Source organism: Prionailurus viverrinus, chromosome C1, assembly GCF_022837055.1.
Source record: "Prionailurus viverrinus isolate Anna chromosome C1, UM_Priviv_1.0, whole genome shotgun sequence".
NCBI lineage: Eukaryota > Metazoa > Chordata > Mammalia > Carnivora > Felidae > Prionailurus > Prionailurus viverrinus.
Genome location: NC_062568.1, coordinates 102,590,503 through 103,743,935, shown reverse-complemented (window position 1 = coordinate 103,743,935; position 1,153,433 = coordinate 102,590,503). Strand labels below are relative to the sequence as shown.

General features: G+C 39.7%; 1 protein-coding gene across 1 annotated transcript; it reads right to left on the bottom strand.

Moving 5' to 3' along the window:
• Positions 1–271,155: 271,155 nt before the first annotated feature.
• Positions 271,156–1,068,089, bottom strand: CNTNAP5 (contactin associated protein family member 5). Its single transcript, XM_047871013.1, has 24 exons — positions 1,067,976–1,068,089; positions 888,913–889,017; positions 871,078–871,271; positions 720,122–720,269; positions 697,686–697,889; positions 683,362–683,546; positions 663,924–664,067; positions 634,009–634,273; positions 615,006–615,155; positions 612,026–612,197; positions 578,832–578,938; positions 536,640–536,759; positions 510,886–511,086; positions 418,081–418,237; positions 403,903–404,030; positions 403,553–403,723; positions 393,536–393,754; positions 373,845–374,084; positions 365,638–365,862; positions 319,012–319,142; positions 311,636–311,723; positions 276,714–276,932; positions 274,553–274,624; positions 271,156–271,984 (listed from the first exon to the last, which is right to left on the bottom strand). The coding sequence occupies exons 1-24, from the start codon at positions 1,068,055–1,068,057 to the stop codon at positions 271,788–271,790; spliced, it is 3,924 nt and encodes a 1,307-aa protein (XP_047726969.1). The 5' UTR covers positions 1,068,058–1,068,089; the 3' UTR covers positions 271,156–271,787.
• Positions 1,068,090–1,153,433: the final 85,344 nt, after the last annotated feature.

Here is a 1,153,433-nt window from a genome sequence, read left to right as displayed (position 1 = left end):
TTTCTTCCCCCTTAAAATCCTAATTGTCACTATTGTTATAATGTCTGATTTCTGCTTCCTGAGTACTCCTTAATTAAGTATGTGTTGGTCTGCTGGCAAGCAGAATTTGCAACCTGTTTCTGTAGATGTCTTCCTTACAGATTAAATTCATTTTATTCCTAAGCCCATGGTGTAGTAATATCTCATTCTTTTTAAGGATCTATCAATATTAAAAAATAAGCAATGCCCTTAAAATCTTCAGATTATTTAAGGACATACGATTTCACTTTAACTAACCGAACAATAATAGAATAGAAATAAAACAGCATATACTCTATTGGCTATTTAAGTCACTTAAACTGCAAACCGCAATGACTAAAAATATGATAAAAATACGAGGGTACCACCAAGTGCATAGGTTTTTAAGCTGCATATGTCTGGGTGTGTAGCCTGGGATCTGCCTTTTACCAGCTATGTGATTTGGAGCTAGCTACATAAACTCTCAATCTCATTTAATTCACTTTAAAAACTCTCATTTTTTAGATTCAAGTATAATTAACTTCCAGTATTATATTAGTTTCAGGTATACAATATGATGATTCAACCATTCTATTCATTTCCCAGTGCTCATCAAGATGTATACTCTTAATTCCTTTTATCTATTTCATCCTTCCCACCCACCCACCTCCCCTGTGGCAACCACAGTATTTGGAATGTCCTTCAAAACCTGGGGATCACCTTCCCCCAAAAAAACTTTCCTTCACTGGCCAACCTAGATTTGGAGAGTTGTGTAAGTGCACCCTCTTGTGGCAACCTGTGGTGCTGCAATTTGCCCTTTGCCCGCTGTGTTTCTGCCACTAAATCAACCTTCATATTGTCCAACTTGTCATAAAGGTTTCATGCATGTCACAGTTCTTCCTTTCCCCACATTTTCCACTATGGTTGGAAATGATTATACATATTTTTTTGTTTTTGAGAGAGAGAGAGCAGGGGAGAGGCAGAGGGAAAGGGAGAGAGAACCTTAAGAAGACTCCACACCCAACACGGAGCCTGACATGGGGCTCAGTCTCACCAGCATGAGATCATGACTGAGCTGAAATCAGAATAGGATGCTTCACCGACTGAGCCACCCAGATACCCCAAGGATTATCCATTTTTAACTAATCAAAGAGGAACATACATATTCGACAGTCTAAGACAAAATATTCCATACCTGCCCATACATTAGGATAACTTGAGGATTCTACTATTTTCATAGAAGAAAAATAGGGCACTTTTTTAATGAAAAGCTTCATAGAAAATCTTAGTAAATATAGAAACATAACATATTCCTGGATGAGAAGACTCACTAATACAGCACTGCCAAGTCTCTCTAAACACTGGGATCTTATCCAAAACCCCAATCAAACAATGCATAAAATTGGAGAAGGTTTCTTGAAAAATGCATATAGAAGAGAAAATGCATAATAAGAGGGGATATTTTGGAAAAGAAGAAAATGGAGCCACAGTGCAACTAGTTTGCAAAAGCGTATGACAAAGCCACGGTGATTAGGCCAGTGTGAGGCTTATACAAAAATGAACAAAAATGTTTAAAAGTAGACTCCAGAATGCAATCCCTGCATATAGGATAATTTAGTTTGCATTGAGCATTACATTTCATATCAGTGGGAGCAGGATGAACTATTCAATAAAATATATTTAAATAAATAATTATTTGGGAAAAAATCTGGTACTTCATATATTCTTTCTCTCTCAAATACACACACACACACACACATTTAATCTAGACAGATTAAATATATAAAAATAAACTCTTAAGCTATTTAAGGAAAATATATGATACCATGTTATTAATATTGGGATTGGGAAGACTTTTAAAATAAAACCCAAAATATTAAAAAAAGGCATAGATTTACCAAGATTATAATGTCCAACTTAAGTGTAACAAAAAAGAAAATGCCGAACAGTGAAAAGCAAAGATAAAATAATACAATGATAATAAAATAGCAGCTTATTTTTATACTCATTTTCAACTCATGAAAAGGCACGAAGTCTCACAAGTGACCCATAACATGCATATTAAAGCTCAATGTTGTAACATTCTTTTACTGAGAGTGTTGGGAATTATTTAATTATAATATCACATATTGGGGTAGGTTCAGGCAACACATCAGTGACAGGAGTTGAAATATATGGAGCAATTTTGTAGGTCGATTTGGCACAATAAGCTTCCATTTAAAACATGCATGCTGTATGACTCAGCACCTCATCATTTATATACCTGTGAGAACTCTTCCATATTAATAGGAGAAGATATATAAAAAGGTATATTTGGTAGCATTGTTTATAATAACATAGTATTGGGAAGCAATCTAAATATTCATCAAGAAGGGAAAGGTAAGTAAGCTGTCATGATTCCAAACTGGAATATTATGCAACAGTTAAAAATAAAATTGTTCTATTTGCATTAACTTGGGAGCCCTGAAAAGTATATTTAGGTCAATAAAGTGTTGATCTCACAAATATTATTCACAGAGCTTCCCCGATTTCTCAGATCCTTGGGATTTACCTCTGGGTGAGCTCTAATAACTTTAGATCAGACTAAGGTTATCCTTCTTGGCATACTGACTGGTTCAAGAGATGCAGGCCTGAGTCATTTGGCTCATATCACTCTCCTACCAAAACACATGGATTTGTAACATTTCAAATTAATGATCTGTGGGGCAGGGGGCAGTTTGCTAGGATATTTTGAAAAAGCAGTGTTTCATTTTCCTTTTTCTTTCTTTTAAAGAGAAAGAGAGAATGTGCATTAGTGGGGGAAGGGGCAGAGGAAGAGAAAAAGAGAATCTTAAGCAAACTCCAAGCTCAGTGCGGAGCCCAACACGGAGCCCAACACAGGGCTGGATCCCAGGACCCTGGGATCATGACCTGAGCTGAAATCAAGGGTCAGTAGTTCAACCGACTGAGCCACCCAGGCACCTCAGTGTTTCATTTTTCTAAAATAAACTAGGAAAACCTTTTCTCTACTCTTCTAGACAGTGTAGAATTCAGCTGTAGAGCTTAGAATTGCTGTGGCTACATTTTTATTTTTGACAACCTAATATTCTAATGTATTTATTTGATTATTTTCTGCCTCTCTCACTGTCATGTAAATTCTGTGATAATAATGACTGTTTCATTTACCAACATATCCTCAGCACTTAAGAGCATCACCAACCCATTGTAGGTACTCGGGAAAAGCTTAAGTGTCTGAACAAAGCCTCCCTGAGGGATACTCATAACAAAAGAGTAAACCTAAAAGAACTCAAGGGAAGTGGGGACACAACCTAAGTACCAACCTCCATCAGCCATTGACCTTTTCACTTCTGTAAACCACCAAGTGCCTTTTTATATTTATAGCCAATGGGGAGGGGTTCAGCAACATGAAAAGAAAATAATTATATGATTCTAAATTAAAAAAAAATAAAACTGTAGGATAATATATGCAGCATGATACCTACTTATATATATAAAAAAAACCTGAAAAGCTACATGCCTGTATATACACATATACATACACATACACATACATGTGCATGCAGAAGCATGTCTCAAAAGATATTAATAAACTGAAAGTATTCAGAGCAAAATGAAAACTAGAATGAAACCTACAAATCAGACTTTACTGCTAATCAATTCTGCCAAATTAAAAAGTATAAAGTAATTCCTACTCCATGACAGTCTAGTGGAGATGATCTAACAGTCATGAACAAACTAGTGAAAAAAACGTTTATTTATCACTGATGCTCTATCTTCTTCATTGCAAGCATCTGTATTGACCACAATCAGTTCTCCCCAAATGCCATATCACTGAAAGTGCTAAAGGACACTGGCCATCAACTGCATATCACTGAGGGCACTTTAAGGCACACTATATGATTCTGTCTAAATGATTTCATTTGTTTTTCCATCATGCTGCCGTAAAGCCACTGATTTCCTATTAATCCTAACATTTTCTTTAATTCAGGATGGTTTGGACATTGCTATATTATGAAGCAGACACTTAACTACAATGGAAGGAGTTTATGGTCCCTTCATTTGTGCTTGTAGGATTGCATCATTGGTCTCCTTGCCCAGCTGTTGAGAGCAGGGAGCAGTAAGTTTTCGGACCTCTAGATTTCCATGAAGACATAACGCATGCTACAGAGTAAGAAAATAACATTATTTTTGCTAGTAAAAATAAGATGATTAACAGAAAGCAATTCTGTTCCAGAATCTGCACGATGATGGTTGTGTTGCATAGAAAGCAACATCATCATTAACTGGGACTCTGCTCTGTCTAGAGCCTTACATATTTTATCTCTCATCTTTAAAAGTCGGGATTACTTATTATTATCCCCATTTTATGGAGTATGAACCTATAGCTCAGAAGTTATACTACTCACCAAACAATAATTATTAAAAAACAATAGATCTAGAATGACAATAAGATCTTGCTTACACAGAGGTAAAGAAATTAATGATCAAAATTTGTGATTTGCCAAATATTCCCTTTCTTAATAATGGAAGATCAGTGTGTCCTCCGCTAAAAGAACTTCCAGCTTTAGCTCCTTAATTAAAAAGCTAGCCATGTGATGTTTAGTGAATCACAATTGGATCTCCGTTTCCTTGCTTGTACAATTCAGCCTGTCCAGACTGGCAGTTGGGATACATATATTCTAATAATCCTACTAACTTGGCCATTGTATGCCTCAATAAAATTTATCATGAGAGTATTTTCCCCAAAAGAGTTGGGGGTATGGAAATAGAATGTCTTATCTATTGCAAAAGATGACATGGCTCATTGAGTTAAGTTTTGAATTTTTATTGTTTATTCCAGAACTTCAAGAAAGATTTCTTTTTTAAAATGTGAAAATTTTGACAAAACGATGTGCTTGAATGTAGTAAAAAGGAAGAGAAGAAAAGGATATTCACTTTCAATTTCCAAAAAACAAAGGGAGTAAACAATTCTATATATAATATTAATATTAATATAATATTTTGTATTATATTACCTTGTATTATTTATATTACATTATATATTTATATTATAGTATATCTAATAGTAATACAATAAAACAATATATTGCAGCTAAAAGGAATAACCAAAAATATATGATGTGTAATATATATATAGTAAATAACATTATATAATAATATATAGTATATATAGTATATAACATTATATAATAAAGTATATATATAGTATATAACATTATATAATAAAGAAAATAAATATTTTATTTATGTTAGCAGTATTATATATAATATATATACCAATTATAAATAGTATATGCATGCAATTATATATATATATATATACACACACACACACACATACATACACACACAAACATATATGCATACACATACACCAGAAAACATAATCTTGAGAGAAGTATTGGAAGATGCAGAAGTATATTCAGTATGAAATATATATTAATACAAATTCTGGAAAGATGTTGACAGCAGGGCATAGGTTTTAAATTTTTCCAAATATCCAACAGAAAACAAATAAAGTAAGAGATACCTAAACCAATATTCATGGCCAACATTTACAATCAAACTAAGGAAAAAGTTATTTCAACAAGAATACAATATATGCAGGTGGGGGTAAGCTACCAATTTCTACAATGGCTGCATGAATTGCATAAATGTCTTTGATGAGAAAGCAGAGGAAATCAAGAAAGCATATGATAGACCTGAGAACAGGAAAGCATCAGACAAGCCAATAGGTTGTCCTTGAAAAGCAAGATAAACAATCTGAGAATATCGTTTGAAGCAGGAAGCGGTCAGAAGAGTCTCATTTCTTGCAACTAGCAGTCAAGTGCTCTCTTACAAAAGGCTCCTAATTGAGAAAAACTACTTGGAATAGAATGAAAGGGGAACAATGCATTCTAGTTCTATCCATGTTGTTGCAAATGGCCAGAACTAGAATGTATTATCTAGGCAAAATAAGTCAGTCAGAGAAAGACAAATATCATATGATTTAACTCATATGTGGAATTTAAGAAACAAAACAGATGAACATAGGGGAAGGGGAGGAAACATAAGATAAAAACAGAGAGAGAGGCAAATCATAAGAGACACTTAAATACAGAGAACTAACTGAGGATTGCTGGCCGGGTGCTGGGTGGGGGTGGGAGGTGGATGGACTAAATGGGTGATGGGAATTAAGAAGCACACTTGTGGGGCGCCTGGGTGGCGCAGTCGGTTAAGCGTCCAACTTCAGCCAGGTCACGATCTCGCGGTCCGTGAGTTCGAGCCCCGCGTCGGGCTCTGGACTGATGGCTCAGAGCCTGGAGCCTGTTTCCGATTCTGTGTCTCCCTCTCTCTCTGCCCCTCCCCCGTTCATGCTCTGTCTCTCTCTGTCCCAAAAATAAATAAACGTAGAAAAAAAATTAAAAAAAAAAAAAAAAAAGAAGCACACTTGTTGTGATGAGCACTGGGTATTATATGTAAGAGATGAATCACTAAATTCTACTCCTGAAGCCATTACTACACTATATATTAACTAGAATTTAAATTTTCTTAATGTTAAATTATAAAAAAAAAAAAGGAGCAATGCACAAGAAGTACAGAAGAAAGGAAGAGAAGATTTAGATAAAAGTAAAGGATTAAAAACCAGGAAATCTCAGAAAATAGGCCACCATATTTTTCAATGCGACATGAAAAAACAACAACAACAAAACTCTGGATTTTTAAAAGCTACCTGAATCAAGCATTATTCTAAGAGTTCACGAAAACTAATTTCTCATAAAAGATGAAGAATACAAAGAATTGAGATAAATTCTTCTATGAATCTACTTTATGAAAAAAGACAGTAAGAGAGCAGAATAACATTTCTGCTACAATAAAACATGTCAGAAGGAGATGTCAATAAAACAGATCAAAACTATAATACCAAAGTAAACTAAAAGGTAATAAGAAATTGGTATAGGACATAAAAGAACAATAAACTAAAAGTTAGAAATTCTCAGAAATATTAATATAATTCAGGGAAAAATGGAAGTAAACAAAAAGTTGTTTCTGATATGAAGATAATACTGAACAGAACACTAGGATAAACAAATGGAGCAGATAATGCCTTAAGATGAATAGATGAAAAATAATAAAAATAAAAAGTCAAAGAGTTGATGAAAGTGATAGAGGATTAATAGCATTAATTATAAAATTATGTATATAGAGCTAAGACTGAGGCTATAAGGAAAAGAACATCATATGCACTGTTGTATGAGATAATGTAAATTTAGTAAAGACATATTAAAAAAAAGAGTTGGAGTAGAAAGAGAATGTTTAAAAATACCTATATTTGGTAAATGCATGTAGTGATCATATTAATAACCTTTTTCCTAAGGCTGTCAATTTTGTATTCTTGCATAAAACAAATTAATAATTATTCTATCATACTCCACATTGTTTAGAATGAGAAATCTCAATATAAAATGAATAATACACACGTAATATAGAAGTGAAGTAAATATTCTGTTGACTTTATATTTGCATAGGAGGTTTCAATATTAAGATATTTTATTTTAAAATGTGTGTGTGTGTGTGTGTGTGTGTGAGGGTGATGGCTGTAATCATTGAAAAGTCATACATAAAATGACCAACCCAACAGCAATAAGCATCCCTAGTGCCAAGAAATATTAATTCTGATAAAAGAAAGCAGGACCTGAAGAAGTTTAGCTTCAATGAGTGTATATACAATATGAGTCTGGCATATCTTGTGTCATAGCAAATGAAAAGAAAGCTACCAAAGACTACTAGTGTCATGTAAAAAGTACCCAAGCTAATGGGACAATTTAAGTTTCAAATAAGATAATAATTTCAATGAATTGAAGCTCTTTAGATATCCTTAAACATGAACTCATAGTAATATCTAAAAAATAATTACCACTTTCAGAGGCTGATAACCAATTAACCATCTTGAAAACTAGGCAAGCATATATTTTGACTTTTTTTTTCAATGAACTGTACCAGAGAGTAACTAAACAGAGAATAGTGTCTTCTTATAAAAGTATGTCTACTAATAAATGGGAAGCAATGATAGAATAAGAAAACACCCAGTACGTAATCCTTGATGAAGTAGCAGACCTAGAGAATCACCAGAAGCTAACCTTACAGAAAAGGAGACAATCAGACATTGTGTCCTCCCTGATAAGAAGACATACTGCCTATAGTATCATCAATAGGACTGAACTTGAAACAGCACAACTGAACACAGCTGTGCAGGAAATACAAAGGACAGAGAAACAGCTGAACCACACCATGAATACACAATTAGCAACATCTAGATGGTGAGAAACTACAGTTTAAATGACCCGGGTTCTTCAATAAATAAGCAATGAGGAAAATAAAAAGATGAAAAGAGAACTCATGAGTTAAACACAAACATACTCATTAGGTAAAAATGGGCAAGACTACACTAGTGTGTTTAAGGGCATATAGTAGAGTATTAGAACTAAAGAAATATAAGGAAGTTATTACTATAAAATCAGATAGTAGTTGTTTTGTACTTTGAGCCGATGATCTTGACGGGATATATGGAAAAGCTAAGGAGGCAACTGTCAAATTTCTATTCTTGATCCAGGTGGAAGTAACAAGGTCACTTGCCTTAGATCATTCATTAACAATTTCTGCACTTTTGTATATTTGTACTTATTTTACAATAAAATATAAAAAGTGAAAGCCTACTATTCATTTGTGTTCCTCATTTAGTTGATCCACTATGTGGGTCAGAAAGATCTACAGAGTGTATCAATGACAAAAGTTTTAGTCTGTAGAAGTTTCTTACAAGCTTGTATTTTAAAGTCACTGGTATAATTATGGTTTCTATCATTATTGCAATCATATTTACAAAGAGTAAAGGTCATTGATTTAGCATTTATTTAACACTTTTCATATCCCAATAGAGTGATTGAAAGTGGTGGGGATAAAAAGATGAAAAAGACAAGGATATGTTCCAAAGGGCTCATTATCTAATGGGGAAGAATAACAAAAATAAATTTACAGTGAAAAGGTGTGTCAACTACTCGCTAGGTATTCATCAAACATATTTCCTTTATGATTTGGATATACAACTTTTTCCAAGCTTCACCTTCAAATAGTGTGGCTATGTGCTTGGGTTCTATGCTATTGATATGAGCTGAATTAATTGTGCGACTTCCATAACCGGATCAAAAAAACCTCCTCGTGTGCTACCCTTACTTATCTTTCCCCCTTGTCCTGTAACTGTGGAAGCCACGTGTTGAATAGAGTGGAGTCACAAGTCGTTACAAGGATGGTTCCCTGAATAACAACTTGCAGCAAAGCCACAAGGAACACATTTAGGGCTTTATTTTAGTAAACAATAAACTTCTGATTTGCTAAGCTGCAGATATCTAGATTTATACGTAATAGAAGCTACCATTATTATAATTAATATATAAATCGGCAGCTTAAGTGGGGTTTTATCATTTTTAAAAAGCCTCGTAAGGGGCACCTGAGTGGCTCAGTTGGTTAAGCGTCTGACCTCGGCTCAGGGCAAGATCTCAGGGTTTGTGAGTTCGAGCCCTGCATCAGGCTCTGTGCTGACAGCTCAGAGTCTGGAGCCCGCTTCGGATTCTGTGTCTCCCTCTGTCTGCCCCTCAGCCGCTTGCACTCTGTGTCTCACATTGTCTCAAAAATAAACAAACATTAAAAAAATTAAATAAAAATAAATAAATAAGAAGCCTCATGTAACCCCATGGTAGAGTGGCAGGAAATTCAATTGCAGAAGCTGGGAGGATGGTGTCCCATGTCATGGAGTTGCAGAGAACTTAGTAGCTTCTGTCATCAATAACTGAGAAAGGAAGCAAGTGCCTACTGAGTCTATGGCTCTCACAGAAGAGTTTGGAAAGCAGACTTTTAGTTGTATACTTGGGTTTAACTGGTTGCATTTCGCAAGATGTTAGAAATAAGGGAGGAGCTTTCAAAAATCAACAGGTTCAAAAGCAGAAAAGAAAAAGCCCTGCAATAAATGAGGGGCTAAAACTCTTTCGAAAAGCCAACGGGTTCTAGATATAAAATGGGGAAAAATAATTTAAAATAGCCTTTGAACAACAAAATCCCCTTGAAAGACCTAGCCATATGGCAAAGAACAGCATTTTGCAGCATTTTGATATTATCACTTAAGCCAGATGGACTCCACACAGACTTGGCTAAATTGGAATGTAGAGGTCAGATTATATATATATATATATATATATATATATATATTAGATACATGATAGATAGATGATATATAGATAGATAGAGAATTATAAAGTATTCCTGAGAAATAAATTTGAATATAACTAATGGCACATGGTCTGACTGAAGGAACTAAATTAATAGTTCATTTTTAAGTAGACATTTCATTCCCAATAAATCCATAAATTGGAGCCTAATAAAAATAAAAATCATAGCAAGAAACCCTTACACAGAGATGAAAAAGGTACACAAGAGCTGTAAGACCACTATGAAGTCCCATTCCTCAACATCCACTTCAGAAGTGGCCATGTTTGTAAATAGATGTGGCAAAGTCTCAGAATGTGGTGCTAAGAGCCACAAAGAGTAACATAGAGAGAACAAATATTCCAGAGAAAAGAGCTTGGGTTGAATCCAAGACCTTCTTTATTGCCAGGTCAGAGAGCTCTTCCAACACTTGCCTGGGAGGATTTCATCATTTTTATGGACCAGTAAGCTTCTTGTTTCCTCCTGTTTCAAATGTGGTTGTGGTTATGGATGTATAGGTCCAGTTCCACTGCTGTATATGGGATGCATTTGTGTGGGAGAGAATACATTGTCGTTTGTTCTTTGGTCACCAGATGATGAGAAAAAAAATACATGGTTTAGTGTTGCTTGTTTTCACACTTCACTTATAAAAAGGCATTATGTTATACATAGTAATTTGGTACTCACCTTCTCACTCAAAATTATTGTTATAGGTCACTGTGCATATGATATTCATTTTCAGTTTATTTTCACTGTGTTTTATTCAGTTGAATCGCTGAAATATAACCTATTCTGTGAATAAACCACAAAAAGTGTATCTGTTCTTCTGACCATGGACATTCCAGTTCTGTCCAGTTTTTGCTGTTATAAACATTCTTGCATACACTTCCTCATAAAGATTGGCAAGTCTTGGCTATATAATTATGACTAGTACAACCTTGTCTAAGAGTATTGGATATTCAACTTCATAAAATAATGTCAAATTTCCCAAATGAAAATGCTGCTAATAACAAACAATTATTAAAGGATCTAATATAATTCAGATCCTTCACAGTATTTGGGACTTCAGCACTTCTTATTTTATTCCAGTATGATAAACAAAATAAGAAATTACCATGTTCTTATTTCCCCTGAAATTATTAGTGAGGTAGAATATCTTGTTACAAATGTACTGAACAATTCTATTTTCTGTCTTATTCGTTTTGTCTTGGGTTATTTGCTCTTATCTTATAGTGTCTTATATATTCCTGATTTTAATCATTTATTGGTTTTCTGGAGTATAAATGTCTTCTGGAGATTTGTAGTTTATCTTTCTACTTGATGTACCTTAGAGCAAATGGAAATTATACTTTTGGGGATATTCAAATTTATCAACAATTTTTGATGGCTGAGATGTTTTATATTTTACTTGAAAAAAATATTCTCTACCTAGAAGTTTGGAAGACATTCACTTAGATTTTTGCCTATCACATTTGCTGATATTTGTGTGCTGTGTGTTTATAATTATTATTTTTAAACATAATGTTACATGTACTGAAAGCTATTTCAGATCCTTCTTGGAATAGCTTTTGTAAATTTCCAAAAAAAAAATGTAAAGAGAAACTACCCACATTATGGAGGGTGGGAGGGTGTACAGAATAAAAAGAGTAGACAAAGTAGAAAATGAAACAGATCCCTTCATTCTTCCAACAGCTGGCTGTGGACAGCAATAAAAAAAAAAACGTTGTTGAACAGCAAATGTAAGGGAATAGCTGTGAGATGTGGAAGGAGGTTCTGGCCACCTGGTCTTGTTTGGCACAATGCTAAAGAGCTCAATATATCTACTCTGACTTCTTATTTACTATGATAGTTTTCCATTGAGTTACAATGGCCTTCAAGTTTTACTTTTTTTTTTCCTGCATTGCTTTTTAATCTCCATTTTCCTGCAGAGATTGGTCAACAATAAACAAAATTATATATATAGAACCAGAGAAATCTTCAGTTCTCACTCCTATATATCTGAGTGATTGTCAGAAGCACACAGAAGAAATTTTAGAAGAATAAAATTCAAGACTCCATCTTCAAAACTTTCTGATTAAACAAGGTTGCCAGTGAGCCAAGAAATTATCCCCAAGTACTATACATACAATTATGGCAACTAACTAATCTTGGGAACTATCAAACAAAACTTTTCATTTTACAATCAAGGATAGTTTGGGAAAGATTGCATCACTTTAAGCATTGAAATATATAAAAGATTTTATATATTTATAAAGACCCTGGCCATGGTGACATAGTAGAAATGAGATTTCATATAGACATACATATAGGTGTGCATTTCGAGAGAGAAAATCTGACATATGTTAGACATACATGCATCCTTCTATTTTGATATCTACTTCATCGAAGGACACAGTGGAAAGGTAATTCACAAGAAAAACAAAGCTGAGAACTTTCAGTTGCCCATTCTGCATGTAAGGATCATAGAAATTGCTAATACGTCCTAGCAACTGGCAAAAAGACATACAGACTAAAAAATCGACAACTCTTCATGGATTCATAAGAAAGGAGAGGACATAGGGTAAACCACTGCCCCGAAGACTAGAGAAATAGCAGAGTGAATACAGAAATTAACAGCTTACTGAAGCAGAAACTCATGAGCAGAAATCCACCTCAGGAATGAGTTCCGGGGTAGGAAAATCTGAACTGTAATCGACATAATGCTGGAAGTTCAGTGTGAGCCACTCTAACAGTTAAAAACTCCAGGGTGGGGAGGGGCAATGTGGGACTTACCTCCATAATCTTAGTAAGGTTCCAACAATAACTTTAAAGAACCCTCCCATGTGTTAACCATAGGGGGTGGGGGAAAGAAATGGAACTATCTTGAAATATGCCAGAGCGTTCTGTTCATCACAAGACCTATCATTGGGGGCAATGAGTTAATCAGATCTGAACCTGCTGAGAAAGTATCAGAGTCTAACTGACCTGGAGGAATGGGAGCATCAGATTCTAGCAGGTTCTAGTCTTCCACGTGGGAGAAGGGAAATGCCCAACAGCAGCCCACTCTACTCAACCTGTCCCCCTGTAAGAGAAGGAACAAAAACTGATGGAGTCTTGTGAAATTCTCAGTCCAGAGGCATACACTCACTAAATGGCTGAGACCTAAATATAAGACTATAGAAGAAACTTTCCCTTCTTCTACACCGTACCACCACATTACTAAAATTCATTTATGGCAGTTCTTTTCACCCAGTACACCACGTACAGCTATTATGAAAAAAGAGAGATAAATAGGCAGATTACTGAGAATTTTTATGAAAGTAAAACTATCCCGTATAATACTGGGATTATTATAGTAAATACACTTCATTGTAAGTTTTTTTGTTGATTTATATATTTTTTTAATTTCTTAAATTTTTTAATATGAAATTTATTGTCAAATTGGTTTACATACAACACCCAGTGCTCATCCCAACAGGTGCCCTCCTCAATGCCCATGACCCACTTTCTCCTCCCTCCCACCCCCCATCAACCTTCAGTTTATTCTCAGTTTTTAAGTAAATTTGTGCAATCATCTGGGATTTAGAACACCAATAGTAAACCCTGATGTAAATTATGGACTTGAGTGATAATGATGTGTCCATGTAGTTCATCAATTGTAGCAAATAAATTACTCTAGCTTGGTAGGTTGATAATGGAGACATCTATGAATATGAAGGCAGAGGTTATAGGGGAAACCTCTGTATTTTCTGCTAAATGTTATTGTAAACCTAAAACTGCTTTAAAAACTAACGTCTATTGGAGCACCTGGATGGCTCAGTCAGTTAAGCATCCAACTTCAGCTCAGTTCATAATCTCGTGGTTCATGACTTTGAGCCCTGTATTGAGCTGTGCTGACAGCTCATATCCTGGAGCCTCCTTTGGATTCTGTGTGTCCCTCTCTCTCTGCCCATCCCCCACTTTTGCTCTGTCTCTCAAAAATAAATAAAAATTAAAAATTTTAAAAACATAAAGTCTAGGGGCGCCTGGGTGGCGCAGTAGGTTAAGCGTCCGACTTCAGCCAGGTCACGATCTCACGGTCCATGAGTTCGAGCCCCGCGTCAGGCTCTGGGCTGATGGCTCAGAGCCTGGAGCCTGTTTCCGATTCTGTGTCTCCCTCTCTCTCTGCCCCTCCCCCGTTCATGCTCTGTCTCTCTCTGTCCCAAAAAAAATAAATAAAAAACCTTGAAAAAATTTTAAAAAAAACAAAGTCTATTAAAAGATGAAAACAAAAACAAAAACTCAAAATATTGATCTCATATACAAAAAGAAAATTGAAAATCACTATGCATACTATGAACCAATGAAGCATAATGAAGTTCTTGAATGAGAAAATGAGAAAATTATACATAAACCTTACTAAGATGAATCAGATGATGAAATTACCTGGAAATAATTTTAAAGCAGTCATCATAAATGCTTCAAGAATAAATAGTGCCTTCTCCTGAAAAAGAGAAAGAAATAGAAACCATAAATTATTTATTTAAAAGATGAAAACTATAGAAATCAGAAACAGAAAACCATGTGGAAATTTGCTCAATAGTTGAATGGAAACAACATAATATTAGTAAATATGAAGACAAAGGAAAAGAATCACCAAATCTGAAAAACTGAAAGTAGTCTTTCTTTCTTTCTTTCTTTCTTTCTTTCTTTCTTTCTTTCTCCCTGTAAACCAAAATAAATAAAATGCAAGGAATTTTGAGGAAAATAACAAAAATTCAAATTTGTTTTAGTGGAGTCCCAGAAATAAGAAAGAAACAGTGTGGGACTATAAGAGTTTGCAACAAAATAATAAAACACCTTCCAAATTTGGCGAAACACAGAAATCTGCATAGTTGAGAAGTTGAGTCAACCCCAAATAGGATATGCTCAAATAAATCAGTCATGAGACATCATAATGAATCCACTGAAAACTAAAGACAAAAAATTTTCAGAGCGGCCAAAGCGAAAACACACACGATATATAGGCGAATACAAATTTGAACTTCAACGCATTTTTCACTTGAAATCTTAGAAAACAGAGGGAACAGAATAAAAAGTTTTAAGTGCTGAAGGAAAAGAACTGCCAGCCCGAAATTCTCCAGGAGCAAAATTATATTTCAGAAAGGAAGAGGGGATTAAGACAACTCAGGAAAAAATAAGAAGTTTTCACTTCTAGATGTATCCTTTAATATTAATTAAATGAAATTCATCATAAAGGGCATGATAAAGGGACGCCTGGGTGGCTTCATCGGTTAAGCATCCAACTTGGGCTCAGGTCACGATCTCATAGTTCATGAGTTTGAGCCCTGCGATGGAGCCTGCTTCAGATTCTGTGTCTCCCTCTCTCTCAACCTCTCCCTCTCTCTCTCTCTCTGAAAAATAAACATTACAAAGTTTTTTAAAGTAAATAAAAAATAAATTTAAAAAACACAAGAAGTACTGTTGTAACATCAGAAACGAAGATAGGAATGAAAAGAGCAGAAATATAGCTACATATAACCGACTACTATTCTCCTCGGTTTTATACATTGCCACTCACCTGGAGGTTAAGCAGCTCTTTTGCTTCTTAACTCTGGAAGCACCAAATATCTGATAACTCCCTCTTTCCTAGACAATTACAGATTCTACCCTCTTAAGGATAACTATCCTCAGTGCCAACATAAAAACTCTATTCATCTGTGGTAGAACAGGAAGCTAACCTGTCTTAGTTCAAATGAGAGTTAACACTATTCCATCACCTCCTGCTAATAATATTGTCATCCTGAAGTGCTTCATTTAACTTTTCTTACAGTGGGTGTAGGGGTCTGCTACTGATAAATTCCTTAGGTTTTTTATGTCTGAAAAAAATCTCTATTTTAACTTGCTTTTTTTTAAGATTACTTTTTGCAGTTTATTTTGAGAGAGTGCAAGCAAGGGAGGGACAGGGAAGAGGGAGGGAGAAAGAATCCCAAGTAGTGTCTGCACTGTCAGCATTAGAGCCCTAATGCAGGACTTGAACTCACAAACTGTGAACTCAGGATATCATGACTGGAGCTGAAATCAAGAGTCAGTTGTTTAACTGAATGAGCCACCCAGGTGCCTCTTAACCTGCTTTAAAAAACCAAAAATCTTTAATTGATGAAAAATTCTAAACTGACAGTTGATGTGTTTTTTTTTAATTTTTTGTTTGTTTGTTTGTTTTTTTACATCTAAGTTAGTTATCATATAGTGCAGTAATGATTTCAGGAGTACAACCCAGTAATGCACCTGCTGCATATAACACCCGGTGCTCATCCCATCAAGTGACCTCCTTAATGCCCCTTGAAAATTTAGCCCACCCCACAACCCCTCTGCAACACTCAGTTTGTTCTCGATATTTGAGTCTCTTATGTTTTGTCCCCCTCTCTGTTTTTATATTATTTTTGTTTCACTTCCATTATGTTTATCAGTTTTGTATCTTAAATTCTACATAGGAATGAAGTCATATGATATTTGTCTTTCTCTGACTAATTTCACTTAGCATAATAGCCTGCAATTCCATCCACATTGTTGCAAATGGTAAGATTTCATTCTTTTTGATTGCCAAGTAATACTCCAGTGTGTGTGTGTGTGTGTGTGTGTGTGTGTGTGTGTGAGTGTGTATCATATTTTCTTTATCATATCTTCATTATCCATTCATCTGTCAGTGGACATTTGGGCTTTATCCATTCTTTGACTATTGTTGATAGTACTGCTATAAACATTGGAGTGCATATTCCCCTTGAAAACAACACACCTATATCCTTTGGATAAATACCTAGTAGTGCAATTGCTGGGTTGTGGGGTAGTTCTATTTTTAATTTTTTGAGGAACCTCCATATTGTTTTCCAGAGTGGCTGCACCAGTTTGCATTCCCACCAGCAGTGCAAAAGATGCTCTGTCTCTGCATCCTCGTCAACATCTGTTGTTGCCTGAGTTGTTAATGTTAGCCATGCTGAGCGGTGTCAGGTCGTATCTCATTGTGGTTTTGATTTGTATTTCCCTGATGATGAGTGATACTAAGCATCTTTTCATGTGTCTGTTAGTCATGTGGATGTCTTTGGAAAAGTGTCTATTCATGTCTTTTGCCATTTCTGCACTGGATTTTGGTTTTTGGTGTTGAGTTTGATAAGTTTTTTATAGATTTTGGATACTAATCCTTCATCTGATATGTCCTTTGCAAATATCTTCTCCCATTCCATTGGTTGCCTTTTAATTTTGCTGATTATTTCCTTTGCTCTGCAGAAGCCTTTTATCTTAATGAACTAGTTCATTTTATTTTTGTTCTTTTTTTCCCTTGCCTCCAGAGAAAGGCAAGGGAAAAGCAAGAAGTTGCTGTGGCCATGGTCAAAGAGGTTTTTGCCTGCTTTCCCCTCTAGGATTTTGATGGTTTCCTGTCTTATGTTTAGGTCTTTCATCCATTTGGAGTTTATTTTTGTGTATGGTGTAAGAAAGTGGTCCAGGTTCATTTTTCTGCATGTTGCTTTCCAGTTTTCCCAACAACATTTGCTGAAGAGACTGGCTTCTTTCCATTGGATATTCTTTCCTGCTTTGTCAGAGATTAGTTAGCTTTATGTTTGTGTGTTCAATTCTGGGTTTCCTATTCTGTTCCATTGGTCTATGTGTCTGTTTTGCATCAATACCATACTGTCTTGATGATTACAGCTTTGTAATACATCTTGAAGTCAGGAATTGTGTTGCCTACAGCTTTGCTTTCCTTTTTCCAGATTGCTATGGCTATTTGGGGTCTTTTCTGGTTCCATACAAATTTTAGTACTGTTTAAACGAGCTCTGTGAAGAAGGCTGGTGTTATTTTTGATAGGGATTGCATTGAATATGTAGATTGCTTTGGGTAGTATAGACGTTTTAGCAATATTTGTTTTTCCAGTCCATGAACATGGAATATTTTTCCATTTTTGTTTGTTTCTTTGTTTTTTGGTGTGTGTGTGTGTGTGTGTGTGTGTGTGTGTGTGTCTTCTTCAATTTCTTTCATAAGATTTCTATAGTTTTCACTGTATAGATTTTTCACCTCTTTGGTTTATTCCTAGGTACATTATAGTTTTTAGTGCAACTGAAAATGAGATAGATTCCTTGATTTCTCTTTGTGCTGTGTCATTATTGATGTATAGAAATGCAACCAATTTTGGGGCGCCTGGGTGGCGCAGTCGGTTAAGCGTCCGACTTCAGCCAGGTCACGATCTCGCGGTCCTTGAGTTCGAGCCCTGCGTCAGGCTCTGGGCTGATGGCTCAGAGCCTGGAGCCTGTTTCCGATTCTGTGTCTCCCTCTCTCTCTGCCCCTCCCCAATTCGTGCTCTGTCTCTCTCTGTCCCCCAAAAAATAAATAAATAAACATTGAAAAAAAAATTAAAAAAAAAAAAGAAATGCAACCAATTTTGTACCTTGATTTTATATCCTGAGACTGCAGAATTCATGGATCAGTTCTAAGAGTTTTTTGGTGGAATCTTTTGGGTTTTCCATATAGAGTATCATGCCATCTGCAAAGAGTAACAGTTTTTTGGTGGAATCTTTTGGGGTTTCCATATAGAGTATCATGCCATCTTCAAAGAGTAAACGTTTGACTTCCTCCTTCTGATTTGGATGCCATTTATTTCTTTGTGTTGTCTGATTGATGAGGCTAGGACTTCCAACACTATGTTGTATAACAGTGGCGAGAGTGGACATCCCTGTCATGTTCCTGACTTTAGGGGGAAAGCTCTCAGTTTTTCCCCATTGAGGATGATAATAGCAATGGGTCTTTCATATATGGCTTTTATGATCTTGAGGTGTTATTCTTCTATTTCTACTTTCTTGAGGGTTTTTATAAAGAAAGGATGCTGTATTTTGTCAAATGCTTTTTCTGCATCTATTAAGAGGCTCATGTGGCTCTTGTCCTTTCTTTTATTGATGTGATATATGACATTGATTGATTTGCAGATATTGAACCAACCTTGTATCCCAGGTATAAATTCCACTTGATCATGATGAATAATACTTTTAATGTATTTTTGGATCCAGTTGGCTAGTATCTTGACATTTTTGCATCCATGTTCATCAAGGAAATTGGTCTATAGTTCTCCTTTTTGGTAGTGTCTTTGTCTGATTTTGGAATCAAGATAATGTTGGCCTCATGGAATGAGTTTAGAAGTTTTCTGTCCATTTCTATCTTTTGGAACAGCCTCAAAAGAATAGGTGTTAAATCTTCTTTACATGTTTGATCAAATTCCCCTGGAAAGCTATCCAGCTCTGGACTCTTGTTTTTTGGAGATTTTTGATTACTAATTCAATTTCTTTACAGATTATGGGTCTTTTCAAATTTTCTATTTCTTCCTGTTTAAGTTGTGGTAGTTTATATGTTTCTATGGATTTGTGTATTTCCTCCAGATTGCTCAATTTATTGGCATATAATTTCTCATAATGTTCTCTTCTTATTATGACCCCAACTGTATTTCTGCAGCATTGATTGTGATGTCTTCTCTTTCAATCTTGATTTTATTTATTCAGTTCCTTTTTTATGTTAGTTCTTTCAAATAACCAGCACCTGGTTTCATTGATCTGTTCTACTGTGGGATTTTTGTTTGTTTGTTTTTATTTTGTTTATTTGTTTGTCTGTTTTCAATAATATTGATTTATGCTCTAATCTTTATTATTTCCCCGGCTTCTGCTGGTTTGCAGTTTTATTTGCTGTTCTTTTTCCAGCTTTTTAAGGTGTAATGTTAGATTGTGTATCTGAGATCTTTCTTCCTTCTTTAGGAAGGCCTGGATTGCTATATACTTCCCACTTATGACTGCCTTTGCTGCATCCCAGAGGTTTTGGACTGTGGTGTTATCATTTTCATTGGTTTCCACGTAATTTTTAATTCCCTCTTTAATTTCTTGATTAACCCGTTCATTCTTTAGTAGGATGTTCTTTAATCTCCAAGTATTCATTGTCTTTCCAAATTTTTTCTTGTGATTGATTTTGAGTTTCATACTATTGTGATCTGAAAATATGAATAGTATGATCAAGATCATTGTGTACTTGTTGAGGGCTGACTTGTGTCCTAGTTTGTGATCTATTGTGGAGAATGTTCCACCTGCACTGGAGAAGAATGTGTGTTCTTTTCTTTAGGATGAAATGTTCTGAATGTATCTGTTAAGTCCATCTGGTCCAGTGTGTCATTCAAAGTCATTGTTTCCTTGTTAATTTTCTGTTTAAAAGATCGGCCCATTCCTTTTTAGTGAGTCACTAAGTTCTTTAATTCTTATATCATGCTCTTTTGCCTTAGTTTCCCTCCTTTTCTTCTGCTTCATTATTCTCCATAATTTTGTCTTCTAGATCACTGTTCACTGCTCTGCTTCATCCATACTTTCCACTGTGGCATCCCTTTCAGATTGCATCTCAGTTATAATGTTTTTAATTTCATTCTGATTAGATTTTACTTCTTTTATCTCTGCAGACAGGGATTCTATGCTTTTTTTCAAACCCAGCTAGTATTCTTATTTTCATGATTCTAAATTCTAGTTCAAACATCTTGCTTATATATATGTTGATTAAGTCTCTGACTGTCATTTCTTCCTGCTCTTTCTTTTGGGGGTGAATTTCTTCATTTTGTCATTTTGGAGGCAGAAAAAGAACAAAACAACTAAAAATTAAAAACAACACAAAAAAAATTGAATAAAGGAAGTTAGGTCCTAGGTATATTTTGGTGTGGTTGTTTGAAAAAGCTTGATAGAACAGAGAAAAAAGGGAAAGAAAAGAAAAGAAAAATGTAAGAAAATGTTTAAAAATTTTAAAAATGTATACAATAAAATAGAAAAAATGAAATGAAGCTAAAATAGAATAAAAATAAATTTACAAAGAAATAAAAAATATAGTAAAAATTGTAAAACAATTTTATGTAATAACAGAAAATAAAAATATTTTTCTCTTTCTGTACCTAAGAATAAGAAAAAGAAAAAGAAACAAATAGATGGACTAGTGAACACAATGAAAACTGAATGAAATTATATCCAGTTTCCCCAGAAGTCAAATTATGAAGCACTTTATATCCCATACACTAAGAGGCAGACAGACTCCTGGTGTTCTTCTAGGGTTTGGTTGGTGCAGTTGGCCGGGGCTTGGTGTAATGGCTCCACTCGCCACTAAGTGGAGCTGTTTAGCTTACTCTGGTGTATTGGTGTGCCATGAATGTGCGTGTATGTGCATGCACAGGAGAGGTGAAAATATTGTCACCCAACTTCCATGTCTCTAGAACTCTACCCTCTTACCAACCAGGAGTCAAGCATCCCTCCTTTGTCTCTGGCTTCCCACTCCCTGCTTCTACACTGTCTGCATGCAAGCCATCAGCCTGTCAGATGGTGCGTCCCTCCCAAATTTTATCTCAGATGGGGCTGTGTTTCCAAACTCCTCACTTCTGAGAGCCCTGCGGCTTGGACCACTCCAACCCTCTGGAAGAGGGTCTTCCTGAACAATGGCTGTGTGCCAGCTTGCCTCTGATAATGTGTGTGAAATTACACTGCCACAGAGGCTCAGAGATTGTGGCTGAGTGCTAGCTTGCCCTAAAATAAATTCATGCGATCAAGTAGTGGCAGTGGTTCAGGGATTATGGTAAATCACAACACACAACCAGCACCAGGTTTCACCACACCTTGGCGTCTTTGTTCCAATGCCAGCAAATGTGACTATTCTCTAGGGTCTGCTAGGACCTTTGCCTGCAGAGAGGCCTCACAGCCTCTATCAAATACCCTCCTAGCAGGGGAACCACTTCTCCCTCGTGTGTCCCCACAGACCCCTCGGACACCCTGGACCCTTCAAATCCCTTGGAGGGATTCACCCTTCCCACCAGAGCCCCACCAGGCATTGAGTTCTGTAATTTCTTACACTGCTCTCTCCTGTTTATAAAATCCTAATGGCAATGAAGCCCTCTTCTTTCTCCTTTCTCCTTTTTGTGTTCCGTCACGTGTGGGTGTTGCCACTCTCTTTCTTTTCAGCTACTTTTGGGGGGAGTGTTTTTCCTGTTCTCTCCCCCCTTTCTCTGTCCTCTCTCCACAAAAACAGTTCCCTACCCTCCGTGGCTTCTGTCTCCCCTAGTTCACCTCTCTGCACAGAATACCTGCTGAGTTCTGTGGCTCAAGTTATGCAAATTGTTGTGTTAATCTTCAGATCAATTTTCTAGGTGTGCAAAATGGTTTGGTTGCTGATCTAGCTGCGTTTCAGGGACAAGAGAAGCAGAGAACTTTCGTGCTTCTCTGCCCACCATCTTGGCCCCTCACTCTTTAAATTTTCTTTTGGTAATTTATTTCAGTAATTTATTTTTTATTTATTTAGTATTTATTTCAGTAATTTTCTTTTCATTTATCTTGGTTTGGGTTTAATTGAACTTCTTAGGTATGTGGGTTTATATTTTCTCATTAAATTTGTAAATCTTTTTTTTTCAGTTTATTTTTTCTTCTTGTTTACCTCCGTCCCCCCGAGAAGACATTGATCATACCTAAACTAGACTCTTTGAACTTACCCCACTGTTGACTGATGCTTTATTCGTTTTTATTTTAATTATTTCTTTCTCTGTTTTACTTGTTATGTGAAGTTCACGAAGCTTTCATCTGCTAACATCTAAACCGCTATCAAGAGCAGCTAGTTCATGCTTTGTCTCAAACCTTACAGATTTCTCTAATGAGTTTAATCTGTTTTATATCACTCTGACTCTATATAAACATTTGAAAGTATGGAAAACACTTATAATAACATTTAACATCCTTGTCTGATAATTTTAACAGCTGTGTCAAGTGTGGGTCAGATTCCATTGATTAGTTTTCTCTACATTTCTCTGTGGTTTATATTTCATGTTTCTTTGAATGCCGGTAAATTTTGGAGGGATATGACCATTTTTTTTTAATTTTGCCTTGTTAGGTGCTAGATGTTTTTGTGTCTCTATAAATATACTTCAGATATTTTTTTTTTCCAAGTAGGTACTTAAGTTACTAGGAAACAGTTTGATCCTTTCATGCTTTGCTCTTAGGATTTAGATGTTTAGATGTTTTAGATCCTTTTTTTAGTCACTATTGGAACTTTACTCAGTCTAGGGCTAATTATATCCATCCTTGAAGCAAGACCATTCTGTTTATTCTATACACTGTCCTATAAATCATAGGGCATTCCTGGTAGAAACAGTAATTATTCCTGGCTTTGTGAGTTCTGTTCACCATTACTTCTAATTATTATTATTATTATTATTATTTTGCTTTAGGTAGTTTCTTTTTCAAAGGCACATGCTGATCAGTTGTCTGCTGAATATTCAAGGAGGACTCTATACATCTCTCTAATTCCTCCATTGTGCAACTTGCTCTTGGTGGCCCTCTGTCTTGATAACTCTAGCTGCCATGGGTTCCCCAGACTCTGAGCTCTCTAGCCAGACCTTCTTAAGGCAGCACTAAATTGGGTCAAACCAAGGAGTCACCTCCTGTATTTCCCATTTATCCAATACCACTGGCCTTTGTTGTCTATGTCCAGTGTTATTATATATACAGTTATAGTTATATAGTCAGACATTCCATTTTTGGTTGTTTCATCGAAGAGTGTGGATCCAATATCTGTTGCTTTATCTTCACCAAAATTAACACTCGGTGAGCTTTTTTCCTATGTTTGGTCATCACAACATTCTTATTACATGAGATCATCAACTGCATTTTACAAATGAGGGAACCTAAATAGCAGACAGAGCAAGGTATGTGTCAATACAGTTGGAAAGTGCAAAAGTAAGAGAGCAGAGACTTAAAATTTTAAGTGCATATACTGTGAAATACTATGCTCTTTCTTTATGATATAAGAAGATTAAAAAGATTTTAATGGTTAAAACAAAACACATGGTGTCTGTCTCCTTATGTAAACACTATTTTTCTTTACCTGGCACCCTTATTTTTTTTACTCAATTTGGATGTCATCACCCTTAACCAGACTTAAAGATTCTCTGTGTGATCATATAGTGCCCTGTTCTAACTCCTGTCACTTACAAAGGAAAAGTGCACTAAATTTTTTTATTGCTATGGCTATCTTTCCCTTGTATGTGACAATTTGGGTGGGTTTTGTGTATTTTATCTTTCTGTTCTTGGCATCTTCACAATGCCTGGCACATGCAAGCACAATCTATGTTTGTAGAATGGAACTGACTGCTTGAGGCTTTCTCAAAGCAAACTCATCTGAATAATGACCTATAGGATGCACAGCAGAAGAACTTTACAAGTAAATTTGCAAATGTACTCCAAAGCTAAAGAGAATTCTGTTTAATTATGTGGGTTTATCTTTCCGACTGTTCCATCAGTTGAAACAATTAAGAGGTGTGAATAATGCAAGTTAGGTTTTCAAATTGAAAGGCTAAGCTTTCAGGGGACCTATCTTTAAAGAGAGAGAAAACATGCTAAATGAACAGGACTTATCCAGATTTGTATTACTGCAAAAAAGACAATCACATGGAGAAACCCACGTCCGTATCTTTCAAGAGAGTCAACAGTGGTACACACTTTTGCAAGGTGGTGTCATACAGTAGAAACAAACCCTGGTGTTTGAATTCATAAAGCCCCTGGTTTGACACTTTTCTCTATCCCACAGAGTGCCTCACCTTTGACAGGTGACCTAACCTCCAAACCTCGAAAGCCTAGATTTCCTCTTTTTTTTTTGGATAAAAATAATTATGGTAGTACCACATGGGACTGGAGTGAAAGGCTAAATTGGAGTGTGGCAGAGAACAGACTAAAACAGATCCTTGCTCTCCTTCCTGTGTAGATTTGTTGCCAGAAATAGATGCCTTATCAAGGGCTGCGTACAACCAGCCCCCATATATTCAGGTGGGTCTACACAACACACTCTTACTAGTAGATTGCAAGTGGACATAATATAGAGGTGGAAATGTATATGCTTCAGGCTTGGGATTCTCTATATTCTTCTATTTCTCCTCTGCCAGGTGAATGGTCATGGCAAGAGACGCCTGCATTGGGAATGTTTGAGGGAGAAATAGTTTTGTTTTAAGTTATTGAAGTTATATTAATCTCAGCTGTTACTCTTCCATGACTAGTTTAGAGAAAATACTCATAGAAAACGTAGTAAGGTAGCTCAATATATGCTACATGTTGGCACACAGGAACAATGATAATTCAGTTATATTCCTGTGTCTGTAGAAAACAGTGAGATTTAAGGCACACCACTTTGCTGTTGTGGGCATTATTCCCATCATCCTTAAAATGTTGGATTGGATGATCTCTGTGGTCTCTCTCAGCTACAACAGTATTTTTTTTTCCTTAAAACTATTTGCTTATTAAAACATATAAACTGCTCCAAACCAAACCCACAAACTATAAAAAGTGAAATCTCTGTCTGCTATAAGTACATGGAAAATAAGAATATAAGGGTATTATATGTGATCAAAGGTTTTCAATTTGCGGTCACTCACATTGGAAAGAGCTAAATTGGGACATGCAGACAGATGGCTGGGCCGTGTTGGATGCCACTTATGTTGGTCATGAGGCACTTAATTCTCAGGAGATTTTAATCAAAAATTTCCCTTGATCTAAAAGAGAACTAGAGATGTGAGATTTTTAGGAGTGACACAGGATTATATGTCATAGGCCAAATGGCAAAAGTCCAAATAACAGGAGTGTTAATAATTCTGGTAAGAGAGTCATTCCTGAATTGGATCAATCCTGAGGTTGAGGCTGGTTAGCAAAATAAATGAGTACAGAATAGCAATAAAAACCAGGCAATGATCAGTTTCTAGATATCAATGCTTTAATGAGAAATGAGTTGGTCATGAATGCCTGAGAGAGATGAATTAGTGTTTAAACTCCCAAGATGTAGTAATTTTTGACGGTGGCTAGATCCACCATGTGCTCTAAGGGTGAGTGGTTAAACTGGTGTAGAGGTGAAGGTTAGAAGGACACTGTGTTTGGGGTGCCTGGGTGGCTCAGTTGGTTAAGTGTCCTACTCTTGGCTTCTGCTCAGGTCATGATCTCACAGTTCTTGAGTTGGAGCCCTCCACTGGGCTCTGTGCTCACAGAGCAAGTCTACTCAGGATTCTTTCTCTCTCTTTCTAAATAAATAAATAAATAAACAAATAATTTTTTAAAAATGTACACTGTGTTAGAATGAGTTGACCACAGGATATATGGGCATTTCCAATGGCAGGTATTTCAGTGGAGAAGAAAACCATGGTCCTCTACTTCTTGTATTAATAAAAGTGAAATAGTGAAATGAAAGTCAGTATATGGCAAGAGGAGGATTGGAGAGTGGTAATGCCTTATGGCTTATATTTCAAAAAAGTGAGAAGCTTTGAAAGAGAAGAGAATAAGGGTTTTAAAATTGAAATGGGGGAGACTGTGGAGTTGGGCTCTAGCTCCCAGCTTTGTGGTATTTAAGTCTTAAGAAAATGAGCACTTAACACTGGAGTAGACTGCAGGGCAAGCTGTTCAGTATAGGCAAGAAGGGTGAAAAAGTATCTGCACAAAACTCTGATGCAGGCATATGTGTCTATAATGGGGCTCAACTTTGCTACATGAACTGGTTCTCTAGGTCTCGGTTTCCCCATTATTATGATAAAATGAGAAGTTGAGACTTGACCACAGTTTCTCCTAGTTCTAAACTTTTCAATTTTTTAATCTGTAAGGACGGACTTTATCCCCCTATGTTTTCTGAGGTGACATAGGCACAGACTGTCAAAGTAGAACTTGAACTCTCATGAACTTCAAATGCCCTCAGTGGTAGTTGAGTAGAAGAAAGGGCACTCATAATGTACTTATTAGATGTAAACACAGCAAAATAATGCAATCTGTTTTGTCAATAATCCACTGATAAGAACACACAATAGATTATGGACAAGGAAGTGAATTGTTTAGGTTAATTAAATGCAAAAAAAAATTCTACTCCCCTAAGAATACCTTGCTCACCTAATCTGATCATCCTTTGATTTTCATTACTTGTGATGGTATCGCTCAATATATTTTCTTGTTGTAATGAATTCTTAGGAACATGAGCCCTCACTAAAGCCTTCTTATATTAAATCTTTGATGACAAGGAAAAAAGAGCTTTCAAAATTTCTGTATGTGGGTTCGAATTTGGGGTGCAAATCAAAGAGTAGCTTGTGAGACTGAAAGCTGCAAAGTAATTTAATGTCAAAACCATCCTTGGCTTCAAGTGCCAATCAAATCAATAAATATTTTTGAACATCAGCTCAAGGATTATGACTTCATTGTAAAACAGACTGTATGAATTAACCATGTGCCATGTATGCTATGGAATAAAATATTACAAATTGAAACAATGAAGGAGTTCTATAATTATGTAATTGTCAGCTTATAATGTTCTCCAAGACATATTTTTATTTGAAAATACTGAAAGTTTCTACTAATGAATGAAACATAACATTTTGGTAAAAAAAAATGAAATGAATCTATATTTTTCTTTACTAAAAGGATACACACCCAAACTAATACTGTTCCTCTAGGACCAAAACAGGACTGTAAGCCGTCAACAGTGGCTTCACTTTTAATTCATCCTGTTTGAAACAGTTTTTACGATGGTTGTGAATTAATATTATTTGCTTTGTAATAATTATGCTAAAATTAAATAGACCTAAATGTGCTAATATTTGGAAAATAATAGTTACCCCTTTGATTAATAAGATATATATTTCACATATATATAAAAATAAATGTATATTTTATTTATAAAAGCAGTGAGGAAACAGTCATTTACACACTCACACACACGTGTACGTCCTGATACCTACGGTTCCAATTTTCTCACTTTGCCTTTCACAAGGCAAATATGCCTTTCATATTACCATGGAAAAGTAATATTTCACAATCTCCTCAGATAACGTTTCCTCGGGGTCTGCGACATTTTGTTTTTTCTCATTCTCAGGTAAACTGGAGTGCGACTCCAGCCTCTGCAGAGTCTAGACTGCCCGTGTACAACTCTAATAAGAACCTTGAGTTTATGAGGGCACCTGGGTGGCTCAGTCGCTTAAACTTCAGCCCAGGTCATGATCTCATGTTTCATGAGTTTGAGCCCCATGTTGGGCTATGGACTGCCAGTGAAGAACCCACTTCTGATCCTCTGTGCCCGCCCCCTGCCCCTTACCCAATTGCACTCTCTCTCTGACTCTCTCAAAAATAAACATTAAAAAAAAAAACAAGGCAAAAAACCTTTGCATTTGTAAATGTCAGCAAAACCCAACTACCACCACCACACAAGGTCTATAGGCTGGCTGGCAGTTTTCTCCAGGTGGGCTGTGAGAAAGGAGGAAAATTGAAGTTCCTCCTTGAACTGGTAGCATAGTAACCCAGATTCATGCTCTTTGGACATGGAAAAAAAATGTAAGTGCTTTTCTGTCAGGGGTTTCCATGAAAAGTTTCACAGCTGGGATTCTGTCCTCTGTGCTGGTACACATATTTCTCTTGCAGGGGGTTGTATTTGCTTTCTGCCTCTGTTGACAATGTAGCTTTCAACTGCCGCTGTTCCTCTGCCTTTCTAAGTAGCCATATTTGTACATTCTCTGTTTCTGCTTTGGATCTGTTTCTCATGGCACACTCCTGGGTAAATGGAAAGACTCCTCTATCTTTAGCCCAAAAGAAATCCTTGGAATGCAACTGGATTCTAATTCTGACGGTCTCTCCTGGATCCATCACTAATGCTGAGAGTACTCCATGGGCTTCTCATCTTCTAGATTTCTCTAGAAAATAGTGAGACCAAGGATACCATGTCACAAAACTGCACAGAAACACATAATAGTTTCTCCAAGGAGTCTTGTTGAAGTCCCAAGTCTCTGGGCCTAAAGTTAGAAGATATAATCAACCCCAGATGTTCTCTTCTTGGGAGATCAAGATTGCAGCTTTCCCCAAAGAAATCCTTCATTGGTCCTGTCCACACAGTAGGGTTCATAACCCTCATCTGGTTCAGGAGGCAAAAGTTGATGATTTGTTTCTAGGAGATATTTCTTTTGTAAAATTCTGCTTTGGCTATGTGTATTTCACACATATTTTATCCTATTATTTTTTCTCTTTTAGCCCCCATTCTCCAAACAGAGAGACTGAAACAAGCTAAGGTGTAAGTTTTAGATTGACAAGGGTCCCAGGGAGCTGATTTGAGAAACAGGAGGAGAAACAGAAGAAAGAAGAATGAGCACAAGGAAGCATAATGGACCTTGCCACCGCTACATGCTAATTGTTACTCTATCCCATGGCAACAGATGAAAAATCATGTGATATGCTTTTCAGGACTTTTAGTGCCCAGCTGGTCAAAATTTTCAAAACTTTCAATTAACTCAAGTGTATCAATTAAATTTCCCAAGCAATGTCCCCACCCCCCCAAACAAAAAAACAAAACAAAACAAAACAAAAAAACGTCAAAGGGCATGAAGCAAGAGAATGCAGTCATGGCCTAAGAAAGAACCTAAATGTCAGTTATGCCAACACTGAAATAGCTGAAAAAAGATAAATGAGATCAAAGGGAACTCAGGTTGTGCACCGAAGGCGCCCAATATGCTGGTCAAACTTCCATTCTGGTGTCTATTATATATATGTGTGTATATAGACATAGATTAGAAAGGATACCCAAGCAATTATTAAAATGATACCCAAGCAATTATTTAAATTATTAAAAGGATACCCAAGCAATTATTAAATGATTTGGGTTACGAGACTGGCTTCTAAGGATGGGAAACAGATTTACTCTTTTTTTTCCTCTTTAAAATTTAAATCTGGTGTTAAAAAAAAAAAACCCATAAAAAACAGTCTAGTGTTGACTGACACCACGCAAATGCCTCCTGAAGGCCACTTATATTTCAATGTCTTCAGAGAAACTATATATCAAATAGGTGACTATTATTCCTATGCACCACAAAAAATACTTTACTAAGCTTCTATTTTCTAAACAATATGCTGTTTTGAAGGTTTTATACTTCAGAATAAATTGGGGAACCTCTGAATTAGGAAAATCTATGTGGTTTCTTTAAATATGAGGAATTATTATTGGTTGTCTTAATCATGATTATGTAGCACAGCACGTCCCATGTCATTACTATCATTATGAATTCATAAAAAGCATTTCAAGGGAGAAAATCAAAATAAATCACATCATCCTCTATTAGCAATTAACTTGTTTTCATTTACTTGAAATTATATTTTGAAAGATTAGACACGTTGAGGCACAATGCCCTATTTCATTCATCATAATTACCCTGCAGTAGCCCACATTTGGAAACATACCATACTGTATTTACTAAAAGTATTTACTATTATCTCTTATTGTTTTAATAAGCACAGAAACTTTCTCAGCCTTTTTCGAGGATGCCTAAGTTTCTAGGAATAGTCTCTCTATATGTTCCTGGGCATATGCACAAGAAAGTCTCTATGGTTTACGGCTACAGAAAAAAAAAATATTGGTTCAAAGGGGATGTATTTATTTAATTTGACTTTATATTGGCCGATTGCTCTATGAAGTGGTTGCATACATCTATATTCCCACAATTATACTTGCTACTCTATATTCTCATCGCTGGCGTCAGACTTCTTACACCTCACCAATATAATGGATATCTAATGGCATCTCATTATGGTTTTGTTAGGTATCTATCCGATTACTACCGAGGTTGAGTGTCTTTTAAAATGCCTGTTGACTATTTTGGCTTCCTCCTTTCTGAACTGCATTGCCATTGTTTCTCTCACGTTGGTTGCGTCTCCTGATTTTTATGAGTTTTTTTTTTATGTATTTTGATTACTGAACTTTTAAGAATAATATGCATTGCAATTATCCTCTCTCAGGCTTTGGCTTGTCATTTAACTTTTCTTTTATCGTGACTTTTATTGATCCAAAGTTTTAAGTTTTAATGCAGTTACACATCAGGTTATTTGTGCTTTTTAAAGAAATATTCCCTATACCAGCTCATAAAAATGTGCTCCTATATTTTCTTTAAATACGATTTTTTTCTTTATTTAAGTTTTTTTTATTCAGCTGGAATTGTGTGTGTGTGTGTGTGTGTGTGTGTGTGTGTGTATGTGTGTATACACACACAGGCTCGGATATGGAGTGGAAGGTGGATAGAATTACTTAAAAAATTTTTTAATCTTTGTGCATTGCCTCTTGTTTAACAATAATTTATTGAATTATGTTTGTCCTGATTACTTTTGCCACTTAATTCACATATAAGAATTCCTTATAAAAGCACTTCTTCTAGTTTTTTTCTATTTTACTGGATTATTCATCCATGTATATTACTCTGATATCATGCTGTTTTAATTTAGAGAAGTTTATACATTGTGAAGTCTGGAAGAGCATCATTTAAGTTCTTTAAATTTTCTCTAGTTACTTACAGCTTCAGTTCTTTCACATACATTTCAGGATCAACTTGCCAATTTCAAAACTAAAATATTCTCTTAGGTTCTCATTGGGAATTCATTTCATTTATGTATTAATTTGGTTAGGATGGGTGTCTTTATGCTCTTGAGAAGAAGACGCATTTCATTGCATTTTCTTTTAAATGGTTTAACATTACACAGATCTTCCTCCGCTCACAGTGGGGTTACCTCCCCATAAAACTATCAAAAGTTGAAAATATCATAAGTCAAAAATGCATTCAATACACATAACCTCCCAAACATTATAGCACAGCCTAGCCCACTTTATAGGTTGTTAGAAGGTGGAGGAGAGACGGTCAAGTATCCTTCAAAATGCAAAAGCACTTTGAGACCAAAAAATGAAGCAAGACACTCCATGCCATCTACACAGTTTTATTCAAGATAAGTTACTGACAGGGGAGATTGAGGTGGGTGGACTGAGGACCCAGACACTAATTAGGTACTCTCTGTTTCAGTCCGGATCTTAATCCACAGCTTTTATAGAGTGAGTGGCATTGTGATGAGGTCACAGGGTAGTTCTCTAAAACGGTGCATTCCGTGCTGTGTGTCAGGGCACTCTACTGCTTAAGAAAGATCCCACATGAGTCAGAACATCCATCAACCTCCAAGGGCCCCTGGAACATTAGCCCCGAGGAAAGTCACTGCCCAGGTGTGAACAAAGTGGAGGGCCAAAAGCGGAGTCAGTGTTTTTAGCACTCCTCCGTAAGTGCTCACAACACTCACATTTGGGCAAATTCATCTAACACGAGCTTATTTATTATAATGTGTTGAACGTCTCACATGTGTTATTGACTATTGTACTGAATGTGAAAAACAGAATGGTTGTATGGGTACAGAATGGGTCTGAGTGTGTGACTCCTACAGCCCGGTGTCACAAGAGAGTATCGTATCTCCTATCACTAGCCAATTTCAAATTTCAAAGTAAAGTTTTTCCTGAAGGTGTCCACTTTTTGCAACACGGTAAAGCCAAAGAATTGTGAGTTGAAGTACCATCGTCGGCGATGATCTGTTCTATGTTATTCTGCCTGTATGTTCCTGCTGTAAGCCAACATCCAAGCAATATTTTAGGGAAAAGCATTGGCAATCTTGAGATTTCATCGTGTAAGGTGTCCTACCATTTTTGAAAGAAAACCTAAACAAGGAAGAAGACCACTTGCAGCTGAGAAACCAAGGAGCTTGGCGTTCCCTGGAACTGGGGGCATCCAAGCAATACTAGTCCATGACAGGGACCTACACCTACGCAATTCTCAGCTTTTATATATTCTATTTTCAGGCTTTATGTTTTTTTATTTCTAATTATTGGTGGGATATAAGTGCTTTTAAATGATATCCAATTTACCCATTAGCCCAAAGAACTAATAGCTTCTCTGATTTCTGCAAAAAACAGATACGTCCTCATGACATGCTGTATTGAGTACTCTTCAGTTTAGGCTTTTGGTATTCACGTGTGTTTATCAAGAGTTGGTTTAGCTTGTTCCCAAAACTATTCTAATTGTATATGTTAATTCCATAATACAATTTAATTATCCTGTAAACCAATTAACGTAAGTGTAAAAATGATATCTATTCCATAATATATAAACAATATCTTTTAGAAAACAATTAGTAAAGATGAGTATACAAAACATAAGTCAGTCACTTGAGGTATGGATGACATAAGATTAATAAGGATAATTATTTTGGGGCCCCTTGGTGTCTCAGTCAGTTAAGCATCTGACTCTTGGTTTCAGCTCAGATCATGATCTCAGTTCCTGGGTTCGAGCCCTATGTCAGGCTTCACGCTAACAGTGCAGAGCCTGCTTGGGATGCTCTGTCTTTCCCTCTCTCTCTGCCCCTCCCCTGCTTATGCTCTCTCTCTTTCTCTCTCTCTCTCTCTCTCTCTCTCTCAAAATAAATAATTTTTTTAAAAAAGGAACTATTGGGACGCCTGGGTGGCGCAGTCGGTTAAGCGTCCGACTTCAGCCAGGTCACGATCTCGCGGTCCGGGAGTTCGAGCCCCGCGTCAGGCTCTGGGCTGATGGCTCAGAGCCTGGAGCCTGTTTCCGATTCTGTGTCTCCCTCTCTCTCTGCCCCTCCCCCATTCATGCTCTGTCTCTCTCTGTCCCAAAAATAAATAAACGTTGAAAAAAAAATTAAAAATAAAAAAGGAACTATTTTAAAATAAGGGCGATTGTGTATCTTTTGCTTCTGGTTTGTGCTTTTACTTTAATGACATAAAATTGGAAATAGCAAGGGGTTCCGGGTGGCTCAGTTGGTTAAGTAGCAGAATCTAGACTTCGGGTCAGGTCAAGATCTCATGGTTCATGAGTTCAAGTCCGGCATCTGGCTCTTCACTGAAAGTGTGGAGCCTGCTTAGGATTTTGTCTCCCTCTCTCTCTGCCCCTCCTCACCTGTGCTGCCTCCCTCTCTCTTTCTCTCTCTCTCTCAAAATGTAAACAACAAAAAGCAAAATAACTGGAAATAGCAAAAGCCTCATCGTGGACTCCTTTTATGAATAAAAGAAATTTGCAGCACCCATCAAGGACTTATATTAAAGAAAAAGGCTTGGCCTTATGATCCAGGATTAACACATTAATTATCATTTACATGTTTTTGGTAAAAGTAAAATATTTAAGGCACATATAGTTTTTATATATGTGATTTTAACCACTGATCCCTCTTGTGTTCCACTAAATTTGTTTACTTACTCCCTGTACCAATGTGAAAACTAAAAGTATCAGCCGATTTCTACAAAGGCTAGCCTTCCCTTTGCCACTTTATCAAATGCTATCTGTGGCTCTAAGACTCTCTCCATCTAATGTGAAAACCTTATACCTCTCTTCTCCACAAGTCAGATTCTCCACCTGCTGCGGCAATCACGGGGATTTCTAAAGGAATGCTTTGAAAGAAAGAGTCTCTGCCTTCTTGCAGCTGAAATTGAAAATAACTTCCCCATTGAGCAAAATACAGATAACCTGAAAGTTTCTGAGAAACTCCATCAAACGGCCCTCCTGAAGCAATGCCTCTAGGCAATACTGTTTTATTTCTTTAATTCCGACACAGGTAAGCTGCAAAAACACTTGGCATGTTATTGGTCATTGAAAGGACTATCCATAGATACCTTCCAAATTAAAAAAAAAAAAGATATTTACTGTCTTAATGTACAGTTGCTACCTGTTTTTATTTCTTTTTAACTTTACAAAACTCTGAGAAGTTAGGCCTTCAATATTTCTGAAAGGGATACTAATAGTTTAAAGGTATATTTAGCTTTCTGGTTCCCAGATGAAGAAGCATCTATTTCACTTTAGAATATACAATTACTATTATCATTATTAATTATTATTTGTGCGTGTTTGTGTGTTGCTTTGTTTGCTGAAATAGATTTCAGGTTTATAGATATTGAGCAAGAAATTCCCACCAATGTTCTGGGAGAAAAATTTAGACTCAGCCTAAATGTGGATATAAAAATGCAAACCAGGGGCGCCTGGGTGGCTCAGTCGGTTGAGCGTCCGACTTCGGCTCAGGTCATGGTTTCACAGTCTGTGAGTTTGAGCCCTGCATGGGGCTCTGTGCTGATGGCCTGGAGCCTGCTTCCTGTTCTGTGTCTCCCTCTCTCTCTGCCCCTTCCCTGCTCATGCTCTGTCTCGAAAATAAATAAAAACATTAAGAAAAAAATTTTTTAAATGCAAACCAATAGGCGCCTGGGGGGCTCAGTTTAGCATCCACCTTCAGCTCAGGTCATGATCTCACAGTCTGTGAGTTCGAGCTCCGCTTCTGGGTCTGTGCTGACAGCATGGGGCTTGGAGCCTGCTTCAGATTCTATGTCTCCTCTCTCTCTCTCTGCTCCTCTGCCTCTCAAGTTTTGTCTCTCTCTGTCTCTCAAAAGTGAATAAACATTAAGAAAAAAAAGGAAACACGGCCCAAGATCCTATATTTACAGATATGTACATATTTACTTAAATTTATAAATTTGTGTTATATATTTGTGTTCTGTTTATATTCTATTTATATACTGATATCACATTTGTGTTCATATTATATATATACATTATATGTATAATTTATATATTTGTATATTAGATTATAATTGTATTGTATTTTATATTTATAATGTATATATTACATTTCTATTTATATGTAATAAAAATTCTGTGTCCTTAACTTTATCTTTAGTGTAAAGAATCAAGTGAGCAAAACCTAACAAAATATTTTATTTTTTTGTGTGTAATTTTGTTAATTTTTATTTTTGAGAGAGAGAAAGAGAGAGAGAGTGCGAGCAGGGGAGGGGCAGAGAGAGAGGGAGACATAGAATCCAAAGCAGGCTCCAGGCTGAGCTGTCAGCACACAGAGTGATGCAGGGCTTGAACTCACAGGCCACAAGATCATGACCTGAACCGAAGTCAGCCGCTCAACCGACTGAGCCACCCAGGCACCCCATTTCTCCAATTATTCTTAGGATACATATTCATTTACTCCTGTATTCTTCTCAGTATCTCTGACACAGTACAATTACTGCACTTTATAATAAAAATCAAATAAAATTAAAACAACCATCAAGTGAAAATTAAATAATAGTATTTAATATGCCTTCTTTATATTGTATATTCTTTGTTAAGTGTGGCTGGACAATGCGTAATATTTAAAGAAAGATCTATATCAAATGTTCGGTTTAAGATATCATAAAAACATATTTTTTAAAAGAAAAATTTAAATCAACTGTTGAAAGAGTTAAACTCAATTGTTCTTGAAATTTCACACATCACATATAAAAGAATTTAGTGAAGACATATTTTATATGAACACCAAAGACTTTCAGTTAATATTTGAGAGATTCCAAAGTGGAAACAAAGTAATAAGTTTTTTTTTTTTTTTATTAAGGACTGGGTTTTCAGAATAAATACATTTTAGGCAGTAATTACTCTTTTATCTCTTTATCATTATAAATTTAGTCATCACATTTCCAAAGTTTTCATTTGTGTCCAGGCACACTACTTCAACAACCCTGTGTAGCTTCTGCTGTCAATAACTACAAAGTTTCACTCGAAGTTCACAGAAAGACATTTTGTGGAAACTACATTAATTTCGATTATATTTTATTTCTTTCTGATTTGTGTATATATATATATGTATGTATACATATATTATTTAAGGTGTTTAATCATGGATATTGGTCTACCTAAATTTTTTACTCACATGAAATATTTAGATGCCTAAGTTGACAGATTTATTTTTCTTATATATAATATGTAGATAGCCATATATCTCTGTGATCTATGAGAAATTTTCATATGGAAATATTCACGTGAAAGATTCAGTGCCTGCACAGAGTTAAATAAGTACCAATTGAACATATTTTTACCATTTTTTTTCTTAATGTCATTCGTATTAGGTGACACACAGTTCAATTCTACAAGAAATACAAGTGTACTGTAATAGAAATATTGATTTTTCTGCCTTGGATGTTATTTAAATTTTAAATATTTTTCTCAAATATCATATGATGTGTAGAGCAATGTCAATTAAATAATGCACACTGTTGTAATATTTAAATTAATTTACCTACACATGCACCTTTCCTAGTGTTCTTTACTTCATGTCATGTTAAGTTCCGTGCACTGTCCCTCACTTTTTTCTTGAAGGACTCCCTTTAGTATTCCCTGTAAGGAAGATTTTCTAGTTAGACATTTTCTTCCTCTCCTCTTCCCCCTCCCCTTCTTCTTCTCCGTCTCCTTCCTCCTACCCCTCCTCCATCTTTTTCTGGAAGTGTTACATATGCTTACAGCTGGGTAAGCTGCCAGCTCCATTTACTGCTTGCACAATATGGGGAGTCTTTCATTATGTCTATTCATTGTCCCTATCAGTCCCAGCTGGCAGTGTTTTTGCTGATATTCTTGGAAATCTTGGGTCTTCTTATATGTCAAATGTTCTATGCCATTAGACAGCAGGTTCTCCACAGATTCTTCCTAGATAACCCTATCTCCAATCCTAGTTTCTGCTGAGATGGATTGATCATCACCTATCAAATTTTTGTGGCAAATTGTCATCCAGCCTCAACCTTGACCCTTTCTCTCTGGATAGGCTAAGAAATTTCCAAAAGATCAATGTCTGTTTTCTTTTTAGCTTAATAGCTTCTTCTTCTTATCTGTTTCTCCACATTTTACAATAAGCAACAAGAAGCCAGACTGTTAATTCAACACATTTCTGAAAAATCTTTACAGCTAAATATTCAAGTTCATCACTGACCAGTTCTACTTTCCACACAAAAGTAGAAGACAAGTCAACTACACTTTCCAGTTTAGAACAAAGATGATTTTTCTTACAGTAATCAATAAACACGTTCCTTATTTCCTTCTGCCAACTCAACAGAAACACTTCTAATGTTCATGTTTCAATCAATGTTCTGTTCATGATAATATATGTATTCTCTAAGATGATAGAAGTTCCCTCTATTATCATCTCCTCTTCTTTCTGAGATCTTTCCAGAACCACCTTTGACATCAAATTTTCTTTTTTTTTTAATTTTTTTTTCAACGTTTTTATTTATTTTTGGGACAGAGAGACAGAGCATGAACGGGGGAGGGGCAGAGAGAGAGGGAGACACAGAATCGGAAACAGGCTCCAGGCTCCGAGCCATCAGCCCAGAGCCTGACGCGGGGCTCAAACTCACAGACCGCAAGATCGTGACCTGGCTGAAGTCGGACGCTTAACCGACTGCGCCACCCAGGCGCCCCTGACATCAAATTTTCTATAAACGGTCTCTTCAAGACAACCTAGGCTTTTTTTTTTATCATGCTCTCAAAATTCCTCCAGTCTCCCCCTACTACCTAATTCCAAAGCCCTGTCCTCATTTATAGGTGTTTATTAAAGTAATGCCCCACTTTCCAATACCAAACTCTGCATTTGTTAGGATTCTCTAGAGAAACTAAATGAACAGAACCAATAGGTTGCCACCTGTAACCTGGAGAACCAGGAAAGCTAGTGGGGCAACTAAGTCTGTGTTTGAAGTTCTGGGAATCACAGAGCCTGGGGGCGGGAGCTAGGGCAATGTTAGAAATCCAGGTCTTAGTTTGAAATCCTGAGGACCAGAAGCACCAGTGTTTGGGAGAGAAGAGGGATGTCTCAGCTCAAGCAGAGAAAGTAAATCTCCCCTTCTGCCTTTTTTTCTATTCAGTCCCTCAAAGGATTGGCTAATATCTACCCACATTGGTAAATAGATCCTACTCAGTCTACTGGTTCCAATGCTAATCTCTTATAGAGACATCCTTAAAGACACACCCAGAAGTAACATTTTTCCAGTTATCCAGGCATCATTTAGCCCAGTCAAGTTAATACATAAAATTAATCCACGCAATTGTCACAACAAATTATTACAAATTCAGTGGCTTAAAAAATTTGTTTTCTCACTCTTCTGGAGACCAGAGGTCCAAAATCAAGCACTGGCAGAGCTGACACTCTCTGGAGAGTCTAGAGGAGAAACTTCACACAGCCTCTCTCCTACTTTCTATTTGTTGCCAGCAATCCTTGCATTCCTGGCTGGCAGACACATCACTCCAATGCCTGCCTTTATGCTTACATCATTGTATTCTGTGTATTGCTGTTGTTTGTTTGTTTGTTGTTGTTGTTGTTTATTTAATATGGACACTCACTGAATTTAAGACTGACTCTAACCTGGTAAAATTTAATTTTATTTTCATCTTAATTATACCTGCAAAAACCCACTTCCAAATAATATCACATTCTGAAATTCTGGGTGAATGTGACTTCTGGTGGGTCACTGATCAACTTTCTACACTATATTAAGTGTGTTAATAACTTTCTGTGTGTGAAATTAGCAGCTTTCGCAACAATAAATAATTACATTGGATCATACTCTCAAAATTATATGTACGTATAATTTTTTTCAAAATTTTTTTTCAAAATGATACGTGATAGTTCAATGAATGATATAATGCCAATGAGTAAAAGAGAAATGGCAATTTTTATTTGAGTCCTGTTTAGAATGCTTCCCTGTATTTGGAGGTGAATATTTAGGTATTACAAATTGCATATAAATGACAAACCTTGAGGGTATTACTGATAACACTGATTAAACATGTTGGCAACTTCCGTAATTGAAATGACATCACCAGTGAGAGTTTGGCAATTGAGTTAGCCTTCCAAATGTGTGAAGTCAAAGAAAAAACCAAGTAGTAAATATTAGTCAATAAAACCTCAGAGTGCTGATACACATAGGGATTAGACATTCTCTAATTGCATTACAATTTCTGCATTTCACTTAATGGCAGGAAAACATATTCTTTTCTTTCTTTTTAACTCACTATTCAGACCCTCATTAAGGAGTTAAATTTTCCAAAAGTTTTATGAGTTCTCTATAAGGAGGCAAATACTTTCTTTTAGTTCTTTTTTTTTTCCCTTTGATGAATCCTTCATTGAAAATGTGAGTATCAGCAATGAAACAGGACCACAGTTAGCACCTCAGATAAAGCCTCCAATTTGAGGGGCACCTGGGTGGCTCAGTTGGTTAAGTGTCCCACTTCGGCTCAGGTCATGACCTCATGGTTTGTGAGTTCGAGCCCCGCATCAGGCTCTGTGCTGACAGCTCAGAGCTTGGAGCCTGCTTCAGATTCTGTGTCTCCCTTGTCTCTCTCTGCCCCTCCGCCACTTGTGTTCTGTCTCTCTATCAAAAGTAAATACAGTGTAAAAAAAATTAAAACAAAACAAAACCCTCCAATTTGATATTATTCTCCCCAAACATAAGTGTATCCACTGGTAAAATATGCAATGTGTATTTTGGCTTTTGCCTTAAAACATGAATTATTTATAAGAATGTAAGGTACAAGATTACAAGATATTTATAAGAATATCAGAAGACATGTTCTTTCACAAAGACAGTTTAATTTGAGGTCAATTTGAATTAGTGATTTTTCTAGAAAGCACTGAACATTATGGTAGTCAATAGCCACATGTGGCTCTTTAAATTAAAATTAATTAAATTAGATGAACTTAAAACTGCAGTTTCTGGGGTGCCTGGGTGGCTCAGTCACTTAAGTCTTCAACTTTGGTTGGCTCAGGTCATGGTCTCATGGGTTGTGAGTTCCAGGCCCTCATCAGGCTCTGTGCTGATAGCTCGGAGCCCGGAGCCTGCTTCAGATTCTGTGTCTCCCTCTCTCTCTCTCTCAAAAATAAATAAACATTTTTTTTAAACTGCAGTTCCTTAGTTACATAGGCACATTTCAATGTTGTATAGTCACATATGGCTAGTAGCTACCATATTGAACAGTGCAGATATAGAACATTTCTATCACAGCAGAAAGTTCTATTGGAAAACACTGCACTGGAGTATCAAACATTAGATACTGTTTAAATATGCATATGTATGTTCATAGGTATGTATTCACATGCATTTATGAATCAAAATAGTTTGTATGCTAATAAATAGTTGCTTGATTCTAACGATGAAATGTTTAAATATCTATTCCACTGTGGTGTTATGCTCAGTTACTTTTGGCTACGATAGAATTGTGTTACCGAATTGGAAACCTTACCTCTTCTAGAATACATGAATAACAATGCAGTTCTCCGAAACTTGATTACAAAAAAACAAGAACTTTACTTAGGTTGAAGCATTGGTTATAAGGCTGAGAAGAGAGAGAGACAGGCTACTCTATCACTGGAAATTTACACACAGATAAAGTGAAACAGCCATCAGAGTGATGAATGGGGTTTCTTGTTATCTTACTGTCTATATCATTTCCAGCTCGGATCCCCAAACAACGCCCAGATGATATGGGGAAAGCAAAAGGAGAATTGCCCCACATATTTTATTTCCACTCCAGGAATCCAAGAAGATTTTCAGCTATATTTATAAATAGGATTGACCTCATTTTTCCTTCATTAATCTTAGAGTTTAATTTTTGCCACACATAATCCAAAACCTGTTTCTGTAGGTCAGGGCAGGATATCTTTTTACCCCACATTTATGTTTGCATTTTGTTTTTCAGATTAATGTGGTATCTTCTCTCTGTAAGACTGAAGAAAATTTATTTTGAAACGTCCATTTGGGTTTTAGAGCCAGGTGAAGTGAAACAAGAAGTCCCAAGATGTTTTGACACAGCAAAATAAGCAATACTGACCAATTGGTGGGTCCGCGGGATAAGTTGTGGCATTTATCATGAAAATGTGCATGCTCCTTCTGGTAGCACATTTGCTATATTAAGGAGGCATCCTACCGGAAGCAGGTGTTTCCGTCTCTCCCACTGCCTGGGTATAACAGGTACAGCCCTAGATGTAGAATCAAAGCAATGGTTTCCGGTCTTAGCGCTGTCATACAATGTTGAATAAATGATTTGGCTTTTCTGCGTTTCAATTCACTCATATCAAACATGTCTTAATAAAAAAACATGCTTGATATTTGATAATTCAAAAACATGAAACTAATGATGGTAGCAATGCCATCTATATTTATTGCTTACCATGTAGACCCTGAATCTCGGGTTATACATTGCAGGTAACTATCTAATTTGGTCCTCCCAAGTCTACAAGGGAAGAAGTTTCATTGTATTTATTGTGCAGGTGACACAACTGTTTCCTTGGGCTGAGAGGAGCAATCCGGTTCATTGAGGATCACGCACCATTTTAGTGGCCTCTAGGGAATGGTCAGGATATGGTGGAGGTTGTCTAATTTCGGAAACTGTCATGTCAATTAATCCATATACCTATGTAAAGATGCTTGAAAATGAGTGCAGAGTGTTACTTTAGGATTAGAAATAGTGTACTTGAGAACTTGGACTTTTCTGTTCTTTTTTACCTTTCTTGATCATTATGTACCAATACACTTCAAAGCGCATATAAACACCTCTATATTTTGCTCCAAGAAGGCAACAGCAAAACTTTATGTGATTCGTGTGTGTGTGTGTGTGCGCACGCAACAGTAATAACTCCTTGTATTTACTCACTGCCATTTGAAATGATTAGAATTCTTTTCATATCTTTTATCTCTTTTCCTCTTTTAGGTAAGGGTGGGGATTGGTGTTTTGTACAAGTAGGTGGAATATGATTATCATTCCTATTTGAATACAATAGTGACTTCCCCAAGCGTATTAGTAGGATATGAGACAAGATCACATATCTCCTAATTCTTATTTCCTGTCTCTTTCCATTACATGTAAATACTATATTATGGGACCTGGAGAAGGAAAAATGCTCCCATGGTCACAATAAGAAAAACATTTCATAAAATGACCCATTGTATGATTTTCAGAATTTGTTCTGTATTCTATACATTATGGTTCCCATTCTCTTCATTCTCTCCTGTCCCAAATGCTTTTCTAATCGTTAGTATAACTCCTCTGATGTTTTTTTCAAAATTAGCCAGGAGAGTCTTACTTGTTTGTTGTATACTGCAACTTTCCCCATATCTGCACACTGCTAATATGGTTCAGATTCTCTTTTTTGCCTTTATTATAAATGTAGAACTCCTTAATTTGGTATGAGAGGCTCTTCAGGACCTCACCCATTTACAATACGCCCCACCCAACAGACTAAAAGTCCACCATGAATCTAGGCAGCATAGGCTTTCAGCTCTCCTTGATTCCTCCCATAATGCTGTCTCCTCGTTTTTCTTCCTTGGGTATTCTTCTAGCTCAATTAAACTCATTAAATGATAAGTTAGCATGATTTCCTCTCACACGATCTTTCCAGTGTTCCCTTTGTTGGCAAAAAAAAATCTTGCACTTGCTCTTGTTATTGCAATATTGTAGTGTGTCGTTACCATTTCTGATGAGAGCTCAACATTTAAGGCAGGGTGCTGTCTTGCTTGCCTTTGTTGTGGTCAAGGTGAACAGCAGGATATCTGATGCTTAGTGAATTTAATTGACCCATTTTATAACTCCTTCTTAAATAATGAGAGAAAGGTTAGATTTCTATGTGTAATACACACAAAATAGGTGTAGGTACCAAAGAATATCCTGAACCCATGGCTATTTTGATTAGTTACCTTCAGTTAAGTTACCAGTCATGTTCAACTTACAGACCTAAGGTTTTATGAGTGCAAGCCCTTTACAGAGACATCCGGGTCTTCACTGTGAAGAGCTGTTCATCTTTTCTTAGGTCATATGTCTCCTTGTAATCATGTTCATTATTGTTCTGGCTTTACAAGATAACAAGCAGTCAGTTAACATGTGGAGCCCTTTGTTCCAAACACATGCTAAAAAACTACAAACTGTATGTCGTTGAAACCAGACAAGAAATTAGGATGCAGCTTTCTAATTTTTCTGTTTATAAATGAGGAAACAGAAGCTCAGGGAGGTTAAAAAACCTGTCCAAAATCATACAGTTAACAAATTCTAGATCTATAATTCAAATTAATGTCTAGTTGATCAGGGCAAATATGCTTAACCATTATGTGACTATGCTTTGTTATTAAAAGCATAGTCAAGGGGAGCCTGGGTGGCTCAGTCAGTTAAGTGTGCAACTTCAGCTCAGGTCATGATCTCGCAGTTCATGAGTTCAAGCCCCACGTCTGGCTTTGCACTGACAGCTCAGAACCTGGAATCTGCTTCGGATTCTATGTCTCCCTCTGTCTCTGCCTCTTTTCCACTCACGCTCTGTCTGTCTCTCTCAAAAATAAAGAAGCATTAAAAAAAAGTTTAAAGCATAGTCAAAGCATATCTATTTGTCAGCACTAAAGATGAAAATTCCAGGCTCAGAAAAATACCAAATTACTATGCATTGCAGATCGTTGGGATAGACTGTATGTAATCAACACACTGCAGGAATTACCAGATGACCAATTATTTTTTGTATTCTAATTTTCCTGGGAAAACTAAAGGCATTAAAATGCCTTTAAAAACATGAGATATTTCAGTAAGAGTCTTTTTTAATTTTACTTTACCTAGTATGTTTACATTATTTCGTTTCCTAAGTAGTCTTTCAATAGAATAAAAATTTCTGGTAAACTTGACACAAGATTCTGGCTCTGTTTAGTTATGTTACTCAGAGTAAATGAGTTGACTAGCATGTACATTCATAGTTTATTCTCTTGTGAGTACTCTCAGAATGTTTTTTTTTTTGTAAGTAGAAGTTACTACCTAAACTTAAAGATAATTCTGTGACATCCATCATCATCATAAAATGTTAAGCTGATCCTGAAAGCCAGTTGACTAGATGTGGCCTTGTTTAAACTACATCACAGGTGTGAGTCTTGGTGGCCAGGGTGGTAATGAGTACTACTTTTTATTTGAATTCATATTCCTATTAATTCTTAGGCTGTCATTAATGTTTGTTTATTGCATTTAACTACATTGAATTAAATTATGCTAAATTGAATGAGTTGAATCAATCCATATAATAAACCTGTATTATGTTTATGTACTAATAACCTCTATTTTAGAAGTTTTGTTTCAGAAAAGTTCTAAATGAATTATGCTTGATTACAGAGTCAGCAGTAGGAGACCCAAGTTTCTCAATTCAAAAATCACTGTTAAGTCCTCATTTACATGTTACTCAGTTCAGCAAGGCATCTAAAAAATATAGTTCACTTAAGAAGAGAAGGAATAAATACTTCGGAAAATAAAATTCAAATCACTCAGAGTCTGTTTAGGGCTTGTAAAAATGAAAAAGAAAGTCTTAACCACGTTTCTTCCTTTATCTCAATGTGCTTTTCATCCCAGCGTGTGGGGTTGCAAAAATGCATAATAAATTAAGTGAATGTGTTTCTTTCAGTTACCATTTCCTAAATAATGTATTAGTCAAAAAGGAGTAAAATTCCATGTTTTCTGTAGCCTTTTTTTCCATAGAACATGGAACCTTCTTATTATGGGAATTCAGTGAATAAATAAGCAATGGAATGTGTGTTAAAATTAGGTTAGAATTTTACTGTTCCATAGGAACTTTTTTTTTAAATTTTCAGATGAAAATCCACAAAGCCATGCTTTCATAATGACTTGATTCTTCAAAAATATTATTTCTTTCTCTCCATCTTTACATTACCTGACCTTTTTTTATCTGTCTTTGTGCTTCTAGGTGTTTGCTCCTCCACACCACCACCAGATTGTTCTTCCTACATTTTCCCATGACCATGCTCCCTAATGAAAAAACACCCAATGCTTTCTAGGATCACTAGAAAAATCTAGGACATTTTGGTTCAGAATTCAAAGGTTTTTAGGTTTTTCTCCACCCCATGGTCACTCACCTTTTCTGTAATGAGATATAATTGAAATATAGCACGATCTCAATTTCAGATATATAACATAATGATTCGACATTTGTGTGTATTGTGGAATGATTACCACAATAGGCCTAGTTAACATTCATTACCGAACATAAAGATTTTTTTCTTTTGATGAGAACTTTTAAGATCTACTCTCTTAGCAAGTTTCCAGCCTACAGTGTTACAGTGTACATGATAGCCATAGTTACCATGCTACATAGGACATCACTAGAACTTATATATAACTATAAGTTTGTACCGTTTGACTAACTTCACCCATTTTGCCCCAGCTCCCCTTCTGGAAACCACCAATTTATTCTCCTTATCTATGAGTTCAGTGTCATTTTGTTTTATATATTCCACATATCAATGAAATTCCCTGGTATTTGTCTTTGTCTGGCTCATTTAGCATAATGCTTTCAAGGCCCATCCATATTGTCATAAATGGCAAATTTCTTTTTTTGTGGCTAAGTAACATATATAATATATTGAATATATATAATCCTATATGAAAATATAATTATATATAATATGATATATTGATATTATATTATATATAATAATATATATTGATATTATATTAGTATTATATATTATAAGTGTGATATATATATAATATTTCCTTTATTTTTTCAACCATTGATGGACACTTACTTTGTTTCCATATCTTGGTTATTGTACATAATGCTGCAATGAACGTGAGGCTGTGCATATCTTTTTGTGATAAGGATTTTGTCTCCTTCAGATAAATTCCAAAAAGTGGAATTGTTGGATACTATAGTTCTATTTTTAATTTTTTGGAGGAAACTCCATATCATTCTTCACTGTGGCTGCACCAATTTACATTCCCACCAATAGTTCACCAAAGTTCCCTTTCTTCATATCTTAGTCAATATTTATTATTTCTTATCTTGATAATAGTCATTCTAACAAGTGTGAAGTGAAATCTCATTGTGGTTCTGATTTGCATTTGTCTAATGATTAGTGATATTGAGCACCTTTTCATGCACCTGTTGACCATTTGTATGGCTTCTTTGAAAAAAATGTCTATTCAGATCATCTGTGCTTTTTTAATTCCAATTGCTTATTTTTTTCTATTGCAACATATGAGTTCTTTGTATATTTTGGACATTAATATGCAAATATATGATTTGCAAATAATTTCTTCCATTCTGTGTAGATTGCTTTTCCATTTTTACTGATAGTTGGCTCTGCAGAAGTTTTTTTTTTAGTTTGATGTCAACTCACTTGTGTATATTTGCTTTTGTTTCCTTTGACTTTTGGTGTCAAATCCAAAAAAAAAAAAAATGTCATTGTCAAGACTAGTATCAAGGAGCTTATCACTTATGTTTTCTTCTAGGAATTTTATATTTTCATAGCTTCAGTTCAAGTCTTCATCTATTTTGAATTAATTTTTGTGTATGGTATAAGATAGTGGTCCAGTTTCATTCTTTTCATTGGTTTTTCATTTTTTCCACCACCATTTATTGAGTAGACTGTACTTTATCCATTGTATATTCTTGGCTCCTGTGTTATAAATTAATTTATATGTGCTTGTGCTTATTTCTGGGATCTTTATTGTTCCATTGATCTATATGTCTGTTTTCATGTCAATGTCATATTGTTTTTTTAAATTTTTTTAATGTTTATTTATTTTTGACAGAGAGAGAGAGACAGAGCATGAGCGGGGAGGGGCAGAAAGAGAGGGAGACACAGAATCCCAAGCAGGCTCCAGGCTCTGAGCTGTCAGCACAGAGACTGATGCGGGGCTCAAACTCACAGACTGTGGGAACATGACTTCAGCCGAAGTCAGACGTTCAACCGTCTGAGCCACCCAGGGGCCCCAATGTCATACTGTTTTGAATATTCCAGCTTTGAAATCAAAAACTGTCATGCCTCCTACTCTGTTTCTCTTTCTCAAGAGCACTTTGGCTACTTGGTATCTTTATGGCTCCATACAAAATTTAGGATTATTTATTTCTGTAAAAATCACCATGTGAATTTTAATTTGCAATGAATATGTAGATTGTTTTGGGGACTATGAACATTTTAACAATATTAATTCTTCCAATCCATGGACATAGAATATCTTTCCATTTATTTGTGTCTTCTTTTTTAAAAATCAATGTCTTATAGTTTTCAGTGTATAGGTCTTTCACTTTCCTGGTTAAGTTTATTTCTAGATATTTTATTCTTTTTGAAGCAGTGGTAAATGGTATTGTTTTCTTATTTTTTGATAGTTTTTATTAATATTTAGAAATGCAACAGATTTTTATATATTGATTTTGTATCCTGAAACTTTACTGAATTCATTTATCAGTTCTAACCAATTTGGGTGGAACCTGTAGGGTTTCTATATAATATCATGTTATCAGCAAATAGTGACATTTTACTGTTTCCTTTTTGATTTGAATATATTTTATTTCATTTTCTTGCTTCAATGCTTTTGCTACAAGTTGTAATACTATGTTGAATGGCAAGAGTGAGCATATTTGTCTTTTACATACCTTAGAAGAAAAAGTCTCAGCTTTTCACCATTGAATGTAATGTTAGCTATGGCCTTATATATGGTTTTTGTTATGTTGAGGTACATTCTATCTATATAGTTTGTTGAGAGTTTTTATCAAAATGCTGAATTTTGTCAAATGGTTTTCCTACATTTATTGAGATGAGTATATGATTTCTATCCTTCATTTTGTTAATGCAATACATCACCTTTTTTGACTTGCAGATGTTGAACCATCCTTGCATCCCTAGAATAAGTTTAACTTGATCATGGAGTATGGTATTTTCAATGTGTTATTGAATTGGGTTTCCCAATACTTCATTGAGATTTTTTCTATCTGTGTTTATCAGGGATATTGTCCTGTAGTTTCCTTTTCTTGTAGTGTCTTTGTCTGGTTTTAGTATCATAGTGATGATGACGGCCATATATATATATATATATATATATACATAGTTTATTTGTTTATTTTGAGAAAGGAAGAGCCAGCATGAGTGGGGGGCAGAGAAAGAGAGGGAGAGAGAGAATTCCAAGCAGGCTTCACACACTGTCAGCATGGAGTCCGATGTGGGGCTCGAACTCATGAAACCATGAGATCATGATCTGAGCCAAAATCAAGAATTGGACATTTAACCGACTGAGCCACCTAGGAGCCCAAGTTTGGAAATGTTCTAGCCTCTTCTATTTTTTTGTAAGAGTTTGGGAAGGAATTTGAGATTAATTCTTCTTTGAATATCTGGAAGAATTCAACAATGAATCCATCTGGTCCTGGACTGGTTGTTGGAAGTTTTTTGAATGTTGATTAAATCTACTTACTAGTAATCATGTTCACATTTTCTGTTTCTTCATAATTCAGTCTTGGTTAACTGTATGTTTCTATGAATTTCTTCATCCTTTTAAATTGTGCAGGATGTTGACATGTAATTGTTCATAGTATTCTCAGGATCCTTTGTGTTTCTGTGGTTGTTATATCTTCTTCTTCACTTCTAATTTTAGTTATTTGAGTACTCTCTTTTTGCTTAGCAATTCTAGCTAAGGGTTTTTCTATTTTATCTTTAGAAAAAACCTTAACTTTTAGTTTTATTGGTATGTTCTGTTGTCTTTTTAGTGTCTATTTCATTCATTTCCATTCTGATCTCTGATATTTTCTTCCTTCTACTAATTTTGGACTTTATTCTTCTTTTTCTAGTCTCTTGAAGTGTAAAGTTGGGTTGTGTATTTGAGATCTTTCTTTTTTTTAAATAGGCATTTATCATTTATGAACTTCCCTCTTAGAACTGCTTTTGCCGCATTCCGTAAGTTTTGGTATTTTGTATTTCCATTTCATTTGCCTGAAGATATTTTTTATTTTTATTTTTTTCTTTGACTCATTGGTTGTTCACTAGCAAGTTTTTTAATCTCTACATACTTGTGAATTTTCCAATTTTCTTCTCATGATTTATTTTTAGTTTTGTACCATTGTGGTCAGAAAGGATCCTTGATATATAATTTCCATCTTGTTAAATTTATTAAGACTTGTTCTGTGGCCTAACATATGACTTATCCTGAAGAGTGTTCTGTATGCACTTTAGAAGAATGTGGTAGAATCTGTTTTTTACTTTTTATTGCCTAGCTTCCAATGCACAAATTTTAGTTCATTCAAGCTGTCCGTGTTTCAAGTCAATGATTTATATATTTATATTTTGAAAAGATAATCCCTAATTCAGTGTAAAGAATGACTTAAATGGTGGCAAGAAAGAAGACAGGAAGATATATGTACAATCTTTAAATGAATAGCTCCAGAAGAAAAGATAATACAAATGCAAGAACAGATAGTCAAATATGTAATGAAAACACCTTATTTAAATAGATGAAAAATATGCATCAAGAAGTAGAAAGGGAGTACAGGGTTATAGGAGGAAAATTGCTGAAGATCAACAGAAATTTAGGTATATTTTGATGATGTTGCCAGGATCATTGAAGGAAAAATAATGAGAAAGCATATATTAGATAAATGCTAACAGAATGCAAGAGTACAATAATTCGCAATGACCTTCAACTTGCATATTTAGGAAAAATTATATAAAAGAAAAAATGCCCTTATTAAAAAAACAGTGAATATAATATAATAATATTCCAATAAATTAGAAGTCTATTAAATTACAGTGTTGATTGGATGATCAAAGGAAATATATATTGTGTTGGAGTCTTTGCTAGCAATGATAATTAAAATACATAAACAGGGAAATGTTAATAAATTAGGACAGAGGGGCACCTGGGTGGCTCAGTCTGTTAAAGTCTGATTCTTGATTTCAGCTCAGGTCACGATCTTAAGATTTGTGAGATCAGGCCCTGTGCATCAGGCTTTGCACTGGTGGCACGGATCCTGCTTGGGCTCTCTATCTCCGTCACTGTCTCTAATCCTCTCTCTCTCAAAATAAATAAATAAACATTTAAAAATAAATTAAGAAAGAGTATACAGGATGAAAGTACATCAAAATAGAATAATAGGGAATTGTAGAATATTTATATTCTTTCACTTTCAGAAATAAGAGAGTCCATCTTAAACAATTATCTTTAAAAATAAATTTTATATTTAAATTATGGCTAAATTGTGCAGGCTTTCCTCCCCATTGCAGGATTAATAGGGCTCTCACCTTATGATAGTCATTGTGTAATAAGAAAATAAACCTGAAAATTAACTACATATTGACTTGAAACACAGCAAGATGTGATCTAGCTAGTGCTGTATTGGAGGGAAGTTTGGGAGGAGTTTGAGAAGGATTTGTGACAACTGCAAAGGATTAGATCATGAAGGGAAAAACTAGAATTATATAAAAAGATTGAGTGCATAGCAAGTACCACATGTAACGTGTTATTATCATGGATTTAGATGTGACAAATGGAAATAAATCTGTATCTGCAGATTCATATCACAATACTTGTCCTACCAATTTGTAGTGTTGCTTGAAAACAATTTGACTGAAAACAGTGACACTATCTCTTACATGTGTAGTAACTTTAGCTATGGTGAAAATCTGCTGGTTAGATTTATCCCTGCCCTTTACTGCAGACTATTAGGATTGAGCTATAAGATAATTCACCATCCATCTACTTACAAAATCTATTCTGATAACATACTTAGATACAAATAAAAACAACCATGAATTATAGTAAAAAGTTCCATTTCAAAACAATAATATATGAAAACTATTGAAGAGTTCAAATAAATCTTGACTATAAAAATGGTATACTGTCTTGGCTAGAGAGACTTAATCTTATAAAGATCACAATTGCTAAAAAATTATTTGGGGAATTCTGTGGGTTTTGAATAAACATCAGATTCATAGGAAAGGGGAGAGGAATATGGAAACAGTCATTTAAAAGTCTGTATGAAAAATAAATGTGTGATAATAGCCAGGGTATTTCTGGAAAAAAAAATTAAAGAACTCAACATATCAGACAATATTGTGAAAAATGGGATTATATGCTCTCTTCTCACAATAAAATAAATTAGATGGATCAATGGTTTAAATTTTGAAACAATTACTATAAAACACTAATATAAAACAGACATTTTATATTAAAATTAATTTGAGTAGAGAAGACTTTTTAAAATGCAAAATATGGAGGCCAAAAGAAGAAAAGATAGATAAATATGACAACATAAAAATGTACAATTTCTACATAAAAAAATTACCCTAAGCTGACAGACAACTTACAAACTAGTGGAAAATTGAAGTGCATGTGACAAAAAAAGTACAGATTCATTTAAGATACAAAAAAATTTGATTAATAAGAAATCAATAGCTCATGAAAAGTTCACAAATCTAGGACAGGATGCACAACCATAAGCATAATAAAAAATGCAAAATAATTTTTAAACATAAAAAGTGTCATATTTCCTACCCTCTTGATTGGTGAAAAATATTTTTAAATACCAAATTTGGACATGCTGGGAAAATAAACACTTCATGTACTGCAGTAAAATAAATTATTGCAATATAGTTAGACAGTTTAGGAATGCTTACCAAAATTTTTACTGTATATACCCTTTGACACTAAAGTGCTATTTCTAGAAAATTATAAGGATCCTTTCAGCCATGATAAATATTTTATGAAAAGATATTCAGTGACATATTCACTTACAAAAGCAAAAGAGTGAAACAATCTGATTGCCCAGTGTAGAGATGGGCTAAGGAAATGTGCAATTCAATACAAGGATGTACTCCAGAGACGTAGGAAGAATGATGGTCCCCATACTTGTACATGTACTTGTAGGAACAAAAGTCGTTATTATAACACAAATATGTCTTGCTTTGTGTAAAAACAAAAAATGCTGATGGGTGTGTGTGTGTGTATGTATGTGTGAGACAACCCATAAACAATATTCACAGAGTTGGTTGCATGGGAATCTGGACAGTGGGACTAGAGATCTGGGATGGGAAACACATTTTTTCACTTTTGTATCATGTTTTTTTTTAACACATGTGCATATTAAATTTTTAATTTAAAAAGATGTTTAGAAACACATCTGCAATGTGACCCGAACTTAAGAGACAGGAGTCATGATGGAGACATTAAACATTTGAAAACATTGAGTGAGAATATTTATCAAGTACATTTGGCCTCGCTCTGTGGCTGGTAGCACAGGAGTGGGGTTCAGTGGGAATGAACGCTGATGATGAACTACAAATGCTCCAAGAAACCAAGAAGATGGCAGATATCAACATCGGGCTAAGGGAATGCAGGAGAAATAATTTGAGCATACATGGAATGAGTTCAACTCTGGATATCATAATAAAAGCTAAAATGTATTCACTCCTCAAAATGTGTCAGTCATGGGACATCTGGATGGCTCAGCTGATTAAGTGTCCAACTTTTGGTTTTCGGCTCAGGTCATGATCTCACTGCTTGTGAGTTCAAGCCTACATCGGGCCCTGTGCTGACAGCATGGAGCCTGTTTCGGATTATCTTTCTCTCCCTCTCTCTGCGCCTCCCCTGCTCATTTGTCCGCTCTCTCTCTCTCAAAATAAATAAACTTAAAAAAATATGCATTACATGAATTAATTCTAATCCCCGTAACAACCTAATAAAAAGCTATCAAGTTCACGATGCCTTTTCAAAATTCTTGTCACAGTTGTTCATATGGCAAACCTATCATTTATTACAGCGCCCCCATCTATGTCTGGGATGGCACCCCATTCACAGGAATATTAACATTTTTGCAGAAGCACATACGCATATTTACACTAAGTGTGGTAAAAAGACTCTTGGCCTCTAGATTATACTAATCTAAAAGGTTTAAAGTTCTTTGGGGCCATTCAAGGAAAGGCATCCAAAGAGAAATGAAATACCCAGTAGTAACATTCAGAAATGAAAGTGAGCGCCGTGACCAGAAAGATGATCACTGTGGGCATGAGATGGACGAAATTATCCAAGGTCAGTGTGCATATTGAGAGATGTAAGGGACCTGTGGCATGAACATGAAGTGTGTCAGCGTTTAAAGGTCAGGTGTAAAAACTATACTCATAATAGTTAATATGTGCGGAGCATTCTTGGTGTCAGAAAACTTACATATATTATTCCATTTCATCTTTTCATTAACTCTATTTTACAGAGTTTATAATCTCCATTTGGCTGATTAGGAAAGACACTTTTAGTTACACAGTATAGTTAAAGTCACAGTGCTGGTGAATGCCAATGACTGTGTTGTTCTGAAGACACTACCGTTTCCACCACTCTAAACTAAACAAAATGAGAGACTTACCATAATCCTCCGTTTTATTATCTTTGCCGTTAGTTACATTGCAGCAGGTAACCTAACTTTTATTTATTCCAAAAATCCTTTCTTAATGTTTATTTATTTATTTTGAGAAAGAGAGAGCACACGAGCAGGGAAGGGGCAGAGCGAGAGAGAGGGAGACAGAATCCCAAGTAGACTGCACTGTCAACACCGAAAAACACAGAGCTGAATCTCACTGACCCTGAGATCACGACCTGAGCCAAAATCAAGAGTCAGACACTTAACTCACTGAGCCACCCAGGCGCCCCCTATTCCAAAACTTTTTGTTTCATATTCATAGGCACTAGAGAATCTACGAGATGTCTGGGATAAAACGAGAAAGCTTTCATTCATTTATTCACTCATGCATGTAACAGATGCTGTAGTAGAAGTATATGTGAGAACATTGATGGGATGAAGAATATGCTACATCTGTTAGACATTTTTTTAGTTCTATTTAAGGGAAATAGTATTTTCGATTATGTGATATAGCCACGGTGTGGATCCTGAGTAATGATTGAATGTGATGGCTGGGATTCCCAAACTCAATTGTCATTAAGTAGCCCACACAGCAATGGTGTTTATTCAACTCTATCAAATCGGTGTGAGATACTGGAAGCCCCTGCTGGACTCCAGGTCAAGAAGGTGTCAAGTTACATGTCAATTACATGTCCACAAAACCCTGGTGGGTGGGTGGGTGTAAAAGTCTTGGGTTTCAGTTTTACCGTTTCCACTTCCAACCTGTGTTACTTGGGGGACTTTTTTCCACTTCTTGAGCTTCGCTTCCATTGGGCAAGTTCTGTTCAGCAGGGGAAATGATGAAGTTGGGCTCTTGTTCCTTCTCTTATTGTTTTAAAAACTAAGATAAAATTTTTTCTTGTTTTCGCGCCGAAGCTTTTGTGTCCTTACCTCCCAGGGTGGGGTGGGGAGGGGGACGTTTGCTTATTCTATTGACATTTGAGTTCGCAAAGTAGAAAAGTGAGTGCAGCATACATCATGATTAATATTAATAATGAGAATGAAAGCTCCTACAAAGGTTTCCCACTAATCTTATATTATTCAGGCTCTGGTGCAAAATGAACATCCTGAATATTTAATAACCGAAGGAAAGAAAATCCAACTGAAAGAACATCTCAAGCTGTCATATATATGCATGAAAAAGCCCCTTATCCCATGACAAGAGAGAACAGACTGGATCTGTCAATGGTAAAATATGACATTTTTACACCTCTAGTCAAATGTCACTACAGATTGCAAGTGACATCTTATAACAAAGAACAACTTCCTATAGAATATGAAAAGTATAAATCCTTCTTTCCTGGCTAAAAATTCATATTGAAAGGTCATTATGGTGCATATAAAATCCCACTGAAGCTGCTTAATGCACTTTCTAGTTTCACTCCCAATATCATCAGGTGTTGAGAGTGGGCCCCCATATAATTAAAAGCAGGTTGTAATTTGCATAGGCAGAGGCACAACAAAAGTAGATAAGTGAGAATTTGCTTAGGGAAAAATGCTTGATCAACCAAGAAATAATGGGGAAATGATGGAATTAAAATGTCTAGGCCTTTGCACTTTGTAGAAAAGCTGTTTTCTTTATTCTTTTTTTTCCTTTCTCTCTCGATGCCTCGACAGCAAGACACAGGCATCTCCTTAGGGCAAGGCATGTTCCTCCAAAGCACATAAAGACTTTACGAGACACAAAGTTTTTTTAAGAAAATGAGATTTTTTCCAATTCAGTTCACCCTCCAAATGAAATTAGTTTGGTGTATTATGTGAATTGTGGCTTTCTTCTTCTTCTTTTTTTACATCCAGTGTTTTGAGTATAACAACAGAAACCAAGAGAATATTTGGGAGAAGGGAATAGAGCCCAGAGCAATTGATTTTTATTTGGAGAATGAAAAAAGTGCTAGCAAAAGAAAACCTTAGCCTGTCTTTTCACAAGCAGCTGTTACACTGGATTTTTCCTCTTTGTTTATACAATGTCACATTTTCAAATTAGGTCTCATTGTTATGGCCTCCACACTTCCAGTACGCTCCTACTCCTGCCCCAGCAAACAGTAAAATGGTGTTCGACATTTCCTCTCAGTTTTCGTCTTCATTAATGTTAATCCGTTCATATTAGGCATACTGGAGTGTTCAATGAAAGGTTGCCAAGCCCTGAAACAAAAATTAGGAATCCTCGAAAAATTTGCCACCAGCCCGAATTTCCCAAATGTGTCTAAGATCACGTTCCCATTGGGTGATGAGGATTTCTATTTATCAACGTGTTGTGACCATCTCCAGCTGCCCTGGACATTGTAAAATCTGCAGGCTGTTGGGACCTTATGAGTTAATCAGTCCATTCCCCTGATCCAAAACAGGAATGAAACAAAGGCAGAGAAAATAGATGGGAATCCATTCTATTAGAAATGCTCAAAACTTATTAGGTGTATAAAAAGTGCACTATATCTCTCTATACCAAATTCTTTAAAGCCCAGGTACATTTTACTATGTCTGGAAGTACTCTTCTTCATTTAACAGAAAATATGCCTTCTATGAAGGCATGGACATATTGACACTAAAGAATAAAATAATGCTTATATATTATCTTGATAACTATGAGATCACAATATGCATATAAGAAGACAAGGAAAATACTTTCAACAATAACAGAGATTGTTTCTAGGTATTGGAATGCTTTTTTTTTCCTGCTTTCAGTTTCAATTCATGTGCTGTATTTTAAATAACTAGAATTTGTAAAATAGAAAAATTTACTGTAAAAGCTGTATACTGTAAAATATACTTTAGATTCTATTCTCTACCACTTTGTATTATAAAATTTCTATATTCATATGTAAAATTAACGAAACATCCTCAGTTGAACTAAGCTAAGACATTTCAATGACAGATGTTGGCCGCGTGGTATATCAAAGGTCCGTTCACTCATTTAGTTATTCAGTAAGATATTTGACTGCCTGCCAGGTGCCTGACATGTGGCCGGGAATACAGTAGGTACTTGACAGATGTGTATTACATAAAGAAAATAAAATAACAGGATGCCAGATGCTTTCCTAGGGAGTGAGATTATTGAGCTGACCAATTAGGTTCTGCCAGTTCAAGGGATTACAAAACCAGATATTATTAATTTTGGAAACAGCAAAACAACACATCTTTTTGGGGCACTGAGTGGCTCAGTCGGTTGTCGGACTTCAGCTCAGGTCATGATCTCACTGTCTGTCCCTGAATCACGTTCTGTGGTTACAGCTAGCTCAAAGCCTGGAGCCTGCTTCAGATTCTGTGTTTCCCTTTCTCTCAGCCCTCCCCTGGTATTGCCTGTCTCTCTCTCTCTCTCTCTCTCTCTCTCTCTCAAAAATAAATAAACATTAAAAAAACACATCTCTTAAAAAAAAAAAAAAGGAGGGGCACCTGGCTGGCTCAGTTGATGGAGCCTGCAAATGTTGATCTCCAGGTTATGAGTTCGAGCCCCATGTTGGGTGTAGAAAGTACACAAATAAACAAATAAGTAAATCTTTAAAAAATAAGTAAAAAGATTTTTAAAAGGAAGGAAACTCCATTTTTACTTTACTTTCTTTGCCATTTTTAGCTATCACTTCTAACCAACCCTTCATCATGTTGGCTGGTGGAAAGACAGTACAAAGTAGCTGGTAACAGGGCATTTTTAATGAAATAATGATTATCAACTTTTTCAACCTATGTGCAAAGGCGTACACACATTTTGTCCTCCCAGTCGGTAGGGATCATTATCTTCATTTTACAATTAAAGAGGCTGTAGAAAAGAGAAATTATGTTCTGTCCCAGGTCACACTGCGTGTCACAAAAGGTGGGTACTACTGAATCTCGTTCAAATGGGTTGTAAATGTAGCTTATGTATAATATATGCTGAAGGATGTATGTAGTGCGTATCTGAGATAAGAAGTATAAAGACAAAATAAACCCCTAAATCCACCACACATGTTAAGATCTAGATAGAATAGCATCGAAAGTTTTAAAGTGTGATTTACCTGTGTGCCATTTTTGCAGGAGAAAGTTAGTCTCCCTCCTCTTTTTTGAATGGATGGCAGCCTAAAGAACATACGGTTCGGTATTCTTCATTGCAATAGCGACTATGCTTCCGAGAGTAAAATTACAAGCTGTTGGGGCGCCTGGGTGGCGCAGTCGGTTAAGCGTCCGACTGCAGCCAGGTCACGATCTCGCGGTCCGGGAGTTCGAGCCCCGCGTCAGGCTCTGGGCTGATGGCTCAGAGCCTGGAGCCTGTTTCCGATTCTGTGTCTCCCTCTCTCTCTGCCCCTCCCCCGTTCATGCTCTGTCTCCCTCTGTCCCAAAAATAAATAAACGTTGAAAAAAAAGATTAAAAAAAAATTACAAGCTGTTGCTTGTACATTGTGCAGCCACACCCCACCAGACTCTAAACTGAAGGTGGGTGATAACACAGAGATACCAAAGAAATGACCTGGAAAGTGACTGAGACCCAGGGTTATTGGGGGAACCTAAGTACAGGGAGTCAAGGAGCAGCCGGTTACAAAGTATCTACTGCTGGAACTTGCCTGCAGGAAGCTTTTATAGAGTAACAAGTAGCCTAGAAGCTATCTGAAACCTCTCCCACCTTGCACGGACCAGTGTTCCAAGATCAAAGCCAGCTGTTTGGACATTCTTCATTACAAAAGAGAGGGTACAGGTAGGGAACCCCAGGAGCCTCTGACCTTGAATGCTCTGCGTGGTTTTTCTACATATCCTGCTTGATGGGCGTGTGGAGAGAGGACTGGATCTCTACATTCTCAAGGCAGTGATTAAGAGGGATATTCAGTGTGTGCTTGCTAAAGCAGTCTTCCAGCACATACCATGCATACCTGTATATACATGCATACTATATAGAAATAAAGTACTCCCTGAATGAACATACTATACTTCATCTACTCTTTTGGCAAGGATCATTTTCCATTTTTTTTGTTTGTTTTTAAACAAATAGCACATGTGCACGCTCACGTTGAAAGTTGCTGTGGACCTTCTTGTTCCTGCGTCCAGGCACACAAACACTCCAACAGATATAATTAGGAGTGAAAATGTTAAGACAACACATATGTGATTATGCAATGTTGCAAGAAAAGGCCAAACATTTTCCAAAATGGTTGTACCAACTCATGACTTCTAGCAGTTCATGTAAATTCATTTTGACAGCCATGCTTTTCAATACTTGGTGCTGCCAGACTTTATAATTGTTAGCAATCTGGTGGATATTAAATTATGTCTAATTATAATCTCAATTCCAGTTATCTTATTATTAATCAGGATAAACACATTTTCTTATGTCTATGAGCCTCCTCTTTGAAATACTTGCTTAAACGTTGCTTATTTTTTAATTGGACAATTTGCATATTTTGTATTGAGCTATTCAAATGTCAGCGACAAAAACACATTATTGTACATGTCTTTTGCCAATTCAGTATTTGCATTTCAAATTCTGTTATGGTGATTTATCTAACCGATATCCTGAATCTCAATCTTTACATTTGTGCCCATAGTTTCTATATCTTGCATAAGATACATTACTCTGCAAAGATAGATGTTTTTCTATATTGACTTTCAAAACGTCCCAGTTTGGCCTTTAAATTTTTTTAACATTTATTTATTTTTGAGAGACAGAGACAGAGCATAAGCAGGGGAGGAGCAGAGAGAGAAGGAGATACAGAATCTGAAGCAGGCTGCAGGCTCTGAGCTGTCAGCACAGAGCCCGATATCGGGCTCAAACCCACGAACTGTGAGATCACTGAGCCAAAGTCAAATGCTTGACCAACTGAGTCACCCAGCTGGCCCAATTTTGGCCTTTAAAATTTAAGTTTTAACACACCAGAATTAATCTTATGTGTAGTATAAAATTATGATCCAATTCGGGATGCCTGGGTGGCTCAGTCCGTTGGGCGTCCAACTTCGGCTCAGGTCATGATCTCACAGTCTGTGAGTTCGAGCCCCATATCAGGCTCTCTGCTGACAGCTCAAGAGCCTAGAGCCTGCTTCAGATTCTGTGTCTCCCTCTCTCTCTGCCCCTCCCCTGCTCATGCTCTCTCTCTGTCTCAAAAATAAATAAAAACATTAAAAAAATTTTTAAATTATGATCCAGTTAATGTTTTCATGTGAATAACTAGACCATTCTCCTTACTGATCTATACAGCCATGTCCATCATTTGATATTTTTTATCATTTGTGAGTCTGAGTCTGATTTCTCTTTCTGTTCCTTTTATCAATCTCTGTGCCTATATTAAATATCTTAATTGTTACAACATTATATGTCTTAATGTATGGTAGGTGAGTTCAAATACCCTATTCTTGGACACAAAATGTAGAATCAGTCTGTCAATTCACTTGCAAAAATAATACTTGTGTTGATTATAATACAAAAAATCATGGGTAAATTTGAAGGGAATTAACATATTTATGATATGGATTGTTTTATCCAAGAACCCAGTGTGCTTTCCCAGCTTTTTAGGGTTTCAGTATTAAAGAAACTGTTTGTTGTTCAATAAAGTAATATGGTTATCTGTTTCTGTGGCATACCTTTGTTGCTATTGTAAATAATATCTTACAAATCATCTTTCCCAAATCTTAATTGTTGGTAACTAGAAATATAGGTTATTACTGTTATTTTTATATATAGTCACCTCTCTGGAGTTTGAATAATTTGTCAGTAAATTATTTCTTCTTTTCCATGTTAACAAATTTATCAGCTACCAAAGATTAAAACCTTTAGGATTTTGCATGTTTGTTTTATTTTCTTTTTTTTTTTTATTAAGCTGTGTCTAAGTTTCTATTTAGCCCATTTATTGTGTTTGGGGCTGTATGTTTTTTTTTTTTAATTTTTTTAATCTGCATTACTATTTGCAGCAGCCATTACTTACTACCATGTTAATTTTATAAACGTGTTTTAAAATTTTTTTTTTCAACGTTTATTTATTTTTGGGACAGAGAGAGACAGAGCATGAACGGGGGAGGGGCAGAGAGAGAGGGAGACACAGAATCAGAAACAGGCTCCAGGCTCTGAGCCATCAGCCCAGAGCCTGACGCGGGGCTCGAACTCACGGACCGCGAGATTGTGACCTGGCTGAAGTCGGACGCTTAACCGACTGCGCCACCCAGGCGCCCCTATAAATGTGTTTTAAAAATGTGCCTAAAAATCTTAATATCTGAAGACTTGGATTCTATGACACTGACTTTGGTTTTTACTGCTGACTCCTATTTATGGTGCTTTATTCCCTTTAGATCTGATTATTTCATCTTCCAGCTATATTTGCTTAATATTAATCTGCAGGAATCCTGGGTAGCTAAAATCGATGATGCTACACCCTCTCAGGCACTTGGAAATCAGTAAATGAAACTGACCTGAGGTCACGGTTGTCTCTTTCCTTGGGCCCCAGGGTTCCAGACTTAATCGCCTTATGTCTGGCCCAGTGCTTACTTACCAGCTCCTGGTGCTGAAATAAACATTTTCTCTGCATCTTGCAGTTTGCATCAAGGTACACTATTCCAATGTCATATTTTCATAATTTGTTCTAATCTGCTTGTTCTGAGGGTCTAGAGAGATTTCCCTCACCTCAATCCCTTTAAAAATTATCTCTTACATAGGACCTGGGATTTTTTATGTTTGCTTAATTTTTTTAATGTTTTTAGGTTGGGAATCCCACATTACTGTCAATGTGTCAGAAATGGAACTTAAAGATGAACTATTTTAACGTTGCAAATATACAATTTGCAGTATCAGCATTGAGGAAAATCAATAAAAACTGGACCTATAATCACAACTGAGCTTGAAATTTTTTAATAGCAAGGCGAGCCATTGTTTTATGGGGGAAAAAAAAGCAAATGCCCACAAAATATGTCATACTTTATGAGAGAAATCCATAAAGACATGCATTGCTGTGGCTGTTTTCTCAGGTGCATTTCCCCCATCTATTCAAGATGTGAGGGATTCTCATAAATGTTGGACATCCTGAATGTCTGCCGTCTCAGGTTTTGGTGAATATTAGCTAGGTTATGGGTGAAGCTGTTGTGACTGAGACTCGAAGTAGAGATTTAAAGATTAGGCTGGCATGCTGGCCCTGCCAGCTACAAGGTGTTGATGAGCCAGGCTCCTACCCTCATGTCTCTTCAGCATCCCTACAGCCATTCCATTACCTACATGATCAAGAACAAATCACCATTGCTTCCATATTCCTCTAGGAGAGAAAGGAAGAGGAAAAGGGAAGGCATAACTCTTTCCATTCAAGAAGACAAGAAGCTACATACCAATGGCCCACCTAGCTCAGTAATCATATGACACATGTCACTGAGGTAAAGCTGGGAAATGTAGTACCTATATTCAGCAGCTATGTTTCCAGCAACATTTGAGGGATCTATTACTGTAGAAGAAGTAGGAATGGATATTTGAGGTGCATAGGATGCCTTCCTTTCTTGCTTTATTGCTAAATTCTCTGAGTTTCAGGACAATGTGGTGCCAAGAATGGTTATATAGCCTCTATGTTTAGCAAATAGAGCAAATTTTATGTCCCACAGAAATGATACAATATTGAATTACAAAATATATATATATATCGTCTTAGTTTGAGTTACCCCCCAAAAAGCCTTTGTGTAAAGATTTGGGTACAAACGCTTCATTTGACAAATGACCCCAGAATCCATTATGAGGATATGGGGAAATGAGACAGGGAGGAAATAAAAGCCAATAATTTGCCACTGCGGTCGATCTGGGCAGGATTCATGCGGAACCCTCTGAGAAACTGTGTCCTTTTCTTGCAATCTGTCCAATAAAGAGCAAGGAAGGCCGTGTAATTATTCACCATGTTCACCACCTTGCCTTCCTTATTGGTAAGGTTTGCTCCTGGAGAATTAAGTCTTCTATACTACTGCCTTCCTGTGTACATGGGCCAAGCACACTCCCCAGGCCAAAGAATGCCACCCAAAGACACTGAGGACGACCATGGACATGCACAGGAAATGCAAGCCATGTGAAGTAGACCAAGGGAATATGTGCAAGGCATTGCCAATGACTGCTATAATATGAGGTAATATTACCTCCATTTTCCAAATAAGGACATAGAAGGTCTTAGTAATTTTGAAACTTGCCTGGTAAGGGGGGCTGTAAGACTTCTAATCTTTTCCATATCCTACACTTTATTTCTCTGCACAAGAATTAAAAACAAAAAACAAAAAAAAATTTAGAGTAAAAACTTTCCCATTTATCCAGAATTTTGATACTCCATGAAGGTTGTGAGGGATCTCTGCTTTAAACACTAAAAATAAATAAATAAATAATAATAATAATAATAATAATAAATAAGTAGATAAATAAAATAAAAATAAATGAACAATGGCTTAAGAAAGGTGTCTATTTCTGTCTCTTCCCCCTCACATGCCTCCTCAGCATTGTATTTAAATCTTCAGAATTGCCAAAGACCAAATTCCCCAAAATGTTTAAAACAAGTAAAAATATTCATCAGTCATCTATTTACTAGGTACTCACTGTGCACGAAGATGTTGGAAACCAGAAATACAACAGAAAATAGTCTATCTTGAGAGGGGCTTACAGACTAATGGGACTTCACAGTTAATTTAAGAGAGGGGTGCCTGGGTGGCTCAGTTGGTTGAGCATCTGACTTTGGCTCAGGTCATGATCTCGCTGTCAGTGACTTTGAGCCCCGCATCAGGCTCTGTGCTGACAGCTCAGACCCTGGACCCTGCTTTGGATTCTGTGTCTCTGTCTCTCTGCCCTTCTCCTACTCACTGTTCTCTCTGTCTCTCAAAAATGAATAAATGTTAAAAATTTTTTAAATAAATAAATAAAATAACAGCTAACTATGTCATATTTCATAGTATGAATCCACCAAATTTATTCTTCTATTAATAGGTATTCAAGGTTGTTTCCAAGGTGTTTGTTTTGTTGTTTTGTTCTGTTTTGTTTTGGTTTGGTTTTGTCCAACACAAAAAATGCTCTATTGTACATTTTTGTACATAAAACTATTTATCAATGCTTTCACTTCTAAACTCTCTAAAAAGAAATCCATGTGAGTAAGATTACCGGGTCAAAGTTTATGGGCACTTAAATTTTAATAGATATTGACAGATTTCTTTCCAAAAAATACTATAGAAACCTACCATCCTGCTATATGCAATATATATAAAAACAACCAACTCTCTGACTCCTTGCCAGGGCTAATCGGGGGTTAGTTTTTGGATTTTCTCTTTTATGCAAAGCCTGCCCCCAAACTTTGCCAATTTTTCCATGTGTAATCTTTTTCTCATAATTTTTAGAAACTACTTTTGTAATGAATATATATATATGTGTGTGTGTGTGTGTGTGTGTGTGTGTGTATCTATACCTTCACACACACCTTTTTGTCTGTCATATAGATTGCAAATAATTAAATCCAATATACTATATATATTTTTTTCTTTTCTTTTTTTTAATTTAAAATTTTTTGAATGTTTATTTATTTTTTAGAGACAGAGCACAAGCGGCGGGGGAGGGGGGGGTGGGGGAGGGCAGAGAGAGAGGGAGACACAATCTGAAGCAGGCTCCAGGCTCTGAGCTGTCAGCACAGAGCCTGAGGTGGGGCTCAAACCCACAAACTGAGAGATCATGACCTGAGCTGAAGTGGATGCTTAAACGGCTAAGCCACACACAGGCTCCCCTCAACTTTGAATAACATATGTTCATAACCATATGGAAAACCAGTTTAAAATTTAGAAATTCTTCCCCCGGACATGGCGACACACAGATAACTGACCGGTGGACCACCACCGAGAAATGATAGTCATGTCTGTCTGCTGGACTCCTACCAGTAATCTTCTGCCTCTTTCATTATGTATTCTTGATTTTTTTGTGTATGTGTGGACAATCATACTGTCTGCCAAGAATTGCCAACGGTTGATAAATTATTATAGTGTTTATAGCTTTGATTTTCTTTTTCCTCTCTTTCTCTGCCTCTTTCTCACTGTCTCTGGCCGCTCTGTCCCTTTCTCTCTGTTTGTTCCTTTATTTTTATTTTTCCTTTACATTCCATTAGTCAGTTCCCTTTGAACAATGGTTAATAGAAGCCAAAATGTTAGTGATTCTAGTCATTTTCCTTATTATATTAAAGTCTCACTGCTAAGTATGATGGTTGTTATAAATTTCTGGGAGATATATATGATAAAGTTAAGAAGATAATATTTGTTCATTATCTCCTAAACATTTCCATGTTGGATGATTGTTTATTTTATCAAAATACTTTTCTGCACCCATTGAGATGATGGCAGTCTTGTCTTTTCAATCTGCTAATGTGGTGTATAACACTAGTTTCTGATTTTCTTCATTTCATTCACTCTTCATTCCTAAAATAATCATCTCTTTATATTTATATACATTTTCATATTTTGATAAATTTCTATGAATACATTTTAACTTACTTTTGGTGTTACTTGACTAAAAATTTCTTTTTTGAAAATTTTTTTTACTTTTTATTTATTTTGAGAGAGAGGGAGAGACAGAGCAGGAGCAGGGGAAAGGCAGAGAGAGAGAGACACAGAATCCGAAGCAGGCTCCAGGCTCTAAGCTGTCAGCACAGAGCCCGACGCCGGGCTTAAACTCACAGTGAGATCATGACCTGAGTCAAAGTCAGATGCTTAACCAACTGAGCCACCCAGGTGCCCCATATTTCACTAAATATTTGTAAGCCTGGCACCTTTTGTGGTTTTTGATTCTGGTTTTTAAAAGTTTTTTTATTGTCCCTTTCCTGGATTTGTAGGTCTGTCTTCAGTAGCCATGAACTCATTTCTTACGTTGCTTTCATTGTGTGCAATATCCCTGAATACAAGCAGGGGTCATTACCTTTTGGAGAGCACCAGGGAAATACTCTAAGTATGTGTACATTCCATTTTATTTGCCATTTGGTCATTCTGGCTTACACAGGTAAGGTGTGAGTAATAACCCTATGCATTAAATTACCCCATGCTTTTCCTTGTTAACTTCAGGAGGGACTATGACCCGGGATTGAAAGCAGAAAGTGGAGATTCATCTTAAATTTCCACTTAACCTTGGCCCATGTTTCTACATGCATACACCATCTGAACCTGCAGGGAGTTATTTATTTAGTTGACTCTTTCAGCTCTTGTTTTGTCAGTTTCTTTTTCAGTCTTTCTTGCTTCATTCAAGATGAGTTTTGCTTTGTAACTTGACATTGCTGCTCTGCCTTAATAGCCATCATTCTTCATAAATCTAATTTATTAATGCCATGAGGCAATAATATACTTCAGTTCTATGAAGCAGTTCAAGGATTTTCTTAGGAATCAAATACAGAAGTTTGGGAATCTGGGCTGTAAGAGACTTTTTCTGCATCTTCAGAAATTTTTCTTGCCTCCTTCTCTTTTCCAAATTTTGTTCTACAAGTTTACAGATAAAGGAATTGTTTCCTTGATGGATGCATCAATTATTGCCTGCCAAATAAACACTATCCCCAGACTTTAGAGTAATTATTTAAAAAAATAAATGGAAAGAAATAGTCATGAAACATTCTCTTTGAAGTGGAAATTTCTTAGTATTTAATTATATACAACAATAGGAATGAAAAGTGAATATCTAGGAAAATACAGTGAACTGGGAGGTAGGAGATCTGGACTTCGTTCGCATCCAATTTGAATACACATTCAGCATAAGTTTGAAAATCCATTATTTTTAAATTATCTTTAAATAAAATAAATCAACCTTCTTATAGAAATTCCAAACACAGAGTCATATAAAAATTTTGAACAATCTTACTCTTCTTCAAACTAACAACGAACAATTTGGAGTATATCCACAGACATCTTCTAACCTCATGCAAACATATAAACACAAAGAAGGTTTTTGTTACTGTTTGTTTTTCTTTTCTTTTTTTTAAATTTTTTTTAATGTTTATTTATTTTTGAGACAGAGAGAGACAAAGACAGAGTGTGAGTAGGGGAGGGGCAGAGAGAGTGAGGGAGACAGATTCCGAAGCAGGCTCCAGGCTCCCAGCTGTCAGCACAGAGCCCAAAGCGGGACTTGAATTCACAAACTGTGAGATCATGACCTGAGCCGAAGTCAGATGCTCAACCAACTGAGCCACCCAGGTGCCCATGTTTTTATTTTCTAATACAGGGTTGTTACTAAATATTCCCACTGCCTAATTGTTTTATTTAATGATACACCAGGGAGAATTCTACAAGGTAATAGCCATAGATATATCTCAATTCCATTATGTAAAAGATATTAGATACTTGGATATTCAGAATTTTTTTAGGTTTTGTTGTTTGGTACTCAAGCAATTCTGCAATAAAAACTATACGTATATTCTTATGTTTCCCACGTGGCCTTTATTTACCTAAACTTGATTTACACATTTAGGATTCTTATATCAAAGCTTATTATTATTATTATTATTTTACTTCAGGTATTATGAAATAATCCCCAACACTTGTGGCAATTGTTATTTCCACATGTAATGGATGAGAACAACAGCTCCATAAACTTTCTATACTTTTATCAATTTGATGGACTAAAAATGATATTATAGTTTTAATTTGATTTTTAAAAATTTTTTAATGTTTATTATTTTTGAGAGAGAGAGAGAGAGCATGAGCAGGGGAGGGGTAGAGAGAGAAGAAGGCAAACAATTTGAAGCAGGCTCCAGGCTCTGAGCACAGAGCCCAACGTGGGGCTCGAACTCACTGACTGTGAGATCATGACCTGAGCTGAAGTTGGACACCTAACCAACTGAGCCACCCAGACACCCCAGTTTTAATTTGATTTCTATTGAGGTTCAGTATCTTTATTGGTCATTTTGATATCATTTGTAATCTTACACTTGTTATATACTTGTGGACAAAACTGTGAGGGAAAGATAATGGACTTGATCCTGAGGCAAGACAGTGTGCTGTCATCTTTCACACTTAAATGCAAACTGATGTTGATACACTTCAATGATACAGATTGGAAATAAAATATATTTACCATATCAATAGTTATATTCCAAAAGCCAGAGGATGTGCAGATATATTCCTGGTAGAGACACACGTTATGCTACTGGTATTACAACTTGTAACTTAGAGTGACCAGTTGGATTTTCCCACGAATAGATTTTTGAAGGCAATAAAAGCAAATTGACTGCAGTTTTGATAGAGATCAGTACTCTTGTAATTTAAGTCACTGATGGTGGTGTTAATTTTTGAATTTCTCCTGGGATAAAACATTGCTTTTGATTTGTTATATGATTCTTTCTTGTATAATAACTCTTAAATTTTACAAATAATTACAAAATGGAAATGATAAAGCCCAAAGTTTCTGCATTTCTTTGAAAGGCTTAACAAAGTAGCAAACTTCTGACATAACTGTTAAAAAATAATAGAGCGAGAGACAAAGGAACAACGAACAAACACACACAAATAATCTTATGTATAAAAAGGAAACTTATGTTTAACTTTGCTAAATATTAAAAATAATAATGAGACATGTCTAATCCCCAAAATAGAATGATACATTTGAAAACTCCAAAATGGGACAATGTCCTAAAACCTTGTAGCCACTGAAATATGCTCAATAGGAAGTAAATAATACGAAAAGACCTATAAATGTTAAAGATAATAGAACTCTTCCCCAATAGGTCCGTAGCATTTTAAAGAGAGCTTCAAATATCAGATAATGGCAATATTATTAGATCCTTAGTGCCATACAATAACTAAAAAAAGAAAGAATTCTCCCAAAATCTTCTGGAGTCACTGTAATCTTTACAACAAACCAACCAAGTAGTATATTTGCACGCTATTTTCATTCATAAGTGCAACAATTCTAAACTGTTCAGCAAACCAAATCCAGTAATGTATAAGACAATATCACATGACAAAGTCAAGTTTCTAGGAATGCAATAATTAAGTAGCATACAGTCTGTTGCTGTTCTTTACCACATAATTAATTAAACTGGGAAATTTAACTGAATAGATGTAGAAATTGCTATATGGTCTAATTGAACTCACATTTGTTTTACAACCCTGAGGAAACTAGAAATAGTAAAAACTTATTTTGCACTATAAAGATTATCAGCATATCACACATCATGCCTAATGGTACAACATTAGAAGTTTTTTTATTATTTTATTTTATTTTTTGAAGTTTATTTATTATGAGAGACAGAGAGAGAAAGAACACAATTTGGGGAGAATCTCAAACAGGCTCTGTGCTGTCAGCCCAATAGGAGACTCAATCCTACGAACTGTGAAATCATAAGCTGAGCCAAAATCAAGAGCCAGATGCTTAACTGACTGAGCCACCCAGGCACCCCTAGAAGTTGTTATTTAAAATTCAAATAAGAAATATAGGTTAGAAAAATACATTACTTCTTATATCTTCTATCAGTATAGAAATGGAATCTCTGACCAGACCAGAGGACTAACAAATAAATGACAGGAAAAAAATTTCAAAAAAAGAAACAATTCTGTCATTAACTGAATGCAATATGATTCCCCATATGTAAACACAGGTGTTTTAAAGGCTCTACAGGGGTGCCTGGGTGGCTCAGTGGGTTAAGCATCTGACTTCGGCTCAGGTCATGATTTCATGGTTGTGGGTTTGAGACCGCATGGGCTCTGTGCTGACACCTCAGAGCCTGGAGCCTGCTTGGGATTCTGTGTCTCCCTCTCTCTGCTCCTCCCTTGTATCTGCTCTGTCTCCTCTCCCTCAAAAACAAATAAAAATTTTTAAAAAATTAAAAAAAAAAAATAAAGGCAGATATATAGTATAAAGTTCAGCAGGTCTAGATTATATGATCAATGTATACATATTAATTATCATTTTATCAACTCATAGAACATATACCTTTAAGAGTCCTACATGTATAGTAACGTTAAAATAAAAGTTCCTAAGGATAAATCTAATAAGATCTGAACATGACCCTAATTAAAGAGGAAATTATAATGTGTACATATGTATTCTATATGTATTCTATATGTATATGTATTTGTACTTATTTTTAATAAAACATCCAACATTTTAGATATATTAATTATCCTCGCATTAAAATTAGATTTAATTACAAAATACTAAATGGTATTTTATGGAATTTTACATATAATTTCAAAATTGTATGTAAAAAAAGGAAGGATCAAGATTAGCCACTTGGGTGGCTCAGTTGTTTCAGCATCTGACTCTGGATTTCGGCTCAGGTCGTGATCTCATGGTTCATGAATTCAAACCCCATGTCAATGATTCTCTCTCTCTCCTTCCTTTAACCCCTCCCCTGCTTGCTCTCCCTCTCTCAAAATAAATAAATAAACTTAAAAAAAAGGTGAAAATAATTCACATGCCCATCGACCCATGAATAGCTAAACAATATGTAATATATCCATGTAATTGAAGATTATTTGTTAGTAAAAATCATGAAATATTAATACGTGTTACAACACAGATGAACCTTGAAATAACTATGTTAAGTAAAAGAAACCAGACACAAAAAAATACACATTGTATGAGTCCACTGAAATTATCCATTACAGGAAAGTCTAGAGAGACAGAAAGATCACTGTTTGCCTATGGCTTTGTGGGTGGCGGAGAATGGAATGTGACTGAGTACAGGGTTCCTTTATGGGATGATGAAAGTGTTCTAAACTTATATTACAGTGATGGTGGCACAACTCTGTTTATATACTAAAAATATCAAATTTACATTTTAAATGGGTGAATTTTACAGTAGGTAAATTTTATCTTATAAAGACGTACCAAAAAATTAGCTACAACAATTTTGTGGAGAAACAAGTTAAAGTTATCATAATATGCCTTTGATACCAGGATTGACAAATATCCCAATGAAAAACAATTGTTAGGCCAGAAAGGGACAGATGTATTCATGAAAATTTGTTAAATGATTTAAATGGCTTTGTAAACCAATGGGAAAAAAGGTGGAATGTTCAAGTTATTTTTTATAAAATAGAAATGAATCTTTCACGTAACGTAGAAAAATAAATTAAAGATTAATTAAAACTCAAAATGGGAAGTAAAACTTAAAATGTTTTGTAGGAAATATATAAAAATATGTCTATTATCTTACTGTAAACAAGGAATTATCAAATTAACCGAAAGCACTAACCATGGAAGAAACATTGTTAGATGTACCTAATTAATATGTATAAATTTCTGTTCATCCCCAATACTAAAAGTGATATAAACCATAAACTGTAAGAAATCATTTGCAAGTGGGGCACCTGGGTGGCTCAGTAAGTTGAACTTCCGACTTCAGCTCAGGTCATGATCTCACGGTCTGTGAGTTTGAGCCCCGCATCTGGCTCTGTGCTGACAGCTCAGAGCCTAGAGCCTGTTTCAGATTCTGTGTCTCCCTCTCTCTCTGCCCCTCCCTACTCTCTCTCTCTCTCTCAAAAACAAATAAATATTAAAAAAAAAAAATCAAAGGGGCGCCTGGGTGGCTCAGTCGGTTAAGCGTCCGACTTTGGTTCAGGTCATGATCTCATGGTTCTTGAGTTCCAGCCCCGAGTCAGGCTCTGTGCTGACAGCTCAGAGCCTGAAGCCCGCTTCGGATTCTGTGTCTCCCTCTCTCTCTGCCCCTCCCCCGTTCATGCTCTGTCTCTCTCTGTCTCAAAAATAAATAAACATTAAAAAAAATTTTTAAAAAAGAAATCATTTGCAACAAATATATTACATGAAGGATAAGTACCAAAATTAATTAAAGAACTTCAAATAAACAGAAACAAACTGTCTAATAGAGAAAGATTGTGAATAGATGATTAACAGAGATGAGATTCTCATGACAAATTTATGAAAATAGAATAGAGAAAACAAGTTAAAACTACAGTAAACCACCCTTTCAGATTCCTATTCTGTTTTTGAATGGGGGGTTGGAGAACAGTCACCAGGTCTAGATGAGGAATGTAGATCAACAGGACTCTTAGTATAATCCCCTTCTTAATGTGATTACAGATGTTAATGTGTTACAAGTACTTTGAATAGCAGTTTCATTTTTCATATTGAAGTTGGTAATGCACATATCCTGCTACCTAGCAATTTTACTCCTAAAATATACCCTAGAGAATTCCTCACGTATTTATGAAGAAACATTTCTTGATTTGTATAATTCCATAACAGTGCTTTGTCTGTGTGTGTATATACAGAAACATATGTATGTATACATGTACACACATACATGCATACTAACACAACTGTATGCTCATCAGCAGAAGAATGGATGTATTAATTGTGGTTTACTTGTACAATAGAACACTATGAATTAATGAAGCTAGAAACACTGGGGTAACAAATGTTATGATGGGAAATTTTACAAATCTATTGATTGTAAAAAACAAGAGGTAAAAATACATATAGTAATTAACCACTTAGATAAACATGCAAAACAAGTCATATAACACATAACTTCCACATATATATTATTATATGCATGCACATCTATACATATTTATGATAAGATACATATATACATATAGTTGAGAATAATAAAATCAAATTCAGGATCCATCGAAGAATGGAAAGGCAAAGGATGGAATAGGAGAAAATATTTGCAAGTCGTATACCTGATTAGAGTTAATATCTAAAATATATAAAGAACTCATTCAATAACAAGAAATCTGAATAAAAATGAGCAGCGGGGTACCTGGGTGGCTCACTCGATTGAGTGTCGGACTTCAGCTCAGGTCATGGTCTCATGGTTCGTGGGTTAGAGCCTAACGTTGGTCTCTGTGCTGACAGCTCGGAGCCTGGAGCCTGTTTCTGATTCTGTGTCTCCCTCTCTCTCTGCCTCTCCGCCACTCATGCTCTGTCTTTCTCTCTGTCATAAATAAAACATTAAAAAAAATGTTTAAATGAGCATAATATCTGAATACACATTTTCCAAAGAAGACATACAAATGGCCAACAGACATACAAAAAGGTGTTCAACAACATCACTAATTACCAGGAAAATTAAAATCAAAACTACAAAGACATCTCACACTTATTAGAATTACCAAAAAAATAAGAAATAATAGGGTTGGCAAGAATGCAAAGAAAAGTGGTGGCTACCATGGAAAACAGTATGAATTTTCCTCAAAAAATTAAACCTACACCTATCATATGATCCAGCAACCCCACTTCTGTGTATTGAAAGAAAATGAAAACAGGATATCAAAAGGATATCTGCACACCATGTTTAATGCAGTATTATTCACAATAGCCAAGATATGGAAACAACCTAAGTATCCATCGTCAGATGAATAGATAAAGAAATGTAAGTTTTTGTTTGGTTTGGTTTGCTTTGTTTTTGTTGCTGTTTTTTAATCTGTGGGGAAAGGAACCAAGGTTGAGAGACACAGATGTGAGAGGGAAATTTTTTATTCAATAATACTCTTGTATAATTTTTTATTTTGAACCCCGTGAATGTATTGCCTATTCAAAAATTAAATTAAAGGACGTTAACACTGAGAAAAATATGAGAAGAAATCAAACCCCAATTATTTATAAAATTTAAGTTCCCAAGCCCTAAAATACAGGGATCTTTAATTTCATACATAATTAAATAAAATACACTATGAGAAATAAAAACAAACAAAAAACTAAGTACAAGATTAATGGTATTCCCTTAATCATTAAGTACTATTTTTTAATTTTATTCTTTCCTGTCATGATTATAAGAGCTATACATGAAGCAGTGAGTTTTGAGAAAATACTTAGGTATTTAAGACTGGAAAGTAATTCTGTAAGATATAATGCATTTAGACACATTATTTACTCATTCATTCATGGTCACCTTTTATGGGTTAGTGACAAAAACGATTAGTTGTTCTTTATGGGTCTCACAATCCAGCAGGGTATACAGACAAATGGTAACACACACACACACACATACACACACACACACTGTGGAGTTCAAAATGAACAATATCTAGTCTAGGAATGTGTGCATATATGGCAATTAGTGGCTTCACAAAGTGATATTTGGAATACATAATTCCTGAAATAAAAAAAATACACTAGTAGTTTTCAAAGGTCTATAAAGATGTGAGTAATATTGTTTCTTATAATTTATACTGGTAAGGATTTATTTGAAAAAGACTGTGGTCTCCATGGTCTACTTACCTTCATTCTATAAAGGTGAATAGAGATGGCATGGTGGCGGACTGTCCCTACAAAAAAAGGAAATGAACAAAAAGTGTCCTTTCTGTTGTGTTTTAGCCCAATTCTTCATCATTGTGCAGAAATTACTGTCACTGGAGTCTCTGAAGGAGCTCACCCACGGTGCTTGAGTTCAGAAGAAAGAAAACTTAAGAGTGCCTGGGGTAGACACGAAAGACTTTGATGAAGATTTTGGAAATGGGCAGGAATTTTACAGGGCAATAGCATAGGAAGGATGACAGAAGGCATTTTTGTGATTAACAATATTTTTCCCTTTAGGTAGAAGCTGTTGATCTTAACCAACCTCAAGTAATTTAGCTATTTAATTTTCAAGAAGTCATGCTCTCCGTGCAGGTGCTAGAAGTCAAGCAAGCAAATACATTTAATATTCAGTAAGGAGGTTGTTTTGCCTTTCCCGCAGTGTTACATAATTAAGATAGGAGTTAAGATAAGAATAAAAGATAAGCAAACATACTGCTTTTGTTATTGTCCATTTAGCTGACAAACCGTTGTCTGAGCGAGTCTTCAAAATTAATCTGCATTGAGTTGCAATATTGTTTGAATAATAATGACTGGATTTTATATAAAAAATCTCCAAAGAGCTAAAGGAGTTTTGTGAACATATCTAATTGGTCTTCATAACAGCTCTACGTAAAAGAGGGCTGCGGCCAGTGACTCCATTATCACAAATGAGAGATGCAGATATGAAATTCTAAGCAGCATCACTTAGCAAAGCAGTAGTCATGGCTACATACTCTTCCAAAGGGCCCCTCATCTCTACCAAAGGCCTTTCTTTCATGCCAGGTGTTATCACCTTGTTAGGTAACTGTATCAACACAAGCCTTGGAAAGAGAGACCTAGTTTGAAATCCCAGCTCTTCTAAATTGTGATCTTGGAGGGGCGCCTGGGTGGCACAGTCGGTTAAGCGTCCGACTTCAGCCAGGTCACGATCTCATGGTCCGTGAGTTCGAGCCCCGCGTCAGGCTCTAGGCTGATGGCTCAGAGCCTGGAGCCTGTTTCCGATTCTGTGTCTCCCTCTCTCTCTGCCCCTCCCCCGTTCATGCTCTGTCTCTCTCTGTCCCAAAAATAAATAAACGTTGAAAAAAAAAATTTAAATTGTGATCTTGGAAATGTCAGAACATCTATGCACAACCTGATTTCCTCACTTGTAAAATAAGAACATACAGCGTCATTGTGAAGATTTAAAAAAAAAATAATGTACATTGAGCACCCAGCACGGCAGCTTAGAGAATTAACGAATGCTATCCCCCTAACTGCGTGGTATTAACCCTCAAAGACCACATCCAATACCAAGATCAGAACCAATTATTATATAACATATTATTTTGATTTGAAGGTGCTATCCTGCGTCCTATTCCTTCAACAGCATCTTGACTGACTCCTCACCCCTCCCCAGTCTCCAGCACATTGGGACCCTAAGACTTCCAGCATCCCTCCATAGGTATACAACAGACTCCTACCCTTCCCCACTCTTAAGCCTGCACCTTTCTCGATTTTTTCTGCCGTGCTTACAACTCGTTCTTCATTCTGTACCCCGTTTCTACGACTGATCATTTTTTATGTTTAAATTCGAACTAGTCAACATATAGTGTAGTATCAGTTTCAGGAGTATGATTTAGTGGTTCATCATTTACATGCAACACCCAGTTTTCATCACAACAAATGCCCTCCTTAATGCCGATCACCCATTTAGCCCATTCCCCCACCTAACACCCCACCAGCTACCCTCAGGTTGTTCTCTGTATTTAAGAGCCTCTTATGGTTTGCCTCCACTCTGTTTTTATCTTATTTTTCCTTCCCTGCCCCTGTGCATTCATAGTTAGTTATTATTGGTTTCCACAGACTTTGAAACTTTTTCCCAGTGTTTTTTGCATACCCAAGCAATTGCCCAAGAAATGAATCTTGTACTTTCCCCTCCTGCAAACATGTAAGGGAAGGACTATGCTTCACTGTCTGTGCTGTTTCCTGTCACATGAGTGGATGGAACAGGGGTTTGAATACTTGTTCAAGTGCCAGGCACTTTCAATCATCTTCTCTAATTAGGATCACTAATACTGCCAAATATACCAGTGTGTTTTATAATGGTACTTGTTCTCATTCTCAAAAGTATGCAGTTTGAGTCAATTAATTATATGGTAAATTAATCTTTATGTGCATTTACACACGGGCACAACAAGCAAACAGATTTTTTAAATGATGACAAGAATTCAACGAAATTCAACAATTTTATCCTAACTCACACACATATTAAATGCTAAACCCAGCACGCAAAATCTAAAGCACAGCACTTAGCATATGGCAAGTACTACAAATTTTGATGCGTTTTTAAATAAACTCACTGACAAGATCTACAGTCCTTTCCCATACATAATGATACCACAGGGTATCAGCAGGAGGGATCAAGTTTCCCGCAATAGCAAATAATATGTCTCCTTTTTATACTCTTATCATATAGATAAATCTCCTCTTGGTTCCTGATTTTCTGAGTAATTTTTAAGTCCTGAATAAGTGTTGAATTTTATCAAAAAGCTTTCTGCATCTATTCTAATGTTCATTAAAATATCTCCTTAATATATTCATACAGAAAAATCGATCAATTGTAGTTCAAACAAATTTTTAATTCCTAATATAAAATCAACTTGGTGAGGATATCTTTGATTAACTTTTATATATTAATGTATTTACTTGACTAATATCTTTTAAGAATTTTTAAATGTTTTCAAGAATGAGATTGACCTATAATTTTCACTTTTTCATGCTGGCTGTCATATTTGAGGATTATTAGTGTCATAAAATGATCTTGAAGGATGCTTTTCTTTTTCTTTTTTAGAAGAATTAATTTAAAATTAAGCTATGACTTTACAATTTGATAGTTTCACTAGTAAAATCACCTAGTCTTGAAAAATCTTTATGGAAAGGTTTTCATGAATAAATCAATAACTTTAATCATTATATGACCATTCAGGATTTCTTTATCTTTTTGTATCAATTTCGATATGTGATATGATTCTAGCAATTTGTACCTTTCGTAAGTATCTGTATATTTTGTTATAGATTTGTTTATAATATCCTCCTATGATAATTTTAATTGTGCAGAAACTAGAGTGGTATTGCATTTTTAATTCTTAATGGTGATTAATTTACTTGTTTTTCTCTCTCTTTCCATCTCTCTCCTCTCTGTTTCTCTCTCCCCATCCCTCCTTTCATTTTGGTCAATTAGGCTTTAGATCTACCAGTTGTGTTAAACTCTTAAAAAATTAACTTTCATATTTTTGGATTTCCTCTAAATATCATGTTTGATGTTACTTTCATAATATCTTCCTTTTTATGTCATTTTGGTTTATTTAGCTAATTTTTGCAATTTATTGAGATAAATATTTTTCTTATTACTATTTTCATTGTATTCTATGTTTTTAATATATGCCCTTAAGGCTATATATTTTCCTTTAAATATATCAGTTATACTCTTGATATGCAGTTTTTCAATATTAGTCATTCAGTTTATTAATCATTGAGTATTTTCCAATTTTCAATATAATTCTGTTTGGCACATGATTTATTTATAAGTTATACACACACACACACACACACACACACACACATATACTGATTTGTAAGGTATTTGTAACATAACCTCGAGTTAATGCTTACACTTTTGCTATTGATTTACATTATTTATAGCATTATTGCATTACTGCCAGAAAAACTGAGGTAATTTTAATCTAATTTTTGAGTTGTAAATTTCATATATTCATATTTTCTATTTGTGTCAATTCTTTACTTTTATGGTTTTCCTACTTTAATTGAGAGTATTCCCTGCTTGCCCTACTAATTACCTAAAGAGTTAATGTGAGTTAATGTAGACGTATTTATTTACCATTGTTTATCTGTGAGTTTTTGCTTTCTACTTCTGAAGCCATATAATTCGATCTATACTCATTTTAAATTATCAACCTGCTACCATTATAAAGTAATCACCATTTGTAGTATTGCTTTTTGAAAGGCTACTTCATCTGATATTAATATAGGTATACTCTCATGCTTCTATTCAATATGTTTATAGTATTACTTATCTCAATAGCCTATTGTATAGTCAAAGGTTATTATGGTTTGATTTTAACCTCATCTGCCAAGATTTACTTTATCACCAGCGAAGTTTCTCCATTTGTACTTTATTTAATTACTGATATGTTCGGAGTTTTCTTTGTCCTGCTTATTCTTTGGGCCTCTCTTACTTCTCTTTTGTCATTTTTGGACTTAACTTAATTATTTTGCACTTGTTTTGTTTTTGTCTCTCTCTTAACATGAATGTAATATACTCATTTTATAACATATTTACGTATATGTTTGAATGGATACCTTAGAAATCTAAAAATACAGAGTTGACTTAAAGTTTGTTAACGGACATATCTACCCTTCTTATTGAAAATGCAGGACTGTAGAGTACTCTGAGTATTACTCCTTTAGGATGTATTGCCGTAGTGTAGCTGAATTCCATTTCAATGCTTTTTTAAAGCCAACACAAAGTTCATGTAAATATAAACACAAATTTTATTTTCATTCTCTCTTATAACTCTGACCTCCGTTCTGGATTCATTATCTTTTTGCCTGTGTTGCTCTGTGGGCAGCAAACTATCTCAGTTTCAATTGCTTGATAAAGTCTTTATTTTGTTTTCATTTTTGATTTTTTTCTTTCATTTATGATACAGTTCTAATTTTGGAATGTTTTACCTCTCCCATATTAGTGACATCATTTTACTCTCTTATGACTTCCATTATTGCTGTTGAGAAGTTAGTTTAAGTCTATATTCCCTTTGATTAATATCTTACATTTGTTAGAGTTGAAAATGCTTTAGTTATTTTTCTGTGTCTGTAATATTTGTTTATTTTTATACTTTCACAATTACATGTTTAAACATGAATTTTTAAAAATATACCCTTCTCATTTTTCTGGCCTTCTTGAATCTGTAAATTAATGTCATTAATGTCTGTAATCAGTTCCTTAAATTTATCAGCTATTTTTTCTGAAAATATTCCCTGTGCCCCTCTCTTCTCCTTTGTCTCCTCTGAAAATCCAATTAACTATTTGTTACACTCTATTTTCTACACTGCTTACATTTATTTCTACACTCTTCATCAATTTGTTTGTATGGTTCACTCCAGATAGCATCTCCTGACCTGTCTTCTGGTCCACAATAGTCTTCAGTTTGCCATTTCTGCTGTCATATAATATGAGATTAAAAACTTGAAAGATATGTTTATATGTTTAAAAAATCAGTATCAAATTTGTATATTTTCTATTCCTTCCCCAAATTATCAAGTTTAACTTTATAATCACGAATCAAGTATAAAAAACATAAACTGAGGCATATTAAAAAATTTTAAGCGTTTATTTGAGCAGAGATTGCAAATTGAGCAGCCTCCAATCTAGAAATGGAAAAGGCTCCAAGGAGTTATACAAAATGAAAGACCCTTATAGGCAGAAAGAAGTGGCACCAAAATTTTACTAAATAAAAATCAGATTGATTACTGTAAGATCACATTCCTTTAGGGGGACATCATGGATCTAGCAGACAGATTACAGACCTAATGCTGATGAAGTGATTTCTAATTGACTGGTTTAGGATTCTATTTCCGGGAGAGCCCAAACTGTAATTATGTTAGGTGTGTTATAGTTTCGTGACATAGGGCTTACCATAAATGACTCCATTTGGTGTTTGTTGTCTTGCTTTTTAACAGGAGTTAAGTGTGGTTTTATAGCAATAGTTCTAATAACTGGAGTTCCAGTGGGTCTACTTCTGTTGTCCAGTATTCCTTCTGGCTTTTGCTCATAAAGTCCAAAACACTTATTGTATGTATGTAAGTGTGTGTGTGTGAGTGTGTGTATGTGTGTGTACACCTCTGTGTTGTGTGTGTGTGTGTGTGTGTGCATCTGTATGTTGGACATTATATATGAAAAGCCAAAGCCTCATGTCGAGGATCATCTTAAAACATGCCCCAGTCTTCAGATTCTCTGAACAAAACAGAAAAGACAAAGCCTAGCCAAGCTATAGTCTATAGGCGGATTTAATTCCAATGCACTTTTAGAGTCATAGCCCAAAGCAAGTGATGGTTGTTGATTCGCTGTCTACTTTTGGTAGGCCCAAAATGACTTGTGGTCTGAATACCTACGAGCTGAATTGCATATTTAAACACCATTAATGTTTTTATAGACAATTTTTGTAAAAATGGAGTGAAAAAAATTACTTGTTGATGTATGTTTATAACATTTGACACCAGTTTATGGGTTCCGCATTGCTTTTCATAAAGTCCAAGATAAAGATTTATTTTAAAAATGCATATATATGTATATATACATACATATATGCACAGTAAAACCTTGGATTGTGACTAACTTGTTCTTCATGTGTTCTGCAAGATGAGCAAATATTTCTAATAAATTTCAACTTGATGTATGTGATGCTGAACATCACATGATCACAACGGAACCAATGGTTCTTGAAATTTGCTTCGATATACAAGTATTTTGGATTACAAGTATGTTTCCAGAATGAATTATGCTCACAAACTAAGGTTTTACTGTGTATATAATATATACATATATATTATATATACACACAAAAATCTGTAAATTTACATGAGGATAAAGGTCTATTTATCAGTTATTTTACCACTATTCATTTTATGTTACTCTTGCCCCCAACCAGCATCTCTACTGGATGGGATTTTTTACCTAGTAAAAATCAAAGTTAATCAAACTTTCATTTATTAAATTTTATTTTATGTGTCCTCCATTTATTAAATTACTTTTCTCTGAGCTTTGCTTGCTATTTGACCTTCCTTTACTTGTAGCAGCAAACCACTTTTCAACTGATAATTGATATCATCCTCCCAGCCATCAGGATAATCCTCTTGGTTCTATGTCATGAGAAGATCAAATCAAGAATGAGTGCAGTTTTCCACAGAGAGAAGCTGGTCAGAACAGAAAGACAAGAACCAACTCCTCACCAGTTGGTCCCGGAATCATGTGTAACTTTTTTTTTTTGAAATGAACATTCCTAGACTTTCTTTGGCTCTCTTTCTTTAGTATTTCTCAACCCAAGGGCCAGAAAACATTTGTAAAACAAGTATATAATTATAAAAACAGTTTTGAAGTACTAAAACAATTTAAAATCTGTTGTTATTTCTGCAACTTCATAAAAAAAACCTTGAAAGTATGGCAAAAGTAATGAATACATAGATATGACTTACTATACAAATGTATTCTGGAAATTCAATGATCTCATAATAGAAACAGTTACTTTTTGAGGGAGTATACCCATTGTCAAGTATTTTAACTTAGAATGGATGTCATCTCTTGACAGATATTGTGATGAGAATCCACCTCAGAGGGTGGGTCGGAGTTTGTACGTAATAGGTAATTTATTTCTTGCTTGTCAGATTATCTCATTTTAAGCTTAAATACCTCAGATTAGTTCAAATCTAGCCAGAAGAAGTACTTTTGTCAACAAATATCCTTTTATGTTCTTATGCTGATAGCATGAACTTTGATTACAACAAATCACATTTCCTCTGATAGATTTTAAGCCCAGGAGGAATGTCTTTAATACCAGATGTTCCTGGCCCAGGGAATTTCCAATGAGTAAAAGTAGACATCTTTTTCCTTAAGACTTCTGCAAAACCAGGAACTCTCCAGGTATATTCTCCTTTGTACAGCCCATGGCTTCTTTGATCATGTCTTTAAATTGCCTCTTTGATTAAGTGTCCTGCTTGCACTCTGTCTTCAACCATGACTTGCTTGTTTCTACTGGTCACCTGTCTTCTAACATCTATATTTGCAGTGTTACCAAGTCTAGATTTTGAACTAAAAATCATTGAAATCACCTAAAGTTGTTATCTATGTGTTTATAACATTAGGAGAATAGTTTCTACCTGGGTAGTGAGGCCACTGTCAACAGTAGCCTTGAGGTGAGACAAACCTGGATTTGTTCCCTCACTAGATCTCTATCTTCTCTTCACGGAGATAATATTTTCTTCTCACCCAAGAGACAGTATGAGTGAATTAAATGGTACAACCTGTGTAAAATAACAAGCAAACATTAGGAACTCAATAAATTCTATATATTTTGTTTTGGTACTGCACCAGGCCAAAATACCAAATTTCCCAGAAAAGGCATCTGAATCCCAAACATATTTTTCTCCAGAGTTTTAAAACAACTCAATTACTTTATTAGAAAAATAAGATCCAGGGTTGTTGTTATTGTTGTTGTTATTACTGTTGTTGTTATTGTTATTATATTTTATACTCACTGGGCAAATGAGTGTAATGAACTTTATCTACAGCAACTGCAAACACGTTAGCGCCTCAGGGAAGTATCATATTTGAAGGTATTTTTTTTCTCAGTGAGAAGTCTCTTTTTTTCCTTATAGTTCCTGGGAAGAAGACATTTAAATGAGAGAAATGTTAAGCTAAGTAAATATAATTCAACAAATCTGCAAAAGGAAGACAAATAAATAGCACCTGACTGTGTAGGCATTCTCCTGCCCCTCCTTTGTTATGGAACCTGGTCTGGATTACCCAGTGGAAGAACCAAGAGGCACTCAGAAATCTTGGAAGGCAGGAGGTTTATTTTACGCCAATGGGCTCAGAAGAGATCACTCTCCAGAGGTCTGAGTTCCAGGCTTAAGAAGAGGGAAAATTTGTAGTCTGTTACTTCCTTATTCCGCATTAGGAGTAATTTTGTGCGTGGGCAAGCTGGGTGGGAAGAAAAACCTGGAAGGGGAGTGTTCTGGCAGGGACTGGAATTGTCCTTTCAGTCCTGTTGGCCATCTTATCACAGATTTTTCCCTATCACTTAGACCTTTCTTCACTGTTTTTCCTCTCTTCTCTTGGACCATGAACCTGCTTCTAACTGTCGTTATGAGGATCAGGCTGGGAGACATTAAGATTCACTGAAAAACAGGAATAAAATACATGAATAGACCAGGAGGAGAGCAGAGCTGATCCCTCTGAAAATACATAGTTACTAGGTAATCGAAGGCTTCAAATAGAAGGAAAAAAAATAGCTTAGACCCCAGGCTGGAAATGTTATCTTCTTTAAATCCAATTTATTATGTTTTGTGCCTAAGTGCTCTGGGAAAGAAAGGCAAAGAAAACTCATGAGTGTGCATTGTAGCATAAAAGTGAAATATAGGAATTTTGTGCACGCTTAGTTTGAAACACCTGCAGTACACTGACATGGAAACGTCAAATTCAGAGCTGAGTTTACAGTTCTGGAACTTATACAGAGGCTCTGGAGTGATCGATTCTGTAGACACTAGTATATAGACGATATCTAAGACTATTCCCTTAGGCTTACAATCAAACAATCCCATGTTCATTCTCCATAATAGTTTGCTGTATATGTGGTTTCAGAAGATTATAAACTTCTTAACAAAACTTCTGAGGAACCCAGACCACCAACACTGCTTACTAACACTAAACTAATCATATAGCAATTATCCCTAAATATACATTAAGTTAATTTGCTTTGACACTTTTAAGTTGTGTGACCTTATTCAACTTCTATGGGCTTCAAGTTTTATTTTCTGTAAAATGGGGGTCTGAACTAGACACTGTTTCCAGTTACTGTCAAGTCTAAAGCTCTGATTTTATGTATTGTTGAATTGTACTGTATAACTCTTGTTGACTGTTTATTAAATGCTTGTAGATGGATCTTCAAAAGCCCATGATTAAGTGAGATATTCTAGTTGTCATTCTGGATGAGCCAAGAAGGGCTTGAATTATGCCCTAAAAATAATTCTATTGTCCAAAAGTCTGTGTGGTCAGGAAACATATTTGGTTCAAGTGGTTGGTTTTCTTATTGAAAAATAGCACTAAATGTTTCATCCTGTTTTATCTATATGACACAAATTCTTTGAGGCGACTTTTATGAATGTGTGACTTTTCACCTGTTATGTCTCAGAGAATAGAATACAATTGAAAAATACTTCTTTTGGTAGCAAACATTTGAAAGGGTTGCACTCAAAGGGTTTTTTTGAGGGGGAAAAAAGGTGATTTTTCCAAATAGAAGGTAGTGATGAAGATTGGCATTTATTTTCCATTTTGTATTGCACAGATTTCAAAAGACCCTCTTTTTTCTTTCATTTCTTCCTCAAAGGGTGTTTACTACCCGTGGGGTCTTACCAAGTAGCTTAGGTTTGATGAACCTCTGTTTTGTCATATCAAATACTGCCAAGAACTAATACAAAAGTACAAATTATACGGTATTACATGAAATTGAATATATATGTGTATGAATACACTTATATTAGTCAATATAATTTTACCAAACACAGTGCAAGATTTTAGCAAGCCTTTAATATATATATGTATGTATATATATATATATATATATATATATATACATATATATATATATATTTCTGCATGAGATAGTTATGGAAGAAAAAAGATGATAAAGGAGATATTTGAGGCTCTAATATACAGAAGAGAGGTTAAGATACAGAATCAGAATGAGACTTTTTATTTATTTTTTTAGGTTTATTTATTTTGAGAGAGAGAGAAAGAGAGAGAGAGAGAGAGCATGTGCATAAGTGGGGGAGGGACAGAGAGAAGAACAGGCAGAAATGCAAGCAGGCTCTGCACCATCAACACAGAGCCCAACTCAGGGCTCGAACTCATGACCTGGGCTGAGATCAAGCTGAGATTGAGCGGAACGCTTAACCAAGTGCTCTCTCCAGGCGCCCCTGAATGAGACTTTTTAAAGTTGAACTAACATTTCCCAAGAATCAAAGTTATGGCAGACATAAAGGTAAGAATTCCTCAAAGCAGTACCTCACGTTACTTTCTTAATTCTCCTATATGGTAAGTAATGTCCTCATATTAGATTATTGAGTTTTAGAGTCTTTCCAAAGTCTTACTGTGGTTTTTTTAATGTTTAGATTTGCTAGATAAAATGCAGGACATCCATTTAAATCTGTATCAGATAAACAACAATTTTATTCTTTTATTGTAAGTAAGTGCCAAATGTTACATGGGACCTACTCCTATTGAAAAAATATACTTTTTGGTTATCTGAAAGTCAAATTTAATTGTACGCCTGTATTTGCATTTGCCACGTCAGGCAATCCTATTTACAATTATACCCAGAACTTTTCACTAGAATTCCCCTGTATTTCGATTATTGGCTATATAATTGAGGAAAATAGAAATAGATATTTAGTATAGACATGGCAAAGTGTGGAGAGTGCACATAAATTAGAAACAGAAGGACGAGCTATAAGCCTCTTTCGCTACTAGCTGGCTGGATAGCCTTAGGAAATAGCGAGGCACTCTAACACCTAATTTGTTTACTATACATGGGAATTGTCTGGGCAATTGACCAAAAACAAACTACCTAAAACTGAGTTACTTTAAAAATAATTTATTAGTATTTTTATATCTCATGATTCTACTGATATGAGTAGGGCTCAGGTGGGAGATTCTTCTACACATGGTACCAGCAGAACAAATTTAGTGGTTGTCAGCTGGCAGCTGGACCAGTCCAGAGCATGGAAAACAACTTTTCTCTAGCACCTATTGTGTCAGCGTTTATAGCTAGAAGGCTGGACTCCTCATCAATGTGGTATCTCTCCAGTGTTGCAATCAGCCTTCTCGCTTGGTGCTTAGAACTCAGAGAGCAATGTAGAAGCAGTAGGTTTGTTTTGACTAAGCCCAGAAATATCTGAGCATCACTTCTGCTGAACCCTATGATTCAAAATATTCCCGTGCTGGCCCAGAGTAAAGAGATGAAGAACTAGACAAGGTAAGTGATGAGGGAGCATAAGGCAGGTTGAGGGCAAATTACAAGCTAGCACAGCCCCCCACCCCGGGTGGGAGATGTGTGATATTCCTCAGGCACTCCTGGCTGCCCCAGGGCAAAGGAAAGGAAAGAAAACAAATAGTAACTGATAGAGGTCACCATGTACAGGATGTGGGTCTCCTTCAGCTTGCAAGTATCTTAGTAAATTACAAGGAAAAGGCAATCTTATCAATAGCCTAATCTCCTTTAACCTATGCAGTTTCCTAGAGCCCCAACATGACCCCTTCATCCCTATATGGGGAACAAAGGCAAGAAGGAAATAGCAGGTAAAATTCAATTTCCTTATAACCTGCAGCCCATTGGCAGATACTCGAGTCAGGTAGTGTAAAAGTTTCTCCAGGAACTCCCTCCTGTCTTAATGTTAATACTTTGCCAGAGGGAAAAACAAGTTTATCTTGACAATAGCAAGGCCTCAGGTATCTTATGAGTCCTCTTTAGCACATCAGAGTCCCTCCAGAAGCCTCACTTTTGACTTACCTCCCCAACTCCTTAGTATAAAACTAGCCTTTCTTCACAACCCCAGTGAAGCCCTTTCTGCCCACCAGTTCTGTCCCCATGCTTTAATAAAATCACTTTTTTGCACCAAAGACATCTTCAAAAATTCTTTCTTCACTATCAGCTCCAGACCACCCCAACATCACCCCAAACCCTCATCATAAGGAAAGTGCAAAAATTCAAAGATTAAAGACTGGATGAGGAAAATTTAATGATAATCTGTGAAACAGTACTTACAAATTATAAATAAAAGTTCATTTCAATTGTTCTTTTATATTTTTCATGTTCAACATGTGTATTTATCATCTTCCCTGTTTATATTTCAGTGACTGATACAGTGTGTGCTCAGTGAATTTATATGCATGTATATAAACTTTAAGCAACAAGAGGAAAACAAAATTAGAAATACTGTTACATGCTCAACATAACTTTAAATCTTCTAGAAGGGAATTCATAAGAAAGGTAAGACTCCATGAAGAAAGCCGTACAAGGTATGTAAAATGCTCTGGGAGTTCACAAAAAGGACTGGATATATCCATTGGCAGAGAATCAAGAATTCTTAGGGTGTCCTGGCTTTGGGGGTCTCTAAAGTGAGGGAACCTCCCTTATCTCTGTTTATTAAATGGGTTTCCTCTGATTTGTTGCAATAAAGTATTTAGTTTTCAAAAGAATACCTTCAGTAGTTTTAAAGAAAACAAAACAATACAAAAAAAATGGAGGGAGTGGTTAAGTCTAAGTGAAAAATCAGGAAAAGTTCCTCAAAGCTTATTATGTTGGAACTGGGTCAACCTCCACCAGAGGGAATGGTGTCACCAAACCAGAGTGTGTAAAGGGACTGAGGAGTGACATCAGCAATGAGGGTTGTGTGCCATACACTGGGCACACTGTGTGCGGAAGCAGAGCAGGAAATTAACCAGAAATGAGGATGGGGAACTTAAGAATATGACTTTACATGCCACAGAGGTGCTATGCTTGTGTTAGCCTAAAGAAGGTACAGGTTGCCTCTTTGATTAAAAAAGAAAAAGAAAGAAAGAAAGAAAGAAAGAAAGAAGAAAGACAACAACAACAACAAAAACCACTGCAGGTACATAATTATTGGTGTGTTGTAGAAGAGGTGCTGCTTATAGTGTGAGGGCTACAATGAAAAAAGGTCTCTTTCTCGCAGGCAATGCATTAACAGGACTTAAACCCAAAAGAAAAAAAAATAATACATAAAGAAGCCAACATGGTATGGGCAACAAAAGGATGGGGCAGGATGGTTAACATCCTGGCTTTTCTACAAATGCAAATAAATCACTAAGATCACTGATCAAATGTGAGGTGCCAGTGAGTCATGAGGTCAGGTTGCTGACCTGCAAGAGGAGGATGGGAATTAGAGGGTGGGAAGTCCTCTGGGTAAGACTGGGAAAAACTCATGGGGCACTAGGGTCGCTCAAGTTGGTCCAACTCTTGATTTCAGCTCAGGTCATGATCTCACTTTGTGGGATCAAGCCCACAAAGTGTGTGGGGCTCTGTTCTAAGCAGCACAGATCCTGCTTGGGATTCTCACTCTCTCTCTCTCTCTCTCTCTCTCTGCCCCTCTCCAGCTTGTGCTTTCTCTTTCTCTCTCTCAAAATAAATAAACTTAAAAAAAAGACTGAAAAACTCAAGAAAGGGTAAAATGTTCAAGAGATATAGTTTCTTCGTCTATTAAAGAAAAAAGGAAATTGTTGTATTTAACCTAAGAGGTCTTCCCTCCGTGACCAAATTGATTCAAATGCCAGGCACTGTTACAGGGAGGCATTGTCAAGGGCCTTGCCCTAATGGAACTCAAAATCAAGTGGGGAGAAATGAAAAGTTAGTAAGGACATAAATCGATGTATAGACAAATAGGGTAATTTTACATATCAGTAATGGCTAAAATTAGAGGTGGTGATGGGCACCTGTGTAGTTCAGTTGGTTGAGCGTCCAACTCTCGTTTTCAGCTCAGGTCATGATCTCACAGTTCTTGAATTCAAGCCCCGTGTCAGGCTCTGCGCTGACAGTGCAGACCCTGCTTTGGATTCTCTCTCTCACTCTCTTTCTGTCCCTGTCTCTGTCTCTCTCCCTCAGAATAGATAAATAAACTTAAAAAAAAAAGTGGTGGGACAGGAAATGGTGGCCATAGGCAGTGGTAAAGTCAGGTCACCCTGATAGAGATATTAGCATTCTCTCCCTGAAGAGGGAGCATTAGAACTGAGAGCTTAAATGATGAAAAGGAATATGGAAGAAAACTTTCTGGCAAGGGCTGCCACATGCAGAGGAATCAGGAAGTACAAAGATTTCAAGAGAGAGGAGCCTTGCATATTTCAGAAACAAAGAAAGTGTCTGGGACATGCAGGTAAGCCACAGAGTAGGGGGAAAGTAACTTAGTGGTGAAGGTTGAGAGGGCTGGAGGCAGGGATTTTCAACATTCCTCGTGGTCTGAAGAGGTGAATTCTGTATAAAAACCCATATCACCAGTTTACTAGGGCATCAGGCTTTACGATATTCCCCAGAGCAAACAAATATAATGTCTACAGTTGGTAACTCAAAGGATATATCTCCCAGAGCTCGAAATGGCTATCAATGGCTTTCTTGACTCTTGAGCATTTTTTAAAAATCTTTTCCACTTCCTGCTTACATTCATATGTGTACACAGGTGCAGAAGGTAAAGACAAAATTCATTTAGTCACTAAGATGCAAACCTCCCCACTGCTGACATTGGCTATCCTAGTTCTGCCATCCAACCCCTGACTGGATAGAGGTTAAGGTTAATAGAGCCACAGTGTGCTCAAAGAAAAAACAATACACTCCACTCATGCAGAGTCTAGAATGCAGAACACAACCATTCCCCTCAAAGCCTGGTTTGGAGTGCTTTCTGTCAGAGGTTTTATTTCTCTGGCTTACACCACAGGACAGATAATCATTTGATGATGCCAGTAGAGCAGCAGAATCTTGTTGCAGCCTTGACGTCAACACTGACCAATATCACCAAGGTAGGACGAAGAGAAAAGATCAAAACAGCCTTATCCAAATGCAAAGATCACTTGGGACTATGAACTGCTGGCTACCAGCAGGGAGGAAAGAGGATGATTGATATGGGTGACAGGGATTAAGGAGGACACTTGGGATAAGCAGTGGGGGGTAGGAAGTATTGAATCACCAAATCCTGCATCTGAAACTAATATAATATGTATGTTAACTAACTGGAATTTAAATAAAATCTTATAATAATAAAAGAAAGTAAAAAAAAAAGTCACCAGTCAACACAGTGAACATTGACAATCACCAAAATTTCCTTAACTATAACTATTTCACCATGTCTAGCCTTTCTTATCAGCCATGGCCACGGTGTATTAATTTCTGGATTCCCCTGCCCTATCCTTCTGGGATCCCACCGTCTCTTCTAGTGACCGGCCCTGGGCAGACACTCAACAACTTTATGACTTTAAGGCACAGAGGGAGCACAATACACAGTAACAAAGAAAACACTGAAGCACCAAGTATAATTGCTTATATTAATAAAACCCTTGTTGGACCTAAATTTCCTTTTAACATTATACATCTGAAACATATAATTTGCCTAAGTAGCAGCTTTTCAGATATGTAATTTGTTCCCAGTTTTCCCTAATAAATACTGATTAAGGAAGGCACTTGTTGGGATGAGCACTGGGTGTTATGTGTAGATGAGGAATCACTAAATTCACACCTGAAATCATTACTGCACTATTATTACACATTATTACATTATTAACTACTTGCATTTAAATAACATTTTTTAAAAAGGGCATCTCTATCTCTGTAACACCATCCATCCATCCAAGTTTTGGTGTGAACAGAAAACTGTTCCAAATTAATTGTCTTAATTTTAAATGTAAACAATAAAAAAATAGGGTGCAAACCTTTTTGGTGAAGGGCCAGAGAGTAAATTTTTTAGGTTTTGTTGTCTATATTATCTCAGATCCAACAGTTCAATTCCGCCCTTGTACTACAAGAATTGCCACAGAAAACACCTGATTGATGGTGTGGCTGTCTTTCCATAAACATTTATTTGAAAATAAAAAGGCAGCGGATCATAATTGGCTTGTTGGGGGCCAAACATAAGTTTCCTGACCCCTGGTTTAAAGCAATTACAAGTAGCCATATCTTGGATTATTGCTTAAGTATCTCAATGGTTTAATTAATGACAGAAAGTAATATGTTTGAAATTCCTTGATATATATATTGTCAAATTGCTTTCAAGATCTGTAATATTAAAAAAATCAATGTGTACATATGGCTCTCTTCTTACTTTCATTAGTACATCAGTATGTATATAAATATATACAGACATACACATATATAAGTATTCCTAAGTTTTGTTTTAAAAACACTTTTTGTACAAGTTCTCTCAGCTGTCACATTTTTTTTCTAAAAATAATATCCCATTTTATAATGTTTATTACTATTATTGCTATTATTACTTTTTACAAATTTGCTATAAGATACTCTGGTTCATATTATTGAATTAAAAAAAAATGTGGGCACCTAGTGGCTCAGTTGGTTGAGCGTCCAACCGGCTCGGTTCACAATCTCATGGTTGGTGAGTTCAAGACCCACATTGGTCTCTTGCTGTCAGTACAGAGCTCACTTGATCCTCTGTCCCCACACTCTCTGCCCCTCCTCCACTTGCACTATCTCTTGCTCTCAAAAATAAACATTTTAAAAATGCAAACTTTTATTTTTTGTGTGTGGCCTATTGTTCTTGCTAGAACATCGCTTCTCGGCCTTTTGGCTAAGATCAAGTGTTGTTCTTGCTAGAACATTCAATGCTATTGAACAGAAATGACAAGTGGTCTTGTTTCTGATTTTAGGAAAAATATTTCATTCTCTCACCAGTAAGTATGAAGTTAGCTCTGTGTGTGTGTGTGTGTGTGTGTGTGTGTGTGTGTGCTTGTGGGTGTGTTGTGTTGTTTGGTTGCTTTATCTATGACATTTATCAAGTTGGGGATTTTTTTTAATGCTTACTTCTTTTGGGGAGACAAGGAGAGTGGGGAGGGGAGAGAGAGAGAGGGATATAGAGGATTCGAAGCTAGCTTTGCACTGACAGCCTCCAGCTCAATGTGGGACTGAAACTCAGGAACCCTGAAACAATGACCTGAGCAGAAGTTGGATACTTAACCTACTGAGCACCTACCCAGGTGCTCTGAGGACATTTTCTTTTATTCCTAGTTTATTGAGTGTTCTTTTTTATAAGTTTACTTATTTATTTTGAGAGACAGAAAGAGAGAGACAGAGAGAGCAGAGGAGAGGCAGAGAAAGAGGGAGAGCAAGAGAATCCCAAGCAGGCTCCTGCATTGTTAGTGCACAGCACGACTTGACTTGGGGCTTGAAATCACTAACCATGACCTGAACCCAAATCAAGAATCAGACACTTAACCAATTAAGTCACCTAGGCACCTCTTGAGGTTTTTTTTGTTTTGTTTTGTTTTTGTTTTTTTTTGTTGTTTTTTTTTATCCAGGAATAAATAAATAAATCCTAGTTGATTATGGTGTATAACCCTTCTAATATGCTGCTGCAATTGGTTTGCTAGCATTTTGTTGAGAATGTGGACTTCTATCTTCATATGGAATATTGGTCTATAGTTTTCATTTCCTGTATTAAATCTTTATGTCTTTGGTTGGGTGTCAGGGTAATGCTGACCTTATAGAATGAATTTGGAAGTGCTACTTCCTCTTCAATATTTTGGGACAGTTTCAGAAGAAGTGGTGTTAATTCTTCTTTAAATGTTTGGTAGAATTCACCAGCAAAATCATCGGGTTCTGAACTTCTCTTTATTTAGAGGTTTATGATTGTATATGGATTCCATGTTCTCACTAGTATAGGCTGATTTAGGCTTTCTATTTCTTCTTGAGTCAGTTTTGGTAGATGGTGTGTTTATAGGAATTTGCTCATTTTATCTAAGATATCCATTTTGCCAGCATACAGTTGTTTATGGTATTCTCTTATCTTTTTTATTTCTGTAAAATTTTAGTAATATACCTACTCTCTGGTTTTAGTAATTTGAGTCCACTTTCCTTCCCTTAACTTTTGAAGCCAGAGATTTGTCAATTTTGTCAATCTTCTGAAAAAAAAAAAAACAATTTTGTGTTCTGTTGAATTTCTCTCTTATTTTATTATTCTCTATTTATTTGCTTTTAAATCTTTAGTATTCTCTCCTTTTTTGCTAGCTTTTGATTTTGTTTGCTCTTCTTCCTTTTGTTGCTTAAATTGTAAAGTAGGTTATTGATTTCAGATATTTCTTTTTAAATGTATGCATTTACATCTCTTTCTTTGCACTACTTTGGCTATATCTCATAAGTTTTGGTATATTGTGTTTTCATCTTTCTTTCTGTCAAGGTATTCTCTAATTTCTCTTGTGATTTATTCTTTGACCCATTGATGTATGTTGTTTAATTTTCACATATTTGTGAATTTCCTAGTATTCCTATTATTGATTTCTAGTCTCATTCAATTGTGATAAGAAAGGATACTATATAGGATTTCAATTTTTTATAGTAATACTCTTGTTGGAAGGACTTTTATATATATGTCTGGGAGATCCAGTTGGTCTATAATGTTGTTCAAGGGTTCTATTTTCTTATGGACCTGCTCTCCGATTATTCTTTCCAGTATTAAAAGTGGGATATTCAATCTTTCATCTATTATTGTAGAACTGTCTATTCTGTCTTCAATTCTATCTGTTGCTTCATACATACATCATGTCTACTCTATTAAAGACTATTTTTATCTTTTATTAAAGAAATGTTTGACAGGGAAGGAATTACTTCTATATTTTTTCTATTTGTTTTCTGTATGTCTTATAATGTTTTAATCCCAAGGTGCCCCCCCTTATCCCAAATTTCTTAACCAATGTTTTCTTTTGTGTTCAGTTGATTTTTCTAGTGATACATTTTGATTCATTTCTCATTTCCTTTTCTGTATATCCCATTTAGTTTGTATGTGTTTATGTGTGTGGGTGTGTGATTACCAGGAGGGTTACACATAACATCCTAAATATACAGCAATCTAATATGAATTGATACAAAATTAGAATCAATCATATACAAACATTTGACTCCTATATTGTTCCTTCCCCTTTATGTTAGTCACAACACAAATGACAACTTTATGCATTGTGTGCCTAATAACATAAATTTATACTTATTTTTGAATTTGTCTTTTAAATTCCATAGAATATTTTTTAAAAGGGAGCTACAAAGTAAAATTACAAAAGTACTGGCTTTTTATTTGCTCATGTGTTTACTTTTATCAGAAATCTTTATAACTTCTATGGCTTTGAGTTATCAGTTAGTGCCCTTTTTCTTACCCTGAAGGACTCTGATTTTCACTGTTTCTTAAGCCAGGTGAGTGGTTATGGACTCTCTCAGATGTTGCTTATCTAGAAATGTCTTCATTTCTCCCTTATTTTATTTTCTTTTATTTTATTTCATTTTGTTATTTTATTTTCTCCCTCATTTTTTAAAGGAGCATTTTTTTTAAATTTTTTTTCAACGTTTATTTATTTTTGGGACAGAGAGAGACAGAGCATGAACGGGGGAGGGGCAGAGAGAGAGGGAGACACAGAATCGAAACAAGCTCCAGGCTCCGAGCCATCAGCCCAGAGCCTGACGCGGGGCTCGAACTCACAGACCACGAGATCGTGACCTGGCTGAAGTCGGATGCTTAACCGACTGCGCCACCCAGGCGCCCCTAAAGGAGCATTTTGCTGGCTAAAATATTTTAAGTTGCCTTTCCTCTTCTTTCAACACTTTAAATATGTCATCCTACTGCCTTCTAGCAGCACCTGGGTAGCTCAGTTGGTTAAGTGTCAGACTTCAGCTCAGGTCATGATCTCACAGTTCCTGGATCCAAGCCCTGCATCAGGCTCTGTGCTGACAGCTCAGAACCTGAAGCCTGCTTTGGATTCTGTGTCTCCCTTTCTTTCGTTGCCCATCACCCACTCATGCCCTCTCTCTCTTTCTCTCTCTCTCTCTCTCTCTCATCATCATCATCTCACTGCCTTCTGGACTCTAAGCTTTCTGATAAGAAATTAGCTGATAATAGCTGATAATCTCATTAAAAATCCCCTGTATGTGGTAAGTCACTTATCTTTTATTGTTCTTAAGCTTTCCTCTCTTTCTTTGCCCTTAACAGGGTTATACTGTGTTTCATTGTGAGTCTCTTTGGGTTTATCCTGATTATAATTCATTGAACTTCATCAAATTAGGGAATTTCTGATCATAATTTCTTATAATAGTGGCTCTGTTTCATTTTCTCTCTCTTATCATTTGGGGAGCTCCATAATGTATATTGGTCTGCTTGACAATGTTTCAAGGGTCCATCATGCTGTACTCACTTTATTTCATTCTTTTTTCTTCTGGTACTTAAACTCAATAATTTTAGTTGTCTGATCTTCAATTCATTCACTGCATCTTCCTTCTGCTTAATGCTGTTTACCTGCTCTAGTAAATTTTTTATTTAATTTATTGGGCTTTTCAGCCCCAGAATGTTTAGTTTTTTATAAAGTCTATTTCTTTATTGACATACTTTTTTTTTATTTCTATATTCTTTCCCCAATCCATTTAGTTCTTTGTCCATATTTTCCCTTACTCTTTGAGCATATTTAAAGCAGATGACTTAAAGTCAGATTAGGGGCACATGGGTGGCTCAGTCAGTTAAGTGTCCAACTTCAGCTCAGGTCATGATCTCATGGATTGTGGGTTCAAGCCCCATGTCGAGCTCTGTGCTGGCAGCTCAGAGTCTGGAGCTTGCTTCAGATTCTGGATTCCATGTCTTCCTCGCTCTATGCCCCTCCCCCACTCATGCTCTGTCTCTCTCTCTCTAAAAAATAAATGGATATTAAAAAAAATTTTAAGTCATATTAGATAATTTAGGGTATCAACATAAAATTTCTCTACCTCGACTACTTACTATAGTTATTTAAGGAAGTGGTCTTGTTCTTAGAATATATGCAGTGAAATATTTAAGAATAAAAAAAAATGAAGGTACTAATTTTCACAAATACAAAATTTATCAGTTTTCATTTATTAAAATGTATCTTTGGAATATTGACAAAGAGGAATATTGAGGTAGGGGAACAAAATCCACATGAATACAGGTTTTAGATTTAATTTTACTAAAGTTGGAGAAAGTATGTGACTAATGATAGGACATATTTCAAGAACTGAATATGTAAGCATTCAGACTTTTACATATATATATATATATATGTATATATATATATATATATATATACATATATATACACACACACACACACACACACACACATATTAGCCTGGGTAATTATCTGGCAATAGTAGTATTAAAGTTAAGTACCTTATTCAGTAATCTGGATGGCTCAGTCATTTAAGCTGACTCTTTTTTTAAATTTTTATTTATTTATTTTTTTTAATAATTTTTTTTTAATGTTTATTTATTTTTGGGACAGAGAGAGACAGATCATGAACAGGGGAGGGGCAGAGAGAGAGGGAGACACAGAATCGGAAACAGGCTCCAGGCTCTGAGCCATCAGCCCAGAGCCCGACGCGGGGCTCGAACTCTCGGACCGCGAGATCGTGACCTGGCTGAAGTCGGACGCTTAACCGACTGCGCCACCCAGGCGCCCCTTAAGCTGACTCTTGATTTCAGCTCAGCTCATGATCTCATGGTTTGTGAGTTCCAGCCCCACATCTGGCTCTGCACTGACAGTGCTGAGTTGGGTTGGGATTCTCTCTCTCTCTGTCCCTCTGTCTCTGCCTTTCCTCCACTCATGCACACGTTCTTTCTTAAAAATAAATAACATTTTAAAAAATCAATAAAGTTAAGTTACCAAATCAACATTCACACACTCAACACTTAGCAAAATATAGACAAATATTCTGGAAAATGAGTTTTAGAAATATCATCAATCTAGTTTACTTAAGGGAAAAATTCCAAATGATTGGCTGTCACCAATGAAGTTAGTGAAAATGGAGGGGAAAAAATGATGATATGATTCTAGGTATATATTTTATTTTTGTTTTTGTTTTTTATTTTAAAGAGAAAAGAGAGTACACACGAGCAGGGGGGAAAGTGGTAGAGGGAGAGAGAGAGACAGAAAGAGGATCTTAGCCAGGCTCCAGGCTCAGCACAGAGCCAGAAGTGGGGCTCCATCTAACAACCCTGGGATCATGACGAGAGCTGAAATCAAGAGTTGGACACTCAATCGACTGAGCCATCAGGTGCCCCTATGGATGCATCTTCATGAAAAATATTTTCTTGACATAGTAAAACTTTCTTAATAAACAATTAATTAAAATGGAACAACAGATGAATTTAATGATTCCCCACAAATTTTTTTTTGAATTATTATCTGTTAGTGAGTGAAAGCATAGCATTATGGTTAGGAGCATAGCTCCAATATCAGAATGTTTGTTTTTAGATTCTAACTCAACTCTTTACTCGCTACATGAGCTTGGGCAAGGTGTTTTACTCTCAAGCCCACTGATTCTTAATGTATATAACAAAAATAATAAAGATACATCCTTCCTAGAGATGTTGTGTGAGCTGTGTGAGTTAATGCAGGCAAGGATTTCATTATACAGATGCACTAAGTTCTCACTAAATATAAAGCATTTCCTCACCAAATCCATGGACTAATTTGCACAGAGTTGCAATAAGTTTATTGATCATATATTGCTAGATCCACAGCTTTGTTAATTAAAAACTACCAAGTACTGGGGCCCCTAGGTGGCCCAGTCAGTTAAGGATCTGACCTTGGCTCAGGTCATGATTTCACCGTTTGTGGGTTCCAGCCCCACGTTGAGCCCTGTGCTGACAGCTCAGAGCCTGGAACCTGCTTCAGATTCTTTGTCTCCCTCTCTCTCTGCCCTCTCCCACTTGTGCTCTGTCTCTCTTTCAAGAATAAATGAACATTAAAAAAATAAATTATATAAACTACCAAGTACATGATACACATGTCAAATACCAACACATACATAACATTCCACAGTGAAAAGACAAACCAAAAAGAAAAAATACATATATTTATATGTGTGTGTATAAGTGTATGTATGCATTTCTATAAACATATGAAGATAAAATTCATTTCTGTGAGAAATCCACACAAACAGATCAAAAATGTCATCTCTATAAGGGAAATAATGGCAAGTTTAATTTCTTCTTTCTAATTTAATACATATATGTATTATGTATGATATGATTTGATATATATGTTTACATATGATAAGTATGAAAGTTGTGAGTCATTTCTCATCAGAAAAAATAATAATAACGACCTAACATTAGTGAAAACTTATAAACAAACACGGAGATGGAACATCGCCACCCAAACACAGCACCCGGAATGCTTATCCTGGGGAGAGACAGCTGTGGAAGTGGAAAAGCTGCCAGACATTTTCCATATTTGTTTCCTCTTCTATTAGGTGAAAAAGAGTTGAAGGGATTTAGAAAGGTTAAAATGTCCTTGACCTTTGAGTAGCTAGTAGACGCTCAGGGAACTCACTCTCACTGGAAAAGATAAAGGTTAAGTTGAAGTTAATGCTGAAGGAAGTTATGTAACCCAGATCTAAGCACATTGCTCTGGTCAAGATTTGGGTATCCACTTTAAGACAAAGAGAAACACATGTTCTATTTCAATGACTAGTACATATCGGCATTATTTTGTATTAATCTGAACAGGAAGAAGACAGATAGGAAACTCCTACTATCTCTATGTTAGAGATGAGGGAAGTCAGCATCTAATTAACTTTCCCCAAAGTGGAAAGCTGGGAACAAACAAAATCAGAATTTATATTCAACTTTTTCATGTGCCAGAGTTTTTCCCTTTCTTCCTTTTTTCTTATATTTTTGGTTATTATAAAAGTTATCACTTAAAGTTTAGAATATTTCAAAAATACTTTAAAACCTATGAAGAAGAAAACTGAAATCACAAAAGTGTATTCAAATATACATGATAACATTTTATATTAACCAAATTAGAATGAAGTAATGTTATAAATGCATGCTTTTATGTATTATTTCAATTGATATCATATTATATTATACTACATTATGTTGTATATTATATTGTTATATTACATGCATGTGAATATTTTGCCTTATTGTTATAAATAAAGGCTTCTTGATATTTTTTAAGTTTATTTATTTCGAGAGAGAGAGAGAGAGAGAATGAGTATGGCAGAGAGAAAGAATCCTAAGTAGTCTCTGCACAGTCAGCACAGAGCCTACACGGGGCTTGATCTCACAAACCTTGAGATCATGACTTCAACCAAAATGAAGGGTCAAGAGTCTGATGTTTAACAGACTGAGCCAGCCAGGCACCCTGCTTTCTTGGTATTTTTTCAATGGATTGTTTTTTTTAAGAAACCTTCCATATATTCTGGATATTAATTCTTTGTCACTTATATGTGTTTGTAGTAAGTTTTCACAATCTATCTATTGTCTTTTTGAATACAATGTTTGAATTTTGATATGGTAATTTTAGCCAATTGTGGCTCTTCATTTTATGTTGTGTTAAAAATGTCATCTTATTCCCAAGCTTACAAATATATTCTCCTAAAGTTTCTTTAAATATCTTTTTTTAGTTTGTTAGGGCTAGGGGTTGGGGTGGGTTTTTTGTTTTGTTTTGTTTTGTTTTGTTTTGTTTACATTTAAATCTCCCCATAACAACTTTCTTTTTATTAATAGAGTAATTGAATGTCTTATCAACTATATATAATCAATGATCCCAAATTTATTGAAAAGGACATATTGTCCCCAACATATTTGAGATGGTTTATTATATCAATGTCAATTTATTGGCTATGCTAATGCCACATTGCTTTCAGTTGATTAACTTCTTTTTTTTATTTTTTTTTTTTTTTTTTTTAAATTTTTTTTTTTTTTTTTTTTTCAACGTTTATTTATTTTTGGGACAGAGAGAGACAGAGCATGAACGGGGGAGGGGCAGAGAGAGAGGGAGACACAGAATCGGAAACAGGCTCCAGGCTCTGAGCCATCAGCCCAGAGCCCGACGCGGGGCTCGAACTCACGGACCGTGAGATCGTGACCTGGCTGAAGTCGGACGCTTAACCGACTGCGCCACCCAGGCGCCCCTCAGTTGATTAACTTCTAATGTGCCTTCTTCTGGTCATGCAAATTCTATGACAAGCCATCTTCAAAATTGTCATAACTACACGTGCATGTTTTTCCCTTCTGTATGATATTTAGGATCAACTTTTAAAGTTGCATAGGGCACCTGGGTGGCTCAGTCAATTGAGCGTCCGACTTCCGCTTAGGTCATGATCCCACAGCTTGCGGGTTTGAGCCCCACATCAGGCTCTGTGTTGACAGCTCAGAGCTTGGAGCCCACTTTGAATTCTGTGTCTCCCTGTCTCTCTGCCTCTGCTCCGATCACACTCTGTCTCTCTCTCAAAACTAAATAAACATTAAAAAAATTAAAGTTGCATGAAAAACCATATTCGGTTACTGATTGGGGTTATTACATTTAGGAATTACAAATTTGTCATTATATAAAAGTTATAGATTAATTTGAAGGGGAATTGTTTATAAAATACAAAGTCCTTTTTTTAAAATATACTACACCATTCTGTCAATAGTTAGGTTTCTAGAAAATATCAATAGCAGGAATGACAAATACCAATGCCTTCAATGAGAAGGGTATAATGTCAAAGAAACTGACCAGGAGTAAAGGAATAGGAAGTGATAGATTGTAGGAATTGTAGTACTTGTGCTATGTGTATTTGTATTAGTCGTATAATCTGTTGCTTTTTTTTTTAAACATTCTACTGTTCAAATAACTTTTTTAACTGTTGGGCTGGCAACTTTGTGATCCCTAATTGATAGTATTTGTTTACATGTTTGTTTCCATTTCATGTAGATCTTTATTATTGCTGGTCACGAGTGGGTATTTTGTAGACTTTGATTTTGATTTAAAATAGATTTGCTTTCCACTTACATTTGCTACTGATTTCTATTAAAATACAGGAAAAATTATGTTTTCTATGATGACTGTTATCTATAGAAAAATATCTCATTATTGTATGTATGGTCAACTAATAAATTTTTTGTAGTTTTATGATAATACACTGGGATGAGTTTCACCTTCTTTCCTCACGTTTACACATCTGATTTTTAAATGTAATTACATTAGCATTTCCAATCCAATATTGATTGATGAGATTTAACAGGATTTAACAACATTTTGGAACTAATGTTTATAAGTGAGCTTCTTCTATGAGAGATGAGTAGATTGTGTGTGAATATATATTATGTCTACATTCATAGATACCTATGGTAGAGTTGTCTGATTTGGAAATAAGAATTAAAATGAGTGGGAAAGGTTCCATGACACCTGGAAGAGTTTATGTTATATGAAAATTATCTAGCAATAGAAATTTGATAGCCATCACTTGTAAAACCATCAAAAGTTGTCTCATTTATATGGATAGAGTGACAGCTTAGTATCTTTTATACTCATTGGAGTATACTCATTGCCATACCTAACCACCATTACTTACCCAAAGTAATATGTCTTTCCTAAAATTACCTCTGTACTGTACAAATGTATTTATTCTTAGAAATCATCCATTTATGTAGATTTTCAAATTTTGCTAAGAAGCTGTAAGTAGTAGTTTAATACCCTACACGTCTGTAGATGTTAAACTCTCATACTGATTTCATTAAATTGTGTCTTTCTATTTATTCTTGGTCATACTTCTCAAAAGGTATGTTTATATTGGTATGTTTAAGGTTACATTTTTCGTGAGCTTTAAAAAACATCATTACTGGAGACTTTCGGTTTTAACCCTGCTGTGTAAAGAACATGGAAGGTCCGTCTCCATCATTACAACACAAATGTGGTGAAAAACTTAAGGCGAAGGAGTTTCTTTTGACTGATCAGAAAACTGTGGTCACAGGACAAACTGCCTTCCCAACCGTTGGAGACGAGTGAACCCAGAGACTCATACATGAGGTCTATTTACCTGTAGCAGAAGTTGCTAGAGCTCTCAAGTAGTAGGAAGAGTGAAATAGTAATTTTGACGAATTGCTGGAGGTTCAGTGTGGACTCATTTGAAAATGAGAAGCTCCTGGTGTGGCAGCCTTACAGACATCTCTCACCTTCATGGGTTTTACTTCCATGAAACCTACCAGGTTCTCACAGTAAGGACCCTGGAAAGATTTCTTCATGTCTTAGGCTAAGGGAAGAAAAGAGTAACCGTTTTGTAATATACCTAAAGTGTTTTCCATAGCAAATACTTACTCTCCAGGAGAAAATACTGTACCAGAACCTTATCCCAGATGGAAGAAGGGCATGTATCCCCCTGTAGCCCTATATCATTAGAGAAGTCTTTGTGAAGGCTATAGCCCAGAGACACAGGCCCAGTAAAAGACTGAGATTTAATCACAAGATCAAAGATTTCCCCTTGCTATACCTGACCACCATTCCAACAGAGCTCCAATGAAGTAGGAGGGATTACACTTGAAATTGCTGTAAAGCACAGATGTTATTTAAGAAGTAGTTCTTAGGGGGTGCCTGGGTTTTAGGTCAGGTAAGCATCTGACTCTCGATTTTGGCTCAGGTCATAATCTCCAGGTATGTGAGTTCAAGCTCCACATCAGGCTCTATGCTGACAGTGTGGAGCCTGCTTGAAATTCTCTCTCTGCCCCTCTACTACTTGCATGCACTCTCTCTCCCTCTTTCAAAATAAATAAACATTTTTTTTTTAAAAAAAGAAGTAGTCCTTAGGAAAATGCAAATCAAGATTTGGATCATGTCAATACAAGGACATGATAAATTTGAAGTCTTTGGAACCTAAAGAAAACATTAAATATAGCCCAATTCTTACCCAAATAACATAAGATCTAACACACTATTTATCTTTGATACTATCCTCTTAAAAGATGGCCAATATTAAACAAACATGTGGGGCATGCCAGATGGAAGAATATGGGAGTGTGGAGAGAAAAAGCAAAGAGCAAAATAAGACTCAGATATGGCACAGATGTGGGAATTATCAGGCAGGAACTATAAAATAACTATGATTAATACGTTAAGAGCTCTTATGAAGAAAGTAGACAACACGCAACAGTGAATGAGTAATGTGATAAGATAGATGCGATTTACATCCAAGAAAGAATCCAAACCAAATTCTACAAATGAGAAACACTGTAACAGAAATGAAGAATGTATTCAAGAGTTTAACTAGAATGCACCCAGCCCAGAAAAGAAAATGTTACAATATAGACCACTAGAAAATCCTCAAACCTACAAAATACTTAAGCTGAACCCCTCAAAATCCAGATCAACAAAAACAAGGAAAGTCTGAGAAACTGTCACAGACCAGAGGTGCCTAAAGAAACTCAACTGCTATGTTTATCCTGGATGGGATCCTGGAATAGAAAAAAAGACATCATTACATAAAAACTGAGGATATTTGAATAGAGTGTGGACTTTAGTTAATTATAGTGTACCATTTAGTTTATGAATTTTAACAAATGTATCATGTAATATATCAGTGATATAGGCAACTGGGTATGGGGTCTATGGAAGTCCTGTGGTGACCTCTTAGCAACTACTTTATAATCTAAACAGAAGCATCTAAGTGCCTCTGTTCCCGGAGGTAGGTCAAGTGATGAACAAAATAAATTAAATGCTTCCTTCGTTAAACTCATATTCTAGGGAAAAGATAAGCAATAAGAAGGTAAAGTAATCAAAATGGTAATTTTATATGACATGAAATGATAAGAAGGGAATGAGTCAGATATTAAAATAGAGTGACTTTGTGAGGCACCATAGGTGATGCAGGAGGTAAGTATTAACCAGTTATCAGCCGTGCTAGTTTCAAACTAATTACCACAAATCCTCTGGACCATCCTCTGGACCATTCACTCATATATTATTCAAAATAAAATATTTCTAAAATATGTTTAAAAATCAGATTTTTTTTCTTCTGACAACAGTTAAATTATTTTTTAACATTCACCCAAAACCTGCTTGCCACAGCGTTAGCAATAATACATTTATTCTGAGCATCAGAAAACTACATCTGAGGTCAGATCTGGAAGGTAGGAAAGATCAGCTATTTAGAAAGCAAGAAAGAGCCAAAATAGCAAGCTATATCAATGCTAACACTATAAACTGAAATACATTGAATGCTTACTATAGGTTGTTGCATTGTTCTTAATATTTTATATGCACCATCTGATTTGGTCCTAACAGCCCTACGTGGCAGGTACTGTTATGTACCCTGATATTATAGGTAAGAAAATTGAGGTCCAGAGACATTGACTTACTTGCCACAAGGATAGCGTTAGAGCTCAGGCAATCTGGATCCAGAATCTGTACTCTTAACTGGGCTACCAAAGTGCTAGTAGTCTTAGCTGATATTTGTTGAGTGTTCAAAGTATGCCAAGAAATACTGCAGATACTCACTCTGTATTAACTATTTTCATCCTCACTCTATTACAGAAGTTTTGTACTATAAATACCTTGATTTTAGAGATGAATAATTAAAACTCACTTTCCAGTCAAAGCAATTTGGCTCCAGGGTTCATGATCTTAGTCATATAGACACTGAGTCAGGGATGTATTTGGAGAAGTTTTAGAGTAGAAGTGAGCCCACGATAACTGACACCAGAGTGATATAGGGAATTTGACTGTTAGTGTTTTTCTTGATGTTCTCTTCTATTGCTTTCTTTATCTGTATAATTATTTTTCCATCATATTTAAGTTGGGTTTTTGAGAGTATTTTTTCATCTCTTGAATAGAAAGCTTATTTGAAATCCTTTATTTTCTACAATTAATAAATATCATAAAACATTTACAACTGATTTTTCCCTTTGCTTTTGGACCATGAAGTGATCCAAGGATTTCAGAGAGCAATGAGGTTGAATGCCTGTACATCTCATGACCCAGCAATTCCACTCTTAGGTATATACCCTAGACTCAACCCTCTCGCTGTTGTAACAGGATGTTGCTTCCATTTCTCTAATACATGTATCTGTTAATGTTTTTCTCCTTCTCACTTTTATAAGTTATTTAAAGCAGATACAAACTCTTATTTATTCATTATGTTCAGTGCCCAGAATAGTATTGGATATAATACATTTTGCAATGTATGCAAAAATTTTATTTATTTTTTAATGTTTATTTTTGAGAGAGGCAGACAGAGTGTGAGTGAGGTAGGGGCAGAGAGAGAGAGGGGAACAGATAATCCACAGTGGGCTCTGTGCTGACAGCAGAGAGCCCAACGTGGGGCTCGATCTCATGAACTGTGAGATCATGAGCTGAGCAGAAGTTGGACACTTCACTGACTGAACCACCCAGACACCCTGTACTCAAAAAATTAAAAGACAGAAGTGATATGTGAAAGAGGAATATATATTCAGTGATATCTATTCCTTTAGGAAGTGTCTTATGATTTTTCAGATCATTTCCCTTATAGGCAGTTTGTGAGAGGGAGTTGAATACTTGAAAAGAAAATCACAAGAAACAACTTTCTTATTGGCAACTAGCACGTCAAGTATCCAGAAGTTTTACTTCCAGAAAGAACTAATGAAAGATAAAGAAAGTCTCAGGGTTATAGCATCCAAGAATCTCTTATTGTGCTGTGTACTCCGGTGTATTTTTCAGAATCCCAATGTTGGATTTACCATTATGTAAGCATCAAATCCCAGAAGATTTTAACAGTTCTCCACCTCACATAACCCCAAGGGTACTTCGGTGCTTACAGGACGACTATGGAATTCAAGTTTCCTGCTCTCAAAATTACTCAAACATTGAACAACATCATGGTATTAATAATATTCAAATTTTACATTCCATAGGAGAGTGGAGTTTGACTGTAATGAATTTATTGCCTAAAAAGACTATTTTTAGATGCTAACAAGAGGATCTGTATCTATGTCACATTTGAAATAGTAAAACATAATTCAAAAGAGTTATCTGCAATGGCACAACATTTAAATTTTGAATCAAAATTCACCTGACAACTCATGGATTTTTAAGAATTTCAGGATCAGCAAATATCTAAAAACTCACCCAGCACTCTAAAGTTTGATTAACTACTATTCTAAATTTATGTTGTGTGTTTAAGCAAGAACAGAAATAAAGGCATTCAAATTATAGGTAAGGAGATAATAATGAGACATTATCATGAGTACAGTGGATATTGTGGTCAAGCCACATGAAATAGCAAGCAATGCCATTGGGGAAACTGCTCAGAAGGGAGCCTGATTAGTCTCACAATAATTTTATTAACAGCGAATAGTTCAGGGCTAAGCATGTAACTGCATGCTAGCAGATAACATACAAGGAAGGTTGCTGTAAGATAGGAGGAAATATTTCTCTTACAGTAAAGAAAGGTTAGGTGAACACAAGCTTTACTTCCATCAGGATATCAACAAAGTAATATACAACAATATGCTTAATGTAAGTTATGCACAAAGGAAAAACATGCTTTACAATACAGCCAATAATGCAGATTACAGAGCAGAGAGGTCCAAAAACGTAGATTTTCAGTGAGCCTTAAAGCTATGTTACCTCTAAGCTTCCTATTACATACACTAATGAATTCATAATTGTCTAAAGCATTTTGGAACAAGTTGTCTGACATTTAAAACTAAACATTTTCACCGTTAGGTAGAGTTCTAGAAATAGCCACGTTAAAGCTGCTTTCTGAGATCCAACCTGCAAGCCTTCTATCAGGAGCTCCGCTCACAGGGCAACCTTTCGAAAGGGCAAGTGATAAAAATCGACTTGCCATCTTCACGTGTGCTCTTGCCTTTCCCCTCACCAAACACCTAAATGCTCCTGTGTACTTTTATCACTTCCCAACAGTGAAAGGGTATAGGAATTAGAAGTCAGATCATATCTTTTTTTAATTACTTAGTGAAAAGAGATAATGAACAAGGGGGCAAGATGGAAAAGGGGAAAGGTAGGTATTTAAAGAAGAACCTGTCAAGAAGCAGCGAGAAACAGCTTTTCTCATCTGGTTCTGTCATCTCTGGAATGCTGGGAATTCAGCACATACAGCCACTTTCTAGAACTCTTGCTTTCTACATAGTGTACTTACTCAACTAGGCCTTTTTAAGGGTATGTCCTACATTGAGTGTTACAGAGCGGACAAAGTAAGGCAGTGATGCCTGCCTCCCAGAATTACAGACCAATCTGTAGTAGATTATGCATGTACATATGCAAAACAGGGAGAAATCACAGTGCGAAACTGACATCTGTTGAGGGTTGAAATTAGGTCAGGTCACTAGGTATTTTCACGTGGTATTCTTAACCTAAAATTCCTCCCAAGGCTCTAAAGTGTAGGGAATTATTCCCACTTTGCAAGTGTGGAAGTAAAAGCTTCAAAAGGTATGTGATTTGTGGAATTAACACAGATAGTAAAAGAGCCAATATTTGAAGCAATTGCTAGAAGAATAAATAGATGATAGATAGATAGATAGATAGATAACAAAATGCCTTTAATAAGCACATAAGACTTAAGGAAACATTTACAATTGAACAAAAAACATAAGTTGAATGCCTAAGTCTATAATTGTTTTTCTGTAAAAAAAAAATCCTTTCAACACGTGAAAACATGATACATAATATTCTGGAAGACAATGAAGGATGTCATTAGCAAACCAAAATGTTGAGGTATTTCTGAATGACAAAAGCCTTTGAAAGTGAAACAGAAAAATATGTTAGAAGAGATGTTTTTCTTCTTGTGGAGGGCAAGATCACAGCCAGTGGATGTGAGAGGAGAAAAGACCCCAGGAGCAATAGTCAAAGTGGTGATGTGGGACACTTAGAGGGCATACTTATTCTCCCCAGAGACATATCTCCTTGGAGACCATGACTCATGAGGGATGTAGTGATCATGCAATGAGCTGAGGAGCCTCTGGCACTCCCCCAACTTTTAGTATAGCTCTTATACCCTACTCCTAACCATCACTAGAGGCAGTCATGTATAATCAAAGCTTGTCCCTACAGTCGTGATTAAATAGGAATTCTAGGACACAAAAGACAGCAAATATAGCCCAAATGGCCAACATTTGAGGGAATTAGAACCAAGGCCAAAAGAAAATTAGTAAAAGGACTAGTAAGTGAGAAAATGAATCCGAAGTTCAAATAAGGAAATTTAAAAATAAGGATAATGCCTATCCTCAGAATTTAAATAGAATATTGTGTCATACAAGACAGCAATGCAAAAAGATCAGTGTGACACCTGAAACATAATCACATACACAAATATATGTGGGTGCACACATGCACACATACTCACAAAGCAGATGAATAAAAGAGAGTCGGACAGTGATTAATTTTAGATAGTCCTAAAACATGGCAGAAAAGGGAAAATGGTATCATCTGGGAAAGAAAAGTCAAAAGATAAGGATAGAATAAAAAATATTAACCTAAAAAATATTTAAATTGGAAAGTATACTTTCTTCACAGATTATCAAGTTATCACTTCATAGTACAAAACAGTGTTAATATAGTAAAGATCAATATCTAGATACACTGTGGTGAAATTCTGAAAAATTGAGGATAAAGAAAACAAACTTCTGAAATGATAAAAAGATCTGTTATCTATTGTAAAAATACAATTGAACAGTAACGTCAAGTATATGTGGAACTTGCTGTGTGAATTAGAATCTCATACCCAGAAATACTAGCATTAAATTAAAAAATTATTTAAACAAAAAAGTATGCATACAAGAAATCAGAAAACATCACGATTGCATTCTCTATAAAAAACTCAAAAGTTTAAGGCAGCAAAATAAAAAGTAGAAATGTAGGAAATATGAAATATCAATAAGAATAAAAACAAAAAATAGATGTACCAATATTAATATGACACAAAATGCAATTCAAGTTGAAGATATTAATAGGACCAGAGGGATTTCTTATTTATAAATTATTCAATTAACCATAAATACACAGCAGTCATGTTCATTTCTACACCTATGTAAAAACATTTTCTCTACCCATCAAACTTAAAGTATAAGTTGATAAAAAATGAAAGTACACATTTAAAACATCTATAATCATAATACTCTATATGGAAAACCCAAAAGATTCCACCAAAAAACTGCTAGAACTGATCCATGAATTCAGCAAAGTTGCAGGATATAAAATCAATGCACAGAAATTGGTTGCATTCCTATACACCAATAATGAAGCAACAGAAAGAGAAATCAAGGAATCAATCCCTTTTACAAGTGCAACAAAACCCATAAAATAGGAATAAATCTAACTAAAGAGGTGAAAAATCTATACACTGAAAACTATAGAAAGCTTATGAAAGAAATTGAAGAAGACACAGAAAAATGGAAAAATATTCCATGCTCCTGGATAGGAAGAACAAATATTGTTAAAATGTCAATAATACCCAAAGCAATCTACGGAGTCAATGCAAAAATCCCTATCAAAATAACGCCAGCATTCTTCACAGAGCTAGGACAAACAATCCTAAGATTTGTATGGAACCAGAAAAGACCCCTAATAGCCAAAGCAATATTGAAAAAGAAAACCAAAGCATGAGGCATCACAATCCCAGACATCAAGCTGTATTACAAAGCTGTAATCATCAAGACAGGATGGTACTGGCACAAAAACAGACACTCAGATCAATGGAACAGAATAGAGAACCCAGAAATGGACCCACGAATGTAGGGGAAACTAATCTTTGACGAAGCAGGAAAGAATATCCAATGAAAACAGTCTCTTCAGCAAGTGGTGATGGGAAAACTGGATAGCAACATGCAGAAAAATGAACCTGGACCACTTGCTTACACCATATACAAAAATAAACTCAAAATGGATGAAAGACCTAAATGTAAGATGGGAAGCCATTAAAATCCTCTAGGAGAAAGCAGGCAAAAACCTCTTTGATCTTGGCTGCAGCAACTTACTCAACACGTCTCCAGAGGCAAGGGAAACAAAAGCAAAAATGAACTATTGAGACCTCATGAAAATAAAAAGCTTCTGCACAGCAAAGGAAACAATCAGCAAAACTAAGGGGCAACAGACAGAATGGGAGAAAATATTTGCAGATGACATATCAGATAAAGGGTTAGTATCCAAAATCTATAAAGAACTTATCAAACTTCACACCCAAAAACCAAATAATCCAGTGAAGAAATGGGCAAAAGACATGGATAGACACTTCTCCAGAGAAGACATCTAGATGGCCAACTGACACATGAAAAAATGCTTGACATCACTCATCAGGGAAATACAAATCAAAATCACAATGAGGAACCACCTCACACTTGTCAGTATGGCTAACATTAACAACTCAGGCAACAACAGATGTTGTCGAGGATGCAGAGAAAGAGGATCTCTTTTGTACTGCTGGTGGGAATGAAAACTGGTGCAGCCACTCTGGAAAACAGTATGGAGGTTCCTCAAAAAATTAAAAATAGAACTACCCCACGACCCAGCAATTGCACTACTAGGTATTTATCCAAGGGGTACAGGTGTGCTGTTTCAAAGAGGCACATGGACCCCAATGTTTATAGCAGCACTATCAACAGTAGCCAAAGTATGGAAAGAGCCCAAATGTCCATCAATGGATGAATGGATAAAGAAGATGTGGTATATATCTACAATGGAGTATTTCTTGGCAGTCAAAAAAGAATGAAATCTTGCCATGTGGATGGAACTAGAGGGTATTATGCTAAGCAAAATTAGTCAGTCAGAGAAAGACAAATATCATATGACTCCACTCATATGAGGACTTTAAGAGACAAAACAGATGAACATAAGGGAAGGGAAGCAAAAATAATATAAAAACAGGGAGGGGGACAAAACATAAAAGAGTCTTAAATATGGAGAACAGAGGGTTACTGGAGGGGTTATAGGAAGGGGGATGAGCTAAATGGGTAAGGGGCATTAAGGAATCTACTCCTGAAATCATTGTTGCACTATATGCTAACTAACTTGGATGTAAATTAAAAAAATAAATTAAATAAAAACAGTTTTAAAGTAGAAAAAAAAAACAAATACAAATTTAAAAACACTCAAAAAAACCTATAATCATTCTGTGACATTCAATCATGAACATTAAAACTACAATAAAATAAAAACAGGTGAAGTTTTTTAATTATAATGAAAAACACAAATATCTAATTTTGTACCCAGCAAACAGAATGCTCACTTTTTCCAAACAAATTTAGACCAATTAAGCCATAAATTCATTTATTGGGATGTCTAGATGGCTCAGTCAGTTAAGCATCAGACTCTTGGTTTCAGCTCAGGTCATGATTTCATGGTTTCTGAGTTCCAGCCCCACCTTGCGCTCAGCGCTGATGGTGCAGAAACTGCTTGGGACTCTCTCTCTCTCTCTCTCTCCTGCTCTCTAACTGCCCCTCCCCTGCTCACATGCTCTGTCTCTGTTTCTCTCTCAAAATAAATAAATGAACTTAAAAAAATAAAAAAATAAAAAGTAAAAGCATAAATGCATTTATTAAAAACAAACAGACTGATGGTGGTAACATCAATGAACAGGAACTGAAGATGGAGATTTCACAGAGGGGAGACTGGGTGGGCGGTGATCTGGAAAGTTTTAGCAGACATAATGGGCTGCCTGCTTCCATGATCCCAAGCTTAGCCCGGTCAACCACGGTTCTATTTTCATGAACTGTCACACTGTTATTGAAGGACACAAGGACTTTTGATTCTACTGACGAAATTACAAAATGTGGTGTTCAGTCCAGCAAGTGAGACTGGGGGGAAGGATGGTTGGAGAAGCAGCCACCTTTGAGGGTCAGCATGAGGTACATCAGTGCTTGACCAAATTTTTCACATCATGCCCTCTTTATTTTTTATTATTTTTTTATTTTTTTAACGTTTTTTTATTTATTTTTGAGACAGGGAGAGACAGAGCATGAACAGGGGAGGGTCAGGGAGAGGGAGACCCAGAATCTGAAACAGGCTCCAGGCTCTGAGCTGTCAGCACAGAGCCGGATGCGGGGCTCAAACTCACGGACCGCGAGATCATGATCTGAGCCGAAGTTGGCTGCTTAACCAACTGAGCCACCCAGGTGCCCCGATCATGCCCTCTTTAGAAAGTAATACTTGCATGGTACACTGGTTTACAAGAGAATGCATCCCAGTTTCTCTCACCCTTTTCTGGAGAGCTTCCATGATGAGGTAAACAGCTTGGCATCTACAACAAATTCACAGAACACAGCTTGTCATGTCACATTGCTATAGGATTCAGGTTTGGACTATTCAGAAGAGAAGGGCTTAAGAACAGATTTCTAACTCAGGCATACCAGAAAGAAAATAACACGCTAATTATGTAGATGTAGGGTATTTTAAAAATCTAGAATACTGTGTGTGTGTGTATGAGTGAAAGAGAGAAAAAGAGATGTCTACCTAGTATATTTGCCCTTTTGGTGTCCATTTACAAAGCATGTATTAGCAAATTACTAATTCCCCTAAGGTAATCTAAAAGCTCAAAGTGTTCTTACATTTTTATAGTAATGTGCGATGTTGAAAGCTTGTTAGAATTGCTCTGTTTGCTTAAATTATAGTAGAATGCTTGGAATATTAACACCAAAGCCCTTCAGACTTCCTTTTGCAGGAACACTATCCATAGTTGACTAAATAATTTTCTTCACTAGTTATTTATTTAAAAATTTGGGGTATATTACTTAGGCTTAATTGAATTTTGTTTTACAGGTATTTCCACTATCATTCTGTGAAGTCAATTCTGAACTGATGAATGCTTTTGCTCATTATAATTATAATATATGAACTGTTTGGCAGAAGTGTAGCGGGGCATGAAAATCATTCGTTGAATGTAGAACACTGGGTAGCAATTTTATAATGTTTATAGAGGCATATAGACTGTTTCTTACATGGTCGTGCGTGCACACACACACACACACACACCCCTTTAGCTTACCTTATCTACAAGGGAATTGGATGCAGAAGCAATCTGGAGTACTAGAAGGTCATGGATTTAGAGTCAGCTCATCCTCAGATTCTTTCCCCACATGATCTTAGCACTTGCTTTTTCTATTATGGAATATATTCATGGAATTTACCTTATAGGGGCATTGTGGGTGATATAACACGTGTATAAACATTTGTAGGACAAATTTTATACTTGATGCTCAAAATTAGATGCCTGACACCATGGTATAATATATATTCAATATTAACACATAATACGGACTCTTTCTTTACTATACTATAGGCATTATTAAGGTTTTAACCCATAACCTCTAGCAATTCTAGTTGGGGGTTATTAAAATTATTTCCATCTTATAGAAGAGATCACTGAGGCATAGAGGTTAAATGACTTGTTTAGAGTTACATGGTGTGACAAAGAATGCTAGGTGATCACTAATAGTGTCCCAAGCATCCTTAAGTTGGTCTTAGTGTGATTGATGCTTCCCAATTTAGATGCCCCATACAGAATAACTAACCAAGTATGATGGCAAGAGCCTTTTCTACTATGCCTTCAAAACCAATTTGGTAAATAAATACCTCCTCCTTCTTTTTACAAACCACTCTGCCACTCTTGTTCTGTTTCCACTTCTAGGAAACCATATTAAAATGGTTACTTGTTCTCCTTTGTCCCAGGGCCCTTGAAAAATATTGAATGTTTTTAATTCACTTCATTCTATGGGATATGGCCTGTCTTTCACGGACTATTTTGAAAAGTCACTCTCTGTTCATGAAAGCATTGTGTTCACCATTACATGCACCAATCTCTCATTTACGTAACTTTTCAATTTCAGTGACCTGAACTGCTCCACTAATTAAATATCAGATTCAAACATCCCACTTTCCCCTACTACCTCATATCATTCCAGGTACTTTATTCCATCACCTCCACTCCTTTCTAAGCCTCATTAACATGTCAAATTTCATGAACTTTACATCACAATGATTCTCAATCCTGACACATATTACAGTTATCAGTAAAAATGTTCCCTTTTAATGCATTTGCCTCAGTCCAGTCTTCAGGGATTCTGATTCAGTTGATTTGGTAAGAGTTTTGAGTATCCACATGTCGTAAAAATCTCCTCCTGTGTTTCTAATGTGCAGCCATTATTATGCCCCACTGCTCCAACATTGTCTCAATTAATCTTTTTCTTAATTTATTGGAAGAATTCCATTCAGTATAGGTTCATCTCTTCACCATCTTTTGTCAATAGTCTTAACCTCTTGCCTTTTTCTTTTGACCATAAGTTTATCCAACCATAATTAGGCTTTCGCTTCGGCATTTCATTTCTTCTATGTTACTGTCCCATTTCTGATTTCCCCAGGGGCTTCTCCATTCTCTCTTTTGTCTCCTGGTCTCTCCTTCTCAACACCAAAAAATTCCTCTTCCCTCTTTATCGGGCTACATCCTGTGAAGAGAAATTTTGATATGAATTCACTGCTATCTAGATATAGAAACCTTCGAATAGTTTAAGCTTTGTAGCATTTGCTTTTTAACCCAGGATATCACAAAGTCCATTACGCTCAAATGGGTTTTATGAATTATCAAATGTGAAATATACTATTTAGCATTTCTAAAACTGATTGGTCTGTGCAATTCTTTCGACCTATTTTTTTCCTTTGAGAATTAAATAAGGAAGAAAAAGGAAGAAGGACGAAGGAAGAAGAAGAAGAAGAAGAAGAAGAAGAAGAAGAAAGAGAAGGAGGCGGAGGAGGTGGGGAAGGAGGGGGGGAGGAAGAGTAACAGAGGGGGAGGAGGAGAGGGGAGCGGAGGGGAAGGGCGAGAGGGAGAAGGAGGGGATGGGGGAAGAGGAGAAAAATAAAGAAAGAAAGAGAGTAATTGCTAGAACACTGAATAAAAGTATGATTATAAAATGCTCTCCCAATTCATTCAGGATCATGGTTGCTAGTCTTTAGGTCTGAGTGTTTCATCAGATGCCCTATCCTAATGTCTGGCATCCAAAATTCTAAACTGTAGACACCATAAATGTTAGGTGGAAACATTAAAATTCTGTAAGTATCACATCAGAGTTGTAAAGTGAATGCCTCCAAGCAGGTATCTTTGTGGTAAAAGGGTATGGTAGCCTCCACCTTGAAGACTTTCATTAGAAAACCAAGGGAACTGAGAATGGGCCATTAGGCTTTATAGAGTGTACTTCAGAATTTAAAAGAAGGTTCTGGTAGACTTAAGATCACTTTCCTCACCCCCACCCCCACCCCCACCTAAGAATCCATCCACTCTGATTGTATCTGAGCAGCTAGATAAATCTGCCTAGTATTTTAATGTGTCCAAGATGATTTCTGTGTAGATATGTAGGGTGCTTTGGGAGAGCATGACAGAGATTTGAGACTGATGATTTCCTCCAGAGAATCAGATCCGCCAGCAAGGGCTTATATTCCCCACAGCATAGGAAAATGTGTATCACTTTGTAGCTACATTAAAGTTTCATGAAGAAGAAGATTAAAAAGATTTTAAAAAATTTTTTTAACATTTATTTATTTTTGAGACAGAGAGAGACAGAACATGAACGGGGGAGGGTCAGAGAGAGGGAGACACAGGATCCGAAACAGGCTCCAGGCTCTGAGCTGTCAGCCCAGAGCCCAGTGCGGGGCTCCAACTCACGGGACCGCGAGATCAGGACCTAAGCCGAAGTCGGCCGCTTAACCGACTGAGCCACCCAGGCACCCCTAAAAAGATTTTTTTAATGTCCAAAGGCGGAGAAAAGGAAGTGCCTGTCTAGCAGGAAACCAAAATATTTCAGGGGTGTTTCAAGGGTGATGGACAGATGGTGAGAGCTTAGTATTGGTATTAGGGAATAATGGATGATACAATTGCGAGGGTACCTTCAAACCAAATTCAGAGGGCATGTATGTTAGATTAAAGGAAGGTTTCTCAACTTTGATAGTTGTGACATTTTGCATCAGATAATTATTTGTTTTGGGGTTGTCCTGTGCATTGTGGGATGGTTAGCAGCATCCTTGACTTCCACCCACTAGAGGTCAGTAGCACCTCTGCCCTCAGCTGTAATAACTAAAAATGCTTCCAGACATTGTCAAAGGTCCTAGGGAGAGGGCTGAGGGGCCACATCTCCCTGGCGGAGAACCACTGGACTAAGGAAGGCTTTTGATTCAGGAAAATTGTGTTTTATGAGGGTTATTCTGGTGACATGCAAAATATATTGCAAATGAGAGAGACCAATTTGGGTACTGAGCTGCAATAAAGCAGAGCACCAGAATGAGTGGTGGCGGTGGAATAATCACAAAAAGATGTTAGTGAGAAGAAAGGAATTAAGTAAGCCAGGGCCAACAGAATGATGACTGAGCTTGAGGAAAAGGAAGAAAAAAATGTCAATCGTTTCAATGACTTGAGTGGTAGAGTGAATACTATTTTATTCTCATTCCTTTCACTCTTGGAGCCAGAATTTGTTGTCATCTCTTCCCCTCCATCTCCATGCAAAGACACATTGAATGTTTGTTCTTGATATGATGGAGAGAAGAAATTGGCAATAAGCTGATGGAGATTTGGAAATCACCAAGCCATAGGTGAAAGACAGAAAACCACTTTGGTACAATTACATGTATAGAGCGCTTGATGAAATGATGTGATCTTCTGCAAAGAGAATGAAGGTGGAAAAATTAAGGAAGATTATAAAATGTCATAGGTAAAGCCTTCCATGTAGAGCAGAGAAAGAAGGCAAGGGGCAGTGGGGAGAAAATGTCAGGAGTATAAACAGATTCCAGGTCAAGGGCAAAAGAAAAAAAAACTTTCAACAAGGGTTAAATCAACTCTAATGTTTTGACGAGTTAAAGATCAGATCTAGCAGGAGACCAACAGATTTGTGTGAATAAAATATATGGGTCATTCACGGCATGGTGGTTCAGGCAAGAATCAGGTGGGTGTGAGTGATGGAATGATGGGTGATTATAGAGAGCCAGGGAATGAGTACCACCAACATTTTGCTAGAATAAGAAAAATGAAGACAATGAATGCTATCCTGGGAAGACATGAAGATTTGTTGAACAAATCATGAAATTAAGAGATATCTATGCCCATAGGAGGATGAATAAAGGGAAGGAAAAAGAACAATTGAAAATGTAAAACATGAACTCTAAATGTTCTAGATGTTGGTTGGAAAATTGACTGGTCTCTGTGTTTGTGTAGATATTCATAAATGAACTGCTTTCTACATGAGAGTCTTTGAGCTCTGCTCTGTTAAAATAATTAAACAAAAATTGACATAATTGGGTATTGCACCTGTTTGTGCCCAAAAGAAAGCTAAAATCCTCTAAAGCCTGTCATTTTTCAGGAATTAAAAAATATATACTTACAAAAGGGAAAAGAAATAAACCATGTTCTCTAAATGTCAAAATCATGAACAGAAGCATATCCACAAGAATCAATAGCACTGTTGTATTTATAGCCTGTGCTCTCATATGAAGAAACAGGTGGCAGGTTTATAGTGAACTTCATGCTTAGGCCATTTGTTACTTATCAGACTTTTGCTGTATTTTTGCAAGAGGCTTCAAATTGTCTCAGCCAAGATTGTTAAACATAGAGGCTAAGACATTAAAGGTGTGTGGGCCGTGTCTTCAATTTGTTTCAGAAACGCAAAATAACAGGAATAACCTATTTACTGGCTTGAAAACAAAATGCTCTAGTCATTTCTACTTTATTTTTATTTTGGTTTAGACATCAAAATATGAACTGACATTAGGAATGCAAAGCCTCAACCCTGTCTGTCTCTACGTTGCTGAATTGCATGCTGCCTGTCCCAAATTCCCAGTTTCTATTAAGCTGGGGAAGGTATAATATTTAAATAAATACTGGGATTTGCTCTTGGGGTGAATTTCAGACACTATGCATACCATTCATTTAATGTCCTACTTCATGTCTAGGGTGCAAACCTAAAGCAGTTACCTAATAATGTGGAATAATACAGTGTTGTTTTTGCATGTAGGGTCACAATTCTTTCTATTATTATTTAAAGTTAAACTTGCATACTTGATTATTCAACAAGTGTACCATTGTCTTAAAAATGTTGTATGTCATCAACATTTCATACTATAGGTATTGATGAATTTCATCTCTGCCCCCACTTGCTACAAGTTAAAAGCAGACCATGGACGCTGTTAACTAATTGCAAACTCACGTGCCATTCCTACCTGGTTGTCTTCACTATTGACATTGGAGAAAGACTTTGGAATGCTGTCGCTGTGCAGGGCTTGTACTAGAGACTGGGGACAAACACAGGAATGAGAAATACTTCCTGCTCTCTATGGCTCACGACAGGGATAGTCACTGTAGAAGATGAACACAGTGGGGGAGTGGGGAGGAATGCAGAAAACCTTCAAGAGGGAAGGAGAGCCATGAATGGTACTTTGAAATATGCTAGCTCGTCAGGCAGGTTAAGGTGATTGCACATCCAGGAAGTTAAAACAGCATGCACGTAAGTCCAGACTCTGACAGTTCATGATGTGTCAAGGAGACTGAAAGCCTTCAGAATAGCCAAAGCTTAAAGAACACAGCTCCATGATTAGGAGTAGCAATATGGGGAAGGTGTAATGAGAAGAATGTTCTGGAAATTGAATTTGCCTACAAATAGACTACTAATAATTCTTTCTTCTTTCTTTCTTTTGTTCTTTCTTTCTTTCTTTCTTTCCTTCATTTTTTTGCATACTTTAATCTCAGAAGAAAATAAATAACACCAAAAACAAACAGAAACCCCACAATACACATCCAAACCCAATGTCAAATGAGGGAAGGGTTAGGGCTTGAAGCTCTTATATCCTGCCTTAGGCAGAAAGACAGGAGAAAAAAACAGCCACTAGACATCAGCAGAGGGAACCAGCTGAGCCAGAGCCACTCACGGTTGCTGGGAAAACCAAGGAAACACGAGGGCACCAGGTCTGCAGGTGTAACTCCTCATCGTCTTCTTCCATATGAGAGGCGTCCTCCTCAGCCTCAAGGGACATCAGAGGAACTGGACACTGCGGGGTTCCCTCATCTTTATGGGTGCACAAGCCTAGCAGAGTTGTGTGATAGATATGGTTGGAGGGAGTCTGGGGATCCTCAAGTGAGAAGCCAGAAGAGAGCAGTGCAGTTTCAAACAGCAGTACTTCCAGATCCCCCACAGTTCTGTCATCCTTGCCCCGCCTCTGCCTTCTGTCACGAGCCTCCATGATGGGACCATCAGGGTGGATCTCCTGGTGCCTTGGGCCATCATATAGCCCATTCCGCACTAGTAAAAATTACTGAGAATGGCACTGGTTCTGACAGACAATATAAGAGAGAGAACAAAGGTTCACAGGCCTCTCCAGAATCAGCCCCTGGTGGCTGCCCCTAAAAACAGAATTTTACAAAAAAAACAAAACAAACAAACAAACAAAACAACATGCAAGAACTGAACGAGCTAGATCCAAAAGATCCATGCACCCGCAATTGTTTCCTGAGGTGATGGGAGTCAGGCAAGTGTGCTTAGCCAAGAAGAGACATTGGCTTTGCAATCCAGTAGGAGCCTCTGGGGACTCAGCCCAAGTCAAGCTTGGAGTGGTCCAGGGTTAGAGCAGGGACCCTTTGTTGAGTATTTTTTTTTAGAATTAATGGATACAAAGATACTACTAAAATGAGGGCATGGAAGTCCTGGCTGTATAACAAGCTGGCATTTAATCTGTCTGCCATTGATCATGGTTTAATCATTTCTGTATTCAGGCAGCATCTTGTAATGAAGTCAGACAGGTCAGATTCAGATTACACTGCAGCCCTGTCACCAGCCACTTGACATGGGGCAAATTCTAGGACCTGCTTCCCTCCCTCCCTCCTTCCCTCTCTTCCTTTCTCCCATATTGAAAATTCTATTCTTAGGCATCTTTGATATCATTTGGTTTATTTTTCCAGCTATGCATGCAGATAGATTAAAGGGATCAATTCTATTAAAATTGCTATTAAAACCAAAAGACCCCCCCCCACTTTGCTCGTGCCAATTCCCATTTCTCCAAGCAAAAAAATTAACATTATTTTAGCTGACTCTTCTGGTTTTTATTTCTAAACACCTTGCTGAAATGTATCATTCTTAATTTTCATTTCAAACTGTTTTCTAGTGGCATCCCTCCATAAAACATGAGGATTTAGTCTTCTGTCACCTGGCGCTCTGCCTCTACGACATGCACACACACACACAAACACACACACCTACCCTTCTTCCACCTCCTCCATTTTGCCAAAACAGTTGGATCATAATTAAATAAAAAAATCAGTAATTGAGTTTTTTGATACTATGGCATATCTCAAAGCACATATTTGCACATGTTATGACATGTTTACTTGTCCTTTCCTGTATCATTTCTCACTTTCCTGGATTTGGGGTTTGATTATTGTTGCTCTCTAGTTTCCATTTGCCTAGATTTTTGTAAACTTTACAGGCAGTTCAACCTTAAAACACCTCTCTTATGTAATTCTGTCCATTTGTTTAATCATATTTGATGCTATGCTGCTTTTATCTTTTTGAATGAATGACTCCTGAGTCCTCCAGTAGACTTCGGTCTAGACTGGAAGCCTTAAGCATAACACAGAGCCATCCTCCTAGGCAGCACTGTCCAACTGAAATAGAATGGGAGCTACACACACAAGTTCAAAGTTCTAGTGGCCACATATATAAACGTAAAACAGGCAAATTTAATTTTCCTAATATATCCTACGTAACCTACAATATCCAAAATGAACACTTCAGTATATAATCAGTATAAAAATTTGAGACATGATATATTTCATTTAAATGTGTGCTACATTTTGAAACCCATAGCATAGTTTATACTAAGAGGAGGGGTCAACACACCTGTTGGCCAAATTTTGTTTCTGCCTGAGTTTGTAAATAAAGTCTTATTGGAACAAGGTCTCCACTATTTGTTATTTACCATCAGTGGCTGTTTCTTATTACTATGGCAGAATTGCTTGGCCTGCAAAGCCTAAAATACTTATGATCTGACCTTTACAGAAAAAGTTTGCTAACCCCTGTCTTAGGGCACATCTCATTTTGGCCCAACATATTTCAAGTGCTCAGTCCCCATATGTGGTATGTTAAAAATCCCTTCAACATAAAGGCGGTGATTTCACTTTTCTCTCTTGCCTTATAGTCCTCTATTCTATTCTCTTCCTGCCTCAACCCGCATTTTTATCCCATATTTTGGCAAATAGAGAATATATTCTGGTATATTTCTGAAAAAAGGTACATGGAAAGTGAACACTTATGGACTTTCACCTGCTTACTGTGCCTTCAAAATAAATTGGTACACTGGTTAGTTAACAATTCTAGATTAAATCTCTTTTTCTCTCTCCCTTTCTCTGCCCCTCCCCTGCGCTCGCTCTCTCTCTCTCTCTCTCTCTTTCTTTCACTTTCTCTCTTTCAAAATAAATAAATAAACTTTTTTAAAAAGGGGGGAGGTGCTGGGTGGCTCAGCTGGTTAAGAGTCCAACTCTGGAATTTGGATCAGGTCATAATCTCACAGTGTGTGAGTTCAAGCCTTGCGTCTGGCTCTGTGCTGACAGTGCAGAGCCTACTTAGGATTCTCTCTCTCTCTCTCTCTCTCTCTCTGCCCCTCCCCTGCTTTCTCTCTCTCAAAATAAATGAGTTAAAAAAACTTTAAAAAATAAAACAATAATAAAAAAGGAATTTTAAATTGGGCAGTATTTGTCCTAAGCTTCAAATGTAGCTTCTTTCTTTCTTTCTTCTTTCTTTCTTTCTTTCTTTCTTTCTTTCTTTCCTTCTTTCTTTCTTTCTTCATTCATTCATTTATTAATTAATTTATTTATTTTAGAAACAGCAGTGAAAGAGAGTGGCAGAGGGAGAAAGAAAGAGATCTCAAGCAGACTCCACACTCAATGCAGAGCCCAACATAGGGCTAAATACTGCAACCCTGGGATCATGACTCAAGCCAAAATCAGGAGTCATATGCTCAACCAACTGAGCCACCCAGATGCTCTGTAGCTTCTTGATTTTTTATCATTCAGAGCTGATGTTGAAAATCTGGCATCCCTTTCTATTTGCTGATATTTTTATATGAGACTCTGTGTGTGCACATGTGTGTATGTGTGTGTGTGTGTGTGTGTGTGTGTGTGTGTCTGTCGGTCTGCCTGTCTGTCTGTCTGTCTGGAAGCTTATATTGAGAGTTTTTATAATGTTTCATTTGATTTCCTATTTGCAAGTATCCGTTTAAATTTCTCCCTTTAGCATCACTACCTTTACCTATGCCTGATGTCCCCAAGGCCAGAAACTCTCTTTTGTCTTCTCTAGAGGGTGAATATTTCCTCTTTCTCTTATGAAGCAGTTGTCCAACTTGGAAGACTGAGAGAGAGGGAATAATGCCTTTAGTTATAAGAAGTTATACTGTTCTTAGCCCTACCTTCATCCTTGTTATTATGAACAACAGCTAGTACTGGGTTATGGATATTTTGGATTTTTTTACCTTCTTTCCTTCATTTCTTTCTTCCTTCCTTCCTCCCTCCCTCCCTTTGAATATAATTATCATGAGATTTGGGGATAGAATATGCTTAATCTACCTATTTTATTTTATTTTTTAATGTTTATTTATTTTTGAGAGAGAGAGAGAGAGAGTGAGCAGGGGAGAGGCAGAGACAGAGAGGGAGACACAGAATCCGAAGCAGGCTCCTGGCTGTGAGCTGTCAGCACAGAGCCTGACTTGGGGCTTGAACCCATGAACTGTGCATTCATGACCTGAGCTGAAGTCGGACGCTTAACCCACTGAGCCACCCAGGCTCCCCTAATTTACCAATTTAACTAATAAATCTTCCAATTGTTTTTAAACCCTAATATTCTCATCTTTTAAGTAGAAATAATAGTATCTACCTTACACAGTTGTTATGAAGATTAGATATGGTATTTTCCTGGAACGATATCTGACATCTACAAACTCCATAAAAAAAACATAAAAATAAATTGAACAACTGTGTTGAACATCTTAAGGATAAGACACAGTAGAAACAGAACCAGATAATGTCAAACAGAAAGAAGTATTATAGATTGTAACACTCAACCTTCTTTTTCACAACTGAACTACAGATTCAATTGTAATATGCTTGTACTTTCTAATCTCAGTACTTTATAAAACTGTTCTCTGCTATTAATAGTTTATACTATGATGTATCGACTGATAGAACTCAAGAAAGAAAAGCAAAAAGTTTTGTGAAGCTAGTAAATTTTTAAATAACTTTGGATTCTTTCAATTAGCCTGTAATCTTATGTTCGCACAAAATTCCAATGTTGATTCCTTCTCAAGATGTTTAGTATCAAGCATATTCACTCTTTTCCAGTTCTCTGTCTCAGGTACCAGAATGGGGAAAAAGACAGAGCAGACATGCAAGGCTATGCCACTACAAGCAGGCCTGTTAAGGCTGTTCTGCAGTGAACAGTCCAAAACAAGTATGGATTCAAAAACCAGAACATGTGGTATGATTGAAAAATGCACTAGAAAGATGAAGAAACTGTTGATCCATTGGAAGGGCCAACCAGCAGTGCTGAGCAGTCAAGTAGCCAAGGAGAAGTGGAGGTTCAAACAAAGATGGCAGAAACAGAATTGACATTGATAACTAGCAGCTAGATTCAAGACAAGTTCCACTCATCCTGCCGTGGATTGTCCTGCTTTACTGATACACAGCAGAACCATAATTTACCCTCACATTCCCCCACTGTCCACTGAACAAAATCTAAAAGATATTGCATTGATTCTTCTGTTCAAAGTCTTGTTGGGGCTCCTGGGTGGCTCAGTCAGTTAAATGTTCAACTCTTGATTTTGGCTCAGGTCATGATTTCCTAGTTCATGAGACTGAGCCCCACACTGGGCTCTGCACTGTCAGAGCCCTGCTTGGAACTCTCTCCCTCTCTCTCTGCCCCTCCCCTTCTCTCTCTCTCTCTCTCTCTCTCTTTCAAAATAAATAAATGAACAATTTTTTAAAATTTTGCTAAAAATTCTTAAAGTTTTATTCTCAGTTCTTTCCCTTTAGACCAGCTCCATAAAAAAAAAAAATTACAATGTTTATTTGTTTTTGAGAGACAGAGACAGAGCACGAATGGGGAGGGAGCAGAAAGAGAGGGAGACACAGAATCCAAAGCAGGCTGCAGGCTCTGAGGTGTCAGCACAGAGCTCAACGTGGGGCTTGAACTCACAAACCAGGAGATCATGACCTGATCCGAAGTCAGTGCTTAACCAACTGAGCCACCTGGGCACCCCAGACCAGCTCCATTTTAGGGGAGATGCTACTAAACCTTTCTGACTGGCCTCTCTTCGCTATAAACCATCAGGTTAATTTTGTAAACACTGCTTTACTATGACATATAGTAAATAAACTCCCAGGGATAACTTACTATCAGAAAAAGTTTAAACTCAATCTCACATAGAGTTTCTTGGTATTTTTAGGTAATCAAGAGCCTGTTTCAATATTTTAAACAAACAAGCAAAACTTCACAGATGTTAATAGATGATTTTTGGATTATACTGAAAGTCAGTTCAGTGTAATAGTTAAGAATACGTTTCCAGAAATTGATGTCTTATATTTGGATCTCTTTCTACCATTCACTAGCTATATATCCATCGACCAGTCACTTAATTCTGCTATACTGTGATCTCTTAATCTCTAAAACAGAAATCCTAATCTCTAAAAGTTCTCAAAACAGAACTTACTTCGTAGGATCGTTTTAAAAATTTAAATGAAACATAAAAAAAAAGACATCTAAATGCTGCTAACTCATTTCAAATGATCAATATATATTAACAATTACTATTAATTGAGAAAACATGCACTAACATGAAGACAGAATATACACTTGTATTTTGTTTACCATAGATGTATCTGCGTAAAATTAAAAGAAGGAAACAATAGTTAATGAGCATATGAGATATTTGAACAGCCTGCAAATCATGTTTGTTGCACATCTGGATGCGGAGATTGATTTCAATATTTTTTTGGTCCCTTGGGCTTTAGAACACACATATCTAGCATGATTATATTCACAAACTTTTAATTTGTTGATCTGATTACTTTTGGAATCACTATTTTAAAATCATTTTGGACTTATCATAAAAGCTTGTAGTGCTCTCTCACCATGAAAATGCAGAAACATGAAGATATACAAAATTAGGTGCTCTGGGGCTTTCACTTAAGTGAGTTAGTAGAGAGGTAGCATTTGAAGCAATGTCTGGAACACAGTAAAGGCATTAAATCTTATACATTAATTACCATTTCATGTTTAAGAGACCATGTAAAGGCATTTCTGCTACACCCTGCTCATTAAAAAAAAAAAAATCCAAAACAATTAGAAATATAAAACAAAGGTTGAAACTTCGATGAAACTAGAAATTACACATAAAGTCTTGATAATTTTCCAGAAGGAGCTAGCTACCAAATACACTGACAGTTACATAAAAGAGGGGAATGGGGTGGAGGGGACGGACAAAAAGGGGTGAAGAGGAGTGGACGGTACAGGAGGGAATAAGTCATGGGGATGAAAGTCACAGCTTAGGGAGTATAGTCAATGGAATCGTGACGGCATTGCATGGGAACAGATGGCAGCGACACTTGTGGTGAGCACAGAATAATGCATAGAGTTGTTGGATCCCTATTTTGTACACTTGACACTAATGGAACATTGTGTGTGTGAATAAATAATTCCATCCTAAGCTAGAAAATATTTTGAACTCAATGGAAACTGAAATTGGACATAACAACCTTCACAGATTGCAGGCCAAGTGCTACTTAGAGGAACATTTATATTTCAAATGTTTATAGAGGAAAAAAGAAAGGATTTAAAACTAAGCTGTCACCAGAAGTAGAGAAACACGAGAATACTGAAATCAGAGCAAGCAAAAGAAAGAAAATAACAAAAATTAGAGCAGGAATAAATGGAAAAAAGTAGAGAAAGTCAACAAAACTGTACATTGCATTTTTGCAAGTATCAACAGCGTTATAAACCTATAGCTAGTTGAGGGGTCAGCCAACTCTGGCCCATCTGGTTTAAGACTTTTTCTACACTAGTGTTTTATTGGAAACATCAGTTCCTATTTATGTATCTATGGCTGCTTTCATTCTAAAATAACATGGTTAACTGGTTGCAATTGAGACTATATGGTTCGTCTGTAAGTCCTAAAACATTTATTACCTATTTATTTACAGAAAGAGTATGCTAACTCCTGATTTGTACTGAACCAGAAAAAAAAAAAAGACACAAGTTATAAAAATGAAGAATGAAAAAGTTAATGTAATTACCAACAGTTCGGAATATGGAATACGGGGAAAATATGCCAACAAATAAGACAATTTAGATGAATTGATAAATCATAGGGAAAAAAATTGCCAAAACTGACTCAAGACTATAGGAAAAATAGAAAAACAAAACAAACAAACAAAAAAAACCAAGAAGAAAAACAAAGAAAACAAATAGAATGAATGATTATATTAAAAACATTTCCCCAAAGAGAAAATCTAGACCCAGATTTCTTCAATGATAAATTCTGCCAGTTATTTAAAGAATAAATACCACTCTCATAAACATGTTCAATGAACTGAGAATGAGAGAACATTTCCCAACTTACTGGTGAGCCCAGTGTTACCCAGATATCAAAGCCAGACAAAGAGATAACAGCAAATGGACACTACAGACTAACATCCCTCGTGAACACATATATAACAATCCTTAACATAACAGTAGAAAACTGAATATAGCAACACACACAAAAAAAGTTTACACCATGACCAAGAAAGTTTAAGATTTATCCTAGGAATGAGAAGTTAGCTTAACAATTGAAAATCAATTAATGTAATACATAAAGTTAATATAATGAAGGAAACACACACACACACACACACACACACACACACATCAGTGTCTCAACTGATGCAGAAAAAAACTGACAGTAGTTCATACAAATTGATGATAAAAGTCTTAAACTAGGAATGTAAAGAAACTTCTACCTGCCAAAGTGTTATGTTATTATAACATCATATGTACTGATAAAAGACTGCTCTTATTACTTTTAATTAACACTGTACTGGAAGTTCTAGGCACCAAAATAACATAGAAGGGAACAGAAGTGGAGTGGAGGGGAGGGGAGGGAAGGCAAGGGAAGGCAAGGGAAGACAAGGGAGGAGGAAAAAAGGAAATGTATCAATATGGGAAAGGAAAAAAGAATACTAAAAAATGCTAGAAAAAAATTTTTTTAAAAGTTTATTTAGTGGCAGGATATAGGATCAATATAAAAAATAAAATAAACTGTATTTCTATACACTATCAATGAACAATCTAAAAACAAATTTAAGAAAACAATTACATTCACAATATACTCCAAGAAGAATAAAATTCTTAGGAATAAATTTAACAAAAGAAACGTTAAAATTTATAAATTGAAAACTACAAAACGTTGCTGAGAGAAATTTAAAATAATTTCTGAGTAAATGAAAAATATTTCACATTTATAGGTCAGGAGGCTAAAAATTCCCAAATCAGCAATTCTGTGCAAAACGGTCTACAAATTCAATGCACTACACATCAAAATGATATTTTTTTTGTAAAAATTGACAAAATGCTCCTAAAATATATGAAACAATAATGTCACTAAAAAGAGCCGAACAGTTTTGAAAAAGTAAAGCAAATTTGGAGTTACACTAAATTATTTTAAGTAATTAAAAACACATTGTATTCAGGACAATGTGATCGTGGTTAATAGGTTTAGACAGGTCAATGGGACAGAATTGAGACTCTGGAATTGAACTCTTATGTTTAACAGTTAATTTTGGACACAGGTGCCAAGACAATTCAATAGGAAAAGAACAGTATACATAGCAGATGGTGTTGGGATAATTACATACACATGTAAAAACATCCCCTTAGATTTTGATGCCACCAATTAACCTAACATGTAAAATAGGCCAGCAAAAATATAAAATTTGTAGAGAGATAATGTTCTGACCTTGGGTTTGACAAAGATTTCATAGATAAAACACTAAGCGCATTATTTATAAATGGAAAAAAAATCAGTCGATTGGACTACATCATAATGAAAAAAAATATGTGATTCAAAAGACACCATGAAGAAAATGAAAAGACAAACCATGGTCTCCTAGGACTGGAGGAATAATTTTGTTTTCAAATTATATGTTTGCCTTGTATCCAGAATATATAAAAACATACAATTCAATAATAATAAAATAGCCCAGTTAAAAAATGAACACAAATTTTGAATAGACATTTCACCAATGTAGATACATAGATGCCCCATGAGCGCATGAAATTATGTCCCAAATCAATATTAATTAGAGAAGTGTTAATTAAAACTGCAATAAGTGACCACTGTATGTCAATGATAATGACTATAATCAGACAGATGGAAAGTACAAAGTGTTGATAAGAATGTGGGGAAATTGGTTCCCTCATTCATTGCTGGTAGGAATGTAAAATGGTATAGCCACACTGGAAAACATTTGACGAGTTTTAAAAACCCCAAATATGAATTTTCCAAATGGCCCATCAATTCTATTTTAGGAATTTATTCGAGGGGGAAGGGGAATATATATGTCCACACAAAGGCACGTTGATGTATTTCATAACAACATTATTTATAGTAATCAATAACTAGAAAACATTACAGCAGCTGTCAGAGCGTAAACGGATGTGTATTTGTACAATGGAATATTATTCAGCAATAAAAATGAACCAAGTTCTTACATATGCCATACATAGATGCATTTCAAAAATATCATAAATGCAAAAATCTAGGCACAAAATAGGTGACAGGAAGCTTTAAGTGATATGGAATCATTACTTATATGCATCGTGGGAGTTTATCATTGTCCAATGTATTCTTCAATACATTATTTTGTTATTAAGTACTTTAAAATATTTTAAATAATACAAACAATTTTTAAATTTAGGAATGAATTTAATGAGCAATATATTAGAGTTATATGAATGAACCCTTAAATCTGAGGACCAAACCCTCTAATCTGAGGACCAAAAGAAAGAAAAAAAAAGGACAATAAGCCATACTATTTCTTTACATAAGAAAATAATACCCTATTCTCCAATATTCCCTAAATTCATCCATAAATGTAATAAATTCCTAGTTAAATTTACAAGTGGAACTTGAAAGAACTAAACTATTCTTAATTAATACAAATTTTTAAAAAAAGCTCAGCACCTTAATAGCCAGAAACATTCTGAATTAAAGAGTTGTGAGCAGAAATTAGCCGTAGCTAATACCAAAACCAATTACACAGCTACAGCAATTAAAAGTAGGATGCTAATGTAGAAATAAATAAAACATCAGAGTAACAAAATGGAAAGTCCAGAAATATAACTTAATAAATATAGAAATTTAGTGTATGAAAAGGGTAATGAAATGTTAGTGACTTAAAAATGCTTTATTAAATAAACGATTTTGAAACACTGAGCAGATATCCAGAAAATAAACATATAGCAAATTAATTCCAGATGGAACAAACATTTAAATGTGAAAAATAAAATCATAAAATATTTTGGGTAAAAATATTTTTATGAGTTAGCATGAAGCCCTTTCAAACTATGACAGATTTACAAAATTAATGAAGTTTTATCAATTCGAAGCTTAAAAAGGATTCCACATATTTAAGAAACTCAGAGCCAAAAGACAAATTAAAAGTTAAAGAATACCTTTCCAATACATAGTATGGACAGCAGATAACATTTTTATTTTTTTACTGTTGTTTTAAAGATTATTTATTTATTTATTTATTTTTGAGAGAGAGGACGTGCGAGGGGGGGAAGGGGCAGAGAGAGAACGAGAGAGAAAGAATCCCAAGCAGGCTCCGTGCTGTCAGCACAGACTCAATGCCAGGATTGAACTCACAAACCATGAGATCCTGACCTAAGCCCAAATCAAGAGTTGGACTTTTAACCAACCGAGCCCCCCCCGCCACACCCCAGATAACATTTTTAATAAGTAAACAGCCCTAAGAGTTATTAGAGCAATTTAATGAATCCCCTCAGAAAATGGTAAAGGATGTGAACAAACAGCTCAGGGAATCAAATACAAATGGCTCTTGGTGGCTGAAAAGATGTAGAACTTAACTCAAAATCAGAAATGTTCAAATTCAAATTGTAATGGGATTCAGGATCACTTAGAGTGGTAACTTTCAAACAAGTTCGTGACACACTTCATGGTTTGATGAACAGAAATTATCCTACTTTTCTGGGTGAAGTATAAAACAATAATTCTTGGGACAATTTAGCAACCTTTCTCAACCTTTAAAATGCACATCAGCTTTGGCATGCACTTCAATTTCTATGTATGGTTCCTGCAAATACATGCAAATTGACAAAGGGACAGGTCTCATGTGGAGTCTGCGTGTACATTACCAAAAATGAAAACAATCTAAATGTTCATCAGTAGAGTACTGGTTAAAGATGTTATGGTGAGGGACACCTGGGTGGCTCAGTAGGTTAAGTATCTGACTCTGGCTTTTGGCTCAGGTCACGATCTCATGATTTGTTACTTCAAGCCCTGCATCGGACTCTACACCGACAGCATGGAGCCTGCCTGGGATTCTCTCTCCACTCTCTGCCCCTCTTCTGCTCTCTCTGTCTCTCAAAATACATAAACTTAAAAAAATTTTAAGGAAAAAAGATGGTATGGTAAATACATGTAACTAAAAGTCATGCTGCTGTGGAAAGGAATGAGGTTCCTCTACTAATGTGGGAGAATCTCTAAGGTATACAATACAAACTAAAAATAAAACAAGGGATAGAATAATTTGTATACTATGTTGCATTGATTAAAAAACCACAACAATAAATTCATATTCAATGCATAGAATATTCCTGGGTGGACGCAAGAAACCAATAGGGAACATTACCTTGGTAGGAGGGAAGGTTGGGGCTGGTGCAGAGAAGGATAACTTTCTACTATGTATCTTTTCGAATGTACCAATTTTATAATATATTCATGTATGACTTAAGAAATAAACTTGGGGTGCCTGGGTGGCTCAGTCAGTCAAGTTTCTGACTCTTGATTTCAGCTCAGGTAATCATCTCAGGGTTATGAGACTGAGCCCCTCATTGGGCTCTGCAGTGAGTGTGGAGCCTGGTTGGGATTCTCTCTCTCTCCCTCTCCATCTCTCTCTCTCTGTCTTTCTCTCTCTCTCACCTCCTCTCAAAATAAATAAACTTAAATAAAAGAAATTAACTTAAAAATATTAAGGATGGATAATAGAATAGGAGTCTTAGTCCCTTGTTTTAGAAGATAACAAAAGGTCTAAGAACAAGAATTTCCAAATATGCCCACATGCCAAAGCAATGTGTTAGACCACTGATGAAGTGACATTAATTTATATGGCTATTTATTAAAGATGTTGCTACTTATCTCTACTTCATTCTGATGTTTTTCCCAATTTTTCAGTTGTCTTTGATTTTTTTTTTCAGAAGACTGGCAGATATGAGGTGTTAGCTTTGTTTCCATGTCCGTTTTTCCCAAGAATTGTTGGTATTTTGTAGTATTTTGTAATTTTTCACCCCGCACAACCCCTCCTGAGGAACAGGAGAGGGTTTCTCTTCACCTTAATGCACCTGTGGAGAGTTTCACAACAAATCTCACAAAGCTTCACCTTTGCCCCTTGAAATTTGGAGTGTGTAGCAATGTCATCTTGATCCCTGAAGACTTTTATTTTTGAAAGGATGGTACAAGAGTCTGAAGGGGACTGACAGGGAGCAAGGAGCTCTTGGAACTATTTTGGGCAAAGGTAAATGTTTGAAAGAGGGCTGGCTTTGGATTCCACAGATGGAAGCTTGACTGGGTCATTTTGAGGAAAACTTCCAATTTGAAAAGAGGGTTTGCTGACAGTTAACCTGAGCAGAAATTGTCAGTCTGAAGAGGGTAGGCTTTCAGGTGTGGGAAGTTAGGGGGTACGTTGGTAGCCATCAAAGAGGCACCGAAGCTATATCCTTCATGGAGCTCCAGCAGCCATGAAGCAAAGCATCCTCACTCAGAATCCAGTCTGCACAGCAGATTATATCTGTCCTAAATGTGTTCCCAGGAGCCAACTGGGAAACAGAGACCAAGGGAGAATTAGAGATCTGAGAAGCTATGTAGGCCACCATAATAACAATAACTGGAAGCCACTGACACTGCCAGGGGTAGTGGGAGGAGGTGGGGGCTTTGAGCCCAAGCTCCTGGGTCACTAGGCAGACTCTGTAAGCTCAGTGGTCTTGTTGGAAGGAGATGGGGCTACAGAAGCAATGTCACCTGAGCGAAAAATAAGGGAAAGAAATACTATGGGTTTCCCCCATCTCTTGGCCTCAATATCATCTCAGTGCCTTCTGATGGTCAAGCCCCACCAGAAGTCAAACCCTCACTGGTTATACAGTGAACAAGCTCTAGTACCCTGAATTTCAGTGCACAGAAGGCTGAAGAATGTGACTGAGGCAAAGTGTCCAGAACAACCACAGCAGTAAGATGAAATCTGTTGTCGTATATCTTCCCTGTGGTACCCAATATGGAAGGGAGGAAGAAGAACCTCAGAGAGGGAACACAAGAAGCCAGCTATTCTCATCCTCTCCCCTCTCACCCCAACCCCTTTCCCCACACAAACATAAATACACAGAGCTCCCCCAACCTACATGGAAGGAGCTTTATCTGTGTAATATTAGGCAGACTGCCAAGAATCGTCCAAGTGCACCTGACCAAGGCAGTCGGACCAAGTGCAGATTCTACCACACAGGTTGGTTCTATCCACTAGACAGCTCATAGGTAATAATAGCATTTTTCTTAATGAATGATGATAGAATTAGAAGTTGGGTGTATTCTAATGCAAATCTGGCTGTCTCTTCAATATTCACAATCTTTTTCAAGTTATTTAACCTCTCAGAAATGAAATGACTTCTTTGTTAATTCAGGATAGCAATAACAGTCATTTAGGCTTTCACAAGGTTAATGCTCCCCCCTGGGACCAGGTAGATGCTTGATAGCTATTGTTTTCTTTCCATAATTAAATTTATTGGAATATTCTGAATCTCCCCTGCATCTAGGAGAAGCTCATCTATTGGACAAAACCCACCTTAAATCTCTTTTTCAAGATTAAATCTGTGTCAAAGAGAATTTCTGTTTATCCATACATCTCTTTTTACCATGCTCATTCCTGTGGTCACATGATAATTATTCAGAATATTAAACATGGAGGCTACAGAGGGTGAACAGTGGGGAGGAGGCATCATTTCCATGATGGGCTCCAATTTTCTCTGCACTCTTCTGTACATAATCACCATTCCTTGAGCATTCACTGTGCACATCCTTCCAGAGCCCAGGACCAGAGACCAAATTGCTTTGCGTCAAAGCCTGGCTCTAGAGCTTGACAACCAAGGGGCTGTGGGAAGATCATTTAACCTCTTACATTCACAGTTGTGAGAAGTGAATTCATATAAGATGCTTGGAACCAAGTCTTGCATGTGGCAAGCACTAGGGACTGAATTATTTTACCCTTCGGTTTCACAGAGAAACTTTTAGATTTCCCATCAAGTAAATTAATATTCATGCGGATCCCTTACTGGGATAATTTTCCGCCATTCATTCACTCATTCATTCATTGATTCTTTCACTCACTTTTAGAGATTATTTTGCATCACATTTATTGCCACGGAAGAATTCACATGCACGTATAGTTACCCAGATGCAGGCCACAAATAGTTCCAATAGGTCTTATCTATTTTATAGATGGCTTTCCTACAATAAATGGTAGACACCTGTATAAAAATAAACCCAGACTTGGGGCGCCTGGCTGGCGCAGTCTGTTAAGCGTCCGACTTCAGCCAGGTCACGATCTCGCGGTCCGTGAGTTCGAGCCCCGCGTCAGGCTCTGGGCTGATGGCTCGGAGCCTGGAGCCTGTTTCCGATTCTGTGTCTCCCTCTCTCTCTGCCCCTCCCCCGTTCATGCTCTGTCTCTCTCTGTCCCAAAAATAAATAAAAACATTGAAAAAAAAATTAAAAAAAAATAAAAAATAAAAAATAAACCCAGACTTGATTGAATCCCACGGGAAAATAGAAATCTTATCTATCACTGTGTATCTTTATGTATTTTAAAATACATACACTATCTTTGTGTGAATTCTTTCCTAATGTAATAAATGTTAGGGAATTTAAGTCTTTTTTAATTTAACATATGCCTTTTATTTTTTGCAGAAAATGGAAACTTAAATTTATATTTTAATATGTTTTTGGTATGTTTTCTTTACTGTCTCTTCTTGTAAAGAACTTTGGTCCCTCACTGTTGCCTTGAGTAAAGTCTATGCAGTCCTGCCACTGTCATTCTGAACAATTGGTAGATTGCGAAGGAGAGAAATAAATTGTAAATGAGTCTACCCTGGGAGAGTCCCCCATCACAGTGAGCAATCAGTCCCGAGCTGTTAGGTCCACAGCCTCACCTCCCTTAGATTTGGCTTCCTATTATTTCACCAATGGTATGTTTTTCAAACTAAACCTTTATACACTCACCTTACAATGAAGCCGTGAGTTTGACTGTCTTGGCCAGTGTCCCTCAGGTATTCTCATGAGCACCTGTCATTTTTAGACCAATATACTTTAAAGCCTTATTGGCTTATTTATCTTCTCCTCTTCCCCTTTTTTTAAATAAAAGGTTATATCACTACCTACCACCCAATACTCCCCCTCCCCATACACACTCCTCTACCAACAAAGGCACATCCAGCCAGGCTGTTGTATGTCCAATTTGTTTATCATGATGAGAAATGTGGAAATCTTTGGCAGAGATCATTAATTTTATAGCTTGTGTTTCGAAAAGTAGTTCCTGGGTTATTTACATCTCTTCATATTAACACCTGAGAAAATGAGTGTGCTGAAGAAAGCACACTTGAACTTGAAAGCAAATTGTGTTTACCGTCTCCCTCTAAATATAATTTATGGCTCAGAACAGATCTTTATGACTCATGATCAAATATTTTCCTGGGGTGGCATTTGATGTTTGCTGCAGTGACACTGAATGTCTTTGGGTCTTTTGATTCCAAGACATTTAGCTTCCTGTTGGATTTTGATACTCAAGGTGAAATTATTACAATCCATCTTGGCAGGGAAAATTACTCTCTGAATTAACAGATACAAGTATCATGAGTTGCAAAAGATTTCCAATTTAAGAAAACATTTTTTTTATTTCCTTTGAAAGGAGGAGCTGAAAAGAATCCCAGAAATTATATATTGCCATCTTATGTATCTTAACTTTTAAATATCAGCATTATTGAGGTATAATTGACATATAAAATAGCAAGAAATTTAAAGTGTAAATCATGGTGATTTTATATATGTGTGCATTGTGATAGGATTCCCCACATCTACTTAATTAATACATGCGTCACCTCACATAATTATCTCTTGTATATATGTGAGAACATTTAAGTTCTATTCTCCTAGAAAATTTCAGTTATACAATACAGTGTTATCAACTCAAGTCACTACATTTTACATTGGGCCCCCAGGATATATTCATCTTATAGCTAAAAACTTGCACCCCTTTACCAACCTCTCCTTATTTTCCCCGCCTCTCAGTCCTTGTCACTGTCTCATCTATTTTTCTACTTTGTTTCTATGAGTTTGACTTTTTTTTTTTAAGATTTTTGCAAACAAATGAGCTCATACAGCATTTGTCTTTCTCTGGCTCATTTCATTTAGTATAACAGCTCAAGTTCCAACTATGGTGTCGCAAAAGACAAGATTTCCTTTTTTCTCATGGTTGAATGATATTCCATTGTAAGTTTATGTCATATTTTCCCTATCCATTCAGCCGTTGATGGACAGTGAGGTAATCTGGGAGTGCAAATATCTTTTCAATATCCTGCTTTCATTTCCTTTGAATATACACCCAGAAGTGAGGTTACTGGATCATATGGCAGTTCCCTATTTAATTTCTTAAGGTATTTCATACTGTTCTCCATAGTGGCTGTACCATTTACATTCCCATCAAGAATATACAGGGTTCCATTTACTCCACATCCTAGCTGACATTTGCCATCTCTTATCTTTTTGATAGTATACATCCTAATAGGTGTGAAGTCATATTAATTTGCATTTCCCATATGATTAATGATGTGAGCACCTTTTCATGCATGAATTGGCTATTTCTAAATCTTCTTTGGAAAAATTATATTCAGTTCCTCTGCCCACTTATAGATTGTGTGGATTTTTCTGCCAATGAGCTATATGAGCTCATTATATACCTTGGGTTCTTTTTTTTTTTTTTAATTTTTTTTCAACGTTTATTTTATTTTTGGGACAGAGAGAGACAAAGCATGAACGGGGGAGGGACAGAGAGAGAGAGGGAGACACAGAATCGGAAACAGGTTCCAGGCTCTGAGCCATCAGCCCAGAGCCCGACGCGGGGCTCGAACTCACGGACCGCGAGATCGTGACCTGGCTGAAGTCGGACGCTTAACCGACTGCGCCACCCAGGCGCCCCTATACCTTGGGTTCTTAACCCCTTATCGGATATATGGTTTCTGAAAATTTTCTCCCATTCCATAGACTGTCTTTTCACTTGCTGATGATTTTCCTTTGTTGTGTGAAAGATTTCTAGTTTAATGTAGTCTCACTTGTTTATTTTTACTTTTGTAGCATTTGCTTTTGCTGTCATATCCAAAAAATCATTGTCAAGACCAATATCAGGTAGTTGACCCCATGTGTTTTCTTCTAAGGATTTTGTAGTTTCAGGTCTCCCATTCAAGTCTCTGATCCATTTTGAATTTATTTTTATGAATGGTGTAAGAAAGGAGTCTACTTTTATTACAATACATGTAAATATCCAGTTTTCCCAATAACCACTTGAGGGAAAGACTATCCTTCCCTTGTTGTATATTCTTGATTCCATTATAACAAATAAACTAAATATGTATGAATGGGTTTATTTCTGGGTTCTATTCTATCCCACGGATATATGTGTCTGTATTTATGTGACCTTATTGTTTTGATTAAGGTAACTTTGTAATAAAGCTTGATATCGGGAAGCACGATGCCTCCAGCTAGCTTCTTCTCAAGAGCAGAGGAAGTTCATGGCATCTTCTGACCACTGAGCATTGCTTTTAATCTGTAACTATGAATGAAATCCAGAGATTCCACACACACTTGAGAAAAACAAATGTAACAATAGCAACAAATAAATGAAAAAATTAAAAAAAAAATAAGATGTGTATACCCAAATTGGGGAGGGGAGGCAGATAAAAGATATTTAAAGGAAAAGGAGTACTATAAAAAAAACTAGTAGAGAAAAAAAAATACTATGTTTATTTATTAATTTATTACTAAAAAATAAATGCTTCCCAGGCAGAAATATTTACCTTAGAAATGACTGCAGCTGTGGCTTGGGGACAGTCAGTGGAATTGCTCACTCCATCAAAAAAACTAGGGAGCTCTACTTTAATCCTATCACTAGTTTCCAACTTAAAGTCTAAGGTGGGTGCATCTGATCCTGGGGCCCTGACCTTCCTAGCATCCAGGAAGGCATTGAAAGTATGTGGCATTTTCAGTTCTGGAGTATGAGGCAAACTCCAAACTGACTCTTTTTTTTTTTTGAAGTTTATTTATTTGGAGAGAGACAGAGAGAGCATGCGTGGGGGAGGGGCAGAGAGAGAATCCCAAGCAGGCTCTGCATTGTCTGCATAAGGCCCCACGCGGGGCTCGAACTCGTGAACTGTGAGATCACAACCTGAGCCGAAACCAAGAGTGGGATGCTCAACAGACTGAGCCACCCAGGCACCCCACACTCTGACTTTGAAAGGTGGGATTTCGGATACACAGACAAGTGTTTCACATGGTGGCCAGCAGAACAAACCATACACAGCCACAGTGGTGGGTCCAGCTGCAATTCTAGGGCATGTTTCCATCTTCTTCCGCCTTCAGTGTTTAACTTCTCTCATCTCGAAATGAAAGATTAGGACTCAATTATTGCTAATGTTACTTTTATCTTTTACATTTTGAGATTCACTGATTCAGAGAAATGACAAGATGAGAACAGTTCAGATATGGTGTTCAGAAAGCAGACAGATGAAACAAAATGAGAAAAGAATTTTCTGAGTCAAACAAGAAATTCAGTGCCGTCTTGTCATGGCAGAATGACAACAAGAAGGTAGATGAGAGAGAGACAGAGGGGGTGGGAGAGGGAAGAGAGAGACAGTGGCTAAGAGAGAGACTAAGAAAAAATAGTATTCAGAGAAGCTGACTCATGCATTCATGAAGCAGGTGAACTCTGCTTGGAAACTTAATCAGCGGAACTGACGGATAAAAAGAAGGTAACTATAAACATCCCTTACCTTCACATTCATAGTGGAATGCATCAGACAAAACTTAGATTGCTGAATGCTTTACCTGAGGGGAAGAAAGTCTAAGAATGTAGGAAAGGAATTTCATTCATTCACCTACTCATTCAGCAAACACTTTGCCCCGCCTTCTACAGTATTAAGAACAGAACACATGTTCCCAGCTGGCAAGGACTCCGTAGCCTAGAAATTAATGATCGCAACAGTATGGCGAGTGTAAAAAAAATCAGTGACACATTAGGACATCAGAGAACAGAGGAAGTGTACATAACAGCCTGCAAGGCACAAAAAATGTTCTCAAGGGGCAATTAAGCTACATCTTGAAGGAAGAATAGAAACCACTCACAGGAGGATAGAGAGAGGATGGTTGTTTCAAAACCACAAACAACAACAAAAAACACATGATCTCAGGGAAAAAAAACTTGAAAAATTGTTTGACTTAATTTGAGAACTCAAGGTTATTGCAGTTGAGATGGTGGCTACACACATAGAAAAGAAACAAGGCCTAGGACATGAACCACATCACACTGGGCTTCACGTTTCTTGTTAAGTAATTGGTGCTACATTCTGGAAATAATAAGTGACAACAAGATTTGGGGCCAGGAAGTAACAAGGACGGGGTTGAGGAGGAGTTTAGAGGTTGGAAGAAACATGGAAAATTAGAAGCTGGTTTTAATAGCATAGGAAAGAGGCACTGATAGTTAGATCCAAGGCAAAGGGATCAAGAGGGAAAAAAATAACCTAATGGATTTAAGCGAAAATATGGAAGATCAGTTAAGAGCATGCAGAGAAGTATAATCCTGACCATGGTTTCCTCAAATCCTAACCTCAAATGGCTTTCAATCTCAAAGAAGGAAAATAAAATGTGTGTGTGTGTGTGTGTGTGTGTGTGTCCGTGCGCACATATGCGTGAGTACATTACATATACAGTACATGCGCACAAAAGTATGGAAAAATCTGAGAGTATATTATTATATGAGAGTTGTTTTGCGATCAATACTCTGCCACATTTTATAAGTGTTACCATTTTTATAAGGGTAATATATTCAAGACACACTTGTTTTATGGAAAAGGTGGAATTTTTATTGCATCTTTAAGAACAAGTAATATTTAGCTTCCCAGAAAGGAGAAAGGTGGGCTTTCAGCTATGGGGAACAAATCGATCAGGATAATGGGGTTGGAATGAATCTGGTTTGGGCTCGGGATGTAGACAAGATGATACCCGCTAAATAAACAGAGCACACAAGCAGGAAACGGGTGAGGAATGCTAAAGAGGTAAAGATAATCAGCACCCTCTTGAAGAATTGCTTGTTTGGGTGTATGAGTGGTACTGTAGTAGAAGGCATTGAAAGAAGGTTGGTTGAAGAAATAATCTGAAGGCAGAATGGGGTTAAATGAGATAATTGGGCCAGCTGTGTCACAGAAGAAGTGGGCTGAGTGGCTGGGAGGAAATGGGAATCAGGACTTGGGAGGGTCGAAAGGGTTTCTAAGAGCAGGAGAGATATGTAAGAAAGATACGTATTTAGATATTTGAGCTGAGGTCCAACAGAGAGACAAAAAGAAGACGTCATTTCAGACAGCAGGGTTATCTTGTGTGAAGATGAGCGGGCACAAAATGGCACTTCATATTCATGGTACTCTAAGTCATTAGGGCGGGTTGGAATGATGGGACAGGTGTGTGTGCGCAAGCACATGCACGTGTCTATTTGGGCTGGACATGCTGGGAAGATGATACCACTCATGTGTTGGGGGAACCTAACAGGACACAAAGTTAGAGACAGATAGGAGCCAAATCTTAGATGATCTTATACAGAATAAAACCACAGGGTCTAGGCTGTATCGAATAATTCCATGTCGTTAGAAGATCTGTGATACAATTTGCAAGTTTGAAAGATCTCTCCCTACAGTGGCCAGGGTAGAAAGGGGAGAGAGAGACAGAACCAAGCCATTCTATTTATCCCAGTGGTTCTCACAATTTATTGTGTGTGTGAATCCCCTGAAGATCTTGTTAAGATTCTGATTCAATGGGTCCGAGTGGAGCCTGCATTTCTACATTCATAACATTTCTCACAGTCAGATGGTACCAGCCTGCTGGCCCATGGGCAGCACTTTGAACAGAGATGGTGAACAGATCATTTCTCTGGCCCTGGTGACATGATGATGGCCTGACCTGTATTCCGTAGCTGTTGCTATATGTCTATTGAGGGTTCCTCACTAGGTGATCTCCTAATCAGTTATATTCTTGAGATGCAGCACACATGAATTTCAGTTATTAACTGCTATAAACATCTAAGAATGTTCACACAGGCCAGTGGACCATATGTTTTCTCTTCTGTATGAATCAAGGATATGTTCTACTCAAAGCGTCTCTTCATATAAATACCCATTTCATGACATTGTACCTCCAACTGGTTTTCTCTAATAGAAATGTGAAAACAGATAAAGAAATAACAACACATTTTTTTTTCCTGGTACTCACAGAACTGTTTTTACTCAAACCTGAAAAGATTGTGCAAATTAAACGCGTCCCTTTCCAACTTGTTTAACTGTTGGAAACGGTTATGTTTAAACACGGATATGAGGAGGCTTCTGTTTCTTCTCTTCTCGAGACATATCAGTGAGAGGGGTATTCTTACGTGCCCATCTTCTTCCGGTGACACGTGCATATTGTGGAATTCAGTCATTAGGTTTAGGTTACAGAGTTAGTGGATATTTATTTTCTAGAATGAATTCATTCTTGCAAGAACAAAAGGAAAATTGAAACCCTTGGAAAATTTTATGTTTGTCAATTGGGTCAAGCTATTCCCTAAAGTCACTCTTTCCTTCATTATCTGACACAAAGTCTGTGTATTATTTGCAAGAATAGTGGATGTATAGAGATTTAATTTGGTTGTAAAATATGTTTTCATGGTCACTTGCGGCCTTTATTTTTTTCCTACCTCATGTTTATTCCTTTTTATCTTCCGGACCCATTTCTTGCCTTCCGTGGAATCCGCTTACTCAAAATACCCTTCACATTTTTCTTAAAAACTTAGATACCTATAAAAGAAAGAAAATTAGTGAAATATTTCTTTCCCAATGGAAAACATCCATTAGATCTGTTGTCAAAAACCTGTGAAGGGTCCATGATTTTGCTATACTTGGAAGCTAACAAACTTGCCTGCCATAGTCTCAGTGTCCTGAGAGAAGATACACGATTCCTAGATCAGAAACAAAGCACATTTACTCCTGGCATAAGGAGACAGCATGAGCTTCCTATCTGTTTTGGTTTTCTGTGTTGCTCCCACCATAGATCCTCAGGGGTGAAGTAGAACCAGATGCTGTCCATGCAGTAAATTCATGTTATGGCTGAGGAACTCTGAGGTTAAGGCATATGAATATATTTTTTAAGTGTATTTATTTATTTTGAGAGGGAGGAAGAGAGAAAGAGAGAGAGAGAGAGAGGAGACAAATCACAACTGGGTGAAAAGCAGAAAGAGAGGAAGACAGAGAATCCCAAGAAGGCTCCGTGCACAGCACAGAGCCCGTTGCAGGGCCCGAACACAGGAACCGTGAGATGACCTGAACTGACGTCCGACGCTAAATCAACTGAGCCACCCAGGTGTCCCAGGACATCCGAATCTTTTATAATAGGATGCAAGCAAAGTTGCCCAACATTTACCCTGGTGGGAGATAATGATCTTTGTTATACTGGGTAGTAAACAAGCCTGCCAAGTCTCCATCTTCCTAGAAAGTTCCCTACACAAACATTCTTGAAAACACAGTTGCACAGAAAGCTACCAGTACTACTGCCTGAAAGAGGTAATATGATAATATTAAAATAATAGTAATAATAATATTATTATTAATAACATTAATAATAAATAATAACAATAACATAATAATAAAATGTGACATCCATGGCCAGTTGTCTCCCAACGTTCATAAACTGATTTCTGTATTTTCAGATGTAAGACATCAGCCCCAAGTTGACAAATATGAAAGAGTATTTTAAAATTTCATTTGGACATCTGTCACCATGAGAAGTCATTATTTTATTTTGCACAAAGGGCAGCATGATGAGAGCTTTGGAGTTTGAAAGTCCTGAATTTGTGGCTCAGCTAGAGCTAGACGAATCTCTGTGGACAATACACCTTACCTGTTTACACCTCAGACATTGGAAAAGTAAGGAGGGCATAGAAGCATTTCTGCAGAACCAATCTCCCAGCACAATGTCTGGAAATTGAAGGAAATCACTAGGTATTTCGCCTCTCAACATTCTTCTTTCCATCTCTTACTCTAAGTGTTTACTCCTATAAATAAAAGCACACTAGCCTTCTCACCCAATTCTAAATATTCATGAGAAGAGCTCACTGGTCTGCTATTTACTTTCAATTTATTCTCTGACTAACTAATCAAAGCAGAAAAATAAAAGGAGATATAGTCTGAACCAGAGGCATAGAAAGCAGACATGCTGAACTGAAAACCTTATTGCAAAATAATTTTAGGAAAGCCATTGTCAACAGAGACCCAGTCTCACTGTCGTTCTCTTCAGGCACCTCACACATCAGTTGGAAAAGAACGCAAACTTCAAAGGCATGCCCACCTTAAATCCAACTCTATTGCTTAGTCTATAAATTAGTAAAGTTATCACAATGGGATGTCTATATATAAAATAAGTTTTAAAATAAATACCAGAGGAGAAGGGGGGAGGGGTGGATTAAATAGTTGATAGGTGTTAAGGAGGAACACCAGGTGTCGTATGCAAGTGATGAATCACTAAATTCAACACCTGAAACTAATATTGTACTGTATGTTAACTAACTGTAATTTAAAAAAAAAATAAGTTTATTCATTTTTGAGAAAGAAAGAGAGACAGAGTGTGAGCAGAGGAAGGGAAAGAGAGAGAGGGAGACACAGAATCCGAAGCAGGCTCCAGGCTCAGAGCTGTCAGCACAGAGTCCGACACAGGGCTTGAACTCATGGACCCTGAGATCATGACCTGATAACAGGTTAGACACCTGAGCCACCCAGGTGCCCCTTAAATAATGGGAATTTAAATAAAAATTTTGAAAAAGAAAAAAGAAAATAATATGTATCTATCCTGTTGTAGAGATCCAATGAGATTACACCTGAAACACCTATCAGTCTATTGTAGGTGTACAAAAAACTTTGTTTCCTCCAGAAAACTTCACCTCTTCTTTCTTTCTTTTTTTAAAATCTTTATTTATTTTGAGATAAAGAGAGCTTGTGTGCCCGTGTGTGCAGGTGGGCAGGAGAGGGGCCGAGAGAGTCCCATGCAGGCCCCGCACTATCAGCGCAAAGCCAGATGAGGGGCTTGAACTCACAAACCATGAAGCCTGACGCTTAACCCACTGAGCCACCCAGGTGCCCCTCACCTCTTCTTTCTGTCTAATATTTGTATCACAAGGTTCGTTTTAGCTATTTGAGGACTTCCTGAGCACCATCGAGAAACAGCCCTGTGTTCTTGCCCTTCTTTCCAACTGCTTTTATGTTTCTTCCTAAATCTAGTCACCAGAATTCTCAAATGAGTGACCAATGTACATTACTTAATAAACTTTCTTTTTTTTCAAGTTTATTTATTTATTTATTGAGAGAGAGAGAGAGAGAGAGAAAGAGAGAGAGAGAGAGAGAGAGAGAGAGAGAAAGAGAAAATCCCAAGCAGGCTTTGCACTATCAGCACAGATCCTGAAGTGGGGCTTGAACTCACAATCTGTGAGATCATGACCTGAGTGGAAATCTAGAGTTGGATGCTTAACCAACTGAGCCAGGCTCCCCAGTACTTAAGTTTTCTTAAGTTTTTTTTTTAATGTTTATTCATTTTTTGAGAGAGAGATAGTGGGGGTGGGCAGAGATAGAGGGGAGCAGAGGATCCAAATCAGGCTCTGAGCTGAGAGCAGAGAGCCCCATGCAGAGCTCGAACTCACAAACCATGAGATCATCACCTGAGCTGAAGTCAGATGCCCAACTGACCGAGCCACCCAGGTGCCCCACTTAACGAATTTTCTTAAGCCTGAGCCTTCATAATCTTGAAGTAAGTTAACTCAAACCAAATGCCAAATCGCCCATGTTGGCCATTCTTTTCAATGCTTCATGCCATCCTTTGTGGATGATTATACAGATTATGTATCTTCCAAAAATCTCCATAATGTTTCTAGTCCTCCATGCTCTCTGAGGACATTTCGCTCCCCATCAAGAGATAGTCTATTTCCCTCCCTTTGGGCGGGCCTATGTCTACCCTGACCAACAAAAAAATGACAAAACCATGCTATATGACCTCCAAAGCTAGAGCATAAAAGGAACATAGCTTTCTTTTCCTGGCTCTCTGTGTTGGCTGTTTTCCCTTTGAGCCCAGCCACCATACTGTAAAGAAGACAGGCCACAATTCAAGGCTGTGTATGGTGTTCCAGACTACAAGACCAAGTAATGTCCCAGCTGACAGCCCCATTCCACTGCAAGATACAAGTAAATAGACTTCAGGTGATTCTAGCTTTTAGTTTCTAAGTTCCTCCAGGCTTTGCTTCTTCCCAGTGGAGGTTGCAAACATCATGGAGCAAAGAGGATCTAACCCCACTATGCCTTGTATTAATTTCTGACCCATGAATTCTATAAACTCAATCAATGCTTTACATGACTAACTTTTGAGGCGTTTATAACACAGATCTGGTAACAGGAACATACTCCTTACCAATCTTTGCTTCTGAAAATTGTCTCACTTTCACCCCTATGCCTTTTAGGGTTTCAATTCTCTTCTGCTCTGGCTCTTTCTCCACTCTGCATTGACCCCAAGATTTTCTCCCTAGATCTTTCCTCTCACCTGTACCCTGTTCATCTTGTAGAGTCTATGTCCATGCTAAATATCTTCAAGCCTTTGTCTCAGGACCACAATTCTTTGGGAGCAAGTCTCCTAAGGATTAAATTTTAAGGAGACTCTTTCTCTCAGGATCATGCACATGTCTCCGTAAATTTGGACCATAGGAATCTCACTTGCCCTCAGCCCTGACTCTTAATCTGTCTCTGTTAGTTCCCTATTAAAATCCTAGCCTTGGAGTGCCTGGGTGGCTCAGTCAGTTAAGTGTGTGACTCTCTTGGTTTCAGCTCAGGTCATGATCTCATGGTTTCTTGAGTCCAAGTTTCGTGTTGAGCTCTGTGCTAATAACACAGAGTCTGCTTGGGATTCTCTGTCTCCCTCTCTCTCTGCCCCGCCCCCTTTCCATGCTGTCTCTGTCTCTCTCAAAATAATAAAAAAATGAATTAAAAAATAAATCCTAGCCTTGTATATGTAATTCAGGGATAAAAATGAGCAGGCTCAAAATTTGACTTTCTAGTTTGAATCTCAAGTTTGCCATTAACAGGCTGTGTCATAGAGATTATTTTAACTCTAAGTACTTTAGTTTTGTCATCTATTAATGGAGATAGTGGTATTATTTATCTTTTAGGACTAATGGAGAGATTAATGAGTTAATGAAAACAAAGACATTACAACAGTATCTGTAATAGAAACAGTGTTGGTTATAATTGTCCTTTATTGTAATTGCTTTCATATCATATGTACTTCCTCATTATAATAATTTACACAAATGTAAAACTGAACTTTTGGTCAAAACCTAAAAGTAACACTTCCTCTGAGTCTCTCTACTTGTCCTAACATTATTTAACTCATATAGGCCCAAATTTAAAATCATCTTTGAACTACAGTCTTCCTTCAGCCAAACAAATGTGGTAATTTTTTGTACTAAGATCACCTTACCCTTTTCTCTTTTTGTCTGGTGATTTCGTCTTCATATATTTGATGAAGTCTTGATTTAGTCTTGATGAAGTCTTGATGAAGTCTTGAAGACTTTGATCCCAAAGTCTCAGTGGGATCATCAACCCTACCCAAACAATCAAAATTTAAAAGATGTTACAAAAACATCTCCGTGACTACTGGTCACTCCCTCAGGCTGTCATACATCACTCTCCCAAGCTGATTTATTGTTCTGTACTCTTTTTTTTCTGGGTCTGTCATCAAAAATCATCCAGGTTTCCCTATTTCCTTCTAAACAATCTCTACATCTCAGCCTTTGTATCAATGTTATCTAGTAAGTAAACTTGATTAAGTTATCAGACCTCATTTTTCACTAACATATAAAATGCTTTCTCCAAGTAGATAGTCTTGAATGTGCCATAAGGTAAAATTTCTAATTTAAACATATGTCTTTGTATGTTGTGGTTTGTTGTAGCTTCTGATATACATAACTCCTTTTCATTTTTGACCTTTCAGATTGGCTATGTTTTGTACATAAGTATTATTATTATAGAGCACTTTTTAATATCACGTAATATTTCAGAGAAATATAAGCATAGGACTCTGCAGGAAACTAAAAGGATAATCATTATTTTTTTAAAGTTTTGTTTACAAGGAAAACTTAGCTGACCAGAATTATTGCCTTTGCACTCCAGGATTCCAGATAGCATGGAAGTTATTGATAGTCTTAGATGGAATTGGACTATTTTCTTATTTCCCCGTGCAAAGTTACGTATTTCTGATATTCTATGAGGGTAAGCAAATCAGACACAAATTGATATGACTAGACCACATAATCATAGAATCATTGAAAAATTCATAGATGTTATGATCTGATGTTCTGGCCAGTTTTACATAAAATATAAAACATGTGATTTACAATTATCTTTTAACTGTCATGAAATTTATTCTGATATTTTATAAAATTCAAACAAGGTCCCCCTTTAACACCCAGTTGAGAGCTTAAGTTATGGACAAGTGATGTTGAATTTATTACTGTTTTATTTACATGTTATGGGCATCTCGAAGCTTTACAAAAGTCTGTATCATCAGCTATATAATATTGTGATTATAATTTTGGTATTATAATCAAAGGCAATAACCAAATAAGATCATCCCTCAAATCAATTATAATTTTGTCTGAGAACAGAGAAATACCAGCTGGAAAAATAGTTTGCTAAGCAAATTGGTGGATTGTTGGAAGTTTTCTTAAAAGAGGTTGAAAAGAGAAAAGTCGGTCATGGAAGCCTATCATTTTGATTTATCAAACTGAAGAGACAATAAAGAAAAATCTTGCAGGGAGATATCTCAATAAGACTATATTTTGCAAAAAACAAAAACAAAAACAAACTTTCTCTCATAAGGCTTGGTTAGTTTATAAATAATTAATATTCTTTGACCAAATACATTGATACATTACAGATGAACCTTCCCTAAGAGTTAGACAAGGGACAAGAAACTAAGTGTCTTAAAAGGCTGTGACTGATGCATGTCGCAAGCCTCTGTTATTTGCATCAGGAATTTCTCTAATTCAAGAAGCAATAAAAAAACTTGCATGAGAAGCCTATTGGGACACCTGCTTTCAAATTGTAGAAATAATATCTGATCCTCACCCTCATCGTCTGTAATATTTGATATCTGCCACTGGACCTGTTAAGAGAAATGCATGAAATCAAATATGTTTGCTCCAAGGACATAATGTATTTGTGATGAAGAAAATGCAAATTGGTACAGAGCCAACTGCCTCATTCCTGATTTCTTATAATTAACATTAACAATGAACAAAAAAAGATCCAAAACGTCTGGGTTCTATTAGATAATTGGAAATCGTGAATTCAGTCTGGCTTATATTTGAAGCACTGTCTAATGGATTGAAGAATGGCCAACAGTCTAGATCTAAAGTTAAATGATAAATAGAAGCTTATTCAGCCAGGAGGCTTCCCTGCGTGGTGCAATGGGGATGAGAGTTGGTTGCATTTTATTTGTCATTATTATTAATGATGTGGAACAGAGGATAAGCAGCAGAAAAATTAAATAAGCAGGCAATAGAATATTGGAAATAGTTGCATGTCAGTGCAATAAAGTGATGGGGCCCAAAGCAAGTTGAAAATCTATAATGCACCCAAGAGATGACTAAACAATATTTAATCTAGAAAATAAGAAAATGCACATAAAAACAAACACTTAAATTCAGGAAACACAAAACTAAATCAATCTAAAAAGAATCCAGTTGAAATAATTAAAACTTGACGGGTGTAGAGTAAATCATATATGCAGCTTTAATATTTTCAAACATCAAGGGGTCTCTTAATACTATACGTACTTCCCCTTTGTTTTAATTAATCACAGGTGTAATGTCAGATTAATATATTAATATTTACTGTAGATGTGTACGTAACTGACAACATATGGGTTGTTATAGATTTTCCCAGAAATATGCTATGAACCAAAGTAAGAAGGACAGGGATTTAGAAAGAATTCAGCTTCTTTTTGGATGTTTTTTTTCAGGACTCTACCAGTGTGGAAAGTGTGGTAGTGTCATGCCTCTTTTGGACAGGAGAGGTGAGTAAAGTGCCTAGTGAATTATGCCGTCTGCTCTTGCTCTGTAGAGTCTCATTTAGTTCTGTATTCTTGACTAAATAAATTAAGATTTATTGTAGGCATGTGTGGTCACTTCCCACAAACTCAGAACCTTTCAACACTAGAGGCCCATTTCAGAATTGCCTTCCATGTGATTCTAATTATCTTTCAGCTGTTCCGTCTATGCAACAATTTTTATGATTTAATACATTTTGAATGGCAAATGAGAAAATAAGGGGGAAAAGTCAGGACTGTGTGCAAGAAAATAAGACTCTTGAGGATAATGATTGGCCCTCACCTCGATACACATTATGGCTGATTGCTCTTGCTCTCTCTCTCTCTGTGGGAAGACGGAGCTAAGCCAGGACTAGAGCCACTGATCAACACGAGAGAGTCAATTTATTGACTCCAACTGTAATAAACTTCAAAAAGGTATATAACAAATAACAAAATACAAAAAAAAATCAAGATGCTGCTGAGTTGGTCATAGATCCACCAAATTGTATTGGCTCAGGCTATAGTAATCACATTAAAACATTCTTGGAACAGACACAGCCAAATATCGAATCATGGGCTCCCAGAACGGAAAATGAGATTAGGTCATCTGTATTAACCCTCTAACTAGATGCATAAATTCCAAATAAGTGGTCGTGTATCTTCTTATTGCACACTTCCAATACCAGAGAATTCACTGCCTCACTAGGCAGTTCATTCCATTCCATGGCAACTTAAATTATTTGAAAGTCCTGTCTTCCATTAAGCCCAAATCTACCTCCTAATAATTTCCAATTGTAGGTCTTAGTTTTTCACTCTGTGGCTATGAAATAGAAAGGAGCCCAACAATTTCTCTTTCACCCAGGCCAGTAAATATTTGAAGACAGCAATCGTGTTGACCTAAGTCTTAGTCACAGGCTAAATACCATGTTTTTTTTCCTCAGCTCTTCTCTTGATATGTCCTCAATTGCATACCCACCATTTTCTTGGCCTCCGTCTATCTCTTCATATCCAGTTTATCTTCATCATTCCAAAAGGTATTTTCCAGGATTTAGTCTGCCACTACTCTAAACTGTCCCTCAATTCTCATGAAGCAGAGTGGTACCATTACCACCTGGTGCTGAACACTGAGTTTGTTCTACTGCCAAAGACAACAACAGCTCTTCTAGAACCTCTCTTGTCTCATGGTAGGTATGGTTACCTACACAGGATAACATTTGGTCCCTTCTCCTCTCAAATCTCTTTTTTTCTCATTGAGAGATCACTGGTGCCTCAATAATATTTAAGCAAAACCAAAAACATAAAACTTTATTGTTTTTTCATCAGAACACAATTTAATTAATCCAGGAATGTGAACATCAGTGAAAAAGCGGACTAAAAATTGAATTTGTACTTCTTTATTGCATATATTGCAAAAATCAAAAACTTTATTATTCTTAGGAAAATACTTTTCAGGCTATAAATATGGCCTCCTGACCATCACTAGCCATGCTCTGAATCTATAACCAAACAAAAACCATACTTTGGAGGATTATTGACAGACCCATCTTCTTGTCACGGAAAATCAGACAGTTGATGGTTAGTATGCACATTTTGATTCTTCAGGTGTATACAATTGCCCTACTGAATTTCTGATCACTCTAGAAATTATTATTTTTTTTAATATAATTTATTGTCAAATTGGTTAACATACAGGGTGGAAAGTGAGCTCTTGGTTTTGGGGTAGATTCCTGTGGTTCATGGCTTACATACAACACCCAGTGCTCATCCCAACAAGTGCCCTCCTCAATGCCCATCACCGATTTTTCCCTCTCCCCCACTCCCCGATCTACCCTCAGTTTGTTCTCTGTGTTTAAGAGTCTCTTATGGTTTGCCTCCCTCCCTCTCTGTTTGTAACTATTTTTTTCCCCTTCCCTTTCCCTATGGTCTTCTGTTAAGTTCCTGAAGATCCACATATGAGTGAAAACATATGATATCTGTACTTCTCTGACTGTCTTATTTCACTCAGCATAATACCTTCCAGATCCATCCACGTTGCTGCAAATGGCATGATTTCATTCTTTCTCATTGCCAAGTAGTATTCCATTCTATATATAAACATCTTCTTTATCCATTCATCAGTTGATGGACATTTAGGCTCTTTCCATAATTTGGCTATTGTTGAAAGCATTGCTATAAACATTGGGGTACACGTGCCTCTATTAATCAGTGCTCCTGTATCCCTTGGATAAATTCCTAGTAGTGCTATTGATGAGTCATAGGGTAGTTCTATTTTTGATTTTTTGAGGAACCTCCACACTGATTTCCAGAGCAGCTGCACCAGTTTGCATTCCCACCAACAGTGCAAGAGGGTTCCCGTTTCTCCACATCCTCACCGGCATCTGTAGTTTCATGATTTGTTCATTTTAGCCACTCTGGCCAGTGGGAGGTGATATGTTAGTGTGGTTTTGATTTGTATTTCCCTGATGAAGAGTGACGTTGAGCATCTTTTCATGTGTCTGTTGGTGATCTGGGTGTCTTCTTTGGAAATATGTCTATTCATGTCTTCTGCCCATTTCTTCACTGGATTATTTGTTTTTCAAGTGTTGAGTTGGTAAATTCTTTATAGATTTTGGATACTAACCCTTAATCTGATATGTCATTTGCAAAAATCTTTTCCCATTTAATTTCTTATCCCACAGTCTCTTAGTGGAGAGCATATGATGATTTAAAATCAATTGAAGATACAGATAGTTATTAGATTATTGATGGGTGAGTGGGGAACCTAATAAATGGTAATTCTGTGTAAAAAAGGAAAGAGGGCTAGGAGAATATACATGTGTAACAAAAAACGCACTTTGTTAACTTACACACTTTCTCCTAAAATCGTTTTCCTGAGAAATGTGTGATGAGGTAGATGTGTCATCTTCGAAGACAAATAAACCAGGCCATGAATCCTTGCTCACTCACCTACTTGTTATGTGAACTTAAAGCAATTACAATTTTTTTCCAATACTAATTCCCTTCTTTATAAAATCGAGATAATTCCAGCAATTATTTTCAAATAATTAAAAAGAGAATTAAATAAAATAATGTACTAAATTGATGAACACAATCTGTGGTATGGAGCTCTACATATAGGCACTGTAACTTCCTCTTCCTCCTAATACCTAAAATATGATTCATGAAAAATTTTAAGTTTACAGATAAATCTATAACTATGATTACTTTTAATTCAGACCTTACCCTAGGACTAGATGAATGCCAATGAATTGTAATTTGAGGGGAAATGAAAGTGGTTTTGCCTGAAAGCATCTCTTCCACCTCACTGCCATTTTGTCATGTTCCCTTGTGAGTAATTTTTCAAATCTCTCTGTGAGAGCTGAATCACCAGGAAGTGTAGGGGAAAGTGTAAGAAGGTAGATAAGGCAGAGATGCAGGTATGAGTCACTGATCATCCAGAGAAGGTCAGCTCAGGAAAGATGCTTCTGCATGCCTGGTAAATGGGAAAGCTACAGAATGGGTGATAATGGGGAAAATAGACTATTTGGTCCTCTTTGGAAAGTCCCCAGAAAAAAACCTGAAGTATTTATCTACTAGCATGGACCAGACCCATACCTAATTGGCATCAGATGGGCATTCCAAAGGTAACAGAAGAAAGGGGAAAAAAGACTCATGTTTGAGAAAGACTTCAAACTTAACCAGAAGAATAATACCAAGTGTCAGGGCACAAGACTCATGGCAAAGCATTGGCTAGAATAAGACAATCAGAAGAGAGTCATGGGGATTAAGAAATGTGCCAGGAAACAGGAGTTAATATGAAATGAAGGATTCAAAGCAGGGGTGCTAGACTTGCATTGCCAATGGTCAGTGGTCTCTGGGTATGGGAAGTGGGATCCTGCAAGGGTCCAGACAGAGAGAAAACAACAAAACAAATACTCTTTTAACCATACTCCATGTTGGCCATGACCAAAGCAACATGGTAATTCAATTTCTTCCATCTTTTCATTAAGACACTTTTTTTTTTCATGACCTAGAAATACTAGGAATGTAATAATATGCATGGTTGGGCTAAATGCCTCCACTGTAATTATCCCAGGCATGTTAACCATAAATAATGAAGTTATTGGTTGGAGCTGAGTCCATAAAACAGAAGGGTAGTGATTAGTGCATCAGTGCCTGAAGCAGCCACAACTGTGTGTGGTCTTTTGTTTTGCTTTGTTTTATTTCTGACTATAGATAATGGTGGTCTCTGATTACTTTCCTTGCTTTAAATAAACTCAGTTCCACTTATTTGTTTCATTGTGGGATTTTTTTTTAACCAACAAATAGACTTGATTGCTATCTTTTTGGCTGCTGAATTCTGGTTCATATTTCCCATACTTGAAATAGGTAAGAAAAACATACTTTCCTTGAATAAAAATTTTAAAAAATGTATTTGTAAGCACAAATCACATCTATCACTTTAATCACGGTATAAATAAATTGGATGTAGTTTTTAAGGATTCTTTTTGCTACAAATAATGTGTAATTTTAGTTCTTAAAAGGCTGTCTTAAAAAGGTCAGCTGTGAGTTGTGGGTCTTTTGTCAAGAGCCTTTATTTCAGATGTGTATGTTAGCATAAAATGTGCAACTTCGTTGTGTTAATAAGCACACATACATTGTGGCAGAGTAGGACAAGACCATGCTGTAGGCTCAAACTAACCCTGATTCGGTTCAAAGCCCCTGAACTTACCAGCTGACCTTGGATAATGTATTTAATGTCTCTGAACCTCAGTCTCCTTACCTGTAAAACTTTTACACACATAAAACTGGTGGCTTCTCTAGCAAACAGAAAGTGTTTATCATACAGTGGCCAATATTATTATCATCCATATGTATATATCATGTAGTGGTCAATATTATCATCATTAATATGCATAAACATTTAGCATAATGCCTGTACATAGATACTATTTAACAAAGAGTGCAGAATATTTTTGTCTTTGTATTTGGGGTAGACCATTAGATACAGCACTATATATATATTTATATAGAGTCATATATATTCTATACGACAGGTACAGAATAAGTGATAGCATGCACAGCATGATATGAATAAACTAAAGACAATTCTTCCACAAGAAGAGGAGGTGAGGGTCATCTAGGTCAGGAGCACATGCATAGGAGGCTCTTCATAACCACCTGATAACAGGGATGATTTAGAATCCATGTAAAGCTACTGGTACAAAGTTAAACTCACAATAGTGGCTTAATAAATGTTAGCTATTATTGTGTTCTCCATAAGCAGTATCAGACCTAATAACTTTATTCGTTGCTTCAATTGATCCCCATATCAATACTGAATATTTATGCTTCTTAAGTGGATTACCTTTACTTTAAGAGGCCAGCTTTCATTTTCAATAAGCCCCCTGCTATTTTGTTTTGTTTTCCTTTTTTCAAAGTGTGTAGGCCCTTATTGATACAGGGCTTATCTAAAACAAACAACACGAGTCTGTACAAAGGAGAGAGTCAAGTGAAAGGAAAGAGATGTCTGTGTCAGAAGCACAGTAAATGCGGGCAGATTGGGTGTTTGCTGCAGATGCTACTTTGCTGACACGGGGAAGCGCATACATCATTCTGTCAGTGCATGGTGTTTCCGAGCTCGACAATCACCAGGCAAGCTCACGGTGAAGTACAAACGCCTGGAGATAAATATGAAGGGGATATTTCTGTTAAGGAATTTCCTCCACTGAGCACAATTCCAAGAATTAGGACCATAACGCCTTCAACCTAAGAATTCGCCTTAGCCAGATTTCAATATCGCATTTCTCAGAAATAATAATAAAGAAGACAACAAGTTATTTTAAAAGTGTCTTGTTACTGTTTTACTTGTTTGGTTTTGTAATTGGCCAGTGTTCATGCCTGGGTAAAACTGGTATGAGATTTGGATTCTGAAACTAGAGCAAATTCACCCAAGACTCACTCCAAAAACATACATATACGCTCCAAACAGAAGAACAAATAGAAATTTTCAAGTACTATTTGACACAAGCTTAAGAATAAATCATATTCCATGTACCACAGATTTAAAGTCCTCAGGCATATGTGCCTACTGGAAATCAAGCATTATGTCTGAAATAAACCAAATCCTTCTACCTTTCTTTCCTGAATTCTTTTGTTGATTTAAGTTTGCCAGCTATATGCAGGAGAGCTCTATATTATGCTTGGCAATTGAACATATCCTTGTGAGATATTTTGTGACAAGGGTGTAGGCCACCATTATGATTAAGCAGAAAAATTATGGCCCTCTGTATGGACGTTCGGAGGCACCGGCCCTCTAACTTTCCCACCATTGTTTTGTTTTGTTGTGTTGTGTTTTTTTAATTTTTTTAACGTTTATTTATTATTGAGAGACAGAGCATGAGCAGGGGAGGGGCAGAGAAAGGAGGAGGCACAGAATCTGAAGGAGGCTCCAGGCTCTGAGCTGTCAGCACAGAGCCCGAGGCGGGGCTCAAACTCACAAACCATGAGATCATGACCTGAGCTGAAGTTGGACGCTTAACCGACTGAGCCACCCAGGTGTCAAAGTCTGAGACCCTGTTTTTTTTTTTTCAATGTTTATTTATTTTTGGGACAGAGAGAGACAGAGCATGAACGGGGGAGGGGCAGAGAGAGAGGGAGACACAGAATCGGAAACAGGCTCCAGGCTCTGAGCCATCAGCCCAGAACCTGACGCGGGCTCCAACTCACGGACCGCGAGATCGTGACCTGGCTGAAGTCGGACACCCAACCAACTGCGCCACCCAGGCGCCCCTGAGACCCTGTTTTTAAGAAGCAACTACAAACTCCAGTCCCCTTGGAGAGTGAGCACAATGACTTAAGTTAATCACTAGAAGTGACTCTTGACCAATTTTCCTGATAATGGATTTGAGCCCGAATAAAGAAGAGAGAACAAAATGATGGCAAATAAAGAAGGAAGGCCATTGAGAAAGTCAAAGTTATGAAAAAGATTAAAGGAAAACTGCGCTATTGTCTCACATCAAGAAATGGTCCCTAACTAGATATCAGGAGCCAAGATATGTATGCAAAAACACAAAGAAATGTAAGCATAGTTATTGTAAATTCATGGGTGAAGGTCTTTTTTCCAGTCTATTAGTAAAAAGGAAAAAAAAAGGAATTTCCCAGGCTGATTTGACTTCATTAAAGGAATGGTGACACTCCAAAAAAACTCATATTTTGACCAGAAGTCTTGAATTCTAAGAGACAAATCAGACTCAGTATGTGGAAAACAGGGTCACTTGAGGCATATTATTTTCCTCTAAAGTTTTCTGTTTGACTTTTACACTTGGTTGTCTCTGATGGTGCTGCTAGGCTTGAGAGTATGAAATGTATGGCTCTAGGGAAAAACCATGGTAGAAGAGAAGCCTAACAAAATAGCTAATTCAGGAATGATGTGTGGTACTAGAGACTCAACGGCCACCAAAGCGGTGCTTGTTTCTGTCCTTATCCTGAAAAGCTACCTTGAAACACACTTTAGAATTTACTATAGGTATCTATAAGGATCCTGAAATTGCTCAATGATATGGAGGAGCACAATGAGAATTTTTTAAAGCTAAATGAAGTAGACTATTCCTAGACCTGCTCATAAGAAGAGCCTGAAGATCAAGTCTTTACCATAATTTTGGTTTCAAATGAATTTGAAGCTCTTTGTATATGTCAGGGGCCATCAGCTATTCTTTGGTAGAACACACTCTTTGCTCCCGGAGTAAGACATTTTGTGGAGATATGAAAGAGTATTGATAATCAATATCCAGTAAGTCGCTGAGATTCAACCAAGCCTGAATATGGCTAAAAACCTCTTTGGTCCCTGCATCATAGGATCATGGTGACAAAGGGTGTTATCTTGCTCCTTCTGGTCAGATGCAGCTGACATTTGCAGTGGAAGAGTGACTGGCCAACAGTCTTGTAAAGCAGAAGCATAGCTGTTAAATTGTGTTCATATTTGTGGCATCAGAGGTATCATGGTCAGGCCTTGAGCACCATCCCCCTGGCAGCAGTATACCAAAAGGAGAAGGAGAATTTCTCACCCCAATTCAGAGTCAAATCTCATTTTTGTGTATATGAAGATAAGATAAGATAACATTTAGACTATATTACTCCTCTGCATGATCCTTCTATGATCTGCTAGAGCCATCACACCTCTTCACATTGCTTAGTGGTCATAAGCAGAGTTAGCCTGACTTTTGACTGAAAATCCTTTCCTGGTGCATCATCTCATGAGTAACTTTGCTCAAAATGTCTTGGTGTTGAAAATATGATTTGCACCCCCCAACATCAGCCTTTGAAGCATTCCTCCACTTGCTCTCTTCTTTTCTTGAATTTTTCTTGGGTACATGCCTAGAAATGGAATCATTAAGTCATATGGTAACTACGTTCCATAACCTTTTGAGGGGCAGCCAGACAGTTTCCCAAAGGACTGTAACATTTACATTCCCACAAGTAGTGAATAAGGGTCCCAGGTTCTCCACATGATTTTCAATGCCTGTTATTAGTTGTATTCTTGATTATAGGCACATTAAGTGGATATAGAGTCGTATCTCAGTTATGACTTACATTTCCTTAATGGTTAATGATATAGTATATCTTTTCAGGTGCTTGTTGACCATTTCTATATCTTCTTTGCAAAATATCTACTCAAATCTTTTGCACACTTTGAGTTATGTATCTTTATTTTTGCATTAAAGAATTATTTTTGTATCCTGGATACTCGTTTCTTGTCACATACATGAGTTTCAAATATTTTCTTCTATTCTGGTGGTTGTTGTTTCACTTTCTTGATGATAGCATTTGCAAAACAGAAATTTAATTTTGACTAAGTCCAAATTATCTATTTTTTCTACTTGTCGTTTGCATTTCTGAGGTCCCATCTAAGAAATTATTACCCAATCCAAGATCATGACTATTCATTCATATTGTCTCCTAAGAGTTGTATAATTTTACTCTTATATTTATGTCTATAATCCATTTTAATTAATTTCTGTGTAAGATATGATGTTGGGATCCAACTTCATTCTTTTCTTTGTGGCTATTCAGTTAACATCAGCATTATTTGTTGAAAAGACTATTCTTTCCCCATTTAACTGTCTTGGCACCCTTGTTGAAAATTGGTTGACTATATATGCCAGGATTTATTTCTGAACTTCAATTGTATTTCATTGAACTATATATAGTTTCATTAACCTCATAATGCATTGCTTTGATTACTGCCACTGTATATGTTTTCAAAACAAAAGAGTGAGGAGTGACTTTTAATAGATACAGGATTTCTTTTTAATAATTTTTTAATGTATTTATTTATTTTTGAGAGAGAGAGAGACAGCTCATGAGCAGGGGAGAGGCAGAGAGAAAGAGATACAAAATCTGAAGCAGGTTCCAGGCTCTGAGCGGTCAGCACAGAGTTCAATGCAGGGCTCTAACCCAGGAGCCATGAGATCATGACCTGAGCCGAAGTCAGTCGCTTAACTAATTTAGCCACCCAGGAGCCCCTGGGATTTCTTTTCAGAGTGATGAAAATGTTCTTGAATTATGTAGTAGTAATGAGGGTACAGCTCTGTAAATGTACTAAAACCATTGAATTCTACACTTTGTATGTGTAAATTTGATGGTATTTAAATTATATTTCAATAAAGATGTTTAAAAAGACAGGGAATACTTCACAGAGAAGCTGAGGTCTGATACAGTTCTGATATGAGAATTTGGCAGATGAGAAGAAAATGGGATTGCAGGAGAAGGATCTAAGGGCACAAATGCAGAGTGATACGAGGTCATACCAAGTGTTCCAGCAACCCCAAACAGTTTTGTACTAAGCGTAAAGTAGAATAAAATATGGGTGATGGCATTGAAGAAAGAATAAAGAGTCTGTTAGGAATCCCATTCTATTCAAATAAAAGGAGTTCAGATTTTAATCTGTTAACTGATATAAATATTTGACCATGTTCCATCTATATATGTATTTATATAGTTATTAATTATAAAATATAATATATATTATGTTATTGGATTAATAGCACATTTATGCATTTTACAATATTCTATTTATTTTATTTTGTAATGTGCATTTATTTATTTATTTATTTATTTTTGAGAGAATGGGAGTGTGAACAGGATAGGAGCAGAGAGAGAGAGAAAGTCAGACAGAGGATCTGAAGTGGGATCCACACTCTCAGCACAGAGCCTGATGTGGAGCTCGATCTCATGAACTGTGAGATCATGATCCAAGTTGAAGTCAGATGCTTAACTGACTGAACTACCCAGGCACCCCATTTCACAATATTTTAAAATTATTTTTAAATCATAAAATATAAGCAAAAAAGGTAAAAATAAACACAATTTCTAATATTCATTTATCTCATTCCAAATAATAAAGGTTACTCCTGGGTTATTTGGGTGTAGCCAAATAAATATGAAATACTTGGTTATAAGGCAGGGGAGAGTATATTTCAATTTAATTTGCAATATTAAACCCAGGAAACATATCAAAATCCAAAGCGGATCCATTTTTAATAATAGAGCTTAGTCAACCTAAGATGCTTTTTGAGAAATATTTGAGGGCTTGGAGACTTATCTGGCACACTTTCAATAAAAGTCACACATTTCTTAATCTGAATCCACATGCTTTAATCCCGCTATTTCTTTAGTTATCTTCTTCATTTTTAAGGGCCAACCAATGGAGAAACAGAACAGGATACACTCTGCCTACTTTTCTAGCTTCAGTAGAAAATGATTTGCATCATGATGCTACTTAAATTTTGCCCTTTACGATTACCTAGTTAAAAACAAACAAACCGCAAGGTAAATTCCTGTTTTTCCTTGATTATTGGAAGAAAGGACAGCTTGCTAAAAGACTGGAAGGAAATGGTCTCCAGTCTTCTTTTACCTTTCCAGTGTGTGTGTGTTCTGGGGGAAGGTCTCATATTTCACGAACCAGCATACAAAACTCTTATTATTTTATTTGGGCCTATTTTCAATTTGTATTACAGTAGAGGGAAAAAGAGTTTCCAACTTCCATGTTATAAATGAAGAGATTAAAGGTAAGAACTGGAGGCAGACGGTGTGCTTACAGGCAGAATAAATGCTCCTCTCCTTAGAAATCAATCAATCAAACTGGAGGCAGAAGCACACGGTGGCCTCTGAGCCCAAGCCTCGTCTGAGGTTTCCTGAGAGCCTTGTGGCTGGGCTGATGCTTGGTGTGCCTCTCCCGAAGCCACTAGAGGCAGGGCACCCCAGGTGGAGGGGCCACCGTCCTTAGTCACGACACACAACGGGGCGCAGACCTCTGCCGCTCCTGGCAGGGACCTCACCTGGTGCTTGAAGCCTGCTTTGGCAGAGAAAAAAATGGCAGCAAGTAGGTGGGCTGCTCTAGAGGACACCAGTGACCAGGTGGAGGCCTAGGTCACCAAAATGAACGTTATGAAAAAGGAGACAGAAGAGGCTCCGCTAATTTTGCATGGTGTTCACTTTGCCTTTCGCAGCAATAACAAGAAGGCCATCACTCACACTTAAATAAAGGTAAATAAAAACTAACATTTGTTAGTCCTTCTGCACAATACATACTTACTTAACATCAACAATCTTTTGTAATTCTTACCTAAACTTTGCCATTTAGGTTTTTCTCTCCCCTTACCACATGGGGAAACAAAGTTTAAAAGATCATAAAGTGGAAAGCAACTTGCCAAAATGTAGACCCAAGTTCTTTTTATACTAGAGAAGTATTTATATATCTATTAAATAAGCACCTATTGAGCAAATACTAATTTAGAACAGACACTAATTTAGAAGTTTAGATACATGGGCATGTGGGGAAAGCGACACCAGAAAAATGTCAGAAGAGTTTCTGATGTCTTCCCCCAAATGCCACCAACTTTGACAATAGCCCATTGATAAAAGTATCTTTGTGGAAGTCAGTGACCCCACCATTTAAGTTCCAGAACCCCACTGTAGAGAAAGAATGCCAACTAGTATGTTTTCAAAACTGTAAGAACAGTTTCACTGCACCAGGGGCATCCCTCCTCTAAACCAGCTCAGCTCAGAGCAGAATCTTTCTCACTCTGTGACTGTACCACGGTGTGTGACGTGAGCATGTGACTTCCCCAGCTGTGCTGCCACTTCATTCTTGTCCTGTTCATGATGCTGAGGTGTCTGTATGACTTGGGGAAGGGAGAGTGGGCAGTGTAGAAGTGCAGAAAGAACAACAGCCATGGTTCTCCAAGGGCATGAAAGGAATAGGAATCCCACTAACCACTATGCAGACTCCCTTGAAAAGCTCACCATGAGCTTCTTGGGATGCCTTGGCTTAGACTCCCCCCTTCATTGGCCCATAGACACCCAGGATGCTCCACATGCCTCATTCACATACACCCCCACCCTGTGACTGACTCCATTTTTGCCGTGTCCCCAGGGGCATGACTGCAAACCTTTGCAGACCGCTAATGAGCATGCACAGAAGGCTGGCTGCTGAGGGAGAAAGCACGCAGAACTGAGAACTTAGCGCTGCTCTAGGGAAAGCATACAGAAGGCTGTCAGCACCCAGGCTGACTTTGCAGAACTGAGGGGAAGCATTCAATCTTAATATATTGTTTCCCTTATTAGGGAACATATGTGGAGTAGGCACACCTTAGAAAAGGTTTTAGAAAACCTCAGATTTTCCAGTAAGGGTGACAGAGGGTATTTCTCTCCCAACACAGGCCCACAAAGAGTAGAAGGGGTCACTACTTCCTTAAATGCAAAGAAAGCAAGGCAAGACTTCAGCAAACATGAAAAATTAAGTGAACACCACCAGAGGAAAACAATAATTTTCTAGAGAACGAGAAAGGGATGGAAATCTGCAATTTGCCCCATCATAGTTGCCCAATTTGCCCAAAATAGTCATTTCAAGGAAGTTCAGTGAGGTACAAGAAAACACAGAAAATTCAGTAAAATCAGGAAGACAACACATGAACAAAACAAGAAATTTAACAAACAGATAGAAATCATAACAAAGATCTAACCAGAAATCCTGGAACTGAAGAATACAATTAATAAAATAAAAAGTACAATAGAGCATTGACCTCACTCTTGATCAAGCAGAATAAAGAAACTGTGAAGTCAAAGATAGCTCATCCAGATAGAGGAGAACAAAGGGGAAAAAAATAAAGAATGTCAAAGTGTGAAGAAAGCATGTGGATTACAAGATACCATATAAGAAAGCTACATATATAATGGGGTCCCAGAAGAAGAAGGGAGCAAGAAAGAACACATAAAACTCATTTAAAGATAATGCTTTGGGTACCTGGGTGTCTTAGTCAGTTAAGTATCTGACTCTTGATTTCAGCTCAGGTCTTGATCTCATGGTTTATGAGATTGAGTCCCTATCCCACCCCTCACGTAAGACTGTGTTGAGCCTACTTGGTATCCTTTCTCTCTCTCTCTGTCTCTCTCTCTCTCTTCCTCTCTCTCTGTCCCTTGACCACTCATGCGTGCTCTTTCTCCCTCTCAAAAAAAAAATGGCTAAGGGGTGCCTGGCTGACTCAGTCAGTAGAACATGTGATCCTTGATCTCAGGTTGTAAGTTCAAGCCCCATGTTGGGCATAGAGCTTACTTTAAATTAAAAATAATAAAATAATAAAATAAAATAAGTGGACAGGGATGTCTGGGAGGCTCAGTTGATTAAGCATCCAACTCTTGATTTCTGCTCAGGTCATGATCTCACAGTTTGTGGGACTGAGCTCTGTTTTGGGCTCCACGCTGACAGAGCACTGCCTGCCTGGGGTTCTCTCTTTCCCTCTCTCTCTGCCACTTTCCCACTTGCTTTCTCTCTCTCTCTGTCTCTTTCAAAACAAAAACATAAGTTAAAAACAATAAAATAAGTGAAAATAATGGCTACAACTCTCCAATTCTGGGTAGAGTTTTGGAGATCCAAGCTCATGAAGCTTGTAATTCTCAAAAAAGATTCAACAAAAAGATAATCTCCCTCAAAACATAATAAAACTGTCAAAAAATATTAAAAGTGGGAAGATGAAAATAATTCCTCACACGTAGGGAATTTCCATAAGGCTGTCACTGGATTCCTCTGCAGAAACCTTATTAGCCAGCACAGAATGGGATAATATGTTCAGAGGAAAAGAACCGGCAACTGAGAATACTTTACCTGGCATAGCTGTCTTTCAGAAACTGTGGAGAGATATAGAAATTTCACAGACAAATGGAAAAAGAAACTCCATCAGTTCTAGACCTGATTTATAAGAAATACTAAAAGGACTTCTTCATGCTGAAATGACAGGACACTAATCAGTAACATTAAACACTTGAAAATATAAATCACTATGGTAAAGGTAAGTATAGAATAAAATTAGATTATTTGATTCTAATTGTTAATTAGATCTAATGCTAAGAGAGAGGGAATCAAACCATGAGACTCTTAATGTTAGAGAAAAAACAGAGTTGATGGAAGGAGGTGGGGGGGTGAGCTAAATGGGTGATGAGTATTAAGGAGGGCAATTATTCGGAGGAGCACTGAGTGTTATATGTAAGTGACGAGTGACTAAATTCTACTACTGAAGTCAATATTACTCTATATGTTAACTAACTATAATTTAAATTAAAAAATTGAAAAAGAAAAAATACTCTAATACTGAAATATGGTGGTGTGTTCATTATTAAACTGTGGCATAAAGATTAAAGGACAAAAGCATTAAAAATAACTACAGCTACAAAATTTATTAATGGATACACAATATAAAATATGTAAATTGTGATATCAGAAACATAGAATGTGGGGGATGTATAAAAGAGTGTAATTTTTCTATGTGACTAAAATTAAGTTGTTTTCAGCATAAAATAACTTTTACAACTATAAAATAATTTGTGTAAGCTTCATGATAACCACAAAGCAAAAACTTACAGTAGATACACAAAAGATAAAAGGAAGGGAATGAAACCATACCACTATGGAATGTCATCAATTCATAAGGAAGAAATAAAGACAATTCATAAGGAAGACATAAGGAAGGAATTCATAAGAAAGGAATAAAAGGACCACAAAACAGCCAGAAAACAGTAAGTTGGCATCAGTAAGTCCAAAACTATCAATAATCACTTTAAAAGTAAATGGACAATGTTTTCCAATGAAAATCAATAAAGTAGCTAAATTGTTAAAAAAAAAAAAGACCTAACTATATGCTATCTGCAAGAAACACACTTGAAGTACACACATACAATGAAAGTGAAGGGATAGAAAAAGGTGTTCCTTGTAAGTGGAAATCAAAGGAAGCAGGAATAGCTATATTTATAGCAGAGAAAATAGACTTTAAGCCAAAAATTGTAACAAGAGACAAAGAAGGTCATAACATGATGAAAAGGGAGTCAATTCGTCAACATGATGTAATAATTGTAAATGTGTGTGCTCCCAACACACACACCTAAATATATTAAGCAAATATTAACAGATATGAAGGAAGAAACAGACAAAAATATACTAATGGCAGGGGATTTCAATACCCCCTTTCAATAATGGATAGATAATTCAGACAGAAAAGCTGTAAGAAAATAATAGACTTCGATGACATTTTAGATCTAATGAACATAACAGACATATACAGAACATTCCATCCAACATCAAGATAATACACATTCTTCTCAAGCACACATGAGAATATTGGATAGGATTTATCACATGTTAGATCACAAAACAAGTCTCAGCAAATTTAAGAAAATTGAAATTATACTAAATATCTTCTCCAACCACAATGGCATGAAACTACAAATAAATAACAAGGTGAAAACTGAAAAAAGAATTTTAATGGGGAAAATAAACAAGATACTACTAAACAACCAAAGTGCCAAATAATACATCAAAATAAAAATTGGAAAAAAATCCCAAAACAAATGACTACGAAAACACAACATTCCAAAACTTATGGGATGTAACAGAAGCAGTCCTAAGAGGGAGATTTATAGAGATAAATGCCTACATTAATAAAAAAATAAAAACCTCAAATAAAAAACCTACTTTTACAACTTTACCTAAACTCTATAGTTTCTCAAAGAACTATAAAAAGAACAAACTAACCCCAAAGTTATCAAAATGAAAGAAATAATAAAGAGCAGAGCAGAAATAATATAATAGAAATCAGCAAAACAATAGGAAAGGCCAACAAAACCAAGAACTAGCTTTATTAAAAGGTTAAAAAATTGACAAATTTTTAGCTAGACTAGCTAAAATATAGAAAGATTTAAATAAAATAAGAAATGACAGAGGAATGTTACAACTGATACTCAGAAATGCAAAGAATCATGAGATTATTATGAACCGTTTTATGCCAACAAATTGGAAAACCTAGAAGAAATAGATACAATCGTAGAAACTTAACAATCTTCCAAGACTGAATCAGTAAGAAATTTAAAATCTAAACAAACTAGTAATATGCAAGGAATTTGAATCAATAAACAAAAACCTCCTGACAAAATAGGAACTGATAGCTTTATTGGTGAATTGTATCAAATATTTAATGAAGAATTAATACCAATATTTCTCAAATTCTTCCAAAAAAATTTGAAAAAGATAAAACACTTCCTAACTCATTTTGGAAGATCAGCATTACCCTGAAATCTGAGTCAGGCAAGGAAGGCATAAGAAAAAAAATTACAGCCCAGTATCTCAGATACATATAGATGCAACAGTCATCAACAGAATACTAGGAAACCAGATTCAACATCATGTTAAAAGGATCATAACAGCATAAGCAATTGGCTTTCTTTTTTCGCTTGGATGCAATGATGGTTCAACATCCACAAATCAATAAGTGTGATCACCACCAACAAAATGAAGGGAAAAAATCATCTGATGATATCAATACATTAAAAAAAAGCATTCAGAAAAAAAAAAGCATTTGACAAAATTAAACTTCATTTTATCATTAAAACTCTCAACAAATTAGGCATAGAAGGAGTGTATTTTCACATAATAAAAGCCATATGCAACAAGCCCACAGTTAACTTCATGCTCATTGTGAAGAGCTGAAAACTTGTCTTCTAAGATCAGGAACAAGACAAGACAAATCTGTTCACTCCTACCAGTCTATTTACATAGTACTGAAATTCCTAGCCAGAAACATTAAGGGGAAAAAATCCAAATCAGAAAGGAAGGTTTAAAATTGTTTCTGAAAATTATACATATCCTTAGAACTTATAAACAATTCTATAAAGTATACAAAACCAATATGCAAAAAAGACTTACACTGCTATACCCCAGCAACAAATTATCAGAAGGAGAAATTGAGAAAACACTCCCATTCATAATAGTTTCAAAAACAATTAAATGCCTAAGAATGAGTCCAACCAATGGGATGAGGGGCCTGTACACTGTGAGTTGTAAGAATTTGATAAAATTTATTGAAGGAGACACAAATAAATGGAAAGATATCTCATATTCATGGACTGGAAGAATTAATATTGTTAAAATATCCATACTACCCAAAACAATATATAGAGTCAATGAAATTCCTATCAAGATTGCATTGAAATTTTTCAGAGAAATAGAAAAATCTATCCTACAATTCATATGAAAGCACAAAAGACCCTACAAAGCAACCCTGAGGAAGCACAGCAAAGCTGGAAGTTATCACACTTCATACTATATTACAAAGCTATATTAATCAACAAAATATGGTGCAGGCATAAAAACAGACACATAGATCAATGGAACAGAATAGTAAACCCAGATAGAAACCCATGCATGTACAGTCAACTAATTTTTGACAAGGGTGTCAAGAACATGAAATAAGAAAAGGATAGTCTCTCTAGTAAGTGGACAGGAAAACTGGATATACACAGTCAAAAGAATTAAATTGGGCTTTTACTTTTCACCACTCACATAAATTAATTTGAAATGGATTAAAAACTTAAAGAGAAGACTTGAAACCATAAAACTACTGGAAAAAATATAAGCTTGACATTGGTCTTGGAATACAGTTTTTAGATATGACACCAAAAGTACAAGCAACAAAAGCAAAAATCAAGTGGAATTATATCAAGCTAAAAAGCTTATGCACAACAAGAAAACAATCAACAAAGTGATCGTTGTACCTCATGAGAGATTGCTATCAAAAATATAGAAGAAGCTCATGTAACTCAATAGCAAATATATACATATCTATATATATTAATAGAAATTTATATATTATAGAGTTATTATTATTAATATTATATATTATATATATTAATTGCATATATTAATATAATGTGTATTATATATTAATATATATTATATAATATATATTATATATTAATATACGTATTGTATAATACATACTATACAATATGTATATTATTGGATATACATATACATATTATATGTATATGTATATGTATATTATATTATAATATACATATAATGTACTTATTATGTAATATGTATATTAATATATAGTATATATACATTATATTATATATTATATATTAATAATATGTATTAATATGTAATACACATTACATTAATATATGTAATTAATATAATATATTATCCCATATATAATATAATGTATATTAATGTATAATTATATTATATATTGATATATAATATAAATATATTATATTTATATTATATATTATATAATATAGTAGTAGTATTATATATATTAATATAGTGTTAATATTAATATTATATTATAATATATTAATATATTAATATTAGCATTAATAAAATTAATTAATTAATATTATTCATATTATATTATATATTAATTGCATATATTAATATAATGTGTATTATATATTAATATACATTATATAATATATATTATATATTAATATACATATTGTATAATATATACTATACAATATGTATATTATTGGATATACATATACATATTATATGTATTATACATATATACATATTATATGTATATGTATTATTATATTATATTATAAATACATATAATATACTTATTATATATGTATATTAATATATAGTATATATACATGCATTATAAATTATATATTATTAATATCAATTAATATGTAATACACATTATATTAATATATGTAATTAATATAATATATTATCCCATCTATAATATAATGTATGTTAATATATAATTATATTATATATTGATATATAATATAAATATATATGTAATTTAAAAACATGAAAAGGACTTGAATAAGGATTTTCTCAAAGAATACATGTAAACAAGTACATGGAAAGTCGCTCAACATCACTAACTATCAGGAAATTTCATATCATCTCATGCCTGTTGGAATGGCTTTTATCAAGAAGATAAGAGGCAACAAACGTTGATGAAGATGTGAAGAAAATAGAGCCCTTTCACTAGTGGTGGGAATGCAAATCGGTACAGTTGTTATGGAAAACAGTAGAAAAAATGAAAATAGAATGACCATATGGTCCAGTAACCCCCCTTCTAGGTATACATCCCAATTAAGTGAAATCAGATCTAGAAAAGATAGCTGTGCTTCCATTATCATTGCAGCATTATTCACAATAGCTAACACATGGAAACAACCTAAGTGTTTATGAATGGATGAATTGATACAGAAGATGTGGTATATATATTCAATAAACATTATTCAGCCATCAGAAAGAAAGACATTCTGCCATTTGCAGCTATGAACCTAGATGCCATTATGCTAAGTGAAATTAGTCACAAAAAGACAAATACTGAAATACTGTATTATCTTACTTACATGTGAAATGTAAGAAAAAAAAAAGAAAAGGAAAGAAAAAGAAAAAGAAAAAGAAAAAAAGTTGACCTCATAGAAACAGAGTAGAATGGTATGTTAACCAAGGTTTGATGTATGGGGGGGAGGGGGAAATGCTGGCAAAAGAAATGAGCCTTTGGGGGCGCCTGGGTAGCTCAGTCGGTTAAGCATCTGACTTGCAGTTGATGAGTTCAAGCCTCATGTTGGGCTCTGTGCTGACAGCTCAGAGACTGTAGCCTCTTCAGATTCTGTGTGTGTGTGTCTCTCTCTCCCCCTCTCTCTGTCTCTCTCTGTCCCTCCCCCACTTGCACTCTGTCTTTATCTCTCTCAGAAATAAATAAACATTTAAAAAAAATTAATTGTATGGAACCACTAAGGACCCCGAATAGCCAAAGTAATATTGAAGAAGACCAAAGTGGGAGGCATCACAAACCCAGACTTTAGCCTCTACTACAAAGCTGTTATCATCAAGACAGCATGGTATTGGCACAAAAACAGACACATAGACCAATGGAATAGAATAGAAACCCCAGAACTAGACCCACAAACGTATGGCCAACTAATCTTTGACAAAGCAGGAAAGAATATCCAATGGAAAAAAGACAGTCTCTTTAACGAATGGTGCTGGGAGAACTGGACAGCAACAAGCAGAAGAATGAAACTAGACTACTTTCTTACACTATTCACAAAAATAAACTCAAAATGGGTCAAGGACCTGAATGTGAGACAGGAAACCATCAAAGCCCTAGAGGAGAAAGCAGGAAAAAACTTCTCTGAGCTCAGCCGCAGCAATTTCTTACTTGACACATCTCCAAAGACAAGGGAATTAAAAGCAAAAATAAACTATTGGGACCTCATGAAGATAAAAAACTTCTGCACTGCAAAGGAAACAATCAACAAAACTAAAAGGCAACTGACGGAATGGGAAGAGATATTTGCAAATGACCTATCAGGCAAAGGATTAGTATCCAAAATCTATAAAGAATTCCCCAAACTCCATACCTGAAAAACAAATAATCCAGTAAAGAAATAGGCAGAAGACACAAATAGACACTTTTCTAAAGAAGACATCCAGATGGCCAAGAGGCACATGAAAAGATGTTCAACGTCACTCCTCATCAGGGCAATACCAATCAAAACCACACTGAGATATCACCTCACCCAAGAGTGGCTAAAATGAACAAATCAGGAGACTATAGATGCTAGTGAGGATGTGGAGAAATGGGAACCCTCTTGCACTGTTGGTGGGAATGCAAACTGGTGCAGCCACTCTGGAAAACAGTGTGGAGGTTCCTCAAAAAATTAAATATAGATCTACCCTATGACCCAGCAAGAGCACTGCTAGGAATTTACCTAAGGGATACAGGAGCACTGATGCATAGGGCCATTTGTACCCCAATGTTCATAGCAGCACTCTCAACAATAGCCAAATTATGGAAAGAGCCTAAATGTCCATCAACCGATGAATGGATAAAGAAATTGTGGTTTATATACATAACAGAATACTATGTGGCAATGAGAAAGAATGAAATCTGGCCTTTTGTCGCAACGTGGATGGAACTGGAGAGTGTGATGCTAAGTGAAATAAGTCATACAGAGAAACACAGATACCATGTATTTTCACTCTTATGTGGATCCTGAGAAACTTAACAGAAGACCATGGGGGAGGGGAAGGAAAAAAAATAAAGTTACAGAGGGAGGGAGGCAAACCATAAGAGACTCTTAAATACTGAGAATAAACTGAGGGTTGATGGGAGGGTGGGAGGGGGTGGAAAGTGGGTAATGGGCATTAAGGAGGGCACCAGTTGGGATGAGCACTGGGTGTTGTATGGAAACCAATTTGACAATAAATTTCATATAAAAAAATTAATTTAAAAAAAAAGAAATGAGCCTTTGGTTATAAGATGAATGAGCTCTGGAGATACAAGTTGCAGCATGATGATTACAGTCAGTAATACTATGTTGGGTACTTGACATTTGCTGAGCGAGTAGACCTTAAGCGCTCTTGTAACTGGGTGAGGTGATGGATGTGTTCATTAACCTGATTGTGGTAATCGTTTCACAGAATACATGTATGTCAAATCATCATGTTTTACATTTCATATTTATATATATACATACACACATTAATTTAATATATTTATATTAATTCAATATATTAAGTTAACTAAAATTATTATTAAGTATCAAATAAATTAATTATTGAATCAATAAATAATTACATTTAATAATTAATCACTATGCATATAATTTATTTAATTTAATTTAAATATTAAAGTTATTGAATTAAATTAAATGTATTAAATACAATTTTGAAATATATAATGATACATATAATTTCTTATCAATTCTACTTCAATAAAGCTGATTTTTTAAAATAAATTGATAAAACTAGACATATGGGTATGAACAAGACAGACTACATCCATCACTTGTGTAGCTTACATTCTTGGAGCATAATAAACAAATAAAAGCAGAAGTATGTAATAGAACCTCAAATGAAAATAGCCATTATACTGGAAAATAAAACATGGAAAGGAGTCAGAAACTGACTGAGTGATGAGGACACTATTTTATGTAATGGTGATGAGGTTTTATGGGGTAATTTTGGGGTTCGTGGGGTCTGGAGCCAACAGCAAAGAATTATTGAAGACGTCTTTGGTGCAAAAAGGTGATTGCATTAAAGCACGGGGACAGGACCTGTAGGCGGGAAGAGCTGCCCTGGGACCATGAGGAGAGACTGGTTTTATACTTTGGGGTGTGGGGAGGAAAGTCCAGGGGGAGTTTCCAGTGAGATTTTCATATGCTAAACTCCCAGGATAGTGGAGGCCTGGCTAGTGTCAAACTAGGGTTGCTTACCCTCTAGCAGAGCATTAGCATTAAGACATAGGGAGTTACTCTGCCTGCCTCAAGTATTTGTCAATGGGCTGAAGTTTATAAGGAAATTTAGTTCTATCTGCCATTTCCTTCTGCCTTTGTTTCCCACATCCCTATGGAGGGGTGATGGAGACTTAGGTCCTGCAGGATCATTATCTCTATCAGTTAACCATTTTTTCCTCCTTTTCCTTTGTTGTTCAGCAGCCAGGAGTGCCCTAGGAATATCCCACATATCCCACCTGGGAGTGGGGGGGTGAGGGGGGTGTTTGAGACCTGTCAGCTTGCCTTATGTTCCCTCATCAATATGATCAATAAAAAAAAAATGTGACCAAGAAGATATTTTTGCAAAAATTAGAATAAAACCAATAGAGACTTGCCTAGGGGGTGTTTTTGTAGAGGTAGCAGTAAGTGCAAAGACCCTAGACCCTGAAGAAGCAATTAGACTGTCACATTTGAGAAAGAGCAAGAAAGTTGGTTTAGCTGTGGTAGAACAAGAAGGGAGATGGAGAGATTGGCAGATCTAGACCACATAAGATTTGACAATCAAGGTAAGAACTCAAACTTTAATTTTAACTGTGGGGTAAACCAGTGGAGGGTTATGATCTCATTTGAAATTTAAAATTATCATTCAGAAGTAGAAACAGAGAGAACCATGGGGAGGGGCTCTCTAGATAAGAGATCATGCTGTCAAAAACAGGAAAGCAAGGAAGGTAGTGGGAAGTAGCACATTCAGATATCTAATAAAGGAAGAACTGACCACATCCATTGATTAGTTTAATTTGTGGTGAGGAAGATATGGGGGAACCAAGAATAGCTTGTTTCTACTTATTTTTTTTTTGTTTGCCCGAGCAACTGGGTAAATGGATGTAATAAATGATCTGGAGAAAATGGGGAAGGAGCAGATGTGTGGATTTAGTAGATTAAGAATTCTATTTTGGGGGCAGCCAGGTGGCTCAGTCAGTTGGCGTCCAACTCTTGATTTAGGCTCAGGTCATGATTTCTCAGTTCAGTTCCTGAATTCAAGCCCCGCATCCAGTTCTGTGGCCTGCTTGGAATTCTCTCTCTCGCTCTCTTTCTGTCCCCGCCCTCAAAATAAATAAGTAAACAAAACAAAATAAAAAAATGTATTTTATTTTGGGCATGCTAAATCTGAATTGTCTTTTAGCCATACAAGTAAGGATGTACAACAGGCAGAGGAATACGCCTTATTTCAACTGATCCCAGTGTTCATTGTTCTTTCATACTTTAATATCCTTGTAAAATAGAAATGTCTCACACAATTGTTCTTTTCAGTGACTGGAAGTCAGGTGGTGGTGGTGATGGCATTGACATTGTCTGATCATGGACAAACTTACCTCCAGCTCTTCATATTGTCATGACTTCAATTAGATGCTTGCTGTGCAATGTTAGTCCTTTACTACAGAAATGCCTTTCTTATTGTTATCAGAAATAATTGAGTCTCCTCAGCATGTAAATAGCACATTCAGCCATAGTACTGGAAGTGATGCACCAAAACATCAATATAGATAAGAAGACATTGCAATTAAAGCTTACCCCTGTGGCATGCCAACATTTAGGAGTCACAAAGACAAGGTGAGCTCAGCAAAGGAAACCAAGAGTCCTCAATGGTGTAGAATGGAAAATGGAAGAAAGAGGAATCAGAATAAGAGAAATGTGTTTATGGAAGGATGAAATAATCATCCAGGTTAAATGTTGCTGAAAGATCAAATAACATAAAAACTGGGGACTGACCACTGAACTTGGTAAACTGTGAGCCTTTAGTGATCCTGACAAAAGCAGAAACGCTTTTTGGGAGAGGCAGAGACAAAGTTTAATTGGAGTGACTTTAGAGAAGATAGGAGATGAGGAAGTAGAGGTTATCTTTTGTGACTTTGAGGAGTTTTACAAAATAAAGAATAAACACACACACACACACACACACATTCACAAATAAGGGATGAGTTAAGGAAGAAATTTTGTTTTAAAGTGGAAGATCTATTATAATGTCCTAAAGAAAAGAGAAAACCATAATATTTAAAAGAAGGGAGTAATTGTGGGAACAAAATCATTAAGTAGAAAGGGGATGAGTTTCACCCTATAGGTTTGGCCTTGAAAAGAAACAGGAACAATGCTAGGTTTACATATCAAAGAACTTTCTTCACAATGAGTAGAAGGGAGATCATCTGCCTGTGCTAGGGGTAGGCAAACTAATATAAAGGACAATGGCATGGATTAAACACTACAGTGTTCCAGGCTTCCAACTCCCTCTTCCGTCAAATGCTTGCTACACTACGTGCCTTTATATAAGCTTGTGACACTACAGGGACCCAAGGAAAGTGTAGTTTGAACAGTTCAAAATTGTCTACTACATGCAAGATGCTATGATTGCTTTCCATCAGACTGCTGTCAGCAGGATTTTCTCATTCCTGTGCCAATGTATCTCTGTACACCACCCCCACCAGCACCCCAATTTATTTTACTGGCAACAGTAAAAAAGTCTTGCTGGAGGAGAAAACCATGTGCTTCACTTCACATGGCGTGCTACTTGCCAGTAGCTCATATATCAGGACAATTTGGAACACAGTTGGCGCCCTGGATTTCCTGGTGTGACTTTCTTCAGGGTGTGATGGCTGTCCCAGCACCACCCGGCACCCCTTGAAGCCACCAACTGTTGTGCTTTGTAGAAATCCATGAAGCCCTAGGACTCAGGAGCCGATGTCAATACCAAAAGTCTGCAGAAAATTAGAAAATGTAAAAATATTACTGGGAACAGATAAGCAAAGTATTTGAGATTTCGTTCTTTAGTGACTTCGGCTTGTAGTTTGGTCAATTGTTATCATTATGTCCAATAGATACCTGTGCAATACTTACATTTAAGGCACGACCTCAACCTTGGCGGGGGGGGGGGGGGCTCACAGACAAGTGGCAACATCGACAGACAAACAACTAAATGTCTCAGACAAGCCAAATTAAGAGGGAGCTGTTTCAGAGTTCCACAGTGGAAGGTATCAACCACCATCGCAACCTCAAACAGGTATCCTGGGACCCTCAGTTCTCTACTGGTTTTTAAAGAGATGGTGAAGGTACATTTTAGAAATTCCAAAAAGATCGGTTGAGCATCCAACTCTTGATTTTGGCTCAGGTCATGATCTCACAGTTTCACCAATTTGAGCCCTGCATCAGGTTCTGTGCACTGACCTCCATAGAGCCTGCTTGGGATTCTCTCTCTCTCTCTACCTCTCTGTCCCTCCTCAGCTCATTCTTTTTCTGAATCTCTCAAAAAAAATAAACTTTAAAAAAGAGAGAATAAATTCCAGAATGAGAAAACAAGCGTTCTAAACTCTCAGAGTTGTATAATGGCAACATTTGTAGAGATTTATAAATTTTTAAATTATTACTCTTCTGAAGATGGATTGGATCACAATGGACTAAACTTTCTGTCATCTTGGGGAAGGGCCAGAGAGAGAAAGAGAGAGGAGGATCTGAAGTGGGCTCTGTGCCGTTAGCACGGAGCCTTATGCAGGGCTTGAACTCACGAACCATGAGATCATGACTTGAGCCAAAGTCTGATGCTTAACCAACTAAGCCACCCAGCGACCCTCATTTTTCTATCATCCAACCAAGGGAATTGTCAATAAAAGACGTGTATGAGGTGTGATCAACATGGGGATACATGGCCTGATTCCTGTTTAAGGACGGGCATCTGACCAACTTCGCAGGTGCCATCAGGAGACAGCTGTCCACCGTTCTGGGTGTGCTTCAGCCACGGGAGTAGCCTCACCTGAGGACATGCTTTTCCTGGAGTGGCCCACACGTGTTGATTGAGCAAGTTAGGGATACCCAGGTCCTGCCCTTTTGCCCAAAGTGAAAGATTCCATCAGCCAGTATTCTCTCCAGTGCTTGTACCAGTTGGCTAGAACTTTGTGAGCCTGCATTACAATTTGATGTCTCCTTTCATAACTATTGATCCCCATGAACACCTTATACTTCAAACTCTGTCAGTGGATGCCTCTGGAAAACCCAAACTATAGCAAGAAGGTGGGCATTTAGCTGCCTTTTGGCTATGTGATATCCTGTTGGAAAATATCTATTGTTTTATTACCTTATTTTTGTTTTTAGTTTTAGTCGATCTTACTTGGTGGATAAAAACTCCTCTTATAACAATTTAAACTGTCTTTTATAGCATTTTTTTCCATCAGGTATGTCAGGTGGCTTTTTTGGTTTTTTGTTTTTGTTTTTTAAGTGAAAGGCAGCTGAGATTAGGGCATAGAAGGACTGGGGCAAGGTGGGGAGGTTGTTTGAGGGACTCGAAAGCTATGAAGCAGGAAAGGCCTGAAATCAGTAGCAAGGGCAGGAATGTGGTCATTCCCTGAGTGGGGTGGGCTCAAGGGACTTAAAAGGTGGAGATCAAGGTGGGGATAGAGTATACTGCCTGGCAGGGTCAGAAAGATCCCCCCTCTCTCTCTTACTGCCATGAGACAGTGCCTTACACATAGTAAGAAATCAAAAACTGTTGGCTATTGCTTTTTGTTGTTTTCATTAACATTGTTATCAGAAATAAAAGAATGAGTGGAGAAGCGAAGATCAGCTTCATACACTCTATAACTCTGCCTAGGGCCAGTCTTCCTGCCCGAACAAACCACGAAGAAATTGCTTAGCATCAGTGGTTAAACAAAAATAAGGAATAAATGACTGAATTTTCTTCCACATCTTTACACCAATGCAAACATGGGGACGTAAGAAAAAGAAATTAGGAATGATAATAAAAACTGAGATAATTAGCATTTGAGAATAAGTGATGATTTGTTGTTTTAATTGCAGCACAGATCAGAATTGATTCAGGCCATCTGCAGAGCGGGGAACATAAACGCTAGAAGAGGGGTGTGAATACCAAAGTGCTTTCAAAGGCATCAAGATAAACAGATAAGAGGCTGGTGAAATATTGAACTTGAAATAAATATTCAAAGGATTAAAAAGCCATGGCAGGGGGGACTCCTCCTGCCATATGGATAACTAGGTATGCTTAAAGAGAATATGCTTGTATCAATATAGCCCAATATCTGTTCTTTTGAGACATTAACCAGTCTTTTTTCTACTAAATAATTTTATATATGTTATCAAGCAAGTGGACTCCAGAATATATTTTTTTTCTAAGCCCAAAGTCATGATAAATAAAACTGGAAGCTTCTAGGACACTATTTAGTCCAATCAGGTAATTTTAAAACTGGCGGCAGGGTGGCTCAGTCGTTAAACGTCCGACTCTTGATTTAAGCTCAGGTCATGATCTCATGGTTTGTGAGCTCGAGCCCTGCTTTCTCTCTCTGCAGCCCCTCACCCCCTGCTCATGCTCACTCTCTCAAAATAAATAAACTTTAGAAAAAATAAATAAATAAAACTGATGATAGATAGTCCAAAGGAAATAAATGGTTCATATTAGGTGACAGATACAGCAGAATCAGAATAAGAACTCAGGTCTGAAATCCTAGGTCAGCATACTTTGTAATATCCCAGGATACGATGTTTCATTTGATTGCAATTAAGAAATACCTCCATTTATTTATCATAGATACCAAAATTCTCTTTGTACCATATAGTTGTAAAAGAAACTAGGGGGGGGGGGGCAGTGAAACAACAGATCTGTAGCTTTGTTGATTTCTGTGTTGTAACTATTCCTAAATGTGTTCACCATGAACAATTTCAAGCTACCGAAATGATATCACTGGACACTAGAGAAGATATGTGCATAAACAGCTGTAATGAAAATCATCCAGTATTTAACTTAGTCTGTGACAATCATCTATAACCCCTCTTGCTTTCTCAGATTCCTTGTGTGCACAAAGAAAGCCTTCCTTTAAGTCTACAAATAAAGTTGGCTGGAAAGACACAAAGGTTAGCTGCTGCAAAGAATCTGTAGAAATTATCCTGCAATTTGAATTACTTGCTTTTGAAGTCCTTAGTAGGGGCACCTGGGTGGCTCAGTCAGCTAAGCGTCTGACTTCAGCTCAGGTCACGATCTCGCAGTTCGTGGGTTCGAGCCCTGTGTCAGGCTCTGTGCTGACAGCTCAGAGCCTGGAGTCTGTTTCAGATTCTGTGTCTCCCTCTCTCTCTGACCCACCCCATTCATACTCTATCTCTCTCTGTCTCAAAAATAAATAAACGTTAAAAAAAAAGTCCTTAGTAAATAGGTGGGAAGGACAAAACTGCCTCCCTAGCTTTAGGAATTAGGTAGGATACAAGGTAATATGCTAGTGAGTCATGTCTCAATGTATACTTGAGAGTATCAAATCTGTAAAAGTTGTATAAGTGAATATCTTAAGCTAATCACAATGTTTATCACATAATATAGCCTTCTTATTCTTCCCCTCAATGGGTGAGAACCAGAAGTCTGTGTCTAAAGCATACTGGCCAGAAAAGAACTAGAATCTTGTCTCTTGACTTCCAAAAACATTCAAATCTACTCCTTTCTACTGACCTGAATAGACCTTTGTTACCAACCAAGAATAGCACTAAGTTTCTCTGGAACCATTTGTGCCAGAAATCAGGGTTTCTGCGATGTTTCTCACTATGGGAGAATCTTAATACCAACTGTGCTCTAGATCAGTAGCTCACACCTGTCTGCAACATTTCCCTCTTGAAATCTATTCTGTCAATGTGTTATTCTTTCCTTCATGTCTTCACCCCTTGATTCACTCATAAAACATGTATTACATACTAATAGAATGTCAAAACTAGCACTCACAGTGTCCATAGCCCAAAATAGAAAGCAGACAAGTCAAAATAACGACAAAAATAATATCGAATAATACAATAGAATAAATATAACAATGAATATAAACACACATGAGGGGACCTGAAAGAAATGATCTGATTTTCTGTGGCAGGCATTATGTTTTATGGGGTTTTGGATCCTATAGGGTGATTATAAGTTTGCCAATAGACTGGGAAATGCATTCCAGGAAGAAGAAATAAAAACATGTATAACTATCCAAATGTTTTTGTTTTTTTTTAATCAATGGGCATACTCACTCCTGAAATATACACCCTTTTTATCTTTTCTTCTCACAGTCCAAGCTGCTAAAACCAAGTAGTATCAGTACTAAAACATCAGGGAATAGAGACCTCAAACACTTAGCTTTTACATTGTAAATAAATAAATAAATAAACAAACAAACAAACAAATGCCTAACACTTGAAAGATTCTGAAAATGAAAAACCTCCCGATGTAATGTTAACACCTCAGAAAGGATTTGAAATCACTGGGACAGGGGACCGAAGAAGAGTTAAAGAGAAGGTGAAATAGAGCAATTGTTAGGATCTCCAACAGAATCATGTACCTGTCCCCTCTTCTCCTTAGGGAGAGCTCCAAGGAGGAAGTTTGGAGATCTGAGACCAGTGGTCACCTCTACCTTGTTTTGGGATACAATCCTGAGATATATCAGCCTTTGGGAGGTTTCTCTCTCCATTGTGGTTTGGAAACAGAAAAAGCAAGATACCTGCTGGGGAAGAAAGGACCCAAAGTGGTAGCTCCGTGTCTCCTATTGTCCCAGAAAAGGATGAGGGAACGGTTGTGTTTCCTAGTTTCTTAGTAGAATTCTCATTATTTATGAAGGAGAATGTTGAACACTCCTATGACACCATCAGGACATTGGGTTGCTGGAGGGATGAACAGAGTGGACAGAGTAGCATCAGAAGAAGTCAGGGTGGGGAGATGGGCTATAGATCAGACAAGACTTGTCAGAGAGCAGACAAGACTGAACACCTCAGAGAATGGGGTCTTTGAGTTAAAATAACTGAGAAAATCTGAAGTAATTGAATTTGCTAGAACTCACTAGAGTAGATTTTCTGCTTTCTAAAAGAATAAAAGATTCAGAACAAATTGTAATTCAAATAGAGATCAACAGGTACTTTGAGTGATGTTTCTGTTTGCATGCGAAGAGGTTGAAGATAGGGATGGATTACACAAATATTAAAGGTGTTGAGATTCATCAGGAGATCAGCTTTAGGCATGAGAACATGGGGAACTCTGGTTACTCCAAGTAAACTTGTTTAAAATTACTTAAAAAAAAACAAAACAAAAGAAAACAAAAACAAGGGTGCCTGTGTGGCTCAGTCAGTTAAGCATCCAACTCTTGTTTTCAGCTCAGGTCGTGATCTCATGGTTTTGTGAGTTCAAGCCTCACATCGGTCTCTGCATTGAGAGCATGAAGACTGCTTGAGATTCTCTATCTCCCTCTCTCTCTATTCTCTTCCATTCATACTGCCTCTGTCTCTCTCAAAATAAATAAAATAAACTTGAAAAATGTAAAACAAAAACAAAAATCAAACAAATTAAAAAAAACATTTAAAGACTCTAGAAATGGTCTTAAGGGCAACAACAAATGGAGAAAGATATTTTCAAGCAAATATATGAAAGTTTTAAGAGAGGTAAGAGTATGTAGTATTTAAAGCAACACTGCTACATCCCTCCAAGTTCTTGGCTCAGAAAGAGGAGACTGCCCTCCAGGATACTGCAGCCAAGAACACATGGCTGCCTCCCGACTCAGGACCTGGCCAGGGGGATTTCTTACTGGAAGAAACAAGACCTCAACATTTCTTATCCTACTGCCAGCTGACTGTTGCTGAGATTGTCTTGGGTGATGTGAGAAATGAGACCGCTGACCCAATCAAAGGAGGGACACGGAGACTCAGAGCACAGTGACGTGAAGTTTTAATCAACGTTCTTGCAAGAGCAGGTGTCTGATGCACAGGCACACTCCAGGCAGTTACAGCAGGCAATTGACCTCCTAGCGTGAAGTCCCTCCCCTGAGTCTTCTTTGGCTGACACTACAGAGGTTACCCAGAAGTCGCCTATGCCCATGTAAGGCAAAAAGTAGTCTGATTGGAACAAAGGTACATTTCCTGAGGTAACACAGAGACTTCAGTTCTTTGGCGCATGCTCATTGCAAAACCTATGAAAAATAAGCCCGTGAAACGGACAGTGAAAGAACCAGCAAGTGAAGTGTGTACAGGTTTGGGACTCCATTGTCAGGGGGAGACGTTCGCACACATTCTCAATAGGTTGTAAACCTATTGTTAACTAGACAGCACAGCTTGTATTTGGTATTTCTGAAAATGAATCATCTCACTTACTTCTCACAGATGAGTGCAACTGAGAAGTGTGGAGATCACTATTTTGCCCAGTCCACACTGCTGGAACAGTAGTTCTGCCTGAGGCATGATATGCTGAGGACACTGAGCCCATGAGAGCCCTTCCTCTAGCTTGTGGGACAGTACTTACAGGTCAGGAAAATGCAAGCCAGGAAGTTGACTTTTCCCCTCCCCCAGAGGACTCAGATCAGACAGTAGGGGTGTCACTCAGAGAAGATTTCCATTGTCCCTACCTCCAGCTCCAGAGCCTTTGGTCCCAGACTTTGCCTTGAGGTAAAAGAGAAGCATAAATCATATACCTCCTAATGTCCTCCTAAAGGAACTTACTTCATTCATAACACAGTGTGGAGAGTTTTAACCCAAGGGCATTCTCAAGAATGCAGAGCTTGTGGTGAGGGCATTTGGGAAGAGACCTATGGATCTAATGAGGATGTGGCCTAGGTTGTAAGCCAGCTAGTTTGCAGGAAAGAACCAGAGAATAAGAGAGCTTGAAGCAGACAAAAAGCATGATCCAACTATATTGTGTTTATAGAAGACAGACTTGAACTCACAGACAAATAGGTTGAGAAGAAAAGGGTGGAAAAGCATACATCATGCAAGCAGCAACAACAGAAAATCTGCAGTGACTCCACTAATATGGAACGCAATAGAGTTTAAAACTAAAAACAGAATTTAAAACAGAGTTTTAAAATATGTATTATAACATGAGACCGCTTGGGGCACCTAGGTGGCTCAGTCGATTAAGTGTCCAACTCTGACTCAGGTCATGATCTTGCCGTTCATGAGTTCGAGCCCCACATTGAGTTCTGTGCTGACAGCTCAGGAGCCTGGTTCAAATTCTGTGTGTGTGTGTCTCTCTCTCTGCCCATCCCCTGCTCTCTCTCTCTCTCTCTCTCTCTCTCTCTCTCTCTCTTTCTCTCTCAAAAATAAACAAAAACATTAAAAAATAATTTTAAAAAGAGACCTCTTATAATGACAAAAACCTCCAAATACATTAGGAAGAAATACTAATTGTAAGCATATATACACCTAAAACAGAGCACCAAAGTACACATAGTAAACCTAACATAAATGAAGGCAGAAATAGACAATTCAACAATAATAATTGGAACATTCGACATCCTACTTTTAAAAATGGCTAGAAAAACTAGAAATAAGATTAACAAGTAATAGAAAACTTGAATAAGCTATAAACCCCCAGTCCTAACAGACATCTATAGAACATTCCATCCAAAACAACAGAAAATATATACTTCTCAATTGCACATGAAACATTTTCAAGAATAAGTCATGCCCTAGGTCATAAAACAAGCCTCTATAAATTTAAAAGCATGGGAATAACACAAAGTATGCTCTCACACATGGAATGTAACTTGAAAATTCATTAGTTATTTACCCTGAAAGAAGATACAATCAGAAGAAATATTTTAAGCACTAATCAGTTTTTCCATAATTGGGAAGATAGATCAGAGTGGATTACATAAGAAAAGGAAGACCATGTAGATGACTTTGGCCAGTCTCTTTGGCAAAGAAGTCTGAACTAAGGCAGTGGAGGTGGGAAATCAGAAGAAACTCACAGAACATAACTTTATCACCCTGCCTCCCTCTGTATTTTGAACCATAGTTTTTCATCCAGTTTCATTTATTTTTTTAAGTTCATTTATTTTGAGGGCAGAGTGGGGGCAGTGAGAGAGAGGGAGAGAGAGAATCCCAAGCAGGCTCTGTGCTGTCAGGGAAGAACCTGTTGTGGGGCTCGATCCCATGAACCATGAGATCATGACATGAACTGAAATCAAGAGTTGGACAGTTAACCAACTGAGCCACCCAGGTGCCCCTCAGCCAGTTCCATTTAAACTGTGATCTTCACAAATGGTATGTAATACTTGATAGTCAAGTGCTTTTTGAGAGAGGCAATACTATTAACAAGAATTTCAGCCTCCGTGAAGTGTGACCTGCCCAATTAGAAGAGTACTGCTACGAACAACAACAAAAATGCACAATAACTGTGATTAGCAGTGGTGGCAATAATGCCCATGGCAAGTACCATCAGCAAAAAAATAAGAGAGAGGAGAAAGCTTGTTGTATCAACAATGCTGGGAAATATGTGGGCCTATTGGTTCTTCATTAATAAAAGGTGAGGAAGTAAAGTGTACATTGGAATGAGAGACTTACTGGCGAAAAAAATAGTATGTCTTTTGCAAGAGAATTTTTGTGTCTGACTTTGTTCCTGTAAATTGAGGAAAAAAACATAAATTGGGTAAAGTGCTTTTGACTATGCTTTTTCTTGGTTTAGAGCAGTAGATTCTAACCCCTATGGAAACATGCATGGAGGTGAAAGACAAAATAGCACTGGATGAAAGGTGACACACACTCATAGCTGACCCTACCTGTGTGGGCAAAAGAACAGGAGAAAAAAATATGGGGCTGGGCAGGCATGACTCTGGAGCGATATTCAGGGTGCAGATCCAGAAAAAAATGAAGAGTCAAGGGTGAGTGGAAAATCACGACATAAAAGGATTATATAAAGGGAGGGTCAAGCAAACTTGGCATTGATTGGCAGATTGAGTGGCCCCATGAGTTATAGGGGATCAACAACTGTCCTGCAACAACTGTCCTGCAACAACTGTCCTATTTCCCATTGAATGGATCAGAATCTCTGAGGAAGGACTGAATTAAATTATTGTGCCAGCCGCAGTCATCAAAGGGAAAGGAGTTATATGAGCAGGCAATAGACTCTGTTCCAGTGAATGTGATGAAGGCTTATCTTAGGGGAAGTCTCCATTCATAGCAGAGCAAAGAGAATAAATATGAGACTAATTAAAGTTACATCTCCAGATGTGTGACAAAAACCCATATTGACTGAGAAATTGCTCAAAAGTGCGTAAAGAGGTGATAATTGTGACACAGCTAAGGGAATTGGCTTTTAGCACCAAATTGAGGTGAAACCTAAATAGTATAAAATTTAAAAAGAAAAATCCATAATGAGATCATGAACCCAATTGGACTATTTAAAATAGTCCTTAAACATTACCTCTTCATTTCTCTGTTCTATACCTTGGCTCATACATCTACATGGTCAAGACACCGACACCACCTAGGACCTTCACTTCTTGAGAAGTCTTCCAATGATTCCTATCTTCAAAACGTGCACATACCCACTTCTGAATTAAATGAGAAAAATTTTAAGCTCCTTAGAGCAGAGAGTCATCCTTAATAAGTGTTTTTTTGTTTTTTGGGTTTTTTTTTTTGTTTGTTTTTTGTTTTTTGTTTACATAGAAATAGCCCCCTAGTCAGCCTGTCTCTTGGGAAGGTGTTAGACATGTGGTTTCAACTACTAAAAACTGCTGGTTCCTTTCCATGCCTTAAAAGGTGAATGCACATAGGAAGGGTTTCATAAATCAACAGAACACAACTAAATCCAGTCTCCTAAATGCCTATTCCTCCAGCGTCTGCAGGATGTTGGTTATCAAGGATGTTGCAGAGGTGGAAGAGGAAAAGAGAACTGAAGCCAATAAAAAGACACAAAGCTTTCTGGTTGTTTGTTTGTTTCTTTGCTTTTAGAGAGGTCAGGGGGCAGAGGGAAAGGGAGAGAGAATCTTAGGCAGAGTCCACGCTGAGGGCTTGATCTCATGAACTGTGACATCATGACCTGAGCCAAAATCAAGCATTGGATGCTTAACTGACTGAGCCACCCAGGTGTCCCAAAGCTTCTTGTTCTTACCAAGGTTCAGCGATTTTTTTTTGAAACAAATAGTCCTCATATTGTTGCAAGACTTTAATTAATTGATTAATATCCTCAATGACTTGATTTTGACTTTTTTTTGGCTAGGTTTTTTTTCCCCCTCTATGGAAGAGGTTCCTATTGCCTGTTATGGACTGAATATCTGTGTCCCCCCAAGAAGTCATTTGCTGAATTCCTAATGTGATGGTATTTGGAGGTGGAGGCTTTGGGATGTGAGTAGGTCATGAAAGTGGAGCCCTCATGATGGAATTCTTATCCTTAGAAAAAGAGACACAAGACCTCCCTCTCTCTCTCTCTCTATGTCTCCCTCCCTCTCCCTCCCTCTCTCTCTCTCTTTCTGTGTGTGTGTGTGTGTGTGTGTGTGTGTGATGTGAAGACACAGTGAGAAGTTGACCATCTGCAAGCCAGAAAGTTTGTTCCCACCAGGAACCAAATCAGTCTTGGTCTTGGACTTCTCAGACTCCAGAGCTATGAGAGAGAAATTTCTGTTTTTTAAGTTGGCCAGTCTGTGGTATTTTGTCATGGTAGCCCAAACAGTCTGAGATAGTTCCCCATTCCAGATTTTATCTACAACATTTAATCTGATCTTTATTTTCTAGTCAGATAAGACTGGTATAATGATCCTCACACTTGATTTTGGACACAGAAGTAAAGAGTAGACAAAGGAAGAGGTTGAAGAGGAGGAAGTGAAGGAGAAAAGGAGGTGAGGAGGGGGAGAAGAGAAGAGAAAGCGGGAGCAATCAACTGGTACTGAAGTGTGTGGCTTGCCAAAAATCAGACACCTAGCAAGTGGGTAGTGCTCACATCTGGATTTGCATTTTTTAACTTACAGAACTCTTGCAGTGTATCCAAAGAGGGAAAAAAATGCATTTTTTTTATTGAAAACTAAAACAGTTTAGTTGGAAAGATATATAGAATAGAAATAATTGCCAGTAGCTGGTGATGTTTAAGATGTGACTTGGCCCAGGGAGCCTGGGTGGCTCAGTCAGTTGAGCGTCTGACTTTGGCTCAGGTCAAGATCTCGCAGTCGGTGAGTTCTAGCCCCGCATCGGGCTCTGTGCTGACAGCTCAGAGCCTGAAGCCTGCTTCAGACTCTTTGTCTCCCTCTCTCTCTGCTTCTCGCCTCCTCACGATCTGTCTCTCTCTCAAAATAATAAACATTTAAAAAAAAGAAGTGACTTGGCCCAAAACATGGTGAATCTGATCAAAATGACAGAGACAATGAGCAGATTTAAGAATTATGAGCATCTCTCTGGCTCTTCAATCGGGCTTGGGCCCCAAAGTCACACAACTTGCTTATGGCATCTGCCATAACACCATAAACACCTGGGTGTTAAGCTTTGCCTCTTCTTCGCCTGGATTGATATAGAATATGAGATCACTATGATAATGTTTTGTTTTTCCTTCCGGACACACTCCTGATTTTTGGAAAGACCTGACTTCATGCAGGAGAATCCCTTCCCCACAAACTCCTTCCTAACTTGTCCCAGAGAGAAACAGAGGATTTTCTCTCAGTATTCATAAAGACTCAGGTTTCCTATTTCCAGGTCCAATACCGTACATATTATCCTATCCTCTTAAGTAACCCCTGTTGTTTTAGGCTATCATGGGTCCAGAGTTAAACACTAAAATTTTTAAATTTTAGTAAATTTAGGGTAAAGAGAGCTCTGATCCAAATTCCTAGTGATCTAGAAGGGCCAAAGTCTATTCAATGAAGCAGTAATGAGATTGCCATTTTGGATTATTTTAGGTAATTATGGTATGGGACAACAAAGTTTTAGCTATCTTTGGCAGCTTCCAACCCTGAAATTGAAGGTGTCTTTAAAAGATAACGTCTCAAGAATTTAAACAGCATAAATTCAGAGATTTAAAATATCACTGAGAAAGTGCGTTTTAAAGTCACACATTTCTTATGAAATTTACTAGGCTTACCTTCCAGTATTCATTGTTATTAAGCTTCTCACTCAGTCGGGTCACAATAAAGTCATAATTTAGTCAAACATGAATCGTTTTAGTCTATTCAGGTTTCCTGCTAGAAGGAAATTCAGTACTTATTAGTCCCAGGTGTTTAGTGTCTAACCCTAAAAACCACCATGAAGTGACAGCCCAGGTTCCCAGGAGACAAATATCTATGTACCTGAGACTCCACAATTGAAAGTCATTTGTCATCAGGAAAGAGGTTTTGAAACAAAACTGCAAATATTATTTCTTTATACAATCATGGTGCACATTAACCTGGAGTAGTGTGCGTGGATGTGGTTATTCATTTTTTCCCCAGTTATTTACTTTGTCCCTTGACAAGGTGCTCTTCTAGGGTTGGGGACCCAGAATGGGTTATATACATTTCCTGCCCACTAAGAACATACAGATTCCTTTTCCTATGTTGCTGCCATGCTAAATAGGTACTAATTTTCACGACTGTGTACTCTGTGCAAATTCTTGAGTTTGGTCTGGAGGAAAATGGGGATAATGTTGGTTTAATGATCAGCATTTGTTTGGTTCCTGTTTTATGTCAGTCACGCAGCAAAGTTGATAGCTAGTTTGTGTGTTCATTTTTCTTTTTTCATGTGTTATATTTTGGAATCCCCAAAGCAAACTTTCCAGTGAGAAGCAGAGAGTGGTATAGAGGGAAAAGCATGAACTCAGAGGTTAGATCGTTGTGGGTTCAAATCTTACTCTACTGAATAATATTTCTGTGATCTGGACAACTTGCTAAAATGTTTTGAGACTGTTTTCTTGGTTGTAAGAGAATTGAGAAGATTGTGTCAAATACTATATTTGAAGCCTTTAACAACATTCCCAGAATATAGAAAGTTTTTTTAAGAAAATTAGTTATTTCTCTTAGTTATTATGATATCCATTTTATAGTTAGAAACGTGAAGCTCAGAGACATTCAACAATATGTCAATAGTGACATAACTAGTAAGTGAAGGGGAGGGTTAAAACCCACATGGTCCAGTTCCAAAGTCCTCCTCCAGTTTCCAAGATGCCATGTTTCTTCTGCACTTAGCTTCCAATTCCTTTCCCATTTTGTTTCTTCCACCATTCCGTTAAATCAACCTTCCCTAAACTCGTTGCATATCAGCACGATCCCTCAATATCTCTTGGTTTCTAAAGTATCTGATATTATAAGCTTGTTCAAACTATAGTAATTACTGCTTTTATACCTGTCTGTCCAGGTATATGTTCAGATAGACTTATTTCCCAGAGGGAAAAGTACTCATGTCCCTATTTCCATGGCTAGATAGAATTATTAGAAGTTGTTTATTGAATAAATTGTATTCACATTGTAAAAGAAAACTTAATTGAAAATATAATTGAAGAAATGATTAATAAATTCCATTATATACTTACACATCTTCCAGTTAATCTTTTTCTCTACAGATAAAGTATTGTGATTGAATTCACAGACTACCTTCATCTGAGTGTGCACCTTCAACAAGTTATTTAATCTCTATTTCACTCTTCCTTCTTCTTCTTTTTTCTTTTTAATTAGGAATAGTGATTTCCAATTCATAAGGTTGTTTAACTATTGACATATGACGGCATTTAGCGCAATGTCTGGTACAGATTTTCTAATAACATCCTCCTCATTATCTTTTCATCTAAAATTCCAACAGCATCTAATTACTAACCCAGAGCTTGTGATTGATAGATGGGCTTTAAAACTTTATTTTCTTAAATCCCTTTTTACCTGATTTGTAATAGCATCTGTGAATTTAAAAACAAAAGCAAAAACAAAACAAAACAAAACAAAACAAAACAAAACAGAGCTAGGCTAGGTATTGTATTTTTCTTGTAGGTGCTTCATTATAATACTGCCAGAGTATTTATTATATTCTTAATCACAATTCTATGATGATTCTCTGAGATAAAAATCTTCCTTCATTTGCTGTGGCTGCCCAGATGATGGTGGGAAGAATGATCTGGAAGCCACATCTAAACACTTCAAAAGGGTGTCATGGCTGATTATTGAAGTCTACCTTGGCAGGAGAAAAAGAGAGTAGCATCATATATACTGAGAGCTGCTCATCCCTGAATATCATAACTCATCAGGAAGTCATGAAAATGGAGAAGGTCTTGGTAGTTAAGGATAATGTTTGATTCTTTCAGACACTAACCCCTACATTTTTTCACTAGCAGAGCTCTGGCCTCTTGCCATTATTTTTAAGATGTTTATCTGTTTATTTTGAGAGAGAACATGTGCACACATAAGTGAGGGAGGAGCAGAGAGAGAGGATCCCAAGACGGTTCCCCACTATCAGCACAGAGCTCAATGTGGGGCTTGATTCGAACCGTGGAATCATGACCTGAGCCAAAATCACGAGTCGGACACTTAACTGCCTGAGCCACCCAGGCACCCAGGCGTCGTCCCATGAAGGAGGCAAATGCTGATGGAGAGTTCAATAGGCTTCCAACCTGGGTTAGCCCAAAGTCTTAAGTACCCACTGTACCTACTCTTACTTCCTGCAACCTGCTTTATTGTCAGACAACACTGTTCTTCAAACCATTCCCTATACTACTCCACATGATATTTGCTCTTGAATTCTTTTTTTTTTTTAATTTTTTTTTAACATTTATTTATTTCTGAGACAGAGAGAAAGACAGAGCATGAACGGGGGGAGGGGCAGAGAGAGAGGGAGACACAGAATCGGAAGCAGGCTCCAGGCTCTGAGCCATCAGACCAGAGCCTGACGCGGGGCTCGAACTCAGGGACCGCGAGATCATGACCTGGCTGAAGTCGGAGGCTTAACCGACTGAGCCACCCAGGCGCCCCGATCTTGAATTCTTAAACTTGGTCTCAACCAACCCTGATTAACGCTCTATCAGCAGTCCAGCAAGGTATGTCTTCAGTTTATTCCTCAACACAAGTACATAAGCAGTCAGAATACTGCGACCACCACCACTACTATAATAAATGATGATGATAACAACAACAACAACAACAACAACAACAACAACAGTAATTGCTACCCTACTCATCAGATCGTTTTCAACATTATATCATCAGCATATTGAATTAGCAAGATGTTCTAGAAATCATCAAAATGATCAAAATCCCTTAGGACTAGATTGTGAAAGAGTAGATTTAACCATGTCCAGGGAGAGTTAACATTGATGTCCTTCCCACATAAATTATAACTTCTTTTTGTCCCTTGTATTTACCTTTTTAAAGAACTAACTCTTCCTTTTTTTTTCTTGTTTTCTTTGGTTTTTCCCTGTCTTTATTTAATTTACTAATTAATTTATTTCTGCTTTGATCTTTGATCTGTTATCTCCTTCTACTCACTTTGGACTTAATTTGTTCTTCTTTTTCTAGTTCCTCGAGGTACTAGAAACTCCTACTTCTAGTGTACTGTTAAGTTGTTTATTTGAGATCTTCTTTTTTTTTAATGTAGGCATTTATCACTATAAAGTTTTCTCTTAGCATGGCTTATGCTGCATCCCATAAGTTTTAGAATCCTGTATTTCCATCTTTGTTTTGAGATTTTTTTATTACTCTTTTGATTTCATTTTTTACCCATTGGTTTTTCAGAAGTGTATTGTTTAATTTCCACATATTTGTCATTTTTTTCAGTTTTCCTCCTGTTATTACTTTATAGATTTATACCATTGTGGTCAAAAAAGATATTTTGTATTATTTCATTTTTTTTCCTAAGAGTTTTTTTGTGATCTAACCTATGATCTCTCCTAGATAATGTTCCATAGGCAGGGTGAGAATGTTTTATTCAATTGCTGTTGGATCAAGTGTTCTGTATCTATTAGGTGCATTGGCTTAAAATATAATTCAAGTGAGACATTTCTTTATTGATTTTCTGTCTGGAGGATCTATTCATTTTTGCAATTGGGGTATTGAAGTTTTCTACTATTATTGTATTATTGTCTATTACTTCCTCCAGTTCTGTTAGTATTTGCTTAATGCCCCTCCAAAGAGACTGAGACTCAAAATAGATAAAATTATAAAGAAAAGGTATTACAACTGATACCACACAAAGGATCATAAGAGGCAGCTATGAACCACTATGCACTAACACATTGAACAATCTATAAAACAAAATTGTTACATTCTTAGAAGTACAACCTACCAAGTCTGAATCATGATGACATTGGAATCCAAACAAACCAATAACAGGTAAGATTGATTCAGTAATCAAAAAACTCCCAACAAAGAAAAGCCCAGGACCAGATGACTTCATGGGTGAATCCTACAAACATTTAAAGAATTAATGCCAATTCTTCTCAAACTCTTTCAAAAAGTTGAAGAGGAGGAGACACTTCTGAATCTACTTTGTGATCAGCATTATCTTGATTCCAAAACCAGGTAAGGATTCAACAACAAAAAAAGAAAACTAAAATACAATATCCTCAATGAACATAGATGTGAAAATTCTCATAATAAATGTTAATAAAGAGAATTCAACAGCATTTTGAAAAGATCATACACCATGATCAAGTGGACTTTATCCTTGGCATTAAAGGATGCTTCAATATAAGTATATCAATAAATGTGATATGTCACATTAATAGAATGGCAGGAAAAATCAAGTGATCAACTCAATAGATGTAGAAATAGCATTTTACAAAATTCAGCATTCTCTCCTGATAATAACTCACAACAATAGAACATAGAAGGAATATACCTGAACATAAAAAAGTCATATACAACAAGCTTACAGTTAACATACTCAATAGTGAAAATATTAAGGTTTTTCCCTCTAAGTTTGGAAACAAGACAAGGGCACTCAATTTCACCATTCCTTTTGAACACAATAATGGAATTCCTAGCCAGAGCAAGTAGGCATGAAAAAGAAACAAAAGACATACAATTCTAAGAGGAAGTAGTTAAATTATCTTTGTTTGCTGATGGCATGATCTTATATAGTAAAACTCTTACTAAAGACTCCCCCCAAAACAGAGCTATAAGCAAATTCCATAAAGTTGTTGGCTACAAAATTAACATTCTAAATTAGCTGCATTTCTATATTATAGAAAAGAACTATCTGCAAAAGAAATAAAGAAAACAATCACCTTTACAATGGACATCAAAATCAATAAAATACCTAAGAATAAATTTAACCAAGGAAGTAAAAGATATGTATACTGAAAACCATAAGACACTGATGAAAGAAATTAATGCAGACAAAAGCAAACAAAAGATACTATGTTTTCATGAATTGGGACAGTTAATATTATTAAAATGTCTTTACTATCAAAAATTATCTATAGATTCAATGCAATCTCTATCAAAATTGCAATGACATTTTTTATAGAAATAGGAAAAGCAATCTGAAAATTTATAAGGAACTACAAAATACCCCAAGTATTTCCCATCTTACACAAGAATTAAATTGAAATGGATTAATGACTTAAACATAAGACATAAAATTATAAAAATCCTAGAAGAAAACATAGGTAAAATTCTCCTTGGCATTTGTTTTGGTAATGACTCTTTTTGACCTAACACCAAAACACAAGCAATGAAAGCATAAGTAAAAATATGGGACTAAATCAAACTAAAAAGCTTCTGTACCGTAGAAGAAACAATCAACAAAATGAAAATGCAACCTACTGAATGGAGAAAATACTTGAACACCATATATCTTCTGCTGAGTTAATATCCAAAATATGTAAGGATTTTATGCAACTTAATAGCAAAAACCCATAATCTTATTTAAAAATGGACAGAGGAATTAAATAGACATTTTTTTTTCACAGAAGACATACAAATGACAAACACATTTATTAAAGTGCTCAGTATCACTAGGTAAACACAAATCAGGGAAACACAAGTCAAAACCACAATAAAATATCACCTTACACTGTTAGAATGTATCATCAAAGAAAAGATACAATGAATATTGGTGAAGATATGAAGAAAAGGAGACCCTGGTACACTCATTGAGGGAAAGGCAATTAGTATAGCCACTATTTAAAATAGTAAGTAGGTTCCTCAAAAATTAAAAATAGATCTACCATACAATCTGGCAATTTACTTCCAGGTATACATCCAAAGAAAATGAAATCATAACCTCAAAGAGTTATCGGCATTCCCACGTTTGTGGTCCATTATTCACAATAACCAAGACATGGAAACTATTAAGTATCTATCAATGGATGAATGGGTAAAGAAAATGTGCTATATATACACAATAGAATATTATTCAGCCATAAAAAGGATATCCTGCCATTTGTGACAAATGAATGGACCTTGAGAGCATTATATTAAATGAAATAAGTCACAGAGAAAGACATATACTGCACATTCTCACTTACATGTGGGATACAAAATCATTGAACTCATAGAGTGTAGAATGGAGGTTGCCAAAAGCTGAGGGGTGGGAAAATGGGGAGTTGTCAAAGGATACAAACTTTCAGCTACAAGATGAATTTAAATTCCAAAGATGTAAAGTATAGCATGGTCGCTATAGTTAACAATGCTGTGCTTTATACTCAAAAATTGCTATGAGACTAGAGCCTTAATGTTCTCACCATAGCAACAACAAAGAGACGGTAATCATGTGAGGTGAAGTATGTGTTAATTAACTTTATTGTGGCAAACCTTTGGCAATATATACATGTATCAAATCATCACATTGTACTTCTGAAACTCACACAGTGCTATATGTCAATTATCCTTCAATAAAGCTGACAGAAAAGCTTCTTCAGCTCCTCCTTACTGATATGTTTTGAGGAGAGTCTGTTCACTAGATTAATAGCCACATACTATGTACCAGAGGCTGTGTTAATATTTTGAGCAGAAATATCACATCATACATGCAGCTGCAATTGTGGCTATCATTTGGCTAAGTTTATGGTAGACCACTGTCATTTTCCAAGAGTGATCTTAATTTGCAGAAGCCATACAAACTAATTGAATGTGATTATAATGGACAGAACCACTGCAGTGTCCCTTAAAGCCTTAAATCTTTAATGGTGGCTTTAATCTCTGCAATTCCTATAGTATACATTATTACTTCTGATTTACCACCATTGCTGAGGGAGGAGGCTGTCACAAAGGACCATTTCAGGAATTTGACCCTTACTATCTTCATGGCTCTTATTCCATATTATCATGGAACCAAAATGAGGTTCTGCCAGCTACTAAATATATTTTCTCAATTATACACTTGGAGGATAGGGAAATGATAGCAGGGAGGGTATGAAGAAACAATGAATCCATTGGGAGTTGACTTGGCCTAGAATACCATTTATCAGTGGCCTCAATAGGGGTCTTACTAGTTGGAGCATTCTGATGGCATTTTGGTCCCCTGGTATCAATCATATATCAAAACCTACAGCAAAATTCCAAAAAAGTCTTGACATTCTTTTTTCTCTGGTACAATTTAGCCAGATATATTACCACAGGTTTCTGTCAGAAGGAATTTGGGTAACATTTGGCATAAAGACTTGTGAGGGCATTGCAAAATCCTTCCAAAATTCTGGTCTCCATTTCAATGGATGACTCCCAGGCCTGTCTTCCATTGAGGGCTATCACGTGACTTCTGGGAAGCAGCTTCCTCTCAAAGGGGTGTTGACCTGCTGTCTCATTGCCCGCCAAAATCTATTAATCACCACGACAGATCCCAGGGGACAAGACATTCTCAGTGTCACTTTACCCTCTCTGTATATTTTGGTAATTCCATGTTGTTTTTGATGATTGAATGTCATTACCTTGCCTCTGCCATTACAGAGTGCTCTCATTGGTACTATCTGCTCATCATCTGCATTGTTACTGGGGAGCCCAGTTCCATGGTAACATCCCCTGCTGTCAGCTCCAGACTCCAGAGGAGAGCCAGCTCAGGTCTCCTCTCCAGTATATACTTCTCTTAGTTAAAGGTCTACTCTATTGGCCTATCTAGAAAACAGTCAAGTGATGGTTTCTCTAGTTTTGCATAATAAACTTATTCCACATTCCCACTTCCTTAAGCCTTCTGGCCTTTACTTCAATACCCTGCTCCGCAGTCCTTCCATGTCTATGGCATTTAGCTGCTATTATTATATAAGAACTTCAGGGGCGCCTGGGTGGGTCAGTCATTTAAGAGTCCGACTTCAGCTCAGGTCATGATCTCATGGTCCATAGGTTTGAGGCCTGCATCAGGCTCCGTGCTGACAGCTTGGAACCTGGAGCCTACTCGGATTCTATGTCTCCCTCTCTCTCTGCCCCTCCTCCACTCACCCTTTGTCTCTCTTTTTCTCTCCCTCTCTCTCTCTTAAAAAGAAGTAAACATTAAAAAAATTTTTTTTAAAGAACTTCAAGGAACCATTCCCAAGCACATTAGGTTACTTTTAGCTGACTTGCCAGGCTGCTAACCCACAGCAGAGGTCACTAATCTTATATCAATAAATTCTTGCCTATTCACACTTACGGTCCTGTTCTTCACTCTACCTCCTGCTCCAACCCCTTAGAATCCAATTCTACTCATCTTCCCAGATTCCTACTGGCATCTCATTATGTGGATCCTGATTTTTTTTTCCTTTTAGAGTTATATCCTTCTGGATCTTGGACTGTATGTCCTAATGTGCACTGTGCTGAGACCTAATGCTCCTAACCAGCCTGAAGACAATAAGGGATGGTAAAGGAGAACCTTCAGAAGGACAAGAATCATCTTGAAAGACACTAGCTTTGGGTGAGGTCCTTAAGGGCCTCAATGAAAAAGATGATCCTTGAATAAACACATGAAACAAGTTGGCTAAACATGCCATAGTGAAATGTAGAATAAGAGTGAAAGGTAGAGACTACCTGAGGGGCAAACCACCAGAACAGAGATGTAATGTAGCTGATGGAATCAGATGGGCTTGAGGGACTAGGGAGCGTGCATGGAGACATTTGTGAGAAAGAGTGGCAGGGAGTGAGATCAGGGAATCACTAATCCTCACAAAAACCTTATGAGACATGGTCTACCATGTTCTTCAACTTACAACTTAAGGAGACTTATAGCAAGTTTAAATAGCTTACCTAAGGGGAGTCCTCTAAAGATAGTATTCAAACCAAGGAAGGCTATTTCTAAAATGTGTTCACAACAACCATGTTGTAGTGGTGAATAGTGAAAGCAATATAGCAGACTGATTCCACGTGAGCCCACAGAGTGTCTGTGATGACATCATGCACCTCCTCTCCTGCTCTTGACCCCAGCTGCTCATTTTGGTGTCTGCTGTAGTGATGGGCATCAACTAGATTTACCTAAGTGCAACCTGACAGTGCTTCATCTAGGCATAAATGAATGAACTACCAAAATGAATGAGCATTCTACTCACTTTCTAGGGATCTCCTCCATCCATGTTTTTCTTATTTTTTACATTTTTTTCATGTTTTGAGAGAGAGAGAGCAAATGAGGAAGGGGCAGAGAGAAAGGGAAATAGAAACCCAAGCAGGCCACAGCACAGAGCCCCATGTGGGGCTTAAACTCACAAACCGTGAGATCATGACCCGAGCTGAAGTCAAGAGTCAGAAACTCAACCAACTGAGCCACCCGGGTGCCCCATCCTTCATCCTATTTTGATTCCCAACCCACCAGCCCTGGGTTCCACTCTCCTGAGGTACTACTCTCCATGTATTAATATATTATAATGTTATGTCATAAATGATAGTCATTTGTTTACCGTCTCCCCCACCACACATTAGAACATGAGCTCCAGGAGGGCTTTATGTTTTGCACCCTGCTATATCCCTAGGGCTTAGAAAAGTTCCTGGAACATAGTAGGCATGCCATAAATATATATTTAACAACCTGATGATGAATAATACTTAAACCCCACTTTTCAAAAACACTTTAATGTTCATTTATTTTTGAGAGAGAGAGAGACAGGGGAGGGGCAGAGAGAGAGGGAGACACAGAATCTGAAGCAGGCTCCAGGCTCCGAGCTGTCAGCACACAGCCCAACGCAGGGTTCAAACTCGAACTGTGAGAGCATGACCTGAGCTGAACTTAGATGCTTTACTGAGCCACCCAGGGACCCCAATACCTAAAACCCACTTAAAACAGAATCAGATATGCGCTTAATGCTCAAAAAAAATGGTAGTCTTTGTTACCATTACTTGTTCTATGGCTTTGTTTAATTACTTAGTGTAATTTTTTTTTAATTTGATACCTGCAAAATGAATTATCTGTCCTATATGTTTGTTGTAGAGGACCTGTGAGATACTATGTAGGAGGTGATTAATGGTAGGACACCAGCACAAGGTAGTTTCTACCTTTTTTATTATAACTTTGTCTACATGATAAGTCTTAAATTTTGTATGATGAGTACACTTAAATACAGAGAGACTTGGCTGTACGTATGAATTCACAGATTTTTTTTCCCTGTCAACTTTTCCCTCCTGGTTTATTATCCATTACTCACTAAATGCAACCATCATGGCTTAGCCTGGGGTCCTGTTTACAGATGACACCACATGAAAACCATGCACATTTTCTCACATGTACACACAAGCATTTTAGCACAAATAAAGATCATTTTTAAACATAGGAGGTGGATGGGATCTTTAAATAATGTGAATTAGCCAACAATTCTCCTGACTAAGGAATACTCCCCTTGGATATGGGGCACCAACTTGGTCTCTTTGTCAGTCTTAGGACCTGGTCAAAGTGCTGACTCATGTGAATATGGCTTCCTTCCATTGTCTATGTCATGTTTAATCCATGTAAAGGAAGTTTTCCCAACAGCAGCTAACAGTTTGATTTACTTTTTATTACTGCAAGTGGAATTGTATGGAGCGATTCCAGTCAGGGTTCAAAATAGAACACAACCTCAGATGCCAATTCCAGGTAAATTCTGTCTCAGTCACTCACTGAGTGATACTCTGTAACTGGATTCCACTAAGCTTCAGCCTCAGTTTTGGCATCTGTGAAATGAATGTTATTACTTCACAAGGCCATTGTGAAAATAAAATATTAATGGAAAATAAGCAATGTAAAGTGTATGACCCATACTAGTAGGTCAAGAAATTTAATAAGTGTACTAATACAACATTAAAAAAAAATCCCACTTATTGAATGCATGTGATATATGTTAACACATCCAATTGCCACAATCCTTTCAAATAAGTACTATCACTATTTCATTTTACAGCTATTAGTCTAAACAGACAGCTGACAGAACTTGCTTCAAGACCACAGCTCATTGCACCTTAGGCGGGAGATGAAGTATGGCTAACATCTCATGAAGGCAGTGATGACATTTCAGAAAAGCCAAGTGATATGGCCATGGCCCCTTTGTTCATGATAGTGAAGCAATCTGAGATTGGGGACAGACAGCTGCCATTCCCCTGCCCTGTTTGATAGTCATCAAAGGAAGCAAAAGAAAATGGCTGATTCCTGGAAATCACTTTCTGATGAAACACCATTGTTTTTCAGCATAAAGCAGTTCCCTGACTCCTGGGACCACTGGCAACTCTGCTGGGGGCAGGAAGTGAAACATACTGCCCCTCCTTATTGTGATGGGGGTAACCTTTCACACTATGGTTCTCAGCCTCATGTTGAGAAGTCTGTACTCAGGGGCTAAGCAGAAATAAATAGAGACTTACCTGGTTTTCTACATCTCAATTGAGATATTTATTCATGTGGAAAAAAGTCACTGAGGGGGGAAAAAAAAACCTCACTGCATTTAAAAGTAATTAGATTTAGAAATATTTTTATTTGAAAGGGTTCTGAATAATGCCCCTATAGTCTGTGTAATGAAGGCAGAAGGGGAGATCTTTCCAATTAAACACTTGAAAACATCTTACTCATAAATTATTTTGCTGAATTTCCAGTAATAAATTCAATAGAAGCTAAATGTGTAGGTTGAGAACAAAGTGCTTGTTTCCAGCAAAAGAGGGACAAAGAAGCCAGATAAACATAATCTCCTTGTGAGATAATATCTGAGGACAGGTGGTCTTTACCAATACCTATTTGCTCAAGTAATTGTTCTATTGAATACTTGTCAAGGTATTTTATCAGCTTTTTATGTATCTGTTTAACTGAAGCCTGGGTTTTCTTATACCACCGCCCCCTCTCCCCCTCCTCCAACACCCTGTGATGAAGCTTGGCTACTTGGTTTCAACTGTCTGTATATTTAACTGTTTTCTTCACTAGAGTGTGAACATCCTGAGGCCAGAGACTTTGCAGTAGCTACTGTTGTCCCGTCTAGAGCCTGGGAAGGAAGCAATGCAGAGCCTACGTTTAATAAATCACAACTACAGATTTACCCTGAACTACTGTGCAGGGACCATGAAAGGAGAATGAAGAAAAGAGATAAAAATGACTAGGAGACATGGTTTCAGCATGCAAGAAACCATCCGCCTATTTCAGTGCTTCTCCACCACACTTATCCCTTGTTTTGCCAATCAAGATTTTAAGGGACAGAATCTCTACAGTTTGTATTATGAGACCACAAATATTGATTGTCTAAATACGAAGTCATAGGACAATATTGACTATGTTATTTGACACCACCCCACTGACATATTGCCTCTGAAATGCTGATCTCCCTTGAGGAGGGGGGTTTCTTCTCCACTGGTTGAGAATAACTGGTATCAAGTGAGTCAAATCATACATCCTTATAAACATCTACGCCTAGGTGTATTAAGCCACTAGTAAAGAATGGATGTCTGATTCTGCATTGTTTAGTGTGTACTATATATGAGTATGCATGTTTTACAGATCCAATTGATAGTCATCTCTGAAGCAAACATCTTGTGTGTACTATTGTCACAGATTAAAATTAACATGTTTAATCAACAAAAACATACAATTTCACGATATTGCAGAAGCTGGGACGAAGCTGGCAAATCTCTCCTTCTTTTCGCTGCTCTGATTTTTGTCCCCATAAAGGAGTGGCTCCACTTGAAAACAAGGATGCTTCCATTGCAATCACTCTGCTTATCAAGTATCTGAAGCCAATGTCAATGCCTTTACCTTTATCCCAGTTTCATTTTGTTCTTACGGAATAAGAAGTCAAGCAGATCACTCTCCAGTTTCATATGTCTCTTCCCCATTCTTTCTTGGATGTCTATTTTCCTACTCGTCTTTCAAAGACTTATTTCTTTATGGTACAGTTCTTGGCCATTAAAAAACAAAACAAAATAAAAACAAGGCGGAGTCTTTTCTAATACGGAGCTGGGTTATCTGTGCCTTTCCAGCTAGAAAAGCTCTCCATCTGTTAGTTGATTCATAGTAATAACAATTTTCACCAATGGATTAGTTATATCAGGCCTGCATATATTTTAGTAGAAGTTGTGGAATTTGGAAATTACTCCTGAAATAGGTGGAAAGCTAAATGAAATATCCTAGAAATGTAGTAGCTTCTGGCAAATGCTTTCATTCATGCTTCACTCACTTCCTGAGCACATGTGCCAGAAACTGAACTGGACTCCATGGGTGAGGAAATCAAGGCCAAGGTTGAGCTCTGCCTTCCAGAAGGTTACAGCCAATTGAAAGGAAACTTTTGCTCAGATTCCTGCATTTCAGCGTGTGTTAAGTGACAGATTCAGAGTCCAGGCAATAAATACTGTACCAGTTTAAAAATGAGAAAGTGTAATAAACTGTTAATTGAAAAACAATGATATCACCTGCAGCCTCAGTGCCCAGAACTTAATGACTCTTTATGAATTGGGGACCAGTCAATTGGCTTTCAGTGCTCTCCCTTTGTCCCCATAGAACATATTCCCACTTTGGTTGCTCACAGAATGGGAGCTCCCTTTATTCTCTTAGACTATATCTGGGCAACATCAATTTTAATGTTTATTTTGTCCTTGGAGCATATATTCACATGGAAAGAGAGTTTGTAGAGCACTAACAAAACCTAAAATAAATGAGAAGAAATTGTTATCTCTGCCATGAGGGCTGGGAATTGACCCATGATTGCCAGACGTGGACAGATTTCCAGTTGGAGAAGTTTTCCCAGACTTCCCTCAATGGAGACAGGGTCTACATTTGACACTCAGAACACATCTGCTCATAGAAGCAATATATAAATCAGGGTTAGCTTTCAGAACTGGCTAACAGAACACAAACAGTAACTCATATGGTACCAAAAGCATAGTGTCACACTATTATAAAATTTTTATTTAATGTTTATCTATTTTTGAGAGCGCGCGAGAGAGAGAGAGTGTGAGTGGGGGAGGGACAGAGAGAGAAAGAAAGAGAGAGAGAAGGAGACAGAGACACAGAATCTGAAACAGGCTCCAGGCTCTGAGCTGTCAGTACACAGCCGGATGCGGGGCTTGAACTCACTCACAAACCATGAGATCATGACCTGAGCTGAAGTCAGAGGCTTAACTGACTGAGCCACCCATGTTCCCCAGGGTCACACTATTTTAAAAGCAAAGTTTATTACAAAACAATTCATCCAAAGAGCAATGCAGATGAAGCTCTAATTGGAAATACCAGAAAATGTGATATGGAATTCAGGGGAAAAGGTAAAATAAAGAACCAAAGATATTCATGACTAGCCAAGTATGTTCTCTTCCCCCTCATTTCCAGGGATGCTTTTTTTATTTTGGATATTCCTGGTCATCTATATATTTATTTCTCAAAGCACAGTAGATAGGTTCATTGCTTTATTTTTCCAAACTGTGTCGTCTTTCCTTTTTTTTTTTAACTTTTTTTTAATGTTTTATTTATTTTTGAGACAGAGAGAGACAAAGCATGAACGGGGGAGGGTCAGAGAGAGGGAGACACAGAATCTGAAACAGGCCCCAGGCTCTGAGCTGTCAGCACAGACCCCGACGCAGGACTCAAACCCACGGACCGCGAGATCATGACCTGAGCTGAAGTCGGGCCCTTAACTGACTGAGCCACCCAGGCGCCCCTGTGTTGTCTTTCCTTAAACTCTAGACTCCTATTACCTCAAAATTTCTCTCCTACCTTCCAGAAAGTAGCTTAGAAAGAAAGAAAGAAAGAAAGAAAGAAAGAAAGAAAGAAAGAAAAAATCAGGACCAGGGGTGCCTGGATGACTCAGTTGGTTAAGCTCCCAACTCCTGATTTCTGCTTGGGTCACGATCTCATAATTTGTGGGATCCAGCCCCACTGTCAGTGTAGAGCCTGCTTGGGATTCTCTCTCCCCCTCTATCTCTGCCTTTCCCCTGCTCACTCTCATTCTCTCCCTCAAAAATAAATAAACATTTATAAAATTTTTCAGGGCTAGGAAAAAAAAGGAAAATAAAAAAGGGTCATGAGAGCTATCCCTGGCATTCCACATTGCCCTCTCTTTATTCCTTACCTATAAACTTTTGGTGAGTGTTGGCTTTGGTTGATATTTGTATCACCATGGGTTCCCAAGGGTTTTAGCACACAGCCGATGCTGTAGGCAATTCCTACAACATCGCAGGTGTTATATAAATATTTCTCAAATGAATAATTTTCTGAGGTTAAAAAAATGTTAATGGTCTTTAGGAAATTGCGAGCATGCAATTTTATAATGCTAACTTATTTTCCTTCTAGCCCATCTTTTGGTTAGATAGATAGAGCACTTGGTCATCATGCTTGTTCAATGTCCTCTTGCCCTTCAATCACAGCTGTTTTGACATTGGGTCCACATTTGACTGGGGCTGGTTCAATCAAATGGCCAAAAGTCTTGGTCAGGAAACATTCATCTGTGCCTCTTGTCCACAAGAGAGGAATATGGTGACTTGTCGGCTCTCCTGGGTGAAGGGGCTAATCACTGCTATACTTAGAATCTCTTCAGAGTATTAATAGAACATTTTAAATAGAATTGATTTTTTTTGGGGGGATGCACTAGAGTTCTCCATCCTTTGCTTAAGAAGCTAGGTGAAATCTGATGATGTGAGTTCTGCCTAAGACCAAAGTCAAGATAATAACTTTTGCCAAATGTAAGGAACTCAATATTTATAAGATAGGATAAATTAAATTACCTTCTTTTTAAATTTTATTTATTTTTAAGACAGAGACAGAACATGAGTGGGGATGGGGCAGAGAGAGAGGGAAACACAGAATCTGAAGCAGGCTCCAGGCTCCAAGCTGTCAGCACAGAGTCCGACATGGGGTCGAACTCACAAACTGTGAGATCATGACCTGAGCTGAAGTCGGACGCTTAACCAACTGAGCTACCCAGGCACCCCAAATGAAATTATCTTCTTAATGGAAGAGGAGCTCAAATTCAAGAGAGTCAATAGCTATAGGACCTCAAGTGTGAATAGGAAAAGAGGAATGAAACCATAATTTATAGCATCAAAGAGTGTTCTTGCTTCACAGATGTTCAGATGTTCTGACAGCTAGCTCTAGTCTTTTGCTGCCTTTCATGGTTGGGCAGCTCAAGGTCAGGGTAGCAGAAAGGCATTGAATCTCTTAATTTATGCTGTTTTCAAGTGAAAACATATAACCTTCAGAACTTCCTGTTATACTTGGAAAAATGAAGATAATGATATTAGTCATTTATATCTCACTCATTGTGATGGAACGAAATGAATGGTATATTGAAAATTATATTGTAAAGTGCACCACTGAAATATTAGTTACCATGATAACCATCAGTGGCCTCTTGATCCCACTTGCCATCTCACCTGCTACGTTTTTGCATAAGGAATGAATTCCAATTGCTACCTTCAGTTGAATTCCAGATCCAAATAAGATCATCTGTAGACCATTTTCACTGGTATGGTATACATAAGCTCTTTGAGTCAAGATAACCTCAAGAGAATTGCTTATTTTTTTTCCATAAAGCCTCACCTTCTTCCAGTGTTATGATCGACACTTCCAGTTGCTAAACCAGACAACAAGGGGTAACCTTTGTCGAAAATAATAATCCAATTGATCTTTCTTATAAGTTGTTACATCTGTATTCTTTAAAAAAATTTTTTTAACATTTATTCATTTTTGAGAGAGACAGAGTGTGAGTGGGAGAGGGGCAGAGAGAGAGGGAGACACAGAATCTGAAGCAGACTCCAGGCTCTGAGCTGTCAGCACAAAGCCTATCGGGGGGTTTGAACTCACGAACTGTGTGATCATGACCTGAGCTGAAGTCAGACGATTAACAGAGTAAGTCACCCAGGCGACCCTACATCTATCTGTATTCTTGCTACTACCACTGTCATTAACTTATTTAGATCTCTAAATTGCTGCACCAACCTTTTAATTTGTCCCCTTTCTGTCTCTCTCTTTTTTTTTCTCTCTCTCTCTCTTTTTTTCCCCTGGTTTACAAATTCTCTGGCACCTCTGACGATGTGATTTTCTGTCATTAATGAAATTAAAATTTTACTTAACTCCCAGAGTCTTTCATAATCAAGACTATATGATGTGTGCAGACTCATCTTCTCAACTGTTACATCCCTGCCACTGACATTTCTGCCCACCAGACCCTGAGTTTAGTCCTCAAACTCGATGTTACACAGCAAATGAAGGGTAGAGCGAGGGCACAAACCCAGTTCTGATGACTTCAGAGCTCCTTATTGCTTCCCTTACCTGCTTGTGAATTCCTGGAAATTTTGTTCTTGCTGTTGTTTCCTTCCCTAGGAATTATATTCCAAGACCTTCTCTTTGCCTTTCTAATCTGTGTCCCAATCTCTTACTCACAGAAGTTTCCCGGGAGTGTCTTTTCTAAGTCACTCCCTCAAGGCCAGCCTATTTGATCTTGTTCACTGAAGTAGAAACTGCTACTCCCCACCATTCACCCCACGTCCTCTTCTAGTGAGAGCACTTGTCATTACAATCACCTTAATATCATTAAAAACCAGTCAGGCCATCACATTCTTTGAAGGAGTGAAATTTATGCTGTAGCTAAAATAAAAATTAACAAAGTCAATTATCTTAATGAGTGGCAGTAGGGGGGAAGAAAGGCATTTGAAAGGGCGCACCAAGGTGCTGTGGATGATGGAAACCAGACAAGTACTGCTCAACCAAGTTACCACAGAGACCACTGTGTGTGACTATCTGGAGTGGAACAAACAGCGGCCCTACCAGCTACTGCCTGAATGAATTGTCAGTGAAAGGAGGATGGGGGAGTGTGGGGTGGCATATTGGGAAATGGAACATAGCGTTAAAAGCTGCATCCTCGGAGGAAGAGGGATTGTTTGAAGGAGAAAAAAGTAGTGGAGATAAAGATGTTGATGTGAGGAAGAATGTCGTGGTGCATACATGGCTGGTGGTGTCAGTCAGCATTCAACAGCTAAGGGTGCATCCTCTACCCAAATCCAGGTTCAGAAGGAGACTCAGAAGTTGTCTTAGCCACACTCCATCCGGTACTGAGCGCCTCTCTCAGAGATGTAATCTACCTTCTGCTTAAACACCCGAGGAGCAGGAATTTATTCTTTTAATATATTTTTAATTATTTTTTTATCTTTTTATATTATAGTTTTATATTCTGTATTTGTTTCAAGTTCTTTAATTTCTAAAGAGAACTTTTTTTGGTTATTTTATCTCCTTATCCTGACCTGAAATGTTCCTATGGTTCTTACAAACCAGCTGACAAGTTCTGTTCTCTAGTGTTAGGGAAAACTATGAAAAGCCAGAAATTAAAATAAAAATATGTTCACTCTTCTATATGCCATCTTTCAAAAGTGGACTTCAAAAGTGACTTGGTTCCTCAAAAAGGGGTATGTGTCCCTACACCAGGGCACATCCCAAGATGGCAAAGGGCACCCAAAGCCACAGGATAAACATGAGTAATCTTTGTAGATTAATATTTTTGTTTGAATAAAACATTGGGTGAAGACTTTTAATTTTTAATTAAAAATAATTGTGCTATGCATGCACCATCTAATTGGATACAAATTTCACATTGGCGAAACTCATGGATTTTGTGAAAGCTGGGAGAACAGAAAACTTGCGTATACAATATGGGAAATTTGGTTGTGGTCTTTTCTGTTGTAATTATTTTCTTGATGGTAACTAATTTGATTTTTTAATTAAAAGAAGCATAAATATATTACTGAATAAGAGGAAATATTTTACACATATAAGAGAATAAAAAAATCTTAATATAGTGTTTCAAGTATTTCCAGAGACTCCTGGAGTTGTAATGCATAGAAAAGTTGGAGAGGCACAGAAATGATCCATCCCTGGTTCCCCAAGTTCACTATAACTCTACAGTGTTAAATCTCTTACAATAATAAAGCTGACTTATTTTATTACAAAAATAAACATTCTAGTTACTTATCATTTAGAAAATGCATTGAAGTAAAACTCAGAGTCATATTGCTGATAAAATTTGGCACTCTACTTTTTCTACTTAATACTCTATCATGGGCATTTTCATATGTATCTAAAATTTTTCAATAAAGAGTATTAAAAATGGCTATGTATTATTCTGTTAGAAATTTATACCATAATATATTTTATAATCCCTTTGTTGTTGGGAATTTAAATTGTTTCAAGGTATTCTCTGTTATAAACAGTTTTACAACCATCTTTTAAATAAATATTTGTTATTTCATTTTACATGCTTATATATTATTACATGTTCAGATATTACATGGTTAGATCCATGGAACAGGAAACAGAAACAGAAAGAAAATACAAATGAACAAAATTCCTCTGTTAAGGGTATATAAATCATTTCCATGGGTGTCTCTTTGATACAAATGGGCATTCATATGTAAAGACTCTTGGAGAGCAATCAGGTCAATTATTAGTTCCCTGTGGTGGGTAGTATTTAGACAATGGCTTAGCATCACGATTGCTTTGTCAGAAGTGAGAGCAGTCTTCTGGGGCACTCTGTGCCCTCTAATCTTGGTAACTGGAAGCTCTGAAGGCAAAAACAACCTTCATGCTTGATGATTGACTAGAAGAACCCATAGAACTTACTGAAAGCGATTACCCTCACAGTTACTATTTCGTACCATGAAAGGGTACAGATCAAAATTAGTCAAAGGAAGAGTCATGTGGGGCAGAGTCTAGGAGAAATGTGTGACTCTGACCAGTGGAAACAAGTTAGTGTTAATTCTGTTACCAGAAGAGTCACACGGGCTGCTTTGCATATGTTCAAAATAATTAGAATATTCCCTCTTCAACCTCCAGGACCTCCTAGAAACAGAAAAAGTGTGAAGGAAAACATCTCAGGAAAAGGAGATAAATACAGCAAAAGGATTAGCACTAAAGATGCTAATGGGAAGTGAGAGCCACGGATGAAGGCCAACTACCTAGTTAGCAGGTAAGGGGACTAGAAGGTTTTCAGTAGGAAGTGGACAGTCATAAAGAATTAGTCAGGTTTAGATAGATAAAAGTTGAAACAAAAGATTCTGAAAAAGCACATCTCATGCCTACACACACACACACACACACACTCCATAAAGAAAATGATGTATGTTAAAAATAATCATAGATAATAGCTAACATTTACTGAACATACAGTTATGTGTCAGATACCATCATAAGCTTATAGTCTTTTTTAGCTTAGTGCTTCTCAGACAATCTGTCACAAAGAACCATTTTTTATTGTCTAATTTTTAATCAACCCCAATTGGATAGTCAGCACACTGGGCAGGACTCATGCACAGCTCATAACACATGCAACTCAGTACTTAAGTCGGACAATATCCAAACCAGTATCTGCCATAGTCGACAAGACATTCCCACCGATCACACTGTGAAGTGTGGTATCAAATTACTATAAAAATGTTTAAATGCTTCCTTCTCATTTCTGCATCTTTTCTAGAGCAGTAACTTAACAATATTGCACAAAGCCCCTTCATGGACATGTGACTTGTGCTGTTGCATAGGACACGTGCTCCAGAGAGACACAGGCTTACAGTAATGCTCTGTTCTCACCATCTTGAAATTCTTAACAATTGGTGAACAAGGATCCCTCAGTTTCATTTGCACTGAGCCCTGCAAACTGTGTAACTGGTCCTCTCCACGGACCATACTTTGAGTAGCCCTGTATTAACACATTGGATTCTTAGAAACACCTATGAGATAGTTACTATCATTACCTTCATTTTTAGGAGAAAAATGCGAAGCACAAACAAGATGGTTGAGATGAATACAGCTGGTGAGTGAATAGATAGATCTGAAGCCAGGCAATCTGGCTTTAAAACCCAGATTCTTTTTTTTTTTTAAGTTTATTTACTTATTTTGAGAGAGAGAGAGAGCAAGCAGGGGAGGGCTAAAGACAGAGAGAGAAGGAAAGAGAATCCCAACCTGGCTCTGCACTGTCATCTTAGAGCCCATCGTGGGGCCTGAACTCACGAACCTCGAGATCATGACCTGAGCTGAAACCAAGAGTTGGACGCAACCGACTGAGCCACCCAAGCAGCCCTTCAAGCTCAAATTCTTAACCACATACAGTGAAAGGGAAATTTTGGAAAATTGCTAAATACCCAGTGTTGCCCAAGTAGAGGAGGAAAAAGGGAAAAAATATCTTAACAAAGAAAAAGAGGGACACCTGGGTGGCTCAGTAATTTATGCATCCAACTTTGACTCAGGTCATGATCTCAATGGCTCGTGAGTTTGAGCCCCGTGTTGGGCTCTGTGCTGAAAGCTCAGAGCATGCAGCCCACTTCAGGTTTTCTGTCTCCCTCTCTCTTTGCTCCTCCCCTGTTCACCCTCTGTCTCTATCTCCTTTAAAATAAGTAAAGATTAAAGAAAATTTAAAAAGTTAAAAAAAAACAGAGAAAAAGAATTTTTCCTTTACAAGGAATCATGGGAGTAATTTTGAAAACATGCAGTGTCGGCAGTGGGCTGCACTATTACACCACTTGGTAAAGAAGACGAGGATGGAGCCTGCACTGAGCATATTTGTCTGGTTTGGAGACCCCACAGAGGAAACTCTTGCCTATTTGGAGTGCAGTCATGCCTGAGATTAAGTGCTCTCAAAGTTCTTCCAGCCTCTCTTGAATCAGAGCATGGACAGGTGACCAAGGTTCAGTAAGATAGATGCATGTGCCATTGTATCAGACTGGGAGTTTGTGACACAGAGGAGCAGCTACTGTAGAGGAGCCTCTCTGGTGACTGAGGATGGTGTTAAGGTCATCAGTGGGGTCTGGGCCCATGTCTAGTGCAGAAGTCTTGGTGGTGCCTTTGGTGGTGGCCTGTATCCAGTGGATGAGGGCAGTGGTGTCCCTCACTCACACAGTGCTGGGATGTGGGCAGTGGTCTGACCTGTGACCTCACTTTGCTCTCGCCCATTTATGAGCCAGGTTTTCCACCTTCGCTATTCTGACATCCATTCACCAATTTCCAGTTTTGCTCATACCAGTCCTAATGTGTGTCTTTGACTTGCTTTCTGGGAGCCCTCATGAAGGTAAAACCTGAATGCAAAGAGGATAGAGATCTTGACATTTCAAAGCCAATGACAGCCTCAGAATAGTGAGGACCTCTGGGTCGGACATGAAAGGAAGTAAGAGTTTCAGAAACGCCATAAAAAGGTGGAATTAGAATGAGGTTAATTATTCATTTTAAAATTAAATATTAATAATCAAGATTAATAACAATCTTACATTTATGAAATGCATTTCCCACTTGAAGAATCTCCAAGAGCCCATTTGAATTTATAAGCCAAGGTAATATATAGAACATAAAATCATTAATTAAAACATGAAATTCATGAAATATATACATCTTTAACTAGCAAGAAAAAAGATCATGGAAGCCTAATTAGCATCTAGCATTAACACAGCTTCAGGGAGGCACAGGTCACGGGGATGGTCAGTTCTCTCTACAGATGGCTTTGTGGTGTTCAATGCTTTGCCTTTTTGTCCTGGGTCCCCAGAAACCTCTGCCACATGGCTTTCCCTCTTCTGACATTTGTTCATGACCCAGTGTGATCACTGCCAGCCACTAACTCAGTAACTGGGGCTTTGAGAGTATAGGGTTCAGGAAGGAAATATGTCTCTGGTTCTATAATGATGACCTATAAATCCTGAGGTGACAAAGTTTGAGTAAGGGAAAACATGGTGTCATACATGTGGTTTTCCTGTGCAGGTGTGGGCAGGGGTAGCTATCTGGCACACTAAACCTCTGGAAGCAGTGTGGACATTCTAACACATATGACTTCTAGCACAGGATCTCCTGGTAACATTTCCATATCCAGAAGTAAGTGAAGAGTAACCTATTTGATGCTTGTTAAGTGCACACATGTGTGCTCATAGCCTCAGCAATCCACCCCTTTTAGGGATTGAAATTATATTAGTCATGGTGGGGCAGGAAAGTAATGGCTCTGGACCTGTGGAACTTACTAGAGCTTTATGAATGGCAATGTGCCATTGTGGTGAAATTAAGGGAACCCCTGAGTGAGGGTGAAGGAAGCAGCCTCTGGGACTGGCTGCAGGGGAAGCCCTCATCCCCATCATCACGGGGCAAAGAGGAAACAGTGTTTCTGGACCCAGCCAGGGCTTATACCTCCAATGTCCCTCTTCTCCTTCTCTGAGCTGCTCTGTCATGGCCTTCCCAGCTTGCAGTCTATAGGGGCAGCCTTCCAGAACCCAGAGCAGGGCAGAGAAGCTATGACAGAGAAGGCAGACAGAGCAAACAGAACTGCCAGTACAATGGTCCTTTTCACATGTGGGAAGCTCAAGTTCAAAGTGACCTCTAGAAATCATGTGGCTCTCTGGTCGAAGAACTGGAATTTGAACTAACATGACACATTCTCTTTCTGTGCCCACCAGGCCTCCACCTCTATATACCTCTCCCAAAGCTTCTCATATTTTCCTACCTAAGCCCTCTTGAAGTCCAAGATGATTGAATATAAACTCAGGTTGAGCATGGCGTCCTAGTCATAAATAACCCATTCCAAATGGCAAATATATTTGAAGTCTCATTTTATCTTAAATATTAATGAAATTCTGTGAGTATATTTGTATATATGTCTGTGGGGGGATATAGGTGTGTGAGTTTATTTTAAATAATAATAAGTATTAATTTCCCATTAAAATTTGAGTATATGAAGACAGGCCATGTTTGCCTTGTTGCCTTATACCTTTCAAGGCACAGGGACAGATAGATACCCCAGGGACAAGGTGTCCTCGATTTATGAAGTATGGTAGCCTCTTCCACCCTTCCACAGCATACAAGACTTGGAAGTATCAAAATGACAGTTACAGAGATTTTACATTGAAGCTCTGCTCTTGACTGTGGGTGTGAATCCCCAGAGTGTTCGTTCAGGATAGATTATTCTTTAAAACCAATTCTTACAGACTTAATAACCCAGTTTTATGAACGAGGTAGGAAATGGTGAAGGTGGCCCAGGAGAAGGAAGCAGGAAGAAGCCAGGTCAGAGCAGCCACAGTGGTAAACGTGAGAAATGACATAGGGCTGGGCTGGCCTCACTGAGCGGAGCAAGTGCTGTGGGGACTAGTCCCTTGACTGAGGTGTGTACATACTTCCATTCTGTCCCCATGGAAGGCAATGCCCCAAAGCATCACAGAAGCAGATCAGAGAGTTCCGTGCCTGGAGGGTCTTGAGTGTATGGCATCTCAGAATTACAAACTATCCACTCCCTCATCCCCCACCTATTAGGAATATGTATTTTAATTTTGCATTTTAATAGACATTTTATGTGTTTTCTCCTTTAGTCTTCATTATCAGCACTTTTCCTTAAAAAAAAAAAAGATTCTCACTGCAGCGGCATCTGGGTGGCTCAGTTGGTTGAGTATCTGACTCTTGATTTCAGCTTAGGTCATTATCTCACGGTTCATGAGTTCAAGACCCGCATCGGGCTCTGTGATGACAGCAAGGAGCCTGCTTGGGCTTCTCTCTCTCTCTCTCTCTCTCTCTGCTGCTGCTGCTGCTCCCCTGCTCATGCTCTCTCTTTCTCTTTCTCAAAATAAAATAATAAATAAAAATTAAAATCAATTCTCATTGTATAGATGAGCACTAACTCTCAAAGAGATAAAGAAGTAAGTCACAAGGTCACAATTTTCAACTGGATGACTCTGAGTCCCAAGCCCGCACTGCTTTATGCCAAAGGAAACTAATGAACAGCGATGGCCAGTATCATACTCTATGACATTGCCGTGCAGCTGTGTCATCCTGTAGTAAGGTGATGGTCTTCAATCACATAGACCTGGGTTCATGCCCAGTCTTTACCACAGACGTGCCAAAGGATCTTTGCCAAGTTACTCAACTTTTTGAATCTTCTGTTTTCCCATCTGTAAAAAGGAACCAGTGGTTGTTTTTTTTGTTTGTTTGTTTGTTTTTTTATGTGATGGTTGTGAGGAGTCAGTAAAGTCATGCACAGGAAACATTTTTTTATAGCACCTGGAACTGGGTTCCCAGATCCTAAAGCCTGGTGGCATATGCACACTTGTTAACTTGCCATCAGGAATCACTGTTTGTCCTCTATGTGTGTACCATTAAGAAGAGTTGATGGGCTTGTATTTAGGAGAAGCAAAGAAGAATTCAGGTTTAGAAGAGATTAGGGATTCCCAAGTTAGAGTGGGCAGAAACACTTTCTGGAGGGGAGGAAATCTGGCCAGTTTCTCCGGACTGGGGGCTAGAACAGAAGAAAACAGGCTAGCCTGATGCTGGACAGTATCCTGTGTGGGGTTGGTCCACCATTTCCAACCCTTTCCTTTGTAGGTTCTCAGCCCTGGCTGTTCCTTGTAATCAGTGGGAATGTTCAGCATGCTGGGGCCCCAGCCCAGAGGTTCTGGTTTAATTGCTCTTGGTGCAGCTCAAGTGTCAGGAGTTGTTGAAATTGCTAATGGTGATTCAGCTGTGCAGCAACATCTGACTAGGTGTCACATGAGTATATCTGCCTCATCCCTCCCAGCCGCTCCAGTGTCTGTTCTGAAATCACGCTGAACGTGCCCCTTTTTCTTCCAGTCTTGCACTCCTACTCACATTTCCGGGTTCTCCACACTATCAGACCTTTTCGTTCACTTCCTTCTTACCAATGCTTTTTAGTTTGTAGCAGAACGTGACTGTCCCAGCTTAAGAACTTGTGTGGGTCACATTCACTTTGACTCCTGGATTCTATATGCTCTGGGCAGCTAGGTAATCATCAAGTGGGAACAGAACACATGTTCTGTATCCCATGCAGACGTGTTCTGTTCATTAGTGGATATGGTGAGTCCCTAAAGGCAGAAAGAGGGTCCTGGTTATTTTGCTGTCTAAACCCAGAACTAAGACAGTGGGAGAGGTCTGAAGACATATGGGGACAGAAGATGATTCAGAAAGTGAAACTGGAAAACATTTAATTGATCGTGTACACTCAAAATGCCAAAACCATGGAATTTTTCCCGGAAAACAACAACAAAAAAAATGAGGGCCATGTGCATTGAACAATTATTTGTGATTCCCTCCTTTCCCCTTCACCACCTTGGCTGGATTTGACTTTGCCTTGGAGGAGCTGTTCTTCAGCACAAATGAGTTGAAATAATATGTTCACTTTCTTGTATCTATATGTCACCCCAACCTTAGCAATCCATAATATTAGGGTAAGAGTGAACGTTCCTTCAAGAAGTACAGTGCTCTTGGGGCACCTGGGTAGCTCAGTCAATTAAGCGTCCAACTTCAGCTCAGGTCATGATCTCACAGTTTGTGAGTTTGAGCCTGGCATCTGGCTCTGTGCTGACAGCTTGAGGCCTGGAGCCTGCTTCGGATTCTGTGTCTCCTTCTCTCTCTGCCCCTCCCCCACTCTACTGTGAGTCTCTCTCTCAAAAATAAACAGATGTTAAAAATTTTAAAGTAAAGAAGTACAGTGCTTTTTTAAAAGTTTATTTATTTATTTTGAGGGACAGAGAGAGGGGTGTTGGGGGAAGGCAGAGAGAGAGAATTCCAAGAAGGCTCCGTGCTACCAGTGTAGAGACCAATGCAGGACTCAAACTCACAAACCATGAGATCATGAGCTGAACCGAAGCCAAGAGTCAGACCCTTAACCCACTGAGTCACCCAGATGCCCCTAGAAGCACAGTGCCTTTTATGTACTGAGTGCTCAGTAAATGTGTCACTGTTACTGGTTACTGACTCACCCAGTCCTTTGGGTGGCTGGCGGGTGGGGAATTTCTAATATTGTTGTGTAAGTCATATATTGTGTTCATGACCTTCTGAACAGGGAAATTGTGTTGAAATAGAAATAAAAACAAAACACTATTGTCCAGTGCAGCAACATAAACTCTCCCTCAGGACACCATCCACTTTTTTAGACCTGGAAAAGTATGACTCCCCTGGGGGTAAATGTTACCTGAAATACTCTGGGTTCTGTTGCCCTAAACACCAGCACATATTTTTTAGCCATCACCCTCCTGCAAAGGCAGTAATAGTAGAGATTAGGGGAGGAGGAAGGAGCAGATCATTTCATCAAAATTAAATATATATCCTCTATGCTTTCTTTTTAATGTGATTTACCAATACCTATGCTTACCAGGGGAGCAAGGTCTCAGAAGGTTTTGCATTTGTCTTCCTTCTTGTCATCAACTGCACGGACTCGACTGGAGGAGTAGCAGAAAAGGTGATGATTTTCCCATAATAAATGCTCAACCACTATAAGCCTTCCAAGTGCACAGAGAGTTTTGAATGTGACCTTATGGGAAATGAAGAAAAGTCAGCTTAACGTCAACTGAAATGCCTTGTTCTTTTCCTCCAGCCCTTATGTTTATTTCTTTTCCCCTTGGAACTTTCTGCAAGTCGCTGTGGCAATTCCTTGTGTAGTTTCATGACTTTTGTTTAGAATCTATGCAATGAAAGGCCACTTCTGTAATTTAAAAACAAAAGCAAATTGCTTTGTGGGTTACAGAGATCCCTCAGGGACAGAGGGCCTGAACTCATTTGGGCATGCAGGACTGACCTTTGCCCAGCAAAGAGAAGGCAGGGCCCCCTTTCAGGGGTGATGAATGCCACTGTGACTCTCAGATGGGATTTCCACCCTTCTGCTGGTCCAAGGCACTGGCTTCCTTCTCGCCCAAGCCATAGCAGCTTTCATCAGTGACAAATGGACAAGAGAGGAAACTCACCATGCTCTGGGAACTTGCCCTGACGATGCCAGCTTCCTCCTGTGTCCCAGGGCCATTGTGCTGCTCTTCCTTTCCACAGAACACTGTCCTCCAGGCTGTATTCTGTCTGTTGCTTTCTAGCATAAGGACCTCCTTTTAAATAGATTCTCTTCAAGATGCTCAATGTCACTCATCATCAAGGAAATACAAATCAAAGCCACACTGAGATACCACCTCATACCGGTCAGAGTGGCTAAAATGAACAACTCAGGAAACAACAAATGTTGGTGAGGATGTGGAGAAACGGGAACCCTTTTGCACTATTGGTGGGAATGCAAACTGGTGCAGCCACTCTTGTAAACAGTGTGGAGGTTCCTCAAAAAATTAAAAATAGATCTACCCTATGACTCAGGAATAGTGCTTCTAGGAATTTACCCAAGGGATACAGGAGTGCTGATACATAGAGGCATATGTACCCCAATGTTTATAGCAGTGCTTTCAACAATAGCCAAATTATGGAAAGAGCCTAAATGTCCATCAACTGGTGAATGGATAAAGAAGATGTGGTTTGTATACACAATGGAATACTACTTGGCAATGAGAAAGAATGAAATCATGCCATTTGCTGCAATGTGGATGGAATTGGAAGGTATTATTCTGAGTGAAATAAGTCAGTCAGAGAAATGTGGATATCATGTTTTCTCACTCATATGTGGATCTTGAGAAACTTAACAGGCAACCATGGGGGAAGGGAAGAGGGAAAAAATAGTTACAAACAGAGATGGAGGGTAAGAGACTCTTAAATACAGAGAACAAACTGATGGGGGGTGGGGGGTGGGGAAAAGGAAAATGGGTGATTGGACATTGAGGAGGGCACTTGATGAGATGAGTACTGGGTGTTGTATGTAAGCCAATTTGACAATAAATTGTATTCAAAAAATAAATAAATACCTTTTCTTTAACCTAATGTAAATTGATCATTCTAAGACCTGTTACTCTTTCACACACAAATGTTACACAAAGTTGCCTTTCATTATATATTAGTTTCCTTGTTGATTGTCAATTACTTCCCACTCAAATATCAGATTACACAGTAGAGAGGGGTTTTTTCTCAGCTCTATTTCTAGCACCAAGGACAGGGCCTGACACAGAGTAAATACCTTCCAAGAGTGAACTAGACTAGGGGGTTGGGAAGAGTAGAGACAGTGTGGTTAGTTTGGGGCTGGAAAAAAACTCGGTTTGAATCCAGACTCACAGAATAGCTATTTGATCTTGAATAGAATGCTTAAATTATCTGGACTTCAGTGCCCCATCTGGGAAAAGAGCACTTGTCCTGGGGGCTGGGGCTCCCTGTGGATGGGAACAGAGTCACCAAAACTATCTTTGCCGCTTCCCTTCCCTTCTGGTTTCTGCTTAAGATTGTTGCTGCATTCAGAAGACGCATTATCACAAAGCCAGCTGGTGCCTTTGGTGTTGCAAATTAGGTGAGATTATATATAAAAGCATTCTGACAGAATACCTGATGAGTTGGCCCTTAATGAGTATTATTTTCTTTACTTCTTAAGATGCTACATAAAATGTCATACTTCTCTGACTTGTTCTAGACAATACAGACACCCCACCAACAGCTAAGTGAGATCTTCTGTTTTTATACTCATGGGGTAAGGGGGAGAGGGAATTCATGTGAAAAAGGTAGAGAATAAACTTTAATGTAATAGACAGTGGCAGGAAGACAATGGACAAGGGAGAGAAGCTGGACATACATCTGTGAAGTCAGATTTCTTGAAGAAAACAGTGGTAATAAAAATAGATGGTTCCCACTGCAAACTGTTACCAAGCATGTGACAAAAATCAACCCTCTTTGCTGTACCAGCATCACGCTGGAGGATTATAGATGCTATGACTAGAAAGAACTTCCTGAGATCATTTAGCACAAGCTCTATAAAGACAGCAGTGAATGCTAAAGAATACATTTTTGAATCCACAAACTACATCTGAATCCTTGATATGCTACTCACTGTCTTGTTCACTTTGGACAAGCTACTCAACTTATTTGAATCCCAGGTTTATCATCTTCAAATTTCTGATAATGGCACATAACCCAGGGATTAATCTCAAGATTAAATGAGATATTTTGGGTAAATTGCATAGCACAGGTCCTTTTACAGTAAACCTTGATATAGGTAGCTATAATGACTCTTTAATACATAAGTTACTATATTTTATCATGTTTCATTGTGGTCTTTCCTTAAAACTTACTTATTTAAATTCAAGTTAGTTAACATACAGTGTAGTATTGGTTTCAGTAGAACCCAGTGATTCATCACTTACATATAACACCCAGTGCTCATCCCAAAAGTGACCTTCTTAATGCCCATCATCCATCTAACCTATCCCCCATCCACCTCCCCTCCAACAACCCTCAGTTTCGGTCTAAGAGTCTTTTATGGTTTGTTTCCCTCTCTGTTTTTATCTTATTTTTCCTTCTCTTCCCTTATGTTTGTGTGTGTGGTGTTTCTTAAATTGAACAAGTGGCTGAAATCATATGATGTTTGCCTTTCTCTGTCTGACTTATTTTGCTTACCATAATACACTCTAGTTCCAGCTATGTTGTTGCAAATGGCAAAATTTCATTCATTTTCATAGCTGAGTAATAATCCACTGTGTATATATACCACATCTTCTTTATCCATTCGTCAATCAACGACATTTGGGCTCTTTCCATAATTTCGCTATTGTTATAGTGTTGTTATAAACATGGGGATGCATGTGTCCCTTTGAATCAGCATTTTAGTATCATTTGGATAAGTACCTAGTAGTGCAATTGCTGGGTCATAGGGTAGTACAATTTTTAGTTTTTTGAGGAACCTCCATACTGTTTTCCAGAGTAGATGCACTAGTTTGCATTCCCACCAGCAGTGCAAACGTGGTTCCCTTTCTCCACATCGTAGCCAACATCTGTTTTTTCCCGAAGTGTTAATTTCAACTATTCTGACAGGTGTGAGGTGGTGTTCTATTGTGGAATGTTTTTGAAAAAGAAGCTCAGGTCAAGTAGTTAATTGTTTTGCTCCAGGTCACATCGTCCAGTAGAAAAGGAACTGGAACTACTTCCTGTGTTGTTTCCATGTATTCAGTGTTGCCTTTGGTACTCCTCAGAGCAAGAATTTGGAGATATTCAATGCCTTGATCAAGTTCCTCATGTTTAATGACTTATAGGGCCTTCTATTCCTTGTATGTAAGTCAAAAAGTCAATGAAAGCTTACTAAGTTCTCAGGGTTGGGCCAGATGCAGAAAGACATTGAGAAGACAAATAGTCTAGTTGGGGATTTATTTTGTAAAAAAAGATCATTATTGCAAAAGAACAAAGCATCATCAAATTGTGCTGCAAATACCAATATAGATTAAGGATACAGGTATCAGACAGAGGAATGGGCCCCAGAAGCAAAGTTGGCTCTGCTGAGGTTTTCATATAATTGTCTGATTTTTCAAATTTAGGTAGATGGAGAACTAGCCAGGGGATTCAAGCCAAAATGGCTGGGGACCACCTAGTATTAGATATGCCATCACGCTTGTGACCATAAGAATACCTTGTCTCAGTATGGAGGGTAGATGTTTTTCCCCTGCTCTCTGTCATCAGGACAGTCTATGAACAGTGGCACATCCAAGTGGAGAATATTAAATACTGAAAGAAAAATCTGCAAGGTGGAGGGCATTTCTGCCCAGTACACCACCATCTGATTAAATTCTATTCTGTCAGAGAATATTTATTGCAGCTTCCTAGATGCTTTTAGACTATAGATTCACCGTTTCATAACCTCTGAGAAGATCCTCCCAAGCTTATCTTATTTTCGTGATCTTTAATATCCAGGATCTAGTAGTTCTACTTTATATTCTTGGCCTCAAGCAGAAACTAACCACGATTTTTTCATTATCCTCTAATGCCTTCCTCTCTATCTGCACAGTGATGTGAATGAACATGTCTGAGAGTCACTTAGTTCTACAATGTATGAGGAACCCTGTGTGAGGCCCTCCAAAACAAAATGTCCAGATTCAAGGAAGAGAAATTTCATAAACTATATCATTAAACTGGACAGGATAATGTTCTCCCCAAAATCCACATCCACCGGAAACATCAGAATGTAACTTTATTGAGAGTCTTTGCAGATGTATTTAAGTTAAAATGAGGTCATACTAGATTAGGGTTGGCTCTAATACAATGATTTGGACGAAGAAAAAGCAGACACATACAAAAGCTTAGAGGAGTACACTCTGTGAAGATGGAGACAGAGATTGGATTAATGTGTTTACAAGTTAAGTAAAGGCAAGGATTGCAGCAACCACCAGAGAAGCAAACAGAGGCAAGGAAGGATTCTTTCTGAGAGCCTACAGAGGGAGCACAGCTCCATCAACATTATGATTTTGGACTTTTAGGCTCCAGAATTGTGAAAGAACAAATTACTGTGCCGGTAAGCCACGATGTTTCTGGTACTTTGTTCGAGTAGCCACAGAAAACTAACACTCATCTGTAGGATGAGAGGGAGTAACATATAGACAATAAGGCATTGAGGGATAATGCTTTTATTAATATTTTTAATTACAGAGTGCCACTGAAACATAGAAGAAGATGACTGAAAAGTAACAGTACACAACCTTATGGATATCAACAAAATAAGGAAAATATCATATACAGTAAAACCTTGGTTTGCAAGTATAATTCATTCCAGAAACTTGAGTGTATTCCAAAGCACTTGTATATCAAAGCGAATTTCCCCATAAGAAATAATGGAAACTCAGATGATTTGTTACACGACCCAAAAATATCCATATAAAATGATTACAATACTGAAATATAATACAAAATAAGGAAGAAAATACAAAATATATACAAAAATACACAAATTTGCCTGCACTTGCCTTTGAAAACTTTTGTGGCTGGTGTGAGGGAGACAAGAGAGAGGAGGGTGATTGGATGCCTGGGACTTAGCATCCAAGCAAAGGAGATAATCACCCACAATCCTGCAGCAAGAGAGAGAGAAGGGGGCGGAGGGGGAAGAACCATTGGCTCAGTTGTGATCATGTGACATTCAGGGTCACATACTACTCCTATTGCAAGACATCACTCGTTTTTCATGTTAAAAGGTATTACAAATGTTCTCTCATCTTGCGGAACACGCACAGAACAAGTTACTCGCAATCCAAGGTTTTACTGTAACAAAAAGTCAGGGACCTACACCACTCTGCCCCCATCATTCATGGGAGTGCATTGCATTGTGTATCTGCTTCCCTCTGCACAGTGACTTTACTCCAGCACTCTTCTCTGTAGACCAGCTTTCTCTGCTTACATACTCTTGTAGTGAGTTCAGTGGGGTCTGCCTCTTGCCTTCTAGGGCCACTGACTCTAGCAAAACATAAAAATAAAAACAAACACACACAAAATATCTGTTTGGTCATCAGCTGTCTTCTCAGTTATACTTAAGTCACCCTGTCAGTTCCAGATTCTTAAATTGTGGTCTGATTAGTTCTTCTCCAGTCAGCTGACCATCGAAGCCCACTATGCTATGCTGATGGTCCATGAGCATGCCTTTAGGACGACTGTGAGAAAAAAGGAAGAAATAAAAAATAAAAAGGAAGGTTGTAGGGAAGAGTCCCTAATAAGTCATGTGAGCAAGTAGGTGATAATTGATATGTCTACCATGGTTAAAACTGACAATATTTATTCTGACATCCCAAGAGCAAGAGATAAACCAGCTGTCATCAGCAATTTATACCTGATAAAGGACTTTGTTTTAGCACTAGATTATTGAGTCCCACCTTCTCTTAGAAGAAAGTTCTTAGAAAACTATCTCCCCCTCTCTTGTATAATTTCACATTCACCAATCCCTGCACAGGAGCCACATACATCCTCATCAATTAAAAGAGCCATTGACACACTGATGCTATATTGATAACTTGACATTTTTGTCCTGTTTTCTGTAGATACACAAGAAGCCCAGTTTCCAGTCAACAAGGACAAGAGCAAGATTCTAAATTGTAAAGAATTTAACAATGTGCTAGCTCCTGCCAAAGTTAGGATATTGGCTTTATTCTAAATGAAGTAAAAACTTGTTGAAATATTGAGTTCAACTCCTTCAGCAAATTTCTTATGTCCTTCACAATACATCCACATGTAACCACAAATGCCTGAAATTCCTCAACACAAAATGTCTCAAAATGTCTGCTGGATAGAATCACTTAGTTTTAAAAATATTTATGCCAAGATTTCATCCTTAGAGATTCTGATATAATTGCTGGGCACTGGGGTTTCTAAAAGCTCCAGTGTGGGGTGGGGGAGGAGGAGGGGGGCTGGCAGAGGAAAAGGAGAGCAGACAAATTGCTCTGACTATGGAATTTTTCCAGAAGTGAGCACTTCATCTTCCCAGGCAGAAATATACTTAAACTGAAATTTGGGTTCTTGCATCAATGAATCACTGAACAAGAGATGGCTCACTGTTCAGTCAAGTTTGTTGTTATCAGTGGAGACAGCCTGACCCAAAATCCAGTATGGAGTCCATTTATGATTCTAGAACTTTCTCCTTCCCATCCCATCCTAGGTCTTTCAGTCTGTGAAGGCTCCTTGGATGTAGATAGAGTGGAGCTGAGAGAAAAAATCGGAAATGGTACAAGGAAATGCACACACGGGATTCATGTGAAAGGAGTTCCTGCAGGGAGAGAAGAGAGCAGATAAGCACCTCATTTCACCCAAAAGCTGAGCAGCAGGCTTGGCTGGCAAGCTGAGAATAGACTGGCTTTATTCATGTCCAAACTCATTTAGTAGAGGCAGCCCCATACAGCTGGAATCAGAAGGTAATGGCAGCATTTGTAACCCCTGTCTCTGGAATTCTGCAGGCCATGTAAAGCTTGCCTTATGCAGTGCACAGAATGCAAGACTCATCCTGCTCCCCAGGACTACTTAAATGCTGCATTCATTGTCTGTGGATCGCCCCTTAAAACACTAAGATACAATTTGCCACAGACCAACCACTAAAAAGAAATGAAGCTTTTTATCTTCTGCCTACAGATGAGTGTGGATAGGAGGGCAGAGTGTTCTGTGGGGAAGCTAGGGTTGGGTAGTGATTTCCTGAAGCGCATTATTTCGGATCTGTCTCCATAGAATGCCAGCTTTTTGGTAATTCAAGTCTAGGGAGAACTGACATTTCTAAAGCTTTCTGTAGAATACAATGAAGATTTCTTAAGATAAAAGACAGAAAAACAAAACCACTGCAATTCCATTTTCCCTACAGGGTCTTAAATCTTTATACTCATTTGCTCTTACATGATCTAACTTTCCTTTCCACTGGGATCCCGAGAAAAGTAGCAGTCCTTTTCTCTCAGAAGGGTTAACAGCTACTACATTCTATAACAAGGAGAGGAAATAATGCTGGCGTCCTCCAATTAAAGACTGTGCTCTGTATCTTTGCATATACAAAGTGACTGGCTGAATAGTTTACTTCAGGTGTTTGGAGGGGAGAAAGGGAGAGTCTGGGAATGGATAGCAGGTCTCATTTGTTGTCCGTGTGTTATCTCCATGCATGTATTTCGGGAAGGAGGGGAGAAGAAAGGAAGTAGAGAAAGAAGGGGAAAAGGGAAGGAAAGTTAGGGGGAAAGAAAGCCAACAAGGAAGTTGAGCAACCTGACATGATACATGGAAAATCTGAGTTCAAACCCAGTCACAAGTTTAGTCCAGGGTTTGAGTAACTGAAGGACAGCACTCTGTCCTACCCCAGGGACCCCCAGGTACTCCCTCTTCAGGTAGACACTGATCTCAAGCATGACTTTTCTTGGAACAAGTCGCCAGAAGTAAGAAGTGAGGACCCCTGCTGAGTGCTGAGTCAGGAGGGAAGTTACTTCCTGCAGTCTCCAAACAGAAAGCCCAGAACCTCCGTATCTGATAAAATAAGAACATAAAATTCCCAAGGGGGGGAAAATTCAATGCACTGAGTTGACACATTCCACTTCTGCTTTCACTGCCATAACCAGTTCTGACTGGACTGATGACCAAATTTCTTCAATTTCCTCAACATGAAAATCCAAGCCAAATTGGAATATCCTATAAAATTTATATACTTACAACTCATCATGTCCTTGAGGAATTTAAAATTGCTTACATAGGTCCACATAAGATCCACATATTTGAAAATAAGACCACGGATGGAACATTGTCAGAAGAAAAGAAGACATTTCCATCTATTTTCATACATTCATACAGTTCATCATATTACACATGTATAAATGATTGCATGTATATGGCCTTAAAAATAGACTTAGAGTTTCGATCTTGAAATATGACAGAACTGAAAATCTACTCCAAGACAGTGTTTGATCAGAGGATAAAAAGTTGAATCTTAAAACTTTGCTTTTTAGTAACACGAGACACTTAACAAGTTGGGAAGTTAAGTATTTTAACTGATTTAGGAACCTGTATCACTTTTGTTATAAAAACAAATAAGAACTGTAAGCAGATAATTAACACTAAGGGGATTTGAGAGAAAAAAAAAGGAAATATTTTCAGCTCCCAAGAGAAACCATATATCTATAAATGGGTACATGAAAAATACATATTTTCCTCAAAACACATCTGTTTTATGCAAAGAAAATTGCCAGCACACTTATATTCCCATAAATAAAATGTAAACTGCAATATTTTACACTTAGAATGGCACAAAAGAGCTATCTTAGATTACTCTATGGATGGGGGATAAATTGCTACTTTTTCATGGCTTATCTCTTCCCAATTCCAGAGCAATTATAAGTCTGATTCAGTGACCTTACAAGAAAGAGAGGCAGAGTTGAAATATAGTGATTTCAACACTACATTCTATAAAAATCTTAGCATCATGATGTCACGTACGATTCTACCACCCCAGGGTCGTGATCCCACCCCTGTGTGTATCAAGCAGAGACTGTACCCTGTTTCAGACCTGAGGCTCTTTCCTCTTTTGAGTTCAGAACTAAGAGTAAAACTTTTGAGCCCCACTTAATTATTTAATGTATTTGATTTCAAGCCATAACAAAATTTTGGTGACTGATGAGCTTTACTTGGAATTGTCATTTCACCGCAATGGATTCTGATCTTGAAGTGGGAATGTTGCTTACAGAGTTTCTGTCAAAAGTGTGAGGCTGCAGGGACGTGTGATGATAAGAATCTCAAGAGAGAGAGAGAGAGAGAGAGAGAGAGAGAGGCAAGGAGCGAGGAATTGCTGTGGTCTCCACGTGCCCTCCCATACCAGGGTTTGCTTCTAGAACTGACCTGAGTAGGAAGGGCTTGTGCATGAAGAGTATAAAAATCCCTCCCACTTTTACTACAACCGGCCAGAAAAGCCATCATCACACAAAAGAGATGCTCACGTTGGGCTAAGTTATGCGTTCTGCCAGACTCTCATTGGCAGAAACAAGTTTCTGTGGAAGTTACCACAAAACCCGAGAATGATCAGTCAAGTAATCATAAGAGGCTTAATACAAGAGTGAAGATTTGTCACCATCCATTCTGAGACCAAAGTGAAACCAAATAAATATACAACAAATTAGAAAAGAGGCTTTAAAAAGACTGTAACACAGAACACTTAAATGGGATTATTTGCTGCTGTTTCTTAAGGAGGAGGCACTAAAAGTTTGTGTCAGAACTATGTGCCTATCATTATTCATGTTTACTAATAAACTATATTTATTGATGTTCCTATGTTTATTGATGCCTAATAATAAACTAGGTTTATTGTTGACATCTGTGAATAATTTATTCTAAGATGTGAAGTCAGACACTCGTGTTAAAATCTACTGTCTTTTCAAGGTACTGAGTTTTCTAACATTGCTAGAGATTGGTGTTTGGACTTAGTAGGTCGCCTTTGGCTACCAGAGTAAATTTTCTGCTCCCCAGAGTGAATAGAACAAGTAATCAGTCTCAATTACTGACTCCTGCTTTAGCAAGTTTTATTTCTATCATAGTATATGAAATATTTCCATGCTTCTCTGTATTGGATTTTCTAATTCCTGTGCTATCCCTACTTAAAAAATCAATCAATCAATCAATCAAACTCCGACAAAACCATCTCCTACCTGGTTAGTGCCCTTAGACCAAGACAGAAAATTGACCACAGTGTACTGGAAGTGTGGTGTAGATTTGCGTTCATGCTTCACTTTGTGATCCTGGGAAAGCTATTTAAACCGTAAGCCTCTGTTTCTCTGCCTAGAAAGAAGCACTGCTACCGACCTGGTGGAGTTGCTGGAAGGATTAAAGGAATCACAGTACCATCTACCTCACTGTTAATTTGTCTTGATACCATTCCCCAAGAGTCATGGTACCTCGGAAACGGAAAGGAAACTCAAATGCTGAAACACCAGTGCCTTGAGTCTGACGTTGTTTCTTCTATTTCTGATCTTGGAAGTCTTACCTATTACCTGGAAATCTGATTCATCACACAGAACTAGCTACCTGTTGGATGTTGGTTTTTCCTTTAATGACGCTATTGAACGTATAACACTTTCCTAGAGAGTCCTCCTGCAACGCTCGTGATGTGACTCCTCCATTCACCCCACCTTTTCTGCTGGTCAGCAGATTTGGGGGACCTCATGTCTTCTCTGGCTGCAGTCTCCTCACATGCCATACCAGGAGATTTTAGGGTCCGTGTCTCTTTTGAAGAATTGCGCATAAAGCATTATACAATGACTCACAGGTTTAGAGGGAAATGTTCTATGCAGATTAATGTTATTCATCAAAACTATAATGTGGTCACTTTTTATCCAGTGAAATAAAAGAAAACATCCTCTTGTTCTAATGTTGGTAGAAAAAAATCTCCGACTTTTCACCCCGGCTATGATTATTGGTGATTACCAGCTAACTATTGTATTGTAATTCTTTGCTGCAACATGTATTTATAACGTTAATTAGTATACTAAAAAGAGTTAATGCCTCATCTAATATAATCTGCACAGTATCCTGAGTATATGATTACCCGTTCCAGAGTTGTTGAAATAAAGCTCAAAGATTTGATGTCATGACCTTGACATTAACATTACCCTATTTACCTTCAAGCTTTATGAACTGCTGGTAGGTTTTAAAAAAAAATTAAGGACCTGTATCACTTTGAAAACATGGGAAGAACAAGATCTCCAAATTGACTAGTTTTCTTTTACTTTTAAAAAATACACAACTGCCGGGGATCCTGAGGGGCTCGGTCAGTTAAGCATCCAACTCTTGACTTGGACTCAGGTTAATATCTCATGTTTGTGAGTTTGACACCTGCATCGGACTCTGTGCTGCTGGCGTGGAGCCTGCTTGGGATTCTGTCTCCCTCTTTGTCTACCTCTCCTCCACTTGCTCTCTATCTTTCTCTCAAAGTAAATAAAAATAAACTTTAAAAAAATACAAAAAAATACAAAATACACAACTGCAAATGAGTCCTAATTGAGCTTTGGGTGAACATGCAAACAGAACAACAACAACAAATTGCAAGGGAATGAAAAAAAGTCTATTGTTGGAAATCTAGGTGCACATAATTTTTTAAAAATGTCAAGCAGCAAATGTGAATTTCCTTTTTTTTTAAATATGAAATTTATTGTCAAATTGGTTTCCATACAACACCCAGTGCTCATCCCAAACGGTGTCCTCCTCATTACCCATCACCCACACTCCCCTGTGAATTTCCAAGATAACTAGTCATAAAGCAGAGTCCATCAGCCAAAAATTGCCATTAAATATTTTGCAATGGCTATTCCCTGTTAACACTTGTGTTAATGATGTGGCAAAAAGCTATGCTGACAGGTGAGAACATACTATTCAGCAGTCTCTCGCATTTTGTTAATTAATAGCCTTGGATGCAAGTCAAAGCTAACCAATCTTTTATTATAGTCCTGATGTTGTTTTGAGGTGACTCCAGTTTCCAATACACTATGCTGATGAGGCATGTGCTAGAGCCAGGCATGCTATTCAGTGAAGACATGGGTTTTCATAATCAGGGGACAGGATGTCACATCATTTTGGGGACCCTAAACAAAAGAAACTTTGGAGTAACTGCCTTTTCCTGAAAGAGGAACCAAATCACATCATCTACCGGCTGGAGGAAATTGTCAAGTAAAAATTAATACTTCTTGTGAGATAGGAAGACACAAATCTATGCACCTGTGAAAAGAGAAGCAGAATTTGCATGCCACACGTGGAATGTATCTCCAAACTAGGAATTTAACACAAAAACTGATCTGTGAACGCTGCCCCTAGCTCACTAAAGACACCTACATAAACCCAGGGTAAAGTAATATTTCAGAAAAAGTAATCCTCAGGTTTATTGGGCCAGTAAAGAAAGCCTGAAACCCACTTCCTTTTTTTGTGTGTGAGGGAAAACCAAACAAAAGAGTCAGAAGGATTAACAGTCCCAAGAACCTAAGATAATAAGACAATTTGAAAGACACTATAAATATCTTTGAAATTAGTAAGGGCTAAAAATAGGAATGCAAGTCAATAGCAAAATGAAAGAAAAAGAGACTATAAAAATAAAATAGAGCAACTTTTAACGTGCACCAACCGGGATTGCTAAGAAAGGAAAATGTAATCATTTGCATTAAAAACTTAATAGGTAAGTTTCAAGAGTAGACAAAGCTGATCAATATGAGAAAACACTTTGAAATGGAGTGCTGAGGGATGGAGATGATATAGTAATATATAAATGACCGGCAAGGATATAAGGATGATAAAATAAAATAATTCATCAAATGCCCACAAAGAGAGAAGTGCCTTGAGAAAATGAAGAGAATACAGTATAAGAAATAATGGTTGAGGGGCGCCTGGGTGGCGCAGTCGGTTAAGCGTCCGACTTCAGCCAGGTCACGATCTCGCAGTCCGGGAGTTCGAGCCCCGCGTCAGGCTCTGGGCTGATGGCTCAGAGCCTGGAGCCTGTTTCCGATTCTGTGTCTCCCTCTCTCTATGCCCCTCCCCCGTTCATGCTCTGGCTCTCTCTGTCCCAAAAATAAATAAACGTTGAAAAAAAAAAAAAAAAAAAAAAGAAATAATGGTTGAGAATTCTTGAGATTCCGTGAAAGACTCGAAGCCTTGGATTGTACAAGCGTGCCAAGTACTGAGCAAGATAAATAAAATGAAATTCATACTCACAGATTCTTAGTGAAATAATACAATATTACATGTTGGGATAACAGTTAAAAAAACAACAGAAAAATGATAATGTTATTCGCGCTGTACTGATGGAAAGTAACTGTCAATCTAGAATTCCCTGCACTGCAAAGTGTCATTCCAGAATGATGAATTCAAGCTATTTGCAGTCAAAGGGAGTTTACAGTTCACAGATCTTCATGGAAACAAGTTCAGCAGAAAAGGGATATTGGAACAAAGAGAAAGGACTACAAGATGTATTCATAAGCAAATAGATAAATAGACATAAGTGGAAAACTAATTAGGTCTCTACTGAAAAACAAAAATAATGACTAATTTTGGATTTTAAAGCAGGCAGAACTGAAGTTTGAGAACACAGTGTACAAATAAAACACTGTGTTTTCTCTGTTGTTGGTAAGGAGGGTAACACTAACTCTTAACTTTCTGTGATACATGTTATGTTGTAAGGAAAACTATAAAAATAAGGCAAATACCAGAAAGTCTTCCAAAACCAAGGGAAAAGAGACAGAACAAAGGAATAAAATAAATCTGATAAGTTTAATGGACAGATTGAAAGAATAATGTTTAAAATGTTAATTTTTTGTTTAAAATTTAAAAATTTTAAATGTTTAAAATTCAAATTTTATTTTAAATGTTTAAAATAAAATAAAATCAAAAGAATAATGTTTCAAGTTCATAGTATAATAAAGAATTATGTGAGGAACAAGTGTCATTTACCAATATTTACAAAAAATTACAAATAGCTTATACGTGCCTTTTCAGTGATAACAATCCGCAATCTATGTAAAACATCCTATTTAATTCAGTTGTTCAGTTTTTTAGTTGCCTACCAAATAAACATCTGAAACATAATGACCCATAAAGTGAAGTGGAATTAATGCTATCACTCCATTTATTATAATTTCTATAGTTCTGAGGTCCTCATTTAAATACATTTTCTCTTTATGACCTGTGTTCTATTATGAAGTATTCCTAGATTTGGTACTCTTTTCCTTTTGATTATATTTTTAAGGAAACTGCAGACCTACACACAGTTGTAAGATGTAATACAGAAAGATCCTCTACATCATTTACCAGTTTCACCATACAGTAACATCAAAACGATGGTATAATTTCATGCCCAGGACATTGATATGGATACAGTGACCACACTGAACTGTTCATCACCGTAAAGATACCTTATGCTGCCCTTTTAAATCTATGCTTGCTTCCTTCTCCCATCACCACTTACGTAACCCTTGACAACTGCTAACCTGTTGTCCAGATCTACAATTTTGATATTCAGAGAATGCTACATAGATGAACTCATATAACATGCGATCTTTTGGATTATTTTTTTCCCAATCAGCATAATTCTCTGAAAATCCACCTAAGTTGCTACTTATATCAATCATCCATTTCTTATTGCTGAGTAGTATTCCACGGTATGGAGGTACCACAATATGTTTCACTGTCCAATCACTGAAGGGCATCTGGATTTTTCCAGTGTTCAGACTTCACAAATAAAGCTGTTAGAACATTTGTGTACAGGTTTTCATGTGACCATAAACCTATTTATCTGTGATCAAAGCCCAGGTTGTTTTAGGGGGGTTGTTTTGGCGTGTTGTTAAGAGACTTCCTATGTGTTTTCCACAGAGCCTGCACCATTTCACATTCCCCCACAGTGTGTAAGAGACCAGTGTCTCATCACACAGTACTTTATTCTTCTCCCTACTTTTCACTTCCACCACTTTGAGAGGTGTGTAGTGAGAGCTCATCATGGTTGTAATTTGCAGTTCTCTAAAGACTAATGCTGAACGTCTTATTTTGTGCTTATTTCGCCATTCTGAGTACATCTTCTATGGAGAAATGTCTATATAAGCCTGAGGTCCACTTTTAGTCAGGTTGTATGCATTATTGAGGAATTGTGGGAATTTCTTTCTATATCATGGGTATTAAGCCGTTAGGACATATATAATTTGCAAATATTTTCTCTCATTCTGTAGAGTCTTTAACTTCTTTGATGTCTTTTGATGCACAAAAGATTTTAAATTGGATGAAGTCCAATTTATCTTTTTTTGTTATTGCTCATGTTTACAGTGTCATATCTAAGAATCCATTACCAACACCCAAATCGTAAGTATTTACCCTTATGTTTTCTTCTAGGAACTTCATGATTTTCGCTCTTATATTTAGATTGTTAACCTATTTTTAGATAATTTTTGTATATGGTGTGAGGTAGGGGTTAACTTCATTTCTTTCCATGTGGAAATCCAATTGTCCCAGGACCATTTGTTGAAAAGACTTCTCTTTCCCCCATGGAATATATTTAGTGACCTTGTCAAATATCATTTAGCCATAAACAAAACAAAACAAAACAAAAGAAAAACATTGGTGAGGATGTAGAGAAATCGGCAAACTTGTGCACTGTTGTGGGAATATAAAATGGTGTAGCTACTATAGAAACAGTCTGGAGGGGCGCCTGGGTGGCTCAGTCGGTTAAACGTCCGACCTCGGCTCAGGTCATGATCTCACGGTCCGTGAGTTCCAGCTCCGCATCGGGCTCTGTGCTGACTGCTCAGAGCCTGGAGCCTGCTTCAGATTCTGTGTCTCCCTCTCTCTCTGCCCCTCCCCTGTTCATGCTCTGTCTCTCTCTGTCTCAAAAATAAATAAACGTTAAAAAAAATTGAAAAAAAAAAAGAAAACAGACTTGAGGTTATTCCAAGAAAAACTGAAAACAGAATTTCCATATAATCAAGAAATTCCACTTCTGGATATATTCCTCAAGAATTGAAAGCGGTCACCCAAACATTTATTTGCACACCCATGTTTATAACAGCATTATTGACAATAGTCAAAAGGTAGAGAATATTCAAGGGATGAATGAATAAACAAAACATGGCATATACATAAAATGGAAATTATTAAGCCTTATAAAGTAAAAATAATATATTTGTTTTAATGAGGTATGATTGACATAATATTATATTAGTTTCAGGTGTACAACATGAAGATATTCATATATATTACAAAATGATCACCACAATAAGTCTGGTTAAAATCCATCATCTTAAATAACTACAAATTTTGTTTCTCATGATGAGAGCTTTTAAGATCCACTCTCCCACTACTTTCCAATATGCAAAACAGTATTATTAACTGCAGTCACTATGCTATACGTTACAGCCCCATGACTTATTTATTTTGTAACTGGGAATTTGTACCTTTTTACTCCTTTCACCCATTTTATTCACCCCCATCCTCTGCCTCGGGCAACCATCAGTCTGTTCTCTATACCCATGAGCTCAGTATTTATCACAGTGTTGGTTGTTGCTATTTTAGATTCCATATATAAGTGAGATCATATAGCATTTATCGTTTGTTATCTGACTTATTTCACATAACATAATGCCTTCAAGTTTCATTTTTGTTGTCATAAATGCTAAGATTTAATTTCCTTTTGTGAGTGAGTAATCTTCCATTATATATATCTCACATTTTCATTATTTATTCATCTATGGGTGGGCATTAGGTTCTGTCCATATTTTGGCTGTCACAAATAATGCTGCAATAATCATGGGGGCACATGTACCTTTTCAAGTTGGTGTTTTCATTTTATTCAGATAAATCCTCAGAAGTGGAATTGCTGGATGATATGGAAGTTCTTATTTTAATTTCTTGAGGTACCTCCACCCTGTTTTCCAGAGTGGCTGCATCAATTGACATTCTCACCACATGCACAAGGGTTCAAAACAGAAGAAATCTGGCACACACTACAACATGGGTGAACCTTGAAGACAGTATGTGAAGTGAAATAAACTAGTTAAAAAGGACAGATACGTTATGATTCTACTTGCTGTGGTAACTGGTGTGCTCACTGTGTGAATGTACCCGTTTATTTATCCGTCACCTGGTGAAGTTCATCTTGATTGCTTCTAAGTGTAGTTAGCCAGTTATGAATAAAGCTACTGTAAATATCCAGGTGCAAGTTTTTGTGGAGACATAAGTTTTCAGCTCATTTGGGTAAATATTAAGGAATGTTATTACTATATAATATGCTAAGAGTATGTTTAGTTTTGTAAGAAACTGTCAAAATGTCTTTCAGAATGGCTATACCATTTTGTATTTCTACCGGAAATTAATGAAAGTTTCCGTTTCTCCACATCCTCACCAGCATTAAGTATTATCAATGTTCGCAATTTTTGCCATTCTAGTAGGTATGTAGTGGTACATCTTAGTTACTTTATTTTTAAATCCCTTAATAACATATGTTAAGCATATTTCCATACTTTATTTGCCATCTGTCTATCTTCATTTGTGAGGTGTTTATTCAGATCTTTAACCTATTTTTAAAATCTGGTTGTTACTTTTTTTATTGTTGAGTTTTAAAATCTTTTGTATATTTTGGATCTAGGTTCTTTTTCAGGTATGTCTTTTGAAAACATTTTCTCCTAGTCTATGGAATTTTTTGTTTTTAATTCCCTTGAAAGTGCTTTTTGCAAGGCAGAAAGTTTTAATTTTAATGAGGTCCATAAAGCATGCCTTTGATGCTGCATCCCAAAAGTCATCATCAAACCAAGGGCCATCTAGATTTTCTGCAATTACCTGCTAGGAATTTTAAGCTTTGTGTTTTACATTTAGATCTATGACCCATTTTGATTTAAGTTTTTAAATTTATTTTTATTTATTTCAAGAGAGAGAAGGAGCGGGAGAGAGAGAGAGGGAGACAGAATCCCAAGTAGTCTCTACTATGTCAACGCTGGACCCCAGGCGGGGCTCAAAGTCACAAACCTTGAGATCATGACCTGAACTGAAATCAAGAATCTGAAGCTCAGCTGACTGAGCCTCCCAGGCACCTCTTGACTTAGTTTTTGTTAAGGCGGTAAGGTATGTGTCTAAATCCCAGTTTTTGGCCTGTGAACACCCAGTTTTCCTAGCACCATTTGCTGAAAAGACTATCTTTTGTCCATTATATTGTCTTTGCTCTTTGTCTTGTGTAAGTGTATTTCTGAGCTTTCTATTTGGTGCCATTAATCTATTATTTTGTTGCTGTTTTTGCTCTTTATCTAATACCACACTGTCTCAGTTACTGTAGCTTTACAGTAAGTCTTGAAATCAGGCGATGTCACTCCTCCAACCTTGTTCTTCTTCAATATAATGTTGGCCATTCTGTTTTTTTTTTTTTTCCATCTCCATATAAATTTTAGAATCAGTTTGTCAATAGCCACAAAACAACTTGCTAGGATATTGACTGGGATTGCCTTGAATCCATACATCATTTTGGGAAGTATTGGCATTTCGACAATATTGAGACTTTCTATTCATTAATGTGGAATATCTATCCATTTATTTAATTTTCTTAAATTTATTTCATTAGAGGTTTGCAGTTTTCCTCATATAGATCTTTTACCCATTTTATTAGATGTAGGTATAAGTATTTAATTATGTGGAAACTCTGATGTAAATTTTTAAACATTTTTTAAAAATTTAAAAAATTTTTAAATTAATTCTAATTTTTCATTTTTTGCATGTAGAAAAGATTGACTTTTGTATATAAACCTGTTCTCTGCATCTTTGTTATAATCACTTACTAGTTTCAGGAGATTTTATTGCTGGTGCTGATTCTTTCTAATTTTCTACATAGACAATCATATCATGTCCATATATATACACTTTTGTTTTTTCTTTATAATCTGTAAAACTATCATTTCTATTTTTTCTTCATCTTGTTGCATTAGCTAGGACTTCCAATATAATGTTAAAAATCAATAGTGAGAAGGCATATCTTTGCTTTGTTCCTGAACATAGTGGGGAAGCTTCTAGTTTCTCATTATTACTTGCATTATATGTAGGTGTTCTGTTGATGATGTTAATCAAGTTGGAAAATGCCCCTTTTATTTCTAGTTTCCTCTGAGCTTTTATCATGAATAGGTGTTGAATTTTGTCAAATTATTTTTCCACATCTGTCGATGTGACCTTGTGATGTTTCTTCTTTAGCTTGTTGATGTGATAGATTACAACGATTTTCAAATGTTGAATCAGCCCTGTATGAAATAAATCCCACTTCATTATAATACATAATTGTTTTCATGCATGACTGAATTTGATTTGCTAATATTTTGTCGAGGATTTTGGTATCTATGTTCATAAGAGTCATTGGTCTATAGTTTTCTTTTGTGTAATGTCTTTGGTTTTGGTATTAGGATACTGCTGTCCTCCCATAATAAATTAGAAATATTTCCTCTGCTTCTGTCTTCTGAGATTGTAAAGAATAAGCACAATTTCAAGTGTTTAATAGAATTCACCAGTGAACCCATCTGGGCCTGGTGTTTTCTGTTTTGGAAGGTTATTAATTATTGACTCAATTTATTTAGTAGATATAGATCTATCCAGATCATTTATTTCTTCTTGTGTGAACTATGACAGATTGTACGTAATCCCTTTAATACGCTGTTGAATTTACTTTGTTAGTATTGTGTTGAGAATTTTTATATCTACAGTCATAAGATATATTCCTTTGTAATTGTCTTATAATGTGTTTATCTGGCTTTGGTAACAGGGTAATACTGGCCTCATAGAATATATTATGAATTGTTTCTTCCTCTATTTTTTGGAGGACTTTAACAAAGATCAGTGTTAATTTTTTTTTTTTTTTTTTTTTATGTTTGATAGAATTCTATAGTAAAGCCATCTGGTCCTGGGCTTTTCTTTGCTAAGGGAGTTTTAATTACTGATTCAATCTCTTTACTTATTATAGGTCTGTTGAGATTTTCAATTTCATTTTTAGTCTGTTTAGGCAATTTGCATTTTTCAAGGTTATGTAGGCTATCTAATTTGTTGGCGTACAATTGTTCACAGTATTCTTTCATAATCTTTTTATATTTTTCAACTGCCCTCACTTTTATTTACTATTTTAGTTATTGTCTTCTTTCTACTTTTATTTTTAAGGTTAACTAAAAGGAAATGAATTTTCTGATCTTTTTCAAAAATTAACTTTTGGTTTCATTGTTTTTATTGATTTTCTACTCTCTATTTTATCTCTGCTCTAATCTAATCTATTCTAATTTATTTATTTTCAGCTGCCTGAGGGCTTTGTTCTCTCATCTTTTTCCAGTTTTTCAATGTGCAATGTTAGGTACTTATTTTAGATTTCTTTCTTTCTTTCTTTCTTTCTTTCTTCTTTCTTTTTTTCTCTTTCTTTCTTTCCTTTATTTAAATTTTATTTAGTTATACAGTGCAATATTGATTTCAGGAGTAGAATTCAGTGATTCGTCACTTACATACAACATCTGATGTTCATCACAAGTGCCCTCCTTAATACCCATCATCCATCTAGCCCATCCCCCACCCACCTTCCTCCATCAACCTATAGTTTGTTCTCTATCATTAAGAGTCTCTTGGGGTTTGTTTCCCTCTTTTCTCTTCTCCCCCTTCCCAAATGTTCATCAGTTTTGTTTCTTTTTTGGTTTGTTTGTTTGTTTGTTTGTTTGTTTTGAGACAGAGAGAGAGAGAGAGCAGGAGAGAGGTACAGACAGAGGGAGAGAGAGAGAATCCCAAGCAGGTTCCAAGGAACCTGAAGTGGGCCTTGATCTCACAAATCATGGGATCATGACCTCAGATGAAATCAAGAGTCAGATGTTTACTGACTAAGCCACCCAAATGCCTCTCATCTCTTTTGTTTCTTAAATTCCACATATTAGTGAAATCATGTGGTATTTGTCTTTCTCTGACTGACTTATTTCGCTTAGCAGAATATGTTCTAGCTCCATCCACATCATTGCAAATGGCAAGATTTCATTCTTTTTGATGGATAAGAATATTCCAATATAGTGTGTGTGTATACACACACACACACACACACACACACACATATTGGCTATTGTTGATAATGCTCCCATAAATATTGGGGTGCATGTAATCTTCCAAATCTGTATTTTTGTATCTTTTGGGTAAATACCTAACAATGCTAGATCTTAGTGTAGTTCTATTTTCAGTTTTTTGAGGAACCTCCATACTGTTCTCCAGAGTGGCTGCACAAATTGTATTCCCACAAAGAGTGCAAGACGGTTCTCCTTTCTCCACATCCTTGCCAACTTGTTGTTTCTTGTGTTATTCATTTTAGCTAGCCTTTCTGACAGGAGTGAAATGATACCTCATTGTGGTCTTTCTTGATTTGTAGTTCTCTTCTTAATCTAGGCATTGCAGCTATAAATGTCACCTTGAGCCTAACTTAACTGTATCTCACAGTTTTATTTTCATTTATTTCTAAATATTTTCTATTTTCCTTGTGATTTTTCTTTGACCACTGGTTGTTTAAGAGCATTTATTTAATTTTACATATTTGTGAATTTTCCAGGTTTTCTTCTGTTTTTGGTTTCTAGACTTTATCTCATTGTGGTAAGAAAAGATGCTCTAATTTCAATATTTTAAAAATTAATTGAGAATGGTTTTGTGGCTTAACATATGTTCTGGGAAATGTTTCATGTGCACTTAAGACAAATGTGATTTCTCCTGTTATTGGGTAAACTGTTCTATGTATGTGTTAGATCTAGTTTTGTTTTGTTTCTTTTTTATATTATTTAAATTTTTTCTAGTGTTTATTTTGAGAGAGAGAGACAGATTGTAAGTGGGGGAGGGGTGGAGAGAGAGGGAGACACAAGATCTGATCAGGCTCCAGGCTCTGAGCTGTCAGCACAGAACCCAACACTGGGCTCAAATTCACAAACTGCGAGATCATGACCTGAGCCAAAGTTGGGTGCTTAACCGACTGAGCCATCCCGGTGCACCTTGTTTGTTTCTTAATAGTGTTGTTGAAGTCCTCAACTTCTTTATTGATCTTCTAAGTGTTGTGAATGTAATAGCAATAAATTATTTGGGGTATGAAACACAAACGAATATCTTATTCTATCTCTTGGATTTTGATTTCGTAATAATGGAGTCTTTTGGCTTTTGCATGCTATAATTTCCCTCTTTCTTTTTTTATTATAATGTCTTCTGCATTTGTCTATTCAACATGTGCTGTGATTCACTTCCTCTCTTCTTAGTCAAATTTACTATGAGAAACTTTGTTCTGACACTATTTACTTTGAGAGATTCTAGGCATTTTCTTCTAAATTCCTTTTTTATTTTTCTTGCACGTGTCTGCATCCCCCTCTCAAAAATGGTTGAGGACACATTGTGTTTGATAAACTGTGCTGTAATGGAAGAAAGAGAAGTCAAAAATTCAGCTGTAGCTGTGTTTAGAACTTTGTGAAACTTTAATACTCTGCCCTACATTTACTCTATTGGTAAGGAGGGTATTTATTTCCTTGGGGAGATACTCATGTGGTTTTCTTGTTCTCTGGTCCATTTGGAGTCAGTGCCCCTAAGTGAGAAAGTCATGTTCACTTCCTCCTGCTTGCTAATATAGCTTTTCTTTCTATTCTTTCTGCTGGTCTCATTCTCATTGCAGTCAAAAGAGGGAAGGTATCCCTTCCTTTACTTTTCTGCAAAGTTAGGACTCTTCATTAAATAATGGGGACTTTTGGAATCTCCAATATCTTTCCCCGGGGTTAGGAAGAAAGCATTTTCTTCAGCCAAGTTCCTTCTTTGAAGTTATCTTGATTTTTGCCTTATTAGTATTTCAGGACACCAAAGGACCATGTGGCCTGAAAAGAAGAATGGGACAAATTAACCTGGACATCTAATAAAAGCCATATCCCAGATCAGACATGTTTCCAAACCCCTAAACCCATGCTTTTGTCTCTTAATATATGTTTGCATTATAAAATGTAATTCCTGCCCATAATATTTCCTGTTTGGTGTGCATGAAAAAACACTCTGTTAACATTTGGCCATAGATACATTGGAATTCTGACAGGTATACTGTGTATACAATGACACAAAGGAATGAGAAACTCAGTAGGCCTGGATAATAATAGCAAGGGATTCAGTGTGGTTAGAGGAGAGAAAGTGTGGGAGGGGTAGAAGATGTGAGGCTGAGATATACAAATAAATCAGAAATCAGGATATACTTGTTAAAAGACGTTGGAGTTTGCTCTGAGTACAACGGGTAGACACTGAAGGAGGAATTTAAACACTAGGGAGGAACATCATCATATTAGTGTTTCAGAAGTCTTTCTGATGGCAATGTGGAAGCTGGATTTAATATTGGAAAAATTGGGGAACACGAGAAACTGTTTGGGAGATTATTACTGTGTTCTAATCAATATATGGATGCTATTGTGCTTCCCCACAGGACCAGGAGAAGATACCAAATGTAACTGGAAGGTGAAAGAGGGCCTTCCAAAAAGGGTTATAATGCACCCCATTCTGGGAACAAGGTGTTGAGGTCAAATCTATCCTTCAGTACCTCAGGTGAGATCATTAAACGGTGCCCAAATGCTCTCAAATGGACTGAAGTAAAATGGGTGTTTTGCCAGGTTCTTGTACGGAATTTCTTGGAGGTTGATCATTTACATTTCTGCTCATGTCCAGCATTCAGTAGCAATCTCTGTCTTCTGAAGACCCGTCACAAAGGCTATAGCTGCCAAATGGGAAAAGGAATGGTAATGCCCATCTGTACAATAAGTGGTGTTTTTATGAGATCCCCCACGTAAAAAGGAAACAGATCGGGGCGGGGGGAAAGCAATTGCAGGAAGAAGTTCATATGTAAGGAAGATCAATAATAACCCAAGTGGCAGAGCCTGGTCGAATCAGTTGGAGGAACATGTGACTCTTGATGATGGGGTCGTGAGTTCAAGCCTCATGTCGACTGCAGAGAGGACTACAAATATAGAAATCAGTAAACTTAGAAAAAAAAAAAAACAACCAAAGTGCTAAAATCCGAGTGTGCCTCTGGCAGATATATAATAAACAACTATCAGAAAACCTTGACACTATAGCCACTGAACTCTTGAGACCATTTGTAGAATAAAGAGTTAAAAATTTTGAGAGATTGCTTGGGAAAGCAGACTGGCACCAGGTTCATTTTTGTTTATTTATTTTAAATGTTTACTCAATATTTTAATGCAGTAAAGACTCAAGGTGTTCTTTATAATTTGTTGCCAAAAAAATGGCATTATACTCTCCTTTTGTCTCCTCCTCCCGCCTATGCCAACTCACTCAACTTCTTTGTCAGACTCTTCTCCTATTTGCCTCAATATCTCCAAATAACATGCTATTATTTTTACTTTAGGTTTTCACTTTTAAGTATTACCTATTGATTTTCCACAGCAATCTGTTGTTGACTCGCCTTCCTCTCCTCCATCCCACAACACCTCTTCCCTTTATATCTCTTCTTTCCTGTCACCTCGCCAACAAAACAGTATTGTAATTGGGGTCAATTGAGTACTCGGTATCTACATTTTTTTTTTAATGTTTATTTTTGAGAGAGAAAGAGACAGATCAGGAACAGGGGAGAGGCAGAGAGAGTGAGGGAGACACAGAACCTGAAGCAGGCTCCAGGCTCTGAGCTGTCAGCACACAGCCCAACATGGGGCTCGAGCCCAGGAGCTGTGAGATGGTGACCTGAGCCAAAGTCAGTCGCTTAACCGACTGAGCCACCCAGGCACCCCTACATCGTTTTTACAATTTCAAGTGCTATTCACAGCCACATAGTAAACTGATTTCTATTAGTTTCCACCACAACTTGTTTTGGAAGGAATAATTATTATGCCCTTGTGGAGATATCGTACCTTATTAACAAAAAGTATTATATGTTGTCATTTGGTTAGTAATTTAGCTTAGAAGAGAATTGTAAATCACAAATAATTTTTTCCTTAAGAATGGAAAGTCTTGTTGTTCCCTATTTTTGGTGTAGAGAAGTCTCAAGCCGTTCTGACTGACTCTTGATTAAAAAAAAAAAAGATCTCTGGGGATTTTTTTTCTCTTTGTTCTTTGTTCTCAACGCTCAGATGTTCTCTAATGATATACCTTGTCATGGATCTATTTTCATCTATTGAGCTAATAACACTCTTTATTGAGCTCTTTTATTCTGGACACTCGTGTCCCGCATATTCAAAGATTTCAATAATTTTGTTGATGATTCTTTTCTCAACTATTGTGAAATACATCTTAGGCACATATTATAACTCTTGGATGTTTTCTCTGTTATTTTTGGTCTTTATTTTCTGTAACGCATTTCATTTTTATTCTGCCTTACCTTCGGAAAGATGTCCGTATCCACTAGGCATCCAATTATATGTTTCAAACTTGCATCGAGTTTTTTCATGAATAATTTCTAAGTGTTCTTTTGTCCCATGAATATTCCTTTTCCTCCTAATTTCCTTTTCTTGCTTCATAGTTGCAAAGACTTTTCTTATTTCTCTAAGGACATTTATTGATATTTATTTGAAGCCTTGCTCTTCTTGAAAAGGTTGTTCAAAATTTGCTTTTTTTGTATCTTATCTCTCTCTTTCATGCTGGAGGCTTTCTTCAGATGCCTAATGATCTCAGACTGCCTATTTATATGAAGTGCAGAGGAGTAAGACTTTTTTGTAAACACAGAGTATAGGTGCTATGGACTTCCCTGATGGGAGTTGGACTGATCCATTCAGTTGGGCCGCTCAGAGTCCTCAAGAAATCACTTGTATTCTCCAGTGAAGGGGATAAAGGCTTGTCTGCCAGCATTCTGGAAGCAGAGTGCACTTGAAATTCAGACTGTCTTCATACAATAAGTGTGCATTTCTTTAATGGCTGTGGTTCCAAAGTAGCGCCCCTGCCCTCAAATATCTTAGCTTCCTCTTGTGTAGAGATATTTTATTTTACCTTCCTCAGGGAAAAAGTTTGAATGTTCTCCTGCAATTGGGGTTGGGGGAGAAGAGGACACCAGTCCAGGGAAACAATGTGAGAGATCAGATCTGGGGATCTAACTAATTCCCAACTATTTCTGACCAGTCATCTTTCATTTTACTCACCCTCTCACCCGTTACCTCAATTTCAAGGGATACCAGCCTATTGGAGATACTGCCATATAAATCATACTGCTTTTCTGTCCACATTCCTCACATCCACCCACAAACCCATCCACCCACGGAACTCACATCTCAGCTTTCTCAGGACTCAGTGAATAGCCCGTTGGGGCTAGCGCTTTCCAAGGCCTCAAAATACCTACCATCACTGTATTTATCTACCATTCTCATCCTCTTTGTAGGTTTATTAACATCAGCAACAAAAAGTCTTGTATTACTGTTTAATGAGTCTTAGGGAGGGATGTGTTAGACGTGGTGTGGACAATCAGCTACATTTATCCAAAAACCACAGAATAGTTTTTGGTTGAGTGTTTATTTCAAGTGCTGCTTAGTTTAAGTCATAGTTAATAACTTTGAGTAACAGGTCACTTAAGCAAATCTATCTGTCCATTTTCAGACATGCACATGTATATGCCAATGATCGGGTTTTCTCATATACAGAGAGAGCTCAGCACACAAAGACACGTACATATACATATTGTGTTAATCATGGCTAGTCAGAGTCCATATGTGTGTGTATGTCTTCATTTATATCTACGTGTGCATCTGTAGAGAGAGAGAAAAGGATTTATTTTACGGAATTGGTTCATGTAATTAGGGAACACAGCAAGTCCAAAATCTGCAGGGTAGGCCTGCAGGCTAGAGACCCAAGGAAAAGCCAATGTTACAATTCAAGTCCGAAGGCTGCCTGCTGGCAGAATTCTTTGTTGCTCAGGGAGGTCAGTTTTTGTTCTATCAAAGCCTTCAAATAATTGGATCAGGCCTATCCACATTACAGAAGATAGTCTGCTTTACTCAAAGTCTACCAATTTTAAATGTTACTCTCATTTAAAAACCACCTTCACAGGGACATCCCCAGATCCACAGAAAGAGAAAATTTGGTTCGACCAAATAAATATTTGAGCATTGAGACCCAGACAAACTGACCCATAAAATTAACCAGGACACACAGACGTAATATCTGCATGTATATAATATGTCGATGTATATATATGTATTTCTAATAATTTCTAATTATTAGAAGAAAGTAATTTCTAATTATATGTATATATATACCTATATGTGTGTGTGTAGATTTGTGTGTGTGTATATATATATATATATATATATATACATATTGGACCTTAGACTCAGGTAGACCAAGATACAGTTGATTTAAACTTCATGCTCACTTCCCCTCCTCCTCTTCCTCCTCCTCCTCCTTCTTCTACTTCTTCTTCTTCTTTCTTCATTTTCTTTTAATGAAGAGGATAACAGCATTGCTCACTTCTAAGGATGGTGAGTTGATGAGTGTTCTGTAGAGTAGTGTAAAGAATGATACAGTAAAGCGTGTGAAGCCAGACTGCCTGTCTGGCTCATAGAAAAGACACCACAATGTGCTCTAGCACTTTGGTTATTATGATAGTCTTTATTAATTCATCAGAGAAGTATTTCCTAACCATTTTTATCTAAAATAGCCTCCCTCATCACTCACTAACTGCCTTCCTCTCTATACTTGCCCCATCCCAGTACTCGATGAAGGCAGACATCTTGTTTTGTTTATCACTGTAACCCTGCAAAGTAACTGGTATCTGCATTTCACTTTTGAAAAAAAAAAGTGAATAAGTGACTTATCGCTCTCATAGCAGATATCTACTTCCACCAGTTTATCTTACATTTGACTATGCTTCAAAGGGATTAAGGCAGTTTCAAAGCTAACCACAATGTAAGCAACTATTAATAAAAAAAAAGCAGAATCATGAAAAAAGTTAGACTTTTGTCAAACTAGAGACTTTCACTAAGAAAATAAATGGATAAAACACAGTGAAAATACATATTTTTTAAAAGCCTATATTACATTTCAATAATAAAAAGACAACCAATCCTATAAAAAATGAGCAAAACATTTTAACAGGCATCTCATAAAAAAGTATAAAAAAGCCAATAAGCATGGGAAAACTGTTCAAAATTATTATACCACAGATATAAAACTATGAAATTATGACAAGATACAACTATCTGCCACTAGGACAGCAAAATTAATGATGAATAAAAACAAAGGTTAACAGGTATATGGAATAGTAATTCTATTACAGTGTTGATATGAATAAAAAATGGCACTAACAATATACCTTCCAAGCAATTCTAACACCATGTATTTATCCAAGAGAAATGAAAATACATATGCACAAAAGTGCTTAAATAATACATTCATAAAACTGTATGGCTGAGAAGGCAAAATATGGAAACAGCCTGTGTCAGGAATAGATAAGTGGTGGTATATTTAGACAATATATATATATATATATATACACACACATATATAATGCAATAAAAAGAAAAGAACTCTGTACAGCATGAATGAATCTCAAAAATATTTTGCCAAGTGAAAGAAACTCTACACGCAAGACGCCACACTATAGGATTCCATTTATATGAATTCCTAAAATACACAAATCTATCTATGGTTAAAAAAATAAAAGAAATCATGATTGTGATTGCCTGAAGTGGTGGTGATAACGAATGACTGGAGGGATCATGAGGGAATGTTCAGTGGTAAGTTTAGTGTATTGGTAGAGGTTTGATTACTCAAGTGTACGCATTTGCCAAACCCTAGAGAAATGAAATAAAATATCTCCAGTTGATCATTGTTACTGTTGCCTCCAAGGGGAGATCACCGTGAGCAAAACTGTCCTCTAACCGAGGATGTACATGGGTTGGGATTTGGCATGCAAATTTATTTACTTTACTTTGAAATATATCAAAAAGGATGAATTAATAGATGGAGAAAGAGGTGGATAGAACAATGTGATAAAGTGAGCACAGTAAAATGAGAATGGCAGAACGTAGAGGGCGTTCACTGTTAAATTCCCTCCATTTTTCTGCATGTTTGGGACTTTTCATAACAACATGTTGTAACAAATAAAATGAGAATAAGAAAGAAATAAAAGATTCAAAGAGTGTACATCTTCAGGCACCTAAGGTGTGATTGTTGTTCTAGTTGAACTTCCAAACTTTGAGTCCTTAAGAAGCCAACACAAAAGGGCAGGTGTGGGGGCTATAGAGTCCTCATTGTTTAGATTTAAATGGCTCCTGGTCATGCCACAGTCGAGTATGAATTTCCATAGACTGACCTTGCTTTGAAAATATCACTTCAACTCAGAGATAATCTCACCAAAAATAGGCACATTACTCTTTGCCTTGTCTTTGAGAGACAGAAATACGTTTTCCAAGAAAATTCCATTTAAATGTCAACGATGTGAGCCTCTTTTGGAGACTGCAGAGCACCTGCTGGTGACCTCCAGTGAAGCTGGCCCAATTCTGGGCTTGTGAAATTGTTCAGCAACAATCACACTCCCTGTGGTTAAATCAATACCTTGAACTTGATACCTGGCGTTTTGGTGTTTTATTACTACCAAGGGTTTCCAAGCATGCTGTTTCACTGAAGTTAGTTCAAACACTATTGTTCTGAAGAGGGCTTGGGAAGAAAAATACAACTATAGGTGTCAAAAAGTAATTCTCCATGATGCAAATATTGCAGAGTAGGGAGTAAGGATTACATAATGGACAAGCATTTTAAGCAACTTTTCCCATCGAAAGTTTTCCTCCTTTTGCAAATCAGATCTAGATGATACAAGTCTAAGTAACATTTGTCTTAACACTTTTGTTCATTATAACATTGATTACACTGTATTGTAACCATTTGCATAAAGAACTTCCTACTAGACTATGAATCCTTTGAGGCAAAACTGATAACATTTTAATCTCTATATTTCATCTAGGGGCTACACAAAGACATTCAATAAATTTTGAGCTAATATCCCCAGTTGCTATCATTTGCTTTGGGAGATTTGTGCAGTGGAAATTTTCAAGCATGAGATACTATATTCTGGTAGAGAAGTATCTTTTTAGTAAAATATTTGTCCCTTTTTTTCTGATAGATCTCATCTTTTCTGAAGTTGTTTTGTCCCCAGTATATTTTTCAAGGGCCCTTGTTCATAGAAGTCTATCCAGGCAGTCTGTAGCTTACTGGGCTATTTCTTTCCCTTTTTTATCCTGTTGAGATAAAACTCTGACAGTAAAATGATTCACCATATTGCTCTTCATAGTGATTATTTTAGGATGGACACATTCTCTTTGCTAAGAAGATTCTTAGAAACAGAATTTCAGCTAAATTATTTGCCTTCATTGTGCATGTAGTTGATAGTTCTAAGCTTTTTTTTTTAGGTATTTTGTAAAATGAGTAGCTTAAGTAAAAATATGTTTGTTTTGATAGGTGATCATGATTTTGTACTGCAATGGTTTAAAAAAAATGCAAATTATTTGATGCTCTTGCTATCAACAGAGTCTACATTTTGTCTCCTTTGTGGATCTATGAGACTGTCTCAGTGAATAGCAAATGGCAAAAAAATGGCATGGAGTGACTTCCATATCTAGTTTAAAAAGGGATACACAGCTTATTCTAGTTTCTCTTGGGACAGTCTCTTCAGAAGCCCTGAGCCAACATGTAAGATGTACTGCTACTTTAAGACAGACATCTGGAAAAACAAAGTGGAGAGCGCTCCTAGAAATGGAGAAGCCCAGGGAGCCCCAACTCTTCCAACCTCCAGATGATTGAGTCTCCAGCCCAGGAGCCAGGCATGCAAGAGAAGGAGCTCCAAGATGGCTCCAGCCTCAGCCACCATGTGGCTGCAATGGAATGGGGAAACCTCAAGTCAGAGTTGCTTAGCTGAGTCCAGTCAGCTCCCAAATTAGTGAGCCAAAGAGATTGCTGCTAATGTTTAAGCTACTCTTTTGAAGTGGTTTGATACGTAGCAATAGGTAGCTGGAACAATTGTGCATCCACAAATAAAAACAATATTCTTCACAGGTAACCTAAGACTAGAATCCCAAAGTATCAAGACCAACTGAAGTCATGAGACAATATTTTTCACATCTAAGTAGGTGGTTTCACGTGATGTGGAAGCAATTGACTAGGCAGAGAAACGTCTCTCAATCATTCCAGGTGGATGATAACAAGTGGTGTATCTGATTAAGTCTTTCTTTCCCTAAGTTTTGATTAGTATATTTCACATTTTGTGACTGTAAAAGTGGCACAATGTACTTCTGAGGTCTTGTGTGCTTACTAATTTACTTATGTATTGTTGATATTGCTTATCTTTTGTCTCCCCTTCCCCCACCAGATATCAGCTTCACTGGGCAAGATCCTTCTTTAATTTGTTCACTGAGGCATCCCAGGAGGTAAGAACAGTGATAGACACATAGCAGATGTTCAATGCAATAAATTAACTTTACCAAGAATTAGAGAGTCAAATCAAATTAAGATACCAAGATTTCATTTCACACTCATCAAGTCACAGGTGTTTACAAAAACACAGTTTCTTAAAGTTGGCACAAATGTAGAGAAGCAGGCACTCTCATGCTTTGAAGATGTGAGAAGAGATTGGTTTTAGAGATTTCCATCACTACACAAATAGGTAAGTTGTGGCATATATAACAATATTTTACACAACAGCTTTCAGTAATAAATCTGATCCAAATAGATAAAGCTTAAAGGCTTAATGGTGAGTGGAAATAAAGAAGTAGTAGAAAGATATCAGCACTATGATACCATTTATTTTAATTAAAAAATTCAAAATAAAAAATAAATTACCAATATAAATAATGTATGTTATGGTCACACACATGTATAGCAAGTGTATAGAAGATCATCCAGAAAAGTATACATCAACTTTAGAATATTACTTACCCTAATTAATGAATGTATGGAAATGGGCATTAGAAGAAAAATATCCTTCAATGATTTATATGTTATGTATTTAATAATATTATTATTATTAAATGATAATAACTAAAAGATCTAACCCAAATGACAAAGTGTTACCATTTATTAAATCTGGTTGGTTGGCACTTAAGAATTTGATACTTTTCTGTACTTTTATCTATATTGAAATATTTCACAAAAAGAATATCATGAATGTGATCTCAGGATATATTTGAAGTATTTCACCAAAAAAATGTGCAAATTATATAGGAGTCAGTAGAGAATTATTTGTTATGCAGTGGGGCTCAGGTAAGGGACTGAACAGTACTCTTAGAGTAATAACAAAACATGATTTCATGAAGAAGATAGAACTACCTCTAATCTTTAATGCCTTGTAAGGATTCATGAGGGATGCACATTGGGAACAGAAAGTATAGTTAGAAGAAATTGCATGAGCAATGGTATGTCTGTGTAGATTCGCTGCTGTGGAAATGTCATGGCTAGAGGAGGGCAAGGCTGGTGCTTGAAGCAAACAGAGGACAGAATGCCTTCATGAGCTCCTCTGGCGTAGACATCTCTGGGTCCCCTGCTAGGTCAGGGACAATTCTATATTTACCCCCAGTGGCATAACCAGCTTAGTTTATAACCATGACAAGTCCTTTTTTTTTTTAATTAATCCCATCCTTTATTAGGCACAATTATTTTCAGTATTACTATTTCACTAAAGTTAATAATATCAAGACAAAATGGAAATATGGACAACAAAAATGTCTTTTCAATAAACTTTGTGTAATCATATCAATAAAAACCAAAAAAAAAAAGATAAAATAAAGTGAATATTGCAGTACCAAAAAAAAAAAAAAAGGCAGATCAATTACAGGGATGAATTTCTATTTTAAAGCTAATGTTTGTATAGGTATAACATTTCATGGATGAATTAAATTGTATTCTTAGGAAACACAGTTCCCACTTTTTGATGGATATGTTAATTAGTTTGATTGTGGTAATCATTTCATAATTTATGTATATTAAATTATCATGCTGTGCACCTTAAATATGTATACAAGCTTTATTTGTCGATTTTATCTCAATAAAGTTGAAGAAAAGTTTAATCCAAAAAGGATTCCAGTTGGTCACATTGAAATAGCTGAAGTTCTATGTCTTCATGTTTTTATCACTATGTGATCATTGTTTATTTTCTACAGGAATCTGTGTGGTACCTCAAGCATTGTAGACACAACACCAGGAGGAAGCATGAACAATTCCAACCCATTCCAAACTTATTCTGTTCAAGTGAATGTGTGTAGTGAGTCCATTTAGGATTCATTTTGGCTGCTTACCTCTTCTGTCTTCCCCTAGTGGAGTGGGAAACTCCAGCTTGTGGATCTTTAAATGCTTGGATATTTGGAAACAAACAAACAAACAAAAAAATCACCATCATCCCCTCAAATTAAGCAGCTTGTAAAGGAGAGGAATTTTAAGGTAAATTTAGTAAAGTTTTGATTAATAACGGATTCTGAACATTTTAAATTACTGAAATGAGACGATTTGGGATCTAAAGTAACTCTAGAATTTCAGTTAAGACCATGAGAAAATCAGAGAGACAAGTTTTTGCACCAGGAATAGAGAATGGGTGTTCTCACTTTCGTTCCAAGCTGATAATTCCTAGAAATTAGTGGTTGGATTCACCCCCATTCCACAGACCCAGTATAGAACAGTCATAAAGTAGTTTGTGAAAGTTTGATTTGATTATCAAATGACTTTGTTAGTGTGTTAGGGTTGCCGAAAAAATACCACGGACTGGGTAGCTTAAATAACAGACATTTATTTTCTTATTGTTCTAGAGCCTAGAAATCCAAGATGGAGGTGAAGTCAGGGCTGGTGTCTGGTGAGTGCTCTCTTCCTGGTTTGCAGATGGCAGGGGCACATCACCTCTCCTGAGTGCTCACAGGAAGAGTGAGAGAGCTCTCTGGTGTCTCTTTGTTTTCTAATAAGGACCACAGTCCTATTGGATTAGGGACCTACCCTTATGACCTCATTTAAACCTTAATTATCTCTTTGAAGGTCTTAACTCCAGAAACAGTCACACTGAAGGATAGTGCTTTAATATATGAATTTGTGGAAGTAGTGACAAAATTCAGTTCAGAAAATAATTCTGGTAAAGACAACTGGTAAGTACTCTTGAGAACTGCATTTATTTCAAGAGTATGTGACAGCAACGTGTCAGCTAATGAGATCGGGTGAATTGTGGTTGGATAACAGCTCTCGGGGAGGATAGGGCAGTGAGACAGGCCCAGGGACAGCAGGGTCTGGTTAGCCCACTCTCCCCACGGTCCTACCATTTTCTCACTAATACCTTTGGGGAAGAACATTTCCTCACACATATATGTTTCAGCAAATCTAGTGTAAACGGAGCAGTCTATCTGAAAGCAAGTTCCACTCATGAGTCTTTCTCAAAACGACATTACAACATCAAACTGAACAAAACTGTTGCATTCATTCAAACTTTCAATGTAGACTGACTCAAACTCATATCTGTAATGTAGTTGTTTTGATGAATGGAGATAGAAAATGAAGAAATAAAGGAACAGGATGCTATAATATTAGGAAACATTAAGATAATATAAGAGGACTCTTGGAAAGCAAAGTTATGATGGTAGAAATTCGAAACTCAAAAAACAGGGCTGATAACTGAGGAAAATAACTCAGAAAGAAGAGTGAGATGATGGAAAAATTGAGACTCAGACCCAGATGCCCCAAATCATTTTGTTTCACAAAGACAGAAAAGTCAGAAAGGAGGAATTTATCAAAGAATACTTGAGCTTTTCAAGCTTCAGCCTAGAGGGACTTGCTGTGGGCAAAGCACAATGAATGGAAAAGCACTCACACCCAGAAATATCATGGATGGATTTCAGAACAGCAACAAAGGGAAAATCTTGAAAGGTTTTAGAAAGTGTAAATAAGCAGTCATCCTATAATGAATGAGGAATTTATATGGTATAAGACTTGAGTCCCTACATCAAAGCTAAAATTGCCTTGGAGTAACGTCTTCAAATTTTTCAGGGAAAATATTCTCAAGCTAAAAAACCTGTCTCTCACCTAGCTAGTTATCAAGCATGAAGTTAAGACTTTATATATAAGCAAGGAGTAATTTGTTTTCATCTTTGTCACATTTTTTTTCTCAGTATCCACTTTCCCCAATTGAGAGAGAGAACCAAAAAAGCAGGGAGGTCATGGTATTCAGGCAAAGGGAATATAATGCAAAATAAAGTGCAGTACATTGTATTTCCTACATGAGGGTGAAGGGAAACCCCAGGAGAATAGCTCAGCAACAGGCCTGAGAGCAAAAGTCTTGACTAGAGCAGGCAGATCAAAGGCTTCGGAAGGGAAGGATGAAATGAAACTGCATACCTGATGGGCTTTAGCATATTAAAAGGAAATTCACTCTCCAGGCAGTTGAATGATAAACTTTTGATAGGCATATAGCCAATCGAGCAAGTGAAAACATGAGGAAATAAAGATTTATAAGAGAATAAATGCAATTATTACACAGTAATTGCCTTAGGCTGGCTAATATTTATGTAGTCACAACTATACGAACACTGAATATTGATGTAACCAACAATTGTGCATTAATTTTTCTGGGTGGATGGTAAAGAGTGTATGAAGAAGAGCTAAATCCTTCTTTTCTGTAGCAGGGAAAGCACAGTGATATCTTAAACTAAAGAGTCAAAATTAGCAGCATAAGCATGTGGTTTAGAAAAATGGGGTGTGGTACCAGAAGAAAGAACTGAAATAGATTCAAGTCTTCTCTTTGAGGGTATTAAAATCAGGTAAGGAGGTGGGTAGAGCAGAGAATGATTATTTTAATTATAAGACTTATCAAACAACTTCTAAAAATAGCTGTGGCTTTTAAGTTGATTAGTTGATTTTAAAAGTTAATTATTCAGTTAAGAGTTAGCTGTGGGTATTTACTAGGACCTAAACATTGAAGTTGGCCCTGTGGGGACATGGGGGTTACTAGAGGCATTTCAGTACACAATCTTCAATGACTCGGGAATTAAGAGCCGAAGGCCCATATATAAATACACTGCTTACTAACTTATAATTAAGTGGTAAGTTTTCTGGAGTGATATGTAGCTAGAGAAGGCAATCCCATATGGACTTTAGTCATGGGTGCTTCACAAAGAGATGTCAACTTCAACAGACTTTGGAAGGAGATATTTGATGTGAACTGAAATTTACCAGCATTTACTGACCTCTGTCCCAAGTACTATCATTGATGATATCTATTCGTTCATTCATTTTTGTATTATTTTTTTTAACGTTTATTTATTATTGACAGACAGAGAGACACAGAGTGTGAGCAGGGAAAGGGTAGAGAAGGGGGGAGACACAGAATCTGAAATAGGCTCCAGGCTCTGAGCTGTCAGCACAGAGCCCGATGTAGGGCTCGAACTGACGGACCACGAGATCATGACATGAGCCGAAGTTGGACGCTCAACCGACTGAGCCACCCAGGTACCCCTCGTTCATTTAATTCTTGACTGAACCCCATGCTGTAGGCTTGATTATTATTATCCCTCTGTTATAGATGAAATGCCTGAGGATCTAGACAAATTGAGTAGTCTTCCTCAAACCCACATAAATTGTAAATAACAATTTTGGGGTGAATGAGCAAGTCGCATGAGAGTTCTGTTTTTTCCTTTGAAAATACATATATTAGGTTATATGAACCCCAAGATTATTTGATCCTATGATACCTGAATTGTGACTTTATTTGGAGCTTGACTGGAGATGGGGTAGGCAGAGCAGCAAGCACCCAGCATAGTTATGTCTCATTTTTACAACTTGGGTAATAGTAACCATTTTGCTCCATGTTTAAAAGAGGGGGAGGGCACCTGGGTGGCTCAGTCGGTTGAGTGCCCGACTTTGGCTCGGGTCACAATCTCACAGTTCTTGGGTTCAAGTCCTGCATCAGGCTCTCTGCTGTCAGCACTGGAGCCCACTTTGGATCCTCTGCCCGTCCTCCCTCCCCAACTTTCCCACTTGCATTCTCTCTCTCAAAAATGAATAAATATTTTTAAAAAAGGAAGGAAGAAAAAGAAAAGTGGGTGGTGGTTAAGCCCCCAATGTTCAAAAATTCAATAATGCACCAGCTAGTTTGCTCTTGTGACTACAGGTCTTCTCCATCACTGTTGGAAGGTGGCTATTGCCTGGCTTCTAGGTCAGTGACTTCTGCATTTGGAAAACAGCCCAGTTTACAGGTCCAAGTGTTTTTAACCTGGATTCTGAGATGGGCATATTGTCTGGATGCTTGACCCAGAGCAAAGCGTTTACTCTCTTTATGAATTACCAGTCTCACATCTCATACACTGAGGGTATTTGAGGCTGCGTGTGCTTACTCAGTATTAAGAGCTAAACCTGATATTACCAGGCTCAGCCCAGGCTTTCTCCTTGCATATATTTTTATCCTGGTTGTTGAATGGAATAAAATGCAGTGGTTGAAATCATGGGATCTGGATTCAAGACCTGTCCTGGTGTCCTTGCTCTAAGACCTCGGTTCTTAAATTCTTTAAGACTCTCTTCCTTATCTACAAAATAGGAAAGAAAAAAATAATGCCTATTCTACAGAGCTGATGATCAAAGGGACAATAAACATAAAGGTTTTAGCACAATATTTGACATTTTAAGCCTTCAACAAATATCAAATATTGTTTTTGATTTAGTTTGATTTGAATTTGTTTTAAACTTTGTTTCCATTCAAACCCCAGTTAACTCACTGGTTATGTTGGGATCACTCCTGAGTGTACTAACTTCAGAACTAACCATCAAGTTCATGTTAACTAGTCACTTTGTCCCATTTCTGGATTTTGTCTTTTTCTACTAATGGGACTCTCCTTTTAAGATAGGACCAAGAGGTGAATATAGTGGTGTTGATGACTCTGAAGAACATTTGGAATCAAATCACCTCATACTGGATTTCTTCCTCTTCCGACAATGGCTAGAAGAGCAGAAATTGGAGCAGTTATGTAATCTTTTTGAAGACTCGCTTTTCTCATCAGCAAACTGGGAATGGCAGGCCTTACCTTGCAGGGATGTCAAGTAATGTCAAGTAATCCCTGAGGATTAGTGATAATGCGTGACATTCCTCACTTAGAACCTTACGCTCCATAGACGTTGTCACTGTTATGGCTGCTAGCTAGAAGAAAATATTAACTGATCATTATTTTCACTTCAGAATTTGCTCACGAGAGGCACGAAATTTTATTTTAATGTGTTTGGGGTTTTTTTATTTTTTATTTTTCATGGGAGCTGATTCTATTTGCATCATGTGATTCTTCCCCAGCTCTTCTGAAAATATTTCTCAACTCTCAATGGAGTTCTGAGGACAGACTCATAAATTGGGGGGAGAGAACCCCAGAACACATCCTGTCTATTCCCTTCATTTCAAGGGGGAAGAAACTGAAGCCCAGAATGGTACAAGCCTGGCCGGGACCTGCACGGCTCCTGAGGAGAATTCTGCCCAGTCAGAGGGCTTCTTGCCTCAGGAGCAGTGTTCATTGTCTATTTTTTGTTTGTTTGTTTTGTTTTGTTGTTTTTTAATGCCTTTTTTTTTTTTTTTTAGAGAGAGAGAGAGCAAGTGCGAGTGGTGGGGAGGGGCAAAGGGAGAGAGGGGGAGAATTCCAAGCAGGTGCCATGTTTAGCACAGAGCCTAAAGCAGGGCTCAATCCCACAACCCTGGGATCATGACCTGAGCCGAAATCAAGAGTCAGAGGCTCAACTGACTGAGCCAACCAGGCGCTCCCATTATCTGTTCTTTGATGAGGTTTAATACCATCTTCTGCTTCCTGACATCTCTTTAGCATTTGTGATTACTGAAATCTGTGAAGTAAACTCTAACAATTATGTCGCAGCCCTGTCATCACTCCAGCCTCAAGAAAGCATCTTCTCTGTGAAGAAACGCACCTTCATCTTCCCAGTTAATGTCTCTGATCTGTTTCAAACCAAGTTACAGGGACAGTGATCTTATCCAACAGCTCATTCCGGCTTTCACAGAGCTACTCATTCAGAAGAGTGTCCCTTAAAATGAAGTCTCATCAAGTTGACAAATTTCCGAGTATTCAGATTTTTGAAACTGGAAAACAGCACCACATTGACTAAGCCTTTCTCTATTTTCATCTGAATGCTGCTACCTCTCTTAATTCCTTCTTTTGGGTCCATTTCCCTGGTCCATTATCTCCTCAGTGTCCTGTCTTTTCCCCTGCCAGAGGGAGGTTCCCAGGGTGGAAGGGCATGTTATTCACTTGAATGGGCTCAGTGGGGAAGTTCTCTAGGACAAAAGGATGTGAAGATGGGCTGCAACATTTAAGACAATTACGTGTCTTGCATAATTAGATGTCTTGTGCTTACATTTGTGAGGAATGAAAGAGACAAAGGAGTCATTCTGTGGTTCATACAGGCATTTTGTAACTAAGATCATTCCCTGCCTGGAGGTGTAACAAACAAGGAAGGCAGAGCTTGGGAAGGCTTGGTGATGCCAAGCCTCAACTTCTCCACACATTACCTTCTCTCAGATTTCTGTGCTCACCCCTGCAAGCTTGATAAAATTTTGGCGTGATGGTGGGGTTCGTGGAGTGCGAAGCCAGTGACCAAGAAAGAATTCTCGAAGACACCTTTGGTGCAAAAAGGTGATTTTATTAAAGCACGGGGACAGGGCCACAGGGGACAGGGCCGTACAGGGCCCATAAAGATGGGCACAGGGGTGCAGGAGCATGTGGCTGTAGGGGTCCCAAACAGACCAGATTCAGCCACGTGGAGCTGACAAAATCCAAAGTCAGAGAAACGAGTGGTGGTGATACAAGAAGGGGATTTATTTCAGAGAGGCCAACACTGGGAAGACAGCAGACTATAGTCTCTCAAAGACTGTCTGCAAAGTGCCCCAAATACTTCCAGCTTTATATAAGTAAAATGTCGGTGGGCACCTCCAGGTAGGCAGTGAAGGTTAAATTGATCACTGTCTTGGATCATGGGGCAGGGTCCTGGGGGCTCTGGGCTGTCGTTACTTCCCAGTTCTTAGGAGGGGATGCTGTGCCTACAGGGTCTTTGGCCTGAATTCAGAGATAACCTGGAAAGAAGAACTTAATCTGTTAGAAAGTTTGAGGTCACAATGGAGGTGGTTGAAGTCCTCTTTCAGATGTAATTGAAGAAGGGTTAACTAATCCACAGATAATAGATGGCGATTAGGAGATTACCAATAGTGGTACTGGTAGACTAGGACTGGAGGAGGTTATTTCGCTTTGTGGAGGACATCTTGTCTTGCACAAAGCATTTCTTGGTGTCTTCTGCCAAAAGGTTACAATCCTGAGCCTTGCATTCTTACCATATGCCTTTCTTGAGTTTCCCTGGTCATCCCTTCAGACTGAGCTGGGTTCAAATTCTTTATCACATTCAGGACACGAGTTTAAAACGCTCCAGATTTTTCATCTACGCTATTTTTTTATATTTATTTTAAACAATTTTCTTAACATTTATTTGTTTTTGAGAGCCAGAGAGAGACAACATGAGCGGGGGAGACGCATAGAGAGGGAGACACAGAAACTGAAGCAGGCTTCAGGCTCTGAGAGACTTGAACTCACAGACCATAAGATCATGACCTGAGCCGAAGTCTGACACTTAACCAACTGAGCCACCCAGGTGCCCCCGTGCTATTTTTTTTAAGGTGACTAATTTTGTCAGTCCTCACTCTCATTTTCCATTAATATTATCCCTCTGTGTTCTTAGGGTTGACTTAGACTAATGGTGAGAAATCAATATGGAGGAAACAGTGTCCTCTATGTCAAGACCTTTGTTAGTATCATCAGGCTTGAGAGCTGCGAAGGCTCTGAGGTACATGTGGACCAGCTCTCTTACTTTACGTTGGACTGTGTCGCTGAGAGTAGAAGTGTCGTGTTCAAGGCCAAATAATATGTCAGGAATAGATTTGACTGTAGGATCCAGCCGAGATTTTGGCTCCTGGGCCAGTGTACTGTCCACTTTCATAAATAAGAACTACTGAGGGAGTTTGAGAATAAAATATTCCATGCCCCAAAACATTGGTGTATACGGGATAAACAAAGTTCATCATATTTCTTCTCAGCAAAGATTCTACAGTCTGTGCATATGCACTGAAGTACCAGATTTGGAGAATATACTTTTCCCCTCAACTATTATTTACTCATGTAATTCTTTCAATTGTTTTTATAGTATTTTAATCATCTATAGAATATAATGTGCACAGCTATTGGAAGTCTTTTGAAAACCACAGTTCAGATGGTGTTGCATTAACTACCCATAACCATAAATCAACCTCATTTTAATGCCCTCAGACCCAGGACCACCCTCAGTCATCCTGTATCCTCAAGACTATTGAAGACCTGGCAGGCATGGTTATTATGTGAGTTTTTAATATTAGTGCTTATTTTTACCATCAGCAAAAAAAAAAAAAAATTACCAATGAGCAGTTAGCCCAATAACTAATGTTTCTGTGACAGCCTGCCACGTTACTATTAGAATGTATTTAAAAAATTGGATGCAAGTCTTGTCTCTTCATCAATTATTAATAATCAACTGAAACTTTTTTAAATGCTTTCCTTACCATGAAGTTACATTTTTTTAAACATTTATTTATTTACTTTGAGAGAGAGAGAGAGAGAGCATGTGAGAAGGAGGGACAGAGAGAGAGGGAGAGAGATACTCCCAAGCAGCCTCTTCACTGTCAGTGCAGAGCCCAATGCGGGGCTCGATGTCACAAATTGTGAGATCATGACCTAAACTGAAATCAATAGCTGGACGTCTGACTGAGCCACCCAGGTGTCCCTACCATGAGGTTACATTTAAAGTACATTTATGAAACTTAATGTAAGTGCTGGAAGCCACGCTATCCAGCCAGCTTGACGTCAGGGCCCTGGCGGTGGACGGATCAGGACTGCAGGGTGGCTCACTGACAGTGAAGCTCCTTGTACTCCCGCTTTTATGTAATTTGGCCTTAATAAAAGTACCTGGGGAATTGTCTGTTGGGGAATTGCCCTCGACAGGCCCCCTGGGAAAAGAACCATTGGGGAAAGAAAATAAAGTTCTGCAAAGAAATTGTGTGGCCCTACATTTAGCCCTTGCCACCCCCTATAAAGACTTCTCTACCAAAAGGAAGGATAGCCTCATATATTTCCCAGCCAAGGAGGGACAAATGGATTTGAAAGCCCCACTCCGGCAACAAAAGAGTGTATCTATGGGCACACTTTACTCCAACCCCTAGGCCCACTTGGCTCCCAGGAAGCATTCCAGATGATGATTGAACCTAGTCAGTTAAAGTACAGAATGGTTCATTAGTTCCTAGGTGCCTTGTTTCTCCGAGAATGCATAAGGCATGGGTTCCTAAGGCCCTCTTGGCCCCTTCCTGGCACCTCGGACCGAGGCGAATACTTTTGTATTGAACCATGAATGGTTCAGGGAAACAACTAAGAGGTCATGTCCCTGTAACTGTTCCACTTGAGATGGTGAGAAATAGATGACCTTTCATGAAAGCAACAAAGCAAATGTTCTGTAGATTATAGATAAACATAGAAACATAATGAAAATAATGTAAGAAATTAATCAACAAGCAAAGGGCAGGAGGGAACGTTATGAGAAAATAACCATGTTATTCCTTAAAGGGTGATTACACATAAGAACATTTTTAGAATTAGGTAATGCCAGAAAACATAGATGACGTGCACTATAAAGAAATTGCTAACTAATATATAAAGCCACTTTTGCCACAATAAAGCGGCCAGTCCAACACACTGCTGTTGTCTGTGTCCATTTTATTTTTGTTTTATTTTATTTTCACTTTTTCACTGACACCGTTCATCCTTTAGGAACCTCTGGACCTGCTGGAGCTGGACTCCGGCACATAAGGAAACTCAATACATGTTTGATAATAAGAAAGTAGAGATGATAGCTAAGTTTTCTAGGATAAATTACTCTCTTTTCTTCAAGGTTTTTGGAGATTTATGCTCTACTGTATTTTTGTTTTCTTCAAACCCCAAATATTTTGTGGGATACATTTTTAAATACCTTCTATTATTTTCTGAGTACTCATCATAAACTTCTCTGTCCGACATTTCTCCATAAAGTTGTCATGGTATTTTAGTCTGACATTTAACCATCGATCCATTCAATAATATGAGTGGAGTGGCTCAAAACCTTTTGTGCTTTCTACACTTTCCCTCGTGTGTGTAGGGGAGGGTAGTAGGGGTTGGTCACTGCCTTCAAAAGGCTCAGAAACTGACAATTTAGGATGGAAACAGATCATCGGTAGGCAAAATCCTAATCAGAGAGGCATACCTATGTTACAATAGGAGAAGAGCCGAGGGACCAACACTTATGTCATACATGAATAATATACAATGGAGAAAGAGTCCTTTGTTTTGACTTTTATTTACATTAAAAGTATGGTCTTCTTTGACCTCAGTTTATTTTCCCCCATACAAATCCTTCCCCTTTCTGGATATAAGTGTGTTGGCTATATTCCCTCAGGTTCGTCAAATTGTGTCACCTTTTGTTTTTTTCAGCAGTAGACTTTGGCTAGTGTGTAATATCATCTTGAAATATATTTATTTGTTTTTTATTAATAATTCTGCTTAGAGAGATTTATCTATATATTTGGTAAGCTTCCTCTCAATTCTTGAAAGGAGTTATCTCAAGTTGTAAAATGTAACATATTCTAGGACTAATTATTGTGAAATAATATTTATGGCCCTGGTTGAAATTGAGTTATAAATAATTACTCTTAAAGTCAGTTATTTTTGTACCAAAATATTATAATCAGGTCTGCACTGTCATCACTTATTGGAAGAATGTCTTTTGAGATAGAATTGATCAAAGCCTTCTTGAAAAGAAGATAGTTGTATGTTATTGTTTCCAACTTATTCCCACATTCTTGTAACTTTTTTGCTGAAATAAATTAAATTCATCTAAAAATATTTGGTTTTTTTCCAGACTCTTGTTTTCTAATACCATAATATCTCAGATGGGTTATTTGATGGTTCGCTAGGATCTTTCTTTCTTTCTTTCTTTCTTTTCTGAATGTTTCCTTCTTTAGAACAGGTAGTTAGGGTCAATGCCAGGGACCATGGCCAAGCCCATTGAAAGCATGAAGGGCATGGCATTCAATTCTTCTGATTTAAATATGACAGTGTTCCTGGTTCTTCTTTATCTTTCAACACTTCGATTTGACCTTGCAACAGAACTGACAGTTATTCAACTCAAAAATTCACGTCCAGTTTTGCTAAAAGTGAGAAGTGAAAAAGTCATAGAAACCCTCAGGATTTTTATGGCTTTCTGTTAAGAGCTCTTCTTTTCTAGAAGAACACAAAACTTTCTGAACAATTATGTAAATTTTCATCTTTTTTTTCCCCCTTCCATTCCCTTTGCTTGGTATTGTCTTGCTAGCTATAGCCTTCCTAAATTTAATCTTTAAATAGCTTTTCTTTAGCTTTCCACTTAGCTATTTAGTCTGTATTGTCTATCCCAACACAAAAATGGAGATATGGGATTATAGAATTTGATCCACCATCTCTACAACGCCATCCTAAACAGGCCATCATTTTAGGAGTTTTGCACCAGCTGGAGTGTCCAGCCACCCAAAGCCCTGCCATTCCTCACCAAGGGAGGCAGGAATTACCCACAAACAATACATAGGTTTGGAAGCTTAACATTGTCCTATTGATCTTATTATACATTAACATCATCCATGCTGAGCAAACAAGACTCCCTTTCTCCACAATAATGTTTATTTCTCTTTAAAGTGGCTCGGCCTATTCAACTTGATCACAAGTAAAATGTGTAATTTGGTCATATCCCGTGACTTCTGCAAAATTTGCTAACTTCCTTTGGGTCTCTCAAACTGAACAAACAAGATGACAACAAAGGAAAGACTTCATCATTACCATAACTGACATTTTTATATGTTTTATGGATAATAGGTGTTTTCTTATTCATAGCTTCTTCTGTTTCTTGTTTCTATGTCAACTGGTAAGCAGGAAACTGAGGTCATCCAGTCCATTCCTGTCCAAGCTGTGGCCCAAGGAACCTCTGTTTTACAACCCTTTCCCATTCAACCAACTCAAGAGCAGTATGATCCCTTAAATCCCACACCTGGAGTTGAATCTCTTGAATCTCTCTAAGCTCTCCACATCCTCAGCCTTATTTTCTAAAATGTGTGTACATTTTCATGATACTGGTCTCCAAAAGAAAATAAGCATATATTTTATATCTCCATTTTCCACACTAAGAGAGGAGAGACTTCAAATGCAGTGAATGTTTGTCTAATTAAGGGGTTTACAGGGTATGACCTCTGGGTCAAATCTGGCCAACTGCCTGTTAAGCATGATTTCCTGTATTTATAAATGGTTGAGTACAATAAAAAGAGGAATAACATTTCATGTTATGTGAAAGTTACATGAAACTTAAATTTAAACTAAAGTTATGAAGTTGCAGTTTCCATATATAAAGTCCTATGGAAACCCAGCCATACTTACTCATTTACACAGTGTCCATGGCTGTTTTAGTACCAAACAGCCGAGCTGAGTGTTGACGGCAGACACTGGCCCTTAAAGCCTAAAATATTTCCTCCCTGGCCCTGCTGTAATTGATGGATATTTTCTCCCACTCTGGGTTTGGAGGTGCAATAGTAATAACTAATATTTGTATTGTTTTGTAGTTTTAAAAGATACTTTCATAGTTCTTTTGTTAATTACTCATAACAACTCAAATGATAAATTAGATGCCCAAGGTTCAAAATAGTGGTGTCCAAAGTCAGAAAAGAGAGGGTTGGGACCCAATGGAAATCTTCTGGCATCAAATCCCATCTAATGCTTGCTTCAAACATGAGTTCACCAAAATATAATTCTATTTTACTTCTGCACATCCCCTATGTTTCATTTCTGCTTTGCTCATCCCAATGAGGAGACTTTGATCTAAAAGGCCATTCCAGGGGCGCCTGGGTGGCTCAGTCGGTTAAGCGGCCGACTTCGGCTCAGGTCATGATCTCGCGGTCCGTGAGTTCGAGCCCCGCGTCGGGCTCTGTGCTGACAGCTCAGAGCCTGGAGACTGTTTCAGATTCTGTGTCTCCCTCTCTCTGACCCTCCCCTGTTCATGCTCTGTCTCTCCCTGTCTCAAAAATAAATAAAAAACGTTAAAAAAATTTAAAAAAATTAAAAAAAATAAAAGGCCATTCCACATATTTAGTGAGTTGCCTGTCATTTTTGAATAAGAACTTTCTAACCCTTGTTCTAAGTCACATTTAGCTATGTATGGTTTCCTGAATTGGCACACACACTCTTGCCTCGGTGCCTGTTTCCTTTCTCTTACTTGCCATTTTCAACTTAACTTGTGATCATCCTCTAAACCTTTGAGACACAACTGAAACAACACCTTCTTTAGTCAAATGCCTGCTCCCTGTTCATGTGTGTTAATTGGGGCCTGGGCCCTTCTCTATGGCACCTGTTGTACAGGATTGTACTAGCCTCCCTAAGTAAACCCTGTAGAGCCCTTTGTGAGCAGTTGCTATATCTTATTATGTGATTATTCCCAACATCTCAAAATCCACATCAAAATTGCTGATCAATATTTGTTAAATGAATGAGTTAGGAAATTAATGGTTAGTCTCAGAATATACAACAGTTGATATTACACACTATAATATTAATACTATAAAGTTATCTTACAAAATGTAAAGGGTGATAAATTAAGATGTCTTTTTGTATAAGATAAAATGCTAAAGAACCTATATACATGTCACATGACATTGATCCCCTTTTATTTGATTTCTGGCCGCTTGATATTGATGTTTTTTTCTGGCAGTTTGATTTTTAACTTTACGTTTCCTTATAATTTCAATAACTACAGGCAAAACCAGGAAGGTCAGCATCTAGCACACTGCAGGCTCTCAATTAATGTCACATCATCAGGTTTCCTTAAGACGCTCACCGGCTCCCTCAGAGACACCCAAAGGGAAGAGCCACAGGAATCGGAATATTTTACAACATGAATGTCCCACCAAAATTCCAAAGTGGTGTCATGGATGGCGGAAGATCTCTGCCTGTTTATTGGAAAGGGGCACTTGATTTTACTTGGTTGCAAGTTTATGTGCTGAAAAATGTTTTCTGTGGGCTCAGCTTTAAGTGAGCATTTGAATAATGCTATTCTCTTCTAGAAGAGGGCCTGCCTCGGGGCGCCTGGGTGGCTCAGTCGGTTAAGCGGCCGACTTCGGCTCAGGTCGTGATCTCACGGTCTGTGAGTTCGAGCCCCGCGTCGGGCTCTGTGCTGACAGCTCAGAGACTGGAACCTGTTTCAGATTCTGTGTCTCCCTCTCTCTGACCCTCCCCCATTCATGCTCTGTCTCTCTCTGTCTCAAAAATAAATAAACGTTAAAAAAATAATAATAAAAAATAAAAGAAGAGGCTCTGCCTCTTTAGACCTCTGGAGAGTAAAGATCCGCTACACTCCCTATGCACAGGGGATTGGCCCTGAGACAGGTACATCACAGAGGTTTTCCTGCAGACACAAAATGATTCCTACATATTCTACTGGTAGCGCAGTTTTGGTGTTTTGAAGCGTAACCATGTATAGCCAGAGAACCCTTTGATTTTCTCTTTATGGCCTTTTGGTTTATCTTGTTTAGTTGGAGATTTTCCTCTAGTTTCATTGAGCCATAGAGGCCAGGGACAGAGCAGCTGTACAATGGCAAAATTAACATTATTTGAATCTGTTCTAGCTGTAGCTCGGTACAGCTAGATGTGGTTTAAGGCTGATATTGGTTAAATCTTCACTCTTCCACTAACTAGCTATATTAATCTGGGAAACAGGTGTTACCATTCCTATTTTCCAGATGAGAAGCTGAGTCACAGGTAGGGTAAGACCATTGCCTGAAGCGACACAGATAACAGAGTGGGAACTGACTCCAAGCATCTGTGACCTCAAACACTGTGCAGTTCTTTCAGCAAGTTAATTTACTCATGCTAGGTATAGTTTTCTGCAAAATGAGAAAGACAGTCCTCCTCTGATGGTTTCATTGGGACAAAAAGGGGTAGCACGTATAAGTACTTGATATACACCAGGTGTGCAACGATTCTTAATTATTTTATTATTACATTTCTATTTAGGAGAATATTTGACTCATGCCATTTCTCTTCATAAAGCCAGCATTTTTTAAATGAGAGCTGTGCACACAACAAAGGGCCCTGTGAGACGTGGACAAGTTGTCACACTCTCCAAACCACAGAGATGGGGGGGGGGTCGTGAGGACGACTACCTGCCCTTTCCAGGGAGCACCCTCCTGTGCTCTCCCTTGCTGGCATTTCTCCTCCATTCGGTGAAAGTTATGCTGTAAGACAGCCTTTAATTCTCTAAGGCCTATTTGAACAGTTGGAGTGCCTCAGAGGGCTAGGCTAAAGTGGATTTGCTTTTCTTCCGCTGCTCAACACTGTCATCGGCTGGCGCTGGTGTCTCCTCCCCAAGGATGGATCCCACATTCCAGACGGGGCTTTCAGCAGCCGGCTCGCTGGTGTCAGATCCTGTTGGCCGGTCTCAGATGTGCAGACGCTGTGAGCTCATCGACCCCATCAAATGTAGGCCCACGGAAATTTGTTCATTTTGAACCGTCATGAACAATGAAATCAATTCACATACAGTTTAAAAATTGTATTAGGAAAAAATACCATGAGGTTAGTCCTCCCCACAACACAGTATATGTCTGTTTGAACTCAAAGTCATTTGTTTTCTCTTTTCTTCCTTTCTTTCAATTTTATTTGCTTATTGTGAGAGAGAGAGGGAGAACGTATGAATAGGGGAGGGGCAGACAGAGAGGGAGAGAATCCCAAGCAGCCTCCTCACTGTCAATGCAGAGTGTGATATGGGGCTCGAACCCATGAACTGTGAGATCATGAACCAAAATCCAGAGTCTGACAACCGACTGAACCACCTTCTCTTTTATTTTATAGGCTTAAACCAATACAAATATGGCAAAGTGGATAAGATTAACATAGTCCTTCATTAACTCTGAATGGTACTCTCTGATTATATTATGTGACTAGAAAGCAGCTCAGGAAAAAGACGTAGGGAAATGAACATATTTTTAGTACATGAATATTGTTTTAAAATCCATTGAATGATGAGGCATTGAACCTCAGAGATGAGAAAGGATTTATGTATTTACTGTCCCTCAGCTACTAATTAGAAGAGTTGGGATTTGAAGCCATGAGTGTCTGGCCAAAAGCCCATAGGTCAATTTCTCTGCTATCCAGAATTATTGTAAACGTTTAAGATAATGGATTTGTTTCATTATTTAGAGTAAGTCCCCACTTTTGCAGGGACAGGGCATTTCAAAATCTCATTTATGGCAGAGGCACAGCTAGAACTCAAGACTTCTTCGTAGTCCAATCTGCTTACAAGCCATTACTGAGCCTCCTTGCAGAGCAAAGCATGACTAACTTTTCTATGGCTGGCTTTAGTAAATTCTGTGTGATATGTGTCACTTGTTTTCAATACATTTGGAAAGGATAAAGAGATAAATAATGGCAGGAAGCATTTATGAAGGGCCCCACTGCTCATGTACTTGTCTAAGTGGTTTGCATGTGTTATTTCATTTGATACTCAGGGTCTCTAAAGGTCTTTGTGTTTAATTTTCCAATTTACATCTTCAAAACCCAAGGATTATGGTGGCTAATCTATTTCAAGTCACAAAAGTAGAGAATGGGATTTTGTGGGATTTGAGCCCCAGTGGCTTGCCTGGCTCCAATGTCCATGTTTGTACCATAAAATTATTGCTCTGAGTCTTATCCCATGCTTCCCCCTAGCTTCTCCATCCCTTCAGCTGACTTGAAATCACATGGACTTCTTCATTAAGTGGTTCTAAGGGTCGTCAGGGCTTTGATCTTGCTAGAGCCCATGGTCATTATCTATTCTCATCTGACTTGGTTTCTCAGTAGCATTTAAGAGCTGTTCACTTCCTCTTCATTACACACTTTGTTTTCTGGGCTCCAACTTACCCTGTCTTCCTCCTTCCTCGATGTCTGCCTCTTCCTCTAACAGACCATCGTTCCAGGCTCTATTCCCTAGTTGCATTCATTGTCTGATTTCAATCAGACGCTCACACACACATACACACAGATGTGTAGATCTGTAAATGCATATACAGATTCAAATATCTCCCAAGTATCTCTCTAGAGCAGACCACACTCCTGAACTGCAGACGTATACCCAGATACCTGCTTGACACCTACACTTATTGCCCAGTGGGAATCCTAAACTTAACAAAATCCCAAATTGAGCTCAGGATCCACTCTTCCTACTTCTCAGCCACCGTTCTCCAAGACAAAGCTATTTATTTTCTCCTGTCCATTCAATGGCCTAAGCCCCAAGTTCTAATCTTTCTTGGTTCTTTGTTCTGCTCATAATCTCCATCAAGTTCATAAGCAAACCCTTTTGGTTCTCTCTGGACCCAGCTCTACTATTATATTCTCTTCTACAACAGCTCTAGTCCAAACAACCTCCCTCCGGGCAATGGGTCCTAACTGTTCTCTCCCCCTCCCCTCTTGTTTCTCCATGGCCAATTCTTCATTGAGAAGTTAGATGAGATTTTCTAAAAGGTAAATCTGATAGTGTCACTCTCCTGTTTAAAACCTTTGCCAGTTTTTTGACTGTTTGTTGACTGACTACCCCATACATAGAAGTCTTAATCAGCATATGAAGTGAGTTCTAATCATCACTATGGATTGTTTAATATCTTAAACACATAAAAGTCCAATTGGGGTTGGGGTTTTCTCTGGGAAGAAGGGGAAGGCAAGATAAGCAACGTGGCTGCTGTTAAGCTGGCAGGGATGAAGGTTTAGGAGAGGCCTAGGGTTTCATACAGGTGGATGAAACCAGGATGGTTCCAGAGCCCTGAATGTGCCTTTTGACCAAGTCACTGAGCTTGCTGTCATAGGCATTTGAGCCAGGAAAGCAGGTGAGTATAATTTAGCCTAGTGACGAGACAGCCCATGACAGCACTTTCAGGCCCGCTGAAATCAATAAACCCAGGGAGTGGGAGTTTCATGTTTCTCCAGCAACACCACAGGTCATGTTGTCTTGGAGTTAATGGTCTAAGGGATGAGAATGAGAGCTAAGGGATTAATTGTTAGACTCTTCATTAACCCAAGAAAACACAGCAAGACACATTTGGCTTCCACACAAAATCATACAAAATTCTCTCTTTATTAAATATACATTATTTACAGTTTAAGTCTTTCTTCTGTACAACAGTAACCATAGAAAACAAAGAAATCTAAGGCTAACGTTTTATTTTTCCCCATACAGTGTATTATTAAGACATGTTACGTGGTCTACAAAACTGACTTGGAACGAGGCAACATCACTTGAGATTTTGTTTTGGGAACAAAAATGAGAAGATCCAAAGGAAAAAGCAAGACTCTGGCAGAACTACAAAGAGAGGTGACCTGTTTTGTGCTTTTGCCATAATAGAAAGTCTACATATAGTTTTGGAGGGGGGGCGGAGAAGTTATTTTGCATTTTATTATTTACTTGTTAAAAATAATCCCCCCACTCTTTCTCATTCCTCAAAAAGGAGGACCACTGCGTGCCAGAGAGAGATTTCCCATCTGAAATGGACATGGCAATGGGCTATCATAGAGATCAGCAAGCTGCAGTCCATGGGCCAAATCTGACATGTGGCCTGTTCTGTGAATAAAGTTTTATTGGAACACAGCCATGCCTCTTTGTCCGTGTATGGCCCACTTCCTGCCACAGCAGGAGAAGGGAGTATTTGCAATTTTCAGACTGTCTGGCTTGCAGAGCCTAAATTAAACCATCCAGCCCTTTACAGAAAAAGTTTGCTGACTCTTTCCCTATCAAATCCTGGAGGCAGACTCCTGGTTCCCCCTCAGCCTGCCCTTCTATTCCCAGTGACAACCCTGCACCCCTTTTGCCTCTTCCAGTTGACTGAAGGAAGGGACAGCTTAAGACGACAGCACATGATATCAGGAGGCCTGTTAACTACCAGCTTCAGAAGGAGAAAGTCTTCGTGTTGGACCTCACTAAATAAGACCCTCTCACACTGTAACTATGCTGCTTTAAAGCAAGGTTTGGTATTTTTTGCATGAGTATTTAAGGCAGGGCAAGGTTACACAGGTTGACACTGCCATTCGGATAGAAGAGACTATGTTAATATTTCATGTAAAGCCTTGGGGATGGGGTTGACTATAATGGAAAAGTATGACTAGGCAGAAGCCTGTTAAGTATTATCCCTTAGAGTTTCACTGAAAGTTTCTACTTATGGGCCTTCCAAAGAATCTACAGGGTAATACAATGTTCCTCTTGAATGCCCAGCACCTTTTTCATGTCCTCTGAGGCTACCGCTGGCATCTGAGGCATGGAAGAACATGATGTGAATGAAAATAAGACCAACATTTAATTATTAAAACAATTAGATTCACCTTTGGTCATGGCTTAGGACTGCTCTCCTAATTTTGTTCTGGTATTCTGCATCAGTGGTCAGGATTGAGAAAACCAGTGTTCCTAAATAGTGTTAGATGGTGGGTCCCTGGCAGTATCTGTTGTTGGGGATGGACAGTATCACATCGTCTTATAATGTGGCATGCCACATGGATGGCAGGACCAATGAAGGGGAAAGAAGGACCACTAGACTGATTTCAGGACCTCAAGTATCCCACCCATGGGGCTTTTGATTTGGGATAGTGGATTCGAAGAGTTGTTCTGACATCTTCTTGTCCTTAATATTGTATCTGAGTGTTCAACCTTGGCAGGTTGGGTCACTGTGGTGATAGCACACAATGAAAATCTTGTTGAAATAAAAATATTGGGGGCAGGAGGGAGACGTGGTTGGAATAGGGCTGAGAAGGGTAAAAAAATGTCATGCCAAGGTTGGTAATGGATTCATCATGCGAAACCCATGATATTGCCTCTTTCCCTAATGTGTAAGACAGTGATCCAAATGCACTGAAGGGACTCCTGATTTAGGAGCCAAGAAAGAGGGAAGAGTTGCTGCCCCTGCTCCATGGTGGGAGCAATGACCCTCCACACCTGAGATGGCCACCGACTGTTGCCACAGATCCCCCATTCCTCCTCAACGTGTTCACAGCAGGTGTGGTCGAAACACCCACACCAAGCTTTGCCTTCATCCTTGCTCACGTCTACTCAGCCACTTTGTAGTCTATAAACATTACAAAAGACATACAACTAGCTGACAAAGTACAATATTTCACTAAAAAAAACTAAAATGTGCTTTTCTGTTCTTTCTCAGAGCTCCATAGTGCAAAATAAGAGAAAAATCACTCAAAAATAGCAAGAGTTCAGTATCAAAACCTTATATGAAGGTTTCAAACAACCGCCAACTCAAGAGGAGATGCGTCTATCCCTACTGAAGAGCCGTGTATGTAGGATGTCCTGGAGAAAGCCTGACTAACAGCCCTATTTACAAAATCTTTGTGTATGTGTCTGCTTACGCTGCTTTTTCCCCCTTTAAGAGGTTTAACTGTTTGGGATTTGTGGAAGCAGTGATGCACACAAGGGACCCAAATCTGCAAACTGGATGGGCTCAACAACAGTGGGGGTGGGAGTGTGGGAGGAAGGGCAGAAAAAAGAACCAAGAACAGTGTGTGGAAGTAATTCAATTACGCTGCGTGTCTTTTAAAGAAAACATTTTCCAACTACATGACAGACATGAAGTAGCAGTCAGCCTCCATGTTTTTGAAAGTTTGGGGCTTGCTTTCGCCTTTTCCCATGAACCATTTTCGCATCTGCGGGAACAAGGAAACCTCTTTATTCCTTTGGTCCGCTTGTGACCCATAGGACAACGGGAGCCTAAGTATGTCAAAGCCTTTAGGCTAAGGAAAAATGAGGAGGAGAGCTACACACTGTCTCAAATTCCTCTTGGCAGCCCGGGGTTGCAACGTGGACTTGATGGATTGCAGCTGTGGGGAAATTCAAAGGAAGCCAGGGCAAGTTGGTGGACAAACTGTCAAGGCTTTTTGTAAGAAAGATTTCAACAGCCTGATTCCTATTTCCCTGAATATCTTGGAGGAGACACTCTGTTCGTAGCCTCCAGGTGCGGCTCCTCTAAGTGAATGAGCTTCCTGCAGAGAAGAGACAGGTGTGACTTTCAGGATTGGAAAAAAACTCACCCGGGGCACAGAGGTGAGACCTCACTTAGATGGACAACAATTTTTAGTCAGTTATTTACTCGAAGCTACTTCATCTCGTTCTCAGAGACCTTTCTAAGTAGAGTCAAATGGTTCGTGGGGGCAAAGAAGGATTTTAGGAGGGGGCAAGAGGACAGCAAACACGTTAAGGGGCATTTGGAAGAGCAAATGGTTACAACCACATGGCCTTGAAGGAATTGATATGAGAGGAGGAGGGGAGCGGAAGTGGAGGTTGTTGTCCCTCCCCCACAGAGGGCCCCCAAGCCATCGCTTAGGTCTGACTGATGAGAAGGGGCTTCAGAATCCCTCAACCAGAAAAGAAGCAAGAATGGAAAGAATCAGGCCTTCCCCAAAGTACTTTAGAGACAAGGACCATCTTTTCTTGCCATTCTTAAAGAGTTAATCCATTTCCCTCTACAGAAATACATCTGCATAGACAGATATTTGGTTCGAAGAAGAGAAACATGGTGGCATATTGAAAGTGGAATATACAAGAAAAATTATGAACATTTTCCAGAAAATTGTCTGCTTCAGTCCCTAGCCAAGGCTTTGCAAAAATAATCATGCAGGACCTCTGATCTATATTCTATAACACTCTCTGCCTAGCCCTTTTACAACAATTATACCTTGTTCTTGCCCCGATGGACGTGGAGCTCCTCTAAGGGCAAGAACAAGGTATAATTTATATTTGTGCATCCAATGTCTAGTTCAACCCTTGGGGTACTGGGCATTCAGTATGAACTTCATGATGAATAAGGAAAGGGAACAATCTATTTCTTTTGTTCTGATCCTGCTCCTGTTACCCTGCAATGGTCATGGAGCTAACAAAAGGTAGAAGTCAGGTTTAGTGCCATGTCTGTGATTACAAGAGGGAACAGAAACTGTTTGAAAAAATCAGTCCTGGGATCCTTAAAATAAATCTCCCATATGCAGCTGAGACTGAACAGAAGAGGCAAAGTTATCCATAAACCCTTATCCAGAGAAGCGACAAATGTCTAATTCTCTAGGTGAATTCTCATAGAGACCACGGCAGTCTAACCTATACACCCAGCGAATGTTGCAGTGGGTGTGAAGTATTTTTTAGGGTAAGCATACGTACTGTTGCTTATGTAAATAGGTTTGCTTGGTAGAAATTATATCAATAAAGTATCCCCCTTAGAATGTGAAATTGCACAGGTGCTTTCAGTTTTGCTGTAAAGCGACCACATTCCATAAAATATTTTTGTAATCCACAGCTATCAAGGACCGAGGGTTACAGTGGGGGATTATGGTGGTCCAGCTCTCAGAGCATGCAGTTAGGAAACCTGATTACCGAAGCAGAAAACAGGGGTTAAGGAGGGGGCAGAGTGCTTTCAATGACGATTTGTTTTAGATTATAATCCCTCAAAGGTCAGAACACTCACGCGATTCAACAGTTGCACAAAACTACCTGGGTTTGGTACCACTGAGGAAAGACAGGCAGAGTTAGCACTTATTTCTAAGTGAAAATTGTGTTGCTTTGGAGGGAGCTGCTTGCTTGTTTCCATATACATCTAGTGAAAGTCAGTGTTCTCTGGGGTTACGAAACAATCCAACCCTGTAAAAATAATTCTGGTTTAGCCCTGAGACTTTACTTACAAGAGTGATGTGCTGATTGCACGGTCTTGGCATTGGTTTCTCGGCCTGTGATACGGAGCGCGTACGTATAGACAGTCTACATGCGTGGGGAGGCATGCTGGTGGATTCTGCAGTGTGGGAGGGGCAAGAAGAGAGCTTCACAGAATCTTCACCCTATAGAACTACCTACAAGCATTTATATGTGGATGAGGAAAGCAAATACTCGGAGTTGGCCTTTGCTAGTTCTCCGTTTCTTCTGTCAGCGCTATGCCAGCAAAATATAGTCCTCGCTTCTCAGAGACTTGAATAATGAGGGGTTGCAGTTTTATTCCTCACACCTTCCTTTGCCTTTCCATTTCATTATTGGAGACGCTTCAGGCTAAACCTACTGTGCTTCGTGGTGACTTTTATTTCAGGGAGAAAGGACTATGTCCCCTTAGTCCAAATCAGCAAGAGGCTGATTTATATACAGCCTTTTTCATGGAAATCAACAATTCAAAAGTGAACATTGGAAACAGGGGTGGAAGGGGCAGGAGAAAATAATATTTAAAGATCTTTCCTCTTATTGATGAATCATTCATCTTATTAAAAATGCTAGAAGAAAAAAAACAACAACAAAAAACAAAAAAACAAAAAAAACAAAGATGCCAGCGTTGGAATCCTTTAAATACATTTACTAGCAAAATGATATCATGATGATGTGATTAAGAATCTGCAGAAAGTTTTAAGAGAATGTATATTTAGAACAACATCTTCAAGTTGATAAATATGATTACAAGCTGATCCTTGCCCACGTGCTCAGACCCTGAAAGGAAAGCCTGAAACGGATTTGAGATGAGACGGAGCTAATGAGTTCTTCTTCATGAGCCTGGCCACGCCAGGGGAGATAGACACACTAAGAAGAAAATGGAATGTCTGCTCACTGTCGAGGCTGGCAAACTGCAACGTGGTAATTGTTTCCCAAACTGAATCTGTCTCGTAAAGAGAATCGGCAAGGACTTTCCACATTTGTGGATCATTACATTGGCATTTTCAGCATACTGGAGACTTTATATTGTTTTCCCCTTCTCTTTTTCTCCAAGATGGCCCAGAGGCAGAATGAGACCCATCGCCATAGTAAAATCGTTAGGATTCTTACCACCACCTCGTGGATGAGCTAGGGATGCCTTCTTGAAGGAATAACTATGTTTTTTCGATGCTTTGTTTTTGGGAGGGACAGATACCCTGAAACTTCACATCACCTCATGTGAGAGTCTATGCCTGCAAAAAGATGTGCGTGGGGGCCTTTATATACATGGAATATAGATGACTTTAAAATGTGATTCACTGTAGAACCTAAGAGGGCCTCTCAAACTAAGCAGTGAGGGTTCACCAGGGAAACCATAATGCCCCAGTCACTACGCCCTGAACCTCCCAGAGAATGTCTCTATGGACAGAGGTGGGTCATTGTGTCTGCTAGAAAACATGACACCTGCATTCATTCACTTTAGTCACTAGATCGTTGGCGAGTAGATAGAAGGGAAGAATCCTCTGATATTTCTCTTCTTTCGTGCAGTTTTGGTTTTTTTTTAATTTTTTGTTTTCATTTTTGTTTTTAAAGCTCTTCATGGAACCAGTACTATTTTAGACCTTTATTTGAATTTCTTTATGTTGCAGCAACTTATATATATATATTTATATATATATATATTTATATATATATATATACCTTAGTATAATAATCCCAGGAATAACCTAGCTAACATTTCTTACAAAATTGGAAGAGGCATTTTTGAAGTTATAGAACATCTACTTCCTAGCAGCTTTCCTTTTTACCTCCTAGTTTCAAGATACTATTTTCCATGCTTCCCCTAGGTTTATGCTATTGTGTGCTGTTCTAAAGTGTCAGCCCCAGGAGAGAGTGGCATGAAAGGAGCAAAGGAATGGCTCACTACTATAAGGAATTTTATATTTGAAATACTCAGGGGAGAAGAGTCAAAGTGAAAAAGGGTGATGGGTTAGGGCAATGGGAGTCCTGTGGTAAGGAAAAGCAACACAAAACAAACCTCTCTTAATCCTTTGAAAGTGCCACTGAAGCAAACCAGGTTTTTAGCGTCTTCTTTCTCTACCCTGAGTTCCTTGGTAGGAATGAACTTGAGATGGGGGAGGATGTCAAGGGTGACTGTCATATGCCTAAGTCACAGAGCTCAGGTTCAACATAAGCCTGAGGTTTAATGCAAGACTGGACGGCTGAGAAATTAAAGAGTGCATCTTACTTAGAAACTGGAAATATAGAACTAAATATGCACATGTACACCCATGTGTCTCTTCTTTGTCTAGAGTAAAGTCAGTCTGTTGAGTGGTCACTATCACCACCATAACTTTGTCGGGAAGGAAGGCAGTGGCCATAGCTGCCTGGTCTTCTGGGCTGCGTCAAGAGGACAGATGCTGTGGTTGATACAGGGGTGTGCCAAACATAATTGGCAAACAAATGAGAAAAGGAGGATGACCAAAATGAAAAGATAGGAGAAAGGAGAAAAAATTTAACAACAACCCAAAGAATATTAGGTGACCCTGCAGTTTCTCAGATGAAATATTCCCGCTTACACTCGCTCACTGTGTTTTGCAAGTCAATGTCATTTCTAAAGGAGCTGTCCAAATTTTCTGGGTATTCCTTCTCCTTCATCTGGTTAGTGCGGTGTGACTGCTTATGCTGGTAAAGGAAGCGGGTCATGATGCCGATGATAGAGAAGATGATGAATATCACCACTGCTATCACTCCTGTTGAGAAAGAGGAAAGAAAGAGAGAAGGAAATCATCATGGATCATCTACTCGGAAGAGATGATTCAGTCGAGGCAGGCAAGGCACTCAGTAGAACGAAACAAAACTAACCCAACAAGGAACAACAGATTCTTGCCCAGAAATGAAGACCAGCTGAAATGCCTTCAGTCTTCAGTTTCTAAGAAGCCAGAAAGAAAGCCATTCTAAATCAGAGAATGCCATCATATAAATATGGACTCATCCTGGCCAAGGATTTCTTAGTTATTTCTTCAAGACCTGATTTAGGCTTAAAGATCCAACAGAATCTTTTAATTAGCACATGTGCCATTTGTAATCGCTTGTAATTTCTTTGTCCCCTTGCAACTAAATATTTTAGAACTACTTCAGCACCCTAGAGAACCATCCCGAAGCATCAGACACCTCAGTACACCCTCTCCTGATGTAAATTCCTTTAGGGTGTATGTTTGCTTTGCTAAAAATGATTTGCTATGTAATGGGACGCTTCCCAAACATACAGGGCACTCCTCCACTGCTCCGTGCTCTGCTAGGCATGGGCCGGTGCAGAGATGGTATGTTCTGTTTTCTGGAGACGCCGAGTCAGCTGAAATGGCAGACCTCTTCCAGTTACATCAGGTTCCCGCCTGCTCTCATTGCATGTGATTTTACTGCATCTACTCGGCAAGTTGCCCTCGCTGACTCGAAGGTCTCATCCCTACCCTTTGCCAGGAAGCCTCTCGGGATGCAAAGAGCAAAGTCAGCAAAAAGAGGGTGAAAATGTAGAATCTGGTGACTTTTAAACGGGAGAATGCATCTATACATGAATGTAGGTTTTCCAACATTCAAATATTTGAGAAGTATGTATGACATTCACATATAAGCTTATTCCCAAGAAAGTGTGTATTCTGCTGTTTTGTTTCTCTTTCTGAGTAGAATGGAGAGTGACAAAATGTGTTTATTTTAGAACATTAGTTTTGGACATCCTACACCGTGATTTACATAAGCATGGATATTTGAGAGTTAAAAATATTGAGTGCACATCTTCTACCGATTTGTATCAGAGCTGGGGCCATCATTAAGATTGCTTACTTAAAAAAAATATATTCCTAAACCCTTATACAGCATTTTCCCTGACTATTTCAGAATCAGGCAGAGTAAAGCCACGTAAGTTAACAAACCTATGAATAAACTGGGTGGCAGTGAGGGACTCCCAAGAACGGGCTGCAGCTTTATGAGATGAAATACAGAACTAATTTCTACTTCTTTTACACAGACTGTTAGAGGGATTTTCCCAAGGGGCTAGGATGCCTTTCCTGCTCTTAGAGACTCACGGAAGCATATAACTGGGTGGGAAATGTCAGCAGTCACAAAAGTCTCTTCTCCACATGTCAAATGAGAAATTGTTGGAAGAGAAACAGACAATACATTCTTTCTTGATGCCAAACAAAAATCAAATTGGACTCTCTTCCCTGAAGCAGAAATTCAGGTCAGACATTTTAAGAACTTCCTTAAGGAGGAAAGGTCACAGTGTCCGTTGCTCACGGTCGTATTGTAATGGGGCACCTCTGTGCTTCCACAGCCATTTGTACATCCTCCCTCAAAACACTACTCGCTAGTCCCTTGTTTTCTGCTTACCAGTCCCCTCTCACACCAGGCTGTGAGTTCTTTGAGGGAAGCATCCACATATCCCTATACTTAGCACAGGGCTTGACCCATAGCTGAGGCTCATTAAATAGAAGTTAAATGAATGGATAGTGCCAACTTTTAACAGAACTCCATCTGGTGTGGATCAGTTCATCTGGCCTGCCAGAAGGCAGCGATGGGGGCACCGTCTAGAGCTATGGCTCCTGGATGACAACGAATTTAGTCTCTCACAAGTGTCTAACATTAAACAAGGTTTGGGGATCGTTCTGTGTTGCAAGGCCAAGGGAGAAAGAAACAAGCCACTGGAGGACGCAGCCAGGCTGAGGCAGGATAAAAAGGGGTGAGACCAACAGGCAGGGAGAAAATGGAAAGGCTGGGGAGGGGGGAGGGAGAGGGAAGCTCACAGCAGAGTAGACAAGATCTGTATCTGTAACCATATGTGCTGCTGGATTTGAAACTCCAGTCCTGTGGGCTTCACCCTGCTCATTAGATCCAACCCAAATCACTTGCTGGAGAAAGCTGACAGGTCTGGGGCTTTCACCCATCTGTCTGCCCCAACATGGCTTCTTCCCATATGTTTTATTGGTGTGCTGTGTTTGTGCTTTAGGAAAACTGACAACTGCATGAGATGAACAGGGTGCACACTGCCTGCCGCTAAGTAAATGTCCCAGCTGTTGACTCAGTAGTCGGCTGCCTGATGGATCGGGAGCAGGATGCATCCATGGGACTGTAGATGCTGGGGGAAGAGGGCACCTTTGATCAAACAGCACCCATGACTATTCTTGAAAAGGCTCCCTCCCAGTCTCACAGATCATGCGGGGCTCTGGATGCTAGATGGCCATAATTAAGAAAGGAATCAAATAAATCTCTCCCAAGCACAGAATCATTTATGTCCTCTCTGCTTTCAGCAACAAGGAATGATTTACCTCCAATGACGGCCGAGTCACTTCGAACTGCATTGGTGAGCGGTTCCCGCTCATCTGTCTTCCCAAAGGGATCTGCAAGGAGTAAAACACATGGCACTTCATTCCTCAGAGTCCTGGAAGGCGGTCAACAATACGGACTTGAGAAGACACATCTGTGGGTTAGACCAAGTGCTCTCAAACAGTTGCGAGCTTGCAGTTTTTTTTTTTTAAGAACCCAAACAAACATACGTACAAAAAAGCATCTGAGGTACACAACTTCCACCCCATAGCTCCGTGACTATTGGCTTCTACGTCAGCTGTAGGGGCTAAAACAGAAGATGGTGGAACCCACTCATATCTGTGTTTGCCTACAGTTTACCTCCCAGATTAACCTTGATGTCCCTCTCTGCTTTGCTGGACCATCGCTATTCATGACAATGGCCTCTTACTTCAAGCATGCATATTCTGTCTGCTTCAGAGATTTCTTTAGCTGCGTAAGGATTCTGGGCCCATTAACAGAGAAGACAAGGGTGCTGGAGGATTAACACCTCCACGGAACCCTCACTGTTGGGGAGGGGGATTTCACTATATGCATGTTTACATATATAGTAAAAGAAAAACGAACATCAATCAAGTTGGAAGGCACGTAGATCTGGGTTTGAATCTTACTCTGCCACTTGTTGGCCTGGTGACATTGAGCTGGAAAGCAAGCAATTTTTAAAAATGTTATTTATTTTGAGAGAGAGAATGAATAAGTGGGGGAGGGGCAGAGAGAGGGAGATAGAGAATCCCAATCAGGTTCCATGCTGTCAGCACAGCCTGATGTGGGGTTCGATTTCACAAACTGTGAGGTCATGACCTGGGCTGAAAATAAGAATTGGACACTTAACCGACTGAGCTACCCAGGCATCCCCAGAAAACATTTTTTAAATAACAAATCAGCAAATGTATTAAAAGGGGATAATGGTACCGATATGTATGCATATGGTGCATGTGACATTTTCAGACCTATAACAGCTGTCATCATTATCACTGCATCCTTAGGAAATGCCTACAACATGAGTATTATTTTTCCCGTTTCACAGATAAGGAGATTAGATCATAGTCATTTAGTAACTTGTCTGGAGTTCTATAGTTCATCCATGGCAGATTCAGAATTCAAATCAAGGCTAGTCACCTATCACATTGTGCTTCTTTCCATTATGCCTCACTGCTGCCAGGAAGACACCAAGCTTGGTGACGAGTGGGCAACAGCAAAACTCAACCCGCTTTCTTTGTTCATAATTAATAACTAATTTGGCAACTCATTACCACACTTGATTAAATTAAAACAAATCCCAGGGATGCTTTAAGTTCCCCATGATGATGGTGACTAAGGAAAGACAGAAGAGGTGTTTTAGGGAGTCGTAAAGTGAGAGAAGATATATGGATGATACTGCTGTGGGACTTTCCTATTGTTAAGGAAGGCTGATTACATCACATGAATTATATTAGTTCAACAACAAATCTGCCTCTCTGACCCTAAACTCTTCAATCCTCAGAGTGGTAGGTGGTAGTCATTTAAACTGTAGTGTATATATACACGCACACACACACACACACACACATACACACACACATAGTGTGTGTATATACATATGTGTATATATACATAGTGTGTGTGTGTGTGTGTGTGTGTATATATATATATATACACGTATATGCACAAATATGCATGTAGTTCTAACTACTCATCATATTAAAAGTGGGATTATATTCAATATATATAAAGTTCAACCATGAGAAATCAGTCATAATTCTTAACTACCTGTGATCATATAAAATAAGGACTTGAGTAATACTACCCTTTAACCTAGAAAATTCATGAAGATATCAAAAGTAGTACTATCAGGGGATGCCTGGGTGGCTCAGTCTGTTGAGTGCCCGACTTTGGCTCAGGTCATGATCTCACGGTTCATGGGTTCAAGCCCCGCATTGGGCTCTGTGCTGACAGTTCAGAGTCTGGAGCCTGCTTCATTTTCTGTCTCTCTGACCCTCCCCCACTTGTGCTCTGTCTCTCTGTTTCTCTCTCTCTCTCTCTCTCTCTCTCTCTCTCTCTGTCAAAAATAAATAAATATTAAAAATATTTTTCATTCCTTTAAAAAAAAAGTAGCACTATCAAAGGAGGGCAGTTGCACTGTACCTGATGAAGAGTCCACTGTGGTCACTGCATTCACATCCGCATCCACCACAGAGCCACAGCTGGATTCTGTCAGGGTCCCTTGGACAGTCACAGGTGCGATGGTGGCGTGACGCAGGGCTGCCTTCAGGGGTGCTACCTGGTTGTATTGGACTGAAGACAGGCATCCGACAAAACCCATGATGTTTGCTTTGGCGACTTCAGAATCCAATCCAAGATGCTCTGCAAGATGGGAGACAAGCTGGTGTGTGTGTGTGTGTGTGTGTGTGTGTGTGTGTGTGTGTTTTCTTTTTCAAACTATGCCTCATAACCTCTTTATATAATGTCTAAAATTCCAGAAATTGCCTTGTAATTCTTTGTATTAAGGGAAACCATTCCAGGTCTTTCTTTGTCTCCTCTTCCCAAACCTTATCCCCATGATTATCATCGATATATCAACCACCTCTCATAGGAAACTGTTAGGGCCATCTTTGCTTTGAGATAATATTTCAAACTTCCAAAGTCTCATTCGTGTATTTTATGCACTGTGACAAAGACTTAATAAATCTGTTCTACACTCTAAATGTTTTATAAAATTTATTTCATTATCCTCATCACCATTAATCTATGGATGCCGGGGATTAGTTCAAGCACACTACAATGCTCATTACAACATCACACTCAAAAGTGTCACAAGGGGAAAAAAAATGAAAAGAGGTAGAGGGAATAGAAGTTAAAGTGGCACTTCCAGAAGTTTCTCACGTTCAGTGTTTTAAGCGGTCTGTATAAACTGACCAGATTCGAGATTTTCACCTGCTTAGTTCTGTTCATGGTACTGATTGGGGAGCACAGATTTTCTGACAGCAGTCTTCCAAAGTATCTTTGACTCTTTGTGAAAGGTGAAGAAGCAATCATTGATTCACAGCAAGATCAAATGCCTTATTCTCTTCAAGATTTGTAGTAAGATTACTCAGCCACTTTCTCTCTTTTAGCTAAGATCATTTAAACAAATTGCTATGATACAATTACATACAACTACAATACACATGAGCTGTTTCTTCTATTTAAGGTGCAATAGTTTAACCCTACCTAGATGATTCAAATCATTATTTTATTATGATACTCAGTTTATTTTCTGGAAGAAGGCAGGTGCTTCCCTCTGTACCCATTGGAGATTAAATTTATTTCAAATCCACGTATGGTCAAAGAGTGCCTCCATGTATCTCCAGGTGAGAATTTTTTGGGCAACATGCAGAAAGAGATGTGATGAGAATATGGAAGAAAAAGAGAAATTAATATCCCTTAACAATACCTTTTCCAGTTTTGCCCTTATATTCTCCGCCTTTGACACCCATGTATACCTCACCAGTGTATCGTCCCTCCCTTCTTACCAAAAAAAGGAAAGGAACCATGCATATTAATTTTATGTAGCCACTAAAACAAATTACCACAAACCTAGACAGTTGAAATTAAAAAACCTAACATAACACAAATTTGTTGTCTTATAATTCTGTAAAAGTCTGACATGGATCTTGCCGGCTAAAATCAAGGTGCCTGCAAGGCTGCAGTTCTTACAGAGGTTCTAGGGGGGTAATCTGTCGTCTTTTCCTATCCCCTCTGAGACACCCAATCCTTAGATTATTGTCCTTCCCCCCATCTTCAAAGCCAGGTATGGTGCACGTCTTTCCTCCACAGCTACATCTGCTTCTAATTCGCTTCTGTTGCCTTCTTTTTTCACTTTAAGGACCCCTGTGATTGCAGTGGGCTCACCCAAATTCTCCTGAATAATCTCCCTATTTTAAGCTAGGTGATTAGCAACATTAATTGCATTTGCAACCTTACTTCCTCTTTGCCACTTAACCTAACACATTCACAGGTTCTGAGGATTAGGGCTTGGGTATCTCCGTGGGCCATTCTTCCTACCCCTGCATGTCGGAGATTTCATGAGAATTGTCCAGGCAATGATAATGAAAATTCAATAGCGATGTGAAGTGACACTTCTGTGAATGTAACAGAACATTGGGGCAGGGGAGGAAACTGCTGATTTCCAAAGATTCCAATAAATATCCTATAGATTCCAAAAAAAACACCCTATAGTAGCTGTATGTATTTGTTACTCATTAAAGGATCATACGTATGTTTATTTCTTAATAATACGGGCTTTAAAAGACTTTGTCTGAGAAGAGACTTTTTAAACATTGTTATTTAATAGTCTCTCAGGCCAAAAAGCTTTCTCTAATGAAGACCAGTTGTTCCTGCCCAAATGTCACTAGAATGCGATCTACGCAGCTATAATTCCAAATGCACATTCACTACTGAGTGGAAGTTATCAAGGGGTTCAATTAGAGATCAGAGCATTTAGCGAAAGAGGCAGAAGACAAGAGCAGAAAAGCATAAACTAGCATGAAGTTTCTGCCTTGTAGGAAGGATTTCAAAGCAGCTGAAAGTGACATGTCAATATCACTATGTCTTAAGGGTCTAAGTCAAAAGTGCCAGATCTCATTTCCAGAACCCAGTTAGAAAGAAGCTTATATCAGGCCCAAGGTCTTTAGAGGACATCACTATAGTGACTGCTAGGAATATATGCTCCAGGTACAAGAATCAGCATGTGGAGAGATTGGGGATAATGCCAGAAAATGACATTCTCTCCTTAGGAAGAGATGTTTCGGACAAAGTCTTATGTCGAGGAAAGTGCATTTATTCTAGATGGATAATAAAGATGGAAACCTGGGGATGCTTATGAAAAGAAATGAAAGGGACAAGAATCACTTATAGGAGAAAATACTCCCAGTGTGAGGCCTGATATAACGATTTCTCATATATTTACATATATGGAGACAGAGAAAAAAGTTAGGATTATTTTTCCTTTTTATAACCTTGTTAAATAATATGCAGTAAGGAATAATCATTTGCTAAAACAAACAAACAAACAACCCAAAGAAAAACAAAAACAAAAACAAAAACACCTCAAAAGACACAAGGACTCGATATTCACCATGTATTAAGTACCTATTATGTAACTATGCAATAATTCTTTGTAAAGTATTATTTCTTTTCCCCTCAAAGTTTCTTCCAGATATTTGTTACTCTCTTCCAAAATTTACAGGTGAAGAAACTGACACACCGAAAAGTTAAAAGATATAAAAACGATTGTGTGGCAAAGTTGAGGCCCCACCAAAGTTGAGGTTATAACTTGAAATGCCAAACTATATATTTTTTTAACTCTTCCCATTCAGTTAACCTCCCCCTGCTGGTTTGAGTTCCATCCCCACCACTTTCTGCAGATCTTTGGGTAAGTTAACCTTTCTGAGATTTAGTTTCTCCAACCAGAAAATGGAGACATCTGTACGAACTTCCTGTGTTGTCATTTCCTTTTATTTGTAGCTGAAATTTAGTTGGCGTACAATAGTATAATAATTTCAGGTATATGACATAGTGATGACAATTACACACATTACAAAATACCCGCCATAAGTGTAGGAACCATCTGTCACCATATGCTATTTCCATATAATTGACTGCATTCCCTATTCTGTACTGTTATTCCCCATGACTATTTGACAAATGGGATTTTGTACCTCTTGATTCCCTTCACCTATTTCATCCATCCCCCCACCCCCTCCTCTCTGGCAACTACCAATTTGTTTTCTGTATTTATGAGTCTGATTTTTTTTGTCTTTTCATTAGTTTTGTGTTTTTTAGATTCCATATGTAAGTAAAGTCACATGTTGTCTTTCTCTGACTTATTTCGCTTAGCATAATACCCTCTAAGTCCATCCACCGTGTTGGAAATGGCAAGATCTCATTCTTTTTACAGTTGAGTAATATTCTATTGTATACACCACATCTTCTTTATCCATTCATCTGTCCATGGACATCTGGGTTGCTTCCATATCTTGGTTATTGTAAATAATGTTGCAGTAAACACTGGGGTGCATATATCTTTTGAATTAGCATTTTTGTGTTCTTTGGGTAAATACTCAGCAGGGCAATTACTGGATCATACAGTAGTTTTATTTTTTTAATTTTTTGAGGAACCTCCTTAACTGTTTTCCACATTGGTTGCACCAAATTACATTCCCACCAACAGTTCATGAGGGTCCCCTTTCGCCACATCCTCGCCAATTCTTGCTACTTGCCTTTTTTAATTTTTGACATTCTGAATGGTATGAGGTGTATTGTGCTTTGGATTTCCATTTGAAATGCCAAATTCTTTATCTAAGCTATGCTGCCTCCCCAAAACTCCCCAAACATATCCTGGGTAGAAAAAGATATTTTTTACATTATTAAGATGAAATAAGTTGCAAAAACTAAGGAAAACACAAGTCATTTTGATTGCATTTGCTCATTAGAATTTGCTGAACTCCGTGTTATATTAAATACATAATGCATTTCATAATTCATTTTATTATTTTTAGGTTACAGTTGCATTAGAATCATAAGGAACTAGAGCATGTGTGGGCTACAGAATGAAAAACAGAAGACGAACTCAACCATGAATGTGGCTCCTCCGAAATGGCAGAACAAGAATACAAAGGCCCCACCAGTGAAGAATGCCGCTGTTCTCTTTCTCACTCTTTTCACAATTTTCTGCTCCCACTTAAGAGTGCCATCCACTCAAGGAGAATGACATGGTGTCTCCTTATACTACGTACCACCACCTGAAGGAACCGCAGGTATTTTACAAAGAAAAACCCTACAGAACGTCTTGTTTGAAATTTACTTAGTTTCTCCCTCTCAGTATGCTTTGAACATCATTGAAATACAGTTTCTGATTCTCATTACAGTCTATCCCCTCTGCCCTCAAATACTGAGGTAGAAGCAGCATGGTGTGTTGAAATAAAGCACAGATTGGAAATGAGATGTGCCTGTTGGTGGATTGTGCACTTGCACATACGACTTGTGTTTCTTATCTCTGAGCTTTAATTCTGTCCACTGTAAAACAGTGACAAGGAGTACTCGGCACGTGGATTGTGCTGGAAATAAATATAAAGAGTCTGATTCTTAGTTCAGTGCCCTTAAATGCATTTATTGTTATTGTTATTAATGTTATTATTAATGATTATCTTTATTCTTCCTACTAGTCATCCGTTCCAGACTCCTTTGCCTAGATTCAATGGCCCTCAGCATGCTCAAATAAACTGCATTTTTTATGAGAGAACAAAGATGTAAATGTTGATGTGTTTGCTGTAAAGTCTTTGCATTAAATTTCCACTTCACACAGACAAACTGAATGCATGTTGTACCAAAACTCTGAATGACTTGATTGGTTAAGTTATTATAGACTAACTTCTTCAAGCGTTTTTAAACTGGACTTTCTACAGTAATTTAGAAACACTCATCTCTTCAAATCAAAGTTACGCCCCTCTATTAAAGCAAGTGGTTTCTTCTAGCCACAGAAAGCACAACACTTCACATGGTCAAAATTATTTGACACTAAGATCATGGTTGAGCCAATCTAGGCTAATTTTATGTAGGAAGTTTATTCTGGATATTAGAAGAAGAAGAAGAAGAAGAAGAAGAAGAAGAAGAAGGGGAAGGGGGAGGGGAAGAAGGAGGAGGAGGAGGAGGAGGAGGAGGAGGAGGAGGAGAAAAGATCAGCCATTTGCTAAAAATAGACATGGCTCTAGGATGTAACATGACATTTGCTATATGTCAAAAGTCATTATGACTTTTGAATCCTAAAGTGTCAAAGTACAAGCCATGCAGACCCATCTAACCTGGGCTTAGAAGAGTAAAATGTTGTACCAATATAAAATATAAATAAAGGAAGCTGATGTTAATGGAAGGTATGAACAGTATACAAGTGAAAAGTTTTTGCCTCCAGAGTCCTTTGTGGCTTTCAGGCAAGAGAGAAGTAGCCTGAAAATTTAACTACTGTGACTATTCCAAGGCCGAGAACTGTATCCCTCAGATAAATCTTTTAATCCTTAAAGTGGAATTTTAAACTGTATTTAAAAACAAAAACAAAAACAAAAAAAAAACCGACTTGACATTTACTTAATGCTTTATGTTTTCCATGGTATGTTCCTTTGTATATTCTGTGTAAATATTCATCCTTGTGAACTGAGAAAGGGGGAGATAGTTCTATTCAATTACCAGTTATGCAAACTAAGACATAAGATCAAGGACAAGTCCTAAGAAAATTAACCAGTCCATGGCCTCAGACCTAGGTCTCTTGGACCTTATCCTCCTTTTTTTGCCCCCTACTTCATCATACATAACACCTGTAGGTATTGACTGTTGATAACATGAAGAGAAGCCCCCCCTCTGTAGCGTGCCTTACAGCCATTCATGAGCTAGCTTACACCCACCTACCCAGCCCCATCTGTGCTGCACACAACCTGAACCGCTTTGTCTTGCCTGAACAGGCATACACTCTGCCTAGAAGGCCCTTCTGTCCCTTAACTACCGGGTAACATCTGCTTCACCACTGTAAAACATTCATCTATTTATGGGACACCTCTGGCAACCATGCTCTGTGTGAGACCGTGGATTTCACAACTGCTAGTAAGCAGACATTCCCTTATCTCAGAGTTTTCAGTCATTTTGGAGGATTAAGTTATCAGACAACCTATGGTTTCAGGCCGTAAGACTTAATGGTAGGGGCAGATCATTGTGGCTATGGGGGCACAGAAAAGATCCTGGACACAATCTAGGACAGTGGTGAGCAAACCGAAGGTGCAAAAGAATGTCCAGTGAAATGCACGAAAATGCCTTTTTTCTAGATCTCTAATCATTCCATAGGTCGGTCTGGTGTGGAGGTACCCAAGAATTTTCATTTTTAAAGTACATTCTTAGACACTTGTGATACGGAGGGTTCACGTACTACTCTTTGAGAAACACTGATTTAGGAAAGATAGCTTAGAATAAATGTATTTAAATCAAGGCTTAAGTGATGAATAGACAATAACCACACATGAGTGGGTGGGCAGAGTGTTACAGACACAAAGCCTATATAAGGCCTACAATGAGAAAGTCCATCACATTTAAAACACAGAAAACTCAAGTCAACTCTGCCTTAAAATAAAGCAAAAGATAGTTAGAAAGATAGACAGGAGCCAGGGACAGGTATTTTGCTTACCTTCTATGACATTTATTTATTTCGTGATCATGTTTATAAGTCTGTCCCCCAACAATATTGGAAGCTTCTTACTTTCAGGAGACTTGTCTTTTACAGATTTCCACCTTCATTAACCAGACCCAGACACGGTGCCCAACACATAGAATGTGTGTTTAGTAAACACTAAAAGGCATTAATGAATGAAAAAAAAAATGTATGTTTCCTACTATGAGCAGTAATGCAGCCTAATCATCGATATTTACATACATTTCAAACTGCATCACTCTGGCCATTGATCAGCATATAGTTTCTTGCCTTTTACATTCACACTCAGGACACGTTATGTGGAACTCTCTTTGATGAGGCAGGCCAAGTTCATTTACATTCCGTACATCTCTGCCAGGAGTGCACATGGAACTGTCCCTATTATTTCAGCACATTGTTACCTGGAGCTTTATAAATGTACTACTATTTGTATGGAGTCAGAATGGCCGTGTAAGATTGGCTGCTGTACGTCACAGGGTCTGTCCTGTTCATAATGACCCCGCAGGCTTTAAGAGGCAGGGCCTGTGAATTTGCTTTTCACATGGCCGAGGAAGCATGTCCCAAATACTGCATGACAGCCTCCTTTTCTTGTCTCAGCCTGAAATTCCTTTCATCAGTGGACACTTCCTTAGACACCTTACCAAGGAACACTTGCCCTCTTCTCCCTCTCTAATTCCCCAGCACTGAAACCAGATGACTTCCCTTCTAACTCATTTCTCAAACTTTGCAATTGTATGGGTGTGTTTATGCATGTGTGATTATTGGTTTACCTTTTATGCACCACTCCAGACCCAGTTTTATGAAGAAACAGTACTTACTTGCTTACTATGAACTACCTATTTTCTGATATAGTATTTGACATAGAAATCGCTAAATGAATATTTTGGGTGATTGAATGAGTCTGCATTGCAAAGGGTTTGTCCCATAAAGATCTCCCATGACTCTTTAAATAAAATTACATACATACATAAAAACATATGCTAATGATACAAAAAGACTAAAATATAACAAGGCCAGTTCAATAAACAAAAGTTGTATCATTTAAAAAAAATTGACATTTATTTATTTTTGACAGAGACAGAGAATGAGCAGGGGAGGAACAGAGAGAGAGGAAGACACAGAATCTGAAGCAGGCTCCAGGCTCGAAGCTGTCAGCACAGAGCCCAACGCAGGGCTCGAACCCACGAACAGTCAGATCATGACCTGAGCCAAAGTCAGCCACCCAGGCACCCCAAAGTTCTACCATTTAAAAATTTATTATTTGGGGTACCTGGGTGGTTCAGTAGGTTGAGCATCTGACTTTGGCTCAGGTCATGATCTTGCGGTTTGTGAGTTCAAGCCCCATGTCAGCCTGTGTCAGCCCCGTGTCAGCTCTGTGCAGACAGCTCGGAGCCCAGAGCCTGCTTCAGATTCTGTGTCTCCCTCTCTCTCTGCCCTCCCCTGCTCATGCTCTGTCTCTCTCTCAAAGTAAATCAACATTAAAAAAATAATAAAATAAAAATTTATTATTTGAACTGAATTAGTAGCTGAACTATATTCTTCATTTCTAAATTGATTTGTTTAGTTATGTGCATTATGCAAAGGCACCTCTACGGATATAGAATGGTGACTTCCGTAAAACCTCAGCAACATAACCAAATTTAAAAATTCTAGACATCATACCCCCAATGACAATTCTGCTGGTTTTTCTTAGAAAACTCACTTTTCTGACTTTAATACTGGGATAAGCTGATGTATAAATCCATTCTTTGGGATTCAAAGAAACAAAAATAATTCCTCCTCGGGTACTGATTATTTGATGTGGGGTCAGAACCAAACTTATGTGTATTAATTTATATCTATATTGTTTATTCTGTTAAAGGAAATGAGCAAAACTGGGGTCCTTCCTGTCCTAACAGAAAGTGTTTTAACAGGGTCCCAAAATAACCTATAGAAATATATTCTACTCTGATATGGAAATGCTAATTGTGGAGTTACAAGCGTCCAGAAAAGTAAAAGCCATCCTGAGCAACTTCAGTGCTTTGATGGCTATTTCTTTTTTTGTTGTTTATAGATTTAAATGGCGCAGGGAGTAATTATGTCAAATAACAAGGTGTTTAGAGGCAAGGTAAGCCCCCCCCCCCAACTCTGTTGCTGTCTCAACTTCTAGCTGGAGCAAGGTGGCTGAGCTCCAAGGTCATCAGACATATCCAGATCCAACAACATCCAGAAGAAGAAAGAAAGAAAGAAAGAAAGAAAGAAAGAAAGAAGAGAAAGAAAAAGAGAAAGGAAGAGGGAGGGAGGGAAGGAAGGAAGGGAGAAAGGAAGGAAGAAAAGGCTGCCTCTTGCTGTTTTTCTTTTTAAGAATGAAGAATCCTTTCTCAGAAACACATCAGCTACTCAGCTACCCTGCAGAATTCCTCTAATTGGCCAGATTGTGTCATGTGTTTATGCCTACTCAAATTTCTGGCAATGAAAATGGACCATAGTCATTTGCTTGGACCATAAGTTCTTAAGACTTGTTTTTGGTCTCAAGACCCATTTCCACTCTTAAAAATTCTGAGGAGATTTTTGGATATCTCTATCCGTCTTATATCCATCCATATCCACTGTATTCAAAATGAAAGCTGAGGAAACTTTAAAACAAGAACTCACAGCACACATTCTCCTTGCTGTCTGAGTGGAGGTGTCATCACACATCTTGTAGCCCCTGAAGAACACCTTTCTACATGTGGAAAGGAATATAACAAAGACAGTAATATCTAGTACAAAAATGAGGATTGTTTCAATGTTGTGGATTCCCTGAAATGGTCCCAGGATCCCCCAAACCCCACTCCCAGTGACCCCTGGACCGAACTTTGAAAACCACTGCTTCAGATCAGTTAGGAGGCATCCTCTGGGGTTGCAAATGGAGGAAAACTTCCAGGAGCACACGACGTCATGAGGGAACATGAAAGCTTGAATAAAACTGGAATTTTTTTTAGGAAGTGGGAAAGAAGTCAGAGTGAGTGGTGGGTAGGCAACCAATACTGTTAGTTGCATACATACAAACCAATCTCTGGAAGCCAAGTTATATCTGTCTATATCTATACACACAACATACACACACACACACACACACACACTTATACGAAACCATAATATATAATACATATATATTTGCACATACACGCACATATATACATATACATATATTCATATGCAACCATTTATTAAGTAATCTCTATGCCCAAAGTGGGGCTTGAACTCACAACTCCAAGATCAAGAGTTGCATGCTCTATACACTGAGCCAGCCAGGTGCCCCTATAAGAAGCTATTTAAATAACATTAAAGAACAAAGTCATTTCAGTAAATAAAAGTTTTACCTTTTAAAAATCCTACCCCCCCCTCCCCACACACACATTCAATTTAAAAGGCAGTTATTTTTGATGTGCTATATATTCACCTTTTATAAAGATCTTGATGTCTAGGTTTAATGACCTAAATTTGGCTGCTCTAAATAAGGAAAAACAGAGCTATTCTTTAGGGATTGAATAGAGATCAGCCATAGGCAAAGTTGCCCCATTGGTGATGATGATATTTGTTTCTGCCTTTTTCTTTCTTTCTTTCTTTCTTTCTTTCTTTCTTTCTTTCTCTTTCTTTTTTTTGTGCCAATTATCTTCTATTCTAGTGCTAACCTGTAACAGACACCTCATAACACTAGACGCTATTATATGTCACTCAGGACGACCTTTGAAATGCTGTCGCATAATAACAGTAGGGGATACTAATTATTGAGCATCTATCAGATTAAGTGGTAAAGCATCATATAGACAAATGGCACACATTAGCTTTAAGAGTTGGAAAAGACAGAGTAGTATGGAATTATAGTTTCTCTGCAATGAGGAAAATAAATTTATAGGGATTCAAAGTATCTGTAGCATGAATATCTAGCTCTTCAATTACATTTTTCCTCTCAGGCATCATACTAGTCTTTTGAACACACATACCAGAGCTTAATAGCTAAGCCCTGCAGCATAGCTTGCTTAGTGTACTAAATGGTTTATTTTGTAATTTTAGACAATTAGTTAGTAGACTATAGATATATTGAGGTATGGTGGGGCTACAGAAAACCTCCAGAAGGAGGGGACATTTTCAGGTCTACTAGGGCAAGGCCTGGGTTTGGGGTTGGGAAGAGAGCACCTTAGAGACAGGGTCCAGAACAGGCTTGAACTCTGTGTCCTGTGGCCGTGTGTCCATAGGAGTGACTGGATCAGCACAGCCCAAGGGCCTGGCACCTGAAATTTTTGGGAAACTAACAACACCATCTATGCTGCTCTCATGACCTGGGGGAGAGAGGGAGGACATATTCATCTTTGTATCTCTAGATTATCCCCCGATATGTGATTGATTAATTTTATATTCAGTAAACAGGATTCATTAAAACAACATTTGTGACATGTTAACCATGAAGAACACACTCCGTTTCTTTAGGCCTCACTTTCCTGACAGGAAAAATTGAGCTGATCATGCTGTATGCTTTGAAGTTCACTTTTTGAGACAAATGGTGGTGCAGAAAATAATAGTCTCCCAAAGATATCCATCGTCTAATCTCTGGAACCATGAATAGGTCATTTTATGTGGAAAAGGGGCTTCCTGATATGGTTAAGATAAGGTCTTGAGATGCAAAGATTATCTTTGGTTATTCAGGTAAACCCAATATAATCACAAAGGTCCATATAAGAGTGATACAAGAAGGTCAAGGGCAGCAGCAGGGGATGTGATAAGAGAAGCAGGAAGTTCCAACAATTTGAGGCAAGTGCTATAAGTCACAGAATGCGAGTGGCCACTAGAAGGAAAAGGAAAGGAAACAGATTCTCCCCTTCAGCCCCCAAGAGAAACACAGCTCTGCTCAATTTCAGCCTCATAAGGCTTATTTAACACTCTTAACCTTTCGAACTATATGACAAACTTACTTTGCTGTAAGCCACCAAGTTCGTGATAACTTCTTACAGCAGCGACAGGAAAGCAACACACATAGGAACATTTCTTTGTGAATGTTAAAGTGCTTCTACGTTTCTACTTTTAAAACAGGCCTACCTATTAATATTTTAGTGGCTATATAACAGTGGTAATTTTCTCATTTAAATATTTCTATTCAGTAAAGCTGGTAATTGCAAAGTCTCCACTTTGTAAGGCTCCGATAGGCATGAATTTCAGTTACCACAATTTAAATAATACCAGTCCCCAACCAACACGGTTCAAGTTTCAGTGGCCCTAGTGTATTAATTGGGAATAATTGCATAAAGTACAAACTCTCCTGCCAGCTCTTCAGTCCACAAACAGACATGTAACTAACAGAGCCTCATCATAATTCATGATCAGTCCCATCATTTCTTTCAAAGGCTACAGGTGATTTGTCATGGGGCCACCTGCTACTCAGTCCCCACATAGACAGCAAAGCACAGGGCCATGTTGCTTCATCATCTCTCAATAAGCCCATGTATCATTTGACAAAAAAATAGATGACCAAAAGAGGGAATTGCTCAACAAAGATGAAAGTGCAGCAAAGACACAAGAAATCACACTGAAAGTCAAATTCAAATGCAAATAGATTTATAAAAAGAGCCAGCTGACCACGGAAACGCAGACACACACTGTTTGACAGAGTCTAGGTACACAGCCACACGAGATTAGCGAAGGTGATATAAATCGATACAAATAAGGAAGTGGTTCATGGCAAAAAGAACGACAATGTCCCAGAGGCAGCGGGACCAGCGGAAACTTTCACATGAGAGGAACTCTCCAAGACATTTCATGACATTGAAAGCATAAAGGATGAAATGTTAGAAGCTGATCCAAACTTAGGGACAGGTCACCATGACATAGAAAAGATACTCCCTCCCTATTTTGCTGCACAAGAAGGCAAGCATGGTGAAAACAACTCCTGCTGTTTTTCACAAGCAAACACACTAATTCTCAATGCTTCTAATATTTTAAGTTACAGTATACTAAATAAATATTAGTTTTACTATTCTTTTTATTTCCCTATGAGCGCTTTTAATGCTGTGAAAAAAAATTAAAGTTTATAGGACTATCAAAAATTTTCTCAGGGCGCCTGGGTGGCTCAGTCGGTTAGGCATCTGACTTGAACTCAGGTCATGATCTTGAGGCTTGTGCATTCGAGCCCTGTGTCCGGCTCTGTGCTGACAGCTTAGGGCCTGGAGCCTGCTTTTTATTCTGTGTCTCCCTCTCCCCCAGCTCGCACTCTGCCTGTCTGTCTGTCTATCTCTCTCAAAAATAGATGCACATTAAAAGTTTTTTTAAAATTTCTCATGAATCATTAAGAACTTTTGTCCCAGGTACAGCATGTGGGGTCACTTTTACTGTTTTGCTATATTGTGTGAAGTGAGGGCTGCCCATATCATATTCATCATGAAAAGATTACTTAATAAGTACCAAATGCTATTTTAAGTGCCTTATGACAACCATATATCATTTGTGTTATTACACCCATTTTAAAGCTTGGGAAACAGAGATTAAAAAATAGTTAAACAATATGCCCAAAGTGAACATGCCATGTGGAACATGATGTTGCCTTCCTCTTGTAATCACTAACACTCCTAGGGCTTCAGACATGTACCAGGCATTGTGGGGCTCCTTCCCGTGAACCGTGAGATCATGACCTGAGCCCAAAGCAAGAGTCAACCTCTTAACTGACTGAGCCACCCAGGTGCCCCAAAAGCATATGTGTATCTTCTAATGAATCTTGTGGTGCCTGGGTAGCTCAGTCAGTAAGCATCCAACTTCAGCTTAGGTCATGATCTTGCAGTTTGTGAGTTCGAGCCCCCCATCAGGCTCTGTGCTGACAGCCCAGAGCCTGGAGCCTGCTTTGGATTCTGTGTCTCCCTCTCTCTTGGCCCCTCCCCTGCTCGTGCTCTGTCTCTCTCTCAAAAACAAATAAACATAAAAATAGTAAATAAATAAATAAATAAATAAATAAATAAAATGAATCTTCATGAAAGACTTCATGAAAAGAAGAAGCATATTTCTGAGATTTCATTACATGAGGTATCCCAGAACTAGTGTGTTTTGTAGCATGCTACAAACCATACCACAAATTTAATTCAGTAAATACTAATTGCGGGCAAAGTGTATACAAAGTATGGGTTATAGGTTGAGTCTGCTTAACTCTTAGAGCAGTTAGACCACAATTTCAGTGCAGCATCCACCAGTAGGGCAACGGCCCCAGTCCAGAAGCCTCATCCTACAGGCAGTCTCCTGTCCATGCCAGTTTACAGAATGTATTCCCTACTCCACAACCTACAGAATTCACCATGTGGTGACCTCCAAAATAATGGAGATCAAACTGGTGTCATGACCCAGATGTGAACAAAGATTTCATCCACAGACTTCTCTGTAAGGCAAGGAACCCACTAGGGATCAACCCAGCCCTCATTCATCAGTTCTTGGTAATTTATATCATTGTTCTTCTACCACAGCTTTTGGGTTTGGCTAAAATAGTGGCATTTCCTTTCCTCTTTCTCCTTCTGACTCACAGAATACAAATCACAAATTATCAGTGTCAGCTATTTGTATTTAATTGCATGTATCAGGAAAGAAAGAAAGAAAGAAAGAAAGAAAGAAAGAAAAGGAAAGAAGCAAGGAAGGAAGAAATAAAAAGAAAAAGTAGCTCAAAAAATAGCTTATTTTATTCCCAGTTAGTAAGAAATCTGATGTCAACCAGTCTAGGGTTAGTATTTTGGCTCCAGATATTACCAGAATTTTAATTTTTTGTTTTTTTACACATTTGTACTTCCCGCTCCATAGATTAAAACCTTTGTCTTCTTCCTCATAACATAAGTAGAGGGTCTCCAGCTAACAGTCTCTTCCAGGCAGAACAAAGTAGGGAGACTGAAGGGCAAAAGTGTAAAAACTTGCTATGTTAGGCCTTTTGGAAAACTCAAGTAATGCCCATCATCTAGGATGATCTCCATGGACATTTTTAAGTCAAGAAGGCTGGGAAGGTACTGAATAATTGGGAACACTGTTCCCTCAAACTAAAACAAAAACAGAAAACACTATTATTTTCTATTAAAAAGAGAAGAATAAATATTGAATATTATGTAGGCTTTTTACAGTCTCTGACTCGACTCCCTTCAGACGAACTTTCTTCTTTATACTTTCATCCAGTTAAACAGGTTTTCATAACTACCTGGGTTCAACATTCAACTGTCCCACTTATTAACATTGTGCCCTTAAGGATACTTACATGATATCTTTGGGGCTCTTTATTCATTTATAAAATAGGAATGAAGAGTAGAGTGTTTTCACGTGATAGACTACAAGGGGCCACAATCGTTGACACTCTTTCACTGAGACATAGGCTCTCTCCTCTCCCTCTGAACATGAGTTGACCTGTGACTGCTTTGATCCATGGAACACATTGCAAATGACCCTCTTCCAGTCCCAGGACTAACCTTCAAGAAGACTGGCACCTTCTGCCTTGGGGGATTGGAGCCCCTATCTACCATATAAGAAGCCCTACTGCCCTGTTAGGGAGATCATGTGGACAGACCTTGAGACTAAGTGGAGGAAGAGAAGGGCTCGGTTGAGCTCAGTCTTCTAGATGTCCCTTACAAACTACCACACTTGGGAATAAATACATCTCAGATCCTGCAGACTGGCCCAGCTGTTAACCAGATATCACCACAGACTCTAGTTAACTCTGTAAGAAGCTAAGAAATCCACCAGGCAAGCTCTGCCCAAACTCCTGACCCACAGAATCATGAGATATTTTAAAGTAGTTGTTGGATTGGGGTGCCTGGGTGGTTCAGTCGGTTAAGCATCTGACTTTGACTCAGGTCATGATCTCCTGGTCTATGAGTTTAAGGCTTGCATCAGGCTCTGTGATGACAGCCCAGAGCATGGAACCTGCTTCAGATTCTGTCTCTCTCTCTGCCCCTCCCTTGCTCATGCTCTATCTCCCTATCTCAAAAATAAACATTATAAAATGTAAAAAAATAAAATAGTTATTGGATTAAACTACTGAATTATGGGATAGTTTCATACCCAGAAATAGATGCTTAAGATTCTACCTCCTCCTTGGTATCAGAATTAAATATAATCATGAAGATAAAACTCGTAGCTTATGGTCTGGCACACAGCAAATGCCCAACATGTCTACCTTCTATATTATCCTCTAAGATCCCATACACCTGTCTGCAGAAGGACATTCCCCATCCAATGCAGATCTCTATCATGTGCCCACCACCTCAGAACTAAGTTGTCTAATTAGCCTCTTTAAGCTGATATTTTACTTTGATTCCACTATTTCATTACTCCTTCACTCTTCATGTGCTAATTTTTTTTTACTAAGACCTCAAGCTCTGTAAAATGGGGTTTATATTTTATTTGCTGTGTGTTAAAAACTGTATGGCATCGTGGAATAAATATGATCCCTGGAGCCAGGCAAATCTGGCTTGCATAACACTTTAGCCAATTAATGAATGGGAGGTTGAGCTTTCTAGTTTGAATTTTCCCCAAAGGAGACTCCAAGGAAAGCATTGGAGTATCATTACTTTATTTGGGAAGTGAAGAAAAACTGTGGCAGGCTGGGGGAGAAGATAAAAGCAGGAAGGAAACTGGGAATGTGTGCATTATCATCCTGACCAGAGGCCAACTAGAACTTGATCCTCCTGGGAAAACTCTAATAGAAAAAGGGGAACACACACCCCCACATCAGATTTATCCCAACTGGTGGCAAAGAGCTGGAATATTTATACACTAGCTCATGTTATCATTGACTGAGACTTTTCCCCAGCAGGCATTAAACCCCCGGCCTGCCTGGCCTGCTTAGTATAGGGGCAAAACATGAGTTAGTAGCCAGAGAAAATGCTCAGCAAAATGATTTCAGGTGATAGAAACTGTAAATGAGCTGGCATTAAAATGGACCAGGCAACTTACTGAACCTTAATTTCCCCATCTCTCAAATTAGGATAAAAATAACTCATCCGAAAAAGGATTATACTTTAGGAATATTATTCTTACACTCTGCGAGTATTAGGAGTAATGCTCCCAAAGTCCTGTCTTTGTGAAATTCACAGATACCACAGAATAAAGTTGGGTAAATAGCTGATATCAATAGATGATAGTTGCCTGGAACTCATTCAATTAAAAATAACAACACACAACTCTCTTTAAAGTAGTTACTCCCGTCATCCTGGAAACAGTGAAGATAACAGTGGAGATACTACTGTCTTAGTTTAAACCACTCAAATACTTTGATAAAAGCAAAACGCATATGCCGAGTCAATGGAAAAAAACCTTGTGTGAAATAATGATAATAGAAAGCACCTGCTGCCATTTTTAATCCCAGCAATTATTGGCATTAGCAGTAACAGATAAGAGTATTTGCATTTTAATTTGATCAATAAACACCAGCCATATCATACAAGGGGCACTTCAGTCTATGACTGCAAAAATACCTCACACTACGATAAATATAATACCATGGCTTAGAAAAGAGCTCTCTAGATAGAGAAGACAAAATGGTGTATTTAAGAATTTCATCTCCTTCCTGATTAAAACCATCTCTGGCGTTGTATCACATTATAGAAAATCAAACAAACAAATAGTCCTGACTTTTTAGGATCTGGACCTGCCCACATCTCATCGCATTATCACCGACTTTGTTCGTAGTGCCGCAGAACTACTTCTTTGCGAGGGGACACCTCCGCCAGAGAGTAAAGATATGTAAAAAAGAGAGCTACAAGGCACGGGGTTTCCCATCTGCAGAGTTTTCTTGCCAGCATGAATTTTACAGGACTTCTTCCTAGTGTTTCCAATTCAGATTCCCCTTCTGCAACGGTGCCTCCCTCTAGCATCGGAATATCAGCTAGTCACTGTGTGCTAAGCACTGTGGATGCAGATACATTGTGCACACATACTCTTACGCATACAATTATTTAGTCATCAAAACAATTCTGATAGTAATGGTTATTCCTACTTTCCAGATAGGTAACCCGAGGTCTAGATAAAATAAGGAAATGGCGAGGGTCTCAAGCAACCAGTATTTGAGCCAAGCTGGAGCCAAGCTTCAGGCTCGGCCTGTCCGATGTCAGAATTCATGTTCTCGTGTTGCACAATTTGTTCAAACTTCACTGTACGCGGCTCCTCGGACAAGTCCCTGCCTGATGATTAATAAACAGCTCACTCCCGAATGAGAGGTACAGACCTAGAAATACTATCTGTCAGTGTCTGTGGAAGCCCTGAACAGAGTGCTCACGACCACTGAGCTGTCCAAGGACAAGAGGTGAAAATCTGAATTCAGTGCTTTTCAATGTTGCTGGCATGTTAAAATGCAAGCTGCAATTGCTAATCACCTAGATGTGACTCGTAGAATTCTAGAGGTTTCGGCGTCAGAGCCCAGGGAAAGACATATGCGCTTACTTTAATTATTTGATATTTGAGGCTTAGGAGGATAAGATATGGTACTATGTTTGCCTGCTCCAGAATACACACAGGTAGGGTCCTCAGAAAAGCAAACAGCTTTTATTTTTTTTTAATTAAAAAAATACGTTTATTAGGCTAATCCTATGTGTAATACAGAATTTGGATATCAATTTCTCTTTTCAGGGTTATTTAAGGCTTTAAAATCAGAGGCAAATCTTTTTTTTTTAATCTTCCTTTGCCCCATATAAAAATTTTCACTTTTTCCTTTGTTGGTTTCTTTTTTTTTTAATGTTTATTTATTTTTGACAGAGAGAGAGACAGAGCATGAGCAGGGGAGGGGCAGAGAGAGAGAGAGGGAGACACAGAATCTGAAGCAGGCTCCAGGCTCTGAGCTGTCAGCACAGAGCCCAATGCAGGGCTCGAACCCACAAACTGTGAGATCATGACCTGAGGCGAAGTTGGACGCTCAACCGACTGGGCCACCCAGGTGCCCCTACTTTCATGGTTTCTGTCTATGTTCACATTGCAGGAGTCCTCTTTAAAGGCCTGGTTACAATTCAGGATTGCATCAATTTCCCCTGTTTGCCTAACCCTTGGGTATGATGGCTTTCCAAAGACAGCAATTCCACTCCTAAATATCTATCAAAGAAAACTGAAAACAGGTATTCTGTAGATACATGTACATGCATGTTCCCAGCAGCACTATTTGCAGCGGCCAAAAGGTGAAAACGGCCGAATATCCATCAGCAGATAAAGATACAAACAAAAGCAGCATATCCATACAATGGAATACTATTAAATCACGAAAAGGAATTCATATTACAATGTTGCTGAGCCTCAAAAACTATGCTAGGTGAAAGCAAGCAAAGTAAGCAAGACACCAAAGGTTGTAAACTGTATGATTCTACTATGTGAAATATCCTGAATAGGTAAATCAATAGATACAGAAAGCAGATTAGGGCTTGCCTGGAGCAGGGGGGGAGGGGGCAATGAGGAGTGACTGCTAATTGGTTTAGGGTCCCCTTTACGGTGATTTTTGAGAACTGTATGTCAGTAATGGTTGCACAACATTGTGAATATACTAAATATTACTGAATTGTACCCTTTAAAATGGCTAATTATGTTATAGAATTTTATTTATTAAAAAAAAATTAACGTTTATTCATTTTTGAGAGACAGACAATGCAAGCAGGGGAGGGGAAGACAGAGAGGGAGACACAGCATCCAAAGCAGGCTCCAGGCTCCGAGCTGTCAGCCTAGAGCCCGATACAGAGCTCGAACTCATGAACCTTGAGATCATGACCTGAGCCAAAGTTGGCCACTTAACCCACTGAGCCATCCAGGCCCCCAGGAAGAATTTTATTTTGGTTAAAAAATACAAATAAAGAGAGGGTGCTACCATGGTCTATTGATATGTTTACTTGGCCAGGCTACAATCTACTGTTTCAAACACTAATCCAGGTGTTACTGTGAAGGTATTTCTTAGCTGTGAATGAAATCCATAATCAGTTGACTGGTTACCTTAGATAATCTTCGTGGGTCTGATTCAATCAGCTGCAAGGATTTAAGAGCAAAGTGGCAATTTAAGCTTTGCTGAAGAAGAAATTCCACTGTGCACAACCAATGCCTGAGCGTTTCAGCCTGCACCTCCCAGGGGCCCGCCCTGCAGACTTCCGAGCTCGTGCCCAGCGTCCATGCTCCTGTAAACCCACTCCATGCGAGAAGTCTCAATATAGTACCTCCTACAGTTAGGTTTACTGGCTGAACCCTGACTGATAGTGGGTTCTAAATTTGGAATATTTGGTATCCAAAAGCCTTCTGTTCTCTCTCAGCCAACTCTGTGGTAATCCCCTCAGAAAGACAGAAATCCTAAAGAAAGAGAAAATAGCTCGAAACAGTGTACTTTAGAACTTTAACTGCCCATAGTTCTTGGAGAAAAGGAAGGGCTACAATCCCGTGGGATTATGACAGGTAGGTGAGGGCAATGCCCACAACTGAGGTCACGGGTGCTCAATAGAAAAATGAAGGAAATACGAGGATTTTCCCCAGAGATAATGAGCCCCACCAGCATTCTTTGCCATCATGACTTTCAGAACCTCCCTCCTTCCCAGCAGGAGACTGGAAAAGTCTTGCTTGGGAAATACAGCTATCCCAGGAAGAGTGACCAGAAGACACAGTTGAGTTTCTCTAATTAAAGGCCCGGCTATATCCCTCAGTGTGGTTCCCAATCAACACATGCTCACCATGCATTCTTAAGTATGGGCAGAAAGGCCGGGATCACTAGAACTCTGAGGAAATCCTCTACTAGCAATGAAGGAGATCAAGTGACATAACAGAGAGAAAACAACTTGGGACAAAGTAACTACGCAGAGATAAGCACAACACAGGGACACACACATACACACATACACACACAGACTAATATACTCAGAGTAATAAGAAAAAACTCCATGTTGAAACCCCATATTAGTCTGCAAGAGCAAAGCTTCGCATGTATAAAAATTTCCATTCAGTGGCACGGGGAGGCTCAGTTGGTTGAGCCTCTGACTTCGGCTCAGGTCATGATCTCATGGTTCGTGGGTATGAGCCCCACATCAGGTTCTGTGCTGACAGCTCGGAGCCTGGAGCCTGCTTTGGATTCTGTGTCTCCCTCTCTCTCTCTGCAACTCCTCCGCCCATGCTTTGTCTCTCTCTCAAAAAAATAAACAAGTATTAAAAAAAAAAAAAAACATACCACTCAGACCTCAGGAGAACCGCTGTAGCAATAACCAAAGCCCCTACACCTTCTACTACATGGCAAAGTAACGTCCACAGGCCCCAAGATAAGGTGAACCCCTATTGGAATGTCAGATGTACACAAGCTTTCCCATCCGGAGACTAAGAGCAGCTCATGCTACGCGCATTTGACACCGATGTGTTTGCAAGGTGCTGCTAATGGAAAGACCCCACTGCTCGGCATAGCTAGAAATGATATGCTCATAAACAAGGTCCTGACCCTCCACCCAGGACAGAAGGGGAACAGTATCCTGGCTACAGATGGTTTACTTTGGATTCCTCCTTTCTCTGGGCTCCTAATGCCCTTAGAATCCAATTTCCATGAGTTAGAGATTAATCGTTGTGCAATTACTGCTTGTGTGCAGTTTTATGTCCCCACTCAGGCCACTGGATTTTCAAGGGCAGAAGCGACCTCACACCTTCTCCAGGCCTCTCTGCACACAGAGCTGCCGTGATCAGCACCACAGCAGGGGCTGGTAAAGTGCTAGTCAGGAGGCTGATTGGTTCATTGTCACTTCTTCTCCAGCCTTACTTGGGTCAGCCTATAATACACCTGCTGGGATGGTGACCTTTGGGCTTGGCTGGGACTGCAAAAAATGGGAGACCTGGTTGCTCATGTGGCATCCAAACCCTGGAATCTGGTTCCACCAAACTATTCAAAACCCCTCAACTAAGCATGGCTCAGAGTGACTGACTGTCCAGGGTTGTCCAGGATCGTTTCAGTTTTAGCAGTGATAATCCCTCGTCCCTAGCAATCCCCCAGTCTCCCGCAGACGAGAGTGGTTGTTCACCCTAGCACAGATTATAAAATCAGGAAGATTAACACAGGCGTTTTCCTCCTGCATTGAAAGCAGGCACTCTATCTGCCATACACTGATCAAAAGAACTGTATTGTAAAATACATATGGAGAGCCAACACGGCACAAAGGCATGTGCTGTGACATGGGTGTGATAAGAATATGGATAGCAAAAGTCCCTGCTTTCAAAGACCACAGGCTTCCCCAGGGAAACTGTACATACACAGATAAGAAATACAAGCCTGTGAATGGCGAGCTAACTCAGGATGGGGAGAGATATCTCGTGCAGAAGTGGACCGATGTGGATATCGCCACACTGAGAAGGGTCCAGGCTGGACTTTTCCACCACAATCCAGTCTGTGGCTCTTTGCCCTGTCCTTGAGGATCGGGATTTCACAAATGCAGAAGCAGCTGAGCAGGCCTGGAGTGCTGGCTTAAAAGGAGCATGTAATGTATCAGCTTTATAATCCATTGTGAGGGGTGCCTCAAGTTAGTAAGTCTGAGCTCAGGCCTCACCAGAATGGACTGATTCCCTCTGCAATGACTGGCCAATGCCACAACTGTGCTCCACCCCCCCCTCCCACTCTCGTGCTCCTTTCCAGTCCATCTTATACTTCTACCCATCTACCCAGTGAATTACCCAAATGCCCCAATTCCTACTTCATGAAGGTCACCTGCACCTGCTCCCCCGTCTTATTGCTGTCCCCTGGTCCAGACTCTTGTCCTTTCCTGCTTGGAGGGCGGACATCTACTTCCTGTTGCTAGCACTCCATCTTTGCCTTCTTCCTGCTGCCTTATTTGGTTTTACACCGCTCCTTCCCAGAATGCATCCCATCTGTAAAGACCACCTCTGTGCTTCAAGGGTAGAGTCAGGATGATGTCTTCTATGACACTGCTCTGAATCAGGCCAGCTGGAAATGGTCTCTCCCTGAAGAATCCTCGAGACACTTATCAAAATTACTCATATTGTAATCATTAAAAAAAAAAAACTATCTTACCTACATAGATTTGTGTTTGATCATTTTAGGAGCAATGATCCCTGGGCTACCCCTCTTTAAAATATTCTTAGTTTCACTTAAAATCTTGCCTTGTACAGATTAAGTGCTCAAAAGCTGTGCATTGAATTAATTACCCGGGAATAATGCTAGGGAGTAATCTTTAGAATTCTAAACATTTATATAACATTAATATTTTAAGAGTGGAATGCCCTGTGCAAAGCTTATATTCTATAGAAGTATTTTGGAAAAGGCAAGGAAATAGGAAAGCTAACACATACATCCAAGTCTTGGGTAGATTCCAACAGGTAGTGATTCGTTTTAAGGGATCAACATAAGACATTTTTAAGGTGGAAAATTGACTTATTTATCCTTCCCCCTGGGAAGCAGGCAATGCGACTCTTCCTCAAACCTAAGGTAGAGAACACTGGTGTATTAGCTACGGGTGTCAAGTCCTGACACTGATCAGTTGGGAATAATCCTTGTGGAAGTGAAATGGAAAAAAATGCAGGGATTCAGAGCAAATCTCTCCTAGAGGTGGATAGCCCATAATCACTCCTAAGTGTAAATGAACTTCATGCTATTTTAACCTGTTTTAATACTCCATTTATTATCCTTAATGGCATCTTCCAAAAATAAAACCCATGGAGACTACGTGAGTAACCAGGGCCACACAACCCTCCCTGTGGCCCAACTTTCTCTCCTCTCCATGAGGCAACATCTAGAATTCTAATGCATGTTTGTTGCCCTTTTCTCTTTCAGCTTCTAACCAGGTGTGTGCTTCTGTCCCCAGCAGCATGGGAGAGGTAGCTGAGCGGCTGCTGCAGAGTTCATTACTGCATTACCCTGTCAACACTGACACTTATAACATTGTCCCAGATCCCCCAGGCCAAGGGTAAACAAGTCGATAGCAGTGCCATTGGCAAGGGAAAGTGATACCAGCTGAAGAAAATCAATAGGCAGGATGGTTGTATGATCTTATTAACAATAGCTGCTGTTTTCAAATACCACCATATGCCAGACCCTTTACACACATTCCCTCTTATCTTCATCACAAGTCAATACAGCAAGCATTACTACTACTTTACAGATGAGGAAACCGGGCTCAGAGAGGTGCAGTTAGTAGCGACACAGCTAATAAGTGACTGTTACAGGACTTAAGCCCCATGCTGTCTGATTCCAAACCTGTTAATTTTCCACCTCACGGCAAGGGACCACTGTAAGGAAGAAACAGAGTGTACAGGGAGGCTGGAGATCCCCCTCCAAGATCAAGCTACGGAAAACTGAGCAGTAAGGCACTGAGCCCTACAACTAATACATATCATCCATTGATTGTCCTTCAAGGAACACTTAATATGTGCCTCCTGATAGAGTAGCAAGGAAGTAAAACCATCAAGTCCCGTCTTGGGAACTTCATGACTCCCCCCATACTGTGAACGGGAGAGGGATGGAGATGGCGACAACCTTTTGAACGATCAGACTGGATCCCAAAATTTTAAGCATAGTTGATCCACTAATTCAGCTCAACTGCTGAGAATGTAAATGTGAATACTATCGGGTACATTTGGCTGGGTTTAACTCTTAATTCTTTTAAGATGAATTCATCAGAACCTAAGAACTGGCTATTTACCAAGCATCAACGAGAGTCAAGGTTATAGAATACCATATTCATTGATTCCCCACCCACCCCCCCACCGCCCGCCTGCAGGAAGACTGAAATGCAAGCCTTGTTACACTTCCCTCTTCCCTGGAAGATCTCTTTTACGTCTCTTTTATGTCTCTGGATGACATTAGAGTCTGGAGCCATTTTTCAAGAGAAAAGGTGTCGGTTTGGATAACACGGCCTCTTATATCATCATCATCGTCATCATTACTACTATTATTGCAAACATTTATTGACCTTTTTTATGTCAGCATCACGCTAGTCACTTTATCTTCATTATAACCTAATCTTTCAAATAGGAACAGGCAGTATAATCATAATACATGCCTACTTCTAATTGAGAAAAGTAAAGCTGAGAAAGTTAAGTAATTTGCACAGGTCAGTGAGTCAGCACCGAATCGTGCCTGGAACCCAGGGCTGATCCCAAAGCCTGACTTATGATAAATATGCTACTCTGCTGCCATGATTAAAACCTGCCCCTACATTCTGCTTTTAAGCCCACAACACCTAAAGATGTGAGGCTTGAATTCAAGAGTCCTTAACAGAAAAGAAGAAGAAGAAGAAGAAGAAGAAGAAGAAGACGACATGTACACTTTCTGGAATATCTCATGTCATTCCTTAAAACCCAAAATATGGAAGGACCGATTGGGAGCATGAAATCTGGACTCACAGGGTCTGACTTTAAATACCAGGTCTGCCACTTGTTAAGTTTGTGATATGGGGCAAGTCGCTTAACCTCTGTGACTTAGTCTCATCTGTAAAACAGCAAACTCAACCTTCTTGAGTTGCTGTGAGGAAAAAAAAAATGAGTTAACATAAGAACTGAGATCGAGCACAGAGAAGTATATTATTAATTATAAAAATAATTATTAATTAGTATATTATTGATTAGTGAGGAAAATGTAGTATTTACCATAGTCTAAAAGAGGCGCTCTGAACCCTTGAAAACTTTAATAAAACCAAGATCACTCTGAGTACTTTCCTTTGCAAGAGGAAGAATTTCTTTTAAGTTTTTTAATGTTTATTTATTTTTGAGAGAGAGACAGAGAGCGGGTAGGGGAGGAACACAGAGAGAGGGAGACACAGAATCCGAAGCAGGCTCCAGGCTCTAAGCTGTCAGCACACAGCCTGATGCAGGACTCGAACCCATGAACCATGAGATCATGACCTAAGCCAAAGTCGGATGCTTAACCGACTGAACTACCCAGTCGCCCCGCAAGAGGAAGAGTTTTAAAGTAAGAGGGAACTTTATAACAGGTAGAGTCTGTTAATTTGATTGGAGTATCTATATGGCCTAGTAAACTGCATGGTCCATAACAACGCTCAGTTTTGTATGATAAAAATTGTTTGAACTTTTATTAATAACAATCATGTCAGGAAGCTTCTGGTAGACTCCAGGAAACATGCTTTGCTAACAAAGCTAGGCAAAGGTACTTCCTTGAAAGGGCCACCCCTCTTTCAAATAGATTAGAAACAGCTCCTCGGAGCTGAGGAAGGTCTACTTTTGGAAACAATGTATCTCAAATACCTTCCTTTCATTCATTTATTACCTACTAGTTTAGACAGAGCAAGCGATCGCATTGAACGAGTAACAAAGGGGCATGTGGTTCAAAGTGAATTTTTGCTCTTACAAGAAAGACTTGACTTTTTGCAGAGCAGCACAGAGCACGGAGTAGGTCTGGGTTCTTATCATGGATTCATTTCAAACACAAAATAAAATTGCATTTCAAATCAGAAGATAACGCACATTCCTTTTGCATGAGGTGAAATGAAATCATCTGTGGAAATTCTCTATGGGGAATAAAGGCCATCCATTGTTTTCAAAAGAAACAGTAGCCAATTCTATATAGCCAAGTTGCAGTTCAATATTGGCTATCTTGAAAATACAAAAGATACAGTGTGCATATTTAAGAAATTGGTATGATTACTGCCATCTGATGTTTCGGGATGCTTGAAAGCACATCAGTCACTTTGTGAGATCAGATAAGTTAATGAATCTGAAATATCTTATGACTCAGAGAAACACTATCACTTAAAGAAATTTCTGGATGCAGTCTGAGACAATGATACACATTCTCAGAAGTCAGAAAAGGATTGTGGCTTGCAATCTTTCTATTCACTGAGGAACTAGGAATGAACAGACACTAAGTAAACATTTAAGAAACCTATGCTTTCAGAGTGAATGAATGAATGAGTGAATGGAATGAATACTTGCTTCAAAGTGAATACTTCCTCAAAGGAGTCTCTTGGGAAGCTATAAACTTGTCCCAAGGAAGGTAACATGCATGCATTTCCTTTTTAAATGTTTTTATGTATGTATGTATGTATGTATGTATGTATGTATTTGAGAGAGGAGAGAGAACCAGTAGGGAGGCACAAAGAGAGATGGGACAGAGGATCCAAAGCAGGCTCTGTGCTGAAGCACAGAGCTCAACACGGGGCTTGAAGTCACAAACCGCGAGATCATGACATGCGCCAAAGTGGGACGCAGAACCTACTGAGCCCCCCCACCTCCTGGTAACATGCATATCTTAAAAGAGCATCTCTCTCAATTAATGCCTTTTCTGTTGTGACGCATTAGGACTGTCAATGCCCACAAGCACCATACAGTTACCCAAATCGTGTGCAACTTCTAGCCTTTCCTGTGTAACTGAATCTCCTCTCTCCTGCTTCCACAAAGCAGAAAGCACCTATGAAAAAGGCAGGGGCATTATTCAATTATTGTTGATTTTTCCTCCTCACATTCCATCGCGCGTTCTGGGAAGAGTACCTCGGCCTCCTTTTGAGAAGATACCATTTCCCTATTCTCAGCAAATGTGGTTAATACTGTGTTGACCCCTTCACCCCCTCTAGGGCCATAGTGGACTGCTTTGTATTCAGGAACGGCCACTCGGTGTATTCTAGTGACTTGGACATTGTAGTCATCTAGGATGGTCACCTGACACAAATTGATCCTTTGAGATTCAATCCAGGACTTTCTTTGGAAATTGTAGAAATCAAAGGCTTTCTTTCTACCAGAGGGGCTGAAATGGTAGTATTTGAGCCCAGGGTTGCTGAGTCTACCTTTGTTCCTCTTGAAATTATGCCTGAGAATGAAGCCCCAGAGAAATGTAACCAGAGTCAAAAGTGGAGCCAGAAACAGATAGAGTGACAAAGACTGAATCACGGTCACATCTGAGCTTCTGAATCCAGCTGTGCCTGAAGCAAAGCCTACACTCAGAACCCTCCATTTTTACCAACTATTATATTCTCCACTGTCACCGCCGCTTAGGCTGGTATGAACTCAACTTGCCCTTGAACGGCCCTAACCGATAGTGAGTGACACTCATATTTTCAGCCAACACCATGGTTCAGAACTGCTCACTCAGAACATGTCTGTGTGCCTTTTCGGAAGTTACCTTTATAGCTGCCTTTCCGGAGTGTTAAAACAGAACAAAACATCAGTTATTTATGTTGCCACAATCTTAAACTGCTTAAACCAACATTTATTGAGTGTGTGCTAAATGCCAAATGCTTTGTATACAGGGTCTCGCATAACCCGTACAGAGCTCTGTGAATTCAATGAATCAAGTATCATCAGCCTCATTTTACGGATGAGGCACAGGAGACAGATTGGAAAACTCCCCCACGGTCACATGACAGCAATTACAGGACCAAACACATGTCACTTTGTCCCTAAAAAGCTGAGCTTCTTACTTTGTTAATTTGGATTCTTACTTTAATATCAACTGTACCAGATGAGTCATAAGGAGCCCCAACTGTACGAAATCAAAACAAAATGAAGGTGTATGCAGTCTTCCAAAATGAGTTCTTTGAAGCACCCACCTTTCATTTATATGCATAAATTCTGCTTTGCTTTCTAAAAATGGCAGCCATAATGCACTTCTACAATATGCTTGAGAGAAATTTACCGTAACACCAAGCAGGGCATTCATTCAACAATGGTCTGATGTTGCAGAAGACACACAGTAGGCTTAAAGTTCAAAAGTGAGGGATTTGGATGACGTCAAGAACCCTGCTCTATAGACACAATCAAAACCCATTTCATTTTAATAGACTAAAAGCATCTGTAGGTGCTCACAGCTAGCCCTGCAATTTCCAGATTAGCTCAGTTTCATGCAGGTTAAGAAGGGATTCTTTCAATTTCTATATGGCTTCTTAGGACCAAGTGAACTTTGAAGCTAGGTGGGCAAACAGGCATTAGAGCACAAGAATAATGTTTCTGCCAGGTGTGAGCTTTGAGCTTCGAAATCGGCAAATAGGCAGGGTATTAGCAAACGCTGTCTGCATAAACAAACAATCCTATAAGCGTGTCCTGAGTGCAAGTCTGTTATTATCTATGCAGAATCTGGTGGCTACAGTTTAAAGGCAGTGCTTTGATTTCTTTCCACTTAAACTTTCACATTTTCTCATATCTTAAAAAGGAGCTACTTCCTAAATCTGGAGTACAGTGAAGAAGGCTTTTCTCAGGGGGCACCCGGGTGGTTCAGGCAGTTGAGCATCTCACTCTTGATTTCAGCTCAGGTCATTATCCCAGGGTTGTAGGATTGAGCCCTGTGCCTGGCTCTGCACTGAGCACTGCTTAGGATTCTTCCTCTCCCTCTTCCCCTAGTCCCTGCTCACTCTCTCTCTAAAATAAAATAAAGTAAGATGAGATAAAATAAAATAAAATAAAATAAAATAAAATAATAAAATAAAATAAAAAAGACTTTTTAAAGAGGTAAATAATAATTACAGTTCCTTAATTATTACTTGTACCCAAAATAGTTTTTTTAAATGTTACAATCCAATTTAATGACATATCCTGGTACAGCAAATTTGGGGAAACCTGGACCAGAAAAAAAAAATAATTAAAACAAAACCAAAACCAAAACAGACAGTTTCTCTTAGAAGTGTAAAGATATTTAAAAAAAAATAATGTTTGTTTATATTTGAGAGACAGAGAGAGACAGAGCACAAGCAGGGGAGGGGCAGAGAGAGGGAGACAGAATCTGAAGCAGGGTCCAGGCTCTGAGCTGTCAGCACAGAGCCTGATGTGGGGCTTGAACCCAGGAACCACAAGATCATAAGCTGAGCTGAAGTCGGATGCTTAATCAAGTGAATCACCCAGATGCCCTGAGAAGGGTAAAGGTTTTTGAATTCCTAAATATGTCTGAATGTCCACACTTTCATGCCCAGGCCAAATTGGAGAGAGACTTAGAAGTACAGAGATAAGTCACACTATTTGAACCTCAAGAAAGCATTTCTATATTTTCTAAAGAATGAAGCTATTTTCCAGAATGAGATGATACTGTCCAAAAGGATGAGATGTTTAAATACACACTTGTTTTTCCTTTCTTAATGTTAATTTCTCTTAAACCCATTGATGCAATAGTACCCAAGCTAAAAAAAGGTCTCCCTTAAAAGTCCAACGGTGTCAGTAAACTGAGGCATAAACCTAGCAACATTCCATGACTTCCCAGAGGTGAGCGCCTGCGATGCAGGTTTTAATGTCATGGACTAGTTCTTGCATCACAGGAATTCTCAGGAAAGTGTTTTACTCATCATGGTATAAATATAGCACATACCATGGAGCACCACGGTCGGTACAGATTATGTACTAAATCATTATCCTCTAGAATGGTCAATTGGTCCTTCCTCTTACAGAAAGAAAATGAAAACAACAACAACAACAACAACAACAACAACAACAAACAAACTTGTTCTTGTATCACAATGGAATGCTATTAGTGGCACTAAAGAAAACTGAGGCAATAGATTTATTACCTTGTTTGCTCTGGGTATCTACTCTGAAAAATGCTTGCACATCTTTGCTTTAGAGTTGAAAATGTCCAACAGAGTGCCAGGCTCTTCTAAAACTGTGGAGTAGGGTTTCATTTGTCATCACTGTCACTTACCCATTTCCACACCATCTCTACCCATACCCTCTACCCCTGCACCATGCTCTTTCTGATGCATTAGCCTTAATTCCAAAGAATAGCCACAATTAGTGTCCTTACTTAATGATGAAGCTTATGTTCACATCCTCTCCCTCACCACCAGCTAGAGACTTCTCATAGGCCAGAAGCATTGAAGTCAAATGGGAGTCCGGTCTGTCATAGCAATTTGGATGGGGAGAGAGACCAGAAGGCAGGAGTGTCCAACACTTAGCACAATGAAGAAACTTTACTGAGTATTATTTTTCAACCATAACCAAGCTCTTTCCAATCTTTCCTCACAAAGTATCCAAAACAAAATGAGAAAGTATCCCTCAGTGATTTAGTACCTTTATTTGAAGTTTCACCTTTTTAGTCTTATGTATTACGGGTTTAATTCAAAAGACAGGAAGACCACAGGAACATCCTACATGGCGACAAGATTAATGAGGGGATGCTGTTTAAACACGTGGATGTTTCCAGAGTTTCCACTGCACAAATCAGGTGCTATGAAAAACAACTTGAGTTTTGTCATCATTCAGCTCTAATTCTCTTTCCTCCCAAGGTTCTTCTTATTTGTTTGCAGTGAGGATTATATGACTCTAGATACATTTATGGAGCATAGAACATGTAGCATACTAGATATTCTAAAAAGTAATTTTGCTTCATTAATACCAACAAACATACCTTTACTATGTCACTGAGCTTGGGGAACAAAGAAGAATCCTAAGTTTTGGGGGGATGGGAGGACACAACCAAGTTGGTGAGCTATAAACCAACATTTGGGTTGTATCACGGAAAAATACCTGCACCATCCCGAAGAAGAACAGAAATCTAAGCTTTGAGCCTTTGCCACGTGAAGACATTGAACCTGAGACTCTCACATGAAGCTTTAGTGACAAGTAGACTAGAAAAGAATATCACCTCACAGCAAAGGGAATACACATAAAACCTTCCCATTTCTACTGTGGCTCTCAATTGAAAACTAAGCAACAAAAGTAACAGTAGCATGACCTACTATGATATTAACAGGAGCAGCATTTCTGCTGATACTTCAGTCACAGGCTTGCTCCCATTCAGGCCTGCAGCTCAAATTTATAGTCACTCTCTTTTTGGAAAAAAAAAAAGTGAGAACTTGAAATAATCCTAAATTGGTAGCACCTTCTGGCACCTGGCAGAAGAAAATACAAATCTTGCCTGGACAAAAGCTTCCCAATTTTTGATCAAGGTTCCAACACATTAATTTCAACAAAATATGCATGCATGTGCACACACACACACATGAGAGAATGGGAATCATATGAAAAAAATAGGAAAACAATTACAGATTTAGACCCCTACATACTTCAGATATTGGGATTGCCAGAGGCAATATATATATATATATATATATATATATATATATATATGTTGGCTATTGAACAGAGCTATGTTCAATAGTTATTAACATAATAATTAAAGACAAAAATATAGGAACAAAAAAAAGAGTGAGAACAACAGACTAAATAAACTGATATGTTTGAAAAAGAACAAACATTATTTTTTGAAATAAAGACATAATTTATGAAAAATGTTTCATTGAATGGGTTTAATGAGATATTAGGGAGAGATGAAGAAAGAATTAGTGAATTTAAAGATAAAATTGAATACACTGTCCAGAATTCAAGATAGACAAAAAATAATACTTATTACAAAAGTATAGTAAGAAACATGAAGATAGAAAATCAAAGACTTATCTAGTGCAGGTCTAAAATAATTGAAGAGAGAGAATAAGAATGAAGCCCAATTTCATATGCTGAGAACTTCCGAGAACTAACCCATAGATATATGGGTAAATAGGACATATGAACCAGAACCTAACAGATACAAACAGGAAACAAACACATCGAATGAGATACTTAACAATAATAAATCTACACCCAGATGCAAGGTAATCAAACTACAAAATACCAAAATAAAAGAGATCATCTTAAAAGTAGCTTGTGGGTGTTGGGGCTCAGGGTGGTCAGAGCACTTTCAAAGGTGGGACAGACTGACAGCCACCTTTTCAACAGTAACAGTAAAAGACAGAAGACTGCAGGGATGTGCTGGTAAGGGTTTAAAACTTGCTCCCCAGCAGCAGAGAAGCCCTGTAGCATTTCTGATTTCCATGAACAGTCTGAGTTTAGCCAATTTCAGCCTGAACTGTAACATCACTGAATGCAAAATTGGGCACAAGATGTATCTAACAGGCTCTTAGGAGCTTGTGTGAGCTGGCTCCATCACATACCTAAATAATTCTTTCAATAACAGAGGGGAACTGCCCTTTATTATTGACTTGTATGTCTAGCAAAAATATCTTCCCAGAAAAAAAGGTGAAATAAAGTCCTTTATCAGATGAGGGGACACTTCTACAACATAAATTCATAAGGATGTACTTCAGAAAGAAGGAAATCAAACCTGTTAATACGTAGAAAGTTGGAGGAGTGAGGAACAAGTCAAATAGTGACTGCCTCGGTAAATCAAAAAAGTATCTACATAAAATAATTATTATTACAGGAGGTAGGATGGAAATGAGAAAACAAACAACCAACAAAATTCAATCTAGAAGTCGGTCAGTGTTGACTGCCTCCTTTGACTGCCATCTTGCAGACTAAAATTGACATTTCTCAGACCCAACTGCATTTGGGTTTCTGGACACATATTATGCTCTGGAAATTAAATAAGTTTATGGATTTGGAAGGCTGCAGTGAGAAAGGCATCATTTTTATGCTTTTTCAGCTGTTTCTATTGGCAAGCAAACTCATGGTTACATGCCGTGTCTTCTACCATCACTTTTCAGAGATCTTTTCCTGCCTCCTGGGGAGGACTACTCCAGGACTGGGGCCTCAGTGGCCTCTGGACTCTAGCATCTCATCAGTGATGGCCTCAGAGTTAGCAGCTTCCCATAAATCCACTTGGGACGGCTGATGAGTCATTCCAAAAGACTGCAACAAGAATCTACCAACAATGGAAGGGGTGCTGCCATTATGCAAGCAACTCATTTCTGGGGTTAAATGCATTCCTATTTGAAATGCCTTAAAAGTTGTGGGGCGCCTGGGTGGCGCAGTCGGTTGAGCGTCCGACTTCAGCCAGGTCACGATCTCGCGGTCCGTGAGTTCGAGCCCCGCGTCAGGCTCTGGGCTCATGGCTCAGAGCCTGGAGCCTGTTTCCGACTCTGTGTCTCCCTCTCTCTCTGCCCCTCCCCCGTTCATGCTCTGTCTCTCTCTGTCCCAAAAATAAATAAAACGTTAAAAAAAAAAAGAAAAAAAAAGTTGAATGAACAGAAAATAAGGAAGCAGAAACAAATCTAACCATACGAAAATGTAGAGAAGCTTACATTTGCCAATTTATAACACAAAGCTGGCCAGATTGGATAAAGTACAAAATTCAGCCTTGTGCTCTGCACAAGATCACACAGAGGCTTAAAGTAAAAGGAAAATTAAGAGTATGCTTATCGTGATGAGCACGGAGAAAGGTACAGAATTGCTGAATGTACACCTGTAAGGGATATAATACTATATGTTCACCATACTTGAGTTTAATAAAAAAAGGAAAAAGGAAAAAGGAAAAAAAAAAGAAAGAAAAATTGAAAGGAAATACACGAGAAGGGACAGGCCATGCAAATACTAACTAAAGGAAAAGTGAATCAGCTATATTAATAATAGACAAAGTAGATTTAAGCACAGAGATACTTAATGTTAAAAAGACCACTTCAGTATGAAAAAAAATGTTCATCAAGTTATAAAAATTCCAATCTTACATGCACCTCATAAAGACACTCAAGGCATAGAAGATGAAATTTCACAGAATTTCCGGTAGAAAACAAAAGAAAATCCACCATTATGAGAGGAGATTTCAATCCTCTTTCAGTTGGTGGTGAATTAATAAAGGGACTGAGCATCTGAGCAATCCAGTAATTGGGTAGGTCAAATCCTTAATTTTGGTAAGTAAACATTAAGAAAATATAAGTAAAAAACAAACATTGAGAATTAATTAATTAGAACATAAGTAAACATTATCTTACTTAATTTCTATGTTACTTTGCCTTACCCAGTATTCCATAAAGTAGGTATAAATGCCAGCTCCCAACCCTGCCACATATGCCTGAGCAACTCCCCTACCAGAAATCTCGGTTCTAGATCTTACCTATGGTGAGCCAGAGGCTCCAGATTTGAATCACTAACCTGCCTGATGGAAATTATTTGTTTCTTCATTTATTTCAACGAAGCCCACTGGAAAAGAAAGGATGAGAAAACAAACCTGTGACTTTGCCCAAGGTGAGTGACCGTATGGCCCTGAATTCGACTTCTGGGGAAAAGTTGTAACTGAGTCGCAGGTGCTGATCTACCTGCAGGAAAACAGAAGACAAACGTGCATCAGCAGAGGTCTGCACAGAAAGGGCAGAACACCCTCCCATCTGCAAAAAGTTTGGAAACACACACTGAGCAGACCCCTTTGGGATTTTTGTCTCTGGAGATGAGAAACGTCTCGCTAATTCTCCCACAATGTACATAAAATACTTTTTTCTTCCCTCTTGGTTAAATGAAGGCCTTCACACAAGTCTTCTCCCTGGGAAATTCTGTACAGCTTTTGACAGGTATTTATCTTCCCACTGAAATTTTCTCACCAAGTTCTTTGTTGCAAACAAGGAAACAAATGAAGCCTTCTTGGGAACGTGCTGTGCACGCCTGCCATTACACAGAAAGCCCACACTCATTCCCCAATTCCCCCTTTCTCCTCATTGGGTCTTTAGGGCCACCACTGCTCCCTTTGCTACAATAATTCTGACTTGGTCTCACTCAAGTGTGGACTGCGGGATTTTGCCCAGCAAATCTTTCAGGGTGACAGAAAGTTAGACAATGGGGAGGAGAGACTCACTGAACGGTCACCACCAACAGGAAGACCTCATAACCCCGCTTCATAGGGGTGAACAAAAGCCACCACTGGGATTTCCAGGACTTGTTTTGCACCATAATCCTTTAGGGGACTCTCCTTGTGTAATCCAGTTCCATCTCCTTCCCTGCCCCTCATTCTGAGGCAATGTTATCCATCCATTCTTACATTCTCAGCCTTTCTGGTCTAGTTTTCCCAGGATCTATGCTGCACATTCACATGATGCTGTGCCTACAAAGGATCCTTTTTATCTTACAGTTTCATGTGGAAGGAAAAGGAGACTAAGACCTCTGCAAGCTGTGTGCCCAGCCCCGCTCTTCCCTTGGGGAGCAGCTGACCCAGGGGTGGTACTCGATTCTCCCAGATCCCATGGCCACGACTATCCCTCCGCAAATGAACCCTCCTCTAGGAACCTCTAGGTCCTGCGGTGGTTTCCACTGTGAGAGAAGTCACCGGCTGTGACTGTGGCTCATGGTTACATGCTTTATTACTATTTCATTTGTGAAATTAGACTGGAATCATATTTGCTATTTATTGAACTCTTGGTATGTATGAGACATCATATTGAAGCAGCTTTCAAAATACATGCCTCCCTAGAATACCGTGAGATAGGCATTATTACCCCTATTATACAGACTGAGGAGATGATGTCCTAGAGATCCATAACTTGGGAAGGGCCAGACAGTGTCACAAAGCAGTGTCCCACTGTCATGTGGCCCACCTGTCACTCTCTATGGGGTTTGCTTTCCTTGTCCAACCCTCTCTAGATAGGGATTGTAGACAATCACTGTCTGTTTAATTTCTGGCTTTCTACAAAACTCATTCAACAAATGTTTGAGTATCTACTATATGCCAAACACTGTTCTAAGTGCTCCCAGAGGCTACCTCCTCCAGGAAGCTTTCCTTGATGCCTTGGCTAGATCGGTTGACACTCGTTTCTGTCCTCATGGTGTCTTTTTTTTTCTGCCTCTAACTTTGCATTTAAAGTGTTGCATTATATTGGGGCGCCTGGGTGGCTCAGTCGGTTAAGCATCCAACTTCGGCTCAGGTCATGATTTCACGGCTGGTGAGTTCGAGCCCCACAATGGGCTCTGTGCTGACAGCGCAGAGCCTGGAGCCTGCTTCGGATGCTGTGTCTCTCTGGCTCTCTGCCCCACCCCTGCTTGCATTCTGTCTATCTCTGTCTCTCAAAAATGAATAAACATTAAAAAAAAATTAAGTGCTGCATTATAATGATCTGCTTCTCTCTCCCTCCTGGTCTCCCTAAACTGTTGCCTCTTTGAGAATTCATACATCTTACTGATATACGTTTTCTGTAGGACCTACTAGAGAAACTGGCAAAGTATCTCCTAACACAGGTTTGCCGAGTGAATGAATAAACATCCTGTATTGATCCCTTTTCTATCTTGAAGCTATGAGGACAGAGTCGGTCACAGCACCAGGATGTCTCTCACTGCCTGGCAGCTCCTTCACCTTTAGGTACAACATAGGGTTTTAGTCCCCACAGTCCCCATCCGTAGTCTGAATAATACCCATGGGTTCAGATTCAGTCCTTGCCTCTAGGAATGTTTTCTTCCTGCCCCACTTCAGAGCTCTCCCCTGCCTCTTCCACTGGCTAAAACTGCCCCCTCCAGCAGGTGCAGGGGGCCTCCCCTCATGTGCTCTTGTCCAGGTTGGAGAGGAGGTTAAAGTGGGTGGAATTTCCAGCTGAGTGGAGAAGGGTGGAAAGATTCGTAGCACTGAAGGTGGAGCTGAGATTGCCCTTGCTTCTGCCCCTCACCTCCTCCCCGGGCTCCCCAAGGTCAGCTTCTCATGCAAGTTGTCCCTAAACCTTGACAGGCCCATGCCCAGATGTCACACATGGGAGAGCTCACTGGTCAAGTACATGAGTCCTCCCTATCCTGCTGTTCTGCTTTGGGGAACTTACCTGGTGGTTAGCACTTAAACCAGATGACTAATGAAGGAGAGGCGGTGAATGACAATCAAAGGGGTTTTTCGGAAAAGATGAGTAATTGTAAAGGTTCAGAGAGGAAGGAAGATGGCTCACAGGATACCTGGGGCTCCTGGTGGACTATGGAGAGCTGGGGACGGGCTCCAGCCCTGACATGGGATGTGAGCACCTGAGCAGTAGTACTGGTTCAGCTGCTGGGTCACCGATTGGAAAAACAGCCAACTCATAGGACAGAAGCACACACGTAAAAAAGAGGGGTGCCCCACAGATACTTATTTTAGGGCTTCAGTAGTTATAATATGGGCTATTGGAATCATTGAGGGATTCAGTGGGAAATGCATTATTTCATCAGGCTTCCTTTTGTGCATTTTACAGTTTAGCATTGTGTTTGTGTTTCATTATAATTGGTGAGGTCCTAAGGGGTGAAGCATTGTAGTCCTTTAAAACAGTGGGATGTCTTAAGTTTGTCATCTGGACTACAGAGCCTTGTTGATCTCAGAATTGAGGATACCCAGTGGTCTTGTCAAGTTTTAAGTGAGATGGAAAAAGATGAAAATGGAGCCAACCTTTTCTGAGTACGTCCTACATGCCAGGCTTCATGCTTGGTCTTTCAGCTATGTTCTTTCATCTAATCCTTATGAAAACTGAGCTCGGTTGCATTTGAACCCCACCCCCGCCTGTTTTTATTTTTCTTTTTTAGTACAGCAGTAGACTGAAGCTCAGAAAGGTGAGTTATAGTCTAAGATCACATAATGCACGTGGTGGAACAGGAATTTAACACTCAAGTTTGTCTCCCCGTAGCGACGCCTTGACCTTGAGATTTTCATCTCTCTAAGGAAGGAACTAACTACTGGGTTTCAAAAGCGCCTGGCACCTCCTTCTTTACAGCTTGTTGAGCTGGCATTTTGGTAAGCTGGCTTAATCCGTTTAATGTCATGGATGCATTTTAAATAAGAACACTGAAGTTCACCTCCACTGCCAGGACATGCTGGTGGGCACCTATACCTTAAAAAAACACTAGCCAAATTATAATTCTCAAATCATCACCAGGGACACTTGCTCCTAATTTCAGGCCCAGTCCCCATGACCTCCTTCTTGGCATCACAAAGAAAGAGAAGAGGAGGAATAGCCACTCAGGGCCTGGGAGGACATGGAAGAATCTGTTTTTAGGTACAAGATGCCTCTGCTTGGTGGAGTATGGTGATGCTCGCCTGCCCTCTCTCTCAAACAGGTTCTGAGTAAGGCCTACACCCTGCTCCACACGGCCTAAGGGCAGGACTGGTGATGAGTAGGAGCCTACCTTTTTCTGTTTTCACTGAAGAGTTCCACGCAGGGAGGAAGAAGAGATCTAGCTAGGGCAAGAGGGGTGGGGGTGACTGAGAGGCAGGTGTGTTGTGTTCCTGCATCAATAAACTGAGTCCAAGTTCAAAAAAAGTCTAGCTCTAGTTTTTTCTGCTTCCTCAGTGTCTTGGGAACCATATGTTATCAACCAATACATGCTTATTGTTGATTGTTAAACTGATTGGTAGAGATCCTCTTGATGGAGAAGAGAAGGAAATACCTTCTATTGTCCTCCCACTGACCTGTCTGCATCTTTCATTTGTGGAAAGAAATACAGGAAATATAAAAAAGAAAGGAAAAAGGAATCATATATACACATGCCCACCAGAATGTGCCCGTATGTTCCATCAGGACCCCAGTCAAGATATTCACACAAGAAATCTTTATTCCCATCCATTTGATCCTCCAATCTTGCCCCAGCCCGAACTTTCTCCAAAGATGTATCCCCCTATTTCAAGAATAAATTCTAAAGGTAAACTCATTAAATTATAATCACTCAAGGATTGTTTTCATACCATATATTTGACAATTATTCCTGAACTTCTACTCAATCAAGCAAACTAATAGTCAACCTTGACTTCTCCCATAGCCCACACCCAAAAGGGCACACAATGCTACTGATGTTATTTTTCACATCTTTATCTCTGTGGTTCTGCCCACTGCACTAATTGAGGCCCTCATAATCTCTTTCTGGCTGGTCTCTATCTCATAATCAAATGTATATTTCCATGCAGTGACCACAGTGAACCCCCTGAAAATGAAAATCTAACCATGCTACATTCCATGACTAAAATCCTATGGGAAACCTTCTTCACAGGGTCAATTTGATCTCCCCCACATAGTACATTAAACCCTATGGAATTCATTCATTTCATTTAGAAATATTTATTGAGCACCTGCTTGACAAAGTGGGAGTTCTATGGTAATGAAAACAGAGAAAAATCCCTGTCCTCTAGGGGAGAGAGAGAGGACAAAAAATTAGATAAATAAATTATACTGAATGTTAGATAGTGTTCAAGCACTGCAGGATAGAAGTCAAGGGGCTAGGTTGTCCATATTAAATAAGGTGATCAAAAATGGCGTCATTAAGAATAGTTTAAAAAAAATTTTAATGTTTATTTTTGACAGAGAGAGAGACAGAGCATGAGCAGGGGAGGCGCAGAGAGAGAGGGAGACACAGAATCCGAAGCAGGCTCCATCCAAGCTCTGAGCTGTCAGCACAGAGTCTGACGCGGGGCTTGAACTCACGAATTGCAAGATCATGACCTGAGCCGAAGTCAGATGTTCAACTGACTGAGCCACCCAGGGGCCTAAGACTAAAGTTTTAATACAAACTCTCTGGCCACTGTGTTGAGAAAAGCTTGCAGGGGAACAAAAAGTGAAGCAAGGGCCTATCTGTCAATTAAGATGCAACTGTAAACTCTAATAATCCAAGGGAGAGATGAGAGTGGCTGGGGCAGGGTAGACGCTGTTGATCAACATGTTGTTGCATGTGAGAGAAGAGATATCTGAGATGACACCATAATGTTTAGACTGGGAAACTGCAAGCATGGAGCTGCCACGGACTGAGATGGGGAAGATTATGCCACGGACTGAGATGTGGTGAGTGTTTGGGGTTAAGATTCTCAGAAACTTAGCGTGAAATAGTAATGTTCAAGATGCACAATAGACACTCAAATAGATAGCCAAGCAGGCAGTGCTAGATCTGGAATTCATGGAAAGGTTTAGAGCTAGATACACCTTTGGAATTAATTCATCAGCATCCCAGCACATTTGAAGTTGTCAGTCTGAATGAAATTAGACATGAAATGAGCGTAGACAGAAAAGAAGAGGAGTATGAAAATGAGTCCTGTGATGTTCCAGTTTGAATGATGATGGGAGGGCAAACAAAGAGAAAAGAAGGAGCAACCAGCAGATGCAGTAGAAACAGCAGGTGAAAGTTGTGTCCTACAAGCCAAGTAAGAATGCGTGTCAAGATCAGAGGCAATTGCCGTGTCAAATGCCAACGAGAAGCCAAGTCAGGAAAAGATTGCTGGATTCTGTATGACCATTGGTGTCTTGAGAAGTATAATTTGACTCCAGCACAGGGAAAAATCCTTCTGTGATGTAGGTTTAAGAAAAAGGAAGGGAAACTCAGAAGACCAAGGAGGTAGACATTTCCAAGGACATGGGCAATAGACTGAAAGAGGAAACGGAGCAGTATATGAAGTCAGAGAAGACAGAGGTTTCCTCCCTCGATCTCGAGAGCGTTTTTTCTTATCATGTTGTATGCAAATTATTATTTTATTTATTATTGTAATTATGTTCTTAATGCAAGCAATCTTTGCATGTTTATGTTTTGGGGAGCCATCCAACAGAACGGGGAAATGTTGACAAGGGCGGGGAAGATATGAAGGCTGGAGTGATGTTCTTGAGTGGGGTCTGACACCTGGCCCACAGGTGGTGGGTCTGGCATGAGCTAGAATCATTGCTTGCTCATATTCACCCACATGAGGGAGATAGAGTGCCTGGACACCTATGCAGGAGGTGGGTAAATAGGGTGGAGAGAGTGTGTACGGGGGTATTCTCTTCTGGATGCTACATTTCTCACAAGAAAGAAGAAAAGAAAGTCATCTTTCACAAGGGAAGATGGGGTTGTAACTGTTGGGGTATAAGGAGAAAGAAGGAGGTTTTAAAATTGTCATCTAGGAGATCAAGAGAGTGATGGACTAAAACAATAAAGGGGGATTGCTGGGCAGATGGAAAGGCTGACCTGAGGACACGATTCTGACCAGGATGATCTGGACTCTGCATGTTCTCTGTTGTGATGTGCCCTCCCCTTCTTGCTGCCCTTTATAATGAGACCCCAGGAATTCCAGAGTGCCTGCCACATGCTGTGCTCTTCTGGACGTCTCTGCCGATGCTCACGTGGACCCACCACATGACCACATCCTTCTCTCTTCTCCACTTAGGCAACTCCTCCTTGCCTTCTAAACTAACTAGAGTTAGGAGTAACTTTCTCTAAGAAACAGGTACTTATATCCAGAAGAGATCAGTGTTCTCTTCCATGCTCCCAAAGCACCTGTACACACTTCTATCCCAGCCCTTGTCAGTCTCTTGTGATTCCTCTTCAGCTGTGCATCTTCCTCTTATACTCAAGTTCAGGGTTATCAAACCTGATTAGGCTTCAGAATCACCTGCTACCTCCCCTGCAAAAACATTTCTGATTAAGTAGATCTGATGTAATGCGCAAGAATTTGCATTTGTAGCAAGAACTCAGGTGATGTGGATGCTGGTAGGAGGGGGGGAGCTCACCGTAGTTCACTTTTGTCTAGTTTGTCCAAGGCTGAGCCAAGTGTGGTTGATATCTATCCCCAGGACTTGGCTTCACACTTAGCTCAGGGTAGAAGCACAGAATATTTTATTGAACAGCCAAAACATATTTGGCTGAATGAGAAGAGAAGTAAGGTACCTGAATGGTAAGCTCTCTTCCCTCCCGGTTAATCTTCAAGTGGTGCAACCTTCGGTTGGCAAAATTCTCTGCATCCATATTGAAAACATGGGTCTCTTCCTTGCTTAGCTGATAGCGAACCTGTAAGCTTCCTTGAAAAAAAATTAGAAATTATAATTAAAAATAGGACCCATAAAATGAAAAAATATGATCAGATTGTCTTTTAGTTGATCATTACTGTTTTCTAGGGATCTATGTCTCAATCTTTTCATTATTCAAATTTTTAAAAGGCATTACATATGCTATTACTATAACATCTGGGTCCACATGGAAAATCCAGAGTATAGGTGCAAAATTTGTGTGCATTTGTGTGTGTGTGTGTGTGTGTGTGTGTGCCTGTGTGTGTGTGTATAGAAACCACAATGCCAGGTTGGAAAATAAAACAGTCACAAGTCTATTCTGTAATTGGGCTGTGAAAACTTTAATAGCAGGGATTCATTTTCTATTCTCTCTTCAACTCCTACTACTTCCTATAATTCCTTTTCTTCATAATTGCCTTCATGAAATTTCAGAATACATGATATGAAATCAGACTGTAAAATAATCTAAGCCAGAATAGAAGAAAAAGTTTGGCCTATGAAAGCATTACCCAACAGAGTCCACCAGTATCACAAAGTCTACAAGCTAATGCTGGATTTCCTGGTTTGCTCTCTCCTTTTAGATCTGACCATCGGATATTTCCAAATATTACTGTTCAACTATTACTGTTTACTTTTTTATCCCTTAAACATGAATAATAGTTCTCTAACAGTAGCATATTTGGTGCTGAGAGGAGTTGAGCAGGAGTGGTAGTGCAGTGTAGACACAGGGCCACAGCCAGGCTCTGGTAGGGAAGTGCCCACCTTGTGCACCTGCAGGCTGTTGGGTGGCATGTCCTTCCAGACTCCTGGTGTTTTCATCTTGAATTCAACCCCATAAACTAAATCAGCATGTGACAGATAATTCTGTGTCAGGTATGATGGTGAATACCACATTCCTTGAGGGCATTTGGACTCTTATCATCCCACTGTCTGGGTAATACATACACATGTACAGATTCTGCATACATATTCTGGATGCATTTGTCCATTTTAAACATAGCTTCTATTTTATACATCTTTTACAACACCTGCCTCACAACCATCCACCTTAGATGTCAATAATCTCATAGTGACTCTGTCTATCAAAGTATTCTGAAGCTTCCCCAACATTCCAGTTTATATCTAAAATACCTCAACAAGTTCTTCCAGAGCCATGCAAATATTCATCTCATCCTCTTAGGAGTTTTGATGGAATCAATGCCTTCTTCTGCTCCTATAGGCCCTGTGTTCATCTCTATTCTAACAGGTACTGAGTTGTATTATCTATCTCTTACTTGTCTCTCTTACAAATCTATAACCCCCTTGATGATCTGCACATATCTTACTTTCCCAGTGCCTGGCATATGGTAAATAATCAGTAAATTTTGAAAGAAGGAAAGAAGGAAGGAAGAAAGGAAGGAAGGAACGAACGAACGAACAAATGAACGAATGAAGGAACGAAGGGAGGGAGGGAGGAAGGTCAAAAAATTCAGTGGGATCTTGAAACTTTTTACATCTAAAGGAATCACTTCCCTGAAATAGTACAAATTTAGGTTGTACTTATTCTCAGTAGGATCAGAGACCAAAGCATTTTTCTTAGAAATTGTTTTGCCCTGGTATTTCTTGACTTGGAGTTGGGAGAACATCTGGAGAATAGAAGAGTTGCATGCCTAAGGAATTAGATAATTCCTGAAGGCCTCCTCTAGAATGTAGTAATGTCTGCACTAGTTTATCCTTCTGCATCGGAGTCTCTGATGTTTTAGGGAATTCATTCAGGTTTGAATTCCCACCATCTGTCTTGAACCTTCTGTCTCTTGTTAGTATTTAGGGTTCTATTTCTTTCCCACGCATCTGGATTTGTTTTATATGCCTAGTCCAGTCGTTTTCAAATTGGTTTCAAATTAGAACACTGCATTCAAATGATAGTGAACGCTATTATAGAAAACAAAAAAATACGGAGCTTCTTGAGCTGAAGTAGGAATGGGAAGCTGTCTCTAGGCTGCTGCTGCCACTGTCCTCTCCCAATCCACCCACCTTCAACCCACAACCTCATGTTGGCCAGCAGAACTCTTTGGTTTTCCAGGAGTGTAGTGGAAAGCCTCTACAAAGTAACAACTCGGCGTACCAGGATTTGGTCACATCTATTCTGGACAGCTTTGTATCAGTTCTCTGCATCCCATAAGACACAGCCCATAGAACACTTTTTCTCTGCAGTCCTGACCTTTGGGATCCCACACTTCAAATACCCATAGACCCATAGGTTTGATAAGCTTACTGTTGGATTTGTATAGACATTAAGTTGACCAATGCCAGATGCTCTGTACATATCTATGTGGATGTAGTTGGCTGAGGAGAGAGAAGCCATGCTCTCCTTGGGAGATGTTGGACCTATTTTCTTTCTTTCCTTTTTATTTTTTATTTGAGACAGAGAGAGAGAGAGAGGCAGAGGGAGAGAGAAAATCTTAAGCAGGCTCCATGCTCAGTGTGGAGTCCAATGCAGGGTTCAATGCCACCGTCCTGGGACCACGACCTGGGCTGAAATCAAGAGTTGGATGCTCAAACAGCTGAGCTACCCAGGTGCCCCTCTTTCTTTTTTATTGAAAGACATACATTTTATTCTCTCTCGACAATAGTTCTGGAGGCTAGAAGTTAAAAATATTTCTTCAAAGGCTCGAGGCTAGGATACTCCCATGCCTCTTCTTAGTTTCTGTGAATCCTGGCAATCCTTGGCTTGTAGATGCGTCACTCTGATGTCCTTTATCTTCACATGACCTTCTCCCTGTGTCTCTCTGTTGGGCCTATTTTCAAAGCTGCTCTAATACTCAACAAAGGATACCATATACCATTTAGCAAGACATTTTATTATTCATATCCTGCTTGACAATTTCCTTCTCATAAAAATAGAAAAAATATGAAGTGGAAACTCAAACCTGTAAAATCCAAAAAAATTTCTAGTTGAATGCCTTGAGCCAAGCCTTTGGGTTATGATGCTTGCATCTCAGTTATTCAAAAACATTATTTCTTTTTCTTTTATTTTACTGGTTCCCACTTTCCCATTCTTCCTTCTCTGTCTTCCACACAGCCATGAGTGGGAATAGTGCATATTTTGCTCTGTGACTCTAGAACTAAAAAAAAAAAATTCCAAGCCAAATAAACTAAGGGTTGTCAGAGGGAGGTGGGTGGGGGGTGGGCTAAATAGATGATGAGTATTAAGGAGGGCACTTGTTATGATGAGCACTGGGTGTTATATGGAAGTGATGAATAATTAAAAAAAAATCCAAGCCTCCTTAATTCTATATGATGTATTTCAGCTTCTTGGCCTGACATACAAAGCCTTTTATTTTTACCTTCCAACTTTATCACCTATATATTACCCACATCTGAATCATACCTGAACACTCAGCATCTCCCCAAATAATGCTCCTTCTTACCTCTGTGTGTTTTTCTTTTCCTGTAGTTGGAATCATACCCCTAACTCCTTATTTGCCTGGTAAGCTCCTCCTAATTCATCAAAACCCATCTCAGGTGACCCAGGTCTCTACTCACTCCTAAGACTGATAAAATATTTTATTATATTGCCACTGTGCTCACTTTTAATAAAACAAACGAACAAACAAACAAACTCAATTTATCATGATTATTTTGCCTTTCTCCTTGAATTTATTAAGGTCCTGTAGGAGAAATAGTTGCTTGTTCATCCCTGTGTCTACAAAGTATAAAGCAGGTTTTGCTGTCTTAAGTCTCCAGAAAGCATTTGTTGAACAAAGTATCCACTCTGGAGAATTTTATTACCACTCCAACAAAATTATAAACTAATAATTTTTCAATGCCTACTGTGTGTCAGAATTTAAATAAACAACAGTTACAATGCTACAGTTCTATCATTAAGAAGTTTTTGATCCAGTTTAAAGCAAACACAAGATCATGCTGGCTTGCCCTTAAGCACCTCTATGTTTTAGACATTTAACCTGGTAGTAACGATATTGATATTTTTAAATCAAATCCTCAGATTAGGAAATAGATTTTCAGGGAGGTAAACAGCTACATAAATTAATAATAATAATAATAATGAGAATGAGAAGGAGAAGAAGATTCAAATTCAGGAGTATAGAACTTTAAAGTATATGTTCCTTCCACTATACTACCCTGACTCCAAAGGCATGTGATCGGGTAGATGGATGAGTGGATGGACAGAAAGTGGATGGTGACACAAAGGGAAAAGTGAATGATATGGCAGACAATACAGAATGCATATTTTGTGAATTCAAAACGATGAACGGTTAAAAGAGTTGCGGTAGTAAGAAAGCTTTTCAGAGAAAGAGGCTTGTTGATGGAAGGTAGAAATTAGCTAGGGAAAAAAAAAATAAGGTGATATGCTCAGGCATTCACATGCTCAGGCATTTCTACAATTTCAGTTGTAGAAATTAAGCAGAGCACTGTGGCTAAATTTTACCATGCTTGGAACAGTAAAGCTGTAGACCAGCATCGCTGATGAAAATCTTAGCAGATCTGCACCCAACCAAGCTTTCTCATTCTGAAAGATGGAAAAACTAATATCCTGTACCTTGAGTGGGAACTTGGAACAGAGCAGTAAAGAGACAGTCCAGGCAAAGAACCTGGACTTGTTCTTCTAAAAAGGGGACCCATAAAGGGCTTTAGACACGTATGTGACTGGGCTGATGTACAAAAAGTGGTATCTTCAACATCAAAAGAGAAACCCATGAAGGCACTGGACCCCTGCAGTGGAGTCCATTCTTATATTTCTGTCCACAGAGCATTGTCAGTTTCTTGCTTTATCATTTCACTTTGAAAGCAGGAGCTCTTTTACATGTTGAATCTTTTCCATTCCCTATCAATCCCTATCAATCCCGAATTATGTGGCTTCCTCTGCACCCTTTAGTCTCTACTAACCAGACCATTGTCACCAATTAGCTTCTCTTCCGTTTTCACTGCCCCACTCAGTGGCACCACCCACCCACTGGGGGCTCACTTCAAAGCTTTAGGAGTCATCTTTGTTTTGTTGGGTTCCTTCACCAGCACCCCTGCATACATGATGCACACCCTAGTTATCAGCAGCCATCTGGTCTCTACAAAGTAAACTGTGCATCTCCACACCTGTTTCCAGCTCAGCTAACACACCCTCCTTCAATCCATCACCAGCTGTCACCCGGGCATCCTACTTTCTGAATACAACCTTCTCCCTTTCTGGCTCCCTTTTTCTAATGCCTGGATTCCCATAATCCCTAGAAAGACTAATTTCACCAACTACTTATTGTTCCTCAACCTCTTCATGTCCTCTCTGCTCTCCTTACCCAGCTGAAACTACACGGCCCATCACTGTAAATCATACTTTCCTATATGGTCTTACTTACCTTGGTCACGCTTTACTGAATGGACATATTTGCTTGGCAGAACTTTACTAAAATGCAACCGACTTTTTCTCAACTCCTGCCTGGTTTAGCTGACAGAAGACAATACAAACAATGCAGACTGCTGGTAGGCCACTTCAGATTCAACCCCACCAACTTCAAGTGGGTCTTTCTTGTGTCCTCTCTGTCTCGGTGCATTTGCTAAGTTGTGCATCTGCAGCTCAGACAGCTCTTTAATGTCTTCTCTTCTGTCCTCTGGCCTCCACCTCTGCCTTCTTCCCTAATCTAAGGGGATATCCCCGCTCTGCCAAGAAAACTAAAGTAACCAGAAAATAAGTACCACAACCTCCTGCCACCATATACACTAACCCGTCAATTTCTGAACCCATATGTTTTACCTTCTTCTCTTTAACTTAGACAAACTATCTATGATCTCACCTAGTATCATTTTATGCATTCCTTCTCATCCTTCTCATGTACTTGCACACATCACTCAGGCAACCCCTCCTTCCTTTACAGTTTTTCTTTAATTCTCTGTACTACTTCATTCGTATTAGAATTTTTCCTGAAAGAAAGAAAGAAAGAAAGAAAGAAAGAAAGAAAGAGGGAGGGAGGGAGAAAGGTAGGCTGAGGAAGGGAGGAAATGGAAGGAAGGAAGGAAGGAAGGAAGGAAGGGAGGGAGGGGGAGGGAGATAGGAAGGAAGGGAGGGAGAGAGGGAGGAAGGAAGGAAGGAAGGAAGGAAGGAAGGAAGGAAATAAAAGAAATATCTTCAACTTTCTTAATTTTAGCCATTGCCATATTTCTCTGTTCTCTTCTGGTCTACAAAAAATCTCCTGAGGCTTAATCTATATTTCCTATCTCCAGCTCCTCTCACTCATTTACTCTTAAACTCCCTCTAGTCAGATTTCAACCCTGTATCTTCACCAAAACTTCTATTTCTAAGGTCATCAATGATTTTCATGTTAAATCCAATTTTCCACTCAAAATCCCCATTTTAACTCCCATTGACATTGTCTACAGTCACTTTCTTCTCTGTAAAACTCTTCACTTAGATTCCAAAACATTCCCTATCCTAGCTTCCTTCCTTCTTTACTGGCCATCTTCCCTCTTGCTGATTCCTCTATTTCTCCTCGCCCTCTTAACGTTGAAGTCCCAGGGCTCAGTCTATGAACTTTTCTCTACCAATGCTCACTGCTTTGACAATCTCATCCAGTGTTATGGTTCCAATATTATCTTTTTGGTTTCCTAGAATTGTTGTTACACATAGTTCTGGAGGCTAAAATTTAAAATCAAAGCATCAGCATTTCTGTACTTCCTCTAAAGGCTCTAGGGGTAAGTAACTCTTTGCTGTCTCTTCCTAGTTTCTCTTGGGGTCTGACAACTTTTGGCATCCCTTGGTTTGTAGCTGCATAATTTTAATCTCTGCCTCTACTGTCATGTCACATGTCCTTCTTTTCTCTATGTGTCATCATGCATCTCTGAGTATCCATATCCGTCCTTTTTATAAGTACACTGGTCATTGGATATAGAATGCACTCTAACCCAGCAAGACTTGATCTTAACTAATTATATGTGCTACAACCCTAATTCTATATAAGATCATATTCTGGGGTGAATTTGGGGGACATTATGAGCCCAGTATACTGTCTAAATGTAGAAGAATTCTAAATTTCTATCTCCAAATTGGTCTCCTACCCTTACTGGCAATCTCCTCTCTACAATTACCTTCTCAACATCTGTACTTGGATGCCTAATAACCTAAAACTTTAATATGCCCAAGCCTGAATTCATGATCCTCTTTACTAAATATGTTTCCACCTCAAGTATCGGCAAGCCTATACTCTTATGTGCTCGGCCAAAAAATCTGGGAACCACTCCTGATATCTCTTCTTGTCTCATTTCCAGTAGGGTGTGACATAGTTTTACACACCCCCCTCAAAATATATCCTGAATCAGTTTCTTTACTTGCCACCAATTCCATTATTACTACTCTCATCCAAACAGCCAACATTTCTCACCGAGATTGTTTCTTTTTTTGAAATATGAAATTTATTGTCAAATTGGTTTCCATACAACACCCAGTGCTCAGCCCAACAGGTGCCTACCTCAATGCCCATCACCCACCCTCCTCTTCCTCCCATCCCCCATCAACCCTCAGTTTATTCTCAGTTTTTAAGTGTCTATTATGGTTTGGCTCTCTCCCTTATCCATTTTATTTCAATAGAGTCATAACTACTCCTCTTCTAGCTTTAGCCCCATATAGACTACTCTTACTAGAGCATTTAGAACAATCCTGTGATAAATAAAGCATATATCAGTGTAAATCAGATCAGTTGCTATAAATCAGTATTAAAAAGAGCAATCATTCCCCTGGTTGAAGCCCTTAAATGCCCCCCCCCCCCATCTTACCCAGTGTAGAAGGCAATATCTTTGTTGTGGTTATAGGGTCCTAAGGCTTTCATTACCTCTCTTTATTCATCACCTACTCCATTATCACTCCTCACTGGGGTCCAGTCACAATGCTTCCCTTCCAAGTTCTCAAGCAAGCATATGTCTGTCTTGGACTTTGCTTTCCTTATTCTCTCTGTGTGGAATGTTCTTCTCTGGATATATACATGGCTCCCCTGCCTCCTGCCCCCCCCCCCAAATCCTCTAAGGTTTTGCTTAAATATCACCTGTTTAAAGAGTTTTTCTCTGATTGCCATGTTAAAAAATGTGAGACCCTCACCTGAATTACACATATTCCTGACTTCCTGATATTAACCTGCTCTTCTCCACACAGAGCTTATTACCTTGCAGCATTTTGCTTATTGTTACATTTATTACTTATTGCCTATTTCCCTGCACTGGAATGCAAGTTCCATAAAGGCATAGATTTAATAAAATGGAAGGGTCTAGAACAGAAAATCTGAACATGATTCACTATACATAGGAGACATATTGTTCCAGTCATACAAACCCATTCTGAGTCACTATGTAAAAATATCTCCTATATAGATTTTGGTCAGACATTGTGGAAAGGCATGGTTTTCCACATAACTAAGTTTTCAGAGCACTTGTCACTATCTCACCTATCTACCTGCTCACTATCTCACCTATCTACCTGCTCATTTCTTAAGTCATGCATTTTTTAATTTGCCTAGTGATTTTCACCGTCCATTTAATTATAAACTTCATGATAACAGAGCTTTACCTGTATCTTTTCCTGGGGTATTCCCAGTGCTGAGAAAAAAAAATGTCTATCATATAGTGGGGGCTCGATGAATATTTATTGAATTTTTTTTTATAGACTGAATGAGTGAATGGTTTGGTGGTGAGTGAAAAATATTCCTTTTATGTCATCCATCTTACACACATATAATGCAAACAATTATTTCAGAGTTGATCATGATCGTTTCAATAATTATCACCCTTATAGCTACAAATGTTAGTTATTGTTATGGGTATAATCAGTACTATTAAACTATCACCAGTTGCCTATTTTGCTCTAGGGTTGTCTAAACTGATTTTTCTCATATTTCATCTTTGTACCTCAAAAATTATGACACGTTCACTATTTGCCTATACAAATTTTACATAAAAGGAAAAGTGTAGCTTGTCTAACGCAGTTGGTACATTTAGATATTAGTCATTACAACTAGATCTTCCCTCTGACCTGTGATCTGAATTTCTCCTCAGGGTACCAGCCACGCTTTGCACTTCTGCCTTGGAGCCCAGCATATAAAAATAACGACCTTGGGATGAAGGCCTATCTGTATGTTAATCCTACTTAGCCAGACTTCTTAGAGAAAACCTAAACACCAATCTGTGGCCAATCTGAAGCCAAACTCAGTTGTCCAGAGTTTGTCCTCAAATCACTGCATGCACAACTGAATGCTAAATTTAATGTCTTTAAATTAAAAAAAAAATCCTATATTTTTAAGCTACTTGGAAAAAAGGAGACATTTATACTGAAAGAATTGCAAACCCCGTGAAAGATAAAGTGAATTTTCATGGCAAAGTTAAACCTTAAGGCTCTTCTTCCTAGTTCTATCTTGGGCAAGGTGAGGAGAGATTAGCACCGAAAAGAATCAGCTATTCTAAAAAATATATATATATTCTCTGCTATTTGAGAATTTCTCATGAGTCAGTAACTGCAATGCTCTGAGCATTCCCAGATCCACTCAGCTATGATGGTTTTCTAGGGCTCAATTCATTTCTTATTCAAAAACAACCTTGAAAACCCTCAGAGGAAGTAATAAACAGGTACCAAATCCTCCAGCTTGTTCAGTGATGGGTTCTGGTTTACTTCATTCAGTCCTATTCTCAGCACCTTAAGAAGTAACAATTATCTTCTATTTCAGTGCTTCTGTTTACGTTTGCACAAAATATTCCACAACCTGTCTCACTTTTAACTCAAAAGTCATTTGCATGGCAACAGAGTCCCATTACTGGGAATCAATGCAGACCAGTTACCCCTCTTCCGTGGCACTCTGTCCAGACACTTTGTTTCCCTATGGCCTGCATCACGGGATGTCAGCCTTTTTTTTTTTTTTTTTTTTTTTTTTTGACAAAAGAAAGACACACCGAATGATGAAATGAGGAATTTACTTACTTTTTTTTTTTATTTTTACTTTTCTATTTTTCAGTTGATACAGATGACTGGAACCAAACAGGTTCCTCTGGCTCAGGCTTGTTCTCTGAATTCACTCTACAGCATGTGTAAAAGGCACAGTCCACAAAACTCCATGGGAAACACTGGCTATGTTTTATGTGCTTAGAGATTTCATTGAGCTACTAAAGATCTATTTTCCTTTCTGCTGAGACCCAATTAGAGTTCACTTACATTTAAAAACTCTCTCCTCTTATTTGTATATGATTTATGGGGTTTGAAGGCAATAGTCATTAGAACTCAACATAGTAATTAGTCTTTAAAGAATTCAGGATGAGGCGGCTTTTGTAAATTTTATGTTCACTTTTTATGAGCCAATGCTTTTGGATATAGATGCTTTTGATCATGGCACTAAAAACTTTACAATATTTGGAACCGTTAGTTGTACATGTAGTTTTGAACATTTAAAAAAAATTGATGACAACAGGTAGTGACAATGCAGAATCACAGAAATATGAGGTCACGATTTGTGACTTATCTGGTTGGCTAAAATGCCACTGAGAGCCACTATTTGCCTCCAATGAGGAAGTTATGCTCCTGTGTTTGCATGTCCCACGGTGCCCAGGGCAGAGCTCTGTCAGAGCTGGCCTTCCATCAGCATACAGTGGACAGAACGGTCACACTGTGTTGTTCCAGGAACGGTGTTATGAACACTGGCTTAGACAAGAGAGATACAGCCTTTCTCCCAAGACATGCACAGCCTAGCGAGTGACGCAGGACTGTAGAAGATGAATATGAAAGAGTGAAGACAAATTCTGGAAATGCATACGTCCAGGTAAAAAACTGGAAAATCAGGGACGGCTTGTCAGTGGTGCTAACACCTGAATTGGAATCATAAAGAACACGCAAACCTTGGGAAAAGAAAAAGAGGAAGATGCACATGTCTGTGATCGGATGGAAGGCAGGAATGCACATGGAAAATGAGCAGAAGATTAAAGAAATTGGGGATGTGAACCCTGTGTGCCTACAGGAAACCATTCACTATTTCTTCAACTCATAATTCTGCTTTTTCTAAACGGTATTTATAAAGTCAAAAGCACTGCTCTGGATGACAGCTCTGATATATCCTCTAAGGATGTCAGTCCAGGGACTGGGGGGCCAGTGGTGATTTGACCCAGCAGCACAAATACATCCATATGACAAGGTGCTGAGCCAACCTGTTTTTAATAATCAGATCAAAAAGTATCCTCACCATGTAATACTGTGTGCACCACTTAGAAAGGGTGAAGAGGGAACATTAAAAATAAATGTTGAGCATAGAATGATGATTTTTTCCAAAGTTGAAATATGTGAAAGGTGTAGCATGGTCCACATGGCACCCACATGCCTGGGCCTTTGTGTTTTCCTGATGCACCCACCAGCCCCATGCAGCCTGCCAAATGCAGAAACTGAAGCAGTCAGTGCTGGCTTCAGGCACTTCCATAAATGAAAATATAAATGATGGTCAATTAGAGATGATTTCCTAGACCATTTTCTAAAATCATTAACAAACAGCGTAACTAGCTCATGAATAACTTCAGGCACTTTTTACAATGCAAAGTCATCAAGACATAACCACAGGATCCTGTTTAATGGCGCAGAGACACTCGGATGGCGGTCTTTCCTGACGAGGGGGCGGGGTGGTTTCCTCTAACGGGGGAGTCCCATCTGCTCAGAAGTGAGGGCCCTATCCAGGATGGGGTCCCTCCTGGATCCTGACTCTTTCTTATTCCAACATGGGCCTTAGCCATGGTGACAGTGACCTGCATCCGAGGGATGTGCGCAGAGGATAAAAGTGGAGTTTACAGAGTGCCCATCCTGTGCCTCCCCTTGTGAAAGTTCTTGTATATTTATGTGTGACGTTGCACTTGATGAGCGAACAGAGGAGCACTTGGGGATGTCCCAGGATGTGGGCTCAAAGAGACTCCTCTGGCTCCTTCCCAAGACCCGTTCCAAGATTCCTGTCCCACCCCTAAGAGGAACCAGCCACTCCCTTGGGTCAGAGGCTGTGATACGACAACAATTTTGAAGTTACTGTTTTTGTTACAAATGGGGAGTGAAGCTCAGGGAAGTTAAAAATGAAGTCTCAGTGGCAATATGGGGCTTTGAACCCGAGGCCTATACTATGCCCTTTGCACGCCGCCATGGATTTGAGGTAGATAAGAAGCTGGAGGAGGGTCTCCGCCTCCTGAGCTGAGACACAAAGAGAGAAGAAACTACAGTAGCAGCCCAGAATACTTTCTGCTTTCCTTCTCAACCCCTCCTTTCTGAAAATGAGGTCCAATAGAAATAATAATAAAGAACATCATTCCCCATACCCGCATACCCACAACATACTAACGCACTCATACCCTCTCACTCATGCACTTGCATACATGCACGCTTACACATAACATGTGTCTTTCCTAACTATTTGCTTTAACCTCTCAAAAAAGATGTACGCATTGCATATGAACTGGGGAGAAAAGACAAGAGACTGCACTCTCCTGGGATGATAAACATTATGTAGTATACTTATGGGAGAAAAGAAAAAAAAAAGAAGAGGAAACATTAATAATAGTCCTTTGAGGAAAAAAAAAACCAATCAGAGGCCATGTACTTAATAGTGAATCCTCTACATTTCTGCCTAATCAATGTCTGTGTGCCTTTTTTTATTTTTTATTTATTTATTTTTTTGCTGGGTACTGGGACTGCTCAGCCAAAGGATTCTGCTTTCATGGAGCTCACACCTCCTCGGGAGGATGGAAAGTAAACCTAAATTTATAAACAAAACAAATGTCATGACCTAGAGGAAATGTCCCAGCTTCGACAGGAGCATATTAACAGGTAGAAAGGTGGCCACCTTATTCAAGGATATCCTCCCAACATTCTACAATGCCTGAGCCATGCATGGCCTTCCCACTGACCACCTTTTCTCTAGTCCTTTCTCCTGTATCAACACCAAATTTACCTTCCTTCACCATGCCTGACAGTGTGACTTCACTGTGAAGAATACTCCCTACCTATCAACATAGTCAAGTCCAAAGACTTGTATTCTCCAACCTTATCTCAATCTGGTAGCCATGTCTACCCAACCCTTCCTGTAGTCCTACACTCTGGCCAAAAGAGGTTTACATCCTTGCAACCTTTCTTGTTTTTCCTCCACTGTTCTTACATATAGTAAGGGCTGCCTAAATACTTGCCAAGTGAAAGGATGAATATGTTTCAGAAGACCTATGCTTACAAAGAAGACTAATGTTACTTTTTTCACTACATCAAACATATTTGTTCACTTATGGAAATATTGAAAAAGAGACAAGTGTGCATTGCTTGGAGGAAAAATAAAGTAACTACATTTGTGTCTCCAAATATTTAGCAAAGATCTTTAGAGTTCCTCAAGCTCTTCTTCAAGGTTGACAATACATTCTAGTTCAGAGAAGGGAATGTTAAAGCAGGAAATTCAGTTCCCCATGTAAATCCCAGCTATGCCACATGCTAATAAGGGGCTGTGTACCCTGCCTCATGAATCTGGGTTTACACTGCAGGGGGTTGGGGAGTCAGTGAAGTTTCTAATGGAAAGAATATGGTAGGATATATTTGAGAAGAATTCCAGAGAACTCCAGGCCTCAGTGACTTAGGGCAGTGAGGGATGGGAGCCCTGCAAACCATCTAAAGGCCTTTAGGTACCATCAAGGCAAGACTGAATAAGAGAAATGATAATTATGAGAGGGCAACACCAAGATCAGCAGGATTTGGTGAAAGGTTGGGTGTATTCAGGCAAAGAGAAGAGCCATGACTGTAGGGTTCCAGGTCTGGGGTGCTCTGTGCCAGCTGACCCCTCTCACATCACTCACCCCATTCTCTGTGGCCAACTGGACGTCGGTCAGCTCTTCCACACACCGTCCTCCCTCCCAAGAATCTGTTGGAGCCATCTCTTCTACTGGAATCCACCCCACCCAACCAGCCGGCCCCACCCACCCTTGCTACTTGAGGAGAACCCTCTCTCCTTCAGGGAATCCCTCTTTGCAGCCCTCCCCCAGTTTTGGTAGGAGCTCTCATACTACCCTGTATTTTCTCACAGGAAACTTCACAGTTTGTAATTCTATTTCTCACAGTGTATTCACATCTTCCAACAAAATGCAAGATCCAGGAGGACAGAGGTTCCTGTCTATCTCATTTACTTCTGTGTCTTCAGCATGTATCAAACGCATCTGGCATATGGTAGTTAACATGAATGCATGAAGGAAGGAATTAATTAATAGCTTTAGATAATACAGGCAATATGGAAAGAAAAGAAAGACAAGTTTTAAAATGGAACAAAAGTAGGTTTAACTACTATAATTTATGTGGGATATTAAGGTTATAATATAAAGTTAAAGATGGCAGGGGCTCCTGGGTGGCTCAGTCGGTTAAGCGTCCCACTTTGGCTCAGGTCTGATCTCACCGTTTGTGGGTTCGAGCCCCATGTCAGGCTCTGTGCTGACAGCTCAGAGCCTGGAGCCCGCTTCAGATTCTGTGTCTCCCTCCCTTTCTGACCCTCCCCCATTCACATTCTGTGTGTGTGTGTGTCTCTCTCTCTCAAAAATAAATAAACATTAAAAAAAATAAAGTTAAAGATGGCAAACAAACAGCAAGAGATGTGGGGACTGAATTTTGGAGAAAAGTGGTGGCTGGAAACAGCGATCTGAGAGCCACTGACGGGGGGTTGTGTTGGCTGTAACCCAATTACAATCACAGTCAACCATGTGTAATAAGATATTGCTTTATAGTAAGTTAGGGATATTGCTTCCCAGCTCAAAGACTTGTTAGAATGTGTGAGAATAAAAGACACTCTTTCAAAGAAGTTCCATACCCTTTCCAATGACAGAATCATTGTAGAATTCCATGCTGTGGGGGCTCAGTTCAAATCTTCATCCTGTGTGCCTATTGACATGTCTTCTGAGAGGCAGGACAGAGTAATAGTCACAATTAGCTGGCGTTCCAGAGTTCAGACCCCAGTGCCTCTCTTCATATTACCAGTGAGGCCCCAGGTCAGTTAAATGGACTCCCAGTACCTCACTTCCTGTGTGTACAAACTGGGTATATTGATAGCGTGTACTTCACGAAATTCTGGGAATTGAAGCCATATTAAGTAATTTTAGAGTTATCTGCAGCATGCCGTTCATAAATGTTCGCTCGTGTCCTAATTATTATTTTGATTATTATGCAATTCCTGAAGCTATTTTGCAAGAATTCCATATGGGATCAAGATAAATAATGCCACATCATCATCACCATCATCACCATCACCATCATCATTATTATCATCATCATCATCATCATCATCTTCTTAGTTGGCTTGGGCTTAATACTCCATCATTTTTGTGGTTGCAAAATGATTCTGCAAAGAGCTGATTTAATGCAGCACCATATTTAAGAGCTCCATTTATGCAATAGGGAATTGGAAAGAAGCAAGAGTGGTGGCGAGCACTGAAACAAGCCACCTGGAGAGCTGGTCTCATTACCAATTGATATCAATTGGATGTGTACAATTTGCTGGGTAGGCAGCAGCCTTGAAGAATTCTGAAAGACCTGACCCTCATCTCAAGTTCAAATTTCTGCCTAGTGAATGGGAAATTTCAGAACAGATGATTTCCTAGGAGAAGCAGGTTTATATAGAAAGCAACCAGTGGTTCTCATTTATTTACTGTTTTGCAAACAAAACTGTGCCTAAAATATCACACTTGCTACATACTAATTCCACTGCAGTTGGATTCTGTGTTAAACCAAAACATGGCCCAAATAATTCTTCTGTTGCTTTCCCTGGGCGAGGGACTCAAAATAGAGCAAACTATGAAATAAATAGGTCCATCCTATGTGCACACATTTCATTTGGATAACTCCTTTCAGTAGGACAAGAAACGAGTTCTTTTAGCCAACAGTGAGATTTAGCCATTCAGGTGCTTCAGAGCCAATACTCAACATGGGATTGTCAAATTGTAGCCCATACTTTGTCCACGCCCTCTCTCCTTATGCTCACCGTTAATTAGTATATGGAATTCTTGCAAAATAGCTTCAGGGATTGCATAATAATCAAAATAATAATTAGGACACGAGCGAACATTTATGAACGGCATGCTGCAGATACTCTAAAAGTACTTAATATGGCTTCAATTCCCAGAATTTCATGAAGTACATGCTATCAATATACCCAGTTTGTACACACAGGAAGTGAGGTACTGGGAGTCCATTTAACTGACCCGGGGCATCACTGGTAATATGAAGAGAGGCACTGGGGTCTGAACTCTGGAACGCCGGCTAATTGTGACTATTACTCTGTCCTGCCTCTCAGAAAACATGTCAAAAGGTACACAGGATCAAGATTTGGTCTCATATTAGCATAAAGCCACATTGGCTTCCAAAAGCCGCTTAGTGTCCCCTATCTGTCTTGCAAAACATCACTGCAAAGTCATTCCCTCACATATCCTCGTGCCACTTTGGTGGCACTTTGGTAAAACTGGGTTTGTTCAGCCACCATTCTCTTACTGGAGAAGAGCGGAAGTGATCGTTCTTGCCCTAGGGAAGGGAGGGCTTCACTCCTGTAAGAATGCTCAGGAAGGCATCAACTTAAGCCCTCAGAGACAGGTTTCTTAGAAGTCAAAGGCATTATTTATTGTTTGCAATTCATATTTGCAAAGTGCTTTGAGCTCCCTGGGGAAAGCTGGAATACAAACACTAGGTACGTGTATAATTAATAACTCTTCAGTAGGGATTATGGCCTCTTTGAGTAAGAGTGTATTTATACACTGACACTCATGGAAGAGAGTTAAACAATTTCAAAACAGCCCAAGGCATACTCCCTCTGGATGCAGGGAGAATTCATCTGCACAGCACTCGAAAGTGTGGATAGAGGCTACCAAGGACACAGCGTATTTCAGTCAGCCCCTACCTCAGGAAGCTACAGCATACCCTCTCACAGGAAATGACCCCACTAGCCTGACTTGAGGACTGGAAGGCAGGAGCAGTGATTGTCATTATGACTAAATGTGCTAAGAATTCTCTCTGAAGAATCATCCTTTGGAAACCACTCTATTTTTTTTTTCTGTTTCTTCATTCTCCTTTCTACCCTTTCTACCCTCCCTATCCTTAAATCTTTCTCGTGCTTACCAGAGAACAAAGTTGAAGGTTCCTACCATGGGCTACCCACCTGTGTTCCAACTCCCCTTCCTCTCTCTCATGCTGTCAGTTAGATCAGTGGAAGGAGGGAGGTGTTCTTCTTGTGACTGAGAGAGTGGAAGCATCAATATGCCTGCCATGATGTTAGTGTCCTCCTTATCAATGCTGGCAGGTGTGATCTGGAAAGAGATGTAGCTCCCTGGTACATCTGTGCTAGGTCAGTCACACAGAAGGAATTAGGCAGCCATGCTTTACTGTGTGAGCTTTAACAAGTCACCTAACCTCTCTGTTCCCCAGAGCAAAATAAAAATAGTAACATCTATTTGCAGATGTCGTGTTAGATTTTGAAAACAAACAAACAAACAAGCAAACAGAAACTAATGTAGGCTCTGGCTTTTCACCGCGCATAACAGACATTCAGCAAATACTAATTTTTCCAGAAGCCAGACCCCTGGCTCCATGCCCGGGGACAGAGGAGTGCTAAATGCCATACAGGGTAGGACTTAGACTCATTAGTTCTAAGTGTGGATCCGGATGTTGCCACCTTGGAGGGACACTCGGTCCTAGGCAAGCCCCTCTGCATTCTGGGAGCTCAGTCAGAGTTGCCACGTGGGACCTTTACCAAGTTCTGCAGCACCCTTGACAATTTGGCCCTGTATATCTAAGACCTTAAAATATATGCATACATGTAGATTGAGCAATTTCACATGTAGGAATTACCCAGGGAAACAGTTGAGGCCCCAAGATTCAGTGGTAAGTAATTCATCCTAACATTGAAAAAACCAAAACAGTAAAGCATGAAAAATCAACCTAAATATTCAACCACAGGAAAAATGTGAACAAGTTATAATCTAACACAATTTATCTGCTAGTATATAACTGTATGGAAAGACCCTGCAACATAATATTAGAAGAGAATATTTCTAAAACCGTATGCCTCGTCTGATTATATTTGTACTAAATAGGAATAGATAGATAAAAGTCACCTTCATTACGTTCTCTGTTGTGTGCACGTTACTTAATCCTCGCAATAACCCTTCGGAGGAGGGTATTAATCGGAAGTCGTTTTAAAGATATCTTGAAAGCAAGTACAATAAAGGAAGGTATTGAGGAGATATCCAAGTGGCACCTTCAATGCCATAGCGCATGAGAATCCATGGTTATGGTTACGCCCAGAGCTTCCTTGACGTGATTTAGGGGAGCCCGCTGTCCTGTTACTTACAGATTGCACCCTGTCAGTCCCTGCTTCCAGTGCCATTCAACAAGAAATATCTCTTGGCAGCTTGCAGAGGCCTTCTGCTGCCTCACCTCCCCTTTACAGCCTGGATATTTAAACATGAACTACCTCTCTCTGTGTGAAACAGCTGGCTAGGAAGCCTGTGCCTTAATTAGCTGTTTCTCCCTGGGGATTTGTGCTCAGTAAATTCACTCTTCAGAGGAAGTACAGCTGGCAAGATGAAACAACACAGTCAATTGTCTTAAAATTCGTTTTTAAGGGAAACATCGTTTGTGAATGTGGTGTGTGTGTGTGTGTGTGTGTGTGGAGAAGGCTTTGAGTAAAAACACCAGACTTCAGGCTCTAGGTGGAGAGCCTCTCAAAGCTAAAGTCTGGGTCATCAATAGTCAAAGAATAAAGATTTCAGGGGCGCCTGGGTGGCTCAGTCGGTTAAGTGTCCGACTTCAGCCCAGGTCATGATCCTGGGCTTCATGGGTACGAGCCCCACGTTGGGCTCTGTGCTGATGGCTCACAGCCTGGAGCCTGCTTTGGATTCTGTGTCTTCCTCTCTCTCTGCCCATCCCTCACTATGTCTCCCCAAAATAAATAAACATTAATTTTTTTTTAATGTTTACCTATTTTTGAGACAGAAAGAGACAGACTGTGAGCAAGGGAGGGGCAGAGAGAGAGGGAGACACAGAATCCAAAGCAGGCTCCAGGCTCTGAGCTGTCAGCACAGAGCCCAGTGCGGGCTCGTACTTGTCAACCATGAGATCATGACCTAAGCCAAAGTCAGATGCTCAACTGACTGAGCCACCCAGGCACCTCTCCAAAAATTTTTTTTAATAAAAAAATAAGCAAGAATAGAGATTTCAGAGCAGAGTATATGGTGTAAATCTTGGATCTTGCTTACTTTATAAACAATTCATTTATACTGCTCTGTCCCAGCTCCATCATCTGGGATTTGGGATGACACTAAATACTATGTGCTACATAGGACTGCACTTGGTGCCGCGTCTGAAATGTAGTGCAAGGCACATAGTGGGTCCCTGGTAAACATCTGGTAAGCAAATACTTCTATTATACTTGTAGAGAAGCCATTTCTCAGGAAAATCAACTATGCAAACAGCCGAGGAATAGCTAAGAGAAGAAGGGAGCCTGCCTTTGTTGAAAATACGGCAGTTATGTTTTTAGGTGTTCTACAAATTCTTCCTTTTTCGCAACACAATATTAAAAAAAATAAGTAGACATCACTATCAAATCGATGGCATGGAAAAGGTCTCTGAGAAATGAAATAGTTCTCTTTGTTTTTAAGTTTATTTATTTAGGGGCACCTGGGTGGCTCAGTCATTTGAGAGTCCGACTTCAGCTCAGGTTATGATCTCATGGTTCCCGGGTTCGAGCCCTGCACTGGGCTCTGTGCTGATGGCTCAGAGCCTGGAGCCTGCTTCAGATTCTGTGTCTCCCTCTCTCTCTGCCCCTCCCCCGTTCATGCTCTGTCTCTCTCTGTCTCAAAAATAAATAAACGTTAAAAAAATTTTTTTTAACAGGATGGCATTTCTGGAGTAGTGGGGAATTGCTTTGGGAAATGCCATAGAAAGACTACAGTGATGGGTTTAGTTTGCTAGAGCCTTCATAACCAAGTACCATAAGGGGGTACAGTGAAAATGTATTTTCTCACTGTTCAGAAGGCCATGAGTCTGAGTTCAAGGTGCTGGCAGGGTTCATTCCTTCTGAGGGCTGTGAGCGAGAATCTGTTCCATGCCTCTCTCTTGGCTTCTGGTGGTTTGCTGGCAATATTTGCTGTTCCCTGGCTTTTAGATGCATGAGCCTTTATTTTCACATGGCTCATGCTCTGTCTGTCTCTGTCTCAAAAAAAATAAACATTAACATTTTTTTAAGTTTATTTATTTCTGAGAGAGGGAGAGAGAGAATCCCAAGCAGGCTCTGCGTGTGCAGAGCTGGACGCAGGATTCGAACTCACAGACCGCGAGATCATGACCTGAGCCAAATTCAAGAGTCTGACACTTAACTGACTGAGTCTCCCAGGTGCCCCTGAAATAGTTCTACGGTCACTGCTATGTGGCATCAGGACTCCCGACATGATGTGTCAAGTACACCGTTCCTTATTCCATCCAAGTTGGCGTGCCCAGCTGTGGCCCGCTGTGAATGCACCTCAGACGTAGGGCAATAGAAGGTGGAGCTGACTTGGAGACTGTCTTCCTTGGACTTCTCGTCCACCCCTGATATACGGTCTGCAGCTCACCAAGACCAGAACCAACCACAGACAGTAAGCTAAAGGGCTCCCCGGACACAGACAGCCTTGATCTGAGACAGCTGACAGCAAGGAGGACAGCTACAGACCCAGACAAGAGAATGCAGCAGCTGCCTTAGAACCCCTCTATTACAGCAGGCAGTGAGCATTAGTGTTTATTGTCCTGACATGGAGCTCCTTACAAAAGGATGCATCACATTTAGCTATGAATTGCAATAAAGCAACAAAATGCATTACACAAAACAAACGCTGAAAGCGTGATGTTTTATGTAAAAATCAAATAAGGATATAAGTGGGCTATGGTCTCCCTGACTTCCTCCCTTTGTCTTCAGATACTGCTTCATCCATGAGAAGCCCGGGGGCCGGGCCGAAGAGATGCTGTCTGGGTGGCTTGAGTCTCTCACAGGTCCTCAGTGATGGGAGAAGAAGGGCTTGGTTACTGTGGGTTATTCTGGGGGCCTGGGGTGATGTCTGGAAGGCGTCATGACCTTCTCATAACATCCATAGACATGCCACAGCGTACGAACTTGGGTGTTCAGAGATGGCCGTTCCAAAGATGTCATCTGCCTCAGGCCTGCCTGGACACTGAGAGTTGAGGAGACAGGCTGCCGGAAATCTCCGTGGCCCATGGGCAGCAGGCAATGTGCCGTGGGACATGGGAAAGAAGCCAGCTGGGTGGAGCCAAAGCTTCCTAATGATGAGAATCCGTGTACATACTCATTAACAATCATTATTTCTGGGGCTTCATCACAGACCCACTGAATCAAATCTCCAAGAAAAGACCTGAGAAGGTGTATGTTGATCCACTGCCCAGGTGAGCCCTCTCACAAGGAAGTTCTGGAGCTATTATCTGGTTAAGGTAATGTTTCTCAAATGAGAACCTACATGAGAATCACCTACCTTGTGTAAAGCACAAAGTATGGGCCCTACCGCCACATTTCCAATTCTGTAGGTCTGGGTGGGACATCAGAGTTCACATTTCCAGTCAATTCCCATGTGATGCTGATGCTGATGATCCAGAGACTCCACACTTTGAGATCCTCTGGGTTAAAATAACATCTCTGGTCCCGAGGATGGGGAGGAGAGGGAATTCTGTGTTGTGTTCCAGAGTTAAAAAGCAGTCTGGGTCTGAGGAGGGGCTGGAAATTGGGCCCCGAAATTCTGCTCACCATCTCCCTTCCTTCTCTCTTTACTTCTCTCTGTACATATCTTTTTCTTTTGGGGGGGGGGCGTGGGGGGCATCCTGCTCCCAATTCTAAGTCACTCCATCAACAGATCTGAACATCAGTGGGGCATGAACGGATTCTGCAAAGCCATGCAACTAACTTAAAATATTTAACTTCACTAGTAACTCAGGGAATGAAATTAAACAAGATTAATTACCTTAAAAAGGTTTTAAACAGGGTGAGAATATGATCATAAAGTTTCTTAAACTAAGGTACCTCTTTCAGCTTTTAATATTTAGTACAGTCATAAATCTCTGGGTGCGGTTTCAAAATACAGATAATACAGATTTTTAAAAAATACCATTTGCAAATACTATGTTAACTAAATTAATATGCAAGTATTTTGGTGATATAAACACCAAAGTATATTAAAATACAAGAATAACCAGAAGAGAGATTTAAATCCCTAAATTCACTATTTTTTATTAAATAAGCCAATGTGATTTATAAAGACTCTTTCCTGCGTGTTCTTGTTTTTCTACAGTTAAAGACACATTTTTTTAAGTTTATTTATTTATTTTGAGAGGAGGCTGCAGAAAGAGAGGGGGAGAGAGAGAATCCCAAGCAGGATCCACGCTGTCAGTGCAAAGCCCAATATAGGACTCAAACTCGCAAAATGTAAGATCATGACCTGAGCCAAAATCAAGAGTCGGACGCTTACCTGACTGAGCTACCCAGGCTTCCCAAGATGCTTCTGAGGTTCTAATGAAAGCTATGCATCCTTTCCACAGAAGAATCTTGCACACAACACATAACATTTGATTCCAGATGTTCCTGGATGTGACATGTGCTGGAGAGGGTGGTCTGATGACCCCATTCCAAGAAGTGTAGATATGACAGCAAGTCTTCTGCAGAAAGCATATTGCCTTTCTTCTTCCCCAGATTCCAGAAAAAAAGGAGACCTCTGATGGGTAGCAACCCTCAGGCCCTAACGTATAACCCTCCCCCCCCCCCCAGGTATTTCCATCTCAAAAGCTGTTCTGGTTGGGAAGGGTTCATATCTGAAGAAGAAAGAAGCTTCCTGATGCATTCATTTCTCCCCCTGACGTTCTGCTCTGAGTCCTATAATCTCCTTATTCTGTGTGTTCTACACACATACCAGGAACTGTTCTATAGTCACTATCAAATTTCTGTAGTGGCTCCTCATAGCTTTGCTCTGTTACCTGTAAGAGCCCTTTTTGAGCGAGAGTTGGCTTAAGTGGGATTTTAGAGTGACAAAAAATTTGGAAACATTCCCAATGCTGACATACCCATCTCTGAATACCAACAGGTATCTGTTGGAGATGAAACAATATGGTAAATAACTCCTATCAAAGGCAAATGAATCACTATTTTCTAATTACTTTAAGAATATAAATTTGTTATCCCAACTGTGACACAGGAGAAGAGATGACATATACCCTGTGCTCTGTATGAGAAAAAATAGATGGTAGGTAGACCATAGCTGAAAACAGTATTTTTATCAAGAACTCTAAATATATTATACATGGTTTAAATAATTACTATCTTCATTTATCTAATAATTTCCAGCTTTTGTTATTATCTTCTTTATTGGCCATTCTCCCATTTTACAATGGTTATGAATATATAAGTAGCTGTAATATTTGCATGAATAGAAGTCTATTGTTTTCAAGGAAGGAAAAAATGGAGTGGGTAGGGAAGAACAACATGAATTAAACAAGTCTTTGTTTGATCACTGAGCTATTATAAAAACATGCTAAATCCGGGAATACAAGAGTTATTAAAGATGGAGAAATTAGCGACTGAAGTACGAGACCATTTGCTCACATGACAGTCCTGCAGACAAACCATTCAGGTACTAGGGCAGGTGCAGGCACAAGAGAGCGCATGTGCTCTTTTACCTTCCATCCCAGGCAGACACCACTAATCATGCCCTCCTTCAAGCCAGGGCCAAGTAACTTCCCAATGGCTCCCAGGGCACCACTACTAATCAGTGGGAGTTGCCATGAGAATCACCATCTCTGGACAAGATGATCTTTTAAATAATTGACATGACACAGGTTTTCTCATGCCAACGTTTACCAGATGCCAATACTGACTGATGCCTCTTCTGACTGTTCCGCCTTGGGCGCCCTTCAGAGTGAGCTTCTTGCTAACGAACCCCCTTCCCCTGCACACAATGGAGAAAACATTCGAGCAAACTGTGTCATCACAGCTTTTTGTTTATTCCTTTCAGTCAAACAGCCAACACCTGCCAGCAAGCATGCTACTTCCTGCTTGGGAATGCAGCAGGGGAATGAGCAGCAAACTGTTTCTGGAATTTTAGCAAGTGAATTGAAAATATCAAACAAAGATGAAAAAAAAAAAAGGAATGATGACTCCCAGATGGTTCTGGGAAAGGGTATGGTCCCTTGTCTGAAAGAACATTAGAAGCTTCACTCTTTGCCACCCCCATGGTTCAGTCAACAACATCAGTAATAGTAATGATGACAACTCATCATTGGTTACTGAATACTTACTCTGCACTAGCCACTCTGTCTGGGACTTCACATACTGTACCCATCATTGCCATTGGCATATAGACTGCCTTCTAGGGTTGTGTTACTACAAATGGAGATGCTGTGATTCAGATGTGTTCAGAGACTTGTCCAAGGTCACCCAGCTAGGGAGTGTCAGTGCTGAGACTGATCCCTATGTCCACCTGTTTTGATATACTATACCACTTTTTAGTCTGATGGGGGCACCAAAGAACAATGTGAGCAGGAACTCTTGTTTTCCTTCTCTAGACTAGAGTTCACGGATTTGCAAAAAGTAGCATGGCTAGTTTGCTGTAAAGCCAGGGTTAAACCCAGATTCTTGGAAACCTTATTCTGCAACTCCTTCTGCATTTAATCTGTAGGGCACAGGGTTAGGGTGGTGACGGTCTTTGCCAAGGTGGGATGTGCGAAGGTGGCAAGGACAATGATAGTGCTAGGGCCTGCTGGTGAGTAGGGGGACACTAAGAATTTGATGCTGGTCAGTTTTAGAAAGTGACCCCCACACCAAACACAACAGCTCATCAATAGATGAGTGGTCTCTAAAGATCAATACGACAATGAAGCATACCAGTATCTTTTAGCACTTTATCTGGTGTCCGGGTAACTCTTCCAGAATCATCCCCCAAGAAGAGGTTGGTTCCAAGCTTACACTAGACCTGTGCTTATCAATTGTAGATAGGGTGACCATATAATTGGTGTACTGGTGTACTGGGAACAACCCCAGACTACCCCAGTTATGAGGGTAAAATTATATAATTAACTCCCCTTTTTACTGTCAGAAGTTTCCTTACATTGATGACAAATCATTGGTTGCACCAATTACAGGATTTATGATAAAATATTGCATTTTCTTTTTTGAGTTACTTTTATTCTGCAAGATCATAAGCCCTCTGAGGATAGAAAGAAGGTTTTATGCACCTCTCTGTCCCTACAGTTCAGTACAATGCTGGGCACACATAGGTGTAGTTGGGGCTGAGTTTATACTGACTTGTTATTCAACATCATCCTCCTTAAGTTTCTGCTTAAGATGCACCTACTTCAATTTCTGCCAAAGATGTAGTTGGTTTTTTTTTTCATTTTTGTTTTTGTTTTAATTTAAAATTTCTCTCAGCAGGCAAAATACGCACAGTTTAACAGAATATCTCAGGAAAGTTTCCCATATAAGCCAAGCCTTTTAGCAAATGCTCTAGAAGTAAGTGAACACAACATCTGCATTTGCTATATAAACACCACACATTCAAAGTGAAATGACTCAGAGTTTGCCTAGAAATCACTGGAGATGTTGATCTGTGCCTCTGATTTCATTGTCTGCAGCCTGTGACTTTTTGTTTGTTTTTTTAACTTGAAGCAAAGACTAAATAACTTTTGGATACAGAAATGCTTTTCAAAAATGGCAATAATGCATCCAGTTCAAAGGAACTACTGATCATATAATGTTTTTCCATGAACAAATCATGAGAAGGCCGCCATGTTGGTTCTTTAGATGATTTGTGTTCCATGAATACACAAGAATATGGCTATAATTGTTTGTTTAATAGATTGGGTAAAATTGCTCATAATGCTAGTCTCAAAAGATGAAGAAAAGAGTTAAAGAGATAATGTTGTAATGAAGGGAGGTGAAGGATTTTAATGGAAAAATAGAAATCAGGAGAATCAGAGGCTCTCCAAGATGGCTCTGCCTAAACCTCCCACACCAACCTAGCAGAGAAGAGGACTGGAGGCTGCAGGCAAATAAAGTTCTGAGAACCCATATTAGTCAGGAGGATGGGAGGCCTTATGAAATCCCAGTGCTACAGAGTATGAAACCAAGGACCATCCAGGAATAAAATCATAATCAAAAGTCAAGTAAATAATCAGTTATAACAGATGAAATGGCTGGATGATAATAAGACAGAAGCCAGGTCCTCTGCAGGCAGAGGAAACCCCAGAACATGAGGAGAAATCAGTAGGTCTAGAATGGGGCCTGAAAGCCTGCATTTCTTTCACAAGGTTCCTGGTGATAAGGAGAATGCTGGTCTGTGATCCCTACTTTTTGTGGTTGTTGTTTATTTTTGAGAGACAGGGTGCAAGCAGGGGAGGGGCAGAGAGAGAGAGACACACAGAATCTGAAGCAGGCTCCAGTCTCCGAGCTATCATCACAGAGCCCAATGGGGGGCTCGAACTGTGAACTGTGAGATCTTGACCTGAGTCAAAGTCAGACACTTAACCACCCAGGTGCCCCATGTGATCCACACTTTGAAGAGCAGGAGCCGGAAGACCTTCCTCAGGGTGCTACAGTGTAGCCCCAGAAGTAGGGCCAAACCATGGTTCTCAAGGGTGAGTGTATGTCAAAATCACCTGGATCACTTATTGAAATGCAGAAGCCTCAGCCCTGTACTCAGAAGTTAGGAGTCACTATGTCTAAGGCAGAGCCAATAATCTGCCTTTTCTGTTTTTTTTTTTAATTTAATTTTTAATGTAATTGTTTTATGTTTATTTATTTTTTGAGAGAGAGTGTGTGTGAACAGGGGAGGGGCAGAGGGAGAAGAAGACACAGAATCAGAAGCAGGCTCTAGGCTCTGAGCTGTCAGCACAGAGCCCAATGTGAGGCTCGAACCCATGAACCGCAATATCATGACCTGAGCTTAAGTTGGACGCTTAACCGACTGAGCCACCCAGGTGCCCCAATAAGCTACATTTCCAAGAAGTTCCCAGGCAATGCTGGTGCTACTGGGCCAGGGACCACACCTTGAGAAATACTACTATAAAGACCCTCAGACTCTCCTAAGTTTTAGGGAGGCACTGTTAAATATAAAACCAATCCATTTCTTACTTTTTGAAAATAAAGCACACACACACACACACACACACACACACACACACAAATCTAACGTGGGAGTTGTACATTGCACCATGTTCTGGAGATGGTACCTTAAGGCAGTGGTTTTCAAAGTGTGGTCCCTAGACCAATACCCTCAGCATCACCTGGGAATCTGCTAAAAATAGAATTCTGTAGGCCCCATTGTAGACATAACAAACCAGAGATTCTCAGAGTGGGACCCATCAGTGTGTGCTTTAAGGAGGCCCGCGGGTGGCTTTGATACCCACTGAAGTTGGACAGGCATTACCTTAGGGTGAAAGAAAATGCTGGTGGGAGAAAGAGATGTAGATAGGTGTCCAAATCACTGGGCTGGAGATCAGATAACCTGAGAGCTACACCAAGCTCTGTTGCTCAGTCTCATGCATCTACACATACCACTTCAGCTTTCTGTGCCTCTATTTGCTTACCTATAAACGGAGTGGACCCACAGCCTTTCTGACTTATTCAGGTATTAAGGTAGGTTGTATGAGTGTCTCCAAATACAGATTTGTATTTCCTGTAAAGAACTTAGACACCCTTGCCTGTGGCCATGAGACTGGTGTTGCCCTGGTTCATATTGGTCTCGACTATCTGACTTGCTTTGGCCAAAGTGCCTATGAGCAGAAGCTTTAGGAAGCAGTGCATGTTTCCACAAGGATGCTTGCTTTGCCCCTCTACCATAGAAGAGAGAGTCCTAAATAGAACTATGGATTCAACCTGGGCCTCCCAATGAGATGGCACATGGAGGAAAATCACAGAAGCTGAGCCACAGCCAGAGAGAAATCATGTGGACATTTGTCCTTGTGAGTCACTAAGATTTGGGTTGCGTCTGTTGTGACAGTAAGATTAACGTGGGTATCGTGGACAGATGAGAAGACATAATGCACATAAAAACCTACTGAATAAATTTGAGGGGCCACCATATTTCTGGGGAGGATTTCAAAGACTGAAAACAAGAAGCCAGGCAATTTAGGGGCAGCCCTGATGGGATTTTCCTAACTGTGCCTCTTTAATGAGATTGCCTACCTTTGGTTTTCTCTCTCTCTCCTTTGTGTCTTGTTCACTCTCCCTCTTCCCCCTCCTATCTCTCCTACCTTCCATGCATTTTCACTTTGGTTTTCTCCTTACTTCCCTAGCTGATGTGAAGAGTAGGGCTGGGGATGAAACAGAGAGAGAGGGCAGACATTCCCCTCCTGGTTCCTAATCAGGTCTTGATTTAGATATCATTCCAGAGAAGAAAATCATTATTCTCCCAAAGAATGATAAGATCAGCCCAAAGCACTGGAATATTGATTCTAAATGGATACAATTACCCAATTATTAGGATGGTGAGATCACTAATTCTCAATTTTTAAAAATGCCTCAAACACTTGAAATCACGTTTACCTTCTGGGTAAACAAACAAATGGACTAAGGTCTTAATAGAAGTTATAGTAGCAACAGCTTGACTCTAGGTGTGTAACAGGACAGAGGCATGTGAATGATGTGTGATGTGTACTAACGGAGGTTCTAGGACTTTGTCTAGACCCAGCCCATTTCTACACTGGGGAGAACCTTCTCCCTTCTGGATAATTCTATCAGTTTACAAATCAACAGTCATGTTGTTCTAAGGCCCTAAGTTGATATGCAATTACACCTCCCAAGCTAACATCCCTACAGGAGAGGCCTAATAAGTAAGATAGAGCCTATATAGGAAAAGCATGGGGACCAGGAAAAGAAACGTCAAGAAAAGGACACTTGATAAGTATGCAGCTTTATGGGGTGAACTACCACGGGTAGAAAAGCTTGTGGAACATGTAGACTGGTGGTGTGGATTTTTCCTTGCTATTCTTCTTTTGTCCCTCATTCTGATTCTGAATTGTTTTTTTTTTTTTTTTTTACTTTTTCTTTTTTAAATTAATTAATTTTATTATTTTATTATAATAATAATTATTATTAATTATTATTTACTCTTTTGCTCTTATGGCTTCCTGTGCTTGCTTCATTTCTGCTTTTATTTATTTCCCTTAATTCGGTAGTGTCTAGTCTGGTTTTTAAATTTAGCCTTGAAGCTAGAGGATTTAATCATTCAAACAAATCTCAATTCATCAGATCGTACTGACCAACTATTACTTTAAAGTCAACTTTAACTCTATCCTTGGTCGAATGCTGATTTAAGTGAGTGTTCCATTAACAGCATCATCAACTGTGTACTGATTTTTCTTTAAAAAGACAAGTGTGATGAAACTCTGGTGACAGACGATTAAAATCTCCCACAAATCTCAGGTCACTGGGTTCTAACAGGCCCATACTGCCATTTTATTAATTAGGAATTTTACCAATAGAAAACAGGAACCCCCAGTGGTGATGTTGGGGAGCTAATGTGGCTAATGTAAAAGCTTAAGTAAGCTTTCAATCATTCAATCAAGTAATAATTTAGTGACTGTGTACAATGGGCTGAGCTTCATTCTGGATGCCGGAGATACAAAAGACAAACTTTGTGATCTCCAGAGCTTATGTTCTGGTTTTGATGACAGGCAACAAACAAATATATAATATGTATAATAAGATGATGAAGGAACACTTAGCAGTGTAGAAGGCAGAGAGAGAGAAGTAGGGCCTGACTTGCAGACAGGGTGGGCCTTCTACTGCAGCCTGTCATCTAGGAAGGACTCTAAGGTCAGATGCCACTCACAGGGCCTAAATGAAACTGAGCCATTCATCAACAATGCCGTCAGTTCAGGAGACTGACTATTCCATCACTGCAGAGTGCCCTCGGTTCCCCTGATGATCACTATTCCCACCCCAAAGTTAACCATTATTATGATTTCTCCTAGCAGAGATTACTTCTTCACGTTTTTAAAATTCATAAACATTGAAATCATAGAGATACACTTTTTTTTATATTTGGTTTCTTTCAACACTAAATTTGTGAGATTCACCAGTTGTGTTTGATGCACATTTGTCATTCTTTCTTATTGCTTTGAGTGAATATATAAAAGTACCTAGTTTTTAATGCCCCCCCCCAAGACTAGAAATGTGGTAGGCAGACCCCAAGATGGGCCACATGTCCAACCCTTGAGTGTAGGTGAGGACCCGTGATTTGCTTTTAGCAAATAGCTGGCAAAGGTGATGAGATATCTTTTCTGGGATTCTATGTTGCGATACATCCATTTATGTAACTGCTGGTGTTCCCTTACTGGCTTGCAGAAGTAAGCTATGAGGGGCTATAGAGAGTTCCATGTGGCCAGGACCTGTCAGTGCCTTTAGGAGCTGAGAGCAAGGTGCGGTGAACAGCCAGCAAGAAACTGGGATCTTCATCCTAAAACCTCAAGGAACTGAGCTCTGCCAACAGCCTGAGGAAGCTTAAAGCAGTTCTTTCCCTGGTGGAGAACCTGGTAAGACCACAGCCCACCTACGAGACTCTGAGCAGAAGACCAGATACACTGTGCTGCACTCCTGGCCCAAGGAAATAGTGAGATAAGAAATGTGCGCTCTTCTGAGCCACTAACTTGGAAATAGAACTGAAAACTAATATAAGAACCCAGATCTCTGGCTTTCTCACACAGTGACTTTTATTCCTTTGTGTTGCTTCAGGTAAAAGAAAAATCTTATAAACAACTCAACATTCTTTCTCCGTAATCCATTTTCAACAATAACCAAATGTGGCAAATGCAAATCATGAAGCACATTAGTTGTGGTTCAATCATTTTCAATCTACAGTGGTCCGTCCCTTACCTTTAAAAAGCCATTTATTAATTGGTCAGACACAAATGAGAAATCGAGTGGAAGCAGCTAAGGTTGGCCATCTCGGGGCATTTCCTGGGAAGAATGATCTTAGAGGAGGAAAAGAAGAAAAGAAAACGGGGGTGGTATATTTTCAAGATGCTATTTTCAGCGTGTATTTCCCACAGATGCATCTTAAGTACTTTGGAGCAATGCCAACCAGGGTGCAATGCAGATATAAGTCAATATCATTACAACACAGGCACTTAACAGGAAGACATAACTGATGCAATTCACCTGCTCGCACGAGAAGAAAGCTCGCCCGTTCTGGGGGAATAAGTTTCCGATACCCCGTTTCTATTCCTTTTCACTTTCGTCCTTGATTTATTGCCTTTGCCCAGCTTCAGCATGACAAAGGCTCCAGCTTTCAGCACAGAATGATATTCCAGACTCCACTAAATATATTTGTAAGACAAGGGCAGCCAACAAAATTAAACTGCCGGCACAAAGACCGGCTGTTATTTAAAGCTAGAGAGAGATTACGGGGGATTATTACTTTATCAAAAAATATTTCAGCTACGAACCCAGTGCTTATTTCTCCAGTACTTTGACTGTGTGCTAATTCATCTCCCACCTTGCACGGATTTAGTCTTTCATTGCCAATTTATTGGAAAGCTTGACAAATGTCGGTGGCCTATGGTACAGGACACCCAGGCTTACTTAGTTATTGCTACAGAGAGCTGGAAATCGGGACCTTCAAAGGGGATTTACGTGTGCTGTGTCTTTGATTTTTATTGTCGCGCTTTCATTTCTTTGAACCATCAGGCATTTCATCTTTAATCTCGTTTGTCTTTTAGGGGCCCCACCTAAGGATGGCGACACAAACAATCAAAATCCGACAGCAGCAGTACCATTATGGAGCTGATGACTTGGTCCTGGTTTTTCATCTACGGTTTTTAAATGCAGTATTTTATCTGTTTCAAATTGTCTCTCTTTTACGATACCTTTCCTCGGCCCCTTCGTATACCTTGAGAAGAAAAATACGTATCAAAATTAGAGATAAGAGGCTAAGAGAAATCCATTTTTATTATCTGCTATTTCTTAAGGTTTTTCGCTCATTTTAGCTTCATGCTTTTAAGTAAAGTCGTTATCCAATTTAATTTATTCTCCTTGATTCTTAGCTGCACTTTAGTGCACCATAAAGATATGACAGTGAACTCTTTTGAAGATGAACCATTAGAATATGCCTCTAAAAAGGCTCTTTTGCTTGAAAAAAATGTGCCCTGTTTTCATTAAAAGCTCTCAAGATTTCACACGGAAAATCTTATCTATAGTGGCAAAGTATATAGCGGCCCCCGAATGGTGCTAGGCCTGTGCTGAGCCCTTGAATGACTGTGATAGCTGTGGATCCAACAAGTTAACAGAGACTGTGACAGTTTCTGTAACAGACTGCTGCAGAAACCCATTAGAAGGGTACTTAACATAGTCTTTGGGAGGGAACCAGAATGCTTCCCAGAAGTGACATTACACTTAGCCTCGAAGAAATGAGAATTTGCCAACAAAGAGGAGAAGATGGGGAAGGAAAGAATGATTCAAGTAAAGGTACAAGATGTATAAAGGCCCAGAGGTGAAACAGCGTGATGCATTCAACCATGGGGACATAATTCAATATGGGGAAAGGGGACAGTGGGGTGTGAGAATAAGAAGAATTAGAACTTCACAGGAAAGCAAGACCTAGGGTTGAACAGAGTTTGGAACTTAGCCCAAGGGCAGTCGGAGAGATCAGAAATGAGTGACATGAATATATTTGAATTTTAAAAAAGATCAGCCTGGTCAGAATAGAGAAGGGATTAAATGGACACAGGCCTGGAGGCTGGGAGAAGTATTTGGATACTGTTGCAGTAATTTGATTCTGAGATTAGGGTGGCCAGAGCTTAGATGACCATAGTGTGAGCATACAAAGTTGACAGATATAAGAGACCGGGGAAGTAAATGCAATGCGATGCAAGAAGGTTGAGTAAAGCTTGGTGATTGATGCAGGGGGGTAAGCGGGGTAGGAAAGAGGAAGTCATGGGTGAAGCATGTCTCTGGTTGGGTGAATAGAGAGCACTTCTTTGAGAAAGGGAAGACTCATGCAAGGGAAGATCTACCTGTGTGCATGTGTATGTACATGCAGGCATGTGCGTGTCTCTATGTGTGTGCGTGTGCATATGTGTGTACACATGTCTGGGTGTGTGCGTATGTGTCTATATGTGTGCGGTATGTGTCTGTGTGTATTGCATGTGTGTTGGGAGGTGGGGTTAATGTGGAGCTTCAGGTGTCTATGGGATAGCCAATTAAAGATGCCCTCCTCAAGCAGCTGGGACAATTTTCGTAAAGGCGTGAAGATCTACATAATCCCTAAAGTCATGAAAATGGATGACATCTCAGTGCAAGTGTATCCTTCATCCAAGAAAAAGCTGGAACTGCCACAGGAAAGCCAACATGTAAAGGGCAGGTTGAGGATGCAGTATCCACACAGAAGGTTGAGAAGAGGTAGCCAACACCATAACATGTTGTAGCAAACCCACAGAAGGTAAGGCCTGAAAGAGATCTGGTGATGAGGCCGCCTCTTAGTGGTCTTGGCATGGGCCATTTCAATAAAGTGTGCTTAACTGTTAAGAAAAGTAAAACCATTTGTTATACTGAATATTTCCAATTAAATTATGTCACTCATTTATTCTTCCATCCACTCATTATAGGACTTAATTCACTAATTGAAAACATGGAAATAGGGCATGGACTCAACTGTGTAGATAATCATCTAAGGAGCCTTCAACCAATATCCTTTACATATTTATATGTGCTTATATGTATTTACTAGAGGGGGGAGAACTAGTTTTCTATTAACAAAACATTCAAGCAATGGATTTATTCATGCATTTAATTACTGTTTATGAAAATAATACTTTTTAAAAGTCAAATAGTATAGAAAGACTTAACAAGAGACAGCAACTCCGGGCCCACACTTTCCTACTCTGGGCCCTCCTCCTCCTGTGTAGTGAGTTTTAGTTCTATTGGTTTTCTTGTTATTTTATTTCAACTTTATTTTATTAAATATATTGCTATTTTTTGATTTATTAATTTAAATATTATATGTTGCCTTCCCACAATGACAGATGAGGAATTACCTTTCTTGGACCCAGTCACATATGGCTCCAATTTTGGATAATTTACAATTTTGCTTAGGTTGGTTTTCAAAGTCCACATCTTTGTGTCTGATGTCAGTATCACCCTTTGCTGGTATCTTTCACTTGCGTATTTTCTCTAAGAGCCACTCTCCAAAAGCCCTCTGTCAGTATACCTTATTCAAGACCAGGTTTTCTCAGCCTCAAAGGTACGGATATTCTGGTCCAGATAATTCTTTGTGTGCAGTCATGGGGGGGGGGGTGGGGAACAGGGGGAAGGGAGGCTGTCCTCGGTCTTTAAAATATTTAGCAGCATCCTTCACTTCTATCCACTACATACCAGTAGCACTTCTCATCTTGACAACTAAGAATGTCTCCAGATATCACCAAATGTCCCCTGGGGGGATGCAAATATGCCCAGTTGAGAACCATGGGTCTAGACTGGCTGGTCACTAGGACTTCTGCATATTTGTTATCCTGAAATTACCTTGCTTGTTCTGTGGTGGGTGACGTTTCCTGGAGCCCATACCATTCTTTTTTAAATATGTCTTTCTTTGGGTGAAGTACATTGTAGCAGGAAGCCTCTATCGTGGTCCCATGGGTTCCTGCCTCCTAGTCGTCACACCTTCATGTGACCTCCTCTCACATCATCAGCAGGGGCCCCTGCTGAATTCAGGTTCTGAAAAGAGTCCATTCTCTGTCTTAGGTACTCTCTCTTTTATGTATTTCTCTCTCCCTTTCTCTCTGTCTTTATCTCTTTTTCTCAACTTCTTGCCATCCCTTATCACTTTCTCTTGACTGACATGCTGTCTGTGAAGCCCTATGGAAAAGTCAAGAACAAATAACTGAAAGCCCCTGTCAACAGTGACAAGACAGAGCTAGGAAGCAGATTATCCAGTCCCTTTGGACTACTGCAGGCCAAGGTGTGTGACCTCATGAGAGACCATGAGCCAGGGACATCCAACTAAGCCAATTCCAGATTCCTTGACCTCTCACAGAACTGTATAAAGGGGTACATTTTTGCTGTTATAAAGTGTTAAATTTGGGGGTGTTTTATTTATACAGCCTTAGATAACTAATACATGCATATCAAGTAGCATTTTTTTAATGTATATTTATTTTTGAAGGAGAGAGAGACAGAGTGTGAGCAGGGGAGGGGCAGAGAGAGAGAGAGGATGACACAGAATCTGAAGCAGGCTCCAGGCTCTGAGCTGTCAGCACAGAGCCCGATGAGGGGCTCGAACTCACAGACCATGAGATGATGGCCTGAGCCGAAGTCAGACACCTAACCGACTGAGCTACCCAGGTGCCCCGTATCTTAAGGTGTTTAGGGAGTCTTAAACAATGACTTGGAATACCTCTTCTCTTTTATGTATGAAATTGTTTGCATTGCTCCCTCACACAGGACTAATAATTTGACTAAGTATAGCATTCCAGTTTGAACACCATTTTCCCTTAGGCTTGTGAAGATGGTTTTCCAACATCTTCAAACTTCCAGTGGTTTTGTTAAGAGATTCTTTGCTAGCTCGAGTCTGATACTGTCTTTAGCAAAATTAGGGTTGCCTTTGCTTTGGTGTGTGTCTTCTGGGCTGGAGAGGGAAGCAAACTTTTACAGCCGATTTCTTTCATTCTATAAAGTATTTTTCACTACATCTTTGCTAATGTTCTCTCCTCCTCTATTCTCCCTTTCTGTAATTCCTTTTACGTAGTGAACATTATGTTTTGCTCTCTAATTTCCTCTTTTGTCTTCATATTGTCCACATTTCTGTATTTTTGTCCAACTCTCTGGGAGATTTCCCAAATGTTATCTTCCAATTTCTAGAATGTTCACAATTTGCTACATTTCTGAGAGTTCTTTCTTATTGTTTTACAGTTTCATTTTAAAGCATCATGTTCTTGTTTCATGGATTTATATATTCTCCTATCTCTCTGAAATACTAGATTTTGAATGCTTCTTCCCCCTCTTGCATTATCCCTGTTTTCTCCACTTATCTGTGTTTATTTACCTGATCCTTCTCTTTCATCTTGGAGGTTTTATGGAAATGTCTGATGGTTGTGGTAAGTCATGGTCATCTGTTCACAATTGTGACTCAGAACTGCATACTGGATTGAAGATTCCATGTGCACGGGCTGAGTGTGTCAACAGGTGGGATTCTCTGATAAGTGACCATATCGGTAAATCATTCCTTTCAATGAGGACATCCCTAAAATTCTAGTTATCCACATATTTTTATTTTATTAGTTTTATTTATTTATTTGAGAGAGAGAGAGAGAGAGAGAGAGAGAGAGAGAGAGAGAACATGTGTGAGTAGGGAGAGGGACAGAGAGAGACAGAGAGAAAATCCCAAGCAAGCTCCACATGCTGTCAGCACAAAGCCCAATGTGGGGTTCAAAGCCATGAATCATTATATCATGACCTGAGCTCAAATCAAGATTCAGATGTTTAATCAACAGAGCCACTCAGATGCCCCATCACATATATTTTTCATGGGTCCCGTTCAGTTCCTCGGTAGGGAAACCCTCTCATATCCTGCATGAAGAGAGAAAGGCTTCACTGTAAGAGCTCTTGGAAAAAGGGACAAATGAGGCCCCAAGTGTACAAAATGCCATGTCATTTCTCTCTTTAACCCTGTCTCTTGCTCTCACCCTCAGCTTTAGAAACTCTTGTTCAATTTCTATATGCTACCAAATGTCTGGTCTTCCCAAGGAACTTATCTTCCCAGATAAGGAAACTGGATTAAGGTCAACAGTTCCCTGCAAAAACTTCTCGTTTTCTCCTGACTTCACGCCTCATGCCAGAATCCATGGTGTGCAGAACGGCCAGGCCTCAGCCTGTCCCATGACCCCTTCCCATTACCATGCCTTCATAGTGACCTGGACCAAGCCAGCTTTCCTCCTCCATTGCTGTTCATCTTTTAAAAATGTATTCATATCTCTTACCCATCCTAAGCTCTATTCTGTTCTCTTTGTTTTTTTAAGTTCCTATCTTTATTTTTAATTTTTAAATTTGCTGATGTAATTGTAGAGGAGTCTAAGAAGAGAACAACAATAAACTTGTGCATCTATCCTCATGTTTACATAAAAGCATGCATTTATTATATGGGATTTTCCTGAACCATAAAAATTCTGTTGAGCCCTATTAATTACATTAAGATCACTTATTCCGAGAAACACACACTTACCCATGTGCTCTTTATGTCACATGACTATGACTGTCAAATTTAGCTGGCTGGTCTTACTGCAGGAGCTCTAGCTGTACTGGGCAACTCACATCACAGAATTTGGCATCAATAAAGAATGCTGGTTTATTTGTTTGTTTGTTTGTTTGTTTGTTTCCACTAGAGAGTCCTGTGGAAGTCAGGTGCATCAAAGTACAATTTGCCAAACAGAAGGAGCTATCTGGCACCCCTTCCACCAGCAATGTATTTCCAAATATCCCACGGGGCTGTCCTCCGTCTCTACTGTGCCATCCTTTCTGTCTGGCCCATCATTTAAACAGAGTTTTGGAAGCACCACAGGGAGTGAATATGGCATTCCTGACACAGCACGCTCCCTCCACAAAAGTGAAAGCAAACACCAGAGAGAAAACAGCAGGTTCCATTTTGAGTCGTGCCCAGAACAATGAGAGGTCACAGAACAGAGCGGAACAGTTCACAGGCTAAAAAGAGACCAGCGGGGTTTGATTTTCAGCCTCACTGGTTCAATGCTGTGTCTTCTCGGACAAGTTACTTAATGTTTCCGTGCCTAAGTTTCTTCATCTGTAAAATGGGAAATGTTAGTACTAACTCCACAGCCGTTGTGAAACGGATTAAATGAACTAATTGTAAGACTAAAATCACTAAAACTACCTCTTGGCACACATTAAGCACTTGGCAAGAATTAGCTGCTATCAGTTGCTTTTGGGCCGGGAGATCATGGAAGGTCTCCAGTGGGTGGTGTTAGAAATTGACTGGACTCCTCATAAGGCTGAAACCCTGCTCACCATGTCTCCAGTGCAGCTTTATAATAGGGGATTGGATTTCCAGGACCCTCATTTCTAAACTTTGAGAGGATAAGTTACTTATTAAAGTGGAAACACATCTCCAATAACTCTGAATGAAGAGAAATAATGATAATCCAAAGCCTACTTGCTTCACAAAAGGTAATTAACTGCACAGAGAACTGAATAAACCCAGAGCTTGGGCTTTCTGCTGACTGTTTCACATCTCAAGATGTAAGTATTTACAGATCAAGTGCTCTAAGAAGAATAAAAACATGTCTTTTCTCTGAGAAAAGCTTTCTTCACACAGACTTCAACTACTTTCTTAATCCTTAAGCCCCTAATTAGAGTTCTAGTCCAAAAGCTAACCATCCAGTTCCCCGGTCTCTCCAGCCCTGGCTTTAAAAAAATCAAGGTGGCTCAATCACCAGCCAGCGCTTTGCTCTGTTTTATAATAACCCTTCTTTGTATTTATCCCCAGATCTTTAATCTGAGTTCCTTCAAACCTTTTACTACAGGATTTTATTAATCCTCAACAACACTGCTGTGCAACCCTTGACCAATACAATTATCCCAAATTTACAGATGAAGAAACTAAGGCACCAAGCGCACGCCTTTTCTCTTTTTACAAACAATGAAGCACAAGACCAGATAATAATTCTCTGGATTCTCACAGTACAGTTGTAAGCAACCAGCCTTGCTGGAAAAAAATAAACAGTTGCTCAATTCTTGGAAAATTTCTAAAAAGGTTTTTAAACCGGGAAAGTACAGAGATCTCAAAGGGCCGCAGAAAATAAAATAAAAGAATGCCAGCTCCCCAGAGTCCCAGTGCCCAAACAACCCTGCCTCTCAGAAGTATGTCACAGGTGACAGAATGGAATCTCAGGAAGAACAGAATTAAGCATGCTAATAATTTATATTCATGCCCATATTTACTTGGATCATGATGGACTGAGAAGAAGTGTCCTCTGTCCCCCAATAGCCCCACTGTCATCTCATGGACTCTGGGGGACGTCCCCAACACTTGCAAGACATAATTCAATCCAAGAATACCAAAGCCAACTCTTTGCTGAGTACTCTGCTGGATGCTGACCTTACAAAGATGAATTGTACCTGGAACCCAATGTCGAGAATCTCCCCAATTCAATGACACCATATTTGTTCTATTATGAGCACCTCGGACAGCATCTAGCACATGAGAGCTGTTGTGAACTGAATGTATGTGTCCCCCTCAATTCCATAGTTGAAGCCCTAATCCCCAGTGGGACTGTATTTGGAAAGAGAGCCTGTAGGAATGTCATTGCAGTTAAATGAGCTTCTAACGGTGGGACTTTGATCCAATAGGATGAGTGTCCTTTTCAGAACACACTCCCTTTCTCTCTCAGGCACATAATACTAAGGAAAGGCCATGTGAACTCACAGTAAGAAAGGAGCCACCTACAACTCAATGAGGCAGCTCTCACCAGACACCAACCCGGCTGGTGCATTGATCTCAGACTTCCAGTCTTCAGAACTGTGAGAAAATAAATTTCTGTAGATTAAACCACTCAGTCTGTGGTATTTTGTTGTGGCAGCCCTGGCAGATAAATGGAGGAGGTATTAAATAAATGTTTGCAGAGTTAATTGCATTTTGTATTTTTGGTTACCCTTAATTCCATACTAGTCTTTGATTATTGCTCTTTATGCAGGGGCTTAGAGCATTGACTCAGTAGCTCTGTTCTTCTTGTTTTGGCTTCCTCGATGCTGGCACTTGCCATCCAGCCAGCTCCACAGCCAGGGTGTGAGGTGGGCGTTTCCAAGAGTTTGACTATGTCCCTCAGTTGTATCTTGCTGGGCCTGGTCATACAGTGAGTCCTGTGAATATGTCCTGCTTTTCAGTTATTTTATGTCTGTCTGCCTGTCTGTTTATCTTTATTTCAGAAACATCAGACAAGTTCCCCAAATGTCTAGTTCGGAGGGTACCTGAGAAAGCCATTCTTAAAGTTTTCTTTTTCTTTTTTTTTCTTTTTGGTTTTCATACTTGTGTATATCAAAAGCAAATGCCTGTACCTAATGACAGGAGCTAAAGTGCAGGCTGGAGACCCTCTGCCTCATCTTTCTCCTTCCTCAGGGTAATGTCCCCCTCCTCCACCATTAGATGCTCTGCCTCTAAGCAATGGGCGATTTTCATGTCCTTTTCGGATGAAATTTTAATCCCTGTTATCCCAAATCCCACCTTCAACATTCATGTTCTGCCCACCCAGGCATGCAAATAATTCATATTATGATTATCAATAAGAAAATACAATGTGTTTTGTACTTTACAGTGTATGAAGCACATCTTCTTACATTTTCTCATTTGAGCTTTGTCTTAGCCTGATCAAACTGCTATAACAAAATACTGTAGACCAGGTAGACCAACCAGCAGGAATGTATTTTCTCACAGTTCTGGATGGCAGCAAGATCAAGGTGACAGCCAGTTTAGTCGCTGGTGAAGACTTTCCTCCTGGTTTGCAGATGGCCACCTTCTCACTGTATCCTCACATGGCAGAGAGAGACAGAGACAGACAGAAAACTCTGCTGCCTCATCTTTTAAGGACACTAACCATAGCAGATTGGGGCTCTCCCCTTCTAACCTAAATTAACCTTAACTTCCTTCTCACTCAAAATACAAGGAATTGGGGCTTCAACATATGGATTTTAGAAGGACACAATCTTTTTTTTTCTAATTTTTTAATGTTTATTTTTGAAAGAGAGAGACAGAGCATGAGTGGGAGAGGGGCAGAGAGAGAGGGAGACACAGAATCCAAAGCAGGCTCCAGGCTCTGAGCTGTCAGCACAGAGCCCGATGTATGGCTCAAATACATGAGTCATGAGATCGTGACCTGAGCTGAAGTCAGATGCTTAACCCACTGAGCCACCCAGGCACTCTGAAGGACACAATCTTCATGGACTTATGAGCATACCACAAAATAAGAAATCTACAACATTGGGCTGCCTGGGTGGCTCAGTCAGCTAAGCCCCCGACTCTTGATTTTGGTTCAGGTCACGGGATCAAGCCCTCATCGGGCTCCATGCTGAGCATGGAACCTGATTGAGATTCTTTCCCTGTCTGTCTGTCTCCCCTGCTTGCATACTATCTCACTCTCAAAATAATTAATAAACATTTAAAAAAGAGGGAGAGAGAGAAATCCACAACAAGGGAGAGAAGAAAAATAAGAAAGATGACCTAGATCCAGTTTTATTCATCATACCTCTATTTCTTCTCTCAGACCCCCACCTTGGTCAGTGGATTAACTGTCTGATATTAGAGATGTCATTTGTGCCTGCCCATATCTTTGACTTTCCTCTAAGAGGACACGAGGAGGAGGGATTCTTGACTGCCCTCTCAAGGTCATGGTGTGGCATAACCACATTAGTCTGAAATGGAGGAGAGCTGCCCAGCAGGACCTGGCTGGTATGTCCTCCCAGCAAGAGATTATTGGAAAGCCCAGAAATGATGGAAATGCACCAACCAAAACAGTCCTGCAGATATCAAAAGACTTTTGGGAATCTGAAGTTCAAAAGCAGCAAAGTGTTGCTTAACATAAGCCAGAGACTGAAGTGGTCACGGTCATGCTTTTGGAGGTATGCTTTTCTCAGGCTGTTTATTGGGGCTCCTGCTACTCTGAGGTACTCAGGTATATGCTGGTGTCACAAAGGGAGTGGTAGGAGGCAGAACTAAACTTTGAAAGTCTTCCACAAGAAAGCAGTGAGAAGCTGAGAGTAGTCTAGGGTCAAGCCAGCCCTGGCCAGCAGCTGTTGAAGTCTGTACTTTGAAGATGCCCCCTCTCTGGATTCCTCCTTATCCCTGTCTCCCTTGAGTCAGTCTGTTCAAAATGTAAAATGTCCGGGTTCATCATTATTCCCTCCAAGGTGTGTGCAATCACAAATGCAGACAGTGAATCCTTATGAATGTATATGTTAAAAAAAAAAGTTGATAAAAAGGAAATGTTGAGGCAAAGTCAGACAAACCGTTTGGTGCTGGAGGGCAGCAGAACAGCCACCAGGGGAAGGTGACCTGGGGCCCTGTTTGGATGTTGTACTCAAATGATTTCACCATAGATTGATGGCCTTAGACTTAGCACATATTCTCAATTTGATTTTTTTTATTTTTACTATCAAGGGACCAAGAAGGACATGCAATGAAAGAGTAGAAAGGGGAAATGATTGGGGGGAAAAACATATATATATATATATATATGTTTCACATGCAATGGAAATAAAATGGAGACAATGAGAAACAATCAAAGAAACCTCTCATTTTATTAAACAATGATCTAATGTCTGCCTAGAAAACACTTCTCTTTCATGGCCCAACTCAAGGCTCACTATGTCCAAGAAGCCTTTTGTCACCCTCCTTCCCTCATTCTATCTGGAACAGACTCTACCCCACATCTGTGGCACATTGTTTTCCTTGTTTGTTGTGCCTCTGTCCCCAGACTAGATCCTGGAAGGCAGAACAGGATCCTGTCTGAATCTGTCTCTCCTGTACATAAAATAGTGCCTGCTCCCTGATAGATGCTCTGTGAATATTTATCAAATGACAAGTTTGAAGAACTCCATAGAACTGTGCAGGAGGTACAGCCATCCTTCAGTGAAATGCTGTGGAATTGAAATGTACACTCCCATTACCTTCTCTGGACCCTTTCCTCCTTCATCCGCCCCTTCTCTCCCAGCTGCCATTTCTCTGAGAAGTGGCCTTCTGCCCAAAGCTCCAGCCCATCAGACCACAAACACCCTCACTCTCCTAAGGTCTCCCTAAACCCAAATGCCTCCTTTTCTTTCTCTAATCTTCCATCCAAGAAATGAAAATTCTTTTCTTCCTTTAGAAAAAAGGATGTGTTTTCATTCGAAAAGACAGCAGCGGCTTAACCTGAATAAGTCTCTGGTTGGCGAAACTTCAAGAAAAATGATGAAGGGCATAGGAAGGATTCCAAACGTGCCAACCAAACCCCCGCCAGGGGGAGACTCAGAAGCATGACTTGGAGTCCCACTGCTCTTCTCTCCTCCGGCCCGAACACCCATATTAAATAGATTTGCAAGCCAAGGATTTTGTTCAGTATTTACACAGTTTATCCACCTGTCTCCACTCCCTGGCTTCTTAACTCACAGTACTGAAACGGGGGCCATTTTGTACGACATGGCCGTGGGCATTTTCTTCCTCCTGGGAAGAACAAAAAGGACTCCTTTTAACAATGATCTTCTCATCATGATTTCCACCAGATTCCCAGAGGGGTCTTAAATCAAAGAAAGGTGAAGAAACCTGTACTAACAGAAAACGCTTAACTTCATCGCAGAGAGGTGTGAGTCAGTCTTATAAAACCTTTCCACAGAAAGACTATCCCTAGTTAACCCTTTCCTGCCTTTGTTCACTTAATTCTTTTTTTTTTATAAGCTGTAGGTATTCTTACCATTAGTATTTTCGGAAGTTATATTTCTCACTGAAGTCTATCAAAGTCTTAGTAAAAGTATCCCTAGCTCCTCACTAAGCAGGGTCCCCATTTGACTCCCTGGAAGTTAGGTCAGCGGCCTGATACCGTGAGCATACTGGGAACAAGTTGTACCAATACCAAGTTTTGTTTCCTCATAGAAGTATTTCAAAGGCTGCAAACACGGCCCCAGCAGAAAGAAATATAAATGTAAGACTACACAGGAAGGGAACAGAGAATAACAAAATCTCAGACTTGGAAAGGAACTCAGAAGTTATTTTTCTCCCTCATCCACTGCCAGAATTCTTCTTATGGTTTCTCCAACAAATTGTCATTTAATTACTGTCTGAAGACCTCTGATGGCAAGGGATTCACTCTTGCTCAAGGCATTTGCCCTATTATATAACCCCTGAATTCCTAGGAGATTCATTCTCAAAGTTAGACAATATCTAACTTGTAGTTAGGTTCCTTGAGAAATCTGGACAACTTCATTCCCTCATGTACCTGGACTGTCCATCAAAAACTGTAAGGCAGTTTCGAGTCTTTTTCCTTATGGTGTTTAGACAGCACTGCATCCTGTTTATTTTTCTTGCTCTCCACAGTTCCTGATACTGTGCAGTGGGGAATGGGTGGAAGAATTAATGAATGGGGATATATCTCAGCTGTGTCTCTGTAGGACAAGGAGACGGCAGGAAGTGCCCAGGGTCCTAAATCATGGACTGTCCAGTGTGACAAGAGTTCCTACAGCAATGGGGGAGGTGGTTCTGAAGCAGTGAAGAGAGTGGGGGCATTCCATGACTAGTCCCTGCCTGGCCACTCATCTCTCTTGAAGCCTGAACTTTTAGTCTTTCCCTGAGACCTAAGCTTAAAGCAAACAAACAAACAAAAAAACAAGGCACAAGTATCTCCTTGCAATTACCCAGGGCTTAAAGAACATAAATGCCCATAGGGTCCAGTAGAGCTTTCACGGAAGTGAGGCTTTAGAGTTTAAGAAAATAAGTGATCAGACAGAATTCAAGCATGCCCTCCTAATGAAATAAATTCAATTTATTTAAAGCACATTGTTTCAAAAAATAAATTAACACTCTTCATTTAGAGCTTACGGTTAAGGACATAAAGTATGCTACCAGACTCCAGGAGGGAAGACTGAATTATAGCTCTTTTACTTACTTGCTGTGAGATTTTAAGCAAGTTATTTAATCTCTGTATGCCTTAGTTGCTGGAACTATGAGATTAATACCGCCAATCACATTGGATTATCGTAAGAATTAAGAGCTGTGTACATTAATTGGAATGGTGTCCAGAATGTGTGTGTGTGTGGAGAGAGAGAAGGAGAGTATGTGGCGTAGTATTTATGTAATCAGATATACTTATTCCTGTTACGCACTGTCTATATCCACAGATACAACCTGGCAGGTACAAATGGGACATGGAACCACACATAAGAGATGCTTTGCAGAAAACTTGCACCTCACTGCTCTATAACTAACTTACTGTAGTCTAGCCACATCACAGCAGGATCGTCTAGCTTAGAGGAAAGATGGCGGGGCTGATTATCAGGAGATCTGGCCTCTGGTCTCAGCCGTGTCCTGAGTTATCTGCCTGGCCTAAGTTAATCAGTTAATCTATGCCTCAGCATCCTCAGCCAGCCTTATTCACCTCACAGAGACATTATGGGGGCAAAGTTTAAGAACTGACATGTTAATATAATGGTTCTAATCATACAAAGGTCTGCTGACTAATAAGAGGTCTAAAAACCCATAATGGTTCTTTTCTGTCTTACAGGCTCTTCAAGATCAGATAGCCTTGGAGTGGTCAGTCACCACCCAGGCTCTCTCTCTCTCTCTTTTTTTCTTCCCTTGCATTTGCTCATAGAATAAAATTGTCAGTGGGACGCTGTCATTCTTAATGTACTTCAGGCCTGATTCAACTCGCTCGCCCACCAGGTTTGATCTTTGTGTGAGGCTCACACATCATTCTTTACTTTCAGTGTCATAAATCGTCAGAAAGCAAGATGAAGCAAAGAAGAAGACCTCCTACCACTCTCCGACTTCCAAAAAAAAAAAAGTAGAGCAAGAGAAATCGGTCTAAGGTCGAGAGTGGTCAGAGTATGGCTGCATATTCCAATGGCCTTCTATGGCCTCAGCACAGTCCATCCCAGGGATGATTCTAAAGCCCAGCCTCCTCTCATTACATTGGCAAATTCCAAGAGGAGAAAGAACATTTTCTTAATCATGGGAATGTGTTCTTTGAGATCAGACTACTGGGATGGCCACATCTTTGCCCTCATGACCAGTTCTAATACTTGTTCCATCCCCTAGGATTCTGATCTCACATGATCTTGACCAGGACCACAAGTCCTGCTCAGTGCTGGCTGGAATTACGTAGTGAGAAAACCTGACTTCTCCTAAGCACTGTCAGACTTGGTGTCCTTCAACATCCCTTGCATCAAGTGCGTTCCAGCCCCTATACCCTTCTAACCTTTGCAGATTCCATTTTGTGTACATTCTCTTCAAAGTCTGATCCTCAGCACCAAGCCCCGTATTCCACAATGTTTTGACTCACATCTACAACTTCTCTCCAAGACCTAAGCAATCGACTTCCAGGCATACGGCCTGCATTTATGCCAGTTGTTTTAACGGCCACCAGTAAAGGAGACTGCAGCAAAGATGACACGATATATGTGATGAGTGTCCTTCCGAAATTCAGATATGCTTATGATCTTCTCCTTTGCACTTAATGGACTCCAGCACAGAATAAATAATAAAGAATTACTGCGACACAGTTGAGGCAAATTAAAGTCAATGCATTTGAGACTTCAGCAATGAATTGACACTGGCCCTGAATACCAATTGCAAGTCATAAAGGTAAAGTACAATCAAGGCTTTGGCTGGAGCTCTGGCATTAAGCTGCCCAGGTGGGACCAAATTTAAGTTGAAATTCTGCAGTGTTTTGGAGGGCATGCACTGTCCTGGAGGGCATGCACTGTCCCTCAGCCCAACATGACACTTCGCCAGGCTTCATGCTGTCAGTACTCACCATTCCTGCAGAGCAGGACGGCCAGGGAATCCTGAGAAGATGAATTGATGTAGAGCAAGAGGCTGGGCGCCTGAGCTGTCACAAAGCTAAATGCAATATTTTCCTTGGATGGAGCCGCATCTGTGTAAATCGCCGAGGATGAGAGGCTTATATTTTTGGTCACCGGGTAGGGTTCTTGAAACATATAAGTAACTGAAGTGCCAGCCTCAAAAACAGCAGAAACCTCTGAAACATAGAAGAGGGGAACGCACACATTGCCACATTTAGTCGATTATTCAGGCTAGCAATAACTGTTTATTGTTTGCTAAGCAACAAGCACTATGTGAGGTTTTTTTTTACCTGAATTATACAATATGCTTCCCACAATAAGTTTGAAGTGGCAGAAGTCATTACTCTTATTTACAAATGAGAAACACGAGGCTGCAGAGGTTAAGCACCTTGAACAAGGTTGCATAGCTTTAAAAAAGAGAGCTGAGATTTGTAACCTGGAGTTTAGTTCCAGCTTAACATACATTTGCAGTATAACTACCATGTGCCAGGCGGATTTCTCGAGAAGCAAAGATAAACCGTCCCTGCCGCCAGCACCGTAGTGATAAATTTTATTGCGACCTTCCTCGTTTCAAAACTGAGGTTCTAACTGTTCCAGCTAGTGCTTTTCTGGTGTGTTAGGAGGATTGTGAGTGGGTTCTAAGTTCCTGAGAATAGGACACTGGAGGAGGCTCTGCAGTAACCCTCTACGGTGTTGGATAAAACGTGAGGATCCATGGAAACAGAAGAGAGAGAATCCATGGAACTAGTAGAAAAGGCATGGGTATTCAACCCCTGGACTCCATTTTTTGGGATGTCTAGGAATTGACATTTGAGTCCAAAAAGAGCCAAGACTTGAGCAAACAGGGCTTCCTATGGGAAACAATTCCTATAGCATCGCACGTTGGATGGAGTTCTGCCGCCACCATGGAGAAAGGCAGCATCTACAAATTTATGACATTCAATTAGCAGGAATGTGCAAGTCACCCACATTCCCTCTATAATATGCTTACTCCAACTGTTACCACTTTAGTTTGGTGGAACTGGCACAGGATTTGGCTTCAGCCCTGGGTCTGGGCTGGATCAATTTCATACTAGCTGTGTGGTCCCAGGCAAGCTAGTGAATCCTGTGGAGACTGTTTTGGCATCTGGTGGATGGGAAGCGTAACACTTACGTCAACTATATTTCTCAGTGGATAAATGAGATACTGTGTGTACAGCGCTTCTAACAGTTAGCCACTACAGTGTGAACTTACAGACTTTCCATATTAGAAGAGACTTCAACCTGAACCCATCCCAATTTCCTTCACAAACTATCTGTTTATTGACTGCATACCCAACCCAATGCCTAAATATTTTCTTTCTTTTTTTAAATTTTCATGTGTATTTGTTTATTTTTGAGAGAGACAAAGCACAAGAAGGGGAAGGGCAGAGAGACAGGGAGAGAGAGAATCCCAAGCAGTCTCGGCCTTGTCAGCATAGAGCCCCATGCGGGGCTCAAACTCACGAACCCCAGTGAGATAATGACCTGAGCCAAAACCAAGGGTCAGATGCCACACTGACTGAGACAACCCAGGTGCCCTGAGATATTCTTTTCTTTCAATCAAGGCTGCTCTTAAGTTCTCTTTCAATGTTACTGCTATAGAGTAATATACTATCAAGGCACAGAGGAAAGGTTCCTTTTAGAACAACATAGCTCAGATCTTGCAGCAAACCTTTACCATAAAGATAGCACAATAAACATGAACCCATATTGGCGTGATTGATTTCTTTTTTTTCCTGAATGATATGTGGAATTCACCTAATTCTCCATGAAATTTCTTGATTGAGTTGGTGGCACCTAGAACATAATCAAACCTGGCTTTCCCTTCCTAATTTCATTGCAAATTTGTTCTACCTTTGTGAAAATTCTATAACAGTCTGTAACAGTGCCAAAAAATTAAAGTTGCATATTTATGCATATTGGTGGCAGATTGGGAATACCAGTTCATTTTGACTAAAGGTTCAGAGAAAGTGTTCTGCATTTATCATTCAGGTTACAACATCCGTACTCCTGATTACAAAGATATGCAGCAGAGACTTGTGACAGAGAGGATTCCGGTTAATCATCAGCTTGATTCAAGCACTTTCCTTGAGTGAATTTCCTTGGGGACGCTTGGCCTGCATTTTGAGCTACTATCTCCTCGTTAACAGAATAATGGCTTTTATTTGATGTTGTGTGTGTGTTCAAATATAACTATAATTCAGAGCATTCTGTTATGAATAGCATATTAGATGTGGGCATATACAGATTTCATTTTTTTCCTTATACTTAGGACAGGAAATTACAATGTAAAGCATTTTTAAACTAGAAGTGTCTTACCAAATTTCTGTCTTCCCTTCTCCCCTAACCCCAGATCTAATTATTCTTAATGTTTAATTATTTTAATGTTTAATATTTAGATACTGTCACTTTCAACATAAAACTTCCTTTAGCAAAACACTGGATTCTATTATTCTCTAAGTTTCTTGTATTTTATAGTCTAAGATTTTAAGCTCCCTGAGTGATTTATCTGAACACACAAAACCACTGGTCTAATTGGAAGAAACATTTTAACTTGATGTGATCATCTAAAACTATGCTGATTACATTCTGAGAAGAAAGCTCATGCATCAAGCAAAACAAAACAAACCACAATGAGAGGTAGCCTTGAGTCTGATGTGTGTGTGACAGAGATGGTGATTCCCAGGGCTGCATGTCTCTATGGTCAGAGTAGCCTAATCAGATGGGAAAGAGGAGCTCCACACTGACCAGGAGTAAAGTGTTGAGTGAATTATAAGAAACAGCCAGGAAACATGGTGGCACTGCAGAGAATATATCTCTGAGCCAGCTGTGGAGTCTGACGGACTGGGAGCTTGGAACCTGGCGGTGCCCCTTCTCCAACAATCTCATGGGATCCCCCTCAACCTCAGTTCAAAATGTCACCTACAAAGAGGGGTGGATTTAATCTTGTGGTGGGTAGAACAACTGAAAGACATAGTGTAAAAGCAGGACACATGGTAGGAACTCAATGGACAATAGTTGCTCTCAATAATAGGGACACAACTTAGAATGAGTATACAGGTAATGAGTAAGCCAGTGATTACCTAGAAATTAATCAAGCTGTCATTAATTTGGCAAAATATCCAACTAAAAATAAATGATAAAATTGGCAATTTGAATGGTGAGTGTATATTTCGTAATATTAGACATGTTTAATTTTTCTTATTGCAATGATCCTGTGGATCTGTGTTTTTAATAAGCTCTTATCTTTTAGCAATACATATTGTAATATTTATAGACAAAATGATGTGATATTTGAAGTTTGCTTTGAAATAATAAAGGAGGAGGAGGAGAGGATGTGAGTGTATAGATGAAATAAAAATGGCCATGAGTTGGTCATTTTTGAAGCTAAATAATGGATGCATGAGGGTTCTGAAACTCTTCTTCCTATTATCATACAGAATTGGGTTTTTTTGTAATAAAAAGTAAAAAAAAGAAAGATATGTTGGCAGGAAGGTAAATAATAAATAATTTTTCAACAGGTTTTTGGCAATTGGTAAAGAGTACCTAAATATGCATACTATTTTTTCACTGAAATTCCATTACGGAGAAAAAAATCAATACATGTGTTTATCACAGCATTATTTTTGTGCAAAAATTGGAGCAATCTAAAATTCCAAGACAATAATAAGAGCAAGCGCTCTGTAGGACTTTATTTGCCAGGCATTATCCCAAATGCTTTGTGAAGTGCTCGTTAAAATGTTCACCACAATCCTTCGTAAAGGATTTTTGAATTTTCTAATTTTTTGGATGAGAAAACCAAGAAATCAGGAGGCGAGTTACACAACCAATGCCACACACTGTAGACTGTAGAGGAGCTAGAAGCTGAATTTAGGCAGATCAAGTGCCAGATTGCAGAATGGCACCACTGTTGCTAAGCTAAATTGCCCTGGGGATAGAATGGGTGACACGAGCAGAGGCAACCCCACCAGATGAAATATACTGCAGTCATTAAAACTGATGAATTATATAGAAATGTGTATAAAACAAAATAAAGAAAATTTAGGCATAAAATGTAGATATGAAATGCAGAATTACAGCAGCTAGGTTAAATGCAAAGAAAAGAGCTAGAAGAAAATAGAAAATCAGATTTCCTTTTTAATGCTTGTCTTTGAGGAATTAGATTTTTTATTTTTCTAGATTTCCAAATATATTTCCAGGTAAATTTCCAAATATATTGTCTAACTTTTTAATTGGAAAAAAATGACAATAGTATGACAGTTATACCTAGAATCTTCATACAATAGTGGGGGTTGAGGGGGGCTAAAGACAAGCACACATCAATAAATGGTGTTAGAATAGTTGGATATCCATGGGCAAAAGAATCAAATTGAACCCCTGCCTTACATCAGCTACAAAAATTAATTCAAACTGGATCAAGCTATAAAAACTCTTAAGAGGAAACCATAGACATAAATCTTCATGAGATTCAGTTAGGCAATGATTTGTTAGACATAATACCAAACACAATCAACTAAAATAAAACAATAAGAAGAACTGTATGGTATGAAAATGAAAAACTTTTGTGCTTCACAAGGTATAATGGAGAAGATGAAAATGGGGGAAAATATTTACAAAGCATATATCTAATGTGAGAATTGTAATCAGAATATGCAAACAATTCCTGCAACTAAAAAAGAAAAAGAAAAATAGCTCAATCAAAAAACAAGCAAAAATTTAAATTAATGTATCACCAAAGAAGGTATACAGTCAATAAGAACATGAAAGATGTCCAGTGTTATCTGTCATCAGTGAAATGAAAGTCAAAACCACAATGGGACACCATTTCACACATTCACAGTAACATGTCTGTTATTAAAAAGGCAGATAACAAGTGTTGGTGAGGATGTGGAGAGATTGGAATCCTTGTACTTTGCTGGTGAGAATGTAAAATGGAGCAGCCACTTTGAAAATAGTTTGCCAGTTTCCTCAAGAAATTAAACATACATTTACCATATGACATAGTAATTCTACTTCTAGGTATATGCCCAAGAGAACAGAAAATATAAGTCCACACAAAAACATATATATGAATGTTAATAGCATTATTTATAATAGCCAAATAAATGGAAACATCCCAATGGCCACCAAGTGATGAACAGATATATGTGTGTGTGTGTGTGTGTGTGTGTGTGTGTGTGTGTGTTGGATCCATATAATGGCATAAAATACTCTTTGGAAACAAAAAAGGAACAAAATACTAAAAAATGCTACAGCATGGATGAATCTTAGAAAAATGGTGAAAGAATCTAGACACAAAAAGGCTAGTGGTTCCATTTATATAAAATGTCCAGATAGATAAGTAAATCAGTTGTTTTTTAGGGACAGTGGGGAAAGGTGAATGAGAGGTAGCTACTAATGGCTATAATATTTATTTTTAGGGTGATAAAAATATTCTGAAATTAAATAATGGTGATGGCTATGCAACTTTGTGAATATGCTAAAAATCACTTCATTATACAATTTAAAACGGTGGATTTTAGGGTATTAAAATTACATCTCAATTAAAAAAAAGAGAGAGAGGGGCGCCTGGGTGGCTCAGTCGGCTAAGTGTTGACTTCGGCTCAGGTCATGATCTTGCGGTTTGTGAGTTAGAGCCCCACGTTGGGCTCTGTGCAGACAGCTCAGAGCCTGGAGCCTGCTTCAGATTCTATGTCTCCCTCTCTCTGCCCCTTCCTCAGCTAACACTCTGTCTCTCTCTCTCTCTCTCTCTCAAAAATAAATAAACATTAAAAAAAAGACACACACACACAAAGCAGAAAATAATATTTGAATCCTAATACTATATTCCTATACAGAATGAAATTAGGGTTTTTAAAGAGAAAAAAGAAACCAAAAAGTGCTGGATGGATCTTCAGCTCTGACATTTATTAGCAAGTCATTAAAACTCCATGAACTTCAATGTTCCCAATATGTTAAATGTGGATGTTAATATCCTCCCCACTAGGCTGGTCATAAGGAATGCATGTTGCAGTCAATAACTACTAACTAATCTCAAGATTATTGTTACTTTGTACTATCATCAGAAACAGGAAGTGGATCAATGGATTATGGTTCTGGCCCAGGCATTGGTAACTCCACCCCACATATTTCCAGTATCTGCACCCCCTAAGTTACACATGCCCTACTAGTTAATAGCATAGAAAAGCACCCTTGTTCAGGATCATCACATAGCTAATGGCTCCCATGGTACACTTCCTTAGGCAATTGGTGTGGCTAGAAGACTAGGTTAAAAGGTTTCTTCTACATACTATGCAGGTACTGAATATAAAGGGAATCATTTCCTTAGATTTATGAGAAAGGGGTGAAAGTCTGGGGCTGTGAAATATGAAGCAAGCTGAAAAGGCTAAGCACATATTTGTCTATTTTGCTTATAGATCAAAGTAAAAAATGGGGAGAGAACACAGGCTATTTCAATATATGCAGCAAAAAGATATGGGGGTAGGGACAGAAGATACTTAATCAGCGTTGTTTCAGGGGAAAGAAAAAGCCAATGAAAAATTAGGCTAAATTTAGAACAATATGATCTATGAGATGTCTGACCAATGTCTCTGGAGAAATATAGAACAACACTGTTCTTTTTTTTTTTTTCTTTCAAAGCATACAACTTGGATATAGATCCTGTAAAACAATGCTAGTATACCTTTGTAACTAGGCCTGGTGGTGTTTATTCTGTATTTGCTTCTTCTGGGACTAGACTAAGGGTGGCATTTAAGGTTTTTTTTTTAGGGGAAGTTAATCAGAGACCTCACTCAGGGTAAAAATCCAGTGGTGTCTTTGTGTCTCTTAGCACATTAAATACCTACTGGGATGGGACCACTTTATGTCAAGCTCATGAAGGAAGGGCCCAACACACTGTTGGCCCTAAAGTTTGTACCATTATTTTTTCCCCCAACAAATACAATGGTTCTCAACAATAATAAGCAAGTAATTCAATCTGACTGGGGAGAGGGCCAGTGTGAACGATGAAGAGCTTAAATTACAGAGTCCTTCAAAGGGAACACTGAGTGCTCCTCTCTTCTCCATTGTTTTTAAGTTCCAACAGGAAATTGGACTAAATAAAGCACTGTTTGGTAGAGGTGTTTGTGAAATGAGTTTTAATGAATTGACAAGAATTGTGTATAATTGCCATCATTGTTTATATGTAAATGGTGTTTCAAAGTAATTGAAACATTTTAATAGCTTAAATGCTGCTCTTGAAATATTGTGTACATTATTTGTTCAACAAACTTTTTTCTTTCTATCAATAAAATAAACTTTACAATCTTGCGAATATTGGTAGGAGACCTAATCTTTTGCCTTTGTGTTTGAAAAAATACTAAGTGTTTATACTGAATAATCCCATTTTATAGTTTGTAGAGTTATCTTGAATTTTTCTAGAGAATTTACACCATGATCATCACTCCTCGTTCAAGATATACATCCATCACGGTTAGTTTTGCCAATGCAATGAAATAATAAGATTAGGAGGGGATATAGAAAGACATCAGGGCAGGGATTTTGATCTCTGTGTTTCATTCCCAGACCCTTGATGAACTAAATGTGAGTTTCCAGGCAAGGCTTTTAAAGCTTCAGACCGTACTCACATCATCTGCATAATAGGGAGATTTTACTAGATGTATGCTATTGATTTTACTAGATGTATGCTAGATGTCTACTCACTTACCTATAAGCTCTCTATTTGTAAAAAAATGCTTTACAATGACTTTAAGCCTCCTTGAGACACTTCCAGGGGCAGATTCTATAATTCTGTGATTACACGTGTGGGCTAAGGAACTGGAACTGGGAAGATCAGTGCACCCCTGGCAATCTGGCTGATACAACAGAAATGAGAGTCCACTTCTCCCAGGCCTCAGCTGGCCCCTGGGCCAAGGAGACATGTTACACTGTTACTATCTATCCAGTTCAACTGTACTGCCAATGTCAACACACAGTGAGATGGGTATATGTAATTGTGTTGAGGAGTTACACAGAGTCTTTAAACAGAGTGAAACTGAAAAAGATAAATGATCGCTTGGAAACTGACTGAGGGCATGAATTGACCATGGCTTGGAGGCACTAGAATACAACATGGGAAAAACAGAGGTGCCTATTGTACCTTTTTTGCAAAAGGGCCCTTCATATGGTGAATTGGTGCAATCGCACAAGTACCCACTGTACTTCTCCACGCACTTGCCCCCGTTGTGGCAGATGCTACCGTAAGTGCTACAATGGCCCGGGCATCCCGGCCGGACTCCAGACGTGACCTTGGCCCTCTCCTCCAGGTCCAACTTCTGCCCATTCAAGTGTAATGAGCGTATGCATCCTAGGAAGCCTTTCTGTCTTGATGATGTTCCCCCTAAGCAGTGAAAAATAAAAGAAAAAAAAAGTAAGGTATCATACCATTCAATGTTTTAGGTTTAATAGCGAGATACTCATAACAGTTATGTGTCGTTCTGTTGTCCTGCTGTGTTGAACTTTTCAATTATAGCTTCAGGTGAGAATTAGGAATTCAAACAGCATGTGCAAAATGCATTGCATGTCTCTCCAGGCCGGGAAGAAGCTCACCCCAACTCAAAAAAAAAAAAAAAAGAGAGAGAAGAAAGAAAGAAAAAATAATATGCTTCACATGGAATCCTGTACCTTACATGTTTCAGACAGAAACTTTCGATCACCATGTTCCTTGCAAATGAAATAAAATGTGTTCTGATGTAGTCTCCAGCAGACTTTTGTCTGAAGTAGAATGCACAAGGGAGATTGTCCCTTCGGACAAAGTGAGAAGCAAGCTGTTAGGCACATGAAGTTAGAACATGGGAACAAGTCTTGCATGGCTCCTGTAGTGCGATGCGAGCCCTGGAAGGAGGGCGGGCTTTGGGACACAGACATGGAGTCATACTCCAGGTCACTAGCTGATTAGCCACATTGACCACTGGATGACCTCATCTTAGCTACTTGATCTGTAAAATAATAATAAGTCTGTTTAGTGTATTTTCGTAAAGCTTAGTTAAGATCGTGGAATGCAGTATGTGCTCAATCATTACTCTTTTCTATGCCTTCTCCTGAGCCCTTACAATGACTGGAACTGTCATTTATATGTATGTGTATATATAAAGAGAGACAGAGAGCACTATCCTAGCACTTACCTCCAAATTATTATTTGGAAGAGAAATTTCTCCTTCTGGAATGCAGAACCGGATTATAGCCCAACTTTTCTGCTGTGGGTACATCCTGAAGTTATCAGAGAGATTCACAATGCTCTTTGCAAATTATTTAAGAATGGAGTGACATTCCAAGTGACAGAGGATTTTGTTACCGTTGGGAACCCAGGACTCTACTATCCCAAACCTCAGATATCAGAAAAATGTGAACAGAGAGACAATAAGCCAAGAAATTAAACTAAATCTCATCAGGAGATATTTATTTTTAATTTTTTAATGTTTATTTGTTTTTGAGAGAGAGAAAGAGCATGAGCAGGGGGAGGGGAATGGGCAGAGACAGAGGTAGAGGGGGGTGGGAGACACAGAAACTGAAGCAGGCTCTGGGCTCTGAGTGGTCAGCACAGAGCCTGATGCAGGGCTTGAACTCATGAACTGGGAGATCATCACCTGAGTGGAAGTCAAACGCTCAACTGACTGAGCCACGCAGGCACCCCCACGCCCCCCAATCAGGATATATTTCTTTATTTGGTGCTTGGAATCATGGGAGATCCCAGAGAAGACACGGGCCCAGACTGCCTTTAAAAACAAAAGTTCTAGTACAAATTCAACACTGTGGCCTCAAGTCCACACACATGAATAAAGGGAGGATACACTTAGGTCTTCAAGGTCTACAAAGTGTACTAACAGAGAGAAAAAAAAATAATAGGAGCAGGACCAACTTATCATTTATTTTCTGTATCCATCAACTCTCCTTTCTGAGCCCCATTCATTTCTAGTCCTACAATCCTATTAAATCTTGGTCTAGCAAATGCCCACATAAAAATATATTCCCACCAGGGTGGATACAGATGAGAATTCCAAATGTGTCATCTCAGAAGAAGAATATAGATGCTAAAGCAAGAAACAAAGCGGTAAGTTGAAGAAATAAGTCAGGTAACCTAAAAATTCCTGGCATCCGTCAGCCTGGCAGGCTGGACAAGGAAATAATTGGAAATGGGGATGATGGGAAGGTACCGTGGGGTTAAGGGGGTTTTGTGCCTTCCCTGAATCACACCAGGCCTATAGACACATCAATATGTGTACAGCAGTCACTGGCTGCATCCACAGACAGACATAACGTTGCTAAAGGATTAATCGAGTCTTTTATTCTGAAATAATGGTGAAACTCTACTGTATTTTCAGTTCTGATAAGCGATACCCAAAGAGGGCCAGGAGGTCAAACCCAAATTGCATTCTCCTGCCTGTCTCAATTTGAGGGAGTAAATCTCCTTTCAACCGCAAGATAAATCAATTATAAATACAAGCAGATCATAAAGGAAGGCTCATTATTTCTTTCCCAGAGATTGTACAGAATAAAGAGGGGAGGATTGATGTAGTCAACCATTTTGCCTCCCTCCTCCCACCCCTTATTTTGTAGTTACTCTCTGCAGTAGATTTGAATAACTCTTCATACATCTTGTTAGGGGCATTTTGCTTCTAGCAGAGGTGGAAATGCAAGACCTATTGCATATTTTCTCGTGTGTGACTTAGTCAACAAGTTTATAAATGGAGACAAGAGTGGCTGGGGTGGTTTCTCTGGCAGAAATGTGCTCCTTGAGGGTTGAGACATATGGAACATAGAGAGAATGACCTAAAACAAGAGGAGCATTTCATTCCCAGATGCTGACAAAACAAATGACACAATGAACTATGAACTAAGTTACACAATGAACTAACTTTCAGGGTTCACCTGACTGCTTTTCATTCTTTACGAACGGTAAAAAACTAGAGGTTGGGCTTCTCTTTTGTCTTCCTGGAGAGGTAATAGGTATACTGAGAATAGAATAATTCCAGAAAGATGCCCCTCACCCACACACTCACACCCAGTCAGGTTGCTAGATCTCTCCATTTTCTGATGTTGCCTACTACCTGTAGAGTATTGGTGTAGATGTGAACCTTCTGTGAAACTTGAATAGGATACAGAAATGTAGCCACAATCTTCCCACCCCCTCCTTCCACACAGTCCTCCCCCTGCCCCCTCCCAACCTAGCCCTTCGGATTTGCTCTACCAGCTATCTCTGGCTCCATCTACTTTTTTTTTTTTTTTAATTTTAGTGTAGTTAACATAAAGTGCCATCTGCTTCTTTATACACCTAGAGCCATAGTCCTAGTACAATGCTCCTCACTCCAACTTGACTCCCTTTGACAACCTTCCAACTGATCTTTGTACCCTCAGTCCCGATTCTTCCCATCCATTCATTACTTTGGACTCGGCTATTTCTATTTAATGCTCTTCAGAGACTACTGATTGTCCTCAGGATCAAGTTCAAATTCCTTGGCACAGATGGTACAGTATGAAAGATCTAGCCTTCATTTACCTCTCTAGCTCTCCCCCTCCCCCTGGTCCATATTCCCTTCTCTGACTTCAGTGCACTGGGCCTTCTGAACTACTAGAGGCTCCCCAATGCCCTATGGTCTTGACTTTGGATCTCTTCATGTACTTGCCATAATGTGGTATGTTATCGTCTCCATGCATTCCACAATCCCATTACTCCACCCTTGTCTTTATACACACACACCTGCATTCATATACACACATCCCTTCCTCACATAGTTTCTGCAACCCAGTATTTAGTTATTTTATTTAGTTGTCACTTTTTAAAAAATGAGAAAAATTTTTTAAATTCGAATAAATCTTTGAAAAATCAGAAGAAATGTTAACAATGAACCTGCTTTCCTGCATGGCAAATATCAGCTGTAGCCACGCTGTGGTCAGTTCCTTTAAGACAGGGACTCCCATCCCCACTTGGCCACATTCTCCTCCGGGACCACTTCATTCATTCATATGGCCTTCCCTGCCCTTGCAGGTATTTGATTTTTAAGCTGCTGCTCTAAGCTCTAAGATACTTTTCTCTTTACTCACCTGAATCTTGTCTACAGTTCATTAAAAGGTTGGAACAACAAGAAAAAACAACAACAAAACTGTAGCGTCATACTTAAAGCACTTGAAAGTCATGATTTCGAGGTTTGTAGTTAATCTGCAAGCTGACCAAGAATCAGAACAATGCTTCTAATTTAAAATAAAAATTACATTTCAAACATACTTGTCTGCTAGAAACTTTAAAAATAACTCATTGAGAGGTGCCTGGGTAGCTCAGTTGGTTAAGCATCCAACTTCAGCTCAGGTCATAATCCCTAACCCTGCGTTGGGCTCTGTGCTGACATCTCAGAGCTTGGAGCCTGCTTCAGATTTTGTGTCTTCCTCTCTCTCTGCCCCTCCCCCACTCATGCTCTGTTTCTCCCTATCTCAAAAATAAATAAACATAAATTAAAAAAATTAAAACAATAAGATAAAATTAACTTATTGAATACCCCAAGGAAAAGAAGGCATTCTTCAAATTATTCACATTGTATAGCTGAGGAAACAGTGTCAGAGAGATTGTTTTGGCCAGAGTCAAGAATCAAACAGATTTTCTTTTTTTTTTATTAAAAAAATTTTTTTAACATTCATTTATTTTGAGAGAGAGAGACAGAGCACAAGCACTGGAGGGGCAGAGAGAGAGAGGAAGACACAGAATCCAAAGCAGGCTCCAGGCTCTGAGCTGTCAGCACAGAGCCCGACCCGGGGCTTGAACTCATGAGCTGTGAGATCATGACCTGAGCTGAAGTCGGACACTCAACCGACTGAGCCACCCAGGGGCCCCTCAAACAGATTTTCTGTGGCAGAGCCAGGTGTCAGACTGGGGTCTCTTGACCTTCAAAGCCTGCATACCTTGAAAGCTCTAAAATCCTAAAATGAATGAAATGATTAGACAACTTGAGTCATTCCTATAACCAAGGGATCCTTCTACCTTCTTACCTTTATCTCTACCATGTTTTTCCCCCCCATCAAGTAATATACACATAGGCATTTATTCTCTTGACCTCCACCTCACCCTTCTGGATTACTATCACTATTGGTTAGCTTGTTGGCCTAGCGAGAAGCAATTCTGCCTGAGACTCTTCAGCTGGCCCTTGGTATCAAGCATGTTCATTGTGATGATATTTCCTTGAACTACATACAAAGGTCACTATCATCATTCCAAGCCTGTCTTAGAAAACCTCCATGTGTCAGCTCCATACATCCTCATCGCTTCCAGAGGAACATCTCAATTTTGTTCTGGTCTTTGGCACCAAGTGCAAAAGCCTCTGTTTCTCTCGTGGGTGCCTGTTCTCTTTCCTCCTCATGCTCAAGCAAAACTCCTTCGTTGAGGACTCCTCTTCAGGCAAAACACTGAATGTGCCAGGTTGGGCTCTGGATTCACAAAGATAATAACTCTTTCTGTTTTTCTACCTTTCTTCCTTTCTTTCTTACTTTTTTGACGTTGAACTTGGAGTAGCTGTTTTTTATATGAATCACAATAGCTATATTAAGTACAGGTACATGTACCACCTAGATTCCAAATTCTAAAATGACAGAGGATTTAGCATATACCTAATGGATAAAAGCAAATACACTATCATTTGTCTTCTGCTTTTATCCTGCCCGTCCAACTGACAGTCTTGGTACCAGAAGGAAATCCTAGGAGAAACTTTCATTCCAAAATATGATTTTCTTAAAAACAAGGCATGTGTCTGGTTGAGTTTGGCCAGATATAGTGATTTCTTGCTCAAAAATCAATCAAGACACTCTATGTAACAATACAGGTGGCACTAACTCGATGTTTAAAAGGTCAAATAACGATGCAATAGTCAAGTTGAACTAAAAGCTTACTTCTTATACAGCACCTTCTATGCACTGTGCTTCACAGACATATTCTGATTTAATCCTCACTACAAACTGGGACCTCAAATAAAATACAAATCCTCCTCAAAAAATTGGGAAACGGATTGTTAACTTAGAATCGCATAACAACAGATTGAAAGTATTTCCTATTTGTTTGGTGGAAATGAATGTTGTGAAAAACTTATCAAGAATAATTCAGCAATGTGTATCAAGAGCCATGAAAACATTATTATCATTGGCATTATTCTACCTTTTTAAACGAATATCCTAACATGGAGCTAGTGGTGATGATTACACCCCAAAATAATTAATTTAGCTTCATACATAGTCATTACAAATAATGTATTATGTGCACAAATAGTATAATTATCTACCTACAAAATCCCCTCAAAACAATAATGACAAATTATTACAATTAAAAGTATAAGAATGTGGATGGATATAAACATCAACCTGCGAAATCAATCATGGTTATATATAGCAACGATAACCAACTGGAAGACGGAATAGCTAGGAAAAAATCCTATTTAACAACAAAAGCAGCAAAACACCTTGAAATTAACAAGATGTGTATATATAAAGGAAATGATACAATTTTACATTCACTCCTAAGGATACCTGAAGAAACAAAACATGCTTCAGTATGAGTCAGTAATGTATAGCTAGTTCCTTTAACACAATACAATCTAATCAATAGCCCCCAAAATTATTTTCATAGAACATGAAAAGCTAAATCTAAAATCCCACAAGAAGAGATACAGGATTAAAAACAGGAGTGAAGTAGGTGTGTGTGTGTGTGTGTGTGTGTGTGTGTGTGTGTGTACGCACGCACGTGTAAGGGGAAACCTCTCCTATTCAGTATCAAAATATGCCCTGTAAGTGTGTGCCCTGTAAGTGGTGCAGTACTTAGGGGAAAAAAATCTATGTAAATAAAACAGAAACCAGAAATTTATGGGTTTTGTTTTTGGTTTTGTTTTTGTGTTCGGTTTTAGTAAGCTCTATAGCCAACGTGGGGCTGGAACTCTTGACCCTGAAATCAAGAGTTGAATGCTTTCATGACTGAACCAGCCAGGCACCCCAAGAAACCAGAAACTTCTAAGAATTCCAGAAACAGACTCTTTATATAGAAAGATGGCTTTTACATTATAACATACATTAGAGTTCTAAGTAACTAGGAAAAAGAGGAACCATGAAATAAATGGAGATGGGAAATTATTTTGGAAAATAAATAAAATTACAATCCTACCTCAAAACCTTAAACAAATTCCAGATACATTAAGGATATAAAATAAACATGGCAACAAAACAAGCAAAAACTGAAAATATTAGGTAAAACACTAGACAGCAGTTTAATATGCTATTTATATTGACATGCTATGGTCTCCGAGGCATATTTGAAGTCAAAAAGCAAACGAAAACAAACAAACAAAAAACAGTGAGAAAGCTGTGGCATAATACCTATAAATATATCGTTTATGTAAATATAGCCACAAATAATAATATTGTACAGTGCTTCCTCAGGGTACTTAAATGTATGTAAGAACCTTGAACACTGTCTAGAAAGTCTCATATTGGGCTAATATCGGTTGCCTCTAATAAGAGTATTTGGAGGTATTATTGACTAATTCTCAGTGAACATGTATTTGCATATTGATCGTACACTTTAAAATAAATCTTTTCATTTATTATGTACATTATGTATAATGCTGTTGCTCTCCTTTTTCTAAAAGTCATTTTGGAAGTAATCTTCTATCAAGTTTCAAATATAACTCCTTGCTACAGAATTGTGTATATCTCTGAAAGCCATTTATTAATCCACGTGGTATTTGGGCATTAAGGAAAACCTGTCTCAGCATCAGCTTGTTTTTGTCTGGAGTGTGGGTCAGGGTGTGTCAGAGGTATTTATCTTGCTACTTGGGTTTTCTCTAAAGTAAAGAGGCTTGCTTTTTTGTTGTTTTTTCTTCAAGACTACCGGCTAAAAAACAAATATTTGCTTTCTTTTTAACAGAATGGTGGCAGGGCCCAACATTTTGCCCAGGCAGAGCGCTAAATATGCATTCTGTGGAAATCCTCTTTTGGTTATTTACATCCAGGAGGAGGGGGAAAGACAAGCAAGCACTTGAATGGTGCTTCTGTTTCTGTTGCTAATGTGGAGCCATAGGGAACAAATCCCACTGCAGTTCAAGGTGGCTGATTAGGGTTTTGCATATCATCTGGAGGAACCCCTGAAGGAATATCAAGATGATGAAGCAGCAAAATTCCTATAATCCTAACGACGGGTCTAGAGTAGCCACGGGAGCCATTTTGACGAACAGGAACATGTCCCATCTTGCCAAGATGAGTGCCAAACCATGCCTCACCATACTCCCTTCTGCCAGTTTTTGAAGATGAAAAATCACTATCAAAAATAGCTTTAAAGAAAAGATACAAAGGTTCCCGTGAAAGAGGAGCCTTCCTGCAAGGGCAATGGAATGAAAAATACCGTATGAGCTCCTGGTCTTTTCTAGAATCAGCTGGAGCATCTACATTCTTCCCAGCTGGCTGCCCGGCGACATCCTTGTCCTATTAGCACCAATGTCTGGATTTTCTGTATGCTAGGGCCCCTGGCAGTCACTGGCTAGTTTTCTCCAGCATGGCCTTACTGAGAACAAATACGGTCCCAGGAGCTAAAGCACACACCCATTTAAAGAAATCAGCAGATAAAGAAAAAGCTCTATAATTATGAGCTTTCAGAATTTTCCCCAATCTTTCACCTGACCCAGAGCAATTTTATGAGTGATACCAGGAGATCCTAAAATATTTAAAAAAAAAAAAAAGGCCTGAAATTCAGTAAATAGGAGAGTAGCAATGGCAGGTCAGGGCCAACCAGTTCTCAAGTCTAATCTATTAACGCTGTCATGACATTTTGATGCATTTGTGCAGTAATCACTCTGGGTCTTTTTCTTATCCCAAGCTTTCTTTGGGGAAGTGATGGCTGCAGTGTGACTAGGGATGTACCATCAAACGTGTGTGTTCTTTTGCCAGAAAAAAAAAAATTAGCTGTAACTTGGAAATTAAGCAAAAAACATGGATGATGTTTTATCTAGTTTTTCTTTCCAGTAGAACAGATAACTCCAAAGATGGCCTGATTTGAGCAACACTTGTATATTTAACACCAAAACCTTATCCTAACTTTTTTTGTTGTTGTTAAATTGCCTATACATATCCTAGATTTTCAGATGCTCTCTGAACCGGCCATCACATCTTACTGGCTTCCTCGCTAACAAATGCATTAAATAAAGTCTCTGACACAAGTTTATTTTCTATTTGCCCATGACTCATGATTTTATATATTTGAAGACTATTTGTATATATTTAATGATTATTTATTTTGATACAGAGCAAGAGAAACAGAGAGAGAGAACGTGAATGGGAGAGGGGCAGAAGGAGAAAGAGAGAAACCCAAGGTTCCTGAGATCATGACCTGAGCTGAAATCAAAGGTCAGATGCTTAACTGATGGAGTCACTCTGGCGCCCCTTGAAGATTATATTTTAACACATATTACAAGCATCAGTTAAAATGTTGTTCTTATTATGAGAACTTAAAAACTGTGATGGACAAGTCTTCATCCCCCAATGTATAATAAGTAGAATAATAATAATAATAATAATAATATAAATATAGGGAGCTTTTAGTCTTTGTAAACATGAGGCAAGCTGGATGTATATCATCCACATTTCCCTCTTGGAATGCAGGTATCCAGAGAGGCTAAATGGCCTTCAGGAATAAAAGGAAGTAAACAAGGTAGCTTTGCTGAAAAGAAGGTAGCAAAGAAAAAGAGGGTGAATAGACCCAGAGGCAAAAAGTGATGGAACCAGACCAAAACCATTATGCAGCTTGCTCTGGAGGAAAGGAAAAGCTATGGTTGTTAGGGACCCCAGAATATTGGCGGTATTGTAAAAAGAAATGGAAACTCAACATAAATATAATCCATCCATTGGCCTGCACTATAACTTCTAGAAAGGGGCTCCTCTAGGGCAAGAGCTTTTTCTTACTCAGGATTGTGTAGGTGAGCACCCAGTGAGTAGACAGCCAAATCTGGCTTTCAGGGCAACAACTTTACCCTTCCAGTAGTGTCAACTCCCAGCTGTTTGATAACTTAATTTCCCCAGGGAGGGATATGAAGATGAAAGGCAGGGAAGGGAGGGTCTCTGAGGACAAAGGTTTTGGGGGATGGCAAGTGGAATGGGAAGCAGAATGGCACTGGACCCCATTGCTTTAAGATACTTTAAGATGCTTCAGGGCTCAAAGAAGGGCTCGGGTGCAATGCAGATGGCAGCGGGGAATGCGCTGTCCTGAGGCTCCCCTAGGAAGAGGCCACTCACGGGCACCCAAATAAACAACAGGGCAGGAAAGCACTGCCTGCTTTGAGGTTTTGGACATTTGGGCTCCAGTCGTACTCCTGGAAACCTGAATAAGCAAGTGACTGGCCAAGCTGAGAGAGGTGCTCCCTGCACACCGAATTGTGCACACATCCCAGGCTGCCTTCTAAGCACCCGATTCCTTTAGAGACTGTACGAAGTCTCCTACTAACCTCATTCCCCAGTGTAAGGAGGAGAGAGGCAGGGAGTCAGCACACACATGTAAGAGGGATAGAGTCTGGAAGCTGCCTCCAGATCAGACTTGAGAGCCACACCCCCTTAGCTCTGCTCACCACCACCCCCCCACCCCCCGCCCTTGGATATCAACCCTACACTGCACCCTACGGGAACCTGGCTTAATGGTTCCCTAATGGGAACCTCTGCTCCCCATTCAAAGCCTGTACTTTTATTAAAATTTTTATTTATTTATTTATTTATTTATTTATTTATATGCTTATTTATTCTTGAGAGAGAGAGAGAGAGAGAGAGAGAGACAGAGACAGAGTATGAGTGGGAGAGGGGCCAGAAAGAGAGAGAGGGGGGAATACACAGAATCTGAAGCAGGATCCAGGCTCTGAGCTGTCAGCCCACAGCCCAACATGGGGCTCGAACTCACAAACAGCAAGATCATGACCTGAGCCAAAGTCGGACGCCCATCCAACTGAGGGACCCAGGTGCCCCTAAAGCCCGTACTTCTTAAATAGCAAATGAATCTTATTTATTTTCATGCTCCTGTTGTCCAGCCCAGGGCTGAGAGCAGAATGTACATTCAGATAAAAAAATAATAATAATAATGAATTGTGACCAAAAGAAAAAGAAATAGTGAGAGAAAAGAGTAAGGACACAGTGGCAGATGGAATGGGGCATCAGACATCTTGCAGTGAGCATTTTCTCCCCAACCCAGCAAAAATGGTGCATAACCTGCTATAAAGAATGTCTTGGTCCTCAGGCGCCTGGGTGGCTCAGTTGGTTAAGGGTCCGACTTTGGCTCAGGTCATGATCTCATAGCTCATGGGTTCAAGCCCCGTGTAGGGCTCTGTGCTGACAGCCCGCTTATCTGCCTCTCACTCTACCTCTCCCCAGCTCATATTCTGTCTCTCTCTCTATCAAAAATAAATAAACATTAAAAAAAAGAAAAAGAAGAAGAATGTATTGGTCCTTCAGGTGTTTTGGACAAGGAAGGAAGAGAGGATAAGTCTGATACGTGACAGAACAAAAAATAAACTTGCCTTAAAATATTACTTCAATTAAAACAAAAACTGAAAATTACTTCGATTGAAAACAAAACAAAATAAAACAAAACTAGTTTGGCTTTTTGCTGCTGCCTCACTGGCAACAGGGGCTCAGAGAAGGACAGTCTCTGAAGGTCATGCCGGCTCAGATGTCTCCACAAATGGGTGTCGGATGTGGTCGGCTTTCAGTTTATTTCATGAAACTTCCAGTATCATTGAATCACAAATGGAGGGACTTGTCTGGGCACATTCTCTGATCTGATAAATGAGCCCATCTTTGCCCACCAGAGCACAGGGAAAACAATAGCAACCGCCATGTGAATCCAGTGAAAGCCCCTCAGAGCAAGCTTGTGTATACCATGTAACAATTTGAAAGCGGGGTTTTGAAAATTCCTTTACCTTTGAAAGCTGGTTGCTAAGACAACGGCCGTTGTAACTTTCCCTTTAACAAAGGCCCTACCCCAGCTTTTGGGGCATTCACATATCAGATACACTACCATGTGGGGACACTTTTGCTGATTTGCGCAAAGGAAGGATAAAACCCAGTGTGGGGGCAAGATCCCTCCCCTGGGAGCTTTTACACTAATTGAATGTGTCCTTTAAATGTCAAACCTCATAAATTTCCAGGCCAAGCAGTGCCTCATTATCCCACTGGGGTGGGGCCACAAATAATTTCCCATTTAAAATGATTTTGCTTGCAACTCCCAATTAATAAACCTTGATAGAGAATTCCAAGTAGGAGAAAAATTAAATCTTTTCAATTGATTTGTGGAGTATTGATTATAAAGCCCGGTGGCAGATGGAATAACTGAGGCTCTGTAAAGGTAACTGAATAAAAATAAAGCTAGTAGCTGGGGTGCCTGGGTGGCTCAGTTGGTTAAGCATCTGACTTCGGCTCAGGTCATGATCTCACAGTTTGGGAGTTTGAGCCCCGCGTGGGGCTCTGTGCTGACAGCCTGGAGCCTGCTTTCAGTTCTGTGTCTCCTGCTCTCTCTGCCCCTCCCCTGCTTATGCTTTGTCTCTCTCTTTCAGAAATAAATAAACATTTAAAAAAATTTAAAAAAAAGGTATGAATGAAAACAATGCAAACTTGACTCCAAGGATTCCATCAGCTTTAAAGAGTGTTTCAGAAAAGAAAGGGGGAGAAGGCATTATATTATGGTTGATTTGGGGGAGACATGAGGAATACATTTTGCTTAAGAAGATTACTATGATTAAAAAAAAGGGGTGTGTGTGTGTGTGTGTGTGTGTGTGTGTGGTTGTGTGTCTTGTGCAAGAAATCTCTATGATTCTGGCTCAGGTTGTGCTTTCCAGCAAGCAGGCTATGGATGGATGTAAAGGGGAGAGTGGTATATTAAAGATGCCCTTGGGAACCACACCTGTGGATGGGAGGGGAGGGAAGCAGGGGTGGGCAGAGACGGCGAGAGTGGCAGTGCAGGCCTGACATTAGACTACAGCAGCCCACAGAGAACACTAGAGCTAGAAAAGCCCATCAGAGATGTGCCCCCTTGGTCAAAATGGCCAAACTTTTATACCCTGGACTCAAATGGTCGTTGCATGTGGGCCTCCTTGCCAAGGATGTGGCTTTGCCCCGGTGTTTCTCTGCAACCGAGGCAGTGCCTAAAGGGGCAGACACTAGAAAAATGTGTGCCAACAGCATTCCTGTGACAGGCAACAAGTAATCCTTGAAAGGGGACTTAGCAGCACAGTCCTGGGTCTACCACAAGTTCCTAAGCCTCTCTCTGCACCATAAACAGGTCCTGAGATGACCCTCACCGTGTAGCCTGACACATGGCTGATGGAGGAGAAAACTGAATCCAAATGTGGCCCTTCTCATCTCTTCTGCAAGACCACCTTCCCCTATACAAGTGGTTTTGAAGCCAAATCCCTTCCTCCCCGGATCAGAAGGAACTTGGTAACAACATGAGAACTGAGTGTAACACTTTGGTGAGGATTGTGGTTACATTTCTTCCCCTCTATCACTCTGTTCAGGGCTTCTCACCTCCTTCCCTGAATCCTCAGCTTTGTCACCAAAGCCTTGGAGAAACCAAAACAGGATCACTAGGTGGTAGGTGGGGTCCCAGTATCCACATGCCTTGTTGGGTCTGCTTTGTTCCAACCTGGACTTTCTCTGAATGCTAACTCAATGGCATCTTGGCTTAGGGAAAGGAACAAACAACTTCTCACCTCCCTCTGTCCCTCAGACTGGGCCCTTGAATGTCCGGGAGTACTGACTTTATTTTCCAGAAAGATCTGGATTTACTTTCTTTTTATGATTATCACCCCAGCGCTACAGAAATGACACTGCCCTAATTTTTTCTTTAGTCATAAACTTTGATGATGGCATTGCTAGAGGAATGCTTCTAGCATTGGGTTTTTGTGTAGTCTTAACCTCCGGGCTTCTCTCCCTGGGTTGCATGAGAAAACGATGCCGCTTGCCACACTGTACCCTCCTTTAAAAAAGACAATAAGAAGGCATCTGGGTGGCTCAGTCAGTTGAGCGTCCGACTTCAGCTCAGGTCATGATCTCACAGTGTGTGAGTTTGAGCACCACATCAGGCTCTGTGCTAACCGCTTGCTCAGAGCCTGGAACCTGCTTCAGATTCTGTGTCTCCTTCTCTCTCTGCCCCTCCCCTGCTCACGCTTTGTCTCACTCTGTTTCTCAAAAATAAATCAATGTAAAAAAAATTAAAAAAAAAATAAAATAAAAAAGACAATAAGACTTGTGATAACATTTTACCAAAGACAATCCATCAATCAATCAATCAACCAAACCAAATAAGAAAACACTTTACTTCAACTGGCCATTGTCAACCCAATGGTCTGTACCAGCATATGATGAAATCCGTTTCAGTTAAAACAGAAGAGGTTGTAGGTAAACATTTCAAGTAAGTGTCTGGACCCTTGGGGGAGGGTAAAAAACACTAAAATGGGCTATTGGTATAGGTTAAATGGATTCAACTGTGAACACCTTAAAGAAGAGACAAAATTCTGCAGAAGGGGTCATTTAACCATCCACTCCTCTGAATATAAAAACAGAGCCAATGTTCTTTCAAAACACTTTCAAGCTATAAGAGTGTGATTTTGTGGAGCAGGGGTATTGGGGAAGGAAAATGCATGAGGAACCTGGTAGTTCATCACCGTTTTGTGCGTACTGGCTGTTCCTCTAGGTACTTCATATGTAGCAAGGAAGCAAAGCAATTCTTGGACTCACCCTGCCAGCCTTCTGCGGTCTCTTACCCACGTCTTAAACTCACCAATAACCATTTCTGGTATTGCTTGTATTAATGGGGAATGTCAGAAATCATGTATTATTTTCCTAAGAAAAACAATTCAGGTATACCTGATGGACTCCTTGCCTTTGAAAAACTAAACTTGTTTGGTAAATTAGATATTATAGTCAGAAAGGTATAGGACGTTGAGAAGACAATGATTTCTTTTAATGACAGACGTAATGGTAAGTAACATCCTCCAGGCACAGTGGCTTATATAAGTAGGCTAAAAAGTGATTTTTCAGTGACTATTTAATGTGAAAGGGATAGCTACCTCCTCCTGTGCTTTGCAACACATTATATCCTCTCAAATAGAAAACTCTACTGGCCTGCATCAGGAAAGCCATCCCCTTGAGGCACTCACGAGGATAAACGTTAAGTGACTTCTCATATAGAGACTCTGGCAGCTCGTGTGTGTGTGTGTGTGTGTGTGTGTGTGTGTGTGTGTGGTTGCATTTTGCCACAGAGAACCCACTTACATGGTGCCAGAGCTGAGTGTTACTGTTCTTTCCTGACTGGCTTCACCACTGATCCCTCCAAGTTGGTCATGCTTCACCTGAAAATGGGACTAAACAGTTCCCCACCAGCATCGAGGTAGGAACAGAAGTTTTAGGGATCTTTTTAGACTTTATGATGTATCAAGAATCATTTTGTTTTCTTTCACAGTCTAGTATTTTCCCCAAGGAGCTAGAAATTGGGAACTGCAGTTTCCTTTGACATACATACACAACTGAGCGCAAAACCACAACAACAACAAACAACTCCAAAACAAAAGTCCATGAAAGGAAACAATCAACAAAACTAAAAGGCAACCAACGGAATGGGAAAAGATATTTGCAAATGGCATATCGGACAAAGGGTTAGTATCCAAAATCTATAAAGAACTCACCAAACTCCACACCCAAAAAACAAATAATCCAGTGAAGAAATGGGCAGAAAACATGAATAGACACTTCTCTAAAGAAGACATCCACATGGCCAACAGGCACATGAAACGATGCTCAACGTCACTCCTCATCAGGGAAATACAAATCAAAACCACACTCAGATACCACCTCACGCCAGTCAGAGTGGCTAAAATGAACAAATCAGGAGACTATAGATGCTGGCGAGGATATGGAGAAACGGGAACCCTCTTGCACTGTCGGTGGGAATGAAAACTGGTGCAGCTGCTCTGGAAAACACTGTGGAGGTTCCTCAAAACTTAAAAATAGATCTACCCTATGACCCAGCAATAGCACTGCTAGGAATTTACCCAAGGGATACAGGAGTGCTGATGCATAGGGGCACTTATACCCCAATGTTTATAGCAGCACTTTGAACAATAGCCAAATTATGGAAAGAACCTAAATGTCCATCAACTGATGAATGGATAAAGAAATTGTGGTTTACATACACAATGGGATACTACTTGGTATTGAGAAAGAATGAAATATGGCCTTTTGTAGCAACGTGGATGGAACTGGAGAGTGTTATGCTAAGTGAATTGAGTCATACAGAGAAAGACAGATACCATATATTTTCATTCTTATGTGGATCCTGAGAACTTAACAGAAGACCTGGGGGAGGGGAAGGGAAAAAAGGTTAGAGAGGGAGGGAGGCAAACCATAAGAGACTCTTAAAAACTGAGAATAAACTGAGGGTTGATGGGGGGTGGGAGGGAGGGGAAAGTGGGTGATGGGCATTGAGGAGGGCACCAGTTGGGATGATTACTGGATGTTGTATGGAAACCAATTTGACAATAAATTTCATACTAAAAACAACAACAACAACAAACAACTCCAAAACAAAAGTCCATGAAAGACAAAAAAAAAAAAAAAAAAAAAAAAAAGAAGGCAGTAAAATCACATGAAAATGAGCCACACAGGCCCATATCTTTAAGAAATGTCTATTCTATAATTGCAGCAAATCTGGAAAGACACAATATCCGATTTGGGGAGAATGAGGATAAGGATGATTACATTCTTAATATAAATAATGGAAATCACATATCCTCGAATCCTGAGGGATCAGTTACCAGATGCTTTGTTTCCATTCTGGAGATAAAGACAAACGGGCGTAACGAGGCTACTGTTTTTCTACCCAGGTCCTGTGGCCTATTGGCAATTGACCTGGGGTACACACCCATATGTCTCCATTTGACTTTCCACAGCAAGTACTAGTTCTTGGAGTCCTCTTGTGTCATCTGCACACTGACTAGCACATTCGTAGAGAACAGCAAGCAGAGGGGTGAAACCTCCGGGAGCTTCCACGATGTGACAATGACATGCTCACAGCATACATTTCAGAATCCACGTGCTATGAAGTTTCTCCTGCTCTGTCACAAAAAATGTGACCAGTCGGATGACATGGCTGCCAGTGTCCTTAACCATCATGGTGATAAAAGTCTGAAGATAAAATTACTGATTCCAGTAATCGAGCATGCATTGACTCATGTATGAGCACTTTAATTTGTCCCATTCCAATGACAGGGGCAGTGCAAGGAGGTACATCCTATTCTATAAAATTCAAGCTGTTTCTGGTACTCAGTAAGCACTCGGGAGCACAGCTCAATACCAGGGATTGCAATGCTGACCGATGCTCTGTTTTGATTGAAAGATCCTTTCATGGCCAAAGGTATGCAGACAGACATGTCCAAATGAATACTTAAGTATGGCTACTTCAACCTATCCCTATGAAGAAGTACCCACCAATGATCTCTTTTTTCTGCCTAGCAAATATAAATATCTAGTGTCTCTAGGTTTCTGAATGACAGGGAATGCAACTCTTCATTTTGATGGCTAGAGCTAAGCAGGGGGGTTTTGTTTTTGCTTTTGAACCACTGAATTACACAAAATAGAAACACTGGGACTTCAGCATTTTTGGCTATCGGACACATTTCTAAATGGGCACACTGCTGTATACTAAACAACAGAATGCAAACCAACAGACTAAAGTGACCTCCAACAGTGTGCATTTTTTTTTCTTCTTCAAGTACATTAAGACAAATTCAATAAAGCAGAGTAACATCTGAGATGGAACTTATTGGAGAGAAACATAACAGAAACAGGCGCTCTCACCACAGCTGACCTTGGCTTCAGCTCAAGCAAGGAATGTCCTCCAGAACCATTGACATGCTCCTACAACTCCCTGCCCTTGTGATCAATTCAACTGAAATGTCTTGAGATAAACACCTGCCAGGAAACACAGCTGCGTCTTTTCCCTTTTTGACTTGCACAAAGTTTATCACATATGCAGGTCATATGATAATTTCATAATGACATGAAATTTGCATGAAAGGATAAAAAATATTGTTCCATCTTTATATACACCTTTCCTCCAGAAAGATTCATAAATACTGCCTGAAGATAAATTAAACTTTGGCATGGAATATAATTTATGAAAATTACAAACTACTTGAATTGATTTCACCAAAAAAGGCATTAAATCTTGATGACTAGCAAACTTCTTCAGAGAAATGAAATGTGATGTTTAAATAGAATTAAAGCAGCAATATAAATTTTCAAAAATATTTTAAGAGTAAAGCATATCACTCATGTAGGTTATTAATTACGTAAATGCCTTATAATCATAAAAATGCTTTTAATCACTTATATCATAGCTTCTGCTAGAGCAGTAAAACATGACAGATGAAGAAAGAAATATGATTCCTCTTGAGAAGAGAAAATATGACATATTTTGTTACTTTTTTTTCTTTTAGCTGGTGTGCTTTTAGTGACTGCTTTTGTCAGTGTCAAAGTTGCAAAAACCCAATGTAAGGAAAGAGGTAAGAAATACCCATTGATTGCTGATGACATTTCATTACTAGTAGTAAAGCTATGTAGTGTGAGCGTTGGCTAAAAAATGAATAAGGAAAGAAAATTAAATCTGGGTTGACTAGCACATTTTGGGACTTATTTATATCAGTGTTCTAAGCATCTGAACTTCAAGTTTTATACAAGAGCGGCTTCTTAGCTTTGATATTTTACAATAAACCTAATATTTACAGCTACATTTTGTACTTTAAAGCTTTACAAGCCCTGTTCCACCTACTTTCAAAAAGTCATTTCTAAATTATAGCAAAGAGGCTGACGTTTCCTACCTGGATTCATGTGGCTAAATTCTCTTCCTGTCTTTGTCTCTCGGTCTCTTTTTCTTACACGTACACAGAGGCACACACACATAGCTCTTTGCAAAGTAATGTCATCCCACAATTTATTTTTCAATTCCCATCATCTAACAAGGTACCTGACCTGTTTTCAGTGCTCAGTGACTATTTATGGAATGAATGAAGGAACGAATGAATGAGTGGACTCAATAAGTGACATTTGAGGCTTTCCTGTCCTTGATGTCAGGACAGGCGATCAGTTCGGATGAATAACCTATCTAGAGGCTGATTGTGAGTCTCAGGAGGGACTGACCAGTGGTGAGATGTCAGCTCGGGAACGAGGCCTGCTTTCCTGTGCAAGTGTAAGGCAACCACCTTCATGATGTTGTTTCAGGGAGTATCGAAGAAGCCCGTGGTAAACAATAGTCCCTTCCCCTACCATAAGCCTGACAACACATCCCTCTGAGATGCTGTAACATGTTTCACTGCATAGTTATCAACAGTAATCAGGAGTCACGTATCACTAGGAAGGGGGAAGGGTGGCTCACGGACTTAGAGACAACATCTACTGAAGTGTAAATAGCTGATATATTATTTTTCTCTGAGTAGATTTTGACCGTAAGAATGAAAAACAATAGGATTCCTCAGATACCTGAAGATAATATGCACAAGGAAGAAAGATACAAAGAGTCTGAAACCACCTCAAAATTTGCTAAGGGGTGGCATAATCTCTTATTTCTGTGGCTCATGAAGCTAGAAAAGAAGGATTTATAAAATCACATTTACAGTTATGAGTGCTTTAGGATATATTCTAATCATTCCTTAGGTCTGAAGCGAAATCGTAATTTTCCTTGGGCCTGGTCATGCAGAGATCTTAGAGGGTTTTAGCACAGAGGGGCCTCAAAATGTCTCTTACCTACAAAGAGCTGGCTGTTCAGCTGCAATCGGAAGTGGCCCTCCTCTGATGTCTCCCTGGTCATCCTTGGGAGGCTGTCCACCTGGAGTGAAGTCTCCTTGAGGTTCCTTTCAGCCCGGACGTAATGCCATTGGTTGTCATTCAGAAGAGAAGGAGAGTGAACTATGAGCTCTACAGGGCCATTCCCAACGTCAATGGCAAAAGTGATCTCAGACGGAGCTGAAACCAACAAGAGAAATAGGTAGAAAGTTGAGGGGAGTCGTCAGTGAATGGACGGCATACAACCTGAATGAATGGTATAAATGACTATGCATCAGTATGAGGTGAAGAGGCCTCCAGCTGAAATCTCTACGATATCGAACTTAGTGTTAATAGTAAAAACTTCCAAATACTAAGTCCCAAGCTCTTTCTTTGGCCCAGTTGGTACTCACTGTGAGAATTCAGCCAATAGGATAGGGGCTAGGGACAGAAATGCTAATCTGATAAACATTCATTGGCACCAAGGCTTTGGGTTTTCTGGGTCTATTTTGGCTTCAACTATGCCCTTCATGGATATCTGTAGATACTGGATTCGTGAGCCAGCTACATTCCCGCTGGGAGAAGGTTGACACCCTTGGAGGTCTAGTGTTCTCTATGTTATTTCATTCATACATGTGATTATAATCATTCAGGCTAATCTTATGACTTTTTTTTTAAGGAGACTCAGAAAGTTTGAGTGCTTTTTTCAAGGACGTGTCATTGAAAGTAGTGGTGCCTGGGATCAAACACAGGCCCCCATCTACCTCCCATGACCCTTTCTGCCCTTTGATAAAGTTCTGCATCTCACACATGCCAGGGGTCAGTCAGTCAGGGGTAATAACACCTATGATAATGATGATGATGGTGGGGATGATGGTGGTGGTTTGGCCACATAGCCATTGAGCAAGAGAGAAAAAAAGAGAAGTAGCAGGAGTACAACAGGTACAATGAACTCTGCTGAGTGCCATGCTAAGCACTACCCAAAGATTCTGTCATTTGAATCTTTCAAAGAAATCCCTGTGAGAAAGGCATCATTTTTATTCCCATTTTATGAATGAGAAAACTGAAGTTCAGAGAAGTACAACACAGTACAAAGAAGCTAACTCCAAAAGTAGAATTCTTCTCCATTTTTCTCTAGTGAGTAGGTCTTTTCATATTTTCCATTACTACATAAGAATTTTCTAAATTTGAAGGATGTGGAGAGGCAAATTATAAATTGATGTCAATACGAAGACAGTCCCCTTTAAGTCACTGAAGCCTGCCTAGGCAGGACCTTTCCTTCCTTCTCAGCACCTTGGTTGGCCTCTTCTACATTATACCTAAAGCAGGACATGGGTACATATTTGACAAAGTCATCAACTTCCAGATCTGAGTAATCAGGTAATCCCAAAGGTCTAATAACCATCCCAGACTACTTCCTCCTCAGCCTTTAAACCCAGAGAATGAGCCTCATTATAAGAAACCCCCAGTAGGTAGAATTTGCAAGTAACCGAGGATTGAACTGTTTTGCATTCTGGTCAGTGTGGACCTTGACCTAAAGGGGAGGCAGTAAGGTAGAGGCCTTAAAATGGGATTTGACAGCATGGACTCTGGAACCACCATGACTTAAGGCACGTTTTCGATCTTGTCACACCTCAATTTTCCCATTTGAAAAATGGGAATAAAAACAGTACCCCATTGTCAGGTTGTTTATGAATTAACCTTGACGAAGTTCACAGGACCTCGCCTGGCACACGAGACATACTCAAAGTGATAGCTATGGCTATTATAGCAGTGGCGTGGCTCAACAACTCAGCTAAATGCCTCGGCTCATAAACCCAGACAGAATTGAAGAGAACAAATTGGGTTCAGCAATTAAAAGATTAAATAAGAGTGAAGTTGGCCCTTTGAGCCATTTCCTATTTCTTATTCAGGCCACAGATGCTACCTCACAGCCCTGTATATCTTGAGATCAAATAAACACTAACTGAGAGATAACTGGGTCCTCAATTTATTTCTCTTTACAGAAAACAGGTAAAGATTGGTGAGAATTGGAGAGGAAAAATGTTAAAGATTTTTCTAAAAGCCTTCCTGCAAAGCTGGTCTTGTGGATATTAAGTTCTACGTGGACAGCACATCTTTGCAGAGCTCTTGTTCTACTGCTGTGTCTGCCATCACCCGGTGACCCCCCCCCCCCTTCCTTGTTAGGCTTCCTGTCTGGGCTTATCCCTGCTCCAACATTTGTCCTTCTGTTGTATAATGATCTGTTTATGGTCTGTCTCCCCAACTAGTCCACAAACTGTAGATGAACACCTGGTTTATTGGACACCTACCACCTGGGCTTGTATATAGGGAGTTCTCATCCAACTAAAGGTTCATTCATTAAAATGTTACACCATATATATTCAATGCAGTTTTGTAAGTTTCTTTTTTTTTTTTTTTTGTTTATACCCAGGTATTAACTTCCTTGGAATTTTTAAAAATTAGTATTATTTAATTTTATTTAGGTCAGTATTTAGGACCTACTTTGTTCACCCATTCCCCCTAGAACTGGGGTTGGGGTGGGGGGGAATCAGTAATGCGATAATCACAGCTAATTGTTTATTGAGTGCTTACCATGAGCCAGACACTCTGCTAAGCATTTTCCATGAATGAACTCCTTAATATTTTAAGCCTCACTCTAGTCTTATGAGACAGGTAACATATTACCCCTGAGGGAATTGAGCTGACAAGTTGTCCTAACCCAGATGGGGCAGAGTCAAGAATTAAATCCAGATGATGTGTCCCTGGAGTTCATTTTTTAACCTACTCTTCCTATGGAAAAAAATATATTTGTCTTCCAAACCTAGTCAGTGGGGGGAGGAGGGGTCAAAACCTAGAATATATAACATAAGTGCCTGAATGCATCTGAACAAGAATAATCTAAGTAAATGAGTGATACTTCCAACACTGACTAGTGACTCTGAGGAGGGCACCAGAAGCAAACGTAAGCCTGCTCTTATTTGCTGGAAGGATGGATGTCACCCGATGGTCCTAGACGGGAAAACCAGAAGCCCTGTGTCAGCCTTATCTCCCGCATGAATTTACCCCCTGGACTTCCCTTCTCCTTCCTGTCTCACCAATATCTTCCCTCATCATTTGCTCACCTTTTGGTTGAAGATAAAGCCAAAGTAGCACTCAGCATTCAATGAGTTTTTACCAAGTCAGGCCTTGTGCTAGGCCTTGAGAATGTACAGATGAATGAAATCCAATGAGCTCACAAAGTACTTTCTTTTTATTTTAATTTTTATTTATTTATTTTGAGAGAGAGAGAGAGTTCATGCATGAGTGGGGGAGGGGCAGAGAGAGACAGAGAGGAAGAGAGAGAGAATCAAAGAAGGGACATGTTAAGTGGAGGAAAGTGCATAAGTGCAAGAGAGTATCCAGCTAGTATTTCTAGAATATGAGAAGAAAACTTTTAAGGAGAGTCTCCTGTATAAAGTTCTTCCTTCCTTGAACCCCATGTTGGTGTACTCAGCCCCCACCCCATGTGGGGCATGAGAGAGATCCCAGGGACCATTTATGGACAAAGAAGAAGTCACCTCTCTGACCTTCCATGCATACACTGATAAAATGAAAAACATGAACTAGATGAAATATCATTAAACATTTTTGGAGACATGATCTGATGGAAACTCTAGGAAAAAAACACATACCCTTTGCATAAAATTTCAAGGAATTCCTGAAAGTCTTCTGTCTCAAATCACAAAGAAAATTCTATTTTCTCTTGAGTCTTAACATTCTTGGGCATTGAGGAAGTGTTGCAAAGCAGAATAAGGAACAGAGAGGTACATTGACTCTGGATTCTGACTCTTAGCAGCAGTGTGACTCGGGTTACTAACCAGGGTCACCTTCCTCATCTGCATATTGGAGTAAGAGTTGAACAATGAAAATCATAGAGCAGTATCTTGATCATCAACAGGAGTGTTTGAGAGCAAAATAAGTAATAAATGTAAAATTTTTAGTACAGTGTCTATTCAGAGAAGACACTCAATAATTTAGTCTGATTATATTATATATTATATTATATCATATTATATTATATTATATTATATCATATAAATGTATAAATCTAATTACTATTAATATTAATTTTACCATTCTCTGGAGATCTGAGGATTCCATCTTCAAATTCTCATCCTATTTGGTAATCTCTTTGGTAATATTCTTGATATGATACCACTAAACATCACAACTCAAGTCTCTTTCTCTCTTCCCCCCGATATACATACATATATATATATATATATATATATATATATACACACACACACATATGTATATTACATATCTATATGGATGTATGTCATGTATACATATTTTATCCACATATATCATATATATATCTCCATACACACACACACACACACACACACACATATATATATTTCCATACAGATAACATATATGAAATATGTATATCTCACTCACTTTTTCCATGGGCTTGAAGGCCAGCAGAATACGCCACCCCAAAATATGCTACTTTAAAATCAGGTTGATTTTGAGTGAAGGCAACTGAGAAGAAGCAGAGACAAGGAAAAACTCCTTGCTCTCCTCCTGTGTATGTAAGGCAGGTCATAAATTGACAAAGATGTCCTTCCTTTCCTCTCTACCAGGACAAAAGTTAATTGCTTGGAGACAACTGTAGACTCTGTCAGCCTACCAAACATCTCTGCATAACAAACTTTACTAACTAGTCTTAATCTCTGCTGTTCGAAACCTAAAACTGCCTTCTTTTGTCCAATTATCTCTCCATAAATTTATTATTCCCTGTTGAACATGCTATATAATAAGCTGTAGTTCTTTTTTTCTATAATTTTTTGATTTTATTTATTTATATGAGAGAGACAGAGACGGTGCAAGTGGGGGCAAGGACAGAGAGAGAGGGAGAGAGAATCCCAAGCAACTCTGCACTGCTAGTGCAGAGCCGAATGCAGGGCTTGAACTCATGAAACTGCGAGATCATGACTTGAACTGAAATCAAGAGTTGCAAGCTTAAATGACTGAGCCCCTCAGGCACCCCAGTAAGCTGCAGTTCTAAGCTACCGCTTTGAGTTACTCATTTTTCTCTATACAACTCCCATGAACACACGATGTGCGCTTGTCAATAAACTTTCGTTTGTTTTCTCTTGTCACTCTTTTATTACAGGGGTCTCAACCATGAACTGAAAAGTTAAGAAGGAAATTATTTTTCCTCCTTTATAGTCTTTAGGGAAAGCTAGTCCCCCTTCCAGGTGTAAAGGTGGGCCCTAGAAAAACCACTCGGCAATCTTTCCTTTCATGGCCAGAGGCATTGGTCATAGGGGGTCAAGTGAGTTGCCTATCAGCAGGATTGTGTGGATAGCTGGCAAAGAAGTGATTACCCACCAGTTGAAATGTAGCCCTCCCGTGAGGGTGCAGTAGCTTTAGACTGAGGGAGATATTCACAAGTCAGTGCAAGAAGAGAAATAAATTAAACCGCAGGTAACACTATTAAACTGATGGATCCAACCAGAAATAAAGTGCCCCACCAATTCTGGACTTAGTCGCATGTTTCAATACCAGTGAATTCCCATCCTTGTATCTGCCAGTTCAGATCAAGTTTTCTTTTTTCTTTTTCTTTTTTTCTAAGTTTATTTATTTATTTATTTTGAGAGAGAGAACATGAATGGGGGAGGTGCAGAGAGAGGGAGAAACAGAATCCCAAGCAGGCTCTGCACCTTCAACACAGAGCCTGGCATGGGACTTGAACTCACAAACCGTTGAGATCATGACCTGAGCTGAGATCAAGAGTCCGATGCTTAACCAACTGAACCACCCAGGCGCCCCTGAGTTTTCTTTTAATTGCAGCCAAATATGTCTGATTCGCATATGGGTGTCATAAACCCCATTTTGCACAAGTAACCACTAAAGGGGTGACAGACATGCTCACAATTAAACAGAGTAATGGCAGTTTGAATCCACATGGTGTTCCAAGCAATATGGCCCCCTCGACTCTCAACAGCCATTTCTTTCTGCTCTTCCTCACCTACTCCAAAATATTGATTTCCACGGGCACAGCCATTGTGAGATAATGGCCAAAACAGCTGATTTTTTTTTCTTAGTCTCATTTGAAATAGATGCACTAATAAGACTTGAGGACATTGTAAAATGTCTTGCTTCTTTTAGACTACAGACTAATGTCAACACTACAAAATTCACAGGTGTTAGCTGGAAGTGCCCCAGAAAGAAATGGATTGAAAATTTCACAGACATTTCTTGTTCCCTGTCAAACAACATGGATTTATCAACTTTGGAAGCTTCTGTTCAGATAGTTATAGAGGAACACTCCTTGGGGATGGAAGAGAAATCTATTCTGAGCTACTTCATGTGTTTAAAGACCATTTCCTTTATAAGTAGCTGATCTGTAGAAGTATCTTGTCATGAACCCCTTAGGGTGAACATTCTATCTGCAGAAAAGGTATAGGATGATCGCAGCTATTAATAAGAAATGCAAGATTCCTTTCAATTTTTTTCCTTTAAAAATTTTTTTTAACATTTATTCATTTTTAAGAGTGAGAGAGACAGAGCATGAACGGGGGAGGGGCAGAGAGAGAGAGACACACACAGAATCTGAAGCAGGCTCCAGGCTCTGAGCTGTCAGCACAGAGCCCAACGCGGGGCTTGAACTCATGGACTGTGAAATCATGACCTGAGCTGAAGTTAGACGCTTAACCAACAGAGCCACCCAGGCGCCCCCAATTTTTTTTCCTTTTAAATAATAACAATAAAATAAAATAAAATATTCTGAAAATCATGAAGTCTTGTACTTTAAAATTTTTATATAAAATCTTGTTTCCAAAACATATATGCTCTTCAACCTGGTGAAAAAGTGTACAGCAAACAATCATGTCAATAGATTTTAAAATTTTCACCAAATTTAATACCACCTGCATTTCAACATTTCTATACAACCAAAAGGACAAAATACAGTACCAGAAAGTACAAACAAATTGGACACTGAAATGTAATTAACACTAAATCATTGCTCATTACCTTGTGATAATATGCCATGACATTTGCTGCTGCTTTAATGAATCAAAAGGCCTCGGGGTCTGATTTTTATTAAATTTACATTGAGGTTATTATATCCATATTATGCAATGGTTGGCACTCAACTCCACATTTTCAGAGCCTGGCCAAGTTAGATATGAGAGATCTTCTTTCACATTAAAGCCACAAGAGCTTCCTCCCATTAATAGTCTAAATTGTTGGAGTAAAAGGAGGTTAAAACTACCAATTAAGAAGATCTCTTTCCTTGTACGTATTGTGCTATAACTGCAAAAGAAACACTTAGCTGCTTGGTGATTTGAAAGGACTGGTGCAAACACCTCAGTCATCTCTTCCAGCTAGCGCTTGTGCTCTTTTCCTAAAGCTCTGAAATTTCCAAGCTTCTGTTGCTAAGACATTACTTTCAAGGGTATTTCATGCAGCCAGATCATTATTTGAATATGGGTCAGTTGCCTTAATCAAATACAGAAAACATCCATTTAGACACAGATAAATGAGGGGCGACTGGGTGGCTCAGCCGGTTAAGTGTCCAGCTTCAGCTCAGGTTATGATCTTGCGGTTTGTGAGTTTGAGCCCCATGTGGGGCTTTGTGCTGACAGCTCAGACCCTGGAGCCTGCATCAGATTCTGTGTCTCCCTCTCTCTCTGCCCATCCCCCGCTTGTGCTCTCTCTCTCTCTCCCTCTCTCTCAAAAATAAATAAACATTAAACAAAATTCAGACACAGAAAAATGAGGCATCTAATGACAAGTGCAAGTTACAGTCATGGGCATAACAAGAGCAAGATGATGGGAACAGTCCATTCTTTTAGAAGAAGTAAGTCGGGGGGCGGGGCAGTCACTGAGTATAGAAAATTGGAAAACCAGCGAAAGCAATGAAAAACAGCAATTCTAAACAATCTCAGAGGAAAAAAAAAAAACATTCCTCCTCCAAAAAAAACCTTTTCTTGGTCTAAGTTCTAACAAATGCTGATGTTAGTATGAATTTTTAATAATGTATATGTAAGCTTCAAATAGCACATTTTATTACTCACCACTTAATAAATATTATATTCAAGAGGGAAGTTAATGCAGAGAACTCCAGATATGCCTTTGGCTCCTGAACATGCAGACTTAAACATGTGTGCTTAGTCTTAAAAGTAAGAATTCAGCTTCTCATTTCTCATTTTTACAATTATCGTGCGATCATTGTTTAACTCAAAACTACTGTTAGAAGACACAAATACACATTATCACAGGCCTTGTGGATGCAAACTGCACCCAGGAGAGCTTGAGCAACAACAAACCTTTAGGAACTCTATGAGATTTTACCAAATAGAATAGTGATCTGTGATGGATTTTCCAGGCAAAATTTTTAGTGGATTTTTTTAAAGATTGCAGAGATATCTAAAAGCTGTTAGAATTGATTCTGAAGAAAACACGTAGAAAGAATTGCAACTCCTGGAATTTATGGTAAATAAAATATTTTTTTGAATATCTACCAAACTTAATTTTTTTTAAGTTTATTTATTTTCAGAGAGAGGGGGAGAGAGAGAGTGGGGGAAGGGCAGAGGGAGAGGGAGAGAGAGAGAGAGAGAGAGAGAGAGAGAGAGAGAGAATCCCAAGTAGGTTCCGCACCTACAGCACTGAGCCCGATGCGGGGCTGGAAACCACGAACCATGAGATCATGACCTAAGCCGAAACCAAGAGTCAGACGCCCAGCCAACTAAGCGACAGAGGTGCCCCTCTATGAAGCTTATCTTTATGTTTAAAACCTTTCCTAAAATTTACATGTCTGTTGCCTGATGAGAAAAAAAAAATTTTTTCATTTAAAATTAGTAAAAGTATTCTTTGATCAGTATAAGAGAAGATAGATGGACAAATCTGATTATACTGTTTTGAACATGCACATGTGAAGATAATCAGTTTTGATGAAGTCATCCATAAATTTGCAGAAATAAAGTCTAATGAACAGACATTTGAATATGACTATTACCGGAACAAAGCAATACACAGGGATGTTTTCCCCCTTTTTATTTTAAAATTAGAAAATTTTCATGTACTACATTGTCTTTTCTTTTTTGTATTGGAAATTTTGATTGGCATGATAATATACAGGAGTTCAATATTAGCACATTTTTCCATTTGCATTTCTATTAGTTTCCATTTAGCTTTATGATCATTAATGAATACAACTTGTATATAGGAGATGGGATGTTACAAAATGAGCCACGTCCTGGGGTAAAATTTAGGAGGTACAAGTGGTAGAGAAACAATGGGGATTCTGATTGGATAGTCACACACTCCTAATGGTGGGAAATAAATCAGGAAATCACTTTCAGAGCAAAAGTACAGTAAAAAAAGTAGACCCCAAATGTGAATAGAATGCACAATAAGAACACATTCAGCTTCCCATGGAAATTGTATTGAAAAAGTTTTGGGGTGTGGAAGGTTAAAGTCAAAGGTGAGAAGTACCCCTGGACAGATAAAGGACACTGTAATAGGTACCTATGGAAATTTGAGGACGACCCTATTTTGAAAATTTTTTAATGTTTATTTATTTTTGAGAGAGAGAGAGAGAGAGAGAGGCAGAGTGTGAGTGGGCAAGGGGTAGAGAGAGAGGGAGACACAGAATCCAAAGCAGGCTCCAGACTCTGAGCTGTCAGCACAAAGCCAGGGGTGGGGCTTGAACCTGGTGAATCCCGAGACCATGACCTGAGTGGAAGTAGGACACTAAACTGACTGAGCCACCCAGGCGCCCCAAAGAATGCCCTATTTTGAAGAGAGAACAACTAAATACCGATAGGTAATAATGAAACAAAAAGCATTAGAAGGAACCAGAAATTATCATGGCTATTTTTACAAATGTCCAGAGTTATTAATCTGATAGTATCCACATATACTAGTTGTTAGTGGTGAAGATAACACACGAACTTCTGTTGGCATTACATTAAATTCATAAATGAGGGCACTTACAGCTTATTTCAAGTCGGATGAAGTCTTTAATGCCAAGGTTTTCTAGGAAAACTCCCGATAAAGCCGTGGTTTTGAAAAAGAAGGAAATATCAGCACTGAACTCCGCATGGAAGGTGGGAAAGTGGAGGTAAGAGGCTTCTGTGTAAAATGATACCGCATTCCAGAAGTGCCCTGCAAATGAAAAAAATCCTTAAGCGTGATTCATTGTTTTGGAATGGGATAGAGAAAAGCAATGGGCATGTGAATAATTTTCAAGACTGAGGGACACTGCAGGGAAAAGGGATAAGGGAATAAAAACATCTTGTGCTTATGTAATGAAGAGAGAAAGCTTCTTTCCATTTAGTACTCACGGTCACCATAGCAACGCAAGGGACCAATTCTCCAAGCAGCTTCTGAGTTTGATCTGTTGGTATCAGTGATAACTATCTGAGTGACAGGCAAGTGGTCTTTGAAGGAAAGAAAGCCAGTATCATTTGTCCTGCAAAACATAAATTTAAGAAAAAAAGAGGAGAAAATGTGGATTATGTAGGGACTCTTTCTCCAAGACTCTTCTTTTCCGAGGTGATTTGGGTGGTTGTAGCAGCAGGGTGGGGGCAGGGATGGGGGAGACAGAAGGCTCTTCATCTCATAAGCATATGCAAAAGACTGGAATGCTAATTACAAAATCCTTGGCCAGCTTCCAAAAACCAGTGGCATTTACATTTTCCCTAAGTCTTTCCAGAAACACAGGTAATTTACAGAGCTTGCTGTGGCTTGCTGTAGCTAACAGCACCCCACCTGCAGGATGCAGTGCTGATGTAACATCAAACATCGGCTCTCTTGCCACAAAGAGATTGGGTAGCTCAGTAACTGACTTGAAATAGGGGCCACAAATCCCACTTGAAATCACTCCAAGGACTTGTTTCAGCCTCCTGCCTCCAGATTCTGATCAGCTTGGGATGTTTCTTATCACCTTTTTAACTCTAGGTAAAAACAAGTCTCTAGAGTTACTGGTTTATTGCTTTTCATTGTGCTCTATGTTTTAAAGATGTTGGTAGTTAAGGGCTTGGGCTTTGTCTTTGTTAATTATGCAGCTGGAGAACTAACTAGTCACCCTGTGGCAAAAAAAAAAAGTTAAAAATAAATGAAGCTATTGTTTTTCCCTTTTTTAAAGCTGTGTTTTTTGACTCATGGTAAGGACAAACCATTTAATAACTGAGAGAATAAAAGTGTAGGTAAGAAACTGGCATTGAATTAATATTTTGAGCCAGAAACATACCAGCAGATATTTTTTCCCAGACAGCACCCTTATGCAGTGGGTACCATTATTTTCCTTCACAGATGAGGAAACTGAGGCTCAGAGACATCAGATAACTTGCCTAAGTTCACAGGACACAAGGGGCAGAGGCTCAGTCACATGCTCAGTATTTGCCCTGCATCTAAATTTAACAAGCGTGCCATAAATAGCCTGGTGTAAATTTAACATATATGTATACACATATATTTTAAGACTTTGAAGATGCCTGTATATTGTGTATTTCATCCTGACATGATAATTTGAAACTCATGACTAACAAAAGACTGAAATTTCTGAAAGACGGGGCAAAAAAAATACAAAATGTTTTATACCACAGCAAGTCTTGAGATAGTAACCAACATTCTTCAATAGCCTTTTTAAGCGTGCAAGGCAAACTCTGCGTTATGGTCTTGTTCCATTTTACTGATCTGAGCATCAGGTTCCTTGCTAGAAAAGATGATGGGGCATTTTTCATGTCCATGCTTCATCCATCAGGCATGCTACCAACTTAAAATGGCAAGCCAAACTCAATCCTATGCGGGCAGTCTGAGAACCCCACAGAGTGGGCTGGACTCTCCACCTATACAACCTCAGTTAAGCACTGGATGGATCATCTTGCCTGTGCCTGGGAATTGGGAGACCCAGAACCGCACACCAACATTCAAGGCAAAGTAACAACACAAAGAAGCAGATTCATACTGGTTGTCTCTCTGTAGTCACAAAGAAGTCAACAAAACACTCAAAACACACTCAAAACCAATGTTATATTTCATTAGCATTGTATAGCATGTACATCTCTGAGTTTAGAGACCAAGAAAACAGTATCCCAAATTCTTAACTGGGAAGCCTGGCAGCAGTAATGTGATGTAATGCTTCAAGGACATAGTTTTAGAAGCACACAGATTGGTTCTGGAACCCCAAGTCCCCAGTTCCTAGCTGTTTTAACTTGGGCAAATCATTTTATTTCTGAGATTCCATGGAGTCCTCAATTTTAACATGGAGATAAAGTCTATACCACAGAGTTATTGAACAAATTAAATGAGATCATATAGTCACTCTGCATGGTGCCTGAGCTATGGTAACTGTTCAGAAATGGTGGTGGTAATACTCATTTTAGTTCTTATCTTTGTCCCTGAACCGTCTGCAGCCTCAGACAAGTCAATCCATTTTTTCACACCTCCAGCTATGATTCTGTATTGAATATCGCCTACTATACAAAACACTACAGAAAATTAAATGTTAAGTTTTGGCATCCAACTCACGAGATTTGGAGAAAAACCTACCAATCCATCTTGGTTATAAATAAATGAAATATTCACCTGCACACATACCCTTCAGGTCAAGTAGCCAAAAAGGTAAAGAAATGCACTAATCCATTTTCTACTATTTGAGTACCATATTTAGAGGCCATTCAAAGGGCTGGGCATAAGACTTTAGTTTATGTTTCAAAGGATTTCTATGAATGTTACAAAGACACAGAATAAAATTTGAGTCTTCATACTCCAATATCTTTTCAAGCAGAGAATTCAAAGCAAATTCCACATAGTCAAAGTAGAATACAGACAAACACATATGCAACCCTGAAGAAACCATTTTGCTTTAGGATTTTCTCTCCACTTTCATTTTCAGGGTGAAAGTGTTTGATTCTGAAGCCTGTCAATCAATGCTAACTACTGCCTCCCTCACACACTTGACACCTTGTCTGCCTCAATTTGATGTCCTCGGTTAAAGTGCTGTAATAAAGAAATAGCACTCTAAGGATAACAATCTCTTCCAAATAACAGAGAAAAAAGTTTGATGATGCAAGACACAATACCAAAAATGTTTTTTTTTAAATCTGACAACAACAACAACAACAAAAAAGTTGCTTTCCAAAGTTGTTGAATTATGATAGACACAGGGGCCAAATGAGTAATTCCCTACAAGGGCCAAATAAGTAATAAAAATGAGTGAAGCCAGTTTTGTGTTAGATAATACATGGAACCTGACACATACGTTCAAGAGACAGAGAGGAAAACTGGTTGAAAACAGTTGTTCTGGCTAAAGGAGACAGTGAATCTATTAGTAACAAGTAATAATGATATTCATGAATGTAAAACAAGTGGGTCAGACTAGAATATTAATGTAAAACTTCTCAATTTTTAAACCTTGACAAAGGTTTAAAATTCTATAAGAATTCTATAAGAAAGAATTCTATAAGAAAGAAAGAAGGAAAGAAAGAAAGAAAGAAAGAAAGAAAGAAAAGGAAAGAAAGAAAAAGAAAGTAAGAAAGAAAGAAAGAGAAAGAAAGAAAGAAAGAAAGAAAGAAAGAAAGAAAGAAAGAAAGTGATTGGGAGGGAGGAAGGAAGGAAGGATATGGTGGGAGCCAACACTGCACTGGCCAATAAAATGCAGGTGAGGGTTGTGTGCAGTCTATGAGCAATCTAGGTGTCAACAATATTTTGCGTATTTATTCATGCTCTTAATGTCACAGGGAGAAGAAAAGTGGATTTAATTCAATTTGTGAGTGATAGGTATGATTTCAAAGCATCAATGGGTAGGATACCTGGGGGCTTTGGTGGTGGATTTTAACCATACGATGATACCCAGTGATACAAATTAGGGTGGTGCCTAGTGATAAGTAGGGAGTCTAGAGCTATACATTTCTTTCCACACATTGACTTGTCTTCCTTTCTCTTTTGTTTGAACTTACCTTCTTAAGGGCACACATTTTATAGACTTTGTCTTCCTTTGGAACAATATGCGAGCCTATTCCTAAGGGTACAGGGCACTTAAGTACTTTATAAGTACAGAAGCCATTGTGTTGTAGTGGAAAAGCACTTTATCTCCTGGCCCTCTTCTCCCCCAACCAGCCTTCTCTCCTTTCATGCCATGGCAGCCCCACTCACTGAATTGCTAACTTCCATGAATATGTCAGCCCCTAACTCATTCCACTCTGTGGCAGCATTTCACAGCGTTGCCTTCCTTCCCGTCACAGACACAATGAACACATAGTCTTTCAGCTGCCTACCGAACACCTTCCTTGGATGTCAACTGTCATCTCTAACGGATATGCCCCAGCCCCCTCCACTTGTCGCTGCTCCAGGGATCTGTTCCTCTACTTGTCTGTGTTACTCAGTCCTGTGAAGGACACGGCTCCGTTCTCCCAGTGACTGAGGCCATACACACACAGGTCTTCTCTCTCTTTGTCTCACTCCTCCCTCATTCTTTATCAACCACTTCCACCAAGCTCACCTGCTTTATGTCTGTCCATCCAACTGCCTTATCTTCACCCTCCAGGCCTCAGTTTTATTTAGAGGGAGCTCCAGGGTCTTGGCCCAGGCCTTGGTGATGGTTACCTACACTAGCTTTCTGGTGTCAAGCTCACTACTATCTTCCTGCTCTCATTCTCCACCATAAGACTCCCAGAAACATACTCAGCAATGTGAACCATGATTCATACTCTTATTTAAAAGTTGGTTGGTTATGATAAGAGGTCTCTGTCTCTTAGAGGTATGGTCCAACTTCCAAAATATTTAACAGGGTTGAATGTACAATAAAATTCTTATTAAAACCACACTTACCTTTTATAGAGTGTTATTTCTAAAATTTTGTTTAATGTTTATTTATTTTTGAGAGAGAGAGAGAGAGAGAGAGAGCACGAGCAGGGGAGGGGCAGAAAGAGAGGGAGTGAGAGAATCTCAAGCAGGCTCCATACTGCCAACACAGAGCCTGATGTGGGGCTTGAACTCACAAGCCATCGGGATCATGACCTGAGCCAAAGTTGGACGCTTAACCGACTGAGCCACCCAGGCGTCCCCGTGGAGGGTGAGTTCTGAAGAAAATGGCCCAGGGGTCAGAGGCATTACTCCAGTTTAAGGCTGCTATTCTTAGAACCTACTGCTGGCTCTGGGGCTCAGCTGAGTGCCTCCTATCACTGAATGTGAACGTGGGAGCTGCCTCTTGCCTTTCCCTGGCCATGTGAGCATAAAAGTAGATTTTCACACATGCTGTCATTTAGTCCACAGAACATCCTTATGACAATGCTGTAATCATCACCTGCCTTGTGCAGGAGAGGAAGTGGAGCTTCACAGAGGTGACCAAACTTCCTAGGGTGCATCATTTTCAAGTGGAGAGGCCAGGATTTGAACAGCACACCTTTGCTGTCATCACCTTGCTCCTCTGGTCTCCTGGTCTCCCTCCTTTGCCTGGGGACACTGCTCCTTCCCACAGTTAGCCTACATCTTCTCTGAACCGTGCTGGAATAATAGCACTGACCCTGAGTCCTTGAGCTGCCCTCGTGGGTCTCTGGCTGACCATCCCCATTCCGTTCACACAGGCTTTCTCCACACCAGATACAATTCAATTGACTAGGTTTCAGTTTACTAATTTGCAATCATTTTCCAGCCCTGCATTCCCTGAGATTACACGGGGGTCACCTTGACAGGAGTTCTGGGAGCCCACAAACTCTTCGGTTACACATTTACAAGCAATCTCTTGGTTTATTTCTGTTGCGGGAAGACCCATCCATTACAGGACGATTTTAACTAGTGAACTTTCAGAGGGCAGCCCTGTCTTTGGGGAGAGGGGCCTTCATTGTTCTTTCCTCATTTCACCTATGAGTGTTCCAGTGTGCTACTTAATTCTATTTATTTTATGACATAGATGTAGGTATTTTTTTCTTAGAAATTAACTTCAATAAATCAATATTGCCTCCTCCCATTTATTTAAGACACTGAAAACTAGGGAAAATAATAAAAATGATGACTAACAAATTTTTGAGAAATAAATACATGGCACATCAGCTATATGCAGAAGTTACTGCTAACTCAGCCAGGACTCAACAGAGACACCAGAGATATGCTTCTTCTTTTTTCTCTTTTCTTTCTCTCTTCTCTTCTCTTCTCTTCTCTTCTCTTCTCTTCTCTTCTCTTCTCTCTCCCTTCCCTTCCCTTCCCTTCCCTTCCCTTCCCTTCCCTTCCCTTCCTTTCCCTTCTCCCCTTCCCTCCCCTCCCCTCCCCTTTTCTTTCTTTCTTTCTTTCTTTCTTTCTTTCTTTCTTTCTCTCCTTTAAATAAAATAGGAACCTGAAGCTCAGAGAGGCTAAATGATTTAGGCTGTATAGTTACTTAAATGACAAATCCAGGATTTGATCATCTCATTACATAATAAAATGTTACTTAGAGATAAATTACATTTTATATCCAGAAAATGAGGGTGCTGCCAGCAAAGGTAGCTACAATTGTGTGTTGTTTTTTTTAAGGTATATTTATTTATTTTGAGACAGAAAGAGAGAGTGAGAGAGAGAGAGCGTGTGAAAAGGGTAGGGACAAAGAGAGAGGAAGACAGAGAACCCCAAAGCAGGCACCACATTGTCAGCACAGAGCTCGGTGTGGGGCTCAATGTTACTAATCACAAGATCACAACCTGAGCCAAAATCACTAGCAGGCTGCTTAACCGGCTGAACCACCCAGGCACCCCAGTTGTGTGCTCCAGGTGTATTATGGGTATTAGTTCATGCTATTTTTACTGCAAATCTATAAGGCAGATTTGCAAAGGAGATAGAGCTATTTTCTCTCTTCCTCCTTCCCTCTCCTACTCTTTTTCTCCTGCTCCTCCTGTTCTTAATGATGAAGACTCTACAGTTTGAGAAAAATGCAGAAAACACTAGGATTTATCTGGAGTTAGCCTACAGAGTCCCCATGGACCTCAGAAGCAATACCAGTCATGGCAGAAATGACCAAGGCAGAGAGAAGGAAGTGGAGAGGAACTCATTATCACCTGGGGCCCATCACAGCTGTCCACACTTGGCTGAGGTGTCCAGCAAGTTCTGAGCAAAAAGAAGTTGTACCTGGTGTCTCTCTCTGTGGCCATGTTTGCCTCTACTGAGTTCTGCATATTCCTCCTCAGGTAGAGGAGCATGTCCCCCAGAGTCAGGGCATCCAGATCTGAACTGATCCCCTTTGAGGTCTGGGTAACATCCTAAGTCCCTTTGGCAATTTGGCCACACCTACCAAAATAGAAAAGTGGATAATTTGACAATTTTAAGTTAAGGGTCTATGCAGCAGAAATAATAATTTTCAAAGAGTCTTGCAAATCAAGACTCAAAAATGTTCACTGCAGCGTTTTTCCCCCTAAGAGTGAAAAGTCATTGACAAGGAAAAGGTTTATCATAAAGGAACGGTAAAATAACTTATGATACAGACATACTATGGATACTTTGCAGCTATTAAAATGGACAGGATATACTTGTTTTCATGCTTATTTAATGATGCCAAGTAAAAGCTCTCCAAGACATACTTTATGTGAGAAAAGTGAGCTACAGAATAATATGTTTAATATGATCTCACATTTTTTAAATGTTTTATGTTGATTTATTTTTGAGTGGGGGGAGGGACAGAGAGAGAGGGAGACAGAATCTGACGCAGGCTCCAGGCTCTGCGTGGTCATCAGAGAGCCCCATGCAGGACTCGAACTCGTGAACTGCGAGATCATGACCTGAGCTGAAGTCAGACGCCTAACTGACTGAGCCACCCAAGCACCCCAATATGATCTCACATTTAGTGAATATGACATACACATAGGAAAATATTTATATGTAGAAGTACCTTATGTGCCCAACTATTATCTTTAGGTGTCAGATTATATATACAGAGCACAAGTATGGATTCCAAGTGGTGGTGAGGAAGGAGATTCTACTTTTTTGCTTAAATATTTCTGAAACATTTGAGTTTTTATAGTAAGTATATAATAGAATGGATTTATTTTATGAAAATGAGCTCCTAAAATTTAAAAAAAAAATCAAGAGAAATAGTCCCCTTATGCTTTGTTAAATATAGAAACCTAAATTGGGTGAGTCAGAACTGACAATTGTGAGCAAATTTGCAGAGCAGATAAAAGAGGTAAGCAGCTCATGTAATTTGGATCTGAGTAAGAGCTACTGTTAGGTGAGTAATGCTGTACACTTAGTGATAAGTATGCAAATGAAAATAGAAGCCAAAGTCCCACTGCATTTTTCAGTATAATTATAATATATTGTTATACAATAACAATCCGAATCAAAATGTTATATAAAATATACTATATAAATGCAAACTCTTAACCTTCATATTGACTTCGAGTTCTATTTCTGATACTCACAATTTTGCAATTACCCAAGTAATGCGATTCCACAGACAATTTAGAGACTGTATTTGTACAGCCTGACAGAGAACTGATGTAATAGAAGTCTGAGTCTAAAATACTAACAAGTATTTTATAACTGAGCTTTGTTTTCTAGAACCAACAGGTCTTAAATTCCTTATATTGAATATTTTCCCAAGAAATGATAGATGGTGGCAGCACTAAACTAAAACAAACAAATAAACAAACAGAAAACAATCCCTAATGCTGTCTTTGGTACGATATCAACTATTTCACTCCATTTAGAATTCTATAAAATAATGATGTGGTATACTGTTGAATTATCACCCTCTGGATATAGATTCTTTTCCCCCATTTTTGTGCTGTTCCTTCTTTTCTTGAGTATGTGATGCTTTCTATTGAGAGAATAGATGCACCATGACACATTCTGTCTAAAAACGATCTGAAATCTAGTCATGGGATAGTTTAAACAAGCCAAAGCAAGTTGCCCCAGGATATACATTTTAAGTGGAAATGTAATGAATTAAACAGCAGACAATAGCTAGTAAGTGAAGGGCATATTTGGCCAGGGAGAGAGGATGGGGAGAAAGGAAACCCCATGGATTCATTATTTCATTCCTTGTTTCAGCAGTCAATGCATGAAGGACCTACCATGTGCCATGCATACTTCTCTCTAACATGAGGTGCAGTCCCTGATTATAGTACTAGATGCGTGTGGGAATTCATAGAGTGCAAGTAAAAATACAGATAAAGCTTTCATAATTTCTGCCTGCTAGGAACAAACGCACTTTCAAAACTCAATAGGCAGTAGAACAGCTCATAAACAGTTTCATGAATAATAAAATTTAACCAGCAAAGAACATAGAATCTTAGTGTTTTCTGAGGTGATCCTTTCCTTTCTCTCAGGATTCAGGACTCCTGCGCCATCTTAGGACACTACCAAGAATGAGGCACCATTCCTGTCCCAAGTCTGGGAATCTCAAGGGTGGAAGGTTGAGGAAAGGAGGTCTGTGAGACCACAGAACAGCCTATGTGAGGGAACAGCAGAATCCTAAACCCCTTGGGTGTATCCAGCATCCTCCTCCTGAAGGCAACTGTCTCAGTAAATCTTGCGGGAAAAGTAGGAAGGGTCTTTGTGAAGGTCAAAGTCCTGGGACTGGATTAGATGTGAAGTTACCAAAGAGAAAAGCTGAAGGCAAATGTATAAAAAGATAACTTTTGGAGCACAGTGGCCACTTCTAACTACTCTTTGAGAGCCAGAAGGGGAATGAATGTGTGGCGGAAAGTTTAGGCTAAACTTTGGGTGAATGTTTCTTGTGAGGTTATAAAAGCTGGATAACAGCTAACAATGAAATAAAGATCAGTTAATCCTACAATGACCATGGCCTGACCTACGGAAAGTAAAAATATGCCCAACGGAAGACATTCAATTGTTCAATCATGGATTTGACACCATTTATTAAATAATTTCTCTGTGGTAGAGAAGTGGAATCAATGGCAAAAGAATGGTTTGAAGCTTTAGGATTCCATATACTGAAAAAAAAATCTAAAAATATCCTGTATATATATATATTTTTAAGAAACAGAATAATAGGTTCCCTTTTTTTGGATGACCAGATGACCAGAATTTAAACCTTATACCATTTTCTCTTCCTATCTTGTACCATATCGCTTTATGTAGGGGTATATCAAGGACAAAAGGCAAAGAACAGAGTTACTGAAAATCATATAAAAATGTCTATACTTTCTTATGAATAAATTTTTAAAAATGTTCTACTGTTAAGCAAGCTTCATTTCAATTCCACCTGGTTGTTTGGTTGAGCAAAGTCCTCATTAGGGCCATGGCCCCCCACCAACAGGGACCCTTAGGAGGATCTCCCTGCCTCCTCCAATTGGATCCCTCCTCCCATTGGATCCCTCTACTTGGCTGACAGCTTCCCACCCACACAGCCCCACTGTCCCTGTGCTGTCTCCAGCCTGGAACTGCCCCCAGTGTCCTTCGTTATTCCCCACAGTCCATTAGTCTGAAGTAATGGGATCAGAAAACACCCCATTGGCAAGATTTCTATATGTCAAACCACTAAGTTGAATACAAGTTCCTTTACAATCATTGACTGTAAAACTGTTACTCATTCAAAGTCTTCTCATTTCTCTTCCTTTTTTTAATTTTTCCTTCTGTTTAGTTCTTTGGCTGAGACAGAAACCCCTGGAGATAGAACACCTGACCGTGATGCCTACCTGACGCTTCCCTTTACTCTAAGAAAGAGTTGTGCTTTTGGTGTTTGTCAAGTTCTTCTTTCCCCTCCATCCACCTCCGTATTCTGGGCTGACTCACCTCCCCTCCCACCCACCACATGCTCATTTTCCCCCTTTACTTGGTCTGGCACCAATGTATTCAGTTCCAGAGGTTAATTAAAACAGAATAAACTATTGTCAACTACCAGAGGCCTGGAAGATGGCTGAGCCTCCCAGAGCAGCCTGTTTTAGCAAAAGGAAACCCACAGGCTGCCACGATGTGATTGGAGAAGCCCTGGGAGAGGTCTCTGGCATCCTCACCTGCTGTCACAACTGAAAATCTCAAATTGGTGGCTCCTTTTATGTAGTAACCAAGAGTATCCTTGGATTCAGCAGGAATCCCACCCTGCCCCCTTAGGCACGTGATCTGAACTGAGGTTACCATATCAGAGCCTCAGTTTCCTTTTCTGGGCAAAAAAAAATGATAAAACCCACCTCAAGCATTGTGGGGATGACACTATGAAATAGAGCACATAAAATGCCAAGAACACTTCAGTGCATGATAGGTAACATTTTTAAGCGACAATATTACCCAGAAGTTGTAATACATCAAAATGCTATCAGCTAGATGTTCCACCAGCCCAAATCAGTTTTCTGATCAATTTTGCCAAAAGCAGAAACTTGAGGGAACTGTACAATATAAATATATTTGAGGTTTCTTAGGAGCATTTTGAAACACCAGCGATACTAATAGGGGCACTCTCTTCTGAAACAAAAAGTTGAGATGTGTGGAAAGCCAGCTTGACCACATGGAAGCTAAGAATGTGGTTGGAAGAATGTTAAAAAAAAGATAGAAAAACAAAAACATGACTATTTCACAATCCTGTGTGCTTTTATCCTTTTCTCTTCTGCATTAAATAATAGACTTGAATAGATAAGTGATGAATGCATTTCCACAAGGCTCTGGCAGGGTTCATATTGGAAAGGATATTCTGTGTCCACAATCTTGGTATAGACAAAGGGATCTCATTACTATTTCAAATACAAGAAGCTTCTTGATCTGGATTTAGTCTTCTTTCCTGTCTTCCTCTCTTATAAATCCCCCACATGAAAATGGGGCAACAATCACACCAAAATATTTGTGTGTAGGAGAAGTAGTGATTTTTATATTATTTCACATTTCCCTGTCTGAGCATATGAAGGTTCTACCTACCCATACTATACTAACTTTAGCTAACTTCTTTCGGTCCTTCAAAACCTAATTGCCACTTGTCCCAGCCCATATCCACCACAGGTCTGGGCGCATCTATACTTATCTCTATTACCAAATTCACCACAAAGATCCGTATATTGCTAACTAAGTATTTTTCCCCCTCACTGTTCCGTGAGTTCCTCAAGGGCAGAGACTACAATGCCTTTGGCTTTCTCTGCAAAGCAGACTGCTTGACTGACATAGACTAGGCACTCAATAAACAGGTGATACATGAGTAAATGTCAAATGGAATAGTACATGCAGTTGCTTCTATAACAGGGTATTTTCCAGACTCAATATATTAGAGTGTGTGACTGTCCGAAGACAAAGGAATGAAATCCAGAAGAGTTAAATCAGAATCTCAGCCTCTGCTCCTTCATAAGAATGACAGAAGGAACTCCCTTATCTCACCTGGATTTTGCCCTGAGACACTCAATGTGTTATTCTAGTCTTGGTGAAGTAGGCATCTTTACAAAAGAAAGGTCTGGTCAGTTCTCTTGATCTTTGCTATGTGGGTTGTTGAACAAAATTTATATCTAAAATAAAATGCTGCTGCCTCTAATAAAGGTTGTTTGCCACAGAAAGTGGCAGATAATGGGGCTTTTTCCCTGGCTTTAAAGGAACTGGAAAAGGATATGAAAAATGCAATAACTTCTATGTTGATAGAGGTATGATGACACCAGAGTTGACAGAAAGGACATTTTGAAGTGTTCCTCTGGGTACAGCCTAGATGATGAAGTTGAGTCAACACTTTATAAAGGGTTCAAAGCTTAGTGAACTAGTGAGCAGGTCAAACGAGGAAGAGGGTGTAATCTGAGTAAAAGAGAGAGTCAATGGAAAATCCTAGAGAAGAGAGTGTGGAAACATATCAACATGGTGGCCTATTTTTAAGTAATATGATGTCATTCTCTCCCACTGCCCCTCATTGCTTAATAAATTAAGCCCAGCCCTGGTCAGTTGTTCCCTAGGAAGGAAAGGCACTGAGGCAGTGTCCTGTATGCAAAGGGCCACACCACAGGAAATAAAACAGTGAGCAAAGATCAAAGAGTTCAGCCACTAGGGAGTGAATTGAAGGTAATTACGAGAAACACTTCACCTTCTCTTTATATTCTACTGCCCCATATCAACTTCTCTGATTATACATGATGAAAGAAAGGTGTTTCCATTTAGGTGTATACATCTATAATTTCTGATGTCAAGCATAGAGAAGGGGAATTAATGAATCATGCAAAAGTGAGTGATTCTAAGCTGCTGATTACAGATCATTTTGACTATGTTTTCCTGGCAACAAAACCATTTAACTTTTCCACAAAAAATCTCTCAAGCTTTGGAGGAGCCATTTTGTGGTCATCCCTCATCCTCAGAGGTCTTCTAAATTCATTTATTCAGTTAACTACCACTGAGTTTCTACTGCACAAGGGATAGATCCTGAGGGATATAATATTAAAAGACATAGTCTCCATCCAAAATATGAATTATAATTGATTGCAGGTCTTCATGACATTATGATAGAAGGCACCACAGGGTAAAGTGGGGGCCCAAAGAATGGAGAATTCCATCCTACCTCCAGTCAACTTTGTTTGATTTTACCCATGTGAAGATTTTGAGGTAACTTGCCTGAGGGCCCAGGCAGCCCTACAGCGTTCTGAAAGGGTGGCCCATCTAGAAGAACCTGGGGGAGGTGTTTGGTCCTTTCCTCATTGAATTTAGATTTTGACTCTACCTGAAGTTTTATTCAAAACAGTCTCTGCTGTTATCAATTTAAACACCAGAGAAAAAGTACTTAAACATTTTTAAGTGGGTTGAAAGCAGTTGGACTTAGGAATTCTTAATTGAGCAGAATTTCATGAAACAAGCAAAATTACAAAGCCAAAACTAAAGAATGCCTGAAATTTAGTGACAACAAAATGGTCTTGGAAATGTTCTGTATTTTCATAATACAGTGAAAAACAGGTAGTTCACTTGAAGGACAAAGGGTCTTAACCTTACAAAAGCAATAAGGTAGGGGAGAGGAAAAGAGACCCTGGCCCCAGCCATAACTGAGTTCAAATTCTGGATCTGTCACTTAATACATGTGGGTCAGTGACCCTACTCAACTTCTCTGTAAACCACATTCCTCAACCTTAAGATGCAAAAGTGAGACAATTATAAGGAATTAGTATGGGTTTTTTTGTGAAGATTAAGTAGATGTTCAATAAATATAAATTTCCTTTGTTATCATTGTATTGGCCAAGAGAGGGTGGGCCGGTGACTGAAACATCAGTGGGAAAATGGGAGAATGAAGACACAGTTTGTATGATTACACATCTCTGCCTCCCCCACTCTCTCCCAGAAGCTATATTCCACACATTATAGAAACACTGACTACATGACAAAGCTTAATGTTATGTTTCATTCTGTTGTGAAAAAAACGAACGTTCAGAATAGAAGGTGGTGATGAGGTGACGTGTTTTAAGTTACAAACCTCAGTGATAGCCCTAAAAGTACTAGAGCTGGCAATTTTCCAAGTTACAAACAATCACAATCATTAGGGGGACCTAGTTTATATTGAATTTCTCAACCATGTCTTTTTCTCTTGGGGGAAATTTTATGCATCAATTAATGTGTTTCCTCCACAACTGCAGAAAGATCATGATCCCCATTACCATTCATCCTTGTCAGCATCGCAATTGCAGAAGTGTCGAATGTCCAGGCAACTCTCATCCAGGCCACATTCACACTGCTGGACCCCAGGAGGGGCACCTCCCCAGTAAGGGTGCCTTTCATTAGACCGCCCAATCCACCAGGTAAATGGTGTTCCATCTGAAAGACAAGATAGTTTACAGAGAGTGTCAGAAGCTGAGACGAAAGTGTCTTGAAGAATATACATATGTATAGATAGATAGATATACGTATATACTTATATATACGTAATACATATCTATACATATATACATACACATACTATATATATTCTGTCTCTCACTTCCTCTCTTCTCTTCTTTCCTTTTCTCTCCCTTTGTTTCTTTTTTTTCTTTTTTCTTTTTCTTTTTTCCTTTCCTCTTTCTTTCTTTCTTTCTTTCTTTCTTTCTTTTCCTTCCTTCCTTCCTTCCTTCCTCTTTCTCTCTTTTTCTTTCTTTCTTTCTTTCTTTCTTTCTTTCTTTCTTTCTTTCTCTCCCTGTATATCTATCTATCTATCTATCTATCTACATACATACAAATCTATGTATCCATATACACACATCTGTATCTATATATCTATATCCATACCCATATCTATATACATATAAAGATATAGATAAAAAAAACACTGTCATGAAAAGTATTTATGTAGTGGGACACGAGTTAATCACAATGGTCAGAGACAGGGTCACAAACTCAAATCAGGCAGGTATCATAATTAATTAAATTGGGCTAGATTTCAGACCAAAAATTTTTAAGTTACAGATACAATAATTAATTTCCTTATAAAATTACCAAAGGTAAAATAACAGCATGAGGGCCAAGACTGGTCTCAGTTTCTCATAGACTCTGAGGGCAGGGGGACACTAAGGTGAAGAAAGAATGGTGGTACCCTGGATTACCATAGCTTCTAACTTGTTTAAACAGAGGTCATATATTTCAAGTTCAAAGACTAGAAGGAAAAAAATAAAACCTTCTGAAGATCAATTGTGTGGGTGGGCCGAATAATTCCTTCTGAATGTCATATTTAACCTATACATCTGGTATATAAACTCTGATTTCTGGTTTATATAATAAACAGAAAACCATTTTCGAGTCTTGTTTTTGGCAATTTATTTTTTTTTTAAGTTCAGTAAAATCTGTTCGAGTTTTCCTTTATAACTGGGAATATGTCAGTAGATTAAAATTATTACTCAAAAAATGATAATTATCATAAGAATCCAAGTGATGGGTTGTAGGCAGACATGGGTTATGCATTTTTGTCTTCATGGAGTTACATCCAGGTTCCTTTGGAAATTGCTGTTTTGTTTCTGTTTATCATACAACAAGCACTTAATATGTGATTATTTAAAAAATGAAATAAATGCTTACGAGGGGCCATTTTTTAATGGCGTGCCATTTTAAAGTAGAATAATACTCGTCTGATAATGTTACTAGGTGGGAATTTCGCCAAGTCAAGATTTAATTGCACATGCAACTTCTGATTTACAAACACATAATTTACAAACCATTCGTGTATGCACAGATAGCAACAACTTTCCAAGAATTGCTCTCAATGCTAATACCCTTATGAAAGTCACTGAGGCAAGCAGGGAGAGAAGTGACAATCTGGAACTTCCAAGAATCAGTAGGTCATTGGAAAAACATAAGGAAGATGCTGTGAAAAGCAGAAGAGTCTTAGCATTACCGAGTTAGAGGGAGGTCAGCCTGAAGGACCAAACTCATGCCAAAATACCACTCCTGACTCTGCCTATAATGTCCCAAGCCCCCTTATTATCTATTAAGCTAGAATTCTATCTATCTAAGCTAGAATTAGAGATGTTTGTTAGCGAGTACCTTCTTTTTAAAGACTAATTCTCAATGGTATAAATCCATTTTCCCTACTTTCAAACAGCTGTAAATCATTAAACACTAGTTCAAATGAATTGCTTTGCTTCTAAATCCTAGCTTAGATAAGCCACGTTCAAGTGGCCTAGAGAGATTTTTCCAGTGGGTGAGTTCAGGCAACACGAGGGTAAAATATTGTGTATGTGATATGTTTACCAATGGTGGCTTTGGGTCCAAGAAATAGGAAGAAATCTCTTCATCTCTAGCTCCTTCTGACACTGCTCAGTCCTCTCCCCCATAATCTAGAATCCAGATCCCATAGTAATGTTCAATGTCATCATGGATCATTTTTGTTTGTGAGCTAAACAAAAGTTGTAATCATATATATATATATATATATATATATATATTTATATTTAATGTTTATCTATTTTTGACAGAGAGAGAGAGAGAGAGAGAGAGCATGAACATGAGCGGAGGAGGGGCAGAGAGAGATGGAGACACAGAATCCGAAGCAGGCTCCAGGCTCTGAGCTGTCAGCACAGAGCCCGATGCGTGTCTCAAACTCACAGACCATGAGATCATGACCTGAGCCTACGTCGGACGCTCAACCGACTGAGCCACCCAGGCACCCCAAGTTGTAATCATATTAATAGCATCATTACTAACGGTATGAGTTCTGGACAACCAATCTGTGCATAGCTTCTGGTGTCTATGTTGCTTCCTAGGAGTTTCACCAATGCTTACTTGTTATCTTAAGCCCCTAGAAGTTCCACAGCAGCTCAAGGCTTTGCTGTGTTGTAAATCCATCAGTGTCTTGTAGAACTGAGGCTTAAGGTCCCCTCTTCATGTCTGGAAATTAGTATTAAGGTTTTAAATTGTTTTAACTGAATGACTGTAAATGAGCAAGAAGAAAGGAAGCGACAGAGAGGAGAAACACACACATACACACACACTCACACACTCATATGCAGAAATCTGAAAGCAGAACCATCATTGCTCAGTTTTCCTCCTGGATGTTCCACTTTTGTGTTTGTTTTCCTGAGGAGTACTAAATGGAGTGTAAGCAACAAGGAAACAGGATCAAAAAGGGTGGGACTTGCCTTGATTCATGACACTAATGATGTGGTCAGGAAGGGTAGTCTACACCCTAGCTGCACATTTTGACCACTGGGGAAGTCCGATTTATTTTCACCTGCCCAGGTGTTTTAAAAAGTGAAAGAACAAAGCACAATTATAAATATGTAGATATATCTCAACATTCATCCAACAAATATTTACTGAAGATCTATAATATCCCAGGAACTATTCTAGGCACTTGGGATAAATCACTTTAAGAGGAACCAAACCGACCAACCAAAGAAAACAAGCCCCCCTCCCCCAATCTTACATTGTAATTACAGTAAACAAATAATAATAATAATAATACATTTCATGTTTAGAAAGGAACAAGAGGTATGGAAACAATACAATAGGCTAGAAAAAGTGGGCTGCAAAAAAAGTGTGGGCTGAAGTTTGAGAGTGGTCAGGATAGAACTTGATAAAAAAAATACTCTCTGAGCAAAACTTCAAGGAAGGAGCAAGTGACATGTGGCTGGTCATCTAGAGAAGAACCCAGCAAACAATGCAAACATTCAACGTAAAGGATCAGGGAGTGTGGGATCAATGTAAAATAAGGGGATTTCCTAAAATCTATCGCCAGGTTTTCAAACTACGATTTTCCAAATTTTGCGGAAACTCTAATTGGAACATTTAACAAGAAAAAAATATCAGGAAAGACGCAAAATAGAACATTTATTAATCAGGTTCTTGCCTACAAACTAAGAATTCACTCTGATAGTTCCAAGTCCAACTTTTTTTAAGTTTATTTATTTATCTTAGAGAGAGAGAGAGATTGAGAGAGAGAGAGAGAGATTGAGAGAGAGGGAGGGAGAGAGAGGATCCCAAGCAGGATGATCCCAAGCAGGCTCCACACCAGCTGCGTGGACCCAGATGCGGGGCTTGAACTCATGAACTCTGAGATCATGACCTGAGCCAAAACCAAGAGTCAGACGCTCCAGTGACGGAGCCACCCAGGCACCCACCCCATCAAGGAGTATTTATTAAGAAGATACCAGACTGCCACAGAACCATGACCAAGGAAGTAATGGGCTTTTGGCTAATGGGCTCACCACCTTGCTCACTGGCCTGCTCAGGGAGCTCTGCCTGGCTCACTGTCCCCGAAAGTTAAAAGTTGGAGACCTATGCATCTGAGTATGTTACACTGCCAGTGCCAGGACCACTCCTCCCTAAGCATCTCAGGTTAACAGGCCCCATCCCTCCAAAGAGAGATGTTTCTGTGGCCCTCAACCCCAACCAGCAGAACAGAAGCTCTGTGTAGAGCCTGCTTCCCAGTCAGAGCTGCACACAGGGGCCTGATCTGGGAAGCACAAGGACACCTCTGCAACCCAGCTGGAAGGGAGACTGAGGATGCGAATTCTGACTCCTTACAGAGGCAGGACTCACGGTGTGAATTTTCCCTAACACAGAAATGTCACTCGAAAGATATTGGACAGATAAGATAAATGGCTCCTCTGGAGCTAAATACACATTTAGTATTACTTAATCGATCAGAACTCTAAACTGGGGGCACCTGGGTGGCTCAGTCGGTTAAGCATACAACTTTGGCTCAGGTCATGATCTCATAGTTCGTGAGTTCAAGCCCCACATTAGACTCTGTGCTGACGTCTCAGAGCCTGGAACCTACTTCAGATTCTGTGTCTCCCTCTCTTAGAAACTCAGCAGTAAGCACTGAGGCTGGGAGAGGTGGTGAGGTCCTCAGTATGCAGCATACAGAACAAAAATCACTAAAGAATTTAATTTATTTGCATTACTTCTGTGCATTTGGGATTATTATTGTTATGTAACTTCGCATTATTGTTATGTAACCTCATGTATACAACTATATATATATATATATATATATATATATATATATATAAAACCCTCCTGAGAAAGTTTATGGTATAGAGTGAATGACCTCAGTGTATGGCAGTAAGTGAGCACAGAAGGTGATCCCTTGCCCTTTGTTAATATCAAACAGACCAGCACCAAACCCAAGGTGAGTCATTTATCATGGGGCTTATAAAAATGACAATAAGAAACATTACTGAGCATATACTCGGTTACAGGCAGTTTTTTAACATGCTGTACATGTATTAACTCATTTAATCATGACTGTTATCCTAGGAGTTACGTGTTATTATCCTTCACTGTACAGGCAAAGGGACTGAGGCAAAGAAGGTTTGAATGACTGTCTTGAGGCCATACACCCAGAAAGTTCAGAATGAGGACTTGAACCCAAGCATTCTTGTCCAAGAGTCTACAAGTTATTATAATCCCTATGTTATGCCACTGTGCTCTGACATGTGGGGAAATAATGTGTGGTTAAAAAACTTAGGACCTTACAGCAAAACCCATATGAGTGGATTTAAGTGAGAGATAACTAAGAAAATTACAGGTGATTGGATAATCTCTTACATAACCTAAAATAAAGACAACACAATAAATAAATATATGTAACTATTACACATTTATACGCACTAATAATACCACAAGAATTTAATACTAGCATTGCTTGCTGGAGCCTTTTAAGGACTTCCCTGCCAGGAATTTCAAGAACATCATCACGAGTGCATTTGGTTTTGCTAGAGACAGCACACAAACTGAAAGCACAGTTTATGCCCTGAAGCTAGACTTCCTTTCATTTTTAAAAAAATATATAATTTATTGTCAAATTGGTTTCCATACAACACCCAGTGCTCATCCCAACAGGTGCCCTCCTCCCTGCCCATCAGCCACTTTCCCCTATCCCCCACCCCCCATCTACCCTTATTTTGTTATCAGTCCTTAAGAGTCTCTTATGGTTTGCCTCCCTCCCTCTCTGTAATTTTTCCCCCCTTTCCTTCCCTCATGGTCTTCTGTTAAGTTTCTCAAGATCCACATATGAGTGAAAACATACGGAATCAGTATTTTTCTGCCTGGTTTGTTTCACTTAACATAATACCCTCCTTTTAAATGCTTTATATCTTTCTGGGCTTTTACTCATAGTTTGTTTGTTTTGTTTTGTTTTTATGTCCATTTCCTGGGAACTCAAATGTTCTCCGTTTCAATGCAGCTAGGGTATTTGACAAACAAGTTAAAATAGGTAATTGTATAAAACCACCACGTAACCCCATTGGCACAGCAGACCACTCGGGGTATGTAGTCTTAGGTTTGCCCATAATAACCCTTAACTGTCAAGCTCCCCTTTCATTATTTCAGGCCAGGGGTGAAGTACAAGACTCGGCAGGCTTTCTCCATCCTTGGGCTCATGTAGAAATTTCTAGGTGTATTTTGACTTGCATTTACATTGTAAAACACTAAGTTATTATTATTCTAATTATCCTCAAGAAGACAATTCAAAATAAACCTGGAAAATACTTCTCACAATTGGGCCAAAGAAATATGGACACAAACCTCATATCGTAGAATAACTTATAACAAGAATTTGAGTTTGGGGAGGCAGTGAATGTGTGTGTGTGTGTGTGTGTGTGTGTGTGTGTGTGTGATAAAGACAGAGACAGAGGGCAAGTGAGAGACAGAGACATATGAGGAGGTAGACAAGGAGCAATATTATCCTCACTTTTAAACTCAGAAATTTGAGCCCGTATTACCTACTTTATGAACAGCATGAGAAAAGTATTAAGCTTTGCTAATAAGTGCATAAGCACATCATCCTGCCCCTAAGTTTTCTTCCAACGTGAACCTTATATGATATACACAGAGACAGAGTTCAAGGAGAAATAAAAATCAAAAGGAGTTTGATAGGATTCCTAAGCAGAAACCCAACCTGTACCTGCTTAGTTCCATTTATGATTTTCTTAATGTAGGAAATTTAAAAGAAATCATGATGCAGGTTCGTTGCACACTTCTATGACTTAATCACTACGAGCTGCTGAACGGAATTCAAACTGCAGAGCCCTCTTTAAGCCTGCAATTGTTTAAAACCAAAGTCTTGACATCTGGGAAAATAATGAGCTTCTCAGTGGTAACTGGAGCTAGAGCCAAGAGAATTTGGCTCTTCCCACTACTATGAACAGTCTAAACATAATTCCAAACTAACCAGAAAGGAGGTGGAAAGTTCTGTAAATATATACAGACAGTGCTACCATGTTGAGCCGTTGTCATTGTTTTTATTGTTTTTCTTTATTTTATTTCTCAGTTTACAGGTAGGATGCTCATGGCCTTAAATTCTGGTAACCTCAGGGTGCCAACAGAAAGACTTAGCTGTCTCTTCTTTTACGGTTTCAACAATGTCCACACCGATCAGTACATATATGGTATAGTGGGTTCATGGGAGTTGTCAACATCCCTATCCAGGGATGATGTTAGACTTGGGTCTTTTTAGTCACTTTGGCCCACTGAATACGAACAGAAATGGCAGTGTGTCCGTTCAGAGTCTAGACCTTAAAAGAGTCATGCAAATGTTTCCACTTTCCCTTGGGGATCTTCTCTGACAGGACCACGAGAACATGCTGCAGACTGCCACCACCTCTCCAGTGTGGGCCTCAGAATGTGGCATACGGAGTACATTTATCCCACCTGATGCACAGATGCGTGAGCTGAGAATAAGTACTGAATTCTGTACGCCACTGAGTTTTGGCAACTGGCTAGATAACACTATTGTGACAATAACTGATAATACAAATTAGATATCAACCATGTCAAAAAATTCTGTAGGGATTATAAGGAAGTAAATAGAATGATCGAAGGCTCTATTTTCAAAGGATTTGCAGTTTGGTTGGAAACACATAAAGGGAAATATAGGTAGTTAAGGAAAATAAAGAGAAACACCAATTCTGTTTTGGCCCAGCTAATTATCTATCTTCTGGTCCATATATGTAAGTAGCTGTAGGAGGCACTTGAGCAGTTGCTCAGGAAGTCACTCCTCATCCCCTTCTGCAGTTGCCCTTCTTCCCCTCCCATATTCCTTACTCAAGCCCAGTCTGTCCCAACTCAATGTCAATTACTGTCAATGGAACCCTGACTCTCATGCTTACTTTTGCCCTTTTCAAATATGGTGCTTGGATCTTCCTACAATTTAGGTAAGTTTTCCCCAATGTGATAGTCCCAGTTCACCTCTTCTAGGTTCAATGTCTCCCACCCAGGCATCTAGTTAGAAATTGTGCAAAGAACTTTGGAGAATTTATTCCAATGTCTGGTCACTAGACTGTCTGTCCCAGCTTTCACTCATAGGGCAATACAAGATTTTAAACTTACACACACACACACACACACACACACACACACATATATGCACATATATAATTACATTTAATTATTTCTTAATTCTATGTTGTATGAAGATTTGAAGGGCATAGTATGTATCCCAGTGATATAAATTTTAATAGACTGTCACTGCCTCAAAGGAGCTCATAACATTTAGGGGAAGAAGGACATGTACACAGCTGCGAGAAATGAAAGTTAGAATGAGATTAGGACCAAAATAGGGCAGTTAATAAATTCCTAGGCAGGTCCAGAATAAGAAACTATAAACCTTGTCCAGGAGTCTTGAGAAAGGTTTCATGGAAATGGTTTAATTTCATGAAAATCGTGCCATTTGAGTAGAGGCTTGGTGTTGAAAGGGGTGGTGCCACTGGAGAAGAGTCTATGTAGTTACGAGACACAAAGAAAAGGGGACTCAAAATTCGCTACAGCATCCTTAGAAAGCAACGGTTTGAAATAAGAAGATTTCTGCACATACCAAAGATATCTTATTTCATTGACTGTGGTTGAACATTGTGGGTTCAACAAATAAGAGAGGGAGAAAAGACATCACCTACCCTGAAAGGGCAAATAATTAATTACAAGTGATTGCATCAAAATGTTTCATTCTATGATCACAATACAAATCATCGAAACACCAACACCAATTTAGGAAAGATGATTCTGGCCACTAAGGAAAGCATTTTATATGCTCTTTCTAAGTAAAATATCATTTCTGAGGAAACATTTAGTTAGAAAGAAAAACAACCTCATCCATATCAGAAAATAATGGTAGACATTCATCAAAGTCAAACTTGGTCTTACTGCTTGCTGGTCAGGATCATTAAATCAGAACATATGTCTAATAGTGTGATTAAGAGCTACTCGGTGACATTAGGAATTAACATTTTTATAATGTTGTTCAATGCTCTCTTCTCCCTGCCTATTTAAATTGAAGTGAGCACAAAAGGCTGGGGGAGGGGGTGGGCAGGAAAGATTGATGATACAGTCCTCTCAAAACAAATGATAAAAGTCACTTTGATGGGGTTATTTAAAGCAGGACTAGACAAATCTCTCTAAAATTGAGCACACGGATTCTTCCCGGTTTGGCAAACAGATAGACAAAATGATTAACTTAAGTTATATTTATATTGTTTAAGATTTGTGAAAGAATATAATAATACTTTGCAATAAGTAGTGTATTTTATCTTTAGGGCTACAATGAGGCATCCTCACAAGGTTTAATGACTTTTCCAAGTCATATGGTAACTGGGGGCAAAGCTGTGCTCACAGCTCTGGATCCCTGAGGCCCGCCATTCCATGGCTCAGGTTTTGAACATTCACCTTCACAAATAGTCATGGAACTTTATACTTTTCAATGTACAAAAAAACGTGTGGAGATACGAGCCTTGCAGGAGAAAATGACCAGTTAGGATACGTGTGTGGGAACCAATAAGAAAATAACCACTGTAGCACGAATATAAGATCTTTGGTTTAACACACAATTTCTCTGATAGGACAAAATTGAAAGTAGTAGTTTCCAGTAGTAGCTTCTGGGTGAGAAGGATGGAGGAGGATTTCCCTGCCCACATCAAACTGTAATGCGAGAAGAAACAAACCATCACTGTGTGAAGCCCCAGAGACTTAGGGTGTGGTATATTTATCACCATAGCATAGCTTAAGCGATACTGATGAATATAGTAAAAACATTAATGCATGAGAAACAGAGTTAGAAAAGTAAATCACCTAATATCCACAGACAGTCATAGAAAATAGAGAATTGCAAAAACCTGGGGACGAAAGCAAATGTACCTATTTAATACTGGTAATCCTAATTTCATTTACTTTTTATTTTTTAATGTTTATTTTTGATAGAGATACAGACAGAGCATGAGTCGGGGACGGGGAGAGAGAGACAGAGAGGGAGACACAGATTCTGAAGCAGGCTCCAGGCTCTGAGCTGTCAGCACAGAGCTCGACACAGGTCTTGAACCCACAAACTGTGAGATCATGACCTGAGACGAAGTTGGACGCTTAACCAACTGAGCCACCCAGACGCTCCAAGTAATCTTAATTTAAAACATCCAGCATTTATTGAGCATTTAAAATATTTCAGGCAATTTTACACACTTTTTATATCCTATCTTATTCATTCTCCACAATAACCCTATGAGGTAAATTCTTCTATCCCATTTTACAAATGAGGAAACAAAGGCTTTAGACCAAGGATAAATTACCTCCCCCAGGTCACTCAGTTAGCAAATAACAGCTTCTGGCCAAAGCCACAGAGAGCTGTTGTAGCTGAATGCAACAGACTCAAAAGTAAAATCCTTAACTCCGCTACTGGTCTATCTCCTAAAAGTTATTCTTAAAACAAAAAACAAGGACTTTTAAAGTCCATATTAGATGACTTATCTGTCTGGTTGAAATCCTTCTGTATTACACTATTCTGAGAACAAAATCCGAACTCCTTACCATGACCCCCAAGAGCACACACATCTGGTTCCCTCAGACTTCTCAGTCTCATTGTGTTAGAGGCTCCAGCCCATTCCAACTTCACTGACCTTATCATGGGCCCTTACACATGCTGTCTTTGGTTTGTCCCCTGCCCAGATCTGTCTTCTCATGGGTTTTCACAGTGGGTGTTTGTGTTGTATCACTAGATCCTGAAATGAAATCTCACCTCTTCCTCACTGACACTAAAGTGCTCCAAAATCACTCCATTATGTTTTTAGAAGTACTTACCACTTCCTGAAACCATACTTCTGTTTGTTTTGTTTGTTTGTTTAACATGTTCTCCATATGTCAACCCTCATTTGAATTAAAGCAAGGGTTTTTTATTCTTGTTCATGACTGTATCCTCAGAATGTAGAATATGCCTGATTTGGGCCAAGAACCAAATGTGTATTTGCTGAATAAATAAATGAGTAAATGCCAAGAAAAAGAAACATTAGCACAGAAGGATTTCCCACAGATTCCATTAAAAATAGATTTTGCAAAAATATATTGTTATAGAAATACATATGGTTGTGACGCCTTTAGTCTTTATATAGGTATATTCATCTTTGGCATTTTATGCCATCATTGAAGACATTAAGTATTTTTGTAATTTTAGCAATAGAGCCTATCAAGCCTTGAAGTAAGTGCTAACTATAAATGTAGCATAGAATGAAGTCACCACACACAAAGGTGTCAACACACCAGTTTGTGCATTTCACAAAATGGCATAAAACACTTACGGTGGACAAGCCACTTGTCTGGTTGGAACACAAAAACACAAAACAGGAGCCCTGCCAATAGGGACCTCACAACATAGTAGATGGGGGGGGGGGGAGTTGAAAATTATCTTTTTTTTTTAATGTTTACTTATTTTTGAGAGACACAGAGACAGAATGCAAGTGGGTTAGGGGCAGAGAGAGAGGAAGACAGAGAAGCAGAAGCAGGCTTCAGGCTCTGAGCTGTCAGCACAGAACCCGACACGGGGCTGGAACTCACGAGCTGTGACATCATGACCCGAGCTGAAGTCGGATGCTCAACCGACTGAGCCACGCAGTCGCCCCGAAAATTATCTTTAATGCAACTCAGAATGAAATACATTTGAAGTAGAATTTTAAGTAACATGTGGAGAGTCAAGAGGAAAAAAAGCAGGGTGATGTTTAGTGGAAAGCACAGTTCTTGGGGAGAATTCTTAAGTCATTCTTCTTGTGAAGACATCTGCCATTTCTGTTTTCCAACTAATGAAATAAAATTGGATTTCCATACCATTAGCCTTCCAAACAAGGTTCACATAATATGTCATTCAACGCCCACATCCCAACAACTCTGTGAAGATTTTTTATTCTCATTTCACAAATAAATTGAAGGTAATAAAAAATTAAGGTATTTCCCAAGATCGCAAGGTAAGGAAGACTTGAATTTAAGCCTTAAGGCTCCAAATTCTAATTCTACTTTTACTTTGTTAAACAAAACCTAGTCCTATAATAGCTAGAAATGAAAGGGTATTATAGATCTTCATAGCAATTGGTCTTGAGTCAAAATTATAAGAGTACACATCAAGTAAGTATTTTACTGGTTAAACTGGAGGGCTTTATTGAGTTTGTATCCCCAACTCTCTTGGGGATATTCCAAACTGTATTGTCTTCCCAACTATACTGGCAATCAATCAAACAAACAATACCTGCAAAAATAAATGTTCTAATAATTACCATTGTTTCTGAGAAAGCCAATTTGCCTGAGTTTTTATAACTGCTCAACAGCCACCTAAGGAGTGACAGGCTAATAATATAAACAGGCACTGACTAGAATTTCTAGAAATCTTTGATCGGTTATTTCTCAAAGTGTAGTTTCTGTCTGACTTTAATCCGAATGACTTGGTGCACTCCTAAGAACCAGGGCTCACAGTCTTTTCCCAAACACTCTGAGAGCAGAGTCCAAGACTCTCCATTTCTATCACACTCACCAAGCGACAGCACTGAAATTTTACACACTAAAATTTTGGAATCACGGTCAGATGGGTTGAAATTCATTCGAAAAGGTTCAGATACCACCCTCCTGTTATTTGTCAAGAATTCTTGTTTGATGACACTGCAGACTGCTAGGTACTAATGAGTCACTTAGCTTTAGGTTTAATTCCACATGCATTACGTTTTACAGTTCCATCTAAAGAGAGAGATAATGATAGGAGGGGATGAATAAAATACTTATTAAGAATTATGTTTAACTTGCAACTGAGAATAAGGCCACTGAAATAAACATGAACTAATTTTTTTCTCTTTTGTTTTGGATTAATATAAATCCAGCTAGTATATATTTGTTCTGCTCATATTCTCATGAATTCCTAGAAGGCTCACCAGAGAATTATGTCCCGTAGTGATCCAGCTTCCTCTAGCTCCCATGCCCATTCCACTTCAGTTCCTTTTCTTTAACAAACTCTGTTCCAAGCTTGGAAACATTAGAAAGGACCAGTTCAAGTTCTCTTAATTTTTGGCTACTCTGGCTCAAAAAGCAGAACAAAACAAAACAAAGTTACTACCTTCCCGCTCCAGGTCAAATGACTCTCCCAGGCTCACTTTTCATTTGTTTTGATGGAAAATGATGAAGGTGTTCATCTATCCATTCTGTTACTCCATCTATCTACTCATTAGCCCATCCATTCATCCATCCACTTAGCTGTTTTTACCCATAATTTTCTCACCCACAACCCTTCGATGGGCCTGGCTCTTGGAGATACAGAGTATTTTTCCTTGTCCTTCTTCATAGATATTTCTTCTATTACTTACACACAACTATGTAAAAAGCCTAGATTCCCAACTGTGCATTCTTTCCTAAGTTGTTTGGTGGGCATGACTGTCCCATCAGTATTTTCCAATACTTCCTCACAAAGCCTGAAACACATTTATTACTCATGATCCTATAGGAATGTATATAAAATATACACACAGATATTCACACGTACGTATTCCCCAAATATCTACTAGTCTTTGACTAAATAAGGCATTCGATACATCAGTAATTGTGTGCTGATGTGGGAAAGGAGTAAATGTTGCATTGCTAATCAAAATGTGGTTGTGACCATTCATGTTAATAGATGACCTCTAAGTGACTGTTACCATTTATCAAGACACTAACTAACCCACTGTGGTTTACAGCACGAGTTTTTCCAGCCATACTGTAAATTCCTTTTGCTGGTGGCATCTTTTGTGGGTTGTGTGTGTGTGTGTGTATGTGTGTGTGTGTGTGTGTGTGTGTTTGCGTGTTGAAAACCTTGTAACAGAGGGTAAGGATGTTTATGTAAGGCACTCAGTATTTCCTGTCCCTTTGATCAACTACTACAGATTCAACTGTAAATTACAGAACTTTAGAAATAAACACCCATACACACACCCATGCCCTTTCTTGCCCAGGTGCTCTGTTTAATTTTTTCTTTCCTCCTGATTCTCCTTTTCTTTTTCATTCTCTTTCCCCTTCATTCTCTCCCTTTCACCCTCCATTTCTCCCCTTTCCTTTCTCTCATTTAGTCTTCTCTCCCTCCTTCTCGCCTCTCCATTATATACCTCCCTCCAGAATTGTTTTTCCTTCTTTAGTTCCTTCTCTCTTCCATCCCTTCTTTTTGACCAACTACCAACAATAATTTTCAATGTCTTCTATCTTAAATACATAAACACAATCTCAAATACAAGAAGAATTGATCACAAGTCTATTTGTAATATTCTGTCACTGATGTTTACGAGATATTACCTATTTATGGTAAAAAAAAAAAAAGAGCTACCTGGGACCCATTGTGTAAATACCTACATGAATCAAGTTTCCTTTCAAATTATAATAGGTGAGCAAATTCATGAAAGAGAGCATGAAGGAGACAAAGTGAGTTTGCTTTTTCATAGTGCTAATGAACAAACAAAAATCCCCTCTTCATTCATTTCTGTACTCGAAACATAACTGATGGCTGCAAGTCTCATATTCATTAGAGGCCCGAACAAGGCACAGGCAGAAAGTTGATGGAGCCCACAGATCACGCCCACCAGGCAAGTGCTGGAAACAGTGCAAGGCAGCAACGTAAGAGGAATGGACACAGAGCAGCTCTTCTAATGAATAAAATATGAAGAACTCTGCAATTACGCAGACCAGAGAGAAGTGGCCAGAGGATCATCAGCATAATGATAGTAATAAAAATAGGATTTCATGCCTGTATCTCCTAGTTCACATCCCCAAATCTGAATAATATTTATTAACCACTCTCCTGTTTATGGTTATTTGCAGGGTATGTAACAAAAAATAAAACAAGGCTATGAGTTTCCTGCCTTCAAGGATTTTCTCTTCCATGATAGACCACAAAGGTCATTTAATTATTCTGAAAGATATTCTACAATCAGAAAATACATGAAAGTGGTAATTTTGGTTTCTGAGCAGGAATAGGTTGTTTAAAAGAGTACTTTATCTTTGAAAAAATTAGATCAAATGACCAGTTGAACAAACTGATTAACTATATACGTTGATTCAAAGTAATTTCCTAAATAAGAAAGTGAGAACATTGGCAAGAGTTCACTCAGGAGTAACAATGTACTAGTTGCTATGTTTCTACATCACAAAAGGTACAGAGCAAGAGATGAGGCCACAGAGGTCGGCATTAATCTGCCTCAGGGCAGGGATGATTAGTCATTATCATATGCCCAGTATATATTACACACTCAATAGTTCTTTAAACGATTACAAATATACTTGTAGATATACATCTGTGTGCACACATAGGCTATCTAGTGTGCTACACAAAACACTATCCTATTTGAAAGGTATAGTAGTATAAACAACATTAATGATAACTTCAATAAAATTTCCCCCAAAATGAATAGTTGACCTAAGATTTGAGGCTGGATCATTATCAAGAAATTTGTACCAACATTGCTCACAGGCAGCTATGAATTTTTTCATATCACATGATGCAGGGCTTCATTCTCCAAGAAGTCATTCTGTTGCTATCGTAAGGAAAAGCTAAGTGATGGGGATATAACATGATACACTATAGATCTAGCACTCAGCCCCAGTGCTGGCAAACCCAGTCCTTGTCTCCATCAGGATACACCATTAACAGAGACTGCCTTCTTGGGTCTCAGTCAATAGAAACAAGTCAATTAAGGGACCTTTCAGTTGAAAGAGACAGCTAATGCATTGTCGGCTGCTCTTAGAAGTCTAGAATCAAATTAGAAAAATGAGCACATTAATAAAGGGGAAAAATACCTCTGAGGGTTAACAGGTCTCTAGGACAGTACAATTCAAGCAAGATCTAAGGTCTAGGACTTGTTCTGGTTACATAAAAAACTCTCCCCAAATGGAGGGTATTATTAGGAGCTAAACGTCTTTGGTCATTCTGGAATTGTGAATAACAGCTATCATATTTCATCAAGTGTTAGTTGCCATAGATAATAAGTTGTGGCATTATTTTATGTACCGCTAAGAAAGAAAAAATACTACCAGTTTAACTAAAATATGCCACTGATTGTAAGATTTATTCTAACTTGAGAGATACTAAAAATGTAAAAAGGAACTTGGTTTCTCCTACATTTATATACATAGTCAAACTTCTTGTGACTCATTCCATGTGCAATTAATGCTCTTTTTTTTTTACCTAATCAGGAAAGTTGCAGAGTATTTTTTGTTGAAGATATAACAAGGATAGAAACTAACGTCCACAACCGAAAACAATCACAGAACATCCAACAGGATTCAAATAGTTTTCTTATGAACAATAACCACTGTCTAGCTTAAATTAGATGTTCAATATAAGTATTTTATAAAAATATTTGAAGACAAGGGTTTTGAGATATGAAATGGGTGTACATGTTTTATTAAAATAATTGAAGACAAGGGTTTTAAGATAAGAAATGGGTGTACATGTGGTGGTTTCCAAAGATGGTCTGAAAATTCTCTGACACTCCCCTGCCTTTAAATCCGAGTGGATTTGGGAGCTTCGATCAAGAAAGCAGGGGCAGAAGTGACACTAGGCAACTGGGCAGGTGATGTCCTCACAGGCCACGTCTGGTAGTTTCTGGACTGTGATTTCATGAGAGCCTTGCTGACTATGTCCAGGAACCTGAAACATTCCCTCTTGTATACCAAAGAGGTGAGAAGGCCTATCTAGTGGTCTAATAATGCCTTTCATTTGGAATTTGACAGAAGATAATAGAAAATAGCTTAGGTTATGTTAGATTAAGTTAGATTATGAATTATCATCTAGTTTTGTTTATAATTATATTACAAAAAACAGTCAAGTCTCTTTTTGTGGACTTAGCAGATTCCAAAGAGATCATTCAGAAGATTCTAAATGGACTTAGAATCATCTTAAAGTTTTTAATACCCCATGCCTAATTTTGCTACAAACGTTACCTCTTCCATGAAGCTTTCTTTGATCAATTCCAGCTGTAGATGGCTACCACTCATTTAGAACTTTTATTTTTTAAAAAATGTGTTTGTAAGTTTCTTCTGTAGTCTAGGGATATTTTAAGTTCTTTGAGACAAAGAGCAATATTATCTGCCTCTATTCAATTCTTTGATTTCAGATGGCTTTCAAAAAGAATATGACCAATACATTCGTGATGAAATATATATTAGGGTTGTCCTCATAAGAACAAATAGTGAAATTATAGAAATAAATTATTTGGTAACATTCTATTTGTCAGTAAAAGAGACAAGAAACACACCATCAGTTACACATTTCTTACTCATAAAAAGAAACATTACCAATTCTCAGTGGAGGTAAAGGAATTTTTTATTTTTTTGGACATTGAAGTTAGAAAGTGAGTTTTCATATAAGATCTTCTTAGGAGGACACAAAGAAATATACTGGAAAAAATGCCCTCAATAGCATGCCTACCACAAAGGGCATATATTGAATTTCACTTGGAGGAATTTCTTGGAGGTCATTTGGGAAAAAGGAAAAAAACTAAGGGACTATTGTGGATAAGACAATGTACTATAGTTAAGAATTAACCTTCAAATTACTGGCTTCACCTAAAGAGTGAAATTAAGGAAGAGATCGACTACATGGCCTTCCCATGACCCACTCCTCTCCCAGTACTACTTTTCTGAGCTGGGCTCTGGGTGAGTGTTTGATAGAAGACACCCTGAGAATAGAGTCTCTGACAAGAGTCTGTCATATGTGATGCTGCTTTGAATTAGGTCCAACAGCTTTAGAGAATAGAAGAGACAATGAAGCCATCATCCACCCTGTATAGTCAAGCTGGAGAAGGGAGGGGAGTGGGGAGTTGGACCCTTCACCTACATCCCATAGATTACCATCCGGGTGGTCTGAGGTGATCTCTGAGGCTCTCAGCAAAGCTTGGTAACTGATTGATGGCATCTGTAATTATTTTTAACTCTTTATACTTGTTATGGGCTGAATTGTCCCCCACCCATACACATACCTGTTCATACTTGAAGGGTCAACTCCAAGTACCTCAAGGTTTTTAAGGATATGATTAAGTTAAAATGAGGCTGTTAGTGTGAGACTCTAATCTGACTGATGCCCTTATAAAGTCTCTTCTGAAAAGACATAAGTGGACGCATGTGCACAGTGGAAAGACCATGTGAGGACACAGCGAGAAGGTGGCCATCTGCAGGCCAAAAAGGGAGGCCTCCAAAAAAGAAGCAAACCCTGCCTATACTTTAATCTTGGGCTTTTAGTCTTAAGAACTGTAAGAGAATATATTTCTGTTTTTAAACCACCCAAATTGTGGGATTTTGTCATAACAGCTCTAGCAAATGAAACCAGTACCGTTTAGGATTCCTCTTGATTTTTGAGAGATTTGAATTCTAAAATCCCTGACACATGGACGGTAACTCAAATGGACCTTACGTATTAAAGGAGGTGGTGGGATTCATGAAAGGGCAAGACAAATTTAGTTTGCCCATTTGATTTTATAAGCTACTAACTTTGAGGTCTTCTGTGATTTTTGCTTTTGTTTGGTTTGTCTGTTTTCAGCACGCTTCATTAGATTCTTACAGATAAATAAACTGGAGATCTGCCTGGCATTTCTGAGTACTGAGATCTGTCTACCACCCAGCGTGGAGAGGGAGCTGGGCAGAGGCAAAGGTGAGTATTGGAATATATTCTCCTCGTCTATGTGTTTAACAGGATTTGCTAGCTAAACTCCTCAGGAGGTATGTGAGTGTTACGAAAAGATGGAAATGATACAGACAAATGTTCCACAGTCTGTGAAACAGTATTATTTAGTTTGATAGGAAAGAAAATGTTATCTGTCACCTTAAAATCTATCGAAGAAGAAAAAAAAATAAGGGTCCAAAAATTGTATTCTCAATGTGATCTAGTAAACTAGTATCATTAGCCTTCAAAAAAATTAGCGTTCTATTTTCATACCTAAAGGGGTAGAGACACAAAAATGATATATTTTGTCATTTGGGGGAAAAATGCAATGAATGTATTTTGCTATATGGCAAGGTGATCTAAAGTTGACATTGCAATTTTTGAATATAGTTGTGTTTTGTGCTTGCAAGTCTCCCAGCAAAGCTTATTCAGGGACAATGACCCTCCTGGCTCTACATTTTCTCTATTCATGTCCTGTGATCTGGTTTCTACTAAAACTGGTTCTAAAAGTAGTAGAGTGACCTGATAATTAATAAATAAATAAATAAATAAATAAATAAATACAAACTTTTCATTTTCTGAGTCCTTTAAAAAATTGGGATTGGGGAAAAAATGTTTCCTGAAATACCATCAGCTGCTAAGTTATTTCTGGTTTCATCAGTTGTATACTCTAAACTCATCAGAGTGGAACAGGAATTGGGAGCAACAACCAGATGTGACTGAATTCAGCTTCAAGAGGGGAAATGGGAACACATGTTTTCAGAAAATATTCAAAGGAGGAAACCACTGGGTTTTTCAACAGCTTTGGTGACAATATTTAGCAGTTAAAATGCTTCGGATACAAACTCTGAAAACAACCAATAAATTAGTCAACATGAGACATCCAGGCAGCCAACACTCTCTTCTCACAGATGAAGGAACGGAAGCCCAGCCTTGGGGACTAGTCTCCACATGTGGAGTCAACATGAGAACCCAGACACCTTGGGATCAGGGGACAGAGGCAACACTGGATTCACAAATAATCTAGAACTGTAGTTGAGCTAAGAGGCTCATTTTCATCTCATGCCCACTGGGTGGGCTACTCAAAATCCTGAATTCATCCCTGAGAGAATCTCGCCGACTTAACAATCCACCATTTTTTTTCTTTCTCCATGACTCCTCAAATAAATCGTCTGTTTCAGGGAAAGAAATCTATAAACCGTCCTTCACCGAAATTCTGACCATTGAGACCTTGGGTTCCAAACACTAACCTTATTTTTCACATGAAAATCTTAGCTATTCATTCTCCTAAATATTAGACAAACTTTCTAGAGGAACATTTTTTAAAGTTTACAATATTTCTTAATATTCTTGAAGTTTTACAAATCTACTTCTAAAGACCTTTAAAAAATTCTTAATAAGAATGTTCATCATGGTATTATTCAGAATAAAAAAAATTGGGATATAATCTAACTCCCTTCAATAGAGTAATGATTAAAGAAATTGCCACACAATCACATAAGGAACTATTATGCAGCCATTTAAAATCACTTTATGCAAGAAGTTTTCCAAACTTCGATTGTGCAATTGTGATTCAGAAAGGAAATTAAAATTAAATGTCATTTAAAAATCCCTTTTTAATAACCAGCTATCAGAACAAATGATATCCCCTCCATTTCCAATCCCATGATAAGCTTACTACTTGGTAAGGCCATTCTTTATGTCTGTCCCTCATATTTCCTTATAGATTGCACTCTCTCAAAGATGGGAACTTGGGTTTCACTCATTTGTAAAACATTTCTTTGTGTGAAGCACAGTATTAAAAATCTTTGTATCCCCCTAATTTGCACGCACTTCACAGGAGACAGTGAGAAAATAAAGGTGTTATTTGCTAGTAACTGTAGATTTAGATATGCCATTCTATTTAATCCTTTTAATATCCTATAAAGGGAGTTATATTAGGCCCATTTGATAGCTAGAGACACGAGACTCACAGAGGTTAAACAATTTACCCAAGGTATAGGAGAAGAACTGGGCCATGTCAGGATCTACCCACTCTCTTATCCACAGGAGGGCTCTATCTCTTCCCTTGAGGGGCACTCGGTCACTTGGTTCAGTAAAGTCACTGGCTTGCTGTTTAATGAGTCCATGCCTTTCGCTAAAATCACTGACCTCATGTGACTTCTGTAATATATGCTGGGTGTAGCAAAATGTACATATTTGGTCCCAAAGGAAACAGAATATGAAAACCGATCACATCCAATGGGATGACCTTCAACACATGTAATTACCAACACTGTCTGGGCAACAGCAGAAGTGACGTTTATAAAGACAATAGTTGGGTTTTTGTTTGTTTGTTTTGCAATGAATGGACAGTTTGTACTCTCTCCTTTTTTTTTCCCCCCCACCATTTATATCCTGACACATTATGGAACAGTTGGAAAAAGCAAAAAAAAAAAAAAAAAAAAAGACAAACAGGAAAAACAAAGGTCACAGAAGTTCACTGATATTAGAGTCTACTAAAAAATAGAGTTCGTTGGGCTTATTTTTACACTTTTTTTCCTACATGGAAGGGTGGGCTTATAAAGTGAAACTAGAAAAAAAATCATCTTCCCTTATTACCAAATCTGAAAAGGATAGTTTTCTTAGGCACAGAGGGGATGTTTACTAAATAATAATCATTTAGAACTACTCTGTCTTTTTATATTTTTTCTAATTTGAAGTGTTCATGTTCTGATCTCATTTAGTCATAAATGAGGCAGGAGTGGAAATGTGGGCATTTGGGTGAGATCAATCAAACTACTGCCTTCTTTGCATCTGTTCATCTTCTAATTTATTCGGTGCAGAGGTTTGAAACAACTTCCGTGGACAGACGACAATGTCACCACATTTTCAGGGCTGTCACATCTATGTGGATAAACCTATGTCCACTCTTCAAGACTGTCTTCCAGGAGCAGGCAAGCAATTTGGAATTCTGCGTATCTACAGCCATAAAGAATGTCTAACGTTTACTGTGGGACAGTCCATCCTTATTTACTTTTGTAAAACCTGTATGAACATATTTGCATTTGAATCCAGCAGTCTAACAAACATGAAGTTAAAGAGGAACAAATCCAGTACCTCTTGAAGGTGAGCATGTCCTATGAAAACTCCACCCTCCTTTCCCTACATTTTACAGTTCACTTCAACCTCTGTGGCTTATACTGTTGATGTCAGATTTCCCAATATTGTGTAAAAGTTGCAATCTATGTCTGAGCTGTAACTGAGTCATGCACAGCGTCTTTCAGTCATTTACACTGCAGATTCCAGAGCCTTATGTCGCATTGACTGATCAGAATTTCTGGAGAGGGGGCCTAGAAATTAACATTTAAATTTTTTTTAATGTTTATTTATTTTTGAGACAGAGAGAGACAGAGCATGAGCAGGGGAGGGGCAAAGAGAGAGGGAGACAGAATACGAAGCACGCTCCAGGCTCTGAGCTGTCAGCACAGAGCCTGATGCAGGTCTCGAACTCATCAACTACAAGATTATGACCTGAGCTGAAGTCAGATCCTCAAGCTCAACCGACTGAGCCACCCAGGTGCCCCTACAATTTAGCATTTTAGCAGCCCCCCAGATGATCTCATGCACACTGGGCTTTGGGAGACACTGTGTCAAGTCAATGACTTATTTTACAGCTGTCTGTGTTGTCATCTATTTAAATTTTTTTAATATTTATTATTTTGAGAGAGAGACACAGAGGGGGAGAGAGAGGGAGGGAGAGAGAGAGAGAGAGAGAGAGGCAGAGAGAGAGGTAGACACAGAATCTGAAGCAGGCTCCAGACTATGAGCTGTCAGCACAGAGCCCGACATGGGAGTCGAACTCACAGACAGTGAGATCATGACCTGAGAGGAAGTTGGATGCTCAACCGATTGGACCACCCAGGTGCCCCCTGTGTTATCATCTATTTAAACCAAATATTGAGTGTCTCTAGGCAGGAACTATTATTCTACACACCAATGTACAATATTCAACACTACTCAAGTACCCCTTACATGTTTCAATAACAGAAATTCCAGAATTCCATTCTGAAATAAAAAAAAAAAAAAAACCTTTCATAGGTAGAAATTATGCCAATCTGGCAGCATGCAGCCTCTGAACTTCATTGTGGCAAACACAGCCTACACTCCTCTCCTCCACCCCCTCTGAATCACCATCACACAGCAAATCAAATTGGATTCTAACCATTTTAATTTCCACGGTGCTCTGGAAATGGCATCACTTGCTATCATGGTTAAAGGAGAGGTGCTCTTGATTAAAATAATTATATAGTGGGAGCTTGGCCAAATGAAAACAAAGTGTGGGGGATGATCATCTAGATATTTAGAATCATGTTGAGGGGATAAGTACCCAGGGTATTTAAGCAGGGCGTGATTATGAGGAACAGGAAGAAATTAGGCAAAGGAACACTTAAACTGAAACCACAGAAGTTTTGCCAGACCAGCCCTATTTTAGAGCAGATGATTTCCCAAGAGATGAATATTTATCCACAGGTTGTTGGAAATTGCAAAGAGACCAACAGCCTAATTTTATTTCCTCTCATCCTAACTAGGTACTATGCCAGAAAAATCTATCAGCTAATCAATACCTATTTACTCTTCATCTAGTAGTTGCCTATTCTAAGTAATGTGTGTATGTTTGTATTTTCCGTCCGCCGAGGCATCCCTGATATCTAGCACGGGTCTATCCACACAGCACGTGTTCGATCGCTGTTTACATATGGACAGAATACAGACAAATAAAACATTTTTCATTTCTCTTAAGTTGTTTACAGTCTATGTAATTAAAAAAAAAACAAATGTGCATTGGTAAGACAATGGCCTATTAAAGATGTTTAGAGTTTACAGGTATCGTGTAAGTGAGGGCTTTTGTTTCTACCAATACCATTACTGCTACACCTGATATGTGCAGCAGTTTCAGACAGCGAAGAAATTTCCTAATTTATAGATGTAGATTTTTTATCATGCAATTTTAAGACAAATAATTATAGTAATATCTTATATCAATGTTTCACCTGTCCAAGTTTTTTTTAAGTAGAATATAGTTACAATCATTCAGCATCATTACCATGAGCAAGAACTGTATATACCAGGGGTTTTTTATTATTGTAATTAAAAAAAAATTAACGTTTATTTATTTTTGAGACAGAGAGAGAGAGAGAGAAAGTGCAAGTGAGGGAGGGGCAGGGAGAGGGAGACACAGAATGCGAAGCAGGCTCCAGGCTCTGAGGCACCAGCACAGAGCCTGATGTGGGGCTTGAACTCACGAACTGCAAGATCATGACTGAGCCCAAGTCGGATGATTAACCAACTGAGCAACCCAGGCGCCCCTATTACTGTAATTTTTTTAATGTTTATTTATTTTTGAGAGAAAGAGAGACAGAGTATGAATGAAGGAGGGGCAGAGATGGGGGGCGGGGCACAGAATCCGAAGCAGGCTCCAGGCTCTGAGCTGTCAGCACTGAGCCTAATGTGGGGCTGTAACTCAGGAGCCGTGAGATCATGACCTGAGCAGAAGTCGGATGCTTAACCAACTGAGCCACCCAACTGTTTTTAAATATTTAGAGCTATTTTAATTCTTTTCACCTTTCTTTTTTATCATTTCCCTTTTGCTGGTGGCTGTATACAGGGCTAGACAGGAATATGAGAAGAATTAAAAAAAAAATAAAGAAATGTCCACTGGCAAGAGAAAGACATAGAGAATAAATGGAAGACTACAGATGACTTTTCTTTTTCAATGCAACCATAAAGATAAGACACAAAAGAAGAGCTAAGTCAAAGTACAACTGAGTTTGAAAATGTAACTGCTCACAGGACTTATGTAAACATACATCTCAGAAGGACTGATTCTGGATGAGTCATAAACTTGTACTTTTGATTGGTTCTGGTATATTACAATGGGAGGGCACGTTGAGTATAATTAAGCTTGTAAGATTTACACACTGAGAAGGGAACTTGGAAGTCATGATATATGTCTGTCTATTTATTCACATGCCCATCTTCCTCTATTAGACAAAGTAATGGAGATTGGTAGTTGTTCCCCCATATTCATTCTTCCTTTTCCTATAACAATGGCATTTTCAGGAAAGTATGTCACCCAGATAAAGGATGAATATACAGTGTTTCTTTGCAGTGAGGTAAAACCATGTGACTAAGCTCTGATTATTGGTATATGAGTAGAAATGACTTATGTCCTCTCAAGAAAAGAACTATGCTCTTGCTTCTGTACTACAGCCTTCATGGGAGATGGTGGTGACATACCCAAGATGATGCAGAGAAGTTCAGACTTTTGGGAATGGCCAAGCAATGAGAAAGAAGAAGCCTGAATATAACCAAGTATCATTATGTGAGAGACATAAATGTGTCTTGTGTTCAAGACGTTGCTATTTTGATTCTTTATTTCAACAGTCAAATGTGTTTTCTAAGTAACAGGTTCCAAATATCAGAAGAGCCATGTGGAATGTCTTACTCATCTTTTTGTATCCTTCATGCTATCCCAATGCCTGACACACAGTAATTGCTTAAAAAGTTGAGGCAGAAGGCTTGGAACTCAGTTGGCATCCTGCTCAGTGAAATACCCACTAACTTCAGCTGCCATGTGTATCAGACCAAATATTGAACATAACTCTGAATTTCTGTGGCCAATAATAAGAACATGTTTTGTCTCTTATTACAATTTTCTACTCTCTTGTCTTCTTGTTCTAATATTCCTGTCTTTCTAGATCTCTTCTGTGAGCTTGTATTTTTTAATGTGTCTTAAGAGTTCCTAACAAAATGTGCTGGAGTTAAAAGTGTCAGTGAGGTAATTTCTATAAGTCAAGAACATGCCTTTGTGAATCTTTACAGAGTGAAGTGTTTCCAGATTGTCTGTTTTTCAGATTGGATTCTTAGATGTGTTTTGAGAGTCAAAAATCTATGTATATGTGGTTCTAGTAAAATATAATTTTATATTTAATATATAAATGGCCCCATAGAGATATAACCATATACTTAACCATATATCCTATAGTCTGTAATATATTAGACATGTTATATATATAGTATATATAACACATATAATGTACATATCATACATGATAGTTACATCTATATATCTTAATATAGTATACAGTATAATATACAGTATACTATATAATATACCTATTACACATTATGATATATCTATATCTATATAATTTAAATTCACAAGCAATATTGTGTCTATAATTACCTAAATGAATGACTACTTTGGACTTACTTCAAAGAAAAAAATAAGAGTAAATTTTAGATACCAACCTGAAGGTAGTATCTTTGTCTACCTTTGTCTACCTGTGTCTAAGTAACACATCTGAAACTTGATCTCACCTAAAGCTTACAATCCTGAAAACTGAAGTTGTGGTTTTCACTATAGTCATCTGAGCTTTCTTTAAATTATATTTTCCCAGAAGATTTATTTTCTACTCAAAATCTAGCCAGTCCTCACATGTGGTCAGGTTGCTATGAAGTAAAGAAAAGAACCAGAGGTGATGTCCAAGCACAGGAAAAAAAAAATCCTTTTCCTTTGTGTTGCCCTTGAGGGCAGGAGTGTGTGTGTGGGGGGGGGGGGGAGTCAATAAAATCAATCACTTTATTTGTGACAACCATTCCTATTCCTTCCCAGCATTTGACAACTGGGGGCCAGGCTGAGAAAAGGTGCCCATTAAGAATGGTTTCACATCAAAACTTGTATTGTTACCAGACTTCACTCTAGTTAACAAGGAAATTAGGTTGAATAGATTCATAATTGCATACTGAAACAGTTCTAGGTGTTTAACAAGATTTGTAAATGGAACCAATTTTCATTCAAAGTTCTTTTAGGTATGATTGTTAAGCTCTTTTAGGTTTACAAATGGAATAAGATTTTAATCTAAACTTAAAAGCATTAAAAATTGTTCTTAAAGTCTATTTAAACTGTAAGATACTGAATATCAATTGTTTAAACTAAAATAAATTTGAATAGTTGTTTTTAGGTATAAATACAATGCCCTAAAGTATCAAAAAAAATGTCATGGCATCGCCATCATTTTCATGCCAAAATTGCAGGCAATTTAGAGACCATGAAAAGTGTATGCCTGCCCTGACCCTAATGGAGAATAAATAATGCCATAAGCCCAGTGATGACTCAATCTCAGGTGCTAAAAAGAAATGGGTGAACTTCATCAACCTACTCATTGAGCCCTAGCATTTTCTTCCCAACGGTGCTCCCCCTAACCTCCACATAATTGGAGTAGCCAACTCTCTGCTTGGTGTAGTTCATGAGTATAAATTCTATATTGTCAGTGATTAGCATGTTCACTCCAGTATGTTTTGGACCTCCTGGAACTGGTCACTGCAGGTATCAAGGCTCAAGTATCTCACAACACTTTTTGAAATATCCTCAATGAAACATTAAGGGCTGCAATCAGAAAACCACTCAGTGTGAAATCTGTATGGGTTGTAAATTTAATGCAGCAGCTTCCAGTTGCCAAAGGGCACATGAACCTCTTGAGGTGACAGTAGTTAAAAACTAAGGCTGAGTTGTTTCTTAGCAGAGGGCTAAGGCCATCAATGGGGACACGGGAGACACAAATGGTGATGCACCCGGAGGCATGCTGATACACACGCTTATCCTCCACCCAGAATGCCCTTCTTGACAGTTAACTCACAGAAACATTTGATCATTGAGCTGGACTTCTCTGGTAAGTGTCACAGCCTTCCCTCATTCCCCAGGTGGTTAGAGACACTTCCTTGGGCCTCTGTACCACCCAAGGTTGATGTTACTGACAGAAGGGAACACACCCTACTTTTACTACTTATTTGCTTGTTTCGCTTTACCCCCAGTGAATTGCAAGAAGAATGTCGATACTTATGATTTTTGGTTTTGTTGTGTTTTCTTTCTTTTTCTTTCATTTTGGTTTACTTCTTTAATTTTCATATCTCAGGCACCTAGCCCATGACCTGAAGTCAATTGAGGGTCACCGTGTAAAATAATAAACAAATCTCTCTCTTCTCCCATTCTATGGGGAGCCCTTGCATTTTACCAAGGGTGTATAACAACTCATCAAGGAAATTAACATGTGTTATTAAAGATGAGTTACATTAAGTAACTTTACTCAGATGCTATGGGGTTCTGTTTTTAAGAAAATGGTCTATTGCAATATTTCTCTTACTACATAAATACCTAATTCAAATTTCTACCTTAACTCAAGACATTCTGAGCTCCTTCAGGGTAGCTCTGTGCACTTGTTCAGTGGGATTTCTCTGTGCCTCCTAGATCTGGATATCTGTTTCCTTCCTCAAAGTTGAGAAATTTTCAGCTATTATTTCCTCAAATCAATTTTCTGCCCACCCTTTTTCTCTCTTCTTCTTCTTCTTCTTCTTCTTCTTCTTCTTCTCCTCAAAAAGTTAAAACTGAACTACCCTATTATCCAGCAATTGCACTAATAGATATTTATCCAAAAGATTAAAAAATATAGGTTTGAAGGGATATGTGTACCCTGATGTTTATAGCAGCACTATCAATAATAACCAAATTATGGAAAGAGCCCAAATGTGCATTGACTGATGAATGGATAAAGATGTGGTGCATGTGTGTGTGTGTGTGTGTGTGTGTGTGTGTGTGTGTATGTGGCATATACATACATACATACATACATACAATGGAATATTAGTCATAAAAATGAATGAAATCTTGCCATTTGCAACAACATGGATGGGGCTAGAAAGTATTATGCTAAGTGAAATAAGTCAGTCAGAGAAAGATAAACAGATTACACTCATATGTGGAATTTAAGAAACGAAACAAATGAACACAGGGGAAAAGAAGAGAGGAAAACCAAGAAACAGACTCTTACCTATAGAAAACAAACCAATGGTTACCAGAGGGGAAACTGGATGGGGGGATGGGTGAAACAGATAATGGGGATTAAGAAGGGAACTTGCTGTGATGAGCATTGAGCATTGTATGGAAGTGATGAATCACTAAATTCTGCACCTGAAACTAGTATCACCGTGCATGTTAACTAAATAGAATTTAAATAAAAACTTGGAAAAATACAGAAAATATATTAAAAATATTTACTGTACACCAGGATGCACTGTGGATATAAAGATGTGTAAGGCATGGTAACTGCTCTCCAAGAACTTACCCTTCCCTGGAAGATACAAATGGGAGGACAAATAAAATATGTCATAATACATGGAGTGTTATGGGAACAAAAAATGAGGCTCATCAAACTGAGAATGGAAATGATGTCAGGGGAGAAAAAGCCTAAGGAGGTGACATATTAATCTTGGAAAAGAGTTGCCCAAGGATATTCCCAGCAGGCAGGCAGGCAGGCAGGCAGGAAGGACAGAGGAGAGAGAGAATATATGAAAAGTCAAGGGGATGTAATAGAACATGGTGTGAACATGGCATGAGCTGTAATTAGTAAACGTTAAAGCACAAATCTCAAGGAGAAAAGTTTTTTCAAAACTAAAGGGAAGAGATAGGGAGTCAGACAGTGGTGGATCGTATGTACCCTCATAAAGAAGTTGGGATTGTTCCTAAAGGCAATGGTGAGACACTGAGAAATTAGTACATCAGCAGAGCAACATGACCAAATCTGTGTTTCAGAAGACATGCTGATAACAGGACGGAAGCTGGTTTGAGATGGAGTCAAGGAGGTAAATAATACTGGAAATAAGATACATAACTAGCATGTCATTGAGGCAGAAATGCAGCAAATACTGTTGGCAGCCAATGCACCAACTTTTCCTCCTGTAGATCCTCTGCTCACTGCTGATAAAACCTATATTAGGTGGGATATATGGGGATAAAGAGTAAAACTCTGGATCATTCAGCTTGGGTATAAATCCTGATAGCTATGCAAATGTGCTCCAACCCTTAAACTTTCTAAGATTTAGTTTTTGCTTCTGAAAAATGGAGAAGATACTACCTACCAAATATGGTTGTGTGAGGATTGAATGAAGTAATACAAGCAAACACTTAGAAGAACATCTGGCATGTTCAAGTTTAGCTATTGGTATTGCTCTTGCTGTTATTTGGTTCATGTATCCATCCTACACAAGCCTCCAAGAAGGTGGGTCCCAGATGAAAAGTAAACTGCAACTGGCTTAAACTGATCAATGCAATTCAATTTATTTCCCGTAATTGTTTTAGACAGAGAAGTATTATACAATTCTGGCCAATAAAATGTAAAAGGATATCAGGCCAGGGGCTTAAAATGGGTCGTGAGGAGGGCCTTGTTCTGCTTAATGGATGCTATTCTTTCTGGTGAAAGGCTGGACCTTCTACATGCATCAGGGGATCACGAAGATGAGGCTGGAGGTAAACATTGAAAAAATTATACGAAACATGTCTGTGATGAGATGCTGGATCACACAATCCTGGAACTGTCAAAATATAAAATTTTCTTTGTCAATGAGTTAAGAAATCTTTTTGTGTAAACCATTTGGCACTGTGTTTTCTGTTATTCGTGCCCACAGGCATCTTGAAGGTTATAATTAATACAAAATGAGACGAACCTGAATGAAAGCAGATAGAGATGGGGGGAAGAAGGTGGTTTTGAGAATATTAAGGGTATGATTTATCAAAGAGCCAGTGATCATTTGGATGTTGAGGGCAAGGTGATAGGGAACAGTTCTGTTAGTGCCACTCAAATGAGTCTTATAGGAGAAAGGGGAATTGCAATGTGAAGGGATGATAACACAGAGGACTTGGGAAAGGAAGAAAGATTTATCCTCTAGGAGACCAATTGCAGTAGCATCAAGAAGAAAATCAGTATAGAACATTTTCCTGGATACCAAAAGGAAGATTTTCAAACAAATTAGAATAGGCTCAGATGCCACAGAAAACTCAGGTTAAATAGCGACTAAGAAATGTTTGCTCTCTTTAACAAGGCCCTGGTCCCAAATTTACCTGAAAAGCATAGTTCCAGAGAAGTGCTAAAAAGAGGAGGCCTTCTGAAATAGATGAAGGAGGCAGCTGAGGGTCAAAAGTGGACAAGTGGGAAATCTGGCTGCAAAGGTTCAAAGAGAAATGGAATAATATTCATCTTCATGTTTCAGCACAGCAATTGGCCTATCTATATATAGTAGATGTTTGATGGATGAATGGCTAGCTGGAAGGATGAATAGATGAATGATGAGTGGATGGATGGATGGGATGGATGGATGGATGGATGGGATGGATGGATGGGTGGATGGATGGATGGATATGATGGGATGGGATGGGATGGATGGATGGATGGATGGGATGGATGGATGGGTGGATGGATGGATGGATATGATGGGATGGGATGGGATGGATAGATAGATGGATGGATGGGATAGGATGGGATGGGTTGGGATGGGATGGGATGGATGGATGGATGGGATAGGATGGGATGGGTTGGGATGGGATGGGATGGATGGATGGATGGATGAATGGGATGGATGGATGGGTGGATGAACAGATACTGGATGTTAAGTCTTCTTGTTAAACCGAGAAGACTTAAGTATTCTAGGCTGAAAGATGTAAATTTAAATTTGTTAAACCCACTGGTTTTCTATCATATCTCACGCACGAAGGTATCAAATAAACTAAAATCTCCCTACCAAAGCTCTAACATGGAAGCTCCCTGAGCAGAGGTAGCCTGAAATTGTTGACCTCTGCCATGTTTTTAACTTTTCAAATTAATTTGCCAACACTTAAAAATCAAGAGATATAACCCAGAAAAGTTCAGATTTCTGGGCCCACTTGGAAAAATCAGAAGACCTGGCATCACTAGGCTCGCATTCCCACAAACCAGTTTCCCCATTAAGGATAGACTTGGACTTCTGATTCCTGTTCCCATCAGCTCCAACACATCACATCCTCTTCAGGAACTGAGGGAGCCCTTCAGCAACCATCTATTCATTCACCATGGATGGTAAAACAGTGAGAGCTGGGCCTACTTTCTGTTACTTTTATAATTTTATAGAATAATTAAAAGGAAAGTAACTATTTCTTTTACATCTATCAAAATTGGGAAACCAAAGAATACCAGGGTGGTTTTGTGGTTTTAAGAAAAATAAAAGACAGCAAGCTCCTTTGTTAAGAAAAGTTATTTGAAACTTGGAAATAAGGCGGAAGGATGGCTAATACCCTTTCAAGGTCATGTTGAAGCATTGTTTAACAGGCCCATCCAATACTTAATTTAATTCTCTAAAAGATTATTTAATTATCTAGGGGATTAATTATTTCTTTAAGGGATTTATCTTTGTTTGACTTGTTCTTTACTATTGATTAAGACCACAATACATGTTAACTTGTGGATTTTTGTCCAGTAGAGATAAAAATGATTTCTACCTCCAAAATTTATAGTTTTGTTGACCTATAAACTTTGACCACTTTTGTGTCTAACAAGCTAACTTGTTTTAGCATGTTTTCCTGACTAACTATGTAAATCTGTGTTCTCAAGTGATCTTTGACCTGACTTTACCACCCTGCCAGTTTCCTTATTAATGATTTATAAAAACCTTCCACATGCATTCACTCTATATTTTTATGCACGCCATGTTTTTAACTTGATGACAATTATAATTTCACATTTTTTAGAAAGAGACAGCTTTTCCTTAGTATTTTTGTTTATACAAAATGAGTCTTTGTAGAAGTAATGTTTTCTTTTATGTTAGCTGTTTGACCTCCACAGACACTTACATTGGTGATCTCTATTAAAATGAACACACACACACCCATGAAGCTGGTAATACTTCTTTAAGCTGTTAACTCTACTCAGATCTCAGTGTGAATCACTGCGATAGGACTTTTCCAAGGAAGCAGAACTTTTACAAAGGCCTGGGGGCAGAAGAGATATCAAATAAAAGTGATACTAGAGATGCCCACTTCACAGTTATGCCCAAGAGAAACTGTGCTCCACACTCCGTCAAACTGAACACAGTGCGTGGTGAGGAACTTATCATTACAATTTAATGTTCAGAGAAGGATGTCATAAGCTGGGCTCTCTGCCCAGGGTGCAGAACAGAAAGAACTCATTTCTGCAGCTTCTCTGCAGTCAGGTAAGACCACATTAAAGAGAAACTGTACATAAGTAATTGCTGATTCACCACAATTGTCAACTGCTGAGCAATTCTGGCCTGGAGAACTCAGCAATTAACGCCAATTTTAACGATCACTAAGCGACGGTGTGGGAATCCGCTGCCGCCATAAACACAGAGCCACACTCATTCTTACGAATCAGGTAGTTGCAAGAACACTTTGAAACATCCTTAGTCTATGGAATCCCAGAAAGCTACTTTCCAACTGCTGGTTCCAGGAAAGACACATACATGCCAGTGTCTGACATGACAATAAACCGCAATACAACTTATATCCTTCTCAGTCTAGTTATTCCCCATGGACCTCCAACACCCAGGGTACATTCTCTGTCTTTGTTTGTCCTTCTTTGTGGCCTTGGGATCTGCTTCTTCAGACTGTGCTACCCAGGTGTCCATGGCTGCTGGCAGTGAAAGCAGCAGGAAGTTGAGAGGAGAGGGAGGTCAGAGTATTTGTTTCTGGTTTCTTCTCTGTATTGTGAGAACTACCAGTGGTTGAGCTTCTTAACGGAATCCAGCCTTTATCTGGTAGCCCTCTTACACTACTCTGGCTCGATTTCCTTTTCAGCTCCAGGAGCAATGACGACTCCTGCTTTTGCTAGTGTCTAGGTAGTTTCACTTTGCAACTGTGTCCCCATTCCTGCTGTTGCCACAGTTACCAGTGCCATCATTAAAGTTGTTCATTTTGAATTAAAAATAGCACTACCATAGGATCTAGTAATTCCCACTACTGGGTATTTACCCAAAGTATACAAAAACACTAATTCAAAAAGATATATGCGCCCCTATGTTTATTGCAGCATTATTTACAATACCCAAAATATGAAAGCAACCTAAGTGTCCACAAATAGATGAATAGATAAAGATGTGGTATACACACACACACACACACACACACACACACACACACACACTGGAATATTACTCAGCCATAAAAAAGATAAGGACCTCTTGCAATTTGTAATAGCACTTTGGATCCAGAGGGTGTAATGCTAAGTGAAGTTAAGTCAGAGGAAGGCAAATACCATATGATTTCACTCATATGTGGAATTTAAGAAACAGAACAAATGAACAAGTTAAAGAAAGAGACAAACAACAAGACCAGAATACAGAGAACTGACGGTTACCAGAGGGGAGGTGAGTGGGGAGGTGGGTGAAATAGGCGATAGGGATTAAGAAGTGCACTTGTCATCATGAGCACTAAGAAATGTACAGAATGGCTGAATTATTATATTATACACCTGAAACTAATATAACACTATATATTAAGTATACTGGGTTAAAAATAAAAGAAAAAAAAAGAAAATGCGACTTCTTCATTTTGACTGAGTTGATCATACATTAACAGATGTGAAGAAGAAAGTCCATTTGATTTTCAATTTATTAATTATAAATCCAAAGAACGTTATAAGCTCAACTGTAAATACCCAGATCATTTACCAAACAATAACAACCACTACCAAAATACCATATGGGTCCAACTAGTTCCTTGACATATGAATTTCCTTTACAAAAATGAGTAGTTTCTATTTACATCATTATGGATATAATTTTTATTTTGAATTTCATCCTACCAACATTGATTAGTAAATGAAAAGTCATTTACCCTCACTTATACTTTAAGATATCCAAATTGGGATAATAATCTTTTATCATCTTTCTTGCATGGAAACAAAACTTAGAATACTTGAGGCTGATGAGAGACATTTCTCTTTTACAATTAAATTGTTTTTAGGTCAATATTTTACCTAAATATATATCTTTTTGGAAATATAAAGGAAGAGATGCTCATTTTTATAAAAATAGAAAATGAGATGTTAGGCATCTTTGATGTCACGGGCAGAGCCGCTGCAGAATAGAGGATAAAATCCACTGCTTCCATATCTACTCCCTTCTCCCATCACTGAATGTTCTAGCAATTCCTGGCCATGATCTAAAAGTATTTTAGATTTTTATTTTAGTATTTAGATAGTATTTTAGTATTTTATTTCATTTGGATTATCTGTAACCTAAGTGGCTGAGAGATAGGAATGATGAGGTAGGTGATTTTCTTCTTCATACTTTATTTATATTTATTGCACCCTGAGTTTATTTAGATAATATGCAGTGTGTGGTGCAGCTCAATAACTGAGCCATTCTTTGTAGAAGTATGTTTATTCCCACTTATTTGAAAAAAATGGGCATTTGTCCATATCAAAAGTGAAACTTTACTTCAGATTGTTTTAAAAAAAATGTTTATTTATTTTGAGAGAGAGAGAGAGAGAGACAGGCTTGGTGCTATCAGCACAGAACAGTGAGATCATGGCCTGAGCTAAAATCAAGAGTTGGATGCTTCACTCACTGAGCCACCCAAGTGTCCCAAAATTTTTTTCATATTTTGATGGAGATTTTTGGAGGGATCAAATCCCTTTCCCTTACACCTCTGTAGTCGTGTGCTCATCACCAGGTCACCTCTTGGGATCGCCACTGGGTAGAGACTACCCACCTCTCTCCTCAGTGTAGCTAAATGGCTATAAGTTTCTTCTTCAACTCTAGGATACTTTAAAGGCCATAATAAGCATGACAGATGAGCAGTGGATAAATAATACTTTGGGAAGAAAGACAGCTATTATCACATTTTCACATAAATGTACATTCTCCCCAAATAAAATTATCAAGAAATTAGTAATTAGCATTGAGTTTCAGTTGTGGCTAAGAGGAGCAAAAGAGTTGAACCCACATGAAACTTTAATCTTTTCCTTTCTTTCTAAACTGATCGACACTGGCCCCAAGTCACCAAAAAACAATTACTTCTAACATCTGGAAAGGGAATACTTGATGTTTGTCAAGTCTGTTTATTACCAGTGATGAAATCTCATATGAGGTAGAGAAGTAACCCAGCACTGGAACTACCATGTTTCACTATTCTCAACTTTCAAGGCCAAACCTACAAAGATTCACTATTGTCTTCTGGGCCCAGTACCTGTTGTTATGCAGGTGGGAGGGACAACAGCTGGCCAGAATGACCTGTTAGATTTTCCCTTCACCTGGGAAAGCCAGCCATCTGGAGGGGAAGAGCCAAAACTGAAAGTCCATTTCAAACTAAAGATATTATGAAAGATGACAGGGCGGTAAGAGCATGTTTTGTTAATAGTTACTTTACTCATTACAAAGTCTGTTTCTATGCTTTTGAACATCTTGAAACTTAACTTAGTTTTTTATGCTATTCATTTTGTTATACAGTACATCTTCATTTTTAAAGAATCATCATTTTATCAAATTATATTATTCTATTCTTATTACATTATATATAATGCCACCCCCCATTCATTTATTCTCTCAAAAATTTAGAGAGTGCCTCCTATATGGCAGGCACTGTCCTAACTACATGTGATATATCGCTAGATTTAAATAGAGCAAACATAACCTTTTCTAATGAAATTTAGCTTCTGGAAAGGGGAGTTCCCCTCCCTCCCGACACATGTCATTCTATGATGTATATATATGTGTGCGTATGTGTATGTATATATACACACACATATATATACACATATATACGTGCATATATACATATACATACACACACGTGTGTGTAATGTATAAAATGTATAATCACATATTATATGATATAATTACATAGCATACAATTCAGTGGAAAGTACAAAAAAATCAACAGTAGAAGACACGTAGGGGAGTTGGATATGGAGAGAAGCAGCAGAGGAAGTTCTAAATACAAGGGTATCCATTTTAGAAGAAAGTATGTTGATGTTCATGCTGCTATAACAAAAGTACTATGTAGTGGGTGGCTGAAACACACACACATTTCTCACCATCCTGAAGGCTGGAATCCAAGATCGGGAAGCCAGCAGATGGGTATGTAGCTGTGTCCTCACATGGCCAGGAGAGAGGTAGTCTGTCTCCTGTTTCTTCTTGTAAGGGCACTAATCTCTATCCATAAGAGCTGCTGCATCCTTATGACCTAATCACCTCCAGAAGGCCCCACCTCCAAATGCCATCACATCAGAGAGTTAGGGTTCAGTAAGAATTTTGGAGGCACATAAATATTCATTCCACAGCAAAAGCAGCATTTGATTCAACCTTGAAGGACGTGAATGAACCACTAAGCAGTTGCATGCAGGGAGGAGAAGGTTCTAGGCAGTGGGATCAACTGGCACAAAGATGTCAAGCCCAGAGAAGGTGGAATAACAAGCATGCTGGTTTAACTGGGGAGCAAGAGCAAGCAAGGAGGGGATAGTAGGTGTTGAGAGGGGGATGGGGAGGGAGACAGCTAGATTATGTAGGTATTGTAGCCACTTCAGAAGACAACTGGAAACATTCTGGTATTTTTCCTCTGGTATTTTTGCTGTTTACACTCAGAAAAACATTTAAAATGTTTGAGGAAACATTAAACATATAAGAAGTACTCTGTGCTACCAATTAAGCATACTTTAAACTTACTTCCTGGTCACATAAAAAAACCAAAAACATTCTGTGTAAAAACATTTAAGGATTGTATAACATTCTATTTATCTTTCCAACGGACAGGCTTAAAACAGATACAGCCCCTGGCATATTCCTGGAATAATATAATGAGTTTCACACTTGATAACCCTAACATTCCCTTGTTAGGTTTTGTTTAATGCTTTGAGAAAATCAGGGGAAAAAAAACCCCAACAAAAAACCAACCAACAAACAAAAAACCCAATAACTTTCACTTGTAACCCCTGAATTAGATTCAGGCCATTTATTCTGTGTCTATGAATCATGTTATCTCCAGTGCATTTCTTAGAAAGCAAACTGAAATCTTTCATCTTATATAGAATACAGAACTACAACACAATGCAACAGAGATAATCCCTGTTCTTCTGGCTTGTGTATCACAAGCAGGGAAAAAAAAAAAAAAAAAAAGCAAACCTGATGGGCAAGACTGTTTAAATGGTGACAGCTATCAAAGTGCATGGACATTTGCCTACAGCGATGTAACCAGACTTTCACAGCTGTGGATGAAGCCTTAAAAACTCAAGCCTAAATATCTGGGACAAATTTTTTAAACTTGGTTTTTACCCTGTGAATGTTGAAAGCATGGCATTGACTGGCTGATACCATCGGGCACACATCTGTGATACCTCCAGAAATGGCACATGTTCCAAGAAACATTTTTTGTTATTGCTGTTCAAAAGAGAAGCGAAACGAAGAAAGGAAGGAAAGTGTCATTTATTTCGATGTTTGAGAGGAAAGAGGTTTAGAAACTTTGTTTCACTTTTAAGTAAAATGCATAGATGCTTATTCTGACATAGAACAGCTGGCACATTTAACATTATAATGTAAACATCTGTTCATGTTCATATGTCGAAATAAGCACGTCAGATGGTAATGCTCAAAAACTCAGATGGGTTTCAAAATAGTGCTTTTTGATAGCCTCTGAAATAAATGGCAGGATCCGAAAGAGAGACTGGGGGAAGGGGCAAATCAATCTTTTAACCGTGCCCCCAACTCTCCTTAATGTTGCATCCCATTCCTTTGCCAATCATCTTAACTTTGCTCGCATCTTCTTAGTAGCTGATTTTACATAATGGGAAATTTCATCGCAGTTCTCTTTCCCTGGTGCAGTGCAAAATTGATATAGGACAGGCACTGCTTGACATGCAATTCTCCAGCCCCTTCTGAAATTCTGCTGAAGTTTCTCTTTAGAGCAAATAAAGCAGGTAAACTCAACAGCCATGGAATTGGCACTATTAAATTCGGGGACATAAAATAAGGCACTAGAGGAGATAGCTTCCCACTCACAAAGACTTAAAAAAAAAAACCCACATCCCTAAGCGATCACCTTAGTGTTTAGAGTACACACAGAGCTGCGGGCGGCATTATCAGTCCTCTCTAGCTGGGAAGTCCTTCACTGGCAAAGGGGAAGGAAGGGCTAATAGGCTCTCATCGTTAGGTCTTATGATGCGGGAAGTCCTCATAATTCTAAATTCTAAACTCCAAATGATCTGAAGGATGGGAGTGCTCCTGCTAAATGGAATTCTTATGACAACTGACAGGATCTTTAAAGTAAATTCAGATTTTTAAAGTAAATGTCCTTATTTTGGAGCAGAACAATTTGATTTTATTGTTGATGTCATGGCTCTTTTGCCCCTGGTCTTGAATGGTCTAATGCCTGGGTAGATGTTGAGAAAAAGAAGTATTAAAGTTTACGAAGGAAGAGCAGGGTTGCACCAGGAATGTCCAGAGAGGCTGAAGGGAAATGAAGGTAACATCAGCAGAGTACTGACGTGTGATTAAGCAAAAGGAGCAAATTATTAACTGCATTTCCCTAAGGAGGAGTGACATTGAGCAAATTTTCATGTGCCTGTTGGCCATCTGGATGTCTTCTTTAGAGAAGTGTCTATTCATGTTTTCTGCCCATTTCTTCACTGGGTTATTTGTTTTTTGGGTGTGGAGTTTGGTGAGCTCTTTATAGATTTTGGATACTAGCCCTTTGTCCGATATGTCATTTGCAAATATCTTTTCCCATTCCGTTGGTTGCCTTTTAGTTTTGTTGGTTGTTTCCTTTGCTGTGCAGAAGCTTTTTATCTTCCTGAGGTCCCAATAGTTCATTTTTGCTTTTAATTCCCTTGCCTTGGAAGATGTGTCATGTAAGAAATCGCCATGGTTGAGGTCAGAGAGGTTTTTCCTGCTTTCTCCTCTAGGGTTTTGATGGTTTCCTGTCTCACATTCAGGTCCTTTACCCATTCATCAGGGAAATACAAATCAAATCCACACTGAGATACCACCTCACGCCAGTCAGAGTGGCTAAAATAAACAAATCAGGAGACTATAAATGCTGGAGAGGATGTGGAGAAACGGGAACCCTCTTGCACTGTTGGTGGGAATGCAAACTGGTGCAGTCATTCTGGAAAACACTGTGGAGTTTCCTCAAAAAATTAAAAATGGATCTACCCGATGACCCAGCAAGAGCACTGCTAGGAATTTACCCAAGGGACACAGGACTGCTGATGCATAGGGGCACTTGTACCCCAATGTTTATAGCAGCACTTTCAATAATAGCCAAATTATGGAAAGAACCTAAATGTCCATCAACTGATGAATGGATAATGAAATTGTGGTTTACAGGGGCGTCTGGGTGGCTCAGTCGGTTGAGCGGCCGACCTCAGCTCAGGTCATGATCTCGTGGTCCGTGAGTTTGAGCCCTGCGTCGGGCTCTGTACTGACAGCTCAGAGCCTGGAGCCTGTTTCAGATTCTGTGTCTCCCTCTCTCTGACCCTCCCCCGTTCATGCTCTGTCTCTCTCTGTCTCAAAAATAAATAAACGTTAAAAAAAAAAAAAAGAAATTGTGGTTTACATACACAATGGAATACTACTTGGCAATGAGAAAGAATGAAATATGGCCTTTTGTAGCAATGTGGATGGAACTGGAGAGTGTTATGCTAAGTGAAATAAGTCATACAGAGAAAGACAGAAACCATATATTTTTACTCTTATGTGGATCCTGAGAAACTTAACAGAAGACCTGGGGGAGGGGAAGGGAAAAAAGGTTAGAGAGGGAGGGAGGCAAACCATAAGAGACTCTTAAAGATTGATGGGGTGCCTGGGTGGCACAGTCGGTTAAGCATCTGACTTCAGCCAGGTCACGATCTCGCGGTCCATGAGTTCGAGCCCCGCGTCGGGCTCTGGGCTGATGGCTCAGAGCCTGGAGCCTGTTTCCGATTCTGTGTCTCCCTCTCTCTCTGCCCCTCCCCCGTTCATGCTCTGTCTCTCTCTGTCCCAAAAATAAATAAACGTTGAAAAAAAAATTAAAAAAAAAAAAAGATTGAGAATAACCTGAGGGTTGATGGGGGGGAGGGGAAAGTGGGTGATGGGCATTGAGGAGGGCACCTGTTAGGATGAGCACTGGGTGTTGTATGGAAACCAATTTGACAATAAATTTCATATTTATTTATTTTTTATTTTTTATTTAAAAAAAATTTTTTTTTCAACGTTTATTTATTTTTGGGACAGAAAGAGACAGAGCATGAACGGGGGAGGGGCAGAGAGAGAGGGAGACACAGAATCGGAAACAGGCTCCAGGCTCCGAGCCATCCGCCCAGAGCCTGACGCGGGGCTCGAACTCACGGACCGCGAGATCGTGACCTGGCTAAGTCGGACGCTCAACCGACTGCGCCACCCAGGCGCCCCAATAAATTTCATATTTAAAAAATGAATAAGCATTAAAAATATTAATTGTAGAATCAAAGTAATACATATGAATGTGCCCTATACAATTTTTAAATTTTTGTATGTATGTATATTTGCAAAGTTCACAATAAGATGTTGGAAAGGATAGGATAGAAACTCTCCTTGAATTAATCATACAAGAAAGTGAAGACAACTCATAAAGCAGGAGGAAATACTTTCAGATCATATATCTGACAATGGTCTGTGAGCAGAATATAAAAAGAACTCTTATCACTAACTCAACAAAGAAAAATACAAAAAAAAATAACCCAATTAAACAAATGTATCACATGCTTTCCCATGAAAAGATGCTGAATATCACGGGCCATTAAGAAAATGCAAATCAAAACCACAATGAGATATCAGTTCACTGAGTGGGATGATATAATAAAATAAGATAAATACTACCAACTGTTGGCAGGAATGTGGAGAAATTGGATTCATATCCAATTGAAATGTGGATTCAAGCATTGCTGATTAAACATAAAATGGTGCAGCACCTATGGATAATAGTCTGGTAATTCCTTAAAAAGGATTACCATATATCCAGCCATTTCACTTCTAGGTATACACCCAAGAGAAATGAAAACTTACGTTCACATAAAATCTATTCATCGCAGCATTATTCGTAATAGTGCCAAAGTGGAAATAATCCAAATGCTCATTAACTGATGAATGGATACATGAATGTGGCATGTCCATACAGTAGAATATTATTTGGCAATAAACAGGAATGAAGTATCGATATATCTACAATGTGGATGAACCATGAAAACATTACAAAAAGTTAAAGAAGCCATAAACAAAAGGCAGTATATCCCACATTATTATTTATATGAAATATCCAGTAGGATGAATACATACAGATGGGGGATTAATGGTTGAGAGGGACTGGAAAGAAAGAGGAATGGAGAGAACCTAATGAGTAGGGGGGGTCATTATTAAGTTGCCCTGGTATTAAAGAATGGTGATAGGGGTGCCTAGGTGTCTCAGTCAGTTGAGTGTCTGACTTCAGCTCAGGTCATGATCTCACGATCTGTGGGTTCAAGCCCCGTGTCGGGCTCTGGGCTGACAGCTCAGAGACTGGAGCTGCTTGGATTCTGTGTCTCCCTGTCTCTTTGCCACTCCCCTGCTCACGCTCTGTCTCTCTCTCTTTCTCTCTCAAAAATAAACATTAAAAAATTTAAAAAAGTGGTGGTAGTTATGCCACCTCTAGAAAAGTCTAAGCTTGCACAATTTAAAATAGTGAGTTTGTGAGTGCACATGGAACATTCTCCAAGATAGATCATATACTGGGTCACAAAACAGCCCTTCATAAGTTTACAAGAATTGAAATCATACCATGCATACTTTCATACCACAATGCTATGAAGCTTGAAATCAACCACAGAAAAAAGTCTGGAAAACCTCCAAAAGCATGGAGGTTAAAGAACAACCTACTAACGAATGAGTGGGTCAACCAGGCAATTAGAGAAGAAATTTAAAAAATATATGGAAACAAACGAAAATGAAAATACAACAATCCAAACGCTTTGGGACGCAGCGAAGGAAGTCCTGAGAGGAAAATACATTGCAATCCAGGCCTATCTCAAGAAACAAGAAAAATCCCAAATACAAAATCTAACAGCACACCTAAAGAAAATAGAAGCAGAACAGCAAAGGCAGCCTAAACCCAGCAGAAGAAGAGAAATAATAAAGATCAGAGAAGAAATAAACAATATAGAATCTAAAAAAACTGTAGAGCAGATCAACGAAACCAAGAGTTGGTTTTTTGAAAAAATAAACAAAATTGACAAACCTCTAGCCAGGCTTCTCAAAAAGAAAAGGGAGATGACCCAAATAGATAAAATCATGAATGAAAATGGAAGTATTACAACCAATCCCTCAGAGATACAAACAATTATCAGGGAATACTATGAAAAATTATATGCCAACAAATTGGACAACCTGGAAGAAATGGACAAATTCCTGAACACCCACACTCTTCCAAAACTCAATCAGGAAGAAATAGAAAGCTTGAACAGACCCATAACCAGCGAAGAAATTGAATCGGTTATCAAAAATCTCCCAACAAATAAGAGTCCAGGACCAGATGGCTTCCCAGGGGAGTTCTACCAGACGTTTAAAGTAGAGATAATACCTATCCTTCTCAAGCTATTCCAAGAAATAGAAAGGGAAGGAAAACTGCCAGACTCATTCTATGAAGCCAGTATTACTTTGATTCCTAAACCAGACAGAGACCCAGTAAAAAAAGAGAACTACAGGCCAATATCCCTGATGAATATGGATGCAAAAATTCTCAATAAGATACTAGCAAATCGAATTCAACGGCATATAAAAAGAATTATTCACCATGACCAAGTGGGATTCATTCCTGGGATGCAGGGCTGGTTCAACATTCGCAAATCAATCAACGTGATACATCACATTAACAAAAAAAGAGAGAAGAACCATATGATCCTGTCAATCGATGCAGAAAAGGCCTTCGACAAAATCCAGCACCCTTTCTTAATAAAAACCCTTGAGAAAGTCGGGATAGAAGGAACATACTTAAAGATCATAAAAGCCATTTATGAAAAGCCCACAGCTAACATCATCCTCAACGGGGAAAAACTGAGAGCTTTTTCCCTGAGATCAGGAACACGACAGGGATGCCCACTCTCACCGCTGTTGTTTAACATAGTGCTGGAAGTTCTAGCATCAGCAATCAGACAACAAAAGGAAATCAAAGGCATCAAAATTGGCAAAGATGAAGTCAAGCTTTTGCTTTTTGCAGATGACATGATTTTATACATGGAAAATCCGATAGACTCCACCAAAACTCTGCTAGAACTGATACATGAATTCAGCAAAGTTGCAGGATACAAAATCAATGTACAGAAATCAGTTGCATTCTTATACACTAACAATGAAGCAACAGAAAGACAAATAAAGAAACTGATCCCATTCACAATTGCACCAAGAAGCATGAAATAGCTAGGAATAAATCTAACCAAAGATGTAAAGGATCTGTATGCTGAAAACTATAGAAAGCTTATGAAGGTAATTGAAGAAGATTTAAAGAAATGGAAAGACATTCCCTGCTCATAGATTGGAAGAATAAATATTGTCAAAATGTCAATACTACCCAAAGCTATCTACACATTCAATGCAATCCCAATCAAAATTGCACCAGCATTCTTCTCGAAGCTAGAACAAGCAATCCTAAAATTCATATGGAACCACAAAGGCCCCGAATAGCCAAAGTAATTTTGAAGAAGACCAAAGCAGGAGGCATCACAATCCCAGACTTTAGCCTCTACTACAAAGCTGTAATCATCAAGACAGCATGGTATTGGCACAAAAACAGACACATAGACCAATGGAATAGAATAGAAACCCCAGAACTAGACCCACAAACATATGGCCAACTCATCTTTGACAAAGCAGGAAAGAACATCCAATGGAAAAAAGACAGTCTCTTTAACAAATGGTGCTGGGAGAACTGGACAGCACCATGCAGAAGGTTGAAACTAGACCACTTTCTCACACCATTCACAAAAATAAACTCAAAATGGATAAAGGACCTGAATGTGAGACAGGAAACCATTAAAACCTTAGAGGAGAAAGCAGGAAAAGACCTCTCTGACCTCAGCCGTAGCAATCTCTTACTCGACACATCCCCAAAGGCAAGGGAATTAAAAGCAAAAGTGAATTACTGGGACCTTATGAAGATAAAAAGCTTCTGCACAGCAAAGGAAACAACCAACAAAACTAAAAGGCAACCAACGGAATGGGAAAAGATATTCGCAAATGACATATCGGACAAAGGGCTAGTATCCAAAATCTATAAAGAACTCACCAAACTCCACACCTGAAAAACAAATAATCCAGTGAAGAAATGGGCAGAAAACATGAATAGACACTTCTCTAAAGAAGACATCCACATGGCCAACAGGCACATGAAACGATGTTCAGCGTCGCTCCTTATCAGGGAAATACAAATCAAAACCACACTCAGGTATCACCTCACGCCAGTCAGAGTGGCCAAAATGAACAAATCAGGAGACTATAGGTGCTGGAGAGGATTTGGAGAAATGGGAACCCTCTTGCACTGTTGGTGGGAATGCAAATTGGTGCAGCCGCTCTGGAAAGCAGTGTGGAGGTTCCTCAGAAAATTAAAAATAGACCTACCCTATGACCCAGCAATAGCACTGCTAGGAATTTATCCAAGGGATACAGGAGTACTGATGCATAGGGGCACTTGTACCCCAATGTTCATAGCAGCACTCTCAACAATAGCCAAATTATGGAAAGAGCCTAAATGTCCATCAACTGATGAATGGATAAAGAAATTGTGGTTTATATACACAATGGAATACTACGTGGCAATGAGAAAGAATGAAATATGGCCTTTTGTAGCAACGTGGATGGAACTGGAGAGTGTGATGCTAAGTGAAATAAGCCATACAGAGAAAGACAGATACCATATGGTATCACTCTTATGTGGATCCTGAGAAACTTAACAGGAACCCATGGGGGAGGGGAAGGGAAAAAAAAAAAGAGGTTAGAGTGGGAGAGAGCCAAAGCATAAGAGACTGTTAAAAACTGAGAACAAACTGAGGGTTGATGGGGGGTGGGAGGGAGGAGAGGGTGGGTGATGGGTATTGAGGAGGGCACCTTTTGGGATGAGCACTGGGTGTTGTATGGAAACCAATTTGACAATAAATTTCATATATAAAAAAAATAATAAATAAATATATGATGAGAAAAAAAAAAGAAAAAAATAAAATAGTGAGTTTGATGGTATGAAGCTATATCCCAATACTAAAAAGAAAGAAAAGGAGAATGAAAAATTAAACATAGGAATTGAGAAGGATGTCTAAAGAGCCTGGAAGTGACTTAAATGTTTATTTTTGAGAGAGAGACAGAGACAGAGCCTGAGTGGAGGAGGTGCAGAGAGAGAGGAAGACTCTGAGGCAGGCTCTAGGCTCTGAGCTCTCAGCCTAGAGCCCAACGCGAGCCTCGAACTCATGAACCACAGGATCATGACCTGAGCAAAAGTTGGATGCTTAACTGAATGAGCCAACCAGGAGCCCCTTGGAAATGACTTTATTGGCATGATCACAATGATGGCTACACTACCTTGGCCATCTCAACCAGCTATTCTTATAGGCCTGAAAAGGATGGTGTATGTGCTTTGTAAGCAAGTGTTTTGAGGCACAGTGAGAGATACTACAGAGAGGGGTTGGTGTGTGAGCGAGGGAGGCTGGGAGGTGGGCACATCTGGCACAGGCCATGGGAATCTGAGAAATTTCATTTCATTGCACAATCTGCTCATTTGATTCTGTGGACTGAAGTGATGCTAAAGCTGACCTGGCCCACCTCCTTTGAATGTCCTGACGCTCTATGTCATTCCAGCAAGGCTTTCAGTGGGTGGGCTGAGGGTGCAGCACAGGGCCTGAAGAGAGTCTTCAAATGGTTCTTCAGTCATTAATCTGAACTCCCAACCTGTAGATAGGCACTGCAGCCAAACCACATAAGAATGGAAGAGATGCTTTATGGAGACAGCAAGCTGTGTATCTATCTTTCTCTGTTCAAAGAAGGTGACTATGCATCCGTGTTCTCTGTCTTGGGGGTGATTTGCATCTCAAGGCAGAAAGCACAAGCTCCTTAAAACAACTGCCATACTGCCTTTTCTCTTTCTTAAGTTGTCAATATTGTAGCTAACAGCCATGGGAGACTATTTAAAGTTCAATTTAAATTAATTAAAATTAAATATTCAGTTCCTCTTTGGCACTAGCCACATTTCAAGTGATCAATAGCCATATGCAGCCAGTGTTGGACAGTGCAGAGTGGAATAATTTCCACCATCACAGAGTGTTCCATAGGACACATGCTGTAGATACTTGGGAGGGACAGAGGCAGAAACAGTGAGAGAAAGAGAGATGTTTGTCCATGGGAAAAAGGCAGAGTGGGCCTCTCAGGCAGGCTAAATGATGGGCCAGGGCCAGGAAGTGTTCAGAGAAAAAGCTCTTGGTTTATCAAGGATGGCTAGACTCTAGGCCTCAGCACTTCTAGCAAAGACAAAAATTTTGGCCCATATTGCCAAGGAGTTCGCAATGGAAACTCTCACCTGCACAATGGGAATATTAGCGTTGACCATGATAAGTAGAAGTGTAGACGTCCTTCCTCCATTATGGAATACTCTGTGGGGTTTCCTAGTCCCTTATGCCTAGGGAGGATTACCCCAAAATCATGAAGACTGCACTTCTTGTTACATCTGCTCAGATTCAGATTCAATTTGAAATGAAGAAAATACAAAAAGGTTCTATTTTTGTTTGGCAAAGTGCATGAAAAAGATATTAATATTTGCTATCGATCAAATACCCCCGTATATCAACCTATGTGCATCTACAACATTTTTAGGAATATTAAATCCATGAGTTTTCCAGTTGCAACTCCAAAGAGTATCTGCAAAACAAGGGTGAGTGAGGCCTTCCTGAAGCAAAATTTCCAAGAACAGAAATCAGAAGAAGGGGTGGAGGATGGTAATGTCTGTATTTTGAGACTTTAATTTCTGTGTGAGACCAAAGGAAAAGAGATGTAGCTTGTTCAAAATTAAATTTTTATGTGGGACACTATCTGATGTGACCTGTCTGGTCAGTTTGTCTGGACAACCCAACTCAGCTTTATTTGACGTGGAACCTAGCACAGAAATACGATCTTGGTATTCTGTACAAGTTGATGTAATGCCCTGATGCATTTCAGGGGATTCTGGGCATAAAACGGAAGAGATTTGCAAAGGCTCTTGAGGGGCTGGGGAAGGAAAGGAAGGCTGTCTACATTGGGCCCTAAACTGCACAGGGACTAAATATTTTTGAAGTTCATAAGCTGTCCTGCTACAAGTTCATTTGAGTAGCAGACCTGACAAGTATTTGAGGTCAAACCCCTACCATGTGTAATAAAAAGAAAAAAAATAACCTTATTAATAAAAGTATTCATTTCCTTGAAAAGAAAAAGAAAAAGGATTCCTGCCTTCATGCAGACCACCATCTCTCTCTCCTGTGTTACGTAACAGCCTCCCTACTCTAGTCTGGTCCATCTCAAACTCATTCCGCACACTGCAGGAAAAGTCATTAAATGACAAAATAAACCTGAGCATGCCATGCTCCTTTTTAGAAACCTTTCATTATTACCTATTTCCTGGGGGAAATTCGATAGCCTTGGCATGTCCAGAAAGTGTCCTTAGTATGCAGTCCCTGCTTATACTGCTAGCCCCACTATTTACCACTCACTTCTCTCCAGGCTTCAAGCACACTGAAAGGCTTTCTTCTTTTCCAAGAGTCCACCCTCTGGCTCCCCTTGGGGGTCCCAGTGCATGCAGTATGTTTTGGTTTCCTTATACAGAAGGAGGATGTTAATTGGACCTTCTGCACTGGTGCTGCATTGGCTTGTTGTAATGATTAATACAAGTACATAGAACAGTATCAAGTATGTAGTAGGGAGAGCTAAAAAAACAACAAAGCAATCATGCTAGTTTGTTAACAGATGACAGAGGGCTAATGTGCTACCTCAGCTTGGAAGGTTATGCATCCTCCAGACAACACTCCAGGTGAAGGAATCTCTGTTGGAGGAAGTGCACACCTCACACCATGCTTCTGGAAGGAGATGACATTTTTTTCTTCCTCTCCTCATCTTCCTTCTTCTTCTTCTTCTTCTTCTTCTTCTTCTTCTTCTTCTTCTCCTTACTTTCTTCCTCTTCTACTCCCTCTTCCCACTCTTCTTCTCCTCTTTCCTCTTCCCCTCAACCTCCTATTCTCCTTCTTCTTCTTCTTCTTCTTCTCTTCCTCCTTCTTCTTCTTTCCCTTCCCCTTCCCCTTCTCCTCTTCCTCCTCCACTTCCTCCTCCTCCTCCTTCTCCTCTTTCTCCTCCTCCTTTTCCTTCTCCTCCTTCTTCTACATAAGGGAGGGCTGTTTCATCAAATCATTTATTAGCATTGCTCAGTTAAGGTAAGCCTTGTTGATGTTGCCATTAAAAAAAAAAGTCAGTATGGAATAAGTGGAGACCTAACATTGGTTTCAAAATCAGGGCATCATCCTACAAAATGCCTGACCAGTACTCCTGAAAACTGTCAAGGTCATCAAATCTAAGGAAAGTTTCAGAAATTGTCACAGACAAGTGTTGTCTAAGGAGATATGACAAGTAAATGTAATGTGGTATGCAGGATGGGGTCCTGAAATAGAAAGACGTTAGGGAAAAACTAAGGGAATCTAAATAAACTATGGAGTTATGTTAATACTAAAAATCAATATGGGTTTATCAATTAAAACAAATTATACTAATGTTATATATTCATACATAGAAAAAATTCGGTACAGGGTATATGGAAGCTCTGTTTTACTCTTCTCAATTTTTCTGAGAATCTATAATGATTCTAAAAAGTAAGACTATTAAAAAAATCAGGTATACATTGCCAAAACTTGGAAGCAATCAAGATGTCCTTCAATAGGTGAATGGACAAATATGCGGTGTTGCATCCAGACAATGGAATATTATTCAGAATTAAAAAGAGATGTGCTATCAAGCCGTGAAAAGAAAAAAAATGGAGGAACCTCAAATACATATCACTAAATGAAAGAAGCCAATATGAAAAGACTACATACTATATGATTCCAATTATATGGCATTCTGGAAAATACAAAACTACAGTGATCTTAAAAAGACCAGTGGTTGCCAGGGGTTGGGGCCTGTGGAGGGATGAATAGAGCAGTGAAAATATTCTGAATGACAGTATAATGAATGATACATGTCATTTTTATACATTTGTCCAAATCCATAGAATTAACAACACCAAGAGTGAACCCTAATTTATAGTTTGGACTTTGAGTAATCATCATGTGTCAGTGTAGGCTCATCAATTGTAAAAAATGTTCTGCAGTGGTGGGGGATGTTCATAATAAGGGAGGCTATGCATGTGTTAAGGCAAGAGGTATATGGGAAATTTTTGTACCTTCTTCCCAATTTTCCTGTGAACCTAAAGCTGTTCTAAAAAATAGTCTTTAAAAAATGGGGTATGAGATGTATAAACAGACCCACCATTGAGTAGATGCAGAACTGTGGCTTAAATTCATTAGCCATTCTGAGATATTTCCTCATGATATGAGATGGTTAAAAGGAGCAAAATTTATTTTTTCACAAAGTTCTAAAATGCCATGAATTTCCAATAGAAAAGACTCTGTTCATAAATGATGAACTAGCTGTATCAAGTAACATTTTGTTGAAGTAAATTGTAATGTAGAAATTTAAAAAAAATGCAATTGTAACTATGAATGTGTGTGTGTGTGTGTGTGTGTGTGTGTGTGTGTGTTTAATGATGTGATGCTGTCAGAGAGAGGGGTAGGTTTAAGAACTGAAGAATGTTTATAGCAGCATTATCAATAATAGCCAAGTTATGAAAACAGTCCCAAGGGTCCATCAACTGATGAATGGATAAAGAAGATGTAGCATATATGCACAATGGAATATTACTCAGCCATCAAAAAATAATGAAATCTGGCCATTTCCAACAATGTGGATGGAGTGCAAGAATCTTATGTTAAGCAAAATAAACCAGAGGAAGAAAAATACCATATAATTTCACTCATGTAGAATTTAAGAAACAAAACAAATGATCGTGGGGGAAAAAAGAGAGAGGAAAACCACGAAACAGACACTTGGCTATAGAGAGAACAAACTGATGGTGACCAGAGGGGAGGCGGGTAGGGGGGTGGATCAAATAGATTATGGGGATTAAGGAGTGCACTTGTTGTAATGAGAACCAGATGTTGCATGGAACTGTTGAATCACTATATTGTATACCTGAAACTAACATTACACTGTAGATTAACTAACTGGAACGTAAATAAAAACTTAAAAAAAAAAAGAATTGAAGAATGTCACTTATTCATTTAGGATACTTCAAAAGTCAGCAAGTCGGCCTGAGCTATGGTTGTCTTCATGAGTTCATTGATTTATGGATGAAGGAAATATTTTAGGAAATTTGTAAATGAACTCAACGTCCTTGCTCCCCTTCAGGAACATACAACTCAACGATTTAGACCAGGACAGAGTACCTTGAAAGCGGTTAGCAGGGATGCCTGCAAGAAAGGAATGAGCTTTTTGCTGGTCATTTAAAGACCACTTTTTACTGAGAGGCAGAAGGAAAAAGTGAAATAAGTGCACTTGAGGTGGTATGGGAAGTCAAAGGAGTTATTGCTCTAGGACAGAAAAGATTCCAAGCATTTTTAAATTTGAATTGCAACTCCAGTTGCAAGAAGAAGAGACAAGATCAGGGGCATTAAACCATAACAATTTCCTGCTTCTCTGATTTATTTTCAAAGGAACCACTGTTTTTGAACAAATGCACAAGAAAGCTTTGAAAAGCTTTCTTCCTCAACCAGAACCTCAAAAGCAAATACTCCCCCACACAACAAACTTTCTACTGGTAACATTTCCTCATTTTGTTTGTTTGTTTGTTTGTTTGCTTGTTTGTTTATTGAGAAAGAGGGAGAGAGAGAGAGAGAAAGCACGCACAAGTGGGGGAGGGGCAGAGAGAAGGAGAAACAGAATCCCAAGCAGGGTCCACATCATCAGCACAGAGACTCATGTGGGGCTCGAACTCAGGAACCGTGAGATCATGACCTGAGCTAAGCTCAAGAGTCACAAGCTTAACCGACTGTGCCACCCAGGTGCCCCTCCTCACTTTTAATAGGAATCACGTTGGTCATTTAAAGACTACATTTTCCTGGGAGGCACGCCCTAGTGGTACCAAGAAATGCATTTACTACCATAGGTAAATCATTTTTGTTGTTTTCCTCTAGCTGAATCTTCAGGATAAAAGAATGAAAACTTTGGAGTCATTCTCCAGATTCACATTCTGGCTCTACCTCTTAACAGATAAGTGATTTTGGACAAATTACTTTTCTTCAACCTCAGCTTCATTACATGAAGAATGGGAGCAATATTTTTACCTAGGAGATTTGTTTTAACAAAAGCAAAAGCACATACAAAGAACTTCCAAGAGTACAGAGCATTCTCGACTCCCCTTCAGTGACATTCTTCACTTCCCAGAAAACAGTTGACAATGTGAGCTCCCATCCATCCTGTCTCTAAGGACAGCCCTACGGTGGGGACTTCAGCATTAGCATTTTGATCCAGGCTTACACTGTCTGGACCGAATGTGAATTTCTGCTTCCTAGGCTACCAGCTCATGTTTGACGAACACATTCTTTCTTTAGATATTCTTTATGCCCTACTTGGCTTAGGAGATATTTGGCCTCTTTTGGATAATTTGAAAATTCCTGATAGTTTAGGTGCATATGTTAAAGTCTAAGTCACAATCGAGATGGTATTTTTCCTGTATCCAAATCCTTCAGGTATACACAGAGGTGTTCTGCAGTCAGCCTACGCTGACTCAGTAGAGTGCACTGGCAAATATTCAGAAATTTTATGAGCTGCTTGGGAAACTTGCTCATGATTAGAAAATAAAGTATGTAACCTTATAATTAATGATTAAATTTAAAACGAAGGGAATAGTCGAAGCTATTTATTTTTCAATTGTTTTGTTGCACTTTACAACTATCTATGTTCTTGGGGCTATTTTTGTCTACTGTGACTGAAACCTAGAATGATGCACTGCTGGGCATGTCTTCCCAGCTCCACTTCCATTGACTCCATGTTGGTAGCATGAAATCAGCTATGGTGAGTGTTCACACCACAGAAACTGACAATCGCTATAAATCAGGGCTTGATTTATTGTTTAATTGATTGTCTGGACTGCAGAAAGTGTGGGAAAAGGCACAATGATATAGATTAAACTTAAAAGTGTGTTACCTTGCATCCATGACATTTAGATGACACAAAAATTTGAGGAAATATTCTCCTAGTATTTGGAAACTATTATCTGATTCACCAGAGTAGTTACCCACATCATTAACAAGGGAAGTTTCAACATCTGCCTCCATTATTTCACTTTTGTCTTACTCATTAATACATACGAAAGTATTAACAATATTCATGTTGGAGCTTCACTCTTTTCATCAACTGTACCCATAGGGTGGCTATAAATACCAGTATCTGTCAAAAATCAACATAGACATTCTGTGAGAATCAAATGTCTACATGGAATTTATAATTAGAGTAATACTTATTTTTATTATTTATAAATTTTACACTAGGCAGTCTTTACATAAGTAAATTTATGACAAAGTTATATATAAATACATATATGTATAAATACATATGTATACATACATATACATATATATGTATATAGGTATATGTATATGTATATATGTATATATATGGGCACCGTTTTGGAGAGTTTGTTGTTAAATACTTACCATGGACACACACATACACAAAAATGTGCCTATGTGTTGTTGTTCCATATGCATTATGGTGAATGAGTCATATCTTTTCATATATTAATGTCTTTACCAATGCTTCTGCCAAATCATATCATTAACAGATCATTACAAACCTGTGCTCAAGTGCTTGGCATTTTCCTATGAAAAAGAACTTGGTGTTTAATGTTTGACCACATGTAGACAACCGTACTGAGGTACCAGGAATGTGCATTCAAGAGCCAGACAGCTTGGGTTCAAATCCCAGCCTGTACTAACAAGCTAATGAATGTCTACCGAAAAGTTACTTATTCATCTAATGTCTCATCAAAGAATCAAACAAAAACTACCGGACTGTAAAAAGAAAACAAAAGCTTTTAAAAAAATTACAGTGCTAACTCTATTTGTCAGGCCAGGGATTACTCTTTTGGAAACAAATTCACTGAGTAGTTTACTGAGGAGGGGAAAGTCAGGGTTTCTTGAAGGCTCAAAGGGGTAGGTTATAGAGTGTACCATTTCAGCAATGAAACCAGTGTTCAGACACAACAGAATGAGCAAATGAGTTTGTACACAGGTAATTATAAAAAATTCCATTTGCTCCTGGGTCAGGCAAGTAACTTCAGCTAGATCCAGTAATGGTCAAAATTCACAGTCCTTTATCAGCCACAGCAGGTTAGAGACAGTTGAAATGAAATACAGTAGTTACATTTCTTGGCTTTGTTTTCTTGTGTTTGTTTTGTTTTGTTTGCCATCTAACATCATTTAAAATAGGTTGGACTCAAATCTTTAAAAATATCTAGAAGAAAAAAGTGGTTTCATTCTGTTGAAAACAGACTGCCCTAAGGCACTGATACGACAGTAGGGACATGATTCACAGAAGCAGAAGTATAGCCCACTGTGGCATACTTATGTCACAATCATGGACTCCATAGGAAACTCAGAAATAAACTAATGTATGTAAAGTGCTTAAAATTAGGCATTCAGTCAACACTTGATTGGTGTCAGTTGTTTACAGTCTTATTTCAGTAAATACTGAATAAAATGTAGTCTAACCATGTTTCCCAGTAGATGGGACAGTTAAAACCTCTGATTCCTTGTATTAAAGAGGATTTTATCACTTATTCATCTTTGTAATTTCAGAACTTGGCACGATATTTTGGCATTATGTTCTCAACAAATGGTTATCACTGTTAAAGTGTTCTGGGGAAGCAGCAATATTCCTGGGATTTTTATTTTGAACACTGAATGAGATCATCTCTGAACAGAAAAAAATCATATGTTTCCACTATAAAAAGAAAAAAAAAATGCATGTATTCTGTGCCAACTGTGTTTCTGCTTTTGTCCATGCTTTATAGAGAAGTCATGCCCAGAAAGGTTAAAACTTGCTGTCCAGGTACTCACAGCAAGTAATTGATGAAGCAGGATTTGAACCTGGAACCACGAATGTCCAAAACTCAGGCTCTTGCCACTACAGCATACTGCCTTCTTTCCATACTCTAGATCTGTCTCTGAAGAATTTCAGAATTCACCAGAAAAGATTCATGTGTCATGGAAAAAACAAAATCTCTATCTGACTTCAAAAGAACAGATGGATTACCCCACTGGGGAATCATAAGGGAAAACTGAGAGCTGGTAAAAGAAGCTAAACCAAGAAAGACCCTATTCCCCAGAGACCATTACAGCTCCTGTGCTGGCTTCTCAACAGTTAATTCTTGGATTCCATTTGGTGATACCAGAAAACAATACTTAAAGCAACTTAAATCCCATCACTTTCACATAATTAGGGGATATATTTACTTAATTTCTCTTACTCTGTGTTAATATTTTCTTTTCCAATGTTGCTAAGGAAGGGAAAAAGAAAAGAATCGGGAACAAAAAAGGTATTGATTTCTCTTTGTACCAAGTCTCATGTACTAGGCTCTCATCAATAATTACACATCACAGCCTTCCCTCTAACTTATCACCTGTGACATGTTTTTACCCCTTCCCCCTCCAGAGATCAGTTGATATCTGACAGCACTCATTCTGGTGATCTGTTACTTCTTAGTAAACTATGCCAAATGGTTATCACTGTTAAACTGTGGAAGCAGGGAAATTCCTGGGATTTTTATTTGGAATACTAAATGAGATCATATCCAAACACAGTAAAAACGACATTTTCATTATAAGAAGAACAAAAATGCATTTATTCTGTATATTAATTATTGATTATATTTCTGCTTTTAGTGCCTTAAAAGAGGGATCCCCTCTAGCCTCAGTTAAGCCTTCATATGATGCCACCCTGGCTGATATTTGTTTGCAACCTCATGAGAAACCCTGAACTAGAATCAGCCAGCTGAGCCACTCTTGATTCGTAACTCTCAGAAACTGAGAATCTGATAAATATTTGTTGTTTGTAGATACCAAAATTATATATATATATATATGTGTGTGCGCGTGTGTGTGTGTGTGTGTACACACACACACACACACGCGCACACACATATATATGAAGGATCCCCATATTTTCCTGTAAAGGGCCAGATAATACATATTTTAAACTTTGAAAGGCATACTAAAATTATATATATAAATATATATTAATTATATAAATATAATTATTATATATAATATATTATATAATGTATCTTATATATAATAATATATATATTATTAACATATATAAATATATAATTATATAAGTATATATAAATATATAAAAGATACTAAAATTATATATATGTGTGTGTGTGTGTGTGTGTATGTACACACACACACACACACACACACACACACACATATATATGAAGGATCCCCATATTTTCCTGTAAAAGGGCCAGATAATACATATTTTAAACTTCGGCGGAAAGCATAAGGTTGGTCTCTGTCACAACCTCTCAACTCTGTCCTGGTAGCAAAAGCAGCCAACAGTCAACATAGAAACCAATATGCATGTCTGTGCTCCAATAAATCTTTATCAGAAGAAAACAAGCAGTAGGCCAAACGGGCTACAGTTTGTTGACTCTTTGTGGAAAACAAAAATTTGTTATTTATCACAATTTTCTGGGCTGTTATTTTCTACATGTGACATTGGTTGTGGCCACGTTAATTAGGGAGCTTAGCTTGGGCTGGAACATGCCAGAAAACTTCACTAACATGTCTGGCGCCTTAACTGGAGTGGTTGGAACAGCTGGGGACTTTCTGTCCCTTTCTTTTCTCATATCACCTCTTTCATTCAATACTCCAGCCCCAACCTCTATACATGGAAGTTAGACAGATTTCCAGAGGCACAAAAGTAAAAACTGTTAGGCCTCCTGATGCCTAGACAGGGAACTGGCACAGAACTAATCATATAGTCAAAGCAAGTCATAATGACGAGGCAGCCTAGACCCATGGGGAAGGGAAATAGATTCTGTCTCTTCGTGGGAAGAGCATGTACAGGAATGAAAGGGATTTTCAGCAGCCACCTTTACAAAAAACCTACCACAGGACTTAGCACATTTATCACATAATGTATCCTATGATAATGGTGTGCGCAGAGGTACAGGTCACAGAAGTTCACAGTGTACCTGAAGAAAGTAGGACCCCTGACTGTATGGAAAGAAATAATCCATTCCTCAAATACTGACTCAGTTTTCAGTAAGTGCCAGTCACTGTGCTAGAATGCTAGAGACACAAATATAGACAGACATATCTCCCTTTTCAAGTTCACATGATATGAGAAAGATGGTGCCGAAAGAAAACAATTTCAGCAACAGACTACATCCTAGACTGGAAAAGTGAATGCTCAAAGAACCATGGGAGCACAGTGAGGGGGCTTCTGCCTGGAGATGCTAAGGAAGGCTTTGAGGAAGAGATAATATTAGGACAAAATCTGAACGAATAAGGAGAAGTTGACACAATGGACCAGGTGTTGGGTGTCCTAGTAAGAAAGGACAGTGTGGAAATGGGAGGAGGCAGGAAGGGCATGGCTGCCCAGGGGGTCTGCTCACCAACAGGAGGGAAGAGGCTGGAGGGTCCAGCCTGGCACAGTCACAGAGGCCTTTGAGTGACACACAGAGACACCCCATGTTCACCCTGCAGGCAAAAGTGATCTGAGGCAAGATTTCAGGATGGTAAGAGTTTTAAGCAACAGTGTACAACAGAAATCGGTGAAACAAGAAACAAGACACAGATATCTGTTTGAAGGCAATTAAAGTACTGCAGGCAAGAACAGATGACCACTCGGGAAAAAACCACATTTCAACACTTTTGTTTATTTATGCTGCTCAGTGAGGGGGAAATCTGCTTTGGGAGACTTCGGTGGAGAGCAAGACCACTGCGTGAATAAGAGTATGTGAAGAAATAACAAACACAAAGCATGTTGCCTTGCGGTAAGAGTGGTGGAATAAAGCCTCATTCTGAACAAACCCAAAGAATTAATTTGACCTTCAAGAATTAAAGCATTTTTAACTTCAATAAGGAACCCTGTATGGACACTTGATATATTCGAAGCAGGTAGTGTGTTTTTTTAAAACTCCAAGCAAGAATTCATATGAGTGCTGAAGGTAAGGTTTTTAAACATTTTTTTAAGAGTTTATTATTTTGAGAGTAAAAGAGAGAGAGAGAGAGAGAGAGAGAGAGAGCACATGAGTGGGGAAGGGGCAGAGGGAAAGAAAGAGAATCCCAGGCAGGCTCTGTGCTGTCAGCACAGAGCACAGCATGGGGCTCAAACCCAAGAACCTTGGGATCATGACCTGAGCTGAATCAAGAGTTGGATGCTTAACCCACTGAGCCACACCCAGGCGCCCCAGGTTTTTAAACATGTTTTAAAAGCATGTTACTTCTTATCACACACGTTAATTTTTCTTATTATATAAGTAACGTGTATTCATTCATGTAGATAATTTTTCCAAAAGGGAAGACTAATAAAAGGGAGAGACAGGAGACATTCCCCTTCTAGTATGTTCTGCATGTGCATTCTTCACTTCCCACAGGTGTGAGGCACAAGCAGGCCCAATGGAAGAGAAAAGAAACAGCACTGTTAATTTTACTTCCTATAGGAACTTCTGGTCCTGCATTCAGAGCAAACCCAATTGAAATGAGAATAAAAACATCATGGAGATTAGACATCAAGACCGAAAACCTTTGGACCTATACAAACTCTAGAAAGAACGAGCTACCTCTGGTCCCACCATCCTCCCCAGTCACACAAACACTACACACACACACAAGCACACGCACATGCACACATGCACATGGCACACATAAACACACATGCATGTACACACCCACACATACACACACGCATATGCATGCACACACGTCTGGGCACCATGCTGTTTCATATTGCAGAGCTCATGCTGTTGACTCAGCCTCGCTCTCCAGCCACAGCATCCTCTGTGTTCACCTTAGCTTGGCTAATTCCCACTAGTCCTTCAAGACTTGCTTGGATCTAATCTCACTCAGGAATCTGTTTCCAGGACCAGGCCTCACTACCTCCATTTCAACAATGATTATTTTGTTTAAAATTCTTTGGTTACCAATGTATCTCCTCCATCAGACTGAACTCCCAAAGGAGCACAGCTCTTATGTTACTTACCATTATATCCTTGGGAGTTCACATTAAGCCGGGCAAAGAGTAAATGCTTGATAAATGGTCACTGTGCTGGGTGTGGTAAAATGCAAAATGAAAACAGTGGTGGTACTAAGAGTAATAACATCACAATTCTCAGGAGCAGGATAGTGGCAAAGGTTGAATATCTTCATTCTAATGAATAATTCTTTATCCCCTAAGTATGAACATTACCTACGTATAATTATCTATCTGCTATTATCAGAATGCATTACCACTGATTCAATGTTTTCCCCACCTTTTATTTTTTAACATGTTTACCGCCAACTTTTACCTGTAAATTATTCATAATACATTTTAGGTATGTATAAGATAATTGACCTTGTCTGCATGAGGCGCCCATACACTCACCCTGTAATAATTAACTTTCAGATGTGGGCCATTATTGAAGTCTAATGACTTTTCGTCAGTTTGGCAATACATTATTGCTTAACATGTCCATCTGATGTTATATTTCACACCTTTGCTTTTTAATTCCTTCACACACCCCAAGACATAATGCTTGCTGGCTAACTCTGTGTCCCCAAATGATCTCAGAGTGTTTCCAGTTACCGCAGGGAGTCTCCCCCCTTCTCTGAATGAACTGTATTATCATTTACCTCTATCGTGAAGCCAAAATTCTACCAGTTATTCTCGAACCCCAGACCATTCTGTCTGCTTCACGTTCCTGCACTCTCCATTTTCTTACTTAGTCAACAAGGCTGACAGACCTTTCCTGAAATTTGCCCCATTCTCTGTCCCAGCTACTGACAGTGCCCCGGGTTGGGTCTCAGTATCCCTAAGTCAGCAACACCAGGTTCCTAATCTGTTTTTCTCCTTGTCTCTCCCCTCACATCCACTCTGCTGAGAATTCCAAGCAAGAAACCACACCATGCCACATGACTGCTTAACCTGCTCCAGACTCCCCACCCCTCACCAAATATCTTCCACCAGTTCCAAAAATATCATCAAAGGCTTAATCTTGATTTCATTTCAACAAAACAAAGGCCAATTTGAGGTTTTGTTGTTGTTACAAACACTATAGAGATTATTGCTTATAGAACAGGATTTGGGGTAGAGAGTCATAGAACTCAGCAAGGAGTATCTTTTAGATAGCAATGTTTCCTCCAATATAAACAAAATAAAAAAAAAAAAAAAAACTAAGGTCTGGAGGGCATGCGATACTGGAAACCTAGCACACTTTTCTTGAACATACAGTTTTATGTATTTGGGCACCAATAGCTCAGAATTAGTGCTAGTAAAATTTATGTGAACAAATGCCTCAATTTTTAAATAAATATTTTAATAAGTCAATGTCTCAGTATAAACAAACAGGGCAAAATTGCCTTACTGAGGTGCCATAGTATTTCCTTTAATATTTCAATACTCTAATTATACGTACATGGTTACTAACAATTACAAATGTGTCTCTGTATTCACCAAAACCACGAGTACATTTACAGAAGAGAATACACGCTCTAAAGACAAATAGCTATTTTTCATGACAGACGTTTTGTAATTCAGTCAGATCTTCCTGTCTGCCACTTACAGGTTTCTCTGTAGTTTCCATACACAGGAAGTTCCATCCTTTCTGAATATAGAAATTGCTTCCTATGATTACCAACCACCCTTCACATCAATATTCTCTAAGCACTCAAGGGAGGAACTTAAGAAAAATGTAATTCTGGTTGAAAAGGAAAATCATGAACCTTGAAACTTCCAGAGCAAAGCATTTCAGACAAAAAAAAAAAAAAAAGAAAGAAAAAAACGAAAAATTAAAAGGTCGGAAGAGAGTTAAACATATCTAAGGAAATGCGTAATAACTGTTTAAGGAGGCCCAACTGTTATACCACACACAGACATCTGTAAATTGATCATTAAAAGAAGAGCTGTGGTCAGGAACTGGACTTGTAGCTCTTGTCAGCCAGGAGCCTTTTTATAATACAGTGCTCAAGACCTTCACACAGAACAGTTGGGGTGGACCATTGTTAATGAGCACCCCAATATTTTGTATCACAATTTGAGATATACTGGTGTCAAGCCTTTGGTAGTAACTATACCACTTCTTTCCCATATTGCCCTGGCCCTAGTCATCTAGCTGGTCAGATGCCAAACCTAGAAGGAACACAGCCACCAAGTTGGCTAATTCCTCTCCCACCCACCCAACTACTGATGGCAGAAGCCGGGGATTAACATTATCTACCCATCGAATGTATCCACTTCCAAAGCTTTAGAGCTCTACTATCCAATATTGTGGCTGCATGTAGGTATTTAAATTTTAAGTGAAATCAATCAAAATTGAAATTTCAGTTCCTCATTCACAATCACTACGTTGCAAGTGCTCCATAGTCACATGTGGCAGTGGCGACCATATAAGAGAATGTAACTAGAGAACATTTCCACCAGTGCAGTGAGTGCTATTGGACAGGGCTGAGTTAGAGAATTCATTTAGAATCTTAACTAATTCTATAAAGACATAGTAAGAAATCAATAAATACCAAACCATTTCTCATAACTTCTGCTGCTTGTAGTTGCCATCTATTTATTCAAGTTATCCAAGCTTCAGAGCTCCACCGTTTCACTTATCCATTGCTGCATCATCAGTCACCTTAACATTTTGTGGCTCTAAATAATTAGTTAATTATTTTTCACAATTCTGTGGGTTGACTAGGTTTCAGGTGGACAATTCTTTTTCCAGTCTCACATACAGTTTCTCATATTTGTGATTAGATGTCACCTAAAGTTGGAGGGTCCGAAATGACTTTGTCGCCATGAGTACCATGTTGGAAGGGACTGTTGACTTTACTTCCATGACTGGCATATTAGCATGCTGGAAAGGCTGAGCTTGTCTGGAATACAAGTAAGCTGGGCCTCTCTCTCTCTCTCTCTCTCTCTCTCTCTCTCTCTCCTCTCACTCCCTCTACTGCCATGTTGTCCCAGTTTCTCACCCTCTGCAGATGAACCCTATCTGGAGAACTTTTAATACATCCATAAATCACAGTCTTCCATGAAGGATTCTACCACTTCAGTTCATAGTTCTATGAACTTGCACAGGACTATTTTGCTTAGAGCCTTCATATGAGTTCACATAAGTGTCATGTCACCCTTCAAATCTTTCTTGAGGTCATGCCTCCTTTTCCACCCCACTCTCCCAAAATATATGTTGAGTTTCTTAAAGGAATCGAATCCTAAATACCTACTATCTGTGTACCTCTCCCAGACTTCCAGTACTTAGCTGAATGCTGTACACAAATTACCCATTTATAAATAAAATATTAGATTGAATCTGCACCAACCCCCCAACCATCCCAGACACCACTGTCTCTGTTCCAAAGCAGGAAACTATCCACTGATGTCTTTTTAGGGTAGTATGACAATAAACTTTGGAATTAGATGGACTAAGGTCTAAATCTCAGATCAAATGCCCCACTATATCATGTTGCTTTCAAAAACAATTGTAGGCGCTTCATGCTGTAATTGCAGAGATGACTTAAATCTAAGAAAAGTTAACTACAGAATAAGAAATAAAAAAATACAAGGAAACAGTAGCAAAAATGACAACTCTTAAAGAAATTACAACCTGAACCTTATATTGCTTATCATTTCAGCATTTTCACTTATGTTATTCCTTCCTTCTCACAGGAATAACCAATCACACACACACACACACACACACACACACACACACACACTTTAGGTGTTGGGTGTCTCTCGACCCTTTAGAGGCATTAACCATATAGACAAACTTGCCAATGAACACTGCCTAGATAATAAATAGCACTCATTTTAAAAAACCTCCGTTGTAAGCAGTGCAATTTGCTCCACTGAAAATCCAGATTTTAGTGATTCAGGATTGAACACCATAAAACTGCTTTTGTTGGCAGTAAAAATATTTTCACTACCTCAAATCATCACAAACACCAAATGTAACTATTTTTCTTTCAATGCAGAGATGCTGGGATACTCAGACTCATAACCTACAAGCAAAAAATTTTATCAGCTGCCTTAGCCTTTGACACAAATATTTCTATAGGTGATTGAGATGATCTATGTGGGTACTAAGAAATAAAGTGTAAGCAGAAATGAGCCATTTTACGGTATTTATTCTGCACAGCCTCCAAAATAGTGAGGAAGACGAGATCTGAGACAGGAAAATGGAAATAATGTGTCTTCTTTAATTTCTATGAGAGGCAAAAAGGAAATGAACCCCCCGCACTTTGGCAGTTGGAATTAAAAGAAGAGTCCAGGGGGTATTTTCCTCCAGGTGCACCTAAGCACTCAAGTAATTTACATTTTGAAGATCAAGAGGCTTTATTAACCAATTTGAAGATCGTGTACCTCAGAGGTTAGCTAGAAAAGTACTGAAATAGAGTTTTAATCCCTATGGCAGATATGAGAGGTCGAAGTGGTAATAAGAGCAAAAGAAGGAACTTGGCATTGGTTGAGAGCTACTATTTACAAACACAATCATGTCTGATGATTAACAGTCAAGGCTGATCAAGGCCCTGGGGCCAGACATTGTACAGTTGAAATCCACCTCCATCACTCACTTGCTGAGTGAACTTGGCCAAGTCATTTGATGTCTCCAGCCTTAGTCTCTACAAATGTAAGATGTGCGTGTATTAGTTCCCACCTTATAAGTTTTGTTGTGAGACTTACATGATATAGTGCACGTAAAGCTCTTAACATACTATCTGGCACATGTTAAGGATTCAATAAGAGTTGCCTACGGTTATTATTGGCACGGACCTTTTTATTTAATTACTGCAATTAAAACCACCCCACAAAGTGATATTATCCTCACTTTACATCTAATGAAAGTAGGCCTCAAAAAGAGGCCAAAAAAGTTACCAAGGTCACACAGCAGTCTATTTGATTGCAAAATTCATGATTTCAGCTGGTATCATCTTTTAGTCTGTAGGGCAGTAGTTTCGAGTCTGCATAAGAGAGTAAGCTCCCCAAGTGGACAACAGTGGCCATATGTAAGCCCTGGTATATACTAAGGGCTATTAAAATTTCAATACTACAAGTATTCAATAGATACTTTTTGAAAAAAAAAAAAAGAAGAAATGGTTAGTAAAGTAGGCGCTGGCATTTTTATGGCAATATAATGCTTTCAACACACAATTTAAGATTGCTAGCTATGGTCTTAAAGCCCAACAGCTTGCCCCTAGTGCACGTGTAGTGAGGCCCTGAGGGGACCACATGTTAATAGCAGTTTGTGGGCTCCATTTGAGTGGCCACAACTCTCCGCACAGACAGACAGTCCCTGTCATTTCAGGGAATTTCTGTTTACACATTCAGCTTTTGCTTCCTTTCCCCAGCCCAGATTCTAAACTATGACAGTGGGTCTAATGGGCTGTTACACTTTGCTAATTTACCTATTAATTTTGCAAATGGTCTGTTTCACGGAAGATAAAGCTTATCCTTTGGAAACATGACGTTCTTCAGTACAATCTGGCTAGAAGGATCCCCAAGCCTTGTGCAGAGAAAGAAAATGAGTTGTCCAAGGTGGCATTTCACAATTTACTACCTCCCCGGTGGCACCATGTAGATAAAATGATTACTCACTCAATAAAGTAAGGTGATTAGTCAGTCAATAAATGTTAAGTTGCCTAACATACTGGAGGATTGACTAGAGCACTATTTTTTCTTTGTTATCAGGAAAATGATAGAAAAACTAATGTAGTACATATATAAACTAGTATTACAGAACTTAAGCTGAGCAAAGCCACAAATATTCCCTTCTGGTGATCAGTGGAACAACAAAAACAAAAAAATCAGTGAAATTATTGGAAGGTGCTTCATGGACTCCCCCATTTGAAGAGCCCATAATGGATCAACCAAACAATCTACAGTATCCAGCTACACAGTGTTTGGGAAAGAGTAAGGCACACTGATCCCCCAAAAGCAGATATTCACATTCAGTCACACTGTGCTTACAGAGACTCCTGAATAATTTATATTAATTGGAGGAAACACCCAGATTATTGCCTTTTGGTTCTGAAAATGTTGATCTCACCCTCAATAAAGCATTCTCAAGTGAAAACGAACACCCCAAACATCCACAATACACCCACACGCATGCCATCACTACCACTACCATCAAGTGCAACAACAAAAATCCATAAAATTATTTTAAATAGATGAAGAAGTTCATGCTTGCTATAGTTGTTTGCCTATAAGTATTTACAGAATGATTGAAACAATTTGTTTCGTTAAGTATCTAAAGGACTTCTCTCCTATTTTTGCATCACTAGTTAGCCAACATCCTTTTCTGTAGTTGGTAACAAGGTACAATCCATTCCAAACCCAGCCTATACTCTCTCACAAAATCAAAATTATAAAATCATCATGTCTTCCAAAATGGCGGAGTGAGGACCTTGCTGAATTCACTCTCTCTCTAAAACAACAAAACTGCAGGCAGAACAACTAAAATCAACCATTTCAGAATTCTAGTAATTAACCTAAGCAACAGAACCAACTGAAAATTGCCTATCCAAGTGAAACTACTGAACGTCAGGAAGACATTGGGTATATATATGATGTTCCATTTTCTCTCCTGTCTCAGCTCAGGGCTTGGTAGCCAATAACTTGCAATCTTGCAGACAATGGAGAGATCTGCAGTTCCATTAAAAGCATCATCATCACCAGACCATGGTCAACATTTTGTCCAAAATGTTTTGTCTGAAATGCATTTCCCCTGGAAGTCTCTGTTTTCACACTGGGTTGACTATTGAACGGAGAGCTAGATGGCTGGGGAGAAGAAGGTCAATGTCAGTCATTTGGAAAATGCTTATGGCACCCTATCATGTGTCAGGCTTTGTGTGAGGCACAGGAATATGGCTGGGAATAATAAGTCATTCTTAGCTTTTCTAGACATCCTACCCTTGCAGCAAACTCAGATCACTAAAGGGAAGCAGTCAATCCAATATTACAAGAAGTGACAGCAGAGAATAATACTATTAATGTTTCCCCAGAGAAAAGTATGGGATGCTGTGAAGGCTGAGGAAAGAAGAATCTATCCTAGTCTGGGAGTCCAAAACAAGTTTCTAGAGGATATGACATCTAAGCTGAATCTTGAAGGACAGAGTTGGGCCGACCCTCACCTAAATGAGAAATTTGACAAAGAAACTTGAGGGCACCTGGATAGAAATGAGATTTCTTTATCTAGATGCCCTTCTGAGGATCAGATATAACTTCCATGCCTTCAAAACTTCAAAGGTAAAGACTATGGCAACTAGTGTGTGCATTGACTAAAGACACGATGGAGAGAGGGAGAGCTATTTACAGAGTTGATGGTACCCACTTGAGATGTGAATAGCCATGTATCCAAAGGAATTACCAAGGAAATACATTTTGCTTTGAGTTCAAGAGAAACAGTAAAAGAAATGGGACCACTGACCAGAAACCTATGTTCTAGGCTCAGCTCTTTCACTTACTTTGACTAATGATTTGGGGCAAGATCCTTAGTTTCAGTTTTCTTAGCTATAAGTGGAGATTGACAAGTATCTGATCTCTGCCCCTCATAATAGCAACACCATAAGGATCACTGTAGGTGAGAGTTTTGTAAACCTTGAAGTGTCTTAGAATTAAAAGGGATGAGGTGATAACCGTGATAAGGATTGTTTTCATTAGCCACAGAAAACTGAGGCAGCATGGCAAGCTTGTCCTATTAGGAAAGGATAAGACTCCTAGGTCTTTGACACTGCATTTCCAAGGTGTGCATCAGCAGGTAGGTCCAGTTGTTAGCTCAGCTCAGCTCCTTGAGGAGACTGGTCATTTAACAGGGTCTTTTGTCTGGCTTACCACAGAAATGCCCCTGAGACCAGAAAGAGATGCATCCTGCTGTGACTTACCTGTGCCTGCCTGTTTTTTAGTGGCTTTGCCTCAGGCCACTCATCCTTCTAATAAGGAGAGTGGGGGAGGGGTTGGAGGCATTTCTCCCTTCTTTGCTTTCCTGCTGGAAATGAGTTTGTAGCAGGGATTTCAACTGTTCATTCATGACATATGTTTGGGATTCTGAAATGAAAGGTCTACGCAGCTCACTTTACTTCCTGAAAGTTTACTGAGCGCCTGTCATGTACCAAGCCTGATCTAAGCCATGGGGATGCAAAATGACAATCACCAGACATTGTTCCTGTCCTTGAGGAAGCTCCTTTTCTGGCAAAGGGCTATGGAAGAAACAGGTAAGGAACTGAGTGGACAGAACTGGAATAAAATAAGCATGAGCATCAAAGGCACCCAGAGAAGCCAAATATCAAGCAGAGAGCAATCAGAAGAGCATATCATGACAAAATCAGATACATTCCCTTCCTAGTCTCTCCTTTGTGTAGAAGAGGGTAAATTTTGCTATAATGCATACTTTTTTACCCTCATATTGGGGGTACTTGTTGGACCAGGAAGCTCCCATCATAGGAAATGCCTATATATTAAAAAGAAAAGAAAAAGAGAAAAAGAAAGGAAGAAAGAAGAATTTCAAATGAACAAACTTACTTTTTACCTTAAGATACTAGAAAAAGAACTAAGCCAAAATCAAGTAGAAAGAAAGAAATATTAAATATTAGAGAATAAATAAGTGAAATAGACATTAGCAAAGTGATAGAGAAAAATCAAGGAAACCAATAGATTGATTAAAAAAGGTTAAAAGATTTGACAGTACTTTAGCTATACTGAGCACAAAAAAGACAGAAGACTATAATAACTACGACTGGGAATATAAGAAGATACATCATTACTGACTTTACAGTAATACATAGGACAATAATAGAATACTTTGAACAATTATGTAAAAACATACTAGATAACCTAGATGAGATGGAAAACATCTTAGAAACAAAAAAAGTTATTGAACCTGATTCATGAAGAAATATAAAATTTGAATACTTGTAATAAAGAGACTGAATTACTTAACAAAACAAAACAAAAAACCACAATCCTTCCCTCCCTCCCCAACCACATACACACATAAGTCTGGGTCCTGATGACTCTATCCATGAGTTTTACCTGGATATGTTTAAAGAAAAATTAACTCCTTCCCTTCCCAAACTTCTCAAAAAAATACAGAAAAGAGGACAATTCCCAATCCATTCTATGAGACCAGCATTACTCTGATATTGAAACCAAACAAGGACATCAAAAGAAATCTATAGACCAATATCATTGATGAATATTGATGCAAAAATATCCAGCAAAATACAAGCAAAGCAAATTCAACAGCATATAAAAAGATTATAAAACATGGTAAGTTCATGAAAATTGATACTATTACAGACAATAATAATAACACAAAAAAGAACTATATAGTCATCTCAGGAAACTCACACAAAGCATTTTGCAAAATTCAATGCTTTTACAATAATAATTTTAAAAAGATGAAAAAAAAAAGCCAGACACCAGGTCTAGAAGGAAACTTTCTGAACCTGATAAAGCGTACCTATGAAATACCTATAGCTACATTATACCTAATGGAAAAGATTGAATACTCTCCTTCTATGATCAGGAACAAGTCAAGGATGTCTTTCCACTTTGGCTACTTCTTGTCAATATTGTACTGGAGGTTCCAGGTAGGGCAATTAGGCAAGGAGAAAAAGATAGTCAAGTAAATTAGAAAGAAAAAAGTAACACTGTTTTCAGATGACACAATCTTATGTATAGAAAATCCTAAGGAAGCCAATACAAAGTTATGCAATGAATAAATTAAGATTGTGGCAAGATACAAGATCAATACATGGAATCACAGGTAGTTTTATATACTGGCAATGAAAATGTAAAAATAAATTAAGGAAACACTATATAATAAAAATAAATAGGTATATAAAAAAAGAAAATAAGAAAACTAGGATTAAATTAACAAAAGAATTGCACAATTTGTACATGAGAAAATACTGTTTAAGTAATTTAAAGAAAATCTAAATAAACAGAAAGACACTCCATGTTTATGGATCCGAAGACATTTTTAAGGTAACAGTAATTCTCAAATTAATCAACAGATCAACATCATCCTTATCAAAATCATAGCTTTTTCATTGCAGAAACTGACACAACACATGAATTTGAAAATTCACTTAGAGATTCAGGGGACCTAAAATTGCCACACTGATTTTGAAAAGAATTCAGTAGGCTAAGAGGGCTAATATTTCTCAATTTTACAACCTAATACAGCACTATAGTAATTGAAACAGTGTAATACTAGAGTAAGGACAGGAAAATAGATGAATGGTATATAATTGAGAGTGCAGTTATACCTTCATATTCATGATCAAATAATTTTTGACAAGGGCACAAAGACCATGCAATGGGAAATATTAATGGGAAAACCTGAAATGGAGCCAGTTCAATTGACATGGTACAAGTAGAACAATGAAGTCAACTCCCTACCTCACACCATAAATAAAAGTTAACTAAAAATGGGTCATATCTCTAAATTTAAAAACTGAAACCATAAAAATCCTAGAAGAAAACATAGAAATAAATCTTTGTGACCTTGGACTAAGTAATTGTTTCCTACACATGACATCAAAAACATGAGTGACAAAAGAAACATGTAGATAAATCGGTGTCATCAAAATGAGGAAAATAAATAAATAAACAAACATCAAAGGACACCTTTAAGAAGTAAAAAGGCATCCCACAGATGGGAGAACTAGTTTCAAATCCTATTATCTCATAACAGACTATGATCCAGAATATATGAATAACTCTTACAAGCCAACAATGAAAAGACAAATTATCCAATGTAAAGGTAGGTATATAATTTAAATAGAAATTTCTCTAAAGAAGATCTAACGGTTTCCACTAAGCATATGACAAGGTGGTCAACAACATTAGTTATTAGAAAACATGACAATCAAAGCTGCAATGACATATTACTTCACACCCACTCAAATAACTAAAATAAGCAAGACAGACTATAACAAATGTTGGCAAAGATGTGTTGAAATCAGAACTCCCCTACACAGCTGATGGATACATAAAATGGTTCAGTGGCTTGGAAAATGGTTGGGTGGTTCCTCAAGGGGCTAACCATACAATTTCTACATGACCACTTGTTCTACTCCCATGTGTATAATCCAAGAGGAAGGAAAACCTATTTTGGCTTTCACGTTTTTAATGGCATCATTGATAATAGCCCAAAATGTGGGAACAGGTTAAGATGCTCATAAACTGATGAATGAATAAATAAAATGTGGTATATCCATATATTAACAAAACATTAGTAACCAGCATATGGAATATTAATTGAAATAAAAAATAATTAAATACTGACACATTCTATAACATAGACTAATTTTAGAGACATTATGCGAAGTAAAATTATCCAGTTACAAAAAAGCCACATAGTGCATGATTACATTTACATGAAACATCTAGATGAGGTTGATACGCGAGTATAGAAAGTAGATTAGTATTTGCCTGGGGTTGGGGCATTGTGGGCAAAGAGGCATTGGGGAATGACCATAAATTTCCAGGGGGTGTTATTTTGGAGATGTTAAAATATGTTCTAAAATTAGACTATGGTGATGTGTACAACTCTCTGAATATACTCAAACCACAAATTACAGACTTTAAATGAGCACATTTTATGACAGGTTAAATATATTTTAATAAAGCTGTAAAAAAATAGCACCTAATCACTGCAAAAATATTTTAGGGCTTTGAAGTCAGAAAAAAAATGAGTTGAAGTTTCCACTTTCCCTTTATAGTTGTATTGACTGCAGGAATTTCTCACTTTTTCTGTGCCCCAGATGCTTCTCTATAAAATCAGAAAAATAGTACATGTGATGATGAAGTTAGCCTGGATCTCTAGCACAGAGTAGGTATTCAACAAATGGATTCTGCTTTTATTACACTGGTAGATGTTTTATTTTGCACACAAGTGGGCCCCAACAAATAAAGCCTACTAGGAACATTGACATGTTGAGGCCTTCAAAAAAACTTAAGTTAGCTGAAATGTTTAGGAACTCAGGCAAAGAGGCAGGAAAAAAAAAAGCGTAACTCACAAATACCTTGACATTGTTTATGACACTGCATTTCTACTACCCTATCAGGAATTGTGAATTCTTAATTCACTATTTATCATTTTAATGAACATCATCAGTGCCATCACCACTACTGCAATCACTAACTAAAATTCATTACGAAAGCACATTCTGAGTATAAGTTAATTTTTTAAGATAATGTAGTGCCTTGAGACTGAGTACTCCAATTCTTCAAATGAGACATCACAGTTATTATTACTAATAAGCTTAATACTTCTTATAATGGCTACCATTTTAAGTATTCTATGCCCAGTTTCGCAGCGAATGAAATTGAGCACACGATTCCCACTGTGAGCAATGGTTTTCCTTATTCCTCACAATAGCCTCCTTTTACAGATGGGGAAACTGTGGCTCAGAAAAGCTGTGACATTGATGTAAGGTCATAAACTCAGCTCATCAGTGGTGGTGCAGAATTGCTGTTTCTTATGCCTACTTTTTTTTTTTTGAGGGAAAACTGGGTTACATTGTCTAATAAACTTATTTTTATATCGAGATTGTCATGGAAAATCCCAGATGCATGCTTCCATAGCTATACTTAGTTTAGCACCGTGAGGAGGTGGAACCCTTCTAAATATGGCTGGATAGTGATGATTATGCTGATAATTACACCAATGATGAAGTAACAGTCAAAGGTAGGTGAGTGAAGAGACATAAAATTGCTTACGCACAGGAAGAAGCAGCTCTCTGGTGACAAGCTGTACTCCCTCACCAGTCAGTATAGTGAGTCCCTCCTCTGTAGCGGACTCTGCTACAGGCATGAGGGTTGTGGCACAACAGTATCAGCCACTAATCCCTGCCTTATCTAGCATAAGTCCAGAAGCATTCGTGCATAAATAAGTAAATCATATTGTGTGGAAATGGCTGATGAAGAAAAAAATAAAGCAGGAAAATGGGGTAGGCAGTGCTGGGGCCACAAAGGGTGACAATTTTAAATAGGGTCAATAGTTGAAGGCCCAGCTAAGAAGTTGTATTTATGCCAAGTTCTGAAAGAGGTAAAGTAGTAAGGCATGTAGTAAGTTAGAAAAGGACTTTGCAGGCAGAGGAACAAGTGACTGGACACCAAAAGTACAAATAATAAGAGAAAAAAGAACAGACAAATTGGATTTCATTAGAAACTTTATATTAAAGGACACTAGGAAGAAAATGGACTAGCGAATAGGAGAAAATATTTGCAATCATACATCTCATAAGAGTTTAGTATCCAGAACATGTAAGTAACTCTTAATAACTCAACACCAAAAAGACAAAACAAAAACAAAAACAAAATAAAACAAAAACGTTAAAAAATGGGCAAAGGATTTGAGTGAACATTTTTTCAAAGCAGATATACAGATGACTAATGGGTGTATGAAAAGATGATTGGCATTATTAATTATTAAGGAAATGCAAATCTAAAACCATAATGAGATATCACTATACCTCTGCTACGATGGCCACAATTGAAACGAGAAAGCAACAAGTTGCTTACAATGTAAAGGAATCAAGTAGGTCCAAAATATGGAAGACCTGAGCAGTCACTGGTCTTACTTGTAGTAAGACAGGAAGACACTGGTTGCTGTGTCAGGAAGAAATGCACACTGACTTCTATGTTGAGAACAAATTGAAGTGTGTGATAAGAAGAAGCAAGTAAATCCATTTAGGAAGCAATCTTAAGAAACCCAATGAGAGATGATGATGATGCATCTTGGACCAGAGAAGTGACCAGGGTGGTGGTGATAGTGGCTACACTCTCAGTACATTTTTTAAGCATATTTATTTTTTGAGAGAGACAGAGAAAGCGATCAGGGGAGGGGCAGAGAGAAAGAGGGAGAGAGAGAATCCCAAGCAGGCTCTGCACTGTCAGCATGGAGCCCAATGCCGGGCTTGAACTCACAAACCGTGAGATCATGACCTGAGCAGAAACCAAGAGTCAGATTCTTAACAGACTGAGCCATCCAGGTACCCCACATTCCCAATACATTTAAATCATAATAGGCAGGATTGAGGTATGGGAAAAAGAGGAATCATGGTATAATTCCAGGATTTCTTGGTGGAGCACCTGACAGAGCTGCGCAAGAATGCTGGAGAGCAGATGTGGAGGAAGATCAGAAAATTATTTCTGGACACTGCATAACCATTCGGCATGTGGGTATGTGCACCATACATTCAGAAAAGGAATCTTGGTTGGAGATCTAAATTTGAGAGACCCTATTGTGTGAATGGATTGTAACCCCAAAGGAGAATGAAGAAGAGAGCCAGGGACTGGGCCCAAAGATGACCCCTCATTTTAGAATAGAAAAGAAAGAAGCAGCAAAGAATAGTGAAAGCACAGTCAGGTAGGAACGTGTAAACACAAGGCTGTTGCATCTTCAAGGTCAATGAAGCATGTATTCCAAAGAAATGGAAGGTGCCAAATGCTGCCACATCAAGGGAAGAACTTCCAGGATCCCCATAGAATTGGGCAACTGTGAGGCTCATTGGTGACTTTCCTAAGAGAAGTTCTAGAGAAACCAATTGCGTCTTCAAAACAAATTATGCAGGATCTTCTAAATGCAGGTCTATGTACTGAGCATAGAAAAGTGACTACCGTTTCTATACCAGCTGTAGGTATGCAACCCCTTACAACAAAAGTGGATACTTAATACAGTGACTAGATGAAACAGGTAAAAAGGTCAAGAATAGCAGATGCTAACTTGGGCCCACATGACCGGAGTGGGCTTCACAGGGGAGCAGACGTGGGAAAGAAGAAATGTCACCAGCAGCACTGCATAGGGCAGGTGCATCTGGAAGTTAAGACCAGGCGTGAGTAAGACAAGGTGATATAACAGAATCGAACCGTCTGGGGAAGGAAAGGTGTCCTAACACTTCCCACCTTCTGTCATAGCAGAATCAGCTTGGAGTTTGTTACCTGCACGATTATTTCATATCTTTTTTTTAAATTTTTTTAATGTTTATTTTTGAGAGAGAGAGAGAGAAAGAGGGGGGACACAGAGAGAGGGGGGCAGAGAATCTAAAGCAGGCTCCATGCTGTCAGTGCAAAGCTCTCCATGGGGCTCAAACTCATGAACTGTGAGATCATGACCTGAGCCAAAGTCAGATACTCAACCAACTGAGCCACCCAGACACCCCTTATTTCATATCTTTTCAAAAAATCTAATTGACCTTAAATTTACTAACTTCTTTTCAACTTATACTACTCTCCTTGAAATCATGTGGTTGGTATGTTAATTGCATATATTTTTTCTAGCACACATCAAATTAAAAATACAAATAATGCTTTTGAAAAGTGCACTCATATACCACACAAAACCTTCTTGTGTTTCGTGTTCTGTGAATCCCTGAGCTCAAGCATTGAGCTTGAGTATCAGAAAGGACCCACGGAGGGAAGTAAGATAAAATAAAGAATATTTAAATAATGATAGATCAGTTAAGATAGATAGATAGATAGATAGATAGATAGATAATAGATGAGGAAATAAGGACAAGAAGGGACCCCTTGAGGGAAGATAATCTACAGCCTGCCAAGTCTTGGTAAATAACATATTTTTGAAGGCTCACTCCCCATCATCCAGTTTCCTGGGCAATTACTTTCCTTCTAGTGATGATTTAACATATGTTCAATTTGTTATCTTCCCCTCAACACCTCTGGAACACACGCCATGCTAAAGAGTTGTTCCTGAACCTTTCAATTAGTGGCAAAAGATCTCAGACCCCAGCTCCTCCCTCGGGGGAGTCCTGAGGTAAGTCTTAAGGGAAACCCACAGCAGAGTGGGACTTCTAGACTCTCTCCCTGTGGAAGCTCCTGACACCAGAGGATTGTCTGGACAGACGTGTGACTGAAGCACACTCTCACTGTTGGCTCAGAGGCCCTAACGGTTGTGTATCCATTGAACCAGGGCAGGAGTGTCTGATGCAGGCAGTGTTACAAGGCCAGGGGGATTCCAGGATACATCACCATCCATCACTTACTTTTAACCTTTATAAAACTGACTCTCTATTATAATGACCTTTCACTTCCAGGATTCAAGAAAAGTTCACATTTTATCATTTGATGATTTCATTTGATGAACGAGTCCCATCATATTTGTCTGTGGTGGAGCTTTCTTGACAACTCCGCATCCTTTGGGTTTCTTCTCCCATGGAGTGCCTTTGATTAGTAAAGTAAACCTGTCTCTAGGACACTGCCCTTAGCAGTGAGGGAATGAGAAAGAGACAGGCGGGAACAATTACCACCTTTTCTCTTTGGTCAAGGTAGGCACCATTGCCACCATTAGATTTTCATTAAGTGGAGCAGGAAGAAAAAACAGGAAAGAGCGAAGCGACATGGAAATGGTTACAGCTTAAAAAATGAAGCCATGGGGAGTGCTTTCCATGCACTATTCATGTTAATGTAGTGGAATTGGTCCAGCCTCTTAATTAGACTCATAATTCTTAACCTTTAGGTAAACTGTGTATTCAGGCACAATGGAGGATGAGAAATGAAATTCCACTTGCCCTGAGGCAGGAAAGAACATAACTCCCAAAGACCCAAGGGCACTGGTGAGTAACTGGAGGAGGAGTTATACTTACTTTGACCAAAAAAGTACCAGATGGGATTGAACAGGCTTAGGTACAAATTGAACAGTTGCTTCCTGCAACTGCAAGAAGCTTGGTATCACTAAGAAGCCAACGACTTAAGTTATCAAAAGCAGGACACATACTTCTGTGGCACCCAGAGCACCCTTGTGTAGTATAAAGAATACTCAGAGTAGGCACAGACCCTTCATCCTTCGGTCCTTCATGTAGCAGGGTGTAGGATTGCTTTTCTGGTACTAATCAATCAGCACTACAATGGTCTTGGTAGACCCTACAGAGACCCATTCAAATTGCAGCAGGAACCACCCCAGGATATCTTTTCTTCTAGCTCTCTTCATTCATTTATTGGCTAATCTTCTCCAGCTGCTACAATGTCTAAAGTCCTTCATGGTATTAGAGGATTTCTACCAATCCCCAACTGCCTGGTCATTTTAGTGTTCCCCTCATCTTTTTCAGAAAGCACTTCTAGCTGTCACAAAATGTTGATCTTATAACATCCAGAGTAATAACCTCCCTTTGGTTCTTTGCTGTAGTCCACGCACCATCACCTGAACACATTTGAAAGTGTTGAAATATCAAAACAACTCCCCCAAATATAAAATATGGAACAGCAGAAGCAGCCCTGCGGGAAAGTAACCCAAGCTAACGGGATGCACTCAGTGCAAGATGGCACAGCGGTGTGCTTGTCGCCTTGGGGCGTTTGCAGGATGGGGCACCAGCCCTGTTGGCCAAGAGCGTCCAGTACCATCTGCTTTGTCGGCTCTCCAGATGCCAGACTGAGTATGCTAGCATTCAGAGCATGAGGGAAAATATATCGACAGGACACTGTGATGTTCTGTTTTATACATTTGTGCAAATACATACACATAAGAATGTTATTTCAGGGGCAAATGGATTCACAGAAGTAACATTTTTGTGTGATGTTTTTGTGAGTCAAAACATTTGTGTGAGTCAAAAATATATAATGTTTTCATCTATACATCAACACATGCATATAGACACATTTTTATCCACACGTGTGTTAGGGCTTTGTGACTAATTACAGAATTGATTTTGAAAGTTTGCTTTGATTTTCAAAAAGAAAGGGATATAATAATACTTTCCAAATATTACCCCTACAAGTTATGTTGACATTAGCGTGAACTAACACTGAAATTGTAATATTAATTAAATAGTAAAGTTGATTTTGATATTAATCAAATACTCTATCTTAGCTAAAACTAAAATTCATGCTATATATATATTCATAAGTGAGGACCTAAAAATAGACTTGTAGCTTTAAAAATAGCTTTTAGTATTTTATAAATCTGATACACTTTCTTTCTGGTAATACATCTTGTAGTAGACGAGAAGAAGAAAGCAATATTGCAAGCATACCCTTTTATTTCAACTCTAATTAGGGTATGACTTTGTTTTCAGTTCTTTTCTTCCCTGTTCTTCCCTCCCCACCCCACCCCCACCCCCCCGAACTCTGTGATGGGCATTGAGGCTATGCACCAATTATTTCTCTTCTTCATCTTGCAGGCATATGGTGGCATTATAGTTTCTGGTCCCCTTGGGGTTATAGGTATTTGAAGGCTAGCACAATATGACACTTCAAAATATGCCACTTGCCCTAAGGATTATTTTGAGCTGAAGGTAACTGAGAAGTAGAGACAAACAAACCTCCTCGTCCTCCCTAAATTTGCCTGAAAGCAGGACACACATTTACGAAGTTATTCCTCCTGTCTCTGTTTAGGAGGACAAAAGTTAACCAATTGCAGACAACTTTAGACCCTATCAGCCTAGAGATGGCACCAGAGGAATCCACATAACAATTTTACTCACTGGCCTTTACCTCTGCTCTTGGAAACCTAAAACTGTTTTCCTCTGTCTTACCATGTCTCCACAGATGTACTGTTCTTTGCTGCACTGTCATATAAGCTGGAGTTCTAAGCCACTTCTTTGAATTGTTCATTTCTCCCTGGGCATCTTTTGTGTATACATGAGATATACATGTTAATAAACTTCTGTTTGTTTTTCTCTTGTTCATCTGTCTTTTCTCACAGGGGTCTTAGCCAAGAAACTCAAAAGTTTTGAGGAAAAATTACTTTTCCTCCCCTATGTCTTTCATTTTGGGCAATGAATTGTAAGCTGAAGTGACATATGTCACTCCAGGCTAGAGCAGGGTTGAGGTGCTCCAGAGCCCTCTTTTCCTCTTCCAAGGTGACCATCAACCCCCAAGGAGGAGCTACTCCATGACTCTGGGTCATGGAGTGAGAAGACTGAAGGCAGGGCCCCAAACCACTCCCTGATGAGTATCTGGTCTACATGACAAATGAAACCTTGTTATCTTAAGCCATAGAGAAGTTCTGGTTTTTATTTTGTTATGACCACTGCAGCATAATTTAGCCAATCCTGTCTGATACAGGAATGCCATTATTGTTTTCCAAGTACTTTGTTAAAACCATATTCTCATATGATTTTCACATACAAGGAAAAATTTTGAGCACCTGCTTTGTGCCAGGTACAGGCAAGGCTCTAGAAGAGGTGTTCAGAAATGAGTAAGACCAAGTAGGTATTCTTAAACACTCAGAGGTAGAAAAGTCTCACTTGGGAAATAATTTTTATTTCATTTCTGCCGCTGAGGAAATGTAGGTCTTCTGTGCCTCTCAGCTACCAACAGATTGTCATCCTAGGGTTCCTATTGCCACCATAACCATTTCTCCCTTTAAGAAGCTCATTGTAGGGGGACCTGGTTAGAAGAATTGTCATGTCTATGTCTGTTGTCATGGACTCCTCTTTTCAACTTCATAACTTGAGGCCCTTGGGAAGATCACACAGGGCTATCTGCCTAGGATCATATCTCCAAGTTGAGAATCTGTTCAACTTTATTCAAGATACACAGTGAAACAGAATACAGGATTCTAATTCAGAGACAATTTCCTCAAAGGGGTTATTTTTCTTCTCCCTCCCTCCCTCCCTCCCTCCCTCCCTCTCTCTCTCCATGACACTCACCCCCACCCCTTGTCCCTCTATTTCTCTCCCCTCTCTCATTCCCTCCCTTCCTTCTTTCCTTTGTCTCTGTCTTAAACTTCCCAAGTGGGTTTCTGCAACCTACTCCAATATTGTTACATCTTATCCTCTCTAAACTCAATCCAAAAACTCTGCTGAATATACAGATGGTCTGTTAGGGTGTCAGCAACTTCATTTCTGATTTTCTTCTTATCTGACTTCTTTTCCCTGTCAGCGATGTGTTCACAGAGAGAATTAGTTTTCTATTCTTGGGGACATCTTATGAACTGATTGCCCAGAGAGATTTTGTAGTGACTTGGCTGTATATATAATACCAGTTTACTGGGCAAAATCCAGCCTTGTCCTGATTCAGTTCAAGAGAATATTGTATAACTGGCTTCTGAGGAGCTGGTGACCTGGCAGACTAAAACAAGGATTGTTTTCATTTGTCCACCAAACTGAAGTTAATCACCACAGGTTTTATTAGAGTCACTTGTGTTTGTTCAGATATGGATAGGGTCATGTGGTTCTTCCTTCACTTAACTTCATTGACCCTCAGTTTGTTTATCAGTAAAAACATAGCTCATGACATTGTAAAGATTAAATGAGATGGGTGTGCAATCCATCTATACTAGGAACTGAAAAATACATATTAAAAATCCTGGCACATTAAAGCTATTAGATTCAAAAGCTAGGCTTCATGCTAATATTGTTTCTTTTCTTTTTTCTCTATTTTAAGTGTCCCCTACATGGGGATCATTAGGAGCCTGAAAAGAAAAACTGAATAAAATGCATATATACATATCATATACAGGTATTTGTGTATGTATACATATGTATACATGGATTTGTTTTACATATGTATATACACATGACATGTTGTAACTAGCTACATGTACCCTATATTGATATGTTCTCTTCAGTAAACACATCTCTCTTCATTTGGCAGAATCAGCCCACAGAATAAGTTATCTGGACTCAGAATCTTGATCCTGCTTTTCCTTCATCTTCTCTTGATATCTGTCTCTGACTTCTAGGAGTATGACCTTTGAAGTTAGAGCTACTTGAATTTGGATGGTCCCTGTACGACCTACAGCAAGTTACTTTACTTTGAAGTCTCCATTTCCTCACTTATGTACCTGGAATAATAACACCTTATTAAGTGGCGAGGAAAAAATATAAAATAGCATGTGTGTTTAAATATGCATACACGCACACACGAATATGCATGCATGGACATATGTATCTGTATACACATGTATGCACACACCCACATGCTACACATCTGTCAGGTGCTGCCATCACTGCTGGGGGTGTTACTGTTATAATAATTAGTGATCCTGGTACTTCTTGATTCTCTTGTTGGCTGAACTTCCACATCTGGATACAGGGACTCTAGACCCCCTCTTCGCCTTTATACCAACTTTTAAGAGTATGAGAGTCCATTATTCCTAACAGTAACCCATCTTTAGGGCTGCAGAGATCCCCTCTGCAATATTTCTATGACTGTTGCTTAGAACTTTTACTCTGTGCACTTATGGGATCTCCAGGGCTCGGGCACTGTTTGCTTCCCACTTCCCCTTAGCACCCTTCCCCTAATGTGCTACTTAATGGACTTGATGTCTCCCACTCTGCTCACCTGTGACCTTGCCACTTCTGACCCCTGACCTCAGGCCTCAGCACAGCCCGCTAGCCTAACCGCCTATCCCAAATCTCAAAATCAGCATACTGAGTACAAAATCTACTTTATTCCCTACTAGAATAAACACACTCTAGCCACTTAACTCCAATTTTTCTGTTAACTGGTTTTGCATTGGAAGCCTTATCCCGAATGAAAACGTTTTTGACCTGCACTATCCAATATGGTAGCCACTAGCCACATGTAACGATTCAGCTCTTGAGATGTGTTGTAATGTATTGTAAATGCAAAATACACATCAGATTTTCAAGATTTGGGAAAAATAAAATAAATCGTAATAATTTTCTTTTGCTAATTAGACATTGAATAGATACTATTTTGGATATATCGTCACAAATAAAGCATAGTATTAAAATTCATTTCGCCTAATTAGACATTGAACAGATACTATTTTGGATATATTGTCACAAATAAAACATAGTATTAAAATTCATTTTGCCTGTTTCTTTTTATGTTTATAATGCAGTTGTCAGAAAACTTTCACATTCCCATTGAACAGCATTTCTTGAGTCTATTTTGTTCATCAAGAGCAATCTGATCTCTCTCTTGTTTCCTTTCCTATTTCTATGACCCCATGCTTCTTACCTCTTCCCTTGACTGCAGAGATGGACCTCACTAGTCTCCTTGTCTGTAGTGTCCTCCTGACCCAGTCAGCTGTTTCTACGGCTTCATGGCTAGTCTTCCGATTGTATCACTTTCCAGTCTTCACTCAGCAGAAGTAGTGAAGTTCATCTACAGAAGCATGTTGGAAGGTATCTGCAACATAGAAGGCCCTCCCTCCTTCCTACCCATCCTCCTTCCCATCCTTTCTGCCTCCTCACTGAAATAAATAGCAACACTATCAACTACTTCACTCCTAAATAGGATTCTCCTCCACTCCCTAAGAATGGTCTCCCTCTATGCCTCTCCCCTTCACAGTGACTCTTATCCATGCTGTGTCTCAAAAGTAAAGCCTTACCACAGAAGATCTCCAAGATTCACCTAAATTGAATTAATTGTTCATTTCTGGAGCACTTTACATCCTTCTAACTTCTAAATATTGTCTCTAATTCTATCGACAAGGGCACGGGGTCCTAATGGTAGCAGTCAGTGTGGTCAACCCCTTTGTGTATATGTTCGCAATCCCTGAAAAAGGCTGCAAATTGGGTTAATATGTTACCCATTGTGAAGATGGGACAATGTGACTCAGAAACTTTAGTTATATACCCTGACAATGGCCACTTGGCAAAGAAGTGGCAGAACAGGGGAGCTGAGTTATTTATTTTTATCTACCTACCTACCTACCTACCTATTGCTTCAGAGCCTAAAACATGTCCACCATGAAATACCGAGATTATGGTTTGACATCTGCACAGCACGCAGCACGTTGCTTGGTATTTCTCATCAGATCCTGCACGTGCACTTAGGCACGCACGTGCACACAGGCACACACAGGGGTGCAGGCGCACACGTGCGTAGGAAAGCATGGAGGAATAAAACCGCCATAATGCGCTCATTCTTGTCTCTCAGCAAAAGTGAGAGGGCGGGGGGAGTTAGGTAGAGAAAGACACCTGTGTCATTTCAAATGAACTTAGGTAAATTGAGGAACTTCAGTTATAAAGTTTCCACCTATTTTTATCCTTAGAAATGATGTGAGTACAATTAGCGTTATTTATGTCATCTGCATTCTTCGAGATGGGGAACCTGAGGCGGACGGCTGTTGAGTACCTATTCTAAGGTCACATGACTGATATGCAGTAGCCCAAGACAAGTGATGCCTGCGTTCTTCATGGGCACCCTGCTGCCTTCGCTCTGGCACCATTGCAGTGAGGACCCAGGTGGGAGGAAAATGCCGGGTCAGCCATGACTCCCCATAACAAGCTGAGCTGCCATTAGACACAAAGTGTGTGCAGACTGACGGGCCTCATCGGTGCAGTTGGTATCACTCCCATTCCACACCACCTCCCAACCACTGCAGTAAATACTATATATTTATTATATATAAAGTAACTACCATAAGACATGCATACTTACTCTTATTCTTAACCCTGCCACTCTTGACTTGTTAGGACCTTGGGGAAGTTTCGCACATTCCCTGCACAATCGGTATCACCATATGTAAAAATGTTCTGAGGAGAAGATCAGGTGCATGAGGGTATGAAAAATGTCACCTACTATATAAATAAATTATCATATTTCATTGTCTTCAGAGTCTTAGGAAAGTCCTCTTTTTTTTTGTTTTTGTTTTTGTTTTACTGACTCCTCCAGTTCCTTACAGTGACAAGAAAGTAATAAACCGTCACATGCATTTTAACTCACTTTGTGTTGGTTAGTAGAGTCATGAAGTGTCACAGTGGGAAGGGCACTTAGGGAACATCAAATATAACCCACTAAGGTTAAAGAAGAGAAATTGAGGTCCATTAAAATGTGTAAGTAAGTCGGGGCGCCTGGGTGGCGCAGTCGGTTAAGCGTCCGACTTCAGCCAGGTCACGATCTCTCGGTCCGTGAGTTCGAGCCCCGCGTCAGGCTCTGGGCTGATGGCTCAGAGCCTGGAGCCTGTTTCCGATTCTGTGTCTCCCTCTCTCTCTGCCCCTCCCCCGTTCATGCTCTGTCTCTCTCTGTCCCAAAAATAAATAAACATTGAAAAAAAAATTAAAAAAAAAATGTGTAAGTAAGTTGTTCAAGGTCACAGAGAGTCTGTGTTGGAGCCAGAAGCAGAATGGTGGCTCCCACCTCTCAGTCTTGCCCTTCCCACTCACAAACTCCTCTCTGATTACAAGGGTCTCTGCAGCAGGTTTAGCCAAATGTACTTCTTTTATCATGGGTCCTCTGACATAATATGGACACCAGTGATACTAACTATTCATTGAGGTGGAATATTCTATTCATTCAACAACTACTCCTTCCATGTTTCCTGGGTGCCAGGTATTGTTCTAGGCACTTGGGGCATAAAGTGGTGAATTAAACAAAGAAGGATCCCTCCCTCATGGAGCTCACATTCTACTGACAGAGGCAGATAGTAAACAAACAAATAGGAAGAAAATATCAGGTAGTAATAACCTCTGTGCAGAATATTAAAATAGGATGAAGTGATAAAAAATGATAGAGTATATACTTTAGTTGTATGTAAAAATTTTTAAATGTTTTATTATTTTGAGAGAGTGAGTGAGCATGAGTGGGGGAGGGGAAGAAAGAGAGAAAGAGAGAGAGAGAGAGAGAGACAGAGAGAGAGAGAGATTCCCAAGAAAGCTCTGTGCTGTTAACATAGAGCCCAACTCAGAGCTCGATCACGAACCATGAAGCCAAAATCAAGAGTCAGACACTTAACCGACTGAGCCACCCAGGCACCCCAGTTGTATGTAAAATTTAAGTTGACATCTATCATGGGAAGAGGAACAAAATTTTTGAGTAGAGAAAACAGAGAGTGCATCCGTTTAAGATGTAGAGGGCTAGTTTCTCAAGGAATAGAATAAAAGGTTTAGGGAGGGCGTGGGAGAACATGAACTGGGGAGTGGGCTCAGCCTGCAGAGCTCTATAGGCCATGGTAAGGAGTCTGAGAAGGATTTAAAGCCAGTTTCATATAATCTCATTTTGGGAAGATCATCACATTGTCTGCTGTGTGAGATAGAAAATGTAGGGAGGTAGGGTAAGGGTGGGATAGGAGAGGAGTTAACAGTGGAAATGAAGGGAAAAGGCTGGGGTCAAAGTCATCTGTGACTGATGAGTTTGAATATTTGCTGATGTATACTGGATGGGGAACAGAGACAGTAAGGAGGGAATGAGTCCTAGGCTTTGGCCTTGAGAAACTGGATGGTGTCCTTCATTGAAATGAAAAAAAAAAAAAAAAATAGATGAATGGATTTGAGTGGTCGGCAGTGGGAGTGGGGTGGGCATAGACTTAACTGTAACACTTTCAACAGTGCTATTAGGTAAGAAAATATCACATTTACAAATACCTAAACTTTAGTTTAGAAGTCAGTATGCCCATAAATCAACAAGAGACAGATCCCAAAATTCAACTTTTTCACCAGTCATAAAATAGGATTCTGAGACCCTCACCTGGTAGCCAGAAGAACTGATATTCCCCTTGCTCTTTGAAAAATGTGATAAAATACTAGCTAAAATAACAGTAGTATCTTGAATGTCTACTATATGAAAGACACAACATCTGTCTTAATTACATTTACAGATAATGAAACTGAGGCTCAGAGAGTCCATGTAATATGCTCACATGCTCAGAGCTAAGAAGTAGAAAAAGTAAAATTTAAAACCATTTTCTATGATTCCAAAATTCATGCTCTTTTCATGTTGTTGCCACTGTACTATATCTTTGTTTATATAAAATTTTTTTTCTTTTTTTTTTTCTTTTTTGTTGTTTATATAAAATTTTTAATGTTTATTTATTTTTGAGAGACAGAGAGAGACAGAGTGTAAGTGGGGGAGGGAGAGAAAGAGAGAAAAAGACACATTCTGAAGCAGGCTTCAGGCTCTGAGCTGTCAGCACAGAACCAGACACCGGGCTTGAACTCACGAACTGCCAGACCATGACCTGAACCGAAGTCGGGCACTTAACTGACTGAGCTACCCAGGCACCCCACCACTATACTACATCTTAAAATTAAAAAAAAAAAAAAGAACCCTGTTTCCTGTAAGTACTCAAGATAAACTAAGTGAACACAGCATTTCATAGAGTGGTGAGAAAAATAAAAACTTTATCTCATACAGGGTCTAAATGTTGATTATTGAGCAATCCACATTGACTACTGAAGTAATCAATGGTCTGGAAAGCAATTTATTTGCAACCAGACACATATCTCTTGAATTGATGTGGGGTATTTTTTATTTCCCTTAGATACACACCCACATCTCTAGCTCCTCTAAGGTGTAGGTCTTCTTTGTAAAATCCACCCACATCTAATTTTGACTTTATGTCCCTAGCAAAACACCAAGAGTGAATTATTAGGACATTAGGAAAGGTGGCTTTCATGAACAGTAAAATGCATTGACTTGATTCATGTGATAGTCTCTTTATATTTTTTAAAGACCTATGGCAAACTCCTATAAACACATTTTAGCCATGCTATTTTAAGGGTAACAAAAGTCCCTAAGAGGGAAAAATGGAGAGTCAGACACATTTCCTGCTTGAACTAGAACTGACTTATTGGCCAGCAGGACAGTAGAGTGCAAACATCTACACAGAGTTGTAGAGATATAGATTTGACTCCTGATTCTGCCTTCCATTTGCTCTGTTCCTTAGGCTGGTTGAATATCTATATGAAATTTTAAAGAACATATGAGTGTCCATTCACTCACTCCATGAAAAGATGGAATGAAATTGACATCCCCTTGAATGTGGGCCAGTGTGAGTGACTATCTTATAATTAGAAAATGGCAGAAATAATAAGGCATGACTTTCAACACTAGGTAAGAAAATGCAATCTAGGTTCAGCCTTCCTCTCTCCCTCTCTGGGGATATTTGCCCTGAGACCCCGTCACTGTGTTATGAGAAAGCCAAGCGGCCACATGGAAAGACCACATGCCCAACTGAGGACTCAGCCAACAGCCAGCGCCAACTGAGTGAGTGAGCTCTCAGCACACACCCAGCGCCAGCCCCAGCCCCTGGTGACCCAGGGTGGAGCAGAGATGGGCAAATCCTGCTGGCACCTGCCCAAACTTCAGATGAGTGGACAAGATGGACGTTGCCATCGTTTTAAAGTGCTAAGTTTTAAGTTTAAGTTTGTTAAATAACAGTTGATAATCAGAACAGAAGATGAACCTTTTCTGTGAGTACCTAAATATTATTTTCAGTCCCTCTGTGAGACCTTTCTTCTTTTGCTGCATGTTAGTCTGGAATGTACATGGAGGTTAAAGTCAAAGACATTTATTTGGAACTGGTCTCCAGTATTTAGTATCTATAAGACCCTGGGCAGACCACCTAAGTTATTAGAGCCTCACTTCCGTGAAAAAATGAGAATGATAATACAGACTTCATAAGACCATTGAGAGGATTAAGTGAGATAATGCATTAGAAATGCCATCCAGAAAGAAGGCTCCCAGTAGCCAAGAACCAAAATCAACAGCAGCAGTGGTAATACCAAAGAGTATGCCTTACAGGAGTCATGATCTTGTTTATGATTCTTGCTGTACCTAAAGTAGAAATAATCTTTTGTTAAAGAGATTTCAAATACTGCCCTGGTATTTTTGTTTTGCAGGTGTCATGCCACAGTTTTGTGATCTTGATTATGCTGTTCCTGTGACAAAATTGTTTTAAGTAGAATGGTGACGACATGGCTTAACAAAAGGACTATGGATTTGGGTATCAATTATGCATGTATGTGCACACATGTGTGTGTATGTTGGAGGGAAGGAAGGAAGGGAGGAAAGAAAGGAGGAAGAAAGGAAGGAAGGGATGAAGGGAGGGAGGAAGAAAAGGGAGGGAAGGGTGTGCTGCAAAGGACAAGGATTCCAGCTCCCATAGAGACCTCCTCTAGAATTTGTGAATGTGGTGGGGGTAGGTGGGAAGTAGTAAAATAATGGGTGAAGGGGCCAATGCAATCTCAACTCAGTGTAATTGGGGGAACAAGGACAAAAGTTCTGCCATGAATCAGAAGCAATCAGAGGTGGCCTCTAAGACTTTTGCTGACAGTGCTCAGCTAGACTGTGGGGATCGGGGCTATATAAGACAAGGCTTCTGTCCTCGGAGAGCTAGTAGCTATTTCTAGCTCATCAGGCATAAGGAGTGACCTAAACTGTCTATGGACTTAGCAAATTACAGATACCTGGTTTAGCCTGACTTAAATAAACTGACATTAGCCTTTGGATTTGAAATAGGAAGAGGAAGAGTAAGCAATCCTTTGCTTCAATGTTCCGGTGACTTCCCTGCACACTCAGGATAAAACCCGTAACCCTAGACCTGTCATGATCTGGTTTATGGATACCCCAGCCTCATTCTCCTATCACCCCATTCCTTCTTCTCTCTCCATTAGCCTCACTGGCCCTCTTGCTGTTCCTCTGCCTGGAATCTTCTGTCCCAGATATCACATGGCCCACACCTTCTCTTTATCCAAGATTCTGATGGTGTGCCCCTCCTAGTCCAGGGAGCTTTCCTACCCTGTTATGAAACAGAATTCCCCAGGCCTGGTCACTCTCAGGATCCTTGTGCTTCTCAACTTTTCCCCTGCATGCTGTTCATGAACTGAGCATGTGTGGGGGTGGGGGTGGGAGTGTTCGTGTGTGTTTGGTCTGTCTCTCTCGTAACTTGCTACAATCATGGGGGCAGGAACTCTGTTTTTTCAGTGTTTTATTCCCACCAGACAGAAAAGTATGTGATACCAAATGGAGAGAACCAATAAATGCTTATTGTTTGAAAGAAAATATAATCATCTGTTAATATTTGTACCATGTTTGGTACAAATACTGGGGACAAAGAGTTTTAGGTTTAGTTAACTCCAGAGTACCCTGAAAAGCTACCTGTTTCTATCCATGATTTGACTTTTCTCTATCACAATTCCTTAACTAGATTTCTAAGTCTGATCATTTGTTTTGTACACATCTGAAACCAAATATTACAAATGCACAAGAGGGTGTGTACACACAAGTGCATTTGTAGATATATTTGGACATACACAAAGCATATAATATGTATGTATACAATTAAATAATATACATTATATAGCATATACGTTATAGTGTGTGGTATGTATATATGATATATTCATAATGCTACACTATATATTTATATATAATATAAACTATATGTCAACATTATATATATGTGTGTGTGTGTGTGTATATATATATATATATATATATATATATATATACCCTTGTATATATGTATACATATATATAGCCAGTTAGCTGCATACTCACTAAAATATCATTAATTAAGGGAAAAGAACAAAATTGAAAGTTTTGGAAGAGTTTAAAAGAAATAGGATTTAATCACTTTCAAATCCATTGGGACATAGCTGGGTAAAGCAATCGACCCCAAGTGGAAACCACTCATGTGCCTGCCTGAATGGATGGATGGATGGATGGATGGATGGATGGATGGACAGGAATGATGTTAGCCCATTACAGGTAGGGAAATGGGGACTCTGAAGCACTCTAGGGGACTAAGTAACTAGTTCTACTGATGAACTTAATCCTCATGGCAAACTTGTTTGCTTGGCTGATTTGCTTGGTAAATGCTTTCTTTCCAGAACCAAAGTAAACTCCAGCTCAATATATCCTATGGCTATTAATTTCAGTGTAATGGAGTCTCAATTTTCCTATGTATTTTCAAACTATTTCAGTGTTCATATGTTTCAATTATGACTTTTTACCTCTGCCTTAGAGAGCTCACAGTTTTATTAGGGAGAATATTCCCAAATAGACTTTCACTCCACAGAGGGGTTAAGTATAAAAAGATGCAAACGCCAGATAAACTCCAATGAGAGAATCTAATGAGGAAAGTCGTGGTGCCATGGAGACTATGGAAGAGATTTTTGGGTAGACAGGGCTTTCGGTCCTCATCCCCACCAGCAACCTGGGCACTGGGTTCCCCCAGGTGATCACCTTCCTCTGCCCCTTTCAATCTTGTCTTCCTTATGGGTTATAGAGCTAACTGGCCAAGTATTAAAGCATCCTCCAGATCATTGACTCAATATTTCTTCCTGTGTCTTCTGTGTGTTTCCGAAGCTGGGTTCTATTTTATTTCATATGTACATCACATGTTGCCCTCAGGACCCCAGCCTTGGGCAAAATTCCTAGGAAGATGCTGGCAGTGAGAAAGGCCTGGGCTCAACCAGGGTAGCCCTTGTTCCTGGGGACAATGTTCCTGGCCACCTCCTATCCTGGTGACAAGGTGCCCTGAGAACTGTCAGGCTGCTGATTCCTGTCCTGGAAACTACTCTGTAGCACAGGACCGCAGGCCCTGCATGAAGTCCAGGGTAGTAAGTAGAAGCCCAGGGAAAATGACTACAAAGATGCATGGGACTAGCAAAGACACCTTTCCCATGGACCTCTGAGGCTTGGAATTCTGGCCCTTCAGAGAGTTTGTAGCGTAAATCTTCAGTTAAAGAGACAAATGACACATTCCATTGGCTGGTGCTTATCATCAACCCTGCGGAAGGATATCAGAGGAAACTGACAGAAAATGACAGTGTCATGGTTCAGTCACTGACTGAATGAAAAATACACAGAGGTGAACCAAGCCTGAACTTCTCCTGCCTGTCTTCCTTTTCCTTCTCCCCCTGCTGCTCCTAGACACCTGGAGCCAAATCCAGAGCTGAGAGCAGACAGAAAGAGGCTCTGGGAATGCCCTTGTGGGGGTCCTCAGGGCCACCCTGGGAAGGTATGCATGAGCCCTGGATGCAGTTGAACCTCAGGAAGAATGCTGCACCGCCTTTGAAGATACCCAGGGATTCGCCCTAATTCAAGCCACCCTGATGATCACGGGGCCTCAGACTACTTGACTTACTTCTAACTTGATTTACTTCTAACTTGACTTACTAACTACTTGACTTACTTGACTTACCCAGACTACTTGACTTGCTTCTAACTTCTGGATCTGTGAGGTCTGCACAGTGTATCAGAAATGGCATCCCTGGTTTGACCACAGGTGAAGCCGGGTCCCAGAACCTGATCTCCCTCCTTCCCTCCCTCTCTCTCTCTTTTCTTTTTTTTTATAAGAGAGACAATCTGCGGTATTTTATTATAACAGCCTGACAAAAGCAGTCCACTAGGCCCTGGCTGGGGATTCATTCATGTTCCCACAATGGTACATGGTTGTCTGCCCATTTCTGGGAGGTAAGCACCACTGAGTCAGAATCCATCCCTGCACTGAAGGCTGTGAGGTTGGGGCCACATCTCTAAGGGGCTCTCTGTCTGCAGTCCTACCCCACCCACAAGCAGTGCCTGGTTTATGCAAGCCAGCTCACCAGAAAAAAAAGCAGACACTGGGTGCACATGTCCATTGTCCTCGTTCATGTACCTCATTTGATTCATAACCCATGGGGCAAAAGACAATTAATGAGCGTTCTCAACCCCAAGATACAGATAGTATCTTCTAACTGTGTTTCTGTGAACACGCATGTGGGTAAATGTCTGGAAAAACGCATACCTAAGTGCAACATTGGTCTCTCTGGGTGGTGAGATTATCTGCATGCGTGAGTTACAATTATTGTAATTCTTCAATTTATACCACTGAAGTAGAAATAAAATCATCCTTTGAACCTATTTCTCATGGCAGTGCAAATCTGGACCTTCTCCCCTGGGACTGAAGCTGTGAGCAAGGAAAGAAATACGACACTCGCATTTGTTGAACACCTGATAAGTACCAGGCACAGTACCAGGACGAAATCGCTCAGGTGCTGAACTTGCTAGTGGAAAGGTAGCAATGTGCACAAGTTTCTCGAAGTAGTAAGAGGCAGAGTCCCTCTCAATATGTGCCCCCAAATCCATGCCCTTGCACCTGAATATACTCAGGGATCTGATGACAGTTGACTTAGGGAAAAAAAAAAAAAGCACATACAAAGGCAATGGTGTCACTAAATTGATATCACACGATACATACACTAAAGGGAATCCGTGGTCAGAATGAACATTACCCCATTTTTCTGAAAATTTCACCAAACACAATCCTCAGAAAACTAGAAACCACTCAAGGAAAAGAGGGTAGGTTGGTTTTCCAGACACAGGTACTCTGAATAGTGCAGAAAGTGACAGGTGCAGGCTTGACAGCCAGAATAGAGTGACATGGGAACATGTATCAACATGGAGCCTCTCAAGCAGCACATCTGAGGACACCGGGGAGGGCCAGCACCCGGTGCCTCATATCCAATCGGCCCTGTGAGCACGGCTGAAGCCAAGGAGAGTACGGTAATTGATTTTCACAATGATGATCTCTAGTCATCAAGAAAAGGTTACATTTTATGTTCAGAACCCTCTGTTTAAGAAAGCGGGGAAGCATGTAATCCATTTGAGAAAGATTTTCATTTCAAATAGTTAAAAATTCTTTGAAAACATTTTTGGTGCTTAAAGGGATAAGTGACACTTATCTGGAAAATTCACTTATGTGGAACAACGTCTTTCCTAAAGATTCTAGATCAGTGAGGCGGCATGTTATATTTAGTTAGGCTTCTATCACTTCTCCTTTGTTGACATTCCCACTGTCTAATCTTCTTCGGCCTTTCAAACTTCCTAACTTCTAAGCATAATGGGGTTGTAAGTTTCTTGAGATGACACATTGTGACACCCATTCTTGGATATTCTATGTCCCTGTGGTTCTTGGCTTTTTTCTTTTTCTTTTTCTTTTTCTTTTTCTTTTTCTTTTTCTTTTTCCTTTTCTTTTTCTTTTCTTTCTTTCTTTTTTTTTTTAATTTTTTTTTAACATTTATTTATTTTTGAGACAGAGAGAGACAGAGCATGAACGGGGGAGGGTCAGAGAGAGAGGGAGACACAGAATCCGAAGCAGGCGCCAGGCTCTGAGCAGTCAGCACAGAGCCCGACGCGGGGCTCGAACTCACATACCGCGAAATCGTGACCTGAGCCGAAGTCGGACGCTTAACCGACTGAGCCACCCAGGTGCCCCTCTTATTTTTTTTTTTAAGACCATGGAATAGATGATAAACTGATAGTCACAGAAAATGATGGAATCCCAGAGTACCCATGAACTTTGACAAAGCCCTCCTGACATTTTGCGAAAAAACCCTTTTGGGTTCTGGTAAGAGTCCTAGAAGTCTGGTTTGCTTGTTGTTGTTGTTGTTGTTTTTCTAACAGCAACCTTATTTTTAAAAAGAGTCATTTCCATGGAGGCCTGTACTTTCCAGGTAACACTAGAGCTGGGAACACACAGGACTGTCCCTGCCTATCCTGCTGGCCTCCTTGCCCAACACCACGTCCCTCTGCATATCTTGCCCTGGAAAGAACTCATTGCTTTCTGGTGAATGTGCTGAGATCCTTCGTGCTTTCTCATATGCTATTCCCTTTCCCAAGGAAATCTCTTCCCAAGTCCACACCTTCTATGTCTAGTTTAAATGCTCTCTTTGACGGGGCGCCTGGGTGGCGCAGTCGGTTAAGCGTCCGACTTCAGCCAGGTCACGATCTCGCGGTCTGTGAGTTCGAGCCCCGCGTCAGGCTCTGGGCTGATGGCTCGGACCCTGGAGCCTGTTTCCGATTCTGTCTCCCTCTCTCTCTGCCCCTCCCCCGTTCATGCTCTGTCTCTCTCTGTCCCAAAAATAAATAAACGTTGAAAAAAAAAATTAAAAAAAAAAAAATAAATGCTCTCTTTGAGTACTGCTGCTCTCAAGAACCTTCTCATTCTCTCAGCTGTTGGAGGACGGGTGTGGTCTTCTTTATTTTTTTGCATATCAGGATGGAACTATGAGAGGCTGCAAAGCTCACTCTCGGCCACACCTGGGAGTCAGAGCCAGGATGAGAAATCCATCCCTGGTCCTCTCCCGACCTTGTTTCTTTCCGTGGCAGGGTGAACAACCATCACTGCAGCCCCCTCGTGGGCAGACACCCCTGTCCTCGACATTCTGTGTTTGGGAAGACTATCTATTGTCAGCCCTTGTGGCCCACGCAGAGGAGCAGGCATGAGCCTTACCTGGCGTGTTGAGCAGGCGGGACCTTCTGCAGTGGTAGGCTACCTCCTGCTCACAGTGCTCCGAGCCGTCAATCATGGCTTCCAGCTGTTCCATGCTGCCGCCATAATCCAAGGCCATGGTGTAGGGCTTCTCTGGGTCGGCGCCCCGCACCCGGGTCAGCTCTGTGTTGTTGTGCTGCACTGATGTCCAAATCTTGTCCTCTGTCCAGAAAACACAACCCAAGGAAGGAGACATCAGAAGGAAGGTCAAAAGGGGATCATGCTTATATACCTCAATAAAGCCAGAGGTGTGGGGAGGAGGTGGGGAAGAGATCACTCAAGCAATGTGATACTTGGCTCCACGTGGGGCAATCAATCACCACTACAGCACTCTACTCGTGCAAAAAACAAACAAAAAAATGACCAGAGGATTTCTGTTTCTCATAAAGCTTTGCCTTAATTTAATATGGGGGTTAATAGGGGCGCCAGAGTGGCTCAGTCAGTTAAGCATCTGACTTTGGCTCAAGTCATAATCTCGAGGTTTGTGAGTTCGAGCCCCGCATCGGGCTCTGTGCTGACAGCTCAGAGCCTGGCGCCTGCTTCGGATTCTGTGTCTCCCTCTCTCTCTGCCCCTCTCCTGCTTGCACTCTCTCTCTCTCTCTCTCTCTCTCTCTCTCTTTCTCTCTCTCTCTCAAAAATAAACATTTAAAAAATATGCGGGTTAATAATCATGGGAGCTAAACTTGTGGAACCCCTTATGCTAAGCACTTAATGCCCGTTATCTCATTTTAAAGTGACATTACCTAAATCAGAAGGAAGTTAGAAATGCCATGTTAGAAATGAAGGAGAAGTGATAAGAATTGAACAGCTTACCCTTGAGCAAATGACCAAGCAAGAATAGGAACGTAGGGTGTCTGACCGCAAAAAAAAAGCCCAGTAGCTTCCAGGTACTGACACACACTTCCCCACAAGACACATGCTAGCATAGATAATTGTCTCACAGAAACACAAGTATCCCACTGAATGTTTGCTGCACATAGAAAGACCTACGTATAGAAGGTATCTGTAAAATAAACCTGATTAACAAGGGTGAGGTTATGTGATCCATGCTGTTTATACAAGGTACTTAGATGAAGTTCCTTTTTGCTTTAATTCTCTATGCTACCTCTAGTTACCAAAAAAATATTTTAAGAGGTTTGCATAAAAATTCACATGCAGAGATGAGGACCTTTAGAGCAGGTTTGGAGAATGTGTGTTACCTCCTATAGGTAAGAATGGATGGTGAGGAGAGAGCAGAAACATTTGAGTTTTAGAGCTTGAGAGATATGTAGTTGAAACCTACCCCCACCAATGACAGGCTTGGACAAGTCACTTCGCTTTTCTAGGGCTCAGTTTTATTATCAGTAGAAAAAAGAAAGAGAAAGAAAGAAAGAAAGAAAGAAAGAAAGAAAGAAAGAAAGAGATATCAGCAGGAATTTAATACGGAATAGCAACCCAGCATATGAAGTCGCAAGGCATGGTCTGAGATCCATCAGACATTCTGTACTAATAACCTACACTAAAACGTTGACTGCAATGGGACATAGAATTTCATTCCGAACACGTTCACAAATAAAGCAAATGAGGAAATAGGAAGACTTAAAAAGCTTTTGTCATCCGAGAATCTTGCCCACATAATAACATCATTACTCTTCATAGATTCTCAGAGCTGAAAAAGAACTTACCATAGACATCATGTGGTTTCCTCCTACTTTGACCTCCTAGTTTTACAAAGGAGGAAATCAAGGTCTAGGAAGTAAAGAAATGACCCAGGGCATACCTACAGACAATAATGATAAGCGCTGATACTGAAAGTAACTATTATTAATTAGTACTACTAAGAAGCAGGATTGTGGCTGTTGGCATATTTAACTGGAAAGGAAAAACACAGGCCACCAAGACCCCCAATTTTAACACTTTTTCTACCATAATTCTGTGGGTGACTTGGGATAAGTAACTTTACTGCTCTGCTCTTCTGTTTCAATATATTAGAAGGAGGGACAGAAAGAAATTTGGTTTCCATTGTCTCTAAAGTATTTTCCAACTTCAAAAAAGGAAATAGCGCTTGCAGCCAAAAAATTAACTCTGTTCAAACGTTCTAAATCATCTTCAGACTATTCCCTAAAACCAGCCCACTGATAACCACATTATCTCCAATGTTTCACACAGGCAGGATTACATGTTCTATAAATTCTCAAAAAACATACTAGAATGAAGGTTATTAGATTCTGACTGAAAGTAAAGATAGGATGTTGATTCTAATTTGTAAAAATAATGTTACACAAACAATTAACATGAAACTCAAAAAATGTTCATGCCAATATAAACAAACACTGATAATTACCAGAGAAAAGTGATTGTTCATTAATACAATATCGTGGACAGAGAAATAAAGACTGAGAGTTTTTAAATGTCCATGGTTCTCAGAAGAAGAAAAGAACCACCTGGTTTAATGTATAATAATAGATATTGTGTTACTTTCTCGTGTAAGGACATTTTACATACCTTATCCCTGGTACATATAACATTCCACCACGATAAATACAGATAGATAGAGAGACAGAGAGATATAGACACAGGTACAGCTATGGATACAGACACAAACATACTCATAGAGATATAGATATATGAAGGCTTAGAGAGAGACAATAAATTTGTCCCCAGTCTCACTGTGTCATCTGATGCCAGAAGTGGTCCACACAGCATCATTAAATCCTACGAATTTAGATTTCCCTCCAAATACACACAGATTCTTATACCCACACATCCATTCATCTGATTATTCATGCATTCATTCATTGATTTGCTTATTCATTTACTCACTGCCTCATTTTGCCAGAGTCACATTCTATCTTTAGCAAGATGGAAAAGGAAGATGTGTAGGAGAGACAACATTTCATCTTAAAGCCACTAATGTTGCCAACCCTGACTTCTGGAAACTGAGGGTGAATGGCAGTTCTAATAACTCAACTACTGGCACTTTTTGATATATGCAAATATACAGGAGATACAAAAGAACAATTAAGAGGTCCAAAGGGCCCCCTGTGATTTACCCAGACATCACAAGCCCTACAAATGCAGGATGAGTTATAAGAGGAGAGAGGATTATGTGAAACCTAGAGCTTCTTAGCTGGCTTTCCTTTCAAAGATGCCCTTTGTCCTCTGATTATTTGTTCCCCCTGGGAGTTAGAAGAAGAAAGATTGAAAAGAAGGAGGTAATTGGATACTATTTCTTCTTGCTTTCTGTTATTTTCCCCCCTCAGTTTCACTGGTAGCAGGTGTAGATTAAGTCCTGCACTTTGACAAAATATTAAAGGCGAGGGTCAATGCCACTCATGAAAGTTAGCTTTGGTGCCTGATGCCCCTGATGTCTGGTCTAGGATGGGGATAGGCAGTTTTAGCTAAGGGGTGTCAATGTGAACTGTAGCTCTAAAGATTTTCAAACAAGAAAGATTCATTTGGAACTGTCTTCTAGGTGGGCGGAGGTGGGAATCTACTCACAGACCCACAGGTGCTTTAACTGAAATTGAACCCATGAAGCTAAATGTTCAAGATGGTCAAATTGGTCGCGGGCTGGTGGATATTAGTGGACACAGACTGGGCTCTGGAGTTAGAAGATATGGATTTGTGTACCAGGTCGACACTTACTAGTTAAGCAGAACTGGTCAAATTATTACTTCTCTAAAGTCCAGTTTCCTCATCAGTAGCATCTGGAGAGCAGAAATGAACGCCAACTGTACCGCGTGGTTGTAAAGTGAGGGGAATTGTGTGAGAAGGTCCATTAGTGCCTGAATTATCAAGCATCCCACAGAAATCTGTACGCGCCTGTTATATAAAGGATATATCAGCTCTGTCCACAAGGATCCCACAGACAGCAGATGCTGCTATTATTAACAATAGCATCAAGGAGGAGACGGCCTCTGGTGGCTGTCACAGTAGTTCTTACTGTGTTCTGTAGTTCACCAGTAGTTCTGGGTTCTTTCCCAGAACATAAAGTAGGACACATGAGACACTGAAGGAGAGGGTAGGGGGAAAACTGAGACTAGCCCTCTCTTTGCAGATCCTTAGGGAAACCACGCCAGTTTCAAGAGACCTGGACTAGGAAATGCTCCTTTCTCGCAGTTCTGTGAACTTGAACTCCCACACAAGGAAACCAATGGAGGTTTCCCTACAATGCAAGAAGGACCAGTTACACTCAGGGACAGAGAAATATATACCCTAAATGCTGTGATTGGGAGAACATCATGAACGCTTCCAGGCTTCAGGCATCATCCTCTACTGGTCTGCCTCCAGACCAGACCCTATACCACAGGCCATGTATTCTTGTCTCTAGAGATTCATCTAGGGCTTCAAGGTGCCACAAGATAGCAGCCTGGCTTTCGACACCTGCCTGTCTGATTAGAAAACTACGTTCCGCTAAATGTCAGCACTGAGGCCTTGGGCAAGTTGTCAACCTCGGAAATGTCCACACTGGAAAATGGGATACCAATATCAGTCATTTTATCCATGATCATATCCCAGTGATTTGGCATCATGTTTTACTTGAACACAAGGCAGGCTGAATGGCATGCAGAAGAGTAAAGAACGTCTACATTAGAACTCTTCTGTAACATGAGGTCCAGTACCCAGACTTCATTCTTTAAAGAATTGAGGGTGGGAGCTCACCTGGAAAATAAGGTTAGCAGGTGGGATGGACTGCATTTTCTTGTCATATAGCTGCTGCTAATAACTTATTACCATCTTGTTCAATCATCTTTTCCCTTTGGAATCGTCTCCTGTGTCTCTGTATTTATTTAGTGTCCCTTGGATTTCCTGGTCTGTAGTCAATGGAATTTGTTGGTCCTGGAAAACACTGCCCTTGATACCACTTTCGGCTACCCAATCCAGTCTCTATTATTTCTTCCTGTTGACTACCATTCAGTCCCACGATAAGCAGCATAGCCCCATCTTTCTAACTTGCTCAAAGGAATACATGTATTAAGTTATCCAAGATAAATTCTCTGCTTCAGGGAAAACTGCATTTAGAGATTTTTGAGCTGGCAGGAATCTAGCCCATTCATTAAGGATCGTAACAGCAATTATATATTTGCTTTTTTTATGTGATACTTAGTTTGCAAATATTTTCCCCCATTTCATAGATCCCCTTTTTATTTAGTTGCACACTTCCTTTGCTGTGCAGAAACTTTTTAGTTTGATGTAGTCCCACTTGTCGATTTTTGCTTTTCTTGTTTCTACTTTTGATGACATATCCGAAAAAACTGTTGACAAGACCAGTGTCAAGGAGCAACTTCCCTGTGTTTCTGGGATTTTTATGGTATCAAGTGTTATGTTTAAGTCGTTAATTTATTTCGAGTTAATTTTTGTGAGTGGTATAAATAAGGGCCCAAGTGTTTTTGTTTGTTTGTTTGTTTGTTTGTTTTTGCATGTGGCTGTCCAGTTTCCCCAGCACCATTAGTTGAAGAGACTATTCTTTCCCCTTTGAGTGTTCTTGGCTCCTCTGTCAAATATTAATTGAAAACATTTGTTGGGGGTGTAATTCTGGGCTCTCCATTCTGTTCTGTTGGTCTACGTGTCTATTTTTATGGCTGTATCCTACTATTTTAATTACTAGAGCTTTGAGGAAATGGGGAGATGTTGTTTAAGGGTGTCCAATATACTGGCGTGAGTGTGAATGATCTCATGAGCCAGACCCACACCAGCTATTATGCCTGCCTTTATTCCTAAAGGAGTTACAGGCCATGAGGTATCAAGAAAGCTTGTGGAATAAAATTCTATAGCATCATTTCACAGACATAACAGAGTATAGTGATTCAGGCTGGCAAAGCCATTTCTCAAACCGCACTGTGAATTTAGTTTTGAAGTCTGTCTTCCCATAAAGCTATGAGATCTCCCAAAATATAAAGTGTATCATTCATTCTTATTTTCAAATATGTGCCTAGGTAGTGCTGGGCCAGCCACAGGAGTACCTGACCGGAAGGATAATGCACTGCCTAACTCTTTAAAAGCTTACCATCGTTTAGGGGTGGGGGTGGGGGTTGTGCATAGAAGAAAGACAAATGTCTCAGGCTATGGTACTTACTCTTCAGATTATAAATAAGTGGGATTACCCAGAGACTGGGGCGGGGGGGCAGGTTTGGGAGTGGCTGTTAGAGAAGCCTGCCAGCAGAGAATGCACTGTTTTCCTTGAGAATGGACAGAGCAACAGAAGCCTTTCACTCTCAGACCTCCAGAACCTGGGCTGTCATGGAGCACTGCGTAGGATTTCAGGAAATTGTTGTCAAGGGACAAGATTAGTTGATCACCATTTGCTTTCTGCCAAGTTTTTTCCTCCAGCATTTCCAGGGCAGCTTTTCTATGCATGTGTAGTGGTCCAACGGTCCAAATGTAAAAGAAGTTTCAAGTTATGAGATTGACATACACACACAGACATTCAATATGACCACCAACATTATTGACAAGAGAAAAGAAAAAGAGGCTGCATAGTAGTAATGCTGTGATGTTCTGAAACATTGTGTATTATCATCTCTCTTGTGAAATCCTTCCCGGTCATCACCCCAGAAATTCTTCCGTGAATGCACATCCTGGGTCTCTCCATGACCTCCTGGTTTCTCTTGCTCTATTTCAGAAGCTGTAAACTGTTTACCTACAAAGCCAGAATTTAATTTCTTTCATATCTTTTCTCTCATTTTATCTGATTGCTATTATTATTGTGATGATCATTATTATTATTAATAATAGCAGTAATTATAGATGATGTAAGCTGTTCTATCTGTTACCATGGAGATCGTCACGGAGAAGAACGAACAAACAAAAGGAAAGTAAAAAAGGAGAGAGAGAGAGAGAGAGAGACAAAATAACTCTGATTAATGAGACCTCATTCTACACACATATCTGTCTCTTTGCAGGACCAAAAAAATGTGCAATTTTTCTATCACAACGTATGAGAGGAAGGGAAGTCTACAGATTGTCAATACCCAGCTTAATTGAACTTAAATCACTGTGGGGAGCTGTTTATAGTCCTTTGAAAAGTGTGCCAATTCACTTATGCTCCTATTATAATAAAGCAAGTCTATATTAAGGTCCCTGGGGTCACTTCTGGTACAGTTATCTATGTTGACAAAGTGAATTTTCTATGCCAGGGGTAAAGGCAGTTCAAATAATCCTCAAGCCACTGCCTGTACCACTCATTTGCCATCTATGCATGCACAGCCTACTGACATCTCTTGTCGTTCTGCATTGATAGTTATTTAATTTTTCATATGTTTGTACCTTATCTCTCCATTTAAAGCACGGGCAACGGCCGCTGAGTAAATGTCTGCTTGGCGGGGGCTTCCCTGGTTAATGGAGGCAGATGTGGGGGAGAAAAGTGAGGGGTCTGGGATGGGTAGGCCTGGCCAGCTCTCCCATGGACTACATTCCTGAACAGGGCAGAGACATTTAACCTCCCCAAGCCTCAGTCTTGTCCTCTGTATACTGGCTATGACCCTCTGAGCAGTGGTGATGCGTGGATGGAACAAAACGTACAGGGCGGAGCTGGACACACAGCCTGGCCCTGGGTACCAGATGGTAAATCAAAGTCCACCTTCTGATGAAGCCATTCGGGGAGCATCAGAAAGGGTCATTTCAGCATCAGAGACAGGCGTGGGAACCTGTGCTGAGGGGGTCAGCACCCTCCACCCCAACCTGTAAAGGGAAGAGGGACACTTGGTGTAAAACAATGTCCAACTCCTTTAAATGGCCTCGGATTCCCACAGGAGCTGTCTTCCCTCTCAGGTGGATCAGCCAGCTGCCTGGGCGAGAATCCACCCGTGCAGCGCTAAAACCACTGCAGATGTGGCTGCTTTCAGCGTCTGGCCTTCTGCTGCTGAGGGGAGCGCATTACCGGTTTACAGCCCAGCTCTGCCCACCACCCGCCCCCTGCTCCCCTGCATTAGCTGGAACACAGACACCAGGGCGCAGGGAGGGGGGGTACAGGGGAGGGCGGGGGGTAGCGACGCCCTGCTCTGGCCATTACTGCGCTTCCACCTGCCTGCGCGGGCCACGCTTTACGACTTCCAGACAACATACTTGACTGTGATTTATTCTCCTACTTCGCTGGAGCCTTTACTTTTTATGTACCTTTTTGGGGGGTTATTTTTCTCTTGTCTTGCTTTAAAATAGGTGGTATGATCACAGAGACCTGGGTAATCTGTTTTACGGTCTTGGAGTGGGGGGGGGGGGTTGAAACAGATCACGCGCACATCCTATCATGTTTGTTTGTTGCTCATGGGCTTCTTCAAGGAAAATGTAGTAAATGTCTGGAGTGTGCAGAGGATTATCTTAGGGGCTGGGAAGGAAAGATGAGGGGCATGGGGGCTGAATGACACTCTGGACGCTTAAGCCCAAGGCATTCACAGCTGGTTCTGGGAGCAAAGGTCCCAAGGAAGCTGAAAGTCCGGCAGCATGGAGCCGGAGGGGTGGGTGTGGACACACCCACTGCACCTGCCCTCTGGGCAGGGGACAGGAGAAAGGACTATCCACATGGAAATCACCTGGTGGGGCTGGTGGGCCGCCTTTGGTTGCTGTTAGTATTACTTATGAAATCTCTAGGACTACGTCGGTAGCAGGTACTGTTTGGTGCATGCTGAGGAAAAACTGGCACTCACATAGATCGAAATCCAGTTCCTACATCTGTCACTTACTAGCTGAATGATGCTGGACATTCTCTTCCACCGTTCTGGACCTCTGATTTCTCAAAACACAAGCAAGAAGTGACTCTACCTCACACTTGATGTGGATTCAATGAGATAAACACAGAAAATACAGCCCAGTATCTGGGACACAAGTACACCATGAGTAGTAGTTTCCATCCCTTTTTTTTTTTAATTCTTTTTTAATGTTTATTTATTTTTGAGACAGAGAGAGACAGAGCATGAACGGGGGAGGGGCAGAGAGAGAGGGAGACACAGAATCAGAAGCAGACTCCAGGCTCCGAGCCATCAACCCAGAGCCCGACGCGGGGCTCGAACTCACGGACCGCGAGATCGTGACCCGGGCTGAAGTTGGATGCTTAACCAACTGAGCCACCCAGGTGCCCCTTCCATCCCTTTTTAAAGAAGGTCTAATGTTGGGGTTTCTGGGTGGCTCAGTCTGTTGAGCGTCCCACTTTTGATTTCAGCTCCGGTCATGAACCCAGGGCCATGGGATCGGGCCTCATGTCAGGCTCCACTCTGAGCACGGAGCCTGCTTAACATTCTCTCCCTCTGCCCCTCTCCCCCATATGCACGCTCTCACAAACAAACAAACAAACAAATAAAAGAATCGCCACGGTAGCCAAGATTGAAGTTAGGAGCCCAAAAGGGAGACTATTGACTGCAAAGTCTTCCCCATGGTCCTAGTCCTGAGGAGGGATATCCAAGGGCAGCATTCACATCTCCTTCCACAAGGTCACAAAGGAAGACAAGGCTTCTGTAAATCTCATACTGTCTACTTACTCTGCTCTCACGGATTTTAGATTCTGGCTCTAGAGGTGATTGACAAAAAGTAACTCAAAGAGGCACATGGAATGATTTGTCTTTCTTTCAGCTGACATCTCTGCTCCAGAGCTCATTACAGTATAAATGATATTGCCAGAGTGCCAGTGTCTTCTCCAGGGGGAAGCCTGTTCTGACTCTACCAGCAACCTGCTCTCTTCTTACTCAGCAATCATTGTTAATGACCTGTTTACTCAACCTCCCCCCCCCCACCACCACCCGCGACACGGTAAGTTCCACAAGGCAAAAAGACTGTCATGTAAGTCATTGTATGCCAAATACCTGACCCACAGTGGGCATTCACTTACCATGGAATGAAACATCCCACACAACCAGGGTTTTACTGACTTCAGTGACAGCTCTTGAAATTAGCAGGGAAGTGATACAGGATGTGAAAGTATGTTTAGACATATACTTGAAATTCTGCTCTGCAGCCCAGAATATCTGTTGTGTGAGCAGCATATTGAAAAAAAAATTCACATATCTATCACGAGGTGTCTGAATGAATAAAGCATAGTTAATTTGCACAGTGAAATACTATGCAGTTATAATAAATACCACACAACACCTTTCTAAACTGATTTATGATACGTCCCAGGAAGCACTGTAAAGTGACAAGATCAAGGCACCGAGGTGCAAAGACTATGCTACATTTTGTGCAAGAATAAAGAAGAAATAGAAATACACACAGGAAGGATAAACCAATATAAATGGTGACCTGGATAAGATGGGTAAGAAGAGGGTGAATACAATAGGAGAGAGAGTAAGACATCTTTGGTCAACCATCTTATATATAATATAAATATAAAAATATATTCATATATTATGTAAATATATAAATACAAGTATATATATATAAATATGTATATTTAGCTTTTGTAACATGCAAATATTTTGCATAATCAAAATATGGGATTAAATCAAAAGGATAAAAAGAGGGAAAACCTAAAATTGAACATTAAGCAGAAACAAAAAGCCTCCCTGTATATTAAACAGACAAAATAATCACAAATAAGGAAATATGAATTCAAGTAACTTTTCAATGAGGTATTCCGTCTAGCTATACCCCCTTGGTAAAATATATTCTGAGAACAAAAGTTAAAATTCAAGAAATGCTACACTTTATTTTGTTATTGGTAGCGAATGGCTGATGTGACTCTGAATCTATTTTGTGTATATTGTCAGGTAGAACAAATGAGTAAATATATTGGTATTGTTGAGACAGGTTCTCACTGTGAGAGAAGAGAGATCCATATAGAAGAGAGAACGATGAGGGAAAATCTAATGGTGCTGTATTTGCATTGGCTATAACCGTAAGAAATCATAATTTAAACACAAGTGTGCACACGCACACACACACACACACACACCAACTCACATTTTCTAGTTCGGTCCACTGAAATAGACTAGAAGTAATAAGAAAACCTAACACCTAGATCCGAATTTTTAAATGCCATTTGCTACAAAAAGGAGCAATGTTTTTTTTTGTTTTGTTTTGTTTTTTTGTTTTTTTGTTTTTGAGAAAAAAGTGAGTCTGGGTCTAGGTGGGGCAAGTTCAAGGGGATATCTGGTGTTAGAAACAAGGAAGTACTCCAAGATTAATGGAGGCAGGTAACAAAGCCATAGGAGCAGAATTAGCCAGAGTAGGACTAGCTACATTTGGGGAAACTGGAACACAAAGAACATCATGATAATGGTAACAACATTTTAAAATGAAATAATTTATGAGTCTAGATGAGTCTAGAGTGACATAAGAGAGGTGGAGGCAGGGCAAGGAATAAAAAGCTATTCTGAAAAAAAAAAAAAAAGCTCTTCTGTAGAGAAGAGTACAGAATGACAGCTGAAAATGCAGAAGGAATTATAGGATTAGTAAAACAACATTTTACAAATTCCAGTGTGATAACATATGGGTCAGGGTCATTCCCGGATTGGGAGGATACGTTGAGGAAGGAGATATTCACACAGCGTCTGCATATAACCCCACAGACAACTCACTGACTATAAATCACCTTCACAGTGCAGAGATCTGGCAGGAGTGTGTTAGCCGGTGTTGGGGCTGAATTGCCCCAATAACATCATGTACCTATTAATGAGATGCACTGAAGAGGACAGACATCACCCATGAGGTTTTCTTGCCAAAGCATTCCAACGATAAAGAAATTATCAGAAAAAAAATCTAAAAAAAAATATGGAATATTTTTCTTAACAACTGGCTAGTACACTTCACAAAAAGTTAATGTAATGAAAGCCATACAGAAGAGATGGGTTGGGGGAAGGGAGTTTCTAGTTAAAAGGGACTAAAAGGATATGACCATCAAATTTAAACATGTGGACACTGCTTGAATCCTGAAGAGAAGTACAAAACCAGATAACACTGTACAGACAAGACTGACTCTACATTGAACAGTTTTTTTTTTTATTTAAAATTTTTTTTTTCAACGTTTATTTATTTTTGGGACAGAGAGAGACAGAGCATGAACGGGGGAGGGGCAGAGAGAGAGGGAGACACAGAATCAGAAACAGGCTCCAGGCTCTGAGCCATCAGCCCAGAGCCCGACGCGGGGCTCGAACTCACGGACCGCGAGATCGTGACCTAGCTGAAGTCGGACGCTTAACCGACTGCGCCACCCAGGCACCCCTACATTGAACAGTTTTGATTGGAATAATGTTTATGTTCTTATGTACGATATTAGTATTGTGGTTATGTAGGATAATACCTTTGTTCTTAAAGATATAAACTGAAGTCTTTAGGTTTCAAAGATCAGTATGTTGACAACTTACTTTCAAATAGTTCACAAAAAAAAAGAAGCATTTTTGTAAGTTTATTTATTTTGAGAGAAAGAACATGAGCAGGGTAGGGAGAGAGAGAAATGGGGAGAAAGAATCCCAAGGAGGCTCCACATTGTCAGCACAGAGCCTGATGTGGAGTGCAATCCCATGAACCTTGAGATCATAACCTGAGCTGAAATCAAGAGTCAGATGCTTAACCAACTGGGCCACCCAGGTGCCCCAAGAAGCATTTTATACCAGGAGGAAGGGATGTGGGGGAGAGAGGAGAGAGAGAGAGAGAGAGAGAGAGAGAGAGAGAGAGAGAGAGAAAGTGAAGGTCACACAAATAAGCAAGTATGGCAGAATTTTAACACTTGGAAAAGTTGGGTGAAAGGCATATGGGTGTTCATTTTAGTGTTCTTTCAACTTTTCTGTAAGTTTGAACATTTTAGAATAAACACATTTGGGAGGAAAAGATAATGCTTTGTGCAGCACTACGCCTGTAGTAAGTGTTCCAAGCTATTCCACTGTGCTCTGACAAATTCTTGTGCATGTGCCCTTATACCAACACACACATGGCTGAGGACTAATTATCCAAATAATTATCATGTGGCAAAAATTAGTATCAAACTCAACCGTTCATACATGGTAGCGCATCCATTCTCAAGTGCATATTTATTAATAATGTTGAATTAATTTTCATGGGTGCTTTCAGTATATCAGGTGTTGTGCGCTTGTAAAAGTAATTAGTTATTATTTTCATTACTGCATCCCCAGAAACCAGAGTCAAGGTTGCTGATGATAGAGTAGTAAAAATAAGTAACAATTATCATGTATTAGGTATATAATGCCAGGCATTTTTTTTTCTTACGGTTATCATGATCTCATATAAACTTCATAACCACCTTAAAAAATAGGTTATATTATTCATTACAGAGAGGAAACTCAGAAACAGAGAAGCTGACTAACTTAACATCACCAAAATCAAGAAAACTAAGAAGTATCAGTGGTTGGATTCAAACCAAGCCCAAGCTCTTTACGACCACGCTAGATTTGGTGTATGTTAGTCTATTACATGCATTGAAGGTGGAGTCATGAGAATTGTTATAGGCCAAGAAGCTTCGTAAGAGAAAGAGAGGAGAGCCTGGTCTAAAGAAGGAGGTGAGGGAATGGTATTCCAGAAGAACAGAACCAGGTACAAGACCCAAGACCTGAGGTCTGGACAGAACATTCAGACCTGGCACTGTTAAACCCATGTGGAACTGCCCCCCAGGCCACTAACCAGCCAATGTCTTTTGCCAGCTTCTTTCTGCAAACACATGTAACATATCCAAATGCTTGCATACTGACAGCACAAGGCTGACTGGTGCTCCCTTCACTTGAGAAGGAGGAACAAGGCTCCCAGACAAATGGACCCTCTGCTTCCCCTACTTCACAGAGCATAGAATCACAAGCTGCTAGCACATCCTGGCTGTTTTACAGTTTGGAATGTCTAGACTGACTTTGATTCATGATCTCTCCCTGGAATCCTGGGCTCAGAGCAAAAGTGAACAAAAGAAAGCAAGCGTTTGGGGAGGCACCTTTGACTGACACTTGTTATTTCACTCTTCCAGACAAGGAAAGTGTCCTGCCCAATGGTGTAACTGCATCAGCATTCACAGGTGAGCCAGGAGCCCTCAAAAAAGGCCAAGGGCTCTTGGGTACCTGCTCATTACATCCCCACATCCGGGACCCTGCTGCTCTCAACAGGATTGATTTTCCTCCTTTTGCCCTCTCTGTCCAGCCCAGGGACACCTATCTTTCAAAGTCAAACCCAAGCCCTACGTCTCCCGGGAAGCCTTTCTTGATTGCTCCTCTCTCTGAATTCCTTTGGCGTCTATATCCTGCTATGATGGCAGTACTTGTTGATAATGACTTCTATTTTAGAAGCTCTTAGACACTGTCACAGATTGTACTGAGTCTATATGAACAATGCTCCTTTACTTTTATGCAATGTACACATCAGCACACTGAGGTAAGGGTAACTGATCATCCCTATTATACAGATGAGGAAACTGAGTCTCATAGAAGTTAATGTGCCTGGAATACCATGGCTGTCAAGTATCTACAAGATAAGCACATGACTTAAATAGAATGGCCTATATAAAAGTGCTTTAAGAGCTAGAAGTTAAATATGAGATCCTTGGACGTTGAGGGTAGTGATTCACAGTGGATTGTACAGCACTAAGTACCAGGCAGCCTCAGTAAACACTGGTTGATCGGACTGTGCCCTGATCCTCACAGCACTAAAAGGAAAGAATCACCAGGTATCTGCAATAAAAATGTGTTGTGAAAGGTCCACCAGGAAGGTGTCAGGATAGGCTCTGTGTTCAGATCTTAAGAAGAACTACTCTTTCAGGCACTGACCAGGCCCCTCCTAGAAGTGGGGGATGAATACGGAAGGGGACATGTTAAGAGTAAAGCACTATGCTAATCACCTTGTAAAGATATTTCCCAAAGTTTGGTATCTTCAGGTATTTGTTAAAAATGCTATTTCCGGGGTGCCCAGATGACTCAGTTGATTGAACATCCAACTCTTGATTTCAGCTCATGTCGTGATCTCATGGGGTTTGTGAGATGGAGCCCTGCACTGATGGTGTAGAGCCTGCTTGGGATTTTCTCTCTCTCCTTCTGCCCCTCTCCCCTGCTTGTGTTCTCTTTCTCTCTGTCACTCTAAAAAATAAATAAAATAAAATAAAATAAAATAAAATAAAATAAAATAAAGCAGTGTGTGAGTTTGTAAGGGAGGGTGTGTGAATGAACGAATAAGCAAATAAATGAATGAAAGTCACATTGCAATCACCCTCCCCATCTTTTGTCCTGAGCCTTCTGTTCTCATCCACATGGTCAGAGTCAACTGGCCATGCTAAATGGGTGTGTGAAAGGAATTTCTCTAAGTGCTTGTTAAAATTCTTGGCAATTCAAAGGTGACAATGCTTTAATTTCAGGGTAATGCTACAGCTTTATGACTTAGTAGTTTTATTTAATGGCCCAATTTAGCAGGAGATTATGCCGTCTGCCACTGGCCCAGAGAGACCACTTTAAAGCTCTCGCCTTGGACACAAGCAGATATGCTCCTTGGCTTCACCTAAGAGACCAGCCTTCTGGAAGTCCTAGGAGCCCTCTGAAGTCGCCACACCTTGGTGGACAGCATAAGATATCAAACAGGGACAGAGACACTTACAAAAAGTTTCCTTCCTCTAAGCCGTGGAACTGCCATGTTTCATCAGCTGAAAACAGTCCTTCGGAAAACACTTAATTTATAAAAAGCAAACTGTCCCTCTGAAATATAAGCAACAATGCAACTATTATTCCAACTGATTAAACCGCTAGTGAGCCACGGCATATATGTCACTCATGAGTGAGCCTGAGTGGACACATTTCCAAGGAAAGGGGAAAGAAGAGGAGAAAGTCCTATGTTTCCTCCACCACCTGCTCGGTGTCAGTCACTCTCCGACATTCTCTAAATGTTAACTCATTTAACGGAGTACACACCAATCACAGAAAGCTATTAACATCACCCTTCATATACAGAGAGGGGAAGAGAGATACAAAGAATGAGGGCCTTGCGCATGGTTCCAAGACAATAAGTATAACAGATATTAATTATAATAATCTGAAGGATGTAAGAAGCACCAGGAATTGTTGTAAGACTTTCAATTAATGCATATGAATGCACATACCCTCATAGCCATGCCCTTCAAGATCGGCAGTCATGAATAAGGAGCTTGGGATTTGCACAGGTAGAAGAGGACAGGGATGGGAAGCGACGGTCAGACCTGTGCTTTCATAAGATCCCTCTAGCTGTTGTGTGAATTATGAATCAGACTGGGGAAGGCTGAGGACATGGGTGGTTTTATTTATTTATTTTGAGAGAGAGAGAGAAGGAGAGAGGGAGAGAGAAGCAAAGAGAAAGAGGGAGACAGAGAATCACAAGCAGGCTATGTAACATGATGAGCTGAGCCGAAAACAAGAGTCAGATACTTTACCGACTGAGCCACCCAGGCACCTGTGTGTGTGTGTGTGTGTGTGTGTGTGTGTGTACAACAAGGACATGAGATTATAAACTTTGTGGACTTGAGAAACCATATCATTCTTCTTAAAAGCTTATTTATATATTTTGAGAGAGAGAGAGAGAGAGAGCGAGCACAGGGGAAGGGCAGAGAGAGGAGAGAGAGAATCCCAAGCAGGCTCCACTGTGTCAGAGCAGAGTCTGACACGGGGCTTGATTTCACAAACCGTGAGACCATGACCTGGGCTGAAATCAAGAGCTGGCCATTTAACCTACTGAGCCAGCCAGGCACTGCTGGGGGACCATATCTTAATCATTTCTATATCCTCAGTGCCTGGCCCAGAGCAGACAAGCAATGCATAGTGATTCAAAGTCCTAGAGGAGAGTGTACGTCCCAGGCCTTGGGACCCTCTGGTAAGACACACAGCGTACCTAGCAGGAACAGCTTTAAGTCTGCTGGATATACTTGGGATCTTGTTTCTGTAACTTGCTAGCCTCATTAACATATTTGCAAAGCAAAACCAATTCCAGTTACTTTCCAGTATTGCATCTGGAACTAGCCCAGTAGCCAGCAGATATGCAGCACAACTGTATGAAGTCTGTAATCGAATGACAATTTTTTTGGCAACTATATTTCTGTAATGACGGCTATCTAACTTATGATGAGAGACAAACTTGAGAACCTGAGTCTCGATTGTTCCTGTAGACGACTTTGGCAGGGAAGTTAATACTTCCTTTTTTTGTTGTGTGTGTGTGTGCCTGTGTGTGTATGTGTGTGTAAGAAGTGGAGTGTTTGGGGTGGAAGCCTGAAGGGGAATGCCAATAGGAGGCACGAGGACAGAACTTTATTATAGATGGGCAAGTCATCAACAAGTAAATTTTACCTCTCTTTAGTGTAAAATCCAGCTGCCGAAAATTACCAATGTACTAAGCAAATCAGGGAGAGATAAATGTGCCATAAGTTGGTTCTATACAATGTCATAGGTAACTCTTATTTCCTAATTTCCTATATACTTACAGACCTTTGTACAGTCCAGACACAAACAGTAAACTCTCTGGCATTGCTCTAACTTCAAAGCGAGGCCGCGAACTGTTTGACCTAACTGAATGGATGCATTTCTTTCTTTTTGTCAACAGTCTGGATGATAATCTATTACCTGCAATCACACTGCACAATTACGTGCAGGAATATTAGAGAGACCTCAATTGCAGCTTCTCTACCTACTCCATTATGCATGCTTTGATGAGTTTTAATGAAAACAGATCCTGCTGCCAAAGAAGGGAGAAACAGAGCATCATAATAATGAGAGTGATAAGACATGGCGACTTGTAAGGTGGTTTGCAAATGGATTATGAGCTGTTTGAGAATGAGAAACAAGTTTTGCTTTAGAGATTTGACTAAACATTCCTTGTAAATTCCTTGCAATGGCTGATGATTGCCGTGCAGGTCTAGATACATGAAATTGGTATTGTATTCATCAAGAGAGAAAATCAATGCGTTTTTGTTACTGGTTTTAAACAAACAATTTTGCATATCCGTATACAATTGTACTATACAAAGGAAAAACTGTGTGTGCCTGGGAAACATCTTTTAACATGTTGACAAGGTATCCTGTTAACATTAAACATGGCACAATGGAAGCTACATAGAATGAGTGTAAATGTCAAGTTCTAAAGAAAATCTTGTTGGAATGTCTCACCTTTCTAGTTCTGCTTTATAAATACTAGAAGCTTCCCCTCAGAAATGCTACCTCCAGGTTTCTCGAGCCTCAGAAATCTCATGACTCCTGCAGAAAGCAGCACAGACTTTATCGCTGGCAAGGGTGCACACCTATCTTTTACAGCTAGTAGGAGTGTACAGATACCATCTATACTAGGACAGCAGTGAGGGAGAATGAGGGCATGATTAATAATTACACCAGGGTATTTGGTTACCCTATTTCATGACCATCTACTTTTTGAAACTAGGAAGTTCTCATATATATTATAATCCTCAAATGAACCTTTGAAGGCAGCCATTTTTTATCATCTCCATTTTACTGATAAGGAAACCAAGGTCCAGAAATGCTAACCGACTTGTCCAAGGTCACACAGCTGGAATATGCTGGCACTAGAATTTAAATTCCAATGTGACTCCAACACATGTGCTACCCCCACTGGTCATTCCCGTATTTGAAGATAAGAAGGGATTTGGGGAAGGCTATCAATGGGAGGTCTTGGAGGCAATGGGGAACAGTTGGGCACAGGTACTCTTGGATTTGTAGAAGATGTTCCACATAGTAGAAATGAGTCAAGCCCACTTAAATCAGACATTGAGTCAGTATCCACAGTTCCAGACTGCTATTGATTTAATAGGACAGGACCTTAATCTAAGATAAATTAGGGGAAGTGGGAAAGCAAAAAGAGAAAAGGTCAAAATTAATCTTTAATTTGGCTGCAATTTCTCAGAGTTCCATTTACAATGAGCTCATTGGAGCATGCACAAAGTAGAACCAGGATTCATCATACTCTGTCCCTAATTTTCCATCAAGGAGCTCACAGATCCATAGGAACACACAAGTAAACACTGATGTTTATGATGCAGTATGGTTGGCATCAGGATAGAAATACAAAGAAATGAGAGGAGAGCACAGAGTGGGAGCACCCAAAATACAGGTACTTCAAGTCCAGTTGTCCAGAGAAACAGAGCCAATAGAATATGAGTATTAATATCTACTTATATCTATATATAAGTCTATCATCTATCAACCAATTAATCAATTTTAAGGAATTGGCTCACAAGATCATGGAGGCTTTCTTTGTAAGTTCAATGTCTGCAGGGTAAACCAGAAGGTTGGAGACCCAGCAAAAAGTTGCAGTTGGAGTCTGACGGCCATCTGCTGGCAGAGTTTCTTTGTGTTTGTTGGAAGTCAGTCTCTGTTCTACTTAGGCCTTGAACTAATCAGATGAGGTCCATCCGCATTTTGGTGGGTAATCTGTCTTATTCACAGATCACTGATTAAAATCTTAAACTCATCTAAAAAAAAAACACCCTAACAGAAATGTTAATGATAATTACTGACCAAATATCTGGGCACTACGATCTAACCAAGCTGAAACATAAAACTAACCATTGCACTGAGGGAAGAAGGAAACATCTGAGAAGCCTCCTTCTCCTATCTTCCAACCCTAAGTTCTTGCACAGATTCCTCAGATATTCACTGATTTCAACTGCTTTCTGTGCCCTTCTCTTTCTCCATTCCTATCTTCTCCTTTGTACTGATCCCAGTGCCCAGAACTCTCTCACTTCCTGATGGCTTCTAACCCGCCCTGCAAGCCCACCTTACATGCATTTTCATCCAGTAAACTAGTTCTGAGTCTGCCTAGATTACTTGTTGTGTTAAATGCCCTCCTACATACTTGCCCAATTAGACTGACACAGCCAAGAATGATCACAAACTTCACATCATTGGCTAAAATTACCCACATTCAGGCCAGGAAAATTTTAACACCAGGTAGGTAGTGGTATGGGGCCCAGGTCTCCTTTTTAACCAAACATTACATTTTAGTATGCCATGGTTTCTCCTGGTGTTCTATGTGTCCTTCAGTAATTCACCAACTGAGTGACTTAGCAACTTTTAGTCGATTACTTCTCTCTGTCTCTTGTTCAGTGTGTGTTTCTTTCATTCATCTTAACCTCACTCCCATTCGGCCCACAAAGGGAGGTCCTATCTGCTTCAGGTTGGAATCTATTGAACAAATCCATGTTTCATATATTTGCACGCTTTGTGGGTTTCACTGACAGCCCTCTGCCTCACTGCCATCCTTGATCCTTGACAAATTCTAATCATTTGTTTCCCCAACCTTCTTTACACAGTTCCTTAAACAGGCTACCATGGGTATTTTCCATTTGCCCTGCCAATAACACCCTCTCTCCTTCTGCTGCCTTCTCTGTGCCCAGGAAGGCGGCTGAAAAACATTACATCAGCAAGCGCTCTTGCCTTCTGTATTCTAGCTGGGTTGTCTGTGGAGACATGGGAAACAGACTGGTAGGACCAAGGGGAGATCGAGGTCATTCCCCAAGCTCTTTGCTGGCTATTCCCACACAAGAGGCCATAGTTCTTTCAACCTCTCCATATGCTGCTCTCCTTCCTACTCCAGCAACTCTCCCTCTCTTCACCTCCCTGGGCCTGAGGGTGGGAACAGCCCCTCTGTTACTAGCTCTGTTCTGTGGTCCCCTTCCCATAATTTCCTTTTGTAGGCTCACACCTTTGTAAACAGTCCCTAATCTGAGCAAGCCCTCTGAGAGATCCACTGTCCTCAATATAAAGGAACAGTGCTAACACCTACGAATGCTCTGAGGATGGCATCCTGTGGCTGGTGTTCAGAAAGTAGTTCATCTTTCACTCAGAGACATTTAACTAGTCTGACATGCTCAGTAACTGTCTATAATAAAACATTCCTTCTTTTCCCCAGAATTGACGCAGTAGATTTCCTCGCTGGGAAACTTTCGTTCAGATTACGGACCTGCAACAGCTTTTGCTTATCCCTGCTCAAGTAAAACTGATCCTTTCCTATTCATGCAATTTGATTAGTTTTTCAGTGTTCTAAACTTGTGACTCATCTTGGTGAGTTTTGTGGCCCCCACAAATATGCAGGCTCGAGACCCTTGAACTTTGTTCCTGACATTCCTTTGCTCTTCCTGGAAATGCCCTCTTTCGTCTCTGCTTCCGGCCCGTTAGTGCTCCCCCTCCAGGTATCAGAAACATGCATTGCCTGCCTGCCCAAAAACCCTTCCACTCCACAAGAGGCTGGAAGAACACGATACACTTCCTGTCATTATCCTTATATTATAATTTCCACTGTGTCTGCTCCATGATTAACCTGTGAAGGAGACTGAAATGATACCATTAGGGGTAGAATTCTGTCCTCCTGAAATTCTAACCCTCGGCACCTGCGAGCATGACCTCAGTTGGAAATAGGTTCTTTGCAAATGTAATCAACTTAAGATGAGGTCATACTCCATTAGGAGGGGTCCTAATCCAATATGACTGGTGTCCTATTTATAAGAGGATACATGAGAGGAGAAAGTTACCTGTGACTATGTCACACAGAAGCAGGGTGACAATCGCTGGGAGGCAGTCACTGAAGGCTGCTGCTATGGCCTAGGAATGCTCAAAGGTTGGGTGAGCCAGCAGAAGCCAGAAGAACCAAGGGAGGATTCTCCCCTACAGGTTTCAGAAGTAGTGTGGCCCTATAGCACCTTGATTTTGGACTTCTAGCCTCCAGAACTGTGATGCACACACTTCTTGGTATTTTTAAGCCACTCAATGTTATAGCAGCCAAGAGAAGCTGATGCAGACACTATTTTGTATCCTTGGCAATCTGCACAGTGCCTGAAATGTGCAAATGTACACTAAGCTGAACTGAATGGTAAATCATATATAGAGATGTTAGAAGTAGCCCACATGTGCATTCCTGCAGAAGCTTCCTCTTTATCTTCCTCATCTATGATTTGACTCAACACTCCATCCAAACAGTGGCCCTTCCTTCTCTCCTACCCACTAGCTCCGTGGTGAACTGGCTTGGAACACAGTATGAGGGATGGCAGGCACAGGATCAAAATGTGTAGAGGTTCAGATACAGTCCACTTTATACATAAATCTAATCGCCCCCTTAGGTTACTCCCATACATTGGCATACTGTCCCTGTGCAGAGATTATGCTGCCATCCAGTGAACGGGGCAGTTACTCTGTGAGCATCTGGGAGGTCATCTCCCCAAGATCACCCTGTCCTAGGTGAGATGCACAGACTTAATCTCCCGGGAGGGGTGAAGCACCACCTTGCCATTAGGAAAGGGAGCTCATGCCCTCCCCTGCCCAGGGTACATTGTAAAGAGAGATGTATTTTGGATTCGAATTTCCTGTTTTCCAAGACTAAAATCTGTCCCTCTTCACTTTCATGACATTTGTTTGCAAGTATCCATAGACTTCTTAGGAGAAACGTCCCCTTTTCAGTTGAACCTCAAATGATCTCTCATGGAATTCTAAATGAGGAAGGCCTGTGAGACCACCTGGCCCCAGATCCTTATTTTAGGATCCCAGACCTTATTTATGGACAAGTAGGCCAGGGACACTCAGCTGACTAGCACAAGGTTCCCTGCCTTCCGGTGTCATTTACACTCTCTGGGTTACCCCAGTAATGCTGCTGAAAAGTGCAGAGAACAGCAACTTTTTGTTTTCAGAAACCGGATCCTAAGCAGAATGAGTCTCCCCTCCACCCTACCCCACCCCTGTTCAGTTCTCTTGGTTCTCGCTGTCCATTTCCTCTCTCCCTTCTCCTGGACCCTCCCTTCCCTGGACCCCTTTGTCACATTTTTACAGGTGTTACAAATCACTCATAGTTAAGAACATTTAACATGTATAAATAAAAAAAATGTATGTGATCATTATATTTACGTTTTTAGAAATGTCAAATATGAGAATTACAGAATTCAGCTTGTGCCGAGGTTTGCTTTTATTTCTATAGTTCTTTTAGAAAACAAAAACAAAAGCAAAACCTCTATGTTTTGCAACTGCACATAACCAAAAACCGTATGTAAAAGAATTGCCTGATCAGGGATAATCAAGCCTATCCATTCCCGAACACAACTCTGAGGTCCTGATTCCTTCAGTATCACATCAGCAAAATAGCAACCTTTAAATACAAGTGAAAATTCATCTTTAGCCATTCTTGGACAAAACATCCTACAGAAGCCCTGAGAGAAATGTTTCCAATGAGAGGCAGGGAGCTCCATGTAAATGAGACCTATGAATCAATGACACCCTTTGTGTCCCTGAACTCGCATTAGTTTGAAGAGTTTAAAAATTTAAAGCTACACTTAATGTATATATTTTATTTTCAAAATATTTTAATGGCATGGGCCGCCTGGGTGGCTCAGTCGGTTAAGCATCTGACTTTGGCTCAGGTCATGCATGATCTCATGGTTTGTGGGTTCAAGCCCCGAGTCAGACTCTGTGCTGGCAGCTAAGAGCCTAGAGCCTGCATAGGAATCTTTGTCTCCCTTGCCCTCTGCCCCTCCCCCATTCGTGCTCTGTCTCTCTCTCTCTCAAAAATAAATAAATGTAAAAAAAAAAAAAATTCAGGGGCGCCTGGGTGGCTCAATCAGTTAAGCGTCCGACTTCAGCTCAGGTCATGATCTCACACTTTGTGGGTTCAAGCCCCTCGTTGGGTCCTGTGCTGACAGCTCAGAGCCTGAAGCCTGCTTCGGATTCTGTGTCTCCCTCCCTCTGCCCCTCCCCTGATCATGCTCTGTCTCTCTCACTCTCAAAAATGAATACATGTTAAAAAACAAAATTAAAAAATAAATTCAAAATATGTAATGACAAAAAGGAAAGTTGATGCTTGATTTTAAAATATATATTTAAAAAACAGATACATCCACAGAAGAAATACACATACACATTCACAGAAAAAAAAATGCCAAGGAAATCCTAACAATAGAGTACCAACAGCAGTCTCTGGGTTGTGGCTGAGGGGTCACTTCAACATTTTCTTGATACGTTGCTTTTCTCCTTAAATTTTCTATAATTAATATTGATTTACTTTATAACAAAAATTGCATCACTGTGTAAAGCAAAACATAAGCAATACAAGTATCCAATTAATGTTTTAGTGATATAAATTATTACTGCACCAGAAGGTTTTGTTTGCTTCCTGAGTCTTGACTATTAGCTCCAGTATTTATGACCTCGAGAAAGTCATGAAGTTCTCATCTTCTCTTTCCTTCTATGTAAGACAGAGGTAAAAATATCTACCTCGGATTTTTATGGTGAGGAGGGAAAGAGATGGTATTGGTAAGCTCTCAGTTCAGCTCCCGAAGTTGGTCGGAGCTGAGTGACCACACCTGATCTCTCAGCAGCAGGAACCACTCTCCTCGTCCTCACTCTTCAGCTAAATCACTTCCTCCATTTTTTGGTAAAGTGTAGACCGGGGACAACTTGCATCGGAATCACTTACGGGGCCCAGTAAAAGGGCGTTTACTAATTTCGAATGTCCTCAGCTAGAAAGTCTGTATTCTTAGCAGGAACTGCTGGAGATCCATTTGTTAATTACATTTGGAAAATAACCAAGATCCAGGGAGAAAACTAGCTCCAGGTTAGCCCTATAGGTTACCATAACGATGAAAAGAAAACAGTCCCACGGTTTCTAATTATATTATGGGCTAGTTGGGAAGCAGTTAGCATACGTGCAGGTTGGAGAGACGCACTAAGTGTTAAGGAAATGCAAGGAAATGCTTCTAAATCCGTGTAAATAGCATCTTCTGCAGAAAAACTTTGGTCGTTTGCATCCAGATGAACAAATTGCAAAGTGCCTATAATCACCATTTTTGCAATGGTTTGCTTGCATTTCTACCTGTGATATGCCCGGCATTTCTCCTGATATTCCTGCCTCATAAATGAGAGTGGCTGTATCTAATTTCTCCGCATATCCTCCGTGCCAAGGCCAGTCTGCGGCTACAGAAGGAGCTCAGGGAATGTGCTTGCCTTGTTGCAGGGACGCCTGAGGCCTGACGACTCAATGAGCTTTAATAGCCCCTGCTTTTCTGCTTTATTACATGATTCTGTTGTCATTTCCAAAGGCCAGTGCTCGGAACAAACACACACAACGCATATGCGCCAATGAGTGACCCTCACGATGGTGAGGGTACTTGCACTGCTGAATTTTTAAGAAACTATTACATCAGGTTTGGGCTTTGTGGAATTATTTTGCAGAATAAGTTAGTGATCATAGATTGTTTCTAAATCCGTGCAATAATTGATTCTATGTCTTTCTGCACTTTAGGAAGGAGTGGCTGGGAAAATGCAAGTAATTCACTTTTCTTGTTGGGCATCTACTGGGTAACTAGCCTTGCTGATTCCTCCAATACTCATGATTGTGTCTAACCTTCAACTCTGGGAGGAAGGAACTACTTTGCCCATTTCACTGATGAACAACTGAGCCTCAGAGAGCATACGGGATTCACACCATCCCCGGGGCCAGACATGAATCACACTTCCCCACTTCCTGAGTCAGGGTTCTCTGTTGATTTTCAGGTTTGCTTTTGGTTTGTTTAGTTGTTTTTTTTTTTCCTTTTCTTTCTGCTCTTGAGTTTTAAAAGAGAAAATGTCCTTGGCAGGGTCTACAGAAAATGCTTCCTGGTTAATTCTAGGTTTGGCGGAATGTGATTAAGACCATTAAGTCTTCCTCTCCTATGAAAGATAATCCAGCTGCTAATTGCTATTATTTACTTAAACACCATGCCCCCCACACCTGAGGTTGGCTCTTTAAATTTTTATTTACACAGGTCCCCTTCCAGTGGACTCCCCTGTGCTGTGTACCATCAGGTAGCTCGGTTAAGCCTGAGTGGGGATTCTGCCCCTTACCTGTGATATTGCAGTACACTTGGAGGGGTCCCAGCGGCCCGCTGCCATCGGAATCGATGTAGAAGAAACCAGCCGTGTTCCCTTGGTGCCTGTATACCTCGCAGGATTGCTCGTAGAGGGCTGGAAAGACACAAAGACAGCAGAGATAAAGCTTTGCTTGGCTCTACATATCACTCTGGAGGGATCGGTACCTCCTACCTATATCTACTTTCAGTGTTGGTTCCTCCCGCTTCTATAGCCCCGATTCCCCCCTCCCATCAAGTCCTAACAAACCAGTGTCCCAATACTGATGGAGTTGAGCCTCCATTCACCCGAGCATTTATTCACTTATTCTTCCAAATGGCTCAGAGGTTACTTCCTCCAGAAAGTCTCCCCTTCACTCCTCTGTGGCCCTTTTCTCTGCTGACGTCTGTGCCCCTCCTCTGTGCCCACACAGTGGACTGAGCTAGGATCACCATACACTGTTCTGTCTTCCCCAGTGGTCACAGAAGCTGGAAGAGCAGTGCTGTCTCAGGCTGTGTTCTAGCACCTGGCACAAGGCCACATGCACAGCAGGACTTCAAAAATGTTTGATTAGTGGATGAAAAACTGAATGAATACATACAGTCATGTCTTTTTTTATTAACAAAATAACACTATCTTATTTCTACACAACGAGAGCTCGGCACAGTACCTAAAACACAGAGCAGGTGTCCAGTCAGGTTTAGTCCATTTTGACTTAACAAGCACTCACTAAGTTCCTAAGATGTGTCAACAGCACGGTTGCCATGTGACCACAGACCCTGAATGAGGCAATCAGTCTGTGCCATCAAAAGCACACAGAGAGAAGCTGTGGCCGTAGCCACAAAGGTGTTTATGCACACAGAGAGAGGCAGGCACGGGGGCCTGGAGATGGGGTACTCGGACCAATATGCAGATAGGAGAAATTTATAAATCTCATTACATCAACATGAATGGATTCGGTGGTGTGTAAAGGAAGCATCTGCCGTCTCATGCATGAGAATGTGGAATGTCGTCTGATGTTTTAGACACGATGGCATAGCTCAGAGCAGCAGGTACATATCCAATTATGTCATCCTTCCACGCTTAACACACTTCAGTGGCTCTCAACAGCTTTAAAGATATAGCACCAACTCCTCACCTTAGCCAGCGTGCCCCTGTGACTAATGCCCCATCCCAGAAATACGAAGCTGCATTTTGTCATGATCAACTGTGAGGGGGTTCTCAGGTAATTCATTACCAATAAAGTTCTAAAGCTTGAGAGAGTGTGACTTTTTATAAATTAGAGTGAATTCAAGGTTATCCTTGTACCCATATAATTCTCTCTTGCAGTCATGCACCCTTTCCGAAGCAGAGGTAAGTGGGGGAGTCTAGTTTGCATCGTACACACTGAGCGTAACGTACAGCTTATTCATGTTTGCCCCAACCTAACACACCGGAGTGTGCGACACACGTATGAAAGTCAGCTCTTACGTGAGTTATCCCTCCTGGCCACTCCCACACGTCCAAGATGGCAGTGGTGTCAAAGGAGGTACTGTTTTCCCATTCAGGGTAAATTCCATGCAGGCAACATACAAAGGTTACATAGCGGTTAAGAACACGAGCCCTGGAATCGAATTGGGTGGTTTTGCATCACAGGGCTACCACTTAGACTTACGTACTTAGGCTTACCACTTACTGGGAGAAGCCACTTCTCCTGTGGCAGGCAACCTTGAGGATAACTCATCTTATCCACACCCTTAGCTTTCATGTCTTGTTCCTGATTTCATGCCCTCCCCTTAAGTGTGGGCTGGACTTACAGATGTGCCTCTAACAGAATATGACAGAGGTAGCATCTGTCATTACCAAGACTGGACTTTAAAAAGGCAGTGGCCTCCATCTTGGGTGTTCTGGGATCGCTCTCTGTCAGGGAAGTCAACTGCTGTGTCCCGTGGCCGCCCTGGAAAGAGGACCCCCGGAGTGAGCTTGGAGGCTTTGGGCATGCCATGTGAGTAAGCCCTGAAACAGATCTCCACAAACACCAAGATGACTGCAGCATTGGCTGACATCTTAATTGCAGCCCTGTGAGAGACTGAGCGAGAACCACCCAGAGAAGCCCAAGGGCCCAGGGAAACTATGAGGTAATAATGTTTGCTGTTTCCAGATGCCAAATTTTGTTATAATTCATTACACAGCAGTAGATGGCTAACAAACTCCCAAAGCATTAATTTTCTCATGGAGCTACAGGTATAAGTAAGAGCCTGCCTCATACAACTAGTAAGGATTCGAAGAGATACTCATAACATAACCACAAGGCTTGTTAGGCAAAACCAACATGTCTTGCCTCCCTTCTGTGCGGAGATGATGACTTTCTAAAAAACATTTTTTTACACGTTTATTTATTTCTGAGAGACAGACAGAGACAGAGTGTGAGCAGGGGAGGGGCCTAGAGAGAGGGAGACAGAATCCCAAGCAGGCTCCAGGCTCTGAGCTGTCAGCATAGAGCCTGATGGGGGGATCAAACCCACAAACCGTGAGATCACGATCAGAGCCGAAGTCAGACGCTTAACAGACTGAGCCACCCAGGCACCGCCAGAGATGATGATTTTTAATTCTTAGTCCATTATTTTGATATTGACTATTTTATCTCTGAATACCACATTTAAATTGATGCTGCTTGATTTGTTTTTCATTTTTACAGGCTATTTATTCACTTACCAATATAAAAGATAAGAATTAGGCTTTTTCTTTTTTTTAAGAATTAAAAATTTTTTTTTTAATTTATTTTTGGGAGACAGAGACAGAGAACAAGTGGGGGAGGGGCAGAGAGGGAGAGACACACATAGAATCCGAAGCAGGCTCCAGGCTCCGAGCTGTCAGCACAGAGCCGGACGCAGAACTCGAACCCACAAACCATGAGATCATGACCTAAGCTGAAGTCGGATGCTCAACCGACTGAGCCACCCAGGTGCCCCAGAATTAGCTTTTTTGTCATACCCATATTCAAACAACTTTCCATCCCCCAAATTTCCAATACAGTTGTATTGTAATTTTAGTTAGATCGATGGATACTATTTGCAATGACATGACAACATACATCCATTCATATATAGCAAATCTTATAATGTGATTAATTCTCCTTTGCTGAAACAAATGTAACTTGTTGAGATTAATAATTGCCTTATTCTCTCATTTGCCTACTTGTCTATGTATCTGTCACCAATTTAACTCCTAATTCACTAACAAATATCTAAAATGACTCCCAGTATAATCACGTAACAACTAATATAAATGGGTACCTAAGGGGAGAGAGAGAAAGAATGGGGACAGAGCTGAAAGCTAGAACTTTCTGGACACTTATAGTTTTAATTTTGAAACAATACAAATATTTTAAATAATTTTTGAAAATTAAACAGAAAAAAGGAAAAAGAGCAATTACTAAACATTTAAAGGAAATTTATTTTTTATATAATTTATTGTCACATTGGTTTCCATATAGCACCCAGTGCTCATCCCAACAGGTACCCTCCTCAATGCCCATCACCCACTTTCCCCTCTCCCCGACCCCCCATCAACCCTCAGTTTTTTCTCAGTATTTAAGAGTCTCTTATGGTTTGCCTACTTCCCTCTCTGTAACTTTTTTTCCCCTTTCCACTCCCCCCTGGTCTTCTGTTAAGTTTCTCAGGATCCACATGAGTGAAAACATGTGGTATCTGTCTTTCTCTGCCTGACTTATTTCACTTAGCATAACACTCTCCAGTTCCATCCACATTGCTACAAAAGGCATTTCATTCTTTCTCATTGCCACGTAGTATTCCACTGTGTATATAAACCACAATTTCTTTATCCATTCATCAGGTGATGGACATTTAGGCTCTTTCCATAATTGGGCTATTGCTGAAAGTGCTGCTGTAAACATTGGGGTACATGTGCCCCTATGCATCAGCACTCCTGTATCCCTTGGGTAAATTCCTGGCAGTGCTATTACTGGGTCATAGGGTAGGTATATTTTTAATTTTTTGAGGAACCTCCACACTGTTTTCCAGAGTGGCTGCACCAGTTTGCATTCTGGTGTAGCCGCTCTGGGAAACAGTGTAAAGGAAATTTAAACAAATTCACTAAAAATTGTTTCAAGTAATACTGACATTAAGTAGTTTCTTTGTAACTTGTGATTACAGAAAGTTTGAAATTAATGTAAATAATACAGAGTAATTGGGGTGCCTGGGTGGCCCAGTTGGTTGGGCACCCAACTTTGGCTCAGGTCATGATCTCATAGCTGGTGGGTTCAAGCTCCGTGTCGGGCTCTGTGTTGACAGCTCAGAGCCTGGAACCTGTTTCAGATTCTGTGTCTTCCCCTCCCCTGCTTGTGTTCTGTCTCTCTCACTTTCAAAAATAAGTAATAAAACATTTTTTAAAAATTAAAAAAAATAGAATTGATGCTGGTTTAAGCAGGTATCCAGGTGCAAAAGAATGAAGTGGGATCCCTACTTCATATCACATACAAAAATTAACTCAAAATGGATCAAGACCAAATTGTAAAAACTAAAACTATAAACTCTAAGAAGAAAACATAGGTGTACATCTTTATTACCTTGGATGTGGCAATGCATTCTTAGATAGGACATCAAAAGCACAGGCAACAAAAGAAAAAATAGATAAACTGAACATCAAAATGTAAAACTTTCATGCTTCAAAGGACATCATCAAGAAAGTGAAAAGATAACCCATAAAATGAGAGAAAATATTTGTAAATCATGTATCTAATAGGAGACATATTCAGAATACGTAAAACACTCTTAAAGTTCAACAATAAAAAGACAAATACCCCAATTTAAAAATAGACAAAAGAGGGGCACCTGGGTGGCTCAGTTGCTTAAGCGACTGACTTCAGCTCAAGTCATGATTTCACAGTCTGTGGGTTCCAGCCCCACATCAGGCTCTGTGCTGGCAGCTCGGAGCTTGGAGCCTACTTCAGATTCTGTGCCTACCTCTCTCTCTCTTCCCCTTCCCCGCTCACACTCTGTCCATCTCTTAAAAATAAATAAATCTTAAAAAAAAAAATTTAAGAATACAGAGTAATAAAATGAACCTGATATCACCCATTATTACATTTGGTTAATCTTGCTTCATCAATATTCTCAGTATATCAGTTATTCATTGCCACATAACAAACCACTCCCAAACTGACTTAAAATGATAATCATTCCATGATTCTACAGATCAGGGCTCATCTGGAAAAGTTCCTGGCCAGGCTCAGGATGTCTTGTGAGGGTTCTCCAGGCATCTGCACTTAGCTTCTGGGTCAGCAGGGCTTTCTGGGGGTGCTTTGATCTCTCATAGTCTCACAGACAAATTCCCCTGGTAAAGGCTCCAAGATCAACAAGATGGCAAGCAACTGTCAGGCCTTTGAATGCATGTTTGCTGATGCAACTTTGACCAAAGCAGATCACTTAGTGAAACAAAATCCAAATAAAGCATCCCAAGGACCTAAAAGGAAAAGGAGCTATAGAAGTGGACAGTATCCGTGTTTGACTTCCTGAAAAAGAATCACATGGATCTGTAATGGGAGTATTAAAAAGCCCTTTTATTTTACTAAAGCATTGTGATGTGGGGGCTGTTTACCACTGTAGTTAGCCTACCATTCCTAATATACTTTCTCTGTAAACTTTGATTCAGTTACAGGGAGATACCTGAGGCAAAGCCTGGAAATGAGCATTCCCACTTATAAATACTACAAATAACTCATAAAACATAAGGACTTTGCCCCAAAACACATCAGTTGGTATGTTGCTGATCTTACTTTCCCATTCTTTCTTGATTTCTCAGTGGGAATACTTTATAAAAATGAAACATTCCTCATCAATTATTAGGTTTCCTTAACCAAAAGATAGACTGTAGGAAAAAAGCAAGAGTGATAGTTCATGCTTCCTCTTAATTCATCAGTATCAAAAGGCTGAATTTGTCCTCTAGTAGCCTCCAAAAGTGACCAATAAAACTATTTTTAGCTTTAGCTTTATTATCAATTCACAAATTTAAGCATATTGAAAACGGTAATTTCATGAGTAGGAAACAGTAGGATATACCAATCAAAGGAAAATAACAAAAATCTTAAAATATATTAAAAAGACTTCTTATTAAATAACATTGGTATTGATTTATTAAACTATTGTATCTGTCAAGAAAAAATTAATGGCACATTATGTTGTTAATATCAACAGAAACTAAAACTTTGCCATAAAAATTAAAAATATAAAATGTAAAAAATATGTAATTCTGAATTCTGAATTTGAGTTGGTGGTACCAGTATAAACTCATTATTTAATTGTTTTGATTATGTATTTCCACATTTGGACCACTGAATACTTTCTTACTAAAAGGAAGAAGGGTTTTACTGAGTTTATGTTTGGAACAGGATGAGACTGGAATGCCTCCTTTACCTGAAAACATAAAAGCTAGCAAAAATTAAAATATGTCAAAAATGCCCCAAGACCCAATTTGATGGAAGCATGTGAGCATCAAAAAGACTCATAACTGAATTTATAGATTAAAATATATACAATCTACTAGTTTTTTAATCTATCTATCTATCTATCTATCATCTATCTACCTACCTACCTATCTATCATTGATCTATCTATTTAAGTCCATTGGTCACCTCTCGAGGATGCTAGAGAATAAAGTCCTATTCTTTGGAAAGAGAAAAGATCATATCCTACCTTTCTTGCATATAATATATTTGATGGTAACTTAATATTCCACAAAAAATATAAGTTGATAGAGAACTTTTTAGTGGATAGATTAAATTAACAATACCCAAACCTGGATCAATCTCAACATCCCCAAAAGTGATTATCAAGGTGTCTCTAATGTGATATAACATGAAATACACAGCACTAGATAAGACTTGCCAAAAATCCGAAGCTAATCTAATCAAGCCCTTAGATTTGAATGCTAATTTACAGAAAGAAGTAAAGAAACATTCTCACCCACACTCTAAGGATGTAATTAGATAAATCCAGAATGTGGGAACATATGATTCAGTTTCTTCAAAAAATAAATAGTGAAAAGGAGATATGATGTAGGAGACATACCAATCAAACACTGCGTGTGGACTTAAGAAAAGGACAATCAGAAAAAGTAAAATCAAATTTGGCATCAGATGGTATGAAGAAAGTATTTTTAATTATGTTGGGTATGATAATGGTAGTATGGCTTTGTTTCAAAAGATTAAAAAAGATCTTCTTTGTTACTGATACATACTGGGGTGTTTGTAATGAAATCATCAGTACAAAATTTGTTTTTAAAATGTCCCATCATAAACAAGCTATGGGCACCTGGTTGGCTCAGTTAGTTAAGAGTGTGACTTCAGTTCAGGTCATGATCATGTGGTTCGTGAGTTCAAGCCCCACATCAGACTCTGTGCTGACAGTTCCGAGCCCGGAGCCTGCTTTGGATTCTGTGTCTCCCTCTCTGCCCCTCTCTGGCTTGCACTCTCTCTCTCTCTCTCTCTCTCTCTCTCTCTCTCTCTATCTTTATCTCTCTCATTAAACATTAAAAAAAATATGAAAAAGCTAGATGCTGCCTGTAAGAGACCCATTTCAGATCTAAAGACACATGCAAATTTGAAGTAAGCACTTATCATCCAAATGAAAGTGAAAAGAAAGATGGTGTAGCAATACTTATATTGGACAAAATAGACTTTAAAACAAAGACTGTAACAAGAGACAAAGAAGGACACTATATAATCATAAAGGGAACAATCAAACAAGAAGATATAACAATTGTAAGTATTTAGGCACCCAACATGAAGGCATCCAAATACACAAAGAACTATTAAAGAAAGAAATAGATAGTAATACAAAAATAGTAGGGACTTTAACACCTCACTTATATCAATAGATTGATCATCCAAACAGAAAATCAACAAGGAAACACTGCTTTCAAGGACACATTGGACCAGATGGATCTAACAGATATATTCAGACCATCCCATTCTAAAACAGCAGAATACACACTCTTCTCAAGTACACATGGAACATTCTCCAGAACAGGTAACACATTAGGCCACAAAACAAGTTTCAACAAATTCAAAAATACTGAAGTCGTACCATGAATCTTTTCTATACACAATGTTATGAAACTAGAAACTAAGCACAAGAAAAAAATCTGGAAAAAAACCCCACAAATGCATGGAAGTTAAACAACATGTTATTAAAACAATGAATGGATCAACTAGGAAATCAAAGAGGAAATACAAAAACTACATGGAGACTAATGAAAATGAAAACACAATGGTCCAAAATCTTCGGGATGCAGCAAAAGTGGTTCTAAGAGGGAAGTTTATAGCAATGCAGGCCTACCTCAAGAAGCAAGAAGAATCTCAAATAAACAACCTAACCTTACACCTAAATGAGCCAAGGGGGAAAAAAAACCCAAACACATAGAAGGAAGGAAATAATAAAAACTAAAGGAGAAAGAAACAAAATAGAAAATAATAAAACAAAATAACAGATCAATGATACCAGGAGCTAGTTCTTTGAAAAGATCAATAAAATCAATAAGTCTTTAGATCTATAAAAAGAGAGATAAAGACATAGAGAGAGAGGGAGGAATCAAATAAACAAAATCAGAAATGAAAGAGGAGAAATAATAACCAACACCACTGGAATAAAAAGGATTATTAGATAATATGAAAAATTAGATGACAAAAAACTGAATAACCTAGTAGAAATGGATAAATTACTAGTAATATATAACTCCCCAAAACTGAATCCCACAGTAAATTTGAATAGACTGATTGCCAGAAATGAAACTGAATCAGTTATCGAAAAACTCCCAACAAAAGTCTAGGAACCGATGGTGGCTTCACAGGCAAATTCTACCTAACATTTAAAGAAGAGTTAATACCTATTCTTTTCAAACTATTACAAAAATAGAAGAGGAAGAAAGGATTCCAAGTGCATTCTAGGAAGCCAGAATTACCCTGATACCAAAACAGTAAAGACACACACACACACACACACACACACACACACACACATGCACACACACATACCCCAAACAAACAAAAAAAACAACAGGCCATCGATGCAAAAATCCTCAGCAAAATATTAGCAAACTGAATCCAATAACACATTACAAAAGTCATTCACCATAATCAAGTGGGATTTATTCCTGGGATGTAAGGGTGGTTCTATATTTGTAAATCAATCAACATGACAACATCATTTAGCAATAAGAGAAAAGATAAAAAAACATGACCATTTCAACAGATGTAGAAAAAGCACTTGACAAAGTGTAATATCATTCATAATGAAAAAAAAGCCTGAAAAAAGTAGGTTTAGACATAAAGTACCTCAACATGCCAAAGACTATGTATGAAAACTGCACAGTTAATCTCATACTCCATGGGGAAAAACTGAGAACTTTTCTCTAAGATCAGGAAAAAGATAAAAATGTCCATGCTCACCACTTTATTCAACACAGCCACAGGAATCAGGCAAGAAAAATAAATAAAAGACATCTAACTTGGTAACGAAGAACTAAATCTTTCACTATTTGCAGATTATATGATACTATATATAGAAAACTGTAATGATTCTACCAAAAAACTACCAGAACTGGTAAATGAATTTAGTAAGGTCACAGGATACGAAATCAATACACAGAAATCATGTTGTATTCCTATATACTAATAATGAAGCAGCAGAAAGAGAAATTAAGAAAGCAATTCCATTTACAATTGCACCAAAAATAATAAAACACCTAGGAATAAACTTAAAAGAAAATTTGAAAGACCTGCACTATGAAAACTATAAAACACTGATGAAAGAAACTGAAGATGACACAAACAAATGCAAAGATATTCCATGCTCACAGTCTGGAAGAACAAATATTGTTAAAATATCCACACTACCCAAAGCAATCTACATATTGAATTAAATCCCTACAAAAATGCCAACAGCATTTTTCACAGAACTAGAACAAACAATCCTAAAATTTGTATGAAACCATAAAGGACCCTGAAATAACCAAATCAATCCCGCAAAAGAACAAAACAGGAGGTATCACAATCCTAGATTTCAAGATATATTACAAAGGTGTAGCAATCAAAACAGTATGCAACTGGCAAAAAAATAGGCACGTAGATCAATAGAACAGAGAGTGCAGAAATAGACCGTGATTATATGGTTAATTAATCTTTGACAAAGAAGACAGGAATACACAATGGGTCTAAGAAATGGTGTTGGAAAAACTGGATAGCTACATGAAAAATAATGAAACTGGACCACTTTCTTACACTGTACACAAAAATGAACTCAAATTGAATTAAGGATCTAAACATGAGAATGAAACCATACAAATCCTAGAAGAGAGCACAGGCAGTAATTTCTCTGAGATGGACTGTAGCAACATTTTTCTGTATGTTTCCTGAGGAAAAGGAAACAAAAGCAAAAAATAAACTAAAAGAACGAAATCAAAACAAAGAGCCTCTACACAGCAAAGGAAATAATCCACAAAACTAAAAGCCAACCTCCTGAATGGGAGAAGATATTTGTAAATTACATATCTGATTAAACTAAATTATCCAACTTAAAAAAATGGGCAGAAGACATGAAGAGACATTTCTCGGAATAAAACATACAGATGGCCAACACACACATGAAAACATGATGAATATCATTCACATCAGGGAAATGCAAATCAGTACCACAATGAGCTATCACCTCAAACCTGTCAGAATGGCTAAAATCAAAAAGATACAAAACAACAAATACTGGAGGGGATGCAGAGAAAAAAAGGACCATCGTGCACTGTTGGTGGGAATGCGAACTGATACAGCCACTGTGGAAAACCGTACAGAAGTTCCTCAGAAAATGAAAAACAGAACTACTATGTGACCTATTAATTCCACTACTGGGTATTTACCCAAAGAATATACAGACACTAATTTGAAAAGATATATGCACCCCTTTGTTTATTGCAGCATTATTCACAATATCCAAATTATAGAAGCAGCCCAAGTGTCCATCAATAGATGCATTGATAAAGAAGATGTGGTATATATACACAGTGCAATATTATTCAGCCATAAAAAAGAATGAAATTTTTCCACTTGTAACAACCTGGATGGAACTAGAGAATATAATGCTAAGTGAATTAAGTCAGTCGGAGAAAGACAAATATGATATGATTTCACTCATATGGAATTTAAGAAACAAAACAAGCAAATAAAAAAAAAGACAACTCAACAAACAGACTCTTAATTACAGAGAACAAACTGGTGGTTATCAGCGGAGAGGTGGGCGGAGGGATTGGTGAAATAGGGGAAGGGGATTAAGAGGACACTTATCATGATGAGCACTGAATAATGTACAGAATTGTTTCATCACTATATTATACACCTGAAACTAATAATTAATGTAAAACTGTATGCCTATTATAATGGAATTAAAATTAAAAAAGAAAACAAATTTTCCACCCCCCCCCAAAAAAAAACCAAAGGGGAATAGTAGCAACAAAAATCACAGCATATTGATGAATGCTGAACCTGAGCAAAGGATACAGAGTTAACAACTGTACTATTCTATTTTTTTGTGTATATTTGAAAATGTCTCTAAAAATTAATGTTTGCTTTTAATATTTAGGTATTTCAGGTCTTTTTTGGATTTGAATTTGAAAAATTACCGCGAGATCATGACCTGAGCCGAAGTCGGACGCTTAACTGACTGAGCCACCCAGGCACCCCTAAAATAAAAATTTTTAAAGAGCTCCCCTGGGGGAAAAAAAAACAGGAGGGTCATATAGTTTCTCAAGAGAATCTTAAGGAGTAGATAAACTTAACTCTACTTACATATCTCTAAAGCACAGAAAAAAAATCCCCAAACTTGTAATATAGTATAAAGGTGATCCCCCAAAATAATAGACATCACACCAAAAAAGAAGCCTATAGAATCACTTATGAATATCAATAACAAAATTTTACAGAAATTATCAGCAATTAGAACCCAAAAGCATATTTTAAAAGAACATAATAGCCAAATGGAGGCTTAATCCAGTATCAGGGCCAAAGAGAAGTATTATGTGATCATCTCCACTCATTTACAAAGACTCAATGTGTCTTGTACAGGCTCTCAATTGCCCTTTGAGGCCATCTATGTGAGAAGCGCCCCGTTTCCTGTCGGGACAAAGACAGGGCCATGAAGGGAAAGCACAAGAAGCTTTATCAATGGGGAAAGATTTGTTTCCACTCAAAACAGCAACTACTAAACGTGCTACACTTGAAGGTCTAACGTTATGGGGATACACAAAGATCATGTGCTCTTCAATGAAAAGGACAAGAATGGACATGTTAAGATTGTTTAGAATAGATTTTTATATTAATATAAACAGATGTGTAATGTAGCTGGACAGGGCAGATGGATGAGTATTTTCATAAGGAAAATAGTCTGAATCTGGTTCTGGCAGCTAATTTATGGCCTAAAGTACAATTTGAAATGTCCTTGTGATGCCCACTCTCATTAAAGATAATGATAGTATTCAGACAGCAAAATAGTTTTATTTAGATCCCACCTTTTCAAGTACCAAGGTCAAAGCTGTAGTTTTTCTGCCCCACCATTTATATTCCTATTGTAAAACTACAGAAATAGACAAGAAACTTGCTTACAAGACAAGTACATGTTTTTTGATGCCTTAAAAATGGTTCAGTCCTATTTCTTTCCTTTCTTTCTATGCCCCTGGCAATCTAGCATTTACCACATGATTGAATATTTAGTTACAGATCTACACACGGCCTACAGACACAAAGAAGACCGAATTAACTCTAGTAATTAAGTAAATACTTAACAACCATTTATTTAGTTACATTTAGCAAACCCCTTGTGCAGTAGTTTTGTGGGAGTTGGCCTTGCCTGGTTACCATACAAGAAAAGAAAAAAAAAAGTATGCAAAAGCCGGTTGGATTGCTGACATTAGCTCAAAAACATGTGTCAAGAAATTAAATTGGAAAATAGATCTTTCGATGTCACAGTCTGTAGACACATGGTACAGGTTGAAAACAGGCATAGATTCTGTGGTATTTCACTGGAAAGGAGGCTAGTAGAGATGTAAATGCATTAGTGGTTGCTAACGGTTACAAATGGGGAGAATGAGAGAGGGGTATGGCTATAAAGGGACATCATGAGGGGTCTCTGTGATGAAAGTGTCCTCATCATAGTTATAGTGGTGATTACACAAATCCATACACATGACAGAATTGCACAGAACTACACACACACACACACACACACACACGCGGAAGTGTATGTCAAATGGAACAATCAATAAATTCGGTGTGTATTATAGATATTGTTTTCCTGATTTTGATATCGTTCCGCACTTATGCAAGACGCTGCCATTGGAAGAAACTGGGTAAGGGGCACACAACACCACCTGATATGTATTTTTTTTCAATTTACTGTGAATTATTTCAAAATTAAAAACTTCCAAAAGGGAGATATGACCAAACAATTCTACTCCTAGGTATATACTTTACAGAAACAAAAACACACGTCCACATAAAATCCTGTGCCTGAATGTTCATGGCAGCACGATTCATAATAGCCAAACAGCAGATACAATCGAGATGCCCATCAAGTGATGAACGGGTAAACAAATAAGGTATATCCATACAGTGGAATACTATCAGGCAACGGGAGAGAATTAAGCATTGACTCATACTACAACATGGATGAAATGTGAACCGTTAAACCTTCAAACCAATTTCACCAAAGTGAAATCTGCCAGTCACGAAAGATTGCACACTGCATGATTTCATAAATGTAAAGTGTCCACATAAGGCTATATATACAGTAAGTGTGTATATATACACACTTGCCAGCAGCCAGTATATACCTTGTATATATTTATATACCTTGTATCTATACCTTGTATATATATATATATATATATATATATATATATATACCTTGTATATACCTTGTATAGATACCAGTGTATATATACCTTGCCAGCAGCCAAGAGTAGGTGTTTGAGAGCTGGGAAATGGGAACTGACTGCTAACATGTCTAGGGTTTCTTTGGGGGCGTTGAAATGTTCTACAATTAGGTAGTGATGATGGGTGTGCAACTGTGTGAATACACTAAACACCACTGAACTGTACACTTCAGGTGAAATTTATGACACAAAAATATGCCTCAATAAACCTGAAAAAAAAGCCAAAGGCAGGGTGTTAGGTCACAGGGACAGATCCCAGAAGATGTAGGTTCTTCCAGAACACACTGCATCAGCCCTGAAATCTATTACATTTGACCCACTGTGTCTAAATACAGCAGCACGCCCATCAGATGACCCCTGGTGAGCTCTGAAGGCAAAGGAGCATGTCTGAGCCCAGCTTTATTTCCACCGAACACTCCACCAGTAACTCCATTGTCTCCTTAGAAGCCACAATCCATTTCATTAAAATAAAGATAAAATGAAGCAATGGTTGCTAAACAGAGAATCTTGTATAATATGCCTCTTATGTTGTCATCCTGACCCTCTGTGATCCAGCAAATTAATCTACAAATCTTAGAGTAATTATCCTTAATAATGTGTTATATGTAAAGTATAAACATGTAAACACACTTCCTATAAGCCTTCCTGGCAGTCCACATCTGAATTAAGTCTAGCGAATCAGGGGCATGGAGGCAAAGCAGTGGGACTCTGGGGGCAGGTACCAGCAGGAACCGCAGGGGGCACGCAGTAGTTCTATGTGTGGTCCTTAAACCAGTTGCGAAGGGCATCACCCTGAGGCTACTAGCCATGCACATTCATGGACTCCATCCTGCATCAGAATATCTGAGCAGAGTGTTGTAGAAACAGGGACGCCTGGGTGGTTCAGTTGGTTGAGTGTCTGACTTCGGCTCAGGTCATGATCTCACAGCTCGAGACTTCGAGCCCAGCGTTGGGCTCTGTGCTGACAGCTCGGAGCCTGGAGCCTTCTTCGAATTATGTGTCTCCCTCTCTCTCTGCCCCAACCCACTCGCACTCTGTCTCTGTCTCTCTCAAAAATAAATAAACAATAAAGAAAGAAAAAAAGAAACAGTATTTGAACAAGATCTTACCGTAATTCTTTTGCAAAGTTAAAAATTGGTAAGACTTGTTCTAAAAAAACCCCAAAAAACAAAAAACACAACAAAAACAAAAACAAAACAAAAAAACAAAACTTTGAAAGACATTCTTATAAAATAGTGGCAGAGAGCATGACTTTTTTTACTTCTCTCCCCTTTTGTTTTCCTTCATGATATTGCACCTCTTTTGGGAGTAATGTTCATCGTGTATCTGTGTAAATCAAGACTGATTACCAGCTCACTCGATACATGACCCTACTCTTGGTTAATAATTTTTTCACTGTGTCATTTGATATCTTTCTAGAAAACCTTCGGGGGGCAATAGCTCTGGATTCAAACACCACTGAAAATTTAACAGACTTTGGCAAATTGCTTCATCTCTCAAGTCTTATTTTTCTTGCAAGACTTTTATGAGATTAGATAAACTAATACATGGAAATGGGCTGCCATGTTGCCCTGCCCATAGTAGGGATCCAGACAATGGGAGTTATCCAATTGTTATGATTTATAAATCTTCTAAAAGAATTAAAGAAAGAAGGACTGAGTACGTGTACATAGTAAATTTAGGATATTCATCAGGAAATTTATCAAATATATATGGCACCCTAGCCCTATGTTAGGTATAGAGTTAAGTTCTGGCGATACAAAAATGAATAAGATATTGCCACTGTTATCAGATTATAAGCCAGGTGAGAGAGTAGATTGAGTTCTACTCTCCATTTATATGATAAATTTTGAGGGAATTGGATCTTGAATGTCTCTGTATTTTCAGGGGCGAGCCCGGTTCCCAGTAGGTGTTCAACAAATGACTGTGAATTTAGAAACATACAGATGAAAAGGCAAGGCTATTCCCTGTGGGGACTCATGAGGACCACACATGTTTTTGGCAGATATGCCCTTCTGAGAGACCTCTCTGGAAGCCGGAGCAAAATAAGTTAGACTGGGTGGGTGGTGGGCGAGGTGCGGGCACAGGTGAGAAGGCCACAGCAATAGTCCTCCTAAGAATGAAGGTCTAAGCAAGTAAGAGGCCATTGTAGGTCTTTGTAAAAAGAGGCCTATGTATGTCACAGGGGCATTTTTATGCATGTTTGAATTTGAAAAGAACTACTCTACAGTTTATCTAGGACTCCACATATCTGGGCATTTCATTTGGAAAGAATTAATCAGCAATCAAAGAGAAATAGAAAGCAGTATTATTTTCTTCTGGAGGAAAAAAAATAGCTTACAAGTTGATTTAATACAATGGTAAGATTTAAGCCTAAATGTATCTGTCACTGTAATCCAAAAATCCATTTTAAATTACACAAAGATTCAGTGTAAATCTAGGCTAGCACCTAATAGGAAAACATAACAATGTTAGGTACAAATGTATCCAGCACAAGGAAATGACAAAAGGACACACTACTGGGTCACATAATGCTAACAGTTACCATTTGATACTAAGAAATAGTTACTATTCGATACTATAGGATGCCCGGTGTGTGTCAGGCACAGCCATAGACACACGTTACATGCAGGATAGCTAACCTTATACAGTAATACTAAGCTTCAGTTTTACACAGATGTAAACAAAGGCTCAGAAGATCACCCTGATTTTGTCTGAGCTCACCCACCCATCAGCCCAGCAGCTGACATCTACCCCCCAGGCATGGCTGTGCTCAACATATTCTCCCCTTCACAGAAAGAAGTTCTTGCTTCTCACTCAGATACACTTAATATGAAAAATCAAATGTGATGTTCAGAGACTTATTTCAACTTCAGAGTCTCCAGCATGCATTTACAAACTTTCTAGTACCACTCAGAGTTAGCTTTGTAAACGCAGCTGCCCTTCTAGCTCTGGGAGTTCCCCAAGGTCCCTGGAGGGACCTATCCACCTAATCGTGACTTAGTAGCTTTACTCATAACAAAGAAAGCTTTTGTTGCAATGCTTAAATTTGGAAAAGCATCCATGGACTATATTTGTCTTTGCATTTGCTTGGGGCTTCTAACCTGATCGTATCACTTTACCTCTTTCTAAGCTAAAAAAGTAAAGAATGAAGCTCCTAAGATGTACTTAATATGAAGATGTGAGGATATTTTACTCTCCATTTATACAGAAAACACAATAAAACAAAAATCCAGTCCAAACAAAAACTCATAAGCCCTGCAGACAGGCTAGTGTCAACTCTAGACTCGGCTCCACTGGCCTCTCCTTGGGCTCACAGTGTTCAAGAACCCGATTCATGGCATCCCTATCATGTTGCACAGAACAAAACTTCACTAATGCAGCTGGCTGGGACATTGTGGGCAGATTAGATAAGGAGTACAAATGGCTGGTTGATTCAGACAGCTGGAAAATCATCTAGAAAGATAAGATAGCATAACTTATTCAGTGCCCTTGGCTTTGGTGCTGAAATTGCCATCCGGTGAGGGGGGCCTCTCAGCGAGGCTCCCCAACCTGTTTAACCCAGTCAGGTATGAAAATGTGAAATCAGATCCACCCCCTGAGGCCTGCCACATCCACCTCCCTGAGGCCTGATTGGAGGCACACATTCCCCTAATCTGCCTGCTCCTGGTTGGGGTGATGCTCTGGGAACTAGACTCCTATCATGCTTGGGGTGGTGCATGCTTACTCCAAGGGAGTAAGCCTTGACTTTGCAACCAAATGGTAATTTCCTTGTGAGTAGAGATCAGGGGTACATTGAGAAAGAAAGACGGTTTTGTTGTGTTGTTTTAGCCAAGGAGTTCTACATTAAAGCCCTAGCCATTCCACTTATGAGCCTTATAAACCTAGCCTCATTACCACACTAGGTTTCCATTATCTTAAATCTAAAAGCATGCTAATAAATCTACTTTGGAAGATTATAACACATTTCCAAGCAAACACATACTTGCTGTTTTAAAAGTCTGTGGTAGGAGAGGCCCCAGGGCAGCACAGTTGGTTAAGGATCAGACTTTGGCTCAGGTCATGATCTCATGGTTTGTGAGTTCGAGTCCCATATCAGGCTCTGTGCTGACAGTGTGGAGCCTGCTTAGAATTCTCTCTCTCTCTCTCTCTCTCTCTCTGCCCCTCCCCCAATTATTCTCTCTCTCTCTCTCTCTCTCTCTCTCTGTCTGTCAAAATAATAAATAAATTAATTAAAAATAAAAGAAGTCAGAGGTAACACATCACAGCATATGCAGGCTACTGAGATTAGTTTACTGTCTCTCCAGCATAAATGGCATAGAGACATGTGCCCCACTTCCCTCAGAAAGTTTCCATGTGTCATTCTCAGCTTCTTCCTCCTCCACCAGCTGAATGGAGGTTCCCAAGGACTTAGAAAGAAGTAGAACTCTAAGACAGAAGTGGACTGAGTCCCCACGTGGCTGAAGAGATCAGCCACACTACGGTGTGATGTGAGACAAAAAGAAACTTGTATTTTGCTAAGCCATGGAGATCTGGGGATGGCTTACCACCTTGGTTATTAGCTTACCTTTACCTTGTTCCTTAAAACTTTAGCTCAGTGTCTGGGAGATTCCTGAATGCCAAGCTTGGTAACGAGCATTTCTAATTCTGGATAATGCAAATGAGCTCAAAAAGTGTGACAGCTTTGCCCCAAGCCATCCCAATTGGTGAGGGACTGGTCAACCGACATGGGTTCCTTGACTCAAAACTCTTTGTTCTCTCCTCTAAATGCTACAAACAAACAAACACTCATGAGATAGTTATACTGCGGTTGTAAGTTTCCAAAACTGGCCTCAAATAGACAGAGTAATAAGGGCAATCCTAGTAAAAGTTGCTTGAAGGCATCCTTGGAAATAATTACGCATATATGTATCTGTCTATATTTTACCATCATTGTTAACAAGTCCAGAATTCTCTGTGTAAAGGCCACGATGTAAAATAAATTAATGCTTTGCATTTGCACACCGTAAAGAATGTGCTTTCCTGTACAAATTGGCAGATGCCTATTTTTTGAAGCTGTGAGAAATGCCTGTCTTTTAGTATGTGCGGGCCGCATATTTGACGCAAAGACATGAACAAAAAATGCCCTGAGCTACCGTCACTGAGGATGTTTAACTTTGTCACTCAGGGCATCTCAGTGAAAACCCGTTGTAATTCTCCCTACCAGATTATGCTTCCAAATCCTTCTCATCATCACAGTGTTCACGGAATACTAATCATCATGAAACAACAGCCTGACCACAAAAGAGGAAGCAGAGACAGAAACCTGGGTTACAGATTTTTATATTTTACTTATACTTTTATATATTTTATAAAGCTAAAAAAGTTGAAGCAGGGCACCTGGATGTATCGGTCGGTTAAGCAACCAACTCTTGATTTCGGCTCAGGTCATGATCTCAGTTTCATGAGTTCGAGCCCCCACGTCAAGCTCTGCGCTGGCAGCCCTAACCAGTGTCCCAGCAACGTGTTGACATGCCTATGTATTTTTGTAAACATTGTGTGTCAGTCAGGGTTAAATCAGAGAAGCAGACCATAGGGAAATTATATCGATCTACCAGGGGGCATCTGTTACGGGATTTGTGGGAGCTGGCAAAGAAGTCTCTGTGAGGTTGTGGTGTTTCTGTTGGATGTGGGAGCCTGGAGGCAGCGTTGAGAAGGGAAGCGGGATGTGAAGTGGGGAAGCAAAGGAAAGCTGGACCCCCTGAGTGTGCACTGGAGTCCAGCATGGATGGAAACCCCACAAGTTTTCTGGTTGTGTCTCGGGAAAGCCGTGTGAGTATCTTGCAAAACCTGGGGCTCCTTGTCACAGAGGTAAACTCACCCGCCTGGCCCAGGAGTCAGAGAGGCTACCCTACCACGGGATCCAGAGGGAGGTACAGCAAGAGGCAGTGCAGCCAATGCCCCAAACAAACATGGCGAGGCACCCTATCAGCAACAGACAGTGTGAACTACACAGAGTGGCTGTCTCCCTTCCACCATTCAAACCTGCTAAAAGCACAGTAAAACCTTGGATGGTGAGTAACTTGTTCCGCAATGTTCTGCAAGAGGAGCAAATATTTTTAATACACTTTAACTTGGTAAACGAGCGATGTCTTACAACAGGAATTGTAAGTAATGCCCAACATCACGTGATCGCACCTGAGTGAATGGTATGGTTCTAGAAGTTCACTTTGATATACAAGTGCTTTGGAATGGAAGCACATTTCCAGAATGAATTATGCTTGCAAACCAAGGTTTTACTGTATCTTTCATTTATTCTTTTCCTACACAAGAAATAGGGGTGCCTGGGTGGCTCAGTCGGTTGAGCGTCCAACTTCAGTCAGGTCAGGATCTCCCAGTTCATGAGTTCGAGCCCCACACCTGGCTTTGTGCTGATAGCTCAGAGCCTAGGGCCTGCTTCGGATTCTGCCTCTCCCTCTCTGTCCCTGCTCCTCCCTCACTTGTTCTGTCTCTCTCTCTCTCTCTCTCTCTCTCTCTCTCAAAAATAACACAGGAAAGAAAACTCTGGGGAATACAGTTCAAGTCAAACCAAGTTGACACCTATAAAGCTCCAAAACTTTGTAAAAGTGGGGTATTTTGATCATCATCAGTTAAAGTAAAATATTTAACTGCAACCGGTTAATACCATTGCCTCTTCCCCTCGTCCTGTTTATTGTCACACTTCTCAGGCCAGGTGGCACTGGAGAACCCACAGAACCTTTTCAGTTGCAGAGTAAGGGAAGGCATGTGTGGATACATATCTGACTGCAGATTGATGGGTTATAACCACATGGTTTGCCGCCATCTACACGTACGGTCATTACTAGCTGCTGTGACCTGGGAGGAGCTTCTGTGAACACTTCTGTTGGCGCTTCTGCAGATTCCCACAACATCACACCCAACCCTGCGGGACCAGAGGCCATGTCTCCATAGAAATGTCCCCTGCAGCACTGAGCACCAGCAATGTCTGCATCCTCATGGAGAAGCCGGGTTTGAAATGCACACTGCCAGAAGCCAGCGTGTAGGAAATCCTTCTAAATCTTGTATTGAATTTATGAAACTTGACAGGAATTCTCCCAACTTCAACCACGTTCATAAAAGTTTATGTGGCACAGGGGGCAGGAATGGGAGTTATTGTTTAATTTGTATAGTTTCACTGTTGCAAGATGGAAAGAGCTCTAGAGATGGACGGTGGGGTTAGTTACACAACATTCTGAATGTATTTAATTCCACTGAACGTGACTAAGGTGGTACATTTTAAATTGTGTGTATTTTATCATAGCAAAAAAAAAAAGTTTGAGGAAAAAAAACAAAGTTTAAATGTTTGCCTATAAACTTCTGAAGATAGTCCTAAAAATAGATATATTCAGTAGTAGGCATGCGTAAAAAATAATAACATTCAGCATCCATTATGCTGTTTCATTTATCAGATAAGCAGATAAGAAAATGGGATATTTGAAATTTCCCATTCTATTGCCATGCTGTTTTACTTTAAAGTAAGTAGGCAATGGGTATTTTGAAAGTGTATGTGGCATTACCAATAATAAAACATAAAACTGAAAAGCTAATTTTCTAAATGATCGGCATAAGTTTTTAAAAATTATTTTGATCAACCATATTAGAGGAGAAACTGATTTGCCACTTTATTTTCTGTGAAAAAAAAAGTAAACAAAAGCATCTTGTAAACAGACAAAGGAAAAACAGCCCAAAGATGTATAAGTAAAGCAAAGGAGTATAAAATTGTATTAGGAAATTAATAAAAATACTATTTTTTAATTTGTAAGTGTTTCTGACAGTTGCCATTCTTTTATCTTTACCATTTGTAAATGATTTATTTTCTCATTCTAAAAGTAATACAGAAAATCGATTCTTTTTAAAATTTTTTTTAAATGTTTATTTTTGAGAGACAGAGAGACAGAGTGTGAGCAGGGGTGGGGCAGAGGTAGAGGGAGACACAGAATCCAAAGCAGGCTCCAGGATCCGAGCTGTCAGCACAGAACCCGACATGGGCTCGATCTCACGAACCACGAAATCATGACCTGAGCCAAAGTCGGACCCTCAACCAACTGAGCCACCCAGGCGACCCGAAAAACAATTCTTAAAGGGGATCTTCCGGGGTTCCTGGGTAGCTCAGTCAGATGAGTGACTGTTGGTTTCCTCTCAGGACATGATCTCTCAGTTCGTGAATGGAGCACCACACTGACAGTGTGGAGCCTGCTTGGGATTGTCTTTCTTTCCCTCTCTGCCCCTTTCCCCCCTCCCCTGTAAAAATAAATAAATAAACTTAAAATGAATAAACAAATAAGCTCAAAAAAATAAAAGTGATCTTCATAATTCTATAAGTTTGAGGGATTTTGAAGCTGATCTGCCCCAGCTCTGAGCACGAAGACTGAGAACAGCACTGGTAGTGGGTTATTTCCAAGGTCAGTAAGCAAAGCTGCCAGCCTGCCTCTCAAGGCAATGCGCCTGAGCTCTTCTCTCCAGTAAGAGCTGTGGACTCTTGACATAGGATTCACTTGGTGTCCAAGGACCTTCACCCTGCCTTTGACTTCACTCTTCACTAGAGCAATGTGTGCAGCAGGGTCTTAGGAAATTGAAAACCATATAGATCACTAGAGCGAGGCAGAGAGAGCAAAGCTACCCAATTATCGCTGCACTGCAATTTCCTCTTCTGTAAAATATAATAATCTGCTTACCCCACAGGCTTGTTTTGAAGAGTTAAATGGGATCATGGGAACGTGCATTTAAACTGTCTGATGTGTTGTAGGTGCCTGGTAAATCGAGGAGGGGCAAAGTGAGAGGAGGAAACCAGAAATTAAAGTGGACAGAAACTATAAAGTAGAATATTGGAAATACTGTGGGAGAGCTCTTCAGGTTTCCCAAACATGGTCTGAGATGGTTTTAAGGAGGAGGCATGGATTTGCTTGGAGAGGAGAGAGAACAACGGCGTTCAGAATGGTGAACACGCAGGGGTAGTAACCATGGACTCCCACCAAGGCAAGCGATATCGTCGTGCTGTAAAAGAATCCTTTTTGAGCACTTGCGTAGACCCAAGTGGGAACTCTGTGCAAAGGTTTCCAGGGAAAGAAGATGCCATCCCTGGCAGACGGTGCGGAACAGAGGGAATACAGTACAATAGCCTTGGGGCCTAAGAGGGGAAGAGGCCAGCAGAAATAGTCACCTTGTTGGTTAGGTGGTGTATACAGCCTCCCAGCAAGGGGGTCCTGGAGCCTCATCTCATCATCCATTGAATCTACTTCCAGTTTTTATAAATATTCATATTAAACTGAATGTAATCCCCATTCTAGAACGGATTAAATCTTCAGTTATCCTTTTGTCTTTGTCAGACACCTCGAGAAGAAGCCCCGATGGGACTTCACGGGGGAAACCTGCCTACCTCTTAGAGTCAGATACTGGTTCCCAGAATGGGCAAAGCCAGGGAAGCAGCCATGGCCCCTACTTCCGTGTTGTCCTAATGAGGCCGCTCACCGCACGCATGTGCTCTCTGCTCCCTCACCACATGCCCACCTAAGGACAGACAAGACATCTGCCCAGGACTTCTGACCCAAAGAAAACCAGCTCATTCAGGATGGCACGTCTTTCAGTTGGCACCGGAAAGTGCACGGGGCTGAAACCGCAATCCAGTCTTTCCAGATTGCTTGTAGGTCAATCTTTCAAGACGCATTTTAAGGCCGACTGAAGGCAGAGAGCTTTCACCATATGTTTTAATATGTAACTTACAGCCCTGCCTCCGGGTCTGGAACAGAGCCCCAGCCTAAGAATGTGCCTCTTTCTTGGACTCCGGGATAGATTCCCTGCAGTACTATTTATACTGCAACATGACAATCACTTTTGGGGAAGATGGCCTCTGCTACAACAGAGACAACCTTCGTCTTGCTTGGATAGCCATTATGAGCATATATTACAATCTTCCTTTTCCTCTTTTTTTTTTTTTTTTTCTTTTTGCTAGTAAGCTTGCCTTCTGGGGCCTCTGTTTGTCTCCTGTGCCTGCCAAGTCTTCTGGTGTGAAGGAACATCTCTTGACAGATCATTGCCTGAGACCCTTCCCCTTCTGTGCAGTCCCACCTTCTGGAAAACTTAACTGAAGTTGCCCAGTCTTTGTACAAACTCTCAAACACTTTTTCTCAGTCACTGCTGCCTGAACTCTGTCTAACCTTTACCAATATTCCACAAAGTCCTTAATGAGATTGTTTTATGTTGTCACGCTAGAAAATTGGAGATGAAAGAGCTTTGATTTCTTGGAGGAATCACATAAGGGAGTCTGTGCACTCACTTTTATTCTTTATCTTCTAATTAGAAGATTTGAGTTTTTTTTTTTTTTTTAAGTAGGAAGAATGAGGAAGCTAGGAGAAGCTTATCATGAAGACATTATTTCAACCTTCAATTTTGTTCCCTTTTTCACTTTTATTCTCACGTTAATATGATTTTAACTTACAATTATGAAACCTGAGATGATCTCTACTAATCGAGAAACAAAGAGATCCATATTGTTCAGACAAGCATGTTGAAGAACTGGAAAGGGTAAAAGAGGGTATCCCCACCCCAGACTGCTAAAGACACCCAGCCTGGATGCCCACTGCCTCCCTACACAGTCTGTCCAGTCAACCTATCTCCTTATTGGCTCCCAAGGCAGCTACCTGTGCCCGCCTTTATCATCTCCATCAACACGCCATGATCCTTTAGTGAGAGCCTATGAGAAACCAGAAATTCCTTCTTTTCTTAAGTTCCGCCCAGTTGTGCCAACATCTGCATCTTGTAAGGACTTACTCCTCCCCACTTCTCATATAAAGGTGACCCAACGTTAGGTGTCCCATACTGTTCCGATTTCTAGAATCTTTTCTATTCCACTTATTCAGCAAAGACTTTACCAAACAGTTAACCTTCTTAATCACTCCATATGCACAGATTATATCCCCTAAACACTTCATAAAGGCAGAAACTAAATATCCATCTGTAACACATATGTTACATATATACATATATGGTATGATATAGGTCACATATATGACATGATATGATATGTGTAAATACACACCCATTTACACACATCAACAGATACAGCTGCACAGGGCCTCTGCGGTGGCTCAGCTGGTTAAGCGGCGTCCAACTCTTGGTTTCGGCTTGGGTCATGATCTCGCAGTTTGTGAGATCCAGCGCTGAGTGGGGGCAATGAGTAAGCATATTGAAGGCTCTGAGGAGGAGGAGGACCAAACATTCATAAGTCTCTCCTATCATTTGCTAAACACCACCAGGCCTTTAAAAATGTGATTTCCATTTTCCCAAGAAATAATTATCAGGCTGGCAAAAATCCAAACTTTTGGCAATGCTCTTTGTTAGCGAGTTCTGCACACGCAGAAACTGGCACTGTCACGTGCTGCTCAACGCCTGAATGGCTCAGTGCCTGGGGCACTCAGTTTGGTGACATCCAGCAAAACCACACATATCCTTTGACCCTGCAATCTCTCTTTTGGGAATCTAACCTGCAGATAGACTTGCAAGTGTGTAAAATGGCAGACGTTCAAGGTTAGGCATTGTGCTTTTATTCGTGTAGGATTAGAAAAAGAAATCTAAAAAAGCCTATCAATCCAGGCTTTATGAAATGAATTATGGCACAGCTCTACAAGTGAATCCCAAACAACTGAAAAAACAATGACAGAATTCTTTATGTGCTGATATGGAAAGATGAGCTCTAAGATCACTATTTGAAAACCAGAGTGTATAACGTGCATTTGTATTTGCTTGTATTTCTATAAAGAAAATCAAAGGTAGAAGACACAAGTTACCTATGATAGCCTCAGGGCAGGTCTGGGCAGACAGAAGATAAGTAGGAAAATCAGGATTTCACTGAATATCTTTTTTATATGAATTAATCTGTATCCCTGAAAACATAGTACCTATTTGAAATTTATTTTTTTATTTTATTCTATTTTTCTTTTTATTTAAAATTTTTTTTTAATGTTTATTTATTGTTGAGACAGGGAGAGACAGGGCATGAACAGGGGAGGGTCAGAGAGAGAGTGAGACACAGAATCTGAAACAGGCTCCAGGCTCTGAGCTGTCAGCACAGAGCCCAATGTGGGGCTCGAACTCACAGACCGCGAGATCATGACCTGAGCCTAAGTCAGACGCTTAACCGACCGAGCCACCCAGGCGCCCCCCTATTTGAAATTTAAATAAAAAATTCAAGCATCATTTTTATATATTTAAAATCACAGTCTTAAAATCTATGGAGGGACTTCCAGTTCAGACAAGGTAACTTAGACTTGCCTCTCTCTGATCTTCCTTGCTAATTAGAACTACCATCCTGGAAGATAATGCAAGAAGTAGCCAAGGAAGACACTGAAATATGGAAAGAGGAGGGAGACATGCTTTGGGACTTCAAAACTGAAGAGATAACACAACAGTGATTCTATACCCTCCCTCTGGCCCAAGAAGGTGACCCACATCCAGCATTTTTTTTACCTTAATGTAGCATGGAAGCAGTGAGATAGGATCATCCTCCCCCGACTCCCAGCACACTGAATGGAAAGAGACTACCTCTAACAACAACAGGTGAGGTTGGCACTACCTGGCAGAACCTGAAATTGGGATCCCACTACCAGTAAATGGCCAAGAGAAGGGGTCTCCTTCATTGTTAGGGCTGACACTAGGCTTCCTTACCAAAAGCCACCAGGCAAGCCCGCAAACACTTACAGGACAGATCCTGCCATGGAAGAGAGAAGCCTGATGGGAAGCAGAAAAATCAGCTGTTCTGCCCAAAAACACAAACTGTGGTCCTTCCATGGACTCCTACTGAGCAAAGAAAAAGGCAACACCTTAAATGAATCTTCAGGGAATTATGCTGAGTGAAAAAGTTAATTCTACCCACACATCCCTTCCCCTCTCACAAGTCCTTAACTGCTATAGGCGTTTTAAAATTCAACCTCTGGGGGCACATGGGTGGCTCAGTTATTTAAACATCTGACTCTTGATGTTGGCTCAGGTCATGATCTCGTGGTTCATGAGATCAAGCCCTGTGTCAGGCTTCATGCTGACAGTGCAAAGCCTGCTTGGGATTCTCTCTCTCTCTCTCTCTCTCAAAATAAATAAAATAAAATTTGAAAAAAAATCCTATCTCTGATAGAAGATGAGGTATTGATGCTTAGCATAAACTGGGCCTTTTAAAAAAATGTTTATTTATATATATTTATTTATTTATTTAGAGAGATTCCCAAGCAGACTCTGTGCTGTCCATACAGAGCCCATCTTGCGGCTTGATCCCATGAACCATTAGATCTTGACCTGAGCCAAGATCAAGAGTTGGAGGTGCAAATGACTAAGCCACCCAAGTGCCCCTAAACTGGGACTTTTTAAATCTTGCATTGGGTTTATGCTTTGTGATATAAAGGCATTATAAGGATGTTTATCACTTGCAAGTGAGAAGAAAATCTAACTCTTGTCCAAGATTGTAACAAAAGGCAGAAGAAATTATCTTCATTAAATAAAATGTAAAGCAAGGGTAGGAAACAAATATGGGGTTGTGCTTTGATTGCATAAAATATAACATGGTCAGCATCTTAGACACACCAGGGCTGATGGGGATAACATTGTGGCCCGTGTTATCATTAAGGTGTTAAATCATTCTAAGGGTGCCTGGGTGGCTCAGTTGGTTAAGCATCTAACTCTTGATTTTGGTTCAGGTCACGATTTCATGATTTATGGGATCAATCCCAGCATGAGGCTCTAGGCTGACACTGTGAAGCATGCTTGGGATTCTCTCTGTCCCTCTCTGGCTTGTATGTGTGCTTTCTCTTCTCTCTCTCTCTCTCTCTCTCTCTCTCTCAGATTAAATAAATAAACTTGAAACAAAGACGCTAAACAATTCAATATGGCATCAGCTATAACAAGACAGTTGTACCATATCAGGCAGAAGCATGACATATTAGGTGGAAGTATAACCAAATATGGCAAGATGAATATCGGTACCACAGTGATGGTTTGACAGATAGCACTGGTCAGTTTTAGGTGTCAACTTGGCTGGAGTATAGTCCCCATTTATTCAATCAAACACTTATCTATATTTTGAAGATGTGATCGAAGTCCATAATCCATTGACTTTGACTAAGAAAGATCATCCTAACATATCTGGATGGACTCGCTTCAATCAGTTGAAAGGCCTGAGAGCAGAGCTGGGATTCCCTGAAGAAGAGGAAATCATCCCTGTGAATGGTACCTCCAGCTGCCACCCTGGGATTCCAGGGTTGCCTGGCCAGCTCCCACAACAGCACAGGCCATTTGGCAGGGGGCGGGGGGATGGTTGGATATATACCTTAATACATACTTCCTCCTGATTCTGTTTCTCTGCTGAAACCCTGCTGACTGATGACAATTTTGTTATCATCAATATTCTTCTCCATTAGTAAGAACCTCAATCTATACACGTCAGTCTCCTTATTTACCCCAACTCCAGCCCAGTTAATTCCACCCTGGATTCCTGACCCTCCCCCTCTTTCCCTGGCCTGGCCTTGCAGATCACACTTACACACCAGGTATAGTTCACTTCTAGAATTACTGAACATTCCCCCCCACACTTCATGTTTCATCTGGTCCCTCCTGCTCGGGTGTCTATACGTTTATCTTTACCCATATTCAATTCAACTTATTCCTTGACCATGTACCATCTTGAACTATTTTCTGAGTATATAATATAGGACCCCCACCATTCTTGCTAATTTCAAAGTCCTTGAGAACAGGCATAAGATCTTTAATTACTCTGGTATCACCCACAATGATATTGTTGGACCTGGAATGAGCACTTACTTACACATGCCTGACAGAAGCCTATGCTGTCTGGAAGGGTGATCTGAAAGGAGAAGAGATTTTCACAAACCGGCGCTAAATGAAAATAAACAACTTGATTAAATCCTAACATAACAGCAACCAATATAAACTGTGGAAATCATCTATGTTCACAGATTTGGGGATCAACTATGGTCATTATAATATGATGATAATAAGTAAACTATGCATTGCTTAATGTAGGCAAAAGCAATTTCCTTCCTTGGTTATTATTACCTAAGTACTTTCTGAATCCAGTGATTATAAGATCTATGGAGACCTGTGATATCATACTTAATTCAAGGCAACAGAGGTATGATAGAGGTGGAAGAAAATCATGTCAAGTCCTCCTTTTTGGGGGAACTTCTCAACACCAAGCAAGAAGAGAAAACGGCAAGTTGTCCATGGTAGGCTCATAGAAGGCACAAGAAAGACTAACCAGAGAAAGCTAAAAGAAGGTATTAGCTTCTAAGAGAAGCAGATCTTCTACCCACCAGAGAGGCACAATAATAGCACGAGGTATTGATCACCCTGTTTCTACAGCATCACTTGAGGAAGGATGTAAATAACATATTTGTACTGAAAGGTCCTTTCCAAACATAGAAATCAGCATCTGTTACTAATCTAAAAGCTCTCTACTGAAGACCAGAAAAGGTAAAAGTGTGGAGGATTTATGAAGGAAAGTAAGTAAATCAAGAGAGCCTCCTACATAAGGCACCATACCTGACGCTCCAAAGTGATCCCTTATTTGTCATCCAAAAAAAAAAAAAAATCCTAAGACACAGACATGATTACTCCTATATTTAGAGGTAAGAAAAGGAAGTTTCAGAGAATTTGAGTAATTTTTCCTAGGTTACCCAATTTTTAATTGCCAGAGCCTGGAAGTGAATGAATTTCTCTTCTCGTACTTTATCTCCATAAAACTAAAGTTTTCTTCTCATGCTTCATGTCCATAAAACAAAACACAATTTAATTTTTTGTCTACCTCTTTTGACAATCCCCTGCTAATGTCATCAGACTGAAGACTTCCCCTAGGTAGAATCAGTAGAGCATAGGTCCTTACACTGATGGCCTGTGAGCTCCAGGCAGACTGCAGATTATGTAACGTTTATCCCACTGAAAGCCCATTTGGACAACACGCGGCCATGAAATCAAATGTCAGCAGACGATTCACTTGGTTCCTCTTTCAGCCATCATGACAGTGGGATCAGGGAGACAGGAGCAAGGGGATGATTGCCAAGGTCTTCATCATCACATTAGCTGCCAGTGGGAAATCTGCACTGCCAAAACACGACTCTGACAACTCGTCCGTTGACAGACTAATAAACTCAGTTACACATCCTGCTCTGACAATGGACAGCTTCATTTCCTTTTCATGTTTTCTACATATACTGACGCACCCAAAAATCCTCTTGCACTAATATCTTCAAATGCAGACTACACCTATGCCGCCTGGAAGATGATTTACAAGCCAGTTTGGGAGCTAATGGGGGACTGGACTGTACGTGGGGGTCCGTAAGAAATGTGCTCCTAATTCAAAGAAAGAGCCTCAGGGCTCCACTCAAGTGAAAAACAGGAAATTTCTCTTCATGGTGACCAAAGAGAAAGCCTAACTGACCTTGTGGGGTATCATACATTGTGTTGTCTTTCTCCTCTCAGTGGAGAAGATATACAAACACACATCAAGGAAATGCCAACAAGCTGACAGTAAAAACTCCATTCTCTCAACATTTATTTTGCATACGCCATATTCCAGAGCCGATGCTAGGTATTGAGAGCACAGGCATGAAAAGCCCAAGTGCCTGTCCTCAAGGAGATTAAGTTAATGCTAACGGAAGATCAAATAGGTGATCCTCAAGCAGAGCATCGAGGTAGAATAGAGAATTATCTGGAAGAAAAAGTCAGGAGAAACATTTAGGATCAGGGGTACCTGGCTGGCTCAGCGGGTAGAACGTCCAAATCTTGATCTCAGGGTTGTGGGTTCAAGCCCCATGTTGGCTGTAGAGATTACTTAAAGACAAACAAACAAACAAACAAACAAACAAACAAACAAACATCTAGGGTCAAAAGAATGCAGAAAAAAGAATTTGATGTGCTTAGCAGTGAAAGCGGATCAGACTTACTATAACATGGATACATATGGGATCATGACTGAAAAGTGTGATTTACAAGGGCTCCAGGTGATGAAGAGCCATACTTACTCAAATGGGAAGCAGGGATTTAATCATTAAGACAATGGAGAGCCACTGAAGAATGTGAAGCAGAGAAGTGATATACTCAGAGTTCCTTTTACCATACAGGTAACATCAACTGAATTTTGAAATAACCCTAGAATTTCATCACTATCAACTTACCTTAGCTAGAACATGATACAGCCATGGAAAGTTCTGTGGGATACACACACGGATAAATTCAGAGACAACAAGAATATCCAGGTTTTAGTCCTGCTCCAGTCTTATAATGGAATGTCCTTGGGCTCTGCCTTCTAAACTTCTCTGAATATTGGGGTCCTTCCTCTAAATACTTGCCTTGTCCCTCACCAAGGTTGCCGTGGAAACAAATTGATGTAAATATATAAGAAGAAGGAACATATAAGGAAGGGCTAGAATCATACTTGTCAAAGGGATTTCATGCTCATTGATTCATGAATTTATCCTAGGAGCAATAAAAACAGATTCTATTATTTTGCCTTGGGATATGGTGCAAGTGAGGCTCAAATTGGTGAAATAACTTGCCATTGGTCACAGTGTGATCGTGTTATGGAATTTTAATGGATAAATAAATATTTTCTAAATTTTATCTCTAAATTACATAGTAAAAATATTTTGGCAAGTTTCAAGCTGAGCACACTAGAAATTCCTTTTTCATGACATGTTATATAGTACAATCTTACCCTATCATTTAAAGTAAAACTGATAACCTATAATGAATGATCATGCCATCTCTCTCATTCACTCATCACCTACTACACTGATTACTCTTCGAGTTGATCCATTTCTAATGAAATTCACAGTAGTGCAACTCAACCAAATGCTTCAAGGGCAACATGTAAGAGCTTTAAGCATTTGTGACCCTTATACCCTCATATTTTAACTTGTTTTACTTTGAAAGACTTTTTTTTCACTCTTTTTAAAGTTTATTTTTATTTCTTTTGAGAGAGAGAGAGAGAGAGAGAGAGAGAACACAGGGGATGGGCAGAGAGCCCTGTGCTGTCAGTGCAGAGCCCAAAGCAGGGCTCAAACTCACAAACCACGAGATTACAACCCAAGCCAAAGTCGGACACATAACCCACTGAGCCACCCAGGTGCCCCTAAAGGATTTTTTGAGGTAACAGTGTAAAAGAGCACTTTGTGCTTTATAAACCACAACAAGAGATAAGCTACATGATCCATGCAAATAATATCCTGAGCTAGAACACTGGAAAATGGCTAAGATGAAAAACAGTAAGTGTACAGTATGATAACAACACACTACAGAAAGTCAGCACGTGCATCCTGAGTCCTGCTATCAGAGGAAATCAAAAAATCTTTCTTAGTGACCACGTTGAATCCGTATATAATCCACATTGTACCCCCGAGGAATATGGGTTATATGAGTATGTGACTTGCCTCAGGCCATCTGTGGCAGAGACAGCTTTAACTTCTGGCCCCTTGAGCCCCCACTTGGGCTTTTCTCAGTGACACTGTGCCTCTCAGTTCTGCTAATGGCAACACCTGCACCAGAACCTAAACTTTGTTTTGCAATATACAGCATGAGACGTGTTCTCCCAGCCAAACGACTTAGCACAGGCATATAAATTACTGAGTATTATAAATGATATGAAAAATACACCAAAATTTTCATAATCATAATTTTAAATATATAATAGATACCATTTAACATGGAAGTGCCAAATCACAAATATTGAGCTAGATGTTTCTGGTTTCTTAGCTGTAGCGTATGCAATAGCTGTTTGAATGAGCTGTTATTATCTCAGAGATCAAGCAACCAAGTCTGCAAAAAGCTAAGTAATTTGCCCAAGACCAGGGAGTTGTAAATATAACCTAGATATGTCTGGATCCAAAGCTGAAGCACAGATGGAAAATGTGTCTTCATATATTGAGTTTAATATGTATGTATCCAGTCCAGATTACTTCCAGCTCATGGGACATACCAGAGCTTTATATTTCTATGGTGATTAGTCTTCTGTTGATTGAAATACATTAAAAATAAATGCTCATTGTTCCCACTCAGTGTTCAAAGTAAATACCAATGGTTCTCCAAAGGAAGGCAACATCAACAATTAAATTATCTCCAGTTAATTATATTCTTTCATATTTGGGGATCTTTTGCTGTTTCTAAGGATTTGGAACAAAGCCAAAACTGGTGATTACATTTCTTGCACATTGTCAATCCAACCTAAGTATTTGAAGTTGGCTTTACTTAGCCTCAATTAATGACGGGAAGGGGAGAAGAAGGGAGAGATGGGGAAAAGAGGAAGGAAAGAACAAACAGAACAAATTAACATGTAGGAAATGACTGTGGGAAAGTCTTAAATCGTTGAGATGTGTTCAAAAGGAAGAAAATTGATCCGAGGTGACTATGCAACCTTGATTCCTCCTCCTTTCTAATAAGAAGTCTTTGTATCAGTTTTGTTATTAAATCCTGCCATGTTCTATAAAATATTTAAGAGTGCTCTTTCTTCCACTTAGAGATGTTGTAATGTGAAGAGGAAGTGCTTTCAGCCATCTAGAACCGGGTTCAAATCCCACTTCCTCTAGCTCTGTGGCTTTAAGCATTTGGCCATAAAAGAGATGTTTATGTCCATTGATCCTCTGCTGTGCACCCATATGTGCCAGATATGATACAAAGAGGGATGCACAGAATAGTAGCAGTGTGGAAAGGTAAACAAGAGCCAAACTTTGCATGTTCGTATAGTGCAATAAATTCTATGTGAATGGGTACCAAAGGAGCAAAGTGGAACAACATCTAGGAAAGGTCCTGGTAGGCTTCTGGCAAGACTTGACATGGTTACTTGGGCAAAACAAGTGTTAAGAAGACTTTCTGGTCAAGAAATATGCATGTGTGAACACCCAGTGGTTTGAAGAATTGCCACCATCTAACAAGGTCAGAGCTAAGAACCAAAGGGGCCTGAGAGAGTGAGATGACATAGATTAGCCCCCCAATAAATCCATGGCACTGAAAAGAAGCTAAAACCAAACAAATGTCCATTCCCTCATCCCTAGGCTAGTAACTTGGGAGAAACTCAAACATTCTTGGTGCTCCTCCTTATATAGAATCCTTCCTTTGGTTCTCACTTTGGAAAAACACTCTCTTAAGACTTCCCTGCCTATCCAAGTCTGGCCCTAGGGTACATTCCCCATCCATTCTTTGAGAACTTTCCCTCCAGCTCAACCCGCTCCAATCTCTCTTTTCATAGAGATGCAATGCCCCTGCAGAAAGCAGTGCCTTCTCTTACTTCTTTACTGATGAATACAAAGATAATGGCCTTTGCTGCTGAAGGAGAGTCAAATCTTCTTAGTGGCAGGTAGCGGTTCTGAACCCTGGATCCTGATAACACCTGTGACAGTCATCAATTCACAAATGTTCTGGGAACAGCAAATTCCAATACTTTTCAATACTTCTATAGTCATAGATTCCCTATGGAAAAATGGTTTCTTTCCTTCCCTTATTGTACTTTTCTACAACTTTTTTATTGCATTTATTATTGTTATTATTTGGTTTTGTTTTGTTTTTAGAGCGATAGTATGAGCAGGGCAGGGGAAGAAAGAGAGAATCTCAAACAGGCTCCATGGTCAGTGCAGAGCCCGACACAGGGTTCGATCCCACAACCCTGGGATCATGACCTGAAGCGAAATCAAGAGTTAGACGCTCAACTGACTGAGCCACCCCAGGTGCCCCAACTGCAACTTCTTTTTTTAAACACTCATCCGGTCATTCAACTATCACCACACCCTATGATGGGGGATATCACTCAGACGTGTCCATTTATAATCAATTCTGTGTTTTAAGTTACCACTTCCTCTTAGTCTTCCTTCTTCTTTCCTCGCCATTCCTTCACACTTGTGACACACTGTAGCCCTTCTTGAGTCCTTTAAAATGATTTACTTTGTAGGTTTCATCCTTGGCCTACCACACCTGGGCAACTTCAGCTACTCAAAAGGCTTCAGCAACTAGACCCCTCATGATTCTGATTTTCCTCCCAGGCCTCACTCGGGGATTTCCAGCTACTTCAGCATGGTGAGCACCTCTCCAGACTGACACTGCTCCCCAAACTGAACTGATAACAGCATCCACTAAATCTCCTCTTCTACCTGTTGAAATAGCAACTAACATGAAACAGGCACTTTGCATTTGCCAGATGCTAGGTTAAATACTTTAGGGGGGATTATTTTACTTAAGCCTCATGATATTTCCATTAGGGGGCCACTATTATTAGTCCCATATCACCAATAAGGAAGTCAAAGCACACAGAGCTCATATAAATTGCCCTAGGCGATAGAGCTAGCTTGTAAGTTGTAGGGCCTGGATTTGACAGGAGGCTGTCAGTCCCAGACAGACCTGAGAACTTAGTCACTATATTCTTCATTCATGAAGTCTTCCAAGCTAAAAAGCTAGCAGTCATCCTTCTCTCTGCTGTATTCGATTTGTCTTCAAGTCTGTTTGATCGAATTTTAGATATGCCTTTCAAGTCAGGTCCCTTCTTCCTAGCTCACTCCGACTCTCATTATTTGCTGTCCACACAACTGTAAAGAGCATCCAGTATCTCTTCCTTGTGCCCATATCTTCATCTTACAACTTCAGTGCATGCTCTGCAAAACCATCAGAGTTATAATTCCCTTTAAAAAAAGAAACTCCAATAAGCAAAATACAAACAACAGCAAAATAAATATTAGCAAGTCATTTCTGAGAATTAAAGCGAAACCAACAAACCACGGCTGGCTCCTCAATGCTCAACAGAGAAGCAAGCTCCTTCTGAAAGTAGCCCCCTTCCTTTACTCTGGCTGCATTGCCTTCCAATCCAACTTCCCCATTGCACTTCAGATTCTAGCCATGCTGGGCACCGGATAGACCTCTCTTTGCTGCGTGACCCTCATGTCTCTCTGCCTTTTTACATGTTGCTCATTGTTCCTTCCCCTTGCTCTTCTTCCTTCTCATCCTCTGAGCCCTATTAAGGCTTCAGGGCTCAAAGGTCAATAACTGAGAAAACTTTCTCACCGCCGCACGGAAAGTGACCATGCCTGTGCCCCGGTAACTTATCACTACGTCATGCTCGTACCTCATGTATTCGTGTACACAGCAAACATCAGATTTTTACTGTGTGTCAGGTGGAAATCAGTGGCTGGAGACAGAAAAGACTCAGATACCACCTTGTCCTTATGGAGTCCCCATCTAATGGCACACCGAATGACCCATTCCCACTTAAGTTTCCATCTTGCCAATTACACGGTGTGCCCTTTATGCCACCAGTTCCTTGGCTGTTTTTAGTACAAATATAAACAAGACGTGGTCCCTTCTCCAAAGGAGTTTTCAGTCTCACTAGGGGAGTTAACATAAATAAAAATAATGATGACACAAAAGACTGTGGTTAGTGTCATAAAATGAAGCAGGGCGTGGATTCCACAATTTATTACTATTATTCATTTATTTCTTCTTCTCCTTTAGGTGTCTAGTTGTAGCTGGGAACATCTGCAGAAGGCACTGGGGTTACGCATGAAGATGAATTTGCTTTAGATCTTGATAAGAAACCCACAGAATAATATTAGGATATGAGCTGCTCTGAGCTAAGAGCTATAAGTGATGCCTTTAAATAAGCCTCTTATTACCAGAATCCCCCACCCTCTCTAACCTGTCGCTCCAACCACGAAATGCCATGCGGTTACAGACCATTTACCTACTCTTAAAACAGCCAGAAGCGTTATCCCTCTGTGATGACTAGTGTAGAGTCTGATAGCCAGACAACTTGACATGCTCCCAATCAATACCCAGCTATTGACTGCCCAATGGGAGAAGCACTATATCAGGCTTGGGAGAGGAAGAAAGCTGACATCCTCTTGCCCAGCTGCAAAGTGAGCTAAAAGGCACTGTGAAGGTGTCAGGAAGGACTGCAAAAAGAGATTAGCCAAGGCTGGGAAATGGTAAAGAGACCCTGGAAAGGGACCATGTGAATGTCATCAGACATAGTGAGAAGATCAAGGGCATTCCCACTCAATAGGAGACATAGAGAAGATGATAAGTAAGTACTTGTGTCACTTATTGAGTCCACTCAACGTGAAAGGAATCACATGCATAGTTACTGACACCAGATGGGCTTTCAAAAGGTACTTGTTGCATGACAAAGTAGAATTCTACAGAGAGAGACAGTCTTATTCTTATTGTATAAGTCATCTAAAAAAATAAAAATAAATAAATACATCAACCATTTTCTTTATCTGGAACTCACCATGAAGGTCAATAATAATTTCCATTTCAATATTCAAATGTTTTAGTAAAAATGCAAGTGGAAGAGGTTTTTTTTTTTCTTAAGTTGCAGCAAACAATTCTGGCAGAGAAGGCAAAACAAGGTATCAGAAAATAATAATCAGAGTACAAACTGTAGCCAGACTTTAGGAAAAAAAGCTGAAAATATGAATCAAGATCCTTGAGACTATTCATGGTCTTTGACTCAGTAATACCACTACTAAGACATCCTGAGGAAACAATAGACTATGAGGGATTTAAAGATTACTTAAGCACACAGATGCTCACTAGAGTTGGTTATAATAATAAATATTTGGAAATAACACAGGTCCTCTCCACTCCCCCCCCAAAAAAAAAGATGACAGTGTTTGAATAAAAGTCATTAAATGGACTATTTATTATGTAATCATTAAAGTGGTATTTATAGATATTGCAATAGCACATAAAAAGGTTTGGTTTAATGGGAATGAGCTCAGATTTCCCTGAGGGAAAACTGCTTTATAGGAATATCATTTGGGCTTTGGGAATGAATGGAGCTATTTATCTTTCCTTTCTGGAGCCAGGGAAATATATGCAGTGTTCCAAAGTATAGCATAGATATTCCTACCATCACGTCTTGGCTCTTGCCTGTTTCCATAAGCTTTCCTATTTCTTACATTCATTTTAATTTTTGCTGTCTTTCAAGTGCTAATTCATCCTACTTTCTTCCATGATCACTGCACGATTATTCTAGAATGAAAAAACATCTTCATCTCGCAGTCTCCTACATTTTCAATCACGTATCACAATACCCCAGTATGTCTCAAGCAATATGAAGGAAGTCCTGGATGCCTCACCATTAAGTTCACACAGAGAGGTTTGCAAATGTCTTATGTGTTTAAGAAAGGAAATAAAACACAGAGCTTAAAATGTGTCTGGCATCTGAAGCCAGATTCCATTCATTCAAGTCCCAGCTCCACTAGCTGTGTGATCTTGAGGAAGGTACGTAACTTTTCTGGGTTGCCATGTGATGCTCTATAAAATGGAGATAGTAATACCATATGACTTTATCATTACAGGGTAGACTAACTATGCATTAAACTCCCATAATCAAAACCTCTTCCCTTTAATATTAACTTGCACTCATAGGATAGCATGACCAAGATATACTGTACCTGTTTAGAAGTTTGGCTTTAACTACCTAACCTTCTAAACCTGCACGTTGCATCAAACCAAGAACACGGGTGACTATCTCTGGTGGTCTGAAGGCTCTGCTCATTGGTTGGGTTGCCAGGGGTTGTGTGGATTGCAAACATTGGTATACCTTCAGTTATTCCTCTGGAGAACAGAATACAATGCAGAGAAGGCGGCTCCTAACCAAAACAACTTACGGACACGACACAATAGGGCTCAATGACAGCTCATGGGATAAGTGAGAGACTCACATATCTTCCCTATCTGGAGACAGGAATTCCCCACATGCTCACCACCTCCTTCTTCAACAGGTGGTTTTGAACAAAGTGTATTTGAAAAGAAATGTAACTCGTATGCCCAACTTCTTTATGTGTCATCAGGTAAGGTGGAAGGAAAATTGAAATGGAATGATGATATATCTACTTTTACCAGCAACCTGCTCTGCCTAAACACGTTGGGGTTCCCATTGTGCTATTTCTTAGAGTCCATCATACCCTCCCCTTTACCCAGACTCCTCTCTTATCCACAAAAGCTGGAAGAAAGAAGTTAACCCTACCTGTCCTCAGCCCTGTTGGTTTACATTCACTAAGAAGCACCATAATGAAAAATTAAAACACCTTGAAGAGCTTGAAGAAACAAAGGATTAAGAATACTCAAGAAATTATCAGTTTTGAGTAATATGAACTGTCTTACAAATCTGAAGACTGTATATAATGTTGTGTGGATGACTGCTTCAAGAACACAGGCCCCAACACACCAAAGACATTGCCATTTCCACAGGAGTGGGGCTGTGAACTTGGGTTGTTTCAATCTGAGGGTGTCCTCAAATACCACCGAGCCTGCTACCTGTGAGTTTTGAGGGATCAGAAGCCCTATAACCCCTCTGGTAGTTTTCTTACGTGGTAGAGGGCCAAGGGGCCTAGGGGCCTATGTATTGTCTTCTGCATTTTGGCAACTTTCATCTCTGATGCCCCATGCGGGGGGTAGCGCAGGGGGCTTGGAAGGACAGGGTTTTGCAGGCAGGAAAGCATGCCTTGGGTCACTCAATTTACAAATCTGACTCAAAACAATGGTCCTCACCCAACTGGGGAAGGGGAAGAAATCAGTTAGAGGATGACAAATTCTTGAACTGCACAGGCATACCAGGTGTGTTTGCCAGCCCTCACAACCATCCAAGGACCTGATTTCTCCTGGCTGGGTGCCCAGAAGGGAAGAAAGAGCCTAACAGTGTGGCAACCTATCATAGAGCACTGAGCAATTTCACAGCAAGGGGAATAGAAGGTGTTATAAAAACAGAATGGTATTTTTAAGGCTTTGTGTGTTGAGTTTCCTGTTCATCAGCTGGGATAGCGTTCCATTAAAAATCAGCACCTCACCTCCATTGATTTTCAACTTCACACTTTTTTAAAAGCTGGAAATATTCTATTTTTAGCCTGATGGATGGAGAAAATTAAAGGAGAAGAGTATCCATAGAGATGAACTCATCAACATAGTGTTAAATTAGGAGAAAGTGAATGGAATAAGCTATAAAAACTCATAGAAATGTTGTCATGTGATTTTGCCAAAATTTGGGCATCTTTGACTTAAATTTTCTTCAAGGTTCTCACTATTACATTGATGGCTCTTCTGGTGGTCACTGAGCATCTCACAAGAGCACTGATGTGACAATCTAGAATCCAGACAGTACTATACATGTCTTACAATGTGTCTATGCAAGTAAACATTGTTCTTGGCTACTTAAGGATGATATCTCTGGAATTAGGCTCAACACTCATAGGTTGGTATTTACTAGGAATCTTAAACAAAACATGTAATTTTAGCCTTAAAAGGGCCCACAAGATTTCATTAGTATAGAGTCTGTGAAAAAACAGCTTTGGAGTGACACAATGATACGCTTATTCAAGTACAAGAGCTAGGTAAAATCCAAATTTAATCTCTTAGTCCAGTGTTACCTTCACTGTGTTCCAAATTTCTAAATAGAAAATTTTAAATAATATATTTCATTATATTTTTAAAATAAAAAAAATACTTTTTAGTTCTACTTTAGAGAGGGAGCATGTGCACAAGCAGGGGAGAGAGACAAAGAAGGGGAGAGGGAGAGAGACAGAGACAGAGAGAGAGAGAATGCCAAGCACGTTCTACTCTCTTAACGTGGGGTTTGATCCCATGAACCTGGGATCATGACTTGAGTCGAAGTCGGACACTCAATCAACTGAGCTACCCAGGTGCCCCGATAATATACTTCATTACAGCTCACTTATAAAGCCAGGTGGGGTTTTAGCCAGGTGGTATTTTTCATTTCCACAGGCATCCAAAAAATAGTAACATCATCCGTGATGACCTTTGGGCTGTGTCATCTCTGATGCGACTAGACATCTCTGTGGTCATCACTGGTAAATGCTACCTTGCAAGGCACAGAAAGGCTGTCGAATGGCTGAGAGGTCTTCAGGGCTGACAGTGACGACAGTGCCCCCTGCATCAGAGTCTGATCTCAGCACTGCCGGCATCTCCCATTTGTTTTCTGAATCTCTAGGTGCCATCCTGGCAACAGCAGGAACTTAGGAAACCCTGGTGAGGTCCACCCCTGCTGGGCCTCACCGTAGTCCTCAGCAGCCCCCTGGCTCGGTTCTTACATTTTTCTAACAGTTCCACCTCCTACCTCTCTACCGTCGAAGTCAATTTCACACTCACATTTTCGATGAAATCTCCCACAACTATAGCCAGCACCTTCAGATTGTGTCTTTCTAAATTATCCTTACAGCTCACTTCACACAGTTTGACACACAATTCTGTAAATGGCAAACCTCTATTTTGTCATGTGTTTTTGTTTGGTGACCCCAACGAGACTATAAAATTACAGTAATCAGGGCCCCGGCTAGTCATTTATTTTTTTACTCATCACCCCTTATTCCTTGTGTGCTCCAGCCTCCCTCACTCACCCTGCTTCCTCTCTTACTTCTTACTATCAGCACTCTCCAGCCACGTCAAGCCACTCACACATTCAGTCTCCTTTTTCTTTTCTTTCTCTGCCACACTCCTACCAAAGATCAACTCAGGCCTTCTATTTGAAGCCTCCTTAACACTGACATGCCATCATTGGAAGTTATCATCTAGATGCTGGTTCTCTCTGATCCCACAGCAAGAATGCAACTTTTGAATTGAGGTGCGCCCTTGTGACTTTCCTTGGCCAATAGAATGTGAGTGGACGTGATGTTTACCACTCCCAGGGGGAAACTTTCAACGGCCAGTGTATGCTTTCTCATTCTTCTCTCTGCCACAGCAACCTTCTGGGTGTCAGAGCACCGCCAGTATCCCAGAATGAGGACAAAGTGGAAGAGCGGCCCCTGCCAATGTGACATAAGCATGTAACACAGGTATGACACAACCACTGGTTACTTAAGCCACTGACAGGTGAAGTTGTTTATTACAGTAGCCTAACCGAGCCCATCCAGACAACACCCTTGACCTAATAGCTCCCCTTGGTGAGCCTAGGGCACATGGTCTCTCCTCTGCCTCCAACACTTATTCCCTTTCCTATCTGTGTTCCTGGCAGGCCACAAACTCTCTGAGGATATGGCTTATAGTCCTATATGTATCCCACATGGCCACCAAGAAACACGTGTTGAATGAATGAACCCAAAGAGCCTGCCCCACGTTGAGTGCATCCTGAAGTCAGCACTGGCACTCCTGGAGGTGTGCCCATTTTGTGGGTAAGTCAGGACCACTCACAGTTATGGCAGGTGGCGCCACTGTAACCCGTGTTACTGCAGTTACAAGAGAAGCTAGTCCAGGACTGGGAGCAGCCTCCTCCATGTTCACAGTAGTTTGGCAAACACCTAAGGAAACAAAGCAAGAGCAAACAAAATAAACCAACTCAGTTGACATGAAGGGAAAACACAAAAATGTCTGATACCCAACTACATGGACTGATAGAAGAATTTGATCTTCTGGTTTTCTATACTAAGTCAGACTTGAATAACAGCGAAACAAGTCTTTGGCTTAACTGCAAGACACAGGTCTGTCCAGCACTACTGTGAGATGAAATGCTCACAGCTGATTTAGGCAATTACATGAAGCATTTCAACATTGGGGCAAATTGCCATTGACTTAAAGTTAATTTGAAGTGGTCAGGATCTGTAAGATTTTTCATTTACCATCGAACAAAATGTACAAAGATTGCAATTTTGCATTTTGGAAAGGTTTTGCATTTTTAAAGGAAAGGGAAAAGGGGGAGATAATTGAGGTCACTGTCCTCATGATTCTCTTCTGGGTGATGGCCAGGAATCTATTTTAAACTACACATGAAATTTGAAAAGATGTTACCTGCTCATTTAACATGCAAGGAAGCTTTATCATTTCAAAAAATGCCAACCCACCCTTAAAACGAGGCCTTTACTACTTATGATGAAAACAGTACGACTATTCTGAAAAACATTTTCACCACACACATTAAAAATTCTCTGAAGCATTCATATAATTTGACCCAGCGATCATACTTAAATGGCTCTATCTTAAGAATATATTTCAAAATATAAAGACTATGCATGCTAATTAACATCATTCACAAGGCAGCCATGATGAATCAATATAGATGTCCAACATTAGAAAACTTCTTAGGGAATTTTTAGTACATAAAATTAATGGGCTATCATAAAGCTACTGCAAATGCTTAGCAAAAAGGATTATAACAAACTGAGACTGGAGTAAGTGAAAATTCAAGATATTAAGCATGGCCACAACAAAGTAAAATGAACACGTTATATCACAAAAATGATAGGAAGGACAGACTTCAAGCACCACTTGAATTAATGGGAGTGAAGGCAAAGGTTCATATCTTCTGGACAGAGATCATGTGCTTTAGGGTCACTTATATCTGAGTTCGAATCCCAGCTCAGGCATTTGCTGCATGATGTCTTGGGGCAATTAATTCTCTTCACTTCTTACACACACAACTTAAAATTTCTACAGCACAGGAATGGTTGTGACAGAAATAACCTGGTGAATGCTCAATATTAACAATGAATATAATTGAGTAAAAGCAGTGATAAATACGGGAACTCTTGAAAATAATCTTGAAATATAAAAAATACCATGAATTTAAAGGGGGAGAGGGTATGAGTAAGGAAGTTACAGAAGTGGTCTAATACAATGAAAGGGTTCATTATGTAGCCTCTGAGAATGTGAGGCAAGCAAAAGTAAGATGATTTATCCTAAGTGTCCTATATAGGTAGAAAACCCTCCAGCAATGATTGTTTCAAAGCCCAGAAACTAATATTCCTGCATATGTTCAGACGTATTATTAGAAATTTTCCGCTCAGCACAGCAAACGTACAATTGTGCTGACAGGGCTTATGTCTGGGGAAAGCATATTGGTAACTCCATAGTATCTAACTGTGGCTTAAAGAACAGAAGGGGGGAGGGGAAAGAGGAACCAGTAATTTTTCTATGGAACGTGTTCACAGAAACCAAGCAATCAACACATAAGCAAAAACAAGTGGTCCCTTTCCTACTCCAGATTGCATCCTTCCTCTTGATTCCCATTCCCAGCTCTTAGTCTTGGTCGAAGGGAAAGAAACAGGTTTGTCACTGATATGGACCAAAGTCCCCGCCCCCCCACTAGCCTTGAGTTGTGGGGAGTTACAGAAACTTGAGGCATCAGTGTCCACATCCACATTCCACATATTTCAAGCAAATATGTCTGCCCCAGGGTGTACCCTGATGGAGAGTCTGTGGGGCTAGCCTGTGAAAGCCCACCTACCCTACCCCTGTCTTCTCTTACATCCCAGCACCTCCCTGCTTCTGGATCACACTGCTCCTGCAGGGCATTTTCTCCATCATTTTCCCCACTGGAATTGTCAAGTTGTTACACAACCTCTCTTTACCCCTATCCAACTCCATTCCACTCCCCTTGTCCCAATGCCAAACACGCACACGCATACACACACACGTGCTCCCCTTCTTCCCCCAGCGTATAGTTAATTGCTTTAAAGATGGAAAGCAGAACAAAGCCAGGTGGTGAGGTACTTAATCCTATAGTTCTCTTGGTTTCAGTACCAAGAAGGTCCACATTGGCCTCTTTTAACGTTTGACACTATAGAATACTCAGAAGTTCTCAGGGGCCATGTTTTCATCCACAGGAAGAAAGCTTGTGGGCAGGGAGAGAGAGAGACAGAGATAGAATACTGGGGTGCAGAATGCAGCAGAAAGACCAAGAGTTCTGACAGTACTTGTGTGGCTGGTTTTGGTTATTCCAAGATTTGGCTGCACCCCTGAACTTCTGAGGGCTGCCTGTTTTAATCTGTATCAGGTGCTGTGAGATAACCCAAGATCAATCTAGAAAAAACCCTATTCCATTCAGGCTGGCTTCAGCTGGGATTCCATGACTTTCAACTAACAGAATCTTAACCTTTTGTAAAACAGCACTCTATGAATACAAAAACAAATGTAAACCCTTGTTTTCCCTCTATTTTATACGTTAAAATATTTTAAAACTCAAGATTGCCAAATTCAGTCTGGCATGTAGCAGGAGAGGCCTGGGGGAAAATGGTAAGAAATATGTGGGAACTTTGAACACATCTTTAATAAGCTTCACACAGACTTCATGTTGCAGTGTTAATAAACTCAATTTGCCAGTGAAAGGGTAGGATAGAAATTCATTGCTTATGGTCACTTTAAAAAATGATATATTTCTGAAAGGGAAAAGAGTACTTTGGTAAGAAAAAAAATCTAATATTCCTAGAATGAGAAAAAAAAATGAATAGATGCTTGTAGCTTGGTTCATTTTGGTTCAACGCATACTATGATTAGAAAAACTCATCTGTAAAGCTGACACTCAAAATAAAAGATGCATAACCTCAATTTGCTTATTTAACAAGGGCAGTTTTATGAGTATAATTTCCACATTCTTTAATCAGTTCATTTTAACTTGTGCTTTGTTTCTTTTTCTCCCTACTTGCCATAAACTGAGCACTGAAGGCATGACGCAGAAAGAGAAAAATGGAGGTGCTACCAAAGTGAGAAGGGCCCACTAAGGGTGAGAGTCCATCACTATCTTAGATGTAAAGCCCTCAATTCAAATTGTTAGGAGATAATCACTCTGAATTCCTATCTCCTCAAATTCTAATGATACTTCATAGGCAACTGGATTTGAATGGATGTGCTTTTTCTTGGTGCACACTGGTTTAACAAAGCCGTCAGCATGAGCATGACACTTGCCTTTGTCCTGTCCAGGAGCCCAAACAAGCAAATGCAGGGATGTGTGTCAGCAAGGACTTAGAGAGTGGGAAAGACCCACTGGAAGCTATTTGCTTCTTTATCAAAACAGAGAATGCATGGGCTGAAGGGTGAGGACAGAAAGAGTTGAAGGAAAGGCAGATGAGAGTAAGAAATGGAAGGAGAGGGAAAAAAATGGAATATGGATAAAAATTATAATGAGATTTAAGTGAGAATTTGTAATTTTCCCCCAAATCAAAACTTGTTCTGAAAGAGAAAGATCATTGCTGGTTGGGGCTGTGGACAAGCGAGGGCAGAGGTGAAGTGGGAAGAAAAGTCCTCCAGACCGGTCCATGGACCTCTCCAGTGGCCACCACCCAGCCTGTGGGAGTGCATGGTTCTTGCTTCACTGCTGTTGTTTTCTGGTGTGGCAGGTTGTTCATAAGGATATACGAGAGAACAAAACATTTCTCTTTAAAGACCAAAGAAGCTGCTTCGAAGAAGGGAAAGAATTTGTCAAGATGTTGGGAGATTGTGCCAGTCAGATGGCCAAAGATGGACATTTCTGAGAATGTAAACCAGAGCCCAGCTTCAAACATCCTAGCCAGCACAGTTTCTGCTAACCACAAGTTCTCTCCATTGGCATTAGGAAGAACAAAAAGACTGCCTGGAGTTTTTGTCAAGAATGTTCGGAGTGGTTATTTCCCCAACTTAGCTTTCACGGAGACCATGAAAAAGTTTCCAGCTGGAGCAGATGAGGCTTGAGAAAAGCATTAGGGAACCAGTGGGGTTCAAGATAGTTCTGGAAAATGTAGTCTGTCCATTCATTTATAATTTAAAAAGTTTCGTATACTTAATACCCATTTTTGGCTTTTCATACACAAAAACCAGATTACTGAGCAATAGACATTGCAAGTCTCATAAGTATATGCCAGTGACTTCTGAGTTTATACTCTGTGCTCATAAATGCAGCTGTCTGCTTCACAGCTCCACTTGGGTGTCTAACAGATGTGTCAAACTTTGCACGTCTAAATTTCTTATGTCCTGCTTCTCCCCCAGCCCACCTTCCACCCATATCCTTCACCATCAGGTGACAGCAACCCCATACTTGACACTGACTGTCTTGAATCCCTTCCCTCAGCCCAGGTCCAAGGTAGGAGCAAGCTCTCTGGTTCTGACTCCAGAATCTGTCCTGCATCTGACCACTTCCCATCACCTCTATTGCCACCACTGCAGTCTGGGCCACCAGCATTTCTCGCCTCAACAACTGTAGTCTTCAATGAACTGACCTCCCAGCTTCCACTTTTGTCAATTCCCAACACAAGTGCAAGTGAGATCCTCTTAACCCTTAAGGCAGGTCGTACTGAAACTCTCTAATGGCTTCCTGCTGTATTCAGGGTAAAAGAAACATCCTTCAAATGACCTACCAGTCCCTGCTGATCTGTACACCCATTAATTCTCTGAATTCACCCCTAATCTTCTCCCTTTTCTACATCTGACCAAGCCACAGAAGCCAGCTTTCCATCTTTCCAGTTGACCTCCTCATTGTCCCTAAAGCATACCAGGGATGCTCCTTTGTCAGGGTCTTTTACTGAGATTCCCTCTGTCTAGAATGTTCTTCCCTGGATGCCTACACAACCCACACCTAACTATCTCCCTGTCTCTGCTCAAATGATACCTTATGGAAGAGGCCTCCCACATTTATGCTATTTAAAATTGCAAACCCCCCTTCTGTCTACATACCCAATCCCTTCTCTCAACCCTACCTATTTTGTGTACCATTTTATTGTATCTTCTAAACCATTGTATACTCTGCTTATGTGCTCAGTTTATGATTTGTTGCCTATCTCTCCACACAAGAAAGTAAGCTCCATAGAGTTGTTCTCTCTTGTTCAATGAGTATCAATGTAGTAAACAGTAGGTGCTCAACAAATGATTTTTGATTGATTGGATGAATGCATGTATGAATGAATGGATGAATGGATGGTCGGATGGGTGGATGGACATTTCTGGAGTGCAACAGTCAGCTGAAGCTGCCCGCTTTTAGCGAAGCCTCTTTAGTTAGCTGCAGTGTATCTGGCCTTCTTTTGTTTGTTATTACCTGCCTGACACTGAGAAGCACAATAAGAGGTGAGTGGGGATGAGGGGGTGACACAAGAGCCTCACTTTTTTTTAAATGGTAAAGAAATAGTGATACAAGTAAAGAGAGCTTTCTGCACAGTCATAGATGAAGGGCAATTTAAAGAAGGGAGAAAAACACAGCGAAGAGGTGGTGAAGTTGATGCACACCATGAATGGATCCTCTTTAGTGGTCTTTATGGATGCACAGAAATGATGTAATCCCTTTTGATTACTTGTGACTACTGGGCTGTATTGTTGGGTCGCAACAATTTTATCTCCCAGGTACTTACAGGGATAACTGGCTCCAAATTGATCTGAAGCAGAACACTTTTGAATGATGCCACTTAAGAGCTCCTGAGAGGAAACATCTAGCATTGCTGATAAGCTGTGTGCAATTTCTGATAGATATTAATGAGATAAAAAGGCTGTTTAGGAAATGCAATTTACCCATCTAGCTCACATTGATTACTGTCACCTTTAACCAGATATTCCAAAATGCAATGACCTTTAACCAGCTTTGTGACTATCCTAATGATGTTTAACCAAACATCATTTTCATGGCTAATCTCCTACAAAATACGGCCACCAAGAGGCAATTTAGATTTGCTTTCTTGAAAGCTTTCCTCTTACCCACTTCCTCTTACCAAGCTTAAAATGAAACTTGGAGATGTGCACACAGTCATATCTGAGATGTTGCTTTAATGCTGTTATTTTCCCTGTTTCATAAATGAGGAAAGTAGGACAAGATGAGAGTAAATAACTTGTCTAACTATGAAGTGACAGAGCCAGAAACGTGAGCCACGCTACCTGTCACTGAAGCCTGTATTCTCAAACACTGTGCACCTTCTCTCCAATGGAAGATGATCCAGCTCCTTACAAGCAAACTCTCAGCATGCATTAGGACATCACTTCTGCCAAGAGCGGGAGGGAGGGAGGCTTCATGTAGTTGCCCACTGATTCCAGAAACTCATTAGCAAACTTAGAGCTGCAAGGTTAGACTTTTTCAAGATATTTTCGGTAGCTAAAGAGGTCTTAATGACAGTGAAAACTGTGTTAAATGGGAAGAAATAAACCCGAGGTAGAGAATAAAGGACATTATTATATAATTAGTACAATGCTATATAATTCATTCTATAAATTCTATAAATTCAGGGATAAAGCAAGAGGAAAAGAGGTTTTGATCTTGTTTTCAATCTCTTTTCACTACCAAATTGTTGAATTCTTAAAATTATTAAGAAAAATAGAAAATATACTCAGGACCCAAAGTTGGCCTTTGAATTCAGGGCTATAGACTTCATGGCCGGTCCACCAGGATGTCATGGAGCCCTTGACTGAGAACCCACACATAACTAGGGTTCAAGGTGTTTCACTAACATCAAAAAAGCTCATGTTTCTATCTCCGTCATTTAGCAGAGTCAGTGTCTTCTTTGGGCACAAAAATTTTAATGCCAGAAATTTCTGAATTTAGTATCAAAAGTTTAAGATGAACAAAATCTTAGTATTAATATTTGAGGGTTAAGAAGGAATAAGGTACTGAAAGAGAAAAATGGTCCCAAACCCGATCTCAGCCAGAAACTTTTGTATAATATAATCTACATCTTGCTGGGAAGAAATTAGTATAATTGACTTTGATAAATATGCTTAAGCATATTTATCATGGATTTTAATAGGATTAAGACCAATGTCAGTCCATGGTCAACCTTACAGGGAACCTGACTTAAACAGTCTTGCATCAAGTCCAGGAGTTTAATAATCATTAATTAATTTTTTTTAATTCAGTCTAACAAGGGACATATTTAAGAGGCCCCTAAAAAAAGCCTCTGACAAGAATGGATCTTTGAATTGGCCGGAGATGGGTCTTTTATCTTGTAGCAAGACTGAAATAAAACTTTGAATTTGCATTTGTAATTTTAAAGAAATTTGGCCTATGTGGCCTAATTTGGCCTTATAAACACCAATTTAAAAAGTGTAAGATGACCAACCTAGACCTTAAAAATCTTCCTTAGTAGAACATCTAAGATAAATAAAGTTCACCAAAGTTAAATGTTCGTTTTCTGGATGCTTAACTTGTAGAAATATTTGTGGCATTAATGCAGTAACCTGAACAACTTGGAAAGCAAATAAATCATATTATAAATGTAGTTTAATACCTTTGAAGGTATTTAAGTCACTAAGTCCATAAATGGGCTTAAGCATTATTCAAAGGGCTTTAGACCTGAGTGCTAATACTTGCTAGACTTACATGAAGAATACAGTTTTAGAAGCGGAATTTACAAAGTTGAAAAGAAAACCGTAAAAAAGCAAGATTTTGAATTCATAATTTTAAGAAATTTAGCATCACTCTTTGAAAGAAAAATGACCTTACAAACAGTCTAACTTGCATGAAAAAATCCTCCTTTGTGCATGCCACACTTTCATCATACCTGTTGTTGGCTGATTAATCCAACAGGAATTCAATTTTACCTTCCTAACCCACTTTATGGGGGACACCGTGCTCATCCACAGGCTCTACACAGTGCCCTTGATTCTCACCTTGAAAGCAACTTCCACTTGTTGGACGCTGAATTCTATCTCTAGTTCCCCTGCATCAGTGTAGCTCTGTCACTTTAGTGAGTACTTTTTGGTGAAAATAGTAGATTTTAGGTTCATTCTGTTAAACAAATTCTCCTCCCAAATGTTCTAAACTCCCTTAAATAGTATTTAGGTGAATGTATCTCTCGAAAACCAGCTAACCTTGGATTTTATGTTACTTTTCTTAATTTGTAAGTGTCAGGGAAAAACTGTTACATCCTTTTATTATCATTATTTGTTTTTAATATTGGACAGTGGTTCTTTGTATTTTTTTATGATTTCTGAGTATTTCTTCTTATTTTACACGTTGTTCCTGTTTGGCCTTTGCCTGTTACACTCTTTGGCGTTGATGCAACATGTGAAGGCTGTTGCCACTGACTGATGTGGTGGCATTTCCAAAATTTAAATTATGTATCTGCTTTGACTTAGCAATTCCATTTCTTGGAATAATGCCCTAGAAATACTTTCTTAAATGCACAAGGATATACAAGATAATTATCATTACTTTTTTTTATTTTTTAACATCTATTTATTTTTGAGACAGAATGTAAGTAGGGAAGGGGCAGAGAGAGGTGGGCTCCAGGCTCTGAGCTGTCAGCACAGAGCCTGATGTGGGGTTCAAACCCACAAACCATGAGATCATGACCTGAGCCAAAGTCAGACATTTAACTGACTAAGCCACCCAGGTGCCCCAAAATTATAACCATTATTAACAACTTAAAAAAATGGAAACACAGTCCACCATTTTGGGAACAGTTAAAGAAATGGTGGTACATCCATACTACAGAATGTTATGAGGCAATTAAAATGAATACATACATCTATATGTAAGGATGCTGGAAAGTTCTACATGTGTAATATAATATTAAGTACAGAAACCGCACTGCAGAATAACATGTTTAGCTTCTGCTGTTATGGCCCTCATCATTATAAAGAGAAAATAAGGTCTAGAAGGAAATGGTCCAAAATGGTAATCTGTTAATAGTGGTTAAATGTGGGAATGAAAGTACCATCCCACTCTTTATTGATTTCCGGCTTGGTCATTGCTTTTACAACGAAACTGGAGAGAAATATATACACGAGCTTACATTCATATTTTATTTTGCTATTAGACAAAAGCAAAGAGAAACTTTTCTTTTAAGAAATGGTCTGTAAGAAGAGTGAGTCAGGCTGTCCCAAGACACAGTGTCAGCCCAGGTTGGGGACCAGCTGGACAACAGAAGAGGTTCAGGTGAATGAGTCTTGTTTTCTGCTTAAAGCTACAGAGGCTCAGTGAGCCCCCAGGTCCCTTACTAAAGCAGAGCAGACACTCAAACCCAGGTCCAACTGACCAACCTCCACCTTCCTCATTAAACTCTGAAAATAAAATTCAGTGGGTGAGGCCTCTGTTCCTCTGGAACACAGCCCACCTGGTAATAGAGTCCTAATGATCACATTCATTATGGCCCTCTATTGATCCATGTAAATTTTAAAAGTCTCATGTAAAAATTAAAAAAAGAGCATCTTTGGTCTGAGAAAATAAGCACGCAATGGTGTGTGTCCCTGAGTAGCTATCCTTCTATGACAGTTATTTATTTAAACACATGCACTGTTAGATACATGCACATCCCCCCAAAAAATCCCCAACCTGAACACAGCTAGAGGAACTCATCTGTTTAGATGAGCCTGAAAAAATACTCAGTGTATGTCTATAAACACCCACAGAAAAATTTTGTCCTCAGTATGAAATTTCCCCTTTCCACATTCCCCATAACAGATTGAAATGAGTAGGACATCCATTGGCAGACCTTTGAAATTCCCAAATGTTCAGATAAATGGTTACCTACAAATGAGTCTGAATGTATTTATGCTCCATTGAGTTACTTCCCTTTTTAAGAATTCTCATCCCTTCTTTATACAGCTGAAGGTCAGTTTCAATTTCTATATGCTTTCCTTGGAGACAAAAGAACAAAACATTTCAATAGTCCTCAAAATGCAAGCTGACTAATGCAAGCCTTTTAATGAAGCTCATACATTAAAAATCAGCTAGGTTGCGTTCCTTTGTCTGTTTGCTTTAATTAGCAGCCAACTGCATTGATCTTATTTTGGTCAGATAGCTTCTCTGAAAGCTTTTGAAACCTATTTCTATGCCTCTCCATTCTAACAATTACCATAATCCCATTTTACCCCCACAGTTGGATCTTCATTATAATTGAAATTTGTTGTAATTACAGCAGATGCAGACATTAAGGAATTAAGTGAATAAAAAGAAAAGTGTCAGAAGTCAGCTTCCTAAATTTCCCAGGGTCTAGTTCACAGCAGGCAGCCAATTGTCAAGTGTTGCTGAGAAGATCCCAGGATAAGGGACTAAGCAATGGTGGTGCACCTCCCGGGAGTACTGTCCACCTTTCACCCAGAGCCAGGCATCCACAGCAGCACAGCTCTTCCCTGCCCTGGCTTTTGATGGCCAAATGGGAAGGTCCTCTCTCCACTCTTCTGCAAACCTAAGGTTCATGACGAAGAGATGCTCAGTGCTCTGCAAAGGCCACTTCTTTAAAGCAGAGGATGTTCTGATTCAAGAAGAATGTTATCAGTGTTATCTATTCCAAAACTGCTAATATGAGGAGCAAGCTGAGGCCATGAAACTAATATCAAAATCATTGCTACCTGGTCACTTTACAAACAAAGATACATACCCCTCACACACACACGCTTTCTCCAATAACAAAATAATGTTTTGTTTTTTTTTTTAATCACAAGGGAAGAGAATTCCCTATCAGTCTGACATGGGTCATTCTGACTAAATAAGGCAGAATTGAATTTCTGTAATCAATCCGTTTGTCTCCATGGCCTAGAAGTGATTCAACAGAATGGAAAAGCACCACACAATTTACAGACGGGCTCTGGACTTTACGGGAGAGAAATCTGGTCTGGGTTCATCTACTACATATCAGTTAGGTAAATGGGTCTGCGTGCCTTGCACTGGGATGCTTTTGTGTACCATCATATAGATGGTGTATCAATTGTTATGTTAAAGTGAGTCAGGAAATGCAGAGGGCTTTCCAGATTATTACAGTGGTCTCATTCTTAAACATTAGAACATCATTCATATCCCACTATGAATGAGAACAATTCTATTGTCTGGTTTAGTGCTTCTCAAATTTTGGTTGAAATGTGATACAGTAGGTCTGGGGTAGAGAGTGATGTTCTGTATTTATAATAAGCTCCCTAAAGATGCCAGAGAACTGCTAGTCCTCACCTTGAATACCAAGGATTGATTTCTAGTTCAAGGCTCAAGTTCTAGTCCATAACCATCCTGTAGAGATGGATCAGGGGATTGCAAGTTGTGAGGATTATTTTTTTCCCCTTTTTTAGTTCTTGGGCTCTTTTTGCAATTATTTCTTTTTTTAATTTTTTAATATTTATTTATTTTTGAGAGAGAGAGAGAGAGAGAGAGAGAGAGAAGACAGAGCACAAGTAGGGGAGGGGCAGAGAGAGAGGGAGACACAGAATCTGAAGCAGGCTCCAGGCTCTGAGCTGTCTGCACAGAGGCTGACGCAGGGCTCGAACCCATGGACTACGAGATCATGACCTGAGCTGAAGTCAGACACTCAACCAACTGAGCCACCCAGGTGCCCCATAATTTTGTGTAATTTTAAACCAAAACATTATAGTTCTCTGGGGCACCTGGGTGACTCAGTCGGTTAAGCATCCTGCTCTTGGTTTTGGCTCAGGTCATGATCTCACGATTCTTGAGATCGAGCCCCATGTTGGGATCTGTGCTGACAGCGTGAAGCTTGCTTGGGATTCTCTCTCCCTCCCTCTCTCAGAATAAATAAATAAGCATTAAAAACACATTATAGTTTTCCAATGTGTTATATATCAGATTTTAATACACCACACTAGCTATATGCTAGTTTTGTGCCCTGGAGTAGCTCTGGAGAACTCGATGTCAATCTTCTTCTGCCTTCTCTGCACTGTATTCGTGGGAATAAGGATGTACTAACATCATCGATGAGGAAGCATGCTGCAGTGCACCAGCTGGGTCCCGTTGGGTCTGCTCAGGTCCCAGAAGGTAGAGTGGGCATTGCTACACTTAAACCCACTTAAATCTATTTAAACCCAGCCATGCTCGGGAACATCTGCTAGCCACATGCTCTTTCCACTGCATAATAACAGAGCAAAAACAAATGAATGGATGAACGTGACATCAGAATAATGTCATATTACAGACAGTAATAGCACTGACTACCCATTTATCTGGCTCTTGTATTTATAAGGAATGAACACAGTTCTCCAATTTGAAATTTAAAAAATATACCTACTTTTGAACACTTCTGGATAAATCTTATTGCAAAATATCAGCTATTTCAGGGAAAGGTATTCAAAACCTGTATCACTTGGCAGCTGCTTACGTATGTAAATCAGGGTTTTCTAAATTTTTAAAAGAGTCACATAAAATGAACGCCAAGGCTCACACATGACTGTACATGCGAGTCCTCAAAGTGCTTCATTGGTTTCATAGACCAAGTTTAGAAATACTTAATTTGAGAGGCGCCTGGGTGGCTCAGTCGGTTATGCGTCCAACTTCGGCTCAGGTCATGATCTCATGGTTCGTGGGTCCGAGCCCTGCGTCAGGCTCTGTGCTGACAGCTCGGAGCCTGGAGCCTGCTTCAGCTTCTGTGTCTGTCTCTCTCTGCCCCTCCCCCACTCACACTCTGTGTCTGTCTATCTCTCAAAAATAAATACACATTAAAAAAATTTTTTAAAGAAATATTTAATTTGATCTTCAAATATTGCTTTTAATCTTTTATAGATAGCCCTATGGTTTTATTTGGCAGAATAAAAATTTTTCATTGCCAAAAAACAAAAAAACAGAGAGAAAAACCTCTTATATACAGGACAAGAAGGACACAGGTCATGACTGGATTCATTGAATCTCCTTCCAAGGTTTTATTTTGCAGGCTGGCCTGGCTGCTGTGGTCACCACCATGGCCTCTGGAACCCACAAAGAGAGAGAGTGTGAACATCACGACACCAGCAGGGCCTGAAATATCCAGGTTGCTGATCCATTTGGGCATGTCTTCTGGGAAGGTTCTTTGATTTTCACTTTACAGGTCATGCTATAAAATTAAACCTGAGCTGGGGAATGAGGCGGTCTACCAGAAGGTCTCATTTTTGAGCATGGAAACTCTGCTATGAGGAAGGGCTGGTCTGGGACTGTCCCTTGTGTTCTAGCTGAGGAACAGTGTGGGCTCCTTCACAGACAGGGTGCATTTAGACAACCCGGACGTCACACTGGGGAGCTCCAAGTTCAAATCCTAGTCTGCCATTTTCTAGCGTGTGTGGCATTTGAAGTTTTGCAGGCTTTTCTCAGCTTTAATTTCCTCTTTAGTAAAATCGAGCTAAAATCATCTCCAAATCATTTTGAAAATCAAGTAAGGTCTGGTAGAACATGACTCCATGTAAATAAACCCATTATTCTTTTCACGTATACTTGTAGGTGGTTTGTGACCCAGACCCAGACTGTGTGTTTTCTTTTCTTTCTTTCTGTAACAGATATGTATTTCCCAGCTCATGGAGAGGGAGATTTATTTGGTCTGCACATGGCTAAGTCCAGTTTGCTCACTGGGCTTGTTGATGCAGATCTGACATTTCTATTCTCTGTCGCTAACCTCAGGAGCTGCTAAGAAAGGTCACACTAAATCTTTGCTCATTTAACTTTTACCAGTGTCCTGTCCACTGCAGCAAACCTGGCCTCCTGGAGGGAACTGAGCAGTCACTGCTCTGGTTTAGTTAAGATCTGTGTCTGGGGCTTGAGGCCTGAACCCCACAGGGGCAATGCCCTGCCTTGTGGTAAACTGCCAGTGACCGCAGGTTGTGGCTAGTCATTCCAACCACAGCCAGGGAAGAGTCTGGTTGGCCCCGGACTTTGTGTCTGTTCCAGGCACAGGCTCTGAATCCGATCTGACCTCAAATGCTATGACCCTTGCACGAGGAGATTATGGAGAACACAAAAAAGAAAGAAAATACCGAATCATTCCTACGATAATTATACACACATTTTTCCCCCCTTTCAACTTGTTTAGACTCTTCATTATCTAATTTACACGTGTGGAAAATGGGAGCTGAAAAGCCTTCCATTAAGGAGAAGCTTAGTTGAAAATATTCAAAATTTAAGCCATCTTAGGTCAAGAAGGAGACACAGGCCCACAGAGCACAGTTAAGAGCTGAACCCCAAGCCGGCTGGGGGGAGTCGGGATGCAGCTGGACCTCAGAGAAGCTGAGCCTGCACACCTGGATACAACTAGGGGGTTCATGGCACCCTGGCCTTGGCTGCGCTCTGTGGGTTGATTTCCCTCACTCTGCCTCTGTCCCATCTTCCTCCCTGTGACAGGGAGTATTGCTGGGAATCGCCAAGTTTTGCAACCCAAGGTGTCCCCTATGAGAAAAGAGCTTTCCTCTCTAATGTCAAGTTTGGGACCTCCCAGAGGGGGCCAATTTGGCCCAGATTGATGGGTCAGTCCACTCTGGCCGAGGGCTAGAAGCCACGGAAGAATACATTTCCCACAGAAATATGGGGTGCGAAGGGCAGGAGGAGGAGTGACCCCAGACAACAGCAGGACAAGAGGCCCCAGACACATAAAATTATAGATGGCTTCTAAAGGACTGTCCACAGTCCCCATTTTAACACACTAACCCTCACACAGCCTGCATTCACTTTCACTTTTGTATGAGAATCCTGTCAGGGGTGCCTGGATGGCACCAATGTTAAGTGTCTGACTCTTGGTTTCAGCTCAGGTCATGGTCTCGCAGTTTCATGAGTTCAAGTCCCACATTGGGTTCTGTGCTGGTGGTGCAGAGTGTGCTTGGGATTCTCTCTCTCCCTCTCTCCCTCTCTACCCTACCCCTTTCATGCTTTCTCTGTCTCTCTCAAATCAATCAACTTTAAAAAAAATATTAAAAAGAAAGAATCTTCTCTGTCATTTGAGGCTCCTCCACACATGACATCCCAAAACTGAACCCTCATTCCCAGACTACTCTGTCTCTTTTCAAAATTAATAATGCACACAGCAAAGTTCAGCCCGTCACTGTTCATCAACTGTATTTTTATTCTGTTGGAATTGAATGACATGCTGACAGATCTTACATGACTGGGGCCACCTGGCATTTCTGTTTAATATTTCCCTGCATGGCTAAGAAAAAAGTTGCTTTCACTCCCTCCTACATCTTTGGTAGGTACCACCACTCATCCACTGTAGTCTTTCACCTTTGAGTCTAAATTCTATCTTGGAATTCCTTGGAATATTGTCCAAAGCCACCGTCACTAGCATCATGGTGGGTACAAACATTGCATCCGATTTGCCAGCTCTAGAGTTTCAGGAAATAAATCATACACTGTGCTCTTCCTTTTTCTGTCTGAATTTTCCCAAAATATTTATAGACGTGAAAGAATGTTAACCTCCCTACCATTTCAATAAATGCTACACTTGGTGTGCTAGACTTCGTGCCACGCTATCACATCATTATTTCAGCTAATCAATAAAACACCCCTGTGAGACAGTTATCGCTATCTCTAGGAAAGTGAGGATCACATATTAAGCAGCTTATTTAAGATTACAGAAGTGTAAAAGGCAGGCTGTAAATCTCGGTCTGTACAAATCAAAGGAAGAAGTTCTAGGCATCAGAATTAGAAGGAGAAAAAGGGGGGGGGGGCGCCTGGGTGGCCCAGTCGGTTAAGCGTCCGACTTCAGCTCAGGTCACGATCTCGCAGTCTGTGAGTTCGAGCCCCGCGTCGGGCTCTGGGCTGATGGCTCGGAGCCTGGAGCCTGCTTCCGATTCTGTGTCTCCCTCTCTCTCTGCCCCTCCCCCGTTCATGCTCTGTCTCTCTCTGTCCCAAAAATAAATAAACGTTAAAAAAACAAAAAATAAAAAAAGAGGGAAAAAAGGGGGTAGAGGATTCACTTTAAAGAAAAAATGTTTGTTTTATTGAGAAAAAGGCAAAAAAAGGAGGGCCAAGGTCTGCTTATGATCCTCTCATTCTCTTTAACACCAGCTTTTGAAGTCACTTTGTCTACACTACTGAACACCTCCTGGTGATTACTCTGACGTACTATATACTTCAGGGTAGCATTTCCAAAAGTTTCTTGTGTGGATGAGTAGTCTGTAAAGAAGGGTTTCATGGTAAATATATCTGTGATGCTGTGAACTTCTAACTAATTCCCCTCTTGCATAGCTTAGAAGTGTATGGTGCACACACACACACACACACACACACACACGCACAAACTGCCACCACCACATGACACACTGGGAAATCCTGCAGTAAAGAAACCCATTTAATTTTACTTACTCCAGCATTTCTCAAACTTATTTGAACAAAGAAATCATTTTTCAAAGAATACCATTAACATCAGGCAGAACTAGAGTGTTGTTCCCCACTGTGTAGAGAAAATTTGGATGAAACTGTACTATGATGAGCTCAATAAGGAAATTTCATTGTTTAATCTGCTGACACAATATTTCTAAAAGAGTGATAAACAGACATCCTGGGGTGTCTGATAAAATGCAGATTCCATGTCTCTAGCTCATTTGGACTTAATCAGAATGTCTGGGGTTATAGAGTCCAGAAATCTGCATTTTAAAAAAGTGATTTTTATGCATTCTAAAAGTTGAAGCTATTCTCCAACAGGGTTGGGGTTAAATCTTAAGATTACCTTTAATCCATTGGTAGTATTGGAACTTGTGCTAGGTTAACACCTGCAGTCTGGTATGGATCTTTATTTGAGGTCATTTGTGTTAATTAATACAAAGACTCAGGTGAAGTCAACCATTTGCCTACAGAGACCCCCATTAGGTAGCCTTTACCTTGGAAAGCATTCCATCCAAAGGTAAGGCTCTCAGCCTCCAAGCACTGAAATCCAATTTACACAGATGATCAGGACCACTAATCATCAATATTATGACTCATGCAAGCAAATCTAACAAGAGCCTGGTGCATACTAGAATTCCAGTTTAAGGATGTACACTGAAAAGTTGAATTTACAAAGGGCCTGGTATTCCCACCAGATTGACCAACACATCCTTTTCCTGTAGGTAAGCTCCATGGATCGATTACAAAATATCAGGAGGCCAGCCATTTAAACTTAAAATCGGAACAAGGATGGTTCAATGATTTTTGGTTTAATGCCAGTACTGTCTGACAGATTGAATGATCCAAATCCACATTAGTGAGTGAACCCACACAAGTTTTGTTGGCCCCCAGGATACTTCTTACTCCGAATTGCTTGGATTCAGGCAGGAAGGTTTTTGTTTTTGTTTTTGTTTTTTTAATTGTAATGTTTCTTTATTTATTTTTTGAGAGAGACAGAGTGTGAGTGGGGGAGGGGCGGAGAGAACGGGAGACACAGAATCTGAAGCAGGCTCCAGGCTCAGAGCTGTCAGCACAGAGCCTGACGCAGGGCTCGAACTCATGAACTTAGAGATCATGACCTGAGCCGACTGAGCCACCCAGGTGCCCCAGGCAGGAAGTTTTTATAGAGCTATCCATAACTAATTCTAGGATGTTCTATGATATTTGAGATGAATAAAAAAAAGCGAAGATTCTCTTCTGTAAAAGATATTAGAAACTAAATCCTTAGTGATGATATATAATTAGATGATAAGTATATATTTGCTCAAAATATGTCCTTATTTTGAAGGTAACTTTGAACTGGTCAACAGATACAGCAAAAGAATACTTGATATAGTAAAGTTATCTCTTAAGCAACACAAATTTTTTGACATTTGAGCTAAAAATAGTTAAACCACTTGTCTGCCCAGGATCTTGGGAGAAATTAAGGCAAAGAGTGATAAGCTTTTGTCTTCTGATACAAATGCTCTGAGGAGAGGTATGGAAAGGTATAGACCATGGTCATACACAGCCTGGACTGCTAAGGCTGGCATTATATACACTCATTGGGTCTTGATTCTGAGATCCATACCTCATCTTTAGGGTCACCCTAGGTGCAGCTGCAGGTTGCTGAACTAGGAAAAAGATATACAGCTCCATGGGGACTGGCACAGAGAGTCTAGTCCTGCATTATCCAATATGGTGGACCCTACCCACACATGCTTATCTAAATCTAACTTTATTAAATGAAATTGAATTAAAAATTCACTCCCTCAGTCATAACACCCACACTTCAACTGCACAAAAGCAGCTAGTGATTAGGTGTAGACAACATAAAAGAGATTGTTTCCATCACTGCACAGTGTTCTTCTAGTGGGCAGTAAAGGTCTAGTCCAATTAGTATTCAATTCACTCACTGACACAAACATTTCTATTACATCCCATAGGCTTCATCCATTCCTAGGGAGATATAGTCAGATCCATGATGCTCCTTCACTCTGACATCAGGAGTACAAGAACTCAAGGGGTATGTATATGTTTGATGCCATTAATTGAGGTATAATTCAGCCTGGCATAGATACTAAGTGTATCTTCAAGACAATCCTATGAGATGTTTAGCTTAATTTTGTAAAGGCAACATTATTTCTGTTATTTCTAAGTTGCTTGGGAGCCCATTAACCTCTAATGAAAATACTTGCTAACTATGTAATCTTGGAAAAGTCACTGAACACCTATAAACCTTAGTTCTCTACTTCGTAAAATGAGAATGGTTTATTTTAAACATTTTAGTATAGGTCTCCATAGATATGAGTAAGATAATTAGTAGAGGATAAAACCTAGCATGGCACCTGGCCCATGGCTGAATTCTACTAAATTTAGATGACACCAGTTATACTATAGAAACAAGGGGAAAATTTCATAGGAGAAGAAAAAAAAATACAACTTCCATATACTTTTTTTTTTTACAAAGAGGCTTTAGATGGCATTTGGAAAAAGTTGGAAGTGGCTCTCTCTGTTAGAAAGCACTAGAGAATTTGACACAGCCCAGTGAATAATAACAATGTTTTTTAAGTCTCTGCCAGGCATTTCCAAAAAAAAGAGAGAAAAATAAAGACGGTGACAGAGTATGGATTGTATATGATTCCGATGCTGCTCTCTGGGCTCACGGGAAACCTTTATCCTTCTTCAATGACTTCACTTTCAGATAAACAGCTGACATAGTTACAGACACGCTGGCACCCGTCAGTATCATTTTTTTTAATCCCATTCCTAACAGGTGAACCATGCCAATTTCACAAGCTTTCCCAACTGAGCCTCCAGGAGGCTGTTTAGAGCTCACTGAATCCAGGGGGTGCACTCCCCAGATCCTATTACCAGGAGACTGGTGACATGCTTTGACAGTCACTGCAGACATTCTGTATGTTTCTCTAGAGCTGGCTTCTTTTCAGACACACTTTTCTTTTTCAGAGCTAACCCCCTTATCTTCTAAAAGCATAAGATTGTAATAAGGATAATGCGCTCGCATGCTTCCTTCCACTGTAATATTTATAGGCTATGTTGCTCAAATACATTGCTATGGTTTGCTTGTCTAATTTTATGATGGCCTTGCTAAACAAAAATACTCTTGCTCGCTAGTGCTTACAGAAGGAGCACTTAACACCACGTGAACGATGACAGCTGGCACCAGCTGCTTTTATTAGGCACTCGAGCTATTCAAATAGAGTGCCGCTTAGTGTGAACCACAGTGGGAAGTTTTCAATAGGAGAAAGAGGTGAAGGGTTTCAGTTCCCAAATCTTGGACAACGGTCCCCAGGGTGTGGGATGGGAAAAGATATTAAAGATGATGAAGTTCATTCCATCTCTTGAGGTGACACTACATCCGACTCCCAGAGGAGTGTTGAGTGTTGTCAGTTACACATGCATTTCATCCCCAGCCACCAACAGCAGATGCTGTTAAGGTTCAATTTATTCAACAAATGATGGCGAAGCATGCGCCCTCAACAGAAAGCATCAGTGGGCATATCAAGAACTTTCTCTGAGAGGGCGAAATACAGATCCAAAACAGGTGACAGTCATGATCGGGAGCTAAATGTAATAGAGAAAAGAAGTGCCAGGGACGGTCACATAAGGTCTTGGTGAACATCAGGCACAGGAAGGGAGACTTGACAGGGTAGGTGGGATCTGAACTAGTCTGTGAGAGATGGGCAGAACTGGGGTAAGAGGAACGGTGGAAGGAAACTCCACACAAGTAAATAGCAGCAGGTGCCTGGGGGCTAGAATAAGACCGGCTGCTCTGGGGCAGGGAGGGGTTCACTTTGGAACTGAATTGCCCCTCGACTGCTATTTTCACCTCAGCTTGCTCTGCTTGCCTGTCACAATGCAGCTCAGATGTAACTCCATGCCCCTCCGTGCCACAAGTTTCCCTGTGTACCCTGTCTGCTTTTTGTCTGGCTTTCTTGCTCTTGAGCTTTCCCGCAGGCAGAGATTATACGTATTCGGGAACATAGCAGATGCTCAGTAAGTGCTTATAAAGAGAATGATGAATTAATAGAGGAGATAATGTTGAAGAGGAAGGAAATGGGAGAAGCGGTCAAGGGAGACCAAAGAGGCAAGCGGGGGTGGGGGGGGGTGGGTGGGGATCCTTGTCTTTAATGCCTCACTCCATCAACTACAAGAGGGCAGGGGAAACACATGTACAGAATCTGAATTTCACCATGGCTAGAGTTGTAATAAAATCTGTATTTCGGGAACTAGGAGAGAGGTACGGGGCAAACTGCCACTAAGAGAATAGTTCTCCGCTATTTTATTTCCCTATCTAAAAAGTGGCTCTACATTTAGGATAATTCCATCAAGAAAAGTTGTGTTATGAATTCACTATGATGGGGAGAATGAAGTGGTCGCAAATGGAAAATTTAATGCAGGCAGGAGCTCGTCCTCAGGGCCTCTTTTCATGGGTCCCTGTACGACCATGTCAAATGCGAATCCCGAGAAAATGCATCACAGCATCACAGCTTTCAGAACGGTGAGGATTCGCCCTGGTCTCCATCAATGCCCGCCCTCCCTCTTCTTCTCAGATGTCTCAGACGTTGAAGAATTATTTAATATCACTGGAAACAATAGTAATTTGTATTACCTTCCTTACTATTTGCTCAAGTCCCTGCCGACCACATGGTCTCAGTTCCCCCCAGCGTGTGGTTCTTCTCCAATAAACCCCAGAGTAGCAGCTTAGCATGAGTAAGCATGGTAATTAGAATGACCTTTAAAATGCATATGCCTCCTGTCACGTTCAGATTCTTGCGCTTTACCAAGCTGCCAGCTGAAATATCATTACCACCTTTACACTGGGGTTTATTTTGGATAGGAAGACATGGACCTGTTTTTTGTTTTTGTTTTTGTTTTTCTATTTTGCTAAGTGTAAGTGCAGCTAAGGTTAAAGGTAAACCCCTTAGCCTTGCAGCCAGAACAGCATATTTTGGGGTCAGGGGAATTAAAGGCATGCTATTATTATTGAAAGACAGAAGAATTCCCAGCACATTCTTCTTGGGGGAAATTTTGAGAAATTTGTTTTCAGCTAAAAACAGAGAAAGTTTCTTCCCACTAAAGAAAGCTGAATTTCCCACCCCTATCCCCCTATCCCTCCCCCCAGCACACAGTGATTTCAGCAGAGGACATATAGGCAGGACACTGAGATCAGAATCGCCAGCCAGAGGTCTGTAGGAGGCACTGGAAACTACAAACCAGACTGGCAGTGAACAGTTGTGTTTGCAGAGTCTGAAGACAATGGCACCCACATGTCTCCTTTCTGACAACCACCCCCACTCCCTTAAAAGCCAGCTGCCTCTCAGTCTCTCCTAGCACTCTGTGGATCTGCTTCATGCTAATCACACCTTATTGAGGAGCATATGTGATCATTTCCATAATTATTGGGTTAAAATCTGTGTCTCTCCATGGAGCATTCTGAAATCAGGGGCATGAAGACCTACTATGCTCAGCACATACGTCCATCCTTAGCTCCTATCCAGGAGGTGACCCAGCAGAGATGTTCCAAATACAGGAGATGAATGAATGAATAAGGAGTGCACGAACGACCCACAATAGTAACAAAGAGACTCCTAATCCAAGCATACCAGGAAGGACAAGCAGCAACTCTCTGTCCTGTTCAGCCTTGGATCTCCAGGGCAAAACAACAACAACAACAAAAAAGCACCTGGCACATAGTAGGCCCTCTGAAAAGATTTGCTGAATGAATGTGTGGGTCACAGAGGAAGATTAGCAGAGTATGGGCGGTCTCTCAGCAAGCAGGACCAAGAAGTACATCAGGACTCACCAGATAGCGTCATATTTTTGTATCCTGTGTGTGTGAATATCTCCTGACATCTGTGCGCACACAAATGTCCAGGCTGATGCATACGATTCTCATTTCAGAGTGTGAGTCTGTAATTCTCAACAGAATTATCTGGTCAAACATATAAACCTTGAGTCATTTACCACTGTCTGGGATTATTATTATTGTTATTTTAATGTTATTTATCTTAGAGAAAGAGAGCACGCAAGTGGAGGAGGGACAGAGAGAGAGAGAGACAGAAGATCCAAAGCAGGCTCTGTGATGATAGCACAGAGTCTGATGTGGGGCCTGAACTCACAAACCGTGAGATCATGACCTGAGTCCAAGTCTGATCCTCAACCGACTGAGCCACCCAGGTGCCCCTGTCTGGGATTATTTTAAATTCTAAAGCAGGGATAGCCCCTTACCTAATTGTTACAGGGGAAAAAAAAAAAATTTTTTTGGCATGGATAAAAGCAGGTCGCAAGCTGATGATGACATTTTTGTCATAATAAAATTAATGGTGTCCTGGACACATGAGGTATCACATGACTCAAGACTATGGGGTAGCCTGGGTGGCTCAGTCGGTTGACAGTCCGACTTCAGCTCAGGTCATGATCTCATGGTTTGTGAGTTCGAGCCCCACATCGGGCTCTGTACTGACATCTCAGAGCCTAGAGCCTGCTTCCAATTCTGTGTCTTCCTCTGTCTCTCTCTGTCCCTCTCCCCCGCATGCTCTGTCTCTTTCTCTCAAAAATAAATAAACATTAATTTTTTTTTACATAAAAGAAAAGACTATGAAGTTTGATATGTTCGTATTCTTTCGCATAACTGTCAGTGTGAGGTTTGTAATGCTTCTTCCCTCTGTGTTTTCCAGGTGTGGAAATGATCTCCCACTCCACCCACAGCATATCCCAATGTTAGGAGAGAAAGACCCTAGTAAATCATGTCGAAGCGATCTAGTCAAGATGAAGCTAAACCTGGAGGGAAGATTTCAAATCTGTAACTTGAACTGTGTGAAAACATTCATCACTTGTCCAAAAAATAAAATGGGTTATGAATGTAGGTAAATTATTCAGAAGGGTGTCATCTTTTTCTACCTGTGTATGGGTTTTCTAACACCAGGCCCGCTGAGATACACACAGCCCCATCCATTTCTGTCTCTCTTGCTTTTCACTTTAAGAACTTTCATCGTCTTGCCCTCAGTCAGTCCTTGCCCTAAGTTCAAGAGGGAGGCCGTAATAATATCATGTTGCTCTCGTTTAGCCCCCTAGAGTGGTCAGATGCAGCCAGCGTCCCCATTTGACTATGGACAGAAGTGAGACATGAAGAGGTTAAATGACTGGCTGTGTCCAAAGTCAGGCTAAAATGTAAACAGCAGGGGTTTCACCGCTGCCTGAAATCCCGAGTTTGATTCTGTTGTGACGTACATTATTAAATTCATGTGCAAGTCGGTCTCCTCATCTGCTGAGCTGGGAAGCCAGTGTCCCCTTTGTGATGGTTACAGCAATGGTACGTGGTCATGCTGGCCGTGCATGTGAGATGGGCAGCGGGAAGGCCGAACCCTGCGCTCAGAAGTCCAGGCCGCAGCAAAACCCAAGAGGCCGAATCCAGTTTCGGGAGCTTCCTGTGAGATATCTTGGTGCAAGATAAAAATAGCATGGAACTGATTTTAAATTTAGGTTTCACTGCAGAAACAGGTGAGGACATTTTGTCGCAAGTCAGACCTGTTTTTTCTCCAAGTGAAAACATAGTAAGGTTTTTGCTCTTTCCGATCGTGCCCAGAAACAGTGCTTATGAGGAGCCACCCGTGAATGCTTTTGGACTAGAGGAAAACAGCGCCCAAGGTGCCAGGGGCTTCGCCTCAGCAGCCCAATGAGTGGACATCAGTATAAGTGAGGGAAAAAGAAAACAAACGATTGGGACACTGGCCATGGAGAAAGGAGCACTCTTTGGAGAATGAGAAAAACAGACAGAAGGCCTTTATCGGGGTGCTGGGTGAGGCTTATTTACGTAATGCTTGTGTGAAGGGAGCAACAAAGAAAAGTCTCTTTCTTCTTATTAATTTAGAAATGTTTTCCACACAGTTAAATATAAGCACTTGCTGCCAGAAGTGACTTGAGGATCTAAAATCGCCTTTTTCCCCCCTGTTTTTAATCCAGATCGAAAGTTTTTCTTGGTTTCTATGTCATCTAAAACATCTGAATTCCTTAGCCAGTATGTCTCAGGAGACAGACTCCAAGCGCTTCCTGATTGGAAAAGACATTCTTACTGCGATCTAAAGCTGCACCCCTCGCCTCAACCTCATGACTATAGCTCTTGGAATGAATCCTTCAGCTTCCAGAAGCCCTGGTGATAATTCACCCAGTTCGTTGTTCCGGCTTGATTTTCTGCAGCCGTATTTCAGATCACTGGTTGGTGAGGGAACAGTCTCACCACCTTCTGATGGGACAGAATCAAGAGCCACCTTTGGCTTCGTTGGCGCTCTGTGCCTTCTGTGAATCACTGGTGCCCCGATGCCCTTCCGCACGCACAGGTAGAGAAGGACCATTTCATCAAGATAATGATCCACTTTTCTTGTAAAAACAAGGAATGAGAGATGAGGTTGGGCACAGAACACAGATTCACTCGTTCAAGCTCACTTATTCAGGTCCAAGCCAGGTGGTATATTCCCCCAATGCCCCTCTTCCCTCTGACTTTTCAAAGAGGTATAAGCTCGGTGATGAGGAGTAACTCTCATTCAATTAGCAGATGAGTAAATCGCTCTTTTCTAGATAAAAGGCACTTAACAAACCCATTCAAAATCTGCCTCGTGAAGACAGCCAGCCATTTCAAGTCACTTGTGAGGCTTCTGTATTCCCTAACCAGCCTGAAGAAATAGAGGTGGAGACTTCAGCTCTCTCTGAACCTCAGTGTGCTTGTCACAAGGCTGTGACAATGAGCTGCAAGGGTGACAGCCCTTCAGGCATCCTTGGTGGTCCATCACTGTGGCCCATATCCTTTTTCTGCCTGCATCGATACAACCCGCTTCAAGATCAGGACACAAGATGAAAACACATCATTTTCTACTTTGCAATCCCACTGAAGAATGTTGGATACCTGCTAACTACAAAGTTATAAGTAGTCAAGTGCAAGGCAAGGACAGGTCGAACCTCTTCAACCAGACCCTTTGGTCTGTAGCCAGGCTCTGCTACATAACTCGCCGTGTGACCCAGACAAGGTATTAGCGTCGCTGTGTCTCAATCCTGTTCTGTACTATGGAGTTAACAGTATTACCCACTTCATAGGGTTCACACACACACACATACACACACACAATGTTCTGGCACACAGTAACCATTTTTTAGGATTAGCTATTAATATGGCCTGTTATTCAGATTTTAAACTGTTTTGTTTGCTGCAAGTTCCCTATGGCTTTGACTTTAAGTTCTATTTTACCCACTGATGCCGATACAGCTTCTCCCATACAGGGAGACAAATGCCCAGCACCTCACCTGTTCTGAGTCCCAGGCTTAATCCCTCCACCTCACCTGAAACAGCCCTGCCTGACCTCCCTAAACACAGCCCACACATCAAGTTCTCAACATCTTATTTCCTCAGTGACATTCCCCTGACTTGCTCTGCATACCTGAATGCATGTCTCCTTTTTCTCTCCTTTAGGCAATAGGCCCTCCACCTTTCTGTGGATCGAAAAGTCAGCAAAATCTGGATTTGAATCGCAGGTCCACCAAATACAAAGAATGCGACCTCTGGCAGCTTACTAAGCATGGGTGATTTTATCCCTAAGATAACAGTAAGAGGGCGACCCAACGGTTCACAAATCTGACTGTGCATCTGAATCAGCCTGGTGGCAGGGGCTTTGTAAAACTCAGCTTGCTCCCCTTCCCCAGGTTTCTGATCCAAAAGGTACAGGGCCTGAGAATACGCATTTCTAACATGCCTCTAGGTGCTGGCGGTCTGGGAGCCACACTTTGAGAACCACTCTGGCTGGCAGAGCTGCGGAGAGGCTTAAATGAAATCGTATTTAGAGAATGTTTGCTCAGTAACTGTTACATAAACTCTAACCTTTTCTTTTCCTCCATAAAATAGACTAGCATGATAAATAAAAACAGCAGAAGTGCTCTTGTTTTGATGATGGCTCCATCCCATGAGTTAAAGGAGAACACCATATTGTAGCATTTCTCACTTGAGAGTTAGAAACTCAGATTGTGTGGGCATTGCCCTTGCAATGGCTTTTCTGGCACCCAATGGAAAGGCTTTCAATTTTAGAGAAGAACTAAAACATATGCATTACCATGCAATGTAAGCTTTTTATACAGCCTACTGTTTTTAACAGACTCCCACACACAGAGTGGGTTTTTAGCATAAGTCTGTTTATGGGAGGTCATCCAAAATAATGCTTCTCCACTCTCAGTGTTTACAACACTCCAAACTCTGAACCAAGAAGGTAAGAATCTTGACCAGAGAGTTTAGCAGATGCTTTTCTTAAACGAATGTGTGTTGGGGGGGGGGGAGGAAGTGGTTATGGAGTGAGAAGCTACATTTCATAACTTATTTGGCTGCAAGACATTTAAAGCAGCATTTCACATGTGACTCACTCATTGGAACAAGCCAATTGTTTCATTTTTAAAAGGGCTGGAGCAAAAAAGTCCCCATTGGAGGCAAAAACAAAGACCCCACGGGAAGAGCCCTGCTTCCATACCTGGCTTTGCCATACTCCGCTAGACCTCTATCTTCTCCTATGCAAAACCAAAGGTGGATGATCTCCAAGGACCTTCCCCAGTGCCATCACTCTATGAGGAAGGGATGCAGGGCAAGGCAACACGTGACCACATAGACCCTTTGCCAGACCCCAGGAAACCGGATGAAATCAGTCTCTTTCAATCTGTAGAAAGCTTCGGTGTCATATTTTTTGGTAGGCAGGGTCACCATCATTCTAATGGCAGCACCACCACCCACAGGGTGTGAGGCTTATCTAGAATGAAAGACCAAGCTCTGACTTACAGCAGGGCCAGCAAGTCAACTGTCTCTCAGATAACACAAAGACAAGTTATGTTTCATGGCAACTGCAGCTATTCTAAGACGCACATTCCCTCCACACCAAAATATCCCTTCGCGAAGGCACCCCTGAGGATCTGACTGGTTTCATCTGTATTCCCAAAAGCTTTGTTTGCAGTGGGAAGCAGGGCAGGAGCTCGGAGACAAAAACCAGGAAAGCTGGAGGGAGACGGGATTCATTTGTGTTCACACCCAAGGGCCTCCCGTGGACTGATTTCAATACTTTGGAGCTGGTCATTGAGATAGAGTTGCTGGAACTTTTCAGAGACCCTGTGAGATTCTGATCAGGAGGACAGCTGCCTGGGGGCACAGTTGGGGCAGAAGTCATCCCTCTTCCCCACACCTACACCACTTCTGTGCAGAATCTACACAGTCCCCTGACTTCTAGGATTGGAAGGTTTTCGGACAGTGATTCTCAAAGTCAGCTCCTAAGACCAGCCCAGCAGCACCCTGGAATTTGGTAGAAATGCACATTCGCTGGCCCACAACAATAACATCTGAAACTCTAGGGGTGGGGCCCAGTGGTTTGGGTTTTAACAACCCCTCCTCGTGATTCTGATGTGATCCTGCTGAAATTCGCCTGCACAAGCTAACGAGGCGCTTGCTCCCAGGTTCATGTAAATTGAGGGTCTACAGTTGCATGAGCCAAGAAATAAGAAATGCCTTAAATTCTGTGCCCCGAGGCATACCAATCACAAGATTTCCTTACCCAAACAGGCCCTGAGAATCAAGTTTTGGTAGAATTGAAAGACTGCGGCCTTAGCACCCAAACTGATGGGCACTTTCCTAATGGGTGGTTGTTTGTGGCCCTCAGGGAGAACTCCTCTGAACAACAACTCAATCCAAGTCATTAAGCAGAGGAACTTGAGGGCACATATGAGGTACATCTAAGGGGATCCACCCTGCAAACTAATGGGAATCACTTGGCCACAGTGGGCTGGAAGAACTTCGGAGGGAGACCAGAGCCTTCTCCTCTCTCCATGGAATCTGGAGAGCTAGCAAACGTTGGCTATGGGGAGTTAACATGGCGAACATTTACATACGATCTACTACTGTTTACTAGCCATGCAACTCAGTGCCTGGTTTCTCACACTGTCTCATTTAACTCTCAATGCAAAGGTAGATTTTACAATCTCGGTTTTGCAAAAGTGGAAACAGACACAATAAGGTTAAATGATATGTGTCGTATCTCAAGCTGACAAGTAGTGACTGGGAATTAAACACACTCTATCACCTCTCGAGGCTGCTGCCACCTGCACAGAGATTAATGAATTGCCCTCCGTGTGACACCCACTCACCCCACCTCAGTGTGTCCCTGTTTGCTCCTCTAAGTTTGGCTTCACACCTTGGATCCCGTCTCCTCTTCATATTCTAAGACAATATTTGGTGATGTGTTTCTTCTGCCCTGGACTTTGGACTCAGCAGGACTGGACACAGCTCCTCGAGTGGGCTTGGTAGGATCTTCCAACAAAAGTCCTGGGAAGAGGTACTTCTTGACCTGGATCACCGGGACTTACTTCACTCAGTCCCCCCAACCCCTGATGCTGCACACCACTTTGAATGCCCCCTTCTAAATGGCATTTAATTAGGCAACTAACGTTTACAAAGAATTTAATACGTTGAATATCCCCGAAAAACTTTTCTACGGTGGGGCAGAAGATAGGGCCACTTGTTTAGGAGCCACAGACACCCCACAACTGCCATTTCCAGGCTAGTGTCTGCTGGGTGCAAGTCAGGGAGAGAACACTGGCAGGGTTCAACTCTGACCCACAACTTCAATCCTGTAGTCATGGAAAAACTGACATACGTCTCTAGGTCTTAGTTGACTCTCTCTGAGAAATGGGAATATCGATGCCCTTGCACTGCCAGGCTTCCACAGTTCTTACCACATCTTTTGCCACCCAAGTATATACTTGTGTATATACCTCACCCATAGAATGCCTCACCCATTCACTCAATGCCTATCTAAGAGGTTGAGTACCGGAGGGTATGATAAAGTTGTTCATGGAGCAAAGCATTTATCGGGGTTGACTTTGCTTTGTGTGGTTTAAAATATCATGTCCTGCCTCCTTTAAGTCCAAGAAGACTGCAAGAGGTAAGTGTGGATCTCGAAGAACATTGGTCTGGGGTGCGGAAAACATGAGGTTGAAGATTCAGCCCACAAAGTGAGGTATGGTGGATGCACATTCTAGTCGAGAGGTTTAGAAAGACTATGGAAAGTGCACGGGATTTGCTGGGAATGCTCCATTCTGGCCCCACATGTGGTTCCCACAAAGGTGCTCTACCTCCTTCTCTCAGTCCATCCCTGGACTGCCAGACACTCGGCAATTTTACTGATGGCACCTCCTAAAGTCAGCAGTCTCTGCTGCCAGAACTGGGGGTCAGGCCAATCGCTCAGCCCCCTTCTTTCCAGAGAGGCCAGAAGACTTGGTAATTTGCCCATCATAGAGATGGCTGAAATGCAAACTGTTAGTTTAGGCTCCTTAATCCATGAGAATGGACCCTCCCAGCTGTTACCTAAGGCATGGTCTCAGGAACATTTTGTGAATTTGCTCATGTTTCAGTGACCCTCATGGGAGGAAGCACTTCGAATCCTGGAATGTTTGTGAATGCCACCTTGGTTTTCCTAGAGTGATTAGCACTGAGAGCCTTATGGGTCACTGAGAGGGCTGGATTCTTCTGGCCAGCCAGGTCAGCTAGCTTTGAGGGAGAAGAAAGGGAACAGGGAGGGGTGGGGCAGACAACCACTGAAAGGCCAGGGGGAGGATTGGGTCTTTAAAGCCTACGAGAAAAGGGCAGAGAATTTGGCCAGGGAGAGAAGAGACTCTCAGGCCAGATCAAAGGCTGCCCTCCTTGGACTTTCCAGACAGGAGCATAGTTAAGAAAAAAACACAGCCAGGGGCGCCTGAATGGCTCAGTCTGTTAAGCATCGGACTCTTGATTTTAGCTCAGGTCATGATCTCACAGTTTGTGGGTTCGAACCCCACAGTGGGCTCTGCACTGAGAGTGTGGAGCCTGCTTGGGATTCTCTCTCTCTCTTTCTCTCCCTCTCGCTCTCTCTCTCTCTCTTTCTATGCCCCTGCCACATCCTCTCTCTCAAAATAAACTTAAAAAAAAAAACAATAATAAAAAACACAGCCAGAAAAAAACAAAAACAATAAAACAAAAACACAGCCAAACTTATCCACCTTCACCTCTTCTAGCACACCCCACCCCATCCCCAAATGGCAAGTTCTTTCTAGACAAAAACTCTGCACTTGCTCTTAAATCAAGTTTAGTTGATCAACATGTTAAAAATGCAACACAAAACTCAGAACCACCTGCTTTTGAACCTCTGCCCCTCTCCAACAAATTTTAAATATAATTTCAAGAAATAATTAATCAACCAAAGCCTTCTACCACAGTATCCCCTTCTGTTAGAGGCAATGCCTGGTAAATCAAGAAAAACGTGCCATTTACTCACTAAACTAAACACAATCCCTTATTATACAATTAACCAAAACACAATTGTATGTAATACAATTATACAGACTACAATTACACAAAAGTAATGATGCAGTATAGATGGCAATGACTTTCATGTAATCGAAAATAATGAGAGCGTCCTTGATTAGAAATTAAGGTATCATAAGAGATCCCTATTGATGAATGTTCCCTCTGTTGAACTACACTTTGCAAAAGGCTGTGCTGGCTGATGAAGTCGGATGCTTCCCCCTCATCGTTAATAAAGACTATCGGGGTGGCAACCATTCCATGTAGTACCCTTTATTCTGAGATCGCTAAACTAGCACATTCTAATGAAGCACACATTTTATTACCCACTTATCCAGCTGGTCAAATAGAAAAAAAAAATGAAGCAGAAGAGCCAGGAAGTCTGTGTGATTTGTTGAGGATCCCATGTGTAGTGGTATTAACAGAGAAACATGCACATAAAACTCCATCAAATTATATTGGTCATTCGGAGCATCCGAGGAGACTACAATCTACAGAGCTGATGGCTGTGCTGCTGAGGAGAAACACCTGTTACTTCTCATCAGTGCCCCATGGATGGGGGTGGTTCCCTTCCTAGCTCCAGGCTGGTTCTCCGTCCATCCATCCTTCTCCTTTTTTCCTGGATACTCTTTCTTGTAAGCAAATCTGATACCTCCCTTCCTGATTGTCACTTAGCACATGGGGCCACGTTCCATGGGCACACTAATTTCTTCATAATTCCTAACGGCCCCAATCTCTAGCCGTGTGCACACCATGTACTCCATCACAGTGACCTTCCATATCCACTGAGCTATGTTTTATTGACCCTAAGGCACTATTCATTGTTAACATATACCCTTAGTTTATATGCCGCTAAGAAAGACATGTTGCCAATTGAATGATGATGCGTCATGGATTATAAAATGCATCCCAATATTTAACAATGGAAAACAGGCACTTGGAACTGTTGAAATGCTTGCAAGCCATGATCTCTCCTATTTCTCTGCCACTCCCCATGCTACCTCCAGAGGACCCATCGTACACCGGCACCCCTCATCATGCCTCAGCCTAGTCTGCTCATCCTTTAAAATTTAGCTCAGCACCAGGGCACGTGGGTGGCTCAGTCTGTTGAGCGTCAGACTTGGGCTCAGGTCATGATCTCATGGTTCGTGAGTTTGAGACTCACATCAGGCTTGCTGCTATCAGCGCAGAGCCTGATTCGGAGTCTCTGTCCGCTGCCCCGCCTCCTCTGTTCCTCCCCTGCTGGTGCTCTTTCTCTTCAAAATAAACATTAAAAAAAAAAAAAAGACTTAGCTAAGCACCCCTTCCTGAAAACCTTCTTGACCTCATTCTCCCCACGGCCAGGCTGAGCTGCGGCTGCCAGACGTCCCACAAATAAGGGTGCACTCCTTGGGCATTTATTGCATTTTATCATAATGGCTCATTTATTCCATGATGGGACGTGAGCAGAGACCCTGTAACACAAACACATGGGTAAGCACTGCACACCTATTATTCACCCATTTGTTGAACGATATATCGACGAGGATGACTGTAACCACAAGAATGAAGGAGGTAAGTGCTAGAGATAAAACGTGGAGAGCACGCTAAGCCTGGCTGAAAACTCAGAACTGGTCCTCTTTAATTTTCCAAAGTGTGTCTTTGAAGCTAGAAATTTTAAATGTAAGAGGAGTTGGAGCCCAGAAGAAATAAAGAAAGAAACTGAACTTGTGCCGCATCTGTGGGTTGCACAGTATTAAATGCTGATTCTCTCCATGGGGGACCTGCTCTTTTCTGCGCCAAAGAAGCCGTGGTTTGGAGGTGACACCACAGGTCAGTGGCCCCAGGAGTCACCTCACCACTGGACCACACGAACCTCTGTTCTAGACCCTGAGGGCCTGATGTTCATCTGCCCCTGTTAGAAAGGATGCTCCCTGCTCTAAAGAATAAAATGGCTTAAGACCGAAGTAATCCCTCCCTCCTTTTTGCTTCACTCTTAACTTCAAAGTAATCAAATGTTGTTTATGCATACAATTTTAATCCTGTCACAAATTTGTATTTTGATTTAATTTGCATATCCCATTTACTGCAAGTCAACATGAAGAGAGACTCAACTAATTTAAAACATTTTTCTCTGGGCCTGAAATCCTTTCAGAAATATTTTCCATTAGGCAACTCAATTATGTCTAATGTGGCTAATGTCAGTGGATTAGAATTTTGCTTAAAGAAACTCATATTTAGAACAGTGAGAATGGGAAGGGGGTGGGAGAACAGAGGAGAAGAGACAATAATTACCTGTCTTTGATGCTACACAGATCAATGTGTAAATCACTAAAATTCCCCAGGGAACCTTGCTGAACTGAAATGAGGTCCTTGGACTGGTTATCAATAAAGATGAGCCTCATGCAGCCTTGGAAAGCCTTAATGGGATTTAAACATTGGGAATCGGTGAGATTGTCGGGGCACCCTGTGGGACAGAGAAAAAAAAATGAGGAAGAATACTGAAATGATCAGTCATTGCTTTGGCGACCTATTGATGGAGGACCTGGAGGTCTAATTGTTTTGGGGGCTTTTTCATTCACAGCAGTGCACACATGTTCGTTGGAAATCCTAGCATTCTCAAAGAAGGGACAGAATTGGTATAAAACGGGGCATACTCAATCGTTGTACGGAACAGAAAACAACATGCGTTAAAGGGAACACTGATACTGTCACATTCACCTAGTCCCTCTTCCTTTTCACCTGTCGGTAAACTATCCAACCATCCAGTCGCATGGTGTATTTCACTCATCCCAAGAGGCAACATATTATAACTACTTGGGAGTTTGGGTTCTGTCTCGAAACACGCTCTAAATGCACAATTCAATTCTCAATTACACTTTCAAAGGAAATTATGGTTTGGGTAAGGATGGTGGCAGAGTAATCGTCTGGCTAATTGTTGGCATTAACAGGCTTAGTTCCTGAGAAAGGTACACATGCAGGAACAGAACTGGAATTCTGAAGCGAGGCGCAAAGCAAACGCAGATGCCAAAGGAACTACGAGCTTAAACGCACCTAGTTATAGGGCTGTAATAGCACACTGAAAGGTTAACACCGTACCTCTTTAAAGGGTGTTCCTTAAAAAAACACCGCATTACGCTGATTTAGCATAGCTTGCGATCAGGGCACTTCTCATTAAGACAGGTACATGGCAATGTAGGTATATGAGTGCTTGTGCTCCATCCCGATGGGTTTTAATAGGTTCAGAGCATATGGGAATGCAAGCTTGAAAACATGGCAATAACCCATAAATAATTGGGAATTATTTCAGCCATTTCTAATAGACAGTCACTGCTGGGCTGATGCCCAGCAGCTGCTTAACAGCTCACAGGCACGCCATAAAACGAAGAGAGATTCCTACAAGTTCTAATTGAAACTGTAGAGAGAATTTATGTAAGTTGACTATTATTGCTCAGGCTCATTTTTCACCTCCCTTAAGTTTATGGTCTACGTGTGGGGCACTCGCTTAAATGCCGTTCAAATCGCAGATAAGTCTCGGCCTTGTAAACCCAGTGCCCCCTCAACTGGGGGGAACCCAGACATTTCGTCTTCGAGGCATTCTGTATGCCGTAATCATCAAACATCATTTTCCTCAGAAACAAATACAAGAATGCTTTTCTCTCTTTGTTGATGAGACACTGCATGTGATGCAAGAATTATGCAGTCTGTGAAATGTATCTTAGGGTCCCCAAGACCCTTCTTCTGCTGCCTTTATGCTACATTTGCTAGCATCCCTTTGCTGTCCCAACATAGCAGGTTGTGGAGAACACAGACCTGGGGGTGGGTCCTGATTCTAACGTTTACACAAGTTATTTCATTTCAGCAAACACCAGTCTTACTGTCTGTGAAATGGGGCTACAATTGCCTACTTCACAAAGTTCCTGCATGAATTAAATGGCGTAAGACACATACGACATTTAGAGGCAAGGGAAGCTCCTTTCTTGTTGGAATCTGTTGTCCTTGCAGACGTGGGGATTTAGAGTGAAGGACAGAGGGTTTTGGTGGGGTCTTAAAAAATCAAACCACAACAGTATTGCTCTATGCTGCTTCCCTTCCAGGATACCTTGTTATGTACAATGCACTTATGCAAAGCCCCTTCTGGATTTCAAAACTTAACCCCGTGTCAGTGCCATGAGAGAAGTGATTTGCAAAGTCTATTTGAGAGACCGCACTTTGTAATTTTACACAAACACTTCCCTTCAGTTTCCTAATGGACGAAGAATTAGCAACCGGAGAACAGGCCCAGCCCACACCCGTGTTTACAAAAGGTGCAGCCTGTGTGTCCATTTGCAAGCATGTAACCCTGACCCTGCTGGAGTTCTCCAGCAGTCTGACTTTGTTTCTCCATGTCCTAGATAAGGAAGTTCAGGGACCATCAGGGTCTTCCTCAAGGTCAGATGGCTCTTTGACATTACGCTCTAGAGACTGTTTCTATAATACAGACACATGACTAAAAAAATAGATACTAAGATTTTTAATGAAAGAAATAACTTGGGGAAAAAAAACTAAATAAAACTGCACATGCATCTATAAAAAGGCAGTGAATTCCTCATCATGTAGTTTTCATCCTTTCCAGTATGCCCCGTGTCTTTGTCATTGGGAATGTTCCTAGGATTCACCTGGAAATGGGGACAGCTGGACCTGTGTCGCCTGCTCCACTGGAGCTACAAGTTCACAGGACTTCTAGACCTTCCCCATTTTTAGAGCCCTACTCCACGGGCATGGCCTCCAGGGATGTCGGGAAGGAACGAACAGACGGGGGATTCAGACCGCAAAGCGGCAGAGTCGCCTATGTGGCTGAGGATCCTGGCTGTGCCTTCCCTGCCTTCCCATCTGGATTTTTCCTTTCGCAGGTACTGCTGACTGTTGGTACACATCCTCCAGGTTTTCAGCTGACTTCCTCCTTCCCAACGTGATCACGGAGCTTGGCATGGCTACAAAAATCTCCTTTGGACATGTTACATAACACCAGCTCTTATAGCTAAAGTTTTTCTTTTTTTCCCCTCTGCACTGACCTAGATAGTTTATATCTGCACAGCTGTCAGAGAGTTTGCTTCATTATTTTGTGCTTGGGATTGGGTACCTGTGTGTGTGTGTGTGTGTGTGCGCGCGTGCGTGTGTATGAATGGTCTAATTGCCAAAAAAAAAAAAAAAAAAAAAAAGAATGATTAGAGCAAAATAATTGTCCATTGCATTCTCCCTCCGTCCTTTATTTTTCAAAAGCTGGGGAACTTACCTCCAAAGTAGTAGCTATTTCCAGAATAAATCTGTACACGAGTGGTGTCCTGGGCCGGGGATGCTGCATCATTATCCAGAGTAAGAGTGATGCGGTCCCTTCTGGCGGTGATGCTGACTGAATGCCACAAGCCATCATTCAAGCTGCTGCCTGCAAAAGAAACAGGGAAGGCAGTAGGGATGATTGACTGGGGAGATCTGGAGCCAGCGGGGCTCATCCTCCTCACCTGCCGGGCTCCGTGCTCCACGCGTGCTCTCAGCAGCCTCCCCATGTCTCCTTTTGCTTAAACCAAACCCCCAGCAGACCCATAAGCCTCACCTTCCCTCCTCTCTTTACCACTTCACTTCTCTTTTTTTTTTTCAAAGTGGCTGAACAATGTCTGATACATTTGAGTTCAAAACAAAAGGGCAAAACACAAATTGGTCTGTATATTACAACTACAGGTGTTGCCAAATGAACTGACCTCTTGCTATAAATGCAAAGTAAAAGGTTGAAAGGAAAAAACTTAAAAATGCCCATGCCTGGGTAGCTCAGTTGGTTCAGCATCTGACTCTTGATTTCCTCCCAGGTCGGGATCTCACAGTTTGTGAGTTCGAGCCCTGTGTCAGGATCTGTGCTGGTAACACAGAGCCTGCTTGGGATCTTCTCTCTCCCTCTCTCTTTCTGCCCTTCCCCTGCTCATTCTCTTTCTCTCTCTCTCTCAAAATATATAAACTTACAAAAAAAATGCCCATGATGATTTTATCTCTGTGTGGTAGGATTATAGGTGATTTGTTTTTCTCACATTTTCCTGCAAATGCCTTATGTTTCTTTTTTAGTAAGGGGCATGTGGGTGGCACAGTAGGTTCAGTGTCTGACTTTTGGTTTCAGCTCAGGTCATGATACCAGCCCTGTGTTCGAGCCCTGTGTTGGGCTCTGTGCTGGCAGCACAGAGCCTGCTTGGAATCCTCTCTCTACCTCTCTGCCCCTCCTCTGCTTGCACACCCTCTCTCCCTCAAAATAAATAAATAAAGTTAAAAAATTTTTAATTAAAAATAAACTATTTTTAAAGGCAAAAGTAGAAGAGGAAAGCCAGATTCTAGTGATGTGCCAGGCGAAGGCCGTCTACCTTTGGAGACACGTGATACACTAGCTCAGTCTCAACATTTTTCCTTAACTAATTAGGTGACACTGGCTATTCCTACCTTCCTTGAAGTCTGGCTTTATTGTCTGCAAAGATCATAATTCCTACTCTGTGTCCTTGTTAAGAGGATCCATTGAGATCAGGCAGGAAATGTCCTAGGACAGTTGGAGGCATCCTGAGTGTTTATTAAAAGGTAATTCTCTCAAGGGTGCCTGGATGGCTCAGTAGGTTGAGGGTCCAGCTCTCAATTTCAGCTCAGTTCATGATTGCAGGGTCATGGGATCGAGCCCTGTGTTAGCCTCCCTGCTGAGTGTGGAGCCTGCTTAAGATTCTCTCTCTCTACCTCTGCCCCTCCCCACTTGTGCCCTCATTTTCTCTCTCTCTCTCTCTCTCTCTCTCTCTCTCTCTAAATAATAATGACAATTTTTTTTAAGGTAATTCCCATCTTGTTCTTTTGCCTCAGATGTCTTTGGTGCATAACGACCCTGCCAGCCTACCTTACTGAGAAAACTGTACTGGGAATTAGTCATGAAGATGGGAATAGTTTCTTTCTAAAAAAATCTATCAGCTATTAAGACTCTGTTGGTGCCAAGTACTTGCTCGAGGAAACACAGTCTTATTCATCAGTCTGGTCACAAAGATGTGTCTGTGACAAAAGCACACAGTCACACATCTCCACTCAGTAGACATTTCTTGTGTCTTGCTATGTGCGGAGTTGTTTTCCTCCTCTTATTGCCTCAGTTTTCTCCCCTGCAACGTGGGGGAAATGACTTCTAGGCTGCTGTGATAATTATACAGTAGTCAATACGGTAGTGCATGTAGAACGGTCCATGTCGCGTCATAAGCAGACAATGATGTTAGCTAAAACAAGTGGACAGAAGAGCAACTATAAAATGGTCCCTGGCTTGTGAAGTATGGAGAGTACCATCACCATGTGATGGAGAGACATATCACATGATGTCTATAGGCTACCATTAAATGGAAGAGGCACGCAGTGAGGGTTACAATACTGTCCTCTGTGGGGCGCCTGGGTGGCTCAGTGGGTTAAGCGTCCAACTTGAGCTCAGGTGATGATCTCATGGTTTGTGAGTTCAAGCCCCACATCAGGCTCTCTATGGTCAGTGAGGAGCCTGCTTCAGGTCTTCTGTCTCCCTCTCTCTTGCTCCTCCCCAGCTTGCCCACATTGTCTCTCTTTCTCAAAAATAAATAAATATTAAAAAAAAAAAAAAGAATTCTGTCCTTCGAGTTCAGGGTACTGGGACAGACAAAAAAGGCAAGAAAAGAACACTGCATGCAGTTTTGGGTGGAGTGGTACTATGGAAGCAGAGAAGAAAGAAAACCTAACTAATGGCATAGGAGGATCCCCGAAAGACTTCACAGCAGAGATGGTGACAGTTTAGGGAAGTTCTGAAAAGTGCAAAGAGTTCTCTACTCAGAGAGCAAGAGTCCAAGAGTCAAAGAGCCTGTACAAAAAAGCCAGGGTCTGCAATGAGAAGCGGGGGAGAACAAGAAGAAAGCCAGTGAGAAAGGATCCATTCACCCAGGGACCTGGCATGGAAAACTAAGGAATGGGTTTCCACAATTTCCTTGGATAAATGATTGTGTAAAGTGCTTTATTCAAGTCAATTCCATCAAAACCTTTGGGGATAGGACCCGAGGCATCTGCATTTAAAAAAAGAAATGTTTATTTATTTATTTTGAGACACGGAGAGAGAGTGCGGGGAGAGGGGCAGAGAGAGGAGAGAGAGAGAGAGAGAGGGAAGGAGGGAGACAGAAAGAGTGAGAGAGAGAGAATCCCAAGCAGGCTCTGCGCTGTCAGCACACAACCCACCGTGGGGCTTGATCTCATGAGCCGTGAGATCATGATCAGAGCTGAAATCAAGAGTTGGATGCTCGGGGCGCCTGGGTGGCGCAGTCGGTTAAGCGTCTGACTTCAGCCAGGTCACGATCTCGCGGTCCGTGAGTTCGAGCCCCGCGTCAGGCTCTGGGCTGATGGCTCAGAGCCTGGAGCCTATTCCCAATTCTGTGTCTCCCTCTCTCTCTGCCCCTCCCCCGTTCATGCTCTGTCTCTCTCTGTCCCAAAAATAAATAAACGTTGAAAAAAAAATTAAAAAAAGAGTTGGATGCTCAACAGACTGAGCCACCCAGGCACCCTGCGTCTGCATTTTTTTAAAAGCTCCCTGGGTGACTCTAACGTGCTGTCAGGAATGGAAACCACTGCTTTAGAACAATGGGAGGCCATGAAGGGTCTTCAGCATGGGAATGACCTAGCTGGAGGTCCACTGTGCAAAGACGGGGTGGCAGAGGACCGCTGGGAGTCAAAGCAGGAAGCACAATGGGTGGGGCCTACTGCTTGCACTGGCCCCAGAAGACCAGATGATAAGGGTCTCAGCCAAAGTAGCAGAAGTGACAATGGAAAGCAAGGGACAGAGTAAGAGCTGTTTCTGGAGGTAAAAGAAATCAGACTTGGTAGAGCCTACTGGAGCAGGTCCTAAGAAACCAGCTGGAAAGCAAGCACTGAAAATCAGAAGAGAGGTCTGCAGGGCTTCTCAGAATAGCTACTGAAGCGCGTGTGCCCCTGAGCCCTCATAGGGTTGGAGAAGGTGCCCAGGGAGCAGCACAGCACCAGGCTGGGAGCCCAGCTGCACTGCACCAGGCAGCTGGGTCCCATCTGCTCACAACAGGCCAGATGCAAGGGACCCCCCTGCATTTCCAGCCATCTTCTTGGCAGCCTTGGCTGCAGCCCTGAACATCTGCTTGGGGTGAACCCGAGGGCTGCTCAACCTGGCGGCCGTACTTCCTCCCAAACGCCAGAGTTTGGGTCCTAACCACGGGGACTCTGCTAATGAGGTAGAGGCTGTGTCACGCGTTTCCCGGCGATGAACATTTGACTTCCGGCAGGGGCATTTTGGGGGCACGGCCAGCTGTGGGTCTTTACTTCTTTTTATTCTCATTTGCATGCTGATTTAAATACATTTGCATAACACAGGAGACTGCATCTGCAGACAAACTATAGACTGTTTGAGCTGGAAGAGGCGTCAGTAACTAACCCAACTTAGAGGATGTAAATACTGCCCCTCCCAGGGACCAGTGCCCTGCTCAGCATCAGGGCTCCAGTAAGAAGAGAACAGAGGCGTGCAGAGTGTCCTGCCTAATCAGAGATGCATCCTCTAGTCATTTCACAGATGACACTGGCCTGAGACAAGAGGTCTGACCCGTGGGAGTGGCAAGGCCAGAACACTGGCCTTTGTGTTCTGCTGCCTGGTCTCCTCCCCTTCCCACATCACTGTCCATATCGCTCTCTTCAACACTGTCACTTAATGAGGGTTTGCATGGTTGCTTGTCTTTTTTTTTTCCTTTCTTCTTCTCTTTTTTTCCCTCCCTTTTTGGTCTGTTTTTCCTTTTGGTTTGATCTTTTCCTCCATGGTCCCGAGTCCCTGTGTGAAATCTTCACTCTTCAGAGGAAAATTATGAGGACAGTGGTTCCTGAGGCTGACCACACAAAAGGCAGCACCTAGGGAGCTTCTGAAAAGACAGGTCCCTGGGCCCCACACCGGGTTAATTAAGGCAGGCTTCAGGGTGGCCCCAGGCCTTGGAAGGTTGTGCAGCCTGGGTTAGGAAACTACACCATCTGAGGTTTCAGAAGAGGAAGATGAAAAGAAGCCTGGAAAAACAAGGCTGGTTTTAGAGGAGCTGAGTTGGGAACAGATTCCAAGGCAAACGAAGTGACATATTCCCTTCTAAAAATCTGCTTTCTGCTGGGCCCTCCTTCCCACTTCATTCTGTTAATGGCTATATATGTAATATATATTTTTATAACCAAATAACACCCCTAGAAGTTCTCCAAGGTTTCGTTTCTAAGAATTCTTTTTTTAAAGGTACAGGTTTAAGTGCTATTAATTGTTCACAAATTGGGGAAAACCGATGCTGTCAGAGTGCTTTCCTCCCAAAACCTCCCTGAGGTGAAAGGTCTGAAAGAAGAAAAGTTTTCAATGGGGAGAATGAGAAAGTACCACCTTTGAGGCCAGGAACACCTCGATGGGGAAATGCTCCTGGAGGTAGAACAGGGTAATCAGGGCCACTTTAGGGTGGCCCCCAAAGGATTCATAGGATTTAGGAGCCCAGGCTTAAAATGCGGGATTAGGGTTCTGGAAAGATTGGTGGATGATGACACACATGGATTTTCTGACCTGCAAAGTGATGTCAAATATTTGCCATCTGCCAGACAGGCAATGGATACAAAACCAACACAGTTAGTGTAGAAAGAGGGAAACAGGCAATTTCATGTTGCTGATGGCAACGTAAGTTTGTACCTTCTTTCTGGAAGGCAAAATACCAAAGGGCATCAAAAAAAAAAGCCCTAAAAATATCATACCTCATTTCCCATATTTTTTTTCTGAAGAATTAATCCTGAAATAGTACAAGCATTACAGCCAAGATTTAAGGGGAGGAGAGTTTATGAGGCCATTATTTCTAAGAGCAAAAATTCACAACTACCAGTATTTCCAACAATAGCGAGTTAGTTAAATCAAATACGGCATATTTAGTAACACGGAATATAATGTAGTCATCAAAAATTATAATGTCCAAGAATGCAAGTGATATCCAGATAAGTGGAAAACTCAGGCTAAATAGCATATGTGGTTATGGTATGCATTTTATCAAAAATTGCTACAAAGAGAAAATACTGGAATGACATGGAATGATTAGTGTGTTGTTGTTTTTTTTTTTCTTACAGAGAGTACTAGAATTTTCAAAGTTTCTAAAAACAAAATGTCCAACTTTTATGATTATTTCTTAAGACTAACAAACTGAGTTGAGAAGAATAGGAAACATTTTCATCCTTTTCCACTTCTGGCCCTCCTTGTTAACAAAGCAACTGCTCCCAGGTCCCAGAATTCAGCTGAAGCCACTTGTCTAAAAGCTCCTTTACAATAAATAAAAAAATAATAAATAAATAAATAAATAAATAAATAAATAAATAAATAAAAGAGCTCCTTTACAGAGAGGGTTGGATAGACTTCTCTGTGCTTGCTTAAGATTTAACATGGAGTTTTTCTCCATGAAGGAAAAAAAAAGGCAGTTTCCATCATTGCTTGCAAATGAACTTTTGAAATACGGGCCAATTGTAAAAATAGCTAGTAACGCACATTAACAGTGCCGAATACCTGTGATGTGCCAGGCATTTTAAATGTGTAATTCCTAATTCTCACAATGGTCCAGGAGGCCCAGTTTCATGGTCCTCCCGCTACAGATGCTAAAACGAAAAGCCAGAGAGGCTGTCCAGGGTCATATGGCTACTAGAGGTGGAGTCAGAATTGAAGGGAGGGGGGTGGGTTCCGGAGAACCACGCTGAGCTCCTGCTCTCTCTCTCCACCCCTCCTAGGCCAACCCTGCCCCTGATGCAGGAACTGATGGCCAATTACTTCTGCAAAGTTCTATCTTCTGTCATTGAATGCAACTTTGCTTTTCTTTATTAGTATTTTTGGAACAGCTTGATTGAGATAAAATTCACGTGCCATACAATTCATTTATTTAAAATGCACAATTCAAGAGATGCCCATGTGGCTCAGTTGGTCCAACGTCTGACTCCTGATTTCAGCTCAGGTCATGATGTCAGGGTTTGTGAGACTGAGCCCTGCATTGGGCTCTACACTGACCAGTTAGGAGTCTGCTTGGGATTCCCTCTCTCCCTCTCTCTCTGCCCTCCAACCCCCTGCCCTCTCAAAAATAAATAAACATTTAAAAAAATGAAAAATAAATAAAATGCAGAAGTCATTTTTTTTAGTATATTCAGTCAGGCAACCATCACAATTAATTTTAAAACACTTGTAACGCCCGACAGAAATGTTATAACATATAGGTACCTCCTCTCCTATCTCCTCACCCCCCTCACCTCCAGCCCTAGTCAACTACTACTCTGCTTCCTGTCTGAATGGATTTCCCCGTCCTTGGCATTTCCTATACATGAATTCGTGCATCGGGTTCCCTTTTATGACTGGCTTCTGTCATCTAACACATTTTCAAGGTTCATCCTTTGCTGTAGCTTGTGTCAGGATATTTTTATATTGCTGAATTATATACTCTATGGTATGGCTAACTCACATTTTATTTTTTCATTCACTAGCTGATGGACATCTGGGTTGTTTTCATTTAGGGGTATTATAAATAGAGTTTCTGTGAACATGTGTGCCAATTTCTGTGTAGACCTAAGCTTTCAGTTCTCGCAGTGAGCACCTTGGAGTCTGACCACTGGGTCATATGTGACTCTATAGCCAGAGCATCTCCAAAATGGCCGACCAGCTCATCTTCTCACAAGGAAACTTCCGTTTTGACAATACTGAGTTCAAACGTTGGTCCTGGCTTTTGGTGGATCTTCTAGCTTCTAAGAATTAAAATACAATTCAACTTCTGTTTCTTAGAATGTCTACTTAGATCGGACGTGGAATTCTAGCTAATCGCCATTACTTCGATGCTATTTTTCCAGATAAGTAATCTTACCGAGCATTTAATAAGCCATTTTGTATACTTTTTGTAATGAGAACTTCACAGCGACTGATAGTTCACATCTGATGGAATTGAGACTCAGAGCAGTTAAGTAATATTCTGAAAGGCCTAAACTTTTTTTTTTTTTTTTAAGAAGAGTAAGGTTTTTCTAGAAGCAGAGTTCTTCAACACTGTCCCTGGATAATTTGGACTGGATAATTCTTTGTTGGGGGTAGGGCGTTCTGTAATACGCCCCTTATGTAGGACGTTTAGCAGCACCCCTGACTCACCAAATGCCAGTAACAGCCCCCCTACTCCCAGCACCACAAATATCTCCAGATATTGACAAAAGTCCCTTGGGTAGGTTTGGGGGAATGGGAGGCTGGGGTGGAAGGGTGGGGAATCTCCCTTGGTTGAGAATGACACATTAACTAATTTTTCAGTCTACAGAGCCCTGCTGTTCTCTCTCACCCCCACCCTATCTTTCTGTATTTCTCTTGTCCTCAAATGCCTAATAGATATTTGCATTTAGATTTCACCTTATTTCACTGTCTCTCCTGATGGTTTGAACACAGAATCTTTGGAACATCATGGCTGTCGCAGGACCTCTAAGCATCAGCTGATACAGCAACAGGCCAGCATGCAGAGATTCAGCCCAGGCCAGAGGCACATCCCTGATGACTCTATTTCCAACCCTGGAAATAACTTGTCACAGATTTCCTTGATGCCTCTATTCACCCGTTACCCCTTGCTCAAAGCCGTGCCACTTATAATTTCTAGGAATTTAGACAGATTTCTTCATCCCTCGACACCTGCTTCCTCATCTGTAAAATAGAGACAGAATTACCCAGCTTGACTTGGAAGTTTCTAGGCTTTATCTTCTCCAGAAAACCCAATTCAGCTGATTTTCCCACATCCTGTCATGTCCACTGTTAACTTAATAATTCAAAGGTAGTTTCAATTTTTTGTTAGAACAAAGTAGGGAATACATAAATAATTGAATAAAGCAGTCTTAAAATGTAAATCACATCGTAAAACAGCATATTACAATTATTAGTACCACTATGCTATGATTTAGGTCCTGAGTTCTGTTTTCCTTGGATACATTTTATCCATCAATTATCAAATTTTATTAACCCTTCCCTATATGGTAGATTGAATTCGTATTTTTCTTCCAATTGCTTCCCCAGCCATTATTCTATTATTTATCACCACAGCTGGGGAATTTTGTGACGACCTCCCTCTTTCCCCAGCCTCCGACTTCTTTCTGGTGCTGGACAGCCCGCTGCATTGAACTGTCTAAGGAGTACCCCACAGCATGTCCTTCCAGTGGGTCATGGAGCTTGGAGAATGAATCTCAAACTGCTTAGCTTGACAATAGAATTTCCATCTATTGTCTCAATCCCATTTCCCAATACTCCTATGCAAACTCCCTACTGTAACTAAGCTAGTGCATTCATTATGCTCTAAGTGAATCCACTTACCTAATCGGTGCCTCCACTCCCAGCTTTCAATAACCAAGCCCATTTCCCTACCTTCCAATCCCCAGTATTTGTCTTAAAGCTTCTTCTCCTCAACTGTAAGAACAAGGAAGCATCCTTCTTTTTTTTAACTTTCTATCATAGGCACCAAGCACAGTGCAGAGCACATAACAAGTGCCTAATGATTGAGTGAATAGGTTAATAAACCAAGAAATGAGCAAAGCAGGTTTACCTTGACTAGACCAACACAGTGATTTCTCCATCTCAATCCCTATAACATCTGCTATCTGATCTATGCAGTTAGTTCATATTATTTATTGTGTTGAACCATGCATTATGCTTAATGCATAGCTGTAAGTCTCATCTCCCACTGAGATGAGTTCCTGGGGGTCAGAGTCTGAGTCTTGTTTTGGTATCCCCCTCAGCATCAACAGGACAGCATTCTGCCCTCTCCAAATGCTCACTGATTGATTGAGCATCTCACCAGCTGAATCTCCACTGCCAAGTGTCAGTTGCAGGGCTCTCCCTGGTGCCTGGGCCATAAATCACAGGTCAAACCTTTCCTAGTTGTTAAAGCCCAGCCTATACATCAAGGTGACCTGGATCCTGAAGACCCTCCTTGGGCAGGGTATGCAAGGAAAACATCCGGTTCTGCCATCCACTAGAGTCAGGCAAGAAATGTGACGTACTTGTGGTTGATGGTAAAGCCCTTGTTTCTGTGATATTGACTTGAATGCTCAGCTCCAAAATCTACATGGTAAAAATCAAGCTCAACTCCAGAGACAGATAATTTCTCTATTGCCTTCACGATACAGCCCCAACTCCGATGTCTCTGTCAGAATGCTGCTTTCTCTTCTGTCTGTCCTCCTTTGTCCTCGGTGACCCAGTCATCCTGAGCCAGCCATGGAGTCTTAGCCTCCTAGATCTCCTACTTCTTTCCTTGGATTGGAACATCCTTTCCTTCCCTCTTCGTTTGGCCAAATTCTATCCATTCTTCAAAATAAGCTGTCCTTGCCCCTGCCCCTAGAAAACCTTTCCCTTCTCACTCATCTGGCTTCCTGTCCTCCGATCCCCCACTATCCTGAGCATACATCCTCTTGCATCACAAATGCCCCAAGACCATCTCTTCCAACTGTACCCATGGGCTCCCAGTGGCCAATGCCCCAATCCTCAGGTCTGAGCATACATACAGTGCCAGCAGAGAGTAGAAACTTCAAAACCTTCCTGAATTAAATGGAGGTAATGCAAATTATACGAGGGAATTATCAAAGCAGAAACTAGGAAAAAGCAAAGGAAGTGAGATCAGCATTGACTATTAGAGTGTAACATCTGATGTAATAATAAAAACCTAGCTCCCTCAGTTACTCTTTTGAGTGAATGGTGAGGAAGGAAGAGTCAGTTAAGAAATAAAATGATCCCACTGTCATTAATCAGACTGGAAAAAGCTGCAGACGTCCAAGAGATCACTGTTTTGGGAAACATTCCCAACCTTTGCAGGATATCTCGAAGCTCAGGCAATTGCATTTCTCAGTTTCCCATAACTTGGAACACCTCATCACTTTTCTGTCTTCGGAAACTTGAACTCTGTGCCCGGCAGACAGCTTGTTGTGACAGTCACAGCCCTGTGGCTATTTATGTCTTTGCCCTTGTTAATGGGATTCTCTCATCAACATTATCTTAGCTCAAATACAGAGGCATTAATGACAACTTAATTGAAGCAGAGGACAAAGTTCACAAAGTTATCATGTTTACTTGATGTGCAGATGGTGGGTAGATATAAACAGCTTATATGAAAAGGGGTGATATTTGGGGAGCAGCTCCAATAATTGCAGGGTCGTAGCCTAAAACCATCTGGCCACAAGTGGTAGTCAGGGCGAGCAGTTCTATCCTGCATGATGCAGCTCTCCCAGCCATCTCTCCACCTCTGGGAGCTCCCCTGGCCTTTGTCTAATTAGCACTTCCCCTGAGGGTAGCTCATTCCCAGGTTTGACACAGTAGGCAGCATATAACTGTGGTAACATGAACATTTGTTAAAAAAAAAAAAAAAAAAGTACGATTACCTCTCCTTTCACTGTTAAAATGATATCCCTCCAAATTGTTTTGGAGGTCAACCTTACTGTTTTATTCATTTAGACAGTTGCTTATATACTGGGCAAATAGTTATTGAAAAACTGTGATAAGCAAGGTGCTATACTACGCCTTGGGCAAATAGTGATGGGCGTGGCAGTATTCTGGTTCCCATGGAGCTTTATGTTCTAGTGGACAGAGAAGCAACCAATAACCAATTAACAGACACATGATTGATATACCTTGTTATGCGCTGAATGGTGTTTTTCCCAAATTCACAGGCTGAGGTCCTTACTTCCAGTACCTGAGAATGTGTCTGTATTTGGAGATGAGAACCTTTAATGAAGTAACTGAGGAAAAATGAGGTTATATGACCAGGCCCATATCCAATATGATAGATGTCCTTATAAGAAAAAAGATATAATGTCTTATTAACTGTGCAAAAATAAGTTCCTAAGTCACCTAGTCTATGGTGTTTTGTTATAGTAGTCATAATGCACACACACACACACACACACACACACACACACACACACACGGGTAAATGCTACATCAGAGAGAGCTAGAAGATTCTGTGATGGGGCATCTGGCCAGCTTTGGCAAGGTTTCTTGAGAAACCATTTGAAATGTATTCTAAAAGGTAAGTGGGGTGGTGTTGACCATAATTGTAGGACTTATTTAATTTAAACACAGTCGATGTTAAATAACGATCAAAGAAATGCCCATCTAGCTGTTGACCTAGGTTATGCCGCTAGAATTTCACCTTATCTCCAGTCCCAAAAGTCTACTAAGTATGGAAAATGGATAGCTGATTAAAATGGATTGCTTAATTGGTATTTTTGGAATGCTCTTTCTAGAAATCTTCCTATTCAAAGCCATTATATGGAAATATGAAAGTTACAAAATGGTTGAAAACAATTGCTTTTACCTAGGGATTAAATGGGGTGAGGTGAGAGGGCCTCTTCAAAATATGCTCTTTGCCTCAACTGAAAAATTCCCCTTGATATTTGGTTGATTTGTGGATCTTTGATAGTTGTATCTCCTCTTGTGCAAGAATTCTGTTCTGTGCCTGGGTACTGGTTTTTACTTTCCATCTTCCCAGGCTATAATCTTTCCATGATGCCCAGCTGTTAGGTTGAGTCTGGAGACTTCCACTTCCATTTCCCAGGTTCCATTCAGTATGGCCAAGACTCATTGTGTAATCCCCAAAACTCCGCCGAGAGCTCAATACCTCTAGTGACACCAAGGAAAGCTCTGGATAGTTTATTCTTCTAATGGAAAAGCAAAAGTGCTCTTCACACAGTTTGGCCTTACTGGTCCCTGTTGTACTTTCTCAGTGACATAACCATAAAAACCCTCAACTATAGGGCACCTGGGTGGCTCAGGCAGTTAAGTGCACGACTCTTGATTTCGGCTCGGGTCATGACCTCACAGTTTGTGAGTTTGAGCCCCATGTCAGGCTGCACATTGACAGTGCAGAGCCTACTTGGGATTCTTTCTTTCCTTCTCTCTCTGCTCCTCCTCAGAATAAATAAATACATTTTTAAAAATTCAACTATGAGAAAGCCTTATTCAGAGACCTTGCCATGTCTCTGTCTTGTTTTCTCTCCACATGTGATAGCTTTAGAACCTACAAGTGTTCCTCTGTTAACACAGTTTGAAGAGCCTGTACATTCTTATTGCCCCCTAACCAACACACACACACACACACACACACACACACACACACACTATTATAGTTATATTTAAGGTATTTTCCAAAAAAAACAACTTCTCATATTGTGATCTTTGGCTCCTAACTCTATACGCATCACTGAGGGTCACACGCATGAACTTTCTGGGAAACCCAAGCATCTAATTCACAAAAATCACTGTATGACAAAGGTCAAGTTCACCTTTCTTACCTCACAAAATGTATCACAATTTTGGGAGTTGAGAATCATCACCTCTGACTGGGGACTTGGCCTTTCATATCCCCAATCAAGGCCATTTACCCTATTTTCAAAAGAAGACTCTCGGGTTGATAATTTCATAATAAGGAAAAGGGTTGACATCTGTTGTTCTTCAGAAATTCATATAAAGGATTAGAGAAGGCTTTACTAATTCTAGACCAAGTCTCTCCTTTAACAAAACAGAACAATGAGGTCTAACAGAATAAGAGTTACTCATATTCTGCATCACTGTAGAGCCCAGGTAAGCTAGAGCCCTGAATTCTAAAGCCTGTGTTCAAGCTCTTTGCCCAGACTCACTTTTCAGAGAGCAGTTGACATTTTGAGAAGCACCACAGTGGAAAAAAAAACAAAACAGATTTCAAACTTTAATGACTAAAGCCCCCAGGCCTCTTTCTTCCTCTTCTCATTCCCCAACATTCTCCCATCCAAAAAATACAAATAACATTGAAATTTCAGATCACATTAAAATAATTACAGTGGTACCAGATTTTTCTTTAGATTATTTAATGTTTCATGTGAAAATCAAAATCCTCCTTCCTAATTCTCCAAAGAAACAGACCAGGTGGCATTCTTTACCTTTATATAACTCCCTGTTTTCTTAGTAATTCAGACGAGTTTGGACAATACCAATCTCGATTCTTAGCATCTGTTTAAGAGTCTTTAAAACAGCATCTATTTCCTACATTAAAAAATAGAACATAGGGGCGCGTGGGTGGCTCAGATGGTTAAGCGAACAACTCTTGATTTAGACTCAGGTCATGATCTCATGATTATGAGATCAAGTCTTACACCGGGCTCCATGCTGAGCATGGAGCCTACTTGTGATTCATTCTCTCTCTCTCTCTCTCTCTCTCTCTCTCTCTCCCCTTGTTCTCTCTCCTTCTTTTTCTCAAAGAAGAAAAAAATAGAACATAGTATCTACTGCTCAATGAACAGGTGGTCACTGTGACACATGGTAAAGAACTAGGAGTTTGAAATGAACAAAGTACAAACTCCATGTGTTTGTTCATTTATTTAATATTTGCCTGTATATCTCTTGTGATTCCTGAAAGGAGAAATGGCAAGTCTCACTGTGCAGCAGGACCCCTTGAAGGTAGGGATCAATGCAGCCCCAAGACTTCCATGTGGGGTTTGGAGCACAGAGGTGACCAGAATGGGAAAAGCTATACAATAGAGGGTAAAGCCTTGGGGAGAAGACAGACTCTAATTAGTACCACTTGCTGCTTACTACCCTTAGTCCTTAGATAAATCTTACTAAGGAATCAGCACTAAGCATTTATGCCATGTATACATAATGAATACTGGGAAGTATGTGTGTGTTGATATGTAGATGTGGATTATTTGTTTTACACTATTACAATATTATATAGGCAAACATAGCTAAAATACAAGTCGCCTTTTTTAATGTTTATTTTTGAGAGAGAGAGAGAGACATAGAGTGCAAGTGGAGGAGGGCAGAGAGAGAGGGAGACACAGAATCCAAAGCAGGCTCCAGGCTCTGAGCTGCCAGCACAGACTCCATTGTGGGGCTTGAACCCATGAACTGTGAGATCATGACCTGAGCCGAAGTCACCCACTTAACCAACTGAGCCACCCAGGTGCCCCATAAAACGTAAGAAGTCTTAAAGAGGATGGACTCATTATCTTGTGTCAATCTCATCTAAACCAGGAATCTGCCAATAATAGGGCGACCAAATAAAATGCTTAACTTTAAATACTAAATAGCTATTTACCATAACAGCCTATTGAACATTTGTCTATAGATCTTTCATCCAAAGTAGAGTTTTACATTTGAATTACTTAAACATTTGATAATATAAAATGAATATGGATGGCAGCAAGTTCCCGTAAAAAGACCATGAACTTGGGAATCCTAAGGAAAGACCTGATGTTAAACACCATCTTCGTCACTTGCACTTATTTTTTTGGGTTCCCAGTTTCTTCCTACCCATTTTGGTAAAATAATAACCACTTCATAAGTTTTCAGGGGTGTGTTTTGTCCTGCGGCATATAACAAGGCCCAGGAGCGACATCTGACTTGTAAGGCATCTACAATGATTGTTGATTCTACAACCACATCACTCACAATGAAAGGACGTCCTCAACAAAAGGCCACACACATCCTGTACGAAGCTCTGGAAACAAGTATGTTCCAGACATCTCTGCATGTCCGTTTCCACGGGGGTTACCTTCTCTTTTAGATGGTAGAAACACCTGACCTAGTCTGAAATTAATTGTTAAGTATCTGGATTCCCTGTCCCACTAACCAAAAGTGGCTTTGCTTCTGTTTCCCAGGAGGTACCATGTGTCATGGTGGCCCCAGAGAGCCTCCAACCTTACTAGGACAATGATCATCACTTTCTGATTTCTCATTTGGGGCTGTCATCCCTTGGAAAGCCACTATGATCTCAAGGACTTTGAAAATAAGTTTCCTGAGAAATGGAAGGAACAGGAAAACTAGCTTTGTTGGACTTTTTGTTTGTTGGTTGTTTTTGTTTTGCCTGACGCCCCCCACCCCCGATGAGGTAGAAAAAGTCCAGCAGACACCAAGCCTAATTCCATTTCAAATTCAAAATGAAAGAAGTTCCAGTTTTCCAAAATTTAGAAACTCTTCATGGGGAAAGAAAAAAGCAAGAGTTTTCCGAGCCAGACTTCAGGAACCCAGTCAGCACATTTTTCAAACTTCCTTTTACTCGTTTCATTTTTTTAAATTATTTTTTAATGTTTATTTATTTTTGAGACAGAGAGAGACAGAGCATGAACGGGGGAGGGGCAGAGAGAGAGGGAGGCACAGAATCGGAAGCAGGCTCCAGGCTCTGAGCCATCAGCCCAGAGCCCGACGCGGGGCTCGAACTCACGGACCGTGAGATCGTGACCTGAGCTGAAGTCGGACACTTAACCGACTGACCCACCCAGGTGCCCCTCATTTCATTTTTTGAGAGACAGGTCTGAAATAACGGATGATTTTCCCCCCTTTCTGCAGCTGGGTAATGTGACAGCTTTCAGCAGCCTCTCTTGGTCATAAACGTGTTTTAATGGACTGACATGTGCTTAATAATACAGGCAGCACCTGGCTGCTGTAGAGCACAGTGCCACCAGGGCCTAAACTATATTAAAACTGCGTTATTGACCTCAGGCCTACAAGTCTCTGTACTCGAACATCTCACCGATTAGAAAGAGAAACAGCCTAGCACCAGCTCACATTTTTCGTCTTCAAATAAGGAGGGTTGCAGTTGAACTTCTGTAACTCTGAACATGAAAAATACTATGTTTCTAAGTGATTAACTCACCTCCATTACTGGAAATTTTATAAATTTTATAAATTTTATAAAAGTATTTCCTGTGACTGCACAAATTGGCTCTGCTTTTATGACTATGTGGTGAGGTCCCTTCTAGCGATAGGTCTTGAGTCAGTAGGGAAGGGAGAGAAATTTGCTAAAGAGCTTCTCAACACTGGGCTTAGGATTTCAGATGCATTATCTCTGTTAATCACCATCACAGCAGTCTCCTGACATAAGAATTCATTTTTCCCATCTCACGTAATACGCAAGCCTTGACATGGTCCCCAGTGATCCCCGACTCCTAATATCCACAGCTTTGTATAATCCCCTTGGCTCGGGCAAGGCCCAGACTTATTTACTTGTTTCTACTGAACAGAGCATGTAACAGTGAAGGAACACCACTCCCAGGGTTAGGTTATAAAAAGACAATAGCTTTTGTCTCGCGAGTTCTTTCTTTTTCTTGAATCACTCATTTGGGATCAGAGTGTTATCATTTCATGAGGCAGCCTTCTGGAGAGGCCAGGGGATAAGCTAGGAAATGGATCTTCTGAGGCCTGCCAACAGCTGTATGCGTTAGCTTGGAAGCAGACTTACTCAGAGTTGAAGTTGAAGATGAAGGTAGCCCCTGCCAACAACTTGGTTGCAGCCAGAATTGTCCAGCCAAGGTGCCCCTGGATTCCCAACTCTTATAAATTAGCACACAATTAACATTTTCAACCACTACCTTTGGGTCCAGTTTGTTACACAACCATAGATAACTAATACACTCTCACTGACAAGTGAGACAAAGCCAAGTGTATTCAGGGACATAGAACAGTAAGGAAAGGCAGTACCTTTTGAATCTAAGTTCCAGACCCAGGCTCTCCCATTGTTCCAGGGGTTCAATGGATGTTTTTGTTCACTTATTGGCATATGGGGTTCTCCCGCAGTCTGACCTGATCTTAGGTATTAAGGCATGTCCTTTACTATTTAAGTCAATTTTTTCTAATTTATTTGGAGAACAAAACTCACAGTCCAGTGGGAAAAGAAAGAAATTTAAAGAAAAATGCAATAGAGTGTAATCCAGGATGGATAGTGGCTCAGAATGCACAGAGGAGGGGTGTTTGATGCAGACTGTAAAGCAGGGAGGCTTTTCAAATGATGTGTTGACCTAGGAACTGGCCTTGGCCCCTAATATAATGTGTGGCATGTGGTCTAACCGTAGTAAGCTATAAGTACTGCTTCTGGAAAGACAGGAGACAGTAAGATGACAAACAGAGAAACATGGAGAAAGTTCTACCATTCCATGTTGCAGAAACAGCAAATGAAAGAGTCAGAGTTTGGAAAAACATGACTTATCCATAAATCTATTCCATACTGCTACATATTAGAATCTATATTATATTACCAAATATGTACTTTCCAAACTTCAGCAATTCGAGGACCATTTAAAACATTATGGCCATACCTATGGGGCTCCTGTGTGGCTCAGTCAGTTAAATGTCTGACTTTTGGTACTGGCTCAGGTCATGATCTTATAGTTCATGATCTTATAGTTCAAAAGATCAAGCCCCACATAGGGCTCTGCACTGACAGCATGGAGCCTGCTTGGAATTCTGTCTCTCTCTCTCTCTCTCTCTCTCTCTCTCTCTTTGCACCTCCCCCTAAATAAATAAATAAATAAAATAAACTTATTTTTTTTTGCTGTACCTAGATGATGTATGTATCAGTATTCACATAACATCTTAAAAATATTATGTTAAAAACTTTTTTCTTAAAACTCGCTAATTTTTACTTGAAATAAAATTTGGTGACTGTAAAAGGTCCGTGGTCATGTGTGTGGTATACAATGAAACTGCAGCCATCGAAGTCAGACAGATTCAGGATGAAATTGTAATTCCGTCATTTATTAACATGTGATTTTGAAAGTTCCTTAGCTTCTGTGACTTTTCGTTTCCTCCTTTACAAAGTACCTATAAAATACCTTCCTTGAACAGGCATGATGAAGATTCTATATAATAGATGCCAGGTCTGTCCAGACCCAGCAAAGTGCTCTGTAAATGGTCAATATTATGTCATATTTAGATAGAAATTCTTATTCCCACGACTGGAACCAGTGTGACAAGGAACAAGGGAATTAAGAGACTTTTCAAAGGTTCAATAGATACATCTGAATTCAGTGGTGTTTTGTTTTGTTTTGTTTAGGAAAAAAAAAGTTAAAAATGTTGCCTCTTCAGGGCACCTGGGTGGCTCAGTCTGTTAAGCATCGAACTTCAGCTCAGGTCTTGATCTCACAGTTCATGAGTTTGAGCTTAGCATCAGACTCTGTGCTGACAGCTCGGAGCCTGGAGCCTGCTTCGGACCTGTGACTCCCTCTCTCTCTGCCTTTGTCTGCCTCTCTGTCTCTGTCTCTGTCTCTCTGTCTCTCTATCTCTTTCTTTCAAAGATAAATAAACCTTCAAAAACTTAAAAATATTTTTTAAAAATGTTGCCTCTTCATACTTAGAGTAAATCTGTGAATACTGGGTCATCCCACATCCCCGAGCTGGATTCTATATGTTTTAGTCAGAATCTCAAACATCTGTCAACTTGGCCAAACCAGAAACCGAGCTAGTGGCTGTCAGCACACCGTACCTGTGAGGATCTCAGCTGTGCGTTCTGTCATTTTCTGAATCACGAGTCTCACGGTTCCACCCTCCAGGCTCAGCAGCAGGGTCCCCGAGCCCTCAGACAGCTCTGTGGACAGAAGCAGACCATCCTTGTTCCATGTTCGAAACTGGAAACTCACTGAGAGCCCATCAATTTGGGGGGTGCCGGGCAGCAGCAAATAACTGCTGCTGGAGTTGACAAATGTGATGGGAACAATTTGTGGTTCGGAGCAGGAAAAAGTGACATTGCCCTGGAAAACAATAAAAATCAAACATATAAAAGCCATTTTTTATTCTGCAATCTGACAGCTGATATAAACAACCACCTGATGCTGACCTTAATTTCAGGATCATTCCACATTCAGCTGCAAGATCTTAAAGGGAAAGAAATACGTCGCCTTTGTTCAGATGTTGTTCAGATGTACCTGCAAGACTATTCCCACTCCTGTTTTCTGGAGTGTTATCTTCAAGAAGGCCATCAAAGATGCCAGTTGGGGTAGGGGGTAAAGGGGTAAGCATCAACATTTTCTAAGGAATCAGACAGGAAAGCACTTACACTCATCCACTGAATATGTACCGCAAGTCAACCATGGGCCAAGCAGGGGACAAAGTTTAGAGAGACACACATGAAACAAGTCTGTTACAATGTGGATGTGCTAAAAGAAGGACACGAAAGGTCCCGGGGGGGGGGGCCTGGTAGAAGAAATAACTATACAAGCAAAGGTTTCACAAGGGAAGCGATGCTTTCCTGGAAGGAAGCGGGGGAAGGAGAGAAGTGAGTGTGCCCCGCCAGGCTTTTCAGCAAATAAATGGCACATTGTGTGGGAAGGTTTGAATATAATAGCAAAATGGCATACCTGGGGATTACAGGGAACTTGTCATTTCTGAATATTATATGGGGCAGGGAGGGCCAGGGGCCATGGAAGAGGTCAGACCAGAAAGATAAACAGGTAGAGTTTATGTTTGCTAAGTTATCATTCAAGTTTAGAAAAAATAAAGTGACAGCCACCTGATTTCAAGCTATGAAGATTTTCAGCAGCATGGGTTGCGGGGCGGCGGGGGGCAGGGGTGGTGGGAAGACTAGAGGTGGGGAATATGAAGTGTGCATAGACTAGAACCAGGAAGACGCAGAAGAAGATTACCCTTTGCCTAAGTGAGGGAAAACTGGTCCATGTTTATTGGAGGATGATTAGAGGATGTGTTTACATCAGGCAGTTACAGGAAAATAAAAAAAAATGTTCCAGAGTCACTTCTGCTCGGTCAATAAAGAGAGAACCTGGGATACCTTATAAATTGTGAATAAGTGTTATGTTATGAAAGCCATTTGGAATTTGTATTGCAAACCCAGCAGCCAACCACATCTTAGTTTCTATCCATACCATTTGTCTCTTTTAAACTCCAAACTAATCTCCACAACAAAGCAGCAGCCTTATTCAGGTAGCATAACATAATATTCTCATCTAAATAGTCATGGACACATCATGTTTCCTGCAAATCTTTCCTTTCAAGGCCGTGAATGGTCTCTCTTTGCATGATGCTAGGTTCAGCCTTCTAAAGACACTTTTACAGGCACTTACACACAAAAAAAGACAGCGATTTCCAAAAGTGGGGGGAATGCCCTGCCTTAATTGGCCGCCTGAGTTCACCTTTCCACTAAGGTGGCCAGATAGGGAGGTTAGATACCTGGGGCAGCCCCCAGTACCAGAGCAGGTGAATCATTCAACTCCCAAATCCCCATAGTCCAGGAAGACATCCCTAGATCCTAGCCAGGCCTCCTAATGATAGTCTTACATTTCTGAAGGCAAGCAGCAGTCTCTAAACACTGCTACCAATAGCACGTTTCTGAGGGTCCGCTCATCAACCATGCCGCTATGAGCATATTCTTGCACTAATCATTTGTTGTCGTTGTTTAGATGTTTCCTCCTCTTTGAGCTAGATCTCCAGAAGTTAGTTAATGGGTCAAAGGGTAAGGCCTTGATATCCATCAAGAAATTGCCTATGGCTCACACTGCCCACCACACCTGGCAATAGACTAAGCACTCAACCATGTTATCTCATGTGTTCTGCATGGTAACACTGCCTCCATTTAAAGAATTCACAAACCGGGGCACCTGGGTGGCTCAGTTTGTTAAGCGTCCGACTTCGGCTCAGGTCATGATCTCGCGGTCTGTGAGTTCGAGCCCCGCGTCGGGCTCTGTGCTGACAGCTCAGAGCCTGGAGCCTGCTTCTGATTCTGTGTCTCCCTCTCTCTGACCCTCCCCCGTTCATGCTCTCTCTCTGTCTCAAAACTAAATAAACGTTAAAAAAAAAAGAATTCACAAACCAGCTTCATGAAGGAAGGTAAGAAGTTTAACAAAAGCCACCTGCCTCCTTAGCAGGGGCAACGGGACTCTGTTTGTCTGCTTGTCTGACATGGAAGGATCTCCTTTCAGCCACCATCTTTGATATGTTCTTTCTCTGTACCAGGTACAACCATTCTAAAACTTCTACCCATTTGCTCATGATATCCATTGTTTGAATTTGCACATTTTAAAAATTTCTTGTGGCCTTCTTTTCAAGAATGAAAACATCCCCACTGATGGCCGACTGACCGAGGCAAAGCTGTCATTTTGGAAGGAGCAAAATCACAAACACTCCTCTAGCAAAGTTCAGAGATAGCAGTCCTTTTCCTCCTCTTTTTCTCTTCCTGAAGTCAGTATCCCTCCTCTGGTAACAAATTTGCCAGAGGAAGACTGTACCCAAAGTTGGAGGCTATGCAGAAAGGGGAACAGTTGGGGGGCAGTGATGGGGTGGAAGGTAGAAGAGTAGGAGGTCATACCAATGTCCCTGTTCCTCCACTGGTTTACAATCCGATGTTGAGCTCAACCCAAGCCATCCTCTGAGTGTTCTGTGGATCCACAGACATGGGGATGGGGGCCTAAAGAAACTGTGATTCTCCTCTGATCTGATCAGTTCATTCATATCTGACAGGTCTCCCTCAGACTCGCTTCATCTACTCAGTGTCCAATGGACTTCAGCTCAGATGCTTCTGAAATAGGCAAGGGGACTCAGCAAGCCTTGAAGGACACTCAAGTGTCCCGGCTAGTCTCTGGTAGCAAGAAATTCAGATAAATGCCTCAGGGATTCTCCCCAGTTAAGGTAAGGCCATGTGCAGTGATCAACACTGTTGACATGCTCGGGGAGCGGGACAACGTTGAAATGCTTTGAGGTGTCCCTGGTTCACTACAGGTCACACTCCTCCACAATCCTTCACACTCTCCTCGGTTGCCCTTGCCCTGGGGCAGCTGCGTGAGCTGTCCAAAAGCTCCCTGCTCTTAGAGCACAGCCCTGCTCAGTTCTCTGACGGCAAGTCCAAAAACAAACAAGTAGGAAAGAGATGGGAGTAGACTGGAAATGCCTGCAAGTGAGTGTTTCCAGCTCAGCTCCCCATGCCACAGCTGCCATGTGCCATTTCTGCGTGTAATCCTGTCTCAGTCATGCTTGCTGTTGGCAGAAATGCCACAGTGTTGAGAAACATCTATACCAAACCCCACCCCCATCTCCCCAGTAGGGAGAAAGAAGAAAAAATCAGCTAAATGCACAAGTGCTACTTTTGAAGTCAGCATGGATTATTTCATCTTTCTCAATAATGCCATTTGTGACTTTGGAATCCTTCTCAAGGCAGCATTTGAGGGAGTCCCCGCCATGATTTAGAAACAGCATGAAGGAAGGCAATTCACTTTAGAACAGTGTCAAAACAGAAAGTGGCTAAAAGTCTACAGATTGTATTCTACCCCTTCGATCTATCAATTCAACTTTCATTCCATCTCCCTCCCCACCGCCCTGCCAAGAAAGAAACTCCATTTCTCAGACTCTCTACTCCACTGGACACTGAATTCATTGGAGAATTCAAGAACCCTTCATGATTTCTCAAGCACTGTAAACCAATGTGCTTACACATAAGTTATAAATGTGATCTTAATCCTTTGCATTAGTCCTTAAATGTACATTTTGACTGATAAGTATGGAGCATGACATGACACAGGAGTGCACTGTGGCCAAATCTTCACAATAAATCGGCCAACCCTGGCTCTGTAGATGAGATTAAAAGGAAGTCAGTAACACTGCCACGGGTCCCTTTGCCCCCTCCCTAAGTTACAAAACCTGCGGTGTCCTTTATTGTTCAAAAAAGAAGTCACTCTATGTTGAAGAGGCTAAATCCTTGGTACCTGATGTATTTCTCCTGGCAACTCCACCATGTCCTGATTGGATGGTGACCCTCCAGAGGCTGCCAGTCAAGACTGTGGTAAGGCCTCCCCAAGGCAACAACTGCAAGAGGGAGCTGGAGCCCCTGAGTGGGGATCTCACTTTGTCCCCAGGATGGCGGTTCTTAGTGCCCTGTGCTTTCACGTTCATATAAGCCCATCCTCCAAAAGGTAAGATACCCAAAAATGCTGGAACCAAGATACAGCAGGTAGCTGTCCATTAGAGACCCCCCAACAATACCTATGTTTCTTCTCAAGGATACACCACGTCTTTTCTTTAAAATCCTTAAAACACAGACGTTCCCACCCCACCTTTCTTACACAAGAGTGATCTCTGCAGATGGAACACTGAACTTTGAAACCCTAAAGATCTGTTCATAGGCCATACTAGAGAGACTTCCCATATCTGTGTAAAAACAGTGTTTCGTACCATAAACAACAAGAGCTGGCACTGAGCTGTCATGAGCAGCTTTATGGGCTCCTACAGATGGTCATGACTTGAAACCCAAGAACCAAGTTTGTGTCGGTGAAGAAAGCAAACTCTTTTCATTGATTCATCCTCCCCAAGGAGGCCCTCCATCCAGAGGGCAGAGAAGAATCTCCACATCACTAATTGCTACAAAGAAGCAGTACATGATCTCACACAAAGGAAGCCCATCCTAATCTGGAAGGTTACGACAGGCTTCCTCAGGGAGGCGACATTGGAATTGAGATTTTACAGAAGCAGAGGAGAACCAAAGTGGAGAGTAAGGAAAGTGTTGTTATCTGAGTACAGCGGGAAAGCATTTGCTAAGGCTGGAGGCAGGAAGGTGTGTGGCATAGTCAGGGACCTACAAGAAGGTCAGCTGACTGCAGTTCAACAGCCAGCATGTCAGCAGGCAAGATAAAGTGGAAAGGACACAAAGAGACACAATCGTGTAAGCCTTTAGACCATGTTGAGCTACTAGAACTTGATCCTATGGAAACAAGACAATGGAAAGGGGGTGAAGGGGAAACAGCTGTAGAGTCTAGGATAGATGCATAGTCATATTGTGCCTCAGATGCATCCCTCAGGGGGCTGTCCTTAGTGAGTGGAGTGTACTGTGTGCAAAGATGAGAGGTCAAGAGCCATATTTCAGGAAGCTCTCAATCACAGTTAGTAGACTACAGCAGTGAAGTGCTTGTGGAGAGCTCCATGGAGAATGGCAAAGGGGGAGAGGGAGAAAAGCAAACAGGCATTTTGTAGGTCAAATTGATAGGAGGTGCTGTGCCGGGTGAAGGGGCAGGGAGACCAAGCATAGCTCCTACTCTCCTCCGCTTGAACAACAGACTTCAAGTAAGTAAGAGCAGAGATGGCCCTTAACTGCTGACTGACTGCCACCTGCCATGGCTGTCATTCACCCCCAGTAGAGTGTGAAGACACACTGACAGCAAACAGAAGTCCTCAAGTTGACCCATCCAATCAATTTGTATAGTTACTACGGCAACTGCCCTCTAAACACATTCCATGCCTTTCTCCCTCCACCAGGAATGGCTTCCTCAGGCATTGGCACCCGACTTCCCACTCCCTCCTTCTTGGGCCACATATCTGAGCCCCTTCCAGATCCCTCCATCCACAAGGTGGCTGCCATCTCCACAAGCTTTCATTGGTCTGTGTACCATACCATTTATCTACATATTTACACGTGTGTTACCATACATCTGTTACATCTCTTATACTGCCTTGTTGTAATTAGCTACTCTTGAATACCTGGCTAGGCTTGACGCATTAATACATTTGTAATTGGGTACAGAACATCTTCCATTGAATTCTGAGAAGGAAGTAAAACTGTTCAATTTAGGGAGAAATGGCTTCTTGTCATAAGTATTTACTGGAAAAAACACATATTCTGTCTGATCCTTATTTTTGGCTACTGTACCAGGATAATAGTAGAGGGTTGACTTAGGATCAAATGAGGACATGAGCAAGGTGCCCAACATTGTTCCTAATGGTGCTTTTCTGCTTTCCCAGGTCTGCCACTTTCTTGAGTGATCTGAGGTAAGTCACTTATATAGTCTTAGTTTTCTGTTTTGTAACCTAAAGCCTTTGGCCTGGATGGTTCTAAGGGTCCCACTGCTTCCCATTCCTAGGATCTCTGAGATGGAGTACACCCACATCCTTATCATTTGTCCTCTTTAGAGGGGGGGACAGGAGTCATTTGGATGATTCCTATTGTTGGCATGAGAAGTGCAGCCAAGTGTTTACATTTTAAAATACCTTTCTTTAGAATGATTCAGGGCATAAGGAAGGACACCTCGTCCTTCTACTAATTCTTCTAACTGCAGGGAAGAAAGCACAAGCCTCCAGAGAGGATGATGTATATTACAAAAATAGTAAACAGAAAATGATTGTGTTTCATATTTTTAAAAAGAAGCCCAATATTTTGTTTTATTTATGTTTTTAAAAATGAGGCCCAATTTTGGGGCATCTGGGTGGCTCAGTCAGTTAAGTGTCCAATTTTGGCTTACGCCATGATCTCGCAGTTCATGAGTTCACACCCTTTGTCAGGCTCTGTGCTGACAGCTCAGAGCCTGGAGCCTGCTTAGGGTTCTGTGTCTCCCTCTCTCTCTGCCTCTCCTCCACTCGTGTTCTGTCTCTCAGAAATAAATAAACATTAAAATTTTTTTTTTAATTTTTTTTTTCTCCAACGTTTTTTTTTATTTATTTTTGGGACAGAGAGAGACAGAGCACGAACGGGGGAGGGGCAGAGAGAGAGGGAGACACAGAATCGGAAACAGGCTCCAGGCTCTGAGCCATCAGCCCAGAGCCCGACGCGGGGCTCGAACTCCCGGACCGCGAGATCGTGACCTGGCTGAAGTCGGACGCTTAACCGACTGCGCCACCCAGGCGCCCCAAAAAAATTTTTTAAAAAATTAAAGAAGAGGTCCAATTTTTAAAACCATACTTCACATGATATAACAACCAACTGACTGACTATTCCTCTCCTTAGTTCCCTCAACACAAAAAGCATCCATAAATACTTTACAAAGAAAATGCTGGGTTAACATTTCACTGCACCAGGATTTATGGTGTTTAAAAATTTCTTGCAGATAATAAAATAGGTGAAATTATCTGTAACCTGCTTAGCTTGGTGCTGATCCAAGGGATATACAGTGAAAATCAGAAGAAAACAATGAGCGAGAACACAGGTGCTGAACAGCTACCCCCTTTCCAAACGAATCCCCATCATTCTGCCACGAGATCAGAAGTTAGTGAAAAGCTGACTGAATTCCAAATAAAACCCATCCAACTAAAACCCTTCTTCCCTGGTGGAGGGGCCTGTCGAAAAGGAGATCTTACAGTAATCTCATAATTACTGTGGTCTCCTGATGACCTGTGAGTGAGGAGTGTCTGTACCTTTAAGTCTTTGTCATGTGACCACGGAATGAATCTGATGAACTGTCACACACAACACTTCTTGTCCATACAGAGGGACAAACTTCAGAAGATGCTGTTCTGTCATGGACACGGTGGAGGAAACACCATCAAGGTCTCAATGTGAGTATATAATAGATGGAACAGACTGAAACGCACTGAATGATGAGCTAATGGTCTCTGGTTTGCCACACATTGATGAATATGCAGTCATCATCTTTTTCCCATTGGCCACTGGGTATTTTAGCCAGGACTCAGACAGCACAAGGCGAAAATGCCATGGTTCACCAAGGTAGAATAAGGAGCTAACAAAACTGAGAAGAAAGACATGAACAAATGACTTAATCTGTGCCTATTTCACAGCTGTATTATTGAACATAATCCTATGCTTATTTTAGATGAGGTCATGGACGTACATGACATGGTTCAGATCTTAGTAGCCCAAGCTACCTGTGCCCGAGTTTCTACCTAGGTGTTGCCTTTACCTTATCTCTCTGCTAAGGGATCCACTTTGTTTCAAGATAGTTCCTTACTTGTGTTGGCTGCACAGACCACAGGTTATGGCTAAAGGGGCCACCAGTGATGGAGTGAACATAGGCATTTTTCAGTTGTGGGCATTTTCTTCCAGTCAAACTTTGGCCAGTGATGACTGGCACCATCGTTTTCTAGTTGTCTTGATTTGATAAGTGCCTTCTTTCCTGACACATTTCACTACCCAAAGACCTCTATTCCTGCCTGTGATAGTGATTCAAGCCATTTGGCTATTTTGTGGAAGGCACCAGAAAGTTATCTCCTGCTGCTTTAAATTACGGTCTCAAAGAAGTCATAGATACAAGGCATGAGAGGAGCCTGCAAGGCCAATGGCCTCTAACTCATTCCCAATCAGGCTGTTTGCCACTACTCCCTGAGTCTTTTCTAGGACTTCATTCCACCCACTAAATGCTGCTCACTACCTGACAGTAAGTCCCTCACCTGGCCTGGAGTCAATGGGGGAGAGGAGGACTGAGGAAAGACACTTGCCAGGCCCTAGTCTGGGATCTACTGGCCACCAGGATGTGCAATGGAATGGAGGCAGTTGGGATACTGTGGTCTTGAACCTTGACAGATGATTGGAATGGTCCCCCATGGAGGTGGCAGGGAACTGCCCCAGGGCACACATAGTTCACTCACCCCCCTAGGGGCAAGCGCACACTTTCACCAAGCCTCTGAAGTGGGGGTGGGGTGGCGGTGGGGATTGGCTTTAGCTGGAAGGGTGGTGCGAACCAGAAAACCATCTACCAGATATGGGACCCAAGTCTTCTGGCCCTGGGGACACATAGCTGTCACTCATCTGAGAATATCTCTGTCCACCTCTGTCCACCCCTGCAGAAAAAGAGAGGGGAAAAAAGCAGAAAGCATTCAAAGAGTAGACCAGTCTTTATCTGTTGACAAGAAACCTGCAGTCATTGATGGAGGTAGAGTGGGAACAGAACTTGACCAAAGTTAGGATGAGTCTTCATCTAGTCTGGGGAACGAAGCAGCAGTTAGATAAAGGGACTTTGTGAGTAACTAGGGGAGATGGAGATTGGTGACCAGTCTACTCCCACTGGGACTCTTCAAATGTCACAGCCAAGTCCTGGTATGTCCCTTCTTCCTTTGGTCCTGAGTAGAGATGATATGTCAGGAATGGCTGTCTTGCTATACCAGAAAACCAATATTTTTAAAGTTTATTTATTTATTTTGAGAAAGAGAGAGAGAGAGAGAGAGAGAGAGAGAATGAGGGGGGAGGGGCGCAGAGAGAGAGAGAGAAAGAGAGAGAGAGAGAGAGAGAGAGGGAGGGAGAGAATCCCAAGCAGGGTCCGTGCTATCAGCACAGAGTTCAATGTGGGACTTGAACCCACACACTGGGAGATCATGACCTGAGCCGAAATCAAGACTCAGATGCTTCACTGACTGAGCCACCCAGGTGCCACCAGAAAACCTAAGTTCAGACCTCAAGGGAATATAGAGCAAACCTATCCTGAGGTTCTGCTTACCTCAACTGGTTTTAGAGGATCCTAAATGTGCACTTCTAAGGGTTATACTACTGTGCTGAGCTGTTATTTACAAAGCATTTTCATTGTGGGTGTTTGTTTTGTTTTTAATCATCATCCAGACATCACAACACCCTGGTGAGCAAAAAAATACAGCTAGCAGTGCAAGGCTGAGTTTCAATCACGAGGCATCAAACAAAGCCAATCAAGCATTTATAAGCTGGGGGAAAATGATCTTGATTCAATCTAATTTGTGGGGAAAGATTTCAAAGCCAGTTCTTGATTTTCCAAATGAGTACAACCATTTCTAATTTGATTTGTCTGAGAACTCCCAGGACTGACTGGTGTGCTATCAGCAAATGTAGAGGAAAGAATGTTCTGTTAGCTAAAGCTATCTTTCTGATTCACAAACTTAGGAGGAGCAAGAGGCCAAATTTAGGGTTGTTTGTTTGTTTGTTTATATTTAGACAAAGATAAGCCCCTTTGTTTGTTTATTTATGAGAGATGTATTAAATCATTTGCATGGGCCAGGCTCAGTCTTAGTAGCAAGGACACAGCCCAGGAGACAGGCAGGCTCAGAACTTGCTCACCTGGAGCTCACACTGCATCTGGTGGGGGACACCGAATGTGTCATCGCAACTACGATTAGGTGCCAGGAGAGAGAAGTTGAGGTTGCTGGGACAGCATGTGAAATGGATTCACAAAGTACCCTTTGAGTTGGATGACAGGTGGGAAGTAGTGGGAGTGGGAACAGGATTGGTGTGAATGGTGAGAAAGAAGAGGAAGACAATCCTTGGGAAGAAAGTCATGATGCATTCTTGGAATTTAAGGGAGAGGAGATGCTTGGCATTAGGCTATGCAGGCAACATTTTGTTTCTGCCAAAGAAGGCCTTCAAGGATGGAGATCATGTTCCTTGGGTTTCATCTGGGGGATACCCAGGGAGAAGCATCTTTACTATTGAAGGGAATGTCCCATTTGTGGGTGTGCTGGCAGGTGGCTCCCCACATGGCCCTCTTCTCTGGCTTTCCACGATCTGGCTACATGTCCATATCAGTGAACAGGGACCAAGTGAGAGCCACATGCTGCTTTTGGCCTCAGACATCCACTCTTGACTCTGCCTCTCTTTTGCCCCCCATCCCACCCCAAGACTGCTGGCTCCCAATGTCAGCTCCTTGGCTGTGGAGTCAGTGTTAGTTTTCTGCCTGTGTGTGTCTCTGTTTCTGGCCCCATATTCCATGCTTCTTCTCTGTGTCAAAGGTGAATACCCCGACCTGAGTTTCAGTTTTTACAAATAGTGGTGCTTTTCCCCTAGAAACAAACCCTAGGAGAGGTCCTTGAGAACTGCGGAGTAGAAGGGAATGACAGACCCATGACTAAACTGATAACCTCTTACTTTTAAGGTAGAAGATAAAGCTGTAACTCTCCCTTGAACACACTTGAATTTCTATTTCCAAATACTGTACAAAGCTATTTGGAAATATGGATCAAGAAGCTTAAGAATATTAATAATCCTTTTTGACACTTTACTTCCACTTCTAGAAATCTATTTTCAGGAAATCAAACCAAGATTTACACACTACGCAACCATTATTTATAATAATAAACCTGGCTCTAAAATTAAAAGAACAGTTATGTAAAGTATGGTATCTTCATATGACATATTATTTTGCCACCACTAATAACAGTTTTTTATGGTAAGCACGACAATTGCTTTTACTACAACATCAAAAGAAATGAATAGGATACAAATTGCACGTATGAATCAGATAAAATATAGCTGGATAAAAATGTAGGTATAGAACAGAGGCCCCTTTGCTAAATAGTGACTCCAACTGGGTTGTGGAAGTGTGGTGATTTTTATTTACATAATGAATTTTTTCCCCATTTCAAATTTATTTGAAATGAAAAATTAATACTTTTTCTTTTTTTCAATTGTTTTAATGTTTATTTTTGACAGAGAGCGGGCGCGCGCGCATGAGTGGGGGAGGGGCAGAGAGAGAGGGAGACACAGAATGCGAAGCAGGCTCCAGGCTCTGAGCTGTCGGCACAGAGCCCAACATGGGGCTCGAACCCACGAACCATGAGATCATGACCTGAGCCGAAGTCGGACACTCAACCAACTGAGCCACCCAGGTGCCCCAAAATTATTACTTTTCTAATAGAAGTTTTAGTTAAATAGTTGTCCAAGTACTATTGGAAAGTTTTCACGACAATAATATTGTGGATTAGTAACTGCTATCAAAGGCATCAGTGTGGATTATTGAAAGAATGGAATCTAAGCAAGGATAGAAGCAGCTGGTAAAACCCAATGACTACAACTTTTCAAATGATTCCCACACCTGAATAACTTCAGAATTGTTTGTCCCTTCTACTATAATCTTTAGGTTACATGTCTACTGAAGTAGGCACATGTAACAAGTTACTACAGCAGGACAGTCAAAAGAAGGCGTCGTGTGTATGTGTGCGTGTGTGTGTGTGTGTGTGTGTGTGTGTGTGCATGTACATGTCATCACTTTTTCCTTTTGAGTGAACTTTCTTGTACAAATTTGGCCCACAACCAAAGCAACTTTCTACTCCACATGCATGCACATGGTGCTTTTCTAGACTAAATTCACGGAGGTGAGAGACAAATGAAAACACAGTATGGGCTTCGGGCATCCTGGGTAGAGACTGAAAAGCAGCAAGGGCGTGCGAAAGGGAAGTGCCACTACCTGGCCTGGAAAATGAGGCAAATTCATACATCGATAATGAATACATCATAAAAATCAGCTGCTCATTTTCCTCTATAAGGATTTAGAAATAAGAAGAAACGTATCTAATTCTGAGTATCGCTGCTGTCTCTGAATAGACATTTTAAAAGTTTTCCAGAAAAGTAACTTTAAAAATTAGAAGCTGACACTAGATTACTCCTATTTGAGGTGGTGAATATCAGCACTAACAGAAATATAATGCAAGCCACACACGTAGTTTAAAATTTTCTGCTACCTATATTAAAAAGAAGTAAAATGAAAGAGATTAACTTAATTTTTAATTTGCATATTAGGTTATTTATCTCAATACATTCATATTATTTAAACATGAAGTCAATATTAAAATCGAGATTATATATTTTTTAACCTTTCCAGCTCATCTCAATTTGCTCTAACCACATTTTGAATGCTCCACAGTCGCACATGGCTAGTGGCTACTATATTGGACAGCATAAATCTAGAGTGCCGTTATAATGGTGATGATAGACCTTGACGCCAAAGTAGATTCTGCACCACTTTTCATATGAGAACTCTCCTATACTGACTTTTATTGTTCAAAGAGATTTGGGCAGAGATCCCTAGTTCCCTACTCAAAATCCATTCTCCTTGCCTTTCCTGTAGTGGAACTCCAATGAACTTGAGGCAACAATAGGCTCCAGTGGGTGGCTACATGTCCCCACTCCCTCTGCAAATCTGTGTGGCCAGGTGACTTAGTCTGCCTTTGAGGCATGACAGGGCAGAAGCATTAACTGGGACTTCCTGGAAGCCTCAAAAAGAGCTGACTCAGCCAGCAGGGATATTCCTTTGGCTTCTGCTTTTTCTCCTGTTTAGCAGCTTTGTATGTAGACACAATACCTCAAGCTCCAGGAGCTTACTGGGACCCTCAGGATAAAAGCCACAGAGCAAGTATGGCTTGCATGAAGGATGGAATGATCTGGGTCCCTCACTGCTTCCTGAGGCTTCTCATCCCTCCGTTACTGTTTTGTGGACAGGGCAGAAGAGCTTATAGATAACTGATACAAGCATTGCCAGTGGTCTTAGGATAATACCATTTGAAGCAATTGTAAAGAGCTGAATTGTTCCTCCAGAATTCATATGTTGAGACTCTAATCCCCAGTATCTCAGAATGGGACTGTATTTGGAGATGAGACCTTTGAAGAGGTGATTAAGTTAAAATGAGGCAATCAGTGTGGACCCTAAACCAATCTAACTGGTGTCTATAAAAGAAGAGGGTAATTGGACACACAGAAAAACCATTTGCATGGAGACACAGAGGAAAGGCCACGAGAGGACAAGGTGCCCATGTGCGAGCCAGGAAGAGAGGCCTCAGGAGAACCCGAACCCGCTGACACCTTGATCTCAGCCTTCTCCTCTCCAGAACCTTCTGTCAGTTTCTGTTAAGCCAAGCCAATCTGTGGTGTTTTGTTATGGAAATCCTTGTAAACTCATACAGTGAGAGAGGGCTGCTAAATAACTCTTCTTAATGAAATCTTTGCCTTGAGATGTATTTTAGAGATGATCTAAAGAATGTTTCTCAGTCACAGCACCAGAAAGAAGAAATCAACTGTAGAGTTTACCCAGCTACCTAGTAACCCAGTTGGATGGAGAAGCTTCATCTCCTGACTCATACAGTGAATCTAATTAGGTCATGCCGCTGCCGCTGCATCAGGGACAGAGATTATTACTGGAGGTAGACAGCCCGAAGATCATCCCTTTTTGAAAGAGAGAGAGAGAGAGAGAGAGAGAGAGAGAGCAAACAGAGAGACAGAGAGAGAGGCGAGAGGAACAAGAGATCCGAAGCAGAAGCAGGCTCCGCGCTGATAACAGCAAGCCAGAGGCAGGACTCGAACCCACAGACTGCAAGATCATGACCTGAGCTGAAGTCGGACACTCAACCAACGGAGCCACCCCTGGAAGGTCATCTTCTAATTCTCTATCTCAGGTGGCTAAACGGTAGGTGGTGCCAATGATATCTTGCTTATATGTGAAGATCACTAGGTATACAGAGGAACAGCCTCCCCTCAGAAGGTGCTTCCACCCTCCAATGTTAAATAAGGAGACATTCTCACTGCTAATCAGACCCTGAAGGTCTGGATTGGTATAATCATCCCAGCACAAATTTAAACAAATACTTATTAAGCATGTACTACCTGTAGTATGCTAGCTTCCTCACTGGGAATTCAAATGAGTCCTTTCTCCTCTTACAAAAAAAAAAAAAAAAGTAATTCAGTTATTCAACTTCTGTTGATCACCATTTTCACGTGATGTTACTTTAGCTAAAATTTAGAAACCCAGTGATTAGAGCAGGGTAGAAAATGTACATAACACATATCACAGCAAATGAACATGGATTTGGCATCAGAAAAGCCAGGGAGAGAGACTTCCTAGCTATGTAACTTGAGAAGTGACTTTAAGATCATTAACACTCATGTTTCTCACAAATAGTTGTCTACTTCATAGAGTGACTTCGAGGATTAAAATAGATAAGTGCGAAAAGCAGTTGACAGAGTATCTGGCACATACTAAATGCTCAGTAAGTTATTATTTTCATTACAGACTATGTTGATGACAAGAAAAACAAAAGAAGTTATATGAAAGAATATTCCTTTCTTAAAAAAGAAGACTGGAGGGCAGCCTGGGTGGCTCAGTCGATTAAGCGTCCAACTCTGGGTTTTGGCTCACGTCGTGATCTCACAGTTTCATGAGTTCCGGCCTCATGGTGGACTCCGTACTGTCAGTGCGGAGCCTGCCTGGGATTCTCTCTCTCTTCCTCTCTCTGCCCACCCTCCCCCCCATTTTGTCTCTGTCTCTCTCACAATAAATAAACTTAAAAAAAAAAAAGACTGGAAAATCTACACTGGCATAGTATTTATGGTTGCCTTTGTTTGACAGGAATGCCGGTGATCTTTTTCTTTCTTTCTACTTTTCTATATTTTACAAATTTCCTGTAATCTGTAAACATGAATTTTCTTGTGCAGCCAAATGCTCTACCACTGGCCTATACCCCCAAATTCTCTTGTGAAAAATGAAAATGAAATATCATTGTTTAGGCGTGCCTGTGTGGCTCAGTCGGTTGAGTGCCCGACTCTTGATTTTGGCTCAGGTCATGATCTCACAGTTTGGGAGTTTGAGCCCCACACTGGATTTTGTGTGGACAGAACAGACCCTGCTTGTTATTGTCTCTTTCTCCCTCTCTCTCTCTGTCCGTCTCCCACGCTTGCTCTCTCTTTCTCAAAATAAATAAATAAACTTAAAAAAATGTCATTTTCTAAGATACTTATTGGTTCCTATGCTGGTCACTAAATTACATCGCTGGGAGGACTATGACTCTTGTGCTTTCCCAGGGCAGTATCAGCCCTAATTGCCCCACATTTTTATAAAACGTGGGCCCCACTGCATCCTGTAAGGAGAATAAGGTTGTAGGGTTATCTGGGTCATGAAGCACTAAAATTGGACCTCTGGGCTATAAATGGCCATACCCTGGTTATAAACACTTAATTTTATAAGTAAAAACATGGAAAAAAAAGTCTGGATTGTCTTAACAGTTTTCCCCAGTCATCACACTGTTAAAAGTCTGGTAAAATTCACATGCTTTCTAGTTTCCTGGAAGAATATGAGACAGGTGCTTGCTACTGTTTCTGTGTGAAATGTTGTATTTGCCGGTGTATAACAGAATGACGAACATCCACCAGAGCCTCTAAAACTAAGAGCTTCTTCTGGGGCTGCCTGATCTTCCATTAACCTTGCGAAGCTAGCATTGAACACTGCATCTCAGCACTGTGTTCCTGCAGTGCTCCCCCAAATCATATTGTGCTTCTAAGTTTCACCATGGGTCATCCATCACTGAGGTAAACAGTGGGTTTTAGGGCATTCCCTCAGCCCCAAATGTGGTCACACAAGACATTTCTATCAGACACACCAACTGTGGTTTGCGGAGGCTGAACGTGTCCATTTGGCCTTGTTCTTCATCTCCGGGCACCTTTCTTAAAGGCCTAGTCGATCTATTTTTCACTTTTAAATTATCCTTATTATTTTTAAAAGATAACATGTTATTTAGCTACTGGACTCTGTGGGTGCAATGAAGACAAATATGAATGTCCTTCAAAGGGCTGTTTCCTTGGCAGAAGCAAGGTACTTTGGGGACCTTGTTGTCAGGGAGGAAACTGAAGTAATAATTGACCACCATGGGGGAGAATGGATAACCACTTGGGCTGATGTAGGAATAGAATGGGGAGCTGAACTAGGACATTAGAGAAAAATGTGGAAACAAATGGCAAAGGAATAAAACTGTTTCAAAGAGAGAGGATGGTGAGTTGCATGAGAAAACCTTTCGGTGAAATGTGAGAAGTTTTGTGAGAATTGCAGCATGTCAAATCCTCACCAGAAGGGTAAATTGTTCAAGTGATTCACATTCTAGTCTACCCATAGCATGCCCCAAACCTTCTGAGTATGAGAAATTCCTTTCAATGTAACAGATTACATGGACCCATAAGAGAGAGTAAGAGTAGTTTCACTATTTTCTACTGAGGCAGCAAGCAATGACACAATTAAATAAATTAACACGTCCCTACTCACACAAGCCTGCACGTCTATTTAAGAGTTTGCACTTAAACCCCTGTGAGACATGCTATGCTTGCCCAAGGCTATGCCCAGGCGACATGGAACCATGAATATACACATGCCTCCCTTTGTCTTCCCTACCCCCTCTTCCAGATGTCCAGAGCCTCTGGTTTTTAGCGTACATTTTAAAAGAAATAAAAGAGACTAGAGAGAGTGCCAGTTACCCATTTCTGAGTTTCAGCTCCAAAGCCACCCTTCTTTGGCCTGCTTTTGACACTGGAATTGGACCCTGTAAACATTTCTCACCTGAACGTTAGGCTCTGTCAGTAGAGGGCACTAGAGGGCCACTGCAAGGAGACTGAATTTGGGAGACTTTTCTGGGTTCCTGTCTTCCATGACTGGAAAGTCACTGGAGAGCCCCATGATTTCTCACAGTTGAGTTCCAGCTGTGCCCTCAGCTCACACTTTCCCCAAAGGGGGCAGCTCCCACAGGCAACTTCGACCTGCGCTGTCTGGCAAGTTTCACTGTTATCCGAAGACTGCCTGGTTCCCTGGTAACCTCCCTTTCCAATAGGTGTGAATCTCAGCCTGGGAGGCAGGCAGGGGGAGCTCTCCTAGTCCTTAGTTCCTTCACAGTCTATTCTCCCTAGGGCCAAGAGAAACTACCTGATCTTTTTCAACTTGCCCTTTCTGGATCCTTAAGTCCTCTTTTGCCCATTTTAGCAAGTTAACCACCTTCTACTAGCTAACATTTTTTTAATAGTAATAATAGTAATAATATACATATATGTGTGTGTGTGTGTGTGTGTGTGTATCCTTTTCAAACAACCTAGATCTTGGCAGATAGAGATATCTTCTAAATCTTGTGACACGAAGCAAAGAGCTTCTCAGAAGCCATCTCAGCTGTCACACATGAAACAGATCCAGTGTCAGGTCCCTTCTTACCGAGGTCGTGGTGATTCAACGAGGACAATTTACATAAGATTATTAGGAACCTACAAACACATGGAAAAGGTTTGATTTTATCTACTATTTTCCTAATCTAAAATACAATCTGGAGCTCTTAATTTATTGTCCATAGATAGACTTCAGGGGTATGTATGTGCTCCAGAAATTTATGCAAAATAAAGTGTGCCCATAATTTTCATTATATTCTTCAAGGGGTACGTGCCTCCTAAAATATTAGTAATCACTGACCTAAAATCTTTAGAGTTGTTCGTGTAGAAGGCCATTTACCGAACAGGACAGGCATAGTCATAGGACTACAGTCTTTATGGGGAGCATACAATGAGAAATGATGAGCAAAGTGGAGCAATAAAAATAATTATAACACTATTATTAGCTATTAGTGATTCAATGCTTATAATATCCCAGAAGTCACCATGCATCTATGAAGTAGATGATGCCACCGAATCATGATGAAGTAAAGTAACTTGGTCCAGATTCTGTAGTTATTATGTGATGATGCTGGGATTTAATCTCACTGCCTTCAAAGATTATACACTTCTTCAACACACAGTACCTTCCTTAGATACATTTCAACACTATGAGTGACACAGAAAGGTATGTTTAGTTTGTGAAACTTACAACATACTTAATGTCTTAAGTGAAAGGAGAAACTCTTGCAAAGAACTAGACTAGAATAAAACATTGTTTCCAAGAAATACTACATTCCACTGTGAGTTTCCATGGCTCTGCCTTGAAATGCCTTCCTATCACCTCAGAATTATCTGAGATGTTTTTCCTCAAAACCTACCTCAGTTCTTGTACGTTCCTGAAGTCTTTCCTAAACCCACTAGCCCTGTGACTTCTCCTCCTTAACTCCTCTAAAGTATTTTTGAATCCTGCCAATAATTTTCAGTGGTTGGGGGTATGACGGCCAGAAGCACACCTGGCCTTACAGGTGGGAAAGCAGAGCTGTAGTCAAAGCAAGAAAGCAAGAAGCTATGAAACCGAATGGAATCATTGAGAGACCCACTGATAATCATTAGAGTATTCAAGGTGGCAAAAGAAACAAAAATATATGCCAAACCATTAAGGCAACTGAGAGGAGATGAGGAAGGGCAGCCATCAAAATGGTGGCCAGGAGAGCAGAAAGTATATACAAAGAGACAGGCAAAGTTGCATCGGCTTCTAATTCTGAGTTCTGAAACGGGACTCAATGCCCAGTATGTGCATACTGGGGCAGAGAGAGGCTTAAGGTTTCCCACCTTAAGGCAAGGGTCATTTCCTATGAGCACAGTAGATACTCAATAAACTATATTTTGATAATGATGACTGATGATGATGAATCAAATGCTGTATAAGTGTGAGGGTCACAACAAAGAAAGCATAATGGAGCTGAGTGGTGAAAGGTACTCTGAGGAGAAGGTGGGATCTGGAGTGGCCGGATGAGGCCAGCAGTCACAGCATATTCGTCAGTACACTTTTCCCAAACCCATGGTGGATTCTCCTTATGGATCATAGCAACTTCTTCTATACAGACTGGACTTGAATCATGATTCTCCCTAGCCCTATGGTCCAGGGAGCCACAGACAATCCACTGGGGTTGACACAGGCAGGGCAGGAATGCAGTAGGTTCACACCTGGTCTACCCTAATGGTGGTTCCATTTTTAAACTTCTGAAACTTCCTAATTATTTGCTATATGTCCACTGCCCTAAAGCTCCTAAGTGGCTCCCTGAAATCTACACCTGTCTGATTACCAGTTCTCTCTGGGCCTCCCCACAAGGCAGCAACTCAAGGGTCTGTGGTTAGCACAGCCTGGGGGCTCCTGTACTCTGTTCCATCTCTCAGAAGCAGCTGAATATTTTGAGGCTCATCCTGATTCAGAATGTCAACCATACTTGTGAGTTTGGAAAAGGATGGCTGGTTTGGGGCTAGGTCAGGGAAGAGCTGAAAGTAAAAATGAGCTCAGCTGGTATGGGAGCAACATGGGATGAATAGGTCTAGAGCAGGGTATGTACATAGTGAATTCCAGAAACACTGAAGTATCTAGGCCTGGCTAGAAAAGAGCCAGCATTGAGGAGAAACTGGAGGAAATAAACTTCTATATATTGGAGCAGCTGATTATGAAAGATTCAAAACCCAGGCACAGAAGCTTCCATCACGGAATACAAGAGCCACTGGTCACAGAGGGTTGAGGGAGGCAAAAAATCCCTGTGCAAGACTCATAGCCACCTCCTTAAATGCGGAAGGAAGAGCCTGGAAGCGGGACGCTGGCACTGGACACGCTGAGAGCCACGGAACCAGTGAGGAGCCCCTGCCAAGACCACAGCCATGTCGGTGTAAGGGAGTTAGGCTGTTCCCAGACATTGCTTCTGCGGCTCTTTCCTCCTCTGGCCAAAGGCAAGGGTTCTGCCTCAATGCCCGTACACGGCAAGAGATACCCCAGAGAGATTTATTTGTCAATTAGCAAACCACACAGGGGCCATTTCTGAAACACCTCATTGGTCTTCAATTCCCAAGTAAGCGGTGGTGCTATTCACGAATCTGCCCAGCCTTGTATTTTTTTTTTTTCACTTTGACGTGAAAGTCATTCAAGGCCCCAGGAAAAAATAGATGTATAATAAAAATGAATAAAAGCTGATGGTGTAGTGCTTTCCAGAAGAAGAGGAAGAAGACTGTGAATGACATAGCCGCTGCCTATATATCATTGACTTTCCCTGGTCCTGGGCAAAAAGCATCTTTCAGTATAAACTGTGGATAACAATGTCTGTCCCTGTCTGTCTGTCACAGAGGTCCCAGGGACGAAGGAGTGAACACAACCACAGGTCCATATGTCACCCCCCTTTCCTCTCCTCTGGCATTAGCATTGTGATTTGTGGCACCATGATTATCTACAAGACAGCTCTCTGAGACGATACGTCTTCAAGTGAAGGTACTAACATTGCTGGTGTTGTTGGAAAAAAAAAAAAAAAGAGCACTAAAACACATGCTTAGCTCATTAGCTAGAAGTTTTGCATAGAAGAAAAGAGCCTGAGTTGATTTCAAGTTTCATTTAGACCCAACTTCTTTTTAATTTTATTTTTCTATTGAAGTATAACAGTGTTCCATTAGTTACTGGTGTAAGATATAATGATTCTATAATTCTATACATTTCTCAATGCTCATCAATTTAGGTGTACTCTTAATCCCATCCTCCCACCCATCTTCCCTCTGGCAATCACCAGTTTGTTCTCTGTATTTAAGTTTGTTTTTGTTTGTTTGGTTGGTTGGTTGGTTGTTTTTCTCTTTTTCTCTTTGTTCCTTTTGTTTTTTGAATTCTACATATGAGTGAAATCATATAATTGCTTTTCTCTGACAGACTTATTTCACTTAGGATTACACCCTCTATGTCTACCCATGTTGTTGCAAATTAACCACACTCTTTTAAATTCATTTGAATATTCAAATGAGGGGCACCTGGGTAGCTCATTCCCTTGAGCATCTGACTTCAGCTCATGTCATGATCTCACAGTTCATGAGTTCGAGCCCCATGTCAGGCTCTGTGCTGACAGCTCAAGAGCCTGGAGCCTGCTTCAGATTCTGTGTCTCCCTCTCTCTGTCCCTTACCCGCTCATGCTCTGTTTCTCTCTGTCTCTCAAAAATGAATAAGTGTTAAAATACAAGTGAATATTCAAATGAATGGAAGGTATGAGGTGGAACCCACAAGGATAAAACAGGGTGGGGGGGGGCAGGTGGAGGCTAAACTGGAACAGACTTTAAACAATTGAGTCAAAAATCCATAATCATTCACCCAATAATCTTCACTCCTGGTTATCTATTCTAAGTGTTCATGGGGTGCCTGGGTGGCTCAGTCCGTTGGGCATCCGACTTCAGCTCAGGTCATGATCTCACGGTTTGTGGGTTTGAGCCCCGCATCTGGCTCAGTGCTGACAGCTCAGAACCTGGAGCCTGCTTTGGATTCTGTGTCTCCCTCGCTCTGTGCCCCTCCCCCACTCACACTCTGTCTCTGTCTCTCTCTCAAAAATAAAGATCAAAAAAAATTTTTTTTAATGTTCAGAAAATTATTTTTTCATTATGTTTGTTTTCTCCAAAGACACTCTCACGTAAACGTGAGTTAACGTTTAAATGATGCTTATACAGAGAAATTTTTAATAAAAATTTTAAAGATATAGAATATATTTTAAGAAAAACATTAACCATAAGAAGCAAGATATAAAATTGTCAATAAAATAACACCTATGCTTTATAAAATATACATTTAAAATACAAAAACAAAATACATATAGACGAGAATAGTGTTTCCCTCTCTGGCTTATTGCTTTATTCTGTATATTCCAAATATCCCTAAAAATATATAGAAATGTATATTTTTAACATTCTAAAGAAATTTTAATAACTTCACGTAATGATTTTACCAGATGAGCTCATGAAAATCAGTCATCTTAGAAAAAAACAGGTCGTAACATTGATTTAAGGTAGAACAATTTCAGGGAGAAAAACCATTCCACTGTTAGTTTCTTTTTCTTAACTTTTAAGTCATATTATTCCTCATATGACCTTGAAACTAATTTTAATGTGCCCATGAAAAGAGAGGAAGCAACTTCTCTGGAAGCTAATAATTTAGCAATATTTTTTCCAGGGTATGAGGTGCATATGACACAGAAGCAAGTAATGTGAATGTCAGACTGGTCAAATGACAGTGGAAGATAGCAGGAAAGTGCAGAGAGAAGACATGATATGTTAGTTGCTTTTTCAAGTGATTCCTTCCATCAAGGGAAAGTATCATTTATCACAGAGCATGCTCACAGAGATGAAACATGATCCCGGGGACAAACTGAAGAGATTATAGGCTTCACCAGACACTAGGGACTTTTCTCTGAGCAATTTTCATAAACTTCTGGGTCACAGGAAGGTAGGACAAAGGTTACTGTCAAGGCGCATGTATACGCCTGTGCGTGCATATACAGAGGTGAGTGCGTGTGTGTGTGTGATCTCATGTGCACACTTATACTTATCTCTGAGTGTATTTTCTTGGATTCAGAGCTGCAAGAAATAAACAACCATACTCCAGTGAGTTTCGTGGCAGTAGATACAAACAGACGATAAATTTCATAAAAGCCTGCTATTATTATATATCCGTATGCCTGTTATACTCAAGTCCACGGGGTAACATCTTTTTTACATGCCTCATTTCAAAGAAGTCCATCACTCGATCAAATGTGGACTAGAGATGGCCATTCAATTTTCTCAAATGAATGACATGAATAAGATTGGAATATATTTACTCAAAACCCACTTCACGGTTCATACGGTTTGGAAATAAACTAAATGTCAGATTCAGGACATAGAACCTAAGCTGTCACCAATCTACTTTTGTTATTTGGTGGGATCACAGAATACAAAACTACGTGTTTAGGAATGTAACTAGTCTATCAACCATTATGTTACTGCAGGTGCTGGGTTCAGAAGACTGTGCGGCTTCCGTAGCAGATAGCTGAGTGGAAGACGTTTTGTGACTGTTCAGCAATTGCAGTCATGAGGTTGGGAGATCATTATATGTGCTCGCTATTGCTATCATCCATTCAATTCCTTAATTTTAATTATTTGTAGACAAAGGCACAGAAGTGAATTGACATGGTCAATTAACCCCAAAGTCAATTCTATGTCTATACTCCTGCTCTAAGCCAATGGTTCCCCCCACCTTCTACCAAAGACCAAGTAAAGTAATAAGACCATTTCTGCTATGCTCTTCCTTTAAATGAAAAAAAAATCATTTTAAGACCTATAGTGAAGTGGGTTAGACCTCAGCCAACATCCAAACAATCACGTTACTCTCCTTGCCTCTAGAAGAGGGGATTAACACTCGGAAAGCAGAGCTCAAAAAAAGCATCATTTCTTATGAAGTGGAGGGTATGAAATTAATCATTTTCAGGAAACTAGCAGGGCAATATATTTCTTATATTATGTATATAATCATCCACATTACAGGTACTGTACACACACTTCAATGGACCATTTACTTTCTGATTGTTTATTATATGGTGCTGTATTAGCATAGTATGAAAGATTTGAGGAAGAATAGTGAGGTATTTTTTATGTCTACTTTAAGCTGTTAGTTTTACTGCATTTCGGGATGTGGAGAATCGTCTTGTAGTCAAATCGAGTCATAAAGACTAAATTGAATTATCCCCATGGAACAGCTGTTAAATCTCCAGGGAGTGGGCAGGTCCCACAGAAAGGAATGACAAATTGCAATGGTGATACTCACCGAATGCCACTTGCTAAAGAGGTCTGTGCTGCATGAGGCCAACACAGATGCTTCCTTGAGCCTTGAATCACATTTTATAATTTATGGGTAATATCATACCCTTGCTACCTAATCCGTTGATTCCATGACTCTCCTGCTAAACTCTGAACTTTCCAAGACTTACTAGCTGTGAGAGAGTCTGTGAACACCGGCAAACAGAAGTGCCACCCCTTTCAAAAGCCCTTACTTAGCACAGCAGTGACTTAGTAACCTGGAGCCAAGCTGATTTTGTAGCTGATACTGTGTCTTTGGGGGAAAACTTTAAGGATGAGTAGGGGAATAAAGGAGTTTGTGCTTGTAATTAACAGTGCAAACCATTCCTTCCCTCACAGCATTCCTAAAGGAAAAAAGACTAAGTATATAAAGGTGCGTGTGTGCGTGTGTGTGTGTGTGTGTGTGTGTGTAGTGATATGAAGTGAATTCTCACTTAAGCAAGGTGATGGAAGCAATTTTGGATAAAAATAACGTTTTATTTCCCCTTTAAATTTTGAAGGTTAAAACTAAAGGCTGTCTACCTGCAAAGTAAAACAGTTTTCTTGGGATTTTTTTTTTCCCCCAAGTACATTAGTGCTAAATGGCTTCCTCGTGCTTTGTATTAACAATACCACCAATTAAACTCTCAGGAATGAAGGATGCTACCAAAGTTTCAGGTAACTTGGTAAGTGCTAAAGTAGTTTAAAGTCAACACAACATTTATTAAGGTTTTTGGTAAATCATTTGCCCAGAAAAGGAGATGATGAAAGCTTCCAATATTCAGCAATTCATTTTTTTCCTTTGTGTTCTTTATTTCTCCTTTTCTTGCTTTGTGTAACCAGTAAATTTTAAATATATATCATCATTAAAGATGTTTCTAGCATGTAATATGTATGCATATTTCCTTTCTGGATACTGCCATAATGATTTTAGTTATTTATATGTAAGTCTCAGGCTCGCATACTTTTTTTTTTCCAATTTTTATTTCAATTCTAGTTTGTTAACATATAACATAACACTAGTTTCAGGAATAGAATTTAGTGACTCATCACTAACCTATAACACCCAGTGTCACATACTTTTGAACCTGTTTATGAACAATGGGACTGAACATGCTATTATAAACGCCTGTGTTTCACCATGATCTGCCAACTCTTAGAACAGCAGAAGGTAGTGTCCTGCCTTTTAGACGTGTTGACGTTGATGACATTACTCTAAACTAAATTGCCAGTAGCATGTGATCTTACTACCAATAGGCAGATTGAACTTAAAGGAAGTGGTATATTATGAAATACTTAATTAGTGGGGATGGGGTGGGCATGAATGAATGTGTTCACATGGCTCAAGTCCCGAACTAGACTCAAGAAAAATATCACCAGCAATCTAGTACTTAGGTCAATTGGGAGATGGATATACTGAAGTACATGTGGGTAGGATAATTGTCAAGATTCCTGAGCATGAGCCAAGGATGGATAGGCAATGTCAATGGAACTCTTAGAATGAGAGTAGGAGGATTAACCCCTTCTTAGCACCAGCCTTATTCTTCAAAACAACAGGAGTCCGAAATTTGGCCCAAGCCTTTTAAAATACTGGCAACCTTGGGGCACATAGGTTGCTCAGTCGGTTAAGCATCCTACTTAGGCTCAGGTCATGATCTCATGGTTCATGGCTTCGAGCCCCACATCAGGCTCTGTGCTGACAGCTCAGAGCCCATTGCCTGCCTTGGATTCTGTGTCTCCCACTCTCCCTGCCCCTCCCCTGCTGGCACTCTGTCTGTCTCTCTCTCTCAAAAATAAGTAAACATTAAAAAATAATAAAATATTGGTGACATCTAACCCACTATGATTCCCTTCAAGCAAATCTATCTCATACCCTCAAATCCAATGGCCACTTTAGGAAATGTGTTACTGGGGCACCTGGGTGGCTCAGTAGGTTGAGCACCTGACTTTGGCTCAGGTCATGATCTCACAGTTTGTGAGTTTGAGCCCTGCATCAGGCTCACTGCTGTCAGTGCAGAGCCTGCTTCAGATCCCCTGTTCCCCTCTCAGCCCACCCCCCACTCATATTCTCTCAAAAATAAATAAAATGAAAACAAACAAAAAAAATGTACTACTTGTACAAAATCCAAAAACCCAAATTAAATACAATATTCATTATAAGGTATACTTATCAAGGGGAAAATAAACATCAAGGTCATTTAAGACCTATAGGTTTTCCAAATAGTCCACTAGCCAGATCACAAAGAGAATCAGGTTTGGCCTGTCTATGATACAGTGGCCTACTCTTGTCATGGGTTTTAGGAGTATCAGTTTAAAGGACTTGCACTTCTGGAAAAATGGAGTAGTATAATTTTCTCTATTTCTCCTACTAAGTACAAATAAAAACTGCCAGACATTATGTATGAAACAAACCTAAGAAGACTCTGAATGGTTGAGAGAAGAAAGCATGCATAAGGATCTTGAGACCCACAGAAAAACAGTGAAAGTTCCCCCAGATTTTTGTTTTTTGCCTATTTACAACTAAGACTTGTTGCTGAAGCAGTCAGCAACCTGGAGAGACAAACTGGTGCAGATCAAAAGTGAATCCCAATTAGAAGTTTGCTCTCTATAATCAAAGAACCAGGAAAGGAACGACATAGTAAGACAGAATATCTTCAGACAATAACTGCTCTATGCCAGCCAAACACCACAGAAAACTGTGGCCCTATTTCCATTCATTCATGCTGCAACAAGATGTCAAAATTCCTGGCCAAGGCTGTGTCAAAGAAGACTGATTAGAAAGCTGGGACTTTAAGCCTTGTCAGAGAGTAGCAAGCCTCTACCTGTAGTATCAACTGAAACCACATGTGGGGTAGAACTTGGACTGTCTACCCCCACTCAGCAGTTAGAGGAACTGTACCCATCCACTGTAGGGATGGTGTAGAAGACGTCTTAGTGCAGAGTCATGACATTTATCACAGTCTAGTAATAAGAAGGGCGCACACACACACACACACACACACACACATACACATTGTAATGTTAATGGATGTGCCATGAAGAATAGTAATGAGGCTTTCATACATACCGCAGCCAGGGAGAGCTATCACTTAAGTGTTAGTGGAGAGCTGGAACTTTCATCCCTCTCCACCTTACCCTTAAGAGTCAATGGGTGCTGAGCGGAAAATCTGGACCCTCCCCTCCCCTAGCAGAGTGGAGGTAATATCTCCCTCTCTACTACTGCAATATTGTCAGAGGAAGACAGCTAATAGAGCAGGTTTAAATACAATTCATCATAGTATAATCTCTAAAATGTCCAGGTAAAAATAAAAAAAAAATCCTTTGTCACACCAAGAAACAGGAAGACATCAAATTGAATGAAAAAGACAATCAACAGATGCCAGCACTGAGATGAGAAAAAATAATGTTAGAATTACATGACAGGTATTTTTAAGCAGACATTATAATAAAACTCCTCCGAGGAACAATTAGATATTTGAGACAAGTAAGAAAATATAAATATCCAGTAAAACACAGAAAGTCGTAGCAAGGAAACAGAAAATAAAGACAAATGAAAAATTTAGAACTGAAAAATATAGTAACAGACATAAAAATAATTAACAAATATGTGCAGTAACAGAATGAAGGAAACAGAATGAAGTAATAGAATGACGAAAGAATTAGTGAACTTGAAGATATGACAATGGAAATTACCCAGTTTGAACACAAGACAAAAGAGCTAAGAAAAAAAAATATGAACAGAGGATTAGGGACCTGTGGAATTATAGTAAAAGATCCAGCATTCATATTTGTGACATTCAGAAAGGAGAAGAGAAATAGAGGACTAGAAAATACTCAAATAAACGGCAGAACATTTCCCAAATTTAGTGACAGACAAGAGGCCACAGATTCAGGAGACAGAATGAAATCCAAACAGGGTAAACCTAAGGAAATCACACAATACATAATGGTCAAACTCGCAAAAACTAAAGACAAAGGAAAGATCTTGAAAGCACTGAAAGAGAAATGACAGCTTATCCATGGGACAAAATTTTTTAATAATGGTGGATTTTTCACCAGAAACCATTGAAGCCAGAAGGAAGTGGCTCCATTCTCAAGGCCTGAAAGAAAACAGCATTCAACCCAAAGTCTTATACTCAAAGAACATATCTTTCAAGGATGGAATAGCTACCAACACATTATAGATTGAGGGAAAACTAAGAATTTGTCATGAGCATACACCTCGAAAAATGGCAAAAAATGATTTTTTTAAACAGAAATGAGATGATAAAAGAAGAAATCTGGAAAATTCAGGAAGGAATAAAGAACAACAGTAAGCAAAAATAGTAAAACAGATTTTTCTTCTTCTTTTGAGATATCTAAATTAGGTTTGGCAGTTGAAGCAAAATAACACTTATTATGATTCCAATTATATAGATAGGAAATAATAATTAAGAGAATTATATAATAAACAGGAAAAGGTAAAAGAATATAAAGGTAGGTAAGATTTACAAACTCCACTTAAATTGGTGAAATACCAGTAAACTGTCATAAGATGCATATTTATAATACCTAAAGAAACTACCAGCAAAAAGTATACACAGAGATGCATTCAAACACTACATAAATCAAAACAAAATTCTAAAAGTCATTCAAGAAAAACACAGGAAGGTGGAGAGAAAAAGAGAAATAAAAAATGGAGGTAACAAACAGAAAACAAAAAATAAACAGGCATTTGAGCACCAACACACCGATAATTGCCATTACATGTAAATGGTTTAAATAGACCGATTAAAAGAGATTGATGAAGTGGATTTAAAAATAACTGTACTATTTACTGTCTACAAGAAAATCACTTCAAATATGTGATATAGGCTGGTTAAATGTATGCAAATGAAAAAAATGACATTTCGTATAAATGTTAATCAAAAACACTGAAGACTGTTTATATTAATATCAGATAAAGTAGACTTCAGAGCAAATAAAACAATCACAGACAGAGAAGAACATTATGTAATGACAAAATGGCCAATCCGCCAGGGAGACATAGCAATCCTAACTGTGCATGTACTAAACAACAGGGATACAAAATATATGAAATAAAAACAGAGAGAACTAAACCAATCCACAAATATCGTTGTAAATATCAACACCATTATTGAGCACCTACTATATACAAGGCAGTCTGCTAGTATTGGGAATGCAGTGGTGAACAAGAAAGAGACAGGTCTGACACTCACGAAACTCGTAGTCTATTGGGGAAGATAAATATTAGTTAATTAATTAGAAAATTATATAACTTGCTAGCATGATAAATTCATCAGAGGAAACCTCAAAGACAAAGGTTTAAGCCCTCATTCAAAATTTTAATACAAATGATAAGTAGAGAAATACATAACTCTCAAGCTATAGAATTTAACAGAATCTGTGGTTCTACTGTTGCATTTCACAGAGATAATAAAGACATTTATGTTAACACAGAGGAAGCTGCAAACACTACCCACAGCTGGACAGGAAAATAGAATTCTTCAGGTGCCTCTCATGCTTTGTTACTCCTCATAACGTTATTCACACTGACTCGATTCCTACATTTTCTGTTGCTCCCCAGTTTCACTTGGGAGGCTGATAGGACCTCAAAGTGTGTAATATAAACACATTATAAAGAGGTTCAGGATGGAAGAAAGACTTACTCCAACATGTTAGAAATCACCACACTGAGAAAGATGTTAACTTACCACCGTGTAGATCTGATGCTTTCGTCTTTTAGCCAGGTCAATTATGTTTACTCCATTGTAGTAAAGGTTTTCAATACATCCATGGAAGTTTTTCTTTAAAAAGGTTCCAGGTTTTCCTGGTACTGGAATTCCTCCAAAACTAAGCTTTATGAAGAGAGAGAGAAAAAAAATCAACTCTTAGTTATAAGCCCCGAAGGAGTAGGAAAGAAAAGAGAGTGAATTTTAGTAGTTTCAATTGTATGTGTGAGCCAAGTGGCTCAAATAATTATAGATGCCACTTGATTGCACATTTAAAAGGATACTGATTAGCCCACATAAAAATAACTATAATTGCTTGCTTTTTAAGGGCTTATTTTACAAAACTATTTCACTTCCTTTCTGAACCTTTTTAATACCAAATAAAACAATAATTTATAGAAGGTGAAAAAAATAAAAGAAAATCAACAACGTTATATTTATCTCTGGTCCAAACATCTGGGATAGTATGGCCAAATGGGAGCCAAGGGACAAACATAATATACCTCAATTCACCCGGAGGGAGACCTAGTTTAAAAGTCTGCATTGTAGCAAAAGAGCCTATGTACATGATTATATCCAAATTATTTTCTATAAAAATGAAAGATAGGAAATAATGTAAATATGCCATACAGTTTCTTTAAAGGAAATGATAAAGAATTAGTATGATAGAAGGTTACTTAGTTGTCGATATTGGTGTTTACTGAACACGTGATAAAATGGCAAATGAACATAATATTGATTGAAAAATGCAAGTTGTAATTGGGTATAATGTATGATGTCAACAACAAAAATTGTTCTTACAGTATAAACTTGGAGGAAATGCACTGAACTGTTAATTATGGCTGTCTCTGGGAAGAACATGAGATATTAGTTTTTGCATTATTATTAGTTTTTACCACTTTCTTCCAGTAAAATACAAGTTGATTTTTTTAATACATTTTTTAATGTTTATTTATTTTTGATAGAGGAAGAGACACAGCATGAGCGAGGGAGAGGCAGAGAGAGAGGGAGACACAGAATCCGAAGCGGGCTCCAGGCTCTGAGCTGTCAGCACAGAGCCCGACAAGGGGCTCAAACTCACAAACCATGAGATAATGACCTGAGCTGAGATCAAGAGTTGGGAGCTTAACAGATTGAGCCAACCAGGTACCCCTCGAGCCAATTTTTATACATGTTTCTCTTGTTTCACTGTCTTTGTAAAAACTTCTTAAATTCATGATATAGAACTTTGCAAAAACAAAACAGTAATTTTTATGTATTTCCTGAGTATATACTATACTGATTCTGACAGCACATCACATTAAAGAGATATCTTTCTACTCCTATTTTACACATAAATCATTTATTAGCTCATTTGTTTGTTTATTCAAACTGAGAAATGAATGCTGTTTTATCCATTGGTTTTTAAGAAATCCCCATAAAATAAGAATACAGGGTATTATATTGAAACTTCTGATAGGTTCAATTATATTAATAGATCATAAATTAATAGGCTCTTTGATTGAACCACACGTGTGCTTCATTTGACCTGAAATACACGTGCTCATACTTTAAATAGTAAATCAGTTTGTGCTGTAATTTTCATCTTTTGTCAAGTATTTAGATCAAACCTAGATTTGTCTCTGAGAAAAACTATGGGAATGTTATCTTTGACTCTATTTAAGAATGGCTCATAAATCTTGGGAAATACTGTGGAAAACTTAAAACACCAAGGAAATTGTTCAGTTCACAAATATTTTGTGCAATTCTTTGTTTGATAACTTGTATAAAATCTTCCTTCTTCATTTGTTGCAGTATTCAAATATTTTCAATTTGAATCAGTTACATTAAAAAAGATCCATTTCTGTTTTCTACATTGTTTCCATAAGTCAAATTTATAACGTAAGAACTAAATGGAATATTTGTCATTTTTAATTATTTTTTGTAAATACATTTTTTTTGGGTGCTGAGCAGTTTAGGTCCACAATGGAACTGAGAGGAAGGTACAGAGGTTTCCATCTACCCTCTGTCCTCACCCATACATAGCCTCTTTCATTGTCAACATCCTTCACCAGAATGGTACATTTGTCTTAACTGGTGAACCTCACATTATGATCACTCAAGTTCACCCTTGGTGTTGTACATTCTTTGGGTTTGGACAAATGTATAATGCCATGTATCCACCATTACAGTATCATATAGAATAGTTTCACTGCACTAAAAAAACCTCTGTCCTCTGCCAATTCATCCCTCTCCCGTGCCCCCCAACTACAACCCTTGGCAACCATTGATCTTTTTACTGACTCTGAAGTTTTTCCCTTCCCAGAATGGCATACTATTGGAATCATACAGTATGTAGCCTTCACAGATTGGGTTATTTCAATTCGTAATATGGATTTAAAGTTCTTCCATGCCTTTTCATGGCTTGATAGCTCATTTCTCTTTACTGCTGAATATATTCCATCTGGATCTACCATAGTTTATTTATCCATTCACCTACTAAAGGACATCTTGGTTGCTTCTAAGTTTTGGCAACTACGAATAAAGCTGCTATAAACATTCATGTGCAGGTTTTTGTGTGGACATAAGTTCTTATTCATTTTTATAATTTAAAACATATAATGATACTTTTTTAAATGTTGGCCACCTTCCTCAATTTGTAAAAATGTTTTTAACGCTCTACTTCACTCAGTTGTGATTTAGGAAAATAAGAATTACAGGAAATACTTGAAAAAGAGAGAAAGTGGAAAAAACACTTTTTTAAATAGAAAAAAAATTAGTGTTTGAAAGATTTGGGGTAGAGAAATTTATTTTAGAAGTCAAGTAATATAGAGTGTACAATCTTCTATAAAATTGTAATTTTCAATCACACTAAGGACAGCAAAAGCTGTTTATAGCCTGGGTGGGGGATTTTTGGAGAAATTTGGTAGAGACAAGAGACAAGAGTATAGTTAGAAATCAGTGTAGGCCCTGTTCTTTGATTCTCTTCAAGATTGAAACCTGCTGAGGCCTGGGGGACAGTCATATTGATCACAAGATGGATTTTGGAAAGCACAGAGGTATCTCCCCCCCTCATTCCCACAACAGTGATGGCTAAAGTCTATTAGAGATGCCTCTAGTTCAGCAGGGACCCAGAGCAAACTTTGCCAGAAGGGAGACAGACTATCAATGGCTGAGGGAAATAATACAGAAAGGTGTGAGGGTTCTTCACCACAACCTGGTTATTCTAGTATAGTGTGAGGTAGGCTGCTGAGGGTCTCACAGGCTAGGGGATATGGATGGACTGAGGATGGTGGTTGGACCTGGAGGTCTGGGAGAGGCCAAGTGACCAGACCTCAAAGCATGAGCCCATTGCCAGTACCATGGACAGCAACTGTAGAAGCCAACCCTTTATCCCATACTGCCTCTAATGCTGGAAAATACACAGCCTCCCTCCCCCACCCCAGCCAGTGATCTGCCCAGGGAAAAGGGAAGAAGAAGAGGAAATAGGAAACATCAATATAACCCAATACTTACACAGTGCACTAAGTCTTAAGCAGGCATTAACTAGTTATCATTTATCATCCGGGTTGGATTTTTCTGCCGTCAAGGGAAGCAGGGCCTGATAAGCATGTCAAATTCAGTTGGGGAGAAGAAACAAAATGATATTTCTGCACATTTGAGTGTCGGTGTACATTTTTTGACCTCTTATATTTTCAAATTTTTCAGGTAGCTGAAAATTTGGGATTATAATTATACTATTGAATTATTGTTTGTTGTAAGTTAGAATGGAAAAATGTGCTTCATATATTGATTCTTTCCTACACATATAGTATTGATTTTATATAAATACTTCATAAACCCTTGTAGGCTGTACTTGGTATGTGTTTATTAATTCTGCATTAATAATTCTGTTCCTCAGATCATTTACATTCATATTTTTATCTGGTTTACCAAAACTGTGAGAATAAAAATTAAAATATTATTCTGGACAATGTTTCTGTCCATCAAGCCATTCACACTAAGTTCACTCTTCTTCATGACCTGAGATGGCCAAATTATTTGACTATTATTTGCAAAAAATGAATATTGATCATTCTCAAACTATTCTGCTTACTTCAGCTGGCATCTGATTGACTGTCACCCAAGTTCACAACACTGACTTTTCTCCTTTAATGCTGCCCATTAGTTCATTCATCTGGCAGCAGAACTGGAAAACTAATGATCACTTCCTTTAGTCTGGCTCTTGGGCATCTATCCTGGAACTGCCACACGGGCAGCTCATGTAAGGGTAGTGTTAACAAATATCTAAATAGTAGGAACAGATAGTTGTTTTTTTTTTTTAATTTTGTATTTGATATTTTACTTGATACATACATCTGCCTAGCATAAGTGGGTATTTTTTAATGTTTGCTTATTTATTTATTAGAGAGAGAGAGAGAGAGAGAGAGAGAGAGAATAAACGGGGGAAGGGTAGAGAGAGAGAAAGACAGAGAATCCCAAACAGCCTTCACCCTGTCAGTGCAGAGCTTGACATGAGGTTTGAACCCACAAACCACAGGGTCATGACCTGAGATGAAATCAACACTTGGACACTCAACAGAATGAGCCACTCAGGCACCCCAGTATAGGTGTTTATAAATAAGGACCACAATGATTATTATTTTATGATGGCCTTTATCTTCTGATGTTAATTTTTACTTTCAGTGGTATTATTTTTTCCAACCCTGCTTTTTCTATAAATTTATGTGGTGTATCTTTGTCCCCGATTCCAAATTTTTATTAAAAAAAAAACAAAAAAACACTTTTGTTTATTTCTACAATAAGTGTGTTTCTTGTAAACCACATATGTATGGTGTTTGTTTATTAAAGCAGTATGAGACTACTTACCCCCTGTGGAATTGTAGATAATTTTTAAATTTATTGCTGTAATTATTAATATTATCTACATTGCTGGGGCGCCTGGGTGGCGCAGTTGGTTAAGCGTCCGACTTCAGCCAGGTCACGATCTCGCGGTCCGTGAGTTCGAGCCCCGCGTCGGGCTCTGGGCTGATGGCTCAGAGCCTGGAGCCTGTTTCTGATTCTGTGTCCCTCTCTCTCTGCCCCTCCCCCGTTCATGCTCTGTGTCTCTCTGTCCCAAAAATAAATAAACGTTGAAAAAAAAAATTTATAAAAAAAAAAAAATATTATCTACATTGCTTTATTCTATTTTATTTCTTATTTTTTTATTGTCTCTTACACGTTTTTGCTATATAGACTCTGCAGTGGTTACTGTTTTATGAAGCTGACTTGGAAGACAGTCACTAAGATCACCTAGCTTCTCAAACAATGGCTTTGAATCAGTTTCTTTTTATTAATTTTTAACTTTTCTAAGTTTATTTGTTTCGAGAGAGGCAGACAGTGCAAGTGGGGGAGGGACAGAGAGAAGGAGAGAGAGAATCCCAAGCAAGCTCCACATCACCAGAGCAGAGTCCAATGGGGGGCTTGAACCCACAAAACCGTTTTTTTTAATGTGAAATTTATTGTCCAATTGGTTTCCATACAACACCTAGTGCTCATCCCAACAGGTGCCCTCCTCAATGTCCATCACCCACCCTTTCCTCCCTCCCACCCCCAATCAACCCTCAGTTTATTCTAAGTTTTTAAAAGTCTCTTATGGTTTGGCTCTCTCCCACTCTAACCTCTTTTTTTTTTCCCTTCCCCTCCCCTATGGGTTTCTGTTAAGTTTCTCAGAATCCACATAAGAGTGAAAACATATGGTATCTGTCTTTCTCTGTATGGCTTATTTCACTTAGCATAACACTCTCCAGTTCCATCCACGTTGCTACAAAGGACCATATTTCATTCTTTCTCATTGCCAAGTAGTATTCCATTGTGTATATAAACCACAATTTCTTTATCCATTCATCAGTTGATGGAAGAACCCCCAAAACCTTGAGATCATGACTGGAGCTGCAACCAAGAATTGGAAACTTAGCCAACTGAGCAATGCAGGTGCCCCTGGATTACTTTCCATGAAGCACAGATTGTTTTGTTTTGTGTTTCTTCTTCAGCCCCAACTTGCTCTAATTTTGTTTACTTAAACTATAATAATGATTATTATTAATCAGTCTTCCTACTTTTTCCAGTTTGAAATTCCTTTTTAAGGTATTATGTTATGTAGCAATTTGTCAGGAAATTGCATAAATTTATAAATTATATCAGTGTTCATCTCCCTTTTCACAGCCAAGTGTTTAAAGGCACTGCTTCAGGAACTTCTCTGGCTGGATTCAAGGCCATATCTGTTTCGTACTTTCTGTGGGACCTTGGGAAAAAGACATAACTTCTATTTGATTCGTGATCCTCATATACAAAATGAGGGTAATGATGATACTTCTGTCACATAAACAACTTAATGTGACTGGGTGTTGTGAGAATTAAAAGCTTTCCTATACCTGAAGGGTTAAGAACAGATCCTGGCATAAATGCTTACTGTTATCAGTGTCGTTCATACTGAAGAAACTTCTCAGTTAAGAAGTTTTTCCAAACTGTCATTTTGTGGCATTAGATTCAACAATTTCTGAATGAAATCTATATGGACAGTAATTCCTTTAATATTTTTCAGTCTAAAGGTTGTGATAATCTATATTGATATTTTATTCAATAGCAATTCAAGAGAGTGACTTTTGTTTTGAATTAATAAACAGACTAACTTTCCCCCAACATCCAATAGAAGCCTCCTTCTGGTTTTTAGATTCTCAGAACACTAGAACTAAATACATTGTGTTCTCCTTTAAAAAGGCTTATTGGTCAGTTCTAGCTTTCCATTTATATTGAGTGGAAAAAGAAAAAGAGAGATATGTCTTGCTAGAATTTTACGGTCACTGACTATTTTCATTTGTTTTCAAATTAGGAAGACTAGTAATTATATAGTATTATAAGAATAGTAATTAAAAATCTGTTATCACTTGTTCTACAGGTAGGGAGGATATCTTCTCAGGGTCATGTTCTACATTTTTAAATTCAGTCATCATTCTAAAAAGTATTGTTTTTGATTTATTTCTTTTTTTGATTTCCTGAATTTCTATTCTAATTTTTTTCAGTTCCTTAAATATATGTGTTGTACAAACTATTATTTTTATTGCCCCACATATCATTATTATGTTTACAATTGCCCATATATTTCCTTTAAACTTTAATGAGTCTCCTTAAATTAATCTTTGCTTTCAAGCCAAACCTTGCTGTACGCTATGAACCTCTTCATTCACTAATTTCATTGTGCAGGATTCTTATGATATGATCCTTCCTGTCCATTCAGACTCTGGCATATTCCACCTTGGGGCAGATATTGATGATACTGAACAGAGATATTTCAGAGAGCATCATCTGTATGATGTTGCCCAAAGGTCTTCAGTATATGGATCGCAGAGCTGGAAACCAGCTTCTATTAGTTCATGGGCTCATAACGCTATATAATTGTTACAGTGTAAGGGGACCAGATACCCTGAACCAGTTCTTTCCAAATAGCCTTTGACAAAATGACATTTTTAAAAAATATTTGTTCAATTAACACCATCTCAGTGATGCCCACCCTGAACAACATATTCAAAACTGTAACCTGTTTCTGTCTGTCTTTGACCTTCCAATCTATTACCTAGATATATTTTTGCATGTGTCATCTTACTCACTACGTAATTTACTTGTTATATTTACTGTTTATGGTTTGATTCTCCTGCTAAAATGCAAGCATTATGAGGGTAGTGTCTTTGTTTTTTCTCTGACATCTTCCAATATTCCAAGCACTTGAAATGATGCCTGATATATAATATATGCTGAATAAATATTAGCTGAATGTTTTGGAATCATCTCTCTAAAAACATTTCTCAAGGACACAGACAATATCTCACTCATTTTTGAATATTTAATGCAAGAGGTAGGATTAAAACCTAATAAATCCAACAAATATTTGTTGAATTGCTTCAAAAAAAGGAACACTAGCGATTTACTTTAAAAACTGATTTTGCCTTATGATTGTTCTTTTGCTTTGGTCAATCTAGCCCCTTTCTTTGCTTACTTTTCTTGTTTGTTTGTTCCTGCCAAATTGCATAGTGTGCCTTTCATTGATCTTATTGGGCAACAAAACCGGGGGTTCGATTGTAAAGTTCCACTCACAGTCTCAGTGTCTTGGGCAACATAGTCCATCTGGTAACCTGATGGGCTTGCTGGTGTCACAGGTGGGCTTCAACTGGATGAGTCCCAGAAGAAAACCTGCTTTGATGTTAAATGTATGAGGTCCAGAATCTGCCACTCTCGCTTCCTTTGATCTCAGTCCTCTTGTTTGTCTGGGGTTTGCTTCTCTTTTTAAATCTTTGATGTTACTTCTATGGCATTGAGTTAACTCCTCTTTATTGGCTTTTTCCCTGGCCTAGTTTAAATTTGAGAGTCTTCCTGCTTGGAAGATTCCTTTTTCTGTCAGACTGAGATTTCTGGTACTTTTGAAGTTTCCAGTTTGTGAATGTTTGTCTCACTTTTGCTCTGATAGTCCACTTTTTAACAAAGAGTGGATGAAAATAGATTCAAACAGCTGTCTTCTTTTTCAACCATTACAACTTGCACTGGTTTGGTGCTTGGTGAACCATGGGTCGAGTTGATGGCTACTGGCTTGGTGCTTGGTGAACCATGGGTAGAGTCAGTGGCCCTTATGCAGGAAGAGCCCATCACTGACTTTTGGAATGTTCTCAAAGGTTATGAGTTTCTGCCATTTGAAATGAGACCAGAAACCCCAATTTTCCCATGAAATCTTTTGATTTTTAAACAGTAGCCTGAATTTAAATAGTTAAAAAAAGAAAAATACCAAACTGGCCACATGAGATAATAGCATCCCAAAATCTTTCCCAAGGACACCATCTTAGGGCTTTTTCTCTTCTATTTGACTTGATTGATGACTCAGTTTGTAACTTTTCTGGAATGTTTGATCTCTTTAAAAGGCATACTGTATATATGATGTCTTATTTTTGTCACTACTTTAGGGTCACAAATGAAAGGATATAAAAGGTTACATGTTCATCAAGAATTACCTCTTCTTTATTGTTTCCATAATCTAGTCTTTTATAAATTCCCAGTGTCCCCTCATTTCTGCACAAGAAATGCCCTATGTCTGTGTTGCTGGGGACAGAAAGCGAGTAATCTCTGACCCAGACACAGACTTGCATTGAGTACAAGGGAGCCTTGATTTCACCAGTCCCCCTCGTCATACAAAGTGCCTTGTTTGTGCCTGTGCCTCCTGCCTAACACTCCAGGTCCACATTTACCTTGCTCTGGCTTTGCCTTTGAACCCAAGCCCAACTTTGCTCTGTATGTGTCAGTTGGATTTGGCCTCAGAACTCTCTCTTGGATAAGTTTTTGTTCTAATAATACCAACAGTGGCATGCATTGATTCATTTTGCACATTGGGCACTAGGCTTAGAGTTTACTTACATTATTTTACTTCTGACTTTTGAGTTGGGTATTGTTCTCTGTTCCAGACTAATGATGAAGAAAATGATGGCACACAGAGCTTTAGCATCTTGACTGAGGCCTTACAGCCAAGAGGTGGAGTTGTTGGAATGTCAAGCGCTTCGATCCAGAACCCCATCTCTTATCCACTGCACACACTACCTCCCCTATCGCTTTTGCTACTGCTGGTTCCATAGAGTGGCCCTCCTAGTAAATCAGGCCCCAGGTTCAGGTCAACATCTTGCCCTGGTTTTCCGGAAACTTTCCCATTTTTAAAACTGAAAGCCTCATACCCTCTGGACCTCCTTTATCCTGGGCAACTGTGTCATATACACTGTTGGTAGGATGTCTGCAGTCTCCCTGAGGGGGAGAAAAGAAGAGGTGATGTACAATTATTGCAGCAGAAACCATCAGTTTCCTCAACAGCATAAATCAGCTCTCCCTATTTCCTCTGCTGGAGCAACCCTATGTCCTCAATCTATAAGCATGTTTTGCACCTGCGGATAGATTCCAGCCACCTTTATTTATTTATTTTTTTTCCAGTAGTATCTTTAGTGTTGCTCTTGGCCTGACTTTTGTCAATTGCTAGCCTATGGTTCCTGTCTCTAAATAAGCATCTTTTTACAGACTCATAGACGTCAGGTGCTGACACAGCCCAATTGGTTCAACACATATTTATAACTTGTTCTGTCTGAGTGAACTTAACAATATTTTTACCTTAGGATTTGGACAGTGGGTTAAATCATGTATGTTTCTGCATTCAAACAAGGAGCTCATTAAAAATCCTAACTGCAGTATCCCCCATACACCCAGGCAAAACGGGCTCCTGCTGTGGAGCCAGAACCCAGGTGGGCCGCACTTGACCATTCCCCAGTTCCATCCTGCCTCGTGGGGGAGCCAAGGGGAAACAACTATGGAAAGCTGCTACCACCCTTATAAAACACAATCTCCTTACACAGCACCCCAGAGCTTCCTGCTGAAACAGTTCTGAAAGTGCCTTGTGGGCCTAAATGGTTCTCTCCTTATCTGCCATCCTGAGGATGGACCATGGATGCATAGGTCTGAGCAGTGGCCAAGGGGCAACTGTTTCCACTGTAGACAGGGCTTGAACATATGGGATGTACCAGGTAAGTTACATTCATCAAAGCAGGAGACTAGAACATATTTTATTCAACAGCTTGTTAGCTTATTTGTAACCCTTTAAATATGTAAACTCATGGTATGTGGACCTCCATTTGTACTCTTCTTTTGGGCTATACACATATTCAACCGTGGCATGGCTAATTCTATAATATTTTATCGATGGTTATAATAATTCAGCCAGGCTCAAGACGTCTTATCAGATAACTGAAACCTGTTACATCCCCCACTCCAATAGCAGTTAAAATAAAATAGGAAGGGATTTTTCATTTGTTCTTTTAGCTCATGTCAATTAAAACAAAGATTTTTGTGAGTTTTTTTTAATGCTAGTATTGAAATACTCCCTCCACCATGTTCAACACAATTAGTTCACTTTTAATATACATGGAAGAGAAGAGAACTTTTTATATTCCAGTTTGCTGTTATAAAATGTGGGGAAACGTAAAATTATCAAGTCCACGAATCACAATCTCAAATTTTAAAGTAGAAAGAAAAAATGGAAGCAATTACTGTGGCTTCAAGTCTTGTACACATGCAGGGGCCAGGATAAGGACCAGAGGCTGAGCTCATATATTGAGGGATCATCCATCCTTGGGAGAATGTCTGGTCACTAGAAGGGTCTCCAGTTGAACAGTTACACACATCTGAGCTCAAGTCTTCTTTCTGTTACACAGTGGTTATTGGGGGATAGGGATGGGGTGGGTGGGTTATCCATCTCTCTTGTCTTGGTTTTACGTTTGTGATATTAGCCATAATAATTTCCCTCACAAGGCTGCTTTAGGGGTAAAACAAAATCACAAAATACCACACAAAATAGTATTTCTTTTCTTTTTTTTTTTATTCCTCCCACTTTCCTCCTCTTTATTTCCGCTTTGCATTTACTCATTATCTTTTTCCTTATTTTCTTTCATTTATTTTTTTTCCACATAGGCCCTCTACTTTAGCCTTGCAACTGAGTTTCCAAAGAAAGAAAAGGATCGATTACGCCGCCATGTGATCTGGAAAACCATTTCCTTGGTGATCCGTGGTTATTCTGATCACTAAATAAGTAGTTGCATTATTTCTGGCCAGTCCTTGAATCATGCCTGAGTTCTTTTTTTTTTTTTTTAAATTTTTTTTTAATTTTTTTAACGTTTATTTATTTTTGAGACAGAGAGAGACAGAGCATGAACGGGGAAGAGTCAGAGAGAGGGAGACAAAGAATCCAAAGCAGGCTCCAGGCTCTGAGCTGTCAGCCCAGAGCCGGACGCGGGCCTCGAACACACGGACCGCGAGATCGTGACCTGAGCCGAAGTCGGACGCTCAACCGACTGAGCCACCCAGGCGCCCCAAATCATGCCTGAGTTCTAAGAGAAGTGTCCTTCAGGCAATGTCAAGCTAAAGCAAGGGTGGTGGCCTTCAAACATGGCAGACCTAGAAGGAACTTCTCACCGGAACAAAAGTTGGGCAGGAAATATTACCTTTTATAATTACAGAAGGAAGCTTCCTTCATTTAGTCAGCCCATATTTATTGAGTGTATATTATGTACCAGACACATTTCTATAAAAATAAATGAGGGGCGCTTCGGTGGCTCAGTCGGTTAAGCGTCCGACTTCGGCTCAGGTCACGATCTTGCGGTTTGTGAGTTCGAGCCCCGTGTTTGGCTCTGTGCTGACGGCTCAGAGCCTGGAGCCTGCTTCAGATTCTGTGTCTCCCTCTCCCTCGGTCCCTCCCCTGCTAACGCTCTGACACTCTCTGTATTTCAATAATAAGTAAATGTTAAAAAAAATTAAAAATAAATAAATAAATGAAAGTAAAAAAAAAAAAGTCAACTTTTATGATAAGCTTGAATTCTACAAGTAGGACAGGGATGTTGAGAGACAATTTAAAATAAGTAAATTTAGGGGCTCCTGGGTGGCTCAGTTGGTTTAGCGTCTAATTCTTGGTTTTGGCTCAGGTCATGATCTCACCATGTGTGAGATCAAGCCCTGCATCACATCAAGCTCTGAACTAGCAGTGTGAAGTTTTCTTGGGATTCTCTCTCTCCCTCTCTCTCTGTTCCCACCCCTCATGCATGTGCTCCCTCTCTCTCCCTCAAAATAAATAAACAAACTTTAAAAATAAACCTTTAAGGGGCGCCTGGGTGGCTCAGTTGGTTAAGCATCCGACTTTGGCTCAGGTCATGATGTCACAGTCCATGAGTTTGAGCCCCGCACTGGGCTCTGTGCTGACACCTTGCAGCCTGGAGCCTGCTTCAGATTCTCTGTCTCCCTCTCTCTGACCCTCCCCCATTCATGCTCTGTCTCTCTCTGTCTCAAAAATAAATAAGCATTAAAAAATTTTTAAATAAACCTTTAAAATAAGTAAATTTAATAACATATTCTGAAGTGGTAATTGCTTTAAAAAACTATTAATAAACATAAATCAGAGGTTGTAAGTTTAGTAGCAAAAGAAACCTTTTAAGTCATATATTCTTTCTATCATCTCAGTTTTTCCTTAAAATACTTCCGCATGTAGTACAAAATTCAAAGCGTTTTTTTTTAAAGTAGTCAGGGAAAAGTAAGGTTTCCATCTTCATTGACCCCATTCTCTTAATTTCCATCTTGTCCGTCTCCTTAGTCTCTCCCAGAGGTTTCTGTCTATATGAAGTCTGCTGTCAAGTCCATATTTTCTTTCTAATTTTAAACACAGATACTGTTTACACTGCAGTCCACAATGATTTTTCTCTTAACAAATTATTTTGGGGCATCTGACTTCGGCTCAGGTCATGACTCGTGACTCCTGAGTTCAAGCCCCACATCGGGCTCTATACTGACAGCTCAGAGCCTGTAGCCTGCTTCAGATTCTGTGTCTCCCTCTCCCTCTGCCCCTCCCCTGCTCACACTCTGTCTCTCTCTCAAAAATAAATAAACATTAAAAAATAAATAAAATTAAATAAAAAAACTAATCATATTGTTGATGGTTCCCACCAGAATATATAGGGTTGCCTCATTCTTTTTAATGGCTGCATAATGCTTCTGTACGGCTTTGTCAAACACACACACAAAACAAGGCAAGCCCAAGACCAAGACCTGACTGACCCACCTGTAAAGGCAAAGGAGCCACTTGTAGATTCAGACGGTTTGTAACTTACAGAGTCAACAAAGGCAAGAGTGTCCAAACATTGCTGTTCCCCATGGTCCCTGTCCCACACACCAAAAAAAGGTGATAAAAAAGGGGTCAGATGACCACAATATAAGCTACACGGTTCTCCATTGCTACAGATCTTATTCTAGACTTTAGCTCACCAATTCTAGATGATGCACCTCTATTCTGCGAGTGCATGGCAGAAAGCCTCATGCCTTATCAGAACCTAGGAGGCAACAAGAAACTGTCATGACAGCTTCCCACGGAGCAGGTGCAGTGAGTGGGAAATGGCCTTGAAGCTGCTAATTGCAGGCCTCCAACCTCTGGTGTTTCAGCAAGAGCATAAGGCATCCCGCCAAGCCTCAAATCAGCTGTTGTGCAAAGCTCTGGTTGTGTGGACCACGTAGATAGTGTGAGGTCACCAGGGCACCCTGGCAGAGCTGTTTCCCTACAGGGCTTAGCACGATTCTTAATTAACCCTGTTTTGATGGACTTCTGGGGAATTTCCAATCTATAAAAACTCCTAACATATGTCCCATTGCACACATTTGCTTATGACTGTAGGATACATTGCTAGAAACAGAACTGTTGGGTTGAAGACCATACAGTTCTAATTTTGAAGACATTGCTCTTTCTTTGCTATAATATTAATTACCATCCCACTAACAATGTATGAAATAGCTCTGGTTACTCCATATCCATGCCAACATTTATAAGGTTTTTGGTGTCTGCAGTATAAGTGAAAAATATCACTTGTAGCATGAATTTGCATTCCTTTTTATTAATGGGTGTTGTTGAATATCTTTTCATATATTTGAGAGCAATTTTTTACATATTCGTGTTCTTGATTTCTCTTTAAGTTATTTATTAAAAATCATTTGTGGGAGATTTTTACCCATTAATTAAATTTTGAACTACCTTTCTAAGTTATTGAGGAGTGATATCATTATATATGTATTTTTATGGAAGGTCATAGGGAAGTTTTTAAAACATTTATACGGACAACATTTTTAATATATTCTATTTCCAGGTGTCTGAAATTTATGTCAGACTTAAAAGCACCTCCCACAACTCTTGATTAAAAATGCTATCTCTTATTTTCTTTGAAACTTTGATAAAAATTACACTTGAAGATATATATATATATATATATATATGTACACACACACATATGTGCTTTTAACTGCTTAGAGGGTTTAGTTCAATCTAGTTTTTTTAACTAAATATTCTTATTAAATATATGTATTTTTTATTTTGTAAAATGCCTTTTTGGTATTTATGCCATGACACAATGCAAATCATACATTCCAAACTATGTTTTTAATAGTTCTGGTGCTTGTAAAACAGCTATGTAAACAGGGTCACTGAGCACTCTTGATAGGAAAAGAATTATTGGATTATAAGAATCTCAGAGAAACGGGCCCTTACTAAGATCCTAAAAATATCTCTTTCCTAAAATTCTTCTGCTCCAGGCCAGAAGTGAAGTGAATGGTTAGAGTCTTTCTCACATGGCATTTGGAGAAAATCATATAAGCTGAGTGATGTAAACTGGCATAAGTTTCCCAAAGTGAAACAAGAATCTATATACTTTCTGCTTCTCTCTCTCTCTTTGTCTTTCTCTCTCTTTTGACAGAAGATCTCAGCACTAGCCAGGAGCAGAAACAAACAACTTCATACATCTTAGTGAAACAAAAGTCTTCACGGGGCCGCATGGAAAGACATCATGTCATTAGTTGATATCCTCAAGGTAGTCTAAGGTGAAGGAAGGAAGCCCACCATAGTTAGCATATTGTCTTGTCAATTATTAACTCCTAATGCTAAAATTTTAAGAAGAACATAAATTTTCATAATATACTCAACCTTGGTATAAAATTTGAATGGGGATAACTGTAGAGCAGCAGGATGTGCTCTGACAATGGGTCACTGGAGCCCAAGGAGCTGATTTTAGTTATCCTGCTGGCTGGTGGTATCCAGGGCTTATATGTGCACATAGGGTCCCATGGTAGAAATAATATCAATAGCCTAGATCCTGATTAATAGATAATACTGTTACAAAATAAACGTTAGACTTAGATATTTTATTTATCTCTTTGCCTGCCAATAGGGTGCTAATATTACTTCTGGGTAACTTAGGAGTTTTCATTTTCTGGGTTTCCACGATTAGTGGCAAAGTGGTGACTGGAACACAAGGCTCCTGGGGAGTCTGGATGGCTCAGTCAGTTAAGTGTCCAACTTCAGCTCAGGTCATGATCACACAGTCTGTGAGTTTGAGCCCCACATCAGTCTCTGTGCTGACAGCTCAGAGCCTGGAGTTTGCTTCAGATTCTATGTCTTCTCTCTCTCTGCACCTCCCCTGCTAATGCTCTCTCTCTCTCTCTCTCTCTCTCTCAAAAATAAACATTAAAAATTAAAAAAAAAAAACACAAGACTCCTATTCTAGTGCTCTTTTTCTCCCTAATAGTCTTTAAGGTGAATCTGCAAAAGCTGGAGAGCTCCAGTCATTCCAGAGACTTCTCCCAACACATAACTCCCGTGTTCTCATATAGCCAATGTCTAAGGTTGCCATTACAGTCAATCTGTTTTCCTATATGGTCACTGGAGCAAGCCAGCTGGGCACTCCAGCAGGGGCCTGAATTCTCTGAAGCAGAGTTTACTTCAAAGGAACACTCCAAGATATTTCTTTCCTAGGAAATACTTTTTATCAGGCAACATGAAATTTAGGTATTTCCTGAAGAAATCTGTTCCACTTCCATAAATTGAATGACATCACTGGATTTCATTTCCCTCAAATGCTGACATTCACTTTAATGCTACTCAGCTGTGATCCGATAAAGATTCTCTACACAGGAGAGACAGGTGGACATAGGCTTGAAAATAAATGTTAAATCAGGCAACTGGGAGAATTTTAGAACCATCTCCCAGGCTAGGAGAATTAAAGTATTTGGGGAAATGATAAGACATAGAGATGATTTTATGTTTTCTGTTGTCCTCAAGTTCATGAATGATATATTTTCCAATATTGTGTGCATTCTTTCTTCTTTTCTCTTTTTGCAATTACTTAAATTTGGCAAAGAAAGATAATTGATATTCATAGATTTCCAGTTATCAGCCACTCAAAAAAAAAAAAAAAAGATCTGGTATCTTTCTGAGTCAAGAAGGGACAAATTCTCTTTTGAATTTAATGCATGGCATATCTCATCAACAGTATGCTAAGCTAAAGTTAGGATCAAAAGATGAAGTCCTTACAGCTCATGATGGTGATTGAAAAAAAATAAGTCAGATCCTAATTTTTCAATTATTCATATCCACCTCTGCTGTTCTAGCATGTACCCCACTGGTGACAGAAATTGTCTCTTAACAGAGTATCCCCACCATCTGTCCAACAATCCCCTGCCTTCAAGTCTCAGCTAGAGTGTAACTGCTCTGAAACAGTGATTTTCTGGGGCACTTGGGTGGCTCAGTTGGTTAAGAGCCCAACTCTTGGTTTTAGCTCAGGTCATGCACTCGCAGTTCATGTGATAGAGCCTCCTTGGGATTCTCTCCCCCACCCCCCCCCACCCCCATTTCTCCCTCTCTCAGAATAAATAAACTTTAAAAAAATTAAAACAGTGGTTTTCGAATGGTAGCGTACATCACAGTCACCTGGACAATTTCTAAAAACAGATTTTTGAGCCCTTCCTCTGGAGTTTCTAATCAGCAGGTCTGGGTGAGACCTGAGTGATTTTATTTTTAACAAATCCCCAAGGGATGTTAATTGGGCTGACTCCTGAAACAGACATTCAGAATTACTAGTCTAAAACATAAAACCAGCCACAATCCTGCAAAATGTCCTTCAGAGGCCCCTTAGCCCCCATAGTTTAAGTTCGCTAACACAGGTCACATGGCTTATCATCATCTGCGTCTTCCCCAATTCTTATGTTTGATCTCTAACATACCCTGCCTCACGTGGCATGTTCATAAAGGTTTAAAATCTGGCTGTTCAGGGTGTGGCTCACACACATGTATGTTATGTGTGTGTGTGTGTGTGTGCCTACACAAGCATGAGATTATTTTACTGATAGAAACATGTAGACACAATTTGCAAATAACATACAATAACCTTTATTGTAAATGCCATGTAACCAATTGATTCTTATAGAATGCTTTTGTTGATTTTTCACTGAATTCATTTATCGGTGATCACATGCAGTCTCTGTCACATACACTTTTATTTAATTTTTAAAATAAATTTTAACAACCCTTTACAAATGTAAATTTTATTCTTAACTCACAGGCTCCAGGAAAACAGGCTTCAAGACAGACTTGACCTACAGGCTGTAGTTCACAAATCCCTGGTCTGGACAATTTACATAACAATAAACCAAGCCCTAATTTATAGCATTTGCCTAAATCCCTAGCACAAATATACTCACCATGGTGGATTTCAAACTACCAAAGGGATGTCACTGAATATGAAATTGGGAAGAGATGTACTGTAGCAAACCCAATTTACAGTATTTTTACCACACAAATACAACAGATATAAAAAACCTCAAGAGTACATATAGATAGATGCATAGGTAGGTAGGTAGGTGGATAGACGGATAAATTGATATAACATAGCAAAATAATGAGGAATTAATGAATGCATTACTTTTAAAAATACTTCAGTGAATTATTAGTTTATTTAACTTAATTTTTAAAGTCCATGTTTGCCATCCAGTTCACAAAATTCCTGAAAAATCTACCAGTTGGCCCTCATGCATCAATATCAGCTGGTCCAACATACCATTGCCTGTCTATTGTTTCAAACCCGATAAATACTGGACTGTGATATCTCATGCCTGGCCTGGCCTGCCTTTCTAACCTTTGTCATCAGGCTAGTGCTCTTCTTCTTTCAAGACTCAAAAGTGTCTCTTTCCAGATGCCTTCCAGGTCTCCCTAGGTTGAGCCAAATACCCTCTTCCCAGTATCCCTGCAATACCCCTCACTTCTCCCCCCAGTAGGTTTTACTCCCTTATGCCACAGCAGCTCATCTCTGGGTCTGGGTCTGCTACTGGACTGTATGCTTCTCCAACTCAGGAACTCTGTCTCAGCCATCTCTGTATGTTGATGGCTTAAAACAAAGTCCAGTATACAGCTGGGGCACAATACTTATTGAACTGAACTACTAGCCAAGATGGATAACTGTTGGCTGTCAGTTTGCAGAATTTTGTGCAATCTTCTTTGTGATGTAAGTCTGGTGCATTTCATGGTGCCTCTTGTATAAGAAAGCAAGAAAGAACCAACTGTCCACATGTATTGTCAAAAGTTTGCATAGGAATGAAGGTTAAAAACAAGTGCATATCATGTGGATTTCAGATTCCTTTGGATTTTGTTTATCTTTCTTTTTTTAAACCCAGGTATTACTGACAAATAATATTGTATTAGTATAATTTCTGTATCTCCCCAGCTATTCTCAAAATTGATTTTTGAAAACAGTCCAGCTGAGTGTAACTACGAGACTACACAGTGATCCAGGAAGGCTACAAGCAGAACACATCTATAAAAGTGAACAAGGAGATTTCCTGATTTTAAAATGCACGCAATTTGCTAATGCCCCATTACTGCCAAGGCATGTACCCCACACTCACGGGTCAGATGCCTTCCTTGGACTCTTCCACTGAAGGCTGCCTGAGCAATTCTCTCCATTGCTCTTCTGTTGGCCAATTTTTACTGATACTGAGCAAGGGGCCTGGGGACCTGCGGGGAGAGTCAACTCACCTCATAGTCGATGTCTAGGGCATCGGCCTCACCCTTGGTGCGGAAATGCTGCGTGTGCTTGTCCACCGTGAAGTTCACCTGCTTGCCAACCCGCTCGATAAGGACCGAGTGCCAGTGCTGGTCATCCAGCAGACTGCCCAGGGTGGCCGAGGGTGGGCTGCTGCTGAGCCGAGGTTTGCTGTCATCTGTGAAGGAGAGAGGAAGACGGGATGGCATCTGTGCACAAGGGCAGTCTTGAGTACGGGAACATTCTGCAAGCAATGCCAGCTCTATATCCTAACGGTCAACCATGATTCTCCCTCCACAGGCCCAGGACCGTGCTGTGCTTGTAAGGGAATAACAAGGTAGGCCCACAGATTCAAAGAACAAAATCTAGGTCAGATGATAAACACATCCCCTTGTAGACATGAAAGAACACGTTTGCAGAATGTGAACAATTAAATAATAAAATAAACCATATCCTAATGGTCATCAATCATATCGAAAACAGAGGGTATCACAGTTAGAGATAATATACATACGTTGTGTTTGAACGACTCTTGAATGAAGAAAATGAATCTTGAGTTATGCCTTGGAGGAAAAGTGAATTCTGGAGAAGTAAAGGGAAGGCAATGGGCACACTGAGTTAGGTTAAGTCTGCGGTCAAGGCAACGATGAGGAAATCATCACATCTGCTGCCATTTTCAAGTGCCTACTATATTATATGAACAGCACATAAGTAGGAAGCTTATACCCTTCATCTTTAATCCTCTTAGGGAAAATTATTATCTGAATTTCACAAATAAGAAACTTGAGGATCAGTGAGGTTAAGCACCCATGACCCAGAGATGTAGCCAGCATTCAAATCCAGGTCCACTTGAGCCTTTTTACTCTGATGATAGTATGGGTCATAGGCATGGATTTAGCCGAAATGGAGCTTGGAGGACACCCCTCAGGAGAGAGGGACCATGAGAGATTCTGGTGAAGAAGCATATTTTTCCATCAAGTTGGGCTTGTTCACCCCCCACCACGTCCCTCTTCCAACTTTTATGGAAGTTCCTGCCAGTACCTTTGTCCAAAAGATTACAGCATTTTTCCTTAGAACAGCTCAGATTTAGCTAAATGAGCAGTTAAATGCAATTAATTATGACTTATATATAAACTTTCAAGTTTTTGAGTGTTTTATTATTCGGTCCCCTTAGAAACTGAAAGCTGAATGTCTTCCTCCTCTCTTCTAAGTCATGTTTTACCAGAGTGCTGTAACAGCATGCTCAACAGTGTGGCATTAAGGGAGCAGGAGCTGCCATTTCCCCCGTAGGCTGCTCACTCCCACCTTCATTATGGCCCCAAGGCACTGCTTCCTTCATAACACTTGGTTGCTTCATATGGGGGTGGTGGTGGGCATCAAATTTATTGTAATTGAAAAATGATAGGTGGTGCATTCATAGCTGACATTATTTCATTGATTTGTTCATTATCCCACGTTGTGAGTTCTTGCCATTGGTGAAATTATGCTAACGATTAAAAGATACTTTTTTCTTTCTCCCTCTTCCCCTCACCTTCTCCATTCCTTCTTTTTTTCTCTCCTTCCTTCCTCCCTTCCTTCTCCCCTTCCTTACTCCCTCCCTTTCTTCCTTTCCTTCCATAAAAAGGCACTGATACCAGGGCACTTGGGTGGCTCAGTGGATTAAGCATCTGACTCTTGATTTCGGCTCAGATCATAATCTCATGGTTCATGGGATCAAGCCCAGGATCGGGTTTTGTGCTAATGGCACAGAGCCTGCTTAGGATTCTCTTTCTCCCTCTCTCTCTCTCTGCCCTTCCCTTACATGCCATGTGCTCACTTTCTCTCTTTCTCAAAAATAAATATATAAACATTAAAAAGAAAAAAGGCACTGATATCTACGTGTGCTGGCTATAGTGATATATAGTGGCGTGTGATATATAAAGGAGATAAAGGAAATACAGAGTTAAAAGGCTTATTGCCCTCCTTGAAAGTCTTAATGTGGAGTCTGTCAATAAGCAAATTGATAAAAAGTATGCTGCCGGTATATAGCATTTAGTGCCAGGAGCCAAGCAAATGCAGACTAGGCAGCTGTGAAGCTCCAATGGAGCAGTGACAGGTTTAAGATTTGGCTGGAAGAAGGAACACCCCCACACAGCCAGGAGAAGCACGTGCCAAGGCTAGGAGATAGAGGGGACCGTGGTAGGGGAGTCCACGCAGCAGTGTGCCATGACGACACCAGCCTGGCTTATATCATCTGGGAATAGTGTGCTAGTGTGTGCGACATAACCATGCATTTCATTTACCTTTAAGGAATAGGCATGTGGTGAATTAGTAAATCAGAGATTACTAACTCAGATTAACATCTAAGAAAGCAATTTATTAATTTATTAGGAACTCAAATCACATTGAGGGCGAGAGAGGAGTGCCTTGGAATTTTTGTTGTTGTTGTTTGCTTATTCTTACATAAAAAAGATTATTTTGGCAGCTGTATGAGAATTTGATCAGAAGGCAAGTAAGACTGCAGTAATCAGATGGGGGACCCAGGGGCTTAGGAAAAGAGAAGGCATAAAGGATGCATTTCCAAGTGTAATAAGGAGCTAACATGTGGCAACTTCACTTGGATATTTTCCCTTGGATATTGGAGGGGGAAGTAATAAAGGAAGAGTCCCCTAGGGATGACTTTTAGTTTAGTTTTTTTTTTTTCTTGAGCAGATGCATGAAAAGTGGTACCAGTCATGAGATAAGAAAGAGAGAGAACATCTCCCTCTCTCTCTCTATCTTGCTGTTTTTCTCTCTCTCCCCATAACACACACACACACACACACACACACACACCCTTTATTTTTAAAATAAAATTTTTCTAAAGGCTAATGAACTATTGAAGGAAACGTAGTGTGCCTTATAAACAGTTAGTTCCAGGTAATAAGCCACGTGAAATTAATAGTAGAGATTTGACTTTGGTATGTGCCTCAATTTTTTTCTTAAAAATTAAAAATGCATGATGTAACAATTATTTCTAAACAGTAAGTCTCAAACATTGAACATTTGAAAATGTAAAGCCACTGCAAGTCACAGAATGAAAAAAAAAAAAAAAGGAAAAGGAACCATATCCTTTCTTCCTACTTATTTATTCTATGTGCTGCTTTTGGTGGGTTTTGGAGATATACTGAGTTCTTTAATAAAGCCAAGGATAATGATTAAAGCAAAGTATTTAAATATTTTTGTTTGTACTATTATTCCAGCTTCCAAAGGTGAATTTAATTACAAATGGGTCCAAGTGACTATATATATATTTTAACTTTCTGGATTCAGTAATGAATCTTCCTCCATCCTTGCCTCCATATGCTAATCTTCCATATATGTCCTATAAGGAATTGCTGTTATTAATGTCTTCTTTCTCCTTCCAGGAAAAACCTGAGGCATATGCAAGCCAGTGTGTGTGTATACACACACACACAATTTATTTATATATATATGCACTCTGTATGTATATATAACTTATATGTACATATATACTTTATATAAATGCAATACATACACACATTAAATACATGCATATATAGCAATATATGCAAGACTATATACACACATATGCACACATATACATATGCAAAGATATTCTTTATTTCTCCTCATTAATGTTTTACCTTAATGATGAAATACAGTGCACAACTTTTGTGTACCTTTCATTTTCCCTTAATTTATCCTCGGAGTTTTCTTACATCAGTATATAAAAAGCTGCCTCATTCTTTTCTGCAGCCGCATAGCATTCCATTGAATGATATATGTGATATGCATTTTAACCAGTTTCCTATGAATAAATGTTGAAGCAGTCTCTCTATTATTGATACTTAAAACTTCTCAAATACCTTGTATGTAGACAGCACTTTGGATTTCTGTAACATGCATTCTTAGGTAAGGATCTGGTGGTCAAAAGTTTTCACATATGCAGTTTTGACAGGTACTGTCGAATTGTCCTCTAGGAAAGTGGTGACAATTCAAACTCCTACCAGCAAGTTATGAGAGGGATTCTTCTGCACAGGCTTGTCAAGAAAATATGTTCAAGCTTTTGGAATTCTGCCTGTCTAATAGACAAAAACAGCATATTTCTGAGCAGTTTTAATATACATTTCCCTTAAAGTGAATGATTTTGAAAATATTTTCATTTTTACTTCCTTTTTATGAACTATTTCCTCACATTTCTTGCCTATTTCTTGTGTCAAATTCCTTATCAATTTGTATTTAGTCCATTGTCTTTAATGTGAATGGTGCCAATACCTTGTTGCTGTTCTTTGTTTTTTGCTTTCACTTTAAATTTTTTTTTCTATTTTTAAATTTTTTTTTGTCATTCAGACATTCTTGGTTGAAAAAGCCACCATTCTATTTTTCATTTATGGCTTGTTTTATGTATTTTTGTTATACTTTAATGCCCTTCCATTTTGAGATCATTAAAGAATTCTCCCATTTTTTCCACTTCATTTCATTTGAATTTTATTCCGATGCATATGACATAAGGTAGAGTTCCTCCTTTATTTTATCTTTTTAAAGCGTATTTTAATTTATTTTAAGAGACAGACAGCAAGCAGGGGAAGGGCAGTGAGAGAGAGAGAGAGAGCAAGAGAGCCAAGTAGGCTCCCCTGTGTCAGTGCAGAGCCAGATGCATGGCTCGAACTCACAAACATGAGATCATGACCTGAGCTGAAACCAAAAGTCAGAAGCTTAACTGAACCACCCAGCACCCCCTACTCCTATTTTGTCTTTTTAAATAGCTAACTGTATGTCCCTGATCCGTTGTTTTAAAATCCTTAGGTGATTTTTTTTTTTTTTTTAAGTAAACCAGGTGTACAACTTCCAAATGTAATACTAAATTGGATGAGTTGATATGTTACCCTGATTGGATCAAGGTTCTCTGGGCATGTATATTGGGATCTTTAAATTCTGAAACTTCAAGTACATTTGCAAGTTGGCTGCTACCACCCTAGTCTACCTACTTCTATCCACTGGAACCACCATCACCACCACTGTCATGCCTCAGAACACCTGGGAAGAGGAAGTAGCTTCTGTAATCCCATCAGTACATACCCTCATCAACATTAAAGTCAGCCTTCCTCTCCCACACCCTAATCTTACTGCACCAAGTTTGCTATTTCAGCCAATAATCCTGCTCATAATTTTAAAACTTCAGAGGAACAACACTGTATATCTTCTTAAATAAAAGGCAGCTACTTCTGTCTTACTGCACCTAATGAAAACATGAACCTTAATTAACACACTTATCTTCTCATGCAAAATAGGTTATGAAATTTTCATGAATATTTATAGCAATTTGTTGACCTGCCCTCAAAGGTGAATTAACATTGTTCCTTCTTTACATTGTTTACTTACCTGGTCCAATTTATTTATTGCCCAAAAATAACGCAAAAGAAAATCCCACAAATTCTTTTGGAAAAAAAAAATCAATACATACTTAGGAACTAAAAAATGCTCATAACTTTTTACTTAGTAACCTACTTTCTGGAAGTCTCTTCTAAAAAATACTAACTAAAATTAAAATATGAATGTTTTAAAAATATCTAATAATTTAAATATTAGCGATAATGTCCAATCGTTTGGAAAGAGACAAAAAAAAAAAAAAAACTTTGAGTAAGCTTAGGCAGAATCACCAGATGGAATATTACATATGAATCTAAATGATACATACAAAGTATTTGTATCATTTCAAAAGTATACTCAGTAGTAACTGCCACTTTTTGATAATGTTAAAAAATAACATTTAATAAAAAGGATATTAAATAGTGTGCACCTTCCTGATTTAAATTATAAAAAGACAGGGGGAAAGCCTGGTGACTGTCAGTTAAGTCTCTGACTCTTGATCTCAGCTCATGTCATGATTGCATGGTCATGAGATCAAGCCCCATGTTGGGCTCTGCACTGACAGTGTAGAACCTGCTTGGGATTTTCTCTCTCTCTCTCAAAAAGAAGTAAACATTTAAAAAAAATAATGTTTATTTCTTTTTGAGAGAAAGAGTGAAACAGAGTGTGAGCAGGGGAGGGCCAGAGAGAGGGAGACACAGAATAGGAAGCAGGTTCCAGGCTCTGAGCTGTCAGCATAGAGCCCCACGCGGGGCTCGAACTCACAGACTGCGAGATCATGACCTGAGCTGAACTCGGACGCCCAACCGACTGACCCACCCAGGTGCCCCAAAATAAGTAAATATTAAAAAAACCTTAAAATAAATTATAAAAAGGTAGGATAGAAAAGTACATATAAAGACTAAGTAACAAGTATGGAAAGGAAACAGATAAGCACTATGTGAATATAAACAAAAAATGCATTTACTAAAATATTAAGAGACTTTGATTTCTTTTTTTTTTTCTGCTGTTTTTAGAGTGGGCATAACTATCTTTGATAATGAGAAAAATAATAAAATTCATTAAAAACAAATTCCTTATCATGCATTCCTGGTTCATTGAAAACTATATAGAAGTGATGTGTAAATTACTGACTATTCCCTGCAGTACAAGTTACTTCTTTATTAGCAAAAAAGTGGAGGATGTGAATGAATTTCACCCACACCTCCATCAATCATCCTATGCTAACATTCAGAAATCTTGTATTAAAACAAACTGAGTGAAAATTAGTTTGTTTAAACAATTGGGGAAACAGGGAATTTCTGAAATTCATCAAGAAGGATGTTTTGAATTGTACCTACACTAGATGTTACCATAAAGAAAGATGAATGTTAGTCCTAGGAAATGTTCTATCTTACCAAGACATGTCCATTATTAGAAATTAAGAAACACTTAATTCTCAAGAGATTATCAAACTCTTTATCTTGAAATACATATTTCAAGTTTTTCCTCAGTGGCAAGTGAGGTTCTACCACTAGCTTTCAGTAGTTTCCAATTTCTTAAGGCAAGATAAAAATGCCCATGGGCAACTGTAGAGGTCAAAGACAAAAATATGCAGAAGTTACCTTTTAGACCAGGAACATGTTAGGGAATAAAACAACCTTTTACTCAAAAACAAAAACAAAAAAACACTTGTTTTCATGTGGTTTGAGATACATTTAAAATGAAACAATGTAAATATTCTCAAGGCCCTAAAGCAGGTAACAATTTTTACAGGAAGCTTGTAATGTTTCCAAAATATTTATGATTTAATTTCTCATCTTTGTCCCCTGCCAACATACTGTGGATATGCATGTCAATTTCTCCACCCTTAGACTTAATATTTTCTGTCTAAGGGCACACATTATCACTAGGTTTTCACCCAAAGTCGTCTTTGTTTGGATCTTCTTGCTTGGTCTTATGTTAGGAGTTCAAACATAGATGCCACATCACCTTTCACAATTGGTGAACTTCAGATCACCTGAGCAAAAGGGAAAGGGAACTCTTGTTTCAGATTGTATTTCTGCAAAAAGTCACTCGTGGAAAGGGCTTCATTTACTGTTCAGGAAATAGGCGGCCACTGGTATGGAAGTCTCTAATGCCTGCCTCCATCTGACCTTCAGAACTAACCTTTCCACCTTTAATTTTTCAGATTATCAACATTGGTATTCACTTATATTATAAACTTCTCACATAATGTGAGCACTTTATACATGTTGTTTCAATCGTTCCTGACCAAAACCTTGCAAAAAGCTCTGTCAAAGAAGACACATGACTCACCCAAGAACACAGAATTAGGGTTACAACCCAGCTCATCTTATTCCAACACTAATATTCTCACTGCTACCCTTATTGGAAAAAAAAAAGATACTTCCATTCACCCTCATTTCTTACCTTCTGCATCCCACCATACACATGTGTGAGTTATGCAGCTTAGCTTAGCAGGAAAGAATCTGATGTATGGAAAGCAAAAAGTTGTGGAAAAGAAAAATGGGGAAACACTAAGGGGGAAGCCTAAGATTTAGCAGAAGAAGGCAAATTTCAACTCCATGGGCTATCCAGTATTACAAAGACCCTTGTTTGGCAAGATGCAGGGCTAATAAATATTTTCCTAAGTGCTCAAGTGAGACTTGCTGGAAAAAAAGAAAAAAATTTAAAAAATTAAAAAAAAAAAAACCCAAGAAGCTAACAGTAAGCCATATGATACCGGTGGATTTGACTCTCAAATCAGAGAAAATATTTATGTATCACTAAAGCAATGAAACACACTTCTTTAATTGTTGGGGAATTTCTAAAATTCATTCAATAAAACACTTGCCAGATTTAGGGATGGTTGTTCAAGTCTGACCCCTAATTTGTATCCATCTTCTGTGACTGCTGCTATGTTAAAAAACACTATCTTTTTTTTTTTAATTTTTATTTAATTTATTTTTTCTTTTTTTTTCTTTTTTTTTTTAATTTTTTTTTCAACGTTTATTTATTTTTGGGACAGAGAGAGACAGAGCATAAACGGGGGAGGGGCAGAGAGAGAGGGAGACACAGAATCGGAAACAGGCTCCAGGCTCTGAGCCATCAGCCCAGAGCCTGACGCGGGGCTCGAACTCACGGACCGCGAGATCGTGACCTGGCTGAAGTCGGACGCTTAACCGACTGCGCCACCCAGGCGCCCCTTTAATTTATTTTTTAAATTGACATCTAAGTTAGTTAGCATGTGGTGCAACAATGATTTCAGGAGTAGATTCCTTAATGCCCCTTACCCATTTAGCCCATCCCCCCTCCCACAACCCCTCCAGTAACCCTCTGTTCTCCACGCTTAAGAGTCTCTTAGGTTTTTTTGTCCCCTTCCTTGTTCTTATATTATTTTTGCTTCCCCTCCCTTATGTTCATCTGTTTTGTAACTTAAAGTCCTCATAAAAACACTATCTTAATACAGTTATGGTATATGGTTTTGATAATACATAATTATATTTTTAAATTAAAATCCAAAAGGTAGAATGTAAATAGAAATAATTAGTTTACCAGGTTAAGAACTCCCTGAATACAGGGACAGGTAAATAGAACTTTTAACCCCCAGTGGCTAGCTTAGCATCTGATTTAATATACTTGTTCAACAAATTGTTACTACATTAGTGACAAAATTTATGGAAAATGGGATGCACCTTATCCCCATGATACTTTGAAACACCTGTCTTCCTCTATTTTTCATAATAAAATGCCCAGGTAAGTCGGGGTTCATCCATAATGCTTTTTTGGGCTCCTCTCTCCCACCCTGATCCTTCCATTGTCACAATTTAACATATGAACTTGGACTTCATGATATTTAATATATAATTATTTCATAAAGATTTATAACGTCTTAATTATTAATGTCAGGGCATTGGGGTAGGACTGGAGAGGGTTCTAATCCAAGGTCTAACATAATGCAACTGTGTGATCTTGGGCAACTGACTATACATCACTGACCATCAGTTTCTTCATCTGGAAATGGGTTTGGATAGTTTTTTAGGACTATCATGTGATTTTAAATGAAATATGTATTTAATGTATCTGCTACACAGCATAAGTGCAGGCTCTCAAAAACGGCAACATTTAAAATATCTTCCATGCTATGCAGTACCAACTCAGAAACATGATAAACATTTTATAAATACATGTGGGTTGACTTATTCAAATGTCTAGATTTCAAAAAAGTATAGTAAACGTCCATTTTACTTTTTGGAGAATATGCAGATCTATCACCTACATCTCCAGATATGACAATGAATTGAATATTCAATCAAGTGCTCTGGCCTCTGAACCCTATGCTTGCTCCCCCAAGGACACTGCTTTACGTGTGTCTATGCTATTCCAGGATTCTCACTTTAGTACTGCTGTATTTACTGCACATTGCACATTCTGCGTCAGTTCAAAGGCACTGAACTCTTGTAAGGATGAATGACCAACATGTACTATTGATGTCTTGCTTAGTTCTTACAACAGTTTCCCAGTCATGTAATGTCTCAGCTCTTTGATTCTCCCACCTGTATGTGTGGGTTTGTGCCGTTGGAATTCTGCAGAGGGCAGACTGCCACAGGTAGTGTGAATGAGATGTGTACAGAGTGAGAAGAGGAGTCTCTATGATCTCCTTACGAGAAGAAATCTCTTTCCCATTAATACTTTAGTGAAAAAAAAATATTGCTTTACCCTAAGAAATTAATTAAATGAGTTGACCTAGGTCAATTTCACCATAGAACTGACCTGTCCAAGTCAGTCACAGTAGAGGTAACTAGGCAATGTGAATCAGCCAGGAAAGAGCATCACTTGAAAAGAACCACAGCCCATAGGACTCCCAAGCAGGAGCCTTGGAAGCTGTCCATGGTGCTGAACCCCTCCACTCTTCTGAATTGCTGAATTGTAAAGTCTCAGATTAGATAAGAAAGAGAATTGTCACTAAAGGAAAGGCTGGAGAATTGTCACTAAAGGAAAGGCTGCTGGAGTGCCCATGAGAGCTGGGCAGGGAAAAAAACAAAAAACAAACAAACAAACGAAAAAAAAAAACAAACAAGAAAAAGAAACAAAAAAACAACTACCTCTTTCATTGGCCTAGCACTATACTTTAGCCCACTATCTTGGATTCTTGGATTCTTCCTCCCTCATTCCTTCTCTCACCCTCCTGCTTCCCCTCCCTCCCTCTCTGCCTCTTCCTTTTCCTGTCTCTCTTTCTCTCTCTCCCTCTCTCTCCCTCCCTGTCTTCCTTCTCTCCTTTCCTCTCTGCCTCTTTATTTCTTCCTCTCTTTCTCTCTCCCTCTCCCTCCCTTGTTCTCCCCTCATTCTTCTCTCTGCCTCTTTCTCTTTCTCCCTCCTTCCTTCTCTCTCTGCCTCTCTTTCTCCCCCTCCTCCCTCCCCCCTCACATCCAGCTCTTCCTTCTTTCTTTCTATTCTTGATTCATTTCTTTTACAAAATTTAAAATATTAAGAGGTACACATGATCATGCATAACATGAATTCTTTATATTCCGGAGGCTGTGCGGCAACATAGAAAGAACATGAATTTTGTATAATATGTAAAATGTTTATATAAATATTTAAGAAAAAACATTTGAAAAATATACTAAAGCATTAATAGCAGAGATGACTGAATTGTAGGATTTCAAGTGACTGTTTTTTCTTAAATATAATGATTTTATTTTTTCTTCAGATTTTCTAAAACTGACATATATTTTATAATCTGAACATAACAGTGAAAAAATGGATTGGATATAATACATTTTAACAGTGGCGATACCTTATAGCTAACTGTGTAAACTGAAGTGATTTATTCTTTTTGATCTTAATATTCCTTATGGGTAATTGGGCTAATTTGGTTTGTTCACCTAACAGGGCTGCTTTGAAGATTGGCTAGGATCCTAGCACATTGTGGGGATTTTATAAATAGCAGGGCACCATCATAGGAGAGAGAGTGGCACATGAGGGAGCCAGGTGCACAGGCTTGGGGTGAGCAAGCCCAACGGTAACAACGTGCATTGTGCCAGCCCCTGCTATTTTAGATGGAACCCCCTTTTTCCAATGTATTCATTTTTAGGCAGGTGTTTTCCTAAGTTCTGGAGCTATAGAAATGAACAAATGTTGTCCTGCCCTTTTGCAATCTACATGACAGATTGTCTGTTATGAGCAAATCAAAGCAGTTATCATCCCCCGTGCCCTTAACTTAGTGCTTCCAGAGATCTGCTGCCTATTTGTGAGGTAGGAAGGGCTAAGGAACTGATATGTGGCAGTGTCTCTCTAGAGAAGAAACATGCAAATTGGCACTGATTTATAGGAAAGTTAGGTGGCTGCTTCAAACAGGGAAGTACAGGGAACACTCAAATCCACAGCATTTCATTTTCTAAGATGAAGAAATTCTCAAACCATGCAGACTAGATGAAGAACATATTCTCACTACTGAATCATTCACTCAGTGAGGTTTTACTTTGTCACCATCCTGATTAGAAAAACAGGGCACATAGAATCTGGGGAAAAGAGACTTGCCTTGTTTTTCATTGCAAGGAATAGGTCTTATTTATTTCATACACCATTTCTTTTCAGGAAGGTTGGCATGGAGAAGAGTACAGGGCATTTGGATATTGTTTGATGAAGAAATGAGCAATATTAAGAGCTTATCTTTGGAATCCTTCATTAGGTTCACTTACTGACATGGAATATTAATTTATAATATTTTTCGTTTTCGTGTCCATGCTCTACAAGACAGTTATTCCTTAGCCCCGGATTCTACATAGGTAAACAGGGGCTTGTGGGTTATGTGACTTTCCCCATAACAAATAGCTGGCACGTGTCTGCAATGAAAACAGTTCTGTTGAGTGACCACACCTACTCCTTTCCATCATCCAATACTGTGAGTGAAACTGGTTTGCAACACTGGATTATGCATGCTGGAGCAGAGCATTGTAGAGGGACAGCATACATAATTGGGAATGGCAGCAACTGGCAGACTGAGTGTCATCAGAAAGCGCCTGCTCTGGCGTTGACAAATAACTGTAACTTCACTCACGACGCACAGTGCTCTCTGAGGCATGGCCAGTTGAGGGGCTCCACTCCATTCATCCACAGTCCCTTCCTCAAAATAGAAGGCCAGTTAATAAACTGATACATCTTTTGCTGAATATGTGTATGCCCGCCCTTCAGATAATTCATTGTTGAGTTGCTTTTCCATGTATGTTAATACAATTAATCAGGTTACTAGCAAATCCTCTTGCTGCTTTCTTCTGGGTAAAATTCTGCTTCTAAGGATGCTTTTGGTGGATATTTAATCTAATGCACTAGATGTCAATTTTATGAATTAAACTTGGGATTCCAGATGTTTTCCCTGTTACCCCTGTCAATATTCACCATGGTGAGTAAGAAGATACTCAGAAATGACTCAAAATAGAGGCTTACATAGTTTGGCTTTTGGGATGAGTCCACACTAATCTTTATTCTTATGTCTCTCCTCCTAATTGTGAAAGTATACTTGAGATTTTTTTCCAGATTTCCATGCAACTTGAACTTACAAACTCAATTCTGCTATGACTGTCCTTCTTTACTCTGATAGCGAATACTTAGTGATAATTATCTTCCACAAGTACCATAACCGCCCCTTTCCCAAATGCTAACAAATATGAATGAGAGGCAGGGAATCATTCTCATAAGGAATGGCACTTGCTGTTCCTTCAGCATGGGCTCGTGTTTTTTTTTTTGTTTGTTTGTTTGGTTTTTGTGTGTGTGTGTGTGTGTGTGTTTTTCTTTTGGTTTCTTTCTCTACGGAAGAGCTTTTAGGTTTGCTTTTGCACCTCTGGGAATTCTGCCCCCTGCCGTCAGCACTTGTTTCACTCTTCCTTCAGAAGTACCTTTGAGCACACAAAGGAGGCTGTTCCTTTCTCTTTTGTTCCCTGGAATAGGAAGTTGATTACAATGATGGCCTGCCTGTGGTGAGGCCATGCTGGGTGCCAGCCCACAGGAGGAGGCCAGTGTCCTCAATGCACAGAAGGCAGGAGGACATTCTGTACCAAATTAACTGGTATTTGGCAAGTCTAGGGTTCATCCTGGCACAACCAGGGCACTTGAAGGAAACTGTGTTTGCCTAGAAACTTAGACTTTCCCACTATACATATAACCCTCTATCTCCCTTCAACCAGAAAAAGGACAGAAAAACAGAAAGATAAAGAAAGAACAAACGAGAGAGAGAGAGAGAGAGAGAGAGAGAGAAAGAAGAAAGAAACCAAATAAATTAAAATGTGTCTTCTCTATTTTTCTCTTGGGATTCAACTTTCATAAATGTACCAATTTATGATTGGTCATAAATATACCAATCAGAATAGATTATGAGCAAGCTTCATTAAAATATATGTTCATGGGGGCGCCTGGGTGGCTCAGTCGGTTGTCTGACTTCAGCTCAGGTCACGATCTCGCGGTCCATGAGTTCGAGCCCTGCGTCGGGGTCTGGGCTGATGGCTCAGAGCCTGGAGCCTGCTTCCGATTCTGTGTCTCCCTCTCTCTCTGCCCCTCCCCCATTCATGCTGTCTCTCTCTGTCTCAAAAATAAATAAACTTTAAAAAAAGCTGCTGAGGATTCAACTCAGTTTAAAAAAATATATGTTCATGTGTGTTAAATGTGCTCAAATTAAATTCTATTACTAAAAAAGATAGATAGATGACAGATAGATAGATACATAGATACATAGATACATGATAGCAATGAACTTGTAGAGCTCCCTACTTGCCAATACTATCTTGTTTCAAAGAATGCTATGTACAGCTTAACTATTTCACAAAATGGTAATTTTTTCTTCTCTGACATGTAAAAGGGGAAAACACCACTTACACTGAGCTCCAGCAATTTTCACCTGATACACCTGGGCAATAAGGAACTGTGACCCACTACAAAATGGAGTTCCTGCTATCTCTACATAGAAAGGAGCAAAGCCTGACCCTACCCAAGTTGAGGTGTAGGGCGAGCCTCCCCTTCTGGAGCTCCAGAGTGATGTGGTCTCCACGTTGACCTTCTCCATGGAACAGGACCCCATCTCCTTGCATGCTCTTGAATTTCAGAGAGATCACATCTTTGAGAGTGCTCATCAGCTTCTGATTGAACCTGTACAGAAGGGAGCTTCGGCCATCAAAGTCAGCGACATCTGACTCTGGGCAGAGAGAGAGAAAGAGAGAGAGAGAGAGATCAGTTAATATCCTCATAATTGCTCTTCCTGCTTCCCATCTTAGTTGTCCAAGTTATAGGAATGTTCTTGACATTGGGAAGGTCCCATCTCAACGGAAGCATATAGACTAGGCTCAACTTAATTAGACTCAGGGGGGATTATTCATTTATAAGCAAGCATCACACACTGAATCAAAGTGAACTGATTTGTAGCCTGGAAGTAAAACCCCTCATTAGTGATATGTCATATTTTGCTTGAGGGGACAGGGTGAGAATACCATAAGTACCTACATCAGGCTCTACAGTGTCAGGTGCCTGGTAGTAATAATCTCTCATGATTGATCTTCATTATCAATTTGTTTCCAATATCTGGAGCCACTTGACCTCCTCATCTCAGGTTCAAGGTTAGAGACGGAAAAATACAGTCTATCATTCCACAGTTAACTGAATAGTACTGTCTTCTTAGAACCTGTGTTGAAAAATATTGTGAGGTCTCCTCTGAGTTCAGTGGAAAAGAATATGCGGTAAAGGAAAACTTGCTGTTTGTATAGGGAAGGCAAATATATGGCACCCTTACCATCCCTGACTTATCCTGTGTCAGTGATAGCTCTCGTTTTAGTTTTTATATATAAAAAGTGTTCAATTACTATTGTTAAAGCAAAGAAGAGAAAGTCAAGAGAAAGATCGTGATTTAAATCAACTCACTTTGTAGATATGTATAAACATATCTGAAAATTGTATGTCAAAATGTTAATAGGGATTCTCACCTCCCCAAAGAAATTATAGAAATGACAAGTAAGTATATGAAAAGATGCTCCACATCATGTGTCATTAAGAAAAGGCAAATTAAAACAAGAATGAGATACTGAACACTGACAACAAGAAATGCTGGTGAGGATGTGAAGTGACAGGAACTCTCATTCATTTGTGGTAAGAATGCAAAATGGTACAGCTGCTTTGGAAGACAATTTGGTGGCTTCTTATAAAACTAAACATACTCTCATCACACTACCCAGCAGCCTCACTGCTTGGTATTTACACAAAGGAGTTGAAAACTTATGTTCATGCAAAAATCTGCACATGGATGTTTATAGCAGCTTTATTCATAATTGCCAAATCTTGGAAGCCACCAAGATGTCCTTCAGTAGGTGGATGTATAAATAAACTGGTATATCGAGACAGTGGAATATTATTCAGCACTAAAAAGAAATGAGCTAGCAAGCCATGAAAAGACATGAAAGAAATTTAAATGTGTATTACCAAGTGAAATATGCCAATCTGAAAAGGCTACTGTATGATTCCAACGGTATGATGTTCTAGAAAAGGCAAAATTATGGGGACAGTAGGTTCACCAATTGTAGTAAATTCACCATTCTGGCAGGGAATGCTGACAACAGGGGAGGATCTGTATATGTGGAAGCAGGCGGTATGTGGGAAATCTGCATACCTAATTTTGCTGTGAATCTAAAACCACTCTTTAAAAAAGTAAGTCCTTAAAAATAAGTTAATAGAGACTCTACTTGGGAGGTGTTCTATGTTATTTTCACATTAGTTTTCCTATTTTTTTTTAATTACAAAAACTTTTACAATGAACACTTATTACTTTTACAATAGAAAAAATTCAAGACTATTTAATATAACTTGAAACAGATTCATTATTTACCATCTTATGTGGGTGGGACAGTGGTGAATGGTGTATGGAAGGGGTGGGATTGGTCTTATTTGAAACCAAGCATTCATAAAAACTCAATTTTTCATTATTCATCAAGCAATTAAAATGCTCAGCTTGAGCATACACAATGATAAATTAGGTATATTATTTTGGCCAAGGATCTAGAAACATTCTTTGTAAAGCCAAAATTATGAAATGAAAGTAAAAGTGAAATCATACTTTTACTGTAATTAGTTTTAAGATGCAATTTAGCAATTTATTCCTAAGGAACAAAGTGATTCAAACCAAAAGGTTGCTGAGGACTCCTTAGACCCTAGAAAGAAATACTCCAGCTACAGAGGTTTTCATCAATTCCCACCTCCCTTAGACCCTTCCCATATCACCCATCGCTACCCCTACACCTGTCCCCTGAACTGGACTCCTATCCAAAGCAAATGGAGGCCACAGACAACAATATGTCATCAGTTATGTTGTAATGAGTCCATGCGTAGATAAGGTCATGGATTTTAAACAATGATAGTCATAGCTTGCTAGCTGAGTCACCTTGGGCAACTCTATCTCTCTGAGACTTGATTTCCCCCTCTGTAAAATGGGGTACTTAACATTCTTCAGAGAAGACTGCAGTAAGAGTTAAATGTGCTAATACATATAAAGTGACAATACGTACAAAGTGATGCCATCATGTCTGACACATTGTGTTACATCAATGATAGGTAGTAGGGGTATTAATAAGATTGGAATGACTGGAGGGACCTGAGTTCCTAACCAGTCCAATCTGGTGGGTCACACTCCACTTTCTCACCCAAAATGGTGCTATTCCATTTTTTCCATTTTTTGAATCAATGGATTACTGCCCAGGGGATGCCAAGTTTGCCCCAGCTTCTCACACTCTATTTGCAATTCTTCATGAGTGCTGGGTGCATACATTATGAATCCATACTCTCTTCTAATTGTCCCCCTCTGTCACTGCACCAGACTCTGGGTAAGAAACTGGGTCCTTAGGAGCCTGCTGTTGAGTGAATTGATACAACACATACTATTTATGGACAGCCACACTAGTATGGGCTATTACGAGCTCTAATAGAGAGTATACCCAGCGTTATGGGAACAGAAAGCTGAAACACTCTATTGTCTGTGGGTGTGGGACAAATGCTTTCATGAGTAAACAGGGAGTGTGTTATTACTTCACAGACACACCTTGTGCCCTGTGTCTCAGCTTGAAGTACACAGGAACTCTCTCCACTCCACGGCCCTACTCCCCTCCCTCCTAATCCATCACAGCACTTATGACCTGCATTATGTTCCCTCTAATGTCTGGCTAATCTAGTAACTAATTTGGTGATATAAGTGTTGATGACCTAGGTTACCTCCAAGAAAACACATCTCCCTATTGCCACGAAACCTAAAGGAGACAGAGGCAATCGACAGGAACAAAAACAATAAATATTGTTAGAAATCTAACAGTCCTGGGTTTCAATTATGGTCTTGCCATTTATAAGCTGGAAGACTTGAGGCAACTCAAGTGATGTCTTTGAGCTTCAGTCTTCTTATCTGTACAATAGGGCTAAGCAAAGCCTACCCTACAAAGTCGTCATGAGAATTCCATAAACCGTACCTGGAAATGAAGAGTCAGTATCTCACACCCCTCATCTCATCCATCATTAATCCAAAGGCATTACTTACAGTGGTAAAGATTTGTGCATGGTATGAAGACGATCCAAAGAACACAGTTGATTCAGTATCTGTCATATCACACTGAGCAGGTATGCATTCAAGCCTACATCATCACCTTCGTAGTCTTAAAATAGCCTTGTAACTGCCGTCCCTGATTGTACGTTTGCTACTTCCCTCTGACCCATTCTCTCATCTTCATAAAACATAAGTAACATTACCCATCACCTTCACTGAAGCCCTTCAGTGAACTCCCTTTACACTGAGAATTAAATTCTGTCTCTGAGACTTCCTGTGATCTGGCCTTCCTGCTTTCCCACCTCATCTTTGACTTCCTTCCCCAACCCTGACTCCACTGTATGCACAATGTACTTTCAATGTACATGCATGTGCAACGTGGGAGGTAGTCTGGATATGTAGAGAGCACACGCCATGAGCCCTGTGATGTCATGTATATCTATAACTGTATCTGTATCTGTATCTGTATCTATATCTATATATATATCTGTATCTATATCTATATCTATATCTATATCTATATCTATATCTATCTATACAGATACAGATATAGATTTATGTGATCTTGATTTCAATCAGCCTATGAGGAACCTACTATTTGGGTTCCAGTTTTACAAGTGAAGAAACCGTGGTTCAAAGAGGTGCAGAAGTATGAAGTTAGCAAGGGACAGAGCCGGGATTCCAACCTGCCCCACCTGACTTTACCCACTCTGCATGTGCTGAGCACTTACACGAGGTCCACCCCTGTCTCACTGACACTCTCATTTCCAGCTGTCAGGCAGGTGCTTGGCCATTCCTAACAGGTTAGGGATTAGCGAGTTTTCCCTAAATGCCCCGATACTTCCTTCACAATGCACCTCCCAAATGGTATTTGACACTTGGTTGTTTCCAGCATGACAGAGCATCCCATGAGGGCAGGGGTCAGATGTGTATTAACCACCTCATTGACTCAGAGCCCAGCATTGGGCCCAGGACATTATGCTGTCCAGAAACACCTGTGAAATGACTTAGGGGCCCAGTAAGGAAACCATGCTCAAAGGTAGTACTGCCGATTGTCCCTTAACTTCCTGTCATGTTATCTGTCCCCACCATTTAAGAGTCTGGCTACCCATTCACACTCAGAGGGTTAATTTCCCTGGAAGTACATGCTCAGCCACCTGGGATGTGACAAGTGCTTTCCCTGCAGACACATGCTCGCCAGCACAGAGGTGAAAGGCCCCCTCTAGAAAGACAGACTTGGCCTGGTGCAGAGTGGAGGCTTTCCACCCAAGGCCACCAATAACTGAGAAAGACACTTTGACAATCCAAGAGACTTCAGGCAAACACACTGAACCTTTTGAAATATGGAGTCACATGTAAAATGTGTCAACCATTTCTCAGAAGAAGAAACAGGAAGTTAAAGAGAAAAAGAAAAGTTTACAGAAAAATGAAAATATTTTTAAATTGTGGTTGTGAAGAAAAACAATTCTGTAATACACTGCTTTTCTCTATTTATTTATTATTGTAATCACATTGTCCTGATTCTCTCATTCAGTACTTTCAGGATTTAATTTGTGGCATGGGGTCTGGTTACAGACATGAACACCTTCATTCATGTTTTACAAGCAACTGAAAGAAGAATCTTTTTAAAAATACCAAGAAAAAGAAAAAAAAAAAGGAAAGGAGGGGAGAGGAGAGGGGAGGAGAGGAGAGGAGAAGGGAGGAGGGAAGGGAGGGGAAGGGAAGGGAAGGGAAGGGAAAGGAAGGGAAGGGAAGGAAAAGGAAGGGAAAAGAGAAGAGAAGAGAAGGGAAGGGAAGGGAAGGGAAGGGAAGGGAAGGGAATGGAAAGGAAGGGAAGGGAAGGGAAGGAAAAGGAAGGGAAAGGAGAAGAGAAGAGAAGAGAAGAGAAGAGAAGAGAAGAGAAGGGAAGGGAAGGGAAGGAAAATGAAGTGTGTTGCAAGGTGCTTAATGGGTAGAGATAGGCCCCTACTGGCAGGTGGAAAAGTATGTAATCACCTCAGAATATAGTTTTAAGAGCACCAAGAAAATAACTGACAAAACTAAATATATCTTTTGTGTCCTTTATCACAGCCTCTCTAAGCCACCCATAGAAATTTCTTACTGTGGATGAAGTAATCCATTCTCTGGGGGAAAAAAAGGAGCAAATTAGGACATATTGCCTGATTTAATGTTCTCAACAGCGCTGCAACGTCCATATTTTTCCCTATGTGTAACATGGGGAAGCCAAAGCACAGAAAGATTATGTACCTTGCCCAAAGGCATACACATGGTAATAAGTTGTGTGACCCGGAAACCATCAATGTTTCCTCTGAAAAAATGGGGGGGTGTGAAGATACAACAAAACTTACATCTCATGTCCAAGGAGAATGTACATGACTTTGTACAAGGAGAATGAATCATGCTCTAGAGAGTATGTATGTGTGTGGGAATGTGAATACAAGAAAGGAGATGCCAATTTAAAAGGGAGATAAGGATGGGACTCCCGGCTGGCTCAGGGTGGGTAAGCATCCAACTCTTGATTTTGGCTCAGGTAATGATCTCATGGTGTGTGGGATCTAGCCCCACATTGGGATTGATCTCATGGTGTGTGGGATTCTCCCTCCCCTCTCTCTCTCTCTGCCCCTCCCCTGCTCTCTCTTTCTCTCTCTCTCAAAATAAATAAATAAACTTGAAAAGGAAGATAATGTTAAATAGGAAGTTTTCTTTTCCTTAAAAGTTGATATGAATTTCCCTGGTGTCCCCACTCTGTTGTACTTCTTTTTTCGCTCAGAGCAGTGCTGTTCCTAAGAGGACCAGGGAAACCACACAAACTTCTGAGAGGCTTTTTTTAGGGTAGACGTGGAATGCCTTTCCCACCCTCACTATCTCCACTAAGCTCAAACCCCCTTTCTTAGTATATTTCTGTGGTCTCACTTCAGTAAGACATTCTTATATTCAAAATTTGTTGACCTCCCTCAACACATGTGATCACCCATGTTCAGCACAGGAAGACAGTGATAAACTCCATTGTATTGTTTGGTCAGCCCACATTCCAGTTCTGGCTACCCGTCCCGCCCCTCCCCAGCGGCGTTCCCCAATTTCTTCTTGCAGAGAAGACAGCTGTTAGATATTTAGTTCCCAGAGTGGACAATCTTCCTCTCTCTCAAAATCAATTTTTAGGATCTCGTTACTGTGAATTTAATTCCATTCAATTTGTGGCCGGTTAAGGTGGTTATACATTGGCAGATCTCTCCAGAATATGAAGGAGAGCCCATGTGGGGACCCAAAAAGGTGCAGGATATGGGCAGGTAGGTCCTACAGCCCACAAAGCTGTCCTTTTAGGTCAAGATAAAACCAGCACATACTCCCCTCCATCCCAGCAGTACTGAGAAATGCCAGCACTGGCCGATTTCCCACTGGGCCCATAATTGCTGACCCAGCTGTCAGAGCTTGTTTTCTGAGAAAGACAGAGTTCTGGAGGCATACTCTGGCATATTTGATGGATGTTGGTAGCTTGTCAACAAACCAGCTAAAAAAAGGGCTCCACTGAATTAAAGATTCCAAGCTCAAATCCCCAAGTGAGCTGAGAAGGATGCTGGTGTGGGCCCAGGACACAGAGTCTGTTTTCTCATAGACACAGAAGCCCAAGCTCAAAGCTGACAGGAGACACCATCGATTCACCCTGAGACAATTAGTCCCACTCAGACTCTTTGGCTGTTCACAGCAAACATGATTTTCAATACAATCACAGGTTGAAGCTTATCTTATGATACATTATATAAGAAAAATGATTATTATTCAGACCATATGCTTGCACCAAGGACTCGGGGGCTTTGGCTAGCAATCCGCAAAGCACAAAGGTTTCCACAGTCGGTCGCACTTACACAGATCCTCTACCAATCCCGACTTTGCCAGGCCTTATCAGAAGCTAATGATAACCTCAGATGAACTATGAAAGCAATGTCAGTTTCCAAAGTTAGCACTGACAATCCCTAAGAAGCGCTTTCCTCACGGAACTTCTGACATTTCTATGTACGATAGACAGCAGGGAAAGCACAGAATGGATCTCAAGAAGACAACATAAAAAACAGCCAGAGTACCAAAAAAACCCAAAAACAAACAAACAAAAAACTTTGAATTTCAACCCTAACTTTAGCAGATAGAATTTTTAGCTCTGACAGTCAGACTTGCCTTCTTAAAACGCCCAGGGATTTTTGGATATCTTAGACACATAGACATCTCTGAACACACTTGAAGTTTGTAGCTCAACCGGACTGTTCACGAGCTACGAAGAATTATACCCAAATAATGTACTCACTTTAAGGAATGCTATAAACAGTAGAGATGCTTTGGCTGTTTATTCTTAAGTCCACTGGCAGATCTTGGGCCTATTTTGTACTCTTTTTGGTCACTATGCTGAGCTATGAGATGCAGATGATTGAGACATGGGTCGTTCCATCCGGGGACACAGACACAGTGACACGAACACCCAGCAAATGAATCACTCTGGTGGAGTAGGAGGTGATAAAGGGAAGCATGATTACAGTCTGTTTAACTTTCAGCCCAAGTAGACATATGTGGGATGGAAGGGGAGCGTTGGACAACTAAACTGTTGTCACAACAGTATGGCCCAGGACTGGGTCACCCCAAGGAAAAAGGTACAGGGCAGACCACAGGAAGTGGCAGGTGACAGCCACTAAGGCGTGACAGGTTAACAGAAGGTTTTGTTAAAGGGGTACTGTTTCACAACTCTTATTCACAAGTCCCCAGAAGGAGGCATCAAGGCAAAGCCCAGTCCTGTGCAGGCAGCCTTTGGTGTGCAAATAGCATAACACAGTTATGAACTGTCTGCTTGCTTTCCAGATCGCCAGTAACCTTCAGCCGCAACGCACAAACGTTCCCCGTGAAAGGGAGTTCGAACAATGTCATTTAAGTAGGAGGGTCAACATTGGAGAAAACAGCTGTAATTTCCCACCGGAAAAATAATGGGTATTTTTTTTTCTTTTTCTTTTATTTTTTTACAGTTTATTTATTTTTGAGAGACAGGGACAGTGTGAGTGGGATAGGGGCAGAGAGAGAGAGAGAGAGAGAGAGAGAGAGAGAGGGAATCCCAAGCAGGCTCCACGCCACCGGCACCGAGCCTGAGGCGGGGCTCACACTCATGAAACCGTGAGATCGTGGCCTGAGCCGCAGTCAAGAGTTGGACGCCAAACTGACTGAGCCGCCCAGGGCCCCCGGTATTTTTGTCTTAAAAAAGATTGACCATGGTTTCATTTGGGGGGAGAAACTGAATACCCCTTGTTAATGATTCTAGCTGAGTACCATCAGTGAAGAAGTCACTCCAGTGACCATTTCAACAGAGAGTAAATGTAACACAAACTATAGGGGGCAAGGCCTTGGCCTTTGTGAGGAAGCCCACGGCTGCGGAAAGTGGCTGATCTAAATATCAGTCCATTTTGCCTCCTAAGGCTCCTTTAAAATCATACCCATTAGCATAAGGGTCACAGGAATCAGAGCCATATAGTCAGTCAAAGCACAGAGCAGGCAGACAAACATCAATTCATCAGGAAAAATGGTTAGCTGTGGATTTCCCCTCCTTTTCTGGCCTTACAAAACACCTCGCTTCCTTAACCCCACGTTTATAAGAATCTGTCAGCCTTTTTTATTTATTTTGGTTTTTTAATACTAATGTTTTATTTTTGAGAGAGAGAGAAAGAGAGAGAGAGCATGAGCAGGAGAGGAGGAGGAGAGAAAGAGAGAGAGAGAGAGAGAGAGAGAGAGAGAGAGAATCCGAAGCAGGCTCCAGGCTCTGAGCTGTCAGCACAGAGCCTGACATGGGGCTCGAACGCCATGAACCAGAGATCACGACCTGTGCTGAAGTCAGATGCTTAACCGACTGAGCCATGCAGGCGCTCTATGTCTGCTTTTTTTTTTTTTTTTTAAAGCTACTAAAACTCCTGAGTTCATATTGTCCTATATATTTCTATATCTCCAAAGCGTAGCAGAGAGGGGACTAGTGAGTCATATGTGTTGCCTACTGAAGTAGTTTTAAGAACCTCAATCAATAATAACTGTTATTTCAGATTCATCAGAAATGCTGACCTATGAGAGAATACCACAGTGTTTTTTAGTTAATATGTTCTCACTGCACATGTACATGTATATTTGTCTCTTCATAGAAGAGTTTCTTTTTTTGTTATTCTTCTGTGAACTATGAGAAAAAAAAAAGAGAAAAAAAAGGGAAGGGAAGAAGTTGACTAACTCAATTTTAAGACCCTTCTGGGCCCTGATTTCCTCATCAATAGACTGAAGAAATTGCAATGAGTGATTGTGGAGGTATTTCTGGCTATAAAATGCTATCTATGATTTCCAAAGCAGGATTCAAAGCTCACACTGGGGTCTCCAAGCCCTGAGGCCTGACTGCTGTCATCATGTCCTCTGCTCCTCTAGGGTTTAAATAGCTATAAACCTAGCCTCTTAAAGTCCCCTGTGATATGGACCTTAACATGCCATAGATGAAATTTACAGTTTTTCAGCCTCTACCATGTATGACAAATGGCCCCAGATGATGGGAACAACAAAGAGGGCAGCTGAAGCTGGGATGACAAAGAGATTTATTTGGGGAAAGAGAATGTGACTTCAGCTCTGAGGCTGATCAATTTTGGATGTCACCACTTGGCAATAATTAACCAAGTAGGGGCAAAGTCTTTTTCTGTGTGGAAAGGAGGCAACTTAAGGTATACTAACACGGTTGTAAGTTTTAATGAGATTGGGAAGTGTGGCAGATCATGATGCCTTATCAGAATTTATAATACTTTTTAAAATTAGCTTCCCATAGTGAAAGGAATTCAAATAGAAGCCCCCAGACAGAAGTCCCCTTAACCTAAAGTCTCCAGATGGGCCTGATGAAGGTGTTGGAACCTTTCAGGAACTAGTATGTAAAAAAGTTCACCTACTTCCTTTGAGGTGCAGGTGGAATGTGGTCCTGAATAAGCTGGGAAAAGAAAAATGGGGAGAAGTGTGGTGACCAGCTTAAATAACAGCCGAAGATAATGATGATCAGAGCTAACCCTTTTTCAAGGCTTATCTTATGCCAAACGCTGTTTCAACCAATTTGCCTATGTGAAACAAGCACTATTATTACCTGTGTTTTCACTAAAAAGGAAGCTGCGTCCACAGAAGACCCGAGATTGTCCAGGATTATACAACCAGTAGGTGAGAAAGCTCGCTTTGCATCTCTAGTGGTGAGTATGCCCGTGTGTTAACGTGACTATATATGGCCTATAACAGTGTTTACATTCCATTTAAAATCCTTAAGATTTGCAATCACAGACATGAAAACGTAGACAGTGTAAACTAAGAATGAAATGACTCTCATAGCTAGGAGAGGAGCTTGAGAAAACGGTTTTAAACTCTGGCTCCATATGACCACCACCTAGGAACAGCAAAAAAAAAAAAAAAAAAAAAAATGCTTATGCTGGGCTCTCTACCCAGAGATTATGACTTAGTATTTAGAAACAGAATATCCCCCAGGTGATTTTTATGGAGAGTTAGGTTTGAGAATGCAGGTAAGGGACAAAGAGGTAAGGAGCTACTGGACGGGGCAGTAGCCACACTCTGTTCCTGGACACCTTCCTATGCTCAGGAACTGAAGGTTGCTCACACTGGGCTTTGGGAATAAACCAATAATACGGGTATCAGAAAGCTGAACATAATGCTTTCCAGTAAGATTTTCCCATGTCATACGACTAAATGCTTTCAGACACATAGTAAAAAGCCCACGGATATAGGAACAGTACAGAACTGGGTTCAAAGCCTGTCTCAGAAGGCCACTGGCTGTGCCACTTTGAGGAAGTTGTTCATGCAACAAATTTAATAGCTATTAATTGAAATGAGCCTCTTTTTGCACTATGAACTAGGTATGAAAGTAGATATGCTCCTTGATGTTATAGAGCCTGAAATAGTGAGATAGGTAGCTCACAATGAAATACACATTTAAATAGCTACTAGATATCTATATTGATCTATCTCTATTTCTCTCTTACTGTGTGTGTGTGTGTGTGTGTGTGTACACATGTATGCATTCTATACGCTGAATGTTGTATCTCCCAAAAATTCGTATGTTGAAACCTACTCCCCAGTGTGATGGTATTTGGAGGTGGGCTTTGGGAAAGGAGACAAGATCAATGGGATTAATGTTCCTATGAAAGAGACTCACCGAGTTCCCTTGTCCCTTCTGCCAGGTAAGAACACCGTGAGAAGATGGAAATCTATGAAACAGGAAGTGAGCCCTACCCAGACACCAAATTTGCTGTGCCTTGATCTTGGACTTTCCAACCTCCAAAACTGTGAGAAATAAATGTCTGCTGTTTATAAGCTACCCAGTCTATGGTTTTCTGTTATAACAACCCAAACAGACTGAGGCAGAGATCAATGCTTTGAAATAAAAGAATGGTATGTGTTAAGATAAAAAAAAAATGGAAGGGTAACTTTATTTGAATTGGGAATCAATTGGCACCTCTCTGAGAAAGTTATAATAAAGCTGAGATAATTGAAGAGTTGAGCTAAAGGGGCACTTGGGTGGCTCAGTCGGTTAAGCATCTGACTTGAGCTCAGGTTATGATCTCATGGTTCATGGGTTCAAGCCCTGTGTGGGGATCTGTGATGACAGCTCAGAGCCTGGAGCCTGCTTCAGATTCAGTGTCTCCTTCTCTCTCTGCCCCTCCCCCACTCATGCTCTGTCTGTCTCTCTCTCTCTGTCTCAAAAATAAATAAAAATTAAAAAAAAAAAAGAGTTGAGCTAAAGAAGGCAGAGGCGGTGGGGAGGAGGAGCCCTCCAGACAGAGTGATCAGCCCATTCAAGGGCCCTGAGAAAGGAAGGAGGCAGCATGGCATGAGAGACCACAGAACAGAAGTCACTAGAGCTTGAGCCCAGGTAGGGAGGGACACCACAGAGCGGGGAAGCCAGTGAGGCAGGTGAAGGCCAGGTCCCCTGGTGCCTGTTCTTCATGCACAGGGTGCACAGGGCTTTGGTTGTGTTACATGCAAGCAGAAGCCAGTGAAAAGTGTGCAGGAGGAAGGGGCTCAACTCTGTATTCTATGACAATCCTGCTGACTGTAGTGAAGATAATGGAAAAGAAGAAAAAGACAAAAAGAAAAAGAGTGAAAGTGGGTTGCTGAATTAAAAATCCAGGTGATACAAGAAGTAACTAAATGAGGCTGGTGACTGTGAGGATGAAAAGAAATGGGCATATTGGGGATGGATTGGGAAGTCATACCGATAGAACTTGTTGATGGATTTGCTATGGGAAATAAGGGAGAGGGCAGATTGAAAGAAAGTTTCCCACGGCTGATTTGGGCACCTGGTATTGTCTACTGAGATGAGGAGGTCCACAAGCAGATGAAACTGAATGTGGTTGGAGGGTTGATTTTAAGAGTTCCCTTTGGGACATGTGAAATTTGAGCTATTTATGACATAATGAAATTGAGATACCAATCAGGCAAATGCATATGTAGTTTTAGAGCTCAGAAGAGATATTTGGCTCAGGATGAAAATCACTTAACTAATCTAAAAGACACTTCATCTTTATATATTTCAGTCAGTCAGAAGGGAACCTTGGGAGTCATGTGTCCCACTCTAGATTTTGGCTCAGGCTGTGATCTGACAGTCCTAGGATGGAGTCCCATGTTGGGTTCTACACTGACAGTGCAGAGCCTACTTGGGATTCTCTCTCTCTCTCTCTCTCTGTCTGTCCCTCCCTTGCTCATGCTCTCCCTCTCTCTCAAAATAAATAAATAAACATTAAAAAATAATAAATTTCAATCTGTCCTTGTACAGTACATAGGAGGAGTACTTCCTATTTGAAAGACATGGGGGAAGGAAAGGAACAAAATAGTTACAAACAGAGAGGGAGGCAAACCATAAGAGACTCTGAAGTACAGAGAACAAATTGAGGGTTGATGGGTCGGGGGGGGGGGTCAGGAGGTGGGGAAAATGGGTGATGGGCATTGAGGAGGGCATTTGTTGGGATGAGCACTGGGTGTTGTAGGTAAGCGATGAATCACGGGAATCTATTCCTGAAGCCAAGAGCACAGTGTATACACTGTATGTAGCTTGTTTGACAATAAATTGTATTAAGAAAGAAAGAAAGAAAGAAAGAAAGAAAGAAAGAAAGAAACAAAGAAACAAAGAAACAAAGAAAGAAAGACTGTCGAGGCTTGGAGTGTGTTGTACTGTAATGTGCATATTAAATGACAGTGGGGAAGGGGTATGTTGATGATGACAGTGGCATTTCTAATGGAAATCATAACTGAATGATGGAATAGTTGCCACCAATAGCAAAGATACTGGCTCCCTCTCCCAGACAGAGTCGCCATTAATCACAACGAAGAATGGTGCTCCCCATTTCCCTATTTCTTCTTTTGTAGTCTCTACAGGAGATGAATTATTTTTCCCAATTCTATACTGACATCTTTATTTCAAGTGTGCATCTTTACGCTACCAATTCAGTGATGTAGGAGGACCCACGTCCTTTACTTACTTGGGTCACCGCATTAACGTGTTTGGCCAAAAACTAATCAACCTGAAAACTGGTCAGAGAGAGAAAACATCCCCACAAAACTTAAAAACCCAGGCACCCCCAGTTGACAACAGTGGTGACACAAGAGGAAACATGGTAATAGAGGAGGTATTCAAGAACTCTTATGAGAACATAATGAGAATCTAGCAAGTGTGGATGCATACGTGGAAGATGTGTCATAGCCATCACGGACCCGACACACAGCAAGAAGTGGTTATAACTCGTTCAGATTAGCTGTCAGCACGGTAAAATTATCTTCTTGGTTCACCAGGGAATTATTCACTTCATGAAATCATTCAGCAGAAGCAATCCGAAAAGAAGAACTTGGATTGTAGTCTTGGCAGAATGCCATGGAAGACCACATTGGATCCTACTCTTGGGCAGAGAGAGAGAGAGAGAACCGGAAGGAGGCAGAGAGCGGAGACCCCAGAGCCCATGACAGCAGCAGAAGCACCAGCAGAACACATCTGAATCTGGGAGAGGCCCCTTCTCTGACAGAGGATGTGGTTGGTTAATGTTTCCCCAAAAAGCAACATGTCCTGGCAATACAGGGTGTTCCTCTATGGATACACACCTACTTTAGTACTAGCTGTCAGTTACTAAACACAAACTGTTTGCTACATACTCTGCTTTATGTTTATACACAGTAACTCAAAGGTGACACAGTAGTCTTTAAAGTAATTACCACTGTGATTTGAGGATGAGGAAACAAGAGACTCAAAGACGTCAGCAGGGTTTGCTGGAAGGTTCACGTGTTTAATAACAGGCCACTTGTTCACCCGTTCCTATCTGAGCACACAAAGGGAATCTATTGCTCTGAACTTCATCATGACCATGGCAAAAAAGACAGCACTGGTAACACGAAAGCAGTGGGAACGTCAGTAAAATGAGACGGTCACTGGGGAATTAATAAAAGAGAATGAAGACAATCAAGAAGAAAAGATGTTAAAAACATAAATACTTAGGGAAAATGGAGATATGCTTTTACTTCTAGAGATTTTAAGACAGAATATACCAGAATAGCCTTAAGGAGGCTCCAAACACAAATCAATCTGGGAACTGCAACCACAGATAATCTCAATTATTCAACGAGAAAAAGTGTAAGGTATGAAAGACACCCATGTGGAAGGAAGATTCTCACAAGCTCATAATTTCATTACTTACAAAAGGCAAGAGAGGGACGCCTGTGTAGCTCAGTGGGTTAGGTGTCCAACTTCAGCTCAGATCGTGATCTCACAGTCCGTGAGTTCAAGCCCCTCGACAGGTTCTGTGATGACAGCTCAGAGCCTGGAACCTGCTTCGGATTCTGTGTCTCCCTCTCTCTCTCTGCCCCCCCCCCCGCCCCCGACTCATGCTCTGTCTCTATCAAAAAATGAATAAATGTTAAAAAATATAAATAAAAAGGTAAGGGAAAGGCCTTAATTAGAAGGAGTACTGCAATTTTTAAAAATGTAATAAACACGTTCAAAAATGAACAACGATGCCAGCATCTACATCTAAGAATTAATTGCACGTTAAATATTCACGGAACACACAGCAGCTGTCAGACACCAATCTAGGTCCCAGGTAGCTGAGAGGTACGACATGATTCCACCTTATAGAACAGATTGGTGACAGACTGGTGGGGAAGCCCCAGGTAACTTTAATTTAACAAGATGAAACCTAGAATTAAAACATAAAACCTAAAAGGGGGCCACATGGCAAGGTCTAGGAGGCAAAAAGATTTCAAAAGCAGATGATATCTGATCTGGCTGGTGAAGGGCAATCAAGAGAGAAAACCTAATGAAGGAGAAAGAGGATTTTTCAGAAAAAGGCAGCTGCAAGAATGAAAACATGCAATCTGGAGAGAAGCCCAGGTCTGTGCCGGGAACCGTGCATGTACACACAGCGGAAGCTGAATATGGGGATATGGCAAATGAGATGGGTGGAGAACTCTGAGCTCCGCCAAAGGCTGTGAGGAGCCCTTGAAGGGTGAGCCAGTTCTCCTTTCCAGAAGGTACTGTAAGCAGGGAGACAGCCACTACAGCTGCTGAAATGCTGGCTGAGATAAGAGGAGGGACAAATCAGAGGATCACGTGACTGGGGTCTGCAGAAGAAGTGTACAGGCCACGGGATTTTCAAGCCGGGTTTGGAGAAAGAAGAAAGAGGCTCAAAGAAAGCAAAAGGGAACAAAACAAGAGCCTCCAGCTGGGGCGGACTCTGCCATGTTGAGGGATGACTGGAAGACACGGAAAGGCAGCCCGCTTTGACTCCTCCAACAAGGAGAGAGCTTTTCAAACTGGAAAGGCTAGACTTTATTAGGAAGGAAGTGAAGCCCAGGAGAGGTTAGAGAAGAGGAAAGGCTATCTCTTACTATAAATATCTTTCCTCCTGCAGGCTAGATGAAGTTTTTTAAGTTACTGTAGGGAAATGCGGGAGCAGAGAGAGACAAGTGGCTCTGTTTCCTACCTTCCTGCCCTTGCCTCTTGTGCACTAAGCAGCAAAATCCCGCAGCTCTACCCCAGTTTCCCCTCTATGCTCACCCCTCCTGCTGCCTGGAGATCCCCTCTGCCGGGCAAGTCACTACTCAACTTCTGAGACCTAGCTCAGGTGGCTGGTATCTCTGCAATCTTTCTGATACCAACAGTAGCACTGGCTTACTTTGTCCTCTTCCCCCCCCCCCCCCCCGGGTCCCCTTTGCGGATTCCTATGAGGCACACGCCGTATTTTGTGGCAGATTTTTATTTACATGCTTGTTATACCCTCTCTGACTATCAGCAATGTCAATCATTTGACAAATACTGAAAGAATACCAAGAACCCAGCATTGCGATGGGCGTGGGGGTACTTGACAGGTGCAGTGACTGCCTTTTCAAAGCAGAGGGTCCAGTCGGGAGACATATGTCAAAGAAACAATTGAAGAATTAATTAATGAAATGCAATCATACAAAAGCACTTCAAAGAAAAAAACCTACAGGACTCATTAAAGTTCACAGAAAGGTCTTGTTTATTTCTTATATCCCTCAGGGCTTTGCATGATGCGTGGTGTATGTGATGTATCTTAATTGCTCAATAAAGTTGTCAACTGAAGGAATAAATGAGTGAATGAGTGAATGAATGAATGAATGAATATGCAGATATTTCCAAAACAGTTAAAACTTTCTTAAGAAATTATAGAACTGTTAGTTTTCCACCAATCTTTAGCAACATACTCAAATGGCTCTTTGACAAAAAGGTTTATGAGCCCATGGTGTGGGGAGAAAAACAGTTCCCTAGAAACTACAATGGGTGTTATGAACAGCAAGTAATTTCAGGTGAATTACAGGTTGCCCATGCTGAGACTGGACTGATATATGTATCCATTCATTCCTAAATACCTATTTCTGCCTATTAGGTCCTGAGACTTAATAGACAAGGTGCCTATTCTCATGACACTTACATTCTGGTGCAGAGCTTTGGAGTGGCAAACAACAAACAAGTAAACCAAAACAAACAAACAAGATTCTGTTTTGTGAGAGGAACCATGAAGAAAATAAAGGCACAACATATAGCCAGGGGATAACAGCTGATACACAGGAAGTAGGGCAGGAGACTTTAGAAGGGCAATTAAAGTGGACTTCTCTGGGGGCACTTGGGTGGCTCAGTCAGTTAAGCGTCTGACTCTTGATTTCTGCTCAGGCTATGATCTCATGGTTCCTGAGACTGAACCCCACATAGGGCTTTATACCGACAGAGTGGAGCCTACTTTGGATTCTCTCTCTCTCCCTCTCTCTCTGCCCCTCCCCCACTCATGCACACGTGTCCTCTCCTTCTCTCTCTCTCAAAATAAATAAATAACATTTTAAGAAAAGTGGACTTCTCTGAAGAGGTGGCATCAGAATTGGAATTTCACTGGATAAAGGAAGTAACTGTAAATTCTTGGAAAAGCTGTTCTGTGCCTAGGGAACAGAAAGTGCAAAGGCCCTGTGGTAGAAAAAGCCTGGCATGTTCCAGGAATAGCAAGATGGCCTCTAAGGGATGGAAGAACTAAAAGGAATTTGAAGAGGTTGGCAAGGAACCTCCAATAAGAAATTCTACTTGCTGGAAAGGAGTCTCAATTTTATTTTAAGTGAAGTATGCAGGGGAATGATGCAATTCTCTATAATATTTATAAGAATCACTTTGGTTACTGCCTCCCAAATAGGTTTGGGGAGACTGGGGCATAGAGCAGGAACTCCAGCTGGAAGGTGATTTAAATACACTGGGGGAGAAGAGACAGAGGCTGCAGCTCCAGAAGGCAGAAATATGTGGATTCAGGGCACGTTTTGGAGGAGAGAGCTGATGCAGCTACTGTGAACTTAAATAAGTTGCACAGGAGTGCCAGTTATGGGAAAGGAGGACTCAAGACTGCTTTCTGGGCTTTTGCTCTAGCAGGTGAACAAACAGTGGTGCCATTTACTGAGTTCGGGGAGATGTGAACAGGTGTTTGAGGGAATGGTAATCAGGAGTTGTATTTCTGCTCTATTCAATTTAGACTTTCACGAGGACATACCTAGCATATTGCCTATATAATTCTAGAGGTCAGGCCAGGAGATACAGATGTGAAGATGATCAGTGTATCCACAGTGTTTAAATTCATGGGACTCTGTAAATTCAGATGGGCTTGGGGTGTAGATGGAAAGAAGTTCTGAGACAAAGCCCTGAGATTGAGCACAGGTAGCTGGTGAGCCAGAAGGGAAAACCAGGTTTTTAAAAGGTAGAAATAGGTAACTGAACCAAATACTACTGAGAGGTTGAGTGAGGTGAGAAAAGGGAAGTGACCACTGGATTTGGTGATGTGGAGTTCTTCACTGGTGGTCTTTGCTGAAGTAGTTTCTGTGGGGTGTTTTGCATTAGATGATAGAGAGATAGAGAGATATAGAGATACGTAGATAGATAGATAGATAGATAGATAGATAGATAGATACAGATACAAATAGATACAGATACAGATACAGATACAAATAGATACAGATACAGATACAAATAGACTACACGGAACTGCTTACATGAGTGTGGGGGCCACCCAGGCAAGTCCAAAATTCATCTGCAGGGCAGGCTGTCAGGAAGGGGAGGAGGAAACTCGGGCAGGACCTGAAGCTACACTGTACAGGTAGAATGTCTTCTTCCTCAGGGAAACCTCAGTTCTGATCTTAAAATCTTTCGACGGACTGAATCTGGCCCACCCAGACATTAAGAATACTCTCTTGGGGCGCCTGGGTGGCGCAGTCGGTTAAGCGTCCGACTTCAGCCAGGTCACGATCTCACGGTCCGGGAGTTCGAGCCCCGCATCAGGCTCTGGGCTGATGGCTCAGAGCCTGGAGCCTGTTTCCGATTCTGTGTCTCCCTCTCTCTCTGCCCCTCCCCCGTTCATGCTCTGTCTCTCTCTGTCCCAAAAATAAATAAACGTTGGAAAAAAAAAAAAAAGAATACTCTCCTTTCCCCAAAGCCCAGTGACTGCAGATGGTCACCACCTCCCAGCGACTCCTAGGTTAGTGTTTGGTTGGATCCTGGGACCCTGGCTAGCCAAGCAGACACCTGGAACGGAACACCACGTGTGTCCAGACCGCAGAGAATCAGGTGCAGTGTGCTGGGGTGTGAGCAGGTGGAGGTGCTAACCACACACAGACCTTGGAGAGAAGCTGTTCTGTGAAAAGCAAGGGAGAGAAGGAGTAGCTGCTAAGTAGGGCTAGTCAGCTTTTGTTGTATTCCTTTTGATAGCTTATAGAGCAAAGTCTTCTATGTACAGGAATGACCCAGTCAAAGGGAGGATGAGATGGTGTTGAAAGGGAGGACCATCCTCTGATCCAGAGGACACACAGAGACTTGTTTTTAGATAGAAATGAGAGATGAGGGATCGTCTGGGTGGGGCAGTTGTTAAGGAGGCGACTCCTGATTTCAGCACAGGCCATGACCTCGCTGTGTGTGAGATCGAGCCCCACTTCAGGCTCTGCACTGACAGAGCAGAGACTGCTGGGACTCTCTCCCCCACCCCCGCATCTCTTTCTCTCCCTCAAAATAAATAAATGTTAAAAAAGAAAAAAGAAATGAGAGGTGAATTCTTTTTTTTTTCCCCAAGGGAAAGCAACAAAGCACCAGGACCAATGATTGGAAAGGACCGAGTGTTCAGCAGCTCCCCAGGTGGCTAACATCCCATCACTCACAATAGGTACCCAAAGATAAGTTATCCCTTGAGGGAATGCACTGAGTAGACATGGAACCTACCTGGAGGGCAGACCCCGTAGGACTGGGCTTCCTCCAAATCAGGGACTGTGAGCCTGGTCAAGAATTGGGCTTTAGCAGATCTGTGGGCCTCCTAATATTATAGAAAAATCTGCTTATGAAAAAAATGTCGCTGTGGGTGCTCTTCTTAAGGGGATGTCCCTTGCTGCCATCAGAGTCTCAAAGGGGTCTGGCACTGGAAAAAGATGAATGTGTCCCTCCAAGGTCTCTTTCAACCCTCCAGTCTGCTCTTCAACTTGATGCGAGGAATCTTTCTGTGTATGCATGCAGAACGATGTACATGAACAGCAAAGGAAAGCTGACTGGCTGGCAGAAAACAATGAGGACATGTTAAACAGTAATGGGACTGTTACCCCAAAATAGATGGCTGAAGTCATAACATAGGTAACCTCTTTACTTCAGCATGAAAGTGTCACCTTTTACTTAAAAATAAACCTCCGACTCTCTCTCTCTCTCAAAATATATAAATAAACTTAACAAAAAATTACTTTAAAAAAAAGTTTTCTTTAAAAAAAAAAGGGGGGGGGCATCTGGGTGGCTCAGTTGGTTAAGCGTCCAACTCTTGGTTTCAGCTCAGGCCATGATCTCACGGTTCATGGGTTCAAGCCCCACATCAGGCTCTGCACTGATGGTACGGAGCCTGGTTGGGATTCTCTCTCTCTTCCTCTCTCTCTGCCCCCACCCCTCATTCTCTCTCTCTCTCTCTCTCTCTCTCTCTCTCTCTCTCTCCATAAATAAATAAATAAATAAATAAATAAATAAATAAATAAATGTAACAAAAAATTACTTAAAAAAAGTTTTAAAATTAAACCTCCGAGTAGCGACATCTGTTATCAAGAGAAGAGGCAACAAGGGAATCCGGGCATGCCAGAGAACCTGGGATTGGAAGCATGTGCCCTTATGGACATTCTGTGCTGTGTTATGCAAGAGCTGAAGTGGAATGCAGTGTCTCCCTAGCCTAATGGTGTGCTGTTGATGTATCTGTTGTATAACATACTCTTCCTGGAAATGCTTGTTCAAGATAAAGACAGCCATTTCACAAGTCAATCCCCTCTGTGAAGAAATTTATTTTTACTAGATGCTCTTATGTCCATCGCTTCCCTAGGGAGCTTGTTAATACTCAGCTTTCCGGGTCCCTACACCCAGAATCATAATCCAGTATGTACAGGACTTGGCTAGGCAAATGCATTTTTAAGGACCGCTCCAGATGATTCTGATACAGGCATTCAGTTGGCCATATTACAAAAAAAACGGTACAAGCACATAACCAATAGGCACTCTTATAACCAAAACCAGGATCTGTTGAACCATGTTAGTGGTAGCAATCACATGCGTTCATACATTAGGGGTCACTGGGTTTTAGTATATAAGCAGGAGATGTCACTGCTAAGGTAGAAAACTAATTTATGATGGCCTACTTTTAGTTTTAAATATAAAACTTGCAGAGGAGAATTATAGGAATGATTACATTTCCTGCGTAATTCTGACTGTATTCCAGAGCGATTGCCGGTTCTACCCGTGGTTACCATATTCCTTATTTGCCAGCCACTTTTACGTAGAACAACTCACAGATGAATATTTGGCTAGCATAACTCCAGGCGAGAAGCACTCCCTGGGTTACATCAGGTTGGAATGCTCTTTTTCCTCCCCTTCTAGAACAAGTGAAGAGGGGGAACCTTTTCTCTTCACGGTGCTGAAGGAGGGGCGAATTTATCATACCTGTCATACCTCACTTCTGGGAAAGAATGGAGCCCAAATTCCTCTTCTACTTCAAGGACAAATGATGCTCACATTTCAAGAGCTCTTCACTTTGAACTCTGGGCTGTTGTTAAGCTCTTATCACGTTATCACTACCAAGCTGCTTCATCCCTAGACAGAAGAAGAGTTTTTCTAGCTCTGGGTTGAATTTTACATTTTCAAATGTGCAGAAGTTATTAAAGGCTTCAAAGAGTTTTGAAACAACCTGAGATTGCCATCACAATGTAGATAAGCTGGTAATCCTTGGGGGGGGGGCGGCGCTCACAACACATCAAAGTTGAGGGTGCGTGTCTACACTTACTATAGGAGCATCCATAGACCTCCACCCTCATGCCAATCTTTCCACTTGGATTCCATTCCAGGGGCACGAAGCGAATGAAGCGGGCTCTCACTGAGTGCAGTAACTTATGGTGCATCACGCTGTCAGCATTCATGTTTCCTGCAAAGGTCTGCGGAGAGAAAAGGAGGCCCCGTGAGATTTGTGACACCATTGCGTCTCCTTCCCATGCCGAGCTCAAAGCACCTCACTGCAAATTCACATATGTTACTCCACTGAGTCTTTCCAAGAAAATCCTCAATTTCACAGATATGTCAAATAGAAACCGACTCCTGTGAAAATTCTTCATTATGTGCCTTTTTTTTCAGAAATGCTATCCATTATTCTTTGAGGAACTCTCTCTCCCAAGGTTAGACATGACACCTGAAAGCTTCACAAAGTAAATAATACCATGACGTTCCAATATTTCTAATGCTCATAGTCCCTCCCTGTGGTAGAGGAGATAAGTGGCCATCTCCTCTTAGAAGGAAAAGGCCTTCATTGAAGTAACTGTTACCATCAGTTGAGGCCAGTCACTATGCTAAGCACTTTCTATTATGATTATTACCATTTCACAGATTAAAAAAAAATACCTGAAACGTAAAGAGAAAAAGGGTGAAGAAAAAAGAAATCTTTACATCATCCAATTGGTTAGGAATTGGTCTGAGATTCAATTCCATGGTCGTCCTATTCCAAAGCTTGTGGTTTTTCTACAGCCCCACACTCTTCAGCTATCGCCATGTCAATCGTTACTGGAGGGAGAAGGGGGGTTCTGACTCTTAGGACTCTTAGGTAACTCATTTTCTCAGGAAGTTGAAGCAAAGGAGCACATAGTTTGGGAACTATTGGGCGCACCAGAATTATGTCCTCTAGTCTTCATTTGGAAGAGGGATTTCTGGAGTAAAAATTTTTCTGGAGATGGAATCCAAAGTCTCACACCCCATCTCTTTTCCCCATTGGGGTAGAATATACGTAACATAAACGTACCACTGAAACTTTAAAATTTTAAAGTGTATATTTTAGTGGCATTAAATACTTTCACACCATTGTGCAACCCTCACCACTAGCCATCCGGACAACTTTCTCATCACCCCAAGGTTCCCTAATCCTTAAGACAGTATGTCATCTAGCACACGGATTTGCTTGCTTCATTAAAAATCGTCATTTGCCTTCTTTTCTGATTCAAGTATTTGTAGATAAAGCATACTTGCTAATGTCCCATCAATGTCAATAAAAGGGAGATCCACTAGTTTGTCAAGTGGCCAAAATGAACACCAAGTAAAGTATCTTATGTAAACAATGGAAGTGAACCCATTTTCAAAGATCCAGTCTGAACCTTGTCTGTATCCTCACCACAGCTGTGAACACTCAGACATTCTGCAGCACATAATACACCCAGGGGCTACTAACTCTGACATGAAGCAATTGATAGCGTCACTATTACGCAGCACAAAGTGGCTTACTGAAGAATGAATACATTCACTTCCTAATTTGCAGCTACACCTGCAACAAAATTCTCATGTAACGGAATGACTTAGTGGAGAGGAATTCCTCAAGATTCAAATCCAACATCCAGGCCACAGATTTAGGCAAGGTTGTACCATTTTTTCTTCATGCAAATAAGAATGACTCTACTTGGCAGGCTGGCTCTTCCACACATCCTGCTCCCAACTTTACAACTGGTACAGGTATAAACCTTCTTCAGTCCCTTGTTCACTTAGAAAGGATCTTTCCCAGGGCACCTGGGTGGCTCAGTCAGTTAAGCATCCGACCCACAGTTTGTGGGTTAGAGCCCCATGTAGGGCTCTGTGCTGACAACTCAGAGCCTGGAGCCTGCTTCTCCCTAGAGAATCTCCCTAGAGATTCTGTGTCTCCCTCTCTCTCTGCCCTTCCCCCACTCATGCTCTGTCTCCCTCTGTCTCAAAAATAAAGATTAAAAAAAAGAAAGGAATTTTCCCTATAGAGTTTAGAGTTTTTGGTTTCCATTTTTAATATGTTTTTGTCCATACTTCTTCTTTTGTCCATACAACCCACCTCCCAGGCACATAAAGGCACTGGGTCTATAGTATCTCTATCTAACCCAAACTTTCAATAAAATCTTTCTTACACTGAGGACAATGGGGTGCCCCCTCCAGAGTTCTATGTAATATATAGACCAAATATATCTTAAGCTAACATTTAAATCCTGGTTGTATAATTCTAGATATAAGATTTATTTTGTGAACCTGAAATCCTTTATAGGATCCCTTAACTCATGTACTAAGTGGTCTGATGACGGAATCTTGGATTCTCATCAAAAAAGGGCACATCTTGGAAAGATTGTATAACATTAGGCAAGTGACTTAATCTTTCTGAGTCTCATGTCATGATCTGAACATCTCACGGTCCCAGAGCTATATAATTTGTAGTTTCATAGCCTCATAGGCTCATGCCAGAGGAGACCCAAGGTCTCAAACTTTGAGATCTCAAAGTATGCAGTGCATGGTCCCAGGACCCTCTTGGAGCTAAGAGGCTAACATTAACTTGGGAATACTTAAATCTGGAGCCAGACTGAGTCTAAAGGAAGCTTCACCCAAATTTTCACCAAGTTCACTAGTTCAACTTCTGACAAGATCAAAAGTAATCATCATATAGCAATGCAGGAAGTTGTAGGCTAGAAAGAAAAGCAAACAAATGTATCCTTCCTCTTCCAGTGCTTGAATTCCAAGGCCCTATTAGATTCATTAAAGCTATCACTCACCCCAAGTCAGCTCAACTGCTAAAGATACCTGGACAGCATTAAGGGTGACAGCTGACTTTTCATGAGAAATGTTAGAGACCAACTAATGCTGAAAGTAGGATACCATTAACCTAGCATTCTTTTGTTTTAAGTTTATTTATTTTGAGAAAGTAAAGAGAGCAGAGACAGAGGGAGAGAGAGAATCCAAAGTAGGCTCCACACCATTAGTGCATAACCCAATGCCGGGCTCAAACTCACGAACTGTAAGACCAAGACCTGAGCCAAAATCAAAAGTTGAACACTTAAGCCACCCAGGTGCCCCTCAACTTAACATTCTATACCCAGCAAAAATAGCTCCCAGTTCTGAAGAAAAAATAAACATAATTTCATTTAAACAAAAGCTGAGATAATTTATTACCAATAGACTTCCACTGCTAAGAATTGCTACATAAGTAATTCTATCTAAAGAAATTGATACAAGATAGAATTTTCTCTTTTTTTAATTAATTTGTTTATTTTTGAGAGAAAGAGAGAGAACACACACATGCAAGTGCTTGAGTAGAGGAGAGGCAGAGAGAAGGAAAGAGAGAATCTCAAGCAGGCTCCATGCTGCACGGTCAGTCTGGAGCCCAATTCAGGGCTCAAACTCATGAATTGTGATATCATGACCAGATGTGAAATGAAGAGTTAGATGCTTAACCAACTGAACCAACCAGGTGCCCCAAAGACAGAATTTTCAATGTGCAGGAAGGAATTAAGGATACTCAAAGGGTTAAATGTGTGAGTAAGAATAAAAGACTAGATTTCTTTCTTTTCCTAAAAATTGTAAAGTCAATTCACACTTTAGAGGAAAACTAAAAACACATTGTGAGATTTATAACATATATAGAAGAAAACATATGTCAACAAAGCTGCATAGAACGGGATACAGGATAAATAGAATTACACTAGTTCAAGGCTGCACACTGTATATAAACTGATATATTAGCAATTTTATATAAATTATAAGTTAAAGATGCACAAAAATAAATCAAAAAGGTATAGCCACAAAGCCAATAAAAGAGAAAGGATGGAATAACATAATAATAATAATAAGAAGAAGAAGAACAACAACAACAACAACAAACCTGATCCCAGTTTAACACAAAATAAGATAGGAAATGAGAAACAAAGGAATAAATCACAGACAGGAAAAAACAAAACAAAACAAAAAAAAAAAGGTAAACTTAAACTTTACCAAACTGGTGATTACATTAAAAGAAAAATGATTAAAACTCCAGTGAAAAGTTAGAAATTGTAGGGCTGATGGAATAAGTGTGTGTGAGGAAGAAGCCAGTAAGGATGTAGAATATTCAAACAGTGAAACTGGCCTAATTAATGTTCACAGAACATGGAACAATGACAGGTTAAATACATTGTTTTCAAGTGCACACATAGGACATTCACTAAGAGGGACCCTATCATATATGGTAAAAAAAATCATATGGCTTGTTTTCTGACCACAATTAAGTTGTCATAATAATAACTTATTTAGGAAACCCTCAAATGTTTGGAAGTTATTCAACACACTTCTAAATGACTCATAGGTCAAAGAAGAAATCAAAATGGAATTTAGAAAATAGTTCTAATTGAATGATGATAAGAACACTGTATCAACATTTCTGGAACATAGCCAAAGCAGCCCTTAGAAGAAAATGGATGGTTACAAATGCCTTTTTTTTTTACATGAGAAGGAAGAAGTAAAGTTAAAAATCTATATTTCCATCCTAAGAAGATAAAAAACTAGTAAATCTGAACTCAATGTTATACTCAGCAATAAAAAATAACCAACAACACCTGCTCCAATACGTGTGTTGGGCAAAAGTAGCTAGCCATCAGGAGTGCATACTACACGATTCTATGTATACGAAGTTCTAGAAGGGGCAGAACTAAGCTCTGAGGATGGAAATCACATCAGCAATTTTCTCGATGATGGGAGACAGAAAATGACCACAAAGAATATCCATCAATTCATCTGAACATAACGTCCACACAAGGTAGAAAATCTGCATGATCTTCATTTTAAAGATGAGACAACTTGATTTTGGAGAACCTAAACTGAATCATAAATTATAAATCAAGAAATTATCAAATTGAGACTGGATTATAGAGACTCTGATTAAAGTCCGGTGACCCTCTGATTGCATTCTCATTATTGCCCATATACATTGGGTTTCTGAAACCAAATCATGGCTGTGGCACAATGAGAGCTACCAGGTTTGAGGGTCTGCTCCACGCCAGGCACTTGCTAGGCCCTCCGTATAATTTTAGTTCACTCTGTTTACTCAAGAAGATTTAGCCAGCTTCCTCACTAAAGGAGCCTCCCCCTGCTCCTCTGCACACGTACATTTCAACTTTCCAAAGTTGTGCCACATCTTACAATTGTGCTGCCCGTCGACAAGGGATTCCCCACCTCACTGGCAGACTTTGGGAATCGGGTTAATTTGGGGCAACGGTATCTATACTGTTTCTCACAAGTTTGTCTGGTTCTCACCCCACATCAACCAACAGTATACTGAATCTGGGCACAGGCCTTTTACTGTTGTCGTGGGATAAGTGGCATTATTTTATTATAAAATATCATGCATATTGTTCTTTTTAAAAAATGTTTATTTATTTATTTTTAGAGAGAAAGAGAGAGGGGAGGAGGGACAGAGAAAGAGGGAGAGAGAATCTCAAGCAGGTTTCACACTGTCAGCACAGACCCCACGGTCGGGCTCCATCTCATGAACCATGAGATCATGACCTGAGCCAAAATCAAGAGTCAGATGCTGACCCTACTGACTCAAGAGTCAGAGCCACCCAGGAACCCCTCATGCATATGGTTCTTGAGGCTGTTCATTGATTTGGTCCCTACATAAGAACATAGTGCATAAGCTCATCTTTCTTCTCCCATATCATCCCCCATAGTTCAAGAAGTGTAATGACCACAGAAGGTGAGTTCACGTGTGCTCATAAGAGAAACAACTACCTAGAAGGGGGCTCACAGGAGGAGCATGTAGGAGAACACACAAGAAAACGAGAGTTTCAGAGTCAGCATTCAGCTCCTTCCCCTTACACATTCATTCCTTGTCACTACACAACGTTTTGGCTTATGAAAGGAAGACCCTTTGCTCATGATGAAAGTGCTGATACTCTTTTTATTCTTTACTAGGCAGCTAATGGAGTAGGCACAAACTATGAGGCTAAGACGGGATGGTCACTGGCACTTACCCATGGAGAGTGAACGGGTCTGGGCTCGCTGCTACCCAAGCAACTCACTTGGCTGTAACAAATACATCACATTGTGCCAAACCCACTGATGGCTCTGACTGGCAGCGAGACTGCAAGCATCCAGGTGCCGCAGGGAAGATGTCATTAATTTGCCTAACTGCAGTGTGGGCAATAAATAACAGGTGCAGCAACCAAATTCTGCCTCCGTAACCTTGACAGAGAATATCAGGAATTCTCAGGGAGACCTATTTCAAGTCTGGTGCTCTGCCAAACTCCATGCTGCCTAAGGGTCTGTTTTAAAAGAAGCAGTAGAGTGGGAGAGAAAGGATATGAGCTGTGAGTGCTAATCCTAACCACCTTGCTGATTAGCTCTGTCGTCCCTTGCAAAGCGCAAGGACTGTAGTTCCTTTGGGGATATGGGCTGTATCTTATTTTAAACCAGAATGTCTAGTGCACGGAACGTGGTATTTCTTCAAGGTATGTTGAAATGGCATTCGGCAACCCAAACCAAATCTGTGCACTGTAGTTATTTCAAAATCAGTGAATTTCAAACAGCATCTCAACTTCGCTCACACTGGTATTAGTAAGTTGCTGAATCACTGAGTGAATGAATAAGCAAAGGAACACAACTTTTCTGACTCTTGGTTTTCTCACCAGGAGAACCGCGCAAATAAAATCTCCAAGGCAGTGGCGAAACTTACATTAAATACTACATGCAAATGACATTGCACATAATAGATTCTCACAAACCACACAATACTCTCACAGAGAGACAGAAAGAGAGAAATTCCAATAGCTAGTTCCTGTGTAAAAATATCTTTGTGTGAGAGCATATTCTGAAGCAGTGACTTACTAATACCCTCAAGCCCCATGCAAGGCATTTGTCAATCATACTTACTTTTTCTGAATGACATTCAAAGGGTTCTCCCAGAAAAACAGTACAAACTAAAGCTAAGGAAGGACTAGCAGCCCAGAGCTAATTAGAAATACATTTTTTTTCTTAGTTAATAAGATACATTTAATAAGGCAGAGGGTAATTAACATGCAAACTGCGGAGTTAAAACTAAAATTGATACACCCATTCAGGCTTTGAAGTTCCAAACTGCTCTGTAGGTGTATGTGCTGAAATGGATTTCAGACAGGCACTTATCCAAAAGAAAATGAGAGGTAAGTGTTAAGAACTAGACACTATTGGTGGGAGACAGGAATTCTGTTTCTTACCATTTATTTGCTGTTTTTATATATTGTTTTTTATTTGAGTATAATTGATACCCAGCATCGCATTAGTTTCAGGTGTACAACATAGTGATCTGACAAGTTCATAAGTTATGGCACGTTCACCCCAAGTGTAGCTACCACCTGTCACCATACCTCACTATTACAGTATCATTGACCATATTCCTTAAGTGACAAATTTTAGGGGTATAAAAAGGAGAATTAGACTACTGAATTCTTTTTTTATTCTACTCCTGTTTGTAGGAAAAGTGTCCATTACACCATTATATCCTTATAAGAGCAGATGTGGTATATCTACTTGCAATTTCATAAGAGCAATTATTTAATTGGGCTAGAAAGCCACCCTGAATTTGATAACTGCATAAGAACAACTCCACCTCTGTCGCTTGGTCCTGATTGTTGGCAAAGAAGAAAACCAATCCATGGCACTGTCCTCCTTTGCCAGTACAGTCTCCAGAGTAGGAGAACACTTCAAGGATTGAGGGCAATAGTAGAGAAAAACTGTCACTCCCACTTGACCTTGATCACAAGTGGAGTAGGGTTCTCAGGTCAAGCCCTGCTAGTAACCATCATGCACTCATGTTCTGTTCCCTTCTCTTAGGAATGACATGTTCTTATTTTTTTCCAGTTCACTGAAGAGATATTTGCTTCCTCCTCTGTTTCTGGAAGTAGAAGTGCCCTCCAGGTTGAGGTATGAGTGCTTCCTCATTCCCACCCCAGCCCTGACACAACCTTTGTCAGACATGTGCTCTCATGCAGTCAATGGCCAATTGTCATTTTGCTCCTAGTCTCCCTGTCCTGACCTTAACTGTCAGTCATCTGCTTGAAAGGATGGTTACTGTGGTTATTGTGTGGCCAGTTGAGAAAATGGAATCCTATGTGAAGTCATAATACTGGCCACTTTATTATTTTTTTATTAATTTATTTATTTTTGAGAGAGACAGACAGACAGAGTACAAGCGGGGGAGGGGCAGAGAGAGAGGAAGGCACAGAATCTGAAGCAGGCTCCAGGCTCTGAGCTGTCAACACAGAGCCTGATGCAGGGCTTGAACCTATGAACTATGAGATCATGACCTGAGCTGAAGTCGGACGTTTAACTGAGCCACTCAGGCGCTCTTTGATCACTTTAGCATTAAATTACCCATATTAAAGTTATTTGCATGCAAATCTCATCAGGTATAAAGTCTCCAAACAAACTTAACCCATCACATGCATTCTGGCTTATTCCAGAGTAAGCCAGAGATAGTGAGGGAAATAGTGAGACTTGCCAGCAGAAGTTAGTGAGTAACTTACAAAGATTAAAGGCCTTCAATTAAATGCCTCTCCCACTGGAGGCACCAGTGCCCTCAGAAACCAGTACCCATCCCTAGGCAGAAAAACTGGTTTCTCATAGATACAGTGGACCATGGCAGTGGCATCTGGATATCTATCTCCACTTTCTCCTTCAAAAGTGATTAATTCTATATCCATTTCCTCATCTTCCCCCTAGTCTGATGAACCAGTGTGTTCCTCTGTAATCTACTTGAATTAAAACAATTCCATCAATATCTCAAGTACAAAGAGAATTAATTCATTGAATGTCAACAGTTACAAGCACTAGGAGAGGGCATTGCTAAAGTTATGTTAAAGTAGAAGTTGAAGGAAGGGCTCTCAAATGGCCACTGGCCTCTGCCCATTTACAGCTTTAACAAATCATCATTGATTTAAAGGAAGTTTCCAAGTTAAGTTGCTCAAAACTCTCCCTAGACCAATAGGAACCTTATGCATACAATTAGGCTATCAGTATCGTTGTGACAATTATTGATCTAGGTCACATTTTACTAGAAAATAAAGTAAGATCAACTAATAATGTGGAAATAAGATATATTAACCCACAGCTAAATAATAGAAATGTGGTATTTTGTCTACCAGAGTGGATGATCCAGAACCCTAATTATTCTTGAGGACACTATGCATGTACAGATAAATATTTGTTTAAAAATATGTATTTATATGAGACACCAAATTCCTCCATTGTCATTGCTGTGTTTGTTCAGAGGTTCCGATTGTTGTGTGACTTCTGCTGCGTTAAGTATAATGGGTAATAAAGTGATTGTTGACAACACTGTCATATATTTACGTTTCCATCTCTTGTGCTAAGAGCTATAACACCATCATGTATGGCAGCTTGACCATATGGTGCACAACTGGAGAAGATTGAAACACCCACTTAGCAAAATCAGACTTTTCAGACTCCACTGAAGCAAAAAGAAACAATTCCTTTGCCCTCTTCTGATTTCTGGAAAAGAAAGACAAAGCTTTATGAACTTCCTGGTTCATGAAATGGAGAACTGAGCATGGGGGTTGCCAGGAGGACCTGGTCTTCTATTACAGGATCCAGACCGAAGATCCCCTACAGTAAGGACCTGGTCCAGAGCTAGAAAGAGACTACCCGATACATCCAGGGTAAAGTCATGGGGCAAAGGGAATAATGAATACCAAGATGGAAAGACTGTTGAGCTTTTCTGCCCATTTATGTGCACTGCAGTCTTTTGTAGGGGCTCTTGCCAACTCCTTTTCCCTTCCCAGTACAACCCACCCTCCTATCTTGCTTTATTTTCCTTCCTAAACTCATCTTGCTTTACTTCTTTGTCTCTCTCCTTGCACTGTGAGCTCCAAGAGAGCAGGGACTTCTGGAATCATATGTGAGGCCCAGAAAGATTTGCTGAATAAAGGAACGATACACGTTTTCCCCCTAAATTGTTCCATTATGGAACCCTGCTCTTTTTTCCATGGAACATCTTAAAAGAATATTGCACTATAGAAATATGCACAAAGCATCACCCTGAAAGAATTTCATGTTCATACCTTTTGGTGGACAAACCAAAGATAGAAGTTTTAAGACATTTTCTCAAGGAAGGACAATTAGTTGAAGGGAGAATTGAAGCAATATTATGTATAGGAGTTCCTTCTACCATTACGGCTGACTTTCATGCTCTTAATTCCTTGACTAGAGCATTTCAGAGAAGCAAATAGAGAGGGAAGTTTCAATCTGTATAGTTAAGAAAGCCTAAGCTATCCAGCCTATCAAAAACTACCTGAGGGAGAAGTATCACAAGGAGAGAGTGGGCAACATACATTGTCCACATTTCTTCCTTCATTCTATTCTGTGCCTGTGATGGTTCAATTGTTCGCCTCACAAACTATATGAAGACTGTGGATGTGGTTCCCACTGTCCTTTACATTTAACTGGCCAGAGAACAGGCTAGGTCCTACGAGGACCAAGTGAGGACTAAAGGGTTCTAGGATGTTCTTACCATTATTTCCTCCACAGTGCTTTACGGGCTCACTTCCAAATAGCAATGTCTATACCAGCTGATAAGCCCCAATTCACCTGTCATGTAGCTGATTTTCTCCTAAAGATAATTTAACCTTGCTGAATAGAAACCTTTGAGGAGACAGCAGATTTCTCTGGAAATAGGAGCATGGAAGCAGTCAACACATGTCTTTTTTTTTTTTCCTTCATTCGTTTTCCTGAGATTTGGATCTCAAACCAGCACTCTGAAGAGAAGGTGTTAGCTCATTGTCAGCCTTTGGCAAAACCATACAATAGGCCAAGTTTATCATGATCTACTTCTCTTATCCTTTCCTCCTTTGTTCCATTTCTGCTCTTAGCTGACTTTTAGCTATTTTCTGTCAAATTTTTAGTAGCTCAAGCAATGACTCTAGGAAACATCAGAATTTCCTTTTTTTTTTCAGTTTTATTGGGAAATAATTGGCATGCATCAATGTATAAGTTTAAGGTGTACAGAATGGTGTTTTGATTTACATAAATTGTGAAATGATTCCCACAATCAGTTTCGTTAATATTCATCATATTGCATATAAATGCAATAAAAAGAAAAGGAAATGAATTCTCCTTATGATGTAAACTCTTAGGGTTCACTCTCAACAACTTTCCCATAACATCACGTAGCTATGTTAGCTACGGGCATCATTATGTTGTAGATGACATCCGTAGTAGTCATTTACCTGATAACTGGACATTTGTAGCTTCTGACCACTTTCCTTCAGTCCTCTTCCCCCACACCTTCTTTCTCCATTCATTTCCCAATGGACCCTCAGGTTGTTTCCATGTTTTGGCTAATTGTACATAATGCTGGGCGTTAGCTCATTGTCATGAGGGTGCAGATATCTTTGTTTATATCAGCGTTTTCATTTCCTTTGGATATATTCCAAGAGTGGGACTGATGGACCATATGATGATTCTATTTCTAATCATTTGATGATCCTCCATACTGTTTTCCATCATGGCTGCACCAATTTATAATCCCACCAACAGCGCACCAGGATTCCCTTTTCTCCCCACCCTCACCACCACTAGTTACCTCTTGTCCTTTCAATGATGGACATTCTAACAGGTGTGAGGTGACATCTCGCTGTGGTTGACAGTTTTAAAAGGGACCCTTGAAGTACAATGAAGGAGGAAGAAAGGAAGAAAAACTTGCATGCAAAAATATTTGATTTCTGCTGACAGTATGGCTGGTAACTTGAAATAAAATGCCTGGATATTTGCTGCAACCTCTGAGCTGTGGCCGTGAGTAAAGGAGAACTCAGGAAACATCTGGCGGAAGGTTCATTTCTTTCTTTCTCTGCACTACCTTCATCATCTCTTCCCTGGATGACTGTAACAGCCACCAGATAATCTTTCTCTCTCTGGTCTTACTCCATTTCATCAATCTTACAAGAGGGTATATTAGCTTCAAAATCAAGGAGAAATTTCTAGTATGCCCTACAAAAGCCCTCTGTTTTCCAAACCATCTCCTGCTTCTTCTTTCCCTACAGGGCCCTTCTACCATATCGCACTGCTTGAGGTTCGCTCAAAAACACCTGCAAACTCCTTCTTTCAGGATCTTCTCTGTTTTGCTCTTCCCAAACTCTTTGTTTAAATTGGTGACACACCCCCCCTTATTTATTCCTATAGTCTCCATCTTGGCCACACAGCAGCAGCAGGGCTGGAACATGGGCATTAGAGTAGTCTCCTATAGACTGCAATCACCTTGAGGACCTACACCCTGATCATTTCGTGTCTCTAGCACCTGATACATGGTGGGGGGTGGGGGGGTAATACATGCCATTTTCATTCCACATTTCATGTATTATCCCTGAGCCCTCTGTAAGAAGAGTTATTGGTTCCTTGGCTGTATGACACAGTTTGAAGCTGCTGGACTTTGGGTGGAGGCACCCTCGAAAATCACTTCCTACCATTATTTCATATATAGCCAAAGGCCACTTATTCTGACTTTCAGAACCTTGGTTTCTTTATCTATTAAATGGGAGTAATAAGACATACAGAAGGAATTGTGTATATATATATATATATATACATATATATATATATATATATATATATATAATCAAAGCTTTCTTTTTCCAAAAAAAGATTCTCTAGAACTATAAATGGATGGTCCGCTCTCCAATAATGTGCACCAGTGGCTTCTACTGCTAACATGAACCATCCTTCCGGCTGCTGCCATGTATAAATACCAGGGAAGTCTGCATACTCCAGATTGAATGCAGAGAATTAAACTTGGATAATGCCTTTGTACCTCGCTGTGTCAAGCAACACTCAGGCGCTGTTCATACTCTGCTTCATCCTCAAATTTAAATAGCGATTTTCAGACTACCTAGCTTGACAATTCTACACTCGGTCTGATTTCATTGGTGATGGTGTCTGAACCAAGTCAAACAGGCGTTTTGAGTTCCTCTGCATGGTGAGCTGATCTTACTCTGTTTCCTGATACTTCTATCTCACAATTCCTTCATGCTCTGTAAACTAGGCTATTCACTGTCACTGGCCACAGATATTACATGGAAGTTTGTTTCAGTACCTTTGTGCTATGCATTTGCATAGCATTTCAGTGTAGAGTTAGGACGACAGACTCCGGATCATGTGCCTAAGTTTAAATCCTTACTAAGTTTGAGAACTTGGATGAGTACTCAACTTTTCTGTACTAATATTTGCCCAAGTTTAAAATGAGGATAAGAGAACATTCCCTTGGGATTGTTGGGTTGAGTGTGTGCGCGTGTGTGTCTGTGTGTGCACACACACGCAGGAATGTCTGTGTGTAAATTTGTTAACACGCACGCATGTGTCTCCTATTTCATGCCAGAATTATCATAAGTAATATATACATTCATATATATGGCTTGGATATTGCTTAGAATAGTTCTTGCGTGACATATGAAGTTCTGGCATAAAGTTCTACCTGTATAATTATTAACTCTTATTATTGTTAGTTCTACATATTTAGTTAGATCATATTTACTGTTGAGCCCATGTCAAAAGTTAATTCCTTTACTAAACAAACCCTAACTCCCCATGCAAAAGGGGGAGGGGAGCTCACACTTATTGGATGTGGATTATGATCCAAGCACCCATTCTCGCATCAGGCCTTACCCCATCCCACGTTATTTCCAGGCATTTTGGAGACTGAGACTTAGAGGTCTGCGGAGTCCCGGATGGTGGAGCTGGGATGCGAGTGCTAGGTTGCCCATCAGTCCAAGCCTCCACTGTCCCCCACCCAGTCACTTTTCAGGAGCCACACAGTCTCCCTCTCCTGGGAACTATAACAGTATACTATTACTAACTGTCAGGGCACTTAACACTTTCTATTTTGTATCATAGTGATGCGTGTGCATACCTGACTTTTACTATGAAAGAATGAACATTTTTCAGTGCAGGATTTCAAACAGAATTCCCTCTGATAACCTCCACGCTTGCCAGGTATCGTGTGTACGTGCTTAAAGCTTGACTTTACGCAGCACACACCCAGCCCCTCCCTCTTTCCATCTTTGTTCAGCCCTTTGCTTTATCAACGGGCATGTTTGTTTCTTCTGTTAGAGTCTACATTCCTTGAGTGAACTTAATTTGGGGCTGACTCTTTCACTCTAGCATGTACGATAGGTAATGTCCAAAGTATTCTAATATTCACATTAAAAAACCGTAAGTAAATCACCGCTATGACAAGGGGTGTTGACATTTTCATGGGATTTTAAGCCTAAATCTGAGTTTGACTACATTCTCGTGGAGTGTAGGCAGAATGCATGATTCTCGGGGGGCAGGGGTGCAGTCCAAAGGAAGGGGGACATTCAACCCAATGGAGTGCAGTCTTGTCTCCATCACAAGGGAGCCCCCATACATTAGTTACTTTACCTCTCTGTGCCTTTGCCTCCTCCCCTGTAAAATGGGGATGGTGACAGTGTGTGCATCACAGGGCTGTTGGAAGGATAAAAGACAATGGTACATGTAAAATACACAGCAGTCCTGCATGAGACCAATGCTCATTACGTGTACGCTACCCGTATTCTCCTTCTCGTCGGTAATATGTCATTTGTCAGGATAGGGTCAGAACGAGCTCAAAGTACCCCTGGGGTCCAAACCACGTTCTGCCAGGGACTGTGTTCCCGGTGCTGGTTCTGTGATATATCATTTCCGTCTCTCCTGTTTCCCTCCCTTTATCCTCCTTTATTAATGGCTAGAGAAAGTACACATGGTTGTAACAAGTAAGTACTAGAAATGTCTAAAATATGAGAGATATCTCCTACAGAGGGTTCTCTAACTTACTTTGAGCATTCTAAAACTTTGGTGGTTGGAATCCACGATGGACTGCTAGTTTAAAGCGAACCCCATTTCTTCAGTCATGCGTAGAAAGGGATTGCAAGATTGTGTTGTAGAAATCAAGCACAATACCTCAGTGGTCCCCTCGGTCTTGCCAAAGTAAAGCCACAAGCCGGTTTGGATGAAGTGAAACCTGGGACAAGGACATGTGTAGCTTTTATGCACACTGACCTTGCACTCAGAGCAGGAGAAACTGTGTCCTGCCCCTTAGACTGAGCGGGCAGAGTGGTGCCCCTGGTTTTGGAGCACAGGTTAGTCTAGTCAAAGGCACCCTGGAGGGGCAGGGCAGCCACCTGAGTCCCTGCAACAGAAGGATACCCCAGGAGTGAAGGAGAAAGGTGCCCAGAAGGACAGTCTGCCAAGATGTGCTGGGAAAGTTGGTCAAGGATCTTGAATAGGTGATCATCGGTTTGAAGTTCTACTGTGTTTTAGGTTTCTTTTACTTATCTCCAAGGCTTCTTTTTTTTATTAAAAAAATTTTTTTTAATGTTTATTTATTTTTGAGAGAGACAGAGACAGAATGCGAGTGGGTTAGGGGCAGAGAGAGAGGGAGACACAGAATCCGAAGCACGCTCCAGGCTCTGAGCTGTCAGCACACAGCCCGACGTGGGACTCGAACTCACGGACCGTGAAATCATGACCTGAGCCGAAGTAGGATGCTCAACTGACTGAGCCACCCAGGCGCCCCTCCAAGCCTTCTTCTTATGTCCAAACCCTACAGCTGAGTTTTCCTGGCATTTAGAGAATTCTTAGGGCGAAATGCGTCTTCACTTGGGGGACCCGGGGAAGTAAATCCTGATACAGCAAAAAGGCCTTGAGTCCTGACTGAAATGAAGAGTAACAACCAGGATGGCTCTGAAGAACACATAAGTATTTTCCAGCATCTCAGAAATATTTGGAGGTCAGAGCAATCATGAAAAATGGAGGTCTGGCTAATGCCACGTGGGGACTAAGCAGCAGGGTGTCCTCTGCAGACTGGGAGCTCGGACTGCCACACTAGAATGTCTCCACACTTCACGATGTGCAACAGTAAACAGGCATGGACTCAGATCTGACAAAAGAAAAAAAACAAAACCAAACAAAACAAAAACCTCTGCCCACTAAACTACGTTCTCTCATTCCTGTGTTTAGACGAAATGATCAGGAGGAAAAAATAGCAAAAAAAAACAAAATAAGCTAGTATTTGGAAATCGGTTAGAGAGCTAACTAAAAAACCAAACCACTTTTAGGAATGCTATGAGGTCAATGTAGATTAGTCTCAGTTGTCTGTGTGTGCCAGAATATATTTCAGGAGGAGTTCTGAAAAGTGTCTTTTTCATAATTTCTCAGTTAACCTGATACCCAAATTGCCAAAACAAACTGACCAAAGCATCTTGGGGTGTTTTTTTTTCCTTTTTTTCTTTCCTTCCTTCCTTCCCTCCTTCCTTCCTTCTTCCCTTCCTCCCTCCCTTCCATATTTTCTTTTGGTAAGAAACAACAAAATATGAACCAAAAAGAGTTATTCAAATATTACACTTAGGAAACATATCTGAGAAAATTATTCAGAGCAGGAAGTAGGGATTCTGAAAGAGACAGCAGGATCGAATGAATAAATTTCAGTATGGCTTTACTTTGTTAGATATAATCTCAGTCTTAATTTCCAATGTGGCTGTCAAAATGCATGAGAGCTCTGTCTCCATTAAAGAGATTTTGGTTTTGTGAACTGACTTACTGAGCTATTTAGAGATTTCATTTAACTAACCGGTTCCTAGAGACTTGTAAAGACAACTGGCTTAAAGGATTAGCATCCTTTTAACTGTTTTCCTTTTAAAGGCAATCAAAGCCATTTCTTTCCATCATCAGGGGTAATTGTTGAGTATATACCATTTTATCCTGTTTAGATTATTTGACCTTTTCCTTGTCAGCTTTTATAGTTCTTCATTCCTGCTAACATTTCTTCACAGTAAGCAGTCTTGGTATATAGTAAATGCTAATTGGTCCTTTAAAAGGTTCCCATGATAAATATCTTTATGCCTCCATTTAAGTTTGCTGGGCACAAAGCAGACATGGGAGAAGTCACTTTGCTCTGTGCCTTCCATCCAGATTCATGTCCTCTGTCACCTTTCTCACTCTGAGCAACGTTTGATTACTTGCTCCTTGCCTTTTTCAGCTGTCATTCCTGATGCCTGGTCTCACCTTGCTTTTTTTTTTTTTTTTTTTTTTTTTTTTTTTTTTTTTTTTTGTGACAACAGCAAGTGCTCTGGATTAATGATACTGTCACTGGTCCTGTTTGGGATTGCTACACCAGAGCTAAAACAAAAGACTCGGAGATTACAAAGGAAAGCACTGAGGCAACCTGCCACAGAACCATTTGCCCAGTGCAAGTGGCAATTTCCCGAGGGCCATGAGTGAAGGGGGGCCCCTTTCTTCTCTTTTTATTGTCTGAGTGACAGCAGGTACGAAGTGATGTGAGCAGGTCAATAAGTTGAATTCAGCAAGATGACTTTATCAAATCCATCCATTTTTATGATCAAGTTGTATCTACTTTCAGTTTGAAAGTTCTATAGTTTCTATTCTTGTTAACATACCTAAGCATATTAATAGTTTAACATTTAAATCATCTGAAGTCTCCAAAACATCTCACTCCTCATACATTATTCTTAAATATTATGCATCTGTCATGTTAATGTTTTTTCCACAGACACACTAGAAATCTGTTATTTTGGCTAATTCCCTAAAATGTCTCTGTGAGATAGATTTATTTCTACCCATCTCTTGAAGACTCGGACCCAGATAATTCAAATGACTTCTCCAAGACATACCTCTGATAATTCACAGAATCAAGGTCTAAACCCATGCTGGTTTGGATTCATTCAGAATTTAACATTTCCACCAGACAATGCAGGATAACATGTAAGCCCACAGCTCTCAGAACTTATGTCCAGCACAAATTCTCGTTATATCTTCCTTACAGAAATAACCTTACGACATGGTCTCAGTTCTAGTTCTCTGTCTTTATGGAGAGTGGCTATGCTTTTCTGTTCTTGTGCAAAAATATTGCTGAACTGCATTTTTGTCACATCTTTTATGCGTGTTGTGTAAAAGTACTATTTAATACACTGCCCATGATGACATTTAATGGCTTTTTACTCAGGTGTGATTAAAAAATTCCTTCTTGAGTTAATCGCAGAAAAAAAATAAAATACTGCACAGCTGAATGTGTATTTTCTACTAATATAGGTGAAAAGGATGCATCCCAACACGTTACCATTTTTTTAAGTTTATTTATTTATTTTGAGAGACAGAGACAGCGCAAGTGGGGGAGGGGCAGAGAGAGAGACACACAGATAATCCCAAGCAGGTTCCATGACGTCAGCACAGAGCCCGATGGAGGGGCTCAAACTCATGAAACTGTGAGATCATGACCTGAGCCAAAACCAGGAGTCACATGCTAAACCGACTGAGACATCCAGGCGTCCCAACATGTCATTATTTTTGCCTCAGCTGCTAGACAAAGAGGTTTTTCCCAGGTGTTACAGTTTACTCAGTTAGGTGCCTCCAACTATATTCCGCTATGTTTCCCTTCAGTATGATCACCTCTGGTGGTCTTTGTCCTCCATGGTCTCCTCTCTCCTAAACTGATGGGGATCAGTGAGGGCAGCCAAGGAGGAAAGCAAGGACTGGTGGGCTTTTCAGGAGAGAATCTTCTGCTAGAAAGGAAACTTTCCTACATAGTGGGAACAGATGTGACAAAGCTGAGGAAGTCAGGGGTGCCCATGTGGCTCAGTCGCATCCGATTCTTGACATTGGCTCAGGTTGTAATCTTGCAGTCCTGAGATCGAGCCCCTCATCAGGCTCTGTGCTGCCAGAACAGAGCCTACTTGGGATTCTCTCTCTCCCTCTCTCTCTGCTCTTCCCCTGCTCATGCACACACTCTCTCAAAATAAATATATAAACTTAAAAAAAAAAAAAAGAAAATAAATTTAGGAAGTCAGAAGTCACTCATCGGGGCCGGCTGCCAAACTGTGAAAGTCAGACAGGTGAGAGGTGAACCAGAGGATGCAGAAAAGGAACTAAAATCACACACGTGAACACACACACAATAAATAAGCAAAGCATCTAGCAGTTGACTTGGTCAGCAGTCGGATTATCTGAAGCCAAGGACAGGAACTAACACATGGTTTGTCACCTGGAAGACCAAAACAAACTTACTTCCCTTTTGTTATGTTTAGTCATGTTTTAGGGGCACCTATACCTCAGATTCTTTAGCTGGATGAGACTTCGGGGCTCACATTCATAGCGGTGACCAACAGATGCTTTGTTGTCTTTACTGTTATTGTTTAGATTTAAAAATTTTTTTTAATGTTTTATTTATTTTTAAGAGAGAGAGAGAGACAGAGCATGAGTGGGGTGGGGCAGAGAAAGAGGGAGACACAGAATCTGAAGCAGGCTCCAGGCTCTGAGCTGCGAGTACAGAGCCTGATGTGGGGACTCAAACTCATGAACTGAGATCATGACCTGAGCCGAAGCTGAATGCTCAACCGACTGAGCCACCCAGGCGCCCCAGTTTAGATTTTTTTTTTTAAACAAGAAATAAGGGTCTGACAATTCTTTGCATCTGTATTCTCTGCAAAAGGCAGAAATGCCTTGGTTTTGGTTTTTGTGTTTTGTTTTGTTTTGTTTTTTTGATCTCAAAGCAACTAATGCCATAATCCATATTATGTGAATAATTAATTCATTTGTTAAGTAGATGTGTGTCTTTTGTCTGTCAAAATCTAGTCTTGGTGTGAAAAACATAGAAGCAAAAACATATTTTAGAAGGCAAGAGACATAACCTATGGGGTAATTAACCATACCAGGGACTGTGAAAAGTGTCAAAAACTTCATGTAAAAAAGACACTAAGTGTTATATTCTTATTACTAGTAAAAAAAAAATGAACATTAAAAAAAGAAACTTGTAGAATTTTATTTTGAGTGGAATTGGGAAGGAGAACAGTGAAAGAATATTTCCAGCAGACCATCTTTCCTCCCAAATTGTAGAGACATATATATTTTTTAAGCCATGCATTTTATTAGATTTTCAAACTTTTCATTTGCACTTCCTTTCTGCACCCAAACATTACCCCCCAGAAACGATGTTTTGTCTGTTTGTCATGTTTTGTTTTCAGCTCTCTCTCCTTTAATTTGCCTACACTGAGTTTGGCTCTACTGAATCAAATTTCTGGAAAAAAAGACGGGTGTGGGGAAATGGGTTCCTTTCATCTCTCAGGTCTCATGGGCATAGTTCAGCCACTGGCTTGTGAATGAATGAACCCTGAGCCCTTCTGTGTGCCTGGCATTCGGTGAGGCTGTGGGGATAATGGTGAAAGCCAAATAATCCTCGTGCGAGGGTCTGAAATCAGGTCCAGGATACACACTCTAGTACTCACACAAATGAATGCGTGATGATGAAGGGGAAGAAAAGGAGTGTATATATGTATGTATACACACACACACACACACACACACACACACACACCTTGAGAGCACATAATTCTGGTACCTAAACCTAGAATGAAGGTTCAAAAAAATGCCCTCCCCATAAATGGGATGCTTGGGCTGAGTGAAGCCGGCTCCCTAAGCTTCTTAAAAGCCAAGGCTTGGGGGCACCTGGGTGGCTCAGCAGGTTAAGTGGTTGAGCATTTGATGTGGGCTCAGGTCATGATCTCATGGTTCAGGAATTCGAGCCCCACATCAGGCTTCAGATCCTCTGTCCCCCTTTCTCTGCCCCTCCCCCACTTATGTGTGTGCATGCAAGCTCTTTCTCTCAAAAAATAAATATTTATTTTAAAACAGCCAAGGCTTTTACTAAACATGGGAAGGGGGAAGGACAGAACCCCTGCGGCATGCTGAGTTGAATCAGAGGTCCCTGTGGAGCCCCACACCTGCAGCGCGGAAGGTGCCCCCAGTGCTCTGCAAGGCCCCTGAGCTCCGGTGGCTGCAGTGGCTGCTGTAGGGCAGGATCACTTGGGCAACAGCTGCTCTCCCAGCCCCAGCCTGATGGCACCTTGGCTGGAGCCCAAGCCACACGTCTCTGCACTCTGGCCCCAGAGGCCCAGTCTGTGTTCACACATGGTCAACTGAACGTGTGAGGAGTTAATGTGCAGAGAGGAACTGGTCTATGACACCAAGCTGATGGATAAATTTCTCCCCGTTGTCCTCAGGCACGCTGCTGGGAGGCGCACTGGGTCCCTGGGCACAAGGTGAGGACACGCACTGGGTCCTCGGGCGCACGGCGACGATGTGCAGTGGCTCTGTGAGGCTACTAGGAAGCCTTGAGAGACGTGGCCAGCTTGTAGTGCCACTCCTTTATCATGATGTAATGGCATTCCCTCACCCCCTTCCCCTCACTCCGGCTTCCCAGGAATTGAATTTGTGAAAACAGCTTTAGCCTCAGGCTTGGTTTTCTCAGGAAACCTTGGCTAAGATCTGAGGGCTATGGACTGAACTCAAAATTAACCCCCATTCTACTTGTTTTGATCTCAGAGTACAAACCCAGAGATTAAAACAAAACAAAACAGAATTCTTCCTTGAAAGTGATGGATTGTGAGAAAATGAGCAAGGGATCATAGTAGCCAAAGAGCTGGTGCCTGTCCCCAGCGGAGGGATGACGTTCCAGTTAAGCTCTACTTATGAGGCCAAACCTGAAGCATGCGTGTTTGGGGTGGGGGCTGCGGGCCCCAGAGCATGCATCCACCAAGCGTGATCACAAGAGGACATTTGGAGGAGCGGGAGGATGTTTGGGAATGAGTACAGGAGGAACACGAAGCCACTGAGGTGAGATCTACTGAGATAAGCACACAGAGTGTGATAAGGAAGATGGTGAAAAGGGGGACAGTTACCATCAGACTGTTATTGAAGAAAGATGCACCTTTCCATGTACGGGTTTCCGTTAGAGATGTAGAACAAGTTGGAAGGAATTCTTGGGAGTCACGCTGTTCCAGAATGGGAGAGACTGCCTGAGGAGGCACCACCACCCCGCAAGCTAACAAGGCTCTCCAGGGATGGCACAGGAGGGGGGACTCCTGCAGGGGGCCGACTGGGTTGGAGGACTGCCAAGGTCGCGTACAATGTGAAGAGTCTAGGGCTCAAACTCACCTCAGGAAGTTCACTTATTCACTCACTCGTTCATTCACTCGACACACACACATGCTGTCCACATCCTGGATGCTACAGAGATACAAGGTGAATGATGGGTTCTGTAGGAATCTGCAGCCAAAAGGAAGGGAGCAGGAAAAAGAGAAGAAACACACCGTCACCCAGCCTGCTGAAGAAGGGCATGGAGACTTGGGAGGGTAATGCGCTCCTATCCCGGGCTGCAGGGCTCCGACAACTTTTCCCACTTCTCAGGGACATTTTACTTGTCTTGAACGGATACATATGATCATTCTTGGTCAAGAAGGAAGCACAGATTTGTTTAATGTAGCACTTACGATGCTCAGGCGGGCCTGGAACCGGATCCTGATTCAGCCACTTACTTGCTACTTAAGCGTCTGTAAAAGCAGATTCATTTACCCCCAAAAAAGATTATTTTTGAGTGCCTAATCATGTGGCCAGCATTGTACAGAGCATCGAAAATAGAGTTATCCAAAGACAGACACAGACCCTGTCCCTGCAGAGGATATAGACTCATGGGGGAGGCAGTCATTAATTGCACATTAATTTACTTGAATACATGTATAGCATAATTGTGATGAGAGGAACAGGGGCCTAGTTTGACCACAGGAGCCAGGGATAATAAACACACTTATCTCTCAGGATTGATACATGGTAAAGTGAGACAAGGCACGCAAAGTGCTTAGCACGGTGGCTGGTACAACACATGATGGAAACATGTTCGCTATTTACATAGTGTCCATGACGATGTGTATCCCTCTCTCGTTAAAGCCTCTGTGATGAGAACAAACATAAAAACCATCTTCACCTACCAACAGGCCTTTTTATGCTGATTTTTTCAAGCCGAACATCCCTGTGCATCTACAAAACTAATTTATATCTTCAATTTGTGTCCAGATAAAATGTCTTTTGCATCAAAAAAATGGGGTGTGGTGAGAAACGCTTGCTCCATGGTTGGTTACCTGCCATTTGCAAAGTGACTTCTAATCATTTGCTAAGTACCAGCTGCTTCTGTGGAAACAGTCAAGCCAGTGAGACACGTGTCCCATATTTGAGTCCATATGGTATCCCTGTCTTCTGCTATTTCGCCTGTCAGGGGTGCGGTCATGGAAGGGAAAGGCAGGTGACATCAAGTGGACAGGAAAGGATGGATGGAGGCACCTTTGGCCCTGAAAGTGTACCTGCTCCGTTCTCCTTGTAGGTTGTAAGACTGAGGAAATTAAATAGCAGAGGAAGAACAAAACAAACCCAAAGCTTATTGGATATGTCTGTTTCTTCTATTTAATAGAGGAACCACACAGGTTTTGGATTCAGAGGAACTCAGACTGAAATTTCCTACCTTTTCTAAGTGTTGGTTTCCTCCTCTTTAAAATGAAGAGAATATGCCTTTATCCCAAAAGAGGATAAAGATACACCATCTATAAAGGACCTTATACATAATAGTTAATAAATATCTCTTCCCTTCTTTATTTCCCAGAGTTTACCCCCTTTCTCTATCCTCCATGTTCCATTAGACAATAAAACAATCCTCTCCAAGTCAACCCATGTAAACTTCCAAATTCTCCACTACAACAACACATACATATATATTTCCACAGGAGAAAAAGCAGTGATGGGAAGTGCTGAGTTTTATATGCAGGCAAAATTGAATACAATGTGGCCATGTAAGGTCAGTATAGTAGAGAATACGCATTCCTCCTTGGCATACTTGGAATATTTATAAATATCTTCCATACAAAACAACAACAACAACAACAACAAAAAGCTACCCTACATGATGTCACAAAAGAGATCTGAATAGATTCCAAAGAATTAAACACAAATAGACCTATGTTCGAAGACCACAAAGAAATATAAAAAACACATAACCAAAGAAGAAATGTTAAAAATTACATATGTAGAAACTCAATAATCTATTGATAGTAAATGATGAATTAAAGGGGGAATAATAAAAGAAATTGTAATTTAAAGCTGAATGACAAGTAGTAGGACCCACATCCAAGTAAGGACATTATCTGGAGGGAAATGTGTAACTTGACTACACTGGTTAGAAAATATGGAAACATGAAGGCACGTGAGCAAAGTCAAACTGAAGAACTCAGTTCTTATGATGTGATCTCTGTCATATCCTGCAGGACCCTCTTATTATCAGGAAGATAAAAGCATATTTATGTGAAACAATTAGCAAATGATAAAATGTATGTTGATTATAACTCATGAGTTATAATTCATTGAGCCCAAATATGGTCAGGAACATACTAGGGAAGCACTTTGCATAAATTAGTCTTGACCTTCATAATAGCCCTGCAATTTCCACAAATAAGGGAAAGGGAGGCTCTGAGATTTTATGTAACAGCTAGCAAAAGATGGGGTTTGCTTAAAGCTCTGATTTGTGGGGTTTTTTTGTTTGTTTGTTTGTTTTCATTCTCCCAGACCACATTGCCTCCCACTGCAGCCTGTGCTTGGGGCTGTTATCACGGTGATGGAATCAGTTCAGGAGCAGGGGCGATCATTGCTTCAGTGATTAGGGAAGGTTTCCTGGTGCAGAGAGACCTCCAAAGGCTGCTAGAAACTGGTGAGTTAGGAAGAAGGACATTACAAGCCAATGCTATCGCTACGCTTGTAAACTTTCAAGACCTTCGTTTCTCTATCTACACGTCTAAAACTAACACTGGCTTCAAGATGGTAATGGAAGAGTAAATCAGGTAATATGAATGCAGACAGTAGGCTCCGGGGAAGGCTGTGGGCTATGCAAACCTAAAGAATTGTTATCATTACTCCAGAGATAATGTTTGCCAAGTGCTTTAAACTCCTTGAAAGAAAGGTGACAGGGAAACACACAGGGCCACTGAGATCCCTGGCATAAGAATGTGAAACTGGGGTGGGAGGCCCAGAACCTAATGGAAGGTGTGTCTGCAGAAGGTACTAAAACAAAGGGAGCGACTCTGCACCTGGGTTGAAGGAGGGTATTTGAAAACTCAGCATTTCCAAATACATATGTAATTTCATTTCAAGAAAATGCTAGAATTTGAGGAATGTTAAGGACACTTTAAAAGGGAAAAAAAAGTCTTTCCTGTGTTAATACCTTGTTTTGCTTTAAAAGAAACACAGGTTCAATTTCCACACTTCTGACATTTGAATTAACCAGAAAGAATCCTTAGAATCAATCAAGCATCAAATAGTTTGACCTAAGATTTGTGGGTAAGAACAATGGCAGCAAAGTATTTTAATCGTTACATGTTCAATGGCAGCAAAGTATTTTAATCGTTACATGTTTTTTTTTTTTTTTTTTTATTAAATTTTTTTTTTCAACGTTTATTTATTTTTGGGATAGAGAGAGACACAGCATGAACGGGGGAGGGGCAGAGAGAGAGGGAGACACAGAATCGGAAACAGGCTCCAGGCTCTGAGCCATCAGCCCAGAGCCCGACGCGGGGCTCGAACTCCCGGACCGCGAGATCGTGACCTGGCTGAAGTCGGACGCTTAACCGACTGCGCCACCCAGGCGCCCCGATCGTTACATGTTTTAATAGTTTATAATGCCATTGCTATATATATATATATATATATATATATATATATATATATGATCTCCTAGTAACTGTCATTTCTTCATTTTGCAGATTAAATCGAAGGGTGTATATGAAGATGTCTGGCATCCCAGAGCTTTTATGTAAAGATTCCCAAAGATTATTTTAATTGTACTGATGGAAGAGACTAGGTGAAAAGATTTAAGCAGGTTTTGCAAGATTGTGAAGCTGGGGAGGGGACTAAATTGAAACTCAAATATGTTGTTCAGAGTTTTAAAACCACTGCTAGGTAAACTCACTCTCCCACTCTCCAAGAAGATAATTTCATGCAATCTTCTCTCTTCTCAAACCTCCAATATTCCCTCCTCACTCCCACATTTGGCTGATGATTCCTTCATATTTTTAGAACACAACAGAAACAGACTAGAACTAGCTCATCTCCCTATCCCCAAAACCATACTCAGTCTGAATCTGCTCGCATAGTTATCTGCTGTCCAGACCAGACAGGTGAACCAAGTGTCCACCTGGGCACATGGGACCAGCTAACTACTCTTAACCCTCCTGCCCACTCTTTCTTTCTGAAGCTACTCCTTATCATCAGCTTTCTCTTTCTTCTTATTTTTTTAATGTTTATTTATTTTGAGAGAGAGACAGAGCACAAGCAGGGGAGGGGAGAGAGAGAGAGAGAGGGACATAGAATCTGAAGCAGGTTCCAGATGTAGGGCTCAGACTCATGCACCATGAGATCACGACCTGAGTTGAAGTCGGATGCTTAACCAACTGAGCCACGCAGGAGCCCTAGCTTTCTCTTCCTATTGCATCATGCATTTGTGCATGTAAATATGCCTCAATGACCCTCATCTTACAAAACAAGTACCAAAAATAAGGCAAACAAGAAAGCTGACCTAGATTCCACTTCCCCTTTTTACCACCACCCTGCTTCTCTGCTTCCCTGCTTCCCTGCATTGCTTCCTCGACATCACCTCCTCCTTGCTTCCCTAAACTCTCCCTATCTCTCTGTCTCAGTTTGCTCCCTGTTCTTGCTATTCCTGCTTCCCACTGTTGGACACCTCGGGGATCTGCTGTCCTGTGTCCCATTCTCTTCATCACCAGAGGAAGATCTTTTCCTAGATGATTTCATTCAAGCCCATAGCTGTAACTACCACTGATGTATGCTCAGTGACTCTAGGTCTGTAGGTCTAATCCTATAGCACAGCTCCTTGAAGGTCCTGCCCCACATCTCTCAGGCTGGCTAATAGACATCTCAAACCTTCCGAGCTGGAACAAAACCTTCCATCCTCTCTCCATCTGCCAACAAATCATCTCTCACTGGATGCTTTCTCAGGTCGGTAATTGCGCCACCATCAGAAGATGCCCTTAAGAGGCTCAGTCCTGGGGTCACTCCTATTCCCATCCTTCCCTCACATATGCAAGATAATGCATCACCTTTTCCAATGACTCTAGCAAATATGATCACTTTTTCATTTCCTCACTGTTCCACTCTTGTCCAAGCCATAATCACAGCTTTCTTGAGCTGCTGCAATGACTTTCTAAGAAAGTGGTCTCACTTCTTCCACTCTTATTCTGTCTGCTGTCCATCTTCCCCAAGTTGGTGTAGTTGTTCTCATAGGTAAAACAAGTCACACTACACACCCATTAGAACGTTGTGTTGGCAGCCTGATGGGAGTTTGAATGAAGTTCAAACTCCAGACGTTTTACCAAGTTCTGCAAGACCCCTACATGTTTTTTGTCCACCTTGCTCTCCACCACTCTCACCACCATACCTACTTGTTTCCAACCACCCAGCTACGTCAGACCTGTGTCCATCCCCAAACACACCCAGCTAGCTTCCACATCAGATTCTCTGCACTTCACGTTCCTTCTGGGTAGAACTCACTTCCCCTAGATCCACCCTTCTCCCCTGTGGCTGCCTGTTTTGAACAATTAAGTACCAGCTCAAATACTAGAGACTCCAACTCTCTCTTCCCCAGTGAAATACCCCTCTCTCTGGTTTCCAAATCATTTTCTTCCCGAGGATCAGTATTTTCCTTTTCTGCACAACACATACCACGATCTAAAATCACTTATTTATTTTTGGTATGTTTTCTTTCTTCTTTCCAGAACAATATGAATTCTGTGAAGACACGGACTCTGTTTTGATTGTTGTTCTATCCCCGGAGTCTACAATAGTGCCTTGCATTTAGGAAGATTCCCAAAGAATGTCTGTGTTATGACTGGCTGTTTGCTCAAAAACTGCTTCAAAAGGGAGACAAAAAAAAATTGGTAGTTTTTATTAGAAATTTGGAAGGAGTTGGTATAAACCAGTGAAAAGGGGAACCGTGAGCAGCACAAAATATATAACTAAGTGATAAAATACATAATGTGTATGGCAAGTCCTAGAAGGAATATGCTTATTTGATGAAGATGGAAATTAACTGACGTCTATGCTCCTATGATTTCAGGGAATTGCAGCATTTATCTGTCTTCCTCTCTACCACAGTATGGAGATATTGTACTCTCCAATTTCCCCAAGGGCAAACTCAATATAAATTAGTCAGTATAGTGAAAAAGTATGAGAGTTGCAAGAAGAAAAACCTGACTTTGAACCTTAAAGCTCAGCCATGTACCAGCTCTGACAATTTCCCTTATTTCTTAGATCCTCAGTTTTATCTTTCAAGATGACTTTTAAGATTAAATGAGATGATGTTTATAATGCAGTTCTTGCCATATGCTTAGTCTTAACAAACTATAGCTATTAATATCTGGAAAAACATCTTCAAGTCTTTTTAAAATTTATATAAAATCTGCATTAATTCCAATAATAAATCAATATATAGGATAAGATTTTTGGATATACAAAACAAATGGACTGTATTCATTGATGTGGGAAACAAAGGCAGAAGGAGAAAAATTAGATTTCCTTACAAATTACAGCCTATTGACAAGTCCTTGAAATAGTCAGAGTGACCTTCCTCTAGGAACTCAGCTGTCTCCATGATGACACTTTGCTAAGGGCAATAGGCAATCTTAGCTTAACATTATCCTGACCTCCAGGATCCTGTAAGTCAACTTTAACATATAAAAATTCCTTTGGAAAGTTCCTTTACCTCTACCCCCCAAGACGTATGTTAGCAATCATACTCCAAGATTTTGGCCCCCCTGATACACATGTGAAGGATCTCAGGACTGAATTTTTTTTTTTAATGTTTATTTATGTTTGAGAGAGAGAGAGAGAGAGAGAGAGAGAGAGAGAGGCAGAGAGAAAGGGAGACACAGAATGCGAAGCAGTCTCCAGGCTCTGAGCTGTCAGAACAGATCCCGATGCAGGGCTTGAATCCATGAACCTGGAGATCATGACCTGAGCCACAATCAGACGCTCAACTGACTGAGCCACCCAGGCGCCCCTCATGACTGAATTTTTATGAGACAGTAATAAATTACCTTTTCCTAACAATAGCTAGCCCCCTCAAGGTCCTGGAAACATTGCTTCCAAAATTCCTTAGAGACATAAGCTATCCATAACTCCCTCCCAACCTGAAGGTATCTAATCAGTCACCAGTCACAAGCCCAGTGCAGCTCTTTCTGCCCACAGGTAATGTCCTTGTGCTTTAATAAAACCACCTTTTTGCACTAAAGACGTCTCAAGAATTCTTTCTTCGCTATTGGCTCCGAACCCCAACATGTCAAACCACATCATTCAGAAAACGAGCTTAAGGAAAGAAAATAAAACAAACATAAGACAAATATGTTAATCCAGGTCCTAATTCCAATTCTGATTTACGTGTTAAGTGTTATGTTAAGCAGTTTCCACAACCAAAGTATGAGAAACAACGAGTTTAAATTTTAACCCCCTTGACCATCTGCTGTCCCTGAGTATCACTGTGCTATTCCATAGGATACATTATACCATCTCCCTTTTGCCGAACCATGGGTCCATATTCAGGCTAGACTACACAGGAGGCTGTGTTTACCATCTACAGGAGCAGAATCTCAGGGATGGAGGAAGAACACTGTTTTGAGTGTAGAATTCTCAGGGAAGTCAGAACCAGCATGCTTACAGACCTCATGAAAATAATAAAAAATTAACAGTAGTGATTTTTTTTCATAGGGTTTTAGAGGAAGCAAGCCTCCAATGCAAGATAATCCATCTGCAAAGTGAGCTTGTCCTTAGACTTCTGAGATGGAACACGTTTCTTTTTATCAAGATGTAAAATGAGAATAACAAGGGTTCACAAATGTCAATAATAACTGAGGTCAACAATACTAATAATAATAGGTATATAAGTGCTTATACCCTCTGCCTTAACAGTTCCACTCCCAGGAAATGACTTTCTAACTATTTCTCATCCAAGTATGCCAAAAAAATTTTACAAAGACTGTGTCTACACTATATTTGAAACATGAAAACCTAGTTGAAATCAAACTGTCCAAAAATGAAGGAAACAGTGGTAAGACCATATAATGAAATGTTAAGCAGCTACTGAAAAATAAAATCAGGCAAATGTACACGTGATGACAGAAAAAAATTAAAAAAATATGTGTTCCTTGACATACATATGTATATGTTTAGGCTTGTATATTTAGAGAAATATCTGTAAAAACACATGCAAAGATACTAAAAATAGTCACCTCCTACATATATATATATATATACACACACACATATATATGTATATGTATATATACGTGTATATATGTGTGTGTGTGTGTGTGTGTATATATATGTGTGTGTGTGTATATATATATACACACATATATATAATTGTTAAATTATATATGGTTTATTCCATAAAGTGAGTTCATTCTTTTTCAGTCTTTATGTTGTCTTCATGAAGTCCTAACTTAAAGGATTAGGTTTTTGATGTGTAATACCCATGTGTATATATAGACCAGTTCAGTCCTCTCAGACCATCTGATAAAGATTCTAAATAAGCATCAGTCCCCATTTACAAAATCTTGTGATCATATGGCATGTGATGGTGCTAAAAGTGATACAAAGAAGTAGAAACCCTGAAACAACATTACCAGGAATTAGCATTGGCTCCTAGAATCACCAGTGGCAAAGAGCATGAATCCAAAGGCTGGCTATCTCCTGGCTCAGCAAAGAGACCCACTTGAATCAAGACACCACTTAAGATGTGCACATAAGGTACACAGGAAAGCTTTCCCTTCAATAGCATTGACACATTTAGCTCAGAAATTCCTGTATTTCTTGGAACTAAAAAGAAAGTTTAATTTGTAGGTACTATATTCTTTTTAATGGCAAAATTTTCCAAAATCAATTTCCTTTTTTTTCCAGTGACTTGAATTATCATCCTTAGGATGCCTGACCCCTATTTTTGTTTCCAGAAATTATTGGTGGCCCCGACTATGATTTTTCTTCGTAATTCTTTCATTTCTACACCCACTACCTTCTTCACTTCTCTCTCTCAACCGAAAAGTGACCCATACGCTAACCTTTAAAAACATAAGAAGAGACCCTTTTTGAAGAATAAATCCTTCTACAAAATCAAATAATTATTTCTGAAATGGAAGAAAGTGTTCCTAATGTAACTAACCACCTCCACTTAGTTACCTGCTTGGTAAGCTTGAGTATTGCCTACCACATTATCACTGAAAGTACTGACTGCCTCTGGGACTGCTTTAAGGCTATTAGCAAAGATTTTTTCCAGCTTCTTTCTCCCCAGAAACTTTTATTTTAATCCCTCACATTTCTTACTTTAATGCTATAAAATCTAAATCTTACTTTGATTCAAATACAAAACACAGCCTCACATCCCCCAAAACCTCAGGAGAAACCTGTTTACAGGTATCAATATTTCCATTTAAATACAGGAAATGAGTTGAAGAAAATAAATCGATAGTGCCTTCCCTAGCACTCCTCTGGAGGCATGAAGCTTGACTCATCAAAGAACTCTAATTCATTTCTCATTACTTTCTTAAGCTTAAGAGGAAAAAAAGGTTGGGCCATCTGGACCCTTTGTAGAAGCTCACACCAAAGTAAATATCTTCTTTAAAAATAGAAGAAATTGGAGATTAACATGGAATGGCATGCTCACAAAAAGCCATTTATGCAACCACAAACTGCTACCCCCAAATGCCAAACTTTATAATAATATTGCTTGTGCATTCCACTTTGGATTACACATACATACACAAAGTACATACTCTAATGTCACAACATTTTAGCTTAGGCACTCTTAGGAATCATGAAAAACTCATCCTAGCACAGAGAATCTTGGCCAATCAGCCCCAAAGTGACCACCCCGCTCTTCCTGGCATTAACCATGGATCTGCGACACTCCACCTCGTAAGTAACCACTGCTGGGTTTTCCTGGTTATGAGCCAACATGTACTTCCCACTAACTTTTATTGTTGTTCCTACTTCTGTCTTTGAGAATAATATGAAAAGGAAAACTATTTATTCTTCATTATGGATTTGCAATAAAGGGAACTCAATTTTGTTACGTGAATAGCAGCTACAGCTCATCCTACTTCACCTGAAGTCGTGACAATCAGCATCTTTCCACTTCCATTCCAGTGTGGATGATTATTTTGAAACGAAGGGCAGTATTTTCTCCTCCAGTTCACAAATTTGGGGACCCAAGTTCTATTATATTTTTCCTCCTTCCCAGTTTTGTATTATATGAAAAACTTGGAAGCTTGGTACCTGTTGCATCCTGATTACAATACAGAGCAGCAGGCTAAGGTCTTCAATGACCTTGTGATTCCTCACTGAGGCCATTCCTCGGGCGACACTGTCCCAAAGCATTTTGCATATTATGTGGTCAACATCTCTGAATTCATCAGTGTTAACATTTAGTAGATTTTAAAATTTTATCTATATAAATATATGAGAACATGTGAAGCTGGATTGTTCTATTTTTTTCTAAACTTCTTATTTTGAAATAATTTTAGACTTAAAAGAAAATTGCAAAAATAATACAGAGTGTAGCTAAAAACTGCTCAGCCAGATCCCCCTGCTGTTAACAACTTGCATAACCACAGCACAACCATCAAAACCAGAAAAGTCTACTGGGTCATTCTATTACCTCTACTGTCGTCTTCCCTTGCATTTCACCAGGGTCTCCACTGCTGTCCCTTTTCTGTTCCAGAATCCAATCCAGGATCCCACATGCATTTCACTGCCATGTCCCCTTCGTCCCCTGCAATCTGTCAGTTTCATACTCTTCCCTCATTGTCCATGACCCTCAGACTTAAAGAATGCTTACCTGTCAGTTATCATGTAGAATGTCCTTCAATTTGGGGCTGATTTTTTTTAATGATGATATTGAGGTTATGTATTTGGGGCAAGAACCCACAGAAGTGACACCATGCCCTTGCCAGTACATCATACTGGGGGATGATAATATTGCTATGCTGTATTATGGGTGATGCTAACCTTGATCACTCAGTTTAGGAGGAGTCTACAGGTGTCTTTATTATAAAGTTATAATTTTCCCTTTGTAATTAATATTTTTAGAGAGATAGTTTGAGGCTTTGCAGATATCTTGTCTCTCTTCAAACTTTTACTCACTAACTTTAGCACCCATAGATGATTCTAGTCTGCTTATTACTGCGGTACTCTCACAGTGACTTTTTATTTTGCTCACTCAATCTACTTGGCCAGTTAGAATTCTTCTATAAGGAAAAGCAGTCCCTTCTCTCATGTTTTATTTATGTATTCAATGATTTACTTATATCAGGACAGACTCAGTTTGGTCTATGGGTTATAATCTAATATGATGATTTATCATGTTCTCAAATTGCTCCAGCTTCGGGAGCTCTTTTAGGTTGACCTGTGTGTCCCCATGACACAGTCCCACCTTTTCTTCAACACCCTCTTACTCTTTTTTGCATCACAAGATGCTCCAGGCTCACCCTGTATTCTCCCTGCCCCAGCTCTGGTATCAATCACTTCTCCAAGAATCCCTGGCTCTGATTATTGGAGAATGGTATTTAGAGACCAAGATCTTGCCACCAGGTGTGCTCATTCCTACTGGAGCAGGCGTTATTCCTGATAAACTCTTACCAGCTTGCAGTAATTACTATTTCATTTACTAGGCAGTCACACATCACTTATTAACTAAGTCATTCTATGATTTTGCCAAAGATAAATATTTCATTCATTAGCATTTATTCATGGGCTCTCTTACTTTTATTTTACTTTCCTATACTACTGACCATGTTGGTTCATATCTTTTTAACCTGAAGAAAACTATATATGATAAAACATTACATAACTTTGAGTTTCCATTTGTTATTAGAACATAATCCTCCATATATATATATATATATATATATATATATAAGCTTACATAAACTTATTTTTCCGGATACAATTATTTCTTACTATATCTAATTTTAATCTCACTTTATATTTAAAGTTTAAGAATTTGTCTTTATTTAAAAATAATGCCGGGGCGCCTGGGTGGCGCAGTCGGTTAAGCGTCCGACCTCAGCCAGGTCACGATCTCACGGTCCGTGAGTTCGAGCCCCGCGTCAGGCTCTGGGCTGATGGCTCAGAGCCTGGAGCCTGTTTCCGATTCTGTGTCTCCCTCTCTCTCTGCCCCTCCCCCGTTCATGCTCTGTCTCTCTCTGTCCCAAAAATAAATAAACGTAGAAAAAAAAAATTTAAAAATAATGCCAAGCTCCTGTAATACAAGGTCACCATAAAATAAAAAATTCCATAATGTCACCACCAGAGATACATATTTTACCTACTGTGTACATATACACACGTATATGCAAAATACATACAAGTGATTTTACACTGAATATAACTATATTCTGCTATTTTTTCATCTAACATGGTATCATGAGAGGAATTTCACATCTAAAATTATTCAAAATCAAAATTTTAGTAATACATAGTATATCATTTTACATATTCATTAGAATTAATTTAACCTACTCTCTATTATTAGATTGTCAATTTTCTTTCAATACTGTACCATAAGTAACACTATGATAAACACCTTGGTACATAAATCTTTGTGCAAATTTATAATCACCTATTTAAGAGATATCCTTAGAAATAAAATCACATAGCTCTTAATTTAACCAAATGTATTCAACATAAATGAAAATATTTGTTTTATTTTGGTTTTTTTTGCACTTTTTTGAAAGCCTTAATTACAATGGGCTTTAGGCTTCTAAGTAGTATTATTACAATCCTGTGCAAGGTTTGTGTATTTGTCCTTAATGACATGTCTTTCTTCACATGACTTATAGACACCTTGTTAAAATCTCAGTTTAATAGTGAACTCCTTGCCACCACTTCAAATACTTTAGTTCTTCCTTGTCAATTCATTTGTCAAGATCAATGCTGATTTTTTTTAATGACAATTCATGTCAGACTGTGTCCCACTTTTCTTAATATATTCCCTTTATAATTCTCCTTTCTGGAAATCATGATGGTGGCCACCATTAAATTAATGTGTTAGAATACTTCATATAGAGGAGATTCAATGCTTTCATGAGTTTTCCATTGTTCTAATTTATAAAGAAACATCCCTTTGTGGATAAGAAGTAATAGTTCTTTATCCTTTCTAATACATTCCAGGAGTTTGAGGTTGCCTATAAAGCAAATCAAAAATTTATCAAATGTTTTTCTTTATGCTGAGACTCCCAGCTAATATCAAGAACAATGATGTTACTCCAGCACGGTGGTACATTCCATACGTGACTATTCTGTTATGTATCTTTGGACTGTCATGTCTTTGTCTCAAGTTTGAATGACACCATCTCCCTTCAAGGATAAATTTTCTGCTGCCTTTGTTTTTTGCATCTCTGCAAAGTTCCTTGAACGTGCTCAAACCATCAGGTTTAAAGAATTCTAGACAGTAGCATATTCTTCTCACATGCATATTCGATTCTATCTTTTTTCAATAAATTCTAACTCTTTTGGACACAGTTGCTCTTCCAATCTGTATTGATGAGTGCCATGTTATTAATTCTTTGGGGATGTTCCAGTTAACATAAATAGTCAAGCTGGTTTACATAAAAAAGAATTTAATACATATCAGTGTGTTAGAATTAGTAAGTCCAGAAGCAGGGGAAGTTTAAGGGTTGACTGAGTAATACTGTGAAATCTTCAGAAACTTAAGTTCTCTACAACTATCCTTGCTGCTGTCCATAGATGCAGCTTCATCCCAAGGTTGATTAACTTCATTGTCAGAAACTGGCTACTAACAGGCACCAGGCAACTTGTTTCCCAGGGATCTTTAAAATAAATAAATAAATACATACATACATACATATATAACGTTTATTTTTGAGAGAGAGAGAGAGAGAGAGAGCAAGGGAGGGGCAGACAGAAGAACACATAGAATCCGAAGCAGGCTCCAGGTTCTGAGCTATCAGCACAGAGCCCGATGCGGGGCTCGAACACACAAGCAGTGAGATCATGACCTGAGCTAAAGTGGGACACTTAACTGACTGAACCACCATGTGCCCCTCCCAGGTCTCGTAAGTAGGAAAAATCTATATCCCTTCAATAATAAAATATAAATCTTCCTTTGCAGTCTTATTTGAAAACGTAGGACATCATGGCCTTCCCTAACACCACAGAATCCCTGTGCTTAGATCCAGCCCTGAAACTGGCAATGGTGTAGACACGTCCCATGCATTTCTTCATTACCCATGGGTTAAGTATTTATATACAGGAAGTTAAGATGATATCTATGATTCCCTATATCCTTCCACATCTTCCCCCACATTTACTGCTACTTTAACTTTATTCTTACCAATGACTGCAATGTTTCTCAGAGTATTTCAGTCGTATAAGTTCTACAACTTTATGAAACCAATATGCTGTATCTGTCAGAGGGCATTCCTAGTTCATATTAGCTTGCTGAAGTTCATAAGAAGCTCCATGATTAAAAGCAAAAGCCCCTTTGGCATATTTAACCCAAAATTTTCCAAACTAACTCTATCATGGAACTCTCATGTTGCATATAGTTTCTTTGATCTTATGGTAATGTTCCCCAAAAGAACACTTTGAGAAAAGCTTCTCTATTTTATACAATAGTTATTTTAATTATATATTTTATCCCTCATCCCATACATTGATAGACTAAGACATTTTTGATCAAGATTTCAAATGTCAGAGCAAACACATTCTTCCTATACCCATGAGGTATGCTCAATCTCCAGCTGAGGGCATCTAAAGCACGATTCTAAAAAATCAAATTGTGATGTCAAATATCAAATCCATAACCAGCAGTTTGTACTTCATATCCAACTTTATTTCCCTAGTTCCCCGTCCCTTGATTTGGAGTGGGAAATAGGAAATTAAAATGACCCAAATATCCAAGAGTTCAGACTTCTCTCAAGGACTTCACCATCTCAAGATTTGCCCACTGAACAGAAATTACTCCAAAGAAGACATATTCAAGGCCAACAGGTATAAGAACAGATGCCCAAGGTCACTAATCCTTAGAGAAATGCAAATTAAAACCACAATGAGATATTATCTTACACCTGATAGAATGAAGATCAAAAAGACGAGAGATAATAAATGCTGGTGTGAATGTAGAGAAAAGGAAACTCTTGCACTGTTGGGACTGTAACTTGGTGCAGCCACTAGAAAAATTGTAGGGATCCATCAATTCCACTTTGGGGATTATATCCAAAGGTAATGAAAACACTAACTCCAAAAGATATCTGCACACCCATGTTCATAGCAACCTTATCTATAAGAGTCAAGACATGGAAACAAGCTAGCGCCCATCAATAGGTGAATGGATAAAGAAGTTGTGGTATAGGGATGCCTGGGTGACTCAGCTGGTTATGTGTCCGACTCTTGATATTGGCTCTGGTCGTGATCTCGCCATTGTGAGATCAAGCTCTGTGATGGGCTCTGTGTCAAGTGTGGAGTCTGCTCAGGATTCTCTCTCTCCTTCTCTTTCTACCCCTCCACTGCTCTCATTCTCTCACTCTCTCTTTCTCTCTCTGAAAATAAATAATAAATAAATAAAACAAAAGGAGTTATATAAATACAGGGATAGAGATAGAGACAGAGATAGAGATAGAGATGATAGAGATAGAGATAGAGAGATATACACAAACACACACACACACACACAAACATGGATAGATCTTGAAAGCATTATGCTAAGTGAAATCAGTCAGACAGAGAAACACAAACACTGTATGGTCTCACTTATACGTAGAATCTAAGAAAACAGAAAGCAAAATACCAAATTCATAGATGAAAAAAACAGATTTGTGGTTACCTGAGAAGCAGGGCAGGGAGATGGGAAATTGGAGGAAGGTGGTCAAAAGGTACAAATTTCCAGTTACAAGGTAAATAAGTACTAGGGATGTGATGTACAACCTGATGACCGTGGTTAATACGCTGTATGATATATAAATAGAAAAGTTGTTAAAATCCTGAGTTTTCATCATAAGAATATTATTCTTTTTCTTTTCTTTTTGTTCTATCTATATGAGAAGATGGATGTTAGCTGAACCTATTGTAGTAACCATTTCATAATATATGCAAATCAAACCATATTATACACCTTAAGCTATACAGGGATGTATGCCAATTATTTCTCAATAAAACTGGAAAAAATGAAAAAAAGCAAAAACGAAAGAATTGTGCATATGAGCCTGTAATTCCACTACTGTGGAATTTCTTTTACCCAAAGAAAAGGAAAACGCTATTTCAAAAAGATATGTTCACTGCTACTAGTTACAATTGCCAGGATATTGAAGTAAACCAAGTACCCATCAATAGATGAATGAAGAAGATGGGGTCTATAGACGATGGAATATTACTCAGTCATTAAAAATAACAAGAATGAATAACGAGTGCAATTGAACCCTGATGGCTCTGACTTTAATTTTTTTTGAATTTTTTTACATGTTTATTTATTTTGAGGGAGAGAGAGACAGAGTGCGAACAGGGGAGGGGCAAAGAGAGAGGAAAACACAGAATCTGCAGCAGCTCCAGGCTCTGAGCTGTCAGCACAGAGTCCGATGCAAGGCTCGAACTCATGAACTGAGAGATCATGACCTGAGCCAAAGTCAGACGTTAAACTAACCTAGCCACCCAGGAGCCCCTCAGATGGCTCTGATTTTAATTTGCTGCTCTTCCTACTAAGCCCAAGGAAACGATCTTTACTGGTAATTGAAATGCATATAGTATAATCGCTACAGGTGTAATCAGGACCTCCTTACATTTGTTCCATGGAGATTTTTAAAAAAACATATATGGAATATATGTATATAGACAATTTGCTGAACACTTTGTGCTGAAAACTGCAGCAAGCTCTTTAAAAGCTTCACTTTCTTCTTAAAACACTTTATGCGGTACAAATGTGTAACTGTCCATTTATTATTTCATTTGATGCTTAGAAATAACACTTTGACAAGTTATACAACTGAAGAAAAAAAATGGTTTTTAAGCCTGGCTCCAATTTGAAATCACCTGGGACTCCTCTAAAAATATCAATTCCTATGTCCCTTTAGAGCTTCTGTTTTAATTGGTTTGAGGTGAAGCCTCCAACATGGGTATATTTTTTAAAAGCTCTCCAGTTACATCTAATCTTAGAAAGAGTTAAGAATCATGAAATTAAATGACACAACTAAAACCATATAATTGACTGCTGCAGTTAGAAGGGGAATCTCTTGGTTTTGACTCAAGTTATCTTTCTTCTAGGCTCAGTAGTATCCAAGATCTTTTTCTATGCAAACACATAAAATCATTTAAAGACACTGAGATTCTGAGTTGCGGAAACTTCTGAAACTACTGGATGACAGGAAGTTGCTTGTTCCCTTTCCCCAAGAATCACGCTCTCTCCTCACCCTCTCTCCTCACCCTCCTCAGGACTCTGGGAAAACCCTGAGACCCGATGGAACCACCAGGTCCACCCAGACAGGGACCACCAAGTTTCCACAACCCTTTTTCTAATTAAATCAGCTTTTCTTCAAGCCAGCAGCTTTCTTTCAGCTCATGGCTAACGTTTTTTGTTTTTGTTTTTGTTTTTTTTAATGTAGCTAAAAACCGAATGATAAAATTTTCGGTAAAGATTTCTCTCCCAACCCTGCGTGCACTGTTAGCCATTCAGCTTCTTTGCCCTGAAGTGACAATGTCTAATTTCTTCTGTATCTTTCCAGAGGTATCCGATGCCTATACCAAAAAGACATGTATTTTTTGCTCTTATTACATGGTGGTATTATCCTATATAATCTGTTTTAATTTACATCATGCTTTTTCAATGAATAATATATTTTGGGTTTCCTTCCATATCAGTATATAAGGTACTTCTTTATTCTTTTTATGTCTTTGTGCACTCAATTATATCTCACTCTTCTACTGCTGATGGGCATTTGATTTGTTCCCAATTTTTTTGGTATTATAGGAAAGGATCTCAACTAATTTATTCCATTAGTTTGCCCGTGTCAAATACATTTCTAAGATAAATTTCTAGAAATGAAATTGCTGGGTCAGATTATGCACATTTGTAACTTTGATGGATATTGCTAAATTGATTTCTTTAGAGGCTGTACCGATTTTCACTCTGACCAGCATCTGTGAGAATGTGGCTTTCCTTACACCCCCACCAACACATTGTGTTATGAAGCGTTTTGATCTTTTTTGCCAACCAACAGGTGAAATGCTCTCCAGCATATCTCAGTATGATCAGGTTTCAGAAGCCAAATTTTAAAGCTATATCTTTTTGTGTTTCTCTTATATTCATTCTCAGTGTTTCACCAATCAAACTTGGTATTTACTACTGCAACTATTTGTCTCAACATAAGCTTAGAAGGCTAATACATGGGCTAGACAGGGAATTTTGCCAGCATTTACAACAATTTTTATATAAAAAATCCACTACTGTTCCGTACAACTGAATTATAAGTACACATTTGAAAACCATGCACTGTAGAACATAGACAGTCCCCATTCTCCACACCAGTGCTCCACACCACGCATGTGCTACATGTTTGATGGGGACAAAATATCTGCTCAAGATTCACAGTGCTGAAAAGCAAGTGAATTTAGAAATTATCTGCTAGTCCCCTTCCAAGAATTGATTTCTTTCCCTAAGTAATTGCTCTTTGAATGAAGGTCATTAAACGGCCATAATGAGAGTTAGCATTTTAGAAGGTTTTGTGAATCTTATAATTTTCCATCACATCAGGGAGCCAAATCCTTTCTGTGGTTCAGATGGAGCGTCCTTTAAAACCCAAGGGTCTCACAAATCAATTTATGCCAACACACAGCTTTCAGATGTGAAACGGAGGCCATGGGGCTGGTGGCGAGCATGGGCTCAAGCTGCTGGTGGCTGGCTGGAATCAGAAACCAGGCCTCTGGCCCCTAGCACCAAGGTTTCTCTCTACCCTGTCTGCCTTCACCTCTCCGAAAGAACGTGTCTCTGTTCAGGAAGCAACAGTCCTCAACTGAAACTCATAATTATCCGAAAAGAGTCATTCTAACTATAGCTGACCACTGAACAACCCAAGTTTGGATTTCGTGGGTCTACTTAAGCATGGGCTATTTGCCTTTGTTGTTGTTGTTGTTGTTGTTCATTAGAGTTGACAGCAAAAGTCACAAGGCATGTATTTGCCACTGCCCACCCTGGTCTCCAAGGGATCCAATGGAGGCGACTGGTGCAGGGATGGCACCCTCAACCCATCCAGCGAGCGCGGGACTAGTGCCCCAGCCTTCAGCAGCCCCAGGCCCAGGCCCAGGCAGGCCCTCAGGTCGCTGGGAGTGCCACCAGGGTGGTCTGGTCTGGCAGCTGGGGCAGACGGGCAGGGGGCTGGGCTGACGCAGAAGAACGTTCCCAAATGGCATGGATGGCACAGTGCAGGGAGCCCTGTGTCCCAGCACCCCTGCCCCCTCCCCGTCCTCTGCACGCCCGCTGCTGGGCTGCACTCGAGTGGCCTCAGGCCTCGGTTCCTCCCGGGCGTGACACCCTCTCCCCAGCAGCGCTGCAACTGGACCCCCACAGCCTCCGAAAGGCCGCGGCACTCACGTGTGGCCTCAGCTGCCATGGTCCGGGGCTGGTGGCGCAGCTCAAGACGGACCGGGCAGCCTTACTGCGCTCCAGAAGGCTGCTGCTGCCGCCGCCTGCAGGCCACGGGAGCTGGTGAGCGGAAGCGGCGGGGCTAAGGACCAGCGCCATCCAGCGGCCACGCCCTGCCTTGCAGCCCTACCTCTCCCCCACCCCTGGCCACGCCCACCTGCACTTGAGTTCTTTTACAATAATACACCTACCAAGTTGTAAGTGTATCCCCGCTTCCTTATGATTTTCTTAATAACATTTTCTTTTTTTCTAACTTCACTTACAGTGAGAATACAGAATAAGATACCTATAACATAAATTGATTTATGTTAATTATCTAGAGCTAATAGACTTTATGTTATCTGTAAACATCTAGTCAATAGTATGCTATTAGTAAAGCTTTGGGGAGTCATGAGTTAAAGGTGGATTTTTGACTGCCTGGGAGTCAGTGTCCCTAATCCTTGCCTTGCTCAAGGGTCAACTGTAATTTCTATTTCTTCTGACTGGGCATTGAATGAGAGTACCTGAACTCATTCATGACGTTGACATAGCTACCATGTGCACCTGGGTTGGGTGCTGGGCCATGTGGGCCCAATCCCCAGTCAGGACTGAGGCTCTCATTCTCTTAGCTGATGGAAATGCTGCCACCAGACAGCCTTTGGCTGAGTCCATCCCTGGGAATTGTGCTGGTGGAATAGAAACTCCTTGTCCAAGTTCGTGTCTCCTCCCTAGGGCCTACAACCTAAGACTCGTCAGCATCTATGGGAGACTGGAATAAGGCTCAGCCCCCTTTTCTCGATTTGGAGAATGCCGACGGGCTCTCCCAGCTTTAGAGCTTCCATAAGATGGGTTAAAGTTCTTACATCATATCCCAGCCTCTCTCTACCCAACCATGCTGCTTTTCCTTCCCTTCAACTGCTACTGACTTCCAATGCACCTTCCATAATCTTCCTACACACCACTCTCTTCCAAAGTCTGTTTCCCGGGGAACGTGACCAATGCCCATACACCTGTCTAATTTGGAGCCCTAATTCCTTGGTATGTGCACACATCTGCTGATTGTATTAATAGACCCATTCAGCATCACATATATTGAGAACCTATCATGTGCCACATACTGACTAGATGCTGAGAGTAAAAACATTAATAAAAACCAAGTCACAAGGAAAGACTCCTATGCCTCAATACTGGATATGTTTATCGGATAAAGAGGAAATATAATGAGCACTTAGTCACAGCCTTTAAATAGGTCACTCTGCCTTGTTTTCTGTAATCCCAGACATTCTCTGTGATGGTTCTCTACCACGTACATGCACCAAGTATAACAATTATTATGCTGCATATGACATTGATCCCTCTGCCAGCATTTTGATAATTTCAGAATTAATTAAACTAACAGGGTGAGAATCAAACATGAGAGACATCCCATCCCCTTATTATTGCTACAGTGAAAGGAGATGTCTGCAGCCTTTTGGTGATGCAAGGCTACACTGTGAATATACAACGACTGACTTGTAGTCTAGTGATATCACCAAGGATATTCTGTTCTCTGCAGCCATAGAGATTTCAGCATCATATTTTGTTTTCTCCTACCTGCTCCTCAGTTTACTCTGGGCTTCCTGTTGGCCATGGGGGGAGGCTAACAAATTTTTTTTAAAGTTTCATATCAAGTTTGTTGTTGACTATAATTAAAAATCTAGAGACTATGAACTTTGGAGGCAGATTGATGAAGGATTGAATCCTGGCTCAGCCACTGATAACCCTGGGTGACCTGAGACTAATTCGTTAGTCCTCCTTAAACCTCAATTTCTACATTTTGAAAATGGAGCAAGGTTATCTGCCTTAGAGAGCTTCCAAAGGCAGAGGATTGGAAAGTATCCCAGAGTGTCCAGAAATGAATAACTTTAAGTCAATAATCCTAACTAAAATATTTTATTGGTGAGAATACATGCATTTCAACTAGACTTGTAATTGGAGTGTGTCCTTATTTTCTTGGGGGAAGAAATGGCTGGTGATTTATGCTGCTGTGACGTGTCTTTAAAATAACACTTTGAGGGGCGCCTGGGTGGCGCAGTCGGTTAAGCGTCCGACTTCAGCCAGGTCACGATCTCGCGGTCCGTGAGTTTGAGCCCCGCGTCAGGCTCTGGGCGGATGGCTCAGAGCCTGGAGCCTGTTTCCGATTCTGTGTCTCCCTCTCTCTCTGCCCCTCCCCCGTTCATGCTCTGTCTCTCTCTGTCCCAAAAATAAATAAAAAACATTGAAAAAAAAAATTAAAAAAAAATAATAATAAAATAAAATAACACTTTGAGGGGCACCTGGTGGCTCAGCCAGTTGAGTGACCACCTCTTGATTTCTGCTCTGGTCATGATCTCACAGTTTGTGGGATCTAGCTTTGTTTCAGACTCTGCACTGACAGGGTGGAGCCTGCTTGTGATTCTCTCCCTCTCTCTCCCCCTCTCCTGCCCTCTTTCTCAAAACAAATGAACATTTTAAAATAATAAAATAAAATAAAATAAAATAAAATTAAATTAAATTAAATTAAATTAAAAAAATAAACACCTTGAGAGGTAAGATTGTACAAAGCTCAGGCTGTTACTTGTCTTCAAAGAAAGTTCCTCTGTAACCAGGGCTTCAGCCCAGGGTTGGTTTCCTTTTTCTGAGGCTGCAGACATCGTGATACAAGATACTCACCAGCATTATTTTTCCTATGAATGCTGCCAGATGGCCACTACTGTCAGTCTTGCCCTAGCAATTTCAGTGTAGATTGGAATTGAATTAGATTGTGTTTGATTTAATTTTTTAATTTAATACATTTGACTAAAGGAAATAACTGTTTAATGGAGAGGAGGAGGAAAGAAAGAGGAGAAGGAAGAAGAAGGCAAGGACTGTCAGTTGGCCTGTAAAATCCCCACAACCATTTGGTGAAGATGTCCTTTATCAACCTCATGTTTCAGATTGATAAAGTGAGCCTCACAAGGTAGAAGGATTTTCCCAGGAAAGCTTTTCTAAGAAGTAGTAAAACTGAAGCTTAAATTCAGGTCTCCGGATTTAAAGCCTGGCTTTTGTTCGACTTCCTTATAGTGTTACTATTGGAAGGGACCATTTGAGATCATCCTTTTCAATGTTTCCAACACCATGCCTTCTGAGGCACCAGTGTTGTGTAAGATATTTGGAAAGTAATCAGCTAAACTTCACTAAATTAGTTTCCTTATCGTAGCAAAGAAATGTGTCCTTAAAACCTAACCTATTAATGTGAACCACGCATTTCTGAGAAGTGCAAAGCATGTGAAGATTCCCCAGAATAGTTTCCCCACAGATTCCCCATTAACATTCTTCCTATTGTATGGAATATCTCTTAGGATTTCTGATATTTCTTGGTAAAATCCATTCAAGAACCATTAACTAGTGCTATATCAACTTTGTGGTCATTGTTCGTGGTTAATTGATATCTCTTCTAGAATTTCAGTTCAGTTCAGCAAACAATTATTGCATGTCTACCATGTGCCATGACCATGTGAGAGGAAAGGAGGGTGATGAGGGTGACCTTAGTAAGATAACTGCTGTGTCTCTCAACTCTTAGAACCAAAGTTCTACTGTATTATCTCCCATTAATTTCCTTTCTCTCCTCTTGTACTATTTATTTATTTATTTATTTATTTATTGCATTCTACCAATGCAGTCACTGTCTGAATTCAGAGTATTGTGAGGAAAATTAACCAGAATTATAGCACCAGTTTCCTCCTCTGTAAGAAAAAAATAAAAATCACTAAATGTATTGATTCTTTCGTCCATTTTATTGTTGTTGTTGTTCACTGAATGTTCTCAGTGCCAGATATTCTTCACCACACTTGGGGTATAGCAACATACAAATCAGAAAAAGATTTATGCCCTCGTGGAGCTTACGTTCTAGCAGAGGGGCAGACAGAAACATGAGCATATGAAATAGTATGATAGAAAGGTACAGGTACTATGGACAAAAGAAAAAGATGTGCAGAGTAAGGAAAGCTAGAGTGCACAAGTGAAGGAGGCACTCAGCTGCATGAAGGAGGTCCATCATGGAAGTATTTGTTGAAAGAGTGAGATCTGAGCAAAGATTTAAAGGAGTAGAGAGGGAGCCATATGTTATCAGAGATGTGATCCAGAAATAAGAAGCAGCCAGAGCAAAGGCCCTGGTGTGTTCCAGCAGGAGGAAGGTGGCTAGAGGAAAAGAACAAGAACAAGTTGTGTGTATTATGACATCCATCATTATAGGCCAGTCCAAGGACTTTGTCTTTTACTATTCTGAGTTTAATCAGAAGCTGCTGCCTGAGATTGAGCAGAAGAGAGACATAATCCGACTCAAACTATAAAGGGGTGCCTCCGACCTTTGGGTGGAAAATAGACTGCAGGGAGATAAGGAGGGTGACAGAGGCTGGGAGCATGGGGTAGTGATGGGGAGGTGAAGGTTAGTGGGATGGTTTTGAAGGTAGACAAGATGGATTGCTATGATGTGTCTGTGAGAAAGAGAGAGAGGAGTTGTAGGGACGTAGCTAAGGTTTTGGGGGCTGTTGGAAAGATTGAGTTGCCATCTACTAAGATTTCAAAGACTGGAGATGGAACAAGTTTGGAGAGGAAGTCATTTTGTTTCAGGTGTGCTGAGTTGGTACAAGGGAGATATTGAGAAGGCAGGTGGATTTATAGGTCTAGAGGTCAGGGGAGGGAATCTGTTGGCAGATACACATTTGAGAATATAAGAATAGTTGAGATCCAGTCAGAGAGCAAAGAAAAATTTTATAAGCAAATATGATAAGGATGTACTACTGATACAAGAGGAAAACCCAAAGGGGGAGGTGTCCAGGGAGCCAATAAAGAAAGAAGTGACAAAATATGATTTACAGTGGAATTACATCTGCACATGTCCTGACTGATAGCTAGCAACAGGGGAATCAATGTGAGACATTACAAACAATCATAATCCCTGCAGACAACTGAAATCAGCAAAACTTATTTGTGTATTATTTGTTTAGCATCTGTCTTTTTCACCCTACCATAAGCCACATTCTTGGATTGTTTTCTGCTCTATCTTGAACTCCAACAAAAAGCCTGACTGACACACAGTAGGTGTGTTCGTAAAAACTTATTGAACAGTGATTGGATATGTACAGGTAAATCAAATGTAGTCCATTACTTGTTGACAGGGCAGTGACTTGTCCGCCATAAAATCCATTGCTAAACGGTAAGGTGTAGTGTGCACTGAGGGAGCTGAATGGAGGAGATACAGATGCACTTTTAATAAGGTCAAATCTAAGGCTGGGCCTGGAGGGCTGAAACAATTAAAATTGACAGCCAGGTGAAGGCAGAGGTATCAGGCCAGCATGCTATCATGTTTATTCCCTCACAGCCCGATGGACAACAGCTTTCTTTTTGACTTTATGCGCTGCTATCATCCATGGTAGAGAAGCTCAAAGACTAACTGAGGTAAACAGTGGTTAAAGAAATCAGAACAGAAGTCTAGATTTTGGAAGAGTAGCAAGTGATATAAAAATACGCTGTAACTACTTGTTGAATTTATCATGAGATACTAAACAGAGATAAGATTCTGGAAACTAACAGTACTTAGTAGGCGTAGGGTACTGTTTAGTACTTAGCTGTTTCTTCTTCGTGAAATTTAAGGTGTTGGGTTTCTATGTACCAACATCTGTCTGCATATTTCTAAAGAGAAAGTGCTAAAATCATTGAGTGAGTACATATTTTAATGGAAACAAGATATTATCTTTCATTTTTATACCTTCAGAGAATTTGTTATGATTTTATCATATTTTATAATGGTTTTACTAAAGATAGTCTCCAGATCATGTGACACAATCTTGATTCTGTCATTTGGTCATAATATATTTATCCATACTACCAAGGCTTAGAGAGAGGAAATTGTGTTTATGTTTCACCTATAAGCATTGTTTATCACCTACCCTTAACACCCACAGAATTAAATTAAATTAAATTAAATTAAATTAAATTAAATTAATTAAAATTCATGAGGGAAAGCTAAAGTTACTTCCAGTTCATTGGCAGATACGTTATCCTGGCAATACATCTGTCCTTGCTGACATTGGGTACATCAAATGCAAAATGAAGCTCACAGAGTGGGTCTTTCCAACCATGCCTCTTTGATATTCATGCTTCTTTATCATATCTAGTAAATTCAAATTGGAAATATCTAAGTTTTGGTGTGCCTGGGTGGCTCAGTCAGTTGAGTGACTGACTCTTGATTTTGGCTCAGGTTGTGATCCCAGAGTCGCGGAATTGAGCCCCATGTCAGACTCCACACTGAGCGTGGAACTTGCTTGAGATTCTCTCTCTCCCTCTGCTCCTCTCGCCTGCTCGCACTTGCTCCCTCCCTCCCTCTCTCTCTCTATCTCCAAAATTAAAAAAAAAAAATGAAAAAACAGAAATAGCCTAGCTTCACCTCTATGTTTAGCTCTCATAAGTTGGACAAATAGAAATGGACCCTGGCTGTAAAAGCCATAAATTTGTACAGATGTTATCCTGCCTTGCTGTGACACTGAGCTCACTCCTGAAAGCGAAAGCCAGAACCTCACTTCCCAAGAGGGCAATGCAGATGGAACCTCTAGGTTCACCTGCATGGAAAGTCTCTCAACTTTCATAGGTTTTCTTCCGAAGATGGCTCATGCTGCACAAAGAACCACTGTGGAAAAGTTGGTTCAATGGGACAGAAATCGCGTTCCTGCGGTGGGGCTGTCCACTATCACATAGACCTGTTCCGCTCATTTCCACCAGCACATTCTCTCACACACTAATTGGACACTGGAAAAAGTTAAGAGTAGGAAAAGAGAGCTTGAAAGCTTGTGTATCTCTTTTATTATGCTTCTTTATAAAATTAAAATGAGGTTTCCACCTATGGCCAAAATTATACCTATTCCTTAAAGGGATGTGGAAAGTAAGAATAGTAGACTTTAAAAAAATTCACCTAGTTGGCCCATTTTCCAAAATAAAACAGACTTTGTAAAGATTTTAGAACATTTATCCTCTGATCCTTTTTTGTACACATATATTTAAATGTCTATTTTTAAGTTTTGAAATTATCACTCACTTCTTTTAGAAAACAAATTATACAGAAAAGAACAAAAAATGATGAGGAGAAAGATGATATATATGGAGTGTACAGAACATGGACCTGACTTAGGGAGAACTCTTCCTACAGAAGAAAGAACTCATGCATAGGACAAGAGTTATCTCAGACACAATGGACATGTACCTTCCTAAATTGATGATCAATCCCATTGTAGTTACCTAAAGGCAGGACTACATTCACACAAAATTAATCACAAAAACTCCACATGTGGCAACATCTGTCCACTTTTTTCAAGATAGAAGAACAAAGGGGAAAAAATAGAAAGACAATCTAGATTACTCATTGAAGACTAAAACCAACTTAACTTTTTGCCCCTGTATTAAACAGGACAGAGACTAAGCCAAAGTGACTTACCATTTACCCTGGAAAACTCTTGTCTCCTGACATGAAACTGTCAACCAACTAAAATAGTTATTTCGTCAAGACTAACAGTCCATTCATCAAGACTCATTTCAGAGTTCTTGGTTCTCTGTGTCCTTCAACCCAAACGGATTTGGTATAAGCTGCCTGCTACTAACCAATTGCCCAACTTATGAGACCAGCCTTGAAGTAACTCAGCCTGGGTTCTTGACCTCCAAAAATATCCTTCTGTGCCTTTCCTCTTCCAAGAACTACTGAGGCTCTGACCAAGTGGGTTCTCCCTCGTTATGGTAGGTCTAATAGCTTTCCTCTCGCAATGTATTTTTATCGTTGTCTTTTGAGGAGTTGTCCTTATACACTACTAAAGAACCAAAAGCATTCTCTCATGCTCTGGACTAGTTTTTCAAGTTTCTTTTGTTTGTTTGTTTGTTTGTTTTTCTCTTCACCTATGTTTTAAATATCTGCAGAGTTATTTATGTTCTTTACCACTTCCACGGAAGAAGACAATAAATCCTATGTGGCCATTTTTAATTTCCTTTCAATCCTTTCTTACTTGACACGTGTTTATTTCATCTCACCTTGATGCCTCTTATTCATACTTATGTCCTTGTTTCGTTGCAAACATATCTTCTTGAATCCTGTTGAGTTTTTATGAAGTTTTATGAATCGTTCTTGTCCAAGTAATAAATTATTTCCATCTGCCCCATGGGTGTCATATGATCATTTGCATCTTTTAAACAAACTTGCAGTCTGCAATGGACTTTTATCAAACGCACCGCTTTTTAACTGAAATGTGATCCAACCTGTCCTCACTCTTTACATATGGCTCTCAGATGCATGGAGATAAAAAGAAGCACAAAGGAAATTGAAATCCCTTGTTCTGAGTATTCTTTTTTTTGTTTTTAATGTTTATTTATTTTTGAGAGAGAGCATGACTGGGGGAGGAGCAGGGGATGGGGTGGTGGTGGAAAGGGAGGTACAGAGGATCCAAAGCAGGCTCTGCAGCGACAGAGGATCCGAAAGGGCTTTGCACTGACAGCGGCAAGCCTGATGTGGCGCTCGAACTCCTGAATCATGAAATCGTGACCTGAGCTGAAGTCTGATACTCAACCAGCTGGAGTCACCCAGGTGCCCCTCGAGTATTCTTGTGTCCAACCCTGTCAATACTTTTAAGTTTCAAAGACTACCACTCCCTGATAATCAGTGTCCACCTCTAGATTCTTTCTCTCCTTCTAAACTTGCACAGATGTCACTACTTCTATTCTGGATTCTGTGGCAATAGGGAAATTCATATAGGAATCTGAGGGCAGTCTGCTATGGAGATATAGTGGAAGAGGATGGCACAGACTGCAATTGTCTCGAAGCAGGCCTGCAATAGAGCAGTTGCCTAGATTCCTGTTTGAAACGCCTTTTGCATTTCTGACCTGAGGACACACCAGCAGGCTCCACGCTGTCAGTGCAGAGCCTGACTTGGGGCTCTATCTCATGAATCGTGAGACCACAACCTGAGCCAAAACCAAGAGTTGGACACTTAACCTACTGAGCCACCCAGGGGCCCATTTCTTGGTTTTTCTTTTTGTGAAAAGTTGGGACAGCGTAAAAGACTGATCTTAAATTCATATCAATACCCTAAAGTCCCAAGAATGAGGCAGAGCACATCAAACCCATTGTATTTATCATAGTAGTGTCACCTTACATTGAAAATAAGCCTGAGGGGCGCCTGGGTGGCGCAGTCGGTTAGGCCTCCGACTTCAGCCAGGTCACGATCTCGCAGTCCGTGAGTTCAAGCCCTGCGTCAGGCTCTGGGCTGATGGCTCTGAGCCTGGATCCTGTTTCCGATTCTGTGTCTCCCTCTCTCTCTGCCCCTCCCCCGTTCATGCTCTGTCTCTCTCTGTCCCAAAAATAAATAAACGTTGGAAAAAAAAAAAAAGAAAGAAAGAAAATAAGCCTGAGGCGCCCGGGTGGCTCAGTCAGTTGAGTGTCCGACTTCGGCTCAGGTCATGATCTCACAGTCTTTGAGTTCGAGCCCCGCATGGGGCTCTGTGCTGACAGCTCAGAGCCTGGAGCTTGTTTCAGAATCTGTGTTTCCGTCTCTCTCTGCCCCTCCTCTGCTCCTGCTCTGTCTCTGTCTGTCTCAAAAATAAATAAAAACATTAAGAAAAACATTTTTGTTAAAGAAAATATGCTTTCTGTCTGTACCTGTTGTGATTTTCATAGTATTTTAACAGATGTCGGCTAAAGACCCAGCTCAATGTGGCCCAACCCCAGTTCTGTGGCCATCTAAGTTTCTGGTTCATTTCTTCCCCATACTTTTTCTCTTTGCCTACGTTCCACGCCTGCATATCTTGCTTCAGTTCGTCCCCACCTTGATTTGGGCCTAAAACTTGACCACTTTATTGGTCTTCCTTCCTATCAAAAAAAAAAAATCATAAGAAGAAAGAAAGAAAGAAAGAAAGAAAGAAAGAAAGAAAGAAAAGAAAAAAACACCTTTACCTAAGTATTTTATGAGTTTAATAACTTCACCAAAGATTTGTGCTGTTTGAAGGACGGGTCAATTCATGTATTTCCAGCTCTCAATTATCCTGCTGGCTCTACTCACACTTGGAAGCAACACCAAAAATTTTTCTCTTGTCTTATAAGCAGAGAAATGTAACCTATATTTAGGCCCTGGAGCCTAAATTTTTGTTCATAAGTGTGCTTATCAAATCATAGTTTTCACTAGAGATGCCAGAAAACTCCACAAAACTTTCACTATCCCTCTATATTTACTGCACCTTTGGGTTTATATCCGTGCCTTACAAAGCAGCTACAAAAGCTCAGAGAAACCAAGTGCCTTCCTTAGAATGCGCAACTGGTTAGTGGCAGATGTCCCAACCAGTGGCTCGCTCTCCCTCCAGACAAGGCATCTCTCTGTTTCCAAGGCACTGGAGTCACCAAGAGCTCCAGCCCTCGCCTTCTATATGTACCATTGGTAAACTGTGTAACCTAAGTGAGGCTCACTTCATCATGTGAGAGAATAGTCCTGTGATAAAGACTCCCTATGGGTAAGGCAGTGCTGCACACATAATACCTGCTTAATATTAATATCCTTCTTTCTCCCTTGATAATTTTCTTCTCAGAGTAGTGACCATTAGAAAACATCATGTGTCAGAGGAAAATGGATCTTGATAGCAATATTTATTTCCGATGGATTGGGTGAAATGAGGAAAGGCCACCACAGCAGGTAATTGTTGTGCAACTTTCCTATTTGCACAACACAAGGCAAGAATACACTGGCACTGTCCAGAAATTTTCTCCAGAATTGCAACTTCATCCTACTATTATGGGTCAGTATTACGTATTCTTGGAATGCTTCCCCTACTCCCAAGATTATGCTCAGTATTCTCTCTCGGTGTTTCTACCCTAGCTCTACCTTTGTAGTTACCGTGTTAAATTGTTTACCTATTTACACCTCCATGTAGATATCAGCTTTTAGAGCTGCGTATTTATTGCTTTGCTTCTGTAATGGAGTTACCGAAATTAATTTTAAGTAATATAATAGACATTTGATGAATGTATGTCAATCTCTCTTAATTCCAAAGCAAAATACTTTTTGGGACTACCAATTGTTATACAATTTTCCCAGATCCCTTAACTACACCTGGACAGATTATGCAACAGATGTGAGAAAACGCATCTTCCTTATTCTCCAATACAGCTCTTTTGTACCTCTTCGTATTCTTTCTGCTTCCTCAATCTTTTTTTTTTTCCCTATTATCTCCCTCCAACCCCCAACTTCATCAGGCACTTTTTGCTTTGAAAACTCATTCAGATGAGACTTTCCAATATACTGATTTGAACCCACTCTTTGCACGTTCCATTGGCTCTCTGCCCACAGCTGAGTTTAGAGATGAGATCGTGATGCTTCTATCACACCAAGGAGAGCGCTACCAGGTTGACAGGTCTGCCTGTCACAGAAAGTGAATACGACTAATGGTGTGTCCACCATTAAAGTAAAGATAGAGTCTATAGCCACAGAACAGAAAGAACTGGCCTAATACAACCTCTGTCTTAACTTTCCCCTTGCACTGGGGTGAAAGAAAAAGGTTGCCTTGAAATGGATCATCTCTGAAACCAGGACACTCTCAAGGATCTGCAAAGTGTTAGGGAAAAAATGTAAAGAATACCTTTGGTGTTAAGAAACATCTTTTCTATGACATTTCTGCAAACACGTCCCCCAACCCCCAAAAGGGATGAGTTCTTGGTTTGATGTTGAAAACTTGTTCTCTTCTCTAGAGAAATGTATCTATCAAAGGCATTATCTGTGGTGTACAGATAAGGTGAAGTCTAGGGACGATACAGAGAAGTATAAGCCAGTGTAAGTCGAAGTCTTTGGAAAAATGGAAAGTTTAAAGGGAAACATTTCTAATGATGTTCATTCAGGGCAGTAGCCTCTTTGGGGAGACACAGAAAAGCCTGGCTTGTCTGTATTTTTAAAATATCAGGTAAAGCACTGAAAGAGAAGTCCTTGAAAGACAGGGCTACAAGGTAACCAGTCCTAGCTACTTTGTTAGAATGCACAAAGACTTCTTTATGTTTATTTTGGGGGCCCAGGAATGTTACAGGTGTATATGGTAGGAATGTATAGAATCTTATATGTAATATATACTCAATGAATTTTCATTAATGGGATTCAGAAATTATAGATAAGGTAGCAAAAAGAATTTCACGCCTTCTTCTTCTTTGTTAAAGTTACTAAAGTCATGTCTCCTCACAAACACTAGATGTTGAAATTTATTTTTTAAGAGCTGTGAAAAAGGTTGATCGCTTTGTGTAAACGTGTTGAAGAAATGTAAAACAACAACAACAAGCATTTTATGAGTGTAGAGGTGTAAAAACTGACAAGAAGAGATGAGGGATTAAAAGAGGAACAAACCATTTGTATTTCTATAAATTGCGTGTATTTACATAGGTATTTAAATGTATAAGAAAACATAACGAATATTTTAGCATTCCAAGTAGTCACAGTGGGTGGAGATTAAATTTTCCTTATACTGCTAGGCTTGCTTATGAGTTTATAACTCTTCTTCTTTCTAACCAATTTATGTTAGAACTAAGAGCTCATCCTTTTGATGCTACCCATAGCAACAAAGATTCATCCTTTCAAGGTGGATGTTAGTTTAGAAAGAGCCATGGGGCGCCTGGGTGGCGCAGTCGGTTGAGCGTCCGACTTCAGCCAGGTCACGATCTCGCGGTCCGTGAGTTCGAGCCCCGCGTCGGGCTCTGGGCTGATGGCTCAGAGCCTAGAGCCTGTTTCCGATTCTGTGTCTCCCTCTCTCTCTGCCCCAACCCCGTTCATGCTCTGTCTCTCTCTGTCCCAAAAATAAATAAACGTTGAAAAAAAAAATTAAAAAAAAAAAAAAAAAAAGAAAGAGCCAGAAGTCATTTCAAAATCAAGTCTGGGGAATACGTGAATGAGCAATTTGGCGACACTGAATTGAGCTCACAATAATAAAGAAGGCTGGGTTAATTCTGTGGTTTGCATTAGAGATCTTAAGGTCATTCCAGAATAAAAATATCTCATGGTGCTGTAATAAATGGAAACAACATTGAAATAAGTGTAATTTCCCATAGTGACTATTTTGAAATGCTACTTGGTTGGAAGTATACATTTTTTTAAGATTTTATTTTTAAGTCATCTCTACACCCAATGTGGGCTCAAACTTACAACCCCAAGATCACAAGTACCACACTCCACTGAGTGAGCCAGCCAGGAGCCCCTGAAAAGTATAATTTTTTATAACTCAAAAAGAGTCAGACTTCTTAATAGGTGTGATAGCCAAAAGATTGGTGCTTTTACCGTATACAAGGATCAAACAATTTAAGAGAAAGCATTAACAACCTAATAGATGTGTAAAGGTCATGAACAATTCACAAAGGAAGAAAACCAAATGGCTCACACATTCGAAATGTATAATTCAAAGTAACATTTTAAACATGAGATGCCAGCTCAAAGCAACAATCCTATACAATCTCTATTTGTTAAATTAGCAAATGTTAAAATAAAAAAGAAAAGACAGTACCAAATGTTTACAGGTTACCAAAGAATGAAAACACGCACGTCTTAGAGGAGTATGGATTGAAACAAGAATTCCTGAAGAAAAATTTTAAATTTTACATGTATTTACATACATAGATCTATAAAGAAAATTATATATGCAGATAGATACTTAATACATAGATGACAGATGGCGAGGTGGCTAGATGACAGGCAAATGATAGAAAATAGATAAGAGAGATGGATAAGAGATTGAAGCACATGCAATACTTATGTCCTTTGATCTTAAAGCACAAGTTCTAGAAATCTTTCAGAAAGTAATCCAGAGTAATGGGAAAAAAGGAACTTACACAACGACATCCGTTATAACATTATCTACAAAAGTGGAGAATAGGGAACAAAAGCTTGAAGTCTAGTATTTTCCTCTTGGTTGTGTGCCAGAGTGAATGTTAGTGACAGTTTTGTTTAGGTGGTATGTTGATGACTGATTCAAAATACGTGTTAGCATTTTCTAAATTTAATATAATAACCATGGCTTTTTAATAACTAAAAAGGAAGATTTATTATGAGAAAGTCCCTTTACAAATTTCTCATATGTCCTCAAATTGAAAAAGAACATCTACTAAAAATATAACGAACATTATATCTAATAGCGATAGACTAAGAGCTTTTCTCCTATGTTTAGGAACAAAATAAAGATGTCGCTCTCCTTACTCTGATTCAGTGTTTACTCTAGGTCCTAATTAGCGCAATTAGGTAAGAAAATGAAATCAAACGTTTCCAGGTTGGAGAGAACGAAGTAAAACCATCTCTATTTGCAGCTCACAAGAACTTATATGTAGAAAACCCTGAAGAACATGAGTTCAGCAAGCATAGTATCCAAGATCAATATACAAAACTCCAATTTTATTTTCATACATTAGCAATGAAAAATCTGCAAGGGAAATTGAGAAAATGATTTACAATATAGTAAAAAACCAAAAATAATTAGAAAAAAAAATGCCAACAGAAGTATGAGATTTGATACAGAAAAGTACAAAACATTGTTGAAAGAAAAAATCCACACAAGTGGGAAGAAATACTGTTTTCATGGATTGAAATAATTAATATTGTTAGGTTGTAATACTTCCTGAGTTGATCAACAGATTCAATACAATCCCTATTGAAGTTTGAACTTCTTTTTTTGAAGAAGTAGGTAAGCTGATTTTAAATTCATATAAAATACAAGAGGCCCAGAACCCAGAATAGTCAAAACAATCATGAAAAAGGAAAAGAAAATTGGAAAACTCATACTTCTCAGTTGCAAAATTATGACAAAGTTGTAGTAAATGTGACAGTTTACTGGTCCTGGAATACAGTTAGAAATACAGACTAATGGAATAGAATTAAGAGTCCTGTGACAGGAGTGCCTGGGTGGCCCAGTCAGTTAAGCGTCCAACTCTGGATTTCAGCTCAGATTATGATCTCACAGGTTTGTGAGAGTGAGCCCCGAATAGGGCTTTCTGCTGACAGCCCGAAGGCTGCTTGGGATTCTCTCTCTCCTTCTCTCTGCTCCTCCCCCACTAACACACGTGCATCCTCTCTCTCTCTCTCTCTCTCTCTCTCTCTCTCAAAATAAGTAAATATACTGCAAAAAAAAACAGTTCTGTAATAAACCCTTCCACTAATTTTGACAAAGATGCCGAGACAATCCAAAGGAGAAAGAATAGTCATTGCACCAAAGGGCACTGGGATAGCTGGATTCCAGATGCAGAAGAAAATATTGGGGTGCTTGGGTGGCTCAGTAGGTTAAGCATCCAACTTTGGCTCAGGTCATGATCTCATGGTTCTTGGGTTCAAGCCCCACATCGGGCTCTGTGCTGATCGCATGGAGCCTGCCTGGGAGTTTTGTGTCTCCCTCTCTCTCTGTCCCTCCCCTGCTTGTGCTCTGGCTCTCTCTGTCTCTCAAAAACAATAAATAAACATAAAAATTTTTTAAAACGAGGAAAATACTTAGGTCCCTCCTTTATACCATCTCTAAAAATGTATATCAAATGGATCTAAGACCTAAATGCAGGAGCTGAAACTCTAAAACTCTCAGAAAAAGACATGGCATAAATCTTCCTGACCATGGAGTAGACAATGATTTCTTGCCATGCCACCAAAAACAAAAGTGACAAAAAAAGGAAAAAAAATAGAGAAATTAGACTTTAATGATTTATTTTTTTTTTAATTTTTTTTTTTCTCAACGTTTTTATTTATTTTTGGGACAGAGAGAGACAGAGCATGAACGGGGGAGGGGCAGAGAGAGAGGGAGACACAGAATCGGAAACAGGCTCCAGGCTCTGAGCCATCAGCCCAGAGCCTGACGCGGGGCTCGAACTCACGGACCGCGAGATCGTGACCTGGCTGAAGTCGGACGCTTAACCGACTGCGCCACCCAGGCGCCCCAATGATTTTTTTTTAAAGTGTGGGTTAAAAATCGCCAATGAGAAAGTGAAAAGACAATCCATAGAATGGGAGAAAATACTTGCAGTCATGCATCTAAAAGGAGTCCAGTACAAGAATTCATAACAAAATCTTAAAACTCAACAGTAAAAAGACAAAGGGCTCAATTTAAAAATGCATAAAGAATTTGAATAGACTTTTCTCCAAAGGAGACATACAAATGGCTATTAAGCACATGAAAAGATGCTCAGCATAGTCATTAGAGAAATCCAAATCAAAACCACAATGATGTTCTAAGTTACACCAGTGGGATGACTAAAATCTAAAACAAACAAACAAACAAAAAACTTAAAAACAAAACAGACAATAGCAAGTGTTTACAAGGATGTAGGGAAATTACACTATTGGTGGGAATGCAAAGTGGTGAAGTCATTGGAGTAACAGTTTGGCAGTTCCTAAAAAATGAAATATGAGTTATATGAGAAAGGGAGAAGGACAGAGAGTGACTGCAAATTGGAACGGGGTTGTGTTTTGCGTGATGAAAATTTCTGAAATTAGTAGTGATGGCTGTGAATAGGCTAAGATGCTCTGAATAGTATGCTCTAAGGCAGCAAATTTTATTCTATGTGAGTAATACCTTAATAACAAATGTATTTCCCATTAAAAAATAAGTATCATGGGGGCGCCTGGGTGGCCCAGTCAGTTGAGCTTCTGACTTCAGCTCAGGTCACTATCTCACGGTTCGTGAGTTCAAGCCCTGTGTTGGGCTCTGTGCTGACAGCTCAGATCCTGGATTCTGCTTCGGATTCTGTGTTTCCCTCTCTGCTAGCCCTCCCCCATCCCCACCCTCAGCTTGTGCTCTCTCTCTCTGTCTCTCAGATATGAATAAACATTAAAAAAAACATTTTTTTAAAGTGTCATGTATTCACACACACACACACACACACACACACACACACTTCTACTTAAATACAGTTTCAAATCCTTAGGGGTATAACAATCAGAATCTGCTAGATGATGAACATATTTGGAAGATGAATAGGCCATGAATTCTGAAGCCACAGTTCAGCACTTCTTTTTCACTCTATTTTCCATCCTGTAAAGAGCTAAGGAGAAGTAGCATGTAAACTGTCATGGGTAAAAACTTTAAAGGTGGGGGAGAGCAAATTACACGTATGTGAGTTGTTTGTGTCCGTTGGGGTGTAGATAGATGTAAACGTACAGACACGCTCACATATTTGCCTTTCTAAATACCGAAGATGGCAGGAAAGGGCATTATTTACAATGTTAATTTTAAACTGGCAGCTGATGAAGAACCTGGGTTAAGTGTCATGTGACACAAGGGAAGTGTGAGAGAGGAGGGTAGCAGGCACCCCCACTGCGAAGTTATACAAATGGTAAGCCGGACTCTGGCCATCCCTGTTCACCTGCTCACCTCAAAACTGCACACATACTTAATTCAGGGAATAGAGATAAAAGAAATCAGCCTCTCTTTCACAGCTTTCTTCTGTGCAACTCCTTAAGCCTCCCCTGCCCTCCCTTCATTGGTCTGTTTTTCTAGAAGTGCTCTTGGACCTGACCTCCTGCTCTGGGAGGCTCTTGTGAGTCAGTGACCAGCCCTTAACCATCAGCCACCAAGAAGCTTCTCCTTACCTTCCTCCTTCACAAGAAAAGGAACATTTAAAGAAGCTGCACCTTATCCTCCACCAGCTGTCCCCCAAAAGAGCAAAAGGCTGTGCTGAGAAAAATTAAGAAAGCATTCAAGCTTTGACAACCGTATTAGTTTCCTATTGCTGATGTAACAAAGTACCCCAAATTCAGTGGCTTAAAACAACACAGATTTATTATCTTATTGTACTGGATTTTAGTGATGCTACACTCAGTTATTTATGAGCATCTATGTACTGAAATCACTAATAAAATATCTTCAAGATTTGTCATTTAATAAAAAAATATAAGTTCAGTTTCTTAAAAATAAGTCTTGATATTTTTCCTTAGCTTTCCACTTTATCTAATATTAATTAGGAGAGCAAGTCTTAAAGAATAATTGTTTTTAGTTTATTTTTAAAATTCTAATCTGTAGAATTTATGCATTTTAAAGTGTTATTAATTAGCACTTTTAAAATGTCCATCTATGTAACCCTTTGCATTTCCTGTAGAAGTCATAGGGGCTGTGTTGTTGCTAATTGATATGTTTGTAGTGTTTGTACTCATGTGTAATACTGACACATTATTTGCCTCTCAGCCTCCAATTTACTTCCTTCCAGACTAAAAAAATGTATCTATGGTTAAAAGGAAGAAGAAACCAAAGTAAACCATAATAATCACAGCTCACAATCTTGCTGATGTTTTTTTTTGTTTTGTTTTGTTTTGTTTTGTTTTGTTTTGTTTTGTTTTGTTTTGTTTTTGACAGAGATAGAAAGAGACTGAGAGCAGGGGAAGGGGGTAGGGGGAAGAGAGAACGAGAGAGTGAGTGAGAGAGACAGAGAGAGGGAGAGAATCTTAGCCAGGTTCTTTACTCAGAGCAGAGCCCAACTCTGGAGCTCAATACCATGACTGTAAGATCAGACCTGAGCTGAAATCGAGTCGGATTTTCAACAGACTGAGCCACCCACGCACTCCCCTGCTGATGATTTTTGAACTTCAAGATTCATACTGTGGCATCAGTGACAGTTACTTCCCCAGTGTTGGAGTTTTAAGTATTTCTCTATTTTGTTCACTACAATGCCATCAATGCCATGCTTTTTTTTTTTTTCCCCACCGAAGAAAATACATTGGAATTCAAGTAAGCAAGTGAGTAATATTTATTCTAGAGATACTATTGAGATAACCTTGAATGCACCTTAGTTTATTTTAAAAAGTAAATCATTCACAAACTTCAACACAGTATTATGATAGAAAAATATTTGCAGTACGATTTAGAATTGATCTCAACCTACTGGTGTGGCAAGGTGTTGATTTAAAACCAAGAGATTCATGTGTCTGGAGCGTGTCTTCTGTTCCGTAGTCTTCAGAGTATGGCAAGGTCAGGCCAGTTGGTAGTTTCTTTATTGTTACTTCTCAATTTTAGTAACTACTTCGGGTTGATGGGAATTTTAGGTAAATGTATGTGGGTGGGAGGGGAAAAAGCTAGAACTCGAAGGGTAAAGGATCATTTCACTGAACTCAGTAAGGAAAAGAGGCCATAGTGAAGCAGGAAGAAAGTTTGCTGCCTCATGGCAAAGTCGTTCGATGTTTTGGTCCTCACTTTGTCCTCTGCTCTATTCCAATTACCGTGATGAGTAAATGGGACGGTGGATATGAAAAGCACTTTGGAATATAATGGTTAGCATGTCAATGTAAGGACGCATGGACAGACTTAGATCTGTACTGTGAATACATTCACTACATTATTTTACTTACGGATGCTGACATTTTCATAAGCCCTTCTTTCCACTTCTGTTCAATTCTAAGCCGCTATTCAATTTGCTGTGTAATTCCTCTTTGGGGAAGTCAGATTTTAGCATCTGTCCTTCCCCATGCTAATGACAGTAGGTCTGCACCTCCACGCAACTGATAATGAGCTTGCTGCAATGTTGTTCCGGTTTCCACTGAGTTTTTATTTGGGTCACGGTAATAGAGCAAACTCTGAGAGAGAGGAAATGGTTTCCTAGAAGCCTGCCTGACGACCCCACAATGGAGGTGACTAAACTATATATTCTGACATAGTTAAAATATTATAGGAGATAAGTGCATTCAAACTCTACTAGTTACAACAAAACCTTCAATGGCTTAAAGTCAAAAAACCACACTGCCTTAGATCCAAAGACCTTTGTAACTCTGCAGTGTTACACACAGTTACCTCCACTTTCCTTTCCCACAGGTATTCAGGTATTTCCAGCCCAAGTTGCCTTTTCCTTGTAAGCCTGCATTACTCTTCACAACTGGCCTCCCGCCTCTTCTCTTTCTCTTCTCCAACCTGGTCAACAGACTGCTACAGGATTCATCTTCATTTACAGCTTCAATCACATTACACTCCTGCTTATAAAATGTCAGAGACCTATTGTAACTTGTTATTGAAACATTTCTGGCCATTCAGCATAGGATGGAGGGAGCCAAAGAGGTCTACCATGTTCTCACTGAGCAATCTCTGGCATGATTTTCAAACTTCCAGTGATCCCCCCTCAGGTAAAACGGAGGTGCAATTTACCACTTAACACTGTGTCATGATCAGAGGGTACGGAATCCATGTAAAGCATCCAGCATGATCGACTGATCATGCTCTTCTCTGCAGCTTTAGCTGACTTTGATCCCCCACATGCATCACAAGTCTCAGATAGAAAGGATACTGGCTCTCCTGGCAACAGAACCCCTAGGGCCATCCACCCCTTCTCTGGCTCATGATGTTCTACCCACTGGGAGGGTTTCCCTGCTACCACATCCATAAGACCAAGTCATGCCCATCCTCAGGGTTCAGTTTCAACAGCACTTTTTCCATGAAAGCTTTTCTTCTCACTAGATTAAAAATTTCTCCCTTTACATCTCCCTAGCTTCCCTTTTATATTTCTGTTATAGAAATACTTGCCTCTGCCAGTCCTATTAGAACCATTCAGCAAAAATCTTATTGTCTGGTGATACTGCTTACTAGAGTCTTCTCTTCACCCTCTGCAGTGAGGAGAAGAGTTGCATCCATTTGCATCTCTTTGAGGTGAAATCTTGCAAGAGGACAATACTTATATGCATTTAAAAGGAACAGTAAAAGGAAGGGAACTCCTGGAGGGTGAGGAGGGAGAAGTCACTAATTTAAAGAACAAAGCGGAAGATTTGGGGGAGAGAGCTCTGGGGTAAGACCAAGATTTGAATGAGCTCCTGGAATTCAGAGAAAGAAGTAAGATATTATAAGCAGTATCCAAGATGAGCCAGTAGCTCACAGCCTCACTGGGGGAGGGGGAATGAGCACAAAACTACTGCTTTAAAAAACAGAGAACAATACAAACCTGCCATTTAGAAACTATAGGTTCTCGCATGGAATTTCCACTCCAAAAGGGAACAAATCCCAGAACTTGTCTCATACATGATATAAGAAAAATAAGAGCACTATTTGTCCTTCGAATATAACATACACATTGTAGCACCTGAAATTAAGCCAACTGAAAAAAAAATAATCCCACCTTCTTTTCCCTGTAACTCTGCATCTTATATGTTTTGAAAACTTTCTTTCCATGAAAACTTTCAGCAGTTTTGAACACAAACAGGCCTTGCTCTAAGGTCGTGTTTTGTTTTGTTTTGTTTTGTTTGAATATGGAATACTCACTTAATTCTCAGGACCATCTTGTGAGTGAAACATTTTTATAATAATCATGTTATGCATGAGGAAGGTGGAAGCAGAGAAAAGCTAAGTACCTTGTGCTTAGGTCACAGCTCAGAGTAAATTTCAGAGCAGGGATTTTAACCAAGGAATCTGCTTCCAGAGCCTTTGTGTTTCATTGTTTTAATAAACTTCCTTTCTAACACAGTATAATTCTGATCAGTTCACAGCCTCTTCTCTGTCAAGTAAATGCTTAGTACTCATAGCTCGGCCATGTATGGAAAAACTTGCTGCTTTACTTTAGGGGTTTCTTCCCACAGCCATCATACGGACGCACACACGCTTGCAAAAACTCACCACTAGTTCTTGGCTGAAAAGCAAGTTCATTGCTCTAAAAATCATACTGAAAACTTCCTAATTATAGAACTGCTTCAAGAAGGAAGTGTATTTTGTGCAGGCCATGCACATAGCTTATCAGGAATTTTAAGCCCCATGCACACTCTCAGGAGGGATGAATTCTTCATGATGAGCCTTCTACAAAGAAACATCATTCCGCCTACCCGCCTACTTGCCTACCCTCCTGTGTCTAAACTTAATGTTCTCTTGGCTCTCTCCCATGACTGCACTCCACTCTGATACATTCTGCAAACATTTAATCCTATTTATTACTTGTTTGTTATCTGCATTTATCCTCCTTAAATTCCTTGCAATTCTCATTGTTGGAGCCAGAGTGACTGTGCTTAAATCTTAAGCCTCTGGCTGGTGTGGCTCATGCTTATTCTCTCTGTATGAAGCCCTGAACCTGCCCCACCCACTTTAATTTTTTTTTTCAACGTTTATGTATTTTTGGGACAGAGAGAGACAGAGCATGAACGGGGGAGGGGCAGAGAGAGAGGGAGACACAGAAACGGAAACAGGCTCCAGGCTCCGAGCCATCAGCCCAGAGCCCGACACGGGCTCGAACTCACGGACCGCGAGATCGTGACCTGGCTGAAGTCGGACGCTTAACCGACTGCGCCACCCAGGCGCCCCGTGCCCCACCCACTTTAGAGAGACGTGAGGGGGAAGGGGGCCCAGTCAGGGCAGCTCACTTTCCAGGGAAGATTTCCAGTTACAGTTTCTTCTAGTAGTCTAAGTAAATTTGAGTTAAGGCAGTCAGATCCCTACTTAGGCATCTCCGTCCTTATTTGCAACATGTGAATAGTTAGAATATAAAATATTCAATTCGGAAGGAAGCTTGGAAATATTCTCATTTCCCTTTCTCATCTTACAGATGGAGAAATAGAAGCTCGACAGGAGAAGGGACTTGATCAATGTCTTCAATTATGTTAATGAGTGCCAGATTTGGAGGCAGCAAAAGTTTTTGACTCCAAGATTAATACTTTCCAATCAGTTGCACTACAGGTCAAAAAGAAAAAAAAAAAAATAATAATGCATGGAGACACCCTGTGTCGTAGACACATCACTGATGAGATAAAGTTTTGCAGGATTCCATCATGGGATAGCGAATTGCTTCTTTTCTTCCGTATCACTAGTCATGATACTGGTTCAATTTCTCATGACCCATTCCTGGAAACTCTGAAACTGAATGAATGGTTCTGTTTCTATTTCCATTCATTTTCAAACTATCCTGAGTAGAACTGTAATAAAACAGTATTTCTTGTACTGTGTGTTTATGTTATTCCCACTCAAAAGGATTTCTAGAAGATATAGTCAATTGCCTTTAAGGTCATAGAACCACAAAAACCTTGAAGCTGATGGGAACTTATTTTTTCAAATGGCCCCCTTTTCCATTGTGAAGAACTAATTTCTCCTTTCTTCCCCCTTGAGGTCTTCAGGAAGCCGTCTTTCCTGCCCCCTGTATCTGGTCAGCAATCATTCTTACAGGCTTTTGCTTCTGTTACACACAACAGGTTGTCAGTTGACAGGACTGCCTCACTCATTGGACTACACACCCCTTAAAGGAAGTAACTCATTCACTCTCAAACCCCCAGGGGTAAACCCATTTTATATGTGTTATATACATTGACTTATAACTTTTGCCCCTACCCTCAAACTTTGGGGACCCAATGAACTATCTGGACACATGAGTGCTTGAAGAATTCTCTCCGGGTCCTGCCTTCCATTTGCCACATATCTGCTCATTCTCTATTGCCATCTTCATCCCAGCCCAATTTTCTCTGACTTTGTTTTAACTTTCCATAGACCCATTTGGATCCAACATACATACCTATGGACCTAGAAATTCAATTTCTAGACCTTCCATAACCATTGCCAATGCAGCTTACATATACTCTGGCTCTGGGAACTCCAGAATTGGACCATAGCTTGTTTTGTTCATCTTCTATCCTCACTGTCTGTCACAGTGCTTGACACATATTAGATGATCAATTAAAAAAAAAAATTAGAAGGCAAACAGATTAATGAATGTCAATTAGCACATCCATTTCTGGCTCTGTCTTTTTTTTTTTTGGTCCAGATTCTATCTAGTACTTTTCCGAAATTGGACCTCCAGATCCCAACACAAATACCTTCTCCTTCTCTTTCTACCCCTACAACTCACCTCAAAGCTCTCTGTTCTCCATCTCCCTCTTTCACATACACATAGACACACATACACAAAGGCCATAATGTTTCCCCTTTATTTTGACTTTCAATTTGAGTAATTGAAGGAGTTATCGAAGGTCTAATGAAGTAATGTAAGAATGACGTAATGCCTCCCTACCTAAGCTATTACCGTCATCTTGACAAGCACTGTTTAGTTAATTCTCAGAGCCCCCCCCCCCCCCCCCCCCCCGGAGACAGGGTTGACAGACCTGACTTAGCTTGCCTCTGCTTGTGATCTGAGGATTCTGTGGCAGCGCTGTTACATCTATACACACATGATGCCCCCATCTCTACCATGGTCTTGGTGCCTCTGTCCCCCAGGGTCTGGGCCCATATGTGCCCATCTCCTCCTATAGATGGAATCCCTGTCCCTGGCTGTTTTGCTGTGCTTGATTCCCTTGGATAGTTTAGTTGATGCAAGAGATGTATTTTTTTTTCTTATAATTTTTTTAATGTTTTTTATTTATTTTGAGAGAGAGACAGAGACAGAGACAGAGACAGAGACAGAGACAGAATGTGAGTGGGAGAGAGGCAGAGAGAGAGGGAGACACAGGATCTGAAGCAGGGTCCAGGCTCTGAGCTATCAGCACAGAGCCCGATGCAGGGCTCAAACTCACACGCCATGAGATCATGACCTGAGTCAAAGCTGGGAAGCTCAACCGACTGAGCCATCCAGACGCCCCAAGAGATGTATTATTGAATTTTATGACTCATAGGACTCTAAGACCTTATTCACATCTGCATATAAAATGAGGTACTGACTTGATTCTGTGAAGTTCTGTTTTAGGACTTGTTTATAGCCTTAAGACCAACTCAGACAACTAGAGGTGCTAAGAATTAAGAGCCTAAGGTATCTGTTTTGTAAGTTCCTGACTTCCATGGGAACGTCAGTGCCCAGATCAAGTGCCTCCCCTGGGAAGGTGTCTATGACCCATCTGGGCATATGTGGTAACTTTATGTATGGAAGAACTATCTAGTCCTGGCCATATGTCAGATGTTCAGTTAATGTTTATTGAAAGCATAATTTTGAGTGCCTGGAATTTTATTTATTTATTTATTTATTTAATGTATGCACTTATTTTGAAAGAGAGAGAGGCAGAGAGAGAATCCCAAACAGGCTCGGTGCTGTAAGCAGAGAGCCGGACGTGGGGCTCAAACTTGGGAACCCTGGGATCATGACCTGAGCTGAAGTCAAGAGTCAGCTGCTTAACCTACTGGGCCACCCAGGCGTCCCAAGTGCCTAAAATTTTAAAGAGGCAGCAAAAGGATTTAACTGGACTGCAGTTCTACCAGCAAGGTTTTGCTATCCTGGAGGAAGTAATGCTTTTGTCATCTGAGCACCTACTTCACGAACATTTTTACACAGAAAGTTCCAACTGCACAAGGATGTTATTATTGCAAAACAAAGCAGCTAATAAAATGCCTATCGGTCCATTTTTCAGCTGAGAGTCCCCAGACAAGGTCAAACCAGCTCTATTAAATAGCCATTTTGCACACATACTTATTGTCCTGATTTTCATGATTATTATTATTATTTTTATTCACTTTGTCCTAATCTGGGTCGTCCAAATCATTGTATTACCCTTGTATTCCTTTGCTCTTTGCCTATTAACCCCTTTCTATCACCTTCCTGTCTTGGTCATTGGCTACAGTGATATTTCTCAGATTAACCTAACTAACTACAGATGGTAAGCTCTCAAGCTGATAACAGACTAATACTAGCTAGTGAAAGATGTGCCTAACTTCTGGCAGAGCTAGAAATGGTGGAAATCACTAGTATGTGTCATATGTCACTGGTCTTAGCACATTCTAGATGTATCATGTGTCAAATAAGAATAATTTGTTGTCTTTGGAGATTTGTTTTGAAAAATAAGTCAACAGGAAAATAGCTTATGAAAACAATATAAAAATTTTAGCTTTTAAATTTGAAGTGTGAAATTCAAGAGGCTCCAGTAGAATGTGCCCCAAGTTCCTGTTTGTTTATATTCCGAAAGTCAAGAAGACATAAAAACTCATACTGGGTGGAACATGGATGGCTCAGTCAGTTGAGCGTCCGACTATTGATTTTGACCACGGTCATGATCTCATTGTTCACGGGATCGAGCCCCACATCGGTGGTAGCACAGAGTCTGCTTGGGATTCTCTCCTCTCTCTTTGTCCTCACCCCACTCTCTCTTTCTCTCTCCCTCTCTCTCAAATTAAAAACAAAACAAAACAAAACAAAACCTTAAATACGACAACAACAAACTCATACTGAACATCTGGGCTGAGAGTCAACACAATACCGGAGTCCGGGAGGCATTTCCCCTAACTTCCAAGCACACTCTAATTTGAAAAACACAGTGTCTATTAAAAATGATTTTTCAAATTTCCTCTAATGAGCACATGTTCTTTTATAATGGAAAAATATTTTCAAAAAGTCAAAGAGAAGTTAATATTTTTCCCTTGTGTTGGATGATAAAAGTGAAAAACAAGTTCTAATTCTTTCTTTAATTTTTAGTCCCCACACAGAACTGCCCCTACATCCGTCTTGCTGCACTGCTTTTTCTCCAGTTCATCCTCTTTGGAACCGTATTATAGTAGGTGTTTTTAAAGACTCCACAGAGCACCAGACTGACTGCTCATCTGGGTCCCAGAATATAGCGACTCCATTCTCCCCCACAGAGCATTCCGTTTTCCCCTAAACTAAAACCTGCGGTCACCCATTTCATATGTGATCTTGTGGCCCATTGTGGCACATTCCTAAAAACTGAGAATACTTAACGTGACATTAGAAATGCATGGCCCACCAGTGGGCACATGTCCAGTTTTGTGTTTGGAGGGCACACACACACTCAACACACAAATGCCCACAAATATAAACTATGAGAAACACTCAAAAAATTCAATTATGAGTGAAGCTTTTTTTTCTTCCTCAAATGGTGCTTAACAAAGTGTCCAAATCCTATGGGGCGCCTGGGTGGCACAGTCGGTTAAGCGTCCGACTTCAGCCAGGTCACGATCTCGTGGTCCGTGAGTTCGAGCCCCGCGTCAGGCTCTGGGCTGATGGCTCGGAGCCTGGAGCCTGTTTCCGATTCTGTGTCTCCCTCTCTCTCTGCCCCTCGCCCGTTCATGCTCTGTCTCTCTCTGTCCCAAAAATAAATAAACGTTGAAAAAAAAATATTTAAAAAAAACAAAGTGTCCAAATCCTCGTGTATTTGATGATGACGATGATGATGATTTGGAGTACAGAGAAACCTTATTTGATGAAAAGACTGAAGACTTATAACTGAGAACATTGTCTTCAAGCATGTGCGATGAGGTGAGTCGGTGTCTGCCCTGAAGTGTCGGAGGCAGCTGCTCTAGAAATTAGAGGTGGGCAGCGGAGTAGTGACGTGGGGCCCTGCAGGTGTCTGGTGTCATGCTACTCCAGTTAGATACTCAATTAAAGCGGCTCTTCAACATAGCAGCCAGTCAGGAAAACGCACATTATGGTGACAGTGGGACAGCTCTTTAGATCTATTAGAAAGGAAAAAAGGAGAGCCTTGACAGCTAGTGCTGATTGGTGGGCAGGCAGGAGGAAGGGTGGGTCCACTCAACATTGCTGGAGAGAATGCGTATTGTTTCAGCCTTGTAGGAAATCAATCTATCAACATCCATTTCCATTAAACATACACACACTTAATGGTGCAGAAAGCTCACTCCAGGGAAGGTAAGCCATAGAAATAGAAGCAGCAGCAGGTCTGGCTATAAATGCAAAGGCACTTAATGCAGTATTGTGTGTTTGCACCTAAATAGAAACCCAGGGGATGTTCACAGAGAGATGATGGCTAAAAAGATGGTAACATATCCATACCATGGAAGGATTGTATGGACATTAAAAAAAGAGCAGTTTGGTGCCTTACCTATGGGCTTAGAGGAAGCTGAGAAGGGGATATAATAGGATCTTGGTTTATAAAAGAAGGAATAACCAAAATTCCTATGCATGTCCTTTATTATATGGTCATAAGGTGATTCAATTAGTTATAAAAGGATGGCTATCCATTGGACCCTCAGTATCGGCTATCAAGTTTCCACTTGAGGGCAAGCTCCCAGCACCCCAGGGACATTTGATAACATCTGAAGACAATTTTGGTGGACACAGATTGGAAGGGGAAATGTATAGGGGAGCATCTAGTGGTTAGAGGCCAGAGGGCCACTAAATATCCTATAATGCCCAGGGCAGCCCTCCCCACCAAGGAATGATGTGGCTGAAAAAGTCAGTAGTGTTGAAGCTGAGAAATGTTGATCTAGGGAATGGAAATGGAAGGAAAGCACGGGAGGGAGATGATAAAGTGAGAAAAGACAAATGACTATTTTTTTTAAGTTTATTCATTTTTGAGAGAAGGAGGGAGGGATAGAGTGAGCAGGGGAGGGGCAGAGAGAGAGGGAGACACAGACTCTGAAGCAGGCTCCAGGCTCTGAGCTTGTTGCCCATAGCTGGACGCGGGGCTCGAACCCATGAACCGTGAGATCATGACCTGAGCTGAAGTCGGACGCTTAACCCACTGAGCCACCCAGGTGCCCTGGCTATGTTTTGTTTTGTTTGTTTGTTTGTTTTTGTTGTTGTTGTTGTTGTTTGTTGTTGTTAAGGAGTCTGTGCCAAAACATGCACGCACGTGCACACACAGACACAGACACCCATACACACCAAACACAATATCACCAAAATAAAGACAAAAGACAAACATATGCAAGTCTAAATGGAAATATGAGATCATTCACCTATCTTGACCTGCCCAATTTAGATTCTACATTTCCTTCATGTCACCAGGAGGCAGAGTCCCCACAGGAAAGAGTCTTTGATACATTTCTCAGGGAACCAATGAGACCTCTTCATTTTGTTGGTGTCATGTTGAAAATTAGTTGTTTGTACACATTTTTGCCATTTGCCACATCAACGTCCTAAAAGTCCCAAGAGCAAAGAATTGCCATCTGCTTTGGTTGGCCTTATGTATTAATGAGCATGTTAATTAATGGGAAAAACCATTCACAGAAATTAAAGAATAAAACCACAAGTCGGGAAAATATTTATAGATGTTCTGTCACTCACTCAACAAGTGCTGGCTGATCATTTTCTGTGTCAGGAGTGTGACAAGAGCCAAGTATAAGGATAAAAAAGTGAACAGCCATGCATCTTTGCTTTCCAAAGGCAGGTCATATCCAGTCCAGGAGGGAAGTCGGATATAGTGGAAAACAGCCCCCAAACTGTCGTGGGAGTTTCAGATATGAGTGATCATTTCTGCTCAGGTAGAGGAGAAGCAGGAGAGCTTCATGGGGAGCTGAGTCATGATGGACCATGACGGTAAGTGGATTCTGAAATTCTTGTAATGGCAACAGGTTTGAGAGAAAGAGAGGGTGAAATACTTAAGATATAGAAATGACAATCCGGTTGGAAGTGAGGGTTGAGGGAAGAAGGTGAAGGAGAGATGCCTAGTTTTCTGCCTTAGGGAACAGAGTGGTTCTGTGGCCAGCTATTCACACTGGAATAAGCTGAAACACTACAAAAATAGCCTGTCCTGGGATTTTATAAAGATCCTTATTCTCAGACATGAGCCGAATCACTAAAGTAAAACTGTAAGTGCTGTTTTCCAAACTCTTCCCTTGGGTTATTAATAGTTGCAACAATTAAGCTTAATAGAATTTTAGACATCCTTTAAAAATGATAAAGGCTGACTGTGGAGCATAAAGTAATATAATTATCTCATTATTTCCCGATCGCAAGTCTATGCATTGTACCCGGAATGTAAGACAGATTCATCCACACTTTGAGGAATTGCTGATTATGTAAGTCAGACCTTTAGCTCAGGGCTTTACAAAAATGGGTGGTATGAATATATACGCTCTCTGAACGTAAGGCATATTTTAACAGTGATCTCTAGCTTAGCATTATTTAAGGTTGAGATGGTAACTTTGACAGAAAAATAGTGGCACTCCTTCAAAGCAAAAGAGGCCTTGGCGAGTTAGCCCTTGTCAACAGCCCACCCTCCACCCTGCAGCTCTGGGGTCCAGCAGTACTGAACATGGTACGCTTGCATCCACCGCGTTCACCAACTACAACCATTGTCCGCTGTTTAACTTTCTCCGGTGAAGTATCTGTTCTTTCTGCCTGTCTTGCTGCAGGGCTGTGCCTCCTGGGAAGCACTTGGTGGACAAGTTTTCATTGTCACGTCTCCTACGAAGACTTGCACACATTCCATTCTAGAATTTACCACACATATTGCAATTAAAAAAAAATAAAATCTGTTATCTGCTTCTCTGTCTCTACCATACTCCCAGTTTCACGTCCCGCACACAGATTCTGGTACATAGTAGGTAACACACACACAGGCATATAACACACACAGGCACACATGCATGTCCTCCAAATATAAAGATGTATATATAACATGTGTGTATGAATTTAAATATATACATGCATGTGTGTATTTTATTTTTCTAAATTTTTTAAATGGTTATTTGTTTTTGAGAGAGAGAGAGACAGAGAGAGAGAGAGAGAGAACACGAACAGAGGAGGGGCAGAGAGAAGGAAATACAGAATCTGAAGCAGGGTTCAGGCTCTGAGCTGTCAGCACAGAGCCCGACGCGGGGCTCGAACTCACAGACCATGAGATCATGACCTGAGCCAAAGTTGGATGCTCACCTGACTGAGCCACCCAGGTGCCCCACATGTGTGTATTTTAAATCAGTGACTTCAATGACCACCAAATTGGCACCTGTGCTTGTATCTGTGCTTGTTCTCTCTCACAATTATATTTTTCTCTTAAATGTTAATAAGGGTCCAACTTCTCTTTAGATCAAGCAGAAAAAGGAGACAAACATATCTGTTTATTCTTCTGCTGTAAAGATTAATTGCTGAGATTTGTTTGACACAGTTCTGTGTTCTAAAAATCCTCTTAAAAAGGTAATGTAGATCACTCTATTAACTGCGAGGTTGGAGACAGAGGAACCTATCCAGGCAGGCTTTGTTTTGTTTTTTATTTTATTATTTTTAATTTTAGTTAACACACAGGCCAATTTTGGCTTCAGGTTTAGAATTCAGTGGTTCATCACTCACAAACATGAACTGTTGAGACTTCATCAAGATAAAAAGCTTCTTCTGGGGCACCTGGATGGCTCAGTTGGTTAAGCACCTGACTCTTGATTTTGGCTTGGGTCACGATCTTACAGTTTCTGAGTTCTAGCCCCACATTGGGCTCTGTACTGACAGTGTGAAGCCTGCCTGGGATTCTCTCTCCCCCTCTCTCTGCCCCTCCCCTGTGGAATGGGATAAGACATTCGCAAATGACATATCTGATAAAGGGTTAGTATCCAAAATCTATAAAGAACTTATGAAACTCAACGTCCAAAAAATAAACAACCCAGTCCAGGCAGCCCTTATAAAAACTGATTTGTAGGGTGCAGCAGTCCAGTTACCACAGCCATGAGAATGCCACCTCACATTTTGCACAAAACTTTACACACTTTAATGTGAGTCCTTTAGCAACCCTGTCACTTAGGTATTGTGTAGGTATTTACCATCAATTCTCTCATGGGATCATTGAGATATAGACTGATTAGGCAACTCTCACATGAAGAAAAGGTGATTCTGCCTGGAATCATATGCGAGTTCTCTGGATTCAGCCCCACTCTCTGGTGCAACACCCAGCAGGTTTCTAAGCTTGCCTGGGAACCTTTGGTCTACAGGCATAGTGAGGACCACATTGTATATCAACAGATGTACACCCAACTCCCACTGGCCTGGTTCAATATGGCAACAAAACATAACAGTTGGGCATTGAGGGTGGGGGAGGGAAGGTTGGGAGGCAGGGTGATTCAGCTGGGGGGGTCTGTCTCCACATCTCTGAGGTTTTCTGAGCTCTGCCTTCATCTGTATCTAACCCTTCCTTCCACAGGCTGTTTTCACAACAGTTGTTCCAGGCCTCACTTCAGCAAGGTAGGAAGAGGGCCCCCCACTTCTGTTTTATTTGTTTGTTTGGTCAAAGATGAGGAAACTTTTTTTCTCAAAAGCTCTTCGTAAAATTCTTCTCCTATGGTTGGTTGTTTCCTACATTTGACCCCTGAGGAAACATATACCTGGATTCCCAAACTACCAATCACTGGCAAGAGGTGCCGGATTGTTCTTAAAGAGATCACGCCCCTGCCTTCAGAAGACAGCCTTTATATTTGTAAGCTTAGCTGAAGTCACTGAGGGAGGGGGATGAGATAGCATCTAAATGGCCAGCTGACAGGCCCCTTGCAGGAGAGATAACCCCCCCAGAGTAAGAAGTTAGACCAAATCAACAGTTTTCAAAGATTTTTTTTTAAGCAGTAGAAAGCTTTACACACACACACACACACACACACACACACACTTAAATATATTATTTTGTGGGGCGCCTGGGTGGCTTAATTGGTTAAGCGTCCCACTTCGGCTCAGGTCATGATCTCGCAGTCCGGGAGTTCGAGCCCAGCATCGGACTCTGTGCTGACTGCTCAGAGCCTGGAGCCTGTTTCAGATTCTGTGTCTCCCTCTCTCTCTGACCCTCCCCCGTTCATGCTCTGTCTCTCTCTGTCTCAAAAATAAATAAACGTTAAAAAAATTAAAAATAAATAAATACATTATTTTGTGGGATAGCACTATTTTTTAAAACAGAAGTGGAAACCCCCGTGCAATAGAGGTGAAGCCCTGTTGCCCAAGGTAAGCCCTGAGGCACCTGCTTGGAATCCTTGAGATTTGAAAACCACAGGGCCAGATGGTCTCTGAGCTCACTTTCCACCTTTAAAATTATATACTCTGCATAATCCAGTTTCCCTCTAATTGGAGGAAGAATAGCACAGCCAAAGCAGAGTTCAAAACCAACCAACCAAACAGAAATGCTTAGTTGCCATTTGTATGCATTAGGCACATCACTGACACACATACACATATACTATATACACATTCAGATACATTTCCCTCTAACTTTTCTTACATATATATTTTTTCTATATATTTTTAAAGTCAAAATTGTCACAGATATGAGACATTATTTTTGATGTACGTTTCAATACTCTGATGGGGACATATTCATAATATAAAGTAAGCTGTCTTAAATACATTCTTAAATGAAGCTGGATATGAATGAATATACAGATGGATGGATAAATGGATGGATGGATGGATAAATACATACATGGGTGGTCATTAAAACACCCAAATAACAGATTACGAGAGATTTTAATTTCTACTCTATATATTTTAAAGATGAGTACGTGTTACTTTTATAAACGGAAAAATAAACCCACGGGTGTTGTTAATTTAAAATATGAAAGTGGGAATCCTGAGTTCAGTTTAGGAGAAGCTGGAGGCCCACAAGTACATTATCTACATGAAAATAATTCAGTCAGTTGGTGCCTCAGTGTGGCTCCTCAGCTAAAATCACGAATCAACTCCATGTTGCGCTTGCTCCCAAAGACAAAATATGGGTCTCAAAGGGCCTACTATGGAGATTCAAACAAGTCACTGCAAATCATGGAGAAATGGCTGTTCTTATGGGCTTTGGCAAGACACTTTCTAATTTGAGCTATGCCTTCTTTACCCCTGAAGATTTGGAAACTGCAGGTTGTGAAACACAAAAATCAGTAAGAGAATGCAGACAGAAATTCCCCATTTAAGTAATTCAGATGAAGTAGTCAGAGATTGCATGCTGCCAGCTCCAGGACTGCGCATCTGAAAGCTTGAGAAAACAAGGCATCATTATCACATTATTCTTTGTGAATCCGGTACTTGGAAAATATACAGCATCTTGGCTTTCCTGCAAATCACCCATCCACAGTATTTCTGAAAGGATCCATTGGGGCAACAAATCAAAGTCTACTTTGAAGGACAAGGAATATAATATAGTATGTTTTGGGTTATTAAGAAAAGCAATTGAAGTCTGTGATTTAGCTCCATCACCAAAGATGACAAAATGAAGGAAATACTAAGTTTATCTGGAAGTACAAATTTTGATGTCCCAGGCAAACCATTAGCAATTGAATGAAGAACAGAAATCATCTGGGAGAACAGAATTTCTGGTATCCCTTGCACCCTAAACCACCACCATCCCTCTCTCCCTGCCTGTCCCACGGCTTTGTTGGATTCCAAATTATTCTATTGGGGCTAGTTCACCTGGGGTGTATTCAGTATCCCCAGTTAGTAGCATGGACATGAGTGCAATGATCCAGACAATACCATAAACTCAAATTCTTAACAAGTGTCAATGGTTGAAAGAGTGTGAGACAGGAGCCAAAACTTATTTCATACTTTCAAGTGAAGAGACAAAAATAAATATATCAAGATAGAGAAAGAAAGATATAAGGAGCAAAAGTCGAATTTTGAGTTTCTAGGCAATTGTGTAAACATAAATAGAGTCCTTAGAGCTTGATTAGGTCTGTTGGTTACTATTCATATCTTTCTTGGGTGGGCTTCTGGCCTCATGTACCAACCCAGCATCAGGGCTGGGGTTGACGATGTCTAATGAATTCCAATGGTATTAAACTCAGGGACTACATCTTGAATAAACTTTTATTGTGGTAAGGGAGAACCTAGACATTTTACCTCTTCTCTTACAAATATATTTAATGATCTGATCCATAAAACAACTTGAAAGCATTTCCCAGCCACCTGACTAGTGATTAATCATATAATAATTGAAGATAATTATCTCCTACTAGACTATTTTTGGTATGAACTGAATGCACAAACCCAAGTAACTCAGGTATCAATGATGGCACAAGGTTAATTGAGGAACAGTGACAAATGGCTTCTTGATGCAGTGGTACAAACGGATTCACTGTCATTTCCAACCCAGGCTCATTCAATAGTCCCCTGATGAAAGGACTGATCACTAGCAATTATAATGCTATATTCTTACTCAGTTGCAAAGCCCACTTTTGTCCCAATTCCACATATCTCCAACCCAATTCTTATTTTAAGCACCATAATTTATTGTTAAAATGTATTTAATGCCTTCAAGGACAAAGGAGTTCTTCTTCAGCAAGACATACAAAGTTTTCTATAAACCGGTTCCTGTCTGAAATGGGGGTTTTATGGTTCACTGAGTCACCCACTGCCAATCCCACTACTAGACCCTCCAAATTGCAGATTGTTTGTTGTCTTCCTCATACTAGGCTGCTTCTTGCCTTCCATTTTCTCTCCACATCCTTGTCTACTAATGCAAGACTCCATGGAATCTTCATTTTCAGCCATAAATGAGTTCCCTTCTTTGTACACCACATTACCATAAACCTATTTCTATGATCACAGCAGTAATTTTCTGTTGTGTCTATTTTTTAGGCATCCCTTTTTCCTATTAGATTTCATAAGATGGAGAGCATGTCTTATTAATGAGGATAACCCAGATCCTAGGATAGAGCCCACCAGATAGTAGGTTCTTAACAAAGTTTTATTGAATACACATTATCATTGTGCATTGAATACACATTACCATTTTATTGAGTACACATTACCATTAGGTGACTTGTGCAACTTCTTCCTGTGGGGACATTAGGAAACTGGAGAAGCTGAGGACTGCAGTTTGGGAGTTGGGTGGTGCTGTGGTTTATGAGTTGTGTTCCCCCCAAATTCATATGTTGAAGCCTTAATCACTTAAGTCCTATCAGGCTTTTAGGATGTAATTGAAATTGGGTGATGTTATAAGGATGGTATCTCAATCTGATAGGATTGATGACCTTATAAAAAGTGGAAGGAATAGAGATCTTACTCTGTCTTCAGCAACATGCCCCAAAGAAAGACCATCTGAGTATGTGTCAAGAAGGCAGCTGTCTACAAGCCAGGAGGAGATTCCTCACCAAGAACTGAATGACAACTTGATCTTGGGTTTCCAAGGCTCCAGGACAGTGAGAAATAAATTTAAATCATCCAGTCTAAGGTATTTTGTTATGGTGGCCTGAGCTGATTCCCACAGGTAGCAAAACAAAACAAAGCACGGTAGTTTACTAGATATAGTCTAAGAGGTAAGAAATAATAAAAGGTCATCTGAAGAGATTTCGAGGAGAACTCAAATAAGACATGAGTTTTTCAAACATCATCAGAGTGAAGGAACTCAAAGGTTGTTGGATGTCTTTCTAACTACCAGGACATGTACTAAGTTTTATCTACAAAAGGTGCCTCATTTTAATCCGAAAATTAAAAAAAAAAAAAAACAGTGAAGGAACTTTCAAGGAGATGACTTTGTCCTCAGAGTATTTAGGCACCTGCACAAGGGCCCCGGGGCCAGTAAGTATCAGGCTTCAAACCTAAGCCTGTCGCAGTATAGAGTTCTATGGCCACCCTCAAGCTCCCAAGGCGAATCCGGTTAACTACTTAATGAAACTTTGTCTACTTATCCATAACTTTAAAAATAGCTCTTTTTATGACATTTGACATTGTCCTTGAAATCATTGCCTATTTTTCTTAATGAAAGTTTCCATAAATCCCATGAGGCCTTTGACAACCCTCTAATATGAACATTGTTTGAAAAGATCTAAAAATAAAAAGTTTAACAAAAAGGCATTTTGAAAGGGTCATTAGGGAAATTGATGAGGCCTGTTTTCTTTTCTCACTCTCTCCAAGGGCTCATTAAGGGAGGGGTTGAGTACAGTAAAGGGGGCAGCGGAGGAAGAAAGGGAATTAAATTATAATGGTAAGTTATGATTCTAGCCAATCTTGACCTTTCCTTCTGAAGGGATGTAAAGATAAAGGTTATTATTAATAGAAGGGAAAGAGTTTATGAACCCTCTAAGTAGGAAGTGCCACACATTTGCATGTTTTCTTTATCACTTGGCAACTTCTTCCTCCGTCCTTCCCCACCCACCAAAACACACAGACACACAATCACAAATGCCCTTGTGTGAGCATGTGTGGGAGAGCACTCATGCTTGTGTGCATCCATGCACACGTGCACACACACACACACACACACACACACACACACAGGCTGACTCTGTAGTTTACCCACCTTTTAATATAAAAATACATGCTTAGTGATTATCCCTACAAATATTTCTGATGCCCACTATGTGGGAGACACTGTTGCACATACTTGGGATAAATCTGTTGAATAGAAAAGAACATCTGCTTATGGAACCAACACTCTGGATTCCATGTAGAGCTCCATTTCCATTCCATCTCTCAACTGTCTTAGTGTGAAACTCGGTTGGCAAGGAGCAGAGGCCAGGGGACATAGCCCCAAAGGATGCCTGATGCAGAGTAGCTAAAGCCTGGGAAGCACCACTTTGGTTAAAAGCCCCGGAGGTCATGCAGCCGTGACTCCCATACAAGGGCAGGGTGCCTTAAGGAGTTGTCTGATCTCATTGCTTCTTGTTTTCCATCTGCATCTATTAAGTTGGAAGAGTATCTATCTTCCTTACTCCAAAAGCCATCTGTAAGTCTCAAGTATGAAAATAGAGATGACCTTCTTTTAAAAAAAAATTTAAGTTGACTGACAAATGTTCCCTAGCACCAAGCAGTGACTTTCTCCTGCCATTACTTCTCTACCACTTTTTTCTCCTAATAGTCCCAACTCCCCTTTACTGAATATCTGTAGCTTATGGTGGGTTCTATGACCAAACAGTCTCATTTAATCTGTACAACAGCTCTTTATAGATTTATTATTGTTCATTATTAATAATTTATTATTATTATATAAAATAGGTAATTTTGTAAATCAGGAGCCCAAACCGGAGAACCGAAGTTACTTGCTGAGGCAGGCGTATGGCTCATGGGGACTGGAAGCCAACTCAGCCTCATTCACAGACATATGTTGTTGTTTTTTCCTACTTCACAGTCTCTGTTTTCAAATCCTGCAAATCTACAAAATGATTTTTTCAGTACAATATGTGGGATGTTTGCCAATTTGGTGCTTTTATATTTATATGTTAGGTCATTTTTAATTCCCCGAATAGTAAAACAGCTAATACTTCATTAAGGAGATAAATCTATAGATCAAGAGGCAGGTTTTCTCTCCCTGACTCAGCTTAAGTTCTTATTTTATCACTTAAACAAACTGATCCTGTTCTTTTCCTGCAGTAACCTTTTAAGCCTGTTTAAACAGTTTCTGGCTTAAGATTCCTATGCTTTAATTTTCCATGAATTTGGTTTGAGCCTTCTGGTAATTCAAGTAGTTACATAAAATAGTCAATGAGATTCTTAGCACATCTGTTTTGATTTTAGTTAGCAGCATTGGCATTGTCTACTTTTGCCAAAGAAAATGGAAAATGAGAAAGTCAGTCATTAGCTGAGCAGGTAATAAAGAATCACGTTAGAAAGCAGGGCAGAGCCTGCAGAAAAGGTTTGGAAGCAGAATCGGAACCAAGGGTAAAATCACCGGTAAGCCCTGTTCTATATTACAGATTCTGATTTGGTAGGCCTGAGTTGAGGTTTAAAACTCTGCATTTCTAACCAGCATCCAGAAAGGTTTTAGAGAAGACTCTGTGAAAGCTATAGAGGACCAATGGGGAAATAAAGCAATATGTATCAAGAAACTGTGAGATCTGGTTACTAAGGCATAATTTGCTTCCCCTACCAGTGTCTCCCCTTACTCACTGGAGTCCTAGGAAATACGAGTGGAACATCCGCTGTCCTGTAGCAGACACCTAGCCATCGTCAACTTTTGCCATTTTGGCCCAAGACACAAGTTACATGTCCTCCTACATTTCAACTACCTTTCAAGTCTCTGTTTTCCTGGTATATAAAGTTATTCTTTCCAGAATGGTCCCAAAGGGCAATGATTGCTCTTTTCAGGGATGGCCAGAGTATCCCATAGTATTATTCAGAATACAACCAAAAGAAAAATGTAGTAGCTGGGGTTGAAGACAAAAGCCCTTAATCCTACAGATTTCAGGTCAAAGATAAAAGACTAGGGCCAAAAATCAGAGTAGTAGACAATGCCCATCAAGAATTGTAGATGTTAACAAGTGTAGGTGATCTCAATGAGGAAAGTTTCTTCATCCCTGCTTCCATTGGAGGAAAAGACTCTGATGAGAAACCAAGTTAGCAAAACTGGGACTCCAGGGTAAGCAGGTGTGTTCTGTGAGAAGTGTAGTGGATGCCATCCACATTTCCCCCCACTTTGATGTTGACACATCAGCACCCTCATGGAGAATCTGCACCACATCCACTGTTAACCCACTCAATCTGGGTGCAGCAAATGTCACTCCTCCTTTTTCAGGGATGCATGCATGTAGTATGGATGGCTGAGATCTGGCTGGCCAACATAGGTCGTACTCTTGGTTAGAGTCATTAATTCTCCAATTTCCATACGGACTCACTTCTGGACTTTGGTAGAACCACTTGAAAAGAAAAGGTGACTCTCTCCCATGTCGGACACAATTGCTAGGCCGCCATCTTGGGAAAGAGCATGGCTAACTCGTTTCCTTGCGGAAAGCTTTGCCCATGAGTGCAGCAGACACTGGAGCTAGATAAAGTGACCTTGAGTAAGAGAGTGGGAACAAATGAGAGCCCCTGGGGAGGAAGAGAGACCAAGTTTCCAGACTCCAGACTCCAGTCTCTGGACTATTTGATTTCTGGATCCAGGGTTGCCTGGAACTGGTCTTGTCTTCAATTATCATCTACATAAACCAGTCATGATCCTTCTCTTAGTCACAATTCTGGTTGAGGTTCTAGCAAATGCAATCTCCTGTTCTCTGACTAATAAGAGGTATTAAAGAGACAGAGCCAAATGTGAGAAAGAGGCAGAGGTGAAAATGAGTGGAAAGTATGTTTGGGCGGGGAAAAATGAGGCCGGATTAAAACAAGATCCAGGAACCTCAGCAAGGGCATATATAGGTAATTACTAGGGTGAGCAATAAAGGATACAGACGAAAACATGATGTGCTTCTTTTCTTGAAGTCCCCAAAGATGATTGTTGTCTTCAACTCTTCAAAGTCCCAAACTCACAACTTACAGAAAACAGTCAATACCCACCAGATGTATCTGGCTAATTTTGATTCTTGCTTCAGTTCTCTGTGTCTACGACATATCCTCTCTGGATCAATAGCTGGTTAGGTGCCTTTTCCTACGTGACCCTTGTTTTCCTGCCTGCTCCTGTGATGGCACCTGGCATACTGTCATTCACATGCCTGCCTCTCCCATGGTGCTCCTTGGTGGCCAGTGTTTTGCATTTCTTCCCTGAACCCAAGTGCCTCATACAGGGTCAATGCACAGTAAAGTAAGGCTGAATGAGTGGCTGAGTGACTGAAGTCATCTTCATGAAAACACCTAGGACTCGTGAATATTTTTGGAACTCAGAAAGCTAGACATGATCAGAGGTATGGTCTAAAAGATGATACCAACACTTTTTGACTGATTAAAAAATGTCCCCCTTATTTGCTCATAACTGCTCTTCCGTCCTTCCACCTTACTCTCCACACTGCAGCCAGAATGCTATTTTTATTTTTTATTTTTATTTTTTTAACGTTTATTCATTTATGGAAGACGGAGAGAGAGACAGAGCTTGAGTGGGGAAAGGGCAGAGAGAGAGAGGAAGACACAGAATCCAAGGCAGGCTCTAGGCTCTGAACTGTCAGCACAGAGCCTGATCCAGGGCTCATCCCATGACCTGTGAGATCATGACCTGAGCCAAAATCAGATGCTTAAGTGACTGAGCCACCCAGGTGCCCCCAGAATGTTATTTTTATTGATTTATTAATTTATTTTTTAATGTTTATTTATTTTTGGGAGAGACAGAGAGAGTGTGAATGGGAGAGGGGCAGAGAGAAAGAGAGAGGGAGACACAGAATCCAAAGCAGTCTCCAGGCTCTAAGCTGTCAGTACAGAGCCTGATGCGAGTCTTGAACCCATGAACCATGAGATCATGACAAGAGCCAAAGTCAGATGCTTAGCTGACTGAGCCACCCAGGGGCCCCCAAAATGTTATTTATAAATGGGAAAGAGGTCTAGTAATAGCTGTCCAATTCTCTCAGAACTTCTCATTGTCATCAGAAACCTGAAGGATCTGGCCCCTTCCTCTCCAGCTCCTCTAACTTCTGTAATTTTATTTTTTTTAAGTTTATTTATGTTATTATTTATTTTGAGAGAGGGAGAGAGGAAGAGAGAGCAGGAGAGAGACAGAGAGAGACACAGAGAGAGAGAGAGAGAATCCCAAGCACTGCTGGTACAGAGCCAGATGTGGGGCTCGAACTCACGAACCATGAGTTCATGACCTGAGCCCAAACCAAGAGTCAGACGCTTAACTGACTGAACCATCCAAATGCCCCTAACTTCTGCAGTTTTAATGAGATCCTCTTGGTTCAAGGTTTTCACACAGACTGTTCCCTCTCTGGACCGAATATTCCGCTTTCCTCCCCAGCATTATTTCTTCTTATATGTTGGATCTTCGGTTAAATGGCACTGCTTCAGAGAAGCCTTTCTTGGTACTTGAGCTGCAGTCAAGTATTCAAGTTCTGAATTCTCTCTCCATGAAACACTTCTTCTTAGCATAGCAATTAAAATTGTTCATGTTTCTAATTATTTGCTTTATTATTTCCTTAATTATCCCTGTTGCTGGAACATGTAATTTATAAAACTAGGCTTTCTGTCTGTCTTGTTCACCATTTATTCCCAGCCCGTAGCATAGTTCTCAGCACCAACAGAACTTATGAGGAAAATTAAGAGGAAGAGGACGATGATGATATGGTGATGATGATGGTCTGGTGGAGTGAGTCAGGTCACGCCTCATCCTATCAAGACGATTAAGCCCAAAGAGGATGGCCTTGCAATAGTTTTCCTTTCTTTCAGATAATTCATACAGTTAGTGCCATGACCAGCTGAAAGCTGTAATTCACTTTAAGGTGTCACTGTTTTATAGACACAGGCAGAGGTAGTATTTTTAGCAATCGTTTATTTGTAAGCTGAACACCTGTCTTGATTGGTGTTAAAAGCGGCTACTTTTGGCATCACAGGAAGGGTCAGACACTTCTGTGACGGTGTCATGGGCGAGCAGCTGCTTCATCTGTCTGCTATAAACATGTGCACGAGAGTTTATAGGGTGGAGCCTTCTAGTTTTGAAAATCACCATTTCAAAAATCTGTGCCATGATCCAATACATACATTTACATGTATATCGTCCAGACCATCTAGCTGTGTGTCCAAACAGGCACTGTCCCGTTGGAGTCAATTCAGGGAAGTGATGTTGGGTTTCGCCTCCCTCTTCCCCACATGCAGGTAAATGATAAAGCAGGCCTTAAACCACGTGACAAAACAGAGCGCCCAAATGTTCACGAGAGGGAGGGAGGGTGTTGCCACAATACTGGGAAAACTGGTAGAAAACATAATTCATGGTGAACTGCAGTCAAATATAAGAAGATAGATTTGCTGAGGAAGAAACAAGAAGTGCATTGATACCTGTACCTTTCTGTAGGCAAAGATCAAGTGTACGTAGTGAGAATGCAGAAAATGAGCAAAAAGAATTCAATTCTTAGGCAAAAGCTCCAAGCACTGGAAGGCATGATCCTGGCCAGAGATCTGGAGACAAGGGATAGTACACGAAGGGGAAAAAAGAATTTGATATTGAGTTAATTGCCTTCTAAACTAAGTATTCCTTACACCATACTTAGCTTACTCAGGCCTAGAACTTCTTTGATGGAGGGAAGAGGTCAAATCCAAAGATGGAGAAATGGTCACACAAATGCAAAACAGAGCAAAGAGCTAGAGAAAGTATGTTTTTTGTCATCATAACCACCACCACCACCATCATCATCATCCTTAAGAGCAAATAGTCCTACTTCACTAAGTTTTTGCCTTTCCAGAGGAGTCACCTCTGGTGGGTGTCTTCCCCCAAATAATCTGAAATGGCATACTTAAGGTGGACATGCAGATTAGTCCCCAGAGAGATCAGAGACAACATAGCAAGACCAAAAATCAGGCTTATCACTGTTGGCCTTTTAACACACCAAGGGGAAGGACGGAATGGAAAATGATGTCCAAATAGAAGCTCTTGGGAATGGGACCTTTGAATACTCACAACGAGTGGGATATAAGGGAGTGTCATTCTTGTTTTCACTGAATAATGTGTGGGCGAGTGTCAGCTGGAACCCAAGATCGTAAGCCAAGCTGAGCACTATAGTCCAATAGGACAATACATATAATAAATGAAAAAAATCATTTTTTCAAAAGAATATGAACAAAATTGAACTATAGTAGGAAAGCCAATAATGCTAAATCATGCTTAAATTCTTCATTAATGATTTCCCTTCATATATCGGGGGGTCGAAAGACAGAAGAGACAAGAATCGGGTGTGAGGAATATGAGCAAAATGAAGAGTGCAGTACGTGTTCACCAACTGCAAAAGGCATGAGAGTTTAAGAGAGTGATCGATACAATACTTTATTTAGCAAGTACAGCTGTCCAGTTTTGGGAGATTACACACTGCCTCTGCAAAGAAAATAAAGACTCAGAGACTATCAGTTGCCAGTGTTATATAGTCCATCATCAAAGCAAAAGCTTTAGTAGCAGCAATAACACTGATGCCCTTGTAAAACATGCAATACCTAATCACATAATTGCTAAATCACAAGTTGGAAAAGAAACCAATGTGCCCTTAGATCCTGCAACTTCTTTGGAGGAGCACATTAAAAACAAAAGAAAAAGAAAAAGAAAAAGAAAAAGAAAAAGAAAAAGAAAAAGAAAAAGAAAAAAAAGAAAAAAAAGGAAGGGTTGGGGGGGTCGCCTGGGTGGCTCAGTTTGTTAAACGTCTGACTTCGGCTCATGTCAGGATCTCGCGGTTCTTTGAGTTTGAGCCCTGCATGGAGCTCTGTGCTGACAGTCAGGTACCTGCAGCCTGCTTCGGATTCTGTGTCTCCCTCTGTCTCTGTCCTTCCCCTGCTCTTGTTCTCTCTCTATCTCTCTCTCAAAAATAAATAAACAATAATTTTTTAAAATATGCATTTTTTTTTTACTTTTTTACTTTTATACCCTGTAAAAGATATTTGAAGGTACATTTCTCTCCAAAGCAGAAACATGTTTTGAATAGACTGCTTGAGTTATATAGTTCCTGTAACTCAACCTGATGGATAAGTACATTTCTGCCCAGTTTTTCAAGGTTAAAACTGCAGGAGAGTCAAGTCCTTTGGCACTCAGATTACCTTTGTAGAACCAGCTGGAAAACCTGTGTCCCGAAAAGCTGCTGTCAGCCCTCAGGCCAAACATGTTCTAAGTTAACACAGCCAGCAGTGCAATGGAGGAAGGCAGAGGGGGTGAACGGCTCCTGACAGTGGTTGGCTTAACTCTTCTGTCCTCGATAAACTCTCAAGTCCTTAACAGAGCCTACCAGACCTTTCATTTGGGCTGTCTGCCCATTTTCCCTTCCTACCGCTGTCTCCTCTGCATTCAGCTTGCAGCCCTGCTGACCTTCTTTCATGACAGCCAAGATTCAAGCTCCTTCTTCCTCTTTGCTTGCTCTTTCTCTGGAGCATTCTCCATCTCCCCTACCCTCGGATGGCTCACTTACCCATCCCTAGCACATCCACTTAAATGCCTCTTGCTCCAGGAGACGCTTCCTAGCCCCCACAGTAAGGGAAATCTGGTATGGGTTCCCCTACCACTCGCCATTGTTCATTGGAATGACTTACCTTTCTTGTGATTACATGCCTTCACGATTGTAGGCATGTTTGGGCCCAATATAGTCTTTGGAGGATTAGGAAAGCAGATTCCTGTGAGTGCTAAACGTAAGAGGACAAAGCTAGTGCAAAGGCAGGTCTATAGCCACACAGTAGTTCTTATCCAGTAAGCTGGACTGAGTTATGACTTTCCCACCTCACTTCTAAGAGAGACCTGAAATTCATACTTAATCACGCATGAGAAAGCAATTTAAAAAGATAGACGGGTTCACAACAATGCAGTGGACACTTAACCAAATGTTACGTGCGTTTCCCTAAATTCCCTAGCCACCTTCAAATTTATGTTGGGGCCGTCAAACTGGTTCGAGCAAATAGACACAAGCAAAAGTGATGTGTAACATGTGGAGCGAGGGGTTGGCCATCATTACAGATGGCAAAGCTGTACGGTGAAGGAAGCCCGCTTCATTCACACCCGACTGAAGTGTGAGGAAAAGAGCACTGCATTTCACATTGAGATGTCAGAAGTTTGCCTTTTGTGAGGAGTGAGTATTAATCACTTAGACTCATACAGAAATCAGTACCTTGAAGTGAACAGTGTGCATAAGAAACAAATAGGGGGAAGAAAAAGAAAGAAGACTAAGTAAATGATTATATGTTGGTGGCCAAGATTAGTGTTTCTCTGATGGACAGTACAGTCTGATAGCGGAAGTGGGAACAGTGGAGATCTATGATCGGCAGTGGTGACACATCGGGTGAGATCATTGACTTGGAGGGTCAACCATACACAGTGGACTTATGGATTAAGGGGAGAGCCTGGCGATGGGGATATAAGTGTGTATTGGCTGTGTTTGTTCAGGTTTAGAAGAAAGAGAAGGGCTCAGGAAAGAATCTGCTAGTTCACATGCAGAAACAAAAGGACTTGGGGAATTACAGAAATTTGAGGCCCTCCTGATTGGAAAAACAGGAGTGCTCCTAGTTACACAAAGAAAATAATGTTTCTTTTTTTTTTTTCCCCAAGGATTTTGAGCAACAAAGATCCAGCAAAACCTCTTAGTTAGAAAAAACAAATCAAGGCAAATGTCAGATTAAGGATGTACCATTTCCCAAGTATTTTTCCAGGTCGGTATTTGCCATTGAGTTGAGAGAGAAAGGCTTTGAATAGGGCTTCTGAGAGATTATATAAACTTCAGAAGGAACTTTAGGCATGATTATTAGCACACAGAACTAAGGGGGAAGTAGATGGATCAAAAATTTTCTAGTATTTGAGGCAAATATAAATGTAAACATATAAACGTATCATGGATTTGGAGCAAAAAAAGGCTTTTAGTATTTGACCCTTAAAATTTTCCTGGTGGCTCCAACTTTCTGAGAACAGGAAGTGAGATGAGAAAGCTTTATAGCCTCCAAAGTGGGCATATCTCTTGATACTCATTTTTGCTGATGCCAGGGAAAGGAAGAACCTTCTAGAGAGGAGTTGAAGAGTCCAGAAGATGATCCATAAAGGAGCCATTTGAGAGAGCAACTCAAGCCTCTGTCTTCCAGGGTAGGAAGACTTTTTAGCATTTACTGAACAGGATTGTGCAGAAAGGTCATGAGGCAGTGTCCGTCGTGAGTTCTGTGTCATTTCCCCCAGTTTTCTCCTCTCTGGGTGGCAGTGTCTATTGTGATTGTTTTGTTTCTGGTTCATCTTTGCACATTGCATGTACAGATGTGTATAAACTATGAATGGTATTGGTGATGGTAAAAGATGATATTCTTTTTTTCCTTCTTTCTTAAATCGAAGATCTTTGTACCAAGAGAAGCCACACACACACACACACACACACACACACACAGACTTAATGGAGACACTACCAGACATCAGGACTTGGAAGTAGATGCTGTGAACGAATGAGACTACGAAATGTCTTCCTTCAGGAAGCATATGAGAAGTCCAGTGTGTGGTGAGATACAAGGTCGGAATGTATGCGAATGAGAGGGGGGCAAATATTTAGTGTCTGAAAGGTAGGTGCTGACAGAGATAGTGCTCATCAAACACCACATGTCATCTATTGTACTTAGACATGAAACCACATCAGCTCAGTGGACTGTTAGAAATTTTTTTTTTCATTTCTGGGCAATTAAGAACTACTGTGCATGCACCCTCTCATTTCCCCCCACCATGCAACTTTACAGGGTGTTTGTTTTAAATGGAATGGTACAAGATGGCGGATGGTCACCCAATCACTTGTGAGGTGACTTGAGAAGTAAGTCTTTGTAGCATCAAGCCACTGAGATTTCAAAAGTATTTTTCTGTTGTGGGAACCCAGCATTAATTATTTTGACAAACAGCATAAAAAGTGTGCACTGGCATTATACTCAAGTGAATAGCAGCCTATATGATATGAATAAAGTTATATAAAACATTCATAGAGAAAAGACAGGAAGCAAATAGACCAAAGCATTAATAGAAAAGAAGGTGTGATATAAGGTGTATAATTATTTTTTAAGACTTTCTTTTTCGAATATACAAACATAATACGCTACTTAGGAGAGGAGTATCCACAAATTTGTGTTACTTTTAATCGCCTACAGGATTCTTTTAATTGCTCATTTTGTGCAGATGATTACCTCCTTGAAAGAGGCTGAGGCAAAATCAATCAAAGTCAAAATGGTAGTAACCACTGGCATAAGGACAATCAGAGGGGAAATTAACTCATTTCTGAAGTAATAATACACTTAAAGAAAAACTGTCGGAAAGGCTCCCTTATACCTTCAAGTTTACAGGCTGAAACCGAGGCCTCGCATGGCAGGCCCGTGTTCTCTACACCACACCACTAGTCCGTTTAGGTGATTCATCCCACCTCTGCCCAGGGTGAGCTCAAGAGTTCAATACTTGAGAGAGAATAACATTTTTCTGAATTAAAAAAAAATCCAGAATGATCTTCATAGGTACTCAAAACAAAAATCGAGAACCATGTTGAAGGTCTACTCTAGTTTTATACAAAGCTACGTCTTCAAATATTAAACATAAACAAGAGATTCATTATTTTGAGACACATACATGTGGCATATATTCCCCTCTACATTAGAGTAATAACAGTATGAGTGAACTTTTATATTACAAGGAAATAAATAAGCTCTTAGAATCACATTCTTTCCCTCTAGAAAACTCCAGTAGCTGCCCATAACACTTAGCATAACATTCAAACCCATCACCAAGATCTCCAAGTTCCAGAGTCATTCTATTCTTTATCTCTACATTCCTTCCACCTCTCTCATTCTTATTTTGCTCCTGAACTTCAATCACTCACTTTCTCCCAGTTCGTCAAACATGCCAGGTCTGCCCTTGCCCCAGGACATTTGCACTTGTTATTTTGCTATTCCTACTGTCTGGACTAGTTTTCCTCCAGTACTACCAAAGAAGGCTAAACCCTTCATTAGCATTATGCTATAGAACACATATCATCTTTTCAGAGAGGCCTTCTGTGACCTCTTCATCCAGAATATTTCCACATCTAACTGCAGCCAAACATCTTTAAAACTCTACCTTTTTTGTTAACTTGTCATTATTTTAAATTATCATATTATTGTAGTTATTTATTGCCTATATGCTTATCTGCTGTGCCCAGCGCTGTTTCTTTTTTTTTAACTTTATTATTATTACATTTTTTTAAATATTTATTTTGAGAGAGAGGGAGAGAGAGAGAGAGAGAGAGAGAGAGAGAATCCCAAGCAGGCTCCACACCTTCAGCATGGAGTCCAATGTGGGGCTCAAACACACAAACCGTGAGATCATGACTTGAGCTGATGTCCAGTCGGAAGCTTAACCAGCTGAGCCACCCAGGTGCCCCTCCCAGCACTGTTTCTGCGGATTAGAATCCTATGCAGCACACAGGAAGTAAGGTATCAGTAAATAAACTTTGAATGAATATACTGTGTGAATAGTGGCACAAGTGGCAGCCTCAGCCACAAAGATATGAGATAACACAGTGGGAGCACCCATAGAAAGACGGGTAAGACTACTTAGCCCAGTTTTATCCCGGATACCCTTCCCGTGTTCCACTCCCCCTTCTCTTTCAGCTTCACGCATGCTAAAGATCAGTTTCTCAGCCCTGCTACGCTTTTCCTACTGGGAAGACTCTGTCCATATTGTTCTACACGTCTGCTGTCAAACTCTTCAGCCTTCCAGACTCAGCTCCTGTGTCCTGTTGCTTGTGAACTCTGCCTGGTGTATGCTCTCTCTGTCGCCACCCCCACACTTCAGCAGAAGGGGCAGGCCACTCCCTGTGCTCAAGACGTTCAGGCGCTCTGTTACAGGAACAGTTACGGGAACAACTGCAAGGGTTCCAGGTAATTATGTTGCTTGCACTTTGGCCACCATCAGAAGAATCCCTCAACAACAAAGTCTGTGTCTTATTTACCTGGGTATCTAGAGCATTATGCATAATGCCCGGGGCATGGTAACTGTCCAACACAGGAGTCCCTTGGATTTAAAAATATAATTGATTACAAACAAATATAATTATTTTAAATAGTTTTCACAAGTACTGTTCACATTATTTGCCTGACATGATCTCTTTGCAAAGTGTTATTGATATTCTTGTAGTTATTTAAAGCCTCTTTTAAATAATTTCTTTTTTTTAATTATGCATTAGGTTTTTACACTATTATTTCTTAATAGTCAGGGAACATATTAAATCTTTCAAAAGACTTTAATGCAATTTAATTTTAAGATGTTAAAATTATAAGATATAAAATGTTCATATTATCAGAAATTCCATTACGTGGAAACTATCCTAACAAAATGATCAGGATTGCAGATGGAGAGCTATCTGTTTAATATGTATAATAATCAGTACAATAGGAGGGATAGAAACACTTACATGGTTTACAATGGGAAGGGTTAAAGACCTTATTACACATCAGAAGAGGGATTCATTTCTGGTGTAAGTAAAGAAGATTTTAAAAGATTTGAAAATATTATCATTTAATATTTATTAAGTCTATTATTTAGTATATATTATTTATTTAAAATACATATATATATATTTTTTTTATTTTAGAGCAAGCAGAAGAGTGTGAATGGGGTAGAGGGTCAGATGGAGAGACAGAGAGAGAGAGAGAGAGAGAGAATCATAAATGCTCAGTGCAGAGCCCAAGGCAGAGCTCGATCTCACGACTCTGAAATCATGACCTGAGCCGAAATCAAGAGTCGGATGCTCAACCTCCTGAAACACCCAGGCACCCCTAAAATAAATGATTAAATATTTCCTTACTAAATAATAAACCAGTGTAAAATAAAATTTAATATATAACATGGTATGTAAAATACAATAGGTAAACATAATCTATAATAATGGGTAATCTTTATAAAATTAAGAAAATAAATTGTTTTCCTAATTAAATTATTTTTAACAAATAAAAATAACAATTATCTAGTATATTTACATACACTTACATACATACGTATATTACATGCATATACCACCTCATTATCATATTTTGGAAAAATTTACTTTTTTCAATTTGGCCATAATATTAAAAAATTTAAAATTGCCTATAGTTCTCTTCAAAACTATATTTTATGTATCATAAATGGTTGACATATTCAGAGCAAGCTTGCTAAATGGAGGATATTCTGAATCCCAATATTTCTTTGTATAAAAATGTTTATATATTTGTCCCCAAATAATTTATATATGTAGTGTATTTGCCTCCTTTCACTGTATCTTTCTTTGATAGATATTTTACACAACAAAACTTGTCAAATAAATTGCCACTATGATTCTCTTGAATGTTTCATAAGATTTAGATTTATGGGAAATCATAGGCTTTTTCAATTTCATTCCCTTCTGATACAGAATATGAATTTATCTAATTAAAAATAGGCGCTTCATCAAAATATTCTTCCCAGAAGTCAAGATATTCCAACGTGCAATTATAGAGATTTAAAATTAAATTTTGTACACATTTCAGCGTTCATCATTTAATTTGTCCAATTCCTCCCTCGCTTTTGTAGAGAGAATTTTTAATATATTCCTGTTTGCTAGTTTTGTTTTCAATACTGGTAATTTTCTAAAAGCCTCAAAAGCTAAGGTCCTTGGTTCTACATTTGTTGAATAATTTGAAAGAAATGATGGTCAAAAGAGTTTTAAAGAAACTGGGAAATGTTCCCAATTTAATATTGAATGGAAATTAAAAAAAAAAGAAAAAAAGATAAAACTAAATAAAGAGCCGTAACAGAAATATTAGGTAAAATATCCCTAGTGCTAAGGCAGATATGCATTTTCACCTGCAGCCTGCCTGAAATTGGGGCTTGTCTCCCCATCAATGGCTCATGGTTGGCCATCATGGAATTATGCTGGCCACATAACAATTGTGTAGATTTGAACAGAGCAGTGACATAGTTAGTCACTACATGAGTTATGTGCATTGTTGGTACTAAAAATATTGGGTTTAATTGCTATTTAAAGTGGTGTTGAGAGCCTGCTGCTTTACAGGGAAGAACAAAATGCACAGAAGATGATGTTGTATTGGACACAGACATGGCTGTGTCAGTAATGACCCAGACAGACAAACTCTGAATGTGCAGGAGTTTTATGACTGTCTTATCAATTGTATTTTGTATCTATTTTCTTTTTATTATTATTGTTATTATTATTATTTTTTATTGTTTATTTAGATTTGAGAGAAAGAGAGAGAATGTGAGGGGGGAGGGACAGAGAGAGAGAGCAACACAGAATCCGAAGCAGGCTCCAGGCTCTGAGCTGTCAGCACAAAGCCCGACACGGGGCTCGAACTCATGGACCATGAGATCATGACCTGAGCCAAAGTTGGATGATTAACCAACCGAACCACCCAGGTGCCCCTCTATTTTCTCTTTATTTATGTACAAGAATGATACCATGATAAAAACCTCTGCCTATATAATTTAAGAGGGCCATTTAAAGACATGCAAAATAAAGGTTTTTAGTGATAAGAAAGCGCTGTCAATGTTGATTTGGTAGCATTTTTTTTTCTTTCTTAAAAAGTAATGGAAGGCCTTCTAATTGCTGGCATTTTATATTAACATAAATATATGCATATTAAAAAAGACCAGAAAAGAAGCTCTTAAAATGTTAGTAGTGGCTATTCCTAGCCTATGGAATTATAAATAATTATAATTTTCTAAATTTTCTATTTATAGATTCTAAATAAATAATACATATACATATATAATTACTTATATAATGAAAATAGATTAAAAATTGCCAGTATTTATTTTTTTTTAATTCTTTTTTTTAACGTTTATTTATTTTTGAGACAGAGAGAGACAGAGCATGAATGGGGGAGGGTCAGAGAGAGAGGGAGACACAGACTCTGAAACAGGCTCCAGGCTCTGAACAGTCAGCACAGAGCCCGATGCGGGGCTCGAACTCATGGACCGCGAGATCATAACCTGAGCCGAAGACGGACGCTTAACCGACTGAGCCACCCAGGCACCCCAAAAAATTGCCAGTATTTATAATAACAAGATTAAGATAAAACTTATATATTTTTATATGACTCTATCTATGAAAATACTTATAGAATTAATATAAATGAAACAAAGAACAACCAAAATGTTAACAGTAGTTTAAAATGACAGCTGGGAGCAGTGATAGGATTATGGACCCCAGCTTGAGTTTCTCCTTGTCGATTTTCAATAGTAAATACATAATACACATAGAGGTAGGCATTTTTACCATATCAATCAACAAAACCAAACAAGAACAAAACCTAAACACAAGAACTTACATTAAAAATTATTTGCATGTATGTCTTTTTAAAAAAAAAATTAATGTTTATTTATTTTTGAAAGAGACAGAGCATGAGAAGGGGAGGGGCAGAGAGAGAGGGAGACACAGAATCTGAAGCAGGCTCCAGGCTCCACACTGTCAACACAGAGCCCAATGCAGGGCTTGAACCCACAAACTATGAGATCATGACCTTGTCTGAAGTCAGACACTTAACTAACTGACCCACCCAGATGCCCCTGCATGTATGTCTTTGGATAGTTGCATATGTCGTCCATGGAGAAATCATTCTGCGATCGTCATTGGGCCAAGTTCTTTACTCATAGTATTTCATTTGTTATTCACAATGACCCTGAGGCATGTGTATAATCATTCTCACTTTAAAAAAATATTTTTTAAACTTTTATTTATTATTGAGAGACAGAGACAGAGCATGAGCATGGGAGGGGCAGAGAGAGGAGACACAGAATCTGAAGCAGGCTCCAGGCTCTGAGCTGTCAGCACAGAGCCTGACGTGGGGCTCGAACTCACAAACTGTGAGATCATGACCTGACCCGTAGTCGGACGCTCAACTGACTGAGCCACCCAGGCGCCCCATAATCATTCTCACTTTAAGGTTAGGGAGGTGCAGGGGCTTACCAATCCCTGAAGCGAGTAAATTGTGGAGCCAGAAATTGGGGCCATTCTGACTTAGATAACTGCTCTTCAGTACCTTGAGAAACCCACAGGTTATTCTAACACCACCATGGTGAGTGGCAATCCCAAAATGCAGATGTGATGAATGAACTGCAGGTGTAATAGTTCCCATTTTATCCAACTAGAAACTGGGATAGACATCAAGTGACCTACTGAACATGACAGAACTATTGAGTGAGAACATTAAGCCTAGAACCTGCCTCAGCAAAGGTGAAGACCTGTGAGTAATGGAAATTGAAATGCAAGTCCCCAAATCATGTTTCAAATAGTCCTGGGATCTGCCTGGCAGTTGAAGATCACTTTTCTGAAATTTATGGTGCATTGCTGGTTTCAATTTCAAAAATCCATGTATAGAATAGGTGCAGACAATGGATCTTTTATAACAGCCTTGCAGTCAAGATGTGGACTGAATTGATTTCTCTCTCTTTGGCAGATGAAGGTGGAAAATAATTGTAGTAATAACTTATATAGTGATTTCCAAACTCAACGCACTGGGAAAAACACATTAAACTGTGCAATGCTATTTGAATATAGCATGCTATTAGGCATTGAGTTGCAGGAAGTACTAAAAAGTGGAAGTCACATTGGATTTAACTTGATGAGTAGTTTATCTTCAAATATGTGATGCTGAGGCTAACCAGTGGTCCGCTAGGCTGATACCCTGCTTCTTGCAGCAGCCCAAGGCACAGTTGGGGTAAACATGGTTAGCTCCCTTTGAAATCAGTCTCCAAAGATCTATAGGTGCCCTCCAAAAAGTCCAATGGTTATTTTAAACACAAATTTAAAAACTAACTTATATTCTTTGTAGACATTTATAACAATAAATAGAAATTAGTAAACAATCACTCACAATCCTACCACCATAATATATATAATGCATAATCTTTTGTGCATAATAATCTTTACATATATGTGTGCTTGTTATAAATTAGTGTGTGTAATTCCAGACTAGACCAACAGGAGGCAGTGTTGCAGCATGCAAAGACCATGGTACAGTGAGCATACCTTGTTCAAAATCCGGATTCAATTTCTCACAATTTATTTATTTTTTAAATCTCTCTGGCCCTCGGTTTCATCTGTGATATGGTGATGATATATCTACCTCTCAGAGCTATAGTTAATTTTAAAAGAAGTAATAAATATATTTAGTGCCTGGCCCACTTGGCCCACTGTCTAGCTACATAGTAGGCATTCATAATGGTAATTGCTAAATAATGCAAGGGTGTTGTTTTCTTTTAGTTCTTCTAAAACCAAACCAATGTGCTTATGCTTCAAGCATTATATATTGTTTTCATATTATGGGGACTAATGCCAAGTTTGTATACACAAACTCATACTTGCTCATACTCTTTAAACCTACTCCTTTAAGTGGCCATGCACTTAAAACGTGGGGAACCAATTTTATTCCTATTGTCACTTACTCTGAAGACAGCTGAAAACTTGTCGTACATTCCTTTCTCTAGCTTGTTGTTAGCAATAGCCTAGTTGCCAACTTGATTGAAAACAATCTTTATTAAAGCAATCCAATGCATAATAATTTTGGGTCCCTGGCAAAAATGGAAGGTGTCTGTAATAAGTGAAATGGTCTTCAGTTGGTACAAAAGATGATAAAAATTGTTTTACACGGAAGTCTTCAAATACTGAAACATAGCATAAAATTATAGACGAATGTCAATACTGAATGCCATTTTGATATGACTGCAGTGTCCTTGGATTATTAACCACAAAGCCACCCCCATCGCATGCTACAGGATCAATAAGTGATTATTAATAATGGTAATTGGGAAGCTGAATTATAAAATCCTCAAATCTTATGGTTAGATGGAGAAGCCTAAAAAGCCATCTTTAGTAACCTCTCATTCAGTGTAGGAATTTCTTGAACTGAATCCATGCCCAATATTCATTCATTCATTCATTCATTTCATTCATCCACCCATCCTTCCAAGGAATATTTGTTGAGTGTCTCCTATTTTCTGAGTCCTGTTCCTGGTTATAATGACATACCACCAAACTATAGACAAAAACTTCTGTGGCCACAGAGCTTACATCCAGTGCAGAAAAGACAGGTAGGGTGTCTAAAGGCACTAATAAATAATCTCAGAGAGTGATAAAATACCAATAAGGAAATAAAGCAGGTGGAGGGGTTGGAAAATCACCAAAGGGATTTCAGTTTGAGAGAGGGAGATATTTCAGTTAAAATAGTAGGGACCTATGAGTTTTATTTTTTATCATCACCTGAAACACCCTGAGGAATAGTAGCTCAACAGCAAAGTATTTATCAGAATTTATAAGTCTTCCATTAAAGCAAGATAAAAAACTCCCTAGGGATAGCAAACAAATCTTCAATAAAAAAAATAAAATTTTCAGGGCGCCTGGGTGGCTCAGTCGTTTGAGCATATGACTTCAGCTCAGGTCATGATCTCACTGTCAGTGAGTTCGAGCCCCATGTCGGGCTCTGTGCTAACAGCTCAGAGCCTGGAGCCTATTTCAGATTCTTTGTCTCCTTCTCTCTCTGCCCCTCCCCCACTCATGCTCTCTCTCTCTCTCTCTCTCTCTCTCTCTCTCTTTCTCTCTCTCTCTCTCTCTGTCAAAAATAAATAAACATTAAAAAATTGAGAATAAAAAAATAAAATTTTTCATTGATCAGGAAGGACAAAATCTCTATGTGGGCAGGCCATAGGCCTGACTGCTTCAATTCCTAGGGCTTAAGACAGTTTCCACAGTTGTCAATAAAAATGTGTTGACTAATGGATTGGCTTCATTCAGAGTAACAGTATAACTGACACACTTCACAGGAAAAGTGATTACAACCCAAAAGCTGTAGGATCAGCCGCTTTTAGCGATTTGGCTTTAGTGTTAAATCATACAGTTTTTAGACCTTGCTGGAATCATAATTCTTTTCCCACTTATTAGCATTCAATATTCAGTATTAATTTCTAAGATGTATATTTCTGCACACTGAAGCAACACAGATACAGCTTCCTCTTGAATTTGATGCTTGAAAACAAAACACCCATGTCCACATTAGTGATTCTTTAACAGACAAAAATAAAGCAGACCCCACTCATCAGACACATAGGAATCCAACCTAAATTTGAATGGAGAAATCCCCAGGCTCCTGACTTAGATGTATTTCTTGTAAGTTTAGGACAAATCAAAAAGGCCTAAGACAGGTATATCGGAAAAACCAGGGCCTTTATTATGGTAGTTAAATCTGTGAATACTCTTGCTGTCCATCTTGAATGTAGGTAATATACTTCCAATATGACAGAGTTAATCAGTTTTTTTTTTTTTAAATACAGGGAGAGTCTGATTCATACTCCTCTAAAAACAAAACAGTGAGGCAGTCGCTCATTATAAATTGAGGGGACAATATAAAGAATCAAGAATGAATTTTAAAGTTTCTAGCCTTAAAATTTAGAAATAATGTATTACCCTAATTTCTACTCTATGGCATGTAGATGCTCAGGCCCACTCCAGACCCCTCCGGACAGACTATCTGGAAGTGCCTGAGCCCTTGCAGTTCCAGGTTGCTTACAGGTTGCTGTGTGTGTGTGTGTGTGTGTGTGTGTGTGTAATCAGATTACAACCATGAGTCTAACCTCTTCATCTCTGAATAGCGATCAAGAGACTACATGCCTAGTAGATGTTGCGAAGATTCTAAAGTGTCTAGCACAGTGTCTAGAATGTGTGAACACCCAGTTTTAGCTAATATCGTTGAATGCTTACTTCCAGATGATGCTGTTGACTTCCTTGTGAGGAGGACTCATACACTGGCTGCTTTTCCGGGGAGTGTTTCATGCATGGTGGATGAAGCATCTATCCCTCAGGGCCAATCACACACATGTGCACGATCGCAGGCCTGGAGACTGTGGCTAGGAGTGGAGAAAAGCTAACTGATCCCTGTGGGCATTGAACTGGGGCACTGAACTTGTGACCCGGACTTCATTACTCACCACTCGCTATCCAATCAGCTAACAGGTGGTTTCAGTCAAAACCAGAGCTTTCACATAACTTACCAAGCCTGTGGAAGGACAGTGGCTGAGAACTCACTGCAAAGCCCTGGCAGGAGAATTTCTCCCAAGAGGAGAGAAAGCCAGAGAAGATGAGGCCTGCTGGACAGAGAAACCATGGAAATTCTGGGGCCTTGCTATCAACCTGCTGGGCCAGCAGCAGTGGTGTCACGGGGCATTCTGGAAATGTAGAAACTCAGGCTCAATGCCAGTTCTCCAGATTCATGTTCATCCTTAACAAATCTCCAGGGGTGCATATGCATACTAACCTTGGGGGGGGCACTGCCCTAGAACAGTGGTTCAGACTCTGCCACACATTTTTGTTTGTTTGTTTGTTTACTCTTTTTCTCCTGTATTATTTTTTTTTATTTAAATTCAAGTTAGTCTTGGTTTCAGAAGTAGAGCCCAGTGATTCATCTCTTACATATGACACCCAGGGCCCATCCCGAAGAGTGCCCTCCTTAATGCCCATCATCCATTTAGCCCATCCCCTAACCCACCTCCAGTTGCCAAGAAACTTAAAAAGATCCAGATGCTCAGGCCCACTCCAGACCCCTCTGGACAGACTATCTGGAAGTGGCACCTGGGCGTCTTATTTTTGCAGCTCCCTCTTTAATTCTAAGGTTCCCAGGATCTGACACCCGTTGTTCCAGATTGTGACTGTGAGGATGGCTCTGTGGAGTTTGAGTTGGTCCGGAGAATCAGGCTGTCCTTGGGAAGGCACGAGTCCATGGGAAATGAAAGACACGCACTCCCAGGAGGAAAGGCGTTTGCAGGCTGGAGCCAGGCAGACTCGAGATGAATCCCAGAACCACCAATTAGTAACTGGAGGGCCGATGGGGAAGTTATTTAATCACTCTGTTTTTTTGTTTTCTCCTAGGTAAAAACAGGATAAGGATACCTAGTTTGGAGTATTACGGTTAAAATAAAAGGCAATATATTGGCCTGCTGAACGGTGGGAGATCCGTCAACAAAAGTATTCACTAAATTAAAAACATTATTTGTCCACTAAATAAAAATATTAACAACATATTTTATTATTCCAGATGAAAGGCATCCAAATGACCAAACACACTGCAATTAATGCTGTGCTGGGAACTGGGAACGTTGGCCATGATTTTAACAAGCGTTACGCACCTAGGATTCCATTGATGAGGACGAGAAAGAACAAAAGTCCAACACTATGGATGAGATGAAAGTCACATAAAAGTCAGCCAGCAATTTTAAATGACTCTGTATAACCTCGTTTCCTACTGGGTAATGTATATATTACATAGTGTAGAGTTCCTTTCATTTAAGATAACTCTATGAAAAGAAAGCATATCCTCTGTCCCGGATATTCCCAGGAGTGCCAGGAGAGACAGAGAGATGCCAAAGTGGCCACGGTTCATAAAACTAGTTATCCGGGGAACTCTTCTTGTAGAACTACATGACTCCAGTATTACAGGAGCATTCAGAGAGTAGCGAGCAACAAAGAGAACACCACCTGTGATCTTACAGCCCGAAACTAGTCACGGTCCTGGAGGAAGAAAAAAACACAGCCACACCATTGAGTATATATTCACACTTGAACCACTAGCCTGTTTTAAAATAGCAAACTGTACCAAAAGCTGCTCTGACAGTGTCTTCATTTTTCTTTCTTTTTTTTTTTTTTTGAAAATACAGGATGTTCCCAACTCCTGTGTGGCGTGTTAGGGCAAAACAAGGGAGCAAAGTACAATTCTTGCCCTCAAGAATGCAAGTCTAGCAGAGAGACTAGGTAAGTCACAGCCATTTCAAAGCACAGTAGTATTTAAAACATTTAGCAAACTGGTGCAGTCACTCTGGAAAATAGTGTGGAGTTTCCTCAAAAAATTAAAAATAGATCTGCCCTATGGCCGAGCAAGAGCACTTCTAGGAATTTACCCAAGGGATACAGGAGTGTTGATGCATAGGGGCACTTGTACCCCAATGTTTATAGCAGCACTTTCAACAATAGCCAAATTATGGAAAGAGCCTAAAGGTCCATCAACCGATGAGTGGATAAAGAAATTGTGGTTTATATACACAATGGAATATTACGTGGCAATGAGAAAGAATGAAATATGGCCTTTTGTAGCAACGTGGATGGAACTGGAGAGTGTTATGCTTAGTGAAAGAAGTCATACAGAGAAAGATAGATACCATATGTTTTCACTGTTATGTGGATCCTGAGAAACTTAACAGGAGACCATGAGGGAGGGGAAGGAGGGAAAAAAGTTAGAGAGGGAGGGAGGCAAACCATAAGAGACTCTTAAAAACAGAATAAATTGCGGGTTGGTGGGGGTGGGAGGGAGGAGAAAGTGGGTGATGGGCATTGAGGAGGGCACCTGTTGGGGTGAGCACTGGGTGTTGTATGGAAACCAATTTGACAATAAATTTGGCAATATTAAAAAAACTTTTAATAAATCTTTGCCCACCAGGGCTCCAGTTATCACACTATAGGAACCAGTTTCTAGATGAGTCATGGCTGGATCAGGGAACACTTAGGGGTTCCTGCAGAGGGGACAGGGTAGAAACAAGGTAATAGGGACTTTTTGGATAGCTTTGGTATTTTGCTAACTGGAAAGGAAATATTGTGATAATTCTACCACTCCAGCAACACTGGTTCATCCTAGACTGGGAACAGAGGTTAAGTACAGGTACTGAGCTAGCCCACAGCAACTGCCCAGAGAACTTGTGGACTACCCAAAGGTTCATAGCAAAAATTAACATTGCCAGGACAGAGTAGCCTTCCTGTTGTTTCCTGAATTTATTTCACTTGGCAGGCTGAAAAAGTTGAGTTTGAAGTACTTGACTGAGCCCGCATCCCTGCCTGGCTTACAAGAGCTCAAGACACTCAGAGCCCACACTGGACTCCAAAGGCATACCTGTCAGGATCATTCTAGCTGTGACACTCACGTACGGGCCTCAGCAAATCCTGTGGGCAGAGGGCTCAACCACCTGCTCCTGAGTTGGTGAATTCTTGCAACCTCTCCTACTTAACTTCCTGACAGCATAACCCTCCCACACTCCACTGTGGTGGATTCCGAGTCTCACTTTCACCTAATAAAAAGATCTGGCCGCCTGTCAAAGATATTCAGAGAAAATGCCCTCCAGCAAAAACTAGAACAACCAAGCAGGAGGCAGCTGAAGCCTGCTTCCCCAACCATTGCCAATCCAAGACTCTGCAAGGACTGACTCCTCCAGGTCATTGGGAGTTAAAAAAAAAAAAAATCACTCCTGCCTGGACCAAGCAAATCCCGCACAGCGAGCAGAGAGGGCAGTTAAGGAAGGCTCTAGCAATATCTGAAGAATAGTTTTCATCATGAACAGGAAGCAGGTTACAGGGAAGGAACTGTAGGAATCTAATTGGCAGCCTGGGTTTGAGCCCCCAAATCTGTAGGCATCTGCCTGGAAAAATTATTTAACAACCTCTAAGGTTCTGTTTACTCATCTGTAAAAAAAAAAAAAAAAAAAATAGACCATAATGCAATATTGTCTACCTTCCTAGAAAACATATGGATTCTTCAGAATGACTTTTAGGTCTGGATCACAGGCTCTCCATTTAAAACCTAAGTTACTTCAGGAAAATTATTCTTTTGGAGCCTTAGTCTGCTCACCTGTGAAACTGGAAGGCAAGGTTTTAAAATTTCATTTGATCGGGACATCTGGGTGGCTCAGTTGGTTAAGCGTCCGACTTCACCTCAGGTCATGATCTCATGGTTTGTGAGTTCAAGCTCCGCATCGGGCTCTGTGCTGACAGCTCGGAGCCTGAAGCCTGCTTTGGATTCTGTGTCTCCTCTCACTGCCCCTCCCCCCAACTTGTGCTCTGTCTCTATCAAAAACAAACAAATGTAAAAAAATAAATAAATAAAAAATAAAATAAAATTTCATTTGATCAAAATCTGCATGTGCCAAACGTGAGCTAGGCATCTTGGTGTGCCCCAGGGATGCTCACTCCTTTGCAAAGTAATGAAACCATAACGGCACTTACCCTTTAAGGAGCTTACATACAATCCGGAAGGAGACACAATTTAACCATGTGCAGGAATAAATAGAAAACTCCAACTGGGAAACATCGAGGAGAGATGCTCGATGCCGTGAATATATATGCTGGAGAGACGTGAACCAGTCAGAGACGGCCGACTGCGAATGCTCTTTGGCATGCATGACATACACCAACCATCACAGACAATTCCAATGATGAATGAAGGGAGAATAACTCCTGGTTGCTATATCATTTTTATTTCAGCCACATGACCATAGCTTATTAAACACCTGGTTCTCTATACCCATCAATTGCAAACCTCAGAACCTACTATTATTTCCATTTTAGAAGTAAGTACACTGAGGCTTCTAGAAGCTAGACATTAGACCGAAATCACTCAGCCAGTTTACTGAAAAGCTGGCATCCACACACAAGTGTGCCTGATTCCAAAGCCCTCTGTTTTACCACCAATAATTTGTTTGGGCCTTACTGAGTGCCTATACTGAGGCCTCTACCTAGGATCTCTACTTTATATGATTTGCTTAACTTTTGAAACATCTGTCTTCAAAGCCTGGAAAGCACACTGCTCTGAATCTTTGCATTTCAAACATGGTCAAGTAATGATTCAGCCTCAGAAAAGACGGAAGGGTAAGAGTATCATTTTTATGTGAGACTAAAGGTGTAACCTGCCTGCAGACAGATGCCATGGGGACACCTGGGAGGAATTACATGCCAGCATGAGGGAAGTGTCTGCGTTAGTTACTGAAGGTCCTAGGTCTTTGACCTGAGCCTGGGGAAGGAGAGACTGTAAAAGACACTTTTTACTTTCTTGCTTAAACGGTCCCATCCGGCTTCCATACTTGGTCAGCAACAATCCTGCAACCAGTTTGTGAAAGAAAAAGCTCATTTCTCCTATTCTTATCTAATTGGTCCCAGGAGAATCTACATTTGCCAAGTTCTCTCAATTAGCTGGCTCCTCCTTGGGGCTGACCTACAGGATGGCACCAGCTTTATAGAGATGATAGTCTTTTAAATACTACCGTGTGCAATCAAAACAAAACCGTATCTCTTTTTGATAGTCACCTTACTCTTTCCATGGTAAATTATTTTTCACCAGTCTGTCTTTTCTACTTTGTGCCCCATAATGTATTTCTCCAATTAGGAATTTAAAATAATTTTTGCACAATTTCTCGGTGTCAACACTTACTTGAGGGATGAGGGGGTGGGGCAATAAATAAACATTGAATTAGTTTCAATTAACTTACTTAAAGTTTAAAGGGCATATCTCCTCCCATAGATGCTTTCCTTTTAATCTTCAAGCCAGTTTTGCCTAACTAGGTAGGAGAAGGATGTGTGGGAGAAACAGCTAGCCTCCTTCTCCTTTCTATCTATTCTTTGAGGATTTGTTCTCTTCAATGGACTTGAAAGCTCCTTGAAGATCCATATGTTATGCTGTTATGCCCGTAATCTTCCCCACATTGCTGGAGAATTGCAGGTGGTCAATAAACACATTTTTAGTGATTAATATATTTTATTTATATCATTAGAAGAAAATTGCTAATGTAAAAGCTGGTTTCAGCATTTCCTTGTTCTAGAGCAATAGAAAAAGAAAACTTGTTTATCTGTTTAGGAAAATGGCTCAGTTATGAGAGGGTCTAGACAAAGGAAGTTAACCTTCAGGGTTCAATAACAGGAAAAGTCACCTTTCTTTTCTGGGGGGGGGGGGAGTGAAGTGTTTATTCTGTTGTAGACAGATTTTAGTTTGTTTATTGTCTTTAGAACTGTTTAATAACTTCAGGTTAAAATCCAAATATGTGTTGTTGTTGTTGTTGTTTTTTCTAGGACCCAGGGCCATGTAAAAAAGATCAAATAATGGGAGGGGCTTGATTTGAAGATGTGACATTTTCCAGGGACACTGGGGCTTCTGAAGGGAGAGGCCTGTTAGAGACCCAAAGTGGGAGAGCAGCTGATGATTATGGGGGGAGTGACATCCAGGCCTCGATGTGTCATGTCTTTTTGATGCTTTCATCATCCTACATTGTGATCAAAGTGCAGTAAAAATCCGTGCTATGCAGGGGTGCTTGGGTGGCTCAGTTGGTCGGGCGTCCGACTTCAGCTCAGGTCATGATCTCACTGCTCCTGAGTTTGAGCCCCACATCGGGCTCAGTGCTGACAGCTCGGAGCCTAGAGCCTGTTTCGGATTCTGTGTTTCCCTCTCTCTCTGTTCCTCCCCTGCTCTCTCTCTCTCTCTCTCAAATATAAAATAAAAAACAAAAAAAACAATAAAAAAAATCCGTGCTATGCAATAAACAGTCTGGTTTATATGGTGTTGTGTCACACGCGTAGCAAGCAGTGATGACAGTGAAAGTGGCTGGGCCATTTAAAAAACTTGGAATTTATTAAAAGAGCAGATCTTAAAGGTTCTCACCCCCACTCAAAAACAAATGGTAATTATGTGATATGATGGAGTCCGTAGCTAATGTTATGATGGTAATCATTTTGCAATATGTAAGTGTATCAGGTCAACGATTTGTATACTTTAAACACACACACTGTTATATGTCAATTACATCTCAATGAAGCAGGGGGAAAAAAGAAATTTCTTCCTTAAAAAGAGAGTTGGAAGTTAAAGATAACAATCAGGTCTTGAAACCCACACAATAGGAGGTCTCTGATAAAGGTGAGGAATGTGACATTTTCTACAAGCAAATGCTAGATAGATGTTTAAACTATACATTTGGATATTGAGTGAAAGTAATGTTAGAAGGCTGAAAGGCATGGGATAAAATTTAAATGCATATTCCTGTTTGGTGACAAATAAGTAATGTGCATATACAGGGGTTGGGGGGTTAGAGGTGAGGAGGTTGGAGTGCATGTAGTAAGAGTGAATGACAGGATGAGTCCTCGAATCCAACAGATGCTGGCAGAGAGTGGAAAATCACACAGACTCATCAAATACAGTGGCTGTGACTCTCTCCCTCTGTCCTAGCTCATTGTTCACATCACAGCCAAGTGGGAACAGGCTTTGTGTAATTTGTAAGCAGAACTGTTTAAATCCCCTAGTTCGGTTCCAGTGAGGTTATGATTGGCACCTGTCTTCACTGATCAGAACCTTAATGTCCTCACAAAGAAATTGGAAATAAACAATCCCACCCTGTAGGATTGTTCCTGAAGGTTAGACGGTGGTTGAGGGCCCTTAGCGCAGCCTGGTACATAATATATAGTCAATAAATGTTAGCTATTATTACTTCTCTTCTATAAGCTAACACTACGCAGAGCATTTTAGGTGGTTACTTTGTTTTCTGGTAGGTGTTGAAGCTTGATTTCATACGTGAACTATGGCACTAGCTTGTCAAATCATGACTTCCCAACTCCTACTTCCTAAAACCACCAGTCTGTTTCATGTATCTATGAGCTTTTATTTTTTAGATTCCACAGATAAGAGGTCATATAGTATTTGCCTTTCTCTGACGTATTTCACTTAGCATAATGCCCTCAAATTCCATCCACGTTGTGGCAAATGGCCAAATTCCATTCTTTTTTAATGGCTGATTGACATTCCATTGTGCATGCATGCCATATTTTCTGCTTTTTAAAAATTTTTTAACGTTTATTTATTATTGAGAGACAGAGACACAGCATGAGCATGGGAGGTGCAGAGAGAGGAGGGACACAGAATCCAAAGTAGGCTCCAGGCTCCGAGCTGTCAGCACAGAGCCCAACGCGGGGCTTGAACTCACAAACTGTGAGATCATGACCTGACCCGAAGTCAGTCGCTTAATCGACTGAGCCACCCAGGCGCCCCTGCCATATTTTCTTTATTCCTTCATTCATTAATGGATGCTTGGGCTTTTTCCATATCTTGACTATTGTAAACAATGGTGTAATGAACATGGAGGTGCATATACCTTTTTTGAATTGGTATTTTCATTTTCTTTGGATAAATACTGAAAGTGGATCCTATGACAGTTCTATTTTTAGTTTTGGAGGAACCTCTGTACTATTATTTTCCACAGTGGCTGCACTAATTTACATTCTTACCAACAGTGCATGACCATTCTCTTTCTCCACATCCTCAACAACACTTGATGTTTCTTGTCTTTTTGCTACTAGCCATCCTGACATGTTTGAAGTGACATCTCATTGTCGTTATTGTTTTGCGTTTCCCTGATGACTAGTGATGTTGAATATCTTTTCACTTACTGCTGACCATCTGTATGTTTTCTTTGGAAAAATGTCTATTTGGATCCTTTGCCCATTTTTGAAATGGATTGTTTGGATTTTTGCTGTTGAGATGTGTGAGTTTTTTTAGATCCTTTGGATCTTATCCGGTGTATCTCCCACTCAGTAGGTTGCTTTTTTAAAATTATTTTGTTGATGGTTTCCTTTGCTGTCCTAGTTTAAAAGCTTTTTAATTTAATGCATTCCCACTTTTTTGCTTTTGGTGTCAGATTCATAAAGTCATTGCCAAGAACTATGTCAAGGAGGTTATCACCTATGCTTTTTTCTAGGAGTTTTATGGATTCAGGTCTTATGTTCTAGTTTTTAATCCATTTCAAGTTAATTTTTTTTAAGTTTATTTTGTTTGAGAGAGAGAGACAGAGAGAGGCAGGGAGGGGTAGGGAGAGATGGATAGAGAAAGAGAATCCCAAGCAGGCTCAGCACTGGCAGCACAGATCCTGATGTGGGGCTAGAACTCATGAACCATGAAATCATGACCTGAGCCAAAACCAAGACTCAGATGCTTAACCAACTGAGCCATCTAGGCACCTTGATTTTGAGTTAATTTTTGTGTATGGTATAAGATAGTGGTCCAGTTTCACTGTTTTGCATGTGACTGTCCAGTTTCCCCAGAACCATTTACTGAAGACATTGTCCTATTCCTATTATATATTCTTGACTCCTTTGTCTTCCATTAATTGATCATATATTCACAGACTTATTTCTGGGTTCTCTATACTGTTATATTGATCTACGTGTCTGTTTTTATGCCAATACAAGACTGTTCTGATTACTGTAGCTTTGTAAAAAAAAGTTTGAAATCAGAGAGTGTGATACTTCCAACTTTATTCTTTTTTTTCCATATGTGAACAGTGGCACTAGCATGTCAAATCAGGCGATCTGAGGTTTCTTTACTTATACACACAGGAATACATGCTAATGTGGTTACGTACGTAACCACATTTCCTATGGTTTTACCCAGAATCAACATATAGTTTACCCTCCAAACTGAAACACTTGAAGATGAAAAAAAAAAAGCCAACATACATAGTTAATATCAGATAATAGGCATAAACTAGGGCAATTCCTGCAAACACTTGTATATGATCAACCGAGGATTAGTTCCATCTGGGCTTTAGGACAGCAAACAATGGCACTTCCAAAACCTATCTCTTTCATTCTCTAGGAAGAATGACGCCAAACTATTGACACCTAGCAAGTGTTTAGTAAGTATTAAACATGAAACTGAAGAAAGGAATAGAAATAAACTTTTACATATGTTATAACCTGAGGCATAAATAAGACCCACGGTGAATTACAGTGGAAGCATTCTCTAAGGAGGTATATACTTCCTCATATCGGACGTGGAACATAATTAAAAGAGGGAGAGAATAAAATGATTGCATGAAGGAGACAAGAAAGACTCACTCAAAACATCAGTAAAGTCAAGGGATACAAACCAACCGTAGTTCAATATGGGTACATACCTCTCTAATTTGAGCCGTTCATCAAAGGTCACTATTCTGCAATGAGAAGTCATAGCTTGGAATGACAGGATTCTAAATCATCTTAATTCGTAGGTTTCATCTCTCAGAAAAGATACTACATCAGCCACTTGAGGCCTATTTGTTCAAAATTCTTTCTCATTTGTAGAAAATGTTGAAGTCATTGCTTATCTAGGGCTTTGTTTTGATTGTGGACGGGTAAACAAACACATGATTGGCCATCTGGGGTGTTAAGATTTGGTCAATTTCATATAAAGTTTACTATAAAGAATAATTATGCAAAGGTAAATGTTTTTAAAAGTCTGTTTGGATCACTTCTCTGTGAAATAAATGCCTTACTTTTTTGTTGAATTACATTTTTTCAGTATTTTTCTTTTGGAAATAATTTGCGATTCCTTTGGTGAGAATTAATTAAATGAGTAGAATCTGCTTATACCTTATTATAAACTTGTTATTTTCAATGCCGTTCGTTAAATATAGCGTTGGGTCTATTAAACTTGATGATCTTGGATATTTCGTACAAATCCAATGATCTTATTATCCCATCTAACTTAAGCGTTGCCTTCATCTGTATTTATGAAATATGCCATCTCAGCCCTAAAATTGCCTTCAGCTTTCTTAGCTTTAATCACATCTAGTGAAGATGCTGTAAATATTCACTAGAGGATGAATTAGCACTGCCAGCGTAACACAATAAGAACATTGCTGTTCCATCTGCTGGAACATAGGGACACTTGGCAGGAGGGTAACAAAGTCAGGCATGGGATGATACATGTCCCGAGGCTGACCTCTTCTGTATATCAACACAATGATGACTGCAAATGCATGGGCCCTGACCTGACATGAATCCAGATTCATACACTTACTAGTTACTTGGCATTTGCTCTGCCAACCCTGATTTGCTTGCCATGGGATCTCTGATTGCAAAAACAAGCAAATAATAACACATACATACACAGTCTTCCCCCATCCAATTAAAGCTATTCTTGCTAGTAGATAAACCTATTCCTAACTGATGTGCTAAGGTCATTATTGATGATGGTGATAATAATAATAATAATAATGGATGATTGTCATAATATTTACTTTAACACAGTGGTGTATACTAAAGCTTTTGCAGCTGAAAGTTAATGAAGACTGGGGTTGTACCCAATCACTTACAAAGGAAATAAATATTGGGGTTTCCTAGAGATAGAAATAGGGATATGGGCCATTTCGGTTTCTGCATAGCTCCTGTATATTGTGTCCATTTTGCATATATGGCCAAGGCAAGACCAGGAGTTAACAGTTTATAGGACTCCTCCAGTTTCTCTTCTTTGGCTGCAGATTCCTCGTGACAAGTGCAATCAATAAAAGCTTCTTTGCTCAAGGCCAGAGAGAGCCTGGTTTTCCACCTTTCATCTAATGAGATGAGGCCAGGAAAACGTGCTGGGGCCAACCCCGCCTTGCATAGCCATGTTGCATTGCTGATTGTTTATAGAAAAACAAGCCTCAGGTCAAAGCACAAACTCCTCACTAGCAGGAATCCCCTTTACTGGCATGGTCAAAAGCAGTCTGCTCATGGTTGTGCTTCATGAAACAACATTTATATCTCACATGTGGTTGTGGGAGAGGAATATTTGATGATAGAATCTCAAGGTTGGAGCTGCCCTTCAAAGTCATTAACATGAACTCCCCCATCTTGTGCCTGTACCATCACCTGTAGGAGGTGGTCAGGCTGGTTGATGTATCCTAAGCCTCCTTCATTTATGGCTTCTTGTGCTTGGGCACAAGCATCTGGGCTACATGCCATCTCCTCTCAATCCTGCCAAAACAGTAGTCTTTAGACCGGACATCTGTAGCATTTTTCAAACTTTTCCATGTGACTTGGTTATAATGTGCTCACTGCCCTATTGTTTTTCCCCCAGGTGCATGTTCGCTCACCTGCATTGTTCTTTACACGTGTAGCACCCAACATAATTCCCCAATTAAGATTTTTCCTTACCAACCCAGAGAAGAATAGTATCGAAACCCTTCTCATGAGTGAATTTGGGGGAAAAGAGTGTGCCACATGTTTAAGTATTCCCTACTACAGACTTCGTTAAAATTTCTAGATTCCCTCAATGGGAATGTAGTTTTCATCACAACTGAACTTGGAATATTGGAAGCTGGGGCCCAACTGTCCTCTCCTTGGATTGGACGTGTTATCCAAACATGTACAAAGTTTGGTGGATCTGTATTTTGCAATTTACTAGATGTAGGTATAATTTGAATAAATTGAGGGGTATATTTTCATACATCACAACTGGGAGATAGGTTGATCCATTTTTTTTTTTCTTGATTAGGTGTTTAATTGGATCGGTCAACAAACCTTTCTTTAAGTTAAAATCAGAAAAAAAAAAAAAAAAGAAAAACTTGCCCGTTGAGGTCTTTCGTTTTAAATCCATTTCATATCAGAAGCACGTTTAAGCTGCCCTAAGGCATGTAATATTAGTTTTCCTTCCTTTTTCCTTCCTAGCTTCCTGTACTTCAGAACTGTGTTCTATCACCCGCTAGATTCATTGGGAATCTCTTGCTTAAGAAGTTGTTCTCATATACGTTTGGCTTCTGTGGCTCTTAAAATATTTCCCAGGAGTACAGAATGTTTCAGTGTGAAGTCTGCTGAATAAGGATGCTAAGCTTATTTCTGAGAAAACTCATAGTGTTTGAAATGAAGAGGAAAGAAACAACAACCAAAAAAACCCATCCACTTGGCAGACGTTAGATAGATCCACTGGCAGCAAAGCTTGGCAAAGCAACTGAGAGTCACATGAGGATTCAAGTGAGGAGAAAGCCTGACAACCAGGTGCAAAGCAGGAGTCCCTGAAAGGCCACTGGGGAAGGCTTCAAATGACAGTTCATGCAGAGTGTGGAGGTATGAAGCCCAGTGAGCAAGCAACAATTGCCAAGAACACTACAGCTGATGGGCGAGACTAAAGAATAGTCCCACGGGTCAAGAAAGTTGTCTGATGCCATGTTAGAGAAACTGTGGTGGAGAGGTGCTTGTCTCAGAAAATAAGGGAAACAGTGGGTCAAGAATAAAGGCACCCACAAAGTGACCAGGGATTAAGATCAAACAATGGGTCAGAAATTCAAATAAACAAAAATATATCAATATGAGTCATCAACAGCCAGGAGATGGTGGAGCCATGAAGATAATGAGGTGGGATCTGGGCCCAGTTTGGTGATCCCTACGTGCTTTATCTGAAAGTAGGAACTCAGGTCAAGGTGAGCATGATGGGGTCTGTAGTTCATAACCAGGTGTATCGTTTTGTCTGATAGGACGGAGCATGTAAGACAATGGTAGTTAAGATCCATATTCTGAAAATGATATTTAGAAACTCAATACCACAGTAAAATACAAGGAAGGAAGATTTTTCCTTTCACTTTTGGTTCCTTTAAAGCCTCCACAAGTATCAGAAAATTAAACTGTAATGTAGATGTTCTATGCAGAATGTGTCAAAAGAAGGAAGACTGATAGAGAGGTAGCACAAAATAGCGAAATTATCTACCTGGTCTTTTCATATGTGGCCACTGAACAATTGACATATTAGTTTAAATTAAAATGAACTCTTGGGCTATGGCATAAGAGTCCAATTTTATTCTTTTGCATGTAGACATTCAGTTTTCCCAACACTATCTATTGAAAAGACTATCTTTTCCCCATTGTGTATTCTTGGCACTCTTGTTGAAAATCAGTTGGCTGTATATGCATGGGTTTATTTCTGGGCTCTCTATTCTGCTCCATTTGTTAATATGTCTGTTTTTATGCCATTACCATACTGTTTTGATTGCTAAAGATTTGTAATATATTTTGAAATCAGGAAGTATGTTGCCTCTAGTTTTGTTCTTGTTCAGAATTGCTTCGGGTAATCAGGGTCTTTTATGGTTCCATATGAATTTTAGAACTTTTTAGAAATTCCGTAAAAAATGACATTGAGGTTTTGATAGAGAATCTGTCAATCACTTTGACTCAAAATGGATTAAAGATTTAAACATAAGATCTGAAGCCATAAAATTCCTAGAAGAATATGTAAGGGAAAAGCTTCTTGAAATTAGTCTTGGTGACGATTTCTTGGATAAGACACTAACAGCACAGGTAACAAAAGAAAAAAAAATGGACAAGTGTGACTACACCAAATTTAAAATTTCTAAACAGCAAAGGAAACAATCAACAAAACAAGAAGGCCACCTACAGAAAGGGAGATAATGTTTGCAAACCATATATCCAATAAAAGATTAATATTCAAAATATATAGGGAACTTTCACAGCTCAATTGCAAAAAACAAACTGATTAAAACGTGGGTAAATACACTGAATAGACATTTTTCTAGAGAAGACATAGAAATGGCCAGCAAGTATATGAAAAGATGTTCGACATTGCTAATCATAGCAGAAATACAAATGAAAACCACAATGAGCTATTACCTCATGCCAGTTAGGATAGCTATTATCAAAAATACAAAATATGCGTGATAAGCCCTTTGAATGGCCTCTTGTAAGCGTTCCTGTTTTTGTTTTTCACATCTTGCCTTTCCCAAGTTCAGATGCACAGATAGCCCAGAATAATTCATCAGCTTTAGTGGGAATCTGGATGATCCCCTGAGGGAGTACACAGGACAAGACCACATACTCATACCCTGTCCCCACACAGACTGTGGGTGTCTCAGTTGATGTAATAGGGAAAAATAAAATAATGCATAACCTTTTGTAAAGGAGTCTTCGTTTTCAATCATCAGCATCTAATATAAAATAAGGGAGGCAAAAGGAAAAGGACTCATTTTACCGTACTTATAAATATTGGCCCCTAAGCCAACCTGGAGTTGGAAAAGAGGGCATAGAGGCTTAGAAAAAAGGTGAAGAGTCCCAAAGGGCAGCCAATGAGCATCTTCTATCCCTGAGATACCGTACTTTCTGTTCAGCCAATGAAAAACCAAATTTGTGGTGTTTGATTCTGTGGTATTTGATCTGTTATTGGATTGGCCAATTAACCCATTCAGGCAAACAGTCTGGCTAATTTTGATTCACTGAATTGACTCAATGTTGCACCAAACTTGGATAAATCTGGTGTATATCTTGTGCCTTAAGGGCAAACTTTGAAAAAAGGAGGATTTTGTGTGATATAGAAAACATGAACACACAATATAGTAAGGGTTGGCAAAGATGTGGAGGAATCAGAACCTGTGTGCATTGTTGGTGGGAATATAAACTGGTGCAGCTACTGTGGAAAACAATAGTAGAGGTTAGTCAAACAATGAAAAATAGAACTACAGTGTGATCCAGCGTTCCTATTTCTGGAAAGAGGCATTGAAATCAGGATCTCAAAGAGATACTTGTACTCTCATATTCATTTCAGCATTATTCACAAGACAAGGAAGCAACCTAAATGTCATTGACAGATGAACAGATAAAGGAAGTGTGACATACACATACAAGGCAATATTACTGAGCCTTAAAAAAGAAAGAAATCATGTTATTCGTGACAACATGGAGGAACCTGGAGGACATTATGCTGTGAAATCAGCCAGACACGGAATGACAAATACTATATGATACTACTTACGTGAGGCATTTTAAATAGTCAAACTCATAGAAGCAGAGAGTAAAATGATGGTTGCCAGGGGCTGAGGAGAGCCTTAGTCAAAGGTTCCAAATTTTCAGTTATGTAAGATAAATAACTCCTAGAGGTCTACTATACAGCAGTGGAGCCTTACTTAATAATACTGTATTGGATACTCAAAATTTTTTGAGAGCAGCTTTTATGTTGAGTGTTCTATCCCCACCCCAAAATAATGTGGGAAGAAACTTTTGGAGGTGATGGATATGCTATGGCATAGGTTATGGTGATAGTTTTATGAATGTATACTTATCTCCAAACTCATCAAGTTGTATAATTAAATATGTACGACTTTTTGTATGTCAGACATATCTAAAAAAAAGAAGTTTAACAACAAAAAAAAAGATGTGCTCATGGTGGTGTAACAGACACAATGAGTTTTAAGGACTATTAAGTCGTTTTTTGCATTAGCATAAAAGTAAAAGATCTGATTAATAATTTTACATTATTATATATTGAAATAATATTTGGGGCATATTGGATTGAGTAAAGTATATAATTAAAAATAACGTCAACTGCTTCATTTTGCTTTTTCAATGCAGCTACTAGAGAATTTAAAATTGCATAGGTAGCTTGTGTTCTTTATCTTTGGGGCAGCACAGGTCTATATACTCTGGAATCACACTGATCTGTTCACAGACACCATATCTTCTGCCACGTATACTTTAGTCGGGTTACTTACACTTTTGGGGCTTCTGTGTCAACATCCAAAATATTGGTATAAATAATGTCTGTTTCAAAGCTAATCTTCATAAGCAGTGAATTAGAAAGGGCCCACATTTAGATTATGAAGGAGACTTTATAAGTGGCACCCCCACTTGTCTCCCTCTCGGGTCCGTTGGTGAAATCACTGCATTGAACTCGGGTCAAAGGAAGGTGAACCAGGGTTCACAGCCGGGCAGGCAGGAGTCAGTAGTGGGGAGCATTTCATTTGGTCCTTTAGGGCTCATAGGCCAACATAGCATCCAACATGGAAGCACATTGTATACCTATTCTGTGTGTGGGAAAGACATATGGATTGTTCTGGGCAGTACTTTCAATGATTGGGCTAAGAAAAGTGTTTATATCTGAAGTCTAGACACTGATAGATTAAATGAGGAAGCAGAGTGTCTATTCAGTACGGGGAAATCTGGAAGTCTATCTTTCTCTTCAACTTCTCAGGGCATCCATTGCCCATCCATTGTTCCATATCAGGACACGAATCTCTGATAATTGTTTTTAATTTTAAGTTCACGTATATATACTTACCCATAATATATTGCTAGATCTGAGCACCAAATAACCCTGGAGAGTAGGAAAGTCTGGTAGCATTTTAACATTACAGGTGAGGTGCAAGGATACGGAACTAATGTTTACAGACTGCAATATGTGAGAGCCATTACACTGGGTATGTTGTACATTATCATATTTAATATTTACAGATCTCTTAGCTAGAAAAATCTTAAAGACTCTCTTAAGGACACACAACTAATAAGTATCGGAATCTAGACTATCACCACTCCTTGTATGTTTTAACATTTCCTTTGGAGAACAAGGTCAAGAGCTAAGGATCATGAGGATCATGACCTTTAAGGTCATGCATTTGCTCATCCGAAGCTTAGAGATAGTGTTTCATGCTTTGGACAGACAGATTCATGTGCTGAATTCTCTACTTCGCAAATTAAACGTATGAATCTTTGCTGTCATATTTCAAATTTATTCTTATAAAAATAATAGCAATAAAATAATAGTGTATTGGTCATAATTTATTGAACACTTACCTCAGAACTGATGTTTTACATATGCCATGCTATTTTAATCATTCCAACAGTCTTGTAAGGTAGATACCATTATCTAATTTCACAGATGAGATAGACTCAGAGAACTTAAGCCATTTGATTATCAACTTACAGCTAATATATGGCAAGGAAGCTGTATTAAAATTTATTTTATTCACCCACCTCTTCTTCCCCTTCTGTGCAATGGTAAAACTAGAAATACATTATTTTACCCTAAAATTTTATGATTTAACATGCTGTCTCTCTATCTCTCTCTCTTTTTTTTTTTCCCTATCCTCCCCTGAAGTGGTGGGGGATAGAGCAGATGGTTTCTGGAAAGTTTTCAGGCTTCAGATTCCCTTTCCATAAGCACATTCTGTATAAAAATGTCTGGTGTATATATGCTACAGCTAGTTCCTATTAAAGTCCGTTTCAATCCACTTTCATAACATTTAAAAGTAAAGTTTATTGCTAGAGAAAGTACTCACTTCATAAGCCAAAGCAATCCATCTTATCTGAACTAGAGAAAATCAACGAGAACCGGAAGTCCAGATCAGGGATTGGGAAAACTAAAAATATCTTAGAAATAAGCTCGATCTCTGCTTAATTTTTGATGATAGCTATCTATAGCAAAGTCTCAAATGTGGAGGGACAAGACGAGTTAGTTTATGCCACAGGCACATGCAATTAAAACCTAAAAACAAAACGAAGATGAAATTCTCAAGCGGAAAACTATTTTTTTTTTTAAATACACAAAATCAATTGAATAGAAGATACAGCTTTAGTATCTTTGTGATGCCAAATTTTAGATGAAACCTGAAAAGGCATAGATTTAGGGCCCCCTTATCAGATTTTTCAGACTCCATTTCCTTCTCTTCCATCTTTCCTGTATGCCTACAGTTAAAGGGTGTATTTTCCTGAACCCCATTTTCATCACTTCTTTGCCCTAAGACCTCCTCTCCCTCTAGCCATCTTGCCAGACCCCTCTTTCGGACCCTTTAGACCACAGGACTGGGCTCAGCTCTTCTGGTAGCCTGAGAGCACCCCTTCATAATGTCAGCCCCACTCGTTCCTTCCCACTGTGTTCTTTTTTAATGTTTATTTATTTATTTTTGAGAGAGAGTGAGTGAGTGGGGAAGGGGCAGAGAGTGAGGAAGACAGAGAATCCCAAAGCAGGCTCCACGCTGTCAGCACAGAGCCCGATGTGGGGGTTCAAAGTTAGGAAACAGTGAGATCATGATGTGAGTGGAATCCAAGAGCGGGATGCTTAACTGACGGAGCCCCCCTGGCACCCCCTTCCCACTTTCTAATTGCATCTTTCCAATTGTGTCTCTTATTATTCTTCTCTGGTGCAATCCACTCACCCCATTTCCTCTTTAATTTTAAATTCAGTGCCCTTCACAAGTCTACATATGTAAAATCTATCTCTTCTGTATATTTTCTCTAATTTATTCAACCCAATTTCATCTCTCCTTTTCCTAGAACTGTCTGTTCCTGTCTCCCAACCCTTCTCAGATCACAACACACAATGATTTTGTTTGTACCGTGTAGGATGAGGTTGCTTACTCACTGGGACTGGACCTCTCCCCAGACCCTGTCCGCTAGCTCCAAGGGCTGAGAATCAGTGGCTGTATGTAAAAATAGCCTCCTCTTTCCCATAATCCAGCAGTCAAGAAGCTCTGTTTTCTGGGATTGATGATCATAACTGGGGAACCAAAAACCAGGTATGTAGTGTGGTAAGAATGCCTATTTTAACAGTGAAAGAAATGCTTAGAGGAAAAGGAGGTCTGACATTTTGATTCTGGTATTTTGATCTGGCCACTTCAATACTGTATGGAACAGGAGTATTTGACACAGTGCATTAATAGGTAATTCTGATGCGGTGACATTTTGCCTCAATCTAAAAAGACACAAACTCATTTGATTTACAAACTTAAAAGTTGCCAAGCCATGCATGTTAACAGACATTCTCATTCCCCTCTTTCAAGACTCACAGAACTCAAATATTCCACTTGCTGGACAGAGGTGCTCTGGCTGTCACTGAGTACATATGGGGTAAGACTGGGACGTCCCACACACCAGACCTGACCAATCCCTGAACTAAAAGCACTGATTTTGTCCTTTCACAGAAACCACAGTCTTACAAAGTGGGGTGTTCCTGTGACCCAGCTTATGTTCGTTATGGGGTATCACCATCAGTCTCCCTCCTGCAGGATTCAACATCTCATTTTTTTTTTAATTTTTTTTTTAACGTTTTATTTATTTTTGAGACAGAGAGAGACAGAGCATGAACGGGGGAGGGGCAGAGAGAGAGGGAGACACAGAATCGGAAGCAGGCTCCAGGCTCTGAGCCATCAGCCCAGAGCCCGACGCGGGGCTCGAACTCACGGACCGCGAGATCGTGACCTGGCTGAAGTTGGACGCTTAACCGACTGCGCCACCCAGGCGCCCCTCAACATCTCATTTTTACAAGTTATTCAGAGACACCTCACTCACATTCACATTCAATATTTAAAAAATTTTTCATGTAAGGACCATTGTACTTCCTGTAGTCCAGCACTGCCTTCTCCTCATTAATACCTATGGACATGGTTTGAGTAAGTAGACTATCTATCTGACCAAACAATGCCTTCAATTTTCCAATGGACTTAGGCTTTTGCCTTATTTCCTTTAAATCTGATTGGATATTTGGACCTATTTTAATAGTGGAGACCTTGAGACTTTTTCTTATTATATATATATTTTTTTCTTTTTTTTTTTTTTGCCCCAATGTATGCTGTAGGGTATGGTTGTGACTTGAATGGATGGATATTCTACAGCCAGTTACCAATTGTGCAACTGTCTTATCTTCTTATATTCAGGGCTTCCTTTTGTTTGGCTTGCATTCACTTTTGGGGTCAGTCTGCAGAGGCCTTACTCTCTTATCACTTTCTGTGTTCAGACTACAGGCGAGAAAAATCCCTCTCCCTGGTGCTTATCATGGCTTCTCTTTCCCAGTGATTGCAGACACAAAGGATCCCGATGCTCCTATCGCTCACTGGAAACACAGCTGGGAAATCTGCAGAGCCCTGAATATCTTATCTGAGGCACTACTAACAGATAAGTGGTCCTGAGGTGCACCTAAGGCCCAATTCGAGAAGACACTAAAAAAAAAAAAAAAAAAAAAAAAAAAAACTAGCTGGGTTTAATGAAGGCCCTGATTTAGGGACCCTGGCCACTTCTCAAGGGCACACGGGGACATGAAGGCTTTGCACTGAGGCCTGACTCTTGAAATCTTTTTATCTTGTTCATGTGAAAAGGAGTCCTCAAATGGTCAGATAGACAGATTCACATGTTTATCTTGTATTTTTTCATTTAAAGCACTAGGAAGTCAGCAAGGTAGAATGGATAAGATACCAGCTTCCAAGTCACAAGATCCTAGTTTGAATCAATTCATTTCAAGCCCTACTTCCAGGCTGTAAAATCTCCTTTAGACCAGGTAGGCAGGCCCCCTGTCCCAGGTCCCATGGTCTCTAGGGAACCTACTGTGGTGTTCCTTTTCAGGGGTTCCTCCCTGAAGATGCAGACTCTGTGCAGGCAGTGAGCTCACTAGGAGCCTGGACTGCACCACCCCCCGCACCCCCACACTGCATCCATCCTAGTCTAGACCATCATTCTCTCAGGTAATGGGATCTGAGAATTCCCCAATCAAATGGCCCCCAACCCACTTCCTGGGTCTGTACAGTCCTCTCCCAGGCTCATCCTCCTCAAATAAGATGGGCTAGGCCACAAGACCAATGTGGGTACGAGCAAGGGTCAGCTGAGCATTGGGGGAAGCACGATCAGAGTCTGGAAATAGAAGCTGTGCCCAGTCAGAAGGGAAGAGTGTGCCGTGTACCTCGTGTTCTGATTTGAACCTAGACTTCCATGTTGTTTTGAAAGTATGTTTGTTAACAGAGGAGGAGAGAGCACAAGTTAATTCACAGTTTGTTGATACGATTTATAGCCTTCATACATGTACACATATGGTACAGCATGATAGCATTTATAATTTTGCCCCAAGCCACATTATTGTCAGGGAAAATATTGCCTCACTGCAGGGCTTGAAGGCAATTGATTAATCGCTATGGGCCACAATTCTTTCATCTATAAAATGGGACAATAATACCTACAATGTGCTTGAAGTTAGTTTTATAGTACTTATAACAACACAGAACATATATTAACTGATCAGTTAATAATATTTATTAATCTTCTTCTCTGGTGCAATCCACTCTATTCCAAACTAAAACTAAACTTGGAACTCAGTCTTGGAAGTAAAAACTCAGTCTTGGAAATTAAAACAAAACACAAAGCAAACAAATCAAAACAAAAAAAATACTGGGGTTCCTGGGTGGCGCAGTCGGTTAAGCGTCCGACTTCAGCCAGGTCACGATCTCGCGGTCCTTGAGTTCGAGCCCCGCGTCAGGCTCTGGGCTGATGGCTCAGAGCCTGGAGCCTGTTTCCGATTCTGTGTCTCCCTCTCTCTCTGCCCCTCCCCTGTTCATGCTCTGTTTCTCTCTGTCCCAAAAATAAATAAACGTTGAAAAAAAATTATTAAAAAAAAAACAAAAACAAAAAACAAAAAAATACTTCAATACCTGGATTTTAATAAAATTCTATTATATCCGGGGCGCCTGTGTGGCTCAGTTGGTTAAGCATCCGACTTGAGCTCAGGTCATGATCTCACAGTTCATTGGGCTCTGTGCTGACAGCTCAGAGTCTGGAGCCTGCTTCAAATTCTGTCTCCCTCTCTCTCTGCTCCTCCCCTGCTCGCGCTCTCTCTCTCTCTCTCTCTCTCTCTCAAAAATAAATAAACCTTTAAAAAATTCAATTAGAGGCACCTAGGTGAATCAGTCAGTTGAACGTCTGACTTCAGCTCAGGTCGTGATCTCATGGCTTGTGAGTTTGAGCCCCGCACTGGGCTCTGTGCTGGAGCCTGCTTCAGATTCTGTCTCCGTCTCTGTCTCTGTCTCTCTTTCTACCCCTCCTCTGCTTGCACTCTCTCTCTCTCTTAAAAATTAATAAACATGGGGCACCTGGGTGGCTCAGTCGGTTGAGCGTCCGACTTCAGCTCAGGTCACGATCTCACGGTTCGTGAGTTCGAGCCCCGCGTCGGGCTCTGGGCTGATGGCTCGGAGCCTGGATCCTGCTTCCGATCCTGTGTCTCCCTCTCTCTCTGCCCCTCCCCCATTCATGCTCTGTCACTCTCTGTCTCGAAAATAAATAAACATTTAAAAAAAATTTTTTAAAGAAAAAAAATTAATAAACATTAAAAAAATTAAAAAAAACTCAGTTATATCCACTTATACATGTCTTGTTATTCTTTTTAAAAGGTTGTCTTCTTTCTTGACTGTTTCAAAGTGAAAATAGTATTGATAGTCACCAAATGCTGACTTACTCCTGTCTGTGCCCATATCTATCAATCAAAAGAAAGAGTAATTCAACTAGTGTGGGGCAGCACGTGGGGCTCCAAGTTCACCCAGTAAAAGACAAGCCAATCTCCTTTTAAATACGATTCATTTGTGGGGCGCCTGGGTGGCGCAGTCGGTTAAGCGTCCGACTTCAGCCAGGTCACGATCTCGCGGTCTGTGAGTTCGAGCCCCGCGTCGGGCTCTGGGCTGATGGCTCAGAGCCTGGAGCCTGTTTCTGATTCTGTGTCTCCCTCTCTCTCTGCCCTTCCCCCGTTCATGCTCTGTCTCTCTCTGTCCCAAAAATAAATAAACGTTGAAAAAAAAAATTTAAAAAAAAAAATAAATAAATACGATTCATTTGCTTTGAAGAATTGGGCTCGATCTTGACATAAACAGAAGCTTTTCCCCTCCATCTAGACACCATCCTCCCCACTACCGCAGACCCAGAATCTTCCTGAGAAGCCTCCCTTGGATTGCCAGGCAGTATTAGAAGCTGCCTATTTTAAAGTGCCAGAAACTAAGTTGCATTACATTTTCCCTCTGCTCCTGGGTATTCTACTTTTTCTTCTTAAACACAGTTTGCTTGCCAGGAGCATTTTCCCCCAATTCTCCCAAGCTGTGAACATAATCTCATATACAGAACATTTTATATTATCCAAAGCTGCGTGTTCGAAAAATATATATTTCTCCCCAGACACTAGGGTTGGAAAAACAATGCAAGCCATTCTCCAGGAAAACTACATAATTTTCATGAATTTTTTTGTTTCAAAATGCTCTCCCCTAATTTAATCAAAATTGATAAATGAGTACAGAAACAGGCGCTGAAGCCCTAAAGACTAATATATTTAGTCTTCCTGGAAGCGCCATATGCATATTTATACTTCACAATTAAGTGACATACAGGGAGACGTGCAATATTCCAAAGAAATCCCGACAGCTTTATTAATTCTGCCACCAGCTCAGGGGGCTGATGGTCACAGGGGAATATTTACTGGATTTCTTGCCTATAAGAAGAGTTACATTTGGAATGGAAATTAATCACCATGACCCCAAAGGTGAGGATTTGAATTTTTACTTTCAGTGTTCACACTACATAAATTCAGCAGCCATTCCTTTGCGAATGTTCTTCTGAGCGGCATCCGCTTTGCTGAGGACCCAATTTTTGCATTCTGTTAGAAAACACGTTCTCAACTTTCCAAATATGCTTTTGTGAAAGCAATCGGACACCCGTCAGACGCCACTCCTTCCAGCGCGGTGTGCACATATTCTGTGCAGGAACAGGTGATGCTTAAAAATTATGAATCTTAAAATAGAGTTTCACCATAAAAAGCTGGAGAGATAGATCAGATAACGCCTGCTTCCTAATGATAATGAGGACAGTAAATAATTTTAAAGCCTGCGCCGCACATTAAAAAAAAAAAAATCTCTCATCCATCTTCCCCATATAATAAATCCATATTATGCTTAAGCCAGCAAAAAGCGTATGTAATTTCTATTCTGTGGGGGTGTATCTTTGGAAACGCAAACAAGATGCTGTCTTTTCACCGTTGCTGGGTTAGCACACAAAAGACAAAGTGTCGCCTGTCAGATGAATCCTAATTGGCCGACGGGACCGAGTTTTATGGCTTGGGTTCATCTGCACATGAAGACCCGAGCATTAATATGTAGGGAAGTAAAACTTGTTATAAAGTTCATAGTGCAGGAGTTAAAGGAAGAACACCGACACATCAGTCAAGTATGATCATCCCAAGACCTGTCAAGAGAAAGTTTCAGTAAAAATACGCCTCCTGCATGGGCGGCTGAGGGGATTACAATAACCAAGTCCTACACAAGGCACACATCCGAAAACCTTTTGACAAATGCACTGAAGAAAATGAGATTTTATGCATCAGAGACCTCTTCATAAATCATTCTTAGGGTTGCCCAACTTTTTTTTTTTTTTTTTTTGTAAGGTGAAATCTAACTCTCTCCCAGAGCCAATTGGAACAAAATCAGTTTCTGAAGTCTGCAAAGAAATTGATATTGTATCCTTAAATGCCAAGTGGTTGATTTCATCTAGTTTAATAACAGGTCAATTCAGTTTTTTGTTTGTTTGTTTGTTTGTTTTTATGTTTAAATGGTCATTTCTAGTCATGTAGACTAGGGAATTCTAACTGGTTAGCAGGCATGGTGATGCTGGGATATCATAGTTTAAAATACTTCAAACTTCTCAAATGTCCATCCGATTCTGAAAATAAAAGTACTATCTGTAGCCATTGGTTGAGCAGATACCACATAGCAGGCTTAGGAGATAAGACTTAGTAATCGCAACAGTCTCATGAGGTCAGTTACTTTGTTTCTTTTTTATGGATGAAGAAACGAAGGTTTGGAGAGATTAAGCACCAGTTCAAAGTCACATAACTAATAAGGGTTGTCCCCTGACGGTGGGACTCCAGAGGTTGAACCCATCAGCACGGGCAGTGTAATGGGCACAGAAAGAAGGGTGTCAGCAAGGGCCACATTTGAGACTATGTGGTTTGTTTCTCTGTGGCTGTTGGGTCATCTGCTTGGTTGTTTGACTTTGCACTGACCCAAATCCTGACTGACAGAATCCGTTCTTTTTTTACCATTCTCATGCCGCAAATGGAAATGCGAAGGCCCATTAATTTTGTGTAGCCCAGCCAGAGCTCCTGGAGCAGAAGACAGATCCCCGGCTCCCCAAGCGGCCCTCTGTCACCTAGATAAGCCAGACTGTACACACGCACCCGCCAGCTCCAATTTCGTGTCAGGATCCTTTACTCATGAATTAGTTTCATTTGCTGCATCTCAAAACCTTGCCAGAGGGCCTCCTCTCTTCCCGAACATGCTATCATCTCTCTCAGGCACGTTGTCCTCAGTACCCTCTCTTTCATCTCCGAGTGCTTGTGGGAAGCACGGGCATGATGCCGTCTTTTTAGACAGAATTTCTTGGGTTCTAAGAGCAGCTGGTATGAAGGGTGGTGGTGGATTAGGACAGCAGTGACGGATGTTAAAGTGGCCATTTGCACCCCATGAACGTGAGGGGGGTAATGACCACATTAGCGCAGCCAGCGAACCATTATTAGCCAAACTGGAGTGTGGGGAGATAGCCAGCCATCCATTTGGACCTTATTGGACGCAGAAAGTGAAACTGACACTAAGAGATGAGGCAGACAGGCATTGATGGGCAGCACTGGAATGACACGGTTCTCACTTAAGGGATTCCAGATGGCAAAGTGCACACAGTGGGAGCTTTCTTCACAGCCTTTTATGTGCCGAGGTGGGGGCAAGATGGCGATCACTCCGCAAACTGAGAGAGGCTGGAAGCACTTATCATGGCCTCTGCCTGAAAACTTGCATTCACAATACAATGAATTTACATGTTCCCAGCACAAGCACCTTGAGCCAGAGGCCTCCTAGATCCTCTCACGGCACCACTTAGGGTCGCAACTCTGACTCTGGGATCTCCCAAGGGTCGGTGTTACTGACACTCCACGTGGCTTTCACCACAGAGTAGTGTCTCTCATTGAAAGGAAATCTCGCATCCTCAAATACATAGACATGGGCTGAAACACATAGGCACATTTAGCTATGCACACACTCACACAACAGTACTATAGAGAGATTCCTGTGCAGTGATGCCTGCAAATAAAATAACAGGAATGAGTCGGGCAGCCTTTGGTTTGGTAATTAATTCTCTGATCTGCCTCTGGACGTCGAGTAAGTTCATAAAACCACCAGGGATAGTTGGAGGTGATCATCTAGGACCCTCCTACCTTGGACCAGATCTAGTTTCACTCCATTCTCCATGAACCTGAGATCTCCACTGGACAACTTAAATTCAGCCTTGGTTCTGGGCTTTAAGCCTTGGTGTTGGTCCTGTATCTCTCAGACATCTGATTCTAGAGTTTCCCCATGGAACCTTGTTGGGACTGATTCTCTGGCTGCTCACATTCATGTTGCCTCAGAAAGGATCAATATTTATAGTTCTGGTGTCTTGGAATCTAATTCAGATACTGATCACTGGGCCTGGTGATCAGGGTTTGTGTGTGTGTGTGTGTGTGTGTGTGTGTGTGTGTGTGTGTGCAGAGTTGGGCATCACTTAGTTTACTCAAAGACTGTCAACCAGAGGATCATTTATGTATCGTATTATAGGAAGAATCCAAGTTAGGCAGTCATATACAAGAATAGATTCAAATATTTACATGATGTAAATGAACTTATTTTGTTAATCAACTCAGAAATCTCTTACCAACACCCATAGTTTAGTTTGAGTATCCAGATAGTTCCCAAGGTCAGGCTGGTTTTCACTACTCTGGCATCTAGAGATTGAAAAGATTCTCTTCCTGTATATGGCAAAATGGGTTAGCACGAAGCAAAAGTAGCCAATAATATCAACCATCTGTTGACCGCCTATTGTGTGAGAGATACCTCTTCTACATCACCTCTAATCCCCCAGTAATCTAACACTGTGATTTGCATTTCATAGAAGAGGACACTGGGCAGGGTAGAAGTGTCTGGGTAGAACTGGTCTAGGGGCACAGGACACTGGTGATGGTGGGGGGCTGAGATTCAAAGTGAAGGCTTTGTGGACATATACCCCATGCTCTTTCTGATGTCACCTTCAGGTCTCCTTCAGTAGGACTCTGGGAGCACTTGTCATACCCAAAAGAGTGTCAGTGGAAAGCAAGCAGCCTCCAAATCATGTATGACCTTTGAAACACTGGTCAGGATCGCTGAGACACATTGATCATGAAACCAATCACATTTTTGGCCGGGGGAAGAGATGGTCCTTGAATTTTGCCCTAGGGACCATGGAGCATGTATCCACTAGTGGTGGATGAGATAAATACATACGGTTCAGGTTCTGTATATTTTACGAACATGGGCATATATCCAGGTGGAATATCTCAACGGAGGACATTATCTCACATGTCCTGTTATGGTCCTCCAGCTCTTGTTTGCTCCTGGCCCGGGCATTCTAGGCCACTCACTGACAGGTGATACCTTCCTACTTGCTGCTTTTTCCCAGAAGGCTTTTGGGTAAAACCCCATGCTGTGCTCTATAAACCGAATTGAAATAAAACAAACAACAACAATAACAACAACAAAACGCCTCTCTTTTCACTGGCCTGCATGGTATCTACCTGGTTGGATAGAAGTAAAAGGGGACCAGGGGACACATTGCTAACATTTCTATCCTAATTTCTTCAACTTGGAGAATGATGTTTGTATTTCATACGCAAAGGCAGTGTTAGCAAAGATGATATCCATCATAGGGAATCCTGCTATGTATTCACTCTAATTTGTTGTATTAACCTTACGTTCGGTTTGTTTTGTTTTTCTGCCATTATCTCTTCTTCCCCACGATTCCCTCATTGCTTCGTCTAATTCTTTCCTATTATATACATTTTCACCTATCTTACTTCTGCTTAACATGGGTGGTTTGTAAATAACTAGTAAACAGCCACAGCAATCACAATGAAACTGAGAGCTGTACTTATCCAATCTTCCCATAATTCCTTGACCCTTGCAGTTACAAAAACCCTGCTTGGGTCCAACCTCCAACCCACACCCTTCCAACCACGTATACAGCAATTTTTCTCTTATTCGAGAGTATGAGGATTGGTACCTGAACAGCCTCTGCTTTTGACAGCCAAGAAAGAAGGAAATGTCACTGCAGAAATAGCATCCTGCCTGCAGCTCCCAAGTACAGAGTGGCCTGGTTACAAGGCAAACACTGCGGCAGGCAGTAGGCAGGTGGAGCGTGTCCTGGGCAGAAAGCCACATTGCCACAGATCTGGACGCTGCAAGCTCAGAAAGCAAGGGGCAGATGTGTGCCCGGGGCAGAAGGGGCAGGGGAAGTGGGGACATGAGGAACCTATGGCTGCTGCTGTTCTTACTTGCTACTATTATCATTGCCATCACCCTTTACTGCTATTCTTACCTATGTCTCAGCCTCTCAAAGCTCACTCTCTTCTGGGGAGAGAGACAAACAAAACAGTTATTAGAATAGTGTGTGAGGGGCGCCTGGGTGGCTCAGTCGATCGAGCCTCCGACTTCGGCTCAGGTCACGATCTCCCAGTTCCTGAGTTCGAGCCTCACGTCAGACTCTGTGCTGACAGCTCAGAGCCTGGAGCCTGCTTCGGATTCTATGTCTCCCTCTCTCTCTGCCCCTTCCCCTCTCATAGTCTGTCTCTCTCTGTCTCTCAAAAATGAAAAAATGTTAAAAAAAAAAAGAATGGTGTGTGATATGTCTGTCCTTGTTCAGAGGCAGTAGCAGGGAAATATGGATGTGATTGATTCTGCTGGGGGGATATCTGTATTTTGGAGATCTCTGTATTTAAATAAGCCCCAACACAGGAAGCTCACTACCTCTCCAGTTACTAGATTAACTGAATTATCTAATGAACATGGCCACTGTGAATCTTTGCATCAATGTGTATCATCATCAGAACGGCTATTTCTGTGTTTAAGTTGACCTAATGGGGGGCACCTGAGCGGCTCAGTATGTTGTGTGTCTGACTCCAGCTCAGGTCATGATCTCTCAGTTCACGAGTTCGGGGCCCACGTCTGGCTCTGTGCTGACAGCTCAGAGCCCAGAGCTTGCTTCAGATTCTGTGTTTCTGTCTGTCTCTCTGTCTGCCCCTCCCCCACACATGCTCTGTCTCTCTCTCTCTTTCTCTCAAAAATAAACAAATAAATAAATAAGCATTAAAAAAATTTTAAGTTGCCATAATGGAATTTCTGATACATTGAGTCCCTTGACCATTCTAGTTTTATTTTAAAATATTTTTTATATAAATTATACTAAACTAAATGATAAATAAAATAAGGGATGCATTCCCACAGAAAATTGTGAATAAAAAATAAGACTATGTCTCTTAAGCTATTGTAAAATGACAATGGAAGGGAATAATTCTTCAGTAAAACTTGTAACTGGTCAACATTATTTAAGATGTGAAAATTGTATTGATTTTTCTGTGTGTGTGTGTGTGTGTGTGTGTGTACAAGCATGTATGATATCTATTACATTTACCTGGAGTCAGATCTGCAGGCAAGAGATTCTGTTTTTCATTGCGTGGTGTTTTAATTTCAGCATGTAGCTCTTTCTCTATTCATGGATGAATGAACATTTCCTTTTAAACTCTTAAGAATCTACCTGTCTCATCCAACCTGTTTTGTATTACGGAGCATATGAAGCTATACTTGTTGGAAGTATTACTGGTTATTGATACATGTATTTAAAATCACTTTACATTGTAGCCACTCTGGAAAACAGTATGGGGGTTTCCAAAAGGTTACAAATAGAACTACCCTATGATTTGGTGATTGGACTACTAGGTTTTTAGCCAAAGATACAAAAAATACTAGTCCAACAAGGTTACAAGCATCCTGATGTTTATGGCAGCATTACCTACAATAGCCAAACTATGAAAACAGCCCAAGTATCTGTCGCCTGATGGATGGATAAAGAAGATGTGGTATATATACATATAATGGAATATTACTCAACAACAAACAAAGAATGGAATCTCGCCGTTTGCAATGACATGGATGGGGCTAGAAAGTATGAGGCTAAGCAAACTAAGTCCATCAGACAAATACCATATGATTTCACTCAGATGGGGAACTTAGGAAACAAAACAGATGAGAAAGGGAAAAAAAAGAAACAGAGAGACAGACCAAGAAATAGACTCTAACTATGGAGAAAAAACTGATGGTTACCAGAGGGGATGTGGGAGCAGGTATGGGTGAAACAAGTGACAGGGATGAAGGAGCGCACTTGTTGTGATGGGCACAAGTGATGTACGGAAGTGAGGAATCACCAAATTGAACATCTGAAACTGATATTGCCCCGTATGTTAACTAACTGCAATTTAAATAAAAACCGAAAAAAACCCTCACTTTACATTGTTTAATGTCAAATGGCCACTGATGAATAATTGCATTATTATAGGAAGATACGTGAGTCTCAGAAGGCAACCGCCATGAAATCCTCTTTGCCACATGTGACTTTTTATCTGGTGGAGTCCCTTTAAGTGTGATCACATATTCCCGATTGTATATCCATCATAGGGCCAATTTCTTACGAACTCAGTTTGAACTCATACACTTAAATATGCAATATTATTCTATATTCTTCAAATAAAAGTGTGCCCCTTTGGATGTATCTCTAAAACATCCAAAGGGGCACTATCATGTCATATCACATTTGTCCAGCCGATGTGCCCAAATGCCACCTTGTAACTCATCTATGCAACATATCCGCAATCTCCCAAATTAGGTATAATAAGCCCTCGTTCTTCAGCAGTGTCATTAATCCAACGATTACTGTTTTGAAATGCCTGTCATATCAGTTCTGTTCATTTACAAAGAGCATTTTTTAGGAGTATCACTATGTGGCTAATTCCTGAAAATTGTTTGCTGGCAACAAACTAATGAGGTGCTGTGCCTTCTTATTCCCCCTGACAAATTCTGGGTGCCTTTTCCAAGTTAACTCATCCATCGCCCACACCCCAGATCTGTAGCAGAGTCACTGCAGAGTCACCGAGCAGAGTCACTGCATGAGCAGTGATGTTGTGGGTATGTGTCCTTATGCCAGGCTATTTGCACGGGCCACTTTTTCACTTGGGGTCTTGAGGATGGCTGTTTCTCTGAGCGCAGGCTTAATGAGCTATGGGCAAAAGATAATCCCTTGCAAATGCATCAATTGCATGGCTTTCAAGTCAAATTTATAGTGATGGAAAAGTAATTTTAGAGAACATCTCAGTTTTATCACTCTGGAATGAGGCAGCCAGGGCAAAATAGTCAACATGTTGCTGTTGAACATTTACTTGTGCAAGGCAAAGTCCAGAGACAGAGATACAAATCAGACAGGACTCTGTCTTTCAAACTCACGCCGTTTCATTCCTTGGACAAGACTATCCCACATGAAGCCACACCAGAAGGGATTACAACACAATGTACAGAAGACTTACTACACATCCTAAGACGTGGGCCAAGAAAGTGGGAAGGGAATGCAGATGTGTAAGGGATCACTTCTCTTCGAAGTGACTGAATCAGGAGAAGTGTCATCATGGGTCTGAGATTATATTCACACTGGATCTCAGAAGATGAGAGACAATTTCCAGAAGTGAAGGTGTATGTGTTGAAGGGACATGGGGAGGGGAGACTGAGGAAGAATTACAGATGATGGTGTTCCTATGAGTAAATGCTTCAAGACAGAAAGGGTTATAGAGCACAGCCAGTATGGCTTTTTGGGACCAGTGGCAGAATTGTGCAACAGCAAGGTGCTGTCGGTGAGTCAGGTGAGTCAGGGCCGCTCTGCATAGGGTCCATGCTCGAGCAGAGAAGGTCAGGGTTACATGTGTGGAGTCACAGCACATTTCACAATCTCATACATGAAGCGTAATAGTTTTCCAGGGCTGCCACACAAATTCCCACAAACTGAGAGGCTCAAAACAAAATCAAATCATGCTCTCATAGTTCTGGAAGCCAGAAGCCCCAAATCAAAGTGTTAGCATGGCTGGGCTCTCCCTGAAAGCTCTAGTGGAGATCCCTTTCTTGCCTCTTCCTAGTTACTGGGGAGGTCCTGCCAATCCTTGGTGTTCCATGGTTCACAGCTGCAAGACTCCAGTCTCTACCCTCAACTTCATATGACCTTCCCTGTGTTTCTGGTGCCCTCTCCTCTTTTTATAAGGACAGCAGTCATTGGATTTACAGTTCTCTCTCGAATTCCAGGCTGATCTCACCTCAAGATCCATAAATACTTACATCCACAAAGACCTTATTTACAAAGAAGACCACATTCTGAGGTTCCAGGTGGACGTGGATTTGGGGTGGCGCCATTCAGCCCATTACAAGTCTGTGTGCAAGTTAAAAAGTGACCACAAGAAGATACTTGAATCTTGTAGTCCCTACATACACTTTCACTGAATGGAAGAGTGACCTAATTCCTCTGAAACTTTATTTTATTACTAATTTTTTTCTACTTGTTTTAATGTTGATTGCATTTTATTATTTTTGAGAGAGCAAATGAGAGAGTGTGAGCAGGGAGCAGCAGAGAGAGGAGACAGAGAATCCCAAGCAGACTCTATGCTGTCAGCACAAAGCCCAGTGCAGGGCTCGAACCCACAAACCATGAGATCATGACCTGAGTCTGAAATCAAGAGCTGGACTCTTAACTGATTGAGCCACCCAGGCACTCCTTGATTCCTCTGAAGCTTCAAAATCAAATGTATTGGTCTCTTACAGGCTGATATGCATTCTGCTAGACATCTTTCTCCCAAATAAGCTGATTTTGTCCTTAGTAAAAATTAATTGAGTTAGGTAAGCCCCATCCTTGATTACCCTCACAGGCATCCTGTAGGAACCCCTTAGAAATTAGGGTTTCTAAACATCAAAATTGAGATAAAATAAAATGTTTTCTTGTTTCAAAAAAAAAAGAAATTAGGTTTCTATACGTGCTGCATTATTGCTCACACTGATGTCATATAGATTCTTAAAGACCTTGAACTTTAAGACCACTGGAGGCTTACAACGAAAATGTTATCTATGGTATTTCTTTCATCAGGCTTTAACTTTAAACTCTTAAAGAAAATGTTGCTGGCCATCTCCTGAATTAACATGATGTAAGGATCATCCAACATCAGTTAATATCACTACCCATTCTCTGGTCATACCTGATCAAAAGATACCACATTCCCTTAGTCTTCTTTTTTCTGTGTTAATTATAATTTGCTTGCACTGAATTAATGGACCCTAGAAGCACATGGCCCATATAATTTAGCATCTAAACCAAAACAGTTTTGAGAGCGAAAGGTGACACAATTAAAACATGTGGGTGTGAGCAAGTGTAAACAAGAAATTTACCTGAACAAATCCAGGAGGTGTATCAATATACTGCCCGGGCTTTTCTCCTATGTGCCCAACTCAAGTCCTGCATTTCAGCCAAACAGATGGCATTTCTTTATTTTCTGGGCAGTTATTATATGTATTTTTTTTCCCAAAATCCAGTCCTGTGACTCATCACAATACATACTCAGCTAATACTTGTTGAAAGTGATATGGTAATTATAGCCAGCATTTACTGAACACCTATTGAGTGCCCAGACAAGGTACATGCATTAGAATAAGATACACCCTTGGGGGACCAGAGAAGTTAAGTGACCCTGAAGATGCCTATGACAATTAGGGACAGGGACAGCATGGAGGCATAGATTCCTTAATTCCAAACCCTGTGTTTGTTCTACTTGGTACCACTTTTGAAAGTTTCTTTAAGTCTCACCAGAGAGAGATGGTTCTGAATTTGGTGCCTTCAACACCATCCAGATCTTTCTTGAGCCCCTATTCCTATACCCTGTCCAGAATCTGTTACTTCCCACAATGTCTCCCTCCCTCCTATCTTTATATCTGATCTTTGTCTACATCTTCGTCCAGAACTTGCTGCTACTTGAGACTTTGGGTAACATGTTTGCTCACATGGAAATCTTTGTTAGACAATATTTTTCAAATTTTGTAAATGTTTATTTACTTTTGAGAGAGAGAGAGAGAGAGAGAGAGAGGCGAGCAAGAGGAGGGGCAGAGAGAGGGAGGCACAGAATCCCAAGCAGGCTCCAGGCTCTGAGCTGTCAGCACAGAGCCAGACACAGGGCTTCAACTCACAGACCACGAGCTCATGACCTGAGCCGAAGTCAGCTGCTTAACCAACTGAGCCACCCAAGTGCCCCATGTTAGACAATATTTTTATTTAGTGGGAGAAGGTTAAGGACTCTATGTCAGTAGTAGAACAAATTGCAAAGCAAGCTTGTGCTTCTGGAAGTCAAGCATTCTGACTGACTCGTTTTGACTGGCTAGCCAGCCCATTCTGAAATGAACAAACAATGCTCTGCTATTACGTAGCACTGCGGGACTGGGTGTTGATGAATGGCCCTGGAGATTCTGGGCCTTCAGCAAGATGCCTATCATAAGACGCCATCCTCAGCCAAGGCCCCAGTTTTTAATTTGAAATGATGCCAAAATGATTTTCCTGGGAACCGAATGAAACAAAATGTCAGTGACTAAAAATCTGCTCAGTGTTAAATCCCTGGCCCTCCAGGTGGGTTACCGTGTTTCTAGACCCACTTATACTTTCTGTCCTGACTTAGTAACCTGTGTCTGTGCACAAGAATAGCAGATGCTTCATCCACCCTGGGACCAGGCTGAGAGGCACAGTCACCGACGGGGGAAACGCTCAACTGTTCAGAGCCTCCAAGGTGACTCTCTTGGCCCCTAGCATGTTGTGGGTGGCCTTAGGGATTGGGAAATGCCAGTGGCCTAGAAAACATACTGGGAACACAAACAGGGCTATTTTGTCTGCATTTATCACCGTACATTTGAAGAAAACTACGTGCCTTTCGGAAGGCTGACACAGTCTTGGTAAACAACCAAAGTCGTTTCAAATAAGGACTCAAAGGTGGCTAATTTGCTTCTTAGATGTCAGAGACACTGGGGATCTGCACGGATTGATAACTCAATGAGTTCTTGCACCACTCAGAGGCAGGTTTTATAAACTTGTAAAGATGCGAACTTTAAGGCTCAGAGACATAAAATGCTGCCCAGGGTTGACAACGGGTTAGTAAGCAGCAGGCATTCCTACTCAGATCTGCCTAAATCCAAAGTTCGTGTTCCAAGTCTGTTCGTGGAAGAGAATTTCTTTAAGGACTCTCAAAAGAGACTCAAATGAAACAGTATAATCCAGATCCAATTTGAATCAAAAATCCACCTTCCCTGACAGAGGGCAGCTACATGTGTGGTGAGCACAGCATCACATATAGAGATGTCGAATCGCTATGTCGTACACACGAGACTAATGTGACATTGGGTGTCAACTATACTACAACTTTAAAAATAAATAAAATAAAATGAAAATCCACCTGCTGGCTGCCATCACCATCTTAGCTGAATCCATGGAGTACAGTCTCGATTACTGACAGCATTGTAACTAGTGTTGGATAAGCAAATGTAGTTCCAAGTGGAAGACAATTAATTCAGAGTGCACTCTCTTTATTAATATCCAGTCTGTAGGAACTCTGATAAGTGGTGCCCAATTATTTCCAAAACACAGTAATTTATGTTTTTGGTTTCAGGTTTCAATAAAAAAAAATCACATAAGTCATTGAACAATAGAGCAACACGTTCAACGGGGGGTCATTCCGAGTAGATAAAATACAGAAATTATGATTATTTCAAAGAATTATTAGTGCTGGCTACTTTTCTAAATTAAGGCAGCTGGCATGTCTGTGTTATAAGCAGGTAGTACTTTTGTTGGTTGTGAATGAGTCATGTGAAGGGAAGGACATGAGCCTTGAGCACAGATGTCCCCTTTTCAAGTCTCAGCTTTGCTACACACATTAGGCTGGGTTGATGATTAACTTCATGAGCCCTATGGTCTCATCTTTAAGTAGGGATAATCTTTCCTTTGCAGTGTTTATAAAAAGTTGTCAGCACAAGTGTGGCTCACAGTACACACTCCGTATGTGTTGCTAGCGCCATTGTTTCTAATATGCTTAAAAGACGGTTTCAGGCCAAAAATATTGTATCATTGTATCTGCATCTGTATCTGCAATCCCATCTAATAGTGCCTCTCATTTAATAGCAACTTCTATGACAAAATGTAGAGTCCAGCTTGGTCATCGTGTCACTAAAGTACTATGTCTCCATTTTTCTGCAGTTTAATAAGACTTGGGCAATTAGCAATGAAACTTTACAGTAACTTGGCATAATTTATATATTGCTATTGTTGCAACATCTAATTCCAACATAAAGGTTTTAATACAAAGTAAATAAAGCAAAATCATCTAAATCTTCTAATAACTGGCAAAATGGTAAAAGATCTGGAAGAATCATAAAGTCTCCAGAATTTATAATTATGGAGAAATCAAGGTGATACATGCTAATATTTAAAGATATATATATATATATATATATAATATGTAACATACATATACAGATGTATATACAACACATGTATTTATCTAAGTTTATTTAAAGATAAATGTACACACATATATTTAATCTAGAAATATATTCATATGATTTAAATCTACAAATATATATGTCCAATATATCTTTAAATATTAATATGTATGCATATAAACATACACATATATATCAATGCAATTTATCAACTCTAGCTAAAATAATAGCAACACACTCATAAAACAGCAGTTTCATTCATATCTCTACATGTAAATAACATCATCTGTAAGTTTTCAAGTTTCAGGGGGTGGGGGTAGGAGGCTTACAAAGCATTCTTACTGATTTTGCACACTTAAAGACCTGGAAAGTTTTTGTAACTGTGTATTTTCATTTTTTTAAAATATCTTTTAAATGTTTATTTACTTTTGAGAGAAAGTTTTTGTAACTGTGTAGCTATTTTCATCTTTTTAAATATTTTTTAATGTTTATTTAGTTTTGAGAGAGAGCGAGAGCGAGAGCACGCGCAAGCGGGGGGGGGGGGGGGGGACAGAGAGAGGGAGACACAGAATCTGAAGCAGGCTCCAGGCTCTGAACTCTCAGCACGTGGGGCCCAAACTCACAAACTGAGATCATGACCTGAGCAGAAGTCAGATGCTCAACCGACTGAGCCACCCAGGCGCCCCTGTAGTTATTTCGGAAACGTGTTTACGACGTCATAAGAAGAAAGATTTTGCATTTTCTTACACGATGACTTAGCTTGCCCCTGCACAACACTCACAAGGCCATTTATCGAGGTGTCATTCGTTTCAGAAATTATTCACCGAGTGACAAATTCATGTCGAAAAGAGAAGTCCAGCACATAGCGTGGAATGAGGGAAGGGTGTGTCAAGGACCCAGTAGAACAGGTTCGAGGAAACAGAAACCGGGCTCAAGGGCATCCAGAGCAGCCTTCTCTCCCAGAGATGTCTCAGAGACAGGCCCTGGGCATCACCTGTGACCTCCTGCAGCGAGGTACACACACCACCTCCCCCAGCAATAGCAGCTATTCATTGGTGGACATGAGGGGGGGGGGGGGGAGGGGCAGCCGGCTTCATGGGGTGGGGATGGAGGGAGGGGGTCCAAGCAGAGCGTGGCCAACAAGCACGGGATCTTCCCTCAAATTACCTGTTTCTGCGGGTGACTCAGGACGCCCTTCCCAAGCGATGGCTTGGCGCCGCCTCTGTGTGCGCACATACACTCCTAAATTGTCACATGCCTGTAACACACATGTAAACGCAGTGTCTGAAACACAGCATGACGCCTCACAGAAATTGGTGATGGGTGGGGAAAAGTGAGGGGCCCGGGGCCGGGGGGGGGGGGGGCGGCGGGGCGTGTGGACATAGAAACTTCAGAAAGGACCCGCCCCTCAGGGTAAATGCAGCAGGTATACCTGGGACCTCTCTGTCTACACAGCACTCCCCCTGTTCTCGCCTGGCTCAGACTCCTTCCCATTCACAGAAGCTCCCACACACCGGCAGCTGTCTTGTTTAGAACAGAGCACTGACCTGTTCGTGCCTATCTGCTCGGCCCTTATCGGTTGCTTCCACTTTGTTTCACAGTCCATTAGTGGGACTTGGGCTGGAGATAATTGCAGTGTGTCATAAACAGGGACAGATAGTTCACCACTGTGGAAGAGCCATTGCAAGATCAAAATTCACAGCACTTATCCTACTGACAAGTCAGAAACTTCATGCTCTCATGTCCATGCCAATCTGTGCACACCCTTCTATTGTGTACCTTTCTGTGCATTTATCTCACCTTTGATTAGGGATTTCTATCTCCTACTCTTTAAGTCCCCTTAATTTACTGCATGCAGAATGTGCCTAACAGATGCTTGATATCCTAAATTACATCAGATAAGACAGGATGTTAGAGGCCCATGATTCTTTGGTACAGATTTTTTTTTTTTTTCCAAGTACATCTCCTTTCCCACACAACAGAGCACCTAGGATATTCGGGCCACAATAATTCAAGCCTGATTTTTATGGACGCCTTCTCTGTACTTCTAATACTTAAAAACAAAACAAGACAAAAAAAAAAAAAAGAAAGAAAAACTTTGCTCTTTTTTTATACAGACTTGTGAATTAATTTCCAAATAATTCTTGAGCCCCTAAATTGGAGAATTACTTGTAAATCTAGAGTCTAGACAAATTTAGTGATACCATTCAGCTCCTTCTCTAATCCAGATGGCCACTACAGCCATAGCAATGCCTTTGGTGACCCAGCAGTGGGAAGGGGGTCCCCCCCCCACCACGAACAGTCGCAATCGATCAGGGACTCGAAACACAAGTTCGCTCACACGCACAAGTCCCGCTCACACTCATATTTCACTTGTGTTCTCTCCTTTTTTCCTATTAAAGGAAGGCAAACTCAACCAGAAATTATACTTAATAGGAATTGAAACTTGTGCTGACTGTATTATGCTTTTTTTCTCTTTACTATCACCTGCTATCATTGTAATCATAAACTTAATGAAGCTTGCTTTCTTTTGGACTTTTTAAAGAACACTTGAGAGTCTCTTAGCCTGCTGGAGGTCCCTGCCAGGCCTGGAATCCTTCCATCTGACTACAGCCAAGTAGGCACTCGGGGCTTCAGACTTTGGACCAGAGCCCTCTTCTTTAGGCGTCAGTAACTCCCCCAGGTTCCTCCTCTCCTCTTCTGTCTGCTACCAGGACTCTCAGCTAATTGTTTTTAATGAGCCTGGGTGGGTACCTATCTTTGCTTGCAACCACAAGGAGATCTTACCTTCTCCACTGAGTATTTAGTTTATTGGAAAAAAAAAAAGCTGACTTACTAAGATTGCTTCCCATTTGCGTACAAAGCTCAAAAGAATGAAAACTGAAAGCTAGTTTCCTCTGGGTATCTGCACCAGGTGCCCAGATGCATCACACATACCTACCTTCAATAGTGATAGCAACTGTATCTATCCTTTATTTATTTTGTACTGTGTAAAGTTTATACATATTAACCCATTGACAGTTTCTCAAAGCGAGTGTTTCCCAAAGCGAGCCCCCTACCCAACAGCACCTGCATTACTTGGGATTTTTGTTACAAATGCAATTTCAGCTCAGTCCCAGATTTACTGAATTAGAAACTCTGCAGGTGGGGCCCAGCAATCTGTGTCATAAGCAATGTGGCACATTTTGAGGCACATTTTTTTTGAGAATCTCTCCTTAACAGACTACATTAAGTAAGCACATTTATATACCCAATTTGCAGAGGAGGACACTGAGCCTCGTACGTACTAAAGCATTTATCAAAGTCATGGAATTTCTAGCTGTCAGACTTCAAAGATGGGTATAATCTAAGGGGAGGAAAGAAAAAAAAAATCATGATAGTTAAAGACTACATGGCCGGTGCTTGGGTGGCTCAGTTGGTTAAGCATCTGACTCCTGATTCCAGCTTAGGTCATGATCTCATGGTTTGTGAGATCAAATCCCTCATTGGGCTCTGCAAGGATAGCATGGAACCCACTTGGGATTCTCTCTCTCTTTCTCTCTCTCTCTCTCTCTCTCTCTCTCCGTCTCTCAAAAAATATATAAATAAACATTTTTTAAAAAGGACTAAATAAACAAAAGGTACCTAATAGGATATCTTCCTCTTGGTCATTATACTTCACTAAAATAATGAAATATGTTCACATAAAAAATCTAATGCTTTGCTATACGTTAAAGTTGCGATATTAACTCCAATTTCTCCAAATCTAAGGTGGATGTCTCCAAAACCTAACTGGTTTATATATATCAGAAATACAATTAAAGTCAAATTTCCTGTGAACTGAGGACTTAAACAATAAGATTAATTTAAAAGCAGTGGATTTAGAAGAATTAATTTTAACCAGAGCCTCCTCCTTCCTTTGATTATCAGCTGCTGGATCCCATCCCACTACCAATGCAACCAGTTTGTAGGAGATCGCAAACATCTGCTCTCCCCTAGCAAGTGTCCACATGAATATTAATCCTGAAGACTGTGTTGACTCCGTGTCCATGTGACGTGTTTAAATGCCACATGTGTAAATGTGTGAAAGTATTTACTCCTTAAAGAGGCTAGACCCCATGTTGGGAAGTTCTCTGAAACATCTCAGCCAATTCTAACACTAAGAAAGGAAAACAGATGGGCATCAACGAGGAACTTCCAAGGGCTACATGTGGAGCCAGAGGGCTGGAGGGAAGCCTGCTGATTCTGAGGTAAAGCCCAGCTGTTGCTTTCACAATGCTGATTGGCCGCTTGTTTCTTCCCTTTTCTGCAGAGCCTCATCTAGTGATAAGAGAATCCAAGGTCAGTGGAAAGTGCTCAGGATAAAACCATGGGGATGATTCACAGGGAATATCAAGCTTTGAGGACCTTGTCAATTCTGAGCTGGATCCCTACTGAAACTCAGACTTGATTGCCATGTCTTTCTCATTGCAACCCACAAGGAAGCCCATTAACACAAAGAGTCCAAGCAGGGAAGTGTAGAGGAATAGATGCAAAGGGCCTGGAAGTTTCTAGATATATGCCTGCCATGGATGGGGAGAATCACTACAAAAAGATGAAGTGACATTTCCAAAGTCATACAAGCAAGCAATGGTGCAACTAGACTCTACTGTAATCAAAAGCCTCTGCATTTCCCTTCATTCTTTGCTTCTGTTGGCCTGCTATGTGGTGATATCTGGCTTTTGCACTGATGGTCTTTATTCAATCAGAGGCAGAATTCTAAACATGCTAACTTCTTAACTGAATTTTAAAAAATTTATTTATTTAAGTTCAAGTTAGTTAACATACAGTGTACTGTTGGTTCCTGGAGTAGAACCCAGTGATTCATCACTTACATATAACAACCAGTGCTCATCCCAACAAGTGCCCTCCTTAGTGCTCTCCTTAGTGTTGTGTTTCTTAAATTCCACCTATGAGTGAAATCCTACAATATTTGTCTTTCTCTGACTGACTTCCTTTGCTTAGCGTAATACTGAAGTTTTATTAATGGCCAACTGTAAAATAAATACATTAAAAGCTTGTATGTATATATGTATGAGAAAGAACCAAGGATATAACTATTAACAAAACCTTGAAAAATATATTTGATAGCATTTTATGATATGTTTATTATTTAACAACAACCAAAAAATCAAAACAAAGTTATAAACACATGATGACTTACGTTCTTGGTCTGTAGCTCAAGAAAGTATGTGTGTACTAGGAGCCCATAATATCTAGCTAGCTCTGCTTGCCAGGTTTATCTCGTAGAATTGACCAGAGAAATATTCCATCTAAATTGATTAATTCTGCGTACCTCAGATGCATCTTATACCACTTCTTTTAAGACTGTGCTTCTAGCACTTATTCCCCTGTGAGTGTTCCTCCCTTCATACAACCTCCTCTTCCTCCCTTATTACAGTTGTTGACTTAGTATTAGGCACACAGCATTCTGTAGTTGCTGGGAAGCCAGAGTAACTTGAACACAGCCCCTGCCCTTTCGACTCAAGTATGTCCCTTGCGCTCCCTAATGACCAGCACACCTTTTTGAAGTTTCTTGCTCCTGGATGGCCATCGGTGCCACTTAAACACACATGCTCTGTTGCAGTGTCATTTACTTCCCCTTGATGGCTCTGCACATTCAGGGAAGGGATTAATCAGACCTGAACACCCCTTTTTATGCCCAACACCTAGCATATTGTCTGGTGTATAATGAGAATTTAAAAGATATATGTGGATGGTAATGAGATTCTCACTCACAAATTGTTTTCTGAAATTGGTAGGCTTAAAATACTATATCAAACAGTTGATCAATACTCAAGATATTCTAGACCAAATTGGCAAAATAAATGTGCATGAATCATGAAGATCAGACAGCCATCTTCCAGAGAGTTTGGAAGTCACTCAAGGATGAAATCAGGGAACTGATGACCTAAATGTATAATCCATTGTTTCTATTGACCTCTGTGTGAGAAAAGTGTTGGCTAACATATGCAAGTGCTTTATATTAAGACAGACGCCATAAAGCTACAAGAAATCATAGACCACTTTATCATACAGGCCAAAGGATTCTTCAATATAGAACTAAATGCCTGACATATTGGGCAGAGGCAACATGATATTCAGAAAAGAAAACTGTAACCTGAATATCAATAATTTACAGTAGTTTCAGTGGGTAATGATGAGCTAATGAGGCAGATGGAATCTGTCACGTGATTATTGGCCATCACTGAGCAGGCCTACTGGAATGAAAATTGCATCCATGACAGAAAGGAATCAAAGAGTCTAGTTGTCGTTAAAATATTTGAGGGGTGCCTGGGTGGTTCAGTCAATTAAGCGTCTGACTCTTGGGTTTGGCTCAGGTTATGATCTCATGTTTTTATGAGTTCGAGCCCCATGTCAGGCTCTGCTCTGGCAATGTGGACCCTGCTTGAGATTCTCTCTCTCCCTCTCTCTTTCTGTCCCTCCCCCACTTGTGCTGTCTCTGTCTTTCTCACAATAAACTTAAAACATTTTTTAAAAATAAAAGATTTGAGAAACCATTCTGTAGAGTAGGAGGTAGACATTTTCATGCCCACATTGCATGAGCAAACAACTGAGGTTCAATGTGTAAACAGTCGAGGGAGACAGATTTTGGCTTTGTATACATCAGTCTCTCCCAGCTCTTGTTCTGATGATCTGTTTTATAGAAACATCAACAGAGGCTTAGGCCAGTGAGCTAGTTCTAACCTCTTTCTGAAACAATTATGAGCACACCACTGACTTCAGAGCCACCAGTAGGAAGAATCTGAAACTAGTTGACAAAGATATAATGTGCTAGGGCTACATCCTGGACATCACCATACCCACCAACCTTTCCCACAAGGCTCGCCATGCTGCTTTAGCCCAGATGGGACTTGAATTTTCCACTTTGGTTTAGCCTAGTGGGCTACTTCCCCATTGTACCAGAATGTGTCCTGATCCTAGCCCAGTTTACATCAGCCCTTTGTCTGAGAATACTGGCTCTTAATTCTTACATCATCAACTACTGAGTAAGGTGTTATCAAGCGATTCAGGTGCTTAGGCTTTATGGACACATAGAATTGGGTTTGTATCTTGGTTCATCACTTTGTTACTTCTGTGATATGGACTAGGTTCCTTGGCCCTTCTAAACTTCATTTTTCCCCTGTAAAATAGAAATTCATTAACATTATTTAGAAGGTATTAGATAATATATTTGGTAATCTTAGCTGAGGGACTATTCATATTGAGTGCCAGATAGAATAGGTCCTTCATTGCATTGGGCTTCCTGGAATATAGACCCCAGAGGAACTAACCCAATTCACTACAACCCTTTGGATGTATTCTAACCTGTGATTATTTCATTTTTAGGTGCCAGCCCTGCAAAATCCCTTGCTTTAGTAATGACTTCAATTCTTTAAGCTTCTTGTCTTCCCCCAGTGGTCCATATCACTGTGGCCCTTACATCCCCCATGAGTAAACCTTCCTATGTAATGGCAAGAGGAATGATTAGAATGATACCATCTTAAAATACATGATCTACATTAAGCAGAGGCTGATTGTGAATGCCTAATTAAATGGAGATTAGAGACAAGTAAGAGAACATGTAGGTAAAACAGACCATTAATATCCTCGTGGTCAATGTTGACGAATCCAGCAATAACAGATACTTGTCTAAAACTAGTACCTGAGGGGGCCTCATTAGATTATCTTTGGAAAAGACAAGTAGAATAACTTTACCTACAGAGATGAATATAGCTTTAACATTGATAATGGGAGGAGTAAACTTAGGGAAAAAATGGCAAATAATTAGAAGAAAGAGAAATTTGGAAATTCCAGGATTCTTATAGATTGCTTCTAGTTCTTACTTTCTGTCATCTTCATAAATAAAGCACAGTAGGGTAAGTGAAAAACTTATTGAAGTGTTTACGTGACATTAAAATCTCTAAGTAGGAGGGATTTATAATTGAATTACAGAAAGAATTTGTATGCATACTTTCATATATGTGTAAAAGTGGTCAGGAAAAGCAAATAATGTATTCAATATGTCTCAATAAAAGATATTTTATTTATAAACTAAAAATGGTTGAGTAGGGGGCCTGCAGGTCAGGTGTAAGATAATTTTGGGGACTTCAGGTAGATTTTTCTTTGTCTTTTATAGACTGTGGGTTTCTGGTACTGAAGTTCTTGGATATAAAAGGGTAACAGATTTGTGATATATACCATTTTTTACATGTGATAAAGGATGATGTGATAAAGGGTGATGGAATCTGGGGGCTATGACAATGGAAATTAACTTTGAGATGAGTGAAATGCCCTTTCAACATGCACTGGCGGAGCCCAACTTAAAGTTGAAAATCTTAGCAGTCTCTTGTTGCTCTGTACTAATGTACTAATAATTATTAAATACTTGTGAGTCCATTGACTGGAACTGTTACCCCGATATGCTGCTGTAGCCAGAATGGGTATGACACTTGCCATTAGAAAGGAAATAAAACAGATCATACTTTGGAATCTTCCTATAAAGCTTTTGTGTCCATTCCTTATATACTTGGCATTACTGATCTACCCAGAAATGTGGGGGAGGGGAGGGACAAAGAAAGCTCAAGGACAAGACAAGTAAAATTTTGCCTGAAATTTTATAATACATTGAAAAACTGTCTTAGGTGAGAACAGGAGACGATCCTAATTGACTTGTTCACAATCATGAGCCATGTGGATAGTGATTTAAAAAGAGGACACCATGTATTAAAACACAAGCACAGTAGCTGTCTTTGAAATTTCAGAGTGATAAACATCAGAAAATAAAGGAAAATGTCAATGCATGTAGAGGGGGATGCATATTTAGAACACTTGCATGTTGTACATGGGAAACACAGATAGATTTATTAAGGGTTTGAACACATACAAGAGGGACCCAGAGCTGAAGCAGCAATTTCTGTATCTATTTTAAAAAGTGAGTGTTTCTACAGACCTATCTTTCAAAATGACTGGTGGTAACAGGATTCTGGTCTGTGTGGATTTAATTAGAGGTCCCTTTGTTCCAAATATATTTATCCATTTTACCAATCTTAGGATAATGTTGCTGCTCAGAGTTAGGAAACTTAATATTTGCATTTCTTTGGCATGTCTATGAGCCAACCAGGAAGAGATTTTAAATCTGCTAAGATTCTAAAATCGTTGCTATGTTTGTCCCTGAGACCTTCACACCTGATTATTTAATGTAGTGGGAAACTCTGGCTTGTTCATAAATCATGATTCATCTCTAAGCGGCTGCTTGGTGGCCTCATTCATGAACATTCCATTCAGTACCAGGTCAGAAAGTCTTCAAATTGAATTCTTAGGGCATGAATATTTGATAGTGTACATTGTGTAGACAGATAAATTTTCAGGCTCCCCATTCCGAAACGAACTTTGTAAAATAAAATAAGTCTCAAGTACTGGTAAATTGATATGCCATCCATGGCATGTACTAAGTTGCATTGTTTGCTAACTCAATTTTAAAAGCATATCATCTGAAAATCGAAGATCTTCAAAAGACCATGTGAAAGTCTTCTTCAAGAGATTCTTTACTTCCATTATACACCATACTTAATTAATTCAGTACTTGATATTGATGTTTTTAGGTGTTGACTTTTTATGAAAAGTTGAATAAAACAATTTGGAGAGTTTTGTAAAAATCTCTTGTTTTCCCATTGCGCTCACCTTGTGTACCAGGCTTAATTTTGGTGGATCTATAATCTTACTTCTAAGTTTAAATTTAAAATAAAAAGTAAAATGAACAAATAAAAATCCTTAAAGTAATCTATTCATCCAGCAGCATAATTTGGTGGAAATACTAATGAATATTATCCACAAGTCAGATTTTGCCTATGTCTGTAAAGTATTTGGTAAAATACTGAGTCTCTGATGAACATTCTTGAAGGCTGATATAGTTTTGGAGAGTTTGAGCAACATCTCTACCCTATGCAAACACAGTTTGATATTATTGCTGCCTTCTTACCCATACTTTAGCAACATGTGAATTAAGCAATAGGACTTAACATTATTTGCACACAGTGGGTCCATTAAAACTCACACTGAAAGTGAGAAGAGTAAATCAATTTTGTTAAGCTTAAAAAATAATCAAGTATAGTAAAGGAGAAATAGAAAGTACAGTTTTGCAATAACCTATATTTAGAATTAAATCTTAATATTTAATATTTCGGCACTGTCAGTGCCTGATTATGTGAGCTTGGATTGGTCTCTGTGAGCCTCAGGCCTCTATGCACCATCTATGAGAGACTTACTTCAGAGGCAAAGCAATACTGACCCAAAGTTAAGGGATGAAAAAAACCAAAAAAACATTCCATGCAAGTGGAAAGCAAAAGAAAGCTGGTATAGCTACACTTAATCAGGCAAAATAGACTTTAAAACAAAGACTGTGATAAAAGAAATAAGAGGGGCTGTACATAAAAGGATCAAATGAAGAAATGTGATATAAATATCTATGCAGCATGCATAGGAGCACCAAAATATACAAAGCAAATATTAATAGGCTTAAAAAGGAGAAATTGACAACAGTACAATAACAGTAGGAGACTTTAACACTTCACTTAAATCAATGGATAGAGTATCTGGACAGAAAATCCATAAGGAAACATCAGCCTTAACTGGCACATTAAACCAAATTAACTTAACAGGTAGAGATAGAACATTCCAGTCAAAAAGGAGCAGGATACACATTCTTCTTAAATGCTCATGGAACACTCTGCAGGGTATGTCACATTTTAGTCTTCAAAACAAATCTCAGTAAATTCAAGAAAATTGAAATCATATCAAACATGTTTTCTGACTACAAGGGTATGAAACTAAGAATCAATTATAAGAAAAAAAAACTAGAAAAAACTATAAACACATGGAGGTTAAACAACATGCTAGTGAACAACTACTGGATCATAGAGGAAATCAAAAGAGAAATAAAAAAAACTACTTGGAGGCAAATGAAAACAGGAATATGACATACCAAAATATATGGGATGAGGCAACAGCAATTCTAAGAGGGAAATTCATAGCAAGACAGACCTACCTCAAGAAACGAAATCTCAAATGAACTTTGCACCTAACTTTGTACCTAAAGGTATAAACTTTGTACCTAACTTTGTACCTAAAGGAAACTAGAAAAAAAGAAGAAGAAACAAAGCCCAAAATTAGTAGAAAGAGGGACATAATAAAGATCAGAGTGGAAATAAGTGAAATAAAAATGAAAAACAAACAAATAAACAAACATATCAATAGAAAAGATCAATGAAATTAAAAGATAACTGAAATTGACAAAACTTTAGCTACACTCAGCACCAAAAAGGGGAGAGGGGTCAAATAAAATTGGAAATGAAAGAGAAGTTACAACTCATGCCACAGAAATAAAAGGGATTGCAAAAGACTACTATGAACAATTACATGCCCACAAACTGGACAACCTAGTAGAAATGGATTAATTCCTAGAAACTTAGAATCTTCCAAGACTGAATTATGGAGAAATAGAAAATCTGAATAGACCAATTACTATTATGGAGACTGAATCAGTAATCAAAAATTTCCCAACAAACTAGGTGGCTTCATTGGTTAACTGTACCAAACATTCAAAGATTTAATACCTACTCTCAAATTTCCAAAAATATAAATAGGAAGGAATGCTTCTAAACTTATTTTAAGAAACCAGCATTATTCTTATACCCAAACTGGACAAGGACAACACAAAAAAGAAAATTGTAGGCTGGGGCGCCTGGGTGGCTCAGTCAGTTGAATGCCTGACTTCGGCTCAGGTGACGATCTCACAGTTCGTGGGTTTGAGCCCTGCATTGGGCTCTGTGCTGACAGCTTGGAGCCTGGAGACTACTTTGGATTCTGTGTCTCCCTCTCTCTCTGCCCCTTCCCTGTCTCTCTCTTCTCTCTCTCTCTCTCAAAAATATATAAACCTTAAAAAATTAAAAAAAAAAAAAGAAAATTATAGGCCAATATCCCCAATGAGCATAGATGTAAAAATCTTCAACAAAATGTTATCAAACCAAATTTAACAATACATTAAAGGGATCATACACCATTATCAAGCTGGATTTATTACAGGGATACAAGATTCAACAACTACAAGTCAATCAATATAATATACCACATTAACAAAAGTGAAAGATAGAAATCATATGATCATCTCAATAGATGTATAAAATGCATTTGATAAAATTCAACATCAACTTATGATAAAAACTCTGAAAAAACTGGTATAGTGGGAATGTACCTGGACATAATCAAGGTCATATGTGACAAACCCACAGGTAATACCATGTTCAACAGTATAAAGCTGAAACCTTTTCCTCTAAGCTCAGGAATAAGACAAGGATGTCCACTCCCCCCACTTTTATTCAACATAATATTGCAAATTGTAGCCATAGCAATTAAAAAAGAAAAATAAATAAAAGGTGTAAGTTGGACAGGAGGAAGCAAAATGGTCACTATTTGCAAATGACCTGATACTATATATAAGAAACCCTAAAGACCACCAAAAAAAAATACCTGTTAGAACTAAAAATGAATTCAGTAAAGTAACAGAATACAAAATCAATATGAAAAAATCTGTCATGTTTCTACACACTGTAAAAGTATCAGAAAGAGAAATAAAAAAAAAAATCAACTCCAATTTACAATTACATCCAAAAGAATAAAATACCTAGTAAAAAATTTAACATAGGAGATTAAAGATTTGTACATTTAAAACTATAAGACCCCAGTGAAAGATTTTGAGGACAGAAATAAATGGAAAGATACTTCATGCTATGGATTAGAAAAATAACTATTGTTAAAATGTCCATCCTTCCCAAAGCAATCTACAGATTCAACACCATCCCTATCAAAACTCCAATGACATTTTTCATATAAGTAGAAGAAAGAATTCTAAAATTTATATGGAAGCACAAAGGACTCCAAATAGACAAAACAATCTTGACAAAGAAGACCAAAGCTGTAGGCATCATGTTTCCTGATTTCAAACCATAGCTACAAACTTATAGTAATCAAAATACAATATGGTGTTGGCATAAAAACAGACACATAGATCATTGGAACAAAATAGTCGTAATTTATGACAAAGGAGCAAAAACATACAATGGAGAAATGATGATGTCTTCAATAAATGGTGCTGGGAAAACTGGACAGCTACAGGCAAAGGAAGGAAACTGGACCACTATCTTACAGCATACACAAAAATTAACTCAAAATTGATTAAAGACTTGAAGGAGATACCTGAAGCCATAAAAATCCTGGAAGAAAATATAGAACATAAGCTCTTTGAAATCAGTTGTGTGTATATTTTTTTGGATCTGACTCTAAGGCAAAAGCAACAAAACAAAAATAAATACATAGGACATTAAACTGAAAAGCTTCTGTATAGCAAAGAAAACAATTAACAAAACCACGAGGCAACCCACCGAAAGGGAAAAGATATTTGGAAATCATATATCTGATAACAGGCTAATATTCAAAATATATAAATAACTCATACAACTCAACAACAGTGGCAGCAACAATAAAAATAATTTGATTGAAACATGGGCATAAAATCTGAATGGACATCTTTCCAAAGAAGACATACAGACGGCCAACAGGTACATGAAAAGATGTTTAACATCACTAATCATCAAGGAAATGAAAACAAAAACCACAATAAGCTATCACTTTACACTTGTCAGAATGGTTATTGTCAAAATGACAAGAAATAACGAGTGTTGGCGAGGACGTGGAGAACAAGTAGTTCTCACGCACTGTTGTTGAGAATGCAAACTGATGCAGCCACTATAGTAAATAGCATGGAGGTTCCTCAAAAAATTTAAAAAAGGAAGGACCATATGATCCAGTAATTCCACAACTGGCTATCTATCTGAAAAAGATTAAAATGCTAATTCAAAAAAGACGCGCACCCGTATGTTCACTGCAGCATTATTTACAATAGCCAACGTATGCTAACAACTTAAGTGTCCATCAGTGCATGAATGGATAAAGAAGATGTCACACACACACACACACACACACACACACACAGAAGAATAATACTCAGCCATAAAAAAAGAAGGAAATCTTGCCATTTGCAACAACATGGACAGACCATGAGGAAGTTATGCTAAGTAGTATGAGTCAGTCGTAGAAAGACAAATACCACATGATTTCACTTACATGTAGAATCTAAAACTCAAAGCAAACAAACAGAACAAACGAAACCTAGACTCAGAGGTACCGAGAAAAGATTGGTGTTGCCAAACGGGAGGGACAAAATGGGTGAAGAAGATCAAGAAGTAAAATAATCTGGATATCAAATAAAGATGTCATGGGGATGTAATGTGCGGCTTGGAGAATATAGACTATAATATTATATGGACAATAATGCTGTATGGTGGCAGACAGTAACTAGACTTATTATGGTGACCATTTTGCAAGGTACACAAATGTTGAATTGTAGGTCGTATACCTGAAATGAATATAATATTGCATGTCAATTACACTTTAATAAAAATATTTAGACAAAAAATAACTCAAAACTCCAATTCATTCTGAGAAATGACCAGTTCTGACTGAACATGCCAAAGAAAATAAGTAATCCCACATCTCTTAGTCCCTCTAAAGTCAACATAAAACCTTAAAACTTCCTCAAAATGGAAGGTGTGATTATTTCTCCTTTGGAACTAAAAGCAAAACAAAAGGAAGCAAAAAAAAAAAAAAACCTGTAAAATTGTATAGGGGCTTCAAAATTGAGTGAAAAAATAGAATAGTCCCCAAAAGCCTATTTTTAAAATGAAGAAAATACATGCTTTCTGAAAATAAATCAACCTAACATTATAGGCAACCCAGAATAAAGTTGATAATAATACTATTCTCAAGATGCAATCTGTTCATGACTAATCTTAATCCTCAGTTTACTATTATTTTCAATTTGCAATATTTATTAGTAGGAGGTTAGCAAAAAGCAATAAACATAAAATAGGAAATTTTTTTTTTCCAAAAAAGCAGGGCCAACACAGACAAATGTAGACCAATACCAGTTTGAAAACAAACTTGGAATTAATTTCACAGGAAAAACATGTAGGGAGATTATGAGAAAGACAGATAATTCTATCAATTGTCAAATCTTCACATTTTATTCACATTGGGAGAAAAATAAATATTTGGAGATGTTTTTCCCTAAATTGTAAGTAACGCAAATGAATACATTTTTTTTTTTATCCAGTGCATGAGTTTCTGAAGCTTCCTCCAGATACCTCTTGCTGTGTGCTCTCCCTTTCTAACCTCAGTCTGGGGACAGCCTTTCACTAACAAGAGAAGGTCAAGAGGTTGGTCCTTGCGGTAGGGAAGGAAAGTTCTTTTTCACAACTTGGAGAAAACTCTCCTTCGCTTCCTAGCTGCTGATTGTTTATAAAGACAGAATGAGTTTACAGTTTGTAGTTGCCTTGTGTTTTTAAACATTTTCATTCCTTTTAAATCTTGATAGAGGCTGTTGAGCACAGTGGTTTCAATGTCAGACCTGATTACAGATTCTAATGCCAAGATTTACGAATTGTGCAGTATCGGTCAAATTACATAACTGAGCTAGTTGGGGCACTACAAAGTGTGCAAAGAGCCTGGTACATAATAAACAAGTGAGTAAATACTACTCAATAAATCAATACATTGTCATTAACAATCAGACTCTTGTAGCATCCTTCTGGTTTTATGGACGAAGGAACTGAGGCCTAGTCAGTGAATTACTCAAGTTACCAGAAGAGGAGGAAAACACTAAACTTTTGCAACAGACATCCTAATTTCCCTTCAAACGAGAGCCATGCTGGAGATAGGACCCATATACAGTCTAATTATTTCTGAATGGGTACTCAATAGTTTCTAAGCTACCAACAATCTGGGTATAGGAAAATGATAGAAACGCTCACTGGTTACCATTACCACATCTCAGTTTTATTCACCAGAAGAGAAAAGATGTCCTACCCAGATGCTGTCTTCTTGCTTGTACTGTTTCCAGTTGCGTCCTGTGTCACTGAACATCAGGCTGTAACTCGTCACCCAGTCAGAGCTTCCATATCTGCCCTGCGTGGCCACTGCTGTAATCTCCACTCTGTTTCCCAGGTCCATCTGGAGCCACTGTTGAGCATTGGAATCTGCTGGGGACCAACCACCAGTTCCTGGAAGAAGATCAGAGACAGTGGGTTGTAGTAACATCTCACAGGGCCACACCTTACAGCTCTCAAAGAGAAATGAAATGGTGTTCCACTGACATGTCTTTACCCCCAAACGTGCCCTGCTCACCCTTACTGGGCTCAATTTCCATTCTCTTCCATTCTATTCCCTCTCATGCTTCAAGATTCATCTCAAATCCATGCTGTTCCTTCCATAAGTCTTCTGGTCTTTCCTCAGTCATTACACTTTCCATTTTCTGGATTCCTAGTAGAATTGGCTTTGTTTATTTATTTTTATTTGCTTATTGCCTTAACCTTGTAACATGTTTTCTATCCTCCGCCTGATTGTCATCTCCTTCCTGCTTTTCTTCATTCTTTCATCCCTCTCTGTGTTTTCTCTACACCTACCATGCGCCAGGCTCCTTTTTCTTTCTTTCCTTCTTTTGCTGTGGATACAAAGATGAAAGTTCATGGACTATGTCTTTGACTCCTGCCTCATCTGTTTGTCCAATGTTCACCGAGCACCTGAGGCATTCTTGGTACCAAAGACACACAGACAAAAATATGCAATGTTATATGACGAGAAGCCTTATGAAAGGCAAACAGAAGGTACAACAGGAGCACAGAGGACACGATGCCTAGCTAGGTGATTGGAAAGGCCTATAGACAGGGATGGTGGAGCTTAAACCTGAAGCAAATATAACCGTTTTGCAGGCAAACAAGGTTAACTAGAGGAAACATTGGAGAGATCAGCCAGGCCAAGGGAACATCATATGCAAAATCTCAGAAGGACATCAGAGTGCGCTGTGTTTCTGGATCTTCTTGGGATTCAGAGTACTTGACACACAGGAACATGCTTACATGTGACAAAAGACTTTGGGCCCAATATTTCATTATTTGACACCCTGGAACTCTGCAGAAGATCAGTATTAGCTCTTGCTTAGTGGGAAGACTGTGGCCTCAGTTTTCTATTTGCATTTCACATAGGAACAAAGAAGTTAATAATCATTTTTACTGACCCGAGAGTTCACAGACCTTCTGAATCCTGAGTGGAAACTATGGCAGAGTACGTACACCTTGGGTGGGGACAAGATGAAAACAACACCTCTGTTAGGCACCTTGCTCAGGGCATCAAGTTGAGGAATTAGTTAAAATTATAATTTAGAAGGTTTAATCAATAAATTCCTTTTTGAGCTCAGCCTGTGTCACTGAAAATCATTTTAGTAATGTCCCAGTCTACTTTCTCACTATCTCGGAAGGAGTCAATGGGACTTCTCCTTGGTAACCGAGAACTTTCCTGAGCCCTGGCTGCCCAGTGCAGACGGCCTCTCATTGATGGGCGCGGACATGCAGACACAGGAGATACATGACATGAGGTGGGCCCTACTTTGGTCAACAGGCACATCCTACAGGTTGTGGGTTGATTTTCTCCTAACCAATAGCTACTACTCTTAAGCGTTGAAATGCAGAAACAGGAAGAGAAGGAACATTCTCAGCATCTACTGTGGAATGTATTTTATTATATATTTTGCAAGACATGAATATAGTGGCCGATGTGGCTGACTTCCCTACTATCCATTATCTCTTCTTCTGTGGTGGTTGTGAGGCTCAATTTCATTTTTCAGCTCTCTACACTATTGGAGTTGTAGCCACATACATGGCTATAGTTCTCTCCAATAAAAATGTGACTACGAAGATATGCCCCTTGCAAGCCAAGAAATCTCTTCCCCACTTGCTTTCCCTTTCTACTGATGGATCCAGTTGGCACCAAGGCCCTAGCTGATGGCAGAATGACAGCTTGGAAACAGCCTGGATTCCTGTATCATCACATGGAGGAAAGCAGCTGTCTACTCAAACGCCTGCCCTATATTACAATATGAACAAGAACGAAATATCTATGTTGTTTGAGACATTGGTGGCACATTGGAATTTATTTGGTATTGCAGTTCAGCCTACTTTAAATACATGCATAATATCCTGTGAGATAAAAAGCACAATTCTCATAATATAGTCAGGGAGACTGAGATCCGGCAAGTTTAGAACCCCTGGCACTCAGAGTTTAATCATAGCTCTTTGAGGCTAATATGTAGCAGAAGAAAAAAAAAGTTTCTAAAAGCCCAGAAAATCAATAAATAAGCAGGAGGCATTTGAGCAGAGATTCTGAGATGCCAGACCCAGAGCTACATTTTTATCAACCAGCTCTGTCTTCACGAACACGTCCACAGTTCCCAGTACAGACCTTCTTTCAACTTCTCACAACTGACAGGGAGGCTTAAGAAGATCTTTCACATTTCCAAAAGAAGTCTAAAGTGATTCTGAACCTGCTCGTTATTTCCATTCAATTTCTCCTCCTGTCCGTTTCATGATGCCTCTTTCTTCTTATGTGAAAAAAGCAAAGCTGTATAAACTATATGATCTCAACAGTATTAAAACGTGATAGGAGAGGAATTTGTATGGTGATTTCTTCTGAGTGATGAAAATATGAGTGATTCCATCCTTTTATGCTTTTTGCCTGTAACATATTTTCTCTTATCAGCATATCTTTCTTACAGAAACTGAGACTCACATAATTCATATTTATGGGGTTTATTGCATAAAGAATATATGCAACAATTTGACAGCTGTTGGTATAATATGGAACTTGTGACTTGCTGGGTGACCATCACTATGTTTGAAAATCGAAATACTCAAACCTTAACTATTTTCTCTTTTATCCGGACTTCCTAGTCTTGCTTTAGGATTTTTTCTTCATTTATTTTAATTATTATCATCATACTCATATATGATAAGAATGTATGTTAAGGACGGAAGAGAGAAGGGTGTCTGGGGCGTTCAGTCAATTAAGCATCTGACTCTTGATTTCGGCTCAGGTCATGATCTCACGGTTCATGAGTTCGAGCCCCGCGTCGGACTCTGTGCTGATGGTGCAAAGCCTTAAATGACAAGGAATTCTCCTTGTCAACTTGCAGAGCATCCAATCACAGAAGACTGACCAAAACCCAAACCAAAACAAAAGAGGGACAGTTAACGCTAAAACATTTCTTCAACTTTGTCTGAGCCAAAGCCACTCTGAAATTAACCAAAAGGGAATTGTTGCTGTTCACCTTCATTAGCACAAACAGTTAAAAAATGTTCCAAACCCAGAAGCTTCAGCCAACCCTCTTAAAACAGAAGGACGTTATCTGGGTGATAATTGCCAAGGACTCCTTTCCTGCTGCTGAAGATGTTTCCTGCATTACAGCTAATAGGCCAAGTACCCGGGGTTGCCATGGTTGCTATGACAAACATTTTGTTCCTTGCACCAAACAATAAATGTGTTTTCAAAATGATGAGAGAACCCTGAAGATACTATTTGCAGTTACTCTGAAGACACACCAACCCACACTGGCTTTCTGTGTCTGAATTATTCTCTAAATTGGGGGTGTAACATACACACAGATACCTGTGTTTGGCAAGTCAAAGGTGTTGACTAAAGCAGTGCTGCCTGTAATTGTGGCTAAGGTATTGGTGATTATTAACTGCAATCCCCACAATCCTTGCAGTTGAAATTTAGGAGATTTTAATGCACATTTCAAAGAAGATTTTGATTTTAAAGGAAAAGTAACTTTACATTTTTCTGTCACCTAGAATTTTCCAATTGTTTTCAAATACGAGATCCTGCATGATTTTGATGCTGTATCTTAATTTAATCCTAGCACAGCCCAAGCCCCCATACTCTACCTGTGCATTATGTGACTTTTGGGGACAGGATGGGAAAAGGAGATTATGGACCAAAAGCCCGGAGACCTGGTTCAAGGCACAGTTCTGCTCCTGAGGTTAGACTGGATGAGAAATTCTCAGAGGTGTTCCATCATCAGAAACACCTTGAGGCCTTGTAAAGATGATAATATACATCCTTGGGCCTTCTCGTTGATAATGTATTCAGACGCCTAACCTGGGAATCTGTTTTTGTTGTTGTTGTTGTTTTGTTTTTTAGAAAGGTGTTTCTGACATGCTGAGTGGTTTGTGAAAAACTCGATGAGACAGCTTCTACGGTTTCCATTCTAATATTTTACAGATGAGATTTGCTTTATTTATCTACTTAGTAGACCGACATAGCTTAAATCTAATATGCTATTTTTGATGATCAAAAATAACAATAACAAATAACCACATGAAATTGCCTCTGGATTTAAGATGAGCACCCTTCTCTCCCAATTCCTCACACCAGACACAGAGGTGTAGTTAAATGGAGACTTAAAATTGCCAAGGAAATCTGAAACTTTGTGAATTGGGAAATATCCATCTCTGTTCTTGCATCAATAGTTATTATCACTCCCAGTTAAGCCTATTGTTCCTTCCCATCACCCCCATTATGCAAGCCCTTGAAGTGTTCATTCATATCCACTATTAGATAACAGATGGTCCTTGCTTAGTGCTCAGCACCACCCTGTGCACTTGGCACACACGGACTCATTCATCCTCACAGTTATCTCTGCAACATAGATATTAATTATTATGATTATGTCCATTTTACAGGTGGCGACACTGAGGCCAGAAAGGTTGGACAGCTTTTCCAAGATCACATGACTACACAACTAGTAAGTGGCAGAACAGGGGATTCCAACTCACAAAACCAGGACCCAGAGCCCAATCTCTTAACTATTCGGCGACACCGCCTCTCCACAGGATGGTCAGAGAACCCCCCTCCTGTTCCTTTTCCTTCTCCAAAACAGCAATTATCACTAGAAACATAATTCTTTGCACGTTTTCAACATCTCACCTGATTCTCATAGGATCAGCAATATATTTTTAAATTTCCATTTATGAGAGAATAAAGCAGCCTCAAAGAGTCAACCAGCTTATTGTGGGGAGAGACCCAACGTTCTGATGTCTCACCGATGCTTCTTCTTCATGGAGAATTCTAAACAGGTTTAAAGTAAGACCAAAGAGGCATGTCTTCTGACACCCAGCCAGCTCTCTTCCCAGCCCTTTACACCATGATACTTATTCCCCACTTTACACACTAGCAGAAGCTTGGAGCATGAGACAGAATAACTGGTAGAAGGCAGAAATTCCTCAGTTTCTACCCTTATTGCCACTTTTAACTCAGCAAAGGAAATGAGAGTTGATTGAGGTCACACATTAGAAATGGGCACAAAACGGATTATAAATGGGTCTCTGCTCAGCAAAAGTTTACAACTATCTTTCAAAAGGAGAGTGAGTCCCTTTAGTACAAGACCAACAAGAGGTAGAATAATCACATACACAGCATTTCACACCTAAACTATTTGAAGCACATGGCCATTTAAAACAAAATCCCCAAAATAAACCCTAGAGGGAGTAGGTTTCTTATGTGGGTGCTTTCCTCCAGATTTACTCAAGGCCCTAAAAAACCACAAGCACATCATCACAAATGACTAGGAAGCTAGCTTGAATTACTAGCTGCATCATTATTAAATATTCGGTGCCTGTGTAAGCAAAGGTTCAAGAGTTTTCAGGGACAAAACTGCCCAGTGATGGTAATGAATAAGGCAGAGAGATGGTCCCATAAATATTTAACATTATTCAGTATGGGTAAGAGTGATGACAACATTGGCAAACTTCTCCACAGCCCTCAGGGGGGGGCTTCCTGCATCTGCAAGCACAGCGTCATTATCATTCGTTTGGAATGGGACCTGTGGCTAGGCAGGGACTTCTTCTTCTTCTTCTTGTTAATGTTTATTTATTTATTTTGAGAGATGGAGGGTGAGCCGGGAAGGGGCAGAGAGAGAGAAGGAGAGAGAGAGATCAGGCCATGGGATAGAATGTGGAGCTCGAGCCCATGAACGGTGAGATCATGACCTGAGCAGAAACCAAGAGTCGGTCGCTTAACCGACTGAGTCACCCAGGCGTCCCTGGGAAGTAACTTCTGAGGCTTGGGGTCGGGGGGTGTTGGAGGGAAGACTGGGCATCATCCTTCTGCTACTGGGCACATGGAGCAGGACCTGGGTGTCGCAGGTTGGTCCCCCTACACTTCTATTTAGGGACATTTATTTAGGGACTAAGGAGACTCTTGGGAAAAAGCAAGTGGGAACCTGACCAAATACCCTGTAGGTTTCAAAACAGATACACTTGTAGGAAAATGTGGAGTGGGCCTGTTGAGGCCAATTTGCAGAGAAGACCAAAAGTGATCATAAGACGACACTCATGAAAGGCAAGGGAGAGTCTGGGTTCCATTCGGACCCATTCATGATAGAGGCTGCCTCGAGAGTCATGCCGGGAGCAGTGACTCTGCGTGTGTGACTTGGTTTGGGTTTACCAGAAGTCAATTATGAAGAATGGATTTGAGTGTAAGTAGCTCATTTGGGAACTGACCCCAGGAAGCTGGGTGAGAGGGATGCAGATGAGACAGGGAAGGGAGGAGAGCTGACCCGTGGCACATCTACAAGCCAGCCATTCCTGTGGAGGAGCTTAATCTCACCAGTGCAGGATGCACTTTAGGGTTCTGTTGTCAGATCATTACCATATACAGGTTTTTTATACACGAACTCAGTCAGGTGTTGATTGAAACTGCGGGTGGGCAGGGTGGTGTTTAAAGCACAGAAAGATAGCCCTTCGGGCAGAGTACAGAATGTGTAGATGTTGGGGTTGGAAGTGGTGATGCTGGGGATGTCGTCTTCAGGGTTCCTCTCTGGTCTTCCTTAGTAGATGGATTCATCGCCCAGCTATGGGTGCAGGCTGACAACTAGAACTGTCTGCCCCCTTCTCCAGAGATTTGCTCTTGTCCAAACAGAAGTGTTCTTGCCTGGGAAGCTACCACTTCCTGGTTCTCATCTCAGCCAGTGATGGACGGATACAAAGTTCCAAAAGCCAATCCCATTGTCTCAAGACGTGGCTGATATTTATGGTGGCCCAGAACTTCCTCTTGGCATTGGAAGGAAGCTAGACCTCAGTTGAGACCACATTTCCTACTAGCTTTCCCCTCTGTCTTCCCTCACAGCCTGTCTCCAGAAATCACTCCCCCAGAAATCATTTGAACAAGAAGTCCCATCTCATCTCATCTAAGATGTTGTCCTTGTTCTGAAAGTGGTAAAGTCCAGGAGATGTGGGTGCCAACAGCCTTTGCTACAGTGAGTGTGCTTGGTCACATACCTGTGTGCCTGTGTTTCTAGAAGAGAGCTGTATTATTACTCTGAAGGGTTCTAAAGCTCATTACTCCCACAGTTCAGCTGTGATGTCCTACAGTGAATACTTCCCTTGTGAGACAGTGGAGCCATTAAGGTCCTCATGGATCGGAAAAGTATATCTGGCTGCACGTTTCACAGTTCAGAAGTTACACAAGAAGTGAGGGAAAGCAGAAGGAAGGCATTTGGGGCTTGGAAAATTTGGAGTTTGGTCCCAAGGAGGATATCTCACGTTGATGCCCCTTGCAGGCCAACGGTTGATTCATATACACGTGAAAAACATCCACGTGAGAAGTTCTTGTATATAAAACTTGAAAAGACCCTACAGTCATACAGTTCAATGTGATACCCAATAGCCAGATGTAGCTGTTTACATGTAAATTAGCTTAACTTAAATTAAAGTTTCAATTCTTAAATAGCCACATTTCAAAAGCTATGTGTGGCTAGGGGCTACCATGTTAGATGGCACAGCTAAGGGATAGTCCATCCTTGCAGAAATTTCTATTGGATAGCATTGTTCTAGAATTTCTCTTATAAAATGGTAGAGGCTGAGTTCTATTTAATTTGTCAAATCAATACAGTTTAACTCCACTCATCGGCTGCTCTGGCCTGGGGAGCTGTGAGTGGATTATTTATTCCTCATTTAATGGATATATAATTATTGAGTTCCATCCATGAGTAAAGCAGTATAAAAGATTGAGCAGCAAGATAAGACACGCTCCCTGTTTTTAGGCAGATAGAGAAAAAATGACTCTCCCAAGAGTTTTTAAGGGAAAATGGAGAAGAGGAATCAAAACTCATTTAAACCTGCAGATCTCATCTTGCTGGCATTGCCACTTAAAACTTTTCTCTCGTGAGCAGCATACTTTTTAGCACAGCTCACATTCTACATTTACTTTGGCTTCCTAGGACAGTTTTGTTTGAAAGACAGTGCCTAGTCTTGAAAGCCAGTGTTTGAGCCGAAAGCATCACTTTTGACTCCATGAATTTGGGCAAGTAATTTCTCTCCTTCTACAAAAATAATATAGTTAAGTGTCCACTTTACCAAGAATCAAGGATCAAGATAATATTTGTCTCTTCATAGGTTTAACTACTATGGCCACAAAATGGTTAAATACAAGTGTGTTTCATTGTTATTTCAAAAGCTTCATTTGGGGCTCAAAAAAATAACTCTGGCATCAGTTCCTCCCTTGATTAGGAAGTTACTCTTTTGACTGGAAGATGTGCAGTATAACCCACCAAAATGGTAGGAGATACAGCTTGAGAGAGAGAGAGAGACAGAGAGAGACAGAGAGAGACAGAGAGAGAGAGAGAGGAGAGGGAAGAAATAGAGTCAATTATTCTCTTACTCTGGATCAGATTACTAGTCTAAAGCCAGTCAAGGTAATTCTACCACCTTTGACTGTGATTGGGTCCAGGAGTGGACACATGACCACATTATGGCTAATTGGACAGACAAAAACTGCTGGTGATGTGAAAGCAGAGTAGTAGGGCAGTTGTGGGGCCGGGAAGAGTCTCCTAGCTCTACGTCATAGTTCTCAAACTTCCGCACATCAATATCAATTGAGGAGCTTGGAAAAACAGGGGTTCTTAGGTCCCTCTGCCAGACTTTCTGGTCCAGAAGATCTGGGATTAGGATAAGTCTAGACAGGCTACATTTTTTTTAAAACAAGTTCTGAGGTGACATTCATCCTGACGCTGTTCTGAGGAATCAAATTGGATGGCTTAAAAGCAAGCCATAGGTGCCCGTGATTTCTGTTTCTCAGAATGCTATTAAGTCTGGCTGAGATGTGGGGCAGGCATGTTAGCTGGAGAAGGATGTAGACGCCGAGGATTGCATTGATGAACTAATCCACTAGCTCTGAAGCCTGTCTTCACTGAGGGCTTCCTTTGAGGTAGGGTAATAAATTTTATTTTTATTCCTGGTGGGGTTTTTTTTGAAAAAATATAGAATAAAACACAGATACAGGAAAGCCTCACAAACCAAATATTTAGCTTAATAAACTATTACAGATTGAACACCCTTGTAACTATCATGCTGTTCAAGAAAAAGAAGTATGGGGGTGCCTGGGTGGCTCAGTCAGTTAAGGGTCCAATTCTTGACTTCAGCTCAGGTCATGATCTCACAGAGATTGAGCCCTACCTCAGGCTCAGGGGGAAGTACAGAGCCCACTTAGGATTCTCTCTCTCTCCCTCTCTCTCTGCCCCCCCCCACTTGTTCTCTCTCTCTCTCTCTCTCTCTCTCTCTCTCTCTCTGTCTCTCTCTCTCTCTCTCTCCCTCTCTCTCTCTCAAAATAAATAAATAAAATTGAAAAAAAGAAGTAACAGTATGGACACCTCTCAATCTCCATGTGCCGAGTTTCCACCATTTAATAATTTTTCATGTTACTGAGTTTTTTTTTTTTCAAACTAGTGAGTTTTCTGTTGTACTCACACACAAAATTACCCTAACAAAGATATCCCAGAGACAGTATCAATTGCTCTGGATATTTTTGTGGAAGGGATTAATGAGAAGCAAGTCCTTAGCAAAACAAATGACATGGATTCTCTTATAAAATCTGGGGTTTTAGCAAATGTGTACATTGATTTAAAAAATTAAGTCCAGGGGTGCCTGGGTGGCTCAGTTGGTTAAGCATCTGACTTTGGCCTCAGATCTCACGATCTCCTGATTTTTGAGTTCTAGCCCCGGGTCTGGCTCTGCGCTGACAGCTCAGAGTCTGGAACCTGCTTCAGATTCTGTGTCTCCCCTTCTCTCTGCCCCTCCCATGCTCATGCTCTGTCTCTCTCTGTTTCTCAATAATAAATAAACATTAATTTTTTTTAATTTAGTCCGCACACACATAAGTGATTGCATAGATAAGTCTGAGTAAGAGAAGGGTGGTGTGAGACATTCAAAAGGGGTCCCCAGGGGAGGGGCCACCACAGGATAAGAGGCACCCACTGGGAATCCTGGAGAAGGATGAACTACTTTTTTATATTAACTCCTATTTTCTTGTTTCTTGGAGTTGGATATATGTTATCATTTTCACTCCATATGGTAGATTCAATAATCCTTGGCTCATTTTTTTAATGGCATTTCCACAATGTCTTAAGTGAAAGATTGCTAGATGGATTTTAAACAAACGAATTGAGTAGCTCCTACCTAACTACTCCAGGTTAGACAAAGCAAAAGTATCCAGCATACAATATGCTATTCAATTACATTATTTCCTCCTGGGTGTGACCTTCATTGCAAATGCAGTGGTAAACTGTCAACCACTAGACAAATATCTGTTATTAATTGCCATGCCCGTAACTGCATTACTGTATTTTTAAGTGAAAATGCTTCGAATTAAATGCAGTGAACTGACAAACTGAAGATCTTATCTCTTTGTGAAGTAGGAGTGGCATCAAATAAGTGATTACTTGAGCTAGCATTTTACAGAGTGCTGCTTAGAAATAATCTCAGCTTGGCATTTCAGAGGAAGTGACCAGCCATCAGAGGAAGGAGTAAAGTGTCAATTGCATGGGTTTATCTATCACTTTTGTTGTGCCGAATGCTGATGTTTATAATCTCAGAAGTATTATATTATTGGTGAGAAAAAGTCTTCATATGATCCCCCCTTCCCCTCTTAACATCATTGTGTTTTTCAGTTACCCTGGCTGAATAAAGAGAGGGTCATCACATTGGATTTGTCTGCATTTGCGATAGGGTCCCAAGGCTCCTATTAAACAGCAGCAGATTTCTATTTTGTACCTCTCAATGATCTATTGCTATCCTAGTCAGAGAAGAGGCCTAGGGCATTGTTTAAATATGTAGGTCAAGGTTAGTTTTGCCCACTGGCCTATTAGGCCACAGTATGATTTCAGGGGCATCGACGAGGCACAGGTGTCCATATCTCTCTTTCTCTCTTGACGCCTGAAAGTCCAGTTTTTGTGGTTAAAACACTGGCAACACCACCCGAAATGCCAAAGTGACCTAAAGGGGTGACTATTACACCAGCACCACCTTTACTCAGATTAATATCTCAGATCAATATGAATAAAGATACTAGTTAAACTTGGGTAGACAGAATTAGATTCAAGTTCAGGTCCTACCAACAATTAGCTGTGTATCCTTAGGTCAGTGACTTGACCTCTCTGAGTCCACTTCCTCATCCTTAACAAATGTGAATGATACCAACTATCTTGGAATACTGACACAATGACAAGAAATAGAGGTTAAGTTTCTACTTCTTAGTTTTGAGCGTGGTTTCATATTCATAAAAACTTAGATAACTTTGATTTATTTCCTCCCATCCACTCTCCAGCCACCTCTGAGATGCTGAACTGAAAAAGGCACAGAGGTTAAGAATTGAAGGAGCAGAAGTCTAGGGATATTCTAGAATAGGGCATCCCCAACAATTGGACTGCCTGAATGCAACTGTTGCTAAAGCACAGGTTCTAATCAGAAGTTTTGGGGACAGAGACTGAGATCCTGCATTTCTAACAGGCTCCCAGGTGCTGCCCGCACTGTCACATAGAGCCCACACTTGGAGAAGTGAGGAGAGCATAAACTCACAAAGGAAGCATAGGACTTGATGCTGGCCATGCAGGGGGCGGGGGGGCGGGGAGGGGGGCAGCTAGGACAGGACATAAGAAAGGAAAAGTACTGAAAATAAGGAAAGGCCCCTTCAAGTGGAGAGGAGGAAACACTGAGACTTCTGTACATCCCATTGTCTTTTCAAACAGATGAGATGATACGCATATCATGTCTGGCTCCATCAATCCATATGGGAGACTGGTGCTGTCATTTGCAGGCAGGCACTGCAGTGCTGCCTGTGAAACGGGATCTTCAGATTGTCACCTAGCTATCTGGGACAAGTCCCCAGACAGCCAAGATGCTCATTGTGAGAACCCTGATTCCTGAATTGTCCCGAATCCACTTCTCTGCATGGAAGGACCAGTGAGAACAGATTGAAAACCAACTTACAGAGGCCTTTGTGGGTCCTCAGCTGTTTGCAACCAGTGTTGCCCAAGGGGAAAATAAAAAGTGTGCAAGGATTCTGGGCGAAATGGGGGCAAGGGTTGTGAGCCTCTTCATTGGTCCGTGAGCCCAGGAAGCTGGGAAAGGCCCTGACATAAAAAAAAATCAGATTCTCCATGGCAACAAAATTGTCATGCTAGAAACACACAATCTCAACTTACACAGGCAAGCATCTCAAAAATATATCAAGTGAGGAAGAGAGATTAAAATTTCAAGGAACAAATGGCAAACGTAATGGTTTGCAGAACTGCGGATGGGGAAAGGAATGGGACGGGGAAAGAAAAATACAAACCTTTCCTCTCCCGGGGCCAGAGATGTCTGTTGTTATTTGCCTTTTAATCATAGAAAGTAACTTAAAACCTTCCCCTCACTTTGGAGCACATCTAACCCACAGTTCAGCGGCTTCACACAGTGCCACCAGCTCTGGGCTTCCTGCTGACAGTTAGTGCTTCTCAAAGCCCAGCTGACTTTAAAGCCCAGATCAAAAGCTTTCTTGCCACAAAACAAATCCCATTTGACAAAGTCAGATCCCTCCTAAGCCACAATTATATAGATTGACTTGGTAACCTAAGTTAATGGCGATCTGACCCCCAGTTTGATATATTTTGTCGTGTTCTTTTTAAAAGTAATTTGTTCTGTCTCTCTTCTTTTTTAATTTTTATTTCCCTGTGGGTGGATGACAAAAGGGCTGAGGGATGTTGTGGAGGGAGAGAACACAAATTCGATTTGGCAAATCCCATCCCTAGATAAGATAACAATACGAATGCTATTATGGTGGGCATTAGCCAACCAATCTCCCTGTTAGTTTTGCAGGTTGCCCAGAATGTGGCTCCCACAGCAGTACCTAAGGGCAAAGGCTGTTTCCAAGACTGCGTTTTTTTCTCAGAAATATTAGTTTGTCACTAGTCACTAGTCAGAACTCATGACACTTGCTTTACTTAGGGCGTGAGGACACTCATCGGCACGCCTTTTCTATAGTCTTCTTTTCAACTTTTGAGTTGATCCCTGCTTCCAACGTGACAAAGTTACCAGTGGGGCATCCTTTCTTCCTGCTTATAGGTCAGAAAACTGTGTGCGCTTGAGTTCTGAGCCCAGATGAGAGGTAAAGTGGTCCTTCATTACCTATGTTCAATGTACGCCAGAGGTGTGTGATCCCAGTGGAGGCAGCAGTTTTAAATCGTGCCCAGGACTTGCAGCCAAGTTCACCTCTGTGAAATAGCTCAAGAGTGAACAGCTACAAGAACACGGTTGAGCGCACTCAATACGAGGGAGACATAGTCTCATGGAGGTCAAGAATTTTACAGCTTGTATTTCATCTTGGGTGACATACCAGGATGTTTCCTGATAAATGGATAGAAGGCTGAATGGGGTAGAGTAGAAGGAATTCATGAAATACTGTGATAGGTGAATGAACGAATGAAGGCAGGGATGAAGAAATGGAGTATGTTAAGAAAAAACATCACCCAGAACTTGGAAATCAAAAAAGAGTATGCTATGTCTTTTCAATATCATCCTGGGCAGTTTTCAACAGGACCACTCAATGATTCTTTACTTCTCTAGAATATGCCTATTATTTGGTTTTGTTATTCACTGATTGATTATTAGATCTTAGATACTGAGAAGTTACATGTTAACTTATAAGTATTTTTCCAGTAGAGAAGATACAACCCCCCAATTTTATTGTATTGTAAGATAGTAGCTAGTCTTGTGTCTACCTAAACATATTTATTCTAATATTCTTTTTTTTTCCCCACTGTGTGCCATGGCATTTTTTTTAATCTATGAAACCAAGATAATAACACCTGTGTAGAGGGTAGTAGCGATGCACCTTAAAGGCCTAGAAGAGTGATGGCTCTTGGTAAGTAGTAAGTAGATTGCTTACTTATGAGATTTAGTTGTATGATGGCAGACACCCAACCCTACCACTTAGGGAGGAGCCAAACCTGATCATGACAGTGCTGAGTAGCAATGATTTCCATCTGCCAGGGAACTTGCTGTTTAAAACACTACATGGAGAATTCAAATGAAAACCAAGATGTTCTTTGAAATCTCCATGTATATCTGTATATCTGTATAACTGTTTCACACCGTGCATAACAGTTTGCACTTTGGGGTATATTGAATATCTTTCCTCTTTTAAAATAAAAGGGACGTTTTAAAGGAAGAAATATAGAAAGAGGTGTTCATTAGACAGAGATATATAATTACTTCTAGGCTGTTTCGGTGGACAGACAGCATATAAGTCTTTGTAGCAGGTGAAAAATAAATCACTGCTTTATACTAATATTTCCAATCAAAATAAAAAATTACAGTTTTCTCAACTTTAAAAATTTTATATTTAGAAAACTCATGAAAAAAATCTGTGCTTAATATGAATATAATGTTTTATTATAATATACACTATATTTATATATTCTGTATAAGTATTATGTATGCATGTATATATATATACTATATACACATATACTATATATGTATATATACCCTAATATATGGATATATATATTTATATATATCCAACCCTGTATTTATCACCTTTTCTCTATATGTGACTTTGTGTATATATACATAACCATACGTATATATTTGACTTTCTATCTATCCAACTATATATATGTATATTTACACATACATATTATTTATATTACATATATAAAAGTAATAATATCAATATTATCACTAACAAATGTTAGCTATTAATGATATGCTAATTCAAATTAACCATGTAAACTCTTTATGAATAGGATTTGTGACTATTTTTACCAACTATGTGCCAGGGTTCTAACAGAGTGCCTAGCACATATTAGGTGCTCAATAAATATTAATAGAGTGGTTTTTGATTTATGAATTCACTCAACCTAGTAGTTGCAAGTCTTGCAATTTACAATCACCTGGAAAGCTTGTATTTACTTATTTTATCAATATCCAGCCTTGGATCCCACTCCAGACACTTAATTCAGAGTATCTGGACTACGAGCTCATGCATTGCTACTTCTAAAGCTATCTAGGTGATTCAAATGCACAGCTCTTGGATGGGAAGCAGTGATCCACTCTCTCCTTGAGGCTGTGTTGACTTCCCCCTGAGGGCAGTGGTTGGACCCAGTGAGTGAACCGGAGGCTGCCAGACCTGGGAGTTTGTTGGAGGACAAGGCCAGTGCATTTCAACATTCTGAAACTGTCGCCCCTGCATGACCTTCCTGATTTAGACTCTAGCTGGAAGAAGAAAGAGAGGTCAATGTCCTCTCTGAACACGCCGGTGCTATCCTTGGACTCCGGCACCCAGATTTCCCAGTGAGCAGAATAATTACAATAAATCGGAGCAGAGACATCTGCTCTGTCAATATCGTCCACCAGGGGATGAGCCGGCCTGTGACCAGACTCACAGGTTCCCAGGAAACTACAGAGGTGCTACTAGGCAGTAATGACTTTCTGCCACTTCACAGTTGGGTTAAACTGGGGAGAACTCTGGCTCCAGATGCCCTGTTGGCATACAAATTAAAATCTTCCAACTCTGGTTTCTTCCTGAAATTGCCAAGTGGACCTCCCTGCTTGGGTCAGACTCTCTACCCTGCATCGAGAAGGATCTTTTTAATATGCAAGGCTTGCCACAGTCTGAGCATCATGTGTCAAAGCAGGCATTACTGGTCCACTTTACAGATAAAGAACTGAAGTCAAGAGCAGATAGGCAATTTTCAGACACTCACAGGGCTTGCAAGTAAATGCTGTGGGCAGCACTTGAACCCTGGTCAATTAGTTTCCAAGTCTCTTTCTAACATAGCCCTCTTTAACCTGCCTTAGTGAATCGGTTTGCTCACGTGGTGGTGAGGAGCAAAACTTTGGGTTCAGATGTCTTAGATTTGATCAAAGCATTTCTCCTTCCAAATTTTGTGATTTTAAGCAAGTTATACAACTTTTCTGAGACCCAGGAACCCCATCTGAAGTTAAAATGTAATAACAGGCATCTTACGGTAGCTTTCCAAAGACGAAATTCCTTGATAGGTGAAATGCTTTACAAAATTCTTGGCACAGAGTGTTCAGCAAAAAGGCAGTGTTAATACATAATTATTAATATTTTCCTGCTGGGTTTTTGATTGGTCATTCTATTTCTCTTTAGAATAGCATTCTTAAAATCTTTTCTTAACAAAGCCATAGAAATTGCTAACTTAAATTACGGATCCCATTATAACAGAATACTTGTGAAACGTAGTACGAAACAAACATCAAATACACAAACAAAAATTACACAGCACTCTCACCATTAATGAAGATTAAAAACTATAAATTAAAATGTCAACCAGTTAAATCATCCTGCACTTATAAAAATGATACCCTTGGGGCTCCTGGGTGGCTCAGTTGTTTAAGCACCTGACTATTGGTTTTGCCTCAGATCATGATCTCATGGTTTGTGAGTTCGAGCCCTATATCAGGCTCCGTGCTCACAGTGAGGAGCTTGCTTGGGATTCTCTCTCTCCCTCTCTCTCTGCCCCTCCCACACACTCTCTCTCTGTCGCCCTCTCTCATATATAAATAAATACACCTAAAAATGATATCCATAACACAATGAGCAATTAAAATCTGTTCCAGAATGTATAGATGGGCCAACACTAGAAAGCTTACTAATATGATGGGCCTCATATTATCGATGAGAAGATACAGTCAAGAATAATTAATATGAACTCTAACAGATCACTGTACCTCTTGAAGTTGCATATAAATTATTTTTCTCAACTTGAAAACGTTTATAACATTCACCAGATATGTAAATATACAAAGATAACCAGATGTTAAATAATTTTTAAAAATTAACAAATTCAAATACACATTATAAAAGTCAACATCCAACTCTGACTAAAAACAGATCTATCTAGATATCCAACATTATAATTTGTTAAAGACACGTCACATAAGAGATCAGTTAAGGGTGTCTGCTCTTACTTCCATCACACATTGTAAAGATACACACCCAACATTTAACCACAAGTACTAGTTGGTAGGTTTGCCTTGCATTTTCTTACTTACTTTATTACTTACTTACTTTTCTGTATTGTATTTTCTTACTTTTACTTCATAGTACTATATATTTTTAAAATTAGCAACATTTTTTGTTGTTAAAATTTAAGTTCTTGAAGGAAAAATCTTAGTAGATTTCACACATTTATTGTGTACATGCTACAATAATAATGTATGTTGGTAGCTATTCATGTTAGAGACATGAAATATAAAAATAAAGCATTTTTTTAAAAACTTATTTTTACAAAGGCCTCTCATGATAATCAGAGAAAAATAGTGTGAGTTGGGGAGGCAAGAACAAGCATACTTTGAATATCCATTATGCACTAGGAAACATGGCTTAATTCCATTGTAACCCCCTTTCCCTTTCTTCTTCTCAACACTGCTATTGGACATGATCCCAGTGAATAGGAATGTCTTTTTATTCCATTTCCCCACAGCATGCTTATTTAGCATTTGCCTTTTGAGTTTTAGTCATCTTACTCACCAACTCTTCGGTTGAGTTGAGCTGGGCTGTGAGTACCAGCGAGGTCTGAAGAACTGGAAAAAGCCATTGGAGAGAGCAGGGATGCTAATGGGTCATCACAATTGTCTATAATGATAGGAAAGAAAGAAAACAAATTGTATTAGCAAGAGAGAGCCCATAAAGGGAAGAATCATGGCATTAACCCCATTATTAATTAACCAATGCTCTGAACAAGGCCAGTACCAATTGTTTCCATGGGCTATTTCATTCATTCCTCACAATCCTGAAAGACTGGTATAAATTCCTTTACAGTTGGAGAGACTGATATTCAGAGATGTTAAATAGTTTGTCCAAGGTCACAACACTAGAAACTGGTGTGGCCAGAAATCTCACTGACTTGTCTCACTCAGGAGTCTAACAATCACCCATTCCTTTAATCATTCACTTGAAAAAAGCCTCAAGTTATGGCTATTGAGCTTATTCTAGAAGGAGGAAGACTGTTGAAGGGGGGATATGATTGTTTACCTTTTTCCCATCTTCAATCCCTAAGGGATCCTGCCATAGTTGTATCTAGACAGAATGATTTAAAATGTCTCACTCCCAGTTGTGTGAAAATCTTTGGAAAATGAACGGCTAATTGTAATAATTCATTGCATAAAGTAAGCGAGAATAGTCCCCAATCGTGTACAATCTTGAATCTGCTATTCACTTCAATAACAGCTTCTCCAGCCTTCCCAAATGTGACAGGTATGCTTGCTTTTTTTTCTTTTTTTTTTAATTTTATTTTTCATTTTTAAAAATTTACATCCAAATTAGTTAGCATATAAGTGCAACAATGATTTCAGGAGTAGATTCCTTAGTCCCTTACCCCATTTAGCCCATCCCCCTTCCCACAACCCCTCCAATAACCCTCAGTTTGTTCTCCGTATTTATGAGTTTGTCCCCCTCCCTGTTTTTATATTATTTTTGTTTCCCTTCCCTTTATGTTTTGTCTCTTAAAGTCCTCATATGAATAAAGATATATGATATTTGGCTTTTCCTGACTAATTTCACTCAGCATAATACCCTCCAGTTCTATCCACGTAGTTGCAAATGGCAAGATTTCATTCTTTTTGATTGCTGAGTAATACTCCATCGTGTGTGCGTGTGTGTGTGTGTGTGTGTGTGTGTGAGTGTATACCACATCTTCTTTATCCATTCATCCACCGAGGGCTCTTTCCATACTTTGGCTATTGTTGATAGTGCTGCTATAAACATGAGGGTGCATGTGTCCCTTCGAAACAGCACAGACAGGTATGCTTTCTAAGGCTTCTTTGATGCTGTTCAAATGTAGAACAGGGTGGGGTCATGGGCAGAGATGTGGTCTTGACAACACAGACATGTTCCTCCAAATGAAGCATGCGATCTCATGCAGACAATTCTGCTCTTCACATAGCAAACTGGTCATGTAAATGTTCCGTAATAATTCATTTATTTGTTTGCACCTTACACCAAATGGTACACTCTTTGTGGGACTTTACAAATAATCTGATACATAATAGGCCTTCAGTAAAGGTTTGTTGAAAGAAATGGATGGTGAAGGAAGGGAGGGAGGGAAGTAGGGAGGGAGGAAAGAAGAAAGGAAGGAAAGAAGGAAGGAAGCAAGGGAGGAACTAGTTCACACAACAGGACCAAATGATTTTCCAATTTTTCATTTTGTGCACAGTTGGTTTTGCAGGACATTGCAAAATGACATCATGAAATGTAGACATACCTCATTCAACCATGATTTTACGTCATTCAGATTAAAGGTAAACTTGATGTATTAAGGGCTTTCAAGAAAAGTTGGTCTGATTTTTTTTTTTAATTTTTAAATGTACATTGGATATGGGGCTTCTTCTTTATCCAGAAAATTCATAGAGGGGACTATTTTATCTCACCACAGGAACATTAATGAGAAACATAAGGATTAAATTTTTGTTTGTTAAATGTGTTAAAAAATCCACTGGCTAAGTGTATTTTGAGGGTTTTTTTTTACCCCAACACAAATGTTTGAAAAATATTTTGAGGTATTTGACAAACACAAAAGACAGCCAAATCCTCACTAAAGAGGAACGACATAAAAATCACAGCAAGGACACCTCTGCAGTTATGGTCATTCTGCTAATAGAAAGCAGAGCTCACGGCTACTTTATTCCAGGCATAAAATGCAGGTGAGGGGAGATGCATATACACTTCCAATACATTTGTATGGAAACGCAGATCGGTTACACTATTTATGTAGTAGGAGACAATTTGAATATAATGCAAATCTCACATTTGCTTATGCCTATTTCATCATCAGGAAACACTAGGTGAATACAGAAAACTGGAATCAGTGGAACTGAAGCCCACAGAAATACACCACGCCTGTACACACACCCACGTCAAAGACCATACAATATCGGACTTCACAGCTATGCTATGAGCCACACCTGTCTGCATCTGTAGTTACGACCATCTTCCAATTTCAGATAACACTCCTCCCACTACTCTCTAATAGCTCACAACCCTTCTGACACCCACTTCCACAAGCAAACTGAAGATTTTCTAAAGTACCATGTTTATTATAGCATTTACGTAGTCTTTAAACATATAACATGTATGAAGTCGTGTTACCATTTTTATTAGGTTCTTAGGATTTAAAAAAAAACTTTAATGTTTATTTATTTTTTGAGAGAGAAAGAGACAGACAGAATATGAGAGGGGGAGGAGCAGAGAGAGAGAGAGGGAGACACAGAATCTGAAGCAGGCTCCAGGCTCTGAGCTGTCAGCACAGAGCCCAACACAGGGCCAAACTCACAAACCGTGAAATTGTGACCTGAGCTGAAGTCGGATGCTCAACCAACTAAGCCACCCAGGTGCCCCTCTTAGGATTTTTTTTTTAATATATACCAATGACATGTTTGAGCTTTGTGCCCCTAACCCTATGTTTCCCCTAAGTAGAAACAGAAGTGACCTAATCATTGCAATTTAATTCAGTCCAATAAATATTTATAAAGATATACTTTATGTTTGACCTTGGATAGGCACTAGGGATTGAGTGCAGTAAAATTGAGTTAGACCTCAAGTATCTCAGAGACTATTGAGCAATGAAGGAAAGAAAGAGGAAGAAAGAAAGAAAGAAAGAAAGAAAGAAAGAAAGAAAGAAAGAAAAAATAAAACTTATGAGGAAGTTTAGGAGAATTTTACCCAAGGTTACACTCAACCCACTAAAATGGGGACCCGACTATACAAACACCCAGGTAAGTGATCTGCTGTGTCTGCCCCAGGCCTTTGCAGTCTCCCCTTTCACAAGGTGCTTGCCTCAGGGAGAGGTTTGCTTCCAAAGTTCACTGGCCTTGTGAAAACAGCTGCCATTTCCACCGGCCATTTCCTCTTCTGAACTGTACCTTCCTTGTATCTCACTGTGTGGGGTCAGTGTTTCCACTTTGGGAATTAGTAAACCCATCAAAAACAATCTGTGTCAAAGGATAGGTTCAGAGGAGAGCCTTCAGGAAACTTCTTGTCATGGACCCTGCTCATTGCAATAGTGGCCCTTATTTATTTATTTTTTTAAATTTTTTTAACGTTTATTTATTTTTGAGACAGAGAGAGACAGAGCATGAACGGGGGAGGGTCAGAGAGAAAGGGAGACACAGAATCCAAAACAGGCTCCAGGCTCTGAGATGTCAGCACAGAGCCCGACGCGGGGCTCGAACTCACGGACCGCGAAATCATGACCTGAGCCGAAGTCGGCCACTTAACCGACTGAGCCACCCAGGCGCCCCAATAGTGGCCTTTAAAGAACACGGCTGAACTTTTGTTCTACCCCTAATAGCGATAATAATGGGAAATTTTCAGATCAGAAAGGAATAAAGACCTCTTTTCTCCAGCCAATACGTAGTCCCCTCTGTCTTCTCTATGTCACCTAAATTGAGAATAGACCAGGCCTCTAATCAAATTAACCCTGGTCATTGGGAATTAAGATTTGTCCACCTAACCATTCTAAGTCCAAAAGTGTGTATTATTTGTAGACATGCATCTTATTCTTAAAGCAGAAGAGAAGGATCTAGCATAAGTGAGAACAATTTATATATGCTTTAATTCATGATTTGGGACAGTCTGGGACAGTGGAAAGCATCAGAAAAGCTAGAGCTAGGAGCTCCTCACTCTACATTGGTTCCTTCTCTTGCCTTGGTGATTCCAAGTAATATATTCAAATGCACTAAGCAGGGTCTCCGTTGTCTGCAAAATCAAGAGTCTTCTCTGGCAGAGAAGACTGTCTCATTTCTCAGAAATGAGAAAATCTCTTTTCTCATTCTGTTTCTCATTTTAAACAGAATGAGAAAAAATGGGGAAAAGTCCCCTTTAAAGGAGAAAGCACAGAAGGAAAACAGGAAGCACTGTATGACTGGTTTGTAATACTTGCTATCATTGAGAACAACCATTTCAACAATTTCTGGGATCTTGTCTCTGTCACAATACCTCCTCAAGAATTGTTGTCACTGGTAGCTCTTTGGCCCTGGAGGTTTACGGAAGGCCAGATGAGAAGAAGAATATGAAATGGAGGGGAAGTGAAAGGGTGAGGAATCACTGGAAAGTGAGGACACATTGCATGGGGCAGTCCGTCCCCTCTGTGGATTGCCAGCCTTGCAGAGACTGGGCCAACATCACACCAAACACATGGCTGGGAAAGAAAGAAACAAAGCGCCATTTGCTCCACCAATTCTGCAGGCTCTAAATAAGCAAACTCGTGTTGTCATTACATTTTAGACACCACTCGCATCCCAGCCTTCTGACAGTATGTCTCCACAACGCTAAATCGAGCAGTCGGTTCCTACAAAGGCGAGCTGGATGTTTGTCTGTATTTACATGAGGAAAGTGGAGACAGTGAAGAAACTCAGGTGGGGAGAGAGACATTTGAAGTTTGGGGAAAACATACCGAGGGACCAAAGTCAGGCTTTCAAGGGGACACAGAACCTGAGATGGACCATCATGATTTTACCAGAAAACCATTTTCCACACTTTAGGGATGCATTGGCATAGTAGGATATTTTCAAAATATACTCTTAAAAATACTGTGGATAGGGCTTGTCTTTAAAAGATTTGGTGTGGAAAGGAGATGAAATTAAAAGGCTATTTAAAAATGCAAACCCATACTCTCGTGCGATTTATTAATTCTCCCTTTTTCCTCAAAAAATAACTTCATTGCCATCTTTAATATTTTCCTTTATAATAGAAATGCCACTTCTTACCCTACCCCATGCCCTGGCAGATAAAAATCCACTCCTATGGGTATGATGGAAAGCAACGCAGCTCTTTGCATTGTGTAACTGTTGAACAACCTCATTCTTATTTGCAAATGACTTAGACATACATTCATGGACTAAGAGGGTAGCAAAACCCAAAGACCCATCTGAAGTTGTGAAATTCAAGCCCTTCACTTCAGCAATGAGAACCTCAGGTTTATAGTCTGCTCAGGATTATTCAGTTAATCGATGGACTGACTAGCTTGGACCAAAACTCAGGTTTCCTCACTCCCAGATGGCGACCACTAGGGCAGGATTTCCTGCCGCCTTTGCCTGAGCCTGATAACCGTTAGTAATATTATTATTCATAACATTTTGTTTTAATGAATAACTTTCTTTGTGCAAAAGGAAAGGCATAGTTGCCACCTCCTAGATAACAGAAAAATAGTAAAGAATAGCCTGTAACTTTCAAAATATTTTTAATTTCTTCCCTATTTTCCTTGCCTTCTTATTTCTTCCTTCAACATCAAAAAGAAAACATGGAGCGCCTGGGTGGCTCAGTCAGTTAAGCATCGGGGTCTTGATTTTGGCTCAGGTCATGATCTCAGGGTCATGAGATCGAGTCCCACATAGACCTCTGTGCTGAACACGGAGCCTGCTTAAGATTCTGTCTCCCTCGGGCACCTTTTGGGATGAGCACTGGGTGTTGTATGGAAACCAATTTGACAATAAACTTCATATATTGAAAAAAAAAGTTTCATAGAATATAAAGAATCAGAACAAAAAGAAAAAAAAAGATTCTCTCTCCCTCTCTCTTTGCCCTTCCCTCAACTCCAATTCATTTTTCTCTTTCTCCAAGAAAGAAAGAAAGAAAGAAAGAAAGAAAGAAAGAAAGAAAAGAAAAAGAAAAAAATATATAAGAAAACATTAAAGGAAGGATTTAAAAAAACAGAAGAAGAGGGGTGCCTGGGTGGCTCAGTCAGTTAAAGGTCTGACTCCTGACTGACTCAGGTCATGATCTCACAGTTCTTGAGTTCCAGCCCCGCACTGGGCTCTGTGCTGACAGCATGGAGCCTGCTTAGGATTCACTCTCTCTTTCTCTCTGCCCCCCTCACTCTCTCTTAAATAAATAAATAAACTTTAACATTTTTTTTTAAAATTTAAAAAAGTGTAAGAAGAGAAAAAGAAAAGTGACTTGTGTCCTTATGAATATTTGTATGGATCCTCAAGTCAAGCATTTTAGTTGATACTGTCAATCTGAAGAAGTGGGGGTAATTTGTTCCTCAATATATATGTACAGTTATATACTAAAGGTCTTCTCTCACATTAATTAAAAGGTAAAGGCACAAAAGAATTCTGAGTAAATATGATATTTACACACCTTTTTAGAAATTATCATTGACTCTTTAAGACGATTCTACTTTAAGTAACACTTTTTGTTGTCAACGTATATTTTTATTCATTATTATTAAAATACCAATAGAGTAACAGATGGCCCAAAGTTAAATTGTGAGGATCGTCTTGATTACCACAGTAAATTGTCTGTACGTGGGGATTTGGAGCTTAACAGATTCACTTGTATTTATAGGTGAGATAAAATTCCTCTTAGCATTGCACACTTAATGGCCTACTTTGTTTAAAAGACATAAAGCATGCATTTTGTATAGTGCCTACAACGGTGCTTAGAAGTGACAACTCACGCTTTTAACTTCATTTATTTTTCCCCTCGTTACCTATAATTTCACTTAATAAACAACAAAAATAACTACTCTAATATTACTCTTGAATCTGACCCCATCTTCATTTTCCACCATGAAATCCTAGGAGATAAACGACTTCATAATGAGCAGACCAAAAAACATGGCTCTCTAGAATGAGTCATGAAAAGAAGGTTAAACCTTCTTCTAAACATCCATCTCCAACTTAATGCAGGATCCGCCTTTTGATTACGTGCTGAACATGCATGGTTGTGTTCTTTGCTGTAGGAAGATAAAGATGAAAGTCAAAGACACAGAGCCTGAGCTCAGGAAACCAAGCATCTACTTTGGGTTGAAAGTTAATCCGTATGTTTTTTAAAGCAGCTCCTTATGTTTATGAACAATTCCAGGCAAAAGACCTTTGACTTCGGATCCAGGAATCCTGGGCCCTCTTTTACCTTCACTGTGAGCATGCGCTCATTTTCCTTTTCTGTATTTCAGATTCCTCAACTGTAAATGGCGGGGGTTATCGTTCATTTGTCCACTTAACAAGCTTTCACTGCGCACATTCTAGACATCAGAGTGTCTGCCAGGCTTTGAAGATAGTTAAAGCAATTATAAAGCACTCAAACACTGTGGACTTGGGCACATCGCTTGCTGCCCTACAATAGTGATTGATGACGGATGGGGTGCAGCTGGCTAAGAGAAGCTAGTCCTGTCTACGAATTCACAAGAGGGTTCTGGGATATTTTCTCAGCTTTACAAACAATTCTACTTAAAATTTTAGGTAACATTTGGCTTGGAGGTACTGTCCTTCACTTATAAGTGGCTTGCTAGGACTCTACCATAATCAAACCCAGTATGTACAACAGCAGGGCAGCGGTGGCCACCATAATTCTCCCAGCACTTCTGGTGCAGCTGTCTGTCTGGGTTGTCAGCAGTCACTGCAGCCCAGCCAGAGGGAGACCATCATTTGCGGTGGATGGATGAGGAGGCTACACGGGTTTTAGTCCATTTCACACCCTGGTCAATGTCTATACTGGGCTTTGAACCAAGGTCAGCGTGACTCTTTGCATATTGTCAGTCTGAAAATTGGCTTCCAGTCCCTAAAATGACAGCAGGAATTTCGTTCAGACTGGCAGTGGGGAGTCTTCCATTTGGCTGTCTTGTGTGAGGTTAGCCATTCTTGGATTTTCAAGAACATCCCCATATGGATGTCCCATAATTAGCTCAAACTCAAAATATGCCGCAAATATGCTTTTTTAGGTTGCTTTCCTCTTATATTACTCCTTTCCCTCCCCTACCGCCACTGATGACATTATTATTATTATTATTATTATTATTATTTTGATTCTCAGGTTAGGAATATTGAGTTCACAACTGGCTGTTTAATTTTTCTATTTTAACTTTAAATATAATTTATCAATGAATGTAACTGAACAAGTGTTTCCTGAGTCCCTCATGTGTAAGGTCTATGATATAGGGCCAATGTAAGCCATAGGAAACATCTTGTTGACCGAGAATATTATTTTATTCTACCATTTAGTATCTGGGACTATGTCTATGTCCAATAATATTTGTTGATTAAACCAGTTGAAAGAAAGATTTCTCAGATTTATACTCACTTTTATTTTTTTATTTTTCTCTCGCTTGCCCTCTACTTGATCCTATTTCGGGTTTTACGAACACCGTGTTACAATTTTTGCAACCGTCTTCCCAGGTTCCTGCTCGTGTCCATCTATATCCAATCGCCATTTCTAAACCAATTTTCAACATGTTTCTCTCGCCAAGTCCTACTAGGTATGTCAGCCTTAAATTTGGCTTCCAGAGGTGGCAGAATGAAGATGAAAGAACAAAGAGAGATTTGTGAGCAAATAAGAGGCTCCAGCTGAATGTAAGGCCAGGGTACCACTGATGGGGTCGCGGGCTGGTCAAAAGAATCAGAAGCTGAGGTCCAACCAGCAGAGTCAGGAATAAAGTGCCTGTTGCTAAGATCAGCTTCAGTCAGAGACTAAGAACCATGACCGCCAAAAGAATCAGTCTGGTGGTTGCCTAAACTCAAGTATGCTAAAGTTATTAAACCTATAGGATTATGAATGTTCCTTCATAGAGGAGCTGGATTAGCTAGAAGGCATGAAATCTTTGGTGGGTAAAAAAGGTAAAAGGGATTGGAAATTTCTGTAATGTGAGAAGCTGAGTGGTGATTAGGATTTTGGAGGGATTTAGAAGAAATGATAAAGGAAAGTCAATCTTTGAAAAAATAAAATTTTACCTATTTTTTTTAAAAATTTCTAAATCCATTCCATCGGTTGCCTTTTAGTTTTGTTGATTGTTTCCTTTGCAGTGCAGAAGTTTTTATCTTCATGAGGTCTCAATAGTTCATTTTTGCTTTTAATTCCCTTGCCTTTGGAGATGTGCCAAGGGATACAGGAGTGCTGATGCATAGGGGCACTTGTACCCCAATGTTTATAGCAGCACTTTCAACAATAGCCAAATTATGGAAAGAGCCTAAAGGTCCATCAACTGATAGATGGATAAAGGAATTGTGGTTTCTATATACAATGGAATACTACGTGGCAATGAGAAAGAATGAAATATGGCCTTTTGTAGCAACGTGGATGGAACTGGAGAGTGTTATGCTAAGTGAAAGAAGTCATACAGAGAAAGACAGATACCATATGTGTTCACTCTTATGTGGATCCTGAGAAACTTAACAGAAGACAATGGGGGAGGGGAAGGAAAAAAAAGTTAGAGAGGGAGGGAGCCAAACCATAAGAGACTCTTAAAAACTGAGAATAAACTGAGGGTTGATGGGTGGGAGGGAGGGGAAAGTGGGTGATGGGCATCGAGGAGGGCACCTGTTGGGATGAGCACTGGGTGTTGTATGGAAACCAGTTTGACAATAAATTTCATATTTAAAAAAATTTCTAAATCCAACTTTGTTTCCATACACCCATGTTCCCTTCTTCCCATCCCCACCTATCAACACTCTACACAGAACGCACCTATCAGCATTACTTACAACACACACAACACACACATGCACACATCATTGCAAAGTACAGTGTCAATCAGATTTGGAATTTATTAGGTTTTTAAGTAAGGCTAAAAATGGAATGAATGGGATATATAGAATGAAGAAGATTGAGAACATGAGAAAAATAAGACCACAGGTTTAAAAAACTAAAAGTACAGATGATGTCTTTTTACTTTTAAAAGTGCATTGCTTAAAGAATTATGGGTGGAATATTAAGATGAAGGAATGAAGACAACTGACGAATTATAAAGATAACACTTCTGCCAACTCAGTATTCATCAGAGCTGAGAATGTCTTTTCTAGAGCTGTATCTTTTTCAGTAAATATCTATTCTTTCTTTGAATGCAATGAAGCCAGACTTCCAATAGCTGCTCAGGATCCTGCATCAAGTAGTTCTAAATTACACTGGAAATTCTAGTTACTCTAGAAACCATGATTTTAAAGTGTAGATCAATCAATCCATAGACATTTGTAAAAAACCCTCTTCATCTTTAATGGATATAGGCATGGAGTTTCTAAAGGAAACACTAACATCTCTGTGTGTCATCAGTCTGCCCATTGGAATTGAGGAAAAATGCCTGATTAAAAAAGATAGGCTTGTGTTGGAAACTGGCCAGCTGGCTGACAGCACAACCCAATGAGGTCAACGCCAACCATTTATGAGTGGATGGGATAAACATGTACTGATAATGTGAACAAATATTGATCTTTATTGATCTTTGTAGATGAGAAAATAATGACAGCACAGACACAGAGCAGTAGTCTTTCAAGATCATAATGTGGCTGTGTGTGTGTGTGTGTGTGTGTGTGTTCTTTCTGGACCAGTTGGAGACTAGTATATTTGGAAAGAGCCCAGACACTGGATTCCAGCCCAGTCTGAATTCAGATCCTGACTCCGCAGCTTACTAATTATATGTCCTTTGGGATGTTATTTAATCTCAGTTTTCTCTATATATAATGGGGATAATAAGTGTACATAGGCTTGTTATGAGAACAAAAAGAGACAATTCATGTAAAATATTTAACCCAGTGGTTGGCACATAACTGGATACACGTTAATTCCCTTCATTTGCTGCCATTCTTTCTTCCTTAGTTTCAAGTTCCTCATCTCCAGTTCCAGTCACTGCATTTGAAAAATGACATTTCTTGTACCCTTTATTATATATTTTAGACTTTTCCCATCCAGATGGTTTTAACACTGTTTCTTTATCAGCCTTTCAGGGCTCTTAGGATAATTCTGTACCAAGAGCTATTCTGTTTATGCATTACTTTTCCTCCAAGACCAAACACGGCACACTTTCTAAGTTTCACCGCTTTTTTTTCTTATATTCAATAACATTTCTTAAGCACAAAGTGCCAGGCATCATGCTGTCTGTTCCATTATGCTGGGAATTCTTAAGAAGAACATAAAGTATTGCTCATATATGCATTACAAAGAATAACGCTGTGGAAAATATTTGGATTTCTTGCTAGTCCTTATATTTGATGTATTAAAAAAAACACACATATTTAAAAAATAGGGACTGCCCTATTTGTGTTTTGAGATCATAAGCTTGAAATGCCAAGGAACCGTACTGTGCACGAGAGAGGCTCACCAATTTGTACTTTGGAAAGTGTATGCTAGTTGCAGCATAGAGAATGGGACAAATATGTGTGTGCATGCACGGAGTAAGGATAGGGGAAGTCAGTGAGTGTGAAAGACAGAACGAATCCAGGCCTATGGAAATAGTAAAGAAGAGACAATAAGAGCCTGAACTTAAACGATGGCAATTGCATTGGACACAGGTAAGGGAATTGAGGTATATTATATAAAAATCATCATTGCTTGGTGAATTAAAAGGGAGGTAAGAATAAAGAATAATGTCAAGATTTTTGGCTATTTTGTTATTCTAGAGACGTAAGCTCACAAATCAGTTTCTAAAATTAACAAATTTAAATCAAGCAAAACAGAGACGAATGGCCATGTTAAAATGATTTCCAAAGGAGAGTTAACACTCCTCACCTTTCCTTTAGATAACTGTAATAAATAGTGTCATATATATATGAACATATATTTAATATATACATGAATATATGTCTTGCATGGAAAGTCATATAATGTTATCAAGTGATACATTCTTAATTGTCCAAAGAGAGAAGTGAGTAGTGACTACTATATTCAGTAAAAAAGCAACATCACGCTGACCTGAGGTAGATAGTTGTCCCGTGATTTCAGAATAAAATTCTAGCTCCTTGCCTCTCTATTTCCATTCGTAATCAGATTGTTGGTTATGTTATATTCTGGCACTCCTTATTTGTCAGTCTGTGCTCAGAATTGCCAATTTCTTGACAGCTTTCTGGACACGCCGTGTCACACCTGTGTGCCCTTCCATATTTTAGTATGTCCTGTATGCCCTCCACATCACCTTCCTCTTCCCCACCCATCAAATCCTGTTCCCTGCACAGAATGCAAATGCTCCCAGAAGCATGTCTAGATCTCATCAGATAGAAATGCTTCTTCCTGTGAGGGTATTTTATCCTATATTCCACTTCAGTAGGAGTACCTAGCTCACTGATGGGTTTTTGTTTTGATGATATTGTTGCATATGAGACATCAAGTTCTTTGGGAACTGAGACCATGTCTTACTTCCTATCTTCATTGCCTTTCACAGTGATGATCACACATCAGTTGCTCAATAATTGTTTGTTAAGTAGAATTTTAGATACATGGAGAATGGTCTTAAATTCAGGTTAAAAATCTGAGTAGGAACTAGACAGCTTTCAAAAATGGGAAATGTCTGGGCAACAATAAAGTCTTTACCCAAGTCACATAAAGGAGTGAAAGAAAAACTGAGTACTTGAAGAGAATTTTGATGAGGTCATCATTACTATTTTTATATGTGTGTGATTTCTAAATACCTTCTTTATTGGATATTTGGGGAGAACATGTCTCAGGCAAGTAGGACAGCTATAATGGTGGCCATCTAACAGGTGAGGGGCATAGTTATCAATGACACACAGGTATTAGCTATTCTCCCAAAGTACTTATTCTAGCCTCAAGCATCTCCCCAACCCCAATTCTACAGGCAAAGAAAGCAAGTTTCAGAGAACAGGAAATACAGACAGAAGCCTAACTGTGTAAGTCCAATGAGTGTTCAAGTATCAAGTAGAGTGAAAACATTACTGCTGTGGGTTCCATCACCCTGCTCGTGTATTTGGTTGTTCTACTGACTTACTTGGTAAATTTAGGGAAATCCATTAACTTCTCTGGGCTGCAGTTTCCCTCCCTGGAAAATGCCAATGGTGATGCCTGTTTTCAACAGGGGTACTGTGACAAATTTAGGATTATTACGAACAGCCAACAGAGAAAATAATGCTTGGAACATATAAAGTGCTCAATCAATGGTAACTATAACATTATAATTATCCAGTAAGTCTCCGTATAGATTTTTGAGTAAGGAAATAATGTTTAGAGAATGCACTAAACTTGAATCCTAACATTTTGAAGTGAAAAAATTTCCAGTTCCCAGTGATCATCCCCCTTAATTTATGACTAGGCCTCTCTTGACATAGTTTTTTTTTTAATATTTGAAGATGGGAATTAGGCAGGGATGGCCAATAAACTGGCATTGGTGGTCCCCAATTTACCAGCTGGTTCCCTTTAACTGATGATGGATGGCTCTACTTTATGTGTTTATTCTCTTCTAAAAAGAATTTTCTCGCTGGCAGAGAGGGAACCAGGCAGAGTTCAGAGCTAAGTATCAAATCTGGCCCTTCCATCTTTGCCATCATTTTGTACGTCATCACTCATACAAAATATACCCAAGCTGCAGAAGTAGAGAGATCTTCATTTACTACATGCACACAGATATCAATTATTCTGAGCCCCTCAGATTATCAGATTCTAATTTTGGAAGTGCTATCTTTTATATAACTCAATAAAAATACTGGATATAATTTACTGAACCACAGTATGGTGTGCCGTTTGTTAAACATTCTCTGGAGAATGTGTACTCATCAGAAGACAAAAGAAGGGGTAGATTCTAACAGACAATCCATTCTACCAATTGTTTTTCTGGTCCAGAGAGCTTACCCATTTGATACCAAATATCATCTGATCCTCTACTCTATGATATGACCTACCAGGCACTCAAATATAATGATTTTTTGAGACATTTCAGGCCTCTAGATAATGATTTTTTGGGGGACAGGCTAAAAATAAAAAGCTTGTTCCAGGCAAAATGCTTCAGCATGTTCTACTTTTCCTTGTAAAATGCTCTCCTTGCTCAATCCTGAATTACAATTGTGACTCTTAAGCAAATGTTGGCTGTAGCTATGAAGACATAAAATGCTGTAGATGTTCTATGGACATGTCCAGGTACTTGGTGCTGTAATTCAAAAGCATCAATAAAGTTTTGAGTTGTATTCAGAGTCTGCAAATCTGTCACGGTCAGATGAGTTCAATTTCCATTTTCCCCATACCCCACCCTTCAAATTATGCATGAACAGATTAAAAATAGCAGGAAAATGCATTGTATTGTGTTCACTAAATATCTCCCATTTTAGAGGAAATCTTTAGCAATCAAATAACATGAGAAAAGACACACTGGAAAGCAATTATAACCCTGGGAAAATTTCATTTCATTGCTCAAGACAGAAAGTGGTATATTTCAAAACTGTGAGCAAAGATTAATGGAGATGAAGGGAATGGTAAGGGCCCATGAACTAAGACATTTAACTTTAATGTCATTGCAAAACATGAGAAGTCATCATTTCAAGACTCAATAACCTCAAACTGAAATGCATTCATTGTTATTTTTCCTTCCTTTCTCCCCCAACATTGTACTCGGCAAGTTGAATGGGTCTGACAAGGAGTTGGTTTGAAAGTGAAGGGTTCTTTTCCTGAACAAGGTTAAGTTTAGCTTTGATGACAGCACAGCCTGGAAATCTCCTGCCAAGCATTTCCTGCGGGCAAGAAGGCAGAAGATTTTCACTTTCTCTGTCAGCTTTAGCTCTATCTCAAGTGGTTATAAGTCAAGCCTTGGAAGAGAAAAGGCAGAATGAAGAAAATAAAACCTTTACTGCATAGCATTGGTCTGAGAGCTCCAAACAGAATTTTTCAAGTGCATTTTGATGAAGTGGGTCACAGAGTCTAGTTCCTTGGAGTCAGTACAATGTGTTAGGAAGGCACTCTGGTTTGTTTAAATGGAATTTTAATTGGGGAGTAAATGTAGTGCACCAGGAAAATGTGAATGAATGCCATTTGATACTCAATACTAGATTTGCCAAACAGACTTGGACTGAATCTATATGAACACTGACAAGTTGAAAAAAATCTAGTCATTTGTTCATGTTTAATATGTACTGATGTGGCGACTGGATAGTATTTTGTTGTCATTGCTCCCGCTGTGACTTCAAAAGAGTTGGAGCCTGATTGGAATTCTACATCACCCCATTCTGGCATCCTCGTGGTTTCTGTGGCCTGTTATGGTCCAGGCGTTTGCTTTTGATCTCCTAGGGTACTCCCTGGAACAGATCCTGATTCAAGATCAAGCTCCCAGATCTCTGACACTACACTTGGGTCAGGAAAGCCCTGCGACACTGGTGGTCTCTGTCTTGCAGCTTTCTCTCACTTTGCTATTTCATGTAACCATCCCCACTGGCTGACTTGGGCCTCCGGGATCTATCTAACACACAGACAGAGCTTGGTAAAGCTGTCTAGCCCCATAGTGGAAGAGAAAGGAATGATAGAGAAGTAGAAGGGAAGATTATCAGCATGGAAAAGTTATATAGACAGTTTCCCTTCCTATCACAAAGTGTCTTGCAATGTAGGCCATCTGTGTACTGTTCCAGTTGCTATAACCGCTGGCATTACAAGAGAACACACCATGTACTGAATGCAGACAATGGTAAACCGTGACAGGGGATTTACATAAATTACCTCATTGCCTCCTCCTAATACTAATTATGAATGAGGCATTATTGTCTTGGTTTTATAAGGAAAACAATTTCTGAGTATTTAAGTTGCTTGACCAAGGTCACAAGGCTTGGCTTGGCCCTAGATCTGTCCAGTGCCTGTTAGCATTAACTATCTTATTACCATCCTGCAAAGTTGACCGAGGAATCTTCAGTCTATTCTGTTCAGTTTGTCTCAAACTCTTGACCAATCTCTCTCTCTCTCTCTTTTTTTAAATGTTTATTTATTTTTAAGGGAGAGAGCATGCGAGAGTGGATTAGGGGCAGAGAGAGAGCAAAACAGAGGATCTGAAGGAGGCTCTACACTGACAGTAGACAGCCCGATGTGGGGCTTGAACCTGCAGACCATGAGATCATGACCAGAGCTGAAAGTCGGACGCTTAACCAACTGAGCCACCCAGGCACCTCAGAAGAAAGGCTCAAACTCTTGACCAATCTTGCACCCTTGGAATGTTTAGAAAAAATACAAGTGCTCTTTATATACACTCTGCCAAGTGCTATAGATCACAATATCTATAAGATCTATAGATCACAATATCTATAAGATCTATAGATCACAATATCTATAAGAGGATATCCAAACCAAACATTAACTAAATCACCAAGCGTAGGTAAACGTCCATTACTGAAATTTCCACAGACATTACATTACCTGGCCTTTAGTGTTATCCTGAGCACACACATGACTATGTCTCCTGGGTCTACAGAGCCAACAGGGCACACAGAGGAGGTAAAATGAGTGATTTCTGACTTAGAGCAAGGTCCATTCTACTGCCTCTGCTCCTGGGCCAGCAGACAATCAGCTGTACTTTCTTGAAATTTAGAATTTTTGTCTTCTGTGACACTTCAGATGGAAGTACTCTTGCCGTCCTGAACTTTCTGACTTCCACAGGAGTTTACCCTGGATTTTGAGGCTCTTCTTAGACAGCTTGGCTTGTGGACTCTCAGACTATGTATGTGTTCTGGCCTGATCAGAAGGCTGGCATGCAAATTCTGCTTTTAAAGCTGGCTCTTTTCTTTCCTCTAAAGTCCAGCCCCACCTGACCAGCAGGTTCGCACTCACAGACCTGCATGACAGTTTTTGTTCTTTAGCTTTACGCTACTGAAGAGATACTGACATGGAACTGGCAGGTAAAAATCATGGCCTTCCTCTGAATGCTCTCAGGATGGCCACTGAATCACTTCCGTGAGGCCTCGGTGACACTCCCACAATCCGGCATAGCCATAATAGCGATTTTGAGTGATCACTGTAACAGTCCTATGGAGAATAGGAAATTGGGAGAAGCCTCAGTCCAGAATCCTAGGGACATTAATGAAATGACAGAATGCATTCTGCTACCTTAGTTTTAGAAAGTTTTAAATGATTATATTAACAGTTTTCATATTAGCTATCTCTGGAAATTTAAGGTGCGCACATAATTATACTAATATGTGAATTCAAATCAGACCCTTTTGTGTTAGAACATAGATCTTTAAAACCCACTTCAAGAAGTTTCTTTTCATAATTATGGAAACACTTTTGGAGGCAAAGGAAAAGCAAAACAATATTCATGATGAGACTAATGGGCAGAGTCTACAGTTCTTTGCCAATTTTGATACCTAAGATGAAACGATATTATGGAGTATGGAATGTGTTCTGAAATACTGCTTCTGTAAGCCTATCTTGTAGACATTTGAGAACAGATTCAAGTAGGTGAAATCCTAATCTCCCGGGTCAATTTCAAACACCATTCCTGAATACCCTGATTGAATTCTTGTTCCCTGTTTTGGAACCAGGCTATGGGTGGCTTCCGTCATTGCTACACATGATAGTTACTGTCTCTCCAATGAGATGCTGAGCCTCAAGAGGAAACCTACAAATTCTTCTGTACTCCAGCATTACACTGAGCCCCACGGGGAAGACTGTATCATGTAAAAGGAATAGGGTTTTAGATGCAGCCCTTGAATAATTTATTTAACCTTTCCAGCCTTTGTTTTCTTTGACATAAAATGAGATAATTAACCTTTTTTACTGTGATTGTTTGGAGGAAAATTAAATGTGGTAACATGTAATGGACTTCATTTATTGCAAGGATTTAGTAATTGTTCATTCTTGTTCTTTTTCAAAAGGCGATTATGGTCGAATATCTCCTGATTATTTGATTGATTAATATCATCTTCATAATTATAAATCAGCACACTTTAATCATGTTTGTATTTTTCTTGGCTACATTTATAAGTAGTTTACATACTTAAGAGTGGGCTTTAGAAGTTTCTCCCTGAAGATTTTGATTTGTCATCCCAATATAATTATCTTTAAAGACGACTAGACCAGTACCAGACACTGTTTTGCATTCTGATGTCATGTAGAAGGACGAGAAACGCATCACCCATTTCCAAAGGCTTCTGACCCTTTGAAAGCATATGCCTAGACTCTTTCTTCCATGACTAACGAAAAAGATCCAATCAGGCCCTCTCTGGAGGGAGAATGGGCTGAAAGATGTTTCAAGAAATATGTGGACCTATGTATTCATCGGAAGAGAGGGAAACTAAAAGATTGACCAAGATAAATTTCACACAGAACTGGGCAAGTATCTCTGAACTTTGGTCAAAAGTTATCAAAAATTTATCAAAATTTTATCTCCTCTTTTTCCTTCTTCAAGTCTCATAAACATTAGATAAAGCTGTTTCTTGATTTCCTTAGCACTGCAAATAACATTGAACAATTTTATGCTTATATTCTGGCTTTTAAAAGAAGATAAAAAGTAATAATACAAATGACTTTTTTTGATTCATTTTGAAATGATGGCTATGAGAAAGAGCCAAAGCATTCCAAAATGTAAATGAATATTTAACCCAAATCTCTGCTGATGATTTCCTTGCAGCAAATCACTCACCAGCCTCCAACTCTGTAACCAACCACAACTCCCCCAACTAACAAATGAAAGAAGGAAAGAAAGAGAGAAAGAAAGAGAAGAAGGATAGAAGGAAGGAAGGGAGGAAGGAAAGGAAGGTAGATAAGGAAGGAAGGAAGGAAGGAAGGAAGGAAGGAAGGAGAAAAAGAAAGAAAGAAAGAAAGAAAGAAAGAAAGAAAGAAAGAAAGAAAGAAAGAGGAAGGAAGGAAAGAATAAAAGAAATGCTAGTTTTCAAGACATAGTTTTCTTAGAAACTTCTAAATTCCAGGATCATTTGGAATGTTATAAAACAGAATGAAACGTAACTCTATAAAACTGGAAGTTGGTGTTAAATCATTCTGCAACTTCTTTTTTCCAGTAAAAATTGATTTTTAGCTCTCTCCCTACCCATACATTTAAATCTAACCCATTCTTTTAAAGCTTTGTTGTTGTTTTTGGTCATGTGAGTATTCTGTATTTTAGTTATTCACTTTCCTATTGAATTGAGGTTGTTTTTATTTTATTTTTATTTTTTATTTCTTGGTGATACAAATAACATTTCAATAAACATCCCTGTGTGCACGTGTGAATGCATCCAGAAGTCAAGTTTCTGGGCTATGATACACATGTATTTTCATTTTTAGAAAAAATTGTCACATTCTTTTTCAAAGTGATTGTACCAATACACATCCACTCCCAGTAATATAAGAATATAAGATGGCTTTAATTTATTCCTTATACCTCTCAATATTTCATGTTGTAGATGTTTTGTTTTTGGCAATATAGCAGGTTAACAATATTTGCCAGATTATGGGGAGGTGTTGTCCTTTTTTTAACATATTTATTTATTTATTTTGAGAGGAGGTGGAGAGAGAGGGAGAGAGGGAGAGAGAGACCACAAGCAGGAGAGGAGCAGAGAGAGAGGGAGAGAGAGAGAATCCCAAGCAGGTTCTGCACTGTCAGAGCAGAGCCCGACCTGGGACTTAAACTCACAAACCATGAGACTGTGACCTGAACTGAAATAAAGAATCAGATACTTAACTGACTGAGCCATCCAGGCACCCCAGGGTTGTCACTTTAATATTCTATTAACCATTTAAATTTCCTCTTGAATGAACTGACTGCTTATACTCTTTGCTCAGGTTTTTGGTTTTTTTTTGTTTTTGTTTTGTTTTTGTTTTTGTTTTAATTATGCTGCTTGCTTTCTATCACATATTTAGGAGTCTATCACATATTGTGGATGCTAATTTACACATTACATAGTTAAAGCATCTTTTCCCGGTCATTACTGAGTTTCTCACCATAAACATGACGGTAATGCTACCTGATTATCCTGCTATTGTCTTCTTCAATTCAGCTCCTCTCACTTTCAGGTCTCACCCTGACCTCATTTGATGTAGAAATCCTTCCTGTGAATCCCCTTGTCCCTGCAAGGCTGCTCTTCTCCACTGTCCTCACCCACACTGCTACTCTCAGGATGAAAGGTGACTGTGCACTTCACTGTCCGCAAAGCCACATGCTTAATCCACACCAAAGACTTCAACTTTCTTTTTTATCCATGCATCTCTAGTGCTTAACACAAGTTTGGGCACACTGTAGGTGCTCAGTGTGTCCTGAGTAAGTATACACCTAAGCAATGGCGACATAAGCATGAGGGAAAGTAAAAAGTGACCGGAGAGGGTTTATAGGAGCTTGGGACATCTGGCATGGCTGGAAGACAGGACTCTGATTGAGGACTCCAAGAAGACAGCATGGTGGGGTGGAAGGTCTAGATTGGACAGAGCCTTCGTCCATTTAGGTGTATCCTGGACACAGGAGGAGGGTGCCATTGGAAGTGCAGAATCCTAACAAGTCGAATGATTTCAGTCATTCAGTGCAAGATCATCCTGTGGGAAAATGGAAACATTAAAAAGAACAGGGAGAAAGATGCCCTTCAAAGAGAGCTTACTTCTGGGGCTCCTGGGTGGCTCAGTCGGTTAAGCGTCTGACTTCGGCTCAGGTCATGATCTCACTGTTCGTGGGTTTGAACCCCACGTTGGGCTCTCTGTTGTCAACACAGAGCCTGTTTCAGATCCTCTGCCCCCCCCACCTCGATGTCCCCCCCCCCCTTGCTCGCTCTCTCTCTCTCTCTCTCTCAAAAAATGAATAAACATTAAAAAACCAAGAGCTATTTCCCTGGTGAGTATGAGCAAGAGAGTGGAGCTGAACACAGAAGGGATAAGACTGAAGCAGCTCCAGCCTTGGAACTTAATGCCTCTGCCCTGAAATCTGTGGGAGGAAACTCACGCCCTGGATTGAGGAAAGGAGCCACAAGGCATCTCCAGGTGTTGCCTGGGTACTCAAGACTCACAGGCCAGGATGGGCAGGGGAGGCTGGGCATTGGTCCACTGTTTCCAGGAAAATACCACCACCAGCGCTAGGAGAAATCAGAGTAGTGCAGGCTGAGGTGGGGAGCAGGGATGAGTGACCTATAGGGAGGTCACACTATAAGCCTCAGGGTTCCACATTATTGGAGTGAAACATGGAAAATGAATAGGAGCCTGGACTGAGTTTTCCTTCCAAGCCATGCCTGTCCACTCTCAGCACTCATGAAGGAGAAGTCCAAGAAAGGAAGAAAATGAAACACATCAGGTCACTCCCTACACCTGCTGATGAAATCTATTATTCTGAGAAAGGTGTTGATACTGCATATTGACTGGTTCCAGAGAGTTTGTGGGCCTCAGAGGAGACTCAGCCCGAAGAGGGCCCTGCTGGAGAGGATGGACAGAGGGACCTCCTTAAGAGAGGGTAGCCAAGCAGTGGGGACTCCAGGTTTCAGTCAGCAGTTAGGTGTTAGACAAGCAGACCGGGAGCAGCCAGAGTGTGGACAAGAGGACAGAGTCTGGACGGACAAGAGGTTCAGGACCCAGGTAGTAAGAAATTCAAGATCAGACAGAAGTGCCTGTAGCCCCCGAATGAAGCTAGGAGTTGAAAATAGGGTGTAATGAAGGCACAGAAGGGATTTTCCAGTTATTAAGAGGATAATCTAAACAACATTATGGCAGTAAATTTGAAAACCTAGTTAAAGGGAAATACCTTGGGCAAATGTTACACAATTAGTGGTCTCCCAAGAAGAAATGTGTGTGTGTATGTGTGTGTGCACCAGGAAGTTTAATAGAAATTCTACCAAATTTTCACAGAAACAGCCTTCCATAAATCAGTCCAGAGCATAAATGAGGAAGTAACCCTACGACAAATTCTCTGACACTAACAGAAGCTACTGAAACTCAACAAAGACAGTGAAAGAAAGTTCTAGGCAACTCTCATCACCACTGAGGCAAAAATCCTAAACAGATCCAGGAATGTGTTAAAGATCACCAGCATGGCCACGTCAAACAAATGCTAAGAAGAGCCCGGTACTTGATCGAATAGAACGAATCTTACAGAGGCCTTAGCAATAGTCAACAGGACAAGACTGTTCATGCTAGAAAATTGTTCAGTATGACTTCCCAAATTAAAGTACAAAAGGAGAGAAATAATATGATTAGTTCATAGATGGGAAATATCAAAATTCATACCCAATAAACATATCTACACCTCTACTCTTGACAAAAACTTGTAACAAGTTAAAATAGAAGGGTATATATGCTGAACATAGAGCAAACATGATCCTTATTGGCCGACTGCTGAAAGCATGTCTCCAGGGTCATAACAAAGACCGATATGCCCATGATGAACAATTCTTACTTTACACAGAGCCTAGATTGCATAGCGTAGTGAGAAAAAGATAAAGAATTCTTGATCATTAAGAAAGAGGGAGAGTAGCCCTTATCATCTGCCAGTGATATGACTGTATTCTTAGAAAACCATAAACAGTCTATGCAGAAATTGTTAGAAGAAAACTGTCAACAATCTGCATAAAAATTATTAGAATTACTAAGAGTGTTCGAGTTGCTAGACATAAAATCAATGTACAAAAATCAATTGTGTTTATACACACCAGCTGCAAATAATTGAAAATATGATTTTGAAAACAAAGTTTATGATAGTCTCAAGCAGCTTGGAATAAATCTAATAGAACAGTGAGAAAATTATAAAACCCTTCTGAAAGACATTTTAAAAGACCCAGGTAAATAGAAATTAGTAAGACTTGGTATTGTAAAACTGGCAATTGTGCTATTCCCTAAAGAGATCTATAAAGCTAGTGAAACATCAATTCAAATGTCATATCTGAATTTCTTTCCCTCCTGTCTCTCTTGTCCTTCCTTTCTTCCTCTTGCCTCTGACAAGCTGATACTAACATATATGTAGAAGAGCTAAAGACTTGAGATATTCCCAAATAAGAAAAATAAAATGAGTGAAAATGCTTTCATATACATAAAGAATTATTTAAAAATGTGTAGTAATTAAGGCAGGATGCGTATTGACATGAGATTGAATATTACCGATGGAAAAACAAACAAGTAAATCAAGAATCAATCAATCAATCAAGCTGACACAGCCCCTGAAATATATGGAGACTTGATTTATTACAGAATTGGTTCTATGTGTCAGTAGGGAAGGAAGAGACTTTACAATTCATGGTCCTGGAAAACTATTCATGTGGAAATATATGAAATTGGACAAATGTCTTCTCACTCCACACATAAAAAATACGTTCTAGTCAGATTAAAGATTTAAATGTAAGAGACAAAACTAAAAAAACTATTTTAGAAAACCGTATATAAGAACGTTTTTATGACTTTGAGGTAGAAAACTTTTCTTTAAAAACAGAGAACATTCACATTATCAAGGAAATAAAGGATTAATTCCCCTATATAAAAATCAGTAACTTCTGTTCATTAAGAAAAATCCATAAAAACAGTAAAAATACAAGTCCCAGATTGGGAGGTAGTTTTGGCAGCCATCTAATTGACAAAATACTCGAATTCAGAATATCTAAATAATTCATACAAATAAATTTTAAAAAGGCATATGGTCCAATGAAATATATCTGAAAAGCATCTTTAAAAAACAAAAAGACTCAAACGACTCATAGATTTAACAAAAGAATTCATTAATATTTATGGAAATGAAAATTAAAATGGAAATGAAATACTATTTCACACCCTCCATTTGAGACAAAAGAAAATTTTTGACAATGAGTTTTGATGAGGGTAAATACCAATTAGAATGCCTACAAGTTGCTTGTGAATTGGTACATTTTGGACAATGACTTGATATTATTAATCAAGTTAAAGATCTGCACAATTTATGAGGACAAAATCCCCTTGCTCGTTGCATACTCGAAACAAATGTTTTTCCAAGTGCATTAGGATATGTGCAAAAATATTTATCAGGGCACAGCAGAAGACTGAAATCCACACAAATATCAGCTAACAACAGAAGGGATAGATAGACTGTTGTGTATTGTCACAAAGGAAAATCATTCCACATGGAAAGTAAACTAAAGCTGCCCGCAAAAAACATCTATGAAACAACAACAACAAAAAAATGATATTGAGTGAAGAGTCAAGTCCTGGAAGAAGATGCAGTGATTTAATCTATTCATATGAAGTTTGAAATCACAAAAATTAAAAAATAGAACTATAGGTGGTAAAATCTTCCTACAGGAAGACAAGGGAACAAAAAACACAGCCCTTCTCAGGATCTGGAATATTTGCAAAGGTGGAAGAAAAGAGAAAAAGACTGGAGAGGGGCCCACAGGCCGATGTCACACAATGACTATGTCATTTTCCCTGAATTGAGATGGTGAGCATGAAGAATATGTATTCACTGTTTATTATTCACACCTTGCACATAATCTCCAAGCTTGCTTTTAATAAACTCTCAATTTAATAAGAAAGAATTTTAGAGACGAAATGAATATTTCACGTGAGAACAAAAGTATATACATTATTTAGAACTGATTGGGAAACATGAGACTTTGCATAAATCCTATTTATCCAAACCACCTATCATTTCACTGGAGGCTTGGTGGATGATGTGTGTCACTACCTGTCTCAGTGCCAAAAGACGCTGGCAATCGGCTGTGGCTGAATCTTTAAGAAAAGCAAACATTGTCTCCAAGTCTTGCAGTCTGGAAAGGACTAAAGCAGAGGACAGAGTCTGCATCTTGTTACATAATTTTTGAGCCAGAGGAGTCATGTATGACCCCGGGTGACCTTCCACCATCATGGTGTGCTTCTTCGCATTTTGCTAATTTTCTAATTAGTTAGTGAGTTCGTTAAGATTGCATTTTCTTTTAGTTAATCTCTTTTGCAAATGCCTTACGAGTATTTTACAGGAACTGGGATGCTTTCTATTTAGATGCTTTGGGGTTCAAGACAATACATTGGTAGTTCTTCCAGAAAATACCCTACACTTTTGTGGCAATGATCATCTCTCTGTTAATGAGCATATAATCTTTGCATGGAAACATGGAGAAAGAAATGAGGAGTTACTACTCATACAAACCATTAATATATCTTCCACGAGAAGAGGAATACCTGTGTGCTCATCCTATTTTTAAAAATGAGCTTCTCAGTCTCAAAACAATTCTTCAAGTTATCTTTATCTTAACATGGGGAAATAGAGACGGACAAAGGTTAAGTAATTCAGCTAGAATGTGGAAGATCCAGGATATGAATCCCAAATTGACTCCCATCCCTTGCTTTCAACCATTGTTGCACGTTAATCCTTCATTCCATCTCCTGTATGGACAGGGTTTCCTTGTAAGACAGAGCCCTATTTCTTCTTTATCAGAGGTAGTATCTTGAACGATTTAAGCCATTGTACATGCAGCTTGACACTTTTCTTCTCCCCTTGGGCATTTTTCAAATCATTATTTCCTGATCAAGGGGGAAAAAAAGCTGCTATTTTTATCTAGTGCCATTTATTAAAAAAAAAAAAGGCACTAAAAATGACTTTGCATGAAGTGCCGTGATTCCCTGCCGCAGTTAGGTACAACATCACACCAGCCCACATTTCATGTTAGCCCACCGCGGGCACTCAGCTGCACTTACGCAGTACCCCAGTTCTTGAAGTCGTGAGGAAATCAAAGTTCCTTGTTCGAAACTGTAGCTTGTTTTCCCTTGTTTAGAAAAACAGAAATTACATGTAAATACAAAATCTTGAGTTAATGATATTCCTTATTTCTACGTTAATTTTCATCACTCGTTCACCTCTCATTCTTTGTTGTTGTTGTTGTTGTTGCTATGAGTTATTTTCTTCTTCTTTTTGATATAATCTATTGTCAAATTGGTTTCCATAAAACACCCAGGGCTCATCCCAACAGGTGCCCTCCTAAATGCCCATCAACCACTTTCCCCTCCTTCTCACCCCCTCCATCAACCCTCAGTTTGTTCTCAGTATCCAAGAGTCTCTTATGGTTTGTCTCTTATTCTTTTTATTAAAATGATTATTTTATTTTGAGAGACAGTGTGTGTGTGTGCGCACACAAATGGGGAAGAGACAGAGACCCTCAGGTAGGCTCTGTGCTTTTAGCCCAATGTGGGGCTCGATCTCACGAACAATGAGATCATGACCTGAGCCAAAATCAAGAGTCTGACACTTAACCAAGTGAGCCACCCGTGCGCCTCTCTTATTCTTTTTTATATCATCCTTATCCCTTTCTCCATTCCCCACAAGGAGTCATTCATATGTGATTGATGTGGATCTTTTATTATATTTACTTTTGCTATTTTTTTTACCAAGTGTATATATTTAAAACAAATTTTATAAACAGATTTAGTCAGATAGGAATGGACAAACTGTAGTCCAGGCTAAATCCAACCCATTGCCTATTTTTGTAAATGGCATTTCATTAGAGCACACCTATATCCATTCGTTTGGGTCATGTTTACAGGACTGTTTTCGTGTTGCACTGTCAGTGTTGAGCAATGGCCAGAGAGACCCTCTGACTCCCAAAGCTGAAAAAACAGTAAAACCTTGGATTGCAAGTAACTTGTTCTGCGAGTGTTCCGCAAGACAAGCAAACATTTCTGATAAATTTTAACTTGATAAACGAGCGATGTCTTGCAATATGAGTAGTATGTGATGCAAATTTGTCACATGATCACAAATGAGCCAATGGTCTTGAAATTCCCCTTGATACATGAGTACTTTGGATTACAAGGATGTTTCTGGAACAAATTATGCTCGCCAACCAAGGTTTCACTATATTTACCTCCAGGCCCTTTATAGAACAAGTTTGGGGGCGCCTGGGTGGCGCAGTCGGTTAAGCGTCCGACTTCAGCCAGGTCACGATCTCACGGTCCGTGAGTTCGAGCCCCGCGTCAGGCTCTGGGCTGATGGCTCAGAGCCTGGAGCCTGTTTCCGATTCTGTGTCTCCCTCTCTCTCTGCCCCTCCCCCGTTCATGCTCTGTCTCTCTCTGTCCCAAAAATAAATTAAAAATGTTGAAAAAAAAATTAAAAAAAAAAAGAACAAGTTTGCTTACTTACCCCTGCTCTAGGGTGTTCACTGACCGTATTCTACCGACCCACTTTTGCAGCAAGGGTTGCAAGCCTCCCACATGTTCCCTAACATCCTAAAAAGCACTAAAACAAAGATTTTCATAAGCGTGCCTCCATGGACCTGAGTGAAACTTTCTCTGGGACACACGCCCAGGGCAGGAATGCAGGGTCATAGTAGGGTGGGCATCCACAGCAGCTGGCTCCCCAGCACATTTGCAGCAGCCTACACTGCCATTGCCACCTTGTCCACTCCCACCCTTGACCTTGCTCTGCGTCTGCTTCTTGCCAGGGCGATAGATGTTAAGTAATGCCTCGTTTGGGTTAAATTTACATTACTGAGTTTTTAAAAGATTGAGCTTTTCATCTGATTTTTTTAATGCTTTTTGAGTTATTTCTTCTAAAAGTGGCTATGATCTATATTTGGCCTATTTCTACTGGAGTGGTTGTCCTTTTAGGCGTTATTTTTGGTGTGCAGGAACCCTTATGTATTTTGACAACAATCCCTTACTGAATTGGGACACTTCAAATAACTTCTATCACCTGGCATTCACCTGCTAATATTTTTGTGTGTGTCTAATGTCAAAAAGAAATCCTTTCTCGGAGGATTAATGATGAAATAATGGAATTAGCATTATAATCCAATAATATTATATGTTATATAAAACCATATAGACTTGCATTATATATGTCATTATACTATGTATACTGTTATCTATAATGTTATATATGTGGCATATTACATATTATATATTATTATATAATTTTTATGAATGTATAATAATTATTCTAAGTGTTTTCATGGATATGTTTTTACTTTCAAATGATAGATTTTTTTCACTGGTTTAGTAACTGATGTGAGCTACTCCCAAATATTTGAAATTACTTGCCAGCCTCTAAAGGAAGTGTATGAAGGCCCAGTGGATGCATCTTGGTCAAATGACCACATGTTCAAGACTAGAGAATCCAGGAGCTCCTGCATGGCTCAGTTGGTAAAGCATCCAAACTGATTCTGGCTCAGGTTGTGTTATCACAGTTTGTGGGTTCGAGCCCCGTGTTGGGCTCTGTGCTAACAGTGGGGAGCCTGCTTCTTGGGATTTTTTTCTCCCTCCTTCTCTGCCCCTCCCCTGCTCTCTCTCTCAAGAAATAATAATAATAATAAAATTTTTAAAAATAAATAAATAATAAAAAAAGACTAGAGAATCCAGGCCCTACTGGAATATGGACAGTCATGACATGCCTGTACATGAGGGACCTGGTTTATATCTGTACTATGTGCAATTTGGGATTCATTAACATATATGACAGCTGTTTGCTCCTGCTCCTGCTCCTCTGTAGCTGGCTGAATCATCCAGGGACAGTGTGAAGAACAAGCTGATGTATTAAGTCCTGGAAAGCCTGAGTAGCCCAGAAGGGAAGAAAATGCGGGAGGGGTCGGGCAGCGATTTGAAACGAAGAGACGTTCCAACAGCTGGCCCTGGAACCCACGAAGGGATCCAGATGCACCCGCAGTCCTGGGACGGGTGATTTGGATCCACGTGCAGCAACAGGCACCGAGTTATGGGCAGAGAGGTGCCGGGCTAAGTTCCATTAGGCCACTTATGACCCGGAGCTGGAGGACAGCAGTGAGGCCAGCGCCACACGAGGTGCCGCTGCACCTCACGTCCCTTTATTGCCAAAGCCTGCTCACAGAGAGGTTTGCACCTGCCCTCTCGTCTCCTCCACTCCCCAAGGTACACATCAACCCTTTGCCGTAGAGTCAAATCCCAGGTCTGATATTCAGAAGATGTAACAGGGATTGGCTTAAAAATATTTCAAATCTCATGAACATGTTGTAAAATACAGAAAATAAATCATGAGAATAAAATGTGGATCCCCACCTGTCCAGTGAGGTATTGCTTTCTCGGCGAAAGGCTCATGGTTTGGTGTCTTTTTAAATCTTAACAAAGTGTTTGCTGTTCAAAACCTAAGGTTGCCAAACCAGAGCTTCAGAGATATTTCTTTTTCCATGCTGCATAAAATTCCATTCACATTTACCTGTAAAACAGCCTGTTATTCAGACTTTCCCTTCATTCAACACATATCTGTTGAGCGCCCCCTATGTATCCACACAACCTTAGATACTTGATCAGCGAACTTAAACACTCCGATTAGGAAACAAAGGAGGTCAAGATCCCTACTATAGAAAATACGAACTCTTGGCCTGTGAAGATAGACAATAAGCAATTCACATAATAAATAAGAAAAACGTATGTTATAGGTTGAATTATGTCCCCCCCACACACATACTATACATATACATATACATATACATATACATATACATATACATATACATATATATATAATACAGATATATGCATATACATAATATGTATATGTATACATATACATAATACATACATATATATAATCCTCAGTACCTGTGAATGCAACCTTATTCAGATCTGGATCTTTGCAAATTTAATTTAATCACATCAAGATGAGGTAATTAGGGAGGATGGGCCTTAATCCAATATGACTGGTGTCTTTCTAAAAAAAGGGACATATAGATACTCAGACATAGGAAAAATGCACGTAATGACACAGAGACACAGACCCATGTGAAGACAGAGGCAGAGATTGGAATTACATTTCCACAAACCAAGGAAGGCCTGAGGCTCCCAGAAACTAGCAGAGAGAAGGAAAGATCCTCTCTTAGAGCCTTCAGAGGAAGCAGGGCATTGCTAAAACCTGGATTTAGAACTCTTAGCCTCCAGAACTGTGAGCCAATAAATTGCTGTTGTTTTAGGCTGTTTCAGATGTTTTAGACATCTGAAATGTTATTAGACGTCACTATGCAGTCTGGGTGTTGGCAGGAAGAAGATGGCACTTGGAAATGCATGGATGAGAATATAACAAAGGGACTGTCCTTGCAAGTGTGGGAAGAGTGATGAGAAAGCCACCCACAAGGATGGAGCGTCATGGGTGGTCCACAGTGGCAGAAGTGAGCACAGTGTGGAAGGTGTACATGGACAGGCCAGAAGCACATCTGCAAAGGGTAGCGGGAAGTGAACACAGGGGGAAGGGGGATGGACTCCTCTAAGGACAGGTAGCCAGCATGGTAGAAGGGGGCAGGAATGGACTGTGGAGTAATCATTCTGATCTTGCTCTCCCCAGACTTGTGTCTCCTCCTCATGTCTCCTGGGACAGAATCCAGCAGAAGTGAGAGGGAAAGAAGACCAACTGATGAGCTCAGTCCCCGGGGTCCAGAGCAGGGCAAGGGTGGAGAGTAGATATGCTGAGCCAGTAGAAAGTATTCTAGACAATGCTTAAACTATTTTTTATAGCAGTGAAAGAACATCACAGATTTCCCATCACAGTTTACCAACCCAAGCCCAGAATGTCCAAAACCGACGTGACCCAAAGATGGCAGCCCATTAAAGCATCCCAAGGAAAGAGGCTTTGTAATCTCAATATGTGAAAAATTGGCAGTGTACTCTTGGTTGTCTTTTCATGTAACTCACATTAAAATTCATCAATGGCTCCTCACAGCTTAAAAAAAAAAAGGTCAAATCCTTGGTGTATCAATTATGGCATCAACCATGGCACTGCTCGAACTCTTTGGCCTGATCTTTCCATTTTTACCCCATGTTTTCCCAGTCACATCAAATAACTTTCAGTTATCTGAGTGGACCAGTTCTTTCCTGGCTCCCTGGCCTTGGAAAGTTGTTCTTCTTCCTGGAAATCCTAGCCACGCTCTCCACCTGAATATCTCCTCAATATCCCAAGTGGGCATTGCTTGCTCAGAGTCTTTCATTGCGACCACTTTCCCAGGAGAGAAGGTAGCAGCAGGGAGGGGGCAACATTGCAGGTTAACTGGAGACCAGGGGAGGGGGCAGAGCATGCCCAAACCACCCTGTGTGTGCTTGTTGAAGGGGGGCCTCCTTCCATCCACTGCCCCACCCAAAAGGGCTCAAACTCTCAGTGTCAGGCCAGTCTGTTTTAAAGATTGTCTGTGTCATCTAACCTATTACAACTGCCATATTTGGAAATTTATTGGTCTATATCTTTCCTCTTCTTGATGAAATCCTTGAAAGTAGCATCTACACTTTCTTCGCCTTGTTCTCCAGTACAGACTTCATGTAGTGTGGACACTCAGTGCCTCTTTGTTGACTTAATGTATGAATGTTAAATTTGCATCCTTTTGCTCGGCCCCTAGTTCACCTTGTAGTTCCCTTGTATCTTGTATGTTCTATCCTGTGGTGGACCCAAAGACAACCTAAACCTCTCCTCCAAGTAATATCATAATCTCATTTGGAGTAACTTCAGATATTATTTCCTTAAATATTAGGACAGCCAAGGAAACTGCAATGCTTACAAATATTTTTTTTTCTTGTTCTTATTCCACATATACATATGAGGGGTTAACTCTAACTAGGAGATTTCACATCTCTTTTGCTTATTTAAAAATAATTTCAGTTGTAAACAAGAGTCACTCCTGCTCCAATATAGCAAAGTAAGAGAGATACATACATTCATACCTAGAAATAAAGTCTCTTAAAGCTCAACAATGGTTCAACAGTGGGATGTGACTTGGATAATTTTATTTATAGAGAGTTACAATTATTCTTCAGGACACTCCAGTATTAGAGTATTAAGAAATAGAACAAGTTCTGCATCTGGTTTTGACTATAAAAATATAGTAATTTAACAGTAAACATGACCTTACATTATACATCTGGATACATCAAAGTTTTTTATTCTGAATAAAATATGTGAGCTAAAGCTGTCAATTTGTAAATTAATAATTAATCTTTCTTCCTTGTTTATTTTTGCTTCAGGAAAAAAAATCAGAGCTGTTAGTTATAGAATGAAGTAAAAGAAAAGAATAGGATTTTTTTTTTTTTTTGCCTTTATGAATCTGGTTAGTGACGCTTTAAAGCAGTACATAATCTATGTTCATTACCACTTCTAACTTGAAAAAGCAACCTTGGCAAGAGAACCATTTTTCCGAGTTGTGGTTAATATGAAGAATACTGACTCGAATTATCCAGATTTTAATAAGACCAGAAACTCTAGTTTCTCAATAGTGACTAATCTCTAGATTCGTGTAACACCAAGCACTTCATAGCAAACAGAGAGTATCCGCTCTTCAGTCTGAATACAATTATCCTTCATATTAATAAATACACTTACCCATTACTAACTTGTTAAGCCAGATTTCCCCTGAGACTTCTATTTCGGTCGCCATCAACATTTGCTAAAAAATATGGCTTTTATAAATAGTACACGGATACAACTTTCTTTCGGATGCTTATGCCACTTTTTAAGAAAGGAGGAATAAAGAACAAATTATTAGTAATGAAGTTAAAAAAATTAACAAGAAAGCAACTGTGTAAGGCTAGTAAAGCCAGAAAGTGGAAACCTGAATTTGCTTTCTTGCTTTGTCCTACACAAGCCACGTTGTGTGACATCAGCCACATTGCTCTCGTTTTTACTATTTTTCTCTTGGTAAAACAGAACATTTGGTCCATCAAAACTGGAAAGGCAACTAAACTTAAAAGGTCAATTTAATGTGAGCTTAGTTATTCTAAATAGAAGAATAATCACAGAATAGTTGCATTTATTGACCTTCGTAAGTGTGTACGTCATGTGGAGTAGACTAAAGCTGAGACCATGCAGTGTCTGACTTGGGCTGGTATGATGTGGGTAAAAGTTGGTGGTGTAAGGTAGAGAAGATTTGGAGATTGCTGACATTGGATACATATATTTTTTTTAATGTTTACTTATTTATTTTGAGGAAGAGAGAGAGAACAGGTGTGAGTGGGGAGGGGCAGAGAGTAGGAGAACGAATCCCAAGCAGGCTCCACACTGTCAGCACAGAGCCCAGTACAGGGCTTGATCCCATGAACCATGAAATCATGACTTGAACTGAAATCAAGAGTCAGACACTTAAAAAACAGAGCCACCCAGGTTCCCCTGGGATACAACTATTTTAATCGTTTTTACTACACTGATAATGCCAATGCCATGGATCTGAAATTGATCATGAACTAGAACACTTTCAAGAATTTCAAGAACTGGAAGCATTTTTCTTATAAGTTTGTTTGAAGGACAAAAAAAATACAAGTAAAACTTGTTAAATGAAAGAAGCATATGTGGGAACATGGAGGTTCAAAAACCCAAAGGGTGAACACACTCTGAAATGCACAAGAAAAGCAGTTCATAAAATCCTTATCCTTTGAAGTTTTCCCTACATTCCAGAAAAGACACACCACACACACACACACACACACACACACACACACACACACACATATACACACAACTTATGTCATGCATATTTGTTGGCCTAAGGATATGGGTAGAATAAAGGAATCACTGTGAGTCATTTTCAAGCCTTTATTCAGCAAATCCAGATATGTTTTGGTGCTTGTTCTCAAAAGACATGGACATTTCTCCAAAGCCACCAATAAAAATAAAACATAATCTGCAAAAAGTACAAGTATCTATTCAGCTTTTTGAGTTCAAATAAGATATGTCACAAGAAGTCAAGCTTGTACCACTGTCATCCAATAGTTGAAGAGGCATCTATCTTTGCAGGAAAAAATAAATAAACACCTTGAGTGGTATCATCCCAGAGCAGGAGAAGGGTTAAAAAATTGATGCCATGGGAAATGACACATAGTCAATAGTTACTATAAATGAGGAAAGCTGGAGAATATACTTAGAACAAAGCACTCACAGACATGTAATTTACATAAATAAAAACATACACACATATATAAACACACAGAGGCATGCAATATTTATATATAATTTTATTCACAATGATACTATTTGTTAGCTATTATATGATCTTAGTAATGGGATAGGCATGTATTGTTACACCCTTATTTCTGTTTTAATGAAGAAGAGGCAGCTTCAAAAAGTGCATATTGAAAAAAAAAGAAGAAAACCAAAGTGTATTTTGTGTGAGCACTTGCCATTGTCATGTCTCTGTTCTCGGTGTGCAAGTACCTTCATTGAGACATTTTTTTTCTCTTGCTACACACATTTTTTACTAATTTATATACTATGGAGTGATTATTTGCAAGAATGTTATATATCTGATTTAAGGTTAGGGTACTTGATCCCATAAGTGTCCCACTGGGCCAAATGTGGTGTCTGTCAATTGTGTGTTATTTGAAACTACACTCATCCTCTCCTCCTTCTTAATGGAGATTTCCTTGTTGGTTACTACCCACTGTTGTGTTTAACTCATAAAACAGGTATTGTTAGACTTCTTCTCCAATTACCTTTGAAGTTTGCTCATAAAGATCATTGCTACCAATTGTTAGTTTAATAGTGGCTCATATCATATCCCTGTGCAGATCACCAAAGCAATAAATTCTTTAAATAACACACACATTATGGAATAAAGAGAGAGAAAGCTCACCCTTAAGGGCACTTAAGAAAGGTGGTCTAGCAAAACATATGAAGGCTGTAATTTTTAATTCAAGTATGAAGCCTTTGTATCTTTTTTTTTTCTCTTTGGAGAGGCACGTTGAGTCTAAGTCCCACAAATAGGCAAGTTGCTATTTTTTTCTTTTTTTAAATTATTTACTTGTTTATTTTTATTTGAGAGAGAGAGACACAGCGAAGAAGGGAGCAAGTGAGCCAGGGAGGGGCAGAGAGAGAGGGATTGAGAGAATCCCAAGCAGGTTCTGTACCATCAACAAGGAGCCCGATGTGGGGCTCAATCTCATGAACCGTGAGATCATGACCTGAGCTGAAATCAAGGGTCAGACGCTTAACTGACTGAGCCACCAGGTGCTCCATATTTTTTCTAAGAACCTTGAAGAGGTTAAAAGTCATGGTCAGGGGTGCCTGGGTAGCTCAGTCAGTTAAGTGCCTGACTTTGGCTCAGGTTTATGAGTTTGAGCCCCACGTCGGGCTCTGTGCTGACAGCTCGGAGCCTGGAGCCTGCTTCGAATTCTGTGTCTCCTTCTCTCTCTGCCCCCACCACCCTCCGCCCCAGCCCGCCCCGGTTGTGCACATACTCTCTCTTTCTCAAAAATAAATAAATGTAAAACAAATTAAACAAAAAAAGTCACGTTCAAAGGGGGCACAAAAAGCAGATGGAAACCCCAATATGGAGGTGGTGCCTGTTTTACTCTATAGCACTGACATTCATAGGTCATGTGCTGAGGACAGCCTCCTGTCCCTTCGCCCTCTATGTCCTTTAGATGAACTATCACTTATATATTTAGAATAGCACTCTTGTGACCCCACAAGGTGGTTTGGAATTTATTAGCAATCTAATGACAAGAGTCTTGTCAATTCTTAAGATATCAACCTCTGGCCAGCACATTAAACACAAACAAAACAAGAGAGGACAAAACACACACGTGCACACGCACACACACACACACACCAGTCTCTCTAGATAAAAGGAAATTTTCTCCTTGGTTATTCTGAGTTAATTATGTGGATACAAGTGTGTTAATAAAGATCACCCAGGACTCTCCTCATCACCAGTTACATTCACATTCTTTCACATATATTTTCTCCTATAAAACTCATAGTAACTTCCAAGGTAAATATAAGAACCATGATACTGGAGCTGCAGTAATTGAGGCTCAGGTATATCAATGACCTGTTTAGGGTCTGGGGACTAGGCAATTGCAGAGCAGATGTGTGAGGAACACTCCAGCTTGCATGGCCTCCACTCCTCACAAGGTTAACAATGGCTCCTGGAGAACAAGGCCCAGGAGAGGACTTTACAAAAGTTTTCAACAACATAAAGTGTTCAGAGTATTACATATTTTGCAGATTTATTTTGTTTATTTTCCTCCATTAGAGTGTAAGTTCCACAAGGTCAGAGATTTGTGCCTTGTTTACTGCTGTAGCTCCAGCATCCAAAAGAGTACCCGACACAGGGGCTCAACAAATATTTTTTGTATGAATAACAGGCATTAAAATTAAAAATGGCAATTCCTAATCATGAAGAGGGTGTGCATGATTATAATGTGCATTTCCTAAATATTTGGTTCATTTCAGTTTGCTTGATGGAGGAAAACATATGAAGAACTCGTGAAAGGCTTAATCTTCAAAATACTGAAATCTTATTATACATGGTCTTGAATTCAATCATCTAGACCAAACTTTAAGGCATCCAGATGTAAAATCCCTCAGGCCATGATTAATCTTTCTCTTCATGACAGCAGAAGGCAGAAAGCATGGCAGATGCCACTCTTTAATTCTGGCTGGTGTTGAAATAATCCTATGTCTCTCTGTCTCTTTCTTTTTTACTCTTCCTGTGTGGGGGGGGCAGGGCAGATCTTTCAAATAATTTATTTAATTTTGAGAATCCATTGTGGGTTTTGTTAAGAGGGTTTTATTTCCAAACTTCCCGAGCCTCATTGGAAGCACTGCTTCAGCCGACTCATAAACCTCTTTACCAGTGTTTTCCCCCCTTCAGGATCTCTTGTTTCTACAGGGGCCAGTGATAGATACCCTTTTTTGCTCGAGTGAAGAGTCTGAGAGTTATGTCACTGGATAGACAGACTGCCAGGAAAGTTTCTGTGCATAGGGTCTCCCAGCTCCTAAAGTCACTCCTCACCTTTTCTTTGTTGAAAGTCACCCCAAAGGATCAGATCTCAAGAAACTAGTGAGATCAGAACATTTTACCCAATACCACTAGATTTGTCATTTCTGCTCCTCTTCTGACTCCCTTATGGGACATTCAGTGACCTTCTCCCCCTCTCTAATAAACCATAATCTCAGAAGATGATCCTCCATTGATTATTTGTACTTTCAGGTGCTGAGTCAACGTTTTCTCCGTCTGTATTACTTACATTTATATTACCTCATTTCATGAAATAAAATCTTATCCCTTGTTAAAAGAATTTCAGGCATTAGAGAACAGGCCAGGAAAGACTACCTTTAAGCAAGGCCCACTCAAATTGGGCAATTAATTCAATGATTGTTCGTGGTGAATTTACCACAGGGCAAACACCCTGATAAAAGCTATGGCCATAAAAGCATGTGAACCTCAGGCTTCACACCAGAGGAGATCCAGGTTGGCCAACTCACCACGCTGTATTTGATAAATGCTGTTGATGACAGCTCACAACATATCTTTGCCTGCCCATCCCTCGTATCCCAGATTTATTTTCCTATTTAAAAATGCACAATTCCACTAGGTCTCCTACTGCTCCTCTCATTCCCATCAGGACAAGTGTAGTTTGATAAATTTCCAGGAATGCTGAGTTATTTTCTGGGCCTCTCTTGCAAGTTGTTTTAGGAAAGCCCTCATCAAAATGCCTGGATCTATGCTTTGAAATCAGACAGATCTTCGTTCAAATTCTGGCTCTTCTGTTTCTAGTTGAGAGCCCTTGAGCATGCTACTTAAAGACTCTGAACCTCAGCTCACAGCGTTCTATATTAAGGACAATATTTATTTCAATATGGTGTCATTAGATATAAGCAGAACATGATCACTTTCGTGAAGCACAGAGAAATCTCCTCCCTCTACATTTTCTTTTCTTCTTCCAGATCATCTGTTCCTCTCTTCCATAGTGCTGGAAGGACTTTAGAGCAGAGAGGGTAGTGGTAGAGGGGAGAGAAGCTACTATTATACTGAGGGTCCCATGAAATCCAGTAAACCTGGTGCTTTCATTTCTTTCGCTTCTACCTCTGCCCTCCTAAGTATCAGTCTCCCCACTCGTGGTTCTCACTGCCTCCTCCTCTAGAGACTATAGTTGCCTGTGACAAAACCAGACACCGTGAGCAGGAGGAGGAGACATGACCCAGGAGCACACAGCACATTGAGTTTGTACTTCTTTTTTTTTTTTTTTTTAATTTTTTTTTCAACGTTTATTTATTTTTGGGACAGAGAGAGACAGAGCATGAACGGGGGAGGGGCAGAGAGAGAGGGAGACACAGAATCGGAAACAGGCTCCAGGCTCCGAGCCATCAGCCCAGAGCCCGACGCGGGGCTCGAACTCACGGACCGCGAGATCGTGACCTGGCTGAAGTCGGACGCTTAACCGACTGCGCCACCCAGGCGCCCCTGTACTTCTTTTTCATTAAGTCTGCCACTTAAATGCTGGAAAGATTGCACGATCTCTTGAGGAAGGCAAAAAAAAAAAAAAAAGTGAAATGATTTGACTTCACAGGGTGACCATAGTGGTTCTGAAAGCACATGCGGCTGGTTTAATTCACCACTCTCGTATGTGAAATATGGCAAATGTGCAAGAGACTCCAGAGACATTGAAAAGATCATCCCAGAAAGTTTAACATGAAGAGCATCAAGGTAGCTCAGTCTCAGGTTGCAACACTTAACCAGGGCTTCTCATGAGTTGAACATAAAATGCCAAGTTTTATGTTTGACTGACTAAGGGTTTTGTTGTAAAAGGGAAAGACACATTGATTATATACATATGCACATACACAGTGTAAACATCACCTACAAACGTACTTATAACCATATTTCTATATACAAATTTGTGTGTGTGCCTGTATACAAAGATGTAAAATTATATATTTGGGCTTATAAATTTGCATATGCATTTATATACATTTATATTCACATATAAACAACTTTATGAATATGCATACTATTTGTATATATTTATATGTGTGTGAATTTAAATACATAGATAAGCATATGTCTACTCATTTCTCTTTAACCATAATACACAATTACAGAAGAGATGCATTTATCTGTAAACCAACATGTATAAGACACAAGCACAAAAAATATAAGACTATATATTTTATACCCACAGATCTCAAAATGTGGTCCTGGATTAATATAATCAGCATCACTTGGGAACTTGTTAAAACTGCAAATTCTCAGACCCCACCCGGACTATCTGAATCAGAAACCCTGCCAATCCAGAAAGTTTGTTTTAACAAGTCTTCGAGGGAATTCTGATTGACACTTTCAGATGAAAATGACTCTTTTTTAAAATATATAGTACATGTATTTTGTACATTTTTTATTTACAGGTGTATACACATATGCCCTTATGCCAACAAATAAAATGAATGCTTGAATATATTCATAGATGTAAAGTGACTGCCCTTTAGTTAGGGGTGAATCAACTAGTCAGTGGATGGACCCCTTTGGGGTGCCGAGGAGACCCTGCTCACACTCTGTTTCTCAGCTCAGCACTTCTAGAACCTGAGCAGTGTTGGAGGAGGAATGAAGTCACACCTCTAGTGTGGGTGGAAAGGAGCCCAGAATTGGAGCAAGCCACCTTTGGAGGGTAGAGGAGGCTAGGTGTGTGCCAGGTATAGACTTCTGTCACTCCACTAAACTGTACCCCCCCACCCCCATGCAGTTTATAAACACTATTCCTTTAGTGCATTTCAGACCCAGTCCTGCATTAAGTCTATTGGATGAATAAATTATCTTTTGTTTGTTTGTTTGTTTGTTTGTTTGTTTGTTTGTTTAGAGCACATGTGAGTGAGCAGGAGAAGGGCAAAGAGAGAGGGAGAGAGAGAATCCCAAGCAGGCTCCACACTGTCAGTGAAGAGCTCCATACGGGGCTCAATCTCTTGAACCGTGAGAGCATATGACCTGAGTTGAAATCAAAAGTCAGATGCTTAACCGACTGAGCCACCCAGGTGACACCAAAATGTCTTCTGAATAGCACTGTGACCCACAGTTTCTGTGTTTGCTCTGCTCACAAATGTAGCTCTGCCTGGTTCTACAAATGAGGGAACACAAAAGAGGTACGAGAATGAGCCAGAAAAGAAGCAGCCTGCAAATCCAGAAACTTTTATTTCTGGCTGTGCCAATGCTAGTCTGATAATGCAACATTTACTAAGAGTCTTTTAGATGCCCAACGCTCACTGAGATATTATGGAAGTTTCCACATAAATGCAAGAATTTGCCTTTGCATTTTGGCAGCATGCAGTCTAGTGGCTGGCAATATGAATGCTTAAGATGAAATCAAATTAATCTGATTAAGATCAAATCAAAAATAAGATCTCAGAGAACAGCCTTGTGGTGGACTTAATAATGTTGATGTTGGCAGCACCTTCCTGGCTTAGTCGATAGAGCATGTGACTCTTGATCTTGGAGTTGTAAGGTCGAGCCCTACATTGGGTGTAGAGGTTAATTTAAAAAATAAGATCTCAGGGTGCCTGGGTGGCTCATTTGGTTAAGCATCAAATTCTAGATTTTGGCTCAGGTCATAATCTCATGGTTCATAAGTCAGAGCCCCGTATCAGGCTCTGTGCTGAGAGTGTGGAGTCTGCTTTGGATTCCCTCCCTCTTTGCCCCTGCCCTGACCTCTCTCTCTCTCTCTCAAAATAAATAAATAAACTCTAAAAAAATAAAATATTTAAAAAATAATGCTGGCATTGTACGTGGCAGGGAGAGTAAACTGTGAACCATAAAAATTTTTGTGGGAAAGGTGGCATTTCAACTGGAATTGGAACAGCAAAGGGAGTTAAATAGAGTCCTTCTACATGTGTGCATTTCCTTCATCTGTGGCTTTGGGTTAATAATAACTGACTCGGTCTGTGAGACCACGGGGTGTAGATGTGAGATACTGAGTATGATAGGGGATTGAAAAGTTCAAAGCATCATTCGAACACCAATATGGTGTATGTTTGAGAGTGCCTCCTGGAGACCAAGGTAAGGACACTGGGTCTTTGTATCCCTGGGTTTAATTATCACAGTATCTATGCCACTTCCGTCTTCAGCGCAGACATGCATACATGCTGCCCTCTCCCCAGTTTATCATGTATGAACCCTGCCCAATAAAGTTATCCATTCCAAAAATCCACAGGCTTCTGAATCAAGTCTAAAGATATAAAGGCCACCTTCTCTTCAAACTGTTGCCTCTCTGAGCCTCAGAAACCCTCATAAGGTGGTGGCTCATATTCTGAAATCTAGCACAATGCATTCCCACCGCCACTGTGGCTCAAAGGGTAAATCGAAATTTTGAATAACCTATCCTCCAAATTGTCCTTTCTGCCTTGCTTTTTCTTCACTAACTCATTCTCCACGCTGCCACCAGAGTAAGGTTATCAGATTGAACACATGAAAAAACAGGGTACCCAGTTAAAGTTGAATTTCAGGGGTGCCTGGGTGGCTCTGTCAGTTAAGCATCCGACTTCAGCTCAGGTTATGAACTTGATCTCATTATTTGTGCGTTCGAGCCCTGCATTGGGCTCTGCACTGACAGAGCAGAGCCTGCTTCAGATCTTCTGTCTCCTTTCTCTCTGCCCCTCCCCAGCTTTCATGCTCTCTGTTTTTCAAAAATAAAAAAAAACACTAAAGTTGAATTTCAGATCAGCAATGAAGACCTTGTTAGTATACTCCCACACAATACTTAGAATATGCTTCTACTAAAGAATTATTCATTATCGGGAATTTAACCATATTTTATCTGATGACTCTCCACGAGAGTGCGGCTTCCCAGTGCTATTGTGATCACACTGCCCCCCTATTTAACTTAGCCTTCCCCCTTCTGCCACCAAAATGCTGGGGAGGGCACATGGCCTCTTTGAAGTAGTTGCTGCATATATTTCCAGTCTCATTGTCTTCTCTTCTCTCAGATATGCAATTCCCATGTTCCTTTCATCCAGCCAATATATTTTCAGTCCCAAATACATCTCTGTCATTCTTACCTATTTGTTTTTCATGGGCTGCTCTCTCTCCCTCAAATGCTTTCTCAACCTCCTCCTTCTCCATACCCTACTAGCATCTTCTCACCGTTAGCAAATATGTAGTTTCCTCTGGAATACTCCACATTGTTGTAATTATCCCCTTATCATCCACCTCCCCACATCGATGGCACACATCCGAGGGGGCATATGTTTTATCCTGCCCTTGAGAGGTTCCTTGTGCATCACACACACACACAGACACACACACACACGCACGCACGCACGCGCACAAACTGGGTATTGAATGAATGCATGAATAAATTAAGCCAAACTCATTACAACCTTTCATAAAAACATTAGAAATAGACCATGTGGGGGTTGCAACGAAATACATTAACTGGGTTTTATACCTTTGCCAAGTGAGAAAGGATTGAGTGTGATTTACTATTTGATTAGATTGATTAATGCAATGGATGATGGTTTCTGAAAGGAAGCTATTCAACCCAGCAGAAGCACAGTGACATAAATTCAATATCAATTGATTCCACTGGATTACAACACATTGAATGTACATTTCATTTTCAACTTTTCATAAGACTTGAACATATTTCAAAGGAAAATAGACATTTTTACCATTTATTGAAAATAGTTAAGGAGGAAAATCTTTCAAGGGTTTCAAGGTTACCATAAAATAATTAGCAGACAATGTGTTTTTTTAGGAGGTGACATTATAAATTGGATCGGAGAAATAGAGAATTTTAAAGCAAGCTCTCATTTATAGACATATATCTCATTCATTCATTCATTAAAATGTTCACGTATTCTTTTATTAATAGATGTTTACAAAATGCCAATCACTATGTCCAGTGCTAGGAATAAAGAAACTAAATGGCTGTAAAGAACAAAAGTCTAAATCATACTTATGACATTGGTGAGGTATCAGGCAGAAGTGATGTCTAAGCCAAATATTGAAGGGCTAGTTCAAGTCACAGAAATGAGTAAGCAAAACGTGGGATGTTTTCCATGCTGAGGGATTGATTGGATACCTCTTTGCTACTTAGGAGAATGAATAACAGAATTTCTACATCCAATATACAGAGTTTTCATGGTGAAAAAAAAAGGCACAATTTAAAGATAGAAAACTTGGAAGTGCAAAGGTGACATAATTTTGCCGCTAGGGAATAAAATGGCGGAAAGCCTCTGACTGGAAGAGAGAAGACAGCACAGCCAAAGCTGTTTGTTGGTACTCAAGACACAAGCAGAAGATGAGGTCAGAGAAAAGGTAATACCCTAGAGAAAAAGAATGACTTAAAGGCAAGAATGCGAAGGTAATGGCAGATTCTTGGTAAGTGTAAACACATTAGAGAATTTTGGTAAACACACTTTTAAGTAACTGGCAAATACATAAGTAAAAACACATGGTTAAAGAACCAGAGGGATGAGACTAAAGTATTATTTCCTGGATTTGTCAGTGATGAAGTAGTTTCCAGAACTTTGTTGTGTCAATGTCAACATGCTTGCTTTGACTGGTACAAGCTTTCAGCTTCCAGAGAAAACAGAAGCAAAGATGTATGCAATCGGCAGTCAAAGAAACCTGGGGTCCAGTTTGAGGTTCCTGACAGTTGTGTGAGTTTCAGCAAGTTACTTTATCTTCTTGAGTCTCAAGTTTCTTCATCTGTAAAATTGGGACAATTAATCTCCCTGTTAGAAATACTTTCAGAACAAAACAAGATACTGTCTATGATGTCACGAATCATTACATTTAACGAAGAATACATAACTGTGTTTGGGATGATTACCTCTCTGTATTTCCTTTGAGGAGAATATGAGAGTGATTTCCAGTAGGATAAACAGTGCTCCTATAAATAAATACTGCGTTGGCAGATAAGGGGCAAACACGTACCTACTTTTCTATCACAATAGGAGAATGAGAGGAAATGTAATGACCAAAAGTGTGTTCCCAAACCTGATTCTCTTGGGAAGGAATCACACTTAGAAAGGTATAATCTTGAATCCACTTTCCCTAAATTATAGATCATTAAAGTCAAGTCAAAACTGTACTTAGCTCTTTGAATAACTTTCTTTTTAGAATCACGATGTGCCTGTCTATCCCATAGCCAACCTCGAATCTCAAAATATCTTAGAGCCAGAACAGCTACTGATGAGATCAAGATTGAAAGCGTGGAAGAGAAAACCCTAATCTGTTTGTTAATATAGGTCTACTACCCAATAATATTATTAACACCATTGTATAAATAATGCCATCTTATAAATATATAGCGCTTTCTGTATCTTGGAATGCATTGACAATCTTAGCTGCTTCTGACACAAACGTGATGCAGGCGGGAGATATATGCCTTTCCTTACACAAAAAAGGAATAGGACACATAAAATGAGATAACTTGCCCAAGTACATGTAGTTGCAAACACAGCCAGGGCCACAACCCGGCCTCATCTTGTTTCTTTCAGGATGATCTTCACATAATCCATCCAGCTCCTTTTCTCCACCTGATCTGTTTGCTAGATAAAAGAGTTCATTTTTTTTAATATATTTTAAAAAGTTTGTTCTTGAGAGACAGAGAGAGAGAGCACAAGCAGGGGAGGGGCAGAGAGAGAGAGGGAGACACAGAATCTGAAACAGGCTCCAGACTCTAAGCTGTCAGCACAGAGACCAATGCGGGGCTCGAACTCACGAACTGTGAGATCATGACCTGAGCCAAAATCTGACGCTTAACCAACTAGGCCACCCAGGTGCCTGAGATCAGAGGTCTAATGCTTATAGAATGAAAACGTATTGAAACATATAGATGGTAGCCGGCTCGAAACAAATGACTGAAGAATGAAGGAAAAGTAACAGGTGGATGTAGGTTTATTTGCCTGTAGGTAACATGTATTCCTAGAACATCTTGATCATGCTCAGCATGCTGAATTGTATCCTATATTGCCACAGCTTGATTCTGTACAAGGGAAGGAATTTTGACTCCAAAATATAATAAAATCACTCTCTGGATGACAGAAATTCTTATATACTTTACCTTTATTCATTCAATAATTTGTCACTGAGCTGCCAAACCAAGCTATGGATATCCAAAGAAACATCAAGGGCTTTATAAAAAGATATAGAATTATACTTAAAATATAAATAAAAGAAATATAAAATTAATATTTCAATGACATCAAATATAAAATTATATTGGGGTGCCTGGGTGGCTCAGTCGGTAAAGCATCTGACTTTGGCTCAGGTCATGATCTCATGGTTCGTGAGTTCGAGCCCCACGTCGGGCTCTGTGCTCACAGCTCAGAGCCTGGAGCCTGCTTCAGATTCTGTGTCTCCCTGTCTCACTGTCCCTCTCCCATTCACACACTCTCTCTCTTTCTCAAAAATAAACATTAAAAAAATTAAATATATATATATGTATAATTATATTGAAATGTTTTGAAAAGATGTATTTTTGTTTTCCTTTAACGTATCTGTCTAAATGACTAGACTTTGCTAGATGAAAATGTCTAGCTTCTCTATAACTGCCCTTCACGTTCTCTCTTACAGAAGGGGAGTTCATAGTCCTCTTGGGTGTCTCTGACCCAGCTCGTTTTCAGTGGAAGCTGCTGGCTTTTACCAGGCTCAATGCAAGTGAGGGGAGAGGGTGGCACAAAAATGTAGCTTAGGGGCCCATTGAAAATGAACAATAAGAGGAAATGAGCTGGCAGAGGAGGGCATTTCCTGTTACTTACACAGCAGCTCTTGAATTAACAGGGGGGCGATTTTCATTTCCTGAGATCCAGAGCCCAGAAAATGGAAACATTAACCAAGTATTAGTTTTCATGTAACATGTGACCAAACAGTATCCTAATTTCTTAAATGATTTCTATCAGTTGTTGGAATTGGTTACAATGAGTGCTAATAAAACTCTTCTGGAATTTATAGGCAATTTTAACCTTATCTAAATATTTCCATTTTTTTTAACATTTATTTATCTTCAAGAGAGAGAGAGAGACAGAGTGCCAGTGGGGGAGGGGCAGAGAGAGAGGGAGACACAGAATCCGAAGCAGGCTCCAGCCTCTGAGCTGACAGCACAGAGCCTGACGCAGGGCTCGAACCCACCAACAGTGAGATCATGACCTAAGCTGAAGTCGGACGCCCAACCGACTGAGCCACCCAGGCGCCCCTAACCTGGGCCCCGATATCTAAATATTTCTAAAGCTCCCATTTTATTTTCAATTTGTATAGATTTAGGCCCTGGGTTCCTGACAACCAGAGGATGGGGAGTGGGGGGAAGGTGGTATCAGGGACTTATTCCTGTACCGTTATCTCTTCTCCATCTCTCACTGGCACCTATGTTTAGATTGCAAACAGGGAAACCCAACATGTATGTAATTGTACTGCATTCTTTGTGGAAGAAAACTAGGCCTAAAAATATACCTAAAATATGAACTTTGGTATCATTGCACAGGATGGAAAGAAAAAAAAGAGAAAGTAAATGAAGGTACAATATATCTATTTCAAATTTCCATTGAGCGCTTCCAGAAAACAAGCAGAAAATAGACTCTCGAGAATCCTATCTGATGTTGGCCTAAAATCTTTGCTTCTTCACCATTTACAGGAAATTGATTTTCTGTGATGGAAATCATCTCAGCTCTACAGGCTCTGTGAAGTCCTGTCAAAGACCATTGTGCATTTTCATGCATTGTTTGTAAACGATGAGAATACTCTTTCATGAAATTAATTGTTGGAAAAGACACCAGAAGCCAAACGATTCCCCCCCTTATTTATAGTCTTAATGTTTCTGAAATCATTTCTTTTCATCTCTTTTATTTACTGTGGAATCATCCAAATCACATTGGTAGAACAAAAAACAAACAAACAAAAAAAGCACCACAGGTTTATTTTTCAGAGACGCCCTCACTGGTTGATGGAAATACGAAATGTGTACTCTGAAATAGCCTTGTCCTAGGGGAGCAGAAATGAGCAGATGAACCGCGCCAAGCACAGGCATGGGGCCAACCGTTGAAATCTAAAAGTCAAACCTATCAAGAATGCATCGAAATCCTATTAATTCTGCTAGAGCCACAGGGTTTGGATTTTAATAGTTAGAAGTTGGAAGGACATCTGTCATTGAGTGGATTGAAATAAAACTCCCCCTTCACCTCCATGTGACTTGCAGACTGACATTTCATATAATTACAGGAAGTATCTTCATCTGGGATGTTGATCACTCCTGGGTTTATAGAATGCAGTCTCTGACAGTAACGGAATCACTCTAAGAAAGATTTTAACATCTTTGTTTTGCGATCTTAAAAAAGGAAGAGAAATAAAAGAATGCGCACATTCCCTTAAGTAAAATTGATCTTGTGGTGTAGACCTTCCTAATATCTGACTAAAGTTTAGAGTGAGCCTGGCCAGAGGTGTGAGCAAGGGTAAGAGGGGGCTGGGATGGGTGAGGAACTAAATTTGACATAGTCTTTCTTGGAAGAGCCCTAAAATCTGAGAGCTTTTCTATATATACTTGTTTTTTTTTTCTTATTCAAACTACCGCTTCTGAGATCTATTTCTAAATTATATCAATCCTATGATAATGAGCAAACTACCAAGCGTCTAAACAAGTAACATGTAGGTATCTTAAAAGTTTGCCTTAACGTCAGGGGTTAAGACAAACAAAAGCAACTATCATCACCACCACAATCACAACAACAAAAGCATTCCAAACCTAAGGTGGAGAATAAATACTGCCTCTGAGGGACTGAGACCAGAGTGGACTTGGTAGTCTTAGTGGAACACAAGCCATATGGTACTATTCAAGGAACACTAAAACTATAACAGTAAACAAGATGTCAAGAATAACTATAGGATATTTCAGTATGGGGGGAAACACCAGGTAAGCCCTACATTTTGTGGTAAGATTCTACTTAGAGTGCTAGTCCAGATTCTAGTGTCAGCAACTGCATGATAATATCAAGAAGATGGGGCGCCTGGGGGGATCAGTCAGTTGAGCGTCCAACTTCAGCTCAGGTCATGACCTCACGGTTTGTGAGTTCGAGCCCTGTGTTTGGCTCTGTGCTGACAGCATGGAGCCTGGGACCCACTTCTTGAGTTGTGGCTCCCGCTCTCTCTCTGGCCCTGCCCCGCTCACACTCTGTCTCTCTCTCTCAAAAGTAGACATTAAGAAAGAAAGAAAGAAAGAAAGAAAGAAAGAAAGAAAGAAAAAGAAAAAAGAATCCGGGGAAGGTCCAGTGGAAACCAAGAGTCATGTTTAAAAGAAAGAAGTTAGACTCTAAGAAATAATTTTAAAAAATTGATTTATAGCCTAACAAAGACTTGGGTTGGTTGAGGGTGTTAATTTCTGTACAGATAATGGATTCAATTGAAAGGGAAACAATATTTAAGGCAGTGATTCAATTGTATGCAATAAGCCAGATGTGGCAAGAATGGATGCTGAAGAATGGGAACAGTAAGGAAAAAGTAAGTCATTACAAAAAATTTGATGTAGAAAGCAGGAAGGATTTTTAATCCAACATTGCAGAGACGTTACAGTACTTACCCCAAACATCTCCTTGCTATGAGGTTCTAAGGGAAATGTGTTTGTGTGCGTGCACACAGAATGAACATTGATTACATAACGCCCACATGCCAGGCCCTATTTATATCCTTATGTATCTATTTCCCACAAGCACCAAAATGAATACAGGTTTTGTCACTTTTTTTTTCATAAGAGGAAAATGACACATAAAAAGGATGAATTGACATGTATAGAGAGGCATGTTTCAAGTGTAAGAGGCAGGATGTGAATCCAGAACCACCTGACTTGAGAGCCTCTATTTTCTTATCACACTCTGATAGAGAACCCAGCAGCCTTCCTTGAAGAAATTAGACAGTCGTCTGTCTCCTAGAGAGGAGTGTTGCCCGGTTTTGAGGCCACAGAAACGCTGAGAGGAAGGCTTCTTCAGAGCTCTAAGATTTCTACTTTGAGTTATTTCATCATTAGGCTCAGAAAGTGGCATTTCCTTCCCTTGATTCAGCCACACAAAGTAATTCATGTCTCCCAATAATGAGGTGTGAAGCCAGGGGTATTATCTCTCATTGAATGACTGTTGTGTTTTAGGGAGCTGAAGTCCAGCAGAGCACATGCTGGCAAATTCAATCATTCTTTTAGACCAAGGATGGGGGGACCATTGAAGAGCCTGGATAAGAGAGGGATTCTGGGAACGGAATGGGAAAGACACAGCTAACTCTCCTATGGACACAGAATTTTCAGCCTCAAGGACTCAAGTGTGTGAGTTTTCGATTTTATGAGTTAAAAACTTCTTAAAAGCGTAATTCGGAAGACAATTTAATGTCAGAGGAGGAGGTCATAATATAAGATAAAGTATAAAAAAATCAGTCTACTAAATTTTAAATATGTAGGCTTCTAATCAACACACATGTGTATGCACACATATATATATGTATGTAGTTCCCATTTGTGTGATACATATACAAGCGCATATTCTAAGGCTCACAGAGAGAGAGAGGGGGGGGAGAGAACTTTTAAAATGAGAAAATAAATGCCATGGAATCAAAATGTTAAGGCATTAGTGCTCAGCAGTTCAATTATAGGTGTGGTGTGTTTTCTATTTTTTTTTTGTAATTTATAAACTTTCTAAATTGAGCATATATTACTTTTATAATCTGAAAAATATAAAAACATTTTAGTAGCTATTTAACAATTTACTCCAAATTAATAACAAAAATAATAGCAATAATAATGTCCATCTCACTGTGTATATATTTCCCCTTACTCAAGAATTCCTACCATTTTCCCTGCTGTTTTGAGAGGGAAAGGTAGCCCTCTTCTAGATAATTTGTTTTTAATATAAGCACTTGGGATATAGAAACTTCAAGTGCTTAGAAAAAAAAAAGTGAACTATGTTTAACCAAATCCTAATAGTGAAACGTAAATACGATTGTTAATCATCAGTTACTCAGTTATTAAGCATTTTGCTGTCAATGGTCAATGCTGTGGCCAGGCTCTGAGCACACAACAACAAATGAACTGATAAATTGGCCAACAGAGACTGTCTTGCACGCAGGTAGGTGAAGTCATTGTGCTGCTCTTTGATGATAAGAACATGAACCTCCACCAAGTCTGGCTGACAGAAAACCTTTCTGGACCTTTTCCTCAGAGAGGACCGTTTCAGCATTTACCACATGTACAGGAACGGCTTGACCTTTACTCTCCTGAATGCCCACCACGGTGAGCACACCTCGTTCTTAGCTCTAGGAGACAGGCCTCGACTCCAGGGAAACAATAAATTCCAAAACCAGAAATAGGAGAAGGTCAAGAGTCTGAGATAAAACCAGAAACTGTATGTATCGCGTGGCCTCCAAGGACAGCTCTAGCTAGCGCGATGATCCCAAGATTTCTGGTGGGGCCTATTTAAGGCCAGACAGCCTACACTGCCATTTCTCTGCCTTTCGGTGACTGTGGGTGCCCAGCCAAGTTGTCATAAGTCCTTCACCTTTTTCACATATAAAGGACAGCTCAAATTAGCTGCGTGCTGGGGGGTGATAGAGATCTTGTATGGCAGCACCCATTGTGATCAAAACTATGCAAGGATATTTTGCACCTGGCAAATTGGAATGGCATAATTGGTGTGTTCAATAAATTGCATGAATTAAATGCAATGCCTCTATCTAACCTTGCTCAAGGAGAAGAGGGAGCATTAGGCCAGTGGGCAGGGAAAGAGAGCATTTGTGGAAGGCAGTGGAGCCAACACGACATCTGAAATTACTCGATGGAAGCCAACATTTTATATCCCTGCTGTAATTCTATCCTGTTTTGAAAAAGCAATAGCTTTCTTTCCATCGGAGTGACAGCCATATGGGGTTGACACTACAGTATTCAGCAGCTTAGAAATGGAAAAGTCCACCTAGATGTAAAGAAGGGGCTCATCAAATGGCTAATGGGTCAGAACATGGCTAATGGGTCAGAATGGGCAGCACATGGGTCTGCCAAGTTTCCTATTTAAGAGTGAGGGCCTAAAGTTCAGGGAGGTCAGGGTAACTGACTCAAGGTCACTCAGCTGGAAGGGGCAGGCCGTGAGGTCTGTGAGCACTGCCTTTCCACTATGCCCATCTGTACCCTCCTATCTCAAGGGGCACTTCCTCCCTTGTTCCCACTCCTGCAGTCTTCTTACCAACCCTTTGTCCACTTCAGCCCACAGGTATCCACATGCAGTGGGAGACACTGGCACAGCTTACAGTGGCCAGTGGGAGCCACCCAGACTGTGACCCTGCCCTATGTCTGCTACGTGTTCGCCACATGGCACCTCACCACCGTGCACCCCAAATGCTCTACAACAAGACCCCATAGTTTACCCAGAGGACAGCATCGGAAAGCCGCTGCCCCACTGTCTGCCTTTCAGAGTGACAGAGGACACTGCTGTGTGATTTAATAGTCCCATCTCCACTGGTGTCCCAGGGCGCCACTCATTTGAGAAGCGTCTGCACACAATGCTAATATTGGCAAGATTTCTGAAAAGCTAACTCAGGTACTAAATCATGCCAAATGGACAAGTCAAACCCTTACTGGGCTTCTCCCAAGGTAATTCTCAGAGAGAAAAGTAAAGGTTAAGTCAGTGACTGAAACAGAAGTCGACCCTTTCTGGAAAAAAAAAAAATGAAAAATTTAAGATATGTAAAGTCCTCAAGTAGATTTCTTCACAACTATCTCCATATGCCACCTACCTCTCTTTATTCTCTCTATTCTGTCCTCAGGCCTTGTGTCACTTGCAGTGTGCCTGTGCCTGCCCTGGTTTCCCACCTTGCCTCTTTTCCCTCCAAAATGTGAAGATACAACTGGGCTCCCTTAAATGTCCGGTTGTGTTATTTTGGCCTTGGCTATAGATAGATTCTTTCATTGGTGCCACTCCTGCCTGGGGTTTTACCTGCCATCTTTGCAATAAAGAAAAGAGCAAACCAGATCTATGTGATATGGCAAGCGTTGGACCTCAGCTCAAGTGGCCCTGACTCCTGGAACCAGGGGCTACAGACTTCACCCAACTCCCTCCCCTTCACATCTGTTGCAGAATTATACTGAGCCTAAGTCTGAGTAAGGGCTCTAAATACACCATCATCTTGGTCTGCACTTTAAAAATAAAAAGGAAATGGAAATATTTGGGCACCATATTTAAATTGTTGAGGCACTAATGGGCCGGGGTTCTTGGATCTTAGAAACGAAGTTTCCAGTGAGTTTTGCTGGAAGTGCACCACGGCATTACTAGTTAATATTTATCTGAAAATTAATAACTATATTTTCCAGTGTTCTTTGAAAGTTCACAACAAATGTCAAGTCTCCACAGTTTCTGTTAATGACCCAAGGGTCTTTAGAGAAACTTCACCCTCAGTAAAGTTTTCTTTCAAAGAGAGGCTTTGTCTTGATGGCGCTTTTACATCATCCTCACAATTAATTTTCCCTAATGGATGCATTGGACTCATTTTTTTGGTTACGTTCATGCATCCTTTGTGTGAGTGGATGCTTGCTTCACACTTGGCTGTGACCTGCATCTCTACCTTCCCTGTGCCAGTCCAAAGCTCAGCGCCATAGGACCCCCAACCACCAAAACCGGTAACTGAAAGAAAAGAGGCCCTCAGTTCCTCCTCAGCATTGCACATGCTATCTTCCCATATCACACGCGGAGTAAGGACTGTGAAGGGCGCAATCAATAGCATCCAGCCTCTGCCCTCAAGAAGACACAAATGTAAATAAAACAGCAAAGAAAACCAAGAAGAAAAGAAGGAGGCAGTGCTGGGTATAGGAATAGCTGGCCTGTTGATTCCAAGGTGGACATTTGGGGAAGACGAGGTTTCCTTGGACTCTGCTGAGGAGGGCAGCCATGTTACGTACGCTATTTGTGTGGTAGAGAAGGTCTAACGGACTGATCTTTTAAAGTTTGCCTCAACACCAAAGCACTGGGTTGTATCCCCAATTCACAGTCTTTCCTAATATACAAATGCTCAACTGGGTTTTGGGTGAGAAATACACATCACTAAATGGTAATGATAACAACAATTGCTATTTTTATTTATTTATACTCCATCTTTTTATATAGAGAACTTGACACAGCTGGTGATCCATGATAATGTTTCCACAACACAGGTGATACTAAACAACTCCAGTGGCTGCTTCTTTGCCTGCTCTTCTCTCTGTTCAGGTCAATGCTAGTTCCACACAGGATATTCTTGCAGACATCTGAGAAAAATCAAGACGTTTCCTAATTTATTCTTTGATTCTACTACATCCAGACAGATTTACTCCGGGCTGTCTCGACCCTAACCTGAAAGTTTAGTAGGAAAAGGACTTTCTGCCCAAGAAACTGAGCTACGTTTGTTTATCACAGGCTTATGTTTGTCACGACCACTACCAAACAAACAGAGCCTATATTGAGAAAATCTTGAAAACTGAGAGCTACGTTTTAGCAGTCCTCGTGCTCTCCAAGAGCCCAGGGACTGTGTACACTCTTTGCCTAGTTTCTGTATGAACTGTCAGGAAACTATTGGATTCTCATGGATACTATCTTGTGCACTGTAAACATGGAGCCCTGGTCAACAAAACAAACAAACAGAAACAGACTCATGAATACAGAGAACGACTTGATGGCTGCCAGAAGGAAGTGGGTGGGTGGGGGACATCAGCAAAATGGGTGAAAGGGATTAAGAGATACAAACCTCCAGGCATAAAATAAATAAGTCATGGGAATGAAAAGTACAGCATGCAGAATATATTCAATAACAATTTAATAACCAAAAAAAAACCCCCAGCTTTCTGCTCCTTGATATGATTAATAATTTACAATGAGAACACTTCTCAGGGAGAGATGAAGGAAACCAATGATCTTTTTATAAATTTAGGGCACCTCTTCCTCTTTTACATCAAGGAACTGCCTCGCCCCAGGTCACACAGCCAGAAAAGGCTGAGAATTAAAATATGCTTCTAATCTTCTCCTCCTCACTGGTCCTCTTTCCTCTTTTCCTCCACACATATCCTCCCTCTTTCCTTCCTCCCTCCTTTCCTTCTTTTTGCCATAGCTGTGTCTTGACTGCCTGCTTTGGCCTTGCACCACTTGGGATTTTCCTTCTCTTCCTTCAACAAATCTCTGATGTCAGCAATCAGCACACAGAAGGGGCAAGGAGTCCTCTGTGTATATGACCTCCCTGGACTCTGGCAATCCTCTGGTGCTGGTCCTCCTGCACTGCAGAGTGGCTCTGACACTGCGTGGAAGCTTCTCAGCTGCCCTTGACAACTCCAGGCTAGACAGGCTCTCTGCAGCCAGCCTAAAAGGAGATGTAAAGACACAATCTGTTCTCCACCATTCTGTGATTGCTTTCAGAATCCTACTAAGACTGCCTGGTCATGAAGCCCATTTCACCACATAAAACTTCCTACCTTGTGTTTACCCTGTTTAAAAAAAAAATGAGAAAAAAAATTTTCAGGAATTTTTATACAGCGTTGAGAAAAGTGAGAGCCTTTAAAATAACTGTTTTGTTTTTAACTTGACAACTCTAAGTGATAAGTAGAGTGAAACTTCCAAGTAAAAATGGGCTCTGGAGTGGAAGAGAAACTTTTTCAATTTCCCTGATTGTGACTCCACAGTCACATATGGCAATATATTAAGGGGGAAGCACCTGTCAAACTATTTTTGAGGAGGAGAAGCAGGATTTTCTAAATGGTGTATGGTTTTCATAAACTGTAGAACTGCACTTCAAATTAAATCTTTGGGGGGGGGGCGCCTGGGTGGCTCAGTTGGTTAAGCATCCGATTCTTGACTTCAGCTCAGGCCATGATCTCCCGGTTCCTGAGTTTGAGTCCCACATCATTGGGCTCTGCACTGACAGCTCAGAGCCTGCTTGGGATTCTCTCTGTTTCTCTCTCTCTGCACCCCCCCTCCTGCTGGTTCTCTAAATAAATAAACAAACAAACAAACTTTAAAAAAGTAAATCTTTGGGTGGGAGGAGAAATTAAGAGGATGTTTCTGTGTATTAATTAGCAATCTTTTATTTTGAAAGAGAGACATGACACAATTTACAAAATAGAATGTATTAATTTGGAGAATTTAAGGGAGATCATGGGACAAAAAATGAGAAGAGTGAAGAGTTTTTATCTTCATAAATACAAGAGACAGGGTGAATAAAAAATGTCCACTGGAATTCTACCACGTGGAGCCAAAGGCTTAGAATTGAACTTCCCAGGGGCCATTGTCTTGCTTCCTTGGTTACAGACCGCTGCCGTATGCCAATAACACTGAAATGAGAAAAGCAAAGGAACAGGATATAGGAACTGGGCAGTACTTGACCTGCCCACTCCACCTTGGGGGAAGGTTTGGAGAGGAAATTGAGAAAGTTTTGTCAAAGGACAAAGGGAGTGGGCTAGAACTCAAGCTTAGGAATTTCTTGGATTCTGTACACCCCCTCATTCCTCCCGCTGGTGTAGTCTTTGTCGATGTAAATATTCTTGCACATCCCAGTTGTCGTGTGTATTCCTCCTGGTGGCAAACACTGACTGGCAAGAAACCCCAGGGGCTGGAAATGGTAGATTTCTTTCTTTTGCTGGCTTCTGTTAATTAGCTTGGGTTCTGGGCACAATAGTAAAAGCTGCCACCACCATTTAAAATAAGTAAAAATGGAAGCCAATAAGAGAGCAAGGGAAAAGGGAAAACTGGCAATAACTAGGTAAATGATGGCTAATGAAGCCAGACAAGACTTCAACATCAACTGGTCTAAGCTGTCTGCCTGTCCAAGATGCGATCAAGTATGCAAGGCAACAGTGCCCATTTCTTCATCCTTGGGCTGCTTGTCCTTAAACCTCATGATAAGTCAGTGTAACTAGTTCCAAGCTTTAGATCATTAAATGTGATTTAGGTTCTTACTCGCTCTAATGAGAACCACATATAATTATTTTTATAAAATCTCCCACATGATGCTTTAATCAGGATTATGGCACATCAGTTTTAAACAAAACAACAGTCTGTGTAATTCAATCCCCATCCTGTTTACAAACTCACAGATGTTAAGCCATAGGAGCGATAGATGATGAAGCAAAGCAGGCAAATCACAGCCCAAATAATTGGCTGTTTGGAGACTTTTGTTTGGATTGTTAACATTCATGTTTCAACCGGAAGAATGAATTCTATGACCTGGATATTTGGAGAGTCTCCATGTCTAGACCATATTTTTTCCTAGTCAACCAAGGTTTCACACTCACAATCCTGTACACCCATCAGGCAATATGGATGAGCGAGGCAGCTGCATATAAAAGTAACTGGGGGTTTTGGGGATTGTGTCTTAACGAAGGGCCCATGCCTCGTGCAAAGACCCAGCTACTATACTTCTGCATATAATTGTTGTAAAATATTTATATTTTTACAAGGAAAAGTAAATAGTCTGGGGCTTTAGACATTGAAACATTCCTGACTTTAAATTATGGAAATGATAATAAAACATTTTTTATGCATGGACCATCCATGAGGCACCCATGGGTCAGTAGTTTTGGGACTTCTGCTCTGAACTGTGTGTATTTCCAGGATAGAGAGCACATATTCTTGATTATTATTATTATTGGCATCTTTTTCATTGTCTAGTGCCCTGAAACGGAATGGACCCTTGCATGTGTGGTGAATAAATGAAGGAAAGACACCAATAGGTGTAATGGTACTAAGAATGAAAGGGGCTCTTCCATGGGCAGGTAGGTAGCGACAGGGACAGGTTCAGGTTCTGTCTAGTGTCCTTGAGCCTATGCTATGCCACTTCTCAGGTTTTAGTGATGCAGAGGCACAGAAAGAGGATTACAGACATACATTAGGCTGTGCCTCTAAAGCCATCCTTACACTAGATCTTTACCATGAAAATTTGTCTCATATACATGGAGCAGGGGTGGGGGGTGAGAGAAAAGTGCTGATGATAATTATTATATTATCTTGCATTTTTTCACATGAACTATATTCCAGACATTCTGGCAAACCCTGTAGATGTATTTTCTCATTTGATCTTTGCAAACATTATCAGGTCTTTCCATTTAATAGAAGAAACTGTAGGAAAGAGAAATTAAGGCAACCAGTCCCAAATCAGCCAGCTACTAAATTGAATCCACGCTGCCTTAGGTGCTTCCACACACGTGGATTTAATTCGCAAAACAACTGTGTGAGATGGATATGGTTTTACACATATTTCAGGGAAGGGGAAAGCCTTAGCTAATGCAAAAGAAAAAAATCATCGCTCACTGAGCAAATGCCTAAGTGACTAGTTAAACTGAGATTCAAATCCTGGTCCGTTGACTCAGAAGAACATGCCTTTTACATTAATAACAAGCAACATGCCCTGTCTGTCTTCTATCATGATGGCTTATAATATCCTTGCAGAACAGGCTACAGTCCCTACCCTTCACAGCTGAGGGTAAGCTCTTGTCCAAGTGTGTGTAGATAGTTAAGTCCGCGTTGGCATGGATTGCAATCCCAGGGGCGAGCCCCATCTTGTCTGGCTCCACCACACCTCACACTGTACAGTCCACCCTTACTGGTGCCCTCTCCTGGAAAAGCTCACTACCCCCCCCCCCCCACCACCGTCCACTCAGTCGCCAGCAATTTAGGACAAACCTGTGGCCCGGCATTCCCCCAGTAAGGTCTCCCTTCCACAGTGTTGCCTATGTGTGTTTGAGAACATCAGAACTGTGTCATTTAAAGGCCTGCTCTGATGCTGCCAAAAGCTGCTCTTCCCACTAAGATTAAAATCCAAATTCTTTCAGGGATGTATGTGGCCCTTTATCATCTGTCCCTGCCTAGCCCTCTTCTTCCTCTCCACCTGTCCTTTCTGCCTTTCTTATCACCTGGACATTCACCCAGTTATTTCAATTAACCAAGGGTGTCTTAGTTTCATGCCTCTTCCAGGAAGCATTTTCTTCTTCCAAACCTTGTTCCCCCACTTCAATTTTTTTTAATGTTTATTCATTTCTGAGGTGGTGGGGGGAGGTTCAGAGAGAGAGGGAGACACAGAATCCAAAGCAGGCTCCAGGCTCTGAGCTGTCAGCACGTGGGGAGCCTGACGTGGGGCTTGAACTCATGGACTGAGAGATCATGACCTGAACCATCGTTCAATACTTAACTGACAGAGCCACCCAGGTGCCCCAATGTTCCCCAAATTTAGTTATCAAATATCACTTCCTCAAGGAGGATGTATTAGAAATCAGTATCTAAAATAGCATCTGTGCACTAAGTTTGTCCTCTTTTTATCACACAGAGCTATCTGAAATTATACTATTATCTCTTTATTTGTTTATGACTGTCTCCTGCACTGGAATGCAAGTTCCATGAGGGCAAAGTTATTGGCATGTTCACAGTTGTGTCTAAGCACTTAGAATGGTGTCTGAATAAGTATGAACTACATAAATCTTTTTATGTGTGGTTAAGTGACTTCAAGGACCCAAGTATATTCTCTAATAGCTGGCATGCATGTTGATGTTTTCAGAGCCCAAACACAAGGAACACAGTCATGGTTTGAAATCCACTGAAAAGAAATGCGATGGCCAAACACGGATGTAAGAAAGAAATGCCTGGTGAATTCCAGCTAAGTCAGTAAAGAACCAAGTCGTAGACCTTAGATCAGAGAATAAAAATTATTAAGCTGGAAATGTTAGAGAGAATGTTTCAGACTCATGCAGAGAAAATAACTTGGAGTTAAAAAAAAAAGAGGTTTTTTTTTATGGAAGAAGAAGAATGTTCTTCTCTTCTTTCCTTAAGTTGGAAAATGAGATGAGAAACAAAGGCAAAAGAATGGGGAGAAGTGTATAATCTTGAAGGCTGTCATAGGAGATGGTGGCTTTTCTGTAGTGCAGATGTAAGAGAGGAAACCACATTGATTTCAAAATGGGAGCTTTAAGCAAAGCCAATGTTGATTTTATTGACCTTTAAGAAGGGAAGGTAAATAGAGTTTGCTTGTTTAAGTTCATGTAGAATGATGAGCCCTGACAGCCAGCATTTCTGTCCTGAGATATCTTCATGCAAATAAGATGCAGACTCCCATGCCTGACTCCTCAAGGCACCGTGATCCCATCTTGACATTTGCTATAAACGAAAACTTTCTGTGGGTAAACAGCTAAGATAGTTTCCTTCTGACGTTTTCCTGTAATGATGGCTTGATACGAACAGAGTAACTACTTCCCTAGCTATGCTTCCTGGGCCTGGAAACCACATGTCCCTGTCTTCCTTGAAGCCTGGGGTGGGGGAATGGGCCTGGTGTGGTATGGTTGAAATATCAAACATGGCGGTCATGGTATGTTCATTCTGATCTGCTTCTGCCATTAGCTCCCCTTGCTCTCATTTCTATGCTTCTGTTTCCCCACTTTTAAAATAAAAGGATAGGAGGTATCAAATTAGTACTGTGGTCCATTCCCAGATTTAAAATCCCATAATTATGAAAGTATAATGGTCACAGGAATAGTTCAAGAACCTGTCAGTTAAATAATGTTTTGGAGGGCCACTCTCACTAGCAACTTGAACTCTCCATTTTTTATCTTCTACTTTGAAAGCTAACATGTAATTTAGAGAAGATTTGGTTTCAAAGTGCCCTATCTTTGGAATTTCTCCCAGGTTGCTGATATTTAGCAATGTGAGGAGATGTGCAGAGAAGCAGAAACTATGGCGGCATGCATAGGAAGCATCTTTGAAATACACTCTGTGGCATATTTGTGATTCTTATGATTATGATTATTATAGTTACTAATTCATATAGTCATATGGCAACCAAATAATTCCTAGCTTAGTTTTCAAAATATGATCAATTAGTATTTTTCTGTTTTTTAAATTTTAGATAAAATCTGGAGGGAGGGGGGATAATTATCTTACCTTCATTTTGATTTCTACTTTCCTCCTTTCATTTCAAACTATGGATGAGGGTAGAGCAGTTTTGAATAAACACTGAGAGTCAAGTTTCTTCAATTTTAACACTAGCATCAACATTCTCAAGTCGGTGATGAGGGTTTCATCCACCTTATGGACAACTTGAGTAAAACTAATCAGCGGTCCACCTAGCTACGTTGGCCCATGTGAGCATACAGCCCAGACTTGCCACATTTACCATCTGGTGAGGCACTTAGCCTGTCGGTGTCTTGATTTACTGTTTGTAAAATGCAAATTAAAAGAGGACTAACCTCGCGGCGCCTGGGTGGCGCAGTCGGTTAAGCGTCCGACTTCAGCCAGGTCATGATCTCCCGGTCCGTGAGTTCGAGCCCCGCATCAGGCTCTGGGCTGATGGCTCAGAGCCTGGAGCCTGTTTCCGATTCTGTGTCTCCCTCTCTCTCTGCCCCTCCCCCGTTCATGCTCTGTCTCTCTCTGTCCCAAAAATAAATAAACGTTGAAAAAAAAAATTAAAAAATAAATAAATAAATAAAAGAGGACTAACCTCAAAATTTCATTATAAATATTAAATTAAGGAATGCCAATGACGTACAAAATAAATATACATTGTGGACTAACTACTCTTAATGTGGGTTTAAGCATTTTTCTTGTCATTCAAAAATCATACTTTTATAAGAAGGGGGATCAAGAGCAACTAAAATTATATCTACAAAAAGTTCTCTTTGTTTTTAGTTTTTTTTAATTTGTTTTGAGAGAGAGAGAGAGCATGGGAAGTGGGGAGGGCAGAGAAAGAGGAAGAGAAAGAATCCCAAGCAGGTTCCACGCTGTCAGCACAGAGCCCTATGCAGGGCTCGAACCCACAAACCATGAGATTATGACCTGAGCCGAAGTCAAAAGCTGAACACTTAAAGGACTGAGCCACCCAGGTGACCCTACAAGAAGTTCTCTTTAATGATGTATATCCCAACTCCAGTGTCCTACTACCTACATAGACATATCCTTCCCTTCATTTGATATTTAGAATAAAAAGAGTTGACACTTATTGAGCAGTTATTATATGCCAGACTCAGTGCTGTGAACTTCAAGTGCACTATGTTATTTAAACTTTACTTGTAGGTATTTTTACAGAGTGCACTATGTGTCCAGAGGAGTAAAAAAATCTGCCCAAGACTATTCAAGCCAATGGTACAGGATTTCACTGTGACTCCAGAGAGGAGTGCTATACCCTCACAGTGACTGCACATGATGTATGCACCTGCTACTTAAAAAATTATAATAAGCATTTCCCTTTTTTTTGCTTTGTTTTCTTAACTCTTAAAACCTGAAGACATAAGTAAGGATGTGTTTCAAATGCAATCTCACCTTGAGACATTTTCCAATCACTCACAATCATATATTAAATCTATGGATAATTATTATTATTTTTTTTTTAATTTTAGAAAGAGAGAGAGAGAAAGAGAGAACATGAGTGGGGAGAGGGAAGAGGGAGAGAGAAAAAAAAGTCTTAAACAGACTCCAGGCTCACCTAAGCACAGAGCCTGACACAGGGCTTGATCTCATGATGACAAGACCATGATCTGAGCCGAAGTCAAGAGTTGGACACTTAACCGACTGAGCCACCCAGATGCCTTGGATGAACTTTTATTTATTTTTTTAGGTTTATTTACTGACTGAGAGACAGATAGAGAGCCTGCACAAGCAGGGGAGGAGCAGAGAGAGAAGGAGAGAGAGAATCTAAAGCAGGTGCCACACTGCCAGCAAAGAGCCCCATTGAGGGACTTGATCTCACAAACTGTGAGAACATGACCTGAGCTGAAATCAAGAGTCAGAGGCTAAACCGACTGAGCCTCTCAGGTGCCCCAATTCTTTTTTTTTTTTTTTTAATTTTTTTTCAACTTTTATTTATTTTTGGGACAGAGAGAGACAGAGCATGAGCAGGGGAGGGGCAGAGAGAGAGGGAGACACAGAATCGGAAACAGGCTCCAGGCTCTGAGCCATCAGCCCAGAGCCTGATGCGGGGCTCGAACTCACAGACCGTGAGATCGTGACCTGGCTGAAGTCGGACGCTTAACCAACTGCGCCACCCAGGCGCCCCTCAGGTGCCCCAATTCTATGGATGAATTTTGAAAAGATTTCCAAAATGTAATTATCAAGATACGTTTAATGATTTTTGTATTTTAATTTGAGGGGGGTCATAGGCCATGGCACTATTAGCTCTTTTCAATGCAGGGCAGTTACCATTTGCTTTAGTTTTTGTTTTTCCATATGTACGCAATAAGCACAGAAATCTCAATAATTTTTTTGAGGTATGGCTGTCTCTTTACTTATTTTTAACGTTTTATTTATTTATCTTGAGATAGAGAAAAAGAAGATGAGCAGATGAGGGGCAGGGACAGGGAGAGAGAGAGAATCCCAAGCAGGCTCTGCCCTGTCAGCACAGAGCTCAACGTGGGGCTTGTACTCAAAAACCATGACATCATGACATGAGCCAAAACCAAGAGCTGAACATTTAACCGACTGAGCTACCCAGGCGCCCTTGGAAATCTCTTTAAAGTAAGGAAGGGGTCCAAAATAAAATGAGCATAAAATAATGCTATTGAATTGACACTCACACGCTTGATACTTTTTTGAAATTATTGACATCCACCCTGGTCAATGAATCATTGTATAAACAATGAGTACTTGCGAAGTCCTAGTGGTCTCCAAGCGGGCTCTTCCTGAGGGGTTCATTAGTGCGTGTGTGTACATTGACCTTGCAAGGCAGCTTATTCCTGGCCTCTCTGGCTCCCTCACTATTCTGGATGCAGTTTATTTCCTCTAAATCTCAGTCTCATCATCACCTGCATCATTGTCTCCCCCCGGGCAACTGGTCTCCAACCCAGCAGAGTGGACTATGAGTCTGAGTTCATGCCAACCGTGTTCTCATCTCAGCTCTATCAATTTACTAGCTGAATGAACTTAGTAAATATAGTTTTGTCTCTCTGACCTATATGCAAAACTGGAATTAGAATATCTGCTTCACAGTGTTGTTAAGATAATTAGAAATAAATTGATGCACTAGGCACTCAGTTCACAAAAGTTATTATCATCTCTCCATTGCCGGAAGAAACAAAGTCGACTTTTAGCCTCTTTTAAGGTCTAAACTTCCTTTTCTCACTGGTATTTCCTCTGATCCTGCTTTTTTTTGTTTATCATTGAATTTGTATATTTTCCTATTGCATTGTCTATGGCGATTGCAGATAATCCACAAAGCCTTTGTGAAATTGGCAGTGCATAATATAGACAAACAATATAAGCAAACACATAAAATAAAACAAATAAATATGGCCTTTTGGCCACAAATTCCCAAAGCCTCGCCTTCTCCAGTTTTAAACTCTGTCAACAATGATGATAATTTATAAATCTCAAAGAACCAACAAAGTGAGAAATACAAAATTGAACACGGGGCCTGCGTGTGCAGGAGCAATACTAATTACAGCCATTTATGTCAACAGCTCACTATTTATACCTAATTACCATGCCTCAAAATTGCATTATGTATATCATTAGGTGCATGTCAGATTAACTCTGTTGCAAGTTCTATTTGATTATGCCACGATTCTCCTCACCTGCATGCCCAGTTTTTATAGTTTGTTGCTTATGTACCATGGTCCATTGCTCACAAGCTTAAAAAAAAAAAGGAAAAAAAAAAGAAAAAGAAAACAAAGAGAGCAACCAAAGAGAGAAGAGGACTAAAGCAGGTGACATCTACCACTGCAGAATGTATTGTTGCAGAAGAGAGGGACCCAGCCCATTAATTCAATGACCCTAAAGTTGGCCTTCCCCTGCTCACCCTAGTTTAGGGTTTTTCACTCCCTTGGCGGCAATATCTGCCTTTTCCTCCATTGCCTTAGTAAAGTCCGACATGGTAAAAACATGGGAATTAGCAGATGTGATTCAAAGCTCTGCCATTTACTTAGTGTAAATTTCCTGACTGTGCATAATCTCAGCTTCTTCAGACAGGAGAGTGGTATCTGCATGATAGGCTATTTGTCAAGATAATCAGTATCCGTGAAGGACAAGAATATTGTTCAGTGTTTGGGAAGCTCTGGATAGGTGGTTGACTCTCCTTTCCTCTCCTATCCTCATTCTTCAAATGTATTTATCCCTCCAGATATCCCTTGTGCATTCCCTAGAATCCTTGATTCTTTCATATAGGCAGCTATGTTGTTTGCTGATATTTGACAATGAGCTCAGATGCGACAGCTGGCTTTCAAAAGACGACCATAACCTCTTTATCCTTGTCTGCTAGGTTTTCAGCTATGCCTTTGAAGTGTCACACTGGAATCACAGAACATCATCTATTAGGTGTAGAAAAAAATATACGGGTCCCCTTGTCCAGTGCCTTCATTTTCCAGATGAGGAAAACCGGGACCCAGAGAAGGTCAATGACTTCTCAATGCTCTCACAGTCGGTTAGTGACAAAACAGGGACAAAATGTTCACACTGACCATTTCGCTGACTAAGTATGGAGGTTGGCAAACTATGACCCGCAGGCCAAATCTGGCCTGCCGCCTACTTTTGTAAATAGAATTTTATTGGAACACAGTGCATATTCATTCATTTACATATTGCCTATAGTCTTCCTGCTACAACAGCAGAGTGAATCGTTGTGACAGAAACCATATGGCCTGCAGTGCCTACAATATTTACCATTTGGCACTTCGGAAAAAGTTTGTGAACCTTTGGTCAAGAAGAATAGCTCCAATACTCCAACTAATGAAGTGAGTTATCATGCAAATCTTTTTTTTTTTTTGAATTTGAATGGAAAAACCAACCAACCAACAATGTTCAACACTTTTTACCTTAAGTGAGTTTTATATCCCAAGAGACACGCAATGTCACAAATGCACTGTCAATGTTAAAGGCAGCTGTTCCTGTTAGGGGACAGGACTGTGGAGAGCAAGCAGTAAAACCCATGAACTATATGTGTCTCTGAGCCACATCACATAAACTTTCTCCTCAGGTCTACACTGACCACTAATGAGTTCTTACCTAAAGGAGACTTGTCAGGGAGGGTGAAATGGAAGATTCGGGGGGGGGTCACTGAAGGCAGCTCGCTGCTTGAGTCATCAACATATGGTCTGCCGGCCATATGCAACACACCTCCAGAAACACACTTGCTCCCCACCTGCAAGGGGCTATTCAGATTCACCTTATCAATAGGAAGAACTACCAAATGTCTATACTGTTGGAATTGAAAGTTAAGACCAAGGATCTGCTCTTAGGGAGAAGGCAGCCAGCCAGCCGTGAGGAGTGACATGCACCTGTATTCCCAGTGCAACTTGCCAAGTCCTGCAATAAATAGAGAGTCACCAAAAATAAGAGCCAGGATCTTCAGTGACTCTAATGCCCCTTCTCTGTTTTACATGTGGAACAACTAAGCCTCAAAGATTTTTTAACTAATGGGAACAGTTGGGGACAGATCCTTAAATACTAGCTAAGTCTTTTGCATGCTTATTATGTACCAGGCTCTGCTCCATAAGCTTTGCATACATATTAGACCGTTCAGTCCTCACAATAACCCTGCAAGGTAGGTGTGCTATGATCTCATTTTCCAGAAGAGGGAGCTGAGGCACAGAGATGATAAAAGAGTTCCCTGGGTCACATTACTGGGTGCGTTTTGGGGCTAGGGTTTGCCCCAGCCAGGGCTTCTAGGTCTATGAACTCTTCAGAATTAGACAAAATGCTCACATTCACGGAGTCCTACCCTGGGCCTGACACAGACAGAAGATCCTACCATTCCTACAGTAATTGTTGGACCATGGTTGGGCATTCACCTAATGATAGTTATTTTCCTTCCTTTCACAGATGCATAAACTGCAGCTTGGAAAACAAAGATCTTTCTCAGAAGGTCATCCTGATGGTCTGTGGTGGATCCGGGGTCACAGTGCTGTCTCTCTGATTCAAGTCTCTCCTTTTGTCCTCATGGGATTTTACCGTCCTCCTGCCATCTGCCCTCGGGCTTGCCAGTATACCAAACTACCTGTTGACACTTTTCAGTCTTGGCCATTTGAGTCTTCAAGTCTTAATCCTATTTACAGATCCAGACTGCTGACTGCAGCCATCTGTCAATTCTATTTGTCTGTGTTTTCTGAGAACATATTACATTAAGTGGCACAAATCTACCTTCTCCCCAAACTTTCTTTTAGAAGCACTTTCCAAAGCCCGCTGGCATCTTATTGTGTGTCTTAGAGGGGGCGGCCAGGCATGCACACTGTCTCCAGAGCAGTGAAGTTGTTTTTTTTTTCCATTGCACCTGTCCAGAGGAGGCCCCACTACACTTGCTCCAAATTTGTAGCAGATACAGTCACTGAGCCAACAATTGTTTACCCTGGAGTACCACAGCCATTTAATCTCTTTCTCACAGAGGTATATTTATTATTTTTATTTTATTTATTTATTTGTTTTTGAGGTCATGGATCCTGTGGCTCACTCAGTACTTGTGCAAAGGACTGATGACAAACCTCGCTGCAAACCCTTCCCCTCTCCCCCACCTTGTTATGTATGTTGGAAATCTATCTACATCATCCTGAAAAGCAATGTGAGGAATGAGGTGTTCAAACAAATTCACCAAGGGAGAAAAGTTATCCTGGTTAGAAAAGGCAAATTCTGGTAGATAGGAAAGTAGGAGTGAAAATCTTATTGTTTCCTAATAAGCCAATTAAAGTAGATATATTTTAAGTGGACCCATCACTGAGAACATTTTATACACACGTGCATGCACACACACACACGCACACACACACACTTCATTCAACACACTTCATTCTCTTTTTATGCCCATGTGCTGACATAGACCATGGGTTCCTTTGAGAATTCCAAAGGATAAAAGTGCTACTTGGAGAACTCAAATATGATTAGAGGAGGTTGAATAGCAGTGTTGAAGGAGCTAAGAGTGTTCAGAGTGTAAAACGAAGGTCAAGTTGGGGCATTATCACCGCCTTTGAATATCTAAAGGGCAGTCATGTAGAAAATGGAATAGACTTATTTTGCACTGTTCCAAAGTGGAGAGCTAGGATGACTGATGGAAGGAAGGTACAGAGGCCAGTTTGGGACAACATAAGTATAAAAAATAATGGAACAATTAGTTCTATCAAAAAAGGGAATGATTTGTTTCTGAGAGTAGCAAAGTTCTTCCTTATGAAGTATTTCACAAAGAGGCCTGTATGGGATATCTGCCAAGGGTTTTGCAGAAAGAATTCACACATTACTTGAACAACAGCAGTGGTTCTCAGTCCTGGCTGTTAAATATTCCGATACTCAGGCCTCATCCCGGAGATTCTGTTTTAATGGGTCCACAGTGGAGCCTAGCCATTAGGATTATTTAAAAGCTCCCCATCTGATTCCATTGTGCAACCAAAGAATCACAAGGCTAGAGAAGGCATTCATCTTATCCATCACTCTGTTGACAGATATCTAGGGAGAAAATCCTGGAGGGCTGATTGCTCTGAAGTAGGGAGAATAGTGAGTGTTAGAGGTGCCCACCCATACCCCTCACCTGTAACACTTCAACACACCAGACTTCTCACTGCAGCACCTGCTTTTCATCATCCAAAGACTTCCTCTTCCCATGGGAGGACTCTTTACCTCCTCTGTCCTTCACATGGCAGGACAGAAGTGCCAGACCACCATTGCTCCTTGGAACTATTCCTCAACCCAGGACCGATGGGAACCCACTCATGTTATAGAGGGACAAATTTAAGGTGTGCGTTCTACACTGCCCCTCAGAGTGTCTCCAGTGGAGTTAAGTTCCTACCACCTCTCCCCACCTCCATTAGCTGACCACACTCATTTTATGATACCCTGTTTCTCTTCTCTGTCTCCCTTCCAGGCCCCCTACAGCTGTTCCCTTTCTTTCCTAAACAAACCCCTTGTGGCTGAACACCTTTCTCAGAGTCTGTTACAGGGGAATCCAAACTAGGCTCACCCAGGCTTGGGGGAGCCCACACCACAATGAGGAAAGCCAACAAGTGAGCAAAATTCCTACCTAAGGAGGGCCATATTGCAAATATTCAGATGAGATGGAAGGTTCTGGAATTTACCTAGCTGCTGCATTGTACTCAGTTCTCAAGCAGCCAGATCGGGATGAGTCCAGCATGGGTTGATGCCAGGGGTCACATTCTAAACCAGCATTATGTGTCCTCTCTAAATGATAGAGACTATCATTTTAAATATTTATTAAGCAGCATTTATTGTACATGGCCTCCCCACATTTTGTCTCTGTATTTCTTTCTAGTTTTCTATTTTCTTCTATTTTTTGATCAATGTCATTATCCTTTCTTCTTCAGAAAAATCAATGGATGGTATGAGTTATTTAAATCATGTCATTATGACAGGAAGGGTTAACTCTTTATAAATCTGTCAGTAATCCTGACCTCAACTTCCAGCCTCAGCCCAAGGGTGGTTTTAGGTTGGCTAATCGCTCCTGGAATATTCTAAGAGGAATTAACCCCAGGGATGGTCTAGATGACCTTCATTGCAGGATTTTGTACAGAGCCTCACCAATAGTTTCCATAGCAACCAAAGTTGATAAATGAGGATGATTTTCATTTGCCTGTCTCTGAGTCCCAACTTTCTTTTAATAGGAAACTAGAGGAGAAATATGAAATATGATTACCAAGCAGAGGGGTATATGCTATTATAGGATAGGATTACCAGCTATTTTTTTCAAAACCGAAATTTAGATTCTGCCTGGTCTGTTCTCTTCAATGCCCCTCAAATCTGTCACGTTCCTCTCCAACACCCTGAATGCCTTGTGATGTTGTCTTGCTTGGAATGCTCTCTGTTTTCCCCTCTGCCTTTCCGGATTCCCTCCAGCCACTAGTTCTGTGTCTGCTGCCCTCTCCTTCAACAAAATCTCATCCTCATTAACGGGTATCAACTCTGAGTGATATATCAATTTTAATCCCATACGATGTATATAATGATTATATTATCGTGCTTAAGTGGACTGGTTAAGAACAATGAAGTTGGCAAAAGGCAGGTCGATGATTCCAGCTCCTCCATTTAGCAATTCTTAGACCTTGGGCTATTGGTTTCATGTGGCAGGGTCTCAAGTTTTTTCATCCGCAACATTTGGACAACAATAGAACTTACTACCTATGCGGTAAGGCAGTCACAGTGCCGAACATGTAGTATATATTCAGTAAACAATAGCCAAATCAGTATCCACTTTTTACTGTTGTGTCACTTCCCGGGAAACACTCACATCAGGAGCATGGACCGGCAGCCAGGCCCTGCTTCACAACTGCCCTATGTGTGCATTGGTTCGTATAAGCCAGAGCACAGTCAGCAAGTCGCTGTACCCCTCAGGTTCCATGTTTTCATCTAGAAAATGCATCGGCCGCCAATGCATGTTGGTCAAGTATAACTCAATGGATCACCACCCGGAAAGCACCTGCTATTGTGCTTTTAGCGGATGCCCTATGCATTTATTTCCCCTGCCCCGCATATCTTCTCGCCTACCCTTTACAAAGTTGTAATGTCCTTAATGACAGTAAGTATCTGATGTCCACCAGATAATTAATGCATCATTCTATGACGGAGGGCACAGCTACCTTTGGTGCAAACACAAGCAGTGCAGGTGCACGCTAAAGTAACAGTAGCTGCTCTTGGTTCGTGGGTCTGCGAGCTTTGCCCACATAGGCAAAAGGATAGAGATTATGTAGGCTTCGGAGACAAGGGGACATCATCATCTACATGAGACAACTTCATAAAGTTAGGTCCCATGTTATCTTTCAGGCACAGCAGTCTTGAAATGTAGATATACATAGTTTTAAATGAATTCATCTTGGCAATCCGCTTAAGGGCCTAAGGCCAGTGAGTTAAGACATTTAATTGAAATTCATACGACAACGACAACAGAGGAGAACATTTTTAAAGTGTTGAAACATAGACTTAATTAGTAGCCCATTAGGAGGTCCAATTAAGGAAGAACATCTTAGTAATGCAATGTCTGAAATCACACAACCAGTAAGTGGCAGAACAGATATTTTAAACCTGGTTCCTCATACTTCCAAGTCCTCCTGGCAAGGTTAGCGGCACTGAGCAAGTCTTAGGTGCTCGGCAAGGTGGTCAGAGAGGGACCGTGACCACGTGAGCAGGTAAAGCAAGATGTTCCTGGAGGACACAGGAGGGTGAATGTGTTTCTGTCACTTTTCTGTTTAGAAACCTTCCATGGCTTGGCACTGCTTGTATGATACAGCCTCAATCCCTGATATCAGCCACAAGGCTTTCCATTGTGTGCTCCAGACCGAATCACCCTGGGTCATGGAATATTTAGCCCCCACACTGCACCCAATGATCTATTTATCACCCTGAATTCTTTCAATGGCAGGCTTTCTCTTCCATGGCTCTTGATACGTGCTCTTCCTCCTCTTGGAAACTTCCATTTTCTGCTCCACTCTGGGATCTTAACTAGGACTTCCCATCCCAGGTCAAGCCCTCTACTTGGAACTCCCCATGTGCTGCCTGCAGGACCCTTCTCACATCCTGATTCTCTGTTACTCGCTTGTGTATCTCCAGCACAGAGCTTAACAAGTGACCAAGCAGTAGGTGTTAAATAGGCATCAAAAAAAGGAACAGACTTGGATGTGTCAAAAGAAGGACAGAGAGCTCTCCAGGAGGGAGGGGGAGGGTACTGAATAACAACTACCCAATATCCAGGATCCGATATCTAGAGTATTTGCTCTCATTATTCATATCTATAGCTAATTTATAAATTACCAGCAGAAACTCTGGCAGGTAACTAAAACCTCCACTGGTTAAGGCAGTAAATGAACGCATAAAATTAGTAAATTGAAGCTGAGATACTCACATATTGGGCACATTTAGAACCATGGGTCACCGTATTTCAAGTCTCAGTTATTCAACACAATGACAAATATTACAGATGCCAAAAACTTTGTGTTCTGATATAATAGCAAACATATACTTTCTAGTTGTATTTTTTTAACTGGAAATAAATTTCACAGTCCCTTGTAGAAAAAAAAATAGATATTTTGATTGGGCGCTGAGCCCTTTACTGTCCACAGTAGTTTTTTAAGTAGTAAAGAGAACGAAGGACTTTCTTTCCCACTCCACCACTCCCAAGAGCTTTTGGAATAATGCAGAGGTAATCACAAGAGACAGAAGATCGGATTTTCAACTGCAAAGACAGAGGTTACTGAACAGCAGTAACACTTGCCCGGAAGTCAGAAGTTGGAACTCTCTCATTGCCAGCAGGACTGGTCTGGGTGGGCCAACAGGCTGTCTCTGTGCCGATCAAGGATGACAAGGGGATTGTTTTGGCAGCCACAAAAGATGCACAGGTGGCCTGGCCAGATGTAAGTTGTCCAGTGCTTGTTGATTCTGTTCAAGCTCTAGGATTTCATTTTGCAGTCAGGATCACAGGAGGGGAAGGAGTGTGGCAGGTTGGACACCATGATTTCTCCCTTGGATTCTCACTACCCATCCCGTGTGGCTCTCAGAACTCACAAATGGACCTTAAAAAGCATTTAGTATTTTTTGTTAGCTTATTTTTTTTTCCTTCTATTTGGAGAAGGAATGGAGAAGGAATGCAGAAAATCACGCTGTTCTCCTTGGTGACACACCTAAATGAGAGCTCTATATCTGGATAATGCAACCATAAAACTGGCTCATTTGTGATATCAACCTCCATTTTCACTACCATTGGAATAAAGTCAGTATTCTTCTGGGTTTGTTTCCTCTGTGACAGGCACTACCTTGGATCGCATGATAACAAACTCCTATTTCCTCTCCTTCCTGCATTTAAGTCTTCTTTGTAATGACAAGCATCAAAATTTAATGTCTAAACAGCCACATTCTTTCTTTACTCATTTATAAAAATTAAATGTAATATAGAAGGACTCAAAATAATGTAATTACTGGAAGAATGGTGAAGTGGAGTAGGAGATATGAGCAGACAGACTGAAGGGGGTTGGATGATCCGGCTGGAAATAAAGAATTTAATGGAACACTTACAGCCTTAAAGGGTTCCAAGAAAACAATATATATGACTAACAAAAGTTAAAAATGGCATATTTGCCCACAATTTTATAAGAATTCAATGTGTTCAAGAGAAACTGTTGATAAGATTCATTTATTCTGTGTATATATATATGTGTGTGTGTGTGTGTGTGTGTGTGTGTGTGTGTGTGTGTGTGTATAATGCCTACTTTTTTAGGAGTCGGCAATATAACAGGGAACAAAAACAACACAAGTTCCTGCCTCATGGCATTTCCATGGTAAAATATTTTCTAAATTAGCTTTTGGGATATGTAAACCAAAACTAAGTGAGAATATTTAAATCATGCGCCATCCTGGAAATTTTGGAAAGCATGGTTACCGGAGTGATTTAGACAGCAAATGATGTAATAAAGTAGCTCATAACCCTTGAAGACATAAGGCAGTTAACCTGGGACACCCTGGGCCGGGGCAAGGCTTGAGCAGCATGGGCGGAATCCAGGCATCTTCAGTTACTCGAACATTCCTTCAACTCGTATTTACTGACTCTTTTACGTGTGCCAAGATCATGTTCATACATGCAAATGGTGGGTTTGACCACACATCTTTCAGGCATCTGTGTCAGTGTACTACCTTTGGACTGGTCACTGTTGAAGACAGGCGTCGAGAGATGATGCAATATATTTATGACTTGATGGAGTGGGATCTTCTTAAGGTAGAGAAAGGTCAAGGGTGAGCTAGCCCAAGCCTCTTTGCCAAGCAGGAATTCTCTCTGGGACAAAGCCTGGCCCATTGGTGCTCTGGGGGCTAAGCAGCTCATCAGCACAGGCAGAGTAGCTCACTCCATCTACTAACATCTGAACTATTGGCAAGTCTACCCCTAAGGCTGCACTGTTGTCAGAAAGGCATCTGGAGCAAAATGGTACATTTTTATGGGAATAACTATGAAGGATGATTTCACACAATCTCTGTGTATTTTCATTTTACAACCCCTATCTGCATTTCTGGAATCCCAAACAATCTGAGATTAAACCACCTTTTTTCCCATAGCTCACCTGAGGAAGAAACCTAACCTGAACTAACGTGGGAGAACATACTTTTTATCGATTCTACCTTGTGTGAATATTCAGACGTTTTCCTGTAGAAATATTATCTGGTTCGATTAAGAGTACTGCTTAGACCTCACTGGAATGCTAGCTAATTTACAGTACATGCATTGAACTACTTCTCCACGTTTAAAAACATTCTGAAAACAAACCTGTTCCCAAAGCTTCAAATATAGGATTGTGCTTTGGCTACAGGCTCTCATTTCTTTCATCGCTCTCTTGATGAGCCTGACTGATAACCACCTTTTTAAATTTCAACTTTCCCTCCCCTGGAAAACTCTGTATTTTTTCTTGTTTTCATATCACCTGATTATTCAGTACTAGTAGCACCTGGGACAGAGAGTACTTTATAAAATATTTGTCAAATAAAGACATGCCATGGCCTTTATTGGGTACGTTTATTGTCAGTTATCTGACTTGTGCACCGCCCACATCCCAATCACCAAATGTGAGTTCCACAAGGCAGGGATCAGTGTACCCCAGCCCTTTAGATGAGTGTCTGATCATATCATAAAAGGGGTTCTGTAAAACACAATGAATGAAAGCACACGTTAATTTAGTTTATTGTTTGAACAAATAGAACTTAAAGTATTGGTTAAATTCTTATTACTCAAATAAGGTTTTTAATGTTATAACTAAAACAAAGAAATAAGAAAATGAAAAATAATCCATAAGTTTATGATACAAAAGACTTTACTAGTGATGTATCATTTTATTTTTATTTATTCTTGATTTATTTAATGTTAAGTCACAAAGCATTCCCCATCTTTGTGAAATATTCTTGAGAAGTATGCATTTTAACAGCTTTATACAATTCTGGCATGTGGATACAATATAAATTATTTAAGTATTCTTCTAATGTTGGACTTCATTTTCAAATATTTGCTTTCATAATTCTGAGACGAACATCAAAATATGCTCACATGTCTCTACCTATTTAGAGTAGTTTTCTAGAAGAAGGACTCCTACCTGAAAGGGCTAGGGGGTTGAGCTCATTATATTTGAAAGGAATTGAATTTGACTTGAATAATTTCTAGTGTTCCTGAGTCCTATCCCTCCTTCAGGAAACATCAGGAGAGGCGGGTTGTGTGTGTGCGCGTGTGTGTGTGTGCGCGCACGCATGCATTTTGGAACAAAATTTAGCAGTATGAGTGATTTTGGCACATTCAGGATTTGGACATTTAGCAACAAGGATCCAACCGATGTGGCAGCTGCCAGTGAAAAGTACACCTGCCCAGGTGTCAGGAGAGCTGGCAACAGCTTCCTGGCTTTGAATACCTGTTTCTCTCACCTCCTGGGTTTCCCCTTCTCTTTGTTAATGGGTAGGATGACCTCTGCCCTACTGCTCCAACTGGGTTATTCTGAAGATAAAACATTTCTCATGAAGGGCCCTTTAAAGTAAAAATTGCTGCAGAACTGCAAGGTGTTATTTATTCAACACACCAGAAATGGAAATTTTGGTCAGCTGTGTACTATTTACAGTCACTATCAACATGTATCAAATTTCCATTCTTCCCATGACATCCAAAGCTCAAAATCCTATTAAATATACTTAAAACCATCAAATCCTCCCTATAATTAATAACAATGATTGGGCACAGAATTCTCAAAAATAGACTTATCTCTATTCAGCAACCACACGTACTAACAAGAAACTGAAGGAAGCAGATAATTATAGACCAGAGTCTCCTTTGCCACTCTAAAGAGAACACAGAACATGAGCAAATTGAAGCCTTCCTCATGTGACAAGGGCACTATCTCTGAGTGTTAACACGGGGACCTCATCTCTCTTCCTCTGAAGAGGTGAAGGGTAGTTGGGAAAAGGCTATGCCAAGAAAGGCAGTATCACAGCGCAAACCACCCCACTGCTTTTTCAGAGGCTGGACCTACTTCGGGAGATCCTTTGAACTTCTCTTACCTTCAGTGTGTTTCAATGGACAACAATTCCTTGTTCAATGGCATGAAGATGAATAGATGGCATTCGGTGGCGTTTTTCAGCCCTCTGGACTCAGTGCATGCATGTGTGCATGTGTGTGAGGGGAGTACGCATGTGCGTTGCGGTGTGTAGAAATAGAAAATGTTGATGTTAAATTCTTTGTTCTACACCATTTGGCGTGTTAGAAATTTGCAAGGGTTTCTGGAGTAAAGATAAAAAGCATGGCCTTTACCTAGGTGTGGCTTACGGTCTTATAAGAAAAAAAAAATAAGTAAATGAATAATTACCATAACAGATTTGTTTCCAGAAAGAAGGGGAGTCTGAAGAGCTATAGATGTGAAAGAACAAGGAGCACATCTCGGCATATGGCACCTTAGTGCAATCCCGAAGGGCTAGTTGGGGTTAGGCAAAAAGTGTTCTGGAGAGGAACCATTTGCTGTGCAAAGGCTGGTGGTGGTGGGCAGAGCATATCTTCTTGTAGACTTACGAGTAATTCTAGAGGGCTGACGCACAGATTGTTGTGTGTGTGAGAGAGAGAGGGACAGAGATTGAGAGAGAGAGAGGCTGTGGGGGAAGGAAGCAGCTGGAGAGAATCAAATCATGTGGGTTCGAATATGCCCTATTAAGGAGGTTAGACTGAAGTAATAGCACCACTTATTCTTCTGTCAATAATCAAATTAAATAGGTTTTATTTCGACCTCAGGGACTACTTCTTCAATTTGGTTGTGAGAGTAGAACCCGGCTCCATCTACAGCCCCAGACACTACAACAATGCCAGAATAGCCGAAGTTTCAATGGATGGCAGTTGAGGGATAACATGGCGAATCATGAAGAAACCCTTACGTGAAAAAAAGAAAGTTGATGGTCTTCATGAAATGGCATGCTTACTTATCTCTGAAAGCCATGTCAGTTAGGCTTTGGTATGAAGTAGGTTTCAGGCCAAAAGTTCTTTCAATACTACCTCATTGAGAACTCAAGATCCTCTAGAGGAGTACTGGTGCGTGGTTTCAAGAACCCTGAATGAAAACAAAGCTTTGATAATCACTCCATATGGAATCATGACACGGATGTTTTTAAGAACCAGTAGACCTTGGCATATGCTCACCCCTGTGCTCTCATTTGCTTGATGTTATGTAGGAAAGGACACATGAAGATGTGACAGGAACGGGAGCACAGAGACATTTGGTCTCTAGGCAGTACCTAGGTTATATCCAACACCGATCACAAGCTCCCATGAGATGCGGACATTGACAGGGGGAATGGGCCTTCTCGTCTTCACTCCTCCAGCTTTCGGCCCAAAGCTTCCTCAGCTGCAATGGATAATCTCTAACATTTCTCTTTGAGCTAACATTTTTTCAATTCTTTCTTTCTCATTGAGGAAATCTGTGTTCACTGCTGAAGTTTTCCACAAAATCCAGCAAAACAGAATTGTCTCCAAATACGGATCAAGTGGGACAGAGAAGGCCTTGGCGGGGCATTCCCTTGGCTTACTTTCTGGTTTATGGGCTCCAGGCTCAGAACCCTCTAATTAACAGGATCCTGTGATTTCCTTCAACCCAGAATGGTGACCAATTTCTCCCTGTTTTGCCATCTCTTCAATGGCAAGTTCAAATTAAGCTTGATCTCTACAGCTTTCAACAATGTTTCTATACCTCACAAAACACTGATATGCATACCAGTCAAATTTTCCTTACTAGAAGGTAAGCCTCTTAAAGTTAGAGACTAGTTTTATTTTCACCTATTATTGTCTTGAAGCACCCAAAAGAGCAAAATTTTGTGTGTGTGTTCAATGCGTGGGTGTTGAGGAAAAAATTCTCTAGAATTGGAGTTCACTCATGTAATTTGGTTCTAAGCTATTAAAGCTACTAATTAGTGAATGGGCTTAGAGTTTATGTTAGATTACCATTCATGGTCAATAGATTTCAGTGGGGTTTTCTCTATATCAATCCATGTGTGGGTCCAGCCAGAATTGAGCTTTTTCCTTCTTTCCTTTCTTTTTCATTTACATACAAATAAAATCTGCTTAAAATGAACATGAGGAGCAAATTTGAAAAAAAAAATAACAGAGGAAAACTAATATCATAAAAGTGTAATAGGTGGTTTTATTTATTCATGTATTTATTCATTCATTCACACACATTCATCCCTCATCCCATTCACTAATGGGATGTCAATGTTGAGGGGGAATCTGTTCTAAGCAGTGGAATGTGACGATGAAAAGAGCCATCCAACCCTTGAGGGATTCATGGCCTGGTGAAGAAGACCAATGTGTACACAGAATACAATATGAGTCATGCTTATGAAAAAAGTGACACGGGGTAACCTAGAGGAAGGACATCTTATCCAGCCTAGATTAGGAGTCACCCCCCATATAGAATGCTATGCCTAAGTCCCTAAAGGAGTTGGGATAGGAGATCCCCAAAGGACACACTATGGTATATACAATGACAAAGAGCATAGAGCATGTTGGAAGAAAGGCATGTTGTTTGCGATGGCCAGAGCTTTCCTCGTGAAGGGACATGTCCTAGAGGACTTGACAGTCAATCTAAGTGATATGTATAGAAGAGGTCCACTGCTCCCAGCCAGCCAGTTCCAGCATGAACCTGATTCTGTAGGTTTCTAGCACAAACATACACACATACCTGTGCTGGCACATGTCTTTGCCCTATGGTTAGCACACGTTGTTTCACTCCCCACCACCCCCACTATCAGTTCCTCTTCCCATTCCAGTCACCCTATGGCTGCAGCAGTGGGAAAGTTCAAAACATGAAGTCTTGGGTACATTTATAAGACTTCTCTGATTCAGCTAGAGAGAGCTATGGAGCTATCCATGATGGAACAGCCATGGCCCCGTCCTTGAGAGTCTCAGATGCTTACATGATACGACTATACCCTTAAAAAATGGTAGACTATATTTAATTGAAAATGGGCTACCGAGTCTCCAAGTATGAAGGCCACATGCCCTAGATTATCTGAATGCCACAATTTCAACGCTTCTCATCTAATGTGAGTCAGTTCTTAGAGATTTAGGGTTCATGGCTGCCATAATAATTTATGCAGGAGTTCAGAGAATTGCACGATGAATAAAGATCAAGGCCATCAATACATCTTTATGAAAGAGGCTGTGCTTGTCCTAGCTTTCGAGAATGAAATAAGAATAAATGAAGTTTATAGGGCAAAAAGCAGCACGAATCAGAAGACACACAAGAATCACCATTTGCATAAACAATTTAGAAACAAAAGAAAACAACATGAACAAAGAAAACCTGGGTCTCCACACCTCATTTCTGGTAGTGAGAAAGATGGTAGCGTGCATGTGGATGTGGGTAAAGATACAGATCTAGATGGCGGTGAACTGTAGGCGTCGAGAAAGGAACAGGAGTGGAAATAGGTAGATGGCGACACACACCTGAAGTCTCCAGAAGAGGGACTTGTATTGGCAGCTTCACAGGGAAACAGACGTTGCTTTGACAGATATACAGGCACACCTCATTTTATTGTGCTGCACTTAACTGTGCTTCACAGGTAGCGTGGTTTTGGGTGGGGGTTTTTTGGGGGTTTTGTGGGGTTTTTTGTTTGTTTTTTTACAAATGGAAGGATTGTGGCAATCTTTCATCAAACAAATCTAGGAGGGCCATTTCTCCAACAGTATTTGCTCACTTGGTGTCTCTATGTCACATTTTGGTAATTCTTGCAACATATCTAACTTTTTCATTATCATCATCCTTGTTATTGTGATCTGTGATCCATGATTACAACTCACCGAGAGCTCAGACGATGGTTAGCATTTTCAGCAAGAAAGCATTTCTTAATTAAGGTATGTACATTGTGTTTATACACATAATTAATAAATTAATAAACTTATTAGACACTTAAGACTATAGTATAAATAAAACTTTTGCACTGGGAAACCAAAAAGAAATTCATCTGACTTGCTTGATTTCAATATTCACTTAATTTCGGTGCTCCAGAACAAAACCCATGATATCTGCAAGGTATGTGTTAAGTTTAGGACCCTTGGAGTTTCCATTCATTTTCTTCTTATCGCTCTTCAAGCCCCTCCTTACTGATCCAGTGTAGACATGTATGATAGAAACCCAGAGGAAAGGAGAACATCAAGCATACGTGTCTTCACATAGGGAAAGGAGGCCTGGGGAGGTAGAAGATGGCCCAGGCACGTCCTCTTCCCTGTGCCTGCGCTTTGATGGGAAGCTGAACCATCAGCCACCAGCACTCATCTCGTTTTCTGAATACGCACCTGACCCTCAACTAGCGCTGGCTTGGGAAATGCCCTGCTCTCCCGCAGCTAGAAATTCTGAGAAAATTGTAATTATAAGGCTTCCAAAGACATGAAAATCCTGGCCACTCATTAGCTTCTGCATAGAACATCTATGCAGGTTGTGCATTTTTTAGGCTTTTACTTCTGGCCCCTCCTGCCTTTCCAGGAAGGACCTCTCTGCTTCAAAGGGGAAGCAATGGGAATGGAAATGGAGCTGAGCAAGTCTGGCTGGTGTACCTGCCCCTTTCAATTTAATCCTTTCTCCTAATAATCTTATAGTAGATATTTTTATACCAATTATACAAAGGAAGAAGGTGAGATGCTGGCATAAAATCCCAGCTCCCACACCGGGACGAGATGGAATCACAATGTGAAGCCTCATGTACCTGATCGTGAAGCTCAATGATCTTTCTGCTGTAGATAGAACATGTCTTCCACAAGGATGAAGTTTTGGGGTGGGATCAGGTCAGGGGGACTGTTGAGGAATTCTGGTTGCCAAGTTCTGAAAGACTGCTGAGAAATAGAGGTATATCTAAAACACTAGGTGGGGCAGCTCATTAGAAATATTGGCCACAGCCAATTATCTGTAATTCTGTGTCTTTCGTTTAAATTATCCACATGATTTCCGGGCCCCAGGACCATGCACAATTGAGTTTTATTAGTTAGTGTGTTTCATTGACTAGAAGTAGACAATATGGATTTTACGAGATAGAAATAGCATTGTGCCAGACCCCTTGCTGGGGGTATTTTACTAACAGCGAGCTTTCTGAAGAAGAGACTGCCATATAAAAGAACCCACTGCAATGTTGTTTCCAAACTAATTTTTATTAATAGACCCCACAGTTACTGTCTGGAACCCCAGTTCATTAATATAAATATCAAGGAAAACTTACCCATTTTTTTTCTATTGTGCTAATTAGTCTGGGGAGTGATTTTTAATTGCCTCACCTCTCTTTTCCTTTAATGGAGACAGTCCCATTGCCCTATTTTTTTTTTCCTTTTCACTGCAGGAAGAGAATGAGGGGGAGGCTAGGGAACTCTTGGCCCCCCATGGAGTGAACCCCAAAGAAATTCATCGATTCATGGAGGTGAAACTCTCACACTTCACCTTTGGTCTCTACAAATGAGTGAAAGAGAATTAGCCTCCACATACACTTCAAAATGTGTCCAGGCGACACATAGGAAGAATGAGCACATTATGCTGGTAATGTTGTGGGGAAGAATGGCAACTGAAGAGTCATGACAAGAGAGGGGGCTGTTTGGGGCACTTCAGGTTCCGGCAGAGCACAGAGGCTTGACCACAGCAACAGACACTTTGTCCTTTAGCAGAGGCAACGGGTTTTATGTATTGGCTTGTTTATTTTTCTAGCCTTTAATTCACAACTCGATGGTGGGTTTGGCATCTCTCTTGTTACGGTATGCACACAGAGAGAGGCCCAAGGTGTGCTTCCGCCTCTCCAGGACCCCACCATGTACCCAGTGGGACCGATTCGTGACTACGTGGGGGAAGGAAGGCATTTCCCGGGCTTCACTAAAAGTCGGTGCTGTGTACCAAAGGGACGCCCAGAGAGCAGTGCTTAATGAGGGGTGATGGCAAAGGAGTGGACACACTTGAGCTGAATCTTCCATCGAGGAAGACAGTAAGAGCATTGCCTGTAGAGAGAGCAGCGTGACCTCTGGATCCCCATCTGTGTGACCAGGTACTCCAGACAGAAATAACACAAGAAATGCTCATTGTAGGAGAGCCTCCTCCAGACAGTACGGGAGCTCACATCACCTGCGGCAGCGAGCAGCGTGGCAGTAGCTGTTCATGTAAGAAGGTCTGAAGAAGGCGGAGGGACTCTTCCAGAACTTTTGTTTCGGACAAAAAGGACTCGGGAGAGGAGCACTCACTTCAAGGAGAGGCAGCTGTGAAGCAAGGTGACAAAACTCCGGGTGTGAGTTCCCCCTTGCTACTGATGTGAATTAGAAAAGCCAGTCTTTCTCGCTCTCAGCTGCCTCTTCTGGAAAGTGCGACTGATGCTATCTGATCTGTCCTCTTCACACGGATGTTTTGTAGATCACATGTATAAGATGCTTTGTCAACCAGACAGGCTTCCACAATGGAAAGAAATGCACTATTATTATCTCTCTCATTATTATTGCCGCACTGGTATCATTATTAAGGAGTTAAAGAGAGAAATGTAAGAAGAGGTGCCTGAGAAAAGCATAGTTGACAGCAGTTCCAGATGAGGGTGATTCAGTGAGCGACGGAGAAGAGCCTGTTCGTTCGTACAGCTGACAGGCTGATAAACGGACACTTAATACCGAGCGGTATTTAACATGCCAACGCACTTGGCCGTGCATTACTGCTTCTAAATCTTCAACAACGCTGTGAAATGGACGGGACCATAATTGTATCTCCAATTTACAGGTGAGAGATTGAGATGATTGTTCGCCGAGTGCCTGACACATACTGAGTGCTCATTCCATATTAGTTAATGGTGTTATTTTAGCACTACCATTATTTTATCACAACGACTTGAAGTTCACATGGCTTGAATATTTGGGTATCAACAGGAGCAATCATAATTAACCAAGCCGCTGATCCATAAAACGGGGTCAATAAGGTTGATTCTATTTATCTCACAGAATTATCTGAATGGGAAAGTCACATGACCCATTTGCAACTATATTATGCAATGCGGCCAGATAAATGCAGCTCACAGTGAGACCACATTCCATCGGGAATATTTACCTATGCAAGAAAACCTGCACTCTAATCGCAGGGCATGCTTCACTGTACTCAAATATCTAACTGTAATAACACAAACCATAAGCGCTGCACTTCCTGAAGCCCCCAGAGGATTTGCGGAGAGTGAGCGAGCCCCTTCATTACAGTGAGCACTGCCTGAGAGGTCGTGGGCTCTTACAGTCAGCCATCTGTAAAGGAGAAGCAATAGCTTGTGCCCAAATACCCAGGCCCCTCCGCTCAGGAACAAGACAACTGTGATGCAGCCTAAACAAGGGCGCACTTGAGGTGCAGGGTGTGGCCTCTTTACGGTTTGGATGCCTGCCTCTTTCTTCGGGTCCTGACTGTTGATCACAGATATTTTCCCAGTCCTTCTTGTCTGACTCCAGGCAGGGCAGCTGCTGTTCTGGGTCTTTCTTGCTTTGCCTCCCTGCTTTTGTGTTCCCTGAGACCCCAGCTGGTGGCAGAATCACCTCTGACTATACCTGCAGGGGAGGTTTCAATGCCCTTCTGGCGCGTGGACACCTTTCCTGCTCAGATATGCTCTGAGAACGGGCTCCTTTTTAACCTAATGGTGTAGCATGGATAGTACATTTAAATATTCTCCTTTATCCTGCCAAGGGAGGGTAGGATACCCCCACGGAATCCTTTTTTGTCCCCTGAAGAATGTGATCACACTCAATACACCACAGAGATACTTCTGCCCATGCATCTTTGACATCTTACCTGGAGAGGACCGGGCCCTTGGTTTTCATCCATTCTTTCTGCAAAACCCTGACATGCTTATTCTTTTTTTTCGTTTTATTTTTTTTATTTTTTAAAATGTACATCCAAATTAGTTAGCATATAGTGCAACAATGATTTCAGGAGTAGATTCCTTAGTGCGCCTTACCCATTTAGCCCATCCCCCCTCCCACACCCCCTCCAGTAACCCTCAGTTTGTTCTCCATATTTATGAATCTCTTCTGTTTTTTCCCCTCCCTGTTTTTATATTATTTTTGTTTCCCGTCCCTTATGTTCATCTGTTTTGTCTCTTAAAGTCCTCATATGAGTGAAGTCGTATGATTTTTGTCTTTCTCTGACTAATTTTACTTCGCATGATACACTCCAGTTCGATCCACGTAGTTGCAAATGGCAAGATTTCATTCTTTTTGATTGCCAAGTAATACTCCATTGTGTGTGTGTGTGTGTGTGTGTGTGTGTGTGTGTCTACACACACACACATATATATATATACCACATCTTTATCCATTCATCCGTTGATGGATATTTAGGCTCTTTCCATACTTTGGCTACTGTTGATAGTGCTGCTATAAACATGGGGGTGCATGTGTCTCTTCGAAACAGCATATCCGTATCCCTTGGATAAATGCCTAGTAGTGCAATTGCTCGTTCACAGGGTAGTTCTATTTTTAGGTTTTTGAGGAACCTCCATACTGTTTTCTAGAGTGGCCATACCAGCTTGCATTCCCACTGACATGCTTATTCTTTTTTTTTAATGTTTTTATTTATTTTTGAGACAGAGAGAGACAGACCATGAGCAGGGGAGGGGCAGAGAGAAAGGGAGACACAGAATCCGAAGCAGGCTCCAGGCTCTGAGCTTTCAGCACAGAGCCCGACATGGAGCTCGAACTCGCAGACTGAAATCATGACCTGAGCTGAAGTGGGATGCTTAACCGACCGAGCCACCCAGGCACCCTGCATGCTTATTCTCGAGGCACAGTGTCAGAACAGAAAGCTAAATGAAAATACCCTTGCTCTTGCTTATCTAAAATGGGGGGTTCACAAGGAAGGAGTCTCCTTCTGAAACTTGTGTAGTGGAAAGGGAAAGTATGTAAGCAAAGGAGTGTTCATAACATAGCACTGGGGCTTTTGTTTCCCCTCTAAAAGTCTTTCATTTAGTTGCTGCATAGAAACCACCCACTCTCCTCAACAGAGAAATAAAAGCAATGTCTTCCAACTGCATCACCTACCAACACACATGTGGACTGAATCTGCATGGAGCCACTGCAGCTAAATGAATCCTGCGATCAATTCCCAATCTATTACCACCCAATCACTTACCCAACAGGAAATGGTTGGGTTTTCTGAGGCAATGACACAATTCAGTTCCTGATTACAGAGTCAGAGGAGCCTGAGGCTGAAGGTACAGACCTCAGTACACCCTGACTTACAGAATTGGCCAACTTATTTAACCCTTCGTCTCCATTTCTTCATCTGTCAGTGGAGTTAGTAATACTTATGGCATAATATCGTGGAGGGGACTTAAAGGTCCTGTATGGGAAATACTCTTTGACATTCCCATATAGGATGAACAATAAAGCACTTCCTATATAGGATGTGATCCTAATGGTCGTACTGTCAAATACATCATCAGAGCATGGCTGTGAATTGGAGGAAAGAAAAAAAAAAAGATCTGCCTAATAACCCAATAAAGAGACTAGAGAAGTGGGGCCTCACCAGCTGGAAATAACACATTTAAGGCCACACAGCTATTCCTTAGAGCCAGGACTATAACCCAAGTCAAGTAATGTCCTGAGGCCAGTGCTCCCTTTATGAAAACACAAGCACTCATATTAATGGAAAACAGGTCAACCAGTACCCTAGTTTTTAGATTTTTTTCTAAAGACAGCAAACTTCAAAAGGAGCTGCTGCTACTGTTTATGGGAACATTATTTTGGGCATTTTTATACTTCTGGGGATTGGTACTATTACATCAGTATCACCTTTCTTCTTTCCCATTTACAAAAAAAAAAAAAAAAAAAAGGAAACCATCCAAATAGTTTTAATTGATGTGTATTTATTCATTCAGTGTTTGAATGTCTACTCTGACCATCCCATAATACGTTATTAGACACTAAAGGATCAGTGTCTCTATGCCGAAGTTAGAAACCTAGCTGGTGAGATAAAATATATAGTCAAAGTATTTTAAAAACAAAATCATACATAAAATGAAAGGATTAAACATCAAGAAGAAATGAGGCTCACAATTAATGCTGGAAGGGGTCAGAGAACACTGGAAGGGAGGTTAGCATAGGTGGGGTGACCAGATGTCCTGGCTGGCCCACATGGATCTTGATTTATGCATCTTTTTCAGGCATAATTATTAAGTCAAAAGTATACTGTTCACACTCAAAAGAATATGGTTACTGCATGGATAGGCCAAAAGGCAACCATTTCACGTGAAACAATCAGCTTGGGTGAAAGGAGGGGACAGGTGGCTGAGTGGAAGACTGAATAGCAATGCAGTAGATGTTGAGGTTGAGTCAGCTGGGGCCAAAGCTGGGGCCAAAGATGTGGCCTTGAGCATGGAAACAACCCTTGCTGCGCAAGGACAAAAGGGTCCACCCTGCCTTCTTGTTCCCTCCCCTGTTCACTCATATCAGAATTAGCACTTCAAAGCCACCCAAATTCAACCCTGAAAACAAAAGCAATTTCTTGGAGCTTAGGGAGGAAATGAAAGATGATCAAATCCAGACCCTGGCAATATATTTGCAATTTATAATTTTAAGTAGCAAATCCTTGTCACAGAAAAGGGAAAATCAGAAGAAGGTTTTCAAAGTCTAATTACAACAATAGCTTATAGCCTTGAGTTTGGCGAGTTGCCAATCCATATGGAATGATGATGAGGTCCCGGGCTGGGATTTAATGCCAAAAGACCTCTCTTTACCTGGGTGCATGTAATTTACTGTGATTCTGCAGCACTGGGAATTAGGAACAGTATCTGTTTACTCATTTGCAACAGTGACTGAAAGCTTGTTACAGTGAATGCAAGATAGGTCAGCCGGGGTCATCCTTCCCTCTCAGATCAGAAGGCAAAATAACAAACCAAGATAAAGAGATTTTAAAGCAATCATGCAGGAGCTTCAATTAAGGCTTCCTTATCCTATTTAACATGATTTTCAGGCCTTTCATCTTAAACCACAATTTTATTATGCTCAATCTAATACCTTGTGCTGAAGCAGGATGTGCTTATTATGTTTGCCAAAATCTGTACACTATGCAGTATCGAAGGCCATCTTTCAAAAGAGCATAAGCAAACATTCACCTGAATGCAATTTAGGAAATGTTGGGAAGTCCTGCCCTTTCTCCATTTTCCCCTTCCCTTTCTCATTTTGTAGATCTCTTACAATTATCTCCATTCAATCTTTTTTAAAATTTTATTTATTCATTTATTTATTTTTGAGACAGAGAGAGAGAGAGAGAGAGAGAGAGAGAGAGAGAGAAGCAATCCCAAGCAGGGTCCATGCACGGTGTGAGGCTCGATCCCACGACCTTAAGATCATGACCTGAGCTGACATCAAGAGTCAGGCACTCAACTGACTGAGCCACCTAGGTGCCCCTCCATTCAATTTTCTTCAACACAATCAAAGTGGGTATCATTACCCCATTCTAGAGAAGGGGTAAGGACCCCTCGAGTTGAGGAGTAGTATGTTAGTGGTCACACCATCCTCTGTCTGACCTGCCAGGGGGACAAAAGATCTGCTTGACCCCAGAGCCCACCAAGTATTCTTAACTCCTCCGTAGCTTTAGAGATTTATCCCTTACAAGGATTTAATTTATAAATGTGACCACCTCTGAAGAAGAAATATACCTTCATCTACTCTTTAATGTGAGAGAATTTTTTCTTAGTCTTCAGGGTTTTATGTTAGCTTAAGGGTTTTACTAGATATAAAGGTAGTAAGCATGGAAGGAAGATCCCTCAGAGGAAATAGAAGTCACCACGCAGAAGGAACCCCAACGTTGGCTTCAGAGAGCCCTGAGTTCAAGGAGTGATCTGCCCCTTCTTAGCTACACCATACAGGGAAGATTGTTTGCTTTTTCTTTCTTTTCATGTCTCTGTGTTTGGGTTTTCTCATCTGTGAAATGGGACTGGTAAGGTTAGCAATGTGTGGATGAACCTGGCAAAACATATGCATTAGGTAAATTGTAGCTTGGTTACTTGTATCTTTTCCTTCTACATTACTTCACCCACACACTTTGATTCTAGAAGTTGTAAAGTCTTAGATTTTTCTAATTCCAAAATTGAGTGTAGCTCTGATTCATAGAATCTGACCGATTGTCTGCATTGCTCTCTTGGACCCAGATTTATCTTGGATTGCATGTTATGCTTGCAGATACCATGGAAATGAGCACTTTATACTTGGCCTGATAAATAGAAACAATTTTACCCGAATCACTCAATATGCAAACACTTTAAAAATAAGCAAGAGCTGTTACAGCTTTAAATATATCTGTGCTTGACAGCCTGCCTAATGTTTCACGATTTAATTAGTAATATCATTTCCCTGGACTTAAGGTTATCAATCATGTTACCGTTATTTCATTTCTGGCTGTCTAAATATAGCTGGATAGAGTGCTGGCATTGTTCCCTTCGCAGGGATGGGTGAGGATTTTCAAGGAGAAAATGGCGGCAGGAAGAAATGACACTTCCTTCTATAAGCAGCCATGGATCAGACCCACCAAGAAATTCCATCTTTAATAAATCCACAGCTATTTATCTCTTTCCATCATGCATTAGCTGGCATAGAACCTCCAGTAGAAAGCTGACAAAAGAGTGGAGGAGAAAAAAATGAACCTACAAAAGGCAATTAATCTAATTAATGGTGGTAATACGACCATGCATCTGTCTACTACAGTTCACAGCAGGCACTTCTACAGAAGTGATTTTATTTAACCTCATTTAATTAGCGCTAAGTGCTAAATTGTTTGGTACACACTATAAAACTCAGCTGATGTTCATATAAGGGAAAGATCAACACGTGGGTTGCAGTGGTTGGGAAAGCTTCAGGTCCTAATGCAGGTGCACTGGATCGTTCAGGGCAGGTTGGGGGTGGGGACAATGAGTTCCTTAGCTCATCACCAGTGGTACTTCTCATGACTCAAAATATGCCAGAATTTTACCAAGCCTAGACCCTTTCAAAGCCTAATTCAGCATTTGACCACAAAGGCACGTGCTTTGGGTTTTGCAACTCTCCTCAAAATGATAAAAGTCCTGGAAGCCAGACATAAGCAGCAATTGTGTTGACTGTGCAGACTTCAGTGAAACCAAAATACAGAGAAGGGAGAAAGCCTCTGAAATATTTCTGGGATGAAAATGAGTACGAGAAGCAGGGAAGGAAAATGTAAAAACATGCTAGAAAACCAGCTGGAGAGGAAGTGTAGCATTTTTTCATCAATGTCTTGCATTGATGAAATGTGTTTTATAATGGTCAGTCTGTGCCTAATACAGACTGAGTTAAGACACTCACAGGAGGCTTACGAAAACTCTTTTAATTCAAAACAAAGGCCATCGGTGTATGCACATGCCTGTGTGTGTGTGTGTGTGTGTGTGTGTGTGTGTGGACTGGGGGGACTGGAGGGACTGGAGGGCTGGGGGCCTGGAGGGGACTGGGGGGCCTGGGGCAAGCACTAATATCAAAAACTTCCATCCCTTTCAAGGTGAAGAAACACTGATAGAAAGATCAAGGTAGCCGCAACTAGGAACACATAAGATGGCCAGAATAACCCAAGTCCACTATGGCACTACGATCAATTCACATCACTTTGCTACTCCAAAATCTACTCACTTATACCACACCAAAGACACAGCGAGTAGATTGAACACATAGACCTTCCACATTCAACTATCTTAAAAAAAGAACACCTCTGGAAACAAGATGAGGGGATGGGCGAATGCATGCCCAGAGACTTTTCTGAGGTCATACAACAACACGATAAACGACATGTTTGTCTTTATTCAGCTGGTGGCTACTTTTCTCCCATGTTAAACCAGTATTCTGACTCCGACACACAAGGACCATTCTACTTTCTTCAATGTAACTTCTCCTGATGGCACTTCAGTGACTGAAACTTGCCTGGAAGTCTCCAGATCTGTACTGTGGTTCTGCTCCTGACACGATTTGGTTGTTGGTTTGGGACAGGTTGAGTAACCTTTCTGCACCCCAGTTTCCTCACCTGTAAAATGAGCTGGTCAGATCAGACAGTCCTAAACTCTCTATAACTCTAGTTTTCTCAAAGTCTAACCTCATTTCCTCAAAGTCTCTTCATATTCTATCCATCTCTTAAGATACCACTTACGCCTCAAGTCCTTCAAAGGTACTTGCCCAGACCTGGCTTTTCCCCTTCCCCTCTCCTGTCACTTCCTCATGTTCTAGTTCTCTCTAGCTCCCCCTCGTCCCTCTCCAGTTGATGTTAACTCTGTTTCATCAACTGTTAACTCCGTTTCAGCCTCTGATGTCTCTTCTCTTTCTTCGTCTCTCTGTGCTTTGTAAGTCTGCTTAGATTCTGGGGAGTGATGAAGTGGCCTAATGGAGGAGCATCTATTCTGTGCTCCCAAGGCACCCTCAGACCACCATCATTATTACACACCATTTGTAGCCCTGTATCATAACTGTCGTAGCTGTCACTTTTATCAGACTCTGACATCCACTAAAGCTGGTACTCTATCCGCAGTACAGAGGTTCTCAAACTGGCTGCTGTGTAGTACAGTGATCTGGGAGCATTTCAATATCCCCATGCCCAGATTGGCCCACAGAACAATTAAATCAGGAACTTGGCGTGGACCCTAGCAATCATTATTTTTTAAGCCCCTGACATGGTTCCAAGTTTGAGAATGACTGCCTTAGAGTGTCCAACAATACGTGTATGGTAACTGTTAATGAATGACCCCATTTACTAGATCTATGATCCCTGGACAAATTATATGGCTTCTCTACATGTTGGTTTCTTTCTCTAAAATGGAGAAGCAGTTTTAGACAGTATGGCATTATGAAGATTAAGATGCACGTGTAATCAGTCGGTCCATAGTGGGCATTTAGCAGATGTCAATTCTTCTCACCTCACTTATCTCCCCAAAGTGTCAATACCAAGTTTCCACAAGTCATGCAATAGGCAGCTTGGATGAAGAAGTATGAGCTCTTTCACAGAGCCATTTTTCATTGTCCTTCCACTACCCTTATCCCCCTCCGAAACACTCTTCCCGTGTTCTCTGGAAAGCAGGGAATTCCCCCAAGCAGACTGGGTCACCATGATTTAGGAAGCAAACTGGCTTACTGTCGTTGTCACTTCCTTACTGGGAAATAAGGTTTATTATTTTTGCATCCTCTTTACTATCCCTTCAATCAGCCTAGTGACAGAGGTGTCCCCTAGAAGGAACAGGTCTGAGAATTAACTCGTCAACTCTCCTAAGTGGAATGCCAAGACATGTAGCTTACACAAATGACAACCTGAGGCAGGTATTGTGGCGTGGAAGGCTCTTCAATTATCAAAACATCGGAGGATGTACATTTGGCTTTTACATGATTATGTGAGTGTGTGTGTACTTGATGCGTGTACACATATACATATTCATATGAATATGTTGCATTGTCAAGGTCTTCCTTTTTTAAATCTTCTCTCAGAATAGAAAAAGAATGATTTTAAGATAAAACAGTGTGTTCTCTCTTTTAAGACATAGACCAATGGTTCTCAAACTTGAGCATCTAACAGAAGCCCTTGGAGACCCTAAAACCCCTGTTGCTCAGAATCCCAACCCCGAGTCTTTCTGATGTGGTCACCCTGGAGCAGGGTCTCAGAATCTGCATTTGAGCACTACTGATCTCAGTGATTTAGTCAGATTTGTGCTTTCATGCAGAACAGGAGAGTAGATCAGCAAGGGTTCCTGAAGGAATTGCTATTACAGAAGGAACTTCACGTCTCCAGAACAAGTCCTGCTTAGGATGAGAGTATCATTTGATTAGCAAATGCATGGTGTTTGGGTGCCTGCGTGGCCCAGTCAGTTAAGTGTTCGACTCTTGATGTCGGTTCAGGTCATGATCTTATAGTTTGTGAGTTTGAGCCCCATGTTGAGCCTGCTTGTATAATAGGGAAAAAATAGGATAAAATAGGCAGAGAGAGAAAGGTTAGGACCTGAGGTCCCTGGGTGGGGAAAAACACATATTTTGGAACAATGCAGGGAGCATCTGACCACAGCAAACCCCGTAGGCATAAGGTTCCTCTTAAGAATGTAACAGACCCCACCTACTCCCCATCAGATTTCCCTCTGGAATTTGATGAAAGACCTAACTAAAAATAAGTAGTAGCCCATAAACCACATGACCCACAATGAATGATATGGCCAGAGACCACCCCTCATACAATGGAAACCAACCAATCAGGAATGGGCAACCAGCACCTAGAGCTATCAAGACAAAAAGGGTAGAACCTGAGAAGGAACAAGGGGGAAGGGAGGGAGGGCTGACCAGAACCTTGTAAAATAAGGACCCCTGCCTCCTATCGTGGGCGTTCACTTTCGAATGTCTCCTCTCTGTAAAGAGAGCTGTCCTAGCATTCTTCCTTTCTGATCTTCTACTCTAATAAACTTTTGGCTACTGCTCATTCTGTGTCCACCTCTTCACTCTTCGAAGTGGTAAGACAAGGAACCCTGGGTTTTGAGGTAAGAAATCCTGCAACACTGCTCTCTCTCTCTCTCTCGCTCTTTCTCTTCCAAAATAAATAAAATAAACATTAAAAAAAAAGAAAATGTATTGTGTTAAGTACTCATTGAATTAGTACACTTCATTACAGATGGTTTGAATTTTCCTTTCGCCCATCCTCCAACCTGACTCTTCACCCCAAACTATCCTCGACAATTTAGACTTCAATGCATTTGTTATAAATTGGGATAATCATCTTGACCAAATTTTATTGAGTACATGCTATAAATGCTGTGCACTGTTCTAGGCTTTGGGGACACATAGAGTCAAATGTCTGCCTCTGTGGGGTTTATCTTCTGGTAAGGGAGACAAGAAGAGGCAAGCTCCGTAAATAAAATATATAGTATGCTAACTAGTAATAAAAAAAATTATCAACTGGGCAAGCGGAATGAGGAAGTTTTGAGGGGAGAGGAAACTTTAAAGCGGCCAGAGAAGGTCTCAGAATTCTGGCCCAGGACAACTGAAATGGTTGACTTGGTTTGCATCCTCTGAAAGTCAAACCTGGAAATCAAAAGGGAGTAAGGAAAAGGTAAACTGAGGTAACACTTTGAGAATCATGTTGACACTATTGGTCTGTAGCTCTCTTTGGGGAAGCGGGAAGGGGAGAAAGTAATTCAAGAACTCCCTTAGAGTTTTAAGGGCAACAAAATGGAAACTCTGGCAAAACAGGCCAGAGACTTGTGTTTAAAATCGCAGCCATGTTTCATTTTCTTACACGTCCTGGCCTGCCTTCTTTCACCTGAGATTTCGGTTGAGTTGCAGTAAGCTGTCTTGAATTTGGAACCGAGTTCCACGGGGGACTAACTGTAGACAACCCTGAAGTGAACGACTGAATAGGATGGTGTGGGAAGAGTAGCCATTCCTTAAGGCAGTGTTAACAGAAACTCAGATACTTGAAAGGTATGAATAGCAAGTGCAAAATTCATAATAGAAACAGCCCCAAATATCTAGGAGTTCTGGGCTACACATTGAAATTAATGTGAGAAAGGAAGAGTTCATCTTCAAGAAGAGCACAACCATCTTGGGGGAACTCCAAGTATGCGGGGTGCTCCGTGCACAGCCAGGAAGCCTGTGTTGAGCCACCAAAATGGAGAGAAACAGCAAGGCTCACCTCGGGGGACTGAGTGCCTGGATGCATTTAACTAAACTGAGGACACCCAGCCCCTGCCACAGATCCTTCCCTTCTCTCAGATTCCTTTGTGCCAATACCCGGGCAGAAGAGAAGTCACCTCCTGTCCTCCTGCATACCCGGAGGACAGTCACAGCTCACGTGTTCATGCTGTGGGGACTTAGGTGGGAGGACTCACACCCTCCCAGGCAGTGCCTCCTGTTCACCATTTTCTAGTCTGAAGGCCTGCTGCCCACTTTATCACTGTTCTAAAAGCAGAGGGAGGAACCACAATCTGAGATACAGTCTGGTCTAAACCTTCCTTCAGGAAACAACTTCTCCCCCATTTTCGTTCTTGTCAGTTCTTTGTTTACACCTAAGGAAACCAGCCTTTAAATAATTTAACATTTGTCTTCATTGTTTTGGATTTGTGTTAACTGAAAGCAGATGCAGAGAGAGGGAAATTAAGTATTACCAAGCATCCACTGTGTGCTACACACTGTGCTTTACAAACTAGAGCAGTTTAGTCCTTGAGACTCTCGTAAAGAATGTCATCATTTCTTGGCTGTATCAGTGAGGGCTCTTAATTTTAGAGAAGGCAAATAAAATGTCCAAGGTGACACAGTTCGTAAATAATAGCAGTGCGACATATGGGAAGCCCACGCCTGTCTGACTTAAGAGTCCTTGATCTTTCCTACCTTAAGGAGTCCCTGTGGTTCTGCCCCGATCTCACTCTGTTTTGTTTTCAAAATGTATCTCTCTTTTCACTTCCATCCAGAAGGTGAGAGCCTGGCTACTTCTTAGCTGAGGAGAGTGTCAGTGATATTTATGTCAAGATCTTTAATCCCAACCCTCTGGCTTTAAGTCTGAGATTCCTAAGTGAAGTGATTTTTGAAAATCATGTAACTCATGTCCATGGTTTAAGAACTTGCTACGTGTTCATGAACCTCGTAAAATCTGAAACAAATTAGCAAACTTAATTACATGGCAGTGTTGATTCTGTGATCCATTCTGTGCTGATTCATTGCATTTTTGTATTTTTTGCATATTTTTCATGCTTCAACAGAACATTAAGATATATTAAAAACTAAATTAGCAATGTCTAAAAAGGATATATAGAGATTTTGATTTTATATGTCATGACATGATAATACCATGATAATCATATACTATTATCATAAGATCCTGCCATTACATTTTATATATATAAATGTATATTTATATATAGATACTTCTCATCAGTTTGGACTTAGTTTAGAATGCAAGGTTGGTTTAACATTTGAAAATTAATCAGTGTATGCTAACTAATTTGGATGTAAATTTTAAAAAGATACAATTAAAAAAAAGAAAATCAGTATAGCTAATTATATTTTCAAACTGAAAATATCATCTTAGATGCAGAAAAAGCATTTGATAATTATATATGTTATACGTAGAGAGACAATATCGCATATATGAAAGGAAAATCTTTGATAAAAGGAATCTACAAACATATCTAAACAGGCATCATATTTACTGATGAAATTTTGAAAGCTATTATTTGGAGATGAGGAATGAACAGATTATGTACCATCTTTACTTCTGCAGAACACTGTACTAAAGGACCTATCCAATGCAGGAAAGCAAAGGGACGATTTAAATATTAACATCAGAAAGGAAAATACATAGCCACCATTAATCATGTATGCTATAATTATATACATAGAAAATATGAAAGAATCCATAGTTGAATGATTAGGATTGATGAAGTTAGCAAGGCTGGAAGATTCAAGGTCAACTTACTAAAAGAAATGTACACACATATACTGGCAACAAATAGGATATTATATTTGAAAATTAGATACAATTTATAGCAGCCTCAAAAATAGAAAATACCTAAGAATAAATCAATAGGAACTACAGTCGCATATGTAGAACACTCTATTATTGGGAGATACAAACAATAAGACTTGAATGAAAGACAAACCAAATCCCTCAACTCATGACTTCATGTGAACACGTCAGTTACTCCCAAACTGGTCTATTGATTCAGTGTAATCCTGACCAACATTGCAACTCATTGTGTTTTGGAACTTGACAAGTTGATTCTGAAATTTATATGGAAATTTAAAACAAAAGACAAGAAGAGCTAATGATGCTCTTGAATAAGGAGGGAGTTCTCTCATCTGTCATGAATTATTACAACTACGGTAATTAGGACAATGTGATCTTGGCTCAAGGTTAGACAAATAGAATGGTGGAATAGACTCAGAAACCTGGAAATAGACCTGCACATGTAGATGCTTGATTTATTGCAAAGGTGACATGGTAGAGCCATGGAGACATCAAACGGTCTTCTCAATGGTGCTGAGACAACTGGCAAAAATAAAAGAAAATGTGACATCACAACATCCACAAAAATATAACCCAGCAGATGACAGATATATATGTGAAAGATAAAACATTAAAACTTGTAGATGATAGAATGTCTTAATGATTTCTTAAGATACAAGACACAATAAAGATAAACATTGCCGAACGAGATCATTAAAATTAAGAACTTCTGTTTGAACTTAATTAAAAGAGTGAACAAATAAACAATAGGATGGGAGGAGATGTTTGCAACACATGACAGACCAGGGGCTTCTATCTAGAATATAAATAGAATTCCCACTATATATATACATATATATATAGTCCAACAGAAAAATGGGCAGAATATTTGAACAAACCTAATAGTTCATTTACCCAGCAAGGAGGTGTAGAGTGTTCCTTCTATTTAAATTTGTTAAATAAAGAAGTTTTTTTTTTTTTCTGTGTGTGTGTGTGTGTGTGTGTGTGTGTGTGTGTGTTTAGCCTTTTTGCCTGTGTGAGAAATGTAACATCTGCACAGAAAAGTACAAAACAAAGCTTTAAAACTCAAAGATTTCTCACACGTTATAATTCATTGTATGAATGTAATAATTTATCTTTTACTCTTGATTCATTTGGAGTGTTTCTAGTTTTTGATACTGTGAATAATGCCACTATGATCATTCTTGTGTATGTTTCCTATATAAATTGTGCATGCCTTTCTGGGGGGATATATATCTAGGAGTAGAATTGCTAAGTCACGGGACATGGGTATACACCTCTCAAATTCTAGTACATAACAGCAAACTGGTTTCCAGAGTGTCTGTATGTATTTACATTCATATCAGCAACATAGCACCTGATATTATCGGGCTTTTTAAAACTTGTAGACATTCTGTCAGTTGTATATGGAATCTTGCTTAGTGTATCTTTCCCTAATTACTATTGGAAATTAATAAACTACAGTTACAAATAACAACTTGAAAGAATCTCAAAGGAAAATAATATTGAACAAAAGAAGTCGAACACTAAATGATTCTATTTATAGTGTTAAAAATGTTTGGTGTTTAGAGATGTCTTCTGAAGAGGTAAAACTATTTAAAAAATTATGAAGATGGATACTACAACAGTATGGGCAGTGGTTGCCTTTTAGGGGGAGGGTAGAGGTGGTATGGAGGTCCCGTTAAGGTCTTTTTGGGTGCTGGAGGTACTTCTTTTTTCCATCGATATGCTTGGTACCTACACGGGTAATCACTCTGTAACACGTAATTTTTTTTATTTTGTGAAGAAGGATGATATCTAACTGAATTGCCCTCTTCAAGAGGAGTAGGAGAAGCTGGCTCAGCTTACATGGGTCCTTTGTGCAAGGCAGGTGGTCAGAACACCTCGTAGATGGAACTGTATGGCTTCTAATCAGAGGAAGAGCAACGTTTCATGTTTGAGACATAGCCCTGGATACGAACTAAACATCATGTCGAGGTAGAGAGTCAACTCAAGGAAAATCTAAGGCAGTATTAGGAGCTAGAATGGGAAATCAATGACTTTGAGAACTAGGGGAAATAATATCAAAGAGTGACAAACCTAAGTGAGTGAACTGGAAGGCAATCCTTGGGAATATTAAAGAAGCCAGCCAGTGACAGGCATTGGTCCATCCTTTTAGCCTGACAACCAGGAAAGCCAGGTTTATGTACAGAAAAACTGAATGGAAAAGACATGTGTTCTGTTAGACCTCAAGAAGTTTAAGTTTCCCTGGGAAGATACATCAGATACTACTGTCATATTCATGGTGGCACAAGATCCCAGCAAACTCCTGTGGGTGGGACTCTGACGTTCAGTGAGGGATGAATCACTGCAGGTGTCGATGCCCACCAGGATGTCTCTGGGGATGGGACGAAGGTGGGAAGGGCCTGACCAGCACCTTGGCGGTGGGTGTGCTGAGCCACACGGTGCTGAAAAAAATCCCTGGACAGACACAGGCTGGTGACTCAGAGCTCTGGGTCTGGAGAAATTGTAAAGTCAGAAGTGAAAGCTGTTACTTGGAAGGGAGACCCACTCTATGATTAATGGAGACAAAGGCCAGAAAGAAGACAATGTGGTGTTACAGAAATTTTTATGACACCGCCAATGCATCATCTGTCCAGGGCTTCGGAGTTTTGAATGCTCAGTATTTCTGAGTTTTGTTTCAGGCATCTTGCAATCCCTTCATGAGGGCTGTTGCCAGTTATCCACATCACTCATGGAGTGTAAGGTGAGGGCACAATCATTTGAGGGTCTCGGAGAGATCAATAATTTTATGTCCCATGAATTGTCAAATATACACTGTAACAGTTTCCTATTTATCAGCATACAGGTGCTATGGAGCCCATGGACAATGTCAGAGTCAGTCACCACAGGGCAGAAAATGGAAGAAACGCCCAACCCCCATATCATAGCCAGAAAGGAGCCTCTGGTTTCTCTGTAATCACCGTCACTACACATAATTTCACTCTAAGATATGCCGCTACGCTTTCGCCTGTTTTCATAAGGGGCTTCCAGCAGCCCCAGAAATCCACATTCACTTCCCCCTCTTTTTTTTCCCTGTTCTTCCTTTGCTCTCTGTGGCCTTTCCCAAGTGTGTATGGAATTTGCCCAAATTTCATTTCATTTTTTGATTGTCTGCCAGCCAGATAATAACAGGCATCTGATCAAGGGTTTAGTTAAGTGCTCTATCCAGCAGTATTTATGCTACATAAATTATTCATACAGTACCACCCTGGACAAATTGCACTTTGATTATACAGTCATTTTTCAGTCCATTCATTTACCAGACAAGTAGAGATCATGGGAGATCAGAGGAGCCACATGTGTGAATGGATAATGAACTTGGGTTCTTCACCCCCTCTCTGTCCTCGGCTCCCCTTTCTGGTGGTGAGCTCTCTATCAAGGGCTTTGTGAAGATCAAATGAGGTAATAGATGAAGAGTTCTTTGAATGGTAAATGTACCGAGTAAATAAAGCCAGTTGTCCGTGGGAAGGACGCCCTTTAAGTAGAGTGCTTTGAGGTCACCTAGATCTGCCTTCGCATGCCAACCACTTGCGTGACCCTGGGGAACAACCTAAGCTACGTGAGACTCAGTCGCATTGCCTGTGACATGAGAACACACGTAGCTGTCTCTCAGGAAGGGGAGAAGGAACAAGTGAAGTCACATATGTAAAATGCTAGCACCATGCCATACCTATGTCAGGTATTCAACACAGAGTCTTCTGTTTCCCATCGTTCTTTGATGGCGTTGCTCATTTGGCAGCATCATGAATGTGTTATGTTTGTTTGTTTTTCATTAATGTGCATATGTGCTTGGCTACAGGTTCAATTTGAAGTCGCAAAGCACAACAAAGTTCTTTGCTGTCTGAACCTCCCTGCTCCCAGGGCCAAGCATCATGCCAGATACCTGCGTGTGGATTTATCAACGGTAAGAGTCCCCAGAGAGTTTGACAAGTGGCATCTCTATTCAGCATACTGCTTATCCTTGACTATATGGTCCCACTCCTAACTAGGAAGCCACGTGCTTAGCTCCAAGGGGGAAATCCATGCATAGGTACAGGTATCTTAAAGGGCAGAGAACACTGATAGGAATCCAAGATGCTTCCACTGAGCTGACAGCAAATCAATCAAAGGCTGGAGAGGTAGCCTGCAAATGACTGGGTTTACCAAAGCCAGCCAACAATAGGAAGCTGATTCCTACCTCTCCGTAAGTACAACCTGCACTCGTAGTTTTGAGCACTTATTTTAAGTGCATAGAATTAAGCCCTAAAAGTTAGAACCATTAGTAAAGCTGTTTGTCTTGCACCTAAATTACTGGCAGGTTGACTAGATGCTTTGAGAAGCCTACTGCAAAATAAAACTCTGGGTCCTTTATGAAAACAAAACAAACAAACAACAACAATAACAACAATGCAGAAGAAAACGCAGACCAAAAAATGCCATTAAAAGTGCTGAAATACAAACACATAAATTTTCTTTTCTTCCTAGTGTCTTTGATGTGTCATGATGTTTTTATTTAATGTCACACTCTTCTGGGCAAAGGTATACTTGCTGAGTGAGTGCAGACTCTCACAGGTGCTGTGGGCTCATCGGCTGTCAGTTTACGCCTCCTGCCAGCTGCCCAACAGATGGCCATGGCCCTGCCTCGGTGGGAAAGCCAGTGTCTCTTCCCAAGGGCCTACACGCCAATTTATGGGAGGTAGGCAACCCCTGTGGGATTGCAACGTGGGCTCCAGGACATGGCTGGTATCTGCATTGGGAGTCAGAGGTTCGCCTCCACCAAGTCACCTGCCTAACGTGCCCTCATGTTACCCACCTGGCACAGGGCCAGCTCTGTCATGTCCTGCCTCAAGACACCATGAAATGTGTGTTTATTCCTAACTCACTCCATGTGTGTGCCAAGGTCCCTGCCATGAGAGGAGGGTGACAGCCATCCCTACGTGGGTACCAGGAGGGGGAGCCTGGGACGTCAGCAGGTGGGGAAGTTGGCAGCTCAAAATCCATCTGTGAGCCAAGGTTTAAAGCGCCCTGCACGTGCTTCTTTTTCCCACTGGACATCCCTTACAAAGCACAAGTTCAAAGGTAAAATTATTAATAATTTCAAGGGTGCCCAAGTAGAGAGTCTCGTGGGCACAGGGCTCTGTGTGAACACACTGGCACGTACTCATGAAGCCAGTCCTGATGGCCTTATATTGCTATGTTTCCTGCGATCTCCTTGCTGTCTGTCAGGATGCAAGGTTTACTCAACACAGTTCTCGATAATTCTGATTATGTGCTTTTAATGTGATGGGGGTTCAGTAATAACCTGGTTTGTTAGACTTGTGAGTGCATAAAGAGGACCCCGGCTGCAGTGAGAGACGGAGGGAGTCTCTAAAGCACGTGCATGAGCTTTATGACCTCAACGTGGAAAACACATTTTCTGAGTACTTTTTGGTTTCTGAAATGTATAAGGAAATTGCTATCATATCTGTGCTGAAAAGGCGGTTCACCACTGCGGGGTTTCCACAAACTTGTGTGTGACTAAAAGCAGCAGACTGTGTGGCAGATAGACTGTTTTCAATATCTAAAGGATCAAATTTGGGAAGCATTTATTTTGAACATACTAAAAATTGTCCACATGCTTCAAATGTACATTATGACAGAGTGACGCAGGCATTTCCGCTTCTTTTCTGAGACGTAACAACAAAGCTTGAGAAGCAATAGTATCAGAAATGCAAACTATGTTACAAACACCAACAGTACAGAGATGGTATAAAAGAGAAAGGTTAGGAGGTCAGACTGTTAAATACTAAAACTTCAAGTAATGGGGGAATAAGTATATTTAATGTTTTAAATATAAACACTGATAAAGAACACATAAAAAAGTAAGATCAGGTAAGTGCAAGTTAGAGGAAAGAGAAATTTAATCAGATCACAACCACAGGTCTTTCTTTTTAAAAAATTTTTTTAACGTTTATTTATTTTTGAGACAGAGACAGAGCATGAACGGAGGAGGGTCAGAGAGAGGGAGACACAGAATCTGAAACAGGCTCCAGGCTCTGAGCTGTCAGCACAGAACTCGAACTCACAGACCACGAGATCACGACCTGAGCCGAAGTCGGACGCTTAACCCACTGAGCCACCCAGGCGCCCCCCCACAGGTCTTTCTTTCATGAAAGAGACAATGAAGGATATAGGAAAATCTTTCCTCTAATGTCAACCACTAGAGCAAAAACATTAGCCTTCAGAATTATTCAAAATAAACATCCCCTCTGCACACGTGTGAGCGTGTGCATGCACACACACACACACACACACACACACGTCACTAAAGCAAAGCCAAGAACATATAGACTACTTGCAGAAATCTTTTTATAAAGCCACAAGGAATAAAATTATACAGAAAATTTTTGATGAACTAACAAAAAACATTTCTGCCATGCAACAAAATCTATATAGCTAAACTCACCTATAAAAGAAAAAAAAAAAACCTTCCAAGATTGGACAAAAGCAAACCCCAATTTTATACTGTATGAGAGACACACACACAAATAATTCAGAGTTTAGAAATAAGATTTTGAGCAAAGTGAGCTGGATTGTATTGAGCCAACCTTGTTACGCTAAGAAATTATTTATCCAGATTTCCCTTTCCTAGATGGCTTTGAGTGTCACTTGATGTGGATCTGGGAGGTGGATTGGAATGTGTCCTCTGAAGGTCTTCATGGTTAGATCTAAAGACAGACAGATGGTACAAGTTGTCTTCACTGTCCCCCACTCCAGGTCCAGCTCTTCCCCACTGCTAGCCCTGTTGCCCACCAGTGGTCCCAAGTGTCCCCAGAGGCTAGCTATGGACACACAGAGGTGCTTACTACCTGAGGGTGCCCACTTCCGTTCTCCATGAGCTCCCATTTCAGCCCCACCTTAGCGGCTGAATGTGATGGTTGCTCAGAGGTGTCTGAACCTCCCCACTGTTCCCTGCACTGGTGTTTCAGGAGGACTGGCTTGTGGGGGCACCTTGTGACCCTTCTACTCACCTCCTGCCCTTTGCTTTCCCAGCCTCTCTCACATTTGTGTAAGCCTATTTCCTATAACAAGAGGATGGGTCAGAAAAAAAAAATGGGGACATGTGGAAAAATACATAGAAACAAATTAAGAGTGGAATACGATTCCCCTCTTTCATTCCATGAAAGATCAAGTTGAAAAAAGAAGTGTCTAGATACCTTAAGTGATATAATTTCAAAAGCAGATATAGTAATCTATTTTAACCTCTGTAACCTGATAACTGTGAGTAAACATTTTTTTCCAGATGATCCATAGAACATTCTCAATAAATGACCCCTCAGAAACTCTCAATATGTTTTCAAACAGAAATAATTCAGACAATATTCTGTGATCACAGCAGGGCAAAACTAGAATCAATATAAAAGCTAGAAAATCAATTAACTCTACCACTGGGAAATTAGCAACCAAAACAACAGCAAGGCAATGACGATGTGCTAAAACAACTCCTGTGTTTAAGAGTGAATGATAAATACTAAAAATGCTGAATATTCAGAAAGTGACAATCATGAACAAAAGACATACTGAAATTTAAAGGATCCAGATAAGGCAAAGCTGGCAGAAGATGCCAATTAATTAGACCAAGATATCATTTTTCATTAATTAAACTTGAATACATCACAAAGATTAATAAAACTATTTTGATGAGAGTTTTTGGAAAAAGCCACTCTTTTAATTGCTGATGGGATTGTATATATCAGTACACAGTCTCTAGAGGACAATTCAGCACTATCTCTAAAAATAACAAGTGTTCATACGTTTTGACTCAACAGCCCCACTTCTAGAAATTTCTCATACATGTATTCAAACATTTGCAAACTCTGGAATGTGCAGAGTTATTTACTGCAACATTGTCTTTAATGGCAATGAGTAGACGCAATCTAAATGGCTATTGGTGAAAGACAGGTTGGTTAAAGAAATGAGAATATACCTACACGAGGTAACACTTTGCATCTTAGAAAAGAATGAAGAAGTTCTATGTGTGCTGATCTGAAGGGATCACAGAGGTATGCTAAGTAATAAAAGGAAGATGCAAAACAATTCATCTTTATACCAACATGTGTGTGTTACAAAGGGAGGAAAGAAGCTCCTGGGTGGCTCAGTTGGTAAAACATCCTATTTGAGATCTCAGCTCAGGCCATGATTTCAGGGTAGTGAGTTCGAACCTCTCATTGGGCTCTGCACTGGGCATGAAGCCTACTTAAAAATAAATAGATAGATGTAGATAGATGGATAGATAAATAAATAGGTAGATAGATAGGGAGGAGACATCTATATATGTTTGGATACTTTTAGAGTATCTCTGAACCATACACAAAAGACTGGAAATGGGTTGCTTTCAAGGAGGGGGCCTGGTTTTCTGGAGGATAGGTATGTCAGGAGACTTTCACCTGTCCATCTTTAAATACATTTCTAAAAATGTACACTGTATTATTTTTCCAAAAATAAATAAAAATAAGGACAATAGCATCCCTACTCCCAACAAAGTAAAGCCATCAGTATGATGAGCAAATTTTTTTTTTTTGGTATGAGAAAATAATGGACTGGAATTTGTATCAGGCATGGGAAACTGAATATAACTTCTAAAATCTTTCTTATTTATACCAAGGATCAGACCATCCCACCCCCCGACCCACACACAACGGGAGTGTACCCTGCCTGTGTTGGGGGTGAGGTGGGGAACATTAAACCGATCTTAGATAACTGTTTACCATACAGTAGAGAATTTTGATACATACAGGTTCCTAAAGCTAAAACACCACGATTAATTTAACCATTTATACACATGCAAATACATATGCAGTATTCTTATTCCACATCTATCACTCTTCTCCCCAAACATGATGTGTATATCCCATAGTCCTCCAAGTTTCACGTCCCCCACGTGGTACTCAAAACCATCCACAGTCTGGGCAACCTCAGCATCTAGAGTCATCATCCACCTCACTCCACATGGATCCTCTACTTCAATGTTACCGAAATACCCACTTGTTGGCAAACACACATCGTGTCCTTGAATCCACTGCTTTCTCATTTTATTTGCTTGCACATGGAGTCTCACATTTACTCCCACCATGCCTATTTCTACACGTTGCTATCCCTGCTGATGCTGAAAGCCAGTTCACAGACACTCGCCCAGCCGCCCCTGATTTCTACATCCAATACCCTGCCCGCTCCCCGAAAATTCCTGCCACTCTTCTTGTTGCACGCAGGGCGCTATTCACATATAGTCATTTATATGCATATCTCATTTCTCCTTCGAGTTCATAAATCTCTTTGGGAGGAAGAGGAAATTTCGTGAACATTTGTCACTGCAGTTGATGGGTTTTCCTATATAAAATGGAGTTTTTATCTCTCATTCTTTTGTTTATTTCTTAACAGCTTTATGGAGGTATAATTGATACATAAAAACCATATTTAATGTGTACTTTGATGAGTTGGAATCTATACAATTTAATAAATTTTATGAGAATCAAGGAGCAAATGAGTAGGTACATATAGTTTTTTCTTTTTTCCTTCACTGAAGGTTGATGATGGTGATAGTAAACTTGTAGTTACTTCTTTAACCAAATGAAATACATCCAGAACTATCTCTTTTGACTTAAACCTCGAAAGTGCAATTAATCCAGGCATTCATGAGTGCTTTTTGTAGCTATAAAAGCAATAGATACAAGACTTGTCCATTGTCTCCCTACCCGGCGTCTCAACTTCAGACAATAATATAAAAAAAAATAATCAAACGTGCATTAATTTACAACTGTGTGCCAGACACTGAGCTAGACACTGAGATTACAAAGACCAAGGACTTAGTCCCTGAGAAGGAGCTGTGGGTCTATGGGAGGAACCAAACCAATAGACTGTGACAATGGAGAATAAGCAGGATTGGTGTGGTAGGGCAAAGGATTAAAAACAGTGTAGAAATACCTGAGCTCACGAGCACAGAATCATGAGCAAGAAAATCCAAGTACAGTAAGACTTGGATTGCAGCTAACTGGTTGTGCGAGTGTTCCACAAGATGAGAAAACATTTCTAGTACATTTTAACTTGATAAACGAACGGTGTCTTACAATACGAGTGGTACATAACACTGAATGCCACGTGATCACAACCGAGCCAATGGATCTTGAAATTCACTTTGGATTGCAAGCATGTTTCTGGAATGAATTATGCTCGCAAACCAAGGTATTGCTATATATTTTTCTCTTATCCCCATTCCCCAAGTGTAACTGGCTCTTCTGCTAACAAAAAATAATGTTGCATGCATGTCTCGTTAATGTTACTACAGAGAGGATTCATAGAGAAATGTTTTGCGGTGAAAGGTGACAAATTTTATTTGAAAATGTCTAGTTTGGGAGCTTGTGAGATTACTCATGTGGAAAAGTACCCACTGGCAGCAGATGAAGGGGAAGTAGGCCAAACAGGCCATATACTTGGACATGGGAACTAAAGCAATGACCATGAGCTTCATAGAACACCAGGAAATAAGGTCCAGGTTCAAATGCCAATACAACAAACCTGTGGCTGTGAATGACTTGAAGTTATGATGGGTAGGAAGTAAACAAAGAGGGTGAGGGACCATGGAAGCAAATAGGTAATTAAGTAGTATTGATAATGTTACTTACACAACACATAAAACATAATAATGTATTAATAATCCTACTTCTCATATAGTTAGTACTTCTCATATAAGTACTTACTATATGCCATGAATTATGTTACATGATGCTTTATAATATAACTTTCCCCCATTTTAAAGATTTAAAAAGTAAGTGTTAACAAGGCCAGGTTAACTTATCTCAGATGCTAATATTAGTTTAGCTTTATCTCACCATAAAATATCCAAGGGCCTCAGAAAATCAAGTACAGTTAGTACTGAAAAATTACCATTAGATTGGACAATGTGGAAGTCATAGCTACCTTGCTTAAAAACAAAAACAAAACTTTTAATAAAATGGGAGCAATTGAGACAGAATGGCTAAGTCACATGCCTGAGAAAGGTGGTCAAGCAATATTCCCCAGAGAATTGAGAAAGGTCCACCAATCTGTTCATCACGTCTATGTCTGGAGTGGACAAAGGTATCCTTGTAGAGGAGTCGATGGAAACTCAAAAACTAAAATCAATAAACCTCTCGAAGGCACCTACAGGCATTTGGGGACAGATTATATAACGTATGCCAGTAATTTGCTTCAAAATCACGTAGAAGATGGGAAATTGGTGAGGTAAATGAAACATGAGTGGATAATTGATAAAGATGAGGAAGAATTACATGGGGTTCATTATATTTTTGTTTTTCTTTGAAAAAATAGACAAAAATTCGTGAAGATGGCCAATGCTGAGCCTCTGGTCAACAAGATCAGCTATCCCAGAAAGCCGAGAAATGAGGTCGCTAGAAGCTAGAGGAGGATAAGTGTCCAAAGAAGTGAAGATGTATATACTTAATATTTATTATTATGATTCACTCAAGTTTTTCTTCAGTTTTATTGAGATGTAACTGATATATATCACTGTAAAACTTTGAGGTGTACAGCACAATGACTTGACGTCACACGTAAAATGATTACCACAACAAGCTATGCGAAGTGAAGTAAGTCGGACAGAGAAAGACAAATACTGTATGATCTCACTTACAGGTGAAATCTGGAAAAAACCTCATGGATTATGCTTTAGTAATAATAACATATAATAATTAAATTATATGTATATATATTATAGTATATTTATATTATATATGCATATTTAAGATGATAGACACCTGGAAATTTCTTATATGTAGAGAAATAAGCACCAGACATAATAAGAGCTAACGTTTATCGTTAGTTTTGAACGTGCCAGTCACTGTTTCAAGTGCCTTACCTGATTTATCTCATTTATCATTACAACAGACTTGTGAAGTAGGTAATATTTTAATTTTATTTTTTATTTGACTGGGGGTGGAGGGAGGCAGAGGGAGAGAGAGAGAATCTTAAGCAGGCTCCACAGATGCCAGGCTTGATCCCACGACCCTGGAATCATGATCTAAGCTGGAATCATGACCTAAGCTGAAATCAAGAGTCGAACGCTCAACTGACTGAGCTACCCAGGTGCCCCTAAACCCAAATTCATAGATAGTCTGCATTTCAGAGAAGTTCAGTGAGTTTCCCAGGCTAGATTTCCCCCAAGGGAATGAGAGCCCATTTCCAGAGCACAAATGGAGAGATCAACTCCCATCAGAAGAAGACACCATCTTGGCACCAAGGAGTGGGGAGGTCAAGGAGGAATTCAAGGAGTTCCCTATTTGAATGAACACCATGAGAATAGAGAGGCAGAGACAGAACAGTTGCTTTCTCAGGCTTTCAGGTCCACTTCTGTGACTTCTGTTGGTGTTAGCCATTTCTGTGCAGCAGTAGAGTAACTGGACCCCAAAGTGTCCGAGTGGCTTGTCTGAGGTGCAACCCCGAATCCAGTGAATGGACAGACTCAGGATGAAGACCCTGGTCGCTTCGCTGATTGCCTTGTGCTCTTGTCACCTGCCAACTCAGCCAGAGTCGAGGATATAATTATCCCCTGAGGATGATTAAAATCTCTCTATTTTATTCTTCAGTAATTTTTGCCAGGACTTTCTTCATTTGTTTCAGGCAGAGGTTTACTTACTTTTTATTTCATTGCAAAGTCACCCAGCAGATTTGGATTTGTTTCTATGCCTGTGGCATTGTTTTTAATATTTGCAAAAGTGAACTCAAAGATGACTTCTAAAAAGTACAGCGCACTATGTTCCCTTGATATTTAATTCTGGCTTGGGTGGTGGTGGCAAAGATCTGGAAGCCTCAGTTTTTAGAAAGGGTTCAGTTTACATGGAGGTCATGTTGGCTTTATCATGTGCTGTGGGTCCAAGAAGACACAACTAAGCACTTCTGGAGCTGGTGGTGGTCTGACAGGGATATGCTGCCAGGGACCCCATTAGCTCATGAGAGAGAGAAGTCATAAGGGAAGTATGCTTGGTTTGAGACAGACTACTGATCCATGCCAAAGCACATGTCTAATAAAATCAACCTAATTCTATTTGCTAAAAGGCCTCAAAGAAGTGATCAGTGTGAGGTGGTCATGTAAGTACTCCATGTTGATAATAACATTGATGTGCTACTTCTGTCTTGGTTCAAATATTAGGGGTATATTGGCACAGTCCCACATTCCAGTCCATGGGTTTATAAGGACATGGGTGAGTGAATTGATGAATTAAATAAGCTTTCAAATTAAACTTTGGCACCTGTCCTACAATCAGAGTAATGTCTTATCTGGATTTGTTCTGTAGCACCTACTCCCACCCAGGGTAAAGTGCATGTTAAAAGGAAGTTGCAATAGATGCTAGAAAGTCCCAGTGCAAATTGCTCTTAATCCACCTCAAATACATCCAGCTTTGTCTGGTTGTATCATCCTTTGTCTGCCCTTGTCTGGGATTCTGACATACCTTGGAGTCAGCACCTCCTTAGAGGTCAACCCTCATCACAGAGTGTAGGATTCCAGTCATGAGTTTAAGATCTGAAGTCAGACAGTCTGAGTTTGGGAATCTGGTTCTTTCACTTCACATGCATGAATTTCAGCAAATTACTTAATTTCCCTTGGTTTTCTCATTTAATAAATAAAGACGGTGCCTGAATTGTGAAAGAGAACTGTCATACATGTAAAGCATTTAAAACCATCAATGTCATAGTAAGTGATCAGAAATGCTAGCTGTGATTATTTTCATTTTCATGAGGAACATCATTAATGTGACCCACCCCAGGGCTCTCTCACCTCCTTATGACTGTAATTTAGGCGTGGCCAAGTTCTATGGGCCCGCCCCCTTCTAGTTAAGCTGTGGGTGAGGACAAGGGAAGGCCCAAGGTATTTCCTTTCTAAAGCTGCCCTCTTATTCTGTGTGTCAGTTCCATTCACTGTCATGATTTTTGGTTCTTTTGCCCAGTTTCCCAAACTTCAACCGTCACCTCATTTGTGTGGAGACGGTCAGTGTGGTGCCATGTGCTGACCTGGGAACCAATACCAGACTCTGAACAGCGCTATGCTTGGGTCATTTCTGTGTCTCTCACTTCCTTATTATATGCATTGCCTATTGGATGCAATTTTGAATACGTTATTGTATTTCTCTGAGCTTAAGTTTCTTCATGTGTAAAGTCAGCCTGGCAATGTCCAATTCATGAGGCCATGTTGTGATTAGAGCTAGACTCAAGATACCATACTAGGGTCTGCTACACAATTCCGTCCCTTTCTGTGACATGTTGCATGTGTTAGGTGCTGTGCTAGATGCCAGGACACCAAAGTGAATATGGCAGATCTGCTCTCAAGGGCCTTGCTACTTGGTTAATGACAGATAAAACAAACTGAGGAGGTCCTTAGAATAGGTAAAGATCCATATATATGTGAGGATTTGGTACTCTAGAGGCCAGAGGAAAGAAATCTCACCTTTAACTTACGTGCCCAGAGGAGATATCCTGGAATGGATTATAGCTGATTTGAGGCTCAGTTGTTCAGGCACAGAGAGCATGAAGGTCTTTCCAGGCAAAAGAAGAGTATAAGTCATGCCCTCAAACTTTAGGGTACAGGGGAATCCTGTGTTTTCATTAGAGCTTACAGCATGAAGGTGGACAAGATGGGAGAGGTGTCTGAAAAAGTGGGCAGGCCTTGAATTGTGAAGCTTCTTGAGGGCCTCACAAAGGCTCTGGGGCTTTATTCACAGATAGTAGGGAAACATTGAGAGTCATAGGAATTAGTCAATGAATGGTGAATGGTATTATTATTAGTGCTGCTAATGGGACAGTTGGCTCAGAATGTCCTCAGACCAATGTAGCTTACACAAGCTTGATTTCCTTGCACATGGGACTTTGCTGCCATAGGGCTGCCGACACTTTCTACCCCTCCCTAACTTTTCCCAAAGGAATAAAGTCCATTTGTCTAGGGCTCTACGCCATTCTTCAAGCTGACATCTTGCTTGTTTTTGTTGTTGTTGTTGTTGCTGTTGTTGTTGTTTTGCTTTGCTTTATTTCCCCCAATTCTAGCCTATCTTAAACACAGAGTCATAGAGCCCAGACTATGGGGTAGAACAGTCTTGCTATGTATTCCAAGTCTCACACTAGCTTTGCCACTGGACAATTTTTTTTAATACTTGTGCTTTAGTTTCTTCATCTGGAAGATGGGGCACACATAGTACATCACCTCTTGGAGTTGCTGTGGGGGTTAAGTGACTCAATACACAGAATATCATTAGAACCATCTCTAGCATATGGTAAGTAGTCAGTAAATTCAACTTCTATTAAAGCCTTCAAGTGCAGATCCTCCCCCAGTTGCCACATTTGGAGATATGCTGTCTTCCCTCTTCTTCAGGTAAAGCACAGAGAAAAGGGAGAGGAAGGACCAGATCGTCCCCTACCAGGTGGTGTGTGTTAGATGCCACTCGCACAGTAAGGCAAGACAGGCTCTGGCGTTGCCAGAATGTCTTAAAAGGGGGGCGTGATTAAAAGGTGAGAGTGAGAGAAAATAGGAGAGGAGGGGACTTGTTTTTAATGTGTGTTTGCAAAACACGCATGCTGTTTTACTTTGTCTGCTTCTTTGGTTGTTCATGCAATCACGATATTGGTGGACTGAAGACAACACCTGTCTTAATCATCAAGGGGCGCGGACGTCTAGAGGAGCAGATGGTTAGAGGCAAAGGTATCATGGTGCAGATGGGGCCAAGGTGAGGCAGCATGAAAGAATCATAAAAGGTGGACTTCAGAATCAGAATAAATGTGTCAGAAAGCCAACAAGAGCCTTCATTCATTTGGCAATCCCTGGGCCAGTCACCTAGCTTCTACAAGTCTCACCTGAAAAATAAAAAGGCTTAATCATATTTTTCTCAGAGGGATACTGTGAGAATTGCGTGAGATAACATAGATGAACATGCTTCATATGTTCTGGTTATTAGTAGTAATGGGTCATGTTTGGATAGCAGAGAAGTGTAATAACAGTCCAGCCAGAGAAACAATGTGGATAAATGAAAAGATCTGGCTTATTTGAATTACAGAGAAGAAAACATTTCATGCAGACTAGTGAATACAGTTCACCAAACAGCATATTGGAATGAATAGTACATGCTTCCTATGGTTGAAAAGAATAGGCTAATCATGGAGACAGACAGGTGAGGGTCACGGAGGGTCATGTTAGGGAGCATGAAAGAAATAGGCTTGGAAATGGTATCTAGACCCCCAAAGGAATGGTTCCCAATTAACATGCAACAGAATTGACAAAATCAGTAAAAAGAACCCAGTGGAAGTTTTTGCAGGAGAGTGATGAAATCAAACTCCGTTTTCTCATGCATAACTCTTGCCCAAAGGGAATTCTTTTTCATTCTTTTGGCAGGGTCCACCATGGCTCACACGAATGTGTTTTGATGGGTCGATATGAAACGGGTCAAAATTAAGACCAACTAGGTAGGATATTTATCTCAACACAAATGGTAACTAAACACAATTAGTGAAAGTCGAATGACTCACAGGATAGGGGGAATGTACGGGAGTGATATAATGGAATAGAAGAAAATGAGGTACAAATACTTCAATCACACGTAGGTTGATGTTAACAGGAAAATACCAGTGTAACTTTTGAGATCAGGGTGGGAAAATGCTCAGAGAAGAACTGTGAAGGATCCTAACGTGTAGGGTTTGAGAGCAGTTTGGGGACGGGTGGATTCAGTTTTGAATCTCTGCCCATTGTGCAACCTTGGGCGGTTACTATTTTCCTATCTAAGCCTCAATTTTTCCATCTGGAGAATGGGACTGGTGTGTTTATAAGTTTGTTTTAAGGTTAAAAAAAAATAAAAAATACTGAAAAATGTTTACCACAATGACTATCGTTCAGTGGGCATTCAGTAAATAAATGCTGAGAAAACTGAAAATAAAGAGGGAAAAACAGATGCACATGAAAGTGAAAACAAATGACAAGTTAAAAAAAAAAACCTAAAAATATGATTTTCTCCTCGATGGAAGGCAGCAGAAGAGAGATTCATTCATGACTCATTCGGAAACAAGGAACCCTGTATCCAATATGTTCAGGCACTCTCCTGTGGAAACGGGGACACTAAGATCTGCCCTCATCCTTACAAGCAGCTCACACACATCAGGGAAAGACCAGACAGCTAATGTGACAATTGCACTGACGCATTTTAACAATAGGATTGTGGAGGAGGAGGGCAGTATCTACCTGGCTGATTAGCCTCGTGGCCCTTGATGGGTTCATTTACCCCGTCAAATCCCATAGTTCCACGTGAATCCCTGGTGAGGCCACCATCTTATTGGTGGGCAATGTCAATCCTAAAGGGGTGCCCACTAGAGCTTGTGCCCACATTTCACTCCCAAACTGCCCCCTCACTGTGTACCTCCTTGTTCCTGGAACTATGTCATCTTTGGGGCTCCCATCAGTTCCCTCCTACGGTGGGAAGAAAAAGAGCAGCCCTTGTCAACATCCCATGCCTCCATTTATTTGGAATGCTTTATAATATATTGATTAAGAAAATAAAGCTTTGGATCCATCTGCAAGAACACTGCTGTAATAAAGGTACAAATCTATCCTGTAACCAATGTGCCCCCTCAGCTGAGGCACCTTGCACACTGTGAAACTGACACCATAGATATCACTATTCCTATTTTCAGAGAGGGAAATAGGGTTTGTCTAGATGAATAGAATTGTCCCAAATCGTGTGAGTTTTTAAAATGACAGAGCAGACATTAAATTCATGTAGGCCTGACTCAAAGCCCCTGCTCCCTCCACTCTGTGAAATGCCGATTGCCCAAAGGGGCCTTCTGGTGGCCACTTCTGCTATTCTCTGCAAAGGGTGAACACTTAAGAGTTTTCAGTTTAGACCATCCCCTCTAATAACTCACCAGCCTTCTCTGATTCATTGTATGGAAGCACTTCTAATTCATGAGGCATTCCCTCTCTTTAGTCTGTGTTTCAAAACTCATTATTCAACATTTATCTACCCCAAACTGTATTTGCCATCCATTAGCTCTCTGCTAGCCTGAGGTGCCCAAATGAGCAAAATTCTCCTCCATCAGAATGCACTGCACCTCATTATTTATTGTTCCCCATAATTTAGTGGCATCTGCAAATTTCCAAGCTTGGTTTTGAACGTTGGAGCTGTGATGTCAGTAATACAAATCATGTACGATAATGCTGAGCTGAAACAAACATCTTTATTTTCACCCCCATCGAGCTGGCATATAAATGTAATGCAATTATTATTGTGGTCCATATCCCATGAGCTATTTCCTTATCTTATACCAGAGTACAAAGATTAGACAGTGTGAGAATATGAAGCCCAAACTAGACATTTCGCAAGATGAAATACCAACAGTGGCTTTGTGGGGTTTGACTTTTACAGTGTCAAATGTTCTTTCATTTTTAACGTGACTATGGGTGTGCATTCCCCCTAGAAGGAAAAGATTCCTTCCTCTCCTCCACTAACCTGAACATCTACTGACTAATCATTCATATTCAGGCATTTACAGAGAATCATCAAGCATTCATCTGATACCAAATCAGTACTGAGCTGCAGACGCTTAAATAATCATCACTCCCTCAAAATGCAAGTCAGAATTCTACAGTGAGTAATCATAATAGGTACCATTTCTTGAACAGTGATCCCATGCTAGGCTTGACTATTTACTTTTCCTTACCACAAGCATTAGGGTAGCTATTCGTATTTCTCATGTCACAGATAAGGCCATAGAGGAGGAGAAAGGTCAAGGTACTTGCTGAAACCACATAGCAAGAATACACCAGAATCGGATTTCAACACAGGCTTGCCTAATTCCACAGGCCATGGTCCGCTCAATTAAAAAAAAAAAAATCAGCCTCTTTTGTGGTAATAATTATGAAAGAAAAAACATGAACAAAATGAAGAAGATCTTGTAAAATCCAGCCATTGACATAAGCTGGATTTTTGCTGTGCTGGAAGGCCTCCCTTCCCTAATCCTTTTCCCACTTGCTGACAAGGATTATGTTGGCAAGAGATGATGCCCTCCATTCTACGTGTGGAAATTAAGTTACACTGTGAATATCCCGGAATATCACAAAAGACTGTTGGAGGACCAGGTGTTTAATGGGAAAAGAGGGATACTGACTACCCAAAGAAGTGAGTGTATGTTGTGGAGACGGTAAATTAAAGTCAAATCCCCATTACTCCCCTTCTTTAATAGGGGGGGATAATTAAATGTACAAGCATGAAAATACTTCAATGAATAGTGCTCTCTACAATTGTAAGCTGATCACTAGCTCCTATCTTGTTTGCCACTGTATTCCCAGACCCCTAAATGTGCTCACCAAATACGCACCGAAGGAGTGACTATCCCTTATTATCATTCCCAGCCTGTTTGCACGGTGTAACTTGAGGTGTAGCTCTTAGGGAAACTGCAAGACACCCAGATGGGGAAGGTAAATTAAGGACTATGGTTCCAAGAAGGAGCAGATGGGGTAAAGCAGTGCTTAGAAAATGAGAGCTCAGAGGACAGAGAGGCTCTGAAATGGTGAGTACCTTGGGTTAGGATGAGGGATTTTGCATGCACCTAGCTTGAGAAAGCAGAACAAAGAAAGGAATAAGCCAATGTCCCCTGAGGAGGAAGCAGCCGAGGGAAAGAGGAGGAGACTGTGTGTGTTCATGGAAAAGACTCAGGAAGAAGAGCTCAGGTGCTTCCAGATGTGCATGTTGTCCTACCAACTTAAGACTGGACTTCGTCTCATCAGACGGCAAGATGATGGACCGTCAACTGGGCTAGGTGAAAACTTACATAAATGTTGTCTTGAAGCATTGAAAATCCTCAGCCACATTGGAAAGAGGTGGACATCAGGGCAGAGTGGACAAGAAATCCAGTAACATTATGTACCTACTATGTACGGAGCGTTTGGTAATTTGCATGAAATCTATGTGTGGCAGTGAAGCCTCTGCCATGTAAGAATTGCTTTGATGTGGAAGGCTTCGGTGGGGCCCAGATTGTATTATCCTTCTTTTTCCACTTTGGAGCTGGTCTTTCTGATGGGGTCTGGCTCCTAGAGTCTTCAGCCCACAAGGAGAGTGAGACAGGCTTAGGTCACACTGCCAGAGGGGTGGGAGGAGGCTCTTGTGGCCACCACCTGCCCCACTTTCCTTCTTCTCGTTATCTCAAACCTTAGAGCTACAGTGAGGCTAGAGGTCAGAGGGCAGGGAGGTCTATTCCCTGCAGCTGTCAGACCTAGAAGTTAGGTCTGACACTGATGTCTGGTAAGAGGTTAGAAATCAGGCTTCTTCAAATGCTAGTCAAAGTCTGAGAATCCCTACTCTCAAATCTTGGAGACAAAAGAAATGGGGTTCCCCAGAATCTGAGCAACCCCCCAGGTTCCTACAGTTCTATCCAGGTTAGTTGGGCAGCCTGGGTCACTCTGTCCCATAGTGTACTCTTCATGTGCAGCTCCTGGGGGAATTGCTTCTCAAATCTCAAAACTAGGAAAATGTGTGTTGCAACCAACAATTGATTCTTTTTAATCTTTTGGACACAGGCTTTTGTGACTAACATGAATCTCACTCTGCAATAAGTACTTAGCCGTTCAAGGCAAAATTTACAACCCACTGCTAATCATTTTCTTGGCATTATTATTCCTTATTTTATTTTGTGCCTCGTGTGATTGCTTCAATTTTTTTTTTTTAATTATTGTCGGTCATTTGTGCTTTTGTATACAACTTCAAATACTCTGTGGACTAAGGCAATGAATAATTATATACAGAAATGATTAATGAGGACAGGCACAGGAGGGGAGAAACAAGCCTGTTGTCCCAATCTCCAATAGCCCTTTAAGTGGCCCTACTTGGACTTTAAATAGGTAAGTAACTATTTCCACAATTGGCAAGTATCCAAAATACTGAACCATGGTAAGAAGGAAATATTGATGAGGAGACCTTGGGTCTAGCCCAGCTCTGTCAGTCTCCAGCCAGGTGACCCCTGGGCACCTCACTAAACCTGTATGTCTCTTTGTCACCTCACCTATAAAATTAAATGTTTCAACTAGCTCAGAGTTGGCAAACTATAGCTTTGGGGCCAAATTTGGCTCATGCACTATTTGTACAGCCTATAAGCTAGAATGATTTTTTAAGATTTCAAAGAATTCTTTTAATTTTTTTTAAGTTTTTAAAATAATTATTAAAGAAAAGGAAGGAGGGGCACCTGGGTGGCTCAGTCAGTTGGGCATCTAGCTCTTGATTTCGGCTCAGGTCATGATCTCATGGTTCATGGGTTCAAGCCCCATGTTGGGCTCTGTGCTGACAGTGCAGAACCTGCTTGGTAGTCTCTCTCTCTCCCTCTCTCTCTGCCCCCTTGCCTCCCCCACAAAAAAGAAAAGGAAGGAGAAGCTGGAGGAGGAAGGGGAGGAGAATGGGTAACAGTGAGGATACATAGCCCACGAAGCCTAGAGTATTTACTATCTGGCCCTTTATGGAGTTTGCCAACCCCTGGGCTAGCTGATGCCTATAGATTCTTCAAGTCCTCAGTTTCCTCCACAATTCTATAACCGAAATAGATCCCTTCACCTTGCTGTACCTTAGTTTATTCCCCTGTATAATATAGCCTAGCATTGCAATAGGATGATTATAAAGCCCAGAGATTGTGGGGAAGAAAAACAAAACAAAAAAACAAAAAAAGGAGGAGGTGTTCAGAAAGCATAATATGATAAAAAATATAAGAGGGCATCATAAGCAATATAGAGACTATTATCCATTTAATTTCAAAAGGGCACCAGCCCAGCCCAGATTGATGCAGAAAAGGCACAGAAGCCATGGGCACGCCATATGCAAAACACAAGTCTCCACATTCCCCGGGGATTTGGGGTAGAATGTACTGGATCTACACTGGGTTTTCAGCAGAAGCCATGTGCAGTATCACAGGCACAGACAGCTCCATGCTGCTCTCACCTGAGAATCTTAGGGCACGGAGGCTGTCACCTGACTTCATGTTTAGGATGCCTGACCTACCTTAGGGTCCACATCAAGTGTCTCCCTCCACAAACACATGGTGGTTCCCTCCACAAACAAGTATCAGGGCTCCCAAGTCACACTCATCTTCTGCCGACTCTTCTGTGTTTCTTCTCCCTGTGAAAGGCAGGCCCTACCATCCATCCAAAGATATAAGCTTGCAGTTGTTGGGAGCCTGTTCTGGGCCAGGTGCTTTACATATTTTATTTCACTTAATTTTGGTAGGAACCCTGTGGAGTGGGTCTTATATTCTCATTTTAATGATAAAGAACCCATAAAGAGGTTCAGAATGGTAATAACACCCCCAGATCACAAACTACTACGTGGTGACATCACAACAGGCTCCTTCCCTACCGCGTGCTTCACCTGCTCTGACATCCAAGCAGGTGTGAGCTACACAAGTCATTCCGATCCTCCCCTCACATTCAGTCCCTCACCCAGACCTGGGGGGCAACCCTTCTTGGCACCGATTCCTCCCTTCCCTCTGAATCTAGGCCTGGATAAGCTGTCCCTGCCCCTAGTTGTTCTTCCTCCCTGGGACTATGCCTTTTTTCTGATCCATTCTGCCCCAGCTGCAAGGTTAGCCTCTGAATGATACCATCATTATACTAGTCTGTTGATCAAAAGTCCCCGATGTCCTTCTAGTTCTCCTCCCATCACGTCCAACTTGCAGACCTCTGTTCATCACCTGACCACCCTGAGGGAGGCCTCATTCACTTCCCATGCATCTCTGTCCAGGTCTGGTCTTCCCTGTTAGGAGGAACTCTTTGTGCCTCTGACCAGCCCTCCATCTTGTCTTCTCTTCTCCATGCATCCAAACCCTACACATCTTCATGTCCACACTCCCTCCACACAGACTCCTTCTCTTCCTTATCCTGCTCATTCTTCTCCTCTTAATTTCTAAAACATGTATTATTCATTACACTCTCACTGGTTATTCAGCTCAATGGGCTTGATGTGTTCTGGAGAGAACACATTTTATTTCAAACCTCATTTGAATCCTACGTTTTCAGTTAATATATAGCATTAAGCGAGTTATTCAGCTTCCCAAAGTCTCCGATTTCTCATATGGATAAAAGGAGACTGATCATATCCATTCCAAAGGTTTTTTTCTGAGGGTTAACATTTAAAGTGCCATGAATCATGGCTAATAGATACTAGGCAATTAAAGCATTCTTTCTTTTTAGGCTACCACTGTGTTTATATTACACACTCTACAAAACCCAGTGCTATTTCCAGTCTTGCCCCACCCCCTTCATTTTTTCATCAATAGAAACTATGTATTTCAACTACAACATGAATACCATGGAAGAAAGGACCACATGTTACATTTCTTCTTTCATTACTCTAGCCTTTGGGATTTTGTTGAACATACAGGAACTAATAAATAAAATATTTGATATTGATTAAGTAGAATCTACTAGATGATGGGGGATATCAGTGGCTTTACCTTCAACCCAATGTAATCAATATAATCCTATGAGAAAATTTACCCTCAGGCAGTGCTTTGCAAGTTTTCTTATTCAAATTGTTATTGGAAGGAAACAAATATTCTCATCAAAAGTAACTTTTAGAGAAATATTAGATACCAATTAGAGCATGATGGGACTGATTATTTGTGTAATTTTATAATCATCTCCAATTATTTTTTAGTGTAGGCAGGATATTTTTAACGACATAAAATAATCAAGAAATACTTTTTCACAAATACAAGATGATTGTTTGGGCTGCTCATACCTTCTTTGCCTTATCCATACTTTCACTCAATATTGTGTCATCAGGCCCTAACGCGTAATGAACAGTATAGGTGCTAGGACTATAAAGATGAAACGTTTGGGTTTTCTCTCAACGACCCCACTCTTAGCGAGAAATAGAGTCACAGCAGTATGAGGTGACTGTCATAATGGTATGTGTGCAAACATCACTCTCAGAATGGTTCATGGCCTAGAGGCTAAGATTGGAAGGATGACCATGAATGGACTCAAAGGCTGCAATAAGGCAGGCCAGAACATTCCAGGAAGCCAATGCCTTTGTAACACTCTATCATCTCCTTAGAGCTGAGCTCAACTAAGCTGTACTCAATTCAATAATTGAATTAATGGATTAATTCATTGTCTTTTTATTATAGCAGAAGGTGCACCCTGGAGCAAGGAGATCTAGATTAGGAAACTTATATTTTGAACCTAAACATTTACCCCTTTGGGTAAATGAAATTACCTTTTGGGGTTTTTATTCTCAAATTATATCATTTTGATTAATAATTCCTCATCTGCTGGGGTGCCTGGGTGGCTCCGTCAGTTAAGCCCGGCTTTTGCTTTCTGCTCATGTCATGATCTCATAGTTCGTGGGTTCATGGGCTGACAGTGCAGAGCCTGCTTGGGATTCTCTCTCTCCCTCTCTCTCTTCCCTCCCCTGCTTGCACATTCTCTCTCTCTCTCTCTCTCAAAATAAATAAATGAACTTAAAAACATACTAGCTCCACAAATTTACAAAAAAATAATAAAAAATTCTTCCTCTGACTTTACAAAGTTATTATAACACTTGGGAACAATTTTTACTAAACTGCTTTACAAAGCTTTTGCTACTCTGAAGACATTAGAGCACTGAAGGAGGCCATTGGAACCTGAGTTCTTAAGTTTTGTGGAACCTGAATACTTGGGAAACACAAAAAGGGTAGGGGAAAGATGAAATGAGACGAAGTCAAATACTTGGGGTATAGTATCCAACAAATTTTTGTTTTCACCTTTTGTACTTAACAAAGACTGAGGGTCTTCAGCTTCTAAGAAGATGGAGGAGACATACTTTTCCCTACTCCTCTCACTAAGTACAAGGGAAAATTCTGGACATTATAATTAAAACAATCCTACAAAGATTCAGAGTTGTAGAGGAAAAAAAAAAAAAAGACCAGCTCAAAACCTAAGACCAAAGGAAGGACACAGTGGTGAGTGCCCTGAGATTTCTCTTTGTCTCACATATCTCAGACATGGAGGTGAAGAAGCTGGCCACCTGGATATGCCTATAGGGGTAGACAAAATAACATCCCAAAAGAAGTTGTTTCTCTTAGGCAAAGGACTAGGGAAAGAGCAGCCGAGCAAGTCAGAAAATTTATAGACAATAACTGCTTTGCTCTGGCCAAACACCACAGGAAAAAACCATGGCCCCATTTCTCCCTATGCAAAGGCTAAATGAAAAAAACTATACTTAAATCTTCTTCAGACTGTGATGAGGCACCGGTTGGTATTAAAGAAGACCAAGTAGGGAACTAAGACTTTTATCCCCATGGCAGGAAGCAGTTTTCCACCCACAGTTTCAGTGGAGACCACTCGGGGAGCCAGAATTTTGACTCCCACCTAGCAGTAAGGAGGGGCCCTCCAGTCTGCTGCCAGTGGAAGTTGAGTAGGAACCTTGGTTTCTCCATTCACATGAGACAGTGCTCCTCCCTTTGATTGATGAGACAGTGTCACAAAAAGCTACTTAAAATGGAAGATTTAAAAATGATCCAGAGTGATATAATATAATATAAAAACATCTAAGTTTAAATTGAAAATCACTCATTTTACCAAGAACTAAGATCTTAAAATGAATTTTTAAAAAATGCATGCCACACCAAGATGTTATATATCAGAATTATCTGGCAAATATTTAAAAGCATTCATGATGGGGGCGCCTGGGTGGCGCAGTCGGTTAAGCGTCCGACTTCAGCCAGGTCACGATCTCCCAGTCCGTGAGTTCGAGCCCCGCGTCAGGCTCTGGGCTGATGGCTCGGAGCCTGGAGCCTGTTTCCGATTCTGTGTCTCCCTCTCTCTCTGCCCCTCCCCCGTTCATGCTCTGTCTCTCTCTGTCCCAAAAATAAATAAAAAAAGAATGTTGAAAAAAAAAATGAAAAAAAAATAAAAGCAGCCATGATGAAAATACTTCAGTGATCAATAATGAACACATGTAAAACAAATGAAAACTTAGAAGGCTTCAGCAAAAAAAAAAAAGTATCAACAAATAAATGGAAGAGAGAAAAATAACCAAATGAAAATATTAAATCTGAACAACTCAATACTGAAATAAAAAATTTCAGTGGATAGCCTCAACAGCAAAAGAAAAGAAACAGAGGAAAGAATTAGAAAATTGGAAGACAGAACAGTAAAATATACCCAAACAGACAAAAAAGAAAAAAAAAAAAAAGAGCTTCAGTGACCTAGAGTCTATAATAAACATTTAACACTTGTGTCATCACAGTATCAGAAGAAGATGGGGCGCCTGGGTGGCGCAGTCGGTTAAGCGTCCGACTTCAGCCAGGTCATGATCTTGCGGTCTGTGAGTTCGAGCCCCGCATCAGGCTCTGGGCTGATGGCTCGGAGCCTGGAGCCTGCTTCCGATTCTGTGTCTCCTTCTCTCTCTGCCCCTCCCCTGTTCATGCTCTGTCTCTCTCTGTCCCAAAAATAAATAAACGTTGAAAAAAAAAATTAAAAAAAAAAAAAGAAGAAGAGAATAAAGTAGGAGGGGCTGATAAAGAACTCAAAGAAATAATAGATGAAAAATTCCCAAATATGACAAAAGACATAAATCTACAGATTCAAAAAGCTGAGTAACCCTCAGATAGGATGGACTCAACGAAATCCCTACCAAGACATATCATAATTAAACTTCCAAAAACCAAAGACAAAGAAAAATTATTGAAAGAGCCAGAGAAGAATGACACCTTACCCATAAAGAAAAAACAATTTAGGCGACAGCATTTTATTCATCAGAAACCACAGAGGCCAGAAAATAAGTGGCCCAACATTTTTCACATGCTTAAGAAAAGAACTGCTAATCATAATTCTTAACCCAGCAAAAATATGCTTCAAGAAGGAGGAGGAAATAAAGAACCAAGAGTAAAGGAAAATGAAGATATTTTGTCACCAGTAGACCTACCCTAAAAGAATGGCTAGGCTATGATCTCTAAACAGAAAGAAAATAAGAGAAGGAACACTGGAACATTAGGGAGAAATAAAATAACACAGTAAGCAAAACTATGGATCAATTCAGTGGGCTCTCCTCCTCCTCAGTTACCTAAATTATTTATCTCTGTGGCAGGAAGCAGTTTTCCACCCACAGTTTCAGTGGAATCCACCTGGGGAGCCAGAGTTCTTATTCCTACCTAGCAGTAAAGAGGGGCCCTCCAGTCAGGTGTCAGTGGAAGTTGAGTAGGGAACCTTAGTTTGAATTTTGACAGTTGAAGCAAAAATCATAAGACTATCTGATGTGGTTCTAAATATGCAGGAAATATTTAAAATAATTATATTACCAATTGAGGAAACTAAAGGGACTTAAAAGGAAGTGAGATTTCTGTGTTTCACTTACTCTGGTAAAATAAAATGACAACACCAGTAGACTCTGATAAATTACTTATGTATAATATAATATCCAGAGCAACCACTAATAAAGCTATATAAAGAAATATACTCAAATGCACTATAGATAAATCACAACTGAATTCTAAAAAAGTGTTCAAGTAATCCACAGAAAGACATGGAAAAGTAAACAGAGAAGAGAAAAACAGAGATAACACACAGAAAACAAAATATTAAAAGTTAATCCCTAATATATTAATATTAAAATAAAACATAAATGGTTTAAATACACCAATTAAAAGATTCTTAGGGTGGATTATAGACTATCATCAAACTATATTATAGCAAACATCAAACTGTTTACAAAACCTTACTACAACTATAGCAATATAGTCAGGTTGAAAATATAAATATACATACATTTTCTATATGTATATATATACACATATACATATATATATATGTAAATATAAGATATTTTAAAGAGAAATATAAAGATATATCATGAAAATATTAATCAGGAAAGGAAAACAGGAAGGCCTATATTAATATCAGATAAAGTACACTTTGGAGTAAAGTGCTGCAACATGAGAAAGATATAAAATGATGATAAAATGGTCAATGCACCAAGAAAATATAGCATCATAAAAACGTATGCCACAAACAACAGAACTGAAAAATATGTGAAGCAAATACTATCAAAAATAAAGGAGATATAGACAAACCCACAGTCATAGTGGGTGACTTTAACACCATTGTCTAAATAACTCATAGAACAATGAGACAGAATATCAGCAATATACCCATACATATGTGCCCAAATGATTTTTGACAAAGGCTCAAAAGTAATTCAATGGAGAAAGATTGTTTTTGAAACAAATAGTGCTAGAGAAATTGGACATAGAAAAAAAAAAATGAAACAAACTAAGCTTGATTAGATGCTCAGATGGTATATAAAAATTAACCCAAAGCAGATCATAAATAAATTCACTTTAATTATTTATAAATAAATTTAAATGTAAGCAGAAAACTATAAAACTTCTAGAAAAATGTGGAAAATTATCAAAATTTAAGACTAAGAGTTCTTGGACTTTATGTCAAAAGCATAATTCATAAAGATAAATTTGACTTCATCCAAATTTAAAACTTCTGCTCCACAAAAATGACCCATTTGTGGTTTTTAAGCAAATTACTGAATAAGAGAAAATATTTTCAAACCACATATCCAACAAAGGAATAGCATCTAGAACACACCACTAATTTTCAAAAGTCAATTGTGAGTAAACCAATTACAATTGAGCAAGACATAAAGAGAAATTTCACCAAACAAGACGTTCAAATGGCAAATAAGCACATGAAAGATGTTCAACATCATTAGGCAGTAGGGGAAGGTCGCTTAAAACCGCAATGAGATCTCACTATCAAGCTATCAGAATGTCTAGAATAAAAAGTAGTGACAACCTCAAATGCTTTCAAGGATGTGGAGAAATTGGACCATTCATATGTTGCTGGTGGGAACATAAATGATAAAGACATCTGGAATAGAGTTTGACACTATTTTCGAAAAGCAAATATGTCACTATCATATGGCCCATCAACTGTACAGGATATTCATCTCAAATAAATTTTAAAAAATTATGTTCACACAAAAATGTACACATGAATTTTATATCATCTGTATTTGAAATAGCCCCAAACCAGAAATAACCTAATTCTCCTTTCACAGGTGAATAGTAAAAAAATAAATAAATAAACTATGGTGTGTCCATACCATGTAAAACTACCCAGCAATGAAAAAGGAAGAATTATTGATAAAAGCTAATCCCAACATGTGCATACTGTATGATTTCATTTACATGCCACGGTTGATATGACATAAATTACTGGAATGCAGGTTTTAGCGGTTGCCAGGAGGTAAGGGGAAATTCAAGTTGGGAGGAAATTTACTAGAACAGGGTGATATGAGGAATCCTTGTGGTGATAAAAATTTTCTATATTTTGATTGCATAAATGTCATTATCCTGATTGTGAGGTTTTATCATTTTGCAAGATGTTACCATTGTGATAAACTGATAAAAGGTACATAGGATCTCTCTGTTTTATTTCTTACAACTGCATGTGAATCTATAGCCATCTCAGAATGTAAAAAAGCGAGTTAAAATGTTTGATGTGTGGGACATTTACCTTATGCTTGTCCTCCTTGGAAAGAAGTACATTTACTAATGCAATCCCCTATCAGAGAAGCACAAAGAGAAACTCACTGCAACTGTAAGAAATTACACTGATTCCTTTACACTTTGAGGAAGAGAGTCCCTCTGGTTTGCGGCACAGGAAAAGGAAGCTATAGTGGAATGCTTATATTTTCCGGAGACAAGTCATAAATTAACACCTTACAGAAGCTTCCACATTTTAAAAGCTATTTTGACAAACCATAGAGCATCTAAAAAAGGTTGATAGAATGGAGAGCAGTCAGGAAATCATTTCATATGAGGAGTAGTTAAGTTATGGAAATTCAGCCTGGAGAGGAGAAATGTGAACAGGTACATGCATTTGAAGGGCTGTTCGGCAATAAAAATAAGAGCTTATTTCTTCTTAGGTATAAAATGTGTTTCCCAAAGGGTCGTTCACACAGATTATTTGACCTAACATACTTCATGTTAATTATTATGCTTTCCTTTGTATATGTATCAGGAAAACAAAAATAGTACATCTAGTAATACAAAGTTTCACTTATAATAGGATATATACATTCTCTATTAAAAACATGTCTAGTTTTAAGAGTACATTTTTTAAAAAAGAAAACTATAATTAAATAAGTGTACCAGTGACTGACAATTTTGAAGACTGTTTATGAAGGCTACTGTGGGTATTCACTAGAGACCAATGCCTATGTATCAGTTTAAGTCTTCAGTCAGATCTAACAAAATGCATTGAAGACGTTAGAAGAAGGGTTCTGGGGTGCTTGGGTGGCTCAGTCGGTTGAGTGTCTGACTTAGGCTCAGGTCGTGATCTCACGTTTCATGGATTTGAGCCCCGTGTCGGGCTCTGTGCTGATAGCTCAGAGCCTGGAGCCTGTTTTGGATTCTGTGTCTCCCTCTCTCTCTGCCCCTCCCCGACTCGGGTTCTGTTTCCCTCTGTCTGAAAAATAAATAAACATAAAAAAAAAGGAAGAAGAAGAAGGGTTCTTACCACAGTTGACAATCTGGAAAAAGTGATCCCTTAGAACCTTTCCTGACATTTCAGGATCTTAGGATCCATGATTTTCTGAGGATGGTTTTGGAGGACCCATGGATATCAGCTTAATGTATAATCATGGCAGATGTAGTAAAAATAATTGTAATGACATTATTTCAACCTTAGAAAGAGCAATCAGCAAATTCAATTCTCAAAATTGTGTATCTTTTGATCCAATGTTACTTTCTAGGAACAGTTTTTACACAACGGATTTGGGGACTCTTTCACAGTTTCCTACACAATTGGTCCAGTGCAATTGGGAAACTGCTTTTATTTTATTTATTTTAATTTATTTTAATTTATTATTTTGAGGGAGAGAGGGGGAGAGAGAGACAGAGAGACAGAGAGAGAGAGAGCAGAAGAGGGGCAGAGAGAGGGGGAGACAGAGAATCCCAAGCAGGCTCTGAGCTATCAGCACAGAGCCTGACACGGAGCTTAATCTCACAAAGATCATGATCTTAGCTGAAATCAAGAGTCAGATGCTTAAATGACTGAGCCACCCAGGTGCCCTAGGAAATGACTTTAAGTAATCTCCCAGATGAATTGAATGTGCACTCTATTCAGGAATGATTACTCTAGATTACAAAAACAGAGCACATCCACACTCATTCAAGGTTACAGTTAGGAAGCCCAGGTTATAGTCTTCTTTCTGAGCTAGAAACTATAATTCTGTTTCAGCTTATGGCAATTTAAGAGTTATTTGTTTATACTGTAAGACTCTTTATGGCATAGGACATATTAGGCAGATTATTTATCCTCCAGGATACCAGAAAAATACATATATTTGAAAGGAGTTTAGCTTACTAATGTAAAATGTTTACAATAACTTTCTTAAGGTATTCATGGTTTAAATTAATAAACCCTGTGTATATAGAGCTATAACATTTGCCAGTGAGGAACAATGGAGAAAGAATACATTGAAAATTGCAGGAAATTTTTATTTTAATTCTATCTCAATAATAAGTCTGTCCAAACACTTCAAAATATTGGTGATTTTCATTTCCCTTGTTCCATACTGAACAAAGATTGCACATATACTTTATGGATTGATTGAACATTTGCAATAATAACAACATTTACCTACTGGTCTTAATGTGCCAGACACTGTTCTCGATATTTTACATATAATAATCCATTTATTCTCCTCAACAGCCCTTAAGGTTGGTAATATTTACAAATAGGAAGACTAAGACATGTCCAGCTAATGCGTAGTGATGCTGGGAATTGACCGCAGGCGTCTCAACATCATTGAGCATCTAAGTAATGACTTCCAAAGTTTCTTATCCAGGATAAGTTACAAGTTATATGAAATAAGTTCTCCATGGAAACCTAATACACACACACAGACACACACACACACACACACACACACACACACACACACACACACAATGGAAACACTTTTGAAGTGATAGAAGCCATGCAATATTTTTCTCATCTATTTCATTTTTAAAATTCTAGTCAAGGCCCATGAAACTAATTTCACAACTCATCAATATATTGCAATCCACTTCTTGAAATAAAATGCAAAGTGCACTATCCTTGCTAAGTAGGAAATTAGGAGTTGCAAAAGAAAAAAAAAAAAATGATGAAGAGCCTATGTCCAAGAGCCGAGGTTATAGGAGACTGAGAGGGTGATGAATGGTGCACAGGGCAAGCCACTGCGGTATGCCCAAGTTGCTACTAAAGACAGCAGAGTGTTTGGAGCTTCCATACAAACATAAAGTGCTTATCATTTATGGAAGCAATACGGTATGATGGGAAGAACATGTGTGTTGGATCCAAGAAAACTGAAGCCTGGATCTGCCAATTACTATCTAAGGGCTAGTAATCAGGCAAATAATCTCTCTGAGATCTTGGTGTTCTTCTGAAATAATGTAGCAGATGTTTTGCTGCTGGAAATCATATACCCTTATCCTACTTATCAACCACAACCACAGTGGACAGACTCATCTAAGCTGACTTACACTGAGGGAGTCTCATCTCCAAGCCCAGCCTTGTGTCTTTTCCAGAGGTTTTGGATCTCCTACATGTTAGGAGGAATTAATGCCCAAGGAGGCAATCTTCAACCAGTGTAATCCCTAACTTTATGTTTTCAGAACAGAAAAGTAGAAAACTATTCTCTACCCTTCCCAGAGATCCCACAGAATTGAGTCCCCACTGCCTACAGAAGCTACCAGGCCATTGCCCTTTATGGTGACTTCACCTTCTCTTCTGTATTACTCTCTCCACCTTTTTACTCATACTTCCTGGGATCATCTCCCAAATAAACTACCTGCACCCAAAGTCTTGTCTCAGTCTCTACCATCAGTGTAACATGAATTAAGAGGAACAAAACAGATTTAATAGTGGTTTTGAGGACTTTGATAAGGAGACCATGATCTTGTTTATAAACATAACATCTACAAGAGTAAACGTATATGTGATCATAAACAAAATAAAATTCGATAGCTATATATTATAATTTAAAAAGTAGTTACCCTTTCATGGGTAGAGTCTAGGTTTGGCTTAGCATTTTTATTTTTTTCTCTATGTTTTCTAATATTTTATTTTTGGAGTCAACATATGTTACTTGAGCTAACTCAACAAATACTACAATTGACACCATTGTCATTGCTCCTTTAACCCTCCCCACCCCCACCACGCAATCTTACAATAGGCTTTGTAAGGAAATGGAGAACCATGTCCAAATACCTTCATTGTATTCTTGTGCTTACGGCAAAATACCCTGAAGTTACAGCTCCAGTTTGAATCCTTTTAGAGTAGTGCCAACCTCGCACTCCAAAAGGTTGATTCAAGCCAAGTTATAGTACAAGCCAGAGAGAATCTGGCTTGACTCTGCCTACTTTCTCTAAAGCTGATAGCAGAGCTTTAAAATCTCTTTTTATCCATCTGTTTAATCAGAATGAGAAGGACCAGTCCAAACCCAAGGCAGGATGACATTTGGGAGAACACTAAACACAGATACAAAGCTGAAAGAATAAGGACAAAGCAAGGTTTTGGGTCTGACTCCGGGTGACGAAAGGTGGGGGTTCCTGCAGTGAGTATTTTTAGGGACCAGAACCTATGTCTACATACCCTTGCCTATGTGTGTTCATGAGACACTGTTATCGGGTTACAGGTACACAAGGCATTCTCAAGCAAGGTCTCCCACTAATTTATGACAACACAAATGTCAGGAAACTAGAGCTGGAGTGTAATTTTGGGAGATTATCTGTGGTTTGTCAAACAGTTTGGTTTCGGAGGACAACCTAATGCCAAGGACCTCCTTCCAAATAAAGTTTATAATTCTGATTAAAGTTCTCTGACTACACCTGTCAAACTGAAAGGGCTGTATTCAGACTCACTTGAAAGCATGCTACCCAGGATATACTTAATAAATTGGTCTATTAGCTGCAGCAATGTCTTACTTGACACATCTCCAAAGGCAAGGAGATTAAAAGCAAAAATGAAGTATTGGGACCTCATCAAGATAAAAAAGCATCTACACTGCAAAAAAAAAAAACAATCAACAAAACTAAAAGGCAACTGATGGAATGGGAAGATATTTGCAAATTACATATCAGATAAAGGGCTAGTATCTAAAATCTATAAAGAACGCACCGAACTCCACACCCGAAAAACAAATAATCCAGTGAAGAAATGAGCAGAAGACATGAATAGACACTTTTCCAAAGAAGACATCCAGATGGCCAACAGACATATGAAACGATGCTCAACATCACTCCTCATCAGGGAAACACAAATCAAAACCACACTGATACCACTTCACGCCGGTCAGAGTGGCTAAAATGAATAAATCAGGAGACTATAAATGCTGTCGAGGATGTGGAGAAACGGGAACCCTCTTGAACTGTTGGGGGGAATGCAAACTGGTGCAGCCGCTCTGGAAAACAGTGTGGAGGTTCCTCAAAAAATTAAAAATAGATCTACCCTATGACCCAGCAATAGCACTGCTAGGAATCTACCCAAGGGATACAAGAGTGCTGATGCATAGGGGAACTTGTACCCCAATGTTTATAGCATCACTTTGAACAATAGCCCAGTTATGAAAAGAGCCTCAATGTCCATCAACTGAAAAATGGATAAAGAAGTTGTGGTTTATATATACAATGGAATACTACTTGGCAATGAGAAAGAATAAAATCTGGCCATTTGCAGCAATGTGGATGGAACTGGAGGGTATTATGCTAAGTGAAATAAGCCAGGCAGAGAAAGACAGATACCATATGTTTTCACTCATATGTGGATCTTGAGAAACATAAGACCATGTGGGAGAGGAAGGGTAAAAAAAAAAAAGTTACAGAGAGGGAGAGGGAGGGAGGCAAACCATAAGAGATTCTTAAGGACTGAGAACAAACTAAGGGTAGATGAGGTGTGGGGGAGAGGGGAAAGTGGGTTAGGGGCAGGGAGGAGGGCACTTGTTATGATGAGCACTAGGTGTTATGTGGAAACCAATTTGACAATAAATTCTATTTTAAAAAATAAAATATTTTAAAAGAAAAAAATAAATTGGTCTATTATCTTGCTCACAAAAATGATTGTAGCACAGATATTGGGGGATATGACAAAAAATTTCTAAATGAATAAACGAATGAATGAAAAAACTGCATGATTTATACATGCCACTGTGGCCCAAATCTCCAAGTCTTCATAGTAAGACTTGACTTTTGCTTGACCTCATATATGCCAGACACTTTACATAAACTGTCTTTTAATTTTCACTTACACTAATAATGAGTGTTTGAGCTTTTCTTTATTTTATAGAGGAAGTTCTGAAATGCTCAGCCTTTCCCTAAGCCACAGAGATGGGTAGATGAGGGAGCTGGCCTGTGCGTCTCAGACCTGGAGCTGTTTCTTCTATATCGTGTTGGTTCCAATTCCAGCATCACCACTTTGGAACAAGAAAAAATCCCCTTTTTAAGCCCTCATCTCTTCAGTTTGTTATTCTTTCTGGAAAATGGTAATGTAAGTAGAGACAACAGCCAGTGGTCAAGTTGGCATCATGAGAAGAGTAGATGTCAGCTCTCTGAACAGAAGAGATGGCTTTATCTCCTGGTCTTTTCAGCAATTGTGCACCATTTTGGTTCCTTCCAGACCCAATCGCTCAGGCGTATTCCATCCCTTGTTTATAGAATGAGGGTTGGCACACTCTCCTGAAAATGGAAAAATGCAAAGGAACTACCCAGAAAGAAAAGAAGGTTGCATATATTTCTCTTCTGCTGGTGGGAATTAGTGAGGAGAAAACATCAAAGGCACCAGGAAGGTGTTTGTGGAAAAGAAACAAGGGCAGAAAGGGAGTTGATATTGGGTCCAGTACTGTTAACTGAAGGAGGAGAAAAAAAGGACAAGCTTAAAGTTCTCAAACAAATGGACATAGTCAGGGGGTTGAGGATACAAGAGGAACCACCAAATGTGGACACTGTCATATACACTCCAGTTGCTCAGGACAATGGAGGAGCTGTAGGCTCGGATAGTCGCAGAAGGGTTCTTGCTAAACTACAGCGGACGCAGAATGAACTGTTGTCCCTAAAAAGTACAGATGACAAGATTAGCAATCAGAATTTATTTGATTATTGAGAGGGCTATGGATAGGGGACTCAGGCTGAAGCCCAAAAGTGGGAACGTAAACTTGTGGAATGGAGTGAGGCTGCCTGGATTTTAACTCTGGCTTCACCACTTCATACCTTGGATTTAATCTACTCTGGCTCAATTTGTTCTTTCATGCAATGGGTAAAATAATATCCCCGCTTCAGAGTAGAGGCAGTCCTTACTTTGCATGTTTCTGACCTGCACACATTTGACTTACCACCATTTGGGTCAATAACAAAATCTTCCAACAATATGGTTCAGATTTCAGTTCCCATGGTATAGTATGTGTGCAGAAATACTATAGTATAGTATGTAATCGCAGAAAGTCAAAAGTTGAGTCCTAACATTAACGTGCGCAGAACAGATGGGCAGCAGGGTCAGTTGCCAATCGCATTGTGCCTCTCAAGTCACTGGGCATGTTATTTCGCTCACACACAGACAGCCAGGCGTATGATTGTGTGGCTTCCTTGTTCCCAGTGAAACAAGGAAAGAGGTATCTGACAAACGTGGATGATTGAAAGAGGGAACTGGGCAACAAAAACGCAAGCGCAGTAAAAAAATGAAAAGTTGTGGGGTGCCTGAGTGGCTCAGTCGGTTGAGCGCCCGACTTCGGCTCAGGTCATGATCTGCCGGTTAGTGAGTTCGAGCCCCGGGTCGGGCTCTGTGTTGACAGCTCGGAGCCTGCTTCCGATTCTGTGTCTCCCTCTCTCTCTGCGCCTCCCCGGCGTGTGCTCCATCTCTCAAAAATAAATAAAATAAATGTAAAAAAAAAATTTAAAGAAATGAAAAGCTGTGACACTGGAAATGAAACGCAACTTGAATGTGAATAGAACCATAGAGCCAAGAGCTGACCTTGGGAAGGCTGACATTCCATCTTTCGAGAGATGGGATATGAAGCCAGAGGACTCTAGGGAAGGCACACTTACCAACATAAATGAGAAAAGTGGTTGCGATAAAGGAGACGAAGATGTTTCAGAAGAAGAGATGATGATGGAAAAAGCCACATTAAGGAGAACCTCAGAGGCTTATGCTAAGTGAAATAATAAGTCAGAGAAAATACCATAGGATTTCACGTATGTGTGGAATCTAAAAAGCAAACAAACAGGGGCGCCTGGGTGGCTCAGTCGGTTGAGCGTCCAACTTTGGCTCAGGTCATGATCTCACACTCCGTGAGTTCAAGCCGCGCATCGGGCTCTGTGCTGACATCTGGGAGACTGGAGCCTGCTTCAGATTCTGTGTCTCCCCCTCTCTCTGCCCCCCTCTGCTCATGCTCTCTCTTTGTGTCAAAAATAAATAAAAGCATTAAATTTTTTTTAAATAAAAAAAATAAAAAGCAAACAAACAAAAAGCAGAAACAGACCCATAAATACAGAGAACAAATTGATGGTTCCCAGAGGAGAGGGGGGCAGGGGATGGGAAAAATGGGTCAGGGGGAGCGGGAGGTACAGGCTTCTGGTTATGGCATGAGTAAGTCATAGGCACCAAAGACACAGAGTAGGGGATACAATCAATGATATCCTAGTAGCTTTGAATGTTGACAGACGGTAGCTGCACTTGGGGAGAGCACAGAACAAGGCATAAACTTGTTGAATCACTCTATCCTACACCTGATGTAACATCCTGTACTGTACTTCCATAAATAAATAAGTGAATGAATGAATGAATGAATGAATGAATGAATGGAGATGCCCTCAGAGATATTTTGCAACATTGAAAGGACACACAATACAATGTTAAAAGCCCTGATCTAAACTGAGACAATCCACCAAGGTGTACAAAGGATGCTTCTGTGCTGTGAGTGGTGCAGTAAGAAGGCGAGAACACCTGCAGCTGTTCTTGGTAAGTTGTTTTGCTTTTTGTTTTTTGTTTGTTGTTGTTGTTGTTTTTTTTTTGCAAATAAGAAACACACTGCTTCCCTATGGTTCTAATATTTCAAATTAAAGGGTACCAAGGAATTAATAGTTTGACTATTTTTCTCATATCCCTATACATTTAAAGCCAACTATAAGAATGTTTCCAACGGTTTGAAAGTAATTTTTATTTTTTATGTATTTTTTGGAGGTAATTTTTAAAAGCTACAGAACAACTGTACTTTCTCCCTCTTGGCCACTGAGTCTGCTTGGCACAGTTTCAACTTGCCAAGTTGCATTGTTGTGAAGAGTGAATGAGATAAACTATGTAACGTGGAGAGCAAACCATGCTTTGACCATAATGAATTACCATTTAGAATAATACTGGCAATAACCAGCATGTAACAAATATTTTTTTTTCTAAAAAAGCAAAGTCTATGATTAAAAGCTGTGGCCAAACATGTACTATTAGTGGTGAGCTAAAAATAAACAAACAAACAAAAAACCAAAACATCCTCCCCAAAAGAAAAAAAGATATCCATGCCCTAATTTCTGGAAACTGTCAATTTTCCTTGTACAGCCAAAAAAAACAAGAGTCCTTGCAAATGTGATGAAGTAAACAGTATTGAGATGGAGACATTATCCTGGATTATCTGGATGGGACCTAATGCAACCCTACTGATCCTTTCTAAATTTTTTTTTTACATTTTTTTTTTTTATTTTCAAGAGACAGAGAGAGAGCACAAGCAGGGCAGGGGCAGAGAGAGAATGAGACACAGAATCTGAAGCAGGCGTCAGCACAGAGCCTGACATGGGGCTCAAACTCACAAACTGTGAGATCATAACCTGAGCCAAAGTCGGACACTCAACCGACTGAGCCACCCAGGTGCCCTGCAACCATACTGATCCTTAATAAGAGGGAGGCAGAGGGACATTTTACACAAAGAAGAGGCAGAGACAGTGTGATTTCGGAGGCAGAGACTGGAGACGTGTAGCCACAGCCAAGGAAAGCTGGCAGTCTCCAGAAGCTGGAAAATGCAGGAAAAAAAAACCCAAACAAACAAATAACAAACAGATTCTCGCCTAGAGCCTCTGGGGGCAGCTTGCCCTGCTGACACCTCATTTTTAGCCGAGTGATACTAATTTCAGACTTCTGGATTGCAGAACTGGGACACAATAAATTTCTGTTGCTTTAAGAAATCAAGTTCATTCTGGGGAGCCTGGGTGGCTCAGTAGTTTCAATACCAGACTCTTGGTTTCGGCTCAGGTCATGATCTCACCATTCGTGGGTTTCAGCCTGGCATTGGTCTCCTTGCACTGACAGTGCGGAGCCTGCTTGGAATTCTCTCTCCCTCTGCCCGCCCCCCCATTCATGCTCTGCTCTAGCTCTTGCTCTCAAAATAAATAAATAGGCTTAAAAAAAATCAAATTCAAGCTTATTTGTTACAGCAGCCATAAGAATCTAAATTGTTATCTTCCTGGATTTTGTGTACTATCCCAAGTACCTTTTTGTTTGTAGAGTTAATTCAAATACAAAAACATTTATCGAGTACCTCCAAGTGCAAGGCATCCAGAATAAAAATTCGAATAAGAAAAGTCTCTTGTCTTATAGGTGTGCATAATCTACATGAACCAGTGACTAGAACGGTGACAACATAGTGTAATGGCTCAAATTCTGGAAGTTGGGTACAAATGGTAGCATATTTGCATAGTGGAATACTATTTGGCCATTTAAAATGAGACTGTAAGCAAATGTGTTGAACTAGAAATATGCTCACATATATGGGCATATTAAAAACGTTGGTCTGGGGTGTCTGAGTCTGTTGAGCATCTGACTCCTGATTTCGGCTCAGCTCATGATCCCTGGGTCATGGGATCGGGCCCCGTGTTGGTCTCTATGCAAAGTGTAGAGCCTGCTTGAGATTCTCTCTCTCCCTCTCACTCTGCCCTTCTCCCTTGCTCTCTTTCTTTCTCAAATTAGAAAAAAAGGTACCATTAAATAATTTTAACAGGGCATAAAAAATGTTCAGTAAGCCTATGGTCCAAGGCATGAGCACAGTTTTCTCTGGGTGGTGAGATTCTGGTGTTTATTTTCTTCTGTGTTTGTGTTTGCCAATGTCCTGGGTTTTTTTTTTAAGTTTACTTATTTATTTTGAAAGAGAGCAAGCACAAGCAGGTGAAGAGCAGAGAGAAAGAGAGACAGAATCCCAAGCAGGCTCTATGCCATCAGTGTAGAGCCCAACGCAGGGCTCAAAATCATGAACCATGAGATCATGACCTGAGCCGAGATCAAAAGTCTGGCATTTAACCAAGCGAGCCACCCAGGCTCACTGTCCTGATTTTTTTTATTAATGAGAAAACAATAAAAGCATTTTTCTTAATTAAAAACTGGTTCAGTACCAGTTATAAGCCCTTTCAGGATGAAAAAGTAAGAGAGAGGTGGGATCTAGGGACACTGACCAGGTGACAGGCCTCCTCCTCCAAGGACCCAGAGCACAATGAAAGGACCTTATTTTCTCCTAATGACAGGGGTTTTAGCCACCCAGAAGAGTATATGCCAATTTCATTCAATGCTCAGATGCCATTGATTAAAGTGGACATCACTAATTATTAAGTTTTCAAAGAGAAAAAAACTGATCACTAGACTAAAAACGCATATCCTAATCTCAATGAAATACTGTGATGAAATATCACAGTAAAGTAAATTTCAGAAAATGTCACAATTTTCCAAACGTCAACTGGGTTTATCTCCCTCTCAAAGCTGAAGTGAAACCATTGGGATTAAAAACAAGCATTGTTAGTGAGAGTGGCTATTGCCCATGACCCCCTTCAAGAAATAGGAAGAAAAGAAACACTGTCACTCGTGCTGCATCCACCCACCAGCGGGGTCCCCCACCCCCAGTCACAGATGCAGCCGCCACAGTTCCCATGGTAGCTGAGTGGAGGTTTTCCAAATGGAAACACTGAGGCAGCAAAAGGGAGACATTCCTCTGACTGTTGCAACGGCTACTTTGATATTCTACCTCGAGAGCATATCCACTGTTCAGAGCTCCAGAAAGTATTTCTCAATTTGAAACTGAAATCAGACTGTGAACACATCGTCCTTTTTTAGTGTTATAAAGCAGATGGACTTTAAGCTGATAAACCTCCAGACGGAGACTAACATTAGCATCAACACTGTGAACTAAATTGGATTTTTTTTTACCTTTGATTATGAGTCATCTAGTTTGTGGATTGTAGCTCAACCATGTTAAACTGAGAACACCAACCATGAGACGAAGCGGCTTTTGCTCAGCACTTGAATTCTTATTTCTGTTGGTTGCTATTGCCATTCTTCTAATGTTCTAAATTTGGATCCTTTGTGTTATTACAATGACAAGTTTCATTTTTCAGTGCATTATAGTTTCTGTTATGCATACAAAGTTGGCATTTGTACAACTACTTAAAGAATTAATTTTTTTTCCACTTTCGAGATGTGGAAACAGACACTTAGGGGGATTTAGAAACTTGACTAAAGTAACGGAGCTTGAAATTAGTCAAGCTGGCTTCTGACCCCAGCTCTCTGTGACTCATTCATTTCCACATTGACACTCTGGGCTCACCTCTGACTGTGGGCAGATCTCCTGTCCTTAGTACCCACATAATTAGGTTGAATAATTACCTCTGCAGTACATAGGGATCAGGCTGGACAATTGGAGTGAAACTGGCCAGGAGTAATGGCATGATTCAGGGTAGGCATCAGGGAACCACTAGTGTGTCCTGTATTTTTTTTTTTTTTTGAATGCTTGTCATTTGCTCAATTCTTAGGACAGAATATTGAGTAATTAGTTGTTCTTCTTTTGCCAAAACACACTTCTACTTGTCATCAGTGTCTGTGCCTTCCCTAACCTGACCGCCTTACTAAGGATTGTCTGCCTGAGTCACATGATTTACCTGATTCACATGATTCAATAAGGGTGGAGTACTCACTCTAGATGGGCACTAGGTATTACATGGGTGAACAAGACAGACTAGAACCTGCAAGAATGAAGAGAAATAAAAACCAGTTACACTAGAATGAGATAAAGTGGATACAGAATCACGAGAATGTCTAGCAGAAGGAAGCAGTCTAAACTAGGGTTAGATGAGAACTTTCACAAGATCTGATATTGTGGCCAAAGCCCAAAGAATGTTAGGAGTCAGACTGATGTGACATCATGGCATTCCTGACTTTTCCTGTGAAAATCATGTCTGAGGACGATTGGCATATGAGGACACACATGCACTGGTAGGATTTCAAAGAGACTCAGAATGGCTGAAACCCCGATCTGGTCAGAGACAGAGTAATGATGAATAATTATGTGGGATGGGTAGACTTGATTATTGACATCTTCATGAGCTATTTTAAGGAGCTCTGACTTTATCAACGAGCAATGATGTACCACTCAAAATATTCTTTTTTTCTTTTTTTTTTTCTTTGAAAGAGAGAGAGAGGTAGGGTAGAGAATGAGCTGAGGAGGGACAGAGGAAAAGAGAGAGAGAATCCCAATGTGGGACTCGATCCCATGACTGGGAGATAATGACCTGAGCTAAGAACAAGAGTTGCACACTCAACCGGCTGAGCCACCCAAGTTCTCCTGAAAATGTTCTTTAAGCCAGGAAATGATAATACCAGAGTTTTATGGTAGAGAATAAAGCAGAGGAGTTACAAATGGATGCATGGGGGCACCTGGGTGGCTCAGTCGGTTAAGCGTCCGACTTCAGCTCAGGTCAGGATCTCGAGGTCCGTGAGTTCGAGCACCGCGTCGGGCTCTGGGCTGATGGCTCAGAGCCTGGAGCCTGCTTCCGATTCTGTGTCTCCCTCTCTCTCTGCCCCTCCCCCGTTCATGCTCTGTCTCTCTCTGTCTCAAAAATAAATAAACGTTAAAAAAAAATTTAAAAAAAAACAAATGGATGCATGTAGGAGACCAGTAAGAAGCCTGCAGCAAAGTAGTGATCCTGGTGTGAAAAGGACTGGGCTGACCTCCTGGGCAAAGTATGTAAGACATAAGAGGGTCATAAAATTGACAGGATTTGTGATTGAATGGACATGTTGAATTAGGGAAAGGAATGCCTATGGATCCTTGCCTGGATCCTTCCTACTATACCTAAAAAAATGAATTATATTAACCCTCCAACTATAGACCTTTATCAGATAATGATCTTAATTCTTGGCCTTTATTACCAATTTAGGGCCCTTTCAAAGCATCAATCTTATTCTTTTTAAATAGTAAAAACCTAAATTCTGATGCACTTAATGCAGATGGATTTTATCTTAGATATCCAGAAATTCAAAGGGAGAAGAATTAAGGTTAATGGATTTAACCTCTCCATTATATCATCAGATAGGTGGCATCTTTCCATACTTCCCTTCCTCTAGAAGCATCAACTTCATCCTAAGTCTGGCTTTGTAGGTGTTTATAAGATACTTTCCTGAAGCAGTGGGGTCAACAACATTGTCATTCCCACCAAGAGAAAGAGCCTAGGTTCTCTTTTCCAGAAAATACGGCAGATTGTGCTTTGCATCTCATAGGCCCAAATGAGCAATGGTCTCACCCATCCCTGAACACAATCTCTAGCACTTGTATGGAAATGCTATGTTTGCCTTAAACTATTCACCCAGGGTGGAATGTCCTATGCCCAGAGGTATCATATTACTTTGACAGCCATCACTCTCTCTTGAGATTTGAGGTCTATCAAGCTTGGAAGTGAAGGATTCCCCATACCTTCTTCTTCTCAACCTACATTTCTCTGGGTCCATTTATGTCTTACTCTTTCTTGGATAAAAATCTCAACTTGGTCTTATTCCCTACCCTCATGGCTTTCATATTAACAAAGGCTCTCATCTCTTGACCTGATGATTTTTATAGCTCCCTCACTGGTATACTATCCTCAGACTCACCCCTCTGCACATCTCCCACTTCTATCCCTATTATATTCAGTCAGTGAATGTTCCATAGCTGTCAGATTTTGTTTATTTTTTTAAATTAAATTATTTTTTTAATTTAAATCCAAGTTAGTTAACATACAGTGTAACAATAATTTCAGGAATAGAATTTAGTGATTCATCACTTCCATATAACACCCAGTGCTCATCCCAACAAGTGTCCTCCTTAATGCTCCTCACCCCTTTAGCCCTTTCTCCCACCCAACACCCTGCCAGGAACCCTCAGTTTGTTCTCTGTATTTAAGAGTCTTTGATGGTTTGTCTCCCTATTTTTATATTATTTTTGGTTCCCTTACCTTAGATTCATGTTTTGTATCTTAAATTCCACATATGAATGAAATCACGTAATATTTGTCTTCCTCTGACTTATTTCACTTAGCATAACACAGTCTAGTTTGAGCCACATTGTTGAAAACGGCGAGACTACATTCTTTTTGATTGCTGAGTAATATTACATTGTATATATTTACCACATCTTCTTTATCCATTCATCAGTCGATAAGACATTTGAGCTCTTTCCCTACTTTGGCTATTGTTGATAGTGCTTCTATAAACATCAGAGTGCATGTGCCCCTTCACATCAGCACTCCTGTATCCTTTGAATAAACACTTAGCAGTGCAATTGCTGGGTCACAGGATTTTTGAGAAATCTCAAAATTTGCGGAGGGGGACCTCAAATTTTTTTGAGGAAACTCCATACTGTCTTCCAGAGTGGCTGCACCAGCAGTGCAAAGGGTTCCTCTTTCTCTGCATCCTCACCAACATCTGTTGTCATCTGAGTTAATTTTAGCCATTCTGACAGGTGTGAGGTAGCATCTCATTGTGGTTTTGATTTGTATTTCCCTGGTGATGAGTGAAGTTGAGATTTTTTTCATATCTGTGAGCCATCTAGATGTCTTCTTTGGAAAAGTGTTCATGTCTTCTGCCCATTTCTTCACTGGATTATTTGTTGTTTTGTGTGTTGAGTTAGAGAAGTTCTTTATACATTTTGGATGTTAATCCTGTATCTGATATGTCATTTGCAAATATCTTCTCCCATTCCATCGATCGACTTTTAGTTTTGCTGATTGTTTTCTTCACTGTGCAGAAGCTTTTCATCTTAATGAGGTCCAAATAGTTCATTTTTGCTTTTGTTTCCCTTGCCTCTGGAAACATGTAAAGTAAGAAGTTGCTGCGGCCAAGGTCAAAGAGTTTTGACCTTTGACCTTTGTTCTCTTCTCTAGGATTTTGATGGCTTCCTGTCTTACATTTAGGTCTTTCATCCATTTGGAGTTTATTTTTGTGTGTGGTGTAAGTAAGTGGCCCAGGTTCATTCTTCTGCATGTCACTATCCAGTTTTCCCAATACTATTTGCTAAAAAGACTGTCTTTTTTCCATTGAACATTCTTTCCCACTTTGTCAAAGATAAGTTGGCCATATGTTTATGGGTCCATTTCTGGGTTCTCTATTCTGTTCCATTGATCTACGTGTCTGTTCTTGTGCCAGCACCATACTGTCTTGATGATTACAGCTTTGTGATATAGCTTGAAGTCTGGGATTGTGAGGTCCCCTGCTTTGGTTTTCTTTTTCAGGATTTCTTTGGCTATTTGGGGCCTTTTATAGTTCCATACAAATTTCAGGATTGTTTGTTCTAGCTCTGTGAGGAATGCTGGTGTTATTTTGATAGGAATTGCATTGAACGTGTAGATTGCTTTGAGTAGTATAGACATTTTAACAATATTTGTTCTTCCAATCCAGGTGCATGAACTTTGCTGAATTCATGGATCAGTTTTAGTAGTTTTTGGTGGAGTATTTTGGATTTTCCATATAGAGTATCATGTCATCTGCAAAGAGTGAAAGTTTGACTTCCTCCTTGCCCATTTGGTGCCTTTTATTTCTTTGTATTGTCTGACTGCTGAGGCTAGGACTTCTAACACTATGTTGAATAATAGTGGTGAGGGTGGACATTCCTGTCGTGTTCCTGACCTTAAGGGGGAAAGCTTCAGTTTTTCCCTATTGAGGATAATATTAGCAGTGGGTCTTTCCTACATGGCCTTTATGATCATGAGATATGATCCTTCTATCCCTATATTGTTGAGCATTTTTATCAAGAAAGGATGCTGTATTTTGTCCAATGCTCTCTCTGCATCTACTGAGAGAATTATGCGGTTCTTATCCTTTCTTTTTATTAATGTGATATATCCACATTGATTGATTTGTGGATATTGAACCAGCCCTGCAGCCCAGGAATAAATCCCACTTGATCATGGTGAATAATTCTTTTAATGTATCTTGGACCTGGTTTGCCAGTATCTTGTTGAGAATTTTTGCATCCATGTTCATCAGGGAAATTTGTCTGTAGCCCTCCTTTTTGGTGGAGTCTTTGTCTGGTTTTGGAATCAAAGTAATGCTGGTCTCATAGGATGAGTTTGGATGTTTTCCTTCCATTTCTATATTTTGGAACAGCTTCAAAATAATAGGTGTTAACTCTTCTTTAAATGTTTGGTAGAATTCCCCTGGAGAGCCAACTGACACTAGACTCTTATTTGTTGGGAGACTGCATAGCTGCCAGATGTTAATCACAGGACCCCCCAAACCAGGCTAAGACCATTTTGTATCAGTCATATATACAATTGAGCCACTAATCCTCTAATAGATTCCTATTAAGTTTCCTCTGGGCACATGGTTTATGCAACTAAAGTCTGTATTATAGCTGGAAGTGAGCATGAGACTAAGTTGAAGCCAATGGAAAACAAGCATTTTTTTTTCAATATTTAGTTCATTTTATTGAAAAGAAGCCATCACACCCTACAGGATACAATAGCAGCAACCTTGAAAGCCTACTCCTTTATAATCCTGTTCTATCTTAAACTTATAATGAATGCTGTATTTTAAGTGGCTTATATTGAAATTAACAATTACTTGTATAACTTTGCATTACTATATTCTAGGCAAAGGCTTTGCCTTTTTTTTTCTTTGTATTCCAAGCACTTATTGTAGCACCTTGCATATGAAAGGACTCAAAGAATATTTGCTGAATGTGAGAATTACATATTGAGTGCTATAAGTCATACTGAGTCTAAGTGCTTTCAACATTTTCATTTAATGTTTTTGCACTTTATACTTCTCTTTCCAGATGATAAGTCAGTAAGAACAAGGACCAGAACTTCTTATTCTGTGGCTGGTTTTGCTAAGCATAAATGTTTCAGTAAATACCTCTGGAATCACTTAAATCAGAATTAGAGAATTTGGAATCAGAATACCAATGTTGTAAGGAATCTTAGAAACATCTAAATCAATGTTCCCATTTAAGAAAGAGGAAAGTTATGCTTGGAGGTGCACACTAACTAGTCTAACATGACATAACTGGATGTGACAGATCTGGAAAATATAACTTAATCTTCTAGCTCCAAGTGCAGTGTTAAATGGCCCTTTATGAGGTGTGATTTCTACTGGTTCATAAATTAGTACTTCTGAGCTCATGATTTGGCTGTATCATCTTTCTAGGCTTTATGGGGAATTAAAAAAAAAAGATACTACTGGCCCCAAGTTTCTCTTGATCTGTTTTCCAGAACAGAACCATAGAAGAAAATCAGTAGAACTGAGAAAAAGAAACAAAAGCTTAACAAAACAAACAAAACCCCCATAACAACTTGCATCTCTTATCACTAAGATTAGAGCACATTTTAGTCATTAATTAGATGAATTCACAAATGAGTAAATGTGATACATCCTCCCGGAGACCTTCCTGCCAATGTGGGGATATAAATATGAATGCTGGCTCCCCCATGGAAAAGTGCCAGAAGAATCTTCTGTATGTTTCTTAAAAACAAAAACAAAAACCTCCACAGAAGAAAGAGGCCTCTATTTTTTTTTTTTTTTTTTTTTTTTGCATTCTACTCCACTTAGTCCAGATTCAGCGTTAGGATTTCAAACACAGACAATGTAGAGCTTTCTGCATTTCTAGCTCTAAATCTGTGGCCACCACCCTGTCTTTTGCTGTGTCACATGCTATTAGAAGCCTTTCAGTTGTGTTTGGAAAGCATTTGTTGAGCATCTACTAGGTACTAGAGACAGTAATAGATACTCCAGTGAGAAAAAAGTTGATTAAAATGGGATCCCACCTATCAATGAGGTGATGCTTGGATAGGGACTCACATAGAAGGCTGGTCATTCCCCTACACTGTATACAGAGTTCTAGGAAATCATAGAGAAGTCACTGTAGTGGCAAATACACTCCTGGACGCTATAATAATTGCTTATATCAATAAATTTGCTATCTGATAAGATGGAAAAGCAGTAGGCATGGTAAACACGGAGAGGAGAATGGGCCAGGGATGTGAGAGGTCTGAAAATTGAATTTCATGGGGTATGGATGGAGTAGCCGTGAGACTGTAGAGTATCCATGGGATTGTGGAGGAACTGTAGAGCTCTGGAGTAATTCTGGGGTGTGGGAGTAACTGTGGGATTCTGGGGTCACTGTGGGCTTTCAAACTGTAGGATAAAGGAATGAGCACCTTGGGAGGAACTCATTTGTTTTTCATGTGAAAAATATTTTTCAGATGAGGAAGGGTTTAAACTTAATTTCTATAATTGTTTTAGAAAGTCAAAACAAGGATTCATTGATCTGAGAAGAAAACTCTCATTCACCCTAAGGTAAAAGCCAGCATTCTCAATAGTGGTGTACTTTCTCAGGGAGGTACTGCTCTCAGCCACTAAGTGCTCAGGTGGTCAGTATGCCACCAATGGGTCACAGAGGGACCAATGCATTGATTCTCTCAATTCCTGAGCAGAAAGGCAGGGTCTGGATGGACCAAGTCTCTGGCCAGTTGGTTATAACCAAGAGCAGTTTTTGATTTTACCTCAGGGTCCACACTGACATGTTTATTTTCTGTGTTCTATGATGTGAAACACCGTGCAAAGCACTGCTGTGGAACGTATTGCTTGACATACGTTGATATAAACAATCTCCAAAATCTAGATTATTTTAAGACTCTATGTGAAGAGTGAAGGGAAAGAGGAAGCTCAGAACTCATTTATTGAGCTAATCTTTGTCTCATTTGTAGCCTCACTTATTCCTCACCACAGTTCCACAGTTCCACAGTCACATTACTTCTCTCTAATCTATTTGGAGAGGTACAGCTGCTGCACACACAGCAACTGGGGAAGCAATCAGTTAAGAAAATGTGAAATGGCATGGGGCCGGTTAACTGCAGGAGGAGAACAGAGAAGACAGCTGTGTTGGGTGCCCTGTGAGAAGGAGGCTTACCCTTGGAAGTACTGAGCCTTCCAAGAACAGTTGCAGCTGAGTGGGGGTGATCTGGTGAGGCTGGGCCAGGGGTAGGGGAAGAAGGCCATTTTGGGAAAAGGAAAGACATGACAGACTTGAACTCTGGGGACATGAGAGCCAGCAGGAGATGAAGCCACCAGAATGACTAGTAGAAAGTCTGGCAAACAAAGTTGGCCAGGGAGGAGAGATTCAGATTTAAAAGCTCTTGAGTTCCAAGAGGAACAATGTGGGCCTTAAGCCCCTGGCATTGAGAAACATCAGTGATAATAATATCAGAGAAAGCCAGACTATGAAAGGAGTGGATAAACACCATCCATGGGATTTCAGATGAAAGTCTATTGCTGTAGTCTCTGAGGAATACTACACTCAGCTATGATTTTCATTTTTTGAAGTAAATAAAGGTCCTTGGATCTCCACTGGAGTCTTCTATACAGATGTCTCACTTTGACCTAATTTGATAAATATTTATTGAGAATTGTATCAGGCTCTCTTCTAGACACTTGCACTACAAAGATGAAAAGGACATTTTTCATGTTTTTCGTGTTCTTGATGAACTCACAATCTGGAGGTATATAGGGTAGCATCTGACCTCCATACCAGCAAGACTTCCAGTGAGGCAAGATAAATCTCATTACCCCTTGGATAACAAGGTCTCTTTGGATTTGGGGGGCCTTGACTCAGGTCAGCACCTAGAGAATCCTCTATGTTACTAATCTGCCCTTACTTCCCTTATCACCAGACTTTCCTTTCTCTGAGATCAAGGCTTTAAAGAGCCCACTGGATGCCCAGATGCCCATTTATAGAAACATAGTGTATGAGACATTAGTAGGTGCCTCCAAAGTGTTTATCTGAATTTAATGCCCATTATGTTATGTTATCTCTCCCCTGAGGGGAGTGTTGCATGTTAACAAGGAACTTCTGTTTTAACCACAGGAACAAAATGACCATGGTGAAAATGTCTGCTACTCTGTGAGATTACAGGGGGACATAATTTTGAAAAAAATAAAACACCTTTAAATATTTATGAAATCGTATCACCGAATTACCTAGAAATAGGGGGGAATGGGGAGGATGAGGACTTTGCTTTTTATCAACCACATGGGCAAGAAGTTGATCACGCTTCATCCTTACAATAACTGTGAAGTATGGCTTCTTGTTTCTATTATCCAGATGTGAAAACCACATTCGCGTAACTTGCAGAAGCTCCAATAGCCAGGAGGTGGCAGAGCCAGGATTCAAACTAAAATCTGCCCAATGCTGAAATTTGTGCTTTTCTCTCTGCCCCCTGAACACCCTCGGCCTGATGCAGGGCTCGAACTCATGAACCCTGAGATCATGATCTGAGCCGAGTTCGAGAGTCGGGCGCTTAACCGACTGAGCCACCCAGGCGCCCCCTGACAGGACTTTTTGGTAACCCTGCTTCTCAGATGTAAGAATAGGCTTGCCTGTGGATTACAGGAAGGGTTTCCCATGAGCAACTGAATAATTTCATAGGTCTCTCAATCTGTCTTCCCCTGGTAAGCTGCCACCTCCAGCTGCCTCCCAAATGCATGTGATCCAGGGAGGCCTTTACAGCAAAACAAACTCATGCGTGCTTTCCTTATTGAGAATTCCTGAGCCTGATTAATCATGACAGATGTCTTCATAGTGGAGGGATTTCTGGTACCAGCATCTCTCAGCCTGTAATTCTGCCCTGCGCTTAAGTTCAGGAAAGGTAAAGGGGCCACCCTACTCACAGTAAAACAAAGCTCTTCTTAAGCTACACATATGTGTTGAGGCTTTAGAGGTTATGGCCCTCAGTCAACTACGGAAAGAGTCTCTTACAAGTCACTTACTATTAGAATCAGAAAAGATCTGAAGCACCTTCATTTTTAACCTCATTATTTTAAGGAAACCATGTTTGTGAGGAGGAGGATTATTTTTCAAGCATAATGTTGCTTCCCTTATGTAATGGTATTCCTGCTTTTTTTTTTTTTTGTTTGCATTCATCGGATATTTTTATTACTGAGCACACCCTGTGTTGGCATTCACAGGCTCTTGTCCTTGACGAACTTTCATCTTGTCGAGAGACCAGAGTCACATGTAGATTGAATAATTTGACAATGACGTCAGACAGAAGATAATCAAGGCTGACAAAGAAATGCCAGAGACAGGCGCATAGGGGCTTCTCAACTCCTTCTTAATGGATCTGTGTAAAACAAATCTGCCTCCTACCATGATAGAAAACAGAAAAAGAAAGGAAATGGATTTATTGAGTGCCTGATATATGCCAGGTATCACAGTAAAGCAGTCCAGGTTATTTTTGCCACTACCTACCACATTCTTACAAATTTCATATCAATATCTCCATGTTATAGAAGGAAAATCTGAATCTCATGCTAATAGCTTACAGGACCAGGACCCCAACTTAGTCTAATTTGAAAGGCTCTGCTCATTTAAGTGCAGCACAGCTTCCCTTTGGGGAGAAAAATCAAAAGCATAATTTTCTGAGAACATCCATATGATGAGACGCTTTCCATTATTTTATTTATTGCTCACAGGAATGTGATGTATATACATCATTTTAATAAACAGTGAATTCATTTTATAGTTATGACTTTAAAACACAAACAAACAAATCTAATGAGTCCATTAGTTTTTGAAAATGTTAATAACACTGCTAAGGGCAACTTTTACTGCTTAAGGTAAGAGTATAGAATAAATATAATAAATAAAAAATGCATTAGTACTATTGAAAATACATTTTATTTCCATGACTTATCACATAAACAACACATTAGTAACCAAAGTTTCAATAACACTGTTGGCAATAATATTGCTTGTTGATAATAATTTTACTTCTATAACTTAAAAACAAATGCCTGTGAAATAAGAAATAATTCCATCACCAGGTGGGACAATAAATTACTTTTCAGAATGCTAGGGGACTAGGCACAAGGCCAATTAAATATCCCTGGCAGATTGGATCAGCAGGAAGCAGCTTGCAAAAGCACTTGCTTAGAAGTAGCAGGACTGGACAGGAGGATGAAAACCTTCCACACAAGGTTACTACTTGAATTTCAGAATGTCATTGATAGACAAGATTTAGCCCATAGGACTGCTGGAGACAGCCAGTAGACACGGTGATTTAAAGAGACAGAATTTTCCAATTAACAAATAATATTTTAGGACCTAATGCAGGCCCTGGAGCTTTTTTAAGGGCTAGGAAGTTTCTGGCTGGTGAGAAAAACAGGCAAATAAATAATTAATGACAGTGAGATATGTCCAAAAATATCCTTAACTTTGGGGTAGCACAAGAAGGAAAGGGATTGTGACCTAATGATGCCTTGGATTATGGGAGCATGGAAGATGGACCTCTATCTCGGATTGAATAGGTGGTGAGCAGAGAGTTTCTGGGAAGCCCTGCTAGGGTGGAGATGATTGATGTGAGCTCATCTTAGAAGGATGAACAAGTATGGAAGGTGAGCCTGGAGTGGCAGGACTGTGACCTCATGCAAAGTCAGAGTGGTATGTAGAATCAGACCGTGTGGTGAACATGCAAGTGATACGGCCAGGAGGTTGACAGTGAGGGTGGAGAGGTGGTCAGAAGCTAGATTATCCAAAGTCTTACATAAAATTCTGTGGAATTTGGTCTTTATTCTGGAGTTGTTTCCAATTTTTACTCTGCATCAATATCACCATAAATATCAGGAAATACTGATTCAGAGAGGCTGAGTTGAAGTCTAGAAATTAGCATTATAAACAATCTCTCCAGACTGTATTACTTCTGGTACGTCGAACATCACAATCCTCTGTGGAACAGGAACTACTGAAAAAATTTTAATTGGGAGAACTGGCCATGTTTATCCACTTAAAGTTCCATTCTGGCAAAGTAAATTGCAGACTGGTTTGGACACTCAAAACACATGAGGCAAACAGGCGGCAGAGTGACTCCTTGGTAGGTTATTGCCTTAATCCAGGTGAGAAGTGCTACATGCACTAGTTAATTTATGTAGGGGACAAGGAAAAGCAATGATTCAAGGATGACTCCTGAAAACTAGAGCTATTATGCAGTGATGGAAGATAGGACAGTGTGTGAGCTTGATTAGGGAAAGAGATGAGCTCAGAGTGGGCGTTCTTTGCCTGTGCTCCTTCCAGATTGTGATGTCAGTTCATGTAACCGAGTTCAGGAGATCAGCATTGGACATGAGCATCTAGTAACTGTCACGCTGTTAGTGCTAGCTACAGTGAGGGTCTGGATGAGTTAAGAACACAAAACAATCAAGGAAAACAAAGGTATCCACAGACTTCTGGAGAAGGTGGTGCTTGATAGAAGATAGAAAACTGGGGGAGTGGGGAGGGGGATATGGAAGGAATAACCAGAAAAAGAAAGGGAAGTTAGGAAAGAAGTATCACTGAAGACAAAAGTAAAGTGCATTCCAAGAGACAGACTTTCTGTAGTGTGAAAATTCTCATGGGTTGTCAGATTCATAGAGACTCAAAGTGTCCAAGAGCCTTTATGTTCTACTTGATGATGTTATCATCTTTTTTTTCACCAAGACTACATAGCAGAAGGCTCACTTCAGTTTTATGGACGATGCTGAGCCACAAAAGAGACTTGATAAATTGCCCATGTTCGTATGGCCCGTGAGAGGAGGAGATTGACTTCAGCCTCAATCCCTGCTCTGTCTGGAAGCCTGCAGCCCATCCTTGATCACATGCTGCCTTCCTAGAAGCTTGAGTGAAAGAAATTTCAGAAAACTCATGCCCACTAAGTGGAAGGGTGGATAACAGGGGATAGACAAGAAGCACTGCATGTCAGTGACTGTTTTTAAAACTTCATGTCTGAAAACAAAAGAAAAGTAACATGAGACGAAGGGATGTAAAATTGAGAAATAGAGAAAGAAAAAAGATGTTTCCATTCAGAAGGGAAGGAACCAGGAGAGAGGAAGGAGATGAAGTTGGAAGAGAGACACAGAAGTGTTTTATTTTTACAGTCACAGGGGAGTGGAATTCAGAGCCATGATTGTAGACATTTGAGTGGTGAAAGAGAAGAGATCAAGGATACAAATACGTGTGTTGTTAGATGGGAAGGGAGGAAGAGTTCAAGAAGGTCTCCCCAGGGAGACACAAATTGTATGCCCACTTTCTCACTGACTTAGGAGACATTTGATGAAAATAATGAGACCTGATGGTAAAAATAGGAGCTAGAATAAAATGAAATGAATATGCAAATAATCTTTTAGAGGACATAGAGTAGGGGGTTAGCAAGGACATGTAGAAACATGGCCAAGCAGTTTAAATGGTCCAGCTCAGAATGGGGTCAAAGAATCTGGAATGCTCTCACTTTCCATGGTCAGGTAACTCTCAGAAGCTTCTGGCAAAACCTGATGTCTACTTTAGACAACCTCTGTGTTCCACCAGGAGGATCACACACCACTGGTTAGGAATAGCTGTATGAGGACACTCTAGGGAGGATTCATGAAAAGATGAGGCCTGAGGTAAACTGTGAAAGTTGAACAGAATGTGGACTGGTGGAGGGGAGGGAGGAAAAAACAATACAAGAGGAAGGAGCGACCACAAAATGTGGAAAAGCATTATCTAAAGGCTACGAATTAACGTGGAAGTGTTGAAGGAAATGAGGAGGAGGAGAGGGACACTGTTGGGGATGTTAAGAAAGAGTCAGATGATTCTTAGTTTCTGAAAAGATCTCCAGTCTAGCTAAAGATGCTGGACTTCATCCTTTGTCAAGTGTTTCCAAAGCAGAAGATCACCATTGGCTTCACTAAGTGTCCTGCTTTAGGCTTAAAGGTGTTCATATTCAGCTGTATCTCATGATGTCATGGAAAGGAAAAAAAAATTGTCTGGCTCCTTGTCTGAGTTGGAAAGAGACTTTACATACACTATATCCATTCTTCACATAGGCAGTGATTATGTCCATTTGGGCCAACATCACAAAGGTATGAAGGACAGCCTTACAAGTCCATGCTCCCACCCAATATTTGGTTCCAGTCTATAAACTCTCTTAGGTACATAATTAGTGGGAAAGCATCAATCAATAGTCACTTCCTAATGAGAGCCCTTTTGCATACAAGAAGTACTACTCTTTGTCCTAATGGCAGAAATGATTTCTGAAAATAAAAAAAAAAAATAAGTTCTGGGACAGCTGTAGGGAGAAAAATAGAAATGTCAAGTGCTCCTTTCACCTAGATGAGGGAAAGCAACTTGATCAATGAACCAAAAGAAAGAAAGGGATTTGGTGAAGTATGTTATGTAGTCTCCATAGCCCTCAGAGCTATAAGGAATAGTCAGGGACCACCAAGATGCCTGGGCCTGGGATCTACTGCAATAATTCTGGGATTCGAGCAGCAATAAAATTCCAAGGCATTTAACTTCGTTTTGTGCATCCTTCCCTCCTTGGGCTTTCTATCCTCCTCTTCGTCTTCTTCTTTTATAATTTTAATTCCAGCATAGGTAACATACAGTGTTATATTAGTTTCAGGTTTACAATACAGTGACTTGACAATTTCATACATTATTCAAGTGCTCGTCACAAGTGTACTCCACCAATTTCACCCATCCCGCTACCCACCTCCCCTCTGGAAACCACCACTTTGTTCTCTATACTTAAGAGCCTGGTTTTTGGTTTCTCTCTTTTTGTCTTCCTTTGTTTTGTCTCTTAAATTCCACATATTAGTGAAATCATGTGGTATTTGTCTTTTTCTGACTTATTTAACTCAGCATTATACTCTCTAGATCCATCCATGCTGTTGCAGATGACAAGATCTCATTCTTTTTTATGGCTGAGTAATATTCCATTATATATATGTATATATATATATGTATATATATATACACATATACATACACATATATACACACACACATATACATATATATATATATATAAATGTGTGTGTGTATATATATATATATACACACACATATACATATATGTAGGAATGATACATACCACATCCCACATCTTCATATCCATTTACCTATGAATAGACATTTGGTTTGTTTCCATAATTTGACTATTGTAAATACTGCTGAAGTAAACATTGGGGTGCATATACCCTTTTGAATTAATGTTTTTGTATTCTTTGCCCCTTCTTTTTTTAGGAGTCTTGCTTCCAGCATCTTCCAGCCAGGCTATTGGAGGTGGGATGGTGCCACTGCCAGCTGTTGTAACTGGAAAAGTCACTGCGACCCTTGTTCTGTTTGAAGCATGATCTAGTTTCCCTTGTCTTGGTGTCTGCAGAACAGGGTCTGAGGAGACCAAGGACCCTACTGCATCAACTATAATGTTTCTACCACATCAACTATGATTTCTTTAATATTTTTTAACCTTGCTTAATATTTCTACCCCATAGCATTACTGGAAAAACCAAAAGCCTTTCCCACTTTCCAAATGCCCATATCCCTTCTCCCCCCCAGATATGCAGCTTAAGAAGAAAACTAACCCAAGCATCCAGACAAAAAGCCAGCAGCACAGTTTCATGGGAGATGGATGGCAAAGGGTACGTGTTTCTTTTTTATGTACAAATGGAGGAATTTTACTAGCCCTCTTGTCTCTTTAGTGGTCCTCTAAGCTAGGTGAAACATCTGTAGCTGTATTTGTACCCATGACCCCTGTCTCATCGATACCACTCTCTGATGCCAAGATGAAGCCATTTTCTTCCCGCAAGCCATTTGGCATCGTTTCTTGCCTTCATCTCGTTTCATCCCTGTTCCTCAGCATGAGTGCCATAGTTTGGAAAACCTCAGATCCTCCAACATCTTCATTAGGGAAAGGCAAGGAAATACTTCCTAAGATTAGATGTTTGTTATAATTTCTAGGGAAGGGTTTAAGAAGAATAAAGGCATGTTGGGATGGGCCTTCTAGAGTTTATTCCTCCTAAACTTGTTTCTGGGAATACATTAGACTGTAAGAAATTACATAGCACAGTAATATAAAGCAAGCTTTTAAACAGAATATAAATAAATCATTGCCTATAATCATAATGGCTACCACTTCTTATGCCTGATACTGTACCAGGTGTTTATGTAAATCATGCCACTTAACTCTCAAAATAATCCTAGGACATAGGTTATTACTGTGGTTTTTCTATTGAGGAAGTACAGATTCAGAAAGGCCAACAGTCTGCTGAGTTTGAAAGTAGTAAGGCCAAAATTCCAATCAAAACCGGGTGCTCTGTCCGGTATTCTAAACCAAGCCTAACATCTCTCATGCTCTTTGCTACTGCAAAGTGGAGACCTTTGTCCTGGTGGCTGATGGTGCTCAATTAACTGGACTTAAAAATGTAGTTATATCAAAGGGGGACCAGGGCAAAGAAACAGAAGGGATGCATACAGAGATTGCCTTGATTATATATTTAACTGATGGGTGAATCTGATGATCTTTGGTTCTGTTTTGCCTCAGCCAAATCTGTGCTATAAATTTTGGTTTTTGACTGATCAGTATGCAGGTCTATCATGACAGGTACCTCAGTTATGGTCACTTCTCAAACATTTATTGGGCATTTGTCTATGAATAAGAAATGAGGACAAACAGATGGTTGCAGAATAATGTGGTCGGTTCAGCAGTCAAGGTATGCAGAGAAAAGTGGGGACCCACAGAGCAGGGACATCTAGCTCAGAATGAGGGAGGGGCAGTCAAGGGAAGACATTCTGGAGGACATCCGAAGTTATTCTTAAAGGATAACTAGAAGTCAGTCAGACAAGGAGGGGTCCATGCTAGGCTACAAGTGGAAAAAGCATGCACAAAAAGAAGGCACAAAGGAATGCAGGAGTGAGGTGGGGGCAGGGAACTGCCAAGAGTTCAGAACAATTAGAACACTGAATGCAAGGCTAGTGCAGAGCTAGGGAGGAAAGCTGAGTTCAGAGAGGTCAGCCAGGACCAGGCGTCTGGGTGTTGAAGCTGCAGGAAGGGGAGTGACATGAACCGACATGCATTCAGATCATTTGAATTCAAGTGGAAGAGGCAGTGAAAGAGGTAGGAGTTGGAAGCTCTCACCACTGGCCTGGTGATCTCTACCCTCTCCAGAAAGCAAAGGGATTATTCATAATCACTGAATGGAAACTTTGGTTTCCACAGTGCAGAGCCTGACCTGGGGCTCGAACTCATGAACTGTGAGATCATAACCTGAGCTGAAACCAAGAGTCGGACACTTAACTGACTGAGCCACCCAGGCACCCCTAATTCCTTCATTTCTTGTGCCTGGTGACTGCCCACTGACTATTTCCCTGCTTCTGTCCTTGATATCTGCGTATGCATGGTTACTTCCTTGGGTCAAGTTTTTGTTTTGTTTTGTTTTTTATTACTTGCAAATGAAAATTGGTTTCTGTAGATATTGGCAGGATGTAAATGCTTCAAACAGGGTAACTCAGTGATTTCCACTTTTAATCACATTAAGGACAACACCTCTGTCTTGCAGTTTGTGCTACTCCAAGTGTGATCTGCGGGCCAACATGTAGACCACGGCAGGCCCGGGGACCCTCTGCCACCAGTGCAGGATGGGATTAGTGCAGAACTTCACCGTGAGCATTTAGACACCTATTTAGCAAACTGGCTGCATAGTTTTATCCATGTGGAATCTAACTATAAAACTTTGGCTTGTCTCTTTTATATATTTGGTATTTTCTTCATTCTACTTTTCTATAATCCATTTTGTTGTGTTTTTACAAAAGGATTCATCTGTGATGGGTGGGGCCAGAGGGAGGGATGGGGAAGGAACTGGTTCTTCATCACAGATAGTCTAGGAAACCTTGTTCCACCTTCTGTTGCAAAATGAATGCCATAAGAAAATAAAATAAAGCAAAACTGTCCAAGAGTTTCTGAGTGACTACTACGTGTCAGGCAGGTAAATTGGATGTCTCACTTGACCTTTCCCAAGGCTCTGTGAGATGGACATTATTACATACATTTTGCAAAAGAAAAAAAAATGGAGCTGGCAGCATTTATGCAGATTATGTGGGTTGGAAATCAACCTCAAATCTATATGATCCCCCAATCAATACTCTTTTAAATACCCCCTGCTTCCCTGTTTGAAAGCATATAATTTATTGATAAAATTAGGCTTAGCTTCTTTAAGAAACAGAAAGGTCATTAAGATAAGGACCCATACAATATGCCATGATATAGTGATTTATACAAAATATATATTTGATCATTTAGATAAATTTGGTTTTTATCCATGGTCCTTGAAAACATTTCAGAGCCATGAAGGTGAAATGTATGCTTTATTAGTAGTGAAGGTGACTTCTGGACCCCACCCAGGGGTAGGGGCTGGTTGCCAGGAGGATCAACCATGTGGTTAGAGGGATGGAACTTTTGGTCCTAATTCTCCAACCTTGAAGGAAGGGAGAGGGGCTGGAAGTTGAATCAGCCAATGGCCAGTGACACTCAATCATGACTCTACAAGGACACCTCCATAAAAACTCAGGAGGATTGGGCTTGGATAGCTTCCAGTTGGGTGAACACATGGATATTGTGGAGAGTAGTATGCCTGCACAAAGTATGGGAGCTCCATGCCCTTTCCCCATACCTCACCCCATGCATCTCTTCATGTGACTGTTGATTCAAATCCTTTAACAAACTGGTAAACCTAAGTATGTGTTTCCCTGAGTTCAGTGAGCCACTCTGGTAAATTAATCAAACTTGAGGAGGAGGCCATTGGAACTGCCAATCTGTAGCTATCAGTCAGAAATACAGGTAACAGTCTGAAGCTTGCAACTGGCCTATGAGGGCCATGGAGGGCAGTCTTGTAGGACTGAACCCTGAAGCTGTGGGATCTGATGCTATCTCCAGGAGGAAGTGTCAGATCTGTGTTGAATTTTTGGATGTCCTGCTGGTGTCTCAGAATTGCTTGGTGTTGTGTGTAGGGACCCTTACCCACCTGTTGGAATGGAGTCTAGGAACCCAAAAAGAATGTCCATGATCTGTATAGCACAGCACTAGAGGCAACAAGATTTTCAGTATATTCTGGGTAACTGGTTATCACCCTAGAGTTGCCCTTGCTGTTAACACACTGCTTTAGACGTAAACGAAATCCAGTATCAAGTACTCTGGAGGAATAAAGTGAAGGATCTCTCAGAAGAAGGCCAAAACTTCTACTAGGGAGGGTGTTTGCATCCGATCTTTACCCAGTAACAATTAAATTTCCTACCACGTCTTTGGGTCTAATGGGATAATGGGACGTTTCGTTTTTATCTACAAGGACTGTGTTTGTGCACATGTTCGTTTTGAGAAGAGGGAAGATGGAAAGAAAACTAGGTTTTATAATTGTTAAGGCCTCGAACTCTTGGAGATGTACACATAGACTATAATGTCACCAGGAAACACTTTGTCACATGTCGTTAAATCAGCCCCTATCCCACCTCAGCGTTCTGTAATGTTAGATTAACTGAACATTTGTGCACACTTCTCTTTCAGGCTTTGACCATGGACATTTAACATGCTGCATCCAGGAGAACTTCCCACATGCCTAAGATTAAGCACTGTTGATTTTCTCCTGGTGCCTATCTCATTCAGAAATAACACACTTTGAAGAGAGATTGTGTCTCTGAGTGGGTTCCTCCTATAAATTTTATTTCAGTACTTGCCAGGTCCCGAGAAGAGTGTGCCAAGTGTAACCAAGGCTGCAGACACTTTGAGAGATTGATGTTTCAGAGAAATTGAAATTCATTCAAAAGTAGTCTTCATCAAAGTCCAGAGCTCTGCCTGAAAATCTGAGAGGAACCGGGGCCCCAGCCCCGAACTGCTCAACATTCTCACCCGTGTGTCAAAAGCCCCACATCAGAAGAGAGACGCACAAAGGCAGGGGCAGATAGAAGGAGGCCAAGTGCACTAGGGAGTTTGTCAGGACGGACCCAGAAAACCCAGAAACAGGTTTATTACTGTGGCCTCCAATAAGCTTCCTTTCTACGATCATGCTAACAAAATCTAATGATGTGTTCTTAATAATCACAGTCATTTTTAATAATATCTAGCAAAGCAAGGTAGTGCAGCCTTATGGTTAAGCCTGCAGACTTTAAGCCAAGAATATCTCTCACTAGGTGAGCACCTACTGAATGTTCAACACCCTACCTCAAGTATAACGTAAAAGGGAGCCCCGTTAACTCGCTCCTTAATCAGAAAGGGTAGATATCATTACCACCTTGCAGAAGCAGCTCAGGGAGATCCCAGACTAGGGAATGTAACAGAGCCCACATTTAAACTCAGATTTGATGCACCCCTAAGCTGGTTATTTTTTAAAAATATTATTATGCTTTATCTAGCAGAAAAGACAGCAGACAATTTTATTCTGGTTTGAAACACACAGCTCTGTAAATGGAAAGTAAATATTACACACCAAACTCTTGACTGTTCAGGTTGAGAATAAACACGAGCCATTCTTTGAACATTAGGTTTAAGATTTATACATGAACTAACACCACCTCTGCTTGTCTCATGAGATGCAAATAAAGCACCCTATCTTCTCGAACCTTTGGCATTGTTTACTCCAAAGAGCAAAAAGAGGAGGGCTTCTTGGTGACAATAAATGTTCTACTATGTTCCTTCTATGTCACTGCAGGACATTCAAAGGAAATGATAAGACAAACCTAGAGGCTCATGGTGGTACCAGAGAAAGGCTTATTATCCATGCCATTCTTGGGGGCATCTGGGTGGCTCAGTCTGTTAAGCATCCAACTTGGGCTCAGGTCATGATCCTCAGTACCCTTCTCTCTCTGCTTCTCCCTTGTTTGCTCTCTCTCTCTCTTTCAAAAATACTAAACATTAAAATCAAAAACCACAAATAAACCTTGCCATTTTTTAACTTGTCCCACTAGAAAGTGTGATGAATTCAAAAGTAGGTGCAAATAACTTTACAAATAATTTAAAGAAGCTTATGTCTACCCACCCCCCCCCCCGCCCAGATGTCCCAGGGACCCCTGTGCCCCGACCCAGCTAACAAACCTCTAAGTAGAGATTAGAAGCAAACAAGAGTATCATGACTTTAATTCTCTGTACCTTAGGAAGAACCAATAAAACTCTTTACTGAGCATAGTAGATGCAGAGAAAAAGGAAAGAGTAATCACTAAATGACATATGAGCATTGTATCTGGAAGGAACGTGCCCAATAAATATGAGGGGGATGGAGAGGAATTCTCATTTTATTGATAGGGAAAAGGGTGGTTAACAGGGTCTTCCCAAGGTGACATTCCAAGGTAGAGCTAGGATTTGACCCCAGTTTTGTCTGACTTTAAAGCAGGTCTTTACTTACCCAATGTCCAAGTTCAATGGGAATAGATGATCACTACTACAAAGATGGGTAATCAGTGGCTCTAGCTTCTGGGATACGTATGCCAGGAAAACGAGTAACATAGACAGAAGAATGTATAAATGACTCAGAGAAACAAAGAGAAATGAAGGTTTCTGCACAGGCCTGGGGATGGCTGTGATCGAGATCCGTATAGATGTATGTGCGCATGTACTATAGGCAAGGCCAGGGAACAGTACGAAAATAATGAGAGCACCAGAAACAGCCCCATGGGCCTCTCTGATCCTCACCTCCATGTGTTTAAGGGGAGCAGAACACGCTACCCCCAAATATGTCTATTTGGCATATGGATGATCTTGAGCTGTGTCTTTAAGAAACAGCAGACACAGGAGAAACTCTGGAAACCCGGTAGAGGTTACCCTCTGGCAAGAGACAATTACATTTATAAGGAAAATCTCCATTTGTAAGGGTGTCTCCCTCTGTTCCAGGAAGAGAAGGAATAAACCCCTAGAAACTCTTCTCAATGAAGATGGCAAAGACTTAAATCCGCGCAGCCCTCTTACTCCTGTTTACTGTGCTTTTCCTGGCAATCCCCCCTAGTTGGCCTCTCCCATCCCCAATACTTTTCTTTTGTCTTTAGCTAAAGAAAGTATTTAAGGCAAAGGCTTGGGCCATTTCAGGGAGTTACTCAGTTCTCCCGGGTCTCTCCCATGTGTACCTGAGGTACAGGTGATATTCAACTTCCAGGGTTGTTTTTTTTTTTTCTGAAGTGAATCTGTCTTTTATTGGTGGCGGGGGGGGGGGGATTAGCCCCTCTACACCTAGACACGTAGAGGACATATGATCTTGTCTTCCTTACAATGTCATGAGACCAGAGCAGGCTCTTTCCCACTACTACTCACTGAGTGCTCACAATAGGTGCTTGCTAAATGCACCCCCGGTGCATGGCAAGATTGGCTGCAAAGGGAGAGCAGCCGGCTTGTGGAAGACTTCACAATTCTGCATAAGAGGCTTCTATCTTACACCTCATAGAGTAGAGGCATTGACTGCACTTGAATGTACACGGGACCCAGGGGTTCCAGAGTGATAGGCTTATACAGAGTCCAGCTGAGCCATAGACTTTCTACTTGACTGCATTCAGGTACCAGAGGTAGGGACCAACATGCCCCCTAGGGCCGAATTCCAATATAATGATATGCAAGAAGCAGTTTATATGAAGGAATGTTGCACCAGAAAAGGCATGTATAATCAGACAGACCTAGGTCAAAGCCAAGCTCTGTGTGAACCAGAAATAAACCTTGGGTAAGCTTATTCACCTGACCTACCTTCATTTTCTCCTTCGTGAAATGAGGATCATAAAGCCCATCTCTGACGCAAAGATTTGGGGCCCTGGAGCCAGACAGCCTGAGCTGACATTTCCGCTTCCCAGCTATGTGACCTCAGACAAGTGAGTTTACCTCTCTGTGCCTCTGTTTCCTTATCTATAAACTGGCATTCGACATACACTTGGCATGCAGGGTTATTATGTAGATGGTGTGCTAACAGATGTAAAAGGCAGACTGTTTCTGGTCTCCAAGTGTCGCATAAAGGTTAGTCCTTCCTCATCCTCTGTGTTCTTAATATTGCTGTCACATAATACCACTCAATTCTTAGGCCCTGGTAGATAACTGAGGAAGGATGATTTGAAGGAGCAGCCCTCCCACGCTTAGTCTTAGGGATTTTGGAGATTTCAGTATCAAAGAAATCTCTTATGTTGGAGATTTTAGAGGGCATTCCAGTATGAACCTAATAAAAATGTGTGCCCAAGGGCTACAGCCCAAACTCACTGTCATTTCCTGGCTTCTGAGGCTCAAGGCACAGATTACTTAGGGGATGTCAAGGCACTCCCTGGGAGCTTTCGCCTATTGTGAAATACCTCTCTTCATTTCCCTCCCTCCAGAAAGTTCCCTTAGCCTTAACAACCCAATTGTCTCCTTTTCTAATATGAAATGTACCTCACCCTGTAACTTGACCTGGTAGGAGTGTGATTAGTTAATTGCTGTGGGCACCTGACATTTGAAGGAAAAAATGGATACCTCAGCCATCTTTCCTCTGAAGCCATGGAAAATGATTAAGGTTCAGTGATTTCTCAGTGGGGGGTAGCTGTTTTCAGGCGGATATTCAGAGACTTGCAAATTCTAGACATTAAGCTGTTCTTGTCTTTCTTTTTCTCTTTTATGAAGGCATGGCAGGGGAGGGGTTGGAAAAGACAAAGGGACAGGCTCTGAATAAGTTTTTTAAATCTCCTTTCTTTGTAATAAAAAATGTTCATCTGTATAAATTCCCACTTGTTTGCCACGTGCATATTTGGCCACTGGCAAAACTGTGAAATCTCAGAGGTTCTCTTTCTTGTCTTTGTCTTTTAGATTTTATATGGCTGTCCTCATTGAGGGGCTCCTTCTCACACACGGGGTAGGTGGGGGGGGGGGCAAGGAGCTCACAACCACCCTGTCAAAAGCTGGGAAAGAATGCTTCACTCATGCACACATAGATAAAATTCACAATCCCTGGCATCTGGAGTAAGACCTTCCCCTCCTCCCCTCCCTGAGGACACACAGGGTAATGAGGCTCTCAAAATCTTTCTCTCTTCGTCTTTTCTGGGTCACGGACATGTTTTGGAAATCAGGTGAAATATAAGCCCTTTATCCAAGAAGAACACACAGATGCATACACAGACACAGCAGTCCATCCACGATTTCAGGGGAGTCACGGGCACCTCTTCAACACAAAACATAAATCCTGGAGAGTGCTAATGCAGACCCGGCTGGACTTTCTGTGAGAAGGTCAGGATGGGTGGGAAGCTGGGGCGAGATATGGGCTTTCTGTCATGTCCTTTCATTCCACTTTCTTCCCCTACACATAAAGCCAGTAGCGGAGGTATGTTTAAAAACTGGTGTTAGAATTTAAAAGGTGAGTTAAGTTAATGTTATCATTAGCCACAGTGTCCTTTGATCAGTGGGTGATGAGAAATGAGACACACACAACTATAACATCATTCTGTTGTAACACAATCTAGTAACTGCCTTAAAGGGGAAAAAAGATTTAGAGAAATAATTTTTTTTGATGTTGATTTATTTTTGAGAGAGAGGAGACAGTGAGCACAGGAGCAGGGGAGGGGCAGAGAGAGGGGAAGACAGAGGATCCTAAGCAGGCTCTGCACTGAGTGCCTATCCTGATGGGGGGCTTGAACCCACAAACCGTGAGCTCATGACCAGGGCCTAAGTTGGACGCTTAACCGACTGAGCCACTCAGGTGCCCTGAGAAAGAAATTTTCAACTGGAGGACAAGCCAAAAGGCTTAACGTATGCCCACAGAAATGGACTCAGAAATTCTTTACCAAGTTTTTTCCTGAGGAGTCCATAAGTCAGAGAAGAATGAGCCTTTAAACCATGACTGGATACACATTTTGAAGCCAGAGACATGTTTGAAATCTTAGGTTTCATTTGAAAATTCCGTGATATTTTATATCTTGCTCCAAAACATTTCTATTTTCTTAAATAACAAAATGACGTGCATTTCTTAACCTTTGAATGAAATTGGTTCTCCAGGAACCAATTAGTGTGTGTGTGTGTGTGTGTGTGTGTGTGTGTGTGTGTGCAGTGTGTCTTTCCTTATTATCATTGCTTTCTTCTGTGATGGCAATAATGCTAAAGCTACAGTTGAAAAGCTTGGGTTCAGAGATGAGGTCACCCTGAATGATACGTGTCCCCAAACATGCTGTGATCATTTCACAGCATCCATCATCACGACAGTACAGGAGACAGGAACAACCATAGGGCTTTATGAAAAATTTAAGCAAGAGTAAAGTCACAGAGTGGGGGGGGGCTCCTGAGTAGGGACCAATACAGGTATCTCCATAATGATGGCTTTGGGAGGGTAGAACCCCAGGCTGGTGGGACTCTGTCTGCCACTATCAAAGTGACCATGGTTTATATTCAGAAGTTGAATGTGTGTCTACACCAAGAGCTAAAATCAGTTCTTAATTTGGAACTGTACTCCAAAATTTTTTGGGAAACGAATGTGATTTCCTCCAGTCAACCGGAATTATATATTAAAAAGCTGTTAGAATCTCAGCTCCTACCAAGGGTCTAAAATTCTCTTCTCAGTGGAAAGAATATAGTGCTTGGTAAACATTAACCATATAGGGTTGTGGGGCCAATTAGTGGTGATGCGTGTTAATGACAAGCCTGGTATACAGTAGGCAGTCAATAATGGTAGCTACTAATACTATAAACAGAGACTATGATTCCTTATGATAAATTGCAACCAGACATATTCTGGATGAAAAGAAACAAAACTGAGGCCAATAAAAGGCAGTATATAATTAAGAGCTTAAAGATGTTTTATGTATATATATATATATATATATACATATATATATATATATATATACACACAATATATATATATACACAATATATATATATATATACACAATATATATATACTGTGTGTGTATATATACATATATATATACGTATATATATACATACATATGTGTATATATATATACGTATATATGTACACATATATATATGTATATATGTATATATATATATATATATATATATACACGTATATATATACATATATAGTACCAGCTTTAAGGGTTCAGAGGAAAGTAATAGTAATGAAGACTACAGAAGAGAGGCCCAAGACTGGATCGGGGAAATCTCTGAAGATAGAGGTAAGATGCAAATTTCTAGTTTACTTGGTTTACGAGAAACCAACAAGAAAAACTTTTGCAAGATATCCTTGAACAAAGTGAAGAGAACCATTTATATCAACAGAGGGCTAATTAAGTTAATGCAGAAAAGACACCAATGGCCTTTACACGACACAGCTATATGGTGCTTTCTAGCTTGATTCATTTTCAACTTAAAGCTTTATGTTGTTGGAAAACCTTTCTGAAACTCCCCTGCAACCCAGGCTTTCCTTATGGTCACCACACTGTGGCTCCCACAGGTCAGTAAGACAAGTCTGGAGGAATGACTGTGTTCTATTCTGGACATTATATTTTATTAATTTTTTAACGTTTATTTATTTATTTTGAGAGAGTGAGCATGAGCAAGGGAGGGGCAGAGAGAGAGAGAGAAGGAGAGAGAGAATCCCAAGCAGCCTCTGCACTGTCAGCACAGAGCCTGATGTAGGGCTTGAACTCACAAACTGGGAGATCATGACCTGAGCTGAAATCAAGAGTCAACCACTTAACCGACTAAGCTGCCCCGGTGGCCTGTGGACACTATATTTTAAATACAGCGTTGACAAAGTAGAATGTGTACAAAATAGTGGAACGTGATGGCAGGAAGTGCAAGGAGGGGGAACCATGTTGTAGGAAAAATAAAAGAAGACCAAGACAAATGGGGGTGCTACCCTGATGGACTTGCAGAAAAATCATGATGATGAGGAAGGACAAATGGTGTGAGGTGCCCCGGTGAGCAGAGCTAAGGGCAGTTGTCTGGTGGTGCATGGGTGCAGGCTTGGGCACAAAGGGAGAAAGGATGCCCTATGAACTTTATTTTTTGTGGAGGAAAGTGAGCTATCTTGTGAAGTCATAGTTCTATGCTTATAAGATGTAGGATAGGGATGCCCAGGGGCCATAGTCCATTGAGTGTCCAGCTCTTAATTTCAGCTCAGGTCATGATCTCACGGTTCATGGGATCCAGCCCTGCATCAGGCTCTGTGCTGACAGCACAGGGACTGCCTGGGATTCTCTCTCTCCTTCTGTCCCTCCCCGACTCATTATCTCTCGCTCTCTCAAAATAAATAAATACACTTTAAAAAAAGTAGGATGGAGCTGCCAACTGTCTGGAATGCTTTTAGGGAATGTGGAGATCTACGTGGGCTATACACATTACGGCTTCATCACGGAACTTCAAAGGTCTCTTTGCCACTTCTGCACTTTCTGGCTTTTATAACCTGTCTTTTTCAAAAAGCAGAAATCCAGTAGAGGCCAAGGCCAATCATCCCATTTCATTGAGAAGACAAATTAAACACTGTATTTCTGCTTTAACCACTTTTAAAAATTGAAGATTGGCTTGGAGTAGATAAGCAATCAAAGCCAGGATCCTTATCTAACTAATCTATGAGTTGTTAGATGAGGTAGAAAAATGTCATCTGAATAGACTGGTTCCTGGCCTTTCCTGTCAGGAAGCACCATAGACCACCTTGGCACATTTTCTTTCTTCCCAGAACTTCCCAAATATATACATATATGTAAACATATATGTGTACATATATATGTGTGTATATATATATGTTTACATATATTTTTTTTTACATGTGTGTGTGCGCGCGTGCATGGGGCTATAAAAAGAAGAAAAAAAAGATAAATAATTAGAAAATGCTTTGCTATGAAACAGATTTTCACTACTGCATGGGGGCACCATGGCACTCTAACTAGTGGCATGACCAGATGATGTTCAAGACTGAAAGCTGAACTACAAGGTAACTAGAAAAACTGAAAAATAGTGTGAAATTTACCTTGTAATTCCCAGTCCAGGATGTGTCCCCTTGGTCCCTCTTCACATTGTGCCTACATCGCCCTGCTATCCTTTGTTTGTCTAGTCTGCCAGGACAGTATAGCCAGACCATTATTCCCCCAAAAAATAAAATATTTTTGATAAAAAATATTATATGCATATATATATGTGTATATATATATATATATATATATAATATCAGTATATCAAAAATATATGTGTGCAGCTTCTCCAAAGACACTCCCTCTCTCATTTGTTATTCACAATACCTGATAGGGCAGATACCATCAACCTTGCTTGGGAAAAACATGGAATGATGAGCACAGTCATACAGCCAGTAAGTGGAGAAGTCACGACCAGGATATTTCTTCTTCTATTCTAAGGATCTTGCAATAGGACTAGATGTTAGAAAAAGGTTTAGTGTGTGTGTGTGTGTGTGTGTGTGTGTGTGTGTGTGTGTGTGTGTTGTTTTTTCAATTAACACATGATAGTCCATAAATAACTGACAGATCTCACTAGAGTTTCTCAACTTTGGCTACTGTGATAATTTGGACTAGATACTTGTCTGCTTCTCTGTTGGGGGGTGCATTTCTGTGCACGGCTGCATGCTTAGTTAACATCCCTGGCTCCTCTCTCCACAAGATACAGTAGCAAGCCTCCAGAGGTGACAACTGGAAATATCTCCAGACATTGACAAATGTTTCCTGAGGCAAAATCACTTCTAGTTGAGAACTCCTGATCTAGTACTATCAGGGTTTTTGTTTTGTTTTGTTTTTTTAAGAGAAGCACAAACTAAATTAATTGACACTGAGCACATATGTGTCTTGTACAGACATGTATGCATAAGCACATGTAAACAATGACAAAGAAACTTCCCAGTGCCTTTGGCTTCTTCTAGGAATCAAGTCTTTCTAGCACAACAAAAGCAGAGGCGCCATCTTGGCTTTGGTTTCTAATCTAGAATGAGAATTGGAAGGTGTGTAAAATGGGAGTTTCATTGGACATCGAGTGAGGTGTTTTTATTTCCCCATATGCAGAATGACATCATTTTCCCAATGAAGCCACAAAACACTTAGCTATAGGAACCCAGTAAGTCACATTGAATTATCCAATAAAATTGATATTTATACAGAAAACATAGAAATCTTTACCCCAAACAATGTATCAACAAGGGTGAGAACATCAATAGAGTTATACATTCTCCCCTTAAATTGATTTTGTTTCACATGCTCTGATGTTTTTTGGATTAACTTCACTAATGAATTTGCACAGTGGTCTATTCCCTTGACTACTAAGCTACAGTCTGTGTGCTTAATTATGATATTCTTTCCTAAGTCCAAATGTTTTACCAGGCCATTAACGGCTGGAGAAGATGTGCTGACATGACAGGTAAACTAATCCGTCTTGTTTATAAAGGAGAAAATCAGGAACACAATGTATGTGAATATTTGTACAGAGAAACATATGTACATGCCATGTCTATATGACAGCACACAGCACCTGCCACAATTACACTTTCATTTAAATGTCTTATCAGTTCTTTGTAACCCAGAAGATTACTCAATGTGTGTATGCGTGTGTGTGCATATGGCTAAAACAGTGATGACAAGAACAGCAGGAAATATTTTTATTGCAGACTCACAATTTATTTATTTATTTGTTTGTTTGTTTATTTATTGGGGGGGGGCACAAGTGAGTGAGGGGCAAAGACAAGGGGCAGAGAAAGAGAGAGAGAATTCCACAAGGGGCAGAGACAGAGAGACAGCGAGAGAGACAGAGAGAAGCAGGGCTCACCCAAAGCAGGGCTTGTGCTCACCAAAAGTGGGGTTTGATCTCACCCAAGGCAGGGCTCAAACTCCCCAACTGTGAGATCATGACCTGAACTGAAGTCAGATGCTTAAGTGATTGAGCCACCCAGGCATCCCGCATACTCAAATTTTAGAGAGAATTTCAACCTGGTTTGATATATTAGAAGGTGCCAAAACATGTGGTGCTAACTTTTGTTAATACAGAAGCAAGCACTTTACGTGCACAGGTGCATACACACACACACACACACACACACACACACACACACACACACACACAGGCTTACACAGACATACATTTCACATCTCCAAAACACACGACATGCCATAGGGCATTTGAAGACAAAGATTCGATACCTTAAAACCAAAGGAGCCATTTTGCAATTTTATGTCTCTTCCTGTGTTCTTCATTTAATTAGATCATTGTTGAAGGAGCTTTGAGTTTCTCAGGTAACAGCATCTTGGCCTACATAAATTCCAAGGCCAAGGTGCTCATTAATCCCATGTATACTTATCCATATGCTCACGTATCATTATCTCCCGATTATGTTACTGAAATGTCAAGCTGAATATATTTGAAGATCTGCATTCTGTCTATTAGGTAAAAGAACCATGTGAAAGAACCATAAAAAAAATAACCACATCAAATCAGAATGCAAAGGATGCTTACTGAATACCGCCCTGAACCAGAGCAGCCACAGTGGGGGGTGTCTGCACCCCTCTGCCCAGCATCTATCCACCTTTCTGGCAAAACATATTCGATTTCAGAAAATAAATAGATATTAATTTCCATCCAAATGCCCCTTTCAATTCATTATCTGCAGAGGTAAATATTCACAAAGGCGACACCCAAGTCAATATTGACCTTGGGGGATAATAAATTTTGACATTTTCCAGAATAAGCAGTTGCATAGAGTGTATACACATGTAAAACTCTACCTGGTACATTAACCACGAAAGAAAATGAATAATAACTCAAATATATTATACATATACATATATGTATATGGATGCATACATATATTATCTTAAATTATTTATTATATTAACTTCTATTAAGGATGCAGAGCAAGAACATTTGGAGTTTGCTAGGGGGTTTATTTTCCTAAGCAAGTACAGCATAAGTCTAGAGTCAGTGTGATTTCTTAATCCACGGCACTATAAGCAAACACAAGCCTGTGGTTACGATTCACAGTCCGCCCAGTTATGGGTGAACTGACTGCCACATTCAGGGGTTCGCTTCTATACTGTCCCTCATCCAGGTGCTGTCTGCACGTGGGTTTCACGGAAGCTGTCTATGCTTTAATTCAATCTATCAAGTAGTTATTTTGCTAGTCACCATACGCTAACATGAAATCCCTTCTTTTGAGATGGTCCAAAGGGAATACCTGGGATGGAGGTAGATAATTCAAGGGCCTTTACAAGATAATATTTCTCTAAAATAAGAAGAACTACATTAACTAAGGAGATCAAAACAAAAGGACACATCCTGGATAAGCTACTATCTTTTACATTCTGTAAATGCCAATAAGCTTTTCTTGTCCTAAGACTTATATAAAATTGCATCGGGACAAAAATAGATTTTCAAAGAGTATTAACAATAGGCACCTGGGCAGAGATAATATTTAAAACAGTCAATAACTTTGGGGCGCCTGGGTGGCTCAGTCAGTCAAGCGTCCGACTTCGGCTCAGGTCGTGATCTCAACGGTTCGTGGGTTTGAGCCCCGCGTTGGGCTCTGTGCTGACAGCTCAGAGCCTGGAGCCTGAATCGGATTCTGTGTCTCCCTCTCTCTGCCCCTTTCCTTCTCTCCCTCTCTCTCTCTCTCTCTCTCTCAAAAATAAATAAAATTAACATTTTAAAAAACAAACTGAAAAAAATTAATAACCTTAATAGCAATCATCAACTGTTCCAAGCAGACGCAGATGCTAGGCACCTAGGGTGGCCTTGCTGCTGGCACACCAGCAAATGTTGGCCACCATGGAGGCTGCCATTCTCCTCCTTCCTCAACACTCTCCTATGCCTAATCACTTTTTCATAAAATTGTAAGCTCAGAGATTCCTGCAATTAAAGCTAAGTTTTCACAGGGTACTTCTACAAAGAAACAGCAAGAGAAGAGTAGACTGAGCCGTGGAATTCTATATGTCCTCTCCCTATTTCCCCCAAACAGCAATTGTTGCAATTTCTTTCACATCCAGAAATTCGATGTAAGATTTCATTTTGGAAGCCAAAAGTTTCTGCTCTTGAAATACATTTTAATATTTAAGGCCTGGGGCACCTGGGTGGCTCAGTCGGTTAAGTGTCCGACTTCGGCTCAGGTCATGATCTCACGGTTTGTGGGTTCGAGCCCCGCGTCAGGCTCTGCACTGACAGCTCGGAGGCTGGAGCCTGCTTCGGATTCTGTGTCTCCCTCTCTCTCTTCCCCACCTCTACTCTCAATTTGTCTCACTCTATCTCTCAAAAATAAATAAATGAAAAAAAAATTTTTTTAAATATTTAAGGTCTTATTCTTTGAAACACTGATTCTTTCTGAGAGCTAGAACACAGCGTCTATGTAAGCCTCAGTGTCCTTTCCTGAAGCAGTCACTGATAGAGGAGAAGAGGCAAGACCGTGAGAGTGCTGGCCATCAAACGAGTCACTTAGCCTCTCTAAACCCAAGCAAGAAGGTCCACTGAGACAAGAAAATAGCTAAAAAAGAGGACAAAGGAGACACACAAAGACAGACCTCACAACAGAGCCAAGCAACAGCCCAGATGGAAGGGAGAAGCACCAGACAGCTAGAAAATAAAGCAGAAAATTGCCTGGCCTGGCTTTCCAGCAGGCTGTGATAAAAGGAGGTCCACACATGGACCTCCTCCATCAAGGAGACACTACAAGGACAACAGGGCAGGGGCTCATCACTGCACCCAGTCTGTGCGAAGACTGATGGTACTGGGTATGTACTTATTAAACGCAGCCTCCCAGCTACACCCACTGGATGAAAGGACCTTCTGGGCTGTGTGTGGGATGAACACTAGAGCCCAAAGAAGCAGAACAGATCTGAAGGCCATCCAATTTTTGCCTTATTTGAACCTGTGACCTGAGTATCACAAATACAGTTTTTCTTATTAGCACGAACTTAAACAACAGAAACAAACCAACAATAATAAAACCCCCAGAACGTCCATCTAACAAATCCCAGGAGCAGTGCAGTATGATATAGATGAAAAAGAAATACTGCACTGACTGAGGAAGTTCTCAAAGGAGGCTGAAACTGAACAGACACTAACAGTGGGCACTGATCATGGAATCCATGGGGCTGGTAGTGACAGCACGGAGCCTGGCCGTGGACAGTTGATGGCGTAAGCTTTAATGAGTAACGCAATCAACTTTTACAAATGGTTAGAGGCACAGGAGGTGTTTGCCAAGAGGACTTTTAGATGTAGGGAAAGGATTGCCTGTAAGGTTAGGAAAAGGTAAACCTGGACACCGGGAGGAGTCTGTAGGTCTAGCCTGACAAGGGTTTTCTCACCCTGGGTCAGAGAGAAGGCTGGCTCTGCAAGGCTGAACATCAACTCGAGTTCAAGAACGGCTCAGCCTTGGCATTGGGTTTGAGAAAACAGCAAGTAGAGTGAAAACAAGTACAGACTTTGCAGTTGGGGAAATGTGCACTATAATCCCAGTGTGACTACCTCCTAGCTATTGGATCTTGGGTAAATAATCTGACCATTCGAGCCAGCACGTCCTCACCCTACGATGGAGCAGACAATGACTGTCCCATAGGACTGTGGGGAGAAACAGAAGGAGACCTCATCAGGTACCACCCCGGACACCGGATGAGGTTTCCGAACACGTGTTCCGGAACATGTGACTTAACTTTATCTCTAATCTCCAGTGTTCCAACATTCCAATCTGCTGGTTTCATTTCTTTTGATTGTGTCAAAAGGTTCCTGATTGTTGTAGAATGAGAGGCATTAATCTCTCTTTTCATATCCTGGTGAGCTCAGCCTGTCTCCAATCAGAAAGAATCTGCCCTGCTGACCCCAATCCTGTAACCTGGCAGAGCTCATTCACTCAAGGGTAAAACCTCACGCATGTGCTTGCACATCTCCAGGTTACTGCAGCAGGGGTGCAGGGCGGACCTGGAAGAGACTCAACAGACTTCTTGCCCACAGCCCCTCCAAACAGCTCCATTTCCGTTCACTTAGCAGGATTGTGGCTTTCTTTTCCTCCTGTGAATGGATAAGCCCTTCTCACCTCCCATTATTGATTAAGCATAATGTGTATTTCACAGACCAGTCGCAGTTGATGGCAAATGAAGTTGCTTTTGCTCCAAATGACAGGAGACACAGAGAAGTTGTTCGTCACACAGGAGCCCTGGAAGGCACACGTAGGGAGAAAGAAACAGCCAGAAAGTTCAGGCCTGTGCCTCTGGGCATATGTGGCCCTCTGCCATGGGTTAAGTGAATCAACTTTGCTCATCCATTTTTAATTGGCGATCTTGGGAAAATATTTTTTTCATCATAGTATAAACATGGCTATAATGCAGAACGGAATGCAAATGTGTCTGAGAGCTTAAGACAAAAATTCAAGAAATTACATGCTTCAGTGGCTACTTGGGGCAGAATCAAGGATCCCCTGGGTTTTCAGGCTTTCTTTCTTTCTTTCTTTCTTTCTTTCTTTCTCTCTCTCTTTCTTTTTTTTCTGGTGAGTGGCACTTCAGTGGAAAAGTTTGAAAAGTGTTAGCATTGGCCACAAAACACAAAAACGAGCCATTTATTAAATGTTGATTGAGACAAGGCAGGATGAAAAAAGGTAGCAATAGAGATGGAGCAGAGAAAGGAAGAAGAGAAGAGTAGAAGAACGTAAGGAAGGGAGGGATGGGACAAGGGGAGACAAAAAGGAAGGAGCATTAAGAAGCAGGTGAATTGGGGCCAAGGGGAAGGACACCGAAGACAAGAAAGCAGAGAGACGCGATCTAGGAACGGGAAAGGCTGTTTAATAAACTGGTCAAGAACAGAGTGGAGGCCAAGGTGCCACAGTCTTGTTTTGAAGAAACACTGTTATGTTTTGCTGTTATGTTTTGTTTCGTTGTTGTTTCTGGCACTACATGGACAGCAATCCTAACCCCCCATCCACAGACAGTGAACCAAAGGCTTTAGGAATGCACACAGAAATGAATGCACAGCAGATGTTTCATAAATATTTTTTAAATGAGTGAATGAATGAATGAATGAATAATTCACTTGAAAATGGAAGAAGCATTTATGATTCACCAATCATTGTACCAGCACCTGACTTTATAACTTAATGTTAACAAGAGCATATCTACTATTATCTACCCCATACAGGATTCAGCAGCGCACGGGAGGAAGCTTCTCCTGACCTCCTGCCCGACCCTCCCATAAACAGAGGGCTTTGGACACTGGGGATACTTCACATGACTCCTGCCCGGGTTTACCAGTTTTTCTCAAGGTCTGATCAAGGTCACTTCCCCCCATAATGCTGATATTATCTGTAATGGTCTGCTCACTTTTCTGGAAGGGATGTGCTCATTTTTTCTAGATGGATCTCCCTGTTCCACTCTCCCATAAGGCTCTCATTGTGAGCTTTTCAGCGAGCAGGTTCACTGGCCATGGCCCTGAAGCTGTGGTCATACCCTGAAGGAGCTCGGGAAACACGTGAGGAATCCCAACAGTCATGTTTCTGTCAGGTGGAGACCGATTCTCCCCACAGTCCCCTTGACATTGGAGGTAACATGAGAACAAGTTTTTATTTGCCTTACCAATCCCTCAGCTGTCTGCTCACCCAGATGAAGGGAGTGTGAGCCCTTCTGCCTTTGCCTGAGAATGGAAACATCTTCGCCCTGATTTGTATTATAACTGATCCTGAGAGAATCCATGTTGAGGTTCATTCGTAATTATAATAACAGGCTTAACTATTAATTCCCACATCATGTGCATTTTGTATAGAGTAATTCACGTTATCCTCGTACTAACTCTACAAGGTCCATGTTAGTATCCATAGGAAATGTTCGCCGAGTGAGAATTAAATCAACCCAGAACTCTATGACATACACCCCTCCCAATCTCCCTCACTGCTGCCCCATTGCCTACCTGCTTGGAATATGACAGGTCCTGGGCAAAACCAGGAAGTTGGTAACACTTCTCTTAGACACCTTGAACATTCCCATTCCTTGCTCCTCCCCCACTCAGAACATTCTCTTCTTCAGCTATCCAGCACCATCTCTTCTATTAATTTTTCTTCAGGAAAAAGTCTGTTCTTCCCCATGAAGTATAGATCAGCATAGATATACATCCCTATATTTTCTCTCCAGCGGGGCTTTGTGTCTTAAGGATTATTTCCGTGCATTGAAAGGCTTTCTCCTGTATTTACAGATTCAGGGCACTGATGGAGTTGGCGGAAGAACTGTCTGGGGACAGATGGGTAGGGGGTGTTGGAATCAAGTGGGCTTTCCCAAATGCCCTGTGGGAGGCAGATCCCTGTCAGGCCTGACCTTAGAATAGGCCTTAATGGGAGGCTTCACATTTGGTGACTGTGCCCACGTAGTTTATAACAAGGAAATGCTAGAATATAACAGACTTTTTTTTCTCCCCCCTTCTCACATCTTAACACAATCATGAGCTCAGGGAAGAGCCAATCGTAATATCAAAAATGCATGGCCACATGACAGAGAGGAGTGGGAAACAGAGGAAGGGAAAGTGAGAGGGAGGGAGAGAGGGAAGGGGCAAGGGGGTGGAGGGGGAGAGAAGTGAACATGTATATTCAGCAAACAGTGGCCTAGACAAACACCTACCAGCATCTGTCTGTTAGGCAAATTCCTTTAGACTGCTATTTGCCTTGGACCATCTTCAAAGGGATATTTCTGCTTCCAAAGGTGGATAGTTAAAAATAATATACATCATGAGTGTGTTTTGGCATTTCTCTTTCGTTTTTTTCCCTCTCTTCAACATTACTGTTGTCATCCTTTAAAACTCAATCAATTCAGCTGATCCAGTGAACAGATGGCATTAATCAACCCCCAAGAATATGCACAAAAGCAATTAGAAATGTAGAGACATGGAATTTATGCCAGCAAATCAATTACCAATGATAGCAAATCAAGGTGGCACACCCAAGTTCCCTTTGTTTCTCTTTCCAAAGAGCGGCCACTGATCATAGCCATGATCTCTGGTTTACCCCCTCCCCTACCAGAAGGGGATCAAGAACAGAAACACTGAGGTTTAATTACACATTCCTTAATGACTAGTTCTCACTCTGCTGGCAAAATCCAGCGTAATTTACAGACTACAAGATGCATCAGAATGATGGATACAGACAGCATGTGCTATAGAGTGTCATGCAAATATGAAATATACTGCTCTGAGAATATGGTCGTTTGGTATTCCCAGAGAAGAACTTCATTTCAGAGAACAGAGCACCTTTTCTAGCATCTATAGCTCTCATTTGTCAAAAACAATGGAAGCAGTTATAGAATACATTTTAACCACAAATCTGTGCCTTCTGCGAGTTTACTAGTTCATGTATCCCTATGTTTTCAATGGGCTTGGCCATTGCTTGCTTTCTGGTTCTTTGTGACCTCTGCAGATTCTGAAAATTCCTTCTTTCGGCTCATATTTATTATCACCTGAGTTACCGTGATCATCTCTTACCTAGTTTTCTTGCCGCTAGTGTTGGCCCAGTCCAGTCTATGCTTCATACAGTGATAAAAAAAAAAAAATACCTGATTCTGTATTATCAAATTACATATACAAAATCCTTCAATGAAGCTTCACAGCTTCAATGGCAAAGATGAGCTCCCCTCCCTGCTTACCGATTTCTCAATTTTTCTGTCCGTTTGCCTAGAGCCTGCTCCGACGATTAGTCACCAAAAATAAACCTTACTCTTAAGCCTTCATACAAACAGCTTGTGATAACCTCCCCAACCCCCCACCCCATTTCTCCAGTGAGTGAAATCTGACTCTGTTGAAGTCTTAACTTCTAAGTCTCTTTCCTCCAAGAGCCTGCCTTGATGCCCCAGTCAGTTTGAGATGCTCATTTCGTCTCTCACATTACACATTGTGCTTATCTTTGTTCTAGCACTTATCACTTTGACGTGATTAAAGATTTATTTTTCTGGCTGCCCATGTGCAAAGTTCCTTGAGATCATAGACTATATTTTCTTATTCATCTTACTTTCTCTGGTTTCTAGAAAAACCTGAGTTTAGGAAAGAGAGCCTTCAGTTGGGACACATTTCTTCAATAAGTTTTTCAAATGAGTGACATATATGAACTATTAACACTTCAAGCTTCTTCCAAGCACAGCTTAGAGGGGTGACATTGGAGGCTCAGGACAATGTTTTGGGGGTCATGTGGTCAGTATTCAATAAAATAAAATCCTTCCAGTAACTTACTACTAAAATCCTGTTAAATAGCATTCAAACTTTTCCTTTTTATACTGAACCCTGGGCTATGAAGAAAGATTTTTATGGCTATATATTTGTATGTTTCCAGCTATATAGGAAATGTTCATTAAAATTGCAAAAGCAAGTTAATAAAATTAGCTCAAACTCGGTACGGAGGTCAGGTCTTCTTACCATTCCAAAACAATAATAAGTAATACTTGCCAGTTAAAAAAAAAAAAAACAAGCCAAATACATTTTAAAAGACTCTAGCAACAGGACCATAGAAGAATTTTTGTTCAAATTCTTAGTTGGAAACCATTCACTGATTCTCTCATCCATTCCTTCGGCCAATGTTTTAGGTACTGAATATAGACATTCAAATGAAATACGATAATTGGGGAACCGTGCACCTATGTGGAGAGACAAGGATTAAGAGAAGTGTTATGGAAATATGAGAAGTCATACATAGGGGCACTTGACCCAGTAGAGGGAAAGCGTGTGTGTGTGTGTGTGTGTGTGCACGCGCGCTTACAAGTCTTCATCAAGGCTATGCTGTTCCTCCATCCAGTTTTTTATTGAAACTTAAAAGAAAACTAAAGCATCTGGTGCTCATCCAGATATAAGGCCTCTTATATTTGACCATTGTGATGTCTGGGATCTAGCATCAAATCTAGATTCCAATTTTCTTTCTTTCTTTCTATTTTTTTTTTTGTAGTGTATAACTCAGGAGTTGGCTGTGGTGGAAACTGCTCCCTCCCTGCCCTTTACTATGGATAGAGCTATGGAGACTATCCTAACCATAGGGATCCCAAGGCAACTTGCCAACTCACATACAGCCCCCAACTGAATGCACGGGAATTAATTTCATAGCTTGCAGAGTCTGATCTTTGGAGATAGACACAGGTCCAAATTCTGATTTTTTTTTCATTGCTTAGTTTTATGATCCTGGGAAAATTATTAACTTCTATTAACCTTAGATTCACTCATCTGTAAACTGGATTTAATAAAGTCTACCTAGCTGTGCTACCTTGCCAAATTATGTGGACACAGCATATGAAGTGAGAGATACGAAGTGCACCGTAGTTAGTAGGAATTAAAACCTATTATGTTGTTATTCTAAATATAATTGCTTAACAATTTTCAGCATGGCCATCACAGAAGCATCCAAATGGAATGACCAGTAGGCAACATCAGGAGTTAAAGACAAAAATACATTAGGACTAGATAGGACCTTAATAATCATTCGATACAACTCCTTCAGTTAATACACCAAGATCATTAGGATAAGTCAATAACCTCTACAAGGACACCTGCCGGAAGGTGTCAGAGATCTGATGAATGAAGACAGCTTCCCTAATGTATTAAAAATGCTATTACTGGCTCAAAGTGAGTACACAGAATCTTCAGGACAAAGTCTCATTGAGTGAACGATGACTCTATTATGATCTTTGTGGTAACTGGACCCTCTCCCCATCTTCCTAACTGGCAGGGATAATTAGCATCCTATATTCTAGCCATATTTCAGCAGAGTTCTGGCAAAGAAGCTACAGGGCTTTGGATCACCAGTGAAAGCTTTTAGGAACATTTCAAACGATATCACATTGCTTTGTTTTGTAACAAAGGGGCACTGAAAAGTAAAATGATGTAGAAAAGGAAAACGGGGTCCTACTAAAGAAAGAAAAGGCAATTGGGAAGAGCTGGAATGAAAAAGAAAGAAAACGTCAATTTAGAGGAAAGTTATTCATTTGAATGAGAATAGGGGCTGGGGTGAGGTTATTCGAATGGAAACCAATTTTCTCATAATACCCTGGTGTGAACATTCCTCTTCTAGTTTTTCAGGTATATTTTCCAATGGTGAAAATATGAATCTGGTTTGGAGATGGGGGCTCTAAGGGTTGAAGGGAAAGAGTTCACATGAATTGTCAAAGATCAGCCTAGCCTGTTCAACCTTGGGAAAATCTTTAGGACTCTTCCAAATCACCCTTGCAGTGCTTCCTTTACTTCTGCTGACTGTAAATGCCACAAAAGTACACCTCAAACACTCTCCTGCTGGAAAAAGTCAGCCTGATCGTTGTTTATTTATAATTTTACCTATCGACTGGGTTTGCGCAGAAGCTTCAGATCACTCAAAGTATATCGCATCTCTTTACTTGAAGATGTTTATGAATAGGAGTGACGTCCTAGGATACTTTAGATGAAGTTCCGTCTGTGATGAATGGCATCATCAGAGAATAAAGAGTTGTTTATTTCTTTCTCAAGGCTGTTATCTCCTTGAACCTGGTATGTAGCACCAGCAGGTAAGATGCTTGAGGATCATTCAAAGTGACTTACTGGGTCAAAATTAAGGCTGTCATAATCACATAACATCTGACGATTGTTAAAAATAGAACGAAAAGTGACCCTGTGAGTATCCCATGCATTGCTTTTATCTTCTGAGTGCAAGTTCTATTACAATAGTCTTTCAACATACCTAATATTTGAAGAATCTTCTCAGTAAAATATTGAGCTGCTGTTCTGTTTGGGAGAAGAAACGCATCTCAATAGCTGTTTTATACCCAAGCCTCTGAGTACAGGGAAAGTTGCATAACCGGACAGGCGTCTGACCTGTTAGCTGTGGCATAACCAGGGCTAGAACCCGTCAGCATTTCAAACTCCTACTTTCCCTCGAACACCAGCAAGTCACATTGTTTCTTCTTGTGTCAAAGGAGTTGATATTATATGTAAAATGGTTTTTCATTTAACGCTGGTCTATCATAGCTACATTCGAAATTAACTAACTCCCTCAGGGTAAACCCAAAGGAGATGTTGTAGCTACTTAATATCCTGAAAATCTGGAATGGGGGAATTTCCAGAGTTTTTATTACTGGTTGGTAATTATGTTCTCCGCACAGATTCCTAATATCTATTCTGTAGCTGGCCTTCTAACCTGACTTTATTTTAATTTTGTGTAATTAGAAACTTATAAAATCTATAATTGGGTAAGCATTCATTTCTCTCTTACAGATGAACACCCAAGTTTTGGTCAGATTATGAGAAATTAAACATGCACACACACACACACACACACACACACACTCATTGTACACACACTAGTAATATCAACACATTATTATTAGAATAATGTAAACAATTAAAAGTGGTTTTTATTTGAACAAAGTTCACAAGCATTCTTAGGTACCATTTAGCATCTTGGGTAAATACCCCATTTTGGGGGCTACTGTCATGAATGAGGGAAAATATTACTTCAAAATATAAAAAAATCTTGAAAAAAACTCTCCAAATAACCTATATACTTACACAAATTGACTATTAGAAAGGAGATTTATCTTCCTCAGTATATGCATATAATTGCTAATGGATTGTAGATAAATAGTAAATCAAAGCCCTGTATTTAATGGATAAAGTGTGTGCACAATTGAAGTCTGGGAGAATTGTGGAATGTTAATTTTTTTTTCCTTAGAGGTTCTGCAACACAGGTTCTGAAGACCACCAAGATACACTGATTTGAGAGGCAATTTTCTGCTGCCATTCTATTGAATTAACGCATTTTGTTCGGCATGATAAAAAACATGTATCATTCTTTGAGAACACCGACCCCCAAATATTTAGCAAGCAGTGTACCCTCAATTGAAATGTTGATTGGAAATAGGGAAATCAAACTGTCACCTGATGAAATACTAAAGCTCATTATCACAAAGTTCCATTTTCAATATTAAGAATTAGCTTTATTGCTGCATCAGTAAGCACGAGACTTAAATCCACGCCATGTAGGTTTCATGAGCATTATTACAACATATTAACCATAATTCAATTAATTTACAGAAAATGGCATTCTGCAACTTATTTTTTTTTCCTTTGCTCTTAAGAAAAGGTGCTATATAAGGAAGCCCAAACCACATTCCTACAGAGTATGTTCTACCTCTTTTGCCCTTATTCCTCACCCCACCTTTGTGGATCTTCAGAATATTCACTATTTCCAGAGAAGTAAATGTGCTAAAGGAAAAAGAGCCATTTCACGGCTACACCTTTGCATCATTAGGACAATACTGACCTCTAGTGTTTTAGGAGGTAGACAGGCTAACTCAGCATCATGCCTAACTTCCTCTAACTAAACCACTTAGATGTTTTTCTAAAGCACCATGGGAACAATTTCACTTAAAAGAAGAAAAAGGAGAAGGAAGAGGGGGAGGAGGGGGGGAAAGAGGGAGGAGGGGGAAAAGAGAAACATCAGATTCTAACCATTGTCTTTCTATTCTCTGAAATGATTTCTAAACTAAGTCCTCTGGCTCCTTCCTCCCTTTAGAGAGACTGACCTCTTTAGCCCTCCTTTAGAATACAAACTTTCATAGTGTCTTTATAAGGCATATACCTTATAACTATGGATTCTGAGTCTCCAAAACTTCCAATCACAGATAGAGACTCTGGCTCTGCTTTGGATCATTTCCAGTAAACAACATTTGTCTAAATGTCCTCCCTTGAGATGCAACACTGGGTTGAGTACCTCTTACCCAAGGTCCTCTTGGACCTAAGAGGGTGAGGAGTGATATAGGGGGATTGACAAGTACTAAGTAGTCTTCCCATCTTTCTCTAACAGCGATGTCATGTCCCAACGTGCTTAAGCAATTCTGAGGTTCCTGGACAGGTTAGCAGAGAGGGGAGCAAGCACAGAAACTCAAGGAACCTTGATAAACCATCTTTGGAAACAACACAGATGGCTTAATTGCGTTCTTTCTCATTTAGGAGTTCCCAAGCTGGAAAAACTTCCCTCTCTCTGCCTAGAGAGGCAGCTGAGCAATTGAGCTTGAACCTCTGATGGCTCCAGCGATTTATTCAACTTTGACGAACTGGGTTCTTTAAATACACAGTGCAGGTGGCGGATCCCCAGGTGTCCAGCCTTCCTGCCTATTAAATTAAATGCCCTGCACTTGCTGAGGTTAGAGCTTGGACGACAGAGGGTACACTTAGTGCATACTCATTATGTGTTCTTTGGCACAAAGATTTTGGGGGTGGAGTGTGCATCAAAAGCTCTTCCTTCTGGAACAGGGGCAGCCATTGATCTTGTGGTTTGACTACACTGGGCCACGACTCTTAGGCCAAAACTCCCAATCCCAGTAAACCGGTGCCTCTCGGTTGCGAGATACCCCAGCTGAAGCTTTCTGCCTGGGGGAGAGCTGAAAGCCGCGTCTCGTGAGGCAGTGGGCACACTGCAAATCCCAGGCAGCCGCATTCGGAGACTGTCACCGCTATCAGCCAGCGCGGTGGCCGGGAGCATCTGTATCTCGGGGAGCTCACAGCCCTCGGTGCCTACGATCTGAACCCGGGGCCCTTCTCAGGAAAAGCTCTGCTTAGACACCAGGCAGGCATAGAACGCGGAGCTGGCTTGAGGCTAAAGGAAGGCGATCCCTCCCTTCTCCCCGGAACTTTGCGATTCGGGGAGAAGGGCAGGCAACCCGGCGGGGCTGGCTCATCGGAGCTAACTTTTGGGATGGTTTGAGGGATGGAACCACACCAATCAGCAACCCCCGCCCCCCTTCCCCTCTGCTCGGGGCAGGCACAACTGAACACGCGTGGACACTTGAGTGTCTTTCTCCCACGCTCGCGTTCCCCACCTCACCTACCCGCTCCCAGCTCCTGGTACTCACAATTTGTCGCCGTGAATCCTACATGCCACAAGCCGGAGAGCAGCAAAGTGAGAACGCTGGTCAGCCGTGGTACAGAATCCATTTCCCCCGAGGAAGCGGTCCCTCCCAGTCGGATCCCAAATTCGCAGGCGCCGGCCGCGGCTGCCGCTGCGCCTTCTCTCTCTCTCTCTCTCTCTCTTTCTCTCTCTCTCACTCCTGTCGTCCTCTCTCCTGCGCGCCGCCTGGCCCCCTCCCGCCCCCCCAAGGAGAGCCACTCGCTGCTTCACTCCATCCCGTGTCCAGAAGCTCCACCGAAAGCACAGCGGGGTCTGCCTTGAAGCTGCGGCTGGAGCTGCGGGGCCCGCACCTGCCGCTCGCTGTGCGCGCCCGCCTCGCCCGCCTCGCCCGCCTCGCCCTCCGCTCCCCCTCCTTAAAGGCGCAAAGCCGAGCCCCGCTGCAACAGCAGGCGGCGAGCCGGGCGCACGGCCGCTGCACCTCGGCCGCGGGCGCTGGGATCCGCACCCGGGCCGGCCGCTCCTTATAGGCGAGCAGGGCGCGCGGCACCGCCCCCGGCCAGGCCCGCCCCGCGCCCTCCTATGAGAGCGGCCTGGGCGGGTCCTTCAGGCCCCGCGCGGCGGCCGTGCGCTCTGGCTGCCCCGGGGGCCGCGGGCCCCTCTCCCGCGCGCGCTCACCGCCCTCCCCTCCCCTCCCCCCCCTCCGCACCCTCCCGCCCCGCCTCCGCCCGGGGGAGCAGAGGCGCTGACCTTTCCCCCAGGTTTTCCTAGAACGCAGCTGCCCTAGGGATTCTGCAGGGAGTTGCAAGACAGAACGCAGCGGCCAGAGCGAATTTCCCGTGGAAAGCTTGGCAAGGAGCTAATGACATGCCTTTTTTCTTTTTCTTTTTTCTTTTTCCTTTTCTCTCTTTCTTTCTTTCTTTCTTTCTTTCTTTCTTTCTTTCTTTCTTTCTTTTTCTTTTTTAAGGGGAGAGGAAAGACTTGAATTTTTGAAGGATTTCCCCCGGGGTTGCTTCCTACTAAGGAAGGCCGACGGGTGTGGGCGGTGTTGGGGTTTTTGATGTAGCGACTTAATGTCAGGTCCGCGCCCCCTGCTCTGCGACCCCCGCGCCGGGATGCCACAGCTCGCACTTTCAGGGCGGCCACATACACACAAACACACACACACACACACACCCTCCATGCTGTTGGCAGGGAGCTTGGGGCGACCGCTGTAAGACGTTCCGGGCTTTAGGTCTCCGAGAGAGGGAGACACAAATTAGGTGTGGTAATGGGGAGAGTCAGGGTGAGGGCCCCGGTTGACTCCGAAGATTGGAGATCTGAGCCTCCCACCCCACCCCACCCCCGCTGAGGGATTTAAATTTCAAAGGAGGTAAAGAGTAGTTCTTTTTCTTCCTGGATGCTTATTAGAAACCCTGGTTCTGTCTTTGGCTTCTGGTTTGCATCTGGGGACTCTCCTGCTTTACCATAAATCAATTTATTTTGTTTTTATTGGAAACTGTCAGAGAGCTGCCAAACCTTAACAAAATGAGGGACCATAACGATTTCTCCTATGTGAAGCTTACAATCAAGTTAGGGGTAGAGTCACTTCAGAGGAAGTTGATGTCTCCCCTTCCCTCCCCATCGTCCCTCCTGCAGCAGCATCTAGGCTGCTTCTGCATGAATCCTAAGGTTAACTTTGTGGTTTTTGGTTAGAGCTCTGCTCACATCTTCGGAATACTAAAAGGGAGTTGAATAACAATTCGATTTGTGACACCATTATTTTCATAGAGAGGAGAGAATTCTGGGGGTCTTTCACGTGTAACTTACAATGATACTCTTGTCTCCGAGCTTCTAATTGAAAATAACTGTGCCAGCTACTAGATTCTTGGGCAACCGGAAGACTTCTCCGGCACAGGCTTTACCTGTGGAAGGACGGCCATTTCCAGGAGATGGTGAGTCACAACACTTCAAAGCTGAGGTGATCCAAGAAGCTACCCTGGTGGCAGGGGTCTGAGTAAGGAGGGGGCTGGTGCCCAAAGTCAAGCTGATCGGTCTTGCCTCTCCTACTGAGTGTCCCAAGTGCTGCCACCCAATCTGTGGCCTTTGAGCATTTCAGGTTCAAAAACACCTATGTAGGTAATTTAATCATACTGGATAGTGTAGAAAATAATAGGCACCATTATCCAGCCTTGCATGTTCTTTAACAGACGGTTTTTAGAAGAAATAAAATAGTACAAATATAATTTAAGTTGCTTTTGCATTCTTGTCTAATCCCAGTTATCTCCTACCATATCTAAAGGTAAACACTTTTATTCTCATTCTCATACATTGTGTTTTTATACATTTACCACACATATTTACATCCCTAAACAATATATGGTATCACTTTGGTTGCCTTTAATCAATATATAAATGGTATCATACTGTTTCATTTTGCACCTTGCAATTTACTCGGCATTATATTTTTCCAATTTCTTTGCTTGGATATATGTAGTGCTAATTCTTTCATTTTAACTGCTGTATTATATTTCATTTTATAAATAAGCCACAACGTAGTCATTAATTGTTCTGCTTATGAACCTACAGACTATTTCCAGGTTTGCTTGTTTGTTTTTTCTCAATGTGAACTATGCACTCTTATACCCATCTCTTACTTTTTCTCAAATATGTACTTAGGAGTAGAATTTCCATATCTTATGAAATGCTTATCTTCAGCTTTAGCAGGTATCTCCAATTGCTTTGTAAAATGATGTTAGCAATTCACATGTCTTCCCCCACTAGCAGTGGGTGAGATTTCCCCTTGCTCCATAAGACCTCTCTTTTTACAAATGGGAAAATGATACCCAGAGAGTACAGATTTTTGTTCACAGAGTTTAACGCTCCCCGACATCATCCCATCTTCTACACCTCTCCAAAAAATATTTACATAAATAAATATTTTCTTTTAATTATGAAAGATGTGAGCTTCATTTCCTATTACAGTGACTTAAAACTGAATCTATCTGGGTCAATAAAATGTGCTTGAAATATATATTAAAAGGCAGCTAGGGAAATTTGTTACGGGAAGCCCCCAAACTGTGAATAATCTTCTAGATATTAGTAAATATTGGAACTCTGCATTTAGATGTTCACATGCAATCCTAGTGTATAGTATATAAATTGCACCTAATTTAAAGCGCTATTTACAGTTGTAGCTTTCCTCTCTCTCTCTCAAATACACCTGTTCTCAGAGCAACTTTGAGCCTGAAACAGCAGACATTTGTCTAAGATTTGTTAACATTTCAGGGGTAAACAGCTGTTCCTCTTAGACAATAGTGTAAACAATACCATCTTCTGGGGGCATTTTGCCAACACGTTTTTATTAGCTGTAGAATATTAATCACTGTTAAAACCGTTCTCAGCCAGATTGATATTTACCTTTTGAAATTCTTTCGTCAACCTTTTAGTCTGACAAATCCACCTTTCAAATGCTGGAGTGGAAGCTGAATATCGTCCCTTAACCCCCATGTTGCTTGATATAGAACTCATACTTGCAGAACACCTTGCTTTGTAGAAGCTTAAAAATGATGCATAGATAGAGCAGATTGATTGCTCCTAGGAAATGAGGAAAAATGGATCACTGAAACCCTCAGATGCCTGCATCTTAGAAGGATAAATCGGAACATCTTCTCAAGACAAACGCATATCTGAAATCTTAAAAAAGAAATGAAGTGGACAGGATTCGGCGTTCATGTCCCTTCGATTTTCCCTTGGGCCCTCCCACTTGCTTCCTTTTAATAGAGTGGAAGGGAAAGAAGCATTCATCCCCTGGCATCTTAGCCTTGGAATATTCAACAGGTGGTTTGCCTCCTTGATTCTGTAATTCTCCTGTGAGGCATGTAGCAGCTATGTTTGACCATCTCCATGTTACAGATGATATCCTAAGAGGAGACAGATATTGACATCTGAAGGATCACACAGAATGAATGGCCCCAACTGACAGGACACCTTAAAGTGAAAACCCATCCATCTTTTTTTCCTTTGTCTTTATAGAGCTAATAGGTAAAATTCACTGTGACATATGGGTACCTGGCGTGTACGAGAGAGGAGTCTGCATTGGTCACCATAGTCTGTTGTGCGTCTCAGTACTTTTGGATTATTTCAGTTTCACATATTCATGGTTTGTTGTAAAGATGGCAGGATGATTTCTGCTGCCACTCATATGTTTAAAAATAGAGTTCTTAAAAAGATTGATGTGGCAGAAAGTTAATTTAATATTCTTCTTTTCATCCTTCTTTTAAAAAATGTTTTAAATTTTTTTCTTTTTTTGTTTTTGTTTTTGAAATTTTCTCCTTAGAGCATGTGGCCAGTAATATGCTACACCTGTAGGGTGTAGGAAATGGCAAGAAAAAAAAAGTTCCTGCTCTCGAGGAGCTAAAAATGACTTGGGAGAGTAAGATGTTTAAAAAGTTAAGATGACAATACAAATTAGCATATGTTTAAGTGCCAAATCGCCCAGATAATAAGTGCTATAGGTGTTTTTAAGTTGACAAAGATTGCTTCCTCTGGGAAGGAAAACTTGCAATTGGCATAAGGAAGTGGTTGTCTCTTTGGGGGTAAATGGATTTGAGTCACTCTTTGCCATGAGGCTTGTTATTGAATTCAGGTTAGGTCGGGTGCATTTGCCCTCACAGGAAGTCACATGTTAGGGTAATGAAGGCAGAATTCTACTTTTACAGAAGAACTGGCTTTTCCATTAAGGCAAATGGACCTCAGCCAAAGGTTGACAACAATTCACTTGAGCCTCTCCCCGCTACTTCTGTCTCCTTGTTCCATCTCAAACTCAATCTCGTAACCACCATGTTCATCCTTGACATCAAAACCAGCCATCTTCTTACATCGATCTCCTATGAATAGAAAAACCCTTTATATACCTTCACCTGAAACACATGTTTTTGTTCAGCTGGTATATGTCGTTCTGTTGATACATACTACTGTTTCTTCCTTCTGTGGACTGCTTCTTCCCAATTGGCTACTTTTTGCTCACCATTGCACTCCAAATTCAGCTAACGCATCTCTCTTGAAGTCTTTTTCGATTCCTTTATATTGTTTCTCTTCACAGGGTTTCCTCACTCTGAGTAGTTTCTCAGAAGTAATTTATCAGTTAACATTCAACTTAGAGTCTTCAGCATACATGGAGGCTTTTGAAAAATATTTGAGGGGTGCCTGCGTGGGTCAGTCGGTTGAGCATCTGACTTGATTTTGACTCACTCAGGTCATGACCCCTAGGGCATGGGATTAAGCCCCACATCAGGCTCTGCGCTGAGTGTGGAGCCTTCTTGGGGTTCTGTCTCCCTCTGCCCCCTTCCCCATTCATGCTCTGCCTCTCTCTGTCAATAAAATGTAAAAAAAAATGATGAATGAATAATATTAGATATAAAAAAGCCTTGTCAACTTTTTAAAAGGTATACCTATCCCCTCCCCTCACCCCTCTTCATCCATTGCACCAGAATTCAGAGTCTCCTTTGAAGGCATTTATGCTTATTTACCTTGTAAATCAAGATATCAGTTATATGAAAAAATCAATAGGAACGCAGTTTAGGTTACTATCTTTATACTTCATTTTTCCTAGCCATACATTTCTCAAAAACTTGGATTTAGTTTTTGAGAGGAATTCAAAAGTATTTTGAATGTATTTATATAAGTATATTTGTATAATTCCAGCCATGCCACATCCAGAATGTATGTCACAAAGAAGATGTCTCCTCTTTACTTATTTCTGGCTCTTTCTGAGGGAAGTGGTTCCAACAATCACTCAGAAGTCATTTGTGATATATATCATGTTTCAGGACAAACCTGTTTCAAGTTTAATGAAAAGTATTCTGAGCTTAGGATCAGAAACCCCAAGCATTAGCCTTGACTTTGCAGCTTACCAGATATGAGACCTTGAGTAAATACTCTTGAGATTCAGCTTCTACGTCCGTAAATTGTGAAGTGTGATCATTTCTGGCTTTGGTATTTGGGCATGGTGAATAGAAAGAATCATACATGTAAAAGTTTGTTGTTGTTGTTGTTGTTGTTGTTGTTATATAGGAAAGTTCTAAATATTATGCCCTTGTTCAAAGAAGACAATTTAGGGGTGCCTGGGTGGGTCAAGTGCTTAAATGTCCAACTTTGTCTCAGGTCATGATCTCGCAGTTTGTGGGTTCGAGCCCCACGTCAGGCTCTGTGCTGACAGTTCAGAGCCTGGAGCCTGTTTCAGATTCTGTGTCTCTCTCTCCCCATCCCTCCTCTGCTCATGCTCTGTCTCTCTCTGTCTCTCAAAAATGAATAAATGTATTTTTTTTAAAAAGACAATTTATTCAGCCCCTAACCACTGGATTTCTCATGCATTTTATTTGCCAGTTCATCCATAGAGTAAAAATACATGCAAATATCTGAAAAGACCATCCATTCTATGGGAAATATACATAATTCATTATTCAAAGGCAATACAATAATTCAGTCAACTGACATTAATTTATTGAGCAAGGATGATGTGCCTAGACATGTATCATTTCCTTTGGTTAAATAGTTGCCATAGAAAAGAGCTGATCCGGTCCTGTCTTCAAGGTTCTTACACCCCTCACAATTTCTAGATAGGGGAGGTAGTGTATGCAAATGTAAGTTTCCAACTTCTGCCTTGATTGCAAAAGAAACAAAAAAACAAAAACAAAATAAAACAAAACAAAAAACAACAATCCAGTCTGGTGAAGGAATCATGATCTGAGAAAGCCTTTACAATTATATTTCCCATTGAGAGTGAGTGTCTGGTTCTTGCCTTGTGGCCCTGTTCTAACCAATAAGACTCGGGGGGATGGAGAGATTGTCTTCTCGGAAAGGGAGAGGAGTGTTAATACAAATCCTGGTGTCCCTGCAGCTTTCCCCACAGCATGGTCAGTATCTTATGAGGGCATGAGTATTGTGACATCTTGGGAATATGAGGGAATGGCCAGGACCATGACATGGCAAAAAGCAGAAACATGGCATGGGTATTAATTACAATATTGAGTTACTTCTACTGTGGAACAATAAACGTCTGTATTGTTTAAACCACTCCTAGTTAGGTTCTCTGGAGAAGTATAGAACATTTATTAAATATCACCCTGAGTAGGCATTGTGACTTTGTTTTCTCTTTTAGAATTCATGGCAAAATTCCGAGGGAAGTATCATTAGCTACATTTGGCAGATAAGGATACGAAGACTTGTGAAATTTGAGTAACATTGCCCAAAGCACAAAGGTATTAAGCAGAAATGCGGAGATTCCAATTCCAGAGTTTAGGTTTATCATGCCATTGCTAGTGCCACAAATGCTCAGCAATGAAATAAATCTACTGAATCCTGTGTGTGTGTATGTGTGTATGTGTGTGTGCGTGTGTGTGTGTACTTAACTTGCTCATTTGAGGGGCACCTGGGTGGCGCAGTCGGTTAAACGTCCGACTTCAGCCAGGTCACGATCTCGCGGTCCGTGAGTTCGAGCCCCGCGTCAGGCTCTGGGCTGATGGCTCAGAGCCTGGAGCCTGTTTCCAATTCTGTGTCTCCCTCTCTCTCTGCCCCTCCCCCGTTCATGCTCTGTCTCTCTCTCTCCCAAAAATAAATAAACGTTGAAAAAAAAAATTAAAAAAAAAAAAACCTTGCTCATTTGATCTCAGAGATGACTGGCAAATTGGTTTCTACTATTAAAAAAAACTTCTTTAGGGTTACTGCTGCCGTGTTTCTGTCTCTGAGGGAATAGCTGTCTCTAAAGCCAACTTGCTATTACTAACTTGGTTGAAGAAAATTAATGAAGAGCAGCAATGATCTCTTCCGTTCCATGTGCACATCTGGTGCTTAAGTAAGTCAGGCTGACATCTGAACATAAGATCCGTGGTAACCACTACGGTGAAAGCTCCCCTACAACCTTTTACCATTTTCCAAAGGTGTATTTTTCAGGAAATAAATTATTTGGAAGGAGAAAGAGCTGATTTCAAAGGATTATTTCATTATGTAACCTAATACCTAGCAGTTCTGTCCTTTTGTCCCTTTTCCATTTGAATCAGCACCGAAAATACGGTGCAAACGTCTATAATTTGCTTTTTACTGGCGTTTTTAATAAGGTGGAGTGAATGTTAGCCTAGAGCCAGCAGGGGGTGTGTTGACTAGTGGGAAGAAAAAATTCCCAAGCAGATCTGAAGCAGCAGTGTGGGGGACTTCGTAGGTTGCTGAATTATTGTTCATTTGGAGGAACCTGGAGAGAGAATGCCAGAAAGGGTAAAGGAACAAAACCAAATCTGTTGATGACTTTAAGTTTTTCCTTACACCTCTGATATTATGTCTTTCAAGAAATCATGCATGACCAAGAATAATAATAGAAGTTTATGATCAAACACATTGAATAAAATCCATGATCTTAATTATTTTTATTTTTATTAAAAATAAATATGCCAGATCTCTTTTTCAATGAAAAACTTAGAGTTTTGTAATCATTTGAAGCTGTGCAATTTAGAAAAAAAATATTTTCAGGGTTTCATATATGTATAGTGATACAGACATTTTGACTGTGTTTTTTCTGTATAGCTCCATTTTAATCTTTATTTTATTTATAAGTCACATCAGTCACTATCTACTAAGTGTCTTCTCTAGTCTAGCCCTGTATGAGGAACTGCACATACTCAGTTAATTAGGGATAACTGTGATTTTGAGGAAATTATGGCACAGTTATGAAGATAAATGCCTTCAAATTTCAGGGAAACTTGCTATGTGTTAAATACAAATTTTCCCCTGTTTTATCATAAAAGAAACTATTTTAAAGGTTAAGTTAATATGTATGTATGACTTAAGACATTCTCCATTCAAAATTATTAATATACGGATGTTTGTAATAAGTTAGTTACATCAATTCATTTAAGTGGAATGTGTTTTGATTCAATGCACATAAGATCTCTATTTGGTATCCTATTTAAAAAAATCTCTACAATGTATAACTAGATAGTGGAGGTACAAAGATAGTACCTGCTCTTCTCTAAAGCTATATACAACTTAAGAAAGGAGTGGCATACAAGCAAAAAAATGATATAGGCAAGTGTTTGGGAAACCCTAGCTCATAGGTCAAATCAGGTCTACTGTTTGTGTTTGAACAGTACACATACTATGAATTTTTTTTGTTTGTTTTACATTTTTTAGTGGCTGCAAAGAAATGCAAATTCCAGTGTCTACAAAAATTTTTGGTCTATAAATAAATGTTAGGGTCTACAATAAATTCTTTCTTCTTTCTTCCCTTCCTGCTCCCTCTCTCCTTCCTTTCTTTTTCTCTTTTTCTCTTTCTTTCTTTCTTTCTTTCTTTTCTTTCTTTCTTTCTTTCTTTCTTTCTTTCTTTCTTTCTGTCTCCTTTCTTTCTTTCTCTCTTTTAAAATACAGCCACAGTAATTTGTTTACATGTTATATATGGCTGTCTTTGCATTACAATAGCAGAGTTGAGAAGTTTCCACAGAAATTATAAGATCTGCAAAGCCTAAATTATTTACTAGATGACTCTTTACTGACTCCTGATATAGTCTATAAAGTGCAACACTAGAATAGAATTCAAGGTATAGATGTACTATACATTGGAGGACATGATATTGTTCATTCATCCATTCAGATTTTTTTCTTTTTTATCAAGACCCTTTGATATATCAGATACCATGGGATAAGCTGACTAACAAAAGAATCCCTTGAGGGGTGGATATGTAGATTTATTGGTGCTAATTAGATTGAGTTAAACATATTTCTGTTAAATGAGTTGAGTTTGGATCTTCACAATGTTTCACTTCCCCTAAATAAAATAAAATATAATTTTATTTATTATATAAAATATAATAACATAAAATATCATTGGTTCCTATTCTTTTGATCTTTAGAGATTATTGAGAAATTTTGATTTTCTTCCCATAAATTCCTGTTGCTTATTGACCGCATGTTTTTATGTATGCTTACATTTTGGTATTTATTGTGGCTTACTTACAACCTTGCATAATTGCAAAAAACTCCTATATACATTTTGCTTTTAGCATTTTTTTTAACATTTTGCCCCATTTACTTAATAATTCATACTCTTTCTCTCTCTTCGCTTTCTTTCTGTGGCTGTCATCTTCTATAGTTCCTCTATTTCATTGACTCATCCAACACCTGGGTCGACACAAGGAAAGATCCAGAAAGTGTCAGGCAGAGAATAGCAGTGAAAGCTCGTGATACTCATGATTTCATATACAGACAGTTCCTGCCTTCAGATGGTTCTATTTACAATTTTCTTCTACTTTATTATGATCCCAAAGTGATACATATTCAGTAGAAATGATATTTCACATTTTTATTTTGGATCTTTTCCCCAGGAGGATAAGGTGGTAACATCCTTTCTCATGATGTTGGGCAATGGCAGTGAACCACAGCTCCTAGTCAGCCACAGATCATGAAGGTAAATAACCAATGCATTCTGTACCCACACCACCATCCCACTTCCTACTTTACTACAGTATCCAATAAATTATATGAGATAGTCAACACTTTATTATAAAGCAGTCTCTGCGTTAGATGATTTGGCCCAACTGTAGGCTGATATATGTAAGCGTAAGTTCTGAGCATCTGTAAGTTCAGCTGGGCTAAGCTATGATGTAAGTTAGATGTATTAAATGCATTTTTTACTTACGATATTTTCAACTTATCATCGGTTGGTTAGGACATACCCCCATAATGAGTTGAGGACGTTCTATATTTTGTCCCTGTCTGACAACTAATTACAATTGAATTACATGCCAAGGGAAACAAATCCAACACAGTGGGGACTCACACCTAGAAGAGGACTTGACCTCTTCTTGCGGCCCCGGAGTTTCCTAGAGAACATAGCTTACGTGTTGAGCCAAGAGAGGTGGGAAGAGAAGGGTGTGTTTGAGGAGTTTGAGTGAAGAACGCCCAGGGTGAAGACAACCAGAACTACTAGTGGTCTCCAAATAAACAAGTGATTTAGCTAAGGGTCAGACTATAGGAAAATTGTTGAGGGTTTGCTATCTGGTAAAGGAGATAGTAAAAGGTATTGGAGGGAATTTTAATTATTTTTTTAAAGGAAGGAAGTGACTCGTGGTTTCATATTTTGTAGTTCTTTGGTTTCAAATGTCAGTCAAGCCACTTTTCATAGATGCATTTATACTTGCAAGGAGATAATGGGTACTCCTCCTTTGAACATTTGTTGTCACTTTAGATGTGTCTACCACCTTTTCAAAGAAATAACAGTGTATGGGTTTGAGATTTGGTGTTCAGGATGTTGGACATATATTAAGATTTCATCTCATGTTAGGCATATGATAAAAAGGACAAATTATTTAAAATCTTTTTAACTGTAAAATGGGAGAATGTCAGGGTACCTGGGTGGCTCAGTCAGTTAAGCAGCTGACTTCAGCACAGGTCATGATCTCGCGATCTTGAGTTCGAGCCCCACATCTGCTATCACCGCAGAACCTGCTTTGGATCCTCTGTCTCCCTCTTTCTCTGTCCCTCCCCAGCTTGTGCGTGTGTGTGCACTCTCTCGCTTTCTCAAAAATGAACATTGAATTTTTTTTTTTAAATGGGATTGTGCCAAAGGACAAAGTGGTTGTGAAAATCCCAAATGAAATGCAATGCTTAGTACTTGAAGCGCTCATGAAATGGTTGTTATTCATAGTTTGGTGCCATTAAATATGACAATTTAACTTCCAGCAAGTCCTGTTTGGGACCACTCGGTTTCACTCATAGCAAAGCTTCGTAGGGATATCAAGATCCTACTTATCAAAGACGATCATATTCCCCTGGGGGAAATAGACCTTAGAATATGGCCAATGCAAACTTTCTGTGTTTGACATTTGTCTGACAATTTGTGTCTGGTGGACTCTGGCTTATGTTCCGAAGCGTTAATAGGAAGTTTCAGAATCTGAATGATGATACCTCACCCTCAAAAAGAATTTGTTTTCAATACAGCCAAAATGAGTTGGCATAATAAAGTCTGTCTTAAAAATTTATAATGGGAAAAAGACAGATGGAAAGCAATTTATTTAAAGACGATTTTAAAGTAAAAGCAGAAAGTTGTAGCTCAGTGATTTTGGTCTAAAATGATTAGAGATTGGGTAAGATTAGATTTATAGATGCTGAAGTTCAAAAGTTTGGTGCTAAATTTACTAGACAAATGCTTCTCAAGGATATTCCATCGCTCAGAATTTACTGACTCTGTACCTCCAGTTCCCAATACGAAACTATCTTTTCTTGCTATGATGTTATTTCCTGGTTTAGGAAAGAGTCATCCTGCCTTTACAACCCCAGAAAGCATTTAGTACATAGCTGCATTGAGAATGGAGAAACCTCAGTTGGTTTCTTAGGAAACCTTAGTTGGTTTCTTACTATATTCTTGGAATTCTATATAAAATGATATTTCCATCTTTTGTTTTGCTTCTTATTTGTCAAAAAACCTGATTAATGGGTTTCAAAATCTGCATCTCGGTTTCCTGGCAATTTTTCATTGGATTAAAATGAGAACTTGATGCAGCATGAGTCTATGAATTGCTGGTGTGCAACTTTAGGTTTATAGGATTGGATAAATTAAATTCGATTTGGGGGAAAAGGTATGTGTGAATAAAGTATATATACAATTTAATCTTGATCAAGCTTTTCATATGGAGGGTTTTAATTACTTCAGCTCACCATCTTTGAACCATTTGCATATCTCCTTAATGACATTTTTTTTTCTGCTATTAAACAGAAAATAAAGCCAGCCCCAACCAAATGTGTTAGAGGGAAACAGGGGAAGATGATAGCATCACTTAATAATGTGTTGTAATCAAGAAGGAAATTAAAGACTTTTCGTAACTTTGGTTTATTTCACAAAAGACCAAGTTTCCCCGCGTGGATGGATTTAGGAAGGCAGGCTGTTTGCTGTCTATTTTCAAGACTTTCAATCATGGCTTGCAGTTATACCCATTTCTGCCTATGTGAGTTAATTCTGCACAGCACCAGACCATTGGAGACCGTGATAAAAACATGACACTGACACATATTTTCTTTTTGGGCAATTTCCATAGACATGTTTGATGTTCTTGATGTATCATTACAGCCCTGAGGATGTAGTTCTATAACTAATGTAGTTCTAAACTTTTGACTGTGAGGTTTGGTCTGTGGATGGGAGGAGTCCAACAATTTAGAGTTTATACATTCAACAAACATATTGATCACCTCCTGGGGGCTTAGTCAACATGAGAGAGCTGCACTAGCTATTAGACGAATACGCCATGTTCTCGGCCCTCAGAACATTCCCACATGTGGACAGTAAGGCAGACATCACAACCACTAAATATATACTAAATGATGAATTTACCAGCGAAAGCCAAAACAGGAAGAAAGGGACTCTGCCTTCCTAAAACTCAGCAAGATAGATTTTTTTGAATCCAGAGGTGATGAGCAAAACTTCGTCTGTTGTGGGAGCAATGGAGGAATTTCAGGCAAAAGCAAAGCAAAAGCAGAATTTCAGGAAAAACCAAAGTAGGATCCAAAGTCATGAGCCTGTTTGCCATGTGCTGGAGAAAATTTGAACCAGAATAAATGTTATGTGCCTGGGATGAATACAGAAACAATGAGAGGAATAAATAGTATATGTAGTGTTAAATGTGTCAATGTTGTCTATATTTCAGATTACTCAGAAGGGAGATTTGAATGCAGAAGGCAAACTGGTAATCCGAAGTAGACCATTTTTACTTTTAGGCTTAGAAAAGACTATAGATATTTCTATTAGAATATAAGAATACATGACCTGATAATATTGTAAAATTTGTTAAATTTTATTCTATTTTATTGTGGTAAGAACACTCAAAATGAGATCTACCAACTTAATAAAATTTTCAGTGAACAAAACAGTGCTGTCAATCATAGACACAATGTTCTACAGAAGATCTCTAGAAGTTACTCATTTTGTGTAACTGAAACCTAATACCCGTTGATTAGCAACTCCCCATTTTCCCCTCCTCCCAGGTCCTAGTAAACACCATTCTACTGTCTGATTCTGAGTTTGACCATTTAATTAATTAATTAATTAATTTTAATGTTTATTTTTGAGGGAGATAGAGCACAATAAGGGGAGGAGCAGAGAAAGAGGGAGACACAGAATCTGAAGCAGGTTCCAGGCTCTGAGCTGTCAGCACAGAGCCTGACACGGGGCTCAAACTCATGAACCGTGAGATCATGACCTAAGCTGAAGTTGGATGCTTAGCTGACTGAGCCACCCAGGCACTCCTGAGTTTGACCATTTTAGATGCCTCATGGAAGTGGAATCATGCAGTTGGTTCTTCTGTGGCGGGCTTATTTTATTTAGCATAATGTTCTCAAGGTTCATCCATATTGTTACATACTGTGAATTTTCTTTTCTGTTTAAATGCTAAACAATATTCCAGTGTGTGTGTGTGTGTGTGTGTGTGTGTGTGTGTGTGTGTGTGTGTATTTATCCATTCATCAGTCAATAGGCATTTGCTTATTGCCATATCTTGGCTATTGTGAATAGCACTTTAACATGAGTACTAATATTTCTTCAGGATCATGATTTCAGTTCTTCTGGACAAATACTCAGAAGTGGGACTGCTAAATCATATGATAGCTCCATTTTAAGTTTTTAAGGAATCTCCATACAATTTTACATGAAGGATATACCATTTTACAGTTTCATTAAAAGTGTACAAGAATTCCAATATCCTTTTATTGTCATCAAAATTATTGTCTTTGGAGGGATTTTGATAATAGACATCTTAACAGGTGTGATATGATATCTCATTATGATTTTGATTTGAATTTGATTAATAGTGACAGAGAATCTTAGCATATATCTATTGGCTATTTGTATGTCTTTGGAGAAAGGTCTATTCATGTCTTTAACCCATTTTTTTGCTGTTGAGATGTAGGAATTTTTTTTATAAATATTGGAAATTAACTCTTTATCAGATATACAGTTAAAAATCTTTTCTTCCATTCTACAGGAAGCCGTTTAACTCTGTTGAGTGTTTCCTTTGCTATGCAGAAGCTTTTGCTTGATTTAGTCCTACTTATCTATTTTTGCTTTTGTTGGCTGTGATTTTGGTGTCCTATCCATGAAATTATTGTTAAGGATAATGTCATGAAGCTTTTCCGCTATGTTTTCTTATAAGAATTTTACAGTTTCTTCTGAGAGTCTAACATTTAGATCTTTATTTTGATTTGAATTTGTGTGTGGTGTGAAATAAGGATCTAATTTCTTTCTTTCTTTCTTTCTTTCTTTCTTTCTTTCTTTCTTTCTTTCTTTCTTTCGCTTGTGCATATCCAGTTTTCTTAGCATCATTTGTTGAAGAGACTTATCTTTTCCCCATTGTATAGTCTTGGCATCCTTGTCAAAAATCGGTTTACCATATATGTGTGGACTTACTTCTGGGTTCTTTATTCTGCTCTGTTGATCTATATGTCTGTCATTGTGCCAGTATCATACTATATCATAATATTTTAATTACTTTAGTTTTGTAATATATTATGAAATCAGAAATTGTGATGCCTTCAGTTTTGTTCTTTCTCAAGTTGATTTGGCTATTCAAGATCCTTTGGGTTCCCTGTGAATTTTAAAAGTGTAGAAGAAAGGAAGTTAAAAAAAATTCAAGGTAAAAATAGAGAGCAAAGGGAAGAAGTAGACAAAATAGAGAATAGAAAAATCAATAAAACTGAGCTGGTTTTTGGAAATGATAAACAAAATTAGTAAACCTTTAGCTAGACCGATAAAAATAAAAAAGAAAACTGAAATAATACAATCAGAAATAAAAGAGGAGACATTAAATTTGATGCCACAGAAATAAAAACGATCAGAAGAGACTAATATAACCACTAATATACCAATAAACTAGATCATTTAAAGTAAATAAATAAATTATTGGAACTTCAACCAGCAGATGGAATTCTGAAGCAATAGAAAGTTTAAACAGATTGTACTATAACTAGTAAGGAGATTAAATCAGTATTAAGAAAATTTACACAAAGAAAAGCCCAGGACTAGATAGCTTTACTGATAAATTCTATCAAACATTTAAATAGAATTAACAGCAATCTTTCTCAAATTCTTCCAGAAAACTGAAGAAGAAAAAACACTTTCAAACTTGTCTTATGATGCTAGTATTAACCTGACACCAAAGTCAAACAAAGACATCACAAGAAAAGAAAGCTACAGGCCAATACCTTAATAAATGTAGATGAAAAAGTCCTCAACAAATACTACGAAACTGAATTCAACAGCACAATAAAAAGATCACATAGCATGACCAAGTAGAATTTATCCCTGAGATGCAAAGATGTTTCAACATATAAAAACCAATTCACGCAGTATACTGCATTGACAGAATAAAGGATAAAACTAGCATGATTATCCAAATAGAGACCAAATATCAACTCTTCCTGCCTTAAGAACTTGTTGAGGAGAGGAATCATCTGCTACAAGCCATACCCTAACACAGGGACTTGTGTTCCTCTAGTACATATCTCAGTAGGCTTTCCTTATTATGTTAGATAGCTGACAACTTTAAAACTCTACTATGGGGCACCTGGGTGGCTCCATCAGTTAAGCATCTGACTTTGGCTCAGGTCATGCTCTCACAGTTTGTGAGTTCGAGCCCTGCATCAGGCTGTGTGCTGACAGCCCTGAGCCTGGAACCTGCTTCAAGTTCTGTATCTCCCTTTCTCTGTGCCTCTTCCCCACCCCTGCTCACACTCTGTTTTTGTCTCTCTCTCAAAAACAAGTAAAAATTAAAAAAAAATTAAATCTAATTAAATCTACTGTAAAATGGGTTAACCATGGTCTACAGCTTCAGAAAGCTTTATAAGAATCAGTAGAAATATTTTGATGAAATCTCAATAGTTTATTTATTTATTTTTGTTTTCTTTGCCTCAGGAGACATATCAAGAAAGAACTGTTCTCCTATGGGATTGTAATGGTTTCCTTCTCAGTTCTAGGCCTTAATATATTTTGAATTTGTTTTTGTGTATGGTATAAGAAAGTGGTCAGGTTTCATTCTTTTGCATGTTGCTGTCCAGTTTTCCCAACACTGCTTGTTGAAGACATTACCTTTCTTCTATTGGATATTCTTTCCTGCTTTGTAAAGATTATTTGACCATACAGTTGTGGGTTCATTTCTGTCCATTGACTATACACACACACACACACACACACACACACTAACACACTGGAATATTACTCAGCCATAAAAAATAATGCCATCTTACCATTTGCAATAATGTGGATGTAGCTAGAGAGTATTATGCTAAGTGAAATAGAGAAACACAAATCCATATGATTTCACTCATATGAAAAAATTGACAAAACATATGAATATAGGGCATAAAAGACAGGAAAACCAAGAAGCATACTCAACTATAGAGAACAAACTAGTGGTTACCAGAGGCATGGTGGGTGGGAAATGGGTGAAATAGGTGATGGAGATTAAGGAGTGCACCTGTTGCGATGAACACTGGGTGTTGTATGGGAGAGCTGAATCACTAAATTCTACACCTGAAACTAATATTACACTATGTGTTAACTGACTGGAATTTAAATAAAATTTGTCAGAAAAAGAATCAATAGAAATAGCACTGTCCTCTGGAAAGGTAGTTGTGATATACGCATCAAGAATTGCCAAATGTATACACTTTGTAGCCCTCTGAGGTCACTTTTTGGGAGTGATCTTAGGGAGATTCTTCTCAATATAGAATTAATATGAGGAAGTGTTCCTCAATTTAGAATCCTACAAACGCACAAGGATATTTATTACAGCTTTCTTTTTAAGAGTGAAAAAATATTATAAATACCCCCCTATTCCATATGATGTATAGCGAACAAACTTTGTATATGCATACAATGAAATTTCACACAACCATTACAAACCATAATTATGGATAAAACATAGACCCCAAATTGCATGACATATGAAGGGAAATTCATACAACATAATTTCAAAATTTAATAAATATATGCATATTATGCATATGGACAAATAATACATAGAATAAGCAAGCATTGAAATAGATGTGCTAGAATAAACATTGTGAGATTTTTCCTTTTAGAACATTTTCTTTAGTGTTGTTATATCCATCAGTGGTCTAAAAAATAAGTTCAAAATGTAGCAATGGATATCATAGAGCAAAAGAAAACAACTGATGATGACTACATTAATTAAAATGTTAGCATTCTAATTATCACTGGCTAATGATATAAAATCAATCTGCAAATGAGGTAGCCTGCTGTGAAAAGTGAGAGGTAGAAGTGAGATTTCATTGCATATTTCTGATCTCAGAATAACAATGTGTGGCCAAAGAAGAAAGAATATGAGAGGGAAACTGAGAAAACCAGTAGGATTGGCTTTCTGCCAGGCGCTAGGGCACACACATGGATTTGTGCTATACTCCTTTCACGTACACAATAGGTTTACTGACAGTGATGAACATGAACCAGTGTACTGGGTGATAATGAATCTGGCACATGTGTCATCCTCAGTTTTCTCTTTCTGTAAATGGCCCAATAATTTAAAGAGTGATCTCAGCTCTTAGCAGCCTTTTATACCAATATGGCCCTAGACATAATCTAAAAGGATTTAGTGGGACCCATCATAATGGATGTGTTTGACAGAAAAAAAAATGGTAGCTAAATGGAAGCCGTGCACCTGTCCTCATGCTGTAGGAAAGTGTCACTCTGTCTGCATGAGTGCACAGAGGGACTCATTCAGACAAGGCCAGATGGGATAGAAAGAAAAGGACCAGCCTGCGGGTTGCAGAATGTGACCTAGACTCTCAGCTCCTCCATTGAGTGACCGTAAGCATTTTATTTGACTGTAATTGGCCTCAAATGCTCCACTTACACAAGAGTCTAATAATAGCTTATCCATCTTTTTTTTGCAAGTCTTCCTGAATGAGATATTGTACGTGTAAGCATTTTAAAAATACCAGCACTTAACAAAGTGCTAAATACACCAGATATGCTCACTATAAACTAGTTATCAATGAAAGATTTTCTAATCAATCTCAGTGTTTGCTAGAGTGAAGTGACTAACAGTTTTTCACTGTTGAAACCCTAAAATTGTACAAATGTTTTGGAAAACACCCTCACAATGTGTACTCGGAGGCTTGAAAACATCAGTAAACTTTGACCCCGTAATCCCAATTTTGGGGACAAATTGTAAAGAAGTAACACTAGAAAGATACCCATGGCAGAGTCGTTTATATCCCACAAGAATATAAAGGACAGATAAATGCAGAACCATAGCAGATTGATTAAGTAAATTAATGCATGATGAATTAGAATATGATACTCCTTAATGATACTTGTAAAGATCTTAGAAATGCCATTTTGTACTGTTAAGAAGAAACTCAATATGCATCATATGTGCAGTTATATATAAACAGTACTATAAAATATATGAACATAAAAACTGGAAGTGTTTTTCTTCAGGTGATGGGATTTTTCTGGTTTATTGAATATTCCATGTTTTCTATAAATTTATATTATTTTAATCCAGAACAAAACTTTTAAATCTGAAATGACCAGTTCTCGTTAGTTGCAAAACAAAGGCTGAATGGCTCAATGATGTGATCACTGAGAAAATCATGGCTCGTATTATTTGGTTTCATTTATAAGCATTACATGTGTGTACTGTATTTCAGACACTGTGAGTGAGCCCAGATTGGTTGATTATTTTGTAATTTTTATTTGGGGCCATTTATTTTTCATAAAGATAGTCACTGAGAGATTAAAATTCAAAAGACAAGGTAGAGCACATTAAGATCTAAGACATACAATGGCAGTTTTAAGCAATGTTTTTCTGGAAGTGTGAAAGAACTGGAAAAGAGAGAGTGTGAATTGAGTGTTCCAAACAACAGCACTGCCTGTTAAAAAAAAAAAGTCTAAAAGTATCACAGTGTGAATTAAGAAATGAGAAAAAAAAGTAAGACAAAATTGCTACATTAAAAAAAATTAAAAAATAAACACCTATGTGTGATTCCTACTAGTTCTTTAAATTAAGGCTTTTTTGATAATGTGGTCACCAGGTTGTAGTTTGAGGTGTGGTGTCCTTGGCAGTTTTTCACTTGAAAGAGGTTTCCCTCATTTCACCCACACTTATCCTTGCCAGATTTCTATTAAGGAGAAAGTGAAAAAAAAAGGTAGCAAAAAAAAAAGCCTAAAATTTGACATTCTAAATATGTCTAGAAGATGTGTTAAATTGCAGTGATTTCTTAAGGACACCAAGGTGCCTGGGACTCAGACATTTTAATTCAGACAGACCTTATCTATAGTGCGCAAAATCTGAACCATTCACTGGACTCCAGCTGGCTTAATTGCTTGCAGTTTAGGGATTGCACCTATCATTTTAACTCTTTCAGGGATAAGAGTGGGAGGGAATGAGATGAGATTTGGAATCCACACAATCCATAACCACAGGGCTAGGTCTGCCAGTTAATATTATCTAACATGGAAAAAGTTGCTTAACCTCTCTATGTCTGAAACACTTACAAGTTGGATGGGGTGATGATTTATCATATTGCTGCAAGGATTACATGAGACAACACATGAAACCATGTCTGGCACACAATGTGTACCCCTTACATAAACACTCTTCTTGTTATATATGAAGATACTTAAAAAAATAAATGGGATCAGAGTTGTGGTTTCATGATCATAATCGGGTAGGAAAATGGAAGCTGCATCACAATAAGAGAGATTAGTTGCCTGGAAAGAAGTCAAGAGGTATTTTTAATGATCCATATACGAGCTAATAAATATCAGAGGGGAACTAATGTTTACAGGGAGCATTTGGAAAGGTATTACAAGAAAAACATCATCTCAGGAGGAATGGTTCTGATGTCAAGCAGAAATAAAACAGAATAGAGTGATTCCAGAAATTCATACTTATAATATCGGAGGAGCAGATATCCTTGAGACCCTAAAGACTAAGAAATAAAATTGAGGAATCTTTGAAAGACATGGATTAATTTAAACTCAGCTTCTTGACAAATATCACATAGGTATGGCATTCACACCTGCTGATAAAACTTCCCAAATGAAAAAGATCCCACAGGGCAAAGACGAAGACATGCCCCATAGTAAAATCTTTCCTAAAAATGGAATTAACTGACAAATGCAAGGATTATTAAAGCAACACCTTTTAAAATAAACTATTTTAGTATTAAGAGATCCCCCCTCAAATGGAAAGGGGAGTGGGGGCTCATAAACAAATATAGACATTGACTTTAATCTATATTAAATACACAAGAAACATACTAATTTTTTTGAGAGAATTGTATTGCTAGGAAACTGGGAACTTGAGCTAAGTTTTAAAGTCTTTGAGACTCAGAGCAATTCTTAGATCTTTCAACTTTCTCCGAGAGCTGTATAGCTCTCAAGAAAGACAAGAGATTTCTAAATACTGACTTCAGATGTGTCCAAGAATGAGAAGAGAAAAGCAAGAACACTCCAGAGTGTCAAACTCAGGGCTTTGAGTTTTTGGGCACAGACGCAGGTACAGCCAAAAAAATGTTCCCTGATCCAAAGCAGGAGACATTCACAATATTCATCCAATGAAAATTCAGGTTTCTTTAGATCTATGCCTGTCTCTCTTTCCTTCCCTTCCTGAAGGAGATAAAGATGCTTATGGTGGTTACTTTGTCTCTGGTCCATAGTATAGTTTAAGTATAGAGATTTAGATGATTTGTATTTTTGCTTTATAGGTCTCCAGTCTAAAACAAGTTATGAAACTATAGAACATCAAACTGAGATCCCAGACTTTGAGTTTAATGTCCTGGATGGATGAGACTTTGGGTTGTTTAATTTGGTAAGGAGTCAAGTGTGTTATATGTGTGGAAAAAGATATAAAGAAAAGTTTACTGACTAGAGTGGGAGGATTGTAGCAAAGTTGGTGATGTTCACCCAAAATTCCAAGCCCCCTTCTAGTTAGGTAGGGCCAAGGGCCTTGTTCAAACCACTATGACTGTGGGAGGAAATAACAGGTTTCCAGGCTGGACTGACACACACAGAAAATGACATACACATTTTCAGCTTTCTGTCTCCTACCCCATAGACTGGGAGGCTGTGCTTTCAGATGGTGTAGTAATAAGACAGTGGATCACTAGTTAGCTTGTGACTTCTTTTACCCTTACAGCCTGAAATAAACACGGAACAAAAGCAAGAAATAAACTATGGAGATAGTTGTTTTGGTAGCATAACCCTAGCCTATCCTGGCTCTGAGAGAGAATATGTAGTACAGGGATTATGAAATAGAGAGTGATATTCTCAGAAACTCTTTCTCTTATTTGCTGTTTTCCAAAAGATAACACTCTAACCTTTCATTAAGTGAAAATACTGAGAATACATCTAGGTAGGGCACCAAAGTCAAACTCTGAGATCTCAGGGGGATACGCACCTGTCTCTACACCAGTTCTAGACACAGATTACTTCATTTCAGAGACTAAGGAAGCAAACAGACAAGTCATATGCTCTACATATGTTCAAATTTCAACAGTGGAACTCGCAGTGGGAAGCCTGGAAGGAATGATAGAAAAACTTCCGCTAGGACTTTCATGTATTTGTACATTCTCCTCTCCTGGTAAGCTGAGGGATTTGACGGTATGTTTTTCCCCAACTTAAAACCAATACCTCCACTTCTCAGTTCATTTTGCTTTCTCAGGAATTCTGAGACATGGATCAATCTCTTTATTTTCCCTTTATACTAGATATCTTCCTTCAGCCTTTCAAGGTACAACCTCATATAACATTACCGTGACCTCCATTCTCCATCAAACTTTCCCATTCTTTCTCCTCCCTTTCACCGAAGAACATGATGAATTCTCCAGATTTACCATCTAGGTATTGTTACTTCCCAGTCACATGCCAACTATGTCAAGCCATCAGAATGGCTCGAGGTATGATCACCAATGCTCCCTGATGGTAGAACCATTAAACGTTGCTACTCCCCAGCACACTTGACCTCTCACAAGCATTTCACACTCTACCATTCCCTTGTTGTGAGGTATTCTTTCCTCTTGACATCTACAGATTATTCAGTGTCTCCCGCTTTGCTCATAGCTCATTTATAGTTTATTTTCTTCCCTTGAGTCTTTCAAGTTTGCAGTACCTCAAGGTTCAATTTTAGATTATTTCATTTTTTCACTGGATACAATTTCCCTAGGTGAATTCTTATACTCCCATGGTTTCATTGCTGAAAATTATATCCAAAGTCAACACCACTCATCTGAACTCCAGATCCACATATTCAGCCATATTCCTGACATCTCTACTGAGATATCCTTGAGACCCTCAAACTCAGCATGTCCCAATTATCTTACATCAGGGCTGCCTACACAAAAAACAACTTTTCCTGAATTTTCCAGAATACCCTCCACATCTCCTTTCTCATACACATCTCATCAATTCTAATCCCTATACATGTCCAAAAAGTATTGACTTGCTTTCCTCTCCTCTTCTAGCCCTTCAGCGAGACCCACCGTAATAGTTTACATGTCTACTTAAAGGAGCATCCTCAGTAGACTCACATCTATTTGTTCCCTAGCCAGACACCTCTATATTGCAGCCAGACTGATCTCTTAAAAACAATTCTGAACTTTTAATTACTCTCGTAAAAACTTTTCAGTGATTTTCCATTGCTTTCGTGAAATATTCAAATCTTTAACATAGTCTCCCAGGCCGCCAATGAGCTGGTTCTGCTTCTCTCTGTTTGCTCTGTCTTCCATTCCCTTCATGCACCACGCTTTTGCTTGTTATGTTCTCCTTCACATGGCCTCCCTATACATTCTCTTCTGAATAGAATACCTTTTCTCTTTATTTCAACCTGTCAACTGAAACTTATATCTCACATGTCCAATTTATATGTCCTTTTCCCAACTTCCTATTTTATTTTTTTAATTTTTTTAAATTTTTTTTAACGTTTATTTATTTTTGAGACAGAGAGAGACAGAGCATGAACGGGGGAGGGTCAGAGAGAGGGAGACACAGAATCTGAAACAGGCTCCAGTCTCTGAGCTGTCAGCACAGAGCTCGACGCGGGGCTCGAACTCACGGATCGTGAGATCATGACCTGAGCTGAGGTTGGCCACTTAACTGACTGAGCCACCCAGGCACCCCTCCCAACTTCCTATTTTAGAGTACCTCTACTTTTTCCTCATGGCACTTATCATATTTTGATTGTTTGATAATTGGGGTTTTTTTAAAACATATATTGTTGGTCTCTTGACTATCAAGAATCCTATTTGTCTTTTTCATCAATAAATCTTTAGTCCCGGGATGGTACTTGTCACAAAGTTGGCTCTTACTAAGTAGTTATTGACTTCTCAAGTGATACATAGTTCACTCACATTAAAATCAATAGGAAATAGGGGTGCCTGGGTGACTCAGTTGGTTAAGGGTCTGACTCTTGGTATTGGCTTGGGTCATGATCCCAGGGTCGTGGGATCGAGCCCATCATTGGGACCCACACTGAGTGTGGAGCCTGCTTGGGATTCTCTCTCTCGATCACTCTCTACCCCTTTATTGCTCTCTCTCTCTCTCTCTCTCTCTCTCTCTCTGTGTCTCAAAATAAGTAATTAAACATTTAAAAAAAATCAATGGGGGATAAGTTAAAATGGATACATGGAGAATGGAAGTCACAAATGTACCACCAATGAATATGTTGGACCACACTTTTCATTGGTGGAAGCTATAGGGGACAAGGAGACAAAGTTTTCTTGCTCTTCCACTGGGGCATCTCTTCTCACATTGCAGAGCACTGGTGAGGGAAGATCAGGAAGGATCCTTCTAGCCTGGGTGGAGACTGGAGAAAGAATTCTAGAGCAGATCGCTCAGGACAAGATTCTGCCAAGTTTAAGTCATAAGGGTGAAAAGGATTGTTGAGACTTCCTTAATTTTTCAACATGTTATAAGGACGTTGGTCATGATGGGGACCGAAGTGATAAACAGGAATTAAGAGCTTGGATTTGCAAAGATTGGCCCCAGTTAATAATCCCTCTGGGGAAAAGGCCTATTGGGTAATGATGATAACACTTGTCACTAACATTCCATGATAACTGAGTGCCAGAGCAGTATTCTAAGCTTGTCGTTTGCATGATTTCATTTATTCTCCACAGAAATCCTGCTGAGTAGGTAATATTTTAATGGTTTATAAATAAAGAAACTAAGGCAAGGGGAATGAATCTGCTTGCCCAGGGTCTCAGAGCTTAAAGGTGGCAGGCCATCATTCCAGTCCAGGAAGTCTGTTTAGAACCTAGGCAACTGAACCATTGTCCATTTCTTCACAGAAACTAAAACACTTGTGCTTGGCCTTCCTGGTCAGGTTTGACGCGAACTTTGTAAGATGAATACTGGTGACAATATTTTCCTTTAAATTTTGTCTCTGCCAGTAATGTTATCTTCCAATTGTTTTCTATTCTGCAGACAGGAAAATCCTCAGGCATTTGGTCTTGATGTTGCAAACATTGTTTAAAAAAATCAGGAGTGTCCATTCAGCTTTATAGAAAAAAAAGTGCATCACATCATTTTCAAATGTGGCTACCTGTGGTTTTGACACTTACAATCATATTTCCTTTCTAAACATTTCAAAGATGCACATATTTCACAAGGTTCTAATTTATTCTTTAGATTTGCATTGCAGAAAAATCAGACTTCATTGTCATAAAAAGCTAAGGTGTAGGGATGCTTCTAATGGGGGGAAAAGAGTAGCCGGCTTGGTAATAGCAGAAAGGGCTAAATGGATTTTTGATTAAATTTTCAAAATTCCTTTTCATGTGGATGAGGCAGAGAGATTTTTAGCCTAGTAGCTAAATCTTCTATACACATCAAAGTATTAAAAAATAAAGCCCCATTAATGCACTTTCTTCCATGATGATATGATGTGATTTAGTGTGTCAGAAGCAACCCATTGGCCCCAAATATCTCATGCTAGATTGTGCACGTTGCTCAAAATTCCAACAGAGAATAATTCTTTCAAGTTTAGGTGATATATCTAGTTAAAATGCAAATACTCTGCCTGAGGAAATACATTATGCCCAAACTAGTTATTAACACATAAATATTAATTGGTTTGCAGATACTGTCTGGTGAGACACAGTTGAGAATAGTTGTGTAGGAGACAGAAAAGGAGAGATGGCTGGGAGAACGGGGTGCTAGTCCCTGGAGCAGACACAATGGGTAGTCTATATAAAGCAGAAGCCACCTTTGAGCCAAATAACAGCAAGAGGGGAGAGCAACTGAGACAGACTGGGGACATCTAAAGGGCAGTTTGGGCAGGATATGCGAATAAACTTGTTTGTCTTCTGATTTTTTATGGGGCTGATCATGCCCTGGGTATGCCTTCTGGCTGTTGTACTTTAACACCTTCAAAGGAACTTTGGAAAAAAACCCGAACCCTTGATTTTGTTTCTATCTATAACCCAAATCTAATGATACCTTAGAATCACAGTCAGATGTGGCCAAGGTATCAGAGATAGACAAGACTGCAGGGCCCATTTGCCTAGAGTGTTCTGAACTCTTCTGGCCATTAGGTCACACCTTAGGTGACCTCTTCCTCTTTGAAGATTCAGAATGAGTTCATCCCACGTGGGTCCTGGAAATCTATTTTTGACAAGTACCTTATATAATCCTCATAATTAGGCAAGTTTGGAAAACCCCGCTCATTTAATGAATCAGAAACTTGAACCCTAGAAAGGGAACGAACTTGCTCAAAATGCCTTGTGATGAGAGTCTCGCTGAGTGACATATCTAAAAATCTCCATTCAAAGTGCAGTGTTCACTACACTAAGTCCTCCACAGCTGTCCTTTGATTTATCTAGTTATAAAACTAACCTGATGCTTTTTCCCTTTTCCTTCTGTGTGATTGCTCATGTATGCTACAACCCCAGATAAATCAGATGAGAAGGGTGGGGAGTGAAGATTAGATTGCTCTGGCATTAACCTTTTAATTAAATCAATTGCTTGTGCTTCTAATAAAGAGAGTGTTTAAATGGAAAACAGAAGAGAATTAGGATGACATATTAAATGCCCTCGTTTGTGAGGAATATAGAAGACAAGAAGGGCCAGGAAGCCCTTCCATTGGAACAGAGGAGTGTCCAGAGGTTCCGACGCTGTAGGGTCCCGTTGTTGTTACACACGATAGTTTAAGTCCCTGGATACTTCGGCAGTGGCTCCACTCAGCCGGAGGAGGAGGGATGAGACCGTCCCCAGAGAGTACCTATTAGCAGGTTGAAGCAGGCCCAGGAATGCAGGCTGTCTTGTTATTAATGGCAAATGAACTGTGGATGATGCTGTCAGATGACCTCTCTCCATCCGGCCCATGTTCTTCACTCCACATCATTCCCCTTATGGTCTTGCTTTTGGAATTATGCTCAGGCTGGGTCTGAAGTCTGCTTCCCTGGTTCTAGAAATGGCTGGGGGCCAAAGTGCTTTTGTATTGAGAACTAATTGGGGGTGAGGAGAGGTAATGTGGTCAGCTCCTGGAGCTAGAGCAAAGGAAAATGTCTAGAGAGCCTATTTTTAACTGCATTGGCGCCTAAATTGGCTGCTCAGGGGGGAGCTGCGCAGAGCGGTCAATAAGTCTATCCCTAATGTAGCACTCCCGAAACAAAAGTGGTGCTCACTACTGTGCACCTTATTATAGCAAGGGCGTGTTTCTCGCCGCCTTCTAGTTCATTTTCTGTACCTACCCGCAACTTCCTGTTTATGGACAACTCTGGAGCAGTAGAAACAATAAACAACCTGAGGGTGGGAAGGTCTTGGGTTTCAATACCAAATCCACCTCCTTTGGGTATAGGATGTATCCCTTAAACTCCCTGAGTCTTAGTGCTTTCCCCTAGCAATTGGAGATAATACTTTTTCTTCTTTGCTTTTTTAAATAGGAATCTATTTAAATTAATATGGCATTGTCCAGCGGATACAATTTTAGCTTGTACATCCTTGATGACATATCCCTGTCCTCAAGGGTCTCCCTTATTCATTACTGTAACCCTAGGACTCACTATGAGATTTGGTATGGAAAAGAAACTTAATATATGTGTTTGAGTGAATGGATAAATGAAGAATTAAAAAATGGAACTCAAAATGCCGTTTAAACTTAAAATGGATGAATATAAATTCCTCACAAATCTTTATTTTTTTTTATTTATTTTTCTGAAATTTATTGATAAATTGGTTTCCATACAACACCCAGTGCTCATCCCAAAAGGTGCCCTCCTCAATACCCATCACCCACCCTCTCCTCCCTCCCACCCCCCATCAACCCTCAGTTTGTTCTCAGTTTTTAACAGTCTCTTATGCTTTGGCTCTCTCCCATTCTAACCTCTTTTTTTTTTTTTTCCTTCCCCTCCCCCATGGGTTCCTGTTAAGTTTCTCAGGATCCACATAAGAGTGAAACCATATGGATTCTGTCTTTCTCTGTATGGCTTATTTCACTTAGCATCACACTCTCCAGTTCCATCCACGTTGCTACAAAAGGCCATATTTCATTTTTTCTCATTGCCACGTAATATTCCATTGTGTATATAAACCACAATTTCTTTATCCATTCATCAGTTGATGGACATTTAGGCTCTTTCCATAATTTGGCTATTGTTGAGAGTGCTGCTATGAACATTGGGGTACACGTGGCCCTATGCATCAGTACTCCTGTATCCCTTGGATAAATTCCTAGCAGTGCTATTGCTGGGTCATAGGGTAGGTCTATTTTTAATTTTCTGAGGAACCTCCACACTGCTTTCCAGAGCGGCTGCACCAATTTGCATTCCCACCAACAGTGCAAGAGGGTTCCCGTTTCTCCACATCCTCTCCAGCATCTATAGTCTCCTGATTTGTTCATTTTGGCCACTCTGACTGGCGTGAGGTGATACCTGAGTGTGGTTTTGATTTGTATTTCCCTGATAAGGAGCGACGCTGAACATCTTTTCATGTGCCTGTTGGCCATCTGGATGTCTTCTTTAGAGAAGTGTCTATTCATGTTTTCTGCCCATTTCTTCACTGGGTTATTTGTTTTTTGGGTGTGGAGTTTGGTGAGCTCTTTATAGATTTTGGATACTAGCCCTTTGTCCGATATGTCATTTGCGAATATCTTTTCCCATTCTGTTGGTTGCCTTTTAGTTTTGTTGGTTGTTTCCTTTGCTGTGCAGAAGCTTTTTATCTTCATAAGGTCCCAGTAATTCACTTTTGCTTTTAATTCCCTTGCCTTTGGGGATGTGTCGAGTAAGAGATTGCTACGGCTGAGGTCAGAGAGCTCTTTTCCTGCTTTCTCCTCTAAGGTTTTGATGGTTTCCTGTCTCACATTTAGGTCCTTTATCCATTTTGAGTTTATTTTTGTGAATGGTGTGAGAAAGTGGTCTAGTTTCAACCTTCTGCATGTTGCTGTCCAGTTCTCCCAGCACCATTTGTTAAAGAGGCTGTCTTTTTTCCATTGGATGTTCTTTCCTGCTTTGTCAAAGATGAGTTGGCCATACGTTTGTGGGTCTAGTTCTGGGGTCTATTCTATTCCATTGGTCTATGTGTCTGTTTTGGTGCCAATACCATGCTGTCTTGATGATGACAGCTTTGTAGTAGAGGCTAAAGTCTGGGATTGTGATGCCTCCTGCTTTGGTCTTCTTCTTCAAAATTCCTTTGGCTATTCGGGGCCTTTTGTGGTTCCATATGAATTTTAGGATTGCTTGTTCTAGTTTCGAGAAGAATGCTGGTGCAATTTTGATTGGGATTGCATTGAATGTGTAGATAGCTTTGGGTAGTATTGACATTTTGACAATATTTATTTTTCCAATCCATGAGCAGGGAATGTCTTTCCATTTCTTTAAATCTTCTTCAATTTCCTTCATAAGCTTTCTATAGTTTTCAGCATACAGATCCTTTACATCTTTGGTTAGATTTATTCCTAGGTATTTTATGCTTCTTGGTGCAATTGTGAATGGGATCAGTTTCTTTATTTGTCTTTCTGTTGCTTCATTGTTAGTGTATAAGAATGCAACTGATTTCTGTACATTGATTTTGTATCCTGCAACTTTGCTGAATTCATGTATCAGTTCTAGCAGACTTTTGGTGGAGTCTATCGGATTTTCCATGTATAATATCATGTCATCTGCAAAAAGCGAAAGCTTGACTTCATCTTTGCCAATTTTGATGCCTTTGATTTCCTTTTGTTGTCTGATTGCTGATGCTAGAAATTCCAGCACTATGTTAAACAGCAGCGGTGAGAGTGGGCATCCTTGTCGTGTTCCTGATCTCAGGGAAAAAGCTTTCAGTTTTTCCCCGTTGAAGATGATGTTAGCTGTGGGCTTTTCATAAATGGCTTTTATGATCTTTAAGTATGTTCCTTCTATCCCGACTTTTTCAAGGGTTTTTATTAAGAAAGGGTGCTGGATTTTGTCGAAGGCCTTTTCTGCATCGATTGACAGGATCATATGGTTCTTCTCTCTTTTTTTGTTAATGTGATGTATCACGTTGATTGATTTGCGAATGTTGAACCAGCCCTGCATCCCAGGAATGAATCCCACTTGATCATGGTGAATAATTCTTTTTATATGCCGTTGAATTCGATTTGCTAGTATCTTATTGAGAATTTTTGCATCCATATTCATCAGGGATATTGGCCTGTAGGTCTCTTTTTTTACTGGGTCTCTGTCTGGTTTAGGAATCAAAGTAATACTGGCTTCATAGAATGAGTCTGGAAGTTTTCCTTCCCTTTCTATTTCTTGGAATAGCTTGAGAAGGATAGGTATTATCTCTGCTTTAAACGTCTGGTAGAACTCCCCTGGGAAGCCATCTGGTCCTTGACTCTTATTTGTTGGGAGATTTTTGATAACTGATTCAATTTCTTCGCTGGTTATGGGTCTGTTCAAGCTTTCTATTTCCTCCTGATTGAGTTTTGGAAGAGTGTGGGTGTTCAGGAATTTGTCCATATCTTCCAGGTTGTCCAATTTGTTGGCATATAAGTTTTCATAGTATTCCCTGATAATTGTTTGTATCTCTGAGGGATTGGTTGTAATAATTCCATTTTCATTCATGATTTTATCTATTTGGGTCATCTCCCTTTTCTTTTTGAGAAGCCTGGCTAGAGGTTTGTCAATTTTGTTTATTTTTTCAAAAAACCAACTCTTGGTTTCGTTGATCTGCTCTACAGTTTTTTTAGTTTCTATATTGTTTATTTCTGCTCTGATCTTTATTATTTCTCTTCTTCTGCTGGGCTTAGGCTGCCTTTGCTTTTCTGCTTCTAGTTCCTTTAGGTGTGCTGTTAGATTTTGTATTTGGGATTTTTCTTGTTTCTTGAGATAGGCCTGGATTGCAATGTATTTTCCTCTCAGGACTGCCTTTGCTGCGTCCCAAAGCGTTTGGATTGTTGTATTTTCATTTTCATTTGTTTCCATATATTTTTTAATTTCTTCTCTAATTGCCTGGTTGACCCACTCATTCGTTAGTAGGGTGTTCTTTAACCTCCATGCTTTTGGAGGTTTTCCAGACTTTTTTCTGTGGTTGATTTCAAGCTTCATAGCATTGTGGTCTGAAAGTAAGCATGGTATAATTTCAATTCTTGTAAACTTATGAAGGGCTGTTTTGTGACCCAGTATATGATCTATCTTGGAGAATGTTCCATGTGCACTCGAGAAGAAAGTATATTCTGTTGCTTTGGGATGCAGAGTTCTAAATATATCTGTCAAGTCCATCTGATCCAATGTCTCATTCAGGGCCCTTGTTTCTTTATTGACCGTGTGTCTAGATGATCTATCCGTTTCTGTAAGTGGTGTATTAAAGTCCCCTGCAATTACCACATTCTTATCAATAAGGTTGCTTATGTTTATGAGTAATTGTTTTATATATTTGGGGGCTCCGGTATTCGGTGCATAGACATTTATAATTGTTAGCTCTTCCTGATGGATAGACCCTGTAACTATTATATAATGTCCTTCATCTCTTGTTACAGCCTTTAATTTAAAGTCTAGTTTGTCTGATATAAGTATGGCTACTCCAGCTTTCTTTTGGCTTCCAGTCGCATGATAAATAGTTCTCCATCCCCTCACTCTCAATCTAAAGGTGTCCTCAGGTCTAAAATGAGTCTCTTGTAGACAGCAAATAGATGGGTCTTGTTTTTTTATCCATTCTGATACCCTATGTCTTTTGGTTGGCACATTTAATCCATTTACATTCAGTGTTATTATAGAAAGATACGGGTTTAGAGTCATTGTGATGTCTGTATGTTTTATGCTTGTAGTGATGTCTCTGGGACTTTGTCTCACAGGGTCCCCCTTAGGATCTCTTGTAGGGCTGGTTTAGTGGTGACAAATTCCTTCAGTTTTTGTTTGTTTGGGAAGACCTTTATCTCTCCTTCTATTCTAAATGACAGACTTGCTGGATAAAGGATTCTTGGCTGCATATTTTTTCTGTCTAGCACCCTGAAAATATCGTGCCAATTCTTTCTGGCCTGCCAAGTTTCAAAAGAGAGATCAGTCACGAGTCTTATAGGTCTCCCTTTATATGTGAGGGCACGTTTACCCCTTGCTGCTTTCAGAATTTTCTCTTTATCCTTGTATTTTGCCAGTTTCACTATGATATGTCGTGCAGAAGATCGATTCAAGTTACGTCTGAAGGGAGTTCTCTGTGCCTCTTGGATTTCAATGCCTTTTTCCTTCCCCAGTTCAGGGAAGTTCTCAGCTATGATTTCTTCAAGTACCCCTTCAGCACCTTTCCCTCTCTCTTCCTCCTCTGGGATACCAATTATGCGTATATTATTTCTTTTTAGTGTATCACTTAATTCTCTAATTTTCCCCTCATACTCCTGGATTTTTTTATCTCTCTTTTTCTCAGCTTCCTCTTTTTCCATAACTTTATCTTCTAGTTCACCTATTCTCTCCTCTGCCTCTTCAAGCCGAGCTGTGGTGGTTTCCATTTTGTTATGCATTTCGTTTAAAGCGTTTTTCAGCTCCTCGTGACTGTTCCTTAGTCCCTTGATCTCTGTAGCAAGAGATTCTCTGCTGTCCTGTATACTGTTTTCAAGCCCAGCGATTAATTTTATGACTATTATTCTAAATTCACTTTCTGTTATATTATTTAAATCCTTTTTGATCAGCTCATTAGCTGTTGTTATTTCCTGGAGATTCTTCTGAGGGGAGTTCTTCCGCTTGGTCATTTTGGATAGTCCCTGGCGTGGTGAGGACCTGCAGGGCACTTCCCCTGTGCTGTGGTGTATAACTGGAGTTGGTGGGCGGGGCCGCAGTCAGACCTGATGTCTGCCCCCAGCCCACCGCTGGGGCCACATTCAGACTGGTGTGTGCCTTCTCTTCCCCTCTCCTAGGGGCGGGATTCACTGTGGGGTGGTGTGGCTCGTCTGGGCTACTTGCACCCTGCCAGTCTTGTGATGCTGGGGATCTGGCGTATTAGCTGGGGTGGGTAGGCAAGGTGCTCGGGGGCAGGAGGGGCAGGCTTAGATCGCTTCTCCTTAGGTGATCCACTTCAGGAGGGGCCCTGTGGCAGTGGAAGGGAGTCAGATCCGCTGCCGGAGGTTTGGCTCCGCCGAAGCGCAGAGTTGGGTGTTTGCGGGGAGCGAGCAAGTTCCCTGGCAGGAATCGGTTCCCTTTGGGATTTTGGCTGGGGGATGGGCGGGGGAGATGGCGCTGGCGAGCGCCTTTGTTCCCCACCAAACTGAGCTCTGTCGTCAGGGGGCTCAGCAGCTCTCCCTCCCTTTGTCCTCCAGCCTTCCCGCTTTCCGAGCAGAGCTGTTAACTTATGACCTCCCAGACGCTAAATCGTGCTTGCTGTCGGAACACAGTCCGCCCGGCCCCTCCGCTTTTGCAAGCCAGACTCGGGGGCTCTGCTTGGCCGGCGAGCCGCCCCTCCGCCCCGGCTCCCTCCCGCCAGTCCGTGGAGCGCGCACCGCCTTGCCGCCCTTCCTACCCTCTTCCGTGGGCCTCTCGTCTGCGTTTGGCTCCGGCGACTGTGTTCTGCTAATCCTCTGGAGGTTTTCTGGGTTATTTAGGCAGGTGTAGATGGAATCTAAGTGATCAGCAGGACGTGCGGTGAGCCCAGCGTCCTCCTAAGCCGCCATCTTGCCGCAACTCTATCCCTCACAAATCTTTAATAGCCAATCTATTCTCACCTCCTTAATATGACCTTTCTAACTTTATCCCACAGTGATTACCTTGTCCTCAAAATTTTGTGCGCAGTTAACGTCTCTTACATTTATTCAACCTTGAGTTTATTTTTTCACTTGGGTTTTTTTCTTCTATTTCTTGGGCACAACCTGTGTGCCAAATCTTGTGTGATTTTCCTAGGGAGACTTCAGGTGAATAAAACGTAACCACGTTCTCAAAACGCAGGAGCCCATGCAGATTTACACTAAAATAAATGATAATTAAATATAATGTCTTGCTTTTGATAGAAAAAGGCAAGAATGCTAGGGAAGCAGTAGAAAAGCACGTAAGCTCCTACAGGGGACTCGGGACACTTTTCAGAGCTGAATCCAATATTGTCATAATATCCCACATGTAGGATTTTCAAATACTTTCTATTTGAATATGTGTGGGGGGATGGATGTGCATGCATGTGCATGTGAGTACGTGTCTTTATGTATTGGAATTTGGGGAATGAATTTTTCTTGTACTTTTGTATGAACTCAGTATATTGGGGGAGAGACAGAGATGCAACTCCAGGTGATGATTTCCTCAGCTGTTTAATATATTTATAAAGTGTGTTAAACTTGTCAGAAGTTTGACTCAGAAGATGGAAAGTTTTTTAGTAAATCCTAAAAAATGTATTATTCTAATAGCAATAATAACCAAAATCTTATGGAAGTTAGGAAACGTGTTTTGCTAGTGGGCTATTGATTTAATAAACATAACAGGTGATGGAACAGAGTGTGTCCACGTTACCACATGGCTCTCCTGGGAGGCTGATAATTGTGGTGGACAACCCCAAGTACACGAATACCCCAAATGCGGATAAGTTGATGTTGTGCATGGAGTTGCCCTTTCAGCCGAGCTGGGGGAATGGGGGCAGCTTGGCGGACACATTGTCAGATTCAACTGCACCTGCATCATGCCTTCCTAACAACTGCACAGAGTGCAGGCCTAAAATAATTTTTGATTGACTTGTATTTGATTTTGAGGTGGAACAGGATATTATGAGCGCTGAGCTCGAGCTCAGGCCAAACCAAACTCCATCAGCAGATTTCTTAATAAAAAAAGCAGGGCCCTTGCAGGACCTCTATGCTTCAGCCTTACATGCGGCAGTTGTAATTCAACCTCGGGGACATTTTCTTCCTGCGCGTTGATGTCAGAGTTTCTTGGAATGTAGTCTACTTCTTTTGGACAGTAGATATATCCCTGTGCTGAGGCTGCACATACCGTTTAAGTGCATTCAGAACTTAAATCAGGTGAAATTGAAAGGGATTGTAGAAAAACAACTATTTTTAACTGTTAACTTTCCTCCCTGAAATGACAGAGATGGTGGGCAAAACAGCTCTAAGCCTCATACATAGAAGGCCCCCAATAAATGTGGAATATTCTGAACTTTCTGTGCATATAATTAGCCAGACATTTTAGCTGGCAAAGTGTGTGGGTTCCAAAACCCAATTAACAAGGAAATGTTCCCCTTCTTTTCCACCTCAAAATGCAATGAACACCCCAACCCACATGCTTTCTCTAAAATCACCCACAATTGTGTGTTTATTGGAAAGCTTGGGAGTAATCTGCTCAACACATTTGATATAGGAATAGCATGTGGAAAGTTCGGGTGGTCAAATGCATGAAGAACACACAAGGAATGGATGTTAGCGTCTATTGTTGGCAAGAAGTTGGAAAAAATATCAGATAGATTGCTGAGCACATCATGAACAGCCTTGAGCACAGGGCAGAAGGGATTTATACTATACCATTTATTGAGTTTCTGCTGTGACTCCAACATCATGTAAGGCATGCATCATGTGTGTATCATAGTCCAAAGCAACCCTGCAAAGCACACAATGTGTCCCCCTTTTTTCCATTATGAAAGATGAAGCTCAGAGAGTATGAATAACTTTCCCTCATTCAGAGACCTCAGAAATGGAAGAAATTGGATTTCAATTCGGATTTAATGGAATCCATGTCTGTATTTTAACAAAATAATCCATTTTAGGTCCTCGAGCAGGAGGAAGATATACTGATAAGCAAAGCTGTGATGTTATACTTGTTTCTACTATTTTGCTACTTTTGCTTTTTCATATTCTGTTCTCTGTATGGTATTTTCGATTCCCTCCTTGCCATGTTGTTCTGCTCCCAAAGAACTTACCTCCAGCTGCCTGTCACTGTCAATAAGCACATTTAACAATAACTAATGTCTTGAAAAGCAGCTCCCCCCTTTCCAAAGAGGTTAGAATTTCAATGGGATGTGGCACAAACACCTTCATGATATATTATATAAAGTCTCAAAAATGTATTTTCAACAAACATGATAAGTAAAATAAAGTTTCAGATGGGGTTAAGGCAGCAGTATTTTCTCCCCATTGACTTGAGTTCAAATCCCATCCTTTTGGACACTTTTTAGTAACTGAGGCCTATTAAAGGGATTGATATCCATTCATTGAACAGTTACTAGCACACAGCTCTGTGCCAGGAGTGGCTATGGCACTGAGCATGCAGAGAAGGAGCAGTTAGTCTACACCTCAAGGCAAACACCACCACATGGGAAAAACTGCCAAGCCAACAGGCAATTAGAGCACAGAGCAATGAATCCACTGATAACATACTGCTATGAAAGATGTGTGGACACACTGAGGGTGCCCTCTCGACCAGACTGGGAGACCAGCGGCTGCTTTCTGCTTCCTCCAAAAAAAGCAAGATTCAAATCTCTTCCACTAAGTGGAAAAAGTCATGGAATTTGATAGGTATAAAAGCAAGGGATTTACAGAGGAAGAAGATACTGTCTCAACTCTAGTCGGCCCTCTCCATTGACTGTGGTACCCAATAAATGCTTAAATTGAATAAGATCATTCTTTTGACACAGAAACCAATTTGACAAATTTCTATATGGCGACGCTATCATCTTTGTTTAAATGATGCCCATGTCAAGGTGAGTCTGTCCCAGATTATATAGAGCTGTTCTGTCTGATGTGGCCCCATGTGGCTATTGGGCATTTAAAAGGTGTCTAATGTGACAATGACACTACATTTTTAATTGTATTAAAGTGTTCTGTAAGTGTAAAACTGTACATTGGATTTTGAAAACTTCGTCTGAGGAAGCATGTGCAAAATAGCTCGTTAAGTTTTGCCTAGTGATTACATGTTGAAAGATATATTGGACTAAATAAGATGTGGCATTAAAACAAGCAGGGGAAAGGTCACCCATGAAGAGGAACTAGGACATGCAAAGGAAGAGAAGCATGGGAGAGTATGACTCAACACAGAAACCGTCCTACTCGGCTGGGGCTGTTATCACATGATACTGTCCCTTGGGTGGGTTAAGGAACAGACATTTATTTCTCACATTTCTGAAGGCTGGGAAGTCCACGATCAAGGTGCTGGCTGTTTTGGCTCCTGGTGTGCGCCCTCCTCCTGCTTTGCAGATGGACACATTGCTGTAGTCTCATGTGGCTGACAGCAGAGAGAGAGGAAGCAAACACTCTTGTTTGGTTATCTCTTCTTAGGAGGGCAATAATCCCCTCATGATTACTTTACTCTTGTTACCTAATTGCCTCCATAGTGATTAAATGGGAAAGACCCCATTTCCAAATACCATCACATGAGGGATTAAGTTTCGAGATACGAATTTTGGGGGGAATTACAAACATTCAGTCCGTAGTAGGCAATTACAAATTGTATACTCTAGCTATTGGAACCTATGGAGGATGCATGTAATGAAGTTTGAAAACAATGATGAAAAATGAGGATGGATGTATAAAGAGGATCTTGGACAAGGGTGACAGGGCTAGTTTGTGCTTTTTAAGGAGATTGGTGCCTATATCTATCTATATCTATATCTATATCTATATCTATATCTATGTCTATATCTATATCTATATATCTATCTATACTCTGAACACTCTGGTTCTACCGGAGGATATAAAATAATTTCAAAAAATCAATAGGTAACATTTAAAAAATTTTTTTAATGTTTATTACCTTTGAGACAGAGAGAGACAGAGTGCAAGCAAGGGAGGGGGAGAGAGAGAGGGAGACACAGAACCCAAAGCGGGCTGCAGGCTCTGAGCTGGCAGCACAGAGCCCAACGCGGGGCTCGAACTCACAAACTGTGAGATTATAACCTGAGCCGAAGTCAGCCGCCTAACCAACTGAGCCTCCCAGGTGCCCCTCAATGGGTAAACATTTTTTATTTAAAGTTACAAGAAATGCAGATTTCAGTGATAGTGATCCACTGGGTAGTATTTAGAGTCTCTTTGAGAACATCTAAGAAATTGTAACTGCCAGGCAACTAATTGCTTACTGAATATAGATTTTTTTTCTCCCAAAGTAAGGATAATCACATGTACTTATAACTGTCCTCCTATCAGTAGATCTCTACTTGCTGGCAGAAAACATAACCAAGGAGTTAAGGTTATTGATCAGAGATGCTTTTAAAAGCAAGGATTTGAATTATTTTGCAGTGATAGCAAGTGTCCACCAGGTGGCAAACAGCAGCGAATCCTGGTCCAACTGGGCCCACTCCCAGTTCTTCCTACCACCTCTTCAGCACAAAAGGTCTAAGGAAGCATGATTTCATACCTGGGAGCGTATCATGTTGTCATTTGACATGTGACTCATTACTTCAGAAGAAGACACTTGAAGGGGAAGAAAATAGGAGACCTTTATTTTCGCAAGGGGAAAGGAGGCAGCTTTACTTGGAGCTGTTTTTGAATTGAAATTTGAAGAGAACGTTTGTTATATGGTAAAGGAGATTGGAAAAGAGAAATGTGAATTTGCCATGAGAACTCGGAACAGTGATTTCTACAAGGGGACATTGTGGATCCACAACCTACTAGTGTCAACCTCTGCTTGCCTCCTCAAAGTTTCCTAAAGGAAAAATAAGACAAATTACAGATATTCAGAAACAGTCAACTTTATGAGAAGCTTGCACTTGTCTTATGGGCTGTAAGACACATACCAGGAAATGACTGTGTGCCTCGGGCAAGACATCTGCCTTCTCTGGGGGTCAGTTTTCTCATCTAGAAAGTGAGGATGTTGGATAAGCATTAGTATTAATAATTCTCATTAATGACTACTAATTAAGGGTGTGCACTAAATGATGTGTGACAGTATCTTAATTATTTTTCATAACAGCCCTGTGGACTGACAAGAGTTTAATCCCTGTGTTGGTTATAAGGAAACAGGAACCCAAAATCAGGTAATATGTTCAAGTCACAGGGCTGGTACGTGTTGGGAGTCAGGATTTGAATCCAAGTTTGGTCAACTCCAAGTCTGAGTTTTTATCACCACGCAGAACACCTTTATGGATGATCTCAAAGTGTCTATTTTCTGCAAGAAAAATAACAGAGGATTTGAAAGAGTATTTGGAAAGTGGTAAAATAGCAGTTGTATAAATTGAAATGAAATGAGAAATAACTTATTTTGCTTTAAATAAATATATGATTTCCCTATTGATGCTGCAACAAACCACCATGGACAGTGGCTAAACACAACTCAAATTTATTATTTTGTAGTACTGATGTTCAGAAGTCTGAAACGGGTCTCGCTGGGCTAAAATCAAGGAGTCAGTGGGTGGTGCTCCTTCTGGAGTCTCCAGGGGAAAATCCATTCCCTTGCTTTTTCCAGCTTCCAGGGGTCACCTCATTCATTCCTTTGTGCTTGCACTTTACTTCATATTGAAGACCATAGCATCTTCTGAACTCTGTGACTCAGGCCCTCAGACCTCCCTCTTTCATTTACGAGAAAGGACCCTTGCCCTTACACTGGGCCCACCCTGGCAATTCAGGATAATCTCAAGATCCTTACCCTAATCACATCTGCAGAGTCCCTTCTACCATGAAAAGTCGCATATCCTTGATTAACATTGGGCGATGCACATATTTGATAGGCAGTATTCAGCTTACCATAATAGCCAACACATATTGACTTCTTACTGTTTCAGGCCCTGTTCTAACCGTTTGATACAGGTTTAATTTTCTCTTTCCTACAGCTCAGTGAAATAGTTACTACCATTAGCCCCATTTTTAAAATGAAGAAGCTAAGGCTCACGGATTTTATAGAATAGTTTGGGATCGGAAGCTAGTAAGCAGTGTATTCTGTTTTCTCCAGCGCCTCCATTCTTATTATTTTATACATAAATAAGGTCTCTGCAGTGAGAGTAATGGGTGCTTTCACAGGTGTATTCAGTGCACCGATATTTTGATGATTAACATTGTCATTTTCAATTTACTTTAGGCCTTTGGGTCGGCTTGTAATCAGTTAAAGCTGCATTATAGCACTGGAAGATCGCTCCTTTGGCCACTTCCAGTGGGGTGATGTCTGTATACTGTGCTCTATAGAGACTCAGAAGTCCATACAAAGTGATAGAGCTACCAGCTAAAACGTAAATTTGTCAGTGATGAATATATTTTTTGCCTTTCTGTCTACACTGGCTATGGTTCTTAACCTAACCTTTTTTGTTATAAATGTTTACATTTCTGTACCACAAAATTGATCATCTGTTTAGGCTCTATAATTCCAGTCACATCCCCCACCCCCCACCCCCTGCCCCAACTCCTCTTCCTGACTGGTGGATTATGGAGACATGTGTTGTTTTTCTTCCAAATATTTGGAGATTTTCCATTTCTCCTCCTGCTATTAGTTTCCAGCTTAATTTTATTATAATCAGGCGGTATACTTGAAGTACGACTTTGAGTCTTTTAAATGTACTAAAGATATTTTATAACCCAGGATATGGTTTATCTTTGTGAAGGTTCCACGTACACTTGGTAATAATTTGTGTTTCGCTGTTATATGGAGTGTTCTGTGAATGTCAGATTCCAAATGGTTAATGGTGTTCTCCGGTTCTTATGTATCTTTTCTAGTAGTTTATATATTTGTATCTATCTATGAACCTATTTATCCATGTATCTATCTATCTATAATATATAAATATATACAGTTAATGAGAGACGAATATTGGTGTTTGCAACTATACTTGCACACCTGTCCACTTTCCCTTTTTAGTTTTACGGGTTCTTTTTCATGTATTTTGAGGCTCTGTTATTCCGTATCTAGGCATTTTGGATCTTACTGAACAGGCACTTTGTCATTATGTAATATATGTCTCTTTATCCCCAATTTTTCTCGTTCTGAAGTATGCTTTGTTTCATACTAATGTAGGCACTCCACGTCAAGAGCTGAGAGAGTCTGAGACTTTATTTTACTCGCAAGCTAACAGCCTGTCGCAGTTCCGTGACTGTTGATGGAGGACACGGTATTGGGTCAGAGCCCGAGGCCAATTTATGCCTCGCAGAAATAGCAGGATCCAGAGGATTAGATTCAGGTTCCCAAGGCCCCATTCCCACAGGGAAACGTGAGGGGAACCAGGGGACTCATGCATAAGCAGCAGGTTGGGTAAAGGTGAGGAAGTCTGAGTGGAGACACTCTCATTTCTTTTTTTTTTTTTTTTTTTCTGAAATTTATTGACAAATTGGTTTCCATACAACACCCAGTGCTCATCCCAAAAGGTGCCCTCCTCAATACCCATCACCCACCCTCTCCTCCCTCCCACCCCCCATCAACCCTCAGTTTGTTGTCAGCTTTTAACAGTCTCTTATGCTTTGGCTCTCTCCCATTCTAACCTCTTTTTTTTTTTTTTTCCTTCCCCTCCCCCATGGGTTCCTGTTAAGTTTCTCAGGATCCACATAAGAGTGAAACCATATGGTATCTGTCTTTCTCTGTATGGCTTATTTCACTTAGCATCACACTCTCCAGTTCCATCCACGTTGCTACAAAAGGCCATATTTCATTTTTTCTCATTGCCACGTGGCAATGAGACACTCTCATTTCAAAATTGGAAGACATTAAAAAAAAAGTTGAAAAAAAAACACAAAAGACAAGAGTTCACCTTCGTGCCTCAGTTTGTTAACCATTCTATTTTGGCTCAGGTCATGATCTTGTGGTTTGTGAGTTCAATACCCAAATAGGGCTCTTTGCTGTCAGGGCAAAGTCTGCTTGGGATCCTCTGTCCCCTTTCTCTCTGCCCCTCTCTCCTCCTTACACTCTCTCTCTCTCAAAAATAAATAAACATTTTTTTTAAAAAGTTTAAAATTGGCTACAATAAACCTGCCTTTTGGTTCAGAGTAAGGTACAGTGCTTACTTCCAAGACCATTGACTATTGAAAAAATCCTGAAAAATATAGTTTGTAACAGAGGTCAGTCAGTGCCTGGATTGCAAGACACCCAGGGAAATTATCTCCCATCATTTCTATTTCCTTTTTATTAGTGTTTACATTGTGTATCATTTTCTATCCTTTTACTCTCACATTGGTAGTGAATTTCTTGGAAACAGGGTAAAATTTCCTCATTTTATTTATCCACTAGGACATATTACTTGGCGTTTAGACCATTTATATTTAACACAACATTTGACATATTTAGATTTAAGTGGATGCTGTCATTATTTGCTTTTTCTTTGTTTCCTCTGTCTGTTTTTCTGTGGTTTCCATTTACATCGTATTTTGTATCTTTTTAAGTTTGTTTATTTTGAGAGAGAGAGAGAGAGAGTGTGTACCTGAGTGGGGGCGAAGTAGAGGGGGGGGTGGATGAAGAGAGGGAGAGGATCCCAAGCAGGCTCCGTGCTATCAGCACAGAGCCCAACACAGAGCTCCATCCCATGAACCATGAGATCATGCCCTGAGCTGAAATCAAGAGTTGGACGATTAACCAACGGAGCCACCCAGGTGCCCTAATTTTGTTTGATTTTAATAGTATTTGCTATGTCTTCTTAACCTATTAGGTGTTTGGCTTTCTCTTTGCTTACTTTTTAGCAGTTGCTCTCAAGATTATAATACACACACTTCATGTTTCACAGTCTACTTTGAATTCACAGTTTATTCCTTCAAGTGACGGGTAGATGGAATGTTAAAACTTTACCAGCACAGAGGTTTTTGTGCCCTCTGCTTTGTATGCTGTAGTTGCCTTTCCTATTATGTCTACATAGCCAACAATATTGTAATTTTTGCTTTCAAGTGCCATATAAATTTTACAGAACGTAAGAGGATAACCCTAGTTCTTTGTGCATGCAACCAACCATTTACATGTCTGTAGCTCTTCCTTCAGTCTGGAAGGTCCAAGCTTCCATCTAGTACAATTTCCCTTTTCTTGAGCAATTTCCTTTAGCATTTCTTATAAGGCTGATCGGCTGCTGACCAACGTTATCACCCTTCTTTTATCGGAGAATTTCTTCATTACCCCTTTATTCCTTAATGATATTTTTCTGAGAGATCTAGAATCTGGATTCACAGCTCTTTCCTTTCACTACTTTAAAAATGTTGTTTTACCGGGTGCCTGAGTGGCTCAGTCAGTTGAGCGTCCGACTTTGGCTCAGGTCACGATCTCGTGGTTTGTGAGTTTGAGCCCTGTGTCGGGCTCTGTACTGATAGCTCGGAGCCTGGGACCTGCTTTGGATTCTGTGTCACCCTCTCTCTCTGCCCCTCCCCCTCTCATGCTCTGTCTCTCTAAACGTAAATAAACATTAATAAAAGTTTTTTAAATGCTTTTTTTACTATTTTTAGACCTTATTCACTTTTTTTTTGAGATATCCACAACTATTTGAATTATTTTTCCCCATAATTAATGCTTTATTTTTCTTTAGCTTTTTAAATCTTTTTAAATCTTCTTTAAAAAGTATTTAGCTGTCTCATGATGTATATTTTTGAATTTGTCCTGCTTGGGATTCACTGACATTTTTGCACCTTTTAATTTATATATGTGGGGCACCTGGGTGGCTCACTCGGTTAAGCATCGACTTCGGCTCAGGTCCTGATCTCACAGGTTGTGAGTTCGAGCCCTGCATCAAGCTCTGTGCTGACAGCTCAGAGCCTGGAGCCTGCTTCAGATTCTGTGTCTCCCTCTCTCTCTGCTCCTCCCCTGCTCATTCTGTGTCTCTCTCTGTCTCAAAAATAAATAAAAAAACAGTAAAAAAATTAATTTATATATTTGTCATCTTATTTCAGACATTATTGTTTTAATTTTTTTTCTACAAGCCTGCTTTCCTGCTTTTTATCCCCTGTTTCTGGGACTCTGATGGCATAAACCCTAGATCTTTGGTTTTATCTCATGGGTCCCTGAGGCTGTGTTAATTTTTTCATTCTCCTCCCCCCCCCCCACTTTTATTCATATTTGTAAATTTCTGTTGATGTATCCTTAAATTAGTAAATTATTTCTTCTGGTATCCCCATCCGCTACTGAGTCTATCCAATACTTTTTATATATATATATGTTATTATGTTTTTCATTTGTAAATTTTCTATTTTGTTTCTTTTTCTATTTTCTGCCTTTTATTCTGAGATCCTAGATCTTTTCAGTTGTTTCAAAAGCACTCAACCTTACTTCTTAGATCATGTTAACAATGGCTGCTTCAAAGTCTTTTCCTGACAATTCCAACATCTATGTAACCTCAGAGTCAACATTAGTTATTTATTTATTTATTTTTCCTTTTGCAAGAATCCAGATTTCCTGTGATGTCATATGTTGAGAAGTTAAGGATCACATCACATCTGTGTGTTTTGGGTACTATGTTATGAGTCTCAGAGTCCTAACGATAATGTTGATCTTTATGTTTTTTTTTAAGTTTATCCATTTATTTTGAGAGAAAGAGAGATGGCGTGAGCAGGAGAGGGGCAGAAACAGAAGGGGAGAGAGAGAGAGAGAGAGAGAGAGAGAGAGAGAGAGAATCCCAAGCAGGCTCTGCACTGGCAGCACGGAGCCTCACAAGGGGCTCGAACTCATGAAACTGAGATCACGACCTGAGCCGAAACCATGAGTCACACACTTAACTGACTGAGCCACCCAGGCGCCCTGATCTCTATGCTTTAGTAGACAATCAACCACGTTATGTTCAGCAGCTTACATACCTGAGGGCTCTATTGCCAATCTCAGGTCAGTTTTCAGAACCTGAAAATAAAAGTAATTTAAATAAAAGTAATTTTATTTAGGTCTTTTCCATGTGACCACTCGATGGCCAGCCCAGGACCTGAGTAGTGGTCAGTGCTTTAGTTCAGTTCCCAAACTATTTGGTGTGTTGGATAGATTGAGTCATGCCCAGATTTAGGAGGAGTTCAGGACTTCATACACAACTATAAGGGGTCATCTTCTTGAGTTGTCTGATTTCCTTGAAACTTCCTTGCACCAGGGGATCTGTGTTCTGACCTTCTGAAAGCAAAACCTGGACATACTCTTCTTATTCTGTCATGAACTTTCTGTGGCTATGGCTGTCTCTAGACAGACCACCAGTAACTTTTCTCTTGGAATTGTAGGTGTCTTTCTGGTTACTTCTGCTTGCGTGCCACTGTGCGATTGCCCAGGGACCAGCTTGGGAGAGAACAACAATGAAAAGTTAGTGGGCTTTCTCTTATTTTATCTGCCCTATAAATGCTCCCTGTCCCATGTCTTGCACAGAGAGATTCTTCTGAGGTTCTTTCTGGCCACATACAGACTCTAAGTAGCATGTGGTCTTTGATTCCAGGCTAGGAAAAAGTGAAAGGAAATAAAGAGGGAAACTTACTATTAGTTCAATAGTTGCTCAAAAAATCTTTTTTTTTTTACCATAACCTTTCAGCTATTATTTATTTTTTGGATTCCTCAGATTGTTTCTTGATACGTTCAGTTCAGAATTCTGGTTGCATTTAGTGAGAGACACATTGACCTCTCACTTACTCAGCTTTACCAGAATTAAAATCTCTTAGTTTACTATTAACTATTTTTAAATTATAACTGATATGAGCTTCAGTCTAGCTTAAAAATCCTGCACAGAAAAGAAGGGAATATCCATGGCATTATATGCATTCCTTTGTTGTTGTTGTTGTTTTCTGTTAGTTATGACATTTTAAATCACCAAAATAAAAGAGAGATCAAAATTTGGCTCGATAATTTGGGCAAGCCCTTTTTGTTGCGGCAGTCCAAAAATGAGGATCTAGAACATCAATATCCAACTAATTCAGAGTATTAAGACCAGCTCACAATAGTCAAATTCATGGAAGACTTAATTTTTCCATTAAGCCACAGGGGGCAGCAAGAAATAGCAAAAGACCGCTGGCAGAAAAGAAGACACCAATTTGGTTACTTAATAAGCTGTAAAGCCTTGGGTAAGTTATTTAACCTATATTGGCCTTCATAACTGAATCTGTAAAGCAGGCTATAAGAAAATTCTAGCTAGATTTGCACTTGATGCATGGAGACAACACAAATGGAAAGTGCCCAGTAAAGGGAGGCACTCCAAAAAGCAAATTACTGACATAGGATACAAGATACTTAAAAAAAAAGAAACCTTATTAACCACAAAGACCACAAAATTAAATATGACATCCAAAAAAAAGCACATTATGTAAGTTTAGGGATAGTTATAGCTATCATGAGAGGTTGTAAAAGGACTTAGAGATAATGTAGGTACATGCTAGGGAAGAATGATAACAGTGGCTCTTAATACGTGTCTAACGCTTTCCATATTTCGAGCACAGTTCTTGGTCCTTCACACATGTTATCTCATTTAATCAATTGCTTTTGAAATAGGTGCTATTATTCTCTGTATCCAACAGATGATAAAACTGAGGTAGAACAAGTTCATACAGCTAGAAAGTGAAGGTTAAGAGTCTAACCAAGGAGCTCCCATTCTATTAACCACTGTACCATGCTACGGACTTCGATAATTATAACTCACATCCTCATTATTGTTATTACATGACTGTTATTCCTATCATTTCTGTTCTGTATTTCTGTATTCCTGTTATTTCTAACATCTCCCTTTGGAATAATAGCATACACTCTTCCATGGTTTGTTTTGTTTTGTTTGTTTTGTTTTTTGTTTTGTTTTAATTTAGACCCATGCCTGAGTAACTAAATGACTCATTACAGGACTTATATGTGTCAAAACACTCTTTAGTTGTCGATTATCCTCAGGTAAGGACGGCATTCTGCCACCTTTTAGAGAATCTTTAAGAACAAGAGAGTTGGCAGAAATCACATCTTTGAGAAGGACACAAATTTTGTTCTCATAAAATGTAGCTGATGCCAACTTTCCTAGGGAATCATGTGCTAAAGCCAGATCATCAAATAATAATGTATTTGTGAAGCCATTGTGTTATGGGAAGGGAGATGAAGTTATAATTGATAATGTCACATAACTCTAGGTAAGGAATAAAATAGTTCCCCAACATATGCAAAAATATTTATAGCAACACTAACCATAGTAGCTGAGAGAGAGAGAGAGAGATCAGCTCAAATGTCTGTTAAAAGTAAACTGGATTAATACATTTTCTACTTATGGAGCAAACTGTTACAGTGAAAGTAAATGAACTACAGTCACACTTTACAATATGCATGAATCTCAAGAAAGTAATTTTGAATAAAAGATATACCGTATGCTTTTATTTAACATTTTTAAGTTCCAAAGCAGGCAAAATTGCCTATTACTTTGGAGGGAAGATAGAAACCTGGGAGAGGCGGGCTGAGGGGACTTTTCAGGTACTGTTGATGTTCTCGATCTCAGTGCCGATTGGCTGAGTGTGAGCATGTTGTGTGATTGGCCAGCTGTACCTTATGATTTGCGTGTGTCACTGTGTGTATGTACTACTTCGTACAAGGTTGCATTTGTAAAAATGGAATGAAACAAGCATGAGGAATTCTGGGAATTGGGTTCCCTCTCTGGGATCTCTTTTTTATATCTGCAGAATAAAGAAGCACAGACACACACGATCTCGATGTGATATTCTATGATTTCTTTGTGTTCAATTTTAAACCTTGGGTTCTCAGTTAACAAAGGATCAAGACTTACATATGCCTCAGAAGAGCACAGGGAGTTTAGTCCTCGCTTCTCCTCTCTGCTCAGTCCATACCCCTCCTTTTCCTTCAACTCCACATTCAGTGCATCAGATATCCTGTTGATTCTGTCTTTACAGTAGATCCAGATGCCAGTCACTTTGTAGCATGCCCACACGTCTATGCCTCTTGTTCTGAGCCACAACCAGCACTATCACGAAAGCTTCTTGGTTGGAATCAGTTGCCCTTTAACATAGCAGTCAGAAGCTTTTATAGCAGAAGTTAGATAGGCTTCAAACTTTGTTGAGTAAGAAAATTCTCAATAATCTGAATGTTTTCAGAAATCTCTGTGTTTATAGTAAGTAAACAATGGCATTGTAACACACTCTTGCTAATTTGAGTGTCTACCATTAAAAGGGATTTTTGTCTGTGGTATTATATTTCTTTTTAAGTTTATTTATTTTGAGACAGAGAAAGAAAGCACAGGTAGTGGAGGGGCAGAGAGAGAGAGAGAGGGAGAGAGAGAATCCCAGGCAGTCTCTGAACTGTCACTGCAGAGCCCACAAAGTTGGATGTGGGGCTCGAGCTCATGAGCTATGGGATCATGACCTGAGCTGAAGTCAGATGCTTAACTGGCTGAGCCACCCAGGTGCTCCCATAGTATTATCTTTCTGCTCCTTCCTTCTTCCCTTCTTTCTTCCCTCCCTTCCTTCCTACCTCCTTCCCTCTCACTACCAAAATACAGAACTTGAAGCTCCATGGTACAACACTTATTTTCAGCAATGCAAACAGCCAACGATAAACTTTTGTCAAGTTGGTCACAAGGATGGAAGGTAGAGGGGAGTAGAAAAAAGTTGAAGTGGATATATTTCCCAACGTCCTTTTTCCTCAAAAGAAAAAGAAAAAAGAAAGATTTGCAAATTGCTTTTCTTTCTCATTGTGTTTAACTCTGTGTTGGCAAGAAAACAACCCCTTGGGATGTCTGAAGGGCCTACTGGATACAGATCCTCTTGGGCTGGTGGATGTGACTAAGACACATCTCTCTTTTCAAAGCGAGTGATTCAAGTGATATTTTAAGGTTTTCATTTTTTTCTTTTAATTTATTTTTAGATCACCTGGAGACACAGTTGGTAAACAATGAATGCAGTTTGGGGCAGACACACTTAGGTTCAAAGTTTATGCCTCTCCTCCTCTAACTGTGCTGCCCTATATGTGTGTTAGACTAAAAATGGTTACCAATAATCAGCGTATTGACAGAGAATGCTTCAGCTGGCACTTGTATTCTTAGCAGGCTTTCATTGGTATGAGCATTTCCCATGAACATCAGAGTGTGAAAGACAGTGTGTCTCTTCTGAGCCCTGAACCTGATTTTGGTGGGCTACCGATCTCTGGTGTGGGCAGACAAGTAGGGCAAATCAACGGCAAAGTGCATAAAACCATCATTAATTTTAATTTACTTGTAACACAGAGGTCCTTATGGGTATCCTGGTACTTTGACATCTAAGTAGAATCAAACGGACCAATCCCAAGCCAGAAAAAGTCTAAATTCTCCTCTGTAATTTCTTAGAAGTCCAGCTGGCATCATATCACAGACTCCTGGGCCTCAAATTCCCCCACTTCCTCCTAATGTAATCTCTTTATGTCTTGCTCTCTTGTACATGCTGCTTCTTCCTGCACTGCCTCACTCCAGGCAGGTACTCCCCCTCTCCATATTTTATAAAAGATAAAATGACAGGACATAAAAGACAAATGCAACAAAAATAAAGTGTGGCACCCGTGTGTGCTGTAGACTTTATTGGGCTCGAGGTGAGGCAGCAAGGAGGAGGGGACAGATATCTCCACAGCTGTGCAAAACTCTCCAAATTCAATGTCAAGCTGCCTCTGGTTTAAAATGTCCCATGGGGGGCTGCCTGGGTGGCTCAGGGGGTTAAGGGTCTGAGTCTTGAGTTTGGCTAAGGCCATGATCTCGCAGTCATGAGTTCAAGCCCCACTGGGGCTGTGCACTGACAGTGTGGAGCCTGCCTGGGATTCTCTCTCTCTCTCTCTCTCTCTCTCTCTCTCTCTCCAAAAATAAATAAACATTAAAAAATATCTTTAAAAAGGTAAAAAAATAAAATCTCCTTTGGTCAACCTTCCACTTGCCTTTTCCTACTTGCTTCTTTCTGTAGGGAAGCTGGCTTCCAAATGCCTACTTTTCCTACCTTTGCACACAAGCTTCTCTCTCAGCGTCTCCACAGCCTCTTTCCCTCACTCACTGAGCACCCAGTCTGCCAATGTGCTGAAGCAGAGCCCTTGAACTTTTCCCATGCTTTCTTGCTTCCTGCCAACATTCACACCCTCCGGCTTCCCCTTTCCTCCCCAAAGCTTATCAAGGTATTTCCCCAAACAAAACCATTTCCTTTTCTAAGAAGTTATATTTCCTGCAGGCAAGAGGACGTTTCAAAATTTCCTCCGCACATATTTATGCTCTGTTGTCTCTGGCAGAATCCACGGACTTAAAGAAAGAAAACAATAAAATAAAGACGTTCCCCTCTTAACTCTAGAGAACAAACTCGTGGGTACCAGAGGGGAGGTAGGTGGGGGATAGGGGAAATAGGCGACGGGGATTAAAGAGTCACTTATCGTGATGAAAAAAATAATAACAAGGGGTGCCTGAGTGGTTCAGTCAGTCAAGCGCTTGACTTCGTTTCGTGGTTGGTGAGTTCAAGCCCCACATCGGGCTCTCTTCTGTCAGCACAGAGACCACTTGAGATCCTCTGTCCCTGTTTCTCTCTTCCCCTCCCCTGCTCACTATCTTTCTCAAAAAATAATAAATAAACATACAAATAATAATAAAATAAAATGTAAAAAATAAAAAGCAGTGTCTGATCTGTGGCATTAGGGGGCTAGCAGGGCTGCATGAGGGCTCTCTCTCCCAGTGAGATCCAGTGGCCACCTTAGAGAATCTCTGTTCTCTCCTAATCCAAGGGATGATATGAAATCCTCAGTGTAGAACCTGGCAAAGATGATGGTGGGCCATGTTGAGGGACTGGAACCTCACCATACCTTTACTGGTCTACACCATCAACACCAGAGACTGCAGAAGCTTGCCTCCTCTGTCTTTCTCCTCCCCAAACAGGATTATGGAGCTGCCTTTCTCATGGGCTTTGTCCCCAGATTCAAGGCTCCCAGCTGTCAAGTAACCATGAAGTACTGTTTCCACAGGTGAATTCATTGCCAAGACTTTCTGGGACTTGGGCTTCTAGTGTTCTGATCCACACCCCATCCTTCCTCTCCCAGCAAAGGCTCTGGAGGGGTTAAGTACATTGGAGCAGTGAGAGAGTCAGAGAGGTTTAAGTTCGGATTGGGGGAAAGAGAACCAGAATTCTGATTTTCTGATGGTGTTGGGTTTTTACTGGAATTACTAACTGAGAGTTACTATTCATATTCCAGCTCGGCTAATGTGCCACCCTAGATAAGTCATTTAACTTCTTTATACCTTCTGTTGTTCATAGTATTTGTCTCTAAAGGATCACGTGGCAAGTACTCAGGAGAGTATACTCCTTAATAATATTAGTTGGCAAATTCTCATACTCATTTGCAAGTATTTGTTACACGGTGGATACGGAGAAACACTACCCCACATCTAGAAAGACAAAACAGACAAGTTTCCTATTTTCAAAGGGCTTTCATTCTAGGGAGGAAGAGAGATATCACAATTATTATGTAATTACAATTCTTTTTTTTTTAAGTTTATTTATTTATTTATTTTGAGGAAGACAGAGACAGCAAACGTGGGGGAGGCGCAGAGACAGAAGGAGATGGAGAGTCCTAAGCAGGCTTCGCACAGCCAGCACGGAGCCCAGTGCAGGGCTTGAACTCATAAAACCGTGAGATCATGACCTGAGCCAAAACCAAGGGTTGCTTGACTGACTGACACAGATGCCCCGATTACAATTCTTATCAATTAATTTATGGAAGAGGAAAGCAAGAGAGAGAGAGTTCAGTGGAAACATATACTAGGAAGACTTACCCTATACTGGAAGGAGAGAGGTAGTCTCTCTCTCTAAGGAGAGGACATTGAATCTGAGACCTCAAAGATCAGGGAGATGCAGGTGAAGCCACGTGGTGATTAGGCAAATGGCAGAGTAGGGTGTGTTTTAAGCAGAGAAAGGCACGTGGGCAAAGGTCCATGGCAGGGGAGGAGTTGGACTTGGACAGCCAAGGAAGAATGGTGGCAATAGTCTGTGCTGTAACAGAGGAGAGTCTGAATCTGGAGGCAAGACTTATCATGGGGGAGGGGTTCACCTTAGACCTTGTGAATGTGGTTCTAGGAGCCACTGGGAAGTCACTGAAAAGTTCCCACTACTCCTTTTCTAAAAAATAAATATTTTGGTACATTTATCTCCCTAAATCTGGTCACCAAGATGTTGAGAGAACCTGAAGTGTAGGGCACACTTAAAGACATTGGATTAGGGGCGCCTTGGGAGTTCAGGCAGTTAAGTGTCCAGCTTTGGCTCAAGTCATAGTCTCATGGTTCGTGAGTTCAAGCCCCACATCAGGCTCTGTGCTGACAGCTCGGAGCCTGGAGCCTGCTTCGGATTCTGTGTCTCCCTTTCTCTCTGCCCTTCCCATCCTTGTTCTCTCTCTCTCTCTCTCTCTCTCTCTCTCTCAATCTCTCAAAAATAAATGAATAATCATTAAAATTTTTTTTTTAATTAAGACATTGTGTTAGTTTAACCCTAAGGAGTGCTCAAAAGTACGTGAAAGATTTGCATTCCTGCCATGTGTAAGAAGGAGTTCGAACATGCTGGGAGGCCTATTGCATCCCTCACTTCGCCCTGACCCATATCCATTCTCCTTTTTTCCAGAATGTACCCTGATTTTTGTTCAGGGAATTCGCTCTTTCCTAATTAGCAACCACGTGATTTAGGTGGGATTCACTGGAGACAGTTCTAGGAGGAGAATGTATGAAGCTCCAATAGTGTGCACATCCCACATTGCTCTGGTAGCATGGTTAGATTAAGGAAATGAAGCTAATTAAACCAATAAGAAATTGACTGGAGATTTGAGGAATGGAAAATATTGCCTTTTCCGTGAGATTTAACAGCATTCACTTTCCTTTTTTAGACCTATTTAATTTGAGATTTCTTGCTTCCTTTTTTCCTTCCTCTCTCTCTCCCTCCCTCTGCCTTACCCCCCCCCTTCTCTTTCCTCCTCTCTCTTCTTCTCTTTCTCTCCCTCTGTTTCTCCTTCTCTCTTTTATTTTGGCCAATAGTGATGATAAAGTCCCTAATTGATATGGGTCCTCACAAGTAAAGCTAGGATCAGTGAGTGGAAGCTATAGAGAGACCAATATGGTCTATATCAGATGGAGAGAGAGAGAGAGAGAGAAATAGAGAGATAGCTTTAAGTTCCTATACACCAAATTTGCTTGTAGCTTTGCAAGTACTGATTTAAATTTTCATATGTTTAATTATGCTGTTTGTTCTGCTCAGAACAGTCTTTTTTCCCCCAATCATATCTGATTGGTTCCTATTCTTTTCTTGAGACAGCTTCTGGAAGCCTTCCCCAAGCCCTCACATTTCTGGGCTGGGCTGAGAGCCCCTTCACACACAAATCGGACTTACTCACCTTTGTATCTCCTTCACCCAGCTGAATGCCTGACACACTGTCTTCACTCTGTCAAGGTGCAGAAATGCAATCTCCTTGTCTCAAGACAGAATGATCTTTGCAGTGATGCTGAAGGTGTTCAAACATACGTTACACGAGTGCTGTAACTTTTTATTACAGCCCAAGATGAGATAAATAGAGAAAGAAAAAGTGTTTAGACATTTTACAGAAATTGAAATTAACAAGCTTTCCAGGTTGTCTTATATTGTACACAAGGATCCATCTGCGAGGATTGAAATTTTTCTTAAACAGTGGGGGTTCTTCACCACATCTAGTTTGCTAGTTGGTTTGGGATGATGTGATTGAGTAACTTCAAACATCATTTGAGGAGTCCTATGACATGACTTGTTGAGGCTCTCTTGTTTTATTGTGAAAGGACAAAAGAAAAATAGAAAAGCCTATTGTTCACATTTAAAATGTTATGACATATACATGTTTTCCATCATGTCCTCACGCCTGTCCTTTCTTTTGTCTCCTTCTTGCCAAATGGAGTTCATGTTGCCTGAGTCTGCTGTCCCAGGGAGAACACCCATTGGGATTTAAGTAGCATACCATTGCAGGGTCGATGTCTACCCCAGGGGGTGGCTCTTTATACTTCAGTGATGGGGCAGTGGGAGAAGTGTGGGTGAAGCTGGAGTCCCTGTCCTCACTATCTCCCAAAGTGAATGCCTGTTCTGTCACTGTGGGGGCCAGGCCCTAGAAGTAGTTCTTAGTTGAGAAGTATGGGCAAAGCAGAGGAGCTATTTCTAAATAGAAATATTTTCCTCCTAAAGTCTTGGCTTCTAGTCTACTTCTGCCTTATTCCCTTTAACAAATGTTGACTATTTGTCACATATTTTCCACTTGGCTCTTGAGCATTGGGAATAAACTATTTTATATCTTAGGGGCTGTGAGGTAGTTGCGAGTGTGTGTGTGCGTGTGTACTTAATCCAAGATTGGCGCAGTCCTAATGGAGAGAGGAAAAAAAAAATCCACCGTAGGTACTTATCCTGGTATTAAACTCACTGCATTAAGTACACCATGCACTTCTTCCTCTTTTTATTAAAACTTGCAGAGCCCTAATGAGCTACGGTCTCACCTCTGCGCAAGGATCACAGTTCTAATGACAGCACTGAGTTTTATAAAAATGCTTTAAAACAGCAGTTGTGAAAACATCCTCAAAGCGAACTGCCTAACCGAGCCTGCATTCCCATTTCAAGGAAAAGTCAGTCACCCTCCCTGGCAGGCATGAGAAATTCTGGGTAAAAGGTGGAAACTCTTTCTTTGCTTCTCTGTGAAATGCTTCCGTGGAGAACTCCTGCAGATTCATGAATACATTGTTCATCCCCTGGAGAAGACCTAAACTTTTCATGTTTTTAATAGCGCTTGCACAGGCTTTCAATCTGGGCAAGCTAGTGTTGGAATTCTGTCTCCAACACTGAGTAGTTCTTGGATTTTTGTTAATTAATTTCACCTTCTTGAGCTAGTCTTTTCCAATCTGCAGGTCACAACCCATTAGTGTTTGTAAAAGTCATTCAATACTCGCAACATATGCAAATAGGAGAGAAACTATCAGCGTCAACCATATGCCTTAGGAATGAAACTTTTTATTTCTACACAATACGACATATTCCTTTGTGTCTCTGAGTTTCTGAAGTTATTTTTAAAACAATGCCCTGAGCCTCAGTGGTACTGTCTCCACCATTTTAACTGTTCAAGATCCATCGAAAATCAGAGTTGACTGTATCCCCTTCTTTCTGCTAAGGCAGGAGCTAAGTCCTTTCTTCAGTATTTGGTTCTTTGTTTAGGGAAATGCTCTAAGAGGCTGTGTAGTGACTGGAAGTTGAAAATTCATTAGCATAAGATCTGGTAGAGACACTGAAAGCGAGACGGGGCTCAGTGTTTCCACATCAGAGATGGATACAGGGCTTGGGAAGGGTCAGAGGTAGTGAAAGACTGGCAGCTGGATTGAGGAGAGACAGGGAGGAGGAGACCCTGATGAATAGCAGGGCTGTGCATACAGAGGCAACTAGTAAGGAATTCTGAAGGGAAAGAATGGCCAAAAGATTTTTCTAGAACACTGATGTCTAAGCTTTAGTTTTCGATATTGTTTATTTTATGAGCTGTGTACACAGTGCCAAAAAAAAAAAAAAAAAGAAAGAAAGAAACTAAATATAATCCAGTGACATTAAAACAAGATAGTTTTTGGATTGTGCCATAATGTAGTGACTCTTTATTTTCATCATGTTTTCTGTCCAAGTATAGAATACTTATACTATTCTGTACATGTCTTATGTAGTGATATGTTATGAGTCTTATGTAGTGATATGTTATGAACTGAACTGTGTCCCCTCTAAAATATATGTATTGAAGGCCTATCCCCCAGTGTGACTGCATTTGGAGATAGCACCTGTAAGTAGTAAGTGAGGTTGAATGAGGTCATTACGGTGGGGCCCTCATCAATGGGAGGGGTTTCCTTATGAGAAGAGGAAGAGATCTCAGCAGTGTTCTTGCACAGAGAAAATGCCATATGAGGATACAATAAGAAGGCAGCTATCTGCAAGCAAGGGAAGGAGGGCTCAGGAGACACCAAACCTGACAAGGCCTTGATCTTAGACTTACAGGCTTCAGAACTATGAGAAAATAAATGCATTTTGTTTAAGCTGCCCAGTCTGTGGTATTTTGTTATGGTGGCCCAAGGAGGCTAATGCATGTTATTTGCAAGTGATTATGCAAAAGGGTCAGTAACTATGTTTGCATTTAAAAGCATTATCGTTAGGAAGTAAAACAAAAGAAAGATGAAAAAAAATGTAAGATAGAGAATTAGAGTAAAAAGGTCCCTGGTGGATTGTAACTATTCACTCCTATCCCAAATCTCCAGAAATATTTGATGGTATGCTGAATTTTTGCTGGTATGTCTACAGCGGGACACTCCTTAAAACTGTTAAAAGACAGAATGGAAACTTGAAGCTACCAGGCAATTAATACCTGGTTTACATTCAGATGATACATAATGAGACTTATGTATAAATATATGTAAATGTAAATGACCAAGAAAAAAATGAGACTGACATTCTCATGTGAATGAATATTAGACAAATGTATCGATTATTTTAATATCCTTGAATATCTGTAGACCAACTGTTGACAAAGTAATTTTTAGTGCCCCTTAGTGAGATGTAGCTAAAAGGTCACAGACTAATTAGAATATCAGAGTTTGATGTCAGAGTAATTCCACTTCATACTGTAGGGATTTGACCTGTTACATGTCCAAATTTGTATTTAAAACAATAAAAAAAGGCATCCTGTATTAGTAGTTTACTGCATAGTTTCAAAGTAACTAGCACAAAATGATCCTCAATAAAGATCAAATTCTAAAAGAGAGGAAAAAAAGAAGGAGGAAAGAGAGGAAGAAAAGAAAGAAGGAAAGAAAGAAAGAAAGAAAGAAAAAGAAAGAAAGAAAGGAAGGAAGAAGGAAAGAAAGAAGAGAAAGAAAGAAAGAAGAGAAAGAACCTACTGAAATTTTCAGTTTGCTTCTAGACATTGAGATAATATACACGCTGCTTTGCAATAGGTTTGTGTGTATACATACATGTGCACACAAGTATGCTTGTGTATGCATGTGTGTATGATGCCTAGTTTTGGAGTCAGTAGGGTTCTTCACCAGTATTGTAGTTATTACCATGGTTCATTTGTATAATCCACTGCTCTGAAGTTGAGTATGCCATATGGCTTGATTTGGCCAATGAAATGTGAGGAGATGTGACATCCATCACTTCTGGGTGACATTAAAATATTTATCACACTTTCTTCTCATTTTTGTGGCTACCATTTCAAGATGGTGGAGGCCTTGAATGAGTCTTTTGTGGACCAGATATATTTTTATATGCCTTGAAACAATCCATTGACATTTGGAGATGAGCTATTATTAAAGCGTAACTTAATCCATCCTGATTTTTTTATATTAATTTTTTTTTCAACATTTATTTATTTTTGGGACAGAGAGAGACAGAACATGAACGGGGGAGGGGCAGAGAGAGAGAGGGAGACACAGAATCGGAAACAGGCTCCAGGCTCCAAGCCATCCGCCCAGAGCCTGACGCGGGGCTCGAACTCACGGACCGCGAGATCGTGACCTGGCTGAAGTCGGACGCTTAACCGACTGCGCCACCCAGGCACCCCATCCTGATTGACACAGATGGTGATATGGGTAAGCGGATACACTGTAATGTCTGACCACCTGAGTTATAATTCTGATTTGCCAGCAAGAACTATGTGATATTGGGCAAGTTATTTGACCTATATGTGGTAAGACCTTCTCAACTGAGAAATGAAGATCAAGTTATTATCTACCTCTTGGAGTTGTTGGGTTGATGTGAACACCACCTGTGTTAATATATGTGAAATACTTAAAGCAATGCCTAGTACCTAGGGTGCATCTAATATGTATTCAGATATTTTATAATAATAATTATCACCATGACAAACATAGTTTTAAATGAAATCAATTTGGCTTCAAGGTAGAAAAACAATTTTTTATTAAGGTTTTGCAAAACACTTTTTTTAATTTCCCCAAAGGAATTTACTTGGCACGTTAATATATTTTTAAATATGTACAGTACATAAGGTATGTTTATATGTTACATTTTATTTTTTGCAGCCATCTTGGGAGGATGATCATTGTGTTTTTATTTTGTTGGTTGACAAAAGTGATGTCCATTCAGCATGAAACACATAACCAGTTTTTTTGTGATACTACGGTCAATGCCATCCTTATCCCACCCCATGTCCAGATGAAATGCTACAGCTATGAGAGTAACATGATTTTTATGGTCATTCTGATAAGAATTGCATTTTAAACTAAGCTTATTACTTAATTCAATTGAATAGTGGTAAACATAAAAGTATCCCTTGGTGGCAAAAAACCTAAGCATGAGAAGAATGGACATTAGTGGATATGATGGGGTCTCCCACTCAGGAATCTTCCTTCCGTAGTTCTTGAATGTAATTTGGTATTCCAAGTTGGCTTTTTTTTCCCCAGAAGACAATAACCAACTAGTCAACATGTGGCCTTGTAGAAAATCCCATCACTGAGAACTGTTAATTAAATATCTCACTCTGACCAGTCTATCTCAAGGTTGAGTCTTTTTTTCAGGACCTGATTTTTTTTTCTCCCAGTGGACTCCTTTTCTTGACTCCATGTCTCTGGTCCTGAGGGACTCTCCAGCTCTTTTGAAAACTTTTCTAACTTTTCTTCATTGTCTTAATTTCAATTTTTTCATTGACTTAATTTAAACTTTTATTTTCTGCTATTAGTGGACCCTGTAACACAACAAAGGAAACATGTCATATCCTGTGACCAAGACCAGAAATGGTGGTTCACTGTTGGTAGTAATGCATTTTCCCTAGCATCTCAATGCTTAAGATATTTAGAGTCCGAATGAAAGTGGCAACAGTTTACATTATTCATTCATTAACAAGGGTTTGAGATGTTTGGGTGCATGTGTGAATACATTTTCCCCAGACTAAATCACTTTGGCTGCTGTGAGTCATACAAGAAGGTATGAAAAATCAACTGCCCTTGTGCCATGGTTATGTAGAATGAGTTTAATAGAATAAGCTAATACCTGGAAGCCAAGAGGACTGGATTTTTGGCTATACTTTGTCACATCTGTATGTGATGTCATACTTGCTGTGTGACAATGAGAATAAAACCACACATGTGTTTGGTCTTTGCTACTGTGACAATAACATGACGGCTTAACACATGAAAACTGTGAATTAGAGTTTTGAAAAAAATCTTGCAGCTTTAAAGAAAAAGTCCAAATTGTAAAAAGGCCTCATATGCAAAGGTACTCATGATGTTACTAATTATATAATACAAATGTCCTAAGAGGGGAGGAGGAGACAGCTGATGGATGAGACAGGGCATAATTCATTAAATCAGGATAATAATTACTACTGTCATTTATTAGAAGAGTCCTATGAGTCAGCAATTTTACCATATTTTTGAAGTGTACTATTCCGTTTAAATACCCCATGAATCCTTAACTTGTAATCATATACTACCCACATTTTAATGTGAGAAGACTGGACTTCCAAGAGGTAAAAGCAATGAATCTTCATTCGTAGAAAGTTTCAGTACACTTACCACACAATCTAGCAATCACACTCCTTGGTGTTTACCTAATGGAGTTGAAAACTTATGTCTGCACAAAAACCTACAAACGGGTGTTTATAGCAACCTTATTAATAATTGCCCAAACTCGGAAGCAACCAAGCTATCCTTTCATAGATAGGTAAACTGTGGTTCACTCAAACAATGCAATATCACTCAGCCCTAAGAAGAAAAGAGCTATCAAGCCATGCAAAGACATGGAGAAACATTAAATGCATACTTGAAGTGAAAGAAGCTAATATGAGAAGGCCACATACTGTATGGTTCCAACTGTATGATATTCTGTAAAATATAAAAGTACAGAAACAAAGGACCAGTGTCTGCCAGGGGTTGGGACCACACAGGAGAATGAATATATAGAGCATAGAGGATATCTAGACCAGTTAAAATACTTTACGTGACACCATAATGATGGATGTATAACATTATACATTTGTCCAAACCCATACACTATACGACACCAAAAGTGAACCCTAAAGTAAACTATGGAGCTTGGAGCTTATAATGTCTCAAGGTAGGTTCAGCAGTTGTAACAAATGTGCTACTCCGGTAAATGATGTTGATAACAGGGGAGGCGTTTGTGGGGCAGAGCATATATGGGAAATCTCTGTACCTTCCTCTCAATTCTGTTCTAAACCTACAAGTTCCCTAAAACCATTAAGCCTTAAAGTTAAAAAAAGAGCAAAATGAAACTATAACACACACACACACACACACACACACAGGCTGAAAAAAGTTATATGCCAAAGTGTTAGCAGTTACATTCTTCAAGTTGTGGGACTCTAGAATTTTATCTATATATTTTCTCTGCACTTGTGTGTTTTTTGAGAAATTTGCTTCATGTGAAATGAATACATCTCATAATCAAAATTATTATTTTTGAAACCAAAATAAGGGTGATCAGGCAAAAGGCTCACCCATGCCTTCAGCTCTCACAGCCTGTATTAGTCATGTCATGTTACGTACTCCATTGACTACCCTTTTTGACATCGTCCAAGGTATGATAGTAAACACAGCTGACATTTCGTGAATGCTTTGCATGTGCCAGGGACTGTGCTAAATGCTTTCTATTTGTTCTCTGTTTAATTCACAGGATCACTTTCTACTAAGGGTTCTGTTCTTCCTTTCATCTTACACATGAAGTTCCTGAGACCCAGAAAAGGAAGATAACTTCTCGAGTTCATTCAGCTAGTAAATAGTGGATCCAGGACTCCACTCAAAATGTGTCTAATTCTGGAGTAGGCACCGCTAACCATTTACATAGCCTACCTGTCTAGCCACAGAGTCATAAAACCTGGCAGGTCACAGCTTACACGAGGTAATTTCAACCGCCCTTCTTATATGAGCTGAGAAAATGGACTGTGAACTTTTGGATTCATAGTCACAAGGAACATTAGGAATTTTAGAGTTGACTTTTAATGGATTACTTTATCAATTTCTCATTTATACTAATTTATTTGGTGGAGAAAAAGCAACCCCCGTCCCAGTTTACCCCCCAAGCTATTTCCTTTGTTTGGAAGCATTTGAGACAAAACATACACCCTTTAATTATAAAAGCAATTTTGGTAAAAAAAAAATGTCAGCATTTTTATTCATTGATGGATTGATTTTTAGAATGCCCATAGCTAGGCAATCTAAGACTCTGCGATAGGAAAAGAAATTAACATTCAGAAATAACACAAAGTAAAATGTCTCGTGTATGGATCCCTGCAGTCGCAGGTAACTGTAATGTTTCAGAAAAAAGTAAACACAACCAAAGTTTAGCCCGGGAATTGTTTTGTAATTATATCCAGGCATACCACAGTCAGATTTACTTATTCATGTAATGATGCAGCTGGGAGGTGACCTGTGAGCATCTTGTCAACACTTACTCACTTGCCCCCAAACACCTGACCTACTCTTCTTTCCAAGCCTTTGATAATATGTCAGCTCTGCTCATCATACATGCATCCAAAGCCTGCCGTGAGCCAGTAATTCTCCTGAGGACTGAAGAGGTAATCATTAAGACAAAGTCCCCCATCCTTCGGGCCCACTGGCTCCCACTCATAGACTGCTTTGATTAAATCATCTCCGAGTACATTTTATGCACTGGTTAGGTTTCCAGAATGGAGCCACTGCCCAAATATTATGAAATTGCAGGAAAATTTAAGCCCGAAGCAAAGCAGTTGATGTCTTATAAGTCAGAGTTAATGGAAATGTCCAGCGGAGTGGAGACACAAATAGGGAAGAGAAGCAGAGTGGACATTTTTGTTTATCTAACTCCCAGGGGGAAGTAAGACTCAACACACAAGACCTCACAAATACTCCAGTCTATTAAAACTTGACAGGGAGGTAACCACAGAGATAGGAGTGGTGGTTTTCTGAATAGAAGGAAAAGATGAGGGACAGCAGCCAGCCTGCCCTCTGGCAGTTTGTAGGGCCTTCTGGTCAGGCTTCTGCAAAGAGCTCCTGGTCAGGCGGGCCTCTGAAGGCCACATCAATGGACCATGGGACCCTCATTTCACACAATACAAGCCAGTGAGCCCATCCAATCAACAGGGTCAAGTGTGGCAGGTTAAAAAGGTAGGTTCTTCAATCTCCAACCTCTACCCTTACTGAGCAATCATCAAGATCAAATACCCCTTACGTGGATCCAAATGACACCTCCTAGGCACCCTCAACACATTCCCCTTCTGAGTCTTCTGAACTGCAAAGGTCATCTGAATTCCAAAGCTCCAACTAACCACATAAGCTAACCAAATGTGCAATGGTGTAAGGTAACTGTGTTTGCTTAGGCCTCTGCTCAATTCCCATCACAGCCAATATTTTAAGCACTTTACCAAGATGTGATCCACATGCCATGCATTGCATCCATGTAAAGTGTACAAATCAATGATTTTAGTATATCCGCAGAGATGTTCAACTCTCACCACGGTCAAATTTCAGAACATTTTCAACACCTCAAAAGAAACCCCGTGCACTTTAGCTATGATTTCCTTATCTCACGCCCTTGTAGTCCCACATACCACTCACGTGCTTTCTTTATCTACAGACTTGATATTTCATATGAATTTCATGCAACTGGAATCATACAGTATGTGGTCTTTTGTGGCTTGCTTCTTTCATTTAGCATAGTGTTTTGAGGCTCATGTATCAGTATTTCATTCTTTTTATAATTTTTTTAACGTTTTTTATTTATCTTTGAGAGAGATGGGGGAGGGGGTACAGAGAGAGAGGGAGACACAGAATCCTAAGCAGGCTCCAGGCTCTGAGCTGTAGCACAGAGCCCAATGTGGGGCTCGAACCCACAAACTGTGAGATCATGACCCAAGACAAAGTTCAATGCTTAACCAACTGAGCCACCCACATGCCCCAGTACTTCATTCTTTTCATGACCAATAATAGTCCTTCATGTGGACAGGCTACATTTCTTAAATCCATTCATTCGTCAGCAGACATTTGAATTGTTTCCAACTTTTGGATATTATTCATTATGCTGCTGTATAATCTTTCATGTAAAAGGTTTTGTGTAGACATATGACCCTCCCTTTGGTGTAGAGTTCTCCAGGAGTGAACATGCTGGGTCACATGGTAACTGCATTTAGTTGTTTGAAGAACTGCCAACTACTTGCAAAAGTTGCTGCAACATTTTGTGTTTCCACAGCAGTGAATGGGGGTTTTTATTTCCCCACATCCTTGCCAATACTTGTCATCGCGTCACTGTTTGATCCTGATGGGTGTGAAGTTGTTTCTTACTACTTGTGACAAATAAAGCCAAGCTTTCCGTGTACTTCCTAACCATTTGTGTATCTGCAGAGGAATACTTATTTAGATCTGAAAATTTTGTGTGTTTGGCTCGAAATATTTATTAATTTTTTAATGTTTATTTGATTATAGTGGACACACAATGTTACATTAGTTTCAGGTGTATAATATAGTGTTTCAACAACTATGTATATATTATGTTGTGCTCATCACACGTGTACTATCTTCCGACACTACACACACACACACACACACACACACACGCACACACACGCAAGGCTATTGCAATACCATTAACTATATTCTTTATGCTGTACTTATTTATTTATACTGACTTGTTTATTCCATAACTAGAAACTGGTATCCTTGTCCTGCAACCTTATGGAACTCACCTATTAATTCTAATAATGTCTTAGTGGATGCTTTTGGATTTTCTTCACACAAGATTCTGTCATCTGCAGATAGAGATAGTTTTACTTCTTTTTCAATCTAGATGCCTCTCAAGTACTTTTTATTGCCTAATTTGCTTGTCTAAAACCTACAGTGGTTGTGTTGAATAGAAATGATAAGTGCAGACATCCTTGTCTTATTTCTAAACTTATTCGGAAAAGCCAGTCTTTCACCATTAAGTATGATTTTTGTTGTGTTTTTTTTTCTACACACCCTTAACCAGGTTAGGGATGTTTTCTTCTTCTAGGATTTTGAGAGTTTTAATCATAAAAAGATACTGGATTTTGTTGAATGGCTTTTCTAAACCTATTGAAATGATCACGTGTCTTTGTTTTGTATTCTATTGATATGGTATATTATATTAATAGATTTTTTAGACATTAAGTCAATATTTCATTCCTACTTAGTCATGATTTATAATTCTTTTTTGTAGGCTACTAACTTCGGTTTGCTGATACCTTGTGGAGAACTTTGATAAAATCAATGTTTTTTTTTCAAACACTGCAGACTCTTGATTTTTTATAATTACTAGGTATAAAGATTAAAACTGGAGAGAGAGAACTCTTTTGAGATTTTGATGAGGTAGTTGCCACCATGGGGCTGGCTGTGCAAAGCAGATGAAGCTGGGCTTATTTAAATTTAAGACCTGGAGCGGGAGCTGTACTGAAACTCAGATATCCAAGAATGGGGTCGGCTGGGGTCAGTGTCTCTGAAGGTTCCCTTGGGGGTGAGACTTCTGAGGAGGGCATCTAAGGGGACACCATGACACTAGTCTTGCAAATGCTGGAAATACTAAAAAGTGAATTAAGTGAGTCTTCCTAGTGTAAACCACAGCCACCAAAGTGAAGAAGCAAGGCTGGTATGATCCTCAAAGGAACAGGAAGTGGAGAGGTGGGGCAAGGCCCTCCTCCCGCTCTACCTTGCCGGGTCCTCTGCACTCCCCACGGGCAGAGCCACACGGAAAGCACCCGACAAAGTGGGAATGTGCTTTTGAGTCTCAGCCCCAGCATCACACGGCAGAGTATAAACTGCAGGTTTGAAGCCGCGAGACAAAACCTGTAGAACTGGCACACTTTTCATGGAGCAGATTCTAGGGTCAGCTCGGAGGGAGGAGCCCAGGAGAAGACAAGGACCCACTTCAAGGAAGGCACGATCTTTGCACAAGGGCTGCGGGGAAGGGGAAACACATATTCCGAAGACATAATCATGACAAAATGAAATTGAAACTCATACGGTATGAGAAGTAAGCACTGGAAAGTGAGGTGGGTCTGCCAGGAGAAGACAGGTTCTTGGCAGAGGGGTTGTTCGCAAAACTGCAAACACTCGAAACATGGTCCAGCTATAAAATCAGATAGTGCAAATGTGGGCCTTCAGGAGTCCATAGCAGGAGGGAGTGTGCAACTTGTGACTGTTTCCTTTTTTTCTTTTTTCATAGTTGATGAGAATTATATGAGAATACCATACGATTTATAAGCAATCGTAAGTGAGAGGTAATAATTATCATTCCACGTTATTACTTAAACAGAATTATGTCTACCACTGTTTTTATTTATTTATTTTTAATTATTTTAACTTATTTTAACATTTCCTTATTATTTTGAGACAAAGAGAAATTGAAAGTGAGCAGAGGAGGAGTAGAGAGGGAGGGAGAGAGAGAGGATCCCAAGCAGGCTTTGCCCTTGCCTATGCAGAGTCCAATGCGGGGCTCAAACTCACGAACCCTGAGATGGTGACCTGAGCAGAAATCAAGAGTCAGAGTCTTAACGAACTGAGCCACCCAGGTGCCTGGCAACTGTTTTTAATTTAAAGTACAAGAAAATAGTGCCAGCGTTACCAGGTTATTGTCCCTGCAATCATAATGTCAACGGGTGATATGCAGTGCAGCTATGAAGCGTCGTTGTGGGTATGCTTCTTGTCCTGGATGTACTTTTGTAGCACCACAGAGAGCGTGGCTGAAGACGATGAGAAAGCAGGGAGCAATCTTCACACAGTGCAGTAAGGATATATGATTTCAGCAACATTATTATTATTTTGGTCACTATGAGTGTAAGCATGATCTCCTTTTTACACTGAACTTTGTGCCTTTTAAAGCAATTCCACTTCCATTGCTTCATTTACTCTTTGACTTAACCGTATCAGTGGGATGCAGAGAGACCGTGTATCCATTTACAAAATGTTTTTCGATACTTTCTTTGTCCCAAAGCCAAGGAGTTAGGTTTCAATTATATAATTCCCATCCCTGTCTTTTACGCCACGTTAGGAAGACCCAAGTTCCTGTCGTGAGAGAGATTTCTGAATAGTGACCTCCAGGGAGTTACATCCTAGCATTTCAGGATGGATATGGAAATATCCTTGAAAATATATTTGAAACATTACAGAAAGGAAGATACAGATGAGTGGCGTAAAAAAAATTAGTACTACTGTGTGTTTCAAAACACACCAAACAATACTGTAGTGATTGTGAAAACTTGTATGTGGAGTAAAATCATTAAACATATAGAGACATGGTAACACCAGCTCCAGAAACCTGCTATTCCTGGAGAGGATGTGCAGATGTCAATTGCAAGAATTAGAGGCTTTCAACTGCTGTTTCTTTAAAAGAAGAATGGGAAGCATGATTAATAAAAGCAAACACGTGTCACATCAGCCTGGTATGCACCTGTTGTATTATTTCCTGTAACTGCATGTTTGAAACAATTTGCCAATTCTTCTTTTTTTAACTTTTTTTTTCTATATCAGGGAGGAAGTGTGTAACTTGAATTGGGTTTAGGGGCCAGGACAGTGAAATTTAAACATGGGAAACAAGTAGGAGGAGATGATAGGGGTTAATGATTTTTGACAGAAGAAAAAAATGAAGATACAGTATCTTCACTCTCTGACTCACAGTTACTGTTAATCTGTTAATGTATCCGCCCCCCCCCCCCCCCCCCCCCCCCGGCCCCTGCTGCTGCCGCTGCCCCAGTTACTGTTGCAACAACTCCTGCTTTCTGAATTCTAGTCTGTTCCTCCAGTACTCATGGACTCAACCCTGGACAGCCTCAGTATTTTTTTAAAAAAATTTATTTATTTTTTTGAGAGAGAGAGAGAGAGAGAAGGGGAAGGCCAGAGAGAGGGAGAAAGAAATCCCAAGCAGTCTCCATGCTGTCAGTGCAGAGCCCAACATGGAACCTGAACTCGTGAACCAGGAGATCATGACGTGAGCCGGATGAACCCAAGAGTCGGATGCTTAACCAGTTGAGCCACCCAGGCGCCCCTTGGACTGTCACAATTTCTAAACAAATGACAGTCTCCCCTTCCCACTCTCATTTCATGTTCTTCTCAGAACAACCCATGTCTGGTCCAGCTTCAGAGCACAGGAAGCGATTATTAATAATACGGCAACATCGTGGCAAAAATAATACCGATATTTTCTCATCCTGTTGCAAGCAATCCTTGCAACGATGGCAATTTTGATTGCTAAGGAAAAAGCAAGAATCATCTGCTTGACTAGTTGTCTGCCTCAGGAGATTTCTAAATGAGATTGTGGGCTTGATTTCTTAAATGTATATTAAAGAGACTGGTTACCTCAGTCCAATCAAAGAATCCTGCTACTCTGCTTTCAGTGCTGGAATAGCAAAGAGAGCAATCATAGCTCTCGGCAAGCAAGTCAGCACGTCTCCTAGTCGAAGAATGTTATAGGGATGATGTATGGTGTGCCCCATGGTTATGGAGGAATGGAGATGGGAGCCCATTGTGCAAGATGTAGTGTGCTGTTCAAATGGTACGTGTCTGTATATCCCTCCAGGGTGTGTGGTTTCGTGGTGTAGTGCCACCAGGGTGCCTGTCCCTTCTTCTACTTGTTCCTCATAGGACTTCTGGGAATATTGACAACTCACCTCTGGAAAAATTAACTGGAACAAACTTTTAATTTAATTTTTAATGTTTATTTTTGAGAGCGAGACAGACAGACAGAGAACGAGCAGGGAAGGGGCAGAGAGAGAGAGAGAGAGAGACAGAGACACAGAAACTGAAGCGGGCTCCAGGCTCCGAGCTGTCAGCCCAGAGCATGACGCGGGGCTCGAACTCACAAACTGTGAGATCATGACCTGAGCCGAAGTCAGACGCTCAACCGACTGAGCCACCAGGTGCCCCGCAAACCTTTAATTAATAAAAAAAAATAGCATCTAATAAGTGTCAAGGCAGTTATGCCACATGGAACCAAAATTGTTTGAGGTTGACAACTGTCCTGTGTTCAAAGCCAGCATAAAACACTGACTAAAGAAGGAAGGCTTTGGATGTGGGTACAATCATTGATCACTTTGGAAAACACTATCATAGGATAGTCTATGGCAGAAAGTCCATGTGTCCCACCTGCAATCTCTTTTGGACCCACCTACTTCTAGACAAGAGTTAATGTGACTCACAAATTCATCCCGGATATAAATTTGCTTATATAAAGCAGAGATTTACTCTTTCATTCAAAATATAAATAGAACCTATCACCCTATCAATCAATCATTTTATCTATCTATGTATCTATGTATCTATCTATGTATCTATATATCTATGTATCTATCTATCTATCATCCATCCATATATCTATCATTTATTTATTATTTATCTGTCTATTGAATGACTTCCAAACACATGCTATTCTGAGTATTGGTGATAGAATATAGCATAAACATGCTCACTGTATCTGTTCTCTCAGGATGCTTCATTCAAACAAGGCTCTGACTGGAGAGGATTTATCTTGGAATCACATGCTTCCAAGGATAGTCATTCCAGCTGGGAAGTAGGACACTCTAGGAATCATGTCAAGACCAAGACAACAGTGGGCCTCAGGTGCTCAGAGCCTCTAAGAGCATCACACAGTTCCACTCGCAGCCAAATTTTTTAAATTAATTTTTTTATGTTTATTTTTTTTTATTTTTGAGAGAGAGAGAGAGAGAAAGAGCATGAGTTGGGGGTGGGGTGGGGAACAGAGAGAGAGGGAGACAGAGAATCCGAAGCAGGCTTCATGCTCTGAGCTGTCAGCACAGAGCCCAATGCTGGGCTCGAACCCACGAACCATGAGATCATGACCTGAGCCGAAGTCGGATGCTTAAATGACTGAGCCAGCCAGGTGCCCCATCGCAGCCAACTTCAATGGGAAACTTACAGCACTCCATTGCCTAGATGCGTTCAAACAAGATAGGGATGAAGGGGTGACCCCTGGAGAACTGAGGGTGGGAACATCTTCCATGTGAAGAGAATATTACAGCTCCTGAATTAGTGATTAGTCAGGATCCTGCAGGAAAACAGAACCAATAGAAGATGTGTGTGTGTGTGTGTGTGTGTGTGTGTGTGTGTGTAAGAAGATTTAGTATAAGGAATTGATTCACAATTGTGGAGGCTCGGGAGTCCTAATATCTGCAGGGTGGATAGGAAAGCTAGGGGCCCAGGAAATCTGATGGTGCAGTTCTGGTCTCAAGTCCAGACCCAGAAAGAGTCCATGTTTCAGTTTGCATCCAAAGGCAAAAACAAACAAAACAAAACAAACAAAACAAAACTGGAGATATACCAGTTTGACGTCAGGCAGGCAGGAAGAATTCATTCTTACTTGGGAGAGGATCAGATATATATATATTTTTTTAAATTCGGGCCTTCAACTGCTTGGGTGAGGACCACCCACATTAGGGCAATCTGATTTATTCCGTCTACTAAGTTAAATGTTAATCTCCTCTAAAAACACCTTCACACATATCTAAGAGCAATAACATCTAGAACAACACATGGCCAAGTATCTGGGCATGCTACAGCCCACTCCAGTTGACACATGAAATTAACCATCACAGCTACTCAGATCTTAGTCATCTCTGTAACTTTTTTTTTTTTTTTACTAATTTTAAATGTTTATTTTTGAGGGGGGGGTGGTGGAGAGAATAAGTGAGGGAGGGGCAGAGAATGGGAGACAGAAAATCCAAAGCAGGCTCCAGGCTACCTGCTGTGAACACAAAGCCCGACCCAGGGCTTGAACCCACAAGCCACGAGATCATGACCTGACCCGAGGTCAAATGTTCAACTGCCTGAGCCACCCAGGTGCCCCACTCATCTCTATATCTTAAAAAGCAAGAATATCACCTGGCATAATAGGTATGTTTTAGATACCTATTAAAGGCTCAATCAAATGGAATAAATTAATTATAGCCTGTTGCTACCTTGCGATGCCTGTAACTTCAATGTAACTGTAATGCTCTGGGCTCCAGTTATTTTCTGAATACAATGAGGCATAATAGTGATTCACATTATTAAAAAAATACTATTTATTTTGAGATAATTATAAATTTACATGTAGTCATAAGAAGTAATACAAGATATAATTCATAAACATACATGTATCCTTTACCCAGTGTTATAGGATTGGTTGTGTCACTCAGAATGCAAATGTCGCAGCCCTAACCCTCAGTATCTCAAAAATGTGTCTGTTTTGGAGATAGCATTGTTAAATAGGTAACAAAGGTAAAATGGGATCACTAGGGTGGGCTGGAATCCTATCTGACCAGTGTCCTCATAAGAAGAGGACATTAGGGCAAAGACATAGAGGAAAGACCACGTGAACCAACGGGGAGAAGGTGGCGATCTGCAAGCCAAGGAGCAAGCAGGTTCCTCGGTGAAACCACACCTAATGACATCTTAATCTCAGACTTTTAGTCTCCAGTACTGAAAGGAAATAAATTTCTGTTGTTTATTTAAGTCATCAAGTCTGTGGTATTTTGTTACAGAAGCCCTAGAAAACTAACAGACCAAGTTTCCTCTCATGGTACCATGGTGCAACACTGTAGCAAAATATCACAACTGGCATATTGACATTGATCGAGTCAAGATAGAGAACAGATCCATTGCTATGAGGATTTTTCCCATTGCTTTTTTAACATTATATCAGTCTTCTTCCCACCTCTGTCTTCTGGTCCCTGAACCCTAGCAGCTACTAATTTTTAATTTCAAGAATGTTCTATAAATGAATCATATGATACATAACCTTTTGGGATTGGCTTTTTTCCCCTACACAGAAAGCTACCTAGAGATTTATCCAAGTAGGTGTGTGCATCAACAGTTTGTTACTGAGTAGTACTCCCTGATGTGGTCGAGCCCCAAGGATAGTTCACCAATCACCCATTAAATAATGTCTGTATCATCTCCTGTTCTGGGCAATTGTGAGTGGATCTGCTTTGAATAATTGTGGACGGGCTTTTAGGTGAACCTAAGTTTTCATTTCTTGGGGATAAAGGGCCATCTATGCAATTGGGTCCTATGGTGGTTGCATAATCAGTTTTATAAGACACTAACAAACTGGTTTTCAGAATCACTGTACCAGTGTATAATCCCACCAATAATGTATGAACGATCCAGTTTTCCTGTATCTTCTTGGTATTGAATGATTTTTAATTTCAGCTTTTGTGAAAAATGTGTAGTGAAAATTTGTTGTGATGTTCATTTACATTTCCATGATTGATGATGTTGAATATTTTTCATGTGCTTATTTTATATTTATATATATTCTTTGGTGAAATACCTATTCATATCTTTTGCCCATTTTCTAATTGGATTGTTTCTATACTGTTCAGTATTGAAAATTCTTTACATGTTAGACAAAAGCCCTTTGTCAGATACGTGATTTGCAAATAGTTTAGCCCATTCTGTAGCTTCCCTTTCTTCCCTCCCTGTTAATAGGATCTTTTATAGAACAAATATATTTAAGTTTGATGGGCTACAGTTGCTCAATTCTTACTTTTATGGGTCAAGTTTCTGGTGTCAAGTCTAAGAAGTCTTTGCCAAAATTTTGGATCCTAAGTATTTGTCTAGTTCTTTTTTTTTTTTTTTTTTTTTTTTTGCTAAGAGTTTTATGGTTTTCTATTTTACATTTAAATTTACGATACATTTTGAGTTAATTATTTGCACAATGTGAAGTTTCATTTGAGGTTCTTTTTAAAAATTTTGCTTATGGATGCCCAACTACTCCAGTACCATTTGCCAAAAAGGTTCTCCTCCATTGAATTGTGTTTCGTTAGTTTTGTTTTGTTGTTTCATTTTGACAACAAATCATCTTGGCCTTTTTGTGTGGGTCTGCTTCTGGGTTATCTTGTTTTGGTTTGTTGATCTATGTGTTTTCCATTCTTCCACCAACCCGCTGACTTGATATATATCTGTACTTACATATCAGGCCTTATATTAATAAAGTGATTCTTGCCACTCTATTTTTCTTTAAGTCTGTTTGAGCTATTTTAGGATGTACGCCTTTCCATGTAAATTTTATTGTGAGTTTATCTTTGCAAAATGCTTGCTGGGGTTTTGATAAGAATTCCATTAAATGTAACGATCAGTTTGGAAATAATTGAATCTTGGTCATGTTTATTTAGATGTACTTTTTTTTTCCCCGTCAGCACTTTCTGATTTTTAGCATACATATTCTATACATATTTTATTAAGTTTATGACTATATATTTAATTTGCTATGCAGCAATTACAAATGGTATTGTGTGATTAATTTTTGTTTTCATGTTCATTGTTAGTATATAGAAATGCGACTACTTTCTGTTTGTTGGTCATGTATCCTATGGCCTTGCTGAACGACTCATTACTTCCAGGGTTTTTGTTGTGGTGGTTAGTTTCCTTTGGATTTTTAATTTTTTTTTCATGATTATTAATGTTTGAAAAAGAGACAGAGCACGAGCAGGAGAGGGACAGAGAGAGAGGGAGAGACAGAAGCTGAGCAGGCTCCAGGCTCTGAGCTGTTAGCACAGACCCTGACATGGGGCTCGAACTCACCAGTCATGAGATCATGATCTGAGCTGAAGTCAGACGTTTAACTGACTGAGCCACCCAGGTGACCCTCCTTTGGATTTTTTTTTTTCAACGTTTATTTATTTTTGGGACAGAGAGAGACAGACCATGAACGGGGGAGGGGCAGAGAGAGAGGGAGACACAGAATCGGAAACAGGCTCCAGGCTCTGAGCCATCAGCCCAGAGTCCGACGCGGGGCTCGAACTCACTGACCGTGAGATCGTGACCTGGCTGAAGTCGGACGCTTAACCGACTGCGCCACCCAGGTGCCCCCTCCTTTGGATTTTTAATAGACAATTGTACCATCTGCAGATAGGGGCAGTTTTATGTACTTATTTCTAGTCTGCATATTTTTTTCCCTTTCTTTCTTATCTCATTGCAGGGGCTAGAACTTCCAGACTTTGTTGAGTAAGAATGGGGAGAATGGATCTTTGCCATGTTGCCAAATTTAGAGGGAAAGTACTCAGTCTTGCATTATTAAGTACAACGTGGGTTACAAAGGGTTTTGTAGATGCTATTTATTAAGTTGAAGAAGCTCCCATCTATGTCCATCTTGGTAAAAGTTTTCACATGAAAAGGTTTTAGATTTTGTAAAATACTACTTCTATATCAATTGATATCAACATATGATTTCTCTAGTCTGTTCATATATATGGTAGATTATGGAGATTGGTATTTGAATGTTAAATCACTTTAGCATAACTGTTCATAACTGAATAAATTGTGCTTGGAAATGTTATATAATTTTATGTGGACATGGCTGGATTGGATTTGGTATATTTTATTGAAAACTTCTGCATCTAGGTTCCTGAGAGATATTATCTTAGGCTTTTTTTTTTCTTTTTGTTTTGCCTCAGTCTGGTTTTGGTATGAAAATAATACTAGCCTCATAAAAGTAACTTGGGGCATGTTTTCTCCTCTTCTGTTTTCTAGAAGTAATTGTATAAATATTAATTTCTCTTTAAACGTTTGGTAAAATTCTCCAGAGAAACAATCTGGGCCTGAAGATTTCTTTTTTCAGGAACTTTAAATTAAACGGAGGTCATCTGAGAAACACCCTGCCTGCTTGGGAGGATGGGAGAAGGGGGAGGAGAGGAGAGGTGAGGTGGAAGAAAAACCATCAGCTTCTTGCTAGGTCCCAATGAATTCACAGTGGGGAGGGAGGGCAGCATCCTGGTTTTTCTGCTGGTATTTAGTTGGAGTAGAAAGTATATTACCAGAAAACATCTCCTAATGCTGGGCTGTCCTGTTTTGGCCATTTGAGAGAAAGCAGGCTATCGTGGAGCTTTTTTGGTGTGTACTTGTTGGTGGGTCAGGATTGCATGCCGCTGCGGGGCAGAAGAAACTCAGAGAGCCCCCTGCCATGCTGTCCCTCGAGTCCTCTGGTCTCAAAGCCTCATGCTTTCTTTCTTCTTCTTACCTTTCAGACACTTCCCATGCTTGTTTGTTGCTTTTTGTGCAGAGCTTTTTTGTCGTACAGGGCAAGACCAGTGAGGATTGGGACTACTCCACCTTGCCAGATCTGGAAACCCATTCGTTTCACCCTATTTTTCTGAGAATAAATTGGGATAGTGTTTGTGAGGATGAAATGATATGTTTACCTCAATTCCTGAAGTATTATAAGCATGTAAGGTGAGCTATTAGGGGTCTTCTAAAGCTTTTGGGGAGAAACAAGTTCAGAAGCAAGAGGGTGGGGAAGAAATGAGGAGAATGGAAAGCAGGGAAGGCCAAGGTATGCAGGGTAGGTGAAAGCTGCGAGGGAATGAGGTGACAGAGGCCTCCCCATCATGTTACCAGATAGATACTCCACCTGGTGACCTCAAAGGGCTGGGCAGGACTGGGCAACACTCCCTCCTATCTTTCAGGGTCAGTCCACTTCCCTGACATCAGACATTTCTCGGTGGAAGAGGAATCTTGGGATAGCTAATGGGGAGAAAGTGATAGTTCGCTTTTATTTTCATCTGAGGGTAGATAGAAATGAGCTATTTTAATTATCTGCACTTTTTTCCTTGGCTTTAATACAAACTCACATTCAGGATATCAACGATAATCTAGCAGTGAAAAATTCAAATTTAAAGTGATGTGAACAATAATGCAATAATTCATAGAGGCAGGCCAAAAAACTGAGGCTGGAAAATAAAATATTAATGTTTGGTGATTTAGAAACACTACTAATGAGTAAAAGGAAGCAAAGTCAGGAAATGTAAATATAATCTCCGTATCTATATTTATTCATGATATTTTATCAATCCATAATTCTTTTCATTTCTTTTGAATTTTGATTGAAGTTCACTTGAATCACAAAATTATCATCCATCTTTTATAAACTTCACTAATGTAAACAATTCAAATATTGATAGTGAAATTACTTTATTTTTTTAAACATTTTTTATTTAGTTTTGAGAGATTGAGAGAGACAGAGTGTGAATGCAGGGGAGGGGCAGAGAGAGTGGGAGACACAGAATCCAAAGCAGGCTGCTTAGAGTCTTCTAAGCGGTCAGCACAGAGCCTGACCCTGGGCTCGAACCAACAAACTGTTGAGATCATGACTTGAGCCCAAATCGGATGTTTAAGCAACTGAGCCACCCACATGCCCCAATAGTAAAATTAACTTTATAAGTCCATCAAATGAATGTCATTTAAAAAAATTTTTCTTTCCTGTTTTTTTACTCTTGTTGACATTGTTTATTTATTTATTTATTTATTTATTTATTTATTTATTTATTTATGTTTATTTTTCAACTTACATCCAAGTTAGTTAGTTAGCATCTAGTGCAATAATGCTTTCAGGAGTAGAATCCAGTGATTCATCCCCTATGTATAACACCCAGTGCTCATCCCAACAAGTGTCTTCCTTAATGCCCCTTACCCACTTAGCCCGTCCCCCCAATTACAACCCCTCCAGCAACCCTGTTTGTTCTCCATATTTATGAGTCTCTTATGTTTTGTCCCCCTCCTTTTTAAAATATTATTTTTGTTTCTTTTCCCTTATGTTCATCTATTTTGTATCTTAAATTCCTCATATGAATGAAGTCATATGATATTTGTCTTTCTCTGACTGACTAATTTCGCTTAGCATAATACCCTCTAGTTCCATCCACATACTTGCAAATGGCAAGATTTCATTCTTTTTGATTGCTGAGTAATACTGCATCGTATATACATACCACATCTCCTTTATTCATTCATCCGCCGAAGTATTTGGGCGATAGCACTGCTATAAACATTGGGGTGCATGTGCCCCTTTGAAAAAGCACATCTGTATCCCTTGGATAAATACCTAGTGGTGCAATTCCTGGGTTGTAGGGAAGTTCTATTTTTAACTTTTTGAGGAACCTCAATAGTGTTCTCCCGAGTGGCTGCACCAGTTTGCATTTCCACCAGAAGTGCAGAAGAGATCCTCTCTCTCCGCATCCTCACCAACATCTGTTGTTGCCTGAGTTGTTCATTTTAGCCATTCTGACTGGGGCAAGGTGGTATCTCATTTTGGTTTTGATTTGTATTTCCCTGGTGATGAGTGATGTTGAGCATTTTTTCATGTGTCTGTTTGCCATTTGGATGTCTTCTTTAGAGAAGTGTCTATTCATGTCTTTTGCCCATTTCTTCACTGGATTATTTGGTTTTTGGGTTTTGAGTTTGATAAGTTCTTTATAGATTTTGGATACTAACCCTTTATCTGATACGTCATTTGCAAATATCTTCTCCCATTCTGTCAGTTGCCTTTCAGTTTGGCTAATTGTTTCCTTTGCTGTGCAGAAGATTTTTATCTTGATGAGGTCCCAATAGTTCATTTTTACTTTTGTTTCCCTTGCCTCTGGAGACATGTTGAGTAAGAAGCTATAGCCAAGATCAAAGAGGTTTTTGCCTGGTTTCTCCTCTTGAATTTTGATGGCTTCCTGTCTTACATTTAGGTCTTCCATTCATTTTGAGTTAATTTTTGTGTATGGTATAAGAAAATGGTCCAGGTTCATTTTTCTGCATGTCGCTGTCGAGTTTTCCTAGCACCATTTGCTGAAGAGACTGTCTTTATTCCATTGGATATTCTTTCCTGCTCTGTCAAAGGTTAGTTGGCCCTACGTTTGTGGATCCATTTCTGGGTTCTCTATTCTGACCATGGATCTGAGTGTCTGCTTTTGTGCCAATACTACACTGTCTTGATGATTACAGCTTTGTAATACATCTTGAAGTCCAGGAATGTGTTGCTTCCAGGTTCTGTTTTCTTTTTCAAGATTGCTTTGGCTATTCGGAGTCCTTTGTGTTTCCATACACATTTTAGGATTGTTTTTTTCTAGCTCCTTTAGGAAGAAATGTTCCGAATATATCTGTTAAGTCCATCCAGTTCAGTGTGTCATTCAAAGCCATCGTTTATTCATCGATTTTCTGTTTAGATGATCTGTCCATTGTTGTAACTGGGGTGTTGAAGTCCCCTACTATTATGGTATTATTAATCAATGAGTTTCTGTATGTTTGTGATGAATTGATTTATATAATTGCGTACTTTCATGTTTGAAGTATAAATGTTTACAATTGTTAGATATTCTTGGTGGATAGACTGCTTAATTATGATATAATGCCTTTCTTCATCTCTTGTTACAATCTTTATTTTAAAATCTTGATTGATAAAAGTATGGCTACTCTAGCTTTCCTTTGGTAACCATTAGCATGATACATGGTTCTCCATCCCATTATTTTCAATCTGAAGATGTATTTAAGTCTAAAATGGGTCCTTTGTAAACAGCATATAGATGGATCTTGTTTTCTTATCCATTCTGTTATGATATGTCTTTTTATTGGAGTGTTTAGGCCATTGACATTTAGAGTGAGTACTGAAAGATATGAATTTATTGCCATTATGTTGCCTGTAAAGTTGGAGTTTCTGGTGGTGTTTTCTGGTTCTTTCTGGTCTTTGTCGCTTTTGGTCTGTCTCTCTCTCTCTCTCTCTCTCTGTTTTTTTTTCTTTTCTTTAGCCTTTTCTCCCCTCAGGGAGTCCCCCTTAAAATTTTTTGCAGGGATGGTTTAGTGATCACAAGCTCTTTTAGTTTTTGTTTGGGAATATTTTTAATCTCTCCTATTTTGAATGACAGCCTTATACTCTGTTTTCTCTCCAGATCACATAAATCTCTCCCCTTTTTTTGAATGGCAGTCTTGCTGGATAAAGAATTCTTGGCTACATATTTTTCTTATTCAGCACATTGAATATACCCTCCCACTCCTTTCTGGCCTGCCAAGTTTCTTTGGATAGGTCTGCTGTGAACGTGATCTGTCTTTCCTTAGAGGTTAAGGACTTTTTCCTCCCTTGCTGCTTTCATGATTCTTTCCTTGCCTAAGTATTTCGTGAATTTGACTATGATGTGCCTTGTTGATGGTCGGTTTTTGTTGAATCCAATGGGAGTTCTCTGTATTTCCTGGATTTTGATAACTGTATCCTTCTCCAGGTTAGGAAAGTTTTCCAATATGATTTGCTCACAAAAACCTACGCTTTTCTCTCCCTTCATATTCTGGGACTCCTATGATTTGGATGTTATTCCTTTTTAATGAGTCACTGAGTTCTCTAATTCTTATATCGTCCTCTTTTGCCTTACTTTCCCTCTTTTTTTCTGCTTCATTATTCTCCATAAGTTTGTCTTCTATATTGCTGATTCTCTGCTCTGCCTCATCCATCCTTGCCACCATAGCATCTATTCAAGATTGCAGTTCAGTTATAGGATTTTTTTTTTTCATCCTGACTAGATTTTACTTCTTTTATCTCTGCAGGAAGGGATTCTATGCTTTTTTCAACCCCAGATAGTATTCTTATTATTGTGGTTCTAAATTCTGGTTCAGACATCTTGCTTATATCGATGTTGATTAAGTACTGGCTGTCATTTCTTCCTGTTCTTTCTTTTGGGGTGAATCCCTTCATTTCATCATTTTGAAGGAAGAAAAATAATTTAAGAAATTTAAAAAATAAATAAAAATTAAAAAAATTAAAAACAACACACAAAGATCAAATAAAGAATGCTAGATCCTGGGTGTGTTTTGGTCTGGTTGTTGAAAGAAGCTTGATAGAATAGAGAAAAAAGGAAAGAAAAGAAAAAAAAAAGAAAAAAAAGGAAAAAATTTGACCATTTAAAAAATTGAGTACAGTAAAATAGAATAAAACAAAATGATGAAAGTAAAATAGAATTTTAAAAATTTACAAAAAAGTAAGAAATACAGTAGAAAAATGAAGAAAAATCACTTTTATAAAACCGGAAATTAAAAATTGTTTTTCTTTCTGTATTCAAGAATAAGAAAAGAAAAGAAAAACAAAAACAAATTTAATAGATGGGCCAGCGAACAGAATGAAATACAATTGAAATTGCATCCAGTGTCCCCTGGAAGTTAAACCATGAAGCACTCTATAGTCTAAGCTGATTTGTGGTGGTCCTCTTGAGGGCAGTTGGCCTCATTGGGCCAGGGTTGTTGTATCGGCTTCATTCTCCACTAGATGATACTGCTTAGTTTACTGGGGTGGATCATTGTGGTGCATGTAGGCATGTACGCCCATGCGTGGGAAGGGTGAAAATGGCATCACCCAGCTACGCTGTCTCTAGTATCAGAACTCTCTGCTCTCGCCCACTGGCAATCAAGCACCCCTCCTTTGTCTCTGGCTTCAGTCTACCACCTGCTTCTACACTGTGACCAAGCCATCTGCCTGCCAGGAGACACTTCCCTGTAGAGTTTTTTCTCAGAAGGGGCTATGTTTCCAAACCCCTCACTTCTGAGGGCCCTGAGACTTTGACCCACTCAGACCCTCTGGGGAAGGGTCTCACCAAGCAATAGCTGGGTGCTGGCCCACCCCCAAGAATATTTGTTGCAGATGCCCAGAGACTGAGGCTGGGTGCCAGCCCACCCCAGAATAAGTTTGCAGGATCTTATAGCAGCAGCATTTAAGGGATTATGGTAACTCACAACACACATCCGGCACCAGGCTTCACCCTTAATGTCCTTGTTCCAACACCAGTGAATGTGGCTGCTCTCCAGGGTCCTCTGGGACCTTTGCCTGTGTGGAGGCCACACAGCCTCTACCTCATGTCCTCCTAGAAGGGGAACTACCTCTCCCCATGTGGCCCGAGGATCCCTCAGACCTTGCTGTCTGCTCCTGAGGATTCACCTTTCCCACCGGAGTACTGCGAGGTATCAAGCTGTGGAGTTGCAGACTCTGCGCTCCCCTGTTTTTTAGAATCTTGATCATGTTGAAACCCTCTCCTTTCTCCTTCCTCCTTTCTCCTTTCTCCCTTTCTTGTTCAGTCTTTTATGGGTGTTTCCACTCTTTCTCTTTCTTTCCAGCTGCTTTCAGGGGGAGTGCCTTTTCTGTACTCTCCCCTCTGTCTCTATCCTCTCTCCTCAGGCAAAGACAGGTCCCTCCCCTCCATGGTCTCTCTCTCCTCCAGTTCACCTCTCCGCACACATACCTGCTGAGTTCTATGGTTCAAGTTGTGCAGATTGTTGTGTTAATCTGCAAATCACTTTTCTAAGCGTGCAAGATGGCTTGGTGTTGATCCAGCTACATTTCAGGGACGAGAAAGGCAAAAAAACCTTTGAAACTGCTCCACCATCTTGGCCCCTCCCCCAGTGTCATTTTTCTTCTTCTTCTTTTTTTTTTAATGTTTTTATTTATTTTCGAGACACAGAGAGACAGAACATGAGCAGGGGAGGGGCAGAGAGAGAGGGAGACACAGAATCTGAACCAAGCTCCAGGTTCTGAGCTGTCAGCACAGAGCCCAACATGGGGTGAGAACTCACGGACTGTGAGATCATGACCTGAGCTGAAGTGAGACACTTAACTGACTGAGCCACACAGGCGTCTCCGCCTGTCATTTTTTTTTCTAACAACATAGTGGACATTTTTTTTTCAATAGCTAATCTGACATCTTATAAGTTCCCTGCTAATAGCAGGCCAAGAAAGCTTCCAACAACCTCAAAGAATCATTGAATTCAACATCTCTTCTTTTCGGAAGGGACCATTATCCATATGCTGCTAGATAAATTATGCGTTCCTTTTTATGTTTCCCTTTTTCTCCCACTTTTTTTTTACAATATGGTAAACATTTGTATTTTGAAATAAATCTAAACTTATATAAAAATATCAAGAAAAAACACAACAATTTTTTTATGCCCTTCACCCAGATTCAGCAACTGCTGACATTTTGTCCCATTCGATTTTATTATTCTCTCTTCCTGAATCATTAGAGAGCAATCATTGGATCCCTTTCCCACTAAGTACTTCAGTGCAACTCCCCACATCACCACAAAAACTGGAAATTTAATATTGATGCAATTGGCTAATGTGCCGATTTCAAGCTTGGTCCATTGTCTCAATGTCTGCAGTTTATATTCCTGCTCCACGGTCCGATCAGGAATCTCATACTTCACATTTAGATTTGGCATCTTTTTTATTGATATATAATCCACATTTAATGGCAGTCACTCTCTTAAAATGTATGGCTCTTGCACTTTTTAAGTTTCTAGTATATTCACCATCATCAGCACCAGTATTTAATGCTGAGAATGTTTTTATTTTTCCAAAAGAGGAGCCCCATAGATGCTAGCAGTTACTCCTCATTCTCTCCTCCCCCAGACCTGGTGGCCACTAGTCTGATTGTGGTCTCTTAGATCTGCCTATTCTAGACAATTCATTTATATGAAATTATATATGTGGCTTTTGTGTCTGGCTTCTTTCACTAGAATAATGTACAAGTTTGGGGTGTCTCAGTCAGTGAAGCATCTGACTTCGGCTCAGGTCATGATCTCATTGTTCATGAGTTCAAGACGTGGTTTGGGTTTGTGCTCTGTGCTGACAGCTCAGAGCCTGGAGCCTGCTTTGGATTCTGTGTCTCCCTCTGTCTCTGCCCCTCCTCCACTCATTCTCTCTCCCTCCCTCCCTCTCTCTCTCTCAAAATAAATAAACTTAAAAAAATTCTCTCTGTCTCTCTCTCTTCCTCTCTCTCAAAATAAACTTAAAAAAATTAATCCACATTGTAGCATATATGAATATTTTCTTTCTTTTAATGGTTAAGTAGTGTTCCATTGTATGAATATGCCACAATTTGTGTATCCATTTCTTAGTTGATGAACATTTGTGTTGTTTCCAGTTGGGGCTGTTGCGAATGATGTTGCTATGAACACTCATATACAAGTTTTCTGTGTGTGAACATACGTTTTTAATTCTCTTGGATATATACTTAGTAGTGGAATTGGTGAGTATATTTCACTCTATATTTGACTTTTTTGGGGAACTGGCAAATTGCTTCACAAAGGAGCTTCACCAGGGCACCTGGGTGACTCAGTCGGTTAAGGGTCCATCTTCAGCTCAGGTCATGGTCTCATGGTTTGTGAGTTCAAGCTCCACATCAGTATCTGTGCTGACAACTCAGACCCTGGAGCCTGCTTCAGACTCTGTGTCTCTCTCTGCCTCTCCCTTGTTCATGCTTTTTCTCTCTCTTTCAAAGAATAAACATTAAAAAATAAAAATTTAAAATAAAAATAAAGAGCTTCACCATTTTATGTTTCAACAAGGAATAGTTAAGAGTTCCAATTTCTCTACATACACATCGAGAGAGAGTGTGAGTAGGGGAGGGGCAGAGAGAGAGAGAGAGAGGGAATCCTACGCAGGCTCCACAATGTCAGTGCAGAGCTCAGAAATCTTGAGATCATGACCTTAGCTGAAATCAAGAGTTGGATGCTTAACCTACTGAACAATCCAGCCACCCCTATTTTTTTTGTAATTTCATTCCCAGATTGTTCATTGCTAGTATATAAAATTACAACTAATTTTTGTATATTGGTATAGTAACTTGAAACCTAGCTGAACTTATTAGATTGAAATTTCCTTATATATTTTTATATGTTTCTAAGAATTTTCTATACACAAGATCACATGATATGAAAATAGATAAAGTTTTATTTCTTCATTCCAATCTCAATGTCATTTTTCCCCCCTTTTCTTGCATAATTGTCTTGGCTACAATCTTTAATAAAATATTAAGTAGAATGAGAGTGGCTATCCTTGTATTGTTTTTGAATTTAGGAGGAAAACTTTTAGTCTTTTGCCATTAAGTTTGATGTTAGTTATGGGTTTAATCAAGTGGTTTATCACTATGTATAGATATAATTACATTTTCTCCTCTAATCTATTAATAATATGTATTACATAAATATATTAAACTTTCTTGAAATACATCATAGACTTGGGATAAAGCATTTTTGGGCATAGAATATTTTTCTTAATATACTGTTGTGTTTGATTCAGCATATTTTATTTAATATGGAGGTGAGATGTAATGGAATAAATAAGAATACAGATATATTTTCTAGACTACCTGGTTTTATCAAAAGTAGTTGGGACCATGAACAAAAGTAGTTAATCTCCTTATCACTCAGGTCTCTCCTTTATAAAATGTAAAATAGTAGCATTTAACGCATAGTGTATTTTTAAGGATTAAATAAACTAATATAGATGAAATATTATATGTTTTATATTTTTATAATTAGTTATTATTAATGCATTTTTAAGGAAAAGAGTTGGTTTAACATTTATATTTTTTCTTTTGTTATTCTGTTTGGTTTTAATCTTATTCTATCTTTATAAAATTTCTTAGCTGTTCCTATTTATTTATTAAACAAATTCATGTGTGTTTCTCTGAAAAAAAAACGTACAGTGTAGAAATTGTTACTCCCTTGATGGTTTTCTAACACTTGCTTGTTAGTTCAAAACATTTTTGAACTAATAAATAACATTTTGTGGTAACTTTTATGTGCTGATGTAATTTCTCTTACAGTTTTGACCATGTTTAGGTTTTATATTTTGGGGATAGTTAATTTATGATCTTATATATTGATAGAAACTGTCATTTTTACCTGTTTTCTTATGTATTCATTTGAAGTTGTTCATAATTTTCTTTTGATTTTTAAGTCTCAATTATATATCTATAATTATTGTCAATTTTTCAAACCCAATATTATTTGGGAGTTTCTTTATTCTTTGCCTTTAACCAGTTCTGACAGTGTTTTGCCTGTGTCCGGGCCTTCAGTCTTCAAGGTCTCCTACTTCTGTGTACAAATGAGTTATAGTTGTATTCTTTACCTTTAAATTGAACTCACACATGTGTGAGTGTATAACTTCTATGGAGTCCAATAGAAGGTGTGCTCCTTATTAACTCTAAATCCATAGTCTCTAGTTAAATGACAAAGTATTTTTAAAATATGCACAGCGGGACATCATTTTTATAACATCTATGCTTATATGATTATAAAATGCGCTATATGCATGGAATGAATCTAAATTTAAGTGCACCAAGGCATTAGCACTCATTACCTCACTGTAGTTGAATTGGAGATGATTTTATTTACCTGATCTGCCATTTAGCATTTCTCAGTAGCAACCATTACTAATTTTCTTTTTAAGTGGAAAACAATTCTTTGGTATTGTACTGGTATTTTCCAAAATGATTCCTTTTAATTATATCAATCATTTGCTCCAAATGCCTCAATGATTTGTTGCTGCCTAGAGGGGAGAGTTTAAATTCTTTATTCTCGTATTCAAAGTCCTCTGTCAGCTGGCAGCAAGCTGCATTTCCACACTTATCCTCATTCTCACACTCAATACAATGGCTCCAACCAAATGCTGTTACCAGCTGTTCCCACAAATTTCCCTCTCCTATCTTTGCAGTTTTTGTTCATTCTGTTCCATCCCCCCAACTGAAAATATCTCTATGGCTTTTCTACGAGTGCAAATACCTAGCCTTCAAAATGCAATTACTCTTTTTCATCTTTCATAATGTCTTCCTGGGTAAAAAAAAAAAAAAAAGTCCAAAGGGAGCTTTTCTGCTTGGAATATCTTAAGGCTAATATCGCTCTACTAATTTTCTAATTAATATTTTACTACTCTGGCATTCATTCCAGTGGCACCAACTCAGGATCGCACACACTCCCCTGTGTTTTGGGACCTGTCCAAAGCTGTCCAACCAGCGGGGTGAGTGGGGAAAGGTATCCAACACATTCTGGCTACTCAAGCTGTGTGCTCTGGTATAAAGCTGCGTCTGCTCAGAGGAAGGAAGGATTATTTTAAACAGTTTCCATCCATAGGGGAGGTCGAGTTGCCATTATAGTCTGTCCAGAGACTGCATCCTTGTATATGCTACACAGTGTTCTGGAAAAAAAATAATTTCATAGCTCCTCATAATTGATATTTTAAAGGAATTCTATCAGTTCCATCAGATTAGGATATGGAGTAGGTTCTGTAATTTTTTGGTATATATTTGATCAGCTAGCACAATGCTGCATGAATTGTTTATGAAGAGATATGCACAATTCAGATATATCTTACAAGGAAGTGAAATCTCAAGGGCGTCCCTCAGACAGATTCCTACATTTCAAGCAAATTGTAGCTGCAGAGACTTTGCCGTCGACTTTTGCAGACACCACTGAGCAGAGAAGAAGAGCTTGGAAGGTAGTAATCACATAACCTTTACTCTTTTGCAGACCTAATATCTCCGTTATTCCTTATGTTTTAATTAAAACATAAACATTGTCTATGAGCAGTCACAACAATACATAGGATTTAAAGACTCTTACAGGTTTCACATCCATCATCATTAGCCAATAACCATGTCCTTTCTATTTCTTCTTTGATGCCCAGGCTGATGCCTGGAATAGTAGCCATCCAGCAAGTATTTCTTAAAAGAA

Bases quoted from the DNA above. Each gene is read 5' to 3' on its own strand.
- CNTNAP5 (XM_047871013.1), bottom strand. From the start codon at position 1,068,057: ATGGATTCTGTACCACGGCTGACCAGCGTTCTCACTTTGCTGCTCTCC. The intron at 404,031-418,080 runs GTAATGGGGATC...TATGTTTTGCAG, and splicing joins GATGCTGACAAGGATGAATG to GACAAATGATACTGGCTTTC. The intron at 274,625-276,713 runs GTACAGTGCAAC...TACTCCTTGCAG, and splicing joins CACAGTGGACTCTTCATCAG to ATCCCTTTGGGAAGACAGAT.